The sequence below is a fragment of the Chiroxiphia lanceolata genome, chromosome 1 (assembly GCF_009829145.1).
Source record: "Chiroxiphia lanceolata isolate bChiLan1 chromosome 1, bChiLan1.pri, whole genome shotgun sequence".
NCBI classification, from domain to species: domain Eukaryota; kingdom Metazoa; phylum Chordata; class Aves; order Passeriformes; family Pipridae; genus Chiroxiphia; species Chiroxiphia lanceolata.
The window spans coordinates 66559752-67713184 of NC_045637.1; the positions used below are offsets into that span (position 1 = coordinate 66559752).

General features: G+C 38.6%; 9 protein-coding genes and 3 long non-coding RNA genes across 38 annotated transcripts; 9 read left to right on the forward strand and 3 right to left on the reverse strand.

The window, feature by feature from the left end:
• Positions 1-394: 394 nt before the first annotated feature.
• Positions 395-5078, reverse strand: CCDC127 (coiled-coil domain containing 127). Of its 2 annotated transcripts, none has more exons than XM_032706025.1 (3): positions 5054-5078; positions 4615-4743; positions 395-3970 (listed from the first exon to the last, which is right to left on the reverse strand). In XM_032706025.1, exons 2-3 carry the CDS (start codon positions 4733-4735, stop codon positions 3297-3299), a joined length of 795 nt encoding a protein of 264 aa, XP_032561916.1. In that variant the 5' UTR covers positions 4736-4743; positions 5054-5078; the 3' UTR covers positions 395-3296. The 2 variants fall into 2 exon arrangements, with proteins under 2 accessions (XP_032561916.1, XP_032561925.1); XM_032706034.1 differs by having other exon boundaries at positions 5015-5069.
• A 693-nt stretch (positions 5079-5771) lies between these two features.
• On the forward strand, positions 5772-21571 carry SDHA (succinate dehydrogenase complex flavoprotein subunit A). The gene is made up of 15 exons (XM_032706011.1): positions 5772-5854; positions 9461-9547; positions 9851-10012; positions 10740-10883; positions 11016-11180; positions 12380-12528; positions 13768-13892; positions 14948-15116; positions 15683-15878; positions 16676-16847; positions 18178-18296; positions 18642-18753; positions 19841-19971; positions 20536-20649; positions 21221-21571. The coding sequence occupies exons 1-15, from the start codon at positions 5789-5791 to the stop codon at positions 21305-21307; spliced, it is 1998 nt and encodes a 665-aa protein (XP_032561902.1). The 5' UTR covers positions 5772-5788; the 3' UTR covers positions 21308-21571.
• Positions 21572-22894: 1323 nt separating this feature from the next.
• Positions 22895-39730, forward strand: FH (fumarate hydratase). 2 transcript variants are annotated; one of them, XM_032706047.1, is made up of 10 exons: positions 22895-23076; positions 28603-28737; positions 29487-29597; positions 31824-32000; positions 32799-32981; positions 33943-34108; positions 35945-36148; positions 36758-36885; positions 38807-38960; positions 39523-39730. In XM_032706047.1, exons 1-10 carry the CDS (start codon positions 22954-22956, stop codon positions 39663-39665), a joined length of 1524 nt encoding a protein of 507 aa, XP_032561938.1. In that variant the 5' UTR covers positions 22895-22953; the 3' UTR covers positions 39666-39730. The 2 variants fall into 2 exon arrangements, with proteins under 2 accessions (XP_032561938.1, XP_032561948.1); XM_032706057.1 differs by lacking the exon at positions 22895-23076 and adding an exon at positions 23257-23488.
• Positions 39731-40421: 691 nt separating this feature from the next.
• CHMP5 (charged multivesicular body protein 5) lies at positions 40422-50579 on the forward strand. The gene is made up of 8 exons (XM_032706071.1): positions 40422-40675; positions 45181-45285; positions 46026-46072; positions 47641-47734; positions 47815-47886; positions 48892-49000; positions 49379-49491; positions 49978-50579. The coding sequence occupies exons 1-8, from the start codon at positions 40469-40471 to the stop codon at positions 50026-50028; spliced, it is 798 nt and encodes a 265-aa protein (XP_032561962.1). The 5' UTR covers positions 40422-40468; the 3' UTR covers positions 50029-50579.
• A 283-nt stretch (positions 50580-50862) lies between these two features.
• BAG1 (BAG cochaperone 1) lies at positions 50863-66155 on the forward strand. Of its 2 annotated transcripts, XM_032712825.1 has the most exons (7): positions 50863-50946; positions 54735-54863; positions 55017-55099; positions 55817-55930; positions 56433-56540; positions 60537-60599; positions 62810-66155. In XM_032712825.1, exons 1-7 carry the CDS (start codon positions 50904-50906, stop codon positions 62897-62899), a joined length of 630 nt encoding a protein of 209 aa, XP_032568716.1. In that variant the 5' UTR covers positions 50863-50903; the 3' UTR covers positions 62900-66155. The 2 variants fall into 2 exon arrangements, with proteins under 2 accessions (XP_032568716.1, XP_032568723.1); XM_032712832.1 differs by lacking the exon at positions 55817-55930 and having other exon boundaries at positions 50867-50946.
• A 694-nt stretch (positions 66156-66849) lies between these two features.
• ZNF830 (zinc finger protein 830) lies at positions 66850-81618 on the forward strand. Its single transcript, XM_032713010.1, has 13 exons — positions 66850-66989; positions 67139-67238; positions 68300-68420; positions 68959-68992; positions 69955-70163; positions 70502-70592; positions 71242-71305; positions 73511-73591; positions 74932-75008; positions 76777-77717; positions 77818-77888; positions 79483-80301; positions 80938-81618. Exons 1-10 carry the CDS (start codon positions 66868-66870, stop codon positions 76958-76960), a joined length of 1083 nt encoding a protein of 360 aa, XP_032568901.1. The 5' UTR covers positions 66850-66867; the 3' UTR covers positions 76961-77717; positions 77818-77888; positions 79483-80301; positions 80938-81618.
• Positions 72362-570042, reverse strand: LOC116799594 (poly(rC)-binding protein 3-like). 20 transcript variants are annotated; one of them, XM_032712850.1, is made up of 17 exons: positions 569613-570042; positions 466589-466726; positions 376241-376297; positions 306275-306425; positions 249070-249166; positions 135124-135274; positions 122333-122356; positions 122210-122242; positions 119447-119563; positions 114000-114131; positions 111208-111336; positions 108958-109101; positions 104243-104299; positions 103682-103757; positions 101842-101894; positions 92751-92920; positions 84636-86967 (listed from the first exon to the last, which is right to left on the reverse strand). In XM_032712850.1, exons 6-17 carry the CDS (start codon positions 135199-135201, stop codon positions 86619-86621), a joined length of 1362 nt encoding a protein of 453 aa, XP_032568741.1. In that variant the 5' UTR covers positions 135202-135274; positions 249070-249166; positions 306275-306425; positions 376241-376297; positions 466589-466726; positions 569613-570042; the 3' UTR covers positions 84636-86618. The 20 variants fall into 20 exon arrangements, with proteins under 20 accessions (XP_032568842.1, XP_032568878.1, XP_032568889.1 ...); XM_032712951.1 differs by lacking the exons at positions 84636-86967; positions 306275-306425 and adding an exon at positions 72362-74513 and having other exon boundaries at positions 569613-570035; XM_032712978.1 differs by lacking the exons at positions 84636-86967; positions 306275-306425 and adding an exon at positions 83994-84606 and having other exon boundaries at positions 104258-104299; positions 109027-109101; positions 569613-570037.
• Positions 570043-696297: 126255 nt separating this feature from the next.
• MOCOS (molybdenum cofactor sulfurase) lies at positions 696298-907022 on the forward strand. Its single transcript, XM_032682306.1, is given in 17 exon segments — positions 696298-696357; positions 696692-696970; positions 696972-697053; positions 723295-723384; positions 726185-726251; positions 783401-784039; positions 817754-817830; positions 852679-852878; positions 868401-868517; positions 871806-872249; positions 878817-878979; positions 885027-885108; positions 889272-889396; positions 890003-890108; positions 893995-894121; positions 896382-896486; positions 903448-907022. Coding segments are annotated over 17 exon segments (2910 nt in total). The 3' UTR covers positions 903595-907022.
• Positions 907023-1002557: 95535 nt separating this feature from the next.
• Positions 1002558-1100099, forward strand: PTPN3 (protein tyrosine phosphatase non-receptor type 3). 5 transcript variants are annotated; one of them, XR_004359732.1, is made up of 27 exons: positions 1002558-1002708; positions 1014540-1014647; positions 1014829-1014886; positions 1015931-1016009; positions 1017303-1017347; positions 1018322-1018374; positions 1027578-1027698; positions 1031804-1031891; positions 1037358-1037446; positions 1042425-1042488; positions 1047332-1047504; positions 1052250-1052384; positions 1053901-1054077; positions 1062587-1062610; positions 1064537-1064735; positions 1066733-1066810; positions 1067771-1067827; positions 1072674-1072830; positions 1074552-1074718; positions 1077224-1077314; positions 1077594-1077655; positions 1078517-1078663; positions 1080792-1080920; positions 1088232-1088377; positions 1089066-1089201; positions 1093019-1095527; positions 1100088-1100099. XR_004359732.1 is itself a non-coding variant. In XM_032702746.1 (26 exons), exons 1-26 carry the CDS (start codon positions 1002571-1002573, stop codon positions 1093094-1093096), a joined length of 2799 nt encoding a protein of 932 aa, XP_032558637.1. In that variant the 5' UTR covers positions 1002558-1002570; the 3' UTR covers positions 1093097-1098634. The 5 variants fall into 5 exon arrangements, 4 of the variants coding, with proteins under 4 accessions (XP_032558637.1, XP_032558650.1, XP_032558657.1 ...); XM_032702746.1 differs by lacking the exon at positions 1100088-1100099 and having other exon boundaries at positions 1093019-1098634; XM_032702759.1 differs by lacking the exon at positions 1100088-1100099 and having other exon boundaries at positions 1074555-1074718; positions 1093019-1098634.
• A 9843-nt stretch (positions 1100100-1109942) lies between these two features.
• On the reverse strand, positions 1109943-1119499 carry LOC116794361. The gene is made up of 3 exons (XR_004359764.1): positions 1119307-1119499; positions 1112522-1112604; positions 1109943-1110034 (listed from the first exon to the last, which is right to left on the reverse strand). It is a non-coding gene; the product is annotated as an uncharacterized LOC116794361 (long non-coding RNA).
• Positions 1119500-1122486: 2987 nt separating this feature from the next.
• On the forward strand, positions 1122487-1126018 carry LOC116793397. Its single transcript, XR_004359470.1, has 3 exons — positions 1122487-1122880; positions 1123234-1123466; positions 1125116-1126018. It is a non-coding gene; the product is annotated as an uncharacterized LOC116793397 (long non-coding RNA).
• Positions 1126019-1129290: 3272 nt separating this feature from the next.
• LOC116790532 lies at positions 1129291-1130034 on the forward strand. The gene is made up of 2 exons (XR_004358391.1): positions 1129291-1129363; positions 1129695-1130034. It is a non-coding gene; the product is annotated as an uncharacterized LOC116790532 (long non-coding RNA).
• The last annotated feature ends 23399 nt before the right edge of the window (positions 1130035-1153433 follow it).

A 1153433-nucleotide genomic window follows, 5' to 3' on the forward strand; every position in this document is an offset into this window, starting at 1 on the left:
CACTACCCTAGAGCAGCTGGGTTGTAGCACTTCACAGGGAGGAGGAAGAGGAGGGAAATGAAAAGAGTTGACATGCAGAATGAGATCATCTGCGGGACTCTGCACAAAGGCAGAATATCCTACACAACATTCTATTGAAGGATGACCCCAGTCTTTCAGAGGGATCGTCATCTTTAATTCCACATCTTTAGTTAATGCTGGTGCACTTATCTGTTTGATGATGCTGTTCTTTCCTAAGAAACACATTCTCTTAGCCCTAAGATCAATACTTTTTACGTGCCAATATAAAAAATGTACAATTTGTTAAACCTAAAATGGTGCAATTAGGTTGGAAAGTTGCAATAAAGTAGCAAATTCCATTCCTCCCACCCACCTTGTCAAACTTACAAGACAGTGCAGAAATATGTAAGTTTTTATTAATTGTTATTGTTTAACGAGTGACAATTTTCATAACAAAAACGTTCATTACATATTTTAAAATTTTTCTTGCATTCTAAATATACATGGGCAGTTCCAAACAATTAACCAATCCAGAATAACAGTGCTGAGCAAGATAAAACTTAAATTAGCATTTTCAACATAAAAACCTACAAAGGGGGAGTGTTTCAAAAATACATCACACACATACAAACATGGGTTTGGGTAAAAACTAACAGGACCAGTGCTTCTAAACCAGTTACACACTTTCAAAAAGCCTCCTGAAGTAACTCTTCAGTCTTTATACTGTGATCTTCAGTCCACGAACAATAGTTCAGTGATTAGTTGAACAAATAACCGACACTTCTAAAAAAGAAGTGCATCTATTCTATTGCATCCAACCCTGTACAACTGAGCGCATGATGCTTCAACATACATATTTATACTGAAAAAATATTTTACCCTCGATTACAATTTCTTTAAACATTTTGAGTGATGTCAGTGACAAACTACAAAAAAATGACAAAACATAAAATCTTTGCTCTTTTAATACTACGATGTACAAATTCAAGGCATGAATCTCAAATACATTGGCATTGATTTCTCATCTGACATTTGTCTGCTGAGTGGCTGAACTGCCTGCACTGACTTGTGAAAGGCACCATAGCTGGATGGTCCCTTTCCACATTCAGAAGGAATTACACATGGGGTAAGTTTTTCAAACTGATTTGTTCTACTTGGCAGTTAGGGTGTGTGTATATGGCCAGGGGCAGCAGCTTGGCTCAGGCAGCCACACATGAGTAGTAACTCAATTGCATTCTCATCTCCCAACCCACATAACGCTTCGCATCCAGACAAACTGTGGCCCTTCTGCTGTTTGTGATGAGCTCTTTTCTTTCCTCCAAGTTTGTCTACTACAACTTTATTAAAAAAAATTAGTACATAAAACACTAATAGATCAACATAACAGTATAATTAGTACCAATAAGGTGAGCAAAATCACAACTGCAAAACTGAGTAGTCGGGAAGCACCTATTTAGTTTAGGAATCTCATTTCATGTTAGGTATTTTTGCTGAGTAATTGGATTAGGTTGCACACACTATTTCAAAAGGTTTATTTGCTTTCTTCTGTGCCCAGACTGAAATGAAACCAGGAGAAAACAGTAAGAGAAAAAAACCCACATCTGTAAGAGCTCTCTGTTAAACTTGGATGGGCATTCACAAAGCTAGATTGCTTCCAAGACATGATTTTAGATGATTGCCTAGAGCAAACCTGTTTACCAAGTCTAGCCCTCAGGAAATAATGAACTACTAATCAAAGACCTGACAACCTACCAACACTAATCAAAGTCAAGTAACAGAGAAGACCAGATAATATAAACAGAAGGTTAAACACTGCCCCTTTGAGGTCTAAGGCTGGATTACAAAGGAGGAAGAAAAAAGTTATCCAAAATACATGGCACTGTTGAAAAAGAATGTGGTTTCTACTGCTCAAAGGAGTCAAAGTATACTCAAAGTTTTAAGAGATTTCAGGTAATGGCTTTTTTTGTTGATGTTGGTGTTTTTTAATCTAGAACTGCTTATTTTCCTGTATTATTTTATTTTGCTCTATCTATAATTTTATTTTTACCGTATCTATTTTGTTTTTATTAACTAAATTAAAAAGTCCCCTCTCTTAAAAGTTTGCAAAGCTTGTATATATGTAGGCTATCATGGTCAGGTGTACATGTAGTGGTGGACCGTAAGGTCAAAATTTAAGAGCCGTGGGGAAGTGTACTTCAGTTCTGGGAGAATGGAGACAGTCGGAGAGGGAGACTGTGGCCAGTGCAGGCTGCTTTTAAGTTTCTATCTTCAAATAACAAACAGGACCTGTCCAAGGAGCATAGCCAGGTGCAACAGCTGTAACCCAAGGAGGTTCCTACAAGCTAACCACGTAGCAGCCAGTGTCCTGGGAAGCAGAGGCAGCAGCATGGTGACATCATCCCTCATGGAGGCACATTTCTGGGTTAAAACTAAAACTCTAGTTGAGAAAAAAATACAAGTATTCTTAACATATCTCCAATACGATAAGAATGTAACTTCAAGTTTATACACTCTAGTACTCAAGAATTGATCCTGAGCCCCAATGAGACTCACATCAGCCTGTTCCTTTACGTGTTATTTTGATTAGCATCTTCTGTATGTTTCGTTCTTAAAATACTATTTTATCAAGCTGGAAGACAATAAAAGGCTGATGAATTTGAAACAGGATCATGCTATTCCCCCCTCAGAATACTAATACATACATTTATACACACACACATTCACGCATACATGTACTTGTATGAATGTATGTACAGACATGTAGGATTGGTGTCAAGCAGCTTGCCCAAGCATTGTCCCTTCCGAATATCTGCCTCAAAATCAGTCTTGCTTAAACAAACTTTGAAAAATGGTAGTAAAGATAATAATAATAAAAAAAGATAGTCTTATGATACCATGTAAAAAGTCAGGGATAAGGAGCACAATGCGCTACCGCATTTGGGGGAGACAAACCACACCTCTCTGTTGATGGAGCGTGACCACCAACTACTAGGTAAATCCCTCTAAACCCAGTTCTATTTTGCTGCTTCTGATACCTGTGGAAGCTGGCCTATCTCTACACTACACTGCAGTCTGCAATACGAACACACTCACAGAGTTTAAGAGCATGCACAGCTCGCTGGAGCGTCTGCTGTTAGTGAAAGGAAAGGCACCAGCACCACATGTCCCATGCAAATACAAGTGCAGTGAGGAGGGGAGATGGCAACACAGTAGAAGAGTTTAACAGCTTCGGACTACAACTGTGATTGTCCCTACCATGCACGGTGGATCACGGAGAATCCCATTACTTCCCCTACTTAGCGTTTTCCTAACATGGCCTTTTCTACCCTCTTGAACTTCTGCAGTTCAACAGCTAGTTCCCAGTTTCTCAGATACAGCCACATAAGCTTTCCATTTTGACTTTTGTTTCTGTTCAGCATATTACCACAGTAGTTATCGTATTTGAAAATATCTTTTAAGCCACTTTCCACATGTAAAGCCATAGCAACAGGATCAGTTGCTGCTTTAACTAGCAGATTTTTCTCTATTTCTAGTCTCTGACTTCTGGGAACAACAAGACTGCAGTAGATGTCCTGTCTTTCTTTAAGTCCCTCTTCAAATTCTTTCAGTAAAATATTGGCTCTCTTTTGCCACTCTTCTTCCTTTGCCAGGCAACTCTGGTACAAGCTACCTTCTGCTCCTGAGTGCAAGAGGACTTGTTTTTCTCGCTCCAACTTCTCCTGTTCCTGTTCTAGGAGCCTCCTTTCTTCTACTAGTTTGCGGCTCTGGGACACGAGGGCTTCGCGGTAACTCAGGGTTCTGTTGCGTTCCTTTTCCAGCTCCACCTCCAAGTGAGCAACAGCACGACGGTTCTCCGTGATTATATCCCGGTATTTGCCTTCCAGGTCTTTTTGTAAAGATGAGTGCTTTTTATGGTACTCTTGTTTTTCTCTTTCTATTTCTTTTTGACATTCTCTGGTCCAGATCCAACCTACCATATATAAATGAGACTTCAGACACGAGTATAATATAAAACAATGATAAGTGTGATGAATTAACTATGCCTCAAAGGAAGCTACTAAGTGCAAATAACTCTCTCTCCTGCCCTCCCCAGTGATACTCACTTCTATTTACATGTCCCCACAAAATGTATTTCTGTGTTCCTCTTTCACAGTAAGTCACTTTAAATGATCACGTTTTCCCAAAGTAAAATATTCCCTATTCTTTTATTGCCAATACTTGCACCACTTGGATTAAAGAAAGAAAATAAAGTTATACAGAAACGAACTGGAGGTTTCCAATGCAGGTACTGCACTGAGAACCTTTCAGGTCCAATAAATAAATATACATCAGCAACTTCTTGGGTTGCTACCGTGGGGCTCTTTAGTACATGCTGTGTCCACTCCTCCGAGAGAACTTCATAAACTGGATCTTATTAAACACAGATTCCATTCCATGTGGGAGAAATGGCCACTGCCTTAGCGTTATGAGCAGTGCTGGTTGTTTACAAACAAGACGACCTGAGGAAATCCCCAGCCAGGGCATGGTTTTATCCCTGGGCTGCTGCAGAGACTCGCCCTGGGCTGGGGGCGAGGCCAGGGCACAGCCCCGCGCCCCGGCTCCGGCGCTACTTACGGAAGGCGGCCAAGCCCAGCATGGGGACCAGCAGAGCGTAGTTCCATCTGCTCCCGTCATCACCGGGATCGCGCCGATTGGGCTGGATGTTCCAGTGGGGAGGGTCGTTTAAGTTATTCATGAAGGCACCTGAGGCGTACAGAGGGGAGATACGGCCTCAGCAGCGAAGCGCGCAGAGGGGCAGGGGCCGCTCCCTCTGCTACCCTTTCCTCCCGCTGCGGGGCTGGGAATTCTGCCCGAGCCCCTCGGACGGCGGCCCCGACACTTGGGAGCTTGGGCGCGCTCCGAACGGCCAACCCGGACCGCCCCGCGGCGGCATCCCAGGCCCGTCCCCGTCCCCATACCCCTATCCCCATTCCCATCTCCGTCCCCATTCCCCTGCAGCGCGACCCCCACGCACGAGTCCGGAAGCGCGCGGGTCCCTGGCGTTGCCACTCACCTGCCGGCCCCGCCCCCTCCCGGGCCGGCCCATCAGCCGAGACAAAGCGGGGGGAGCCGAGGGGGTGGGACAACAAGCGGACGCTGCCGTCCGTCTGTCCCCGCCTCAGACGGGCCCTTTTTATTCCATAAACATCGGCTACGGAGCACAGATATTAGTGGCATCTAAACCTTCCGAATTGGCTGAATCTACGTCTGATTTGGTTTTTGTCTCATAGAGAACATGCTTCACAGTCTTTTCCTCACTCTTTTGCCCAAACCTTATGTTTACAAAGCGATCTTTCCCACAGCTTTAAAAAAACAATTGTGGCCTATTCGTTAAGCAACAAGATTTCAGGCACTGTCAAAGAGAGGAGAGGCCGAATCCTGTAGTGCCGGAGAACTACATTTTTCAGTATTTCACTAAGAAAAAAATAATGGCAGTAACAGAATTCTAGGTTCGTGTGTGTTTTCTGTGTTTGTTTTTTTTTTTTTTAAATTTTTTTTTTTTTTTTTAATTCCTCTGAAAACAGAAGCTGTTCAGGAACCTTTCCTCACGGAGGAGACACACCCGCAAGCAGGTTTTATCAAAGCAAACGCGCAGCTGTCGGCTCGTATCCCTCAGGCGGCATCGAGCCCGTGACTTCGTCCCCCCGCCCCCCCGGCACGATTGGTCTGTCCCGCCGAGCCTCGCGCCTGCGTCCTGCTCGCCCGCTCCCCCCCCCCCCCCCCCCCCCCCCCGTGCCCGCGGTGCGAGATGGCGGCGGCGGCTGCGCGGGGGCTGGCGAGACGGTGGCTGCGCCCGGCGGCGGCTTCGCGGGCGGTGAGTGCCTGTCCTTGTCTGTGCCCCCGGCTTGTGCCCCTGCCCGTGCCGCTGCCCGACCCTGGCCCTGCCCTCCCGCCGCCGCCGCCGGCGGCCCGACCCCTCTGTCTCCCCCGTGACCTTGACCCACCTGGTGCCCCCGGCTCCCCCCCCCCCTCGGCAGGCTCGGTCTTTCTGGTGCCTTTTTTGGAGCCGTGCCGACCTTGCTGCTCGTGTCCTGGAGGCAGGTTACTCCTGGAGGGAAGACCAGGGAGTAGGTGGCTGTGGGCATGGCCGGGCCGCGCCTCCCGAGCGCCGTAGCCTGAGGCCGTGAGCGGAGTCCTGAGGGAATGAAGGAGGCAGCGGGAAAGGGATGTGCCGGGGAAAGGCCCTGGAGGGGCCTGGCAGGTGCAGCCCCAGCATCGAGGTAAAAAGGTCGCCGCAGGCTCCTTATGTATCAGGAACAGTGTGGCCAGCAGGTCCAAGGAGGTGATTCTTCCCTTCTACTTAGCGCTGGTGAGACCACACCTCGAATACTGTGTCCAGTTCTGGGCCCCTCAGTTCAGGAAGGATATTGAGGTGCTGGAGCGGGTCCAGAGAAGGCCAGCGAAGCTGGTGAAGGGTCTGGAGCACAAATCTGATGAGGATTGGCTGAGGGAGCTGGGATTGTTTAGCCTGGAGAAGAGGAAACTCAGGGGTGGCCTTATTGCTCTCTACAACCACCTGAAAGGAGGTTGTGACCAGGTGGGGGTTGGCCTCTTCTCCTGGGTAGCCAGCGATAGGATGAGAGGGTATACTGCACCAGAGGAGGTTTGGGTTGGGCATTAGGAAGAATTTCTTCCCAGAAAGGATGGTCAAACATTGGAATGGGCTGCCCAGGGAGGGGGTGGAGTCACCGCCCCTGCAGGTGTTTAAGAAAAGGCTGGTTGTGGCACTCGGTGTTATGGTCTTATTCACAGTGATGGTATTTGGTCGTAGGTTGGACTTGATGGTCTTAGAAGTCTTTTCCAACCTAACAGATTCTGTGATTCTGGACCTGCATAGGAAGCCAGTGTATATCTGCGTGTTGCTTGAAATTGCTGGTGATTATGCCAGAAGGGGCTGCTGAGGCATCTGGTAGGTTTGCGTTAGCTGGGCTGGAAGCTGCAGGTCCTGAAGGAAGGTTTTTTCTTCTCCGTGGTGAGGTGGGAGTTTTCAGTTTCTTTCCCCTGTTCTCACCCTGTGTGTGTCCATAATGAGCTTGGGGTTACAAAAGATAAACATGTGGGAAAAGGATCTTGTAAATACAACTGTACTTGTCCCTGTCTTACAAAGCAAGTGCAGAAAATACAACCTACTGAGACAAGGAAAGGTTTAAAAAGTGTCTCTATGTTTTAGATGACAGTGAGATAGCCCTGATGGGACCTTTAGTTTCATAAGGGCCACAGTCTTCCCTGTAGCATTACAATTCAGGATTACTCTGATAAGTGTTTCCTTCAGATTTATTACAACATCTTTTTCCGCTTTGTGGACTTTTGATCAGACTCATTCTAACAAAATTCAGTGGCAAGAGAAATTCTTATGTACAGCTCTAACAAAACAATTCTATATGGATGGGAATAGCAGTTCTGAAGACTTGTTTTGCAGAAGCTTAGATGTGAGAAGAAAAGAAAAGCAATCTGCTAAACAGTTGTATATTTTGTGGGTTTTTTTAATAATATACTTCCAGAGTTCTCTGATGCAAAATGTATTAGATAACTGTTGATAGTGACTTCAGAAAATAATAAAAGCTTTTAGCAAGTAAATCAGTTGCAAGGTATCGTGTCAGAATTCTGACTGGACATTGCAGTATTCTGTTTAGTCTGAGGGGAGAAAAAAAATGATTCAATTTCTTTTGAGGCTTTAGAGCATAACCAGTTATGGTTTTCTCCCTTCAGTCATTTGCACTTTCTTTAAGCAATACCAAGTATGTACAGATCTCTCTTTGTGTGCTTCTTCGCATACAGTTAAGATTTTGTTTGAATCACTTAATCCAATAACTGAATGTGTTGTTGCGCACGTGCAAGAAATAAGTTATTGCAGTGAAAGGAGCTCTGCTGTTGCTGGAACAATGTTTTGGGAACAAGCAGGTAGTGTCTGCTACAGACTGCGTGGCTGCTGCATTTCAAGTGCGCGGTGTAGAGTTCTGTGGGTCTCACTCCAGGTTTACTCAGGCCTGTGAAAGCAGTTCTGCTGCAAAGAGGAGACCCCATTTCTGCTTGAGCTGTGACTCAGGAAAACTGGTTTGCAGGTAAATTGTGTCTGATGTTTAGGTTTCATCTGGCTGTCAGTGGACTAGTTGATCTGTTTTTGCATGTGAATGAAGAATGTTAATGAAGAATATTGATACAGAGGTTAAGATGGTCATGGAATTGCCCCAAGGCATGATAACAGGGCAGTGTTAAGATTGATCTTATTCTAAGATAACTGTAAAAACCAGAAATGTGTTAGCAAGTCTGAGTACACAGACTCGTGTAACTTGCTGTTATGCAAGAAGATAATTTGAGGAAACTGGTATGAGAAATGACAAAACTAAGTTGAGGGAAGTGTTCTGTAGTTCATGTAAGAGATGAGCAAAGAGGTGGACATTTGGAAGTGATGAGAATGGAAGAGCTGCTTGGTAGTGTAGTGTAGGGCGATGGAACTATGAATGTAACAGTTGCTGGAAAAGACAGATATCACTCCAGTGCATTTGAGGATATATTTCAAATAGGGAAGTGCTGATGTCACTGGGCAGGTGAGTAGTATGGCTTTGTGGTGCTCTTCTCAGCAATCATACATGCTGATTTAGGTGTGTTTTTTGGGCTGCGTAAAGAAGGAATACCAGGTTCCAATGTGTTGGAGAGGAGGAGACTAAAATTCTAGTTGTTTTAATCTATTGAAGCAAAGGCTGAGTACTGAGTAGGTGTGGGTCCTTTTGGTTTGGTTTGCTTTTGAATATGTCAGGGGAGAGGGAATGACATTGCAGAAGGGTAAAACTCGTGCCCCTGTGCTTCATTTAAGTATTAATAAATGTTCTTAGGTGGGTCACTAATTTAATAAGAGCATGAGAAAAGAGAAATATCTCTGACTTTTGAAGAAATGCTTAGCTGGAACAGCATTCCCTACAACCTATTTTTTTCAGTCTTCATTATTCTGACTACCTGAAATAATTCAAATTATGATGATTGCTCAATATGAGAGGCATTTTCCATTACTTCCTGTGGTTCCTATAATGCTGTCTTCATCTTTGCTTAATTATGAAAAAAGATGGAAGAAATCTACAGCATTAATTACAAACATATTCTTATGTTGGTGCTGCCTCAGATAGGTCTGAGAGACTGGTGACTGTTAGTGAAGTACATAAGGGATAGTCTGTGACATCCTGTTAATTGCAGGGTGTTCTCTCATCCAGTCAAAACTTGATACTTTCCTGCTTTTTATTCTCAGTTTTATTATTTGGGCTACTTCATTGCATGTAGCTGTAAAATGTATTCGTACAATAATCTTGTGTGCATGGTATCAGTGGTAAGTGAAAATTTGATATGAACGTAGGGTAGCTGAGAATGCCCAGAGTCTTCCTTGTGGAAACCTTTGTTCTGTAACAGTTGTCTCGGCTTCTTTCCACAGTGGCCGGCGGCATGCCAGATTCCTGCACGCACCTTACACTTCACTGTCTATGGAAAGAAGAACGCTTCTACCAAGGTTTCTGATTCGGTAGGTTTGTAGTTCTTATATCATGAGTAACAGATTAAGTAATACACCTAATGCTTGAGAGTGTGTAACAGCCAGGTACTTGGCTTCTAGTGGAGTGTTGTGTTCAAGTACATAGTGAGACTGAGTTGCTGAAATGCCTGCCTTTTTTTAATGATAGTTTTCACCCAAGAGCGTATAACAGATGTAGCAATTGCTGCAAGAGTCTATGAAGAACACTAAACTTATGCTGCTTGTGTTTCTATGAAACTTGTTTGATCTAGCTTGAACTATTTGTGATCATAACAAACTGATTTATTTTTCCAGATTTCTACACAGTACCCAGTAGTGGACCATGAATTCGATGCAGTTGTTGTGGGTGCGGGAGGAGCAGGTCTGCGGGCTGCGTTTGGTTTGTCAGAAGCTGGATTTAATACAGCCTGTGTTACCAAGCTGTTTCCCACCCGATCTCATACAGTTGCTGCACAGGTGAGAAATGAGGTAGAACAAATGTTTAAAAAATGCTTGCTGTTGGAAAGCTGATTTGGATATAGAATCATGGAATGGTTTGGGTAGGAAAGGACCTTAAAGATTATCCAGTTCCAACACCTGTGCCATGGGCAGCAGTGCCACCCACTGGATGAGGTTGCTCAGAGCCCCACCCAAACATCATGTTTCAAGGCCACACTTCTATTTATAAATATTGCATATTTAGTTGAAACTTTCGTGGAGGACAGTATATCGTAGAATCACAGAATCATTAAGTTGGAAAAGACCTCTAAGATCATACAGCCCAACCATTATCCAAACACTGCCAAACTTTATATTAAGTAACAGGTACTTTTCAGTGTCTTTCCAAACCTAATGACATTGCAAGACACATTTTTTAATCTCCCTTTCAGTTGTTCTTATAATTTTTATTTCCTCACTTATGTATTCATTTCACCACACTGCCTCTTTTTTCTTCCCTTTTCTAAAGATTTTCAAAATGCAGTGCTGCTTCTGCGTAAGTTTGTGATTCACTGTGTTTCACAAAACAGCAGGATGAGTCACTGTGAAACTGAGAAATTTCAGGTTTTTCAGAGCCACATGAAATCTGACTTTACTGTATTTCATGTACACAGATGCATAAGTGGTGTGTGATTTTTTTTTTTTTTTAGTAGAAATGAGATAAACCTAGTAATGTAATTCTAGGCAAATGGATTTTCATTTTCAGGGAGGGATCAATGCCGCTCTGGGGAACATGGAGGATGACAACTGGAGGTGGCATTTCTATGACACAGTGAAAGGGTCCGACTGGCTGGGTGACCAGGATGCCATACACTACATGACTGAGCAAGCCCCAGCTGCGGTGATAGAGGTGAGACCCACTGGAGTTGATGTCAGCTGTAGTTATTTATAACATAGGCTAGCTCCCAAGGAGATCTCCTTAAAATAACTGGTTGGATTGTTATGCACAAGAGCTTCTGATGCTTCTGTTTGGGTTCAACAGCTGGAAAATTATGGGATGCCGTTCAGCAGAACTGAAGAAGGAAAAATCTATCAGCGTGCATTTGGTGGACAGAGTCTTCAGTTTGGAAAAGGAGGACAGGCTCACAGATGCTGTTGTGTTGCAGACAGGACAGGACACTCACTCTTGCATACTCTGTATGGCAGGGTAAGCAGTGGTAAAGGAAATTTGGTTTGGGTTTTTGCATTTACAGTTAATGATTTTTTTTTTTCCTTTTTTCCCCTAGAGTTTGAAAAAAAAAATCAAACCCAAAAACAAACAAAACCTGTAGCTGTTCACATATGAATGAGGAATCCAGGGGAATGGCTTATAACAGTTCTGGGTTTCCTTCCTTTGTGGGGCAATGGGGAAGGATATAGCCTAGGTGATGCTTGTTTTTTGTCAGGAGTAAGCAGAAACAGAATAAATAGATTGTAAACATAATGGCTTCCATGAAGACAATGGATGTTAATTAGTGTACACTGTTAGCTTCATAGTCTGGAGTAATTCTGCACTCTTAGTACTTTCGTGTCTGTTGATAGACCCAGAGAGAATTTATGTAAATTTTCCCCAAAAAAACTGTTTTTTCAAAACATTTGAGACAGCAGCATTGGGGAGCTCTGAAAAGAAGTACAAGACAGCATTGTCTTTCACTGTTATTCAAACGAGGACTGGGGGAAGTTGAGGTGTAGCTGGATTAAGGCCCACTGTGCATTTCTGAGCTTGCTCTATGGCAAGTGAGTGACTGGTGTTCCAGCAGTTCTGCCTATTAATTCTACAGACCATAACTGAAGAAAGTTCTGGTTGTTTGAAAATCGTAGTGAGCTGCTTGAAACGTGAAATTAAGTACCCAGTACCTACTGTCTTTTATTTACTTGGCAGCTAATTGCACTCCTTCAGGTTTTCACTGTGTATGTGGCTTCAATTCAAATGCTCAGTGCTGCCAAATGTTGCTCTGATCCTTGAGGGCATGAAAAAATGTTTGACTTGGTGCCCGCTGCTTCTGCTGGTATAATAGGCTCCCAGACATATATTCCATTCCTCCTGGAGAGCTTAAGTATAACGTGCTTGTACGTGTATCCAACACTGCAGCTGGGTAGCCTGTTGCCAAATGTAGAGGTGAAATAACAAGTCTGCTGGCTAGCTATGGCTTCTCAGAATTAAGTGATTTGGTAGTTACCTGTGTCTTTCTAAGCTAGAATAGATTAATTAGCAATTTTTTATAAATATTTGAGCGCGGTCTTCCCTGAGAGTTGGTGGGGTGGTGGTTGCTATACTGGTACAGCCCACACACATTGACAGTTTTGAAGAGAGGTTACTTAACTGTCTTAATTTTTCTTAAAGTTCCCTTTTTAATTTTCCCCCAGTCCCTACGATATGATACAAGCTACTTTGTTGAATATTTTGCCTTGGACCTACTTATGGAGAACGGAGAATGTCGTGGTGTTATTGCCTTGTGCATAGAAGATGGCACCATACATCGTTTTAGGGCAAAGAACACGGTCATTGCCACTGGGTAATGTAACGTTTGTGGTGAGGGACAGAAATTTGGGAGTGTTACTGTTGGAAGTCTGTGCGTTTGTGCATGTGTTTGAATCCACAGTGTGGAGGGGATACGTTATAGGTTCGTTCCCTCCACCCCGAAAGCAATATAACTGAATTCAGTCATTCCCTCTGAAAGAAGGCACATACTAATTTTGTGACCAAGTATAAATTTGGTTTGAGATCTAACTTTGAGTTCTAGAACACTGACATAAACTAGGAATGTATAAGTGGTATGTGTGATTAAACTGGTCTTTGATTTTTAAAACTTGCTGTTTAAAGCAGATACTGTTGCAATGCTACAGCAGACTCTGTAGAGTCCCAAATTTCCTTTAGAAAACAGTTATTGTCATAATTCTGAAGAATCTATGACATTAAGATGTTACCATTGTAATTCTAACTGTTCTAGGATGAAATTAGCAGAATATGAGTGTAACCTAACATTACTTGGTTGCAAAGTTTGTATATGTTTATTATAGTGCATTAATCTTTTGCTGCTTATGGCTGTCTCCTATCTATTTCAGTATATAAAATATTTATAAACATATATGTCAAAGAAAAATATTTAGCTTGGTTGCCTGTGTGATATTGCTTTCTTAAAGCCAAGGCAGTTTTCATACTTGTGTACTTTGAGGTACATACAATATGTACATTGATATTTCTTTTGAGAGTTTGTCCTGAACTTTGTCTTATTGGCAGTTCTCAATAACATTGGAGGCTAACCTAGTTTTCAGCGTAAGAATTCATGTTTAATACCTAGAAAACTAAGTTTTTAAATATAAGAATATAAAGTTAGGAGCCATGTTGAGGATATAAACCATTGTTATATGCATTTTTTTATAAAACTGCTAGTAATAGTTTGAATTAATTTGAATGGTATTGGATTGATAGAATTTCCTGAAATAACTTGGGTTTTTTTGCTGGCAGAAAGGCTTCTGATTTTACCCTAACTAGCCTGCTTTGGAATTGGTATTCTTTTTTTTTTGACCTTCCGTTACCGACCATTTTCAAATATGGTTGAGCATAACAGGGCAATACCAGTTTTGTTTTCTTTTGGTTGAACTTAGTGCAGGAGAGGGCAAACCTTAGGCATTTTTCTTATTAACCCTTTGCTCTATTTCCACTGTTATACAAACAGCATAATTGAGTCATATGTTCTGGTGATGTTTTAATTTTTCTTCCTGCTGATTCTGTTACCTTTTGTGTTGCGTAGTGGGTACGGCCGCACCTACTTCAGTTGTACCTCTGCTCATACCAGTACGGGTGATGGCACTGCAATGGTCACACGGGCTGGGCTTCCTTGCCAGGACTTAGAATTCGTCCAGTTTCACCCTACAGGTACAGAATATGAAATAATACTCACAAACACTATTTTTAACGAGTTGAAGAAAGCAACAGGCTTTTCTTTGCTTTAAAATGTGCTCAAGTCAGTTTGCACTCTTCTGCAGCACTTCATTAGTTGCTTGAGATGTGTTTAGATTTGTCTGCAGCTCCTGTTGGATATAAATCTGAGAGTCAGACTTACAGTGTGGGAAAGGTCTCAGCTGTTCCAATTTAAAGACCAGTGTTAAATATCTTGAGGTACTGTCTTTACTAACAGGTTTTATGAATTCAAAGCTGAAACCACTTCACCTCTTAAACTGATATCTCCTTTGTCTTTAATATTTTAACGGTTAAGGTACATATTTAGGACTGTAGTTTTATAGCACAGAATCAGTATCTAAACTGTGAACAATGATTACAAACTAGATTTCTTTTGTAGCTGATTAAATGCTTTGTTTTAATTTGTGGGTTTTTTTTTTAACTGTTCGCTTAATTTTACAATCATAGACATCCAATGTTCATTTGACTGACTTAAGGTTTTTCCAGTTAAAGAAGCTTCATTGGTTGTGTGATAATTCTGTAGCTTTTAAGATAATTATCAAGTGCATGAGTTGGTTTGTGGTTTTGTTTTCTGTGATGACCAGTGCTGAAGGCTAACAGATGGGTCTTCCTTCTCTAAAGGAAAAGAATACTCAGTATTCCACGCAATTTGAAGTCAGCCTGTACTGCTTTAGCACAGAAGAGGAAACAAAAATAAGCAAATAATTGTAAAATTCTCCTTGCACATTGAAGGGTGCAGATCACTTCCAGTTTTAATATTTTAAATACTGTGGGGATTCCAAATCAACTTACTTACCTTTCAGGAAGAGTGTTTGAAAGGAATAACAACACTTTTTTCTATGTAGTCCTGGGGGACAGCTCCTAGTGGTATATTTAGGGTGGAATGAAGTCTGCCCATCTGACTTACTTGCATTATTATTAGGAAGATCTTGTTTATTCAGTGTTTGTCATCCTGACTGTGAAGCTGTGTAGAAAATATCTCATTTGATGATATTTTCTTTGTTGAACAGGTATCTATGGGGCTGGCTGCCTTATAACGGAAGGGTGTCGTGGAGAGGGAGGTATTCTAATTAACAGTCAAGGTGAAAGATTCATGGAGAGATATGCACCTGTTGCTAAGGATCTGGCTTCCAGGGATGTAGTGTCTCGTTCTATGACCATAGAAATCCGTGAAGGAAGGTTAGTTACATACTCTTAATGAAGCTGCAGAATAAATTCTCAATCATGCTAGACTGTATGTGGTGCAATAGTTCATTTGATAAGCACATGATAATTTGTGAGAGTGACCTTTAATAAGTGTTTGCTGATCTCCTCGTGTAAGGCTGAAATTTTTCTTGTTAATTCCTAACGATACTGAAAGAGAACAGAAGATGTTAGGAGTCTCCTGTTTGAATTTGATGTATCTAGAGACAATTGCTCTTAATGTATTTGCTCTTACTGCAAACAGTGAACATAATTTGGTGCTCTCTTGTCTTGACTAATTATTTTTACATATTTCTGCAGAGATATACTGGTTTAAAGTCTTAAACAGTGTGAATTATTATGAAAAGAAAGCTGGGAGTTGGAAAATGGTCTTAATTCTGCCAAGTGCAAGAGTCTTATTAATGTCCTAGATATTAATTTTTGCCAGATAACATTTGAAAAAAAAGTTATTTATTTTCACAAGCAAAACAAACTGGATTAGAAATGTTACTAGTGTTTGTAAATTCCTGTTATGTATTCCAGTGTTGCCCTTTTTTCGGTAGGGGTTGTGGTCCTGAAAAAGACCATGTATACTTGCAGTTGCACCACTTGCCACCACAGCAGCTAGCAACCCGTCTCCCAGGGATTTCAGAAACAGCTATGATATTCGCTGGAGTTGATGTCACTAAAGAGCCTATCCCTGTTCTGCCTACTGTGCATTATAACATGGGAGGTATTCCTACTAACTACAAAGGACAGGTAAGTAATATACATTACTTTTGGGTTTTTTTCAATCATCACGGTAATAGGAAATAATTTTCCAAATATAAAAGCATTAAGAATGTTTTTCATAAATGTAAGGATGATTAATACCATTATTAATAGTGATATAATGATGATGTCAGAATACTTCAAACACACAATCTGGTTTGTTTTTAAAAATAACCTGAAAACCATATTCCAGTCCATCTGGAGAGGTGGGAGTTCCAAGAAACATCTAAAATGACGTTACTGTCACATCTGACAAAAATTCTCTGTTTACCAAGTTGAGGATAGTATAGTTGAACGCTGATCAAACTAGAGCTCTGTTGCAATCTATAACTCGAGTTAATATATATTAATTCTCTGTAGTTCATGTGATCTAAACACTAAAGTAGATTCCTCCAACTGACACGAGTTAGAAGTCAATGTGATCATGTCAGCTAAATCCTCTGTTCATGTATTGTACTTGTAAAATTTTATTGTAAAATTTAGCCTTAGAAATGTGTGCAGATCAGACTATTCCTGTGCATTTCCAACTCGCTGCAAAATTGTGGGGAAACAGGGCCATGTACTCTTCATAAGCATGCATAAAGAAGTATTTGGGTTTAGTTCCATCTGCTGTATAGTATTACTACTTACCCTTTAGAAGTAAGGTAATTACGAGTTTAGAGTTGGAGAAAACTTACGGTTGCTGTGTTTCATCCTTACATGCACATGGCCTTTGCAAATAAGGAGGTTTGCAATGTTATAAATTGTTTGAAAAATGAGTATTAATTGTGTGTCTGAAATGACAGGTGATTACACATGTGAATGGTCAGGATAAAGTGGTACCTGGTTTGTATGCTTGTGGGGAAGCAGCCTCTGCATCTGTCCATGGCGCAAATAGACTTGGAGCAAACTCACTTCTGGATTTGGTGGTGTTTGGTCGTGCCTGTGCCCTTACTATTGCAAATACATGCAAGCCTGGTAAGTCTCACTTTTTTAGACGTTTACCTTTATGATTTTATTTCTGCCCAACACAGAGTTGTTGCTGCCTGAATCAAATTTAGAATGATAGACATAGGCCCTTACTTGTTAGAAAAGAAAGAGATCAGTGTTTATGCTTTTTATAGGCATGTTCTTTGCTGTGAAAATATTTTGACATTAACATTTGCTTTGTAAGTTGATACTTTTAAAACTAGAATTGGGTCAATGCTATTGGCAAAAACAGTTGGTTTTTTTCACAAATTAAAACAGAATACTGAATGTGAAGACTGACTTCTCTACGTCCTGCACTATCTTCTATGTCAAAATGTAGTCTGTCTTACACTTGGCACTTTTGTATAGTGGAATTTGCTGCCACCTTGCTGATTTATAAGAAGAACTTATATGCAAGTGATAAGAGATGGATACTAAACATCTCATTCCCTGATGAGATTTAATATTCACTGTTGAATATTAAACATTTTAAAATAATCTGGTTCAGCAACAGTTACTGAGCTGAAAAAACAAACAACTCCCCCAACCCCCAACAAAATACTGTTAGTGGCAGTTATATTGCCAGAGCAGCTGAATTCCAGCAGTCATCATCTATTTTCTCATTGCTTAATGTCCAAATAATAAGACTGATTGTTTTTTCAGTCTGACTGCACAAGGTGCAGAGTGATGGTTCCTGTTGGTATTGGCTTAGATCATGTGGTATTTCTTGTTCAGCTTTGTGCCAATGTTTATTTGAATCCCTCTGTGGCTCCTTAGAGTTTGAAATTGTAGAAAGGGTTTTATTAGTCTGAACGCAAAGCTACATGTGAAGTGAACTGTGCTGGTAAGATGCTGTGTTTGGTTTGTTACCCAGTAACATGTGGGTTCCAGTATTAGAGCTAAGAAGCAGAGCTCATGTAACTGCCAAGCTTATGGACCTGTACTGATCCCTTAACAGATCCAAGGGAAGGTGGGAGGTTTGGGAATGAGAAGACAAGGAAAGTACAGGAAAAGGTGTTAAGGACCACAAGCTTATTCCATAGTTTAGAAGGATTTTGATCAAGTGCTGCTTCTAAGGAATGAACAGCAGAATTTAGCCAAACCTATAAAATCTCTATGAATTGTCATAGTAAAGAATGGGATTCATATGTTCCTCTGTAAACTTTATTTTTGTATGGATACTGTTGGTGGGAGTTCAGGAAAGTTACAGTTAATGTGTACCTCAGAGGAAGCAAACATATGGTGTTTTAGTCAAATCTTTCAGTAGTTGTTAGTCTATGAAACTGCCAGAAACCAAAGCCAAGCCAAACTACTAAACTTACTGAAACTTTCTTATTAGGAGAGCCAGTTCCCCCCATTAAACCAAATGCTGGTGAAGAGTCAGTTGCTAATCTTGACAAATTAAGGTTTGCTAACGGGAGCATAAGAACTTCAGAAGTGCGACTTAACATGCAGAAGGTAAGCCTGGTGGAGCTCTGAAGTACAGGGTGGGAGAAGCTGCAAGCAACAGTGGGGTTCAGTCACTTTGCAAAGTGCACTTCGGGATTTGCTTTGCAGAAGTAAAAAGTGTGTGATAAGATTGTGTGCAGCAAAGGTTGTATGTCTTCTGTTAATTTCTTCTTCCCTTCGTGGTCATTCCTCTTGTGTGGTTTACTTGCTGTATAGTAGAGTGGGGTTTCATTTGTTTGGGGTGAATAGAAGAATGGAGTCAAACCAGCTCTGTAGCAAACTCTGTTGGAGCTAAGGAGGTTACCTGGGTTTGCGTGCAGGATATCAAACTGATTTTGTTTTACTGTGTTGCAGGCAATGCAAAACCATGCTGCCGTATTTCGTACTGGTTCTGTACTCCAAGAAGGCTGTGAAAAACTTAGCCAAATTTATAGTGATCTGGCTCATCTAAAGACTTTTGACAGAGGTAATTTGATAGCAAACAATACACCTTGGCCAGAGTACTCTCTGGGAAAAGTGTTGGCGTTTGGGGTTTTTGTCCTATAAACTTTATGTGTTTCTTGAAACTTTGGCTGAAGACTTTGACCATTTTGAATCTTTCAAAATATTTTGTAGAGCCCTACTTACTAAACGTGGTAATCAGTAAAATACTTGATCTTATTGGTCATTTTCTGGTTGCATAATCTTTCAAAGAAGCAGAGACTGAAATTGGATTTAACTGTGTGAGGTACAAACTGCTCTTCTCTCAGAACATGAAGTGAAGTTGTTCTAATATTAAGATGAATGATGAATTTCATTAGTATCTTCTGAAAAGACCAGGGAGTTGCAAGACCATTCATAGACTTAACACTCAGTTTTCATTCTTCATCTGAGCAGATCACAGTGCATGCAGATACTGCCATGTCTGGCAGTGTATCTCAAGAGAACTTGGTTATTTAAGTACAACTGATGATGTACCTTTTGTTCACTCACACGTATTTCTCTTCAACTACTGCTATTGGACATGTTTTCTAACACTAAAAATAGAACTGGGTTTCTTGGACAGCTCTTGCTAAGCATCAAGAAAAGTTAAAATAGCTTAGAATGGATATACATTTGTGTAAGTGAACTTGAGTCCATCTTGAAGAACCTTGTATGACTAGCAGGATTTATTTTCCTCTCTCAGATAGGTAGGAAGGAAGGGAAAACCCTGTTGTTTGGATCTACTAGGGATATACTTAAAGAGCTATCATCTAGTCAGATCTTAGGGTCTGAAATGAGGTATGGGGACTGAGTTTCAGGCAAGAATCTATGGTGTAATTTTGTCTCAGTAGTATACATGCAACAGAGACTGGTAGAACTCTAATTTATCTAAGATTCATGGTGATTGTTAGGGTGTTGGAGTCATTCCTGAGCTTTGCAAGCAATGTGAGTAATTCAGTGTTGTGGAGTACTGTGACTGCAGTATGTAGAGCTTTGGGTAGCTCAATTCTAAGTATCAACAATAGGACAGAAGTAAATTGAGGAATGATTGTTTGTAGACCATTTTCCATAGTATTTTAATATTTTACTAGGTATTGTGTGGAACACTGACTTGGTGGAGACCCTCGAACTGCAAAACCTGATGCTTTGTGCTCTACAAACCATTTATGGTGCTGAGGCTCGCAAAGAGTCCCGGGGTGCCCATGCCAGAGAGGATTATAAGGTATAAATATTTTCTGTGACCTGCATGTAGGATTAAATTTCCTTGTTATGTGTCCTCAGATGGATTATTTTAAATTAGTAATTTTTTCTAAGTACAGTCTTCAGTGTTATGTTTACTGTAGTATTTGTTTGGGGTCCCATCTGTTCTGCTTTATCTATTCTTATCTGTTTAAAAGAATATCTTATTCTTTTATTGCATAAAATGACCAATATATGCAACACTGGGCAACAGTCTTGAGAAGAGTTATTCAGTGTGTGCATCTGAATGATTAATACAGAGGACTTTATAGTAATATAGTAGGAATGTAGTAATAACATTATGAATGCATAAACAGGACATAAGCTTGCATACACAGAATAATTGTCCTATGCAAGGGAAGTTACCTTAAAGCCCTTGTTAAGCCTGAGGATTTAAAATTGGACACGAGCAGTGTTAAGATAAAGCTTGCTGTCTGTTTGGAGACACACTGTGTTACAGTTGTAATTGAAGTGCAACTAATTGTGTGGTTTTAAAGTGATCTGCAGATATAACTTCTGGCGAAAACTAACCTAATTTTCTTCTTAGTTACGGGTAGATGAGTTTGACTATTCTAAGCCCCTCGAAGGCCAACAGCGAAAGCCATTTGAAGAGCACTGGAGAAAGCACACCCTTTCATACGTGGATATCCCATCTGGGAAGGTACATGACGCTTGAGGGTCTTTTTTGCTGTCAACAGACAGCTGCTTGCATAGACAGCTTTTGTAATCATGATAATACTGTCACAAAACTTATTTTGTTGCTGAGTGACTTTGCTATTTGAACTGGAATTCAGCTAGTTTGGGGACAAGTGAGAACACTTCACTTCCTGAATAGCTGCTGAGACTAGAAAGAAACACAGTTCTGTCTCCTAACTGATCCCATTGGGTTCTCGTCTGCAGGGCTTTCCTAGATGAAAGACTTAGGAGCTAGCAGTCTTAGCCAAAAGTTTACTTTTGTTCAAAGGCCTTTTTAAAGTCAGTCTTCTGATGCCATTTCTGGTCAGGCTTTGCTTTTAAGGAATTTAGTCAGTGGTAATGGATGGAACTTTTAACGTTCCTTGTAGGTTACGAACCTCCATTTTCTATGGAAGGAAATTAATGGAGAAGTAAGCTTAAAATCCATGAAGTCCTTCTGTTATCTGTGTTATTTGGCCATTCCTATTAGCTAGGCTGTCTTGTTTAGATGGAGGACGTTTGTTTGTCCTGAAGTTGTTTTTTCCCTTTTACTTCAGGTTACCTTGAAATACAGACCTGTGATCGACAGAACTTTGAACGAGGAAGACTGCCAGACCGTCCCACCTGCAATCCGCTCCTACTAGTAACTTGCATTTCACTTGAAGCCATCTCCCAGAGGGGGCCAGTGTACATAAGCATAGCACAAGCAAAACAAAACAATGTTATCACTAGCAATGAATGGAAAATACTGACTAAACATTTCTCCAGCTTGTATTCTGCTGTGGCTTATTGTACAATTATTAAAAATAGAATGCAGGACAGCTTATGTTCTTTCACCAATCTGTCAAAACTGACAAGGACAACACAAAATGTGTCTAAATAAAGTCATTACAAGTCTTGTATTCGTATTTGTTTGAATATGCTGAGATATATATATATAATTACAGTGCTTTTATCGTGAATGTATAGTTAATTTCCATGCTTTAAGAACAAGAAAGGTGGTGCCTGGTGACAGGACAAGGGGCAATGGGCTCAAACGGAAGCACAGGAAGTTCCATCTGAATATGAAGACAAACTTGTTTTCATGGTGGGTGGCAGAGCACTGGAGCAGGCTACTCAGAGAGGTTGTGGAGTCTCCTTCTTAAGTTAAAAGCCTGCCTGGATATGATGCTTCAGGTGAACCTGCTTTAGCAGGGAGGTTGGGCTCCAGAGGGCCCTTCTAACCTTTCTGTGAAACGCATCGCATTAGTTTTAGACACAATGGAGATATTGAATTTTGTGATGTGGGGACTTAAACATCATAATTTATGATTATAAGTAACACTGCAGAAAAGAAGAATGATGCACTAGTAATTATAACTTTGTACTGTAATACTTTTTTTTTATTGAATAAAACAAGAGGCTTCTGCTTACTTCCTCCATAATAGAATGATATTCTATATAATGTAGGCTGTAATAGTAATCTTTACTGACTCTGGAACTTCTGAAGCCATTTTTGTGGCATGCCCTATGTGTGTATTTCCTCTTTACTGTCAGAGGAATCAAGGGGCAGAAGACTTGCCTAGATGTTAAAGCTTACCAAACTCAAATTTAATGTGGATTTAGTGCTAAGATGTAACTTGTAAGGCATTAATAGAGCAGTTTCTAGCAGCATTTCTGTGAATAACTTACAGTTCTTGGATGATGGAAGTGTAACTATGCAGACTGCAATTGAATGAAGCATTCTCCGATGTTTGAAAAAAAAAATGTTTACTGCTGAATGTTGGCTGCTGTTGGGAAAAAAAAAGAATGTTCGGAAAACATGAAGTGTTGAAATGGTGCTGGGTGGAAAAGTTCAATACGCCTTATTGCACTCTTGTAGTGTTTCTGTACTTCGCACCAGGGGGAGACGTAGCATGTCGAAGAACTACCCTTGCAAGGGCAGGAAAGGGGAAGCCTTTTTTTTTTTAATAGAAGGAGCCTTGGCTGTCGCTGGGGGGGCGCGGGGGAGCTCTATGCATAACGCTCTATGCATCTTTGACAAGGTTACAGTAAGGCAGGACAAGCTTATACGTTTTTTTCCAGCGTGGGAAAAATCGCTGTTGGGCGCCTCCCCCGCTGCCCTTCGCCAGGGCCGCGCTGGCCCCCCGCCCCCGCTCGGGCATCCCGGTCCTGTCCCGGCCCGTCCCCCCGCGGCCGCGATTGGCGCGGCGGAGCCTCGGCGGGGATGAGCGCCCCGGCCCCGTGACGCTCGTCCGGGGCGGTGCAGCCTCGCCTCCCGCCCCCGCGGTGCTCCCGGCCCCCCGCCACCATGCACCGATCACTCCGCGCCTGCCGCCGCCTCGGCCGCTCCGCCGGCCTCCTGCTCTCCCGGCCGCCGCCCTCGCTGGATCCCGCCGGCCCCCGCTGGATCCCTCCGCCCCGCGCCGCCATGGTGAGCCCGGGTGGGGAGCGGGCAGCGGTGACCTCTAAGTGCCACCGGCGGCCGCCGCCGCCCTCGCTCCGCCCCCGCCCCGGGGGAACGGGCAGCTGGCGCTGCCAGAGGGAGCGGCGGCTGCGGGCAGGGCCGGGCGCGGGGGGCTTTAATCCGGGGTGTTGCTCCGTCGGGAGCGCGCCGGCAGCGGGAGGACGTGGCCGCCGTTCTCTGCCGGGCTTGCGCGGCCGTTTCCCGCATCCTTCCTGCGGCAGCGCCGGGCCTGGCTCGGCCCCGCTGACGGCCCCGGGTCTGCGGCCCCGAGCGGCAGCTGCTCCCGGGGCGGGCCGGGATGTGCAGCTCTCCGGGGGATGAGGTTGACGCCGTGAGCACGGCTCTGAGCCGCCTTGCTGTGGCCGGCGAGGGGAGTCAGGTAGGGAAGGTGCTGGTGCAGGACCTGGTCTCACAGAGCTCTACCATGCGGCAGCTGCTCCCACAGGAATTTGAGAGCCTTTCTTAGAGCTGTTGAGGTACAAATAAGGAAAAGCTGCATCCTCACAGGAGTGGGGATATCTAGAATATCTTTGGAGCTGTCTTTTAGCTGAGAAAGCAGCCCGTGGCCTCTAGCAGGCATCCGCAGTAATTGTTCAAATACAGACTGTTAGGCTCACACATGAGTGGGATTTGATTACTGCACACAGTTCAACGTAGAAACAAAACTGCTATTCGAATAAAGAACTTCAAATCTCGGTAATAACACCTAGGATGTTGCATGGAAGCCTTAGCCTCAGGTGCATCTCTGTGAGCTCACTCCTTAAAATGAGGTAATTTAGACTGTCAGAAGAATTTCGGCAGAAGGTGGGGTGTTCAGGATTTTATCAATTCCTTAGTTTACCAAGTTAGTTAGTAAATTTAACGAGAACATTGTTTTCCAATCTGTGATATTGATTAAGGTGTAGAAAATAGCATTTAAAAGAACAAGTTTTCCAACAAGTGAATAAACTTCATGGTGGTTGAAACTTACCTGCATAATAAAATTGGTGTCAAAGCAGACTGTAGCTCAAACCATTGGCCTATGAGATGGTTCCCTTTTTTATCTTCCCATTTGGCATCATCTGAGAAAAACATTCTAGATCATGACCTTCATTTACTTGCTCAAGGCTCAGTATTTGTGAAAGGCTGCAATCTTACAAGAAAGATAAGACCTGCTCTTTGCGGGACAGAAATATGACCTGTCCTGTGTGCACTGTTAGTTGCTTGGGTTTAAATAACAGCAGTAGTCATAACAAAATATCCCTCAGTGAATTTGTAACTCAAGCAGCTGTTGAATTCTTATAGGAAAAGTTCTCTGTGTTCTTATTTAAAAGAGGTCCACCAAAAGATGTACCAACCACTATTGAAATAAAAAAAAACAACCAACGAACCCAAACCATCACTTTTTGACGTTTGTAGATATTTTTTCAATAGCAACAGTTGTTTTAAAACACATTGTGGAGCTACAGCCAAATGTTCATGCTGTACTATGGTATGACTTAACTTAGAGCTATGCAGGATGTTTTAAATGGATTTGTGGTTGCAATGGTTCTTCTGTAGCTGAATGTTGTAAAGTATTGGGGTTTGGTTTCTAAAGGATAAATTTCAGAATTTTTGACTTGATGTTATAGAGGACAAATGATGTTTAAAAGTGGAAACGTCCTTCATCTGCTAAAGCAGAGCAGTTGAGCACAAATTGCATTTTCTGATGGCCTCAGAAAATGCTTTTGACTGGCTAAAAACGATGATTCTTTGAATTGAAATACTTAATCTAAAAGTTGGTGCATCTGTAAGTCAGAATGTAATTTTCCACGGGAAGCAATATTGCAGCAGTTGTGCCATTTGAGTATCTCCAGCGTGTTACGATGCAATCAGTTCTAGCTAATTAGTTCCCTCCAACAAGGCAAAAGTGCAGTTCTGTTTGTCTGGCTCTGTTAGCTTTGGACTGTGGGTTCTAGGGATTTTGGAGGGCAGAGCATGCCTTGTCAGGCCTTTTTAAGGAATTTTAAAAAAAATGAATTTGTAAAGGTGAGGAATAGTAGTTCTGAGAAGAGGCTTGTAGCTGTGTTAGAAACTGGGTGAGAGCACAGGAGTTTGCCTTGGCTCCTAGTGGAGTTGATTAGGTTTCCTTTTGGCTTCTATGGTCCAGGGGGTGGGGGAGTAGAGGGTTGACAAGAGTTTGCTGATGATGCACCATTTTATAGCAGATCCTGTAGATCAGGGAATGGCTGTAGAAACTGCTTTACATACAGGAACTGGGACCTTCCACTTATAAAGCCACTCAAGAGGGTGATTTCTGGCTGAGTGAGGGAAGCGTGTTTGTTACATTCAAATTCAGACAAGGCTTCTTCAGGGTGCTACATCAGTCTGAAGGTAATGCTGCAGTTTAGTTACTTCAGTATGTATGAAAAATAGCACTTTGCTTTTTTAGCTAATGTCACTTCTTATTCCGTGAATCAGCAAATTACATTCATCTTAAAGCACCTTAACCTGTTAACTTCATCGGAGTTTGTAAATGTGTAATGTGGAATTTACTAGGGAAGTAATTTTTTTTAATAATGATTTTGTTGTTAGAAAGTACTTGTACAAGTATGCACTGATCCTATTTATCTTTGTTTCACCATTGTTGACATTGGGATTATGTAAATTTGAGGAATCAGTTGTGCAACTGCTAGCTTTTTTGTCTAAAAGGTCACAAGTAGTGTATCTTTTCTATATCGTTTGAGCGTGGATACTTTTGGTGATTGAACCACTGATTGTATCGAGAGCTGGGCTTGGAACTGAATTGGTTCTGCTTATCCAGCTCTGTGAAGGCTTGACGTTGTCTGCTTATACAAGGTGCCCAAATATCAAAAGCAGGGATTTCCCAACTGTTGGAATATTAATATGTGCACATGTACAGTAAGACCCACAAGCATCCCAATTAAACATTTTTGGCAGTAAGATATTGAAGATCCGTTTACTATGTTCTGTTTCTTGTTAGCATGTCAATGAATGCTAAGTGTCTCAAACAGGATGAAGAAGATTAAAGAACATAGGAATGATGTACTACGTCACACTAATCTTTCTATTCTTGTGAAGTCGGTGTGTGGGAGAGCATCAGCCAAAACACAAGATACAGGAGTGGATGGCAGTGTGAGAGCTAACCCTTGCTGGGGGCTGGGCTGCAGTTTCTTCTGGACCATGTGCACCACCTACTCTGCGATTACTCAAAGTGAGCAGAGCTAGTGTCTCTGGTATGAGACTGATGGAATACCTGATGGCAGAGTGTCTCCATCTGGCTGGGAATGATGCTTAGGTCAGCATCTCCCCTCCTGCAACCATGCCATCCGTGGTGATGCAAACCTGGGCAAGCTGCTGCAGAAGGTCAGGGCTGCTGGAGAGAGCATTCTGGCCAATACACAGCTGTGCTCCTGTCCAAGAAGGCTGAGACCCACCTAACAAGGAGTGAGTAAAACGAACCAAGAAAAGAGAGGAACGCTCTGACTTCAGAAGTGGGCTCCTGGGGAAGAGTAAGAACTGTGCAAAAATGTATGATGCTTTCCCCGTATGCTGACCCAAACTCTTCATGTACATGGCACTGGTGAGGCTGCACCTCGAGTACTGTGTCCAGTTCTGGGCCCATCACTACAAGAAAGGTATTGAGGTGCTGGAGTGAGTCCAGAGAAGGATGACGGAGCTGGAGAAGGGTCTGGAGCACAAGTCTTATGAGGAGCAGCTGAGAGACCTGGGGTTGTTTAGCCTGGAGAAGAGGAGGCTCAGAGGAGACCTTATTGCTCTCTGCAATTGCCTGAAAAGGACATTGTAGCAAGGTGGGAGTTGGCGACTTCTCCCAGGCAGCCAGCAACAGGATGAGAGGACATGGTCTCAAGCTATACTAGGGGAGGTTCAGGTTGGACATCAAGAAGAATTTCTTCACTGAAAGGGTTGTCAAACATTGGAATGGGCTGCTCAGGAAGTGGCTAAATCACCATCCCTGGTTTGTGTAATAACCCAGTTTAGATTTTTCTTCTTACTGCTTATCTCATCTTCCCTGAACTCATGTGGACTTCCTTCATCTGCAGCATCAGCGGGCAAGGAGTTTCATCAACCTGTGACTTGTGTGAAGAGCTGCTCCCTTTCCCTTGCTTTGAACTTGACTCCTGCTAGCCTAATGTTTTGGCTCCTGTTTCTTGTATTGGAAGAATCAGTGAACAGCTTATACTGGTGCTTTTATTGATCTCAGTTTTCCTTCAATGCCCAAGGTACCTCTTTTCTGAACAAAAAAGCCACTTGTCTTAAGAAAGGTGTTCCCTACCTTTTATCAACTTCATTGCCTTTCTTTGAACTGTTTCCTTGGACTGTGGATGAACCATGGTGGCAAGGCAACGTTTCTTTTTGTATCTTTTGCTTTTCCCAATAGTTCCTCGGGTTTGGTTTTCTCCTTTGACTGCACTGCAACACTGACTTGACTGTATTGATAGAGCTTTCCCAAGGGCTCACCTCTAAGGGTTGTGGTTAGGTCAGGACCTGGCATTGTGTATGTATATATGCTACCTGTGGGACTGGGATTGTTTTACTCTATCCACAATAAAGAATTGAAAATTACTTCTTCCCTTTCCTGAAGACTCTGGAAGAAGGTAACCTCCACTGAGGAAGGATGAATACCTTTCCCACAGAAAACTGGGACTTGGCTGACCAAGGTGTGAGGAGAGGAAGACTAAAGTGGTCTTGCTTCCTGTTCCAGTTCCATAATCTTTGTAGAGCTGCATGTGAATGTTATCACATCAGCCCAAATGAATGTTATTGTTCTACAAAAAGTAAAAGAATTACTTTTTTTGGTGTATGTCAGCTAAAATTATTTTGCCTGTGGCTGTGTTAGATAATTAGATGTGCGAGGTGTATACATGATACAGAAATACTACCATATTTAAATAGTGCACAAAATATACCTAGATGCAGTTCCTTGGTGTTGCACAGCTAGGGCAACTGTGTTTCTGGTTTATTAGGCCAAAGGGGATAATTAATGGTCAGTAACTTGGTCCTGGATTAGTCAGTTGCTCCCTTCCAGTATTAAGTGTCATGTAGGGTGTGGGTTTCAAATAGGAATTATGTTACATGTATGTTGATTGGGCAGATGCTACCTGAATTCTTACTGTGCTAGTTCTTCGGTTTGGTTTTAACAAAACACCAGTTCTGTAAATTGTAAGCTAAGGTACTAATTCTTGGAAAAGAAGAAACAGTCTCTCATCAGGATGACAGTGGGCAGCCGAGGTCTTAAGTCTTGCAGTGCTGCCCGTCACCAGTGGGACAGCTGGGCTTCACAGTGGTAGTAGTTGTGACTTCTAGTGAGACAGGTGCTCAAACTAGAAAAATATCTTAATTTCAAAGGTATAAAACTACCTATGACTAGCCACATGTCTTTGCTTTGTGTTTTTTCCCCCTTCTTGACTTTTTTTTTCTTGACTGCTTGCTTTGAAAATGGATGTGCCATTTACCAGTGTTTGAATTTTTTTTTGTTTTGTTTTTCTACAGTCCACTCAAGAGGCATTTAGGATAGAATATGATACTTTTGGTGAACTGAAGGTCCCAAGTGACAAATACTATGGTGCCCAAACTGTAAGATCTACAATGAACTTCAAAATTGGAGGTGTTTCGGAAAGGATGCCAGTAAGTAATTTGAATCTGTGTAAATTTCTTTCTTAAGTGCTTTTTGGATGTGAAAATGAATACCTTTTTCTTAGACTTCTGCTGGAAGTGTAAGCAACTTTGAATTTTAATTAAAGGTAGAAATTCCATAGCAATATATCATTCTGTGGTAGAAATCCTTTTTTTGTTGCACTGAAATAAATTGAATATTGCTTTTGAATAATTTTTATTGTGTTGCTTAATTTTTAATAACCAGGATGAGTGGAAATGTATCTTTCGTTTTCCCAGAGATGAAAAAGTGAATGGAATAATTTGTTTGCTGTGGCTTTTATATAGTTTTTTATTGAGGTTGTTAAGCAGAGCATGAATTGATATAAAGTTGTTTTTTCACATGTAGCTGTGCATAGAGCATTAGTGTGCACTTGCTTTGTCATATACTGACTTTCCATGTACCGAAACATGTCAGTTTCCCCTCAAAAGGCTATTTTAGAAATGGAACCAGTTCAATTTTATGCATGTAATTTTTGATGCACAGAGCATACATGAACTTGCAAAGAAACTGTGTACTGCTCTCTGGACTGCTTGGATGAATGTTACTGTTAATGGGAGCATAGGCTGTAGGACCTGGTTGCTCTCTGGTTTGTTCAATGAACTACTGCTGGATTTATGATCAGAAGGAGTTTGGTTTAGAACTAGACATGCACTATAAATTCCTAACATGTCCTTTGGGGGAAGAAAATTGTGTATTTAAACTTACCCTTGTGTCTCAGGTTCAAGTCATAAGGGCTTTTGGCATCTTGAAGAGAGCAGCTGCTGAAGTAAATCAAGATTACGGTCTCGACCCAAAGATTGCTAAAGCTATTGTACAGGCAGCAAATGAGGTAGGAACAAACTGTTAAAATACTAGAACTGCCATTGTATTTTTGTTAAGCTTTTCACAGGAGCCTGAGGGATTGCATTTCTCCGATTGCTAGAGAAAAGCATTTCTTATTAGTGAATTTTGTTTTTCAGGAATCATTTACTTTATATAATAATTTTAATATTTTACTTCTTGCATTTAAAGAAATGATGGAATATTCAAATGCATTTTGATACTTAAAGCAATGTGATTTTTTTCCCCTCTGTTAAGAATAATTATTACTTATATAGTGTTGACTCTTACCAGATGAACAGTATAAGAGAACCTAGGAGGGGAATAGAGTCTCAGTTCATTTAACTAAATGAAGTCTGATATGCCAAGCAAAGCTTTTTAGTTTTGGAAGTCTCTAATCTGTAAAGCTATTGGATCTTGGTAATCTGAAGACCGTCTGCAGTTTGAGTAGTTTCTGTGTTACTGGTCTATTTCCTCTCCAGACTTAGGCTTAGTAGTAAATCTGCGCTTTGTAAGTATCAGTTTTATTGCTAAAGAGGACATGATGAGACAAATGGGCATCTTCCTCTTTCTTAGGAAAAATGCCACCCAAGTGCAGAGTTGTAAATGACCATTATTTGAGGTGCAGTAGTACCAGGTGTGTTGATTTGTATAAATCAACAGATCTGTTTATCTAGAAGCATTTGTTAACAGAGTTTTCTTGTTCTAACTTGCTTAAAAATATTTCAGTATTTGCAGAAGCCTCATCCTCTTTCTACCAGCTGTAGCAGCCTAAGTCCCAAGAGCCAATAGCTGTGGGGAATTCCAGAATATATTCAGGCTCTTTCTGTTGTTTCTAGGGTTCCCCTAGTTAAAGGTGGATTAGAAGTTTTGGTGGCTAAAGGCTACTTAGTTTAGATTCATAAGTTCTGAAAGTTGTTTGGGGCTTTTTTTTGTTGTGTTTTAAAAACATCCTTGCAATGATATCCTTTCTCTTACCTACAAAATAATTTTCTAATACAACTTAAAGACATACATCAAGGAATCAAGTTACTCCTGGAGCTGGGAACTTTGCCCCTGTATAAGATGGGGAATACGTAAGATCCTTTCCTGAAAAACATGTTTCCTGGAGGACTGATGTATCCTGATAATCCAGAGATGGTTATCTAGGCTCAGAGTTGTGACAACAGATCCTTTGTTTTTCTGAGGCTCATATGTACGGGTGTGATACTTCTGAGCACAGATTTTGATGCTATCACAAACACGTGTTTAGGAAACTCTCTAAATGTGCATAAGATTCAATAGACTCCAAAAAATGTTGATCAAAGAGGAGTGTGCCTTACAGGAAGAAGGTGTTTGATACTATCAGCCATCCGCTGGCTTTGTCAATGCAAAGTGTTATGTCTACAGGTGTAAGAGGTCTGGAACTTCCTGTATGAAATTTCTTTTTTGTGAAATATCACAGTCCAGCTACACAGATTTCATGTACTGCATGTGGATGGCTGATGATCTTTGGCAAAAACACCTTTTCTGGAGGACTGTTTCCCAAAGGAACTGACTTCTCAGTGCCTCTGATTCAAGCTGATAGTTGTGATCAGTGTACCTGATGAAACTGTGCAGCTGTTGATCTTGATCTCCTAGAAGAAAGCAGTGCACCCATGGTGAGAAGTTTGGGAACAGATAAGCCTTGTCGAAATGGTCAAAACCGAAGGAGACACACCACACTGAATCTGTACCGTGAAGCACCTTATGTGCTCTGATTGAGAAACTTCTTAAGAGATTTCTCTTGCCTTAAAAATTTTCCTAACCTGAGCAAATAACTGTGGGAGAACCAGCATGTACTACCTCTAATCCTATCCAGAAGGATTAGAATTCAAATGGCTTTAAAATTTGGTAAAGTGGGTGATGTGTTTGACTTGTAAAATCAGCTGCATTGTTTGGGAAAGAGAAGATATAATTTAAAATACCTTTTAAAAATCTTTTCTTTCTATAACTGTAGAATATGAAATCAAATGCTGTGTAACTCTGTGTTTCACAATTCAGCATCTTCAAAAAGATAGCACATGTTTTTTTCCCTTTTAATATCTGGTATTACATCAAAAACTTGTTAATTATTCTTGTGTGAATTCACAATTGTTATATGTAGATTTAAAAATACAATAGAGAGCATAATTTTAATTATAGCTATAAAATATTAAGGTTTATGCTTTTACTTTATTTTCTCATAGAATAACTTTTCTCTCTTTTTCCATTATAGGTAGCTGAAGGAAAATTAAATGATCACTTCCCATTGGTAGTGTGGCAAACTGGGTCTGGAACTCAAACCAATATGAATGTCAACGAAGTCATCAGCAACAGAGCCATTGAGATAATGGGGGGCACCCTGGGGAGCAAAAAGCCAGTACATCCAAATGACCATGTTAACAAAAGCCAGGTTGTTATACTTGTATTATACTTCTTTGAACTTCAGAAGTTTCGGGTTTTTGAATTTTGAGTTCTCTTATATCCACTGTTTAAACTAAAAAAAAAAAAGTAGTTTTGGGGACAGCTTTGGCAACAATTTTCCATTTTTTTCAGTTTAAATGAACTTTAAGATGTTTGTCAGTGACAGTATGAGCTGTTGAGATTAAAAACTTTGAACTCATTCATGACAGATAAATTCACACATAATGAATGGGCAGAGGTGGCCTTATGACAATGACTATTCCTGCAGTCTTAAAAGAACTTAAATATAGATCCAGTTTCTAAATGTTGGATCATGGTAGACGTTTTTATTATACTTCCTTCTTAAACTTCAGCTGATCTGAACGAAATACTAAGCCACTGACTTAGTTGTTTCCCTTCCTGATCTTTTTTGCTTACTCAGTATCCAGTGAACTATGAATTTAACAATATCAAAGCAACACATAGGTGTTTTAAAGTCACATACAATTACTTTAAAATCATCCATCCGTTTTACCTGTCTCTCATAACTACTGTAGTAATTATTTTTCTTTTTTTTGTCCCAGTGTTGTTGTGAACAATCTATATTCAGTTTAACTTTCTTAAGGTATAGTTATAAAAAGTTGATTTATCAATAAGACTCTAGCCTTGTGTAACAGTCCTAAGTTGCTTACTCTTAGTTTAGTTTCTAATTGTTTCTAAAATAAAGAGAAGAAAGCCATACATGCACATCTTACAGCAACAGTGGTGAGAAAAGCTTGTAAATAAATTTCTTGAACTTTCTTCACAGAGTTCAAATGACACTTTCCCAACAGCAATGCATATTGCTGCTGCCCAGGAGGTTAATGAGGTGTTGTTACCTGGACTGAAGAAGCTACAGAATGCGCTTGAAGGGAAGTCCAAAGAGTTTTCCCAAATCATAAAAATAGGGCGCACTCATACGCAAGATGCTGTTCCACTTACACTTGGACAGGTAAAAAAAAAAAAATAAAATTAGGCGTTTCTTTGGACAATTCTTGTAAACGTACTGGAGGATATTGAGGCCAACTTGAGAATGCCTGAATTAAGTTGATAGTTTAAGAGAAATTACAGGCTGAGTCTCAGTGTGAGTATTTTCAGTCTATGCTGGAGTTTGCTAAATATGCTGTACTCTAATAACTGGGTCATAAATTTTCTTAACTTTTTGCTATATACGTGTTTTACTTTTAACAGTATTAAGCTATAAATGATTGTTAAATGATGTTTTGTTACCAAATATCATAACGCGATTTTTCAGTTACGCTGGCGTTGCAAGGAAGAGGTAATTGCAGTCTGTAATCTATAAACTTATTTAAATGAGGTTTTGCCAACAAACAAAACTACTAGGTATTTTGAATGAAAAGCTTAGATATATAATCCTCTGTATATGTGTGTATGTGTGTATAAATATAAAAGATGGCAAATCTTATCATATTGTCAAGAATGGCTTATATTACAATAATTTGGTAATGAACTAAAGTGAATTGATATCCAGGTAAAGTTTGTGGTTTTTTTCTAAGAATGCACAGGTGGGTTTTACTAAACTAAAGTCAAGTGAACAAAGCCCAAGATCCATTTCTTTATTTGTACTTGGAGAACATTAGTTCAGTCTTGGAGCTGTTTTAATGTGGATTCAGATCCTACTAAGTACACGCCTGAGATAAAAGGCGTTATGTATAATTTTATTTTATGTATTCAGATTGGTTTTATGTATCATTGTTTGTTGTGTGGGAACAGTCTTCTAATATTTCCATACTTTTACTGACAACATGCTAAGGTGTAGCATTTGGGTAAATTTCAGTGCTTGCATGTTTTTTAAAAAATAAGTCAAATCATGTTAAAAATCTAAATGATTCTAGGTGTTTATTCTTGGTTATTGTCTTTGTTCCTTTATCTTGTCCTCCTTTCTTTCAAAGGAATTTAGTGGTTATGTGCAACAAATTAAATACGGTGTGGCTAGGATTGAATCAACCATGCCAAGAGTATATCAGCTGGCAGCTGGCGGGACTGCAGTTGGCACAGGATTAAACACAAGAATTGGCTTTGCTGAGAAAGTTGCTGCTAAAGTGGCTGAACTGACAGGTGAGGAATAATATTTGGAGTTACCAGTAAAGCGGTATGTGTAACACACAGTCAAATTCAAACTAAATCTTTCTGTTTCCATACCTCTAATAAGCTCAAATTGTATTTTTATTTTAACATGACACTTTCTGTTAATGCTATGTGTTATATGCCTTCTCCTTCAGATTTTTCTTGCAGTGTATTTTTGTAATTATACTCAGTGGATTGAAAGTGACTGAAATTATGGTGTTTTTCTGAGCAAGGTTCATTGAATATGGATACAGTTTCAGACTTCTATTATTAGCCCAACTATAATGCTTCTGTCTTGATCTTTGCTCCTCTGGCTCTCTTAATTTATAGTGACTAAGCACAAAAGAAGGGAAAAAAAGCTCCCAAAGCCACTCTGGTTTTTTCATGTGAAAGAGTAAAGGTTAGCTGTCTAATTCTTTCAATGCTGTCTTGATAGATCTTAAAACTTAATTTACAATGATTTTGAGTTTTTTGATCTGTAAACCAGATCTTGTGTCACAATATAAGTTTTTAAAATGCCCCCAAAATAGACATACACATCCGTCATTTACATTTGCTGTAAAATCTAAAATTGCTTATCAACAGTATTTTGTTTTTAATGGACCTATTATTCACTGTCTTGCAGAGGGTCAATACTTTCTTGTACCCTGAGAGGGAAGAAGTAACTTCTTGTAAACAACAGCTGCTAGGAGCAGTACAGGGCATGTTTTGGTGGTGTTATGAAGCTCTCCATCTTGGCACTCTTTAGGTGTCCTAATGGCAGGTTGTACGAGTTTAAAACGAGTAGGGCAGACTCTTGAAGTTCCATATGTTCTTATAGAGGATGTTTATTGGCCAGGACAAGAGGAAAAGTTTGATTGGATCTCTGCAACTGAGAAGGCAGCTGTGCAATTCAGAAGCTCATGCAGATTGGGTGGGATTTGGTGTTGTTTGTCAGGAGCTGCCAAACACAAGAAATTAGGGAGATTATGCTGCTCTTCTTTGAATGGGTGATGAAAGCTCAGATCAGTAGTTCTGTGGGGCAGAAGTCCAGCCATGAAAGCTCAGATCAGTAGTTCTGTGGGGCAGAAGTCCAGCCCACAGTCAGTCCCTAATGATATCTGTTCCCACTAATAGCATTCTGCTCGACTTTCCTTCCAGGGCAAAATCCTGAAGAAAAGTTTTTCATTACGGAACCTAGGCTTAAGTCTTCAGGCATTTAATTAACATAAACAGAGCTGTTACTTCCATTGCTGCTGTGCTTTTGCTGTTGGCAGGCATCCTCCTAAGTCTGAATCAGCTTTCACATGTTCTGAGTGGTGTATTGTTTGCTTCCAGTGCTGGTACTCAGGTGCATCTTTTTCCTTTAAGTAGCTAATTCCATTGTGATTACTTCTTATTTACCTTAATGCCTGCATTTACCTTAATGCTGCAAAACCATCTATTTTTATAACTGAGGGAACCCATCAAAGCAACTAACAATCTGAATTATCTAACTTGATTTACTGGAAGAAATAGATAAGTTTGGGCTAAATTCTGAAAGATTTTTGACATTCACGAAATACTGTGGTGCAAAAGCAATATAACACAGAATGAAAGCTTGACATTTGTGCCTTTGTTGTTGGTAGATGCTAAAATTTCATATTCTTCTGTATTTTAATGACTTTTGTTGTGTCTTTTGTATTGACTTTGTTTAAGAACTAAGTGAAGTAAGCTGTAGAGAAGAGAGGTGATGTTATAATGTTATTAATTTTTATTTTTTATTAAGCTAATCATGTGTTTGATTAGCTGGTTTATGTCTGCAAGGAAGTGCCTCACTGGTTTAATACTTCCCCCTCCTCCATGTAGGTTTGCCTTTTGTCACTGCTCCAAATAAGTTTGAAGCACTTGCAGCCCATGATGCTCTAGTTGAACTCAGTGGAGCCATGAACACAGTGGCATGTAGTCTGATGAAAATAGCTAATGATATTCGTTTCCTGGGTTCTGGACCACGCTCTGGACTTGGAGAACTCATCTTGCCTGAAAATGAACCAGGAAGCAGCATCATGCCAGGTACAGAGAAAGCAGAGAGAATTACTACCTGTTTCTTTTGTTTGGGACCACTGTCTCTTAACAAATGTTTACCAAACAGCATCCCGATGATCCTGATGGGTCACTTCCTACTCAGTATATCCTATGATTCTGTGATCACAAATGTCAGTAAGTCCATGATTCAATCCTTCTGTCAATTCTTATCTATTATACCAGAATTTGCATTTATAAAAATACCTGCTTGCACAGCTGGATGTTGGTAAGTAAGGTTATATACTCCTGACTATTAAGAACCATGGTAATGAACAGCTGCTTAGCTCATGCACAGTTGATCAAGCTCTTGAAGTGTTGGTAGATTGCTAAAGCAGCCAGAGCTGTTCTAAAAATCCTAGCTGAAATACTGGAATAGTATTTACAGGCAATCTAATATAATTTATGGAAATACTTTTTCTTCTGTGGTGCACAGAAGAAGTGAGTAAGACTTGTTACCTCTTAAAAATCATTTTCTATTCAATGTGATTCGGTAGATGTGGAAACCATTGGTTTCTGACTGGTGATGGTTGGTTGGTTGGTTGGTTGGCTTTTCTCCTTCCTTCTTTGGTAACCTTTTTCTCTCCCTTTCATAACCAGGAAAAGTGAACCCTACCCAGTGTGAAGCTGTAACCATGGTGGCAGCCCAAGTTATGGGAAACCATGTTGCTGTTACTGTAGGAGGAAGCAATGGACACTTTGAACTGAACGTCTTTAAGCCCATGATGGTAAGTTCATGAAATTTTAAACGTCTAGGACTTTTTCAGTGATTGTTTGTATAGTCAGATAATTCGTGGGCAGAAAAACCCTCAGTGAATAATTGGTCAATACAAGCACCAGAGAAACTAATGAATTGTGAGAACAAATTTTATGATTTTGTACGGCAAGCCCTTGTTATTTTGACAGGGAGCTGAGAATCTTTTTTACGTGAAACTATCTCATGCAGATAAGCTTCTACCTTAATGATATATGCCTATCATCAGCCTAAGGAAGTAAGCAGAGACACAAAACGAGGCAAGATTTTTGTACAAAGCCACAGCGAATTTGGTATTTTAGCTAAAAACAAGGATTTTTATTTTTTTTAGCAGCTATCTGTTACTCATTTCTGCTACTGCTGAATACCAAAGGGTTACATGCTTTTTGCAAGTGAGGCATGTAAAATTGTAAATGATTAGCCTTAGACTTCAGTATTTAAAATAATGTCTGCCTTCTACAGTGTGAGCAGGATATACCAAGATACATGCTGCTGCTTTTGTATATTTAATTTTAAAAAGTCAGGCTGGTGGAGTGTTACAAATCACCTTGAACTGAAATTTGTATGGTTTGACAAGAAGTCGTAATTCTTATTTTTTCCTTTGGAGTATCTACTTTGGGTTTGTTTGGGGCTTTTTTCTTGTTTTTTTATGCCTTAAAACTGAGAAGGTAAACTAAACAGAGGAGAAATTGAGGACAAGAATATAAGCAAAAGCACCAAATCAGAAGATTGTGGAGAACTGTATATAAGATGTTGAAAGAATAGCATAGAGGTTAAGGTAGGGGTGATAGTTTTAAAAGAATTAAGGTGACTTTTAGAGAAGATACTAAATAGAAATAAAAAGAAAGTTTTTGAGGTTTTGTTGCCTTGTTAAAAATAAGAGGCACAAAAGAAGCAGCATGTAATTTTTCTGCACAGCCTATACTGACTGATGCTGCATTTTTATTATGCTTGTTAGAAATGATTGAAAGAAAATCTGTATTTTACAATAAAAGCATTTTTTGATCTCTTCATTACTGTCTGCTTAGGGTAATTTTTTCTCTGCCAATCTGAATATATTTATTCTAAGCATACAGCACCTGGTTTTGAAGAGGAAAAAAAAAATTATATTGAACAGCCAGGAGGTGTACCTGTCAGAAGATAAATTTGATAGAAACAGTCAGCTCTCAAAAAAAAAAAAAGAGGTGGCATGTTATGGATCATCAAAGAAGACAACTAATGCCAGACATTATTGTCCTTAATATTTTTAGATATGTTCTTGTAATTGGTACCTGATGGGGAAAATTACAGCAAATCAAATGCCTTCTTGTATTTTTTACTTGGTTATTTGTGAATTGGTATAACAAAATGATTACACATACTGTGCTTGTTTTTATGCAGGAATTCTGCTTCTCACAAATTCATTTAAATAGGAATGCAAAAGGAGGAGGTCGTACTATTTACTGTACTGCTGTTAAGGGGTTGGAAGGGACCTTAAAGATCATCTAGTCCCAACCCCTGCTGCCATGGGCAGGGACATCTCCGACTAGACCAGATCGCTCAAGGCCTTATCCAACCTGGCCTTGAACACTGCCAGGGTTGGGGAATTCACAACCTCCCTGAGCAACCTGTTCCGGTGTCTCACCACCTTCACAGTAAAGAATTTCTTCCTAACATCTAGCATAAATTTCCCCTCTTTCAGTTTATACCCAGTACTCCTTGTCCTATCACTACAGTTCCTGATGAAGAGTCCCTCTCTGGCTTTCCTGTAGACCACCTTCAGATACTGGAAGGAAAACAGCCTATTAAATAATTTGATATTGAAAGGGGGACACTGGTTATGAACAAATGTGCCAGAATGTGCAACTAGTAATATCTGAATGAAGTAATTGGTGTTTCCTTCTTTCTTTTGTTAGATTAAAAATGTTTTAAACTCTGCAAGACTTCTTGGAGATGTGTGTGTTTCTTTCACTGACAACTGTGTAGTAGGAATTCAAGCCAATACGGACAGGATCAACAAACTGATGAATGAATCTTTGATGTTGGTAACAGCACTGAACCCACATATAGGTAGGTTTAAGGCTCAGAAAGTTCTCAAAACATTATACTGAAATATTTTGTGGCAACATTATTTTTCACATGCTATCCGTGTTGTCACGATGTTTAGGAGACCAAGTCATGGCTCAGGTCAAAAGTTAATTTACTTCAACATCACCAACTGCTGTTACTGTTGCAGATGTTGTGTCCTCCTTGCAGTGGCCACACCAGTGCATTAGAAAAATAACTGATTAGAATCAGAAGGGGATCGGGAGAATTTGTGAACCTGTTCTCCTGAACTGACCGCTAATAATGAGAAGTGAAAGATTATGTTATGAGATTATTTTTTTTTAAAGGAGAAGGTCCCATAAATCTTTGATCTAAGTAAATTAAGACCAGGACAACAGAATTTACCTTCACTTTAAATAAGGAGTTAGTGTAAACATTTGGTGTGCATTTACTGCAAATTGAGTTAAATAGTAATAGCAATGCCTGGCAAATAATTCTCCAAAGACCAAGTGTCCCACTTTTCTCTCACCTCTAATGAATCATTGAAATTGTGAATGGCTAACTTGTTGCTTTTGTTTTGTTACAGGATATGATAAAGCAGCTAAGATTGCCAAAACTGCTCACAAAGAGGGGACAACGTTAAAAGAAGCTGCTATAAAGCTGGGGTTCCTTACGTCAGACCAGTTTGATCAGTGGGTGAAGCCTAAAGATATGTTAGGTCCTCAGTAACTCCTGTACAAAATAAAAAAAGTGTTCTTAATATAAAAAAATAAAACAAATATGATATCACAGAATCACAGAATTAATTAGGTTGGAAAAGACCTCTGAGATTATCAAGTCCAACCTATGACCCACCACCACCCCGGCAACTAGACCATGGCACCAAGTCCCACATCCAGTTGTTTCTTAAACCCCTCCAAGGACAGTGACTCGACCATCTCGCTGGGCTGTCCATTCCCATGTCTAATCACGCTTTCAGTGAAGAAATTCTTCCTGATGTCCACCCTAAACCTCCCCTAGTGTAGCTTAAGACTATGTCCTGATGTCCAGTCACTAGTTGCCTGGGAGAAGAGGCTGACTCCTTTAAGGGGGTTGAAGAGAGTGACAATGTCTCCTCTGAGCTTCCTTTTCTCCAGTTTAAAAACCCCCAGCTCCCTCAGCTGTTCCTCATAGGACATGCACTCCAGATCCTTTATCAGCTCTGTTGCCCTTCTCTGGACCTGCTCCAGCACCTCAATGTCCTTCCTAAACTGAGGGGCCCAGAACTGGACGCAGAACTTGACGTGTGGCCTCCCCAGTGCCGAGCATAGGGGGACAGTCACTTTTGTGACTGTTTCCATGGCGTTTGTAACAGATCAGATCCGCTGACCTTACGGGGATGATTCTACACTTCGAGCAGGCGGTGCAAGCCCAGCAGGTTCGTTACACGGGGTGCGCTGAGGGAGAAAAGCGTCTCCGTGTGCGGAACAGCCGCGCTTCCGTACGGCCCCCAGGGCCACCGGCACCCAGCGGAGGGGGGCGGGAGCTCAGGGATGCGCCGCCGGGAGAGCGCTTCCTGCTTCCCGCGGCCCTTCTTCCGCGGGGTGGAGCCGGCCGGGAGGTTCCGGGTCGGCGGGGAACGCTGTTGCCGTCGCCGCTGCTGCCGGGAGCGACTCGGAGGGACCGCCGCCATGAACCGCTTCTTCGGCAAGGCGAAGCCGAAGGCGCCCCCGCCCAGCCTCACCGACTGCATCGGGACGGTGAGTGCCCGCCCCGGGGCACTCGGCAGGGGCCGGAGCCGCCTGGGCGCTGCGCGGCCCGGCCGCCGCCTCGGGAGGGGCGGGAGCGGCGGGAGAGGCGGGGGGGCCGTGTGACGGCACCTGTGCACAGACGTGTCTGGGTGTACGGGGACACGGCTGGCGTGGGCACTGCGTGTGTGTCCCTGGGTAACGTGGGTGTGTCGTAGAACCTCAGAATGGGGTCGGTTGGAAGGGACCTTGAAGCTCATCCAGTTCCAAGCCCCCTTCAGCTGAAGGCTCGGAGCCTTGTCCCACCTGGCCTTGAACACTGTCCTTCAATGTGCACAGATACACGGCTACGTTTTGGTGCAGCGCATTTGTACATATATATATATATATATATATATATATATATATATATATACATACATGTATTTTAGCATGAACCTGTGCCTGTACACTGGCGTGTACCTTTGTATGTATATACACCTATGCCTGTGGTTTTTTTCCCGTGCGTAGAAGCACATCCCATAAGCAGTTGCACAGAACGTGCATATAAGGCATGGCTCTCCTTACATCCTCATGGATATTTTCGGTATTGCCATCTGAGGACTTCCCTCCTCTGATTCCACTATAGTGCTAACTCCTGCCATGCCAAGTTGTGGCAAGGCAGGGGCAGGAGCAAGAAAACCAGCCTCTCTGTCCAATACAGAAGGTGGGAGGGTGATTCCCTCTTGTGATGAATTCTTCTAATGAAGAGTGTTCTGTCTCTTTTGGTGAGTAGGATTGCTGTAGGGTTGCTGTCAAAGGTGTGTGCAGATGGACAGATAAACAAGGTCAAGATAACCAAGTAAGAAATGATGAGGAAACGCACGGCAGAACACTTTATAACTGTTGTAATCTTGGCCTGCCTGAAAAGATTAAGGAAAAATTTTAAGAAGATTTGTCTTGTAATTTCACAGTATTTTTTTGACTTTAAAGCTTTTGAAGAAAACTGTAGGATGTTTTTGCAGCTCCTTCTGTTGTAAACTACTTTTGAAAGGTTAAAAAAGAACACAGAGGTTGTATTTGTGTCAGTAGTTAACAAAGTCCAGTGAAAAGTCAGTAATAGTGGGGGTATAAATGGATGTTAATTAAGCATTGTCACTGGAACCTGACAACAAAACCTTCTGAGGAAAATCACAGTTTTCCTCACAGAAGATTTATTTTGCTACCCAGTGAAGAGACTCTTTAAGTAAAATACCTAATGAATATTTGTCAGTGCTACCTACACAAGCCTACACATTGGCTTCTTGTGTATGCCACTGGGTGGTACAGGGAGAGAAGTGGTCATAGTGTTTTTCCAGTACCTTGTTTTACTGTCAGAGAATCTGTATTGCTTTTTAGCAGTATTAAGCCCAAACATAAGTCCAAGTATGTTTAGTTAGAACAATGAATAAACTATCTGACTGAAAATCAGGGTTGGCTTTCCCATTGTTGCCAGTAAACACTTTGGTGGATGGCTTGAACTCCAAAATACATCTGAGATACTGTTGTTAATACTTAAATTTGTCACTTTGGCAGTATCAGCTGAAGACCAGGAAACTTTGTTTTCCTCACAACCACCAACTCCTGTATTAGTCCGTTAGATTTTTCATGCTGATTTTGCCAGTTCCAAGTTAATGTCTGTTTTCTAATGTTGTAGCAAATCAAAAGACAATTTAGATATGCCTGCAGGTTGTCTTCTACTAAAGAGCTTGGTCAATCCCATTGGATTTTTGGGATTCATCAAAGTGTAATTTAAACAGCTGTAAATATTAGGATTTTTTCCAAAATTTGCTGAATGCAGTTTTGATCTTCTCCTTGTTGTTTGTAATTGCATTGTCTGAAAATTTGACTATGCAAGACAGCAGGTTAACTGAAAAGCGGAGTTTCAGTTTTATTTTAGGTATGTGATGACTTTGCCAACCAGTGATGAGTTACAGGGTGGTTTTTAAAACATGAAATCAAGAGCCTGTGTTGGTCAGCTGTTGAAAGATGAAGGGCTGGCTGCAAGCATACCTGTTAAGGGTGTGTCATCCCAGGAAGTCTATAAACCACCCTGTTTCAATGCCTCTCAGTTTCTGTGGACGAAATTAAAATTTAAGACATCTCTATGTACTAGTAAGCATGGGTAATATGCTTCCTTTTACAAGTTTGAAGCTTATGAATTAACTTTTTGTGCCAAGTTATACGCAGTAATCGGCCTGATTTGTGAAAGACTCGCTGTATTTTCAGTTCATTTTCACTATAGTGAAATCTCTAGTATAGCTTCTGCTAAAGAACTACAGATATGATTAGATTTTTTTCCTTAAGTTACATGTGAATTATTGTTGAAGAGAGCTGTGTGAGATATTAAAAAATGTGCACTGTTTCTTTACCATGTTAAATTTGGCAGTTTGGAGGCTCAAGCAATGTCAGTTCTGTGGTATTTTCTGTCTTAGACACATTTTGCTCTACCTTTTGAAAGAGTCAAATTATTTTGGGAAATCTCTTACCATGCCACTTCAGTGGTAATTAGCCATTAAACAGCAGTTAGGAAATTTTGTATGCGGTGACTAACAATTTATATTCATACTTAACATTTGGTAAAAATGTGGACAACTCTTAGGCAGTAATCATGCCTGTGTTTTGGATGGTTTTTTCTGTGTAGGCAAGTTTAGATATCTGAAATTCATTGCACTTAATGGCAGGATTTTTTTATGCTTGCTGTCAGGGCATAGTCAGATGACTCAAAGCTGTCACGAGACCAGTAGGAGGAAGGATGCATCAGGAAGTGTGGCATTAGTAGTGTTTTTACTTTTTCTTCTTTGAAAAAACACTCCAAACCTCGGGTTTTTCAGAGTAGTAAATAGAAAACATAGGAACAAAAGTTGTGACAACAGTGTTAAAATTCAGGGTCACTTCCTTTTGTGTAGATTGGGACCCTTCTGATATGTTGCAGTGAAATATACCTGGGTGTGCCTTATTTGTGAATAGTATACAGCAACTGTTCAAGTCCTAATACACAGTCTAATTTTCTTCAGGATAGATTAGATCCATTCTCCCCTCTTCTGTCCAGTCTCATTTTTAAAAGCTGAGGTCCCATGTAATGTGTGTGTGAAATTTTTATGTAGTTAATCGATGTAGGAGGCTCTCTCTCAGTTTCCTGCTAGTACTTCTTAAAAGAATCATTATATAATAAACCAAATAACTGTTTTTCCCCTATGGAGGCTGACCTCAAAGATGCATTTAGCTGATGAAGATCTTGAGGAGGTGCTATGCTTTGAACATAGAAGAGTTTTAAAATCACAAATTTCTCTCTTTCTTGCTATTAGTAAAATATTTGGCATAATAGAAAGCTTAATACAAATTTTTCAGTGCCAGCTGTGCCCAGGCACTTCACTCTCTTGTGTGAAGGGATCATATCAAACGTTCCGCTCAGGATGCCTCTGGCAAATGCATGTTGCTGTCATAGAGCACAGTTTTTGAAGGGTCATTGAAACACCAGAATGAAAATCCACGTAATTGTATGTGCTTAGCCACAGCATTAGCAAGTCAGAATTGTAAATTTGCACTGATCAGTCTCCTGCTATAATTGGAATGTCATTGTATTCTAATCCCTAGAGGGGCTCCTTGGAATGAGAAGTGAATAAGCTTTATGCCGTGATAGTCAGTTCATGTTAAGAAGGCTTTTTATGAATTTGTGTATGCTGTTTGAACTACCTATACCTATTCTTGGTTATGTAATTATCATCTTTAACCCTCTTATGGTGAAGGATTAAAATATTTCCCTAATGACAGCCCTGTGGTATGCATTGCACCAGGGCTGTTAGGGTTGGCTGCTGGGGGTCTCTTACTGAGCTATGAAACTACTGTTGGGATTCGGAGCAAAAGCACAGTAAGAATTCAGAGTAGCTACCAGGTCAAAGTGCTGTGTCCTGGGACCCTTTGTGGGAAGTGATGGGAACAGCATCTCTCTCTGACAAAGCAGTTAGGCACCTTTGAAAAACTGTTTAAGTCTGGGCTTCTTAGATGTAACCCGTAATCCAAATATCATTCTGAAGGATTAATGTTCTCTACCCACCAAAAATAAACCCCAAGCCTTGCTGAACATGCACCTTTCACTTTTGCATCACCCCCTGATCTGCTACCACAGTACACTTATACATTTTTCCATTCCAGTTTAGTCCCTGGCACTGTCTTGTTATTAGAAATTGTTGCATGGAGACATGACTTCAGTGGGTTTGCAAGGGAGCATCTCAAAATGATGAGAACATGTTACAATAGCAGAGCTTCCTGTAACCTCAAGCGTGTTGCTTCTTGTGCTCCTTGTACAAGTTGTTTCACTTGATTCTGGTTTTGGATTCTCTGCAAAATCTAGACTTCACTTGTTTATAAAACCACTGAGTGAAGAAACAATTCAGTTAGAAACATATTGAAACTGAGGCTGTTCATTTTGTTGTCCAATACCTGAATAAAACCTTAATGAAAGTTGTTTTGTTTGTTTTCCCCGTCGTATATTAAAGGTGGATAGCAGAGCTGAGTCAATTGACAAGAAAATCGCTAGGCTTGATGCAGAACTAGTGAAGTATAAGGATCAGATGAAGAAGATGAGAGAGGGACCTGCAAAGGTAAGAATCTTCTGTGGGGTTTAAGCATGAGAGGATGTGACTCACACTTCGTGTCATGTAGTGGAGTGATTTAGCCAGTTCGTCAGGTTCTTAGAAATGCATCTTGCCCTCCAAATGAGAAAAAAGATCCTGCAAGATTATTTTTATTAGACATGCGTCTTTGAACAGTGTTTTCATTGGTTTTTATTTCTTCTAAAGTATCATGTAATTCTTCAGTCAGAAGTAACTTGCTTGCCTTGTTCCTTGTGTTAATTAAGTCTGACAGAGAGTCTGTTTTGTTCATCAGCCAAACCCAAAAGGTTTGCACTATGCCTAAAGGGAGCAGGACAACCCATTTTTAAAGGGGATGAACTTACAATACAAGATGTATCCGATAATAAACATATCTGATATAAACAGTATTGTTAAAGCACCTGTTGCAGTATTACTTGATGCTGACCACTAAAATGTGCTAATGAAAGATGGCTCGGATGGACTAAGCTTGATTTTGTATTTTTTTTATTGAAAAAATAATTCAAAAGCCTGGAATTGAAAGTATTTTCTATTAGAAGCTTCCTGTACTCACCTGTTTGGTTAATCATTAATGCAGGACAAATGCTGAATGTGACTATTGCTAAACTCCTGGCACTAGTAACTGAGGAATCTTTTAGAAAACATAAGTCTAATGCATTATGTTTAAACAGTATAATCAAGTGTAAAGTCAGATATTTTTCATAATGTAACAATATTGTGTCTTTCAGAATACAGTAAAGCAGAAAGCACTGAGAGTGTTAAAGCAGAAGCGAATGTAAGTTGAAGCCTTTCTCAGCTTGTGATTAATAAAAGCCTTTTTTCTTTAAGGAGGGGTGGCACACTTTCATCTCTCTTTCCAGTACTCTTCTGAGCATTCTTTAAAGAAAAATACCTTTAAAGAACAAGCCTTTCAGAAGCATCTTCTTGCAGATTTTGCATCAGCATTTATATGTCAGTCCATAAATTTGTGTTGGTACAAGGGGGCTGAAATCTGCTCATTAGTATAGCTGTGTTTGGCTCCTAAACATTCTGAGGGATTGCCTCATTTTATATTATTAATTGGTTACTGTAAATTGTGTACTTGAAGACCTTGCTCTGGTTTATTGGAAATTTACCTGTTCTCTGGGGACACCCTTGAGGACTTGAGCAGATATAGCAAAGGTAATTGTGTTTATGCAAATAAACCAAAATGGACAGGCTGGGTGATCATGTTCTCTGGTCTTGTCTAGTATACTGTCTTGAAAAGTGTCTTGAACAGATCCAAAGAAAAGATGTCAGAACAAAGCAAATATTCAGGAATGTTTAATTGCAGTATCTTACAGTCCATGAACTGCAAATCTTAGATGCTATCTGAGCCAAAGCCAAAGCTTGTATCATCTTGTATTTCGTGTCCATCAGATAAATTGTACCTTTATAGATTTACTCAATTACTTGTTAAGTATTTGTGAACTCTTACCATCCAAAATATCATATGGCAAGGAATGCAATAGTTTAGGTAGATGTTGTGAGGAGGGCTTGATTTTTGTGGTTTAGGTTTTGATTTTTTTTTCTGTATTTTGACTGTGCTGCCTGTTAATCTTCCTTGCTAGTTGTTCCTCTATTTACAGTTACCAGGCCCCTCATAATAGGCTATTGTCATATCCTTCAGTCATCTCTTTTCCCTCTTGTTGAACAGTAATGCATTTAGCTATTAGTTGTCCAGAAGATTTTGTATTTGGATCATCCTTGTCTTGCAGACCTCCCACTTGGGTTGTTTGAAGGACTCATTGTTCATTTTTATGCTTTTGTTCTTTTGCTTAACTTGACGTAGTTTACATTCTTGATTTAATACAAGTTTACCTTGGAGAAGGATGGTTTCTTGATTTTTAAAATCTCCCTTTTGTTTTTGGTTAGCCTTAATGGTTTCCTTTTGGTACCCTATCCTCCCCCTCCTCCCTGCCCTGCAAAGCTCCAGTGCAGAGCCATTGTGGTTTGGATAACCTGGCAACTCTTCTATTCTGCTTAGAGCATTAGTGAGCATGGCATGAGTGTCAAGCTTATGGTGATTAAACTCCTCCTATATGCTCACCTACTCCTAGGCAAATTTGGTGTTGCTGTCAGTTAAAACAGAAGCTTAGTTCAGGAATAGCTTTGTCAGCTTCAAATAAACAGAAATGCATAATGGCTAGATTCTTATGAAGCTGTTTATTCTGCAGTTGTTTATAATAAATGAAAAAACACCCCAAATCTGTTCCTATGTTTAGACTACTGCTGCTGATTTTTCAATTTTTTAAAAAATTAAGAATGTTTGTGGTAATAATTAGTGTGGTGTTTTAAAGCCATTATTTGTATTGTTTTTAACAGGTATGAACAACAGAGGGATAATCTGTCACAGCAGTCTTTTAATATGGAACAAGCTAATTACACTATTCAGGCACTGAAGGATACAAAGACAACGGTACCAGTATATTAATCTCACACTTGTTTAATTTGTGTGTGCTACATCAGATACAAGCATGTGGTTTGACTCTCTTTTAGGTGGATGCAATGAAACTGGGGGTGAAAGAAATGAAGAAAGCGTACAAGCAAGTCAAGATTGATCAAATTGAGGTGAGCTTCTATAGTTAAATGATTAAAGAACAGAAATAGTGTACTGAAATAGTGGTGAGTGGACTATTAACTTGAAGGTAAGCTGACTATTTTAGTTGGCTTTTTTTATGGGACCACCATCATAATTCCTTCCTGATTTTTCTGGTACTGCGTAATCAGTTGTTGGCCTTATTGTACTGATTTCCTTGCTGAGCTAATCTTTGAACTTTCCCTTCTCTCCCTTCCTCTCCTCTGCACTTCAGCATAAATGTTAGTGGATACTTCCTGCTATGGCTTTTTTTGTCCTTTTTTTTTTTCCCCCATGCAGATTAGTCCTTTACTCCCCCAGTTTAAGAAAGTGCCTGATTAAAAAGAACAAAACCTGAAAGCAAAAAAACACCAATCAAACAAAAAAATGTAATTTCCAGAAATCAGCAAGGCCTGGCCCTGACTTCAGACAATGTATAACGCCCCCAATAAGATCATTAAATATAATTTCAAATATGCTTCACTTAAGCTCTTATCCAATGCCAGTGCTGAATTCCTTCAAGTTTTCTTTCCTATGCAGTTATGTGGCCTGCATTGTAAACCTTTAGGCAACTATTGTCTCCTTACTTGTACCCAAGTACAGTGCCCATAAGTGTGCTAAATTTTGCTGTGGCACAACTTAGCTTAGTGCTTATTTTCCAGATGGTAGATTTAATTTGTCTAGATTTCATACCTTTTCTGCTTTTCAAGATAATGGTGGACTGGCTAATTTATTAGAGGTTTTTAGTTTTCCCTGAAGAATACTTCAAACAAAAGGATTTTGCAGAGATGTTTCAAGGTTCCTCTTTTTCTGTCTCATACATTATAATTTTGAAAGTAGTTAAAGCCACATGAGCACTGAATGCATGGGCCTTGACTTGTATTAATGCTGCTTCAAAAAATGGTTTATGCATTAAAAGAATTGAGCGCTTTGTATGTTGGAATTACTAAACAGAATTTGATTAAATATGGACCAATTGAAATTGATTGTTGCTTCAGGACATACAAGATCAGTTGGAGGATATGATGGAAGAAGCCAATGAAGTCCAGGAGGCACTGAGTCGTAGCTATGGAACACCAGATATTGATGAAGATGATTTGGAAGCAGGTGAGGAAAAGAGAGGATGATTTTTTACATTCCTAAATGTAAAAATCATCATACTGTCATACAGTGAGGTTTAATTTGATAAGTCAAATGCTTCAAATGTATTTTTTAAAAACTGGGGTTTTTAAACATTAAATCTGCATTTCCTTTAAGAGCAGTAACAAGAGCATGAGATAAACATGAGATACCAATGGAATGCTGCAGGGCAGGGAAGGAGGTTCTCTCTAGTGTGTATGTGTGTGTGTATTTCTGACCGATGACTAATGCTAATAAGAATGAATGTAAGCATTCAGTATGAACCGTGGTTTTTTGTAAGAGCAGCTTTTCTTTTGCAAAAGGAATTCCCTGCATAATTTTTCAACCAGCATAATTCACTTTCAGAACTGGATGCGTTAGGTGATGAGCTTTTAGCTGATGAAGACAATTCCTACTTAGATGAAGCCGCATCTGCACCAGCAATCCCAGAGGTCACTCCTACAGACACAAAAAACAAAGTGAGTCCTTTGCTTTTTAAAAGTGAATTACATTTTTGTTTGTTTGTTTTGAATTAATCACATTTGTGTTGGTTACTTTATATTTGGGACCGTTAATATTTTGAACAAAAAAGTGTGCTTAATGTTTTATGTATTTTGAATACTACATATGACAGAATACAGGTACAGGAATGCTCTTAATTATATTTAAAGAAAATAACTAAAATGGCATTTTGTAATTCCTGTCAAACATTTTCAGACTGCAAGTATAATTTAAGTGTACCGTTACAACTCTAGTAATAGTTATTCTTAAAACCGTAAGAAAGTGTTCTCTATGTTTGCTTTTGGGGCTTTAATAGAGTTCCATACGGAGGAAGTACACTTTGATTCCAGCTGTCACACAGTAACAAATGCAAATATAGAAACTTTATAGAAATGGTAAGGAAACATTTGTGAAACGTTCTGGTTGGTAGAGAGTCGTTAACCCATTCTTCTTCTTTCTTACAGGATGGTGTATTGGTGGATGAATTTGGATTGCCAAAGATCCCTGCAACATAAATGTTTCAAAAGCACAATGGATATAATGAACTATACTTTACAAATTGTTTTTTTTTTTTTAAATCCTGGAGAGCTTGTCCTTCCAGTGTAACCTTAATATCACTACATCCTAGAATGCAATATGAATGGCTGGTGGTGTTCTTTCTTTGAAGAAAGTTGTTCTGCTACTGACTTTTCTGTTAATGGAAAACTCGTCACAATTCCCTTCGGTGGAAGCAGTCAGTCTTACAGGTTTTGATTTCCATGTCTTATGGACAAAGTAAAACGTGAAGAGTAGTGGTGGCTGTTGATAGGTGAGGTTTATTTTGACTTTGTATTATGTTTCTCTTTCTTGAGACTAAGACTGTACGTTGCTGCTTACTCTCTGTAAAATAGCTCCCTTATTACTATGCTTATTTGATAAAAGAACTCAATGCAATTTTTAAACTACTGCAGTCTCGAGACTTTTATGCGATTGTACTTGTAACCTTTCAGAAAACTGTACCAAATCGGGTTGTCGTTAACTTTATGTATTCTATGGAGACATAAAACCACGTAGATTAATTAGCAGATCCCTCTGTGTGGTGTTTTTGGTAACTGATTTGGTCTTACAGACGGGGCGGGGGCAGGTTATCAGCGCAGTGTGTGGCACGAGCACAGGATTTGCCAGAGGCGGGGTCTGGATCTGATCCCAGAAGCATCTAGGGTGGCAAAAAAACCCGTCCCGTTTACGGCCGGGTTGCCCCGGCGGTGCCCTTGCTGCTGGGGGGGGGGTGGGGGTGTAAAGCAATAACAGCGCAGCGGGAAGGCGGCATTCCCGTTTTCCTGGTGCGGAAGTGACGTGCTAAGGGCGCGCCCCGGGAGGTGCCGCAGACGCTTCCCTGTGCCGGGGTGAGATGGCGGCGCCCGGAGCGCCGGTGACCGTCACCGTCACTTACAGTAAGAGCCCCGGGACAGGGGAGCGGCCGGGGGGCTCGGCTCCGGCGGCGGGGGCTCCGTCCGGCTGTTTCGGTGTGCAGGGCGGGGCGGGCGGGCCGCGGCTGCCCCGGCGAAGCGGGGAGGGGCCGGGGCCGGCTCGGCCCCGCTCGGCCCGCTCTCCATCCCGGCTGCTGCCGTAAGGTTTCGCTCCTTGCTGGCCACCGCTTCCAAGTGTCTCTCTCCGGCTGGATCGCAGGCGTAGATCTGCTGTGAGGGGGGATGGTGGGAGCAGGGAACAGGGCGGCCTTTGCCAGGGAGCGCAGAGCTGGGGTCGATGGTGGGCAACGGGGATGACTGAGGAGCTGGGGCATCTCTCTTACGGGGAAAAGCTGAGGGAGCTGGGCCTGTTCGCCCCCGAGAAGAGACAACTGAGAGGGGACCTTGTCGATGTCTATGAATGTGTAAAGGCGGGATGCCAACAGGATGGATCCGGGCTCTTCTCGGTGGTGCCAGGCAATAGGACAAGAGGCAATGGGCAGAAACTGATGCACAGGAAGTTCCACCTGCATACGAGGAAGAACTTCTTTACTGTGAGTGTCACCGAGCACTGGAACAGATTGCCCAGAGAGGCTGTGCAGTGGTCTTTTCTGAAGATATTCAGAAATCATCTGGACACAATCCTGTCCCACCTGCTCTACGATGGCCCTGCTGGAGCAGGGAGGTTGGACCAGCTGACCCACTGTGGTCCCTTCCAGCCTGACCCATTCTGTGATTGTGTTGTTCGGTAGTAATCTTCATTTAGATGCAATATGTTGCTGAAGTCAGCACTGCATGTTAAAGGCAGGTGGTACCTGATAGGTTTTCTTCTTCTTTGTTGAAAAATACTTGGATGTTTGCAGCTAGTGGGCTGCAAGACTGCAACAGAGAGTGTGGTTTCTTCAGTATGACAGATGGGTGCTGACCTGGTGGAATGGGTCACTCAAAGGCTGGCTTACACAGTTGAGGTTTTCTTCCTCAAAAAAAGAAATAGGGGGAGGGAGAAGACGGTGGAAGGGAGGATGGTCTTATATCTGCAAATAAATATAAAAAGTTAGTGTGAAGAGGTGAGAATAACCCTGACTCCACAGTATGGAAATACCATGGTTAAATTTTGGTGAAGTGAGACAGTAGGAGGACTGAGGAGAATAGTAAGGTATTAAGTCAGTAAGGTGTTCTGCTCATTTTTGTTAGCAAAACTTGTTAATTTTTTTACTAGATTTTTTTAAATTATTGAATAATAAATTCAGCCTGTGTTCCTTCTGCACTGTGCTGGTGATGTTCTTTCCATCTTTAGAGTTTATTTCTGCTTGCTCATTCACGTTTCCAAATTGTTACATTATTTTGTTAAAATGTTTTCTTTATCACCTGGTGGTTTTATTTAAGAGTCTTTGGTGAGGAACTTTGTGGAATAATATGTTTGAATTGTCATGATTCATGTGCTTGTTGATGCCTTCAGAGAGCTCCATTTGGTCTGAGGGGTTTTCATTTGCAAAGATGTCAATAACTTAATGATATTGACATATTTATAATTCCAACATCTTGCTCTTTGCCAACAGTCATCTTATGTGAGAATGTTTTCATCTTTCCTATTTTTTTCTTACCTGATAATTACTTTGTCATTAATAAATAGCAAATAGAAGCCATTATTCACCTTGGGCTTCAGCTGTCTGATTTACACTTGCTGCTGTCAGATGCCGGTTTAACACTTTGCACAAATGTTTTTAGTAAAGGTTTGCATGCATGACTGAAAGTGGGGAAAGATGCAAATTAGGATTGAGAAACAGAACAGCAGTAGACCCACAGGCATCACTTCACAATCTGCAAGTATGGAGGGTTGACCCTGGCTGGACGCCAGGTGCCCACCAAAGCCACTCTGTCACTCCCCTCCTCGGCCGGGCAGGGGAGAGAAAATACAAGGAAAGGCTGGTGGGCTGAGATAAAGGCAGGGGAATATCACTTACCAGGGACTGTCACGGACAAAACAGACCCGACTTGGGGAAACGTAGTTTATTAGCATTCAAATCAGAGTACAATAATGAGAACTAAAGGAGAAAAACTCACCTTTCTCCACCCCTCCCTTCTTCTCGGGCTTCACTTTCATCCCAAATTCTTTAACTCCTACCCCCTGAGCAGTGCAGGGGAAGGGAGGCTGTGGTCAGTTCATCACACTCTGTCTCTGCTGCTCCTTCTTCCTCACACTCTTCCCTTACTCCAGCGTATGGGTCCCTCCCATTGATTGCAGTCCTTCAGGAACAGGCTGCTCCAGTGTGGGTTCCCCACAGGGTCACAAGCCTTGCCAGCAAATCAGCTCCAGCGTGGGCTCCTCTCTTCAGAGGGCCACAGGTCCTGCCAGTAGCCAGCTCCAGTGCAGGCTTCCCAAAGCAGCCATAGCCGCCTTAGGGCATTCACCTGCTCTGGTGTGTGTCTCCTCCACAGGCTGCAGGTGGATCTCTGCTCCACTGAGGACCTCTGTTGTGAACTTACAGTAATTTTTTTTTACAGTCTGCCCAAAGTGGTACTTATAATTTCTGGTTAAACTGATTCTCTAGTTAGACAGGCTTCATCTGTTCTTTTCCTCAGTTAATGCTTGTTTTTGGTTTTTTTCTCAACTGCCCATAGTCAGAGCCCTTATGCAAAGCAGTTGTATATATCAAAACAACTTTTTGAAATATATTGAGATTGTGCTTTGTGGGATTTTTTTTTCCCGCAACAAATTGGGAAGAAGTTCTGTTTATGGAAAATGCTTCAGTGAGAGGGGCATAATGTAATTTTAAGCTTAAAAATGTCTTAGAATTAACAAGTATTGTTAGAGCTTTCAAGTTTTTGAGGCCACAGTGTCACTTTTCATGTGGCTGTGGGAGGCTGGAGTATTTCAATATCAATATTTCTAGCACTCTTCTTTATCAAAGATACATGCACTTAAAATTAGTGGCATGAGAATAGTTTTATTTCTGGTATTTGCTCAGGACTTTTCTCTTCCTGAAGAGTAAAAAATGCCTGTCTTGATTTCCCATGCAGCCAGTGGTGGTTGATTCCTATGGGTGCTTTCAGATTGACAGATCTTAAATGCATGGGAGCAGAGGGTTATTGAAAGGGTCTGTTGCAAAGCAGAGATTAATAGGCATACTCCTTTTTTTCCTAAGAACTTTCTCCTTACTGCATGCAAGTAATCTTAGGGAGTCTGAATAGGATGCTCCATAAGTGGATTGTGACAGATAAGCTGGGACTTCTCAAAGTGGTTAAGGCTGCTTATCAGTAGTATTATGGGGAGAAGTAGTTTTTGGACTGTGAGAACTCTGTCTAATTGGTGTGGAGGCAACACAGGTTAGACATTGATTGCTTGTTTCTCACTTATGAGGAGTGGGGAGCAAAGGAACTGATAAATTGTCTCAGATACCAAGACTCATGCTATTAAAAGTTCCTACAAGTGGGAAATGGGATACATCAGGAAGGTGTGGGCTTTCATGCTTCAGCTTGTGGAATGTCTGGACACTATCTGTACTCTTAAAAAAGAGATAGGGAGTAATATTTAGCAGGAGCATTATGTCAGTAAAATACACCCAATCAAACTCTTCAGATTATTACAGTGTAAACCAAAACTTTCAACTCAGGTCAGTCACTCCAAGAGGAAGGATTGAAAATAATGATTGTACATGAGAATCAGTGGTTTGAGAACTTTTTGCATTAATGGAAATAAATATTAGAAATGGATTTTCTGTAATGTTTCCTAGGTATTTCTAGTTATTACTGTTACTCTGCTTTTCTGTTAGGCAACGAAAAACACAGTATTCAGGTTGCTTCTCAACAAGAAGACGGTGAACCTACACTACAAGACATGGCTGTACTTATTGAACAAGTCACTGGAGTTCCAGTTCCCTTTCAGAAACTGATATACAAAGGTAACTTATAAATCTGCAACATTTCTTATAGATGATAAGATTTCATCTGAGTCACTTTCAAGTGTCAATGTTTTGATTGTCTTCAAAAAGACATTCTTATGCCACTAACCCTACTTTAGCTGGTTTTTTTTTTCTCTCTCGCTTTTCATTTAGGAAAGTCTCTGAAAGAACTGGAACAACCGTTATCAGCACTTGGTGTTAAAAATGGTTGCAAAGTCATGTTGATTGGGAAAAGGGTAAGTGTTGCCTTTGGACCTTTTTTTTTTTCCTTATTGTAATTTTTGTCAGTAAGTCAGATGCTGAACACAGAAACAGGTTACAGCATTAACCTAATTTTGTATACCTATCCACAAAATTGAATTCAGTCTCACGTTACCCTGCAAATAACTGCAGTTTGTACATTTCTGAAATTACATTATTGACTGGCTTCTGCTTTACCTTATTGACAAGACTTTGCGTAATCTATTGTCAGTGCTCATGAACCTTCTGTGCACCGATGACCTTATCTGCTCATCTTTTTTTTTTCCTGGTTTAAAAAAAACCTCCCCCAACTGTAGCTACTGAGTCTGCTGGGTTATTTCTGGTGAAAGGACTTGTGGCTGGCTTTGCCAAGTAGAGGACAAGGTAATAATCTTGTGATGTAAATGCTACCTCTACTTTAAAAATGCTAAGTTAACAATAAGAAAAAAAAAGTTTGCACTTTTCCTTTTTCCCTTCAATTTAATTTCATTTAGTGTGTTTATATACCTTACTCTTCTAATATTTGTAATTAAGCTTTGGAAGAAGCTTATTCATGAGAATGTACATATTCTGGAATATGAAAAGAATAGCCACAGTGTAGTATGTAAACCAACAGAAGCCTTTCTGTCTGTATCGCCACTGCTGCTGCTTTTTAGCTGCATCGTGTATCCACTTGTTCCATAGTTGTGAATGTTGTACTTTTGAATACACAGAATAGTCCAGAAGAAGAGGCTGAATTAAAGAAGTTAAAAGATTTGGAGAAGTCAGTGGAGCAAATAGCTAATAAGTTAGAGGAAGTTAATAAAGAGTTCACAAGTATCCAGAAGGTATGCCAGTTTTGTATCACTTTATATCTTTGCAAAACAATTTTGTAGGTATATGTATTAAAAAAACCCAACCAAAACAGTTTAAAGGTTTTGAGTAGTCAGTAATAGGCTGCCCCTCCTAACTGTCCAAGGGTCCTGTATAATTCTTAGTGAACTTCAAATGCCATTTATGAGTTTGCAAAATAGAGACATGGCACTCTTTGGAAAAAGGTAAATTTTGTTTCATGTGGGATAAATTATATTCTTTATATCTGGAAAAACATTAAAGAATTCACTTAAAGTCCAAAGGAGAATATCTGTTACCTGTTTATCTTTTAAGTAAACCTAGCAGATCTTACATTTACCATGTCAAGGATTGATAGAATACAGATTGAGATTGGAGTCCCTACCATGCTTGAAACTACACAAATAGAAAATGATGTTTTCTGCTGTTGTGGATTGGCAGATTTTCTAAGATGAGTATTCTGTAGGGTATGGGATAATTTTGTTTTTCCTTCCTCAGGGATTTTTAGCAAAGGAGCTCCAAGCAGAAGCACTAAAACAGCTGGACAAGAGGATAAAAGGAACTGCAGAGCAGTTCATGAAAACCCTGGAACAGATTGATGCCATTGTAAGTAACTAACCACAGAAGAGGGTCAAATCTCAACAGAAATTTGCTGTTAAGAATATCTTATAATTTATTTGATATTTAAACATACTAGAAATTTTAGTTTGGCTTTGAAAATTAGTTAGTTCCTTTGCTCATTTTTTCTTTAATATCCAATTCTTGGCCCTATATGCCTCCAAAAGACTATTTGGCAGCCTCTGTTTCTAACTGGTGACATTAATGCCTGTGTATGCATTTCCATTCTACAGAAGAGCTTCATTTGGGGCAGCAGCCTGTTAAGACTACATGAAATGGGTATCCTTTACTCAAGCTTTGCCCTTTTAGTTTATCTTCGCAAACTCTGTGGTAGCATTAAAGGTCTGGGGAAAAAAACCAATGAGATACACTTCATATTCTATATCATACAGGAAAAAGGAGGTCCTGCAGACTGAAGAATTTTCTAGTCAGTCACATGTGGACTGACTGTACTTTTATCTGAGATGCCTGCATATTGAGGACTGGATTATTTCTTTGGAATGTACTGGGGTTATATCCAAGTGCTTCACAGTCATTAATGGATCATAACCTTAACATTTCCAGAGTATAATATATATCTTCCTGTATCGTGTAGTAGCTGAGAGCTGGATGAGAATAAGGGACTTGTACAGAGGTAAATAGAAGATTGTCACAACCAGGGTGTTTCTTGTGAAAGTGGAGCAGCCACTAAGTAAAATTAGTGTCCTTCAAAATTTGTAACAGTTGTTTGTTACTTTGTTGTGTAAGAGCCTATGACATTGATAAACCTCATTTTTTTTAAGAAATATGTGAGAGTTTTCATTATCACTGATTGAAGTTGCATACTTATTTGTTTTAATATACAAAGCTGGCTGTGGGGTTTGTCATGAAAACTGGACTTCCGTGAAATCTTGCAGATGAGATACATGTAGGTGGGTGGAATCTTAAAATGTAGGTGTTCAGTGTGCTGGTATTACACCAGATTAGGTGAACAGGCCACCAGCCAACTGAGGTGGTATTTGACTGTACTGCAGTTGTGCAATATACGGAGGCAGCAATACAGAATGGTAATGAGGTATATATAGGAATAATAAATGGGTTCCACTGAAGTAAAAAGTGGTAAACAGAAATGCAAAGCAGTAAAGTGTAAAGCTTCCAGAAAGGGTTTTGTCTGTATCTTAGAACTGGTAGCCAATTAAAAGCAAAAGTTCAGACAAATCTGTTAAATGCTATTGAACATGTAGAGGTGCTATTGATTCAATCAACAGCATGTTAAAAAATTAAAAGGAGAAAAATATGACTGACTGAGAAGAATGGATGATGCACTGTAAAAGTGGAACACGTTAGCAAGCTCACACTGTAAATGTTCTAGTTTTTTTCTTTGGCAGAATCATTCTGAAAGCTCATTAAAATGTTTTGGCTTTCGTGTGTTATTTGGATCACTCAAAACTGAGTAACTTGATACAAAATGAGATTTGGATGGTTACAGAGGTGAGGAATCCTGCATATTGTTTCTTACTGTTAGCAGGCAAGCTCGTTAATTAGAGGCACTGAGTTTGGAACTAATACTCAGTTTTGCTAGGCTGTGTGTGTTCAACAACTATAAATTTAAAAGAAGGGATTTGGGAAGTAGAGAAGTTAAGTTTGTAGTCCTGCAGTATTGGAGTGTGAGAGAAAAAATACGTCATCACTACCAGAAGTGTGAAAGAAAAGTCTTGAAGGGATGCTTTTGAGTAGGGTAGCTGTAACTTAAATATTTTAACATGTTTAAATAGCTACTGCTTCCACCACATTTGGTCCAGGAGTAAAAGTCAAAATACACTACTTATTACAAATGTTGGTGAGTAGAACACAGAAAATGCTTGACTTGATCATCTGACACAGGTTTTTAAATAACTGAAAGGCTTTTTCAAGAAAATAAAGTTTTTCTGAGATCGGTAGGAAAATTGAAATTCATAGTCATGGCAGTATGTACTTGTTGAGCCTGCTCCAATTTACAGGAACTCTGTCATCAGTATTGCTATCTGAGTGTTTACTTTGTTCCCATTATGTTTTTTTATTAAATGGCAGATTTGTAATCTAGAAAGACAGTATTGCAGAGAACAGGTTGTTCTAACAATTGAAAAAACCCCTGTCTCTTCTTAAATACCAGTCACTGATTTTGTTTACATAAGTTCATGACAAATCTGTCAAATTGCATGTATCAGGAGTGAGGACATTGATAGTGTTACTGACTCATAATTATGCTCTGGTGGCCCATCCTCCTTTCTTGAGGATTTTTTTGAGTTATAGTTCTTCTTTAGAACTTAAATTACTGTGCTGTTCTGATGAAACTTAACTTCTCCTTGTCCCTGCTATACTTGTCATCTGGTAAATCTATACCAAATTAACATTTAAAGGATTAAAAGAAAGAAGTATTCTGAAAAACCATCATTGTGCCTGTAGCAAACATTTGCCAGACTTCTGGGAAGTTTTGCCACATACAATAAGATGAGAACTTACTACTAAACTTTTGAATTTATCTGGATCAATAAGCATTTGATAATCCTTCAATCCCTTAGCATGGATCATAAACATAAAATTAAAGCTTCAGAGGACAATTTTTCTAAAGCTCAAGGAGCATCACCACATGAAAGGGAAGATTTTCTCAAACCCTTCGATTAATCTGTCATTGCCCCAGGTGAGCCAAGACTCTTGTGCCCAACCAACGTGTCTGCAGTGTCCTGTTATGGGGACCCTTCACTGAGCAGTGTGGATTGGAGGGTGGTTCAGCTAACCTGTCCAGGGTTACATGCAGACAGAAAGACCCCCTCCTGGGTCTCCACACCTTTAATTAGTCCTTCAGCACCCCAGGAAAGATTCAGGGACACACCCCAACAGCATGAGAGACCCCCTCACGGGTCTCCACAGTTGAATATGTTACCTGCTGCTGTCCAGCCTCCCTGCAATGCCATCTCATGACTCCAGTCATGGATTTGTTTCAGTAGTGGAAACCACGTTGTAGCTCTCTGCTCCAGACACCCTGCTGTTAGGAACCAAGAGGGAAACACCAGTGAAATACCTCAAAGGCTTTAAGAAGTATTCCTCTAGGAAGGTGATACAGCTGACAGCCCAGCTGAAGTGCCTCACAACAAGGCATGTGGCACGGCCAACAAACAGGAGGATTAGAAACCATTTGTCTGAGCAATAAAAGAGCACCTTTTTTTTGGTTTTTGATTGTTACAAAAGTTTATGTCTCTAAACCGTGCAGAGGGGCTCATATTTTTGCTGAAATGAAACAGTACTATAAAGAAACTTCTATTCTTGATCCGGAGTTAGATTAGAAAATAAAAGGTGTACTAATGAGAAACTCCAAGAATTGTATGCATTTTCAACAGCGAGAGCACAATGTTTCTAAACATGTTTACATAAACATTATATAATGATAATTATCTGTACATGTATTTTAACTGTTAAAAAAAATCATAAACCTGAGCACCATTCCCTAGCAGCACTCCACTGTCACATAGCTCGAAAAGGACCAGGCATGTAACATTTGCCAGGATGAAATACATGAATATATTGGGTGGTAGGAGTACAGAAAATGATGCAATTTTAATTAAATTAAAAGCTGACAGCGTGTAACACCTCACATCTGTTGCCTTCCATGAGTACATTGCAGAGATGATCAGATACACAGCTTTAACAGACTGGCAATGTCTGCATTACTGATGATACATTCTAACGATGGCAAGTGATTGAGTTAATGTATTATGTAGTTTATTGCTGTATGTTACCTAAAGACAAGCGGTAAATTTGCAAGCTCTGTTTTTTTGCAGTCAGCATGCCTCATCCCTGACTTTTTTATTACTTTTTCTTATAAATTCTTTCTTGTGTAATCATCCTCACTAAGCAGGCATGACATTCAGGATGCCTGTTCAGAGGATTCTTTGATAATTTCAGTTTTTGCTAATATGTTAATTTCACCATTAAGCTTCATCAACTTGTTTGTTTATTTTACTGCAGAATCTGCCAGAGAATTTCAGTGATTGCAAACTCAAAAAGAAGGGGTTAGTGAAGAGGGTTCAGGTGAGTTTCCTTGGTTTGTTTTTGGTGGCGGTTTATTTCCTTTTTTTTCCCCATTAATGCTGGGTACTTGTACACAAGAGTTTGTGAAAATGAGCTGTCTAGATTTTCTCAGTGTTTTTTCTTACATTGATATTTCTTATGACCTCTCTTTGGGAGGTATTTAATACTTTATAAACCAGCATGCAACAATACAGATTTTCATTGTTCATGCTGGTTTCAGATAATGCTTACCATTTACATTAGTGGTTGGCTTTTTGCTGTGTGATAATGTTAAATAATTCTTATAAAGTATAACTAGTAAGGAAAACAGGATTGATCATTCCTTCTTTTTTGCATCTTGGTGGATTGGAGTAATGACTGAGGTCTGGGCACGAGGATGCAGTCAGCTGTAACTCCTGCTGACCTACTCCTGACCTTGCCAGAGATGTTCTTTGGAAAATTTAGCTTCTGTTGCAATGCCAACTTTGTATGGAGAGTAGGTCTTTAAAATAAAATCTGTACAGAAGAGCAGCTGGGGGCGAAGGGTTAAGTTGCTTTGCTTTTGTATGATGCTTATAAATTCCTAGGCATTGTTTGCTTAGAGACCTTGAGCTGAAGGTTTGTTAATAAATACTGGAATTCAGCCCCCTCCAGTCAAATTTACATAAATGAATGCTAATGCTACTTGTATTACTGGTTTTATTTGTATTGTGCTAGCTTTATTCCCAGGTTAGACTCCTAAAAATTAATTGTGTAAGTACCTTGCATTCATATATGGAGTTGAAAGATTCTATCTTTTACTTTAACCTTATTAAGTACTTCACATTGGTGTTTCACAAGTTTTTTAAAACAGCCATCTATTTTAGAGGAGGGCCTACGAAGAAGCACATTGTAGTAGAAATGATTTTAGTTAAAGCTTTAGGGACAAAGCATTTGTACTCAGTTACTGAGGTAAGTTCAGACAATGCAAATTGGAATGAAGGTGGTTGCTGGAGTAGCTGTGTTATATGGGGCTCTGAACATGCTCTTGATTCCTTATGCCTAACCACAGCAGCATGGACTGATGGCTATAAACTTTGTGGCAAGCTACTAGACCTCCACTCTTGAGTGAGGTTACAGCAGAAATAAGTGGGGCTTTGAATAAGAATTGCTGTTAAAGTATAAAACAGACTCCATTGAGCAGAGATCAGAATTACTGATGTGCTTTTATAGGCACAGTGTTCTACAGCTGTAGATCATGAACCCTTTGAGGACTGCAGTAGAATTTTTAGGGGTTGCAGACCAGAGCAGTCAACAACAGTTTGTTTTTCCAGATCAAGAACAAGAAAACAGTGGCAAGTTATGCTTGTTACTCCTAAGTATTCATGAAAGCAAGGGGGTGCTATTAACTGCCTTCTATTGCTGGTAGTCATATATCTTCTAGGATGCAGAGATAAGTATAAAACACTTGCAACCAGCAGCAGCAGTTGTTATCACCTTGATTTTTTCATCCCTCAAGTCCATAATGACGTGAGTTGATGATGGCTCAAGGGACTGGATTGGTTGAAAACAGTGTGATGGTTGAGAAACACTCACCTAGCACAAGAGTTTGCTGCTCTAGAGGGAAAGAGGTTTCTTAGTGTCATTTTAATGTAAATCACGTGAAATGTCTGGTTTGACTGTTAGAGTCTGGTGCAGACATAGCAAAACCAAGTGCAAGACTTGAATAGCTAATGGAAGAATCTTCTCAGAAACTGCAGTGTACTTGCTTACCTTAGGATTGGCCTAAAATCGTTTATTGGCTTAAATGCTACTTACTGATAAAGATGAAGGTTCAGTGGTGCGCTGTAGTCCGGAGAAATAGAAGAGGTCTTGGTTTAATGAAAGCTCATTTTAGATTTGACTGAGTAGGTTTGTCATTCCCACCCCTTGGCCTCTGAAGTATGTGTTTTGGAAAGGAGCTGAATGAAGCACTAACTTGTCTGAACCTTTATGTTTCTCATTATTGTTTATGAAAGTACTTCAGCGGCAGGACCGGTGATGATGGGCAGCCATGCCGTTGCCTTATCAAATGTCATGTTTCTTTTGGGTTCTGGGTAAATGCAGTTGTGAATAAGCTATGATCAAAACAGCTGGAAGGTGGTTATTGAGTTGGCATCTTCAGATTCAGGATAGGAACTTTCTGTTCTTAAGAGGCACCTTCCACTGCTAAATTGCATAACCAGTGACATTTGTTTGTTTCTTATTCTTAGGTTTTTCTTGCCCAGTGTGATACCATTGAAGGAAATATTGGTCAAGAAATGGACAAGCTACAGTCAAAGAATTTGGCATTGGCAGAATGAGGCATCGCCTTACATAATTAGGAAACATAATTGCTCTATGAGCAAGAAGAAAAGTTTGCTCTTTGTTTTGGAGCACATATCCAGCTTCCGGTTTTTTTTCTTTTTTAAACCCAGTCTGTTAGACTGGTACCAGTCAATCATTTCTTGCTGGTTTGCCGCTTGGTTAGAAATATTATTTTGAAAAGAAGATCCTTCCTGAAGAATGGCAGAACTAATCTTTGTGATGACTTACGTATCTTATGGATGAATGTTTAGTTAACTAAGTTATGAAGTTTTTGATGATGGGCAATTTTGTCTGATGTATCTTTGAATTTATTTACAGCTCAAATCAAAGAAGGTGTATAATTGTACAAGTGCCATAAGTTGCAGTTGTAGGACTTCAGCTTGATTGAAAAAGGCAAACTGAGACAACATCTGGGAAAGCTGAACATTCTAGTAGACAGTTCAGAGCAATAAAAAACCCTACACATTTGTATCTACTTAATGTTTGTATGCATTTATAAATATAAGAAAGCTTGACTATAAGGGAGTTGTACCTATTTTAGCCTTAAAATGTCATAATAAATGGAATGTACTGTAACATGTATGGTACTTAATTTTGAGTGGTGCTTTAAGTTGTTACTGAGCTCCTTGATACAGATGTATGTTTTTTACATAGATTTCTGAGGTACTGTGGGTTTTATAGATTATTTGTATTTTTATTATTTGTGTTCTGTCTTAAAATATGTTGGGAAATGAAATGAGATTACTCGTGCTGCTCAAATACCAAGGGTTCAGTTCAAGCAAGGTATAATTAAGGAGCTATTTTGAAAGGGTTTTTTATACTTTTTTCTGATTTTACTGAATTCATGATGCTATATTTAATGGAAAAATGCAGTGATTATTTCTAGTATGTTAAGGCAGTCAGTGAATTTTTATAACACATTGCAAAGTGACACAGCTTTATTTTAGCAATGCCATTTGTCTGAGGGTTATGACTGATTCTCACAGTCAGATATGTGCCGTGCTTAACCTTCTCTGTTAGGTGAAAAATAAGGTTTTTGCCAGAGATAGGAACTTTGAGTGGGTGCAGCCGACTTTGCAGTTGTTGGTCAGAGGCTGTAGCCTATGGTCAGAGCCTCTGACCATACTGTAGATGTTCACCTGTAGCTAACACAACTGTAATAGGAGTTGCTTTTTCACTGATGCTTCTGGTTGGTAGGTCAGTCATACACATAGCTGCTGGTGAAGTAGTGACTGGTAAGGAGCCTCTTTCTGTGGAAAAAATAAAGCTCTTTCATCCCAAATGAGTCAGACTGAGAATGTTTAGAAATGGCCCTTAGGTAGTGAGCCCTTATTCATATGTTTTAATGTTAGCTGTCCTTTCAAGATAAAAGTAGGAAATGTATGTAAAAAGATCTTAACTTCTAATAAGTTATAAAACTTAAACAATGCCTAAAGTGTTATTATTAAAGTATTGTCTTTGATGTTTGTAATTGGAGGAGCATTTTCTTTTTAGTGAAAAATGCCATTGGACAAATGAAGTGATAGTCCTGCATTAGAAAGGGTCACTATTCTAAAAATGCTGGTTGACCATACCAAGATTTGTGTTGCCACGTTGTTAACCAGTTATTTCAAGCTTGTATTTTTTCCTTATGAAATTCTCTTATCAGCGTCTGTGGAGGATTTCATGGTCTAAACTCCTAGGAACCTTATCTATCATGTTAGGAAATGGTATCGTAGGACTGTGGAGGTTTTATCCTAGGCTACTAGTCTGGTCATGCTGCATTTTTCCCGGCTCTTTAGGGTTAAGAGGAAGAAGCGCTGGTTGTAGCCATTTTTGTGAAGACTTGCCTAGCCTGTTGCTGCTTCTGGACCAGATTCAGCTGACTCTTAAACCACCAGCAACACTTGCCTAATTCAGGGAATGCAGAATCATCCACTTTCCTGTGATGGAAAGGATCCTCACCCTCCCAGCTATAGGTCCTCTAATGGATTGAGCTTTCACAGGTGCATGTATAATAAGCAAAATAATCCTCTTGTGCCCACAAAGAGAACTGGGAGCTGTGGTCATGGCTAGAACTATGTCCATTTCTGCTGTTCCTTTGTATTTCTCTCTCAGGCGAGAACACTTAAGGCTGCAGGCAGACATCATCTTCCCAGCAGTTCTTCCCAGAAGCTGCTGCTTCTCGAGGTGTGCTTATGTGAGTACATCCTCAGCCTGTCTCAAAGCAAGGTGAATTAATTTTAGGATGTTCTGTAGCAGATCTTTTGATGATCTGGTACTTTTAGGCAAAGAGAGTGATGGTGAACCTCTCCCACCAGCACATCTGTATTCAGCAGAGAGTGGGTGTCCTGGGCTGAACTTACCTTACAGTGATAACTCCTGGTGTCTGTTTGATTTCTAGGACAAAAGAATGTATATGAAGACCAACTTCTGCAGTATAAATTTTTTTGTCTTCCAAATATAAAAATGAGTTGTTTTGGAAAACAGATGGTTGTATTTAGAGTTATCAAAGACATTCTAGAGTGGATTGACTTTTATACTTAGTTTTCGAAGAGGAGTCCTACACTTTTTTGTCATAATAGCCTTAAATTTCAGTAAAAGCAAGCATTTGTGCTTTTGAAAAGTGCAGCAGACTACAATTGTGGGAGAAAGGGGAAGGAAGAGATTTTAAATATTCTTTAGAATTTGTAAATATAGATCTCAAGCAAGCTTAAGCTATATTCTCAATGATTCTGTAGTCCAGGTGTACTGTGATACCTGTTTTGCTACTGAATCATTTCCTCACCCCAGCCACCTGCCCTGATCTCGTCAAAACAGAAGTTACTCCCTTTTGCCTTAGTTGCACTTATCCCATTGTCTTCCTCCAGTTGCTGTGTTGCTCTGGCTGTGTTTACACATCTTGGACTTGCCATCTGGGCAAATGGTTTGTCTTTTAGGGAAATGGAAATTGAATTACACACTCCCTTGGCCTGTTTTCTTCCCCAGATCCCACGGGCTGGTGTGAGATGAACCAAACCCAACGTTCAGGGAGCTGTGGAGTCTTGAGCCATGGGACAGGTTGCTCTCTGGAAACAGCATAAAATTAGTGGCATCCTCTGTGACCAAGTCCTCTAATGTCGCTGTAAACCTGGAGCAACACTTTTTGACTTCTAATGGACACTCATGGTTTGGAGTGGAACTTGGCACTAGATTTTTTTTGTTAATTTACTTTATTGTACTATCTACTATTATAAATGAAAAGGTGACAATAAAATAAGGAGAGTTCTCTGCTGTCCTTGGTCATGTTGTGGTCACTAAATTCTGTAGATGGGCTGTATTTTAGTGGGGAAGGTGCACATACTCTCAGTGTTGGCACTGGGAGCAGCCACCGGGTGTGGGGGGCCTTCTGAAGGGCACAGTGATCCAGGGCCTGGAACGTTCCCGGGATTGGCAGTGAGCCAAAGCTTAAAGAAAAGCCGTGGGGTTTTGTGGTAGTATTTCTTTTTTTTTTTTTTTTTTCTTTTTCCTTTCACAGCTGTGTTGGGCACCGAGGGTCTGGCACAGGTTGCCCAGAGAGGAGGCTGTGGAGTCTCCCTCGCTGGAGATCTCAAGAACCGTCTGGACACAATCCTGCGCAATGTGCTCTAGGATGACCCTGCTTAAACAGGGAGGTTGGACCAGATGACTCACCCTTCCCACAGGACCCATTCCGTGGTTTCTGGATCTGGATGTACAGGATCTACCGTTTATTATTTTTTACTTACTGGGGGTTGGGGCGGGAGGCGAGCGGGTATGTTTTAGGGAACTTATTCGGAGACGCGTCCCACAGCTCCATTGCTGGGACTGTCAAGTGCTAACGCCGCTCCAAAGGCCTAACCGACGAACGTCCTGACGAGGGCGGAGAATCCAACCCTCCTCCTCCTCCTCCTCCGCCGGCGCCTCCCGGGCGCGTCACGGCGGGCGCCGCTGCCGCCTTCCGGCCCCGCGCGCCGGGCGAAGGAAGATGGCGGCGGCCGGGGCTGGCGCGGGGCGGAAGCAGGTGCGGCAGGAGGAGCTGCGGCGCCTCATGCGGGAGAAGCAGCGCCAGAACGCGGGGAAGAAGCGGATCGACTCGCCCTTCGCCAAATATCCTCGGCGCCGGGCTCCCTAGCGCTCGGCTCGGGGGCTGTGGGAGGGAGGGAGGGAGGGAGGGAGGGAGGAAAGAAAGAAAGAAGGGATAGAGGGAGAGGGAGTCCGCGCCCGCACGCTGCTTCTTCCCTTAACGTGGCCGCCACGTACAACAGCCTGGGGCACCTGAGCTGCTCCCTGTGCAACGCGCCCGTGAAGAGCGAGCTGCTGTGGCAGACCCACGTCCTGGGCAAGCAGCACCGCGAGGTGAGCGGGGTTTGCGGAGGGGCGGTGGGGTGCTGGTGTTCCGCTGGTCCCGGGGGTGCGGGGGATGCGGCGCTGTCTGGGGCTTTGCCATTCAGGAGTACCGGGGCAGCACGTGAGAAGGGGGAGGGATTGTTGGGGAAAGGTCCCCCCGCCGGAACGGGGGCTGGGGGCTCGCTGCTCCCGAGGGTTCGCAGTAATGGGAGCAGCGCAGCACCCTCCGGGGTGCGGGAAGAGCGTGAAAACAAGCCTGGTTGGTTCGTCCGCTTTTTGTTTTCTTAAAAGCTGTGCAGGGATTGAAAGGCCAGCGCTTAAAAGGGGGGGTTCTGTGTCTTTCAAGAGGCCTGCCCGTAAGGTGAAGCGGTTCCCACCTAAGCCACAGCTTTTGGCTGTCACTTGTCTGAAGCTCGGACTGTGAAACCCCACTGGGGGTTGCTCTGGTACCTGCGTGCTGTCAAGTGACAGCTTAGGAAAATATGTTAAGGTTAAGAAAATATGCCTTTTTTTTCTTTGTAATTTAGCAGTAAAGATGAAGAATTTATAAAATGATTCAAGGAGCCTGTAATTTGGATGCAGCCTTAAATCTGGGGGAGGGGTTTTAATCCTTTTAAGTTCTGCTACTGCTTCTTAGCAGAAACTGGGAGATCGTGCTTAATTTTACAAGTACCGAGGAAAAGACCAAAGTTCGTAGTTCATTGCCTGCATTCAGACTAGATGACCATGGCAAGGCACACTGACATGTCTTTAACGCTAGTGTTGTGTTTTAATTTTAAAACACTTAATATTCCAGGACCTTAGAATGAGTCCAGCCCTCCTGCTTTCTCCTCCAGTGCCTTACTGCTGTCAGTGTCACTGATCTTTCCTTTCTTACTCATACAGTTTCCCTTGTGCAGGTGCCTGTCCCCATGTCACATCATTCCAGAGGTTGACAGTCTTTGTTTCAGTGATCCTGTTCTAGAAAGATATTAGCTCACTTTTATAATCTGTTCTAAAAGCACTGTATTTTAAGATGCAATCCAGAAGTTACTGCTAGGAAAGTGTCCTGAATTTTTACTTCTTTACAGAGAGTTGCAGAATTAAAAGGTACAAAGCAGACTGCGACTGGTTCAGCTGCTGGCACATCATCTCATCCTGTCAAGAGAAAAACTGTTGACACAGAAAATACAGAGCTAAAAAGAGTAAAAGGTGAGGAGAGAAAAATACTTATCAAGTACCTGCCAGAATCCAGCCATTTTACATCCTGAATGTTTTTGGTTTGTTTTTTGTCCTTTGGAAGTGAGTGTGAATACACACGAATACGCAAGACTGTTGAGTTAATGTCAGCTTATTGTGGCTAGAAAAGGAAGAAATCTGTCTTTCTCTGTGAGTTCACTGTTAGGAGAAAACAATGCCTTTGGCAGTTTTCTTCTGGGTTTTTGGTACACCATGGAACTGTGGGCTTGGCCCAAACAACCAGTAGCAGTGTAAGCTAAGCAGTAGAAGCACTTGCCCAGAAGTGGTGTTACTCCTTTTCAGTGAGATCAAGCCACTGTTTTACCTCAAACCATGCCTCAAAGTTCTTGCTAAAGGAAAGATAGTTAATTTTTTTTCTCTTGGTGTAGACATGTAAACCCTTGAAATACACCAAAGTGTGCATTTGTGAACTTGCCTCTATAGTAGGAGTCTGAGGGTTGTTTCTTGTAAAAGCATGAATTTTAAGGAGTGACTCTTGGCTGTTGTACAGGTACAGATGAAAAGCCACATGCGTCTACAGCTGGGTAAGTAGATCTTATTAAATATGATTTCTTTGTAACTACCAACAGCTGCATTCTCACCCAGTTCTTCCTTGTCACTCTTTCCTAGCCAAGGGTAAAGGTTCAGAGTGTCAGCAGATCCCTGCTTCTGCTCATTTTCTAATGGGGTTATATATTCCTGAACATGGCAGCATCTTCCTCAGTGCAGATGAGAAAATCCTATCTACTCTTAGAGTCTCTGGGAAAACAGGAATTCTTTTACTGTCACTATCAGACTTTTAGGGATTAACATGTGGTGGTATTATACAGTTTGCTAGAATGAATGTAACTGGATTATGGCATGCACTCTAATGCTAGCATACTGCAGAAGAGGTGGTAGTCTGAAATTAAGACAAATTTTGAATGTATAATTAAATGGTATTTACAAAAACAACTAACAAATGTCATCAGTAGATCTTCGTTAAGATGGTTTTTGTCACTTAAAATTCATGTAAGTGCATATTCTGCAGTTGAACTCTGACAAATAAAGGACTGTATTTGACTTCAAGGGAGTGGGTTAAGCACCTTTACTGCCACTAAAAATTTCTGATATGTTTGGACATCTTTGCAGGATTGGTATATGTCACATGAGACCTGAGGGTCTATTGTACACTTCACAGGCTGAATTATTATTATCTTGCATAGATATTATGTACAGTTACCTTGTAGAAGTTTTGAGTTTGTGTGCAAAAATAACACTTGAGAGGTTTGTTGATTTCTGAACTCATCCGTGTGATTAGTTTAAAATATAACATGGAAAATTGTTTGGCTTGGAGGCCTGTAGCTATTCTAAGCAAATCTGGGTTTTCTTACTGCTGAGCCTGTGTGGCTTTTCTAACCTGCAGTTCTGGGCAGCAGTAGGTACCCAAAATAAGTAGTTGTGTTACATGTAGTTATCAAGGGTTATTGTGAAGTTTGAAATAGTTCTGTTGTGGGCTCTTTACTAGGCTGCCATCAGATTTTTTTGATGAAGCGGAGCAAGACAGTGCAAATGTACAGCTTTCCAAGGGTCCAGGTCCCAGTTTATTGTCAGGAAATTATGATGATGATGATGATGATGATGAAGAGGAGGAACAAGACCAATCAAGCAAGTCTTCCATTATGCATAAAACTGAAATCCCAACTCAAGAAGCAATAGCTAATTCTCTGCCTGCAGGTAATGCTGACTGAAATGGTAAGTGATTCAGTAAGGAAAAGCTGTATTTTAACTGATGATGAAGGGTTTTTAATTTATTTTTCTAATTGTTGCCATTAGCTGGTTAGGGTGGGTAATACTGGAATTAGAGGAAGGAGATTCTTTGCTAGTTCGTTATTATGTGGTGGTTTGTCAGCATGATTATTGATTTTATGTTCTAATCGTTTGAGGCTGTCAAGTGAGATAATGCCTGGGTGTTCTTCCCTTGATGTGTTAATTGACATTCCTGTCTAGTCAGAATTTTAGAAACTGCTTGAATAGCTCTTCTTTTTGTCATAGACTTCTGTCCTTCCCTATAGACTTCTTTGACAGCAAAACTCCTGCTGCTCCTGTAGTTTCCCATTCAGGATCCATACAGAAAGCAGAGGTACAAGAGAAGATAGTGGAAAGGTAAGCAGTTAAATCAAATATTGATAGTTTTAGGAGTTGTAATTATTCTTACAGGAAGTACAGACCAGGATCACTTAGAAATCTGTCATATTGTTAAGCTGCATTCAGAATAGTTTGTATATATGCCACCCTCTGGCATTATTTCAGACAGGTATTTTGCACCTTAGGGACAGAATAAGACGTGGAGGAATGCCATACAATATCTGTTAGACATCTCTATTTGCAAATTTTAACACAGGGTGCTGTGGAAGCTTAATGTCAGCCACTGCTTGTAACTGCTTGTTCTGTAGTAATGGTTCAGCTCACTTGAGCACTTGTAGACAGTGGTTTAGTGTTTCAGAAGTGGTGACTGTGCTGTTAAAATGTTTGGGTGCTCAGCACAGTGGAAAGAACAGTTAAGAAGCATAAGCTGTAGCGCTTGTTTTCACAGTGAGATTTAAACCCTTTTGTGAATTTCCTTGTCAGTGAGGGAAGACCAAGCTGAAGAAGGAAGTTTTGATGATTATAGGTAAAATTTGGGTCTTAAAAAACGTGGTCCCTTTCTAGGTACTTTTATAAAAGATTATGGATTTTATTCTTGACTTTTTAACTCTACAATAAATCAGGTTGTAAACTGTTAACCTGGGCTTATAGTAATCAAATATTTCAGGAAAGAAAACACTGCTGAAGCTTTGCCAGAAGGTTTCTTTGATGATCCTGAAGTGGACGCAAAAGTAAGTGATCTACTCTTTTTATGCTGCAAGATTTATTTCTGCCAGTTGTAATCATTTTCTGAGTAGATGCTTCTCCAGTCATACCAGAATAAAAGAAAATGACTGAACTATTTAGAATACAATAGACTATTTCAGTTGGAAGGGACCTACAGCAACCATCTAGTCCAACTGCCTGACCACTTCAGGGCTGACCAAAAGTTACAGCATGTTATTGAGGGCATTGTCCAGATGCCTCTTGAGCACTGGCAGGCTTGGGGCATGGACACCTTCTCCAGGAAGCCTGTTCCACCCTCACACTTCCTTCAGCTTGCACAGTGCCAAATGACCAAAACAAATACTGATATTTCAACCACCAACCTTTTTGTTTTGTTCTGTTTTGTAAAATTTGCCACAGATTGGATGACTTTCTTGCTTTCTTTATTGAAATAATAGTGCTATAGGCTCAAGTCTTTCTTACTTTCCATGAGTATATTTCCCTGTTCACACTGTGAAGTCTTTTTTTGCTTGCTTTGGTTTGATTTTCTTGGTTTTGTTTGTTTGGTTTTGGGGTTTAGTTGTTTTTTTCTTGGGGGGGGGAGGGTGTTTTTCATTTTCTGTTTGTTTTCTTCACATATGACTAACTGAAGCATTAAATTTTTCAAATACTTAGTTTCATCATGAGTTGGGAAGCTTGTACAAAGCTGGGAATACCTAGCAGGCAGAGGAGAATCTGCTTATATCTGTGAGGACACTGGTTAGTGATCTTTGTTCTGGTTATTGCCTCAACTGATAAAATTTACAAGCAGTTACTTGTTCCAACAAGCTCTTCCTGGAACTGGTGCAGATGCTCTTCCTTTTAATGAGCCCTTTCTGAGTGTAGCTAATACTCAGACGAAGGAAAATGTTTGTGACATCACTTAAATTGAGATGGCTGCAGTTGTCCTGTTTTGGAATCATAACATAAAATAATTATTTTAAAAATTATCTGAGGGAGATTGTGGGCATCAAAAATGTTATTTACATCAGGTATTTGTAAAGTGTATAAATTCTAGATTAGATAAATATTTCAAGAAAAAATAACTTTAGTGTTTAAATTTATTGTAAGAAATACAAATAATTATGAATTACAAAAGACAACCACAATGCATAATAACACAGTACATACACATATGATAGAAATAATCACAGAACAGAAAAATGAAATGATGACTATTACTTCCCAGTATGAGTATGCTTGGAAGCTTCTAATTTATTCTATAAACTTAATTCATACTACTAGATTTTGTATAATTACTCAGGAACAAAATGTACCAAACTGTTTTCTTTACCGTGGTGATGACTGATGTGTCACCAAAAGAGCAGAACAAATAAAGGAAAAATAAAACTAATGCAAAAAGATGGTGTCATGAATTACTGTGTTCAAACTGCTTAGTTCTCCAAGCTATATAATTTCTACCCAGTCCTGAGTCAGGCATAATCTGTCATCTAACGTGTTATATGCCACATCTTCCAGTCTTGAGTTGTGAAAGTTTTGATTACACAGGTAGATTATCTTATTTATTTGCATTAAAAGCACAATCTGGTTTTGATTACCTTAGTTGTAGATCTTAAACACGTTCTTACAGCTACTGCTTTTTCAGACTTCATGTCTTAGTAACTAATGCCATCTACCACAGAATAAAAAGCTTTACGTGCCACTAAAATTGGTTTGTAGCTGTACATTTTCTTCTGTTAGCCAACAAAATTAGACTAGATTTGAAATACAGTCAGACTATCTAACAACAATAGCGACTGAAAAAGCTGATGTTCTATGTTATGCCAAAGACAAATAATTTACTGCTTTTTGGCTTGTGAAATGGCTACTGTATGCAATTCAACAGGCAGTTTACAGAAGAATTTAGAAGTTATATCACCTGACACAGTGAAATTCCAGTCCATCAAATTAACAGACTTAGTCACTTTTGTTACTCCAGATGTTCCACACCAGCCATTCTTAATTATTCTTTAATGCTACAGTCATTGATGTTGTTTTAATCCAGGAGTCAGATTTTTCCTCCAAAACCATTGTGCAGGTGCACTCCCTTACTCATATGCATTACTTAAACTGAAGTACATCGACCAGACTTTTCTGATAGCATAATTTTTCCTATTTCTCCTGATATTTTACAGTGCCCCGAGGAGTCACTAGACATAAATTGTTAACTTACAAATTTTCATGTTCCTTAGGTGAGAAAAGTTGATGCTCCAAAGGATCAGATGGACAAAGAATGGGATGAATTTCAAAAGGCAATGCGACAGGTCAACACAGTAAGTAATGGAATCTATTTTTATTGATTCTAAATACTATACACAATAAAGAAAACAACAGTTTCATGCAGCTCTGCAGAATGACTGACATCTGCATTTGTCAGCTGTTTGTTTCAATGCAATGTGTGGTTAAATGCACTGTATAAATGAGCAAAGGGTTCCTTCTATTTTCCACTTAAAGGAAATTAAGTTCAAAAACCTTTGATCAGGATCCAGTCATCAGTGTGTGTCTAGTTACATTTGTTAAATTGTATTTTATTTAAATACTATTTAGATAACATATACCTCAGATCAGTGTCCTGTAACCAAACAGGACATGATTGTGGACTCTTCTTTAAATGTAGAGATATATGTACATTTTAACCTTTAAAAACACACCCATTTGTCTGCCTTTTTCAAAACATATCTATAAAGTTAGGTAACCTGGGTTTCATGGTTAATTTAAATGTACTGGAAAGGAACCCCAAAATTTGGGAAAGTGACAGAGGAGTTTGTGTGTGAGACACATGAATTGGCCACAGTTTTTCTGTACTTCCATTTTTTACTATTTAGCATTGCATGGAAAGTCTTCCTGCAGCAGGTTTTTATCTGCCCTTTTGTACAATATAAAACTGTACTAAAGAATACCTGGTGTTCTCAGTCTTCCCCTAGAATATTTGCTTTTTTTTAAAATTATTTTAATTGTAAATAATTACTCATCTGTCAACTGCTAAGAAAAGTGATGCAGAAAAATTTATCATTGCTCATTTTAAAGCCGTCAGCACTATAAACAGAGCGAATGTTCATACAAAAGCAGTGGTGGATACATTTTGCTAGCATAAGCCATTCAGATATTCTTCAGCTTAGGAGGAATCTTCTCAGTTATGCGTGGACCATTGATTGCATAGCATCTCCCAGACATTCAGATTTGAGAAAGTATATGCTGAAAAAAATAACAGGTTAGAAACACTTCGGGATCTGGCGGGAATATTTAAGCGATATGTTCAATAAGTGTGTGTAATTAAGTCCCAAGCACTGGGATATAGCTCCTGTTTCAACCTCAGACTTTGGATGTGTGCAGTTTGTTTATGCTCAGTTTCAAATTGCAGTGTATTGAAAAAAAATCGAAAGATTAACCCCAAAGCAGCCAATCTGCTTTTGCTTTTAAGAAAAAACATTTCCATTTCATATCAAAGCATACCATTTTTTTTTCTGTATTTGCCCTTGTGAAAGTGGGAATATACATATAGGAGATTGACACTAACTCGAGATAGGAGGGAGGAGGGAAAGACAGACATCATAAAGGAACGAAAGTGGAATTCAGGATGAAGGTGAATTTTCTTGGTGCTTTTCTGGTTTAGATTTCAGAAGCAATAGTGGCAGAAGATGATGAGGAGGGACGACTAGATCGCCAGATTGGAGAAATTGATGAGCAGATGTAAGTAGATCAATTTTTCCTCAAACTCTCTGTTCTCCAGCAGTAATGGACTGCTACTTGACTAGAGTGGTAAAAACATTTTTAATCTGTGATACTACCTTTCATTAATCACCTGAATATTTGAAGGACAGACTCCCTCAAATTGCAGAATTATACCTAATAAAGACATGAGTTCTGGTGCAAAGTTATGTAACTTTCTCCAAAGAAAAAACACATGTGAATCACTGAAAGTACAGAAGGCAAATTCTTGGAACAAACTGTCCCCCCTTCCCTTGTCAAATGTCTTAATTTGTATTTCTCTGGTATTTCTGTGCACATTTTTAAAAAGCATTTGCTGTACTGAAATGTTCTATTCTGTGACCAACTCTGCTTGTTTCTAGTAAAAGTTTACTTAAAGTTTACGTTGAACAATGTACTACATTTAATGAAGTGGTTTGGTTTGTTTTGCTGAAATGGTAGATGTCACGGTTGGATAAGCATTAGTTTAAACTCAAGTAACCTGAAATACAGCTTTGTAGAACAGTTTGTTACCATTATCATGTAGCTTAACACATTGATTAATAGTGATAATGGCAGTAGTAGTGACTGAAAAGGAAAAGATGAATTCTGATTTTGATGAACCTTGCAACAAAAAGAAGACACAAAAAATTAAAGCAACACTTAAGACATCTGGGCAGATTTACATGCTACACATCAGTGTATAATAACAATAGCACTGGGTTCAAACTGAGCTTTGGTATTAACAGGAATGTCTTTTTAACAGTGTTCATCTAATTCTGCAGAGGGCTGGGGAGAGCTAAACCTGCCTCTCTGAGGATTCACTTTTCTCAGTAGCTAAGGATGCTATAGTACACAGAACCAAATTCAGAAATTTGTAGAGAATTTCAAGTTTGTTACTGAAATTATTTTTCCCCAAAATAAAAGTTACAAATAGATTTTTAGAGTTTTTGTAGCTTTGTCTTTTGACTGTATTTAAATGCAGGCTATTTCAAATTAAACTGAAAATCAAATTAATTCCAGAGACATTAATGTTTTCCTTAGCCTTCAAAGTTTCAGCTATGATTCCCTGTAAGTAATTGTATTTGAGATATACAAGGGGAAACAGGATCTGGATTGTAATCTTTCCCTGGTGTCTTTTCTTAGCAAAGATGTATTTAAATCAGGCAGGTACTAGTTGGCATTTTCAACAAAATACAGTGTTTAAAATGGCTAGAATAATTGTTACAGAACATATTTCAAGGACAGAACTTTTTAAGTAAATGGAAAACTGAAACTTTTGGATTATGTTTACTTAAAATGTTCTGCTATAGCACATAGGAAGCAGATAAAGAATCTGAACACTTGTGCTGCTTTTTTATTTTCAGAGATGCCACTTCTAAGTTATCAAAATTGATAACCAATTGATATCTCACCTTTCTATCACATATGAAAACCATAAGTTGAGGAAAGAACGGTGTATTTTCTTGTGTGGAAGTAAATATTGGTTCTGTGCTCTTTAAAAAATGATTTGTGGTGGTACTGCAGTTGTTAAAATATTTGGATTTGATCTCATTGCTGGAGATTGTCCACACCGCTCCTCTCCTCTGGTCTCTTTCCACCTGATTAACACAGAGAAGGTGCAGTAGCATCTTGAAAGCTTATTTTTCTAATGGACTGGAAGCTGTAAAGCTTCTTTATCCAAAGCTGGAGAAGCAAAATCCAGCACTGTAGATGATCAAATTAATGTGAAAAGGCCGTAAGTGTTAATAGGTGGTTTACTTTTCAACAGTGAATGTTATCGCCGTGTCGAGCTTTTGCGTAACCGCCAAGATGAGATGAAGGAGAAGCTAAAGGAAGCCATGAGATTAAGAGCAACACAAGAGAAAGAGGATGAGGATATTGGTAGTGAAGATGAAGAAGAACTGCAGGATTTGCTGTCTCAAGACTGGCGGGTGAAAGGGGCATTGTTGTAGCATTTCTGCAACATGGTTGATACTCTTTTTATCTGTAATGTTACTTCCATTATTAGAAGTGAGACACTTTTGTTAATTATTTATTTAAAGAGGATTGTGAGATGGTAAAGAGCCAAGTGTTTTAAGAAAAAAAATCTTTGTAGATCTAAGTGGTGTATTACTTGTTGTAAAAACTGTACATTGCAAATGTTTTACAATATTGAATGCACCTTTCCTATTAAAATTATTGGTTTCTTACCAGAATTATTTTAGTGGGATTAATAAGTCTATAAAGAATCTCTGAGGTTTTGGAAGCATTACCTATATTTGGTAATTTTGAGACTTGGCTTATTGTGTACAGAAGTAAAGGATTTGAATAGTCTGTGGAGTTTTTCCACACTGGGGGGTTAGGGAAAGGAAGATATTTTACATTCATGTTTTCTTAAAATTTTTAAGTGCTCTTCTGTCCATTGCCCCAGCTTCCAATAAAATAGGTACATTTTTTTTCAGGATGTGTTACAATTTCTCTGTGTATATAAGGACTAGCTCAGAAATGCTGAGCTACAGCTTCTCCGCAGTGTATACTCTGTGATGTGCCATAGGCAGTGCTGAATATTTTTCTTTATAGTATCCTGTTTTGCTTAGTGCAGCCATCATGTAGCATACCTCACATTTCTTGAACCAGAGGGATAAGAATACAGTAGTTCCATATCTGCATCACTAAATGAAAGGGTGACAAAATGCCAGAGAGGAAGGTACTGCACTGGACACTGAGAAGGTAAAAGAATTTCTCTAACTGTAAATACTGGGAATTTTCTTCAAATATTATCTTAGGCACAGAGAGCATCTAAAATTAATTTCTGTTCTGATAAACACAGATTAAGTAAAATGAAGAACCAACAAACTTGACAAGACTGGGACATGAAAAGCAGACCTACCTTAAGCATTGGTAAGTGTCTCTTTTTTTTTTTTTAATGAAGCAAATCTTAAAACATTTCAAATTTGTTTAGCACTTGGAAAAAATAGGAGATGTGTGGCTTGATTTATATCAAAAAGTAAAGTTGTGAAGGAGCTGTTTAACATTTTCCTTTAAGATTCTGCTTTTAAAGCTAGATTTTAAAGGGAGAAAACAAGCTTTACTCTTATGAGGGCATTCTCATTACTTGTCTCAGAGATGTTTATGAACCAAGCAATAAAGATTAAAACTAAAGTTAGATATTTGATTTGCCTGTTTTGGAGGAACGATTTGATACGGTGGGAGCCCTTTCCGTATAGTGATAGAGATGCTTTTTTATCACTCCCGATTTCCATGATGCCTGAGTTCAGCTCTTTATATTTATAAAGCTGTCAAAATTCAAGCAATGGTCCTTAGCTGTTTATTGCATCCATTTATTCCTGCTCACATGTGCTGGATTACAGCCACTGGGTCTTGGTTGATTTAATAACCCTAAATGTAAGTAGCTGTTGCTGCTAAAATGTTTGATGAAACACTGCAGTCTTACATGAATTAGTACTGTCATTAAAATAGCAATATTCAGAGAGTACTGCAATACAGAATAAGCATTCAGAGAATATCAAAATAAATAAGAATGTTTGGACAAGTCAGAGAAAACTTAGTTGGACCAAAACTGAAATACAATTTCCTTTTATCGTGTGAAACACTTGAATATTGATGTCTAAGGTGCCTGGCACGCTGCAGTGAAAGATCTCTAGATCCATTTATCACTGTAAAGAGAACTCTGAGCTGAGAGAGTGCTACAGTCTTAAAAGATGGACAGTCTTTTTCAAAACAAAATGAAAGACAGACCCCCACTTTCCCTCTGATAAGAGCTAAGCTCAGTTTCTAACTGTTCTATTTGTATTTGATTTTCACTGACGCCACTCACAAAAGCATCCTAGTTTTTAACACTGAACTTTAGAACCACTCTGCCTTTGGCTTAACATCAGAGAAACAGGATGTGATTAATGTCAGGTTACACTGAGCATCATGGACATACATGTTTTGACAGTATAAAAATGTTAACCTCTGAGTTTATAACTGACATCTCTTTTTTTGTACATTTTTCTGTAATTTTACTTCCATCTTGTACATGAACCTGCAAATCATGGTTTCAGCTGCAGATGAACAGGAAATGAACTGAGCATTAAACCAGTTCAGCTGTTTTAGTTCAGTTGCCCTCATCGTTAGGGGTATCTTGTGGTATCAAGCTAAAGGCAGGGAGTTTAGTTACAGAGCATGGAGCTTGTACACTGAAATCCAAACCAGTGCAGCCCATTGTTATTATTAGGAAGAGATGGCAGGAATAAACACCAGATCACTCATCATTCTATTCATTATCCTTGCACAACTTGTTGAAAGAGTAAAGACGATGGACTGGCCAGTGCGCGTACGCATTGCTGGAGAAGTGACAGCATTGGTCCCTCTTGGTTGCTTCTTGTTTAGGGGTTGATGCTCTTTTCCTTGGAGGAATCTGAGAGATCTACAATTAACGTTGTATCCAAGTTTTACCCATCTTACTGCTATGTACTGTACATTTCTTCAGCATGTGGAACAAAGCTTTTAGAGAGCTTTGTGAAGATGGTGGGAGTAGTGACTTTGCCCTTTGTGACCACTTATGTACATGTGCTGTTATGTCAAGAAGGCAAGAAATCATCCAGCTTTTCAGCAACAGAAGTAGCATGGCTATAAGGGAGAAGAGGGATATATCCTAACCTTTCTCAGTAGTCAAGCTAATTTATCAAGGTAAATAATCTCCTGTGTCTTAGAAAAACACAGGCATAATTAGTTTATAATCTAAATATATCTTCAGCTTTAGAAAACAATTTTATGTACTTCTGATGAGCTATTGAGCTAGATTGATTATTAATCAGAGAAAATAATTGTTTTAAAAATGTGTACTTCCTTAATTTCTCTCATTTCTTAACTTTCTTGAATTCTATTTTTAAACAATAAAGATTAAACTAGTCCTAATAACTAGCTTTGTCCATAGCCACTATTAAAAATGAAATTTTAATTGGAATTGAGAAGACTATTTTAATTCTCTGATCTCCATGACTTCCAGAAAACCGAAGAATCAGAATTAAGGGGGAAGGCGCTTAACATTTGTAATCCTCGTTGATTGATAATAATAATAATGGAGAGTGTTGTCCAAACTTAAGAACTGTGGAATTTCATGCCACCAAAAAGTAGTTGAGGTTCCCCAGCTCAGTGGTTGTGAAACTGGTTAAGTGCCTTGCAGGGCCAGGATGTATGTGCCTGCAGGTGCATGAATGTTTGAAATGGAGTTCCAAGTAGCAGCTCTGCAGGCACAGCTACCACAGCTACAGCTGCCAGCTGCTCATGGTCAGCTCTTCTCTGGCAGGTGAGTGCAGTCAGTCACAAATGGTAATCGGTGTGCTACCTTCTCTCCTGCCTTGGAAGAAATAAGCTGCTGCTGCTGCTGTCATGACTTAAAAGCAGATGTGGAAAAAGGTCTGTATTTGAAAAACAGATTGTGGAAAAAGGCCAGAAGCAACCGTGCAAAAACAACCAAACCCAAATAACAACAAACCAAACAACGTTCTCATTTGCTAACATGATTGTTATTCCTTTACCACAGAATTTAATTTTAAAATTTGCTTCAGAATTGCAAATACTGATTAAAAAGAACACTAACATTAGCTTTTGCCAGGCCACCTGCCAATAATTTCAATTTGAGGAGAGACAGATTTTGCTTATTTCATACCACTAATAATTAGATTATCTGCATTTTATCATCTTTAAAACATGGAGCTAGAAATAGCTCTAATGAGAAGTCATATTCAAATATTTTCAAATATTTCAATATTTTCCGAATTTTTTTCTTATAATTCAGAAAGCTTGCACTAGAAAATCAGACATTCAGCCTGTAGGAATCATGTTGTTGCCATTAGAAACCTTAATGTGAATATATAATGTTAAAGAAATTCCCTTTTGTTAGGTAGCATCAAATGAATTTGACACTTCTCTTTCATTTCAGTTACTATCTTAAGATACATGCCAGTCTGTAGAGTGACAGGACACATGCATCCAGGACACAGGACAGATGCAGACACTGCTTTAATCAACATTCCTGCATTCCTTCATAGAACCAGTGAATTGGATCAAGTACACTGCAGTGCCAGGAAGGGTGGTGTGTACTTGTATCCCTAGAAAGTATTGGTCAGGCCAAGAATTGGAAATTTCAGGTGTGACGCAGTTTTTCAGTATCTGCCTTCAACTGATCTTCTGTTCATCACTTCAGTTACAACTATCCTGGCCTGATAGCTGAGAAAAAAATGCAAGCATTTCCTTTGTGCAGACATCTAAACCAGGTCTTCCAAAAATACAGTGGAGGAACAAATGCCTTGCACAATTGGTGGCTACAGCAGTTACGGAGGATACAAGAGATCTCTGTTCAAATCCCTCCTTTCAATACTGTCCTTTGAACAGCCACTTTGTGTGACCTAGTTGAGCAGTCTAACAATTCCAGTCTTTTCTGTAGAAGCTGTGCCCCTGTAAAATGACTGAATTAGTGAGTGTATGTGACTTTCTTGTTAGATAATCATGGCACTCAGCCAAGAAGGGGAAGGTCCTGTTCCAAGTACATAAATAGTGCTGAAATACGTTCAGCTGATATTGAGGCTGTGGAATAAACTGGATTTGGATCTTTCTCATCTGAGAGAAACACTCTTTTTTCATGCTGTTGGGTATTTAAAAATGAAAGCAATGGCAGTGTTTCCATTCCTGACTGGTTTGGGTGGGAAAGGGGTCAGCACATGCTTTAACACTTTCTTGTGAAACCTGACAAACACCACCTTGTCTATGCAAGCCTTCTGAGGCTGAGGCCCTTACCAGGTGGCTGCATTGATGGCACCAGTGAGATTTATGCTGTTAGCTTCCTAGGAGCTTTGACTGGCACAGATACGAACCTTGGGGCCCACAGACGCCCTCTGGCTATGCCTGAGAACACAAAGCACTCTGCGTATTAACAATGGACTAACTTTGTTTGTTTGTTTTCCTTCTGGTAGACTGTTCCAGCCAGCATTCATAATTTCAATTTTTTTCACTCGAGAAACACAACAAAGCTGCTTGAATTCATTTGAGATGTTTCCAGAAACCTAATAGCTATTTGATGATGCGGAAGCTGCAGAACTTGTGCTGTCTTTCATCTGGAAACTCACAATTGTGTGGGCAGTGACCTTTTCACATTGGGTACATGCCTCCTCTTTTCTACCTTTGGCATGAGTGGTTTAGATTTTTGTCTTGGATAGTAGTATTTTTGCATTTTTTCCCCCCCTTCAGACATACCCCTTCTAGTGTTTTGTTTGCCCAGTTTATATATTAAAGCTATTCAGGAGCTTTTTCTTGCCATTCAGAAATATTTTCCAACTAAAATAATGAAATTAAAATGAGCCTAGAGTTTATCACGCTAGTGCCTGTATTTTTTTGCAAAAACCCTCTCAAAAGACTTCTTTTTCTTCCTTTGTCCTTTTATGTCTCCTCATTCCATACACAAACGTGTCCCTGCACTAGTTCGTTTAAATCTCGGTCTTTTTAGCCAATTCTGCAAGGCATACGTGAATTATTAATGTGAAAGATACTATACAACACAGAGCTGCTGCTGCTGCCCTTTGCCTGGCAGCTCTACTGGGAGAGCAAAGTCTTGACCTACTTAGTGTTGAGCTGCAATGATTTTTTTTTGTTTGTTTGTTTACATTAGCCAGGCTAGCCATAGAAATAGCTTTTGCTGTTGCAGAAATGAAGACTATGGAGGTCTCTGCTGTAAAAGCAGCTTCAGCTCTCCTTTCAAGAGTACGAATTTAAATATATTCTAAGTAATATAAATATTTTTTAAGTAATAGTAACAACAGAATTTTATCAAGGTTAGTACTACGGCCTATAGTTCTTTTAACCTAAGGGTTGAAATAGCTAGTTGTCAACATTAGGTAAGGCTTCCTGGATGCTGGGATGCAAAGAGCTCTTCTGTAATCTTCCTTGGCAGCCTTTGTTGTCAAGAATTGCTCTGTGGCTGCATCTGCATTGGAAAAGTTGTTGACTTCTACAGAGATCTGCAAGTCTGTATGCACATCTTGGTCATAAGAGTACCAGGCTCAGACTCAAGACCCAGACACTTTAGAGCTGTCTGTATCCTGAAGACCGTGTAAAACAATAGTGGTATGGCTTGCAAGTTCAGCTGGGGCAGGGAAGGGAAGTGGGACCCCAAATTAAATTTACAGAAGCAAGTAGAGACCTTAGTAGATGAAGGTTGTAGAATCAGGCTCATGTCATTAAGGATGCTACTCACTTGTACTGCCAGAAAACTCTGCTTTTCTCATGAAGATAGAGCAAGCAGTAAATGTGGAAGTACTGCCAGTGCCCTAAGAGGAGAGGTGGCCACAGCGTGCAGCCAGAGATGCTGGACTGCAACAGCAGCTCAGGGCCAGCACCTTTCTTTTGCCTGTGTGTGAAGAGAGAACTGGAGGCTGTGACTGCAGTGCTTCAGCAGATCTAAAGGAGAACCTGAACTGCTCAAGCAGAGTATCAGGGCAGAATGAGACAGTCTCCTGGCCTCCTCAGCTCTCCATTCTCCTTCTAATGCAAATTGCCATGCTCCACCCAGCTGCTGGGCTAGTTTCCTGGCAGAATGGAAGGTGCTGTCTAGAAGCCTCACTCAACAATGCTGCTGGGAATGGGAAAGAACCAAGGGTCTTAGCATCTCAGTACCCAAGTTTATTCTTTTGTTCTTGTTTTCCTTTCCCCATCTGATCTATAAATCAGTTTGGGAAAACACTGGAGATACAAACCAGTGGCTGCTTGTAACAAGAAGACAAATTTGTCTTTTCTGTTCACTGTGTGAGGTTCTCAAAGAGCAACTTTGTTAAACACCAAATAAAGTTTTAGAGAAATATTGCTTACTCTACTAATTACAGAGTCTAGCTCCATCTACTCCTGAAAAGCCTCATCATCCCTGACAACGGGCTAACATCCTTTCTAACGCTGCCTGTTTTGCACAGGTGTTACACTCGTTCCCAATGAGCAGTGGGACCTTAAGCGTGATGATATGAACGTTTAATCATTAATGAAAACAAGCGATTTGTCTGTGATCTTTAGTTTGACAATTCATAAAATAGTGCTTCTTAAATGACAAATTAGCAACTCGGTTACAAAGAACAAAATTTAAACAACACAACAGTTGTATGCACAAAGCTACCACGTCTTTTTTTTTTTTTTTAATCAGGAAAAAAATTTATTTATAAAAACGTCTCATTTAATTTACTGTCAAGTCTCTAGCTGAATACAGTGGCTTAGAACACTAACGGCCCATGCTTTTATACAGATTAGCCAAAGCATGAACATCAATAAAAATTAACCCCCGAAAATAACTTGTCTTTGCTTTATGTTATGAGCCACAACAGAGTTAAAACTGGAACAGTAATGAAAGCAACACAAGAGTTAGGAAGCACAGTTGCTTAAAGAGTAAAGAAGTATTTTCTTTTGATGTCTCAGAATAATAAGAAAGTTAGAAATGGCAGAAACTCCTCTGTAGATTAGTCCATAGAAAGCATTGTCTCATGGGGCTTTGGAAAAGTCCTGTCTGGTGGCTAATGCACTAGGGCATGAAGAGATACATTAGAGAGCCCCCAGGCCAGTAACTTCTGAAGACAGCCTAAAATGTAGGAACAAAAACGAGGAAAATAAAAAAAAAAAAAAAAGGCAAAAAAAAAAGAAAAAAAATCTTCTCACTATTAAAAAAATACCACTTGAGTACAACCAGCATAGAACAACATTTCAGTGCAGGCAAGTTTTCTGACACAGGTTGGTGATTTGGTTTTTCTTTTCTTAAATGTCAATTACTGAAACAGTTACAATAGCCCAGAACAGTTTTACAGCAGTTTTCTAGAGCTTTTGAATAGTTGTGGTACCTTGAAATTATTTCCAGTTTTTCCTTCATTATATACAATCAAAAAAAAAAAAAAAGAATAAAACCGAAAAAAGGCCCAAAACAAACAAACAAAAAACCAAAACAAAAAACTCCCAACAAAAGCAACCAAAAACCCCATTTGGATAAATGCAAACTGTAACAATGGCAGGTCTACAAATGATTACAGTGACAAAACTTAGTGCAAAGGTGCTAAGGTGAAGAAAAGCCCACAGAATACAGAAATGACACAAAATACTGAGATAGTACTTAGCCCTATACAATAACACACTTTGAAATACCATGTTTTAAAAAGTATTGCATTTGCATTGTGTTTTTAGTTTATATTAAAATGCACTGAATACAGTTCAATTGTTAAAGCTTTGTGTCCAAGGAGTGCAAAGTGGATGAACATGGCAGGCTAATGGGATTCTGGATTTGGAAGTGGTGAGGAAAACAATATTGCATTACTGAGTTATGCAACAGAAATTAAAAGGAAGGTGGATGGACAAACAGAAAATGCGGTTAAGAACTAGTTCCAACAGCTAGCAACCAGCCACTCCATCCCCCAGCTCTCTTGGCTTTGTTGCAATTAGGTGTCTGTAATCAGAACATCCTTAAGTTCTTGTTAAAGGGATGGTATCTGTCCAAGCACCAACTTCTGAATGACCTTTGATAAGCGCTACGTCATTTTCATGATTACAATACAACCTGACTGCGTTATTGGTGGGGAGTTAGACAGGGATGTCTTTCGTACAGAAACCTAACAAAAAAAAAAAAAAAAGGTCATTTTGGCTGAATAAAATATACATGGGAGGAGGTACCAGAATAGTGACTGCATATCTGATTTGCACCTGCTTTGAAGTACTTAAAGAAATAAGTACTTTGTCGGTATATATAAAACATCTGACCGCAGAACAAGGAGCCTGCTCTCCCTCCCACTCTCCCTTCCTAAAGCAGAGTTCTTAAAAATATGTTTTTCCAAAGCAGAGAAAAATTGTCGCACCCTTTAAAAGAATAGCACAGGTGCCCGATATTTTTTTCCTTGTTGTTTTCCAGTCATTTTAATTTAGCAGTTTTTGTCAGACCAGAAAGCTTCATCTGTACTTTTTTCCTTTTTGTATGCAGAAGTACCTGTTGTTTGGTACTTTGTGGCCTCCCTCTCCTGCTCACAGGCAGGTCTCAGGGCAGGGGGACAGGGATTTTCAGGCCTACTGGGAGCAGAAGAACAATTGAGGGGGCCAACAGCACTTCATGTGGGATTTCAGGGGTGCTAGTGATGGTCACAAGTGCCAGATTTGCACGTCCTAGCAAGAGAAAAAGTCATCAGAGATGCCAGTTTGCCATAAGGAACTGTTCTGGAGTTGGAGGAATACCTGCAAATAAGTGTATTTATATGCCAGGCAGTATTGCTGGAGCAGGACCTGGCTGTCAAAATTTTGCCTCACTTCTGTTTTTTCTGTCTCTTTCACACTTCTCCTTGCTGGGGTGGGGGCAACCCTGCCTGGCTGCTGCCCTGCCAGAGGGACAGTGTTGGGGGAGAAGGAGCCCGGGCTGGTGTCTGCTCGCTGTTGGAACTAGTTGGTAGGTGGTGCCTGGGTGTTAGTTGTTATGGAGAGCGGAAGACGACTTGAGTTGGCAACAGTTAACACTAGCAATTTAACAGAAAATAAAAGATGCCGTATTGTTTCCTTGATAACTAGGATCTACCACAGACTCTTGGTAGAGCTGGCAAAGCTTGCATTGTGTGTCTCATCCCTTCAATATGGAGCAAACTTCTGGCGGTCAGATTTCTTAACCCCGCTCGTCGAAGGAATTTTGGCAGTGTAAGCGGACAAACTCCCCGTGGCCCCCGCAGCGGCCGCGGCATTTAGTGCCAGGAGTGGGACAGTTTTCATGCCAAGCAGACTGGAGACAGGAACGGCATAGTGGGTGGTTGGCAGAGTTGGTAGGGGAGGGGGGGTACTGACGGTAACGGCGGAGGCGGCCGCCAGCACGGCCATGGAGGTGGGGGTGGAGGTAGGGGTGGCAGACTGAGAGAGGTTCATGTTGAGGTCAACAGGGGTCGTGACGGAAGCGGTCTGGGTGCTGACTTTAGCCATCTCTAAGCTGCAAACGAAGAGAGGAAGAGGAACAAACAGGTTGGGAGGGTTCAGCCAGGGCGGTGGGGCCGGGAGGAGGAAAAGGAGGAGGAGGAGGAGGAGGAGGAAGGAGGGAGAGAAGGAAGGAGGGAAGGACAGCAACCACGAAAGGGCAGGATTAGATTGGTGGACGAGGGGGACAGACGAGTGGGAGGGAGAAGGGGGAGAGAGAGAAAAAAAGGGAAAATGAGGGTCAAAGGAGGAACATGTTATGTGTTAAAGAAGAGAAATAACAAAAGGGTTTTCCATGATTCGATGGTGAAAACATTACTGAGACTCTAAAGTTCTTCTGGAACAGAAAAAAAAAGGAGGGGGGGGGGTTGCTAGTTCATTTTATGCATGAAAAACGAAATCTAAGGAATGCAGGTAATGGCAAAAAGATGGAAAAAACAAAACTTAAGAGAAAACTTAAAATAACTATGAAGTTTACTCCCCAGCACTGATATAGTGAATTTTGCTTTTCATAATTAGGGTATTTTTGAAAGGGGGATGCGGGGGGTTTTGGTAATTTTTTCAATTTGTCAGTTTGTGACATAAATAGTACCCTTTGTCATTTTGCTAGGATGAGAGGAGATTGAGCAACAGTTTGCTGCTTCCATTTAAGGCATTAAGTTTTGGTTGGTTTTTTTTTTTTTTAAGCAAGTTAGTTTTTCATTTCATTCACTGTGAGGTCAATGTGCATTTTTCATATAAAACAAACCAGATTAGCCAGTGTGTTCACTTTGGTTTGTACTTCCCCCAGACTTTTTAATATCACAACAAAATATTTATGCAATCTAATTATTAATCAAGTTAATTAGTAAAAAAGGAACACTGAAAAACACCCCGGCTTACACAGCAGTGGTATCCTTTCTGAGCTTGTGGCAGTGGTTACAGTGAACATGAAAAAGCTTACCAGCTGACAGACAAGGTACTACATGGATACAACATACATATCCTCAGACAGACCCCAACAGCATGAGGAAGTTCAAGGCTGACCCAACCTCCGAGCCCAAGGAAGCGATGGGCTCTTTTTGGAGGATGTAGGTATCAAACCACCTTCACTTTAGCCTAACTCCACCCATCAGTGGGTGAGATGAGTTTGGCCCACATACTCCTGCTTTTCTGTACATTTTTAGACAGTATTTCCAAGGACGCATCTTTTTTTTTCAGATGACAAAATGTTTGCCTAAATAAATCCTCTCTTTGCTGTTTGTTTGTTGCAGCTTGTGCACTGGCTTTTGGGCCAGCAAATAACCTAAGTATTAATTTCAGGATGCATTTTGCAGGTGACCAGCTGTGAGCTATAGCAGCCTAGCATATAAATAGAACTATGGGCTAGGAAATCTTTGCTAGCTACAGTTATATGTATATTCCTATTAAATTTGGGGTTTTCTTTGTGGTAATTACTAACTTGTCAGGCTCCTGGGCTTTCTCCTTAGGTGATCTGAGGAGCCGCAGAAGCTCCTCCCCTCCAGACTGGAGTGCAAACAAGCTGCTAACTGTCTCTGCAGAGGACCTGCCTCTTTCTTACCAAACCACATCGGGCCCTACGAGGCTTCCTAGCATAGGGTTTGTGCTGGTCCCTGTTGGGGACAGGGTGTGCAGGCCTGCAGAGCAGCTGTAGCCAGACTACAGGCTGGGAGGGGAGCACAATCACCCTACACAGGGCTTGCAAGAGCCTCGCTTTTCCTCACCTTAGACTTACACGCAGTTTTGAGAGTAACAGCCTCTGGGCTATTGACAGCCAGAGAAAGGTTCGAGCAAGGATGCAAGCGATCAACCAGCGCTACGTAGGGAATGGGGACATGGGACTAGAGCTTCCCAAAGCACTGCTGCTGAGGGCAAGTCTAAAGGATACTTGGAATGGGTCTGAGCTGGGGAGAGGAAAATGGAGAAGAGAGGGAGAGCTTAAGCACTGAGCTTCTCTCTTTCTCGTGAAAGAGGGCTCTTGGAGTATTAACTCCTCAGCGGCTTTTGCTGGGAAGTTGGAAGGCGCACATTAGCTGTGAGGAGATGGGAGGGGAGGAGGGTGAGTGCATGAAATGCAGACTGCTTTGTGGGAGGTAAAGTTTTTATTTTCCTCCCTGGTGGTCTTTATCTGTCCCCATGGATGAGCAACTCAGAATTTTTCTAACCCTCGCAGCAGAGCTGTTCTTTGCAGAGAGAAAATCATCCTTGTGCTGTCAGCACATGCTACTTGCAGTCTGCTCAGACTGAGGGATTTACATCAAGACCACTGAATCAGTGAATTCAACTCCAGTGTACATCCTCGACTTGGGGGTGTAGGAGTTATATGTGATACCCTGTATGTTTTGAAAAACTCAGTTTATACAGCTGGATTTTTTAATATGACTCAGTATTATTCTGGGAGGGAGGCATATAGAAAGATAATGCAGGACTCAAGTGTTTCAGTGACTCCAAATTTGCCTACTGTGCATTTAACAGAAACAAAAAAAATCCCTACTGATAAGGGAAGGTGTTTGAGCCTGAGATTTTTCCTGCACCAGCAAGGAGAACAGATCCCACAGACCAAATGCTGGTGCTGGTAGCAGCCATTCGAACTCCCTGTCTCTGGTGTACTCACACAGGTATGATTGTAGCAGTAATTTGCCCTGCTTCCCATTTGTTACTGGAAACATAAGGGCAACACATAAGGAGAAAGTTCATCAGGTTAACTGTCAGTTGTCCCATGGCAGTGGCAGTTTCCCAAACCAGTTGTGGATGCAATAAAATTAAATGTGAAAGTGGATGAGGCAGCCTTCATACAATTTTACATTGTCTCTTTGAAGAGCTATGCTTTCTGAATATATACACTGAAGGGCACATCCTGCATCACGCAAAATTGCTGAAAAGAACAGAGCTCAGATGTGGCTTTGGCAGTCCTATTAGCTCTATGAATGAACCCCTTGAGAAAAGGACAGTAAAAAAATACCTTTCAGGAAACTGCCCTTCAACAAGGAGCAAGTGCTGCTAGCTACAGTTCATTTATAATCCAAAGCCGAGTCTTACACAGGAAAACTAAACTGCGGTTCGTTCTTAATAAAAGCTAGAAGATGGAATTGAGTAATGAAAATCCAGTTACTACAGTGGAGACCAGTTAAGAGACAGAAGGTTTTACAGGAAATAAGACAGTTCTACTGCAAACAAACTAGGACATGTTCTACTCATACAGAGGTCAGTGCTCAGATAATCAACACAGAATCAAAACAATACTTTAGAAATATTTATATCTCTGTCTTGATATTGTATCAATATATTTATATATCTATAATTTAGAGTATACTATGTACATATCCAACACCAGATTGCAACAAAAGTCTTAAAGCAAGCTGATAAATTATTCTATAGATAGCAACTTTGGTTGGAGGATAGTTTAAAGATACACGCAGAATGTTTCAGGATTACTGTGGATAGATTAGTTTGGATTTTTTACATCTTATGCTGCTGAAAGACACTGGTTTATGCAGAAATACCGGCCCTGGAAACCAAATTTCCATAAACGACAGATCCGGTGCGGGAGAAAAAAGAAAAAGTCTACCTTACACTGAATGCTTATATGGCTTTTACTTTTTATAATTATTATTTTCCCATACCAGACTATACTTTGGGCAGTACTATAGTGTACTCATCTCTTCCCCAGTGCTGTTTTATGCCACCATCTTTAAAAGAGAAGGCATCACTTGTGACAGGTTTAGGACTGACATAACCCTGAGATGTCCCCAGCACACAGAGGCAGCAAAAGCAGCAGCAGCAGCAGCCGCCTGGCTCTGACCCTCAGACACCTGCCTGAGCACCTAAACCCCAGCTAGAGCAAACCTCCCACTTGCCTGACAGTTTCTCAGTCCTTTCTCCAGTGCAACTGCCACCAAGCACTGCTGCTGTGGTGGCACCTGGCTGGACAGGAGTGTCTCTTGTGAAAGGAGAGATCTGGAACAGTGTCACTTTTTAAAATGAAAAAGCCACCTTAATTTCCTATGTTACCTTACAGCTTAATTTATTAAACATTACTTTAAGGTCTTCATTTACAAATGAAGTCACTTCATCTAAATACAGTTTCAACACATGGTACATAATATATGATGGTTTATTGTAGACGATGGTAACAAATGACTTCTATCTAGAAATTTAACAAGAAGAAAATATTTTGTTTCTGGTTTCACAGGGTATTGAGTATCCGTAGTATATGACTGCTGAGAAGCTTTCTTCTTTGCCAAAGTATGTTAAAAGACCTCATATAGATCCCATTCCGTCAAAAGAATCATTAGACAGTAATCAACAGAAGTGTGAGAGTTCACAGGCTTTTCTAAAGTGAGTCAAACAGGTTTGTTCACTAGAGTCTGTCTCTGGTGAGCAGCTCACTGCAATTCCATTAATAAGTGCATTACTTTATTTGCATGCTTTAGCTGTCTTGAAGATCTTAAATTGTTATCTTCCGAGATCCAGATGCATGCCATATGGTGTTTGTGCAACTAAAAATGAAGGGGTCTATTCTCGTCTCGATGTGTGGGGAATCCCTGAACACCAAGAGAAGAACATATCCTTAAGGGTTAAAGGAGGGAACACATTTTTATTTGATTACAGGGCTTACGGAAGTGACTTATATTTGCTACAAAGAATATAAATCAAAAGAGCTGTAGGTTGTTTTAAGATTCTGGAAATGGTTTATCTTAGTTTTCACAGTGCCACCCCTCAATATATTTTTCCCTAGGAAGCTGTTTTCAGACTGAATTATAAAAAATAGTATTTTTGTTTGCTGTAACACAGAGCTGCACAAACGTCCTCCACTCCATTTACAGTAGTTTTCACTGGTGCACTACACAACTGGGATGGAGAGGAGGTTGGACCATAGGAAGCTGTAGACCTGCTATGACTACAGCCCCCACATAAATCACGTGCTTTGTACTACCTTAACAGCAAACATAGTTAAACACAAAGCTTGATTCATATCACAGTATTTTTGTGGGGAAAAAAAAATAAAAGAAAAAAAGCCATAAAATACATAGATACTGCCCCTCCCCCACAATATATTGTCTCAGTCCACTGTTTGCAAGTAGATCTATGAGACAGCGCTACATCCATTGCACTTTCTTCTCTGGATAATTGCAAATAAAGGCGGCATCAATTTTAATATTTTTCTATATAATCATATAAAAACTGTTAGACACTTTAACCATTGTCATGGCTTAGCTAATCAGCCAGTGCTTTCAATAATTCTGGGACCGAGAAGTGAAGAAGCAGGGAGTCTCACTCTGTCTCATTAGGGAATGCTTCTTACAAATTTGTGGCGCTGCCTCCGAAAAAATAAATCCCATGCCTTTTGAGCAACCAAATGTCAGTTTGAAATCAACTCTGAGTGGCAATTTCCACTTGGTAAATTAAATCTGTTTTGCAATCTGTTTCACTATATTTGCCATTTAGGACAGTAAAATGCATCTGTGAAAAGTATTTTCTTCTAAAGCATTTATGATTGTCATTTAATTTAATTTATCTGCTTATATTTTAGGTGGATGATAATATGAGTATTCAGATTTTGCAGCTTTTGTCATTCAACGTGTACCTGGAATTGCACCAGATTAAGCTCCTTTCCATATAAACCAACAGCAAACACAGCTTCTAATGATACAGGCTTTACAACCCATTAGGAATTGAGTAATACTATGCGAAATGGACACTGCAAAGCAACTTTCTGGATCTACCCAGGACAGACATTTGCTGGAGAGCAGACAGAGCAACCTCGCAGAAGCATGATCACTTACAAAGCAAACTTACCTTGCATTAATGAGGTACTGTGCTAAGCTGATGTTTGCAGGGGATCCTGTGATTGTAACTTGTCGTTCTGCGGAGCCTTCTGTGGCATTAGCAATCTTGATCTGCGCTCCTGACATCTGCCTGATTTCATTTATCTTACTGCCTTGTCTGCCAATAATGCAGCCTATTAACTGGAGTGGGACAAAGACTGAGATTAGTGCCACAGACACAAGCAAAAACCACTTAACTGCAATCTGTAGTACTGCTAAAAACACGGTTATGAAAAGCTCAGTAGCAAAACAGATTTTTGCTGTGCTGTTTGGAAGGGGTAACTGGTGCAGCCTATTGGCTCTATGGCTCTAGATCCAGCCCTGCTGCTACATGGTTATTATTAACTCACTATCAAACTATTTTGCTATCTCCCATGGCAGAAAATGGCAGTGTGCCATGGTGCTGAGGAAAACAAAACACAGCCCAGCCTGACTTGCCAGTGGCAGCAGCAAGCCAAGAACACCAGCTGGAAGTCAGGCTGACCATCCAAAGCTGCCACGTGCAGCTCTGTACCCTTCCAGTGCGCTGCTAGTCCTAGACCTCCCTGGGAACATGTGGTTCTTGCTTGGCCAGGTACTGTCTGATTAAAGTCAGTGGGATTTACAGCTCTGTAACTGCAGGCAGAAGCAGGCATAGGAAGAGACTGAAATTTATCTGCTTTCCTTTACAGATGCTTACCGAAACTCATATATTGTGAATAAAACTGAGCCTGAGTTGTGTGTTGTGTGGGCATGTGTGTACCGGGGTGTTGCTCCTCCAGCAAGTAGGCACTGAGCCAGCAGCTGAGGCAGAGATGTTTTGGTTTCTGTAAGGGTGAGGAGGAGGCTTTTGTTCTGTGTTAAGGAAGGATGGGAAGGATGGGTGTTGAGAAGCTCAGCAATGGCCAGAACGGGTAGAAAATGGAAACTTTGGAAATGTCTGTTGACACTGGGATGTTGCTGCCAGTTTTGCAGAAGGATGTGCCAAAATGCAGAGATTGCCTTCCCCTCCAACCCTTCCTGCTGCTTCAGGCCCTGACACGTTCTCCTTTTTGGTACTGTAGTACTTGAAGTAACTTGCCAGAAACAGATTCGCATTGTCCAGACATTTTATCAAAAGAAGAAAAACCTCCCAACGCAATCCTTGCTTCACACTCAGGGACAAACAGAAAGCCGAAGTGGGTACCTGGGTAGCTGAAACAAAGACCAAGCACAAGAGGAGCAACCACGAGGTGGGGAAATGGGGTGGCAGGAAATGCACACAGGATTTCCCATCCTGTTACAACAGGAGGGCTTCTCTGAGCTCCCTGTCCTTATCCCAAGGACCTGTCTTAGAGTGTGACTGCACATGCCAGTGCAGAGGACTGATCTGAGCTTCACCAGGGAGCCTCCAGCCTGTCTGTGCACACAAATGTGCCTGCATTGGCCAGCTGCTGGCAGCACAGAGATCTCTAAGCCTCCACTTCCTACACCTCAGTCTCACTGGTCTGCAGGTAGTGAAGGTAATGCAGGACAAGAGAGCAACCAGAGCACAGAGAAGGCACTTGATGGGTCATTCAGGAAGCTGCCACTTCTATGTGCTGGAGGTCCTCCAGTGACCCCCAGCTTGTAACCCAGGTGGGTCAGTGCAAAGAATTTGCAATCTCCTAGCTGACTTTGAGTTACGGAGTGAGGATTCAGTCCAGACCGGTCATGGATACTGGTGATGCAAGCATCTCAAAGAGAGGTTTGGTAACCTTTCATCTGAAGCTCTCCAAAGTCATCCTTTGTTGCTGTCACATCAGGCTGCTTAAACACACTCTGCAATCCATGACACAACCCGCACGTATTCTGCTCATGCAGAATACACTACTCCATTTGCCATGCAGGAAGGACAGCAGTGCTGGGGGTCTCTCTGGGGTGCCTTTCCCATTACAGGTTACTTACACTGCAATTTGTGCAGTACCTTAATAATCAAGAGCTGATGTGTTCTTGAAGAAGTTTTCATCTAAAAAGCTTTGATCAATCAGGCCATGAACATTTGGTTTCACATAGAAACACCTGCCTAGCCTTGCTTTGAGATAAAACCATGTCAAATTGCATCCAAACACCTATCTCTGGCCTACGTGGGAGAGGAGACAAACCTACTATAGGATTTACCAAGCCCACTATACACTATAGTATAATACTATAGTAATCAGTGGCACAGGATCTAGTTGGAGGCCTGTCACTAGCGGTGTTCCCCAGGGTTCAATACTGGGCCAGTATTGTTTAACTTATTCAGCAATGACTTGGATGAAGGGGCAGATCCTTTCTCAGCAAGTTCACTGTTGACACAAAGCCAGGAGGAGTGGCTGATACCCCAGAGTACTGTGCAGCCCTTCAGAAGGACCTCGACAGGTTGGAGAGGTGGGCAGAGAGGAACCTTCTGAAATTCAGCAAAGGCAAGTGCAGGGTCCTGCACCTGGGGAAGAATAACCCCAGGCAGTACAGGCTGGGGGCTGACCTGCTGAGAAGGAGCTGGGGATCCTGGTGGAAAACAAGCTGTCCATGAGCCAGCTGTATGCCCTGGAGGCCAAGAATGCCAACGATATTCTAGGGTGCATTAGCAAGAGCATTGCCAGCAGGTCGAGGGAGGTGATCCTACCCTTCTATGGAGCCCTAGTGAGGCCACATCTGGAGTGCTGTGTCCAGTTCTGGGCTCCTCAGGACAAGAAAAACATGGAGCTCCTGGAGCAGCTCCAGAGGACGGCCACAAAGATGATTATGAGGAAAGCTGAGGGAGCTGGGTCTGTTCATCCTTGAGAAGAGACAACTGAGAGGGGATCTCATCAATGTCTGAGGTATCTGAAAAAGGGGGGGCAAGAGGATGGACCCAGGCTCTTCTTGATAGTGCCAAGCAATAGGACAAGAGGCAACGGGCAGAAACTAATGCACAGAAAATTCCACCTCAACATGAGGAAGAACTTTACTGTGTGGGTGACAGAGCAGCTGTGGAGTCTCCCTGACTGGAAGTAGTCAAGAACTGCCTGGACACAATCCTGTGCCATGTGCTCTACGATGACCCTGCTTGAGCAGGGAGGTTGGACCAGATGACCCACTGTGGTCCTTTCCAATCTGACCCATTCTGTGATTCTGTGAATGCATGTATTATAAATATATAACACACACACACACACAATATATGTATATGTATACGCACATGTATTTTAACTTTCTCAAGAAGTGAGTGGAAGAGCTCAGATCAGATGTGCACCCAGCCCAGCAGCCTGTGGCAGTAGCACACCCTTACAAAAAAAGAAGACAGAACCAGTGTGAGGTATAAAAAAAAAATTACCACTGGTATCCCAAATTTCCACCTAAGGCTTACATACCTGAGCAGCACCTGGTATCTCTGCCTTTATGCTCTATAGTTCATGTGTCTGACAATTTCTTTTTGAACTTGTTTCTCCTTTTGCTGCCCAAGGGCCACGACAGTGACCTGCAGAGCTTGCTTCTGTGTTGTATCGCCCTTGTTTGCACAACTCAAAATTTCAGCTGATGTACCCTCCTTCTCGGACTGTGAGCACCAGATAAAAATGGTTCCCTTTTCACTTTCTCTATACCACTTCCATCCATCTTCCCTCACCCTCAATTTCTCCTCGTGCCAAAAAAACTCCAAACCAAACAACTGTAAAACAGAGGTTCTGCTTTTTGCCTTTTTCTAGCTTTACTCTGTTCTTCAGTAAAGTTCTGCTGGTACGAGTGCAAACTGGACTGAATCAGGAGTCTGGACTCTTAATGAGTGGGACTCAAAAGTCTGCTGTGATTCCTCCCAAACTCTTGATCCTGACATTTTCTCCCAATATGCTATGTCATCTCTGGTTCATGTCCCTCTCTTCCATTTTTTTATTTTTCCACAGCAGTAAATATAAATGCTAAATATCTATCTATCTCTATATATATATATATATATCTTTCTTGTAATGCTTAAGAACTGACAGAGCCTAATAATAACAGTCCAATGCTGCAGAACAGGAAGTGGCATGGAGATCACTTTCTTTTTAAATAATGCTTTTCTCAAAGGCAAAAGGATTTTTATAGTGTAGTGCTTGTAAAAAGGGCAAAGAATTAGCCTCTGCAACTTGGTATCTGCTATCTGGAGCAGTTGACCATACCTGTCCACAGGTACACATGGTTTCCCTTGGTTCTCCTCTGCCAACACAGAACAAGTCTGTTTGCTTTGGCAAAGTTTCTTCATTAGTTGAGCATCATCAATGAGACTCTTCAATCACTTTTCAGAAAGCTATACAAGCTTTCTTAGCTTCAGGTTTGAGTTTTTTGTTTTGTGGATTTTTAATTAGAAAGTCCAGGGCATAGTACTCTATAGGGAGAAATAATCTCCTGAGGTTTGATTATAGTTCTTTACAGACTTACAGCAGGGCCTGGAAAAAGATGCTTAAATAATCTGTATCTCTTAAAAACAAAACAAAAATAATGAAAAGAAATGTCACTTTCCTTGCTAGGATAATGCAAAATCTGGATTATAACAATTTTCACAGACTTTGCAAGAAGACATATAAAAAACTGAGAACCCATGTTCAGAAATGAGCCTTCTTATTACTTACTGGGTTTTATAACTCAATATTTGTTGCTGCAGATTTGTGTGCATTTCAATTTATTGAGGGCCCAACACTGGTTTCCATCCCATTCCCTAAAGTGAGCAGTAGGTGGTTCTGGGGAAAATTACTTTCAATGCTAAACAGTGGTTTCGCTTTGCCTTTGATACATATTAAATCTGCAAAATCATTCTACTGATTCTTCGGACAGGTCTACTTGAGGAATCCAATGCCATTTTCTTAGATTAAGGGGAGATGCAAATCAGGCCATGTGCAAACATATTAAAAAATACAAAAACTATCCTCATAGGCATTGCTAACTGACAGAATATGGTTAATTCTGTGTTTTTCCTCTGAGCATTATTTCTCTACTACATGGGAAGCTGTCAGCAGTAAGGTAAATTTACTGAGCTTGAATCCAGAAATCCCTTGCCTTCAGTAGAAGTGCTTTGACTTACACTACTGCAGAACCTTTCCCGGCACATCTTGTACAGATTATTAAGTCTTTGCCTAACCATTGATTCTAAATCCTCTCATACAACTGGAAAGCTTCTGAGCTGGGGATGGACTTAGCCAGCATCTTAGTTTTGTAAGAACGTGGCACTTGTTCTCAGGACTTTTCTGGAAGAGGGTTGTATGGAGGGTGAGGTGTACTTTTCCTGTAACATGTTCGCAGTGGGTGGTCCCACTGGAAGTCACAGCTAGGGTTGGATACTGCCCTAATGTTCTCCTCAATGGATTGTGCCCATTCTCCCCATTGCAGGCAGTGGATTCGGGATCTGCAAAGAGGAGAGCTCAGTCTTCCAGGGACTGCTAGTGGAAGAAGCAGTGCCACATGCTCCCTGTGGAGCTGATACTGGGTATTTTCAGTATTTTCCAAGAAAATTCTGATGATGTGGGTCCCCCTTTGTTATTTGCAGGGAAGTATTTAAGGCACCATGGCGAAATAGAGGCAGTTCTTCAAGTGTGCCATATCCAAATTGGATGGACTGGCATTTCTGTCTATGGAATACTGATCTTAAAATTTCTTGGTGCTTTTGGAGGGGTAAGTTGCTTTCCCATTACTTGTCCCTGTCTCTCCCACATATATGTAAAATATGGCCAATTTTTAATCAGACAGATTGTTTCATTTTTATTGGTTTGTTCGTTTATTGTCAATGGGCATTCTGGAAGATTGAATTATGAAATCTTAAAACATCTGCTTTCTGTGTCCAATCCCCTACACCCATGGATGCCATTTCTGCCATTCTTTTAAGAACTTGCCACTGTTAATGCCACTTTTTTCTCGGATTTAGGTGAAACACACTTATATTGAGTAACTTGGGCAGCAGTGATAGAACAATCAAGATCCCAGCAAGGAACGAAAGGCAACCAAATGCCCCTGTAAGAGGTTTTGATGAGCAAAAGGAGATGCTAGGTAAGGATCAAAGTGACTTCTGAGAGGGACCAAGAGAAATGTCCTTTCTGTTCTCTTTTTGGAGTTACACAGAAGTTATGAAAAAAACCTAGAAAGTCAAATCTTCTGAATTTATTATTTGGAGAGGAAGCCTCAGCTTTTAGCATGTGGAAATAACCTTCTGTAAAACATTTTTTTTTTTAATTCTCCAGAATCTCTTTGCTATCAAGCAACAGGTTAGCTGCTACTGTCAGCATACTGTATGAAGAAAGCAGTATACTGTTGTTACAGAAATTATTAATAACATTAAAAAAAAATTTCTGTCACAGCCTTAATGCCAGAGGGAATGAGGAAAATTTATTTCAATATGAAGCTAGGTAATTTGCAAATGGCTATTAATATCTATTTGCTGTAGACTAGGCTAAACTCTCAGTTCCTTATTCTCACTGAGGCTTTGGCTTTATGTGCTTATCATTATCTTGGTTTTAAAGAATATGTTGTAGCCCATGCAGATATACACTGACTTCTCTAGTAGCTGCAAAGCATGTATTTGCAAGTCTCATGTTGTTCTCATGTGTGCTGCACTTTTGCACAAATCAGCACATACAATAAGAAAGCTGTGGGACTCGTGCAGCACAGGGAATCCCTGGAGTTGGGGCAGGCAGGGGGACCGGCCATGGGCAACTTTGGGGCTGCACTGCAGCTCTGTGCCAGGGCCTGCAGCTTCCTTCATCTTCAACCAGATAAATAACCATTATACCACACTGATGGCCTGTCTATCAAGACTGGGATTAGGAGATGCTTACTGGGAAAGCAAGGGCAAATTACCCAACTGCTGTTGCCCTGATCTCTTTCTTTTGTCTTTTTGAACACTTCCAGGGATGATGATTCCACCACTTCCCTGGACAGCCTGTTCCCATATCTGACCACCCTTTCAGTGAAGAAATTTTTCCTAATATCCAACCTAAAACCTCCCCTGGCACAACCTTACTTACTTGGGAAGTAAGTACTTCCACCTGGCTACACCCTTTCAAGTAGCTGTAGAGAGCAATGAGGTCCCTCCTGAGCCTCCTCTCTCCAGGCTAAACAACCCCAGCTGCCTCAGCAGCTCCTCATGGGACTTGTGCTCAGACCCTTCACCAGCTTCCCTGCCCTTCTCTGGACATGTTTCAGCAGTTCAGTGTCTTCCCTGAACTAAGGGACCCAAACTCAACACAGGATGCACGGTGCGGCCTCACCAGTGCTGAGTACAGGGGGACAATCACTTCTCTGATCCTGCTGGTCACACCATTTCTGATACAAAACTTTTTGCAGTGGGCTGCCTGGAGAGCAGCCTTACTGAAGCTGTGATGGGACACCCTATAAATGGGAGACCCCAGGGAAGGTACCCTCTTGCTGATGCAGCCCAAGGACAGACTGACAAGGCACCTCTGATAGGCTGGGGCACAGGCAGAGCAAATGCCTTGGGTAAATGCACAGGGAAACTGGCTGTCCCCCTGCAAAATTCCCAAGTAGCTCCAGATGCCTGATAAGACATGGGAGCCTGTTCTCCCCTCTGTGCTGGCACTGCAACACCAAGTGTGCACACACAGACACGGGCATGCACAGAGCACTGGTGGGCAGCACTGATGCCCTTCAGTGCTTTAATGCACACCTTGACACCCCGTGAACATCAGAACTCCCTCTTACCACCTCTAGAGCCCGTGCAGGCTGTTTCTAAGCCTAACCCCATTTTGGCCTTGACTTTGCTCCTTTAGCAACAACAGCAAGACTCACACAGCATAGCCATAAAAATCTTCCATCAGAAGCAAAGTGTGGATGTGTGTTTGCTTTTCACTGACAGTGCTGAGCTGGGGCATTTCACACCTCCCACATGAGAAACTGATGGTTTTTTTAAATTTTCTACTCCACTACAGGACCCGAGGCAAACTTCCTTCTTTTCTTTCTCCGCTATGAACCCCGAAAGAAGTCAAAAGAGTGACCTTGGGTTTATATCTCTGATGGCAAGAACAAGATCTGCCTGAAAGCGAGATTAAAAAAATTTGCACTGTAAGGACAAACAGGTTGCTCCTATAAAATTCTCAACATACAATAAATTGGGTTGTAAAGCAGGTACTGATAAATCGCATCTTTTAAGTAACAAAAAGCTTATGAAGTCACAGCACTCACACCTTCGCTTCTTTGTTATTCTGTATCTTTTTCTTACTGTAAATCATTGCCACTGAGTTTAACAGGGCTTGCACAATATTGTAAGTATCTTTTAAATAGTCTAATTGCTATTTGTGTTCCCACTTATGCTTGAAAGCTTTTTTTACTAGAGGGGAAAACTTCCATTTTCCAAATGACTCATTTGCAATGAAAACTGAAAAAAAAACCCAACCCCATTTGCAATGAAATTGAGTAACAGGGGAAGGCATTTTTACGTGATGCACAGTGTATCAGTTGGGCATTCTGAGTAGCTGTTTTAAGGTTCAGCACCATATTGCTCATGGACACTGGGCCTGTTGATCATAGCCAGCCCAGTAGCTGAAGCAGGAGTGTTTCTAACCCTTGTTTTTTCAAATAACCCTTTATATCGGACCTTCACATAACCGAAGGAGCTTTTTTGCTGAAGAAAAATGATGCCTGGGATAAGTGCAGGTGCAGTGGGGACTGGTACAGCACAAGCCATTGTGGTGCAAGCTCTCCACTCCCTGGCACAGAGGACTCCAGCCCAGCACAGAGCACATGGGGCTGCATGTTCTTACACCCCCTTTAGCCCTTCTGCTGAGACCACCCGTGCTGCTGCCACCTGAGATGAGTTTTGGAAACTCATCTAGGAAAGCAGCAGGCACCCAGGCTTTAATGAAGCCGGTGAAGCACCCTGGCACCAGCACCATCAGGCAACCAACCCAGCATTGCTGGAGACCTGACACGAGAGGGGACAGTCACTTCCGCTGCTTCCATCCAGCATTTCACTAACCTCTAAGCACCCTCTCCCCAACAGACTAAATGCTGTACAGTTTATTCTGGGGGCTACTGTTTACAGATCAGCCAAAGATGGGAGGTTTCCCCTCTGGTGGCAGAGGAGCGAGAGAAGAGAAAGAGATACGGACTATTGGTCCACTTACATCATTGGGAATAGTAAGTTCATGGGAACTGGTTGGAGTAGTGGCATCCAGTCCTATTCAGGGGACAGAGGGAAAATGTTACGCCAGCTGTTTGCAAGAAGGGCAAGACACAACAAATGAAATTTTAAAGAAGAAAACATACAGAAGGAAGGAGAGAAAAAAAAAAGAGAAGAGAGGAGCAAAGAAAAAAAGAGAACTGCTAGTGAAACAGAAAAGAAAGCAAAGGATGCAAAACTCTGAGGGCTGGACTAATTTTAAATGAGTCTTATTTTAATTAACCTTTAACCCACCAAAGCAACAAATGTTACATGAGATTCCACAAGGTCATAAAAAGCTTCTAGAAAATGAAGGGTTTCCCCTAAAAATAGTCTCCAAAGTTTGTTCTAAACACATCAACTGAGAAATTAATGGATGGCTGAAATTTGACCTGTCTATCAGGAGTTCTAGAATATGGAAAATTAAAGTGGATGTCAAATGAACAATTAGCAGAACAAAATACATAGATATGAAAAATAAAAAAATAAAGTAAGGACAAGGAAATTAACTTAGGAAAATTTGGAAATTATATATGTGGGATTAGTTGCTGAAGAAATGTTGGGAAGGGTAATTTTGGAAGGGAAATGGACAAAATACTCTAAGCTGCATACATTTGTTTGTAAATTGGGTGGACAAAAGGAAAATGCTCAGGAAAAATGGAATTACTGCTCTAACACAGTGACATTACGGAAACGTATATCTCACGAATATAACCAGGAAAAGATTGGGGAGCAGCATGTTAATGACAAGAATAAGGAAAATACAAAGCTAGGAAAGGCAGTTTAGTATTACTTGTAGGTATTTTATCAGATACATCATAAAGAAGCAAAAGAATATTTTGGATGTCATGTCTCTTTCTCTTATGTTCTCTTTTTTGCTGTTTATTGTATTATCTGTACAGACATGCCAAAAATACCAATTTCCAACTAGAAAAGGTGGAAAATAAATACTCTACAGAAAAGTGACTTGCCTACATTTTACTGATGTTTACATTCAATTACGAGTTGCATATGCTTAAGTCACATTCTACAAAAATATCAAACAAGTTGCTCACAGAATTTGATGTATGTGATAAAATGTTATTTGCCATACAAAGCATGTACCAGCACTTCTGTTCTCTGAAGTTTTTAGTTACCAAGCATGTATGTCGTGAAGCACAGTAAAAATGTTTATTTGCAGGGTTAAGTGACTTCTCACTCTTGAATCAAGAATTCAGCCTCAGCTTTATTAACCATAGAACAAATTTGTAGTCCTTACTTAAACTGTCATGGCACTTTGTAGCTATCTGTGTTATCGAGTAGGAAGTGAGGCACTTGTCCCAGCAGTGATGATTACAGATGCTCTCAAGAGATTTGGCTCTACAGGAATTCAAATTTCAGCATGCCATAATTTCTTTAATTGGTATTTCTGTACCATGAATACATACTGTTTTCCCATTTTCATTTCTTTCTGAACTATGTTACTAATTTGGACAAGGAGCATGCCCGAGTACTTCACTTGTAAGCAACTGGTACATACTGTATGGTCCATAATAACTTTATGAGGACTGAACAAAAGAAACTCAGGGTTTTTAGCCAATGGCACAAATGAAGCAGTTGTGATTAATAAAAGTAACAAACAAAGCATGTTTTAGTAGTGATGACAGGAACTGTAACAGAGGTTTGGGGGGGAAGAAGAGAGGTTAATGTATAAAAACAGAAGGATTGCTGGTCATTGACCACATTTATTATTAAAATGATGTAATGACCACGGGAAACAAAGCTGTTAAGAAGAAGGACATCCCCAGGGGGTCATGGGTACGTACCAGGGAAACCAGGGGTGGTCTGCCCAAGGGGAGTAAAGGGGGGATGCTGCATAGCCAACTGGTGAAGCTTGGTCAACTGCAGGGCAGGATGGGAAATTAGAACTAACCAATCAAATGGAATTATTTCAGAGCAGAGAAACCATCTTACATGTTCTAAAACTGGATTAATTAAAATTATACTGAAAAAAAAGGTTTAATAATTCATTCTAGTCTACCGTAGAGGAAAAAAAGAAAACCCAAACTGGTTATAAATGACATCTCTACTGTTATTACATGTAATGGCTGTTGTTAATATTAACTAATTACTGTAGAATTACATATTAAAAGAACTCAAATATATCACATGCGAAAAAAGACCAAGATAACTGTCATTTGTTCCTGGGCCATTGTACTTTCTAGCAATTATTACACAAGGTAAGAGATGCAGCTGAGCTAACACTTGGCTATACAGTGTGTTGTTCAGGAAAGGTGTCCTTAGGCCATGTCTTTATTGCTACCTGTAGAAAGCAAATGCTGCCCAGAACAAATAAGAGGGAAAGGAACAAAAAGGGAGTAATTTACATGTGCTGGACTCACGTCTGGATGAGGGATGGCATACTGCCCCTGAATCGTGAATGCCTGAAAACAAGCACAGTTAAGACACAGGTTAGTCAGGTGGGACAAGCAGCGCTCCTGTTCTCATCAGAAAAGCTTCTCCTGGCCCCTTAGGTAAATGCTACCTGCATCACTTTCAACACTGAGTGAAGTTTAATTGTCTTGTGCTGCTTGATAACTCTTGACACAGAACAGAAAGGTCTCTGTCAGGCTGTCCATGTACCCCTTGCATGCAGAGGATGCCCAGCGCCGCTGCCTGAGTTCTGATAACCTTGACCCTCAGGACCTCAGAGCCAAGGACACTGAGTGGGTCAAGGAGCACAGGGGGTGGCCACTTCCCCTCCCTGCTACTCCATCTGCCCAGTGACACCAATGCACATAGGGAGATCCTGATGCCGAAGCAGCAAGGGGCACAGCAAAGAGGGGACAGATGTGCCCAGTGGATGCCCTGCCCTGCCTTGCCATCCAGCTCCTGACTGCCATGTGTGTGCATGGACACATGCCAGTCAGCTCTGAGTCACCTCCTCTGGTTATCGACAGCCACAGATGCTGAGTGCCAGCAAACACGTGCCCTCATGGGGCTTGCACCCCTGGCTGCTGTGCCAGGGGATATGAGAGTACATGTTGTGGATGGCAGTCTGTCCTGCACTGCCTGGGCACAGGGCCAGCAGGCCAACCTGGAGATAGGAGCATGATGGAGACCTCCAGCATGGTGGTCTTATCTTCCACAAAAAGCCAAATATCCTCCCTCCAAATTCAGCCACTCTGCACCACAAGAACAGTGCATGGGGTATAGTTTCTGGCATCACTTCTGGCAGGACTGGGATGAGGTGGGGGAGGCAAAAAAGCATGTGAGAGAGGAGGGATATAACTGGCACCAGTTAACATAGTCCTTTGTCTCTTCTGCTGGTTCTGTTCAGCTCTCTGTAGTGGCCTACAAACTACAGAGAGTTTATGATTTTCTATTGTATCTGAAAGGTATGGCATGCCAGAAAAATTTTAATGTGCTTGTGCTTAGACAGGCAGGAAAACAGAAGGACAAATTATAACATAAATATTTGTAGTGGGAGAATTATAAACAGGAACGGAGCTGATGAGCTTAGTTTGCAAAACGCTTATTTGACAAAAGGCCTCTTAGAAAGCAATGAATCCTCTGCAAATGATCAAACAATTCATTTAATGGAGTTTGGATATTAAAACCTTTAATGTCTCAACTGCGTGATGCACATTTCTGCAGCAGAATTTCCCTTCTGGAGAAGAAACATTTCATTTAGTTTTTAAATTAGTTATAAAGCCAGGCCGTAATCCGGCAAACATTATGCACATGAGCAGTTTTCAGGCAGAAGTGTGGGGCTCAATGGGATGTTCATGGGCAAACATATTCATGTACATCCATAGCGGATGGCCATCAATGAGGGTTTATGTATCAAAAGACAAGCTTTCAGTCCACCAAAACAGGTGATCACTGCCATCAGTGGGTCTAAAGGAAGTATGTGTTCAAGCAAACAAGACGTGTTTAACTGTTTTACCAGATGAGGACAAGCTGAGTGGGGGCTCTGTGCTTAGCCAAGGTTTCCAGCCTCAGGTTTGGAAACTCTGCTTTGGTGTCTGACCCTCTGTGCTGGATCACAAGTGTCCTTTCTGGTCTCAGCTTTACTTCTAACCTAGCTGAGAGAACATCTTTCTTTCACATGGCTGTTTCCAAAGCAGTGGTCTGCAAACCAGCAAGAATCCCTCACAAAGAAATCACCAGTGAACCTAACGAAATTCAGCCCTTATCTCATCATTCCGCTCCCTCATACTTCCATGTACATATACAAGAAAGCAAACAGCTGGAGAAATAACAAAAACATTCAGTGCTTGGACTAGGTTTACTTGGTTGCTTTGGTTGTCAATGAAAGCCATCATAGCAGCATGGACAATATGGGACTTGAATTTTCTTTCCCAGTAAAAAAAAAAGAAAAAAAGAAAAATAAGAAAGTTCTTAATTTCTTAGGCTCCCAAAAGGTCATTTGATTGATTTAGGTTGAGAAAAAAGTCTTTGACAGCTTTACCCCTTAGCAGGGGAACCACGTGTTTCTGGGGCTGAGGCACACTCAGCACAAGCCTGGGAGAGTCTGCTGAGACATCTGTCCTTTGATGGAAGCAGATCCATAGCTCATGTCTCAGTGAAATGTTAAAGCCAAGGCCAACTTTCCTACTGATGTAAGTAACAGCAGGGATAACCCGGTCTTCAACTCTTCCTCAATTTAAACCATAAAACTGCTATGGGACATAAAGCAAAGCTGCACCCTGTGAGTACCCATCTAAACACCAATGTAGCACACTGGCTAGAAATTTCCAATTTAAGCACTGCATATGCTAAGTATCGGTAAAGGGGCAGAGCAGGGCAGTGTTCAGTTTCCTTTTAGTTTTTTTATGCAATGCAGTATCAAAGAAGCACAAGAGAATTAAAAACAATACTTAGAATGGAAAAACCCCAATTTGTTAAAGAAAACTAAAAATTTTATTTTGCTGATGTTGCTTGATATGCAAGTATTAAAGAAACCAAAACCTTTTGAGATTGCCATGATGTAATTTAGAACAGAAAAATAACTTCTGATAGTGCAGCTAAAAGGTTGAATGTAATTAACAGTGCTGATAAAATTTTATTTTCAGTGTTAATTTCCACTTATGAAACATGGTTAAAATGTCTTTCTATACTGATGTCCAAACACACCTTAAGCATTTTCTTAAAAAGTCTGCTTAGCCAGAGCACACAGAAAGTCAAAGCACACAGAAAGTGTCTGTCTCTTAATACTCTTTCTCACACCAACAAGGTTGCATTAGAAAAGTGAGAACACTCTTTTAACTGATAAAACTGAACATGACAAAAGCTATTAAGAACGGAAAACAGGATACTTTCAATTATTTATACAAACTGCTTGGAGCACTCTAGCAAACAGTTTCAATACTTTTGAGTAGTCATATACACAGTCTTTGATGGCAGTAGCAATTACAATACTGGTAGAATGGGCTGCTGCATACATATACACATATTTCTTAAAGGAAAGCACTGCAGTGTAAACATATATATGGAGTAAATTATTTTGAACTTTCAGTCATAGACCAATTTCTGGTAAGCTGTTTTAAATTTCAGTTCAACTTTGGTAACTAAGGAAGCAAATTTCTTATTTTGAAGACAATTAGCACTGGCAGGTTTGAACATGAGGAAAGATACTACATCCAAGTTATAAAAATCTGCATAAACATCACAACGTATCCTTACAGACTAGAAAGTAAAACTCCAAAACAAAAGAATTCAGAGAAAGCTCATGATAAAGGCTCGTCAGAAGTAATGGCATTTTGGTGTTAGCTTGAGAGGTGCAGGAGCTTCCTTATACAAGCAGACTGTGGTGGCACGGGTCAACACACCAATAATACCAGCAGCACCTTGTGCCCTCGGCCCCACCAGGAACCCAGTGTCCAGCTTCTCATATGACTTCCAAATTGCCTGGGGTGGGACATGGTCTCTAGGGCTGCTGTCACAGCAGCTCACACCCCAGAACAGGGTGATGACCTGAGGTGGGTTGATGGGATGGGATGTGGAACCTGCTTGCAGATGTTCCACCATGTAGGTGAGTAAATGGGTAACTGCTTAAAAACAGGTCTTGACATCACCATGGGGAAAAGATTTGGCTGGGTGGGGGTGCTTTACTGCCAGAGAGGCTTTACATATGTGAATCCGGAGTAGAGAGATGGCTGCCTTCCTTTAGGCTGGGTTTAGGGGATCAATTTCCCCTTGAGTTGGACAGGGTTGCAGCACTTCACTGCTCCACCACCGCTCGTAGTCTGGTGGCTATACAGGTTCCCTTGTGAGCCTCTCATGGTGTTTTCAGAGTACTTATCAACTGTGCTCATCACTGGCTTATCAGTGACTACAGCTGCATTCCCCCTGCAATGGATGATGGCAGAGAAATTTCTGCTATGTCTCAGCCACATGTTGAACACTCATTTCAGAGCATTACCAAAAGACACAGAAGAATCACATTGCACATGGGTTTCTAAAGGCAGATGAGAATCCTGACTGATAAGCTTAACATGAAGGGGGAATCATCAAAACTTCCTTGCATTAAAAAAGAAACAGCAACACTGTTCTTATGTTATCAATCAGGCTGTTGCATGCTGTGGTTGGTAAGGTCTACATTTGCATGTAGTTAGTTCGTGCAACCTCAGAAACCCATTGCTACTTGGTCCCAAGGGACTACAAACAGCAGACATTGTGCGCGTGTAAATTTTTACTGCAGAACGCAGTATTTGGTCCCCAAAAATATGAAAACTACGAGAGAAAAATTATGCCTTTCATGAGCAGAGATATCCTGCTGTTTGATTATCTCTGAAAATCGACAAAACTGCTTATACTGCTAGTGGAGCTACAAATTAAGAGTCAAAAAACTGACCCTATAATAAGGAGATTTGTCCCACTCAACAAGCATCTGATTTGGACACCTCTCAATTCACAGAAGGGCAAACTTTTCTTAATTACAGAATTCAATTTTGAATCTTGGTAAAATACCAGTCATCACATTTTGCATCAAGTTTGCAATGCAGTGTTCTCCTGTCCTGCAAACTGTAAGCACGCAGAGTAGACAAAGCACATCAATACTATACCAGGCAAGAAAGAGTAAAAGTTGAAAACTAACAGGCGCTGGCTGAGGTTGGGCCAAGACGGTGTGGTTTCCAGCTGAAGCCAAAATGGTGTCTGCTCTTACCTGGCCACCTGCAAAAATGATAGGTGCAGAGGCAGGTTTGGGACGGTAGGGGATGGTGGCACCTTTGGGTGGGGACTGCAGACAAAAACACAAAGCAATCAAAATGCAGAATGAAGCAGATCTTGTATTAATAAGATCTCTCTTTATTTTGGTCACCTCAGACAACAAGGCATGCAGATAACCCAGCCCACCCTGTCCTCCACCCCATCAGATCAAAAGAAAGCCAGAGGCCTCCTATCTGGGCTTTCAGGGGAAGAGTCGAGGACCTACTCCACAGCCAAAACAGGCAGTGGTGACACTTGTGGTTCGCTACTGCCACTGTCAGATGAAGCTATGAAGCTTAATTAAGCATAACAAGGCATTTCAGGAAACATGGGCACAATTTTTAAATTTGTCAATGTTTTGGAAGAGTCCAGCCTGGCCTTTTGCTTTGCTAACAGAGAGCCCATCTCCTGCTTATCAATCTTTCCCATACTGCTTACACTTCAAGGTTTCTTTTTTACCAACTCAATTAAGTCAGCTGTTCCATTGCAAATGATCAGCCTGATCCTGCCTTTCATCTGACTGAGCTGGAAGGCTGGAGAAAAATCCTCTCACCTTCAGCAGGAGTGTAACAATGGTCTGTAATGCATCAAAAGGGGACCTGTTCCCTGTAGTCCAAGGCAAGAACCCAAGGGGAAACCCCTGACTGAGGCTAACTTTATCCTCGTAAGTAAAGCAAGAGCATGTGTCTGCAAAAAAGGCTTCAAGCTGTCTGTGGAACACCTAGCAGAATGGTACCCTGATTTCAGTGTGCTGACTACAACTAGAGAAGGTTACAACAATTTGTGCGTCCATGAATTGGTATCATATAATTGGCTACTGCATGTCAATGAAAGTGCTTGTTGCCAAATTAAATATATGCTACAAATTAGAGCACATATGTGTTCTTAAATGTTTGAAGCAGCAAACTGCAGTTAAGCCAGCGTCCTCTCTGTGCTGCTTGCTATTCGCCTAACCCTAAAATTAAGTACTCTTAAGTGAAAGCTGGCTATTTAAAAAGTGGCTCTACCTCTGGAGAAATAGGATTGTGTCTCTCTGATTTTCAGAAGCAGCTTCTCTCTTCTTCTTTACTAAATAACTATTTATTCCACCAGTGTCACTTAGACAATAGACTACATTCAGTAGTTACAAAGCTGGTAACTGTTGCCTTCATGTAAAAGATTTCTAAGAAACTAAAATTATTTCTTAATATTAGTTTCTATTCTCTTGTATTTTTATACAGAAATCTCCTCCTCACAGTAGTCCAGTAAAAACTGAAGGAACAGTCAGTTTTCCCCAGTAAAACACTGGGGATTTATTGGGGTTTATGCTTTTATTTGCATTTAGGCTGCATGACATTTTAATGGAAAGGCTCTATGTCATTTTGATGCACTGCATACTTCTGAACAGCCAATAGCTGTAGTGCTGTCTCAGACACTCCACTGTTTCTCCCCTCTTTAAAGAATAACAAAACAGTAGGGTGTCAGAGGTCACCATGAGACAGCCCTTGATTAGATTATGTAAAAAGCAAAACAAACCTAAAAACCACAGAAAATTTTCCAGTGGAAAATGTGATAAAAGCAGAGATGTTTCACTTTCATTGTCAAAAATTACTAGGTCAAAATACTTAATTTGATTTGCTAAAATTTTTTTTTACAAATTTCCATTCAGTTGAGAAATGTACTTGCATGAAATTATGGGCATTTTCAGTAAGAGCATTTTTACATAAATTAATTTTGTATCATTTAAACTAAGAGCTAAAAAACCTGTCATCAAAATAAAACATTCTGGCCTTATGCAATGACCTGACCCTAAGGAATGTCCTGACCAGTCAGAATTATTTCTATTTAAACAAGATTTAGGTGTTTTCTTCCCTATTCTGCATCAGAATAAAATGCATTTCTCTCAGAACAGCTGCAGCTCCGTGCTGGACCTGGTTGTTGTTTGACAGTGACAAGACAGCCTTGATCTTTGATTGCTAATCCCCGCTGCGAGAGGATCTCAAACACCCAGAAGGGTACAGTCTAACAGAGCCCTCTGGAAATTCCCAGCACAGGAAGGGCAGGCAGTACCCCAGGGGAGCCCACGGCAATTGAAAATTTTTAATACTGTGTTTGAGCACCTCCCGAGTGAGAGGTGAAATGCCAAGTGCTCACTCACCTCCAGCATAACCACACATATCTGTTTCACACACTGGATGATGGCGTCGGGAGTGCCCGAGATAGTCACTGCGCGCTCCGTCGAGTTCGGCAGCATGTCCCCTGCTACCTGCACCTGGGCTCCTGTGGACTTGAGCAGAGACAAAGCAAAGGGAGTGTCACCACGAGGAAATGGCACCTCTCCAAACCCAGTCATTCACCTCTCAACTTCTTGTCTTTTCTTTCCTAGACACGTGGTGGAGCGTGTATGCAAAACTCATCCCCACACAGTGCAACTGGGGTCTGGCAGGACATGGATTTGCCTGTTCAAGCCAATTCGCCAGCACTCCCATCCTAGGAGGATTAGTCCTTAGCAGCTGTTAATGAATCAAATTGTGACCTGAATTTCAGGAGAAGTCTTTTAACTCTCTTGAAGACAGACAGTTGTAATGCTGACTAAAAAATTAAAAACCTGAAATGAAGTACTTTTCAATAAAAAAAAAATGAAAGGAAAAAAATATCAAAAACTGAAGAAGATTGGCTAATCAAATGTGTCTCAGATAAATGGCTCTTTAATCTATTGATGGCTGATTTGTGTTGCTTGTTGAAATTTGAGGCTGCCTTATGCTGTATTTCAGGATGGTACAGAACCACTTCTAAATTATAATTAGTGTTGATTAAATATATGCATATCATCAACTTTTAGCTCATTAATGAACCCAAGGAGGTAATGAGCCACTTTTGAGGTTTTTTATTTTTTAAAATTTGAACTTGGCACTAATGTGTGTTAGTTAACAACAAAAAAAAAAACCAAAATCAAAACCAAAAAACAAACAAACAAACAAACAAACAAAAAAACCCAAAAAAAAACAAAGAAAGAAAAAAATACCGGCAGCCAAAACAAACGCTGACATTACTTCACAAACATGGAAGACCTTTTTAATCCCTAGAAAAAAACTCAGGCATTTGATATTGAGTTAGGTCTTCCACATATTGCAAAAAACATCTATTCCTGACTGTTGTTGTAATGCAGTATCTGGGGTTTTTAAAGAAAAGTATTTTCAGTAACCACTGACTTCATGTCAGTCAGCAAGGAGTTAATTTGTTTTCCTGCTGGTTACACACAACACGTTATTTTTCTTTCCAAAGACTGATTAAATTACTGATTGTATCTTCTATTCACTACTGCTTTTTAAGGCCAAAATATCAATTCCTTGCTCTGTAACAGGCTTTGGAATTTTGTCATAATTTGATCAATCATCATGCCTTTCTTTTTCTTTTTGTAATCTTATCTTGAAAACAGGACTGCAACCCTCCATGTTGTTTCTGGATGCATGACTGAACACAAAAGACCATCCCTCATGCAACTGCTATTCTGTGCGTTGTGTGATGATGAAATTGCTTTTTAACATACATTTCTGGGTATGTGTACATCTAGCACAAAAGACTGCCAGAGTCATTCATGCATTTGCTTCCAGTGCCAGTCTTTTTGGTCATATATCAGCAACGAAAAAATGAGTAATATTTTGTCCTTTATACTTAAGAAAATGTGCAGTGTGACTTCTTGCTACATTAGCCTTATCAAAACACCTATTTGGCCAAACACTATCCTTTTACTTCCTTGTACTAGACTAAAGGCAATTGCTTATGACACTGTGTTCACCAGGATAATCACTTCAGTCATTTAATTTAACCAACAGATCAATCTTACCTTTAAAATCCTATGTCCTAAACGCATTCTTTCAGTACTCTCAATGGAGTTACCCATACTTAAAATAAAATCCAAGCTGCAAAACCCAGAGCTAAGTACTCACTAGCACACAGTTCACACTCATGCCTGCTCCAATTTTAATACAACTAAAAAATCAACTTAAAGCTTCATAAAACCGACTGTCTTGAATCTACATTTTAGATAAAAAAGGAACACGGTAAAGCCTGTCAAAAGTGGGTTTTTTTGACACAGGCAAATAAAAAAATGGATCAACATGTTATCTTAATATTCAACACTTCATCCTCTGTTTGAATGAATACAAATTTAGATGGAATACTGTCACTTTCTTCAGAATAATAATCCACTTTTCTAAAATTTCCAAGTCAGATTTTCTCTATATAACTAAGCACGTTCCTAATTTTCTTGTATGACTGATTACAAACACCGAATCCTTGGCTTGGCATGTGCCATATTATTAGTCATGCATGGAAGAATTAAAACTGGCAAAGTATGATAATTTTTGCATTTTTTGGTTAGAGGAAAAAGTGGCTGCTAGCACATTAAGTGAATACCTTAGCTAAAGTTTGGATTAAAAAAAAAACCAATATGTGTTTGTAATACACGAAACCAGTTCACCAGTGCCACATTAACATTAGGGAGAAACAGAACAGGAGCATGAAAATCATATTTTTCTAAAAAGTAGAACCTGGACTTCCCAGTGCTACCTGGGTCTTTCTCTGTCTGCAAGCATGGTAACTAATTTGGAAACGGCTGCAACTCTCTGACTTGGGATAGCCTGAGTATTGCTGGGGAAGGGCCTGTGCCTGAAGACAAACTTGAAGATCCATTTCTGTCCCTGTTGTTTTACTAAATTGTGCATCAAGGGCTTTATGTATTGTAAAGCTGTTCTTCTATTTCACACATGGTCTTTAGTGTCAAGGACAGTACTGCTTCTCCTACAGCAAGGTTCTTACAGGTTTTTCACTCGCTCATGCTCATGCTGGTGCGATGAACAAAGTGCAGTGGGTGATGCTGGCAGGGCATGCTGCAGCAGGATGCTGAGCTAGCCAGTGTCCCCAGCAGACATCCCATGACCTACTTACCTCCCTGATTTCTTTGATTTTGGAACCTCCTTTTCCTATAAGGGATCCACACTGACTTGCTGGGACGACGAGCCGCAGCGTTACGGGTGGTTTGCTTGTCACCGTGCTGTTCGTCATTGAAGCGTTTATGTCCTGTAATCACAATGTCAGTGAGCATTAGCAGGGGATTTGTCACTCCTGGTAAACACTGAAGGGCTCAGAGAAAATGCCCGTGGAGACCTGGGGAGCGTGCAACCAGTTCTAGTTTGTTTTGTGGTGGGTAAAACCACTGGCTCTGGTGGTGATACACCGTAAGCACAAGCCACACAAGCGGCTTGTGCCAGAGGAACTCTTCAGCTGTTTGGTGTTGCAAGTCCATGCTGTGGGGTCAGAGGGCAAGACAGGGAGGAGGAGGTGGTATCTGTCATTAGAACAGCCCAAACAGATGAAAAAGGCAAAGAGGCTTTTGTGTTCACAGGCTTCCAAGTCCTGTTTTGGTCTCTTTTTCACCACCTCAATTAGAATGTTTATACTATATGATATGTCTTTACATTTCACAGAGTTTCTTCTCAGATTTGGTTCAAAAGACAAAGATTAAAAAAGGGAATGACAATGAACCTGTGAATAATCTGAAGCAGAGAAAATCAGGTTAGTTTGACAAATATTTTGGTGACCCCTAGATATAATTTCTCTTTTCTCCATAAGCACTTGCAGAGCTACCCAGTTTCAAAATCTTTTCCATCATGGCTATGTAACCAGAGTACAAAATGCTCAGCAGAACAGCAATTGCCTGTATCCAGGTAATGTAACATATATCTGTGTATCTCATTATCCAATGAGACTACGCTATACGTTCTCATGAGCATCTCAACATACTACTTGTTGCAAGGTTTAAACTGTTTTAAATATATTTTTTTTTGCTGAAAATCTTCTAGGCAATACAAAACAATCCCTCTACAGGCTTCATCACAGAGGAAAAGACAAAGTTTATCTTCCCATTGATCAATGGGGACTTAGGATCACAGAAATAAAAAGCCACAAGCTGCATGGCACCTGTCCAACAACTCGTAAGAATCTCAATGTGTTTTGGTAATAGCAGCTATGAACTGGAAAGACTGTCTCATCCGTCTGTGAGGTGGCAGGGCACAGCTATTATACCTTTCACAGAATTGTTACCCAAGAGATTTGGACAGGAATGAGAAAACATGCATTTTGTACTAATTTAACTCATTTGTGATGCAACACGAGTTCCAGCAGACAGAACTGATATGATTTCCTCTATTCTCACTTATCACTTGTTAGAAAAACAAAAAAAAGTGCCTATACTGTGCAATCAGGACCTTAAAAAAAAATCCAACAAACTACTTAGTACTTCAAGCAACTCTGCATGTCTCACTGAACTGGTGTGGAAGCCCAGTAACACCAGTGCTGATCACTACAGTATCTCCCCAACTCTGATGGCAGCATTCTTCTGTCCAAGAAATGGCTTGGGATGACCTTGCTCAGCTTAAAAGAGAAGAAAAAAAATCTTGCACGGAATGAAGCACTGCTGCATGTGACAAGACAGGTATCAAAGCATTCCTCTGCCAGCCAGCAGTAACTCACATTTTGTTTAGTGCCTGTGTCAGTGAGAGATTGCATTCCAAAATAAAGTGAGAGGGATAACAAAATTTTGCAGCACCCATGTATCTGAAATAAAGGCCAAGTCATGCGGATTTTTCAGCTGGAAGATGCCATCTCACTTTATCGTGTTTGTGGCAGGTGCAGGCACACGATCATCCAGATGTAGGTAAATAACCCTCTTTAGCCACACAGCACAACCCTGATAATGTCTCCTACTTCCACACAATCTGTGGCCTGGCCTCAAAGCCTTTGCTGCACTTGCTGCTTTCAAAAGCACTTTGCAAAAACTGAAAGCCAGTATTCTCTTTATTTTCTCCTCAGCATTTAAAAAAATCTAAACATGCAGGCTCAGCAGCATGGAGTGCATAAAGGAGTCAGTCCAGCCTAAAAACATGACAAAAGAGAAATGAGCAGAAAAAAATCCCCTTCAGAACTGAAGGCTCCCAAATAGGGCTCTTTCTGTGGCACTGCATCCATCTCCTCAAGGCTCTGTCAGACACTAGAGCTGGACCTCTCATGGCTCTCTGCCTGCTTGGTGGGCTGCTCCTCAGCCTGCACAGGCTAAATGGGAGCCTGGAAGTGCTGCGAGTGCCAGCTGAGCTGTACCTGCTGGTTACTCCAGTGCTTAACTACCACGTGCTTCCCGTGGATTATACACTTCAAAGCAAAGCTAGAGCTGCCCCACTCACCAGTGAAGTTCCAGCTGCATTTCTCAGGTCTCAGCCTCCAGTCTAGAAATGACTGCTCTAAAATGTCCTCTCTTGCAATTCCAGTGGTCTGCCTGGGCTAGTGTCATTTTTTAACAACTCTCTTTTTCCTTTGCAGTGGATATTTAAATTATTTATGCAATTACCTACCGAGCTTGTAAATTCATCTAAGACTGCTAGAAAATCACCTTTTATTAGGAAGGTGGTCAAAGCAGAGTGATATAAGGCTGCAGAGCAACCTCAAGGAGAACACAACCTTTCTTTTTTTTCTATCTATCAGACACATTTTGAGATTTTTACTGACAGTTGAAAGGCATTCCAAGGCTTCCATGTCTTCCTAGACCCTTCCTTATCCCCAGGTATACAGCTGTAGGGGTTGAAATTAAGGGTTCAAGGGCTTCATGTCAAAATGCTTCCTGGGGCATGCATAACAAATACCAAAAAAATTCCTCAAAGCAGCAGTCTCATGCATGTACCTTTTTTTTTCTGTTTGAATGTAGCTGCAATAGCCAGGGCTGGACCGAATTTTTTAAATGACTGAAGAAATCTCCAACAAAGAGATATGCATGAAAAATAGCATTTGGTAGCTAGCTTATTTGTAATTTCTGAAACAGTACTCTATTTTGCCTCCAGAGTGTTACAGTTATTTTATTGACAGGAAGATTTATAGGAAACCTAACTGATTATATGAAACATATTTCTTTACTGCTGTTCTTTTAAATATACCACAAACCAATTATGTTTGAAACTAAATACAGATTTTCAAAACTTATAATGGCAGTACGTGATTTGCAAGGAGTGTCAATACTCCTTTGCTAATACTCACATGAAGAGTCCAGACTACCTTCTAAACTCTGCTAGTGCAAATATGCATAAAATCCATCCAGATGACTGAATTTCAGATTTCTTCTCCTACTGCTAGCTACAGCACTTTCAAAGACTACATCGCGTTGGGTGGTAGGCTGGGGATCTGATGCTGTGCAGTGTTTGATGTTTTTATGAAAAATGCAGCATTATTTCCACTGGGTACTCATTTTGGTGGGAACTGGCAAGGATTATCTGTGTTAATGATTCCCTCAGCACTTTTCAAGATAAGGCCCTATGCAGAACACGCTTTTCATGTAGAGAGCAGAGAGATGGCTCTCTTCAGGACTCTGTGGACTGGAGGGTATGGTACAGTACACAAAGCTACCTCTTAAGCTAGAAGAAACAGGGATTGGTTCAAGATGGGTAGGAGATAAGAGATGAGGAAGAGATGACAACAGGTGGTACTAAAACTGGGTTAGACAGAATTACTTGTGTGGTTCTGCAGGATTCAACCTCAAAATCATCATTATTATTTTATTAAGAACAGGCAAGAAAAAATGTGCCACGTCACAAACAGAAGATATTTTATCAACATGTTGAAAGACTGGGATATCACACAGGAAGATCTGAAAAACCATGAAGGATGGAAGAAATATAAATAGGATTAACATTTGCAATATTAAAAAAAAAGGTCATTTGTCTGGGGGCTGACAGGAATGTTTGCCAAGAGTGAAGAGGTGAGAACACCTGAGCAGGAGCTAGGGATACCCACTAGGCACATGGCTGTGTGCAAAGCATTACACTAGTAAGAGGTGAGGCATTTCCAGCAGTGGTACAGATGTGTGATCATGATAACTAGGATGGCGGACTGTTAGTGCAATCAAATAAGCCCTTGTGGAACCTGTCCACAATTAATGCACACATTTAACACAAACTGTAACTGGAAACAGGTAGAGAGGGACTACTAGAGTCACGAGAGGAGTGGGGGATGTGAGGGGATAAAATCAGTTTCTAAAAACACTTCTAAGAGAGGAATCCTCAGGGATGGAAAGGCAAGAATTATTTAAACCAGTGGCCAGTGCTGGCACAGAAACAAAGCTGCATAAACTGTTCATGAATAAATTCAGGTGAGGAGTGAAAAGAAAGTGTCAGATTATGAGAGACTCAAAGTTGTGGATCCAGGATCGGGAAGTAGTAAAAATTCAAAATAGTTTTTAATCATGTTGTGAAGTTGCAAGTTGCAAGTCATATGGCTTATGCTAGAGGACAACTGCATCTGATGGCCTATAAGCTCTCTTCTGTTGTTCTAAACGTGACCAATCACCACGGGTAAATAAAGGCACACGTTGACATTTCTCATCAATGTCAGCATCTTCCAGTGCTATGGGGAGATGTGGAGACTAACCTCACTGATTCGGAAAAATAAGTACTCTTAAGGGATTAACATCCCTTTAGTTTAATCCTTTCTGGACAGACACAGCCCCTTTCTTCTGCTGTAGGTGATTCAGTCCACCTGTCTGCAGGCTCTTCCTTTAAGAAAAGGCGAATTGCTTTCTTCAAGAGCATCTGTCTCTCCAGAAATGACAGGAGAGATGCCTGGACTAGACATATGATTTTCAAAAGTAGAGGGAATTAAATCCTCTCCAGAGTGACCAGAGTTCATGTTCTGTACTCTACTGTCTTTTCTGTGAGGTTCCTGATTAAAGTGGTGACCATATCTAATTGTAGTTGGTCCATGAAACTGAAGGAGATCTCAGTACTTTACGTACATATCTGCACAGAACAATTATTCTACAGTGAATTGAGCTCTTGCCTTACTTTCTCTTAGTGCCTTTATTTTAATTGATTTTAAAAGCCAAGCTTTAAATATAGTAAGTGGAAATCATACAGTTTGTTTTTAAAATAAAATTTTTTTAGTTAAATGAGTTACATATTAATTTTGACGTATCTACAATTTACATCAATACCAGCTGGGTTTACATAAAAACAAAGTTAAAAGTTAGGCAATTATTCTTTTCAAATCAAACCCACAATGGGACTCGAATTTTTACAAGACATTTTTCCTACCATTAGTGCACATTACTAAAAGCAATTGCTGTTCCCTGAAGCCTCCAAAAAGCAAAAGAAATGATCAAACAGCTTGTAAATTGACCCATTATTTTTCTTCAGCATTGCTGCCAAAAGCATTTATAAAAATACAACCACTTTCATTACTATTAAATAGAACATTAAACAAATCCTATTTAACATTAAAGCAAACATGAGAAAATTCAAACAGTGTTTGTATTTCAACTTGAAGAGAGAGCCCCCCCCCATATTTTATTTGCTTACCTCTTCAAATTTTAGTGCAATCATAGAAAAAGCTTTAAAAATTGCATCTGTTGGGCCTGTTATTGTCACAATTCTCTCTGGACAAGTGCCTTCTGAAATATTGATTCGAGCACCACTCTGTCAAAAGGAACAAATATTTTTCAAAGTTATACTTCCCAGGGAGCAAACTAAGCAGGATTAGGGATATAGTTTGGGAAGGAATATCTTGAGGCATCTAATTCCCTCTTCTACAACTGCAGCCCCAACATCATATAATTTCAGCATAAACTGATCTCATTTCAAAAATTCATCTAACTGCAGGAAGCAGGATCCTGTCGGAGTAAATACTTACACAACCTTCTTTGCAATATGCAAATCGCATCTCTGCAACTCAAAAGTTGCAAATAATTGCATAATCAGGTCTCTTCCCTTCCCTCTTGGAGGATTAACCTTAAGTAGGACTGCAGCTGCAGAATTTAAGACAAGGTGGTTGTTTCCAGGGGGCATCAACATCTCCCAGGAATGATGCAACTCTCTGGTTTCAAGCCTCAAAGGCAGGGTTTGACCTCTCCAGCTGGGGCATTATTTTACACTATGGAGAAGGCTCCTTATAGAGGGATGTGTCTCACGGGAAGGCAGTCAATCAATATGCCTTGGAGACAGCCAGGATGGCTCTCAGGTATACTCAGTCCTCTTTATGCTACTGTGGTAGCACAGAGAAAACCCCTAAACCACGGGCTTCTATATATTGTATTTTGATATATATTTATTTAAGAGGATCTTGGTGTAGATAATGATAAAATCCAGTTCAGGTAAGATCCACTCTATATGTTCCCTGAGGTTTCAGGCATGGAAATGTGTGAATGCAGCCTAACGAGTCACTGGAGCCTCAACTCATCCACAGGCACTGACCTTGGGGATCAGGGTCCAAAGCAAATGTGAGACAACCCGGGTTAATATGGCCCTTTGCCTTCAGGGTCACCATGAGCACGTGATGTGCTGTGTGTCCCAGACCTTATTCCCATCCTCACTGCTTCTCTACAGCAAAAGACCATATTTCCCCATATGTAAGCGCCCACACACAATAAGAACAAAATGAAGCCCAAGACTACTGATAGAAAAATCATGCTGCTACAGATCTGGGCAGAGAACTGCGGTTTTTGTACTTTTCTTTAGGCCTGAAGTTGTCTCTGACATTTCCCGAATGACAAAGTAAGACGGAGTCACATTTTATATCATAAAGATGGCATGCAATACGCCACATCTGTCAGGAAAGCCAAAAGAAAGGTTGCCTTTTTTCTTTTAAAGAAGTATTGAAGAAAGTAGTAATTTAAAGGGGGACCAATTTACCATGATGTGGAGACATAGCCTCTTAGTGCTTTGCTGATATAAAGATGCTTATAATTCCATTATTTTAAAAAACCAACCAAATGAATACAGTGTCTTTTGACCACAGATACATGACAGTGTTTTCCAGGACTGGAAGAAGAACATTTGATATTTATCTTGAAAGACAAACCAAGGATCATAACTCTTCTCTAAGATGTTTAACTCAGAAGTCAGGAACACTCTCCAATTATGGCTTCCCTTCTGTGCATGCAATTTATATCCACAGATATCTGCTCATGGTCATAATTAATAATTAAACCGTGTTTAATTAACTGGTAGGATTACCTAGTATATTGAAAACATTTTTTCTTACCTTTTTTTTAAGTCTTAGCAAATGTACGTATGTGTGAAAACATGGGTGAAAGCTCTTATGGTCAAAAAAGGAGCTCTGAACTCAGTTAGCCTGACAATGAAATCCCTATTGTGTATATTTAAAGATGGATGTCCGCAATTTTCTTTACTAAAATACTTTGACATTTTCCTGCCACAGACCTTCTATCAGTGGATAAAACAACAAAGCACCTGACATAGTAATGTACTGCAGCTTTACTAGAACCAAACTGACTTTTCCTGAGGCATCCTCTCTATACACTGCTCCTGAAGTTTTAAACAGTAGGATTTACTCTTTTGACTTTTAACAGTAGCTTCAAAGAAGAAAAATGACCCAGATCTCCAGGTAAGATGTGATGCCTTGCAGACCATTGTGGGTCTGTAGCCTCCACCTGCGCATACCCCTCTGAAGACAGTGCAGGTTGCTCTGTGGCAGGGAAAGAAAACTGTGGACAATGGGGAGACTGAGGTTTATGCAGTGCCTTGTTTTAGTCAATCATTTTGTGTCTACGACCTTTTCAAAGGACGTGAATGGGAGGTGTGCAGGTCTACCCTGCCCACATCCTACTCAAAGATGCAAACTGAGGAAGAGTTAAGGCTTTGCCAAGACATGACAGAGGGATGCTTTGGCTTACACAAGTCTGTCTCCAGCTCTGATAAGCTTGTGTCTACCCTCAAACTTGATGTGCATCAGTCTAATGCTTGGTTTCAGATTTTTGGAAACTGCCTAGGAAGAGGCCAACCCCATGCAGGACCGATGTTGGTATGCTAATGAAAGATATAATGGGCTTGATGCACAGAATAATGCAGGTAAGCTGTTCCTGAGATAAGACAGCAGCAGGCATATCGCTGTGGGAATGAAAGACTCCAGATGCTGCTGTGATAAGGAGGTTACATTAACAACAATGTTTAATTTAGGCCAGCATATTTATACACCATCGCTTGCTAAGAATGGTGATGTTAAATTAACTGCCCACTTGATGGCAGCATCAGTCTGCATATGCTGAATTCCCTGTTCTCCAAGCTGGAAAGAAAGGCAAGTGAAGACATCAAGGCTTGTCTTACCTCTTCTCTCATCTTCTTCACTGTCTCACCTTTCTGTTAAAGAAACAGAAAAAAACGTTAGCCTAGGCTAAAAAAGAGAACTGATAATCAATATTTTGACATGAATATAAATAATTTTCTGACCTTTCCGATAATGCTTCCAACCTCCTGAAACAGAAAAAAAGACATTGTGAATGATACAATTTGCTGCAGAAGAGCAGCAAGCTCTAGTTTCTAAGCTATTTCGCCATCACTTATTTCAAACCTGCAGTGTGAAGCATAGCCCCCTTCCATTGTTTCTGTATACAAATATGCCATGTTAGATACAAAGGGGTGGACTAAAAATGCAGCTTTGCAGTCAACTGATTGTGCAAGAAAAACACCTTTAATAGAAACTGCTCTTGTGGTTACAGATCAATCCTGCTACAGTGAAACACAGACAAATTCCTATCAGGGAATGAAAAGTTAAGAAATAACTGAACCGCACAATCTATTAGAGAAAATGAGGTGTAATACAAGCATCAAAATAATTGCTGGTTTCTCCAAGGGCAGGCATTTACCCCCTTTACACCATGTAATAACTAGAGCTGAATTTCCATGCTACCAAGTGTTATTGTGTAAACACCTGGTGGCCTGTCTTAATCTCCCTATTAGGCACTTACAGAACAATAACCGCTAATCACTTTTTAGGGATTTGGGAATTGCTACCAGGCTCCTACAATTTTCTCTGAAGGGAAAGAAAATACTGAGAAACATGGCTGTGAACATACAATAGGGGAACAATGTGGCAGTACTGGTAACACCCCAAGAGTTAAAAGCTTGGGAAATAAAACCGAAAGGTAGCAAAAATGAAACTATTAACTCTAAAAGGAGTAGTCTGGATATGTTACACAAATCACGCAGCTGTGACATCAGACTGGAAATCATCTGATGGAGAGATCAAATAAAGGAAAATAAACTCTTCTCCTGTACACAGACTGGGAAGTCTACTTCAATCGTTAGAGACTGTCTCAGATGGCTGAGCTGTCCCAGACATCCGATACACCATTTCCCCTACTCAGTCTATATATTTAAGTGTGGTTCATCCTAAAACACAGCCCAAAGTGTAGATTTTAGAAACTGTCCTCCATTGCTCTATCCAATGATGGACTAGCGATAAAGTTGTACAAACTTCACTCTGCAGTAGAGAACTAACTGCAGTGACGTTAATAATTATTTTTCACCAGTTGCTTATAAGCTCATGCCATGAAGCTGTTGTGCTTGCAACTCCTCACATCCTGCTCACAAGATGTAAAGACTTCAGTGAGAAGTTACCTATGTCAATGAAGAACTTTGGTATATGGTTTCTTTGCACTATCTGTAAGTCTGCACGTAACACCAGACTTGGGGAATAGTCCACACATTGCTGAACATGGCTCCTATCTGGAGTCACCTAGACAGACTGGAGAAACAGGCTGGGAGAATCCTCAGGGAGTGGAAAAAAATCAAATGAAAAGTCCCGTGTCTGGGATGGAAAAAGCCCATGCAGGACAAAAACTTGCTACCTTAAAACTGACTTTGCAGAAGAAGTCCTGAGGGTCCCATTGCACAACTTTAACCTGAATACATTACTGCATCAGCAGTGCAGCCCTGATCAAAGAAAGAACTGGACTTTATTAGCAGAAGCGTAGCCAGTAGGCTGAGGCAAATGATTCTTGTCTTCTTGTTTCGGTGAGACCATGCCTAGAGGATTTTGTCCTGTTTTGGGCTCCTAATACAAGACAGACAAGGACACACAGAGGTGAATCCAATACAGGGTCACCAAGTTGGTCAGGGGACTGGAGCCCAGGACACATAAGGAGAGGCTAAGAGAACTGCATTTGTTCTTAAGAAGAGAATGAGTGGGGAGTCTCGTTGCGATGTGCAATAAGGAAAGCACGCTACAATACCAAATTCCTACTCAATACGACGAAAATATTTTTTACCATGGGAATGGCTGGACATTGAAACAGGCACCCAGAGAAGCTGTGGAATCCTCATCCTTGAAGGTGGCTGAACTCAGCTTGGGCAAAGCCCTGATTAACCTGCTCCAATGGAATCTGCTTGATTCAGGTTGTCAAACTGGAGACCTTTGGGGTCCCTTCCAACCTTCACGGCTCTGTGATTCTTCAATCACGGCCTTATACCCACTGAAGTCAGTGCCTTATTTGCCAAAAAATTCCTCAATCCAGTGAGGCCCCTTTTCACATTTATTTTCAAACTTTACTTTTTCTGTTTCCCATTTCCCTTTTTTATTTCCCTTCCAACTGCTCTTCCAAGATGGCATTCTGCTCTCTTGTACATACTGATCAGAGAACACATATTGTCCAGACATGCACTGCAAATCTTCCAGATGTATCTGCTATGTAAACCTATAGTTCTGCAGGCTGATGTACAGGAGAGCTTTACACATCACACAGCCGTGAGTGTTCTTGCTAAAGCTTCCTGTTTCCATCTGAGACTGAGACATCTGTACATCTGCACACACAGTGCAAACCAGCAGCCCTGTGAGAATGGGAATGAATGAGGCAGACTCACTGCAGTTTGTCTTGTTACCAAATTATCTTAATATTTTCTCTTAATATGTGGCTTTATATCACATGGCTGAGACAGCTACACCAGCATGTTGTGTAGGCTCTAAAATGACATGCAGCTTTTTTGTTAGCAGTGACAGAAATCTGGGACACCCATTCCCCCAAATTTTTAAGATCTTACTTTTTTTTTTACATCGTCACTGTAACTCTGCCAACCTGCCTGTAATTGTTGAATGGGCTTAAACAATACAGGGAGTAAGGCTTGGGAAGTCCCCATGTCTGGCAGTTCCTATCTCTCCACTTAGCACATTCAGCAGTTTTACCTTGAAAACTTTTTCCATTCTCTAAGTCCCAGCTTTCAGAAATAATTACTTTCATAAAACAGATTCTTAGGAGGTAGAAGGACATTTAGCTAGGGGTGAGTGTACTGGGTTTCAGTTGCTATGGGCAAGCAACTGTATTTCAGTCCATGGTATAACTTCAGGGTTTTTTGTATACCTGAAGTTTCATTAGAATCTTTAGGCCTGCTCTTGAACCTGCAAGTTTCTGTCAGTATAAACTTAGTATGAAATCTGCCCTAACCCATTTGATCATCTTGTGTGGGTCTTAATGACAGACACTGTTCTTTCAGAAATGTATGGATGGGTCATGGCTAATAAATACAAAGATATCTTCCTTGGAAATAGGAAAACATACTTTGCCTTAGAAATAGAAAAGCAATAAACTGTTTGTAGCACTGGTAAAACAAGATGGTCCATTTCCAACAAGGAGATTAAGAGTATTAAAACAAGCAAAGTAGAGTACAAAATATTAGGATTTTCAAGCTGCTTTTTCCACTCAATTCTGTGGGAGTTTTGCTATGGATTTCAGAGGGGACAGGAATTCCACCTGACTGATTATCACCTTGGTATTTATTAACAAAGAGTACAACCTGCCAAAGGACTGAATGAATGGTGTGAATCCCACTGAGAAAAAAATATTTCAATAAGACTAGTGACAAGTTCCTTGGAACATGCTAGCAAATGTCACTGTAATCCTATGGAGTACTTCAAACCCTCTCCTCCTCAAAGGGCAACTTTAGAGCTTATTCTATAAGCAAGCAATTTCAAAACTTCCAAGCAACAGCCACCTCTCCCTCTACACTGGAAACTGGGATTCTGCTTGGCAGTGTGGGGTAAGGTCATAGGGGCACAGAGAAGCTTTTGGCTTTCTTCATCTGCAGTAGAAGCAGCCTAAACTGACACTAACATATGCGAAGTTTGGTGAGCAGAATCCTACAGCTGATGTGAAATTCAGCGTCAGTGCAGGTCAGACAGGAGATTGATTTAGCTGCACTAGCAAATAATTGCCTACTAGAATATACTAATAACTCCTGAACTATTTGCTGTTTTCCAGCTCAAGAATATAAGCTAATGGTAACTATTTATGATCAATTTCAGATTTATTTATTGACTAACAATCTACATGTAAATATAGTAGAAAAATAAGTTATATGACAACAATCACTGAGTTTCATATAATCGCATTTCAACGGCAGATCAAAAAGTAGTTCTCACAAAGAAATTATAAAGGGGGGAATTAAAACTCATCTGGGAGAAAGACAGGTCCAAGCCAACCTGGCAGACTGTTGCCAGAGCTAAAAGTATTATGCAGGCTCCTTGGCCTCAGCATATAAACACCTACCCTTCAGAAGCAGATGTGCCACAGCAACCATGCTGGATGAACGGGATGATTCTAAAAAGCTGCAAGTGTGTGTGTATCTACCTCCACTGATACATATGTATACTCACACACACATATATTTGTGTGTAAAGTCAGTATACACATGCAGGCACTAAACAGATGGATATCAACTTTCCTACAAGAAATGACAGCAATTTGGGATGCCTATCCTGAGATTCATGCAAGGGGCCTAAGTTTCAGATCGTGCTCAGTACCTAGCCCAGGTAGTGCCTTACAAAGGGTATCATCTCCTGGTGAGAGCACCTCATGCAGGGCAGTCTCACACTTGTGCTCCAAGAGTGCCCCTTTGGAAAACCCCAGGAAAATTTACATACTGATTTCAGACAGCCTGAAAATAATTCTCAAGCCTGGGAGTGTGAGTTGCCACTACAGTTTTCTTTAGTACGATATTTCTAATAAAATAGAACTTCAAGAACAAACACTGGGAGACTGTTCAGCATCAATAAAGTGTACTGCAAGTCAACCAGCCAATATATTGTAGATATCTTGAGGAAGAGCAATGCTAAAAACAAGGGCTGATTTCTTTCATGTGGAATGCAGCATATAATATTATTTGCACACCTTATTCACACAAATGGGATAAATTTTGCTCTTAATGAACATCTGGGGAGTGGTGGGCCCATCAAAGAGCAGAAAGCTGTTTGTGCAGTTTTTACATCATCTGTGGTGAAGGCAAAGCAGCACCAGCTGGCAGCAGCAAAGTCTGTGACCCAAGGCTTTTGCAGGGCTCTTGATGGTGAGAACAACTAAACAAAGATACAAAACAGGCTGTAGAAGAAAGCTATTTCCTAATCAATTATTTGGTGTGTCCTTTGAATAACAAGAAATGAGTCATATTAAGAAAATAAGAAGCTTAACAAATGGTTACAAACCCCGGTTTAAAGATTAACCTTTGGTCTGTAAACAAGAAGTGTGAAATTCCATAATTTTTTCGAAGTGTGAGGTTAGTTTAATAATTACTGTGTCCCAGAAAATCAAAACCAAACCAGGTAGCCGTTGTGGAAGCATAGAAAAGCACAGGTCTTGCTGTATTGTCATGGGCATGCAACTTTTTTTATCAGTGCTACGGGGCAAATGGAACAAAAGCTTCATAGAATCCCTGAGATAAAGCCACATCTAGAAGGAAACGGGTTTAAGAAATAGTACAGGAATATATACTTTCATCTCAAAGCATCTGACAAGTCACAGGGCCCATCCTAAAGCCTGCAATTCCTTCAGGCAATGCTTTGATTGCATGTGCTTTCTATGCTTTCTATGAGCAAGGATAAGGTAGAACCATTACGGCTGGACTTTACAAACAAAAAAGCCTACTAGAAAAGCATTGAAAGGAAAGAAATACAGCCTTCCATGGTGGGGAAACACATCTGTCACGGGACAAGGAGGGGTCCTGGCAACAGCAAACGACCGCTGGGCTGATAAAGTTTTCTAGACCCAGACCAGTTGTCTTTCTCCCCTCCATAAAGAGGCATAACATAATTCAACTCTCTCTCTTCACCTTGTTTTGAGGATAGAGTTGCCAATACTTGAACAAACTCATGAATACGCTTGCATGGAAGATCCCAGGAACATGTTTCATGAAGACATTCTGAACACTGTGTTTGCATGGAGCATGTGGGGCATCAGTATTTTTCAGAGACTAGAAGAAAAGTCACTTTGGGGAAACATGACGTAATGTGTCTACCTCAGGGAACAAATGGCTGCCTTAGATAAACTGAGAATCTGATTTGTGTTCTGGGATTACGTGGGATTAGCCTCGCTGACATGGGAGATCTCACGTTCCTAGGTGATGCTTCAGTAGTCACTGTCTGATGCTAACAGCCCTAACTTAGTAAGGCACTGCAGTCCAAGCCCTTACTGAGACAAATCTTATGCTAATAAATGCAGTAGTGTATGATGAAACCTACAAAACATGGTCTTCCTGATGGAAATGCCAGTGTTATGCATCTCTCACAAGTCCATCTAGCATGTTTTGGGCTGCTGTGCAAATGGATGTTTCTTATTTGCTTTTTGATGGTAGATGAGTATGCAGTTTACATTCAATTTCACACCAAAGCGCACAGCCTTCCCCTGCAAAACCAATCCAAAAACCAGTTCTGTCCCTTTGCTTGTCCCTGCACGTGTGATGCTGAAGCAGCAGCACTGAGTAGGGCGTGTGCCTTCTGCAGTCTCACTTCGTTACAACTGCAGACCGATGAGGAGATTTTGTTTGGTACAAGTGGGAACATTCGGCTACAGAGATTGCTTTCAGCGATACACAGTGCCTAGGGAACTCTGGGGGGAACTCTCTCTCTCCTTTCTGTTGGTTTTTTAGGTTAGTGAGAGGCTCTCGGCTGCTACTACAAACACACTGAGAGGAGACCCATCTCGTGTTGCATATTTGCATGCAGAACTTTGTTCCATGACTAGACCTCTTAGGTATCACAGTAATGCAAGCAAACAAAACAAGAACTATAATAGCAATAGGCAGGACAGTCAATCCTCATAATACCCTGACAGTGTTCATGGAAACTGAAAAGAACAGAACAAACATTGGCTTGACTGGCATTTTACTGCTTGGATTATATTACTGACAAGGTGATTCTTGAAGTTACTTTGTTGTATTCTGTATTTTAAAAAGTAAAAAATAAAAGTAAAAATAGGAAAGGAGAAGGGCATTACCTTTAAGATGGAGAAAATTTATTTCTCTAATGCTTTATACTCTTCCAGGGAGGCGATTAAGGAGACACGAAAAAGTGCCCACTAAAAGAAATCCGTGATACTAAAATTGTATTATCTGTACTGATGAAAATGGCAATTTTCTCCATGATTTTATTCTGTATTTGAGCTGTTAAGTGTGAGCAATCACTTAACAAATCTAAATTTTCTTTCTTTTTCTTGTAAAACGTTCTATATATAGCACCATAAAGTAATCACCAACATGTCTGAAACTCACCACTGAAGCTGGATCTAAGTCCATGGTAACCAGAACTTTCAGTGCTGCAAGTCCACTGATCCTGCTAAAATCAATGGGAACTCAGACACTCTGAGTTCCTCAGGTAATCTAAAACTAAGCTGTAAGTTTAGCGCCTAAAAATCAAGGTACTCATAGGGTTTTGTTCAAACCCAAACATTTGACTGAAGGTACATATTTCTAATTTCCTACTGCTGAATCTATGAGAAACATATCACTGAGCAAATGGTATCAGGGAAAGAAAAGCTCCACTCAGCCATCATATCTTTCCTCAATCAATGCAGATTATACAATCTAATAGTACATATGCTACTCTTTCCCAGACATGTTTAAAATTTGCATGGGAGACTTACAGAACCTCATGAAAATCTCAATACCAGGAATTTCTATTGGTATTCTCTTATTAGGATTTATTTTCAAAATTTTGTTTTATCCCATTATTTCCAGCTACAAGCACTTGCAGCATTCAAAATAACTACACTCCATTACACTTGTATTTATTCTCTCCAGGTATTTATGAGAATGTGTGAAGAAAGCTAGACACAGTCTCCTCAGCCTCATAAAACTCATTTTCTGTGAATTCCCCCTCTGCTCAGTCTTCAACATCACTCACACACATGGCATCTGCTGCTGAGCACAGAACTGCAGGTGTGATTTTGCCAGAAGAACAGTAAGGTAATTATTGTCTCTTTGCCCCATGATGCACCAACGCCATACATCCAAAATTGCATATACTTTTGCTGCAATAGCTTTACTCTCCAACTTGGTATATCCCAGATGTGCCACTCTCTAGACACTGCCACATCTGATGCTTTTCAACTTTTCATGCTTTCCAGATTTTCTCCTGTCACTGAACATGTAACTGCTAAATTACCTTCTCCAGTTAATTGCCTCAACTCGCCAATTTACACCTCTCAGTATTTGGCAAGAGTCCTGCTTCCCTGCCAGCTTTCCCCTCCCTCCTTCATCCTACTTGTAAATTACTTCCTTGTTCTTCCTAACCATCCAACTTCAATAATTCATTTTAGTTTTTATTTCTGAATTCCATTCCCTTTCTCTAAAAGATTCCTCAGATGCCATACATTACCATATTCTACTTTGGTTTCTTACAGTCTTCGGTAAGACGGTTTCATCAGTTCTCATGTTCACACAGTGCCTTTGGAAACAATGCATTATTTCTTCTGCGGGTTTGTACTGGCGGGAAGAAGCAGAGACTCCTGTTGCACTGCTATGAGATGGAGACTCAGACGGAGTGGATTTGTGACCCGGCTGGCCTTTCTACGCTGGCCCATTTGAACATTTTCTCGGGTTCCACCTCATGGACCTGGCTTTTAAACCTCCATTAAGCCACTTTCCTGAGATTTAAGATCTTTCTACCAGCACAGTCTCTTACCATCCACATCTAAAATTAACCTTTAATGGTGAGTCTCTAGGGTCTTAACCAGTCTGTTAACACTGACTGCGTACAAAACCCAACCAGCCCAAATTCATGTAATCATTATTCAGTATAGTCAAAGAAGGTGCTATTTCTTTCTGGGCATGAACTGACCAAAATCAGAACAAGAGCACTGCAGATGCCAAGTACTAAGGTATGTTGGCAGATACCTGTGGGCAAGGCTACAATTTTCCAGTCTTCCAACCTCATTACCTGTGGCAGTAAGCAAGTTAAAAAAACAGCCACAAGTCATGGGAATAGAAAATTCAGCAAAAGGCGAGTAAGCAATGGTAAGAGAGAAATATGGAGCTCTCTCTCTACATATATGCTGAGAGCCAAAAGAATTTCTATTTTCACAAAAATTTAAAAAGTAAGAAAAAGACAGTTCTTCTGGGGTCTGAGCTCTGCCTCTCCATACAGAGGGCTCTGACAGCATACACTCAGTTTGTCTTCCTGAAGTCCTTCAAAAATGTTGATCTGATCTGGGTAAATACTGCCTTTGCTAGAAGCAGAAATCTTGCAATCCCTGCAATATTCCAATCCTGCCTACTTCTGAAGTAGACAAAGAAAATAAAATACCCATATCCATTCATGTCTCTGTCCTACACAGAGGTTTTACTTACTTTACTTCAAGAAACAGCAGGAATTAGATGGAAAATACAGAAGTAGGCATTGTAAATAGCTCCAATCCATATTCTCTGTTTTTCTCTACTGAAATCCATTCAACAGCTTTATTTCTAAATGGGGTACATCTTTCTCATTAATAAGAGATGAGAACGCGTATCTGCATTATTCAGTATATTCTATATATCCAACTTCTGCATATGCTTCAAAAGGCTCTCCTCTTCCTGACCTCTATGAAGCACCATTCAGGTAACTCAGTCAAAAAGGTCCTGAGCAGAAAAGGCTGCAGTGCCATGGCAGCTTTACAGGATGAATTCAGTTTTGTCTAACTTGTCCTTAGAAACCTTCAGTGATGGATGCTGCAGCATGCCCAGACAGCCTCCTCCCCTCCTCACAAATCCACCTAACAAGTTTTTCCTAATCTTGCTTTTAATAATTCCTGTAAACACTGACAGTTGCTTCTCTGCAGATGCAAAGAATGCCTGAGCACTGCCCTTGTAGTATCCTCCCTAACACCTGCCCTCTAATTCACTGCAAGAAAGTATTACAAATGTTTTGTGCTGCTCCTGGTTTCTCTTCAGGGCTGTCAAACTATCATAATTTTTTTACTGATCTAACATGGTACAAGATGAAAACTAGGCCTTTCAGCTTACATCATCACAAAATCTCTGAAGTCCTGGCTGAGGAGGACACCTTTTATATCAGACCCTGGAAACACTGAGGTTACCCTGAGGTTGCCCTTTTATACCTTGCAGTGGTTAGCTTTCTGCAGGGCCCACACAAGCCCTTTTTCCACTTCCATAGATAAAACAACTGCCACCCTTCCTTAACACCACATTTTCTGAGAATATCACGGCTGTGCCTTGCCTCATTGCCAGCTGGCTACTCCCAAACCTTGCTACACTGTGGGTGAGCATCTTAGCTGGTCCTCCCAGCCTTTTCAGTTAGAGGCTGCACAAAACTATGCAGGAACTCAGCTGGCCCTACAGCTGCTTCTTCCCTCAAAGCAAGACAAAGCAGAGGTGCTGATGAGTTGTGTCCTATCTGCACTGGCCCTGGGTTCTCCCAGACCGCAGGACTGTTCCCATTTGTTTTCCTTTCACCAGACACTAATGTCTTTTATTTTTGCTACTTATTTTGTTTGCTGTTGTTGCTTTTTAATTCCCTGTCCATTCACACAAATTGTAATTTTTTTGTCTGCAGGTATAGAATTTACCTTAATTGCCTAATTAAGATGTCCGTCCTTGACATTATGCCTCTACACAAGTCACATTAAAAGTACACACTGAAAATTTCCTAAGTCTGCAGGATTTACAGCTGAGATAACCAAGCACAAGTTATGGATTTTCAATCAAAATGAATGCAAATATCACAAAACACATACAACTTCCCTATGCAAAGGTACACTGGTAATAAAGGTTTACAGACAGAGAGTTAACGATAGTGGGGAGAGACCCTCATATTACCATGAAAGATATCAATAAATAAGTAACTTTAAAATTAGCTTAATTCAAAAATAACTGAATCCAGTTTGCTACTGTTATTTTTAAAACCCTTTTATTTCCCCTCTTCTCTCTCAAGCTTTGACCAGTTATTTACAGACCAAGCTCTGCTTCAGCTAATTGTTTTGTCTAGAAATACTAATTAGAGATCAGCAATTTCCACTGATATCATTACCACAACAAATCTTGAGGAAGAGCCTAGAAACTTGTTTCTTCTTTTTCAGAGGCACATACAGCTTTCAGAGTGTCTTCTCACACTGAGTTCATATTGACTCAGACATCCTTCATTCCTCTGTATTACTACTCCTAAATCATAGAAATGACATCAAAGAAACCATAACGGTCTGACTTTTATCACCAAAATAAATTCTGATTTAATATACTCTTTGCAATACTTAGGCACAACAGGATACATGATTAGAGCACAGTGGAGCTAGTGGTATACCCACCATGCCTTGTTAAGTGAGGATGCATGGTATAGTTCCAGTCAAAATTTGAACTTGGCAGCTTTTATGGGTTGGGGCTACATATGCATAGAAGACTGGACACATAGTATCCATTATTGTTAAAAGAGGTTGCACACACAATCAACGATGTTTAACAGAGAAAACAAGCATTATCTGATTTCATTTCTGATTAAAAAAACCCTAACAATCCTAGCTCACTGTTTAAGTAAAACGTCCTGAAAATTACACACGATTCTGAAAGAAGCAGAGCTGTCAGACAGCGGTTAAAAACAAAACAAAACAAAAAACAAAACACACCTAAGCACATGGGAATTTGTCTGCAACCGGTAGGGCTGCTTATACCCAGTGGGATAAGCATGTGTTCAAATGCTTTCATAGACTGGGACCAGAACCCAGGACAATCAATCCCTAAGACTTAATTTTGAGCACAGACACGTGCACAGATTTTAGGTGGATTTTTAAGAGAGAGAGTGTTATTAAATTTGTTTGACAGATCCCTATTTAAGATGCAGATTTACACACCAGATGCCTGCCTGAAGCTGAATATTTCAGGGGAAAAAAATCAAACAAAATGGTTAGACCATTTCTGAGAAAAAACATAATTTGATCTGACATAACCTAATTTCCGAGGTTTTTAATTTGCAAACTTAAGCTGTACCCCCTCATACTTTTCCATAAGTAAAATACAGAGGGAGATACCTTAGTCTCCAGTTTGTGCTATGAGTAATTATATGTGTGTTCATGCTATAGGTTAAAACCTCCACTATTTTAAAATGTAAAAGTATTTTAGTTTTAAAATTAAATTCTAGGAGTAAAAATACTTCTTTAGATTTATATATATAAATTTAATCTCCAGATTAATACATATATATGTTCACTGTTCCCTGTTAAGAAAGCACCCAAACCACCTCCTTTATATAACATTCATTCACTAAGCCTGGTATTGCCTGATGCAAATATTACAAACAAACCTATGAAATGTGTTTTTTAATTAAAAGCCCATTTTGTGATCTGGCAATGTGAAATAAGCAGCGATCAGACTGCTAAGTCTGACAATACTGAACTGGCACTTTGTCTGTGGCACAGATTTCACACTTATCTGCATGCTTAAGTGCTGTGCTGGACAGAAACAAAATGACACTCAGTCTTCCAAAACAAACCCACAGGGGATCTGCACAAACTCTTGGCGTATCAGGGGGTTCACTCTAATAACATGTTACATCAGAATAATGAAGCACTATCCTATTTGCATTCAACAGAAATAGACAGTAACTCTGTTGCAATTATTTCACACAAGTCAACGTTCTGGTATCTCAAAAAAAGCCCTGCAAAACCCAGCAAATGATGAGAAAGGCACGCTGTATGCAAGTCAGCCTTGTGCAAAGGTCTGCCCAGTTTGGCTAACTATCAGTGAAAGGACTCCTTTCTCACTGCTGGATCTGCTCAAAAGGGGTTTATTACAGACAGGCAGGGCTTGTTTCAATGAACTTGGGCTGCAGTGTGAACTTCAGCAGGATCCCCTGAAAGGCAGGGGGTGATTTCTTGATCATGGCAATGGCGCTTTTGACTCAAGTCGGAGGAGGAGCAGACCCTCTGTCAATGTTACTCTCAGGCTCTGATGGTAACTGCACAAACTCACTCAGTACACAGTAAATGCTTCACCTTGCCATGCATGAGAAGGCGTATGGTAAGCGTGACATTGAGACCTCCTTCAGACACTTTTCCGTCCTTCGTGTTCATCCTGGCCTTGTATCTTCAATACTTGAAAGTAGCTTCGTTTTTCTTTTTTATTTTTTCTATTCACTTAATCAACCTACAGAGAGGGATAGAAAAAAAGAAAAAAAGTACCATTGAGTGGCTGAAGCTACTCTGAAATGAGAATATCGCGTTGTACAAACCAATTAACATTCCTCCCTTTGATTTTCTGGACTACAGTTTAGTGTTGAAAAGGCTTCTTTGATTATTATCGCTCCTCATCCAACTCTAGCCCTTCACCAATTACAAGATAAATTCCTTTCTGAAACCTTAAAAAATTTTCTTAACTTCCTGTATTTCAAAGTTGAAAGTACAGAGCACAGCAGAGTGAAAAACGACGTTTTCTTGTAAACAGCACTTTAACCTTTGCAGTGTGTATATGAGAAACATATATATATGCATGTATTTTTTACATGTGCCTTGTGCGGTTTTCATTTCTCTCCTTGTTACTACCTCTCTCTTTTTTTTTGCTCTTGCAAAAGGGATATTTTTGTTTTCTCTCCAGCTAGAGAGAAATTAATTCTGAGCCTAAACACTGATCCCTGCCAGCAACAGTGGATGACACATTATCAAAGACATCTGAATAACTAAAAACCACTTGCTGTTGTAAATCTGGGCACTGTCTGACTTTGTTTTTGTCTATGAGGCCCAGAGGTGGCTCAGTCCCTCAAAGGCCAAAGCTGAGCTTCAGCCTGCAGTACAAGGAAGATTTTTCTTAATTCCTAATGACAAATTGCAGATTTTCAGTCATCTACAAAGCCATAAATATCCTAAAATGCTAATGAAAGCTGCAAGGGCTGGCTTTGAAGGGATAAACAAGATGCATTATGAGTTTATTAATGCAAGGAAATTTATCAGTACAAACAAAAATGGGGGTAGGAAGGAATATTACCAAGGGCAGGCAAATTCCACAGCAGAAAAGGCTTAGCGACTCCTTATTCAGTTTGTCCTTTTCAGACTTAACTCATAGAGCATAAAACCCTTAAACAGACCATGCCTCTCAGTAACCATCCCTTTTGTTACCCATCCTCTCTAACAACCGCATTAGCTTTGCATCTTCGAGCTTCCCAAAAAATTGCCATGCTTGGGCACTGGCTAATGAGCACTTCTAGGGACAACCATTTTGTGATTCAGTGTACAGCAGTGTTTCATTAAGGTAGCAGGCTATTGTACCCTTGTGGAGATTGCTCAGGCATGGGACAAAACCATCGGAGGGACCTATGGGATCATTCCCCTAAAAACACTGGAGGAACTATCATGCAGACTGTTTCATCCATTGATTAAGCTCCATCTTAAGAGCCACTATGCGCTTTACTAGACTAAAGTGAAGCCCACCTTAGTTGAACATGTTATGTGTGAGAGCAATCAACAGCAATGTTTAAAGAAAGAGCACAAGAAACATGTATGGAGTGATTCCTGATGGACTTGCTGATCTGCCAGCAGTCATGGTATTCTGAGAGACTGCATCCAGATCCACATTTTCAGAAGCCATTGGTAGACCACTCTTCCAAGAATCTGTCTAATGCCTTCTTGAATTCATACATCTGGTCTGCAAAAGCTCTGGTCTCACACATTCATTATTAGTGTGGAAAAAAGTGCTCCGCTCTATCTGCCTTAAATTTGCTCTTATTACATGTTTTGCCCTGTGAGTACTATCTTAAGACCATTCCAGAAAGTCACTCATCTGATTGCTGAAGCTTCTCACTTCAGCCTGAGCTGTGAGTGGCCAAACCACTCCTGACATTTTTGCTGGTGGGAAATATACTGGAAGACGAAGAGTTTTCTCTCAAGCCTCTGTATGAGTACTGAGAACCACAAAGAGTTTCTGTGCCTTCAGTGACTAGAAGAGTAAGTAGCTGACATGCGTGGGGAGAGGTGAGAAGAAAGAGGAAGAAAGAGCAACTTAAACTCCTCTTTCCTCCTTCCTGATTTTCCCTTGCCCAGTGTGGACTCAGTGTATTTAATACCATATGATCCATCACCCAGCCTGTAGACACTGATATAAATCCATTTATTCCACATTTCTAGGCTTATCACTTACATTACATATTCCCTATTCTGATGGAGAAAAGGGAGATGAGCAGACAGGCGGCTGCACAAGAAGGCAGAAAACAGAAGCAGCCTGGCCATGTTTCTGATGCATTATACGCACAAGAGGGTGAGAAGAAAATGAGGCAGATGGTAGGGAATGGCAGAGAAAGATATCAGGCTGTATTCTGCTTCTCTAAGGTTAGACCACGACTCAGAGGAAAGCCTGCAACTGGATGACCATAACAGGTCCTTCCAACAAGTTCAGAGCGAGGAGTAGAGTAGATGACTGTGGTTGTTCCCAGACTAAGAAATGGAATGGTCTCACGCTACTCAACCAGCTCTTTGTTGACAGCCAGAGGCTAAAAATGAAATTCCATCACAAATATCATTAAAAATATCACTGCTACCTAATTTTTAAAGGATTTTCTTACTGTCCCTCCCCCCAACAAGCTTAAACTCTGGCACCTGGTACTAAGAAACAGAACAGATGTCTGGGGGAGGGCTGAGAGCGTGTGTGCCTGCAAGGAGTTAGGCAGCTGTGTGAGATACAAAAGGAATTAATTCAAAAAGGCAGTCTCACATGATAAGGAAATATGTGAAACCTGTACAGACACTATGAAGAGAGAAGACTTACTATGCCAGGTCATTTACATCTGCTTCAGTCATCCTGAGAGTGAAAATATTCTGGATAAAACATTTACGCTTTTATAAAGGAAACATATAGCACTGTTAACTACCTGGGTAATTCAGTTTTAAAGACAGATTAAAACAAAATGCACTGTTGTACTTCATTATTTTTAACTAATTAAAACAAAATTTTCTGCAGACAACATCGCAAATGTGCTGATCTAGATCTCTGTGTGCGTGCAGATGTCAGATCATGGCACAAGGAAGGGAATGATTTTCTTCCACAAAGCCTCCTACCAGACAGCAATGCATCTGTGTATTCATAAACCTACTGCTGTAATATAAATGCTCATTGTTAATATCTAATCAGTAAAATAATTTCCCTCTCTTTTGCAAAATCAGTATTTTGTACAATTTACTACATTCCTGGCTTACATGTGTCTCTCTGCAAGCAAACAGAAGGCTAAACACATAAGGCTGGGAGAGCTGTCTTAGACTGAAAAAAAATCAGTGTGTCACACTTTTCATGAATGCCAGAGGACTCCACAGGTGAGCAGAGAGCATCGTGCAGGCAGATACAGTCACTGACATGGTTAAATTTTAAGAGTGAGGGTATATGCATTTTAGCCTGCCTTCAGCAGAGAGCTGGCAGTGACAGGAGGACAGCTGGACAACATCATCTTTCTGACCTTGGGACTCTGGACCAGAATGGACAAAATCCAAGATCTGGGGTTCTGAAGTTCCAGGTGACAAGCAAAACGTATCATGCCCACATCAGACGGTTCCCAGCAAACTCCAAATCTTTGCTTCCTGTGGGGCTTTTACACTGTCCTGTGGACATTTTCACTGCTGTTTATCATGTAAAAGGTGAACATTTTTCTTCAGGTAGAAAAAGACATGCAAATACATTTAAAAAAAAAAACAAACCCACAACCTTTTAAAAACTGCAATAAAATGGGCATGTAGTCTTATGCAAATACCTTTTATCTGTAAGTATGTGTTTCTACACATTTTTAGTATCAGCTATCCCAAGCTGGCATAAAACCACATGTCCTATATGGTCACTATTCATTACGTGCAATTTTCTAACACAGCTTTTCTACAATTGTTGGTAGATTGGGTGAATAAAACAATAAGCAGATAAGCCACGTGTTCATCAGACTACTACAAAAACCAACACAGTTCCTTAGGGATTTCAGTGAATTAATAAAAGCTACAAAATGAACTATACAACTGAAGGGCAGTGTCACATCCCCCACACATGCTCACACATGGAAGTTAGGAATCCATGTGGCTAAGGGGGTAGTGTGAGATGGTTGCCTGAAGCCTGAGACATGGAAAATCAACCTCATGACCTCCTTTCTTCCTACCCCTCAAGCCTATCAATTCCTTCCAAGAAAACAAACAGACCATTGCAGAGAATATGGTAGCACAGTGCTTAAAAAAAATATGTATGTTTTAAATCTCTAAGGTGACCACTTCAGGCACACAGGATAAGAAAGCAGCAGGTAAGGATGCTAAAGATGAATAAAATAAACGTAGTACCAAGGCAGACGTCAGGCAATTGATCTCTGAGTTTAAAGTCCAAATAAATTACTTGACATCCGTGAATCTGCCAAGAAAGCTAATCATCTGGAAGATCCAGAGGGATGGGAGGGAGGAGGGAGAGAGAATGTGTACAGGGTGATATGGGATGAAGCTGCACAGTCACAGAGGTGTGCTGGAAAGCAAAGAGATGCAAAGAGGAGAAAAGGCAGGAAGAAAGAGAGAAATGAAGCTTCCGATAGCTGATACAGGGACTAATGTGAGAAAAATCAATGTGGAAGTAAGAATCACCTGGAAATATAAAGGAGGAAGCCTGCTCCGTTATGTGAAACCTTGATTATACAGTTGTTAAATCTGAGCCTGTTGGGAAAAATGAAACTGGTCGGAGCACCCAGCACACCATTCCCTGTGCTTGGGCCTCAAAACTTCTTGAACCTAATTATGATGCTTCATCACCACCAACTGAAAGATGTCACTATGAAGAAAGCAAGAAAGAATCTACAGATGAAATTCGAAAGAAAAAACACCAGTTGTTCCACTGGAAGAAAAAAAATAAAAAAGATAAAAGAATGGGGAAAGTATAGGGACTGACATTCAGGAGAAGTCAAGTCTAATTTAAATGAGGACATTTAAACTCAGTCATATGGTTTCCATGTATATGTAGCTTTAGAAAAAGATAACTTCTATAAAGGAGACATAAGAACATTCAGTCTCTCACAGTAAATTTGTCATTTTCACAATATGTGGAAACACACCAAAGGAGGGGTAGCTAGGCAGATATCAAGCCATAGCACGGGGGTAGGAAAAGATGGGATGAATAAGGAGACTAAGATGAGATCAGAGTAACCTGAAGATGAACAAAGAGAATTATCATGAGTTATGAAGAATTGGAAGTTGGACAGTAACACACTGGTGTTATGAAGAAATAGTTCAGAGTTTTAGCAAGAACTCTTAAAAAATAAGTTATTACCAAAAGAAAAAAAAAAAAAAAGATAGCAAGAGTGAATAGAAAAGAACAGAGAAAACTGAAACACAGAAAGTCATGAAAAGGCTGTAGCTAAGTGTTCTTAATCAGAAGCCTCCGGGTGGTGGGAGACCTCCCAGGAATTGGAAGAAACACACTGCCAGGGATCAAGATGAGAAGAAAGGACCTGTGCTTTCAGCAGAGCACAGTTCTTCGGAGGCAGATGATTTTAATCTTTCATTTAAACTGGAGGGAATACAGGAACACAGGAAAATTAGTACAGGGCAAGAAATGACGATATTATCAACAGAAATCAACACATTCAGCCATATATGTAAGGCTTAAAATTAAAAATAAGTTGTCTTCCATGGAAAAGTTCATGCTATCAAACGAAGAAATAACTGCTTAGCTTTCAAGTTCTTTGATAAGCCAAGAAGTTACTATTTATGATTTTACACTTGAAAGCAACATCTCTGGATGTCAAAGGACTAAACAGGGTTATGATACAGGAAAACATTGGCAAAAGTTTAAAAAAAACAACAATCACAACTCTAAGTGAAATCCAAAGCAAAACCAGCTCAGATCCAGTTGTATTATTTTGTTTCAAAAACCTTTTTTTCAGAGAGCATGAAAAGGGATAATGATCAGCTGGTATACGGTCTCAGCTGAAACAATAGAAGATGACTGGATATTTGCTAAACCCACACCTCTTCAGTTTCTGTGTCAACTGAAGGATGAAGAAATCTAGTGTTACTAAACCACATTGTTGCGAGGTTACCAAGAACAAAAAGCTCACAGGTAGCCCACAATAATCAAACAGTAATATAACAACGACAACTCTTCAAAGGATTTATCTTCCAGTAATAGCTATTTGCAAAAGGAGAAATCAGGCTTTGGAACACTCTAATTTTATACAGAAGCCTCACCAGGAGAACCTGATTAATGAGAAATAGCTAAAGAAGCAGGTGCAGCATGAACCCTTCTACTTCAGTAGTTCAATCTCCCAAATTACTAGAGAGGACCATACAGAAAGGAATGAGATTATACAATTTATTCACATCCTTATAATTTATATCCCCAAAATAGATTTAATGTTAATCTCTAACTCTTTCATGAAGTGACCAAGATCTGCAGAACCTGGTTCCCTTAAAATGTCGTATCATGACCCATTCTAAGTAGTTTGATCATTGGTAGGGATCCAAAAATCCAGAAATGAGAAAATTAATTCTTTGTGTTACCAGAACAAAGCCTGTGTGTGTCTGCGTGTGTGTGTCTCAGTTGGAAAAACGGGTTTTTGCTAAAAAAGATAAAATAAGATACAGGAATAGCTCAAGAATTAAATTTAAAGAAACGCTAGAGAGAAGGTTTCAGGAAATTCATAAATCCTATGCTCAAATAGATCTAAATAACAACTAATAGGATAGTAAGCTGAACATGGGCCACACAGAGCAGCAACTGAGTACACCAACAGATATAAAAATACATGTGGTTTGTTTGTTGGTTTTTTTAAAGTGGTAAATTATTAGCTCAAAAGTCAAAGGAGATTAAAAAGCAACATATTATTCCACTAGTTAACAGCTCCCAACAAAAGGTAGTTCCAGAGCTTAGCAAGTCATGTGCTTATTTTACTAATTATTGTAAAGATGTCTTTATCTGTGATACAGTAAGCTCTGTAGTTACTACAGATAGCCAGATGTAAAACTGACACGGAAAGAACATAATGAAAAAATAACAGAACAACTTTTAAAGGCAAAAGCAAGTATAAAAACTGGCAAGACTCCAGTCGTTTGAATGTAATTTTATGAAGTCTGTGAAGCAGCACTAGTTTTTCCTTGACAGATATGTTTAATGGTATTTAGCCAGAGGAAGAACCTATCCTATCTATAGAAGAAGTTGTCTTGTGTTCTCCCTAGAAAATGAAATGCCCTCACTGCATACAACTGATGTCTCATTTGCTGAAGATCACTAGATGTCGAATAATCTTTGAAGAGAATAGCAAAAGATTAGAGACTTATTTTTTCTGTTCTCAACTCATGAATGTTTAACTGCTGAACTTGATGTATATGAGTCCCATTCTTTCAGTGGACCACTTCTCCTCATGCTAGTCAAAAAGCACATGCTTCAGCCAATGGCACTAGTTGTTTCCTTTTTGATTTATCGAAGGAAGCAAACAGCAACCTATTTATTAATTCTTCTACTTATAAAGCTTTTTGTAAAGCCTTCTGACTAAACAATATGGTATTGTGAATTTATTACAGGAATAAAAATCACAGAAGCACAATAAAGACTACTGTCTCGTTGTTCACGAAACTATTTCCTACCATCAACACTCAATGATAAATTGTTTATTTAACATAAATTAATGTCAAAATATTATTCTGTGTGTGAATAGACAGCTACACACTGCAAAAATAAAGAAAGTCATCCCTTCAGAAAACATCACATGTCAAACAGCTAATAAATGCTATTAGATGCCTGGAAATCAAGTATCAGAAAATTCAGAAAAACTGTATCATGGCATTTATCAAATGCCAAACAGATCTGGGATCTGAGCGAAGTAAGTAATTTCCAGCCTATGGAAAACACAGTGATTATTTTGCCAAAGGTATCTTCCATCTTTCTTTTTTTTTTTTTTCTCCTTTCTGTAATTATTTCGGAAAGAATTACCTTGGCAGGAATGCAGAGAGCATCTTTACAGTTCGCCATGAACTGAAAAACAAGCAGTGCAGTGTGCATGTCGATACTCCGTACAGATCCAGCAGCCAACTAACACTTCTGCATATGTGAAAAAGCCAGGCAGATAAAAGCTCCTGCAGATAGAAGCTGCCATGCTAGACTAATGAAACAGAAATGCTTCCACTAATAAGAAATTGTGGCAGCCCACTATAAATTACTCTGCAGACATAATCTCCAGGAGGATTCGATGACGAGTTCAGGACAGACAGAGCAGAAAGTGGTTATCTTTCCTTTCCTAATGGCAGCAATGAAATTAACAGTAAGCTTCATCATGAACCTGTCAGTTTGCAATATAAGGGAAGAGAATGTATGCATATGGTAGACCAGTTATTTACCAAAGAATCTAAAGCTCTAATCATAGCTTTGAGCACACAATCAGCTTTACCTGCCACTTTATCCTCTGGCTCCAAAATCCTCAAGCAAGGCACCATGTTTCTCAAACCCCTGAGATTTTTTATGTTGCTTGTTTCAAATAGAAATTTGTCCTTACTTGCTTATGTTCAAGTAAGAAACAGATACTCCAACTAACTTGAAATAATCATTCCATATGGAGTGAGATAACCCCCACAGGGAAGGTGGGGGAAGAATTGAGCAGACCACCACCACCACCACTCCCACCAGTAGCACAGTGGTCTGTCCAGCACAGAGCTGTTTACAAGAACGGCCTACTGTATAAAAACAGATTTTTGGTCCACACCTGTTCCTGGAAAAACCCTACATTCTAACGTAAACATTGTAAACATCTGTTATACCTGTTAAATTATCTCTGCCCACTAAAGTCAAATGCATGACTTTCACATTTCCTCAATTAAATAGTCTTATTTTTAAACAGCATTTAAATTGTACATTTACCTTAATACAGTTTAAAACAAATAACGCAATAACTTTGCTTGTTGATTTAAAAATAAGTCCACTTGGCACTAAAGGAGAGTCAACCTAAAAAAATGTTACTTTTTCCATTTTTTTAAAATCTCTGAGAGAACAGAGAAATCATTCACATGGTCTGTTTCCAAGATATTGTAAGTGAACTAGATTTACATACATGTATAAAAAGACACATTTCAATACAGAATGCATATGTGCATAGAATATGGTTGCTGGGAAGCAAGTAAGGTATATTTTTTTACATGACATATGTGGCCAAGGATAAAAGACTGCCAGGGCATAATCTAATGAGCAAATATTAGGAACAGATTGATTTTAAAAATGAGATTTTTATCTTTAGTAAAAACAGTCTCACAGACATAGGGATTTGTAATTTTCTTTGTCAGTACATACAGGAGTACAGATAAGTTTCTTATTGATCAAAGGAAAAAATTCCCCATAGCAGTAGACTAGTCCAAGAAATATGGAAGGTTCTTTAATTGGAAATATTAACCCACCAAGTATGTTCTGAATGGGCACAGAACAAACAGATATTTAAATATCTTTAGGTTTTTATAATTCCATCACTGTTGAAATGATATCTGCCCTAGAATATATCTTTGTCCAATCTATTTGTAAATTAAAGGCTTAAAGGCTTTCTAGACATATTTGGTTTGATAAACATGGGTCAGTTGTTTCACTCAAACCACAAACATGGTTGTAGTTTAGAGAAAAGAGGTTAATAATAATAATACATTTCACCTTATTAAACAGAAAAATATTTATTGATATAATTGAATCTCTGACACAAACAAGAAAAATATCACTTTTGTCATCACCTTAATTATGTTATTTACAAGGCTGTGATTTGAAAATCCTTTCACATTTCCTAGATGAATAAAATAAATACTTATTTAAAGAAAGGGAAATTCATACAGCATCTAATGAAGGGAAGAGGACGAGCTCCCATACTTCTGTCACAAAGGGATTGGTACCAGCCTCTGGAATGTAAGTCATGGGCTCCCTCCTGGGACACAACACTTGTGCTTCCTTGAGGCAAGGATGGATTGGGAATTGTCTGAGAAACTGGTCCAACAGCAGCACAGCTGTAACAGCTGCAAATATGGCTAAGCACTGCAAAGACTTCCATCATTCATGGGCATAAAAGGGAAAACAAGAAGCAACGTTGCCATGTCCTGACAGGATTTGTTGCCTTCAAAAGTCACAAACTGAATATTTAAGTTCTCAGTCACTGGTGGTTAATCAAAACATACAGCATTATACAGATTTTACTGTGAAACTCAGGACTATGCAGCGAATAAAAAAACCCAGTAAGTTCCAGGCCCTCATTTGAAACAAGATTTAACAAAAAACCCCAATCAAAAAAAACAACAACCAGTCCACAATAAATTACTCTTTTATGGGCCATCAATACTCAGAGTAAAGAGCCAAACACATGCCAAGATTTAAGCCACTTAAATCAATATTTTTGTCACTGATTTAAACCAGGAGACTCTTTAAAACTCAAAAGCCAGTCTAATTGATGAAGTATTAAAAAAAAAAGGAAAAAAATCAAACAGTTTATTTATTAGTGACTTCAAAGTGCTAGTTTTAAAGTGAGCCACTATATCTTGCTCTAGCACTGGGAAAAAACAGTACTAAAGCCATCCATTTGTTACTTCTCTGCAACCTTTAGAATGGAAGGAGCCTATTTTTGAATTAACACTCATTTGCTTCACCCAGTAACTCAGCCGAAACAGTGTTTCACAAAGTATTTGTCCTTCTGTCTAAACTTCAGTCCCTTTCCATACAAATACATGTATACATACCTACCTGTGTATTTCTGCATGTATGTATACAAGCTTCCCAACCACTTTCAACATTTTTAAGAGATACAGGGATGTCAAATGCGTCAGGTTCACACAAGTTTCACTGAGACACAAACTAGAGGCACAAGGTCACAGTTCCACCGCAGGAAAAGCTCTGGTATGAACCAAATAGGACAAGATGAAATGGCCTTAAGTTGCACCAGGGGAGGTTTAAATTGGATATCAGAAAAAATTTCTCCACCAAAAGGGTTGTCAAGCATTGGAACAGGCTATTCACAGAAGCAGTTGAGTCACCATCCCTGGAGGTATTTAAAGGAGGTGTAGATGTGGCACTGATGGCGCTGAGCTCAGCAGCTCATAGCCAGCCACGCCATGTGGTAGCCTCCTCTCATAGTGATAATTGCCAGAGAGCAAAGTGGGAGGAGGGGACTCTGAAAGTCAACTAATACAATTGCTGAAAAAGCTCCCATATTCAGAGAAACTCCCAACAAAAGGTGCTTTAAGCAGACACGGGACAAATATTCCATTTCCCCCCCTCCCTCCACTGCTCCAGTAGCTTTGTGACTCATACGCAATCCCACTACCTTTAACAGAGTTTCATGGACATAACTGGATGTGTACTTTGGTCCTCTATGTTCTTTATGAAAACAAGACGGGATCTCTGCTAATGAGAATGATTTGACTCTGCCCTTAGCTTCCCATCTATGTCTTGGGACCACAAAGTAGTCCATTCGTTCATTTAAAATAAAAAAGTAAAGATCAAGAGAAGGTAATTACTGACTTACTGCAGAGACTCCAAATATGTGCTGAGGAATAGGTTACTACTAAATAAATTTTAAAACCCCTAAAATTAAAAAAAAGCATTACTAAAGTTTTGGTAGTATCTACATCAATAACTAGAAGAGGGTATTAGCAACACATTAATGACAGTCATTTGGGAGGACTGCAGATGTTAAAAAAAGAGAAGAGCTCAAATAGGAGCAGAAATGTAATAACCCAAAAAGTAACACAGTGAAAAGAAAGTGACAATAAATCTACAACAAAAGCAATATATTTACAATACAAATACAACAAATAGGGAAACCCAGTTCTTAAAAATTAGTCAAATCTGGAAGGCTCTGATGATATAAAAGGCCTGGGGATGACATAAAGTTACAAATTAAAGGTTGAAAACTTACACTTTGAAGCGGGGAAAGAGGAAACAATTATGTTCGCATAACCACCTCCTGTTTCATATTTGTATCTGGACACTCCATAACCCTAGCAAACCAAAACAAAAAGAACCTGAACTCCCCCCCCTTCCCCGAAAAAATGGAAAAGAAAAAGTAGGAGTTTATGAGAGAAGAGTGGAAAACACCTATTAGTTAAAAATGATAGAAAGATGGAGGTGAATTTTAGCCACTGTCCAGTCTATCTTCTATAGACTCACTTTGTAACGGAAAGCACATGAACTAATGAGGTCTCTTTAATCTCCAGTCTTCAAGACTTTGGACATTTTCTGTCTCTTTTCCATTTTTACCAGAGTCTTGGCATTATTTTTACTAAAGTTAGGGAGGAGAGGGATGTTTTAGAATTTTTTTTACTATTATTTAGTCAATAAGTAAGTTAACTTGGTAAGAGGAAAAGGAGGTCATATAGTATTCAAAAAGATACAATACTTGTCTTCTTTTTTCCCCTCCAGTGCTCTGTATTGAAATCTGAAAAGCCCGTTTCAGATTCTGCACGTTGCTATTGCACACGTAATAATAGGACACACTGGCCTTTGATACAATTCTCTTCAGGGAACAAAAGCTTCCTTTGGCACAACTACAGCCACTGCTTGTTGTAGGTTACACATGTCTTTCCAGTCAAGCATGATTAATAACTGTTAAAAAAAAAATGCTCATGACCCATGGCAAGTATTCTTTCAACTATAATACCAGCATTATGGGCTCTGAATCTCAGTAATTTTAAAATGTGCTTCTACAATGGAACTATAATTTAATTACTTTTTCTGCAGCCTGTTCCATTTTGTTTCATCACTTTGATTGCACCATGCACTTGGCAGCTTATGGAAGACTGCATCTGCCTCCAGGATTATTTCACTGGGCTCTTTCGACATCTGTTTCTGAAAATGACTTTATTTGCAGTGGCATAAAGAATAATCAGAGACTTGTTTAATCCACACAAATTGGAAAAGCGAGAGACACAGAGACAGAGATGGAGACAGGGAAGAGACAGAGGGAAAAGAGAAAGCAAATCTATGCTGCATGCCCTAGAAGACATCAAAATAATCTCTCCTTTTCCTGTACTTCTGAAAATGCTGTTATCTGATGGATGATATGATACATGGAAAGATGAGTCACTAAGTCAGTTCCGTTTAACGTTTAGGAGGAGTTCACAGCCGCAATACATAAGACATTCTAGCCAAAGCTTCATGTTGTGCTTGATCAGTTTAATATAATTTTCAGGAATCACATTTGCAACCTCATCCATTGAGAATTACAAAGCAGTCTGAAATGATCCGTAGCAGTTGACAAAAGTCCTTATAATAAATGAGTTAAACCCAGGCTCCAGCCTGACCTGACATCTTTCCAAAGGCAGCTACAGTCAACACCTGTTGCAGAGTGCCATAGCAGAGTTTAGCAGTCACTCTGGTGGATAACTTCCCACATACTATCAGTCATGAACTGGGTCACCTGTGTATCAGATGGCCAAGTGCAAGGCCTCTGTAACATGCCCCTGCCTGCATGAGCTTTTATTCAGCACAGTGGAAACCACCATTGTCAACTCATGTTTACTTTTGTGTTATGGATGGGTTTGTTAACACACAAACCATTATAAGCATTTAAAGAAATATTCTCTAACAGATCACAGCTGTTGGCTGTGTTTTGTTTTGTTCTTTAGTTCTTTTTGCTTATTTTTTTTCAGATGAACAGATATTTGTCAAGAAACATCCACTGTCTCCCTAAGAAAGTGCTGCAGGGAGGCAGCTCCAGCAACAGAAGCAGACAACATGGCTTTAAGGACCAGGGCCACTAAAATTCAAAGCACTGGAGGGAGCAGACCATAAGGATAACAAGCAGAACAATCCCTAACATGGTCTTACTTTTGAGAGTTTAAAATGTTGCCCGTCTTGTTGCTCCTTTCTTTTTGGAGATTTATTCTGTATTATTTGCTGGTCTTCTGGGCTATATTGCTTTAGCAAGCACATCAGAAATTAGCTGCTTTGGACACATATATTTTACTAAGAATTACATAAAAGCAACCCCAAAGGGGGCCTTACAGTTCTCAGAAAAACAATGAAGAAAAATCATTGTCCCCAGAAGTAATAGGTACCATGGAAATGCACAATATCTGGACACAAACAATTCTGTAATAGCCCTATTCCCATGGTTGTGTAGCCTTAACTAACTGTAACAAACATTTGGGCTTTCCTTTCTCATATGACCAGAATGACTCTTGTCCCAGTCAAGATCCCAGCTTGCTTCTGGGATTTCATCCATCTAGAGCATGTAACATGCTCTTAAGAGGTGTCCATGCACTTTATTGTTGTTCCCACCAGAAAGTCACAAAAGGGAAAACCAAAAAATTCCACTTTTGTATTGCACTGCCTCACCTTTCCTCAGCAAAATACGGCAGGTTAGCTGAGGACATGAAAAAAAAAATCAAAGCTCCCACATTGCTGATCTACTTACAGGCAATACGAGAAGCAAAACTCCACTGGCAACCTGTGTATCTAGTAACTTGGCAATCTTGACAGACTGCATTTGGAAGCCTGGTTATTTTCATGAAAGACATAATCCCCAAAGTAAACAACTGAAACTTTTGGAAGGAAACAGACCAAACCAAAAATTCACAGCTAGCGAAAAGGAAAAGAGTCATCAGCGTATATTGCTGACGAATTATTTGAAACCCTGGAGAACAAGGTTCTCTCCCCTCGTTTCTAACCAACCCCCACCAATATCCCTCTGATGTCTGAAGGCAAGGTGAAGATTTGATAGAAGATACCAGCTATTCACAGAAGGTTTCTATTTGGCTAAATCAGATAGGGAAGCTGCCCTGAAGAGTAATACACTCCAGTGGTAGAGCATGCTGTGAAAATCCTATTAACAGAGATTATTAAGAATTATTTTGTTTCTTTTTTTATTTTTTCTTTTTAATTTAGGCAAATTTACTTCCTCCTCTCATTTTCCACCTCACAAGCTTGGGCTGCAACACAGCAGTTGTTTAGGGCCAATGGAAAAGAAATTATTTATTGCTTTTCTAGAGTTCTGAAGTAAACTGTACACAGCATAAGACACACAGAGGTTATTACAATCTGACAAGATGGCTTTTGTTCTTTGGTAATACTGGCAAGACAACAAAGCCATCATGCTTAACTAGAAATTCTCCCTAAAGAATTTGTAGGAATTTACTGTTTAACAGCCAACATGAAAATAGGTTTGCCTATGAAGTATCAGCTAGTGACCACTATTGGATAATGAGTAGATGTCTGTGTTGTACTGCTGGTCAGACGTGGCTCGGCATTTCTGTTTCATAAAAAGGGTCCCTAAAGACAGGATAACTGTTTGAACATACAGATGTTTACCTTAGCGTAGTCACATGAACTTGAGCTGAAGCTTTCAAACCACTGGTAGCTTCTGAAGAGATAGAAAGCGATGCAATCCTTTAAGCACTGGTAATAAAAGCAGTTTATAAGATCAGGGTCAAGCCAGGACAGGGCAGCATGGGGCAAGTGCCTCTTTACTCAGGTTACTTAACAACAATACAATTGTAACCTTGTTGCCTGTGCTGATGCCAGTTTGGATGCTGGTGCTAGCACCTGCTCCGATGTTCAGAGGTTGGGTATGTACTTCGGTAAACAACGAACCCAGTGTTGGACAGACTCTCCTGCCAGCAGGAGGCAGAGAAGGAAGGCTGAATGAGAAAAGAGTGGGAGCTGCACCCTGACGCCAAGGGAGCAGAGGGCCATGTGGAGCTGACATGTGGAGAAGACAAAGGAGAAAGGGTGAAAATGTGGCACTGAGTCAGAGAAGGGTACTTCTGCCATCACTTGTGGAGGGAAGATGGTGCCCCATGATGCAAAAAGCAGAGAACACAGTAGCCAGTTAACCTGGCTACTTTTTTTTTCTAAGGGAGCATTGAGAGCAAAGAGTCAATGGAGATCAAATGATTGACAAGAGGGAAGAGACCAGTCAAACTGGTGCTAAGGGTCTGGGATTGCATCAGCCATGATCAATATCAACAATGAAGTAAGCATAAAAGTTGAAAAAAGCACTACGGTGGGTGCTCTGGCACAGAGTTCAAAGTCCTGAAGTCAGGGTATAGGTATGGTCACACTTGACTCATAAATACTTGAGACAGGCAGTGTGAGGATAATGTGTCTGTCCTCTTAAAAGCAATTTTTTAAGAAGTCAAACTTGTGTTCTGAGGAAAGTTGAAAAACCAGCTTGGAAAGAGTGGAAATTCAGTGGAAATTGGTTTGGGTCTTGTCACACAGTCAGCAGTCCTCACTGGGGAAGAGCTCTCCTGCTCCTGTAACCACTGGTTCATCCAAAGCACTTAAGACACATCTCAGGAAGCAGCAGGAAGAACAGTTCATGCTCTGTCCAAGACATTCCACCAAACTCCATCAGCAAGAGAAATTCAGAAGCACAACCTGCCTTTTACCCACCAACCCTGTCTCAGGCAAGGCACAGAAATGTTTTTTGAAGACGCTCTAAAGGCTACACTGGTAACAGGGAGTAGCTCCCTCCAAAACTAAAACCTGTGTGTCAGTAAAAACAGTAGAGATGCCTCCTGAGTGCTGACAGGTCCTTAGTTATTTAGGTTCTATCTGACTACAAAACAGAGTGATTTAGGCTTGAATTAACAAGCACGTGGAGGATCCTGGTGCCAGCCCATTGTGGGCACAGCAGCAGCCAAACCAGCATGCCACCAAACCTTGCTACCATGAAACAAAATATTGTCTGCAGTCATTCTATCTTAAAAATTAAGATCGTAATTATAGGACAGTTATCTCCCAGCAACTACCCACAGAGGCAGTCCAAGACTGTCTGGAGTCAACTAGTTACATCCCATGCTACATCAGAAGAGCCAATCTGCTCAATGTACAGCACCAAAGAAGGACCACACTATAGCATATGAACGGTTCCTTACCCTTTTCCCCTTGACATGCTCCAGACAAATTAACCATTTTCTTGCAGCACTTAAGGAAACTTACTTTGCTTTCTGACGCTCCATTTCTCAGCTATGTAACTGATTTTCATCTTCAATTTACATATACATCCTTGAAGTGAAATCAATTAAAAGTGGCTGAAATGAAAATGGACTCTCTTTGCAATGGGCAGACCTAGTTTCTGTCTGTGGCTGTCCTTCAACTCAACAGGAGAAGTGATAAGATACAAAAGGAAAATGATCTATGTGGGAGGCTTCACTGGTCTCTACTTAATTAGCTGCTGTTTAGTATGTGAAACACACAGCAGCGTGCACCTTCATGTCCACACACGTACTTATAAAACCAATGTGCAGTGGTAATGGGATTGATGTATTTTCTATAAATTGGGAAATGACAACAAAACAGTGCCAGAGGAACTAGTCAGTGTTACTCCAAAAACAAATCACGATTTTCCCAGACTGCAACAGTCTGTTTAACATCGAGCTCACGAGCAGGATATTCTTTGTCTTCAATTGCTTCCATAAAGCGGAAGCTCTGTCTTTGCAACAGCATTCACACTACCTAGTTTTCCCAGCCTGTACTGTAATATAAAATCAAGATAATTGAGAGATCAGCCATGCAATACACATATACATATATATATATATCTATTCATTCCACATAAAACTGCTGGTATCAGCCCCAATGCTCATCCAGTGCTCAGAGATAATATTTTGATCACATAAAATGCAGCAGCAACCACTGTTTTATCACACAGTCATTCTATACACAAATGTCAGATTATGTATTGTTCTTGGCAATGCAAATGTCAGTTTGGATTGTTCACAGGCTACAGACATGCCCCAGGTTATTCTGAGTCTCCTTTGGAGCTGAGGCATGAATTCTCAGCACCTCACAGAAGAAAAAGCCTTTCCCAAAAGGGGTACGCTGGTCTTGCCTTTCTGGCATGAAAGAAGCACAAATAAAATATTAAGTCCATGCTTTCTAACCCCTAAATTGCAGCATCAAAAAAAAAAAAAAAGCAGGGCAGGACAACTTCTGTGGATATGTAAAATTAATGATCCAGCTTCTCTGATCTGTGAGCACAGGTGAATGGTGAGCAAAAAGTCACAGGTCTTCTGGGCACAAACTAGACCTTTAAGGAGGATGTCAGTCATCTAAAAAACATGTAAAGGAGAACAGCACAACCCTTGGTGGATGACTTCTACAGAGAATCACTCCTTTACCGTTTCTACAGCAACCTGTTGATAATAAAATATTAATGGTGGATGCCTGTGAACTAAGAGCGTGAAAGAGAAGGCATTTTAGGAAAAAGGAAGTATTAGACATAACTGGTGTGTTAATTGTTGCCCTTTGTTTCCCTTGATTTCCTTGTGTTCTAAACAGAAAAGGTGGTGAACCACTCTGAAGGACTTCCTGGGCTTTTGCGCCAGCCTCCAAATGGCTCTGCTTCACAGTTTCTCATTGTAACAGATTTGATTAATGACAAAATTGAGGAAAAAAGATGTAGACTGTCTGAAAATGTCAAACCTAATAATTTTTGGTTTGTTTTGGAATTTTTTTGTTCTAAAGTCTGAGAAGCATAAATTCTGTTGAAACATTAGGACCTTAGAAAAGAATTACACAGGTATTTTGTTATTATGGCTAGCTGAACAAAAACCCCCCAAACCTCCAAACCCACAACACTGCCTCCCAGAGTATTTCTTCAAAGATGAAGTTTCAAATGCTCCACAAAACCTAAGGCATCATGTTTTTTATATGAGGTGTGTATGTGTTAATAAAGGGACATCTTGGTGACATTCCCCAAGCCTTGGGCAAGCTGATAGTGCCTCTCCTCACTTTAAGCCTTCCTCCCTGCTGGTTTGTTCTAGAGACTTAAATAAAAATATTCTGAATTTCAGCAAGGTATTTCAGCAAAGTCCCATTTCTGTTACCTAACAATATGTCAAATATCATCCATTCCCAGATATTTCTGCAATTGAAAAACAGTGAAAGCCAGCTCTTCCAGGAATACAGATAACCAAGATAACTGCAGTACTGAAATGTCACTGTACTCTTAAAAGTAATAGCAAAAATAATAACAGAACAACAAAAGAGAAATGCAAAGATGACTAAATACATCAGCAGTACCTTTCAGGTTGTGCAAATACATAATGCAAGTCTTTCTATTTCCTGAATCACAGAAGCACAGAAGCTGCTGTAGAGGAATAGTTCCAGGTTACATGTTCTCTTCCCCTGCCCACCCCCTCACACCACTCCCCAGCTGCTGATATCCCAGCACTTCTGAAAATGATTCTTTTGCCATCCACCTTTTGGAAATACATAATGTAAAACTCAGTGGGTCTTACCACCTCCTTACTGATGGACTATTAACATAACCTGGCTTGACTTTAAGTGTAGACTGAATATAGTAACAGCTGCACTCTTTCAGAAAACAAGGTACGGAGTTATTAATTTGGCCACTAGAGTCATCAGACCAGAGTTTCTTATTTGTGGCCAAGAAATTTCTTTCAGAAATACAAAAAAAAATTAAGAATCCATGCAGTGGAGGATAAAATGACTCACATAGTCTACACAGGGTTGCAACTTTGAGACATGTAGGTTTGGCCGGAAGTAAATTTGTACACAGCCTACTACAAAAGGCATCTTTGTGGTCTCTCCCAAAAATCCCTAAGTAAGTGACAGACTACTTGGAAGACTATCATGAAAACATCCTTTTCATGTAAAACTGAGTTGTTCTATTGCTCCTTTCTTTTTATTTTTAAGCAAAGAGTCTTATTTTTTTACATGAAGAACATTCCAAATCCCACTTTCCAATTTTTCTCACAAAATACGCTTCCAGCATGTATTAGAATAACAATGGCTCTTTCCAGGGAGAAGTCTTTGCTGGATGAAGTGGCAGCTAGCAGATATCTAGCTGGTAGCTGGTAGAATACCAAAATGGGAACCCACTGACCAGACTCTCTCCCAAGCTTTGAGGGAAAACTCCCTTTCCTCAGCCCATTCTCTCCCTTGCTTGAACACAAATGCACTTCTCTGGACTATGAGAGGAAGGAGGACTTCTGCCTCCATGTGGAAGAGGGACACCCTACTGTCCCCTGTCCATTCACTCCACACAGGAGCAGCTCAGCATGAGTAATGAGACACAGGTATGGAAGGGTGGCTGGAGTGCAAACACTAGCAATGACAAAAGACAGGCATGAAGCCCTACACTGACATCACGCACGCTACAGACAACAGCAGGTACCCTGGAGTCCAGGTTCAGATGGGTGAAAAGTCCTCGTGTCCAGTATTTCCTCTGGTGAGTGCCGCCAGAATATACAGAAACTGAGTCCAAGGTCTCAGGTGCAGCTTAAGTCAATCCATCTACTCATGTCATTTCCTACACTGCAGCTGTCTTCCAGATCCTACAGGAATTCTGGCCAAGCCCAGCCTTGCTATTTAGACCTATACCTCCTATGACTGCAGCCTCAAGACTCACAAACTTATATGTTCTCACTGGTAAAAATGGTGCAGCAAATTCTGCAGCCACTGAAGACAATAACGTCCCATGGACTATTTGGGGACTTACCTAGCTCAGAGCAAGGGGCCACAGCTACACAGGACCAAAGCAAACAGAAACAACGTCTAGTTCTAAATGTAGGCTTAGCTGTGAGAGCATGTCTGCCTTCTAGTAAGGGCTAACTAGATCAACAAGTTTCTGCCAGCATGGGCTGTTGAGGGACAGGAATATGCAGCTTTTGGGTACTAAAGTTCTGCTGATGCAACCTTCCAGGCCAATATATGGCCAAAATCATGTATCTACCAGAAGTAGTTTACAATGTTTGGAGATTATATACAACCTATAACATTCTCACTTGGCAGTCCAAACTGTAAACACAGTAGGTATCCTTATTTCCATTGGGACTGCTTAAGTGACTGAAGGTATACAGGAGTGGGCCTTATCCTCATGCTGGTAACATTACCTTGAACTTTGTAAGTTGAGAGCCATTTACATCTTTACTAGATTAAAGCTGCTGGCTTCATTTGAGTTTGTCTTTCAAACAGATTTAATTTAGAGGATTCTGTGTCCCTTTTGTTCCTGGTATGTAAAAAGCTAATCCATTTATTTTGGTACATGTCCCTGCTTTAAGGTGCTTTAAGAGTGCACGCTTTTTGTGACAGAGTTACAATTTATCACATACTGGCACAGAAGGAGATTAAATCCAAAATCTTGAGGTTCTGTGGCAGTTAAGTGATCACTATGCACACCGGACCTAGTTCAACCACTCCTTGAAAGCAGTTTGACAAATACCATGCTTTTATCCGGCTGGTAAATTATCTGTAAAGAAAATAAAGGTTTTATAAGTGCCTTTGCCATTCTCAGGGATACTGGGTTTGATTTATCTACCTACAGGTTTATCCTGAACTGTTTGTGGTGAATAACAAATTGAGTGGACAACATACATTTGGTATTCAAGGACGGTTGTGCGTGCGCCAAACTTGGTTTATTCCATAGGGCAATCTGGCTCAAATTAATATTACAAAATAGTATTACTTAATTTAATACAACCTGGTTTATAAGTACCTTCAAAAGGCACTCTTAGATCCAAATAAAACGTTTCTAATTTAACAGTTTGTTTAGAGATTGCTAGTTTCTGACTCTGGTTTTATGCATAATGTAACTAGCCCTTATAAACTCTGAGAGGTCTTTAAATGTGGCCATGAAGCCGAATTAAAATTTCCATGCATACGGAATAAAAATAATTTCAAATTAATCAAAAATTCTCCCTCTGTCCATGTACATATATATTTAAAAACTGTGAGTGACCCCGAGCCACTTACAGCTCAGGCTCCAAAGCCCCTGCTACCACAGCAGGCAAGCACACGTGCACATTGCACATCCTTATCTCCAGTACACATGCTATTACTTTCACATCCTCAGCAGCCCCCTTTGGTAACCTGTTGAAACTGCTTTGTTTCTGCAAACTATTTGGGTAGTGACAGATAATGCTATTTCTGACAATTCACTTTTCCCTATCATTACAAAACTCATAAGAAGGTGCTGTCACAACAGAACAGCGGCACTGGATACCTTTACCCTGTAAAAAAGAAAGTGGAGATACAGAAAACATTTTATGTGATGACAAATGCAGTTTAAGAAGTCTTCATCCTTTTTTCTATATATTTGCTTCTTTCCTGCAGTCCTCTATCCCCTCAGTCATGCTGATGCAACCATACACTGAAGAAAATTGTATTAAATTGATTTGACTTGAAAGCCAAACCAAACCAAAAAAATAAATCCAAAATCTGGATCTGGTTTATAGCACAACTCCGTAAATAATCATCTGGCACAACACAGAAGTGGGTGAAAACAGTGCAGGAACAGTGCCTTATTAAACTATCTTTGCTGGCTGAGAAAATGCTTGTGTAACCATACTTGGCTATACAGAATGGATGGTACTGAAGAATCAGATGTTTTAATTTTTCCCTAGTCATTTCGCCCATTTCTAGTTGGCTAGGTTAAAATTTTATGCTCTTTCCAATGGACAAGGTGACAACTTGGTATCTCTCTGTTTATTCCTTGCTGTTTCTCAATCACACTCTCCCTATCCAAGGAGGGACATGTTTTCGGAGCTGAATGTCTCAACAATGTGCAGTGCAACTGCCTTTGTGTTAGCAAAACAAGAGGAGCAGTCATTTCTTACTACTGCTCCTAAGACTTACTCAGTCTTAGGAGCTGCAGTGTTCTTAGTTAACCAAACTGGAAGATGTGTCAAATGGGGAAGCTAAATTAACCTGCAAATTTTCTTCAACAATTTACACATCAAATCACAGGTGTGATCTTTTTCTTTTGAAAAGAGCAGTATATATTGTTTTCCAGTAAGCCGTGACAGGTAAATGCTCAATACAGACTGAAAAGCCAAGAAAAGAAAAAAGTATTTATTGTGTCTTCTTATATATTAATTATAACTTTCTAAGAAAATGAAAGCTTTATTGCAAACACATTTTGATCACTGAATGAAAATATTCTTTCACATTTCAAAAATGTTTTGAGATCCCCAGAAAGAAGATAAAGTGTAAGCCTTACTGTTAAAATTACCACCTCCCCATCCTTAGAAAAATGGTACACAAAATGCTTATGGTGAATTTTAATGCAGTAGAAATGCAGACACCATGCCTCCATGACAATTTTTTTCCCCATTTTAGAAAAGCACTTGGGCCCAGATGTTACCAGGTGAAATTCAGCAGCAGATGTCCTGCCAAAGGCATGCCAAGCCAGTTGAATTTATTTTAGTGATCTGCTGGCACTGCAGTGTAAATGGCTCAGTGTTATTAACTGAATTCTCCTGGCTCATGTGGAACGGATTTAACCTCATTTTTGTCTTGCAGGAAGAACCACACAAGAGGAATCAGATTAGTTCAGAAGCTCCTAGAATGAATAAAGAAGGTGCTTATATTGAAGTGTGTGGCGAGGAACAACAACTACTACCAGCAGGTTTCCTGTTTTTCCTATCAAAGACCCAGAAGGAAACTTTACCATCCCATTTCTATGCAAGTATCGTGGCACGTCTTTGTCCAACCATCTTATTCTGACAATTTTGCTTATGTGATTTTTGGAGATGGGTTGAAATCAAGACCTGAGCTAGGAATGCTAAACTCTGAAGTGGCACTTCTTCCTAACCCTACTGACAAGTACAGATATTTCCACCAAGCCCCAACAGAAAGATTTAAGCTTCAAAACTGGGGCTTATCTTTCTTTTCTGTTTTTATTCTCCATCCAAAAATATAATTCCCTATATTATATTTTAAGAATCTGCAGTGCCTTTCCCAATACAAATAAGGCTCTGAAAAATATCTGCAGTTCCTCATTAAGTGACTCTAGATCACTAAAGGATTGTTACTTCTTGCTAGTTGGAGAGCACACATCAGTGACCACAAAACCACAAAGACCTAAGCAGCTAAGGATTGCATGCTCCTAACATCTCCCCAGAGGTCTTGCTGTCCTCAGCAACCCACTGATCCAAGCTCATGACCCACATCCTGCCCACTAAAACAAACCCTGCATTGACACTTGTTCCTGGCTCTCAGCTCCAAACTTTCCTGTGCTGTCTTCTGCAGGTGTGGTAGCCCGGTGGCCTCCTGCCAACAATACCTTTGGACCAACTTGGATTTTTCTACAACTTCCAACCTGGACAGACACCTCTTCTCCCTGCATAACAAACCAGAGAATGATCATTTCTCACCACTGGCTTGCACCCTCCAAACTTGGGAACTTGGCATGACAGCACATCCAAAACTCAGCCTGTCCCACAGCTGCCCCCCACTTCCACTTGCTGCCATCACAGCTGCACACACTGTGTTGAGAACCTTGGGGAGGAGATCCAACTGGCTTGCCCATGGCCAAAAGCCAAGAGGGAAGGATAAGCCTGGTTGGACTTTTCCCTTCCCACACTGCCCAGAGCCAGTTCCTAATCCCAGTGCTGTCCTTCTCCCTGCCACCCTGAGGCAGTGCCAGCAGTGAAGTCTCCTGCCTCAAGTTCATCTGATTTAAACACAAGGCCATCATTTCCTTTCCTGAAGTCATCCTGGCTCTTCATCACTCAATTGTCAGTTCCTAGATTAACTTCTTCGACAACATCCTCATTCATTACACCAAACTGATTCATGTCCTGAACACTGCTCATGTCATGCTCAAAGGGAATGCTGCTCCACTAGAAAAACGGCTGCAATGATGTCATTCATGACTGTAACACAGTATGTATGAATAATAAGGCAAAATCAGAGGCAAAGAAATCACACGTTTGGCTTTTCCTAACTTCCAAGAGGTTTCTGCCACTTTAAAGTTCTTTTCATGTTGTTTTTCAGTTCAATGCTACATATTCTTTGTTAAGACACAGGGGTTAGTGCCACAGTGGAAGCAAATATAAGGAGAATCTCTGTCTTGAGGAATATCCTTTCAAGCAAAAAAGATGGATAAAGAGCCTGAACCCCTGTGGCCTCATAGAACTTCATGATCACCTCCCACCACCAGCAAAGTGAAACCTACAGGCATCATAACCCTGTACCAGTACTAGGGGATGCATGAGAATTCCTTCAGGTGGAGATAAAGCTAACCCAACAGTAAGTCTATACTGTTACCAGTCTAGAGTACGTCAGCATTTACAGCATAGACTAAAGACATTTAATGTCCCATGTTCAACCAATCTTCATTCATTAACACAGTCTGGGTAGGTTTGTTTTCTGAGCAAACAACTTGCACTTTAAGCCTCCTCAGTATGGAGGCTACGCCCTAGCATTTACTTCATTAACCTTCATTGTTCTAATCAATATCACATCCACTTTTGCTCTGCCTTACAATTAGCATCACACAACATCCCACACTGACATTTTTTTAAACGGCAGTCAGAGCTGCATGCAAGAGACCAGCGCCAAGAAAAAGCAGCACTACCTTTGATTCTGCCCTCTTCTTCCTTGCAAGCCAGAGTCCTCTCCCTGCTATGCTCACTGTTTTCATTTCTAAAAAGTGCTATTTTAATATGTCGAGAATTTCAGGCACTCCAAAAATTTGTAGACATGTTCGAGCTTCTGCATAAAAAGGGTCACTCTATGCTGAATTAAAAAGGACTGAATAATCACTTACTTCGAACAAAGACTCTTTTTGTTTTCTGAAGTTGTTGCTATGCACATTGATGTGAGAATATAACTTGATCACAGGAAACAAGAAAGCTTTGTAGTTTGCAGTTTTTGGGCTTACAACTGCAGTCCTGTTCAGAGTGGTCACAAAGACACCACTTGATTTTTCACCAGTATTACTAATGAAACAATCTTTTCTTGCTAATGTTCAGTGCTGTATAATTAATATACAACTGCAATACAACTGACATGTCTTTATGGGTTTTGGGGCTGAAAAGACTGTCTTTTGTATAGTGTTTCTTAGCATTTCAGACACTGAGCGGTACCAGCAATGGGTAATGGGTGATGGTTTACAGTTTGTCCAGCTGTGCCTCTTCATAGCCAGTTCACATGGAGCAAACCACATCCCAGACCTGCTCAGGCTGGCCCAAGGCCTTTTACTTTGCATTTTGGACATGGTCTGATGTTTCTCCATAGCATAAGGCAAGGCTGCCTCAGAGAAACCATGCTTTCAGGACAGAGTTGTGTCATGAGTGATAAAGTTGGAGGCAGAGAAGACCTACTCAAACCCTGGAAGTCTGTTGTGCAGTTGTGAGTGTGGACCAGCAGTCAAAGGAGCTCTCTGGCCTCAGACCAGACCTGGGCATTTCAACAGCACGGGGTGTTTCATTTGCAGTCACATAGGCTTAAGTCCGTACTTGTAAATGGGCCTTTAGCCAAGGAAAATTAGTTTACAAAGCATATTTCGCTTAAGAATAAATGAAACAGAGCCATGAATATGTGAAGTTACTTTGGGAGCAGAGGCAAAAAAACCCCAAACATTTCTTGCTGTTGAGTGGGTCTTCAGTAACACATTCAAAACCTGGGAACAATATTATCTTCTCTTTGACCACAACAAACTGCCATCTTCACTAACCCTAGCATCAAAGAAAATCAGCTATTGGTGCCCTTATTCAGTTACTGCTAAGCAAAGATGATAACTTCAGGCTGGAGAGGCAGAAAAAATTTCTTGATGCCCTTCCCCAAAAAAGTACTTTGCTAAGAGTCTGCTTTAAGACTGCCAGGATGTGAAGGTATTGTTTTGTTCTCTACTGGAACATGAGCATATATATAATGCGAGGCACCAGAGCGATTTAGTAACCCAGGAATAGCAAGCAGTGCAAATAATTTCATAAAGCAGCACATACAGAGATGGTCTTTTTGCCACAGCACGGTATCAGTGACAATTTGGACAGAGCACTTTTCAGCTGTCAGTGATCTATAACTCACTTCATTTTGTCAACCCTGCATTATCACACAGTTTAGCACTGAAAGAAACTTCATTAATCAGTTACTCTCATCTGACAAGAGGACACGGTAATATATTGCTTTTTACATGTGAGAAAATAGGGTATCAATTAAAAAATTGGAACGGACTGCCTACCTGAAGGACTTTTCTAATAAAATTAGATGTGTTTTTCTGGTATTGCTAATACTGATCTTCACTGACTGTATGTATTTAGTGATTTTCTGTATCAAGAGATTTCAGAATGCACCTAATTTGTTCACAGTAATTCTATAAAGCCTTTCAAACAGGCAGACCACAACAACCTTCACTGGGTCAGTGGCAAAGACATCCAAAGACATAAAGTCCACTTACTTTAATTTGTAGCCTACTTCCGAGCATGTCACAGACACAATGTCAGGTGAGCATTCACATACTTTGCTTAGGCAGAGGGATTAATGGGCAACAGTAAAGAAGACTCTGATGCCTTATTTCCTCTGCAAAACTCAAGACTAAAATGTTGATAAGATTTCAACAACATAGAACTGCCTTGTTAATTTCCTAGCTTTGCAACAACCAGAAATACCTCAGAAAAACAGAAGTACCTACTTATAACATACGGAAGCTTGAATTAAAATCAGCACCACTATTTTCTGCCCCCATCTCTAATGTACAGGGAACCAGAATAATGCATAAACTCAAATTCTCAGGATGTAAAAAAACCCATCACCACCAAGGCTCTTGCTTGCCTGATATTTTGGCTCTTCAGTTTGGTTCTGCTCTGTTAAGCTAGGATGAAATCACAGCAAACACTACACTAACTCTTCTGTTAATTAACAGCCTGCTTCGCAACTGCACTTTTCATTCCCACAAAAAGTGCTGCATTTCCACAAAGTATCACTTGTAGTAAGGCATTCAAACATGCTAATCGCAGCTTTGCCTCCCAGGGAGATGTATGAGCTTACTCTGCATTAGTTAAAGGCTTCCTAGTTGATTTCCTTTTATTACTGTTATTACAACTTCGTAAAAACAGAATTTGTTTTATTTTTGCAAACTTGCACAAATCCAGCTCAAGAACAGTGATAATACTAAGATATGCTTTATGAAATTACATGTAACCCACTTCAGTTTACAACAGTGTTAAAGAAAAACAGATAGGAGGTGGCTGGGAAGAAAAATTCTTCAGACGTCTCTGTTTTTTTTTTCCCATGTAGATAGTCTGCATTGGCTATGATGGGAATGGGTTAGAGAAGTGACTGCAGATTGTGCAAAGCAGATGTGACTGTAAATTGCAACATATGCAAATCGTTCAGTGTAGCTTCCTATAAACTTTGCATATTCGCTTTTTAAATGATCTTCACTTGTATTTTTAATGAGTATTTGAAGCTTTATTCCTCTGCTTTATTTTTACCCTGCTGCTGGATAGTTATTCAAAGGTTGAAAAACTTAGTCACAAGACAACAGGACTCAGCACTGGGTTACTGCAAATTCCTGTTTACTGCAAACACTGACGTATTTGAATGAAGAATCTGGGTCAAAAAAGCACAACAGAGGATGCTACCTGTCTTTGTACTGAATAGCAGGCAGCTGGGAAATCGGCAAGATTTAGCATAAAAACAGTGTGAAACTGCTTCAATGAGATGATTTATTTTTTTTATAAAGACATTTTAAATGTTCAGCCAAAGTAAGAAAAATTGGTGTTGTTTCCTGTTGAATTCAGGCTTCATTCTACAATAGAACTAGGCATCTGTGGCTCCTATTTTTGCATCCACGCAGCAGTGAAATTCGTCTTGCTAGGAACAGCAGCGTTGATTGTGTTGCTAAACAAATTAGCAGGGGACTGGACCTGTAGTTCTTGGAAGAAGCACTCTTCAGAACAGTTGTCCACTGCCAGACACAGAAACAGAGAGAAAAGATGCCTCGGAGAACACATTATTAGGAAACTGCCTGTGAAGAGAAGCCCCAGGGACCCTGCTCTATTTTGAAAGCAGCTGCTATACTGATAACACATGATAATCCGCCTGGAAGATTCCAGGGTAATGTTATAACAAGAATAAAATTGATGATGCAATTTTTGACCATGTGTAAGTGGTGGGAGACTGTACAATATTAATAAAAAGACAAAAACCAGGCCACTGCGTGAAGAGAATCTCTGGAGTGCACGACGAGTAAGTGAACAAGGCATGGAGAAACACAAAGGAGTCAGAGAGCTCCAGAACAATTTACTATGAGTCACCATTCTCCTAAATAACAAATCATCATAGAAAACATATCCAGTTGTTATCCAAACAACATGGCACTTTCTGAACAGGAACATGAAAAGAGTAATTTGTCTCTTGAAACTGAGCATTCGGATGAGCCTTTTTTCAATGAAATGTGCCATCAACACCTTTTTTAAAAAATAATTCAATAGACAAACACATATGATGATATAGATGTTACCTGTTGAAGGTGTTGCCCTATTTGAAAATGTCACACACCTAGAGTTGAAGGCTCTTCCAAAGTCCCCCCCCCACAGAGCACATTATGCATTGTTAGTCTGCTAGTTGCATTTGTACACAAATTTGGTCAAACAAAGCTAGCAGAATTGTTTTTACTTTTTTCCCTGAAAATATATATGCAAATTACATATATAAAGCCTTTACTTCCTCAATCTCACTAAATGTTTTCAGTGGGACTAATAAAAGTCTAGAGTAAATTAATTTAGCTTATTGGTATTACTGCATAGGGAAGAGTAAGGCAAATTAGGCTCCAATCTACAAGGCTAAAAATAGCCAAATACACTTGCTGTAGGCATTTAAAAAGTATCTTATTTTAAAAGAAAAAAACCAATTTTTTAAAGTCCTCTAAATCCACACCTTCTTGCAAAAGTTAAGTCCTGAAAACATGAATTAGAAGTCCAGGACTTCTTTTGTGGAAATCACTGGGAGATCTGCCGTAAGAACAAATGGCAGCTACATCAATGGTAGTGGAAATCGTAGATAGATTAATTGTCTACAAACACACCTTTACTGAAAAAAAAAGTCAGCATAAGATTCATTTGTTATAATATAGATGCTAGGCGTTACAGACTCAATTAGTGAAATAAAAAGTTAGAGTAAATCCATCATTGTCAATTAAGATGTATTAAATGTAAGATTGTCCCTGGCGTTCTTACAAATGCAAAGACATTTACCCTTAGGCTATTGTTAGTCACCCTCTATATGTGAACATTAGCCTGTCACCATAATGCTAGAATAATATATACATTTTAACAGGCTATTTTCCTCTTTAAAGATGAACTGCTAGGCAAAAACCCCATGTCCGTACTGCTGCTTTAGTGTGTATTAAAGAACTCAATAGCAGGACCGAGCATTTTTGCTTAAACATTGTGCTAATGTCTTTTGTCTTGCTTTCTCTCCCAGTCCCTTCCTCAGCGAGGGGCTCTGAGCAACGAATCATCTTGATCTGTTAAAGTTCTATCATTTGTTTCTTTCAAAAGGCACAAGCTGATTTACCTTTAGCTTTGAGAAGATTTTGAACTTGCGTATTTTTTATATCTGTGTGTTTTCTCCACCTCCAAAAAAGGGGCAATAGGTTTTGGGAACTCACAGAAAGCCTGGATGCCCGTCAGCTCCCACTCCCACACACCTCAAAGAGGGGATGCAGCAGCCCAGGCTGCTCGGTGAACAACCATACTGTTGCACTTGAAGGAGATGCTCTATCAACTCAGATGGAGTGTGCTGACAGCCCCGTGTAAAGTGGGACCCTGACCTGCTGTTGGGCTTGATATACTTCTGAAATTCTCTAAAACTTCTTTGGATGACCTTGTGCATTTATTGTCCTCAAGAATCCCACTCCTATTCCTTAACCAACAGTGACAGGCACACTGTTCCCATTGCATGATTACATAGATACAGGAGCAGAAAGAAGAACCCATGTTTTCCCATAGAAAACCAGGCCAATTATCAGTACCAGCACTTCCATTAGGGCAAGGCAACCAACACTGTGGAGAAGATGACATTTTTCTCTAAATGCCACCCTGCTGTCCTCTCCCATCCCTGCCCACCAGCTTTGAAGAGGGCAAGATACAGCTCTCCGTGGATTCACCAGTCACAGTTTCAGCCATCTCAATGAATGAATCTGAAGGCAGAAAAAAAAGAATCGTAACATTTTGTTCTACACACTGAATCTCAAAGGTCTTCATCTTGAAATGTCACTGGTCAGAGATGTCCAAATAAATATGCTTCAGAAGAATTGTAACCTTTAATAAAAAGGTACAAGTACCCTCTAAGGATATATGTCTTCATTTGTATACAATGTATACAAATAAAAACAAATCCAGCACCACAGCTGGTCTTTAATGACACTTAATTCACATTACAAAACCAGAACTGAGTGTTTATGGACCTGGCAAAGGATTGAAAAGACTTTGTTTTCAAACTGCTACTAAAAAGAGCCTCCATTTCCATAGATGTGTCCCAATGCATTACCTTTTCCATAAGGAGTGTCAGAAGACCTAATCAGAGACAGGTGCTTACTGAAATACAAATCCACAGTCAGTGGCTCCTTCAGACAGGAAAATTCACCTCAGTAATCTCCCTTTTTGCAAAGAGCCAGTCAGCTTTAAGTCCCTCTTGAAATTTCAAACTAGGGTTTAAATAAGACTTGTGAGAGGTATAGTTATTATGTGGACCACCTGCCTGAATGCTTAACATAGGTATGAAGTAGATCATACAGCACATGAGTCAACAAGCCTTGTGATCAGTGGTGTCAAAGGCTGACAATACATCTAATAATAACCAGCACAGGCACCTCCATATTCAGCATTCATTGCTAGGAGTCAATTATCCACCATCTATTCAAGGGCCTTTTGAAGTCCTTCTTGTGTTACTTGACAATAAAATTACACCAGGTCAGGTCAGTTTAAATAGCTGGATTTCTTGTTGGCTGAAGTCCACATCTCTCTTTTTTTGGCTGTACTCCAGTGCTAGCTGCAAACGTCTCGTAAAGCTGTAGTATTCTTTTTATTTATTTGTTTATTTATTTGAATTAAGTTTTCTGTTAACACTGAAAAGTAATCCAAGCCACCATTCCCAAAGCTCAGAACTCCTTGGGACCAGTCAGCTTTATTTAGGTTTGGCACCAGTGACTGTCCAGACTTTCTCTTCTCCAGCAAGAAGAAAGCATCCATCAACCCAAGCTCAAGATTTTAAGGGCAACTGCTCCTCAAGTGCTCTGCTACAGTCCCTGTTCTCAGACTGCTGAGGTTTGCCATAGATCTCAGTGAGACAGGCAGTCCAGAACCCCTGAGTTCCAGAAGAGGGAGTACAGACTGAGTTGTCTTAGAAGTGCTTTCAGCAGACTGTCATCCAGCTTTCTTCTCATCTCTTCAGTTTCAGAATCCTCATTCTGATATACACTCCACATCATTTCTCTGCTTTCCTCTTCTTATCCATTTAGATCATAAAACTGGCTTTTCCTTTCAGCTACTTATAAGCTGATCTGCTACATCACTGTCAGAAATTCATACCCTACATAAAAAATTGTCACAATTACAAGTTTAAATATTTCTTTGATGAAGAAAACAATCCTGAGAGACGAACTACTTTGTTATGACAAAACTGAGACTACTATTTACAGCTGTGTCTATAAAAAGGGCAATTTTATGACACCCTATTTTATTCAGTCAGCTGAAAACAATCTCCCTGTCCAAGATATGCTTAAGAAAATGCATGCAATAATTTAATTACCTATTGGAATTTTACGTAGTCACGTAACACTTTCTGTAGAAATTCTGCAGTTGATAGGATTTCACTGGAAGGACTTTAGTTCTTTCCATGCTGCACAAGTATGTTTCCACCCCATCATTATTAGATGAAAAAGTGTGCCCTCCTGACAACACACTGTTGCAGCACTGTTTGTGCTTAGCACTGATGCTTAGCACTGGGAGGCACTGATGGCACAAATATTTAGTGTAAATAACAGTGTGGAGACAACTATGTGGATTTAATCTGCCATCCTGGATTCCAACTGAACACCTCTAAACCAGAACCTCTTATGAGAACTTCGTATCAGCCCTTACACAGTGTCTGCTACCAGGTAAGTCTGTATAATTTCTTTTTAGCACAAGAACAAACAAAAATAAAATTATCACTGATGACAGAAGTTAAAAACATCTACCTGTTTAGACAACCCTGGAAATGTCGTTATGGAAGTAATCATTTTTCCAGGAGTAAAGAATCAATTAAATAAAGAAACTACGGAGCTGAGTAGTGATATTCTATCAACAAACATCAAGGTACATGCCCAATCCATGCAACGTGTTGGAGAAAATGTGGTGTCAGAAGAGGAAATGATAGCCAAAGAAAATCTGGTGCAATTTTTCTCTGCCACTATCTGCTGGATGATCTAAGGTGACCACTGCTGAGTGTCCCCTCCTGTAAGCATGGCTAACAGTCCTGATGCTTTCCTGTTCAAGGTACAGAGAAGTCTCATGGAGAAACATACTAAGAGGTAATTTAGGGTATAGCTAGGGATTTCATGATAAAGCTCCAGAAGAACTGAAAGGCTCAGAAACTTCTAAGTGCCTCTCCATGACAAGTGATGTCTTGCTCTGCCATATGGATAAGCCCATTTTGCTGTGAGTAGCTGAGAACCAGTTCTAACAACACCTTTGAAATTCAATAGTAAATTCTGGTTTGTTCCTCTTTTTTCCATTCCTCCCAAGTAGGAGGGATCAAGGATATCAGTGATAAAACTTTGAGGTATTTTACATCCTTTCCCCTTGTCCCCCAAGAAAGTTAAAGACTGAGTCTTAAACCACCAGTTGTGGTTCAGCCACTGGTACATTTGTATTGAAAAAAAGCACAAAACCTACATTTATAGTTAGGAAAGTTACTTCAGGAAGCTGTGAGAAAGTAAAACAATGAGACCTCATTGGGGAGCTCATTCTAGAGAAAGCACAGCAGGATGTGCAGCCACAGGAAAATAATATTCAAAAAATCTGACCTACATAACAGTATTTCCTAGTGACTAGAATTCATTAAAAACAACAGATTAAAAATGTACTGCACAGGATTCTTTGAAGTCTGAGTGTCATATTCAGTTTAAATAACCCAACTTAGCTAAAAATGAAAGGAACTTTTATTTTTTCCCTTACCAAAAAATAACAACAAAGAAAGCTGCAAGTTTTGCCATTAAGAAGTTAATAATGAGTTAATAATGACTTTGTAGGGTTTTATGAGTGAATGCTGTCTTTGGCTATGAGCAAAGCTGATGAGCTCACAAACCTGAGTGCTGTTTTCAAAGGGATACTAAATGCAAAAGCACAACTCAGTGGAAAGTCTTGAAGTTTCCATACTATAAAACTGAAGCATTTTCACATTATTTTAGTGAAAAAACATGATTAAATTATGCTGTCTCATGGTAGAAGAGTGTTAGACATGTTAAGAAATCTCCTCCAAGCCTTTCATACTTCCCTGCTTCTCCCTGAGTGCTGTAGTGAAAACCCTTCTCAAAAAAGGAGGCTCAGTTGTGTCCCCTCACAGAGAAGAAGAAAGATGAATCAAACCCTTCCCTCTCTGAGAAAGCTTCAGAGTTGCACCTCTCCATTCCAAGGAGGTACTTGAATGCTTCTAGACTCAAAGATAAGCATATGCTTAAGCATTATACCAATGCCAAAGTGCCTTTCTACTTTAAAAGCTTTACTGTTGTTTAAGCATGGAGAAAGGGATGAACCTATACATCTTTTTCTGTAAAAATAATATGATGCATCACAAAATATTTTCTAGTGTAAATTCAAAACTTCAGATCCCTTCAGAAGGTCCTCTGGACATTTCAAAGACACTCTCCCAACCCAATAAAAACAATAATCTAATTTCTAGTTTAAAATTCACTAAAGAGAAGTATCATAGTTCATAAACATGCCTTCACGCTCACCATATTCAATGAGTTTGACAGTTTCTTAAAAATTACTCCAGAAGCACCTCTGAATTGCACAACTGCTTTATACCTACTGACTGCATGGTTAGCCATTTGTCACTTGGGAGTATTTATTTTTGCCCTAAATCAGCTACTGGATTGAAACTTAAGATCTTATCCCTTAGAAAACACTAAAACCATGTAGGTAGATGACTGCACTCCATTCTAGCAGTTACTTACTTACTACCTGTATTTAGTATTCACTTCCTATCCACCAAGGTTTTTCTGAGAAAACTCTAAAAGGAACTCAATTAGAAGATGATTACAGTGACTAGATAATAGAGGGCTCCTTTATCCCATGAAGACAGTAAACCACTGGTCAACCATGCTGCAGGAAAGAAATGGTTCATTGCAACTTCTGCAATCTGGACTGTAAGCACTCTGCAAAACAATTCCTACTGGATTTAGCAGTGGTGACTGAAGACGTCGCTGAATAGGTTGCATCCTATTCCCACACCACGCCATTGCCACAGTTAAATCTGATGAATTAGTGACTCAAAGCTTCCTGCCGCCTCAGCTCATACACTGCCTCAACACCAAATAAAACCCGAAGGTGGATTACACTGCCCTCAGACTGGGAGCTGCAGTGGCTGGGGAGCAGGCATACCACTTTTTGCTATTTTTACCTCAAGGATAAGGAATTTCAGCAGAGGCAGGGCAAAGTAAATGGCAGTAACTTCTTAAACAGCCTCAGCCTGAACCAAAGGAGCTCTTCAATCACAGTCCACAGAGCAAAACCCAGCCCTGCTCCTCATCTGCTCAATATAAATTACCTACAACAGGATTTGCTAAAGTATATTGCAATTTGCTTTCTTTTGTTGGCCAAATCACTGAAAAATCTCTGGAACTAAACTTTTTATAACTCATTTCACCAAGTAGGTGACATTTCTTCTTAGACAGACAGTTCTGACTAGTAAAGCAGCTGCCTGGGTGGCTTTGGATCTTGGGTAAATTTGCACACTTATCAGAATGAAATCTGACTAAAAGAATTTGTGCATATTTTCGTAACTCTTGCATTTTAGAGTTACTATTTTTAGGCCCTGCAGACTGTCATCTTCTTATAGGGCCAGTAATCAAAAGGAAAACTTGGTATCTTAGAATCAATGCTCTTCCATCTGGGATTTATGCAGATTGTCTCAGAAGTCCTAACACAACTGGCACTTGTCCAAGTGTTTCTAGTGACAGCAACTCCTTGGCAGTCATCCACAAGATCTCCCTAGCATTTTCTTTCATACTCTTAAGAGCAATACATAATTCACTGTATTCAGACTTTAAGCCTAAAGGTATCATACAATTGCTACAAGGTCCTCCTGCTGCTTCGAAGATCTCTAGCAGAAACCTTTTGCTGGATGCTGATTTACTCTGTTATCTGGTGTTTCTGCATTATTTCCATCATCTCAAAGTTCAAAACATGGCTGACGGGCTGGATGGTAACACAGGCTATGCTACCCTAACGTCAGAGTGCACACTGCCTTCACCCGTCTAACCAAGAGTTGAAAGCTAACGCTGCTTCCAGTTTTTACCTGATCACTTCCCACTCCAGAAGCCTTGAAAAAACCTGTTTCAAACTATTTTGCTATTTTACTGTTCAATCAGAATCATGACTCTTTTTTCCTGTAACTGGATGCATGTTTCTCCTTTGGAGGACACCATTTCCACCGTATGTATGGTACATAGTCAAAAAATCCTTACTCCGCACGCAGTGTTTCAAATGACTGACTCTAAGTTAACCTTTGCACCTAAAATTGTCTGAACTGTTTAATGCTTAATTAGGGAGTTTCTTCTTGCGTGCATGAATCTGAGGTTTCCACTTTTAGATCCTCAAACTCCAGAAAAGGGCACAGCTTGCTGTTCCTTTATATTTATTTACTTCATTTTATTTGAGCCACTTCTTGTGAGGAACACTTCAGTATGAGTTTGGATCTTCAAAGCTAATTTACAGGCAAAGTTGTCAAGAACAGTAGGACATGGATAAATGCAATGTGCCACAACACTCAAAGCAAATGGGCTTAAATTAGGTAGGGATAGTGCCACTTCAGCTCTGAAACCGGAGCTTGTTCTGTGGGAATGTGTATCTGATCCCTAATACACAAAAGGCAAATCGGGAGCAACTTCAGGACATTCACTAGATTTACAGCAACAACCTAGGAGAAGGAGATAACTGGTTTTATAGAATGTACTTCAAAAAGTTGAAGCAGCCTGCAGTTCTGTCATCCCCCACCCCCACCCCCTCCAGTCCATACAGACTTGTAGGATATAATTCACGGGGGGAGACAAACAAACCAACCAAAACTAAGACTGTTACCTGCACCTTTTGTTTTTCCCAAGATATTGTTCTGGTCCTAACACGTAGTCTATTTTCACACTAAGGTCAGCAAACAGATACCCAAGCATCTACTCTATTTCCTAGAATGCTTCTTTATTTTTTCCATAGGGAAATACTGGAGTGTCTGTCCTTACAGAAGACTACCCAAATTCTGTACTTACGCTATCACTAAGTATATTAAGATTTGGATCACTCAAGCCCCAAGTTCAATAAACCAGTTGAATATATGCTTAAGTTTATTTCTACTGAGCTAAAGGCTTACCTACATGTATAATCTCACTGAAATCAAAAGGATTTAAACATATACTTACTTTTACACAAGGGTGACAGACATAAGCATAATGTTCAACTGCTCTGTGGAGATGAGACTTAAGTAAAACAAGGCAAGTAACAGATTAAATTAATTAGTACTGCTCTGTGCTCCTGTGACTGCACAATAATTAAGACACGGCTGAAGAAATGGCAAATCATACTCTGTACCCCACAAAAAATATACTTATAAATTAATGTAATTGAGGTACTTCGAACATACTGTTGGTTGTACCATGCTCTTGAACCTGTCTTTTGGGATTATTTTCCTGTCTGGTTTACTTCACCAGGATTAGGAGAGTCCCAGTTTCCACAGGAAGACATATTCCCATCATTGGGAGATAACGAATTTTAAAGTTCCGATAAGGTAAAATTAATGTGCCAAAATGCAGGTAACTCACCCAAGGATAAGCCCCCTCAGACTAATGTTGAAAGTCATTATTACTTCAATCCCTGCTCCAGAGACATCAGAAGAGGCTGTAGCTTAAGCCATTGTCTGAAACACAATTTTGGTGACTGCAAAATCCAGTCCAATCCACAAGTATAAATCTAAATTATCCACAGTGACTGATAGTTATACTGTTCTGTAAAGTCTTTATAGGTCTCAGAAAAGTTGATGTGTGCAGAATTTACCATCGGAAATAATTTCTTTTTAAAAAAATGAAAATCTCACTGCAGATAGATACAAGCAAATGACTTCTAAATTATTTTAGGAAAGCTCTTTTGCATTTACCAAAGCATTCAGTTTTAATTCCCACACCTCAGGCTTGAAAGCCTGGAAGTACCTCTTTAGGAAGGTAGAACAGCAAGCAGAGATCAAGTAACAGACACATTTATAACCTAATTCTGTGATGATTGTCACATGATGATCTCCACACACACGTATACACATTCATAAATTTTTAACTGTATAGTGTACATACTTTATGAGGGCATTAAAATACATACATGGATTATTCATAACAATATTAACATTGCACCAGGCTGTGTATTAATTCAATGCAATTTTCAATTATACAAATACTAGTACTTCTTCCAAAAAAAGTAGCAAAAAGGAATTATCTTTTCCTTTTTAATCTTATAATTTAAATTAAAAAGATATTGAAATTTACCTTATTAAAAAAAAAGCACCAGTTTCACTGGGGATTTTATAAAAATATTATTCTCCACTTTGCTTGTGGTTGTGCTCCTCAGACTTATAACTGCAATTCTCTTGCAGTTCAGTTAAATGTCAATGCTCCAATTACTTTAATAGTCAAACTGTGCGCTATTTTCACCACACAGTCATTCAGGCTTGTCATGTTTGACAAATCCAGTAATTGAGATGAACTCTTGGAGAATACTGACATGTAACCAGTCATTTCCTACTGCAGAACATTGACCTCTGCAGCGCACACCACCAAGGATTTATTCAGCAGCTTGAAAAAACAAACAGGCTTGTTAAGTTTAAGATCATCATTTCATACATCTCCACTCATTTCCTTGTTTATTCACTTTTTGTTCCACTGGGGTGGGAATTAAAACATTAGGAGCACTCTGAATAAGCACAAAAAAAGGACTACAGCAAATACTCTGAAAAACCATTGTGAATTAAAAATGGCCTAAGAGATTACTAGACGCTGAGTGCACTGACAGAGAGCCTCAAATCCCCTCTCAATGCTCCCTGTTCCCAAGCAGCTGCACCCCACCCCAGCCTCATTTTATTAACAGAAGAAGGTATTTACAAATGACATAAAGTATTTATTGAACGGTGCTCATTTCAGTCAGTCATTACAGTACATTAACCCTTGCCGGGCCTTTTTATTTTTACTGTTCCTCCACCATGATGTCCCGCAGCCAATGCGTAGGCAGTGCACTGAAACCTCAGGACTCTCCCAATTTACCTCAGATTCCCTAAAACAAGCACAAGCACTGCAAAACCTACCCAGTGTGTACTCACTGGGCTAGCAGGTCCTTGGGTGATGCCTTTGGGACAACCATCAGTATTTGATAGGTCTGGAAAACTACAACCCCATCATATTTGTATTGAAAAACAAACATTTTGCAATGCCAGCTGCTTGTTGCAACAAGAACATGCAACAAAGGTCTTGGATAAGAATGCAACCTAATTCAGATGCAATTCTGAAGCCCCCCTGTGATCTACATCAACTGGGAACCTGATGCTACTTTTGCTGTGAAAGTTACTACAGTTCTTTCTACCAGAATTAGCCCTTCTTTGGATTAACCACTAACATTTCATATAATGAAATAAAAACAAAATCCAAACAATAAAACCCTAAAGAGTTGTGATCAAAAGCAAATGGTGGACAGTAATACAAAAATAAATAAACCACATGGACAATAACAGCTTCCAAGAAATGACCTTTGCTGTTTCCAAAATTAAATATCCCTTTGAATGCTTCTGACTGCCTGTATCAGAGACAGTGGCTGGTCTAGAACACACATTACCAAACTAGGCTTAGAAGAGACCTTGCTTTGTGTCCCTTACCCTAAAGACTTTTAGCTCGATCTTCAGCAAGTGAATTCATTTATCTGTTTTACAAGCTGATGGATTGCTCTTCTCTGGAGTCTTTGAAAGAAATGGGTTAACTACCACAGGCCACTTAGATTCTGCAGGGGATAAAGACCTCTTACATACCAAAGGCAGCATGTCCATATAATCTTTTTCATACATACTAATTCACAACCAAGTATATGGCAACCACCAAGGCTTGAAAGGGCATCAGGAAATGTCTGAGAAGGCAGAACAAAGAGCAAAAAAAAATTTGTAGGAAAAGAAAAGCTAGAAATTACTTGTGCAGAATTCTATTTCCAGGAAAACGAAACTGTTCAAATACCCACTAGAAGGGGGAAGCGAGTAACTAAGCTGCTGCACTCTGATTAAATTACTATACATTTGTTTTCATACTGTTTTCTTCCAGTATTACTTTTTCCATCAGGAGCGCACTGCTCGCTTGAGAGATATAGACCAGAAACCTACAAGGCTACTTGGAGCACCTGATAGTGTATAAAGCCTAGGAGATGGTCAGCAAGAACAATGCTCCCTCTCAATGCCAAGGTCACGTAACCCATATCAAGGAGGAAGGCATTCGACTACCCTTTCAGCTGGAGGCTGCAGATTCTGGCCCTTTCCGTGAGAATGCACAAGATCTTCCTGAAAGATGGTGGTTATTCACTCATACATCACGCATTCAAACAGAAATTAGCCTGTGGCACAGGGTACAGCTGACAGAAGCCATTCACCGCATTTGCCTTGAGGAGTATGACTCAAAGAGGAATAGAGGACTGGCTCTAAATAAGAGTCCTTTCCACAATCCCACAATCCCTATATCTCCACTGGTCACGCACAGTGTCCTTCCTTACCCAGCAGTGCATTTGCAGAGACCATGTATTAATTTCCTGTCTATTCACATGACACAAATCCAGCTGAGTCTTGTAATGAGGAACAATCAGTAGCAAGAAGGTCACAGCCGCTCTCCCGAGGTACTGCAAGCTGAATAGCAGTGTTCCCTGAGGGCACCATGTCTCTTGCACCATTCCCATGCGACTGCAGCTGCTGAAGGAGTTTCCGTAAGTGTCAAAGCACTACACAGTCCTAATCCACAGAGCACCTGTAGGTGCCACCACAATGCAGAAAGGACAGCTCCTGGAGTTTAGCTATGAGCCCTTATGGATAATGTGCATTAGAAGGCAGGAGGGTTGCTACATCTCCAATGCAGAGCCACAAGTCCTGAAGAACAGCACATGTGCAACACAGTGGTCAGTGCTCTGCCCTCCACCCCGCTGTACAACAGCTCCCTGCTGTAAGAGTCCCCATCAACCCTACCAACTGAGGGAAAACAGATCATGTCCCATTTTCCAATGCATGCTGAATAGATTTATTTACTTCCTCCTTCCCCATCCCCTGCTGGTACATGATCATTTCACATCACTAGTCCAGATAACCTCATATTACATGCACCTGAGCAGATGAACCTTTTCCACCCAGAGACACTAGCCTTGCTACTCACACTCCATGGCTTCAGCACCTCCAGTAACAGTGGGGCTCTGGCATTCAAGTGACTGTCCCTCTCCATGCACATTTTTGTCACAGCTGTAGAGTGGATTCTCACTATTGTACAAAAAAACCCCTGGGATCGCAACTCCAATACTCTTCATGAGAGCAACAAACTGTAGACCACAGCAGGGAGCAAATTTTTCAAACAAACTAGAACATGACCTTCAGGGTATGATTAAGGAAAGCTGATCCTTCTGACAGTGGGTCTGCACTAGATGACCTTTTAAGGTGCCTCACAGCACTCTCTCCTGTGACTCTGCTTGCAAAGCCCCATTTATTAGACCGCATTTGTAGCAAAGACAGAGCTTGTGTCCCTAGGTTGTACATACAATATATTGGCCTGTTAACTTAATCTGTTACTTATGTAAGGTTATCTATGTTATCTCATCACTAACACACAATTCAGATTAATTTCCAACAGTATTTAAAATTTTATTCACGGGTTAACTATGCAAAAAGTGACACTTATTAGCCAATGACTAATAAGTCATTGTAGTCTTATTGAGAGACTGCTTTCCAACATTTCACTTTTGCTGCCATACAAAGCAACCTACTGTACAAGAGGTGGTTGCTAATGATTATATAAGAAATAAACATGCTACGAAAATCTCCAGATTCAAATGTTGCGGGTTTTTTTTTCCTTGCATAGACATCCAGGGAAAAATGTATCTGCTCCTGATATGTGGAGGGGAGCTGCCTCATAAAATTCATCTTTTCTTTTAATAATCAGTCATCAGTATCTCTCAGGGAACATTTTTAGACCCCAGAGACTGTCAAAGCCAGTTCTGCTGACTGTTTCAAAACCAGTCATATCTCTTTTGACAGTTTGAAAACAGATTATCACATCCTGTTTGAGTTTTTTCTGAGGTCACATCCTTCTCTGCAATCAAAGTCCCAGCTTTGTCTGAAGAAAAGACTTTACTCTCACAGAAAGAGGCAAAAGCGAGGAAGGAATAAGAGGGCAGGAAGAAAGCATTACTTATGGTTCTAAACTGGGAAGGTGAGTGACTGAGAGGAGCAAAAATGCATGAGGACCAACTGGGAGAATTGCTGGCTTATGTCTTCCAAAGATGCTACTTTGCAGGGTGGTCTGCAAGCCAAGCAGGTGGGTGCCTTGACTTCCAGGAGAGTTTAGGATCGAAGGAGAAAAAACTCTTTGGGAAACTTGTAATATATGTTCAAGGATGTATTTTCAAAGCTGTAACTCTTCAGGGGCTAAATCGGGACAGCCATGCTGCTGCTTGGTGGAAGAACAAGAATTGTATTAGAGTATTTGCCCAAAGCTGTAATAATTTAAGGAAGTATCGACAGCCTTTAATCAACATTTAGATCAACAAGGGGCAGGGAAGGGCAAGTTGACCTACAGACCAGAAAACAAATGTACATTTGTGCACTATTAATCATACTCAAATGTTTAACTATACTATATTTGAAGTGTAATTTGTTCTCAGTTACAAAATTAACAAACATTCCTTTCTTTAAAAATAAATTTGCGTTTTTCTCAGAATTTTATTTCAGGTTAATTAATGGATTTTTTGATTCACAGATAGTCAACTATGCTGGCTTATAAAAAAAAAGAAAAAAAAAAGAGTCCAAATTATCTTCTAGATGTTAAAATGGTATTGCCATGTAGGAGAATTCATGACTGCCATGACAATCTCCAGTCATATCTCCAAGCTCATGAACTACTCAATCTGCCTGTAAAGCACCCTAAAATATTCTAAGTGGCATGGTTACATCTATGAAGAATGTAATAAATTGGTGCTAATAATAAAGGACTTATTAACACATCTCGAATGGAGGAGTCAAAGGGCCTAATAAACAACCATATATTCTTTTGAAATCACTATAACCATTTCAATCTCGGAAAGAATTAGCTTTGGTTAGGTACCGAATATGTTTGCTCATGCTAATGTGAGTGATCTTTAATATTCCTTACACTTACATTGCCAACAACAGTACTAGGTTCTTTACAGAACAGATGTAATCCTTGCCTTGGCAGGCTTACGGTCTTCAGAGACAAAAGTGAGAGTGGAAAGACAGCAGGAAACATTGTGCATACATTACTAAACACATTTGTGTGCAATGCAATTACTAGAGTGCATTTTCCTGAAGTGCCACTCACAGCCTCACATGTAGGAAGGTCTGTTCACATCAGGCTGCAGCTCACAAGTTACAGGTAAAAAGGGAAGATCCTTTAGAGCTGGTCCTAATAGAATTCAAAGGGCTCCATGAGTAATTATCTCCTCCCATAACTATGGAAAACTGACATAAAACACTCTCATTTAGCCATAATGCTGCTTTCAGAAACTTACTGATGTAGAGGACAATAAAAGAACATAAACTAGTGAGGGTTTTTTGTGATAATAAATGAGATCTTCTTTTAATCATATTTGCTTTATGGCTCTAGTGGCTATGATGCTTTTGGCAAAATATTGAGTTGCTAAAGCATAATTTTTAAGCCTAGACTGAGCTTTTCCATTTGTTCTGAGAATTTACACCATTTAGGCCATTCTAAGACAATACATTTCATGGCACTTGTGTTTTCTGCCATAAAATTTGTGCATATTATACAAAATTTTTAACATATAAACAAGCATAGATAGTTGCAACACACAGTCTACTTTTTTAATACATATACTTACATATAATTCATACAATATGTAATACATTTTATATACATATATGATTAGATGCAGTATAGTGTAATATGCTCCTTTTCCTTTCACAGTACATTGTGAAACTCCTTGTACTGGCTAAACAACAAGTAACAATAGAGGATGTTTGTTAAGCATTTTGCTACATAACTGGATTTTTCCCCTTTTACATCTTTTTAATTAAACTGAAGTGAGAGTGCCACACAATTCTTAAACTGGAAAAACCTGAATAATGAACTGTACTTTACTGTACCATGGTTCTCTAACACCTAACCTTAATATCTTAAAAGCATTTTACAGACTTGATTTGCATATTTATCTGTTTCCCTTTCAATCTGGATAAGTGGAGTAGGTGTTGAAAATATCCTGTTAATTGCCCTCAAACAACTGAGAAAATATGAAATCCAAAGGGTACCTTTAACGGATGCCTTTTCTTTATATCTCATATACTCATTCATAAGTGTATACTAATATATCAACCCCTAAAAAACTAATTGAAAACTTCAAATTACTTTGAGTGAATTTTATTCCTACAGGCACAAATCTGCAGACGCCCAATGCTATTGCCTACACTGAAAATTAAGCTAACATAAAAGTTTCCAAATAAAAAGGAAAAAAGAAAAAATTACTCACAGAATAAAAATAAATAATAAGATCCAAAACCACACACACACAAACACACGCACACAGAGGAAGCCTGTCTTGGTGCTACAGTAAGGAATCATTTGAACTTCTCTTTCTTGTTGGTTTTCATCACACCAGAATCCTATCAACAAAATTATAACCATGTATTACAAACTGCCTACTTACTGTTAACACACACTTAATCCTGCCAATGCTGGTTCTACAGAAAACATCAGTGTGCAACCATAAATGAACAAAATTACCATCTGCACACTGAAGAACAGAATTGCAAACATAATTATATCTCTTACATGTAGTAAGTACACAGTTGTTTTAAATTTGGATTTACAACCTGTTTTTCAAATAACAGCTTCATTCTGCTTCCAAGTCACCAAGGTAATGGCTGTAATAAGTAGCTAGACCTCTTAATCAGCGAATGTCACAATAAGCATAGTGCATCTATCTATCTAATCTTTTTTGGCTATGTTATTATGGTTTATGAGCAGTTTTACCACCCATATGTTATGCTGTCCTGTTCTTCTAAAAGCTGGTTATTAGGATTAACTGGAGAAAGTGAAACATGAATGCCTGTATAAATTGCAGAGATGAATGCTGCTAAAAGCAAGGTGTCCTAGGTCATCGGAAGACATGTCATACATTGCAGGGCATGCCACTTATTTCAGCAGGAAACCCACAGAATTTGCTTTGGCCTCCGCAAGGCTTTCTGACTCATTGCCACAGTTTGGCTTTGCATGGAAAACAACAGCTGATCCTCATTTGTTTCTACTCCACTAATATGTACCATGGTACAAAACACTAGAATCAATCCTTCTTCTCACCAACTGTAAAGCCAGATGCTCTAATGACTGTGTTATTCATCACATGAAGACCACTGTACCTCATGAAAAATTCTTGATATCCTTTCTGACCTTAACAATACACTGAAATTCAGAGGACTACTTTCATTAGGCGAAAAATTTCATAATGAAATCAGACATCCTCAGATACACACACCTTCAGTTATGGTACAAAACATAAGAGATACACAACAGCGTATAACTAGAAAACAAAGAAAATCAAAAAAACCAAAACTCACAAAACACTTGAGATCCACAACGAATTATGACTTGCACAAGGATCGATACTGTAAGGTTGTTTGGGCAGGGGAGGGACATTTTAGCAGAAGTGGTAAAAGACAGGAGGCAATTACTGGCTCTGCTGAGCCCTGAGGGGGCCCCATTTGGTGTCTGGGGCTCTGCACTTGCATGGAATGTGGAGTAATGGGAGAGAATCCAAAAGAAAGCAACATATATAAGACCTTTCTGAAGGTCTGATCAGTAAGGAGACTGAAAGGTGGGGTTTCCTGCTCTTAGAAAAAGATGAGAGTTTTCCAAGAGGAAGATGTTGTTATAAATGAAGACTGTGCTGTTTTTCCTCCATGTCTGGAGAAAAAATTATGTTAACTTGCAATTAAAAAAAAAAAAAAGGAAAGAAAAACCCACAATAATTCTGTGATTTTAATTAACAAGAGGACAGACCTTGTAATTAAAAGGACCACAAAGCAGAGAAATAGATCACTGCATGCAATCCGCTTCACTGCAGATTTCTAAGAAAAAAGTTCTGTAGGAGATAATGTAGCTATAAATAATTCTCCACCCTAGCGGAACTATGTGACCTTTAGAGATCCCTTCTAACAGAAGCAGTGTAAGAACTGTGGTGGTCCACAGAGTAGAGAGGAAGAGATGAGCCCCTTTCCCCTGCAGCCCAGCTTCTCATGCCAGCTGAGGAAGGGTTAGGAGGGTTCAGTGCTCCCATCGGAGGGCCTGCAGGAGTCACCCTCACAGCACTCTACCCTCCAGTCTTGTATTTCTGAGACTGAGAACACAGGGCTGCGTAACAGGGCTGAGTGACAAAATTTCTGTTTTCCTGCATGCAGGAGGAATCAAACAATATGCTTTCCTTGCAAGTCCCTCTGTCGGCACATCATCCAAAAGCCTTCTGCTGTTTCCTGGAGTTGTCTTCCTGGTGTTTCTGTAGCCACACCTGGTGCTCCCTGCTGCCTTTCTCCTGACCCCCTGCCATGGCCTCCCAAGCCTTCTCACACCTTTGCATGGGCAACAGCTCCCTTTGGACTATGGGGATCAGTCTGTTGCTCTTGGAGGAACCAGGCTACATAGAGGAGCTAAATGACCTTCTGATGGCTGACTTCACAGCAAGACTGAGTTCTACCCACAGTACACTATGGTGTATTTATCAGTAAAACACTAGCTAAAGCATTTCTGTGACATCTTTTGCTACATCATTAGAATGGTAATTTCAAAATTGGAGGTCCACACACTTCTCCAGAGTGGACTCTATGCTTTTCCCAAGTTTCAGTATCCTTTCTTTCAGACATACACATCTTTAAATGTCTCTTCTGCTACTGTAGAAGGATTCCTTCAGAAGAACATGAAGGTTATAAACTGAGAAGAGACCTTCTTTTTGTAGCTGCCTCTGAGATTCTGGAAAAGGTCTTTGGACAAAACTGACCATGTCCAGTTCCAAGGAGTTTTAATTCTGTGAGTGATTGGCAGCACTGTACCAGAGGCGTGAAGCTAGCATGGCAACAGCATCCATATCAGTCCTTTGGTGACTGTGTGCTGAATGAGCCCCCAGTTGGCTGCTAAAGCAAATGGGATGCCGGCTGATGATGCACAGCATAGGCTCTGTGTGCTCACAGTGCTATACCTACTTAATGAGGTAGGTTGCTGCGCTCTGCAATTGCTAAAGTTTATATGGAGCTCTTATCTTCAGCTTCAGTGAGTTACAATAATCCAGCTTGGATGTGCACAACATGTTCATCGCTACTGCTAGATCTGTGCCAAAGTAAAGGAAGCATAGTTTCTTGAACAGCCAGAAGGAGAATAATTAAATTTCTCACTATTTCTGGCATTTTGGTATTGAAGTACCAGCTAGAGTAGAATGCTGCACAGAACTCACAATGGTTTGAAAAAGAAAGGTCAAGTGCCTTCCTAGAGAAGAGGGGTCACTGCCTCTTCTAGTTCCATCAAATCACTCACACTTAGATACATTGCTATGCTGTGGCTTGGATACAACGTGAGCCAGTCGCTCTTGCTGAGTAATTTAACAGTATATTGTGATCTACATGTCAAAACCAGTAGGAAGATCAAGTATGGATGTTAATATGATTTAAAAGGTACTTTGGAGTAGCAACAGCTAGAGACACAATTAGGTCTCTGTCTCTGCTAGACATGGGAATATAATAAAAGATTAGTATAAGTAATTACATTACAGTAGTCGAAATAAAAGAGCTAAGCACTGCATTTTCTTTGGTGTCTGTACTCATTTGCCTGTTTGAAGTGGCAGTTCCTAATGCCTTAGCCACGATAATATACTGTGGAGGCTGTATTCCAGATGTACCTTTACCATTCTCTTTGCTTCTTGTGAAACAAAACTAAATAAAGGCAGCACAAAATGGTACTTTGCAATATATATTGGAATAAACACTTCTCTGCTCCACAACAGCTAAACATTACAATGTAGATGTATGAGAAGATGGGCAATCTTCAGTACCCTGTTGCTCGCAAAGTAGCACATAATAGGTGGTGTGACAGCTTAAAATGTTCAATATAAACCACCCTGGCTGTGGGAAAAAAAATCCCATCCCAGCAAATTAATCCTTAAAGTGGTAAAACCCCTGCATCTTTCCAATTTCCAGTGTTCCTCTGAAACAGCTTGCCTTATTAGTGTGTACTAAAGCTTTTGAGCAAAGAGAGGTTTGGCATCAGCCAGAGATAGCTGCTGGCTTTTTACCTCAACTGGAGGGAAAGGAGGGAAGGACTGGCTTTTCCCAGTGACAGAATCTAGAATATGGGCTAGAGAGTCTAGAGAGCATATGCTCAGTGTTAACAACAAAAGAGGATTGCCAGAATGTTTCCCCCTCTGAGGTAAGATAATGAAAAAGAGTCAGACATTAGGTGAGAAAAACATCTGACCCTCCATGGAGACCCCAGGACCTGCAGTAGTTTCTGCAGCAAATAATACACTGTAAGGCAAAGACCTTGAGTCAGTGGATGTGACTGACAGTCACATCTAGGACATGGTAGTCATAGAGCCAGACATTGTCAGAGCATGAGAACTTTCATTCTGAGCAACATGCAAAAGGGTACCTCTCTGCCTTATTAATTCAGGCCTTTCTAGGATAAACAGGACTTGCCTCACAATGCAATTTTGCATTCAGAGAAGATATATGACCTTTTGATTTCTCCACCTCTCCACTATGGCCTCTTGTTTTCTATCAGCAGCCATAACTACACAGCTGGTACAAAGCTACAAGCAGGTTGGCAGGGTAATGCCTTGCAAAAGATAACTGGACAAAGATAAGCAGATTCAGCATCCATCCCATTCCCATCCCAGTGAAGCAGCAACCATGACTTGTAGCCATCTGCAGGCACAGCCATGGACACAGAAGTTCATAAGGAGAAATTCTCAGTTTTTGGGATCCCAAGGACGTCTGGAGAACACACCTTTTTCTACACCCCTTGGGGCTACAGCACACATCGTGCCTAGGAATACCCTTCTGCCCACTAAGGCCTTACAAATGAGTTGAGCATAATCCAGTCCTCCTGGTGAAGGTCCACTGGGCATTGCTTTTTTACATGTTGCCAAAGATTAAGAGTTCAGGTTGCTTCCTCAGCCCATGAATTTCATGCAGTATCACCAAGCAGTACTCAGTAAATCCTCAGCTGCTGCTATAAAATGAAATAAAATGACCAATAAGCAATATTTTTAACCACAAAAGTGCCTTACTCATTATGCAAGATATGTTTTTGTCATTCTCTGAGGGAAAAATGCCTAATTGCTTACATTTTATATCACTGGAAATACAACAAAGAAAACAAGACAGGCTAATGAAGAATGAAAATAATGGCAACATGTGGTACAGGGGTTGACCCTAAGAGAGAGGAAATATCCTGAAGATGTGTAAATTATAACAGCAGTTTTGAGAAAAGCACTGCCAATTAAGAAAGTTGTCCATTTTACATCAAGGAAGACACATTTATCTAAATACTATTTCCTTAAGCTTAACCCATTTGGTTCAGTTTGTGTGTGCGTGAGTGGAGAACAGCGGCGTACAAGATGGATGAAACACTGACTTCTTCTCCCATAATATCCTTTCTGCTGCCCTTTGGGACTACAACTCAGTGTAATACAGAAAGGTAGTTTTCTGAAAACTTTTAGTGGCCATCACTTATGTTTGAACATATGGTCATTTTGACAAAATCTCTAGCAGCCTTATTGCTTAATATATGGCTCAACAGGCAACGGTATAAACCTATACCTTTTTTCATTCCTGCTCACTGCCCATCACTTGCACACATTCACACAAAAAGGAACATACAGGGGAAAATAATAATCATAAGTAGTGACATTAAATTTCTGCAAATGCAATGGGTAGCCATTTCTCATGAATCCTGTATGTCCTCTACACACAAAACCTGTGTACTTCCAGAACAGCTGCTACATATCAGTAGTCTATAAATCTGTACACCCATAAATGTGCTGGATGTGCTTGGTTATCTATCAGATATGCATAAAGGTAATGATGTGGCACACATTAGAATCCACAAATGCACTTTTTGTAGTGCCTTTTTCCCCCCCCAGGAGGAATATTCAGGCCAAATCAACGGCTTTCAGAAAGTGTAGATGATGCAGTGCACAGCTTGGAAATCCACTCATGAGGGAGGGTGACACAAAAGACTAATTAGCTAGTTGTACTTTCTGAGCCACAGTTGTCATTTTTGTAGAGATGTACCTGTTACATGGAAGGATTTACCAGGTTTAAAAAAATAGGGCATAAGTGGACATGAAGCCTTAAAAATTTATACTTAAAATTGAAAGAGGAAATGTTTAAAGGGCACCACAACCACCATTCCTACAGATGCAGTACACCATGTGGAAGAACGGTGATGCACTAAGATTACTGTTCAAAGGTTCCTAGCAAAAGGCTCCTGCTAAATACAATATAACTAGAGAATATTTCCTTATGAATTAAATGCAAATACTCTGATATGTGACTGAGTGAGCACATTACTTTCTATTAGCATTTTAAATACAATTTAAGCCCCATTCTCAAGCATCTGAATTTTTACCTAAAATGGCAGTCAGGCAGAATACAGCATTTCGACACTAGGGGCAAGAGGGGGGCCGAAAAGCTTGGCGAGGCATGAAGAATTGAATTTCAGCAGCAAGGCAATGGAAAGGACGTTGTTCGGCAATTACAGTGCTCCAGCGTTTGCTGTCCGCAAAGGCTGCAATCATCTGCAGCGACAGTGTGCTGTACGGCTCCCCCAAGGCACTGCACTCTAGTTAAATCAATTTGTCAGAAGCGGGGCTGCTGCCTCCCTTCTGCAGAGGAGGCCCACCGGAGCGGAGGACAGCTGGGGCGCACAGCTGTCTCTCTGCAGCAGATCAATTAGAACATCAAAATTCATCTGCTAATTAGCAAGCATGTACAGAGGGGAGAGAAACCTCCCTTAAATGAATCATTTCCATGTATTAATGAATTCAGTGACATCCCACATTTAGAGCCTAGCCCAACAAGAAGAGACACAGCCACAAGAGGCAACAGCGAACACAATGAGACAATTTCATCATTGCAAAAGTTGAATCCGCTGCTGAGGTGAAAATAAAACTCACTACAACCAAAAATTTGCAGTGAAAGAAGATCCACACCTAGCAGAGCTACTAAGATCTGATCGCAGTGTAAACAGTGATCACTGTAAGGTGGCATTGAAAGAAAATACAAGTGGGACCAGAAAAATACTAATCCTGGTCAGCCTAACATACTGCTTGCTTTGAAACATACTGAAAAGTCCCCTGACTTCTATGATTGAGAACTGGGCCTCAGGTCAGCAATTTTTATCCTTGTTTTTATTTATTTTCATATTCAACCTTTGCATTGTTATTAGAATGACACTTGCTGTTTATTCACATGTTGCAATGTTACTGCGGGTGTTTTTACAAGAGAACTTGGCAAAAGTCAACTGCTGATCCAATGCCATTTCAAGGTTTAACAGGACAAGGTCACTATTTTTTTTTTCCTGACGCTTTTAGTTTGTTTGGCACAGAGAAAAAAAACCAACCCAAATCAACAATAACATACTATTTTTTTTCATCCAAGTTCAGAGCACAGCTGTTAATTTTTGCACGTGCCGCTCCCAAGCCAAAGAGTAGCCAGGTACATTGACTGGGAATACATAGAAAATTAATTTCGTCCGTTGGGAAGCATCCCACTAACCTCCCTACTTACTTCCAGTGCCTTGGTCATCACAGACTAATTGCAATGGACTTGGAGTGGCTCTTCTTTGGATACAAAGCACAAACCCTTTGTTCTTGGAAGTTTGTCCAAGAATGCATGCACAATGCATATGTTGTCAAAAATGCTTAAGGAAAAGAGAACAATGGTGTGGAGAGGACTAAGACAAAATGACCTCCCAGAAACAGTAGCATAGTAAACTAAACTCTAAATCTGGCATCTGTAATGACCTTACTGCTCATCTGAAGCTGTTGATTCACTGAAGTCAATACGTTTTCCAAAGGAGTTATCTTTTTTTAAGGCTCTGTTTTCCTACAACTGTATGCTGTACATGTAGGTGTGATTTTTCAGGCCATTTGGCATCACATAAGCAACTGTGAACCATTATTTTGTAATAGATTACCGCACCCTGCATATCGGAGAAGCCACAACACACAATACCTACTTAGAAACTATATTCTTTAACCTGGCACACAGGTGCTAACTGCTTACCTACTTCTCAGTTCTTTAGTTCCTCACCAAGATTTTTCCCCTTTCGTTCTTTTAAGGACGCTCTTTAAAACCAAAACTGTATTAGACGGCTGAAAACACAAAGCCACACAACAATGCCAGTACACGAGGAGCTACATTCTCTAAGGGAAGGCTATAAAATGTTACTGCTAGCTCTGCTGCAGTAAAACAAACTGCCACAGAGAGACAGGGCCATTCTAATCTATTGAAGGAGATGAGCTGAAAATAAGTCACAGAGGAGGTCAACCAAGATAGTACAGTGCCCCCACTTGCCTTGCAATAATGAAGAGTGTATATGAAAAATATTTAATAATATGAAGATATTTTATCACCACCCTCACTTCTTTTCAAATCCTGCACCGGACTTTTCATCTTGTGCAGATTTCCATTACACCTAATGATGCTTAATGCATGAGCAGGAAGAGTGTGACCCACCAAGTTTTACAGCTCTAACCTGCCATTTAGTATTAAATTTCTTTCTTAAGTGAGGATTGCTGAATACAGCAAGCACCAACCTATAATATATACTCCATTAAAAGCAGTCCAGAGAATGTGACATTCTTCTTATCATATTACCTCAGTTACTGGCAGAATAATATAATTACGATTCACATTGAAGTGGCCTACAGAATGGATTTAATCAAATTTTAATATAAAATATGGCCACTTACGGCATATTCCATTCAGTAGCTTGTTCAGTTGAGATGCTGTATAGGGAGGGGAAGTGCACAGTTGTCATTCCCAGTAACGGGACAACAATAGCTTTTAAGTCAAATATGGCATCAGGATGTTTAAGCATACATTAGAGGATGCATTGGTGTCATGCTATTGTGCTGTACTCTGTATATAATTTGGTATGGATGACTGCTGTGTCACTTTCAGTCCTTTAAGCTTACAATACAAAAACCTGAAGGAAATTGGTATATGAGTGTGTCTAGCAAGGAATAAGTAATCCATTCCCTTAGAAAAACTCTTATCCTGTTTATATTTGTGCAGACCAAGTGGCTGGATTCTGTTCTGAAGGACACCAGTGCAAATTCAGAGCATAGTCATCAAAAGCACAGCAGTTCTGACTGAGCTGATATCTCCTGATTTGATTATAACTGTATGACTTGAAAGTTGAGTGTGTCCCATTGATTAGATCTCTGGTAACTCCAAATGCAAGTAGACACTGTGTTAAGTGTGCAGAATTCTCACCTCATAGACAGTTTTTCAGAGAATCAACTTGGGAACTATGGTTGCAAGTGTTCAGATATGAAACAATGCAGAAAAGACACAAAGGGTACAAGATATGAGAGGTACTAGATACAAAAGGCATTTGAGCATGAGTTTAAACTCACTACTGTGCACATGTTCTGCAGCATGTAAACTTGAGTTTGCTGCTTTTCAGTTTTAAGGCTCCAGCAAGGCACTCACACTCTGCTACACAGGAAGAACCCTGCCAAGCTAAAAATTCAGTGCCAGCTACCTTTCAGTTTACAGTATCTGGGGATCCATACCTGCAGTTTACAACCATATACAACATTTTAGCCATTTGACTACAATATCCTAGCTATTTATGAGTTTTTTTCTTGAAGGTAGATTAAGCCCATGAGTTCCCTGAATGTCATTAATGGGTTTTGTTGTTGTCTTATTTTGTTGGACTTTGGCTTTTGGGTTTTTTTGTTTGTTTTGGTTTTCTCTTTTTAAAAAAACCAGTCCATCTGTTAGTCTCCTAGGGCTCTCACCACAACCCTTACTGCCTCATAGCATCTGCTTTCTTTCCTTACACTAGCTCCAGTTGCTCTTTTCACTTTCTTCTGTTAACTCCTTTTTGTTTCCTATCTGCTCTGTCTGATCATCTTTTGTTTATTTGCTGAATCAGCAAATGGTTTGGTTGGAAGGGACCTTAAAGATCATCTAGTTTCAATCCCCCTGCCATGGGCAGGAACACCTTCTGCTAGACCAGGCTGCTCAAAGCCCCATCTAATCTGGCCTTGAACACTTCCAGGGATGAGGCATCTAATGCTTCTCCGGATGGCCTGTTCCACTACCTCACTACCCTCCCAGTAAAGAATTTCTTCCTTGTATCTAATCTAAACCTCCCCTCTCTCAGTTTAAAGCTGTTACCCCTTGACCTCTCACTCCATGTCCCTGTAAAAAATCCCTGTCCAACCTTCTTGCACCCTTGTTTTAGGTACTGGAAGGTGCTCTATGTCTCTCCAGAGCCGCCTCTTCTCCAGGCTGAATGACTGCAACTCCCTCCATTTTTTGACTTCTTGCAGTCTGGCTTCTACTTCTTGTACAAATACCTGTCTTCACTGAAGGCTTTAGCATCTTCTTTTTGGTGAGGTGTTTTATCAGTATCCTGGCCCTCCAACTGCTTTCTGTAGAGTCAGTCAGAAGTTTTTTATCCAAGAAGTTTAATGCACTTTTTTCCTACCCCTCTAATTATTACAGAAGACAATAATCCTCACCTTCCCTCCATCATTTTTAGAAAAGATCTGACAGGGGCCTATCTTATGTTCTTCTACCTTCTGCATCTTACTCTCCAGGTAAACTCATCAAGAAATTGGACTACTATGCTGATATTATTGATTTACCTCTCCCACACATAGCCATCTTCTTTTCTCTAGTCTGTATTTTGATCTTTCATTCTGACACCTCCTATAACAACTAAAAAGTTCAAGAAGAACAGGGATAAAACACAGTAGACCTTCCTGCTCTGGTCTTCCTTGGTTCTACCATCTCACCAATCACACAATCCTCTACCCTCAGTGTGACTTTTGTTCTCTAGCTATATCCTAATTTTGCAAAAAGGCCTGAGACAAACATTCTTCTATTCGTCCTCATTGCTAAAAGTTGCATGCTGTTGTCTTTTTGCTAGTTTTTAAAGCTTTTAGTGTTTCTCAGTTCATGCAGCAATTCAAGAATTGTGATCTTATTGTGGTTATGGTAGACAACATTAGATGCATTTATTGCCAGAAAACATTTGTTCAGTCTTTCTGGTTTTACTCCCTACCCCTATCTAAAGGGTAAAAGAGGCAAGCAGATGAACAGGAAGGGACATTCACCCCTAGAGCAAGGGACATAAGGTCCTGTATCCAATCTAGGGGAGGGAAACACAGAGGGAAAAAACATAAAAGTAAAAATAAGAAAGATATGGAAATAAAGAAAAGGACAAAGAACCCAAGAAATGCAAGCACGGTTAGAAGACACGAATGAATGAAAAAAAAGTGCGTGCAATAAAGAAAGAAACAGAAAAAGAAAAAAATAGCAGGGGAAGTCTTTGATACTTAAAAGGATATTTAAAAAACCCTAAAATTAAGTAGGTAAGCTCACTTATAATTTTAAGAAAAGAAGCACTATCCCCTCATATAATCAAATGTCACTGAAAATCACCTTGTCTTAGTAGGAGGTATATAAAATTCAAAATATTTCCAAAGTTTTCATGAAACTTATCTTATTCTTGAAAACAGGGAAAGAATGGGTTTGGTTTGAGAAGATACTCCAAGTTAATGGCGCAGTTCTACAACCATGGCAACAAAGAGCTGAATTCCTGCTGCGAGGGTCTAACATGGGAGCTGCAAAGACAGTGCTGGGATCGTGATCAATACTGAGACGAGCTCTGTGGTTTCATTGCTCTGCAACAGTAAAGCTACTTCATGCGTCTGTTACCATGCATGTAAGTCATAGTATGTCCTCACTTGTTTTAGGATTATTTTTTAATGTATAGCTTTTTAATGTATCACTGTATTAAATTAAAAAGAAATATTTTCTCCTCAGGGCTAGACAAATAGCTTAGAAAAACCTGTTTTGTTTAAAAACATGTATCTTATGTCTAAACAGAAGATTTTTTTCACCCCAGGTTATTAAAAATAAAACAAGAAATCCACTATGTTTTAACTGAACAGTGACTTCAAAACCAAATTCAAAAATACTACAGACAACTCCAAACAAAATATTACCTGTTGAACAGATTTCTACATAAATCCTATCTGATTAAAATTATGCTCAATTGTTAATATCCAACCATATTACTTATAATGAAGACAGATCATTAAATACTTTAATTGTTGTCAGAAATACTTCAACAAACAACAGAAGTTGTATTGTACAAAATTAAGATATTAGATAGGCCATCTTCAAAGTTAATGTACGATATTCCAATCTCAAGATCATTTTCTCAGGCAGAAAATGAATTTTTGTTTTGCTTCCTAATCTACATGTTTTAGAATAATCTATGGTGTAACTATAGTACTTCCACCTGTTCCAGAAGTATGTCCTCTTTGTACTACCTTCTCATTTATCAAGACCATGATGAATACAAAAATCAAAACTATCATAAATTACCACAATAAAGCCATTGAATATATCAGAAGCTGAGCAAAGAAAGTTGCAGAAATAATCTGTCTTGCCAAGTGAAATGACATAGAAGGTAGCAGTGCAGGGGGCAATGTTATGCATGGAAGAAAAATAAATGGAAGGGTCTCTGTTTCACTGACTGCTTGGTAGATTTTTCTGTCCAGTTCTCTCTAGCAGGTTAATAACTGGGCTGTCTCAACCACGATAGCCTTGATGATTGTATTGACAAGAAACCATGATCTACAGCAGATCCGCTTTTAGGAAATGGCTGGATAAGCCCTTCCATTAACAATATTAATCAGATAAAGTATTGCTAATGGATGACCCTGCATCTGGTTACCATGAACTGCTCTACTTAGTATGTATATGCTGTATTTCTTATGCAAGAGGCAAGATGTCACTGCTGTGAATTTATAAATTATGTTTGCAAAATTGTTTATACTTTATTTTCTGCTGCAACTTTGGACAAGAGGGAGCTGGTTCTTTGTTCACGTCATTAAATGAGATTATTCTTATGCATTGCTAAAGGTTTCAATGACCCAAACAAACAAAGGACCGACATGAAAAGACCTACGAGGAGTGACTTTATATATCCGTTTTTTGCTCCCGGTGTAAAGGAGTTATCTTTAAAAATGTGTTCTGATAATCACATTTCTAGATAAAACATATTCTGAAAATGAAGGTATAACAGCCATTTGACAGATAAGCTGCATAAAACTACAGTGTCCTGAGCCGTAATCCCTTCATGTAGCTGTAAAATATTTAAAGTACACAGTGTTTAGAGGCAGTTAATAGATAGCAGTGATAAATCCCTTTCAGAAAAAAAACTTGTCCTTTGAGCTTTATCAAAATGAGAGAAATCTTAAGAGGTGTAACATCCACAAAATTCACTTGCCAAGAGATGCCCCATGCTCTTCTCCATGAAAAGAATGGCATCTGTGCCAAAGTACAGATAAAGCAGTTTGCCTTCAGTCCTGTGATGGGTTTACCACCAGCTAAAGCTTTTACAGCATTTGTCTTCAGTCAGTGAAAATCTCCCTACCGGCAACACAGATAACAGAACTTGGTTGGCTTTGTTCTCTTACAATGTAACATTGCAAAAGGAAAGCAAAACATCATCAATTTGTAACAGCAATATTTTATACCTATCTTGCAGAGTCAGACCCAAATCTGTTATAGTTTGGACATCAACAAGCAACTGGAATTGAAGTCACTCACATTGTTTTGATCCTTCCCACTTTAACATTTGTTTTATAGAATGGATCGTGGTCCCTGCAGATTGTAGCTGGCTTTAATTTTAAAGCATAATTTAGGACTCTTTCAATGTGGCCCAGAAAACAGATTTTTTGCTTCAAGACTGGAAGGTTTACAGTAAAGACACAGAGACATGTCTCTCCACAGGCTAACACATAAATTGAAAGTTGCTGTTAAAAGGACCTATCCAATTTCAACTTACAGGTTTGCCCCCTATAGTTTATTTTTCCTCTAGGTGAAAAATCACTTCCTACTCTTATCAGGTCAAACTAGTAAGATACTCTTAAACAGCTAAGCTACAGAAAAGCTCAGACTTCCTAAGCCCCTATGCCTAAGCAAATCCTCAGTTAAATGTTTTTTTCTCCTTAATGAGGACAATGGATACAGAGGGACAGTTTTGTTATCAGCAAGGGGCTTGGCAGGTCAAAAGCTCCCTTCCACCCATGGATCTCTTTTTTTGGGGTGGAACTGTAATGCCCATCATACTTATAAAGGAATACAAACTATGCCTTAATTTCCATTCCTTCAATATTAAGAACTTCAGCTGCATGAGCTGGGAAGCAAAGGGGCTTTTAGAATATTAGTGATTTTCGAACACGATTTACTTTGGCCTCCAGAACGTTCTGGAACTTAAATAACTTATACCCAGCAGTACTAGCAATGCTGAATACTGCATGGCTAACTCATAGTGCACACTTGTTGACTCGCATATGATACAAAGAAGCTAAATGACATTTTCATATCAGATTACTAATAATCTCTCTATAAAAAAGAACAGACAATGCAATTTCATCCTTTAAAAGTGACTTTTGCCAATATACAAGTCTAAATTTTCACTTTCAATCAACACAAACATCAGGTTTTTTCAACAGGTTTTTTCCCCCTCCCACCAATGGAATGCTGTGCCAAAGCTTTTACAAGGATTACTTATTATTTTTTTTTAGGTGCAGTGAGGTTTGGATGCCCTTTCAGCTCTTAAGCTTTGATCTAAATATTGTCATGCCCTAAGTAATTTCGATGTGCTCTAGTGCCACACAGAAACAATGCCTGGGGTTATTTCTGTGTATCTTTGTGCCAAATTATGTAGCCTTCCACCTGTGGTTGGAAACAGGTGTCAAATACTCCTAAATGTAAGTGAACTCTTACATCTCTGTAATTCATCTATTTTTCTTTAAACTTTAACAGCTTTGAGTCTTACAGAGTATGTCAAAAAGCACAATAAAACAGATCTTAACCCAACACAGTTTGGTTGGCTCCTTTAAAGCCTGAGAGATCCAGACAGTACAAATGTTCGCCCCTATCTTGCTCTGTTAACTTCACAGCCCCAATTCACAACACGAGGGTGAAGGATGCAAAAAAGAGAAGAATTTTGGTAAAAGGAGGAATTGAGCTGTCGATTCCTACAGTTTTCAAAGTTTTAAGGGTTTTTTTTCCCTCCCTAAAATATATATAACTAAGTAACAAACCCTTTACCAGTAAGCCAAGTTTCTCTTCCCTATCTTTATGAAAAGCATTAAGAAGCACAGACTGTAAGAAAGCCAGAGGGCAGCTGTAGCTTGGTGTCAGCTCAACAATTCTTGCCTGGGCTTCTCCCTGAGCACTGAGCCCAGAAGGACCATATTGCAGAGGACCAAGTGGTCCAGACTTTGTACAGGATGATGGACAGAATTAGCTTCCACATACCAACTGCTGCAACCATGCAGTTCCATGGTCTTCAAAACTGAGGTCATACACACAGAAGATTTTTTTTTTTTAACTTGTGTTTTGAAGGTCATATTGATGCTGCATAGGCTTCTGTAGGGATAGGAAAGCATGCAGTTGAAGTGCGTCTCACAACCTATAAGCATCTTTTGGCCATTGCTTAAAGGCAGGTGCTTTCATTGAAGAGATGAAAGCAGCATTTGTTTCAATAAATTTGTGGGTGTTAGGAATCCCTGCGACTATTCTTACCAGTAAGATAGCACTGCTGAGCTGCTGCTTAAGCTTTAATAGGTCTGTGACTTAACCGTGAGAAATTCTCAGCATAGGTCGTCCTGCTCTCCTGGAATCACAAGCACGTACCCCAGACTTCAATTACTCAACTAAAAAGCAGCTGTCAGCTTATACACATAATGTAAGAAAAGGGTGCAGTTTCACACAGGAACTCATCTATCCATTTCCTTTCAGGGTGGACTTTATTGTGTAGCTCAGTTGTCCTTTTAGTTGCATTAGGCCCATTTTCTGCGTTAGTAACTGCAAGATGATTCGAGGTTGGGGTTGCATTTCCCCCCACCCCCCCAGAAAAAAAAAAGGTAGTTTGCCAGTGATAGTAGCGAAGGGTGAAAGGGTCTCTAGGAAAGGGAAACAGTTTGATGTTTTGCTTTGAGCCTGGCAAGTTATTTGGATAACCTGGTAGCTTCAGGCAATATCACAAAATGAAATTATACGGTTTCAGTGAAACGAAAGGAGGAAGGTTACAAACATCACAGCACTGCTCCAGTAAAATGCAGTTCAACTAACTCCATGAGCTGCAGCTTCCCTACCTCCATTAGAAGTGGTTGGCAACAAATACAAGCCCCAGTCATGTGAACTGAAAGAATGTGTTTTCCTGTTTAAGACTGTTGCCACAGCTATGATCAGACATGAGCATATTTCATCAAGATGACAGTTACTTCAGATGGCAGTTACTCGAGGGAAAGAAAGTCTGGGCTGATGGTTCACTCCAGGCAATCCTAGTGATTTCAGTGTATAACTTAGGGAACCTCCTACATATTCCATGCTGAAAAAAATAAAAGGCAACGGGGAATCCCAAACACCAAAAAAACAATGCCACACTAGCAAAACCACCATGTTCTGTCAGAAGGAAGCCCAATTCCACCCTAAACACCTTTTAGGGGTAACTTCCTATAAAACTCCAAGCAAAAATACCACATGTATACATAAAATAAAGAACTATGTACATATGAATGAGCTCTAACCTTCCTTCTGGCTTGTCCATATGACTTAAATAATGACATCTGCTTAAGGTCAGAGGTCTGTAATACATGAATGCTGTGCCTGTAGTACATGAGTTCCAAAGGCAGGCTGCACTGTCATGGATAATTATGATATCTAGTGTAGAAACATCTGTTTCATTTATGGTAGTCTTTTTTTTTGGGGGTTGTTTTTTTTTTTTGAGCCTAATTGAAAGAAAGCTTGATCCCAGGACTATACCACATCTTAATTATAATGGGAGATCCCTTTGGCAAGACTGACCATTTAAAATTAAGCGGAAAACATGATTTTTTTCAAACTAATCTAACTTTTCATTTCCATTTAAATGTGCAGTACATTGGATAATTGTACAGGCAGTCTAGGAAAGCTCTGTGCTGATGTTTCAACACAGAAAGATCTCATTAGAGAAGGACGATAAGAAATGAAAGGCTATATTCTAGCTACAGATCATATGATCCATTAGTAGGATGGGAGGTGGGAGGGAAAGACAGCAAAATCACCATAGAGAAATGTTCTGCTAACTCAGTCTTACTGGTTTTTTGAAAACAAGGGAATGTATTTTCAGGTCAGTGATTTTCAACTGTTTTCAATTCACAGATCCCTAAATATTTTCCAGTGGAGATGCGGACCTTTGAATAGCAAAATTAAGTCCAAGGCAAATTGCTTGCTTTTCATCTTTACCTACCACAGGTTTCTGAGATACGGTTCTCAGACCATAGGCTGGAAAACATTTTTTAACAGACATCTTTAATCACATTTTAGCTGTTTTGCTTAGAATACTATCACAGCTTTCCTCTAAAGGAAGGAGGAAGAAGAGACACACTACTCATGTTCTGTAGACAAGATTTGTTTGAACTGAAATCACAGATGCTTATATTTTCAGGTCTCTTCACCATAGATCGGTTTAGGTACAAACTGCATTACAAACCTCCTTTTGTAGTTCATTAGCACTCCATCACAAAGGAAAGAACCCATGTCTATTTACCTGAGACTGACCTTCAGCATGCAAGATCTGCACTTGGTCTTGGTTCAGAGTCAGAATACCTGGACTTAATTTACACCACAAAGTGAAATGCCAGTACAGGACCTGGGGCCCAGGGAAGTATGTAAGTGCTACCCTGGAGAAGTCCTGTGTGTCACCTACATTTGCCCAAGAATTACCAGACACGAGAACAATCTATAAAACAATTTTATTTTTTCTTTATTTTAAAATATCTTTAGTTGCCTGCAGAATTCTTTCCTTTCCTCAGCTCCACTAGAGCAAGGGGAGGGCCTGCTGCTCTGACAGTGATTTACACTATGTATAGTCCTCTCCATATTTCCTTTGGGAGAATCTCACATGTCTATTTAGCAACAGATATGATTCACCCAAAGGACCCAGCTCAGGACCATGTGGCCTAAGAGAAGACTCTTCTACATGACAGATTAGGCACATCCCCTCAGGCACAAATTTGGAAACAAAAGCATCTTTGTGCCCACTGATCATTAAAGCCCCTGGAGTATTTAGTTCAATCTATGTTTTGTACACACATTGGTTTTGAACATAAGCATCCCTACTGCTCTTTAGAGAGTGTTCTTGATGCAGGCGTTTAAAGAAATTATTAATTTGAACAGGGTGTTCCTGCCTATGTACTTTCTCTTCCCCAGTCACTTTCCAAATTTCAACTAAAGGTCTGAGCTTCAGCTCTAACTTTGGTGTTTGGCAGCAGGACCTCACAGCTCCCGTATTACAGAGAGGAAAGAACAATACAGCCACTACGCACTGGTGAAGGCCCAGTCAAGATGAATATGCAGGCTCTTTACAATAACAGCATCCCCCCCTCCAATAAGTTATACAGGAAACAATAATTTAAAAAATCCTCAGAATAATTCTCATGTAGGGATAGTGCAATTTAATAGAAAACATGACAAAACATTGACAGGTTGATAGAATCACCAGAAAAAAATCTTATGTATTTATATGATGCAGAAAAGAATAATCTCATTTTTTTTCCACGGTGGTTTTCATGTTACCTATTCCCCCACCTATAGAGCGTTAACAATGCTAACACACTGTGGAAATCCCTTTCCTGGCAAATATCATCATCAAGGGGAGAATTTCCCAGAGAAATCTGGCTCAAATTCAAGATTCTTTGGGAGGATCAAAGATGGATCAAAAAGGGGGGAGAGGAATTCACGAGCATATCAAACAGAAAAGTTGTATGCATCTACTCTTGCACTTGATCAAAAAAAATAAAATTGTTTTCTTTTAGTCTCTGTCTGACTGACTAACAACTGTGGCTGAGTCAACACCTCTCATTTGTAACTGGGAGCAACCATGCTTTCAGAGAGATCCAGAATAAGTACATGAAATACAAATAAAGATCAGTCAACACCAGAAATTTTGATTGTGGAACAAAAGATGCAGAACAGAGACTGGTACACTTTTTTTCTCCCACAGGTTGTAGTATAACATCCCAGCAGATCTAATGTTCATATTTGTGTTACCGTAAATCTGTAAAGCACTCAAATAAAAACTTGATTTTGATGTGCTAAGAATCAGTGGTCCAGAATGGCTTCAAAGAATAACTGACTACTTCAGAAAAAATTCTGTCATATTTTCGGATTAAATAAAACGTAAGATTCTCCTTTATGTGGCCATAAAACCTTATTGAGCATCTTTGTTACCTCACACAATGACAATCAGTCTGCTTAGCTAGAGAAAATTTAAAGTAATGTTAATAAAACTACTAAAAAACCCCAAAAGAATCATGCTGTTGAAAATTGCACTAAAATTTATTACCCTTGGTGCATAATATATGAAAATTGAAAGTGAATTTGAAACATACAGGCTTATCTTTCCAAAGAATACTGCCAGACATGGAGTAAAATAACTCAGGTCACACCAGAAAGGGTTTCCTTACCATTTGATAACTGCCTGATCAGTGGATACAGAGGAGAAATTGAGAGTTATCCCAAGTGACTTAGCCCTCAGAGTATTATCAACTAACACACTTTTCATTGGTCTTAAAACGTGATTGTTTCACAGTGCTTTGCAACTTAACTGTCCTAAGCTGATCTCTTTTCTGATGTCAAAAGTGTACAAAGTGATTGTTACTCTGATTTGTGTGTTACATTTTCTTCAGCAGATAAGGAAAAAAAAGGTGAAAAAATGGAGGGAAAAAAACGAGGGTAGAGGGAGAGAGAGAGCATGCTTCTGTAAGCATTCCCTGCGCCATTCCAATTTAAAGACAGATCTAATGACAAGCACCATGGTGGTCATGCTCACTGCAAGCCAAAGAACAAAGCAATTAACGTGCAAGGATTACCCAGCCACTAAAAGCAGTTTGGAGACAATAACTGTAAGCCCACAGTGGCGTGGTGGCATCAACTTCTGATGTCCTAATTTTCCACAAAATCATCCCTTCCCAACTCTGACTCCCTGTCAAAATGGATTAATGCTCTGTCAGTGCGTCCCAGCTGCCTTACTACCAGCCCAGTGCCAGCAATGTTTAGGGACTTCATGTCCCAAATGCAGCTGGGTCCCAGCTCAGCCTGAGATGCATCCCACAGTCCGTGAATGCAAGAGGCATGGCCTCAGATGTGGGAACAGGAAAGGGAGCATTACACGCAGCTGTCACTCATGTCCAATGACCTCCTCATCTCTGGTTCTTCTAGTGCATATAGATTTCCCCCTGCTCCAAGTCACCAGGAAATTCTATGAATAGGAGCCCATTTTCCTATTTAACCTTTCAAGGGTAGCTGATTACAACGCAAATAAACTTAGTACAAGTTACTGCTCAGACCTCGAAGATCTGGTTTGTTTGCAAACACACAGAGACATGACTGCTGGCTCAGGAGCAGCTGTAGTTGCATTTACAGTGTCTGTGAGTTGAAACTGTTGGAACAGCTACTTCTGCTCATCCCAGAAGGCACACAGACACTTAGACAACAACTAGTCCATGCAGTCCTGCTGCCTGCGCTCAGCAAACTAATCAACCTGGGTGGCTTTGCTTAAAAAAAAAAAAAAAGAAAAATAAAAGGAAAAACAAAACTCAACCAAATCATCCACAACAACAAAAAAACCCCAAAACCAAGCACATACCTATTCTCTCTTGCTGACAATGCAACCACAAGCAGCATGGTCACGCACTCCCTGCCTCTGCGCCTTGCCCACCAACAGCGCTGTAAGAGCCTATAAATACCATGGGGACGCACACTTGTGGTGCGGAGCCCACTCACACTGTCTTTCTGTTCTCTGGCCTCATTGCCAGATGCCAGACAGATCTGCAGAGCTGCAAGGGCACCCCCAGGCTTTTGTAGCCTACCGCAGTAACGTGGCAGCATCATTTGTTTCGGAAACCAAACAATACAGAAAGCTTCAGCTGTATAAGTAGGAACTAAATGATCTGGACAGCCTGGAATTTCTACATATCTTGTCTTTCATTACACTTTTTTTTTTTGCTATTTATGTACTACAGCACAAACCTCCTGGACAGGCTACTAATCTTCAATGACACCAAGTAAAATAAATAAATAACTAGTCTCTCCAACATCCCAAACTCAGGCACTCATGGAACCACCCCCCCTCCCCAACTGCCCCTCACCACCCTTCTGTTAACAGTAATGTTGAGGGCATTCAAGAGACCTGCTCTACAGATCAGGGAGGTAAACTAGGAATAACCACCCTGAACCCCTCTGCTCCTAGCACAGTATGTGACGATTAACTCCCTGTCTAATAGCCTGAGACGGACCTTAGGAAGGAACCAGTCATTTACTGAGCAGATGGTAATCAAAGCCACATCTCTGCAGATTCAGTGGCAATGAGGTATGAGATAAGATTCCAGCTCCAGGGTTTGAAAGATGCCTTCAAATGGCTTAAATTTCCTCCCTAAATCCTGTTATTTTCCGATTCCAGTTCAATTTTTGCAGCGAGTCCCCTTTCCTGGGGCTTCCCTTGGAACAGCAGGACTGCATTTAAGCTTTTCAGGACTAGCAGTGCTCTCCCAGATCTCAGTGGCTGCTAACTTCAAAAGGGAGCACACTTGGTTCATTAGACTACTTAATGACATTCATTTTGGCACTAATCTTAAAGCATTTAATGCATTTAAAACTTTTTTATTATTACTTTAAATAACCAATATAACCAAGCAGTCAAAAGGGATTTGCCAACAATTGGAAACGACCTCCATCACGGAAGAAAACAGACATATTTTAAAGATAGCTTGCCTTATTCAGCTTTCACCTGAATTATAACGAAGTGTCATCCAGAACCATGCATCAAAATATTTCGTACAATATTACAGCAACACTTAATTTTTTTCCAACTGAAGATGATGAAACAAATTGATCTCTGGCACAGACTAGCATGGAAGAAAATAAGAAATGTGGCCACTTATGACAATGATAAATACAGATGTGAAGAATAAGAAACCACCAGTGGTGATACAATCAGAACAAAATCTTTTAAGTGTTTACATCTGAATGAGTAGATGAATTTGATAATCAGGCAACAAACTAGTTCTGAAATTCTACCATTCACTCAGGCAAGAATAAAACAAGATGTCAGTACAGTGTGAGCTTTTTCTTAGATAAGCCACTCTGGAAAGAAGTAAAGGCTGCTAAATGTTAATCAGAGGAGGAGAAACAGCAGTAGAGAAAGAATTAGGAAAGTAAGATAAATTTAGCAGAAAAAGACTACTGACTTCAAAAAGCACATTACAAGAAAAGTACAGGAAAGTGAAATAAAGATTTTTTTATTATAAATTTACTACAGATGTCATTAATAGATCCACATGATATTTCTATGGAATTTTATTTATATATGTAATTCATTGTTGGATCACACAAACTGAAAACATCTTGAATTCAAGAAAGATAAATCAGATAGTTCAGAGATTTGATGTACGGTGGGGCATTGAGAGTGGAGTGAAAACAAAACCAATCGAGCTTCTAAAAATTCAGAGGCCTCCTAAATACAGAAACTGAAGTTGGTTTTCTAAGACTCCTGGCATGGTCAGCAGCTGGTCTTACACGCAGTTTGTTTCTTTCTATTTTAGCACTATTACTTTGTTGCTCTCTTGAAATCAAAAATGACAAATACTCATGAAAATTAACCAAAACTCAAATACGCATCAAGTAAATATGAATTATTTATTACTTTTTTTAAGTCAATATGCATTAAGTTCATGTAGTTTCAAGGAAATATTTTGCATCTTGCCATTTGATTTGCCTTTCTCTACAAAAGAGGACAGTAATCCACAAACACCTGAAATGTGCCGACAGAAAACAGGGCAATATTTACTCATAATAAGTAAACTTATTCTTCCTTTAGCTTGGAATATAAGCAGCACCAACTGTTGTCTAAAAGGGTAGAGCCTGATGCCATCGGAAAGTAGGGTCAAAGATTGGTTGGAGATTGAAGATTATTTTGCAAGTTTGATCTGTTTGCAGAAGAAGCAACTGCTGGTCTTTGATGTGCATGTGTCTTGTATAAATCCAAGGAGGTAATAATTCCATAGTATAAAGCCATGACGCGACCACAAATGGAATATCGCATGCAGCTCTTATCTCAACATATTGCAAAAAAAAGATATAAAATGACTAGGCATATACAAAGAAGGCTAACTTAAATGATACAGGAATTGGAGGATAAGCTACTGAATATGAAGACAGACTAAGGAAGCTAAAGTTATATAATCCAGAAAAGAGGACTGAGCAGGATATGATCACAGTCTATAAATAACTTACAGGTAACAATATAGATGAAAGAAGAGAATTACTGAGAGTCCTGGTAGAGGGTAAGATGAGAAGCAACTTCCTTTAGCTAAAGAAGGAAAAACTGAACAGAAGAATGTAGGTCAGATATTTACAAAACTTAATACCCCACGGCAGCACACATGTGACTGCATTTTAATCAAGGTGGAGTAATTTCACACATGTGGCAGCTCCAAGAAAAACAGACAAGTCTTGTGCCTCACAGGACACAGCCCAACACTATGGTCATCTGCCCACAGAATGCACTGGGGTTTGTTCCGCTGCCTGGGTACCCAATAGCAGAGATGAATTCAAAAGAGACATCAAAGTTGAGAATAACTTTAAACTTAGAAAACAGGGCTGTCCAAAAAAAGTATTTTCCCCTGTAGCTTATGGAAGATAGGTCGTTAATACTAATCACAGTAAAGAAAAAATGGCATTAAGATGGGGAAATGACCCATCATAACAGGTGAAGATGGACATACAGCAAGCACCCAGGATGTGTCTCAAACAGCAAGAGAAGACTTGCTCCCAATTAATCCAACTTGCAAATTTTCAAATAATGTCAATGTAAAGCCATACCTTCTCATATGAATTGGAAAAAGTAGAGATATACCTCAAAAACTGAAAAAACGGGAAGTTTGACTTGGCAAATACATTCAACAGAGTAGCAGAGATCTATAAAAAGACAAGAAGAGCCTGGTCTTATGATTAATATGAGATTCAGAAGGCTAATTTGAATGGGGGAAAATAAAGCTTGCCTAAAATATGATCTTTTAGTTATTTCACTGCTGAATGTTCCAAGTGACTGAAATGAAAATGCACAAGCTTCGGAAAGTCTATTCCTACTGAAATGAAGTGGTGGTGGACACAATCAATAACTGCTAGGGTGTAGTCTTCCCATACTAACCACTAGAGCTTTCCTATGTCAACAAAAATATTATCTCCTCTTAGAAATGTGAAAAAAATCCACATACTAAGGTAAGTTTTTTCTATCCAAACATAGTGCAAAGACTTTCACTCTGTATTTCTAGTCTCATGGACACACCACACTCACTTTGCACTGTTCCCGTGACTGAGACAAGATATCTTCGCAAACCCTATCCTTTCTTCTTCTACCCCAACAGAAGGAGAAAGTCAGGTTTAAAACTTCTGAAGAGGGGAGGAAAAGTCAGGAGAAATGGATCGAGAAAGAAGACGGAGCCTGTGAAAACACAATTTCCAGGAACAACAGAAACATAGGATCATTTAGGTTGGAAAAGACCCTTAAGATCATCGACTTCAACAGTTAACCTAGCACTGCCAAGTCCACCACTAAACCATGTCCCTCAGCACCACATCTACATGTCTTTTAAATACCTCCAGGGGTGGTGACTTAACCACTTTTCTGGGTAGCCTGTTCCAGTGTCCAATAGCTCTTTCAGTGAATAATTCCTTCCCTGGGTGTTACAACAGGGCAAGGCCATCTCCAGCTCAGACTTTATCACATTTGGTCTTCTGTACACATGTTAAAATTCAGGACAACCTTCACAGTCTGTCCCAAAGAATTAAGGTAGCAAATGAGTGGAATACACAGAAATAGCTATTTCAACTTGCAAAAACTAAGCAGGTAAACTGTATTAAAATACAACTACAGTTACAAATATAAGATCATCATCGGCTAAGAATGAAGATCAACAGCACTTCATATTGACAATAAACAGAAGACATTTACATCTAATAACATTTCTGCCACAAAGTTACTATGCATATATACAAACCACAGGTAGGTATCTAGATTAGGTGCTCAGTACTTGCGCAAAACTACTGACTTTGACCAAATATTAACTGAATAATATTAGGTTAAAATTATTATAGATGTTCTCCATACTTTGTTGATTACGCATCATTTTAAAAAAAACATTTTTTTGAACAAATACATTTCAATAAGTCCTTTTCTTGTATGAGAAGTTACAGAAGAAAGAAACTGTTACAGGCAGCAGTTATCCAAAGCTGCAGACATGTAAGCTTGCCTCACAACAAGCTATAACCCCATTTTTGTTTATTACTGTAGCCTACCCCTTTGACATCTACCCTAATAAATGTTCTCAATGAAAAGCATGCAAGTACACACCCTTTTCTTTAGCTTTCCCCAGAGTGCTGAGGATCATTAGACAGATTATCAGCTTTCTGCAAGAGATGTCTGCATAGTTTTCAAATTTTGACTAATAATCTCTTGAAATAAGGTTTGCAGCAGAAGACATGCTGAGCCAAACACATCGCTAGACTGAATCTGTGCTGATGTGATTTTTAAAGAAGACTTTGCCCTTAGCTTTAAACAAATATGCAGGGTCAAAGTGGTTTTATTCTGTGGATATACCCATTCCCCCAAATTGCAATTGCTATCAAGAAAATAAAAGTATCAATGCAACACTACTTCAACTGAGACGTTTCTGTGACTATTACCAAGAAACAAACTGGTTTCTCACACTTTTCTCATAAAGCAGTAATAACAACACATATTAATTTATTATCTTCCTCTAAAATTTGGAAAAGCAAGTACGCAAATTTTGCCTGATTTGTCTGCATTCTAGAAACAAAGGTATGCAAGAAATTTCAGGTACTATAAACTTGACAATGTTCTTTCTAAACTTGCCTGTTGTCATTTAAGGTTGAAGTTAAGTTCCCAGTGAAGTGTTTCAAATAAGAACTAATACCTTTGAAGTCAATACAGCCAATAAAAGATTGCAGAAATCTAATAAACTACACATAAGATAATCCCCCCATGTAAAATATATGTATCTGAAAACTCTGAATTGCATTAGCAGCATAGGAAATAGAACTGAAACCGATTTTAGGTGTATTTGCAATCTTTTAAGCTTGTCCTGTATATTTTAAAGTTATTATTTAGAAATACAATTCTTTATCTGTCAACTCAGCCATATTCTCATTGAGAGGATCACATTTTGATGTATTTTTACGTATGATCTTGGAGGCGTACAGAGCTAAAAGGAAGGTGACATTTTATTAGTAGCCGTAGGTAACTCTAGTTCTGGCTACTTATGTTATTATTTATTTACCAATATATATATGATCTGCTGCTTTTAACTTTATTGACTAATAATAAAAATAATAATATTCACTGGAGACTGGGTCATTCCTGTCTAGTGATGGGAAATCAGAAAGGTCACAAGGTAAAAGAAAACTCCATTTTCTTAGGAACTTTAATGCATTTCTCCTGAGGGAATTCAAGTTGCTTTAGAAAGGTTTAGATATATATTGGTGGGCCTTTTACACCTGAGCCAACTAAAAGCACATCCATATGTGCAGAATCCAGTGTAATAAAAGCACAGTAAAAAGGATAGTTTCTGCATGCTTTTTTTGTAAAGCCTGGCCTGCATTTTATTGCCAACACCACAATAACTGCATACACCCACTCAAAGAAAGATCAGGGCTGTTTCTTAACAGGAGGTACAACAGGCAAGAAAAGGTCACAGTGCTAGGAGACTTCTTTTCAGACAATGAACAGGATTAGAAGTGAATAGATTCCAGCAAGTAGAATACCCTAAAACGAAACCCAGCAATGAGAAGGCAAAGTCCAAAGACCAAATTGTGTGTCAGCAAACTCTTCCTCACAAGTCTGGGGTCAAGAAGTAACTACCAACAAAACTGGCTATAAATACAGATGTAATCCACCACAAGTGGTGTTCATACAACTGCTCAGTCAAAAAACAAAGTATGCAAATAAGACCCTCTAAAAGCTAAGGCTAAGGCTACCTTTCTCAGAAAAAGGCTAGTAACAGAAAATATGGAAATATCAAGACAGGTCACTTAAGTAGCCATAATTCTGCCTTTTATCTTTCATTGAAACTGGAAACCAAGAGAGCAGGAAGGACATTTCTGAGAAATCAAAAAGCATCCTCCAAGTACATTAAAGTACACTCACACAACTGCACAGAGATTGTTTCACCCACTAGCTAGGAATTACCACTGAGGAACATCACTCATCAGCTGGCACTCAGTACCTGGTCATGGATGTGATCCTATGCAACCGCAACATGGAGAGTAACAGGTGAGCTACCCTTACACACCGTCATGACAGCCTTAACAGCTACAGAAAGAAGGAATTTGCATTTCTAGTGTTTAAGCTAATGCATTCTGCTCCACGGTCAGGAACAGGAACAGGTATCCCTAAAGTTACAATGTCAGAGCTGAAAATCAGGGTCTTCTAAAAGCATGCTTTTTAAGACAGGGGTGAAATCACTCACAAACACTAATTACTCACACTTACCTGCCAATAAGAGGCTGAATACCATGATGTCACATACTAAGTTATGATAGAATATGCCAACAGATTAATTGGTACTGAAGCTCCTAGAGATATACTGACAATTGTAGTCCTGTAAGCAAACAGGAACCCAACCACCAAACACTGGTTTCAAGTGTGAGAAGGACTCACACCCAGCACCTGACGGTCACAGGAAACAACCCTAAGTGCATATGCATTTCTGTCAGGATTGGAGGCTGTTTAGGGAGCTGTTAGTCAACAGGACAATACAGCCTCAGGAGGCCCCACCACCACGGCTCATGTTGGAATCTTTTGTCAGAAATGTATCACCCCTGCACAAACAAGAGAGGCTTCCAAAACTTGAGCATTTCAAACTAAAGTATTGTAAAACACAGGGTCAGATTCTGAGAATCTTACTTATCTGACATTACAAACACTGAAGGACATTAAATTTTGTTGCAAACAAGTTTCGATAGGTCTTATAATTTTTATTCAGCTTCCTCTGTCCCTCCACAGTAAGCATCATGGGATGCTCACAGCAAATTAACAGTGACAGTCTCTTCGTTACCTGCCAGGCATCTGTACTTGTACAGTGTGAATGCTTGACAGGGGAAGGAGAAAGCAGGAAACAAAGTGTATCTCTCTCTCTCTCTCTCAGTGTCTGCCCAGAGCCCTTGCTCTTCATGGAGAAATCTAACGGTTTAACTTTTGATGTTCCCTACTACTTGAATAAAATCCGCTGATTTAAACATCCCTGAATTAAAAGGAGTTGCAACTCCAAACCTGATTCTCAGCACTGAGAATAGAAACTATAAAATTGTCCATCAGAACAACAGTAGATTTCATATCTTCCTATTAGCAGGAGTAAAACATTTTATTTTTATTTACTCTCACAGGTATAACATACATTTATGAAAAAGAAAGTCTTTTTAATCACTTTGATCATGTGTAAGCAAATCTCCACCAGATCCATGCAGCTCAGGGACTTTCAGTATTTAATCCAGTACTGTATAGTAATTATTGAGGTTATACAATAATTATTGAATGGATTTACAGCATTTACAAAGGTTGCATCAGCTCCCAATGTTTCACAGCCTTTTCATTTAAAATCTCTGCTGTTGTTCTATGGTATGTTTAATGTTACAATACAGCCAGCAAATTTTCCATTAGCTCTTCTGGCCAGATGCTGGCACACAGCCAGAATCATGCTAATGAGGTACGCGCACAGTTTCTTTAATTGAATGAAATCACAGAAAAGTAATTTTATGGTCTTGAAATCTCAGATTCTGTCTTTCTAGTCGTTTAGGCTCAAACGCTGAATAGGTGCTTTACTGCCCACTGATGAGAAAACACAAGCCCATCAGGGGTAAAGGTAATAGAGCATCATAAATACAGGACTAGATGGGGAGGACATTGCACCAAGCATTTCATTACCACGTCGATACATCCAAAAATATTCTTTCTTTTTGAGAGACGTGGGTTTCCGTAGCATGCTCTGCATCTGGGATGGTATTCTGCTTCCCTAGTTGCCACTGAGACAACCACACTGTTCAGATTTCACTTCATGAAATCCTAAGATCAGCAATAATATCTGTATTCGCTTACCAACAAATACATATCTATTTGTATATGAAAGACAACAGGAGTCTTCTCCTTGAGCTCCACATGCTGTGTGTGCAGCTGCCCAGACTCTTGCTGCTGTGCCTGGGACTGCTGTTCTGACACAGCCACCCGCATTTCCTAAAACTTGGCTGAAATATTCATAAAGTCCTGCTGTAAGCATCACAGTGAAGTGCTTTTGTTGGTTTGTTCTTTGGTTTTGGTTGTTTTTTTTTTAATTTCAGTGAAATTATTCTTTGTTTCTTATTACAGACATGTCACTAAACTACTCTGTAAGTATGGCCAAAAGTTTTCCAGGAAATGTACTGTGAATATAACAGAAATAAAACAGTACAAAACAAGGTAGAAAACTGCAGTGTTTTACCAAGCATTTTCATTGCTTTTTTAAAAAAGTATATGAAAATATTTATCTTAAAATATTTGTAAGGTCAAAAAGAAACAAAGCCAAAAATCACACATTCAAGTTTTTCTCTGGAACATTTCGTAGAAGTTTTCAGGTGTCACTGCAATAAATACTAAATATTGTACCGCCCTCCTCACACACTTATATCAAGCTATAGGTTGTCTCAGCAATTAGATTATGCCAAGAACAACACGTACACGGACTCTTTTTACTCACTTTATAAGCCTGCTGCTTATTTATTCCATACTGTTACAGTCAAATCCTGCCATCGATGTCCACATCCTTTATTGGAGGAAAGTCTGCTGAGGTCACTGGGCTGAATCTTGACAGTATTAATTGCTGCTCAACGACTCCCAGCAGCATCTAGACATTGCACCAAGCACAGACCTCTGAGGGGGTGGGCGGAACAAGAAAGTTCATCAAACTCTAAACGACCATTACAGCTTCGGAAAAAACAAAGTCTGATTCGAGTAGGAGCTCGGTCTGTAGAGAACCAGAATTAAAAAAAGCCAAACCAAGACAAAAAAATAAACCTACTAGCTCTATTGGAAGAAAAGATCAACTGACATTGGTTTGCAATTTTTTTTGAAAGTATAGATCTTTTATTTTAAATGACAGTGACTTTCTATACTAACTGTTTCTCGTGTCTCTGTGCTGAAGGCTTTCCGGGCTCAGAAGGCAAGTCAAGATGCTGAACAGCATGTGTGTACACAAGATGACAGCCTTTGGCAGGGGACACAAAGGCTTCAGAATACGGGTAAGCACAGCAAAGGGCCACCCATGTGCATAGGGGACGATGGGGCTGTCTGCTGGAAATCTGGCATAGTGGTCAAATGGGAATTTGTTAGTCTGAACTTGATTTCTGTGCCTGTCTGGCAAATTTTAACATACAACTGCGCTTGCTGACTATCTTTGTGGCTCTATAACCACTTTACAGACACTTGGACGTATTACCATCTCCTTCTTCCCTTCCCCTAGCCGATGGACACTACACCCTTAAGGGTAAACACATACATCCTTAAGACTAGGTGGATGTCTGTTACAAAGACTTTCTGCTTGATTTTAATCCAAAAGAGCTGGCGTTTTTTAATTAAAACCTCCTTCACTCAGGTTGTGAAGCATCTATCAATCAGGAGGAGTCACTGCAGGATGCACCCGGGGGCATCAGGCTATTTCATCCCCTCCCCCAAGCCCAGACACCGACTTTTTCCTCTTCCTCCCCCCAACTTCATTAACTAAATGCACTGAATAAACCTTAACATCCCAGCTAAATCCTATTGGCCCTGGATTTGCTGCTTAATGCTAAAACCCAAGCGACCCATTTTTCTCCTGTTGATACTTCTATTGCTGATGGCAGCCAGCAGAGAAAAATACCCAATCTTAAACTATTTTAATGTAAGGAACAAAAGTCAGAGCATTCATCACTCACTCTTTCTGCTGCTGCTCACAAACTTTACGTAAGCTTTACTTAGTGTGTCAAAGCCTCCCTTGCTTTTGTGCTTCATAGGCAGCACAGGGAGTCTGTTGCTTAGCAAGTGAACACAACAAAGTGCATCTGTTATTAAAAGTGCAACTAGGTCTCTTTTAAAGAAAAACGATCTGGTAAAGTCTATGAAAGCACATTTCCGTGCATTGTACAATCTCCAATCATGACACTTAAAACCATCAGAAGATGCAGACCCCACTTACTGAAAATCTTTGGAAAAGACTAACGATGAGAGTAAACAGCTTCAATGCTACAGATTCATTTTGGGTTACTAACCTTACGTTGTGTTTCAAACAGTAAGTATGTCTTCCCAATTTCACATACGCCACAGAAAAGGCTAAAGATTATTCACTCTTCCCCTGCCTCCTGGCTGCCAGACCTCCGGTTGCACCTAATCTCCCCTCAGCTCAGTTGCCCAAAGCTTCCTCCTTGGTCCGTGAGGACAAGCAGGAACCTCCACGGTCACTTCCCAGCTCCTGACTCTTTCTTCTCAAAGCACCCAAACTGGGTTATCTGTCCAGCTGCAAAGTCTCCCTGTGGTAGCATTAAAAGCTTTGGCTCCTGGTTGCTCCTGGGGCCACCAGCCTGCCTTTTCTCCTTGCTCCACCAGATCTCTGACCTCTCTTCTTCCCCCAAAACATCATGCCATGACCACCATGTGTTTGGCCAGAGCATCTGACGCTCCAAAACCCTTCCCTCCCACAAATACCTCTTTTACACTTCTGCCACACACACCTGTGACTGCAGTCACATTCCCCCATTAGCTTTGCAAGCTGCTCCACAACTTTCCACCACAGTGATACACCCCTGCCCTACTGCAAAGGTCCCTTTGCATTTGTCCCTGCCCAGCATTCTTGGACCAAGACTCCCAGCTGTCTGAGCAGGAGGGCCAACTCAAGCTGTGCTTTCCCATGTCCTGTCCTTCTTCCCCCAGCACAGAGCACCATGAGGGCTGCAAACCCTCACCCTTTGTCCAGGAAAGCCTCTTGCCCTGTGATGGCTCCGTGGCAAGCGGCTTCACATGCAGAAAACTGAGCGCTTCCCCTCACGGCTCGCAAAAGTCGCTCACCGTATTTTCAGTAATCTGTCAGAGAAGGCTATTCCAGCTTGCTCCTGGGTATCCAACCAACACAGCACTCTTTGGATTTGACTTATATTTTTAATACCGCATTTCACTTCACATTATTATCAGACCTCAATGCCCTACAATACCAAGGCTGGCTCCTAAGCAGAAGGGTTGCATCCTAAAATGTCTACCGCACGGACACCCAGTCCTTTGCCCAGCAAATTCCTGCAGCATACAGAGGCTGCAAAGGCTGAAAAGGAACAGGAGCCCGGGCATCTGTTAGAAATGTGGCAATCCTGAATAAAAATTGTATTTACAAAGAACCTAAAAGCAAATGTAATCTAGCACTGAAGATATGCGGCACAGGTTATGATTATTACTACACTGTCTGTTATGAGAACGCTTTCAAATAAAAGCGCTTTCTTACTGACTGTGCACTTGCGGTAATGTATTTCTTACCAATACCACTAATGGAGTGTTCATCATGTTCCTAGCTTCTCTGAAGTAACGTATATTGAGCCACGTAAGAATAAAATTAATATATCCATGGTGCTACACGCTATCATACTGCACACACTCTACAAATGTGTTTAAATAGGGTCTTTGAAGGAAGTAATGGCAACTGACTTCAATATTACCGAAATATTCAAACCAGCATAAATTGGAAAGTAAGAATGATATGGAACATAACCAGTAAAACAAATATTTATATTCTTGAGGACTTGTTTTTGCAGCAAGGACACAGATGAGAGAGAAAGAAGGGGGGCAAGGTCTTTCGTAAGAAACCAGCTATTTCAGATTGTAAGGAAAGTAGAAATATTTTTGTTCACCTGATTATAGATTAAGACAGTACAGAGCAATAACCACCTGATTGATCAAGTTTTTCCTTTTCTTGAATACAATGAGTCCCATACTAGACAGATGACAATTTCCTGAGAGGTTTATGAGGAAGCAAGCCTCAGTTTTTCATTTTATTTTATTTTCACAAAGTCTTGATGGATTTTAGTATGGCCAATTCCTGGACTCTGCTTTCAACCATTCTCACTGACAGGTCGTGAACTTTGCACCAGGAATCTCTGTAGGGATAAGCAACGGACAAATGGAATACTAGCTGCTTGACTCCATTTTTCACTATTGTTCTACATCTAGAACCATACAGAAAAGAAACAAACACAACCTACAGCTAGACTGGATAGTATGCACACTTCTAATAGATTTTTTTCTTTTAACATTTGAAGATAGACACACAACAGAATTTCCAGTTATGACGGCATTTTGCTGCCTATAATGTACACATGAGCTGCTAAAATGTGTTTAGATAATGTGTGATAACTGATTATTTATTTTTCCAGTAGCACTAATAGAGTTATCAGGAACACAAGTTCAAGTTGTACACTAAAAAATAACCACATCCACTAACAGAACAGTCTAGCAGATGTATAAAAGACATTAAAATATAGTTTTAGGCGCATAGTAACAAAATTTCTTGCATCTTTAAAAATAGTAATATTAATAGCCATAATAATGAGGTATGATGTCCAGTTATCACTACTGTTAACTCAGAGCTACCATATATTTTCTAACTTTTCTTTAAGAAACACTTTTAAAGTTCACTTTTCCCCCACTACACAACTCACAAAGCGACGACACAGTTGTTTACTCAAGCTGTTTACACAGCAACTTAAAACAACAAAAAAAAGCCTCCAGAAACTTTAACAGCTAAATGAAAGGTGATAACTTCCAATGAAAATGCCAAAATACGGGACAATATTCCATCTTGGCTGTTTTTGACAGTGATGCCGGTTTACACCATGTCAGAAACTTATTAGCCTCTGCCTTCCTAATCCCCTCCGCAACCCCTGCGGTCTCCCTTGGCCTTTCCCCATTTCACGTTAAACTTGCAGGAAACCATTAGCCGGGGACACACGGACACACACCGAGCAGGCTCCGGATGATATTATCGCCTTTGAGCGCTGGAGCTGCGGCTCAGGCGGGGTTACTCACCCGAGGGAAGCCCACACTTCCCGACTGACAGTGCCTGATGGATCTCCCTCCGCGCGGCTCAGTCGCGCGGCCGACGAGCCAGCCCCATCTCCGCACGGAGCACTTCGACGGCAACTTGTTGGTTCCGATCTTTCCCAACGAGTTTCGCCGACTTCGCCCGCCGCAGCCCGCCCCGGGCCGGCACAGCGGCCACACGCGGCCCCTCCTCAGGCACCCCCGAGGCGGGGCGGCAGCTCGGCTCCCGCAGCCTCACAACAAAGAAGCCCCCGCGCCCACCCCCGCGGGCAGCACCCGCCGCCCTCCCGCGCCCGGGGCCGCACACCCACCTGCGGAGCGGGACCCGCGCCGCCGGAGCCCCGGAGCCCGCACGCCGCTCCCGCCTGCCGAGGGTGCGCCGCTCCCGCCGTGCCGCCCTGCGCGGGGCTGCACCCGCCGGCTCCCTCCGTGCCGCCCTGCGCGGACAGATGGCCGGCAGCCCTCCGCTCTGACACGGTGAAGCAAAGCCCGGCTTTTTTTTTTTTTTTTTTCCCTTTTTCCCTCCCCCCCCTTTCCCTTCTTCCAACACCCCCCCCCTTTCTTCTTCCCGGTTTTCCTCTCTTCCTCCCCTGGCTTAGCCCCTGGCAGAGCAGCCCGAGCGTGCTCACAACACCCCCTGCGCCAGTCACTTCAATTAGTGCCACATGAGAGGAGCTTCTGCCCAAAATCTGCTTAAGAAAGGGCCAGAGGGCAGGGCAATCGCCTTTGCTCAACAATGACCAGAAGCTGTTATAAATACACAAACAAAAGCAACTGGCAAGGCCAGGAATGTCATATCCTAATGTGATAAAAATTGTAAAGATTCGATGTATACCAAAAGTACAAAGGAAGAAAAATATTTTTTTTCAAAGAGACAAAGATTAAAAGTACCTCCCTACCCTCTCCCCCCAACACGTAACCTTGTAATATGTTATCAAAGTTGTGTATTTCTGGGTGCCAAGCTATTGTGTTTTCAAAGTCCTGAGCAGCTCACTCACTATCCCTTTGTGACAGCTGCTCGCTAATATTTATAGGTACCCGAGTCTGTGCACCTTATATAACCAAGTAGACTGACCAGGGCTGGGCAGAGGTAGCTTCCGACCCCACAGATATGGTGCATCGCACAAATAGAACAAGCAATGACTTACCTAAAATAAAACAAGAAGTTTCCAATAGTAAATCAATACATTGAATACAGTACAGACTGAGGTGCATTTGTTTCAAGACTGAGGGATTTAATCTAATTTGATTTAGACACATTTTACACTAACATATGCCATGTTGTGAGTGAGCAGAAACTCCAGCCTGAGGTTTCTAACTGCAGTGAGTTAGAGTTGAAAACTAACAAAACAAAACCAGAACCATCAAACAACCAACCCCTAACAACAAACAACAATCAAACAAAGCAAATAAAAACACCCTTGATCAAGCAGAGTGCCGCCACCAGCAGCGCTCAGACCCTGAGCTTCTGCACCACTACACAACCCTTCAGTTTGCACCATGCTAGTTGCTGGATGCCACTGGCTCCAGCATGGGGAGAGGAGAGTGGGAGAAGGGAGTGGTTTCGGGCCCATAAGGCTGCTTGTAAACTCTGCAGTGCCTTTGAGATAGTAATTTCCAGTCTGTTGATGGCAGGAGGACAACAACTAGGTTCATCTGAGGGGAAGCCAATAGTCACTGTCACCTAATTCCCTCCCCAGACATTCAAGAATGTAATCGTTGCAAAGGGAGGGCACTAGGATGTCCCTCCTAGTCTCGTGCCTCAATGTTTATGTACAAATCTGTGCAAAAGTAGTTAATCCTATTGACTAACCTCATGCTCTTTTAGAACTGAGATAAAAGCTGTCTGAAATTAACCCTGCATTCCCACTGTTTGGTTTCCACCAACTCAACAATAAATTTCTACTACAAATAAATGTTATTTTTTCCATTTCATTCCCATGCCCTCCTCTCATCATGCTTGTTTGTCCTGGTGCAGCGAACGCTACTTTCTCAAACTAAACCCATTCACATACAGACTTATCCTCAAAGCACCCTTATCCTCAAAGGATGTCCACAGAGGGGTTTTGCGGCTTTATTAATTACCTGAATTTAAGCATGCGCTCAACATAACAAAGAGTGTACTTTTAGAAGATAATTTGAAGAAACACATTTAAAAGAGAGAATATTTAAGTGAAGCTCATGCAAAACTAAACCAAAAATCGCATGCACAGGCTTGCAAAAAGAAAACTGCCTGCAAGATTTCTAGATTTCCTAGATTTAGCAGGGACAGAAATATTCTTTATTTCAATAAAGAGCTTTGAGTAACCCTGACTGCACAGATGCAAAACAGTAACACCAACATGAATAACACAGACTGAGCATTGTCAGGCCAAAGCTGCCAGGCCATGGGTTGACAAAGCCCTCCCTGATGACAGTGTGGGGTGGTAGAGGGAGAGGGAAGCAGATCCCCGTTCTGGCACAAGCATGGTGCAGGTCCATGTAGCCCAGCAGAGCAGTCAGAGGTATGGCAGCATGTCCAGCTGAATTTTCAAGGTATTGCATGCAATATGACTAATAAACCCTGTCAGTTCCACCAACTGATCTTTACACAGGGTCCTGCTTTTACTGCAAGCAGGGCCAAGCTGGATGTCCACAGCAGCAGTACAGACATGTTTTGCATTGCAAAGGAGTGGACAGAACCCTCGCTGGAGGGATAAAAAACCTGACATAATCCTCAACAATAAAACTCCCTCCAGGTAAGCAGTAAAAAGATTTTTAGAATAATGAGCTTACCTGGGAAAAAACATGAGCTATGACTTAAATAGCTGCATAGTTGTAACTGAATAACAAGACAGCAAAATAAGTCACGAATGGAGTGAAATGCAAGACTGTGTGTATAGTATAAAAATCTAGCCAGCAAGGCAGATGAATAAATTGATGGAACTGAGCCACTGATGCCAGAAGTGTCAGAAAAATATCCTTGTCTCTGAATTTTGGGTGGGTTTTATATGTTTCATTTCCTGGACCAGCTATCATTGCAGAGTTCAGAGAGGGGAAAAAAAAGGGTTATAAAAATAAAAAATATTTTCTTATTTGCCAAAAGGCCCTGTCTGAGTTAATCTGTCTTGATCTGCTTGTCATTGTGTTGCATGCTGCTTTCCTACACCAGCTTTTCCAACCTATGGAGAGAAATAGTGGAGGAGTCTTGCAACGCCGCTTAAGGATGTAACATGAAGAAAAGTGCATGTATGGAAATATGCCTCACAGAGAGGCATTCAGAGGGCTGTCTTTGCAAGCTTGAAAGTATTCCAAATGCCATTTGCTTTACAGGTCAAAATGCTGTGTTTGATGATAAATCTGAGAGACAGGTGACAGAAATCTCCATGAGCAATGTCCCAAAAATAAAATGTATAAAGAAAATATACTGTTTAGTTTGTAAATAATTTAGTGTATATTTGCAACTTTAAACTGTTTATAAAATATTCCAGCAGATCAGGCTAAGACTACTAGTTTTATAGAAAATTATGTATTACCTGGAAGTGCTTTAAGTTAACCCATTATGTAAATGGAAACCTGGATCACATACATAGGGTCCTTGAATTTGACATAATTTCCTGGAGAAGCAAGCCTGTATTTGAAAAGCTATTCTCAAGCACTGGTTGAAGTTTTTCCTTAAATACTGTTTTATTTGGTAAGTGAAAACTGACAACACCACCAAATCATCTAGTATTAGTGTTCTTTTCTTTTACATGTCCCTGCCGTTGGACAAAAAATAATAATGGCTTATGCTATTCCTTTGCCTGAATAAAATGTTGCAGTTCCAGAGATAAAGACGTATTGAGCTGAGCAATTAAATAGCTAAATAAATGAATCAGCAGAGCAGAAGTGACAGATTTAATTATTGCTTAGAGCTAGGAAGGGGAACTAATTATGGGGTTCATGAACCACATGCCATTCTTTTCCTTAAGCATGTGGTTCAATTCTTCTGGATTAAGCTATGCAAATACAGTAGCACCACGCACCACATTAAAAAAAAAAAAAAAGAGGGAGAGAAAAAAAAATCAAAAAGCTATCCAAGATTTGGAAATAAAGTCTAATCTTTGAAGAAAGAATAGCCCATGTTCAAGTGACTCCAAATCAAGAGTTACAGGAACTAGCTTTTGAATAGATAAACACTAAAAATTTAGTTCTCAAAAAAAATGTAAGCACAATGAAATTTGTTAGATGTGAATAAACCAAAGATTGCAACAGGAAGCTGTACTAAGTGAGGCATAAAGCATAAAGCTCTGTCAAGTGATTAGGAGCCCCGTTCATCAGCAAGTATCTGTAGCTGGAAAGCCTGAGAAAGCTGTTGATCATTGCTCTCTCCTTGCTTTGGTCAGTCCACCACAGCAAGCAATACATCTGAAAAAGATGCTTTTGTGGCCAACAAGTACAAAAACACTAGGGGTGGAAAAACCCTGCTCCTCTTTTTTGCTTTCTGTCCCATTTTTCTATATTGCATTTACAATACCATCCTAATTTTATTCTTGTTTGATAAGACTGTCAATGCCAATTATTTGAGCTTCACATAAAACTCATGAGCCTCATGGTATAATCCCATAAACATAGAATTCTTTCCCTCATTAGTGGGAGGAAGAAAAGGGATAAAACCCCACATATATGGCATTTAAATCACATAATTCAATTAAATGCATAATTTTGGTGAGTTTACAGCTGTCTTATATAGATGAAGACAAAGTATCATTTCAAGAAAAAAAAAGAACAAAAATACTAGGCTATTTTTTAAAATGAATTAATGAAGGTAAGAGAAGTCTTTCATTCACAACCAGTTGTTTTCTAAAGTTAAAATCTCAATGTGATGTCTCTTTCAGCATAATTTAAAAAATCAACACGTTTGCCTCTTTTCCTAAAAATACTGTGAAGAGATAAATAGCTCTGCACAGCTGACCTCATACACCATTCTGAAAAAAAATCAGACCTTTTACTCCACTGATTTTGAAAATTTTAAAAAAGCAGACAAAGCATAACATGATGCAAACAATAAAACATCTTATGGCTGGGAAATACCTAAATCCACCCCAGCTATAGTCGTGTTCTCCTTCCACACCACCAGTAATTTTGTCAGAATGATAATAATTGAATCCAAACCCAGAGATGGAGGCTGATCCCTTGGAAGGCTCACTGGACAATCACAAATGCCATCATCATCGAAGATTACATCAGCTCTGCTTGACTGAAATTCTGTTCTCTGAAGGCAGCCAAAACCAAGGTCTATTGCCTCAATAAAGACCAAAATGAACTCTATCTTGAAAATCAGTGTCTGGGTTTCTGTATCAAGGGAGACTGTATCTACAAGGAACCAGGAGCACTGTACATCCAAGATAAGATAAAACCAGGATTTTTTTTTTTTTAATGGAATTATCGTATAGCTCTATGAAAGTGACATCCTTTGCCTGGAATTCTAGTGCAGTTATATCAGAAGAAAATGCACTTTGTACCTAGACACACAGCAAAACAGAGAGGAGCTGATCTTCAAAAAAGATGCTGTATCTGAAACATTAGGTACGAGTTGCATTAACACTCTTACCATATGAATTTGACGACATCTGATGTCTATGTCATTAAAGTGTGATGTCTACAGAATGTCACTAAGGTACCAGTGATCACAAACCTTGCTGAACACATGCACAACTGATATCTCATAATAGAGACATTACGATTGTATAAATTATCTCTGTGGAGCATGACGAGATGAAAAGGATCCTATGAGCAGGGGCAGCTAGTCAGCAGACTGCCGGAGGACAGAGGGAGAATATACTCTTGGTGCACAACACTTCTGACCTCAGGAGGCAAAATCGTCAGGATTTTGCTAACAATCATGGCCAGGCTCACATGGAAATAACCATTTAAGTATCTGTAGTGTCCCTCTCAAGACAGGACATGGTCAGTATTTGCATGTGCATCCAAAAGCATAGCCCCAAAGGAATACAAGGCATTTAGGAATGCAAGCCATGCAGAAGTGAGCTCACCAGCTGGGAAGAAGTCTGACTACAGATCCACCATCTTCTGCTCTCACTGCAGAGCAGTGCAAAAGAAATCCCTCATGGGATACTTGAAAGAGGAGCCATGGTTAAGTATAGGCTGGAAGTGAATTTGTCATTGTTTTATTTATACCCTTTTGCTCCCAATATTGCACTTGGGTGTCTGCCCTTAAGTCTTGCTTAGCATAATTTTGCAGTATTTCACCACCCAGCTATTCTGGTGCAGTGGAGAGACAAGATGAAACACAGCGAAACCAGTAGGTTATGAGCAGAAATCAAAGAAGGGTGCACAGGTTGTCTTGAGACATGAATACCTCCTCCAGCAGGGTCATAGAAGCCTAGGGATGGCAAGTCTTTCCTTCCTATTTCCAAAGGGTGACTGGCTTGGGATGACTTTAGTAGGCAGGCATGAACTAGTTCTTCTCCTGCATAAAGCAGCTGGCAAAGCAACACTCCACAGTTCTGGGTGAGCCTTGGGTTTTCAGGCTCTGACTCTGTGTTTGGTTGTTACAGGGAAGGCAGTAGATAATTTTTCACTAGCATGGGGAGTGTACCAGTTTATCAAAACTGCCCTTGGGAAGTTTGCTTGTGAAGGTTTACAAAACTGTGACTAGGTTTACCAGTGGGTGTAAAAGGAGTTGCTAGTTGTCTGACACAAACCCCAATACTGTGGGTTTTGTATAAAGTCTAAATAACATTTATACACTACTAATCACAGAGCTAAAAATAATTTAAAATCACCCAGCATTTTCTTCTTCTCAAAGAAGCGATATTTTTTTTGAGTGCTCTCTTGCATTTTCCCAGTATTTTATCAAAGACTGGAAGCAACCATCCAGTCTTCACTGAGGAGTCAAGCTCCTTGACAATAATGACAACTGAAATAACGGGAGCCACTGTCCAACCTAAAAGCTGAAGTAAGCATCCAGCCACAATGCCCAAAGGGTTTTCACTGAGAAGGGCAAGGATGTTTGCATACAAACGTCAGAGCTTGCTTACTCTTGGAAAAATAACTTGCGTCTGAGAAAAAAACCAGAATTATGCCAGAAATAGGAAGAGCAAGGAAGCCTGTGAACTTGCTAGAGTGCAGCCCTAGACCAAGCCTGAGCAAAACTCACAGGAAATTCCTCTTTCTCCTAGTGCAGTGGTATACCAAAGAGGAAGCACACATAAGGGGTATGAAATAAGGAGTGAGAAATCTGGTCCTCATGAGCCTCACAATACAGCTCTTGATGACCTAATACAGATGACAAAAAGGAGGGGTATAATATGTGATATGTTCATTGTGACACATATGAACAATTGTAAAAAATAATTAATTAATTAATTAATTAAACAGAAAGCTGTCTTGATTTGTAAAACCAGAGAAGCAATTACTTTCAAAAATTCTGCCACTTTGAAAAACGTGAGGGAATAGCACAAGCACAGAATGGATCAAGAGAACAATTCACAAATCTAAAGGAATAGTTGTGTTCCGTCTCTTAAAGTCTGAGGTTTGCCAGTCTGAAGGAACAAAGCTCCTGGGCACAAAAATCAGTCAGACAGTTGTGGAAGAGACTTTGGAAGTTCCACTTCCAGTCTCTGAATTTGGCTACTGGTGATGTCTGGAAATTGCAGTGGTAGAAGCTGTAGAAATTACCAAACAAAAATCTCCAAAACACAAGCAAGTTGGAAAGTCAAAACTGAACCACTTTTGTGGTTCAAATCTCAAATGCACACAGTGATGGCAGACCATCCATCCATCCATTCTGAATACAAAGTGGTTTTAACATTAAACTGTTCATTTCACAAAGAACCTGGGGTATAAAAAGGAGAAACTGACAAAGCCAAGAGTGGGGAATAAAACACTGATAATATCATCTGCATTTTGGAATGGGTAGCATGGTACATACGACATTGAGACCAAGGACGCTCCCTGAATTTCTAAATATAAGTAATGCCATGATTATTCCTCATTTAAGACTGTAAACATTTTGCATGCCTTTTATTCTAGAACCAGCACAAGACTATTCAACAGCTCAGACACAACTGACAGTCAGTCCTCCTAAAATAACAGATGGGACAGGGCCACCCCTGCCTGCCACAGAAAAGCAGGGAATTGCAATAGAGAGATCTAGAGGATCCATGCTGCTAATCTGGCTGCCTCCAGGGACTGATGCTAGTCAGCTATCACAGCTGCTGGCACTGGGCATTCTACCAATAGTTTCCACTCCTGCTTTAGGGACAGCAGCAGTTTCAGACAACCTGTTTTTCCCTGTCCTAATAAGGACAAAATTAGGGGGTGCAGATGTTAGGGGATGTGCACTTTGTCTTTCCAGGAGCCTGCTACCTTAGACAATTTCTGCTTTGCCTGTGCTCACAGCCAGCCCAGTTTTCTGCTGGAAGCTGAAGACTCAATTGGCTTCTTCTGCATTCTCAGAAGATTCAGCAAAAGCTACATTCACTGGTGTCATAATGTTTCTGAGAGTCAGAGGCCTTGACCTTGAGCATACGAAATCCACCTTGTGTCAGTCTTAATTCTGTCTCAAGGGTCATCAGTAAAAAATCATTCTCAAAAAACAAATAGTTCATCTCTAATGATTATGCTGTCCATATTGTGCTCTTCAAGTTCCTTATGAAAGCGTTTGATTGCAGTGAAATTCTTAATGTAAAAGGCTACCGTGAGATATTTCAATATGCTGATGCAACATAAGAGTTATCACCGTGTTAGGGAGGAACTTGACAAGTGTGATCAGGAAACTACTGAAGAGCTGTAGAGTAAATTATAGATTTAAAATCAGGAACAGCTTTGACATATATATTGGCAGTTGTTCGTTTTACAGGACCATCAGAACATGGGTTGCATCAATATTGGCAGATAACACTTAAATTCAGTAAACATTAGTGTTTCAAGCTGGAATTATTAAAGCCTATTAGCTACAACTTTTCTAACAGATTATACTATTGTTGGCCACTAGTGTAGCAACAACAGGAAAAAAAAATCGAGAACAATAATTTTGTTCAACATAAAATCATATCTTGCTATACCATAATGACATTTTATATCCAACTCCCTATCGCACTTCATTCCATTTTATTTTTTACCATATAAAACTTTACAGAGGGAGAAATGCTTCAGTGATGCTCACCAAATTCAGACTCCCTTCTCCACCTGCAGATTTTCACTGTGTCCTCTTGAGATTCACTTTTTCTTTCAGCGCCTTAGCTCCAAGAACATAAAATAATAACCTTATCCTACCTCACAGAGCTGCTATTAGTACAGCCCATTTAGATTCTGGAGCATTACAGCATTGTGGGAGAAAAATGGTTTATCTATGTTCCATTTTATGTGTACATTTTCCACTGAGCTTTTTTTTCCAAAAAAGTTAAATTCGTCTCTTGAACATTTGTTTTTTCATTTTCTTTTTTTAATTTCTGTCACCTTGTTTTGCTTTGTACTGTGTTGTGTCTCCTGGTATAGTCTTCTTCCTGCTTCAGTCACTTATCTGTGTCATATAACTGTGATGAGGTTTCTCTCAGTACTTCTTTTCTCCACTGTTGCATTCTTCTTATTCCTCCTATATTGACAAGCTCTCTAGATTGAAAATAGGTAAGTATTGCCAAACTTAGTCACATCTTTGTTTCTTCTTTCTTATTACTCTGAGCCTTTCCTTTGTCTGTGAACCATCCTGAAGCTGTCTGTGAACCATCCTGCTTCACCTCCTGAAGGAATTTTCTCCCTTTACAGAGGTGAAGGAGAGCCTTACACCAGCAAGCATTCTTTGACATTAAGAAGAGTGACTGATCAGAGGGCTTTTATTCAGAATACATGTAGACCTTTAGTGACGTGTAAAACACCTCAGAGGTAATGAAAGCTTCAGGGTATCTGCCTGAAATAAGCATTTCTTCAGTGCTCAGTGCAAAAAGTTGCTAATCTTGCTTCGAGTTTGCTACAGCTCAAACCCCAGGAGGCTTTACGGGTTAAATTTTACATCTTGGACCCAACTGGGAAAAAAAAATCAAAGCTGTTGCTTGCACAAAACGTGGTTTATGGGCTGATCGCAGCCCAGGTGCTGATGGTTTCCATCTGCTTATTCCCTTGTCCTCTGCAGTGGATTCTCAAGAAGTGCAAATCAGAACCAACCAGTGCTGTACTTTTCCTTGATTTTAATCTTTTGCCCTCAGAAAAGTAAATTAAAAGTCTCATTGTTAAGCCTAGTTAAAAAATGATACTGCAACTGCAACTTGGCCTTTCAAGAAAGAATTCAGAATCCAGTAGAACTGCTAGAGTAAGAATAGATACATTATTTATATGTATAGTGGCACTAATTTTTGTATTTACTTCTTTTTCAGGGGTGTTAAGTGCATTTTAAAAGTTTGATAATTGCTCAATTCCAAGAGGTAAGATATCTTCTCCTTGCAAATCTGGAGAAATGTTGAAGTTGGCAATACACTGCCAGAAAGCCTTACCTTGTTATGACTCTAAACAGACCCAGCATTTTTGTGCAGAGCAGCAAGCTCAGGGAGAAATCAGCAACTCTCCTGGAGTGGCTCATGAGCAAAAGCTTGCGGGTATCAATCCTGCAAAGGCACTGACATGATCTGGTAACATACTTTGCTGCTTCAGTGTGCAGTGCTTGGCCACTGCCAGGATATACCCAGGAATCACATCTGTATACACCTGAGTCTTTACAGGAGATGGAGCCTGCTATTTGGAATCTGCTGATGAAATCTGGGCAGCTGCTCAAGGATGAAATTTGCCTCTAGCCTGGGGGATCTGCTCACTATTCAAATCCCATCAAAGCATGTGGAAGCTTTGCTGTCTCAGTCTTCCTCACTTTTGAGGCAGGACATGCACACACACATGCATATATATATACACCTCTGCCTGTATCTGGGTATAGTTTTTAGAAAACACACTATTTCATAATTTCAGAATATTTCTAGGACTATCTCAACTGAACTGTACAGCAAGATGCACTGAAATCTTCAGTATTTCAGAGGTGATTATTTTGGTATAATCACTTTTTCATTTGTCTGTGTAAGTTTTCCCAACCCATTCTTTCTTTGTTCTACTCCTTCTCTCTTATACATCTAGGGATGTTCACACCAACCCTTCCTTTCTCTATTCATTTTTGCAAATGTTTTCTCTATGTTTTTTTCCCCCATGGTTTGAATTTTATGAGCATTCCCTTCATGTTTTGAGTACCTTTTCTGAAGAGGCACTAAAGAGAGAGAAACAATTCAGAAAAAAAAATATTTTATAACTTTAACTTCATAGAATCATAGCCTGACTTGGAAGCAACCTTAATAATCACTTAGTTCCACCCCCCCTGCTTTGGGGAGGGTCATCTTTCACTAGACCAGGTTGCTCCATTCAACCTGTCCTTAAACACTTCCAGTGATGGGGCATCCACAACTGCTCTGGGCAACCTATTCCACTGCCTCACCACCCTGACAGTAGAGAATTTTTTCCTAATATTTAATCTAAATGTACCCTCTTTCAGTTAATGTCAAGTCATTTTTGGGGAAAAGGCAAGGAATGTGGAAAGAGAAACTACCGAGAGTTCTCTTTTTTTCTACACCATTTCAATACACAGCACAGCAATGGTGATTATTAGAAGTTGTTCTGAAAGTGAAAGTTGTTCCCCAACTAGAAAAATAAAAAAGAATATCAACTCTGGCAAGTTAAATTTAATAAGTCCAGCCAAAAAAAGATTTTGAAGAGCAATTTTCCAAAGGCATAAAACCAATATAAAATGATTTTAAGCACATCAGAAACAGGAATTCTGCTAGAAAGTCTTTAGGGCTGATAAGTAACTGGAGTATGAAAGAGGAACCCAAACAGGATCAGACTCTACCTCAGCAAAGTTAAAAGAATTCTTTACGGAGGTGTTCACTATGGAACAGACTTTGGAGGTTTCCAGGCCAAAACCTTTCTTTACAGGGCACGAGCTGTTTAGACAATAGGAAATACATAGCAGAAAATTAAATGGTCACTCTTCACAGTGCAGAGAGATTTCTAGTAGATCAGTGTAGGGAAATGCACTGTTCAACATAGCCATCGGAAATTTGGATAAGGCTGAATAGTGAGATGATAGAGAATCACACTAGATTATTTAGGGTAGTTAAAGCCAAAGGTGACTGAAAAATTGCAGAATAATCTCGGTGTGTGATAAAACCGTGGAGGAAAAGTAATGCTGATAAATGTTGAAACTGGAATAAAAAAACCAAAGAGTCCTAACTATACATGCTAAGTGATGAGCTTTAAGTGAGCTGTTACAACCCTGAATTATGGATACAGCAACTGGAGAAACCGTGTACCATTCTATGAAACCATCAGCCTAAAGCAAAAGGATTATTATGAATTATTAGGAAAATGAAATGAACTTTGTCTTCTAAGCCCCAAGGGACTCACCTGAAGTAGAAAACATATAGACAAGGATGCATAGATAGTAAGGTAATTAATGGTGAGGGACAGTATTTGTGTGAGAATCAATAAGCAGGTTGGGATAACTCAGTTTGGAAAACAGAGAGTTCAGAAAAACATGCCCAAATTGTGTCACATGCCATCATGTGTCACACTGAGAAAGGTACAACAGTACAGACTGTTCACCCCTATACAAGAAGGAAAGAGCAGCAAATGAAATGTTAGCATATTGGATTAAAGCCTATAAAAGGAAATACACTTTTTTACTGACTGAATAATTAAGTTAAAGAGTAAAGCATTAGAAGATATTGCAGATGTTAAAAGCCTGAATAGGCTCAAAAAGCAATGAAACAAATTCACAGGGCATCCCTCTCCCCCTCCCCAATATTTATTAGAAACAAAGGTATAATTTCTAACCAAGAACCTAAACTTCAGACCAGGAAAGGCTGAGACAAGTACTGGGAAATGCATCCCCCTAAAGCTGCCATCTTACGCTCTTGAAATATTTATAATCATATATGTTTAGAAAAATACACCAGATCTAGTGGTTACACCCAGCAGAGCCATTTTCCTGCTTTTGCCCTCAGGAGAGCTGTGCTCTGAGCAGAAGACCCATACAGTTCATCAAGGAGGCACAGAGTTGCCCAACCAACCACTAACAACATGTGTCAGGACAGCAAAAGGGGGGCAGAAGGCTTCTCATCTCATGCTGAGTGCTCTACACCATCTGTACCCAAGCCTAAGTCCATTCTGAGCCTGGATATTAGCCTGGTACAGTCAGAAGTGATGATCACCACTCTGTCAGTCACCAAAGCTAGGCATTTATTTCATTCAGTTGTGTAGGTTTTCCTTGGAGGAGTTTTGGGACCATAAGAGGAAGCATAAAGTCTTGCAAAGATTGGGAAAACTGGTGAAGAAAGTGGTTTCCATTTCAAGCAGAAGAAAGAAGCAAGACAGAAAAATATTAAAATATATTTGTTGGATTTTTCCAAGCTAGTAAATCACCCAAATTGACCTAATTTTACACAGCGCTTGTTTACCAGGTCTACAGAACTCCTCACCTGTGTGGATTAAATATGCTTCACTAATTTTTTTTGTTCATTTAATAAAAACCCACAATCTATTCTGGCCTGCTGGTATACATGACCATTCCTACAATATTTCCTAGCAGCAATGAGATACATTTTGGTAATAATAAGGATCTGCATTTTCACTGTTCTTTTTCTTCAAAATACAGAGTGTCCCAGGAATATTGTTAAAATCATTAAAGCAGCCATTTAGGTAAGCAAAATGAAATTCTTTTGCAATTATCAGGTTGGAAGATGTCTTTGGAGGTCATCTGGGCCCACTCAAATAAGATTAGCTTTGAGGTTACATCTGAGTTCAGGGTTTGCTCAGGGGCTTGCACAAACAACTTTGTCCTATCTCCAAGAATACAGGTGCCACAGACTCTGTGAGTACCTGTGCCAGTATTTGACACACACACTCCCCCCAAGGCAGGAAAGATTTTTCTGATACTTAGACAAAATTTCCTATGTTGCTACTTGTGACTGCTGCCTCGTCGTATTTCAGTACCCTGCCTAGAAGAGTCTGACTTCATCTTATCTGTACCTTGCCAACAGGTAGTTTAAAACAATTTAAATTTAAAACAATCAGATTACCTCCCTTATTCTCACCTTTCATTTCTGTCAGCTTCTCCACGTATATCCTGTGCTCCAGGTACCTGGTGCTCCAGTATGTCAATGTCCATCTTGTACAAGGCAATCCGAAACAAGACACAGTCCTCCAGGTAGGGTCTCACTAGTGCCAAAGCAGAGGGCAGGCAAGAATCACTTTTCTCAGCCTGCTGGCTACACTCTTGCTAGTGCAGCCCAGGATGGTGTTGACCTTCAGGATGCACTGCTGACTCACGTTGGAGTTTTCGTTGTCTGCTGGGACACCCTGGATGTTTTATGCAATACTGCTCTGGAACAAGTTGGTGCCCAGCGTGGCCTGCTGCATGGTCAGGAATTTGCATTTGCCTGTGCTCAACTTTGAAAAGTTTCTTCCAGATTAATTCTCCAGTTTGTTAAGAGTGCTTGGAATGGCAGCTCTGCACTCTGGTGTATTAATTGCTCCCCTAATCAGGTATCATCTGTGAACTTGCTGAGGGTGTATTTTGTTTCCAGTGAAGGTATGAATGAATGTCAGCACTGGTGTTGACTCCTGATAGATGTTACTAGAAACCAGTCATCAGTTGCAGTTCATACAGTTGATCACAACTCTTGGAGCCTCATGATATGGCCAGGGGTGCATTCACCTTGTAGTCCATTTCTCAAGTCCATGTCTCACCAATTTGGCTGCAGGCATACCTTGTAACAGGCCTTGCAGAAGCCAAGGTAATTAACCAGTGCTCTTCCTTCATCCACCATACCAGCCATCTCCTCACAGCAAGCACTCAGACCGTTCAGCCACAATTTGCTGTTTGTGAATCCATGCTATTTTCAATTGCCTTCTAGTCCTCCAAGTGACTGGACATGGTTTTCAGAAGGGTTTTCTCCAAAATCCTTGTGGAAACTGGAGGCAGCTTTATCAGCAAATAGTTTCCCAGGTCTGCCTTCCTGCTCACATGCATGTAACACTTGCCTGTTCCCAGCCTTCAGGAATCTCCTGATTCCTAGGGGCCTTTTGAAGAAGATACAAAGCAGTCCTTGCAGTGATGTTAGCCAGCTCTCTGCACATCCTTGGATACATCCTCTCTTGTCCCATGGACTTGTGTATGTGCAGTTTGTTTATTTGGTCACTAACTCAATTTTCCCAAATTCTGCTTGGGAGATGTGAGGACAGAACTTGCCAGGAAAGACCAAAGAGAAGAAGATGCTGAATTGCTCAGCCTCTTCTGTGTGCTTCATTACCAAATTTGCTGCCTTTTTTCACAGCCTCACATCTTCCTTAGACATTCCTTTTGATTCTACTTCCAGAAGATCTTCCTGCAGTTCCCATTCCTCACCAATTTGAAATCTAGCTGAGCTCTGACTTTCCTAATTCCTTGCCTACATGACTACACAATTCTGGACTGCTCCTGAGTAGCCCTCCTTCGCCTTCTCTGCCTTTTTGCACAGGAGACCAGGCTGGAGCTCCCTTCCTGTCTGTTGTGCCTGTGTGACTGCCTAGGCTGTGGGCTGGGCTAAGCCCAGGTCTGGGAAGGTTGTCCTCAGAGACCAGCGTCTTCTCCAGGTCCCTTTCCCCTCCCCTTCCCTTCAGGGCAGTCTCTCATGGGAACCTGCTGAACAGTTCCCAGAATGAGCTATTGAACCCTCTATTTTCATTTGCTGCTATCATTCTGAAAACTTTCCAATTTTGCTCAAAGTACTTGTTCATCTCAGACAAAAGATTCTCAAAAAATCAAGTTTACTTAAAATCTAAAAAAAGAAAATTAAATGAAACTTTTTTCTTTATCGAAGTTAGATAGAGCTGAATGTTTACAAGGAACCATAGTCACTAAATTTTGTTCATTCACTAAGCTGAAATGAAAAGTAACGGAATAGCGATGCTTAATGCTTATTGACTATAAATAATTTAGATTATTTGTAATTTTAAATACTAATTTGTAAATAATGATCCATGACTAAGTCTGACAATATGGCTGGAAAATAAAATTAAGAGAGATTACAAAGAACCCCTCCTAGCTCAGCATCTCACAAATTTTCTTGCGACCTGTGAACATCTGTTTCACTTTTCAGCAACCTTGTCTTACCTCTGTTGCAACTCACAGTAGTGTCTAATTTAAACATTCTGTAATCATGTTTTTTAGTCCTAAATCATGAGGCTGTGAGATGTGCAATTACTGCTTCTTTCAATTTATTCACAAAAGACAAGCAAGAGAGAGAATACTGTTTTTTTTACTCCCACCTGTTATGCTAAGAGAAGCTGAATGAGTTTTTGACAGGTAAAAATATAAACGATGAACCTGAAAGGTAAAACACTATCAAAATTAAATTCATATACATTTGTGAGAGTTAAGGCATGTTCCAGAAACTGACAGCATTTTACTTTTTCTCCGATATGTATAGTATGCTCAAAAAGCTTCTATTAAAATGCCATGTAATTAACCTAGGATACAAGGGATAAAATGCTGAAAAGAACAACTGAGATAATTTGTCATCAGGATTTTCATTAAAACCCTCAGTATTACAGGAATTAATTTCAGCAGTGCTTTCCCCTGATTACTGCCTGTCGGATTGTATAGAGGCATCCAACAGGATATTTGAATGGGGAGCGTTTGCTCCCATTCCACATCAGCATTGCGAAGGTAAGTGGTTTATCTACATTGACTGTGATTCATCATCTGTATTTTAATATTGCAAAACCTGAAGACTTTGCTTGGATTTTAACATCCCCTAGCATTGCTTTTTCCTAGTAAATGTTACACTGAAAATAGCTTTTCCTGACACACGCATTGCCGTCACCATCTTGGACAGGGAGAAAGATCAATGTGCTTCAAAATCTCAATAATCATTAATTTGTTACTTTAGTTTCCCAGACGTTATAGTTCACTACATATTGTTATATCACACAGGCACACAAACCTCATTGGTCACAGAAAGGAGACAGCCAGCTCTGATTTCAGATTCTGAATTGTCCTACAACCTGTACAGGATCTAGGCAGCATTTCTTATCTAGCCTTCACATTTTTAATTTTTCAAAATTCTCCCCTTGTAAAGCAGACCACTTTGGAGTCTGCAACACATTTTAAAGTAATGATTAAACACTAATCCACTAACATACTGAAGTGGCACTTGAGAATTTGGCAGTATCACTTTAAATAATCTCTTAGCCTACTGATGACTCTCTCAGTATCCTGTGTTTCCACACATAGCTGATGAATAAAATTATTTGAACTAATCTGTGCCTATACTTCATGCAGTATTTCTTGCATGAAAAGCAAACAATGGAGCCTGTATGCCTTAGAGTAAGGAAACTTGTATGAAACATATAGTTTTTATAAATTTTTAAATTTCAGTTTTTATAACATTTTTTCCATCGAGTTATCTAAAAGTATTTTTAGAAACAATCTTACTGTAAATCTGAGAGTGCCATTTTGGACTCTATTACAGAAGTTACTTTGGTCAATTTTGGCCAAAGCAATGCAGTTCAATGTCACACATGGGGGCAGGGAGAGGGCAGCAAATGGAGAAATGAAGTTCACCCCTACAGCATAAGTGAGATATGCAACACTACTGAGGAACAAGAAGCTGTAATATTGTACAGTGTCTTATAAAATCATGTTAAATAAACACAGAAGTAATCGGATGTTATCTTAAGTTGTTTTTGCTCATTGGCATGAATTTATGATATATTCTCTGCAAAAAATTTGACTGAATAATGTCTGTGCTGCACCCAGCTGCCTGTAAGGTGAGTAGGTAAAGTATCTTTTATGGCTTAAAAATTATTACGGGATCAAGCTCTGCCTAGCAACTTGAGCTGAAATGTAGCTAAAACCAAAGGACTAAGCTGTCAATTCTCCCTCTTTGAGAGGGGAAAATTAAAGGGGAAAAGGGGGTGTCCTGATCCTTAAGCAGTATTTTAAACAAAAAAAGCAGCTTTCTCTAGCACTGTACTTTAAAATTTGGGTGGGTTCACTGATTTTTCATCCATTCTCAACTTTCCTAAGAGCTGTCCCTATGTGCTACAGGTATTGGGTTCAAACCTGCTTTGCTTGCATCTTCTGTTATAATCACATTATGAGATGACACATACATTCATCTGGTCATAAGGGAACGCTTAGAGAATTCAGGTTAAGAAGATGACTCAGTTGCTGTATTTAGATTAAAAATTCTTCTGAGTACCTGGCACATTAAGCTTTTCATTAAATAACAAAATGTGCCATCTCTCTTTCTTCTCCCTGTTCTCATTTTTCCATTAACAGTTTTCTGGCCCTTCTATCATTGCATACTTCCCTTCTCCCAGTCTGTTGATCTCTTTTCTCCTGTTTGCTATTCATCTAGTTGCCCTTCCTCCTGTTCATCTTCAGTCTTCCTATAGTCTCTGCTATGTTACTTCTGCATAATACTGCCAGTCATTCACAGCCTCTCCTTTTATTCACATCGAGCCTCTTTTTATTTATGCTGTTCCTTTTCATGGAGCATATACACAGGGCTGAAAAACAGCAGCTTTCAAATTTTCTAGTACTTCCTGTAGGGAAAATCTGTGCCATCACATAGGATCTAAACCCAGTCTACAGCAATGTCCATTCACCAGGTGCCCTAGAAGCAAAGGGCCACCATTTCTTTTGACTGTCCTGTAACCTACAAAGCTATACTAGCCAAGGACAGGTCCTGTAAGTGATATGCACTACTACAGCTCCATGGTAAACAGTAGGTCTTGCTCTTCCCTGAAACTCTTCCAGACTGCTGGATGCATGTGTTGGGTCAGACTTCACAAAAAGTGTTTTCCCCCTCCTCTCCCAGTGCTAGATTTGCCTTTTAAATTATTGAAGCTACTCATCAGAGCTAGTTCTGCTGGGCAAGGCCTGGGGCTTCAGAATACAATTATATCACAGGCATAAAGACATCTCTTTTCTGCCACAATGGAGCCATAAAATGGAACCTGAAATAAAAAGTAGAAAATCTAGAGACAGACCATTAGATTTTTCTCTTTGATTTTTCTTCCTTAGATGTAAAACCCATTAAATAGGACAGTATGTAGGCAACCTCTTATTTAACTAGAATTATGGCAATTGCACCCACTCCACATGAAATGTATTGAGTAATAATGGCTAGTTATTTCAGTGGACTCTTTTTTCAATCAATAGTTATAACTCCCAGATATCGATTATAACCCATATCTTTAAAAATATCAACAATTAATGCTAAAAGACTGAGTAGTTACTTATAGTGGAAAATGTACACGTTACAAGAGCAGAATTATTCAAAGTTATATATATTCTGCAACATAGAAAATCTGTTAGCACACACAAATTAACAAACTACTTTCTGTTTCCAGTCAGGGGACCATGATACTCTGTGACTGGTAATCTGGAGCACAAATAAAGCTGTGAATTTGCTATGCTAACGTGCCGCCATTGATATTCCTACATTTACCATGTTTTCCATAAATGAACTAGTCCAAGAGGAAAGTGGCTGTGTGATTCTTACTTACATTTAGATATTATCCTTTATGTACCAACTATAAGCCATTGTCACAGGTCCTATGTATGGACACCAATTTCTGTGCCTAATTCTTTCCCCTTAATTGACTTTAAAACTTTAGGTAATACCTGACACAGGAATTTACATGGAAATTAGGCTATCTGAATATGACCTTATTCCCTCAACCCATTATCTCAGCCTTTCCTCAAGGCCAAGGAATGGGATAGGTTTTAAGAATAGCCCATCTACCAGGCATGTCCAAAACTATGGTGAGAAGGACTTCCTCCAAATTCATCTCCCATCTTCAATACAGCCACACCAGTTCTGCCTGCAAGGAAACGCAATGGCTGCAGAGACATAACTTGCTGAAATTACCTTAATTATGCTTTCTCTCACCTTTCTTTGTGGATGTTGCTGATAGGAGTCATCGATGACTCTTTGAAATCCCATCCTTGGAAAAGGCACAGAGAAGGACTTCCACACTACACTTTTGGAACAAATCTGTCTTGCTAGACTCTGGGTTATAATAAATCTGAAACAATTTCTGTTCGCTATGTAAAACTAGGGCAGCAGAAATATGATTGTCGGCAGTGTGACAAAATACCCTTAAACTTCTGGCAATTAATGAAAACCCCTAGCTTCTTAGTGCAATCAGTGCTGCCTTCATGTAAGTTCACAAGTATCACAGTCACACTTTCCACTAGCTTCAGTGAGAACTGCTCATGTAAACAAAATGTGGTCTTGGTACACCTGAATGTAATTCTGCCCTCGCTGCTTCCTTGCTGACAGACATCGCAGCACCTGAAGTCATCTAAGCAACAGGGAGGCTTTGTTAACTCCAGGAAAACCTTGGAGTAACTGGGGGATTGGTTTGGTGGTTTGTTTATTTTTTCCACTTTTTTTTCCTTTCTTTCCCTTTTCCTTCCAGAAATCAGTGAAATTTCCAGGAATGGGCTAGAGGAACACTGATATGCTCTTCCATAAATCTCACAGTAATCAGGGTAGGAAAGTCACACAGTTGTGTTCTCCCCTTTCACAGCAGGAATGTGAGGAAACTACAAAATGTTGTAATGTACACCAGTGTCACTGTGAGTAGAATTTGACCCACCAGACCTTTTTCTTAACTAAAAAAATCAATAAATGTCAAACAGTTATAATACAAGTAACTTTTTCCAGCACAGCCTGTAAAGAAATTATGCTTTAGACGTAAGGCTAATGCAAGCCGTATTTTAGCCATGTTTTGGAATCAGCAAAAGAATTAACAAAAGAATTATCCACTATCACCGTGACATAACCAGAAATTTTATTTTTCAGTCTTCCAGATAAATTTTCAATTATTGGCGATACCCATACTCAAGAAACAACAATCATATTGAGATGGAAAGTAAAATAAAGCCAGCCAACCCAATGCAATAAAAGCTGAGGTAGATTTTTAAAGGAGTTCAGCATCCATGGTAAGGGTTCTGCTCTGCTAACAGGACTCCTTAGCTCCTAGAAATGATTTGGGATAGAAGAGGAACAGGAAAAGGCTTTTGAAAGTTTAATAAGAGTGCTGGTGGGCACGCTGCACGCTAACACAGCATGTGAGCCTTTGCACTGGGCCCCTGAGAAAACCAACGTCTCATTTGGTGTCTCATTTTTGGTATTTATGTAATTCACCAGACTCTCTGAACAATTCAGAAGGAACTTTCCTACCTGATGCCCATGCATATTTTGTGATCAGGCATGGAGAAGCAGAGATGATCTATTTTGCTGTGTTCATAGCTTTACAACAAGAGGTTTGGGCCAGACACCCTTATTATTGTACAATGCCACATGAAACACTTCATAGGGTTACATGGGTTACTGTAGAATTAGGGGTTATAATTTATGGCATCCAGCCCTGAGCACTGTGAGTCCTGAACTGGGTTACTGTGACCCGAGCACTCACACACAAGCAGGGGCGAGCAGTATGGACACTCATTCTCTGGCTTAGTTAATTGGGTTCCTCCAAGTAGAGCATAAGTCCATAAATCTCTACAGAGAAGACATGCTAAGTGAGGAATTCAGGAGCTGACAAACAGCTGAATGGAAACACCCCATGAAGTAGCTAGTGCATCTACGTGGAAACATATGCAAGCACAGCAGGGTAAAGCCAGTGTCATCCTCTGCCATGGGTTATATTAGCAATTATGTTGGAATTCTTTGCTCCAGAAAACCTATTAAATATCCCCATTCAAAATACATATGAGCAAACATTACGTAGAGGCACATTTTTATGATGTTAATGCAGGGTGGTTTTTCAGTATGCCTTGGCATTTCATAATGCTATCTGACCCCTTTCCCGAAACAGTAAGAACGATATACAAAAATAAGTAGTTTTGCTAAAGGTACAGTGATCATGAAGGAAAGAAAACGTAAAATCCAGACACGTAATGCTTGGGGTGTTTCCTGGCCTAAACTGCAGTTCTCCTCATGTCCAATTAACCTTCATTCACATTAACATTGGAATGGGTTGCCCAGGGAGGTGGCGGAATCACTGTCTCTGGAGGTATTTAAGGGAAGACTGGACGTGGCACTTAGTGCTGTGGTCTGGTTGACATGGTGGCGTTCAGACATAGGATGGATTCGATGATCTCAGAAGTCTTTTCCAACCTAATTGCTTCTGTGATTCTGTGATTCTGTGGGTGCAGAAGACAGCTAAGGAATATCTAAGATCTTGGATGCAAAAGACAGTTAATGATACTCATAAAATAAAATACTGAAATGACTATTTAATTCCTATTCTCTGGCAGAAATTATGATGTTGGTTATTGCTGGCCTTTTGTACTTCAATAAAAGTCTTTAAAATATCACCTCTGACTTGACTGATGTGCTTTTGAAGTAGTTTCTTGAATCAGAGTACCTCTACTACCAATTAACTACAGAATTCCTTTCAGATTTCTGGATTTTGTAATGACAAGGTTTCTTTCCTAATGTTTTCTTCTCTCCTGTGGTCAGGATTTAGAAATGCTACACTGCATTTGTTCAAGGGCACAAGGTTCGTCTCAGTGATTTTACTTAAACTCCCTTATTTAAGAAAAAAACCACTGGGATTAATTAATTCTCATATGTAACTTCCAAGCTGAGAAACTGCATTTCTTCTCTCGCTTCTTCTGTTAATTCTACTAGTAAGGGTTATTGTAATCTACTGATAGAGAATTTAAACAGCAATTTTTGTTGGTGATATGCATTACAGCAGAGGACAGATCTTCTCATAGTGACACTGGTGCTGCTGTCCTTCCATAAGTACACAACAAGGCAGACAATATACTTAGATATTGCAACAACAGGCTTCTGACTGAGGACAGAGACTAATGAATCCTGTTCAGCATCCTCAGGTGTCCAGGCCATGTTATCTTCTCCATATACTTAATTTTTTCTTCTGAAGGAATGATCAAGGATTTCCTAGTAAATTAGCAAACTGAACTCTTCAAACTCCTTAGGCCTTTCCATAGCTGGGATTATGGAGCATTAGCTGTCTGCTGCCAAGTTAAGCTCTGTGAGCTGCTGAGAGCACCTCCTAATCGACTGTTATGTTTCTAACTAGTTGATTTAGACATAATGTTGTAGTCTAAATCAAAGGTTTGTCTTCTGTGTAGCAAAGATTTGACACATCCTATTGACCTCTATTTACTTAAATAAATGAACAGTCAATTAATGAGAAATAGAGCAAAACCAACCTCGAAATGCAGGCATAAGCCAGCTTTAGTCTTCAGAAGGGGGGGGGGGGAACCATGAATGAATATCGGAATATCAGTGTATCAGTGTGAACAAAAATATTTGCATATTGGTTTACTTATGGCTGCGTGCTTAACCTCACCCCTGAATGCAAGTCTGCTGGACCCAATCATGCTGCAGCCACTTCTGCTGCCTTCTCTGGTGGCAGAGTGGTTCAGACTTGGGGATAGCAAACACTCACTTTGCACACAACATTGCTCTGGTTTGACGACATTACTCCTCCCTTTTTTTCACACTCTGCCCCACAGCTGTGCCAGTGGAGGGGTTTGCATGGGCACTCTCTAAAATGCTCAAGGTAAAAGGAGCCGCTTTATTTTAAGTGGTGTGAACTGTGTATCTGAATTGGCTTGGCTGAGTTTGCATGTTTCAGGCTAAGGAGCAATCATGCAAGCCACTCCACTAGCAAAACCACAGGGGCAGCACTGCCAGCTGCTGGGTGCCAGTGACAGTGGAAAGCAGGAATGTCTTTAAGCAGAACAACCAGAGCCTAGAAGATGCCATCCCTCTGCAGCTGTAAAACTTCTGCCTCAGTGTCCTTAGGTGCGGGAAAGACCAACCCCAGAAAAAGCTTCTGTTAGTATCTGGGAAAAAAAAAGTTATAGTATGTTACTTCTATCCACTTGATAAAGGCTAAACATGAAAAAAAAACCCAACACAAAACTAGTTAGTAAATCAGCAAACTCTTTTAAGTATAGAAAGCAAAATTTTTTGTACCCAATTCTCAGATAAACAAACAACACTTATCTGTGGTATAAGTGCACTGACTTAGGCTTTTTCCTAGCTTTTGGCACTGAAGATCTCCAAACTCATAAAACTTTTGAATTTCAAGAGCTAAATCTAATCCCAAATGTTGTTTCTGTGCCGGCAAAAGTTTTCAGCAAAGATTTACTTCAGAGAAAACGCCATTACTAGTACTTAATCTGTGTGTCTATGTAGAATTTACAGGCTAAAGCATCAAGCAAATGGCATATCTTAAAATCCAGTGGTGGTTTGATGGGCACTTTTCTCTGGCCTAACTGAACTGAGGCTCCCCTATGATGCATGTTCAGTTACACTGGAGCAATGATTTGGAGGCTATACTGCAAACCAGATGAGCACATTGCTCTGCTTTATAAGAGACCCTGAGAAAAAGAGAAAGGAGATGGGTAATCTTCCAAGGTTGCTAGCCCAGTTCAATGTTCAGTCCTACAAAAAACTATGCCAGCACAATGGGAAGGAAAGGGGCAGAAATAGGTGGAAGGTTGTGGACAGGAGTGGGAGATGCTTCAATTTTTCCACCAAAAATTATGCACATAGAAATCTAAAATGGTGTCAAGCATGAGTTCTGCGCCCCACTCGGAATTGCCAATTAGCATATATTAATTTATATTAATACTAAGATACACATAAATTAAATAATGTTCAGGCAAATATTAAACATGCTAAAGAAATAATATTAGAAACCTTGATTTAATAGTTCTTTAAAACTGTAATCAAGTAAAACTGAAATTCAGATATTTATAATGTATTTGTATTTTAACACTTTTAAAGAACTTCACCTAAAAATACAGTATGCATTCTTACGCAGGAAAACAGTCACTTGCCATTCAATGTGATTCCTCTATTGCGTTTGGAAGGAACTGTGGGATGGCATCATTGCTTTCATTCTAATAGACACACGATAAAGCTTTCAGAATATTTAAAAAAAAAAACCTCCATAGGAAAGTAAAATATACCTGAAAATCATCTACTTGCTACAGCCTGCCTCTAACCCCAGACACAATCATTAGCACAGAAACTTCACTTATCTTACAGATATGGAATATGGACTTCAAGCGGTGGCTACCAAAGCATACATATTAAATGTAGATAGAGTATTCAAGCAGCGAAGACTCTCAGCTACTAAACTGCTCAGGGTTACTCATGCAAGACCTCATCATTTTTTGCAAACGCACAAACATGCAGTGACAGCCAAAAGCCATGTTAATCTAATATTGAATTAAAGGCAGTTCTCCCTTCTGGGCTTCACATCGCGGGGTAAGGCTGACCCCTTCCCTCCACCCCCCAGGGTGACTCATTGTCATGAGAAACTGCATTCTAAAGGACAGTTGGTCTCATCACCGATGTAAACCTGCCATAGGAGCAGCAATCATGACTACAACTCTTTATATATGGTGGTTTAAAAACAACAAGTTTGACCTAAGGGAGCTACACACTTGAAACTTGCCTGCTTCTCCCAGCTATTCTGGTCCACATCAGAAAAGATGATGCCCTTACCCTAGAAACCCACCTCTCTCATCTGGCAGGCGTTTAAAATTAGAAACAGCAGTTTGAAATCAAGAAAAATCTGTGAGTAGAGAAAAGAAAAAAATCCCACACAAACGGTTTTGAAACATTGAATTGTGAATGAATATGAGAAAACTATGAATTGTAATTAAAGTTGCACCTCTTTTTATATTCCAAGCAAAATAAAAATTAGCTAAGTGGCTGTATTTAATTCTTTAAGCAAAGCTTTAGGACTGGATCTTCATGTCTCAGCCTTAATCAAAGAAAAATTAAATTCTTCAAGGGTTAAAGCTAAATGAAATTGCTGTTACACCACAGAACTACATATATGGCGTGACTTTTAAAAGAAGCAATTGGAACTACAGATTCAACAGGCTGACATACTGTCTTTTATCATTTGGTGGGCAGTGTTGCAGAACAGTGCAGAAAATTGCGTGTGTTCCAGTCAGCTGCAGAGGAGTGGTTGTACATATTTTATATACTAATAAGACATTTGGATAAATATTTTAACAACAGAAGCAGTAACTGAAATAGTACCAGGCACTAATATATATGTGAATATACATTGTAGCTTTTGTTTTATCAAATAACAGTTAAACAAGCAAGTTTTGTAATTTTTCTTTTTGATCCTAAGTATTTAATGACAAGCACAGCTCCAGAAAATCTCTTTTATCCTTCTGGATTCTGATTTCTCATGCAGAAAGAGTGTATTGACATTTTAATATTAAATACTTTACTCACAGCACTTTCATTCAGACTCACAGACTAGTTTTCCTCCTTCATAAAAAGGTATTTTTGGATACATAGCTGAAGAGCCAATCCACAAAGCTGACTTCCAAATGCAGCAGCTGAGCACAACACACAGTACTGAGTTATCCTTCTCGATACACTCAGAGGAACGCATGGGTAACACCCGGCACCTCGTTCTGAGCATAACGGGAAATGCCATCCACAGAACAAGGCTGGAAAAACGTTTTTCCTGATTGGCTGCTCATCCCAAACTGCCTGGCAGAGGTTTGAAATATGCAATGCAGGGAAGTGATATTCTGTGGCATTCATTCAATTTACCTGCACTACACTCCAGGGAGCCATGCTATTAAACAACAGCTCCAGTGGGTCAATAAAGTTAACTTAATTAAATTGCTTTCCCTCCTACTCTTCCAACTAGCAAGATTTAGGGCACAGGGACACAGCACTGATTGTAAATAAAAGGATGATTTAGCTAATCATTTGCTGAAGAAAGACATATTTTTGTCAATAATTCTATGCACAAAGCAGAGAACTAGTTTAAATTAAAGAAACCATGTAGGATAAGGGAAAGACAGTGCCTACTGTTGAAGGGCTATGAATATTTTTCAAGCAGTGTCAATTAAATCCACTATTTAAAAGTTAAATCTCAGTGCTCTTTGCTCCATAAGACTGAAATTACAATTGCTTAAGTGTAATGTTATAAAACATACTATCATTATTGCAAGCATAATGAATATACATTCCTAATTTGCTGGAGACTGATCTAGTCCCTTTCTGGTCATTTCAATATGTACACTCTCACTGCCTTATGAGAGTCATGTTTTAGGAGCCTCTAGTCTGTCCTTTTCTATGGCAGTACATGGAAAACATTGCCAATAATTAAGTATAAAAAACATTACAGTTAAGCCAAAGTTTATAGATCGTTTGCAACCTTATCATACTTTCAAATCCTCAGTCTGAAACCTCTAAGTCCTCTTTGTCTGTGTGAGGTTAGGTGTTTTGAAAGGCTACAATTAAACTGATGTAGCTGTTTTGCAAAACAGTATTTAGCTGTTCTTATTTCTTTTTCCCGAGAAACTCTGCTACTTGCTCACTCAGAATACAGACCTGCATTTTGGCTGAAGTGTCCCCTATGGTACATGTGCACCCTCTGCTCTGTTGCTTGAGTGTTTCCAGCTTTGCCCCAAATCTCCCTTTGCAGAGGCTGAGTAAAAGCATGCCAAGCACTGGCAGCTAGACTCTCTAAAGATTTCTTCTGTGCTGTTTATATCCTGTTCCCTCTGAGCCTTTACCTGCAAGTAATGAGTATTTTTTGTTTCTTTTCTTCAAATGTCTTTTCTGTTTCCTGTGAATAGCAAGATCTTGGAGCTGGTCTGAGCTCTTATAAGCAAGTGAAGAGAGAGGGATGCTTGTAAAGGCACATAGACAGTTTAATTTAGGAAGTATGAAAATACAAGCAGAAAAAGGTCCCTTTATGCCCTCACAACCATTTCTTTCAGTACTGGCCATCTCTCCATAAACCTGTCTGCCATGTGGTCTGAGGCTGTCCTTTCCTTTAAAGCTCAAATCCTCCTCCAGTGTTGAGCTTGTTGCTCTTTGTTCTACTCTGACTCAAACCATCCAGTGCAACTAAAGGTCCCTGATCACAAACCAGCAAAATCACCAAGTTTAGTAGCCTTATGACAAATTCCTGTCTGCATTTCATACTGGTTATTTAGTCTCTCATTTCTTCACAGCACAAGCTGGAACAGCAACAGCCTTCCTGCATATCCTTTCCCAATATCACAGAAAGCAGCCCAGGCAGAGAATGATTCACATGGATTTGAATGTGACTCCATAAGAACTCCGGCTGAATACCACAAGACAAAACTGAAATGAAACATATTATTTGCTGTGATTAGAAGTGTCAGAATTTGGTTGGAATGAACAGCCCTTCAACTGCTTCCTATTGGAGGATGTGTTACTTCATCAATGCCTTGTCAAAGTCAGGAGTCTACAAAGAAAAGTGTGTATTCAAATAGAAATGTTAAATGCATAGATTGAGAAATTTAATATAAAACTAAAAATTTCCTATCTAGGGAACATTCTGTCAAAGAGGGTGAATTAATTTAAATTAATGGCACAATGCAGTGGAAAGGTGGTCAGGATGTTGGGTGCTGTAGAGTGAGAGCCAGTATGACTGGTGGGATTGCCCATCCCTCTCTTCCCACAATTTCTGCAGCACCCAGGGGTGACACGCTTGACCTCCAGGAGGGGAGGGTGATACTCAGCTGCTCCCAGTGCACCTTGCCACTGATAAATCTCAGCCTCAGAGAAAGGAAGCTCTATTCACAGCATCCAGAAGTGACAGGAAGGGGAGGGAGATCTCTCTTGTAGGACAGCAGTGACCTTTTGGCTAGGACTGAATACACTGAATAAGAACCCTCTGGAAGTAGAAGTATGAAGGAAAGGGAAGTTTTTATTATAAAACAAATCGCATTGAAATGGAAATATTTTTCCTTTTTTTTTTTTAAAAGCAGTTTAACTCCATATGGCATCATAAAATAATTCAATGTTATTGCCATTATATTCACATATTTTCTTTTCCTTTCCCCCCCCTCTATTCCCCAAGTATGATGAAACTGAAAGGCCAGAATACAGACACTCTGCACTTCTATTGCAATATATGCATCTCAGTGAATAGTAAGAACACTGCAACCATTAGCCCCCCCTCAAAAAAAAAATAAATTAGGAAGGCTGTTTTCTTAGGATAATTAAACGGCTTAGTTCCTTCCTAATGACCTGTATTTACTGTATTTCTGGCTTTTTTGCTCATTTCCACTCTGACAAGACAGGCAAAGAATATGTCTGTATCTGCCTAATAAGCGTTGCTATCTTTTAACTGGTTATTACTACTACAGTACAAAAATACTATTAATGTTGAGCTACATAAGAATACATTTAAGCCAAACTGTTCTTAAGCTGGACTGAGTCTGCCCTGTCATATCAGAACTGGAGAATCATAGTTTGGAAGTGACATTCCTCCTTAAAAAGACACTAAACACTCACTCTCTGCCCCAAATTCTTTGGGCTGTCAGGAATTTGCAGCCCTTTGCCAGAGCCCCAGGAGGAGCTGCTGTAGGCAGGGTGTCACAGACATACACCATAGCCCCAGGGATCCCAGCTGCAGCGACATCAATTTCTTCTATTTTTAATGTTGTGGGTGATGCAGCGCTGTTCTTCAGCCAAAGGGCTGAGACAGGCACACTGACCCTGCAGACCCTCTCAGCACAGACTCCTGTGCTCACTGGGAGGGCTGCCATGGGGCATCCATGATTTGTGCCTACTGGAGGAGGCTGGGGGAATCCAAATCTGTAAGGCTCAGCTCCCTCTGCCTACTGGGGAGCAGGAGCAGAGCAGCAGGGGCAGCAGCCTGCCTATGCACTGTGAGGAGCAGAGACCACTTTCTTCACTTACAGAAATGAGTACTGAAGTTCACATTGATACTGCCTACCTTTAGGCACTTAACCAAAGCTCCTGATTCGGGAGAACAGTTGCCTTTGGCCAACAACAGAGAGAAACAGGCATGTTGCAAGGCTCACTGAGATCTTAAATGGACCATAATCCCTCAAGGTCTTGCCCTCCCATCACTCCTTCTCTATGTTAACTGGAAGAGTCTGAGATGAAGGTACCACTAAACTTAGGATCCACTGTCAGATGCCAGAAATTAGACAGACGTGTGTTCACGGGATCTTTGAGGAATGAGAATCTTGAGGATGAGAGCAGTGACTACAGCACCCAACACCCCAACAGGACCTGCCCACTTACCTCCTCCTCCTGTAGCCCTGAGCACCCCTGCAGAGGTCCCCTCAAAGGGGACCCTTGTGTACATAACTGCAGCTCAGGCTGCTTCACTTGTCCTGACTAGCTTGATCCCTTTCACCCAGGTACTACTTGGCCACAGCAGAAATGCACTCCTGGATCAGGCCTGGGGCCACAGACACTGGGAGTGAAGGAAGAACTATGAAGAGCTTCCCACTGCTGCAGGGGGTGAAGGTGTTGCCTGTGGGTTCAGCATCAGGGGGCAACGACAGACAATGCCTGCTCTGGCACCAAGTCTTGAGGGGAAAGGTAGTCCCTGAATACCGTTTGAACACATCAACTGCAGTGAATTTTTGTGTCCAGTGCCACTGGTATTTCTTGCCTGATTAGAGGCTCCCTAAAATTGAATTCCTCATTCAGATATTCCCTCTGCTGCCCTTCAAACCAGGCGACTGTGACCCTTCATATTCACTCTTGCATTCACCTGCAAAACTCTGAATTAGCAAAGACAAGTGTCACAGGTGCTCAACATCTCCCATGGCTGAGATTTTTATTTGTTATACCTGTCGGTCAATGACGGCTCTATCTCACTGTGGACAGGCGTATTCCATCCTGCTGATGTCAAAAGCATATCCATCCACTCAGCAATGCTCTATGCCAAGCAATTGCCACTCCGTGGGGAAAGCACGATTTGTCTACATAATTGCACTTGTTTCTGGACAATTGTTGGGTCAGAGGATAACATTTTTTACTTATAGTCGTTCCACATTCATCTGAATTTTCCTGTACCCTTTCCTACAACAAAGATTTTGATGCTACTTGGCTTCATATTACAGAAAGGGTACTAGAAACCTGCGAAAAAATACCTGAAAGTAAATCCATTACACTCAGTTGAACAGAATTTTACATTAAGGAGCTGGAGTAGTGCCTCAGATTCAAGGTGCGTTTCTAGGAAAAAAGAAAGTCCACATACATAGCTTATTTTTTCCTCATATTATGTAACTACCAACCAGAATTCAAATATACTTGCCTGGATTTTATCTTGTCTTTAAAAACTGAAAAAAAAAAATATGTTCCCTTTATATCTTAATGTCCATACAATCCGATTCTGAAATTCCCTAAATGAGAAATAATATTTGTTTTCTTTATGATAAGAATTCTTTTTATTTCCATAAGATAATGCATTTAGTATTTTGCCTTTTTGTTATGCTTATTAAACAAACAAATCAACATCTAAGTTTAACACAGTTGTTGCCTTAGGCAAGCCACTATTTTACTTCCTTAACACCTCAAGGGTTTCCAAATAGCCATGTGAAGTAGAGCTGCTTGCTTCATTTTTCATTGTCTTGCCGGCAGCCTGTACAGAAAGTCATGCATCATTTTTTGATACAAGAATGGGTTTTGCTCAAACTATTTTTCTTTTTCTTTTAACCAGGTGCATTTTTTTTTCAAATCAAATATGTATTTTTATTTTCAATTATCTTTTTATTTAAAATAGGATCATTTAAAATTAAACACGGAATTTTAACAATATACTGCCAAACTTCTTAAGTTCAATAACTTGATTTGCATTAAGTATCATGCAGCATTCACGTATTATGTATCTGTTGATAGAGATTTGCTGACCATCAAACCACTGAGCTGGGAGAGTTTAAGTGACTGGAGAAAACAGCCTCTGGCAGAAGTGTTTAGTCCAAGTTTGATATCTGTAGCTTCCTCTGCAGGTTCAGAGAAGGTATTTTCTTCACTTTATTCAGGTTAGCTTTATGCAATATCTAGTTCATTCAAAGTTATCTCTTGAGAGCTGATAAAGGCAGAAAATCCTACTTTCTACTGTAGGTAAAAACTCCATGGCATAGACTGAAATCTGCTAATTCTAAAATCTTGCAGGGCACAGTAAAGAAAGAAACACATAGTTCTGTTTACTCAGTAGAACGAATAGCTAATTTGACTAATAAATCACTTTAATATAAGTAAGAAATAAATATGAAGTAAATGTGAAATGTCATCCATTGGTTTCTAAGATAAGAAGTAAATATCAAGAGTCTGAATAAATATATCAGGAAATTTTATGTAATTCTTTAAATGTGACTTAATATATCTCCACCTTTGCCAACAGAAGTACCTAATGTAAACAAAGTAGCAGCCAAAATAATCTGTTGTATGACTTTCTCACAACTGTGGAACGGGATTGATTATAGTGATCAAGGACTTTTCACCCATCACCATTTTGAGCATGGGAATTATGCTGCCAGTCAAAAATATTATAAGCAGGGAGAATATGATGTAAAAGGATATTATCCACTCTTTTTTGGGTAATGAGGTACTTCCCAGTCTAGATTATCAAACAAGTGAGATCAGCCACCATATTATTTACTGCTACCCTGTAAAATCAAAATACTTGAATGATACCAACCGAGAGGAACAAACCCTTTTCCAGAAAGCTAATTACAAAGTAAATGCACAAAAGAAAGACAGAGTGATGATTTCTTCTGACCCTTTGTGTTTTTTTATTTTCAACACGCTTTCCTAAAGCAGGGGCATCAAAACACAGCCTACTAGCATCAGACTCACCAACATCAGACTCACAACCAAAGCAACAACCCTCATTCTATGTTACCAATTTTCTTACTCAAGTTGCTTACCTGCTGTGATTCCTGAAATATTTCCCTCAAAGATCAGGACCCCCTAGAATACAGTTCCTCTTGCTCTCAATGAAGCAAGTATTCTTCAACCTTAACTCAGTATGTTGTTATACATACATGGACTGAGGTTACCAAGCAACCCAAGTTGTTTGATAGAGCAAGTAGTCTAGACTGTTAGTATTCTTTGCAAATTTTATTGACAATGATATTCTGTCAGCTTCCAGGTTGTCTGAAAAATACTGAAAGCATCTAATTGTGAATGCCATTAAAACCTTCTGCAAAAACTCTCCCTCAGTTACGACTTCTCTTGCCTGGTGTTTTCTGTGATGTGCTCATTTAACATGTCTCCATTGATATTGTGTAGGGTTAATGTTATAATATTGAATAGATGGAAGTACACTCTAATAAATACTTTGCTGGGAATACTGTAGAGTTAAGGTACCTGAAAGGTACTGTGGTCAGAGGTGAGGGATTTGTGTTCCAATATTACTTAGTAGAAGAGGAGATTGACCCTCTGACTATTACAATGTTATAATACAAAATAAAAGGAGATTTGACCATCACTACTTCTACATATGCTGTGAATCTGCCTATCCTTCTCTTTTGTGTTTTGTAGCATCTTCCTCAAAACACAACGTTGCTAATGAAAATGAGTTAATCTGTCTAAATAGAAAGGGATCCTTTTCTTTGAAATGTGCCCCCTCTCCCACTTCATCCATCTCAAAATGAAACCTTCCCTTTTCTCCACTCAGATTGACTTATTTATTATTTATTTCCTGGGTTGATGAACTCATAAATCAGTTTCATGCAGAGTCCTGACATGCTTAACGCCACAGAGACTCAGTAATTCAGTTATTAGGCTTGAATTCATTGTGTCAAACAGTCTCAACTTCCTTACGGTCTGCTTTTCATGGTAAACAGGACAGACCTTCAAAACTGTGTCTTAGAGACAAATCCAAGAAGAATTGAAGCTCTCGGCTCTAGCCTGTCTGTCCTCCTAGTGAAATCCAAGTGAATGGTCAATTAGGTAGATATAGAAGGTTGTATTGTTATGCATATCTCTGACATGTTATGGTCCCAATAGGAAAGTGAACCACACAGAAGGGCAGACAGGTAGATCACTTAGTAACAAGTGATATATTCAGTACATCTGCTTTCTGGGGAGAGAGAAATCGAAATCATGACCCTGTGATCCTTTCAGAACCCAAATAAGACTCAAAACTTTGACTGTGGGCTTATAGCAAAAAACACCTGAAAAGCAACCAAGCAAGCAATAGGAAAGAAGGAAGCTGGTTTTGCACTGGTAAAAATAACGGAAACAGAGAAAAATTTTACAATTCCTTCCATAGAATGTAAAATTTCAGGTGTTCAATATTTTTATTCCTGTGAGCAGTTATTAAATAGTGTGTATTTTTTACATCACTTTTTTCTTCTTTTATAACAAATAATACATCAGAAGTCTTTTGTTTTGGAGACTACTGGTAGCTAGACCTGCTTAATTATGATATACAGGGTTATGAAATATTATCTTCTTCTTTATCTCAGAAATATGCAGTGGCAAAAAAAGACAATGTCCTAAAATTTCAATACCTATCATCCAGAGGGTAATCAAATATGATTGTCAAAGCTGAATCAACCTGTAACCAGGCAATGCATTTCATAAAATCTGTTAGCTTCGTAGAAGAGGAATATATTCCAACAAGAAGCAAATAACATAATATTTAATGTAGCTGTATGAAACTGCAAAAAAAGATGCAGTTTAGTAGTGATATGAGAATCTTCATTGCTATTTTGGAGGAGCAGACTCTGGATATATAAGATCCCTCACTTAAGAAGTTAGGATGAGTGGACCCCATTGTTTAGAAATAGTTTTGTGTTTTAAAATGTAGTTTCTTATGAAAGTTAAACTTTATGAATAGGAAAACTTGAATTTTAGTAAGTTCTGAAGCTGTCCTTTAAAAGGTCTTGAACAGAAAGGAGCTTTCTTTTCTGTTCCTCTTAGTAAGGATCCTCTTTCCCCCACTTCCAATGCAAGGTTTTTTCCCTCTCCACTTTTCCCTATCCTACCAGTCCTTCTAATACTCTTTCCTCTAACTGTAGAGCCTATCCTCAGACACTGTTATTTACAGCAGTTTCCAAATTCTTCCATCTTCCTTTCCCTAAGTCCAGTAAGGACTTCCAGATTGTTAAATAAATTTATTTTTTCCTGCAGAAAAGAGGTTTTTAGCAGGCAAATCCCCAAAACATCCAGAAATATGACTACAGTCCCATTGACATTACAAGTTGGAATAATTAGATGAGTCAGTGCTTTATCTGAATTATATCTGTAATATTGATAGGTTTCGTTCTAGCTGGGAAAGTTTAAGGGTGGTTCCATACTGTACAATTTGCAGTCATATTTACTTGGCCCAGAAAATGAATATGGTAGTCTGTATAATAAATTCAAGGATAAAATACAAGTCAGGAATACCAGGGAGAAAACAAAACTGAGAATGAAAAACTTACTTGTCAGAAGACCAGTGATATTTTAAAAAATGCTGTCGTTGGTCAGTTTTTGTAGTCACTCTGAGGTCTCAAGATATCTAAGAGTGTTGAATATGTTCTGAAAAGAAGAAGAATCAAGGATTTAGTAATTTCATCACGTATCAAATGCTAAAATAAAACCTGTCCAAAATAGATTATTTTTCCATATTATGAGGTTATTAATTCATAGAATATGTTTTGATTTCACCACTGAATCTGTAGTGAGTTTATGAGCTTCCAGAAGTTGAACTGCTCAGATCAAACTTCCTGCAGCGCACAGGGAATCAGAACAATGAGAAGAGTAATTATTTAATTTATCCTCTTGCATACCTACATTCCCAAGCTCTTCCAGCTGAGAGAGAAAATTGAAAATGAAAGAGGTCTTCTTGCTCCGTTCTGTTTTAATAAACCAATATATGGGAGTAAATGACTTTCCAAAGCAAGCAGATAAAATCATGTCCCTAAATGTCTTTCAAACAATTGACTAGTGTTCCTTGTCTATCTTTTGGACTAGTTCATCTATTTGGCCTCCTGATTCGTAATCTAGTAGATGCAGATGTCCCTTTGTACTCACAATGCTATTCTGCATTTAAGTATAGCTTTGTAATTTCCAGTTGTCCTTAAAAGGCAGGGCAGTTTGAGTCAAGGAATCATCTCAGCTCTCCAAAGCAAAATGAAAGATTGGGAGCTGACCAGTGCTTCAATCTGTGCAGACTGTGGAGGGAGGAGGTAGAGGAGTTGGAAATTAAAGAGTGGAGTTGAGCCTGGGAAAAAGAAGGGTTAGAGGAAAAGTGGTTTTAGTGTTGTCTTTGTTTCTCACTTTCCTAATTTATTTTTAATTGGCAAAAATTAAATTAATTTCCCCCAAATTGAGTCTGGATTTTCTTACTCAAGATGTTAATCAGTGAGTTATTTCCTTGTCTTTATTTCAATCCATAAGATTTTCTATCATATTTTCTCCCCATGTTCTGCTGAGAAGAGGAAGTGAGAGACTAGATGGGTGAGTGCCTGGCTGCTGGCCAAGGTCAGCCCACCACAGCTATAAAATAATGTTTCCATCGCAGATCTTTCTAAGATACCCAGGACTGAGTATGGAAAACAAATCCATACAAATAAAACTCTGTCTATAACACATAGGAATAAACAGAATTAGTAAGGAACAGAACTGTTTCTCAGAGAAAACTACATTAACAGGAAAAATTCATAGACCTCTAGCTTCTGTAATGCAGTCACAAATTCGAAAACAAGAGCTTACATTAACAAGGATCAAGTCAAATGACTCATACTCGATGAAAGGAGAGTGCTGAAAACCTAATTTGAAAAAGAGCTCTGCTTGTGATATGATACTGAGGTCTCTTTGGCCTGTTAAGGAATTTTTGACAGTGATCAATGAAATATAACATAGTAAGTGTTTAAAGATGAAACTGATCAACTTGCAGTAATATATTTATTCTGCCAACACTTATTTTAGAAACAATTAAAGTTCTTTCACAGTTGTTTTAACAGTCTTGAAGTGATTTATTTAATTCCAGATTACATTAAGCTCCAGAACTCCATTTTAGCAATTGTGATACTAATCTTACATTTCAGCTATGAAAAAGATTGAAGTGCTATGCATCTCTACCTGATATTGCAGGCTGGGATGAAATCTCCATCACATTAGTACTGCAAAGGGTTATGCATTTGTTTGGATTCCATTGGTTTTGATCAGGATATGCCTTATGGTGGCAAAATTAGCAACACTCCCTCTAAATCTCATTGAATGAAATCTTTCCTGAATGACTTTCTTGTTAGAATTCATATTCTGTTAAAATAATCAACAACCGACTAAAAAGACGAGATCCATGGCAAACATTCACACTGCCTCACATACTTGTGAGAAACTTCTGGTATAATAAAACCTAGAAAAATAAAAATTGCTAGTAGAACTGAACAACTATTAAATTCTCTCAACAATCTCCTGTTTACAGCCTAACTCTTGTAATTCAGCTGTATTTTCAAGGCTAAATAACTAAGGTCCCGTATTTGTACAGTGGGAAATTTGTAAGCACACAGTGAAATTAACTGTTAGTTGGGAAAGAGAACTTGGAAATAGCCTTATGAAATGTCATCTAAATCCTCATCAACTGTCAAAAATTAAAATGATATATTAGGAAATATTAGGAATAGAATAGAAAACAGCAGAAGGAACATGATAACACTGCCATAAAAATCCATTGCCCACCTAACATTTTAAATATTGAATATGGTTCCAGTCATCTCAAAAATGACAGGATAGCAATAGAAGGATAAAGAAAAGGGTGACAGGATGATCAAAGGTATGTAATGGGTTCTGTACTAGGAAAGGAAAAAGAAAGGCTTTAGGATTTTCATATGGAAGAGGGACAAATGAGGGAAAGAACTGTGACAGAGCCTCAGGAAAATCATGAACAGAGCTAAGGAAGGGAATAAAGAATGTTTTTCACTGTATTTCATACCACAGGAAGCAGTCACAATAAAACGAGCAGTTAGCAAATTTAAAATATGAAACCCAAGAAAGGATGCTTTCCACAAAGATCATAATTAAAGGATGGAACTCATGGCCACAGGATGTGGTGGATACCACATACATGTATAGGCTTCAAAAAACAGTTCACTGTGGTGGTAAAAGAAACATTGACCAGTACTAATCTGTATTTTACACAAAGGTACACAGAATAAACCTTCAGGTTAAGAAGCATTATGGACTGCTCTAGGATGATACTGTGGGAGGTTGTCCTTTGGTCTGATTTAAATACAGCTGTTGCAGTGTCCTTATTATTGAGTTCTTAGTAATTTCTTTCTACATGCAGATGTTAGAGAGTGTTAGTGCAAATATGTGATTTAAGATTTGTATAAACACACAGCCCTCTACAGAGAGGCTAACGTACCATTTTAAGTTCAAATTGTTCAGTCTACTCAGGCATGCAGGGTTTAGGCTAGGGTTTTCTGAGGATCCTCAGGTTTGGCATCCAACTTCTACTGAAGACTAAAGGGATTGATACACGAAACTGTCATTTTATGGAAATAAGTAACGATACTGACTTTTCTCCCCTCAGAAAAGAAGTATACAGTCTTTCTTTTGTAATTAATGATCTTCATCTTAACTGTTTCATCTGTCTCATGATGGGAGGAATAGAGACAGATTTTCCTGGACAAATACACAGACACAGGACATGTGAAATTGTCACTTTTCGCTTATTGTGGTGATAAAATACAATTATGTTACATAATAAGCAAGGTTGCTTAACTCTGTATCCATCTTCTGTTCATCTGATGCAGATTCATTAAAGACTTTGCCCTGCTAACTGTCATGCTACAAGTAAAGGGCTTGCCAGTTCCACTATGGGAGGGCTGATGCTTTCTGTCAGATAAAAGGCCGTGTTCAGGAATTGCTTTTAGAACACTGCGAAGGAAATGCTCTGATTGACCTTGGCTTGTGCAGGTGGCAACTCAGTTGAGAGGCATGTGTGCCCAGAGTCTTGGTTGCCCAGATCACTTACCTTGGTTGCTGTCACTATTCCCTCCTGCTACCTACCCATGTTATTTTTCATTGAAAACCAGTGTGTGAGAGGAGGGATGGGGCATAGCTTCTGTGTCCCAAATTGCTGGAAAGTGAACCAGGATTTGGGCCTGAGGAGGATTTTCTTCCAGTACTTTCACAATGGTTACTCAATGTCTGTTCAGGGTGAAAAATGTTTGTCCTAAAATGTTAAATATCCTGAAAGCTGAATGTGTCATGCTAGCCTAAACTGAGTTGATATTTTGACCATTGTTGTATGTGGCATACTGGCTTAGGTAGATGAATTGTTTGACCTAATATAGACATTTTTAGTTACTCATTTATGCAAGATACCAAAACACTAAAAGATTATAGCAGGTCTGTATGGAGTATTATTATAACTATTATTATTTTTTTTTTTATTTCTATAACTATGGATGGTCTTGCAAGGTCTCCAGAAATAAAACCCTTCATTTATTCTAATTACCCTAGAATGTGAAGTTGCAGAGGGGTACCAGAAAATACCAAAACCTCAGAATTTTCTGCCCTCAAAAATTTTCTTGCACACTAGCTGGAGTGATTCCTAAGAGCCTTGACCAAAAAAGGGAAACTAGACTGAAGAGATATTGCAGAAGAAAGCTACTTCTGACTACCCACATTGGAATAGTGACTACTCTTGAAATTCGTACTCCATACTGAGAAATGGTAACCATTCACAATTGATGGGAAACAAATGACTTTTACGTACAGGTAAGTGTGTCTGCAAAAGTTTCTTCAACAGTTTACCTCAATTAACATGAAATCATTATTTTGTCCAAGCCAAAAGACACTCTTATGCAGGCATGTACTTACTCCAATGCCTGGCCACTCTATAAGGGTTGCTGCTCAGGTTGACTGCACACTCAGAAGAACATCTTCCAGTGGCACAGAAGCAAAATGCTGTGAGCCCCAGGACATCATTGCATTTACGCTGATATTTCAGCTAGCAGAGTTGTGTTGGTTTAAGGCAAGGTATTCAAGTCCCTGACTAGATGACAGATTCCCCAATAAAAAACTGTTTTGTTTGGTTTTGGTTTGTTGTTTTTTTTTATTGTGGGATGTTAAAAAAGCAGAAGAGGAGAGCAAGAGGGAAGCAGAAGTAGAGCAAAACTGCTTTGTAATGACCATAACTCTCATCAACCCTTACTACTGCTATAGAGGGCAGAGGACATAGGTGTGAAAGACTGAGGTTGAACCTGGGAAAGGATGGGGGGAAATGTTGTTTTAATGTTGTCTTCTTGTTCCTCGCTGCTTGAATCTATTTTAATTGACAGAAAATTAAACAACTTTTCCCCAAGTTGAGTTTGTTTTGCCTGTGACAGTAACTGGCAAATGATCTGCTTTTCTTTATTTTGACTCACGAGCTTTTTTCATCCTTCTGAGGAGAGGGATCGAGAGAGCAGCCGGGTGGGTGCCTAGCCACTGGACAAGGTCAACCCACCAGATCCTTGGAACAGGCAACATATTTATGCTACTTTGCTTTCAGTGGAAGTGTCCATACTGGGTTTGTTGCACCTCAATTATATACAACAGTTCCATACCTTCAGTTAACTTTAACTGAACTGCTCTGAGCAATCCTTTTATAGACAAAGAATGATTCTGTTCTTTGGGAGCATCAGGATGGAACCCTGCAAACGCAAATGCATTATCCATCCCTATTTTCCACTTGGAAATTGTTAATGGGCAGTTATCTTCAGACGCATTTGTTAATTATGCATTGAATTATTTGAACAAAGTACTTTTAGTGTGTGGGTGGTTTGTCAGCTGTTTGCTATTGGCTATGCATTGTTAATAATTGTTTCTACTTCAGCCTTATGTGCCTTATGGTGCAGGAAGAATTATATTGTTCATGAATGGCCACCTCATAGCAACAGTAATGTTTCTACTTACTGAACAGATGAGAACAACTTTCAACAAGATACAGGTGGTTAAGAAGTGAAGGAATAACAAAAAGAAATAGCTACCATGCTAGTTTGGACCTGGATTTGTTGTTTGTATACGAGTACAAAACATTCAGCAAGGCAAAGTGCCTCCTCATGCTTGTAAGTATTTCTCCATTCTTCATGAAATGAATTGAAATATCATCAAACCAAATAGTTGTTCGGATCTAACAAACATTTTTGTCAAATGTTACAGTAGTAGTGAATCAGTTTATAAGAAAACAAGTTTATTGTGACCTTCATGCAAACTACAATGGAAAGGTTCCCGTATTCCTCAAGGAGTTCTCAGTAAAAGAGCTATGGGGGCAATCAATTAGAATAATTATATTTGCTGTAAGGTTGGACAACCACCTGGAATGATTTCATTTGCTTTAAGCTTGGTCAACCCAAGTGCATTCCTTTTTCCTGATTTTCCTTAAAACCTACATGCCATCTGAAAAGATCACATCTAGTAGGGTCAATGCTTTTTCTTTGCCCTTCCAATACCACACACACAACATCTTTTAAGTCCCAAAGGCCTTTGACATTACATTAAAATGGATCAACCACCTCTAATATTCTGAGAGGAAAAAAGGCAGACTCCCCAAGAGAGGGGAAGCAGACAATCTGCCCTAGGGCTTCCCTATTGTTATTTCATTTAGAGAGACAGGCAATATCACAGTATCTATGACAAGAGAGGAAAAGATTTCAAGTCCCCCCAGCTGTCTCCTTAATTCGATACTGACTGTTCAGTTGGTCCCAACTGTCCATAATGCACTGAGATTTTTCATGGCTGCTGTGCTAGAGAAATCTCCTGCCTGCTTGTGATGTTCTGTCCTTGTATTTTGAGCAATACTCCAATCAGTAAGCACATAGGTAATCCTAGGCAGCAGACACTGTGCTCCCTCGTCCAGGAGCAAGCTGGTATTTTATTGAAGATTATCCTGATGTGTCAGGAAGCGATACTCATGCTTAAACTTTTCTAATTACTTCAGCTTAGTTTCATAAGAACATTCACAATGCAAAGATACATGTGAGGAATGTTACACAGTTGAGTAAGCATTGCTTTTGGGAGGATGGACAAAAAGGAGTGTGGTGGTCAGCACGGTATCCTTGTTTGACAAGCTTGGACTGGCAGCTAGGGAAAAATGTGCAGATAACAAAGAACAAGGGTTGTTTCAGAGACACACTCTGTAGGAGATAATCTCTTCTCTATACAATAGACACTGATCAGCAATGGTTAAGAACAGGGCATCTCTGAGAGACTGTGTTTGGTTCATACACCATCTCAACCTAGAAAATACTAGTATGCTTACTGTGGCACATTGCTCAGTAGGAATATTAAACACTTCCAGAATTACCATTCTTCTCCATGGTAGGTATCAAAATCCTTTCCTATTTGAGGTGCAGTATTAGACAAGTACAAGGAGGCTGAGTCACCTGCCTCAGGTCTTGCAATAAAAGGGGTAAAACTAGAAATAAAATTTATGTCAGCTTTTCTAGGTGCTATGCAAGTACTCTCACTACAGGCAGACTTACATAGACCATACATGTCTAAGAGGTAAGGGCAGATGTCCCATGTCACATAGGTGAGGCTTACTCAACCTTCATGGTGTTGCATTATATGATAAACTGCTCTACCTCTGGAATTAGCTAAGGCTAATGAAAGGATGATGCTATCAGAAGGCAACTGAGAAGAAAAGTCTCATTGTGAATTGCTGGAAGTTGTTTCTAGCATCACAGAAATGACCCCCATTAAAGTACCACTCTCCAGCAAAAAGAAACAGGTTAATCATAACACAAACATAACAGCTTGCACAGAGAACACATTGTACAGGAAATAGAAGTATGCTAGGAAGAAAAAAATTGTTAACATAGTATCAATTTAATCCACTATTTTTATTCCAGGGCTAGAATAAATGGATGCATATCTTATTAACAGAATCTGTGAGCACAGTCCTATTTCATTTATACATTAAATCAATGGTCTTACATTAGAAAAGAATCTTATTCAGGGACATGCTTGAAATCAGTCACATGATTGAGATGAATAAGATTTCACTTAATATGGTCAGCTGACATCCCTGATGCATATTCCACATCGCCAGTTATACTGTTATGCTATCCTTACTCAGCACTGCATTACTTTAAATGATATTTCATCCATTCAAGCATCAATGTCAATCTCTGGCTACATTAAGTATTTCCAGTTAAGCAGTGTGAAAAATCCCACCCTTTCAACTATGGTTCCAGTTAAATAACTCGGCTGAAAACTACAAAAATAATTCTTATTCAATTTCTTCATTCTACATATAAGAATGATTGGCAGAAATCTACCTCATTCAAAGAGTGATCTCCCATCACTTTCCAGCAAGATATAGATGGAATTAAATAATTTTGAGCAAGCTACAGCTTATGCACACAATAAATATCATGTTGCAATCAGTAAGCAAATCTGTAAGGGTACAGTTTATAGCAGCAGGTCATTTGCTTGTGCTGCAACTTGGATTTCAGTTTTCTCATAACCGCTTAGCAATTTTACCCGCTATGTTTCCCAGAGCACTGTGGTGATCCCATTGTTGAAGGCAGTTTGACCATGCTGAAGCACAGTGATGTTTCGGTAATTGAACTTGCATGCACAAATGCACCTTACCCTTCCTTTTGCTAAACAAAAACCAAGATTTTTTCCATTGCTTACAGGTTAAGACTTTATTATGCAAAATTCAGTGGGTCCTCTTTGATCACTGTGACCTCCTGCAGAATATGTGATGCAGAATTCCACTTGGTATGTAAGTCCCTGACTATGAGCATAAACTACTCCCTTCTCACCTCTATCCTCCTTTTCAAAAGCAAAGCTGTTTGTTTTGTTTTAGTCAATGAAAATAGGATTCCTCTTAGAAATTATGCTTTCCTTTCTCCTCTAAAGAGAAAACAACAAAAAAACCAACAAAAACTCCAAACAAACAACAAAAACAAAACCAACGACAAAAAAAGAAAATGTGATAGAGTGAAAAATGGCTCTACAGAAGGAAAGAAGGTCAGAAACAGTGTACTGTGTAATTACTGCTGACCAGCTCCTCCCATCCAGCTCCAGAGTAAGTTTGTCTGTAAAATAAGGAAGCACAGTTTATTCTATCAGTTACATCATTACCAAAACCACTGAATAGTTGGGGGAATTGAAAGGTTGCATACTGAAAAGGCCTCAGTTGATGATTTCAAGTCCAGGCACCCCTGGGAAAATCTGCAAGATAAGCAGGGGTTCAGCAGATTTGAGAAGCTCTAAAAAACTGTCTTGGGATTTGAGTCGAGTGGTTTGCAGTACAGGCAGTTGGTGGGTCAGAGGTTGAACCATAATCCAACCCTCTGTTCAGAGACTGGACTGTGGCTTGCATGAAGTGCAAGAACCAGGAAATACCGTGCTGTGGTTTGGCATAAACCTGCTGCCACTTACTGCTGCTGTCCTTCAGGAGAGCAGTGTGCTACTCTGGCATAACATATGCTGATGCAGGCAGAAGGTTAAACCTGTAGATCCAATAATTCTTTGTTCCCTTATTTGTGCAGTTTACATGAACTGAAGTCAGTGGCACCTTGCTTATGTCTAGCAGGAACAGCAATAATTTACCTGCACTTCGTTCCACTTTTCAGTGAGAGACAGTGAGGCCTAAGGGAAATCTGACCCTTTCTGCACCAATCCGCCACCATTAAACCTCACATCTTTGTACCTAAAGCTGAAATAACATCACAGTCTATGAGATGTTGAATTTTTTTTTATGAGTACCCATTGCAGCAAAAGTGCAAATTCTTCAGAAACATAAAGGTTCTTTGAATCAATACAGTATTTATAAAGAAAAGAGAAGTAAGTAAGTCACTATAAATATTTAAGTGTCTTAAATAAAGATTAATTAAGAGCTAGGCAGGAAGCTGCCTTTTCTTTTTAGGCAATAAATTTTTAATTGCAAAGTATGCTTTAGTAACAAATTGGTGTTTAATGGCAATATTAAAAGAGAAATCTGAAGGTCAGGGATAATGATCATGTACCTGTATATGCATCTGCATGTAGAACACTGTACTATATTTGAGCAAATATTGCAAAAATTATTAAAATATATTCATTTGAATAAAATTATAAGTTTTGTTAAAGTATTTACCATCCTTTTTATTTGCATGACTTCATGCTCACATGGAAGATCATCCCTTAAAAGAATACAAATTGCAAATACGTCCTAAAAATTTTTATGTGGCTGACATATCATTGAGTAGGAAACTAGGGAACAAACAGAAAGATACCATTTGAAAGAGATGAAAACATCTAATTTTAACTACACAGAAGAATTCATTTCTATGGAGCATGAATATAAACAAAGAGCTTCAGTTTTTCAGTAATCAGATATGAAATAACATTGTTAGTCATCTGAAAATAGACGCAGATTTTCATGTGCAATGTCTTGGGCTATTTTAAGGTGTTCTTGACGGTTCAATAATAAAGGTAATTTCTCTCTGGTCTTTTAAGATAAACAGAACCCAGAAAGGCATTGTTAGTTCAATTATTCTCAGCTATCCAGAGAACCTGGAAAAACTGGCTTTGGAATGCAATGGGGAAGGCATATTTAGGTTTTGTTTTAGCACAGCACCTTGGGTTTTTTTGTTGACTCACACGTCCCCTGTTGAGCAAGCTTATTTCATTTATTTGTGCAACTACACACATATAGCTTTACACATAAATTATTTTGGGTACTGACCAGCTACTCCTCCAATACTTAATTCGGAATTTACGGTGGAGCAGAGAGTATGAAGTGATGCACTAAAGTGAGAGACTCAAAAATGGAAAAAGTGGGCAGTTAAATAAAAGAGATTTTGAGCTGCATGGTCAAAACATACCTGAACATGCTAGGTCACATCCTCAATTGGGAGAAATAACTTTAAGACCAATCTCAGAGCTACACTGCTTTTTCGCCTGCTAGTGGTGTAGCACAAGTCAAAAAGCCCCCAGTGTTGTGCTTCCTCATTGCTAAGCTTTGGTGGTTTGTATATTTTAGAAAACAAATTGAGAAAATAACCATGAGGGGTTGCTAGCATTTTACAAGCTGTCCACTTAGAGAACCTGAGCAAGTCAACATAATACAAAGAGAAATTAATAATAATGGCACTGATAACTGAATCAAGATATATATTGATTACAGTAAGAGTTTAATCTGTCTAGTTTTGCTAGATTCACAATATCAAGACAGAATGATCAGAAGGGCATCTATATCAAGATAGATTTGAAAATAAGCACTGCTGCTGACAAATAAAAGCACAGTGCCTTTCAATATTATTCACAAAGATTACTTTAGTTGCTTAATATACTGATTTGATACCAACAAAACTCCATTTATTTCAAAGTAGATATAAATGCTGGGCTTACCACTTCACTGAGGAGCACATTTTTCTGCTGAGGATTCCCCACCGAAGCCCATAATGATGTGGTGCCACACCAGCCTAGCTCAGTGCAGAATCAGGACCTGCATGTCCACAGAGCCATAGTTCACCCCTTGCCCACACAACCACTACTCACTAACTGACATTTCCAAAGATTTCAACTATTGATCAAATCCACTTAACAGAAATCAAGACAAAGTCTTTTATATAAACTTGCAGTTTGTCTACAGCACAAATGAAGCAAGCACATCCCTTAGCATTGATCTTTTTCTATCACTTGAGCAATGAACATGTTGAAGCACTGCTGTAAACAGGGTGGGAAGACTACTTCTGTGCATCAGGAGTAAAACAAATAAGATAAGACAGTAAAAAAGATGTTTTCTTGCTGAAACAGACCAAATCACAGCATGGAACTTTATTACAGAATCTGACAGCAAAGCACTAATTTGCTTCTTTGAATGATGCAGATTCAGTCAATAAATCTCCAGCTATCACAGCAAATCCTTCAGGAAAATAAACTGGACCAGAAAATCAGAATTCACTCTTCTTTCCACAGAACATTTGAAACATTTAACCTTTTCTCTACTGTACCTTATTTCTAAGGTATTGAATCCATACCTAAGCCATGTTTTATTTTCATCATATAGTCATATCGATGTTTCCATGCTTCCAGACCCTAAAAAAAATAAATTTATTAAATAAAAAAAGTAATCAAGGTTCAGCCAACCAGTGAGCTATTTCTGCACAGCTTAGATTCTACCAGGTACTTCAAGGTATGTGGCTTGCTCACCAAGGTCAAGTCAGAGCTGAATACGTATGTTAAAAACTATGGCAGATCAGGGATTAAAACCTGTATCCTCAGCACTACATACTCTGTGGCTTGTGTCGTATACATTTTCTGAGGTCCATATTTTCTTGGAAGAGAAACACAGCAATGCTCTACTCTTTGGAACTTTGACATCTGCTCGTCAGCTGAAGGTGGCTTTAAAACCAAAGGTTGTTATGTTAAAAATTAAATTAAAAAAATGAAAACCAGCAGCAAACTGGCAAAGAGGGCTTGAAAGTAAAGTTTCTAGGGGAGGAGAAGTACAATCCATCCCACTCCTACCAGTTTGATGCCAGTGCCAGTGAGAGATGCCCAGAGCCTGAAGAGTGATTACAGGTCAAGTAATACTGTGTTGAGTCTGTGATATTCTTAAGTCTACCTCAGCTCCTGGAGCACCAGGACTGCAAGATAAATATAAGAAGAAAACTTTTTATAACTGGGAACCCTTCTGGATGCAAAACTCTCACTCTGGTTACAATGTTTATTTGCTCAAGAAAAGATTCAAATTCAAGAGCACCAAGGCTTGCATCCAGATGACCCTTTTTGGTTCAGATGTTAAGAGAAGATGCTACTGCACGACAGAACCTCCTACTCTCCCTTTCTGCCCAGAGAAAGTGTAAGGGGTTGCATGGGGGAGCAAGGGAGGGAATTATAGCTTCTGCAAAGGCATATCAAAGGAAAATAAACTGTACTCATACCTCTGCTCAGACAGAAAGAAATTAATTTATGTAATACACCCACAGAGTTAGAAATGATGAAGTAATAGATATCAATTTAAAAAGAAGCATTTTTTAAAAAATTTCAGATGGCATCGCCTCAACCACAAAACACACTAACTAATAAATCTTAATTTTTCAAAGAAAAATATTTTAAAGACTTCACATTTTATTAGGCACAATGATCTCTTACAACAATTTATTTGGAGAAAAAGCACCTACATTCATCTAAAGTTTGAATGGAGCAGACAATGAAATGCTTAAAGGAATGGAAATCCTCTTATCTAACTACTTGTTGAATATGCAGCCACACTTGCTTCTTCCAGCCCTCTGCTTCATACTTAAGATGAGCTTCACACAAAGACTTGAAGCTACCCAATTATCCTACAAATTCCATCTCAAAATTCTTATTTTCCATAATGCCTATAAATACAGAATACAGAAAAGGATATGGAAAAGACCATAGGAGTCATTTATCCATCTTCCTAAGCCAGTGGCAGATTATTCCTGAAGACTGTTGCTGTCTCCACAGTGACAGAATGTCTGCCTGGATCAAAGTGATCTATACAAGTACTTTCTGAATATTCTCTTCTCAATTTCCACACTTTTCCTTTAAGAAAGCAGTCAAAGATGATGTCCTTTTCTGCAGTCCACTGTGGAAATGAAGAACAATATTTCCATCTTCTACTGGTGAAGCCAGTGCAATACTAGACCATTAGTAGTGCTGACCATTAACTACACAGGTTTCACTGTGACCTTGTATCTCCCTTGCCTGTTTTTTCATCTTTTACTTAGGCAGTAAACACCTAATGCTGCTGACCAACATTTTAGTCTGTGTATGCCTAAAATTCAGGTCGGGACTTATTTGGTGGTATCTTTACATGTTTATGGTAATAAAATGAGAAAAAAAAATAAAAGATTGTTAAAAGATGAGAAAATTGTGAACTTCTACTAATTAGTTCAGAAAACTGTAAAGACAATGGATGAGGGTTAAGCAATGATTAGAAGACGGCTTGGGTTTGCCAAGAATATTGTCAAACCAAACTAATTTCCTTCTACAACATGATGACAGGCTTTTTAGAAGAGAAATGTTAGCTGCTTAGATTTTTACACTGTCTCATATAATATTCTTACAAGTAACATGAGGAACACTAGGTCTGAATGAAATGTTCATACAATAGATAGAAACATGACCGAATTTATCAGATTGATCAATGAAGCACTGTAAAATCAAAGGATGGAATAAGCAGGGTTATCCAGGGGTCATGCATCCAGTATTGCCCAACATGTTCACTAGTGATGTAGACAACAAAAGAAAGTATGCTTGTCAAGTTCACAGATTACAAACTATGAAAGACTGCAAAGATGTTGAAAAATAAGATAGCAATCTAAAACAACGTCAATAAGTTGGATAAATTATTTGGAAAAAAAGTGTTACTCAGTATGGAAAAAGTGTGAGATACATTATTCTTAGGCAGAAAAGTTCAACTGCAAAAGTATGATGTGGCGAGAGTTCTAAATGAGTTATGGGTAGGAAAATCAAGTTTGTTTCATACATATAGTTGGGGTGTAAGTGGGTATCAAGGCTGAAGCTTATGCACACCCAGTGCACTTCACTCAATCCTTACTTAATCCAGAAATTTCCCAGGCAGTCACCTGAATAGGTGAGACAAAGGGACTGGTTTGAGACCAGGGACCAGCCTGCAACAAGATGATGGCATGATCATTCAGAGTCCAGTGTTTGACTGATATTACAGGAGGCCTCCTGGTGAGAATTTACACTTCTGGAAATTACTCCATCTTTCCAGGTCATGCTGTGTCTAGTCCAATTTGTATACATGGTTGTGTTAACACCCTGGGTGGAGTGTCCCAAAGACTGCTCTTGGTGGTTCCTGCAGCAGAGCTTTACATAGGTAAAACATTAATTTTACCTATGTAAAATGTAAGTAATTAATACTAATTGTTCCTGCAGAAGTGATCACGTAGGACAGTCTTTTATGTACAGTTAATTAAGAGAAATTTTGTATGTAGTTAAGATATATATAGATATATAAAGAGTGATAAATTACACAAGTGCTGGGTGGTGACTGGATTATAAGTGGGCAGAGCAGTGGTTCAAGGGCCTCACCCCATACAGCTGAAAATGCTGCTCCAAGTGCCTTGGTCTGTCACCACCAGACAGACACCAACCATTCTGCTGAGGAGATTTGATTCCCCCTGCATTTATTACCCCATGATAAGATCCTCACAAATTTTTTTCTGTATCAATCACTCTCTCTGACTGTCTGTGGAATACCAGGATAGAAAACTACTGCTTATAGGAGTAGTACTACCTATAAGTAGTAAGTACCTACTACTTATAGGAGTACTGCACAGCAATATGGTGGAAAAAGGGTATAAGATTCATAGAGGGTCACTATATGAGTTTCACTCTGCTGTAAGAAAGGCAAATTCTGTCTGGAGATACATAACAGAAGAACAGCATTCAAAAGGATCCTTCTGCTTCTCCTAATACAGGAAGACTCAGCTGAAGGCATAAAACTGAAAAAAAATGTTCTTCATGTTTACAACAGGCTGGACAGGAAATAATGAACATAGGCCACAATAAGGAAGATTCAGGTTAGAAACAAGGAAAAACTGTCTCTGAAAGAAAGATCCTGGAGCTCTTGGACAGAGTGTCCAGAACTCTGGTGACAGATTTTCTGTCACTGCCTGAAACGTTCCCTAAAGTTTTTAAACTTCTATTAAAGATGAGCTTGCAACAAGACAAGGGAACTGACTTCAGGTGTTCCTTTTAGATCTATGACTCTAACATAATGTAGCAAGTGAAGGAAAAAACTATGTTTATTTGATTAAATTATTCCTGAAGTGTCTGAAGTGGATAAATGCGGAACGGTGGAGTAGTCCATTAGAAATGTTACCAAGTAATCTGCAACAAACATGGGCTTTTTGATCATTTGAGTGCCTTTACCTTTACAAGCAGTGAAAATCTCCATTCAGTTCTATCCCCACTGAATTCCATGATATGCAAAAGGAAAGCAGGAGTTAAAACAGGTATTTCTGTTACTGGTAGAACTTACAAGACCATTAAGTCCACTGTGACTGAAATATACTGTTATAGGAGCTTTAACACCTCAAGACATCATCTAAGTAAATAGGCATTTTTACTCCTAGACACATTAGCAGATGAATAACCAGTCTCATAAATGTGTACTGAATGAATAACTTGTTTCAGTCCCTAGAGGTAACACACAGACTAGATACCATAATTTTCTCCTGAAGAAGTGTCCATTTCAAGGACAAGCCAAAGAATTTCCTGTGATATGAATCAGTACCATCATGATGTGCTTGCCTTTACTTGGGTCTACTTGCAGCAGGAACCCCCCCTTCTGTTTAAATGGAGAGAGCTGCCAAATATCATGCCTCTTGTGCAACACTTAGACATTTGGCAGCAATAGCAGTGACTCCTGCAGCCTGTCTACACAGAGGGAGCTCTAAGAAATCTCTTACAGTGCAACCCTGAGTCTGACATCAGGAACCTGTCTGTCCTCTTGCCTCCAGCTCATGTGAGCAGTCAACAAGGGGGGTACACTGTACCAGCAAAGAGATGTGGGCCAAAGCTGACTCCCTTAGCTCCTTTCCCAAAGGGGAGCGGGCAGGGGAAACAAAGCTGCTGAGGGGAGAAAAATTTGTCAGCAGAGAAGGTGACAGACAGGTACATTGTTCCCTGTTCCCAGGAAGGCTATAGCAAAACTGAAGGTGAAATCATACCTCTAAACATACCCTTTATTCAACTCAGCCTGCTTGCCAATGACATAGTAGTCGTTGTCATTAGTGAAGACAGAGGAACATGGGCCTCGGTATGGGACACCCAGTGAAGGTGAAGATCCAGAGAAGTTCTGTGAAGTATATGCTGGTGCCTGTGGAGCCATAGACTTATTGTGCTTTATGCCTGAGAAAGCCTATGGCTCTGAAAGCAGTGACTGCACAGCCTGAGTCTTAGAAATAGTATCACACTACATAAGCTCTCTCCCCTTGCAAGTCAGTCCCTCTTGAGCTCTTCCTTACCATCAGTTTACTTTAAGAAGGTTTAGCACCATCTCTGACAACACATCCCCTTTCACCTGCACCACATATTTCATTATGTCCAGTATCTCCTTCCTTCAGACTTCTCTAGAATCATGTGAACACAGGTGAAAACCATTTAAATTCCTTCCCAGAGATAAGCAGCAGCCTTTCCTACACTCTTTGGAGGAATACAGCAAGCAGGTTACCTTTTTTAACACAGATTCAGCTGCTGAATTCTTCTTGAATAATTATGGCCAAAAGGTATATTTGACTTGTAGAAAGCTACATGAAAAAATCAAGAGAATTTGTGAAACTCCAAAAACTCTGAGAGGCTCTTAAGAAGTGACTTTTGTTAGCAAGTGCACATACAACCTCCCACTCACTAAAGAAAAAAAAAATCCCTAAAGAGTCATAAACTGTGTATTAAGGTTTAACATGTGTAACTGTCAGGTTGCAGGAAAAATGATAACATTCAAAAAAGAAAAAAATAACAACATATTCAGCAACTGCAATCACAAATTAATTTGTTCTGATATAACTTCAGAAATATTTTAACAGCCATTCTAATTTATGACTTAAATGCTTTTGCTGATGGGAAACATTACACATAAGATAGTGTGATATAAAATAGTACCTATCGGCTGCTGCATTTTCTATGGTGGTGTCCACCCACTTTATTGAGGAAAATTACCATTGAACCTCTAAGAGAAGGAAGATGATGTGTGCGTGTATTGGTACAGCCTCATGATGTCAGAGCCCAATTGTCTACTGGCACTTGAGAGCCTGAACATTCAGAAGCAGAGACCATATTGGGGGAAGATCATGTTGTTTTGTGAGTTTAGTTTTTTACTTCCTGATCCTTATTTATTTTCCTCCAAGTCAAAGAAAATAAGTTTTCTAGTACAGGATACTTTGGGGGAAAAAAAGGTAAATCTGTGCTATTCTGTCTGTTCCTTCACTGACCTGTGTTGACTCACTATTCCTTGTTTTTCAGAGCTCAGCATTGACATCAGACTCGAATTCAACATGGCTACATTCCTAGCAATCACTCCTTTCTCCTTAGGAGAAAAATACATTTCTCTAGTATAACTGCTACCTGTGCTGGTTCTTCTTGTTACAGGCAGAAAACAAAACACAGTAGTTGAGATGGTATGGCGTAATCTGACTGACCTACATTTTACTAAGTATCAACCTCTACAGGCTTTGAACACATTGTTCCCTACTTTCAACTCATTTCAGCATTCAAACTAAATTTTTCTGAAAGTCTCCCCACAAATGAGGAAGATTTCATTTAACAGTCTCTGCAGTCAGACAGATGCATGACATTCTGTGTTTATTTACAGTATGCTATATGTTTGAATCAAATTTCACCTAAAAACTGCAACAAATCCCATTTTTTATTGTTACACCTGCTCCTAAAAAGACCAATACAAATGTGATATTTCCTTCTTGTGAGTGGATCCTGTTGAAGGGGTAGAAGTTACTCATGTTTATTATTTTACATGTCTGAGGGAATTAAATTGAACACATGGAATAGAAATACATTTTTTCTGATTAGTATTACAATAAAATACTATTGTGCCATCTCTGAATTGTTGAAGTGTATTCAGAAATATTCAGTGAAATCTTATAATTAATTTTACATTACATCAACTTAGGACCAAATAAATAATTATTATAAAACACTTAGTTTAGAGGATAGATAAATAGATATACATGTATATGTACAAGACAACATCTTAATAGCTGCAACCTATTCAACTAGATTCTTTTTGATACAACGATTTTTATTAAGAACGTGCTACTAAGGCAACAGTGTACTAGCTGAAGGGGCAATGGTCAATCAAGTTTTCTATCTATTGATCTACTTTTAAGATATTCTGTTGTTAAAATATTAAAACATCTCCTTCTTCTACTAACAGAACAGCCCAGATGGAGGGAGGCAAAACCACCTTGGAGACCGGTTTTTTTTCTTCCTAAGGTGTTGATATTAAAATAATTATTCTAAGGAACAGAGGGGTTTAGACATTTCCAGTGTGTTTGCCAATTTCCAAGGGCGCTGGAAAACATGAAAGCAGAGGTGACAGAGTACATGACTTGGCTGCAAAACAAGGCAAAGCTGGCTTATCTGATTTGAAGCCTAAGAGACTCGATGGCATCTTGTCCACAGGACCACAGGGTGGGCTGTGATGAAGGTGGTGCTGTAGATCTGCTGGGTGTGTGCCCTGGATTACTAACCCAAAGCAGAGACTGATGCTTGCCATTCTCTCGCCAGGCAGAACTGTACATTTGCATTTTAATTATCTCAGAGCCACTGCAAATGCTAAAACTTAGAGAAACCAAGGCCAGTAGCATACATCTCTTACAGTCTTCTGCAGTGACTCTCATAATTGCTTCACTACTGTTCTTCACTGCTGTTCATTTTTTCTTTAAATTACTCTACCTTTATAGCTTCTTAAGATAGATTATTTTCTTGAACTCCTCTATAGCACACATTGATCTTCTTTCTTACATGTGCAAGTAACAATTATGTAGCTTTCCAATAACCTTAATTAAAAAAGAAAAACCCCAAATAGTACTCCACAGTGCTGATACCTCTATTCTAACCTGTATCTGCTCTTATTTTCAGTGACAGCATTTACTATTGTTGTGAAGAGTTGCAGTTCTGTATCAGAAGCATTTTGATCTGGAAAATAGTTGTGCATGTCCCTGGTAATAAAATTAAAAATCTCTATATTCTCAAAAATATTTATTATTTCCCAGACTCTGAGTGCCCAAAATGTTATTCCAGAGGACCTGCTGGAGGCATGTATCAAGATGAGAAAGCAAAATTGGAAGACAGCACTACTACCCTGCCAATTACATTTGCCAGGCAAGGCTGCAGAGAAGTGCATTCCCTGGGAAGCCAGAATTACATGCTAGAATCACTCGAAGGGATCACCTATCGCTTGATCCAAATTGGTGCTGAGAACTCATTTGATCAGCATTAACTGATCACAGCAAAAGACTTTCGGTTCAAATCATCCTTCTGATTACAACTCCATACACAAATGTCATTCAGCCAGGCTGTCATTAGCCCATTAACTCACATGGTGGGAGAAAAAGCTCATGGTCTTGGTTCAACTCTCTTTTTAGTCACTGCTTGTCACTGTTACAGATATTAATTAAATACCTCTCCTTTTGAATATCCATAATTCAACTTCTGGAATGTTTTTTGTTAATGAAAGCCTCACACTCACATGACATAGGAAAATTAATGTGCTATGGCAAGCCTTTTTGTAGGTACTGTCGGCCAGGGTCCCTCGTGCTGCTTCTGCATCCTTGCACTACATACACCAAGCTCCGCTATTCATCGAGTCTTGTTTTTCACTCTGCCTTTGACAAGCTGCCTGGCAATATTCATTCTGTGTGCCCTACCATCACAGTCTGATTTGTAACCTAACTGTTCAGCTGTCAGCTCCACTGCAGGTCGTGTTTTATTTCAATAAAACTGTGAGAGTGAGACAACTTCTTTGTACAAGCATGGTGAAGGCCTGGAGCTTGCCTAACTGAATCCATTAAGGCTTTATATATTAACTGATCTTCAATATCTATTTAAACATGAAATGTTAGTGATCTGACACAATGCTAAGAATAAATTTAATTGACTTCTGTTGTTTTTTCCTTTTTGGGGTCAGAAGCACTGAATGGTGTTAATGCTCTGCTACTAGAAAGGCCCATCTACCTGTTACTGACAGTAGAAGTGGGTACAAACCTACCATACCAACACACAGGACTAAAACCTAGTCTGTTGAGGACTAAAACCTAGCCTGTTGAGGACATTACACTTCTTACTAAAACCCAAATATTGCAAGGTATTTAATTTAAACAGGAGAAATTTCATGATGAACAGGACGTTGGGCATGGTTAGCACACAGCTAATCTTGATAGACTAATTATTTTTATCTTAAATTTACAAATGGTATACAAACCCCAAATGCTTTAAATAGCTTGCACATCCTTGAAAAATGAGGCACTGGGGTTTGTTGCTCCTAGAACTACACTTAACTTATATCACTTGCATTTCTCAAATGGAAAATGCAAGCTCTTGGGTTAAAAAATTTAAGGTTCAATCAAACTGGAGGAATGCAGCATCTTTGCAAAATTTAATCCATACAGTAAATAAAGGGAAACAAGTATAACAAAATATATAGGAGACAACTAGAATTAGATTAGTAGGTCAATAATATCACTGGTTCCGACAAGGCAAATTTATCCAAGCTTTCATAAACTGGATGTCCAATTTACCTCAGAACATGCTTGTATTTTTCTGTTCCATCTTTTCAATCTGATTTCACAGACTGCTGTACCATTAGCAAATAGGTTGCTACTTTTAAAAAATGGATCTGTCAAACGTAGTATTTAACAGAGAAATACAGTTCAGATTCTGACACCTGTGTTTCAGTTCACTATCAATCACCAGGTTGATTATTGCTCTAAGAAAATCAGGAGACAAATGCAAGCCAAGGTGCAAAATACCCTAGAACAACTTCTGCACTCTCTTATGTCCTCTTTTGCCCCACTGATATAAGCAACAGAGGAATAAGAAAAGGTTGAAATTCTTTCTGTTATACAAAATGGCTTTGTTCAATGAAAATTTCTTTGCAGGCATTGTTTAGTTCCATAAAAGTATCTGAATGACATTTTGGTCTGATTGATGTTTTCTACTGATTTGCATAAAGATGCAAATCATTGCCTGTCTTCTGCTTGTGACAGGATATATATACAGGATGTTTTATGAATTTCATCTATCTGGAAGAATATGAAAAACCTTTCATATAGTTGTTTTTTAAAAGCTAAAAAGTAAGATACACATCTGATTTTGCAGCCCCTATCTTTTATTCCATTGTCTTAGATAGACTTAATAGAGATTACAAATGCCAAGGAATGATACAATCATTAATTGCCTTAAAGAAGGAGTTTTGCCTTTTTAACACCATTTCAGAAATAATATATAGACCAATAACCGGAGTGTTTGCTCAACTTAAAATTATTTTAATTTGCTTAAATTTCTATGATAAGCACAAAGAATAACTGAAATAAACATGCTTAAACCTCCCTAGGGAAGAGTTGATTTACTGTGAAGACTGCTTTGTGTGTCCTGCACTGCCCCTTGCTGGAGTATCTTACAAATGTGACAGCGTAAATTCTAACAGCAGCACTAATTAATCAGTTTCTGAATAATCAAATAATTAAAATACAATGATCGCACAATTTATAATCAGTCACTTAATCAACAGTTCATTGTCACACATGTGGACTTCTTTCCTGTAAAACTATTGACCATTCCCACTTGCAAAGACTAATTTGAGTTGATGAACACTGTTAGCTTTTTCCTTGATTGCTTTCTCATAAGAAAGTACTATTGAAAGAAGAAAACCATAAAATGAAACTCTCAGAAATATTGCTGCTTTATTGCTAATGAAAAGTGGCAAGGAAACCAGGGCAAGCAGATGCTTTCCTAAAAATATGTAACATGTTTAAGAGGTACAGTAAATGTGAACATGATCCATATATAGAAATGAGAATAAGAAAAAGAATAGCCCACTTAGCAGTATCTCTTACCTGTGAAACTTCCATAGCATTTCCTGTTATCCTTCAAAAATACATCTGCAAATCTGGTATCTGTTCCCTTTTTGTGTTATTGGTCATAAATTCACTCATTCGTTCTCAAAGTCATTGCAAACTTGAAAAAATAAATACACTTATACACCTATGTCTGCAACTGCATTTTTCAACTTTATGGTTCTGGTGATTTTTTTGTGTTTTTTTTTTCTGTTTGTTTGTTTGTTTTTAAGTTTTCCATCAGGATTACTATTCAACCTCAAAACAAGAACATGTTTTCACAAAACTTTGAAAAGTCATTTGTACAACTGTGTATGTAGAAAAACCGAATTACAGAGTCACAGAACCACAGAATTTCAGAATATCCTGAGTTGGAAGGGACCCACAAGGATCATCAAATCTATCTCCTAGCCCTACACGCAACCATCCCCAAGATTCACACCACATGCCTGAGAGTATCATCCAAACACTTGAACTCTGTCAGGCTTGGTGCTGTTACCACTTCCCTGGGGAGCCTTTTCCAGCACCCAACTACCCTCTGGGTGAAGAATCTTTTTCTAATATTCAACCCAAACCTCCCCTGACACAACTTCAGGCCATTCCCTCGGGTCCTGTCACTGGCCATCACAGAGAAGAGATCAGTGCCTGTCCCTCCTCTTCCTCTCATGAGGAACTTGTAACTGCAATGAGGTCTCCCCTCAGTCTTCTCTTCTCCAGGCTGAACAGACCAAGTGACCTCAGCTGCTCCTCACATGATTTCTCCTCAAGGCCCTTCATCATCTTCATCGCCTTCCTTTGGACACTCTCCAATAGTTTAATATCTTTCTTACATTGTGGTGCTCAAAACTGCACACAATATTCGAGGTGAGGCCACATCAGTACAGAGCAGAGTGGGACACGTTCGAAACTCAATGAACACTTTCCTTCATTGAAGTAAATCCTACCACAATACATCTTCTAACCAAATGATTTGTAATATCCCTCAGCTACTCATAATTTATTCAATTCATGCTGGTATTTTTAATTTGATCCTAACTGCATGTATTAGCTTTTAAGAAAGGAATTTTATTATCCTAGCTTTTTGTAAGCCTGATGCAAGTTACTCTATTGTTCCCTTCCAATAGGAACAATCCTTTGTTGCTAACTGAAGCCAATGACTGACCTTCCTTGAGCTCTCTCTATGAAACCATACACTCTTATTTGTCAACAAATAGTAACAAACTCTTTTGTATACTTGGCCTTTTCACTGAACTGAGTGACATCACTCCCCCGAAAGATGAAGGCAGGGTAAGGGTCAAAACAACTACTCTACACTTGAAATATTGTCTTCAATTTTTAAATGCACAGGAGAAAAAAAATAAAGAGCCATAGGCATCTAGTTACTTAAATGCCTTTATTTTAAGAACATGCAGAAAAAGCCTGAGGGAAGAGTCTAACCCTGACCATACTGGCAGCAGAGTACCTTCTGACTTTGTCAAAGCTTTGGTTTCACCCTCAGACTTATAAAGAAACTTGGGAATTTGGCCCAAGATATAAAAGGGTCAAGTGGCAATAGCAGGGACTGAACCATACCTCTTAAACAATTTTCCATGCTAACAGATATATGGGTGGTAAGAACACTATGGGAATGGAAATTACTAAAAAATAGGAGGTAATATTGGCAAAGAGAACCATGAAGCACTTAATCTCTTTAAGAACTTAGAAAGAAAATGAAGTATAAAATATTAACTTCAGTCTGTTTCTCTGTGCTATCCCAGGTGTTGATTTAGCCATTCCTCTCTCTTGAGGTGTGAGGCTGACAGAGGTCTAACATGCAGCGGTTTTGTTTTCTTACTGTCCCCACCCAGGAACACATTGGGATGCATGAACAAAGCTACAAACAGCTTAGTGTGCTGTCTTTTCTTAGCTCACCCACTTCCTGCTACTGGAGGGAAGCTCAGTGTGGCTATTTAAAATGTCAGCTTGCTGCCACAGCTGATTACACATCTCCAGAATGGAGCGTCATCAAAGAAAAAAAATTCTATGTGTTGTACAGAGTGGAGAGCTCTATGTGAAAGCTAAATTGAAGCTTGCCAAACCCACCCAGTCCCGTTCCAGCAAGCCTGCAGAAGAGCAGTACTGAGAATAAGAATCTGGATGCTACCACAGACGCAGCATGGCAAAAAGGATGACAATGAGTCTTAAGGGTAAGACGGTGTCACTGTGTTTCATCCGTATAAAATGAGGCAGGCCAACTCCCAGTTTACTCGTAAGACTTGATTGAGGGGGACAGAAGTACAATATATTACTTCTGTGTTTGGCACCAGTGTAACTGTAGCTGGAACACTGTGCCTATTTCAAGCATCCAAATTTCAAGGATGCTAAGGAATTGGACAAGGTTCATAATAGAGCTTAGGGAATGATTAAAGAATTAGAAGACTAGTGAAAGACTCCAGGAGGTTAATCTACTTAGCTCATCAAAGAGAAGGTTAAGGGGTTGGGACTTAATCATAGTCTCACATCTAATACGAGGAGCAGAAGTTTGACATTAAAGGAGTTTATCTTCTGCCTAGTTATCAGAGGTCCAGTGGTTGAAAACCAGATATAAATACATTCAGAAAAGACAGAAGGTAGGTTTGTTTACTAATGTATTTAATTTTAACCAGGGAGGGTAATTACCGAAAAAAGAGAAAAAAGAAAAGCGCTACATTTTGCCAGTAATGTCAAATCAGGATTGATGCTTTTCTGAAGGACTGTACTGCAGTTCAAGCACAGCCACTAGGTACAGGTTGTGCTTTTTACTGAAAGATATAAATAACACAGAATGAACTTACAGAAACAAAGTCATCAACATGTTGTACTGAGAAAAATTGCTAGGATTTCTCAATATAGCAAGCCCTTTAGTTCAAAACTGGTTCTGCCTAAACCTGAATTTAAAAAGATGCCTACAGAAATCTGAATCACTAAAAAGACACAGCTAGCAGCAACTTGTTGCTAGCATCAAACACATTTAGCCAACTTGAAAAAGCATACACAATATCTACTTCATTAAGGGCTGTCTCTAATAGACTGAGGTTGAATAGTAATCCTGATGGAAAACTTAAAAACAAACAAGACATTGTTTTGCCACAATGTTCCCCAAATCATTCCCAGTTATTGATTTGCAATGTCCAAGTGGATGAATGTGACTCTGATAAGGATGAATGCTTCAAAGTTAAATGATTGTCCACAGTTGTCTGACAGATAAGCTTCTGAACATTGTCTGACATTATCTGGAAAATACAATATAAAAATTGAACAGATATTGCTGCCCTATACTAAAAATCCTTTATATATGCCTTTACCTTCACCAATAGCTTGTAGGCCTAAATTTCACAAATTGAACAGTGTATTTTTTGCATCATATTAGCTAGTTCTAGATAGACTACATTTTGACAGACCAAAGACAACATTACAGCGACCTGACAGACCTTAATGTTAACCTGGAGGTATGCCAAAATCTGCCTATTTCTTATTCAGATTAACTTTTATTACCTGCTTATCAGATCCTGAAAGTATTGACTGCAGAACTGTCCATTCCTTTTGTGTATCAAGCTTGGAAAAATGATTATCAGCAGGAGTCAGACTGTTGCCTTAACACAAAAAAGTGGATTTTATTAGTTACAGCCTAGCACTGTCGTCATTCACCGTGTGATTAAGTTTTGCAATTTGTTGCCCCGGTAAAATAATCTAAAAATATGTTAAAAATACATTACTTCTCATTTCAAAATGCATATGTTCTTGAATCCGTACAGTATGTTTCAATATTCTCTTACAGCTAAAGGTGAGAACAAGATTCTTTTGTACTGTTTTCTGCGTTGATGGGATATTACCAAGCTGAAAGGTGCCATGAGTAGCAGGACAGTACTATGGCAACCCAGCACTGCCTAAGGTTGGTACCCCATTTGGGCCTCTGGAGTCTTTCCAAGAGGAAAGGGAAGGGACATGTTGCTATAGGGCTCAGAAGAGGTTCGTAGTGCAGGTCTGTGCCCCAGGTAAGATAATGGGGATGAGTATAACTGCATGCAATGTAAACAGGCTCAGCACTAGCTCATGCAATGTATGCTGTCCAAAGCACTTAGACAGATCTAAACCAGCTGGAGATCTAAAACATGTCCATGTTCTGAAGGACAGACCTTTTTTCTTTTCAACATATAGTGTTTCTTACTTTTTTGCTATTGCTCTTCATTGATTTGACTTTTTAAAAAACATTTAGCACTAAATCACTTTGTTTTCCCACATACTAATAGGATAGTTTTATTATAAGAGAGATATTATAGCAGCTAATACTTTATGAGCAATCTGCATCACTCCAGGCTAGTCAAAAAATATACAAGTTACTACAGACCTTAGGAAATGAAACTGATTCCAGGCAGTAGCCCTAAGAGCTTTAGAGGTTTAATGTTTTATAGCTGTGGAGGTATATGCTTGTATATTTCTAAACTGCTTAAATCAGTGGGATGCAATCCTGTAAGCCTTGAGGATCAAGCTTATTTGTAAAAGTTCAGGGGACAATAACAAATGCTGAGACAGATTCTCTGTGTTATTATGAGCTACATTTTTGAAAGTGTAAGGTGAATTCAGAATATTTTTACATTAGATAGTTAGACTGCACAGATTTTTTCTTCCAGATAAGCTTGGGACAAACACCTATATTTTCCTGTTTTGCCATATTTTGCTATTTTTTTCATCAATTATTATATGCATAACACAACTTCCCAGCATCATTGGCAAAGGTGAAAAAGGCAACTTACCAAAAGTCAGAAGTCCTTTTCTTACATGTTATTCTCAGAGGGATGCATGCAAGGAACTATGAAAAAGGTGAAGTTGCAACGTCTGTCTAAGCAGATTTTACCAAGTTAATTTTGTGCCATTTCAGTGATCTGAACTGGCTTACTGTGGATGGCACAAGGTGGCACAAGGTGGGTGCTGTGAGCAAGACATTAGGCTTTGATGGGCAAGAACTGAAGCTCTGCAGCAACAAATCAGACAGTTTGGATAAAGTCATACCCTAAAACTCTGTCTAGACAAGGTTTTTTTCTGCTGTTTAAGTGGACTGAGTCACAGAAGAGTCCTCTTGAAGAGTTCAAGGAACACCATAGTCAAGGCAAGGGAATACATTTAGCTCAGAGATACTGTGTAGCAGAGCCATAAGATAAGAATATAGATGGATAGACAGATAAAGAGAAATAAACATTTCATTAGGAGATTTTTTTTTTTTTGAGGTTTCTGTTCAGCCCTACCTAGCAATAGAAACCAGAAAAGCCTGTTAAGGAAGAGCATCAGTAATGTACACAGAGACATCTTTCTGTAGAAGGAAAAATGTGAGATCACTGAATTTGGGCATAGGGATGAAAACATGTGATTGGATCACACTGCATACAGTTGCATACAAAAGTTGCATAAGAAGCGACATGAACATAGGTCTTACATTCTTTCCCCACCAAGTTACATAGATATGCAAATTTAACATCAACTTATTGATTTTTAATAATTTGTAGTGGAGTTATTACAACTAGTACACTCAAACTAATGATTTGAAAACTGTAATTACTAGATAATAGTCAATAAAATGCCCACATAAAATTCTTGTGCCAAGAGGGGCAAGCTCCATATATGTATGCCAGCATACCATATTACAAACTTGTTTAAACCAATGCTTCATGAGTAGTATGCTCACGGGAAACCTCATTATAGAGAGTAAATTAGCTACTGCAAAGCAAAAAATGTATCTGAAAACACGCTGTGAAGAAGCCTGAATATTTATATATTGCGTGTAAATCTAATAATGGGGAAAACAGTCAAAGGCTCCAAATTTCAATAATAACTGTGTTAGCCAAGTTAATTGGAAGTCTTACCCATAACCTTTTCTGAATATTTCCTCTTGTTGCAATGATCTGTTATTTCCTTGCTTGTTAATAGAACAACAGGTAGAAATTTCCCAAGTGACAGCCTGCTCTGCAGGCTGGCTTATAAACACAGAGGAGTACATTACAGCCATCCTCTGTTAAAGCTATTGTTCTGTGAATACAATTTGCAGTCTTCCTAACCAACTTGAAATAACCTCAAATACCTTTTTTTTTCCTATTAGAAAGGCAGAAAAAAGTGCATCAGTTTGTTGACTTTTTTTTCTTTGAAGGAATTCTTATATACTACAAAGATCTATTTCAATTTTTCTAGAACTTCAATAATCTGAAAAACAAACACTTGGAGATACTGCACTGTAGAGATATAAGTGAAGGAAATAGAATGATATAGTGGTAGAGCAAAAATACACTGGTAGAGAGTAAAAACCATTTCATTAGGAGATTTTCTTTACAAGGTTTCCATTCAGCCTTACACAGGAATAAAAAGATTGTAAAGGGAGAGCATACAGTAATTCATACAAAGGCTAGACAGCTACAGTTTGTTTTTTTTTTTAATTAAACTGAGTAGAGTACATCTATGCACATATATGAGCTTTCAATATATTAGTGTTTGTTTTCCCTACTTTTTGGGCATAAAAGTTTATTTTAAAGTAAGAAACATGACCGGATGTTTTTCTTTAATATAAAAGGAGATCTTATGCCATTCTCAGAAATCCTACTATATGGGGGCGTTTAGCTCACAGCAGATGCTTCTTTAGTTCCTAGTGACACGATTCAACAGAGGCATAAGGGGATCTCTGCTTCAAAAGAGGAGAGAGAACAGAACACAGGAATATTCTGCAAACTCAGAGTAGCATTACAACACTAGTAAAGTAGGGACATCAAGTTTCTTTGTTGGAAGTCAGTTTTGGTCCTGATTGTCTCATGCTTAAGGTCAAAATTGTAAAATAAGTTAAAACTGAAGCATTCCCATACCAACCACAAATTTTATGATTTATCATTAAACACAAAACTATTAATGGATAGATCTCCAATAGCCAGGAATGGTGGAAAATCTGCATAACATTACCTGTCATGCATACTCATTTGCTATTTAATCCTTTCCTATGTTTCCCAGCTTTCACTTCCTTAGGTTACATTGTTAATATTCTTTTAATAAAGCTTGTTTATGTGAATTAAATAGTACTTGAGTCCTGAAGGATTCAGATACTGTATTATTTTATCATGTTTTTGTTCTCCAGATCATTTATTTTTCCTTAAGGAAAAAATGCTTCAGCAAGAAGGTGTTGCTACTAGCTCTCAGCTGCATGAAGAAAAGATTTCAGAGCAGCACTTGGAGCATCCAATTTAGATAAGTTCCATCTGGAAAATTTTGGAGAATGCTAGGATAAGGAGGTTATCTGCTGACCAGCTGAATGACAGTCAAGGAAAATGTAAGCATCCTTCACAAAGGATGGTTGTATCAGAGAGAGTGCATTAAAAAAATGAATAAGAACCTCCTATTCAGAATCATTTACTAAGTTATTGTACCAGATAAGAAAGAGCTAGAGTTCAGGAGCATATCTCTTACAAAACATGATTAGATTCCTTAATCTTTGGGGTGATGAATATTTACTCTTGAGCTTTTGAATGTATCTGATAATTAAAATACATTTATTTCAATAATTTAAGATTTGAAAAAATACTGATACAGCTTGTAAGCCTTCCCTTGCAGAGACACGGTTGAACTGGAAAAGCAGCTTTCTGCCAATACAACTGACAGTCAATACATCAAGTCACATAAAAGAAATCATAGAATCATTTCTTTTTCTCCTAGAATCACTGCTGTATACCAGGGCTCCTGCTGCAATGGGATATAAACCAGAGGCCTCCTTATGTTCTTGCTGGGTGGCCTGACAGACAGGTGAGGGCTCAGCACAAGGGGAAATGTCTTAGGCAGTTTCATGAGCAAAGACAGTAGGACAACGTGGTTTGTGGAGGACCTCAGGCACCGGACTGACTCACTAAGGAGATCCCATGGGAACTTCTCCCAGAGTGCTAGGATGCCAGCACTGCCAGGGCTGCACTCTTGGAGGGGAGCCTCCACTGCTCAGTATGTTATCAGGAATGTATCAGTCTCCCATTGACAAAATAAGGATAAATTAAAAAGGTAACTGTGTAAATGACCAAAACGACGGAAAAGTAACTGGCTATACCAAAACCAGAGAAAATCAAAGAAACTGAACTCATTGACACTCCAACTGTCCTTCCCCATCCGAGATGTAGTAGTGCTTGCAAATTCCCACTGATAAGACTATCTTTTCTTACTTTGATTATGGTAATTATTTGAATACATTTATATTATTATAAAAACCAAAACCCAGCATATGATATTTAATTTACAGAGAGAAGAAAACCAAAGACATTCTTTACCTAACTTATATTCTTAACTTGTTTTCCAAATTGGTCCACTTTACCAGATCATATGAATTCCTTAGCTCCTCTTTGAGAAGGAAATACGGGATTGCAACCACAAATGTCAAACTATACTCCAGAGATGGTGCATTTCTTCTAGACCTCTATGACCAGAAATGAGCTGTAGCTTAGTAGTTTTATGGTCTATGCAATAAGAAAACTACAAGCTTGCTTTGCAAACCAGAGGCATTCTTGGAACACCTTCATCTGTGTTACTACTTCTGAAGAGCTCAATGCCATGAATCAGAGGAGCTGCTTCTTTTTTCTTTAAATACTACTTCCTTTTCTTCTGCATTTTATAGCATTAGGATTTTCTGCCTCCTTATTATGATCTTTCTGTAACACTTCACAAAATGTGAATACACATCTGTGGGCATAAGGAAGTACTAAGACTTCAGTATCTACATTTTAGCAAATGTTACCTTCTATAAGCATGCTTCATTGGATACAGCAAGAGTGTGTTTGTATTAAACTAATCTTCTGGAAAAAAGCAATCGAGCCATTTTAATAAGATAATTTCCACCTAATATTTTATATATGCAATGCAGATGTCTACAGTCAAGATAATACCTTGCACTTTCTTTAGAGTCAATGAAGAGAAATAAAAAGTTGGAAGGTATGATTTATGTGACCATTTTTAAACACATAATTTGGAATGGAATTGTGTACATCCGACAAGTACTTATTACTCTCTATGAACTAAAAAGGTGCTAACTGAGAAGCTGGCTACATCAACATTTACACTGTAAGCATTTATTTTGGTATTGCGAATCCTACCTTCTCTACAGCAGAACAAGTAGGTGAAAAAAAGAAAAGAAAAAAAGTAACTCAGGAAGCAAATCTGATTGTTACAGCTGTGCCTTGAAAAGCTGGGAGTTAAATTCTTTGTACTTCTCTGGCTGTGCTGAACAGCTTCATAATTTGAATCTTCCTTCCATCTGCAACTGGAGGCTGTTGATTTAATTTCACACAGATACTAATTCATTATCAGATCAATTCAATCAACTAACCACAATCAATGCAACTCTAACTACAAATTTGATTTGTTGATTGTACTACTCTCTTGTAATTAGTTTTGTAAGAGAAAAAAGTTTACATGTTATTTGATTTTTCTTCTACTGGCTTCCTAAATTTCCATAAAATGCTAAAAAGAGCACTGAGAGCTTCTGCCCCAAAAAGAAACACAAGCTGTAGCCCTGAAAGAACAGATATAAAGTTACTGAATCTTTTACCACTTTGCCATGCTTCCAAGTTACAACAGTGACCTGCAAAAGATCAGTAAGATAAAGCACTCTGAAATGATAATGAGATTCTCTCGCCAACCAGTGGGAACTCTAACAGAACAGGTGAAATGTGATACAGAACTATTTGTCTCATAAAGAGAAGAGAAAACCTGTCTGGTTAATACGCTTGAAAAATCAGAACTTACAGCAGAGCATTGCAGCTCTTCCTTCTTCCAGACTGCAAAATGATGCAGGAAAATTATTTGTTCTAGAGTCTCATGGTCTCAATTTCCATAGCTATAAACAGTAAGAGAGAACTGGAGGGAAATTGTAATTTTTCCAATTTGCATTTTTTTGAGTAAGGACACCAAAGGTAATGCAGAGTAGAAAGGTAACTTCACAAACTGGAAGTGATATATAAATATGACACCACCCAGAGGTCAAGCAACACTTCATAGACTCAAATTCTGCTCAGTATGTAAGGTATTTATACACATAACTGATGATAGTCCCTATTAAAGTAGTTCCATCAGTAGGACAGAGTATATCAGTATGAAGTTGCCTAAATGAACAGAGTTGTACTTTAATGGGATGTGGAACACATTAGCATTGGGGAGTTTTACAACAATATAATGTTAGAGCTTTTTAAGTAAAATTATTTGATATAAAAAGATAAAAAATCTCCCCCTCCTGAAAAAAGTCTTTGTGGTCAACTGAAGTAGTGACAATAGGAAAAACAGCCAGACCTCAGAGATTACCTTTGTCTGTATTTTCCTTCTCCTAGATTTTCTACTCTTACACAGAACTGTGCTAGTTTTTTAAAAGGATATAAGATACAATGTGGTTACTTAATTTCTGAAGGCAATACAAAAGAAAAGAGAGAACAAGGAAATGAAAGGCTAAATCACTAGCTGGATTAAAGCTGCTGTGGTCCCCATGTTGTCCGGAGCACAGACACAGCTCCTCAGTATTTCAGAAAGAAGAAAATTACCTTCTGACCTTGCACATGAAGTAGCCTGGGTATCTGGTCATTGCAAAAAGAAGCTTAGTATCCTCTCTTTGATCTGATGTGGAAAGTTGGCCTGACTTGAATTAAGCTGAACATGGAAATTTAACAAGAGAGGTTCCTGTCTGTCCTTTTTACATTCATTTTTAAATCTAATTTCTATAGCAGTGCCCTTAATCTGCTTGTAAACTTGTTTTTAACTGTCAGACTTGAGTAGCTATTGAGGAAAATTATACACATTTCAAACAACTGCCTAACTGGGTATTTACTCTAGAGACATGACTGCATCCAAATACATTATTTCTTCTTCACAGGCAAATATTTTTCAATTTATATAATTTCATAAAGAATTTGTAAAGAGAATTTTAATCTTCAACTACTACTACTCAGTAGCCACTGAGAGAAGGAAATGCAAAGTAACACTGTCCTTCAATGCCTCAGCAGTGCCCTTGTTTTGTATTTTTAAAGCAGTTGCTAATATCTCACTTGCTAGTTACTCCTTTGTGTCATACACCTGTCTGTCTGTTGTCACTTCTGTGACAGACATTCTGTTATTTAAGCATATCTTTCCCTTGCATCTAATATAAGCACAAGCCTATCTTCAAAGCTGAAGCTGTGCCTTCTCACTTTTACTTGAGCAAAACTCCTGTGAACTTCAGTGAGAGGATGAAGTCCCATTTGCTAAATTTCCAAGTGTAAAAGCAAAAAGAGAAACATGCAAATTTCAGTGGGAACATCCTTCCCAAGATCTGCCTTTGGCCACAGGCAGAGACAACTCCTCTCCCAGCCTGTGAAGGGAGCTGGGGACTTTACAGGACCCTTGAGGAGAGCCGTAGGGGAGCCTGAGACTTCTTAATATTTCTCATCCAGAAAACACAACGTCATCAAGTCTTCAAGTCAAACTCTTCAAAAAAGCTGTGCTCCAGAGAACAAAATAAGTGGTCTGATTTCCAATGAAGTCAAGAGCCAGTATCTTACAGGGAGGCAGGATGTTCAATGCTTTTCAAAATCGGAGATCTTCATTTGTTTTTTCAACTCCATACCTGTCGCCTTTGGCTGGATTCTGCAATCTCTGTAACAGCAGTTCTGAACTATTGCTCACTGACTTATCTGAAAGCATCAGATCACTAAGGCATACATGACTCTTTTTTCACTGCGGAGTTAGCTTCAGTTAATGTTGTTGCTATTGATAACTGGGGTCCCATTCATGAAAAAAATACCCACCAAAAAAGCCAGTAAGTCTCATTCAAGAATAGTTATACTTTCAACCATGGAGTTGTCTGGTTCATCAGCGGAAATCAGCTCAGGGGATTGATTTCCTGAGCTAATCAGCTCACCTACTAACTCATCAGCTATGAACGCAGCTACTCTGTATTGCTATAATGTTAATTTACAGGTTGGCTTTCCTCATTCAAGCAATATTAACTTGAGGGGCATTAGCTTGAGTGTATGCAATTTAAACTAATTCTTTAGTAAGGACAAATTCTGTCAAGCAGCTTTTATCATAACCTTATAACCTTTCTGCTAGTGGCTCCTTATCAGGAGTTAATTTTAAAAGAAGAGCTTTTTCCCTACTCCTAATGTTGCACAGGGAAAAGCAAGCAACCCTTTGCCAGGTATTTTAGCATGCTGACTGCTTGCTCCCACCTAGGACAGAACAGAGTCACAACAGAATAATTTTTATTTCACTCGTTCTTTTATGTGCTTTGACCTCCAGGTTCTGTAATTTTTACCAGAAGGACCTATTAGCATGAGTGCTTTAACTAGCCAGTGTAAGTTCTTGGCAGCCAGTCCCCTCAGCCTGACTGAAGCAATCAATTTGCCAGAAAATCACAACAATATCATGTGCTATGAATATTTTATGGTTTACTTACTCTAATTGCCCATTTCATGCCCAAGCACTAAGGTCATGCTAGTCACACCTGCTAGGATATTTTGTCCTCTATGAGACTAAAAAGTAGGTCAATGCCCAGAATATTCTCATAATTCAGTTAAAGAAAGATGACTAGGACTAAGAAACAGATGAACTAACTAGCATCTCCAGACCACAGAGCTACCAAAACACTTCCAAGATATGCTTTGTAAATGTGCTCTGGCTCTGGAGCTACTCAGTGACCATCGCATTGGTTTGTGCAGTGGTTTCTGTGACGTGCTGAAGTGGCAGGCTGACAATTAACCTCTGCTTCGACACGGGATGCCTTTAGGTTCAAAGACAAGCTTGTCTCAAGAGAAACACAAACCATAATAAAAATTTACTTTAGCAGCTTTAGGATTTTTGCATCACATGACTGGATTTGCATACCAGCTTCTGGAACACCAGACAATACACTTATTGAATATTTAAATATGAAGGTCATCCTGTACTGTATTTCCCTGCATTCAGGTTATCTGAAGAAATATCTGTACTATATCACACTCCCAAATTCAATGTATTCTATGCAGCTGGCCAAGTTATGCTCTTCCTCTTTCTGGTGAGGTTTAGATAGATGCTGTGTAAGAGACTTAAGAGTGCAATCATGTATGGAGTATGGATGTATCATAAAGATTCTCAAGAAACCTTTAAAGAATTCTACAACAGTTGGTCATCCCCCTGGATGCAAGCACAAGTACAGTGTATTAGGTACATTAGGGACAAAAGTGATGCTTAAAGAAGAAACAAAAGAAATCCTGTCTACCATAAAAGGGAAATTAATTTGACTCTAGTCCTCTTTTCTTAAGACAGGATATATAGAACTGGAAAAACATAAGTGGCTTTGATTCGGCACTGCTTCTGGGTTTTACCGCTTAAAGACAAGAACACCTTCACAGGTACACTGGAGTTATACCACAGTTCCAGCAAGAGACACGTGACGTCTGCAGCATGTACTGCTGTGGCAATGCAGGAGGTGATTAGAGTTTTAGACAAACCCATCTTTCAGTGCAGGCTGTTCTGGTATTCTACACACTGTGAAAAGAGCTACTGGGTGGATGCCAGCTTTGAATGTACAGCAGTGCTCTAAGCATTAAGAGCAGTTGGGAATCCTGTTATGAACCTTTGGAATGTGGCATTCTGGTAAAATCAGATTATTGCCCGCAGGTTCAGAACAGACTTGATATTCTTCTGCCAGAAACAGAAAACAAAGACTATGGTAGCATTCATGTTCAAGAACAGGCAGTTGTCAGCTGTCCTGCATATTGACAGTTGGCAGGAATCCCTAAAAATGAACGTTTGCTAATCGTATCTGTCCAGGTCTAACCATATGTAGCACAAAGCGGTTTATCAGATTTGTCAGCATATTACTTCATAAGTTATCTGTGTCTCTACACCTCAGTCTCTTTTGGGATTCACCATTAAAAATTAGAAAAAGCAGAACAAAATAAAGAAGCCTTCACAGTTGAATAAATCCCATGAAACTATCAATAGAGAAGTCGTCTAAAGCAGGAATACCATATATTAGATTGGTCTATTACCCATTCAAGAAAATGGTGCTTTCAACTTTTCCTTATTTCCTATGAGGATTTTGATTTGAAAGTGTATAAAAATTACAAGTTCCTTAACAATGCAATACCTGGGAAATACAACCTTTTAAAACATATAAAGAAACACACACAAATTTACACATGCAGACTGGGGATTTTGGTTTTGGGTTATGTTTCTGCTTCAAAAACTTTCCTGTTATCATACTAAAAGAATGTAGAAAACATATATTGTTCTGAATAATCTAGCAAATGATCCTCAATAACCAATTTCAGTGCTCTATCTTTTCTTATTGATAGGATGTAATTTCTCCTATTTTTCATATGTTTTAGAAGGGGGAAAATGGATATCTTGAAAAGTATTGCTGAATAAAGTCTAAGAAGTGTTTTTAAGTTTCTTTGCATTCTTCCAAAGTTTTACATAATATAAATTGCATGTCTTGAATAAGCAGGATGCAAAATAATTGCATCAAGTACAGAGAGCTCATACATACAATTCCAGTATTCAGAGACTGGGCAAGACTTTTTTCTTCCATCTTGCCATCAATACTTGTGTTGATTCTTTAATTTTTCCCATTCTTTCAGACATCATCAATTTCATTCAGATTCTATTCACTGGAAGACTCCAAAGTATTTGTGTATCTGTATATCCATTTCCTTTGCTGATATTTTTAATGAAGAATTTATTAAATTTATTTTAATAATTAACACTAGAAACAATAACTTCAGCATGCCTTCCTCTGAAAATTTGGTAGTCTGAATTTGTCTGGAAACCTGGTCTCCTCAAAAGCTATTCTGATGATGTATGGGAAGATGAAGCAGTAAATACGCTTGCCGCTTTCAAAGTCTTGATGAAAATAAAGCTGCATATAATGTTTTGCATTTTTTGCTGATTGTCCTGCTAGTGAATGACTTTTGATATGTAATGCAGTAATACACCAAGGCTATTTCTTGGATATATTACTTACAGTCAGCTTTTTTAGAATAAAGATGTAATCAGAAAGTCCTCTAACTGATTCCCCTGTGACAAGGATTCTTGTAAGTACACATCAAGTGAAAATACGGTCATTTTCCTAAATAAATTCATTACCGTGCTTTAACAGCTGCTGAAATGATTTGAAGAGTTTAGTGCAAACCTGAACTGGCAGTTACTTATACCCAGAACAATTTGTAGAGACAGTATGGTTATGTGTCTATCCCATGTTCCCAACTGTAGTGAAATAAATTTAAGACTGTTTAAGCACACTTGCCTTATACTGATGTGAAAACTCTTGGCCACATCTAGAATGTAGGTCATACTTTTTTCCTAGGAAAATCTTTTATATATTTTTCTTTTCAGGTGGAAAAAAGCCTTTGTACCACAGGACAAAGCTTTGCAAGCTTGTTCTTCCTTTCAACAACACGAAGCCCTGCGATAGTTTCACTTCAGTGGAGAAAGCTGTGTGCCCCATAAGCCTCACGTGACCACATGCATAACACTCTGCTGAGATAAAACCAAACAGTAGGAGGAGCCTTTATCAGTTAAAATCCGTGAGAAAAGCTGCTACTGATAGGAACTCTTCACGTAACTTTATTGCTCTGGAATTTCCAGGTCAATCTCTTGATGTCTAAATACTGGGCCTGGATAAGCCATCATTTTGCCAGATACATATGAGAAATAGATGCCATTTCAGGACCTTGACTATCTAGACTAACTAGTAGGCTATCTCTGCAGAGAGAGTAAGTCACTCTATCCAGCACAAACCTGCACAAAGTCATCCTTCTGCTATTTTTCGAGTTTTCCTTAATAGTAATAACTGAAAAATGCCAAGCCATTGTCATTTCTGGTTTAATTTTTTCAGAGGCAGTAATATACACATTTTGTAGAACAGCACGTCTTACTGAGAGTCTCTGTCCTGAAAAACATTTACGTCAAAATGTTCTGCTATGTGCACCATCAACTGAAAAGTCAGCAGTGGTGTCACTATCATGCACACTGCTTATGTTCTTGTAAATAAAGTCATAACCTCTTCAATTTAAGGAGCTTGTATTAGAGCTAGCAAATCAAACAAAAATGTTGAAGATGCTTCTTTAGTAACAGTGTCTGTATTTACTAGATGAGCTACAAATATGAGAGACCACTGGTGTAAGATTTTCAAGTGTGGCCAACGGGGACATCTGCCTACAAGCAATGCAAATCACCATGAATTTTTACTGATTTTATTGCAATACTAAGCTTCTGCACTACAATACTCAGCTTCTACACATGAGAAAAGTCTGATAACAAAGAGATTTTGCTTCTGAGATATGCTTAATGTTTACTAAAATACTTCTTCATCATTCTGTTGTTCTTTCACAAACAAAATCATGTCTAACTATTTCACATCAATTTTCTTTTTTTTAAGTCATTCTGAAAGCAAGCAATCTTGCTATTCTTCCTCTGATTTTGCCCTGAGTGGGCAAATAAGCCTGCGTGTCAAAAGACCACAGCTGTGCTTATGGCAAATGGATAGATATACAGACAATGACTGAGCCTGCCTCTAATTCAGAAGCAAACAATGTACTGACAGCAGCAGTGGGTAGCTGGAGAATAAAGGGCAGGTGTGCAGGGTATTGGCATCTCGCTGAAGCCAGCGAATACAGTATAAAGCAGTCTCAGTTTTCAAGACTTAAATAGTTACTCTATCCTTAATATGGACACTTTGCAGTGGAAAATAATAATAATAAAAAAATCTGTAAATGAAGTAGATTAAGAGAGGAATGGACTAAAACATTTGCATATTTGATATACAGGACTTGATTTGCTATAAATGGCAGTAAACTACATGTGGTTTCTGAGAGTTAGGAGTGTACATCAAACTAAACATGACATTATAGCTATGATTCAGATTAGACAGTATCTGCTGTGGGCACTGGGCATCTGAAAGGGAACCTGAAGCAGGAGATGTGTGATAATATGCTGATGGACATGAAGAATACCAAGGCCGAACCAACCTTGGGTTTCTGGGGCTATTGTTTCTTCCACTGGCTCTGAACACTGGGCAGTGTTCAAGGGTATGGAAAGTCAGATGCTCAGGCACAGCTACTCTCTCACCTAGGATTAAAAAAACAAACACGGTACTTTCTGCTTCTGACAGCTGATTTCAGAATTGAAGACTATATATTGTTCCCTTGATGCAGTACGCCCTTGAGTAAGATTTGAAACTAAATTTTGTGTTTGTTTAAGTGGATGCAGTGGACCACAAACACATCTGTCCTTTCCTTCAGCAAAGGAACAGCAAAACCTTCATTAATCAAATACAATAAATGTTAAACACTGACTCTATTAACTCGGAGTAAATAAGCTACATGATTACATTCATCTTGGAGGTCAAGCCCAAGGGGATTTGCCAGAGTCCACTTCGTAACAGGCTACCCTTCTGCCCTGCCGCACCCTTTCCCCTCTCCAAAGAAAGCATAAGAAGAAATGGGCACTGGCTTGTGGTGTCCATTCTGTACCTGCACTGCAGCACAGGATGAAAGCAGTAACTCTGGACATTTTCAAATAACTGGACTGGATTGTTTAACAACAACAAAGTTGCCCACAAGGATGAATAAAATCTCTTTAATCATAAGTTGCAAGGAGAAACTTTTTTTTCCTCTCCTGACCTGGTCTGTGCCGAAAGTGCAAGGGTAGAGAAGATGCCCAAAACTTCCATTTGCTGAGTCACCTGTACAGTGGGCCATGCAGGAAACCACAAGATATCTTGGTACGCCTCCTTGCTGCCACCTGCAGAATGGGTGGGAGGAAGGACTGAGCAAGTCAACAGACTGAAGGAGAGCCAGGGCATCAAGTCCACGAGTAATTTGTCTCGCTTTTGGTGAACTACCTTTGCAATACACTCCTATCTGGAGGTTTGAGGGAGTAGCAGAATTTACTCTCATATGAATAAATAATTTATTCCATGCATGGGTAAGGTATCTACACATTTACAGAAAAAGAAACACGAGAATATGGGAAAAACAACTGTAAGTTTTCCAAAACATGATTACATACTTGCCTATAGAACTTCCCTTAATACATTTGCAAGAAACCTCATATGAAATGATATGCATATTCACAAATGCAATGAGTACATTTCTCATACTTAATTAGCACAGCAGAATTTCTGCACTGATAAATTATCTGCGAAAATTACATTACAGATTTTGCAGCTGATATGGAGACATTACAGTAAAAAACACCCAGAAAAAAAATGAACTAATTACATAATGAGCCTTGAAAAATCGAGTTCTCACTTGGTACGTCACTGGGGGTACATCAGATATCTACATCAGTGGTACCCAAAAGCAGTAATCTGCTCTATAAACATTGGTGATTAAACTTAATAACTAGGTCTTAATTTTGCTGAACTGCCTTGCTAGTATTAGGTGTCTGCAGATGCCTCCGGTGCTTGGAATGATTCATCTGTGTCAAACCAGGACAAGCAGCTCCCTACAGCACATATTTGTTTTTTAAAAATGTACCTCAAAGAATCCATACTGTAAATCTTCCTTGTGCCTATAGACATCTTTAATGTCTATATATGCCTATATATGTCTATATATGCCTATATATGTCTATATGCCCTTTGTCCCAGCATTTATTTGAGTAAATAATTTTCTATTACTCAGAAAGTTGGGGGAATATCTGCCCACATGACCATACTGTTCACCTGAATTGCAAGGGCTGTCTCTACCTTAGCCAGTTGTGTACTCCAGCAAAAGTGGCTCTATGGAGCAAAACACTTGTAACTGGAGATCCCACATCTGCTATTTTCCCATTTTGCAGGTTTTCACTTTAGAGTGCCCCTGGTCTGATTCCACTGACCAAATGATTCCTTACAACTGGAATATATTATGAACACTTCTGGAGAAAATGTCACAGCTTTGTTTCCTCCTGAGGGAAAGCAGCTCACATGTTTTAAGACAGCTCTGCACTGCAACCAAAGCACAGCATATAGGGAGAGTTTGGAGACTTGCATCAAAAGTGCCCTCCTAATCTGAACTGAAAAGCCATAGATGGGGTAGACATACCCCATCTGACCAAATCATACTTATGCTACAGAGTGAAATACTTTTTCCTCCATCTCACCTTTCAGAAAAGATAAGGAGTTACAGTGCCTGGGAAATTTAAATGCAACCACAAAACTTCAATGAAATGGTAACATATCACGTTAATGTGAAGCTGATCTCCAGCGAAACCTTGTGCAGAAAGTTATCTGCTTTTGCTGAGTGGCCTTCCATAGATGTAAAAATCTACATTAATGTAAGATGACATGAGACAAGGTTTCTAAAAATGTGCATTCTGTTTAAGAGTTCAATTGAAATACACGCTCAGTGGTAAAGGGGATTTTTTCTATTAGTCATGACTAGTTTGCAGGTCAAGGTCAAACAAATTTAGAACAGATCTCTGTATATACTTTTACCTCCTTACACTAGTTACAATCCAGTTTACACTAGGGCAAAACCTGGAGGGCCTGCTAGAAGCATCAGCAGATGTTTGGGTCTGTCAAGTAGACATACTTCATAGTTGCAGTTAGCTTGCAGTCAGTGTGAAAAATATTCAGTGCTCTTTGTGTTTGTGTCTTTTTATTTGATTTGCTAGTCTTTTAAATTTAGGAATTATTTTACAGTGATATATTCACACAATTGTCCACAGCTACAAAATTAAGACCTTGTCTATGGGTGAACAAGGACAACTATGAAAAAATTGATGAAAATGTGAAGCCCCTTCATGTAATTAGCATATGGAGACTGCCTTACAAGAGGTAAAGCAATTTGTGACCAATTTAATGTGGCTTAAGCTGTACAGAGCACAGCTTCTGAATGAGATTTTAGATGACTTTAAGGTGTTTTAAGTTACATAAACTGATCACTGTAAATACTTTGTAGAGTATGGAGATGGGAAGGACTCTGCTCTCCTTTATCTTATATCAGTGTTCCCAAATATAATGCGCTTATTATTCACTACGTTGCCTTCAAAGAAAACAAGTGTGCAAAAATAAACTATCTCTATGCTTCGAAATGAAGGCAGATGGATAGAGGACAGCTACATCACAGCACAGCACCACCATAGAGCTCCAGTTCTAGCTTAGTTCTGATCCTGTAGGAAGATGCAGGAAATAGCTCCAAGAGAACAGCCTGCAAAATAACTGGGAATGAGTATACCCCTGTAAGGAGCACATATTATGCTTTACAGCACAGTATAAATTTCTCCCTATCCAGATCTTGTTCTGTAAGCGATAAACACTTGTCTTTCTCTCCCTTCTAGAAAAAAACCAAAACACTGTCATGTCATCCTTTTGCTGCACAGGTGTCAGCTATTATTGTCTTTCAAATTATCTTATCAAACAGTACAATTAAGTTAAATCAACATAAATTGTTCCTAATCTGCAGTAGTTGCTATTGTGTCTGTTTCCAACTTGGAAAGAAAGCTTTTCTTCAAGGTTGTTTGTATTTTGTTGGTCAGATGAGAGATGCTTACTTTCTGCTTTCTCTTGGCTCCCTTATACTTGTATACTTGTATAGTTGCTCCAGCCATTAGCTGCTTCCTGAGCTTTCATATGATTTTGTGTTTGTTTCTGTAGCTGCTTGCCAGTATTGCACATGCAAACATACCAATAAAAGAGAACTATGAGACACTGAACAGAAAACTTGCAGCAGAAGTAAATTAGGTAAAATTCAGAGGTTGATCCAAGGAATTTCAACATACTTATATATATATTTACATGTTGCTTCTTCACTGTCTGCAATATTCCCTTGCAATAGTCTTCATTCAGACCCTAGAAAAATCATGTACATGGTTCTCAACTAAGTGCATGCCGGAAGTTTGGGAAGGCATAGTTAGAACAGTATGGTGCTATCAGTGTCTAAAGTCTAAGGTAAGCTTAAGACTGCATGTTCCACCAGATTTTCCTGGTAATTCTGGAAGAAAATATTTGCTATGTGACTCTTCCACAAACTGAGAAGATTAATGATGTATTTGATCTTAAGTTTATTTCTCTCTTTGGATGTTTTCTTTCTTTAAATGTGTTTTCTTTCACGTTGATTACTGCTGTGTCAGTCAAGCTCTTTTTGATTATAGTTACCTGTGATATTTCTACTGAGATGAAATTAAGCTTTTAAAATGTGCTTTACTTGTTTGAAGTGTTTTTTTTCTCCTTTTCTTCTTTCTATTTTCTTAGTAAAATTAGGGGCTCTTTGGAAATGATAAACTTCTTTTAGACATGCCTGTTATGCTCTTTAAAGACATCTTTAATTCCTATTCTAGAAAAGTACAGGGAAGAAACCAAAAATGGAGGGCTGTCAGTGTAGCCTCACCACTGTTCAAAGTGTTTAAGCCATCAGTATGATCCATAGTGTAGCTCATTCTTGAAGCATTTTTGACATTACTAATTCTACTTAATAAAATAGAGGGATATGTACGGCAGCTAACGTTATGCTATGTAGTCAACATTTATAGAAAAATTAGAGACTCTGCCAAGCCTTGATTCACTTTCCAGTGTCATGGATTGACATAATCCAGGTCTCTGAACAGATTCTACAGCAACATATAAGCATCTATTTCAGAAAAACAGGAATAACTTTCTAAAATTTACCTTCTTCTTTTATTTCATCCCAATAAAGTCCAAAAGAAAATGTAAAACAAGAAAAAGAAGATGAGAGTGTGTTATCCAGCTAGGGTTCTTCATTTAAATGCAATTTCTCCATGGACTCTCTCAGTCTTCAACTTGAGTGCTTGTGTTATTTTCAAAAATTATTATCTTTTAATGAGAAAGAGCCAAAGCACTACAGTCATGAAATGAGAAATTCCACTGTGGCAGGTGTTTATAGACAAAAAGACCATTCTTGCACTAAAGGCTTTATGATTGTTCCCATTGTTCTAATTGACCGAACAGTTAAAATACTATGCACCTGGCTTTATAGAGCTGCTGACTCATTGCTGCTCTTCATACTTCTTGGCAATCACTTAAAGAGTAAAGTTTGATTCTTAATCACATGTGGGAAAACAAGGACCTGCACCAAAGTGTTTGAGAACACTGTGTTACCAGAAGTGCCAGAGACACAATAAATGAGGGCTCAGCACAGAGAAGCAGCAGGCAATACTAGAACTGCCTATAAAGAGAAGTCCAGAGTCACAGCCAAGGGCTGATGGGGTGCTGCGGGAAGAGAAGACTACAGTTATGGCCAAGAGAAGAAGCCAAAGATGGGAAGGGAAACCAAGAAAAGAAGAGGTCAAGAAAAAGACTGAAGGCAATGCAGAGCAGAAGCAGCCATGAAGTTACATGAATAATCTGAGGAAGTGGAAAAGTAAATGGTAGAAAAGTAGGTGCAACATGGTCAATGCTGAGAGGAATCAGAATCTGATGGAGGTAAGCACAGTCCATCTCAAAATATGCAAGGATCTTGGTGATAACTAGGCTATACTGAAAAGATGTATCAGGTTCTTGAACGTAAAGTAAGTCTGGAAAAGAATGAGGGAAGGAGTCCAAAAGGACTTGTAAAATATCAAATCTATATTATCTGTAGCTCTGGAAGACCTGAAAAGTATTAAGCCATCCCACTATAGCCTCCAAAGCAACTATCATGACAAGAAAGAATGGAACGGAGGCCTTTGAACTCCTCAATTTTTCAGAAAAAAACCTGTCTGTATGATCAAATGTACCAAGAACTACCTCCTTGCAGTCAAGGCAAATCTGAATCCTGAGCTCAAAAGAACTAAAATGAAGCCATTCTGCTCCATTATCAACATTTTCTGTCCAAAGTGTAGAACAGGATTTTACAAGGATGAACAGTTCTGCCTCCTAGAACGTTATAAGAAAGAAGTCTGAGCCCTTTGTTTTCTGAAATAATGTTTCCTGCTTATCATTCCCACTGTGATAGTGCCTCAGAGTGTTACCTTACTGTAATAAAGATTGGAAAATCATATGTTACTGATTCTTACAGGAGAGAAGAACACACCTGAAGTTAGTACTGGGACTGAAAATGTTTTACGTTCACTTCCTTCCCTCCAAAACCCCCAAAGTAATAGGTGTCATGATAACTATTTATAGTAGGATGACGTGTAAGAAGTTTTTCTCTCCCGTATCCTTGTCAGAAGACTGATCTCAGTTCAATCTTTTAATAAGACTTGATGTTACTTTTAACAGTATAAAATGCATGCTAGTAAACGAAAGAAGTGTTTATAGTAGTGCCTATACATGAGGAAATTATTTTAGTGACAAGGACACCAAAATAGAATGTGCCATGAACTGGAGAATTAACAGCTGTATATTCGGAATGTTGTAAGACAGCAGAGCTCTTCACTCTTTAAGTTAGTGTTGAATTCAAATACATTTTACACTTTCAGTTTTAGAAGCCCTAGCAAAGTTTTATCTGCTACTCATAATTTGATGTACATAGCAAACATGTGCTAAAGATTACTGAAAAGGTTTCTTGCATTGATAACCTTAGTAAAAATGATATTCAGGGAGCAAAACAGAATTTTACAATGCAGAATCACATAGATGATAGAATTTCTTCTAATGTACTTAACCCAAGTAAAACTTGGCAGCACTCCCCTGCTAGAATAAAACTTTATCGCATGAAAGCTACCCACATAGCTGAATAGATGGAAATCTTTCATACTAGTTAAATAATATATGCAGCTTCATGCAGAGCAATAAAGTGACTATCATCAGAATTTCATATTGACAATGGGGAAAAAAAGAAGTAATGGGCCTCATTTATTCCTGGTAAGGTTTTATTATCTACAGTAAGGTTATACCTTGAAGTATAGTTTGGAGGCTTGGGTATGTCAGATTTATTTTCACTTCTCCTTTTCAGACTCTCTGGGCTTTGATTTGATAACCCATTGTAATTTCATGTACTCAAAAGGACTGCCTTACAGGTTCTGAGGTCTAGTGGTTTGGAAAGTTTAAGTAACATCAGGGACTATGAAGTCAGAGGGATTTCTGCATTTGGCTTTGTGTTCACATAACAGTGTTAGCACTGTGCTCTCTATTAGATCAGACAGTTCAACTTAAGTTTATTCACATACAACTTTCACAAAAGTTGAGTGGGGAGACTCACAACTGAAAGAGGTTTTGTCTTTGAATAAAATACTCCGGGAAAAAAAAATGCACCCTCCTACCTCATTAAGCTAAGTGTCATACACAGAACTGTAATAAGACAAGCCTTAGTGAACTAACTGGTGGGTGCCTACAAAAAAGAAGTTAAATATTTCAGTTGGTACCTGACAGACTACCAGCCCTTCATGTCTTCCAAAGAAATGCTGAAAAAAATCTCTGAAAGGGAGATTTTTCCACATGAAAAGTTTGTCTTCCTTTCTTATTGAGTAGTGTTTTGGTTTGATTTTTTTTTAAATTTATTTTATTTTTTTGACACTGCAGCTTCATACAGTGTCCGCTATTCTAGGCAAGAATTCAGACAAAAAGAGTATGCCAAGTCTGTGTCTGTAAGGATTGTGAATACTGGCAGAATTTTCTAATGGGGAAAACAGAAGATAATCTTGAATTTCTGCGTGTGATGAAGATAAAATTAGGGATCTCTGCTTCCAAGCAAATAGTGAAGAAAAAACAATCACAGCATCTTGCATGCACATGGCTGGTGTCTAGCTGTCTCTAAAAGAATAGGATGTACTGCAGCCAGGTTTTGCAAGCACATTGGCATAAATCCCCTTTCTGATTTTTCCACAAAACAGAGACAATACAAAGTGGCATCATAAGCTCTTCTACAGTGTGTGTTATGTTAATGCTTGAGTACCTCTCAGTCTTTCTCTCTAAACACTTGCTCTCTGTACTAACCCCATCTCAGTGGCAGATGCATGGGATATTCCAGGAAAACACACAGTGTTGAAATAAGGTTTTTTTGGACAACAGCTGTACTACAAAGCTCCTTCTTGGAGTCTAATTACAGCTGTAAATGCATTAGAGTGGAGAAGGATGTCTTTAAGTTCCTCTGATGTAATCTTTGGTATAGATGTCCCTATAGTTTCATGGTTTATTTTATCTTGCATTAGTAAGTAAGCTGGTAACCATAAAAAGATACCTAACAGTGGAACCAGTAACATAGAATTCATCGACATTTGGCTCCATGAAAGTAAGCAAAGCGTGATCCGACAGTTAGGAAAGAATCACAGTAAGAGACTGCAAAGTCCTGTGTCATCAACTGAAACACATCGGAATAATTTTAGAATCATGTTATATCGTAGCAGACAAGGAGCTATTACACAGATTTATTGGATTCTATTTACCCCTGATATAAATCAGTTAAAATAAATGGTGGAAAAAAAGGAATAGCTTTGGTATATTATGTAGTAAACTTTTTTTATAGCTTTGCTGAGTGAATAAATAATGACAGATTGGTTTTTTTATCTAGTATGGCACTTATTTTCTGCATTGTACATTTGTATTCATAGCAAATACACTGAATGTGTTTTAAGAGAAAGCAATCATAGAGTTGCACAGTAAGTTATATATCCAGTGTGAAAATTAAAACAACAACAAACACACCCAAAAGGGATATAAATGTTTAGTCATGATCTTATAAGCAAAAGAAAAAAGTCTACTCATGTTTCTAAACTGAGGATCTGATCTCCTGCAGTGTTCCCACAGTTATTCTGTCTGGGATTAAAGTGTTGAAGCTTAAGATATTACATTCTTGGACATCCACCCTCTTAGCAATTACTGTCTTCACAGCAAGGACAGCAGAAACAGCACGCAAAACAAGCAATGTCTCTCTGGGCACTGGAGTTCACAAGTTCAGTGAATTAGTTTAAGCTACGTTCAGTCTGTTGGATTTAGCGTTTAAGCAGTCCTCAGCAGAATGCTGAGGAGAACAGCATTCCCTTCTGCCTCTCCACCACACACCTGCCAGTCTCTTGTGGCTCAGTCTATGGACACCTGGAAGCAATAATGTCCTTACTGCTGTAGCTTAATCCAGCACAACTCACCCCTCTGAAGCCTAAGATATCAGAAACTTTTCCAGAGAAAGAACAGAGGGCTTTATGACACATCTTTATTGTTTTCTCACACAGTGCATACAGCTGAATTTTAATGGTCTCCAACATAATAAAAGTTTGAGCATCCAAATTTTGAGGGTTCATGGAGCTTAGACAAGGTGTGAGGCACTCTGAAGTATCCTTTCGACAATAAAATTTTGTAGAGATTTTATAAGGATTAGTATTAGATAAGATTAGTACAGCTCTGCTTTCTTTACCAAGGAATAAATCTTGCTCCCAAGAAGGTAGTGGCAAAATTTTCCTTTACCACAGGACACTGTCATCTTGCTCCACTCCAACTCTAAACATGTTAGTAAAAACTGTAAATATTTGTATTTAAAGCCAAATCTTATACCCAAAGAAAGTAGTCCGGCCCACTGCTTTACTCCACCATACAGAAGCCCACTCCTTGTGGCTCCACAAACAGTGATGGAGACAGTAAAAAAAGTCCCTTTCACTTCTGCAGGAGGAAATGTATGGACATAGTTATGGTATGTCCATGGACATAGTTTACCACAGGGTGCTCTATTGTATTGAGTAATCATGTGACTTTTATTGCACAGGGTAGACAAGTACTAGCTAGTTAAAATATGATTTCAAATGTATTAGCAAGTAAGCATGTAATGAAAATTTACTCAGGGCAATTTTCTTTTGCCATGCCTAAGAAATCAACCCCTTCCTGATTTTAGTCCAGTAGAGGAAGGGATGAACAGATTTTTTTTTAAAGTGAATTTAATAGTTCATTTCATGGGATTAAAACAAACTCAGATAATATTATTAGTAGCACTGTATTTTCATATGTAAAGCTTTTGTGCTCAGATAACCACACATACCTGCAAAGGCACTCCTCCTTAAAAATACACATTACACCCTGAGATAACTCAAATGAAATATGAGGCAAGGAAGGTGAAGGTGGGGTTACTGAGGGAGAAGGAACAGACAAGGGAGGGACTCCAGGGAAATTTTTTCATCTTTTTATTACTCACACACATATACAACCCACTCTGTTGCTGAATGACATTCTATTTTTCAAGCAGGTAACCCGCAGGTTAGACATATACAAATACAGGTTATTATTATTTGAGCTGCAGTATACTCTGGAATGGACTTGCACCCTAGTGTGCTGAATGGATTACAAACAGATTTTTTTAAAAAAAGTTTCTGTCCCAGAAGACCTTCACAGTCCTGTAAAATTACAGAAAGGTCAAATCTTGATGGTAAATTGAACCCAACTCTTTTCTGGTTTTAAGACACTCAGAGTTTTTTTTATTACACCCTTGGGTTCTCTGTAGTTTCTTTCAGTCACAAAAGCATTTGGCAATCACATTATAAACAGTTCAGAAAAATTCAAAATGCAGGAGCATAAATTACTTCAGGCACTCTCAACCTTTAGAGAGAGAAGCAAAAAGAGGGGAGAGAGAGGTAACGTGAAATGGGGGACATATAAAAAAGAGTAATAACATTTTACTGCCAAACTTTTGTCAGGCATCCGAGTAAGAAGGGAAGCATCAAAGGGAATTTCCCAGGAAGTCCAGCCTCCAAGAAATCAAATAGCAGCCATGAAACGGATGGAAATCATCATCTTAGGCAGAATTTGCCACCTTACCTATAGGTGCAAGAAATAGGTCCAAGATGGGTTGGGGTGTTGCATATAAGCCCATTTTTTCCTTACTCCTGGTGAATGGGACACCCTCAGCTTGTCAGCTCTGTATGCTCTCCATGCAATATGTTCCTGAGAGTTGCACAGGGGAAGGCAGAGAAAGGTCTCAAAAATAAGACTGGGATGCAGAGGCAGAGATAATGAAAAGGGTTTTCTTCCAAGAAAACAAAAAAAATGTCCAAAAGGCAGAAGCAACAATTTCTGCCAGTCCCATGCCCCAGGATTGCATTGATAGGGAAGTAATCTCTTCATTTTTTTCAGATATGTGCCTGAACATTCAGATTCTCTGTTTTTGATACAGCTGAGATCAAGCTATTGAAATTCCACCAGCTTTCATATTCATCCTCCATGAAACTGATTTTATTAGCCCTATTTTGTATTTAAAAAGCAGTCTCACTAAGGAGTCCCTCTTGAATCAGGAGTCCCATTTTGGGAGAAATTGCAAAAATGTTCACTGAGAGAAGAATTTTCACCTGAAATAGGCAGACAAATGAAGAATAATTGCTCCCACAGGCAAAGAGGGATGAAGAATCGACTTCTATTGGAAAACACTTCCTTCTAGATAAATGCTCACCTAGAAGTTTTCACCTCATTCTATCCCCCAAACCATTTTCCTACATCACATACCTGAGCAATGAGAAGTCTGAAAAATCATAGTATCATGGAGTGGTTTGGATTGGAAGAGATCTTAAAGATCATCTAGTTTCAATCCCCTGCTATGGACACATTCTTACCTTATGCCCTTTTTCTTCATTGATCTTATATCATCAAGGTATATTTCTCAAAGGAATGTCTAACACTATGTTTTGTATCTCTTAAACAAAAGTGAAATATCCTTACTGTAAGTATCAATGGAGTTACAAGTGAGGTCCACCACTAATACAGAGGAAGGAAAGATATATGAAAGTTGCACTGTCTTGGCTACTTTTGGTATCTGAATGCTCAAGATGCTGCCAGAGGTGATCTAATTCACTTGTGTTAGTGAAACAGAGATAGTAATAATATTCCAAAACAAGTCCCAAGCCCAGAAAAGTAAGGCAAACCAACATCTGTGACAGTGAACTGAGTCCCTCTCCTGTGGTGCTGGACAAGGTGGGAGCAGCAGTTAATTACCAGTACTTTTTTGCATCATAGGAAGAAGGCCTTCAGAATAGGATTACGAAAGAAGGATAAATTTTTTTTAAAACTGTAAACTAGAACATAAAGACATGGCATAACAATGTGTTGCTAAACCATTCAAAATGCTTGATTTGCACACAAACAGCAAATCTGAGATTAGCAAACTTCCCCTGGATTTGTTACGGAGATCAAAGACTCAGAAGTTCAAACAGGGAGCTTTGAAAAACGAGTTGGTGGATGTGGTTGCATGGCATACTGAATTCAGGCCAGAAGCCTCAACCTTGGCCCACCTGACCTGCAGGTACAGACACTTTCTCTTAAACTGTGATGGTGGTATCAGGTCCTCTGGTTGCAAACAGCAGAGGCAGAGTACACACACACACACAGACACGGAGTAGATGTTTGGACAATAATTTACAAGTGACAGATGAGTGTCACTTGTGCAGTTAGAAAGGCACTTTGTGATTACCACACTTGCTGCTTTAGGTACTTCACATGACAGAGCACTGGCTGAGTTAGGAGAAGCAGCAATTACTCAGCCAGCAGTGGGAAAAGTGGCAAGGAAAGGAAAGAGCAGTGCAACTACTTTACTAAGAGCTTGGGCAGGGCACTTTGGGATTACACTATGCTGGCCTTTTCAAGGACTAGTGACAACTCCTAGCGTCACCAGCTTTCCTAACAGCAGTAGGACAACACGTCACCAATATTTGCACAGTTATAGAGTAGGTTAGGCCTGGCCATGGGCTTAACAGTCAGTACCAATCTATACAAATATCATGCACCTGATTGCTTCAGCAGTCAGCTGATAATTTCTTAAATGGGACCCCAGCAGTGAGGTCAGATTGGCAATAAGGATGCTCAAACCAAACTGCTGCCAATTTTAAGGTCTTGCTTCCCGTCTCTTCTCCGTTGCTCCTTTCATCCACTATCCCACAGCCAGCCCTGTGACTCATCTCGTTTCCTTGTACTGGGTCTGTCTATCTTCTCTTTGCTGGGTGAGTTTCCTAACAGGTCAGGGGAACAAAGCATTTCAAGGAGTGCCTGGGCAGGCAGTAGATCTGGCCCAAGGTACTGAACAGAACTGTGTGACCAGGACAACGAGGCAAGATGAAGGAAAAAAGTACAATAACATCCCCTCTCGGTGACTGTGGGAGGCTGTTAGATCAGTTCAAGACATTTCTTTCACACCTTCAAATACACTTCCATTACAATGTAAAGATGTGACTTGTTGCAGTGTGCTGACCCTGTTTGAGGGCTCCAGAGCAGATGATGCCCATGCACAGGTGACAGGGTTTTAAGCAGGTGGAAAAAGGTCAGGGGAGGGCTAGTAATCCATGTGTCTGGGCATGAATTTAACACGCAGTATAAAGAAAGGTACCCTAACTCTACCAGGGACCAGAGATACGTGGAGAGCTAATGGGATAAATTCACACTCAGATGTACAGCTGACTGATCAAGAAGTGCAGGAAAGAGATGAAAGTATGAGGGGAAATAGCAAAGAGAAAAACACTACAAAAGCATACATAAATGCAGACAGAGGAGTAAAGTGAAAAGAACATCTGAAAACCAACCTTCATGTACCATGAAGCTATTACCACCAAAATAAACTTTTGGGTGCTAATGCCCTGCCCTTCTTCTCCTTTTTCTTATGTGTTAGCATAAGCTAACACATAGCTATTAGAGTGTGTCCAAAGGAGAGCAATGAAGATGGTGAAAGACTTTGAGGGAAAGCTGTATGTGGAGCAGCTGAGGTCACTTGGTCTGTTCAGCCTGGAGAAGAGGAGACTGAGGGGAGACTTCATCACAGTCTACAACTTCCTTGTGAGGAGAAGAAGAGGGGCAGGCACTGATCTCTGTGGTGGCCAGTGACAGGACCCGAAGGAATGGCCTGAAGTTGTGTCAGGGGAGGTTTGGGGTGGATATCGAAAAAGGCTCTTCACCCAGCAGGTGGTTGGGTGCAGGAACAGCCTCCTCAGGAAAGCGGTCGCAACACCAAGCCCGAGAGAGTTCAAGAAGTGTTTGGATGATACTCTCAGGCATATGGTGTGAATCTTGGGGATGGTCCTATGCAGGGCTAGGAGATGGACTCGATCATTGTGGGACCCTTCCAACTCAGTATATTCTGAGATTCTCTGAAATAAGCAGAAAACTGATGACCTCCAGAACCTCATCATCTTCTACTTACCTACATGTCAATTACTGAATCCCTTTAAGGCCACAGAGACTTGAAATAAGCAAAGCTAGAGAAACAAGAAAAGAAAAAAGTGTGCAAATATAAAAGGCTAACATTTCGCTGGTTTTGTGAAGCGTCTTAAATAAGTACATTTTATAAGACTTACTGGATTTTTTAATTACTAAAATTAAAGGAAGTATTGTTCTTGCAAGGGGTACTTTGAGAGACAAGCAGTGTCTGAACCACTGGCCCGGAACCATGGACTGAAGGACACCATCTCCCTTCATGTATAACACAACTTCATCATCTGGATTCTGATGGAAGCTCATTTACAGAGTGGCAGCTTTGATGTTGTAATTACAACATTAACAGGTAGTAAGTTGTTAAAAAGAGGAATTAAAATGAATGTGTCTGATACTCAAGGATTATTTCTCAGATGAAATACAAGGGAGAAATATTCATGTTTCAGTAATTACGGTAACATTCTATGAATAGCTTCTCTCAATATATTACCTACATTCTGAATCAAAAACAGCCTTATGTGGCTGATGACAGCAAAGCTGAACATGGTCTTTGCCTAAGCAATAATGGTTCTTTCACATACTTGGCACTTCTGAAAGGAAGATGAATTCTGGCAACCAGATCTGTTTTCCTTAACAGATGTTTCAAAATATGGTAATGAGGTGTGGGTTTCCTAGGCTGTCAGCTGGAATTCAGTAAGCAGGAAATAGAATAAAATGGATCTGACTCAATTAGTCTTTTGACTTTAAACCTTTAAAGACTACATTAGATTTTATATTAATTTTACAAAACACTGCTTGCAATAAATTATGTAATAGTACATGCACCTCTGCTAATACAAATTACTCTCAACCTTTCCTCCACTAATTCATAACTGTGTGTGACAGATATCATGTCTATTTGAAGAGTTTTAGAGTGACTGGCATCCAGAACACTACCACATCCCTCAAATAAAAAAATAAAATTAAAAAAAGTCAGAAGAAACATATTTTTGTGACATGTTCAGTCAAACTACAGTTTGAAAAATGCAACACATTTTTAGATAGTAAACAAAATTCATACTGAACTCTAATCTTAAGTAATTTCTTAAACACAGCTTTATCTTTATACTGATGAAAGCTGTCCTAATGAAGGACCAGTTAGAATTACATGTCTAGCAGAGAGATGAAAGAGAATGACTCTCTTAATTAAAAGTTGAATCACATTTAAATTTTCCACTTACAGTAGTTGCCAAACTCTGCTTTCCTGCATTTTTCTAGAATAACTCTCATGTACATCTCAGTACAAAGGAGCAAACTGTATCATAACAGTGGATATATTATGTTCGCATACCTACAACATAAACAGTTGAGAAACACAAAAGAACCTTCAACTTCCAGCATTATTACCCATGTAAATCATTAAGATTGGTCTTTGGTTAGCAGTCAAAAAAACCTACACTGAATCCTGACAACGCAGAAAGAAAAGCACTAGTCATTTTCAGCCAATGTGCCTTGTTAGAAAGCCAATAATGCTGGTAGCTGTATCAATAACTTTGTAACTGGCAGAACTCACAGCTTTCCCAGTTATTAGGGCTACCTGCCAATTCTTCTTACAAAGCCCAGAAGAGAAGGGAAAATAAACAACTGGGTTGTCATTTTCTGACAGTCCGCAGCTGGATTTCCCCTGCACAATCACATCACCCAATTTCAGACACAACCGTTCAGATATTTCCATGAATGAAGTTAAAGAAAACTCCATGGATCTGCAATTTCAGGCAATTCAGGTGATTGTTCCCTGAGAAATTGTAGCATCTCATACACTGGAAGAGTAAGGTGCAATTTGCGAGATTGGTGGGTAAGGTTTTGTGTCAGAAATATGCTCCTTATTCTTATGCAAATCCTCCCAAAGTTGGGCAAACTACGAAAATGTGAACTACTGCTATGAAAATGCTTACGTACTTCTAGGAGGTTTCTCAGAGCTAGGTAAAATGCCTGAACCTCTTGCTCTTGCTAAGAAAGCTCCATTCTTTCCCTGTCCCTGTCTACGACTGAAGACTGAACTTACCACCTGATGTATCCACCTGAGCACTGCAGGACTCATTGCTCCACCAGGGAGAGAGAGGGACAAACCTCCTTCGCCCCCTTGAGCTGAAGTAGTACAGGACAGTGTAATGGAGGACATTGAGCCTACCTCTTCTTCACCATCACTTAGCACACAGAAGCTTCTGGACTTAAATATGAGGAAAGAACAAATTTAACATTGTTAGAGGTTTATTTGGGTCTCATTGTAAAAGTTACTTGTGCTGTTCACCACGACCTCTTGGGTACTTTTTTAAAATGTTCTTAAGAGCAGCTGGAGGGTGTTCTTCATTATCTCTAGAGTTTATTGTGAAGATAAATCCATTGAGGACTTTGAAGTCACCAGATGGAAACTACATAAATAAGTAAACCAGCAACTTCTAATAGACATATTAGTTCTACAGTGAACATGACTCCAGAGGAGTTTATTTATAAAATAAAAAGAAATACTTTGCTTTTATTTTTCTTTTTTAACTTACTATATAAAAGCAAGTGTATGTGCACATGTATACCTACAGACAGATGGGGATAACCTATATCAAAAATTTAATTATAATAAAAATCAATACTTTGATGTCAATCTGGTAGTTTCCCTCAGTCTCCATTAAATAATTCCTTCCACTCTCTACAGAGTTAGAGTTGCCCTTATAAAGGAGAATTTGAAAGACAATGGCAAAACAGGTTTGTTTTTTCTCTCTGCTGTTTGTAGAAAAGATAGTAAAATGCAGTTTCATTATCACCATAGCCATTTTCTGCTGAGACATACTTGTATTGACCTGGAAGAAGCAAGTAGTCAAGCTTATGTCTTAAGTTTGATGTGTACAATAAATAATGGTTAACTGTAAAATACAACTGATATATGCCTCATAAGCAGGTCTTTATTTTCTTGAGTGCTTTAAAACTTATCCTATTGCTAATGGCAGAGCTTATCTGGAGTAAGTTGTTTTTACACTAGTTTTTGCGAAATGTTCATACCTAGCAGCCATTCTCTTTTTCAGACTATGTTAAATTGTAATCCCTCCCAGTTTTGGACAGATAATTTTCTACACACTAGCTGGAAAGCAGGCACAAGACACGATCCATGATCATCAAAGCAGAGCTTCATGAGGCTGGAACAGCACACATTTCAATTCCATCACATATAGCAGTGGTCCTTCTGAGGCAAGAAAAGTTCTTAGCAAAAGTGTCTCATATTTCTATAGATATAAAAGTACCCTTTTTGGACTTCACAGTCCACCATTTCCTACAATCACTGCAAAATTTATGTTGAGTAGAACTGCGAAGCCTTCCTGAAGAAACCAGAAGCAAACTGGGTTTTCATCACCTCCTTAAACAAACTAACAAAACTTGTTCACTAACAAAATTTGTCTACACTTCACTATTACCTAGTGTTAAAGAAAACAGCAAAATAAAAGTAAAGCCTCTGGATCTGAGCACTTTCCATAGTTGCCATCACAAGACACAGGACTTGCTTAAGCTCTGAAATCAAGAAATGCTTTACACATTAATGATTTACACTATTTTTTGCTATCCCCATCCATATTTTACACATTCATCAACAATTTTGCTTCAGCAGCAGCTGCAAGTTCATGAAAACACTGGAATGAGCTGACACTGTAGTTCAAAAGCATTCCTTTTTACAGGTGTTTTACTATATTTTGGATGTTTCACTTATACTGGTGTGCTTGCCTCCTCAGCATTATGAGGCTTGCAGTCTAAACATTTATGTTCGCATCCACTGTCTTTCCCAGCCACACTCTTTCCTTGATCATTTTACCAATAAGTCATTAAAAAACTGAAGTTTCTTGCATTGGATGGGCTGTGATATTTGAAAGACTACTGCCAGATTGCTCCACGCTGATGTAGCTATCACAGAGCAGCCTCCTAATGCCTGGCTGAGTGCAAAGCGGTAATTAAATCCGCCTTATTTAGAAAAAGCTTTTGATTACCATCACTAGCACCAGATCAGAAATTCAGTTTTGTTGACTAATGCACAAGGAATCATAAAAGTCTCACTACCTTGGACCTGATTTTAGAGAAAAGATCTGTCTTCCTCTGCCTGTCTTTAGCCTTTCTTCACATTGTCACTGGTTCCTGCTGTGCAAAGCAGCACTCTTCATTTCTCTGTATCCCAAAGGTTGTCAAAGAGATGTAGTTCTTGTCATTCTTTCTGAAAGTGAGATATGATTCCTGTATTAGAACACTACCATTGCACAACTAAAAGTACTGGCTTGTGCTCTGAAAACACCTGCCAGAGGCAGTGCCATGTTATTGAAAATTTTCAGATAACTGCCAGGGACCATTCCAGTGCCAGAATTTCCATTCTATCCCCCAAATTTGGGGATGGCCATAGCAGTCAGCATCTGGTCCGAAGCGCTGTCTACTCAGTGCCTTTATTTCATAATACAGCACTACCTTTCCCATTTTCCTAAGGAAGGATGAACCTCCTGACTCCATCCTCTACCATGTTGCTAAAAATTCACACCCTTCTCCCAGGTGAATTTTGATTTTCTCACAGTTCTCAGGAACACGTCTCACTTCCTTTTGTTCAGTGGTAAGTATGATGTATTGTTTGTCTTGAATACAGTGCCATGCAAGTGCACACCCCCAGACCTTAATACCACAAGGCAAACAAGCATAATTCTCAGATTCACATACTTTTTGTTTCCTTTAACAAACAAACAGACACCATCCCTAAGCCACAGATGAATTTTTTAAAAGATTTAACCATAGCAGCATGGCTGGTGTGGAGACATCTCCTGGTATCGTCCCAAAATCTAATGTTTAAAACACGATTTTAAATTACTTATTTTGTTGTTTGCATTCACAATTCTGTTAAAGACTGTCTTGTATCTGATCATAAGTATTAAACAGAGTTCAGTCAGGGCATTAATTTCTGATTTCATCTGTGGATTGTAACAACCAGCTTTTCATACAGAAAGAATAGGGTTCACAGGCACATATTTAAGTTGCTGCTTTATTCCTCACACTAGTGTGCAGAACAGAAAGAGAAAATTGAAAGCTCAGTTTCATGTAGTAGGCACTTCAGGCCAAGAGGAAACTCAGGTACAAAGAGAAATGAAAACAAACTTACAGTCTTTCTTTAAGCTTATGGTTCTTGACTGTTCACAATAAGAACTGACTGAGGTATGATCCACCCGCGATTTTCAATTATAAGCTGCTTCATGGTTTTTTTTAAAAAATCAAGTAAATATTTAGAATTTCAAATTATTTGACTCAAAAATAAACTAAAAAAATCACAGATATGCTGCCAACACTTTTTAACAGTGCATTAAATAACATAACTAACATCTTACATATGCTTTTATTAACTTATCATCTTCCCAGTGCAACAGGGTGCCCAGTTCAGAAACAGATTTTCCTCTCCTTAGATTAAAATATGATAAGCATAAAAGACAATGTTTATTCATTAGAAAAAGTCTCAAAGACATGTTTCCATATCTGGCGGCGAGTATAAGATTGTGATCATTCTCACTTCCTAAGAAAGATCAACCAAGAACTGTTTTCTCCCAAATTCTGTTTCATCCAGCTGCACTTTATCCATATCTTAGAACAATGTTACTCAACCAGTGACTAAAAAGACATTGGAAACTGGTCCAATAAGTAATCAAAAAAGCCTTCTGGTTTTAATCAAAGATTTAAAAACATGGCATGCACATTCCCACTCATTACTAGTAAACAAACAGAAACAGGGAAAAAAATAATGTAAGGGAACTTACACAACCTTTTTTTCTGTCTAGTTGTAAATTAAATATGGCAACTAATATGCTGTCCATCTGTTGTTTTCAAAAATATTTGTGTGGCTCTTGGATTTGTTTCTGATAGGGCAAGTTATCCACTTCGATTTAAAAGGAGTGAGAAATCGCATCACAAAGGAACAGTACTTTTGAGATAGGTTCTTGCCCTAGGATTGAGCTTACCAATTGCCTCCAGGGGATCACTACAAGAGAAAATTACTGTAATTTTGAATTTGATTTCAAATTCTCAGGAAAGTTATAGAAAGCAGAGGCAGTTTTAATTTGCACTTGGCATATCTTGCATCATTGAGGAATTGTGTTAAAGCATCGTATTCTGTTTATTGATTTCCAAGAGTTCAGGTTTTTGTGCTAGTCTAAATTGCAATACTAAATTACATATCAAATTGCTACAAATAGCCAAAAGAGGATATCACCTAATCAGATCACTTGGAAATAATTTTTTTTGGTGATACTACACAAATGAGAAACTAACTCCTAAAGAGAGTTCTCTTAATTAGATTTATTCTGCAGATTCATTTTCTTAAGCTGAAGTGATACATAAATGGGTAGCAAAAATTAAAACTGAAGTTTTAAGATGTGAATAAATTTGTATTAAACTTATGGTTGCCCAGCACCTACTTAAACACCCTCAATTCACAAGTTGCCTGTATCCTTAAAACTTTTGTTAATTAAAAGGGCCCAGAAAACTTCTCATTGCTCAGTCTATTATTCTCCAGTCTGCTACTGTGTTTCTTGGTAGAGATGCTTCCCTGAACCCTCCGGAAGGAAAAGTAACCATAAGAAAAGCAAATTTTATTGCTTCCTGCCATGAATGGCATGGTAGTAGGATTGTTCAAAAATTGAGAAGTTATTATCAGGGCTTGAACTAAAAGGGAAGAAAAGGAGAGCTGGGTTTGATCAGCGCAGCAGAGGAGCTGCAAGTCTTCACTAGGTTCTTCTAGTGGTAGAAGTGCCTGTCAACTGACCGACATGTTACATGTTCATTCAGTCATGCCTATCAGGCTGCTGGTGTTGCACTACAGAAGAACTTTCATTGTCCTTTCCAACTCCAGGTCCATGAACACCATGTCAATCAGAGAATACAAATCACTGTCCTAAATACAACTGACCAATTCCACAATTCTTGTTCTCTGAAGTACTCTTATTGACCTCATTATTGCATTTAGGCCTTAACTTTTTCATCATATGCAAGCAATGAAAACAGTATAAATTTAGCTGAGATGAAAGGGGAAAAATTCTGTGAGATAAAGTGACTGAACTTCTGTCCAGTAAAGGAGTTTATTAATAAGCAACAAGTTGAATGCATTACTTCTATACCTTTGAAAGATATATAAACACATACATGCTGATAAAACATAAACCCCCTACTCTGTAATCTTAATTCAGTTTTCGGTTCATAACAATTTGTATTCTTCAACAGCATAGCTTATTTTTGGAACATATGTAGACTCAAATATGAGAAAATAATACATTTTGAATATGTACATTCAGCAAGAAAGTCAGGAGTGACAATGCTCTCAGTAAGAAGGAGTCACAGTCATTACACTGTGAATGTATCTGTCATCCTGACATCTAGCTTTGCTTAATTACTTATATAATATCTTTATGGGACAGTTTAGAAACATCCCATTTCATCCAAACTGACATTTTCTCAGAGTGAGCCTGTGTTGTTATTATTATCTGAGAAATATAATAAAAGGACAGCATGAGAAGCATTGCTTCACATATAATCATTGTGTTATAGTTTCATTACATCTCATGCTCTGTTAATTCAAGTGACTGGCATTCTGGTCTAACCCTCTTAAGATATTTAAGAGTAAGAAGAGGCATATTCTGAAGCTCTACCCAAACAGCTGCATTTTGATTTGACCTGACCAGTAATCAGCAACAACACACAGTTTTGAGATAAAAGCCAACCCCCCACCATTTTAACTGAAAGAAGAGCTGGAATATCTTGTTTCAGAAACACCAAGGCATTGCCAGAACCTGGAGGCACAGGTGCAAATAGCATTGTAAGAAAGGAAAATAACATCATCAAAATACCTCCAAGTTTCAAAACTCTCTGATCTGAAATGCATATGAAGTTTCACGTATATCGGCATGATAAGGTAGTCTAAACCATTTTAGCTTACTTATGCCTAATAGAAAACTGAGACCTGGGGATTAGTATTTTCCGAATATGCAGTTAAAACGCTCTACAAACTTAACTGGAATCTAAGTTTCAGAGCTGAGTAAGAATGTTTCACAATGTGTCTTTCCCCAATAGCATATTTACAAGCTGTTTCAGTTTGCAAGTTTGCAAGTCTGAGTGCATAGCTTATGAGAAGAAAAAAACATTACAGTTTATTTCTTTTAGTTACATGAGACTAAATCCATCTACTCACCTAGGAAACATGAAATGTTTACTCTTGTGTGTAAGAAAACCAGAAGGTTTTGAGGTTTCCACTGCACTTCACAACCTTTGCACAATGAATCCCAAGGGAAAAGCTGGGACAGTTTGCAAAATCCTCAGCAGCAAAGATGCCATCACTGAAGCTTACCATGCTCCTGGCATGAGGAATCCCTCAACACTCTACACATACCTCCTCTGCAATTAGAATCTCACCATGGCTGCTGCCATATAACTCAAAGGAACTGCAGGAGGACACTTCTGTCAGCCCATTCCTCTGAATTGGAATAGCTTTAGTGAAAATGATGGGAAACCAAGTATCAGACTGTACAACATTAAGCTTTGCAGTCAGTGGCACAGAGGATTGAAGAGCAATACTAGTGAGGAGTAAGGGAGAGAAAGCAGGTGACATTTGCTTTATGTTTTCTCTAAAAATAACCATAAACCCCACAGCTATTAAACTCCACAGAGAAATGAATAGCTTTATGAGGCATCAGTAACAGTTGAGACTTTAAGGCAGGAAAGATATTAACTGACCTCCTGGGTAATATTTCTGGCATTACTTTTGCTCATTCTAGAGGTCCAGTGAATATCAAGGAAACATTTAAAGCTCCATGATTTTCTTCCAGTTTTATACTGTCCCTTTTACTTTCATAAAGTTATCAGCTACCACCGTGCAGAGCTTGAAGGAGGACTCTCAGGAGACTACCGGTACCATCTTCTAACTATCCAGAAAATCAGAACACGCTAAAGAAACTGGAACTGGGCTAGCAGTGAAGTATGCTAAAGATGTTATTTTCTAATGATGATGCAATCATTTGCTTCAACAATTAACAATTATCTTAGATACAAGAGCAGATGTTAAATTACCTGTGACATATACAAAGATACTACTATTTTCTATTTAAAGCTGTATTCTCCACTTTTAAGCCTGTCACTGTGGAATTTGCTTTGACCATTTCAGCAAAGGGCTTCAGTGAAAACAGTAATAGTTAATAGTGGGGAACTGGCATATGACTGGAAGCAAAGCCTGAAAGCCCACTAACTGTTAATCAAAGTCTGCTAGAGCACACTCTGAAACAGAGCTACCATCTGCCATGCTTAAGGACAAGAGCAAGAAAGCAGAAGCTATTTTTTTTTTTTAAATATTTCCCACTACACACAGAGGCAGGAGAGATAGGGGAAGGAAATGTAACATGATGAAGTGCTGACACAACACAACCAAAGACCTGTCACAGTGATGAATGCCTTCAAGCCTGCAGAACAACAGAATGTGACCTTTGGGCTTTGTTTCCCATACGGCTCTTTGAGGAAGCTACAGGGCAAAACATGTGTGTTGAGGGAGTGCAGTGTCTGCACAGCATCTCAGAGAATTCCTGATTCCCTGGTCCATAGATCTTCAGGAGTCTAGCACTGTAAAACTGATTTCTCATTGCTGTTTTAATTCTGCTACTTGTCTTCTTTCTACTGAACTCCAAAAAATTGTAAGCATGTTTAACTGCAACAGCTCCGAAGACCTTTGTGAGAGAATCAAGGTAAATGATAAAGTCATTGAAAAGATCAGACATGAAAAATATCTTCTGCAAAACTAACTGACAGATTGAGACAGTGAACATTATTTAAGATAAAAAGGATGTAGGATCAGATATAGTATAATTTAAAAGTCTTTCTGTGACAACTGTTCTAATATTACAAAAATATGAAGAATAATGAATGATCCTACTCAATGACACCCTTGAGAGAAAGGAATGCCTAGACACATGAAGACACTTGTTACTTCCTTTCTGTATTTACCTCTTACTTCCTTCTTGTCTTGGTGTGGGTCATAGGGCTGACACTGACCACTAAAGAATATCAGAGTACAAGAACAGCTGAACTGCCAGGGCATTTCTGACAATGCTACATATCCCATCCAAATCAGCACTTGAGCCTAAGTATGTTTTTTCAATTATATGTGTTTAAGAAAGTTATATGCTTCTTTTTTTTCACTCTCTTTAGGTTTCTGGTTCTACACATCTAAGATACAGATAAAATTATACCTTTCTGTCCTGACAAAAGGCTGTAAAATGTAGGCATGCTTTCATAACTATCAGAATTCTGTAAAATTGCACTGGGATACTGTTACATGCAAAAACAAGTAGGGGCCATATAAGAGCAAGAGGGTGTTGAAAAAATGAAGCTACTAGATGATATAGTTCTGTCAGACAGAAACAGGACTGTATTCTGCCTTTAATAGCAGCCTACTAAAATTATAGAATAAAAAGATAAGACTAAAGCTACATGTACTTCTTATTGCGTACTCATATGTATATATGACATAGCTAAAGGACCATACTGCCAAAAGCCTGTCCATCTTTCTGACTTTATTAGTGATCTGATGGCAGACACTAACCCTGTTTGGACACCTTGCATTACTTATCTGTGCCACAAGTACACTGCTGACTTGCTTGAAGAAAACACAAGGTGCTTAAAACCCAGTTTAGCAGCCACTCCAAATTAAAAGATTTATGTATGTTGAACAGTTTAAAATATTTTGTTGTGTTGTTTCTGAGCTTACTTCAGAGTTGGGGATTAAAAAAATAATAGATAACGACCATGAATGTATTCATTCATACAGAAAGGCCACACATGTCCTGTGGTCAGAGACAGAAAACATCTCTGATGTCTTGTCACTGCCCAGCCACTTCAATGAGAGCAGCATGTGGTGACAAGGAGTATTATGAAGTCCTGTGACTGTTGAGCAGTTCAGAGGAGAGATCAGAAGGACCCGTAGAACAAATGCAGATAACTTTTACCCCTAGCACTCTATCTTGCTATCTTGCTTTAATCTAACTGTTCTTTGCTGCAAAAATACCTGAGACAGTGAGCCTTAGGCTGCTACACAAACATGAATCCACTGCAGGGACAGTCCCAGCTGACAAAGTGCTACACCACACACAGTACATGCTCCCTTTTGCCTCATATAGGTATCAGAAAGAACATGGGAAGAAAAAGTTCATTAATATGAGGGTGGAGAAAGGGTACAGAACAAATATTAACAGTTAAATGCTTGTTTAACAGCTCCAAATGAATCAGCTTCTGAGGTTTAGGGACACAGTGGTGAAGTAGGACCATGGCAACATAGATACTTGAATCAGCAGCCTTTCCCCTTCTGTACATGTACAGAGACACATAGCATCTTCCAGCTGCAACTTCTGCGAGAGCAACAAGCATCAGTTCCTTTATTCTGCTTGCAGAACCTGCAAGCAGCTTTCAATCAAATGGAAAAATAGCATAAATTACAAATATTAATGTAACAAAATTTATTTAAGAATCTCCAATGATAGGGGGTGGTGAGGGATGAAGAAAAAGATGTGTGACACATCAGCATTCTCATCCCTTCTCTGTGTTTGCATTGCAGTACCTTTAAAATTAATTTTAAATTAAAAATTCCCAGTCATATGGGAAGGGAGTCGTAGAACAAGGGAATTTCAGCTACATACCGTGGCTGGGAAACTAAAATGTATAAAGACAGTAAGACCCACTCAAGCATGTCTCTTAAAACAGAAAGGATATTTGAAGCTGCTCTAATCATTTTTTGTTTCATTATTTGTGAGGCCATCTGCAGTCAGTCGGTTCACCTAAACCTGGTCACAGCCAAAAGCCCTTTTTTTGTCATTGTTGTTTCTGCTGCTTCTGAGATGGAACCTGCCTCTTAAAAATGTTATGAAATGCACTACTCACTCACAGCTGCACCTTCTTTTCCCCAGTAGCTGTAGGATTGTTTGATGTTAATGCGATCAAGTTCTGTAGGAGGTAGCTTGTTAACACCCTTATAAAAATCATCTCATGTACAGGCAATTCATATTGATGGCTTGACAACAAAACTAGCATACTTACACTTATTTCTTGCAGTTGTTACAATTTTTCCAGGCCTTTTTTCATTTAAATATCTCTCAATAGCAGGAAGTCATGCTGAATAAAATATCTGAGAAATGTATGTTAGAGGCGTATTAAAGTACAACCAGAGTACATTTTTCTAAATCAAGAATCTAAGATCTTCCACCATTTAGTCCCACATCTTCCACATATGTCCAGCCATGAACAGTCTCAGTGCCCCACATCTCATTAAGTTAGGCTTGAGTGTTCAGTTTGTGGGAAGAAAAGCTGTCATTCCCCAGAGAGTGGAAGGATTCCTGAATATCTGTTTCCATCTTCTTCATGAGAAGTCACTCCTCGAAAAACATGGGAAGAAGGGCAAATATTGGACCATAACAGCCACCACAGCTAATTGACTTCTAGTGTTCTGAGATCAACATATTCCAAGTTATTGTAGCTATTATGGCTTATCTTGAAGCGGCATTTATGACCATCAACCCGCAGTTGAGGATCTCATTTGCATCATCAGCTCTAAACAGGACAGTAATTTAGCCAAATACAAGCTGGCTAAACACAAAATTGAAAGTTTTAAATGTGGCTTTGAACCTCCAAAGTGCAGTAAGTCTGTATTTTCACACTTTCCGCTGCTATCATGAAGACTATTAAGTTTCTTTTTTGGCTTCTCCCAAGAACTATAGATTTAAGGAAAAACTACAACTATGTGTCTTGCAGTAAAGTTTCCAGAATTAATAGCACGGTATGGTACCGTTTGATCACAAAAAGTTTGGATATGAAGGATGAACAAGGCATGCTGTGTGACTGCGGCTATACAAATAGACAACACTCTGCAGAAAACTTGTTCAATGTTCTAAGCAGTCTATCAGAGCTATGGTTAAGCAGATATGGTGAACTAAAGAAAAAATAGCAGTAACACTTCATCTATTTAAGTGCACAGCACTTTCAAGCCTAAGTATGATGGCTATTTTCTGAAGAGCCACAGCATTTCCACAGCCTCTAGAGAGGATCTCATATCTGACTGGACATGCAATTTTTTCAGGCTCAATAAAACCATATGCCAGCTTAGGTAAGGCTTTCTATACAGATTTCCATTTTTATTATTGTTGTGTTTTTTTCTGACAGGCTTTTGAATACTTCATCAAGTATCACTCTGTAATCTTTCCCTAATATCTGAAAGTTGATGTTTCAGACAGGACATAGAAAAATTAACTGTGCTACTGTCTAAGACATTATTTTGGCCTAAGGAAAATTATACTGGGCCAGAGATCAGAACAGATGATGACATTTCTCTCCCAAAATCTTCTAGATGCATTTACAAAATCTAAGGCTGAAGAACTAACACAAAATGTCAGATCTAATTTAGAAAGTTCAGCATCTAAAAAGTTATTTTTACCATTTCTCAGGTTTTCTGTAGCTCAACTGCATTCAGATGGAATGATCTTTGCTAATGCTATCTCCTACAAATGATCACCATTTTACATTTAAACTATTAATAACAAACAACAAAGCAGGACCTTCTGCTTGATTTACTAGATCAGCAACTTCAGATATGTCCTTGCAATAAAGTATGTGCAGAAGCAGCTTGTCTTTCCAAAATGCATTCAGACACCTTGCTGTGTGTCAGTGGTGGTAAAATAAGGCATAAGAGTAGAGAATTTACACAATCTACCATTTATTTTCTCCAGATGAAGTATACATATATACATCCTTTTCATGTCTACTTTGGAATAAATGAAGTTCTACCAATCCATGGAAAATTATTCCACAAGGTATTAGTTTTTGAATTCTCTGACTTTCTTCCTGAGTTCCTTTCACCCACAACCACAACCAACTATTTTTTAAGTTTGAAGCCATATTCTGACAAATTTGCACCGAGAGACAGCTGGGGACAAAATTCATGAATGTATTTTATGTCCTTATATTCCTTTATTCATGTGGCTCATGCTTCAGAAATTGCCTTCAGTTAAACTAGCAAGCACCTTGGGTGGAACTAAGATTCTGCACCTCATAAATAATAAAAAAAAAAGTAAGATTCTGGTTCCATAGCTGCATTTATGCAGCTATATACTCCCTATACACTCCAAATATTGATATAAGCCTATTATGGGCAGACAATAAGCACTTGGAAATGCTAACACACTCTCATTTTCTTGCCAAGCAAGGCCCTGTGCACTCCAGAGGAAAGGGGTTCTGGATGTTGTTGACCAGTCATCATATTTTGAGCTTGACAGAAATCAAAGATTGAGGTTAGTTAATGAATAATCCTGAATAGTACAGTCAGCATAAGTAGTGTTTGCTCCTTATTATCCCCATACTACCTTTTACACATGTGAAGGATCCTTATCTTTTGCAGCTTGTGAATGAGTCCCATACTTTGCAAATGCCTCTGCTAGAGCAACTGGGAGGCAAAACTACTCTCCAGTAGCTGAAGACCCAACGTACTAAAAGGATGAACTGAGTCAGTATCTAATTCCCATGCAGTGTTTCAGTCTGTTATGTACCAAAGCATATATGAAGTTTATACTTCACCCTACTTTTTTTACCAGTGGTCTTGCTGCCCTTTTGTTAAAATCTATTTTGCAGTCAAACAGGGTGTATTACTTCCATACTGAATGAATTACACTAGCCTTCCTTTTCAATTAGCAGCTAATGCTTTAAAATACCCTAGTTTTTAAAAACTATTTGGCATTTGTATCCTGCAGGTCTCCTCTTTAAAAACACCTCTCTACAATTTCTACCTGCATCTGCAGGTGATTACTTTTCTTCATTACCAGACAAACAAATTTAGGCATTAATCCCAAAGGAAGGACCATAAAATTGGTTTCAGCCTGCCTTTACATTTCTTTGCTATTTACCTCAGCTTAATCCATGAACCAATCTCCAGCTTTGCTGCTTTGCTTCCTGAACTCATGTATTAATGATATGTCAAAATCTAAAGCCCCCTGAAGAAAAGAGGTTGCCATGGGATACTGAGCGCTTAGGAGCAAAGTGTAGAGAGACGTATCCTGCTAAGAAAGGCTCCAAAGACCTTGCTCTGTCAGCCAGTATTGCTTTTTATCTCTTTAGATGAAACAAAATCACTGCTCTGGGAGGCACTGGGCATCTGTCAGCCCTGATTGCTCCATCAAACTGACCATTTCAACAGGACTGTAGGAATTCATTTGAAGAACGAAAGTCTTCCGGTTCCTCAGAAGCTCTGACTGGTGTCAGAGCTGCTCTCTGGCAAACGTATATAGACAAATAACTTTTCTTCAGTAGTACCTGGCTGCAATCACCTTCTTCCCTCCTAGCTTTTTAAACATTTCCAAACCCATATGCAAAGAAGTTATGTGCTACAGATTAATGATGCTTATGAGGGAGAAAGGAGAATAAAGCCTGGATGCTTTGGGTGGGGCTGGCCAGCCAAGTGAACATTATTTCTTCAGAGTTAACGATGATTTTTGAAAAGGACAAGAGAATAAGAAGAGGTAAAGACTAGAAGATGTGGCTGCTGAAGCATAGTTTCCAAAAGAGAACATAGCTTCTGCCAGAAGTGTGTGCTTGGTGAGAAAAATAGCATTCTGAATAGCCTGAAGGGCTAACAAGAGAGTAGACATTTGTGACAAGTTCCCTGTGTGCATCAAAGAGCTTCGTCACTCGTACTCAGAAGTGTTTATATAGTCCCACAGCAATACAGTCACACTAAAATCTTCAAAATTTTAGTTTTTCTGAATGTAAGTTGCTGCCACAGAGCTATAGTACATACACAGAAATGTCTTTTGACACAACCTTTAGCAACATACAAGTTTATGGAAATTCAGTTCTGCTTGCAAACGATTCATAAAGGAGAAGAAAGGTTGAATTTGAGTAAAAATTTGTACTCGTTTTTCCATCTCTTTTAGCAAACTTACCCTTTGTAAGGGTAGCTATAAAGGTTTGATTGCAAACGTCGTGCATAGTGACTTTGTTGTTTCAAAAAGCTACCTAAGAACACAATATTCAACTGGTAAAATCAATTATCCATTTACATGTCTCATATGTTTCTGATTAATTTCTTTGTAGGAAAACATAACGAAATTTTGCCTCTGGTTCATCAATGATATTCAGCTGAAACAGCGGTTATACTAGAGATTTCCATGCACAGCTTTCTAAAGATACAGTGTCGGCAGCTATCTAACCATACAGCATACATACAGACTCTGGTATTCCTCTTTTGCAGTCATTTGTACAGATAGAAGTGAGAAAAAATGACCCTGAGGGGACAGCATGTTCTCCGAGAAGTGTAGTGTGTCTGCTTCACCAGTCAGTGACTGGTGGAAGTAAGAGAAGTTCCCTTATTGTAAGTTGAAGACCATGCTGCATTCTGTCAGCAAGATCTATTTTATATCATGAACGCCCAATGCTAAATAGAAAAGAAGAAGAAACACAATATGTATTTTAGCTACACAGTATAGATAGCACTTTATAGCAGAAAAAGGAACATGGTATTATTTACCTCTGACACAAGATATAAGAAAATCCCAATGAATATACCACTGAGATGACATCTAAAATATTGTGTTCCTGTTTCTGAAAAGTCTTTATCACAAAAAATATAGGAAATTTACAGAAAAGAGGAAAATATTATTAAAGCAGAGGACATTGTGATTTCTGGATAAAGATTAAAAGATTAATGCATGGTTAAATAAAGACTACGAAGATAGGGTGTATGAAAATCATCTTCAAGTATTAGAATGTCATAAGCAATGAAATGGGAGAGAAAATACTTTCACTTAAAGGACAAAAATTAATAATTATTGAATGATCCTAACAAGAAGCAAATTGGGGATAATACTAGATGAGGAAACATCTCCCAGCGGTGCATTTGACTGCACCATACCACTTTTCTTCAGAAAATGTTGAGGCTCACATCTCTTAATGTAAATGCACATGCTAACTCATCAAGTTACCCACAAGGGCAAAATAGTCTAAGAGAGCTCTCTGTGCCAGCTTTCTCCTGTGAACTTGTAAGACTAAATTCAAAACCAAGGAAAAAAAAAAGTATATTGAGTTCAGAATAACAAATGAGAGAAGATTCTCTAAAAATATGAGCTAAAAATTATAGTTCTTGGATTTATTTAAACTTTTTCTCAAACTGGAAAGCTTCGAGTCTCATAAAAAAACCACAACAGAATACACAATAATATAAAATTGCCTTTGGTGAAACATTTCTCCTTGAAAAATCTTTTTATCACAACAGTATTTTATGGGTAAGAAATCTCTTACAAATTGAAGAACCTTTCAAACCAGAATTTTTTGTTTTGAAAGCAGCCACATTGATTTTCTCTCAACTGTATTTCTTAATAAACATGAAATGCTCATTAATTTTTTTATGGTATTATCATGAATCTACTGACTCATTTACTTTTAAATTCAAATAAATAAAAAAATAGATAAATAAAAACAATAAAACAAACAGACAAAAATTATTGAAACAAGCAAAAAAGTTAATCAATTTGCAACTAGTACCCAGCTCCCATTGTATGCTTTTGAAAACTTCATCCTCCTTGGTGCAAGAGGAAGCCCAATGATGCAGCATGTTTGGTCCAGGCTGATGTTCCAGATAACCTGCACAGTTAATGCAGCATCAATTCCCACCTATAGACCAGGAAAAACCCACGCAAGGAATAATGCATTTAGGCAGATAACAGCCTTGGATAAAGAATAAATTGCATCCTCATATCTTTGAATCTCACTTTGCAAGTCACCACTTTCAGATGTAAGTCGGATCTACTGGGAGTGGGGTTTTGAAAAGCTCCTGTTGTAAGTCAGTTGTGAAACTTCCAATGACTCCTGTGAGCTGTTATGACCCTTTGTAAAAAAAATGCATTAGCAGTCTGTGGAACTGAACACTTAAAGTGTTAAAAGGTACAACACTGTGGTCAGTTACTCAGAGTGGTAAAATGAGATCTATTAACCTACAGTTTGGAGTCCCCCCCAGCGCCGCGTGTGGGTGGTGGGGTCAAGGGCTAGCTGGGAGTCCCCCCACCAGGTGCGGCCATAGCAGGAGAGGGGAGAGATAGAGTGTGGGAGCCTTGCCAGCAGGTGCTGCGTGCCCGTGGAGGAGGAGAGAGCAGCTTCAGAGCACATAGAGGTTTACCGTTCCAGGTTTGGGGGGGGGGGGTACAGGGGAAGGGAGGGGGGGGGTACAGGGGAAGGGGGATGGGGGAAGAGAGGGGAGTGGTATTGAGCGGGCCATGGGGGTCCTCTGATTGCCGGGAGGGAGAGTGGGGCGCTCCTGTATGAAGTGTCAGAGGTGAGCAGTGTGCCTGAAGATACATGGTAACGCAGTGGAGAAAGGATATGGTCAGGGTGGATAGTGGGGTTCCTTTAGAGTGATGGGGGTCCCAGCCAAGCTGGGGCCTTGAAAGGCACCCCAGCCTTGGATGTGTATGGGGGCCAGAACAGTTGGTTGGTTTGTCTATTTGTTTTTGGCTCATCTGTAGCTACTGCCCAGGTTCGGCATGTTCTGGATATATTTGCTTTGCTCTGTTACGTCCTGAAAGGGTGGGCAGGACAAAGGGTTGTTCCTGGGTATCTTCTCATGATTGTGTATAAATAGATGATAGTAAAGTAGGAAATGAAAGACTTGCCCAAACCGTTCTAACAGTTTGCCCCTGTGCGGTTGCGAGCTATGCTGGCGATGGTACTTGCCTTTGGTAGGGTCGCCCACGCCAGACAGGTCAAATCCGTAGGGTCGGATACAACACATCCATGGGCAGGATGAGCTTGTTAGCCTTCTGGCAGTCATCCTAGGAGAAGGACAACTCTAATCCCAAACCCGGGCAGATGGAGCTCGTTTAGCCCCGTAAAGAGAAGAGAAGATCCATCTAAGAGAAGGTCACTCTAATCAAACCTATGTCCTGAGAACCTCACTGCCACCGTCCAAGCTCTCTCGGCCCTGGCAGATGAACCTCAGGATTAAAGGGGGGGTTCAGTTCTGCACATACTGCATCTCACCTAAAAATCCATTGCGCAGGCTTGAAGGCTTTACCCACAGAATATACCATCTAAGGAGTCTTTCTGCTGTACCTTTTGCAACCGATCACGTCTGTCTCGTATTGGCCTTTTCAGCCACCAACGCGCTTGCAACAAACGTGGGTAGAGCCCTTCCCAAATCTTCGTTCTCGAAGCCCAGCCATGCATGCATGCAAACCTACAGTTCGCTTGGAGAGCAGCATATGTTTGGGCTGTGTGATGCTAGCCAGCTAACATAGACAACTTGTTTTCCCAGACTCATTTTACAGTCAAGTAATAGTGATACATAACACCTAGCTGGTTCCTCTTGCTCTCACATTTAGCAAATTAAGTCTAAAATTCAAAAATTTCAGGCACAGTTCTGGTACTCTGCTGCTTCCACCTAACAGAGCTGCTGGGGCTGACATTTCATTCTCCTAACACAGACAACTGCAGTGTTGAAGCGTATCTCTGTAACATGCTTCATCTCTCTTGCAGAGCATAGAGAGCAAAAGGCAATGCAGTAGAGAACTACCTAGATTACCATTTATTTACCCAAATACAGACATTTTCAACTACTCAGCCCTTTCAATTGGAGACTGACCCTTGGAAATACAAACCCCACAGTACTCTGGCCTGCACAGAAAGAGACACCATCTCTTATTTTAACATAACCTCTGTTAAACACAGAAAATCAGAGCAACTGCAATTTTAATTCCTGCTATAGGGTTGCAGTCAGCTTGATGGTGTACAACATGTTCTGACTTCACTTCACATGGATATGGTGAATCAGTGCCATTTTTCATTTATAAATAACCCAGGATGCTATTAAAACTCGCTAAACCACCAACTTGAAACAATTACTGAGCCTCATCAAGGTTGTCTTCGTACCTCAGCTCAAGTATGACCTCAAATTGCCCATGTAAAAGGTAAAACTATTTTACTCTTACCTCCACTGTCATCCTAAAGCAACACCTCTGCCATCTCAATTTAATGCAGCGTAAAGACATCCCTTTTTTTCGGTGAAGACACGGCCCGAGGCTGCTGCTTTGCCTTTCTCTGTGTGTTGAAGCATAGATGTCTTTTGAACTTCCTGAAATCAGCGAGATCCCCTGGGTATTATCATGTTTATTTTAGAAAAGGCCTATTGTTCTGGAGACTAAGACCATTTCTGAGGCTATTTTGAAACTGCTTTTTCCTACTGTTAATTGTTCTAACCTTCAATTTTAGGGACATCAGAGGAAAAGTAATTAAAGACCCATTTCTCCCAGCAGAGACATTATTTTTATTCATTTTTTATACACTATTTGGCTATTTATTGCCCTTATTGTTCCATTTGATGGTTGCTAGGGAGAAGGAGATTAAAACTCAATGTGCAGCACAGCTCATTCTAGGGTATAATTTTTCTGGTATTTAAAATAATATATGTTAGATAATAGATAAAAATTACTGTGTTGAACTTAAAAGAGGATATTATTGTGCCATATTTAGTTTTATTTTTTCCTAGTCTTGAAAAAAATTTTTCTTAAGGGACGCACAGGAAGAAGACAGATATGATAAATATAAACAGATTTCCTCAGTGAATGCTAGAGGAGGAACATAAGCCCTGAAACAACTAACTGTTTTCCTCTACAGAACAAAGAAAAAGTTCCTCTCTAGACACTTTAATTACATTTTTTACTGAAGAATGCAGCTGCTGTTATGCATTACTTGGATCATGAATTAATTCTACAATTAAAATTAATTTCCTAATATAGCTGTATTGGTGATTGACCTACAAAATATGGGAAAATATCCCCAACTTGGTGGTCAACTACACTGGGGAGGGCAAAACCCAGGGTCTGTCTTGGAAAAAGCAGAAAGTTAGTTAGCAATCATGTTTTGCTCTGGGTCTCTAGTTTTTCTAGAGACTCGGTTTCTTTGAGAAGGCTGGCTTTTCCAAACATGATCAGCAGCGAAGCAACAGATTCTGGGTAGACCACTTGGGGCATCAGCTTCACTGATAAAAGTCATTTCACAAAACTGAAGCAGGTTGAGGAGATGGACTTCCATATGAAAACCAATCTGGAGTCAGTGTCCAGAGTAGGAGAAATGAATTGCCCACTTCTGAGCCTATCTGGACCAAATGCGTGGAAACTCTGGAGGGAGAACCGTCACATGGAGATCTGTGCAGCTAAAACCAGGGCTATAGGAATGGCTGTGCCACCTACGATGCACCACTTGGCTTGTGTTATTTTTCAATTTAAGTAAAACAAGAGGCAACAAGTTTTATCAAGTAAGAAGAAAAAACTCTTTCGAGGTGACAGATTTTCAAAGCTACTGAAATCTGAGTATGAATAGAAACTTGTGATGAGTTTGGACAAAGCACTTACATTCTTCTAGAAACAATATCTTAAACAGGGTAGCTGATTCCTTTTGCTGACACTTGTCAGGAAGAATTCAGAGAGGAATTTCTCTGCTGTATTAAAAGAGAAAACATGCCTGTGGTCACAGTCTCCTCCTACCTCCTCAGGCTCAGTTTCTACAGCTGACTGCCTTTGGGCACATGCCTACGTGCTGCTTACATAGTTTTAACAGAGTCCCATGCGGAGAGGAGCTTGGAAAGAGCAGGGTTTGATTCCCACCCTACCAAAGGGTTTCTTGTGAGCCCTGGAGCATCTCATTTCATCTACACTGTTCGCTTCTTCATTCAAAAATAAATATAGTAGCACTTGCCTATTCTGCCATAAACTATAAAAATATTAATGTACCTGTATCACTCAAATGTTACGCTGATAAACATCACACAGAAGCATCTCTAAATATTCACAGTGAACAACAGATTGTCAGATCAAAGTGTTTGGCTATGTCACATGAACTTCAGATCTTTCTCTCACAGAAATAACATTATGCCTCAGTTATATGACCAGAACTTGTAAAAATTGAACATTAGTTATCAGCATCTCTGATTTGGGAAAAAAACCTGACAAAAACAAACTTGAAAGAGCACTGAAAGACTCCAGTTTGAATTTCACGACTCAGCCTGTGGTAGTTTCAGTCTGTGACTGTTGCATGGGATATCTTCTGATTACCCAGAACTCTCAAGCTATCTTCATAGACATGCTAATTGGCAAATATTGCAAGTACCAGGAAAACTGTTTTTCTAGAACCTTGATCTACTGATTTCTTTTGAGATCAATGACCTCAGAAATTACAACATTATTTTAAAATAAATTAGAAGAACCAGTGGTTAAGAATGCAAGATGTTAAATACTAACTCAGCTGCTTTCCTCATAGATCCTTTAAAATCTGTGATCCCTGAAATTAAGCGTTTTTAGAGATTATAAAGTATATAATTTACTACAGCAGTTCAAATCTTTGTTAAACTCAAAATAAAAGGTTCTCAGAGTTCATAAACTTGCCAAATGCAAGACCTGGCAGAGATATACATGGTTTTCTTCTGACTATGACGTTCTAGCGAACTTTCATTTATAGGAATTTTTTCCCCCCAACTTTCTATCTTCTCTTGTATATACATGCTATTCTGACTAATTGTGTTTATATAAAGCCTAAGAAACAATATAATAGAGCAAGAAGAATTTCAACCTTAGTACATACTACAGAGTGGAAAATGCTTCCTTTGAAGTAACTTCAGTTTTATCAGCATAAACATTAGGAATCTGAAAAATAGGGAGAACTTATTGAAAATAATGATCATGTAGAGATCAGCTGATAGAAAAGCTGAAAATATGACTGACTGCACAGCTCCAAATAAGAAGCAACTCAGAACAAAAAAAGGGGTAAAAGCTAGAGAGAAAGAAGCTACTTGAGAGTCAAGCTTTAAATTAAAACAAGAGGTGTTGTAGGAGGCAGGTGAACTGAGCTGACATTTTATGGAATTAAAATCTAAAAATGGAAATAGGGAATCAAAAGGATGACGGAAAAGCATGCTTTAAAAACAATTTTGAAAGAAAAAGAAGGTAGCACATAAAATGAATTCTTAGTAGATTTGAAGATCAGCTATCAAGGGAAAAATGAAAATATTTGCATTTAAGGAGATGACGAGGGCTACAAAAATTACTCCAAAACAGTATGGGCAATCTTAAAATTTAATAGAACATGAAAAGGACTTTCCTGAAGATGCGAAATGAAAATATCACTATACTCCTGTAGCACCTTAAGTTAGCAGATGCTTAGGGTCAAGTATAACAACTGCATCAGCTACACCATTTTCAGATGGGTCATAAATGCAGCACTCTGACTAGTATGCATGTGTGTTACTGCCACTGTCCTAGAAGGAAGATTTAAGGAAATATTTGCAACTAAAGCCTCCACAAATGAAAGGAATAATAAACAAACAAACAAACAAACAAACAACCCTCTTGGCCAACCACAGTAGTTTCATTCACAGAAACAATATGGAGATATCTTTTTGTAGTCTAGGTATTAGACAACCTCTTTGATGTCAGGTTTCTATGAAATATAAAAATACCAGTGTGATACCATACTGGATGCACCTCTTCTGTCCTGCTTTACATTTTGGAAAATGTATTCCAACTTCAAGGAGATTAACATCAATTCTACTGTATTCCAAATTCAAGGAGATTAACATCAATTCTACTGAAATACTAAGTTTTAATTTAGAAAAAAATAAAAATTATAACCTTAAATAGGTTTAAACACCAACTTCTGCTGAAGAAGAAAGTAATTTAGAAAACTTCTGCACTGGATATTTACCACAAATTTGTTCAATCTTGATTTAAATGTTTCAATCAATACGGCTTCCAAACACGTCTCTAACGAGACTCAGAATTTCAGCTCATCTAAAATCTGAAACCAAATCATACAATATTTAAATGGAACCAAACCCATTATTCTTAACAGACAGACACATTGAAATTGTCAAGAGACAAGAATCAAGTCACAGCAAGAATACTGCAGAAACATATCAAAATGAACTCCTGATTTTAAAATCAGATTCTTAGAATGAGCAAATTTGGTCCTGTTTAATTATAAACCCAGACTATATTCAGGCAATATTTCTTTTTTTTGTTCTATTATGTTTTTTATTACACTTTGCTTCAGTTGTCTCCTTTGTTCATGATCTAAATTCAGATACCAAGCTCAGAAAGTACTCATAATTCAGAGTTTCAGGTTCATCTCAATATTACAACCAAAACTGAGCTCAAGAATCTTTTAGAGAAGCTGATTACTCTAATCAACTAATTATGTCACCAATTACAACATAGACACAGGGACAGTATTGAAACTGCTTTAATTACTGTTTGAAGTCCCATTGAGGTTCTGATAAAGCGTTAACAATCAGAGATTTCCACACCCTTAAGTGATAATTTACAAAGCTCTAAAAATTCTGTATGTAGCTACTGCAGTAGAAAAGCCAGAAAAGTAAACTCAAGAATTTACATAACATTGGTTTTGATTTAAACCAATGCAAAACCCCTCACAGTTTATGATTATAGTCACAAATTATTTTGCTTAAATAGGTAAAAAAATCCCCCAAATATATAAATTTAGAAAATAATAGGTGAAGAAGGTTAATTTTCCTTAATTGAAATTTTCTTTTTCATTTTTCAATTATATTCTGCATGAGAAATTATTGCTGGGGATGTCAAATAAGCCAAAAAAGGCATTAATTAGCCAAATAAGACTCTATAACAAGATAAACAAAAATGAAAATTAAATGTTCCCAAACTTAATTTAGGCATAGGGCATAATAATTTTGAAACTTAATAAAAGTTAAAAAGAGTTTTAAGAGTTGCTTTTCAATTCAATTGACACGTAATATCCTCCATTTACATGCAAAACATATCTTGGCTATATGAGTTACCCACAGCTGGAAGAGGTTCCATTTTCCAACTATAGCTAATTGACTTTTTACTGTAAGTTGAGAGAAAAATCAAATGCAGTATAAAAGCATGTGATGATCAGGTAAGTTGAGAAGGCGTATGAAATAACAGCAAGCAAGATTTGGAATAGGAAGAGCAACTGTTGTTTCAAATGGGGGAAAATCATTTCAGAAACAACTGGATGGACAGATTCTGGTAGCTGCTGGTGCACATCAGATGTGCACACATGCAGAGTGTGTATGCAAGAAGAAAGATGAAATAAGATGAGAATCATTTACCACTCGGCTACAGTTGGGAAGGTGTTTTGCTGTTACCCTTCCCTGCTTGTACTTGACTCTTTGCAGAGGCACTGAAGAGACACCAAAACAGGGTGAATGAATGGACACAGAAACACATGCTGATTTTCCAGTTTTTAGATGTGTGTACTTGGAAAGGGCAGCATAAGATTAAATGAGTGTTTTTCGAGGACTGCTTTTCAAACTGTATGAAGACAGAAAATCATGAAAATCCTAAAATATATTGTTATGCATGTTCTATCTATCAGCTTTCACTACCAGTATGGGTGTTGTAGAGATGGTTCTGGCTCTGGTTCTAGTCCCAGGCACACATTTTTCTCCAGAGCCTGGAAACCCTCCTTTGCACTATTCATCCTTATCTCGATGTCTCAAGCTGAAGCCACAGAGATATGTTCTGCTCAGAAAATGCAGCATCAAAAGGAGAAATGGAGCAGTCCAGAGGGCATTTCATGCTAGAGTCAGGGTGGCTGCTCCCAGCTGAGCAATATGCAGACACCTCCAGGAAAAAAAATCAAACCCACTGCATACAGATTTACAGGGTGTTGCAGGAAGGCCAGGCAGCATTTGCGCTGTTCCATGATTTCACAACAGGAGAGAAACACAGTGACTGATCTCACATAATGCCTTTTCAGTTTTTCTAGAATGTCATAAAGTATTAGCATTGTTAATTGTGTTCTGGGCTACCTAACAGGGAAAACCTCTCCCAGGAATATTTTAAAGATAGTTAATGGGAGAAAACAACATTTTTTCATGCTGCTGCTACTGTTTGCAGGTGCAAGCGCAGAATCTGTGTAGAACGAAGAGGAGGGAAGAATGGGGTTTGCAAACAAAATAAAGCATTCATAAATGGGTTCATTTTGTGGTATTACATGTGCAGCAAATAAGTTTGGTGTTTTGTTTTTTGGGGGTTTTTTGAGGGATGAAGAATAAAAGTCAGATGTGAAAAAGATTGTGAAAGAACTTATTTTATTAGCCTGTACAATTCGTATATTCAGCCATTGTCATGATAAAAAATGGTAGAAGCAGCAGCAACAGAGGTAAGGAAGAACTGAAAACACAAGAAGGAAAGAAAGAGTAAGTAGAAAGAAATTAGGGCTAGATATAGCACTGTATCTCATTATGGTACTATCTTTTGATACAAAGGTTTTCACTATCTGCTTCAACAAAAGACTGTCTTATAAAGCCCAAGAAAAGGTTAAGCCAGAAGGCAAGGGTAAAAGTGGAATATTAATACAGGCAGAAATATATTCTTTTGTGAAAGATGTGAAAAGCTTTCCTTCATTGTTTTATTTTAACACAACTTTGTAAAAAGCACATTTTCATGTGAATTCATGGTTTCCTCCTGCAGAGTTTCAAGTGTTTTTCCCAGCATTTGACATACAAGTGAGTGTGTAGATAGATTACAAGGTCACCCAGCCTATTAGTTCAAAGGATTTATAACTGTTGGTAGCTAAACAACTGTTTTTTTGTGTAATACACCTTGTATTGGAAACCTGAGGTTCCCAGTATTCAGTCTTCACCTCTGAGCTGAAGTGTAAGGAAACCTTCAGGCTGACATGGAGGACAGAACAGAGAGGTGGTGTGACCAAGGTTAAAGGAGGTAAGATTTCAGTATGTAATCTGAAGAGCTCCTAAGGAATTCTTTCTTGAAGATGTCAACACAAAAGGCATACTGACAGGAGGCACTTAACTTTTTTGCATTGTTGGTCACTCTGCACACCTTAACAAAGTCTAACGCTTGGGATTCTCCCACGCTCTTGTAAGGGCCAACATCACACAGGTGTGTACATATTAATGTCATTGCTGACTTAGCTCCGGCTGCAGAAGTGTTGACTGCCTGATGATGTCCTTCCTTACCTTTCCTGGACAGTGCATTGTGGGATCCTGCAGTTTTTTATCAGGTGCTCAGAGGAGCTGAAAAAAGACCAGTTCATTGGCAAAGATACCTCTAGGGAACAGCTTCTTCTCAGTGGCCAAAGAATACCAAAAAGAAAAATACAAATATCAAGAAAATTGTTCTGAAAATCTTGCCAAAATTTGACATATTGGATTTGCAGAGTTTCTTGTAATGACTGTATTTATAGGAAAGATATTTATTAACACAGATACAGTGAATGCACACATACAGTGAATGCATACATGTGTGCATATGTATCGCACATATTACTACATGCGTGTGTCTAATTACACTTATGTTATATACATATTTATACAAAATAAAATGAGGTTTTATTATTACTGAGCTATATTGCCAGAACTTTAGGGTGCATTTTAGAGTAGAAGCGACAGGAAATCACAAGATTACCAGCACATTTGCAATATATTGCTTGACAAGGTCTCTTTCAACTACTGTTGCAAATAGAAACCAAGACTGACAAAACACACATCCATTACCAAAGCACCTTTCAGCACATACTATCTTTCATCCTGTTTTTCAATTTTACGTATTTCCACTTAAAGACATGCCCCAGCTTATGCTGTTGCTACACGGGGTGCAATTAACCCACATTGTTTATTAAAAAAATGACGTTAATGGGAAGAGTGTGGAGATCTAAGGAATGCCATCCAGCTCCCACTCTAGTAAATAAACACATCATAAAGATCTGTTCAATTTTACTAATGCTCCATCTCCAAACTGTTGAATATATAGAGCGTTTCAAAACTACTGCTGCATGCTGGAGGCTAACACACAAGAACATATGAGAAAAATTATTTTGAAAAGCCAGTCACAGGCTATTATAACTAAATTTGAGCTGGTGCCATGCTTAGCTTAATTACACAAATTGAAAGTAAAGCTAGAGAGAAAAACAGAAAAGTTATACCTGTGGTTTGTGCAACAAAAAGGCAGTGCAAGGAGAGGAAATGGGTCCATGGGACACAAGGAGTACACTGAAGACAGCCAAGGGTGGGTGACTGATCCTGAGTCCCACTGAGAGCTAGCCTAAACTGCATTTTAAGGTTCTGGATAATATAAATTGGTGTATTCATCTCACCTAAATATAGCTATATTACCTTACACCTGTTACAAATCCAGTTCGATGTATTTCAGTTGACAGCAATGATAAGTCAAGTAGGGGATTTAAAATTGCCACTTGCACTAGATGAATCTGTTACAAAGAAAATGCAACCACTGGGGAAAATATCCCTTCAAATGAGAGCATTACAATGCTGACATCAATGCACACATTATTAAAGAATAGTCTAACAGGTTGATTAGCCCTTTCTAATGTTGCCGATCCATTATTAATAAAGCAATCATACTTTTAAGGCCTGATTCTCAATTATTTCATTAACAGAAAGATGAAAAGAGAAACATTTTAACTTCCTTAGCAGCACTGGAGAGGAAAACTTTTTCTCCAACACTGTATTTACTGAATTATTTGACAAGTAGAATAACCAGCTATTATCGCTGAGGATTTTTGCTTGTGAACATACGCCAGTGAACCTATCAGATTTGTTCATTAAGTCTGACTCATGGAAAGACTAAAAGAGTACGTTATCTCAGCAACAGGAATGTGCTGTGCTTATATAGGCTTACTAGTCAACACATTTCCATTTTCTGACAGATCAGTACCCCCTACCCAATGTGAGAGCCAGAGATTCAGCTAATGTCCTACCATATGGCAAGAGATGTATACTGATTTTTGTAGACCAAATTAATTGAGCCTATTGAATTCGTTTTACATACACAGGCAAGAAAGGATGCTAGCCTCTAGGTTGATACTCAAGCCTTGCAATAAAATACATGTCTGAACTATAGCCAAAGGGGGATGAAACCTTATTTATCTGAACCTCTTAAATGTTTTGTACTTATTCCTTCATCCTTTCTGAAAGCCTTTATATACACTGCAGATCTCCTAACAGCTACTCTGAAACCAAAACTGCCTGCAGAACATTGCCTATCAAAGACTTATTTCAAAAGCCCCAGGGACAGGACTGAAAGGGAGACAATTTACAATTATATCGTGCAAGAGCTGAAGCAGGGAGAAATGGATGAGAACATTTCCCCAATGACTCCCCAAGCTGCTCTTGCTGCATTCTTGCAGCTAATGCACTGTATTTGTAATGATGTTTGCTGTTATTTTAGAGAACAGGCTTATGGGTCGTTTCCTTCCCACGTTCCTTGGGGTGTCTCCAGGCCTAGGAACATAGGTGGATCATCGAGGCATGCCTTGGTGTCAGAAGTCAAGTCACCTCACAAACCACTTCACTGTTACCCAAAGGGGAACACTTGAAAAAACAAAAAAGTGAGTATTTTTTTTTTCATATGCAGAGAAGGCAGAGCACAGCATTCAAGAAATATTGTTTTAGGAGTGTTCAGATAAATACTCATTTGCCTTGGTGTTCCAAATGTCTTCTCATTTTTTTTTATTATCTCTTTTTTTTCCTTTGATTTAAATGCAACTTTACAGTATTAAAATTCTTTTTATATTCAAGACTGATGCAAAGATGGAATAGCAGGAAAGTGAAATGAAAACAGAGATGTAGTGAATGGTATCTAAAAGTCTACCCTAAGAAAACAAAGAAACAGAAGACAAGAAGAGATGTTTCTAGGAAAAGATGATGAAGGACGTGATAAGATTCACCTCTATGGGAAAACAGACAACAGGAATATTATTATTATTATTATTATTTAAATAATAAACCATAGAATTCTTCCGAAAGAATTTTATGTCATCAGACTAAGCCTAACATAATGTTTTTCTTCTGCTGATGTTTGAGAATAGCCTATAGAAGAGCTTATGTTATTGGCTTCATACTATGCATTTATACTACATACTCAAGCCTTTGCTGTAGCCCAGACACACCCAATCTCTCTTCACATGTTGATCCACATACTCAGCTGCAGCTCAGACCCAGAACAGAAAAGTACTCAAAACCCCTTGCCTTCATCCAGGCTCCAAGCTCCCCTCCATCCAGTCCAACCACTTTGGTAATAGGAAGTGCTGAATACTCTAAAGCTTATCCATCAGCATCCATCAGCATGACTCACAGACTGAGAACTGTGTGGATGTCCGATCCACGTTTCCATACATTGTCGAGAATAGAAATTGCATGGTTCACAGTACACTGCATACATGTGTGCTCTCCTGCACCCTTGCATCAGCTGGAAGATCAGTCAGAAGCAAAACCTAAACAGCAGCCACCTGAGCTGGCAGACACAGCAACAAGTCCTCAGGTTCTTGAACAATGGCAAGGTTTTTTCCATTATGTATGATGCCTACCTCAATGACATCCTTTGATTACTGTTCCTGTTACTGTTACTTACTAATAAATTTCTCTGGACTGCATGAGCCATCATGGCCACACCTTCCCTTTGAACTTTTTAAGTCCAGAGTTTATATATCTCTTGTTTCCAGTGCTGTTATAAAGCAGCACTTTTTGGGTCTCCATTGTATAACACTGCAGTGACACAGGCTGATTAAATGACTGAGGAGTGACCAAGATCTTAAAGTCATAGGCAGGGAGGAAAGGTTTGCTTTGATTAGCATTCTGTTAATGTGCTTCTTGTTGCTAATTCTTGACCTCAATCTGCTAATACAATATTTTCAGATTTGGAGTGCTAGGATCATTTCTAAGGTCATCCATTCTGGTGCTGAAAATTCAATTTGGGCTTACAGTAAGTGACAGAGTTAAAAACTGAGAAGGTGATAATACAGTATATTATAATATTAGAATATCTGATTTCTGATTTATTTTTTGCAATGCTACAGAAACACACTAATATGCAGAGATCAGAAGTCTGAAAGGACTGGAAGACCGTATCCATATCCAGTAAATCAGACGTTTAGTGCAACAAACACCCATTGATTACGTGTTATTAAAAAAATGAACTACAGTACATGCAATGCTACAAGAAAGGAAGCGCTGTTTCACAAACATTGATAACCCCCTGAAAGGCAAAGAGACGCTGTGTATTTATGAGGCATGCCAGTTGTGATTCTTTGTAGTTATATTTTGAAATAAGTGATATATTTGTCATTGCAGTATCTCAGAAAAGGCTGATTTAACTCACTCTACCCTCATATGAAACAGCTGTAATCATAACTCCTGCATCATTATAATACCAGAGAACTAGATTATGATTCCTAATCTTTCCACTACAGGAGACAAGAGCAATTTTGTCATGAGATTTTGCAAGAGAATCAGCCTGAATACTGCAAATCAGTATTTCAGCTCGAAAAAATGGACTTTGTGTAAATGTCGACAAGCAGAAAGTATAACTGCTCCTGCATGTTCAAACAGAAAGCGAGTGAATAATCATTAGAGAACCTCTTTACTCATGAAGATTCAAAAATTATGCACAATCTTGCTTTCTTCTTTAAAATGGCTTCTGATATGTAATTAATGTATTTCAGGATATCTCCTATCTAAGCAGTACTTACTAAAACCATAAAATGAAAAAAATGCACAGATAAAAAAGTAGGACCCTTCAACAAACATTTGACTTAGAGCTGTAGTCCCCATTTCAGCAAGTCTGTGGAAATTTTATGCCCTTCTTTTCTCATCCCTATCACTACCTTGCTGGGGAAGTCAGGGAAACTACATATTTCCCCCAACTATCCAATGGATTTCTTGGGACTTTTGATTAGCCAGTGTTTTAAGTCTTTCCGGTAACATTTACAAAAAAACTTCAGTATCTTATCAGCGTGAAAAAAAAAAGGATATGAGAGGCTGTTTTTCATAATTTTTTGTGTTGAAGTCTTTTTTCCATTCATTTCCCTACAGCTGAGAAGAACTTCTGTTTAAAATTTCTTAACCACATTGAGTCTTTTGGGAACCAGACAATGGCTGACATTTTTGAAGTAGAAAACACTCTGAGACGATAGAATGAATTCAACAAAAACCTTTGTGGACTCCCTTGCAAAGATTAGGCTTAAAATAAATTATTCAAACTCCTTTCACTAGTTCAGTGTTTACATACAGAGACTTAACAGGTAAAGTAACTTTTTTCACATGAGAGGGTTGTTTCATTGGCTTTTTGTTTTCAGCTGGTGTTTAGCATGAGGGAGGGATTCTAGACTAGTTTCACTAGATTCCAGTGTTGGCACCACTGGAAAGTCAAAACCTGAGTCTTGCTCTAAATAGGTATTTTCATGTCTAATAACTAATTAATAATTCAAGATTCTCCTGCCTTTTAAATAATACATTCAGAGTTCTTTATAGCTGCATCTAGGTTTTGAGTTTCTGTAATTGCTTTAAAAATTGCTCTGTGCTACCACCAGGGCTACAGACCAAGTTCATATAAGTTACTCCCTACCAATAGGAATCTGGGAAATGGAACTTTAGAAGCTCATAAAAAACACCAGCAAAGAATGTCTTACCCAGAATATGCCTATGGGAAGCTGAATTTTATTTTCCTCCCTGGTAGAAGGATCCTGAAAATTTTTTCATACTCGTTCCTTCCTCTCCACCCTTCTCTCCCCTCCACCCTGTCTTTTTTTTTCATTTGGTTACAGAAATTTTGGGTAAAGAGTAGAACAAGTTTATCTATGCATATGACAGGCAAAGCCACTATTAAGAAGCAACTGACTGTCAATGGCACATGACATAGTAGGGCTGTAGATAAACACCTTCTTTAGAACACCAGTGAAAGAAGGATGCATATGAATAGGGACCAACTGAAAAAAATCCTTCCCCCTCATTCTTTTAACAACAACAAAGAAATTTTTTCCTTTCAGAATACAACACCGTGTTTCTCTCTCGTCCTCCCACACTACAGTGTTCTGTTCCTCTAATTTCCATTATTAAACTTTGCTTAGACATAAAAATGTCAATGTAACAGCACAGAGAGAAACACCATAAAAAGAACTCCTTCTGGGAACTACAGGCCTCCTAAGGTATGGATATGAATAAATGGAAATTTGGATCTGTGAAAAAGAAAAGGACCTTGTGAAAAAACACATTAATAACTGAGGAGAATCAAGACAAAACTACAAGAAAACAAGCACTAATGTAAACTCAAGAAAAACTTTGTGTGATGAACTTGCGGAAGTAAAAGTTATATTCTTCCTAAGTGGACTTGCTTCTATGTTACAGTTTCTAGGTGTTCTGAAGACAGAGCTTTGATTTCTCAAAAAACCCCACACCTCAAATCAAACCCTACACAGGGACTCATAAGTGACTCTATTTCTTTATAACAGAGCAGCCACAGTTTCTCACTGTGGTTGGTTTGGTGTAATGACTTTTTCAATGAGTTAGTGGTATTAGAATTTTCTCAGCCACCCATAAAAAAAGTGGTATAATTTCCCAAATCAGTTCCATTTTTTCTAAGATGTTTGACAACTCCTCACTCCCAAATCCAAATCCTCGTATTTTACATTTGCTTTTTATTTCTTCACAATTTTTCTCAGAACATGTTACTGCTTTTCCTGATTTACTCACTTTTAAATGAATCCATTTGCTCTTCCTCTCTTGGTAAAAGGAATGTATCCTGAATCATAATAAAACTTTGTAAAAAATTGTTTTCCTAGTTGCACTACATACAACTCTATTCTGCTTAAAAATGCCCTTTAAAACCTTAAAATGCCACGTTTTTCACACATCAGAAATTATATAAACACTTTTTAGCACATTCCAATTATGTAAAAGATGAAACTTTGAAAATTAGATTTTGATCTAGTTCTGCTACAATGAAATTAAGATAAAATCCTTTGAAAGAGCAAAAAAAATCAGAACCATACCTACCATATTGTAAATAAATAGCACTTAACTTCACTACTGTCTTGGTTTGAGCCGTCCAACCCCCCTGGGGGGGCTGGAAGTGGTTGGTCGCAGGTGAGTTTCCAACGAGGAACCAATTGGAGCTTTTTTTCGCCCCTGTGAAATTACCATATTACAACAGCCAGGAGGAAGTTGTTGGCAGTGTGTGATAGAGAGATTCGGAGCCGTGAGGTGAGAGGAGGGGGGCTGGGGGGCCCCTTGCAGGGGGTCAGGCCCTCTTTCCCCCCCGGCCAGGCTGCAGGGAGCCTGGGACAGTATTATAACTGGATCGGGTGCCTGTGACCAAAAGGCTAGGGGGCTTTTTCTCTCCCACTGCCCAGAAGAGGCGGTGGCATGGACTTGAGAGGCCAGTCAGGAGGTTGGAGCTGGCTATGCTGAGCCAGAGATGGACCGAGGGGTGGTCTGGAGTCTAGAGAAGTAGCTGCGAGCGTGCAGAGCTGGAAGAACTCCAGGCAGAGGAGAGACACTGAAGCAATCTCGCTGCTACCCTCTCCCCCCCATAATGGCGGGGGAGAGGTAGCGACCTTGAGCTGAGACTGAAGCAAAACGGGAGGTGGGCCGAGAGGCTCGGAGGAGGCCCTATGCAAGGTTCGGGCAGGAGCGGCCAAAAACTGAAAGAAGAATGCAGGGGAAGGAATCCCTCCCCATAACACATGGAAGCTGAAGCTGCAGCAGCTAAAACAGAGAGAAGCCAAACCAAGCAGGTTTTTTCTGGGTAAGGACTTTTGGTGAAAACTATCTGGGGCAAAAAGACTGAGCAAGACCCAGAAACCCTGCAACCTGGAAAGAATGAACATCTTACTTTCTAGGAGGAACCTTCACAAACCAGGGAGAGAGAACTCAAAAGCTGACTTCCTGGATCTCGTGATGAAGACCTGGTAAAGCAAGTGTTCCCTTGTAGCCCAGGAAGAAACCTCAGCAGAAGCTGAGGAGCTGGTGGGGGTGCAAAGACCCCTTCCCTGGTGACCCCGACGTGATTACACAAAAATTCATGAACAGATGTAAACCCCAGAGCTTTCATTTTGTTACCCACAGGAAAATCTTGCTACCAGCAGTCTCTGTTTAAATCAGCCATCAGCCTGATTATCACCAGTTCAACATCATGTTAGCAGGAGTTCTTCTGGTTTTATAAAATAGGAGGGAAATTAATAAACTTGTGATGAAGTGTATAAATAATAAAAAGAGGTACTCTGCTAAGTGCTGATAATCCTAGCTGAGACACAACAGAACTTGTGAAATGACCAACATGTCAACAAAAGCAATCTCCGACACATCTCTCCTCTAAGTAATTTTCCAACGTCCTGTTGAGCCTACATTTTGTATTTGTAACATTCTCCATTGAGAAGTTGTATGTTCTCCCATTCTGGTCAAGTAGTCAGCAATGTGTCCCAAGTGTTATATTCTTCCTGTCCACACCCAGAATTTCAATCCACATTAACTCTGATGTTAAAAATTGCAGTAGTGAGTTGACTAATGTAATTAGAATCTTATTTCCTTTCACTTATAATATTATTAGTATTCCACCTTATCTTTCTTGTATATTTGGTATTAGTATCTTTTTTATTGCCTTCTTTCCAGTAAGATGTTGACATATACTATTTTATTCATGTCTTCATTTAGTTATGAATTCCAATTCCATCTTAATTCTTAGACTGACAGAATTTCTTTAGAAGTACACATACCACTACCCTCTTGGCAGTCTTTTTAAATGACACTCCACTTGTTTTTAATTTCCTATACAATTGGCAAAGAAGATAACCAATTATTCACTTAAGGATGTGAATGTTTTCTATCTTGCCTTAGAAGCCGTATCTGAAACTGCTAGTAGAAATGTCAGCAGCTCAGTTTCTGATTGCCTTCTGGACATTTCAAGGAACACTTGGGGAAAATTTTCTCTGCCTATTCCTGTTTTGTTTTACTAAAAATGAGCAAGGTATTTCAATGAAGGCATAATTTCTTCGTCCAGGCATATTATTTTCTCCAAATGATACAGCTGGAGTTATCCACTGCTACGTATGTCTGAATAGCATATACTTATGACCTGAAAAAGGTTCATTTCTTCTATGCTTGATATTTTGCAAATAATCTTACTGAAGTCCAACAAAGATGTAAGAGCTTGCTACCACTGTCAGTAGTAGCTGTCTAGAAAACCGTAAGAAAAGGCCAAACATACTGCTGCCAGTATGAATCCATGTAAAGAAAGCACTAACAAATTTGTAGATGTAGAAGTTTTCATTCTTGGCCTGATCTTACTGCTCTGTCAATTTTTATCAGGAGCAGTAACTACATCTTGGGCTGGAACATCTATGGATGTCAGCTATAAAAGACAAGTAGAGTTGTGTTTTATCCTTCTGAATTGACTAAATATGGTGCGAGACTGAACTGCATCCCTGCTGAAGTGAAATGTGGCTCTAATGCTTATGACTACTCTTTACAGTAGAAATTTGGGAAGAGTAAAACAAAATTCTTTCTAAAGTGCTATGTCACATCCTTCTCATAGGAAAATCAACACAACTCCAGAGAAGATCATTGAAGTGACACAATTCCCAGTTCTCTCCCCATTTTCTGCCTCCGCCCTCAGTGTGCTGTTAGGTACAGCATGCACCTGTAAATTAGAGACAAAAACAATTTTGTTAAGCTGTGAGCCTGTCTACAGCAGTTTAAGCTGTAAAACCCATACATTTTGGGGACACTATAAAAGAAAAAAATAATCTGCCATCTGTTTTTATATGAAAGAGGAAGAACACCAGACTGTGCATTTTACTCTTTTTCAACACAGCTACTTCAAAAGCAGATGGGATGAGAGAGATGCACATGGCCCTTGCCCATGCACATGGTCTTTGCTTAGTTCTCTTGATCCTTTGAAAGACTTCTGACCTAGTAAGGTTCAAAGTATTTGAACACTGTGTTGGGCATGCTCTGCAGCTATTTTAATAGCCAGGAGGTGTACCCTGACATAGAAATATAATGCATTGATGAGCAGCTGTGAACTATCCTGCTTTCAAAAACTGTAAGAAGCACCAGATGAATTTGCCCAACTGCTTCCTCCTAACATAAGATCGTTTGCTCTAGTTCAAAACTGTTGCTCTAAAATACTGCATCTGAAAATCTAGATGTTATATGCAGTTAAAGACAAGCTAATGCTTCAGAGCCTCATGAGAGCCTAAATTATATCAAGTTCAGCTCTTTATATCAAGTTCAGCTGGGAAAAAGAAAGAGTAGTAGTTTTTCCTTGGAGGAAGTAGAGGGAGCAAGAGAAGGAATGGAGAAATAGCTCTATCACCTTGAGGAGTTCTTCAACAACATAAATCAAATTTGTGTATGAATTTTTAAATAGGTATAAATACACACATCTATGTACAGAAACTGCTACTTATCCTGAAATTATACCATTTTTTTAATTGTCTCAGACAAAGGATGCTTGCTAAATTAGCTGGCTAGCATATGATTAGCATTGTGACAAAACAAATCTAACCTTGACTAGCTAGAGGCAGTTAATCTCCAGAACTAGGAACTTCTCTAGTTCTCTAGGAAATTGAACTTCCATCAAGCAAACTGTTGAGGTGGCCGTGGTTGGAGAAGAGACCCAGAAATGTCAGCATCACATGCAACTGCTCTCCCTTGCACATCCCTTCAGCCCTGCTGCTATCACAGAGGGCAAGGCTGAGCTGGAGAACACGGATACTGCAAGGAAGAAAAGATCCCCCTAAGCAACTGCAGCTGATGTCTTGTCCCTGACAGTATCAGAAGTAGCAAGCTCTATCTACACTGTTACAAAGCCTTGAGATGGCTCAGAGAGATGATGTATTCCTCACAGTTTTAAGATGATTGTCTCTTCTTTCCATCCTTGTACTCATTTTGTAATCAACCTTTCAGCAGATGAAATGAAACAACATTCTGATTACAAACGCATCTTCAAAACATCACTCCTGAGCATAATTTTCCAGTGACTAGACAAAGAAAACTGATATGACATTTGCTTTTAATTCCTTCCTGAGTGAAGATTATGAGTAAATAGGCCACCTTCACGTCTCCTCAGTTATTCTACTTAGATTCTCGGAATCCACACACACATGACTGAAGGCACTACACAGAGAAACCATGATATTTGAGGTTGGTGAGTGGCTTCTCTTCCAAGTGTACTTCAAGACAGATACACTAATATCTCCAGCAAATATCTATGCAGTATGGCATTTTTATATCCTGTTAGGACTTAATCAACTAAGGATTCTGAAAACTATTATTCAGTTGAAGATTGTTTTCTCTATTAAGATGCATTAAAAAGGAAACACAATATCTCTTATTCAAACTTTCCCCATCACTTTCTGCAAGAGCAAGGTTATTAAACAGCTGCTTATTTTGACCCTTTGAAATGACCGCAATTTAGTAATGGAATTACAGTTCTTCACCTGTCATCGTATACCAATTTGCTAGAAGCTTTGAAATGAATTCTTGTGCAAATGAGAATGATTGTCACCGTTTTACCAACCATGAAGAACAAGTTCATTGTTTCTTAATATGATACAAGTCCTATGAGTTTTTTCTGATAAATTAATTCAGTTCTAAAAAATAAAGAGTTTAAAAAAGTGAATATGAAGATGCAGTCAGCAAGATAGCAAATGTCAGAGGAGGACAGAGTTGTGAATATGACCAGAGTAGGATGCTCAGACTTCAGAGAACTACCAAAAAGTGCAAGAGTAGGGAGTCTTTTTCAACGAGTATCAAGTTTCTCTGAAAGCTACCTTGCCTTCCAAGGTAGCTTTACACTTTCTGCAGAGATGGGAGGAGAGTCAGTTAGTTGATTCTTTGCAAACTTTTAACTTCATTGTGTAACTCTCAGTTTCTCATTTATGACACACTAATAGCCAAGTAGAAAAGCATGGTCCCAAAATTGACATCTAGTCTATTCAGTCATACTTTTTACATTTCAAAATTGATCACACTCAAAAATTCTCAGTCCAGTCACATCTCAAGTAATCCGATCTCTGTAAGGACCGGTGCATTAACGTGCTATCCTGATGCATCATTGATATACGTTACTGTGCCTGGTCTCTTTCTGGCTCAAAAGGACCAGACAGCAAGCAAGGAAGATGAGTCAGACCCAAACTTTGTCTACTTCTGCCTAAATTGCCTTCAGGAAGCAGCCAGAAAATACAGGGCCTAGATCCTTCAGCATATCTGGTTCCAGAATTGAACAAGCCCTCTTGTTTTTGTTCAGGTGTAAGTTTTAAAGACCAGTTCAGCTGTCTACAGTTTTAGTTCCTCTTAAACATGGAAATAATAGAATACCGAAAGTAGAACTCAGATGGCCAAGAAATGTCTCCCAGGTGATCTTAAGACTGTGTGCAGAAATTTTTCTATTTCACAGGTTTGTGGGACCAGTCAAGTTATGTGGGACCTCAGGAGGTCTCTGGTCCAATCCAATCTCCTGCTCAACACAGGGTCAGCCATAAGGTCAGACTGAGGTGCTCAGGGCTTTTTCCAGGCAGGTCTTGAAATCCCCCATGCCTAGGTGTTTTCAAGGTGAAAAAGTTTCTTTCTATATCTAGCAGCCTGAATCTTCCCTTTTTAGTTCACAACTCTTGCCTTTCATTCTCCTACCATACATCTCAGTAAAGAGCCTGGCTCTGTTCCCTTGCTAACCTCCTGAGAGGTGTTGACAGGCCACTGTTAGCTTTCCACTCTCCCCCAAGTTGAATGAGCCCCATTCCCCCATTTGCCTCTCCTCACAGGGCAAATACATCAGTTTCCCAATAATCTTGGTGACTCTTCACTCAGTGTGCTCAGTTTATAGTTTTCCTTCTATTAGCAGATGAAAACTGGATACAACATTAAAGAAATGGCCTAGAAAGGCCACATAAAGAGGGATAATCACCTCCTTTGATCTAACTGCAGTCCTGTTTAATGAACACTCACTTATTACAAGCCGTCATTGCTGCCAGGGCACACTGATGACTCACAAGCAGCTTCCTCTCCACCAAGTTTTCTCAATCACATGCTGCTTAGTCCTCTTCTATCCCTTTTGATGCTAACAGTTTCTTCGAAGAACAGAGTCTGAAAGTTTGGTGCTCCTGAAAGCAGTGCCAAGAATAGCATCACCGTAGCAAAACAAGTGATTTCCTAAAGAGGATCAGAAATAACTTAAATACTATGCTACACAACTCTACTAGAGCCATTCAAATCCTATACTTAAACAATGACAGCATAGTCAGTCCCAGACAGGTAAAAGAAGGACATAAATAATAGATTAATTTGATCCATGCTTGAGATGGAAAAGATGTGCAAGAAGTGCATGCTAATAGAAGTAAAATAATATCTACATCCAATTGTAAGAAAAATTAACTGCAACAACTAGCAAGGAGGAAAACAAGATAAATAGTTACTTATACCTCAAGCAATTTTTAATCTTTAGTATTGATGTTCTGTTTCCATTGACAATTACTCTTAAGACCTTACAGCAAAAAATAGTTGGCTGTTTCAACTGTTCTAACAGGACAAGGGGAAAAAAACCTCATTCACTGAACATGCCACAGGCTTATTATTCTGCTGAAAGTAGGATCTATTGGTTTTTTTTTCTTTTGTGAGTGCTAAATACACACAAGACGCACCGAGGAGGGAAGGGTAATCAAGCTGCTTAACATCACTGAATCAGAGGCCCAGGCATCTCCAATTCCCTGTCCGTAGTCATCTTTAATAGGAATGTAATTTTAAGGATCTTCAGGTTGATCATAAGCAATCCTACATAAGATTTTTTCTTTACACAAGCAAAATTTATTGCTTGGACAATTGCTATACATCTGTCTGCTAGTAGTAAAGAACACTTTGTAGGACTTGAGGGTTCAACCTTGATTTTATCATATCATAAGGCACATATTCTTACTTCGATCTTTTCGAACTTCTAAAACCTTGTGATCTTCACAAAGAGAGTACTGAATATTCCATTTCTGTTAGGTTAAAGTTAAGGTAAACCCAAAGTGGGTTGATGGTATCAAAGTGGGCTTTCATCTGAAAAGTCCTTGTTTAAGGTCATAGCAATCAGGCAATTTTTTGTGTATTTTTCCTTACTCATACTGAACTCAAAATACCTAGTTGATCGCATGTGTTTCTTCAGAGACTTTCACATTCTCCCCAGGTTTCTGCATGCTGCTTTAAAAGCATGACTATTCATTGGTCAGCTCCAGTCTCAGAATAACATTAACTTCTGCAAGAAGATCACCATTATTCAGATCTAATTCTTTTAGAATTTCAAGTATTTTCACCTTCAGTGCACGACATATATTGAGTGCATTTGCACCTTACCGTACTGTATCAGACTTCTCTCACTTCAGAGATCTTCATGAATTTTCTCTTCTGTTCCTGTTTATTTCTTTCCATGGGCTCCTGGAGAATCGGTTGCTAATGGCTTCTGTACACAGGGACGTGAATTTGTCTTTTTTCTGTTAAGGTTTCTAATAAAGTGTATTGGGCCAAACTACACTTGAGTGAAAAAGGAAATGAGCAGGATAAAACCTCCTGTCTCCTTATGTGATTAGATGAATGCAAGCTGCAGAGTGAAGAAAAAGAATTCAGTTATGGCAAACAAAATGAAGGTTCTTTATTTAGGACATTGGAGATTGTCAAATCCCCTCCTTCTCCAGTCTTTTTAAACAAACTGTTCTCTTTGCTGTTACCTGCCAAAGAACTCTTTATGCCCATACATGCTCTGCAAAGCTCCAGAACAGAACTTTCTCAACAGTAAGTATTGCATCTTTTTAAAATAATAGTCCTGTTCCTGATAAACACCTCTAAATCTTCATCAACAGTGGAAACTCAGTCTAAGACTTTTTCATTAAAAATCACTTATCTCTCAATTATTTTCAAAAGCTCACATAACAGTCCCTATCACTGCTTTAGATGCTGTGAAGCTCTTCTGTCATTCATTTTTCTGTTAATACAATTTGTGTCAACACTTACCATTTTTAATGTCACTATTCTTTTCTAATTGTTAATATTTTAAAGTTGTCGTCTTTAGATGTGCTCAGTTCAAAACTAATAAAAATTATTTGTTTTGCATTTATAATGTAAGCTCTGAAGATATGGATGTATCATTTACTGTTCACAGAGTTCTAGTGAAATCCATAAATTATCCACAAAGTAAACACTACCTAACACTAGTTTTCTTCAGACTTTGTGCCATAAAGATGCAAAATTCTAGCTTGAACTGCATTGCAATTTTTATTGTTTATTCGACAAAAGTACCAGCATAAATGGAGTCAGATTTCAGTCATATGATAGATATGTGGAGAGCAACTCTAATGAAATCTAGAATTAAATACGTGTCAGTGAAGTCAGAGTGTGCTTGCACTACATCTAGAAATCCCAATTGTTGTGATTTGCCAAAAGTCCTGACTGTAAGATAACCAAGCTGACTTAAACATAGTGGGTGACTGGAATCTGTGCAAACAGAAATTAACAACAGTAACTTTCCAAATGCTATCAAGAACCATTACTTAATCCACAACAGCTTTCAATGCAGCTTGGCTAAAAACATCATTAAATAGATTTCTCAAGTACTTCAGCCTTCATGGTGGACTGACATAACCATACATTATTCATGGACAGTCAATGGCATTGTAAAAAATCAGATTCCTTGTCTCGGAGACTGACTATTCTTTTGAGAATATCAGTTGAACAGCTACTGCGTTTTAAGACAAAAGCCTTTCAGTGAATACAAAATACAAAAAACCCTGTAATGATATCCATATATATGGAATGTAAGTCTAGGTCTACAGGCACAAGCCATCAATTTTTTATAATGAAAAGGGTAGAAAGTTCATAGCCTTGAGAAAGAAGAGAAATATACAGATGCCTTAAAGTATCAGGGTGTAATGAGTCCTAGAACTCTCACAATCAAATGTTTAGGATCCACACAGCCAGGGACACTGATATTTATATGATCAGGAAATAAAAAAAATATTAAAAAACCAACCCAAACACCTTATGCTATGTAATTAGATATCAGTATAAAAGTAGGTTTTTAACTAGAACAAAGTGAACCTAGCAGCTAGTTAAGGTTAATTTAAAGAGGAATAAGCACTCAGCAGACTATAAAAGAAATTAGTGCAGACAGCTACTACATCTGACCAATATTATGTCCACAAGATCTACAACTTTATCACAGTTAAGAGTCCTAGCAATTCAGCTGTGCAGCATGCTGCAACACCACTCACAATCAAAGCAAGAAAAGTAGACTACTTAGTGCTCTTTATGTTCAGTCAAAACTTTAATAAACACATGCCATGACACTTCATGGTGTAAAGAGAAAAATTAACAAAATGTTCAAGATGCATTATTAAGCCAAAAAAACAAGTCTGTCACCGTGAAAAATGTCATAAAGTTCCCCATACATAGTTTTCTCCCTATATTTACTCAAAACAAGAAGGGATAGTAATAGGTAATTATCTACGGTGTTAAGGTCCACCAATGTTTGTCTGAGCAAAGGCCAGACTGACCTGTTCAATATGGTAAAGTGCTTCATGGTAGACTTGGGTATATCTGAACCCACAGATCTAAGGCAGAGTGTGTAGTAACCTCAGCCTCTGTAACTTGTTCTGCAGAGAGCAAATTTCTGTACAGTAGTATCTAGGTTGTACACTTAGGAGAAGCAGCGTCTGGTACCCTGAGATAAAAATCTACCTTATGTTACTTTGCATTTATAAATATCTCCTTACCAGTAAAAAAAAAGGTTTCCCCCTATTGCTTTCTAACAAACAATGAAAGATCTATTTTACTTCTCACAAAATTTTATTTTTCCATGGATTGTGAAGCAGATCCCTTTTTAACATTTCATAGATCATTCCCAACTTCCCCAGCCTTCCTATTTGACACTGAAAAAGACATTGCCATTAACTGTTTCTTAGTCAAACCCAAACTGAAGTTTCCTGTGTGACAGTTGAGAACAACCGATCTTTCACTGTCACTAGGTAAACACAATATTGCTTTTCAAAGAAAATCATAGCAGGAGAGGAAGCAAAGTAGATAGTAAAGGAAAAAAATAATCTATCAAATGGTCACAATATTTTCCAAAATAAAACCAAAATCCTCCAACTCCTCTACATCACTCATGTAATTTTTTAGAGACAGATAGTTGCAAAGGAAGTTCGCTATTTTAGAGAGGCTTGATTCATTGAAATTAGAAACCCAAGAGTAGTTTGGGTACAGGGTTTATTAAGAAGCACTGCTACAGCAGTCATCTGCAAGTGAGGCAAAGGCTACCACAAAAAACAAATAGGGATTGTAGGATTTTTAGCCCTTGTTTAGTACACATTTCATTTCTTTCCATCCTGCTCATGAAAGTGTCTCTGTTTTTCTGGTCAAACTGGGAGGTGCCTGGGACAAATGACAGATATAGCACCATGCTCAAAGGCACAGAAACTTATCCTTTATCTCAGCAGAATCATTCTTTTTTCACGTATTTAAGCTGTGACCGCAAACAAGGCATACAATAAATCTATTGCAACCTTGTAAAGAACCCATTGCAGATGTTTCAAAACTTGAATGGGAATCTCTAAAATGGCTGTAAGAATTAACTACTACTGAAATAAAAGCCATCTGCCTTTAGGTAATTTTGTATATAACAGGATAAAACTGTCTCTCTCTAGAGAAGAGACAATGACTCATCAATTAAGCAGAGGCAGTTGGGAAAATATTGCATTTGCTTTTTCCAAAGAAGCACCTGAACATTTATTGTGTCACAAGAAGTGAAATACTGAGTCAGACAGAGAAATCTGTTCAGCTCAGAATGGTGTCTCTAGCTGGTTATATGCTTCAGCGAAAGTGTGGTGTCATGTAACAGAGAGCCAGGAAAAAAAGAGAGAACTCTTAGCAGAATAAAAACATTAACAAATACATCCCTTCAATGAGAGATTCAATATGAGAAGCCTCAAAATAAGAAAGAAAAATAATATGCAGCTAACCCAGAAAATGGTTTTGCTAAGAAATTTTCTAGAACTGTGAGTAAATACAGTAAACCAGTAACGTGAGAGATCAGGTTTAAGAACGGAGAGACGTTTTATGTCCGCAAGCTCATACTTCTAAAATGTCCATTGGAAATTACTTCATCGAAAAGAAGCTTGTGGGAAAGGGAGGTCTATATCAAGAAGCCCACTGCATCATCCTAGTACCATGATCATTTCTCCATAACTTGAGAATACAGCAGACATGAGTTGCAGTCCTGCTTCATCAGCCCTTCCACTCTATAGTCCAAAGTTTCATCCCTGCATCCTGCTGAGGAAGCCAGGCCCATCTGCCACTCCATATTCCCAGGTCCACTCCCCAGAATCTGAGGAATTCCTGCTCCCCAGAAATCTTTTAACATACTGCACTCAGCCACATGAGCACCATCACTCATCATTGGCTTCTTCTAGAGGGATGAGATGTCCCCAGCCGCCTTCAAATCAACAGGGCAACTCCCAGGCTATCTTGAGGTGTGACACCCCCAACTGCTCTCTAAATAGGAAGAAACTGCACGTGATGGGAAAAGACAACAAGACAGTGACAGAAATAGGAGAAAACCTTATAAAATTTGAACTAAAAAATAAAATTACCAAACCTTCTTGGCAGATCCTAATTTCAATCTTTAAACAAAAAGTGATTTTCAGGTGACTGTGATACAACTCAGTATCCCAGAAAGGAATAGTTTAAACGAGGCTGTTTAAAATCATCTAAGATAATTAGGTTTCAACTTATTTAAACAGATATTGGTGCTACATATATATATATATATATAATACCTCCATTCATAGCTCAAAACCTTGTTGCCTTTTGATCTTCCCTGCTGTTGAATTATTTAAAGTACAGTTAACAGAGAGTGCCACATTTATAGAACCTATGGGATGGTCTATTTAGGAAGAGATTTACTTCCTCTCCTGTAAGAACACCTGTGCAAGCCTTATGTGTGCAGTCTATCGAACAGCTGGCCCAAAGGCACAGAGGCTGCATACTACCTGACAAGTTGGAAACTTGAATTGAGGAGCAAATATCAAGCCATTGTCCTGTGTCAGTGAAGGCAGCAGACCTATTGAGAAGATAAACCCATTGCCTTCATGTTGCTCAACTTTCCTGACAGCCTGATTTTTCCACTGTAATTTGCATCACCTTTGCAGGGCTCTGTTCACGTGGTCTTCCAATTTTAAGTGCAAGTGCCAAGTGTGACAGTGCTTGCTCCTGTATGCAGGAAGGAGGAAATGGTCCTGATAGAGAGGATAAGCATGAGATTGTTTCAGGCACAACAAATCGACGGAACTGTTCTATAGGTGATATCTTATTAAAAGTTTGAAATCAGTGTCAATGAGATCATGTTACAGTTTGTGAATCCATATAGTGTTTGGTGATATGGACTGTTTGCTTTACCAGACTAGGGCATGAGTTTCTTTAAAAGCTACCAGTTGTTTTTTGCAGACCTTGAAATTTCTGGTTCTGCAAGAGGGATTTGGTCAAAGCTATGCGAAGTAATACCCCCCCTCCACACACACTGGTTGTCCTGAGTGAGGACACAATCCCAGAGAAGCAATGCCTTGAATTTAGGATATGTAACACACACAGCCAAACCCTTTCATTTCTACCTGGGAGCAGTGCTAATGGAAGCCATTTTCAGACATCTTGTAAAGCAACCCCAACATTCATTCATGCAAGAGCACTAATGTCATCTTGTTCAGCCATAAGTTTGAGAAAGAGTTAAAAAAATTCTCAACATAATCTTTCATTTTTAAATAATTACAAATTAGAGAGATATATGCTAGAACTACTTTGTTTACTGCAGCAGAGGTTGCCATGCCCTTGATGTCTTTCACATGTGCCTTTCAGTGAAAAAAACCATGTAACATAATACCAACATCTCCATATTTTGACAGAAATCAGACTTTTCTCAGTAAACTTGATGGGTTTTTTCTCTCTTGTAAAATTTCACCTCACTTACAAAATTTCACCTCACTTATAATCTTTTCTTTTTCAATATTTTTAGGTAGTGATTAAAGCCCCACACAAAGCAACTGACCAGTTGCAGTGATTACTTAGATGGAAGAATTATGAGCGAGAATTATGGTACAACTAAATTCAGTGTCTAAACTGCATCAAATTCTACCTATGTTTATACATCTCATGCAATCTTCTATATTACATTTACTTTAATTCAAGCTGTTAAAAAGTGTCAAAGTCATGAATCATTTCAGGAACACACAAATCACTCGAGTTTTATATTTGCTTGTAAAACCCAACCAATATCCATGCATGCATGATCCCATCCTTGTTTTCCTTTCTTGGAAAACATCTGCCTTGAATCAGTTGTAAACCAGGGGTGCAACAATGTTGACAAGAGAAAGGTTATTTGCAGTGTTACAACCTTCTAATTTTTTATTTTTTCTGCAAACAAGGGCATTAATATTTTGCTTTCTTTACTGTGAAAACAGAAATATAATCTTTGTGCATGCTCACATAAAAAGGTTAGGGAAAAAAAAGTAACTCAAACTGTTTCACCCACCAATCACACAAATAGTTTGACAGTCTGTCAAATTTCATTTTTCTTTCCACAGAAACAGGACTTCCTGACTCAATACACATAACAGATTAACAATTAAAAAAAAAGAAAGAGCATGTTTGAACTCTCATCCTTCTTCCAGAACTCTTTTCTTTCTACACTTGGCATGCTAGTCTCGCAGTTTGCACAAACAAGTTCTTACTCTTTTTAGAAATCTTGGTCCTGAGAATACTACCTCTGGGCTGTATCACCATTTTTAATAAACTACGTCTGACATAAATATTATGTCATCTTATAATCAGCTGGAAATCAAAACCATGGTTGTTCTTTAAGAAAAAACTTTGGAGAACACTACTGCCATAGGTCTGTTGCCAAAAGGAAGCCACTTGGGTCTGTCTCCATTCTGTGCCTTGAGCTGTGCTTGTAGACTATACAGTGAGCAGGTACCACACCAGTGATGCATCAGCCTTGATCTTATGTAGGATCTTTTAGATCCAGAGAATGTGCATGTGATTCTTCCCCTGTCCATTATTTCTAAACAGCACATTACATATTTGTGCATCTTGCACAGGGTTTTCCAACTGACCTGACTGCCAGCCTCTATCCCATTTCAAGCACCCCTCCTTTATACTACAAATGCAGTCTGGCACCCATTCCCTTCCACTAGCCAGGAATGTTAAGAACGGAACCCAACCATATCTAATTCTCTTCATCCTAATATACACCACAATAGTCATTGAATCACTTGCATAGTTCTTACCCTTTTCAGCCATGACTGGACTTGCAGCTGCAGTTCTCAAGAGTGCCATTAGCATGCCAGCTTCAGAGGTTATCTGCCCATGCATGAGCAGCATGAGCATTTTGGATAGGTACATGGCAGGAAGAGAATGAACTGTGCTCAGCAAAAAGCCAGGAGAAAACAGAAACAGACTGCTTTCAAATATTCACCAACTCTGAGGGTGGGATTCAATCCAGAGCTAGAAATCTAACAGGCAGGAATGTAGCTTGGTGTGCTACCACATGCACATCTCCCAGTAGACATCAAGGGAGACTCCTACACCAAAGGTCTTGAGGACACATTTATAATTCTAGAGAGCTCTTTTCCAGAGCAATGAACCCAGTGTATTGTTACAAATACAAATAATAAATAGCAACAGTCCATTCCAAAACATATATTATTCTTGACAGGCTGTGACAGAGGAATTTTCATCTGGCTGTTCTAATAGAGCTCTGACATATTCTTAGAGATTATTAATTACCTTCAGCCTTCAGCACACACACAGTACAACGTTAATTCTACCAGACCTGCAATACAGGTTGAAACGCAAAAGTGATTCCAACCAAAAAACCTGCAAACCTTACAAGCGTGCTCTGCTGTTCAGTAAAGTCTTTATTAATGAGAACAACTTTCCAATTATTTAAATGAAAAAAGGTATAATAAATATTGCCAATCCAAGCAACTGTTTAGGCGGTACCTTACTTCAACATCTGAATGAAGAGGTTACAGCAATCTCGCCAAATTTTAGTTTTGATGGTGTTTTTTTCTATTTGTCCCACCACCGATGCTTTCTGCTGTAAATATTTCTATGCTATTAGCCCCATTTTTTTTCGTGGCAAGAATACATTAGTTCCATCACTGAAACAACATCTGGCATACCCAAACCACTGCTCTTCACATGGAACCATATTTAAATATGTGTAATGAAAATATGCATTTTCTGCACAAAGCAGTTGGGACTTGGATAAGGTTACACAGTGAGCTCATGGAAAGCTCTTTAGTTTCCTTTCAGTCTGGGAACTAGAAAATTTATTTAAGAATGTCTCAAATTACAGAGGAAATAGGATGGGTTCTGTTTTCTGAACATACTTTGGTCAGGAGACATATACACATGTATGCATATGTAAAATCATGTATGCATAAAACACACTCAACACTGATGTACAATTGATAGCTTGTCTGCAACAGGAAGAAAATGCCCAATACAACTAATATTAAAATAAAATAAATAATCATAGGAATCAGTATCAATAAGCACAGATTTCTCAAGGTGACTGCGCAGTGCCTAGTTTTCAACACAGACTGATCTTTTTGTTGGTTTTTTGCTCGGTGAGGGCACAGACAGTCACTTTAGCTCAATAGCTTTAGAAATCCACCCCTCTCTCAACTTTGTCTGAAGCTGGTTTAAAAAGCAGATAACTATCAAATACAACCAGAAAATGATCACAAGAGTCTTGTTTCCTTAGGAAATTAGGTTTAAGGAGGGGAAAAAAAGAAAAAAAAAATAAAGAAGAACAAAAAGAAAACGGGAAAAAAAAGATGAGGAATACAGTTAGAATTACACACTATTGATGATTGCTGAGTCTCTGACTCTGAATCCTGACTGTATATTCTTTCGATATTTCCATGAAATGACCCTGCTTTATGTGTGCCCTGATTCTCCCTTAATATAAAAATTGCACTTCCAAACTCAGAGGAATAGAAACTGCCATTGAGAATCATAAACTGTTCAGATATTACAGGTATAAAACCATACACAATTACCAGACTGTCAGAAAGTGGCTATTTTGCTGTAAATCAGCAGAAAGTGGAATACATATCCACACTAATTGTGTTTCAGAGGTCACAAGTCTTTAATTTCTGAAGGGATTAAAATTTGCCCAAAGTTTAAAGATCTTTCCCTTGAACTTACTAATTCTGCACAGTATTGCTCGCTGTCTCCATTTTCAACTGTCATTTCACCACCTAATTGGCAGCATTACAATTTCTCCTTAGGATATTATATTATAATACTGTACTACATAAAACCTACGTAACAGGGGAAAAAAATATATTTTTGCTTACGTTCCATTTCTTTCAATGTGTATCATTTAACAGAGATGAAACATATTTTAATCTCAGATTTATTTTTTTGTTTCCTGCTGCTCCTGAAGTGAGAAAACAAATCCTTGATTTTTAAGTGGTCAGTAAGAAAAACATATATATTCTAGGTGTTTTTAAAATATCCATAAAATATTTTAATTACTGTGAAAACAAGCATCATCTTTTATTTTACCACATGTGACTGTGGTGCTAAATTCAGTGCAGGGGTAAAGAGTTCATGGAATTCTTTTAAAAAGCCATTGCATAGGATTATTATGAGTGCTCACAGGTCAATGTCCAAAAAACAACAGATATGTTAGTGTATTTTTGAAGAAGTAACTTATTGCATTGATTTCAGGGAAGTTACTTGTCAAACCATCACCACTGAAAGATGTCATTGTGTTGGCTGTACCATAATTATAGTGTTATAAGAGCCCTCAGAAAACCTTTTATTTCCAATATAAGTAACAGGAGATACTAAAATATATTTTTGTATAACTATGTAACCAGATAAAGCCAGCTAGTGTGTGAAAGGAAAAAAATCTGTCCAAACTGATTAATACATATATTCAATATTTTGACAATTCAGACTAAAACCATATCTTAAGAAAATAATCAGCTCAGAAAAAAAATATACATTTAAATGTTAATTTTATTCACTTTATAAACTATTCAACATTCAAGTTGCTTATTATGCCTATCCCATGGGGTTTTTTCTGTCTCAGAGCAGAGACCATTTTATGCTTTGGAAGTAAGGTATTGATTTGAATTTTCACACCTGAGGAAAGCAGCATGTTGTCTGTTCAGGCAAAGAATGAGTTTTCTGAGTACTACTAATACTCATAATAGTTTCCTGTCTTAGAAGTCATTAAAAAGCCATTTTGCAAATGCCACAGAAGGAAAAACTGGAAAGAAAAGCCCACCCCTGTGTGATTAAAAATTACTTTAACAAACCTTATTATGAGAAATTAGAACTCTACTTTTAATAAGCAGCATTACCAAAGAACTGAAGCAAATTTATGTGAGCGTCCAGCAGTCATACTGCCATGGTCCCAAGGGCTGGAGTTGTGCACTGTTGGTTTGCTCAGCAACAGCGGCATGTTCCAAATCAGGCACAGACAGACTGTGGCACTGTGCTGAAATCCACTGAGGCACACTTTACACTGTAGATGTGTTTATGCTGGCTGCGGAAGAACAGATGATATGCAATGGGGCATGAAGCCTGCTGGAACAAAGCTCCTGTCAATGTTTTGTGAGCTTATCTAAGTGAGTTTAGAAAACATGTCATGTGGGTGCAGTGGACTCGTTCTGGCAGAAGTCTGAAAGCTAGGTTTTCTGCACCAGTTTCATTGAGCATTTCTGGCACAGCTTCCTTTCAGTTCAATTCTAACCAAAAGTTTGACACACAATTGCTATGGAGAATTATTTGTTTCACCTGTTTTATTTTGCACAAAAGTTCGGGTTTCCAGTAGTTCTGATCTGTCATAACAGCAAACCCAAACACCCTACTTCTGATGACACTTAATCTAACATAAATCTAGGGGATGAATCCTTTCATACATCACGTTAGTTTACCTTGTGATGAATCCTAAGACTACCTCACAGGCAAGTATTTAGAACCTTTCAAGCAAATCTGTCCAATGACTAAGGGTGCATTTAAAACAGTGTCTTAGTGTACTTTTTCATGCAGATCTCCCAGATGCCCTCACTTTGCACTTTGGTTTACATTCACAAAGGAATCTCAGAGGTAATGAGTTAGACTCCTTCTGGGCTGAAGCTGTACTTTTGACTTCATATCCAAAGAAGAGCAATGAAGCTGGTGAAGGGTATAGATAATAGGATCTAGCCTGGATAAAAGGAGGCTCAGGGGGAACCTCATCGTTCTCTACAATTCCTGAAAGGAGCTTGTCCTGAGGTAGGGGTCAGTCTCTTCTCCCAGGTAACAAGTGATAAGACGAGAGGAAATGGCCTAAAGTTGCACCAGGTGAGTTTTAGATTGAGTATTAGGAAAGATTTCTTAACCACGCTGGCATGGGCTGCCCAGGGAAGTGGTTGAGTCACCATCCTTGGAGGTGTTTAAAAGATGTATAGATGCAGCACTTATGGACATGGTTTAGTGGTGGACTTGGCAGGGTTGGGTTAATGGCTGAATTCGGTCATATTAAGGGTCTTTCCCAACCTAAATGATTCTATGATTCTATAAACCAAAACATGTGCTCCAGGAATGTCTAGTGCATCCTTGTGCTAAGGAGGGCTCAGTCCGAGTGATGACACTGGAGTAAGACCGCAGTAAACATACAGAAAGCTGCTGTGACTGCTATTCAGTATGTTCTGATTCTCCTGACCTGTCATCTTTCTGTTGGGATGAGTCTCCTAAAATGAGACAATTTTTTGCTTTTTCTACACCTAACTATTGTCCAAATAAAGCCACAACACATTAGAGAGACTGTGAAAGAAGCTTCAAGCTCAAATTTGTATGGCCACTCTTCGCGAACAAAGATTTGGGAAAGGTCTTTACCCTTTCAGCCTGCACAGTGGATTTTTTAGGTGAGGCACAATGTGCACTGAACTGAGCCCACCCTTTAATCCTGAGGTTCATCTGCCGGGGCTGAGCAAGCTTGGACAGTGGCAGTGAGGTCCTCAGGACGTAGGTTTGTTTAGAGTGACCTTCTCATAGATGGATGGCCTTACAGGGCTGTCGAGCTCCATCTGCCCAGGGGAGTTTCCCTGACCAGGAATAGAACCTGGGCAGCAGCGGTGAGAGTGCTGCATCCTAACCACTAGACCACCAGGGGTCCCCAAGCTCAAATTTAGTAGAGTGATAAACTGTGAGGTAAGAAATGGATGCCAAATGCAGTAATTTTCACCAAATCTATATTTTGAGTGCATATAAAACAAGTTTAAAATACATAATGCAGAAGGAGAAGCAAGGTGTCATAAGTTTACTTGTTCTAAAAATCCAAGCAGAAATTTTCCTTTCCCCTGTCCCACTGTAAGAGGAGGTTAAACGAGGGGTAATTGACTATACAAAAGAACTAACTGGCAGATCTGCATTCCCGGCTAATAGCCCTTCTAAAAAACTGCAGGGGGGGGAGGAGTTTTTCTCCTCCTCTCCTTGCAAAGGGGGGACACTTCACTTTCTGCCTTAATGGAGACAAGGGGGGTGTGTGTTGGAAAAGCTTTGAGGCCGTTTTGCTCTCGCCCTGGTCATCTGGCTGCTCTCTGGCCTCAGCTTGCCTGTGTGTTGCCCTGTCTCCAGCCTGAATCTGCTCAGATTTCATAGTAGAGTCTGTGCTCACCGACAAACAAAGGGGGACTCCTGTCTACAGCCAGCCGCAGACAGCGGGAGTTTAGTGGGAAAGAAACCACCCTTCTTTCCTCTTTCTTCCCCTTCCCCTCCTCGGTGGGGGGGAAAAATCTCCATTTTTTGGCTTCCCCTGTGATCCAGGGCCCCCACGCAGTGACCACCAGAGCCCAACAGCACCCCTTCTGACCAACACTGAGCACTGCAGGCTCTGCACCTCTAGTGATCCAACAGCACTCCCGCCAGCTGTGATTAGAAATGTCCTAGAGGACAGAGAAGTATCAAACTGTTTTCCCCTTTTTTGAAGGGGACTTTTGGGTACAGGATTATTGTTTAGTTGTTTATGTGTTCTGTTACTGTTTCTGCCAATATACATATATCTTTTAATAAAGGGTTGTTATTTCTTCCTTTTTCCATACTTCCTCAATTGGAGTCTCTTAATTTCAGATTTACGATTGCTGAGAGAGAGGAGTTTGGTCTACCTCATAACTCATCCTCCTTAGCAAAACACTCCAGTCTCCTTAAACTGAGACAAAGGTTAACCAGGGTAAGGGAAAATGTATAACCTGCAGGATTCTACGTAAGTGATAAACCTGTATCTCCAGTGCATACACTGTAGGCTTAAAAATGGTCTGAAATAGTCCTGGAATCTGTTAGTTTTCTGTGGTGTTTTTTATTTCTTTTCTCCCCCCCCCCATGTCTCTTTTTCTGAGGGATAGAACCTTAATATTAATTTTCTGAGCATTAACATTATTTCAACATAAGATACTAAACTTTGCCTTTAAATGCACTATAGCAAAACAACATTGGAGGTTGTTATTTGTAGCCCAGTCAAATGGTCTAGGAACTGTTCAAGGCAAATATTTCTTTATGATTTTGTCGCCTGCCTAAAATTTACCTCCAAAATCACAAGCATATCTGAGAAATCTTAGTGTCCAGGAAAACGAAGACAAGACAATCAAGGACTGACTCAGCTGGATTGTGCCATTATTGAGTTTAGTAGGAGAAGACTAAGTTCTAGGATTACCCAGATGATGTCAGATAAGAGATCCCACCACAATAAGTTATGAGGAACATGGAAGTGGTAGACATTTTGTAGATGGCCCCAAGTAACATGATCTAAGTCTGAAATTAGCTCCAACTTTGAAGATAGCCCTGTTTTGTGCAGGTACTGAGGGGGACAGTGGCTTGGACCAGATGGCCTTCAGAAGTCCATTCTGTCTTCACTTATTCTATGACTCCACAATTTTTCATATTTGTTACTATAAATGTACAATGGCTTGATAAGGAACACACAACATGACTGAGGCCTTCTCTTGTTTCAAGGCTCAGCATTTCACATCCTGGAGGAAAGAATTCTGGTAGCCAAAAGATTACAGTGCTTTGCTGGAATGAAAGCAAATGGGTTTTGACACAAATACATAAGGTTTATCTCAGAGCTCAAGCCTTTAATTTAAATAAGCTTACACCACAGGTGAGCCCAAGTTATTTAACACTCACAGAGCCTTGCAATTACATGGTATAAATGAGGAGGAGTCCAATAAAATCAAATTCTGTTCCTAGACTCCTTTTACACTGAATCGCCTTAAGCAAACAACTTAAAAAAAATAAAAAATAAAAAAAATCAAAACATTGGTACTTCAACATACATGAAAAATTTTCACTCCAAATAAAACAGTGAGCAGTTAAGAGTAAGTACAATTTTGAATTGCAGGCACATCTAAAGGCCCCAAAAAACAACACTGATTCTCCTTGAGTTTTAGTTCTCCTGTCAGTGATAGAAACAATTTAAGCAGGTAATAGATAATGTTCCTTCCTAATGGATGGATTGACTAAAGGTATAAATAGCATAATCGGGTCTCCAGTTTCATTATTAATTATCTGAACACACACATACACATACACACACAAACACATATATAAATATTTGATTAAAAAAATTTGACATTTCTGAAACAGTGGCATTTTGACTATAAAGACGTGCATTAGCTAATTCTCCCAACACTGGCAAAGTAGGGAGATAAGTATTAATATTCCTTCCTTAGCTGAAGGAAAATCAAGAAACCGCAATGAGCAGTAAGTGATTTTTTCCAAGACCATGTATCAAATTAACATAAGAACTTACGTGCTGGTTCTGTGCTCATTCCCTTACTTCACATTGCCTCTAACTTGATTAGTTTCTTATGACTAACCGTTAATAATTCTGCATCATGCAATCATCCCTGGGTAAAAGAGAAGTTTATTCTTAATAAATGTCAGGGAATCTGAACAATTTTAGAGTACTACAAAATTTACAATAATCATATTAATTAAAGTGGACTCTTTTTGATCATGGTCATAACCTGATATACCGAGGCAGTCAGTCTCTCATAGGCTCTAATTGCCAGACAAAATTACATTTTAAATATATCAGGAAAACAGAATCTTTTCCTGCATTTAGAGTAATTATTTTTCTTCTCTGTCAACTGTGCAAAATCCAAAATAACCCTTTCTACTCCTTAGTAAGCTAAGTAAATAATAATAATAAAATATAAAAATCTGTATAATCAACAGAAGTCTTGATAAAAAAGGTAATAATTTTCAGTGATCAACAAAAAACGTGTCACTTGACAGTGAAGTAGAAGTGATTCAACTTCAGTAGATCTGATCATCCCAGACAGCTTTTAATCAATAAGTCTCATTTAGCAAAGTACATAAGTGCATGCTTAACAAAATTGGTGAGTTTCGACTCCTCACTCACGGTTTCTCAGAGAGGGTCTCAGTCGTGCGGTCCCCCTTCAACAGGAGGAGAGAGCAACCGAATCTCTTCTCTGGATTCCAGGGCGAAAAGTCCTTTATTTGAAACTCCCGCGGCTTATAAGGTCCAGGGGAAAGGGAGTGGCTTGAAGGCTCTGCTAACCAACCGGGGGATACAGGAGGACCAAGGCCCCATAACAGGCTAGGGATTGGGGAGACAATCAATCCTACTCGTGTAGAGGCGGGGACTGCATTTGAGGAGAGGAGACAATATGGTGCTGGGTGGGGGGGGACCGCATGGTTACATAGACCAAGGGAAAACTACAATAAAAAACGTGAATCATTGCTGCTTTTTCACTCCGCTCGATTCCAGGGAGCTGCTGCTGTGATGGACCCGTTTCTAAAGTCGTTCTTTCCAGGATTCATAATCTTGGGGTTCTCCCACTCATGCTTAGTATTAGTTTGATACCATCTTCATGGTCATTAGGTCATGAAGACATACCTGAGCAATCTACTGAAACTGGATCTCTGCTATTACATTGTGGTTCAAACGAACCAGTGAAGTAAATATAACATGTGAGAAGGTACATGGGCTCTATCTGCCTTCCTATAAACAGGTAATTTCTTACTGTTTAACCTCATGGAACAATATATATGGTAAGAGCTTAAGAGAAGATGCCGAATACAAGACCATCCACATTCTCATAAAAGACAATGTGAACATAAAAGGCAGCTACAAACATAAGCTTCAAAGATGACAGAGTTCCAGATTCAGTTATTTCACGCACAGCCCTCACTTCTGTGTCTTTTCTGCTAGGGCAAATAGGTTTTCTTGTCCACTCTCAGATTGCACTCATTTTGCTCTTTCAAAATCCTTATGGAATTATGGAGGGGAAAGCATGGAAACTTAAAAGTTGAGAAATCGTTACAAACACCACATCATGCTGAAAAGGTTTTGAAAATCACACAATGAAACATCAGTTAGCACCATGAACTCTGCCAGCTCTTTAATCTTTCTGGTTTGTTCCACAGCCAAAGCCCCCTTCCCCTTGGCAAATGGGATGGGAAAATCTGCAGCAGCAACTCTACAGCACCAGGCCATTGCCCTGCCTCTTGACTCCTCCTGATGCCACTTGCTTCTTTGTCCAGCTTTCTCTGAAGTGGAAGAGGAAGCAAGAACAACCAGGTATGGATGTGAACAGACTTGAAATTCCAGGGACACTTGGAAAAACTCTACAGCTTCTATAGGTTGCCTTCTTAGGAAAAAAAGAGGACTAGTCTCACATTTGCACTCATCCTCCTGGCCCCAGGACAAGTAATTCTGCCTTGAATGATCTGGCCTGTCACTTACGCAGATGGTAGCACTGATGGACTGCTAGCTCTGCCTGTAAATTAAATTCCAATTAACTGTACTATCCCCTTGATAGGCAGTGATAGCCCTCTCCTTTCTTACTCCTGTTCCTAGTGACTATGCCAACAGAGACTTGAGGCACAAGCTGCAGTCAGAACATTAAATTAGCCCTTCAGCTTTTTCTTCATTTGCTTTCTCCTGAGGTTGGTCTCAGCCTCGGAAGCTGCTCCAGCCTCAGCACTTCACCTTTGACCAGTAGGGCCAAAGCTTTAGCAGTCCATTGGAGACGCCTGCATTCCACACTCATGAGACCCCTTCTCGAGCACTTCCTCCAGCTCTGGGGTCCTCAGCACAGGAGGGAAATGGACTTGTTGGAGTGAGTCCAGAGTAGGGCCACAAAGAAGGCTGATGGGATAGAATACTGTTTCTATGAAGACAAGCTGAGAGAGTTAGGGTTCTTCAGTGTGGAGAACAGAGAGATTCACATAAGGTCTGAGAGACCTTATAGCACCCTCCAGTACCTAAAGGGGGCCTCCAAAAAAGCTGGAGAGGGACTTTTCGTAAGGACATGTAGTGATAGGGCAAGGGGGAACGACCTTAAGCTGAAGGAGGGTAGGTTTAGATTAGATATTATGAAGAAATTCTTTATTATAAGGATAGTGAGACATTGGAATAGGTTGCCCAGAGAATTTGTGGATGCCCCATCCCCGGAAACACCCAAGGTCAGGTTGGATGAGGCTCTGAGCAACCTAATCTAGTTAAATGTTCCTGCTCACAGCAGGGGAGTTGGACTACATGACCTTTAAATGTCCCTTTGAACCCAAACTATTCCAAGATTCTATGTTTGCATTGTGGATCAATAAGTTGAGTTTTTCAGTCTAATGGGATTGCTAGCATTGTACCTCCACAGAAGTCCCAGGCAAGATTTTCTTCTGAAAGCACCCAAAAGCCAATATACACCTTTCGCATTAGGCATATTGTCAGCAGCACATATCTAATACTTCAGCAGTACCCACAGGAATAGATATAGGTTGCTCCAGGCTGAGATAATGGAAAGAATTTAGGGCAAAATTTAAGCTAAAGCTAAATTATGTCTGTGTGAGAGAGCTATAAATTTAGACAGGAAGAGAAAGGAGTAGTTAGATGACTATGGGTTTTCAATGAAGTAGAGCTTTTTGGGTAATTGTTGAACCTGAGTTTTTAATCTAAAATTGAGATGATTATTTAATTTGAATTTTATTAGGAACCATGCACTGTAACAACATCCTCTTTCAGTTTGCAGATAACAGCTGGGTAAGATAGGCGTGAAGACCTAGGATGAAACATTACACCTCACCGAAAATTCTGCATGTCTAATTAGTCACCTAAAGGACTGATTAATTAAGTTTGGCAGGGAGGGTTGCTTTCATCCTATTAAATCCTTCCTAAAAATGTACAGCTATTCCAACAAATGCAATCAGAAGGAAATCAAATTATAGAAGGCTACTACTACAACTATTTCTAAGCTTGCAGAAATCCTTTGCTAGGTGCTACATACCATAATGAAATACTGGAATTAGAACTAAAAGGCGTTCTATCTCCAGTTTCAAATATCAGAGGAATTTCATTAAATCATATTGTACTTCCTGTTAGATAAGATTTTAACAGAGAAAAAAATAGTAATAGCTTTCAGAACTTGCATTTTTGTGAACACCTCAAGTTTCTAAAAAAAGTCTTTCATTTTAATTACAATTGAAAATATTTGCAATAAATACAGATCATACTAGCTAGCGATTATTAAAAACTTTTAACATTTTTAGGAATCTCTGACAACATTTAGGTTACTAATAGCTTACAAAATTTAGACACGGAACCTGATTGGTTGAGAACTAGAACTATGAAATAAATTTAATTCTCATATACTTATTCATTCTCTCCTTAAGACAACAGGTTTGTAGCCTTTATTAGAATCATAATGACTATTTTTTTTTTGTTTTTGTTTTTGCTTCCCTTTCTAAGTCTGGTACACTCCACAAATTCTTGGGACAGCCCTGCTTTTAAAAAGTAAGATTGTCAGGCTGCATCCATGTAGTTTTCAACCCATTTTGATTTTCTGAGCATCAGTCACAAAGTCTTCCCTCGATGGCATATTATGTTTTCCCTGTTAGTAATCTGCAGAATGGGAACAGAGTTCTGATGCTCTTCTTTCTCCCTTACTCGGGGAACACCATTTGACTGACTTTCCAAGGAGCCTGCCTCAGCAGGGAGAGTTGATCTCATCCATTTAACACAAGAAAGGGCAGAACTGGGAAAATATTAGCTGTGCATTCACCTCTTATTTAATATCAACAGTGTGCATTGCAGTATTACCTGGCAGCCAGACTGCTGCACTTTCATCTCTTCATACCACAAAACAGACAGAAATGGACAGTTTATAACCTGCAAATAGGAGTCCTTATAAGCACAACTACGGGGAACCATCTTGGACTGAAAAACATACAGTCAGAATCAGTTGTCTGTGTATATCTTATGTGGCATAAATTTATGGAATACTATATGAGTAATTCATGTCACCACATAAGCTGTAGTGTTACCAGGCATACAAATATGACTGCATCTGAAATATGACAGCTAAAAAAATATGTAAGCATTGACAAAACTATCCAGGAAGTAATTCTTTCCTGTAAAAGTTAGAAGTTGGTATTCTTCAAAATTTTGTAAGCATTTACATTTTTGGTACAAAAGTTTTATAATTATAATATATACAGTATCCTCCAGAACTTTAGCTATCAGACTTAAATGCACCAAATATAGATGCATTTAATTAGCTATAAGGAAGAAGCTTTTTACAGTGAGGGTGGTGAGACACTGGAACAGGTGGCTCAGAGAGGGGTGGTTTCCCTGGAAACAGTCAAGATCAGACTGGAAGGGGCTCTGAGCAGCCTGATTTAGTTGAAGTTGACCCTACTCATTGCAGGGGGGTTGAATTAGATGACCTTTAAAGGTCCCTTTCAACCCAAACTATTCTATGACTTTAAATTTAAAGCCTCAAAAGTCTGGACAGAAAGAGGTACAAATTTTAGCTACTGTCCTCACACATCAGTTTTTTACTTCAAAATATGCCTCACCTTCCCATCAAAAGTGTCTTCCAAAGGAAAAAAACCATTAACCTACAATCTTTCTCTCTTCTTTCGACACCTTCCAGGGGGAAATATTTGAACGATTTTTTCAGTCTAGAAATTTTTATGAAACAGTATGTTCCAGGCTGCTTTGACTTGATCAATAATCTACTTGCTTTTCTGTTTTCCACTGCAGCTATTTCACTTGGCATAGGCCACTAAATAATCTTCCAAGCCATAAGATGAAATCTCAGAGAAGAATAATCACTACCATAAATCCTGTGTTTCCTTCATTTTCCTCTCAAAACCAAAAAAGGATTTTTACCAGTGCAAAGGAACAAAACTGCTGGAGTCACCTCCAGTTTCCAACTCGAATACCATCCAACAACTTTCCAAGTAATTAAATACCCACAGGATTAGTTATATACAGATACCCAGGGAAAATTTTTTCCTTCTGCTGCACTATGCAGAAGAACATAACTCCCAGTAGGCCAAATCTGATCAGATGAAATAAGAGATATAACCAACCCACCATCCTGCACCCTGAATATAGTCAGTAAAAAGAAGAAAGTTGATTTCTGAATAGCATAAGTACCTGACAGGAATGAAAGCAAGCAAATCTCAATCACCTACAGAGTACCTGGGGCAGCTCTTCACTAAATTCACTGGATATCAGCAACCATACGAGAGAGCCATGATCGGCTGACTCTCAGACGAAGCATCATCTTTCACTAAGTGCTGCCAATCCAGACCTATGCTCTGGTGTAGGTGACCCACAGCACACAAACTTTTAACGTATTTGCTGCTCCAATTTCCAGGGAGGCTGTGTATTTAAAAAGTATTTAAAAACAAAGAATCAGGGATGCCATGTGTGGCTTGCAGGCACTGTACCCCACTGAGTCCAAGGTAGGTGTAGATACGCACAAGAACAGAGAGCCCCATTGCTACTTCTTGTCTAATATAACATACTTTGCCAGTTATTGGCAAAGAACAGTGGAAGACAGAAGGTGCCCAAATTCAATTTTTTTCCCAACTATTTTGAGATTAACCTTTAAAAATTTCACAGTGGAAGCACTGCAAGTTCAATCTCATTGACAAAAAACTTGCTTTTTTCGTTTAGGCTTTAATAGTAGCTCATGGATCTCCATGCAAGTATAGTAACGAAACACAATCACAGTGAATTAGGAGGCCTTTTGCTTTCAAGACCCATCACATACATTATGTTTTTTATTAATACTAAGCATACTAATGAAATCAAATATAATGATATTATACATACAAATTCTTTATCCAAGAGCTCCTAAATAGAATAAAACTTCAGTTAATTCACTCCTAAGCTAGGAAATCATAATCATGGTTACTTGTTTTGTAAAACTAAAATTAAAAAACTGAAAGCTCTCTTCAAAACCTGTTGGTTTTTTTACAAGGTTGTTTCAGATATAGTATTTCTTCAGCTAAAAACAAACAAGGAAGATAAGCAAGCAAGCAAGTTCACTGCTTCAACATACACTGCTTCTACCTTGAACGTGATCTTTTTGCACTGCTTTTTTCTTCATTTTAAGGAGGGAAAAGGCATTCTCCAGAGATTGCTCTGTACCCAAGTAAAAGATGCAATTAAAAATCAGTCTTGTAAAACATTATTGTTTCTCACAGTCAGGATAGCAATTGCAGCCTTTTGCAACCGGAATGTGAATGAGCTCCTACTGTATCCCATGCAATTTGTTCATCACAAGCAGGTCTCTGTATGCCCAAAAGGTAAAAAAAGTGAAGCTGATAATAAAGAAAATCAGGACCTAGACTGGCAGGTTAATAACAAATATTCCCTAGTTAATAACAAATAAATTCTGTCTGGAAACACATTCAGTGTATTTGTGATTTTAAGAATTTTTCATGAAACACATACAGATGTTATATTTTAAAGAAAACCAGTTCCCTTCATCTACTAAATCAAGCAAATAAGCACTGTAAACAAATCTTAAAATATATTTTTATTTAAAAAAAATTATACGTGCATGGTGTATGGCATTGGCAGTAAAAAAAAATCAGTCAGATGCAATGTCCATTTTTCACTACTCTGTCTCTGACTACCACTATAAGCAACTGACACCTAAGGAAAGAGTAAATGAGTGAGGGAATAGCAGCAATATTTTCTCAACAGTCAAGGGAATTCCCAAGCCAAAGTTTGTGTCTATACCTTTGCTCTGATAGCACTTTAGGGGGCTTTTGCCAAGAATTCATTAAATGATTTCACAGTCTGCTTGTGTAAAAGAATTTCCAACAGTTTTAAATTTTTTTGAAAGCTTTCAGGTTGAAAAATTGTGTTTGATGCCCTGATTCGTTGCACCACCATAATAAACAGAATAAATAGCTTGTAGCTTCTGTTCCTTTCCACACTGTTAAGGTATATAAAGGTATATAAAACCCTGAGCTATTGTTCAGATATGTTTCTCATAAAGTGAACTTCATCTCCTATTTATAAGTTGTCTTGTACTCTTAATTGCTGACCATTTTATTCTTTTGTAATTTCCCTCTTTCTCTTTTGAGAAGGAAACATTCACCAGCATGAAAACTTCAATACATTCACACATCATGGATTTATGTAAGTATATACGTAACACCATAATGACATTTTCTGCCTAGTCTTCTTTCTCGATAGTGCCCAGTTTTGACTGTTGCTGAGTTTGAAGAGATGTTTTCAAGGACTGATATACAGCATTGCACCAAGGCTTACTGTCTAAATGCTAATAGCTAATTTCAGAACCATTAATACAATATGTATACTGTAGGTTATTTCCAAATATGAATTAATTTTACTATTTGAATCTGAAATTTCATGTTCTATTTTACTGAAAATTCATTCTATAATGTAAAGTTTTCCTAGAACTTTTTGCTACAAGAGTTAGCTCTCATTGCCCTTAATCATTTGGTCTCATCAGCCAAGTTGGCCACTTCTGTATTATCCACATTTAAAGTATTCATTTTAATAATTTGACAAACCTAGCAAAAAAAGAATTAAGCCTTGAAGAGAATAAAGAACTAGTGAGCTAAACATTTTGATAACACATACATATGAGAATGCTTTGTCTTCAACAAGACAGCATCCAATTTCTGCTGATCAAACGGTACAGTAAGAAAACCACACTTCTTTTAGGATTACAGTGCTTTTATAACTAATCAAAAGAGATAAACCCCTCAAGATTAACATTTTCAAGCAATTTGTTTGGATTTAAAGTAAATAAGTATTTAATCCTGCTTAAGTAAATATGCAGAAGGTAAGTAAAAATAATATTTGAAATGCTCATGGAGCTATATTAAATCAGCAAATTATTGTAGCTTTCTTTTACTGTAGGATTGTATATATACACATATGACTCCCCATCCCAAATATACAAACTAAAGGATATTAAAGAATTGGCTCATTGATGTCCTTTTCCTACAAGATACCCTGAAACGTAGCATTTATCTTGTTTCTATCATGTTGGAGACTGCACATTTGAGAGAATGTGGTCACTGATTTTAGTACTAAAGACACATCTCTTTCTACGCAGAAGTGCTAAATAACTCCATGTGACTATTTTAAGGAGGTGAACCAACCAGCACCAAAAAAAAAAAAAAGGAGAAAAAATGAAACAGTTTAATCATAATTCGAAGTTAAATTTAGAAGCTACATCACTCTCTACCCATTTTTCTAGTTCATGTTTCCAGACTAAGTCCTAGATGGCATAAAGCAACTGAAAAGTTAAACAAGCAGCCCACTTACACATAAGTGACAACACACAGTAGAATCAGCTGTAAGCATGAGATGACAAGGTGGTCTCACTCTGAAGGCAGCTCTAGGAGGACTACATAACAGAGCAGAAAAAAAAATTTTTGCATACAGTAAATGATCATCAGCTTGCAGAAGGGCCCCCATTAATTTTGCCATTTGGTCTTCCATGAATAATTCTAAAGAAAGCCCCAAATTAACCCATCAAGCAAACACCAGGGAAGGATCAAGTTAAAGAACTAGCTGGTATTCTTGGTAAACACAGGAATGGCACTGCTGCTCAGATCACAGTGTGTAATTGCACTGGGAAATATGAAAACTCTCCTAATAATGTTTTACTACAATTAAGTTTAAAAGCCAAAAACCAGCACATTTTGGCCAGATAAAGATGTGGTTACAGTCCAGATCTGCAAACAGAGCAGCACTGCAAAGCACTGCACTGATGTTTTCATTCTGAACATGAGATTGGCTCATGAATGCTTCTGTTGGAAACAGGGTCTCAGTGCTTCCAGCTTCCAACACCTGCTGGCCCACATCTCCTACACAGCTGAGCAATTTCATTCTACTTATCAAAAAGACTACAGCTAATTAAAAGCAATGTAGTCTTTTGGAAAGCAAAGAAGGGAGAGTATTCAACCTTTCCATCACTTCAAACCCAAATGCTCAGATTCAGTTCTGCTAACAATTTTGGATTAAACAAAAAAATAAAACAAAAATATGCACCTTGAATGAGTCCTGACTTGGACTTTGCCAGTATTCCCTATAGAAAGAAAGAAAGAAATATATACCTTTTCTTTCTTTCTTTTTTTTTTTTAATGAATTTAATGAATTACATTTTTGGAGGTGATGACAAAGGACAGAAGAGTAGCAAAACAACACAGAAGAGTAGCAACTGTTTAACCAGGAAATCTCTCAAAAGCTTTTTCAGTTTCACACTGCTCCAGTACCCCTTCTATCTGAATTATCTTGTCTGTGCATTTTACAAATTTCCTGGCTGTTGTAATCTCCCAGACTGATAGTGCCCAGCAGAGCCAGGTAGCAGTAGGGCCTCATTGCGCCAACCACAGTACAAAGCACGATGGCAGATGTTTTATCTGCCCCAAATTGCTTATAATCCAGTGGCCGTGACACGTGTCTTACTGGTGATAGCACAATCATAGCCATAAAACGGGCCCTTCTCCAGTGACATTGCCGCAATTTCACACAAAGATTTAAAGTAATATTTATCAACTCCATGCATAAAGGTTTTATTCTGAAGACAATCAAGCATTTGAAATCTCTCCACTGACTTTTCAGGAAACCACACGTTACCCAGGCTCCAGGCTCTCCTCTCGCCAGCGCAGCATACACAGAGCCAATGTGCTCCACAGCCCTCTGGAAGCTGTCTAGGCAGAGTCCTTTTAGACACAGTTATTTCATTTTGAAAAAGCAGCCGAGGCTTTTCATTTCCCGTGTGGTATTTCTACTCCCAAATTGCTAGTGATCATAATTTCATGCGAAGCAGTTTAGAAAAGGAAAAAAAAAGATAAAAACACCCAATGAAATCAAAACCCCAGGCTGGCTACTTTCTCTATGTAGAAAATAGTAAACTTGCTGCAGAAGTTGCTTGCTAAATATCTGAATTTACTATGACACTAAATAAATGCCTTTGTTTTTTCTCCACCTTACAATTTAGAAATAGTATCAAATTTTTTGCACATTTTCTCATCTGCAAGTTGGGACCACCCCATAATCCTTAGTTTGAATAATTCATGAACAGCAGTGTCTGATACACCACTGCTTAACCACAGGCTTGCCATTTTTATCTTGTATGCATAACTAAAAATAGATTTTAAATGACACTAGTACAGAAGCAATGCTGTTTCCATCTACACCTTGTACTCAAAGAACTTTTTTGCCCCTCCAGAGTTAATTTGGCATTCAGACAAAAAATGTAAAGGAACTGCTTAGCAAGGAGGAAGCAACTCCAAAAAATTGATTTTCTTAGAAGGAAACTTCTGCTCTGCTGATGGTTGGTCCCTTTCACAAGATTTTCTCCAATCACTCAGCTCTGCCCTTTGGCAGCTGGAGATGGTGATCAGTTAAGTCTCTCTTCAAGCAGTAATAACTTTTTAAATTTTTTTATCATATGAAAACCAGATATATGAATAACGGACTGCTGCTTAGCACCTGCTTAATTATTACATTCAGGCTATATCTCTTCTACAGGCATTTTTAATTTATCTCTAAGAGGATTTATGGGATGGATATTCTATTTAAAAAACAGATGAAGAGGTCAGTGCAGCCCAAGGTATTTCATTTCAGTGTTTACAATTATAACACACACTGGAAGTGATGCAAAGATCTCAGAAGACCAGCAGATTTGTCAAGTGCTCTCCCTGTCTCCCACATGCATTTTCAAGGGGGGGTAATGGAAGACCAACAGTAAGTATACCAACATCGTGCAAATTAGAAAGCCACAGGTGGACAGCTCTAGCAGAGAATGCTACCAAAAAAAAAAAAAAACAGAAAAAAAAAAAAAAACACAGGGAAGCATCAGATACAAAATTAATTTATTTACTACTTGCAGTAAGTTTCACCAGTGAGCAAGATCAGCTTTGCTAAATGGACCTTGTTTAGAATGAAGCCAGCTTCACTCTCTTTTCATAGTTAACTTTCAACTGCCACCCTTTGATGGCAGAATTCATTGAACTTGTGTCTGTTTTTAAAAGAAATGCCCCTTCAAGCATTACCCTTTGACCAGTATTATTATTTCTATCTGCCTCAGCAAACACAAAAAGAGCACTTTTGATGCTGTCATACTAGAGATTGGGCTGCGTAGGATGAACAAGGAAAATACAAGGACATCCTATTAAACCTAAACTCCACGCACTGACCTGGAACCAGGGCATTGCTGTGAGAACTGACGCTCTCCGGGAAAACCACTGCTCATTTGAACTCAAGCTTGGAAACAAATCTCGACAATGAACTGAAAACCTGAGGATTTGCACAGATCTACTAATACATGTACAAGCTATACTATATAGGACGCATCCCAATGGAGAGACAGCATTATATAACTATTGTTAAAGAAAAAGCAGTACTGAAGGGAGACAGGGAAGAAGAAGGAGGGGAAGGGAAAAAAAGAAATCTGAAAAGGAGAGAGACAGGGGATGAACTAGTAGAGAAGAGATTCAGTGGTTTCATTTTCAGTAGTTTCATTTTCACTTAGCTCCCCAGGCCTTGGTAAAACCTATAGTACAGCTGCCTATATTTAGAAATGGATTTATTCCTGCAGGTTTATTCTGTGATTTGAACCGGAAAAAATTCTCTTACTGGGGGAAGAGAAAGGGTGAGGTGAAAACATCCTCTTGTGCTGTTAAGACTGAAATTGTATTTCAGAATCAACTAAGTCAGCAGTAGAATAGACACCCAATTTTGAATCAAAATTTGGAGGTAAATACAATTACATAATTTCAGCATTAGTGGTTGGAAACAAAAAGGTAGTCATTTATTTCTTCATTTGTTAGCAGCTCCAGTCTCTGAAAGATAACTTGGTTCCACAGATACAGTTGGTAGGAAAGTCAGAGTTTCCGTGTGTGAGACACCATTACTATCGTTCCCACCACCCTAGCCACATATTTACATGAGAAAAAACCCCCAAAAAGTCTTTGCAAATTACCAACAAACCAGAAAATCAAATAAAATTTTATTTTAATAATATAGTTAAATATAATAGAGTTTCTGACACAAAATACCCTCTATTATTTGGCTGGGCCATCTTTATGCCAACTGAACAATAGAAAATTGGGATCAAATTAAGAGGTGCTCTCAGTTACATGGTACTAATTCAAAGGTAAAGCATGGCTGGAACAGGCAACTGCCTATTAAGCTTATGAAAAGGATAGATGTATTCTGAGGGGGAGAGAAGGGCGGTTACTAACATTGAATCTGAGTGGTCTCCTGAAAACTTTCACAGGGAGAACACCGAGCAACAAATGTCCACTATAGTACAAATATGTTGTCAAGTTGCTGTGACAGATCCATTATGGGTGAGCAGCTTAGCAAAATGAACTCGATCTCAACTGTCGCACAATATAAATGCCACAAGCTCAGAAGGACTTGAGCTTCCAGTTCCCCCATCCCTTCCTCTGTGGTTAGCAAAAGTGAGTTGGTATCCAAGAGAAGCAGTAGGTCAAGGAAAGCCTTATGCACAAGAATAACCACTCTGGGAAAGACCCTCCTGTCACAAACCAAATCTACCACACTGTGAAACTACACATTTTCAAACACACATATGGCTTCCTTCTTCTCTAGTTGCAGAAAGGAAACTTCAGTGCAGTTACAGACAACAAGTCATATATCTGTTTGCATATTCTGATTTCTCAAATTACACCAAAATGTCGTAGCACATGACATTTTTTCCTACCAGGAACTAAGGAAAGAGCACAAGAAGGATAATGATCCAGAGGTGGTAGCAACATCAGACTTGTAAAATGACATTTCCTCAGGGTATTAACAGTAATAGTTTTGAACTCAACCTATGAGGTATACATGTGACATACACGGGCAAGTGAAAGCTAGAGCTTTTAAAATGTATTCAATTTTCAAACACAGAATATTTTAACACAAAGTTAAGTTTTATGATAACAGTTAAGGTCACATTAAAATTTTCGATCACACTTATGTGATTGTTCAGGAAAAGGCATTTCAGCATATCTTTAAGTCTTATTAAGGTCTCAAGAATGTGAGCCTTATGGTTTGGTGAGCCATGGCATGAGCCACCAGCCAAACTCAAAGGATCTTCAGAACAACCACAGTAGCAAGGTGTGGACTGAGAAAAGGTGAATCACATTATCTCCACTATTCAGGAAGATTTCTCTCACACTGTGATGAATTTATTAGGACATACAATAATTTACAAGATATCCTGTTATTTCTTTACTTTAAAATTACTGCTAGAGCAGACAACAAAGTTTTATAGAAGATCTCTTGCTAATTCAGTATAGTACAAGCATTGCCACACATGTAGACCTGAATGCAGGGACGGAAAAAAGGTTCAACCAAATATGTCCCCCTAGACAACACTGCAGATAGACTAAACTGCAGTAAGTGCCCTCTTTGTAGGAAATACAGTTTATTAAAATCTAACCCTGTTTATTAAAATCTAACCATGGCCTTGCTCCAAATTCCACGTTTAATGCCACAAAATAGAAAGAATAGCAAGGACTACCTCCTGGCTGATGATCAGCTAGCTAAGTGTGCTGCTCCGCAGGACCAGGTACTACTGAGAAAGCACACAAAGGAAAAATTTCATGCATGAACCCAATCACACATGAATCCCTTTTATATCTTTCCTCTTTCTTTCTGCTCTCTACCCTTCATCTTTTCCCATGCTGCAGCACAAGAACAATCCACCTACTGGTGAAGCCTTACTGTTTTTCAGTTCTACTCGGTGAACAGACTGAAACTGACCCTGTGGCTCCCAACCTTAGCCAAGTCCAATGATAAGTTTCCTGCTTGTGCAACCTAGCCAGCACTGCGTGGCTCATTCATGTGGCTAGGATTCCTCAGTTACATCCAAGAGTTGGTCAACATTCATCATAAAAATCAAATACTTTCTCACATAGTTGCTTAAAGTCGCCTGAGTTATTCAGCGACTGCTTCCACTCCCCTTTCACCCACACATTTTTTAAAGTATTCAGTCCAGTGTTTACTACAATGCAGCTTTTTAAGACCTATGTACCTTTATGTTTGCAGGAGTGAGTACACTGGCACTAATTCTAGCTTTGGAGGTTTTTTGAGACAGAGAGGAAGGGTTTTTGCTTTCCTTAAACAGGCCAAGTCCTCACTAGGAATGATTTTTTTTTTTGTCTGGTTTTTTTTGGTTTTTTTTGTTCGTTTTTTTAATCACAAATAATTATATTATTGTCATGAACTCTGATTAGGTATCCAATCTAATAGACTATGAATTTTGCACCTTAGTCTCAAGGGACTCAATTATATTATTAGTACAATTTGTTGAAAGTAAGTGGTCCCAAATTTTCCGGTCTGCCCATATTAAATGAAAAGAGATATTAACTTATGGAAATATTTATGTGAACTAAGTTACCATTGTCAAATGGTGACCTTATGAGACTGGATAAAGAAATAGGCATTAACATAGACTGCTACACTGCCATGAAACCAAAGGAGAAAAATAATGAGATATAGAGCAGATTAGCATTAACTAAAAACCAAACAACCCACACATAAAACAAAAATAATAAAACAGTCTCCAGTTTCCAGTATTTACTATACATATAATGTCAAGTTGTTATTTTTACTGACATCTTTCTGAGCCTCTGCACATTGCAGTGCCCTCTAACAGAAACAACACTGCCAGAACAGAAATAGTCTCATTTTCATCTCTGTCTCCACTAAAAGTTGATCTTAGTTTTTTTTCAATTCCCAATTTATCTCTGTGTGGAACACTATCCAATGTATGGCTGCTGAACCACAAATAATGATGTCACTGTAACAAATAATTCTAATAATCAATTTAAAAGCAAAGTAATATGATGACTAATTTTTAAAGGTGAGCTTGCTCTGAGTTCTTACACATATAGTGCATGTTCACTGCACAATTTACCTCTCCCATACATTTGAACTACATGCGGATGATGCTCCTTAATTTTCTCAACACACCAGTTGTCAGCATTATTCCTTAAGAGAGAAGCAACTTCTCACAAATACCTTCAGCAGATTCTATTCTCTTCTGCCATCCCCAGAGGACCTGTATGAACCTGGTCATTATGGATCCGACTTCATTCCCTTTGTCCTTGTGCTCTGTTCAAGCCATACAACTGGTAATTAAAGCACAACGAATCTAGATGGGGAGCTACCATCACAACAGGTAATTAAGCTCTAGCAACGACAGAACCCAATCCACCGAGCCAGGGATAATGAAGGATGTTTTTCATTGTATTTGTTCACTTTCTCACCCCCATCAGCTTCTCATTGTAGCTCCTCCATTATAATATCTGCTACTGAGCTCTCACTTTTGTGCTCTTCATTTCTCTCTCAGCCTCATATTTCCAACTTGCTGGAATTTCCTTTCCCGAAACAGTTACCTGTGTGTCTGCTTCCCCTTTTCAGCAAATTGCTGTTCCTCTTGCAACAATAAAAGTCTCTCTATCCCTCTCCCCACATAATGAGCTATATACACATCAAATCCACTGGCTGACATCTATATTCCTGGTGCACTTTTAAAACAGTGATTATGTTACCTTGAAAAATTTTAAGTGTGTTCAAGGTTTGAGAGCATTGTGTGTGTATTACAGACTGTATTCTCTCAGTCTTGTGCTTCCAGCTTCAGCCTATCTATACTCAGTTTCCTCAGGATCAGACCTTGCAAAACACTGGACACTTGCTCCTGACACATTTAGGGAAAAATTGATCCTCTTTGCGCAGCCTCTTTTAAGGGAAGATCTATTTATAAAATACCTTGATCTTTTATGCTACAGAAGAGAAACTCACAAACACAAGCACATACAGAGAGAAGAAAACCTCTACTGAAAATGTGAACTCATGGAGTGTTCTCCTCTGAGATGAGTCCTTCCCTTTCTGCAAGGAAGGAAAGGTCCACAAATTTCTGCAGCACCATTTTTCCTTTTTCTTCTTCCCACAAGTAAGAATGGATTTATCCAATCCACAATGAAAGGCTACACAGCAATGGAAAAAGATATCCATTTGATCCAGTGTTACCAATCACATTTACATAAGATACACATGCAACACCAATTTCTCTCAAGCACTTGTGCAATATGAATGCACCTCCCATTTGAGGCATTCATGCTCAGACCCCATTAAGTGTCTGCCTGTATAATTAATTGCAAGGTATTACACACACACAAACTAATGTTTCATTTTATTTAGGAAAGGATTAGTTTATGAAATATAAATCACAAAGTACTGACGTTTTAGAAACTGCTTAATCTATGTGTGATACATAGGTCTGGATGGTAAACTCTTCTGGTCCTAAAAATATTATCATATGTTTTACCTTCCCTGTCATTACATTTACTGTCACTTCATCATCCCAGTGTTAGTCTGGTGCTACCAGACTACCTTTGCCTTTGTATCAAAATGAACAAAAAATGCAAGTTAAAAAACCCAAACATATCTGATACCTTGAAAGAAGTGATGGAATTAAAACAGACTGAAAGAAGTTAAACTCTCTCCTACATAGTTTCATAAAAAGAAAACTCTGAAGTATCAACATTGAAGTTCTAGAAATTTATCATTATGTTCAGACTAGTAGAGAAAGCACTGACGGTTTTTCCTACATTCATTTTTAAATCCTAACCATAAAAAAGTGAATGTAGACAACAACATATATTGTAAATAGGACTCAAAATCCTACTAGGCATATATATCTTGGCTTGATTACTTCAGAAAAAGTTACCCTGCAACTTGAAAAATTACATCATTAAGGAGTCTCCTAAACTGGATTCCAGAGATGGGAAACTAATATCTTTATGTCATCTCCCCCTTTTTTTTTTTTTACATACTTAGAAATTTCTACTGCAAAAGAAATTTTGTATTTATTTGTCAGATCAACTCTATACCATTAAATAAACTTCTCCACAATGCATCTGTTTTATTGACACAAGCAGTGCAGAACACTCCCATTTGTCTACCTGCTTCTGATTGCCAAAACCCTTCTAGGAATCATTTCCATGGTGGATGTCCCTGTGACAAGGGGTTTCTAGAGCCTCACACTAGCTTAACTGAAATCTTTTCACATTTTCTTCACCATTTCTCTGGAACTGGAGCAGCCTCATATATTTCAGTGTAAGCAAAACTCCTGTTTGGTCACACCACTGTTTCAGGATTATAAGACTAAACAAGTCTATAGATGTATGCCCTAGGTATTGAACAGTTGCCACAAATAATAAAATTCAGCAAAAAACCACAATATAAAACTCTACCCTTACTTTAGTCTCTCTTTTATGCACTAATGACATGCTAGGGTACCTTTTTTACAACACTGCCCATCTGACTAAATAGCTGAAAAGAAAACAGTACCATTAAGTTATTTAGCAATGTTCACCACTAATATACCCAAACACTTATCTATTATTTTATGAACATGTGGGCTATGCCTCAGTTACACCAGATTTTCTGAACTCATAAGCCCAAATATCCTTTTTCACAGTAGAATATTTTACCATCTTATTTCAAGAAATAAGGTTTATTGAAGTTACTTTTTTTTGCATCTCCTGATGCATATTGTTTCTAAATAAAAAGGTCATTAATAATTTTTTAAACCTTGTTTTTGAAGGGTCATTTGGGACAAATGGAAAGAAGGTAAATTTTCATTTCTCTACCACCAGTGGAAATGCAAAATAAGAAAGTTAATACATCTACAGTTTGTACTTACACTAGCATAATCAAGATCAATATTTTTCACACGGTGATAATGCAAAAAGATGTGTCACATTCAACTTACCTATCACATCAGATGTTCACGAGCCACAGTTCTGCCTCAATCTGAAGAAAACTTGACCTGTTGAATATGAAGCAGCACATTTTCACTCATGAAGTCTTGCGCTCTTTAGAACAGGCTAACAAGCCACTAATTTTTGTGACAAAGAACCAAAAGCACTTTAGCACTAGAGACAACTTAGAGTCCCAAAATTTGTTTCCATCTTCTGTTGCAATTCAAATACTTACAGATAACTTAGATTTACCAGTCAGTACCCTATGTCATTTTAATATTTATACAATGTTCACCGGGGTACAGCATTTAGTTTTGGGAAGTATCTCAGAGAAATGTACAAAAACCCCTGAAGGCTACTGATTGTTAAAAATTGGTACACACAAATTCTTATGGTGCCCTTTGAACAAATCTGCAAAGACCAGAAAACAAAACATGCTATTCTTCCTTTACTTCTGCTTTTCATCTTTTCTCCTTTCTATATATTTTATCTCTCTCAGAGTAAAGTCAAAAGAAGGGAGGAAAAGAAAGGAAATGGAAAGAAATAGTAAGGACTGTCGGGGAAATGAGGGGACTCTTTCATGCCAAAAGTACCATTATATCAATTGTATTTTTATAAAAGCATCTCTCTGAAAATCGTAGCTGTCAAGTTTTTAGTTTTCTTATACTCACACAACCTAACTGAGATCTTGAGCAGTTTTGTTGGAATTTCTTGATCTGTAAAGCAAGGCAAACAAGACTCTTTAGTAGCCTGCATTCACTAGAAAGTAGGCAGAAGTCAGAGGTGCCCAATACTCATTAATGTATGTAAAATATATTCCTAATGTTAATATTATTGAAAAGAAAAGAGGTCAAGCTTAAAGTCTCTACTAGTATGACAGTAATATAAAATTAATTTTTATTAGTTAACTGTGAGTTTGAGATGACACAGTACACAATATCCTGGTGTACAGAACTGTAAATGTGCTATATTAGTTGCCTCCCAAGTGAAGCACAAAACATGAATTCACCATTACTGACTTAAACTGTTTCACTGACTCCACTTAAGCAGCACAAGAAATCTTGTTTCAGACTAAGCTAAGAAAAAATACTCAAGTCAGGACCGTTTAACCTATGACACCTCATATTGATTTTTTTTTACGCAATATCTATTTACATAGGCCTTCCTATTTTTCCCTTGGTCACATGAATGCAGGAAACTCCACCGCATCAGAATGAGATCAGTAAGCAAAGGCTGAATCCCATTTCTACTCAGTTGAGTGGCAGAACTTCCACTAACTTGATTAGGAGCTGTAGCAGTGCCTGAATGGCAAAAGATATCCTGCATGTCCCTTTTACTTGCCTTGGGCTGGAATTATATCCATCAATATTTTAGGATATAAGAGGGAGAAAAAACCAAAAAATTCAGTTATTTGAGAGACTTGAGAGAGGGGATTATTTCCATGTTTTGTTTTGTGGTGAGCCACACTTATAGCCAAGTACAAACAAGAAAGTAAAAACTAACACTGTTACATGATGCAAGGAAAAAACCAACAATCTGCTTTGTATCAGGAAACTTCCTCTGGAATAACACTGTCACACATGCTTGCACGGTATAAAGAGGAAAGAGATGCAGACCATCAAGTTTCTAATATTGCCTGCCAGCAAATTGCCTTGTCACGCACTTACACCTTCCATATGAGAGAAGAGTTACACAGCCCTTTGTGCTGATTTGCATCACTTGTTTGCTGTTACAAAATATTCCTAGGGAACATTTCAATAATAAAAGAGATGAGCTTCAAGCCAGCTGAACAATGCTCTGCAGCTCAGATTAAATGTATCCACTGCTTTCAAACAAACAACTCAAGGCTGATCCTCCACCCCTGTCATGGGTTTACTTGTTCTAAAAAAACCAAACAGGAAGTTTTTTCCCCTGCTGCATGTGGGGGAGCGATGTTGAATGGAGAGGACAGTTTTCTGCCTTGGGTGATTACCTACACAGAGGAGCTGGCTGGCAGAACTACATTCCAGCCTGATAGGGGCTGAGGGAGGGGGGAGGAGTTTTTTTCCTCTCCTTGCAAATGCGGGGCACTTCACTTTCTGCCTTGACAGAGACAAGGTGTGTATGTGTGTTGGAAAAGCTTTGAGGCCATTTTTCTTTTAACCTGGTCATCTGGCTGCTCTCCAGCCTCAGCTTGCCTGTGTGCTGCCCTGTATCCAGCCTGAATCTGCTCAGATTTCACCATAGAGTTTGTGCTCACTGACGAACAAAGGGGGACTCCTGTCTACAGCCAGCCGCAGACAGCAGGAGTTTAGTGGGCAAGAAACCGCCCTTCTTTCTCCCTTTTTCCCCTTCCCCTCCTCGGGGTGCGTGTGGGGAAATCTCCATTTTTTGGCTTCCCCTGTGGTCCGGGGACCCCAGGTGGTGACCAGAGCCCAACATTGCCCCCTGCTGACCAACACCGAGCACTGCAGGCTCTGCTCCTCCAGCGATCCAACAGCGCTCCTGCCGACCATGATTAGAATTGCACTAGAGGACAGGGAAGTATCAAACTGTTTCCTTTTTTGAAGTGGATTTTTTGGGTACAGGATTATTGTTTAGTTGTTTTTGTGTTCTTTTGTTGTTCTTGCCAATATACATATAGCTTTAATAAAGGCTTGTTATTTCTTTCTTTTTTCCATACTTCCTCGATTGGAGCCTCTTAATTTCAGATTTACAATTGCTGAGAGAGAGGAGGTTGGTCTACCTCATAACTCATCCTCCTTAGCAAAACACTCCAATCTCCTTAAACTGAGACAACCCCCAACCTTGTGAACTATACTTTCCTTTGATTTACATTTCCTGTGGTTTGAATACCTTTGAAGTAGTATTTGCATTAGGTCCTTGGAAGCAATCAAACCTCTGTCTTTGAACTATTAGGAGTAGGAAACGAAACTAGCTCCTTTAGTCCCCTGCTGTTCTCAGAAGGGTCTCTCTCTGCATTCCTCTGAAGGTGCACAATTTCTGTGGACTTTAGTGGGTGGTCCAGGCATTTGAGCAGCCATGACTGAGAAGGGCTTTCACAGCTCTTCCTATGAGGATCTCAAAATATTTCAAAGGCGAGTGGCAGGATAAACACTCACATATCTACCTAATCTTTATAATCTATTTGCTAAAGTTTGAAGGGAAAAGATTTTTTCTTTAAAACTTTCAGATCCATAATATCTTTAAGAATATTACTCATCATGTTTTCCACCTATAGTGCCTTTATTTGTATTTTTGATTAGAGGAAGGTTTATGTATCAACCTCAGTATAACGGAAATATATTAGGAACCTATTCAAGCATAGATACATACGTTTATCCAGATAAAAAAATTACCTTGAAAATTCACACTGTAAGTTTAATACACAACACCTTTCTTCTTTTAATTTCAAATATTGTGTTTCCTCATATAGAGAAATGAAGTACCATTTCCTTTTTTAGATCAAGATGGAGTTCATGACTCAACCTTCTCTTTACTTCTTTCTTTCAAAAGACCATCACTTTACAGTGCAGAACACACAGTTGTGCAATACTAATGAGGGAAAAGGTCCTTGAGTGAATCCTATTAGATGTGCTCTTTACTGTTTTTCTGCAATATGGCTGTTTACAATAGAGAACATTTTATCTTTGGACTAAACTGTCAGAGTAGGAAAACATGCTAGTCACTCAAACCAACATACAATTTCTTAAAAGAGTTAAAGCTTCAAAAAAGAGTTCATTACTCAGTGAGTAATCAAACTATTTGTCATGCAGTGTTATTCTATCTTCCTCTTAAGGTTGTTTTACATTTACAGCATATGTGTTATTTTATTCTCCTCAAATGGCAATTTAAAGACCCTCACTTTAAGTTATTATTCCCTAATGTCTGAGACAAGACATTAACAGCAACAGTTCAGATATCACAGTGCCTCTAAAGACACAGGCTGGTCAGCCACCGCTCCGGCTCTGTGCAGAGCTTCCCAATAAGCAAGTCATGATGGAATAAGTGGAGCAAAACTAGATGTCCTAGAGAATAAACTGCTACCCTTCATGGAAAGGACAGACAGACAGCAAAGTCATGCAAAACAAAGACAATGTAGGACTCCTGTGGTGGAGATCACTCCGTCTGCGGCTCTCAAGGGACTGGGTACCTGGGGAGATGTGTTAACATGAATTTTAAGAGAAATCCCATGACACTGCCTCTCTTTTATGCCACCCCATAGAGTCATAAAACCCTGTAATTTAGCAATTCCTGTGTCATAGCTATGAAGCATAAGGAGACAGTAACTCAAAGTTGAAACAAAAACCCAAAACACATGTGGAAAGATGAGCTCTTGATTAGGTTCTAACTTCAGTTTTTTGCACATCATACAAGGCTGCACACCCTACTGTAGCAATCAACCAGGACAAATTTTCACATTGATCTGTGTTCTAGCCATGAAATGCTGTAAGCACTAGATAAGATTAATTCTTTCATCCAGTGCACCAGGAGACCACTGGGAATTTATCTGAACGGAGAGAACTTTAATAGAAACAAAAAGGGAGTGTTGATTAACATAACTCAGTATTTTCTTTTTAAATGTAATTGAGGAGCTGAAAGTTTGGGGATCTGAGTTATGCACTCCTTGTGCACTCAGAAGATACAGAATGAACATGAGCAGTGTAAGCTTTTCCAAGGCTGTTTCCAGCCAAAGTTCATTATCTATGGACTCCTGGTAAGAAACCCAAGCCCACCAAACCAAACCAACTACCCAAATGTAAGAGATAAGAGATTGTGTAGTTAGATTGTGTAGATTCGCATAAAGGATGCAACCCCCCCCCCAAAACCTCTCTATCAAACCACTGTCATAACGTTGTAATACCATTTTACAGTGGAGCCAGTGAAGACTGCTCTATGCTCCCTCTGTTCCTAAAATACTCACTTTTTTTTTTTTTTTTTTTTTTTTTTTTAATAAAAGCAGACAAAAATCAGCCTTACCAGAAAGATTGAATTTCATGGCTGGCATTTTGGAATGCTTTATCTCTAAACTTTAAAAAGACTAAATAGTTTTAAAATGGTGTTAGAAGATGGACCTTGTTAATTCACTAGTGACTCCTGACAAACATTGTGAAATTAAAACATTAGATAATGAGCAAACAAGGCAGAAGTGGGGGAAGGAAAACAGCTCTGAACACAGCTCTGCATCGCAACTACCAAAAGCTAAAACTAAGATACAGTTGCCAAATCATCATTTACATACATTCAAAATATTTAGCTACAATTACTCATACTATATTAATATTTTCCGTATATAAGTGACTTTATGCAATCATTGTGCAGAAAATTTCAGATGTGGCAAAGTGAAAGCTAGTGATGCAAAATGCAGTACTTATTAAGAGGCCAACCAGCCAGGTACCACGTGCTGGAAACAGTGGCACCTGTACCATGCCAGAGCAACTGTGCAGAGGAATGATGAAACCCATAGAAGCCTTGCATCTATCAGGCTCCTGTGAATCACTTAAAGAAGGAATGAAAATTAAACACACCACACAGATTACAAAATGAGACTGGTGCTAATGACATGCCAGGAGCAGCATTAAAATGGAGCATTTAAAAATTAACTGTGTGAAATACAAAAGTGTCTTGAGCACATGTGGGCCAGATACTTCATGGTTTCAAGCTGTACTCTCACAGAACCATACTCAGAGTATGGAGGCTCTTCTTCAAGAATGCTCCTTATTTGTACTGTTCTTTAACAACTTGCTTTAAAAGTCAGATGGGTTCTAGATGTTGAAAAAACAACAAAAAAAAAATCTAAGCACCTAAATTTCGTTTATATATTTTGAATATAGATTCTGTTTCAAACTTCTACCAACTGTAAAAAGTTTCAGATTGGACCACTATATGTGCTGTAGGTCTCCACATCATAGAAGGTTCTTAGGTCTGTGGCTTTTCTTCTTGCTCGTAAGATTCTCATACTTTTGTTTTGTTTAATACAAACAGTTTATATCAGGTAATAAAGCTAAATGCCTTGGGATAGCAGCAACAAAATATTTTAGCTTCTCAATTTTCTTCCCCATAAACTCATTTCATAATTTCAAAATTATAAAACTTTAAAGGGCTAAAATAAGACCAAAATACGGATTATTTTAAGAGATCTTTGTTACCTTTCAGAACACTTTACCATCTGTATTGTCTCTGCTTGGTCAGGTTTCAAAATCTAAGATCACAGCTGTATGTGCAGGCTCTTTAGCCTTCCAAAACAGACATACAAAGAAGTCTCAGAAATAATACTGTAATACAGGCAAAGGGCTTGAGATTCTCATACCTTGTGAACACTTCATTCACAATCACTGACTATCCATTATAGACGTTGACAGCTTTAGATCTATGTATTACATTTTGGGGAATAAATGCCCACCTATATAGTTAGCCTTTATAGAGCAACCTTTTATTTTGTGTATAAATCTGCGTTTAATGAGCCTTGAAAGAGATGATTGCTAAATAACAGCCTGCTGCATTCAAGCTCAACTGCCTCCAATTATATTGTTTATAATTATATAATTGTATAATATAATGTGTGTCCAACAATCTCTGTGTTTTATTACTGCACAGCACTACGACACCAGTGTAAATCACCTTTTCACTTTCACAGTCAGCCTCTTTCATTTTGCTTAGTCAGCCAACAAAATGCATACAGAACTGCACTTTTGACTGCTGAATGCATCAAACCAGCTTACCAGCCTCAGCAGAAATAAGAAAGTAATGGAAGTGGTCAACTCACAAAGATGAAAGGGGAAAGAAAGGTATTGTCTATACAAGGAAGTGAGGGAGGAACAAAAAGGAAAAAATAATTAGTTTAAAATCATATATAGTGTTTATGAATTTTGTTTCTTAGGGTATTTTTGTTGGCAGATGCTTCCAAATATCATGCCTATCCAAAATACCCATGAGATTCAGAGCAAAGTAGCTGACATTGGGCAGTATTCTTTGCATTATTCTTACTCCTATGTGGATACTGCAGCACTTGCGGTAATGGCACTAAAATTAGCAAGAATCTTATTAGCAAACACACCATTATGCTGTTAAACACCTACACAAGCCTCTCTTCTTTCTCCACCTTCAAAGAATAACATTTGTGCTCTCTGTTCCATCATTTGAAAACTAGCCCAGCTTTTAATCAGCAATTTAATACGCTGGCACTCAGCATATAATTATAATAGTTCCTGCCACAGAAATTTAAGCCCAAAGTCATCCATAAAACTCCTTCTTGACTTAATAGGGACAGCATTTCTTTTTGTTTTGAAAAACCTTGTTGGATACAACTTCCAAAGTGACAGAATTCTCATTTTTAAATGTGGCATAAAGCCCTCTGCCTCCCTTCTCTCTTCAAGCACACTCTCCACACAGGAATTTCTTCTTTTCTCTTTAGTCCACAGGTCCCCACAGCCACACCTCCCGGTCTTTTAATCAGGGAACCTCCAGTACAACAACTCCCTGTAAGAAAGGCTCTCATCAGCACAGGGCAGCACACAACTTCCTACTACACTCACCCCTCTTTTCTTTTGCTCTTGGCTACCTGTAAAGCATTGACTTTGAGTTGGTCTCAGCTGACTTTTAACGCTTGCAGCTTAGCTTTACTCCAAATTAATACACTGAATTTTAACAATCTGAAACTATGATCTTTCTAATGTTTTCAGAGTCATTACATGGCTAGTAGTTGAGCCCTTAAAAGGGACTTCAGGTGTAAGGCTTCACATCTTCTGAACTATCTCAGTCTGTAGTCCTCCCTGATCAGCATTTACACAGCTTTAAAACTACTGCACTTGAAGGCACATGTACAGCAGGATGCCTCTCCCTGTGCTTGATGACTCAAATAAATGTCTTCTGAAATCCACTACTATTGTTATTTTAACAACTTGGAACAATTTACCAAATTGGGGGAAGTTGGTTTAAAACTATGATTAATTTTTTCAGTGTTACCAATAAAATTACTGCAAACACCTTCTCAGGTCAATTAGCTTCAATATTGCATATCAGTTCCTAAACAATCCCTTAACTAGAGCCAATGACTATAGAAAAGCAAGGGACCTGGACTTCTCTTCAGTTTAGATGCTGTTTTGAAACTGTAGAATAAATTAAAAATCAACATGTAATTATAATTGCAGTTATTTAAAAGAATAACTGCATGACTTTCTTTGATCTTGAGGAAATGTTTCACCATTATTTATCAAACAACCCACTTTTATATGCCATTTTTTATATAAAATCTTCAAACTGACCTTAATACAAATGTTTGTAATGTGTTGAATAGAAAAATACCAGGTAATGAAAAACATGATCACTATCTCATAGTTTTGTAAAACTGGTTTTCACAGCAAGAAAATCCCACATAAATGACAATATTAACTTGCATTTAGATTTAGCAAATACTTTCCTATAGACAAGCCAACTTGTTAAACAGAATCCAAGCAGAAGCCAATTAAAGGAAACATCCAAGGGCAGGAGGGAAAATGTGCATTGAATAGGCAGCCCACACAGTTATCCCAACCACTGTTTCTCTCGGTCACTACAAAGAAGTCTGGGTCTGACTGTGAGGCCACAGGGAAAAGCAACATGCTGTCAGCACAGGACATAGCACCACTTTTATTCCCAGCACAGCTTCCAGATCCCCCAAACTACTCAAACATACCCACCTCATCTCCAGGTGCTGTGCTGCCCTAACTAAAGTAACTGACAGAGTTTCTCACTGTGCCCTCCCCAGGCGCTTAGCCAAGGTGAGCAACTGTGCACCTTGCCTTGAACACTAGTGCTCATTACAGGAACAGGAATGATACTGCTGATGGAAGAGATGCTTTCTGCTTAACTGTGAGAGCATATACATCTTCAAAGCTGTTAAATAAAAGTCTATTTCTAAAACTGAGTATTTTCATTGCCTTCCTGTTTTCAAGTCTCTGGGATTTACTCTTCCACATTTACAAGCTTTCCTCTGCAAAAATAATGGTTACATGTTTTTGTTTTGTTTTGTTTTTTTGAACAAGTACCAAGTGTTATCGTCATCCTTTTTCCACTTCACTGCAGGAGAAGGAAGGGTGAGCATTGCATTAAGGAGAAATCACCATGCTGAGTGCAGTATCTTGAATATGTTACCTGGGACTAGCTCCACAAGACCCCACTCACTGTTCATAAGCAGTGCCTGACGCATGAAGTGATGACACCCTGTGTGTTTCAGCATTTTAAATAAACAGGCATCTGAACTCTGTCTCACCTGGCTTATTTTCAAGCAGAAAATTAGGTCCAATCAAAAGAGAGAGGAAGCACTTGGTTGGAAATGGAAAGGTAGGGCAGGTGCAAATTTAAAATCAGCTCGGGAAACAGAACAAACCAGGTAAAAATTTGTTACCAGCTGACGAAAAATAGATATCAGGAAAAAAAAAAATTCAAAGCAGGTTATGTCTTAAATTTTGGGTCAGTTTTCTTTTACACATATTCCGCATTACCTTTGAAAGGCTTTTTCAGTAGATCTATCTGCACTTGCTTCTGCTTCACACTTCTGCAAAGTCAGAACTGTCATAGTGATTTGGATTTTGTCCACGTTATTTAAAGTTGTTTTTCTGAGTGCTAATATTGGACTCTTGGGACTCCAGAAATTACTGAATTTGTGGGTTGTTTTGCGAACTTTCAGAATATCCAAGTAACAGGTGAAATTGTGCATCTGTATAAGAACTGCTTCGAAGATTTTTGTTTTTTTTTTAACTACTTCACTCTGGAAGTGGTACTGGTAACGAAGTAGTTATGGTTTTAAAAGAAATCAAAAGTATGGTGTAAGCAAAGTATATTAACATAGTGTACGTTCAATTCAAATGAAAAAAATAGTGAAGGGTAGAAACAAGCAACAAGTTAAGTATATCAAATTTAGGAGGAAGAAAGCGTCTTCTTGCTCCTAACACTGATAAAGGCCACTTTCTACCACTTGGAGGTAAAATTGACAGTGGACAAGAGAGCAACTGGAAAAGAATATGCATTAGATATCAGAATTTTTACTGCAGAAATAGAAACCTGCAACTCTGTAGATACTAACATACCAAACACTTCAAATGGATATCAGCTTACTACACATACATTGTGAATGTTGCTTCCACGGCACTGCTAACACATGCAGTAATTTTTCTGGGTTGGCTTTTCCAGTTACTCCAGAAAAAAAAAATCTTTTTTTAATCTTTTAAAAAGTCCAGGAACATGTACGTTTAGCATGCCAGACTATAGACACTTTAAGCCCTGAATTTGCAAAAACTTAAATGAAATCTGAGCAATAAGAGCCTTCTATAATGTATTATTTCTCCTGAATATGGGGGGGGGGGAAATGCAACTGAAAGACTTTGTGCAGTTTGTGTGGTTGCACATCCAGCAACTGTATTGCTGACATATAATGGTAGCTATTATTATTTTGACTTCTATCTCAAACAATCTGAAAAAGTTCTCAACTGTTACCAAATTTTATATACATATTTCTTCCTTCACAAAGTTGAAGTATTACAAGAGGGTAAAATATTCTGCTTCAACAGCTTTATCACAATCTATCTTCATTTAAGATGCATGTGAACGTAAATTTTTCACTTCTCCTTTCCTTGAACAGTCTCTACCAAAATTTTCAGAAAAGGTTTTTTCGATTTATTTAGTTTTTACACAAAAATATTCAAACCACATTTTTCCGTCTCTATCTTTCAGACAACCCAGCACACTGAAGGAAAACTGTGTTCTGTTTTCTTCCCCTATTTAATAGTTATTCTCTGATTAAACAGTGGTGAAAGTAAAAGTCTTTATTTACAAGTTCATCAAGCATGGTATGCCTCCATCTGGTTCTGAAAAAAAGCCTGTAGATCCCAGTATGTATTTGAATTTATAATAGAATATTAAAAAAAGTAAAAAGAAAATCAATAAGACTCATTTTAACAGAACATGCTAAAATGCTTCTTAAAGAAATGGAAATGAATAAAGATAAAGGTAGAACAGGATCCTTCCCTCAAAATTAATTTTTTTGTGTGCTGAGGTTCATGTCCTTGCTGACAGCTGCCATGTAAATACATTACCACAGGTAACCAATATACATCCTTGATCAAACCTGTAAGTCCACATCAGGAATTTAAATGTTCAGTTATCTTTATAAAGTACACAGACACGTGCAAAAATGATTTTACTTTTGCTGAAAATGCCCTGCCCTCCCTGCTTTCTCCCCACCAATCCTTTCTTCCTTGAAAAATAGTTACAGTACCCAATAAAATGTTATTATCATAATTTTTAAGGCTGTAGGGTATCAGGCAATTATCATTCTGATACCATAAGACACAATAATACATCATTCAGCCATTGGTCACACACATTTGACTTTGCATGTCAGGCAGGGATGGGTTCGAACATTATGAACTTGAAAGTGAACAGCTTTTCCATTTCACATGTAATACATAGCTGATTCCAAAGTCTAAATTCCTAGGTGTGGTACTGATATCATGATCAGCTGTCTTTCCACATGAGATTCATCTGCAAGAAGTGTCAAAGCTTGGCAACGTTGTCATTCTAGGATCTCCATTTTCCACAGTGACATATTTTACTTCCACTACCTATTAGAAAGAAAGGACTCTCACTTGTCTCTGAAGCACTAACAAGGGCTGGATTTTGGCCATGCTTTCAGAGCCCTCTACTTGTGCCATGAGTGAGGAGAATTACTTCAAAGGTCAATGATTGTTCATAGGAGGTTATAAGATTATTTTCAAGCTTCATCTATGCAATCAGATCTTGAGTCTTCTGGCAGTTATACAAGAGCCCAAAATGCCAACAGCCATATGTCTGGACCCTGTGTCTAAAAGGGTCTTCAGCTTTTTGGAGGAAGTGCTTGCTTCTTGCAGGAACTGAGATCCATCACTGATGCTGCTCTCTCCCTGAAATTAGTTATTCACCTCCTAAAGCAATTTATTGCTCAGTGGGAGAAACGTAACTCTCTATCTGACACAAAGGACAAAGGGCAACCTAGTTCCCTTCTGTGAATTCATGTGCCTCTTTAAACTCCTCACAAAGCCCCACTGGTAAGCTGCTCTGAAGCATTTCAGGACTCTCGAGTTGTTCTCCTTTCTGAAATGCTGACATTTATTCCTGTGTCTCCTTTCAAAGATTTTGTCACAGTTAAGACAGGCAGAGTTTCCCTTCTGGGCCCATCAGTATTTCTCTGGGCTGTCAACCAGGGAAGTTTCGAGCTCTAAAACATAAGATAGTCTAAAAAAGAGGCATTTGCTTAAACTGCCTGTTACTTCCAGAAGTTCTTAAATCATTATACTTATTCTTCATCAGTCTGCTAAAACCATTCATCTGAAGCCTTTTTTTTTTCCTTTTTAATAGTACTGATTCAGTTTTTAGCTCTGTTCACTCATACAAGTGTTTCCTTGCCTGAAGTCTTATGGATTCTGCTTGGACTTTTTAGCAGGACACCCTGTATGAAATAGGATACTTGTTTTTTCTTTTTTTTAACTGTTCTACATCTACCAAGCTAACACTACTAAGGGTCCAGTCTGGTTTTGCATAGGAACTGATATGTCCCATGTACCCACAGTATAAGTCATTCCATGAATGAAAAATTATCAAGGAACAGCAAAGCTAGGAAGCAGGATGCCTGTGTTTTTTAAGTAGCTCTTGAGGAACAAGACTGGGTCCAATCAGGTAACTGAGATGAGCATGGGCTGCTCAGGACCACCGATCTCCCAGACTTCTGAAAACAAGTATAGCACAGACACACCTGCCATGGATGTGCAGAACCAGCCTGGTTCCCAGGAGATTTATTTCCCCAGACTTCAGACTGCAAGACCCACCCCAGTTCTTCCACCCCACATCTAGCCCTGGAAGCAATCTGTCCACATCCACACACTTGAACATGATCTGCCAGATGGGAGCTGCCTCCCTGTGGTAATGGTACCAGTGACAGCACTGCCTCTGCCCTTCACCAAAGCTTACTACCCTAAGGGACCAAATCCCATGCCACTAAGGCTAGAAAGAATGGGGATGTGCACTTATTCTCAGCCTTAATGGTGGAGAACATCAGCAAAATACTGGAACTGATACTGCACCACACTGCCACTTCAGATACAAGTTCCATATTTTCATGAGGAAAGCAGGAAGAAGGGAAGTTTTCTTCCTTTGTATCTCATGTTACTCAGAGATATTTTTTCTGTGACATTCAGTGAAAGAAAATATGAAATGCAATGATCTGATGAGGTCATAGACCCCGTTAATTTATTACAAAATAGGACTGGATGTCTGTGTTTTGAGGTAAACTACTACATGGAAAATGGTAATCCAGATAATGTAGCACCGTTATGGTACCTTAGAAATTATAAACGCAAGTATATTTAGGGGTTTTTTTAACATCTTGGCTTAAGGAGATTCTGAATCCCCTACAACCCATGCTACTTTTCTATACTTCAGGTAACCAGCCGAATTCATTTCTATTTTGAACAAATTAAAGACAAACAAGGTTTTTGTGTCCCATAAATGTTTATTTATCACGATATTTCTTGATGGAAAATTCTGCTGGTCTCACACCTCCTACTTCAAAGATAATTATTAAGATAATCTTAACAAGATACAAAAATTTAGAAACAAGACCTATGCAAAGTCAGGAATTTATACTATCTCTTCCGAAAGAAATCCATCCTAGAAAGTACAAAACAAGATGAAGAAAACCTGGTACTGTTATTTAAAACCTTGTACATTGGACTAAAGATGAAGGTGCAGTAACCTGTATCCTGGCCTTTCATATGTGTTATTCAAAAAGCAAAGTCAGGTCCTTAATGATTGAATAAAGTTTTTTTATTTTTATATTTTAACACAAGTGACAGTGTAATATAAACCAACTTATGAGATCAATATTGAAACGCTAGAATAAGAGTATCTCTTATCCCTATCCACAAAGCAATTTAGTCCTCTACATCCCATCATCAAACACAAAATATTTGATCTCTCTTATTCTGAGATTGGCCCAAACAGAACAAAAGCTAAGAAACTATGGCAGTAAACTCAGCCAAAGCAACATTTGTATTTACTGTGAGGAGCTGACCGCAACTGAAAATATGGCTCTGTTAATGAATAACTTTTCCAATAATTGCTACAGAAGTTCTTTATAAGGTTGACACAAAACTACTAGAAAATAATTAAGCAAGCTCAAGTGATGTAAAGATAGTCCCAAAGCCTTAGGTTAAAGTGGAAAATTTTCCCTTTCCCAGGTACTTTGGAAGATGACTTATAGCGTCTTCCAACAGATGCTGTACAAGCAGTGGTGTGAAAAAAAAGGGCCACAGCATCACCACCATGACATCTTTTATGGTTTTCATCAAGCTGCAGCATTTCCAGAGAGACTACCACAATTTACAGAGGTGTCAAGCTGGCCATTTACCCTGGGGATCCTTTTCTGCCTCCAAGGCATCTCTACATCAGGAAAACACAAAAAATGGCTTCTATTTCTCCTTCTGTTGGCCCCAAAACCTGCACTATGCTCGAAAAGGCAAGAGGAGAGAAAATATCTGTCAGGATACTTCAGTACAATTTTTCCTTGAAGAAAGGCTGCAACATCTAACAAGGAAGATCATTCCCTATAAATGGAATAATGCATATTAAAGATATTTCTACCCTACCTTCAAGGGCAAGATCAAAGCAAAGATTTTAAAATATTTTCTATATCTTATATTGACAAGTTTTTAAGTGAAAGAGGCTTTGGATACAATGTAAGGGTGTCTCTCCGTAGTTTGCAAACAAATTCCTCAAATCCACAGGGTCTTTTCAGTTTTCCTCCTCTCTGATTTATGGTGGTCTTCCAGTAACGATATTACTGTTAGTATTTATGGTGCCATAAAAATATCATTAACTTCATTTGAAAATTAGTTCAGTCTCTTCTTCTATCCTATCTATCCTCTGGCCTACATTTGCATTGGTCAGTATCAGAAAAGAAAAATCAGGAATGTTTACCCAGCTAAGGTCTACAACTCCATAAATTCTTTCTCAGAAGAACTACAAAGTTGTGCCAGCAAGTTATAAAAGCAATAAAATATCTCCTAGAACAGAAAGTTTCACAAATAATTTCCAGGCATCACAGACACGTTTGTGAAAATTAGGTGAATTTTGATATTTTGAAAAATGTAGGTCAAAACCTTGGTGATAAAAGCCTCAGTGCCAAAAATACTATTCTTTTTGGTGTCATTTTAGACAGCTACAAGATGGACATAAGGAAGACTTTCCACTGTCAAGAGTGTTTGATTTGAATTATTGCTTTCCAAAACCTTTTTTTCCAAAACCACATTTGCATGCTTTTGCTTGTGAATGCATCCCTCATTAGTTACTGGTAAGGTCATAACCCACCATTGCTGCAGAGCAATCAGAGCACCATGATAACATCTGAGTTTGGAACACCAAGCCATTTTATTGCTTTCTGGCAGTATCCTGGGGTGATTTCAACATTATATTTAATGTTAAAAGCTTTGGGATTTAATGTTTAAAGCTTTGGGATACTGAGTTGTAGATTTTTGTTGTCAAATCGCATACCATGAACTTTAGATAGACTCTCTCAGCCCAAACACGAAGATCTAACTATAAATAAAGCAGGGAGATGCGAGATGTTGAAAAAATGCAGTTCTTTACCTTGTCAACAGTTTCTGGCAGATTTCCATTAAAACTTCAAAGGCATGCATAGCTGAAGGTAAATCAAATAACGTCTGATACTACTGGGAAAGGTCTGAGTTTGCAAGGATCACTCAACAAACCACACCTTATGTTCTGTGTCTTGCTAGAGAGAACTCTAGAGTAATAGATTGTTCATTAAAACAAAAAAGATGATGTTAATTGGAACAGGAGTCATCGGAATGAACACCATGTGAACATACATGGTAAAATCTGAAACATGTAAATCTGTTGTGGGCATTCTGGTTTAAGTGCTTAAAAATAACCACTGTGCATCTGTATAGTTCTACCTTAAGACAATAAACACTGTCCTCTGATTACGTAGCTTTACTGGTCTTGTTATTGTTTTCCCATTTTCCAGATCATCTGAAATCTACTCATTTTTTGAAGTTCTCAATTTAAATATTTTATACTTCAGAAAAAAAAATAGACCCACAAACTTTCCCTGGCCTCATGTAATTCAAATTACTATTCAGAGAAGCTTAAGTTCTGCTAGTATATTTTTCCTTGTAATTCCTATTAAATGACAAAAAATCCATTATGCCTACTTAAAAAAATTCTTCAAGACATGGCAAGCAAAATACTGGATACTATTCTGAATGATTTCAGCCCCAAACCTTTTAAACAATTTGAACACTGGATTACTGAGACAAGTTGTCCCACTTATTATTCCATGTGACGGAACCAAAACTTAGAAATAATACAGCAACAAAGTGAAAATTTAGGCGTTCTGGTGGACAAATTTGCCACTGCACTGCAGTCACAGTCATCACCAACACTACGTTTGACTGGGCAATATTTTTCCCCCCTCCAAGAAAAGCAGAACATTTCCAAAGAACTCACCCTGCCACAATCCGTTTTGCACTTGCACTTGTCCTGTCAGCCTTGCTCTGTAGCCCTGACTACCTAAAGACAGGAAGGGAGCTATTATGGTTAACTCCAGTCAGCACCTAAGCCCCTCGCAGACCGCTTGTTCACTTCCCCTGGTGGGATGGTAGAGAGAATTGGAAGGGTAAAAGTGAGATGATCATGGATTGAAATTAAGACAGTTTAATAGGGAAAGCAGAAACAAGGAATTCCTTCACCACTTCCCATGGGCAGGCAGATGCTACCCCAAGGAAAGCCAGGCTCCATCATGCCCAATAGTGAATAGCTTGGGAAACATACAGTATCAGTCTGAACGGCCCCCTCTTCCTTATTCTCCCCCCAGCTTTATATGCTGAGCATGATTCCGTATGTATGGAACGTTCCTTGGGTTCAGTTGGGTTTGGCTGTCCTGGCTGTGTCCCCTGCCAGCTCCTTGAGCATACCCAGGCTCCTCTCTTGTGGGGTGAGGTGAGGAGCAAAAAGGGCCTTGACGCTGTGCAAGCGCTGCTCAGCAGAAACTAAAAAATCTCTATATTATCAACATTGTTCCCAGCACAAATCTAAAACAAAGCCCCATATCAGCTATGAAGAAGATTGACTCTATCCCAGTCAAAAGTAGCACAGGAGCAAAACACAGGGGTACCTTGCTACAGTATACAGTATAGTCTGGTTAGGGCTACCTTGTTTACAGAGTAGAGTCTGTAGTGGAGTATAGAAGCAACAGAAAGACACAAGGTGCAATTCATAGGCTAGATCGTAGTACCACTGTGAAAAAAGCATTTTAATTTGTGTCTTGAGAGATATCCTGAAGTACTGTGCTTTTTGAGGAGTAGGAGGGAGGGGACAATTCATTGAAGACCCAACCATCTGAGAAAAAATAACAAAAACTTAGGCTGAAATAGTCCTATTTAATTCCCTCAAGCAGATAATAAATTCCTTAATGAACTTCCAAAATATCCAAGGATATGCAAAATTACACACAGACCAACTATTTTGACAGAAAAAGATACTTTTATATACTTTATACTGTGCTACTCTTCAGCTACATATATTTTTTCTCTCAGAGTAAAAACAAAAATACTCCAGGCAAACAAAATTAGGGATACAATTATTTTGTTATTTCAAGTTTCATGACTACATCTGTACTGTAGAAGCCAAAACTTTCTAAGTCTCTTTATTCATTAATAAATCTCTGAACAGAGATGGTGAGCATACCTCTGAGAAAAATTCAGAAAAGTTTGACTGCATCCTGAGATGCTGGCAACTTTCTGTGATTTGCTGCAGAAAATTGCTCTCTCATATAAGCAAAGACACACACTTTCACAAATGTTTAAGCAGCTAGACTATACCCCAAAAGTGCAACCAGTGCCCTCTGTGGGCACACTTATGCTAACTCAGGAATCAGTAATCACACTACCACCACAGCAGAGCTCAGCATGAGCTGCAGAGCCCTGCCAGCAAACACCAGCTACCTTACAGGGATCAACACTGCCGTCGCCAGACGACAGCCCCAGCCTGCCCTGGCTGGTATCTCTCCATGGAGCTGGATTGTGGAGAGGAAGGTGGAATATCTTTGCGCCTGCAACTTTTCACCAAGACCTTTTTTGCCCTGCAGCTGAGAAGTAAGGTAAATATGCACTGAGCAGAGAAATGCCCACAGCAGGTATATGTAGTTCCTCAGTTTTCATGCAGACCAAGCATCCCAATCCTATTTCACAGAACAATTGACTCCAAGGCACTCAGGGACATAGAAAAGTTGTTCACTGTGGTCCAATTCTGCAAGTTGACTGTGTGTCAGTGACATTGAAGGTTTGGGTTTGGATCTTCTTAAAAACAAAAAGACCATTTTCTGCCTTGTGGTGATGATGAAGCCGATAAGTACAGGGATGGGGAGAAATCTGTATTTCTACATTCAGAAAATAATCAGGGCTAACAAGGGATAAAGCACTGCCCCTTACTGAAGTGACACCAGTGAACCACTTCAAGGGTCCCAATTCAGCAAGTATTAGGACTATTTTAGTTACACAACTGATCATCCTGACGTACCAATTCTAACACCCAAACAGCTTGCAAACACACAAATACTTTCCCCAAGAAACCATCATTTCTTCACATTGCTTCCTCACAGATTTGGTTCTTCTGAACCTTGCCCCAGTATACATGTTTATGTAAGGCCATCATGGGTAACACCTCAGTAGAAAAGTAAACAGGTATACACATTGTAATGAAATGGTAAATCAGATTCCTAAAAAGTGTCATTTTGAATTGTAAATCCAGAGAATAGACAGGACCCTTTGACTGTTAAAGAGTCAGTGTTAGCACTGCTACACTGCATCAAAGGCGGAAAATGTGAGTGCATATGTTTGTGTTGGAAAGAGAGGCTATGAAAATAAGGGAATGGATATAAGTACTAAGGTCTAGATACGGATGGTAATGAAATGTAACTATGCAATACACAGTTGATAAGATGGCTTATGTAACAGTTTACCCATTTGGTTTGGGCACTCTTCTTCAAAGCACACAGAAAAGTCATAAACTGATTTCAAACAATGTAAGTATCTTCAAAGTTATTTGGTGCCTTCACACACCAGTTGGACAAGAGATAGGAATTTATTTTCTTTCCCAAGCCCTTTAAAAATAATTGCCTTTCATATGGACATCTCCCTAGTTGCAAATGACTGGCAGATTATCAGAAGTGAGAGTTTCAGGTTCTTGATAAACTGCAAGGATTTATTCCTTTTATGATTCCTAGGCACACTCCAAACTGGAATACAGGTATCAGTGATAAAAATTACAGCATGATCCCCTCACTTCAAATGAGTAGAACAACAACAAAAGCAAAGGTCTTCAGAAATGGGTAAGTAATTAAGCGGTGACCCATCTGACAGCTGGACATCTGTAGCTCCAGTAAATGATTATTTGACATGATGTTATTGACTTTCATTAATCAGCTATTCCCCCCAAGACATCATGCTAATTTAGTTTTAAAGATTCAGTCCCCTATTTATTTCTTCCTTTTTACCTGATAAACTTCAAAACCATCCAAACAATATTTTAGGATTGAACCTTGATGAGGAAACTGCAATCTTACATTCAGGTTAAGTACTTCTAATCCTTCTACAGTTGGAAACATCATAAATAGTTATATAAAAGAAGTAATTACTCCCATCTATTTATCATAAAGGAAGAAAAAGAGAGATCTAACAAAGTGTTTTCTGTTTTCTAATATGGATGCTTTGATTTTGCCGATCTCCCTTACATGTGAATTTCTGAAAGCATTAAAAAATTAGTATTATTTTATATCATGGATGAGATACTTTGCATTATAGATAACTATTCATTAGCTTCATAGTCCTCTAGGGTGTATTGCACATCTACATTTTAGACCTGACTGTTAGGCCTGGTTTTTTTTCTTTTTTAAGCCAGCGAAAAAAGCTCACATAAATCTGACAACTCTCAGTTGGATAAATTTCTCAGAGGTTTTTACAAAGAAAGTTTTATTCCCACTGAGAGTTGAAAGAAACACATACCTCATTAAATTTTTGCCAGATAAAAAGCTGTCCCCTCCTCTGTCCCTCAGATTTATCATACAGACAACTGCTGAGTCAGGCAGAAAATGATATTACGAAAAAATGATCCTACAAAAAAGTTATCCTGATTCACAAGAAGAAAAAAGAAAAAGAGTACAGAGAACTGCAGGATGTAGAAAAAAAAATGCATAGCCTAGAATTTAACTCCCTCGTTCAGTAGACCTAGGGAAAGTTTCTAGATATGAAGAAATAAAACATGTTATTTATATTGTCCTTTTGGGAATATATGCATACAGGTCAGGTCAGAGGCTGGTATTTCTACCTCCTCATTATGGAGGGGTTTTTTTGAAAGTCCATAAAGAGGTTCTCACAGAAATCCATATCATCATGGAAGGACAAAGTAACCACAGGCTCACTAAAAGCACTGCAGCATGAAGCTATGTCTCAGTTTGAAGAGACTGGAATGTTTGCTAAAGAGGATGAGTTATGAGACAAACCAAACTCCTCTCTCTCAGCAATTGTAAATACAAAATTAAAGGGCTTTAATCGAGGAAGTGTGGAAAAAACAGAAGAAATAACAACCTTTTATTAAAAGATATATGTATGTTGGCAAGAACAGTAACAGAACACACAAAAAAACCTAGACAATAGTTCTGTACCCAGAAAGTCCTCTTCAAACAAAAGAAAAAGTCTGAATGCTTCTCTGTCCTTTAGCGCAGTCTGATCATGGTCGGCAGGGGGCGCTGTTGGATCGCTGGAGGTGCAGAGCCTGCAGTGCTCTGTGTTGGCCTGCAGGGGGCGCTGTTGGGCTCTGGCAGTCACCGCGCAGGGAAGGGGCTCTGGGGAGGGGTCTCGCGTTGTGGGAGAAGTTGAAAAGAGAATGGGGATCCTTCCCCAATGGAAGAAGGGGGAAAGGAAAACAGTCCACCCCCACAGAACTCACTGTTGTCCTCAGATGACGGTGTCCCAAGGCTCCTCTTTTCTTCTCCCAGTGAGCACAAAAATGCTCCGATGCAAACGCAGCAGGTCCGGGCCAGAGACAAAGACAGCCTGCCCGCAAGTCGAGGCCAGCAGTCAGGGCTGACCAGGGCGAGAAGCCAGAAAGACCGGCCTCCAGGCCTTCTCTCCAAAAGCATGCATGCAAGACCCTCATCTCTGTCCCAGAGCGAGAGCTCTGCAAAAACTGACTTCTCCCTTCGGGGAAGAGCCAGTAAACCCCTCCCCTCTCCCCCCAGCCTCTGATGGGCCATCCGTTAGGAATGCAGTCCGGCCAGCTAGGTTCTTTTGTAAAGCTAATCGCCCCCCCTTTCCGTTCAAACTCTGTCTTTCCTACAGTGGGGGCAGGGGGAAGAAAAATTCCCCCCCTCGCATTTCTAACCTATAACAAGCTGTATGAATCCATCATACCCTCTGAAGGACATGGGATGTGGCAATTTCCCTTAGATGGTTTTACTTAAAGAGTTTCAAAGTGTTGGCTCAATAATCACTTCTCAATGGTGATACTTCAACCATCACTCTCCTTCAAAGCATCTTTTTAATAAAGGCTGTTACCATATGGAGATTAGCAACAGGCTTTTCTCTTGGTTGATCTTCATCTGCAGAAGGGTAAATGTGCAATGAATAAACATGATTTTCAGGCTACCAACCAATTCTCTGGGACTATGTCTTTTGGCTGAAATAGCCTCAAAGCCGGAACAAGCTCAAAAACACAAACCTCTCCCTCTGTGGTTTGCTCACTGTGCCCACAAGGGCTTACTTTTGGAGGGAGAACACAGCTGCCCTGACCAAGCTGTTTTCACAAATGGCAGAGCAGGTTGGGAGTTTCCTAACGAAACCATATCCATGTCAGGAAGAATTCCCTACTCTGCCAAGCCCCAAGCCAGCAAACACAGTGCCTGCCAGCCTTCAGCACCCCACAGCCACCCTGTTTCAGGGGAAGTACTGCCTCCAACTCCTCCATGATGGCTGGATGCCAGGGACACGCTGTCACAGGCAGCCACCCTCACGTCCCTCTGCCATTCCAAGCAGGCCTAGGCCATGCAGCCTCATGTAGCTTCTGAAAAGGTTGGTCCTGGAAGGATCCTGTCAATTTTTTACCTATTTATTTATTTTAATTATACACTGTGAGGCTCTGGCTATTATCCTGATGTGGGGTGGAAGAATTTTGGTGCTGCAGGATGGGAAAGGTGGGTGTCCAGTTCAGGTGTGTTGCGCACACACTGCCGGATTCCACACCCCAACCCCACTTCACTTCAGCTCTGTTGTCAGTTCATAGTTAACACCATCTGTTCTCCTTACGCCTGGGTGGAATGTAAATATCACAAATAATTATAATACTTACTGACTCCGCAGTTAGCACCAAGTGAATAACCTGCTGCAGTGGCATTTCTCCTACTTTAGGCAAGACATGCCAGCCATTGTTTTTTAATGTCACAAAATGTTTAATGTTTCCATGTTATTTGTTTTGTTGTCAGTCTTGTCAATGTGAGGAAAATGGAATTTATTATTTTTATACCCAAAAACTGATTTCTGCCCACTGTCTGCAGAGCAACACAAAAATACACCAGAAGGCAAGGAGTCACTTAGTGACAAAATAAACCCAATGATATATAAATGAAACTAGATGTGAATTTTTGCACCTGTAAGCATCCTTTAGGATAAGTGAAATATGCTAGAAGGTGATTGACAATTTTCATCAGTCCTAGAGACTGAATAATTTAAATGCAGGACTTCTTCTCATCTAATAGAGAAGTGCTGAGCACAGAATCCTAAACAAACACTGTTGAATTTAAATCTGGTCTGCAAAACATTTGAAATGGAGGAAACCATTTAACCTCATGTGAGCTCGCATGCTCTGTGATTGCAGTACCAGCTGGTTGGTGGGAAAGCAGCATGAAAATCTGCCCCTACTGCAAAGGAAAAAAAGGATAAGGCATGTTAAACACATCTGAAAAAAACCCCAAGAACAAAATCTCAAGTTCTCTAACTGTGCTAGTGTTAGATGATGACCTGTGTTTGCCTTGTTTCATTAGAGCTAATGTTAGCGGGAGACAAGTTCAGATCTTAATGCATCCCAATAGTTACCATCTTCCTGAAAAATTGAGTAAGAACCTGATAAACTTTGCTGTCATTTACAGAAAGCCTCAGAAGAGCTTTAGAACTAAAGGGAAGTAGCAGAGCAAATCCTTTAACTTGGGGAGGAACCTACATGCACATGGATAGGCCAGCTATGTTCAGGAATCATTTGGTGCCGAGGAAACCAATGGAGATCTGCTTCCTCTGGTGTCCCAGATCATTCTAGGTTATATGAGCTGTTATTCCACCTCCATCAGCCAATCCTTCTCAAAAGCCCTTGCATAAGCCAATATTTTCATCTGTTCTTCCCAGCTAATATTCACAGAACAGAATTTCCATAATTTTATCTGCAAATTAATACTAGGGGGGGGCCTATATGGGCAGTCTTTAACATCATTATCACTGTCATCAAGTGGTGACATATTAACTCTGGTGGTGGTATGCTGTGGGAGTTGTTCATCTCATTCTGTTTTGTTTTATTATAAAACTAGGGCAAACTGCTGAGGTTTCAGACTACTATGAGTTTACATTTTTCTTTCTCTGCCTTTTCTCATATCTCAAGACCTTTGCAACTCTGACACTCTTTTCTCAGGGTCAAAACACCTCAGTCTTCAGTATTGCAGTGCACATAGTGCTGGCAGTGATAAAGCCAGATTTCACTGAGTCTTGTGCTGTGATTTAACATAAAATGCAGATTGATCTGCCACTTTTTTTAAATAAAAGTTTAGTATTGTAATGACTAGATTAGACTAGGATTACCCATTCAGTTTTAAACTTTACAACAGCTAGCTTAAACATGACCTTTTTGTTTTGCAGCACAATCCTGACATTTTTATGCAAAAACACATCTAGTACAGGCAGTTACTCCTTCCATTAATGACAAAGGCTAGAAATATGCTGTTTGGGGCAAGCTGTCCAAATAACCCTAACTGTTTTTGTGCCAGATGTCATTTGCAGAAGTAACTCTGACAGTCCCATTCCTGCCCATTTCTTCCCTCATCCCCATCAAATGGACATTCTTGATAATCTAGCTATGATTAGCTAGAAATGGCCAATTTCCACAGCTATGCTTTTGACAAATTTTCAAGAGAGGGTGTTTGCAATCTAGTTTGCAATCAGTTTCTCCTAGGTTATTATTCAGTTTGCAGCCACTGAAGTGCTCTCTATACTTGTTGAGAAAGAGGTACAAGACTGCTGGTCAGACTCCCTCCAGGAAAAGGAATCAATTTCAACCTACCTAACGTTCTGTAAATAAAGATATGAACTTTTATTTACTCATTTTCTGCCCGGACTACTAATGTACACTTAAAGACCATTTAGGTTTTCTTCAGAATGAGATAAATAAGTCGCTGCTCAGTTAAAACCATACTGGTTTAGGACATGGCATCAGTCTTCTTAAGACATGATCACAAATAAAACTATTTTGTATTTGTGGCTTCTAGACAAAATAGTCTGTTATTCCATCCTGATTTTCATATAAACACATCAAAAAGCATGAAATTCTTATGAAGATTAGAAGATGTCTTAATGTGGAAAGTGACTTATATGTACATCTCTAATACTTGAAATATCTCCAACAACATTAACTTTAAAGCACATGTTTAATGAATATAATTACTTCTTAAATAACTATTATATCCAAAGTATGAAACATTTATCTGATTATGAGATTTCACTGAAGCCAGTAAAGCTTGTCTTTTTCTTTTCACAATGTGTCACTACATTTTTCTTCATTTTTTAATCCAGATGCAATCTGGCATGACAAAAACTGCTGGCTTCCCAGACACAGTCTGATAAGCCAAATTCCATGCTAATTCAAACCCTGCTTCATTGGGAGCATGTGGGTTTCAAAGACATCCTCAAAGACAGCATACAACAGTTGTTGCTGTTGAGAAACTTAAGAAGAAAAATGAATCACCACAGCCAAAATAAAATTGAAGATTACTGGGATTTCTTTTATGGAACAAGGATCTTGCCCATTTCCATCTTTGCATTAATCTACTGCATGTGTTTTTCTGCTTGTTTTCTTTCTGATATTACATGAATTTATAGTGATCAGTTCCCACTTTTGTTGCTGCTATAGCAAACAAAATAATTTTCATGCATAGAGCATATTCCACTGGAAAACAAACAAACAAAACCCCCTCCAAAATCACACAGACCGTTTTTCTTCTGTATAATCCTAAGTGGAACCAATACTTTTTTATCCTGGCTTACTTCCATTGCTGATAGTGAACAATGTGGGGGGATTTTTAAGGGGGAGGGGTGTGATTTTTTTTTTTTAATTAAGTTAACATTTCCATTTTTGTTGCCAGAGTCTAGACTGAAGTTCTTTGCTCTATTACAAATACAACACAATAGTAGAATAGATTAAGGGTCATAGCTTTCCTCTTTCTATTTCAAATGTGCATCTGAGATGCACTGGCAGTGATTCCAACAGAATTACACAGATTCAAACATGCAAGAATAAAAGACAGCATAATCTAAATATAAATTTGGACCAAAAATCAGGCTTACCTTTGCATAAAAGCTTCTGATGGTATGGCAATTGGCAAAGCACATCTAGCTAAATATGCATGGGTACAGATAAATATGTATGTAGGCTGTGCTTGTAGCTGCAAAAATGTGAATAGAGATGAAACCTGTTTAACTCTATAAGAAGAGAAAGCAAGTGGGAAAATCAAATTGGAATCAGGAACACTTTCACAAAAATGTTTGCATCATAAATATAAAACACCCTTTTATAGACAGACACTCATGCAGGCAGACTTACTGAAAACTAGATACTATTGCTTAAGTCAGCATCTGATGAAACAGCCCAGTAAGTTAATGTCCTCATTATAGTTTATCATAAAACACTTGTTAATATTCACTCTGAATATTAACAGAAGAATAGCTCTGATTATGTCTTCATTCATTTGATTTTTCTCTACACACATGGTCCACATTGGCTTGTTTTTTTTTTTTTTGCTGCTAATTAACAGAGAACAAGTCTTGGATATAGCAGTGGATGTTAAGCATATGTTTTAGAGCAACTAAATAAACATATCCCCCCCCCCCACTTAAGTCAAAACTGTTATTTCCAGCATCTATAACAGAAGATCCCAGCAATGCAAGTTGAATTTTCCTTCAAGATCTCTATTCTAGAGTCACGTTTCTCAGCTTAATCTTGAAAGCACCAGAGCAGGCAAAAGACAAGGGTGAAGTGTAAAGCACCATATTGTGGGCCTGTGAGAGGGAGGGGAGAAAAAGTAGGTGATAATCCACAGAAGTCCTAGAAGAGTCTGTTCAGATGAAGTGGATGATAGGACAACAGCTGATGCAATAAGTGAGTACACAACCTCTGGGATAACGCCTCTTTTCTCTCACCCATTCTCCCTCACTTTGAGGAGCAACATCTTCTAGTGACTTTGAGAAGAAGAAATCACCAACCTGTTCTTTCTCCAGGGGTTTAGGGGTGCCCAGAGCAGGGCAATCACTCTTACTAAACTCAGTAGGGTACACAGCAGCAGAGGGAATAAAATATGTTCTGTCTGACTCCATATGGGGAGTCTTTATACCATCTGAGAAGGAGACAATGGTAAAAACTTAAACTTTTACTTCCTTTCTGTCTTGTATGACTATTGCTTGGTATAATGTACATGCTGGAAATGGAGGTGGAGAAAGGAAATTTGTTCAAAAGGGTGTAAAGGGGAGACATTTTCAGAAAGTTGGAGAGTTACAGCCTGATTGCATTTTGAGCCTTTAAGACTGTGTCTAAGAACCACCATACAATTTAGAAAGAAAAGCACTGCCCCTCCCTAAAGGCAGTGCCTCTAAATTCAGAGGCTCATCATCGAAGCTGGACACAGCCCAGATGCACATTAGACCTCTATCTCCACCCCTTCACCATGTAAACTATGTCATTTAAACATGCTGAGGGTATTATGCAGCTCTCTTTGTACCTAAATTTTTAAAGCAATTTCAAAAGCATTATTTTCAACTCACACACAAGAAAGGCAGGGGAAAAAAAATAGAAGTGATCTGTCCAAGGCAGCTTCTCAAACTGCACCTGTTCTCAGTACAAACCAGTCCAGGCTGGGCACATTTATGTGCAGCAGGAAATCAGATGCAGATACCCAAGGTAGACACGAACATGCCAGCAGCAACACTGCCAGTAATATAAAGTTATCAGCAAAATGCTCAAGACTACACTGAGAAACAGGGAATAGCAGCCCCCAGAGCACCATTCTAACATAACCATGCTGTGAAAAAATGCAAGCAAATTTAGCTGTGGGCATGGTGCCGGCATGAACCTACATGTGCTTTGGCACAGCTTTGATTTGACTGTAGGTGGAGCTCAAGAATGCCTATTTAGTTCTTCGTTCTGTGGGATGAATACCGTCTGCAGTCACCCTAGCTCCCTCTCTAGAACCTTCAGTACCCTTACAGCAAGTGCTAGCACAGTGTTTTTTAATAGGAATGATTACATAGGGTCAAAGCCACAGAAGTGTATATTCAGAATAATGCATACCTGACTGAAACGATGGACTGTTCTCACTCTAAGTTACATAACACTCAGTAATTTTAACTGTATAGTATGGCCAGTCTTCGCGAACGAAGATTTGGGAAGGGTCTTTGCCCTTCGAGCCTGCGCAGTGGATTTTTTAGGTGAGACACAGCGTGCGCTGAGCTGAGCCCACCCTTTAATCCTGAGGTTCATCTGCCGGGGCCGAGCAAGCTTGGACGGTGGCAGTGAGGTCCTCAGGACGTAGGTTTTGTATAGAGTGACCTTCTCTTAGATGGATGGCCTTACAGGGCTAACGAGCTCCATCTACCCGGGGGACTCCTCTGACCGGGACCCGAACCCGGGTCGCGGCGGTGAAAGCGCCGCATCCTAACCACTAGACCACCAGAGGGCCCAATTTTAACTACCCATCTTGTTAATCTGTTCACAGAAGCAACCGTATCTCCCAGGAACTCCTTTCTTCCCTTGTCCCCACCTAGACTCGGGCTATTCCCTGCAAACCATGGGGAAACTGATCACAAGGATCCCCCCTCCCCCAAGACCTAACACCCCAAGCACTACTAAACTAGTCTCCATTTTCATTTATCCCAATTTTACAGCAGCAAAACTGTTTTCTTCAGGGGTCCTTATACCATGAGCAGAACCAGATTAGCAGCTCTTGCATTTGTTTGATTCCCTGATACCAGATCGGAGGAAATCCATTAGAAACATTAGCTTCTTCAAATGATGTGTTTTCTCATTGAGGAATGAGATTTATATTAATGTACTCTGTTGTTAATTGCTGATATTTAATCTTTTAAATCTGAGTAGGATTTTAATTACTATTATTTTATTGTTTACAAGTGCAAAGTAAAACAAACATATGTTGAGGCACCCTATAGAAGCTTAAAGATAGTATTTTAAATATTTCAAATGGCGTTTATTAAAATAAGTTTCTCTGTCTTAATAATGGGACAGTACATCTCATGTTATGCTCCAAGTTATACATATTGTTATCTCTCAAGACTGGATCCAGTTATCTCTCAAGACTGGATCCAAATACTGCTTCACACTACTCCTCTAAAATGCTATCTGAGCATTAGTGGAATCAAAATTTAATGAATGTGCTAAAAATGCAACTTCACAAGGTACATAAGACAAGATCATAGTTCCAAAAGTAGGAATTCCAGCTGCGACCTAAAGGAATTCTGTACATTATCATTTTGAACTTCATAAGGCAAATATGGCCAGAGTGCTCCCACCTCAGAAACCTTAGCATTTGTGAAATCCCTATTAGTCTAGTAGCACCATTTAAGATGCAAAGCCAATGTACAACTGGCCCAATCCTGATTACATTTAAAAGCATGGTTAATCTATATTAAACCCACTAACAGATATAAAGGGATTCTTGATTTGGAGGGAAGTCAGAACAGCAAATGCAACAGAAGCCAGAAGAGAACAGCATCAAGATTGATGATTTCCTGTTTCTTACATACTTATGACAAGTTTCTAATAATTTCTCAGAAGTTGCAGTATGATTTGTGACAAAAATGATGAACAAAGTCCAAGGTGGGCATAGCCACAGAACCAGCAGCAGAAGGGAATGGCTTGATAGTAATCCACTGTACACTGGCAAGTGCAAAGGAGGAAGTCCACATTGAAGGAATGAACACTGCAGAGTGTTCACTGAGCAGAGTGCTTGATTAGCTTTGTAGCACTGAGCAGGCTAGCCAATGCCACAAAAAAGGCAAATGAACAGAGGAAAACAATGATGGTAGTTGGCAAGTGAAACAATAAAAGTCTTGGAGGTTCTACGTGGAGTCCCAAAATTAAAAATAAAATTGTGACATTCAAAACTGAAACTGTAAAACAAGCCTCAGGGAGTAGCATCCTTCAAGCTGTTCTCCCACAGTTTAGCATGTGGCCTTGTCATTGCTCATATTCTTTACAGGATTTTCTACATGCAGTGTAAATTGATTTAAATATTACTGGCTCAAATAAACACATACAGTGCTTTTCTAAAATATGTAAGGCCCAGACTGCAAAAGTTTCCCCTTTCTTCTACACATACGATGTTTACAATGGAGATACCTTTCATAACAGAGCTCTGTTTTGCATATTAATTATCTGATTTTGAAACTCTCAATTTTATAGAAGTTGGCCCAATAGCCAAAAATGTAGAACTAAGCTTAGAAAAAACCCTCAAATGTACACCAATCCATAATATGGTTTGAGTAGATAAACCCCACCAGTTCAGCAACAGATGCAGGACTCATATACAAAAATATTAAATTCTGGGAATGCTGCAATATCACTTTTGCCTCCATGCCTTAGCGGCCAGGATACCAGGCACTCCGCTAATTTTTATGAGCTAATAGAATAAGCATATTTTCTAGTTTATGCATGCCAGCACCAGCACAAGGTAACCAAGTGCAAGGAAGGCCAAGGGGTGGGCTTAGACCATAGTCATGAGCAATAAAAGTCTCTGAAGCCTTCCCTCTTACATCAAGAGGGAAAAGAGGAGAAAAACCAAGAACAGGAGTGGGAATTGGCAGGAAATGAGCCCAGCACATTAGCTGAAATGTTATCCCCTACGTAATGCTAAGTGAAGCACTTCTCTGTGCAGCCCTTCAAGTCTCGCTTTTCCACTACACAAGAGTAGCAGCAGGACTTCCATTAGCAGAGGACTGGATCCTCCTTAACAATATTCTCAAAATTGGAAACACATACTCATCATTCTGCATTTTTGTCATGCAAAATTAAGTTTTCATGAGTCAAAATGGAGAGACTCAAATCCCAGACCAGTTGACAGTAACTGAATTAACAAAGCATGAGTTGGCTAAAAATAAACAGCACCTCCCTCACTGTCTACAAAAATCCCTGTTCAGCATTAACTCCATTGTAGTCTGCTTGCAACTTTGTTTATGCATTTTCTCTACCCTGCCAACTTTAGACACTAAGATTGATGTGTGCAGTCTGTTAAATATATGCTAACTCATCAAACTCAACATGTTCCATGCAGATACTTCCATTTCAACAATGCTTTCAGTGAAATTATTTTTTAGGAACAAGAAAAGCAAACTAAGACAAATACCATCAGCTAGGAAGCTGGAAGCCCAGGTTCAAGTGTCTGAGCTGTCTCAGTGAGTGATACAGGATGTAAAACTATTTTGAATTGAACAGAGAGAAAACCTGAGGTGAGGTATCCCATATCACACCAAACGACCCCTCACCACAGACCAAGCTGCTTATTTCTTCCTAAACCAAGACTCACACGCTTTGTATTTGAAAAGGGAAATGCATTGACAGTCAGACAACAGACCAATACAAAAATCTTAGAAATATTTAATTTTCCTTATGGTATCTGAGAAAAATGGAATTTAGAAGCCTTGGGGAATGAGGTAAAACAGCAGCAGCATCCCCCAGCGAACCAGAGCCTGCCCTTGCACTGACAGCAATGCAGATGCTCAGAGACTGATTCTTTCATCATTTCATCCATGCTGCTTTGCCTGTCCCATGTTATGCCAAAACACATAGACATGAGAAGGAAAACGACAAAAAAAAAATAAAGCTAAATCCTTGGGTTTTGTCCTGCTCGCAAAGATCCATTAGCTTTTCATCAGGTTCAAGAGAAAAGAGCATTAAAATGAATCTTCAGAGTATTCCCCAATAGCTAACTGCAATTGATCTAGAAACTATAGTTGGGTATGAATTCACTGAAGTAAATGAATACATTTTTACATTGTTTAAAATGCTAAGGGAAGATGTAATTGTCCCTCAAAGCATCCTGACAATGAACCACAATAAATCAAGTTAAATATACCAAGTGAGCAGCAGTATCTGTGGGGATTGTTTTAACCTCTACTGTAATCGTAGTTTGAATGACAGGAACAACTGACTAGAAAAACAATGTGGAGCTGAATGGCCTTTAAAATAGCATTTCACTTATCAACCACTGACACATCACAGCCATCAATTCTATTTTATCCTCTGTCCAACAGTAACCTATTGGACAGATAGAGAGAAAGAGAAAAATAAGTAAGGAAAAATTCAAATTGTGTGTGTTTGTGTACCCAATTCCGTGGAAGTCAGTTACACTAGGCAACATATCACATTTTATTTTCTTCAGGGAGCCTAGTTTTTTATCTAAATTAAATCAAAACAGTAAAATTATTATAACTCATTAGGTAGATAGATACTCCATGTGTCAAAATCATAATTTTTCCATTGTAAGAGGTCTGCATCAAGGATGGTACAAAGGGCCAGTTAACTAAGTTTAAAAAGAGGAAATCATGATCCACAAAAAATCTACTCCTACCGTGATTTTTTTTAAAAAAATAAATTCTGCCTTTTTTAAAGACACTAAGATCTATCATTGACATCTGTGAGGAGGATTGAAGGAGCAATACAAAAGGGTAAGAATTAGATTGGAATTTACAGCTTGCCCTTTTTTAGTTTTGTTTTTTTTTTTTTTAAAAAAAAAAAAGGAAAAAAGGAAAAACAAGCATTTGGAAAAGATCCTGTTATTGAAAATTCTAAACAAGAAATTCTGAATAAAGATCACTAGCTTTGTTAGTGTCTTCAGTTTCCAGCATTTAATTGATGAAGAAGTAGAGTAGGGACACTTTTCCCACAGTTACTCCAATATAAGTTCTTTATAGCATTTACTTTGACCATCTTTAACTTCCTTGAAATGAGGAGGAAAAGAGCATTCACTAACCACATAAAAAGGTAGCATATATAATACTCTTAAAAAACAAAGTCACAAAAGATTTGAAAACAAATATTTTTCTTAGACGAGTATGCCTACTCACCAAGGCAAAAAACATACAGGAATTAAATCAGAATCTGGTACCCATTTCACAAGCATTGCTGGGAGACCTACTTAATGCTGTAAGTATACTCACTGACTTCAATGGGAATTGCAGTTCTAAGCACCACTGAACATTAAGCTATTTTTAATTAGTAATAATTTATGAAAGTGGAGTTTGCAAGAGGTACTGAGTCCCTCAAATATACTCCAGCTGAATTCAAAGTGCATCAGATATGGGATCAGCAGGTACCACTATCATGCATAATTTATTGTAACAAGACTTCTCCAGCATCCAGCAGCACTGCTCTGTGGGCTGCTCCTGCAGGCAGCTGAAAGAGCTGGTGAACAATTGGCCTCTTAGAAGGTTTTTGGGTATCATAGTTCCCCTGAGCTGAAAGTTCACTGCACAGCTGGCGAGGACAGCAGAGGGGCTTTTCATTCCTGTTTGATGTCATTTTGGCCTCTGAATTAAAGACAGAATTTGTGGTGTGGGTGCCATATGAATCCACTTTGAACTCAGAGTTGAAGTAAGAAAGAAGTAATTTAAGTAATTCCTCTGGAATATAAGCCACTTTCTGCATGAGTTATTAAGACTTTTCAAGTCACTTGCAGAACCCAGTTGGAAGTAAAATCTGTCCTTCTGGGAGATCTTTTTATTGCTAGTGCTGCTGGAAAATACGCTGAAACCTTCTGGGAAAACCAAAAGTAAAAGTCTACTGGGAAAGCCAACATGTAACAGAAAAAGAAAGCCTCATGACAACAGTCATTGCAGCTACAGATACCACTTGTGAACAAAAAACAGAGGCAAATGTTGCAGCATGAAGTACAGATTTTTTCATTTTTTTCACACCAGGTTGCATACAAATTTTGTCTTGGGAAAGTGTAAAAAGCATAGTAAGAAACACGGCAAAGAATCACTAGCGTTAATTTATAAAGACATAAATTAAACCAATTTTGCCTTGAGATGGCTTCTTACAGTACTATCTTCTCCAGAAGTAATTGCATACTTTGAACCAAAGCAAAGTACTCTGGGGCAATTAGGGGCAATTAGACCTGTAAACTAGAGATCTTATTCAGCATCACTTGCACAGTAAAAACTCCTGCCGAAGCCCCAGGGAATTCTGCATAATTAAGACACAAAGATTGTGGCTCTTGAATTGCATCTGAAGAAATCAGGCTAGAGGTGGGCTCTTATGGTTGTTGGTTCAGAAATATTACCATTATCCATCTCAATGATATGTTCCAAATCAGGATGTAAGGTTTGGTAGATCAAGCAAACAGGAGGGCAAGCGGTAGGCAAAAAAAGAACTTAACAAATCTTAAAGGCCTTTTTGGGAAAGATCGGCCCTTTCCAAGTAGGATAGAATCTTCTGACTTCAAGTTCTAGGACATGCTGCAGTCCTAAGAGGAACAGACCAACCCAACTGCCAGCTGCTGCCCTGCCTCCTCACCACTGACATAAGCACTCGTCTGAGCCAGTGCCTGGACATTTTACCTCAGTAAATAGGCTGACAAAAAAAAAAAAAAAAAAGCTGGAAATAAACAATTTTTGGTTGCTTCAGATTTTTGCTGCCTCAGAGGTCTACAATGCCTAGCAGATAGATCACCACATACAACCATGGGTTTGGAGTAATAGGGCAGATTGGCACAGGGCAGATCGGCACAGGACAGATCCTGACAGAGACATGATGTGTGTCTGCTCCCTTTCCTCAATTCACGCGTTCACCAGCATGCCTCCTTTCCACCTTGAATTTGCGCTAAGTGACTAACAACAGAATAAAACATCTCCTCCTGCTAAGACAAAAATTAAACCAGAAGTTGGGGGTGGGGAGGGGGAAAGGAAAAAAAAAAGATAAAAAGCCATCATTGTCTGTTTTGCTGGCAAAGCATGCTGGTTGACCAGTAAATAGCAGGGTTAAAGCAAGGGAGAAGACAAGACCACCTAGCCAGTTTTGACGGAGGCGGAAACAAGATTACCAGTTTAGATGACAGCCAGCTGTTGGATTAGGTCAGTAAGTTTTTGCAACCTGAGAAGCTATTTCAAAGAGTGGGGTCTGCTTCTTGAGTGTCACTGTTGAAACATCACTCAGAAAAGGTTAGGAAGCTGGTTTAACCTCTGCAGGACAAGCAAAGACATGGTGGTCTCTTAATCCTCCCCTGCACTTTTAAAGAATGTGCCGCCTGCTTTGTCTTTCCTTCAAAAAATGTGTAGAAAAAAAATTCTTTTAAATAATGTCCTCTTAATTTGAAGAATTTTCTTTTTAAGTTTGGACATAGAATAAGTTTGAGATGTAAAATCAATTTCAAATTAAGCACACTTCAATACAACACAGACAGAAATGGGAAAGATAACAAAGGACACCTTTTGACTAGTTTGTAAAAGACAGGCTTCTTCTTGTTCTGTATGGACTGGATGTCAAGCCTACTCAAACAGTCTCACAAGACATCCAAATTTATAAAAAACCCAAACCCATCCCTGAAGCTGACATATTTTATCTAATTAATTTTCAGATATATGAGGCACATTATAGAGATCAGATTTTTAAGAATTTTAACTCATTGAAACAGGTGAAGTACTATATTTAAACAGCAATTTTAAAACTGAGATTTTTATTTACAGAAGGGCCTGCAAAGTTTGGCCGTGCATAATGCAAATGTAAAAAGATAAGTGGAAAGTGAAGAAAGGTTTAAAGTTGTCAGCATGGTCCTTCAGTTCCCTAGACACATCCTACTGGAATGAAGCTGTGTCAGGACAAGTTCAGATGGGACATTAGGAAAAGGTTCTTCTGAGAGGATGGTTGATCACTAGAACAGGCTCCCCAGGAAAGTAGTCATGGCCTCAATCCTGACAGAGTTCAAAGAATGTCTGAATGTAACTCAGCCAGGTAGCTTACTTTTAGACAGTCCTGTGAAGACCAGGGAGTTGTATTTGATGATCCTTACGGGTCTCTCTTAACTTGAGATATTTTATGATTCTGAAGTCAATGAAAGTTCTTACGTAGAACTTTCATTATTGCCTCTAAAACAGATATACTGGAAACATAAGCAAATTAATGAAGAAGTAATTTTGATATTCAGAAAGCTGAGCACAACAGTGACATACATTAAAATTTATGAAACTCTCTGTATAGTTACCAAAGCGATTAAACTCAGCATGAAGAAGAAAAAAATAATCACCATACTTCTCATATAAGAGACACATTCAAGAGGAAATTTATATCACATGAAAAACATGAGAGAAATTCAGAAGTTTTAACTGTAACCTTCAACTAACCCCAAGTTTTGAGCTGAGTGTAAAGAAAAAAAAGTAACCACAGATATCACTAGACAAAAGAGATAGCCAGTCTGACTAAAGTAACAATAAGAAAAACAAGTTTATTTTTCATAGTATTTTTCATAGATTCTTTGCAAGTACAACTTGCAATATATCAGTTTAAAATATGGGGAACCATATTTTATTTTAATACTATAACAGTGTGTACACATGTATGCACAAACACTTCTAGAGAACCTACAGAACACAATAGTTACATCAGCATGTGATGAACTGTCATAAATAGCTCTGAGTACTTGTGAAAGAAACATCTCAGAATGGAAGAAGGGGGTTACTGTTAATTACCAGTTATATCATGTCTGATTACACTTGCACGATAAATCAGCAATCAACTGAAAAGGCAAGTCACAAAAATTCCTAGTGCTGAGGCTAGAAAATACAAAGGACAAGGGGAAAGCAAAGTCTATATAGCAGTTTTATGAAAGTTAAAGCTTCCTATGATGTGCTTCATGGCAACTAAAAGGAAGTAGTGTATAAATGCAAGTAAGGATTATGGAACATAGAGAAGTGGAAGGGGCTCTAATCACATTAGAAATACGACTAGAAAGCCCACCTTTGGCGCTATTTTATTCTAAGAGGCAAAGTCCTTGTCCTGCTGCCAAGTGATGCATAGAATTCAATCCCCTTGAAGTTAATTACAGTTGTACCCACTACAATAGCTAGTGTTCTGCTGATGATTCTCATGTTGGTTTCCTAGAGCCATTGTTCTTCTCTAGATTACTCTGTTAAAAAGGGTCAGTTTAAAAAAAGAACAAGGTTTGAAATGCTGATACAAATAGTTGACTCCTGTTGTTCATAAATGCAATCCAGGCATTATATTTCCTTTCCTCTTAGAGCAGATCATCCACTGAGTCTAATGCTAATGAGTCTCCTGGTTGCATTTCAAATATATCAGTTTTGGTCTAGTGCCATGTTCTGGTAAGAATTTTCATATTGGAGTGTGCACTATAACCTGTTGCTCATCAAACTAAGCACAAAAAGTATCTATCAGGAAGAGAGCCATGCTCCTAAAACCTGAAGATTGATTTATGCCTCTTCTCTACATATTAAAATACCATGCCTTTCAAACTGGGTAGAAGTTGCATACCTGGAGTGTTTATGGAAATGATATGTTTATTTTGCAAGAGTAGATAGCAGGCATTTGCCAGGACCCCTGCATAAGCAAATGCTTCTGCTGCTTATTTTTGGATAAGGGAGTATGTGCAGACTGACTCCACATCCAAAATTCCTACATCCCTTGATGACAAAGGGATCAACCTGAAAAACAGCCGGAACTGTAGAAATAACCCTGATGATCTGTGTTACTGGTGCATATATTTATTAATAAGAATTCTAAGAAATACAGGATTCCTTAATAGCCACTAATCAAGTAGGTAACTTACCCAGGCTGATTGATACAATATGCTAATCAAAATGAACAACTTAGTGAGAGATTGACCATTAATTAAAGACTCATCATTAGGAGAAACAAACTGGAGTAAAAAACCTCAAAATGAAAGTTTTAGATAATATTCATATTTCCATTAGGACAGAAGGTAGAGGCACCAATTGGGAATATCTGCTTTATCGAGCAAGTTGATGTACTGCATGTATGTAAGAAGAAAAAAAACTCTCTTCCCCAAAGACCTTTATACTACTCTCTGAAAGATGAAAACAAATTAATCAGAGCTCCTGAGAGTAAAAATGGCACTGTTATAGGACAGATTTTCTCTTTGTCCAGAGAACAATACAACAAAAGTTTGATTGGGGAACATTTTGGAATGTATAGCTTTATGCTATAACGTAGAACTGCATAGCCTTATGCACGAATATCAGTTCCTCCTGGGACTGGTGAAGCTCTACATCTCCTCAGGACTGTTCTCCACTCCTAGTCACTGCAGGAATAAACTGAGGTATTTTTTTTTTTCTCCCGACCCTGCAAAAGAGGAGCACAGCCACAGCAGACCTCTAAAATTTTCCTGAAGTTTACTTCGAGCTCTTATGCAGTCAGGCTCTTATACACCCTAGAATGCAGGGAATAAAGAAAAAGCAGCAATGCAGACTAGCCATGGTAGGACAACAACACGGCGCACTGCTCAATGGTGGCAACTGTTTCAACTTAACAAGTATAAAACACAAAATAAATTAACTGTCCAGCAGGACAGCCACCAGCCATCACGTTGTTTCTTATGCACAATGAAAACTATTACAACTTCTCCAGCTCTATGGGTTCTTAAATACAAGTCACTTGTTCATCACCACAGGAATCACCTGAGCCTCAAATGCTCTTCAGTAGCAAAGTCCATCTAAGAATCTCTGGTTAAGAAATGATCCCTGATGAACACGAATATGGGAATAAGTGTCTAGTTCCTCCAACTTTATTAAAAATGGCCATAGACATCATGCAAAAGTAAAAAAAAAATTTATGTACCAGTAACAGAAGAAACTTAACAAAAAAAAGACTGGCATGGAAGACTTCCAGATATAATGTTGAGACAGGTATAGCTCTTTAGGGGTGAAAAATCAATTGTACATTATGTTTTATTGTTATACAGTAGATGCAATCCAATATTGAATTTATTGGAATTGTTGAAGGAAAAAGAACAATATAATAGGAATCAAGTGCTAGGGCTTAAAATCCTTTCGGTGAAAAATCTTTTCAATGTTGTGTGGGAAACTTACTTTAGAAAGCATGGCAACTTACCTGTCTTCAGTTGCTATCACCCTACCACCAAACGGTGCTGAGGAAATATCAAATAGGATATCTTTTTTCTTTTAGTAACTGAAATTGTTGTGTCCCATGTATTTACTGAGGGTCAAAATATTGAAAACCAAAGAAAAAAAATCGATACTTAGTAGTAAAAATCTTTTATCCTGCTTTGTCTTTTAAAAAGAAAGAAGCAATGAAGTCATGTAAAAAATGCACTCTCTCTCAGATGTCGCCTCTGAAGTCCCATTGAAAGTAAAACAAGGTAAGGATTCAGACAGTCTGTTTTATTGCTGTCTTCTCCAATACTAATGATCTCTTAGTCATTGTACCCAGTGAACAAAAATTAAACCAGCCTTCAGGCTGCTCTACCCTGAGTTGTGACAATGAATCACAGACACATAACCATCTGTTGGATCTCAAGTTCCTCTGCTTACACCATTCCTGAAGTGCTAGAGAAGACTATCTCCCAAATCAGCTATTTCTAGGCTCATCCTTTGACTCATAAGAATCTTTCTAAAATAAAATAAATAAAATCAGAAACATGTTCATTCTTCACTCCCTGTTCACTATACAGTAGTCTTACCTTCACATTTCACGGTTCAGGTAGCAAATAAAAAAAAAACCAACACAAGGCAATGGAAAAAAAAGTCTGCTTCATTACTGTATATTAAACTTGCTAATGAAATCAGTTCCCATGAAAGCAAAGAGATGGCAATTCTAACCAACCCAGAAAGTGCATGTGCAGTGGGTACAGTACAAAGCTGAGATTGCAGAAGGATGATCGCATGATCTCATTTTTACTCAGAGTTACTGATGTAATGCTCTGAGGTTCAGCGGAGGGCTCTTGATTTAATACTCCCAGTCAATCAAAACAGAGTTTCAGTTGCTAATAACATCAGCTCTCAGAATTGCTTTTAAGCTGTTTATGAGCCTGCAGGGCATCTGCAAAAAGGTTTATTTTGGGTTGTAAAAATAAGCATATTTTCATGCAAGCTTACAGAATTTTAAAAACAAAATACTAGAGCAAATTCTCAGTTGGAACAAGCTGTTCATTCATTGCAGCAGAGCTGACTCCTCATATTTACATATTTTCAATTGACCCTTTCAGGTATGTTGGCATCTATTTCTTTTAAAAGACAAGGATCTCAAACTGACCTTATATTAAAAAGACCTCTACCCTTCCCCTCTCAACCCCTCCCCTCACCAACAACAGAAACCTAAACAACCAAAACACAGACACAAAAAAAATCCACTACAATACCCCCAAAACCCATAATATAAAGAGACTACTGGTGTAAAGCAGAATAGTTAATTTTAGTTGAAATATTTTGTGAATACTTTTTAAATTCAAAGATCTTGCCAAATTATGCTTTTATAACAATTGGGGGAAGTAGAAGGGGTGAGGAAGGGTTACAGACAATAATAAATTTGAATTCATTTGATGAATAAATGAGCTAAGGCAAGATTCCTTTGTAAACCTCTTGCTTTGTAAATCTCTTGTTAAAATTGAGGGCATCACAGTCTGCAGATATTTTTTGAAAAGTCTGTTGTCCCATTCTTCAGTCACGCCCATTCTAGCATAAACTTAGAATTGACCAGACACAAACAAAATCCTGTTTTTCTCTGTCACATCTAAAGGCAGTAAGAAGTGCAGAAGTCCCATTCCGAGAAGGATAAGCTTCTAACTTTACTGGCTCAGTAAAACTTCATTACACAAATGTCTTGCTGTACCACCTGAAGAGGCTTAGTCTGATTTTTTCACTACTGTAAGCCAGTACTTACTTAAGTTGCACAAAAGCTTTAGAGATCAAGTCTCAAATATTTAAAATTGACCATAGCAAGCCACAGGTGACATTCAATATCCTTGGGAAAGCAAAAATCCTAAATGGAACTTCTTCTAAATATTATTTTATTTATTTTCCTACTTGAGCTCCCAAATCTCTTCTGGCTCCAGACTCACATGAGGAGGTACTAGTTGAAGAAGCTCTGACAGCTAGGAGTCACTGGCCCACTCCAAAACTGCAAGGCCACCAATGAGCATGTCTAGAGAACCTGCCTGTTCTCTAGAAAGATATTTTATAGGCCAAAGACAAGGATGCTTTCGGATTGGGAGAGGAATTTGAGATTCCACAGCCATTGTTCCTGCTGTTGATTACTGGAGGCATTTACATCTTTTTAAAATATGGTGATTTGAAAAATAAAATTACTATGATACATTTAAAACAAATGGATGAATAAATAATTCATTAGTATATGGATGTTGTAAATGCATACTTGCACTTAAAGTAGATTAACTAATATCTGAAATAAATCATTATAAAAATGCAAATGAGTTTTTCAGTGCAATAATATTTTATTCACGTTGTTTGATATTTATAGCTGTGTTCCGTATAGAGCAATAAATACCTTTATGAAAACAAAGGAATCTAGATTAATTCCATGCTGTTTAAGTGGGCTTTAGGTTTTCTTCTAGATATATAGGCAATTTTTAAAAAGCACTTCTCTCTGGAAACAGGGAAAAAAGCAAACTCGACAGGTGAAGATTAATATCCTAATTTTCAGTTTTTCACATGAACCTTGTTGGTTTTGGGATGCCTATATGTAGCCTGCTAGATCTAAAACTAAACAAGTTCCTGAAATTGACCATAGGGCACAGTTTTACAATACTGGATATGTGTTATTTTTGAAGAGACAAAAAGCACCCCAAAAAAACCCAAAATAAAAACCCCATGAAGACAAAGGCCTTCTACTCCGAAGATGAATCTTCACCCCACGTCCAAATTCCACTAGTTTAAATGAAAATGGAATTTTTAAACAGGCTCACATTTTTCATAACATATGGCTCAATTCTCAGGTCATAAAAACAAAAAAAAAATTTCTTTTAATAGATATTAAAATAAAAATATGGGTTGCGTTTATTGATTTCAGATATTTCAGTTCACCCACAGAAACAGACAGCTGTTTTGCATTTCCTTCTCTCTTTTCTAGGACTTCACTAGCTGAACCTTCTCCTTCTTCCCAGATCAGAGAAAGGGAAAAGTGCCCTTTCAGGAAATGATCTTGAGCAAGAATATGTGTGCAATCAAGTCAAATGTGAATGTTCAGAAAAAGCTGTAACATAAATCTCTCATCACTATAGCAAGGATTCTTTAGTTGCCAGGCTCTCTGATACTGCTACAAACTGATTTCTGTTTAGATCTGCAACTGTTTCCCCCAGTTTCCCTATGAGCATCATCAACTTCCTTCCACAAAATTTAGGCTGACCTTATTATAGCAAGCTAGACATGAGGAAGTCTGCTCAGGTACACCTAGAAATTCAAACTCTTGTCTTTATCATTACCAACAATTAATTCCATGCAGGATAATTTCTCTAGTGTAATAAAACCCCCAAACCTGTTGAAACGCCATTATACAATGATAGTAAGGATTTTCAGTGGCATTCAAGATGAATACCTTCTGGCAACACAGACTTAATGCATATGAAATTTCTATTTCTCTTCCATTTTTTTTTCCATGGTGCCCCCAGCATATTCAGCTAATTCCTGGCAATATAAATTAAGTTTTTCCACCTACTATATTTCCAGTGTTGTTTAGTCATGTTTGACTGAAAACCTACATTGCAGACCAAATTTCTGGCAATAGTAAATCTCAAATGAGGTTTCCTTTATACTGAAAAATGCCGTATAGTGTTAGTGTTGACATAAATTATAACATTATTTCATGCATATAAAAGCTTGTATTGTTTTTTGCTGGTGGTTTGTTTTTTTAATATATACTCAAATAGCTGGGAATATACACAATGAATCTGTTAGACTGCATGACTGTCCACAAAGCATCACAATAATTCTTGTCCCTTTCAGATTACAGTCCAATAGATACTTTCATTTATCAATAGATACAAGACTTTAGAAGGAATAATCAGGGTAAGAAAAATTACCTTACCCCGAATCAATTCTTGTCATCTGAGTTCCAAAGTGAGGAGTCCATGGAAATTGAGTAGGGGAATAAAACCAATGACTCTCAGAAATGGAAGACCCTACCTTTACCCAAGAGAGCAGATTTAGCCCAAGTCCTTTCTCAAAAGGACAGAAAAGTAAGAGGATTTTTGTTATAACGAAGAGACAAAGACACTGGATACACATTTTAGCCTTTCTGCCCTACTGCACTACCTACAGTTTGTGCTCTTTGCTCAAGAACTAGACCTTGAATGGACTTCTTGAAAATAAAACATCTGCCATCTCCAGTCATATTCATAACTTAACTCAGTATCTGGAGTGAATACCTTTGCCTTAGAAAAAATAATACAGAAAAGCTTTTCTCATGAATGATGTTCCACTTTGAGAAGTGGCAGAAGTACAAAAACTCATTGACATTTGCCTCTGATCTGTATTGAGAACATTGGGTTCTGCTGTTGGTGGCAGAAAAATGGCATCTTTAGGGCTGAGGGAAACCCAGAATGTCTGTCAAAGCCTTAGTAAGACAGCAACTAGCATCCAAAAGGTGAAGATGTTAACAGGACCAATGGCATTGTGTGAAAAAGATATGCCTCCAACTCACAAGTATGAAATGTACACATTACAATCTAGTACGGAAAACTACTATTAAACTGCAAACAAAACAAAAGCTCCTTACCAATACCTCTTGATGGAAATAAAATTTATTGTATCACTGAATTATCTAGCCACCCTTTCTTAATATCCTATCAGAGAATTTTATTTCCTAATTCTTGTATTCAATCTTAATACACCTAATAAGAGTACCTTTCACATAAAAAGATACACTTGGACAAAGGTATCTTTCCCAAAACCATCTGATATTGATCTAAAGGTCTAGAAGTGTTAAGTTACCCACATACTTCAGCATTGTAATAGTGGTCTACCCTCACTATTGAGAAATTGTGCCACATTCCCAGTCTGAAGTTCCCTCAACTTCCAGATGTCATCTTTCTTTTTCCTGATGATATAAAGCTTGTTCCCAAGTACCATCTCTTGTGCAGCTACTCAGAGGCTTAAGTTAAAAGACAATTTCCAAAATCATTCCAGTATCAAAGTGCTGTTTCACAAAGTTACTATGAAAGATCTTTTAATCAGTATTACTTATAAAGAATCATGACATCCCACATGCACACACAAGCATCACTGTTTCTTGCACTCCCAATATCCTTTTATCTTTCAGCTGCAAATAAGCTTGTGGAGAACAATATCCAAGGAGTCGATGTGGGTATACTTCCTTCACAAAATGGCTTGACCTCAAGGACAGTTCTGCACTGCAAAAAGAAACACAGTGGCACTAAACACATTTCCATACACTTCCCAGCTAGGAATCTGCAAAATATCTTTGTCTATTTATTTGCTTTTAGCAAGGATGCACAATCAAAACTATTTCAGCATTTCTCAGAAATCAGAACATCTGTTATGTATCAAGAGACATGTCCTAAAAACCTACATAATGCTAGATTTTATTTTTCTGCTAAGCAGCAAAGTATTCTATATTTATGTGCATCAACATCAGGATGTCAGGGACTTTATGTATAGATAAGTTGAACAGTTAACTGTTAAATATTGACAGCAATCAACTCCCATACTTCCAATCCAAGCATACAAGATTTGTGAAAGTTTCCCCCCACCATTTTAGGACACTAATTTTAGCACAATTCAGTAGTCACCATTCCTGGTTACAGACATACAGTCTGTACTTCAAGACCATTGTTTCTCACTAAGAAACTGGAAGATGAAAGAACTCCTTGAAAGATTTGTCATTGAAATCTCAGAATTCTCAAGACTCCCTGATAGATGTTTTCTTTCTGCTGAATCTTCCTTGTCTCTTATAGAACTTGTATCATCTTATGTATGACTTCTCTGTATAAGTAATTAGAGAGAAATTATGTAAGAGAAAAGGCAAATATATTGTAACTTTATTGCAAAAATAACAAAACTTGCAGTGGAAACAAGCCTAATCAATGACTGAGGATAAGGCAGTAACATGTACTAGTCATCCATACCCTTCCCAAATCTACAGGGTGTTTGAATCATCGAGGAAGAGTTTTATTATGTAGATATGTGAAGGCTGACTCTAGCTGTCACATCTGCACAGACATCTTGCAAGTGATACCTTCTAAGCTTTGATAACCTCTTTTAATTAAAGTTCCCCTTCAAGCCTCTAAACATATCAAACATCACTGAATGAAGTTGTGTTAAAGTTCTCAGAGGATTCTGCTGGAAGACAGACACATTACAATCAAAATGTTAACCCAGTCATATGGAGCAAAAATAAGGGTTCCTAATTTATGTATATCCTACTCCATATTTCCTGCTTATGTTAAAAGAACTTGTTTGTTGCTTTTTTTTCTTTTAAGCAGAAAAAGAAAAGAGAATAATTATCTAGATATTCTTCAAACTACATATATGATGAAGGGCACATGGAAAAAGATCAGTTATCAAACAATATCATACGAGCACAGAAAAAAATGTCCAAAATATATTAACTGTATAATTGTGACCTACAGAAGATATTTCTCTGGTTGGAGTTTGTTGTTTCCAATGTTACTATTTCTGACAATCTTTTCTCTGAATTTTCCGCCCTCAAATTATTTCTTGCCTTAGATTTTTGTTTTCTCCCACAAGTTTAACTAAAAAACAAAACCAAAAAAAGCAAAACTAATATTTTGAAATCTTTTTTTTTCTCACTTCAAGGAAAGATGAATATGTGGTTTATTCATACTTGCATTTAGTGGACATTTGTAGTAGTTACCTCAATTAACTTGTTTTCTGCCTTTAATTTCCACAAATAGATGGCATTATGGGTGAACAGATTTGCCTTCCATGAAAATAAAATTAATCTATACAATATTCATTTTTATTTCTCAGCTTGGGGCTTGGTTTCAATAGACAGCTTGTAGCAGTTCTCGAACTTTAAGACCCAGTAGGTCTTTCAACACTACCAACAGTTTGCCTTGTTCTCACATCCATTGGTCTGTGTAGTTAAAAATGTTCCTGACTTATCCTGCAAACCTAAGACAACATTTGTGATAGGAATACATATTACAGGAAGTGGAATGCAGCTGAGCCCTTTAAGCCCATTAATCAAAGTGACAACACATTCGTAACAACAACACAGCATCACTATTATTAGCTGAGAACTCAATAATGATGCATTGGATGTCCCATAACCCAGAAAAATCAAAATATTTCATAGATGTGTAAAAACTCAACTTTACAGAGAGAAGCTCTTGTAATTCAGATCAAAGAACAACAGCCTGGCAGAGGCCGTGGTTGCTTGCACCAAAATGTTGCTTTCCCTAAGACTGCCATGGAAAGGGACCTGGGGGTCCTGGTCGATGGCAAGTTGAATCTGAGTCAGCAGTGCCCTGGCAGCCAGGAGGGCCAACCGTGTCCTGAGGGACATCAGGCAAAGCTGGTCAAGGGAGGGGATTGTTCCGCTCTGATCTGCACTGGGGCCTCACCTTGAATACTGTGTGCAGTTTGGGGCATCACAATATAAGAAAGATATTAAGCTATTAGAGACTGTCCAAACGAGGGCAATGAAGACGGTGGAGGGCAATGAAGATGGTGGAGGGCCTTGAGGGGAAGCTGTATGAGGAGCAGCTGAGGTCACTTGGTCTGTTCAGCCTGGAGAAGGGGAGACTGAGGGGAGACCTCATTGCAGTTTACAACTTCCTCATGAGGGGAAGAAGAGGCGAGGCACTGAATCTCTTCTCTATGGTTATCAGTGACAGGATCTGAGGGAATGGCCTGAAGTTGTGTCAGGGGAGGTTTAGGTTGGGTATTAGAAGAAACTTCTTGCCCCAGTGGGTGGTTGGGTATTGGAACAGGTTCCCCAAGGAAGTGGTCACAGCACCAAGCTCGACAGAGTTCAAGAAGCGTTTGGATGATACTCTCAGTCACGTGATGTGATTCTTGAGGATAGTCCTGTGTGGGGCCAGGAGTTGGACTCAATGATCCTTGTGGGTCCTTTCCAACTCAGTATAGTCTGTGATTCTGTGATCTCCAGTTAGGCAGCAGGACCCAACTCAGAGTCTCTGAGCATCCCACATTCAAGCTGCAGTTGCAACCACCCCCTATACAACAGAAGCTATTCTCTGCCTGTTTCTTACCAATGCAAAAATGCAGAAGGAAAGAATACGATAAAAAAAGGGGGGAAGGGGGAAGTGAATGGGATTAAAGCTATAGCTGTTCCCTCTAACTGAAGCATTTGCCTCCTGTCCATCTCTATAACAGAAAAGAAACTGTTAAAACAGAACTGACTCAGAACTTTCACAGGGGAGAGAATAATAACTTACAAACAAACAACCCCCCCCAAGTTAATTTGAAAGCCTGATTACTTGGACATGAAGACAGGTATTAAAAAGAAACAAACCAAATATTTTCATTCTGAAGTTTTCATATTTCTCCTGAAAGAGGAATTTTTTTCCCTCAGTGGGTATCCAATAGGGGCTGGCTGGCTTGTTGTGGGAGCTGGCTGCACTACTCTTACCACCTCCCTCCAGCTTATCTCTTTAGAATTTCCTCTCTTTCCCCTGCTCAGCCTCCAGCTTGAAGAGTCATACAGATATAAACATCACATAGGGCATTTATATTGTCCAGTTATACACAGGGTGGTATCTTCAGATACCACACATACAAATTTTTTAAATGGTAAAATATCTCATCTGACTGTTGATAATTGTGCTGCAGATATTTCACCTCCATAAATATTTTGCAAACCCTGTAAATAGTCTAAACAAATTATTAGAACAGGAGAAATCTCTCAGAGTTTAATGCTTATTGCTAGGGTGGAGGGTGTCAAAATACTGCACTGCTTCTTTTGTTTCAGCATTCTAGTGCACTACCTAAATCTAACCTGGAACAAAAAAATATCAGAAAGGAAGTTTATGGTCAAAAATAGTCAAGGAATAATATCCTAGGCAGTACTATCTGGCCTGTAAAAAACGTTTCCTTGGCAGTATTATCTTTGCAGAATCATTCTCATGTGTTCTCTCTCATTACTTAGTTTTCGTGACTACTAATACACACAGACTAGAGCTGTCTGCCAGCACGAGTGCATACAGATATTTCTGGATGTTCCAGATACACCTAAAAAACAAGTTCAGCCAAATCCATAAACTGGCAAACTAATCTTAGAGGGAACCTTATCAGGATAAACCTTGCTCTCATTTTTCTGATGTTAGTTGGAGCAACTTCTTTCCCATAATGGTGTTGCTCTGAAAAGAGCTGGTACAAGAGAGCAGGAATTTGGTTGATTTAGCTATACATGAGCAACAAATGGGATCTTGTTCTTGCCACTGAAAGTGTGAATGTGCACATGTTTCTACTGGATTTGTGAGATTTCTCCCAAGAGTTTTCACAATTAGTTGGCTAAGCCATGCCATGCTGGGTAGCACAGCTGTGGCTGTCCGGGGCTGCCTGACAATGCCTTGCACCACCCAGAGGATGCCACTCTTATCTCTCCCACTAGGTAATTTCATCCACTTACTTTAATAGGGGGAAAGTAGCTTTACCAATGAATTTTATAGCCTGATTTACAATGCTGCCCTGGGAGAAAAAACCAAAAATTTGCACAAACTGTTAGAAGAGCCTTAATTGCAATACATTACAATAAGCTTATTAAATAGAAGACTTTGATTGAAGGTGATTGCACAGCTTCTGTTGTCTAGGTAATTAACAACAGTGCGTGGAGGAACTTGCTTGCAATACATTTTAAGATTTTAAATACTCACAAAGTATTCCCCCTCTTCTTACCTTCCCAGACCTAATCAGTTGTTATTGCTGTTCTTTATTACTTGTTAAGCACCTTCCCTATCCTTGGTGCCTGCAGGATCCTTCCTAGCAGAGTGAAACCAGTATTTGATTTCTAAGGAGTGTAAAGGAGATTCTTTATTCAAGCTATGGGAGACAAAGAGCCTCTCATCTCCCTTCAGCAAGGCTCTTTCTGCTTCATATCACCATGCAGGGCCTCCACCAACCACGATCTGACCTTCACGGTCCTGAAAGGAATGGTGGACCACATTGTGCTGCCTGTCCACATTGTGTTGTCTGCCCATCAGCAACAGGATATCAAATGCAGACATGGCTCCCCTCTGGCCTTGTCAGGTGACAGCTGCAATGCCCTTTCCTAGTGAGCATGTCCTGGTGGGTGCAGCCTAGCCTGGACAGCTGAATATGGAGTTTAGCAGACAGCTATCCCCGGAGCGATGGTCACCTCTCATGCATTACATTCATACATATTCAGATTTTCTCTTTTCTAATTTGTTACTAACGTGGGTGATGTAAGACTTTTAAATGGTAAACTCGATTAAAAAAAATCTCTTATTTTAATTCACAGAATCACAGAATCAACTACGCTGGAAAAGACCTCTGAGACCATTGGAGTCCAACCTATGACCGCCACGTCAAGTAGACCATGGCACTAGCTGCCATGTCCAGTATTTTCTTAAACCCCTTCAGGGATGGTGACTCTACCACCTCCCTGGGTGTCCCATTCCAATGTTTAATCACTTTTCAGAGTTCCTCAGGATAATGGAAAGGGAAATAACTCTTTATTACATCTTCATAAGAAGATTAAGCAACCTGCTTTGTCACAACTAAGAAACAATATATCCATGCTGTTCCTCTTTCTGGTCATATGTTGACAAAGACACACAAAGGGGGGAGGGGGCAGGGGGAAAGAGGCAGGAGGGATAAACCGTACTTTTATTTTTTCCAGAGAACCATCTTCAGGACCCTTCAAAGACTATTTCTTTGTCCCCATCATCTTCTGGTCACCTTGACAATGCCTGGTCCTTTTCCCTCCTCATGTTACATGTGCTTCACCTTGGCCTCAAGAAAAGTCTTCAATTTACCCTCTAACCTGTGCTCTGCTGTTGTGCAGCAGAGCTTGCAACCTTCCTCTTCCTTCCTCTTCCCCCAAAACCACTTCCTATGAAAAAAGCTGTTGTCAAACTGATGCTATTTATAAGGGCTACCAGTTGTGCCTTTTATCTTTGCTTTTCAGCCAGAGAAGACAGCAGGCAGCATTTCTGAGTGGTCATTGGAGAAGATGCTGAAAATCTCACCTATTTCCTGTCTGCCAAATTGCATCTCTAAGACTGTTTCCAGCCCTGGGCATAATACAAAAGACACATTTCTTGTAGGTCTGGAGTGACACTAGGCTGGTTAATAAGAATATTACTCAGCACATTTACCACATGCCATATAAAAATAGCTGCATCAAACACCTGACTTGTGTGACTGCTACCCTGAGATGTATTTCTTGCAAATGGCTTTTCAATAGTATTTTATCAATGCCTACTTTTCTAAAAAAATTTCAAGTCTCTCATGTGCCTCTCTGAGCGTAGGCACTATCTAAACCTAGCTATTTGTGTATGATCTCAAGATCCTCCTGACTGCCCTTGAGCAAACAATCCCACCCAAAAGCATGGCTTGAAATTCCAGAGAACCTGCAAGGTTGTCCATAAAAGCTTCAGTATATCGGACATACTAGAATAAAGTTTGACTGTGTCCAACTGGAGTGTTTTTGAGTTGTGCCCTATTTCTACACATTGCCCTTTTATTCTCTTTTTTTCCTGTAGTTTGACATATTATGCAACTTCTTTTTCTGGAAAGAATTGACACCAACAAATAAGTATGACAACTGTCCCACTGTTCCTGCTGTCATATGCATTCTTGCTGTAGTTACCATACATTCCTCCCCCTTTGCCAAGAAGCCTCCTTAAATCTCTTGTGCACCTTTCAGTGCAGTTCAATTAAAAAAAAAATCTCTGAAAAGGCCATGTGAAACAAGCTCTGCAATGCTCTGCTTCTCTAAATTGCCATAAGATGCTCACAGGTCTCAGTTACAACAGATCTTTCTTCCAATTCATTTATGTCCAAAGACTAGTGCAGCCATATGGCTTCCATTACCTATACACTCAAAAAAAGAGTATATATACACATACTTGCCCTGCCTCCACATGCCCAGAGGATTTTGGTGACCCATACACTTTAGCAGTTGTGGCTTCATGTGTAATACAGATTCTAGCGAGTCTTCCTCTCCTTTTTCAGAACAGGAACAAACTACAATACTAGGGTGTATTTGCTTCTCTATTCATAAAAAAACACAGTAGTACACAGCAATCTGCTTTAAAAAAGGGAGGTCTGTTTTTAGGGTATTTTGTAAATTAGATTGTAAGCATCTTAATATTTAAAGACAATATACAAAGAACAGAGCAACAGCGGGTGAAACAAAACAACATAATTGGCCCAGTTACTAACCTGAATAACATTAATGCCAGCAATACATCAGAAAACATTCAAAAGCAGTTTGCTGTTGCTCAAGTGTCACTGTTCTATTGTGGCAAGGATCAATATATCTTCAAACAGCTTGACAGCCACACAGAAAAGATTAGCATGGAAGTTAGTTTCACTTGAAAGAAGACTAGAGAAGATTAATTTGCACCAGGGACTCCTATGGACCTCCACGTTTCAGAACAAGAGCTTAAACATTGAATAAAGAACAGAAAAGTATTCTCCTTCAACAGAGAATAGGGATTTCATCAAGTTAAACAAACTTACTTGACCGACAGGTAGGGCTACCTGTCTGAGAGATAACAGGTACATCAATTAAACATGTTGCAACACTACTTTAATATGGCAACAGTGATGCCAGTACCCAAACTACCTTAGTAATTTCCATAGTCCTTCATTACGATCTCTCTTTCTGATTAGCAAGAAGTGCGCAATGCATCTAGCTGAAGTCACAGAAACAAAGTTACACAGCTAGAATACAATTGGCCTGCTTGGAACCTATTACCGAGATTTTATAGGGAACGCCTTTCCATAAGAACTTTTGTTGGTTTTCGTGTGGGAGTTTTTTAAGCAAAAATAAATTATGAAAAAATTTACAAGTTTAGGGTGTCCACTCCCAAGCAAAAATAACCAACAAAAACAAAAAAACCAACCCCAAACCCAACAAAAACAACAACAACAACAACAAAAAACCGAACAAAAAACCCAAACCAACCAAGCAACCAAACAACAAAACCCCAAAAACACAAACCCAAACAAACCACAACCCCAAACCCTTTGAAGAACAAGTAAGCATTCAGGTAAAAAAAAAAAAAAAAAGGAAATAAAGGGTAAAAATCAAGCCATACTGCTTTATTTAACTGAGTCCAATCTAGGAGACAATTTCAGAATGTTATTTCAACTTTTTATCCCTGCTTCAGGTGAGGAATTTAGTTAAGTGACAAGTAGATGCATAAAAATCTGCAAAGCTGAACTATGTCAATATTTTCTGCCTGTAATCAGCAGCATTTCACAAGAGCAACCTTCTTTCTCTGTATGTCACTGAACTGATGACAGTCTCAGGCATTGTGTTTCATGGTTCTAAAATCTGCTCTTGGTAAGAATATAAGAACACTAGTAATTCTCACACAGCAGAAATTCAGTAGAGAAAGGATCCAGTTCTCCACTGCCAGCCACTCAATTTCCCACCAACTTTCAGACCTCACTGCTTTAGTCCTTCCAGCTACTGGGCCACTTAGAGAAACTTAACAACCATCCCTACTTGACCAGGGAAGAAAGTTACAGGTTATTTTCAAATTCCAGAGAAAGAAATTTCTAGCTGCCTTTCCAACACAGAATACTGAATAATAACAAAGTCCTCAAACATCTAACCCTTAATTTTAGCATGCTGTAAACTCCCTCAGGACCCTTTCCCTGATTACTTCTGGACTTGACAGCTCTAAACAGTCTCCACATAACACAGTATATGAACATAAAGTGTGCATATGGTCTAAAGCGATGAGTTTTGCTATAACCAAGTCTTGTGCTGTAGCAAGACCGTGTGTTTATAATGACCTCAATTCCTCACAGCATCTCTGGGCAATGATTCTGTTGTGGGAAAGGAAACAGTAGAAGTTGTTGGTTTTTATCTTAACTTTAAATTAAGTTTGTCACCAAATAAATGTTTTATGGCTCCTTGTAGGTTGCCCACAGGCAATAGATACTGCGGGCTTCACAGCGCTGAAGAATTGCCTGCAATGTCATAGGACTGGGTGGGGATTGGTATGAATGTGGTGATGAAAGGGACTGCCATGACTATCAGTGTAAACAAGCAAAAGAAATAAAGAAATCCATAGGTTTTACAGGTTTTAATTTGTAGCACATGTGTGGAACTACTTTAGTTGAGAACACAGAGAGTAGCTGATTTGTCCATGAAAGACAAGTGAGACCTAGAGAGGAGTACCTCTCTAGGTATGGTTGGTCCAGCTTTGAGGAGAAAAAGTACTGGTCCCGCTATTCCCTGCACTATTTTTGACACTGACAGGTGCACATCATACCATATAGTAAGCATGATACATTGGCATGCCCTGCTAAAAGAACAAGGAGGAAACCAGGCATTTCCTTTTCTACCATGGTACAAGCAGTGACCAAGATGTTCTGGTAGCGAGAAACTGAACAAATCTAAAGTTTGCAAAATTAAACATTTAAAACATTAGAAATTGAGGAGTCCACTTCCATTACTATTAATCAGTGAATAAAATATGACTGCTTTGGCAAGTTAAAAATTACTTTTAGTAATTCTGCAGAACATTTTACAAAAATTCCAAATACGCAATGAAACTGGTACCCATAGTGCACCATTTATAGGCAGACAACTATATTATTGTTGTTTGGTCATGCTTTTTACTTGCCATAAACTCACTTTGTAGGTGGTAATAGTTTGAAAGAACCCAAAAATATACATGATACGAATATTAAAATAAATTGTATGATAGTCACTAGGTCAGAGAAAACACAAAATTTAAATGCAAAGAAGCAGTATCTAACACTTGTAGGTGAAGTAGACATTTCCTCCTTGATTTTCATTCGTGCTTTAATTTGGGGAATAACTTTCTTTAAAAAGTTAGGAAGGAAAAAAAAGAACTCCCCCCACCTCCTGAGAGACTATTTTGAAGTAGGGGGTACATATTCCTGCACTTTAGAAAATTAAGGTATTAATTTTGGAATACATACTTTCATATTCCTTGGGTTAATTATTTACACTAGGATAGTTTGACAAGTTTTTTTCTTTAATGGAAGGATCGACATGACCAAAAATTCCCACTAGAATGTATCAGAAATTTTAGTCTGTATTCAGAAAGGCTAGAAATCACAAATTAAAAAAAAGTAAAGAGAAATCTAGTCCTGTGAGTGGGCAAACGGGTCCCAGTTCCATCCCCTTTCCCAACTATGATGGTTCCCTCTCACTGGCAGAAAGCACTACATGCACATGTTGTTAAAAGAAAAAAAAATATTACCTTTCAGGGAAATCCCTGTTCCTTTATTTTAACATATGGCAACCATACTTCAGTTTCGGAAAAGGTACAGCAAGACAGTATATATAGTACTGTTTGGTAGTATTTTAGTGCTGCTCTAGCAAGTTAAATATTTAAGTAATGCAGATAGCATCCTCTTTTGTGTATGTTTTCACAGCAGAAAAACTCAGATTTTCCCAGAAGAGAGATAAGTAGACAGAGAAAACAATATACACAAGAAAAATCTAGCAGACTTCAGTATGTGCTCTGCTGTTTTTCTCCTCATGTATGCATGTATTGCAGACCAATACAACCATTTACCTGTTGTACAATTGATACTGTCAATTAATATCACAGACTCACAGCTATGTGTATTGGCTAATTGACTCCTTCCCTTTGCATCTATCTAACTCGACCCCTTTGGACAGCTCATAGTGACATTTTAAGCTGGGAGATCTAATTTTCATGTGAAGTGGCCCACATGGAGACCAGTGATGAGTGTTGTTCCTCAGTGGTTGGCACTGGCACCCATTTTTGTCATCGACATGGAGAGTGGGAATGAGCACAACCTCAGCAAATTTTGCTAATTTCACCATGCTGTAAGTGCGGATGCACTGGAGGGAAGGAATGACAAAGAGACATGGTTATCCATATTCTCTTGCTTTGAAAAACCTTAACATTAATGCAATCATTCCATTAAAACAAAATCTTTTATTGGTGAAATACTGGTCAACCTTTGTACACCCTACTCTCTGTAAAATGCAATCATTTTGTTTTGTTCTAATTCTTAAGAAATGTGTTTCTTTCCCCTCAGTAGTGTACACAAACAGCAGATGGAAATTAAAAGTGGACACATTTAGATACAGGGGATATATCAGTGCCTCTTACAAGGACTTAATGATCAATTAATATTTTATGGCTCGGGACCATTTTACAGCATGATTCACTTTTTTAATAGCTTGTATTTGCAAACAGTACTTTAAATATTAAACCGTCTCATGCACATATTCTATTTCTTTGCCTGTTTCTATAGACCAAATATATTCTTTATCAGCTACAGACTGCAATTAAAGCCATACCTATAGATAATTAGGTAGTTGCCACATTCTCTAAATGAATCCTTATCTGGAAACTACTTTTCAGTAATTTTAGCTGTGCATACAAATGAACTGATTATACTCACTTTGGCCACACTGTGTTCTGCCTACAACAGAGTTGTGAAGCACGTGCTTATACTTTGGCTATGACGCAGTACATACTGTGCTTGTTTTTCCAATCTACATAATAAGTGACATGAGTTATGTGTCACAAAACTGGACACATGATGAGTACCAAACTACTTGAAAATGAGTAAAATCTCTGCCATTTATGTGACATCTGTGCAGGATCAGACCTCAAATGACTTTGGGGGTGCAGCACTGGCTTCTGCTTAATCTTTTGTAACTGAAGACAAGAAAACAAATCCCAAGGGTATAACAGCCATATATTCCCCATCTTATGGCCAAGAGACTCTTCTCTAGAAGCATGTATTCTTCTTATTTTCCTATAGTCCAGGACACCATGAGTCTTATTCTCTACTTCACACTGGAACCAGGGTAACTCCAGGGCTACAGCAGATGCGGTCAGAGGCAAGGACAGATTTGTGTCCCTTGTATGAAAAACTCATCGGCAACATACAAACTGCTTAAATAAGAATCAAGAACAGAGTAATTGCTGGTACTCAGCATCCTTCCTGGGCTACTGAAAGGCTGTAACACTGCTATGTTTTTTCCAATGGCACACGACTGCTGAGGTGGCATGTCACAGCTGAAAAGCTTATGGTATTCCTTTCATTTCACTTAGAGGCATGCTATGCAATGCAGCAACCCTAACTGCAAAATACGATCACAGATCCCATACAAAGATCAAGCATATACTGTTACTGGGCTACTTACAATTGCAGCAGCCATGAAAAGACTGAGAAACTGGGGGAGGGAAGAATATCCATATGTCTGTACTTTTTAGGTCACACATATGGTGGATTAGCTGTGTTTGGCATGTGAACTTTCAGCAGAAGCTTGCTTATTTCACACTTGCAGTTATGTTAAGCACACTTGTTTCTTATGCCTACTAAAGAATTGTTTAAAAATCCTCTTCCTGATTAGGCAGCCAAGCTGAGACATAGGAAACCAGAGAGCATATATAGAGATATTGGTATCAAGAGCATCAAGGTTAAATACAGGTCATACACAAGCTAAGTACAAAAATGGAGAACAACTGCACAGTCAGATCTCTCTTTAGAGCCACATAGAAAATCCTGAACTTGGTAGAAGTCAGTGATGATACTCCTATTAGCATCACTGATGCTTTAGATGTATTTGTACAAGACCTAAGCTGATGTACCCACAGCACCCAACAGGGATGCCCTACTGCTATTAGTAAATCCTGGCACAATTCCCTACAAAAGGGGGCACTTAGCCAACTCAATTACCTGGGGTAACAGAATAGGATAACTCCAAAACCAAAAAAAGCCCAAGCATACCACCTCCACTGACAGCACAAAACACAGCTAGCATTAGGCATAAGACATGCTTAATACATTCACCTTTGGAAGGATCCATTTTCACCATCTGTAAAGAGCAGAGGAAGCCTCAGTTGCAACCAGGCAAAGGAAGATCTGATGCATGCTGTGTTTCAAAGTGAGCAACACACCACTGCAGCTGGTGCTTCTGGGGCAAGGCTTAATGAATTCATAACGTAAGAGGAAAGCTGGCTAGTTGTGTTAGACTCTATCCCCACTGTACAACCCTCTTAATCCACAGGTTGTCTGCTTTTAATGAAGAAAGCCCCTGTTGGGTTTTTGCGGGCATCCCATGTGGGTAGCTGTTGCTGTATCCAGGTCCTTCCAGGGCAGAAGCAGGGAAGAGAAGGAGGCAAGGTGAGAAGAACGCCAAATCCTCAGCATAGGGATTGCTCAGACTCTCATGGGCAAGAAATTAGACACAACCCAGAGCTGAACATGCTTTTATAGTGTGCCCTGTACTGCAGCCTAAACAAAAGGGGCCAAAATCTTTTCATATTCCTGATCCTCAAGGGACCAATTAGGAGGTCAAGGCAAATAAGAATAGTTTTGCTTCTTTGCTCCCATGACATTAAAATTAGGATGGGAACACCTAACAGTTTCACCCATCTCACCTATAGTTGCCCCATCCTCAAAAGCAGATAGCCAGTTGGTAGGAAAACAGTGGGAGAAATTATTTGCTTTAAAGGAAGGGAAAAAAATATCATGGGTAAAGTGTCAGAAAAAGACTAGAAGAGAAAATGAAATGTAAAAAATGTAGAAAAGGTGGAGAACAAAGACATGGAAAATATCCTTTTGTATAATAGGAACATGCGGATACTGCAAGCACAACATAGATAGTTTCTAGATGAAGTATGGGTTAAATTTTAAAGGCTGTCAGATATATACACTTCAACATATAAAACCAAACTTTGGCAAAAGATTCAGTTTAATATTGATGAGTCATGGCTGTTACTACAATGTATGAAAGCTTTAGAAGACTTGCATCCTCCCCACAGAGAAAATTTTCAGATAAAACACTGACTGGCAGCAACCCTGTGTTCTCAAACAAACCCCACAGCCACCACATCTTACCATCAAAACCACTTCACTGTCACTGAACATGTCTGTAGGAATCAGAGTGCAATGAAGAATTCCTTGCTCACAGAAGGACTTCCACCCTTTGAATGAAAAATGAAGTACAAGACAGTACCATTGAATCCCAAGAACAGTATGCAAGCCTGATTTTGTCATGCTCTTCAGAAGTGGGATAGGAGATATGCTGTGACTTTTAAACAGTACTTATTCAGATCCAAACAGCTTCTCTAAAAAATATTATTAAAAACCTCAAACTCAAACTATGAGAGAGGAAACATCCCATCACGCAGCAGCCCTGAGAAGCAGTATGCACCACCACTGCCTAGAAAAAAAAGGCACATGGCTTCTTTAGCTACAAGAAAAAAAATAAATCAATTTTTAATCCAAGTCGGCTTTTTTCTTCTAAGCCCCTCTTAAGCATATTATATCAAATATATCCATTAAATCTCAAATGTCTCCAAATATATTCAGAGAAAAAGGAGATCCACAGACAACCATAATATATTTGTACACTAACAAACAAATACATTTTTTTTTTTTCTGTAATGGTACAGATTATGTATAAAGGAATCTTGTGGAGTCCACTCATACTCACTTTCAAGCTTAGGAAACATTTGTGAAGAGAGGGTCAAAAACTTATGCTTTAGGTATACTCTGCACAGTTATTTAGCTACTCTTGCTTACCTGCAAATCCTATGTCACAACTCCAAAAATTGAGAGATTATGAGATTAAATTTAAGGATTCAAAAACACATAGATACAATCACTTAGACAATTAATCAAAAGAGACATAGGCTAATACAAAAGAAATATAGGGTTCTCTTTTTATGGGTTAACAAAGGGACCAGTACATCTTCCTTCTGGCATGCCTGCCTGCCTCCCAGAGCTGAAGGATGGAGAGAACCCTGCCACCAAGGCAGGCAGGGAAAGGCGAGATCCCAGGAGTCTACTCACTCTTTTTCACAAGCTGTTAAGTGCCACTCAGAAGTGAAGCGACAGACCCACAGAACTTTTTGTTCAGTGCTGCATCCTTGTTTCTTCTTGCAATATTACAGCAAGGTTACAGATCTGATAAACAGCACCATGGGACTAGACCTACACATAATCATTATCTATGATACAATAGGGAGATAAATTGTAAGCCCTCACTAAAAGAACAGAAATGTGTGAATGCATCATTATGCTTCTCAGTTTAAATTTACATCCAAGTATCAGTGACTGTGACAAGAAAGAATGAGTTTTACAAGCTTCCGTATAATATACTAAAATCAGAGACATAGTCTCTCATAAGTCTTAAGCATGAATTTAACCGCAGTATTCAAAGTCTGATTTATTTACATGAACTCTAGATCAGATTATGCATGTTTTCAACTCCTTGAACTGAACAGAATTCTAAACATCGTTAGGTATACTACTACTGTCTTACTTTTTTTTTGGTCAAGAAAATCCCTAAACCTCATAAACAGGAAAAGCATGCACTATAAAGCAAAATAATCGAATAAAAAACTTTAGATATTTTCTTGTATGATGGAAAAGGTATATAAAACAAGTGTTGTGAGTACATCAGTTTGAAATTAGGTGAGGTACCCATCTGAAAAGGTTGTTACCAGAAACCTTAAAAAGCAATAATATAATATAACCTATTCATTTGGTCAATAAATGATGCTACTGGTAAAAGACAGCTAAAAAAAGACCATAAGGCTGAGTTACTAGGACTGAAATGACTTATAAAATAGTTTGGGTTGAAGGGAGACTTTAACTGTCATCTAGTCCAATCCCCCTGCAATGATCAGGGACATCTTTAACTAGATTAGGTTGCTAAGAGCCCCTTTGAACCTGACCTTGAACATTTCCAGGTTTGTGGTATCTACTACTTCTGTGGGCCACATGTTCCAGCATCTCACCATCCTCATTGTAAAAACTTTCTTTATTACACCCAATCCTTCAGCCCTTGTAAAAAGTCCCTCTCCAGTTTCCTGTAAGCCCCCTTTAGGTAGTGGAAGGCTGCTTCAGGTCTCCTTGAAGCCTTCTCTTCTCCAGGTTAAACAACCCCAGATCGCTCAGCCCTAAAATATCAGGGATTTTTTCATGTAGGTGTCTCACAGTTGGTGCTGCAATTGTTTATATATTTGTAATAGTTTTTATCTTGGCTTTTCAAGGGAACATTTTTAATAAACAGAAACTGTGTTATTTACTTACAATTTCAGCAGCATAGAATACAGTTGAAATTCATCAACAATATATGGAGATAAAGGAGAACCAATGAGATTACTCTGATGAATTAATTTTAACTGCAGTCTTAAAAAAAAAATCTCAATTCTATAGATGGAAAAAAATCTAGGAGCAGGTAGAAGCAGGGATAGGACACTAAATCTAAGAAGCCACAAAGCTGGTCTAAATGATCATTTATAAATTCCTGTTACAGTGACTAATTTTATCTGAGATAAATCTTACCTTCATTGCTGCTCCAATACATCTGTCTTTAGCAGATTATTGCAAAAAATAAGTAGTTTTGGCAACAATATTCTATACATTTTAGCATTTGACACTCACAAATCTCATATGTCAAAGGGAAACCATGTTTAGCTTTAAATAATTAATAGAATACTCAAAATAGTACTTCATATAAAATATTGAGTAGTTGTGCAGGGCAACCATATCAAGTGCTGTGTTCATTCTTACACACAACTCTACAAACAGAAGTCATGATCATCCTTTTCAGGTTTGCAAATCAGAAAGTCCAGTGAGCTCTACAGCTTTACTGTGATACAAAAATCAGGCAAGATTCTGATAACACATCTGGTATAAACAATCCCAGGTAAATTAGTAATATTTATTGTTTCTACATTTACAATGATTTCTCACTCAAGACATATGTTTCCTTCTGGGTTAAACTGTACATTGATAAGCATCTGAAACTCCCATCTAGCATCTGGTAGACAAAATATAAGAACAAGCTCTTCAGTTATATGGGTTTGTATCTCATCAGCGAGGGACAGACATCAAGGCATTGAAATGCAGCACTTGAAAGTTCACTTATGTCTCATGTTGAATAATGTGCTATGGTTTCATACAATATGAAATCATCTATTTTATAATATTATCTATTATATTTTTAATATGAGCCCCCCCCAAGGTATCCTTAAAATAACAGCTGAAGATTCTAAATCTAACTCACATTATTTGTTATTATTTGCATTTCTGGACTGAGAAAAAACAAGGGAAAAGGGGAGACTTTCTTCAACCATTATTCTTTATTTGGTCAGCAAAAAGCAAAGTAGCCTTTATCTTGGGCAATTTAGACCCTTTATTCCTCTTTATCTGGCACCAGAACTGCAGCAGCTGATAGGGTCAGTTTTCCCAAAGCTCTAGGGCTGCTTTGATGTATCCTGCCATGGATAAATCTAGCATGTACCAGAACAGGGTAGTTTCTTCCCATCTGCAAAAAATTCTATGAAACCAGTCTCTCCTTGTATATCCCAGCACCAAAGGGACATGCTGCTGTGTCTTATAGGTACTGGCTGCTGCAAGGCCCTTCAGAGCTCCCTGAATCCACCCTCCAGCCATCTCTAATCTGTGTGACAGGAACAGTCTAGCACTAGGAAAGATGAGGAGCCACTAAGCACAAAATCACTTTGCAAAAAACACCTCTCCCTAATCTGTTCTGAGCACTTGATCTGGTCCACATCCATTTCTGCTCATCTTTCCATATTTTTTCAGTGTCCTCTCAGCCTGTGGAATTTGAAGTGTATGTATGCTTCTTACATAGATGCAAAGTCTGTGACTTGATGTGCACTTATTCTGAATAATCAATATAAATTCAGCCACCTAAGAAACGTTCCTGAATATATCCTTCTAATTATGCATCAGACTGCAATTCCATGCTACTCTGACACAACACTGACAGTATAATCCTCTCCATGACAGCACATGGTATAATCACAGATCCTGAAAATATTAAGTGTAGGCAATAGCTAAGCAGATGCTTAAAAGCATAGTACACATCACAAGCATGTAAGTGATCCAGAAATAAAAGACTATACATTCCACCAGTGTGGAACTGCATATTACCAAGAGATTAAATATTTCATACAATCAATCACTACAAGAGTGTCTGAAATCATTCATCTGTTTTTCCTAACAAGGGTAAATATTTCTTCACTGTTCAGGAAAAGCAGCACTGTATGAATAATTGATTTTTAGATAATTGGTATGATGTCCGAGTTCATGTAATTAAATTTCCCTTTGTCAGGACATGCCACTAGTAAATGATTCCTAAAAGGGAATGAGAAAAGACAACAGGATCAAAACTTAAGTGGCATTATAACCTCATAAAATCACTGAACTACAAAATTTTCCATCACTAGGCCAGAGAGACATATTGCTTATAAATCCCCTCTTCCCTCATCCAGTTCTGATCATATGTAGATATTATTGTCTGTTAGAATCTATATAAAAATTATGTGAAACAAAGGTAAATAGAATTTTTGTCATCTAAATTCTATGCCAACTGGTCTCAGTGGCAAGACTTCCATGGACTTCAAAGGCAGCAGGATTTAGCAGAGGTTAAGCTTTCCAAATGGCATTCAAACAACATGGATGTTTGCTGTGGTTCAAAGGCATGAGACATAGCTTGTGCCTTACTTCTGCTAAAATCTTACCCTGGCTTATATAATGGCGGAAAGACCATTATTTCTAAAAGTGAGGGAGAGGCCACTAAGAGCCTCATGAAAGCTACCATCCACCTGCTCCAAAACTGTGGTGAAAGTCAGCTTACTAGGATAAAGAAATAAAAGAGTGAAAGGTGGCTGTAGTGGTCAGAGGACGCCTACGCTTGGCAGCAATGCAGGTATCTGCAGCAGACGCTGGGGAGCAGGGATGAATTCCCTCCATCCCATGTTTCAGTTCACTTCAGTCAGGAATTTTTACTGAGCATTTCACCCGCACTATAGAAAGAGATGTGCTCATGCTCACACCAATTTTATGCTTGGTCTTAGTTTATCATTAAAAGACTTGTTTTTCTTTTGTGAATTTAGAAGACTTGTCCTATTCTACTAAAATCAACTATGAAGATCTACATATTATTAATGATAATTTAATGAAAAACCATATACTTGTATAGATCTATATCTATTCAAAACTGAAATCTTGGGATATCACCCATCCTGTAGAAAGCAATCTCATGGCATTCCTAGAAAAGCCACAAATTTCAATCTGAAGACAAGAAACCCTCTACCAAAGAGGAAGGTTTTTATAGGCTTAAAAGTGGGTTAAAAACATTTAAGGAAAAAAATATAGTGCTAAAGGACTCAGTGAAAATTAGGCAAATAAGTTTACATCAAACCCAGCCAACTCACTACATACCATGGTCAGAGTACTCAGGTGCTGGATTACACAGGGTGCAGGCACAGAGTCATTTGTGCTGGCTCCAGGCAGAACCAGCTTGGACTAAGTACCCAAATAACCAGGCTCACATGGCAATTGTCCAGCTGGCTCAGGTGAGTATTAGCTCACTGACATCTCATCTCCATTGTACTGTATATTTTTATATTGTGATCTGCATATGCTTTTTATTATCTGTATTTGCTTTCCACAGCCACACAGTGTAATTGTCCTTCTCTGCTCTGTCTCCTTCCACCACAGATAAACAAGAGTCTCTTGCATCAGTATCAGTTGAGTGGCATTTGCAAAGCAGTAGGGAATGGGGTTAAAGAAATCTCTGTAACATCTCCATGAAACAAGAATACTTAATTGAAATTGAAAACACCATTCAGTGAGCATTAATATGAACTTCAAGCAGTTCTTTGCTCCAATACTCAAATCAGCTTTGCTGTATCCTCTTTATAAGTCTATTCTCATATTCCCAATGCATGGAAGCCAGTGTAAAGATACTTCAGGCTTACAAAGAGTAGCCCAAACTGCTTCACAGTTACCATTCAGCATTTTGCCAAAAAGAAAAAACAAAACAAAACCGAAAGGGTTTTGTTCTGGATGCCTCTGCCTGAGAAATGACTTGGATTTACAAGTCCCTGTGTTGTGTTCTCTCTGCGCATGAACAGTTTGGAAGCAAAATGCCCTAAAACTAGGAAAATTATTAAAGGCTCTTTGGCAAACTGACAAATTTTATGCAACCAGCCCTGACAACAAAACATTTCACCTGCAATTTCACAATTAAACTTTGGAATTGAGGACTAATGCAAGTTCTCATTCACAAAGACACTATTAGGAATATTCCTTTTAACAGTACATTCCAAAATGTAAATTGAAGATGAGTGTTAACAGGTTTATCATACAATAATATTCCTGTCCTTGTAGGTAAATTATGTCTTAGACAAGCTATCCAACTTGGTCTTTTTTTTAGGATGTAATGAAACTACTGTTACCCTAAAGTTCATGCCCTTGTGCTTAACGTAACATGGATCTAAGCCACTTTTTGTTGCAGAAGCTGTCACACACCTTATCTGGATCCAACCTGGAAAAAAACCCAAGGTGCTTGTTACAGCAGCTGAAGACCTGTAACCCTGGCTGAACTCTGCACACAGGTGAAAGACTGCAATGAGAGAGCTCTCACATTTCCCATGTGTTTCATCACTGTCCCTGCAAAGGAAGTCAAATGTAAGACTGTGTAGATAACATCTCTTGGCTTGACCACTGAACAAAAGCAAACATGAACATACAAACCTCATAACAGTTTTGTTTGTATTCAGATCAAATGAAAATTTCCACTAAATCCAAAATTAAATATACAAGTTTGAGCACTTAAAAAGAAAGAAAGGATGCACACACATACAGAAGTAGAAAGCACTAATCATTCCCTTTTAACCAATATCCTACTGCATAGAGCAGTTCCTTAGTTCTACTAAATTAAACCAATTATAAGCCAGCAGAAATCTCACTGCTTGCATATCAGTTTTTCTAGGGTGGTGTAAAACTTAAATCAGAGTTGCTAATTTTGCCATTATACATGCACTGGAGCAGACGTGTGAATAAAAATCTTCAGTCTCTCAGACAACATAAACACTTGCTGTCTTGCTCGATAAGTACCTTTCTTTTGTGTGACAGAGCTGCAGAACTGGAAAGATAACACCAGCTCAGAATATCCCATCCTTGCAGTAACAGTCTGTTAATAGAAGCAAATGAAACTGGAAAATTTGCAAGAGCAGAGGCATTAGCAAATGGCCATGAAAATTGATGTTTTATATTTATATATTATTCATATAAATATTATAATTATATTTATGTTATATTTTACATTTAAAGTATTTATATAATAAATATATTATATTTATACTTCTATATAAATAATATATTCTATGATTCTACATGGATACTGGGATTTCTGCAGAGGAACTAAAGAAGCAACTGTCCTGGTTCCGACCAGGACAGGGTTAATTTTTGCAGTAGCCAGGAGGGGCATGGCTAGGAAATGGAGGTTATTCATTGCTGGAGGAGGGAGGGATTTTCTTCTAGGGAGAAGGGATCCTTTCTGGGTCTGGGTGGGGGGGTAGGGGGAGGTGTAGCATGATGGAGGGAGCGATTGGGTATTGTCTATTGCCCTGGGGCGTTCCATGTGAGTTGTTCACTTCTTTCTTATACCCTCTGTCATTAATACTGTTGCTGTTACTGTTAGTTTTCTTATCTCATTGCTGCTTCCAGCAAGTTGTTCTTATCTCAATCCATGATCCTCACCTTCCTTTTCTGCTTCAATTCTCCTCCATCCTGCCACAGCGGGAGGAGAAGGGGGATAGGGGGAGAAAGTGAGTGGCAGCATGGTTTGGAGAGTCTCAGTAGGAGCACTAAGTGTCTTCTTTGTGGAGACCAGTGGCAGGACCCAAGGCAATGTCCTGAAGTTGTGTCAGGGGAGGTTTAGGTTGGATATCAGGAAACTGTTCTTCACCCAGAGGAAGAGGGTGGTTGGGCACTGGAACAGGATTACCAAGGAAGTGGTCACAGCACCAAGCCTGACAGAGTACAAGAAGCATTTGGAGTTCAAGAAGTACGTGCTCTAAGGCACGTGGTATGATTCTTGGGGATGTCTTGTGCAGGGCTAAGAGTTGGACTTGATCCTTGTGGGTCCCTTCCAGCTCAGCATTTTCTGTGATTCTGTAAATTGGGGAGTACCACTCCTAAACCACAACGTGACTTAGATGCAAAACTGAGCAAACCAATTTCCATCTCTCAGTGGTTAGGCCACATGCTAAGGCACAGAAAGGAGTAGAGGTTAGTCTTTGCAGCTTTACAGAGACACAGCATTATTCCTATGTTCACTTCCTCTTCTGTCCTCAGAAAATGACTATTAGATATGTGGAAGTTTCACCACTCAACTCATCCTTCTTAACTCTCCACTTGGAAAACACCTCAGTCCCAGGCCACCGGTTAAACTTGCAACACAACGAAGTAAGCCATATTCTCCTATTCAATCCCTAATCTACAATTATTCAAATGTCAGATCACCATTCAATAAGAACCAGATTTTTCATAGTTAAAACTGAACCCACCTATGCCCTTTGGTTCTTTCAAACTGCCCTGAGGAACTGAAGGATAATGATTACAACCAATACCAAGAGGAAAGCAAGCTATAAAATTCATCTTTATACAAAAGCTGCAAATCTTCCATATATAATAGGTGCATACAAGCATGAAGTAGTAATGACATTACAACGTACATAAGTGTAAAACCAGTCTACATTACAGGTTAGTATCATTTAGCCTTGCTAGAGCATGCATTGTACTGTACATGGGGAAAAAATAGGAAATTGTGTCTTCATTGAATGATTTATCTCCTCTTCAGACACCCATATTTGACCTCCTGTACTCGATTTGTTCCCTGAAGCACTGTGGTAGTAAGTTCTCCTGCAGTGGGAATGAAACAGACACGGTCTAATAACAAACTCTCTGAATAGTGAAAACTTTTCATGTATTTGAGGTGAGGCTGTGGCCCTGAGGCTGTCCTATTCATCACAGAATATCATGAAACTAAAAAAATTAGGTTTGGACTGATGAAGAAAACCATTGTAGACTTTGCTTAATTTCTCCTCCTCCTTCTTAGCATACGTGAGAAATTCCGGGACAGAGATTATGCTAACAAGGGCCAACACAGTCGTACAAATAACTTATGAAATGCAAAAAACAGAGGGGCAAAAAAAAGAAATGAAAGTACTTAATGAGCTGCAAAAGGCCTTATACTGTCAGCAGTCAGATTCAGCATGGCATTGATCAGGAAAAATATGTTCAGCTCTCTGCTCAGCAGCAGACAGACATGTGGAAAAAAAAATCCCAGAGGATCAGAGAAGAAGCAAAGTTAATCAAAGCTAATGATAACACTGCCTGACAGTGAATGGAAGTACTTCTATAACAACATTCACCCCTTTGGACTAAAATGAACAATCTGTGTCACTCGGCAATAATCACCTGCTTGTGATGTGCTGTGTACACCCTGTGTGAGCAAGGAGAAGTCACAAAGCTTGATGGAGAAGAGGAGAACATCAATGGAAAATCTCAGCATTTCTTCTATTTCACTAATAATTTCAAGCTGAAAAACCGATTCTTTTTACATTGAAACTATTTTTTTCTCAGTTTCAGATTAGAAAAAAAAAATCAATCTAAATGGCTACCACATTATTATGGAACGCTGTCTCCGTACAATCCTAAATATCCACTAGTCAGATTATGCGACCAATACATCTGTTCTAGAGCAAGCAGCAGTCACAAGTATAGAGGCCATGTTGCTGAGAACACAGTTGCATTGGGCAGGGCACATCTCAAGGAGGAAGGACCACCGCCTCCCTAAGATCTTGCTCTATGGTGAACTTGCCACCGGCTGCCGCAAGAGAAGAGCCCCAAAGAAAAGATACAAGGACTCGCTGAAACAACATCTCAGCCTTGGCCATATTGATCAACATAACTGGTCTTTCTGGCCTCCAATCGGGAGGTCTGGAGACACACCATCTATAACGCTGCTGCTTCCTTCGAGAACGCACGCAGGATCACTCTTGAGGAGAAGAGACAGTGCAGAAAAAATCAGGTCTTGCCAATACCACCTAAGGAATCCTTCTGCTGTGCCTTTTGCAACCAGACGTGTCTATCTCATATTTGCCTTTTTAGCCACCAGTGTGCTTGTAGCAAATATGGGCAGAGCCCTTCCGAAATCTTCTCTCGCCAAGCCTAGCCATGATCTTGAAGCATTTGATTATTGTTTTGTGTGATGCTTGTGAAACTTCCCTTCCTTCCACAAAATGAGAACTTACGATACTGGAGAGACATACCCACCTCCCATCAGAAGCAGTATTTCATAGAATCATGGAAAGTGTGTAAATAGGCTCATTTTCAGATTTTCTTCAGCATATGAGTATTAAAGAGAGATATTCCTCATTCTGAACCACTTGCTTAACTTGGATCCACTTCCACAGAGTTGTTTGGCCAAAAGACATCTCCATAACAAGAGGCAGCCATCCTCAGTGGAGGGACACCCTGCCCCTGGAAACGTGACATGAAGCATCATGCCTGCCACTCAGGATATGTGAAAGCCATGTGGCACTTCAGGAACCCTTACAATACTTCTGACCTTGCCCATTCCACCAAAAGGCACAGCATCAGATGCAGCATGAAAAGAGTTCATGCAGCTGCATAGTTTGAACAGGTTGTCCCCTTATTTATCCCCATACAGTCTCACAACAGCAAAACACATGCCCCTGCAGCCACAAAGACAAGCTATTGTAATTCTCTCCGTATTAAATTTCCTCACAGGGTTTTCCTGCCTCACACAGTTAGTGTGGCATGCACCAGTATACTGGCCACAGGGACAGAGCTGCAGTGATCACATTACAGCCACCCATCACAGTGCCCTGCACTCAGGCCAAAGAAAGCCTTCTGAAGCAAAGCATTGTACAGATTTGTACACCACTGGTTGCAAAGTTACGTTTTCTTAAAATCGCCTCATCCTTGCATTTGAACCAGCACAAAGGAATGCTAAGTAAGTTTTCCTCCAGGGAAGCAAGTACCTTCCATGTAAGAAGCTGTGGGCAGGTCACAGCTGCCCAACACGCAAGTGCTGCATGCTCAGTCAGCCCTCCAGTCTTCTGCCTTTCAAAGGGTTTAACTTGAACCACTGTGTCATATCAGGAGAACTTCAGAGCTATATTTCCCTTCAGCCTCACACCTGGCAAAACCTTTCTTTCAATGCTTACACATCCTCCAGTATGCAAATAGGTATCAGATCATCCAAAGCATAATCACCATTACTTTTGCATTTGTTGTGATTAGTTAGTTCAAGTGGGTCCAACAGTAATGCAATTAGCATCCAAGGCACACAGCAGCAAGCACATTATCATCACAGAGAAATTAACAGGTAAGAATTGTCAACACAGCACCCCTTCACTTCTCTGAGGGACTCAGGTGGGAGTCCTTCACAGGTAAAAGTTGAATGCTGCTCTGAGGTCTCATCTACATGAAGTTAAGTCACTTTCCCAGGCCTCAGGAAAAAGCCCCAGCTTAAAGACCATGCCAACAGCTAAGCCTCCTGGCAATCTCTGCAGTACTTTCTAGCTCTGTTCAAATTAACAAGGAAATTAGTGCTACCTGAAGAGAGTAGTACACTGAAGCAATTGTCACCAAAAATACTACATCTATCTGTAGCCAGCATTTGTACTTGAAACTACATTTTTCCTGCTTACCTGGACAAGTTTTCCCAGTGGAGAAGCATTTCCAAGCTGCTGAAAGGAGAATGTCTTCTATCCTCATTAGAGGCTGAACCACATTTGGAAAGAAGTTTTTTGTACAGCCCTCCTTCAAAGGTTCTTCACCCAGAGGGTGGTAGGGTATTGGAACAGGCTCCCCAGAGAAGCGGTCACAGCACCAAGCCTGACAAAGTTCAAGAAGCATTTGGATGATACTCTCAGGCACATGGTGTGACTCCTGGGAATGGTTCTGCGCAGGGCAAAGAGTTGGACTCTGTGATCCTTGTGGGTCCTTTCCAACTCAGGATATTCTGTGATTCTGTGATACTCTCAGAAACAGAAGCCTGAGAAAAGCATTATCATACCTTCTCTCTTCAGCTTTAACTCAACAAATCATAGGTTTCAGTGCTGTTCAAGTGTAAAGCTTCAGGCTACTAAAGGAGATGTCCATCCTAGGCAGGTGCCCAAACAAAGCACTTACATACCATGGGAACAGATAAAGATCTCATAGTGAAAATAGGAAAGTGGTTGGAAAAAGCAGCATGGGCTTCTCCTTCCTTGGGAAAAGTCAAGCCCATTCCTGAGATTGCCTTCTGTCAAGGACCCCGGTACACTCAGTGGAAAACACAAAGGATGAAGAAATTCAGTGTGTACCTCAAGGAGATTTAATCCTGAGGGAAAACAACCCATGATTTGAGTTGAATGTTATAGAAAATAGTGCAGTAAGAATTACTTGAAACTCAAGAGAATGAACATCACTACCAACAGGCAAGCATGGTTATGACTCAACACGAACTGGTCTTTGAAGTCAACAACCCAACGTGCCTACTCTCCTGCCCTGAGACCACCTGGACAGATGGAGCCCAAGTCATCAAATGTTCTTAAGAACATTTGACAGAGCTGTATGGAACATGAAGATCATATCTGTGTATAGGTAAAGGAACAGACAATTGTGATTAATGAGGATATAAAAACTTGAGTGTTAAGTGTAAATACATTTTTAGCACGGAGTGTAAGTTGTAAGTGTTGGTGAGAGGAAACTTCAAGCATAAAAATGGAAAGAAGGAAAAAAGGAATGGGATGGGAGGATCAAGTTTTCTTCCTATTGTTTGGCTTGTACACATTTCCTATTAATCACTATCCATCTACTTGCTTTCCTTCTTTTTTCTCATCATTTTGCAGAAGTAGAGAGTGAGCAAGTAACTGGCTTAGTGGTTGTTGACCAATATCAACCTGCCACATCTGTATCACTTTATGCTACTCTTTTCCAATCATATAACAAAAATCATTAGAGACAACAGCAGGTATGAAACTTAAAAAGGTATATGTGTATGCATGCATGTGTGTATATGGACTAAAGTAACAGCACTAACTACTTTCCTGAGCAACACTTTGCACCAAACTTGCTCTCTCAAAATCTGGAGCTGAAGAAGCATTTGAAAGTAACGGCTCTGGACCTGCCCCATATGGCTTACTGGTCCTTTTGCACAGTGCTCCCAGCGTGGAGCAGATGAAGGCTTGGTATGCTTGTACGGTATTAGGAGGGCTGTGCATTGCCACTGGCTAGGTTTGGTGCTGCTGCAGTGCCTACCTGCCCTGACTGACAGCCCCTCATCACTTGTATCCTGGTGCCATCTCCATGCTTGGCCCTGCTCCAGCAGATGCTGTCCTGCATGCCTATGTGTGCACACTCACACATGCACGTGCACAGGACCGATGTGAATGATGCTGACCTTGTGCCTGCAGGTCTGTGAAACAGCAGGTAAGGTTAAGACCAAAAACCTTAGAGTCAAACGCTACTGAATTCTCAATTTCATTGAGAACAGTTTATATGGTTGTTTCCAAAACCAGTGATATTTAATTTAGTCCGTGATTCTTGCTAGTCTTTCTGTCCAAATAACAAAAGCAAATATGGCATATTATGCCAAAATTCACATCTGTTATTGGTATGAATTCACTTATTATACAAAAAATATCCAACTGATTGAATTATAATCAGAATTTGAATCTTTAAATTTTCCTTGAAGGTAGTTAAAGAGTAACTAAAAATTCATCACCACAGGAGGAGATGCACATAGATGAAGAATTCAGATCTACGTATTTTACTAATCTACCATCCATTTGTTAGAGGATTATAGCATTATTCAATAGTCTATAAAAAGTCTTGACCTGGTAGTACAAACAAAACAATCATATGTCTAATAATTAACATGCAGGATGTTTTCTGCATAAAATAAGCCACATCACTATACTAGTGCACCTTCCCTAATGAAAGTAAGTTTTATCATAGACTGAATATTTTAAAATATTTTTAGGTCAGGAAAAGAGCACATAAATGCCTTAGAGAAAAAAAAATAACATGAATCAATACCTTCATTAGTTGCATGCAGACTGTATGTCTTTCTAATTGCTAAAAAGTGTGACATAACTAACTCAGTTGTAAATTCTCCAATGTGGAGAATTTTTTACATTTTTTGCATTCATTGGAGGATACAGGACAAATTAGCAGCAATATGTCAGCAATCACTTTGAAAAAACAAATTCAACAATGGTCTGGAGAAAAAAAATCTACTATTTTAACACAAAAGTTACTATGTTTTTTAAACACAATTCTTCAAAAATGGGGCAACTCAGGTAACACATTACACAATGGAACCCTGCTTCTCCTCCTCTCTTCCCAGTCACCAAATACTGAGAAGCTTTTTTTCAATTACTAGTTACTGCCAAGTTGTTTACTGACCTCTTAAATTTTATATTACAGCATGCTGCTGTGGTAAAACTGAGCACAGATGAAATAGCTGCCTTAAAAAGCTCCTCCCCACCCACCCCTCATTGTATAAGGAGCACAATTCATCAGAAGACTATTAAATTCCATATTTTTAACATGAGGAACAGCTGCATTGGGCTAGAAATAAATTCTAATGAGGCATGATACTACACTTGAAGGGAAGTTACCTTCAAGTACATCAACTTCCCAATTACAGTTGCATAAAACATTTAAGACAGACTGGTAAGAGTTTGAATCAAGGAGGAAGAGAGGAAACCTCACTGACTCATTGCCAATTCTGCAGTTGGTCTAACCTGCACACTTAGGGGTAACAACAGATAGGACTGGAGGGTCAGAACAACCTGTTACCATTTTTTCTTCTTGGAACAAGAACATGCCATAATGAAGATAGGAATGTCACTTTTTATCACTGATGAAGTCTGCCTATTTCTCATATATGCTGTCAAATGTTAGGAACATCTAAAATTCCCTTTGGTTGAGTGTCTCCCTGCTGCCAAACTAGATCGATCCACAGTGCTGCATCACAGAGCAGAAGCCTCTAACCTGAAAAACAGGAGTCACTATGCTTAAATACTTGATGATTATTACTATTACTATTTTATGTCAAAACACTTGGTGTGATCTGTGCTTTATGTACAGGAGGAAATATTTAACACACTTGGGAGTGGACTTGGGCTCAGGCTAGTCAGCTTCACCTTAGTCCTGGGAAGTGATAGATCAACTTACTTTGGAAACCATTTCCAAATGGACACAACCTCCTCAGACAAGCTGACAAAGCATGGATTAGATAAGTAGGCAGTGAGGTAGATGGCAAACTGGCTGAACTGCCAGAGGGTTATGATGAGTAGCGCAAAGTCCAGCAGGAGGAAAGTTACTAGTAGTATATGCCATAGGCTTACACTGGAGCAAATATTGTTAACACCCTCATTAATAACCTGGATGATAAAACTGAGCATACTCTCAGCAAGTCTGTAGAGGATACAAAACTGGGAGGACTGAGTGATACACCAGATGGTATCAGTCTGTGCTGTCCAGCAGGAATATGCTGCCATTCAGCAGGACCTGGACAGACAGACAGAGAGGAATCTCATTAACTTCAACAAGTGGCGGTATAAAGTCCTGTATCTGTGCAGGAATCATCTCAAACACCAGTACCCATGATGGGGAAAAAGTGTCTAGAAAACAGTTTTGCAGAGGATAATCTTGGGGTTGTGGTGAACCACAAGCTGACTGTGACCCAGCAGTGTACACTCATGGCAAAGAAGTCCAACAGCATCCTGTCCTACTTTAAGACCATTGCAATCAGGTCTGGCAAGATGCTCTTGTAAACTTTGCTTGAGCAGGGGGGTTGGACCATATGATCTCAAGAAGTTTCTTCCAACCTCAACCATTCTGTGAGGTTCTGTGTCAGTGGAGATCTAATTAGTATCAGTGTAAGTTTGCTAAATTATTTTAAACAATATCATAAGACAGACCTAGAGATTTTATTCAAGGTTTAGGGCCAGACTGGGCAAATAAGATGACTCTAAGAACACCTTAGTAGCTACATTAAATGCATCAAAATTAGAAGCAATTCACAGGGGTTACCTCCAATGAATGAACCAATTCAGACCACACTGAGGATAATTCAATGCTCAGTTCTGGAATAAGTAAGAGGGAATATTCAGTGTCTAATCAGTGGAACAACAACACTGCAGGCACAAAATCAAGACTAATATATCCCTTTCCAGAAATGTTTCCAAATAATTTATTTCTAACAACAGTAAAATACTGTGGCATCAGCACGATTTTGTTCTCACAATCTAATGCTGGTTTGTCTTACATCCTGCAAGCACCAAAGCTACAATTTGTCAAGAAGTTTGTATTTATACACTGCTATACTCTCTAAAATGATTCAAAATTACTTTTCTGGAAATTGCGATGTTGTAGTGTTACTAAACTGATATTTTTCTCCCTTTTTGAGATGGAAAGAAATACTTTGTTCATCAGTGAGAATATTGTTGTGGGGCTGTAAAACACCTCACACCACATACCAGCTAGAGGGGAGGTAAGAAGAGGAAGATAGATCGCTACTATGACTTGTAATCCTACTGAAGAGAAACCCAGGCTTGAAGGCAGATATCAGGCTGTTACTCTAGGGCTAAGCCCTTTAAGAAGAATGAGGAAGGAAGGAGAGTGGGTAGAAGCCAGACTTTCTTTTCTATTTGTGTGAAAACCACACTCTTGTTCTTTCACTGGATGATTTAAATCAAGTTTACTAGAGAAGTAATTGACTGCTATGGTTATAAAGGAGTCAAAAATGTATGCAGAACTCACAATCTGAAACCTATTCTCTCTGCAGCCTATGTCAAATATTGTATCTTAAAATTATTGCTAAGACCATCTAATTCTTTAAGAGCTGATGGTACGTCCAACTGACACAGAGCAGATGGCTCAGATCTCTGTAGGCACAGCAGTGATGCACATCTGGCTAGAGCAGATACAGCTACTGCCAGGGAGAAGAGGGATGAGTCTGTGTAATGGTATGACTCTACAAATTCGTCCAATAAAGTAACCTACGAATAAAATTACTTGGTTAGTGAACAACAGCAGCCCACTTCACACAACATCTGGCCTTAAACAATGCATTAGGAAAAGGCAAAAAGTTACTGTGGAATTATTCAATTTACTAATGGAACACTGACTTAAGAAATTCAATCCAGGATAACGTTTTATTTGGTTTCAGCAGTACTCGCATTACTCCTTTACAAAATAGTAAGGGAAAATGACTTTAAAGCTTCCTAAAATGGAGATTATTAGTAAAATAAAAATTCCCCTTCAAGAACTTTAGCAAGTGTCTTGTTTCTCAATTATAAACACAGAAGGGAACAGAAAGACAAGAAAATCTGGGAGATAACATTGAAGACAACTGTTTAGCTTACCCAAAGGAATAAAAGAATTGCAATAAAACCATGTGTGGATCTGAAGGTGCAGGATGAAAGAAAACAAAGTTGTACAAACTTTAATTTAAAAATATTAGCAGACACTTTAACATCTTCTAGGAACATTTTTAGTGGACCATGTTTTTTAGGAAGATGTTTAAATTAAATGAAAGAAGGATGTGCGTGTGTTTGAAGATACAGCAGGACTAAGTTCCTCATCTATATTCTCATCTTACTGCTTTGAAAATCACATAATCTTTGTAGTAGAATTAATGGAAGGAAAAAACCTCACCACTAAAAAAGTCTCAAACTAGCATTAGAATATTTCCTGTCTCCAAAATGTCATAGTCACATGTATTGCATTATTAAGAGTAATGGGCCAGAAATAACAAGGTGCATGCTTGTGATAGAGACAAGATGAGCTGTGTGCAAGTGCAGAACAGATCTTGCAGGGGGAATAGGTTTTAAACCTTCCTAAAGGTGGAACGAATTCTAAGCTTAAAACAAAATCAATAATTTATACTATCGAGTACAAAACATGATTGAAACAGCATCTGTATTCTAGATCTCACCCTGGGAGATCTAATCAAAATTAGTATTGAACAGCGAAGATTTTATCAATTGAGTCTCATTATGAAAACAGAAAAAGAAAAAATTCTATTACACTCTTAGTTGTGCATATATGAATCTAGAGTAACAGCTGACACTGATGTTATTTTGTACATTCCAGGCTTAACGGGGAGTACAATGGGAAAACAGAATGTGGGAACGTTCCTATACTTTTGATAGATTTTGTAGTTAAAAGGTGCTTTATTACTAGGCTGCAAATGGACAGACAGGAACAGCTATTTCGCAGTGTTAGAAGATTTAGTAGCTATGTGCTAACACTTGTTACATTTATCTCAGAAGTTGCCCAGGAAATATATTATAATAATGCCAGAAGGGAAGTGAGAAAAAGATGGCAATTGTTTTCTTGGTACTTCAAAATGAGAACGAAAATAGAAATGTGTGAAAACTCTATTGAGTCCCTGAAGTATGCTATATAGCACCTGCTAAAAAAACAAAACCAAAAGAAACCCAAAATACTCACCCCCTCATCCCCAAATGTAAACTGTCTGCACACTTTGTGAGAATTTCTCTGTTAACTATGATTGAAATGGATGTCTTTGTTTCTGCTTATGTTTTCTTTCAGGGTCTTTTGAGGAAACTGTAGTATATTTTAACATGTTATTTCCGACATCCCAAACTGCTCATTGAAAGGCAAAGACTATGGCAGGGTGGATGCAACTTACACCTCCAAAAAGTAATTTCTTCCTTCACTGAGGATTCTCATTTCCTCAGGGGAGGGAAACTGGCAGTGGCTAGTTTGATAAAGGCCCTAGAATGTCTCTTTGGACTAAACAAACTGAAAGCCTGCTCTTATACAAGGTCTGCCTTGCTTTAGGTTTGCTCACTAGCATTGAGCCAGTCATTCACAATTATGACCTAAGCAATATTTGAATCATATGTTTATATTTCAGAAACACAGGATGAACATTTTCAATAAGCTTTGCTACTAGGAATGAGGCTAAGTTACAATCAATTTGGAAATTTCCACTTGTAACCTTTTTGTTGATACACCACAGCATTTAGAGGTCCTAATCACAGGCCTGGACCCCATCATATTTGATGCTGTACAAACATGGCATGAAGTCACCTTTTGTAGCTGAGAGAAATTTACATTTCCAATTTTAAGAGCAAAAGGTGGCTCTAAGTGCTATAACAGCAACAGAAGTATCAGTGCTTGTCTTCTTCCCAGCAAAGCAACCTCAGTCTTTGTTTGGCAAAGACTGTAATTTAAGATGCATTTCTAAAAATTGTGGTTTTAAATTAAAAATTGATATGGGGCCAGACCATAAAATATAGAGGGACTTTTAATACAATAGTATTTAGGAACTAAAAATCTCATGGTCATTAGGGTCACCTGGTATTGATAGAAAAGAATTCTTTTACATTAACAATGGCATGCTGTATTTAATGCAATGGAAATTTTGTACTAGCTTTCCACTGCCTGGTACATAGCCTTTCTCAAGACATCACCCTTTCCAGTGCACTGACAAAAAATGAGAACTATGGCTCCTGCAGTGATGGTCACAGAGCTTCTAAAGGAATAGGAAAGAATTACAGCTTTTGTTTGTCGCGATATGGTTTTGGTTGATGTAGACAAAGACACATGCAGGTCGTGAACCTCCAGAAAACACATTTTACCTGTACTAACAGCAACATATGCACCATTTAAGGATTTGCATGGCTCAAAAATCCACATGTATGCACTATGCTGCATTAGCCTTCAAAAGTCTGAAATTAGTTTTTTATTGTCTCATAAATTGAAGGATATTTTGGAATTAAACACGCACTCCAGCAACAGTCAGATTACTATATTCTGCGTCACATAGAACTGGACAATTCTCCACAGAAAGGTACAGAACAGCTGCAAAGTGTAGTCTTGCATGGTAGTGAGGAACAGAAGGAGAAGACTGAAAAATATTTTGTTCATGCATCTAACATACATTTTGTACAAGTTTTTTAATAATTTCTTATATGACTAGGTTTTATCTTCACTCAGATATTGATTTTTTCTTTTAATCAGGAAAAAACTGAATTCAACTGATTGCCCAAGTCTATCCAAAATATACCATGTGGTTCAAATAGAACACAGGAAATATTTTAACGAAAAAAAGGAATAGAAAAAATTCTGTTAGATACTACAATAGTATATGTACAACTAAGAAAAAGGACTCCAGAGTAGTCGGAAATACACATCTACTGAGATTACAGGCTGAAGAATCAGTCAAAACAAAGCAAATGAGACATGTACTAGTCTGACAGAGGAAAAGTTCACAAATTCTTTTGTAGTGCCCTGGTTAGATACAACTCCATTTTCACCACCTGGATCTCTGTTTCCTCTGCATCCCATCGTACCACACAGAGTATCCCAGTCCACTCATCAATTAAAAAAAAATAAGAAGTTGGAACTTTCTCCTTCAGATTCTTGTTTTCTAAATCCTTCCCTTACTCTTACCATATTGGTCTCATACTAGCCATGTCAGAGGCTTTGCCTGTAGCATCCACTAAGAGTACTCCTGTAACCCAGCACAGTTGAAAGAAACAGCAGGTATACAGTCTAAAACAACCCCCTGCACTGAAATCTGACACCAAAACTCCTCCCATATTGGCTCTTGTATCAGCTACTGCAGATGCCATGAAGAAGAAGGAGAGGAAGGCACTGTAGACTGTAGGAGATCCAAGGTACTGGGTCATATGGGTCAATCTTTCAATATGAAATATAGTATTATATAGACCACACTACCCTAAAAATAATTCTTCAGTTCTATAACCATAGGAGCAACTGCAAGGATAAAGAAGTACAGAAGTTCTGGAGTGACATGAAAAGGCTCTGACATCTGCTTCTCAGTGGGAACACAGACTCCGGATGGCATCAGCTCTGAACCCACAAAAGAGCAATTGTACAGTGAAGTTCATGCATGCCAAGTCAAACAGCAGAATGACTTGTGAGTAAGGATGACTCAGGAATAAAATTGGTTTTGTCCATTCATAAGCCATCAAGGTGATGCTTAGACATCTTATTGGCAGATGTAAATTAGATGAAAGTTATTATTATTTCAGAAAGTGCAATTCTGCCATGAAAATAAACATATCAATATTTCAAAACCTATAAAGTGACAAGACACAAAAGCTGTACACTTCATTTTCTACCTTGACAGACAAATCTATCAGTGGGACTTCCAATTACATTGGATGGTGTGAGCAAGACAAAATACCTAATCCTAAACTCCCTCCATGGAATTTCATTCTTTTTACATTTCATAGCAACAATAGCATTTCATTCATTTTGAGTGCACCTACCACAGAACACAATTATCTGCTCCACCCTCTGCCACAGACCATCAGCCATTATCTGCCACAGACCATCAGCTCATCCAAAGGCTTAGGACTGTCTCAGTTGCATTTACTCCTCTTATCTATCTCTTCTTTCTGTGTCAGAGCAGCTCTGAACAAATGCTGTCTGCAAAGGGAGGAACGTTTCCCCTTTACCCAGCCAAGTGGAAAGTGTTTCCCAGCCTGAACTGCCCTCCAGCCCTGAAGGACTAATATTTCTTGGATTAAGTCATTCCTCTAGATGATGCCACTTTGGGCAGGGGAAGAGTGGTAGGCTAGACAAATTTTTAAGTACAAGTAGACTCAGTAGCTCTTATGATCCCACTGACCACCTGTATGTGTGTTGGAGAAGTCACTTTTTGATAGCCTTGTACTAGCTTTGAGCGTGTTTCCTGATATACTACTTGCAAGGCTTGCAGACAGCTGCGAAGCATTTCCAAACAGACTGTTACAAATAATTCTGAATAACTGTCATTCAGCAAGACTTTACAGACATTGTTACTCCCTCAGGAAAAAGATCGACTGAGAACACTAAATCAATACAAGTCCAAGCTTATTCTTGGCTTCAGTGTGAGATTCAAACCTGGGCTTCAAGCATTTTGAACACCTTTATATTTCCTTCAAGGCCTGTGTAGCACTGACCAACCTTGAAAATTCTTAATCTGCTCTAGGTCCTCGATAATATTACTTGAATATTATCTAGTGGGCTATATAGCAAAAAGCATATTTTTACTAAAAACATTAAAAAGAAGGTTTTACACTGAGGTCTTCCATCTGCCTTCCTATTCCTTGACAGCAGCCAAGTCCCTCTGTCCTGTCTGAAATCTAACAACTTTAAGTTGTTAGATGTCAGAAAAAATACTCCCAGACTTTGTCTGAGAGACTCCTGCTTTGCCAACATTCAAGTCTTGGAGGGAGTTGCAAGACTCAGAGCAGAATCAGTCCTCCATATTTACTGTTTCAGAAACATATTGAAAATAAATCAATTTTGTACAAGTAGGTCTGTAGCAGGTCTTAGTTTTTATCTTTGGTATTTGACATCATACATTAAGAACTGAGAAGCAGTAACATTGTATTCTAGCATGTTCCCATTATAAACAGAAGTACATGCACTCATAGAAAGTAACAGGAATTACCCCTATAAACCAGGAGCTAATCTGTCAGTCAAAACAAGTAGGATTATTCTGATGAAGTACAAAAATTATCATAAAAGCAAGTCACCTTAGGCTTCAATGGTTCTCAGAGATTTAGGGTGCAATTCCTTTAATCCAAAATTGGATGCCTAAAATAGGTCAGATTAATCTCAACCAAGATCTACCTGTTTCTCTCTAGTGACTATACAGACAGCCCAAGGTGGCTAGTTCTGACACAAGTATACAGAAAAAGGAGAGATTCATCTTATTCAAGTCTACAAGCTACCAGTAAGGTCTCTCTCCATAGGAGAGCCAAGATTTATCAATGAATGTTTTTACATTAGGAAGCATCAATTCTGTAGAAACTGGTGGAAAAGTGATTTGAAATGCAGAGTGATTACAGCTTTACGCATCCTAGAACAAAAACAATTTAAAAAATGGAGAAAGTAGACTAAACACCTAATTGAAAGGACCAAACAACAAAACCTACCTTTCCCACCTCACTTATCTGAAAAGACATAAAAAGGCCTTAGTTTGTCAACTCTCACAAAAATAAAACCTGAGGAAATCTCACAGCAACAAAGAAGTGAAACAATTTAAGCTAAAGGACAACATCAGCAGTAAAATAACAACAACAACGAAGCAAAACAAAACAAAACAAAACTAACCAAAATAAACTGGCTTTGAACATGCCTTAATGAAAAAATTAGTTTTCAATTTTCACAGGAGCTCAACTGGGGAACAGCCAGCCTATAACAGGGCAAAGAGCCAAACTGAAGATAGACTATAACAACCTTCTCAGAGATTTATATACTACAGCAGCTGTGATGGAAAGAGGAAAGACAGGATTACTCAGCAAGTCGCTTCCAATCCTATGCTCCTAATTTCAGTTTCTACTAAATAGCAGAGGTCAAGCTGATCAAAGAGCAAAACAGCACCAGTGTTCAGGTAATACAACTTCAAATCTCTCCTCTTCTTTCCCCATCTCACCAGCATCAGAACTCCCTCTGCCTTCATCTGACCCTAAGCCTCTAGTACCAGATAGAATAAGCAGGCCTATTGTTTTCTTCAATTAAATCATCTCTGTCCTGATAGTGAAAATTTAAAAAGACAGCTTGCAATCCCTCTTCCTTCATTACCACTGAGAGAATAGAATACTCTACATCTACATGATAGAAAATAACTTTAATTCACCCCAGCAGCACCTTTATTCATGCACTGTATAATATTGCATTTCAAACTTGAAGGATAACCCAGACAAACAACACCAATGAAACACTTCCTTTAGGAAACTATATATTATTATACATACTTTTGGTAACTAACCATTAGAAGACATGCAGAAGACACACCCTATGTTCATTTGCAACTCAGGTTTATCTCACCAGAAGAGTTTCCTTGTCTTACTCCAGCAGAGCTCCACAGCATAAATGAGCCCTAATGCTGGCTGGTAGGCACCAGATAAGAACTTACTGTAATGAGAAGAGACATTTAACCTGGGCCATAAAGGAAGGTTCTTGTTCTCTTTGGGTGGATAATTGAATATCAGAATAAAGAAAGTAAAAAAGCAGCACCTGTGAAGGTGGTACTGACATTCAGAAAAATCCGTAGAAAATTTCAAGGCAAGACTGGGTACTTTATGAGAGTATATGTTACCTAAGTAAAATATAAATATAAACCAGCTGCAGTCTCTGCACTGAGGTGTGGACTACTGTAAGAGTGGAAATACTTACAAAAATATTTTAGAAAGAAAAAAAATGGATGAACATTCATATAGCAACATTTTTTTGAAAAACCACAAAACTCAAACCAACTACCCTATCTGAAGAATGAACAGCACCCAGAAGCATGCCTAATTTTCAGAACCAGTGTGGTTAACTCAGGAGAGAGATGCCACGCCAGTCCTCTTCCTGTTGGTACTCCCAGTTGCGCTGCTTTACACTACATTCAAAAGAGAAGAGGCAGGGACTTGAGGTACCTGAGGCTGCAGAAACCCACACATTAGGGAGATGCATATGCAAGAGTTGCTGGTAACAGTTGGTAGAAGATGTCCTGTGTGGCAAAATGCAGTAAATACCTCAGTACTCTCTGGCAGGGAAGAAGGGAATATGATGGGACCAGGGAAATGTGGATGGCTGTTGATAGGGGCAGGGAAGTTTTGTGTAGTGTGTGGCGTTAAGGTGGTGGATACTCTAAGGGGATGTGTTTATGTAGTGTAGCTAAAGACCATTAGGAGTCCTATTTAGGCTTGATTAAAGGAAAATTTCTTCAGGCAATTACTGATGGAAAAAGTCATTATCAAGGGAGTAGGAAGTAACTTGGGACAGCAATCATATCCTCTATTTTTGGTGAACCCAGATTGATTTTGATGACCAAAGTCACATTATTTTTAGTTAAACTCTATGCCAGGAAAACCACAATGATTTCACATTTGTTGTAGCTTTGACTTAGTGCCCCTGTGAGAAGATGGTGGAGGACAATTTGTGTGAGTTGTAATTTCAGGGAGAGTGTATTTGGATAACTAACCTTTCACCTGACTAACCACTAAGAGACTCGAGGGGGCAAGTCACTGAACCTAGGCAACTTACTGAAAAAGAAAAGAAAAATAGGAGACAAAGCTGAGTGGCTTTATATGACCCACTCACAGCTTGAAACTAGTCCAGAGCTCAAAGAAGACTGTACTGACATCAAGGGAACCTCATTATAAAGGAAGAACATGGTGTTATAAATAGGAAAGGATAAGTAAAACATCCCCTCCAAAATGCTGCTGACCCTGGTGAGAAGGTATATAGTGACTATATAGGTTATTTCTGAACAAATGATTTTTCAAAATTGCACATTTAATGTTTTCTGTGATGCTAAAAAGAATCATTGCTGCTCTTAGCCAAGCTCTTCCCTGCTAATTGCAATACAGCTGTTATTAGCCAATTCCCCTGGCCTCTCCAGCTTCCACAGTAATTTGAAACCCTGATAATATTTTTCATTTTTGTTTTTTTCTGTAGAAAAAACCAAAAGCATTTACTTTCTGACAGCATGACACAGGCTACAGACAGCCTGACGCCAAAGCTTTCTGCAGATCAATACGTTTAATGCATTTGAAGTCAGTAAAATCTCCCAGGTTATTCCAGGCTTGTTTGAGGAAAAAACAAAAGGCTAGGGAACTGTGTAGATATGGATTTAATATTCAATTTTTTACTTAATTAACAGAAATCCATTTAAGTTACTTTGGGTTCCAATTTAGAGCATTTTTCTCAAAAACTTCTTGGTAAGCATGGAGAAAAATTTAATGCAGTAAGTGGAGTCAGATACACTGAAACACAGGTTGGTGTGAGGTTTGGTTTTTTGTATACAGACAAAACAGTGAATAAATCCCAAAGATTGCAAGAACAAATACATTATCAGTCCCACCACACCAATTTTCTTTCTTCCCATCTCCCAAATAACTTTTTTTCACTTGAATATTGCTTTAGTCACTCTGCTCTTTCCTACAGGCTTTCCTCATTTACTTAAGATACTTCTCATTTTCCTTAATCTTCAATTTTTATTGCTCCAAAGCATCTTTTCTGCCTATATATAAAGTTTACTGACTCTTAAATACAACGACCAGAGGCAATCACACAAATGAGGAAACCAGTCATTCTACTCTCAAGCCCACCAGAATTGTTTTTCTTCCATTCAGCCTCATAAATTCCCCAGGGATTCCCATTTACCATACCTACTTTCTACCTCCCACTCCACAAAAATGTGTAACAAGATAAAAGAAATAAGCCTCGCTAAAAAAACTACCATACTTTCTAGTCTCAATTCATCTCTCAAACCCATCAAAAACCATTATCATATAGCTAAAACATGATTACAGCCTATCCTGTAAAACTTTATAATACCATAGAGCAATTTGCTGTCAATTTTTAAAAGATACTACATATGGTACACCAAGTTCACTATATGTCATGCAAAGTAGAAGCATTTTTGTTGCTTATAATTGGAAGTGCGGCTTAATAAACTTCAGTTCTATGTACAACATTGGGCTGCCAAAATATATAATATCACAGTGAATCATTTTCCACCTTAACATAATATTAACTATGATGCTTAAACACACACTGCTTTAGATGCAAATATTAATAATTTCATTCTAATATTTCAAAAAGAATGAATGCAATTATTTCATCAAAGTAGATGCAGCGGCAGGTAAGCAAGAAGAGGTAACTGTTAGTAGTTTGTGGAAAATAAATTTAGTCTTTCAGTCAGTATGGAATTGGTGGTTAGAAAGAATAATGTTGCCTTTCTTTTACATCAGAAGGTGTGTGATGAAGTTCCAGAACCCTCATGCTTCTTTTCTGAATACTGACAGTCCAGATTAACCCAATAATATTTGCAATAATTTTTATAGGGTTTTTATTGAAAATCTAGAAAGTGATATTCAAGGTACATCATACAATTGTTAAAGTTAACATCGCTTATTTCTCTCTCTGAGTGTATCCTTTCTGCTAAAAAGCTTCATCCTGGTGTATTGTAGTGCTACAAGAAAGTAGGGTCCCTGCCATGAATTCCAGAACAGTCTGACTACAGCAGCTCTTGGGAATGGCATTTTTTTCAGAAAACATGCATTTTAGAAAACAAGCACCATTTCCTCCATTGTGTCTCCTCTTTCTTGTGATCTAGAGAAAGCAGATTTTCCCCATGTTTTCTGAAGAAACAGCTGTAATGTCACATAACAGCTCCATGCTAAAAAAAGGCAAAAAGATGTACAATGAGACTAAAAAGGACCTTTTTTACCTCAACAGAACTCCAATCTGAGCAGCAAAGTTTGTTTTGAACTAGCATTCTCGGGGATCTCAACCATAATTTTTGCATCCTACACTACAGACCTCAAACTTTGCACATAGCTTCTCAGTCCATGAAAATATCTGTTCTACCTCTTAAGTTTAAATATGGCATATGTAACACTGTAGCATCTAGAAAATCCAAAAAACATGGCTATAAACTCTTCAGAAGGAATAGGCAAAGAAGTAGAGGTGGTGGAGTAGCCCTGTATAATAGGGAGTGTCTAGAGCTTAATGATGGTGACTATAGGGCTGAATGTTTATGGGTAAGAATCAGTAGAAGGCCAACAGGGCTGATATCCTGGGGAGATTCTGCTATAGGCCACCCAACCAAGATGAAGAGGCTGATGAAATATTCTCCCAGCTGCTTATAGACTATAGCAGAGAAGATTTACATTGGATATTAGGAAACATTTTTTTACTGAAAGCATTGGCATAGATTGCCCAGGGAAGTGGTTGAGTCACCATCCCTGGAGGTATGTAAAAGACATATAGGTGTGGCACTGAGGGATATGATATAGTGGTGGACTTGGCAGTATTGGGTTAATGGTTGGACTCAATGATCTTAAAGGTCTTTTCCAACATTAATGATTTTGTGATTCTAATACTGAGTCAGACAGACAATAGAAAAAATACTCTGCCTACAAATTTTGTACTCTTTTATACACTAGTAGTATATGCAAAGACTCCAGTATAGTCCATTGGCATATGAACCAGAGGCCGAATTCCTTTCTGCTGTGTGTTCCCTTGGCAGAGGGTGCTCTGCCCCCATCAATGTAAAGAAGTAAGAACCTCATGTTGAGGTGGAACTTCTTGTGATTTAGCTTATGTCCATTGCTCCTTGTCCTTTTGCTGGGCAACACTGAAAAGAGTCTGGCATCTGCTTTTGAGATATTTATTGATAAGATCTTTTCTCAGTCTTCTCTAGACTAATCAGGCCCAGCTACTGCAGTCTCTTCTCATAAGAGAGATGCTCCAGACCCCTAATCATCTTTGTAGCCCTCCACTGGACCCTCTCCAGTAGCTCCTTTTCTTTTTTGTCCTGAGTAGCTCAGAACTGGACACAGTACTCCAGATGTGGCCTCACTAGGGCCGAGTAGAGGGGGAGGATCACCTCCCTCAACATGCTGGCCTCACTCTTCCTGATGCACCCCAGAATACCATTGACTTTCCTGACCACAAGGGCACACTGCCAGCTCATAGTCAACTTGTTATCCCAGATTTCCAGGTCCTTCTCTGCAGAGCTGCTCCTTACTAGGTCAGCCCCCAAGCTGTACTGGTACTTGGAGTTATTCCTCCCCAGGGACAGGACCCTGCACTTGCCTTGGTTGAATCTCATTAGATTTCTCTCTGCCCAATTGTCCAGCCTATCAAGGTCCCACTGAATGGCAGCACAGCCTTCAGGTAGATTAGCCACTCCCCCCAGTATTGTATCATCAGCATAAGATGGTAAAACACAGTACTTGTGTAGGCCTAGATTTGTTGCATATATTTAATTATTATTCTGAAGAAGAGATAATAACCAACCACTAATTAAATCAGTGAGATCTAAAGAAAGCTGTTATGAAATTTTGAGTGACCTCTGATTCAAATGGGGTCTGTGATGGCAGGGAAAATGCCAGGCTGCCAATTAAAGGTCTGGTGATTGAGTAGATTAGCAGGAACTTCTCACGTTGATTGCTAGATCTTAAACTAGCTATTATAACTCCAGGAAAAATTACAAGTTTCATGTGAACAAGTCTTTCCCTAAAACAAACACACACTTGCTCAAAAAGCAGCAATATCAGCCTCAAAAAATATTAAGAAAGGCACTACTCGAGTTATGACTTCTTATAACTTCTTGGAACAGCATTTTCTTACTGGTTACCTACCTTAAGACAAACAAAAAAGGAGAGAAACAACAACAAAAAAGAAACAATAGCTGAAAAATATTAGGGCAATGAAAAACTTGCTCACAGACAGAGATATACTAAACTTTTCTACATAACTATTTCTCAAGAAAATTTATTTTTATGCTTTTTATTCAGCTACAATTCTGTAAAGATATCTCAGAAGTTTCTACTGTAATTGCTGCAGAGGATTAAAAGAAACGGCCCCAGTATTTTCAGTGAGACAAAGAATATGAAGAATCACAATAATATTATTGAAGAGTAAGGAGAATGTAAATTACAATACCTTCAACAGAGCATAATGAAATTTTGTTAAACATTGCTGTGAAGTGTATCTACTAGTCATGTTTAGGTTAAAACAGTGAAGACGACAACATATTTTTTCTGCTTAGGTTAACAGTTCTAGGTGAAGTTAACATGAGTATGAATTCAAACTCCTAACCAGAAATAAAACCCAAGCTATTTCATCCTGCAATATTCTGGAAAAGAACAACACTTCTTGTGCAAAATCACTTGAATAGAAGAATCTTAGTGCCATATGTTGGTAAGAGAATAAATCTTATTTCTTTAAGTGGGTTCTTAATCAAGGGGAATTTTGGAGCACATAAAAATTTACATGTCTAAATATGAAAACTTTCATCAGAAAACTGAGTTCTCACTCTTCCTTTGAAGTCCCACAAACAACTCCACCTCAGCAACAAGGTGTTCATCTCAAGTTCAGGAGCCCATGTGACAGTGAAACAACGCATAAGTTCCAAAACATCAGATCTGCTCAGGTTTGTTTTCTAGGGTGCAGATGGAAGAAGTAATATCCTGTATTACACGAGCATAACCTGGAACACTCACACTTGAGTGTGAGGGATCTCATTTCCAGGCTCTCCCCACCCTGAGGAAGCGTAGACACCCCATTTCCAGCAGAACTACAAGCTACTCTGGAAAACAGGAGTTGGAACTGTTCCACTAGGCAAACTACAGCCCTGCCAGAGCAAAGTTGCAAATTTCATGTAGCTGCAAGAAAACCTTTCAAGAGGATAGCACAGCCCAGTGGCTGGGCAACTTAGAAAGGGAGGGAAGAGCCATCAATTCATGCAAACAGTGAGGTCCCACATATCTGTCAGGCAGCTATGGTGACCACAAAGCCTGATGAGTCCTTTTAAAAGATCCTGCTATGGGGACCTACCTCTGGAGAAGAGCCTGCACGTCACAGCCTGTAGGCACTGGACTCTGCTCAGGCTTGGCTATGGGCTATTTCAAGGCTGTTTCTGCTGCGTTTGCATGTTTCCACCCAATTCTGGCATGCACTACAGAGGGAGATTGTGTGTCTCAGCCCCACGTCTTTATTGAGCCTTTCTGGGACTGGCTACTGAAGACACCTGTTTCAGCCCTAAATATGACAGCAGAGAAGAACAGAGGCTACATCCTGCCCTTTGTTCTTACAAGTAAAGCATTTCTGGCCCAACATTGTAAACACGTCACAATTCCCCCACCAACTGCAGTGGGAAGTGTATTGCATCTTCTATGCGTTGATTTAACTCTCCTCTGTATTTGCTTCTGAGAACAAAAGTGTTGTCCTTGAGATAAATTTCCTTATCATAATAATACAGACACTAAAAACAATGAAGGAAAGAAAAACACTAGGAAAAAAAAAGTGTATTACTTAGACAAAATAATAAACCATAAATCACTACAGTGACAGGATTAAATGCGAAACCTTTAATTATACATTTAATCATTTGCCACCCTCTTATTTTCCTTGCAGTAACATTCAAGAAGCATCAATAAGATTTTAATTTGAGGGTGATTTTACTTTATTTTATATGCGAATTGAAAATGCAATACACATAGAAATGGTTTTAAGAATAAAAATAATACTAACTTTAATCTTCAACTATGTCGACATCTTATTGAACACCTTTATTTCTCTCAGTCACAATGATCCTCATTTAATGATACCCCTGTGTCAAAACACATCAAGCCCATACCCTTTGCACAGATATTATATAAAATAAAGTAGAACCAAGGGCCAAATAAGTGGTGGCTTAGAAAGTACAATACTGTATTAAAATAAGAGAGTGTAATTCCACTGCTGAAGAAGACACCAAGGTATTTGTGAAGTATGGACAAACTTATAACCCCAGGTTGTATCTGCACCACTGCCTTTTCCACAGGGAGGCAAGAAGCAGCTGCTAGAACAGAAAAGTGTCTCCTCAGCATATGAACACCTTCTCCTATCGATTCTAGAGTCCAGCAACAGAGAGCAGAGCTGGTTGTTGATGTTGCTGTTGGGTTCAGAGTGGCCAAGGGAATTACCCAACTTCTGTAAAAATTCTGTACACTAAATTCATCTTCCAGCACACTCAGGGGAGTACTTACTGAAAATAAAAAAAAAAAAACCAAAACAAAAAAAAAAAAAGAAGCAAAAATAGCATAATTGCCCTTCTTCTAACTGCAGCATAAAGCAAAATCCAGACAGCTTTTGCATTCAGACAGATCCCCTCAAAGAATATGGAGTAGGAAAGAGCCAAAATATTGCTTATATGCTAAGAAAAAAGTATTTGATACTAAACACATGAAATAATAGCAATTGTAAAGGTACTATTGTCCTGTTAGGTATTTCTTTCCCTATCAGAGAGCAGTTGACAGGAAAGTGCTTGTCCTCTGGAGTACCTTTTGTTTTGTTTGCTTTATTGTGTTGAAGGCTTTGGCCAGCTGTCTTACAATTCCTAGTCAGGGTGGACTTTCACACAGCTAAAACTGTAACTCAGGTACTCTACATCTTCCTTTAAAAAAGAAGTGTCCACTGGGCCTGGGGTGCAGGGAAGATGGGTTTGCTGTGCTCATGCTTTTTGCCCCAGCAGAGCGGTCAGAAGCACACAGGGTCTTGCCAATGTTTAGGGTGCAGAAATGGGCAGGACCAAATACAGTGGGGAAACAACAGCCATCCCAATGGAGGAGGGCAACATTTTTATTATGTCTCTTGTAGAGGCACAAACCACTAGACAGAGGAATCTCAGGTAATCTTCAAGTTTTGTTTGGATTTTCTGCCATATTAATCATCTGTTTCAATTTGCATCAACTTTTTGAAAAATAAGTCATCCTTTGTACATGGGACTCTTGATTCTCTTGAATTGGCTTGTTGCTACTTGACAGAACCCTTGGCTCACTGCTGTGAACTGGAGGAAATTCTCCAGAACCTGCTGCAGTCTCTTCTTCTACCACCTTTTGGAATAGGCAAACCCAGAGAGAAAAGGGAATAATTTAATTAGGTTCTGACTATCACATAAAGCAACTACATGCTTGCTTCTCAGCTGGGTAATTTTTTCCATTGTGTTTTGTAAGCAAGAAAAAGTTGCCTAGGGAAAGCAGAGAACACAGGCCCACATCTGTAGGAATTTAAGTACAGTCAGCACTGGGAAAATGAGTTTCCTCTCTTGGATCTCTTTTTTAATCATGAGGAGTTTGGACTCATTCAGTAATAGTTAGATACTTCTGTTTCACCCACCCAATTTGAAAAAAGCCCTAACAGCACAGTGTGCATTAAAAAACCCTACTACACAGAACTGCCTATTTATTAAATCCCTGTTCAAGGCTTAACCTGAAAATATAGGAGGTGTCTGGCTCAGTGCTTCTGAATGCATGTGAGGCATCAGTCCTGGAAACATGAGACATTTTGATCATCTTGTTCTCAATAGTTACTGGATAAGAAATTTCTGAGCCAACGCTTAAAGCAGGCTCAGTCATTTTGTACCTGACAACAAATGACTGAGACGACAGGACATTTACTCACCCTGCCAGCAAGATGATATGCAGGTCTTTGGAGTTTTTCTGTCTTCCCCTTCTCTAGTCCAGTCATGCATCAGGTTCCTTAGAGATACAGGACAGCCAAGTGAATTTATGTTTCTTGCTCTGTGTGTAAGATGGTTACCTGTGACGGAGAGGACATAGAGACCAAATGTGGCATATGAAAGCACTGGAACAAACATTTCCAATCATATTGTAATTCAAGCAGTTCCTACCTCCTGCCTTCAATAGTAGACAATATGGAGGAGTAAAAACCTCAAGAGTTGGTTTACAAATAAGCAGCCTGGGGGGATTGTTGTTTAGTAAGGGCCAGAACCTTTTATGCTGACCTATTTAGTTGTAAAGAAATAATATGTGTGAGGACAGTTTTCAATGGTTTACTCAATTAATTCCATTAGTTAACAGAGTTTAAAAAAACCCAAACTTATTAACTCAACTTTGTTTTAACTTTGTTAACTAGTGGATAATACGTTAGGGTTTTGTTTGTCAATGTTAAATGTATTTACTTTTAGTTTCTATCCCACTGTTCGGATATTACAGCAATGGCCAAGATCCTTTCCGAAATATTCATTTAATCTCACCATTCTACATATAATCTCTTCCCTGTACCATCTCTAAACTATCTTTTCTACTTGTTTTTCACTCCAGAAAGTTTTCCTTAAAGATTATTTGCTTTTTTCTTTTTGGAATACATATAGACTTTTCCTCTTTAAGGACAAACTGGTCAGACCTAATATATTTCAAAATTGTGACCAATCATTTCTGTTTCCTTCTTTTGCTTCCAGTACCACCAAGTGAGCTGAGGGAGACCAGTTCAAAGTCAAGCTTGATAATCATCTATGGTACTTTTCTGTTCCATTTCCTTCAGAAATACTATGCATCTGGTAAAGAAGCAGAAGAGGAGAATTTGGAACACATGCACAGATGATACTCTCTGTGGCCACTGGGCTGTGATAGGTCAAGGAGAGAAAAGCAAACGTGCCAACTCCCAAACATGCTCCACTTAAGAATATTATAAAAAAACTGAAACGGGCAAATTGTCTAACTTTGTAGATCTCCCCTGAATAACTTTTCTGTTTTGCCAACTGAATAGCCAAAATAGGAATAATTCAGAAAAAAAAAAAGAAACCAAGAATAGATTATTATTTTAATTGTCTCACAAAGTCTCAAATACAAAGGACTTTCACTAGGGTTTACTTTGGAGGTAAAATTGGAAACTTCTCTTCAGAGAGTTTTCTATTAAAGGTCATGGGTATCAAAACCTATCGTCTCACTTTAGATCAGTTATAAACCTACTATAAATAAAGTCTTCTATATTGCACATTGTCATTGATTCGCACTTCAGTGTAATCAGCACTGCAGACACAGGAAATTCCTAAAATAAACATCAGTATTCTCTCCTTACTGCACTTAAAAAGGATCAGGAGTTCTGCTTATATTTTAAGATATTCATTGCAATAAGTAATTAATTGTAATTTAAGATACGCATTGTACTTTCTATTGAGCAAATTATTTTATTATGGTTTAGATGAACAAATCTACTGTATCAAAATACACTGTAACTATGACAACAGTAATTCATAGTTTACCACTGTCTTTACCACTAAGCAAATTAAGTAATTTTGCTGAACTGTTTCTTGATAATAAAAATGTGATAATTTGCATGCGGTACTATTAGCATTTACTGTCTTAGAACTAGGCCAATATCTTCTACGACAATTGTAAATACATCAATATCTTTACTGGATAAAACCAGACCATAGAGATGGAAAATATAGTGCCTATTTTACTGAAGCTGCTAGAGAACTCATGGTGACTGTTCCAAAGTTCTGGCTAAAAAAAAAAATTCAAGATAAAAAAAAAATAAAAAAAATGTAGTAAATTTACTCACATACAAATGAAAAATCATGCTAACAAATAAAAGCTGGTGGAAGTAGATTGTTTTGATATCCTTCACATTACCCTGATATATCATGCTGAAAAAGACTTGGGGATGTGAAGATGAAAGTAAGAAGAATGTCATGAAAAATCTAAACCAAGGATATGCATCAACTTTTTTGACAGTTCAAACTGAAATGTGTCTCCTGAAAGCCAAGACAGCAAAGAGGCCCAGAAGAGGAAGCTGCTTCCCCAGCACACTGGGACTTCCCAGCTTGCCAAGTGGGAAGTCATGCAGGCACAGCAGATGGGCAGCAGAGGATGAAGGGGCTGTGAGGGCTACTTGGGAGCAAAGCAGAACTTCCTCATCCTGGCCTGCTTGGATGAAACTGGGAAAACCAGAGCTCAACTGGATTTGAAATGGGTGAGGAACACTGAGGAACACAAGAAGTAACCAGATGAGCATCTAGGGGAACAAAAGGACAACTGAAGAATAGGTTGTTGGGAAAGGCTGGTGAATGTCCATCCTCCAAATTCAACTGTCCATTCACAGCATGGCTGTGAGCGATGTTACGTAATTTTTTCTTGCCTGGGTTAGGACACTGTTGATGCCCTCCAGAGGTCTGTTCTAAGCAACACAATGCTGCGTTTCTCTGGCATACCTAATTTGCCTGCAGTTTTCTTCCCTCTGAATAAAAGAAGGGCAAAAGTAAGAAGAAAAACCGGGGGGGGGGAGCAAAAAATATCTCATTTTTAATAATTTTTTCAAAGAAAGAATACTGAATTAAAAAAAACCAAAACACCACCACCAAACAAACAGGTGAAACTACTAGACCACTACTAATTGCAGTTTGATTTTTATCTTTCACTCTCTATTACCTATATGATTTTGTAAGCCATTCACCTTGTTCTGCTTTTTTCCTTTTACTGAATTAGTGCAGACTGACAAAAAAAAAAAATCACTGATGACCTAGTTCTCAGCAGATTTTTAACTGATCAAGTCTAGGTAAGTGTTAGGATTGATGAGCCTGGTTTGGTAGGCAGCTTTCCCTGTGCCACATACTGTCAGTTCACGAGACATTCTAATAAGTGGCAATACGCAGGTCATGAGTCCGGCCTTCACAAAAGGACTTAGAGGGGCCCTTCATTTCATGTGATGCTTCTCTGGTCAGAAAACTTCCACTGTACCATGGGATGGCACCAGACTGTAAGCACTATCATTTCTCCAGGTGCATGGTCCATCTGTTTCTCCCTCTTTGCCTCTTCATGTTTACCAAAAACAAGTGCAAGAATTTACCCTCATACACTTTTCAAGCCTAAGTAAGCAGGTTAATTATCCAGACGAAATACCGTTGATTTAAAAGTGTCTGAACAAATGAAATTCAGGCTTGACAACCTCATTGAGAAGGACAGCCAACCTGCTCAGGGACTTTCCAATTGCGTTACTTACAGTTCTTATTTCTTTATTTCAGGGTCATTTGATGCAATACAGAGCAACCTCTAGTATTGCAGTCACACAGCTTCTTTTGAAATCAGATGAGACTTTGCTTAAGATGCAGACCTTCAGCTTCCTCTGAATTCAAGAGCAATCTATGTGCACCCATAGACAATATATGAATCAGGGAAGTGCACAGCAGTGCTGAAAAAATAAAATGGCGAGCTTAATTTAGCACCCACAAAAATGAATAGGACCATGTACATCTATGAATGTGATACCCTTAAATATGAAGTAAATCTCACACTCTATCATTGACTTCTTCTTGGACCATAAATTCAAGTTTTTTAATGTCATTATGTCATACCAAAGGCTCATTTTCTAATAAGCCATGCCTTGTTTTCTTCAGTATTTCCAAATATAAGAATTTAGACAATGGACAATGATCTTTCACAGTATTCACTTTTATCACAGTAGTCATACTACAAAATAGAGACTGTCTTATACTACATTTACTAAATGTAGATAGGAAGCAACTTCCCAGGCTATAAGTGGACTGTATTACTCATTATGTTATCTGTTATAATAGCTGAACACCAATGAGTTGCAGATCCAACACATATCCAAAAATGCCTCTGCAAAAAGCCCTAAAATTAAGTTCTTGACAGATAAAAACTAATGCTGTACACCCCTACTCTTTATGCTATGAACAATATGTTCATAACATAATATATATTTATGCAGAAGAAACCAGCATTTAAAACTCTTACATTTATCATAAAAATAGATTTTATTACACAAAACAGTGCTTTCCGATAAGAGATTTACAATTGATTAAAAAGGATGGCTTGTCCTAAAACACTTACATGATTGCATGCAAAGAAAACAGATGGTCTGTGTAACACTAATTTGATTTCTTCCAGTAAACATTACTCATGATATAGAAAATGCTTGTGCTGATCTACTCCAGAATGATGTGTGCGCTTTGCATCTCTCTTCAAATGAAGCCTGTAATTCTGTTCAAGGAACAGCACCGCAGCTCTGGTTTAGCAACAAACCTAATAAAATCATGTAGTCTAATGCATCATTCCTTACTTAAGAGCCTGACAGCAGAAAGATAGATTTTAACTTTTCACTCTCCCAAAAGTGCTTAAAATAATGCCGTGTTCCTTACTCACTTAGTCCTTTTGTAACACTTTACGACAAAAAAGAATATTATTTCTACCTTCATCTCTGACTAAAACAAGCATCATAAGCCAAAATCCAATTCTCTTCTGGCTGCATTTAACATTATTCTCCTTTATATAACTGCAGGCATACCAGAAGGGGGGAAAAGTCCTACTGATAAGTTTTCATCTGTCCACCTCAAATTTTGTTGTATCACTCAAGTCACAAGAATGCTGCTCAGGAAACTTCAGCGTCCACATTTCCCAACTCTACTCAAGCTTTATGCTTCCCCAACACTGGATGAAGTGTTGTTTGCCTTTGTAAGGCAGACAGCCCTCGTGAGGTCATCTAAATCACTGAAGTTCTTGGGACCAAACTGCCAGTGGAAACTCTGTCACTTGTTTACACAGGATGACAGTCCAGGGTGATGAAGGGTTCATTTTGCCTTTTACAGATCTTTTTGCATGGGTTGAATACAGACAGATCTTTCTCAAAGGCACAAATTTAACCCCTAAGAGTGCATTCTTAAATATGTCGCTATTTTTTACAGAGACTTCACACGTGGGTATGTTTCATCATCTGCAAGTAACAACATGCCTGCTGGGATGTAACCCTATTTGTCATTATCTTGTCGTGTTTGATTACTGTCTCTTCACCTGACTGACCTGGACTTACACAGGCCAAATGAAGTAAGGGCACAATCCTATTAAATTCCTGCTGGGAACACCCTAAGCTGGCGCTCTTGTCAGTGGGAATTAAGGGTTCTCAGAGCATTGTAACAGGTATTCAGACCCTCGAGAAATTGAGCTCTTAATTAGATATTCCCTTATGACATTGTATGATTATTTAATGTTCTGACAAGATACCTTAGCAATCTCACAGGCCCTGAATTAACTATCCAGCTGCAGTTCTGTGAAACCTTTGTCATGCTTGGCCATGGAAGCAAATTGCATTTCATGGAGCATATGAAATAATTTACGCAATGAATTGGCTGAATTATATATAACATGAACCACTGGCCAGGCTTGGGATGTCCAGTTTTAAATAGCTGTTCTTTTTTTGTCCGTTTCCTCTTCTCTTGCGTGTGCCCTCCCCTCCACCCTTCCACGCACACTTTTTATTGTCCCACTTGCTGGCAGAGCTCAGGAGCAGCAGGAGCAGCAGTCCTTGTGCTGACATGGGATGATTCATCACACAATACACATGAAGCAGACTAATACTGCCAAAGCAGTCTTTTATTATAAATTTCCTTTTCTGCTGTCTGGCTCATCTGCACTATAATATTTGTTACTCACATGTAAATTTTCAACTTAAGTCTATCCATCCAGGGGCTGCTGAAGTTTTTTAACCTATACTGAAAAGTGTAACAAAACCCCAACAGAGTAAACATTTCTGCCTTGCAGCTGATGCCATGTAATCAAACACATCAATAAAAGCTACAATAAGAATGAAAAATAAAGCATAAATAAATAGAAGAAGTGCTGAATGATATAGTATATGATGTACAAATGCACACGAAAATGGTCATCTTTTTATCATTCCCTATGCAAAGCATTTTTAGGCAGAATGACTCCGTGGAAAAAGGACATAGCATGAAATGTTTTCCATAGGATTTTAGATTTCTGACTACTAAACCCTACCTCAAGTGTGCAAAATTATGATGCTTAGCAATCAATATGAATTTCTCATCCACTTTGTAGAAATGGAAACTAGAGAAGTATTTGGACCATCTACCCTACCTCCTGTGACACCCACCTCAGACCCAAGGACTGTAGCTGGAGCATATCAGCTACAGGTAACTATAGCTGATATTGAAACGTGTTGCTGGTCAAGAATAAGAGACAATGACTGTCAAGAGAGGCATTAAATTACACTCCAGAAGTATTTTTAGGAAAAGCTTTATTAAACTTTACAGTTCTCCACCCTCTTGGCTTGCAACATACTTTATGAGACCACTAGGCAGATATCACAGCACTTGCATGCTTTCTGCTAAAGTTCATAGTTCCTATGCTTGCAGCTGCTTTTCAAGAGGCGTATTCAACTCCACTATCTGTGGTCACAATTTCTACTGAGTCTTACTCAAAGAATTTTCAAGCCCTCCCACCCAGACATGACTCTTGCTTTACTCGCTTACCTTTCAGACAGGCTTTTTTCATCCTCCTATTGTTAACCTCATATCCATGGACAATGTATTTTTTTTTATGAGACTTCAACACAATCTTAAATTATGTCTCACAAGCATCATAAAATCCACTTCCGCAATGAGAAGTCTAACTTCAGATAAATCATTTTATCAACTAGTTTCAATGACAACAAAACCAGTCCTTCAGTACTTTATGCATTCTGGCAAGCATCTGCTTTGCCAGGAGTGGATTAAATAACACTACATCTATAATTCTAATAGTGTGGGAGATCATATAAAATATTTATATTGTGATCTGGAGGTAAAATGCCTACTCTAAATTATGCTCCAGAAGCTCAGTAAGATATTTTATTGATAGAAAAATACCTCGGATTAAATAATTGGGCAATTTTAGTTATTCCCTATTCTACAAATATCATGTAATTTCCCCCTTGGGAATGTGATCTATTTTAGTAAGTACTATTTCCCATGTTCAAGGGTTTCCCGTGTACTAGTATCAACATCTCACCCACATCATACTGAATCACAAGCCCAGCATAAAGGTAAGTAGTAAAAACACAAAGGTTTTCAGTGCAGGTCAATGTTCTGCCTGAGCTCCTTCGTTGCATATCTACAGACCATCACAAATTTTTCAGTATACAGCTATGAAGATATTTGCTTAAGGCTGAATTTTCAGCAGACTTCCGAATTTGCAAAGAAAGTAAGTTTTTTGCAGTTATTTGCAAAAACTGTATTCACAAAATCCCTTCTATGTGGTAAGTTGAACCAATCTACATGTGCAAGAATAATGCTTGTAAAAACAAACTCTCTTCAGAGTTGTGTTTTTTGCTTTATTTCGGTTACTCCAATTCACTATGTGGGTATGCACATCTGCTTTAGGATCACAAGCTCATTCTCACAGAATTCACCTGTTTCAGCTAGCTAAAGTTCTAATTTAAAAGGACTTTTTTCTTAAAACACAGCAAACACTATGTTTTTCCCACATTTTATGATTATACAGTACAGGACAGCTGGCATTAGATTATGCAGTGAGCTAAATGCAGTGTATGCTTGCTTGTGATGTTTAGCACAGCCCCAGGACAACGTGGCACGAGGAAGGGGAGCATGAGCCATTCCTATGCATAATTTTCCCTGGGTAGGTGCATTTTCACTCAGTCTGGAGACAGTAATGATAGTTTACTGAATCCACGCCATCTAACCCTTATGGTGCTTTGCTTAGCATCAGCATACTGGAGAAGAATGCAGAGGGAAAACAAAAGTGGCACACAATAGGCTGTGCACTGTGTCCTCCCCTCCATTGGCAGAAGGCATCAAAAGCAATCTTACTGCAGGTCCCATGCAGCCTTTCACATGGTATGGGCAGGCAAAGTCTTTAAAGGTTGGTATCTCCATTAACAGGTCAAGTCATCTATAAAGGAGATGTTCAAGTTAATGGTATTTTTAGTGGCCTTGGACAACCTTCTCCACAGACTGTCACTTAGACTACACTTAGATTCAAAGACTACTCTTGGCCACTCTTGCCCAGCTCAGTTTCCATTACACACAATTTCTCTGGCAAAACCAGCCATGAAATGTTGCTCTTGATATATGAGGTTCACCTCCTCAAGTGAACGGACATGCTTTGCTCTTCAGCTTTACTCAAGTTAGTAAGGGCAGGCATGGACAAGGGCAGCAGGAGGAAGGGAATATGGCAGGGGATGAAAACCAGGTTTTCCTTGACCCTCTTGCTCCTGTCAATTCCACTTCAGCCCCAGTCACAGAGCAGAAGGCAAGGACAGAGATGTGGCAGCAAGGTCGACTTCTACCATTGAGAAACAGGGCATTAAGCAGTGCCTGTTTTTCCTGATCCCTCCCTGCTACACGGATATGCTCCTTTATTTTGTAACCTCCTACTGAAGTGTCCTCCAGCACACTCTCTCCTATCTCTGCCAACACATTTATAAGTAAATCTTTGTATTTTCCCTCACTGGTCTGATTCCTTTCCACTTTCTCAACCTGCTCCTCATACTGGTCCTCATCCTCCTGCACTCCCACCAGTCTTTTTCTCCTTTTATGGTTCCCAGTAGAGTAAAAAAACACAGCTAGAAAAGTGATCAATGAGCATCCATTACCCAGTAAGCACTTATCCCATGTATTAGGTTTTCAAATGATTTTTCAATAGAAATTTATCATCTGCCTTACTAGTGGACAGTAAAGCACTCAACCAAACAGCACCTTCTCTAGCTTACCGCTTTAATAACACTTAAAATTCTTAAATAAAACAGAATCAGTTCTCAACCATTCAAAGTATAGAAAACAGTTTTGCACTGTTCTCTTTTTTTCTGCATTTACCACAACTATAGAGAAATTACCAAATAAATGTTGCTTTTGACTCAATAAATACACTCAATAATATACTGCTCAGTAAATAGTTTTTATTAAAGAAAACAACATGACAACAGAATTATCCAAGTACCTAAAATAATTAATTTTAGACTTGTTACATGACTGGAACCCTAAAAGCACCTCCACAAATCTATTCCTTCAATATCTCTGTGGACACAAAGTGAGGAACAAGAGAAAATCCTCATCCCTGCTTAAGCATCTTGCCCTACAGCAAAAAAGAAGAGTTTCTCACATTAGTGAGAACCTTTCTCAATATTCCTGCAAAAGTAGCAAGGTGTTTGATTTTCATTTCCATTTTAATCTAGATATGACTTCCCTTACTTATGTAGACATGATCTTAGTCACCCTTTACAATTTCATTGTGTCTGCCTTGGACAGTAAGCAACTCAGTATATGGCTGGGCTCTTCACAAGGCTGCAGCCTATGTAGGAACCTCATTTAGCCTAAAATTTCAGGCAGTCTCCAGTAGTCTGATATTGGGTAAGGACAATACATCAGTTAGCCTGAGAGGGTCAAGTCGCACAACAGGATTGCACTCAAACAAGAAACTGAGCTGCTTGTTTTAAATTCAAAAATCCCTTACGACATTTGTATGCTTTGCAGATCAAGGATGCAGATAAGACTTCAAGTCAAACCAAATGTTCGGCTACTTAAGAACATGTCCCAGGATGACAAGGATGGTTGAAATTTTGCATCGTCTCTTCTGAAGACCTGATCAACAAATACAAAGGAGCCAATACAGACCAACCATTTGAGTAAGGACAGCTGAGAAAACCTATTGTGCTTTGAATTACTTTGCCCGAAGGTCTTTAATGACAACACCTTGCCAGAAAGTGGAATTCTGCTGATGCAGTCCTGCAGCCCCTGGCAAAACAAGAATGAGGTTCCTCAATAATGATTTAATATTAAAACTTTTTCAGAGAGAGTCTTTTTCAGGTTCTCACTGGAAGTCTTGCTTTGCTTTATGGCTTGTCACAGCTGACATGATTCTTAATCAGAGCTCCTTTAAAAACACAGTGAATAGATAATAATATCTGGAAAACTAGGACATTAAAACTTTGATTCACATTGCACATCTTTCTAGTCTTATCATGCATTATGCATAGCTGTACTATATTTTGAAGGAAACTGCTGTGACGTGTTTTCAGTGTGAGATATACACATGACTACAGTCTACAGCATATCAAAAAAACAGGATTCTGATCTGTGGAAGATGTTCACATAATTAGGTAAAACTGCAATACAGGAACATTTTGCCCCAAACCTGAAATATTTTGGGTTGATAATGAAACAGTTGGATTCCATATTAGCATGAGCGTGTTTCGTGGGAATTATAGTTTAGGTGCCTCAGTCATTGGAACTAATCAAACTCCAGTTAGTATGCAATAAAGATCCATAGCTGCCTAAAGATCCATAGCTGCCTATTTTTATCATGTTGGTTTTGCTTTTAAAGCATTGGCAATTATTGACAAATTGGTATTGACTCTGATCTCTTTAAATGTTATGTAGATAAATTTTCATCCCTCTAATTTACTTGACAGTATTAATATCATATCCCCACTTTAATGATGTGACTGAATTTAAAGATTCACAAATTCATTACTACAGTACATATCAAGGTTAAAAGAGGGAGAATTCCCTTATCAGTATGAAGGACTCGTACAGTTTACAACAATCCTAGATGAAATTACCCTTTTGTCTTTCAATAAGAAGAAATCTCCTGCAATGGCAAATGTTCATAATGGACTGCTTAATCTTGGCAATCATATGAAAAGCATCTAATTTAATTAAAGCTTTAGGCCAAAGTGATCTCTCTTTTAAAAATTAAATATTTATGTTAACACACATATCACTTAATTGGCATAACATATCAAAGGCTATTAAATGATTGTACAGTGTGTTAGGACTAAAAAAAAAGCCAGCACAAGTTTAAAAGCCTTTTCTGTATTAAACACTAAATAAAAAATTGCAAGGGTGAGAAAGGGCATCAGAGATACAATAATAAGCAAGAATTAAGAAAACTGAGAATTTAATGATCATTAGCTCTATGCTACCACTAAGCTAGCTGCTGGCAGTACAAGCTGTATGACAAGTCATCAGAAATGCTGTGTTCACAGAAGCCACATAAAGTAATGCTGGAATTGAGGGAAAGAACAGGAGCAGAGATTAGAGAGCTCCTAAACTCAACAGTAGGTCTGTATATTCTTGGTCATTAATCACTGCTGAACACTTTATTCCAGAGCTGTGCCAAAGAAGCTATAAGTGGCACAATACAATATATGTCAACATGAACGGTATAACAAAACAATATTTACAGCCTACATCATCTCAACAAAGATCAAAAGAATGTATCACATTTTATTCAATTATCTGGCAGAGACACACAGAATTTAAACATGAGAAAGCTACACTAATTGGAAACATCATTTTCAGGCTTTTTTAATGCCTTTTTCCTTGGGAATTAGAACATATCTGTGAAGGGGAGGAGGTGAGAATTTGTCTGAATAGTTGCTAAAATTAACTTAAATGTGCAGTTCCAGGCCATCTCTTCAGCTAACAAGCACTTACTGATACCATTTTATTTTAGTAAGAAGCTGACTTCTACACTACCAAGTAGCTCAATGGGGAACATTCAAGAAATGTCACGGGGAAAAATCAGGAATTAACCTATTATATACTACTTTTAAAGGTCTTGCAAGGTCTACTCTTAAAGCCACATTTTTTTATTTCTCTATCAAAGGGTGAGAAAACAAAAATTAGCTGGTTTAGCCATTCAGTACCAATTTATGGGACTAGCTGTGAGGTAGATATGTGCGATTACCCATATACAGCCATTTAGAAGTGTAAAAGCTGCTCATTGAAGTTGCAAATATTAGCAAATAAAGCCTGTTTAAGCTAAAGTGTTAACACTTTAAGCTGGCATGAACAGATGCTACTTCCAAATGTAGTCCTGGATCTCTCAGTTATTGCTGCCTTTGTGGGTTTAACCCAGGCCGGCTCCTTCCAGAAACACTTGTGGTAACACCAGAGAAAACGCAGGCAAAAAAATAAAGCAGTAGGGTTGGAAGGAGGACAGGATCGATGCCTTCAGTGGCAGTAGAAGCTTAAAGTGCTTGATCTCATCTCCACTCTCTTTCCTAGAAGCAGAAAAGGAAGCAAACCCGAAACAAAAGGAACTCTTTGTTCTACATTCCAGAACTATCTGCCACACCCAACCAAGAATGTATTTCCATTATTTGCTAGTGAAAGAAGAAAATATGACAACTTGTCAGAAATTATAGCAACGAACACTTTAGAATTGAAGACCTTCTAATAGGAAAGCATACCAAAGGATGAGTGACAAATATCTAGCAATTAAAGAGAATTATGTCTGTGAGGAGACATGGGAATTTTAAAAATGGAATGATGCTCTGTGTAAACAAAAAACGGAGACACAGGGTGTAAATTTGTTGGGTGAAAAATCCCAAAAATAAAACATAAAGGCATGTACACAATACTAGATGTTTTTAGCCATATACCGCTTGCCAACACAGTCTGTGGACTCTCCCAATGGTTTATTTATAAAATTATGTCAATATCCAGTATTTGTCTCAAACTTCAGTGAGTTTGGAAAAGCTTGCTCCTTATACATGGCCTGATCACTTCTTATATGTGAAAAAACATATAAGAATCTGTCAAGTAAAGAAATTTTTGTGATCATTGTGATTGAGAGTTTCTGAGTCTGGACTGTTTTGACCTTAATCAGTCTTGAGAGATCACTGTGAAATAAATTTTTAAAAGTTGTATTAAAATCATACATATTTTCAACATTGAAAATAGTGCAGAAACAACAGTATTTCAGTGTGTTTTCAAAATTCTGCAACTTCTTTTGAAGATTTTTGTTCCTTGCACTGCCAGAAACACTGAATGCTTGGTTTTGTTTAATGTTACCATTTCATATTTGACCATATCTCATCTCAGTTTTCTTTTTTCAGAGATGAAAAACTAGGCAATAAAATAATAGATGATATTCAGTGTTCACAAATTAAAATGCATATGTTGAGAGAAAAAAATGCCCTTTTGCTAATCAAATACACTGCTATACAACTAGCTATTGCTGTTGATGAAACAGATCTCAGAATCACCATGGACATTTTTGTGAAAACATCCAGTCACTTTCACTGTTGGTCAAAAAGACAAATATATAATTATTGATAATGTGTAAAGGAACAGAGAACAAAACAGAAAACAATATCAACTAATAATAAACAAATAATAACAATAATAATAAACAATACATTATTATTATTATTATTATTATTATTATTATTACTACTACTACTACTACTTATTGTTGTTGTTTTTATTTGTTATTACTATGATAACGTGTAAAACTAGCATGGGTCCATACCTCCACTGATGCACAGAATTCTGCTCCACACTCTGTGAGAAAAAATACAGCAAGACACAACAAGGTATATATTATACACTAAACGATACAGAGATCTCAACAGGTTGGAAGACTGGGCCAACAGGAACTGCATAAAGTTTAACAAATATATTTACAAGATTCTGCATCTAGGACAGAATAATACCAAACAGCCAAGGACTGACTGGGTTGGGTGTGCATCCTTGTAGAAATGAAACCAGTCTGGGGCCGTGACTTCAGCAGCCAAAGTAAAACCAGTAGATGAAAGATTATGACTGTTTTGTTTGGCATTTGTTAGGTCTCACACACTTCAAAAGAGACATTGAAATATTGGAGAAGGTTCACTGAAGGGTCACCAACCTGATAGGAGACCTTGATGCCTGCTGAAAGGTGGAATGAATTCGGTTTGCTAAACTAAAACATTCTCTCAATATCTAGAGAGTAGTTATAGAGAAGATGATACTCTTTTCACAAGACACAAAGAGAAGAAAAGCATATATATGAAGAAGTTCTTCACAGTGAGAACAACTAAACATTGGAACAAGTTGTTCAGAGAAGTGGTGGAATATCCCTTACTGTAAGTAATTCAAGACTTGTCTTATTGGGCCAATGGATAACTTAGTTCAAACCCCTGCTGTCAACTGTAGGTGGGCTAAGATGACCCCAGAGGCCCCTTGCAATCGAGGTTTTTCCCTGATTCTAGACAGGATGGCAGCAGGCACAATGAAATTTCTGAAGCAGCTTCCACAGCAGGCAAGAAGCAGCAGACTAGCACTCTTCATCAATGAAAAGAAAATGACAGAGGACAGAAAGAGGGAAGACAGGTTTACAGCATCATGAAAGACCTAGAGAAGGTATGTAGGGAACAGATATTCAGCCTTTTTCACAGTACAGGAAGAAGAGGATATAAAGTGAAATTTTCAAAGGGAAGGCTGGCTTGAAAGACCACAAAGTATTTTTACGCACAAATCGTAAATGACCTGTGAAACACACTGACTTATATTTTCTGGGTATCAAAAGAACAGAGAGAATCAAAAGGACATGCTGAAACAAGTTCATCAAGGGCTGTTAATAGAAAAATTGCAGAATCAAACACTGGGCAGGAAGACACCAAGCTGTAATAGCATAAAGAACACAGAAAGTATACCACAGCAAGGATCATGGGATGAACTCGGTCTTTCCTGAAAGGATTTTCCATATTTGGAAAACTGGAGTTCAGGGAAAATGAGAATATTTTAACTAAAAAAATCTCAATGAAAAGAATTCTCATGCCTTTTCTGCCATGTCTGATTCAGGAAGACATTCACCAGCTCAGTGGTTTGTCACTTGTTTTGTTTTGGTATGATTTTGTTGTTGGCTTTTTTTTCTTTTGTTTGTTTGGTTTGATTTGGTTGGTTGGTTGGTGCTTTGTTGGTTTTTTTTACAGATTTCCACTAAAAGGCTTAATTCTTTTCCTGAGGACAAAATTAAATCCTACAAAACACGCAAAGTTCCTAAGCTTATGGAAAGACTATATGACAACCAACATTTGCCCTATTTTTCTTTTTTTAACTGATGCTGGAAGCACTGAGATGGAAGAAGGATCATGCATATGATTATAGCAACAGCGGGAATTCTCCTGGCTTTACAAATGAGAATCATGGCTTACCACAGGGAAGCCACAGAATGCCTTAAGGCCCCAACTGTAGCAGACTGTCTAAACCTGCTGTGCAGCAGGATTTGTTTCTTAAACTCCACAATTTACATCTTTTTGCTAGAAGGGAGGTTGCACATTTTCCTATTTAAAATAAAATAAAAAAAAGAAAAGAAGTAAAACTGTAGATTTTATCAGTAACCTTTGCTAAGTATTTATTTCTTTCTTCTAACTGAAAGGCTCCAAGGGAAACCTGACTCATCTAAAAGTGAAAGATGAATTCGCATGCATTTTGTTGGTAGCAGTCTCAGAAGGTGATGATGCAATGCTGTTCCACAGTAGCAGAGCTCTGGTTAGTTTATTTTCCCTGTCACACAAACTCAGGGTAGCTAAGTTGCCCGGCCTCAGCAAGAAAAGTACAGGACAGGAACCGCCATGACACACATCTCTGTTTGGATCAATGTAAGAATGTCATAATTTCCTGTTCCAAGTGTTTCTATGAACTAATGTAGGGTTGACACACCGATGTCAAAATTTCTTTGGTTTTTACACATTACTAATGTTAAATGACTGAACATTAAAATTGTTAATTCAAACAAAATCTGTTCCTGATAGGTCCACCTTTCACTGCTGCTTTTTTTGCTGCACTGAATTATCAAAACCAAATGACAGCTCAAAGATGTGTATCATCCTAGGATACTATGTTCACAGGCATCCTGGTCTACCATTTTAACAGGTTTTAAGGCTGTGCATTACATTCATTCTGTCAAAATATTGATAAGAAATTCAAACATCCAGGATTGAGTCACTTACAGCACATGGCTCAACCCAAACTTGCTCCCCAAAATAAACACCAGAGAAGTACATTTCTTTCTACTGCATGTTTTGAAAGTTCTTCAAAAATCAGAGGTCAATCAATGGGCCTGTTCATATATAAAGGTCATTCATCTCATTCTCTTGTGATCAAATACAGATTCTTGAAAGGATTCAGTTCTGTTTATATAAAAATTTCTGTACACTCAATGAAAAAGAAACAAAATTTTCTTTTGCAGATAGTGGTAAGCAACTGTCTGAAAACACTGAAATTTGCTCTATTCCAAATCACTACATTCATTTTCTATTGTAGGGATTTGCAAACTGTAATTTATCAATTTGTTTTCGTTTGTGATAGTCAGTTGTGCTCTTCAGCAGAGACATTCTCTGGGTTGCCTTGGTTTCATCGTAGAAAGGATACATTTCTGTTTTCTGGTATGTTTGGAAGGCTGAGGAACTGGAAAAAGAATACACAGCAGATAATCTGGATTTTAAATACAAAGTTAAAAAGAAATCTATCTAAGCCAACCCAATTGAATAACAACGTTAATCTGGTGAGATTTAACAAGGAAGTAGCAAACATCAAGTTATAAAAGATTGGTGCATGGGGCAATGGATATTATATGATTTTTAAAAAAATTTAGGAGAGAAAACCTTAGACTCAATACATTAAATAATGTTAATTGAACACATGCTCTGTTTTAAGATGTTTATAATTTATGATAAAAAGCAAATAAAATTATGAGACAATGTTATTATGAGACAATGTTATAACCCACAGATAAATATAACTCTTTTGGATCAATGAAGAGAACAATTCATTTAAATGGTTCCATTTAAATGGATCACAAATTATTCTTTAAAAAATGCTTTTTTGAATAAATAAACCATTTTAGATTATAATTACTCTAATTCAATTTTAAAAATCTTTACCCCCGTTTTGTTGTTATTTAGAATACATTCAACAAAGTGGAAAACGTTTGTGGATCTGTTCCATTGAGATGATGAGCTATTATAAGCAGCTAATCAATGAGTTTCAGACATGGTTGTCAGCTTCCTAAACACAAATAGAAAATCAAACTTTGGAGAAGAATAAAACTGATGCTATTATACTGTGATCCTAACTGAAGTTGTTTTTTCAATCACTATGAATACAAAAAAAATACAAAATAAAACTACTGAGTGTTCTACAGTTGCTGCATTTAAAATATCCAAAGGTTCATCTTTTTGTCAAAAAACTTTCAAAATCCATCTACACTGCAGTAATTGAAGCTATTAATCACAAGTTAATTTTTAAATGGAAGGTCTGGAGGATAAAATACTGATTTTTTTGCTGACATAAACCCCATGTACATATTAGCAAGTGGCATCTACAAAATTCAAAAGCAGTAAAACATATTTAGATACAAAATTCTGCAGTCTCTCATAATTTTTTCTCAAGCTAGCAATCTGTGCAAAACACAAGTAATTACGAGTCAGCAGTTCATTTGCATATTACCCCAGAAGATGAGAAAATTGTTATTTTTGTTTGGGTTTAGGGTTGTTTTTTAAGAAGACTAAAAAGGGAAAATTATAGTCAGGCTTGATTACTCTAAAACAACGGGTGCATTTAGATCATACACAATCAGTTTTTCAGATTTGATATTAAAACATATAAAAATGTATGCATCATTAATGTGCAATATTTCTAGGTATTTTACTTTTACAAATCACCTAGGACACTATATTGTGAATTTTGAAAGATTTCTATATTCAAAATTGCCATACCAAATTGATAAAATTCTGATCAGCATAAGTTAAAAGCCTTAATACATACATTAGTTTGGTTCCTTTATCCAGTGTAACTGGAGGATCTAATCTCTTTTCAGGATAGATCCTACCTTCATGTTCACAGAAATCTACAGCATCTAAAATTCTACTTCATCCTGGCCTGTTTGCAACTCAGTATCCTGACATTTCTTATGGGATTTCATGTTTTCAAACATGATAAGGTCAATCCCCCACTACATCCATAAATCAGAGGAACAGATGAAGTAAACAGTCTGAGCAAGAGCACTCTTGCTTCCCTGATTTCTGAGCTGGTTCTTTGCAGTTAGTAGCACAATTTAATCCAGTCTTGCCACACAGCAAGAAATGACCATATGAAATAAATTGATGGCACACTGGCTGGGAGTGCACCATTTGTCTAAACCTGTCAGAGAAAATAGTGCAGTTCCAAGATTTCCCAGTCATTAGTTGTTTGGCTGTTTTTTCTTCAGCACTTCCCTTCTCTGGTAACCTGAGGCTGAAATAAGACAACAGGTTAACCTGCTCTCAGCTATCAAAAATAATGACTGGAGTCAGACTACTTCTGAGATATTAGTAAATTTTTCTGCTCAGATTTTCTGGCCTTCCAGCCCTTACTGTGTTTTCAGATCACACAGTTTTGCTACATTCCAGTTACAAATACGTTTTTGGTTACCAATCCTTATAGCAGACAACACAATGCTCTTGAGTGCAAATCCCTGCTTTTTCTCACCCCAGATCACCTCATCTCAAGGTCTCTAAGCCAACACTTTTGCCTCAAATTCAGAACTACCATCTTTTCATGGACTGAGCTTATTTCCTCCTCCTACAACAGCAGGAAATACCAAAGAACTGTGCCTTTTCATTTTTCTGCATTAAGGGACAGAAAGGAGAGCACGACACAGGCTAGACTTTGGTCCCACGATGTGGGATATCACAGTAGAGCACTGTTAGGTTAAACACGGCTTTGCTTCCCTTCCCTCTAAAATATCTTTTACTGCTCAAGGGAAGAATACCTATAACATAATTCAGATAGGTTACTCTAAATCCTGTGCTGTAATTTTGTAGTCATTCTGAGCTCTTCTTCCCAGACAAGAGGTGATCTTCATCAGTTTATGACTACACCATGTTGATTTACATGCTGAAGACAGTGAACTCCTGCTTGTCAGAAAAGAGTCAACAAGTCCTACCTTTTCACTTTCAGATTCTTTTCACAAGCAGGCAAACAACCTCTCTTCTTTGCCTGTTGATAATGTCAATAATACCTAAAATTATTTTACATCTAGATTAAGGAGTCATTGCACTTTCTCTTTTAGGAAGAAAAATATGTTTTAATGCAACCCAATTTACAGAAAATTGTTTGCTTGACTAATTTAAAAAACCCTCATCATTTATCTTGTCCCAAGCACTTCACAGTCTACAAAGAGGTTCTCTTTTAATGAGGAAGAGAAAAAGAGGGTTTTTTCTTGCTTTGAAGACATTGTAAATAGATTTACTTTTTCACAGAAAAACACACAACATATCAAACAAGCAGACCTGCTTCTATAAAGTTTAGTGCCTGCATCACCTTCCTCTGTCCTAAAACTAGCTAAAGCAAGAGCAAGAATCAACACTGAAAGAGATGAATTAGTCTTGAAAAGGAACAGAAAATGGACTATATGCAGCTACAAAATTTGAGCGTAAACAACTGACTGCCCTGCAGACACCAATGCAAAAATGTGAAATATAAAGATGAAATTGCCTGTTTTTCAGTATTATGTGCCCACTGGCTGAACCCTGTCTCTTGCTCTCTCCATTAAAGTTGATGATATGGATCAAATAAGGAGAAATTGAGTTTGGCCATAAATATTCCATTCCAAAATGGAAAAAAAGGAACAAAACTTATCAGTTCTATTTCAAAAGTCAATAACCATAGTTTGACTCAAGAGACTATTCAGGACTGTACTTCTAAGATTTGAACACTAAAAGTATGTGTCCTGAAACTGCCCCAAATTGCATGTCAATTGTTATAGAGCTAAATCCTCACTGAGGTTTCAAGATGGAAGGATGGCAAGACAAGATGTCAGGATTGAACCCTCTACAGACATATTTTAAAGGATATGGCGGAGTCAGTGTTTCTATCAATAATTGCAACTAAATTTTAAGAAAGACAATATAGAGAATAATACTTATTCATTTTCCAGTAGCAGTAACACAGAAAGAAGTTTTCCTTGAGAAGATAATATTCTTTGTTTTGTGTTCAAGATACGACTGGAACTTTAAGGCTCCATATTTAACGGGATATGTGAGTATTTTAGTGGTGACATGAAAAGTGTTGGAACTTCATGCCATTTAAAAATCTAATTTCAATTTAGATTTTATTTCCTGCTAGTAAATCCAGAATAACACTTTTATGTTGTTTGACAAAACTATAAAAGTGCTCTCACATATATCAATTGCTCCTCATTACAAGGTGGTCTCACATCAGCATTCTTCTGCCCCCATAGAATAGACATCATGTCATTTTACGATATGTAGTTCTAATTTAGCACCATCAGTAATGCTGAATTACAAAAAACAAGTAGTTGTTGGCAGCCAATATGAACAATTTGTTTAAAGTATTTTCCCACTGCTATATCTCTAATTCCCGTCTCAAAAAAACCCCCACTTAATCTGTGATTGATTCTCCAAACCATGGCTACAAAATCATTGTATTAGTCCATTTTGGGAACAGGTGAAGTATTGCTTTTTGAGTTTCATTTAAATTTATTTTTTTATGGAATGTAGGTCTCAGTGTTGCTTCCGCTGAAGTCATCGGGAGTTTCAATTAAGACTCTGGTGCAACAAAAAAAAAAATACAATTGAGATGGGACAGGTTCAGATTTCCAGAATTATGCTCTATACTCCTAATGAATACAGGTAGAAAGAGGTCAGCTCCTCAGAGCACTTCCATTGCACAGCAACATACAATGATGTGTACATACTAAAGCCAGAGCTGGTCATCAACAGAAAAAGATTATATATTTATTTATATTAATATCTCTCTGCACTCTTTCCTCCATCAGCTTTGTTTCAGAGACAAAATGGAAAAGTGTTACTTAGTGTTGCATTCTATTTTGGAAATTCAAATATTGGAATCACAATGTTTGGTGAAATGGAAATTACAATTTCCAAAGACTTCTGAAGAGGAATAACTACCATGAAGGCTTTGCCTTTGACTGTTACTGCCAGTCAGTTATGTTGGAGAAAGAAACTTATCTTTCTTAAAGAGGCAGAATTTCATAGAGAAACTCCACCAAAACCTTCATCTCAGAACAAACTGCCATTTTTACCCACAACTAGGCAGTTTAGTTGCCCATTCAACACCAAGCTTGAAATCAAGTTTCCTCTTTTGTTTCTGCCAGGCTTTGGTTATGAGTTTCATATTCAGCACAAAAGAGGCCAACAGTTACCACACAATCTAATACTATTTGGTATCTATCTCCCCAGGTCATTTTCTTAAATTCATTCACTATGTAAAGGTCAGTTAAAAAAGTATGACCTAGGAATTCATCTCTCTAAGTTCTAGTGCTACCATTTTATTTTCTCATTTTGGCAACAAAACTCTCTGTCTCAAATTTTGGAGCAACTGTATACTTGCCGAATAGCTCCAGAAGGGCTCATCAGCATTTCTGAACCATGACAGCGAGAGGAGAAATGCTTTGGTAGCTGCTGCTTCTCAGAGGGTCTTCACAGATGCAGGAGAAAGAATAAGATTTTGGCACATAGAATCCTATAGGAGCAAACAGGTAGAAACATCGATCTGGAATTTTACAAGACATGTTGCTCAGCTGAGCCCATTCCTCTGATACATGGGGGCAGTGAATCAAGGACATCCTGTGGCGGTCTTTTGATCTAAATGACAGAAATTATTTATAAGTAATTATACAGTAAATGTTTTTCTTGAACTGTTCCATAAAAGTTATTTGTAAAGAAATTAACATGTGATGCTATTTAGGAGTGTGACCTCTGATGCTATCAATATATTGGGAGAAATGTAGCTGGACTGTTTTGATGTGGAATGTGTTACTGATAAGGTACAAAGGCTTTTATATTAATTCTAAAATTGCGTAGACACTTGTACATGTATTAAAAGTGATTTTTATATCATCCATAAATTACTGATATGCAAATAAGTAGCATTATTGTAATGTTTTTGTTTTGGCTTTTGATTGCAATCAATTGTTTATCTTTTTTATTGTCTGTTGGAGCAGCACATACTAGACCTAATAAATGTTTCCATCCAGAACAGGCAACATCCACTATAGGTAGATTTCATTTGTGTTGTCAGACGCAATACTGCACCAAAGGAAAGGACCCTCCATGCATTATTGAAGCATGATAATAAATGCTATGTAACTGAAATTAAGGAAAAACTATCTACCTATAATTTCTTCAACCAGTTCTTTTAATTGTGTAAGAAATACTTCATGTTTTAAGGACTTACAATATAATTTGCTATAAATGTACTAATGGGAATGCTTCTGTTGACACACAGAAGACTATCTTGGAAAGTAAACAACACATTGAGGAAGAACTCTTATAGAATATTCTTTGAACACATGACTTATCTATTTCCCCTTGGTAAATCTTCCATTTCCACTGGACATATTTTCCAAGGCTTGCATGCTCACATGTAACATTTGCTTTCATTCTTTCTACTCTATTTTTCATTCTTCCAGGCAGATTTAATTGCACAACATAATATTAATTAAACTAATACTTGAGCAAATATCTTTCCTAATTTTGAAGAAGCATTCTGATTTTTTTCTTGTATCTAGGTAATTTATAAGTTCCAAACTTAGCAGGTGGCACAAGTTGTGACCTGTGATATGCATAAATAAATTTGGAAACTGTTGTAGACCTTAGCTCCAGAGAACAGTAGAAAAAATCTGGCTTTCCTCCTCAGTAAAAGTGGAAGGCTATTTCAGTAAGTAGGTTGCAACTACCTGCAGCACTTACTGGTACCACAAGTGTCTCCATATAGGTAGCACAGAAACACATTTTCATATCCTTGTGCCAGGTTGTTCATGTGGTAGCCCATGAGCTAAAACCTGATCCATGAGAAAGTGCCATTGATTAAGATCACCACTGATACAAACTGGAACTCAGAAAAACCCATGGAGATACTCATTGCTGAATCACAGAATAGTGTGGGTTACAAGAAACCTTAAAGGCCATCTAGTTCCAACTCCTCTGTCATGGGCAGGGACACCTTCCACTAGACAGGGTTACTCAAAGTCCCATCCAACCTGGGCTTGAACACCCAACATTTGAAGGTTCAGTCTCTGGCCTACATAGTGCTTATATTCTTTCCCATCTGTCTGTCTTGCGCTATGCTCTGTATTTCTCTTCTTGCAAGTCAGCTTGCCTGTTTCAGCTATATTCTCCAATTGCTTTGCTACTCAAGTGATGCCACCTCAAACTCTAGCACGAACACCAGGGAGTGTTTCTTACTCCCTCTGTCTGCTCCTATTTATGTCACATCTGAATTGTACCAGTTGTATCTGTTAAGCTGTATATGCTAATTTGGGAACATCCCCTACTTTGCTGAGTTCAAGAAGCCTACAGTAAAGTATCCACTGTAGAGAATGCTTCACTCACCTTTCAAGCAGACCTTTCCACCAACTCTTCACTTTTTTTTTTTTGCAGTTCCCTATAATACACGACTTCTGACAGAATCTGTTCTTACCTTTAAAGGAAACTAAGCAAAGAAAGATCTAAGAGGCACAGAAAAAAACCCAATTGTACTGTGTCATCCATGAGTATAACAGTGTGTGGATTTCTGCAAGTACGTGACCATAGAGGAAGAAGTAGTCCATGGGAAAGGTATGGACAAATGCGGTTAATCCAGATTCACATGGTTCTCTTCTGTATGACTCTGAGTCTACAGTTTTGCAAGTACCATAGGAGGAATTAAAGAATTATCTCCTGTAAAACTTAATTTACTACCCCTTTCTCCTCTGATGTTATTCCCTGCTATGCAGAGAGGCAAGAAAAATATTTCCTTCCTGGAACACCATTTTTAATGAGTGACATGTTTCTAGTTTAACAGTATGTTTTGGCTAGTTGATTCAAGAGGAAAAGAAAATTATCCTATCTTGCTTCATTACTTTTCAACCACGATGAGTCAGGTGTGTGATTTTTTTCCCCCTAACTCCCTGTATCTTACTCCTCAATTTTATACTTGACTGCTCCATTTTGTTTTCATTTTGACAGCTGTTGTGTTTATATGAACATATGTCTGTCTGTATGTGTATGTGGATATGGGTACGCATTTATACATAAAAATAAATACTGTTTTTAATACTTGTGTTCTTGGCCTAGATTAACAGATTATCATTATATGCTTTTTTCATATGGAAATACTTCAGATGTTTAAAATCATGAAAATTATGAAAATTTCTATTACTAAAATAGAAATCTTAGTCACAATGAAGGCATTTTTCTGGCTCTATCAGTCTTGTCACTTGCATAAAGGGACAGTATTGTGTTTAGTATGTCACTTGGAGGAGGGATTCACCATTTATTAGTAGGTGTTTGATAAAAATATTCAGAATTTTTCCTAAGTCATAATTTTACATATTTTAAATCTCCAGAAGCCAAATATAGACTCATTAGAATACCATTTCATGAAAGTATCATATATGTACAATTACATGTAGTGAGCATTTTATATGACCAAACCCAAGGAGAAATGGTTTATGCTGGTGTCAACAAAGACTTCTGGGGCTACTGTTTATCCTGTGGAGGAACTTCCTTCAACCAGACACTGCTTGATAATTTTTACTGATTCATGATTGCCAAGTCCATAGCAATTATGGGACTTGGTCATCAGCTTTATTTATCTGGAAGGGACAGACTGGCAGTTGAGTTCATTGCACATGAGTTTAAGTGCTTTGATGTGCAGAGATAAGGTTCTTTGTTAACTGATTCTTGGGAAAAATGACATCAAGCATTTAATGATCAGAACTGATACAAAATACAGCAATCTTTTCACAAAATGGTGAGATAGTACATATCAGGTCCTTTGATACTGTAGCTCACTGAGGTCACCTATGCAATCATTAAACCCCTTTTTTAGATATCTTAGTTTCCCCTTGAAGATCTCTTGTGCAAGATGTAGTGAAATCTGATCTTGGGCTGAAGCACAGCCCAAGGTCACATTTTATGTTTGAAGGCTAAGATATAGATGGATAATAAGACATAACATTTAATAAGATGGACCCAGTAGGGCAATTAGGAGTTGACTATAGAACATATATTTCCTCCAAGTTCACATGAGTGTTTCTATAGAGGCTTGAAAAGCAGCAGACATAGGGAAATGGTTGCACAAAAGATGAAAAGAATCATGTGGAAGGTTTTCAAAGACCTAGAGGAAACTTCTGTCTTTGAAAACCTCCCATGGCAATGGAAAAACTGAACCTGCTGGAGCGAGTCCAGAAGATTCACTACTTAAGTGAATGAAAAAATTCTACTTGGGAGAAAGAAAATAATTCTCTGGACTTTGTAAGTAAATAATTTTCTATGGTAAATATCTTAGATTCACAATAATGAGAATAATGTCTGACCTTATAATCTTGCAGAAAATAAAATTGTCTATGACCAACAGCTGAAAACCATAAGTGCAAATGACTGCAGTCACACTTGCTAGAGAACAGACTGCAGCTGTTCAAAAGGGGTTACTTCAAGAGGTAGGTTTTAAGTGGCATGTGAAGAGTTATGGTAAAGCACTGCTTTATTCTGGTTTAGCAAGTAACCTGCCTTTCAAAGATTTTTAGTGTTTCTCTTCTGGTGCATAACTAAACTGCTCCCTTCATGAAGTGATACTGACTTTAGATAGAAATACAGTCTTAGAAAATAGAGATTTATGAGAAATGCCATGTATCAAGCTATCATACTGACAGCATCAATAACCAAGTCACATAGGTAAATAAGTCTGGTGTGAAGGATTTCAACACAGGATTACTACTGCCACATAAATTTCTTAGTCTGTTGCAGCAGCTAAACCAGAGAAGACTTTGGTTTGAAAGGCAACATGAAGAGCAATGACAAAATGACTGTTGTGCATGAGTAACTCTACCCCTCAAAATCCTGGGAACTGAGAAATTTCAAAGGCAGGTTTCATTGTATGATCCCTTGCTCCCATCCCAAGAGAGTCATCTATTTGAGAAGCACAGGTAGTACACAGGTAAGACACTCTGAACAAAAGTGTCCCATTTCAGCAAAGTTTACTTTGAAAGAAGATGAACTGGATCAAGATTTTTGCTCAGGCTTTAATTGTCTGGAATTGCTGGCAGGAGATCAGATCCAAAAGTTCATGAATTAATTTCAAATAAGCCAAGGAAAAGAAGAAGAAAAAAAAAAGAAGATGGGAAAATTATAAGGAACTCCTATGCTCTCTGGAGTTATTTTAAAATACAGATGGTGCATTAGATGCTGGAAGAATGTATAATAAGTGGAAGACATTCTGCAGATATATATATCTGCAGTATCTTTTCAGTCAAGTAAATATTGATACAAACACCATAAACAATATATATTCTAGATGGAAATATAGAGAGAAGCCTTTTAAGAGTCTCTTTTTTTTCAGGGAGATCCAACAGGTTGCAGGAGCTCAAAATTACTTTTTCTTTGACACGTGATGGAAAAAATAATAGCCATTGCTAAAGGGAACAGAGTATTTTGATACTCCAGGATTTGATACCTTCAAAAGACCTTCCTGAAAATTATGCTAAGGTACATGGAAAATAAGAGGTGATTGGTGATAGCCAGCATGGCTTCAGTAAGGGCAAAGCATGTCTGACAAATTTGGTGGCCCTCTATGATGGGATTAAAGTGTTGGTGGATGAAAGAAGAGCAACTCACATCATCTACCTGGAACTGTGCAAAATATATGACACTGTCCCACATGATATTCTGTTTCTAAACTGGAGAGACATGGATTTCACAGATGGATCACTCAGTGGATAAAGAACTGACTGGGTGGTTGCAGTCAAGGAGTTGCTGTTAATGGCTCAATGCCCAAGCAGAGACCAGTGACGAGAGGTATTCCTCAGGGATCAGCACTGGGACCGCTGCTGGTTCAACATCTTTGTCAATGACATGGACAGTGGGACTGAGTGCACACTCAGCAAGTGTGCTGATGACACCAAGCTTTGTGGTGCAATCAACCCCCCGGAGGAAAGGGATGCCATCCAGAGGGACCTTGACAGGCTTGAGAGGTGGCTCCTTGCGAACCTCAAGGCCAAGCACAAACTCTTTCATGGGGATCATGGCAATCCCAAACACAAATTCAGGCAAAGAATGGATTGAGAGCAGCCCTGGGGAAAAGGACTTGGGGGTATGAATGAACAAGAAGCTCAACATGAGCTGGCAATGTGCACATGCAGCCAAGAAAGCCAGTCGTGTCCTGGGCTGCATTAAAAGAAGCATGACCAGAAGATCACAAAGGTGATTCTCCCCGTCTACTCTGCTCTTGTGAGATCCCACTTGGAGTACTGCATCCAGCTCTGGGGCCCCCAGCACATGAAGGACATGGACCTGTTGGAGCAAGTCCAGAGGAGGGTCAGAGATCATTAGAGGAATGGAACACCTCTCCTAGGAAGAAAGGCCAAGAATTGGGATTGTTCAGCCTGAAGAAGAGAAGGCTCCAGGGAGACCTTCTAGCAGCCTTCCAGTACTTAAAGGGGGCATACAAGGAAGCTGGAGAGGGGCATTTTACAAGAGCATGCAATGACAGTAAAAGGAGAAATGGATTTAAGCTTAAAAAGGGTAGTTTTACACTAGATATAAGGAAGAAATTCTTTACTGTGAAGATGGTGAGGCACTGGAAAAGGTTGCCCAGAGAAGCTGTGGATGTCCCATCCCTGGAAGTATTCAAGGCCAAGCTGGATGGCCTTTGAGCAACCTGGTCTAGTGGAAGATGTCCCTGCCCATGGCAGGGAGTTAAACCTAGATGACATTTTATGTCCCTTCTAACCCAAACCATTCTATCATTTTATGATGATTCTATTTTCAGTGAATGCAGTGCAAATGAGAACATGACTGAATGACTGGCTGTTACCTAACCAAGAAATCTCAGAAGAGAAAAGACTGGTCACCCTTTCACTAAGCCTGTGAAGAAAGGTATATTCAAGCAATAAATGTAGCCTCATGACAGGTTTGCTGTATTGGTAGCCACCTCAAAAATATTATTGCCCCTTTATGAGGCTGAAGTCCCATTAATATATCACATACTTCTGGGAGAAAGGGGGAGAGGTGTTTTCATTGTGTGCAATGAAGACAATAAGAGAAGTTCCTAGCTCTGTGTCAATTGTGCAGGAATTTGTTAGCTGATACACACTTGAGTCACAAGAACTTTTCCTTTCCAAAGCCCTCTGGGCTTCGGAAAGCTTAAATTGCTCCTTACTTTTGAATGGAACAAGTGAATGCTCTTTGTTTTGTGCCACTTGGCACTTGGGTCAGTAGAGACCAGTTTTCACAACTCTGTGATTTTTAACAATTGTTTAGATGTTCCTATTGCTTTCCACCCAAAGTGATTACAGACAGTGGCATATCACTGCTGAGGGCTAAAGGCTGTTCAAGAATGGACAAGAACGTAGGTAATGGGTTTGATATACTGTTACCCATAAGAGAGGGAATGGTCCTTTACATATCCTTTGCATTCCAGGGGGAAAAATATTCAAATGTGGTTAACTTGTTAATGGTAAATTGGCCATCTCTTCTGTCTGTAATTCTACATGATTGTTTTATAAAATGAGTCTTTAGATATTGCTCTGAAGAAAAAGACATTCTTTTTCTTGACAGTCCCATGTGGATCAAATAAAGTGCTCTTCTAAGTCATGGACTTCTCAGCTGATAAACACTGCACAATGAGGTCTCTATATAACAAATGCTATATAGCAGAACAAAGGTACAAATCACTTAACTGTTCAGAGGCACAAGGGGAAGTGAATATCAATCAAATATTCCCAGAACTGTTCCTAAACAAAACAGAATTGATTTGGGTCCCAGTTACAATGGTCTGACAGGAATGAAACTACTGAATTTGAGTTGTCAGCTACCTCAGAGGAACACGACAAAAGTCCTTCTGGCTTATAAGCACTGTCCTTGAACTATTCATTTTCTGTATTTGCCTTTCAAGGCACCAGTTCTGCTAAACAGAAATGCACACTGTCTTTTCAGGCTGTCCTCAGCCCCACTGGATAAGCACATCTACTAATGGACATTTCTCTGTTTCTGAACAAAAAAGTAATCTGCTTGTGTTTTCCCAAGTAGACACAATGCCCAAATAGGCCATTTACCATTGGTTACCTGGCAGGATTCAAGAGCGGTCTTTTGCCACCTTACCTTATCATATCATTTAATGGCAAGGTCTGCAGGGTGGAACAAGTGTGCCTTCCCAACCAATCTACTGGGCTACAAGCTGCCAGTTAACAACCACAATGCTCCCTCCAGATATTTTTTCTGATGCATTCTGCTAATATCTGTGTATTCCTTTCAAAGTGGAGCATAATGCACAGCACAGACCTATACTCTAATTATTCAGTAAGATTAAAGACTATACTTAAGGCACTTAGAGTTATAAATAAATAAATATTGGGTTCTCAAAGTTTTCCACCTTGACCCAGAGGCTAGCTGACTTACACTCATGTGTCTCATCTGAATTCAGTGACATTATTTACAATGTTTTTCAACCAGAGTAAAGTTTTCTGAATACAGCTCTTGGGTTTTAGTTATTGTATAACCCTTCCTGACTTCAGAGATTTACTCCTAGAAGAAAGAACTGGTTTCATTTTCTCAATAAAATTCTAATGTCTTTCAATGAAGGCTATTAAGATCCGACCATCAGATCAGAGATTTTCACAGATGTGCAGTGGTGACAAAAACATTGTTATTGTAATTATTTTTTCCTTGGCTTGAACATTACGCAAAACTGTGACCTTTATAATGATTTTTCTCCTAAAGTAAGCATTTTGGTTGTGTAACGCTCCTTACATACACACAAAGGGAAAAAAATTAAAAAGGTAAGTCCTGTTTCTCTGAATGTAGCAGAAAGAAAAGAAAAAAAACAAACAGGTTTTATTCTGATCAGGTTTTCTGTTACAACAAGCCCTGTGCCCAAGAAGTCTCCCCTCTTCCTGTTTTTCAGGGTCATAGTCACAGATTCCCAGATCATTTTGTTCCATAGCTAGTTCCTGCAACTTGGCATTTCTGCTACCAAGCAAAAGCCACAGTCCAGGCAGTTTCTCTCTAACATTTCATTCTGCCCAAAACCTTAGATCAAGCCTTCAACTAGGACCATTTAGTTTCATGCAGGGTCTGTTTATTCCTGCTTCCACTGAGAAGTATTGCCTTGTACACCCACTAGTGTGTAGGTGCATTAATGCACTGGAATATGAGACTGCCTGCCTAATGGACGGCAGTGAATTCCCTCCAAGTTTATCCGCTATCCCTCCACATCTTCTTGGATCACCTGTGTACTCCTGAGAGAAGTAGTCTGAACAACATAAAACACCTGCTTTTGAAACACACGCCTGGTCATCTTTGTCCCCTCTAGAAAGAACGAACTTTCCTTGGTTTCTAAGACATCTCTTTATTTTCTTTTTTTTTTTTTAGCAAATCCTCACAAATTTTATTAGTGCTTTCTTCTTGTTTCATTACTTAGTTGACTGTTGTAATCTGCTTTTACAGACTGTCATTAAATATTTTATTTTAGCAAAAATTTTACCACTTAAAATATTTACTGCCCAAATGAACACTTCATTTTTTGGTTTTAGCATGTACATACGAGCATATTTTTCATGCTTCACAAAAGACACTTAGTACCTTGCAAAATTTCATGTATAGTTTGGTTACCAGTTTCCACTTTGACATGTTCACATAACGACACAAAGAACAACCTAAAATGATCAATCAAATTATTTTAAATTAAATTACATTTTCTTTTTTGCTGCAAGATTAATATGGCCTATATATATATATATCATAGAAAAATATTTGTGGATACTGTTAATGGACCTACAATCTCTAGGAAATGTTACAAACTCATGTAACATTCTCAAATGTCCAAATATCAATAGGAATTGTAGGATATGGAAAACTACTTGCCATCAAAGAAACCCTTACATTGCATAGATCATGTGAACTGTTTACTCACGTAGTGAAAGAAATACAATAAGTGAAAAACCAATGTAAATACCAGGGGAAAACCCAAACCTTCACAGAGGTAAAAAAAAAAAAAACTCTCCTGCTCTAAATCCCACATTTTATTTTCAAAGAAATATCTAGAGCTATTATGTCTTCCAGCCAGGAGAAAAACCCCAGCTCCAAAACCACAGGAAATGTAGGAAATGCAAAAGAAAACCATGTTCTGTACTTATACTTTATAATACCTTTTTTGAGAGCAAGGTGAGGTTCAGATCTGCAGTTTTTCAAATCTAGTTTCCATCAGGTGATCTTGTATACATTTGAGGACATTATTTAAGTTTAAAAAAAAAATCCTTAAAACTTATCCTTACCATATGTTGTACTGCATTATTTAACAACTGCTAGCAATGGGAACTGTTAAAAACACTAGAATCGATTGCCTAGAGACGTTGTGGGGTCTCATTCTGGGGAGAGGTTCAAAACCCAAGTGGACAGGGTCCTTGTCAGTTTATTCTAGTTGAGCCTGCTTGAGCAGAAGGGGTGTACTGTGTGATCCCAAGATGCTCCTTCCAACCTTAACTCAATGATGCTGTGGTTCTGTGACATAAAAGTATGTATATTTACTGCTGTAATCCAATTAAGTCCTTCAGTACTCTTTTTTTTTTAAATGATATAAGCGAAACACAAGACTGCTTTTTGCACTTCAGAAAAGTGATGAAAAATTTTGATATATCCTATTATTTCAGTGGGGAGATTTAACCTGCTTCACTTTGCTGATGCACAGAAAAATCCCAGGCTATAATAGCCCCGTCAAAAATAAACCTCGTTAGCTGCCATTGAACATGATCAATAACTAAATACAGAAAAAATTATTTTTAAATTTACCAATAACCTATGAATGCCTACTTGTAAATGTATATATATTGCTTCATACTGCATGGTGTGGCTGCAACCAGCAAAAAGCAAAAAATAGTAATTTGGAGAGGACTTAAACAGCTTAGACTGAATACTGTGAGATAAACCTGGAATTAACATACTGCAGTCAAGCAGTCCTTCTAAATATTTGCAGAATGGGCTGGATTCTGTAACTCATATATTGAGCTGTTCAACAAGACCCATTACACACAAGAATGCCTGTATAAATTGTGCAGGTTTGTTGGGACTGCAGCATCCTGCCTTCTTCACGGAGCTGTCCAAAGGTGAAAAAATTTGCACTGTAGAGCTCAAAGGAAAATGTCTCCTGGCTCATATGGATTACCACAGGAGTTTCATAATTTGCCCATCTAGCAGCACAAATTGGAAGGACACAGTAATACAAATTATCTTTGGATTATTGTTTGTACTGTAATTACTGAGGGTCTTGTTTGTTTCTTATTTTATTAGTAGAAACCTGCATTGTTGTTACAGTGTTTAAAAAAAAATCACCCCCAAATGAAAAAGCTTTCAAGAAGTAAGCCTAGTATCTTCATCAGTGCCAGTGATATAAATACCAGAAAGAGTGACAGCTAATCCACATGCACTCAGAAGCAAAAATGAAAAGGCCAGTTACAAGCACTTGTCAGTGCTAGTCTCATCCACACCTACCAGCTTGCAAGATCTTCAGACAATCAGTCAGTAATGAAAAGAGTAGTAGGAGGAGAAGAACAGAGGAAGGGGATAGCAAAGAGGTGGAACACCAGCCAAACATAATAACACGTTAATGTAAATGGGAACAGGACATTTTAAATTGAACTTTACAAGGTGGCTTAAATAATTTCAGGGCTAAATATCTCACTGTATTATATTATATCAACATCTCAGGATCACTGTTTGTTGGGTTTTTTTGTAATTCTCTATCTCCTTTTCCACCTCTCCTTTCTTACTCCCCCATCATTGTCAGCACTTCTGTCTTGGCAACATCAGAGCAAACAGAGAGGGGACTGAAACAAGAGAATCACATAGAAGAGATTGTTTTGGTAGGGCTATGCAGGGCTGCTTTACTAATCCAGCACACACAAGGTATTAGTGACTTGTATTCTATTAAAAAATATTAGCAGAGTGAAAAGCATCCCATGCCAAATCCAAGGGCTGCTGAGCCCCAAGTGAAGTTCTCTCTTACAGCCCTCACCTTTCACTCTCACTCTGCAAATGCAACAAAAAAGAGAGGCCATAGTTTTTGTTTGCCTAATAGCAAATTTAAAAAGGCAAAATTCATATTGAACCATTGTGCTCAGTAATTTGATCAACCATGCCTGACTGACATATGTGTTCCCCCAAACTGTGATTTAAGTTACAGGGCATTTATGCATCAAAGGGGAGCTTTGCTCTCTAACAGCTGTGGGATGAAAGTACTGATTAAGAATAAAATTTTACACAGAAATATAAACAAGGCACTTCATTGGAACATATTCTTATATGGGAATCTTTCCATAATTACATGTAAGGGATCCACTGATTTTTCCATTGCAGTTTCTGAGTTCACTCAAGGCAGAAAATATAGCCCTGAAGTTTTGCAGTCACAAAGCTTGGCAGTACTTTAGTAGTATCATTTTCATAAACTTTGTCATGATGTCAATATCCATGAGGTAAAATCAGCATGCTGGTATTTGGAAAAAAAAAATAAATCCTTTCTTTGGTGAATTTTTCAGTGAAAACATCATTGCGTTATCATTTTGCTCAAGCTGGCTAATAATTCAGTGAATCTGAAGCCTAATGAGAGACTTCTAGAACAGATGTTCAAATCTTTATACATTTATTGAGTAATACCATACCGGTAAGAATGGAGATTTAAGGAAATATTTAAGTAAAGCCATGTTGTATCATTAACATCTTATGTTTTGTAAAAAATATAAGCTGCTCAGCAGTACATATATGCTGGATACAATGCTTGTACTGGCAGATACTGGGAGAAATGTACATTTTCACTGCATTCAGTGTGTTTACTGTATTCTTTAAATTCCTTGGTCTTAAAGCATGATGGACACACAAACTTTCTATTGTAAAAGTTCTGTTAAAGTTGCTTTGTTAAACACATCTCATATTCGTGGGAATTATTCTTTTGGATAGATATAAAAATCTTTTCAGTTATTTCTGATGAGTGCATTTTGAAGCCTTAAAGAAGATGGAACTCCTCTAGCTACTTATGAAGAATATATAAAAGATTCTTGTGGGATTAAATCTGCTCAGCAAACAAGCAGAAGTCATGATAACAAAAAAACTGTTAGTCAGCCTTTACTGTACAGAAGCAACAAAAAGCTACAGATAGGGAAAGATAAAAAAAAAAAAGTAAACAGGACAACGATCTAAATTTCAGCACCATGGTTATTCTACTCTTGGTCAACTGATTGAACCCTCTCTTTCTCCACTTCTGGATGTTAATCTTCCTGTAGCAAAGCTGGCTGCTCTTTAAAGGCTCCAGCTGACAGCCTATTAATGCAGTGGCAGTGGAAGTAGATATGGTGGACTCTAATTTGTAGTGGTCAAGAAGCTGATACATGCTTTCTTTTGTTATTTCTGCTCTAAGGCCCTTGGTTACTGGAGGATGGAAGGCACAGCCCAAAAGATGCTATAACCTTTCACACTGCTGTGCTGGAGCAAGATTCAGCAAAGCTTGATCCACTCGTGACCTTACTAAATTTGTCATTTTAAGCATTAAAACCTACAGCAGCACCAATCATATCTAACAGTTTGTGATGGTACCCTTCAAAAGAGGAAAAGCCCCCTGCGTTGAGGAAGACATGATCTGTTGGCAAAGGCTTGAGCAAGTATTGACAAACAGCTTGTGCTTTGCTCTCTACTAACTTATTGAGGAAATGTATTTGTTTGAACATGTTATAGTTTGCTGCTGGCACATATCAGCATGAAATTATGACTCCTCAGAAAGCAAAAGAAGAAGTATAAGATGAATTAACCAAACTGGCAGGACTTAACAAATTCACACTGGCTGAAATTTCTCCCAATCTCTGCCAAACACACTGACCCACTGACAATGTCAACAACTAATCTTAAGCTCTTAGCATCCTCTTTTCTCCTTATTTTTAACAGGGTATTTGGACCTGATTTTTTTTTATCTATGTGACACTAAAGACTATTTACTCACATTCAGTGAAAAAATAACTCAGTGGAAAATACTATAAACACAAGGCAGTCTATGTGTGTATAAATGTGCTATTTTATTGTTAGACAGAATGAAAGACTGGCCCACTGAGGAAAAAAAAGATATTCCTACAAAACCTCACAGTGATTCTTCCAAGATAAAATTTTCAATGCATTGTGTGAGCATCATAGATGGCCAACTGCTGTACAGAGAAAGGCAAAGAGGAAAAAAATTGGGGGTTTTTATATGATTTGATTAGTCTCAATGGCCGACATGAGGACATCACATTAGAAAGATATTCTCCATTTTTTTTGGCAACATGACACAAATGCTGTGTTGAAAAATTAGTCAGCATCTTTAAGCTATGCTGCAGAGAAACCTATGGTATGACCACCTGTTTTAATGTACAAAGGCACTGCTGGGTACTGCACTACTGAGAATTCCTAGATGATAACAAAAAGCTTGTATGTTTTGTTAAAATTTTTATCCTCTCTGGGACTCTATTTCCTATCGGTTAGATAGCACTGCAACAGTTCCACATTACAATCTAAGAATTATTTTCTTTTTAGTTCATTTCAGCAGGAATAAAGGCATTTGTCATTCAGTACTTTTTTTTTCTGTCAATTTCCAAAATGGTTCAATGCCCATGTAGCTAATGCCAGTCATAAAAACACAAGAAACAAAACATAAATCTGCTTGTCTAATTTAGTGGCTCAATGAATTTTTTGATTCAAAAAGGAAAATAAAGCCATCATAGTTCATCTCCTACTTTCTTTTAAATAATTCAATGCTTCAAGCATTATATTCCACTTACTCGCTTTAATCCATTAATTTACTTTTCTTATTCTTATTGCTTATGAATGTAATGATCAAGAACTAAGCTGGTATGAAAGCTCCAGTGAATAAAACTCTCTTTGGGTTTTGTATCAGTGTTTGGTGCAACATCCCCTTTTTACCCATGCTGGACACATCAAAAGCAATGACAGCAACAGATTGCTCTACTTCTATGACCAGTCCAAATCCAGCAAGACCTGGATCTGTTTCATTTATACCTTTTGCTGTCAGTTACTAAACTACACAAAATAATGAGAAATTCCTTCTAATTATAATTTTTATAGTTACTTGCTAGCACAGATGCTTGAGCCAGATACCAGAGAATCAGGTAACACCAAAGCTACGGGAATCAGGCTCCCATCTTTGAGCACAATGGAGAATTCAGGCACCGTAGCACACCAGACACTCACAGGTCCTAGCAAGAAGCTAGAGAACTAATTAGAGCTAGTCATAATTCCCTTTCTGTAGTCTGGGTATCTGTATGTCATAGACAGGAAGAACTGTGTCAGATCCCACAGGTCCACTTTACAGAAGAGTTTATCTCCTTGCACTTCATGCTCCTGGAGGCCAAAGGAAGATCATCTTTCTGAGTGTGCGACTGTGTAAAGGACACTTTCATTCAAGCTGTCAAACAAAGGGCTTCACTCTGCTTCCATTACAGTCATTGTACACTCATTGAAACCTACTCCCCTAGTCAGAGGGGACAACAGTACTCACGTTACATATTTCATCTCAAAAGTATTATTTTTCCTTAGTTACGGAACGCATTTTAAAGGGCTGAAGGCAGCTGTGACATTGATCAGAGGCTATATCGAAGAAACAAAAACTTAAATCTCATCTACTGATGATGAGGTATGTACTAGAGCAGACAATGTTAAGAGGAAGCATGGATGGTGCATGTCCAGCCCAGAAAGAGCAGTGCAAAGGTTAACATTTTCACTCATCAAACCATTAACCTTCACTATAACATTTTTACAAGCCCATAATCTATGTTCAATAAGAAAGGCATGCTCTCCCCAGCATTTTGCCTACATGATCAGCAGTTTGATATGTGGGAGGCTATCTACAAATTGCTACCTTTCACTTTTGTTTAGAGAAAAAATATGGCTTCCTTTTCTAATTTGATTTTAAACCAAATTAGATTTTTTGCAGCATTACTTTACTCAAATGATGTCTTAAGTGCAAGTCTTTTGACGTAGTACAATCTTTCTAAGAGAGAGTACTTTAAAATGTAAATGATGAAAAATCTCTATCTGGTGTGGGTTTTCCGTTAATACTTGATAGGTAAATGAATTTTCAAAGTCTTTGTCATTCTGATCAGAGGACATGTCATATTTACATTCCAATAATCCTGAATGGGAAGCTCACTTGCACAGAAAAATAATCTAGGTCATCACTGTTAGCTGTGTGCCTGCAATTTATATCCCCCAATGAACATAAATAATGTTTACAATATATTCAGGAGAGGTACCCTAGAAAGCAACAATGGAGGGAAGAAGAAAAAGCAGTGCAATTGTTAAAGATGTATAGTAGTCGTATCCTCATATGAGGGACAACACTTTTTCTCTTTCCCTCCACTTAAGTCTGAGAATGAAAAAGGGTCTGGTTTTCAAACAGAGATCTGAGAGTCTTTTTGCCCATAATTTGCATCTCACCTTATCTTCTGATAACATAAGGTAAATTCGTCGTGGTGGATGACTTGACATACCTTGTAAAATGAATCCCTCACTGACCAAAGACACTGGCTAGCTAGTAAGGTCACCACACTTACTTGTGGAGCTGGAGTGAATAAATATCCACGCAAGAATACACATGTGGGGCAGCAGGAAAATTCTGTCCTGGTGGTCTAATACAGAGCATGAAAGGATTAAATTAGGACTGAGAAATGGCTTGCAGGAAAACCACCCACACAGTCTTAGAGAGTACCAAGATGATTCTGGAAATTCTTGCACAAGGGACACAATCAACTAGTAGCAAGCTAATGCAAACTGTTACATATTCTGCAGTTCACATTAAATGTCCTATCCAAATAGAAAAAGCTTTTATGGATGTGCAGACCAGGACCTCACTGAAATGAGTACTCCATGAGAGAACTGCACCTCAGCGATGATGATTTCCATATGTACAGAAGAGCTGGATTCCAAAGGTGACCTAGGACTTTGAAGATGCACATAGATGTGCGCATAGATTTCTGCCCCTCAGCCACTTTTTTCTACCCTGTGCATGCAGCTTGGAAGCTAGTTTCAAACAAAATTGTATTCATGGAAGTTCTTTAATTAACTCAAGATTGTGGAGCTTCCACATCTCAACTGAGCGAGACATGAGAGTGAAGTGCAGATCCAGGGATCTCATTTCAAGCTCAGTGACTCAGCAAGTTGCAACACAATAAGAAGAAAGATTTACTTCCTCTTGCATTTTTCATCATTGCTTGTTTTTTTGTTCTCATCCCTGCTTTTTTATTCTTTTTTTTTTTTCTCATCATTACTGGCATGTTGAAAATTCTGGCAAATTAAATTATATACATCAGGTTACTTGGTGCACTCTAATGAAATAAAAGACTGTTATTATGCAGACATGAGTAACTCTTTTTCTAAGGAAAGAATCTGAACCCCTATTTCCCTCGGTGCTGCATAGCAAATAAATGGCATCCTAAAAGCAAGTGCTTGTAGGATATATGGAAACCAAATTATATCCTGCACAAGGTCTATTCTATACAAGGTCTGTTATCTCTAAACTTTCAAGATGTTGTGTGCTCAGGTATAAGAAGCCTTATAAAACTCACTCCCACACTTTATATATATCTGGCAATACAGTAGGTCTCAAACAGTCATTTTTGTTTGTTCATGATGAAGCCATGGTCTAAATTGTTAGCATTGTACTTCTTTTCTATGCTATTATTACTGAGAATTCATTTAGAATGAAGAGGTTATTCTTAAGAATTACAGAACCACAGAATGGGTAAGGCTAGAAGAGACCACAGTGGGTTACCAACCTCTCCGCTCAAGCTGGGCCATCCCAGAGCATGTTGCACAGAATTGCATCCACATGGTTCTTGAATATCTCCGATGAGGGAAACTCCAGATACAGATGTTCTGTGCAACCTGTTCCAGTGCTCGGTCATCTGCAATAGTAAAGATGCTTTTCCTCATGCTCACATGGAACTTTCTTTGCATCAGTTTTGCCCATTGCCTCTTGTCCTATTGCTTGGCACTACCAAGAAGAGTCTGGCTGCATCCTCTTAACACCCTCCCTTCAGATATTTACAGACATTGATAAGGTCCCCTCTCAGTTGTTTAAAGATTGAATATTTACAAATAGAGGAGATATCAAACTGTTAGAAGCCTGTTATATTAAGCATCTAAAATTATCAATAGTTGGTAAGAAAATAGCATGCATTGCTCTTTGTGTTTGGTAACCTGGCAACACCTCTCTTGTGTCTGCAAAACCTTTCATAATGGTATGAGACGACCTCCTTCTCATCCATCTCTGTCCTCAGTCATCAGAAGCCATCATACTTCCATGGCAGTTACAGTCTGAAATTATATCTCAGAAATATCAAGGAGGTTAGTAGTTCTCCAAAATCCACCCACAGGCAGACTGTAGCATAACTAAAGAAATGCTGTAGATGTTGTATTGACCAAGCCAGTGCATATTCTGGGTCCTGCACTCTGTGGGGGGAAGATTCCTCAGGAAATATCTAGGACCTTGCTTGGATCAACAAATAATCTGGCAATACTGTGTGCTGACTCAGGTCAACTTCCAAGAGACAGCACAGGCATACATATTCTTCTTTACAACACATGAGGAATATCCACAGTAATTTAGTGGCAAGTGCAGTTCTAACACTTTTCATACAGAAGCAATCTTAGCTGTAGGCTAAGATATAAATATAAAGTACCTATTAACAGTTGAATGCAATTTTAGACTCCAGCTTGTCTGTTTCTGGACTTCCTGCTGCAAGATGAGACAAAACTCAGAGAGCAGATTAACGCCAAATGTAGCCAAGTCTAATGAAAGAACTGGTCAACAAATAGATCTGTACTTCAACTTTATGTGGACTAAGGTTGCCTATGCAAACAAGGGATATTGAAATACAGGATTTAACACAATTAATTGTAGCCATGTGGTATTTCTGATGATGAAATGGTGAGCTCCAGGTTAGTGGGGGGAAAAAATCAAAACAATCTATCTACTCATCAATACATAGAAACTAACTCTGTGAGTACAATGCCATGATTTCAACAACATCATGACACCCTTGTACATTTATCTCCACAAGGGAGTCACAAACATCTCTGCAGAGCAGTCCCAGACTCCAGCTCTGTCTTGACAGTACTCTTGACAAAATGTGAGTTGACCCCACAGCTAAGGCAGTTGGTAGAGAAGAAGCTTAAATAAGCTATAGAGAGGTACTGTGCAAAGCAGCATATGTCTAGAAGGAATACATTAAGGATAAACTTCAGATTTTTATTGCTGAGGAAGAACTTTAATATCCATTAGGAATAGATGTAGAAAAAATACGCAAAGAAACACATTGTTGGCCTGAAAATAAAACTAGGGGGAAACTAGCCCATAACCAAAGTCCAGGGGACTCTTTCAAAGCCTGATGTAAAATACATAATTTTTCAATGATCCAGGGTCAATCCGAACATTCTTTGGTAGATGTTGTGCTAATAAAAATTCTGATTGATCTTTTAAATGCAAACATTGGGCTAATAGTGAAAGAACATGTTGTTATTTCAAGTCTGGAACACTTTCCGTTAGCTATCTGATCACGGGAGGAGCATTTATTGGGTAATAAATTGCCTACTTGCAATAGGCTTGCAGAAGTTCAATACATCCTTATTAGTGTCTCAAAATTCTGTAATACAATAATTAGGCTTTGAATGAAACAGAGACATTTTTCTGCATTCTGCAAAGTGTTGACTAGATGTTTGGTGAAGTTCTGGTTGTTTTCAGTTGCAGTATATTCTTATTTGTTAAGATCCGTGGAACTCACACTTGCAAGTCTTTGCTAATCAAAAATGCCCCCATGGGACATAATATAAATACAATAATTTTATCTTTTTTTTATAAAAATGTAGAATACCTCAAACACTGCCTTAAAATTGTAGTATTCTTCTATGTCGATTTGACAGGGAATAAAATGGTGCATTATGTGGAGCTTGCATAACCTAAATAAGTCTGAAAAACGTATTAGCCAAGGGAGTGAATGTGGACCATAAATCCCATCTCTAGCTACCTCATAATTTTTTGTGAGTGGTCCTCTCGAAATACCCAAAGGGGTAATACTGTGCTTTAGATTGGAGTTGTAAATAAATCTAGCACACAAAAGGAATCATTCCAGTATTACAAGCATGAACACATAAAATCCAACTTAGTTCCAAAGTTCTTCTGCACAGTCCAGCTATAGATTACTTCTGCTTCTACAAGAATTTATTTTGAAGTTGCTGGTAGGTGCTGGACTAATATATGACAAGACATAGCTAATCTAAGCAAGACCAAGTTACCTCTTCCTCTAAAGACACACAGAGCATCCATAAGCGTATTCTGACTCAGTCTTTCTTCTGCTATAACACAAACCTAAATAATTAAGAATATTTGGACTCAGCCAGTACTTAATTGCTTTCTAGGGGGTGGAAAAATCCCTCCCATTCCAACATGAGCCAGAAGAGAATAGTGACTGGTGATCTGAAGGCAATTCCCGTAGGACTCTTGCTTGTACCTTAAATCACCATGCAGTGGTGTGTAGAGTGGTGTGGTCACTTCTACCTGAGATGCACTATGTCTCTGTTGTGAAAAAAACACCCACTCTACTCAGTTCCTGGCTGTGCTACAAGTAGCCACAAATAGTGTTATCAGTCCATAATTGTAAAAAAAAAATTCTACGCATGCTGACACCACTTCCAGCCCAAACTAAGATAATCATATCCTTTCACCCTGATTCTATATCTCCATTGAATCATTCACAAACTGTTAAAGTTAAGGGAAGGTGCACCTCTTCCTGATTATTCAACTCCACATGCACATACAGAAACACACAGTTCTGGGTTAAATGATTTTCTTTCCTAAATCTTTCTCTCTCCCACTATAGCAGAAGGAATTCTACCTAAAAGCCAATGTGTTTTTTGTTTGTTTGTTCGTTTTTGTTTTGTTTTTGGTTTTTTTTGAAAAGAGAACGCAGAAAGAATCATGCCTTGCAGAATATACCACCTAAGGAGTCTGTCTGCTGTGCCTTTTGCAACTGGACGTGCCTGTCTCGTACTGGTCTTTTTAGCCACCAGTGCACTTGTAAGAAACATGGGTAGAGCCCTCCTCAAATCTTTGTTCGCGAAGCCCAGCCATGATGACGATTTTCTTTCCTGAATCTTTCTCTCTCCCCTAGATTTTCACTGTCATTCCAAGGTTACCATATAATATCTAAGTAGCATGAGTGTGTAGGCAGTGTATGCAAATTAAGACCTGAAATCTCTTGCTGCCTTTGACCTCCGCATCATGCAACTTCTCTAAGCCTTATTTTCTCTAAAGATAAAATGACATTCTTAGTAAACTGGTGTGACAGTTACAGATGAGTCACACTATTTAAAAGGAAAACATAAGGAATGAGCTGTTGAAACATGAACAGTACAGGAAAATAATGAGCATAACACACACAATGTGAATAAAGTGCTGCAAGATCAGAATAAGTGGGCAAAACTGATTGATAGCCTATACAACTGGAGCTGCAGGATAATATTTGAAAGGATAGTAGAACACATTATTACAGCTGGTTTTATTTACAGAGATGAAACTGTGATTGTGACTAAGTAAAAAGCTAATTCTGATACTAAGAAGAGTAAGTTAATCTTATGAAATACATGCCATGTTGCATAAATCTAAATCAATCTTCAGGCAATGAACACTATGAAGCTATTCTTTCCAGCACTATAATTTCCTCATTTTATCAAAAATAGGTCAAATAGACTATGTACTACCTGCCTCATATCTGGAGTAAAAGATCTGAATTATCATTTATTACAAATACTCTGTCTTGCTTTTAACACAAAATTGTTTTCTAACTGTTCCCTCATCAACTTTAGACCCTTAAAACAGATAGGATAATAGTAGTCTGGGAAATATCTACAGGATTAACTTCTTATTCATCTATTAAATATCACATTTATACAGACCTGCTCTAAAGTTCAGTTTCTGGGAGAGTACAGGAGTAACTACCAGAAAGGGTTCAGATATTCCACAGAAATAAAAGTTCTGTTTGGTTCACTTCAATGGCACAAACATCCATGAAAAAGTGTAAATTTCTTCCTGCAGGAATTACTAGTAGTGGTGACTAATTTTGAACAAATAATGACTTTTTCTTGTATTGTATTTGATACCAGTGTAGTACAGTACATAACCAATATGCAGTGCCTATTACCTGGGAGGCAAAAGGTAACTGATAAATCCAAATCCCTAACATTTTAGGGAACCAAACTATGACAAAGCTGGATGTGCAAAAGAGAAAGGGAAGTTTTATGCAAAACATTTTAAATTGGATTCAAAGACATTCTGGACACCCTCCAATAAATAAAGACCTACCTGTAAAGGGAACTAGCAAAGAGCATGGAACAAGGTTGGCATTTTGTCCTGTTTCTTTGCCTTGCCTTGTGTAGCAAATCAAGAATACGATTTCTTTTTTTTTTTGAGAAAGAATTAGTTTTACTTTCCTACTTTTTTTCTACTTAAAATTAAAAGTTTGTTTACCTCAGTAAATTACAATGACAAGGTAACTCATTAAAAAAGGGACATTATGAAAAAAAGGAAATAAAAGTTGGGTAAATAAAAAATTTGTTGTTGCTGTTAGACATAAAAATTCTTTGTTGCTTTAAAAAATTTGGCAACTCCAATGACTGACAGCTTGGAGAAGAGATTTTTTGTTAACACTTTTGTCTCAGTTTAAGTGTGAGAACTTGCAATATACATCTTCATGATTTCCAGTAAGTATTCCAAAAATAAGAATCAGAACAGGTGTTTCTGACACTTCTGATTTTTAAATAGTGGGGAAAAATTCAACATTTCTAAGAACTTTTCCAATCTGTCTAATTCACTTCATGAGAACAAAGCGAGGAAAAGGTTCAAATGGTTAAAAATCACCTGATAGTCACCTAGTATTGAGTGAGCATTTACAGAGACAGAAAATGCATTTTTTATGTTAAGATGGAAATGGATTTCCAGTAAAATGCACAGAAGACCTTGAATTTCATCTGACTTCTGGTCCTTAGACTAACATAGCTACAGCAGAATTAGACTCTAGATTGTCATTCTCAATATCTGAATATTCTGTGAAATAAAATAATTATAGCAGGCTCTTTTTTAAAGCAGGTGATATTTAAAGTGGAAATATAAGTAACTGACCCAATTTAGCCTGTTCATAACTCATCTCTTATGATACATGAACAAACACTTGAAAACAGGGAAAAGTACTACTTGAAGTGATGAAGGTATCCATCAATAAGCAACAAGAAGTATTTCTTGGACACCTCCAAGAAGTACAGATGTTCTAGCTCATGGTGACCAAATTAAGTTCTTGCAGCTACCGCTTTCTAATGTGAATGCAATGTTTCCCTTATGATGCTTTATGTCAGGCCAATAGAAACAAGTGCCTATGGCTTTATTTGTTCTGATAATGTTGGAAAAGTGTGTCAATTTTTTCACGCATGGTCCTGAAGTTTTTCAGTGAAGTCTTTTAAGTATCTATGCCACATTTAAAGGGGTGCTTGATCTTAAAAAATGCCTTCTGGAAGAGTTAGTGGTAATTCCTTAAAAATATCATCATGTATAATGCGATGACAGTTCTCAGTCCCCGGGAAGTTGGTGAAGGCTTTCGCATAGACCTGAATAAGGTCGGAACTATCTTCACCTTCTCAATTTCATGGAGTATCCATATAAACTGTGATTATTTAACTCTGAATACAGATACATATGCCAAAGTGCACACTGAAGTAGCTTCCAGTGATCATTGTTATGTTGAGGCTACTGAGTCATTGTTGATTGAACTGAGAATCAAGCAAACCAGAGAAAACAAATTAGATATTCAGCCTTCGCTTGCTTAAAATGATACCACCACCCACTACCACCACCACAAACCAATACAAATACTCAGCCAATTTAGTCCATGGCCATTTGCTGTATGAGAAGTGGCTGAGGTCATTTGGACTGTTGAGCCAGGAGGAGACTGAGCGGAGATCTCATCAGAGTCTTCAGTTTCCTCGTGAGGAGAAGAGGAGGGGCAGGCACTGGTCTCTTTTCTGTGGTGGCCAGTGACAGAACCTGAGGGAATGGCCTGAGGTTGTGTCAGGGGAGGTTTGGGTTGGCAATTAGAAAAAAGCTCTTCACCAGAGGGTGACTGGGGACTGGAACAGGCTCCCCAGGGAAGTGGTCACAGCACTAAGCCTGACAGAGTTAAGAAATGTTTGGACGATACTCTCAAGCACATTCTGTGACTCTTGGGGATGGTCCTGTGCAGGGCTAAGGGTCAGACTCAATGATCCTTATGCGTCCCTTCCAATTTAGCATATTCTGTGATTCTGTGATTTCCATGGCAAAATGTCATGTATGAAGCCTGTTATTTCCACAATGCATGTACTATCATCACACCCAATTCAGAGAGAGGAAAACATGATCAGCAATTGTCATCTCAGTGTTTCAGTCTTTGATGATCTACTATGGGAAAAGAATTACAGGAATTTTTTGAGTCATTGTGGTGCTGAAGCCAGCCTCACAGTGAGTCATAGAAGGACAGTGGACAGTACTTGGGAAAAAAATAATTTAAAATTCCTTATTCAATAAAAGGGACTTATTTTGAAGGGCCTGGACAATATCCTTGGATTATTAGATTTCAGTTGAATGACTGAACACACAAAATGTCAGTGGATGTTTCTTCATTTATGCTTTCTTTTATTACCCTGTTCTTTTCTGTTGAGACACAGCAAAAGCAAAAAAGAAGTGAACAAAAGCCATCATAATTTTCAATTGAAAAAGTGAAGAAATTTAAGGATCTGCAAGTTTAAAACAAATACATAAGAATGCACTGCAAATACAACTTACCAGTTGATTAACTGCTCAAAATCATGACTGAAAAATTCATCATCTAGTCCCATACCAATAATATACGGTGACCGCAATTAAATTTGACACTTGGCTATAGCCCCACTTGTTGAAAAAATTACCAGCAATGTGGTATGTTTGAAATACGAGGCTGTGAGCACTGTTTTTGCCTGCAGGTTATTCTTCCATATCCAGCTATAACAGTTTCATCTATAAATTTAAGCCTTCCAGGCTGGATATTCACAGCCTTTAAAAATCTCTTTGCCCTAAAAGTAGTTTTCTCTAAAGCCTCTACTTCCCCACAAGGAAGATGTAAGGACTGTATGCATCAGGCATGAGGTGCCTAGAATCAGTAAAATTGTAGCTTTTCATCCTACCAGCTTACTACAGATGAAATAGATTACACAGAGCCTGCCCATGTGTGAATGCACCCATATGTATTAAAAACTGTGTTACTTGCTTGTTCTGCAGCATTTTTCTTGAGACATTTATGTCAATATCTTTGGCAAAATTCCTCCTCCTTCCCACTGTTTTGCAGTATGCTATGAAACTGCTACCTACTGCCTGTCTGTAAGGTGGCTGCATTTGAGCAAACTTGTAAGCATAGACTGAGCAATGTAAAGCAACGACTGCGACAGAAATTTGAAAAATGGCATATAAATTAAAAATATTATTTTGTGTTTTCATTTATTAAGCCACACAATCCTGTTTCAGCCAGAAGGAGAGCTTAAACATTGTTTTATGAAAACTGTGCATAATTTGCTGTTCCTTACTTCTTTATACTGCTGATCCACATTTACTCCGCTCTTCAGATCTGATTAAGAACATCTCCAAGTCAAATCTTCTTTTGCCTTCTGGTATATGTAAAATTACATTTTTTTTCCTATATGTCATCTATCTTCAGTTCCACAATGTTGGAATTCTGTTATGCAGCTGGAAGTCTTACAGACAAAAGATAGAATAAGAACTGTAATTCACGAGCTGAGTGAACCAAGTGTAAATATTTCAATTTCTTTATTTTTTTTTTTAGGTGCAATGGGCAGAGAAAGACCTTTCAGTGACTACAAAAAATGCTGAATATATTGCAGATGGCACTGCAAAGGAAGGAACTGACCTTGTGACAGCACGAGTCATTTTTCATAAAAGAAAATAAAAAATCAGCCTAGTGTAACCTTAACAAACAGGCTGCTGTATGAGGTTTTGCTTGGTAGAGACAATTCTTCCATAGCCTCCTACAAGTATGACCCAAATTCTGTCTCATCACTACCTGCCTGAAAATACCAGCTTTCTACCATTCATGCAAGGCCACATTCTTGGTTACTAAGTACACCTAGTGCTGTTTGAAACCTTTCATAGCATTAGCATAGGTTTTCATAGCATTATCTAGACATTATAGGTAATAACTTGATCCAGATTCGTATCAGAGAACAAAGTGGTGCTAGAGATCAAACTACTCCCTGGGAATAATTTTGCCCTGTTCAAAGCATTTAGTGGTTGATTTCAGTCATTGGTAAGAGTGTAATGATTGCAATGGTTAGAACACAGTGGAATTTTATTTTAATAATTATTACTATTAACCTCCAGTCATCCACTCTGCATATTTAAAATAAGAATATGTTCCTCCCTCTGTATATGAGATCATGACTTCAGACTACAAGTAATTTATTTTACTTTTATTTCTTCAATGTCACACTTTTTTGCCTGGCCTTTTTTTGTAAGTAGAACACACTGCATTTAGGAGTATCCATACCCCCTCCTTCATCCTCCTGCCCCCCTCCCCTCCCCCTCTGCCCCCCCCCAAAAAAAAGAAAAAAAGAAGTTAGGTTTTCCAAGATTAAATGACCATTTTTCTTGCATGAACAAAATGGAATTTACCCATATCATTCCTTGGGACAGTATTTCATCATTTATTTTAGGACAATGAACAACAAAGAACCCCGATGCAGTAACAGACGCGCTACATACAACTTAGGGAAGGTTAAACAAATGTACATATGAATAACCAGTATTACCCTCTACTGTAGGTACGTGGTGAATTTTACAATATGAAAATATAATAGGTTACCAATTCCACTAAACATTTCAGTAACAGAAGGATCCTGTCCAGTAATAAAATAAAACAGAATGCAGTTCATTGGTTAAGCAACTTTAATATAGGAGCCGCTAAAATATATATTAGATTTGTTTAGTCTAGTAGTAAATGTCTTTATACAAAACACCTACTGGAATTGCTTTCATTTTAGCTTTCCCCTGGGTTGCGCCATAAGGAAAACTCTACTAGAAGGATAAACTGTATAAAACACAATTTCCTCATTGGATTTGGACAACAAGATGTCCTGAATTAAAGCTTTCTGTTGAATGCAACTTGCAGAATTCCCTGTTCATTTTCTTTACGGACATGTACCCTACATATGCATATGAGTCTTATCCCATCTGCATTAACTCCTGTTAAAGGATAACAGTTAACTTGACAATTCAAGAACTGCTGGAGGATGGGACCAGTTGCTCTTCTGTCTCTGGGCCTGCAGGGAACCTTTTGCTGAGAGCGCCACACTGCTCCCTGGCAGCCTTCTGCTGTAGTAGTCAGCACTGGGCAGCAATGACAGTCCATCAGGCAGCTGAGTGACTGGAACCCTGCAAAGGGGCTGCCTGAGACCAACCAGACACTGGGCCAGATTTGGTCCCTGTCCCCCACCGTCACTCCCTGACCTTCTGATCTTCAGCAGAGGGAGCTGGTACAGTGTCCTCTGAAGGAAATAAGCAAACTGGCTACACACAACCACCTCAGTCTATGGTGATCCTAAGCATATTTACACAAACAATGTCTTAAATATTTCTTCTTCATCTGTAAATATAAATGTTTTGAAAGGAATAGCTCCTTCCTCAGTGAAAGCCATCAGCTCTGTATTTTAAAAATTCACACATACACAATACCTAAATAACACAAGCTCTTTCTGACAGCCAAGAGAGTACAGTGCGGAACAGGGGAAAAAATTATTTCACATGTTTCCTTGGCTATCCATCATGCCATTACATCTATTCTCCACAGAGTCATCCTTTCTTATCATTCTAGGCTGTTCACAGATGTCACAATTTATTTAAGATTCTACAATTATTTTGACAGTGCACATGCACATCTGACAATTTCAATATGAGTACTGAGGAAACATTATATTGCATTCTGTAGACGAATATAAAATGAAAACAAATACTTTGTTTTCATAAAATTTAAAAAAAAGTATTTAAGCTAAAGTATTACTGTTATATTCACAAAGGAAAACTGCCAAATGAAAAGAGCAGGTTGAAAAGTTACTAAAGCAATTTAGTAGTATGAATGAATTACAGTGCTTGAGGGAGGACAAAAGTATACCTAAGATCATTTAAACACATAGTTATTAGTACCATTTCTTCTTTTTGATATTCAGGCAATTTAAAATCATTAAATGTGCTTAAGAACATTACAGTTCTTAAGAAGAACACACCACCCTCAGCAAGGTTTTTCCATTTGTTTCCAGTTTCTGTTCTTTTCAGAGTCAATTTTCAGTACTTCATATCTCCAAATCCACTCATTATTCAGGGGTAGCATTAACATAGCCAGTGATAAAACTGATTCAAAAAAAGTAGGCAGAGTGGGTTAATACATTAGGAGTGAAAGAGAGAAGCCATGGGAAACCAAGTTGCTTTAGTTATACATGCCATGGGAGCTAGGACCATACATCAGGAAGGATCTTATATAGACAGTCAACATTAATGCAGCATTAGTGGCTAGTGGACTTGGGACAGGACTAAATCCATACGGAAATGGTACTGAAAAGGAAAAAGAGGAAGGAACAGGAAAAGAATAATCATAAAAAGGAACAGTCATGTCCTCTTAAAGAGTTTTAAACCTTAATCTGCCTTCTGCTGAAGTAGACCAATTTGCCACTGGGCATATTTACAATACATTACACAGCTCCCAGTAATGCTCTCCCAGAAAAAGTGACTACCCCCCAAAAAACCATAAAAACACTCACTAAGGTAATGGCTTCTATTGGTGCCTAGCATATGGTGCTCTGTTCTAATAGGCAATGATGAGGGACCTTGGTCCAACAGCTGATCTCTCCGTTCCATTCCTCCTCTCAACAACAAATGCCTGGTATACCCTCAAAGATAAAAGACTGCTGCCAGGTGAAAAGAAGCATTAACAGAATTCTCCCCATGGTAATTCCGTGGTCTCTTAAGTGCTCATTCAGGTTTGATGCTCCAATACTTTCAATATACCTAATGTTAAGAAAATTCATCTGCATGGATAAACGTGAGTACTACTAAGCTTAGAAGTTTAGTAAATGAGGAATTATTGGTAAAACTGAGACAGTTCAGGCTCCTCTTCTTTTCCTCCTTGATCAAGAAATTAATTTTTCCATTTTTTCACAAACTGTGACCTGCCAGAATGGACTTGCAGTGCACGGAATTTGTAGGATAATTTCTAAAGTGGCTTCAAAATGTCAGGAAGGAGAAGTGCATTTGCAGTGTATTCCCAGTGAGCACAAGATCTATGGTTTACAACAGCACTCAAGACTGGAAGTGCCTGATATTTTACTTCCACATCCCTGTAAAATATTTGAGTGCCACCCACCAACAATTAGGACCCTGAATCAACTGAAATACTACTACTTTACCAAAGGAAATTTGGAGGTGCAGCATTTATGACTACAGTTTCATGACACCTTGAAATTTCACTGATAATCTTGTACTATTTCTAAAGGTAGTGACTTAATGGCACGAAAAGGAACAAGGGCGTGCCTTCCCCTACAACACTGCATTAAATGTAATACTGAAACAAAAGGGATAGAAACAGGAGACACTTGCTGGGGTGAAGTGGAGCACTGCTGACTCAAGCTATGAAGAGCTCTCTTTTTAGCCAAGGAGTTTGCTGGGCTCTCTGTTGCTCCCATTTAACTAATCCCTTCTCTTAACAAATATGCAGTAAGATCTTATTTTAATGCAGCTGCCGAAAAAATGGTAGGTCACTTCCCTCAATGGCCTGAGATGAGAACTTACAAAGAGGAGTCTTAGTAAGGGGAGCACCTTAGGAAAGAAAAATGCTGGCACACATCCCTGTGGTTCTTCAGTTCCCCTAGGACTAAGATTCTGCTTGTACTGCTAAACCTCACAGATGCCTTAAAAATCCTTAGTTGCTCACATAAAGAACCACAAAGAGAAAGTGGAAAAAACAAGCCCCAAGTGAAAGACATGGATGTCAAATATTCCAGAACTTATAAATATTTGGAGCCAGGACTTAGATTCACGTCTGCTCATACTAAAGAAGCAATGTGAAACTTTTGTATCAAGGCCTTGGTAAATTGGCTGGACTGAAGTTTGCCTTCAGCTTAGAGGTTTGCAATGACTGACATGGTAAAATGCAAATAATAGTTATAAAGTAAGCATAAAGAATCCAAAACTTGAGAAGATCACAGAACAAGTGTGATGGGGCACCTAAATGTCAGAAATATCAGGGAGTTGTCACTATTGCATATTCGTACTGACTAATGGCTAAGAGATACAAGGCTGTTGTCTTCAAACATTTTGGAGATTTGGGAAAGCTCTTATTTTAGGAAGACTTCTGCAGAAAGAGCAGCAGGTTAAGCACAGAGTTGTCTTTCTGACTTGAAGCTGTACTGTCAGTCTGGGTACAGAAGCGCATGGCTACCTCCACTGACATGGCTGGACTCTGAGATGAACCAGGAATGATAATCTACAGCTTCTATAAATACTCTCACCTCTCTATTTTCCTGTCCTGTCCTGCCCAGTATATTTTACTGCTGAATCTTTCTCTTTTTGTCCTCTAATAAGGGCCCAGTCTGGCACACTCTGATAAATGTGTCCTTGCTTTCCTTTTGTAATGAAAAGGTAAGTGAAAACCAACACTTCCATCTGATTCTCAGCCACACCGTTAAATTTTCCTCAGTGAATTTTCCAGTGTGAAAGTCACACTTACTGTGTTGCCATCGTATCCACCATATTCTAGGACCTTCTGCCAAAATCCAGTTCTGATTCAGAAGACCAGAACATAAATATTTCTGCTCCTTGATTTTCATAACACACTTTAAAATAAAATGCCCTTTTTTTTTTCTAGACACAGTTCCATGGCCTGTTAAAGAAGCAAAAGTATCATCTATCACACTAAAAGCATCACCACTAGGGCTAGACTTATGAGTAGGCTACTCAGTCACTCTACGGGAACAGAGAACTGCAGAAAAGGAACTCTTTCCCCAAATCAATGTATTTGGAGAGGTTCCTTGGACGGCTGTCAGCTGCTCTCCCTTCGGGGAATCATGTCAGCAGTTGTGACACTGACTTCTGTAACAAGATCTGGTGCAGCTACACTTTTGCTTTAAATGTGCTTTTTGAGCATCAGAAGAATTTCTACTAAGCACTGGAAACTCCACACATTCTAAAAATGGAGTTATGACCCTGTGCTTTTGTGACAAGAATGCATTGACTAATCAACCTATATATTTAAATTTCACTCTAGTATCTCTTCACAACACTAAAATCTATAGTACAGACATGTACTCAGAGCTTCACAGAGATAAATCTCTTCCTTACAAGTAAAACTACTGAACAGAAACTAATTTTTTTTCACCTGTGAGTAAATAAATAGTTAAAAATATTAAAAAATCACTCTAGATTATAGGTATAATCTGCTTGTTTTATAGAGAAATGCCAATTTTTATACAGAAAACCCAAATGAGGTAAACAAAGGACATCAGTCTTCCTTCCTGTTGAAGGTGGCCCAGAAAATCTGAAAAAAACCCCCGCCATGGTAGGGACTTGTATGATTTCTGAGCAAGAAACAGCTTTTTTTTTTTTTTTTTTTAATTATGACATAGGGAAAAATATGCACATCAGATATTCCATAGCCCTTCAGCTTACAGGCTACTGTAATGCTAGAAAATAGTAAGTTATTCCTGAGCTATGTTGGTGTGTTTGAGATCAGCATCAGATGCTTATAAAGTGAAGATATGTATGCTTTCTATTTAAAATAAGATAATGTTGTAGTTTTAATATTTTAGAAATCCCAAACAAGCTATCCTTATATTTCAACAGTATGCAATAAATGCTTTAGCAGGTCAGAGGATGTTAGATGCCAAGTGGTGACAGGCTCACCAATGAATAAAGGGAGTTATAACACATCTTTACAGAACCACAGACTCACAGAATGGCTGAGGTGCAAAGGGACCTCTAGAGGTCATCTTGTCTAACCCCTACCTACAGCAGGTTGCCCAAGACTAATCTAGATGGCTTTTGAAGATCTTCATTAAAGGTTTATTAGATATTATACTGTTTATTATGCAATGTATGTATAGCATTTTTCTAGCTGACAGAAATGAGGAGAATTATTTCTGAAACTCCTAAGGAAGTACTTGCTTATTATAATTATCACTGTGTTTGGGTCATTATCTTAAATCATACCTGTGAGTCAATATTGGAATCCGAAAAACTTTGTAAAACAGAATGACAAAGTTTATCCAACAGACAATTTGGATACTGCTGCTCATTTTTTAAACCATATCTCAAATAAACAAACTATTTTGAAGTGTTTGCTAACCCAGCCAAGAAACATATTTTTGGGAAAAAAAATTAAAAAATGGTGGTAGGAAGCTGGTTGAACAGAAAATTTCAACACCCACTCATTTTAATAAGCAGTATTTAAACAGACCTTCATGTCCACTGCCAAGGGAAGACTAAAAATAAAATAAAATAAAATAAAAAAGCAAATAAAATTAAATTAAAAAAGCAAAAAAAAAAACCAAACCAAACATAGGTGGACAGGACTTCCCAGTAAAATTAAAAATCCAAACCATAAATAATCAATGTCTAACCTTTTTTGTCTTATCTAAAATCTACTTTAATATGTACTGCTTAATACATGAAATGATGTGTTTTAAAACATTACTGATTTTTCCATAATCTAAACATAAAATCACAGCCTGGCTATGGAAAAGGATGCCTCGAGTTGTCACTATTCTTCTTCAGATGCAGCTCTGATATTTATATTTTCTATACAGTATTTTTTTAAATGGTCTACTCCAGCACAGGAAGCAATTACAGCTACTAATTATGCCTTTCTCTGCAGGATCGGCATGTCTATAAAAGATTGCCTGATAAGGAGCTGGGGCTGAGATAAGGCTGCAAACAGATTGCTTGCTTCTCCATCAATATGCTGCTGTATGTTGTACTCCTCTAAGGAACTGCACTGGATCTTACACATGCTGCTGGAAGTCCTTCATGCCATTATCTACGTAAAATTAGGTGATTCCTTTAGAATTATTGCTTTTGAAACTGTGTATGTCTAGTAAAACATTTAATTTGTCTTATTTGGCCCAGGAACAAATGCCCAGAGAAAAATTTTGTTTTCTGTGCCTCCAAGGTACCCGACATATATGCAGAGTGCCAGCGTGGTGAAAGAGAACAAACAATGAAGACCATCTCCTGAATGCACTATTTTGTTAACACATGTATTTATAGTGGGCTGTAAAGACTGAGGGAAATCACAAATTATCTGATGCATGCAGGACTTCATGACACAGAGCTGCAGTACTATCTCTTGAGATTAAGGGTGGGGCATAAAGCTGTTTCTTGGCACGAATGCTGCTGTTGCTCTGAGAAAGAAAATATCATCTCATTTCACCAAGCTTTTGCATTTCAATGCTATCTTGTCCCAGTTACCCTCAAATGTGTTAGGCAGGCAGTAAGAAACATGGAGTTGTTGAAACTTTTATTTTGAGATGGGCAGGATGGCAATTCAAAGTCAGGCTTAAAATAGAAAGCACGTTTATTCCTTCAGTGTGGAAGTATTCCTGTGACTGCAACAGAGATTGCTCTTATTTGAACAAACCTTATTGCTAAAGAGCCAAACTATGCCCTTGGTTTACATCAGACACCCTGGTGAGTGGAGAGGCCTGCTTGAAAACCAGTGGTACGACATGGCAAAGATAATTTTAATACAGTGAGTTTCCCAACTAAAATCCCCTAACAGGCTGTTCCTGAAAAGGAACTGGCACTTTGAAATCAATGAGGTAGAGCCGAAGGAGAACGGGAAGATGCTGACTGGCTCATGAAGCAAGTTGTTTGTGAGCAGTGATGCAGTGGACTTGCAGCTGTGTAGGGTGTGCTGCCAGCCCAATCTGCCTCACTTTGGGCCAGAAGATCGCTTGCAAGTAGTGGTTTCTGGTATTTGTTGAATATAGATACAGCGACCATAGTTTAAATAAAAAGAAATAGCATCAGGCTAGACTGCTTGCTATTTTGAAAACGAAATCAGTGATCTGAAGCAGTTCCAAAGTCCTGAACACTCAAATTAGTGTTCAGGAAGATGAACTGGTAATACATGAACAGATGAGGTGATATAGTAAAAAAAATATAATCTCTTACATAGGTCTGTAATTCATCACCTAGATCAGCATGAACTTCCAAGGTATGTAAGACATAATGCAAGGAATGAGGGAGAATGAAAGAGAGGGAGGAAGGAAGGAAGGAAGGAAGGAAGGGAGGAAGGAAGGAAGGAAGGAAGGGAGAAAGGAAGGAAGGAAGGGAGGGAGGAAGGAAGGGAGGAAGAGAGGGAGGGAGGGAGGGAGGGAGGATATGGTATACAGCACACCAAAGCTTAAGGCGGCTGTTGTCTCTCAGCTGTCATCCACCGTTAATGCAGACAGGCATACTTCTTCAATGGACTGCTGACCACCTGGTTAAGTTTCTGCTCTACACAATAATCTAGAAGCACAGAGCAGTGTAATTTAAGTAGTGTAAAGTACCCTGTCCTAATTTCTCTTTCTGCCAGAGAGGGGAAGGGAGTGACACATAGCCTTCCACACTTTCATCAGAAGTTCTGTTCTATTTTAACAGAGTTGCTATGGAAAACAGTAACTAAAAAAAAAACAACAAAACACCACAACAATTTGCTACTATGAATTCTCCTTCTTTTCAGACCTCTGATTATTTTCCTGTACCATATGTCACCCCACACTACTGACAAAATACATAGCACAAGTAAACCACAAAATAAAACAGGAATGCCATGGACCTTTGTGTCTCTAGATACAGCTGTGTTATTACTGTGATTCACACATTATTCACTTTGACACTACATAATGTTTTCAAAGTAGCAAAAAACCAAAGAAAACGATTTTGAGCTGTAAAGACATTTTTGACTTCCTAAAATAACATAAAAATATCTAATAGATATCCAATATCATATAATACATATAATATCTAGTAGATATTTTTGTGGCAATTTAAAAGAAAATATATGTGGAATCAGGTTTCCAAGCTTTTTTTTTTTCTGTAATAGGGATGGTTAGAAATAAGCTTTTTTATAAAGAAAGCTGAAGTTAAAATGGGTGTCAGAGGAAAAATTTGTTAATCTCTGAAAATTTACAAGTATCAAACCACTTTCTCTCCCTCTTTTTTGTTTGTTTGTTTGTTTGTTTTGCTTAAGTTCACTGATAAAAATACAGTAGGATAGATGTTTAGGATATTCCTTTGTAATTTCGGGCATGATTTTAAGAGGCATTTATTTCTGCCAAAAGAAGTGTGTAGGTGTTTGCTAGAATTTTTAACAGATACCTAACTTGGACTCAATTCTGTGACTGTTTTACTTTTGGATTCTCATTATGGTCCTACCAGCTTCTTTGAGTACTCAAAATATCCTTACAGTCTGACTGGTTGCAACTTGAAATTTCCCTACAAACAAATTTTTGGATGTTGATCTTCCACACACCTATTCTGTAAAAACTCAGTGATCATCCACCTATCCGAAAAGTTGATCCTGAACATCTGGAAAACCTTTGCCTGAATACTTATATGAAATGCCTTTTTTTTTCTTTTCTTTTTTTTTAATTATGCATTCAAGTACAGCATAGCAATTTTCCCTGTCTGGTGTGACCAAGTTGTGAAACTCACTAGTTACAAAACTAGTGCGTTTCATAACTTGGTCATCCAAGACTAAACATGTACCATTTCCAAATGATTAGCCTGTTGCATGCAGCTACCAAAAATACAAAAATTAGTTCTCTCTTCAACAGTGTATGTGTTCTGAAAGGAAAGCCTTTCCCTGAGGATTGCAGTATGCAAACGTGGGGGCCTACCAGAGCTTCTGCTCAGAAGAAAAAGGAGCCCTGACACCACGGAGACAAAGCAGGAAAGACAGCATCTCTTCCACAACTCAGCAAATGATGCTCTTCTTCCCTCTACATTCTCAGGATTTTTCTGTGAGACTAGAAATTGAGTCTCCCTGCTTTTAGGTATCACAATAGTACATCAGTCTTTGTCTTCGTAGATGGATTCTGGATTCAATATGAAGTATCACTTTTTTTTTTTTTAATCCAGCAAATACGTACTTTTGTTTAATTAAGAAAGAAGTTACCTGAATGGCCCCTAAATAGAAATATACATAGTTAACCTGTCCAAAACCCAAAGGAAAAACAGCCAAAGACTGAAACAGAAGAAATTGCATTACTATAAATATTTTTCTTTTTAGTACTATTTTTACTCTGATGGTCATGTTTCCATAAATGCTTAATTCTGCATGACGTCTGCTGTGGTCTAAACTGCCACCAAAATCTCAACTGTGGTAAAATATTGGCTTTTCACCTGCTTTGAATCTGCCACATGACAATTGATTCACACATTTTTGTTCATCATCTGTTCCTCACTTAAAGACCTGTGTGGGAGACTTCTGAAATGCAGTGATTTTCATATACTATTATTTGCCTTTTTTTTTCTGTTTGTGCCAAAGTGCATTTATCAGCGATGCGGACAAATTGCAGTCTTGTAATTATGCCAACTTTGAGTTTACCAGAGAGATCTTTATAAAGGCTTACCAACAGATAGCTAATGTAAAAGGGTTAGACTGCCACTCTTCTTTTTGACAAAGTGAATTTCTTTGTTTTTTCGTCTGGCCGATAAACCAAAACGGTTTGAACATGATTAACTCTTGACCAGGAAGAGATGTTAGGCAACAGGCTTGCATCTGTGTTAGAGTGGTGGCATTTGTCTTTCATAATAAGGCAGGAAATGAAGAATATTTCTTCCGTTTAATCCTATATCTGAGTTATTTTGTTGGCTGTGGCTTTGCCTGACTGGAATTTGAGGGAACAGTAGTGGTGGGAGAGAGAGCAGCAAACAAAGGAAAGGTCTATTTCTTGTCTGTATTAACTATATTTGGTCTGCCACGAATTTTGACAACTGTCATTTTGTTTGTAAAACACTGAGCAAGCCACAAAATGCTTTAGATATGAAGCAGCATGTGGGGGGAAAGTTTATTGCTAAAATTCTCATTTTCATATACAATTTCTAAGGAAAATTTACTCATACACAATGTTTATGGTTTTGGTTTTTTCTCCTGATAATCCAGTGCCAGTGTTCTGTTAATGTAATGTTATGTACTTGACCTGGATTTTATTCCTCTTTCCATTTTGTCAAAGCCCAGAGGCTTTGAGTTAAAAAAAAAAAAAGAAAGAACCCAACAACAAAAAAACAAACCAAACCCAGTACCAACCAAGCATTCCAAACTAACTATGCTTTAATCTTTTCAGCTCACACAAGTAAGGGTATGTTGTGTCTGACCAGGGCCTCAACAGAGGCCCTCAAAGGAATAAAAGTAAAGGAGATGTATGTACCACATTATGCATCCCAAAGGAAATGTTCTTTGCTCTGCAGATTCTTCCTTCAGTTTTGGCAGAACTGCTTTTTCTTTGCCACTACGTTTCCTCATTAAAACAAAAAATAAACCTGGTTTGCAACTGCCTCCTTCAATTCTAGTGAAAAATGAATAGATCACATAGGCAGCATACAGAAAACAGTGAGTTAACACTACCTACAGTAACTCACTCAGCCACGCTGGAGAATTGCTGCATGAATTTCAGATATCTAGTTTAGATTGATAAATGAGGTTCCCCCTGTGACCAGTGGAAAGACACAGGATCCTCCAGATTATTCAGAACATTTTGCGTGGAGTTTCTCTGCCTCTTTTTCCCTGTGACCAAATAGATAACCTAAATGTTGACAGCAGCAAGGCTCTCTGTTTGTGTATGTATCACACAGCACTTTCCTTATCATCCAGTTCCCACTGATCATCACCAGTCTTGTGGGGTAGCTTTCACAAAGAACATCAGCCCTGGTGACCAAGGAGTCTCCTCATGGTATGTCAATGAGGCAAGTCTAGAAAGGCAACTGGTCTTTGGTACTACTGAAAGGAAAAGGATACTGATCTGCCACTAGGCTGCCCCTACTACGTGATTTAAAACAGAAGCAAACTAAAAAGTTCCAGGCTTAATCAATCCGTTTATGCCTTGAGCTCGAAGGAGCCTAGAGCTCTGGGGAAGCTGGAAAGTTAAGAAAAACATCTGATTAGAGCTGCAGAGACCATGAGCTGGGGCCAAATTTTAAGATAAGTATATCTCAAGCAAATAAAGGAACTCCTGGGAACCCACCATTTTTTTAAATAGAACCATTAATTTAGATGCCTAATTATGAATTTAGAGTCTACCATGGGCACGTTTCAAAATATGCCAGACAGCAAACTGCTTTGGCATCTCTAATTCATTTTCTAGAGCTTTGTAAGTGTGTGCAGAAGTGGATGACACAACAATTATGTTATTCAAACAAAATACTGCACACATGTAAATGAGTTCTGCCAGGACAGTAGGTAGACATTTGGAAATCCAGAGTTTAAAATGCAACAGCACGACTCTGTCATTTATAAAAGGAATTTTCGTTTGCTATCATTATCCATGGTTACTTGCCAACAGTCACTTGATAAAAATCTGAGGTACTAATGTATACATAGCTTGATTTAGAAAATTCAGCAAGTCATTAACCCTAAGCAATATATGCTTATCTTTGCTGGTGATGCTGTCAGTGTTTAATTTCCTGTAGATCATAAATTCAATAGAGAGTAGACAGTGCTGCCTGGAGTAAGAAGGGGAAAAAATCCCTTTTAATATCTCATGCTATTGATTATTTTCTTTCCTAGTGAAGCTCTCTTTAAGCCATTTGGACAGTAAGATCATTCCTGTGAGTGTCAAGAGGCATATGATTCACAGTGTCCCTCTGAATAAAACAAATGGGGGAAGGGAGGAAAAAAGGTTTTTATTCCTTTCATCCTCCTTTCTTAAATTCCTTGAGCTTTCCAGTATTTTTTTCTCATAAGTAAGTCCTATATTCTTCCAAAGGATTTATCTGTTGAGGAAATGCTTTTCTCTGAGAAAACAGCTTACTCCTTCATTATTAATTATTAATGTTGCATTATTAATGAAACATTTTGGGTGCTTTGTTTTATTGGGACTGTTATCCAGACAATCAGCTCTACTCTGCCTGTTTCAATGGACCATTAAATACATGACAATATTATGTAAGACCTGATCCTGTTCTCAAATAAGCAGATGTCTACTACCTAGATGGGGAAAAATCCAGACAGATGGTGCCTGAGCAAAAGTCTATGGTGGTGAACAGAAGTCATTCCATTGACTCAAGCCCCAGGAGGCATGAGCTGCAGTCTCCTATAAAACATGTGCTCCACTGAAATATTAGGGAATGGTTCATATGTCTAATGCTCTTGTGCTAGAGATCTTGATACTGGCATACGGCTTAACTTTGAGAGTGGATTCAAGTTTTGCACAAAGTTATTTATGCATATCCTGTAAAGTCTGGCAACTTCAGAGCAAATAGCTTTAGAGTATCTTATTTTAGACTTTTAGACTAAGCAATGTGCATCAGCCCTCTCAAATTCATATTCAGCTGGGAACCGTGTGGCTACTTTTAAGTTGAGGTATCTGTCAAGTGAAAAGAAACACCAAATAAAAAAATGCTGTGTTTAGAGATATCAGAATTTCTATGTCACATTTCAACAGAGCTATGTTTATAAATCTATGAGTAGTTTTTATTTAGCAACATATGTAGCTTTAACATTTATATAAAACAGCACTACTACTGCAGCAGTCTACTTCAGTATTCAGTACACAAAAGATCTCACAGATTTTGGAGAGGTTATGTTATGATAAGACTCAGCATTACTAATGTTCAAAGGCTTGTTGTTAAAGTAAAATTTCCTGGACAGCAACACTCAGCTGCTCTCCATGGGCAAGGTCATACCATGCAGGCTTATTAGTTGATGTTCTATACTCTTCTTGTTGTGTGAAATGAAAATCTTAGCAGAAATTCGTTGAGAGGAAGTTTGGACCACTTTGTAGTTTGCTACAAAAGCCTACAATCCAATTATACTCCTGGGGAGAAAAACGTGTATTGTAAGCTTCAGTGGTATGACAGCAGTGTTTAACCAAGAGCAGTTCTTACTGCCTCATCCCAGTCTGATTAATAGTTACAAAACTTCTAGACAGGATCAAGATTTTCACTGTAGGAGCAGAACTGCCATAATGGTCCAACCTGAGGATAATATCCTGCAGGGAACCCCAGATCTGCAGGTCTGCCTCTGGAGATATTTTTACCATACTCTACTTTTGACTAGAATCAGAGTCATCAAAACATCTTTTTCAGGTGAGTGAGAACCACACCTACTATATTTTGAGTATAAAATAACTGGTTCTTGCAATGTCAGAACAATCACAGGATACCTCTTGCAAATGTAATGAGCATCATCCTGGGTAGCTTTGCATGGATCTTGCGTGGGTCTACCCACTCCAGTTCTATAACTAGTATACACTAACTACACTGATTACAAAATGTTGAAAAATAATAATTATATATACAGCTACTGATCCACAGATATCTGAAGGCCAGACAATCTGGAAGAAAAAAAACTTCACTGACAAGAGGACATACTGAGAGGTTTTTTACTCAAAAAAATTACTTCAACAAGAATACATCTCTTTTAGAAAAGGGAAGGATTCAGGAGTCAGTCTAAAAAGGAAGAGCAAAATTTCAGATTTCCAAAAAGCTCTTAAATTAAAAAGAGCAAATGCTATTTACTCCTAGCAGCTACAGTCATGAAATGTAAATCACAAATCTCATTGATGCTACAGCTGGGCAGTGGGGGAATTATCCCATTCAGAAATGCTTCCTATAATCAAGTTTATGTTTAGGGACTGCAGATCTAAGGTTACTACTTTCAAAGAAACAACAGAGTAAAGGGACTGTGCTCCATGGGAACTCTCCAGCTTGGAAACGGTTGTGAAACTGTCTGGAAATGAAGGACAGGATATGTCAGCCAGGGAAATGTCTTTCCCTGAGGATTCTTCAATAACAAAGAAACCTTCCATACAGAACTGGAAAAAAAATTGATTGTTTAATCCCTATTCACTATTACTCCTATTCATCTGTCCATGATGACGGTAGACTGTGTGTACTGCCCTCCTCAGCAGCTCATCACAGATGGCCAGTTATGAAAGAACTCTGTTCACTGCTGCAGGCCCCACTGTCCTCTGAATCATGGATGAAGACAACAATAAGATTCAAAATCCCAGAAGCTAGAGAAGATAACCGATAGCATGACAGATCACACCTGCAAAGATTTACTGCCACAACAACAGAAACGTGCAGAAAGAGTGATAAAAATTAAGGTAGGAATGATGCTGCTTCTTGGTTTGTAAGACAAGTCATATGCTTCATTTTTTAAACTCATAGGTTAGGGTATATCTTACTGCATGACAATTTGTTTTGCTTGAAGATGATTTTTTTTTTCTCCTATTGTTTTTAAGACAGTAAGGTATAAAAATGGAACTTACGTCAGGCAAAACATCTTATCATAGCTCCTACAGCATTTCTGACAAACAGATTCTAAAGCCTAAATCAATTCTGAAAATCCAGAAGGGATGATCAACATTAATATAGAACAACTGAATCGTTCTTGTCAAAAAACACCACAAATTCTCCATGATCCATAACAGATGTTTTTAGGACAACAAACCTAGCTGACCCTAACTAAAGAATACAACACTTGGCCACACCCACAATAAATGGTGTTTCAGGATTACTGTGTTCTCATATTATCTAGAATACTATCTATTCTATGCAAAAACAGGCTCCTTACAGACAATTATTTTGTAGATTGTGTGAATGATGCAAGCTGAAATAAGTAAACATAATAATAAATTAAGGAATAGCTGCAGTCAAGAGTAAAACACTGTATTTTAACAGACTCTGTGTGCAATACATTCTCTACTTGGTGGCCTACTCATCCACTTCTTTTACTTTTGTATCGTTTCCAAAACTGACACTTATGTATGCAAAAAGATAAGAATTCTCCTTATCCTGTGAAGAATTGCCTCTTCACAAAACTAAAGCAAAATCATGGATCTTATATATTTTTCATTAATTTTTATGAGTGGTTTTTGTACATCAGGGAGTGCTTTTCACCGAATGAATGAATTTAATTTTAATTTTATGATTTTTTGTTAATACAATTGTAACTTGTTTCTGCTTTATTTCTTTTGAAATATTCTATTGCTAAAAGCAGTTTTTTGAACTCCCTACTTGTTCTATGTGTCCAGTTGTTTTAGGATCAAAAAATTATATCAGTAACACACTCATCTACAAACAAATTAATCCTTTAAGAAGAAAACTGTTCTGAATTAGTAGTTTAATAGCTAAAGGGTCTGTAAATTAGAACACACGTGTCTCATCCAAATATCAACAAAAATGATCTGACCCACTACTGCTTTATGCACTTCTGTAAAACCTAGAACTCATGTCTCGGGTTTTCTTTGCTCCATAATCAGCAAGAAACAAGTGAAATAGGAAATGTATTCCATCATATCCAAGGGATGGCAAGTTCCTCCTGTAATTAAATCAGTATCGTATTTATTAATTGAATTTGAAAAAAAGGTTACTCTTTCCATAACGAATGCTGACTCTTCAGCCTACTAAAAAGAAATTGTTTTTAATTCTGAAAACTGTTGCCCTTTCAACTCATCATTGATTCATGAACACTGCTGAACATAAGCAAAAATACTATATTTGAACCTATTAAAAAATTAGCCAGTTATATTACTATTATTGTGATGCTCAAATTTTTAAAAATAACACAAGCTATTTAACCCCACATCCGACAGATCTGTCTTCACAATGCATGACACCTGAAGTATGTCTGATGCTCATGTACAAATAGCAATAAAGATGACATTATGAGATAGATTACCTGGGTGTAGATGCTTGTGCCACTCCATAGATTCCAGTAAATCTATTTCATATTTTTCTACTCTCCACGATGGACCACTGAACTGGAAATGTGCCTGACAGAAATGTGGGTTTCTGTCTGTATGATTAACTAAATAAACATATTGAAATGTAATAAAATCTCTCCACACGTTTTGCAGGAAAGGGAAAAAAAAGAGAATTAGTGAATTCTGAGCACTCCTTTTAGGGCTTCTCTAGTACAAAAATAGCAGTGCAAGACTAGCAAGGCTTTGAAAAGGAATGTTGCTTACTGAGCTTTTCTAGGGGTACTGAAAAGAGGCAAGATAGTGTAGAAATCTTTGACAAGCTCAGGGGCAAGCCAAGGTTTTTAACAGAGTAGTTGGTATCTCTATTAATATAACCTCTCAGCATGCTCCCTCGGCTTATCCATGGGCTTCAGGACTGCTGCACAGCTTCGACTTACTCCACAAAAGCTCCTGTGAGGCAGCAATTAAGTGACTCTTGGAAAAGATCAGCACAGGATACAGAAGACACAGGTTCAAAAAGGGAAATCTTAAATCACTAAGAGAAGACATCCTTTTTTATGTCTCCTAGAAGGTCAAAATGTCATGAACTAATTGCTTTCTTGAATGTTTGAGAAGATCTAAACTAAGTATCTATTTCCACCTTCGCATTGTACCTTCCAGTGTAGGTGTTTTTGTGACTGGTTGTTTATGAGGCTACACCTGAATAAGCATGGCACTGAGCTCTGAAGGCCAGCCATCAGGAGAAGTCAGTAGTGGCACATTTGCATAATATTTGCAAAAAAGTTTGGCCTCTGCCTACCTAATGCAGTACCAAAATACATCTTGAGAAAAGACTATTCAAGAACCATGTTACTCTGAGTCACAAGGGTCTGCTCTGTGAAGGCATTTTAGATCGAGCCCAATTAGCACTAGAAGACCAAGGAATAGGACTTCTGTCCTGCAAGATCCCAGCAGCCCTGGATCTTGTCCCTCTGAGAGATCAGCACAGCCAGCTCTCAGGTCTGTGGTCACCTGAGACAAAGTCAGCTAGTAGAGGGCCTTCCCAGTGTTGACAAGAAGCAGTCCTTCCCACCCCAGGTGACCACCTCAGCACAGGTAAATGTCTGTTAAATACCATACTGGCTAGAAAGGTGGTGGCTTGTGCCTCCATCACTCTGAAGAGCCTCCTCCATGGCCATGCTTGATGAACCACCATTGTTCTGCTTATCTGTCTTCAAAGGACTCATCTGCACCTCATGTAGACATTCTACAAGCTAAGCCTTGAACTGGAGCTCCTAGGATCTTACTAGAGCTTTTCTACAAGCTCTTACAAGCTTTTCTATATCTTACAAATTCAGTATTTACATATTAAAAAAGAACATTTTGTCTCAGGAATGGAAAAGCATCACAACAGGAACACACATTGCTTCCTGCTGCTGTATGAAATATCTCCTTAAGCACTTTAACAATATATTTAGTCTAGCCATTTAGTGGCTTTATGAAATCATCATAAAGGACTACTTTTCACAGGAATGATTTGAAAGCAAACTAGCTCCAGACTGTACATATTTCATAAATAATAAATGTATTATTTTAAACTAAGCATGGTTGATATTGTTAGACAAATTTAATAAACCTTAATGGCCCTCATCTTGGTATTACATTGATCTCCATCCTAAATGAAGCTGAGTTCATAACCTGCTTTGTCATTAGATCGGCATAGATTTCTGGCTACTTCTTTGCATCTTACTATTAGAAAATCTCTTTGTCACACACAAAGAGCTGAAGTTTGACAAAATTTAGCTTGTATGACACATTTAAACAATTCACTCAGCAGATATTATGTAAAGCCATTAGGTGTTTTTTTGTACATAATGCTATTTATTTCATATCCAGCTTGGTCTTTTTCATTAACAAAGCAATCCAAATCAAACCAAAATAACAAAGCTAAAAATCTGAACTTCTTAACATCTTCTTTTGAAGATAGCTCCAGTTTTTGCGCTATTTACATTTGTAGCTCTAATCTGGACTTTGCAATGCAGCCTGTAAGTTTTGCAAATTTCCCTGTTACATATGTTAACTATCTGTTAAAGACACAATAGCTCTTAAGTACCTTCCCTGCATAGGTATAGAAATGATAAATCTTTCTTTTGCTTCTCCACCTTCAAGTAATTTATTTGAATTTTAAAAACACTTTATAATTTCAAAATATCTAACCCCACTAATATGATAGAATATTCTCTTTATGTTTTATAATAAAAACCTTTTCCTTGAAATACAGTGAATCCCAGTTAAAGTAGTACAAAGCACAAACATACAAGTTCTTCCTAAACAGTATCTTATAAAGGTATTTCTGTTGAAAGACTCATCACTCTCCATTTCACACAGTACAAGAAATCCAAAGACTTTCTGAGCATCCTACCCCAGCTGTCATGCAGACCGGAGTGGCATTACTTATTGTGCAGAGCAAAGTTGGTTTTACAGAGAACAAAACAGAAGAACTAAAGTTTTAACAGGGACAAATTTACTTTCTTTTCTAGTAAGGATTCTGCTGAAAAGATAGATAGATGGAGCACCTAGCTCCTCCATTCCCCAAAGTAAATTGGCCACTGATCTTAAAAGCACACAAAGCTCTTGAGTAGCACTTCAAAATGTCATATAACGTCTTTAAACCATAGAGCAATTTGTATTTGCTAGTTTAAAGGTCAGTATGTCTAAAAAGGACAAACTAACAAATTAGGTTTTAAAACCATTTGCTAAAGTAGCTATTTACTGCAGTTCTGTGAAGCAGTGTCTTTGCAAGCACTTAAGAAAAGTCTTCTTCCTATGCTTCCCATACATAACCAATTATCCACAGTGAGAGCGATGTGCATGCCTGGGAGGAAAAACACGGATTTCACAGTAACAACAGCACTGCATCAAAGTGGACAGAAAAATGCTGAATGGATCATGCTAAATTTCTCAAACCACATGAATCCAGAACCAGGATGAAAATTACAAGTCTTTTTTTCTTCAGTTTTCATGCTCAATTGAGAACCTCAATCCTTTGACTTCTAAATGAGGTCCTATCTATGTGTTTCTTTAAATATCCTACCTACAAGACATAATGAAAAACAATGAAATTTGTCTCTTAAAAAAAAGAGCAAACCAACTTGCTGTAATGCAAAAGATTTATTGTTGACTATGTTAAGTAGGATAGCAAATATTTTTCCAAGACACATTTTCTGTGAATTCCCACAAGAACAATAACATTTTCAGCACTAAACGACAACTTAAACACTCAAGCATAAGATTGTATCATAGAACCTTTCATGCACAAATACAGGAAGAATCTCTGAATGGTACACAACAATTAGCCAATAGCACAACTGATCTGGTTTTTTGTAAGACAGAAAAGTCAGCACTTGTCTCAGTCACCTCACACTAGATTTTACAGGAAAAGGATGTCAGAGAAAGAAAAGCTCTGCTAAATCCCTTATACAGTCCCCAGAAAGTGTCAATAGGAAAATCTTCCCTTACAAATGCTTTGATCCTGAAAGAGATTAGGTGCAGCATGTGGGGGAAAAAAAGAACAAGGCTTCCACTTTTCAGTGCAGTGTGACAGGAGAAGCACTACCACTACAGCTGGACATCAGGCATAGTGTGATGTTGAAACCACTTGTACAGTCAAGCCCTTGCAATCCAGAGTGCAAAGCAAATGAGCTGTAGTACAGCTATAGGCAATTACTGGTGCTTCTGCATCTCAAGAGATACTAGCTGAAGTGCGACGCAGAACAGAGTCCTTCTCAGGACCCCCTGGGATCGGATGATAGCAATTTCCAAGGATTTTATATTCTGGCTTTGCTCCAAATTATAGCAAAACTGAAACACTTCAAATAATCTTGGAAGGAAAATTCAATGGCTCCTTTGATTATTTGTTTATTGTTCACACTAATTTCTAAATAAATCAAAGAAGATAAAGAAATGAAAGAATCACTTCAAAACTAAGCATTTAAAAATATGTATTCCAAAATATTAAAATCTGTTTTGTCTGACACACTTTTTTATTTTTTTGAAGCAAAAGTCTACTGCAGTTGACCTGCTTTGTGAAGTATTTTGATTTCAACAGAGCTGCATTTTCCAGAAGAGCTTTCACACCCCCAAAATTTGTAGATTTCTTCCATCTGTTTCTCACTTAGCCAAGATATGCATTTAAATTTTATTCAGTTTTTATCTTCAGCTCATTAAACAACCTTCTTCATTCCCCAACTGATTCTCATTTTTCCACTACCCATTGCCAATCTATTTATCTCTTGCCATGTTAAAGTGCACGGGTACAGGGTCTGCTGGAGGTTTCAGCGAGATACCACACCTTGGCCCAACAAATATAGCAATACACGTAGCACATTTACAGTTCTGCAAATGTCTATTCAAGTAAATATCAAGGGTCTAGGTCTCAAATAACCCCACTGCTTTGTCAACTTTGCATCTGGCATAGCACGGGATAAACACTAGTTAATTAAGTTCCAGGTGTACTGTCCACTGCTACATCCTCCTCTCCAGCTAGGTAATTTCTTTTCTTCCTCTCTGCTATTTAACCATCTGCTCAAATTCAGCCCTCACAGATCTGTGCAAAAAATGCGAAGCTTTTCAGACAACCACCAAAATAAGTCTGAACACACAATTTCTGAGGTCTCCCCCATCACTGCAAGTGTGCAACGATTCTTCCATGAGGGAAAGATCAAGCAACAACTACAGAATAACTCAGATTTTTATTAACAGCACATGCCATCTGAATGTGACATTCTCTGTCACTAGCAGGAGTTTGTCTCTCTTGGGATTTCAACCAGCTGCAGAACAGAAAATTATTTCCCCTACCATCACAAACTTGTTAAGAAGTCACAGGAAGCATATAAAGTTAAGGACATGTTTGATACACAGAAAGCGAATGACTAATACATGATGAATCATTGAAATAATGCCTGGAAAAAACCTCTGGAGGTCATCTTAGTTCAACCTCCCCCACAAAGTAAGGACTACCACTAACACAAGATGATCTCAGCTGTGACCATGCTCAGCTAACTCTAGAAAACCTCCAGGGACTGGCAAAAAAAAAAAAAAAAAAAAAAAAAAAAAGACAAAATATAGAGCATGATAACAAACATTCATAACAAATATCATAAAATCACACTTGAAACAGCAACAAACATTCATAACAAATATCATAAAATCACACTTGAAACAGCACTGCCAACATTTAAAATTAGGCTACGTGATCATCAGCACACCTGAAACCCAGTCATCCAAAAAACTACATGCCTCTAAAACATCTAAACAGAGGAAATGTCATAGAGGAAGGTGGAACCTGTCCAAAAAAATAACAAAACCTATGAGGAGACTGGGTGGCTTAGGTATGGTAAGATGATACATACCTCTTTCTATCTGGGTCACCAGTTTAAACCATACGTGTATAAACGCATTCCTCACTGTGGAATAACGATGTGATAAAACAATCCTGAAATAGGGCGAGCAGACCTTCCTTTCTTTTTGCCTGCCTTCAGAAATAATCCACCAGTGCTTTGTGCGTACAGCCAGGATACCAGAAAGTTCAGTCTGGAGTTACATTTTCCTTAAATCTGCCTGGAAAATCTTCTCCTGGGAATAAAAGGAACCCACTATCTCTGCATCTCAATCCACAGAAACTGATTCAGATAGAAGAAGGGAAGACACCAAGAGCAGGATTTCTAGCTTCTTGTGTGTCTTCTCTTTGCCATGAGATCCTGCATATGCAATTGTTCTTACGCACAATTCCCCCTTCAGACGTTTATTGCATTTCAAGGATGTTTTATCTGTCCACAGTTTTATCTGTAGGAGGGTATCAAGCTAATGAAATGCAGAAACAAGGTGTCTGGTGGCTACAGATACTCTTAAAAAAAAATTCCATAGGTAGTTGTTGGTTGTACATTTGACAGTGAAGTGTAGAAAAACCCTTCATGAAAAGGTGCTGGTGCATTAAGAAGTTTTGGAGGTTGAAAAAAAAACAGGAACCTATTAAAAAGTCGAAAATGTACTGATAATTTTTCATATTTACAGAAGGACCTAAGTGCTGCATCTTGCAAAAGATGTGAACCAGAGGTCTATGCAAGTGTTACGAGACTGGAGGTTCTTCAATAAAGATTGCAATAGGCACTGTAGTTTGCAGGATCTGCTCAGTTCTAAAGGCTTCAAAACTTATTTAATTCTGTACCTCCCATTTTTTTCACACTGCTGATGAGAAATACTCATATCTTCACATCAGTCTTTCTCCTAGAATCTCAGTTCATTATTCATATTAAAAAGAATTTGTGGCCATCCCATTTCCTAGCAGGCTGAAGTGTCTCCTGGTTTGGCATTACATGGCCTTTAGGCTCACAGCTTATTTAGAGGACAAGCCTTGTGAGTACACACTGACATACCCACTGGGCTGTGAGGACAATTTCTTTCACTTCAGGCCATGAGGCATCAGCAAGACATGCCTGGATGAAAGATTGTCCTGTTCTATCAATTGATCAAAGATCTCTGCTTTCATGGTGAAAAAACCCACAGAATGTTTTTAATAAAAATTAAGTTTTTAAAAGAGAGTAAATAGAACAAACTTTCAAATAACAAAACAGAATCTCATAACACCATGAGCAATTGTCTTGAATGTGTTAACACATAGGGTGTTTTGTTATTTTTCACAGCATTTTTAAATGTATTCCATTTTCTTCTGGCTAGAATGGAAATCTTAATCACAGGATTGGAAAGTATGGATTGCATGATATCTGCAAGAATGTAGCCATGCTCTTCTGAATAATCTCTCAGTTAAAAAAAAAAAAGCTTTCAAATATATACATTAAATAATCCTTAAGAAATGATAATGTTAATGAATATAAATGAAGAACTCTTCTAAAGACACTGAATTGTAATGACATTTCATTTACATCTACAAATGAAATACTTTTCGCCTCTCTAAACTTAAGTGTTATTACACCTGATTACGTTTTCAGATTTGTCCCCCTCTTTTGTTCCCTTATCGGACTGTCTCTTTTACAAACAGGTTTAAGCAAAACCAGTTAACATTTCCATCACGTGGACACTCATCTCACTTAATTATGTCAAGCTCAAACATTTCTGGGATGACTAAAATGTATATGGCTTTGCTTAGCAATGCAAACTTACTTGATCTGCTTGAGCACAACCCAAGACACAATAGTGTTTTTGTTCCACGCTTTTAACGAAGACAAAAAATTAGACGGATTTAGGTCAAAGAAAAAAGAGCATGCTAAAATGCTGTAGAGTTAAAATTCAGGTGCAAGAGTAACACCACATTCTAATTAATTATAAACTTCATGAATACTAACTCAAAGATAATGCCAGTTATCACAGCATTTGCAACATTTTTCTTCAAAAGAGTACCTCACTGTTCCTGGTACCTAATGCTGCAGTGAAATTTTCTGTTTATCTTACCTCCCTACAATTTTTCATTTCCTCTTTGCCACAGTAAGAAGGGAATTTTCATTTTGGTGCTGTGAATATGTCCCATTTCCTACAAGTCACAATGAAGTTGACTTAAAACATCAGGGGCTATAGGTTGAAAATACTTATCCACTTCCTGTTCTATTACTTTACTATCAACATGTGGTTATTTTTCAAAGTATTTTAACAACAGAGAATCACTGCACATGCCAATTTTTATACTAGTTCCCTCCTAGAACTTTTTCTTATTCGAAATTAAACAGTGAAAAGTCTGCATTTTCCATCATGTAAACTACTGTTACACATAACCATACCTATGATGGTGACAAACAGTAAACTGAAAACATTTTCCTAACTTCTGGATTTGGGATTTGTTTGTAGGAGAAGGAGGATATACCATATATTAAAAAAAAAAAAAAAAAAAAAAAAAAAAAAAGGTGGAAAGCAAAGAAGAGTAAAGGGACATTGAACTTTGTTGGTGTTCATATTTTGTTGAAAATTCTATCAAATCAAAACCAAAATGGGAGGAAAAGTGTTTATTCAGAAGTTTTCTCACGGAAAATACCAGCAGTATTGCTTTCAAAAAGAAAAACAAAAAGTCATTATGTAAATGGAAGACATCTTCATGCTACATGCGATACCCGTGAATCATACATCCTCCAGATATGTCTCTGGGCAGCTGGGTTGCCAGCATGTGGCACATGAAACACAATAAGAGGTAATAAGCTTCATGGCTTATAAGCTTAGAAGCCAGTGTGGAGTTAGTGTCCTGCCATGGCCACAGGCAGGCAGCTGGAGAGGCAGGAGGGAGAGCACACCAAAGCAAGAGGAGCCATGGGCAAGGCTTCAACTCTAGGGAAAACCATAAGAAAGAGGAGCTATTGGTGAAACAGGTGGTGGGATGTGCTGCCTTCATCAGGGCAAGAAGATCCTTTCTGTCTGCTCCTTGTGAAATGGTGAGTGCTGCAAAATCAAAACTCACTTCTTGCTCTCATAACCCAAATGCATGGACTGAGAGGCCAGACATAGTCCAACCAGCCAGTGAAAACATGGCTCCTGCAATGTTCTGGCCATAGTATAGATTGTACTCAACTTGTAATTCCCAGTTCTACAAACAGGAAATACATAGAAAATCAAAACATACTTTAGCTAAATACACTGAATATTTAGAGAAAGAGGAAAAAAAAAAAAATCAGTGTTGTTCCCCTCTCTCTCCCAAGGTACTTTTCAGATCTCCGAAGGCAGATTCACATGTGACATCAAGGACTGCAGCATGCTCCTAGTCAATCCAGCTGACAATGTTAATTTCTGGACAAATCAAAAGACAAGATAGATTTCTTGTTATGCTATATACCTAGCAAATTAAGTTGCTAGTGGCTACAGTAAAAGTACTAAATCCATGAGATAGGAAGGTGTTATTATTAACTACACTGCCCTGTGATGCTCCTGAGTTTCAAAAGTGTCATCAGTGAGTTAAGAGTTTCTCAGAAGGGCAGAAGAAGTGCTCCAAATTAGTGCAAAAAAGCAAGCAGAGATAGGCGATGAAGGATTAAAGGGGGGGATATGGTTAACCTTCAGTCATTCATTTCAGCAGATTGATAAGGTTTCAGAGAAAGGATGGTATTGAAGCTCCTAAATCAGTCAACTCTATCCAGTAATTCATCTCACAGAGGCTTCCTCCAAGAAAATGCCATACTTTCCATGTCATTTAAAGCACAGGACATCAGTAATAACTTGAGCACAGCAGGCAGGAAAAATAAGCTTGATAAAGCTTGTGTCAGAGCTTCAAACAACTATTTAATAGTTAACTTTTGTATTCTTGACAAACAGGACACCAACTTCCTCTTACAATTTCTTAGGTCCAGTGTATAATTTTCTCACAAGTAGTATTTCTCACAAGCAGGTGGAAAAAAGGAAGAAGAAAATCAAACCAAAACCACATGAAAGCAGTAACCCTATCTGGCTGTATTTGTGAGAGGAGTCAATGCAGACCATCACAGAGGTATTATGAGCTAGCTGCGTGAACAAGGTCCATGAATCAGCTCATTTATCATCACACCATTCTACCCTCTGGTTCACCTAAAATACTGTTTTCCGTGATGAATCATTCAACCTAAAGTATCGCTTCATAGTACTTGGATCATAACTCTGCACTCTGCACTGCAGCAAAAGCTGATTTTAACCAACAAACCCACCCTAGGTAACTGATACTGTCACTACATCCAGTGAAACAATAAAAGCATTATTACACATAAAAATAATGAATAAAAATCTTTTAAGATAAAGACACTCTAGGTCTCTACACTTTATGTCAAATGTCATACTTAGATGGGATATATTAACTGCTACATTAACCTGCTGTACACTGAAAAACTTATTTGGAGTCACTGAGATGGTATCTAGCAGTGCAAAACTAATACAGTAGGGAGACAGGTTATGAAACCTGAGGTGAGGTACATGACCAGAAGTTAAATAAAACCAATGTTTTTAAGTACCGCAAAAGCCATATCTAACAGCTCTTCTTGAAGTGTCAGTAAAATCTTAGCATCCCTATCACTGAATTGTTCTACTGAGTCAAATGTACACTGAAAGAAAGCACGCTGGCATGAATTATTCATAGTCTAAGTGGTGTCCTAATATACTCTCCAATTATTACACTGCCTAAAGATGCAAAATTGTGTAAGAATATAAAGATCAAATATTTCTCCTTTGAACAGGGAATGGACATAAATTCAGACAGAATAATACCTAGTCAGACATATAAGGAGAAAGCCACCAGTATTAAGCAAGTAGGAGAAGTAACAGTACAGAAGATGGAAGAGAAAGCCCATGATGCAAAATTGCAGAAGGGTTAGTTTGGGAAGAGAAAATACAATTTATATTTACATTCACTCATATTAGGCTCTTCTTGGATGCTAAAAATTAGAAGTATATGAACAGAAAAAATGTTATTCAGGGCAATTAATAATTTTTAATTGTTGTTTAGTAAAAAAAAGTCATCAGGACACGTACTTATCAACTAGACTAAGAGTTCAGGACTGGACAGGCAGCTTCAGTGCCTCACAATCATGAACTATCTTGATTACATGTGAAAGTTTAATGTTTAAAGCAAAAAAAAACCAAAAAACCCCACCCGCAAAAAGCATCAAAAAACATTTGTATCTTCTAGAGGTCACTTAAAAACATATTTTACCCAGTGCTTGCTCAGCTGTGTTCTGCTTTATTACCATATCACCTTTCAAAGACTTCAAGACAAAAGCTTTAACACTTCCCTCCAAAAATGTTTCAAAACTTTAAAGTTATGTTTGTACACCACCTCAAGGTGAAAAGTTGTTCCCTATCCTCGAATTTACAATAAATTTTCTTTTTTCAATATTTTATGAACAAATGGAAACATCTATATGTAATAATCACAGAATCACAAAATATGCTAGTTGGAAGGGACTCAAAAGGATCAAGTCCAGCTCCTAGCCCTGCACAGGACCATCCCCAGAAGTCACATCACATGCCCTAATAAGTTAAGTAAGTATGTGAGTGTAGGTGTTATTTTTTTCCTATATGTTTATTTTACTGGGTAGAATAATTTCATGGTTCTTATGACCTAAAATGAAAATTACATGTGAAAGCATCAAATAAGAACAAACATGAGTTTGATTAAATAATGTTGAATAATAATGACTGAGAAATAATTTTCTGAAGGCAATTTAGTATTTTAAAAGATTATGTTGAATGTGCTGGGAGATAATACTATACAACATAAATGTAGAACTGAGGCTTTAAATACTGCCTTTCTTCATGAATTTCCCCACTCAGTTTTGTTTCAGTTGTTTATTAAACTTACTGTAAAATATTTATATATGTTTTGATATGATCACACAATTCAAGACACTCCCCTTAAAAACACATCATAGAATCATAGAATCATAGAATGATTTAGGTTGGAAAAGACTCTTAAAATGATTGAGTCCAACCATTAACGTAACACTGCTAAGTCCATCCCTAAATAATGTCCCTCAGTGCCACATCAACATATCTTAAATAAGTCCAGAGATTGTGACAACCACTTCCCTGGGCAGCCTGTTCCCATGTGCTTGATAAACCTTTCCGTCAAGAAAATGCCAATTAGTATTTTATGGCCAGAAAACTAAAACATGATGCTCTTACAAAAAACAGCCTGTGACAATGGCTATCCTCCGACCAGTAATACCATCTGCCAAAATTCAGGGTGTGAAAGTATCTCTGGTTATTTATGAGATATCCCTGATGCACCCTCTATGCACGAAAGAGGCAGCAGCACTGCCACTATCATAACTCATTCCTAAAGATTTCTAATGATGAAACATGATTCATGAAGAACCTCTCTACAGGTGGAAAGATTTAGTGCTCAGAATGTTTAATGTTAATTAGCATTGTCAATGACCTTCATTCAGTGCATCTTGGAACTGCTGACTAAAGTGCCTTACTTGATTGAAATACACATAGTAGTTGTTTGGTCTACAGTGAGCCTTCCCTTTAAGTGAAACCAATTTGGAAGAAAAAGCTGTCCACTGACTTTGTTCATACCTTCATACAAACACATACGGGTTTCAGAGGAGACACACTAGATCCCAAACCAGATTAGGATTCGCTCAAGAAAAGGTAGTCCTGAATGATGAATTAACAGGTGGGTTCATCATTCAAAATGTTAGCATGCTTCTGATGTCACCTGAAAGCTTGCAATTGCTGCCATAAATGCTGAAGACCACCAGCCCTGACTTATTCTTGAATCTGAACGTGGAAATCCTTGCTTTTGTAGGGATCAACGTGTAGCAGAGATTGACTGTATTTTTTTTCCTGTCAGCTCTTCAGTGTAGCAGCAGAGCCATCCTAATATTTTTGTAGGATAGAGAATTGGACAATCATCTCACAAATAGAAGATTTCAGAAAAATTTATGTGGGAATAGCAAATGACTACAAAGAGATCACATCCTATAACTTGCAGACATAGGGATAGAAACGTGAGCCACATGAACTCTGATTTTACTGTTCTCTTTTTTATTCTAGCATTACATATTGATGCTCAAAGAGAAGTTTCTGACAACCAACAATGGAAATTGGACAAGAATAGCTTGCTGATTTAATAGCTTACAGAAACCACTTCCATGAAAATCTAATGGGTTATTAAAGGGTTACCTGAGAGGGAAGCATCTGCCTACTGACGGTTTTCCTGGGTCTCTTTCTGCAGAATCAATTTATGGAGTGTGATTTCATACCAGTTGAGACCTCAGTTTGACTGCTTACTTTCATGTCCAGCTTTTATTTATATAAGCTCACCAAAGTGAGCCCTGATCTTAGCCTGAGACACATGAAAAGGTTTTAGGTCTTAAGGTCCTTTGAAAAACTCACCACATGCATTGAAACTCTAACGCACACACATGCACACAGCTCAACTCATTAACAACTTGCTCAAGGTTAACGACTTGCTCAAAATTCAAGCAAAATTCATATGGTAAAAGGAAAAGTGGAAAAAGTCACCACCAAAATGATTAATCTCTCTGCCACTCCCTATTTTAAGAAAATTCAAGAGTTTGGATCACTCTCCTTACCTCCATTAAGTCACACTGCTTACAGATAATGTGGGTTTACTCCCAGAAGTGATTCCATTGAGGAACTCAAGAGTAGCTGATCAACATTTAAGGGAAGAGATTAATAACCTGAAGAGAAGCTGTTCCAAATGAGCAATCTCATCTCTTTCCGCATACTTTTGCTCACACAACTAGTAAGATTTTATAAAAAATAACAAGACTATTCCATGGAGTTTGCTTATTATCAGATTACCATACCTCAAGAGTGTTTTATGGGCAAGGTAGTATGGTCTTTTTTTTTTTTTGTATATTTTGAATATAATTTACATATGCTAATAAGACAAGATCTGAATTTGAAGTCTCCATTTATTTCTGTACAATTAAATAGCCATTTACAAAGCACACACAAAGCCTGACTCAGACTACTATATCAAACATTTCTCATTTTCCCGTTCTAGGCATTTGACCTCTTGAGACAATGTCAGTCACATCAGAAATGTTTTCATGTCCCTGAAGAAAAAAAAGGGAAAAAGAAAAATTACAGGCCTTTTCAAACTTAGCATTTGCCATACTCAAAAAGTGCAGATACTAGGTCTGGACATGCCACTCTCCTGAGGATATAGAAAAAAAGTCCATGGGCCTGCCCTGGCAAAATTCACCACAAACAAATGAATTCAGTAAAATAGCTGGGGTTTTTTTGGTCTGTTTATGAAAAAAAATCTAGGGAGTTGTAAATCATTCTAATGTGTGCTTCTGAGTAAAACTAGCTGTATTTCTATTGAAAAGTTTAAACACTCAAATGATGCATAAGCACAATTTTCACTTCAGGTTAAACTACTTATTGGGGTGGTGGTTTATTTTCCTTTGTAGATTTTCATTTTCTGAACAAAATCCTTTTGTGTGATCTCTTCTTATTCAACTGCCTGTATCTCTCTACCTACACAGTTCTCTGTAAAGTTGCTAATGTAAATTGTCCCTCTTGGTTAGTCATGAGAACCTTGGGCAGGGTAATTATGCACAAATCTTTATAAATACAAGGAACAGAAAGAGAAATACTCTACAAATGCTGCTGGCCAGTAAATAAAAGTGAATCAGTGGTCCCCCCTCTGACAGTATGCCCTAAACCCAAAACCTCCTGCAACACCTGTGTAAATGTTCCTGTTGTTTTCACTAGCTGTGGTCTTCTGAGTTGAACTGTTTCTCTCTCTTTATATGGCATCTTATTAGTATTCTTTGCCATCAGTGTGAACAGAATGATCTCAAAGAATTGGACTCTTGAAAGGTCTCACCCTTTGCCTGCTGGGCAACCAGATGCCACAGACAGGCATATGGACAACCACAACACCTCACTTCAAACGTCCAATTTCTCACTCATAAACATAAGGCTGGAAGAACTGCCTCAGAAGCATAGACCTATTTCAAGATGGTTGGTTTTAGGAGAAACACAGCTTCAGTGAGCCCTGTGAAAACGTAGTCATATAGGAAATACAACTCCCAGGAGGAAATAGCGTAAGATCACTATTGTCTCTAGATGTTGATAAAACCCCTTTAAAATTTTGAGCTATTCAAGGAATGTTTTTGTATCATTATTTAGCATGTTCGTCCAACTGCTAATATCATTTGGCTCTGATGAAGCAGCTCTCTGTGTTTTTCAACATTTTTTTCTGTTTATATTCCTCAATAATTTTATGATGAATGAATGGATGCCTAGATAACAAAATAAAATTTTCTACCAGTGGGTTGTTACTGGTAATCGCCTTTCACTGATCCATCAGTAGTCCACAGATACCTGCAGAGTCTGTAAATCACAACTGAAAACTATTGTGATCCATGTAACAATTATTATTTATGTTCCCCCAGAAATGTTTCTTAAGTCTTTGCAGGACAAATTAAAACACTTCATTTACCAGGGGCCTATCATCCTCTTAAAACTGGGGGTAAGTAGATCCATTTAATAACTGAACGCCTCTTGAAAGTTCCCTGCTCTCTACATTGACTAACAGATGTGCTTAAGGCAGCTGCTCAAGAGCTTAAAGAAGGGAAATGCATGATATTTATAATAAATGGTTGGCTGGAGAGGCTTCTCATCCTAAGATGCATATCTCATTGATGCTAAAATTAGACTTATTGTGACAGATGTTGATTCACAAAATAGTATTTCAGTGCAGTAGTTGCTACATCAGTTACAAGTTAGCTACATCAGTTCAGGTTGGATTATCAAAAGGGCAAGACTGAGATCGTCAAAAGTACTTATGTCAAGATTCATAGAAAACGTCATGGGAGTTTGGTGCATTTGAGAGACTGGGTCCTGTACATACCTTTTTTAGGTCACTGCAAATGGGCAAAGATATCAATTTCTCACACAGGTTATGTTCAAAACAGATTCCCATATAGATTTCTCTAGGCATTATGTTAATCAAAACAAGCAGTGTATTTTGTATCAGAAGATTCAAAATTAGTCAAGAATATTGCCAGTCAAGAATATTGGACACCAGTCTCTTAGAGAACTGGTAGCTTGACTGCTGATGGCACATCATTTGTGAAAACACTGCTAGGAACTCTGCCTTTACCTGGGAAGAGCACAGAGCTATAGCCTTGTCAGTGCCCCACGTTCCAAACTACTAATTTTTGGCTTGTTTGAGTTTTTACATTTGCTTTAGAATATCAGTTTTAGTTTTAAAAGAAGGAGAAAAGTGATCTCTTTCTCTAAGTTATTTCTTCCCTAATTCTTAGAGATACTTAGCACTGATGCATAACAGAAAGTGGATGCTAGCAGCACAATGCAAAGACTCTGGAAAGAAGAAGATCAGGGTGCATACATGGTGAGAAAGTTTGAACCAATAGTTATCAGTATGTCTGCTTTCCGGATATACACTTTGATTACACATTTAATTGCAAGTATTGTTTTAAAATGGGAATGAGAAGCTGCCTTTATCTAAAGTGCAGCAAGGAAAATCTTGCCCAGTGTTTGTCAGCTCTGTAAGTATTTTTTTGTGGAACTAACAGTATGTGCTTTGGAATGCTAATGTGCTCTCTCAATTGTTTTTCTTCCTACTAGCTCTATTGACAGCAAGATTTGTGTGATGCTGCCATACCCCAACAGACATTATTCAAATCATTTTTACACAGCCCCTATCTTAAAAATAGAACGTTATCTCATTTTACACAGTCCTTGCCTTAAAAATAGAAATTTGTCTCAAATAATAAATGCAGATGCAGCTTCTTTGCTAGCTATTGTACAACAAATAAAAGACAATTAAAAATTTTTAAAAATTTGTATATAGAGAATGGAATTTTAGCTGCATTTTTTTTTCTATGTCCAGGCAAGAATTCACAAAGAAAACAAGTGTCAAAACAAGGTTATGTAAGCTAGCAGCACTTCTCAGTTATGAACCACTTGGCTTCTTGAAAGATTAGTTGCTAGAAATAACGCAAACAGAAATGTAGACTCCTAACTTCAATATTTATACAACTACTGCATTATTCAAACAGAGACCAGACTGGTAATTGTTGTAAGTTGTTGTCCTAGATTCTTGTATTCCTATGAATTTGACAGGAATTTGGGCTGGGAAAGGCTTAAAGGATTAGAAAGACAGTTATGGAGAGGCAATATCTTCATCTTCATTAAGATGGCTTGCAAGGTGTTGTTTCCCTATAGCAAAGTTGACACTTTCAGTGACCAAAGAAACTGCAGTACATTAAACTATAAAAGAGCTGTGAAAAATCGAGCCTTCTTTATGTCTGGGTACAATTCAAAGGCAAAGATGTAATACTCAGATTCTAACTAAATAAATAGCATAGCAAGAACATTCACTCCTAACTTGGACTAAAAGACACATAAAATTGCCACCAATGCACCTGTGAAGACATGCTCGCCCAACTAGGGTCGGATTGGTGCCCCAAATAAAGTCTGCAGTTGATTCATGCAGGCGCTGCAAGTGCATGTGAAATGTCTTTTTCATGATGAGGATGAAACAAGAAGGCATGAAAGCCTAGGAGAGGAAGGAGACAGCCAGGAGTGGATGCCCTGCTGAACTGCTTCAAAATTAAATATGAAAGGAACAACATTAAGAAAGTAGTGGTTCTGAGCAGGGAGTGCCTTCCTGCAAGTCTGAAATACTGGGATTCATTAATCCACAAAAAGCCTTCTGACAGTGAGCCCTGAGCTGTCATTCTCCATATGGGCAAGACTGTGGGAGTTACTGGGGAACTCTACGGATGAGTTTCCAGGGCTCACAGGGGGAAAAACCTTGCTTGGTGTTGAACATTTTGTGAGACTCTCTGGAAGACTATAGGAGGAGGACAAGTAGAGACACAAGAATACTTGTTTCCCTTTCACTTCCCATTCCCTCCTTGCTCTTTTCTGTGTTTGTCAAATTTGTGGCATTTTTGAAAAAAGCGGAAGACGTTATTGGGTTATGTGAATTGCTGTGTTCACTCTACCTCAGTTTTTTTCCATAATCTCCTAGGAAAACTCAACACAAGGAAGATCTGTTTCTTGTATTTGCTGTGAAAAACCATCAAGTCTTCAATTCATCAAGTCTGAGGCAGAGAATACCTGCCCGGAGTAACCAAAATGGTGCTACTTGCACAACTGGTGATGCTCATCAACCATTAGTTGAATGTACTCGAATAAAGAGAAAAATTGCTGATAAGTAATAAATGGCTTTTCATACCTTACTAATCAATGGAAGAGAAAAGTGAGACAAAATGCTTAAAAGGGAAAGGAAAAAACTACTCTCTCAAAAGGAAAAATAAAGGAACTTCCTCATCTATGCTCCAAAAACCTGTTTGATCAGAAATTTTTCCTCCTACCAAATAGCACTGTGTCGAACTGAAGACTTAAAATAGGCAGACTTGAGAATTCAGACCATCTCCAGGTTTGATGTGACTTTTTTTCTGTAGTAATCAAGCATATATTTGGGACAGTAGCAGTTTTCCTGATTTCTGAAGCTGAGGGTTTGGTCCACTGGTTTCAGGAGGAATTGATAGTAGCTGAGTTATGCTCAATAACACAAAAAACCTGAGCTTCCAGAGAAGTGTCAAAATATACACCAGTGAGGGTGATTTTTCACATTGCCAAGTATCCTCTATCTGTTTGCAAGCCTGGGGCTGTTCTCATTCTGGTTACAGAAGTGCTTTCCAACTGGCTGGAGTTCTGAAGTCAGGTTCACAGGAAGAGGAGTGAAGGCTGGTCACTGAACTGCAAATATGGCTTCTAGGAATCAAGTCCCATAGCTTGAGCCTGCTGTTCAAAGTGCAGTTTTTCCATGGATAACTAGCTTTAAGGGCTTTTTATGAAAATCACTTTCACTGGATCAAAGCATAGGACCCTTCCCAGTTCTAACTCATCCTCTGTTCCTAATTTCTTGAAATACTGAAAACAGAAATGCAAAGCCTGCAAAATCCACTGTTTTCTAATGAGGAATAATATTTATGTTCAATCTAAAGTTATGTTAAAAGAACTGAGAAAAGTGATATAGGAAATGCATCAAGAATAGCTATATATATCTAACAACAGAATCCAGTGCTTTGATGACTTTAACCGGAATCCACATGTAAATTTTGCATCACTTGAACATAAACAGCCATCCGTGGTTGTTTTTGAGGGTGGCTTCCAAGACAGAATACCCCAAACAAACTGTAGTTAGCTGCTGGGATTAAATGGTCACTTTCTGAAACAAGCACTTAGTCTTCAGGAAGGTACAGTATTTTGTTTCCTTAAAGACATTCATTCAACAAAAAATGCTATAACCTTTGAGTTAACTAACAAAACCGGTGAGGTACAAAATCAATATTTATACACTGAAACTGAAAACTCAAGGGTTTCTGCTGTGCTGAACAGCAGAATATAGGTCCTTTTTATAAACAATCCCTACGGAAAAAATGACAGCTCTGGCACAACTCACAGTAGGAAGGGGGAGAGGTAAGACACATTTTTTTTGTTGCGGAGAAAAGTAGTCTTGCTTTGAAGAATGGATGTCAGAGAGATCATGCTTTGAACTTGCTCTAACAGAGCTATTTAAAATATTTCTGTGCAGCGAGAGACCTCGTGGTGGAATATGTTAAAGTGTTCAAAATGGTGAAACAAATACAAGGGATTTCAACACCGAGCTTACCCAGAGAGTCAGAAACCTCAGGGCTTGCACATGTTAGCTATTGGGATGGATTTCGAAGGAAGTATGCCAGCTAAACTGAATTATGCTGACTGGCAATATCTTAGTAATGTTTTATATTTTATCCCACTGGTTAAAATTTCAATAAAAAGGAAACCCAATATTATTTTCAAAGTTTTAGATGAGATTAGGCAGAAACAGATGAGACTAGCAGACTACCATGACTCATAGTAAAAGCCCAGTAAAGCTGTCTGTGAGAAGTTCTACAACGAAAATCAAAACCATAGAAGACTGTAACTACATTGGGGCTTGAATAAGAAAATTGCAACCTGATTCTCTAAACACAATATACAAGTGCATTTCCATGAAATATCATTGCAGAGAAATAAAGCACAGAGTAACTACACACATATGTGCATTTCTCAAGCTTGAGTTTTATGAAAACTGTGAATATCTAGGCAGAAAGCAGATTGAAAAAAACCTCAGTTGTAACTACGCAATTAGCAAATACTGGCCCGGAATATTCTTCCCCATAATAAATCTCAAAAGAGTGAGCTCAGGAGGAGAAATTGTCTTTAAGCATCTGTATGAGACACTCCTATTCATTAAGTCCCCAATTCATATCAGTGTGACTACCCAACCCACTCTCCAACGAGCAGAAAATATGCTTCAAGTATTGGAGGGAATCTGTAGGAGCTCAGGCAGGGTAGCAACTCTCCTTGAAAGAAATGCTAATGAAAATATATTGAGGTGACTCCTACAGTCTGCCACACACAACGATATTCTAATAACAAAAAAAAAAAGAGAGACATTGTAGATAATGTTGCTTATTACACAACAAATATTTGAGACCAGGGTAGGTGTCAAATTATACCTACTCAGTCTAGGTATAATTTGAAGCAACATGTGTAAATAACAATATGCAACTAGACTTTTTGAGTGATTCCTCTGTTGTTCCTTCTACTATTTCTGTTTGAGGGCTACTTTATTAAGAATGAGATCTTATCCTTTTTCTTAGAGCTTATTCCTGTCTGTAGTCCAGTTCTTTATCCTGCAATAAGTTGCACTGCAACAAAGTGACAGAGCTTCAGACATCCAAAAGACTGCCAACAATAAGTAACTTCAAAATTGGTAGTGGATAAGAAAGTGTGCCTAAAAACCAAGAACTGTAGGATCCTTTCAGTCACCTGACAGCACTTTTTAGTTTTTCTTTATCCAACCTTTAGGTCATGTGACATAAAAAATAATTATCTGAGTTTTTTAACAAGAGCTGTCTACTTTTCCATTAAGAACATCACATAAATTCTAAGTTCTTGTAAATTTTTTTTTCATATATCTATCTGTATGAATACATATATAATAGCTTAATAAGGAATTTCATTCTGTGAAACCCTGCTGCCTGCTGGCACATAGTTCTACTACACTCAAATTATTGAGTGATTTTTTTTCCTTATTGTTTTCAGGTACTGTATTTCATTTAGGTCTCTGTTACAGATACAGACAAGATCCAAGGAACCTTCAAGGTCTACTAACAGGTGTCCAAAAAGATGTTTAGCTGGGGTTTTGGCTGCTCATCCTTCTTATATTGATCATGTGGTGCTATGACACATCCTGCGTTATCCCGCTCATGTGGTGCTATGGCACAAGAGCTAGACTGAACACTTTGTTTCAGAAATTCATTTCAACAGAAAAATACTTTGGTGATAAATATTCCATTCCCATCTTCACCCCATTTCAGCAGAAAAACTTGCTGTCCACGAAAATGTCTGACCGAAAAAGTCTTCCAGTGTTAGTCAAAGCTGGAAAACTTGCACTTGAAAGTAACAGTTTTTCCCACATGTGGTTTGAAATGTGTTTACTTTCATTCATTTCTCTGTCTTGACTAGATTTTCCACCATGCTGTCTGCCATTAGATTCCCATAATCCACTAGAAAAGGGAAAAGGCTTCTCCTTACACCAGGGGACACTGGTTGGTCAGGAACTCAAATCACAGAAAGATGTAAGGTCCCTGAACTTCAGGCCATCTACACAAGATGCCATGGAAACATCTTCAAGCTGTCACATTTTAGGTTTTAGCTGCCTTTGTACTTTTTGACCATTAGTTTCTGATTTTCATTTCTTTTGTTTGTTTGTTTTGTTTGTTTTTGAAGAGTGATAATTTCTGAAATGAGGAAGCAATCTGAGCATAAAAACTATCTCCTGTTGTGCTTTTGGACTTGTGCCATTCTCTGGGGACTTGAAAGGGTAGAAAAGAAATTACCTGTATATACGGTCTTTTTTGTCGATGAGGCAAGCAGGACAAATGAGAATAAAATGCATCTTTGCTGAAGGTGAAATAATAATTCTATACTTAATTCAATATCATTTGTGTATTAAGAGTGATTGAGAAAGGACATGCAAAAAGTCTTGGTTTATATCCAACATGAACAAGTATGTAGAGTACCAGTGCATTAAAAATAATGTTCCTCATTCTTTCTAATGTTCTTTCGGACAGTGAAATCATTGATAAAACTTGAATCCCAGTCACAACATGAATAATACTTATGTCAAAAGTTAGTCCACAAATGAACAGAGCACACTGCATGAAAGGTAATGACCCACTGAAAAAGAAGAATCATTTAGAAGGATAAGAAAGGAATTTTATACAGTCTTCCCTTATGAGATCCTCTCTAGAACCATATATTTCAGTTCAGCGAAAATTAAAAACCTCAAATACCCATAAATAGAACACTATAAGCATACCTGACAGGGAAAATAAACTTAACTTCAACACTAGATGATTTAAAGTCTCTCATCATTCCAGTCAGATTTCTTTGATTTTTAGGTGTTTGCTGCTGGGGGAACAAATAAATGACAACAATTTCTGGCTTCCTCTTCTCCTTTCCTTTCTAATTCCCCCCCCCACATCCTGGCACAAAACCACTACCTTTCCATTATTTAGAAAATTTCTGATATTTCATGGAAATAATATAAAGACTTTATGCTCTTTATGCACAGATTTATTAATGTATAAATAGTCTGTATACCGTTCTACCAATATAATTTGTGGCCTTGGAAAAAGGAGACAGACTTTCATAGTTACATCAACCATTGAGTTAACAACATACTTAAGTACCTGGATTAGCTAGAGCCTAAAACTGTAAAAAAAATAAATTCAGATCCAGCTGTATGTCGTGGTGTATGTCTATAAATGTATGTCAGCATCATACTGCTTCATCCTTTCTGACTCTTTGCAAAGATATCAATAAGAAAAATTCAAAAGAACAACAGATTTTTAGAAATACACCTTCATCTCAGGTTGCTACATTTCTCCGATTTCTGATATCATATTTTGCTTTCATAGACAGTTCGTTAGCATCTGAAGGCCTGTTCTGACTCTTTCTTGTTCCACAATAGTATAGTATGAGCAGATAATTTGACAAGTAAAATCGAGTTTCATCTCCCAAAACACCTGTACTTGCCTTTAAGACACTTATTTATTTTCTGAAACATTTGTATTGCTTTATTTTCTGTGCTCTTAAAGGGTCTTGTTCTGGAATTATTCATTACCTCAAGTGAAGTCTAAGGAAAACAAGACCTGGTTCTCTATACTCTCCACCATGTTTCTGCAGAAAGCTGCAATAAATTATCATTCCATGATACCAAACTCCTGCTGTGTGTTGTCATGGAACTCATATGGTATTTGCTGAAACTGATCCTTTCCCAGGAAATATTTGGTGAATCGGTAAATTTAAGTTGGCAACAAGAAAAGCCACTCTTGTACACTTCCAATTAATTCTTCCCATAACCACAGCTATTTATTTTGAGCTGAATGCTGTTCAGCTGGATGAGATACAGCTGCTCCAGTAAGAAGGGTCTTGGTTTTGAGTGCTGGATGCTCCCAGGTTAGACAAGATGCACTTAATCGCTGTGTCACAGCACCTGCTTTTCATCCCAGCTTAAAAAGTTTCCCCTCTAAAACACATGGCTGTCACTGGGCTACCAAAACTCCCTTTAAGCTGCTAGTCCTTATTTTTGCTACCTGGGTTAAAAAAATATAAATTGAAAGCCTATCTGGAATAAAGGGACATAGCACTAGGGTTTCTTGCTATTCTCTGTGGTTGGAGCAGCTCACAGCCTGTTAGCAGACTTCTGTAGGACAGAGCAGCAATGGTCTCAATGGCCTGTTCTACAGAAGACAACAAAATGGTCTTTTGCACCATGGAACAATGCACTTGCAGTCCCTAAATCTAGCATACAACAGTGGCATTTCCAAGCAGGCAGCCCATTCAGGTAAGGCCAGTACAGTTCTGCCTGTATAAAATTTGCTGAAATGGTATCAGTGTTCCAGCAAGAAGTGAAAGTGTTAACCAGAAATCTTGTATAAATCACATTCTTCAGGAATCACTCTGTTACAACAGATTGTGCAGCACTATTTTTTCCCACTCTTTCTGATACAAGCACCCTAGGCAAACTTTCTAATTAGAGCAGCAGATGTATGCAGTGCCATGTCTCTGTGAAGTTATTATGCCCAAACCAAATTTTGTCACTAGCAGCCAATAATTTGTTTGTCTACTAAGGGCTTGAAGTGGCTGTATCAATTATTTAAAAACACACTAAGAAGAGGAATCCATTTAAAATCTTCTGGGAAACCCGGTCATAAAACACTGCATGTTCAGATTTCATTCACAATATTGTCTTTTTAAAAATACAATATTACTAATTAAGGCTTAGTGCATTAGGCCATTAGTACTTGAGTGATTCATGACAGCATAATGATCTTGCTCATAATTTGTGCTTTAATTTATAGAGTACTAAGAAAAAACAAAGTAAAAAAACCTAAGCAATTTGCAAAAACTGAAACTCATCCAAAGATTGCTTGGAGTAATTTCTCCTGAAAAGTGATTTCACTGTGCGTAAGTGCTATGCTGGTAAGAAAATGCTTCCTATCAATAATTAAAGTATAATGAAAGTTTCATGTGTCAGAAGACATCCTCAAAACAGGGCTACAAAGAAGAATGTTCCTTTTTATTCAGACCTTCCAAATTTAGAATCTCACAATGCTACCCTTCTCAAAGAAGCATATTAAATAAACTATTTAGTGAAATATATGACTATTCAAAATGCACCAGAAGCTGTAATAACAATGTAAATCAACACAATTCTAACAAAACTTGCATCAGAAAACAAAGGTCTTCACAGTGCCATGCATCCCTAAATGCCATGGTTAGCCATGAAACACATGGATGGTTATCAAGTCAGGGTTATGAACAAAAGCACCACAGAGAGGACCTACAAACTTTTATTGATTGCAAGTGTCTTAGTTGTCTCAGAAGGTCCAGCCATTGACTGACTTCTACTGTCGGAGTATGTCAAGGGTCTGCTTGGAGCCCAACACAGACAATCACAGTGTCCTCTTCATCTATCCAGGTACGCATCTGGAAGAAATTTCTAGGGACTGGACTGTATTTTGAGCTTTACAGTCTCATGGCACATGTGGCTGATATCAGCAAAAGAACACAAGAGTTACCAGAGACAAGAGGAGGAAGGTAAAAAGCACATGGCCAAGAGCCTTTCAGAAAATCAGTCTAAAAATACAGTAATTTTGCACTCTGACTTGAAATATCCACATTTAATACCGACAAAGACAGAAGGTTAGCAGGATTTTCAGAGATCTTAGGCATAAAATCTGTTTTAATATTGATGGAAGTTAGTGACTGAAACATGTCACAGTGAGATTTTCCAAGAGGAGTAAGTTTTTATACAGCTTATCCCCCTGCTTCCTCAACTCTAGTTATTGAACTCCACTGTCTTCACACTATGTGAGAGCACCAATGCTTACAGGCAGCAGGACCATCCAATCTCAGGATGGCCAAGTCTGCTGGCCTTCAGCAGCATTCCTCAGGAGAAAAACAGTCCCTGTGCTGCCAAGGAGACACCTTCATCACAACTTTGCTGCTCTATGAGTTTGCAAACCATTCTGCAAGTGAGCTCTGGTATGCTGGATCAAAACATTAAGCAGGCTGAATAGCAGAAAGCTAAATTCTCGAGACACAAAGCTGGGTCTGAACGACGTTACTGCGAGCAAAGTGCAGGCAGGATATTTGAAGGCAAGCCTGTCACATTGCTAAAACACTACTGAAATGCAAACTCTGCATGATTCCAAATGGATGATGGGCTCGGCATGAGGCCACTGACTGTAACTTAGGAGGTATCTGCTTCAAAAATAACTGAAGGCATTACAGTCTTAAGAATTAACTAAACATCTAAATAAACATATTTTTATACTTTCCATTTTAAATGGTTTAATTTTACAGAGCTACTCTTCTAAGTGGCATTTGGGTCACATGTTTAGAGCAACATCTGGATTGATGGAACCATTTATATAAAAAACCCCATCAGGTTCGTGGTGCCAAACATTAAATTTGGACTAAACCCTCTCAGTCAATCTCCTTAGTTCTGGCTATCTAATGGGCAGGTCAGACTGGAGTGTCCTGTATTCAATTCCATAACTCTGGAGAGGACCAACAGTCTTCTCATAGATTTTCCTCCAGCATCTTGTTGCAGAAATTGGAGTTAGACTTGTTGTGTGGCAAACCTGCTCTCTTCCAGTGCTGAGTAAGTACTTTTTTTTTGATCTCCTGACCTTCCTGTATCTTCGGCTATTTAGACAACTTGGAGTCTCCAATCCCCTCTCCACCTCTTCTCAAGCATCTAATTAACCTGTAGCTACAGTTACTATTTTAAAAATCTACCATGTAGAGCTTCATCTCATGATAAGCTTGATTCGTCACATTCCAAAATGTAGGTAGCTTCTGTTCAGTAAATTCAAAACTTGTCTTCAACAGGTTCTCTATTCAGCAGGCTGTGGCACACAAGTACTCTCGGTAATGGAGTTGCAGCAATTAAGTCTGAAACCATCTGATGATGCCACCTGTTCTTCAATACTCAACTACTTTGATCAATCTTTACTATGTAGGAGCTTGGCATGCCATTATAGGCCACAGCTGGTATTTCCAAGTTCTTGTACTCACCCAATTTTATCACGACTTGATTACTAAAAGTCAAATTGAATAAACCTTGGGCTACATCATCCCTTCTTGCTCCCTCTCCGCTCCCACATCCTGCAAAACCTGAAAATCTGATTTTGCTTTTCTTAGCTTCATCTCCATTACCCTATCTTATTTCCTTCTGGCTGCTTTGTTGGTTTTTTTTCCTCCTTGATTTATGGAAGACCTAACATTTCCTAAAGGAGGTAAGAATTCATCTGTAGTTAATATAACCTTATTGATAAAAAGGTTAACTTTCTTGTTTTGGTCATGAAAAATTAGTTCCTGAATAATGAGATGCCACTCACAGTTTGAAAACTTTTGATAGGGCTTCAGTAGAAACTCCAAACTAACCCTATGTTGTCCCAGGAAATACAAAGCTCTTACAGGTTATTTGTTATGGTATTATTTGCTATGATACCTCTCTTTGATGTGCTAATTCTTACCATAGCAACAGCACGTGGAAAAAAGAAATTCAAAATCAAAAAACATTCAAACCACCCCAGGAAAACAGGTCACACACTGTGACAGGATATATTACTATAAATTTTTCCCAGACAAGAGTTCATTTTTTAATTAAAAAACCCTTATTTTATTTTATTTTTAATAACAGCAACATAAAGAACACTTCTGCGTGCATTGCTGCATTCTTTTCAGCCAGCATAAACATTCTGGCTTGATGAATAGTTAGTGCTAAGGACTCGAGGCCTCTTCTCAGCCCCAACCTTTCTGCATGCACACAATGGCAATCTATTCTCCTACACAGATTTTGAATCCCTTCCATGCCCAGGTCTGCAGGACAAATATGACTTGGAGCTGACACCTACAAACACTGAAATGCGAAACCGCAGCCCTGCTAGGTTAAATGGGACAAATCCAGCGAGTAAAGTTATCTGCACACCCAGGTATACAGAAGTCTTCAGTGCTGTGACACACACCCTTTTCCGTGAAGAGGATGTCTACACCAAGATTAAAGGCGGCTCATTACTAATGGGCTAATACCTTGCAGATAACATGCATAGTCATTCTGCAGGCAAGGCAAATGTCAATGGCCCCAGGAGAAAGCAGAAGGGAGTGTTTGGTGTCATGCAGCTGATACGAGTGCAGTTCCAGCTGCTTCATTCACTGTGGAATATTACTGTATTCAGATAATGCTTATTGTAGCAGTATTACAGCATTTTTGTAGTAGATGCTGCTTACTGTGATATTTAAAATATCTAATAAATATAGCAGAACTGTATCTTATCCATCCATACTACATTTCCAACAGAAGATTAATGACAAGTAATATAGGAAAGAGTGGTGTCTTTTTAAACGACAAATGCAGTAATTCCACTTTAGGTAGCTACTAACCTACCTGTATAACATAGTAATATATAAAATAGTTTACATTTGGCTGAACTTGATAATGACAGTGAGAGTCATATCAATCTAACTACGAAGCATTCACATTTCCTTGTAAAATCATACTGGTTGAAATATTTCACACACAGAGGCAATGATTTTAAAGCTGCAAATTATTTAAAAGGTTCAATATTACAACTTTTCTCTTTGGTTTCTGAAAAAGAGCAGAAACAGCAAACTGAAAATAACATGAATGGATAGAACAGAATATTTCAATTAGAAGGAACCTACAATGATAATTTAGTCTAACTGCCTGACCAATTCAGGGCTGACCAAAAGTTCAAGTACATTATTAGGGGCACTGTCTAAATGTCTCAACACTGACAGGCTTGGGGCATCAACTAACTCTGTAGGAAGCCTGTTCCAGTGTTTGACTATCCTTGCAATAAAGAAATGCTTCCTCATATTTAGTCTGAACCTTTCGTGATGCAGTTTTGAACTGCGCCCACGAGTCTTGTCACCAGGTCCCATGGAGAAGAGCTGAGCACCTCCCTCTCCATGTCCTTTCCTCAGGAAGCTGTAGAAAGAAATGAGGTCACCCTTCAGCCTCCTCTTCTCCAAACTAGACAAGCCCAAAGTCCTCAGCAGCTTCTCACGGGGTATGTGTTACAGCCCTTCCACCAGCTTTGTTGCCCTCCTCTGGAGACATTCAAGAATCTTCACAGCCTTCTTAAACTGTGCAGCCCCGAACTGCACACAATACTCAAGGTGAGGCTATACCAACATTGATGCCCTTCACTTTTCGAAATACACTTTTATTTCCTGTCCTCTGTTTACATTACACTTCAAGGATCACAAATAAAAAATATATGTTCCCTTTCCCAGTAATTTTAAAATTAAAAAATGTGTGCAGAATCAAAAGTTAGTAATTTCCAGCTTCCCAAATGAAGTACTCATGCCAAAGCTACATGAAATCCAATGCATTCTTGATTAAGACTGTTAGATAGTCTGACTGGAAAATAATTTTGCTTAGAGCATAATGGCTACCTCCTATTTGAAAGATTAATGCTTAGAATATTGCATCTACGTAAGTGTTAACATATCAACTCTCATCAACTGAAATTTAATCCAAAGGGGAAACCAGACTTTTTTTCAAGCTAAAAACAAAGGTTTCTTCTATTTTACTTGAACTATTTATAGTAAGAAACCAGAACTAAGCCAGATGAAAATGAATCTGTGGAATGAATCCCTGTGGAACACTGTGCACTGGTAGACCAAACCTCCCAAAAGAGAACTGTGGGTAAGGCACTTATATCTCTGACACTCTCTGAGGGTCAGTAGTGAAGTCTGGTTTAAGATTAGTCATCCATGAATGAGGAGCATGATCAGAAACCTCTTGTGTCTACCCTTAGACCACTGTCCACCCTCTGCAAGAATTTAGGAGTCATCACCAGAGCTGACCCCTGTCTGGCAAGAACTTTTCTTTTTAAGCCTAGCAGTGAGCAGGACCACTCCATACTTTGGGTCAGTAAACATCATACAGAAAAGGCCACTGAAGCTCAAGTACAAAATTAGTCTAAGAACAAAGTAATAAAAGCAGGCCATGTGAACATATTTAAGGGGAGAAGAAACCAGAAAACTGAAACAGCCTCCAAACAGAGTATGGGAACTAAAAAATCTCTAAATAGTTGTAAGAAAGAGTTTGATCAGTACATGAAAGGAATTGTATGACATCTTGGCTGCAAAAGCAAGTGACTGAACTGGATAACCCAGAAGAATCAGTCATATCTTCTTAGGAGCATACAATTCTCTATAGGTATGCTTAAAGGAAGAAAATGAAACTTTTAAAAAATCTGTTATGAAAAGACACCAGAACCCATAGACTATGATCAAAGTAAAATCTAAGATCATCAGCTAGCACTTGTGATTTCTTAGACTTTCAAAATATTTTATTTAAATAAGTTAGCTAAGATTTTTTAAAACACATCTTTTATTCCAGTCTAGACAGCATGACATCATCTGCCAGCATCTTATTTCTTACAGGGCTGGGTACACTGTTCTTTTTCAAACCTCTCCTTTAAAGAGTGAAATCCATAATGTGGTTTAGCGTGTGTGTATTTTTGCATAATCTGATTTCCCCATTTAATATTTTAAAACAAATCATTAAAAAGATAACCAGTAAGACCTGGGAGCTTTATATTTCATTTATTACAAAACACATTCTGGTCTTTGCCCCCTTTTCTCTGAAGGCATTTTATTCTGAATTTACTTTTATTTTTCTATATTGTTTCTTCTTATTCCAAGAAAAACCTGAAGCATATGTTACCATTTAAAACTAAGTTTAACATGGTCTGCACATGTATAGCACACTGCAGGTGCAGCTGTGAGACAAAAAGGGGCAGAAAGATGTTTTGCTTGGGAGCCATAAACACTGGGTTAATAAATAGTGTTACAAATCAGTATGGAATATGTGGGGCCCATGAAGGAGATGCACAAGAAGGTTGTGAGATGAAGTGTGAAGCTGCTGGCGGGAATGCTGAGCACTGGACTTCGTCAGTCATGATCCAAGGAGGTGAAGTAAGCCCCAGCTCACAGGCACTGCTCTGCTCAGCAGGGGTAATGAGAGACAGGGTAGCCATTTGTGAGGAGTATGGTACTCCAGGACCCTCTGCCACTGTTCAAGCTGTCCCCAAGGAAGAAAGCCCTACTTGATCATGTAATTAAAGACTACATTAGCAGGTCTGCCTATGGATGATGAGATAAATACAAAGAAAATATAAATACCAGCTTTTTGTAACTTTTAAGTGCTTGATTTTGCCTCCTAAGTGTTTTTAGCATCTTTTTTCCTTTGCATGCAGTCATTTTAACTGTTCACTGTAAGCACTGTCCCAGGTGGCTTCTTCTTTCCATTGTGTTATCACTCCATGTCTTCCTAGCCAGCCTCTCTTCTAAATAATTTATAACTCAGAATTTCATCAGGACTTTCAGACCAAGAGCACAGATCTGTCATCAGCCTAAATGAATTTTATGCTGCCCTTTCCTGTGCCCCCCCTTCTCTTTGCCTTGAGGAGGCTGTAATGTTAATATGAGCAGTTAGTCAGATGGATCAAAGATCTGATTGGGATGAATTTGTCTTTTTTCATATCACTAGTTGCAGCACACCATTTGGAGAAAGGAAGGAGGAGTGTGCAGGACTCCCTCTGCAGAAGCATCTGGAATTTAGAGCAACTAAAGCTGATCTTGAAATGATACTTTAAACTGACAGTGTACAGCTCCTTTTCAGCCTGAGGTTTTGCTTTCTAACATTAGCTGTGCTTTCTTCCAATCCAGCCTCCATCTCTGATATTTGTCTTGTGCCTTTTATCTCTCGTGTTCTGTTAAATCTTATTAATCCCATTCCTGTGCAGTGCCTTTCTCTCTTCCATCCTCACTCCTAAGTGAGGACTACGTCCCCAAACTTACCTTTTATTTGGCATTTTTGCTTATAGAGGTACTTTGTTATCCTTTTCTTCAATCCTTTTCTTGATTCCAGGTATTTTACTATCCCTGATTCTGCCTTCCATTGCTTATATCTCTAGACTGCACATATAGGTGTCCTACACAAGCAAAATCTGAGTGAGTGCAAATTTAGAAGTTGCTTTTAAGATCTCAGCCTTGAAGATCGAGCCTGAGTTTGCCTTTGCAATATGTGCTGAAAAGATCTCACAGGAGTGGATGATCTGATATTATCCATATGGCACTGCAGATTTCACCTTTAGACTTGAAAGAATCAAAGTCCTCCGCTTCCCAGATTCTTGCATATTGCTAGGCAGGGGAATCCTGCCAAGCCCAAATGCTAATACAAGCACCTATCCCCACTCAAAAAGCAGTCTTAAACTAAGCCACTGGCTAGGAACAGTCAAATCTACAATTCTTTTCTAGTCTCTACCCCACGTTACCACTGAAAGCTAACTATAAAAAGAGAAGGAAAATAAGTTATCCTCTCCTGGTCTTTCATTTTACTATTACTGCTTCTTAAAATTTTGTCTATGTACTACAAAACCCAAGAGAGGGGTTGCTGAGATGACTAATTAGTTGATGTCTCTAACATAGAATCACAGAACGGTTTGGGTTGGAAGAAACATAAAAATCATCTAGTTCGAATCCCCCTGCCATGGGCAGGAACATCTTCCATTAGACGAGGCTGCTCAAAGCCCCATCCAACCTGGTCTTGAACACACTTCTGTGGATGGGGCATCCACAACTTCTCTGCACAGCCTGTTCCAGTGTCTCACCAACGTCTCATCTGTGACATGTAAAGAATTACCAATGAAGTATCCATCTGCTTCCAGAATTCATAAAACATTTTTATATTAGGTGAAAATCCAAATATAGACAAAATAATTTCTTGCACATGGACGGACATCCAGAAACATATAGCTAAAACATTATATTTTTGTATCACATAGAATTAATATATTTAAAATGTTCCTATTCTTGAGGTATGCTTTCTTCAGACCTCAGATTTTAGAAAGGACTTTCAATTTATTTCATCCTGCCACAGAATCAAGCAGCAACATGTTGCAGAAATCAAGTGAAAGTGCCAAGGAAGTTTGGTCTAGTGATGCAGACTGCCTGAAACATGAGCCATCTCATACAAGATAAGCTCCTCTGAGGTAATAATAATAGATTCTTCACACCTTCCCTGTTGTCACTGTTCTAGGATCTTAGGTAAGCAATCCTACTGAAGTTAAGGAACTATTTAACACAAATAGGAATTGCTGAATTTAGCCTTAGCTATGCTACCCTATTTTACAGGTAAGAACAGCATCACGCAAACCTCACACTCAGTGCCACTTTAGGAGATGTTTCTCAGACCTGCAACAAGAACTCCCAAGATGTGGACCTTACCTCTGTAATAGTTACTGAGAATAAGCCTTAACTTTGGATTCTCATATTTTTATAGTCTAAATCATTCCCCATTCAATACTATAAGGCAAAATGTATAAACGTTTTCAAAAAGTACACAAATGAAACGGAACACACTTCTCCACTGGTATCATAACAAGAAAAGGAACCATTCACATTCTGATTTAAATATAAGTATTTACACTTGCAAAGTTCTTCCTTTCTGTTCCTGTTACAGCTTCTGCTGGGTTATACAAATTTGCAACCTGGTCCAGTGGAAGGTGTCCCTGGAGGGTGGCCATGGCAGGGGGGTTGGAACTAAATGATCTTTAAGGACCCTTTCAACCCCAAGTCATTCTATGAAATTTCATTAAGTTTCTGGACTACTGATAAACACTGGGATTTTGTCACTCAAAGAAGTCCAATGAAACTTACAAGTACATCATGGCCATGTGCTGTCTTCTCCTCCAGAAAGACAAATGTTTTTGTTTATCCTGAGGGGTTTTCTAAGCCCATCTCAGGATGCCATTTCCTTCCCAGCTGATGTTCCCTGTCTTTCACCACGTTGAAGCAGCAGTCATTAAGGATACTGAAGCAGCCATCATGACCTAAAGATATTGCTCCAGATTTCTAAGGTTGGCTTGTAGCTGTTTTATACTGAGCTCACCCAGGTGAAAGAATGCCAATAGTATGACTGATAAGAGAATCATACAGTCATGGGTGTTTTATTCTGCCAGAGCTCAAAGAACTCTACCTCTTTGATTTGCTTTGATTTGCTTAAAATTTTCATACTTTCACTGCAGATGAAAAAAAAATCTTTATGGAAACTTCAAATGATTCATGCAAAGTGCCAATACATTTGAAATAGACTGTGTCACCATATATGTGCACTGGTTTTGACGGGGATAAAACTAATTTTCTTCACAGTATGAGGCTGTGTTTTGGATTTTTGCTGAAAGAGTGTTGATAACACAGGGATATTTTCATTACTGCTGAGCAGTGCTTGTACAGCATCAAGGCCTTTTCTGCTTCTCACTCAACCCCACCAGTGAGGAAGCTGGAGGTGCACAAGAAGGTGGGAGGGGACACAGCTGGGACAGCTGACCCCAGTTGACCCAAGAGATATTCCTTAGCATATGGCATCATGCTCAGCATATAGAGCTGGGGGAAGAAGGAAGCGGGAGATGCTCAAAGTGATGGTGCTTGTCTTCCTAAGTCCGTTACAGGTGATGGAGCCAGACTTTCCTCTGGATGGCTGAACATCTGCCTGCCCATAGGAAGTGACGAATGAATTCCTTGTTTTGCTTTGCTTGTCTGCATGTCTTTTGCTTTACCTGTCAGACTGTCTTTGTCTCAACCCACGAGTTTTTTCACTTTTACTATTTTGATTCTTTCCCCCATCCCGCTGGTGGGGGGAGAGTGAGTGAGTGGCTGTGTGGGGCTTAGTTGCCCTCTGGGGTTAAACCACAACCATATTCATTTATATTAATGAAATTATGATAACAACTAGTTATTAAGATGACAAAGTTCTCATCAAACCTCAGTGGTCTGTCCTAAAACCTTGCTATAAAACTAACCATTTTTTAAAATGCATACAGAAGAGACTGTCTAAACATATTAATAATAAATCTTTCTGTGACTATTTATAAGTAAACCAAGAGCCAAATTGTAATTAAATAAGGTGTAGTCCTGAACCATCCACACCTCTGAAAAACAAATGAATTAACAAATTAAGTATTTTATCAGTCTCTTATGGAAGATAAGCATTTTGCTTCTCTGCAATCAATTAACTGTCCACAGCATCTAAATAAATTTAGTGCACAGATGAGAAAGTCACAGATGTTGCAAGATACATAGATCCATAATCAGAATTACTGGATTCATACACCCTGTTAAAAGCATTGCCCATTAGCAGAAATCAATAGTGTGTTATATATTTTGCTCTATAAACAAAACTAAAATTGTTACTGATACGACAGGAACACTGGAACAGGTACACAGTTTCAAGCATGGAGTTCAAGTAGGGGAGTGAATGGGAGAAACTGGCCTCACCCTACTTCAACCAAGGAGTTAACTGGGCTCCTTCAAGCAGATCCCACAGGACAGGAGTCTGGGGACTGACATATACTGAGTTCTCATTCTGAAAAAAGCATTCCCTTTGAATTATGTTTAAAAATGTGTCTCTCCTCATGAGACATGAAATCTCATATTCATGTCAAGCAAATTCTGAATGTTTTACCTACAATGCCACAGCTGTTCTTGCATTTGGTTGGAGTTGGTAGAGATGTTACATTGTGTTGTCCACAATTAACAATAATATTCTTTTCCCTTTCCTATAAACACCTTCTCCATACAAAACAGCCTTCAGCCTATGCGGGCAAGTAGGGTATAATAGCTGGATGCAAATCCAGGGAAAACTGGAGTAAATAAAAACATACCACAAAGAAGAAACACTGTGTCTGGAGACCCCTCTCAAGAATTATTTTCCACTTGACATCCTACAAACAGTTGTCATCAGAGAGCTGTGTTAGCACTATCAGACTGTAATTAAGTCTTCCGTATCTCATAAAAAAGGGAAAACCAAGCAAATTGCCAAATGCCAACCACGAGGCAGAGGATTTTAATATTGTTAAGGGTGAGGGAGCATCTTGCTATCTTAGCACTGAAAAACTCAGCCACCCCAGCACCAGATCGTCAGACACTCTGCTTTCCGAAGAGCACACTCCTCCTTTCCCTGCTATGCCTAAGCACTTGTTACTGCTGATACTCATCTACATTTACAAAGACTGGGAAGCTAACTACTTGTAGACCTGTTCAGTGTCTGGCTCTTCAGAGTAACATGTTTCCCAGGAGGAAAATACTAATTTTCTTCTAGGTGTGAGCAAGTACAGCAGAAGAAAAATATCTATTTTATTACAAAAACTATATTATCAGTGGACAAAACAAAAACAGTCATCTTTACATAAGGAACCTCATTCACCTAAACACTTTAGAATTACAAATATACACTCAGATGGAAACCACACTCACATAGTACCATTTAAAGCTAGTAAAGAAGGAGGTACTGAAAGAGAGGAATGGATTAATTTGCTTTCAGGTGGATTACGCTACTGATTTTTAATGTATATTGGGATTGCACTCTGCATGGATCTAGATAAAAATCACTGCACCCCATTCCCAAAAATACCAGGCAACATTGTGATAGTTTTCATTTACTTTTCTAAAAATTTAAAAAATCTGAGATACAGCTTCCTCAATAATTATATGCAAATGTAACAGCAATTTTGCCCTGCAACAAAATGTCGCTGAATCTGATTGGTAGTTGTAGGACAAGACAAAATATATGTTCTTTTTTTATGAAACCTCCACATTCGCAGAATAAAAATTGCTTGGACTAAGTATTTTAGACTGATATTGCAGAATAGTAAGGTGCAATAATACAAGAAAATCATTTCAGTTGATTAACAGTATAGAAAAATCCCACCTTACTTTTACAGCAACAGGGTCCACAAAGTCAGTGACTTCTGAACACTCCATTACTTTGGTTATAGCAACTCACATCTTTATAAGGTTTGTTTGAAAAACAAACAAAAAAAACTTTAGAGGTGAATAAATCCAAGGTTTGAGGTTTTATCCAAGATTCAAAACATAAATTAAAGGGACTTCTAAGTAAGCAAAGTGTTGGTGTGCTGCCACTCATGTCAATGGGAATAACCACCAGACTAAACTCAACATTAACCTTGCTTCAACATTTTCATATCCAGCTGAAAGCACTCTTGCCTTTCAGTTGTTATGATAAAAAAAGACAAACACAACTTGCTCTTTTTTGTTGTGAAACGCTCCATCTTTTTTTTTCCTTCACCAATGTCAACAGCTAAACAACCAGCATAGGGAACTTTGTGTATTTTCGTGAAGTGAGTGCTGCTTTTCTAGAAACAGTTAAAGGATACCAAGACAGTCCTCTTTAAAGGCTCATGAGAAAAATAATGTTAAAATTTTTCCAATTCCTGACATGTTTTAGTGTTGCTGTTCTAAAAGAAAACATTTATCTGTAAACGTACAATATGCATCAATGTCAAGTCTAAATAAAATGAGGCATTGCAGATCTGTTGACAATTACATCCTTTGGAAATATCCTAAATCCTGACATGTTGAGGAAAAAATCCTGATGACTGCTGAACACAAGTAACTCCTAGTGACTTCAGCAGGAGTTGTGGATATTTCAGCCTTCTGTGGATTAAAACAAGGAGGCATGATTTTTATCAACAGAACAAGAGCTGCTCAGTGCTACATGTGATTTTAACAGCAAACTCTATCAAATCAGAAAAATTGTATCACATCGCAGCGCTTACCAAGAAAACGCATTTAGCTAGTAATCAGGGTTCAGCAGAACAGCAGCTGACAAGGTAACATGCATCACCCATATTTATTTATCTAAACTGCTGGTGCACTGTGCTCGTTTTCCATCCCTTTTTATTACCCTGCATACCTTCAGAGATGATGCACACAGCACATATCAGGTGTCTCTCCCCTCACTGCTATTAAGCGTTAGGAACGCCACAACTCACTCAAAGTATGCTTCCCACTTTCACAACATCAGCCAGCCACGGCAGGAAAAAAAAATCCCAAGGCAAACTTGTGTAAAATATTTTAATTTAGGCTAACGAGAAATGATGAAATGACCCTTGATAGCACAAGACTACTTCTATGACTGCTCATTTTTGCTGATGTACGCAACATGTGGAAAGACAGGTTATTGTGGAATTGCATTAACTAGATAGGAAACATTAATGTTCCTGTATACACAAAGGCCTCCAAACACAGATAAAAACAACTGTTCTAGCTCATTTGTAAACTTCTAGATGCAAAAATAATTCAATCTGTTAGAAAACCACTTATACAAAGTGCTCTTTCATGTACTTTGCATACTAGATTTCATAAGTAAATTCAAGTTTCACAGTCAGACTAAGTGTACTGCTTTTGAGCTCTGAATACTTGAAACCGTGTATCATTGTGAAGCCAGTTTTCCTTCCAAGTTCTTAAGCAATATCACCGCGTGTTTTGAAACAAACAAGAGAGATGTGAAAAATCCATGAAAAAGAGCTAGAGGCTGTTATTTTGCTTTATATTAAGTGACACTTTGCAAATGGCATCCTGCAAGTTATGCCTTAACTCCTTGTTAAAATGCAACTGAAATCTATATTACCCCACTTCACACACACAGGTAAAGTACATAACTGAAAGTGCACTAAAAGACTTGGGGCAAATCCATGAAACATATAAATTACTTGATTGCCTCTGAATAATAAATTGTTCCCCAGCAGATTTATAATAGACTGTTTTACTATGGAAACACATTTCTGACATCAATAGGCACAGTTTGCTGAAGAGCTAAAGAATGAAAAATGGTTTAAAACAACTTGGGAACTGGGAAGTAAGTCGGACTGCAATGCTTCTGCTGGCTGGCCAAACTGATGTTTCATCTCTCTTTTTCTCACTGAATACCAATATGTGACAGCAAATGATCCATTTGCTTTGGATCACAATGCTATTTTCCCCACTCATCCCTGGAATAATACTGTCTCAGGCTGCTGGAGGAACAGAAATGCTATCAATTCACATTAGCTGTAAAGTTTTCCTTCTCAGCACTCCTCTACTGAGAAGCCAGGAGAGGAATGGGAGGCATCACCTTGAAGGTGCCAGTAATGATCTATGGAAAGATGTCCTGGAGCACAGGGAACTGAACTCTGTGGAGAGCTCTCTAGCTTTTCTGCATCCCTGACCGATTTCTCCATCAGCAGTCTCTGCCGTGCTCCTTGCTCTATGTACGGTGACTTTGGAAGCTTTAACACTCATCATCCCATCAACACGAAATAAAAATGCACTTCACAAACATATATGCGCACACACGCTCACTCTCGAGACACACGTGCACACACACACACACACTCACTCCCCCGGCATCACATGCAATTCATTCCAAGTCCCCTGTGTATTGCTTAAAAAACAGAAACCAAGCATACACACACCAAAAAAAAAAACACCCTAAAACCAACCCCCCAAAAAACAAAACAAAAAACCCAATTAACCAAAAAAAAAAAATCCAAACAACAGAAACCCCCCACAACAACAAAACACACAAAAAAACAAACCCCAAACAAATAAAAAGCACCCCACAAAAAAAAATAGTCGTGCCCCCCCGCCCCCCCCCCCCAAAAAAAAGGCCACAACCAAAAACCAACAAAACACAGAAAGGAGGAGGGAAGGGGGGGGGGGGGGGGGGCGCGGGAGGGGGAGAGGGCGAAGTAAAAAAGAGAAGCTTTTTTTTTCCTGCTGTTGCTGTGGCTCCCAAGCATGCAGAGCTAAGGAAGAGTAGTTCCCCACTTTCATCAGCCAGCTACATCCTTGGGATAAAAGGGAGCAGTCCGTAATGATGCTGAGGCTGCAGAAGGCAAAATAAGGCTTTGGAAACATGCCTGACTCCCCATGAAATTCTCTCCTCCACATTCCCTTCTCCCTAAAACCTGTCCTAAACGGGAGAGGGGGGCGGGGGGGGGGGACGATCAAAACCAAAATACCTAAAAATCAACTAAAACAAAAAAAAAACAACACACAGGGAAAAAAGTGATGAAAAGACACAACTCACCTTAACAAGGGGTGTTGGATGGGGTCAGAGAGGAGGAAGGGTATATAAAAAGATCTATTTTTAGCAGAGGTTGTGATAGTATTGAAACACACAGACACAGGGTTTGAAAGCAGGGAGAAGAGTATAAAAAACGAAGGGAAGAGAAATTATCAAGAAGGTGTAAGTCAGTCTGGCAAGAGAGAGAAGAATCCCCAAGAAAAAAAAAGAAAAAAATTTAAAAAAAAAAAAAAAACAACCACCAAATGCCGACAGGAGAAAGAGGGAGAGCGTGGCTGTGCCGGGGTTGTGTTTTGTTTCTCTTCGCTGGGGGCGGGCAGAGGCGGCGCGGCGGAGTGTGTGGGGGGGGGTGTTGCTCGCGCTTTCGGCGAGGGTCCCCTCGCTGCCTCCCCGCGGGACTGCCGCGGCCCCGAGCCTCTTCCCGGCGGCTCCGGGCGGCCGGGCTCGCTCCTCGCCCGGCTGCGGCGGGCGCGGCGCTCCCGCGGCTCGCTGGGGCTCTGCAGCCGCGTTCACGCCGCCGCTCCTCGGCCACCCCCGCGCCCGCGCTCCCGCCGCCGCTGCCGCCCGCGGGCGCCCCCCGCCGCCCGCCGCTGCGGGCCGGGGCGCGGGGAGGCTGCGGGGCCGGGCCAGCGCGACGGCGGCGGCGGGAGCCGCGCCCGCGGGCGGGAGCGCGGCGGGGCGGGCGTTCTCCGCGGGGACGGCGGCTGCTGCCGCGGAGAGGGACCCGAGCGGGCGGCTGCGGGGGCAGAAGTGCCGGTGCGGATCTGGGGGAGCCCCGTCCCTGCCCGCGGTCTCCGTGCGGAGCCCGGGCTCCGCTCCTGCGCCCAGCCCTCCCGCGGCGCCCGTGGGGTGAAGGGAGCTCGGGGCTGGGAAGCGAAACTTGGGCACGGTGAAAGGCGGCCGGCGTTTGGACAGCTAAATGCTGTTTTATCGGCGGCACATCTGCGGCGCTCGGTATCGTTGGGAAAAGCATCAGCAACAAGCCAAGGAGGCTGAGAACTGCACTTATTTGTATTAAAAGTAGTAAAACTGCATCCAGCCTTGCCTTTAATACAGAAGCGTGGCTCACAGAGAGCGGCGCCAACAGATGATGTTCATCCTTGGTCCAAATGGAAGCCACTCACAGCATTTTGTTGATGAGGACTATCAGCTGGTCACATTTATCTCAAACAGCTGATAAAATCGAGCAAACATTTAGGTGTTACCGAAGGAAGTTTTTACCCGACTTATCGCCCCCAGGAGTACTCTGTGGCTAAAAATAAATCCCGTGGAAGTTGTTTTTAAGCAGATAAATATAAAAACTCCAGACACCTTTTTATATTTTCATTGTCTAGATCAAAAGAAATAAAAAAAAAAAGAGAAGAGATGGAAAATTTAAGTGCAGAGAAATAATTGAGCTTTAAAAAGTGCTTTATTTCTATCTACAGTGCTATTAACAACAGTAAGTAAATATGTCTGTTTATGACTTGCGATTTTGAATTGGCATTGCCCCATAAATGATGAGAGCAAATGCAGGCCAAGCTGTTGGATTCACAACTCGCAACTGATATACAAGCTGTGCTTCAGCACCACTGTTACACTGAGATAAGCATATATAGTAAACAGTAGAAAGATATGCTCCAGTATGTAAACTCTGTAATTGTGCATACTTACTCCATAAGTATATATTGTAAATAGATACAGTAAATAGTAAAAGGATATGTTCCAGGATGTAAAGTGATGCTAAGAAAGACACTTACACTAGTATCATTTGTTGATACCTGGCAGTAGATAAAGCTATCTGGAATGAGTGTTGTGGAGGTATGTAATGGCTGCTCCTAAATATTGGCCTCAGTACCCACAGAGAGGATGTTACATGTACTAGCTGCCTATGTGGGTTCTGCAGGCAATCTAGTTGAACAGGTTATGGCAGCCAAACTGTTGGATACCATACCGTTAGTGCAATATGGCAAGGGATGTGGAGTGCCTAGTTTTATTCTCCATTCAGAGAGTGACTCTGGCCTTGCAGGAGCCTTTAGAACCCTCCCATAGGGGCTCCCAGGGATAAACTAGTTATCTCTGTGCTCTAGCTTACCACTCATTATCAGCTGAAATAGAGGAGGAGGTAAAATATTTCTGAACTGAACTGTTTCTTGGAACCAGAACATCCTCGCTAAATTCAATAGAAAAATACATTCTAAGAAACAATCAACAATTTCACTATCCTGTATTTTAACTCTTTTTCTTTCTCCAGATAAAGAGGTGCTTCCTATAGATTTACAGCAGAGGAACTGGAGAAATAATAAAATTTCCAAATCTCTCATATGAAGTATAAATAAAATAAGAGGATATAGTTCCTTTAGTGAGCTTCTCGCAGGACTCAGAGGAAGAAGATCCTCTTCTGTCTTGTTGCAGGCTCAGTTTCTGCCCATTTCTTCTGCAGTTTCATCTGTGAACTAAATTGTTCAGCAACCTAAAGGATGAATCCAAGAGTTTACAGGGTTTGGATCATGTGTCTCGATTTTTAAAAAATATATGCAAACTTATTCGCAACTCCATGAAGGGGATTAAAGATATTGGAAATAAACTCTGTGCTACTTTGAGTCTTGATTTCTGCAATAACCAAGTTGGGGAAACATTTTATACATTAAAATGGGGGTAATGTTTTATCCATTATGCTAGTACATATTTTCTTTAATTTCAGTTCACTTTCAAAAAAATATATCTCAGTTAGCATGTATTTACATGAACTTTCTTTTTAATATTTATGAGTCATCTTGGGCTGTTACAAAAGCATAAATTTACTCTAAACCACAGGTGCATTCAGTAGGCAGTACGAGGCTCTGACCATTACCAGTTCCTTGAGTCGCTCTATGCCCAGGAATATCGGGGTGGTACATACTGTAAATTATAACTCTCTGTCCCTATTGACTTTCCCAAATTTGCACAGACTTATTATTTTTAATTCTAATTCTGCAGGAAAAAAAAAATTAAAAAATGAGCAAACAAAACAAAACAAAACAAAAAAAACCAAAAAAAACAAAAAAAAAAAAAAAAAAACACCAAACCAAAACCCCAAACCCCTTTGATGAATGGTGTTATAGTTAAATGATGAATATAGTTGAATGAAAAGCACACACACTGGTAGTATTAAGGAACACCTAAACACAAAATGTTTAAAAGCCAGCATATATTTTTAAAACATTCGTTTCAGTTGCCACCTCATAGGATCTGCATATTTAATGTCTGATTTACAAGCATAACTTGGCACTCAAGTTATTTGCATGCTGGGAAGCTGAGAGTTTTACAGCTTAAGCATACATTTAAATGTATGGAAATCGTGGCAAGGGTTAAAATCAGAGATTTTGTTATCTACACAGCTCCTGTAGAAATCCTTTTTCCAGAAGACAATATGTCTACATTACAGATAATTGCCTAAATTGCTCAAATGACTCAAACCTAGTCAGAAAGGTTATTGAGAGAACAAGGCAGAACACCTGAACTGACACAAACAAAATCATTTGTCACAGTTCATTGTGTTGCTTCAGGGTGTCACTGTTGCTGCAAACAGTTAATGCTGGGCAGCTTTCCTCTGGTTTTCATTCACGCTGTCCAGAGGAAGACATACTTTGTGTTTTGTTCAATATGAAACACACAAATCACGTATGTTGACAGAGCAACAAAGAAGTCTTTGAGGTAGAGAGATACTGTTGAGAGGTATGAACCAGGCCAATATGGACCCTTGTCAGTTGGTAGTACCTGTTAGCAGAAATTTTGTCTGCTGCAGGGTAGGCCTAGCCAAAAAGCACCTTCTTTGCATTCAACCTGTTGCAGATGTCTGCAGATCTCCACTGCTGACTAGAACTGTTCCCTCAAAGCCATGCTGTAGCCAACACGAGGTGAACTTTTGGTGCAGTCTCACCTTGAGTAGTGTGTGATTCTGGGCCCCTCCAAAGGAGGGCAACAAAGCTAGTGAAAGAGCTGTCCTGCAAGGAGCAGCTGAGGACTTTAGGTTTGTCTAGTTTGGAGAAAAGGAGGCTGAGGAGTGACATCATTGCTTTCTGCAGTTTCCTGAGGACAGGACACAGGCAAAGAAGTGCTCAGCTCTTCTCTTGGGTACCCAAAAACAGGCCATGTGGGAATGGTTCAAAATTTCCCCTTCCCTTTCCCTTCCTGTTCCCTTTCCCCTTCCCTTTTCCCTTCCCCTCCTCTCCCCTCCACTCGTCTCTTCTCGTCCCATCTCCTCTCATCTCTTCTCATGGGTAGAGACATAATAAAAAATTCTTTCTAGATCACTGAGCATCAATTGAATGGTGCATGTTAGTGATATGTCTGAAAGAGGCATGGTACCAGTCTCTCTGTCCTTGCTAGTGGTATATGCAGATGCTGTTCTTATCAGTTTAAGTTAGAAAGTGAATTTCAGACCAATAAGTAGATTGTCTTTAATAATATTATCTCATGCAAATGGAAATAGATATATTTATTGTTTCAGTCTATTTGAGATCCTCTGACTGTTCCTGATGTCTAGACTTTTGTCTGTTTCACCTGAGTATGGTAAAGTGTAGGAATCATGACCAGGTGTGAGGGAAGTCCACTCATCACTTCACAGGTTGTAGACATCCTTGGGAACTTTTCATGGAGCATGTCAAAACATTCATTTAATGTACACTGTCAAATTTAGTGTGAATTTAGTGCAAGCAATAGTACTTGAAGATGATTGGGAAGTCCCCAGATATCACAAAAGCCAATTACTTCACACTGTGCCCTGTAAGAAATGATCTCAGTTACCTGTTGCTCTGTAAGGGGTGTAGCCTTGCAACTTTGTTTTCTCTTGTACAATGCAATAGAAGCATATGTTCCATGGGTTTTAATAATATGATTTACCACATTTGTGAAAGAAGATTTATTTCACAAGTGATATTAAAATGTGATGTTAAAATTCTGAAAATGTGACCAGGAAATAAAACAGGCTTTTGAATTGAAAAAAAAAATAAAATAGAAAACAACACTGAAATGAAACACTTCAGAATAGATGACCAACATGAATAAGTCTTCTGATCTTATAGTTATTGCTTTGTTAATATTTTTATGTGCTTTGCCAATTATTATCAAAGACTTCATTTAAAATGTTAGAATTATTCTCTTCTACATGTCTTTAAAATGCTAAACATCCCTAATACTGTGTGGTGTCGAATGAGTTTTATTTGGTATTTGATTGCAGTTTGATGCAACTGTCAGCAATTTTAAATATCTAACTACATATTAATATAAATATGACATGCATTATCATATTTTTCTTCTAAAATTATTAACATTGTGATAGATCTGGATACAATTTACATACCAATTTGAATTAACATGAACTAGCCTAATAATGTGCACTTGCAAGCAAATCTTTTGTTCCAGACTGAGGCAAAGCAATTTAGCTGGAAACCAGGCGGACAGATGATGGAGTTATGGAGGGAAATCCCTTCTCCTTCAGCAGAGAAGTAACTGTTATCTTAAGTTCTCTATTAATACGAAGTTTCTACCCTCTATCCAAGAAAATGCCTATTGTGATCACTAGTCTGGAGACACAGCCATATTTAAGTGTCTGCTTCCTGTCAAAACTGCTCAAAGTATTAAGGATTACTTGTGATACCTTGGCTTGTAAGGGGTTTTGTGGAAAGTTGTCATACCTAACTTTTCCGCATTCATTTATACTGTGGTCACGTAAGTTGTGAGCCATGAATGGTCCTTTCTAGGATAAATTGGTAAATGACAGCAATGAGCACTTCCCCCCCACCTGCCCCCATCCCTCAACCAATTAATTGCTTTTTACTACTGAATAACAGCATTGTTCTATTTCCTGCATCCTTCCAAGGACGTCACATAGACTAGAACTACTGGGCTTCTGTGAAAGGTGCATTACTCCCATTCGCTTTTTATGTTTCAACAGCTATGTCACAAACTTACCAGAAGCTACTCGAAGTTACTTGTCTCCCACAACAAAACATACCTTTTCCAGCAAATAATCGACAAGTTCTCAAAATGACGTTTTGCGTCAGTGATTTCTGAAATTACAGTTGTGTTTTGAAAAATGAATCATAGAATGGCTTGGGTTGGCAGGGATCTTAGAGGTCATCTGGTGTCAACGTGTCATCTAGTGTCAACCCCCCCATCATGCCCAGTGCTGAGGAAATTGTTCCATTGCCAAAAATTCCTAAATTTTGGTGGTCACACCAGCTACAGTACCGTGTATTAATAGACTCAGTCTGTCTGTTTCTTCCAATGTTGCTGCCCTCAACTGGAAGTATAGAGGAGAAAATAACTTCTACCCCAGATTCCCTTACCAGCCATCCCAAGGTCCTGAAGTCCTTTTTGATCATGCTCAGACTACGTGTTGCCACTACATTGTCCCCTATATGGAAGATCAGTAATGGGTAGTAGTCTGAGGGCCACACCAGGCTAGGAAATTTCTTGGTGATGTCCTTAACCCAGGCCCCAGGAAGGCTGCAGACCTCCCTATGGGTTGGGCCTGGTTGGCATAATGGGCCTTCTGTTCCTCTTAGAAGGGAATTGCCTACAACTATTACCCATCTTTTCTGTCTCTTGGAAGTGGTTGTAATAGGGTGGGGATTGACCTTTCTGATTATGGAGGCACCTCTGGTGTAACTGGACCTTCATCCTCTTCATTTTTTTCTGGCCTTCCACATACAAAGCCTCATACCTGTTGTGCCAAGACACCTGGGGGATGAGATGGGGGAAGAAGGATTTCGCTTGTCACTCAGAGCAAACACGGACTACCCTCCATGCACTCCTTCTTTTACAACTGCTACCTTCTCCTTGCTGGGGGATAAGTAGAGGGTCCCCTTGATCTTGAATTATTTCTGGTGTCTGCTTCTGTCTCAGGGAGGCCAGAGCTTGGTTTCACCAGTCTATCTCCCCTTCTGATTCTGTAGTATACCTTTAGCCTGTCTTACCTTATCCCGTAGCTCTGCTACCACGCTGAGCAAGTGTAAGACCCCAGGCTTGCCCTAAGAGCTCATCAAAGAGGTTTTACATTGAAAATATGCAAGGGTCCAAAGATCCGCCCACTGAATTTATTAAAAGGGCCTTCAGTTCTTTATATACCTTGAGACACCGCACCCTAGGTCCAGTGTAGATCCAGCTACCAGAAGACTAAGAAATGGCAAGGCCAAGACAACATGGAGACCACATGTCTTTGGTTTTATCAGCTCTGTCCTCTGTGGTCACTCCCCCATGTGGGATTTCTGGCCCACTGACCACTCTGGGGCTGGATTGGGGCACTAGGGCAGGGTATGGGGCAGTGTTCCTGGTGTGCCAGCCATTCTGAGGCTGGATTAGGGGCTCTGGGGTGTGATACAGGGCAGTGCTCCCAGTGTGCCAGTGACTGACAGCTGCTCTGGGGCTGCCCAAGGAGGCTCGAAGGGACTGGAGTATGGAACAGGGCACTGTTCCACCTTCATGAAATTTGACCTGTCCCTTCCACCCTCCCCACACACACACTTGAGTTGGTCCAAGACAATAATTAATATAATAATCCAGTGTCTCACAGCAGGTTGTCCACCTGATCACATTTGACACAACAGCTATCTCTGCTACAATCCAGTGAAAGGCTTAGGCACTCCCTACAGCCTGAAACCTGGACAGCTGCATGTGTTTTTGGGAGCTCTACCTGGTTCGGTGCATCCTTTTTGGCGAGTGTAGATGATTTGGCTCCCCTCCAAGTGGACACCATACCTGAGCTCTCTCAGCAAGGGTGATGACCACCAACTCAACTAACTGCCTGAACGACACGCCTCAGTGCCCTTCCTGCTCGCCCTGCCTGCGTGAACTGCTGCGCCATGCCCTGGCTAATGCACCGTGCTCTGTTTGCCTGTGAGCATGCTTTTTATTTTGGCACCTAGCACCATACATACAAGGCTGACCTCTACAAGCTCTTTCCAATGGGTCAGGATTATACTAGCTCTTCCCCCATACTATTAGCTTATTTATTAAACTTTGGTAGGCTATCTGTTCAGACTTACTGGTAATTCTTATCTGACCAAGAAGATTACTGACAGGTTCATCCATTTTAAAGGGAGACTAGAATGGATTTCTCATTTAGCTGTCAGTCTCTGTTCTTCATTTGTCAGAAAAAAAAGTCAAAGCTTGCTCTTCATTTGTCAGATCTGTCTTTCCCATCATATACTGTGAGTCAGAGATTACAACTCATCTCAGGTACTTATAGCAAATATGTTGGGAACAATAAGAATGGGATTCCTTGACTTTGCAAGACATGTACAGTAGCTGAGTGGTGCTACAGGACACCACTGGCAGCATCAACTCAATAAAATAGAAGAGCAACATAGAAGAGTCCTGCTCCACTCATAGATACACAAGCCTTTTTGGCCTTGCTTTCTTTGTCTCTCATGCTTGTGAGAGAAAGACATGAAGTTTCCCCTCTTCTGACATTGTGCATGTAAAAAACTATCAACAGCAGAAGAATTCTTTTAAATTCCAGTGAGTTTTTTAAATTTTTGCATACCAAGGATATTAATCAGTCAGAATAACAGAACCAATCACAGCATGGTTGGGGTTGGTATAGGCCTCTGGAGATCATATAGTCCAAAACCCCTGCTAAAGCAGGTTCACCTAGAGCAGGTTACACAGGATCATGTCCAGACAGGTTTTGAATATCTGCAGAGAATGCGATTTTACAATTTCTCTGGGCTGCCTGTTCCAGTGCTCTGTCACTGTTAGAGTAGTTTTTTCTCATATTCAGATGGAACTTCCTGTATTTCAGTTTGTGCTTATTGTCCCTTGTCCTGCCACAGGGCATCATGGAAAAAAGTCTGGCCCCATCCTCTTGACACCTGCTCTTAAGATATTTGTGCCTATTGACAAGATTCCTTCTCAGTCATCTCTTCTCCAGGCTAAACAGGCCCAACTATCTTGGCCTTTCCTCCTCACAAAGGAGTTCTCCAGTCCTGTAATCTTCTCCGTAACCCTACTCTGGACTCTGTCCCATAGCAACTTGTCCTTCTTGAACTGAGAAGCTTAGAATTGGACACAGCACTCCAGAGGCAGCCTCACCAGGGCTGAGTAGCAGGGGAGGATTGATAATCTCCCTCAGTCTACTGGCAGTGTTCTTCCTAATGAACCCCAGGATACCATTGGCTTTCTTCTTGGCCACAAGGACACAGTGTTGACTCATGGACAGCTTATTGTCCAGCAGGACTCCCAGGTTCTTCTCTGTGGAGCTGCTTTCCAGCAGGTCAGCCTGTACTGGTGCATAGGGTTATTCCTCTCTAGGTGCAGGACCTTACACTTGTACTTGTTGAGCTTCATAAGGTTCCTCTCCACCTAACTCTCCAGCCTGTCTGGGTCCTGCTGAGCGGCAGGACAGCCTTCTGGTGTACCAGCTACTCCTCCCAGTTTTGTATCAAGTGGTTTATCCCTTTTACCACATTCTGTAAACTTACTTCTTCTCTTTCAGATTTGCCAGAAGCTCCCAGCTCATCCCTGCACGTTTTCTGCCCCCTTTGTTTGATTTCTTACTCATAGGAATGCACTGATCTTGAGCTCAGAGGGAGTGATGCTTGAGTATTAGCCAGCTCTCTTGGATCTCCCTAACTTCTAGAGCCCTAACCCAAGAGAATCCTCAAAGTAGGAATCCAGGTGCAATAGAAGATATTTTTTTTTTACTCCATAGATTTTTTTTTTTTAATGGAAGCAATTTCTTAACTTCTAGGATAAAGCTGGATTATGTAGGGGTTACGAATATCCTAGAACTCAACAGACCAGATGTCAAGGAGCAGCAAGGTCCAGCAACTCCCTCAAGGGCAAGGAATAAGGAACCAAGGGGGATAACCCCTTCCACCATTACAGCACTCATTCCACAACAGCCAAGTGAGTTGAACAAAGCAAGCCTAGAATCCATGGTCAGGTTCAAGCAAGAATCCAGATCATCAGGCAAGTTTGCATGAAGTCAATCCACAAGTCAGGGACAACAAGATCAAGTCCAGTGTCTTCTGGGCATGTCCATCATAAGAGAGAAGGTCTGAGATTAAGCTGGATATTCAGGCTGCAGATCAGAACGATACATGGCCAGGCATAGCTGTGGCTGAGCTGAAGACCAGTACTCCTACAGCATAGCCAAAAAAAGAGATGAAGAGCTTAAAAAAACCACTGTGTCCCTGGGCAGTGGTGTGAGCCAAGGCCTCTGGTAAGGCTGGTTAGCAGCAGAAAGGCTTATTTTAATGCATTCAGAGCCAAGAGGAGGTGGAGAAGTGATGGTGAAAGGAACTCTGCTTGCTCCTTTCTGTGTTTTTGTGCTAACAGGAGGGACCACAGAAAAAGAGAGGAGATGCAAACTAGGTGTATAGCAATAAGCCACTCTAGAAATAAGAAAAAGAGGGAGGTAGAGGATGGGTGATTATAAACTGGAGAAAAAGGAAAAAAAAAACAACCCAAGATGTGTGAGAATTGGAAGGAGAAAAAAAGGATGGAACAAAAGAGTAAGGAGAAAAATGTGGTTCTCATGAAAACAATATAGTTATAGAATACAAAGACAATTTTATGGAAATAAGCTGGAGTATACGTGTTTATTTTACCTATTTTTGGGGGCAGCTGGAGCTTTGCCCTTATGGCTGTGCCAAAAAGGGAAAAGAAGATTTTGCTAAGTCATTATATTCCATTTCTTTGTTCTCTCCTTCAAATTACCTCCATTTTTTCTGCTACATCTTCTTCTGCTCTGATGGAAGTGTCTCTACTCGCCATGGGCGTCTGTAGGATTTCCCAAGAAGATGGCTATTTTCCCCTTTGTTTTCCAACTTCTGTGCCCTGAGTTGTGCCAAGAATTTCCTAATGCCAAAGTAGCATCAAATCTACAGCTGACTGCATTTTGCTCTCTTTCCTTAGGTATGTATTTGGCTCACTGTTTACTCTATTAGGAAGGTACTACTGACTTAAAGCAAATCAAACTTTGAACTTGCAGTGATGTGAGTGTAGTTTTACATCAGCAGAGCTTAGATCAGATCACTGTTACTTGTGCCTAATGATTTCTCAACCCATGTACTCAATTTAAAATGTTTCTTTCAACTTAATGATGCCACTTTCCATTTCATGCATCTTCAGCCCTTCCATCATCAGTTCTGATGATATTTTTCTGTCAACTCAGATTTTCTCAATGCCATTTTCCTCCTGCTTCCTAATCACAGATTTAGGCACAATTCTCATTGTCCTTGTCAACCTTGGACCAATGTGCAATTTCACAAAATGAGAATCAATTGCAATATCATTTTATACTTCCACATTCAGAAGTGTATTTTAAGATAAATGTAAATTCTTATTACTCTGTTCTGTTAAAATATCTGACAACACTTTAATATTTCACATCATTTTACCTTTTTCATGTTTCATGATCTAAATTCAACTAATAAACAGAATACAGGGAAAAAGTAGAAAACTTATCAAGATTTTACAACAGAAAAATTATTCCTAGCTCTGATTCTTTTTGTGTCCATCCTGCTTTCAAAATAATTGAACTACAGCATGAATTAAAATGCTACTTACCGGGACAAGTGGAGTGAAAATACGAAGCAAAATAAAAAATATTTCAATGGAACATAGATATTACTTAATGATTGCACACATATTGTGGACAGTCTCTTCTGGCTATATTTGAAAAGAGATAGCTATCTGTGAATTAATCAGAGTCAAATCAACCATATTAATTGTAGTTTACCCTACTATTTATTAATCTGACCCATAATCTAATTTACTCTTACTCCTATACTTAAATTCATGCATGGTCTGACAGATTTGGTAATCTAAGTTACCACAATTAATTTCTCCTTTCAGATAAGAATGCATGAAGCATCAGATTTATGGAACCTAAATACTTTAAATCAAGTCTTATGTAGAGGTTGTCAGGAAAAAACATTCCTTTTTATTTTTAAACTGACATGTAGAAGGTGTGTTACTATTTCTATGTGATAAAAAGAACACACAGGATGTAGTCCTTTAGTATGGAAATGAGAGGCACATACTCAAGTTACTTTGATTTAAATAATAATAAATTATATTTATTATTTGAAGTTGTTAAATATGGAGTGTTGAGCATGGAATATGCCAAATGAATTGAATTAGTATATGTATTCATTTGTATTATTTGATTATGTCATCAAGGAAGAAGCAGATTCTTTCTGTGAATAATTTGAATCTTCTGTATTTTTGCTTCAACCAACAATGAAAATTGTTTTTATTTTCCACTTGACATATCAACTTCCATCAATATTTTAAGAATCTTTCCACGCTGATCCCCATTCTACAAGAACCTTTATTCACCAATCTGACCTTCTTCAGAAGTTTTTCTTTACTGGCACTCAATACCAATTGTTTTCACTGGTGACTTCTCAGCACAAACATGCCTCAGGCAGGTGAACCAAAAGTCCAGTGTCCCTTGAGACAGGGACCGTCCTGCATCATTTAGAAGTGCTTTCAGGAGTCTCATTTGCACAAATACAACCTTTCAACCATTTCACTGTGGCCCTGAGTCTGGAGCCTCTCCAGTCCCAGGGTGCCAGGGAACAGGGTGGGAGTCACAGCCACCAGCAAAGGTGAACGCTCTCTAGTTTGCCTCAGGCAAAATCATCTAGGTTAGTGTAAACAGTTTAAATGCATTTTCCCTCTGGTGAGATAGAGCCTATGAACTTTTCTATCTGCAGGTTACTGGCTGTAACAACCTCTGACAGGGAGGCATTGCCTGTCAGAGGCAATGGGAGCCCCATTGTAGTGGGGCTTAGTGAGAGTTAGATCCCTTCTTCCCTGCCAAAGAGAGGTCTGAAGAGTAAGGTTGGTAGTGGGCATGTGAATGCAGGTTGGTGCAGTGCACCTCTGCAAACTTCTGGATAGGATGGAACGGCTCCTACTCTTCTTACCTTTTATTGTACTAGGGCTCCTGAGTCTACCCTGTGAGATTTTGACATCCAGATTCAGACATGATAAGCAGCAAGAAGCTCACCACAGCTTCAGAATAACTGCAGATAAACCATAATTAGCATTTAACCTACCAAATTTGATAAAACTTTGAAAATTGAATTGTCATTCTGGCTTGTCTTTAGTCGCTCACCAAATAGTAGGGGTATTCTTTTCCCTTGCTCTGCGTGTGGTAATAAAAAAGACATGTTAGCTATCTCCTTTCTTTGGGAAAGTCAGTGGTGGGAAAATGTTAAAAGCTTCTGGAATGTGCAAAACCTCAGACTTGAATTGCACTGTGACAATTTCTTATCTGGAAGAACCCTTTGTGAATTTTCAGAAATTATAGTGAAAGCTATTACAAGAAGGGGGATAGGGGGGAAAGAGTCATGAGGAAGAAATAGTGAAAAACTTGAAGGTTTTTAAGATACAATTTTTCTGTGAATTTTCCATTCCTTTCCCAGAGGAAATGTATTAATGATATCAATGGAGAGAGTAGTATTTAAGGTAAAGCTGTTTTACCACTTTAAAAACACCACCACCACCAAACAGCATAGAGACCAATTCAGAATAGTTTCAGGAAAAAAAAAAAAGGAGTAAAAATGCAAGAGCTCTACTACTATAGAGCTTGTAGGAAGCCTCAGAATTTTCTGGTATGAATTGGTCAATGGGTTGTTGTTTTATGCCAAACCCCATAATATAATGTGATGGTTTATTGGAATTTGGATGTGCTAAGAAACATTTATTTGATAAAATCCACATCAGAGTGATTAATGGACAGCACACGGTGATAGAGACAAAGGAGATTTTAAAAAGTGCCCACCAGTAGTAGAAGGCAGGTGGAGGTAGGTCTATTTCTGATAATAGATTCTTAAGCAGCAATTTTTTTCATAGTTTTCAGCTATCCCAGACAGGGGAGGCTGACTAGGAAACTGTGTTGCAGAAATCTGAGGAGTATTGTGTTTCATTTGAATATGAATACATATATAGAGAGATGCATTTTAGCAGAGATTACCTGAAGGAGAGGAAAACATAGAGGAGTTTCTGACTGATATGAGACTTGCAATTTTGAGTACTTGTACCTTGGATAAGAGAACAGATCTTGAAAAGAGGAGACACAGAATTAAGCCATCATTAAAGCAAATAGAATTTACCAAGCAAAAGAAGTAATGTAATACAAGCCTTTAATTTGTGGATAGTTTGCAGTCTGGACATAACAGAAAATCCAAAACATTAAAGGAATGGAGGGTTTAGCTAGAAAGGCATGAAAACCTCAAAGAGAGAGTTCACAAATAAATACCATAAAAGCAGCACAAACTGAAAGCAAATGGGACATTTCTTATTCCTAAATGCAATACATGAGACCAATTAATGAGCTGTCAGAAACAGTTACTTTCCGACTGAAAGAAAAGTCATAGGTAGTAGAAGATAAGGAAGTGAAATTCAAGGCTTAGGGAAGGAGAATTACCCCACTAAGTGACTTTGTTTTCTGGATGTGTGGGTAAATGAATTTGCGAAGATACAGATTTTAATAGTACAAGGGAAACTTAGTATGCCTTCCTGTAATAAAAAGAGATGATCCCTTAGCCTATACCTCAGTTGGTTCTGAGCAAGAAATCACACATGACCTGTAAAATTTTGTACAGTAACAATGCTTTTATTTCTTTTTTTTTTTTTTTTTTTTGTTCATTTGTTTTTGGGTGAGTTTTTTTGTTTGGTTGGTTCTGTCTTTTGTTTTTGTCAATAAAGCAGCTCAAGGCCTTTGACCCTCAGTTGATTTGATACAGACTGGTGGCCTTTGGCATAGGCTTGGGAGTCACTGGATAATTACTGAAGTAGGGGTTGTGTTGTTCCTGCTTTGACAAGTACGAGGCCCAAGGAGGTGGCATGGGGCTGAGCAGTAGGAAATACAAATCAAGACCAGTAGATGAGCAAGGTCATTGCAGGGGAAACTCTCACAGCTTCTGTCACCTTCGCATAAGTATCTTTACCTGGACGCATTTCTTGGGGCCATGGACACAACCAGGACTGCTTCTCCCCTTCTGCACATTCATGCTGTATTCCTTCCAAAGGATGGGGGACCTAGAAAGAGAGGACATTTATTGCTGCATCAGTGTCTAGGAAATAGCATATGGTCTTTGTGAAGATAGATCTCCTTAGTCAGAGAGTCATTTTCTTCTGCAGAAGTAATGGTATTTAAACATTTTTAATGCTGCTTGTCAGGTGTTTTGCAAACAAATGTATTAGTCAGGAACAGGATGGAGTTTATACCTAAGCAGACATGGGAATACCACAGTGGTTTGGAGAACATGAGGTAGTCTGAAGCCAGGAGAGCACAGATATTCCTTAGGCAGTCGCCTGTACACAGGAGGAATGCCGACCACATGCTTTCCCTGTTACAAATGGGTTGGTGGAAAATCAGCAGGCTTCTACTGCAACCTGTCTGTGCTCAGATGTGAGTGAGTCCGGGAGTCAATCTTTTAGAAGTCAATGGAAGACAGAGTCACGGAGCTGAGGAGCCCAGAGATGGCATATGCTTATCTGGGAGGCATCACAGCTGTGATAGTAGCAAACAAAAGCAACTAGACACGATGTTGTGGGGAGCACAGCTTGCAAGGACCAGGACCATATTTCAGGTTATTGACATCACGAATGGCTTTAGTTAATAATTCAGTGCTGGTTTCATTTAGAAAATGCCAGAAGTGCACAGCAAACTTGCACTGTTGCCTTGAACAAAGCCTGAAATCTTGTTAGGTCGATGGAGGAAGATGGACAGATCCAGACAGAGCAGTACATAACTAGGATATTGACCTGAAATAACAAACTGACTATCTGTAATATGCAGACAATCCAAACTCCAGTTCTGACTCATTGATCTCATTTCATATTTAGCATAATTGCAACTTCAGGCATTTTTGAGGACTTTTTTTCTCATTTGGATTTTCACTGTCGAATGGAGGATGAGGTTCCACTGCCCTCAAGGTCCCCTTACCGTGTTCCAGCATGTAAGGCAATGGGAATTAATAGAAACACATGAAAATCCTCCTGAACATCAGAAAACGCTTCTTTTTTTTTTTTTTCATGTGAAGATGGTTGAACACTCAAACAGCGTTCAATAAAGAAGCTGTGGAGTCTCCAACCTCTGAGATGCTCAAAAGCCATCTGGACACAGTCCTGGGTAACCAGCTCTAGGTAGCCTTTACTGAGTCTCAACATGAGTGAGAAAGCTTGAGGTCAAGTTAGAAACGGAGCACATACCTCCATCCATCATTTGATCTAAGCTAGGAAAAGTGCTTCTTACACCACTGCTGTGCCATTGTTACAAATCAGAGGGGTTTTTTAAGTAAATTGTACACAGACTCCAGACAATTATGTTATTGCTGCAACTGGTTTTTTTTTTCAAAATCATAATTGAAGCATTTTTTAACTCACATATGTATTTTCTCAAAACTACCTCAGCTCCTTCAGTTTATACACCTCAGTCAAGTGTAAAATTAAACAAAGCCAAGAAGAAAATTAAGCACAAAGAAAGAAAAACATATGTGGAAAAATAAATCACTCTATTGTCTTAATGCATTGTAGTCAAAGGCTGAGAAGTGGAAAATAGAAATCACATTCCATTTTGTGAAAGCTCCACTGATGGCAGAGGTGAAACTAATATGAATGGTAAATCTTCATGATAAATATTTGATAAAACTTCATAGGTGTATGATTTACTGCATTATCATTCCCCAAAGAAAGGAAATAACTACAACCCTATACTTGCAAAGATTGTGCATTTGCTTTAATATTGCAAACCGCAAGCCTCCCCGTTGGCCACAATTGTGTGGGTGCAAAATGGAAATGGAATTTTCCTGTATTTTTTTGTTATCTGTAACCGATATCTGATCAGTACTTCCAAACATAAAATGCTTTATGAAAATTTCCCCAAATTGGAAAGAAAAAAAAATCCTGAAGAGAGTAGATGCTTTTTGGAATGAGAGACAGGTTCTTGGTGGAGAGGACAGCTCACTTGTAAGTCATAAATCTCAGTGCTCCTCTCAGAACAGTCAGAATTCATGGAGTACTCATTCCCATTTTAATAGATCTTCCCCATGTGCCAGAACATCATTTGTCTAGATAACATCACTTTATTCATTTGATGTGTATATAAACCTATACACTTTATTGCATATAATTAAAGAAATCAGTGAACATGTTTATTAAAAAAACCTACAAGCTTCTATATCTCTAAGTAAAGATGTTGGTTTTAAGTTGCTGTTTTAAGCTTCATTAAGATTTTTATGAAAAAGAAAAGTGCTTCTGGCATTCTGCAGTTCTGTAGAGAAACTTTGATATGCATGTTAGCATCAATTTATGGGTAGGTTTTAGGTGTCTGTATATTTATAGGGATATTTCATATGCTCTTTTGGAGAGGAGAGTCTATTTAAAAGACTAACAGGGAATTTTATGTGGAGGGAAAGGTTTGGTAGCTTTGCAAGACAGTCTACCTAAAAGAGACAGCCCTCACTAGTGACTGAACACATGAAATTGCCAAAAGTGCAGTGATCATGGAAATGGCTTGTATTGCTTTTTTTACCATAACATGAATTGATTTATTGATGGTATTGAGCCCATTAATTATGATATTTGAAAACTGCCGCCTTGTGTGTGTTCACATTGTATTTCTTAAGTAGGGCTGAACTCCCACAAAAAAAGCACCCTCTAGTTACTTCCCAGAAAGATAAGGTTTGTCACGTCCCTGAACAACCCAAATGCTGTGGGGAAAGTAAAAAAATACTATAAAAAACCCCAACCAAAACCCAACAAATACTTACTGCATTTTCCTATCACAATGTTGGTGGAGAACAAGACTCTATTCTGCTACGACCTCGGGATTCAGTGAGAGAAAAATATGGGAACTATAAAAATAATGCCAGTTGATTTTTCTCCCAACTTCCACAACAAATATACTGGTTATGCAATAAATATACTGGTTGTGAAATAGCTAGGTGTGACAAGAGTATGTACAGTACTCATCTGCTGTTAAAGAAAAGTCTATTTTTTTCCTATAGAATGGAGAAACTGTTCAAGAATAGTTCTTCCATGTGAAAATATAACCCAGGAAGGCCTACTATGCAAGGTCGCTATGCCCTAAAATGATTCATTCAGTAAATTCACCCTTATGGAGGCTACAGCATAGAGTGGCACAGGGCAGTAAACAGTAAGTCATTTCCCTGTGTTTAACTGGCAGGTATGCCACGCCTATCCTATTCCAGAAATTCTGCACATCATATTGCAAAAAGAAGGAAACAGAAAAGCTGTAAAAGAAATCTTCCAGAAACTTTTCCCGGTTTAAGATGTTGAAAATCCAGGCCTAGGTTTTTAAGAGAATAGCAGATTAGCTGGACTCTAGATTGCTCTTTTCCTGAAGTTTCTGTTAGGAAGCATATTCCCTTTGCTTATGCACAGATTCTGCTTCAGCTGTTAAAACTCACATCCTAAGGTGAAAAATGGATATCAGTCTATGCTGGCATTTGCGACAAGGCAGCAGGTTTGGAACAATGATACATAAAGTTCTTTTTGGCATTCTTTTCCTATTTTAACACAAACCTTCCCCAAGAATTATGATGAAGAAGTAGAGGGCTGCATTCAGCAGCAGGGAGTCACTAATGACCATTTCTGTCCTCTCCAGTAAATAGCACAGCAGTTAATGGAAATTACTTTTGAGTATTTCTCAAGACAGCTGAATGAAGAAACCATACAAAGATACATTTAAATCTCCTCTCCCTTAATTAATATGCATCTGGCAAACACATAACACTGTAAATACCATATTATCTCTGTTACTGTAAAAGAAGAACAGTGAGTGGATTGTTACTGATACAGATAGGGAGATTAATTAGCTAGATAGATGGTCTCCTGGTGTTTGTCACTCCCAACCACCGTAATTACAACTACATTTGAATACTTGGCAGTATGTAAATCATAATTTAAAGTAAATAGTTTAAAATACATGTGTCTAAAATATTATTTCAAATTATATTCCAAGAGAGATATAGAAAGGAAAAGAGAGATTTGATGCATTCTCAAAAAATCAATTTGTTTTAAAAATTAGGGAAAAAAAATTACTGTAGGGAAAGCAAAGAGATAGTGCCCCAAAATTTTTGCTCCCCATTTCTCCTGTCATTTGCCTCTTTTATTCTTTTTTTTTTTAAAATGTTTCTTCTTTTTGTAAGAGTTGATTCCTAAGGCAAATTCTCAGGAGTTTCAGAGAAAAGTAATTCCTTTTTGATTAAGCACCTGTAAAACTGAAACTTCCAAAATAACATTGCTTTTGGAAACACAGGTCTATGACTGCTTAACATAAAAAAACTTCAGACATGACCTTCAATGCAATGTAAAACTGCATTGATTTTCCAGTCCAACATTGCTGAAATACCCTGGGCTTTAAGAGAACTAAGTATGCCACATTAAAGCTGGGATGGTCCCTTTTTCGGAAGACTGTACTGCAGATTTTAGTCCAGGCATGTTGTGAGGAACAGAGCTGAAAACTTGCCTCTGGCATGGGACTCACAGCGGTGTGACAATCAATTTTGTGTGATTAGAAGAAGTCCTGACGAAAAGAAGGACTTGACTTGGAAAGGTGCTGAGCATTCCCAAATCACGAGAAATGTTGCCGACAGATGGGTGTAGGTGCAGAACCTCAGTAGGACTGAGGTACTAAAACTATGAGAGGGTACTAAGCAAAACTGTAAGTAACCCTGAACAGCATTGCATTGTTTAGGAGAAGGAAAAGACAGCTTACATAAAAGTCATTTAAAAATGCTCTTAGTGGGCCAGAAAGGACAAAAAACTCCCAAACAAACAAAAAACTGGCTTCTATTTAATAATTTTCTTTGTATCTACCAAACTTCTCTGGACACAGTAGTCCTTCTACCATTTATGTATGTGTACTGTCCATCGGAATGGAAACAAGATATCTAGACCCTATTATTGTGAGACTGAAGGTATGACTGAAGAGGATGTTGGTAGGTAGAGTGTGATCACAGAGACTGTGATGGCTTTTGAGACCAGCTCCCAAACCTCTATCCAGAAATTCTAGACAGTGCCTTCCTCTGGTTACCGATCCTACAGAAACACCTATGACCTCCCCTTTCTCCTACTATACTATAAACATGTTGCTATACCTTCACAAGCAATGTTGACATACTGATTAATGATTCAACCCCCAAACCCCAGCCTGACTAAATAATTGTTTGGGGCATAGTGACATTGCCTGAGTGCATTAACATCAATAGGTGCCCATGTCTGTGGGACTAGCAATACAATTCCCATTTTATTTTTCCATCTCCAATATCACACTTCCGATGATATGCTGTTTTCTTCTACCTCACACTGCCTAAGACTTCATGGTGCCCTGTGCTGGGATTTTTTTTTTTTCACCTCCTTCTCAATACAGAAACTAGAGTCTGAGTCTTCTCCATTGATACAACATTCTCCTAGGCTACCTTTTATTGTAGCCAATGTCAGGACCTGTGTGGACAATTTTTTTGCAGAGGATTTCCAATACATTCACTTTTAGAGTATACAGTCAAGCCCTGACAGATCAAGAAATCCTTTTGGAAAAGGAAAGGGCAAGAATCATGACTCTGGGGCAATTCATGTGACACTCTGACCCATAACTGAAGACCCTATGGCCCTTGCTGCTGCTAGCTCCTTAGTAGCCTTCCAGATTCCCATGAGAGTTTGAATTGCAAAGTAGCCAGGTGCTTAGCAGTTTGCAGGTTGGTAATCTTTGAGCTTCTAGGTTTCTGGCTCTCCACCATTTTCCTGGAAGGTTATCAAGGCTCTTCTACAGCTGTCTGACTGGCATGCTATAGGTGAGGTGGGAATGCAAGAGGTCCTCTTCATACAGCCTTCCAGGGAGTCTTCAGAGAAAACAAACAAACAAAAGGTAAAGACTTAGCTCCCAGCTGGAAGATCAAGACAACAAAAATACGGGTTACAAGGATGTGCTCATTTAAAACACCTCACTTCAGGAAGCAGTGAAGTGGCGGTGACCAGAGTATTGGTGATGTGGGAACTATTGCAGTGCCCTCATCACCTCAGGGCTTTGCTGCAGCATCTCACTGCTGGATAGCACATCTCTGCTAGATCACTTTTCTTTCCCTGAATTAAGTGGGATGCGTCTACCACCTCTCCCTGCACTGAGACTGCATCATTGTCACAGTGTAATTCTGAGTTAAGTCAAGACAGAGACTAGAATTTTTTGTCTAAAAAGCAACGGACTGACACTGTTTTCAGGATTTCTTTTGTTCCTAGTTTACTTAAAAGTCTCATTTGCATTGTTTTTAACTCTGCTGACTAGAGGTTTTTCATAATGCTCCTGTTTCCTACTTTTATATATTTTCTACAGCTCTTAGTTTTTAACTTATGTTATTTATATTCATCTCATTCTGGTCACAGAACCATACTGCTTCAGTTAAAGGCTTACTTTCGCTAAGTAAATGCTTATTTCATAAATATTAAACAGAGGAATGAACAGTATTCTCATCGAAAGCTTATTATGAGCACTATGTTGAGAGTTTACGCCATGTTTATACACATTTTAAGATAATGAACCACAGTCAGAACACTTTGAACAGTTATGGATATATTACTTCTGTTCCATTTTTAAAATACATATACATATATAAATTAAATATAATGTTGTACCTGCTTTTCCCCCTTATTAAGTTGGGTTTTAGGCAGTGTGGATATTTTTCCACTTTTTCAGATTGTGGATTTTGAATAAAATGTGAAATAGTTTCAGTCATCTCTCAGATGCTTCTGTTTATATTTTTTTCTTGACTGATGTGATTTGTAATTATTTTCAGCATTTCTAAGTTGGTCCTATTAAAGAACCAAGTCTAGAACATATTGGTTACACAGTTATATATTTGATTCTGTTTCTACATAAGAAATGTAAATCAGAGTCCATCACTTTCACTGAATTAGGCATCACTAACCTGATAATTGAGCAATTTCTGTGATACACAATGTCCTCAGGTCAAACACGCTTACAGGTCAGGGAATATTCATCTATAGTTTCACAAGTTCCAGGGACAGAAGTGTAGTTTTTGCTGAAACATCTGTCAGCTGGTGAGAAAGGACCCACGATAATTGATTTCCCTGCCTGGATGTCATTAAAGATTACTTTTGGTACTCACTTTGCACTCAGATTTGATGGAAGAATATGTTTACTTTATTCATACTGTGATTTTTTTGGTTGGAATGGGGGTACATGACAACTTGGTCTCAAGTGCTGAACGTCCTGGGAGTGGTAAATGAGCAAGAACACTCTGTCCCCCTTTGCTTTTGCTGTGTCATTCCTTAGAAGGAATGTATTAGAATATATCTAGGATTTAAATATTCCCCTTCCCGCTCCAGTGAGTAACTGAAATGTGTGCTCATAGAAAGCAGTCTGAATATCTCTCACCTCTTGCCCTTACATAAGCATATAGGAATCTTCGTTTCTTCTGGTATTTTGATTCATTGTGTTCTCAACATTTAGATTTTGAACTAAATATGAGCTGATTTTATTTCTGTCTCCTTTTGTTGCCCAGGTATCACCACTGGCTGCAGCTAGGCTATTCTTCTGCGGATAGTTTCATGTGTACCAAGTAGATCATCCCAACTGCTTGGTTACCTGTGCACACAGAATGGAAAACAACATTCTACAAACCCCAAGCCCTTTCTTTTCCCATATATTAAAATATGTTAAAGTATAAGACAGTGCTGATTTTCCGGCACCCAAAAGCCATAACATGTAAAGAATGTTTTTATATATGTATATTATTTCTACAAATCTGCATAAATATGAGACACTAGATCTGTATTTCTTGTGCTTCTCTAACTTGTATTAGAGAATCATGGGACTATAGAATGGCCTGGGTTAGAAGGGACCTTGAAGATTATCTAGTTCCAACCCCTTCCTCCCTCCATGGTCAGGGACACCTTTCACTAGACCAGGTTTCTCAGAGCTCCATCCAACCTGGCCTTGAACACTTTCAGGAATGGAGCATCCACAACTTCTCTGGGCAACCTCTTCCATTACCTCCTATTCTCACAGAAAAGAATTTTTTCCTAATATCCAATCTGAAGCTATTCTCTTTCAGTCTGAAGCTATTCCCCCTTGTCCTGCCACTATATGCCCTTGTAAAAAGTCCCTCTCCATCTTTCTTGTAGGCTCCGTTCAGGTACTGAAATATCTCTGTATAATTTATGTATCCAAGAAGCAGGGTGATACTTGTATGCAAAAAGTGCCAAAGGAGCTTCTAGAACTAAGACACTAAACACTACATAGAGCACACATTTAAGACATGTTTCTTAGAGACCACAATATTTTATATTTAGCATTTTTTAATTAAAATCTCCTTCAAAATGTTTACAATATGTCTTCCTAAATACAAGGAAATCAGAGAGAGTGAATAATGAAGATCAGAGACACACAGCTTTCCTCTATGTTGACAAAATGTTAAGCTAAAACTAATTTCATTCACAATAGCATAATGTCTCTGTTCATGAAAACACCTCAATCATTTGGCATTTTTGTATTTCTTCATAAAATAAAGACCCTTGCAAAATTCCAATTACTTACTCTTGAAAGATTTTTATAGCCCAGTTCAGATAGATTAACACTGATGATTTATAAAATATTAAGCATACAGTAATGAAATGATGTAATAACATCTTGCAGTCTGGGGGCTTTTTTCTGGGGCATTATTTTAAAATGTGTATAGACACAGTAAACTCAGAACACTATTTAGAAGGAGATTTTTGTGACAATTTTACAATATATTTCAATTTTAATATTTATGAAATATGCATGTACTCCATTAAAATAAGTCTCCAGGAAAAGCAGTGTGGTGCAGTGGCAAGGATGCAGACCTATGAGTCAGAAGTTTGCATTCTATTTCTGGACGTGCCAGAAGGCTTTTCCTATAATTATCAGCATCTATATTTGTCTCTTTTTTCTCACTCTCTTTTGTCATATATTTGGAAACTCACAAGAAAGATGAGAAATTATTTTAGAGAGAGGGTGTCACCATCCATTTTGGTTTGTATGCTGACACATGGAGAAAGTAGTACAAGTTGCCTTAGCACTTTAAAATCTTGAAATATTATTCCTTTTTGAATCCTGTTCATTCAACTATATCCACATAGGATAACAGTATCAGTGAATAGACACCCAACACACCAGCTAGACAGGCAACATTTATGAATATATTTAGCCGAAATATAGAAAATTCCCTATTTTGCTCCTGCAGCTCTTCTACCACATCACCATTTTGGACAAAATGAATCAGTTAATAAAAGCAATGGCTTCAGATGAGATTTTTCTTAAACCTGAGATGCAAATACTGGGACTCAGGTTTTCTTGCAGGTTCCTGTACCTTCAGCAACTACTTCATGCCTTAAAAATTTTTAAGCCAGTAACTGATGGTGCAGTATTTCAAGTGGGAATCTAAGAAAATCTTCTCTTCATAAATCTCATATTATAATAACTATGTTTTCTCCATTAGTTTAGAGGGAGAGAATTTTTTATCTATTCTTTTACCAGGATAGAATGAACTGCTGAAAACTCCAATGAATCCAATTAAATTCTATTAAGGATTTTTACAAAGTACTATTCATTCACCATAAAGGAAGTCATATGATTATGATTTTTGAATGGGATATCTGGTGGCAGGGGAATAAAAATCAAAGCATAAGCTAAAAGCAATAAACTGCATGGGACTAAACTAAATAAAAAATAAAAATCTCTATATCTTTCCAATGATGCCAACACAATGAGAACAACATTATACCCACTATTGCGTGAAATAACACAATTTATTGAGGCAATTTGTCTTCAATCTGTATTGTATGAATAATATATCAATAAAAAGATGGGCATAGGCAGAACAACTTCAGTTATATTTTTGAAATTTCAAACATCTGTATTAAGACAGAAGAACCAGAAAGGAATAATTTAAAGTGAGACATTTGAATAGCTTGGTTTACCTTTGGTACCTTAGCCTTCATAAGCAGCACAATTTTCAGGATATTAGTACTAAAATCAAATTCAGTTACATAGAGAGGAGCATGGAAAGGAAAACCAGAGCCAATTTACATAATTTTTCAGGATTTTACTTCTCTTAATAACCAGTTCGCAAATATTCACACTAGAAGTAGCCTTTCCATTGTAGAATGTTAAATTTACCACCTGTGTTCCACATGACTAGGTTTTCTTTTGAGTTTTTAATTGTAATTTTGATGTGCAACTGGACCTGATTTCTGCCATCCAATTTAAAATTAACACATGCTCCATTTATATTCAAGGTACTATTCAAGTTGCTGGACCTAATTCTTCCACTAGAAATCCTTAATGATGCTATTATAATGATCTTGATTGTTCCTGAATACTTTTCTTTCTTGAAAATGCATACACTTCTGTTCTTATCAGTGCCTTTTATTCTTATTTACAATCTTTTGAAAAACAATTTCTTTTCTCACTATTATAGGAACTCTATCCAAAAGCAGATATCTGTTTAGATCTGTGTTTTCTTCCACATTGGATTCTTTAGTTGCCCTGGTGTTCTTCCACTATCTTTTCTTCTGTTTTTCTGTTTCCAGGTACCAAGTACTGTTCTCCACTTGTAGATAATGAAAATTTTCTGTGGAATCCCACAGATATCTTCATAATCTTAAAGCTAAAGGTAGAATGCAAAGAGCAAGAGTCAGACTTCTAGTAGGATTTTCCATGAATGCTAAGCCCCAGCTCTAAATGCCTGCTTTGTAAAATATCTCCATCTTCCTGACTGAAGATATACAGTACTTAAAACACAACAGTCTGACTCAGTCTCTCCAGTCTTGTATTTATTCACAATAGGTCCTGGGTTTCAGTTTCTGGACAGTTTTACACAGCACATCCCATGGTGGTGTCTGATCCGCTGGGTACCTTTTGGCTCATTCTGATTTACTATTTGTAGGCTTAAAGTACAGCTTCTATTCTTCCTTCCTTTGGAGACATGTCTGAGAAGGCCTCCTATTTCTCCTGCTGATCTACTCAGCAATTGCTGCAATAAGTGAGCAGATAACATCTTTCAAAGAGACGCTTCTGGACCCATGTTTTCCTGTTCTTTTTATATTCACAGTCTTATAGATGAAAAAGCTTTAACTTAGTTTGCATTTCATCACATAGTCTGCTTCATTTTCTCATAGTTAATAAAAAATGTCTATACTCTCATTAGCAATAGTGACGACATAAGACACTGTCAACTTCCTACTGAAGTGTATGGAAGCATTTTATGCAATTATTCAGTGAACCATTCAGTGAAACTCTGTGGCACCAAGCAGGGATCTGAATTTCTTTCTATGGCTTTTGAAGTTTTGTTTTTTAAAAGTTTTATCACAGTTTTTATAATATTTTCCAGTGTAAACAAATAAGTTAATGCCAGCCTTTTATACAGATCTGAAGTTTCCTTTAATATGCCTGAATTACAAGTGGAGGTTCCAGCTTCAGTGTCCTCCTCTCCTGAGTTATTTATTGTTACATGCTGTTGAGTTTTTAACTCTTCCACAGCACTTCAACTTGTGTTCTTTATGACAATATTTTGTTTCCTGGGTAATTTAGTTTTCCATGTGAGTGTCTCATATTTCTCCCCATCTCTCTTTTTTTTCTCTCTAATTTTTGCATGCCACTTTTCTCAGTCTCCTACAGTGTAAATGCTTTCAGGAAAACAGTATATGTGAATGCAAATTGTTATTCAATGGGTTTCAGTGTAGACATGCTGATTCTCTGAAAATAACCCATGCTAAAATGTGTATTTGGCAGCACAAGAGTTAAGAAGCCAGTTTCTATGTTTATAGCAGCATTTAAAATTTGTATTTAAAAGAAAAAATATTTGCAGCAAGGGATGAATTAACATTTAAAAGTAATTATTTAGTTATATTTTAAGTAACCTTGCTAAAGAATAGATGCCACAATAAATTACATTTATTTTTAAAAAGAGTCAAACTGCTCTTCATAGGGGGATAATGGATACCTTTAATGACAGGTCATATAACATGTGCATTCACAGAGGAATATTCATGCTGCAAGTGTTCATGGGCACTGCTAATATTTTACTTATTCTATGAGGGAGCAAAATAATCATGTACCACATCTAGTGAATAATCAAAGAGCAAGTAGATCAGAGACAACTCAGGGGATGAAACTGTTTCAGATAAATCATTTGTTAAACAATTACAGCTAATGAGCATATTCATAAAAATCAGTCTATTCATTGATAATACAACAAGTGATTAAAAGTCTCTGTTTGATGGCTACATTATTTGCTATAATAGTTCATCCATCTTCAACTGTAAAGCTTACATTTTTCTTTTAAATTGTGAAAAAATATGGCTGAAATTATCTCTGAAATTTGGAAAAACTGAGTTGTCTTCCTTTTTATGCCAACAGGTTTCCTGCCTGACTTTGAACAAAACATTTATAGTCAGAGCCTGCTGTACTGCATCACAGTGGCAAAGATTTCTCCACTATTTTGACACCATTTGTGGTTTTAAAGGAGTCCAGAGGTGTATGATATTCCTCAGTTGGCTATGCAGAAAAGTGGGTTGAGTTTCTTTCACAAGGAACCTCATTCTGAGCATTGCTGGTGCCAATTGCTTGTCGGTGCAGCGGAGTTTTGGCATACCCTAGCCCTGTACCCCTGCTTGGAGAGCCAGCTGACATGTACTAGATTACAAATGAGCAGGTAAGCAGGGTGGGTGCTCAGCAGGTTGAGGCTCTGATTTGTGTTCTAGCCCCAAATTAAAACGGTAACATTGGCGTGTCCTTAAATCCTAGGTTCAGCTGGAAGACGCATCATGTTGCCTTAAACTCATTTTTCGAAACCATGATCTTGTCCTCAGTTTCATCTGGTTTCTGTTAAGTGTCAGCTAGAGGGCCAGCCTAAGAGCTGAAAGCCACATCCTTCCCAGGTGTGTTACTGCTAGCCTGGCTGCCACTTGCATTGCAACATCCCTCACGCCATCCCTTTGCACAGAAAATTACTGGTGGGCTGGGTGTAGCTAACTTGCCAGTTTGCATAAGGAAATAACAACCGGCGGGACTGGCAAGAGAACAGGGCCATCGGGGCAGACACATAGCCTTGTTGAGTTGAGTAAAAAATAAATAATTGAATTCTCTGCCCTTGGAAGCAGGATTCACTCTCCTCCTGTGTGAAAATAATTGCCAGATGTGGGTCACACCCTTTTTCACATCCTACTGTAGTCTGGTTTGCAAATATGCTGAATATTTACTATTGCAGGTGAATCAATGGTTGTTGATTTTGAACCTCTGCAGAGCTAGCTAATAGATACCAGCCTTGATAAGGAGGATGGGATGTTTAGTACAGGGTCAAAGGCAGGAAGTGTAAAGGAGGTGAGAGTTCAGAAGTAGAAATAAGCTCATCTGAACTGGAAATAGCATACAGAGGACACAGGGCACTTGAGCCACTGTAGTTGGATACACCGTGTGTTACAGACTACAGAAAGAACTGACATACAAGTTTGAACGGTTCATAACAAGGAGATTGAACAGAGCTATTATGTTGTGGATTTGGACTGTATAACAAAATGACAACAAGTATAACAAAATGACAAGTACAAGTACAACAAGTACACTTTTAAATAAGTGTGTGGTGGGGGGATGATCATTATAACAGGTTCCATGTGTTTGGTCTCCTAGGCATAGTATGTCTTTGTGGAAATGTTTGTGGGGAGAATAACTAAAAGCATAAAATAAGTGAAAATGCAATAAAATATGACTTGATTCTGCTGAAGATGTCTCACACTATACCAGCTTCACACCTTTCTTTGTTAGGGAATTGATTTTACAGATTAGGGATACTGCATTTTCTTCATCTGTCTTCAGCCTGATGTCATGTAGGAAACTATTAGTTAAACTGTAGAAGATACAGTTTTTATAGAAGAATTATAGGATTAGTAAGGAAAAAAAATGAGAGGGAGCTCTAGAATGTGCTGAAAGAGCATTTATCTGGCTGTAGAGTGATTACTCCTCAAAGATCGGTCTTGAGACAGAACTCATTAAATATTTTTATTAATGACCTTGACACCAAAAATAGCAGTGTGCTAAATATGATAACAAGCAGTTGTGAGGCGCTGACAATATTCAAGAAGAGTTAGAATATCATTCAGGGTACACTTCATAATATCACTGACAACTGGAGTGGCACAAATAGGGTTCAGTACAGTAGCTGGAAGTGGGTCTAGGGACGAGTAATGCTAATTTCATCAATTAATTTGGAACTTGTCAACTCTTAAAAATTGATGAGGATAAAGCAACAGGGAATCTAAGTCTATTATGGGAATATATGAGACATCAGTCTCACATACCCTTAAAAATATGTGTGAAAGCTTAAGACGTAGCATCTCCAGTACGGTAAAGAAAGTATTAGTGCTAATATCTAAGACCAAGTCTGCAATATTTTGTTCTATTCTGGGTGGTAATGTTTAATGAAGATGAATCCAGACTTGAACAGGTGCAGAGCAAGAGAATTAAAATGAGTGGGTAATGGAAAATTTTACCTAGAGGAGGGAAATTAGAATAGCAGAAATCATTTATTTTAGAGCATATCTTGTTTAGTTTAGTTAAAAAAAAAAAGAGGACATGCTTGCTCTTTTTAAGTAAATCAGCCAACATGGAGTGTGAACAATATTGGCACAAAGGAAAAGGGTACAAACATAAACTGTATCTGGTGAAGTTTGGTGTGGAAGTTAAGGGAGATATGAAACAGACAATATTTGATTTTTGTCTGAAGTTTGTTCTGTTTTAGGAAACAGTTTCCTACCAGAAAAGAGAAAGTCATATGGGCTGAAAGGTCCCATCTCTTTGTTTCTGTGAGAAGACACTAGCTATAATGCCCTGCAGGACACCTAGTCTGGAACTAGGCATCAAGATAAAGCCTAGGAAGGCAAGAACTTCTCACAGACTTGGGAGGGATATTTCTGTGAGGTGCTGGCAAAGCTAGATAATGAAATATGGCACCTGTATAGAGGTAACAACACATAGGGGAATCAGATCTTGGCAGTCTGGAGAAAAGACTAAGGTGAGGTGAGGAGATTGTATGCAATGAGGATGACGATAAGCAACCTGAAGAAAGGAAAGGACTGTGAACAAGGGATAAAAGGTGGGAAAGAAACAGGGAGCAAGACATAGAATAGACTGTGGCCAACATACAACAGTTCTCCTCTGAGCCCAGAAAGGAAGCAGTGATTCCTGAATCTTGCCATACCTGTGTTGACACAAAGCATCTGTGAAATGTCCAGTTGCTTCATGCTGAACTGCAGGTGTACGTCAAAAACTCCCCTAAACCCAGAGATCTGGCCAGCAATCCTCATTATCCTGTCCTGACTGTGAACACAACAACTGTCACTACAGTGCTTCTGATTAAAAAGATTTATCTGGGTGAGACTAGAAACCAAAAAAAGGCCAACAGGAGACTCTCATTAGAAAGTGACACTAGAAAACTTGTAGTGACATACTGAATAGTTATTTTAGTTGCTCTGAAGTCAGAATCCTCTGAAAAAATTCTGGAGGCTTGGGAAAATCTGATGTAAGAAAAATAACTCGCAGTTAATTCTGGTTTAATTTATGAATTGTGGAAAATATCCATTTGTTCTTAATTGTAATTATATTAGTTTAGGATAAAATATTTCCTTCAGTATTAAGAGAGTTGGGTATTCTGGTGTCCTATTTTGTTTTCAAACCAAAACCACTAAAATGGTTTAGCTTTTTGTTGCACTATTTAATGTTTAGATTTCTTGAGCACTACACTGTGTCCTTAGTCTGGGGCTCCAAAACCAATTTTAATTAAAATCGCACAGTTTTCATGGGGCAGTTACATTCTATAGACTAACCAAAAGGAGTGGAATCTGGCAAAGAGTAAGGTTAGCTGCAGTTTAGTTCAGGATTGTGTTCAGAAAATGCAAACCTGCATGGCTGCGATTAAAATATAAACCACAAACAATTGGAGAGATAAAATGATGCTGTAAAAATTCTGAACATTCAGTTCTTACTGCATTTTTATTCACTGCCTTAAAAACATTTGAGACATCTAAGGAGGTTTTATTTTTTTCCACAGGGCAGGCAATATCAGCAGGTTGGTAAATCTTCCTAAATTCCAGCATAACTAAAAATAACCACAAGAGAATTACTGAATATATCCAGTAAAGTGATGACAGTTTATCATATGTCAGCATCTACCTTCCTTATATTTTTCCATCTTATAAAGACACACAGAGGTTTTAGCTAGGTATAAACTGGCAAATTACTGAATGGGCATTTGTCCTTTAGCCAGCAAGGCAATTTGTACTGTTAGCAGGCAGAAAGAAATTAACGTTTTTGATATCTAAAGAAATTCTAACATTTGTGCTTAGACAGACCAGGTTCTGATATTAAGAATCAACTTTATGTATTAATTTTCCTTTGAAGTTATTTAATCCCTTTTATAATCTGACTAGGACTTGACATCTTGCATAGAGGGTGTATTTTAAAATAATTTTATTTTACTTCTATTTCTATCTTTGCACTGTTGCCTTCTATTTTAATAATCTTCACATACTTATGTGAGACAGTTTTAATTTTTCTAAATGATCACCTGGAGCAGAATGGAAATATCTAGTTGCTATAGGTACCTACATTACTTTTCTGTGATTAAAGAAACATTATGAATGTCCCCATTTTACATATAAAATGGTCTGTTATCCTTTTTGTCTTCAAAGTTATCTTCATTTTTGAGAGAGATGCTATCTTGATACTGCTTAACACAGAGGCCACACCCTACCCTTGTGTTTCTCCTGGATGCTTACTCTCCTGCTGTCTTGCTAAAATGTTTTTTTCAGCCTTTGATTAAAGCAAAGTAAAACTCAAAGGATCAAAGGGCAAATCAAAACCATTGCTGCTTTCATGCATGCTAAAGGAAGAGATACAACAGACATCTGTCATCAGAGTTAGCACAGAAAGGAATAAAGTATGCTTCTAAGTGTGATACTAAAGGATAACAGAACACCAGGGTAGTGCTTACTCCTAAAGATTGTTGACAAAGGTGGGAGATCAGTGAGTGTAAGTGATATCCTATGAGTGGCACAAACATAACTTGAGGCACAATCCTGCAGATAGGTCAATGAATTGATTAAATAAGGTCTGAAATATAAAGAGGAGGGAGGAAAAAGGGTTAAGAAACACAAAGACATCTGATCTGTTTTTCTTTTGGACTTTATCTTTCATGCTTCGTGTCAAGAATAAGTGTAGGAAATAGATATGCAATTGCATGGCAAGTAGACATGCACATGTGAGCTCTGGTTCAGGGACTGCATATAGTAGTAGTAACGATATACTGTAAAGGGTTGCTTTGTGGGTTGGCAAACTAAATACAAACTTCTTGCAAAACTTAGACTTGGACTTTGCTTGCTAGCCCTTGTCTTCATTAGTGTGGCCTGTGCTAACCAGACAGAATAAGTTTAGTTGCTCTCAGCCTGAAAGCTGAATGAGAAATTGAGGAAGGTTTTTTCAAGTAACTTTCCCTGCTCTGCTCTGCCCTGCTCAAAGTATTTGTGCCTGCATACTAAATCCATATAGCTTGGCAATCCTGTGTAATACAGTGTTGCTTGGGTTTCTCCCTCTCCTTATTTTGTATTTTGATGGATATAATATTCAGTGGCTAAAGATCAGGACATTAATTTTGTCATTGACATCACCAAGAGGCAAGATTAGTTCTTAAAATTCCTTATTTCTGGCACTGGATTGTGCTGTTTTAAACCACTTTCTCCTTCTACAGCTAGATGATTAAAAAGAAAAGGTACTCCTTGTGCATTTAGGTCATGAGATTCAGCATAAGTAGTTACAGACAGTGCCAAATGCACAGAAAATTGGATGGGAAGGGCATATGGGGAATTGTCTTCTGCTTGCTGTCTCTGTCTTTGGTGCTTATTGATTTGCTATAGCCATGATTCCTATTTACTGTGTTTCTTCTTGTGCAATAAAATTCAGGGAAAAAACCCCACCATGCCAGTCCCGTTCCCAAGTGTGGCCTAGGACATCTGATTACTGCTTTCTGAAAGGCATGAAGTGCCTTCTTCCTCAGTACATTCCATTGCTCAGTTGCACAAAAGAGTAGTTATAAAGTGTTACAAAAACAATAACAAAAAGCATTAAAAAAATTCCATGTATATGATGACTTAGTATAGAGATTTGTATTCTAACAAGGTCATTATTGGCAAAAACTTCAATTCTAGCAATATTTATTTCTCAGTTTAAAAAAATCTGATGTTCAGTTCAACAGGTGCCAGTTTCTACATAGTAATTAGACACATCAGTTGGTGAAATCCAGTACTTCAGAAGAGAAACCATTATAAAGACAACAGCAACAATCATGTTTTGCGTTATCATCCTACTGCCTAATTTTTCAACAGTGAAGGCTTTAACAAAGCCTTTTCAAAAATTAATCACTGTTTCTATTTTCCACATAGATAGAATGAGTTTGGGAAAATTAAACCCTGTGAGTGTCTCACTATTTAAAGAATCATTATTGAAAAGCATGGGATGGAATAGGTAGTCATGTCAAGGGAATACTCTTATCAGTATTACTCTCTTTGTAATCACATGTGGTATGGAAATGCAATTAACCATTGTGAAGTTCTGCTTATTTTTGTCAACATTATTCTGTTTTTACAAGAAAACAGTAAACATGAACCACATACTTTGATTCAAAATATAAATTTCAGTGCAATGGAGAATGTTTAAGGGTGGTGATATTGAATGTGAATTTTTACTTCAATTTATTTTTTATGGTTTCATTTTCTTTCTTTTAATATTGATTGTTAATTAACTTGAACCTAACTTCTTAATATTGTATCAGAGAAAAATGTGCAACTTTAATAACCTTAGAAATGTTGGGACCTGTATTATGTTGGTGATTAGACTACAAATTTAGACGAGTTGATTTGGTTTTTCTATGGGAATAAACAGGGATGTGTTAGAAAAAACAGAACATCACATGCATCTGACTGTTTAGCCCAGTAATGTTGTAAAAAGACAAAATCTTTCAATAACTCAGTTGCTCTCAATGCTTCTTATTCATATGAGCAAACTATTTAGTGCATGCTATGAACCATAAAAAGCTGGAGACAATGGGATTATTATACCTATAGTGTTATTATTATACCAATGTGTTTTATATATAAATTACAGAGATTGACATGCATTCACTCTGCAACACACATCACCAGACACCCACTGGAGTGGGACAGACTCTTACTGTGGCTATCAGTAAAAATTCCATCAATTACTGTGGCTGAGTTTTAGCAATCAAGGATCTGTTTCATTGTCCATCCAAAACACATAGCCAGGTCTCACTGGAGGAAGCAATAGTAATTCAGAAAGTTAGTGACAGAGGGACTATCTCCTTCCTCCTTCAGCATTTAGCAAATCTTCTCCTGGAAAGTTCTGAAAAGAAATAGAGCAGGGAGAGACAGGTGGGCTCACACACGTGCATGCTTTATGGAACCCAATTTCATCTGCAAGGGCTGGATCCTATGCATCTGCCTCAAGACATGCCTTCAGGGTGTGAAAGTCTTTACAGCATGTAGCTTGCTCCTTAAGAAAAAAAAATCTCATTTCCATCTATGCCCTCTAAGAAAGGAATGCACAAAACTAATTTCTACTGTTTCAGCCTTGAAAAGAGCTTTTCAGTCCTAAGCTCAAAACAGACAGCAGATATTCTAAAATATGAGGCTCCCTACAAGATTGCACCTTTTTTTCTGTGTAGCTGGTAAGCTTTGTTTGATGCTCTGTTTGTAAACTAAATTACTGAGGCTCATGCAAGTAACCTAGTAACTTAAAGAGCTGATTGAATGACTGTATGAATGAATTAATATAAATGCAATGGCACCATAGCTTGGTAAATTCACCTCAACATTTCAGTTGTATTTATTTCTTGTTAGGCTGAATGCTTTTGAGAAAACTACATGACAAGCCAGTGCTGGCCTAGGCCATCTCCAGCTGAAGACCCCTGCACATTGAGAAGGCTGTGATTCTCTGAGATGAAAGGACGTGCTATAAGGAAAAGGAAAGACAGATCAAGAGTGAGTCAAGCGTACCAGTCTAGTCGTGGCACCCTGAAGTATTTCCTGTGTTCATACAGTAAAGTTACTGTGTTCAACTCATTCTCTGATAAACTGTGTTGTCATATCTCCATGGAAAACCATGGGGAACATGTTATGGTCCGAGCAGAGTCTGAAGACTTTCTTCCAGCTGTCACTTCCAAGAAGGTAATAATTCGTGCCCAGTTAATTCAAAAGGCATGTCTGCTCCTTTATTTTTTAATAATAAATTTTTCCACAATTTTAATTTAAGCTGTGCTCCAGGCCAGAGCCTACAAACTTCTACCTTGGTTTGACTGAAGTTTACTAAAGAAATTTTAAGACTGCTGGAGCAATGCTTGTTTTTGGATCAGAGTCTAATTTAGTGCTGAGTCATAGGTGTCTAAAGATGTCGAATTTTGTCTCACATATTTAAGTTTTACTCACTTGCTTTAATTTATGCAAAAATTGAAAAAAGCAGCACACAGACATAGCACAAGCATACTGATATACCTTGGTTGTGTCTCAGCACAAAATCTGGAACCGTGCCTTCAGATACATAAAGCTGTCTTTCTGACTATCATGGCTAGGCTTCGCGAACGAAGATTTGGGAAGGCACTATCCACATTTGTTACAGGCACGCTGGTGGCTTATGAGACCAATACGTGACAGACATATCCGATTGCAAAAGGCACAGCAGAAAGACTCCTTAGATGGTGTATTCTGCAAGACACGGTTCTTTCTGCGTTGCCTTTTTTCCTCGAGAGTGATCCTGCGTGTGTTCTCGAAGGAGACAGCTGCGTTATAGATGCTGTGTCTCCAGGCCTCCCGATTTGAGGCCAGAGTAGACCAGTTATGGTGATCAATATGGCCAAGGCTGAGATGTTGTTTCAGGGAGTCCTTGTATCTTTTCTTCGGGGCTCCTCTCATGCGGCAAGTTCACCATAGAGCAGGATCTTAGGGAGGCAGTGGTCCTTCATCCTTGAGACGTGCCCTGCCCATCGCAGCTGCGTTCTCAGTAGCATGGCCTCAATACTAGGGACATAGCATACAGTTCAAGAGGACAATGTGCTGCAGTTTATTGCTGAAGTGGAAATAACACTGGAAGTTCAACAACTAATTTAGCTTGTTGTCATTTAGGAGTAATACAAGGTTCTTGACACTCTTTTTTTTTAATTGATGTAGTATCAACAAAGTGTTTGGGCAAAATGATGGCCATCCCTACTGGAGAAAACACGTAAATGATAGATGTTACCTAGATACATCACCTCTTATCTAGACAAGATGAGCTGCTAGGTGAAAGATGTCATGCTGAGGCTTTGCACTGTGCTGGGCATGAGGGCCAGGTATGAGCTCTAGGTAGCAATGCAATATGAATAGCAGCAGTAATACTCGTCCTTTTGGCATTAGGATTTTGGGTCTAGAATGAGGAAAAGTCCACTTCTTTTTCTAGTATAATCCTAAAGCAGAGCATCAGCAAGGCTTTCAAAAGTCCCAGTAAACTTAAGCCAATGGGAAGCATAGCTAAAAAAATCTCATTCCTTATTTATAGCTTTGCATGTCTTACTGAATGAAGTAAAAGTCACTTAAAGTACAAGCAATCACATTTAGTATTACTGAAACACAGAATCAACACACTGGTAACATACCTTCAAAGTAAACTTTAATAAATATAGAAGTTTCAGGATAAACATCAGAGCAGGGCTGATTTGCTCTGCTCTGAAAAGTCATCCACATCTGAAAAGTCTCTGAATCAGATATTTTAATCCTCTTAGAAGACTTAAAATGATCCACTCTGAGAGAGTTACTCTGCCATTTCTATATTTAACTAATAGTAAAACATTGACAGAAAATTCACACTGTTCACAAAATTCTGATTGTGAATCTCTTAATGAGAGAAATTTACCCATTTTACTGGCAACCAAGGAAAGAAGACTTGTAAAGTTTACGTTAAGACTGTTGAAGATGGGTGATAGATTTCGTTACCTTTGAAAAAATCTGAGTGATTTGATATATATGTAAAAGAACAAAATATAAACCTGATGGATTTCTCATCCAGATATGCTTGACAGAGCAGGGTCCTACTTCTATAAGCTTTTTAATTTCACTGGTATTAACATGGAAGTCACAAATGCAGTGACAAATATAGAATAATTACCATGGCAGCCAATTCCACGATCATCACACTTTGGCCCCAGAGTCAAGTGATAATTACTAGACCCAGGCATGCTGTCTTGCTCAGACTAATGGATTTTACTCAAGTACCTGTGCATACTTCATCATGTCCACATTGCTTGTGAACATTTACATGTGCACTTTTTTTTGCCAGAATAAATACATGACAAGTAGGACAGATTCAACCTGCAATGCACAGGCAGCCTTGCAACTAAAATTTTTCTTCAGTCAGTGGTACAATTGACCAGTGTATCTTTTAGTAAAGTTTTCCTGGTTATACTGTCACCATGCAGATTTTACTGCCACTTAAAATAGCAGTGTATGCCAGACTCCTGACCTACGAACCAGGACAGCGGTCCTTTGATTTTACACCATTGATACAGTAATGTCATACTGTTATTTTTAAACACTTGGATCGTACCATGCCACCCAATCTGGTATTAGCAAATCTTGCCTAGGAGATTTCTTTTCTTCTGCTGCTCCACTAAAGCAGTTCATGCTGCTTTTTCTGTCTTTATCTCGTCACTAGCATTTGAGATACAATCAGGAAAAATGTGGTTTTGTTTAAAAATGAACTTGATTTCTAGATATTTTTTAGTTTGATCATTAACAATTATTAGAAATAGCAAGTGTCTTTACCAATATAAAAGAAATAAGATCAACTAAGCTTAAAGGAAACCAATTTTCACCTCTTTAAGAAGTACCACCTTAGCAATGGAAATAGTATTGCATTCAAAGAAAAAGGTGTATCTTTTCTATGTCCCTCACTGAAGCCTGAAGATGCTGCAGAGATTTTACACATCAGCCTTTGAAAATAAAGTGCATGATCATTCAAATACAGTCCCACAATGCATTCACATAATTTGAATTATATACTCATACAATTTCTGACCACTGATTCACAGCCAGATCTGGTTAAGCTGTTTTGTAATGACTTGAGCCACAGAACTGTAATCCACAGCCCCCCTTTCCCTTCAATTAAAGTCAAATAACCTCAACACCTAAAACTAGTGTATGACTGCCAGGGCTGTTTAGCAAGCCTGACATCAGCCTCGTCTCTGGCATGAGTGGCAGAGCTTGATTTCCTAAAGTGGCATCCTCAGATGCACTGAGTCATCTCTGAACCTGCGGGTGAAGATGATAGTGATGACAGTGCTCCTGAAAACATTTCTAATTCCCACTGGGTGAACAAAGCTCCCTGTTTTGTTTGGCATGCACAAAGTGAGGTTCTGCTGAACCTCAGGGGAAGGAGGCTCTGGAAGGCTGACATCTTCAGCAAAAATGTGTGTTTTTCTTGCCATCTCAGAGAGGTTTTGAATCAACTCTACCTTCTGGCCTTAAGTGACAGAATGATTCTCTTGCTTATGCAATAACAGATTAGTGCTCATGCTGAAAGGACTGCCTTTGTTTTCCATTGATCTATGCTCCTGTTGGGGTCTGTGAAGGGGATTTTCCAGGCAACGAGTCCAACAACCCATTTTTTTTTCTTGGTCCGTACTCGCCACCGTACCACCACCCTCATTTGCAATGCTGGGAAGGCATGTCATGGTACATACCAGCTGTTCAGGGACCACATGCTGCACCTTGCAGGAGGTGAAGACTGGATATCTGATGCGGCATCAGATGGGCATCTCAGGAGAGGGAGAGATGAACTGCAGAGAGAGACCTTATTATCCTCCTGCAGTCCTCTTAAACTCATCCCTTCTCATGAAATGGGTAGGAGATCTCATTAGAAGTAGCCTTATACCACAGTAGTGGTTGATCTTTTTTCCCCTCTCTTGGTGAAGATAGCAAGTCCCATTCAGTGGCTATTTCTACGGCAGCAGTACTTCCCATTCTCCCATCTTCTTGAATTTTTGGTGGTACATGCTTCTGTCTGCTGGGCTTAAGGTGGTTCTGTCTGATGTAGCAGTCCCAGCAGCGGCAGTTCCAATTCCATGCTTTAAGACATTCTTGCCAGCAATATCATGGAGCTACTTGGCTCCCTATGGACAAAAAAGACGACAATTTGAAAATCACCATGGTAGGTTTTAATACTGCACTCATGCCACTTGCAAACATGGAACTTGTAAATGAATCACTGAAGCATAGTAAAATCTCCAGGGATTGAAGAAATCTAGCAGGAACTGCTGCAATAAAAAAAAGCACATACTCCATCATTTTACAGTCTCTACAGTTTTGTGGCATGGCACAATACTTACTTTAAAAATGTTTCCCTATTTTTGTATAGACAAACAAGCCGCAGTCCTTACAGGCTTTTCTTGGAACGGTTTCCCAGTGAGTTTCCCACATCAGCTTCACCTCAGCTATGTGTGACTCAGCTGTGAATCTTAAGGGGTCAGATGTCTTTTTAGACATCTTTCCAATAAAACAATTGAACTGTTACAGAACTGAGATTTAGGTCATGCGTGGCTCTACCATCTCAGTAGCTTCAGTATCCATCACTGCATTGACAACAGATATCCAGATAAACTTGATATACAGACATGCTCTGTTTGCTGAGACACTGAACAAAATATTCAGGGCTGTAGCTCCTCTCTCTAAATTAGGGAACTTCTCACACTTGATCATATATGAAGTGCTGATGGAGGAATTACACAGGACATTTAAGGTAAACAGACGTGGCTGCAGTAATTAGGGTTCCTGAAGTAAGCGTTGATGCCTAATGTTCTATGGGAACCGCAGAAATGTAGGTTATTCCAGACAGAGTACTTTCTGATGTTCTCCACTATTTGCATAAAATTACTGGATGACAGAATTCCCACTTAGCAAAGCAAAAGGAGGAAAGGACATTGTGCTCACAATCCCTTTTGAAAACATGACGAGTATAAAATCTCTCACCGCTTGAGCTTTACCCACAGGGCTTAATTAGGTTTGATGAAAGTTAATAACTAGGAATAGATAAATCTCAAAGTTTACAACATCTAGATTTTATCTGAATGAGCACCTTTTACTTCAGAGACCACTTATTCTGCTCTTCTAAATAGGGATTAACTGGGTGACCTGCTCCCAGAGCAAATGGCCTAACCGACCCCTCTGCTCAGCTTTGAAAGGACTGTCTTCAAGGAGGCATCAGGAAATACTTAACGGCAATCTTCTACTTTTTAGCTCTCAAGGAAAGGATTTCACTGCATTGCTCTGGCTAATGAATGAGTTTTCTCACACACCTAGAAGATTTTAAGGATGTTTTTTAGATGACAAGGGCTACTGTGTCCTTCTGCACCAGAATGATGAAGTGGACTGTCCTCTTTCCCTGCAAGAAGTTTTGCCTTTGAGCACTTTCAGGAATGTTTTCTTTTCTAATCAAATGGTTTTTAGTAAACCTATTTTAATTCATTGCTTTCTTTGCATATATACTGCAGAATGCCAGAAAGCAGTTGGTGTCAGTAGCCTCCTTCATGGACACTTAGCACTTTCATCCATAAAACACTTCACAGACAACAGCTAATCCTCATAATGTTCTTGTAGATAAAACATTAGAGTTAGATAAATAAGTTGCTGTGAACTGTTTAAAGAAGCACTTGCTTTGATGTTTTTCTTCCCTCCAGTACCCAGCTCTCTACTGGACTCTTTGCAGAACATGTGGAACTGGGATGTCTGGAATATCTTCTGTAGGAGATATGGCACTATTTTATCCCTTGACGACATGTGGAAATTTTATCCATCAGAAGTGAATACTGCCAGTGGTTCTGGTCCAAGTTCTTTGGGAAACCTGCATCATCTTAAGCATACTGTTTTGTCGATCAGTTGAAGAACTGCACAGTGTTCAGCGACGGACTTCCCACTTTCCCCTCCCACATACCACCCTGCTCATGGCTCTGCATAGCCACCACCTGTCTTGGGCTGGCTCTGGCGATTGCAAGGCCTGTCTGTGAACTGCCATGGACCTCCCTGACAGCAGAAAGCAAAAGCAGTGACAACTCTGGCTAGCTAACTGCTGTGTTAGCATGTTACATTGCCTCGTGAAGAAGAGTGAAGAGTGCTAGAGCTGGCATGAGGGAGAATGAGAGATCTGGGCAATCAGGAGAGAGACCATGGAGTGAGGAAGGCAGGGACAGCACCAGGCAAGAAGAAAATACCCCTTCTAAACATGTCTCCCAGTCAGTTCTTCTGTGTGGCAGTGGGAACAAATGACAGTTTTCTGTCATTTCCTTTTCACCGACCAGGGTAAGACGTCCCAGCATTGAAAAGAATCATGGAGAAAGAAGGAAATAAAGTAAGGATTAAAAAAGAAAGTAGAAGGGATTATTATAATGTTTGATTAACAGGTCTCTTATTTCCTTTGTTAGAAGCAGGAAATTTTGTGTTACGCTTTTTTATTTATTTAAGGAAACATTGGCATCCGCTATTTCCCATGATCAATCAATGCCCTCAAGCCTTTGCATTGCACCATCTCTGGTAGTCGTCAGACAGAAAATTCATGAATGCAAGACAGATGGGACAGTCCAGAGCTGAAAAAAAAAGCTGAAGAAGAAAGTAGTGAAGTGGATAATTTCCCAACAACTCCTCATCATGTTGTGAATATAATTGAAAATCCAAAATGTAGTTATGCATAAAGTGAGGCCAAATAGCTATCATTCTATTGCTCTCTTTAGGGTTTTGCATGAAATTTTATTTACTTTTCTAGCTTATCAGCATAAATGCATGCAGAAAATAATTTCGTAAATCCTAGAGCAATTGCATGACAGAAAAAGTACTCAGTTAATTATATATTACTGGAAATATGTTGCTCTGGATTGATTGCCTTGTTTTGGAAAGCACTTGTACGTGAAATATTTGATGAACAATAACAATAGGAAGCAGGCAATCCAAAACCCAAGAGAAGAAATAAATCTGAAGGAAATAGAGTGAGGCAAATAAAGTACAGAAAAAATGAAGGAGCTTTTGTCTCCAGGAAAAATGGTGAATATTGTTAGTCAGTTGACTCATAGTCAGATCAGGTTGTTGAGTGTTTTATTATTTGATTCAGTAAGTTGCTTAAACCTGTCCCTCTGCACCTGAGTAATTCCACCGAGATGCCTTACATATTGAAGTTCAGCATGTATTTAAAAGGTTTATCTTCTGAAAGATATAGTACATAAGTACTGAGTAACACTTCTTGGTGTGATGCTAAAACAGCCACATGTTTTGTGCCAGATGCAATTCTAAGAATTGTCTCATCTGGTCACATATATATGTTCTGGTTTTTGTCTGCATTAGCAACATCTGCAAGTTTTGCTCCTTTTAGCTGGGAGTGAATCCAGTACTCTATTTTGGGAATTACTTTGCTGCCAAAACACCCCTAGCAAACTACCTCCATTCATAACAGGAGAGTTCATAATCTGTTCTTCTAAACTTTTTCTTAATTATAAAGAGCTTTAAACTGTGAATGGTACTATTAAGTCATTGAATCTCACTATTTTTTAGCTAATTACTAACATTATTTCTATTTTGGGGGAGTGTATTTTCATCTTTGGAATTCAATCAGATTTTCTCCTTTAAAGCCAAGTTTCATCATTATTCTGTGCTAAAGGCTGAATTTTAAACCAAGCCAATACAGCTGGCATGACATTGGCCTTCCTAATTCAAGGACGCAAAGGATTACCCTAAACGTTAAGCAGAAAAGATCACATTTGTTCTATTAATCAAGGTTTTGGTGGGGTTTTTTTGTCAAATATGATTCATACTTGCCTCACAGCAAGGACTCTGAGCAACTCAATGTTTCCTGGAAGCCCTTTGGTTAGCAAGAGCTGAGCACTGAACCATGCAGTTTGTCACCTGCCACACTATTTACAGAGCCAGTAGATGGGAACAAAATAGTGCAGAGCAGCAACTGCCAATAATTCACACAGTAGTGACTGCTGACATATAAGATATTGGCAGGACAACTTCAACAGATCCCATCATAAGCAGTAACAGGTTCTCTTTCTCTCAGCTCTTACTTCTCCAACTATACATAAAAAAAAAAAAGTCAAAAGAAATTTTTGGAAACAAGAATGCACTGTGTTCCCTAAAAAACTTGGAATTGTAATGGTTGGTGTGGCAGGAATGATGGAGGTCCTACCTTCAGGAATAGAAAAAAACAATGGAACAAGCAGTTCCTTGGGCGGAAGAAGCGAAAAACCTGGCTTTCAACATATCTCTCTTACACTCTTTCATTCTCTAAACTCGTTGAGCCTCTGATTGCCTAAGAAAAATGATTGTCATTTTGTCTTTTTCACAGTGGGAATTAACAGCTCTTTAGCTTGTTGCCTTGTTTTCACCAACTAACAGAATCTTTGTCAAATTTCATTGAAGTTCAGCAATTGATTAGGAATCAGGTGACCAGCTTGTGTGATCTACATGTGCAGAGTGAATAAGGAAAGTACCCTCGTTTCAATGGGAGATCAAGCTAACATCCTCCCACTCAGTGAGATGTTTCTGAAATTTTACTCTAGGAACTGAAGCAGTTCTGTCTGTCACAGAGAACACTTCCAAAATTAAAAGCAAACTAAGGCAACTAAGGCAACTCTTTAGTTCGTTAATTGAATATAACGGGTATGAAAATCAGGTGGTCAGAACTCACATGCCACCTCACAGTACTCTTGAGAGTTTGTGCCATGTAGCAAGTGAGCATGGCTCAACACAGGTGAAAGCTGCAGGCTCCATCCTCTAGGGTTGCCCACAGGGGGTGTCTGAGTGGAGTACAGGTGCTGGAATTGTTTGAGGCTCTGTGCAAGAGAGCTTCTTATGTTCACACAAGGCTAGCCCAACCTCACCCTCATTTTTTTACAGTCTTAGTTTAATAATGAATTTTAGACAGTGCTTGAATGAAAGATGCGTTATAATATCCTGCAAAGTCCTGAGTGACTCCACTGAAGGTTTCCTGATGTCTTTGATGAAAGATCCATGGCTATGTAAAAATCTTTCTCATTAGTGAAGTCAGCTGCTGTTGGGATGGTTTGGGTGTATTTATTTCCTCTTTTAAATTCAAATTACCCCCAAATAAGTTTTCAAGGCACTGCCCGTAGATTAAAGGATAGGAGGAATGTGACACAGAATATTTCAGTAGAAGATTTTCCTCAGAAAACTAATCACTTGGGATTCTGCTTCTGTTAAATGAGTTATCCGAACAGGCCTAGAAGTTTTAGCTGCCGTATATGTCTGACCCAAAAAGTTGCTGAGCAGAGTCAACATTCCATAGAAGGCAGAGCGCAACAAGGTCACCCTGTGCCTTGCAAGGAGCTTTTGGGATCTCAGAAATCCGATCGTTTGCTCTTTGATGCCTTACTGATGGTCCAGCCTTCCTCCTGCCACATCCAGGAGGCATTTTCTCATTTACACTCAGGGAACAGGGGAGACTCAGCAGGACTCGGGAGGTCTCATAGCTGGTTAGTGTGGCTGACTGCCCACTAGCAGCCCTCAGTCCCCCACTGACAGGCACCTGCTGGAGTGGGCAACTGCAGGTGTAAGTGGGAAGGCTTTGCTGTGTGTGAGGGGATGCCTAAAAACAAGAAAGATCCTTGGAAGATATAAGAAAAGGGTAGTGACAGAGGAGTGGGGAAGATAAACCTGTCCCACAGTGGCAACAAAATGAAAGGAGGGAGGCTGGCAGCTAGATACCTCAGAGTGAGAAGATCGGGCAGATGAAGAGCGGAGGAACTCTGCAAGCACCTGAAAAGGAGAAAGCAGGTTTAAAGATTCACTTCTTCAGGGACTTGCATATGCATGTCTCAGACTCATCTTGATTTTACATCTTTTGGAAAGTCAGAGCTGTGAATGAATTGCTATATGACGCTTTTCTAGCCTCTTGATTTATTTTGTTTAAAGGACAGGTTTAAAAAGAGGCATCTCTTTCAGCTCTTTGATATGAAATTGAGTAATTTGAGAATAAGGAAGGGCTGCATTTAAAGATATATTAACTGGAAGGAGGCAGTAAATAATAAACATATCCGTAGGTACATCATAGAAATATCGAGTACATTTTTGTACAGGTTCAAAATGAGTGAACTTACTTCTTTTATAAAATTCTCTTCCACCAGTTTAAACATGTTTTATGAACTAACTTTAGGACTCTATGTAAATCTGCTCAGTATTCTGAGAAAGGAGAGGGTTATTAATCTGGAAAAAGTGTCTTTGCTTAAAGACAGCTTTAGAATCTGTTCAAAATAGGAATTTTTAACAAGTGAATAGTATTCCCTCAGTTGCCCTTAAATTAGCTTTCTTTCATAGGAACTGGGCAGAGCCAGTACAATTTCACTCCTGGAAAAAATTTTTTACATCCCTGAACAGATATTAAACATGATCAGCATAACATCAGTGAATCTGATGAGATTCAACCCACACAGTTTGTTCCTCTAGAGCTGACAGAGCTTTTACTAGGGCTTATATCCCAAACTAATAAAAAAGAAAGACAGAATGAGCTTCCGTGACTGAAGCAAATAAAGTCAAATACTAGACAATTTTAACAAAAATAATAAATTTTCAGTCATTAGTGAACATAGTATTCTGCTGAAATGAAATGTTCTTAGTGAGCCAAGCGCAAGGCATGTTTAATTCAATATTATTGCCAAATTTTTACTGGCTATGGAGAACCCTATCATCAGATCTTCTAATTTTTCTAGTCTACTGCAGCCTCATGTAGGGAGGTACAAGGTCATAGCTCATCTCTCTGCTTTCTTCAGGCCAGTGCTACCCTGATCACAAAAGTCGTCATGGAGTAGGAGGGCACATAGACTTCCTATTAGCATCAGCTCTGTAAAGTCCTGTGCAGAGTCTGACAGACTGGTTCTGCACTACCCTTAAACTTAAGTCAAATAACTCCTTTGTGTAAGGCACGTGCAAGATGCTTCGGTCTGATTCCATATGAGATCCAGGTCCTTTTGTCCTTTTGTCTCTCATGCCCATGTGTGCTGGTTTTGGCTGGGGTTTTGGTTAATTTTTTTCACAGTGACTAGTATGAGGCTATGTTTGAATTTGTGCTGGACAGAGGGTTGATAATACAGAGATGCATTTGTTACTACTGAGCAGTGCTTACACAGAGCCAAGGCCTTTTCTGCTTTTCATGCTGCCAAGCTGGTGAGGAAGTTGGGGATACGTGGAAAGCTGTGAGGAGACACAGCCAGGACAGGTGACCCAAAACTGACCAAAGGGATATCCCCTTCCATATGACATTATGCTCAGTATATCAAGCTGGGGGGAGGAAGAGGGGACATGTTTGGAGTGATGATGTTTGTCTTCCCAAGCAACTGTTAAATGTGATGGAGCCCTGCCCTCCTGGGGATGGCTGAACGCCTGCCTGCCAATGGGAAGCAGTGAATGAATGAATTCCTTGTTTTGCTTTTTCTGCGTGCATGGCTTTTATTTTCCCTGTTAAACTGTCTTTATCTCAACCCATGAGTTTTCTAGCTCTCACCCTTCTAATTGTCTTCCTGATACTGCTGATGGGGGAGCGAGACAGTGGCTGCGTGGGTCTTGGTGGCAGGCTGGGGTTAAACCATGCTACTATGCTTTTCTATTCCTTTCTAGAGCTCTCATCCTTCATACTTCTTGCTGAACCAGTAGAACTGCCATGGTTAGCCTATGTTCAGCCATCAACATCACCCTTCTAACCACCATATACCCATATTCAAAACTTTACAATGTTTCCCTCTCCAGTGTATCAGTGTCTTGTGCTAATCTTTGACATTTCATTCAGGTCTCCATTTCTGTTCCAGTTCCATAATGGTGACAGCTGAGACATTCTATGTGTTTCCTGTGTCATACCATTTAGAGAACACACATTTTTTTGTGTTGCATCAACCTCACAAAGAAGTGTAAAATCCAGTCACTTCTGCTCTATGCCTGGACCCAAGGAAATGGCCTGAAGTTGTGTCAGGGGAAGTTTAGTTTGGATACTAGAAAAAGGTTCTTCACCCAGACTCTGGTTGAGCACTGGAAGAGGCTCCCCAGGGAAGTGGTCACAGCACCAAGCCTGACAGTGTTAAGTATTTGGATGGTACTCTCAGGCAAACAGTGTGACTTTTGGGGATGGTCCTGTGCAGGGCTTGATGATACTTGTGGGTCCCTTCCAACTTTGCATATTCTGTGACTCTGTAGTTCTTTTATCAGATATTTAAAAGGCTATGGCTAACTGTCAAATATACGTGGACAAGGCAGGTAACTGTATTTTTGTCTAAGTTTTATATTTCAGAAACAGTAATTTTAGGGTTGGTGCTGGCATCTGTTAGGGGTAGCATTCCCCTTTATATAAAAGCCATAAACATATTATCATTAAATTGTTGAAGATTTGCATACTGGACAGGATTTTTTTTTCCCTCCTTTGTTCACAGTTGTAATACGGTCTGTTTATGAAGGCTAGGTCAGGTGCCAGTCCCTTGGAGGGTAAAGCAGATGGTTCCTGTCTATCCAGCAGCTGGGCATATGTGGGTGGAAAAACTTTGCAAGACAGCCTGAGTGTGGCATGTAGAAGAGTTTACAGCGCAGAGTTGGGATCCTGCAGCTCAAGAGGAGCAGACAGGCAGACTTCAAGGTCTGGTGAAAAAGAGTTCCTAGATCAGAAGGGGATTAGTCAAGTTTGTGACAACTTAGAAAGTCACTGAGTGACCAAAAGCAAACTTGTAACTGAGGAAGACATGCTTAGGAAATCTTTATTTATTGCTAATGTGCTTGAATTGGTAATTTGTGGGTTTGGTTTTCAATTTTGTGCTTTTGCTTCAAGGTTTAATAAAAAATTGCTTTCTGATTTCAGAGTCTTTCAGTCTTCTTGGGGATCTCATTACAAAGGAAAGGTCTAGGTAGTTTCATTGTAAAACCTTGGCTGACTCTGGCTTCTGTCACAGTTAGGTAGTTACGAGACGCTAAATATCTCCCTTGCTTATATCCTTCAAATTGCTGATCATAATGAGTTACTTCAGTGCAACAAAAGACAGATTTTGGTGAAATCAGTATTTGTACCATTTGCACGTCTATTGATACACCTTACAAGGCCCATGAGAACTGAGCTGTATTCAAAACCTGTGAGGTAACGTCCTCTAGGGAACCGTGCTTGAGCAGGGAGGTTGGAGTAAATGCCTCCAGTGGTCCCTTTCAACCCGTTCTGTGATTCTGTGAACAAGCAGTAATTACAGCAGTACTACTTTTGGACTATCTGGTCTGTTTGGGATTCGGAAGTTTCTGCAGTTGCTACCTCAAGAGGAATCTCAGTCAATAGTTTCTGTCCTATCGAGATCACTGGCCCTTTGCAGCTGGTGTAGCAAGTCTTCACTGTCTTCTCCCTCATAACTAAGTGTAAGTAAACCTGATCCAGATAGGCATTGCCTAGATGTTGCTTGTGTGCCTTCAGACCAAAAATTTACCCCTGATTTGGTGTTTTCTCCTTGTTCTGGATCCTGCAGTGCTGATTTAATCTCCTGGTATTTGAGTGCTGTCACCCTTGTGTGTTGCTTTTTGGTTACATATATTTCCTGATATAAGTACTCAGTGCTGATGGCCCAAGCCACCATCAACTCCTTATTTTCGTGCAGACTGGAGTCTCTACAAGGGTGTCAGGGTCTTGGGCATGTCACTCTGAGCTACACATTTCACAGGGTAGTGGAGTGATAAGTAGCTTCAAATAAAAATAGATAAATAATAGAACAAATAATGCATAGTAGAAGTCTATGTTTTGTTGTATGTTACAGTGAAACGTCCCCATCTGGTCCATCATTATGATATTTATGAAACTATAAAGAATATTTCAACAATAATATAAACACTCATTTCATTATGCCCAGGTTTTTTCCCTCTTTGGGCCCAACCCTAATGTGGAGTTGCTTGATTCATTGAGAGAAAGATCTCATATTGAGAAATTTTCAATTGAGAAGCCATCCTTATTAGAAGATTATGACAATCTTCTAAGGTGCTAGTAAAAAAGAAGTGACCAGCCCTGAAATAATTTAACCGGAGTTTGGTGCTCAATCTTTCAGCAAATGGTAAGAAAGGTGATCCATGAGATTCTGTAAACATTTGGTAAAGAAAGAAATGCAATGATACAAAATGGGACGTGATAACAGCAATGAAAAATATCTAGGTAGCCCACCTAAAATGATATGTTTGCAGTCTGCTTTTATGTGAAGCAAACCTAACTGAAGGAAAAATAATCCAAGCTAGGTATTCTGAGGAATAAAAGCACCAAATGAGCCATGACTGGAAAGAAAACAAAACTAAACAAGTAAGATTACCTGAAGAATAAATAGCTGTAATTGGTGTTTAATGCATTTTGCACTGAGATTGATGCTGGTTGTGATCAACAGAGGAAAGAATACATTCTCAGAACACAGAAGGAGGGACTAAAAAAATTAGATAGGTGGAGAGAGAGAGAGAGGAGAGAGAGGAGAGAGCTATAGACACATACTTATATACAGACATATATACATACATATATGCATGCAAATACATATATGTACATACAGATACATCTGTCTAGATTTCTTGATGAGAATCTGCTGTAGTGATGTGTCAGTGGTCTGTACCGTATTAATAAAGTTCTACTGAGACATGAGAAGGACGAGACAGCCTGTGTGCTGAGCTTGTAAGTATCCATATCTTTGGCTTGGAATATCAATACTTTGTAAGCTTTTCTTTGTTATTCAAAAGTTTATGAAGAGCTGTGCTGATTCAGGCCAGAGTGCTAGTCCAGTACTGTGTCTCAGCAGTGGTCATAAGTTGATTCCTAGGGCAAAGAACAGGGCAAGTACATGATATTTACTCTCATACATTCCCAGCATTCAACTACTTGCAGCTCTGAAGATTTCTTGAGCTTGGTAGCCTTCAGTGGAGTTTTATTCCAAATACTTGTTTAGGTTCTGCTTGTACCCATGCAAAAGTTTTGCCAGCCATCAAAAATGGTTTGGTCTTTCTGGAAGGCATTTGAGTGCTCTGCTGCATTCTATGTGAAGAACGATCTCCTTTGGTTGTATGCATCAGCTGCTGTCAGCTTTTTGTTCATGCCACCAGACAACATCAGTGATGCACAATAATATAATTTTTGTCATATATATATATTTGCAATAGTGTTATGTTTCTATAAAAAACCTGAATTGAGTGAAATTCCCAGAAGGGAGGGGAGTGTGGTGGAGAATTGAGCCTGTTTTTGGGGCCAAAATATTTGGGTCTGCTGTGTGTGGTAGAAAAAGAGGGTATAAGTACAGAGCAGGGAGCCTGCCGTTCGCTCAGGCAGCAGGCAAGTTTTGCTGAAAAACATCCCAGACACCAGGAGCTGCCACGTGGTTTTGCTGCATTCAGAGAGTCTCTGAATTGTCACTGAAAGTAGGTTTGAGGAAATGACTCCACTGCAAGGACACAGTGGGAAGGAGGAGTTATTTATGAACCTTTTAATTTAATTGTTGGTATTTAGACTCCATCTGGCATAGTCACTTCAGATTTTCTCTCTTCAAACAGTTAACGGATCTTAGTTAATACTACAGAAAACCTGACTTGTCTGACTTTAAAAGCTTTTGTCTTGGAGGGAGAGTTCATTGAGATGAAAGCCTGGACAGATCCACCTCAAAGTTGTGGTCCAATGTCTATTCCTCAATAATGTTTTTAGTTGTACTGTATCCTGCTTTATCAAAAATTGCCATGTGTTCCCTACAAAGAGATCCATAACATGTGTTACTTTTAGCCTTTTCTTATGGCCATGTCTGTGAAAATCTCCTCCTATTAAACATGTCGTAAATGTTTAAAAAAGGCCAGTGATCTATTCTCTGTGACTTCTAGGATTTTTCCAAGGCTTTTTTTTTTGTGCAGATTATGCTCTCTCTTCATATTAAGCATAAATTCTCCACATTTGTATTTCTCCATCAATGAATCTGAGTGCCCGATAAAAGATTAAAAGTGTTATTTTTTTTCCTGCTTGTCTCTCCTTTTCTTTCATAAAATAATGTAACATTTCATGATTTGTAGGAGCCAGCAAGCATTTGTGTCTAGAGGTAAAACCATCCTTCTTATCTGTGACCTACCAAACTAATATAAATGTCAGTGATGACATTTTAAGGTGGCACAAATATTTAAGTGAAAAGTAACAATTAAGTGGTGCCAGCCCAAAAGAAAAGTTTACTGTTCAGTACACCAGGCTGTTTCCAAAATAGCTTTCTCACAAACACAGCTCCCACATTAATCTAGAGGAAGGTGAAAGACCAGCCAAAATATATGAGAATTTAAAAGCAGAAACTTCACAAAAGATGGTCAGTAAAAGCATCCTGAAAATTCTACACTAAAATACCCTAATGTGATGCTTGGTTGTATAGATGGGGATATACATGAAGACTCAGTGCTGTTTGTGTTAATGGGAAATTAAATCAAGAAGCGGTTCACAAATGTTCCAGCACTAACAGTTCCAAACCAATCTGATACGAACCGATATTTTTTATATCTTTTCTTTTTCATATATTCTATGTGTTTTATTTGTTACCATGATTTCTAAAAGTTGAGAAATCTTTCTCCTTTACATGGCTACTTGCTGAAACCATGGCTACTCTTTCCTTTTTTATTTTTATTGAATATCCATGTTGCCACCTTCTTGGCTGCCTGCCTTTCTATAAAATAACTGTAATTGGTATTCGGTACTATTACATGTATTCAGCCCAAAAATTTTGAAACAATTTCAAACTTTTTGTTTGCAAGAATGTATCTTACCTATATGCCCCATTCATATCCACCCACTCTCAGAATAATTTCTGCAATGCATCATGTTATCGCTTTCCTTATACCTATGTTTTCTCTCCAAACCTTGCACTCTGACTTCAGATATCACACTCACTTGTGAGATTTCCTGAATGTCAAAGCTTCTAGATAGTATTCCAGACAGCGGATGTGACTTTTTTTTGATCAATTTCTAAAACTAACTAATCTATTTCTTAGATATGTATGCCTTTTTTTTTTCTCATTAGGTGCTGTCAGTGAGTCTGTGGGGTAATGGCTTCATTTCTTTGCAGAGAGAGCAACTCTGCCAAATGCAGGTTAGTGCTGTGCTATCACTGTCCTCTTGACATTCTTTGTTCCAATCTGGAAAACAGTTTCCTCTTACATGTTCACTTTTATTTTGCTTCTGAATATTCCTGGTTTTGTTTTATTTTGCTTTTAAACCTAGTCCACTGTGGCACCAAGGAGCCAAAAAAGGAGAAATCAAAACTTGTAATCTGATAGGAGTACATTTTGCGGGCTGGCAAATTTCAATTTCTTATTCTGATATCTTTAAGCCTGTTCTCAGAAGTATTTTTTAATCTCTGTTCCATGTCTCTGAGGCCCATTACAATCTGATCTTACATTAGAGATTGTACAAACCCTACAAACAGCATGTCAGACTTGCCAAACTGAAGTCTGCTATAAATGCTTCAAATTTCTCCTTTTGATTTCACATAGGAAGCCAATTATCTCATAAACAAGGCATTCTTTCTTGGGGAGGGGAGTATTTTCTGTATCTGTGTCATGGCTTGTTCTTTTCACCAGGCTTTAGGCTGGTGAGTGAAACATGAGCCCTGGATCCTGCAAATATGATTGTTTGACCCCCAATATGTAAAAATATATATAGAGAGACCTTATCTCACTGTCTTTCCCTAGTTTCATCTCCTTTCAGAAGAAAACAAATTCTTGCCTGAATGACTACCAGAGTGTGTTGTATCTGTGGAAAATTCTAGATGCATTACGTATGTTATATGATGTTGCATTTTGTCATTTGACACCTTTTGTCTAGTTTCATGATGCCTTTCCTCCTCTGTTGAACGTGCTAGCTAACAAATATTGGTGCCAATTTATAAACAGTTAATTACAGTCTATGCAACTAATATAAACTGGGGCTGCTTTGTGTGTGGGATTTGTGTGCAGATCAAAATGAGCTTCAGAAAGGATGGACCACTTGTCAAAATTCCCTGACATCCCAAAACACATACTGTAGTGTCTCAAGGGCACAGGCACTAATGACTGCACTTGTCCATAGTCAAATACTGCTTTAATAGCTGTTCAAGATCTGTAATTAACTCCTGTGAGGAGTGGACACTGAGATCCTCATCCTGTCCAGAGAACCCCATTAGGGACCTCCTTTAGACAAATTTTAAGAAAGGACTTTTTTTTTTTCCAGCAAGTGAGTAGAGTATTAGGCAAGTCAGAAGAATTCACTCCTCTTTAAAAATAAAAAACCCCAAAAGGAATAAAAGGTTCTTTTTTCTAGCAGCTATTAACCATTGTCTGAATAACCATGATCAGCACAATGGCTTTGATGAGACTCATCCCACATGGTTTTTTCCTTCAGAGTAGACCAAGTTAATTGCCAGCCATTTTTTATTCGTTACATCTCAACTCAATAAAAAACACTGAATGAAGTCAATCTCATGATTGATGAAAATAAAACCAAATACTGCTACAAGAGAAATAAGATTTTAGTCATCATCAGTCACTGTGATTCTGCTGAAAGAGAATACTCTCAGCAAACCTCATGCAAACTGTACCTAAGTTACTCTTTTTTTTTTTTTTTTAAATAATTGGTCATACAGTGTTGGCACCTTTTAAAGCATCCTTCATATAACACAAACTGTTTTGTAGTGTGTCCTGTTCACTGCCAGTGTCGATATGTCCAGTTCCTTCATCTTCGTGGGTGATGCTTTATCCAGATTTTCTTTAGAAATTGTAACATCAATACCTAAGCATTTTATCTGGCTCTCTACAGGTCAGCTCAGGTTCAAGCAGGGTTCATATTAGCAGTGGAAACTCAAGCATATGCTTGTGTGATTTGAGCTTAAAAAGGGCAAGGTAACTTTAGAAGACCCTAATTCAATCCCAAAGCACGTTGTCAACTTTTTTCTGATACCCTGTAGGTTTAATGTTGGGCCAGAAGGATTTGACTAGAGGGAGACTAATATCTGCTAACACTGTTGCTAACATATTGTTTTACTCATGGGTAATTTCACTTCTTATTTTATTATCAGTGGAGCAGATAGCATTGCCTACTATTAAAATTGGTGGATGTTGCCCTTGAAACTCCTCTCAGTTTCTTTTAACTTTGTCAAGGTTTTAACTACTGATGTTTAAAATTTAATGCTGATAAGGCTTCTACCTCTGTCTGCTTTTGTGGGGTTTATTTAGGTATTTATTTTCAATACATTCCAGCTGTATTAAACAATAATGCCTGACAAGCTTTGGTTATTTCACACAAGTTAAAAAACAAAATGGTACCTAGCAGTTTTTTTCTTTAAGCATCAGTAATTTTTATTTTCTATTCCTCATAACCTGAAGTAAGGTCAAGAGGTATTGTGAGGAGAGACTATTATGACAGGGAGGTACATCTTGTATTTGTACAAGGAGTAAGCTTTTTAAAAAGGATCTTAACATATCGTCATTGCTAATGGGCAAAATTCCCCAAACTTTCTATCTCTGGTGAGCACAATCCAGTGTGATGCTGTACAGCATCTGGCAAGTGCAGCTTTAAGCAGCAGCTTTCTCGGCTTCATTTGGCCAACTGGACTATGAGTAACAAGGTTGTTTCAGAGCTCTCCATGCTGTTGTACTGGAGCTCAGAAAAAAAATCTGCTTCGTCTCAGAGAAAGAGAAGAGGAAATCAAGACTGGGGGGAAAAGGGGAGTTTGTCAAGGAGCTCCTTAGGAACGAGAAATAAGGGAGGAGGTTGGTAAGCAATAGGAGAAAAAGATGTGATGGGTGGGATGCAAAGACTGGGAATAAGGACCAACAGAAGTGGACAAAGAAGGTGAAGGAGGCTGGAAAATAAATATGGTGAGGAAAATGGAAACTGATGAGCAAAGAAGCAGGAAAAAAGAGCCCAGACTGGCCAACTTGAAAAACAGACCATATGTATATTAAAGTGCCTTGTGATATTTGCAACATCTAGTTTTTCCAGTTTGTAATTCCATGATTGGGACTGAGAGATATTTTCTGAAAAGAGCAAAGGAACCAAAGAATTATAAAAAACTCAAACATTTTTCAGACTAATTTTGGGAAAAAAAAGTCAAATGACATGTTCTTACTCATAATGTTCAAAAAAGTTTTGACATTTATCCCTTTGAGCATTGTACACTACAAATAAAATACATCCAAAACAACTGATTTTTACTTACAGATATAACTGTATTATTCTGCAACTATGATAATCTAACATTGTGTAGTTAAGAAAATAAATTCAAAGAACTCAAGCCAGCACATTCCTCAAAGTTATTTCCTTTCAATACATCACCAATTTACAGGAAAGCATCAGCTAGGTTTTTTCAGTTACTACAGTGGTGTGCAATTTTTCTAGGAATGTGGCTTCCTTTTCTGCGGGACCAGTCAAGAATTTGGGAGACATTCAGGATTTGGAAGAGGTTGTAGTTAATCCAAAACAGGCATACGCAGAAAGAAAATGCAGAGACAAGGCATTGAAAATCATATAAAGCAGATATTTCACTGGTAGTCTTTTTACTGTGGTTTCTTCATTTTCTGGATATCTGAGTTGATACCTCAGGGTCTCATTTGCCCAGAATAGTGATAAGTTTCAAATACTGGATGAAATCACATGGAAGCTGTCTTTTGATATAGTTGCTGTATACAGTAAATCTTTGACAAAAAGTAGGTCCAGGGTATTTCAAACACAGCAACAGAATTAGTGGGCTTATTTTTACTTTAATCTCTCTGTGTTAGGATTTCCATCTGTAAACGGACGTGATACTGATATAGCGATGCTAATGCGTGGCAAATGTAGTATCTATCTCTTATTGCTGGAGTGCTGAACTGTAAAACTTCAGCAGTTTTCTTTCAATGTAAGTTTTCTTTTCTGGACTGAGTATGAAAGAGTACTTGCTTTCTTTCTGTGATCATAATTCAGTGGGAGAACGTCATGCTGAACAATCTTGAACCTCTCAGAGGAGAATTGGAAAATATTTTTAAACTACTGAACTCAAGTCATTTATCTTTTTGCTTACTGCAGTGTATATGAATTTTGAGACCAAACAGTGTAGACTTCAGTTAGCTTGTAGTCTCGGTTGTTATGGAGCATTTATCTAAAAAAAAATAAAATAATGCAATGATAGATGTTTCTTAAATTTTACCATAACATGAATAAATTTACAAGAATATTAAGAATACGATATGTGAATCCACTGCATAATGTTTAAACATTCTCCATAAATGACTAACACTTATGACCTTTATTCACAATTAGGTGCATACATGCATAAAGACAAAATGCAAGAGATCTGCAATAAAATATTTAACTTAAATATGAATAAGAAACCTTTCAGATGCCCAACAATGGAAAATTAGCAACTACTTTTTGAGAAATGTAAACCTGAAATATGAGAAAACATTCCAGCATTGTATTTCCTCCAAAATAAAAGCTGCTGTGAGTGTTGATAAAAAATAATGATACCAATGCTTCTTGCCATCATTTTTCTTCTTATTCTACCCGTGTAATGCTTTAAAACTATCAATAATGACTCTGAAATTGTAAGAAGCAAGGCTAATTTGTGTTTATCAGGCTTATAATTGCAAAAATTGTTGAGATGTACTTAAAACTTTTCCAATGACAGTCCCTGTTTTCTACAGTAAACAATGAAGCTGGAGGCCTGATTGCTTCTGGATTTAGCTCCATCCTCATCTTTTTTTTCCGGTGTATCTTTCTGGTTGCCTTTAAAAAATCTCTTTAGGATTTGTGTCAGCACTCCTGGTACCATGTTGAAGGTTAGTGAGGACTCGGAGTAGCCATGTTACCTGAAGTAACAGTAAAGGTCAGCTCTTCAGCTCTCTCAGCTAGGACAGGACCATTGGCAGCAGCACTCTACCTTAAAATTGTTTACCCCTCTCAGCAATTCGAAGCTTGGTGCTGTTGAATAGTTTCCCCATTGTGTCCAGGGCTGGCTAGTGTTGAAGTGCAGTTCACAGAGTTGCAGAGGTTGCTAGTCCTTTTCTCAAGTGATGCAGCCATCCTGATTCAACCAAGGGGGAGGTCAACATCTGTCTTAGCTCATATGTACTACTCCCCTGGGAAAAAGTGCACAGGAGAGCCGTGATTTATCTGATCTACTCCTGTGTTCTAACACAGTTTCCAAGAAATGCCATTTATTACTGTTGTTTGTTTATTTATCGTGTACTTTTAACTGGAATCCAATGAACAGACTCAGTGGAAGAGGAATATCCAAGCAGTCATCCAAGCAGTCAAGCTAAGTTTGTGGACAGAAAGTGCACAAAGTGATAGAATGACTGTGCATACGGTCCCAAAATAAGTCAAGATCATGAACAGAATCAAGGATGTCCAACAGCTGTCACTTTTATTTACCATCACACCGTTCTACACCTGGCTAGTTTCAGAGGATTTGAACTTCTACTTGTCTCTTATGTAAAATGACAGCAGAGCAAAACAAAGACAGCTGCATAAGTGTATCTGGAACAGAATGAAGTTAGTTAGGGCTGGCTGCTACATTGGTACAATACCTACCACAACTGATGCCGGGGAGAGTACGTTGCAGAGTGTGGCAGTAACAGCTTCTGCAAGACCAAAGCGCTGCACATTTGACCGCTATGGTTGGCAGTTTTTCTGTCAGTAGGCACTGGCAGAGAATACAGGAGGCATGTCCGAGAGCCGGATTTGAGACATTTTATTCCGTCTCCAGTAAGTGCCTTGTTCCTCCATTAGCTCTTCAGTGCAGGTGTATTAAAATTTTCTTCCATTAGGACACTGCCTGTACACAGTAAAAGCAAAACATAGGTGCAAGCCCCAGATGACACACAAGACAACCTGTTTCAACTCATGCGAGACCCACTGCAGCATCCTAGAAGTGCTAGGGAGATATGAACAGATTTCTTTTTTTCAGGTACACTTGAGGTCCATCACACATGCAGCAGAACATAATCAATCTCAGGGCATAAGAGAGTAAGAGCCATTCCCTCTGTCCTGACAGTCCTTTGTGACACTCATTCTTTGTGGAGAGCCTTCATGTACTTCAATATTCCAGGAAAAAGAAAATTGTGGATTGCCCTGCCAGAAAAGAAGACCCTGTAATCATCTCACTGTATACAGCGAGACTGGTTTAAGGCCAGGTCATTCTTGTTTTGCTCACATTTTGGTATGGCTGAAGTAATTTCTTCACAAAGGTGACAGGTTCTCTGTTGCTAGAACTGGGCTAGAGGTGATCAATAAGGTGAATCTTTATTACAATTATAAGAAAAACTAAAAATTGAGTGGAGACAGGAAAGGAGAAACAGGATCCAAAAGTTACCCTCTCCTCACCAATTTACACCAACTGACATAAACAATAGCTGCTTCAGACTTCAATGTCTCTCCCATGGGAGCTGCAGAGGCAGAAAAGCAGAGATTCCACAGCAGCAGTGGAATCGAGGTCAGTCAGTTTCTAAGCAGGAGGCAAGCGTCTGTTCTGTGAGCTGAGCTTGCCCTGGGCTTGCATACCATGCTCCCAGGACACCAGGCTCTCATTCACCCACCTGGCACCCATTCTCCTGTGGCTGGGCTAAGCTTAGGTATGTTTGGGGTTCCTTTCTGAGGAGCTGCTTGTTTAAAATTCTTGACAGAGCTTACTTGCTTGTAAGAAGAAAAGTATTGCTCATTTTGAGCAGGGCGTCCATTGTTGTTTAGGTTCCTGCTCTGTAGAACATGAGCTGAAATTTCAGTCTCTGTAGGACTCAAAAAATTGAGCTTATCTCCTTCTTATGACCGAGCTGTGCTCTGGGCTGTTCTTAATAGAATTTCAGAGGCTGATTAGACTTCAGTGGCATACATTCCAACTAGGACAATATTTCTAAACTGCCTATATATATGCAAAGATCACTGAAGGTTTTTTAAGCCTCTTCCAATTTTTCTGTTCTGTTACTTTACCCCATAATATTTCTATTTCTGCCACTGTTCTTCTGCCTCTTTCCATCATTTTGACATGTCTAGCTACAGAAGGGAATTGAGTAGGATGCTTATCTCTGAACTAACAGCATTGCAGAGCTCTTCTAGTCAATTCTACTCTTTTACAAATGTACTTAATGGAAAACAATACAGGAAAAGAAATGTGCAAGGTGCATGTTTCTGATTCCATATGAGGAAAAAAGAAGTACATTTGCATGGTATGCGATTGCTGATGAATGCTTTAAGAGGAGAATACACCTGAACATGAATATTAATAATATAGGAAAGCATAACTCCTGTCAGATTCCTATGGACCTCCCTTTAGATCATGCCGTCTTTCTCTGTCTGCTTCTCTACATTAATACAGTTAATAATCCTGATCTCATATTCATCTTTTGTAGAAGAGAGTAGAGAGCTCAAGGCCATACCTGCACAGAGGCGCAGCTGCTTCGTTAGCAGGATTTCGACAGAGTACCTCCCCCTAATAATGTTTCCTGAAGTGATACAAAAGAAATGGCTCTGTCCTCTCTCAGTAGATGATTTCCTTAGATTGATTCTGATTTGAGGTCTAATGCCCAGCACAGAAAAATTAGATATTCAGCTTACAAAGAAAGGGCTTCAGGCCTGGTCCTGTTGTTTAGTAATGTGAATCAGGGAAACCTGAGTGCCATTACCCACACCAGTAAAGGCTTTATTTAGTTTAATACTGAGTGAAACAGTATAGATTTCAGAGTTAAAACATCATTCATTGTGGTCTAGGTATTTTAGATATGTCACATGACAGGGAGCAGTCCTGCCAGGGAAGAAGACTAATGCTCCGTTGTTGCCTACTACATGGTATAATGCCTTGCAAGTTCCTAGAAGTGGACTCAGATGCCTTCAGAGAGAGGACTGAATTTAACTGAGGTCTTCTACATCCAGATTTTCTAGCTGCAGATCTGTTTTCCAAAAACAGAGAGCTACCTCACATTACCTCTTATTTTGTACGGAGCCCAGCCAATCAGGCAGCATCAGCAAGGCAGCTCCTGGTTTGCAGACTACAGCTGCTCAGGGCATCAGCAGTGGGTTTGTGGGACCTTTGCCAATGAGAAGCTGAGCACCTCTGGGCTTCAGGTGTCTTCAGGGTCGGTTGGCAACTTAAGCAAGATATGTGGAGATTCAGTTATGGCTGTAGGTGCTCGGCAGACCCTTTTGCAGATTAAACAGCGTCTACACTTTGAGAGGCTTGCCCTTTGGTAATACCGGGGAGATTTAGGCACATTTAGGCTGTAGCCCCAGGGGCGGGCTGTGCCTTGCTGAGATTGTGGGCAGTTATTACAGCAGGACAGTTTGTCCTTGTGTGCATCACAGCTCATACCCTTTGCCCAGCTGCCCTTGGGGCTGCAACATAGCCCCTCTCTCTTCAGGTAGGCTTGAAAGTAGGAAGAAAATTCCAAAGCCCTGCAGTGCTATCACTTACGTTTCAGTCCTTCAAGGATATGATAATTGTAATTCAGTTATATTTAATTAAGTACCTGTACCAACGCTCCTGTATATAAATCAGCCAATATCAGCCAATGGGTTAGATGCTGCTGGTGAATAACCACTCCAGACACAGTGAGGATTTTAACCTCCTATTGATCCTGCAGGTCAAGGCCTCCAGCTTGACTGTACCATGCATAACACACAACAACTAAAACAACAATAGATTTCTTCTACAGGCAATGAAGGTGCAATAGTTTGAACTATTTAAATCAATAACTGTATTTTCAGCTTTGTCTGATGCATCCTTTGCTTCAAAGACACATCCTCACAAGGCCCCACAAGGCCCCAGCGCTTGCAACTTATGATAGAGAAAGAGAGACCCATTGAGCTAACCAGATCTGCAAAGAAGAAATTGAATGCAAACCCCTGACCCAAAGGACTGCTTGTAAGTGGGGAGAGAGGGTAGTTGGGCAAGAACCTCATATTTGCACATCACAATGCTGCAGGTGCTTTGTGGCATGTGGGGAGGAACAGCTGAGCTGGGCAACCCAGCTTTATCTGTGTCCAAATAGACTTCAAACAAATCCCACACTTGTAAAAGTTGGCTCGGCTTCTACTGATCTTAATAGGAGCTATACAAGAACATCAAAAGAGAAGAATTTGGCCCTACGAAAGGCAAGAAATAACCCATTTATGGGTTTTATTGTAAGGTATTAGCAGTTTAAAATTACAGTCATTGTGTGGCACAAAGAACATTCTGAAAAATCCATTCCCTTATGGATATGATTTAAAATTAATTCATTCTTCCGCCTCACTCCATTATTGCCAGCAAATCAGTGATGTGGAATTACTTACTTCTAAGCCATATGGTCTTCTGAGGACAGATACCTCCTTAGCCTACTTTAATTAAAACATTTAATGTATCAGAAGTTCACTCTGATTTTTAATTTTTCATTAAATAACTGAACAAAAGAAAAAGTGGATTTTACAATTAGAGGTTAAGGATACTTTCTGTTAGTTTTCTCATTTCCTATTTACTTTAAAATCAAAGGGGATGGCATCTCGGCATGTCAGTGCTTTCTAGCAAAGCATTAGAGTATTTTGGAGAAGAGATCAAATGGCTTTTAAACCCTATATTTGATTTTCATGCTTCTACCTAAAAATGTAATTATTTAAAAGGATTTCTTGTCACAGAGTCACTTCTGCACACGACTGTGTGAAGAGCGAGGATCTAGATCTTGCTGACTCATTTAGCAGAGAGTTCTTGATTTTCTCAAGAGCTCAGGTTTTGGTTTTATTTCTTGATTTATTTTTGTTTGGTTTTTTTCTCCCTGTTGTTTTGTTTCCTGCTGTCAAGAATAGAAAAGATTTAGCTTACTGTGCTTCATCTAACCTATACCCAGCTGAAGAAAATAGAGTTAAGTGTAGTAGGAGGGTCAAAATACTACCTTCGCAAGTTTTTTTGTAAAATTTTCAAAGAAGAAATTCAGTTTCTTGAATTGAGGAACATTTTAAAACTGTTTCTTGTAATGTATTTTTATGCAAAAAAAATATATCTACATGAGACTTGGATGGAATTTAGTATTATAATAATTGACCAGAAGTACATCTTTTTAAAATATCAGTGGATGTGTAAACTATATCAAATAGGCCCCACATGAACTCACATATTCCCTTTCAAATGTATTTTTTGCTACCATTCCACTATTTTATATCTCATTAACTGGGTACTGTTTCCGTTTTCCTTTTTCTCTATCTATGTGATTTCCCTCTGTGGGAGTATACTGTTCCACAGAAGATCTTTCCCTGCCACTGGGTAGTAATGACATCACAGTTTGGAGGTTATGCCTACAATTAGAGGAGGAAAATGAGAGTTCCTATTGGAACTGCAAATGGACTGCAGTCAGGAGTCCCTCCACTTTTTTCTCTCCTTTGAAACAAAATCAGTTTGATGTTTGTCTGTATCCACAACACACTGGAAACTGGAAAAAAAACCCTTCCGCACAAAATCTGTTAACTTTCACCACCAGTGAAAAATAAAAGTCCTCAGAAGGCACTAGAAGTATGCATAGGTTTGAATACAGACAGACATTTTGGACCCCTCCACAGTCCTGCATCAATACATATTTCTGTTTTACTTACTTACTTGCTTATTTACTTATTTTAAGGCAATCATTAGTTCTGCACACATACAGAAAACATTGAATTTGTGACCCACATGAAGACAGGAGATATTGCTTAGTGGTTACTTCCTCTAACCTTGGCAATTGCACTGAAGAGGATTAAGAGCATCCACTCTGTTAATGCAAGTCATCCTTGCAGCTCACAGCACCCTTCTCAGAAACAGTGGCTGCTGATATCACTCCTCCTCAACCCCCAGCAGCTTTTCTGGTTAATCCCAAGCCAAAAATTTCTCTCTTAGTTCGGAATATGAATGCCTGAAGAGAGAGTTAAAGGAACAGAAATAATGCCTGCTAAATTTCCATTGTACCTGATAGGGACATGACCTCCTGACGTAGACATGGCCCTATAACACATCCTCTTCTTTTCCTGCCAGCCCTTTGCAAAGATTTTACAGCCCATACCTTTTGGCTATCATCCCTGCCTCTAATAATCCATTTTCCCATGAGGTCTAAGGGAATACAGATGAACTTAGTACGAACAAAAAAACCCCTGATACCAGAACCTGCAGGGAAAGAAATAATATAGCTTAACATGTGTTTGGATGCTCCAAATGATAGTAACTTGGTTACTCTGCTATACTGCATACATGTGCATATTTATATTTGTTAATATAATTACCTTAGCTGTTTAAAGGTTATAGCTAGTGCTCCATCTTTCTCTATAGAATAATTTATTCCTAACCATGAGGGAGGCTCGTGAAATAGCTGACAGCTTTCTGTATATCTGTACACTTGGATCATAATCCCATTTTTAGGAAGCATCTGTACCAATTTCGGTATGTTCATAATGATGAAATAATTATGTTAGAATTAAAATTCATCCTTTGCCAGTAACAAGGTGTAGAACTCTTCAGGGCTCCCTAGGCTAAGGTTCACAATCTGTTTAAATTGGCCTTTCATTGCACAAGTAAACAGCTTTAATTATCTGGGCAAATAATCAAAGTATTCTTAGATCTGGAGGTAAGGTTATATTAATCATAACCTACCTCTAGAGAAGGTCCAATCCTATCAAGCACTTCATGAAAAGACAGAAGTGCTTACTCCATAATAACACTTATTAGCCTTCACAGTTTATGAAAATATTATGGGTGTCATAATGTCAGTTCTGTGAAGCTGGAGCTTCCTAATAATGAATTACTGAGGGTCAGTTTATACCATCCAGCAAAAAGAACTGAATATATATGTGTGTCACTTGCATTTATCACAAATAAGAGCTGCCACTGAACAATGTGCTTATGATATATATGTCTATGGTGCGCATCATGGAAGAGCCAGGCAGAGCCTCAGTATAACTGGTAAAGTAGCTTTGGACCTACCCCAACTCATCTGAAAAAGAGAGAGGGCATTGCACCGCTGAGATTAATGACTGAGACTAAAAACCTTTTCTCAGTTCTCTCCCTTTCCCAGTAAATCTTCCCCAGAACTCATTTGCACAATACTTAAGCAGAGGAAATGACATTGGTCAACAGGTGCTATACCAAACCTGAAATTTATTGAGGGCTACATTTATGCATTTGCCTTGTCAAAGGCTCCCAGATATCTTATGCAGTGCTATATTTACTACATTACAAGTCTGCTATAGCTTTCCAGTTACTTCTACTATGTGAACTCAGAGGAGAAATAAGGTAGAAATAAATATACTATCACTTTTTCAGATGAATTGCTCAAAATGCTAAACTTGCTACCTGAAATTTATGGCACTGGGAACTGAATTGCATGATAATATAAATTTGGCAACATGGGGTTTTTAACTTCCTGTATAATGATATACTATCTTGACAACATCCCTGTGCAGCTAAAACAATGACCGTGTTGTTATATTACCTGTAACAACTTTGAAAGGAAATTAAGTGAAATGTAAATGCAGTGTGTTTGAATTAACTTGATTTATTAGAAGATGCCTTTGTGATTGATAATAAATGGCTGGGTGAAACCTGTTTCCTATTCCATTTTTAACTGACATTTTCCATGTAGAGACTGTGGGACAGACATCCTTATTTTCTTTACCTTAGATTTTTCAAAGGACTTGTATTCTTTGTTAGAGACAGATTTTCAAAATATTTCAGAGCTTACCTGAACACCTAAGAGAGAGTTGCTCCTTCATAGGTGCTTTCAGTTGTGGTGACAGACAACACATGGAGATGGGAACAAGCACTGAGTTAGGAGGGTGTTGAACAGCCCTGAGGATGCACACCTTTTCTGTGTTGATCTCTGTAGTCCACTGCTTTTTCTTAGATTTTCAAATACTCTGTTCCCTGTGTGTAATGGGAGCATGTACAGCCTATAATTCAAGTAGTACGGAATGTTTCAGGTGTGTTGCTGGCTGTTCTTGAGCTACTTTCATTTTGATGGACAGTCAAATCTAAGGAAGAAGAGCATACAGACACCTTTGGGCATCTGCTTTAGCCACAGTGGGAAACAAAAAGCCTGAAATGGGTCTGTGAGACTCATTCCTTCCCAGTGTGACCCTCATGTGCCAGGAAGCTGGTGGGATAACATTCGCCTTTGGGAAGGCTGGGCTGCACAGGTAGTCCGCTAGAAAGAATTGTACGTCGACGGGCCCACTGCTTCTGTTTCCTCTTCCACCCTAGCTTGGGTCCACAGCCACTCATGGATGTTATCACAACTACAGGATGATATTGATCCCCTTCATACCACTGGGGCAGTGCTTGGGAAAGACCTTACTCAGGCTGACACGAATGTCTTTTCCCCTCCTTTACTTCCATCGGCTATGTCCTGGTAGCAGTGCCACAGTGGCAATGGTTTCAGTCCAGAAATAAAAGTTAGTGAAATTTTGAAATGTCAAAAATTCTGTCCTGCCCTCTTGAGGTGTTCTCTGATTTTATACTGGTAAATACCTATTTGTTGATAAACATGTGAACATATCTTCAATATGAACCAGAAGACCTATTAGTTTTGGACAGAAAAATCATAAGATCTAGCTCGAAGACCCCAAACAGGCAAAACGGGTTATTTAGATAGGGATTTTCTCACAACACGCCTTGTCTCATTAACTTGTGTTATGTGCTTTTTGATGTTTCTTGTGTTCATGATATGGCTTGTGTTTCATAATGCATCAGTAGTCACACAAGTAAATACCCATTTCAATTCTGAAATACTTTCTAGCTGTCACAGCTGCAGATATGTTTTGAAAATCAACATTTGAAAGTCACAAAAAATGAGGGTAAATCTATTTAAAAACCCCACAGCCTGATTTGATTTAGATTTTTACAATTTAAAAAACAATCTCATGACGTACTTTGAACCCCCTGGCATTTGAATATATAGGGCTGACACTTACTTGGGGCCTGAACGAGGTGCCACACAAATCAATAGAAAAGAGACCTGATGTGCTGGTTTAAAGGTAAACCAGCAGGGGAAATAAACCCAACTCAAAAGAGAGATTATAAGTCAGAATAACAATTTAATAAAAATAATACAATAAATACAATTATACAGACAAACAATTGGTTTTAACCCACAAAACCCAAATGTATAACCCAGCACCCTGGGGCATGAACAGAGTGGTGTTCGTTGGGCCCCCTGAGTCCAAAGTAAAAGGAAAGAGAAAACCTGTTGGTGAGAGTGCTGTTGCAGTCTGGTTGAGAGCGATGATCATGGTCTGGTTGAAAGCAGCAGTCTCAGTCTGGTTGAGAGTGGTGGTCACAGTCCTTCTCTGGATCCCACGAGTGGTACCGAAGTCCCAAGACCCCCAAGATTATGTATCCTCCGGTTCAGGCAGGAATGCCCAGTACCTCCCTCAGGGTGGGGAGTTCCACAATGGGTATGAGGACAGGAGCACCCTCCTATCTCACAGGCCTCTTAACACCCAGCTTATAGCCTGAGGGGTCAGGCGTGCTCTGGGAAGATGGTGTAAATGATTTATTGTTAACAGTTTCTGGGAAATGGCATGGAAGGCTATAGAATACACAGTTTCGGGTTACACCCACACAGTGATGAACTGGTCCCAGCTGTTCTAACTAGGACACCTGGGACTTAGAATAAAGTTTGATTCATAGTGATGAGAACGTAGATGTTAGATTAGTAAAAAGTGTTGTATATGTCAGACATGGAAAACAACAACATAATATAGATTGTGTACTATTCAGTTTCTGTCTTGTTCTAATGACTTGCCTTTACCCAGTACCAATCCAATATGTACCATGCTTCTTAGTCTTAAATAGTGAACTGTCCTGAAACAGAGGGAATAAGGAAATTGAGCCCATCTATAACACATTTCAATAAAGCATGAAGGTGGTATTGGTTCTGTCACCTGCAGATTAAAGTAGCTGGTTTCGTTATAATTTGATAGCATTTTGTTCTGGTTCTATTATCTCACTGTATTTTATTTAAAAGAGAATGAATTGAAGATATTTAAAAATACATTGTCATTGTAGAAAAATGCAATTACATTAGCCTTCTGCTGATGTACTTTTCTCTCAATGCCAAAATTTCTCAGTTTTAATGTAGGTTTTACTTTTCACTTAAGAAAAGTGTGTATAGACTTTCTTTAAATCACCTGCAGATCCTCCTTTTGTTTCTGTGCTTGCATGTTGCCACCATAGGAAATTAGTCTCAGATACAATGATGAAATGCCCATTTATTTCAGTGGGACAATAATGCCTGGGTTTAATGTTTGCTGCCTGACATCCCAGAGGTGTCTAAATTTTGTGAATGGACAAAATTAAGCATTTTCTCTTAGAAGACTAAGCTGGTGATTTGGTTTAGTTCTTAAAGCCTCTTGAGAAATGCCATGAAGGGCCTCATTGAAAAGCCTCTTGAAACAAATGGTAAGATTCTCCCTTACATCAACAAACTTGAGCCCACCCCTCACATCTGTTAGTAGCTTCAGAAACAGTACTAGACCCAAATTTACAGAATCTGGCGTTTCAGAATTCGCTGCTTTGTATCTCCACTGAGTTGGCTTTTGCCCTGTGGGGCATATGAGAAGTTGAATCAAACCATTGTCATTATCTATTCCTGTAAATTATTGATATATGAAATGCTAATGCTTCAGGCTGTGGTTACAGTAATCATTAAAGCTTCCTGGAGTATTATTTTACTTACTGGCTCTTGTCCCATATTTTGGACTTGTTCACTTCTAGAACAAGTGGTGATGGACTGTGATTGACAGATCATTCTTGCTTGTGCATTTATGATTATTTGCATTCATTTCAGGAATGTCAGAGAAAATGCAATGTTAATTATTGATTTTAAGCAGGAAAAGGCAATGCTTTCTTTTAACCACAAACATCTCTGTAGCTACAGTTAGATTTTAAAGTAAAATTTTAAAGTGTGTGTTTACCTATTTGCACAAATCCAGAAATGCTTTTGTTAGTATTCAGCAACCCCACCATTCTTCTCTCTGCTGTTCTCTTGTCCACAGAAAAGCAGCAACTATGGCATTCTCTGCTATTAGTGGGGAGCAGAGAGCAGTAGATTTTAGCTGGCTGTCTATGTCTGGAAGGAAAGAGCTGGATTTTGTTCTGTTAGGAACAGAACAGCCATTGCAGATCAGGGAGGATTCTCTTTCTCATGGAAAGAAACAAAGCAGAGCAACGATTTCAGAACCTTTCTGAGATATGTTGTTGACCTCATATGGCAACACCTGAGTTCTGACAGAGCGTATTAGTAGTTTTCCATGGGGAAATGATTACAAATGCAAGGAGAGATATTTACCCTCCTAGGAGAAAGCATGAAATTGGCTCCAGAATGCTGATAATCTCCCTGGATGTTTCAAATGTTTTGAGGGTAGTGAGTGGCTCGTGTACATTCCTGAAGCACCAGCAATGCCCTTGCGAATATGGCATTACTGACTGAGGCTCTCCATATTTTCTTGTTTGAAGCATGCTGTTGCCAGGACACTTTGGATCCTTCCTTTGGCTTCACCCTGCCTCCTGCCCTCCTTTACCTTTGTTCCACCTATCCTGATCCAGAAACCCAGTGAGCTCTGTCTGTGGGCTGCAGGGCAAGGGGAACATTGCTGTGGAAGTAACAGCTCCTGACATTCAACTCAAGGAGTGGGAAATCTGTCACCACACCTTCTGCTAACACAGAGCAAGTTTTGAGGATTGAATTACACCCTCAGTTCTAAAAGTCAGGCTTGAGCGTCCTGCAGGAAGCTGATCTGGACTACTCCATGGCCACAGTATAGGAGGGTATCTCATGATGCAGCCCTATGCTGAAGTTGAGGTATTGGCTTGTCAGACAGGTCTCTCCCTAAGTAGAGTGGCAGATATCTTGAATGTCTAACAGTAGCCAGTTTTAGCTTAATATTCTTGCAGAACGCTCACTAAGTCATGTGTTGCTTTATTTGATGTCGTGGAGTCAGCTTTTAGCTCACACTGATGATGCCAACTATCTGTATATGCCAGTGTCCTCTTTGTCCACTATTTAAAATATTCCACGCTGTTCTTTTCCTCTCCTAACTTGCTCACCATTGCTCCTGTATACGATTATAAAAAGAATTTCCTTCATCTGCTATTCATCTTCTAACTTACAAGAGCCAAATATACTTAAAAGGATCAAGGTCTTTCAGCACCAAAAAGGGGGAAAAAATGATTATTATTTACTACTTTTCTGATATCAGAACTAAACTGTGCCTTGCCAGGCTTGCTTAGCTGGCACTAGGAAGATTAATACACCCACATTTGGCTTACTCGAGTTACAGACTGTTTACTGTAACAATTTGGAGCAAATGACACCAGTGGTCTCCAAGAAGTGAAGTGCCAACACAACAGATTTTCAAATCTGCAAGAAATAAAAAAATGGGCCTCAGTAAGAAATGAAAGCCTTGCATGCTGGATTAATACAGAGGAAACTGTTCACGGTATATAAAATACAATGTGTGTACAGGACCTGCTTGCTAATCCAAAGCTATACTGGAGTTAAAAATTTTTCCTTTTTCCATTGCTAAATATCTAGGAAAGACAGACACACCAGTGTATTAAAATGTTCCTTCAAAATGTAATTTCCTTGCATATATAAAGGTCCTTTTCTAATCAAATCCGCATTTAAATCTACATACTGCAAATGCTTCTGCACATGCCTAATTCATCTTGTGTACAGAAATGCTTGCAAAATTATGGCCTGAAAGTATATGTTTTTTACCCTTTTAGCCCTGACCTTACATGGAAGAGTGGGATTTTCAAGTGTGCTTATGAAAGTGAGGTATGCAGTTCTCCTCGTTTCTCATATTGAGGGCCTGATCCATAAAGGTATCTTGAAAATCCTGACCAGAATATTTGAGAGAGCAAAAGAATGTCTACAACATGAAGACACACAGTTTTTAGAGAAAGACAAATGTACTGAAAGAACCATCAAGATAACAATGGTTTAACAGTAGCAACTGTAACACAGAATGGCCTGGAGTTAATATCAAAATTGTGCGTGCCAACTACTCCAATAAAGAACGTTTATTTTTATATCCATGCAGAGAGGGGAATACGTAGTAAATTACTCACGCTCACTACCAACTGCTTACCATCTTCACACTGTGTTCTCATCTAAATTACTGTGATTGCTCCAGTAGTCTCTAAAGAACATGTTCTTTGTGGGTGATGATACAACTAAAACAAGAGAATTCAAAGAGTAGAGTTAACGATTTGTAGTAAATTTTCATCAAAGCTCCAATGACCTGTTTATCCATAGTGTCCATATCACCCATGTTTCAGCACTATTTTTTATTTATGGCTGTTATGACCTACCCTGCCAGGCAGGACTAACTTTTGCTTTATTAATATATCTCTTTATTAATATATCCCTTGGAGTGAATTAAAGTAAGTCGACATTAGATGGTCAGTGTTTACTGACCTGGTTTCAAAGGAAAACAGGTATGTAGCCATTTTGGTTGTTATTACCTATAGTAACATGGCAATATAAAAGTACAAAGACATTGCAAAGAAAAGTAGGTATTTAGTTATTTTGGTTGTAATATAGTAATGTAGTAGCATAAAGGTATCATCAAAGAAAATGTATAAGGTGAAAGAGAGAAAGAGAGAGAATAAGAGTTAGCAGAGAGAAAAAGAATAAAAAGTTCACAGTCTTCACTGAAAAGTTGCTGGCAAACTTGGTTGTTGTCTGTCGCTGGTGTTTTGGTCCGTCAGGGAGTGGTGGGGCAGAGAAGCCCATGAAACATAAAGTTAGATGGGTTTGTATACCCTCAGAAATCCTTCTGATGCCTCCACCGTGGGCGCATGGGGGGACAGCTTTTGCAGAGGCTGGAGGCCTACAAAGTTAAGGGTCTGTGGGCTATGGCCTCCTCCCCTTACCCTTTATCCTCACTCTCCTGGCAGGAAGCTTTCACAGTTCTCTATAGTAACAATATTTTAAGGCAATTAAAAGTGTCCAGTTCCTCACAATGGCACAATCTTTTCACTGGAGTGAAAAGATTTTCACTGAGAACAACAGCTCCTAACCTTGCAAATCAGAGGCTGAGTGGTTTCCCAAAAAAATTCCAAGGTGGGAGGGTGAGGTGGAGGTGGGTGGGTGGAATAATTTTCTCTTTTATAACTACTAAATTCTCCTCTGAAGACCACAAAAACCACAGGAACATGCAGTAACACGCTATGAGCCTGTTTGCAAGATTTCTAAAAAAGTCACGGAAATCCATGTCTCTTCCAAAAAGCCACTGAAAATTTATGAACTGATGCAACCTGCATTGATAGCAATTACAGGCCTAAACATTCTCTAGCAGTGGAAATTTTCTCACAAGTCCTTGTGATTTCCGGGTCTATCATGGTCTCAGTCATTTCTGAAAATTGCTTTCAGTGCCTCACCACTGTGCTGACCTCAGAGCAAGAGTGCAGCCCAAACTACACATTATTGCTCTATCAAAGTACCACTCAGACGGAGCTACCTGGGGAAAGAGAGACCTTAAAACAAAATGCAAGCAAACACAAACAGTTGTCTCAATTATAAGGGCACAAGCTGTGGTTTTGAATGATTACAGATAAGGTAAAATGGGATGCTGAGTGTGGTCCCTTAAAATCTGTCACTTCTCTGAGCAAGTCTAGCAAATATCAGTAAAACATTGACATGATGTCCAAAAACTGGCACAGAAGCTCCAAAGGGATATGTTAGTTTGAGTAAAGTCTTTAGCCACAGCAAAGCACCACATGATACAACAATTCCCTTTAGTGAATTAGCTGTTCATTATCAATGGTTCATAACAAGAAATGGATATAAAAGCACAGGTCTCAATCTCTTTCTCATATGTTGAGGCTTGAAGGAATTTTATGGAGAGAATTTTTCAATAAATTTTAATTCAAAGGAGAGCTAATTCTCTTTTTACTGACCCACATAACTCCACGCTGTACAAGGAAGTGGATCTTCATGTACCAACAGTCTGTTCCTGTGACTTTACTTGCAGGAAACAACTGTCATCTAAACATACAAGATTGGTAGCCAAAAAATCTGAGGTGTGATTCTCCACGTTGGGACACATGAGCAGCGAGCAGACTGCCCAGACACTCTGACATTCACTTTACAGCCCAGAGAGTGCAAAGATGACAGAAAAGGAGCTCTCTTTTTGTTTAGCATCATTGAAAATAAGACACCAAATGTCTCGAAACAGCATTAAGCTTACATACCTGTCTGTTTAAACACCATCAAACTGGAAAACACTTAGTGAAAAACCCACAGCATCTCAATTTCAGCAGCATCTTGCTGAAATACGAAGTTGGAGAACAGAATGAGGACTGAAAGCAGGGAGAATACTCATCAAGGTGGAGTTTAACATGCTTTGGGAGAATGACTTAAATACAAACTGTAAGACAGTAAAATGAAAGTGAAATGAAATCTTTAAGTGTATTTTAGTTTGGAAAAATGGGAACTTAAAATACTCCCTCTTCCCTTGATCTGAGTGCAGATCTTTGCATTGCAGTCTCTATCAGCTAAGTTCACTAGAAAAATAAAAATCGCTTTATTCTCCTAATATTCTTCTAGACCTTGGGTACATTGCACATCAACAGGACTTATTCACTTAGTTGCACAGCAAATTTTCCTCAGTGTCACTGAGAACATAACTTGAAGACAATAGAAGCTCTGTGGATATAACAGACATCCCAATTTATTCAACACAAGCTTAATTTCCTCATTTAGAACCCCCAGAAGCTGGTTGAGTTTACAAGACTGGGATTTAATACCAATAATATGAAAACCTAAATTTAGAAATTGAGATAAAATAAACACAAATGTCTCCCATTCCATGTCTGAGGTTTATTTTACAAGCACTTGTACTCTAAACTCCAGAGGAACAATCTTACTTATTTATATATATATGTAAATACAACATAAGTGAGGAGGTATGTCGGCATATTTGGATGGAAGTTCTAGGGAAGAGGTAATTAATCAACGTAATAAGCCCACATAATTTGTTTGGGCTTTATTTTCCAAAATTAAATTTGCATTTTTACCTGGTTTAGATTTATTTAAACTTTGTTTTTTCCATTTGGTTTTCCCCTTCCATCTTCATCTTTATTTCCTACTTCCTTTCTAAACAATCTTATAGGTTGCAGGTCTCCCACATCTTTATGGTTCTTGATGAACTGCTGTATTTTCTTCTATCATCCTTTCAGTTCACTTATAAGACAGAGATAGTGTGCTCTCTCTAGAATCAAATCCTGACAACCAGTTGCACTGACAGCTCTACCTGCAATGCACTGTTGATACCTTTTGAGTTTCAATCAGCCATAAGACACAGAGTGACAAGATGTTTGAGCAGTGAGGATGATAATGGATCAAAACAACACGCAAATTCTTTGTCAGCATAATATGAAAAGCAAGAGTGATATTATGCCACACTGTCAATTTTACAAGTAAGAATTCATTGCTCTCACAGAGTTCCTCACTTGATTATGGGTGCCACATTTTCTGAAAGACAGACAAATTGAAGAAAATTTAGAGATAGCAAAGCATCAGTAAATGGTGTGTAAAATAAGAATGTGCAAGGAAAAAACAGTTGTGCATGTCTGGTCAAGAAATAAGTTGATTATGGGGAGATATAATCTCTATATTAAACATGTTACAGTCATGGTTGATTAATCTAGAGAGGAAGATAAGAAGCCAAAGGCTTCAAGCAGAGAGGGAAAATGTAACTTTGATATTAGGGAAAACTTTCCAGTATAAAAGAAAATTGACAAAGAATAAACTGTCAGGAAAGACTGCATAATTGTTATTGCAGAAGCTCAAGGTCAGAGGAGAGACTCATGTCAGTTAAGAACAACTGAATCATACCTGCCCTTGAGGTGGACAACCCAAACCCTAATCTACTTCCAAAAGGTTCTAATCAATAATCCTTACAGGTAACCTTTCTTGGGTTTTTGTCTTAATGTAAGCCACTAGCTTTGTTTAGCATAGGATTAAATATTAGGATCTGTAAGGCTTAAAGAAATTAGAATATTCTCTCTACCAGTGTGCAAGGACCAGTGAAATTCAGATAAACAGGAAACTCTTAAACACTCAGAAAGAACACTCGGCAGTTGATGGACATGCCCTATAGAAATTCCTCAAGTTGCTTAGTGGGGTTTAACAGACAGCCTTGTTGATAGATCACATCTGACCATCTTCTGAGCTCTAATAAAATTCAGATGCATGAGAGAACATTATAAATGCTGGTGGTGTTCTCCTTTACATTTCCAGCTTTCTCGGTCCAGTATTAAGTTTCGATAGTTGTATTATTTGGATGAAGTTGCTGCTCTGGTGTTCCTTAGTACACCAGCTGCCCATCTGGATAACGTTTGGTTTACTGCTGGGATTCTTTCCTCCTTCAGAAGGTAATAATTCTCCTCCCAAACATTTTTGTCCCTTGTTCATTATCACCTGACTTAATGGACTTACAGGAAAAGATGACTTCAAGCTTTCTGATTCTGCTTAAGCTATGTATACTACTGTCACACTTTTAAGGTTCAGATATAACTTCTGAAAGAGAAATAGAGAGAAATATGCTCTCACTGAAGAAAAATATATAGGTAAAAATGCAATGCTGGCATTTAAATATATGTAACATCTTAGGAAGCGCACCAACAGAGGAATTGTTTAATAGCTTTTGCATAAATTATTCACAGGACTCCAGACATCCCTTATTATGTTATCTCTGTGCATTGAAAGCTTGTTTACAAAAAAAAAAAAAAAGCCAATCCAAACCGGGTGGGATATGCTTTCATTTAAACTGACTATGAACTGTTAACTAGTTAGTACAAAGTCTTCCTAGCCCTGAGGTATATCTCTGCATGTCTTTCTTAAAAAAACCCCAGAAGTCTGGCCTGTGTCAAGGTAAAGCAAAAGGCTATATATATATACTGAACGATATATAGCACTGTCATGGCATCCTTTCTTACCCTTATAGAAAACAAGCTTTCTGTCTAGCTTTTTTTTGCTTTTTTTAGGCTTGAAACTGAGTCACACAACACGTGGTATTTCAGGTCTATGTAGTAACAACCAGCTACAGCAGGAGGGAACATAAATTCTGCAAGGGTAGAAGAAAGTCACAAAATGTTAAAGCCCCAAAGGTGTTATAGGCCCCCTTCCAACTGAATCCTGTTGACCTTTTGAATGGAAATAGGAGGAGCAGAAGTGAGACAGGTGCTGTTGAAGTTTGTGGTGAATAGGAATGAATGTAGATTTGCCTAATCAAATGGCTATGTATCTCAGCTGCAGAGATTTTTAAGAACAAGCTGTTAAAGGTTATGCAAAGAATTAACCATTTTGCAAATTTAATTAAGGGATAAATATTTTGTGCTGAAGAAAATATTTTTAGATTGCAGATGAATGGTTTGAATCTTAGTGGTGGTGTTGTACGTCATGTGCTCAGCCTTGTTACTCCTCCAGCACTCTGCCCACCCATTTAAGGTTAAACCATCCTGTACCTACTGCTGTGGCACAATTCTGTGCTGCAGATAGGGTCAGTGTATTCAGGACATACTGTTGTTTCCTGGTAAAACATGCTGTACATCTGTAGATGTAAATCTATAAGTGATAATTAGTGTGATAGCAATTGTATGCAAACACAAGACTCCCACAAACTGTTCTATTTCTTCTCCAGAAAGAAAAAGAAAATTTCTTTTCAAAACTCAGAAATTTTCTGTTGGGTTTATAGGCTGAGATCTTTTCTTTTCTGATGTACTTTTATGAACTCCAAGGTCAAATCATGCAGGCTGAATTAGATAAGTGTCTAGAGAGAGGATGACTCAGTTTATTTGGTCGGCACAGTATGAGCTGCTCATAGTCCCAAGAGTTTCTCTCAGCATGCCAGGGATTTGCAGGCAATATTTGTGCTTGTCTGTTTCCTCTTGTAGATTTTCATACTGGAAAAAAAAATCTAAATCTTCACCTGGTTTATTTGGGGAGAGGGTATGGGATTTAACCAGTTGTCAATAATGATGGAGAGAGGTTTCTGGGTTTTGGAGATAAGTATTTCTTTTATTTATTGTTGATTATTTAATGCACATATCTGATGCATAATTTAATATTTCAGCAGTCTCATAGCATCTGTCTTTTGAGTAGTGAGTGTGTGATGGACACCATGGAATGGGTATTGGGGGTGATGCCAGGCTGAAGGAGTGGGTTGTACCTTATAGTGAGGCTCCCTTGGGTTCAGCCTTTCCAGGTAGGTGATGCAGCCCTGCTGAGTGCACAGAAGCAGAGCGCCTCTCTCACACCCTCAACTCATACACCAGACGTACCAGACTGATGTGACCTGCTGTGCTGCTGGAGGCTGGCCTAGCTTCCAGAGAGCTTGAAATGAAGGGCTATGTTAGTGCACAAGCAGGGTGGCACGCCTTCCTTGGAAGAGGTGGCAATGCCCTGCAGCAGGGACACAGTGGGGAGCCACCTTAGATAATAAGCATTGTCAACTGCATTTGCTGTAAGTAATGCCTCCTTAAAGAGGGAGGTAATCTGCATTAATACTGGCTAAAGCATCTTATTCCCCTTTGTGAAACAGACATAAGATTTTATATTTTTTTTTGTGGCTCATGGTTGCTAAATGCAGAGCAGACGTCAGCTGCCTTCTCACTCAGGCCAACGTGGAACTTCTGTTTAGCTGAACCTAACACAATTAGAAGCTTGCTGATGTTTTTGTTAGGAGACAAGCATCCCAATAAATAATCTGGAGAGTTGCTCTATGATAGAGTGAGTCACTGTTTTCTGAAATAGGCCAAAGATCATCTAATTTATATGCATCATCTTCCATCTGGCTGTCTTTAAAACCCTTTAAAGCTTAGACTGCAAGAGAAAACATGCCTGATCTTTTCTCAGTTCTTAGCAAAGAATTTTGATTCCTGCAATCAGTTGTGCCATTAAAAAGAGCATGCAATATTTTTTCATGATGGGATCAGAACAGGTGAAAGGGGGGCATAAGCTTATTGTCTTTTTTTTTTTTAAGCCAAGGAATGCACATCTGTTGGTTTGTAATCAGAAGTTATCCTGCCTTAGGAGTAGGTGAAAAGAGAAAACCTGTTAATTGAATAGTTTATTTGCAACAGCTTGTCAACAAGCCTTCAAATGCCCTTTTCCACTACTGACAGTCATTTTTCTTGTGCCTGCAGTAGTTTCCTCTTGTAAAAATTTTAAGCCAGGCTGAGACTAACTGCCCTTACATGTCATTATCTATCTGATATGTTTTTTGTGGTCCTGTGGCTGTCTTTACTTAAAAAGGTTTGTTTAGAACTGTATTTTCGTAAAAGGAAACAATCCATAAATATTTCTCTGGACCCTTTGCTCAGAAACTTCTTTACTTTGTCTCATGTTTTCTGCAGTAACTTCTGTGATCTTGATAGGTATATCATGAGGGGGGGCTGCTTCTTTGTTTTGCTTTCTTAAAAACAAACAACCCTCCCAAACAAACAAACAAAAAAACCCCCACAAAAAAACCCTCAGAAAACCCCAACCAACCACAAATATCATGAGCTTTGGAAATTTTGTCTTTGAGAAAGACATAAGTAGTCTGTTGTGCTTGTAACATTCAAGGCTCTTTCCACAACAGTCTGTTCACATCCTTCATATTCAGCTCCAGTGAGGGTTTTCTAAATTCAGATATCCTCTGCCTCTTTCAGATGGAACCCTACCAAACAAAGAAGTAATTTTTCCCATACCAGTTAACTCTATCATGCTTTGTTTTCATCTGGTAACTTGAAGAATTTACTCGTCCCTCTTATTTCCCTCCTGTTTGTCTGTTTATTTAGGAATAATAATTGAAAATTTCATACACTTAGTAAAATTAATGTTTTAGTTGTAAAATTGTGAAAATAAAATTGAAAGAACCATTACCAGTAAATTAGCAAGTTGTGCTGCATTAATAACTGGTGTCCTACATTAATAGGAGTTATTGCCTCCTGGATCTGACATGGAAAGCTGCAATTCTTTTCAAACAAGCAATTTTCACATTTTGAGGTCATTGTGAGGGCAGTGTTCAAGTTAGAAAATCTACACCTGTTTTAAACTCCTTAGAAAGTAGTAAGAGAACTGAGTTGTAGTTCTATAAGAAAGTAAATGAAAACCTTGATAGAAAAAGATTTGAATGATGATGGCTGTTCTGTTTGACTTTTTGGCTTTCTGATCTGTGCAATATGATAAACTTCTTTCTACAGAAAACACATGTGGGTGCAACTTTATAATTTTGTTCACTTCAGCTCCTGATTAAACGAACATAAAAATATCACACAGCAGCTAAGAAAGCTAACTGCAGAACAGAGATCACAATGTGTGAGCAAAACATAACAAAACCCAGAAATCTACTACATAAGAAGACTTTGAGAGAATTAAGAAGAACTTTAGTAGATCTAGCTCTTCTTTTGTCCGTTTTCTTACTGTAGAGATTAAGCAAAATGGATTTACTGGAACATGTGTCTGATGTACTTGCAATCATCTCTTTAAAAAAAAAAAGGGGGAATCTTTGCTAAATCACTGTTTTGAAGGATTAACTGTGAGCTCTGTGCATCTCCTATACTTCTTTCTTTCCTTGACTTCCTGAAGAAACGGATATTCCTTTATAGTTTATTTCTTGTGCTGGTAACAAAAACTTTTTCATATAACTTAAACAAGTAGACTTTCTAACTGTGTTTTAATGGGGGTAAGGTTTGCCTCCAGGCTGGTAGGCCAAATTGATGTCTCTTTCCCTTTCAAAATGCATTGTACATTCAAAACTGGATTTGTTTTACTTACGTGGTTAAAAATGTTATTCCCAAAACTTGAATAGATAAAATTGCAAATACAGAAGACATAACCTAAATTAAATGCACTGCCCACTTTACCCATGAATACAATACATGTCTGGAAAATAGCTATTTTAAAATCTAGGTTCAGATTATGTTAGATTTTCTTCACTAAAATTGTCCAAGAAACTCTTCTGAATAGAAGTGTTATCCAATTATGAAGCAGCCTATGGCAATTTGCATCATGGAACTCAAAACATGTATAATCTGGAGGAAAGAAATGAGAAAAATAGGAAGGAGTTGCTTTTTAAATAGTGAAGTTTGAAGTATGTACCATTAGCACTTTCCAAAACTGCAAAGTGGAATAAAACCAGATTTTAAACAAACTCATTTATTATGCCAACAATGCATCTGACCCAGTTTTAGAACTTTTCCTTTACTTAATAGTTCTGCAGTGTCAGAACACCAGCAGAAGTCAGTAAAATGATTAAAGCATTCTCTCTAGATTTCAGGGGATGACTGAGGTATACTGCAGCTGTGATGGACAGGAATGATTTGTACCAGCTGTGATAAGCTTGATGTAAAATTGGCAGGACACACTTTGATTGGTGGAAATAAACCACAGAGAAGATCTTTGACAATACTAGTGTGGTCCTGAATGAGAGAAAAGAATGGGTTTTTTCCTATTTTTATAACAAAGGAGAATATTCTCTATGAAAACTAGCAAAGAAATCTGGTATCTAAAAAAAAAAATAATTTGGCACAGTATCCTGCAAAATTAAGATTCCTTTCCCTCATGCCATGCAGACTTTTTATACGCTGAGCATACCTTCTCTTTCCTGTTATTGGCAGAGCTGATGAAGTGTGTAGCTCCATCTTTTAATTCCTCTTGGCATGCTCAGAACCCTTTTTATGAAGTATCCACAGTGCAGTGCAAACAAATGTGTACCCTATAATATTTTGAGAAAATTAAACTGGGAATGAAACTAAAACAGGTTATTGTTATTTGCATTGCTTTGTATGTTTAGTGCAGTCTTAAGCAGTTAATACTAGAAGACTCCTCCTGAATTTCAATTATATTTTGCATCTGTGTTACATTGTTTTAAAAATTGATTTGGTCAGTTGCATAAGCAGTCAAGTCATGGACTAGCAAAATAAATATCCAGTGATATGCTCCACAGATTTTTTTTTTCCCCTTGAAGAGAGTTAATTGAAAACAGTATATAGGTATTGACTGGGACACCTGGATATTGTATGTTTTAACAGAACCCGTAAAACCAATAATGATTAAGTTTAAGAGATCAGCATGAAATTTACTAAAGCTCTGTTAGACTTTAAGCAGGTAAAATCAATAGATAACCTACCGCAAACAGATACAGAGAGGCCCTTGGTTCGCAACAGAGCTAAACATCTCCTTTTGAAGCGACAGTGGCTAGAAAGCTCTTCTATGTCAGTATACTCATCAATGTCATGCTGTTCCTGGAGATTTAATTAGGAAGAAATGCATTTGCGAACTCCTGTGCTAATCTGGTTTTACAACTAAAGCGTATACAAAGATGTGGGCACCTCCAGCATTTTCAGGTTCAAGCACAGGTGTTTCCCCTTGCTCGCTACTTGGTGTTTCGCGTACGGTGCCTCTCACGCTGTGGCTGCAGGTCTCTGGTCAGCTCCCCATGCACTCGCTTCTGCATCTTTAAACTGAACCCATATCCCAAACTGACACATCACCAGAATTTGAGATTTGAACTTGGATTTGAACATGGTAACTTAAGCACATATCTATCATTTGTGCTTAATTTTTAAATTTATTTGCAGACCCTTTTTATTCCTAACACCCTAAATACTTGGAAATGCTCACAGTATAAATAAAGCACTGATAGAGCCGCACTTTTTCATATATTGACAGCTGCTGTATCTGGGCAGTTGTGAAAGATGCTGTTTTAAACTAAAATGGATGCCTATAACACTGCATGTTGCAACCCAGGCTTCCCTGCAGTCAGCAAAGAGCACTCTGAACTCTGCGTTACCACTGTTATACCAGTATTGGTGTCTGATCTCCTCAGCTGAAGGTTGGGTTGGTATAAAAGGCTTGCAGGAGTTCCCTCCATAGGTTACAAACAGAATATGTCCATACGACATATTACATTAAATACTTAGTTGTAAGAATAAAGGTGATTTATTATAGAGACTTTACTTAGGAACAGCAATGTTTTTTGGGTTACTTTTTTTTAGTGCTAGATGAGTGATGCTAAGGATACATGTCCTATGCCCTGCCAGAAAAGATGGCTTTGCATAATTTGGTTAGTCATCTTTCTAGAGCTTCTCTCCCAGTACATTCCTGCAGATGTGCACTTTGGTAACGCAAATACTGTTCTGATATGCTGTTGTATCAGCACAAACTTATCAACAATGAAGAAATCATGGATTGTAACAAAGCAATAGGACTCTCCTTTCTCCTCAGTGTTGGGTGTCTTACAGTAACTGGAAGAGAAATCCTTATTCCCAGATGCATATTAATTCTTTATAATAAAAACATTTTTTCTGGTTAGTTACAGTTTAGCTCTAAAACAAAGCCCTGACACTAATCACTTTTACAAATCCTTTTTCTAGGGCTTGAGTCAATTCCCTTTGAAGTCAGTGAAAGTCTTTGAATTTACTGAGAGTTAGTAGAGGCCTCTACATTATAAGCAAGACTTGGTTGATTGGATTTTTTTTAAAAAGCCCACTTATATTAACTGCACTTACAAACAGCACTAAAAATTTCAAATAACAACCTTCTAATAAAATCTTAATTTCTGAAACATGTGAGCCTAATTATTATTCATCTGCGCTTGCATGCTGTGCTACCTCTTCCAAGGCTTTCTGCCACATATATCATGTTGTAATTAGTAAAGTGGGAAAACACATTCATCTCTCCTTCAAAGAAAAAAATCACACTTTAATCTTAAGTACATCATAATTGGCAAGAGAGAAAAGGAGTGGGGGAGGTATCTGAAATGTACCTCAAGGATCTTGCATGTCCGACCTTTTTAGCAGGGAATCATTGCTGTACAGCTTTTTTTTTTTTCCCCATATTATTATCAGCTAGAGAAAATAAGGGAGAGAGGGACAAGAAAGGAACACAAGGACCAACATGAGAATGAAGCATCAAAACAAAGAAAACCACCCTGTATTGCGAAAACCTTCTCTCCCCCTCTTTTTGTAACAAAAACCTGAAAGCTGTCAAAAGTAGTAATGTTATTGATCTTACTCATGCGATTGTCTCCATAACAAATCCAGCAGGCAGTGGTGGTATAGCTTATGAAACTGTACAGAACAGAAAAAATTATTTTTCTAAATTATAATTTAGATAATGAGGCTGTATTAAGCCCCATGGGATATCTTGAGAGTATGCAGGAATCCACTGGTCTAATGTTTGGGAATTCCTGGTAAAAGGGTTGTCTCCTCGTGAAAACAGCCAGTAAGACAAAAATGAAATGCATATTTTTAGAGCCATGAAACAGGAGGATGAACAAGTCTGTCCTTGTAATAAGCTTGAACACGATCAGGAATTCAAATACATAAATCACTTTCGGCTACAATTCAATGTTGCTAATTTCTCTTACGGTACTGTAAAATGATCAATTATCCATCTGAAGAATATTCAGCTGGGCTGAATATTTAACAATAAGAGCATCAGAGATATATTTTTTAAAACAGTTTAAAATGAATGCAAAGTTAAAAATTACCAAAATGGGAGCAAAGAGTGATGTGGTATGCTTCCCTGGTGTCAATTTACTGAGGATCCTAGAACACTTTAAGCAAACTTCATCTGAGGCTTCAGCTCATAAACTCTTTAAGCTTTATAATGTGTTAGAAAAATTTGGATTTAGGTCTAACCTTGGAAGCACAGGAAACTGCCTAGGAGCCTAGTTTAGCTACTAAGGGCCAATGTTCTTGTTTTAAGTGTCTTGCCCAAACTTAAACAGAAAGTTGTCTCAGATGGAAGCAAGATTTAAGATTTATTAGTCTTCCCCTTCCATCATGCCAAATCCTGGAACCCAAATGTTATGGGATAATGCAAAATAGTACGTCTGTGGTTCGTGAGGTTTATTCTGGGATTTTTGAAAAGAAACAAACTGCAGCAGAGACAGTTGAATGTATCCTTAGCCCAGTCGATGAACTGTCTTTTTCATGTTTTAGTGAATTGAAAAAGCCCCTAATTTAGACGTCAATTTGTCTACACTTTAGGTCTGCAAGTCAGCAATTATAGCAAACTTCCATCTGCTATGGATCTGGCACAGTGTTCTCAAGCTCTTAATCTTCTATCATCTCAAAAAAAAATAAAAATTTGTATTTGCAGTCAGGTTCCCCTGGAAATAAGCCATTTTCCACTTAAATAGTCTATAGAGCAGAAAGAATTGGGCAGACACTTACCTAGAGGGAAAGCCTCAGCAGAATGAGTCCTGAGAAATTGGCTTGCTCATCCTCTCTGCATGTTCAGTGTTTCTGTATAATAATCAGGATGTTACGCTTTTAGGGTTGACTTCTCCACATTGGGATTAGCATGCTTTCTTTTATTTACATTGTTTGGACATCTATGATTTTGGGTAAACTACTCAGCTGTTTTGCAGCCTGTATGGAAGTGGTAGGTGACATAATATTTTGGTGTAACAGAAGGCACACTTCTGTGAAGGAGCTAGCGTATGATAGGTATTAGCTGTGCGCTGAGGCTGGTGGGAAAGCCTGGCTGCCTGACCTCAGAATATCAGAGCATTATATTTTGTCTAGTTTTCTTTTGCTGTACCAAGGTGAATGACTTCTGTTTGAAAGGTATGTTGCTTTGTCGAGCAGCATGCTGGAGCTTGCTCTACCTGTGCTTTGAAATTGTCGTAGATGAGTCTGCCTCATAGGAGCAGAATTCTGAGGTGTGTTTCTAGGGCAGCAGTACACAGTGTGGAGGTGGCCTGTGTGCTCCCTGGAGGATGGTGGGCACTGCAGAGTGCATCCAGGTATTTCCTCTAAGTAATGATATTGCTTAGAGTGCTTCCGTTATCACTGTGCTTGACAGTGATAACAAGAAAGGGTGAAGTCATGTCTCCTTGAAACTTGTACCAGTAGTTGATCAATTTTCAAAGAACATCTTAGTTCAAATACAAATCTGTTGAGTGTCATCTTCCAGGTACTGGCAGAATCACCACCTAAACCCTTTTTCTTTCCCTGCAAAGGAGGTAAGATTATGTTGTGAAGCTATGTCTTATGTTTCTTTCTGATAATATAAACAGATGGAGGTCTTCACTGAAGGGCATTTTCTCTCAAATTTTGGTATTTTTTTTGCTTCTTTGTCCTAATTTTTTCATTATGCTTTTTAGCAAGTGGACACTAGAATTGGAGATAGAGTTTTAAAACAGGAAATTAAGCTTTTTGGTTATAATTCAATAAACACTAGGTCCTACAGTCAGGAATGTAGCTGCTAAGAAAGAAACACAAGAAGGTATAAGTTAAAATATGCAACACTGTTTTTCCTACCTCACTAGTCTTTGCTGTCTTCATGATAGGTAACTTGCTTTGATCATATATACGCTGACTGAATGCTAAATTACACTGCTATGCACATAGACTTTAGCTCTTGGCTCAGTGAATCTCAGTTACCAGGCTTACCCTTTTAACAAAATGAGGCTCATTGCATATGAATATCTCCATTCAGTAAAATAAAATGAATCAGTAAGTTTTAGCTCATTAGGCAAAATGTTGCATAAATGAAGAGAAAATAACCTATTTGCGGCTATAAATATGTTCTGGGGAGTAAATGTTAAATTGCATCTAACATTTAATAACAGTAACATCAATTTTTTTAGGCTGTGTGGTATAAACATATGGAGAGACAAAATGAGCAACTTGGATTTCAGTCTATTTTGAGATGTAGAAATGTAAAGCAATGTCCGCAATGTACAAAGGGTAAAGATATGCATACTGTAACCTGTGCTTTAGAAGTGCAAGGTACTTTCCAGCAATTTGGGGGACATAACTCTTCTTGGATACTTAAAATATTTTGAAAGCATTTTCAGGGAATAATATGCTAAATGAACCTTAACTCAATTCTTCACTCAACTGGCTTTAATCTTTTTCAGAATGTTTCATGGGTTTACAACCACTAAATCTATCAATATTTTTTGGGCTAAATAGTGATGGTTCCAGCTTCCTCAGTCTTGGGGCTTCTCCAAATGGGTTTCAAATAATGTCAGAATTCAATGGTCTTGGCATGCAAACCTGGAAAGCCTTGGAAATGGCATTTGAGATCAGATGAGGCTATGGGTATGGATAGCCTTGACCTAACTGTGATAAAATAACTGTGCAAGAAATAAGCTCAGAAGATGCTCTAAGATAGACCTAAATATTTGATAACATTTTCCTGGAGTACTGGCTTACCAAATGGAGTCTTTTCATTCACTTTCAGCAGTGAATATGAATATGCTTACAGCTCAAGTAGTCTGGAAACTGGGGCTGCCATGAGTGCAACCCTTCAGCTTCACAACTTTGTAATAGGTATTTCAGACGATTTCTATATTCCAAGAGTGATCATGGAAGTTAATTGAAAGCTACAAAACAATACAGCACCCATGCTATTGATTTAATTTATCCCAGATTTTCAACGGAAAAAAAAGAAACAGCAAATGTTTGGGAATCAAAACAAATATTAACACAAATTGTAATGGCATGATAATTTCCTCCTGGGGATATAGACATTACAGATTTGTCATAGTGCAAATCTTCTTCTAGAGTTGATAAGAAATTACAAAAGTGCTATCATTGTGGGAAAGTAACACATATATTGCTTAATGATTGTATTTTTTTTAGGGAGTGAGAATTTTCCTTGGAACGTGGTACCACAGAAATGTAACTGAACACTTCTTAGTAAACCTCAGTGATCTTCACTTAAATTCTGACTGAGCTGTTCCATCCTCCGTTCTGTAAACGGAGTTTTCACTTTGCTCTTACACCTCTATTAATTAGTTTACCTTCTAAAAATATAAAATTTTCTCCCATCCTACTGTGTCTGAACAAGGTTTTAGAATCATATAGGCTAGTAGCTACCATTAGTTTCAGCTCCAAATCCTGGAGTTAGCCTAATCTCTGAAGTGCCTATATTTCTCCACATTTGCTGCTGGACATAATCAAACACAAAACTGGTGCCAAACACCTCAGCAGATAAATTCATGTAGATACCCCCAAACCAGACAACGCTATGCTGGTGTCACCTGTGAGGTCTGAGTAGGAGCGCAGTTGCCGACATGAGCCTTGCACAAAGCCCTGCAAGGACTCCCAGGTGATGTGTTCATCCATAAGACAGCGACCTCCTGTGCTGCCCGGCTTTTTAATCTCCATTTGGGATGTGCATCTAAGACAACCATCTATTTACACACCGATGGCCTGGCTACAGTTCTCCAATGAGACCTCAGTGACTCGGTCTCTCCTGTTGAAGCTCTCCCATTTGCTAGGAGCTACCCAAGTAGACAAAACAAAACCAGTCTGCTTTTTTCCACTCAAGTTCATTAACATGGTGTATGAACACGGAAGTCTTCCACACTGGGGACTGAGAGTGCAAACTCTCTGCTCTCCCTGTTTCTCCATAATTAAAGAACTCCTCTCTAAGCTTCAGTGCTTAGGGTGAAGACTCTGCTCCAAAATGAAGTCCCCCACAGCCTGACCATGTGTTCTCACAGCTGGGTCTTGACGTGGCTGTTTAAGAACAGGCTGGGGTGAGCTCTGTCCTAAAACTGTGCAGAGCAAGCCCAGAAAAGATTATTTTGGCTTGGACCAGAAACATCAAAGGTGTAGCTGTAACTTTAGATGTTCCTACCGGCCTGTCTAAATAATGGTCCCAAAGGGCAGCAGCATCTAGTAAATCTCTCCCTTCCAACCCAAAAAGTCACATTACACACAGAGAGCAAGCTAAGATGCTTTTTTCAGATGACTGACAGATCATTACAGTTTTTGAAACACAGAGTTTTAGTAACCTGTCCTTGTTAGTCGTTAATAGTGATGCTCCCCCGATTGGTTGTTGGAGTTCAGTTTTGTCCTAGTAAGATATAAATCAGTTGTGAGATTTTTTTTTTTTTTGTCTCTCGATGAGTTGCTGCCACTGAAAAGGATGATAAATGATTATTTCTGTTGACAATAGAAGATAAGTAAAGTGCTAATCAGATCCCACATTCTGGGATCAATATTGAATCTCTTACTAGACTGTCTTTTACACCTCTATGCATAGTCAGATTCCTGCTGTCTCAGACATCACTTGATACAATAACCAGTATCCCAGTAAATTAGTGAAATATGGTTTCTGGCATGTTGCTTCCTTGCTCAGTGAATGCTTCTGAAATGAACAAGTCCCTCCCTAATAAAAACCTTCATGGATTTGGACATTGCACTTTTGAAGGTTTGATATAACTAGAGACACATGATCCCCTTAGCGAGTTTGGAATAAACAGGAGAGAAATACTTTCAATGCAGCTGAACAATTGACAGCAGTTGAGTTTTCATTCACTCAGGGGCCTTGATAGCGTCCTGATTTGCATCCCTCCGTCTTAGTTTGTCCAACCTTTTTTGCTCATCTCTCTTGTTCACTTTTTCTTCAATGTATTCACTGCCATTGCTAAGTCATGAGTTTTAAAGTCCCCAAATTGCTCTCAGTAAAAATTCTCTCTCCACTTCCTCTCTTCATGCCTTCTGAATTCTGTCTGCCCACACTGATACTGTGGCCCTCAGCCAACTCTGCCCTCATTTTCATGATTGTAGAAATGTAGAAAAGCATGTCGAAGGGTGTGCATCCATCCTTAGGCCCATGTTTAGGGAGGTAATGTTCAAATTGTCTGTCCATGGAAGCTGGTACACTGATAACCTACTTCTGGTGAGCTTCCCATTCCTGGCTCTACTGCAGTTTGCAGTGTCTTTGCACTTGGCCATCCATTTGCTCATATTCCTGAGCATACCAGAATGACAAAAATTAGAAGCTGGAGAACAATAATAAGAATACTGACCTGAAACCATGCTGAGCACAGGAAATGGCACAAGCTTTTCTGGTGAGAAATAGTTCGTTCATGTAATTGAAACTGCTGTTTTGCTGTTCCTTAATGGCTATTTTATTAGCTTCATGTTAAAGGCAGATGGCCGCTGTCTGCTTTGCCTCCAATTGAAGCTGTCTGCTTTAAACAATTTTAAGTGGCCCACTGGTTGCAGTTTTCAAAAATCAAAGTGACCACCTAAGGATATCCCTCTGTGCGTGGGAGTGCTCACACACTGCCTTCTCTGGAGTCTGGAATGTAAATTCAAGTGGTACATGCTGGAGGGAAGCTGACTGCAAAACTAGAAGGAAGAAAATGCCAAGTAGCTGATTTTACATATAGATGTTTTCCTTAATCTAGCAAAATTTCTTTGGTATAGAGGAAATATACCTAATCTTTGATAATATAGTTCTGCCACATGATGGACTGCTGCTCACCAGACTGAGACATGCTTATTTTCCTTTCTTTTTAAAAGACAGAAGTTGTAGCTTGCCAGTTGAATGCTTTTTGAATTATTACGTTTTTTGCATGTAAAGCAGTAACACAGCAGCCAGACTATAAGATAACATGTTCAGTGTGCCATAATCAGATAGGACCAGTTGTATTCTTGGTACAACTCTATTAACTTTGATGGGCTTACAGGAGAGAAAAGCACAGATTATTGACATTAAGGGGGAAATTTTTCCTGGGTAGGGAGCTGCCACATCTCTATAGGTAATACTGATGTGATTGTTCCGTGTCTTGGAGGCACAGTCATTACAATTAATGGAGTGAGTCAACGTGATATACAGCATTTTGTTGTATGTCTTCTTTTCATTTAGTAGGCTCATACTACATTTTTATGTGTACTATTTTTGTTCAAGAATAATAGCTATGATTTCATGCTCTCACTGCTCAGCGTGCCATCTCTGGACTGAATAGTAGAAGTGTTTCTAAGGAAATAACACTACTTGGGACAGTAGCTGTTAAGCAAATGGTACAGGTGGATGTGATTTGCTGCTGACCAAGTCTCATTTGAACTGTTTGGCACACCTCTAAATTAACTGAACAGATGGTTTTTTAATTAGTTCTGTCATTTCATTTCCTGCATTCTTAATACATGTCAGGCTGTATGTCAGGGAGTATTAGCATCTATTTCAAGTGATAAAAAAACATTCATAGCAAGAATAAGCTGATAATAACAATAACAAAACATAATTAGAGTACAAATTGGGAGTTCTGTAGCTTTATAAACACGGTACACCTAGATTTATGAGACTTCAGAGATTTGTTCAAAATGAAAAATGCATGAAACTTGCATCAAACCAATTAGTTATTTGCAGACTTAGAGCAGGGTTTTCTGGCTTCCAGTTAGTGGGATGGGCTAAGCTCATGTGAGTTTCCTGACAAGAGCTTCTGAATTTATGCAATTGATTTATCTGATTCCACCTTCCCCAAAGAGCAAAATCACTTGCCTGGGCACTAAAGTGCCTTTTAGCTTCAGAGACGGTAGTAAAAAATTTAGTTTTTCATTCCTTCTGACCAAAGTGATATTTGTCCAAGTGCAAAATCCTTTCTTTGTCATTTCCAGCCAGGGTAGTGGGACTGTTTCCAAGGGCAAAGCAGCAGTAGAATTAGGTTCAAGTACAGTAATATGGTAGCAACAGTCCAACTCCCAACCAGATTAAATGATTGTGATTTCTGAGCACAGATAAAGCAGCACAATATGATATACATTTTTTATTAAGCAACTCTTTCAGATAGCTAATGATATTGTTTATATGATGGTAATTAACAAGATGAAGTGTAATCTACATAAAACCAGATTCCACGTGGCTGCATAGAATTAGGATGGCACATTGTTCATATAGGTTAAGCTACAAAGATTGCTTTTTATGCATTTATAACTTTCCATGGCAAACTCTGGATAAAATACTCATTTCCTCCAGATTTATCTCTGCAGGAAATACCTTAGAACTATGGCAGGCCATACATCACAAGTTGAATGAACATCTAGAGTTAAAGCAAATAGCTTTAATCATAACTTTCAAAACATTTTCATCTTTGGATCTGCAGAAAATGGCTAACATGTAAACAGGCCTAATCAGAGCAATAATGTTTCCAGCAGTAGGATCCTAGAGGAATTAAATAGGAGACTCCTCATCAGGGGGAGATAATGATGCTTCATAGGATCTCCATCCCTTGACACTTTTTCAGCAATATTACACAACGTACACATAGTGGGAACTGCTTTATTTAATATACAACATTAAGTCTGGCATGAGTCGTGTTTATTTAGGAATATCTTCTTTTGATGACTTGCAACTATGTAGTTAAAACCTAGACAGAAAAGTGGCAGGATTTTTTTTCCCCAAGAAGAAGGAAACTATTTAAGCCTGAGTGACTTTATGCATGCGCAAGTTATCACCTAGTTTTCTGATTCAGTCTTGGCCTGCTTGCTGTCTTTTAAGTAAAATCTCAGCATCTCATGAAAAGCTGTTGTCTGCAATAGAGCTTCTGTTCACAGAGTAGGCAATATGCTGGCTGCTAAGGAAATACTGGTTAAAATCTCCTCCCCAATTCAGAATTGTGCCAAACACCTAGGCTTCTCCTGCAGCCTAATCATAATCACTGGCTCTTCTGTGATAGAGTTTTTGGCTCCACCTCTTTTGCTTCAGCCATTGATAGCATCCTGAATGTTCTGCAGTCAGCTCTGTTTCTGTGAGATATTCCATTTCAAAAAATATCACCTTGCAGATTCTGAGAAATTTATCCTTGGAAAATTTTCAGCTAAATATAAAGCTGAATAACCTTAGTTAATACTTTATATTGTCAAAGGAATTGTCTGGGAGTCTTCAAACATGGGAGAGGGGTATGCTGACCCAGACCTGAAGATTTTGCTTGTATTCAAATTTCACTTGTCTTGATAGATGAGAGCCCTCTGCATAGCTTACACTTACTCAGTTGAACAGTCCTAGGAAAGTCTTTTCAGGATCTGGACTACTTCATAGTTGATACTTTAACTTGTAATGATAGTGTAGGATCTGGTCTTCATCAGCTTTGCTGCCCAGAGGGTTTGACAGATGGATCTGTGCCCGTTTATAAGTGGGTTCAGGTGGCTCTGCTTTTCCTCCTTTGCAAGGAACACACCGTGCTTCTGCAGAGCTCTTCAGTCTACCAGGCATCCAGAGTCATCCTGAGAGGACCTGAGATAGCCTGGATTCCTCCTGGGCAGATAAATGAATGGGGTTATTTTGAAATTTTGCATGCTTTGCAAGGAGTGGTGATATGGAGGCTGTTGGCCATAAGCATGACTAATGCTGAAAAACAATGGTTACAGTCTTCATATTAGAGCACCAGAGAGAATTTCTGCTGGAGCCCTGCTATTACCTTTTCCCAGCCTATTCTTGTACTTTCTATTTGCCTTTGGATAATAGAGAGATGACAATTATCTCATTGACAATATGCATTTTGATCTAATATTTTTTTATATATATACACAGATATATAAAATCTGTATTTTTTTTACAGGAATAAATGGTTTGTGTATATGAGGACTACAGGGCATCAATTAAAACTAGCATGGGCCAGGTTAATACCAAATAAAGATTTGCCCCATGGCAAAGCCTGTGGTTGAGCTGTGGAATGCCCAGCCATAGAGTGCAACAGACAGTAAAGTTTTCAAAGTTTGAAAAGGAATTGGGCATGTTACTGGGTGAAATGCTAGTTAAGGTTATTAAATATTTAAGGCACCATCTCTGCTTCAGGAAGCCCTTAAAGCAGCTAGCACCTGAGGTTAGGAGAGGATGCTGAGCCACTGTTGCTATGTTCTTCCCCTAATTCTTCCTTTGGCATGAGTTATTATCATATGACTGAAGGCTGGTGATAGGCTACCTAGATCTTTTATCTTCTCAGTGTGGGTTTTCTTACGTTTTTATGTATTCTTATGAACACTGATTTCCAAAGCAAAATTTCAGGCAGAAAAATCTGTTATGTTGTCAAAAAGAGGAAAATTTTGGAGAAAGCAAAAAAAGTCCCTATAAGAACATGCAGCCTCTTCTCACAATCTATTAAACTATTAAGAGCAAAAGGACAACCAGATGTTATGAAATGGAAGTAAAGGTGAATTAAGGAGGAGTTAACGTGCTTGATGTGTATGCTTTCTTTTTTTAAGTTCCCAATACAATCAGAAGTGTTTTCATCAGCCTCCTAGCCAGGACATTGATGTAAATAGCAGACATCACAACTAGGAGGTGGCTGGGGTAACAGTTGGGCAGACTCAACACTTCAATAAAGACACTACATGTTGTTGGGGAGCCCTGTAACATATTTAATAAAAATATGTATAAAAGCAGATTCTGAATAATTGTATTGTGCTAGGGATAACATCATGCTTGTTTGTAATTGTCTGGGGCTTGAGTGAGAGTAAAGCAGTAAACTTTTTGCAGCAGTGGGGATTAATGGAGGTTTATCAATACAATCTGAATAAATAGGCTTGCTTCATTCGGAAGCTGGTTTTAGCTGTATTATTTGTTGTCTGTAACAATTGCCAAATACTTTTGAAAGTGCTCATGAGTTCTGCATGATTCGTGATTCCTTAGTGTAGGTGATTTTTCATCAAAGGGTTCTTATCAGAAATGTGATGTGTGTTATTAATTCAGTATTTGCTATTTATTGTTTTGTCATCTTTTGTTTAAAAAGTTTCATACATTTAATCAGGAAGCACAAATGCTGTCTGGTAACTCAGGACTAGCTACATCTGAAAATCACGAGTCCTTGCTCTTGTGGATGACTTTAACCTACCGGATGTCTGGTGGAAACTCAACACAGCAGAGAAGAGGCAGTCTAGGAGATTCCTAGAGTGTAGAGAGGATAATTTCCTGCTTCAGCTGATCCATGAGCCTACTAGGGGTGGGGCCCCACTAGACCTGCTGTTTACAATCAGCAGGGCTGGTGGTAGATGTTGTGGTTGGAGGCCATCTGGGGCACAGTGACCACGAAATAATAGAGTTTTCAATACTCAGGGACACAAAGAGGGCCATCAATAAAACTACTACCCTGGACTTCCACAGGGCAGATTTTGGTCTACTCAGAAGACTGGTTCAGAGGGTACCTTGGGAAACAGCTCTTTAAAACAAAGGGGTCCAGGAGGGATAGACATGCTTCAAGAAGCAAGTCTTGAACGTACAGGAGAAGGCTGTCCCAGTGTGCCGAAAGGCGAGCTGGCAGGGAAGATGGCCAGCCTGGCTGAACAGGGATATTTTAAAGGAAATAAGAAGAAAAAAGAGAGCTTACCAACCATGGAAAAAGGGGCTGGCTACTAATGAAGAGTTTAGGAATATAGTTAGGTCATGTAGAAAGAAAATTAGAGAGACAAAGGCACAATTTGAACTCAATCTAGCCACTTCTGTTAGGGATAACAAGAAGTGTTTCTTCAAATACATCAGTTACAAAAGGAGGGGCAAGGAAAACCTCCATTAGTTGTTGAACATGGGTGGGAACGTAGTCACCAAAGATGAGGAAAAGGCTGAGGTACTTAACACCTTCTTTGCCTCAGTTTTCAACAGTAAGACAGGTTGTCCTCAGGACAACTGGCCTCCAGAGCTGGTAGAGGCAGGAAGCCAAATAGCCCCCTTGTAATCCAGGAGGGAACAGTTAGTGACCTGCTGAGACACTGGGATCCTCACAAGTCTATGGGACCAGATGGGATCCATCCTAGGGTGATGAGGGAGCTGGCGGAAGAACTCGCCAAGCTGGTCTCCATCATTTACCGACAGTCCCGGGTCACTGAGGAGATCCCAGATGACTGAAAGTTGGTGAATCTCACACTGATCCACAAAAAGGCCTGGAAGGAGAACCCAGGAAACTACAGGCCCGTCAGCCTGACCTCAGTGCCTGGCAAGGTTACGGAGCAGATCATCCTACGTGTAATCACCCAACACCTACAGGATGGACAAGGGATCAGACCCAGCCAGCACGAGTTTAGGAAGGACAGGTCCTGTCTGACCAACCTGATCTCCTTTTATGATTGAGTGAACCGCCTGGTGGATGAGGGGAGGGCTGTGGATGTAGTCTATCTGGACTTCAGCAAAGCCTTTGACACCATCTCCCATAGCATACTCCTGGAAAAGCTGGCAGCCCATGGCTTGGGCAGGGGCACTCTGTGCTGGGTTAGGGACTGGCTGGAGAGCCAGGCCTAGAGAGTGGTGGTGAACGGTGCTGCGTCCAGTTGGTGGCCGGTCACTAGTGGTGTCCCACAGGGATCAGTGTTGGGCCCAGTCCTGTTTAACATCTTTATTGATGATCTGGATGAGGGGATTGAGTATACCATTAGCAAATTTGTAGATGACACCAAGGTGGGGGGGGAGTGTCAATCAGCTGAAAGGCAGGAGGGCTCTGCAGAGGGACCTGGACAAGCTGGAGAGATGGGCTGATTCCAATGGGATGAAGTTCAACAAGGCCAAGTCCTGGTTCCTGCACTTTGGTCGCAACAATCCCATCCAGCGCTACAGGCTGGAGACAGAGTGGCTGGAGAGCAGCCAGGCAGAAAGGGACCTGGGAGTTTGAATTGACAAGAAGCTGAACAGGAGCTGGTAGTGTGCCCAGGTGGCCAAGAAGGCCAATGGCATCCTGCCCTGTATCAGGAACAGTGTGGACAGCAGGACCAGGGAAGGCCTCCTCCTGCTGGGGAGGCCACACCTTGAGAACTGTGTCCAGTTCTGGGCCCCTCAGTTCAGGAAGGATATTGAAGTGCTGGAGCAGGTCCAGAGAAGAGCAACAAGGCTGGTGAAGGGACTTGAGCACAAGTCCTGTGAGGAGAGGCTGAGAGAGCTGGGGTTGTTCAGCCTGGAGAAGAGGAGGCTCAGGGGAGATCTCATCACCCTCTACAACTACCTGAAAGGAGGTTGTAGCCAGGTGGGGGGCGGTCTCTTCTCCCAGACAACCAGCAGTAGGACAAGAGGGCATGGTCTTAAGCTCTGCCAGGGGACATTTAAGTTAGATATTAGGAAGAAATTTTTTACAGAGAGAGCAATCAGACATTGGAATGGGCTGCCCAGGGAGGTGGTGGATTCACCATTTTTTAAGGTTTTTTAAGATGAGACTGAATGTGACACTTAGTGCCATGCCTAGTGGTGTTGGATCAAGGTTGGACTTGATGATATCAGAGGTGTTTTCCAACTCGGTCAATTCTATGAACCATGAACAGCAAGCAGACAAAATAGAACAGTTTGACATAAGAAATGGTATGTCCAGACTATCTGGCAAGTACTTACCATTAGGGAATATGTTAATAGAAATGATTACTTTCTCATAGTCAGTTTGAAGCAAAAAAAATGAACTCGTTCCCAGTTAATATACACTCACCCAGTTTTAATTAAATATTTATATGGAATGAGTCTCTTGTTAGCTGCCCTGGAAGATGTTCATGAAAACAAACATGCAGCATGGGAGATAAACAAGACTTGTTAGGAATATGCACATACCTCCAGGGCTATGATCTTATTGGCATCACAGAGATGTGGTGGGATGGCTCCTATCAGTGGAATGGTGGAATGGATGGGTTCTTTAAGAAGGACAGCCAATGGAGATGAGGAGAAAGTTTCACCTTCTATGTCAATGACCAGCTGGAGTGCATGGAGCTGCATGTGGGGATGGATGAGGAGCTGACTGAGACCTTAAGGCTCAGGATTAAAGGAGGACAGGGACAGGTGACATTTTAGTGGGAGTCTGCTACAGACTGCCTGACCAGGAGGACAGAGCAGATGAAGCCCTCATAGACAAAGAGGAGTGGCTTCATGTTGACAAGCCCATGTCTTTATGGGGGACTTCAAACACCCTGATATGTGCTGAAGGGACGACATACCAGGGCATAAGAAATACAGAATGCTGGATTATATATGTAGCATATTTTTCCCTCCCTCCTCTCCTGGTTACTCAAACCAGCATGTAGCAAGACTTCCTCACTTTGCTAAAATAGGCCAATGAGAAGCATCATAACAGGCTACTTCTGAGCCTGTCACTAGACACACACAAGTGAAGTCACAGAGAGAAAGTGATGCAGTACTACACTTTGAACAAACTGGCAAATGACTTACAAGAACAAAAGCAATCAGAGTTCTATCTCTGGCAACGAGAGGCATGATAGGCAAGTGACCTCAGGGTGCATTGTTTCTAATGCCGACTTTCCTCTCTGCTGTACCATACCAAGCTGATGATGAAGTACCAAGGATATTTGAAACAGCTTATGATAACCTGATCTTTCAGCCTTGTGATTAATCATCTCCCAAGTTCCACAAGTAGCAGCACTGTGGGAGGTGCTGGTAAGAATCTTTTGTCTTTGTTTGTTTGTTTGTTTGTTTTTCCCTTTGGTGATGAATACTACAAAATCTTTTGACTTTGAGTGTATTTTTGCCATGTAAGAAAAATGGTGATAAGAAGCTAAATCTTTCTTCCAGTGAAGAATCAGTCTTTCTGGGCATATTTTGAAAATTTGTTTTCTCTATTACAACTTTCATTTAGAGGTTACCTTTGTCCCCTAGTAGAAAATAGGGCTGCATGTCACCTTGGGAACCTGCTTTTCAGAGAGGAAATTATCTTTCAGACACATGCCTTAGCTTAGTTTTGCTGTGATGAAGTGGTAAAGCAGAGGTGCTGGTCAACAGGCACTGAAATCACAAATCTAGCTGAAACTTATTTGTTTGCAAATTTACAGATCTGTGAGTAGTGGAAGAAGATGCAGCAACTATCACTGCCTCTCACTTATGCTGGTAGTGCTTTTGACTGGTGGTATCCCAGTGGTGGTGAAAATGCAACTGCTGTCAGAAACAAGAGTTTTGTGGAAATAGCAGTAGATAAGTATAGTTCTTAGAGTGATAAGATAGCTGAGTGGGATAATACTTCTGAGGAGTTACCTATTCAAGTGGGATCTCCTAAGGGTCCACAGTCTCACTCAGCAAGGATGCAGGACGGTGAAGGGGGATGTGAAGATATACAAATTTCACCATGACTTGCCAGACCCAGGCAATGAGTAGTCAACAGGGTTTTATTAAATACTATATTTGCTACTTATGCAATCTCCTTCCCTCCTCCAGCAACAGAAATGTGGCAACAGTGCCAAAAATGGAAAATGTGAATCCAAGATTGACCAATCACAAGAGTATCTGCCACTGGGACATTAGAGTAGGAAGCTAAATACAGTGCTAAGTTTAACTCTTTAGAGGAACTGATTTTCAGTGTATACTGCAGAATAACATTTTAAAGGGTTCGATTTTAAGCAATATACAGGAAAATCCAACTTGAAAAATACTGGACTATCTACCCAAGAAAATTTGCAAAATAATTTTAATATCTTTATTTCTCAAGGCTCTTGCAGCTAAGGTCAGTAATTGTATAAAGGAAAAAATATAGAGACATGATTTGTCTCTGGGATGATAGAATATCATATGTGTGGTGTACAGAGACACATTCAGACTGAATTCAAATGGTATACAGGAAACGAAAAGGCATATTAATCTTGTATATTTTAATTATTGTTTTACTGACTCACATTGGCAATAATGTCTCAATAATTCAATAAGTCTCAATTCAGTAGTTCAGTCTTAAATCTTGGAGAGCTGGTAGGGATTTTAATAGAATTCAGCAATTTAGTCGATATATGAGAACTGAGATAAGCAAATTAAAATCTACCAGAGATCAGATATAAAATTACAGACAGTATAATTTTTGATGGGCCATGACCTCAGCAGCTAGAAATTGTCATTTCTCTGTGAAATTAGATGAACAGCTAATGAGGCCACTACCTTGTGAACTTTGAAATGATAAACAAATAGTAATGCTGCAGGACAAGCAAAATAAGTTATTTCCAACATCTGGAGAACCTGATGCAATTCATCTATAAATTCTACATAAACTCTTTGAATCTGCATATATTAGTATAAATAAGAGTAACTAAACTCAAGGATTATTTCTCTCCCAAAGGCATACACATTTCTTAGTGACACAAATATGTATAAATAAATATAATACATTACTAATCACAAGCCAACCAACCTATCTTATGATTTATGTCTTGAATTCAGGTGGCTGAGTAAATAACCTAATCATATTTATCCCAGTGATATCTGAGGTAAAATACACTGTGTTTTCCTTAGCCATCAATGAAATGACTGCTTTTCTTCAACAGGAAATGAAGAGCGGCAGAAAGATCTGAACACCCTTGGACAGTGACTTTAGTAGTATGAATTCTGTCTTCCTTTCTTTACCTTGGGCATAAATGTGTGGTCAGGAGATTCCCTTCGAGCTTTTCTTGCCGAAATCTAAGGTGCCAGAATGATGCTCTGGTAAAGCTTTGACTGATGGGACAAGTTTTATCATGAAGGGTGAGAGATATTTGTTTAGCAAAGGACAGAATTGGCAATTAAATGCATTTTATCCCGTGGGGATTCGGGTAATACAGACTTTATGCACTTCTTGCTCTATGCAGCAGGTGATTTTTGATTGACATATTGCTGCCAGTTTTAGGCACAATTTTTTTGCAAGAAGAGGATGATTTCAGCTGTCTCTGTAGGCATTTCCTCTGAGTATTTGGAAGTTCCTTACTAAATGTGCATGTTTATATAATCTTCTTTAGTGCATTATACACGTACTTAATGAAGTGTGATTTTTTTTTCGTAGGTGCTTATGATAACTATTTCTCCAGACAGGCAGTAACATATTTGGGTGCTCAATTATATTTGTTGTCCATATCACTCAGCTCTGGAGTTATTGAAAATGTGGAAAGAATTTTATTATCAAAGATGTAAAAAGTAGTGTTATGTAAATCCAGACTATAAACTATAACTCAAATGTAAAATGAAAGATCAGTGATAACAGGTTATTTCTTTGACTGGGAAAGCTGAGTGGGGTGGGGAGGATATGGACAGCATTGGAAGTACTGGAAGAATCTTTATTTACCTGTTCAAAAACTTACTTTCACATATTATGAGCAAAACAAAACTGAAACTCAACATAGATGCAGACCAAACCAGAATCTTCTCTTCTGAACCCCTTCAGACTTTAAGAAGCTGGACAATCTCAAAGTTCATTAGTCTTTTTTCTTTAAGAAAACCACAGATGAGGGGAGGGGAAGCAAAGTCAGCATCCAAGAACTTAATGACTGTGTTTCCTCATTGTGCCCACCTTAGTCTCTTGGTGTAGGTAGATACAGATGTCAAAATAGTGTGATACAGATGTCAAAACAGTGTAATACAGGGGTGAACTAGGTCCACAATTTCTATACCTGATTTGGAATGTGTTTTAAGATTATGCACATGTGTAAATCAGGAGTAATGCCTCAGAAATACAGCTTTATGAATACATAGATTCTGTGTATTTCTATTCTATGGATTCACTGTTTTCTGTGTGCTTCCACTTCATTGGAGAAGCCTTTGCATTTCCACGCTGCTTCTATTTGCCTTCCCCAGTCAAGAAAGCATTTAAGGCCAAATTTACCTTTATCTCTACATTTGGAATGGCTTTGAACAGAAGCCCTGGTCACTGGAATCCCATTAGGAGAAGCCAAAGATCTGTGTAATTCCAGAGTAGAATACAGAAACTTCTGTTTGAGTAAGGCCATCTTGGGAATGTCAGGGATATTAGTTTTCAGGTTTCCATCAAATACTTTCTAGGCTGCTTGAGTCAGAGGAATAAATCCTTTGCCTATTTCACCACAAAGAAACAGGAAAAGAAGGAAAAGCTGTTTACCCAGAAAACAGATAGACTATGCTCAGAAAGTCATGCCAGATGCTCTGCCTGCATTAGTTACTCCCAGCAGGGCCAGATGCAATATTCTGAGAACTTGCGAAAAGCTCCAGTGGAGAAACACCAAGTGGGATGCGGTGGGCAAAGAATTTGGTTCCTTTGAAAAACAAAGACTAGACTTTTATCAAGAATCAACTCTTAGGCATTTCTGCAGACCTGTTATCTTCCAGCTTTCAGTTAAGAACTGCACTTCCCATCACGTCCCAGACAGCTAGGAATCTTTCCTACTCTGTCATTTTAAAAGGCTTTTATGCTGTGTTACAGACAATACATAGAATGGCTAAGTATAAAATGGAGAAATTCTTACTAGCATTGCTAAAACTTAGTCAAAACAACATCAAGTAAATTTTAATACTGCCTTGCACCGTTACTATTGATTACCCTTTCTACTTGCTAACTATTTTTTAATGGCTAGATGCCTCATACAGTGAGAAGAATAGAAAAAAAATCTCCACTTATTTTTCTTTATTTAGTTTTCTAGTTATTTTACCTATCATTTTCATTCCGTCATGGTGTTTTACTTCCTGGGTTGCAAACATTCTCAGTCATCATTTGGATACAAATGAAGCAATCCCTATTCATTTCCTGATATGGAACACATCTTTGGTAAAGTCAGATCTTGAAAACTCTTTAAAAAGAACTTAACTTTGAGAGTAGAGCAACAGCACCATGTTACTGGAAACCATATGATAAATATACTGAGGAGGAGCTAAAAATACAGAGTAGTTTAGAATCTTTATCCTAGCAATACTGCCCTTTTTCTAGGGAGATTTTCCGTTCTGTTCCATCTGCCTATATCCATTTTTACCATACTTACCCCTGTTTTTAAAATAAATTTGGCTCTCTTATTCAGGTTTCTTTTTATTCCAACCCCTAAATATTTTATCCATTTGGTTGCCTACACAGAAGTCCCATTTATGTGAAGAGTCCTGTATTACCCTTTAGTTAGGGGCAGTATTGCAGATTTTCCCCATTACTTCAAAACTTCAAGCTACAGTAGGCTGTGCCTATTTATTTCTGAGTTTCAAAAGTAGCTACATTCTGTTCAATGAGACAATGTAATCCGTGGGAACTTTGCTACATAATCTTGACATCCAGTTGTTTGGATCAGTATTAAAGTCTTTCCTTTATATGGTACCATTCTGGGTTTATGAGCATACAGATGATAATGAGGATAAAGAACTTACAATCTAGTCTTTGGTGCACAACTTCTGATGCTTGTCCTGTGCTGCTTCCTTCTTGATTCACCTCTCTTTCATGTTTTTCCTAACTATGATGCTCTGACTATGAATCAGTAACAGAATAATTATACTATTATAGCTATTATGCTAGAATCTCAAGTAACGTTTCACAAATTACAGCATGAATTTACTGTGTGGACGAAAAGAAACCATAACCTAGCTGGGCAGAAGGGAAGGAGGCTCAATCCACCTTCATTGCCCACTGAATTACTTTGTTTCCTACTCAAGTGAGGGTAGAAGCTGGGGGAAGCAATCTCAGGAACTGGACAACACCTTGACTGCCTGGTATAAGACTCTTACAATAGGAGCAGTGTGAGCTGAGGGACAGGTGAGGAGGACCATAGCTTTCTGAGGTGTAATGGGACTGTGCTTTGCTCATAGGGAGATACAAATCTCCTTCACAACAAGATATTTCTTAGAGCAGTGAGATGAATACAGCGAAGAGCAGGTGTACATTTTACCCTTTGCTACCTGAAGTCTGCACTCCTCAAGACATCTGAGTCCACAGTATCATGGGGACTGAAAGTTGTTTTGTGCTATTCCCAGCTTGTTGTGATATATACTGCTTTTTTGTTGACTCAGTTCATTGGTTTGGGGTTTATTTGATGGGAGGTGGGGTGGATTTTTTTTCCTAATAAGGTAGGCATTTTTCCACCTTGAAAGAAACAGGAATGATCCTGTGATGAGCTGGCATGCAGTACTGAAATGAGGAAGAAAAGCCTCACAGAAGCAAAGTGTATGTCTGTATATACAAACTGAACATTACTCTGATTACAAGATAGGGAACAGAAGAAAAGCTACTTCTTCTTTGAATCTATAATATTGATTGAACAATCATAATTATAGGTTCGTGCTGTAGCAACTGAGACTCCACAAAGTATTGTAATCACAGATGAAGGAATACAACAGGCATTTGAAATACTATCTTCACAAGTAAAGTAGTATCATAGTAGCTGGCCTTTATTAATTCAAAATTTTCTCTTATATAGCTAAAAATAAAACAAGAAACAAAGAAATAAACAACAGATTAAAATACCTTTATCATACACATACCAGGCTTAGCAGAAGGTAGATCTAGAACTGAAATAGTGCTGGATCAAATGTTCTCCTCTGCCTCTGCATGGCAACAAGCCCTGCCAGGCTCTGAATTCCCCTGCCCAGAGCAGACACTGAACATCAGCAGACACTGTCTGTCCACTTGATATGTACTGTAGCAGAATGAGATACGTTATGGAGGGCAAAGGAATGCTTTGTGGTTGTAATCCTATGACTTTCTTTTATCCTCTGAAAACAGAGCAAGCCATTTATACTTTTTTTTTAATAGGAGAATCTAATTCTACTTGCATGTGAGCAAGGGGAATTGGAAAGAAAAAAAGGCAAATTACTGTATTGTCACAATTTGAGGCCCTGCTTTCCATTTTCAGGATATATTTAGCAAAAAAGCATAGGGCTTTCCAATCATATGATTTTTTCAAGAGTAGTAGGAAAAAATAGAACACAGTAAGTGTTCAAACTTTAAATAATTGAGGACCTGTACCAGCTGAGCTGATGTCTGGTTCATAAAACTTATCTTTATTTTTGTGGAATAATCCCTTAAATTTATCATGAAACTAAGGTTAACTGATTTAAATTTTAAATTTAAGTTATCTAATGGTTGGAATTTGTGGATTTATGCTGAACACAGGGTTGATAATACAGAGATCTTTTTGTTATTGCTGAGCGGGGCTTACACAGAGCCAAGGCCTGTTCTGCTTCTTGTACTGCCACAGTGGTGAGGAATTTTGGGGTGCATGGGAGGCTGGGAGCAGACACAGCCAGGACAGCAGACTCAAAATGACCAAAGGGATATTCCAGACCATATGACAAGCTCAGTGGGGGGAAGAAGAAAGGAGGGATGTTTGGAGTGATGGCGTTTGTCTTCCCAAGTCACCTGTTTGCCTATGGGAAACAGTGAATTAATTCCTTGTTTTTCTTTGCTTGTGTATGTGGCTTTTGCTTTCCCTATTAAACCATCTTTATCTCAACCCATGAGTTTTCTACCTTTTACCCTTCCGATTCTCTCCCTGATCCTGATGGTGGGGGGAGAGAGCGAATGGCTGTGTGGGGCTTGGTGTCTGATTGGGGTCAAGCCACACCAGAAATGTATTTCTGAGCTTAAGCACAGTGACTAACTGGATTTTTTTCCCCCCTGTTTTGGTTTGGAGCATTGTATCATAAAAACTTGCAGAAAGCAGGTGTCAGGCTGCTTTGTACCGCACATACGGCTGCTAGGACATGAAGCAGTCTGTTTCTCTAACCTCAGAAGAGCAAGGTCAGCTCTCAGAACAGGAAGAAAAAGGAGTATTGGCATTGCTTACACTGTGTATTTTTACTCCTGCTCAGACATACATGAACAGAATCTATGGAATGGAAACAGGAAAATATAAAGCTTATAGTATAACCCTTGTATTTCTTAATAATTAGCAATTATGTATTGCTGTGCATAAATATTGCCTTCCTCATGAAGGCATATGTAACACAAGCTTGAAATTTTGAAGTGGAATGAAGCTGGATTTTCTTGTCTGAGGATAACTTTCAAATTGAATGACATCCATGTTGGTAACAAGAGACAATGCCTAAAATTTCCATCCACAAAGAAGACTCCAGGATGCATCAACTGAAACATCTGTGTTCAGTTCAATCCTTTATTTTGATTTCAGTCCTAAGAGAAATAAAAGAAAATTTCCAAAATAAAAATTATTCGGTAGTTTGAATAGAGAATTTCTCTTTAGTGTATTAATCCCCCTTTGCTTTCCTATTTTGGAAACTTGTTTCCCAGACAAGTGTCCAAAAAGCACACTTGAAAAGTCTGAATCTTTAAAAGAAAAAAATGTTTTTCTCAAACAGTGTTTTTTATGACTGTTAAGAATCCCCCAGGGAAATGGGAAAATTAAAGCTACACAGAACTGAAGATGCATTCAAATTCTATTCTAACATGAGTGTTTCTAAAGCAGTCTTTATTATGATATTTAAGTGCTATACATGAAAACCTTCATGCACTTCTGCTGAAGGTGGAGAGGCCATCTGTATTAAGGCCTACTTATTACCCTAGATCTATAATGAACACTCCCGTTAAAATCAGCAAGAATTCACTAAATCTAGAGCATATTAATGAAGGTGGTAGAAATAGATGTGCAGTTGTTTTGCTGACTGTGAGCTTTTCAAGGTCTGCTTTGAGGCACTCCGTAAGTGTTGCCTCACATGCTTCCAAAGTAGGTTGGTGTTAGCGTTGAAAAAACTAAATCAGTCTTGAGAGACAAAAGAAGAGTTGTCTGTTATGACAGTTCTCTCAACTGGAAAAGATGGAGGAGAACTGGGTTAAGCCAGCTCTATGTCCTTGCTAAGAGCTACAGACAGATCATCAACAACCGATGGCACAGCCATAGAAGTGTTGATTATTAGGGACCTCTGAAGGTTGTCTACTTCAACCACTGCCAAAGCGTGATCTACTTCAACCACTCAAAAGCATGCATCTCCATATATTTTAGCAATGATTTTCTGCAGCCAAGTAAGAAAATCCTCCAAAAATCATCATAATTCCCAAAAGTAATTTATACCAGTGCTGCGCTATTGTCCTCACGAAGAAATTATTCCTGTTGTGCCACTTGGACCTCTCAAGCTGTAGGTCTTAGCCATTTCCCTTTATTTTATACTGTCTGTCATTGCTGAGAAGAGGTCAATTACATTGTCTTTTAACTGTTTCATGTGGTTGTAGGCTATTAGCAAATTATCCCTTAGTCTTCTCTTCATCAGACGAAGTTCAGCTGTCTTAGCAGGCAGCTTCTGAGGAGCAGCTCTTGGCTCCAGCTGTCCTGACAGCAATCTACTAGACCCTCTCCAGTTCCTCAGCATCCTGTTTTAATGGGGAGGCTGAAAACAGGACACAGTATTCCAACTGCAGTCTCAACAGCAGTGAGAGGAAACTTCCACCTCATGTAGCTCAGCACTAGTTTCCTTCATTGATAGTGACAGCATAGAGTTGGCTTGTTTGACCTGGTTCTGACTGAAATAGGTCCATTTTAGCAGGGCTGCTCCTAAACCAGTTCTCTTCCAGCTGTGCTGACAGGTGGGGTCACCTCATCCCCAGTGTAATACTTTGGGCTTTTTGCTGAGCTTCTTGAGGCATGTGTTGGCTCAGTCTTAAAGTTTCTAAAGGTCTTTCTGGATGGAACCTCCTTAGAGATGTGCTGAGGGTGTGCTCTCTTACTATCAAATCTGTTGATGAAGATATTGAACAAAAGGGGCCATACTACTTACCTGTGGTATACTTTGCTTCTTAACCATCAGCTCAGCATCAAACTACTGATTTTGTTTGGGGTTTTTTCCCTCCATTGAACCTGTTGTGTTGCAGACAATTTACAATCTAGGGCTGATATCAGTCAGTTAAAATACTGCCTGTGTATTGTCTTTCTTTGTAGCACAACGGTGATATTTCAATGGTATCAGATTTGTTAAATCACACAATATTAAAATCTGAAGACTAACCAGAGTGGTTCAGAGTGCAGATTAGTGTAATTAATTTTCACTATTTTCCTAGTCTTTTAATGCTATATAAAGATAGATTATATCTGAAATAATATTGATTAAAATTGCTCTAGTTAAGCTTCTTCAATGTGGTTATTACCAGACACCTGTCCAGATGTCCCAGGACTACTGTGATGAGGCTTGCAATGAAATGAAGCATTCCTTACCAATTTTAAATAATATGATGAGGTGGGTTGCTTGCTCAAAAATTCAGTTTCCCTCTGTTTTACTTCTTCCAGGATGATGAACTGAGCTATTTCTTCCTCTATAATCTAATGTTGGTGGGATAGAATTCAACCTTTCACACCAAATAGGATGTTGATACCATATTTAATACTATTTTTTGCCAGTAATACACAGAGGTCTCAAAGCTAATGGCCCTAAATTTTTTCTCATATCAACTGTGCTTTTCAAAAAGGCAACTACGAACTCCAGAAATAGTTGTATTTGCAGTATTTAGTATCATCACAAACACTGTTCAGAAGGATTTTTTAGCTATGTTTCCACTTTCTTCTGCACTTCCACCTCTTCTTAAAAAATTGCAATCTATTACTGTAAGAGTAACTTTGACAAGCCAGAAGATAGTCACTTAGATCTCAAAAACCGCTTGTAGTGGGATATTTTTCCTAAAGTATAGTGCTTTTCTGAAATGAACCTACATTAAAGAGGGAGTTTTTCTCACTGCATTTCTTGTAGAGCAGATTCCCATCTGCTAATTTGAGTGACACAAATACACTTCACCATGCTTTATTCCTGTTTGCCCTGCAGAGGTACCACTGCTGAGAGATGCTTTGATTTCTTTTTCTTGTACTTTATCAACAGAATTGTTTAAGAACCATCCATGGAACATATCAGAGGCAAGTGAGAGGGTAACTGTTACAGAGAGCACAATCAGAAACTTTTAGACCAGAGAGAATACCTCAGGATGAGATTCAGCAAAAGAAATTTGACTAATTTGTATTTTTGAAAAAGAACCTATCAGGATTATGAAGAATTTAATAAGAAAAGAAGAAAGGAGAGATTATTTTCAAACCAAAAAATCTGCAATAAATTTATGGAGATACACTAAACCAAGCTACTCAAAAAACAGAATGACTTTTTTTTATTTTTTTAGGAAATGGTAGGATTTATCAAAACTTAATTTCTTCCTAGAATAGGATGAGAAATTTAAAGAATGCAATCCATAGTGAAAATGTCATCTTGTGAGTAAATGCGCATCTGAGTTTTGTGTGTGTTTAAAAACAAACTGTTTCAACTGTATCAAGATGCTGTGATAACTTTTTGTCAGCATTTTATGATAATACTACCTGACATACATTTAAATTTCATTGACTTGGCATCTTTCAGTAGAAAACTACTTCCCTGGAAATTGCTTAATCAACTCACAGATGAAATAGTGCACTATAAATGTTTTCGGTTTCTTTACATCCTTCTCTGCATAGGGAGTGCTTCTCTCATCAAAATCAGGGAACTTGAACTCTTACCAGTACTAGTGCTCTCTTCGCTTTTCCCAACTCAGCCCACCTTAGCAGCCTGCCTGACCCTCACAAATGAGTCAAAGATGAAAAAACAGTAAGTTCCTGGAGTAAAGCTTTCCAAGAGAAGGCATTTAGTGAAAATGTATCAAGAACTCCTTTTAAGGACACTCGTAGACCTGAACTATTTGCAGAGGAAGCAAGCTTCCTCAATTTAGCTTTTAAGTGACACTCTATTTTAACATAAAGCTGGTCCTCAAAAATGAGGATACAAAGAACAACGTGGGTGCAGTAGGTTTGTTTTGCTTGAGAGCTTGTCACTGCAGGTGTTTTTGCAGGTGCTGGGGTCCATCAGTGCTGGGCACTTTTTAAACATCACCCCCTAAGGGCACCAGGAGCAGGCAATTCCTGAAAGCTGGAAGTCAAGCAAGCGAGGCAGAAGGCTGGCTCGGCTAAGCAGCAATCTTCTCTTGGAAATAAGGCAAAAAAGGAAGGTATTTGCCCAGTGTAAGCAAGGTCAAGTGGCATGGGGAGAATACAGAGATTCTACTTGCCGCTGTAGGGAGAAAAATCAGGCAGCCAAAGCTCAGCTGGAATTGAAGCTGGACAGAAATGTGGGGGACAATAAAAAGAGTTTTCTTCAAACATATTAATGGCAATAGGTAGTATAGAAATATCATTGGCCCGTTACAGGATGAGGATGGTCACCTCACAAGCAGAGATAGAGACAAGGCAGAGGTGTTTAATGCTTTCTTTGCCTCTGTCTTCAACATGGATGACAGATCAAGGGGGTCTCAGTGCCCTGAGCTGAAAGACCATGAGTGCAAGAATAATGAACTCCCATTTGACCCTGAAGATGTGTGGGATCTGCTGCTCCAGCTGGATCCCTGCAAATCTATGGGGCCAGATGGGGTTCATCTGAGAATCCTCAAAGAGTTGCTGATGTCATTGCAAAACCTCTCTTGATTTTTGGGTGGTCTTGGGTATCCGGAGAGGTGCCAGCTGACTGGAAGATGGCCAACATTGTCTCAATTTTCAGGAAGGTCAAGAAGGAGTACCCTGGAAACTATAGGCCTGTCAGTCTCACTTCAGTGCCTGGTACAGTTATGGAGAAGATTATTCTGTGAGGTAATTAAAAACACCTGGAAGACAATGGTGTTGTTGGTCATAGCCAGTATGACTTCATGAGAGAAAAGTCCTGCTTATCAAATCTAATTTCCTTTTAGGACAAGGTAACCCACCAAGTTGATCAAGGGAAGCCAGTTGATGTAATCTTCTTGGATTTCAGTAAAGTTTTCAATACTGACTCTCCCAGGATTCTTCTGGACTAAGTGTCCAGCACACAGCTGGATAAACAAATCTTGCAATTGGCTCATGAGTCAAGCACGGAGGGTAATATTGAATGGGGTGACATCAGGTTGGTGACCTGTCACTAGCAGGGTTCCACAGGGCTCCATCTTGGGGGCCCAGTGCTCTTCATCATCTTCATAAATGACTTGGATGCAGGACTGGAAGGGATACTAAGCAAGTTTGCAGATGACAGAAAACTCAATGATCCTTGTATTCCCTTCCAGCTCATCATATTCTGTGATTCTCTGCTCCTGCCAGGCACTGTTTGGTGTTCCTGGAGTTCCTGAAGGCTCAGAAAAACACTGAAATAGGATGCTGCAGAGATGTTCTTCCCCAGATTGCAACCCAGAAATAACTAGTGAAAGGAAAGACTTTAACCTTATAGAAAGCAGAAAGGACTTTTGTTTTGTAACATGCCACAAAGCCTTATGTTCCTAGATACGTTTAAAGGGCTCATTCTCTTCAAACCGGGCCCGGAGGTTCATGACTGTGCCACTGGCATGGGTTCATATTAACATTTCTGCTGATGTTTCTGATGCCTGGTTCAAGGAGACATTTAGTTTAATTTAGAAACCTCTTCTGCCACAAAATTCCTGGAATCATAACTATTAATAGAGTCACTACTGTATATTATTTTCTATCCACAAAATTTCTGTAAAATATTTCTTATGAAGCAGCCTTTAAAGCGAATTGAAAGATTAATGCTGTGCTAGATGGACTGATAGAGGTGGCATCAAGATGACATTTTCTAAGGATTCTTATTGCTCATATCTGTTTTTTCACAAGCAATAATGCAAAAGGTCTTTCCTACAGAATAAGTGACACTAAGCTATGTAGTGAGTTTACCTGAATAGTAACTCACAGTATTTAACAGAGCTTTTTATTTATGATGTTTTCATTAGCAAATAATGATTTAGAGATACACATGTTTCTTCAAATATAGAAATTTTGTCTATTAAATTAGGATCTTAGCATTATTGTGAGTATTTTGGAAAATAGAGATAATACTTGATTATATTTTACTATGACAGAGCTGATCTGTTCCATTATTTTTAACCTTGAGGTCACTGAGAATTGGAACAACTTGCCAAAGATTTTTGTAGATTGCCCGTAGCTGGAAGTTGGCGTATCCAGATTGTGTGATGTTTCCCCCCCAGAGAAACCTTATTTAGACAGAAAATAAATTCATTCAGGAGATTCCTCTGACCTGCACAGTGTGGTTACAGGATTGTAGCCAGTTACTTTTGGTCTTATAACCTATTACATTACAGTATATTAGATGAACCTGTATAATTGGCACAGGCCTCCCAAAAAGTCCTGTCGTAACTTTGAAATGTGTTGTATGGTAATGAAGTCCAATGCCTCTTACTGGGCAATTGGGATGATGCTCACAGTGCCAGCACTCACAAAACGCTTAAAAATCCTTGGATTGGATTCTGTTCCTGTAAGTAGGGCAGGGATGTAACATAGCTGTGAGTAATGCAACTTAGTTATGTGCAGCTGAAAGCTGTTTGGAAAAATGTGCACACAAAATGGGTGAGAGATAGGAATTTTGCTAACAGTAACCTCATCTCTCAGTCTTAAGGCTCAACTGGACTCACAATCACCTTTCCTTCATGTTGGCTCTGTAACCCAAGTGGTAGTGAAATGGCTATCCAGCTTTCGTGCTCCAGCCTCAAGCAGGTGATATTGAAATTGTAAAATGTCATCTCTGGTTTGTCTTTCTACTGATGTTTGAAACACAGATTATTCCTATGAAAACAGAACTGAAGGAAGACTATTCATTTTAAAGGATTTATAATAGCATTTCAGGGTAAGAGAGTGGAATGATTAAACCCTGTGTTGTCAAATTTGTTGTCTAAGACAAGGTACCTAAATGTGTGCCTGGATGTACACACAGACAAGTAAACAAATAGCTTAGTGTTCAAAAGTCGTGAGCACATTCAGAAGTAATTGAGCTCAGTGGGATTACAAGTGCTTGCTACCTGCATTATTATTTTAATATCTGCTTTAGAGACTTCAGGAAAACTTAAGATCAGGCTTTTATGCCATCCGACCATAAGCTTTCCTTGTCACACTGTGATTATACCCGCAGTCATCTTCCATCAGCCTAGCCAAGAAGTCTAAAAAGTTACTTTTATGATGTAATCCTGGGAATGGTCATCTTCCCTGTAACCTGAGAAGACAGTTCTGTGTCTTCTCAAATATTTGTGTTTCAATCTCAAATATTTGTCAAGCTTTCTGAAACAGGTTGATTTTTATAAATGTGGATTTCATTAATTTCAGTATAAGAGGATGCATCAGAATTTTTAGGATTTTTAGATTTTTGTAGATTTTAAAGTAGTTGTGTAGTAAATATAGGGTTTTAGTATAATTATATAGTCTCTCACACTTTAGAATATAGTAGATAACACTTACCAAAACCTATTCCTCCATTTCATATCGAATTTTCTAAATTCTTTAGGGTTGTTTAGGCTCCTTTCAAGACAGGACTATAGTAAACACATTTTGTTTAAGAACATAGGCATCCCAGGCCTGAACAAGAAGATACCAACATAGTCAAAGTAACTTTCAAACCCAGAACCTTGGAGAAGCTCCAAAGACAGCATGTGCTGTGAAGCAGAGGAAGATGAGGAAGAAAGGGGTCTTGGGATCTCTGACAATCCCAGGGAGGTGTGCCAGGGGGGCAGATTTGGGGAGCTTCTGTAGGGTGGATAGTTCTCGGATTGGATGTAAAATACTATAAAATTGTAGAACCACTGGACATGCGCGTGCACCTTTGTACTCCTTATGCCAGAAGACCTTCATTAAAGACCTGCTCTCTATCTTATCTGTAGCAAATTCACCTGCAGGTTTTTTGTTCCCAGTCTTTAGGCAACAACACCATTACTCTGTGCTGCCTCTACAATTAAAGCTGCTTATAAGGCCTGTAGTGGGTTGTCCCTGGCTGGATGTCAGGTACTCACCACAGCTGCTCTCTCATTCCCTTCTGCAACTGGACAGAGGAGAGAAAAAAACCCAGCAGAGGATTCATGAGTGGAGACAAGAGTTGGGAAAAGTCAGTTACTTATCACCATCATGGGCAAAACAGACTCAAAATGGGGAAATTAATTGAATTTATTACTAACAGGGTCAGAGCAAAAGAGTGAGAAGTAAAATAATCTTAAAAACACCTTCCCTCCACCCCTCCTTCCTTCCATGTTCTCCCTCCCCCCCCCCAGCAGTGCAGGGGGATGGGGAATGGGGGTTATGGTCAGCTGCTGTTTCTGCGGCTGCTCAGAGAGAGGAGTCCTTCCCCTGCTCCTGTGGGGTCCCTCCCGTGGGAGACAGTCCTTGATGGACCTCTGTGGCGTGAATCCATCCCTCAGGCAAAAGATCTTCATGAAACTGCTGTCCTGTGAGTCACTCCTTCATGGGGTGCAGTCCTTCATGAATGAGCTGTACCAGTGTGGGTCCCCCGCAGGGGGTAGGAAAGCCTGCTCCATTGTGGGCTCCTCTCTCCATGGACTGCAGGTCCCTGGCAAGACTCTGCTCCATCTTGGGCCTCTCATGGGGTCACAGCCTACTTCCGATATCTACCTGCTTCACCATGGTCTTCACCATGGCTGGAGTGGCCTCAGCTCTGGCACCTGGAGCACGTCTCCCTCCTTCTGCACTGACCTTGGTGTTGTTCCATGTTCTCACTCTGCTCTTCCCTGGCTGGAATTTTCACCTGCGAAACAACCTTTGGTTCTTAAATATGCTATCACAGAGGTGTTACTATCACTCCTGATTGGCTTGACCTTGGCCAGCGGCAGGAAGCTCATCCTGGAGCCAGCTGGTATTGGCTCCACCAGACAGGGGAAGCTTCTAGCAGCTTCTAACAGAAGCCACCCCTATAGCCCCCCTGCTACCAAAACCCAGTCACAGAAACCCACTACAAGGCCCAAGCAGGATATGTGGTTTTCTCCACATTCTGCCGAATTTCACAGACTAATAGTTTTACCCATCTTTTATGCTTTACTGTACTTGCAGTAAAAACGGAACTAACACTGATTTTTGGTGATTCCCTCACCCCCCTGAAATTGCAATAAAAAATTTGAATATTGTGTAACTTGAATAAGTTGAATAACTTGGGTCCCAGCACCCAATGTGTAGGCCAGTCTCAGCTGATCAGCAGGAACATGGGTGATGCTTCGTTGGTACAGCTGTCATGGGTCATCTAAATGCACTGTTAGGGTGACAAACCCCAAACAACCTGATGCCAACCCAAGGGGTGCCTGCCTTACAATGAGAAAACCTTTGATAGGAGAGGAAATGGGAGGGATGTGTGGGAAGATCAAGTGAGAGTCTTTTAATTTTTGCATATTGTCATCTCAGTTTTCAGTATGACAGCTCCTGCCTGAGATTTCAAGCCATTGCACTAGTCTGAAGAACTGTAACTTTCGCTTTTGACTTTGCTTTCTCTTCTATTGTCATATGGGATGCTTCACCAAACTTGAGGAGGGGGAAGGAATCCTCCAAAAATGCACAAGATTTAGCTGACTTTTAGAAAAGTTGGCACTGACCCCTGAATCTATTTTTAAATAATAGTTCAAGAAATTGTTTCTTCCTGGACAAAGTGGTGTAACTCCCCAACGTGATGCTGGAGTGTTTGTTGGCAAGCCTCAGCTTGCTGCATTTCAGCCAATGTCAAAAACAGAAATGCAATGAATTGCACCCTGGACAAAATGACACCTTTTCTAAAGTATTTTGATGCATGTAAACATATGTAAATTCATACAAATGCATATTTAATCTCCACCCCCCCTACCTTTGCAGATAACTGGATATTGCCATGTTATTTCTCATGCCACATTTTGACTGCTGTTCTATTTCAGTCATAAGACATAAGAGGCTTGGGTTATGGGACTTAGTGCCTGTTAAAACTAATTACCCTTACCATTATCATCAATTAACCCCAATTAACATCAGACAGAAATCCAAAATTGTCACACCATTTTCTACAATTCAGTATAGATGAGTTCAGAGGAACTGATAATGACATCTTCAGGCTGTGTGTGAGAAACTCAGGCTACCAAAAAAGCAAAAGCTTTCTTCTAGGTTCTATACACACATCACTTGAAGAGGCCAAGCAATTGGTGATTTCTGACACCAGGTCACTCAGCTCTTCAGATGGGAGGGGATGTGGGTTAGAGCATGCACTAGGCAACATTCTGCGGGATGACAGCTTTGGCAGCTTTGCCAACAGCCTGACATGGAGGATGTAATACAAGTACAGCCTTTGTCACTTGGCTAATTTCTTTCTCTTCTAGTATTATTGACTGATTTTCCCAGTACATGGCAGTATGCTGTACAATGCTGATTTTGTCAATCTTACAGATATTTAGTCTCTAATGAAACATATGTTCCAGGCCTTATTTTCACTTTCTGCCTGAGGCCATGGGGGCCTTGATGAGTAAGGAGTAAACCTTCTGCTTTACACTACATCTCATTGGAAGTGATGTTAGTGTCCTTGTCCTGAGTCCATTATTCATCTTGTTAAAAGAAAGGAGCTCCAGTTGCAAGATTCTGTGTGTGCAGTGAGCACCTGCTGAAGGAGGGACAACAGCTTACAGGCAAGGGGAGCTGTGCATCAGGAATAAGATCAGTTAAGAGTGGTTGGAGTTGTGATTTAAAATAAAAATGAAGGAATAGCATTAAAAAGAGAAAAACAGATTATACCAGAGAGTTGCTCCTCCAACTTGTATAGAAACTTAAATTAAGTAGCTTGCTCAACAATAGATATTATGACGTTAGTGTGTACAGTTTTGCCACATATGCTTTTTAGACATAGCTTTGCAGTTAAACTAAGAATGAGAGATACAGTCACTCATCCTAAATTAAAATTATGATTTTTTTACAGTAGTCATAGGTAATAGCATAAGTGTATTAATGTTGTTGGCTCAGGAATGCCAAGATTCTTAAAAGATTTGAAGCCCTGGTTGTGGTTCTAGGGCTGGTGAATCTATGAAAGGAGTTTTTTCACAATGTTCAAATTTTCTGCATCGTTTCCTAAATCAGTGGCTTTATCCTGGCTGTCATATGTAGGCTGGAAACCTAGGACAGAACTGTGCATTAGGGGGATAAAGCTCTGCTCAAAATTCTCTGACTGCATCTGCCAGTACAGCTTCTCTGTATCCTCTCGCATCGCTCATTACTTTCTGATCCTTTCTATTGACATCACCTGCACTGGGATTTGGAAAGCTTTCAGGGATGACTATTGCACCTGTGCAAGCAGAAGATGATTGTTTTTCATTATTCTGTTAGGACGTAGTGTGATACTTACGACAAATACCGTGACAACTAAGTCTCTTGTTATTTTAACAGATTTCGTTCTTAATAGAAGGTGAAAAATGTCCTTAATCTTTCACTTTTTTGCAATGCAGCAATGAACATCAGTAATTTTAAAAATTAGTATTTTTCTAATTTCAGAGTCATTTGAAATATACCCCAACTTTTTTTCATTTTATTTTGGTTTTCTACTTTAAGAATGGAACCTCTTTCAGTACACAGTACAAACAAGCAACATGTTATGTTATGAAATATTATCATAATAGAATAATATACACATCTTTGAGGTATATATGTAGCAATGCTTCAGTTCTTTCTATGCTACAAATAGCCCTGGTTACAATATTTTACACCACAGCTCCGAAACTGTGGAATGGCAATGGGCTTCAGGGAGCACAAGTGTGATCTACTGGTCAAAGCATAGGACTGAGAAGGGGAAAATTTATACTGCCATATGCCACTGTGTTTGTGGCCATATCTAAATCATTCTATCTGATCAACTCAAAGGCAGCTTGGTTATATACAGTGGTATCTCAGCCATACCTCATGGCTTTCCTGTCCAAAAAACGGAGTAGGAACAAAAATCATTATCTTATTGACCACAACACTCTTTGGCCCTTGAGAAAGATCAGTAATATATATGCTCCAGAGAAAGGCTCACGAACACTAAATCAAAGAGATTTTGAAATAATTTAGAATTTCCCCCTGCTGTTCTTTTTGCCTCATAGTGAGGCTGGCTTACACTGTAGAGTACTGAGGCTTTAAATCCCTTGTGAATGTTAAGCTTTGTGACATGTTTTGATAACTTCAGTTGAGAAACATTATGTAAGCTAAAATATTATTATTACTAATTGTTTTATTATACAGTGCTCATACATGTCAAGAAATATAAATACTGGAGGCGGAGGGTGCAGGGTGGGGTGCGGAGGCAGCATTTGTCAGCCGCAGGTCTAGAAGCGTTTATGTAACCTGGAATGACAGGACTGGGAATGTTAATAATTTTTTCAAGTGTTGTTCGCAGAAAAAAACATCTCAATATTTTCACTTTTCAAGTTCTTACAGCAAGAAAGAGATTTTCTTCTGTATTCCTGAAACAAGAGCAACTATCTCTCTCTCCTGGCTAGAAAGGAAGAAAGCGCGTGAAGTGAGGAGAGAGGCTGGCTTCATCTATTACTATCATCAAGTTGTCTCTGACCCTTGAAACACTTTTTTTTACATTTTCCTGCTGTCTTGTGTAACAATAGGAATCCAAATCTTGTATTTTGTTGTGTTTCCCCACCTGAACTTACCAAAGAGTAAACTGATGTGGGAATTTCAAAATTTCGGACAAGTCTCAGTCTGCATTTCATAGAATTTTACTCGTCTCTTTCTGTAATATTGTTTTAAACTGCTCATAAGATAAATGGAAGTTTACAATAGCAGAACAAAACTACAAGGATCTGCTAAGCCTTTGATATTTTACTAAGTCACAAAAATATGTATACCCTTCCTGCGATAAACAGCCTGTTCTGCTCCTGAACATCAACTTTACCATTGACACAGTGAAAACGCTGTTGTCCTGATCTCAATTCTTCACCATCCCTGGATCCTATGAATTTGTACATTCTTATGAGAGAGGTAATAGTCCTTTTAACTCTTCCATTTGGCTTGCTTGCAGTTTGCTAAGAGTGCCTGTAAATGATTTTTGCCTTCCAAAATCCCTGTTTTAAATTCCTGAAAACCCTCATATGTTTTTGTAGTATTCCTAGTCTCTGCTCACTTGATTTTAGGAAAATTAATCTCATGTATGGTAGGTGCATAGCAGAGAAATAGGGGCCAAGGCAGCGGGTTGGAGGTCTAGATCTTCTAAGGTTAAATCCTTCCTTTAATTCCTGCATACAAAGCCAGTGATATTGTTAGTTTTGTCTTTAGGATCTATACATAAATAAATGGTGTACACCAATATAGTTCATGGCAGTTTTTAAGTCATCGCTTTTCTTGGCAAGAAGTAGTTAAAAATAAGTCAGTGGTTGTTTTTGAATTTTTTTGTTGTTGTTGTGCTTTATGCGTGAATGTTTATTTGTTACTATCAAAGGCAAGGTCTTGATTCAAAGAGACTTATGGTAATTGTATGACCTAATTAGAATCAAGCTTCTAATCATACATATTTCATAAATAAATTAAATTACTCTGCACATTCCTTTCTTCAGCTTTTGGATATGTATCTGGAGACAAAAATGTTGAGCATGTGTTATTACAAATAAATTATTTGCTTTGCCAATAACAGTTTTGCAAATGTTGGCATGGTGCTGTCTCTTTTGCTGTAAGCTAGTATTTCTTTTTATTAACCATACTAAAAATTGGAATGTGGACAAGTGACATTTTCTTTATTTACACAGAATTTTAATGAACAAAAATGTAACTTGTTATAATTTATAGGATTTGCACGGTGTTAGTTCTGACTAGGTGCAGAGGGGTGCATTGATGCTTTTATTAACACTAACTACTGTACAGTTGCTGCTATCAAGAAATTCTCAGAGTACAAATTAACACAAAAAGCCTTGGTTGCATCTCATTAAGCAAAGCAGATTATCTTTTCAGTCAGTACCTAGCCACAGACTTCTGACTCAAGAACTCATATGATGGGCATAGGGTGATTTTGGACGACTTGGCTGCTGAAAAATTTGAAGCTGCATGGCAGCATTTTTCTGAACTGACAGTAACTTCTCATTATAAATTCAAGAACCTCTGATTTTTAGAAATGGTGAGCTTTTAGTGTTGTCAGCACAAGGCTGTGAGTGTTGCTGCCAGACCCACGCAGCAATCATATGAAGATTGCCAGCACAGAGAGATTTATCTATCCAGTTTTGGCTAGATATCGAAAAGCTGAGATAGTCTTTGGTATGTCATTCAAAGAGAAATCCCAGAAGTAGCTTCTTCTTGCTGTGGGTAATAGATTTAGATTTATATTCATTATATTCATGTCATAACCTTTATGAGACTGACTTGATTTCCCTCTTTGTCTTATTTACAAAACTTCCCTTTCCTCCTATTTCTTCATTTGCTACTGTCTCAGAGGCCTTGTAAAGACAAAAAAATTCCCAAAAACCTAAGCACTCTCAGTGTAAAAAATTTCTCAGACTTGCCTGTCAAGGTCTGACATTAACTCCTTTTCCTCATATGATAGGGGGTAGGTAGGTGTCTGTTGTTTGAAAGGATACTTGCCTGGTGCTTCTTCCTGCCGTTTCACTTTTATACAACATTCTCTTATTTCTTTATGCTATTAATATGAAATTCTATGAATTTGAAGAAAGCCAGAAATTACTCCTTTTTCACTTCCTTTTCACAAATTCCCTTATTCTTTGTTGTGCAGTATAAATTCTGACTGTTTCTAGTGCTTTACTCAGATATTTCAGCAAGCTGAAGAGCTGACTGAGGGCTGCTACCTGCCAGTCAGAATCTGTAGAGGGATGTCTCCACATGCAAGATGAGGGACTTTGTAGCAGGGTCAAGTGTGCATGTTCACTTTGCTAAGTGTCAACTCCAATTACAAAATGCTACCTCCCAACATTTTAAAAAATGTCCCTTCTAAAAGTACATGGGAGTACTCTTAATTGCAGGAAAACTCTCTTTTAATTTTTTATAAAGCTAAGCATAAAAAATTTAAGTGAAAACTTTTAAAGGGTGTACCTTGAAATTTAAGGTTTGCAGTGTTGCTGCAGTGTATCTGGCTCCAAATTCTAACTGTAAATTGGTACAAGTTTCACTGTGCAGTCATTTAATTTCAATTCCATTATCTTTTTCTTAGACTCAACATAAGGTGATTATTCTTCTCTTTGGCTAAGCAATGTAGCTCTTTACTACTGTACACCACAGACTTGAATCAAACTCTGCAGTCATTTGAGTGCGAGAAAGTGCTTCTAGTGTCCTTCACTGACACCAGTGGTGTTGAAACTCAACTCTTTTGTTATAAATGAGGGTGGGTGGTAAAACACTGGAACAAGTTGCCCAGAGAGGTGGGCATTTTTCCATCCCTGGAAAAATTTAAGGCCAGGTAGGATGGAACTCTGAGCCACCTGATCTAGTTGATAGAAGTCCAGTTGAAGATGAAGACTTTAAAGGCTTTAAAGGTTCTTTACAAGCCAAACAATTCTATGATTCAATGAAATTACACAGTCCTTTACTATCCAGAAATAGACAATCTGCAAAGTCAAAATGTGTTTGATAGTGAATACAGAGTTGGAAGAGGGTTCAGGACACACAATAGTCTGGAGTCAGAATGACCAGGTTTAACGCAGTGCATTAAGATTAAATATTTTTCTGTGGCATCTAATCTGGAAAACAGACTACAAGCACTAAGGGAACCTCTATGGCACAAAACCCAGTGAACTCAGTTTTAACAAACTCAGTATTAATAGCAACCCTGTGCAGTGTGATTTTAAGTCCCTCTTTTGAATTAGGCATTTGGACACAGTTATGTAACCATATAAGCACTAATTTTCAGAGTTTATCACTTGTCAGTGCACTTGCTTGCAACACCAGCCTGTCATTCCCTGGATCTTCCTTCCAACCCTCCTTGTAGATGAGTCTTGCATTTGCTAACTTCCTATTACCTGGGACCTCCCTGGTTGGCCAAGACTTCTGGTAAATGATGGAAAGTAGCTTGGTGAGCTCTTCTGCCAGCTCCCTCAGTATCCTTGGGTGCATCTCATCTGGCCCCACGGACTTGAGCTGATGTTGCTCAACATATAAGGCAGGGGGAAGAAAGAGGAAGTGGGGAATGTTCAGAGTGATGGAGTTTGTTTTCCTGAGTTACTGTGATGCATGATGGAGCCCTGCTTTCCTGGAGATGGCTGAACACTTCTCTGTCCATGGAAAGTAGTGAATGCATTCCTTGTTTAATATGCTTGCATGTGTGGCTTTTGTTTTAAACTGTCTTCATCTCAACCCACCAGTTTTCTTGTTTTTACTCTTCTGATTCTCTCCCTCATTCCACTGGAAGGAATGGGCAAATGGCTGTTTGAAGTTTAGTTGACAGCTGGGGTTAAACTGTGACAGTTATTCAGTGGTATCAAATATCCTGTAAGTTTGTATCTGAAGAGAAACCTCAAATATATTACTTACAAACACAGTGAGTACCCTAAAAGTAAAGCAATATATTGAAAGTAAGAAAGCTCAACTGGTAAGAGTATATCATCATATATTTGTTTCATATTGGTTTTTAGTCTGCACAAAAGATGCTGAATGTTTCAAGCTAAACAAACAAATGATAATGGAAAACCTTTAAGAGTAGCAAGTTGGATGAGAAACATTATTGCATATTTAGATACATTTCTAAGTCTGCAAATTATTTCAAAGAAAGAGAATTAAATTTTTTACAAAGTTGCCAGTGTGTTAAAGCTAAACTGCTGGGAACGTTTTTGGATAGCTTGTGATAACAGGTGTAAATTGTAAGCTTCATGGTTATAAACAACACATAAATGACTGCATTGCATCTACTGTGCAGTACAGAAATCTTCTCTGTGCTTCTGCATGTGGATATATTAAATGTTTTGGATTTTGTAACTGTGAAAAGCTGTTTTGCCATTTAAAGTCAGTATCACTAAGCCTCAAACAGTAAGATTATGACTCTCCAATCCACATTAATAATTCAGTATAAAATATCTTCCTGACTCTTGCAGCTGTGTCAGAGATAGAAGGTGTTTATATTTTCTGGATACATTACATTAAAAGCAAAAAGTGTTAGTATGCCACATGCATTTGCAAATGTAGCCATACTGGATGTGCTACAATATGAAGACTATAATTTTGAACCTAGTCCTGCATTACCACTATGTTAATTTCTGTGCACAGTACTGGTTTGTAATAGGCAACTCATGATAAAACTGTCCTACCTGGGCAGGTGATATGGGTAAGGTCAAATAGTAAAACCTGAATTCCAAGACATATTATGGTCTCCATTTGGGGTACGAAGTTCTTCAAAAACATTGGGGTTTGTCCCTCTTATTAAAATAACTTTTAGGTTGGCATTTTGTTTAGTCCTTCAGTTTTTCTCACATTTCCATCCAGAAATGTCAGAATGACTTAATGAAAGAGGCCTACCTACTGTTTGTCAAGCTCGTGCATGTCATATTTGCAACACAATCAGCCTTTTGAAAGCAGAGGCTTATGTGATCAAGTCTTCCTTTGAACTTCTGGATTCTCGTTAGAAGCACAAAGCTTTGTCATGCTGTTGCAATAAATCATATTTTAATAACTGTTAAAACCTTTGAACATAAAGTTTAATAAGAGTACTTTCAGGACTTAAATACTTTCCTTGAGCATCCGTGCTTATGGCCTAAGCCCATTAGATGTTCACCACTTGCCATCTAGGGTGGGGACTGGTATTTGCCTCAAAACAGGGGCTGATTGCAACGAACATTGAACAAATATAGTCAGTAACAGCAGAAGAAAAAGGGTTCTGTTCTAGAGTTTACAGTTTAAAAACACAGGCCTGAAGTCAAGTGTGGAAATGGGGCAGAATGTGCCAGCTGTGCCATCAAGGGTTTCTTTCCCATCTCTTGATAAATTGCTCTTTTTGTAAGGAATCAGATCTGTTTCAGGAATCATCACTGGTGAGCAAGAGTTAGTCAAATTTAAAGACAGCTACAAGAGAAGGTGTGCTGCAAATAGACTGGAGGAAGAAGTGGATAGCACACGCAGACTGAAGGTAGAAAGAAATGGTGAGCATTAGTGGAATGGGAAAGCAAAAGGGGCGTGGAATTGAGAGGCAACTGGTCCTGCTGGATGCATGGTTAGTTTCGCCAAATCACCACGGCACCTGTGTTTCTGCTTAAGGGTCTTGTGTGACCTGTCCTGATGAATCAGGATTCTTCTCAACCTGCTGATCTGGATTTGTTTAGAAATGTTGGCCCTAATAGGGGAAGTATTAAGCTGTATGGCCGTACTGTCTTGGAAGTGGTTGACCACAAAGGGCTGGAGGATGCAGAGGCTTACAGGGTTATAATTCTGGCAGGGCTGTGTCTTTCCCACTCCACTCGGCCATGGCTGAGGGGTTGCTTCCCTGTCTTCTCTCACATTCCCTTCCTAAAATGCTTTTCCTCAGCTATTGAGGTGGCATTAAGCACCTATGGGTGTTATTAGTCACAGCCCTGACAGTGTCGGGGGACGCACAGCAAACCATCAAGCAGGTACAGCTTTCTTTCTCAGCGATTCTTCTTCTAATAAGACATTTAGGAACAAATCCCAAGTGCCATGCCAATGCTTTTATGAACCTGCTTCAGAGCTAGAGTTAGTCCTTTGAGTGCTGAAGCATATTCTTGTGATTTGAATCAATAGCCTCTTTCCACTTAAGCCACCAAAAATATATTTTCATGCTTGCTTCTGCTACAACTAGAGTATAATTGCTGGGGTTTTGTTCATGTAAAACACTCATTTTTAGTTGTTTTTTTTTCTTTTTTCCCTGCGTGGAAGATTGCCACAAACCAAGAATCTAAACAAATCACAATGATCATCACTAATTCTGAGGAGATATATGGTCATTTTTATTACTAAATACAACCATCCATGTGCAAAACAGAATACCATCTGTCAGTGAAAAAATAACCTTTTTTTTATTATTGTGTAGTTTGGGTTTTGTGTTTGTTTTTGTTTTCACAGGGATAAACTAGAAGTTGTAATCTTGACTTTTGCCATGCCTGACCTAGCAGCTTTTTATAGCTAGTGGCCTCAAAGAGCCATATAAGTGGAATATTTATAACTAATTGTAAGCATGTGGTGAATTAGATGAAGTTTTCCTTATAGTTAATAAACAACTGTTTACAATTAGTAAGCAACTGCATTAGAGTTTCTGGTCCTGCACATCTCTTCACATCAACCAGTCAGTCTGTGTGCATACAGTGTGCTCTACATGTGCTCATGTAGAGGGACATGTGCTCTACAATCAGCAAAATAGTCTTTATTTTTTTTTTATTGTTCTATGACACAACATGCAAAAGAATATAGGAAGGTGAATTATATTTTGTGTATAATGAACAAACAAGAAGGGCTGTGTCACTCATAAACAAGTAGTAAGGGTAATCTGGGCTGCGATGAGTTAGTAATGGCTTTCCTAACATATAACCACAAAGGGGAGGCTGTGCCTGTACTAACCTCTGTGCTATAACATTCATTTTCACTAGTGTTTTCAGTACCATTGAAGGATCAAAGCAGATGATAGCTTTCTGCTGGCAAAAATTCTGCCTGAGAGCAATACCTCTCCATTCCAACACCTTTTTTGCAGTTTTCACATATACTGCATTATATTGGTTCTTAATATTCTGCACAGTTCCTGTTATATTATTCCAAACTACTTAACCCTTTAAAACAATATCTAGTCATGTTCATAAGCTCTGTTTCTTAGTTTTCATTAATTTATACTTAAGGCTACTTCAAAGAAGGGATAACCTCTCCTGCTTGTACAGTAGACCAATTGCAGAGACAAAAGCCAAGTTCATGGCTTTCTATGTCATTAGTCTGTGTATTTTGCATGGCCCTGTCAGAAAAGCTTTGTCAAAACAGGAGACTGTAAGATGTGCCTTGGGATAGTCACGCAATATAAAGCAAGCTGGGTGTGACAGAGACCAGAGATGAAAGTTGATGACTGGACTTAATGTGATGTGAAAGTGTTTTGTATAGTAGCTGTCAAATGCTGTGTCATAATTATAAAAGACAGATTGTTACTGGAGATCAGTGGCTTAATGGTGAGTACCACAAATAAACAGACTGAGGGGTTGGAATTGGTGAGCTCCAGGGGTTCCTTTCAACCTTAAGAAACTGTTTCTTAAATAATTTTGTTGATATGAATAATTCACTGCTTGTCAAATAGCCAAACAGGCAGGGTATTATTTTTTCTCTTTGAGCAGAATTGTCTTTACTGCTATTTGCAGTTGGTAGAGATGTGGCCCACATTCAGTGCTGTTAAGCTGGTTTGCATACAGGTAGAATGTTTGAGAAATAGTCACAAAACATGTTTGAGACACAGAAAGGTTATACAATCCATGCTCCTGCCCTGGAACAAGGTTTTCTTGTCTGCCAAGCTATCTGAGAGCTGGTGCTAACAGTCAAATATTGATTACTTGATGATTTTAGTGACCATTAGAATTAATTATTATAGGGAGGAGGTTTAGAGATTAGGAAGAAATTCTTTATTGTGAGGGTGGTGAGAGACTGGAACAGGTTGCCTAGAGAAGTTGTGGATGCCCTAGCCCTGAAATTGTTGAAGGCCAAGTTGGATGGGGCCCTGAGCAACTTGATCTCGTGGAAGGTGTCCCTGTCCATGGCAGGGGAGTTGGAACTAGATGATCTTTAAGGTTCTTTCAAACCCAAACCATTCTGTGATTCTATGATAGAACCACAGAGATTGGAAGGGACACCTGGAGGTCTGTCAAATATCCTTCTCAAAGTATATTCAGCTGCATGAGGTTGCTCAGGGCTGTGTCATGGTGGATTCTGAATCTCAGTAAGGATGGAGATTCCACAGCCTCTCTGAGGAATGTGCTCTGATGTTTGACCACTCTCATGGGAATTATTTTTTTTAAACCTATATCTAGTCAGAATTTCTCTTGTTCCAGCCTTGTGACCATTGCCTTTTGTCTTTCCACCAAGTACCATCTTCTCTATACCCTACAAACATGTAGTTGTATTGTGACCATTGTTTCTTATTTGCACTGAAATAGACCCTAAAGAAGCAATATTGCAGTCCCAGCTCTTCCACAGAGCTGCAAGAGGACAGTGAAACCTCTTAATAGAGAAGCATATGGTTTTTTAGTTGTTTGAAAAGCATTTGTGCAGAGGCCGTTTCTTCTGTTTTAAACTTGCTTTTGAATAGTTGCTAGACAGAAAAAAGCAGCATTGTCACAGGGCAGTGAAGAACATGAAAAAAAACCAGTAAACAAACTTTTTCCTATTTTCTGACATCTTCCAAGGAACAGCAGTGTTACACATTAACATTCATGAATCAAGAAATCTACTTTCTAGATTACCTGGAGGTATTATTTCACTCTGCTAAAACTTGGAAAAGAGCAAGTTAAATCATTCTGTTTCTGCTACTGAGCCTCCATTAAGGAAAGAACCTGCAAAGCTGTACAGGTGTATGCATGCATGTTAGTGCATGCAACTTGTGTGCCCAGTACCTGTGCACGCTGATGCCTTCCATAACAGCATTTTATCACTTCACAGTTTTGTGAGCATAACTCTCCAGGCATAGCTGTCTACTAGTGCACATTAATTAATATGCTTGCATGGACCGATTCCATGGCTTCACTTAGTAACCAGAGAAGAGGAAAAGTTACTCTGTAACTACAAATGTGTGAGGTACAGAGGGGAAAACTATGATTTCATGTGGAAATTCCATGAAATCTCCAGCTTTAGCCTCAGAAATAGAGTTAGCAGTAAAGCCTAGTTAGTTTTTACAAGTCATACTAATTTTCAAACACAAAAACTTCCATACTGACACAGAGTGACCTTCATGACTCTTGTTATTTAAAGATTCTATTCAGCCTTTATGATGGATTAACTAAGCTCTTTATTGGAAACTCACAGATGCCCAATGATCATTGATCATCTCCAGGCTACATAGAATGTGCAGAGTACATTCCCAATTAGTACTTTCTCCATGCATGTGTGGCTTCCAAAGGGCTAATATTCAAAAATCATGAAAAAAAAAAGAGATGGAAATTGATTATGAGGAAACATTTTTATACAAAAGATGTGAATGAAAATTAGGTCCTCAGGATGCATTTATTGTAAGAGCAGAAAGATGCATTCTGTCATCAAGATAGTTTTTCTTGGGAAGACTAGTCTTGGTTCAATAAGGAAGTGAAAACAACTATTTGACATAAAACATGAAAACGGTGAGGAAACTATGCACAGTGATCAATATAAAAAAATTGCTCTGTAAATTGATAACAGGAAGCTAGAAATACGAAGGAAAATCCATAGCAGATATTTTCTACATATACTTGAACTAAAAAAAAAGAGGTCATAGTGAGGGCATAGGTCCTTCTAAATTGCAATGCACAAACTGTTAAAATAAAAGGGGTATTTGGTGCAGGGTTCTTGGTTTTGTTTGTTTGTTTACTTGTTTTAAAAAAAGTAACTTCAGGAGATCAGCTAAAAACATTCCTCCACTTGATGGCAACTGTTTATTTTGTCAGAGGTGTTTTGCTCATCTGGAAGGAAATGCATAAGGCATAACTCATTTGTTAACTAGTTTTGGAGAAATCGGCTGGCCAAAAAGTGTACTACTAGATCTGGGAATGACATATATTACTATATACCTGCCCCAATCATGAATACAGTAGGGGACAAACCTACTTTTATAGTGCTATAGAAATACATGCCTTGAAGCCAGGGCTATGTGTTTAAATTAGGTAAAAATTCCTAGTATATAAAGCAGGGGACACATTAGCATGCTATTTCATATCAGACTTATTTTATAATTTTATATATGGTTTCATTTCAGTACCACTTTGTAAGTGAAAATCTTTATGGTTCAGTTTGGGCTAAAGTTTGCTCTTTGTAATTTCCTATTTCACTGATGACCAATTAATAGTAATTAAAACAATCTTCAAAGAGTCTGCCTTACCAGGATTTGGATGTTAGGTCCACCCTAACATGAGTAGCTGTATTTTAGTGTTGGACTAAAACTGGAGGTCACATAACACTCTGCAGATTGCAGAGCTGTAAGCAGAAAAATTCATTGCAAGTGCTATGCCAGGGAAAAATTAATATGAAAACAACAAACCAACAACCCCTCCCCCCCAAAAAAACCCCCAAACAAACCAACCAACAAACCAACAACACAAAAGGAAATACAAAAACTACAACCAAAAACCCTAAAACCACCAACAAAGCAAAACACTAAACGAAAAAACCTCTAAAAAATACACCAATAAAAAAACCCCCACCCCAACAAACACATTCCTTTGGCTATGATTTTTTTTTTTATGAATGCGTATGGTTATAGCTTATCCCACAAAGCAAAGGCTTTTACATGAATGGCTTCTACATGAGCGAACATGAATGTTCCCTCTACATCTGATGACCAGCCCATACCACTCCTTTGGCTTTTGTCTGTGGTACTGTACATTGACCACATAGCATCTGTGGCCACTAGAGCTAGTTCAGCGTGATGCAGGAGTATCGTACACCACGAACCAAGTGTGAGAAAGTGACCTCCACTATTAGCACCAGTGGAAGAGCTAATGAGGAAAATTTGAGCATCAATTTGAAATTTTAGGAAGAGACTTCCACGAGGTATTTAAACAGCGTACTTCCACAGGAGGGATGTGAGTAGAGCACACTTGTTACTGTCATGCCCAAACCCATGGCCTTGTGCTTCAGGAAACTTCTCCTTACAGGAAACGCCTCCCGGCCCAGTCACCGGCTCAGTAACAGCCGGACCGGCCCCAGCCCCAACCCAGTCCCAGCCCCAGCGCCGCCCCCGCGGCCGCCCCCGGCAGCAGCGCAGGTCGGGCAGGCGGGGGGCGGCGGGAGGAGCGAGGCGCGGCCGGGCCGGGCCGGCACAGCGCGCAGTGCTCGCCCGCAGTGCCCGCCCGCGGGGAGGCTCCGCTGCCCGGCTACTGTTCTTGCCGGACTTTCGGGCTGCTGCCCTTTTCCAGACTTTCTGTGCCCGCGGCATGGCCGGGGTGCCACAGGAGAGCGCCTCCCTTCCGCGCCTTCCGGGCCGCCCGGCCCCGCCGGGTGCGAGTACGGGTACGGGCACGGAGACGGGCTGAGCGTGCTACGGGAGCGAGAGTTCCCCCGGCTCCGAGGTACCGCGGGCGGCCCCGAGGGGCTGGAGGGGGCGGGCAGGACTGCGGGGGGCGGGCCGGAGGCGGGGGACGCCCGGGCCATTCCCGTCTCGACTCGTCTTCTGGCCTTGAAATCGCTAGTGCGAGGAACCGGAGGCGGGGATGCTGGGAGGAAGGGACGCACTCAGTTTGCTGCAGTTCTCTCAGCTATAGGAAGGCGATAAGGGGGCGCTCTCCTCCCTCTCACTCGGTCCCTCTCTCCTAATGCCCCAGAGGTGCCATGGGTCCAGTATTTTGATACAGCATTTTGATACAGCAGCAAAATGCAAAGAGAGAGATTCAGGGCGGGGGAAGGAGGGGAGGGAGAAATAAAAATGGTAAAACCCCTTGGCTAGCGAAAGTTTTGTGTTAGGCAGGCCTTTGTGAACTACTTTTGCAGATTTGTATGGATTTTCCCATCCCCCAACATTCAGCATCCTTGCACATGCTACGTCAAATCTAATCGTGATGGTTATAAAACAACAATTTATTTTACTTAAAGGGGTTATAATACCCGTGATGTTAGCACTTCAGAATACCTGGGGGAAAAACAAAGTGGAGAGTGGAGTTAATAACATCAGTTTGGATGTCCTGAAACTGCTATTTAGGCCACTCTTTCTGTTAAGTTTCATATTACTTCTCTTTTCATAGTATCTTTGAATTTTGGTTATCAAATACAGGAGTGGGCTTTCTCACACAGGGGTGTTTAGTAAAGAATGGAGTTACACTTTGCTTCTAGAGGGATGTGGATAAAAATTAAGCAACAGTTTGAAGAACCTTAAGATTCAGTAGTTGATTTCACAGTCTGGTTTTAGACAGATTAGTTGTGTCACTGAAAGTTTGAATACAAGAAATTGCTTGTTCTAAATTCAGACTTAGATTCTGAAGAGTGGGTGTTTGTAACTCAAACATTTTTAGGCGTTTAAGCTAATGACTTTTCAAAACTCCCAAGTATCAGACTGATTTCTCAGAGGCTCCCCAGTTTTGAAATGAAGTGTATCTGGTAATGAATGATGTCTGGTAAATCAGTCTGGTTCCCAAAGAGAGGTTACTGCAAAAGCAGAGCATTAGGAGTTTTCTTCCATTTGAAAATATTTTGACTAATGTAGGCTACTATTTTGACTAATGTAGTTACACTTTGTTATGCAACCTACTAAATAAGATGTAGATGATAGATAACTTAGAGTATTTGCAGAAAAATAAATAGGTATAAAATAGAATCTGCAACACTATTAGCTAATTGAAATCACATAATTGTCTGTGGTAAGATGACCTATGTTGCAAATTCCTTCGGCCCTTTGTTTTCCTCTTTCAAATTTTAGCATTATCCAATTCAGAAACCCATCATCCATTCGTCTTGAAAGCTTGTCACCTCTGTGAGGAAACTCAACATCCCTTAACTGGTTGCTGTACCTCCATGTGGTATCCTTTGTCTTAAAAACAGTGGCATATCTCCTCTAGTCAAGAACTTGTGCCTTCAAAAAATTACCAGCAGTGCCAAATGAAAGGTGTCCAGGAACAGATTCCTAGGCCACATGTCCCCTGCCTTACATGTCTTTTTGTCTCAAAGCTGACTAAAAGTCCAGGATGGACTCCAGGGACTGACTGACAGTGGAGCAGTGTGTATGACAAGCATTTATACCTTGGACTCCTTTTATTTACTCATGTAGATATATCCCCACTTGCTGAAGGTCTTGGCACATTAATGTTGATGTTATAAAAGTTTTTTAAAGCTCTAGATTTTGTTGCCTTGTGGAATTAAGGCAAAGGAGAGGTGGCTATTGTACAGGTTGGCAGTAGCAATAGTAAGTAAAGGAACCTTCTCCAGATGACTTAGCAAAAATGAGATTTTAGCTGCTCAACCATTTTCAGTGGCCTGCCAGAATGTGCAGGTTGTGGAATGAGGTAGAAGTTTTACATCTCTAGTGGCCTTGGATCAGCTCTGTGGATAAGTCCTGATTGTACAAACAGTGATTCACTAAGGAACTTGTAGCTGTTCATGGGGTTTATCTCTGTTGGGTGTCTCCCTACTGCACCAAGTTCCTGCAATTTTATCCCTTCTAGGAAAAAGCAATCTTAACTTGTTCCATTAGGCAAAAGAGAATGACTTCTATTTTAGGGAGTTAACAGTAGTCATAGAATTAGAAAATGGTTTAGGTTGGAAGGGACCTTAAAGATCACCTGGTTCCAACCCTCTTGCCATGGGCAGGGACCCCTTTCACTAGACCAGGTTACTCAGAGACCCATCCAGCCTGGCCTTAAACACCTCCAGGTATGGGGAGTCCACAACCTCTCTGGGCAACTTTTTCCAGTGTCTCACTACCCTTATAGTAAAGAATTTCTTCCTAATATCTAACCCTGTCCTCTTTCAGTTTGAAGCCATTCCCCCTTGTCTTATCAGTACGTGTCTTTGTGAAAAGTCCCTCTCCAGCCTTCTTGTAGGTCCCCTTTAGGTACTGGAAGAAGCTCTAAGGTCTCCTAGGAGCCTTCTTTCCTTCAGGCTGAACAACCCCAACTCTCTCTTCCTGTGCTCTGTTTATTTGGGGCACGCCTTAAAGATCTTGCCATCATTAAAGCTGGATAAAAGTCCAGATTTTGCTGCTCACTTTTCGTGTGAACAGAATTTTTTGAGTCTCTGTCTAGATAGCCATGAATTAAGCCTAATTTTCAATTTTGGAAGTGTAATCTTCTGAGCACCATGTGATAATAATTATTGCATATCAATCTATTCACTTCTTCCTGATTGCTGATGTTTTGTGGCATCCTCTCAGGACATCTTGTGCAGATTATGTTCTCTGGGGAAGGCATAAATTTTTTCAGTGTTCGCTTGCATGGTGCTTGTTCTTCTGTTTTAGCTCTAGTATGAATAGTTGCACAAATGCCTGTTGAGAAGAAGGCACAACAGATGTGTTATAGGGAACACCGGCTACCAGGCGTACTGTGACACCAGGATTTTTCAAAGGTGGTCTACCTGTAGTCCTAACAAAGTCTTGGGGAGTTTCACTTACAGCTCCATTGGAAGGAAAGTAAGGCTCATACTCAATGTGTGTTGGGGATTTCCCCTTCAGGTTTTGTGAAGAGATAAAGGGAAGTACTTTACTTCCTTAAATCAGCAGGGATCTGTCTCTTTGGCACAGAAGCCTTAAATTTTCCCTTTTAAGCCAGTTTATCTTCACTTTTGTAATTCAAGGGCTGTTAGCTGATGGCTAGAGCAGCCCCTTCTAAAAATATATGTGGAGCCTGTGAAACGGATCCCTGTTTCACAGGCAGCAGCGTATGTGCAATATGTGACCTTGACTTTAATCTTGTGAGCAGCATACCCTTATCTGCAGTGTAGGATTTTAAAATGTGCTTTCAAAATGGATAAGGAAATCAGCAGGAGTTTATAGGTTCTGTTGTTAAGTAATGGGGATGAATATACTTCTGTGATGTTTATCATAGCAAAGAAAATATCAGCTTCAGTTTGTATTGTGGTTTTAAAAAAGAAAAAGCTGACATGTGATTTTGATGCAGCATTTAATCCCAAGATACCTTTCCACTTTCAGTTGTGTGCCAGTGTTCTCTTAATATAGCTGTGGTGGTTCAGTGGGAGATTTCCAAGAGCAATAAGCAGTGGATATTCATCTCCAAATAAAAATCAACACGTATTTGAGAGTATGTATTCTTTAAGGACTGCTGACTATTTGAAGACAGTCTTTAACTGAGGTGAGATGGACTGTCACACTTAAAGTCAAATCAGTTGCTGTTCTGTACTTCAACAGCAGTCACAACAAATCATATCTTATCTTAATAGCATGAATATTTGTGATATGTGTGGTTACATACAACTAACAATAATAACACAACTTGCCTGTTAAACAAAAAAAAAAAGCAAACTAGGCTTTGAGTAACAGAATTGACCTTTATTTCTTTGGAATTCCAATGATGTCCTGTGAACCAGTCAGCTGTACAAGAGCTTATTGTGTTGTTGAGTTAAGGAATAGCTGGGTACTGGATCTGACCTTACACAAAAATAAGTCCTTTTACTCATATTGCTAGTAATTATTTTCCTGTTAGTAGGAGATCTTCTCTTTGCACTGCAGTTAGTCCTCAGGGGCTTGGTTAGCAAAAGTCAGCTCTGTCCTCTGAGAACAGAAAAGCCTGTTTTGTCACGTTTGGGATAGTCTGGTGTTTTGGCTGAATTTCAAAAGTAGGAAATACATTCTGATGTGTCAGCTCAGAGTAATTTTGTTGATAGGTAGCTGATGCTCACGTTTTATGAAACTTGTGAAGATGAGTGTACTGTGAGCCTGAAGAGTTGTGCTTATCTCATGATTGCAAATGTAGGCGGGACCTTGGATTCTCTACTGCTTTGCCAGTTTGCTTGCCTTGTCAAACCAGATATTCTACCAGCCTCATGTCTGGGGTTTTTTCTTTATTTTGAAAAATAAAAAAAATTTTGAATAATTTTTGTATCCTAAATAATTGAGATTTTATTATTTTTTACATCTGTGGAGGTTTTTGGGGTTTGTTTAGTTTTGTTTTATTGTTTGGGGTTTTTTTTCAGAGTATTCTGTTTGATCTGGTAGCTATCTTCTGCATGTGTATATGTTACTTTCTGCTGACTTCATAATTATTAGTAACTGTTATCTGTGGAAGAATCTTTTTGATCTCATTTTTTCTTTTTCTTGAAGCCTAAGTGACTGTATTTTCAGCAAAACCTTTTAGAGTTAGGTTCTTTGAGCGATAGTTTTCTCTGACCAAGTTAGCGATATACAAGTCTGATCACACTGTTTAAAAACCAGTTTGATAATGAGGGAGTTTATTTTGATTCATTTTTGTCTAAAGTCTGTGCTGAACCAGGCATGTGCCATTTTATGGTCAGATACAATGCTTATTGTGATTCCATGATGCCCACCCACCCATTGCTGGCCAGAGTTAAGCCAGGCAGCTACAGTCCCAGGAGAGACAGCATCTCCTGGAAAGGACAAATTATTTCACCCATATGCAGAGATTAGTGTATGTTAATGTTAATCCAGTGCTTACCTCTCCTACCAAGATGGCAGCAAAAGCAATATGTAGGGGAAGGATGAGACTGCTTTTGTTGCCTCATTGGAAGATTCTGTGTAGCTAGAAGCACTGCTGATTGTGCTGGAGCATAAGTCTCATTGAGTTACCTTATCTCTCGCTTGTCCTGAACAGAGGTAAAATCTGCTAAACCTTTTGATTTTGGTGTCTAAAGCTCCTCTTCTTACCACTCTGCAAGCTTGTTCACTCTTTTCTCAGTGGCTGTGAGATCTCTGGTGACCTGCTCCTGTTCTCAGTAGCCTCTCTGTCACAGTGTGATTTCATTTTGTGGAACACCTTTTTTTTTTTTTTTTCACTTAGAAGGGAAAAGAAAGCAAAAGCAATTATCTTTATTGAAGAAGGATGCTGGCAGACAGTTTGAAATGCTAGAAGATGACTGGGAAGATGTGTTTAATGGGTGGGGAAGGTATCCTAAAAAGAAACTGTTGTATGGGAAGTGCAACCACACAACTACACGACAATTATTTTGTAAAAAAACAACAAAAAAAAAGTACTCAAGTAAAGCCTTAATGCTTCCTGTTGATTTCAAATTTGCATTTATCTACATAAGCTCTTGTCTAAAAAATTGATATCAAAGAGGAAGCATGTGTGGAGCATAAAGCGGATTTAGTAACAGTAGTTGTGTGTTAGTTTCAGATGTTTTCGTCTGCCTAGATAGAAGTAACAGATACTGTTAGGGAATTCCTTAGCATTTCAAGGTTCAGAAGATAGTCTGCTCTATGCAGGACTGATCTTTCAATTGCTGTTAATGATGGACTTAGCTCTAAATGAAGAATAGTCATAATATTTCAGCACTGAATACAGTTTTAGTTACTTTAAAGTTTAGTTAGATGAAAAAATTATCTGAAAGTTACAGGTTATCTCTCTTCTTTCTTGAATTGTATTATTCAAAGTAATAGATATAATTAATTTTTAGCTTGAGATTTGGTGTTGTAATACCCATATAAAGATGTTCACTGCACCATTACACTGGCTCTGTAATCGCCTGTGTCACAACAAGGCATTTAAAACTCTGCCTGGAATACAGAAATGTGGAGCAGAAAAGCAAAGTCCCAAACCCTATAAACCTGATATAGTTGACATGAACTCAGAATATTCAGGGGGTATTTTAGAAATAAGTATTCAATCAATTTGAACTGGATTCTTTACAACAGGAAAGAATCATATGTGGTGTGGACATTAGATTTTTTAAATCAATATGTAGACATAAAAAGAAAAATTAGATTTGGAAAGATAATTTATGGAACTTCACAGATGCTGCAGGGTATCAGCCACCCATTTTAAAAAAAATTGCACTTTTAATTAAAAGATACATTATCTCTAAAATTAATGTCTGTACGAGATGTATATTAGTATTTGAAAGTATTGAAACAGGCAGATGTTCTCTTAGAAAAGCACAAGATGCTTCTTATCTCTTACTCAAAATTGGAAATGCACCAAAATCTTGTTCCTACAAAATCCCTCATCAGTGATGCTTCCTTCCTTCTGTTGCCTTTGCTTCCTCATAAATTCTGCTGTTTGTCCTCCTCTGTTGTTATGGTGTTGCTACACGTGACATGTATTGATTTCTTCCCAGCCTATTTCTGTGTGATGTATCTCATTTAATTTTTAAAATTTGAAATGTAGATTATTGATAAAGACTGTGTGTAAGTTTCCTGGCAGAAGTGATCTGCTTCTAGTGTTCCTGCACTTATACTGGAATTTTCTCTGCAAAATCAGAACCTGGCATGGGACGCTCTTGAAATTTCCATCATATGTTGTGGTAGCAATTCCTGTATCTGAGCTACTTGTCAGAAGACAGTGTAAGGACAAAGAAATGGAGAGGTGGGAGGTGAGATTTTGTTGATCAACTTGATTCTTTGCATACTTGGTATCAGAGAGATGCTGCAAAGGCATCACTTGGATGTGAAAAGACTGTCATTGAATTCAAGAAGACCATACTGCAGAGTGCTGCAAAGTAAAAAGCACTGATGTGAGAGGGTGATAAATGGGTAGACAGCACAATATGTTTGCACAGCAAGAGGCTAGTAGCATGCTCTACTCTGAGATGAAATTTAGGAAGTGGAATGAGCTCCCAAATGTCTCAGGCTTTTTATAGTAGGTTGTCTTGGCCCAAGCCATCAATGCAGATGTTTTCCTTAATCTGACACTAAAGTACTAGTAAGGTGGGTTTTTAAAATTTTTTTGCTTCCCTGAATTTAAAAAGGGAACTAAAAAGAAATTCTTGTTAGGAATATGTCAGCTTAGGGTTGGTATAATTTTTTCTCTTCCTAATTTAATAATGCTGTTGAGGTTACCATGTCTGTGTATTGAGAAACACTGACTGATTCCTGTCACACTTGGTCGGAGGGGATGTGTTTTGTGGAGGCATTAGAAAAATTGGACGGGATGTCAAGTTATGGAGAAGTAGGCGTATAGTAGGGCAGGAAGGCATAAGGCAGGCCACAAAGCCTGACTCACTAATCAGACTTAATTGTTTCATTGCTAATGAGGCAAGTTGTCACGCTCCTGGCATATTTGTGGCAGCCCAGATAGATCCTGTGCCATGGTACTCTTTGCCCCTTCACCTTCTGTCCTTCTATAGAGAAGCGATTGCCTGCGAGATGCCTGTGATGGGGATATGACCCCACATAGGCAGCTGTTGTGAGACTGTCATGCAGGAAACTGTTAAGTCACTCTTTTTCCATTACGTGAGATACACATATTAAATTGGTAGGCAGAACTTGGGGAGAGGTCTTTCTCTCCCCACTATTTTATTTCCCCCTTCTTACTTTCATCATTGTCCTGACTCACTCCTTGTTTCTTGTAACACCCAGGGGAATATGGCTTTAACAAGAGAAGTGAAAAAAGATGTGCTTTCTGTGTTCATTCAGATTAGTCCCTGGAGCACCACAAAAGCTAAGAACATGACTGGACAGGGTTTTTGTCACTTACGGTCTTCCTAAAAGAGAAGATGTGATCACAAGGATGTGATATTTTGGTGACATCATTAGCTGAGGAAAAATGATTACACAACTAAGCTTACTTCTTCTAGAAATATGCAGAATAATTCTAAATTAAAATTTGGAAAGATGACAGGAAGCTTATTTGAAGAAATATTCATTAATTAATTAATGTTGTGTGAATCAATTTCATTAATGCACAATTAAACACCAATATCACTGTTTATACCCCTTTGCAAACTTATGAACAGGTCAGGTGAAATTACACAGTCATCAGAAAGTTTGTCCGGTAATATCTTCCTGAGGAAGAAATTGAAGACCAGGATTTTCCACATTTTTATGTTCATGCCACACAGCACATTAAGTTGTCATAATTCAGTAGTTTGGAACTGATGGTATCAGTAATGGGTTCCAACGTTTGTTGCCTTTCTTTAAAAAAAAGGACTTTGTATTGCTGTTGAGTAAAATACACTGTTTGTCTGCTCTGACATTCATTTCCCAAGTAACTTATTAAGAAGTGTAACTTATTAAATATGTGACTAAGAGTTGCATTTTTATTTATTTGTATACCTACCTATAATTTCTTTTAATGGTAAACAGTTACAATTGACTAAAAACAAAATGTTACTTGGCTGCTCTGGCAGTATGCAACTTTTTATAAATGTCATCATTTTTGATTCATCACACACTAGGAAAATATTCATTACAGATTTAATCAATTTAAGAGTGTGTAAGCCCAGTGAGCAGAGTGGTGACTTTTCTTAATACCCTGTCCAATCTCAGTTGTGATGGATAATTTGCTTTGATAATGCACATTTTCTTCTTGTGAGACTGGATAAAAACAGATAAGTGAAAGTGGTTAACTAGCAAGAACTCCCTACCTGGTGGACTGAATGGCCCAGAATTAAAGACTACATGAAGAAGAAGCCTTTGCCATCTGCAGACATGCTACTTTCTTCTCCCCCCACACATAAACCCAGTAGTATTCCCAGCTTAGCTGGGAAGCTGACTGAACTGGTGTTCGGACAAAACTGTATGTATATTATTGCATTCTGTTGTTGGTCATAGAGTTTGTGTTCACAAACAAATGAAATATTTGATTGATTAATAAATTCCCATAAGACTGTAAATGCCTCAGAAGTAACATATTTTTGTCAAGCATTGGAATGGGCTGTCCAGGGAGGTGGTGGAGTCACTCTCCCTGAAAGTGTTCAAGAAACAACTGGACGTGGCACTCAGTGCTGTGGTTTATTTGACAAGGTGGTGATTGGTCAAAGGTTGGACTCGATCTAGGAGGTCTTTTCCAACTGTAAAGATTCTACGATTCTGTGGTATCATGGAAGGTCGTCATTAAGTATAGCAATATGATAATGTTCCTCTTCTTACCACCTTAGCATAGATGCTTAGTAACAGGTACAATGCTGCCAAGACAGCCTAATATAACAAATGCAGGATGACTGTTTGCCCTTCTAAAAAGGAGATAATCTAATACTAGTATAAGAGCATAAAAAATATACCATTTAAATTCATTAGAAGTGACTTGGAAGACTTCCAGTACGTAAGAAATAAACTAAAAACCATGTAGGATATATTTTGGGTAATGTGAAATTACATAGAAGAGATATTAAAATGCATAAATAACTTTTAAGGGATGGCTGCGAAGGTGTAGTTTTAAGGTAGATTAAGGAAATAAGAGCATGACACCTCTGAACTGCACTGCAGCTCACTTTTTCCTGGGACATGCAGTCCCTGTGACTGGGACCTACAAACTCCTTTCCATTCGTTTACAACTATTTCTGGTTTGACTGAGGTGCATGTCCCTGCCAGATTTTTTTTGGATGATGAAATTAAGCCCTTTATTTTATAGATTGGTAGCTGTCTAGTTAATGTTATATCATTGTCTTAGTATCTCTCCAAACTCACCAAGAGCAGAAATACAGTAGAAAGGGAGAAAACTATGACAGTTGTACTGGGAAAATCACTTTCTGTGTACATTAAATGTCCCCAAAAGCCATCTTAGATTGCAAAGCTAGAGTCTTTGTGAGGATCACTCTTCCTTCCTTCCTTCCTCCCTCCCTGCCTCCCTTCCTCCCTCCCTCCCCACCTTCCTTCCTTCCTTCCTCCCTTCCTCCCTCCCTCCTTCCCTTCCTCCATACCTTCCTGCCTACCTGCCTGCCTGCCTCCCTTCCTGCCTACCTGTCTGTCTTCCTGCCTGCCTGTCCCCCCCTCTCTCTGCCTTCCTTCCTACTTCCCTCCCTTCCCTGCAAGTTCTCTGATGTAGGTCTGGTTGAATCTACAGTTATAAATCTGCTAATTTTTTTGTAAATTAATTGTGGATTTCAGTGAAACTATTCTAAATTCATGCTCAGGTGAAACTCTCTAAAGTGAGATTTAACTAAAAATTTATGGCCTAGCAGTTTTATCTGCTCTTTGTCCTTCAGGGTCACTTCTCTAATGACGAAAAATTAATAATATGTTTTGCTTCTGCAGACTAAACCTAGAATAAAGGCTCTGATTTTAGGTTTAGGTGGAAATTTAGCTTTTCATTAATTAGTATAGCAGCTATTGATGTACTCACAAATTAGCTAATGGCTCTAGAGCATTGGAGGGATTACCATGCATTGAAGTGGTTTTCCTATGAGTAAAACAATGCAATTATAACTGCAGCATAAGGAAATCTATTCCTTGGGAAGCACCCATTTTATCTTTTGGATACTAGCAGTTTTGGATGTGTTACTGTTAAATATTTTCCTTAAAAAGGGTTGATCATGAGTGGTGATTCCCGTTTAGTTGCATTCTTTAAAGCTTCTGCTGTCTGTGAAACACTGGGCTGAATGAAGAGGTGAAACTATGAGGAAGGGGGAAGGAGGCAGATGTCTGGGACAAAAAATAAGGCTTCTCTAATATTAATTTTTCCTGTTGCAATAAGCTCTTACTATAGTGACTTTCATAGCTCATTGTCAAGATTAGTTTCAAACCTCCATCTTTTATTCTGTAGAGGCCTAAGTGTTTTGCTTGGAAAATAGAATTTAAAGTGATCTTTAGGTATAAGCTACTGTTTGGAAAGAAACCAGACTTTTGTGAGTGAGGAAGCAGTAGCGATGAGTTGGTCAGGAGCTGTGTTATGTTCAGGCTTGGTAAAGAGTGCAGAAAGCATCATTGCACCACATGGCTGTGGAACCGGGACTGCCTTCTAGTGAGCACTGCCATGGCCCCAGCTTCTGCTGACCCACTGGGAGAGATGGGGGCGACAGAAGAAATGCCTTCCTGTGGAACTGTAGGAACCCTCCTTGCGATGTAGGCTGTACAAAAACAAATGCTCCCTCCATCCCCTGTTTTCAATATCAACTTTCCCAAAGCGTGGGGGACTACTCCAGTGAAATACTCTCTAGGGGTTGACGCCATCTATTTCTCCCTCTTATAACTCACCCTCTTGGTTGTCCTTAGAAGCCTATAGTATGAGGTTGAGTATTTTGTGAATGATGAAAAAGCATAAGTTCTAATGATTACATGAATACTTTATTTAGTGAGTTTCCTTTCCACCTGAGTTTTTCAAGAGTTGGAAGAAATCTTCCCCTCTTTTCCCCCCATATGTCAAATTTAAAAACACCTGCTTTCACTGGAATATTTATATCCTGGTTAGAAATAATGAATACAAATCCGCTTCTTAGCTGAAGCTACCCATTAAAAAACATTATGAAAACCTCTTTCCTTTGGATAGGTGACTGTTGCCGAGTTCACAGTGTGTAATGCTTGTTTGGAGGCAACTCAGTCAATTCTCAAAGCTTGCATCACTGAGCGTGACAGCTCCTAAGAGATTAAATAGCTGTTACCATCAGAACTTTAATCAGTTTTTCTTCCATTTCTGCAAGTACAGGAAGGATATGTGTACTTGTAAAGTGTCACAAGGATTACACTGCAGCGCTTCTGGATAAACTTCAGTGCCACTGAAGAGGGGGAAACAGTACCAAATAATCTCATGACAGCTGTTATGTTTCTAAAAGTGTTCGATCAGATCTTCAAATCTTAATACCAGATACCTTGTGTACATCCAGCCTCTACTACCAGTCACTTCTGCATCTGTTTCTTCCATTCTAGAGGTAGAAATGTGATTAGTGACTAAACTAATTCCAATAGCAGTTAACTTACAATGAACCTCCTCAATCTTACATGTAAAATGATTTATAATGAGTGGGTATTGGAAGTTTGGGGGGAAAACCTACCTTCAGCTAATTCCCACTTCTTCAAATGCCTCTTAAAACTTTATGTTTAGAAAATGTATTTTGTCTTTAAAAGTATCTGGATTGTTTTACTTGGATTCTGTTTAAACAGCATGAGAACCTCTCAAATGAGTAAAATTGATATTTATAATATAGTTATAAAAAAATCTTCCAGGTATGAGGGGTGGGGCATGGAAGGGAGCCTCTTGGTTTTTTCCTTGGGACAGAGACTGGGGAGTGGCATTTGTGGAATTGATTTGTTTTGGTTTGTTTATGTTGTTTCTTTTATATCTAGCTACATGGCTACATGACTTGTAGTCCTTCTATAACGCATCTCCTTTTTTTTTTTTTTTTCTGGCTGTAGATTGAATTTCTGCTTAGTTTGTAGAACAGAAATAGCTGAATCTAGAGGAGAAATTTACTGTTTAGGCTCATAATTTTAAATGAGTTATAGCGAGTGTTGCACGCATTGATCTACGTCACTGCACTGGTTATTCCATGTGGAACGACACAGAAGAAACTGCAGTCGAGTCTAATATATATAGTCTCTGGATATATGTTGTTTGGGGTTCCCAGCTTGTAGCCAGGAATATATGAAAAAATGAAACACTAGAGAAAAAGGTTATACAAGGAAGAATCTATTCCTGTCAAAACTGATTGTTTCTTTTTGTTTTTCACGGAGCAGTTATTACAATGGGTATATATACAAATCTAAACATAAATAAATATAAATAATGGCTCTCCCTATATAAATCCAGGAATTTTACTCTCCTGTGATGCAAACACAAAGTACCCAACCGCATCTTTCATAGCAGAGGAAGAAAAGTGTTTCAAGTTGAAAGGGGGACAGGGGCAAAAAGAGCATGGAGTAGGCATAGGAAAAATTTACCCTTAATGCCTTTCTTGTTGTCCATCTGTGAGCAAAAGTGGAAGAACAGAAGCCCTAATTTGCTCTGTAGGAAAGAAATAGTCTGAGTACAGCATGCAATAACTGATCTTACACGGTTCACTGTATGTCTGTACCCTGACTTTCTGTGGAGGCAAAATATGAGATACCTGGTGTCTGTACAAAATATTGAGGAATACACGCTTTCCATCTGGAAACAAACTTCCTCAAAGCAGTTATCTCGCATGAAACCTGCATTGTGTTCTGTGCAGCTAATTGCCTGAGTTCATTCTAGCTTTACTAGTGGGGAACCATTAATTGCATTATGGTGGTGATTATGTGACATAATAGGGATCATTTCCATTCTGGTATTTATGGCACAAATTTGGAAAGGAGTTCTTAGAAGTAAAGGGATCTGGATTGAAACATATAGAACCAATTGTTGTATGCACTGAGTTAGATGCATTCCTTGAGTTATTGTTGTGTCAGAATATTTTGACCCGATTTTTTTCCCTTTAGTTGTTTGAAATTTAGGCACTCTGCTTTGAAATGTGGTGGGCAGGTTGAGGCAGCTAGCTAAAAAACTGATTTACTATAGTTGTGATTTTACAATTCTTTGAAAATCCTGTCCTTCTTGAGGTAACTGTAACTAGGACACAAATGACAGCACTGTAAGATACTAATTTAAAATTTAATATTAATTTAACCAGTTTGATTTTCTTGTTGCTTTGCTTAGAGTTATAATCCTTTCTCTTACATTTTCCAGAGCCCTAACCCATACCTTGACCTTTCTGGAAATGCCTCCACTGCAAATGTTTTCTAACTATTTTAGAATTGATGTGTTTAGGGTTTTCATTTTTATATCTCCAGAGTATTCTTTTGGTAAAAACTGTTCATGCAGTTTTGCTAAAAAGTAAACAGGAATTACAAATTAATTTCATCTTACTGACAAATAAGTAGCTTTAAAATGCAAATGTACTATTGTTGCCTTAAACATACTTGCTTTGAGGGAATACGGTAATATTATGTCCACAAGCACAAATTCAACAAAATGTAGAAGTTTTGGGATATAATAAGAGCTCATTACAGAAGTATATATATCTCAATGCTATTCTGAGATGTTACTTCTAGTTTTAGCAAGTCTAAGGAAGTATTTGAAAATTAACAGTGCATAAATTAGCTTTGAAATATTAGCAAATTACTATTACCTTTCCAATTACGATAATATTGTTCATTATTAATTTGGTAATTCATTGTCATAAATAATGCTCACCTCACTTAAAATTCCTCTCCACCCTCACTTCATCTTACAGAATCTATTCCTGAATTTCCTAGGTTGTATCACCCTCCATGTGTCACCTGACATCCTTTGCCCATGTAAGGAACAGGTGTGTTCAGCCATCTGGTTTGTTCAGCATTGGTAGAAGTGATCTGTAAAGAGGGAACAGGATTTGGCCTGGCTAGGGAACTCCAGCAACTCCAGCACTTCAGTACGGCTGTGCTAGTTATGGAGGCTCCACATAGGACCTTGCTACCATACTCAGGATCCAGCCCTGTAGTCAGTTCCGGAGGCAGAGTATGCTATGTGTGGTTTTATCTAGATACTGTTTTCAAGTATCTTGTGTCAGAAATTGAGTAAGATATCTTGTACGAATGTTCTGTCTGGTCTTGTCATTTATTCAAATATTATACAGTTTGTGGGGAAAGACCTTGATTTTTAAATACGTAATGTTTTCACAGCTGCCTTGAGGCAAAGTGCAATAGCTGATGTTGTGGCAGAGTTGTTATTTTAAGCTCAGAATTCAGAGATTAGGGAAGCTGTAATATTTGTTTTCCTGTGCATAATATTTTACTCATTCTCAAAGCTAGTCTAGTATTACTGAGGCCATTTCTATTGAATAATTTATGGTGAAATTATAATTCTTTTAATTTCTCAAGTCGTTAGTATGGAAAGAAGCCCTTTAATTGGGAGAAATTATGCTATGATTTAGTGAAGCAGAGCAAAATATTCTTCAGGTGTGTGCTTATAAAATTGGGATAATGTTGTAATTGCTTTATTGCTGGGTCCATTAAAAAAAAAAAAAAGGAGCAACTGTAAAACTCATTTTTGTAGCCAAAAGTATCCACTGGAAGGTTGCTACCAAATATGAAATTCTGTATGTTTGTGTCAGTAGTGTCAAACTGTTACTGGGTTTATGATGCTCAGATATTTATGTCTCAGGCTAACTTCACAGGTGGCCCCAATACTACTTTACTTAAATATAGAGCATCCTGATAAACAAAGTAAAGCTGCAAAGGAGAAGTAGTTGACTGAGTGGACTTGCATTGAGATGAACAGAATCAGAACTCAGTCCCCAGTACTGGAATTCTCTAGTGAATGCAAATTTATTCAAGTTAGAATTGTGCCTGACTCTCTTCATAGACATCCACCAATAACTATTGTTAAAGTATTGTTACCACATGTTGGTATTGTTTTTCTTGAGTGTTGGTGCTGTTCTGTAGATGTTAATTTTGATTGAGAATGAAAGCAGATGTGATGACTTCTACGTTATCACTGCCAAAATATCAAAATGTACAATAAGGGAAGCGTTAGAGAAGAGAAAAGTGGAAAAGAGCTGTAAGGGAAGAGAGTCTTCAGATTCACATCTGCTTTGCCTTATGTTCTGCTACGAGAAGCAATATGAAAACACTAATTAACCTCTTAAGGGGATACTTATGTACCTATATTCATATACCCATCTCAGTGCTGCATACACAGGCATGTTTGTGCATATTTGTAAATAAAGGTGTATAATATGTGCTTGGAGGAAACACTTAATCACCTAGATGCCTTGAATACACCTCTGGAGCAGTTCTTCATTTGATGTAACTAGTAAGCTGATTTATGTAATTTTGAGATTCTGTTGCTATTGCCTGTTATTATAGCCCTCCTACTCCTTTTGTCAATTAATTATTACAAATGTCGCACTTATAAAAATGACACCTGGACTTCTACAGACTTCATGCATACCCATACAGACTTCATGAGACTGAAGACGTTTGTAGATGCCAGATGAGGATATAGCAATATGAGCAGTCCAGCATATTTTATTTAAGAAAAGAAAGCTTCATTTGTTTCAAAGGTCATTTAAGATACTGTACAGATCATAGCCCATCTCTTTAACTTGGCCTGGGACCAGAAAGGTGATCAGTGCCGTGTGTTTAGAAAGTGCTGATTATAGTGTGTTTGTTAATTATTTAACTCAGAGTTCAGCAGAGCCTTATAATTACTTCAAAGGCTCTGGATACCTTGATGTATGTTCTCTTGTATTCTCATGTTTGAATAGAGCTTGCTTCTCTTTGCAGACTTGAGGTCTCTGTGACCTGAAGGCAAAGTTCTGCTTTGGTTACTCATTGTAGTACAGCAGAAATGCAATCAGACTTCTCATGGGTTCCTTTAGATTCTCTGGACTTTGGAAAAGACTTTTTTTGTCAGGTTGCAACTCTTCGAGTTCAGAGAGCCTGTCCTTTGAAATTGTAATATCTGTACCCAGTGTAAGGTAATGTCTTTGGAAAGAGCCGCAGATTCCTCCTTCTGAACAGCTTTATGGCAGTGTCCAGCAGTGGATTGTTGCTGTCCAAAGTCAAATTCAAAGTAATGACTAGGCTTCCAAAAGCTGTGTCATGTGTTCTAAATGATGTGTTTGTGTCAACAGCTCAAGAGATTTTTGGTTTTCTTTTAGAAAGCTTTAACAAGCTGGACATCAGTGAAGTTAAAAAAAATAGCGTATCCGGAAGCTGCATGCTGTTGTTCTTATTTAAAGCAGGCCTGTGTTGGATAGGATTTCTCTCGCATACTGCAGCATTCAGACCTACTCATTAGGAAGATTGCATTTTTGTCAGAAATAGTTAACAAGTCTCTGCAGTTGTCATACTGTTTCAGACTTAAAAAACCGTGGTTTCCTATAATAGTATTTTTTGATAAATGTACTTTTTCATTTCTAATACGTTCCTGAAAATGGTTGTTGAAGAATTTTAATCCATGCTCAGGAAGACCCCTAATAAATGGAAAATAACTTGTAGAAATTAATTTAGGCCAAGTATATTAGTGTAATACAGAACATTTATATAAATGTATAATTGCATACCTATTAAATTATTGATAGAAACCTGTTTGATAGATTTTTTTTTTCTTTTTTTTTTTTTGAGTGGGAAAAATTTTGTTTTCCAATTAGGAGATGCTTTTTGTGCTGAAGTATTATTATTTTGTGGAGGTATCAGGAAGCTACAGTCATCCTGGAAAAATTTGAAAAATAATTCTTATTTTAAAAAGTCCCTAAATAAGTAATAATTTATTTAATGAATTATGTTATTGACATCTGTATACCTAATGAACTTCAGAACAGGTAAAGCGGTTGAGTATAATCTTACCATTTAGATTGGTCTGCTTATGGTTGAATAGTCTCACCTGAGGTGAAACATGGATCAAACTACTATAAAGTAAAAGTTAAACTGTCTTGCTTTGTGGGGAATTGGTGCCAAAAGATTTTATGATGTAAAAATGTCTAGATTAACCCAATACATATGCAGAAGAAAAGCTTATACGTAGTTTTTCATGCATACTTACTATCTCTGTAATAAAATCTCTGTGTTTCTCTGTCTTATTAAAATTAAATTCTTTGTATTAAATATGAAGTAGTTACTCAGTAGCAATACTGAAACTCCTATGCCTAACATTTTTATGTGCTATTGTTGCTGTCTCCTGTTTGTGATTTTAGTTTATGTTGGTGATTTCTCACTGGTGAAAAGGTGATACAGGAGGTCTTGGTCAGGAACTGTATGGGGACATTTCAAGCATTAAACCTCTCCCTGGTTTAATAATGATGTGCTTTTTTCTGACTGCACTGCAATCAGTTAGGAGTGTAAATCATGTCAGGAATAACAGTTAGGAGTGTAAGCCAAGGGATATGGATGTGGATGTCTAAGGAGGTATTTTTCCAGTAAAGTTAGGGAAACTTACTCTAGCTTTCCAAAATTCTGAGATCATCTTCTGGAATGTGGGTTCTTCTCCCCCACCTCATTCTCTCCAATCCCCTTTTGCTCCCAGAGAAAGAGCTTACAGCTGGGACTGAAATGGGTTGTTGGAATTATCATTCATTAAGAATAAAGGAAGATGACATTTTTAGCCAGTGCAGGTGGAGAAGAATTACGGGGTTGTCAAGCAGAGAAATATCTGTTGAAACCGAGTGGGTGAAGATAGATATTAAAGCAAAACAACACTGACATGGGAGATATGAGAATACATTGATCATGGAAAAGCATAGTCTAGAGTTTTAAGATGTAGTTTCTTACTAGGAAGATGCAATTCTGAGTCACCGTTCTGGTTTGAGCAATACAGACTAACAACCTACCTGTTTTTCATATTAGCTTGGTTGATGAGTGTAGTTCTGTATTATAGCAAAGGACTGCCACTGACTGAGAGCCAGGAGAATCTTCTCAGATCTCTCATCTTACAGAAGGGTGGTTCTGACTGACAGTCCTCCCACTCTTCATTTCACATTCTTCAAATTTATGCACAGTTCCTCTTGATAATGTGGTCATTTGGTTTACGGGGTTTTATCCCTGAAAGATAAAATTTATGCTGAAGGCAAACTTATGTTTTCCTTATTCTTATATCCCTGAAATTGATCTTCATTACCTGTTTCTGTCAATGGACTTTTTGCTGGATGTTATAAGTAAATCAAGAGCTGAAAGTGTCTGTGGGGAACCTTGTGTGAAGAACTTCTATTTGAGAATAAATTTACTACTAGTTTGCAGTATCAGCCTCAACTCTTCACCAGAAAAAGCAGCAGAGTGAAGTGCTGTTGCATTCACCAAACAAGGTAGTAACGTCGTCTTGTCACTGGGAAGGAATGATGTCTGGGAAGTACTTCTGTAGGGCCTCAACAGTGAGGATAACTGATTTTTGCTGTCATTCTCTGTTCATTGTGTGTAGCAGTTCTCATGTGGGTGTTTAATTATTGCTATGGTTGCAAGTTCACCCCAAGGCTCTAGCTGCCAGAGGCTCATAGTGAATTATTTCTATGTAATGAAATGATATTTAAGGGAAAAGGGTGAAGAAAAGGGTTACTTTTTGGATTTCTGCTGGTTTGAACTTAGTTTGTCTTCTAGTGTCTCTGGAAACCCATAAAATAATTTAAAACGCTTTCTATATATCCCTACACAATTTAATTTGATATATTTTGAAGTCACTATTTTGTCCTAGAGTTTATACGAAGCTCATTATTTCAGGTCACAGAGCAAGAAATAGAACTGACTAGAAAAGATAGTTTCAAATATCTTGGCATGTTGTTGAAAGTCTGGATCTGTTTTATGGAAAGAATGGGAAGGAAAAAGGAGCAGGTGTACGCTACTAGAATATTTAGCTAATGACAACTGTTATAAACAATTATTATTATGACTCCTTAAACATTGCTTTTTACCATCCTGTTTTCATCTCTGGAGGGAATTCTAATTGCCTTTTGCCTACACAAAAGTTTATATTTCTGTGAAATTTTCAGCAAAATCAACGCAAGCATTTTCCAGTAATAGAAGAATGAGGAATATGTTCTCTTTCAACTATTCTTTGTTGCATCAGAGAGAAAGGGAAAAAAGAAAGACTAAAACATGGTCATGTCTTTGCTAGGGAGCTGTGAGAGCTGGTTTTGGTCTGAGCAAGTTACAGTTGTTTGAAGACTTGCATAAATATGAATCACTTGTGATTTATATTTCATCCAAAGACGGCAAGACAGCAGGCTGCCGTATGTTATTCACATGAAGCTGAGATACCTCTGATTCATGCCCACGAGTAAGACTTCAATTAGTCTCACACAACCTGTTAAAGGTGTCTCTGGAAATAACATCACTGACTGCAGTTGATGTTTAATCATGCCCCAGTGATGCACTGAATAAAGCAGTGCCTTACAGGTAGGCCAAATGGATGAAAGTGGGTGCTGACTGATCTCTTTACTGCAGTCTCACTTAGCACAGGAGTTGGCAAATGAAGAAATTTGATGGCATGTAATTTTGTTTTTTTTCTGTAGCTATGAAAGATACATTTCAGAGGCTTGGATGTGAGTTCTTAATAAATGTGAAATCCTTACTTTCTTTTGAGCTCACATCTACCTCAATACCAGCAAGCTGTAAATGGAAAGCTGCAAGTAGGGGCTCGTGTACACAGAATAGTATGCATACTGACACTGAATAATCTTAGCCACCTAAATAGCTTTTGTGGAGTTGCTATAGTCCCTGCTGAGGAGTACAGCAAGCGAAGGGGGTGTACGGTATTGACTGTGAAGGGTTTTAATGTTCTGCCTGCTTTGCTGTAGGTAATAATGCAGTGAGACCAAATAATGGAAAAAAATAATGGGAACTTATTACAGATAAATGTAATTGCACATTTCATGCTTTGCTTTTTGTAATGAGTCCATCAAGTCAAACACTGACATACATTAATTAAACACCATTTTCCACAGGACTCAGTAGCTGGTTAGCAGCCCTTAGAATATGGTACCATTATCCAGGTTGGTCTCAGCCCAGTGCAGATCAGCATTTCACAGTCGGGTCAAGCTGTGACTGCTGAAATTGATGAACTCGGTGGACTGGCAGCAGAAAGCAGAATGTGCCCAGGGCTACAGGCTGACTGCTGCATTACTGCACCAGGCCTGTAGCAATTAAGTCGTATCATGCTGAGGAACAGTGTCTTCTTTAACTGCGTGGTAACTATTCAGGCTTTGAGCATCTATGGCCTTGTCCATCAGGCACTATGCTTTTGCGGTCTTTTGAAATCCTCCTCGGCCCTAAACAAGGGTAACAAACCATTACCTTGTCTAGCAGAAAATGACTGTTTAGGTGAAAGGCATGTTTTTATTGAGAAAACATACTCTGGTTTTGATAGTTTTTGTGTAAATTGATGCCAAAAAGAAACTGAAGGTACAGGTAGCAATATTCATTAAACATTTAATCTACAAAATATCCAGCAAAGGCAAATCTCAAGCTATATTAGTAGGAGGTATTTTTTCTTTTTTTTTCTTTTAATGTACTTAATTAATGGTTTTGCATAATGAGATCTTTTGCTGTCTGTCTGTCCTTACAGTATGTGGACATATCATGCCCTGTGTCATCGTGAGATTTCAGGCACTTTTATAAAGGTTATATGTATTACATTACATAGTTAAAGCTACTTTTGACATTTAATTTAGGAGCATCCTTTGGGGGAGCTAAGTTCTTATGCAGTCACTGGAAAGAGGAAGTTGGTTCTAAAGAGTATCAGACTTGGATTAATAACCTGGAGGCTCGACATGAGCCAGCAATGTGCACTCACAGCCCAGAAAGCCAACCATATCCTGGGCTTCATCAAAAGCAGCGTGGCCAGCAGGTTGAGGGTAATTCTGCCCCTCTACTCCACCCTCTGAGACCCCACCTGGGACGCTGCATCCAACTCTAAAGTCTTCAGCAAAGAAAAGACACTGATCTGTTGGTGTGAGTCCAGAGGAGGGCCACCAAGATTATCAGAGGGATGGAGCACCTCTCCTGTGAGGAAAGGGTGAGAGAATTAGGTTTGTTCTGCCTGGAAAAGAGAAGGCTTCAGGGTGACCGAATTACGGCCTTCTGGTACCTGAAGGGAGCTTACAAGAAAGATGGAGAGGGACTTTTTACAAGGGCATATAGTGACAGGACAAGGGGGAATGGCTTCAAACTGGAAGAGAATAAGTTTACACTAGATATTAGGAAGAAATTCTTTACTGTGAGGGTGGTGAGGCACTGGAACCCAGAGAAGTTGTGGATACCCCATCCCTGGAAGTGTTCAAGGACAGGTTGGATGGGACTTTGAGAAACCTGGTCTAGTGGCAGGTGTTCCTGCCCATGGTAGAGGGGTGGGAACTAGATGATCTTTCAGGTCCCTTCCAACCCAGGCCATCCTATGATTCCATGAATCTGATGTAGCTGATGTGAAATTTCCTGTTAAAATGTCACTGTATCCAAATTATGTCATACTTGTCTATGACCTCTGTAGAGCCCTCTCCACCCTATTTTGTCTTTTGTTTTTTCTCCTTCTTTTGTTTTCACGTATGGAAATCTCATCTTTATCTTTTGACAGATAATGCTTTATTCTACCTTCAGCTTGTTTTCCTATAATGTATTTCATACTGGTTTTGTTAATATTGCTGTACTGTCTCTCCAGGGCATTACTTCCCAAGTAATATTGTGTAGATAATACTACTGAATTGCAATTATATCCACCAATCAAAATTCATGACTCTGTAGAGTTGCTGCCTTGTAACTACACATTTCATTCTTCATTATGAGACTTTTGGCGATATAACTGGCAGCCTGTAATCAGTTGGAGTGCAGGAATTTTTATGTTTCAGGGTTGTGAGAAATAATCTGTGAAGCCACAGAGCAGGTTGGCTTGTTTTGGTGACTGTGGTGGAATCACAGGATAACAAAAGGTAAAGGAGGTGAACATAGAGCAGTCACATGGTATATAGGTAAATTGGTTATTTTTGGAAGTGATGGTCAAAGTTCAGAAAAGTGTAACACCAAGAACAATTTCAAGGATTAAAAGAACAAATTGCATAATACCAAGGTAGTAATAAGTAAACCAGATAGGAACTGGGTCACTCAACAAGGGTTGTGAAGGAGAAAGCTTAGTCTCCATGTACCACCAGGCCATTTTAGGGGGTGCCTCCATGGTCTCTCATGCTCCTTCCCCTCTAGACCATCCTCTGGATGGTAGAAATATACATAGCTTAGTAGTTACTAAGAGATTTAGTGAAGATGTAACTGCCTTGTTCTACACGCAGTTCATCAAATGATATCTTTAAATTTCTTCTAAGTCAGGTGGAGTCACATTTTAGGAAAGTGTGCTTTTGTCAGAAGCAGATATTTTGGCTCCCAAGGATTAATCTGGTAGTTTCTTTTTGCCTTGTATGTTTTGCACATTGTCAGACTTTGTGCAGTTGAGTGTTGTCACTTGGTCTTAAACTTTAATATTGAAAAGCTCCAAATTAAATTATCTTTTTTTCATTTAAGAGATAGAAATGTTCAGTTAAACTGAATGGTCCCCTGGTGTTTCTGAGGCTGTAGGTACATGTGCACTCATGAAGTTTTACAAAGAGCCAAGGTAGGCATTTGGACATGGTGAATGCTTTGTTAAGAGTGATTTGTAGCACATAAGAAGATCAGAGAGCTGGGCTGGGACTTTCTTCAGCAGGGCGGACTGGCCTATGTTGGTACCCAAATAGTTCCCCGTGTAAAATTAATCGGCAAGGATATTAGCATATCAATATTGCAGCTTTTGAACCAATACTCTGGCTGAATAACTTTCCATAACTAATGCCAACACATTGAATGGTTTTCAATACTCTTTTAAAAAAACCCCTTACTTCTGAAATATGATTTTATCAAATAGTTGGTATATTATTAGATCAGTGAAGTCAGTTACACAATCCAAACATAATAGTATGTAAATTAAACTAAAAGTTAATTGTACTTTTTCCCTGAGCAATGAAACCATGTCCTGATGGATATTGCATTGTAATTTTCTTTTGGTTGATCATATTATATTTTCTTTCTCCTATTACTTCCTGTAAACAGTATAATTTCATAGTGCTGACAGCCTTTATACTAAATACCACAGTGAAAGGGGGAACTGTATTATTCTCTGTATACTGACAAATTTCTTTGGTTAATGTGCATTCAATAAAGATAAAATAGCAAATGTTATTAAACCAGGGGAAAAGCACAATGAAAGTTATTAATATGCTTTTTGGTGGTGTTATACACATGCCACTTTTTTTTTCTTTCCTTTAAAAATACAATTTTGTTGAAATAAGACAGCAAGGAAAAACTACATCATAAAAGTGCAATAGCAATGAAGATATTTGTTTCAGTGCAGTCTCAAATGATGAAAGATCCCATTTCATTTTTGGGTAGTGGTGAGAAAGTATTAAATGCTGTTCTTTGTTTTCAATTAAACAGCAGCATTAAACACAAAATAAAAGTTTAAGAATTAGTAATTTTTCCTTCCTCAGCCAAATTTCCTCACAGATTTCCAAAGCATTATACCCAGAGGAGGAATTTAAAAATCACTGCCTGGTTTGATTTTTTTTACTTCCATTTCACAGAACCACAGTATTATTCTTCATCATGAGCTATGTAAGGAATCAGATTTGAAAAACCACTTACGGGGCCTTTACCTAGAGATCTTTTAGTCCACATTGCCTCACAGGAGTGTTGGTCAGGATGGGAAGCACCCATTCTTGTGTCAGTGGATGGTTTGAGGAGCCTCAGGTGATTGCCTGAGGGGGTTTCCTTGTGCTGTACGGTTCTGTAATCACTTCAGTGCTGTCACCCTCCTTAGGGCTGGAAGGGTCCAAAAACAGCAGCTCTCTGCACCCAGAGGAGCATCTCTTGTCTGTGCTCCTGGTGCCCATGAAAGCTAATGAGCCAAATGGCACCTCTGTGTGGGCTTTGTTGGGAGAGAGTTGGCCAGGATGTCACCTCCAGGACAGCAATCCTTCCCCTCGTGTCTGGCTCAGGGCTGCCTCTTCCTGTTCTTAGCTCTAGTCCTGCCTTTCCCAGCTCTTGCAGCTGTAGCCAGTGACCGTGGGCTGTTTATTGCCCTGACCACAAGACCTGGTGTTGGTGGTTGTGGCTGTTGCTCCACACTTCAGCCCCAGCTCAAGGCAGAGGCTTTTGGTGCCAAGTTGCAGGTCCTGGGATGGCTATGGTGAGCGTGTGGCCTGCTGGAGGGAAAGCTGCTGTCATTTAGCTGGCTGAAGCCATGCCACAATGCTGGGAAGAGCCTGGTTGTGTCCTACCGTAAGGCAGCGTGCCTCTCTCTCTCCAAAGCCCCTGCATTTCAGTGGTGAGCTGAGCAGCTGTCAGAAATCAAGCAAGACGGATGCCTGTATGCATTTTGACCTACTGTGTTCGTGTTTGTGCTGTTGCACAGCGTTTGGGAGAGACTTTCCAGAATAAAAACCCCCCCAAAACCCTAAAAAGCCTGTACAGCTAAAAAATTGACCCACACTCCATCCTTGGAAGCACCTCAAAAACACTCCGTTGACTTCAAACCATCATTAGAAATTCTGCTTTTGCTAGGCACTCGAAGTGGGGAAATCTTAAGGCAGGAGAGGACTCTTAAAAATAGGGATGGGTGTCTGGATTGGTTTTATCATTAGTGCTGGCTCACAGCTTACCCACTGAATCACTGCTACAGTAACATAATATATAATAGTATGTATTTCCAAGTGTCAAGGTTTCTCCTTTAAAGCTTAACTCAGTTTTAAATCCCTGTGGAAAGTGAAGACCTTTAAAATACTTAATAAATTCTAATCTTAATCATATTCATCATTATTAGAATTTGAAATAGGTTGAAATACTTAAGGTAAGTGAAATGAAAAAACTAATAAAGGGCATGAAACGCACTGGAGAAATGGAAGAATAATTGCTAAAGATTAAGAAATCTAAAATGGCTAAACATGAAAAAACCTTCATTTCCAATAAGCATTTATTTAAAAGTTTTGAAATATCTTTATAATATAAAAGGAGATTTTAAAAATGAATTGAATGTTAAGTGCAGCAGAGTGGCGAGACATATTTAAATACATTAAAAGTTATACTAGTCCTGTCTTTGGGCTTCAGGCATAATTTAAACTTTGTCAGTTCTTGAGAGAATTGCTTCACCTGCCAGCATAGGGACAATACTACTATTGCTGTTGCTATTACTAATAATTACTATCTTTGTGGTAATAGTAGTTTTCATAGTAAGTAGTGCATAGGAGTAGCAAGGTACTGTGACTGAAGACACCAGCTTGCTCAGTCTTGTACAGGCCGAACAAAAAGATATTTCCCTTCTGAAGGAAATCTGAACATGAAAGGAAGGACCTCTTTGATTTTAATTAAAAAATATGCACAGGTAATCAAAATGTTTGGTTTCTATTGTTTCATCCTTATTTTATTTTTTTTTCTGCTAGTGAATGAAAAGGGGTGCTTGAGCGATACACTTCAGAATGTTGTCTGGGGGAGAAAATGGACTTTAATATTTTAAAAACTGACTCTAGTAATTTTGTTTGTATTTTAGGGATTACTTACCTTGACCATGCTGGTTCAGCACTTTTCCCAGAGAGTCTACTTAAAGCTTTTACTGATGACCTCAGAAACAATGTTTATGGTAAGTGCAAAACACTGTTCCCGTTAGTCTTCTCAATTTTCCATCTAAATAGCTTAAAACTCTGCCTCTTGGCAGAGACCTTCTGCAGGTTTTTTAACACTGCAATAGAGTAGTTGGAAGATGAGTGGTTTTACAAAGGAGGCATAAGCCCTCTTTGTAATTTCATTCTTTGGTGGCCAAGGATGTGTTGGTGTTGGTGAAGAAGAGAAATCAAAGGGAGCATGACTGTTGCCTCAGAGTTAGGGCACCATGCTTGGAATAAAGAAATACAGTGTAGCTATAAGCACTGTTTGTTCTCTCTTTGTGTTTTTTCCACACAAAATGCAAAACCAGTTTCTTATGCAAGGACCAAAATCTAGAACCACCGTCCTTCTCAGTGAGAGTAATCACAGGGAGCTTATAAGTATAAGGACTCAGTATAAATATTTTATTTAGAAGAAAGCCTAACTCAGAAGATCCCAAGTGAATTTAGGCAGGGAATGGGTGCTGTACCTCTCTTGGACTATTGGACTTTGATGCATACTCAGAAAAAGGATGTGTGCTGCCAAAGCAATCTTGCCCATACCATACCATAGCTAGGCTTTGCAAACGAAGATTTGGGAAGGGCACTACCCACGTTTGTTGCAAGCACGTTGGTGGCTAAAAAGGCCAATATGAGACAGGCATGTCCGGTTGCAAAAGGCACAGCAGAAAGACTCCTTAGATGGTATATTCTGCAAGCCACGATTCTTTCTGCCCATAAGAATGTGAGTAAAAATATCTACAAAATTATACTATATCTGGGTGGAGATTTAGCTATTACAGCTGTGAATGAGGCCACTTCAGCACCACCTGTAAGCACTTCATCCCCAAATCCTCTACCTAAACCTTTTGTTTCTTTCTAACATTATTATCTAGCCAAGATAAGTGAGTGTGATTTTATACAAAGGCAGAGGCATCCATCGTTTAGAAAATATTGTTACTGTGTGAGACAATTTACATTGAAGTGAGTCATGCTCAAACAGAAAAAAATATACTGTACAGTGTTATGCTGTGAGTAGTCCCACTGAAATAATCAAAATTTCTTATTGTGTTTTACTATCTGTCGTCATGTGTCCTTTTTGCTAGCTTTGTGTCTTTCTTATGCTCCCTGATACATAGAACAAAGGAATTCCTCACTTGGGAACTAGGTATCACTGCTTTACAAGAAAACTGTTCGCTCTAGCACTGGCACACTTGTGCTTACTAACTGGGCAAGCCATGCCAGAGTTTTGGGTAGTCTAATTTTCAGTGTACCATTGTATGTGCCATTTTCCCTTATTTTTTTTTCCTGAATGCTGGCAAGGCCAGGATCCAAAGCATGGAATTAAGTTCCACTGCAAAATAATGTTATTCTTGATAGACGTAGAGGTTTTTTTTCTCTTATAACAAAATATGTTGATTATATTTAAGATCTCCCATTGAAGTGCATGTCAGTGATATTAAAATTAATGTTTTCTCACAACAGACATTGTAAAGTGAAATGTATGCTCTGATCTTAGTTATTTCAAGCAACATTGGGCTCAAGTACCATCTGTGGCAGAAAAAAAATATAATTTGTGAATCAATTGAGTGCTTGTGAGTAGAAATAGTAGTGCTACCAGTTTGGAGCAGATTTGCATAGTATCTATAATGCTATAGGAGAACAAATTGTATCTTTTTCATTAGTGCTTTCATCTAAAATGATGACGAGAGCTGTAGTATGGTCAATTCTCTTTTTTTTTTAAATTACATCTCATACTCTGAGGACAGCAACTGTTGTATAAAAAGAGTTAATTTAACAAACACAGATGTGACTGAAAGGGGAGTTTGACTTGCAGCTTTTTTTATTTTCTTGGTGGTAATCCACAGACCAAAAGAACTGTAGTTTAGCTGTTGCATGTGTCAGTGAGGGAAAGTAATATAAGTAAGAGATATTCTCACTTCAAAATTGAGAATATTTGAATTGGAAATTACAGAAATGCAATATCAGACATGAAAAGTGCAAGTATTAGTTTTTTGGTTTGAGCTTGAAATTTATTATTTTCAACACCTTCGCTCAATGACTTTCAGCAGGGTGATTTTTAAATTTTAAAAATAGAGTAACTTATGTTCGAGCCTACTGCAAAAACTGTATTTGTATAGCAATTTTTTTCTTACACCCTTTCCAAACTCTTTTGGCGTAATCTTTGGGTACTTACTAATACGAAAGTGTTCTGTGCCTGGGTGGATATTGCTGTAATCTTTTTTGCTCAAGAAATTTTTTCTCAAATTTTTTGTCAATTCATGCCCTCCTTATGTGCTGTCTTATTTGTTAATACATGCTTGTGCTGAGCTGGTCTAAGGTGGCTACTAATTTTGCAATAAAATTTATATTTTAATGAATTATGTGAATTTGAAACACTAAAACCACCGGGGTTAATCCTGGTGTTCCATCATTAATGTCTGTTGTTTCTAGATGCTGTCTCTTGCTTCTTAACTACTGCACAAATACATTTATGAATGTACATTCTGTCTGTAGTTTTTCCTAGTATGTTTTTGCATATGCAGTTGCATTTCCTTGTTAGAATAACTGCCTAAAAAGATTTCCAGCTGAAATTTCCAGATCTGTCATAATTGCTTTAGCTTGTTATATGTCCCTTCTCTTGACTAACTAAGGAGCTTCAGGGCATTGCTATGAAGTATACATTGAATCTTTCTTTGTCACGTCTTGGGCTGGCTTGGTGTAATATTTTCATTAAAGAGAAATTTAATAGCAAAATTGTGATTAATTATTAACTTCTGTATCTCTGTTGTCTCCTAGGCAACCCTCACAGTCAGAATATCAGCAGCAAGCTGACATATGACACAATCGAGCATGTCCGATACAGGTAGAATAATCTTTCTTTCAGATCTTGTATAATGCCCTTCATAGTTTTCATTTTTATTAGGCCTGTGTGATGTGATGCCATTTTCTGAGGGTCATCTGTCATGCCTAAAGAAAACACCTCACTTTTAAAACACAAGGTATTTGGACAATCAAGTGTTGGACGATATCAGTTCTTTTTCTCCCAGATGCCCCAATTCTCAAAGTCATGTAGTTAGCTCAGTGCTGTAATACAAATCCACAGTTTTAATTAAGATATAGAAGTTGGAATCTCAAAAGTGATTATTAGTAAAATGGTATGGTAAGATAGTAAGGTGGGACTAGGTACAAGGAAATGGTTAAAATTCAGATAAAATTAAATAAGGCATAATGACTTGTGAGAATTTATAAAAGGTTTATGGAAATGTGTGCATTGTTTTACGGCAGGTACTTACTTTTGTTGGAGTAATAGAATACCTTTGAAAGTAGTTTTAGTAAAACTGTTAAGAGCAAAAACAAAAAGAAAAGGTAAAATTGAGTTTGGGGCTTCTGGGTACAGGTAAGAAAATGAACTGATTCTCTAAATAAGGTATTCTCCTTAAAGTTCAGGATGGAGTGTGCTGAAGTACACTTCCTGCCATTAGTTTACACCATGACAAAATATACAACTTAGGTACTTGTTTATTTGTTTTAGTTTTTTTTTTCAGGTAATTCTTGCTATTTTGTAAAATATGTCTTTATGGAAGAATATGTATACTTTAAGTTTATTTGCCTGCTTTTAATGGCACTCTTAGTGTAAGGAAATAAGCGTCACAGATTCCTCTTTTTTATAATCTTCCTTGAAAGCAAATATTTCTCCAAAGCACAATAGCATTGTAGTGTTCATAGTTGTAATGAAGAAAATCTGTTTTACACCTTTTTTCTCCTTTTTCTCTGACTGCATTTTTATGAGGGTGTAAAAAACCCAAGATTTCTAGCTGCTTGCTGCTGCTGGCTATAACCTGTTTACTCCTCCCCACCACCAGCTGTCTGGAGAAGGCATTTATTTTTACTTTTTCTACAACCGTCTCTTAATGCTGTGTAGGATGACAACCTATAGCCAAATGGAAATGGAAGAGACTACCTACAAGGAATAGCTGTTTTCAAAAGCAGCCACTTATAGCCGGATAGAGCAATACCTACAGCCCTTCAGAGTCTTTTGAGCAGACCTGTGTGCTCATATGCAGTGTTAGCATTCTGATTTCCATTTACTCTCAGTGTTATTGCAACGTTGCTGTTTCATCGTTCTGCTTATGAAGGCACAGTAGGAAGTGTAACTGTTTCTAGAATAATTGCTATTGTACTCTCTGTTCTTTGTTGTTAGTGAGTAAGGAAATAGACTTTCACCTTGTAAGAAACCTAGATTACTTTAAAAGAGCTTACATCCTCAACTTGTATTATTTTGGATCCTACTTTAAGATTTTTTTAAGAGCAGGATGGGAGTTGACAAGAACATATTAGTGGTTTTGTTGGGTGGTTTTTTGTTTGTTTTGATTTTTTTTTTTAAATTCCCTCTGCATCTAAATGAACATTTTCAGTATCGTACCTAATAGAATTTGTCATCTGTCTCTATAAAAATTCAGCCATTATTCCCCAATAAAAATTTAAAAAGCATAGTCATCAAAAAGGCATAGTCATAAAAATTGAGGAAGAAAATGCCCTAAAACCACTGTCAGTAAGTCAGCTATCTAAAAGGCAATAAAAGTATATTAAAAATCTATACTTCTATGCCATTGCAGCTAATCAAAATATGAAATGTTACAATACAGGGAGACAGGCAGCTCTGTCCTGCGTCACAGTGCATAGACTGTATTTCCTCTGTGAAAAAATAATTCAGCAGGTAATTTCAGAAATCTTAAAATTAGTTGCTTGCGTGTAATTCTGATTTTGGCACATGGCTGCAGTCAGAAGTATAGCTCTTTTTTCAGTGTTTGACCCCAAGAAAATATGATTTTATTTTGTGGGGGTTTTCTTTTAGTTTTTTGTTTTGATTTTTCAATGGGATGGCACAACCAACTATTTAAAAATAAACACAAAGCTTAATTTCAGGTTTATATTTGTCAACACTGCTGATAGCAGCATCAGAATAGACTTTCCTAATCTGGCAGTGTACACTGTTTCATGGTACAAAGCTGAATGATTTGGTTTTACCTTCATATCTGCTTGACAGAGAGAAACCACTCTTAGAATGTGGATTTGCAAGAAAATAAATAATTAAATAATTGAGTCAGTGGATGTTTTCTAAGATTTACAAAATTATAATAAGATGGCTTACCTCTTGACCAGCTCAAGTGCAAAAAGAGTAGAAATAGCTGTTTTATTCTTAAAAACATTGCTTCTCTTTTCTTGAAGTGGAACTGCTGAGTGATTTTTGACATTGTGCATATCTCCACATTAACCATGAGTGATGCTGAGAAGAGGAAGCAAGAACTGTAATAAATCTACCAAAATGTATTAAATGTATGCATCAAAAGATTACAGATCCTTTTTATGACTTTGCTTATGGATGTATGGAAGTGCCATTGCTCCACTTAAATACAGCTAAAGAACAGGAGTACAATATCTCCTTATGATGTTGCAGTTAATGCAACTAGGAAATTCATTACATTGAGTATTAAATAACCCTTTTCCCATATGCAAGCATCTAAAAATACTATCTTTCTGAATATTTTAAAAACTGTCCTTGTGGATCTTACCCTTGCAATATCAAATAGTGCAGCAGTGTCTTCTAACCGGAGCCAGACTGAAGTTTTAGTGTTGTTTGAAGTTTCTAGTGTGTTTAAAATATACAACAAGATACTTTTTCATTTAAACACAGTGTTGTTGTAATAGACTTTTGATGTTCATCCTTGAACTTTCAAGTACTGTGGTATGTTAAACTGAATCATACTTCAGGAATTCAAATATATATTTCAAAAGGCCAGAAATTTCAGCTGTGATTTCAGTACCAAGCATCTCCTAGATTGCGGCAATATGTGTATTACAGAATTTTGTTGCTGAAGCTAAAAGGATTGGACATTGAGCTAAATGGGATCAAGTTTAAATATAGAACCAAAACGTGCATTTTTATAAAGGCTCCTCTCAAAATATGCCATCTAAGTGAACTATAAGAGGAGAATAATCTCTGTGACCTGTCATACAAACAAAAAAAGGTGCAGCAGGCATGCATAAAATGACTGTAAATGTCTTAGTATTTTAAAAATATATTTTTTTTGGGTAAAATATACAGGTGGTACTAAATTTGGAAGCAGTCCCATAAATGCTGTTTATAATTTCATTTGCATTTATTTGTAGAGAACATTTCATGATAGCAAGGTAAAGCTTTACATTCCTTCTATACGCATCATACCTTGTTTATGAAATGTTCTCATTCCAAGTCTTGTTTTTTATCACATATTTCGAAATGCTGCTACGTGCAAGATAAGAATTTTTTTATTGATTCCCAGGTTTAAGCAGTTCTGTGTCTGAAAACAGTAGTGTTGGAACTGATACATACATGAAAATGAGTTGACCTTTCCTACACAGTAAGGAGTAGTAGATACAGTATCTGCTTAGTATTGATTTGCCCTTTGCAAAGGTCATTGACAGGAGACCATATGGATGAGTGACATCTGAGCACTGCATCCTGTCCTCCTTAATGGCACCTATCAACTTGAAAACCTTGTTTTAAAACTAGGATGGTTCAGCCCTTTTGCATGCTTGTTTTATAATGCCATTTGAATATCCTGCTTTTCCTCTTTCTCCTGATCCCACTGCTCAGGGGGGCAAGTCTGAAATACCACAGTCGGTGAAGTCCAACAAAAGGACTGAGGTGACTCTGTACGTGGCAAATGTGAGAAGCATCGGAAGACAATTATAGATAATGAATAGGTTTTTTGGAAGAGTTTACACAAGAGGGTGATCTTTTTCTCATGATTCATAAAATTATTTAGGCATGCAGTAAAACAATTCCAGTGTGCCACATTGAGGTGGCTGATATCCCCACTCTGTGCTCTGTTACGTACTGAATGACAACAGAGCAGTGGCTTTGGTGCAGATGCTTCTTGTTTTCTCCTTGGCCACACCTAGCCTTTTATGCAAAGGACTCTATTTTATGAACAGCTGTTTCCAGGAGTCAATCATTACTTTTGCTGGCTTTACTCTTAGCAATCCTATGCAAGGTATTAAAAAGCTTCTGGTCGCAGTAATAAGTACTGTTATTTTTGAATGAGTTAAGAGACTGGATTAAGAACAAATAAAATCAGTCTTACTTTGGAACTTTGCTCCTGGACTTTCATCTCTGTTTTAATAAATTCATTAATCATTAACTTGATAAGCTGAAGCTTTAGAAATGAGTTTGCTGATACCTTCTGTTACTCTTCCGGTAGTCAGCTTTATACCTTCATGGTTTGTATAAAGAGATTGCAGTAAATAAAATTGGTACATTGATGGTCATGTTCTCTGGCTAATCTTTGTTGCAAAGAGAGTCAAATCTGGAATGCTTCATTTATTGAAGGAAATAAATATTTCAGTAAAGTAAATTAAAATCTGGAGGTCAAGATTGCTAGTTTATGAACACAAAGGATGAAATGCTTCTAGGCAATTCTGAGTTTAATTTGTATGGGTGGTTAGAATGTTTTGTAAAGAGGTCTGAAAAAGGCTGGATACAACCTTTACTTTTTTTTTCTTTCTGATTCAGAAAAAAACCCTCAGGAATCTACTTTTTTAATATGGCTGCGACAAAGGAGCTATGGAGACTAAGTTTAAAACTGATCTTTCTGTGCCATTGCTCTCTAGATAACAGAGTAGGGAGAGTGGTACAGGCTTACTTGGATTCAGGCCACCGTTTTAAATCACATTTTTAAAATGCACACAGCCTCCCTACCTCCTCTGCTGCTTTTTTAGCAGGGACCCGTGGCCTCTGAGTCTGTGGGGAAGTCTATGAAAGGGCACATGAGCCGATGAATGAGATAGTCCAATTGGAACAAAATACTGATTAATAAAAATAGTGAGATTTCCCCAATGCAAGTTCCTTTTTTCCTCCCTTCATCTCTTTGTCTTTTTCAGGGATTATATGGAAGCTTTTTTCTGCTCTCTAGGCTGTACAACATTTATAGAAGAAAGGTAGTGTTCTTCCCTCTTCTGGATTTGCAGTAACTTCCTAAGAAGCAGTTCAGTGAGTCACTGATCTGTGACTTTTCCGGTAACACCTATTGCCCTGGCTGTTCAGTGAGCAGTAGCATAGTCCTGACTGGCTCTTGGGAACACTAGCATCTCCTTTGCCAACTCCAGGGGAGCCTGACAACTTCATTACTGGCCTAGATGGTTACTTGTATTTTAAGTAAGGCTTTTGGCAGACCAGATATTTAGTACAAATAAAATTTCTGCCATCTCCTGTGTGCACCTGCTGTGCTTGACAACTCTGTTCTGACTTCAGTGCACTTCTGTTTCTCAGCACAAGTTATGTAGCATTGGAGAGGTGCTCCATCTGATTGAAGTCAAGAAATGTTGAATGCCATCTACAATTATGTATGCTGTCCAAAGTTCTGCTGATATTTTTCCTCATGCCTAATTTTTTTGAAGACTGTGGACACTTTCTGTTTTGCTCCATCTGAAACTGACCCAATGATCCTCTACCAAGAAATGCACGGGTGATGAAAGTTTAACCTGTGCTGCTTGTATCTTATGTTATATTTAAAATCATAGCCTTGGAAAATAGTCTTTCTGTGAAGTTAGCAAACCCAGCTGATTTCACTTGTAAAGCAATATGAGTACTTCATCTGTTGTTATAATTAAGCTGTTGAAGACACATTAAAGCATTCCAAAGGGCTTCCTTGCTGGCATCTGTGTCTCGAATCTGAAATTCCTGGTGTCATTTCTGCTGCAAGGCACAGCTTTTTGCACTCATCCTTTATTTGCCATCTGAGCCCCACCTTGCTGCAGTTTTTACCAGCAGGCTTGAATCCTTAAATGGTCATCATTTGTATTATGACTTTTTTTCCCCTCGTCCAAAATTCTGACCGTCAGTTCTGACTCTAATTACTGTTCTGTTCCCTCAGCACTTTGGTACTGGTTTTGTTGCCCGCTCTTGATGATCCTGTATGATCATGATTTTTAGTGCTTTAAATACTGATATCCACTGAAGTAGTTTTATTATAAACTTGACCAAAGTGAATAGCTGTTAGTGTTACTTATATAACACTATATAAGGGGGATAGTTAGTTCATGATGTATTATTTGAATTTTGAGTATATGTGTTTTTAACTGCTGGTGAACTTCTAACTTCCTGAATATGGTGATGTATTCAGGATCTTCTGGGTTTTTTCTCCAGAAGCAGATATGATCTGCAAGTAATGGTAACTTTGGGGCAGTTGACTCTGTGTTTGAGTGATTTCATCACTTTTTTTTTCCTCTCAGTTGTGATGTAGCCTTAGAATTATCTTCTATCCCTGTTACATCAAATGTAAATGTGGCTGCCTTCTCATCTCTGATAATGCCATTTCCTCTGTGCATTGTTCCAGGCTATCTGTAGCTCATCCAGTCTTCTTACAGACAGAGCAAATATATTTGCTTTGTCAAGTGATAATGCATGTTGTCAGCTCTCTTTCTCTAATGAGCAGGTTATTTACAGCGGCAATACTAGATGCTGTAGTCCTAAAACTTTTTTTTTCTCTGCCCTCTGCAACCTGCTATCTTGCTTGAATTCTCAGTTAATATCCCATGTCTTTTAGTAGTTGTTTTCTTTTTTCCTCCACCCCCCCTGCCACCCCCACCCCCCCCTCGATCCCCCCCTGCCCCGGCATCGAGACAGCATTTAGCCGCAGCCAACTGTGTCCATTATATATATAACAGCCTGTTAGTGAGGTCATTGCTGCCCTAATGAAAACTTTTCTGTGGCAAAAAAGCAGTCAGCTGCATGGCTTTCAGACTGCTCAGAGATCTTAAACACCAGAGGGAGCAGAGCTGGTGGGAGCATTGCAGCAGCAGAGTTAAGCAGAAGAAACTGAGAAGGGGAAGTGCAGAAGGATGGCAGGTGACTGATGTGGTGTAAACCAGCCACCTTAACCCCAGCGGGGATGAAACAAGTGTGTGTGAGGCCAGTAAGGGTGTTAGGGGGCCTGGTTTCAGGACAGCTAGGTCAGAAACGTATCCCAACTGGTATGGTTCAAGAGTATGGGAATTCTTGAGAAGCGAGTATCCTTCTGTTCCTACACCAAAATTTTATGTTGCCTATAGGCTTTTGTGGTCTTTTCTACCATTAACCCCTTCTGATGCATTTATGTAGAGGAGTCCTTTTCCATTCTCCTGTTTTCATAGGTCGAACAAGATAAACTCCTCTAGATTCTACTTCCAAGGTGCATTCTTCATCCACCTCCCCAGTCTGTGGGTTTGATCTGGATTACCCTAATCTTTCTGAAATGTGTAGCCAAAATAGAATGGGGTTGTTGAAGTAAGTCCTGCAGTATGGCAATTGAGTGTATGGTAATTGAGACAGAGTAAAAGATTCTTGAAATGATGATGTGACCTCATCAAATGTTCTGGGTGCTATGAGAAAATAAAAATATTATAAAGCTAAGGGAATGGCACAAACATTTCAAATGAATAGAGGAAATCTGTAGGCACAATGGATTTCTAGTAAGAAAGCAAGCACATATTTCTGAAGATTCTGCTAGAATGTAATAAATTTATTGGAACATGATCTTTCTTGTTTGTTTTTGTTATGAAATTTCATGCTATGCTGAAAGTGATAATGTGGTCTATAAACTGGTTGATACTTATATGAATGGAGCAAAAATTAAAGGAGATTCTGAGATTTTGTAGAGAGGGTTATTGTTTAGGGAGATCACATTGACTTATAGGAGAGAAAATGATTTTATTAACTTTATCACTTTAAACATCTAGTTCTTTGAAGATAAATACACTAACTCTCCTTGGTAGTTTGAAATGATAGCAAATAAGTACCTAAAACTCAGATGGACCTTTGTAATATATGCTGGCAATATGTGTGAGTTCCTTCTATCTTTCATTATTCTTTCATTTCTCTGCTTATTTCATTGATTCAAGTTTCTTACCTGTTTTAAACTTTATTTCTAATTTGAACGTTGTAAGCAAAGATGATGTCCTTGAAATTAAAGGGTGCCTTTAAGAAGCAGCACAAGTCATGGTAAGATACAGGAATGTGAAAGATAATGGGGCAAGACTTTGAATAGAACGGTCTCCTTTATATTAAGGTTAATAACAACTAGTGAATCCAGGTTTAATGTGCTAGATTTTATTACTATATTTGGTATGTGTCAAGGCAGAAGAAAATTGCATCACTAATATTACTGAGTGCCAGCTCAATAATGTGTTGCTAATAATTTAGAATTTATTGTAAGCTTTTGGATGGTGAGGCTGTTTAGAGGAGTAAGATGTATATGCTTTGGATTTTATGGAGAATCCCTAAGCTTGTAATGAATCCAGTGATCACAACCATGGTGCTCATAAGAGCTCTTCAACACTCAGCCATCCTCTTACCACTTCTAGTTTGTCTGTCTTTACTCTTTTAAAGGTGTTTAGTATTTCAATAAATTTTTTTTGCAAATACCTTTCATGTGATAGAGGAGGTTTTAGAGACATGAGTCACTTCTTTGGAAACTCTGTTAATGTTCACAGATATTTCTGACTTGTGATAAACTACGTATGAAAACGGTGTTGTCTTGTAGGACTTCAAAAAAAAAACAAACCAAACCAACTAACCAAACAGAAACAAAACCACAAAAAGATGAAAGATGATGAACAATACTAAAACTGACCTCTGGAATATAATGCTGAAGCTTTTGAGCTAACAAGGGAAGCAGTGCAGCAGAGGTGTGAGGCACAATCCTAGTTAATTTTGCCCTACTAAGAAAAATTTCACTGACCTATTCGTTCAAAAATCCTGGTGCCAAAATCCTGTGTGGTGTCCGATTCAGTCTTCTTTTAGGAGCCTGACTCTCTGGTGAGCTGACTGTGAAACTTCCAGTTCAATGACTGTCCATGCTAACTTGCAATAGGAGAAAGTGATCTACCTGCCAGTAAGAGCTGTCTCAAGATGCTTACACTCTTGCTGTAAATTCATAAAAGCTGAAGGTTGTTTTATTTCACACAGATCTGTCTTTCTGTGGAAGGTGAAAATGAGAGTCCAAAATGTTCTGTTAGAAAATAGCTGCCCTGCTCATCTCTCAGGGCTGGAAAGCCTTTAGTCCCACACTGAGACACTCCAAACCCTTAAGTCTCCTTGTACAAGCTTATTTGGAAAGTACCTGTCTGGCCTTCCAAGGACTGAACAGCCTGCCATATATGTAGAACTTTAATTGTGCCAAAATGCTTAATGTGAACTCCATAAATATCGTATGCAGTATAATGGAGGTTTTCGGTAACATACTTGGGAAATGTTTCCTTCCCTGCAAAAGCTATTTATGGATAGTTTTGACCACTTGATTGTTATTTGCATTCATTTTTAGCACTTCGGGTGTTGCCATGCTTTGAAACTGGGGTGAGAAACTGTACAGACCTCTGAAGTGTTGTGGCTGAGACAGTGTACAAAGGCAGTGACTGAGCCTGGATTAAAACAGACCTTCTGACTCTTCTTGGTCATATTCCTCCTATGTAAATAGTGTGCTACAAGCACGTAATTTCTGCATTATTGTCCATTACTCCAGCACAAACCGCCTGTGTTTGATTGTGATGAGTTAAATGTGCTGCTGTAGTAGATTGAAAGGAGTTTGCAAATCTGTCAGCAATAGGTTACCTCAGCCAGGGAAGAAACCTAAACAACCATGGTATAGTTTGGTTAATCAAACTTGCCTGAGCCAAAATAGGTAGTAGCAGTGCCTCTCCTCCCTCCTGCAGGGCTGACATAGTTGCTTAGAGGAAAGAGAGAGGCCTATGACATTCCAGTAACACTTGTCAGCTGTCTTGAGTGGGTGTCACAGTAAATGGGATGCTGTTGCTTGCATTCAAGTCTCTTTCCCTCTTCTTTGTGTGGGAGAAAGTTTTACCAGCCTTACATGTGCCAGCCTTACAGGGCATGATCTGGGCCATATGCATTGTCTGAAGGAGGTATACAAGGGTAACTTTCTGTCAGTCAGTGAAAAACCCTTGTGTGGGATGTAGCCCAGTCATAACATGCTGCTTCATTTGTGAGAGAAAAATAAAATAAAATAAATTAATTTACTTTATAGGCATAGGTACAAGCAAGATAGTTTTTCAATGCCTTGAGCTATACCTGTGAAAATCTAAAATCAAGGATACATCATGTAGCTCACAGTTGCAGTTCAGATACAAGAGGCTTCAACTGAAAAAGCCATAGAACATTCACAAGCCACTGCGAGTTTATCTGACTGTGTTTGCCTATTTAAACATCCAAATGGGGTGGGATCACTATAGCAAATAGTACTGGTGTTTAGCGTCTGTAATGAACTTCAGAATGAGTTTGATGAAGTATGCTCTTAGTATAAATTGGACTTAAGCTGCACTGCCAAAATGTGGTATTATAGGTGGCATTCTTAACAGTGAAGTGCAAATGAAATTCTGCCTGCTTTTAATTAAATAAGCACACACACCACTGAATTTTGGAAATTTAATTCTCCTAATCTGAAGTCTCAGGCCCTGAACAGCTATTGTAATTTGAAAGATCATGCTGATATATTTCAAGGCTGTTTGTACTTATCAAAATACTCATGCTGTTTTATTTTCTAAATGTGGGGCCCTTTTGATTTCTGTGGTTATTTTTTTAAAATTGTATGAAAAAGAGCTAAGGTAACCTTTTTCGTTGTTGGGGCCCATGAACATCAGAGCTGTAAGCACACAAGTATCAATTCTAAAGCACCTGGATTCTGGTGTTTCTACTGAGTAGCTGGTGGTTTTGGTTGTCCCTTGTGGACAGTGCAGTGAAGTATGTTGCTGTACATGAAGTAGTCATTCCTGGCAATTCAAAGCTGTCACAGGCCTTCTGAAGTGGAAAGGGTGTGACCACAAATTCTTGCTGGGAAAGTTCCCTGCCGTTTTTAAAATGCATGGCCTTGATAAGATGTTGGCTGATGTTCCTTCCTATAGACAGGTCATAAGGCTGGAAGGAGAGAGTCTTCTACAAAACATAATGAATTTGCACATACCAGTGCTAATTACTTGATTCTCACTGTAGTGAGAAGGTCTGCACAGCTAATTGAATAGGGGGGCAAAAAAAGGAAAAATAAACATCAACATTCATGTAATACTGTGCTTTGAGTTACAAGTCTCTTAGAGGAATTAATATGTACTTAATTCATTTCCTCTGTGTCTACTTTCATTATCATATGATTGAAGTTTTACAAACTAAAACAAAGATAGATATAAAGTCTTTAAGGGATGAGAAATACAATTTTATTTGACAAGGGTACATGATATGAAGTAAGGTCTAGTTAATTAGTTACTATATAAAAAAGAGTTGCTGTTTCTTGAGCTTGGAATAGTCAAATTTAAATGTTTTAATGAAAGGTTTTTTGCATACAAATACCTGCATTCAAACTATTTCGGAGGCATATATGAGGTAGCAATCTTTTTGAATATGTTTATATGTGGTTTATGTATTTTGGAGCCATCTCAATTTTATTTTCACAGCCTAAAGTATTTTTGCACCTCTATTATAAGTAATTTAAAAACAGTGGCATATAATATTTTCTATGACACTTGCTTGACTTTCATTTTCAAGTCTAATTGAGGTTTACTTGCAATGAATTTGAGCTATCAAATCACTTAAGCCATTACTGTAGCAGAAGCACTTTGCCTTTAGGGTGTACTTGTATTTCTGCATTAGTGGATTTGTGCTTTGTACCTGTATTGTGAAATTCCCTGTATCAAACTCAAACAAGAGAAATGGAAATTAAATTCTCTCTTTTCGTTCCTCTTTCTACCTGGGAGAATTTTGCTGATGTGGCTATGGTGATTTCTTAGCATATACCTGACCAATACAGTAACTATGGTAGTAGACTTAGGTAAATATGGAATTAAGCATTTGGGAAAACAATATTCAACATAACTTTTTAAGAATTCAGAGTTATAGCATGCAGTTAACAGCTTAATGGACCTTTACCTCTTCTAGCAGCTCATTTTAAATGAGACAGATTGCTTGGCAATGTTTAATAAAAAGTTTGATTACATACAGTATGTAAAATGAAGACTTTTTAAAATTAAGCATGTTCAGAAGTAATTTCTCTCAAGCACACGTGGGTTGCTACAAAAGGAGAGTGTGTGTGAACTTGATGACTTAGAATATAATTACTGAGGTGCGTAGCATATTGTAAGTCATTTAAAATTTGTGAATGGGAGTTCTGTGGAAAGGTTTAATCACAGCAAAATATAAATGTTACTAAGCTTGTTTTTACTACCACAGTGAAAGAATCGCCCTGGTGATTTGTTCTGAGCAGCCTACAGATCAGTACCATTTTCTAGAAGGGAAAAGAAAAAACAGCAAAACATTATTTGGTGAACACAGGTCAACAGACTTACCTGGTGGGGCATTCTGTGTTTGCAGATTGCTTTTAAAGGAGCGATGGGATGAGCTGTGACATAAATAATGCTCTACCAGCTTTGGTCACGTGCTGTTACTATTTCCCATTATCTCCTTCCAGGCCTTTTCTAGAGGTACACTCATGGTACTGTAGCCAGCAGACTAGAGCTGCTGACAGTCGTTTTAAGTCCATATGCTGGATGTGATGCTGAAGCAGTATAGACACACACATACACTCAGTGTCAGCTGTGGCAAAGACGGGTAGTTTTGTGCAGGCAGCAGGGCAGGCAAAGGGAGGTGGTCAAACCACTGCTTCCAGACTCAGAGAAGCTCATAATAATGCCTATAGCATGTGGCATACCTAAGGTCCCTGCTAGGCTGGGGTCCTGTCTCTGCAAGTGGGTCTGTAAGATGGCAAGTACTCCCCTGGAACATGGCCTTCTGTCAGTACTCTGAGTGGATGCTCAAACTGCTTGAAACTTGCAGACTTGTGGATGTGGGACTGGAGAGTCCAGAATCCTGGGTATGACTTGGTAGAGAACAGCTTTCAGAAGGCTTTACATCTGGACATTCTGTTCTAAACTGGTCCTAACATTATTCCCACTCTTAATGGTGTTGGAGAAGTTGTGGTAGATGGCTTTTGGCTGTATGTAACTCCAAAGTTTTTGAGTCTAGCACAAGGAAGTGTGATGCTACTGATACAATGTGAAGAAGAAAATAAGAATCTTAAATTCTTCCTAGAAAATTGTGAGAAGATTATTATTGTATTATGCAACGCATTAAGGTCTATTAGACCTATTAGAAAATGAATGCATGTTCCTCCAGTGCATTGGTAGTCATATTGCCACTAAACTTTCTGAACTTAGAGTGTTTAAGTTTGTTGAGCATGATCTGTTATACGCTAATGGTGTTATATTTTCTTATTTATGTAGGTAATTTTAAATGGAGCCTCTCACCATTGTACTAAGTGCTTTGCAGAAAAATTAAAAACATAAATTACATAAGCTACCTGTGGTAGATACAGTAAGCTAGGGCTGTTGATAAAAATGACCACCAAATCATATAGCTGAGTTCTCTGAAATAAATCTAAGAACAGAGAAATGGATGCAAGTCAGAAAAGGAGAACTGCTAGTCAGATGCAAAATTAAACAGTGGGTCTTTGTACTTTCTTCTGGGTCCCAGCAGCAGTTTGTAGCCTTCCAAAATGATTAATAGACTGGAAATAGGGTTCTAGCAAATTTAATCACATATTTTCTACATTTCTTGAATAAATGATTCTTTCTTTTTCCTCAGGCTCTCTTCTCTAGATATGTTCTTACAGGTTTATCTGCTGATTTCATAATAGTGCAAAGGGGTTATTATGTTTTTGTTCTGCTACTGTGGGCAAATGATATGGCTACAGGAAAAAACTTTGTAAGGCAGAGCAGCATTGCATGCAGAACCCTGTTTTTGTGGTCTTTTATACCTGTGTAGTGCCTGTGATGTGCCTGGGAGGCTGGTAATGTGAAGAGAAAAAAACCCAACAAATTCAAATCTGTGGGTGGTAGGCTACTGAGAAGGAAAACTCTTTGGTCTTTACATATGCAGTTTTATTTCTGTGGAGCAGACTGAGATGAGAGACCCCAAAATAATTTTGAAACCGCAGAGGGTTCTTATACTGCTATGTGGCTGCCATGATTTTATTTTTATTGGTTATACTTTTCTCCATTCCACTAGCACACCTTTTACGTTTTGCAAGAAATTCTGGTTAAGAAGTTTCTCAGCCATTTGCACATCCTCTTGCTGCTGAGCTCCACATTTTAGGACTTTGGACATTCTTTTCTATCCTCTAACTTCATGACACAGGATAAGACTGATCGCATACTATTATTGCCCAGGGGAGAATTACACTTTAAGGAGAAAAGACATACTCCCATTCATCACTGTTTTCTGTGATCTTATTTTTTTTCCTGCTTGTTTTCTATTCTAAATGTTATTTTCTCATTTCATGGACTGTATGGGTTTTACCTAACTCCTCAGCCCCTCTTCACCAATTTCGCTGTCAGATGCTTTACTTCATGACATATTTTCCAGTTAAAAACACCTATATGAAATCGTCTTCTGAAGAGAAGCCTCTAGCTTCTTGCACAGTGCCTGCCTTGAAAAAATTTGACAAGGCTACTGTGGACATGAGAATTTTGTAATGGCAGCAAACATTAAAAAAATACTCTGTGTTCAATAAACTGCTAACCAAGTAATAACAAAACAAACTCAAACCTCAGAACGGAATTTAAGATTCCTGCTTTTTATGCCTTCATGGGACTCCAGGGTTCTGCACCTGGGCCTGTATCTTATGTCTGTGCAAAGGCTTATCTCTCTCTTGTGTTCATGAGGAATGGTGCTTGCATTGACCGTGAAATTAAAATTGTGAGATTGTGGGTGTCAAAGTCTACAACTGTGACTTCTGCTCCCAAGAGAAAACCCGACATGGGCTCTGTAAATATTATGAGACTTGCGGTGTCTCGCTTTTCATTTTTGGAAGCTTCTTGTTTGTACTGTAGCTTGTTATTGGGCTCAAATGGGCATTTTGCTTGATGGGCTAGCTTGGCTCCTGAGAGGTGGAATGCTTCATAGCAGGAGCCAGCTCAATTTTTTCCCCACTGGATATAGTTACTTGGCTCTATTTCAACTGCAACTGAGAAATTCAGTATCTGTTTTTCCCTGTGCCAAAGGTCTCTGAGACCTCTTCCAATTAGTCATACTGGTTTGAAGTTTGACAGCATCCTCAGGAGGAGCTTGAGGTAGAGGTGCTACCAGAGGTTGTGTCATGGCATCAAGTTACTCCCTATTCCCCAAAAGGCTAAAATTATCACTGTGGTTTGGCTTTCTCGTCATCTGTGAGTTTTTACTGTGATGATTTGCTTGTAACAACAGGACAAAGAAGTTACAGCAACAACAGAGAGTCTGGGTTGGATAATCAGAGGGAAAGAAATGTATGAAGTAAAAAAATATCACGTAGATCCTATGTGTACATGTCTAGTGGATGTCCCCAAATATATTTTCCTAAGTAGTCTTTTGTGTCTGATTTGAGCCAAGGGTTTGAAACCTCATTTTTTCCCCTGAGGATACCACTAACCATTGGTCAAGAGACTTGGTCCCTAAAATACCTCTTTTATCCAAGTAATATTAGTTATATGGGAAAGAAGTACAAAGTGGAGAAAGAAAATAGATGCACATTTTCTCTGTCTCTCTCACCTAGATTGTGTGATACTGGTCTCAAACTTCCAGTCTCAAACTTGCATAATGAACGCTGTGGTTCATTTTGTAATGGGGTTTTAGCTCTTCTGGGATTTCCTTTTACATCTCCTCGTGTTTTTGGGTTTATCCTTTGTGAAAAATGGAAAATAAAATCACAAATACTTGTGGATTCAAGAAAACCTCTTCTCTCCAAACCCTTTCCTGTTCAGCATTTGGAGAAGTTACCTGGTTACCTGTGAAGTTTTCTTGCTTTAGTAATTGCACAGACTCATGATACTGCCGGAAAGACGTACCCCTTTGCAGCAACTGTAATATCAGACAATATATTTCTGCCTAAGTCACTGGAATTGGTTTGGTACCATTTAACTTTTACACTGAAATCTCTGCAGATGTTATGCAAAGGATTGTCTCCCAAAATGCATGGAGATGTGTTGCCAGTACCAAATATGTACTAATATCTTTTTCATCTGCTCTCCTTATCTTTCATAAGCTCTTTGAACCAAGAAGAGGTTTCTTTCTGCAGGATAACTGAAGCAAGAGATATTATAAATTATAATAATTAATTTAAATGAAAGCTCCTTATTGTTACCATAACCCAGAAAGAAAGCAATAGCACATGAAAATGAATGTGCAACTATATGCATTATCTGAAAATACTTTCATTTCCTTGTTCCTGTACAATATTTGAGTTGATTTGAGCAAGGAAGAATACAAGGAGTATTTAGCCTCATGGAGCAGTGTGTGGGAGTGTCTGGGAACCACAGAGTGTTGCAGAAATAGGGGTTGAAGAATCCCCAGTTTTCAAGGGGGATTTTGCACAGTAACAGGAAAAAGTTCCATCAAAATCAAGGATATGCTTCTTTCTTCAGCTTAAAGAATTTAAATATAGAGTATTGGAGGAATCCTGTAGATTTTCCAAAAGCTATTACTAAGTCATTACTGAATCTTATGCAGTTTTGGCATTGTTAGGGTTTGTGTTTCAGTCAGAGAAACTATTTTAAATCACTATTGCCAAAATCTCTGCCTTGATTAAATTCAAATATGGTAGAGGACATCCTCTACCATATCAGTTATTTATATGGGAGATTGATGATCAGTTCTTGACTCAAATAGCTTAGCATTCCCTCAACACTCAATATTTTGAGGTAAATGGTTACAGAAGAGGAGAGAGACTGTTTTTTTCCCCTTAGTTTGCAAACAGGCAACTGTGGTACAAGAAAGCAGAAAGACTTGCTCAAGATCACCCAAGAAACTGATGTAGGAAGTAGATCTGCAGATCCAAAAGTCTCACTCAGCTTAATCTCCAGACAGCTTTTTGTCTATATGCACAAAAGTAATTCTCTTTAACCAACCGTATTTGATATACAATAATACCTGCATTATTTCCCCCTCCCCACCTTTTTTAAATTTTTGGTATCCAGTTACAGAATTACAGAATCATATAGACTGGAAAAGACCTGCAAGATCAAGTCCAACCTTTGACCTGTCACCACCATGTCAAATAGACCATGACACTAAGTGCCATGTCCAGTTATTTCTTGAACACCTCCAGGGATGGTGACTTTACCATCTCCCTGGGCAGTTCCTTCCAATGCTTAACCATCTTTTCTATAAAGAAATTCCTCCAAATGCCCAACTTAAACCTCCCCTGGTGCAGCTTGAGGCTATTTCCTCTTGTCCTATAGCTAGTTGCATGGGAGAAGTGGCTGACTCCCACCTTGCTACAACCTCCTTTCAAGCAGTTATAGAGAGTGATAAGGTCACCCCTGAGCCTCTTCTTCTCAAGGCTAAACAACCCAAGTTCCCTCAGCTATTCCTCATGGGACTTACCCTCTTGACGCCTCACCAGTTTTGTTGCCCTTCTCTGGACTCTCTCCAGCACCTTATTGCCTGTCCTGAAGTGAGGGAAAATCCAGTTGTTCTCTCTGGAGAAGCTTTCTAGCAATTAAAGGAGAGAAGGGGTCTTCATCTCCACTTCATTGTAGTTCTTGGGCATTTACCATCTTTCCTATCCCAGTTCTGTAACTTATCAGTACTCTCTCCGAATTGGTGATTATACCAGTTCACACCATCACTTGGGTGGCAACAGAAGTGGAAATCTGGTGGGTTTGGCACTGCCTTTCCTAAAGTCATCTGGGTTGTGCCTTTCTCTGCTGTTTAGGTACCCTTGCTTTACATATATATATATATATATATATATATATATATATTTACATATACACACACACACACCTGTGTGTGGATTTGTGTCTCCATATGGATATGTAGATATACATAGAATTTACCAGGGAACTCATTGGTGTCATTACATATTTTATGTTTTTAACCAATAATAATATTAGGTAAATTTGTTACCAAATAATTGTGCTGAGGAACTGAAATGCTTGAATCACATTGTATCCATATAACTTAAAAATATAAAATGCTACAAAGAAGACTCATATCTTCAGACCATGTTCTCTTGAGGGAGAAAGAATGACTAGCAAAGTAAAGACTGGGTTCCACATTCTTCTGGGATTTGGGGTAATCAAAAATCCTGGCCCATATTTCACTTTTCCATGTAAATCATGAAAGATTTCAAAATGGAAGATAAACGCTATTTGGATCATTTGAGAATATTTTACTTTGACTATTTTTTGTTCTCTTAAAAGCAAACCAGAAGATTGTAATTTTTCATTCATGGAAGTCAAAGTCCTGTCTCTTCAGACAGAACTTGACCTTATAGTGCTGTGACTAGATGAAAATAAACCTTATGTGAACTTCCCTGCTGCACTCAGAACTAGCAGCAATCCTGCCCATTATTTGTTGATTTTATGTGTAGCTTTTTGAGTTCACAGTGCACAAGTGTGCACTCATCTCCCATCACCTACCTGAAACATAAAAGGAAATATACAAGCTCTAGCTTTTTTTCCCATCAGGACATTTAAAAGTCAAATTCATTTGATACACTTAAATGCTGAGGGGGTTGTGGAAATGGTATTAATTTTTGTCAAATGCTGATGTTGGAGTATTAAGTTTTTTTGTGTGTGTGACAGCCTATATTATTGGACATAAACTGCTAAACAAATCTCTTAATTAAACCGGTTGCATTGTTTTGGCACTGTTTGTGTAAAAAAGTTGGTCAGTTCAGTTACTTAATTGTAACTATCTCAGGTTGAGATTGGTATCTAAGGTAGGCAGCATAAAATCTAATTTTTTAGGGATGACTAGTGTACATTTAGATGTTAAGCTTAGGTGAAGTGAATCCAGTCACAGAATCTAAACAAGATTATTTTCTGTATATATTTCTGATGGTGTAATTGTATTTATATACAATTTTATTAGATTTATTAGATTTATATATACATTTTATTAGATGCCTGATCCAGGGCATGGTAACCTTTTATTCATGCAAAACTTAAGTGCAAAGGCAGGATAGTGGAGAGAAAGAGGATAAGAAAGGATTTTTTTTTTTCCGATGACAGGCAAATGATTGAACCAAGATCAATACTGACAGCTGTTATTACTGTTTTAATTCTAAAAGTGGCAGAAATAGTCATATTACCATATTACAGGGGAGCAGTGACTTATGTGAAGCAGCCTACATCTGAGAAAAGCAATCCTTGATGCGAAGTCTGTCTATGTTTGTGGGAAACAGTCATCCCAAGTACCACTGCTGCTAGTCGAGGATCAAAGACAGACAATTCATTGCAGTCAGTGAAAACTGTAAGAAGTTGATAGATTTAGTGTCAGTCATGCCCCCTTTCATGGAGAAAAAGAGGGAAAAAACAGGGCTGTTCATTGTCCCTTTCTTTTCCTTTCAACTGTGGGGCAGTAAGTTTTCTGTAAGTATAAACAACTGTGGTATGGTTAAACTTAACCACTGTGGTACATGTGACTGGTGTCAATATGTACTGCACACTCAGTCCTTCACAAATTACGTGATTGACACATGGTTCAATTTGGAGTCTGACCTTAAAACCCTTTTGCTCAGGAAATGTGGAGTCTAGCCTTTTGTTCACAAAAAAGCAGGTGTAACAAGGAAGGTGTAAAACTTGAGTTTTGTTCCTCTTCACAAAGCTACTTAGAACTTACTTTTACAGAGGCTGTGAAATAACAGATTAGTAAGAGACAATATAATTCTCAGTGCAGAGCTGATGATTTAAGTAGCTAGGTGGAAATATAAAGCGTTACCATGCATCTCTGCTGAATAAGTGAAAATGAGAAGAGCTCTTAGTTGCAGAAGCCTGTTGATTGATTTTTTTCTGTGCTGTAGCCCCTTCAGGGGAGAACAAGTGGTGATAGCAGCATATCTGTGTTACACAGCCTGTTCTTTAGCTTTCTTTGAATTTACAAATTTTTTGAACAACTCAAATTCATTGGAGAAATAAAACTATTTATGAACTTTATAAAACAATCAGACGCTGTTATTCTTATACACAGTTCAGTATAGCTGAACTTTCCTACCTGTGAAGCTTCATATAGTGAAGCTTTCCTACATGTTAAAGTTGTAGAAAGAGTTCAGGATACATTACAATATTCTTCCCTTGTGCTAAACAGTTTTTTAATGGCGGTGTAAGATAAGGGAAAGGGCAATTTTTTTGCAGTTACCCTTAGCTGTCATAATGGCTGGGTTTCGCGAACGAAGATTTGGGAAGGCTCTATCCACATTTGTTACAGGCACGTTGGTGACTTGTGAGGCCAATACGTGACAGACATATCCGATTGCAAAAGGCACAACAGAAAGGCTCCTTAGATGGTGTATTCCGCAAGACACGGTTCTTCCTGCATTGTCTTTTCTCCTCGAGGGTGATCCTGCCTGTGTTCTCAAAGGCACCCGCAGCGTTATAGATGCTGTGTCTCCAGGCCTCCCGATTTGAGGCCAGAGTAGACCAGTTATGGTGATCAATATGGCCAAGGCTGAGATGTTGTTTCAGGGAGTCCTTGAATCTTTTCTTTGGGGCTCCTCTCTTGCGGCAGCCAGTGGCAAGTTCACCATAAAGCAGGATCTTAGGGAGGCGGTGGTCCTTCATCCTGGAGACGTGCCCTGCCCATCACAGCTGTGTTCTCATCAGCATGGTCTCTACACTTGTGACTGCTACCCTTAGCTGTACAAGCCATGAAATGGTAAAACTTTTACCCCAGTTCTCAACAGTGTAAGCTGGATTTTAGTGTTAAAAATTAAACCAAGAGGTCTATCTGCTCACTTATTTTCACAGACACCTTCCTCAGTGCAACTGAAGCAAGCACATATGGGAAAGAGGAAAGATAACCTTACCTGTATTGGGGCTCCTAACTTGGTTCTTAGGGCTGCACCTCAGCCAATATTAATAAAACAGGGAAAGCTTCAGCTGCATCTTTCATTTGCATAGGACAGTTCTCTTATCAGAACCAAAGACATTGATATATGTAATGAATAATTTTTTTACCTGTGTTTGGGTCTGTTTAAAAAGAGAGTAGATTTTATCTTCTGAGGCGTATGGGAAGGAAATTTAGAGAGGGAATATATTTCTCACCTAAAAAAATCTTACTAAAGGAAAGTATTTAGACAAGTGAGTGTGAAGGAGCCTCACCTACACTGGTGAAGTGTAGAATAGAAAATGTTACAAGAAATCAGGTGTGTTTGTGCATGTAAATACGAACGTCCCTCATTTGTACTTTGCTGTTCATACTCAGAGTTAAATTCATCCACGAGACAGCTACTAATGTGCCAGCTGTATTGTCAGTATATTTAATATATTCTAAAATATTGTAAAGCAGGAATGTACTTCAGTGAATAATAACTACTGGAGAGGGAGGAGAATATGTTATCTTATTAGCATACATCTGTCTGTGGTGTTCTGATGGTAGTAGCAAAGTGTAGTCCAGCTGTATTGGTGGTGATCCACAAGTTAGACTACTCAAAATACAGGTTTAGGGTATGTGTGAAGTTAAGACAGAAACCAGAAATGTGATACTGTAGGTAATGTATTCAACACAGCAGTGCAAATGAACTTCAATATAAAGTCATAGAATCCTAGAATGGTTTGGGTTGGAAGGGACCTTAAAGATCATCTAGTTCCAACCTCCCCTGCCATGGACAGGGACAGTTTCCGCTAGAGCAGGTGACTCAAAGCCCCGTCCAACCTGGCCTCAAATACTTGCAGGGATGGGGCATCCAAAACTTCTCTGGACAACCTGTTTTAATTTAGCAAGTGTACACTCCACTGTGTTACTGAAATTAATTCTGTTAGGCTAAATCTTCAAAACCCGAATAACTATTGTGTTACATAATTAAAACACTATCTTGTTGTAGTCTTAAGGGAGGTTTCTATATTGAACCAGTTTTGCTTCCTGTAGCTTACTAGATCAAACTTTTAAGTAATCTATTTCTTCAGACTTTTTTAGATTTTTATTTTACATTGTCCCTTGAATGTAGCACAAGATACTCAGTTGATTATTATTGTTATTTATTATATATTTTAAAAGTTTACAGTTTCTAGATCTTGTAATATTCCAGATATTACAAATCTTCTATGATATTGTTGATTAACAACATTAAAAAATCACTTACATTAAAAGTTAGAGAGCTCATCATAGGTTTGGAGTTTACAGGAATTAGAATTCTTCCTAATTCACCGAATTATGTGATGCTAGGTCTCTGTTTTAGCTCCTTGGAACCTGTTTCTCTCTGTGTAAAATGTGAAGATAATATTGAGTAAACAGAGGTGTTCTGAGGATTAATAAGAGGATACTTATAATTTTAAGATATTTTAGTGGAGAATAATATATTGGATTTAATTTTGGAAATATGTACAGCCAAATTTTATCATGATCAGCAATATAAAAAGAGTGTGTCTTTCATCTTTGGACCATTCAAGACCAAGGTTACAGATTGACATTTTCTTAGAGTAAGTGTCTCATGCTTATACAGGCAGTGCATGTTCCTTTTGATGGTTTGTTGTGAAATAAATGCTCCTAAAATTCTGCAAAGTTTATACACCGTCAGTTAACAAGACCTAGGGCCTTGTCAGTTCTCAAAATTGCTAAGTCATTTGAGAGTGTGCTATGTCCTTGCAAAGCATCAAACGTACAGCTGAGGTTTAAGCTCAGTTTGCTTCTGTTGTTTATTCTTGTGAAGTCTGGGGGAAAGGGATCTTCACAACTGGTAATGGTTTTGCCTTCGTGATAGCCCTTCTGAAATAATTGCTTGAAGTGACTAAAACAGAGTGTGATGCATGAGGCTTCCAGGAGGCTCATGGAAATGAACCACTATTTTCTGAACTCCCAATGAGTGGTCTAGCTCTTGGACCTTGTTCCCCTCATTTTGTCCTTTAAGCTAGCAAAGTAAGTACTGCTTTTACTTTATTTTAATTAAACCTTTAAAATAACTATATTAAAGCTCTAAGCCTTTGAGTATGGACAAGATGTGCAAAGTATATTGGTGTTGGGTTTTCTCTTTCCTAATCAGTGAAGTTTTCTGCTCTTTCCACACTTAAAAAAAGAAAAAAATGATGGGGACTTGTGCCCACTGCTCTATATATGTGTAAATTGTTTTGCTTTAAGGACTTTGCTAGTTTACAGTGAGGTTGACTGGAAGGATCAGTCTTGTTATTGATGTTGCTAAAATGCATTACATCTTTCTTATAACTGTTAAGAGGGGAAAAAAGCCAGTCTAGAATAGGCCTTTTTTTTTTTTGTACTTTTTGGGGTTTTTCCCCCTCTCTTATGCAGGGAGAAGGCTGCACAGTTAGTTGGGCACTATCTATGAAAACTTAGGGTTATGACTAGTGATACAGGTTAATAATTGACAGCCACACTGCAAGTAACAATGGCTTCTTTGTGAGCTAATTTGCACTGTCTCTGTGACCTGGGCATTTTGATCTTGACAGTGAGATGAGGTCAGCATTTTGTCACCATGACCTTTTGTACCTTGATTTCAATTACTTAGTCCACTGATTGGATATACTTTTTTCTCCTTCTGTGTTCTTACACTGCAAAGGGTAAAGTGAGGCATCTTGCATTGATAATTTCTAAATAATTCAAGTCTGCACACATTGTGATAATTAAGGATTTGAAATTACACATATTTGGAACTTAATTCTCCAATTCACAGATGACTTGGATAGACAAAAAGTGAAGCTAATAACTTAATGAAGAGGAAAATACGTACAGTACCATTCTGACATTTATGTAGCTTGTTGGAGGACTCCAAATGTGTCATTTGCAGTGTCCAGGCTTTTTTCAAAAGTATTTGTTCTCCTGTGAAGCTCAAGTAACTTATATCCATTAGCTTGACACCTGTACTGAGATCTATAAGAAAGATTCAATCAGTAAAATATTAAGGGATAGCAACTTTATTAATGCAAATCTATGTGCAAATCAAACTCATGGAAAACAAGTCTTGTTAGCTAGTGACTGTTTTCTGAATTTAATTGGGAGAGAGTTTTTGACATAGTAGATTTTTGATAGGCATTTGACTTAACACCGCACAGAATTGTTGTGTCTTTTTTTATATTTTAAAGGTTCTGCACCTAGACATGAGGAACAGATTTTCCTTCTGCAGAATAAAGATCTTTAACTTGGAATGAGTGACTCAAAAAGGCTCAAGATGCATGAATATAACTGACATGCTGCATTTCTGCTGGTGACATAAATAAATGGGGGATTTTAATCAAAAGAGATTGTTCAGCCAGTTGAGGAAAACTGACATGTGCATATACCAGAAAGGAAGGGTGCATGTAAAACAATTATAGTTTACATTTTTGTTTGTCTTCAATGTAGACAGTTAAATAGCAGCAGCTGAGTTTACAGGATATGAGACAGTATCTGACATGCAAAGGTGTGGACTAAATTATGTTAAAACTTTCATAAACAGTAGTGAAGATACTCCTGTGGAAGGCACATCTTTATAAAAACATTTTTCCTAAGAGGTAGGGGCACTTCAGAGACCCTGATACATGTATTGTACTGTTTCCTTCCACTAATAGTGGAATTCAGTGGATTTATGTCCCCACTGAAATCAAGAAAAATGTATTCGAAGAAAGATAATACCCAGTTTAAGCTGGGGTGCCTTAATCCACACCGTACAAAAATGTGTCAGATGAAACAGTGGAATGTGCAAAGCTTGTTTGTAAGTTTACTGAAAAGGTCAAAATCTCGAATCACCTACTTAAGCCTCTTGTCAAAAGAAGCTTTGTCTTATAATAATTCTTTTTTTATAATTTTTTTCTTTCAATTACAGTAAGTAGTGTATATAGAAATATACCACAGTCCTGAAAGTCAATCCCCTGAAATTAATTACAGAATCACAGCATAGTCTGAGTTGGAAGGGACCCACAAGGATCATCGTATCCAACTCAGCCTTGCTCAGGACATCCCCAAGAGTCACACCATGTTCCTGAGAGTGTCATCCAAATGCTTCTTGAACTCTGTCAGACTTGTGTGAACGCTTCCCTGGGGAGCCTATTCCAGTGCTCAACAAATCTTTTCCTAATATTCGGTCTAAACCCCCCCTGACACAACTTCAGGGCATTCCCTTGGGCCCTGTCACTGGTCATGAGAGTGAAGAGGTTGGTACTTGCCCCTGTGCTTTGCCTCGTGAGGAAGTTGTAGACTGCAATGAGGTCTCCCTTCAGACTTCTCCAGGCTGAACAGACCAAGTGACCTCAGCTGCTCCTCATATAACTTCCCCTCAAGGCCCTTCACCATCTGAAGATGCCCTCCTTTGGACACTCTCTAAGAACTTAATATCTTTCTTATATTGTGGCATCCAAAACTGCACAAAATATTCCAGGTGAGGCCGCACCAGTGCAGAGCAGAGCAGGACAATCCTCTCCCTTGACCAGCTGGTGATGCTGTGCCTGATGCCCCCCAAGACACAGTTGTCCCTCCTGGCTGCCAGGGCACTGCTGACTCATGTTCAACTTGCCGTCAACCAGGACCCCCAGGTCCCTTTACACAGCACTGCTTTCCAGCATCTCATTCCTCAGTATGTACGAACATCTTTACCCCATCCCAGGTGCAGAATTCAGGCCTTTCTCCCATTGAACTTCATATGTTTGGTGATTGCCCAGTCCTCTAATTTATTGAGGTCTCTCTGCAGGGCCTCCCTGCCTTCAAGGGAGTCAACAGCTCCTTCCAGTTTTATGTTATTTGCAAACTTGCTTAATATCCTTTCCAGTCCTGCATCCAAGTCATTTATGAAGATGTTGAAGATCACAGGGCCCAAGATGGAGCCCTGTGGAACCCCACTAGTGACAGGTCACCAGTCTGATGTTACTCCAGTCACTATTACCACAGCACTTTGTGCTCAACCCCTAAGCCAGCTGCTCACCCCTCACATGATGTATTTATCCAGCTGTGTGCTGGACATTTTGTCCAGAAGGATCCTGGGAGAGTCCGTATTGAAAGCTTTACTGAAATGCAAAAAGACTACATCAACTGGCTTCCCTTGATCAGCTGGGTGGGTTACCTTGTCATAAAAGGAAATCAGGTTTGATAAGCAAGACTTTCCTCTCATAAAGCCATGCTGGCTGTGACCAATGACAGCATTTTCGTTCAGATGTTTTTCAATAGCTCCCAGAATAATCTTCTCCATAACTTTACCAGGTACTGAAGTGAGACTGACAGGCCTGTAGTTTCTGGGGTCTTCCTTCTGCCCTTCTTGAAAACTGGAACAATGTTCACCAGCTTCCAGTCAGCTGGTACCTCTCTGGGTTGCCAGGACTGCTCAAAAATCATGAAGGGAGGCTTTGCAATGGCATAATCTAGCTCTTTGAGAATTCTGGGATGAATCCCATCTGGCCTCATAGATTTGTAGGGATCTAGCTGGAAATAAATGTTGTTTTCATATGGCCATCAATAAGAGTCTTTTTCACCAGGGAGAATGCTCTGTATCTGTTGCTAAATGATTGATATATTCTGAAAGTTGGGGAAAGTTTCTGGATTTAATAAGGCCATCTGCAGATGGCTGTTGACAGGAGGAAAAAAAAATAAATTGGTGACCACTGAAAGTCCCGTGGCATTCTGTGGCAATTGACAAGTTGTTTTTCTTAATGCCTTGGAGGTCATCGCAACTTTTTCTTCTCTAACACAATGTACCTCTGTGAGACTTTAGGCTTGACCTGACATGCTTTTTAATAGAGAAGTAAATAAATGGAAAATATCAGCTTCAGATGACACCCTGAAACCATTACTGAAGACCCCAAGCATACCATACCTCTTCCCTTTGTGTGGGAGAAGACACATCTCAGTGCATTCTTAGGAAATATTTTCCCTCCTAGCCAGCTATGATTAGTAAGATTTTCTCTTGTTTTATTTCTAACAAACTGCTGGAAGTGCCTCTCTGGGTATTGTAATGGAATCATTCAATACAGAAGGAAGACATTGGCTGGGAAAGGAGAATTGTTTGAATTTCAGTACAATTTGAATTTTACTGGCTTTGGATAAGAATGCAAGAAGTCAAAAGTTGTCATCTTTGCAAATGAAGTTGACCCATATTCATTAAAATATTTTTGTTTTCTAATACGGTCTATTAAATGAGATGGGTTTTATCATTTACACCTTATGTCATGTCCAAATTACATGTTATGAAAATCACATTTTTTCATGTTGCATCAGGAACAAGTAGTCAGTGTCTTTTGACACCTGAGGAGGACTCTTTTTAGCTTAACTGGAATTAAAAACATCTTTTAATCACTATGTAGACAGGTCCACTCAGAATGACACAGGACTTCCATTTCCTCAAAATAATTTTTAATTCTTCTGTATTTGGGAGTGGTGATTTTGAAGTCCATGGTCAGTCATAACCAATATACATGTTATTCATTGTCTAAGTAGCAAGATAAAATACCTTTAAAATTTGAAGAGCTACCTTTAAGACTTGCCCAAGTAATGAGATTGCATTATATTTGTATGTACACTTGTTTATTTATTTATATAAATCCAGTGATTTCTTTCTTCAAGGAACAGATATGTCTTCATGGAACACTGAAGTCTACTTATTGGTGACAGAAGTGTTAGATGTTGAAAAGTTCTCTATTATTTTTACTGAGCTGGAAATAAGAGTTCAGAGTTGCAGGTGGTATTTCCAGTTAGAAGCAATTGTTTTGCATCATAGATTTGCAGTGAATGTCAAGACACTTTGTTCACTTTTCACAATAATCCAAATAGAGATTTGGAACTTTTATTAATTTATGGGTAAATAAAGCTGCCTTTTGTCAGTGCCATGAACTTTAGTGATTTTTGAATCTGGCACTTGGACTGAAGTCAGCCACCATCTACACTTATTTAATAGTTACATGTTGCCTTGGGACTACTTATAGGACTATGGTCTTTTTCCAAAGAGACAAGGATTGATGCAAATATCCTCCTTGACTTCATCTAAACATTTACCATAATTTTCAAGCTGCAAGACAATGCTGGTGTTGTGAGAGGTTTTTATATATTGAACAATCTCAGAGAACATGGCTGATTTTTTATCCAATTGAAATCAATACATCTTTTCTAGTTTACATCACTTGCTAGTATTTAATTATCTGCAAGCAAGTCAAATTGATTATGCAATATATGAACCTTACAGCTTTGAAGTAAAATGACTGAGTCTTTAGATTTGGCTAGGATAGCTATCAATGCTGGTGGCAAAATATAATTAATAAATTACTATTTTTGATTGGAAGGAACAACTTTTAATAACTTTGAAGGACTTGATACAACTGTAGCTGGGAACTAAAATCCATCATAAGAGTGAAAATCATTACTGGAGTTTGATTTTTGATCTTCTGTCCTGATCTTCTTCTTGGCTACCAAAAGCATTCATATATATATATCTTCCCTATATTTTGCATTTAAAGAAAAACAGTCTTACAGTTTGGTCCCTTATTTCAACTTTTGTGGTTATTGGTAGAGGAAGTTTTAAGCTTGGAAAAAAAACAGAGCAAAGTATTTGTAAATATGGGCTCAGGTGAAAGGTTTAATGAGCTTTTCTTGCAAACAAGAAATTTACAACTTGCATGCAGTGTATATGCATGCATACCTTGCATGAAATGTCTCTAGATGCTGATAGAAATCGTTCGGCTGACTAGAAAAAAATGTAGATTTTCTCCCTAAGAAGACATTTCACTGCTCTTTATTTTATTATTTTTATTTTAGAATGAAAGTGAAAATTAAAACTGTATAGGTTAAAACCGAAGCATATTGAAAGGAAAGAAAGAATAAAGGGCATCTAAAATGCCAGTGCAGCAAAATGAAGGATATTTCAGAGGGAAACAGATCTAAGAAGGAAGACAAACTCTTGGTCAGGTAACAGATGTTTTCCCTCAAGGATAGTGATGGAAGAGACACCAGAGGGGGCAAAAAAAAATCTAATGAACAGCAAAATTTCTCATTTCTTCTTTTTCCCTCTAGTCCCAATGTCAGAACAGTGTCTAAAGAAGTGTGACAAGAACTGTCACCTTCTTTGATATTGAAGCAGCACCCAAGAAAACAGTTAATTTTAAAATTTCTATGTAGGATGAAATGAAATGCTCCCAGTAATCAGATGACTAGATATATCAAGGGAAGCTCAGCACAGCCTAGTACTGTGCATTTAGTTGAGCTGCCTTCAAAAGGAGTATTGTGTATTCCAAGATTTATAGTTGCTGCATAAAAGAAAAGCAGCAGCAAAATGCTTAACTCCCTAGAATGCTCACGAAAGTAGGATATTAGTGGAATATTCATTAGAGATTTATCAACATGTTTTTCTTGTGCAGGTTGGTTATGAACTTAATGTACATAATGAACTTACGAACTTTGGGTACTTCACTTGTGCTTGTTCTCAGACCTCCTTATTGCAGTTCCTACTTAAGGTCAGGCTGTGCACTGACTTGCAAGAGAATTGAATAAAATCATTTAACATGAAATAACAGACTGTGACATTTGGCTGGCACAGAGGTTTTTTAAAAAGATGTTGCCAACGCATCAGTCAGTTTCCATCTAATAAATACATTGCTTCCAATGTTTGAAAAAACAGCAGTTTATCACAATAAAAGGTCATCTCCAGGTCAGACTTATCCATGAGTGCATATGTCTTCTTCCTTTTTTTTCTTTGTTTCCTCCTTTTTATAACAGCAACTAGGTAATGCAACAATAAGCTGGGAGCCAAATTTGCCCTCTGACACAGAACTGTTGGTTAGAAACCACTGGGAGCCATATGCTTCTGAAGTTAAAGCATGGTTTTTTTTATGTTTATGCTGTTTTAATGTAGGCTATGATCCTGCAGTCATTTATGCAGTAAAAATTCCCATCAAATTGAGCAGCAGCATGAGGATCAACAGTGGCAATTTTCTCTTAGTAGGGCTTCCAGCAAGAGGCTGCCTGCTGCTTCCAGCCAACTCAGAGTGCAGCCTCACGCTACTCACGGGACTGAACAGCTGTGATCACATTACATGCACCCAGCAGTCTTTTCACTCACTGCCTGTAAAATGACGATGGATCAATTTTAAACTGACCTTGTTGACTTTTAAAGCCCTTACCGTAGAAGGAACTGGCTTTCTGTAAGCCTCCCCCATTTCTTTGGTTCTTGAGTCCTCTTAGTTGTTTTCTAGTCAGAGTTTATGGGTTGGCAGAAATTCTGTTGCTGTGGCCACAGTGGTTTTGTAACTTGTTTCTTCTCAAATATCTTTTTGGGTTTTTTCTCTTGCCATTTTTTTTTAAAGTGTTATGTGAATCCCAAATTTTGATACATCCTTCTGCCTCTCCTCTGCATCAGTTCAGTTTTAGTTGCTCTTCTACAAAGCAGCAGCAATGTCCCACCTCCTTACAGCATTTTATAATGATTTTGCATAGTTTCCCTTTTGAAATACAGAGTATCATACAATAATTCAGGTTGGAAGGGACCTCTGGAGCAGGCTGCATCTCCAAACAGGCCTAGCTTCCAAGCTAAGTTGGAATTGTGTCCAGTCAAGTATTGAGTAATCCCCAAGGATGGAGACAACACAGCCTCTCTGAGAAACCTGCTGTGATTGGCTGTGCTCATGGGGGAGACTTTCTTCTTTATGTTTGATCATAATTTTCCTTGCTGCATCTGAGGTTGTTTCCTCTTATCCTTTGACTCTGTAAGTCTGAGAAGAGTCTGACTCTGTCTTTATCTATGACTCCCCTCTCTTTAATAACTGAAGACAGTAATGAGTTTCCCTGAAGCCTCCTCTTCTCCAGGCTGAGGAAACACCATCTTTCAGTCTTTCCTTATAGGACATGTGCTTCAACCTCCTGGCCATTTTAGTGGGCCACTGCTGAATTCGGTGCAGTTTGCAAAGACTAAAGATGCAAAACTGCACACAGTAATCCAGGCACCTTTTCAGTGCTGGGCAATAGAAATAACCACTGGACCTGCTATCCTTGCAATTGATAGTACTGCGCAGTATGTGGGTGGCATTCCACACAAGTACACTGGTTGCTCACATTCAACTTTTCTACCAGGACTACGTAACTTTCTGCGGAGCTGCTGCCTAACCAGTTGGTCCTCAGTCTGTCCTGATGCACCATGTTGTTCCCTCTGAGGAGCAGAACTTATTTATCTCTGAGGTTTGTGAGGTTTGTCAGCCTCTTTCCTCAGCCTGTCAAGGTTTCTTTGAACAGCAGCTCTGCCTTCTGACATACCAGCCTGTTTCTTTGCTGTGGTATCATTCATAAGCTTTGCTGAGGATGCATTCCATCACATTCTCCAGGTTGCTGATGAGATGTTAGGCATTATTGGTCCTGATATTTTCTTTTCAGGTTTCGAAGTGTTTCCTTAGAGTTGAACGCACTTTGGTAGGAGAAAAATAGTTTATTTATAGTAATTATAATCTTGCAGCAGTATAAACTTTAATGTCTTATAAATGTTGAGCTATCGTATTAAGATATGGGTTGGAAATGTGTCCATCAAAACTGGATAAAAAAGAGACATACAACTGAGAACAAACTTTTCAGATTGGTCCCACTTTACACTAAAATTTTGTATTTAGTTGTGGATTACAATGTGGCTACTTAAAAGTAGAGAAAGTGGCAACGATTTGTGTTGCACCCACAGATCTGTAATGCTTAGGTTTAGAGATAGGAGCTTTGGTACTGTAAACATTAATGAGATGCTCTACTCTCTACTTATCTACTTATCAGATAAAGAATATGATACCGATAAGTTTCTAGGTATGTTTGAGAGAAAGCACAGAGAGCACATGGTTCGTTGAAAGGTGCATGGAAAATGAAAGTTGCACCATTTGACCAGACCAATGGTTTAACTTTAAGGCATTGGCTCAGTATAAATAGCAGACATTATTCTGGAAGAATAAGGGAATAATTTGTGATGGCAGTGGATTTTGAAGTGAGCTACTTCTTTCATTCGAACAGCTTACCTGGTAGGTATGACTATGAGGTCTCTGTAATAATGTTAGGTACCTGACAATTCAATCCCATGGAACTATCATGTCTCATGTCAAATGAAAACAGATTTGGACAGATATTGACCTCTCTGTCTGTGCTGAATATCCTGGGTCTAGTCAATGCAGTGTGTGGCGATGTGTAATTTAATCACAATCACAGCAAGCAATTAACATTTTTGTTGTTTTTAATTGTTTCTCTCTTTCCCATACAGTCTTTGTGTGTGTGTGTGTGTGTGTGTGTGTCTTTTTAGTGATTGTTGTGACTTGAATTGACTGTTTCTGTTTGCACAGAAGAAAATTTCCTCCTGGCAGAAACGTGAAAACCATGGGAAAATATTGGGAAGAATTACTTCCTAATATACTGGAAATTCATATTGACCACAGAAAAAGGCAGCACCACAGAAAGTGTCTTGATGACAATTCTGTAGTGTTTCTACCTTTATTTTGTCTCCTTGTTCTTGCCCTTGGTTCTTTCTCCACAGGCAGTAGAAATGCTGCCTGTCATGAATCTGACACTAGGTGACTAGCTGAGTTCTCCAAATGCAGAATGTTTTGGAATTGTGTGTGCAAGAAATTTAATTAGACACTTGAAAAAAAAACAAAACAAAACCAGAAAACTTGTACTTTTTGTTTCAACATCTTAGAAGTGAATTTTAGCTCAGGAAACCAAGTTCTGTGCCTCTCACCTCCCCATGGCTTCTTCTGAAAAGAAGTTAAGGAATCTTAAGAACCCTTGCCAAAGCTCCATGAGAAATGAAGCATATCTACTTGTATTTCCATCAAGTATTTAATGGTTAAATTAATTAAATTAAAGGGAGCATGATCTAGGTTTTTCTTTTTGTACAAATGCTGGTCACCCCATGTAAACGCAGCAATAAGTCCACAGACAAGGTCATAGGCCCTGATTGTCTTTTGTGTATCTAGCTAACTATTTTCTTTTGTAGAAACAGTGGTGGCTCAGGTGACTGAACTCAATCCTGTAAGTAAAGAACAAAGTATTTATAAAACAGTAGAGAATTTTTGCCATTGGCAGAACTTTGTTCACGTAAAATATGCAGTATTACTTGAAAAAAGCTTCTGAACTAAGTCCAGAATGATTGATAAACAGACTTTGAGAAGTGCATGTGTCCTGATCGAAGTCATACGGTCTTCAAAAGTTTACAAAGTTTTATTAGTAAATTACACACTTGGCATGAAAATTGGTCTAAGCTAGTCCCTTATCTGCTAGTACTAGCATGTGGTGATGGGTTTTGAGTATAGGGGTAGGGTGAAAGAGAAGAGAGAGAAAGAGATAGATTAAAGACGGGGAGAGAGAGAGAGATCACCGGTCCTGGCTCAATCAATCCAGTTGATGGGGTGTCCAGGGTCCTGGGGTGCATGCACACCCAGGCTTCATGGGGGTACCTCTCTATAAATAAGTTTTCCCCACTCTGGAGATAAGTATCTTGCTTTCCATGCAAATTAATTATCATGCAAAGTCCATTCTTCTAGAGCTTCTGGGTTGGAGGGCTTTGGGTGTCTTTGATGATCTTGATTCCACTCTACTGGGTTGGCTTTTGATCGACAGTCCATGCCTCCTTCTCAACCTCATTCCTGAGCTTGCACTGTACTGTGTTGTGCTTATCTCCAGGAGCCAGAAAAAGAATGTTTGTCCCAAAGAAGTGCTGCCCTACCTCCATGTGGTCCCTGTCTCCAACCACATCCTATTCTTTCCCACACTGTGTTATTACCAACACAGTGGTAATAACAGTTGGATGGCTCCACATCTATCCAGCTGTTGGTGTTTGAGAGACACACATTAGCCCTCTTCTAGGCTTCTACACATGGGCAGACTGAAATTGTGATTTGCATTTTCTTTCTTGCTTGGAAGTGCGTAATACCACTGCTGAGTAGCAGGAGAATGCTATATCCCTCCAGATATGGAGGGCATAATGGATAGATGCCCACAGTTCTGAGCAACTTGGAAGTATGGAGATGTTTTGACATGAGTTTGGAGAGTCCTGATGTTCTGGGCAACTAAAAGCAGTTTACCAGAGAGTACAGTGGGTCTCAGTGCTGGTCAGTACCAATAGGGAGGCAAGTCCGCATCTTGTTCTTTTGGAGCAGCTGGGCTATGCATGATAAAGTAGTTATCTCTAGGACTCTTAGTGATTTGGCCTTTTTGGTTCCTCTGGAAGTTTTGCAGGAGTCTTGGCTACCTATACATGTGCTAAAATAGGCTCTACAGGCACAATAGCAAAGCTTAGCATCTTTATGAGCCTTTTTATTATTACTTGAGGGAAATAAACGGCTGTTTGTATTATGCATGAGCATGCTGTGGTACTGCATTACTCTGTCTTCCATCAATATGTCTCGTTCTCTTCCTTTATCAGCTAATGCTCGTGATAATTCCAGGGGTGCATCTTAAAGCTCCACTAAATGAATATCATAACCCAAACAGGTGGAAGAACATGATATTAGGCTTTTGCATATTCTAATACATGAAACAGCCAGCCAGATCGTTAGGTTTTAACAATGTTATCGAAATGGAGATATATCTGTGCAATAAAATTTACTGTTGCTGTACCCAATACACTTAGAATGATTAAAATAAAAATGGTTATTTGCTACATTAATTAGCTGTTGATTTAATGTTATACAAATGTGATACCTTTCAAGTAATCGTATTTCTTGCTGACATTTCTGAATAGGACTACCAATTAGTTAAACATGGGTAAATAGTGGTGCTGATTATAGGTAAGCTACAACAGAATACAGGGAAGTAGGACTTCATAATTTTAAACTGTTAACATGTTACTTTCCAAAGCATATTGTTGTTAACTCAAACTTTTTGTGGCATTAACAACACATTTTTAAATAAACACACACCTTTGGTATCCACTACACAGCTACAGAAAGAGATGCTGTCTCTTTTTGCTGAACTTTTCTGTGAGATCCTGTATTCCTGTATCTCCCAGCAAGTCCAGCTGCCAAAGCCCTTGATGAAATACTTAGTGGTTTACCTAACTTCTTCTCAAGGTGAAACAGAGGGAAACCTTTAGCAGTTTGGAATTTATTGCAACATCAAGGTGTCTCTGTAAGTGTAGATTTATTGGTTTTTTTACTTAATGAAAAGCAAATAATATAATACAAATGTAAAAATGTGTACAGCTAAACTGTTGTCTTCCTTGACTTTCCTAACTGTCAAACTTCCTTGAAACTCAGAAGACACAGCTTACCTTATGCTAATGGGATTGTTTCATAAATCTTTACAATACAGATGCTTGCAGAATATTTCTGCCTCTTGCTTACCTGTGCAAACCAAAGCCACATCCTCGACTGACATCAGTGCCTGTGGGGTTTGGTGAGGTTTGTTTCCAATAACTTGTGCTTGACTTGCTGGATCTGAGGACTGGACCTGCTTGATTTCTGTCAATAGTGGTCCTGCACTTAGGTAAAATTTATTAGTCTGAAAACTTTGTTGGTTGAATCCCTTAAATAAAAAGTCGATTCCTTGATAACAGTGCTTTTTCCTAGTGATTGTACAACAGTCTGTAAACTGGAGGTGATTTGTACATTAATAATATGTGGTGTTTGCTCTAGGCATTCTTTAAAAAAAAATCTTTTCATGTGCTGTCTCTTGTAAAGTTTTCCTTAATATAGCTTGCTATTTTCTTGGCTACTTCCCTCCTAGTTATATTAAAAGAACCCACAATATTTCTTGTAGGACTCTATCCTACAAACAGATACATTTTTTTCTGCAAAACATTTATCTAATCAATAAGCTATCAGTGCAATAAGACTACAACTTAATACCTTTAGAACTCTGTATGAGGGTTTTCTACATTTGCAAAACTATAATTAGCCAGGACTTTTTGAGTGGTATTAGGAGTTAAAATCAGCCATTCATTTTCAGTTTGTTTGAGCAGCAACAATGCAATTCAGTCAATCATGCCTACTGATAAGCTGTTTCAGAGAAAGCTATGCAATGTGCAGTAAAAACATCCATTTTTTCCCTTGAAAAATGGTTAAAAACCATAAAAATTGTATTTCAGAGACTGATTAGGATGTAAACTTTTAATCTGTCTCCAAAGTACACAAAGTGACAAGCTCTTCTGGCTTTTGCAAATCTGTAATGGTCTGTATTAAAAATTCATTTGCTATCAGAACCCTCATCTTACATATGCAAAAATTACCATGCTTTTTGTATTTGGATTCAAATTTTTACAATAGTCATACACAAAGTTGATACAAGGAACTCTGGGAAACTGAGAAAAATACATTAAAAAGCTATTATACAAAATATGGATTAGTAGCATATTTTTTTCCTCGACCAAGGAAGAAAGATATACTCACAGTGAACCTCTGGCCATAGAAAACCCTTTACCTTGGATTTTATACTTGGCAAATAGAGCTGAAGCCATCAGAAAGGAAAGAGAGGTGAACAGGAAGTAAATTATGATATTAAATGCTTTCGTTTGGAAGGCTAGATCCACTGGCCTTCTTGCTGCCTTCTCTTTTCTCCTGTAGGACTTGCCAGTAGCTCTGGTGGTAGATGCCAGAAGGACCCACACAGATCTGGACAGATTTTAACAACCTGCTGTTAGCCAGCTTTAACTTCCCTTCTAGTAAACACTGTCAGGCCTCCAATACAGAAAATAATTCTGTTTATCTGTTGCTGTCTGGGATAACACGTAAGCATCCATTAAAATCTCAAGTCTCTAGTTCATTGGCACAAAGGTCACCTTTAAAACTAGGTACGTGTTTAACTGCTCTTCAGAACAGGGTTTAATTATTAGCGGGCTTTATTCTTTAATTACACAAACACAGGGAAGAACAGCATGGAGGTGTTTGGTTTTTGTTTTTGTTTTTAATTTCTGTCTTGTTTTATGTTCTTGTAACCTAAATATTTTTAGACAAGTGTTTTGCACTGTCAGCTTTGAAAAAAATCAGCAGCACATCCAGTTGGAGTTAGCAGCCAGAATTCAGGTTCTTAATTATTTAAGAGTTAACTATTTTTATTTTTCTTGTTATGTGACATATATCAAACCAGTTTTCACGCTTGCAAAGAGGAAAGCAGTGTCTGCTTTGGGAGGTGTCTTTGCTCTACTTCTTGCTTTCTTGTTTCTGGAAAGTGCAAAAGAAAACAGCCAAAAATATCAGTAGTTCCTTATGCTTTAAACTTGGAGAACCTTAGGAATGGAAGGAGAAGGTGTTTGGTATGTGGTGAAAGCCATACAGTTCTTGAAAGGCATACCCATTTGAAAACCTCTAAGAGCTCCACTCTGTAGAATACCTCTCCACAGGTATTCTACAGTTTCTTTGCTTTTTCTTCTATCCAATTTGATTCTCTCTCATTTTATTTGATATCTTTTGCCCCACACTCTCATGCTGCACCACTGTGAAGAGCCTGTCTCTCCTTAATGACCTTCACACAGATAATGGAAGGCTGCTATTAGATCCCTTGGAAGTCTTCACTTCTAGAGGCTAAACACTCTGCAGGTCATGTGCTCCACCCTGATGTCCCTCCAGTGAATTAGCTGCATTTGATCCTCATCCTTCCTGTGCTGGAGGCCCGAAATTGCAGTGCTCCTGATGATTGCTTAGTAGAGGAGGATGATGGGCTGTACTTCTGGTAACCCAGCCCAGGATGCTTCTTGGCTGTTAGGGCATCCTGCTAGCTCATACTCTCTTTTATGGATTTATATCTTTATCTGAAAGGGAATGTTAGTCACTAAAACTTTATGGAGCTAACCAAGCCCCCGGTAGTAGGAGCTGGTTAACTACCTACATGTGGCAGGATGTAGGTAGTTAACTACATACATGCTTGGCCTCAGTAAGCAACAAAGCGCTCCATTATTCTCCTAATAGACTGGCTTGATCCTGGAATCTCTAAAGGCTGTGTATTTTGGTCCATCATATATTTGGTGAATTGTAAATGTTCTGTGCTCACTTTTTCCTGGATGTGATACCTGCTAATCCCTGGTGACAGTGACCTGCTATTTTGAGCATGGAGTTGATGCATTATTGATTAATCCATCTTAGACTGCACTTCAAGTGGTTGTACTCTAATTACATCTCGTTTCTAGAAATAATAGTTTAGCATTTCAGAGGCTTCTTGGAAGAGATGGGGTTTTCTGTACTGCAGAATATTTATTCTGATTATATTTTTGTCTTATCAGAAAAAAAAAAGTGTATCTTTTAAGGGTGTATTCTTTTAATCTGGTTGCTCTTATATAACAATAATTTATCATTAGTAAGCTTCTTTTTCCCTGTGGATGTCTCATTTTAGCAGTACAATTTGTTACTTACAAAGAAAATATTTCATCATTTGAAACCACTATGCTGTCATCTCAAAATTAAGCTTCTTTATCAAACCTTTTCCTTTTCATGTGTCTGTGTGTGATTTTTGGTCGGACACTCCTATTTTATTAATGTTGAATTCTTTTATAATAATTTATCTTAATAGTTTCTGGCTGTGCCCATTAGTTTACTCTCTTGCATTCTGATATTGAGAGCAAAGATGTAGCTATGTTTCATGGTTTAAGAAACAGATCTCTGGGTAACTTTCACATAAAACCATTTTATTTTCTTTTGCCGGTACTAATAAGTACCTTTTTAGCATCATGACGATTATGAAACATTTCAGATTGTACTGCTGACAGAAGCAGGCTTTATATAGTCATTTGAAGAGAGAAGATCTATATTTTCACACTTTCTCTTTGTGATATTTTGGGTAAATCACTTCAATAAAATTATAAGCTAAAGTAAAATCAGTTTAAAAATAATCAGTTATTGATTAAAATATAATTAAATGTGTTAAACTGTTATCAACATTCACAGGTGCTAGAGGTATATTGTTTAAGCCTGAATTTCAGAAGTGTTACCAAATCAGGCATACAAAATCTTCATGTTTTACATGCATTTTGGATTGCATTCAAACATTTAGGGTACAAATGGTTACCATATATGTCTTTATATTTTTGCTCTGATAGTGCATAAAACCACTGATGCATATTGTGGTAATTGATGTGTTAGGTAGTGTCTGGGGAAGGTAGTCTCTTTCCTGAAAAATTTATTATCTAGGTGAGTGGATAGGTTTGTGGCACAGAGTCAAGAGTCAAAACCTTGGCAGTGGAGAACAAAATTCCCTTTTTGGTTCAGTTGAGGTGGAGGAGAGTACTTGGGGCAATGAGTTGGTCAAAGTGCCAAAGGGGGAAACTGATTCTTGCAGAAGAATTTGGAATAACGGGGAATGGGAGAAGGGAGTGATGTCAAAGGCAGAAAAGAGCATGCTAAGAAAAATGTGTTACATTAGAAATTTTGTTGTTGTGGAGAGAAAGAAACAGGCACGCCTTCAGAAATTATAGTAAATCGTGCAAATGTAGATTAGCTCAAACTCAGAGGGATTCAAAGCAGTGATGTATGTATTTATTTATTTGTTTCTTTGTTTATCTTCAAAAGACTTTGTGGTAAGAAATGTTTGAAATGAAATAATACTGATAATTTGTTTGGGACAAGTCTGAGGGAAGTAAATACTCACACTCTTCAATGCTTTCTTATCTTAGTAATCTTTATTTGGTAAAAATTTATTGAAATTGCTAGCAAGGGTGTCAGTTTGTAGCATCTGAGATATGAAACTTAATAGCGTAAATGCTTAAATATTACCACCTCTACAGAGAAAAGGCAAAAATTTATCTTATGTAAGGGCTTCATGCTGTAGCTTTCTAAAGAATAGCAAAGGACCAAAGTGCAGTGTACCTTGATTGCTGCAGATAGCACTGGTTGTACAAGAGCAGCAGGATATGCGCAAGTACATTGCAGTGCTTCTGTTTTTCTGACCTGAGTTTTAGAGCATCAGATACCAAGTACTCTACAAAAGCATAAGGGGAAAAGAGAGATCAAGGGGAGAAAAAACCTTTAAGTTGTTGAATTCCCTGATTGTTTAGTTGTTAATATATTAAATAAAAATGCTATTGAGTTATTGTACATAATATATAAACCTTTTTAATATATAAACTTTTTTAGCACCTATGTATAATGGCTTAAAAGCAAACCACTCTGATTTCACATTCAAAGTGAAATAACAGTACCTCTGTTGATAATAAAGGAATGCAACTTTGCAGCAGATGTATATTTTTTTCTCTCTTTGTTATATGGCTAAGCAATATCAGAGACTAACAATAAGCTTAATCCTCATGAGAACAATAAGGACAATAAAGTCACAAATGATCTCCATATGTCCTTATGAAGTCTTATGCACTGAATAAAGTAGATATCACAAGATTATAAGGTTCTCGTAAATCGACAGTCAATTAGCTTTGTCTGGGGAGCACATAGAAGCTCTTTTTCCTTGCATAACTTTTAAGATCTTGTAAAGCTTTACAACTAATTTGGAGTAATTTTCTTTTTATTTATATGTCTTTTTCCCTAGCTTAAAGGCTTTTTTGTCACTGTGCATGCACACAGATGTGTATCTAAGAAAATAAGATTTCTGTTTGATTTTGCTTTGTGCAGTTTACCTAGTTCTAAAGTGTTTTTCAAGGCTGTACTGTAAACCTTGCTGATTCTGCAGCACATACAGGCTTTCAGAAGGTGATCAGAGCCATCCCAAAGTTCTCTGGGGAATTTAGTTTGTACAGTGAGCATACAACCTCTCTCACAGTGGGATCCTGTGAGTGAGCAGAGCTTCTTGTGTAGTAAAAGAATGCAAATAATTAAACAAAAACAATGAGTGTGTGTCTGTTCTACTGGTTCATGGTAAGAGGAAGTGAGATTCTAGGAGATAGCTTTGGGGATTGGTTTTTTTTTTTTTATCTCAGTCCTTATCTTTTAATCATTTAAGGGGAAGTATGAAGGCAATGGAAACAGTTACCTTTTTTTTTAAACTTGCACTAAAATTTCAATAATATAAAAAACATTAATTGAAATATTTTATTAATAATATAATATAAAATGATAATAATAGAAGTTAGTTTGTGGAGTTATTTTTATAAAAATTAACCTTGAATCTTACACTTAAAGAAATGTGTAGGCACAGAGATATTGGAAGACATCTGCACTGCAGCTTGAAGGAGTATTATAAACAAAGTAGCTTTTTTTATCTAGAATCTCTTAACTGTGTTTCTTAGAGACCTCCAGAACAGGACATTGATGCGAGGAGAGAAACAAAAAAAGCTATGCTAAAAACTGTTACAAGTCTGCTCAACATCTCCCCCTGTACTGCCAACCTACAGGCAATAGGAGGGCAGACTACTTTCATTTTGCTGCTTGACCTGTGGTTAAGCAAAATATTCAGCTCAACACTGAATAAAGAATTATTGAATAGTTTATAAAATTGTTACGGCATTTACGACATTGGAATAATTTGTGGGGGTTGAGGAAGTAAGATGAATGTGAGAAGCTTACTGTGTAATATTTCTGATCAAGAAGGTGTGTGTGTAATTGCAGACAAATTGAAAACAATGGGTAAACACTGAAAGTTAAAGACATGCTTAAATACTCTCCTGAACCAAGGCTTAAGCACCCAATAAACCTGCAGTGCTCTTGTAGTACAGACATGTCAACACTCCCTTTCTAACTTTAGTGAAGTGTTATGGGTTCATCTGCTGCTTCCAGTGAAAAATAGATAGAGATAGCTGTTGCTGCAGGAGTTTCTGTAATAGCTGCCAAATGAGAGGGAGGAAGGGCAGACAGTAGCACAGGAAGCAGCAACCTTCCTGCTTCAAGAAAAGATACAAATCAATCAGCAGCTCTATGCAGGGAATTGGAGATCCTGCCCAACATCTGTCAGAAAAAAACCGACATGCTGCAGCAGAATGTGGTTTATTACCAACTGTTGTGGGTGTTCTGCCTTCAGAGATGTATTCAGAGAGCTGTATAAAGTTCTTTACACGGTACAAAGGTGATATATCAGCAGCACTGCATCCCTACACATATTTGAAGCAGTAACTCCTAAATAAATATAAACAGAGCTTTATATCTTTGACACTTTGATACAAGTGGACATGTAACCAAGATGTTACAGTGTTCTAGTGAGTACACTAGAAATGGTGGTGGTTATTTCAGCAGGAGTAAATGGTTTAGAGAGAGGTTTCAGTAGAGCACAGAAATTGCCCAGCTCATAGTAATGTGCAGAAACACCTTTTTAACCTCAGGAGCTCCCTGAGAAGTGCAACACCCTGGAACAGGGCTGTCTGCTAAGTGAATCCCACTGCTTCTGGTATCTACTGTTTTGCTGTAACTATTGATTTTGGATAGTGGGAATGAAAAGATGAACAAAAATACAGCTAGGTTCTTTTAGAACAGGAAATTTAGAACAGGAGGTGCAAAGCAGGGGATCTTAGCTTCCTGCCTCTACATGTGGGAACCTTACCAGAATGTACTGACATCTCAGCAATATTTCTATAGGGGCAGTGGTCTAAACAATATGGTGCAACAGGTGAATGAATCACCGAGTGCTAATTCCCAGTTCTAACATTTTGCTGGTGAGCCTCATAGCAGCTCTCTAATGAGCTGCAAAAGTGGAGCATCAGAAGTGGCCAAAGCTACTCTGAGCCATAGAGACTTATAGAATCAAAGAATCATTAAGGGTGGAAAAGACCTCCAAGATCATTGAGTCCACCCTTTGACTGAACACCACCATGCCAATTAAAGCATAGCATTAAGTGCCGTATCCAGCTATTTCTTGAACACTTCCAGGAACAGTGACTCCACTACCTCCCTGGGCAGCTCATTCCAATGCTTAACCACCCTTTCTGTGAAGAAATTCTTTCTAAAGTCCAACCTGAACCTCCCCTGGCTCAGCTTGAGGCCGTTTCCTCTTGCCCTGTCACTAGTTGGCTGGGAGAAGAGGCTAACCCCCACCTGGATACAGCCTCCTTTCAGGTAGGTGTAGAGAGCAATAATGTCTCCCCTGAGTCTCCAGGCTAAACAACCCCAGCTCCCTCAGCTACACAAATGTGATTTACTCTCTAGACCCTTGACCAGCTCTGTTGCCCTTCTCTGGATACACTCCAGCACCTCAGTGTCCTTCCTAAACTGATGGGCCCAGAACTGGACACAGCACTCAAGGTGCAGCCTAACTAGTGCTAATTGGACTAATTTGCTTTCTTGAAGGTTTTGTGCAACAGACTGTAACTATACCTTTATTTTTATATTGCTATGAAAATATTCTTATGTAAAGGAATGGCAGAGTTTCAAAACAATTAAACTGTAAGTTTGAAAATATGTATGCAATTTTTACCCTTTTCAAAAACTTGTTTAAAAATTATGCCTAATGAAAAAGAGCCCAGTAGATCTATAATGTAAATGAGCAGCAACACATAAAGTGTCTTGTACCCATCACATTTAATTATCTTTGACTTACAAGCAAAGTACATTTGGAATGAGCCCTTCTGCTTTTTATAGCAGACCACTTACAGTTTCTGATTCCTTCTGCTAATACTCATAGGTAACTTACTTTGATGGCGTCTCTTGACAATTCATGCATCTACCTTTGTCTTAGGGACATGCAGTGTTGAATTGCAGCCAGATGGTCTAGACAGATGATTAAAAAGTAGGAAATAATACACCAGAGCACTTATCTCCTGCTGCTTTGTCACACTGAAGAAACACTTAATGCAATCTAAAGTGTAATAGCTAAAAATTTATGCTGCAATACAATGGACTTTCACACATACTTCTGTGATTTAATTGTCTTTAAATATGGTTTCTGAAAAAATGTTGCCTTTTGGCTTAATTTCTGGACAAATTCCTAGTAAGCTGATGACACTGAGCTGGGCAAAGAACATAATTGTTTATTCTGTGTTGGGAATTTCATATCACTTACTCTGGAAATTGTCCATAAAAATTAGACTGTTCTTCAGTGTGGTTTGTTATTCATCAAATAATTTGCTGAAATCCTTGTTGGGGGAATGCTTACCAGCAATTGATTTTGAGCTCTTACAATTCAAAATTTGAACCCTTTTATGAGATATAGACTGTGTGTTAAACTTCTGCCTTCGGCCTTTAGAATCAAATTTTTAGTGTACAATTACAAGTTCAGTATTTACCTTCCTAGAACATTCTGTAATCATTTGTACTTGCTCTACATTTGCTGGAATGTTTGCAGAAAGCAATGTACAAAGGGCACAGACATACATATCCTGAGTGTCTTTAAAACTTTGAATAAATATTCATCAAATGTATTCACTTTTCATTCTGCTCCTCATGATATTAGATGTTACCAAAGCTAATATCAAAGCATCAGGGGTATGATGAATCTTCAGAAATGGTGTTGAAATTATGATGTGTAGAGTCTAAAAGCAGAGACCAGAAAGTAAGTAGATTTTAACCAAAAAAACTTTGTAAAGTAAACGTCTTGGTATTCTGCTCTCCTATTTCATGCATGTGAAATGTTGCTTGATCCTGCTGGAATGTGAGCCAAAAGCTGGGGAGAACAGCTTTGATAGATCATTAAAACTCTGATCAGATCTTACTGCTCACATCCCCTCAGGTTTGTATTTGAGAATAGATCACTTCCACAAGGACTAGACTGTTGTAATGTAGTGCTGCAGAGTAACACAGAGGCTGTTGCCATTTCTAGTTGTTGTGGATTTTTTTCCAGCCATTAATAAAGTTTTCCAATTCTGACGAATTTATGGAATGCCTAGATTCACTAATGTGAGAGGGTTATATATGATATCTATGTCTAGCTTAAGGTTTATTCACTTAATTATATTTTTCCCAAAAGTGTTTCATCACTGTACAAGGTAATGAATGAATGTACCCGGTCTTTTGTTTTAGCTTGAATACACTTTCAGGACTTTTGTATCCCAGTAGCAATAAAATCTAGACCATAGTTTACCTTGAAATTTAATCAAGAGTAGAGGGCTTCCTTTTATTCAACTGTATGTAACAACACATGTGCATACACTGATAGGATTTGCGTTAGTGTTGTCACAACTATTAGTTCTGCTGCAGTGACCACACATTTAAAAATGAAAACAAAAATAATTAACCCCTTCCCTAAACAAGAAAATTAAATAATCTTGTGATGAGGAACAAATTTTTGTTGGTGCACGAACATAGACAATATTGTGAAGTTATCCAAGTCTGAATAAGGCAGTTTCAGTATACCTACATGTAACCAGGAAGAATGAGTTTTCCTGCTTTTCTAGCTCAACATGTGTAGATGTCAACTCCAGTGCTGAAAGGCTACAGTCAGATTTCAGTTGTCAGCTGAAACATGTTACTTACTTTGGAGTTTTTTAAGGTTGCTGATACCTGGAGTGGGAAAGAGAATTTTTTTCAAATGTTAATCATCCCATAAGAAATAGCACTTCAAAGAATTCAAACATGATGAGATTTTTTCCATCCTGTTTACTTTTTTTTTTCTGGTTTTGCTCTGTAAAAAAACTTGAACTTAAAAAGTCAACTTTGTCACTGTTTTCAAGGTGTGATCTGTGTTCTCTTCCCACAAGATGCTGAGTGTTTTGTTTCAGCTGAGCACAGTGTGTTATCCTGTGCATGGCAATATATCCTACGCTTGTGAATAATCCTTTGCTCATTTTGAGAATCTTTGCCTGATCTGATTTTTTTTGCGGCTTTACTATGCAGGGTGGCGTAGTTGGGGTGCCTGAAACAGGTTCCTAAGTATTGCTCCTTACCTGCTGTAATTGGCTCTAGTGAAGTTGTAGTGGTAAATTTGCTAAACAGAATACTTCCCAGGACATATATGGGACTTACGTATTCCCACATATGGACTGACCATTTTATATATGGATTTCCTGGCCTACGGGGTCAGGTTTCTATCTCCTAGGAGCTAGATAGGGACAAAAAGAAAAATTCAGGGCAGTCACTACCTTTTCTGGCTCAGACTTTCTCTCTAGCAGGTCTTCAAGATGAGGATGCAGTGTAGAAAGATTATAGGAAATCGTGTTTGTTAGCAGATGTGGTTATTAGTTACTTTTTGATTTCTTGAGGTTTGCAAAAGTGAAAGACTATTTAATATGCATCTTATGGGGTGAACTTTCTAATCAATAGCAGCTTTAATTTATACTAGGATTGACTAATGGGACACTTTAAAACAGCATTACTTACTTTCAGTTTATAGTTTTCGCGTGTATTTTGGTTTGAACAGAATGATTCTCTGACAATATGAGAAGAATTCCACCAAGTCACAAAGTGTTTCTCTTAGCTCTCTCTCACATATGCAGTGACTGGTTCCTGAGTTTGGTTCATATTTTCTGTTCAATTAGTAAAACAATGGTGTTTATATGGTGGTCTTGTGATCCTTTGGGTTTTGTTTTAAGTTTCCTGTAAGCTGCTTTCATTTTATGATTCTAAAAATGCCACTTTTGAGCTCCTTAAAATCCTTTTATTGTTGCTTTTTCCCCAAATGTGTTTGCTGTAAATTGCAACCAGGTTCTGTTTTAAGACAAGCCAAGACTATCCCTTAACAGTCATTTATGCCTTGTTGCATCCATCATATGTCAAACAGTTTTTCCCTCAACTGCCAGGAGCACTGGGAGCACAATTGTTAAGGATTTAAGGTGAATGAAGAGTGACTTGACAGGCAGAAATGATGTTTCCCGTACAAACAAACATCCATTCATAGTTTCTGGGAAATCTCGGGGCTGTTTGAGTCAACACAAGAACATGGTTCAGTGTAAATAAATTGCAGCAAATGCACACTGACACCACGAATCCTTTGGTCAGCTCAACAAACAATCAGAAAAGCCTTTCAGTCTTGAGTATTTCTGTAATTATGGTCACCAGGATGGTTTCAGTAACAATTCATGATATCATGTTATTTCTAACTCATAAGCAATTTGTCTACTGTTTTAGCAAGATATGAGAGTCCTGCAGGTTTCAGGAATTCATGCACCAAGACTTACTGGCTGTGGTCTTCTTTTTGTATTGCCACTACCCTTCAGAAGGTTTTTGTGGTTTTGTGCAAAATGCCCAAATGTTCTTCTTAGAAAGCAAAATCAGAGCTATGCTCTAAGTGGGACATCAGATCACATGAAAAACACATGGCAAATAAATGGTGGCCAGCAGTCTTCCAGCCTTCACTCTTGTGGCTTTTCCCCGGAGCAAGGTGAAGTACAAAATGCTGTTGAAGATTTATCTAATTTGCAGGGGTACCTGTGCCGTATAAAGTAAAATGCTACTGAAATGCATAAATAGATTTATATAAGCCCTCAGTATTTTGAAAGCAGACTGAGGTGATTTCAGATTAACATCTTCATCTAAGTGATTTCAAGACAAAAACATAGTACTTGGAAAGCTACCGTTGATGAAATAAGGCCTATTTATGTGTGAGCATTTGCCGTAGTCCCCATCACCATAGTAACTGAAACCCAGATTCACAATATCATGTAATTCCCACTTAAGCGCTTGAGTACCTCTGAAGTTCTGGGCCTAATTGTTTCTCAAGTAAATGTGAACTCACTGTACAGGCCTTTTTATGAATTGCAAGAAATTATCTTCATTTTTTTTTCCCTTTAAGCAAGAAAGCTCTGGCAGGGGCTGTAATGATTTTTTGTAGTTAGAGCATCAGTCATACCATGGCAATGCATTGTAGAGGTGGATCTAAAAGGTTATACTAGAAATGGTCATTTGGACATTTGGGATCAGAGTACTCCATCACCACTATGGGTCCATTTTTTGTAGTTTACTCCTTCTGACATGAAAACATTTTGTCTTTATTTCCTTTCATCTTGTATATTGCAATTTTTCCGGGGAAACACATTGATATTAAAGAGTTGTCAATACATGTGTGATCACTGATGTGATCACACTTTATTTGTGGTTGATATGTTTCAAAATTAAGATCAAGGCTTTGTTTCGGAGCAGGATTGGAGTAGAAACCATCAGATGGATCTCAGCATTGGGAAGATATCTGCCAAGTGGTGCAAGGAGGTAGGCAGCTATACTCTTCACAGGCTATAGACTCCAATATATCCATTTTCTGATAACCACAAGTAAGAGTGATTGACTCCTTAACCTTCAAAAAGAAGATAGTGGAAGAAATTTGTTACCCATGTGGGAGTGTTTGAGACTGGCACACCTGGTCACAACTACTGTGGTTACATCTGTGGCACTCAGGATGACTCAGGGATGGACTTGCTTGTAGCTGGCATAGAGAAACCCCAGTACACAGGAGTTGCACAGACTCATCTACACAGCTGCTCTCCTACTGCCTTTTAAACCTACCTTAGTCTCAGGCAGCACCACCCCAAAAAGACTAAATAAGTAATGGAAGACTCATGTGTCTGTGTTTGACTTCTGCACCACAGAATAAGCCTAACTTTACTGGATAATATGAGAACTGCTGGGTTATGCTTTTGAAGCTATACTTCATTACTCACACTTTACAATCTAAAATACCAGGCAACACGTAAGTAAGTCAAACTTACTTTGTAGCAAATCCATTTTGTAGATAGGTCATGGACAGTTACTGGTTGTCAAAAGTCCATTCCCTGGCACCTACAGGGAAAAGAGATTGACTAGAATCATAGTGGTTGGGGTATGTGACACATTGTTTCAGGAAAAAATTGCTCTAGTTTTTTAAAGGGTTGCAAAACCACCACAAAAAAAAAAACAAACCGCCATAGCTGAAGAGATCACAGAAGTACACAGTTTAAAGGCCAAACCTGATTTAGAAACAAATTCCATTAAATAAAAATTAAACAAAGAATAATGTTTAAAAAAGATTGGAAGCAATTATATGGTATTTAGAAAAAAAAAAACTAGCTTATGAAGTTTTTTTAACATCCTAAAGAATATTTAATTTCTTATCTGATATTAAGATTAACCACTGTAAAAACTTTAGATTATGGAACCATCAGAACACCTAAGTGTGCTTTTTCTTTTTTTTTGTGAAACAGCCTTTACAAATTTATACTTGTTATGCTGCTGGAAAATAGCCAGCTGTTATGCTTCACTTTCCAAGCAATGTGTAGTAACTTTTGACCAGTTATCAGCAAATATCTCTGGGGCAGGTAGGTAGGCCTCATGCCAGTGATGCTTGCTGACATTAGCAGCATTAGTTAGATGCTGCAACACTGAGTCTCTCCAGCAGGAGCTCAGGGCATGTGGAAAGGTTAGAGATGAGGACTTACTAAGTACGACTGGGAAGAAGAATGTGCTCCAAAAATGCTGAGGTTAAGGTGGATAAGTATAACTGTGCATGGTGCACTTTGGCACACAGTGGAAGAAGTTGGACATGTCCAGGGTGAGATATCTCAGCCTGAAGTAGATCTCTTAGGTCAGATGAGCTTCTTGCTGTAGAGTGTGTGGCTTTTGGGTGGCTCTAAAAGGTGATGTGCTCTGATGTCCACAGTGTAGATGTCTTACAGTGATACGAATTTCCATACGCACACCCTTTAATTTATTCATGTAGCCTGTGAATAGGATACTGAGCCTATTAATGGTAGAAATGATACCTCTGGCTGGCACTGTGCTGTCTCGAGTGTTCACCATCAAAGAGAATTTTGTTACATTCTTTTTTGTTGAAGAGAATTTTGTTTCTGCTCAGGGGATGCCTAAATATAAAATTTACAATCTGTACTAGGTATGAAAAGTTTGGAAAGGGAAAATACAGTGACCTTAGTTGTTTGGTTATGTTAACTTATGAACATATGTTAACTTCTTCATAAGTTAACTTATGAAGAAAATACTGTATTGAAACATCTCATGCTGAAGTTGCCTAGGTAGCAACTGAAGTGACATGCTAGGCCATGTACAAAATCTTCTTATGTTTGGTTATATCTTTGTTTCCTCATAGTGACTCCTAAGATTTGCTACAGAAATAGTTTGAATTCTAATACATTAATGATTTAAAAACTGATTCATAATAATTTGTAGTTTTTCTATTTGGTAATTAGTTTGTGCAAATATGGTTGGAATTATTTGTTCATGAGTTATTTGTTTATGGCTAGTCCACCTTAAATGGTTGCCTAAAATATGGATTATTTTTTCCATTTCCTTCCTGGTTGACTTCAATAGCAAGTGGTGAATTTTCATTTGAAGAACCTATGGTATAAATTTGCAGAGCCATTTGTGTCCTAATTATTGGAAATACTAGGTTTCATGGGTGTTTTTACAAATCTTTGGCAGTTGTTCAAGAACTGGAGTAAACAGATCTGGCTGATCTTAGAAAAAATATCCACAAAGTGGTTTTAAAACCATGTAGCTATTGGTCTTCCCTCTCTACACAGAAAAATAACATTTAATTTCAAAGAAAACAGTTACCATGGGGTTTCTGCCACATCTAGAAAGTTATAGGTGTTAGAGGCTTCTGTTGGTGAGAGGAGTTATAGTTGTGTGCTAGAAAAACTGTACCAACAGGTAGCCTGTAGATTTTATGAGTCCTTCCAACTGCTTTGCTCTTCTGATTATATGTGGTGCCATAATACCACGCTTATTTGTAGTTTGCTCTCTCGGTGTGCTGGGTGTGACACTGGACACCTTCTGGTTGTGCACTTTGTAATGGGAAATGAGGGTCAACGCCTCTCAATCAGGGTGTGTGCTTCTCATAAGCTTTGTTCATCAAGGCATCTTTTCCTGTAGAAAGACATTTTGTGGCCATTAAAGAGCTCCTGCTCTTCTAAAGCTGTTATGTGAGAGAAACTCCAGGCATTCTGCTGTGCTGCTAGCTTTAGAGAATTGGAGAGGGGTTTTTTTTTTGGTACCGTCTGTGACTCTGTAAGCAAATGGGTATTTCTACAGTGTCTCCAGAGAACTGGAGAGGAGAATAAATGTAAGGGATTAAAATGCTTCAATTCAGATGGCTAAGCATGAATGCCTGGAGGAAGTAATACTTTCAAATAGAAAGGGGGGATTTTTCCATCACCTACTTATGCCAAGTGTAGCTTATGAGGTGCATTCCAGCTAATTATTTAATTTGCATCCACGGAGCAAATAAACAACAGTCATGTCAATGGGTGAGATCTTAATCACTCTTATGCAAGCAGCAGTGGGAAAAAAACAGGTTCAGATTGAGTGCCTTTCAAGTAAAATGGTCAGGAAAGAAGTTTATGTGTATGTAACTAGCAAGGATAAATAGAGTGGTGTGCAGCTATTTCACAGTTAACATGTGCTCTGAAAGGTTTAAATTTATGCATTGTCACTATGAGAAAGGAAATTGAAGCAAAAAAGTGGACTGACTGAGGAAACTTTGAGAGAGAACTATAAGGATTATTTATCCCAGTGCTCTTCATCATGCAGGTGTTAATCCATGGGCAAATCCTTCAATTTGATGGACCTCCACTGGATTAGCTGCACAGGTTGCAGAGATGATATGGTATAGATTTCTGTTGAAAACATTTCTTCAAAAAAAGAAAAAGAAAAACCCAAAAACTAAAACTGCACAAGGGCTTTTTTCATTAAATTAATGTTTTGCTGGAGGAAGACAGATTTGGTAGATTTTTTTCATGCTTAAATATATTTGATTCTTTAAAATATTTCTAGATTTCAGTTTGCTATTGTTTGGATTGCAAATTGACAATGAGAATATAACTTTCTGCTGTGACATACTAGATTGAATAGACCTTGTCTTTACAAAATAAGATATGACATCTCCTACCGAGAAGGTTTGTCTTTTTAATTTGTTAAACCAGAGCATTCCCTCATGTATATAGCTGTAAGCTGTCACTTCTGTCAGCAACAGAAGTTAAAGAAATTTGGGGTTTGTGTTAAGAAGTGTATCCTTTTTTATGGTATCCTTCTGCATTGGCTTGAATGAGGATAGCCACATCTTCTGTTCCTTTTTTTTCTCCATATACATAGAGGGGAAAACATGTGCAGAAGAACTGCTGCTGCACATGAAGTTAAGCTTAAATCACAGTGCGGGTCCTGCTGCCTGTAATAGCCACAACAGTTTACCCTAGGAGCCCTTGCTAAAGTTGGTGGGAGTTTTTTAATTGACTGTTCGATAGCTGGTGCTGATCCTTAATTAATAAATGGGTAAGTTTAAAATGCTCTTATCCAGAAATGTAGATGCAGCCACTGTCTATACTTGTCACTTACACTTGGGTGTGGAAAGGATTAAAATGCCACTTATGAAATTTAAATTAAAAAAAAAAAAAAACAAACAAAATATTTTCTGTCTCAGAAGTAATTTTTTAAATTGTCATTATCACAAAACCTATTAATTAAACAACAACATAATTACATTTTTTCAGTGTTTCTATAGAGCACAAAACAACGTGATGAAATTTCTGAGGCCCAAGGTAAACATCTCTCAATACAAGTCCAAAATGTATTTGTGCTTCTGGGTAGCATGACACTGGAAAAATATTATAATGAAAAATATTTTTTAGATGTAAATGTGCAGCTGAAGAGTTTCCTTTATAAAGTGCTACCTAAACTTGTACCGTTGAATAACTATAGATAACTATGCTTCTGTCTTCAAATCTGAATCCCTCGTTATGATGACAATACTTACATTTTCATAAGGGTGTTTTTAGATAGATCAGCTACCAACTAGAAAATAATTGTACTGGCAATATTTATGAAAACTCATACAGAGTCTAAATAAAAATGTGAATACAAATATAAAACATGTAAACCACAAACTCCTTGGTCATATTTTGATTTTGCCAACTAGAAATTGAAATGCTTGCACCAATTGGAATTAAAGTGTGGAAGGCAACAAACCTAGCAATATAAGTTGCTCTTCAGCTTTTTAGAACTGTTTGCAAAATGGTAGATTTAAATAGAGAGAAATTGATATAAAACATATTTTATAAGTATTTAAAGCCTAGCAACATGAAAGAAAAGCCATTTCAATCAACTGAATTTCTGGAGGCTATAATGGAGATGGTATAGTATGGACATGCCTATGTTTCTGGGAGCACTGCTACTGATCTGCTGCTGAAAGCTACAAAGATCTGGGGATAAGGAGGAACATGGGGTTCCATGCCATGGAACATGGCAGCCAGGCAACAGCTTTGGAGGGCATCCCTTTCATCTAACAGTGTCCCTAAGACAACTGAACAAATAGTAGCCTTTACCTTCTGCGGAGCTGCCAGTGGCACTGTGGAGTGATAGTTCTAATTAAACTATTAATTCAGGCTGTTTGATTATGTAAGTTAGATAATATGACTACTCCCTCAAAATATATGGCTTGATTACAGAAATCTTTAAATATAAAGAAGTTATTAATTATGTGTGTATTAAATATATAAAATGAGGCAGTAGGCTTGGCTAGGTTCAAAATAATTGACTTTCCCTTCCACTTCAGAGTGGAAAGGCATTTTGGCTCAGTTGTTGTCATAAAGATACAAAAGTCTTATGGCAACTTTTTAAAATTATTAAACACCAGCTAACAGAGAGGTCTCAGAATATAAGCATTCATGGGGAAGTGTGGCCAAGTGGACGCATTTTCAGTCCCTTCTCTCTGGACAGGCTTCATGGTCTATGTGTGATCTGTAAGCTCCTGGGGAGGTGAGAAGAGAAGGAGAAGAGGTGGCCAGTTGTGGTGGGTCTTCAGTGTACTGCAAAGATGGATTGTGCAGCTTCCTACCCCACCTTGCCAGCCTGAAAGAAAGGTACTGGGTCAAGTTTCTCAGCCTTTCTGGCGTCTTCCAAATGAAGGCACAGTTGTATCAATATGTTTAATGAAACAATTACCCTCTTAGTCATTTCTTCCAAAGAGTCCTTTGTGAAAAGTGGAAATTTGTAATACTATAAAATGCTACTGCTGTTTGCAGCTGTGAGCTATAGCAGATCAAGTTATCAGTTTTCTACTACAAGTCGTTAGTCCTATTGCCAACAACGACCTTATATACGGCTATAAATCTTGCTGGAGCATAACTGCATTTCACTGTAATGGGGTATGTCTTACACACAGACAGACAGCATTAGGAATTCTGTGTGTAATAGCCAATGCTTCCCAATATTCATGGCAAAACAGAGGATGTTGTACAGTGGGCTGCAAAAGTCATTGAGAGGTATTGCAGTTCTCTATCCCTCAGTACTCTGATTTTATCATGGTAGTGCTGCTCTAGTTCAGGAGTTTGTGGTATTCATTTTATAAACCTTATTCTGAGGTGCTTGCAGCTTTTCTGCTGTGCACATCAGATGCCATTCTGGAGAAGGAAATTCCCTGAACTCAATCACTATTGCTTTATCTATTTATTTTCTTTTTTTTGAGGTTAGAAACAGTTCAGTCAAAATGTGAATCTGACTTTAAAAATCCCACCTTTTTTGCAAGTATTGGAGTCATAGCAATTTTATAAGGCATTTGGAGACCCGAAATACAATAACTACCTAATTTGAGTCACAAAAGAATCTATTTCCTATCTAAGTCAATTAGAAATATATAACCAATATAAACTTGGTTGTTTATCTAGCTCTAGGAACTTAAATGCCTTTGGGAAAAAAAAAGGCTCTAATTTTTTTGGACTCTTTTGAAAATTTAACTCTAAAGCTTGATTTTTTTCATGTGAAAGCCAGTTTCTGGTACTGAGCTAAATAGAGAAATACATGAGTGTTGTGTCATGTATTTTATTTCAGAACTGTTCAGCTATTTCTGAATTTGAAATAATTAAAACTAAATATAGTTAGAATACCAATAAGCTTTGTCTCAATTATGACTTAAACAGAGCTGTCACTATTTGTGAGCCTAACCAACCCAAAATAGTATTTATTGTCTTGTAAAACTGTGAAAATGTTTGATGAAAGTACTCACTGGCTCTGATATTCCTGGTTGGGCAACAGCATCCCATTATTAAATCTCATTCCTGCATCTCATCTATAGTCATTTTACAGTGTCTTTTGGTCAAATTAAGTGCTGTGGTAAGTGTGTACAATTCCTATGGAGAACTGCAGGTTGATATTCTCGAGCAAAATTTGGTATTTTACCTAGGTGTGTCTCACCTCCCACTGAGCCTGTGTGCCACAGGGAGGCTGACTGGGGAGGAGAGCAGAGAAGTCATAGAGACCAAAAGAGGAGCAGACTTGATAATAGTCTTCAGTGTGCTTTTTGTTGCTGCTGTTGTCAGCTCACTCTTATGAAAAGGTAACCCTACAGTTAGCTTGTCCTCAACAGAGGCCACTGCTTGGGTTGATGGTTTCAGATTTCTTCAGTCACATACACGTGCTTCAAGCTGTAATGCAGGTGGTGGAGGGAAAGCTGTACAGCTCACTGCAGGGAAAGGGGTAGTGATTCAGTGACCAGAGAAAGCAGGTCATAGGGATGAATAGGGCAGGCTGTCAAGTTCGATACCTGATGCCAAAAATTCTGTGATCGTTCCTGTCTTTATCCCTAAGAGGGTTTCTAAAATCTAATGGAAAACTTTGGTTTCTATGAACACGTTTTTAAAAATTATGTCCAGAGCTGTGAATGCTTACAGCAACTGTCCAGTGGCAGGTCTATTTCAGAAAGATCCTTATGAATTCTTTCAAATGGTTTCTCAGAATGTCTAAAACCTAAATCCATGACCTGCTCCTTTGTAAAAGCTGCATTCCAAAAACTGCTTCTTCATTTCCAGAAGACATAAAATACCATTTGCATCAGTTTTCAAAAATGTAAGTTCTGTAGAAAGTCAAGTCTCATTTGGGCCTTGGAATCCATCTGTCGCATTCTGTACTTCCCAGAACCATAACAGTCTTCTTCAACCAAAAAAAGTACTAATAATATCATTTCAGTGGGCCTTTGCAGGGTGTTTTTTTACTGCAAATAGTCAAAGTCATTACAATTGTTTCTTTTCTAGTGTTTAGTATTTGACTGCTGCACCCACTACCCAGCTGTGACATTCTTTGCCTGTAGCATTTGTGTTTCAGACTGGATACAGTCTGAAAATTTTAAAATTTTTTAAAATCTCTAAAATTTTAAGGAATTTCACTGCTGTCCTATGTTTCAGGATTCTTAGCTTGAATTTGTCACATAACCTTTTGTACAACTTACATTTAAATGCACCTGTGTCTTCAGTTTCTGTCTGTTCTAGTAAGGGAATAACCTGTTATATAAAACATGCAAACTTTTAATGCTACACATTAGAAACCAGAGTTCACAGACTCTCCAAATGCTGGTCTGTACCTTGGAATTACACAAAGCAGAATGCCAGCTGCTTTGAGAGCATTTCTGACCTGCAACGTATATGCTCTGGTTCAATTTTGTTTGCTCTGCTCCATGCACTGAAGCTGATGTCTCTCAGATGTTTGTTACATTTCCTGTTTTTTAAATGTTAATTCAGAGAAAGTTCATCAGGTGAAAAAAGGTAAGAAAGGTGATTGAATTGAAGCTCTTCCTCAGCCTCTGAAAAGACCCATCTTGCACACTGCAAAACACTAATAGATTGCACGATCTAGCATTGGGTACCAAAAGGTGCATTAGATGGTGTTCACAAAAGGTAGTTTAGAGCCAACAAGGTGCTGTTCAGGCATCGAAAAATGTATAGCATAGACATGTCTCAAGAGAGCAGTTTGCTTTTCATAGTCTGGCTCATTGGAAGACATTAGATTGCTTCTGGCTTCAGCTATCTTTGTGGACTACAGAGATTACAGCTGTATGTGCATAAGGCACATGCAAAGCGTTATGTTACCTCTTGCTGCCTTCTTTTTCTATTGTTAATAGCATAAACAAGGAGCAAAGCTGTATGCTAAGGTTTCCCTACTGAATACTGTGACCCTTAATTTGGATGACCACTATTTAAGTAGATTGTTTTAACTGAAACATATTCTGTCTGCTCTAAATATTTGATAAACTGAAAACCCTAATAGTTTGCAAATAGAACAGGTCTCTCTCAAGGACAGTGTAATTTTAACTATATGCAGGCTTGATTCTGATCCAACTGAGGGACCAAACTAGCCACTCTGTTTGGAGCCAGGCAGAATTGGCTTCTATCCTTAAGAACACAGCCACGTTCACTGTAGCATTAGAAAGAGTCTCTTGTGGGCAAAATGATTTGGGTTCTCCTTTTGAAGTTTATTGTGCTATTTGACAAAACATGTCTACTTCTATTCATATCGGGTGTCAGAGTAGAAAACTTTATGCTGAGGAAAACCAAAATATATCACACAGCAATAAAAGAGAAAAATCAGAAAATAAATGGATCTTTTTATTTTTTCATTTTTCAGAATATTGCAACACTTTCACACTACTGCTGAGGATTACACCATCATTTTCACATCTGGATGCACAGCTGCACTTAAACTGATAGCAGAATCATTCCCTTGGATACCTGAAGGCACAAAGCAACCCAGCAGTCGATTTTGTTACTTAACTGACAGCCATACATCTGTGGTGGGTATGAGGGGGATAACTGCATCAATGAACGTCTTGTCTGTTCCAATAACACCACAAGAAATCTTGTTAGCGGAAAGCAGGTTACCAGCTGAAGAACAAAACTGCACGACACCTCATCTTTTCTCTTATCCAGCTCAGAGCAATTTTTCTGGTACCAAATATCCCCTTTCATGGATACAGGACATAAAATCTGGAAAACTCTGCCCCATCAAAACACCGGGGAAGTGGTTTGTTCTACTAGATGCAGCTTCATACGTGAGCAGTTCTCCATTAGACCTGGGAGTTCATCAAGCTGACTTTATTCCCATCTCATTCTATAAAATCTTTGGATTCCCAACTGGTTTAGGAGCATTATTGGTAAACAACCGGATTGCTCCCCTCTTGAGGAAAACCTATTTCGGAGGTGGAACTGCAGCTGCCTACCTTGCAGGAGAGGATTTTTATTTCCCAAGGAAATCTATAGCAGAAAGGTAAGGCTTTATTTAACAAAACAGATTTTTTGCTGATACTGTTTGCGTCAGACAAATGTCTTAGGCTTGGTGTATGCACTGAACTGTGATGCCTGTGCTTTTTATGAAGTTGGATAGGTATTTCACATCTCATTCAGTTTGTCTTAGTATTCTTCTTTCCTATCTAAAGAACATCATCTGAAATATCTGCCTTCCTCTCCTAATCTAGTTTGTCACAACTTGTAAAAATATAAGGCTTCATTCACTGACATAAAGGTCAGTCCATGCATTTTTTAGTTTGTGTTTAAGGCACCTCAGTGGAACTTTGATTTGTTTTTGAAACACTGCATCCAAAGCAGCCAGGCCAAGGTTGATCACGTAGTGTAACGACCCTCAGTGAAACTGCAAAGTAAGGACTATTTATTTCACTGGAAAGGTGGCATGCTTTACTCTCAAGAGAAACATTATCAGAATAACATGTGCAGTGTTGTTACCTATAACAGATATTTGTGGTGCTCTTATTCCCTGAATGAGGTTCTGAAGAAACAGCAAAGCTCTCCAACAGAAAATAAAGGACACCTACAGAGGGTCGAACATATACGCATAAGGAAATGCAGGGCAATGAATAAGCTTCCCCAGTCCCTTAACACCATGAAGTGCCATTCATAGTGATGTTTGGTCTCTCTGCCTCTCTCCTTCATGCCAGCAACAACTTACATAAATGCAGTAAAGGGTCTTCCTTCCTGTCTCACATCTGCGCAAAAAAATGGCATTTAATCACAGAATCATAGAACAGTTTGGATTGGAAGGGACTTTAAAGATCATCTAGTTCCAAACCCCTGCCATGGGCAGGGACATCTTCCACTACAACAGGTTACTCAGAGCCCTATCCAACCTGGCCTTGAACACTTCCGGGGGGGGGGTGCATCTACAATTTCTCTGGGCAGCCTTTTCCTCACCACTATCACAGCAAAAACATTCTTCTTTACATCTAATCTAAACCTGTCCTCTTTCAGTTTGAAGTCATTTCTTCTGGTCCTGTCACTGCATGCCCTTGTAAAAAGTTCCTCTGCAGTTCTCTTGTAGGCCTCCTTTAGGTACTGTTAGGCTGCTGTAAGGTCTCCCCTGAACCTTCTCTTCTCCAGGCTAAACAACCACAACTCTCTCAGACTGTCTTTGTAGGAGAGGTACTCCAACCCTCTGAGCATCTTCATAACCCTCTTCTGGACTCACTCGAATGCTCCATGTAATTCCCATGTTGGGAGCCCCAGAGCTGGATGCATTACTCCAGGTGGGATCTCATGAGAGTGAAGTAGAACCACCTCCCTTGACCTTCTGGCCATTCTTTTTTTGATGAAACCCAGGACATGGTTGGCTTTCGAGCTTCAAGCACACATTGCTGGGTCATGTTGAGCTTCTCGTAAACCAACATGTCCAAATTCTTCTCCCCAGGGCTGCTCTAAATCCATTCTCCACCACCTGTATTTGTGTTTGGGATTGCCCTGACCCATGTGCAGGACCTTTTACTTGTCCCTATTGAACTTCATGAGGTCTGCAAGGAGCTACCTCTCAAGTCTGTCAAGGTCCCTCTGGATGGCATCTCTTCCCTTTAGTGTCTCAACTGCTCGTAATTTCCAGGAGAATCTGCTCCGTGATCTTGCTGGACACCAAGGTAAGACTGACCAGTGTCTAGTTCCCCAGGTCTTTTTTTCCCTTTTTAAAAATGGGTGTTCCATTCAGTGGGAACTTCACTGAACTGCCACAACTTCTCAAATACAATGGAAGGCACCTTTAGCCAGTTCCCTCAGGACCCACAGATGCTTCTTGTCAGGTCCCATGGACTTGTGCACCTTCAGGTTCCTTAGATGGTCTCAAACCTGATCTTTTCCTACCATGGTCCCTGCCTTTCCCTTCTGTGACTTGGGTGGTGTGGCTGGAGCACTTGCCAGTGAAGACAGAGGCAAAAAAGTCATTAAGTACTTCAGCCTTCTCCATATGCCGAGTAACCAGGTGTCCTGTTTCCTTCTGGAGAGAGTCCACATTTTCCCTATTCTTCCTTTTACTACTGATGTGCCTACAACAGCTTTTGCTGTTGCCTTTGATGTCTCTATCTGGATTTAATTCTGTCAGGGCTTTGGCTTTCCTAACCTGATCCCTAGCAGTTCAGACAATCTCTCTGTATTCCTTCCAGGCTACCTGTTCTTGCCTCCAGCCCCTGTAGGTTTCCTTTCTATGTTTGATTTTGTTCAGAGGCTTTTTGTTCATCCATGCAGGTCTCCTGGAATTTTTATCTGACTTCCTCTTTGTTGAGATGCATTGCTCCTAGGCTTGGAGTAAGTGACCCTTGAATCTTAACCAAGATTCAAGGTTCTCTTGGGCTCCTGGATCACCTGCAAGCCAAAGAGGAAACCAGCTTTAATTTGATCTGGGCAGCTCTAATTTCTGAGTAGCTTTTCTACAGAAAAGTGATACACAACTCCTAAGATTGCATAGCAGATAAAAATATCTGAAATGTGGTTTAGATCTGAATTCTGCTTTTACACTTTTTTTAATTAACAATGTGGGAACCTTGAGGGGTACTCTGTCTCTGGTATCTTTGTCAAAAGTTTTCAGAGGTTGATCAATTATAAACATTTCAGGTATTTGAGGCTCATACTGCTTCAAGGGTTTTTTTTTTACTGAATCAGAAGAAGGGCCTGCTTTAACTTTCTTCTACTACAGAGTTATAAACAAAAGAATTTGATTTCTAAGTCAGGCTGGGTACAGAGTGTCTAATCTTGGTATGAGGGATACTAACTAAAATAATCAAATCTGACAGCTGGATACTAGTTCCTGTTAGACACCGAAGTGTCACACAGGCAGTCTGAGTCATTGTTCATAGGTCAATATTTGTATTTGGCCTCATCTAATCCTTTGGTTGTTATTTGAAACCCTAATATTTAAAAGTTCGTGTTTAGAGCATCACTGATGCTCTAGAGAATCACAATCCCTAGAGAACTGGAGAGGATTGAAGTTTTCAAAGATAGGTCAGGAATTACCTTTTTTTTTCACTTTCTTGAAAAAAATAAAAACACATTGCATTGACATTCTCAGTCAGTGTGCTCCAAGCTATATCATATTTTTTTCTTTCAGCTGCTATGGGTTTGCTTTATTATGTTTTTTCAAATGTTTTCATGATAATAAAATACAGAGAAGTTAGGAACGAGACTACTACACTTCAAATGAAATGCCAGGTCACCGTGGCCAAAGACAATACGATTACCTTATCTGAGGGCCATGTTTCCATTTCTTTGCTAGTGACTGAAACACTTGGGTCATTATTTCTCATATAAACAGCAACTCTAGTCAGGTTTTATTCTTGTCAAATTGGACTAAGGAACCTCCGTCCTTGGAAGTGTTCAAACACAACTGGAGAAGAACCTGAGCAATCTGTTCCAACTGGACGGACATGCTTTAGGCAGGAGGTGGGATTTGAGATTCCATGGGGTCCTTTGCAGCTTCTGTAATTGATTTTGTGCACCTCTTCTGAGCTCCATTTGCATTCTCTCTTCAGGCATTTCCTTGTGATTCCAAAAGGTTTTATTCTTAATTTAAAAAAAAAAAACAAAGAAGCTTCTTTACACTATGTATTTAACATTCAGATTGAATACACTGAAACATGTCATTTCATGTGGTAATTCATAAGAAACCTGAATTCTAGCAAATGTCATTGGAAAAGTGGGTTTGGATATGTGTATCTGAGAACCATTAGCAGAAGGTATCTCCCATTCACACATAATCTAAGAGCAATGTACTAAGGAAATAACTTGTTCTAAGTCAAGGTGAAACTTGAGTGGAGATATGTTACGAGAAGTTGTTTATTCCTCTTTCCTTCCCGGGATGTCAAAATGGTTACCTTTTTTCTTAATGGATACAGCTTTTGCTAGTGTTTCTTGTACTTTATTTTGTTATTCCTGCTATATAAATTATTGTATCACAGTCTCTTTTACATTTCTTTATTACCCTTAAATCACTTCCACCTTTTCCCATTTCATGTCAGTAGCCAGTCTTCCTATCTCAACTTTTAAAATCATGTTTATTGTATTTTCATCCTTATATCAAACAGCTTGACAAATTATTATTATCAATCACAAATCTAGCCTCATTTCCCATGTTTTTTTTTCTGCATGGCATGAGATAATAAAATAATATGATTATGTATAGCAAGAATCCAGCGATAAAATATTCATCATCTGTCCTATTTTTCTTTTGTAACTGGGAGTGCTATTCAAAATCTGATCATCCCAGAATTTATGACTAAGGGAAAAGGAGCTGTTGTGTTATCTGTAAATTGGATATCTGCATCTTAGACTACCAGTGTGAAATATCTAGTGCATTAGCTGTTGTGTGTTTTTCATTTCCAAATGCATTTTCAAAAGCTTTGGAAATCCAGATGGCATGACTTTGTCCCTGATGAGTTTTAGTTGCTCTTGCCTCTGCTTCTTGAATGGTTTGACAGTCAGAAAGCAACATCCACACTTTTGTAGTCTATGTGCACTGTACTTAACCAAAGCAGGTTTCTTTATTCTTGATGCTGTAGCTAGAAATGACTGGGACAACTCTGCACATGCTTGTGCAGGTATGTGTTTAGTGACACGGTTTGGATTCTCAGTTGCATGCTGAGTTTGTGCATGGTGCGGGGAAGGGAAGGGAAAGAAGGAGTGGGAAATGGAGGCAGAAAGGTAAGGATGAATACTAGGATCCCAAGACAAAATCGAGAGTTGAGACAAAATCCTGAGGCTGGGTGGCGGATATGGAGCAACTCAAGAATCCTTTGGCAAAAAAGCTGATATTTGCTTGAAGTTGTCTATTTAGCACGATTGACTTTTTCTGTCAGCATAGAAAGAATATAGTGACAGGTGCTGGTTAATTCCATAGAATCTCTTCATAGTGCTGAGAAACTACTTAGGGTCTGAATTGTGTCTAGAAGAACACAGTTTTTATATAAAAGCTCACCCGGTAGTCTAGCATATACCCATTGGCTCCACACACAAGGACTCTGCCTGTCCATGATTACTTTAATGTCATAGGTGGACTTAAATACTAACCTATCTACTAGTACATTTTTTCAGGCATTTTTTTATGCTGCTTCCACATTTTTGTGATGTTTAGAGATCTCCAAACAGGACCACTTATGGAGGAATTTCCAAATCTGTAAAATTCCTGAACAAACGCCCTTTCAAATAGCAGTGATGACTTTCAGGCTAGATACTTGGGAAGTGACAGGGGTCTTCATCTAATTTCTAATAGATGTTTGCACCATGAGACTACCTTCTGCACTTTACAGACCTGTTGCAGCCACTGACAGAGACTTGTAAGCTTGAACAAGGAACAAGAGGGTGAACAAATCTCCTCCTTCCCCTCAGCCCCCAGTGCCACTGCGTCCTGCAGACATGAAAGGCCAGAGGTCATTAAGGAGGACTGTGTAGGATCGTCACACAGCTGCTCTTCCTTTCTGAAAGGCAGACGAAGTCCTTTCATTTAACTGATAAAACTTAATTCTGACAACTTTTACAACTGTTTTTCAAAACAAGAGCTGTGAAAAAATAAAAGGGGGCTTTTTCCCTTTCTGAGTAACTATAAGAAGGTTCAAGTAACCCGTTTTTCTTTCTCTTCTCTGCTGAAGTGGAAGTATCTGCTGGAAAGCTTCATGCAGTCTATCTTGTTACCTCTCAACACATCCAAGGTGGCAGTTGACATTTGCTATGTTTTTCTGCCAGCCAGCCAGCTTCTTCAGTGTTTGATGCAAAAGCAAGCTTTTTATTTTTAATACTGAAGTTGTCCAATTCCCCAAAAACTCAGCACAGTCATAATAAACTGAAAATTGTACACCAGGGACCCAAACAGTATCCTGAGGGTATCACTTTTGATCTTGATTCACCACGATTCACCTTAAATGCTGACTCTGGAATAAACTGAAAGCAGTGCCTCTGATAAATGCTTGTAGAGTGCAACCAGGCACTTAAAAACACGTTTGCTAAGTTGGATTAGTGGGCAGTCACCCAAAGAGAAACAATAATACAGGTAAAACATTGAAGAGGCAATACAGTTGGCAGAGGTGGCTTCTGTTAGCCAACTCCACCTCTATTCATTTGTACACTTCTGGAGTGTCTTTGTGCTAAACTGCAATCTGCAGTAAGGAAATAAATACAGAGGAAGATATTTTCCTCAGGTAGGAGAGGTAGTGGATCTTGCATGCTTTTTTGAAATGTTCAGCAAAATGTAATTAATAAAAAATAGAAATGCAAAGAATTTTTTAACTGTACTGTGGATTCTCTTACTTGGAAGTAGGAACCAAACTAACCATGTTTCTTCTTTCATTGTCCAAGTCTTACTGAAAGCCAGTAGTAATCATGAGCCTAATGCTAGCCACATGCCCAGTGCAAAGAGGCTCATGTAAATCGCATCAAGCACCAGTCTCTATTGTTAGGAAACTCCATCCCAGTACATGGCTGGAACCAAATTATTGATTTATTAAATAAACCTTAAAAACCTTATAAACTTCTAGAGAGCTACAATGCATTCATTTTGTAAAAAGAGAAATGTGGATCTCATTATAAAGTGCATTTTTCTTAAAATATGAAATGTTTGAGATGCTAGCAAGAAAGAAAGGAATTCTTTCTTGGTATAAAACAAAGATTTGCTCTATACCAAGATTTGATTTTGGCCTTGATCAAATAGAGTAAAAATTTTGTTTGAACCGGGACATATCTTTGCAGTCATTGTTGCTAAAAAGTTGTCATGACGTAGTTTTACCCGAGGGAGTTCTTGTGCTCAAGTTTAGAATCAAACCTTTTCCCAGCCTTTTCCCTAAGACTTCTCTAAGAGGTTTTGTGAATTTCTAGAACCAGCTATTGTGATTCTATAGAATTAGTCTTCTGCTGAGAAATTTATGGTACATTTTTAATTATGCTTTGTAGATTTTACATATGTGATTGATTAGTCTGTTTGACATATGAGGAAAAATAATGGTAACTTGTTTGGCATAAAAATCACATTTTTTCTTTACCATTTGTACTGTGTACTTAGAGTATCTTGATATTGGATGTAAAAGGGGGAGACTGGCTTTTTGACCCAGACCGTATTTACAATATACAAGTCCTGTTCAGTTAATGTTAGGGAATTGATTTACTTTAAAGCACAGGACTTAAAGCTTTCGCTCTCTCATTTTACCTCAGGCAGTTCTTCGTAACTGGAATTGCTGTAAATACTCTACGGTATAGTATATAATTAGTATAATGCTCTTTGTTTGACTTCTGAAGTCTTTGAGACAAAAGCATGTGCTAAGGCAGGCATATGGAAGAGCTGTAACTAGTATCAGGGGGTCAATTTAGATATTTAACATTATTTTAACCTAGTTTTAGTGTGCTCTGAATCCTCTGGCGTGTGTGTGTATGTGTTTTAAATACTCTCCACAGCAATGCTGAAATTGTTCTGAGTTGGCTGCTGAAGCTTTATTGGCTCCTTTGGAGTGAGTTTGGTCTGGGTTTACATAATGCAGCCTGAGATGTGCAGAAAGCAACATGTGCTGCCTGCAGACCTGGTCCTGCACAGAGCATATCTTTATTCTGTCTTCAGAACCTCCCAAAAAGGGAGAAATCCTACTCACATCTTCCCTCCTTCCCCAGGAAAGCAATTACTGCTTTCTCTAACCTTTTGGGGAGGTCTGGGAAGGGAGGATGTGTGTGTGGGTGTTTGTGTGTTTCCATGCTCCTTCCTTGTCCTCTAGTAACTGTGCTGCCCAAGCAGTGGAAGGAGTGGTAAGAAGGTCATCAGGGCAGGAAATGACCATGACAAGGTGTTTATATTTTCCATTTGGGGATTTTTTTAAAAGCATGAGATAATGTGAGCAGGAGAAAGGCATGAGATAAAAGAAATAAGAAAAAGAAGAATGGAAATGGCAAAAACGGAGGAAAAGTTGAAACAACATCTGTAAGTGGCAGCACCAAGCCCCAGATAGAGTGATGTGAGGTTGCATCTGTGAGGGTGGCAGCTCTGCGTGGAGAGAGTCAGATCTGCCACATCCACATGAGGGAAGCTCCTTCAGGAGGATGGGGAAGATCTGGGACATTAGGTGCAGGTGGGGAAATTCATGAAATATAGCTCAATGTCTCTGTCTCTTCCTGTGTCTCTGACCTGCAAATGAGTAGCGGTGGCTCGTTGGAAGCTGTAATGAGTTTTGGATCCGGACCGTTCCTGTGAGCATGTATCAAAGCTTCTTGCATCTGTTCTGCATAGATGCTGCAACAGTGGGCTCCAAAGCAGCCATTGCAATCTGTGGTTTCCACAGATTTTCTGGGTTTTTCAGTAAATGAGTTCAAACTGCAGGATACTGCTGTGCATGGCTGCCATACCACCTAGTCCTTCTGACAGGGACTTCAGCTTGTACTTCAAGTAAATGAGTTTATGCTAATTGCAGTGCTGTATTTCTGTGTCGATCCTTTTGGAAGCAAAACTTTTAGGAAATACTTACTTTCTCCCTTCTCTCAGCAGATCCTGTCCTCCTACTACTTGTGTGAATTTAGTTTATTTTTTTTTTCATAGGCAGTGGGCAGAGGGATTCATGGTAAAGTACCTGGCAATAAAAATTACTGACTGAATGTCATCCAAATTTAGTTATTCCAAAATGGACTAGGTAATTTCCTTTAACATTTTGTCCTTAATGCAAATAATCATTATACAATGAAAAAGTATACTCCTCTAATGGAAAATCATACTGAGGTTATGTCAGGAAATGCCTGACCACAAATGACGAAGCATCTCCTTTAATATAATATACTAATACACCATAATATCATGAGTTGATTTTAATCATTCTTGCTTTTATTAGCCTATTCCAGGGAGAAGGGACTAAAAACAGGTTTTTAGCCTGTTGTGCATTAATCCCTTGAGATCTATTAACTCACCATAAAGGCTTCACCAAAGGAGATCAAGACATCCCTGTATATCACATGGCAATCATAGATTTGATCTTTTGAAAGAGATCTTCACCTTCACTGGACTTTTTTCTAGTCCACTGACTTCCTTCCACTCAGAATTATGCTTCTAAAACCATTCTTGAAAGGTATTCTTGATTAGACGTTTTCTTGTCCATACCGTCAGAGATAAGTCTTATTTAAGAAAAAGATATGTTTTTGCAGTCTAAATAACATCAGAATGCAAGAAAGCAAGTTGAAATGCCATAAAGGTTTCTCTATTAATAGTAGAAGATTCACAAAACTGTCTTAAATTTAATGACTAAGATAATGTTACTTCTTATTTGATACCTGTATTATTTTATATTTTATTTATAGCTAAGCTACAGAGAGCTCCGTATTTTAAAAGTTTAGTGAACATTGGCTTCCTAGTGGTAAAAAAGAGATATACTGAAACAGGATAGTTTAAATCTTTAGATTACACAACTCAGACTTGTATTTGAAGATTACGAGTACAAGCACGGGTTTGTTTTTGGTTTTTTGGGGGTTTTGGGTTTTTTTTTTAAACCTTCTTACTAGTCAAATATATGCAAGAGTGCATCTGGCAGTTGTGCTCTTGGGAACCCGCGAAAGAAACATCTACAAGCTTCTCAAACAGATTTAATTTAGAAGAAAAAGGAAAATATTGATGCTCTTGAGAAAAAAGGTTTTACAGTCTTTCTTGACTTTTACATATAAGCAACGGTTTCCAAAACAGGAAATACACAGATTTGATTAAACACTTGGCTGTCACATTTCAGTCTGTTCATGTTCAATTAAAAAATTCAGAGGGATTCTCTAGCATTATTATAATCTACTTTTTTAATATCTAGGCATTTAAATTATCAAATGACATCTGCTATGACTTAAGAACTGTGTCAGATGATTTTAATAGCTTTATTTTTGGTGAATTCTGTGATAAAATGTTTCAGAGTTACAGCAGGAAGAGTGCTTATGCTGAAAGGATTGTATTTCCTATTTCATACTTTATGGTAGACATTTTGCAGTTATGTTTTCAGGTAGTACTCTGAAGTGGCCGCTTTTTTTTTTTTTTTAATTATTGCGATGTCAACAGTCTGTAAGTTCAGCAATGTAAATTGCATGGATTTTCTCCATAACATCCACTGCTAAAAAGTGATTATTATGACTCTAACTCTTCTTTAGTTTTGCTCTAAATTAGAGGTGTCTTGGTTGGTCTGAAGTTAGCTACGTAGCTAGTATGTGACTGATTTAAGTGAGGAAAACGTTGTGCTGCTTTTTTCAGTGACAGATTTAGCATAATCTGTCCCCTTGGGCAAATCGATAAATTGATTCTAAGTGACAGGAACCCACTTAACCCTTCCTACAAAAGAAAGTTGTTTGGGTTTTTTTTAAATTTTTTCTGCTGTCACTATATGAATGAAGGCAACTGCTTTGAAGTCCTCAAAGAAGGGTGTTGGTCATGTTATTTTTTTTAGATCTTGAGTTTTGTATATATACATTTTTCCCATGTTTCATCCTGATGGGTTAGTTTAGAAGGACTGTATAAAAATAAAGAGCCAGAGTTATTGTTAGCCCTAGATTTTCTGACTTTGTCTTGAGAAAGATAAAAAATAAACCTTGCATGAGCTTTTATCAAATTAAAGAAAGGATACGTGTACACATAAGAAATATAAACCTTCACTGCTGAGTACCAATTTGTGAGTAACAAGTCATCTCTAATCATCTTTTACTGATAAACATCTGTAACACTTTTCTAGTATAGTTTGAATCACACCTCTGTGTGGCAGAAATCCTTCAAAATAAGCTTTTATACATCAGACACTTACTTTAGTATGGCCCTTTGCTAGCACAACACGTAGTGTCAGAGAGGTTGTACTCTGTTGCACTAAAAGCCTAGGAAGAGCCTTCACAGGCTTTCAAAAATGTGATGCAGTAAATGTGAATACCACAAGCTCTTTCGGAGGAGAGTTACCAAACTGCTGTGTAGAGGCCTTTTGGCCCATTTCACCTCCTGTTGGACTCAACAGGACACCTTTGATTATGTTCTGTATGCCAAATATAATCCATTTAAATAATTTGCATTGATTTTAAAAAAATCATCAATACTCATTGATTCTCTATAAAGACTGATTTTTCTAGGCTGATTTTCCTAGGCAGATTGCTACAGAATTGCTGATGAACAGGAAAACACCTCTCTAATTGTTCATAAGAATTACAGTTTTGGCATTTAATGATTAAATTAAAACAAAACCAAGCAGGACCATGCACTTCAGCTGATTTTTCCCAAAGAATTTGGCATTTTATAGGTATGAAGATCTATAAGGACACTCATAGGCAAGAAACCATAGTAGACTTACCAGTAGACAGATGACTATGGAAGAATTCCTCCTGGCAACCTTTGACTGCATGTAAGTGTACATTCTGTGTGTTACAACTTCATGCAGCTGTAACTCTTCCTTCTGTCTGATACCAGCTGGTGGGGTTTAGAAGGAGTTTTACAAATAGAAGTACAAGATGCAATTTTAAATGTGAGTGAGGACTAAATGCTGTGGTGTGGTTAACCAAAACTCGATAAGGGATTTGGCACGCAAAATATTTTAAACAATAGGACATAATGAAGCCAGCTTTGTCTTAATAACATGTTGCATTTTCAAGAAGGTTGAGTTTCTTTGTAATTTTTCTTGTTTGTATTCTTTATGTTGTGTTGCTTATGTAAGTTCACAGCAGAGTACAGGTAAACATTATGAATAGAACTGATGTAAAATTTTAACTCCATCCAAGAAGACATGTGTGTAGACGCATATGAATGTGTTCAGATTTTACAAAATGTTAATCAAACTGTACTATACTTTTCTTGGTAAAGGAGCATGGTCTTCTAAGTTTTTAGTGGGCCAGTTTGTAGCAGACATCCTAAATATTTTCTGTAAATACTTCTATTATGGAATAAAGTATATGAAGATTAATGCCCACAGCATAAACACACCTGTGATCTTTATTCATCTGAACTATGTATAGGAATATACATGTAGATACATTCATTTTGTGTTCCCTGAAAATTTCTCTAATACCTGCATGCTATTAACATTGTCACCAAATCCTTAATGTGATACTGTGCACACCGTAGTGGATGTGTGCCTTTTAAGATCAACTACATGAAATTTTCAGAAATACAGATTATTTGACAAATCAAACTTAGAATATAACTACAGTTAAAGTATAGGGAATATGGGTTTTACTTCAGTTTCCATGTGCAATAAAATGTAAATTTACATATACTTCTCCCATGCAGGGTGTATGGAATAAATTCTCATTTAATCTCCCTTCCTGTCTGATGAACTCAAATGCAGAATTGTAAGTCTAAGATAAAGAAAGATTTCTTATCCTAGCCTGGTTTATTTAAATTAAGAGCTAAAGATGGGAATGTGAATCTTGAAGTCATTTTGTAGTTAATGAAGCAGTTATAACCAACAAGATCTACCTTCAGCTATTTTAATGGCCACAGGAATGTTAAAAATTTATAGAATCAGAAGAATTCTCAGCAGGACATCTTATTTAAGTAAATTTTTCTTATCTCTGCTGCTTTCTCAAGCTAAAGATTAATAATCCATTAATTTAACATTTCTGATTTTTTTTTCTCACGTACATAAAGAATTTAAAAAGGAAAGCCCAACCATCATGAAATATCATGTGAGGTTCATTCAGATACTTTTTTAATCTACAGTGGCATATGAAACGATGTGAAAGTACTTGATAAATCTGTCAAATTTGCTCTTGTGTGGGTGTCCTGAAGGGGGTGGAGGAAGAATAATAATCACTCACTATATTCATGTCTGCAAATTGCACTGTCAACACATTTCCAGGTGCAAATGATCGGTATGGAAAGGAAAACTGTATACACACAAACTAGAGGGAGAGTTTTCACTAGTGAGTTTTTTCATAGAATTACTGACCAAACGTCTAAGCCATAGGGATGGACACAGCATATTGCATTGACGAATATTTTTCCTCCAGCTTACATTCAGAACTCTTTCTTCTTCCGAGACTATTGGAGATCTAAGCCTGTAGCTAATATCCAGAGTAACAGAGGTGTGGGACTCTGTGTCTCATGACAGGGTAATTTTCAATTCCTCACGGTTCTGTGTGTAAGCCCTATTTTACGACTTTTGCCTTTGAATTCTGGCTGGCAAAGCAGCATCTGAGCCAATGACCTGGCAAACAAGACTGATCAGTGTACTACATCAGAGGGTGAGCAATAGCTACAATACTCTATTCCTAACTATTTCTAATTTTGCTGGACGATTTGCCCTGCCTTGCTGTCAGCATGTCTGTAGATTTAACTGTACAGAAGGTAAAAATAGAAGCCGTGTCTCCTATTCATGTTTTCTCTAGGCTGTGCTGAGGTGCCTATTGATTACAGCTACAGATAAAAGTTTAGAAAACATTGGAAGAACTTGATGTTAAAGGAAACATCAACATATCAACTCTGTGAACTCCTAATGACTTGACTGCCTTAGGGCTCCTTGTGATCTAAAAAGTCTTTGAGTGATGCTGTCCTGTGAAAAAATAATATGAATCCTAACTATGTCTATAATAATAGCTAATTAATCACCTAATTTCAAACTGCTAAATTTCCAGGTATAGACTTCTTTTTTGAAGTGTTCATATGAGATTATTTGCACTATTCTTGTGCCTGTTCAGTTTCCATTGAAAACCTAAATACATGAAAAATTCTCTAATTCAAAGTTTTCATTTAGGGAAGAGGCCAAAACCCAAACACTGAACACATCTGTTTTCTTCTCACAAGCAGAGGAGTAGGAGGTTTTAAGCCTGCTTCTGTGTTACAGGCAGTGCATAATGCTGTAACCAGAAGAATTCAGCCAAATTCTTGCCCCTGAGAATCCAAGGACGTGGGACCTGTTGTGATCACAATGTCTAAAATGCAAGTGAAGCAAAGCACATAAGTTGCAGTAACATACTTTATGGGACCAACTGCTACAGCTGGGAAATCTGTTTACCTTTTTTATAAAACTTGCCTTCCAAGCTTTAGACAACATTAAATCAGAGAGTGTTTGCTGGTGCTCCACTGAAAATAGACATCCAGACACTGTCTCCTGATTCTTGTCCATTTCTCCCTAAGTCAAAACCAGAATTCTTTGAAGTTTAATTTCTAGGAAGCAACCTTATTGAAGAGGATGAAATTTTGTTCTTAAACCTGAAGGAAAACACAATAAAGCTTCATTTTTACTGGAACATATAGTTATCAATTACAACAGAGACTTTATGGCTTCATATACCACAGTGATTTGACATCCCATGGTGATATAATTACTATATGCATTACAGATCTGCAGGAAAAAAATAAAGCAATGACAGTACTATTTGTCAGATTTCCATAGGGGAAAATATCTTTGGCATCTGTTTCAGTTTGCAGAAAAAAAAAAAAGGAAGAAAATACTTTTAGCAGTCTTTGCATGACATTAAGCTAAACTGCACAGTAAAAGAAAGATAATCTCCTTTATAAAATACCTCTGAATAAACCCTAATGCTAAAAGGAAGAAAAAATAGTTAGCAGTAGTATTTTACATCTATGGGATTGTTTTAAATTTCAATATACTTAGATTTTTAGACAGTATCTTTCACTAAAAGATGAACTTGATCTGCTACCTCGGGCAACAACATAATCGGTGAGGCATAGTGTCTATCGTGTTTTCTCTATTTGTTTAATAATGTACATATCTACAGACCCAATTAGGTTTGGAAGCTCAGGTCCCTGCTGGGCCTTCTTGCAGTCTCTGGGCATATCTGAGAAGACAGTGTTACCTTGTACTCTTTCCAGCATTCTGTCTTAATATTTTTATTTCAATTACTTCCCTGATTGCAGGAAAAATATAGTCAACAGAGTGATAGAACCCTGAATCCTTTTGATCCAGGCAATTTGATTACCATTTAAAATGAGGATTTCTTTATGACTGAAAAGTTCAAAGTTTGTCTTTTCCCTTTCAGCATTGCCTTATAGCAGCATCCTAAGAGAATAAGACCTCCTTGGCATATATGAGATGCATCAGTAATAATCCTGTTTGCAAAACCCCTGCACTGGGAGAAAATGTCAACATTGAGACTAAGTGTGACAGTTTTACAGGGATTTTTTATAAATTATATTTTTATGATCTTTTTTGTAAGATTATCCCAATGAACTGTTGACTTATTATTCTGTTTTCACTCCATTGTTTTTTCTGGTTTTGTTTCGCAATCCCCTGATTATACTTGACTCTTAAGAAAAGCTTTAGAGAATGCCCTGTATTTACAGTGTGAATTATGATTGTACCAGTGTGCATAACGATTACATTATAAATATTTCCTCAGCCATTTGATAAAGACTCAAATTAAGGAAAATAATTACCAATACAATTACAATTATATATAATTACGCTATATTCAATTTAGTTTATCTCAAACCTCCTCCTGCCATTGTTGAAGAATGAGATTTTAGCTGACTGTGTTGGAAATAAACATGGATTTTTCTGTCATTTATGACATATTTTGCTTAAATGAAGAGTTTTATCAGCATGTTTTCTCACCGGAAAATAAAGCAGTTTAGGTTGTTCAACTACAAAGCAGCCTCCTAGGCGAAGATTTTTTTTTCTCGTGTGAAGTTTACCTTTCTTTAGGTTATAGAGACTGTTTGCTCCTAGCAATGCTTCCTAAAATATAAATTATTTATACTTAGGCAAGCATAGTTAATTCGTACTTGTGCAGTAAGAGAGATGTATGGTCACTGGATTGGCCAAACACAGAAGATGCTTTTCCAGAGATGCACAGAGTCTTCCAGAACACTGAGTGAAGACCCAGTGTCTCTGAGAGGTAGGAGTGCAAAGACTTGGCCCTTAATTAGCATAAATATTAGTAGGAGTCTAATCAGTATGTACCAAAACACTTCAGGAGGTAGAACAACTAAGATGTGTCAACTTTCTTTGTTTTCTTAGAGCAAGTTTGTAGGTACCTGCTGTTCCCAAGAACTGCACCTGTGTTGTCTTGCTTTGGAAGGATTCATTAGCCCTTTATTAAAAGAAAAAGAGAACAAGTGACTAGAAGAGAAAGGATTGTTTATTTTTCATTTCATGTTAAGAAATGCTCTGTGGTGCTCCATTGCTGCTGCTTCTGACTTGAAGTACTCAAGTGTTAACAAGACCATGTTACCTGGTCACGTGTCTCTGAAACAGTAGGCAGTTTTACTGACAACAGAGGCTACCTGCCGCACAGTTTGTATGGTGCCATTGTTGTTTATAATGTATTTTATTTGGTATCTTCTTCATGTTGCCTACAAATAGTCCCTGGATATTTAAGCATTTCTCACGCATGTTAAACAGTCGTATTAATTTGTGCTTTTCAGAGACTCTGAGACCAAATATTTTCATTTCTCTACTCACTTCAGGGAATTCTTGTCCTATTCCAAATGACATTCTGTTTTTAGACAGTCTCTCTGCATAGCTGTGTGTCTTAGATGTACATAATGCTGATCACTTGCTCTTTGGTATTCAATCTGCAATCTGCCAGTGTACTTTGACTCCACAAAGGAGTAATAACCTATGATTTAGTCTCTTTCTCGCAGGTAACAAGTGACAGGAACAGGGGAAATGGCCTCAAGTTGCACCAGAGGAGGTTCAGATTAGATATTAGGGAAAAGTTCTTCACTGAAAGAATGGTCAGGCATTGAAATAGGTGGCCCAGGGAAGTGATGGAATCACCAACCCTGGAAGTGTTAAAAAGGCACATGGATGTGACACTTGGGGCTATGGTTTAGTGGTGGTAGTTCTGGCTTGAGTTGGACTTGATACTCTTAGAGGTCCTTTTCAACCTCAATGATTCTATCATTCTGTGACTAAAGGAAAGTCTTAGAATTTTAGATATATGGATCATCTTTAGTTTTCAAGTTCCATAAAATTTTTATTTGTTTTAATATAGGATATGTATCTTTGCTGATTAACACAGTTTTTGAAACAAGACACAGATTTTATTTCCTTAGCCTGTGTTAAACTCTGAAATCCAACACTGATGTTAGTTGGCAGAACAATAGCTACTCCTAGCACTTGAAAACAGAACCCATAGTATCTCAAATGGGAACTGCAGCTCTTTTCTACTTATGCTCCAGTTCACCTTTATAAAGCAGGAGAGCAGAATTTGTTTTTTTGTGTATGGGCACTGCAAAAAGGTCAGTCAGAGCTGCACTAAGATTTGGTTTTAAATAGTGACTGAGGAGAACATATCAACGAAGATAAACTTACATTTGCATTTAGGTTGGTGTACACTGCTTGAATCTCATTATCATCTCTTTATGGGAAAAATGTCCATGGAAGGACACAAGGTATTAAGTGATAACCTGCTCACTGTGATTAGCAGCACTGAACTGACCAACTGTGCAGCATGGCGCAAGGTAGCTGGCTGAGTTGAATGATTGAACGTGTTCCTGAGCAGGTCCTTGTGAGCAATTGCTTAGAAAATGTCTAATTTACTCTAATCAGGATAAAAATTGATGACTTACATCTCACAGGCATATAGGAAAGAAATCTGAAATTACTCAAGTCACAGTTCTTCACGTCAATGGATGATTTGCAGGGATTTAATTTGGTCATAAACTGAACGAAGTGCTGTGTATCTGCCCAAAAGCAAGTTGACTCCCATACCTTTAATGAAAATCTTAACTTTTAATATTATTTTTTATTAATTAGAAACAGTAGCTTCAATCTTTTGGAGGAAGAAGTGCAAGTAGAGGCAACATAGCAGGCAGCACCTATTAGATCAAGGGAAAGTGCAAGATCTAAAGGCCAGTGAACTTTGATATAGGCACCAGTACTCCATGAGAACATCTCATGGTGGAAGCCAGCAGTGTGTGTCCCTGCCAGTCTCTCCAGAAAACCCCTCAGGCACCCTCTCCCACTGTGGGCATGGGTGCTATAAGCAGAAGAAAGCAGCATGGTGCTCTTTCTCAACCTTCACGCCCACTCTTCTTAGCACTGTAAGAAATCACAACAAAATAAATACCATTGTGAATTTTGAACTCTCTATATGAGTTTTCAGCAAGTCACCACTGGAAAACTATAGCCCCAAGTGAACTGATTTTCTGTATATGTGTACGATTTTTATTAAACTGGACCTTGCATCTAGACTGAGACTGAACATTAAAACTTTTTCATTTTATCCATGCTAACTATAAAAATAATGAACATTTCTTTGTTGTTTCCCACCAGGCCTGATATTTTCCTGGTAAAGATATATAAATACATATAAATACATATAAAACTACTGCTTGTCTTTTAGATCTGAGGTCATGTACAGCAGCTCTGTGCTGTGCTGGGACACAGCTCCTCAGGGCAACTTGCACATTCATTGCAGAAAAAGGCCCAAGTCCAGCAGTAGGATTTACAAGCATACAAGTAAATGCACAATGGGGACTCCTGACAGTAGGAAATTCTTAGGACTATCTCTGAGGTGAAAAGAAAATTAATTTAGTGACTACAAAGCGGGAAAAGAAAAAACACCAAAAACCCCATAACAAACTAGGACAGCAAAGACTTACCTTAAAATACCCTGAACTGTCTGTCTATGGCATCCAAAGTTATTACTTCTTTTTTTCCCCCCAGGATCTTAGGTTTCAATCTTTTGAGTGTATGTACACATGAAAAGAAAGATATCTCTTCAGAAATTGTATCAGAAAGAAAAAAGACTGTTTTTTTCCTCATATGGTTAAGCTGCCCCATTAATGTCAATTTTTAATTTTATCCTTTGGATTTCTCATTAGCTTTACAACATGTCTAGGTTATTTAATTATTATCTTTCAGCTTGTAGATGACATAAGATTTAAGAGCTTTTGCTGGGCTCTAGCAAGTTGTCCCTACATTTTGCCTGAAGCTGCTTTTGTATAAAATAATCTTCCCATAGTTAACATTCAGGATACTCTGCAGAGCATCTTAAGAAGACTTAAATGCTAAATAACTGTCACATAGCAAATCTTAGTATTATTGCACTAAATTACGTTGCAAGCAGTGTGATAAACAACATCATAATACTTTGACACATTCATCATTAATTATAACTGAAATCTAATCCCAGCTGGATTTTTTTCAGTAATTATAACCACTAAAGCAAACATTAACATATATGGGGAAAGGAGGGTGGAGAAAAGAAGTCTTCCAAAAGCACAGCTGATATATCAAAATACTGAATGGTCTGACAGTCTTATTAGGTCTTAATATGGAGTTTTCTACATATATTAAGAGATTAAATATCTGGAATACATTTGGAATTCATTATGTGAATAATTGTTTTGAAGGCAAAACTTTTCAGTGACCTAATGGATGTGTCATTTTTAAGTGGCATGTGACAATTCCAGATATTCCATATGACATTCCAGATTTCTGTTGTCTTATGTAGAAGACCAGTATTGAACTAAATTTAAAATCAAGGATCCCTCTGACCACCAAAATGCTGCAAGGGTGGTGTTTTAGTCTTCATACTACTATGCTTCCTTTATTTCCCTAAAGATTGTATATGGTATTTGTGCATGACAACTCCACGTACCTTTTCTGTCCAAATTCATATTCGTTTTCCACTGGGAAACTTTCTGTTGTTGTGGAGCTCCCATTCTGATAGTGCAAACTCTTTTCCTGTGGGCAGCAATGCCGTGGGCTGCTCAGCAGTGCACTGTGATACACCACCACAGCACCCAGCTGGCTGAGCCAGGGCTTATGTCAACTCAATGAATGTGAATTCTCTTTGTGCTTTCTTTGCTATCTTCCTAGGATGCTGTTTTTGCAAAGTACTTCATTACTTGTGCAGTATATGAAGCATACTTTTTCAAATGTCATTATTCTTCCTCTGTATATTATGAGTTCCCTGCATGCAAAGCTACTTGCTTTCTGCCATATTTAGTTCTCTCCAGTGGTTAGCGACCCTAAATAGAAAATGCATTATTTGAAGCGATGTCACCAGGTTTTCCTATGGGATATTTCTACTCATACCAGATATCTTCACTGCCTATTATTTTACAAACATCAGTTACCTGGCTGCATGTACCTGAACTATCTATAGATTGCACCTGAAACGTCAAACTAGTGGAAGAGCAAGGAGCTTCATTTCAGTCCTGGTTAGTCTTTGGTTGGTAAATAAACTACGAGAAAGTCTTCTCCAGTGAGCTTTTTACAGAAAACATACTTAGTTTTCTGTGGTGCGAGGATGCAATTCAATGAAACTTGCATGCAGTCATTTTGTGTTATACTTACTGCTATGCTCTCTGTAGCATTTACAAAAACTCAGTATATTTTCATCCAGGAGATTACAGACTCATTAAGAGCTGAATTTTGAAAGTGCTTTTATTGATAAGAGGGAATGGATTACTTACAGTATTGGTACATGTTGAGTTTTTCAAATGAGTATTTTGTATTACAATGTCATAGGACAGCTTTTCTTTCTTGATGATTCTTTTATGTCTGGTATGATTGAGGCAGAGAGAATTTCTATACTCTTATGTTAAAAAAAAAGAGTTAATGGAGGTGGGTATTTCTATGTTTACTGTGTTAACATAATTTTATAAAATCATACAGCTCTCAAGATCACCTTTTACTTCTGTGACAATTAATCAAAATAAAAGTATCTATTTATTCCTCACCACCATCACCAAAGACCCTCCTTACTGGAAGCATATGGAACTAGTCAACACGCCATACTATCGGGATGATAGAATATGCATGGAAATTTATAAGGAAAAAAAAAGCTGTCAATAAGTACATTACTTTTGCTCGTGTCTCAGTACTTTCTTAATACAACTGATGTTGAGCAAGACAGTGTCACCTTAATTGCATGTCAAATGGAACTGACTTGGTCAGGGGAAAATCAAAAGGGTTTTCAGAGGTTCACAAAGTTACAAACTTGTGCATTTATGTTATTTTCATATACAGTTTCAGAAGGTAAGAGCAGTTGCTATTTTGACGTGTTCATTTACTGGATTCTTAGGAAGGGCAAAAACCTTCTGGGTCATGTAATCAACCTATTTGCTGTTAAAGACACCCACACTATATAAACCCCTCTTTATACTGAGCTTGTGTGCAGAATGAGTGGGACAACTTTGGCACAGGGGAAGGAGGATATGTTGGTTTTGATTTGTTCCTGATACTTCTGTTGGAAAATGTTTTTATAATCTCATATCTTGCATGGACACAAGACTTCTAATTTGCAGTCTGTATTACCTTGTGGTCAGTTTGGTCATTTTTCTGCATTTTGTCCTGTAGCTGTTTTTCCTTCCTGGTTATTACTTACCTTTTCCATCTCTAGACCTACCAGGCAATTCTAGTTAACTTTGGATTTCCATACCTAAGTGAACTGAACACTTCTATAAGATGGGCTTTACTTTCCTCTGATCATCATCTACAGTATGCCACAGAAAATCTTATCAGACCTTTTTTAACAGTGTTCTTATTTTTCTATCTGTAAGTCCTAGCATGATTTCCTGTTTGTCATGCTTATTGACTGGTAAATCTGATGTTTTGGATGACAGTCCTCCAGTTCATGGCAGAAGTTAATGTCAATAATCCCTAAGTGCATAATAGGGTTTATGCATGATGATGTACTTATCATACATTATAGCATATTATACATTTAATCTTGTTTCTGTTTTTAGGGTTTTCAACATTATCTGTTTCTTACTGCACACAATATATAGTCTCGTCTTTGGCACTGATGATATCTAGATTTCACTTCAGCAACCTATTTTATCTTCACATTCCTACCTTTTATGCCAGGATCATTAGTGAAACTACTAAAAGAGATACTTGTCCCGAAAGCAGTGCTTGAGGAATTAAATGGGAAATGTTTTTTTAGCTTAATAGTTCCCCTTTAAGCACTATTGCTTAGCCTACTGTAACCTGTTCTAATATTTCTTGTTCTGTAATCATTTCTCATATGACACTAGAAGTAATGTTTTACTGAAATCCAGATAAATTAGCTCTGCATTTCCTTTGCCTAGAAAAATAATGTGCTCTTAAAATGGCAGCCTCTCTGGGTTTGATTTTCCATTGGCACAATCCATGGGGCTTTTGAACATGCTTTTATTTACTCATTTAACTGTGCTTTCATTCAGAACTTGTTTTCAGGATGTACATAACACTGAGTTCAAGCTAACAGATGTGTCGTTCTCTGGATCACTCTGTTTCCCTTTCATCAGTAGAAGTATTGTGATTTCTGTTTTCCATTCCTGATTTGACAAATTTGCTTATTGGCCTGTGTTATTGGGCTTACAGAGTTTTTAATGCCAGTTTCTTGCAATTCTGGACCATAGTTCATCTGTCTGCCTGTGTTCAAGCACGTTAAAACCTTTGAAGTTAGTTTCCACAGCAGTTGCAATAACTTCAGTTTTCACACTTTCCACACACTTTCAGCCATGAGTCATCCTGTCTTGTTCTGTGGTTTTCACCAGTCCATGTTAAAACCTGAATCAAAGTACTCAGTTAGTTTTCAGACTTTTCTTTCAGCTCTTTGCTTCTTGAATAATGATCATAATACTTATTTATAGTCTTTATTTTTTATGTGTTATTATATAGCATTAATATTTTCCTTTGATTTTGTATAAAGAATAGCTTGCTGTTCAGTTTGATTTGTTTTGTTAGGGCTTGGCTCCTGGGAATTCTCCTTTTAACCCTGTGCTTTCTATTTTTCCAAAAATAGCTTCCATCCCTGAGCAACACTTTTTCTGATTTCATGTCAGCTTTCATAAACAATGCTAAAATCTCTTCTAAGAGGGTTTTTTTAGTGCATGTTATTGCTGGAGGCTTCCTCTAAAAGTTCATTTTCTTTATTTCTTTCACACTTTTGGGATGTAAATTCCATATATTTTTGAACCTAGCTTCAAGTAATTTTAGGTCTCCTCTATATGTAAGTATCTGATGATTTCAGTTCAGTTTTCCTGACCAAGTAACTTCATTAATGTCTCATTTTGCCCCAGTAACATTCAAAACCTCATTTGAGGTGGCTTATCTGTCTCTGCCATGTAAACTTGTAATACCTCTGACCAGGATTTCTGTCAGTCTTCCATTGTGTATTGTATAAATGTTTGTAATAGCCATTTTTGCAGTAATTATTTTATTTGTAGCAGGTTTTTTGGGGTTTGGTTCTGATATTAAGTAATTATTGAACTCAACTATTTCTGTTATCTTGGTTTTACTTGAAGAAAATTTAAGGTAACATTCATTTCTGTGAGAGTGATAGAAAAGTATCTGTTGGACACAGAAACATTTTTTCTCCAACATACCTACATAGCCTACAGCAGAATATCAGCAACTAGTCCTTCTTGTTTTGAACACCTCACCACAGACATTCCAATTCAAAACATTTCTGTTTTCTTCACCACTGTCTCTCTTACATTAATGTTTTCTTTAGCACATTTTCTATTTATGATTGTTTTTCTACCACATACTAATGTGGTAGCATCCTACAGAGGCTCTAATCCCTCCATTTTGTAGCCCACATACTTTGTCTTAGCATATAATCATCTCTGCTTCTTTCACCCACTTGTTATCCTGTTTTCTGTTTGGATGAGAGCTGGGATGATATTATTACATAACAAATGCTTCTATGAATATTAAGCCTTTTATTTCTCTACTGATGCACACTCTTCTAACCCTCTAACACTTCTGATCCTCTGCTGTTTCTTTACTCTGCTGTCTCCTCAGCTACCTGCCTCATGCTCTTTTCTGTCAAAGCTAGGGATTGGAATCATCTCTCTTTGCTCCCTACTTCAAGCATCAGCAACACTGGGTAACATACCAGAATTTTCCTGAGTTCTTGAAGGAACTGTTAGTTAAGGTGATCCTTTCTTCTAGATTCGGATAACTGGAAGACCTCCAGAACTTCCTCCAGTTACTGACCTTATCAGTGCAGGACACCTGTGAAAGCTAAAGAAGACACCTTTGATTATAACATGACCACAAGATATTGTCAGGGTCTCCATCACTGCACTCCTGTTGAAGAGGAGAGGAAGTTACATGGAAAGGGTTGTTGGCTTTTTGCAGTATAAGCTACAAGTTACTTGTAAAAGTGAGAAATTAGCAATACTTGCTAATTCAGTGTTGCTGCTGTGGGTTCAATTTTCTGGAAATTTGATAACTCCCAATATCCAGTCCATGCTTGGAAAATCAGTTAGAGCTGGTCTTTGGAAAGAAAAGTTATTTACTTCTTCAACTTCCCTCATCACTGAGATGCTACTTGTTGACCTCACAGGGTAGTGTGAAGTCTCAGCAAACTTCACAACAATGCTGAAAAATGAAAAAAACATTGGAAGAAATTTGCATATTATAGTCCCAGAGTGGAAAATTAGCTTGATAGGTTTTACAGTAAACCAGTTAATTACCAAGATGCACCTGGTTTGGTGTAGCAGATCTTTCTATGTAATTTTTTTTTCAAGCATGAGAGCAGGGCAGAAACAGTAGGGTTTTTCCTTTTGAGTTTTGAATTAGATTGTTTTGTAGCTGCATCATAAAAATATAGATAGGAACCTTCTCTCTATTTCTTTTTAGTTGGAAAGTTATTAGGATAGGCAGCTATGGAGTAAGATGGAAAAAAATATCTCTATTTCTTTTTACTTTTTTAACTTCCTGCCTTCCAAGAAAAAAAAATAATTTCTATTAAGAACCTTTACTTCCCCAACTTCTTTTTCGTGTTTTTTTTTTTTTTTTTTTTTTTTTTGTGGTATCACTATCATAGAATCATAAAATCATTTAGGTTGGAAAAGATTTTTAACATCATTTAGTACAACCATTAATGCAGCACTGCCAAGTACACCACTAAACCATGGCGCTCAGTGCCACACCTACATATCTTTTAAATGCCTCTGGGGGTGGTGATTCCACCACAGGAGCAGCCTGAGCAAATATTTGACAATCCATTCTGTGAAGAAATTTTTCCTAATAGCCAATCTAAGTGTTCTCTGGTACAACTTGAGTCTGTTTGCCCTTGTCCTATTGCTTGTTACTTGGGAGAAGAGACTGACCCCCACCTGGCTACAGCCTCCTTTCAGGTAGTTGTAGAGAGCAATAAGACTCTCCCTGAACCTCCTTTTCTTCAGGCTAAACAACCCCAGCTCCCTCCCTTTTCTGCTGGACTGCTTTCCAGCCACTCTCACTTATCTTGTAGCACTGCCTGGGATTGTTGTGACCCAAGCACAGGACCTGGCACTTTGCCCTGTTAAATCTCATACAATTGGCCTGTACAGATATCTCATGTTCATGAGAACACTTTGAGCCTCTGTCTTGCTGACAGTACTAACATTTGAAGTTTTTTAAGTTAATTTTCAGGTTGCCATGAAGGAAGAGCACATCTTCCCCACATGGTGGCTCAAGACAGAGTGGTTTAACATGACGGGCTTAATTCACAGCTCCCAATGCATTCTGCTAATCTTGGGTATACATTTCCTCTGAAAATTACATCTGGAAAGAATTTTTATTGCTAGAGAAAGAAGCTTTCTGGATGATATCAAAGAAGTCTTTTCACACACACACACCAGGTGAGGGAATAAAGTGCTCAGAAGGGTTGCTGAATTCACTTTTATCTGCAGTGGAAATAAAGCTTATGCATTGCACTAACCCGTACTTTTAGGCACAGACCTTTCTATAGAATGGAGACCACCCATTGGAAAGCAATCATAGGGATTTTTCTCCATCATCTGAGGATAAGTTACTGCTAACCTTATCCAAGGTCACTGATCTGGGTCTGCCTCACTAGCACACATGATTAGATAGTGGTATTTTTAGGTGCAGATTTTTAAGAATGAATTCATGTTCAAGTGGAGCCTTTTTTGTCTGCCAATTTTTAAATTGTATTTAAATCTTTAGCAGGTCATTACAAAGTTGTTAATTATCCCCAAATGCACCTGTTTAAGGATGAAAGATTACATCTCAATCTTCATGAGGAAATAAATCTGTTTATACTGAACATGGACAAATAAATACAGCTGGTCAGAGTCTTGCCTATGAAAAATTTACTTCCAGAATGTCTTTCATCTTCTGCCTCCTAAGGATAAAATCAAAGAAAGGGTTTTGAATTTTTGTGAATGATTCACTACTCATAACTGACCAATGAACAGTTTATGCAAATACACTTTGCAAATTGCTCACTTTAACCATTCCTTGGGGTTATATCTGGATATTGCCTTCCCATGAGAAGCAGAGGTGTGAACATTTGGATTATTGATCTATAATCATGGGAGTATAATGCATATCAAATGTTGAGTACTCAGACAGATACAGAAATCATTTGCAATACACTTGCTCACACTGAATTGCACCTTAATGGAGTTCTTGTTGACATTAATAAGTTACAAGTTAAGATGAATGAGTATAAATTGCAAGCTAACTAGCTGATAGTTGAACATATTATTCTTTGAGACCAGTTAACCAGCAGGCCTCATGTTCCTAAAGACCTAAATTTAATATACCTCAAGGAAATATCCCTTTGCAGGATGGAATTTAAAAGAGAAAGATTATTATGTTTCTCCCCCACTGCCATAGCAATGCAATGAAAACATATTGGCCTGTTTTGTGAATTTGGAAGGGAACCTTTGGCCAGTGACATGTGATGCATTGGTTATTTTGCGACCAATGGCTTCTGGTGAGGAAAAAAAGGTAATGTTCTTATTATTTTACTTTGGGGGGTCCTTGTAGGGGTAGATAGGGTGTGTATGTTATCCCTGAGATATAACTCATTCATTGTTTTGTGATTTAAATATTTATGGTAAAGCTCTTGTATAAATACTTTTTTAGATATATTGTAAACTATTAATTGTAAAAATTATATTAGTAGAAGAAATTGAACTGTATTTAAAAATTGCATATAGCTGAAAGTAATTGTGATACATATCATAAGAAGTGTGATTTTTACCAAAAGGAAGAGTCCTGTGGAGCTGATAATCTGCAAAATCAGAATGTGTCATTCAGACCAATTTGAATAACAGACTCAAGGATTGCTAATCTTTTTAGTGCAAAAGGGGAAGATTATTAGAGATATACATAGTGAGCAAAGTTATCAGCTAGAAGTTCATCAAATTTTATATAACGGAAAGATGCACAGGGACACTGGAGAAATAAATATGGATTGACTTATTAATTCAATGAGAAACAATCATTGCTCGTGATCATATAACACTAACAGAGGTAAAAAGGAGTTGCTGAAGTGGTGAGAGTAGGTGTCTTATTCAGAGATCTGTAACTTATTACTGCCCTCCTACCTACTAAATTCTTGGCTAACTTTAGCATGCTTCTGTGCAAGCAATTGCACAAAAGTTAGATTATTATGAAAGGATAGTTTAATGTTAGCATATATGTCTGTTTCAACAAGCTATCTCCTAATTTTATTTACTTGCTTCAGTGGCATCCACTGTGTGAAACAAACATATTTAGTCAAAATGATGTGTTTATCTGAGGTTAATGGTCTCTGGATCATATACCGTTCCAAAGAATTTACTAGTGGAGGATCAAAAAGCCCACAAGAAAATGCTTAGTCTTGAGAGATCCTCCCTTAAAGTTCAGCTGTTGATGTTAACGTGACCTGGGTTTCACCCAGTTAAGAAAGTGACCAATATGGACAACCAGCAAATTGCTAAAATTGAAGAGTATCATCTGTGGGAGACAAAATCGGACAAGGGGATCATGTCCTCTGGAGAGACGTAAACACCCTGGAAAGGTACCTGAGGACTTTGTCTCAGGAAGAGCTGATGGAAGTTCTAAAGAGCAAAACAGGGCCCTAAAGGTTTTGTAGCCTAGTAATGATATGTTTTAAGTTAAAGAAAAGCAGAACAAATATAGCTCCTTTTGCAAATGTTGTTTTTTGATGTTAGAAAACAGTGAGACTAATTAAAATGTGTTCCCCTGCTAATATCAGAGATGGCAATTGCTAACCTAAGAACATGAATATGACTGAAAACAGTCTTTTCCTACAATCATAAGCTTGACTCTGTATACCCTAGGTGCTAGTGTCATTCCATAAAATTTCACTTTAGAATAAACAAGCAAATGTATAAAATGTAAAAATTGAATTTGCCAAGATAGTTGTTTCATGTGGCAGTGATATGAAATATCTCTATGAGCTGAAAAATAGTATCTGAATGAACTACTTTAAATGCATACCAAGAATCTCTCTGTATTGTTGTACTTTTTAATTAGATGAAAATAAATGAATTGAAAAGATGAAAGGAACTCATGTAACATCTCACTTCAAAGGACAGCTCCACTCTTGAGAAGTGTTAAAAAAAAAAAAAAGAAAAAAAAAAAAGAAAAGAAAAGCAGCTTATTCAAGAAATGTGCATTCTCTATGGATTTGTTTTTTCTTTTACCTGCTTTAGAAACTCGGAAATGACTTCTGTTCATTTGACCTAAATGGAGTCGTTACCCAGGTGTAAAGGAGAATGGCAGCAGGCTGACAGTGATGTTCTCCCCCACCTTCCTTCATTGCACTTGCATTGACTCAGCAATGCTCTCAAATGAGCAGTATTATTTTTGACCTTGTGATGGGATTTTTATCAAAGTTTCAGTGCTCTGGGCTGTGTTATGGATGCAAATTGCAGATGTGCAAAAGTTCTTTGGCTACCTCCCAAGATGAGAACTAGAACACCAAGCCCCTCAAGTGTATATATATCAGTGCATGCAGCCTGGGGAACCAACAGGAGGAACTGGAACTCCATGCCCAATCAGAAAGTTATGATATCATAGGAATAACTTAAACATAGTTGGACAACTGGCATGCATGGAGCATTGTGATAGATGCTTATAGGCTCTTTCAGAAAGACAGGCAGGAAAGAAGAGGAGGAAGAGTCATACTCGAAGTTAAAGAGAACCTTGAATACTATAGAAGCCAACTACAGAGATTATGGAAGCTCTGTCTAATGAGTGGTTCAAGATGAAAGGTGTCATCTCCAAGAAAGATCTTACAGTAGGCATCTGCTACTGACCTCCAAATCAGAGCGGTAAGGCCAATGCAGCAGTATCTGTGTAACTTAAACAAGCTTCAAATCAATAGAATGGGTGACTTCAACTACCCAAACAATTATTGGAAGAACAATACAGCAGCTCACATATCATCTGTCAGGTTTCTGGAATGTGCAAAGGGCTGCTTTCTCATACATATGTTAGATGTGTCAGCCAGGAATGAGGCTGGATTTGCTACACACAAACCAAGAAAATGTACTTTGCAATATCTCAGTTAGTGACAGCCTTGGCTGCAGTGATCACAATACTGTGGAGTTTGGGATCCTGCTGAGCATGCTTCAGGTGAATAGTAAGACAAAAGTTTTAGATTTTAAAAGGGAAACCTTATCACCATATTCCAGTATTTAAAGGGTGTCTACAAAGGTGGAGACTCCCCTTTTACAAGGATTCACATGGAAAAGAAAAGGAGTAATGGGTACAAGTCAATCCTGGGGACATTCTGATTGGACACAAGAGGAACATTTTTCACAATGAAAGCAATCAGCCATTGGAATAATCTCCCCAGGGAAGTGGTAGATTACCCAACATTGCACGCTTTAAAGATTCAGATGGGCAGGGTGTTGGGCCATCTTGTCTAGACTGTGCTTTTACCAAGAAAAGTTGGACCGGAAGATTCTTGAGGTTCCCTCCAACCTGGTATTCTATGATTCTGTGATTCTATGCACAGTGGCTCTGTGTCTAGATTTACTTTAACTGGACAAATGAATCGGAAACGAACAAACAAACAAACAAACAAACAAAAAACCCCACCCAAACAGCTGAATCACTTGTCTGCCTGCTAAACAATTCAGCCTTCTCATAATCCAGCAGCAGGTACTACCACCCAAAAAACTAAAAGCCATGCCTTGTATACTTTCCATATACAGAATAGCTTATGTTATGCAAGGTATTCACCACTTCAGCATTGGTCGATTGGTCTTGAGGGTCTTTCTGGGCTCCTGACTTAAGTCAGTGCTGTCCAACACCAGGGTAATATTTTTGCCTTCCACCAATTTTAGCTCTAAGTCCTCTCTTTAAACATGAGTTGTTTTTATAGACCCTAGGCACTTTATTTCCAATCACATCTGTCCAGGCCAAGGTTTTTGTCATCATATTTCCATGTAGAGGTTACCTGGCTAAGAAGAGGATGAACTGGATCTGCCCAAGGTGTCACCATTTCCTTTCACAGAATCATAGTATCATAGAATCAACCAGGTTGGAAAGGAACTCCGAGATCATCAAGTCCAACCCATGTTTCAGTTGTCCTGAAGTGTGGGATGATGACTTTAGAAAATAGCATTTCTATGCGGAAGTTTAACAGAGAAGTGTCACAACAAGCAGTTGAACAAGAATTCAAGGAAAGACTAGCCTGTCACCATCCCTAGGAAGATCCTGAAGGCAGGACTGCTCTCTGTAAAGCAATAGTTTTCTTTCATGACTCAAAAATTTTTGCTTCTAGAAGTAGAAGTCTTGTGTGACCTGGAAAAGGAGAGCAGCTCATCAGCTTCATAACTCCTTGATAGATTTTAGGCAGGGTGCTCTGGTTTTTGTTATGCCATGAGTTGTTTAACCAGTTTGTCAGATAGCAATTTGATGTGAAATACTATTAGCGTTTCACAAACACAATCAGCTAAGCAATTGAGCTCATCCCAGATGTGATTAAATGAGATCAATTATAATAAGATCTAGATAAGAGAGGTAAGCTTCTTGTTTCTTGGGTTGATATTTGCAGTATTAGCTTTTGTAAGTATCCTTTATACATCATCAGCTGTAAAACCTTGATTACTACAGGCAATGGCTTCTAGACCAGCATGCAAATTAGCATCATCCTAGACTGATTATTTTAACACTGAAACTGCCATTGAGTGAGGAAACAGTTTATTTGAAGCATCAATTGCACCAAACAGAAAAGTAGTCATTGAAGCCAATGCTTTACAATGCAAGAAGCATGTCTGCTCCCAATCTTAAATACGGTTAAATATTCTGACATAAATATTCTTTGTGTCTCAAGAAGGGAATAGCTGCCCTTAGCATCATGTTTTGCCATGGCACTACTGCTAAAACACTTAGGGCTTAATTTGCTAAATATCATAATTTATAGATGATTTCTGAAAATTTTGACACGAAGTTGCTCATCAGCAATATGTGAGATTCAAGTGCACTGGAAATATTATATATATTATATATATAATATGCATATTATAGGAGTAATAAATATTTATACTTTGTTTATCAGAAATGGAAAACTGGTGATGTATGAATAGAAGGGGCCATATGAACAAACAAAATACAAGAGAGGAATGTTGTGAAATAGTCCATATCTAAATTGTAGAGAGACTTGCCCATATCTTTGAGCAAAATTTTTTAGCATTATTTTCAATTCTTTTGTGGCTTCTGGTTCTTGCAATGGAGCTCTAAGGGGGCAATTTTTTTGTGATAGAGAAAGACTAAATAACATGAGTCTGCAAAAACAATGAAGGATCCATATACTGCCTGAACAGTGCTGTTCTGGAGCATAAGATCTGACCAAACCCCCAAAACTGTGTTTGCTATCTTTTTTTTTTTTCTCAAATGGAAAGTGATACCTAAACTCTCAACTATTTCCATAAAAATCTTTATGATCTCAGAAGAGTGACATGGTTCATACAACTCTCCTATTGGGTAGCAATGGATGTACTGTAGTTGTTTGCTTAGTTAATAATCATATCTAATGAACAGAAATACAATTTTTGCCTCTCCTTTTACTATATGTAAGATTTAGAGGTCTTTGACAATCTAGGCTAGCACCTTTGTTGCCCTTTCAAGAGCTCTTCTACTTTGATAATGATAAGGTTGTTGAGGATTGTGCCATCTTCTTGATGGGCTCAGTGCCAGCGTCTCTGCTCCGGTCTAGTTCCTAGTGTTTTATTTCCTTTGCTGGCCATTGCAAGTAACTGAGCAGGGCAGGTCAATTCCCCCTCATGATCCTCTCTGTAATCTCTCCTGGGCAGACTTGTGGGACCACTGTGACATTTCCTGGCAACCAGTGCAAGTTTATAATGTTTTTCTGTATTTAATTTCAAATCAACTGTTAGCCTCTGCTGCATCTTTTCTTCCTCCTCCTCCCACATTTTTTATGGCTTTTTGGATAGAGTAATGCTTCCCTCAGATACTGGTCCAAAAGGTCTCTGTGCAAATATTGCTGGTGGTAGGTCTCTTTCAAATCACAAATGGTCATTTTACATTTCATCACTGACAACCTGTGAGGCTTCTTCTCTGAAGTTCAGGAGCACTTGTTTATTGTTAGTAGGCAAGATTCAAAAATTCCTAGGATGGATTCTTTGGCCTATGCTATGTTAAAATACGTGAGTAGTCTCTCTTGGGCCGTTCATCCCTGTAGCAGTCCACCACTTTTCTCTTATCACTTGGTTTGTAATTATTTGTCATGTCTATCTGTCTTCTTCATCACAGCTGAACATATTATCATATATACACAATACTCTTGTTGGGTTTTTTTGTGTGAACTTTTACCAAATATTTTGGAAGCTTTATATGTCCTTCACCTGATGTTGTCACTTGCAGTATTTAAATTATTTGATAACTATAGAAAAATAAAATAGAAATAAGAAAAATTACAGTAGAAGTGAAAAGTGAGAGCTGTTATGCTATTCTGTTGAAATTTATTTTAGTAAAGAAAAAGCATTTGAATTCTGACATTTTTAACCTTTGACCCTTTTCACAATACATAATTAATTGTGGTGCCAAAAGCTTTTAACATGCATTATGAAAAATTATAAATCCAGGAAAAAAAATTAATCCTCTGTTTTCTGGTCAAAAATGTGTATATAAAGTGTTTTACTCAAAAGTACCTCTATTTTGTTCTATCTCGTCCAGTCATTCTTCAATGTGGATATCATCAGACCTTTCTGAAAAAGTTATAAGGAACACCAGCTCTCTGTGAGGTCTCATCCTCATGGTCAGAGTTTAATTTTAAACTTGAACCATGAGATTTGGAGTTGTTGTTGGTCGGCTCATTTACAGCATTAACTGTTACAATTTTGGAGACAGCTTCTTCATTCTTAGAGACTTGCTGTGATCCCAGGTTCAGTCTTACACGGTACAGCTCTGTACAGTTCCAACCTCATCAGTTGTCTTCATTATTCTGTGTTCCTCTTTGTGGTGAAGCAAGATGAATAATCACTCCTTAAAACTTCTTGTGGACTGCAGTGCACACAAAGCCTAAATGGAACATATTTTGATGCTTGATATGGTGTTCCTTTTGACCTCTTGAATGCAATCCTGAATACAATCTCATGTTGTAGCTGCACCTTCTTCTCTTGAACTGTGGGAATGGCTGCAGTAGTTCATAAAACCTGACAGTTTTGTTTCCATTTGGTAATCCAATGATAGGGATTGCACCTTTTCCCTGATTCTTGTATAGTACTCTTGTTACAGGTCAGTTAAAAATTAATTTCCAGGAGGAGCACACAGAAGACATAACTGTTAAGCATTACTTTAAAATTAAAAACCCACAAGTAGGCCATTCAGGGGAAAATTATAACTTTATGCACAAGCAACTGTTCATATGAACCTCTATAGCTTTGAAGAACATATTTTTGATTCACAGGACACTACAAGACTGGAAGATGAATCCCTAAGAGAGAGTTCCCCCACTACAAGTTAGAGTCACTGAATACAAAATAGTAACTCTTAAAATAGACTTAAATTCTCTACCATATCTGTGTGTTTTGTTTACTCTGCTCATTTATTCCATTCTTTAGGTTTGAAGATGGCACAGTCTCTTTTCTTGATATCATTGCTCTGAAACATGGATTTGATGCTCTGGAAAAACTCACAGGTCAGTTAATATAACTCTAATACTGAAAACTAAAGTTCCAGATCTATAGACAGGGCACAAGTCTGATCTCTTTCTTATGGCTGTAGCTTAATTTTAATTTCTAGTGTTACTATCCACGTTCATCATTGTGACGAAGAGACTTCAGTGTAACTGAATTACTCCTCATATTGGATTATTACAGCCTGATTTGGAAAAAAAAAAAAGGTATCCAGACTGTTTTGGATGTGCAAGACTTGAGTATATCGAGCACTTCTAGTCTGCCTCACACTCACAAAGATGCAATAGGAAAGTGACAGTAGAAAGTAGTGTGTGGCTGAAAGCCACTGAGTGGCTTGCACTGTTTGATATCTTTGAAGCCCTTAACAAGTAGCTAACACTAAAGTCCCAAATAAAACTTTAAGCTGATCTTCTGGCCAGAACCTGTATGTGAAGAGCAACAGTCATGTGCCTTGTTTACTTCAGGATAGGCATCTGCTTGTCTGACTCAGGACCCCAAATGCACAGTCTCTCTCTGTTTGCTGCCATGAGTCAGTGATTCTCCTGAAAAGGGTAGGAGGTGACACCTGGCCAGGCAAGCTTGCACCATGGCATGTTACCACATGTGGAATGTGCCAGCATGTTCCTGAATGGGTTTCATACTCAGGTATGTGCACACTTAATGTGTGAAGTCTGAACCTCCCATTTTCAGTGCACTCTTTGATTTCCTATATAAAGGCATAAAGTGCATCGTGATGTAAAAGAGTCGTGAGTCCAGAGAGACACTGACTATGTACTTTTCCAGTTAGTATAATTTTAGCTAATGTCTGTGGTTTATTGTCATGATTTATCTGAAGGATTCTAGTTTCTTCTTCCTCACAGTGCAAGACTTCTGTGAGGAGTATTATGTTAGATTCTTCAGGTCCCATTCATGTGGAAATCAATAGCAGTTTTCATCCACTTCAGTAGGAGACCCAACAAGTAAGGATGTTGGTCTATGTGGATCAGAAACCAGCCTTTAGTATATGTTCTTGTGTTATAGAATGCTGCTGAAAAATTAGCAATTTTAAACAAGTGTGTTCCTTTGTGAAGAGGGCTTTGGTTTAATGTATAGGAGCATTGCCTGCCATAAATGTGAGAGTTGATGATATCATCTCCTCTATTACATTTCTCATCCATCTAAACCTCCCATTGGTACCTATTTCAGCTAAACAATTGAAAAATCTCTTAATACTAGGTTGAGGGGAACACTTAGCACTGAGTTGGAACAAAGTGGATATCAGTGGAGGACAGGGTAGAAGACAGACATGAATAAATAGTATGTTGAGACCTTTCAGTTGCCAAAAGTATGAATTTGGCTTCAAATTTTCATACTTGTAATCCTTTCATAAAACATTGAAAAAAATATTTTCCCCCATGAACATCATTGAGAACATGGACTTTTGCAGGTTATTTAATTTCTGTCAAAAGCCCACCGTTCCCTTTGAACAGAGACTATGAGCATTTCTGTGTATACAACAGAACTGTTGCATAGTGTAGAAGCACTTCATAATCCAGAAGGACTGCAGATTTGTTTTAGGCCTCTTTACAAATACTTCTTCCACTTCAACTGTCAGAGTTTTCAGTGGCAAAATGCACTGTCAAATGTGAATCACTTTTGAATCTCACTTTGCTGTAGCTGCTGGAGCACTTGATTTGCACTCCTTGAACACAATGATTCTCATTCTGTGTTGGAAATAGCCTGGAGTAGAAACAAGCAAAATAAACAAAGTATTGTTATTATTAATTCTATCCTAATGTTTCATAAAAACACTGCTGAAGTTCTTTTGGGGTATGCTGTACCTGGATTATACCAGTGTAATTAGTGAGGATGGGGAGGGGGATCACTAATGGAAGGTAACTCAGAGTTTCGATGTTAGGCAGTGTTGTGAAACATACAGATCTGTTGAGTCCAATACCATCTGACTTAATCTCAGACCTGAATCAACTTTCATTTAACAATAAGACACATTTTGTGCCAGAGTTGCATCATGATGTGTGTGTATTTAAACAATTTCAGAGATCTTGTATCTATATGATTTTTAAACTTAACCTCAGCTGGTATGTAATTTTATGAGTAAATTTTCATCTGTTTTAAAAAAGAAACTAAAGTACATAATTTTCATTAAATTGTTATAAGGTGCACTATAATTATAATTATAATGTCTGTTCAGGAAACATTAATTCTCTTTAGAAGGAAATATGCGTTGGGAAAAATTTTAAAATGCAGACTAAGTCTCCTAAGAATGATGAATCGAAAGTTGTCTTTAAATTCACCAGATGCTTGATTGCTTGTTGGAGAGTAAAGGTTATGTTGGCTTTCATAAAGGCAATTTTACCACATAAAGCAAAATACAGTGCAGGATGTTAAAGGCTGAGGCTAACGTGTTTTTTTGACTTGATCTTTGGAACTGTTGTTGTGTTTTACCGTGTAATAATTTTTACTGTCCTCTGGTACATCAAAGACGGGTTACACCCAGTGATAGGATGTTTAGCAGTCTGCATTTGGTGGTACTGCACAGATTTTCTTGTGTGTTGTGTTTTAACACCTAGGGTTATGCAAGTTATCCAGATTAGGGGCCAGAAAAAAAGTTTTCCTAAATCAGATTGGCAGAGATTACTGGGATTTCTTCTATGTGGAGTTTGTGACTTCATATTACCATTGTCTGGTATGTCACCTAAATCTGGACCATGGGTGTGAGGCTTGTGTACTTTACTGCTTGCATCCTTAGTGCTGCTTTCATTCATAATTTTAATGGATTTGGGGGTTTTCTTTTAAAAATCATGAGATTAAAGATGACATTAATACATGTGTTCTGGCATGTGATATACAGGTTTGTTCAAAATGGATACTTCATTTTGGCTGCTGTTTAAAACATGCTTCATTCTGGGGGAAAAACCTTCCCTTTCTTTAAGAGAGAGAAGGAATCATTGGTGAAATTTTTACCTTCTCTATGTCAGCCATTTGTGACAAGATGTACTAGAGCATAAAACAAACCTGGGCAATACTAACTGTACTAATATCATCACCTCACTGCCTATAATTAACACCTTCTCTAACTGTATTTGAGATTATGTGTTAGGGGGGCATTCTAAGAAAAATGGTTGATGAGTTTACAGTAGTAAGAAAATGCTTCATCTACATTCTTAATAGGTAAATACAAATACACTAAGGAGAAGGCATTTTAATTTCTGGCATCAGAAAGAAAAGTTTGACTTCTAAATGTGAAGGGAGTGCATAAGAGCTTCAAATCCAAAGGATTCCCAGATAATGACACTACTGGTATGTCGAAAGACAAAATTCTCCTTTCATCGATAGTGAGATGAACTGTCGCTGGTGTTAACTTTCTGTGCCAAGATGAACTTGGTTTAGAGAACAAACACGGATGTTATTTACTTACAGCTTAACAGCTCTTGCTGCTAGCATGTTATGTCAATCCAGGTTTTCCTAGCTTTCTTTTGTGACTTGACTAATGCAAACTAGGCATCATTTGTACCCTTGAAAACAGAGCAGAACAGCTCTGAGAAGCTTTGTGAGTTGCCAGAAGAAATCCTGCCAAGGCTGCCTTTAAAGAGTTTAAGCTGTATACAAGGTTTCTTTCTGAAAATTGCTTTTATGTTTTGGGTTTTTTAATAGTCACTTGCTAATATTGACGTGGATTGCATTCACAAACTCCCTAATCTGTGAAGAGGCCAAAATCTGTGAAAGAAAGAAACAGGTCATTCCTCAGACCTGTAGAGATAATCCAGAAAAAGGTAGTACTGCACATTAATGTTTTGGGTGGTTTTTGTGTAATATAGCTAGAGAGAAAATGTGCTTCTCAGGAAATAAAAGAAAGACAAGATGTCTTTATTGTAAACTGAACTGATGAAGAAAAAGCACAGCACAACTAACAGAAAATATACCCATGGCAAGAAATAATTGTTCTGTGTTCAGACAAAAGTTAACAAGACTTCTGTAGTGAAGGCATTTGGGGGCATCCAGTGTTATTACATGGGAGATTTTCAGCAGGGTCCTTTCAATGCTTGGGAGATTTTGGAAAGAGGAAGCTGGAGCAGCTAATAACTGAGGGATCTGTGCAGGTGCTTTTGCGCTGGCTGTGGTTTGCTGAGGCAAGAAATAGCAGGGAGCATCAGTGTCCAACACTGACAAGATTTTTACTTGATCAATGGTAACTGGGTTCTTGAGTTCTGCAGCTACTGAGAACGTCTCACTTTGCAGAGCTGTGTGTATTGCAAGTCCTAAATATTAAAGACTACAAGGAGAAACTTGAAATAATTTTGTTTTGGGGGGCCTTATGTGTTTTCATATGAAAGGTTGCTGGAGTCACTGATCTCATTTTTATCACCAAGGAAGACTTAACCCTATCCTGTTGGCAGTAGAAGAGTCATGTGTGCCAGCTAGTATGTCCTGCGTTTGCCTTTCCTCTTTCATCCTTTTTTATGTGTCTAATCTATTCATCTATATGTGTCTAGTTTCATCCCTAGATGAAGAAGGCATTAGTTACAAGTATTGTGTATCCTACTAATCACAGTTTCATATTGTAGGTCAGGTATTACTTCTGAAGTTATTGGAACCTGTAATAATTAAGATCACTGCATGTGGTTGCTTTTTCAAATGATCTATACACCTTCATGCAACTGTTGGTTAAATCATTACAGAAAAAAAAAACCAAAACAACACGCAAGACCAACCAGATATGGGGAAGAAATAGAAAGAGAAGTATTTGGACAGGAAATAAGACAACTGTGGAACATGGTAGTATCCTCAGCTGTGCTGTGTTGTGGGTCATTGTGTTGACTTAATAAAGCTGGCAGATATGCCAAAGAGACAGTGAATTTATAAGAATTATTGTTCTGTACCATGAGGAGTGGCAAAATTCACTCCTACACTGGTTGTTCCCAAATACAGGTTTTAACACAGAAGTACAGCCATTAATTGCACATTCTTGTCTGTTTTCTGCCTCTGCTAATCCTTTTTTCCCCAGCCCTGATTGGTAACATAAGAATATGGACATCCCCACTGAGCTGGGGTAGCTATGACTCAGAGTTGTTAATGAGCTGGCAAGAGCAGAGTTGTCCATATGTTAGTTATTCAGTTTCTTCAAGATAGTTTGTGGTGATCTAACAAGAATGATAAATCCTGAGCCTGCTCTCTCCCTGTCACTGAAATCAGGAGAGGTATATGGTAGTATACAACCAGGAAAGCAAGAGGAGAGAACATTTAATAAACTGCAGTGAGTTATCTTTTTTCATATCTAATTCATTTATTTAGTTCCAAATAAACTAACTGTGTTCCTAACCAAAGATATGGACTTTTTTTTTACAGCAAATGACTAAGCAACTAGTATATGTTTTTTATTACACTGTTTATGAATCCTAGCTTAAATCATGGAACCTTCTTCCAATTCAGATCAGTCATTGAACAAGGTTTTACTAATGTGAACAGCAATTGTATGGTCTAAATTTCTTGCAAGTGTGTGTAGCTTTTTTTCTGCATAGTGGATTGTATAAGACAGGTGTTTTTCCTGCCTTACCTAAGATGGTTGCTGTAAAACTAAACCATGGCCTACTGATCAAAACCTCTACAGAATTACAGAATTACTCCACAGAGTAATCACCCGCACTTGGTCACTTTCAGGTTTGCAACATGAGATTCTGTTTCACTATGCAGACCTCATCTGTGTGCACACTCTTCTGACTGACATCAATGGGGCCACGAAAAGAAAGCTAATATGATGGCCTGAGAGCTAGATGAGGAACTGGGAGACTTGAGTTCCTTTCCTTGGCCACAAAATGTACTTGACATTTATTAAATCACATAGATACTAATCTATTAGATACTAATTAGGGGAACAGGGAGTTAGGTGACTGAATATATTTTCAGATCTGCATTTAATCTCTGGGTAGGATTTACCTTATGTTGATGTCAACACCTATGTCTGAGGTACTATTTAGATTCCCATTGAAATCAGTGGAAGAGACAGTAACTTCACCAGTGGAAGAGACAATAACTTCACCAGCTTGATCTCTCTGAATTTTTTGAAATTTAGTATGAGAGGAGTTACAGCCAGCAATAGCAGCTCTTCTCATTGTCTATCAAAGGAGCTTAGATGATTAGCTTAGTGTGGTATAGGAGATTTCTTTACTTTTACATAACCTTCCTGCTAATGATCCCTTTGGGATTAGAAAGCTGAGCTGTCAGATTAGTTAAGGTAGAAATAGTGATTTGGGATTTTTTCCTTCCCTTAAATCTGCAGCTTGCTTTGAGCAGGGCAGGTTCTGCATTTCGTGTGGCTGAAATACACCAGTCAAACAGAACAGGGAACATGCTGGAAGAACTCCGAGGAGCATGAAGTGAGGTTTTCTGTTTGTGAAACCCATATATCTGTCCATTATTCTAGGAGTGATTTCTGATTCCCAACACACATTTCATGCTTCAAATCCAAGTTTATTCAGATAGATGTTGCTTTCTCTGCCAGGGAAAGGCTCACAGTCTGACAGCAAACTATCTCACAAAGGCAAAAAAGAAATTCTGTCTCCAGGGTGAGAATGTCCCTGTTATGGTAAATAGTCAAACAGATGTCTTATATAAAGAGTGTGTATGTACAAATTATTTCAGAAGTCTGTGATGATTTTCATTTTCAAATGACTGGTTGCAGCAGATTAGGAGGAAAGAAAATTCAGTTGGTTCTTTTGCACCAAAAAAAGCCATTGTTGGGACTGTTGTTACTTTATTCAAACGCCTGCTCAACTGAGCACACATTTGCTAATGGCTGTAGACAAAATTAAAACAATTACATGGTCAGTATTCCAAAATGAGCAAGTAGGTGAGGCAGTCTTGTGCAACTGCCTGGAAGTACAGCCAAGCACATACAATGCGTTTGGAAAGCAAGTTTGAAGTAATGGATGGGGACTACCTTTTTTACTGTAGATACAGGATCTGTTCCCAGTTCTGCCTAAGGAAGCATGGTGAAATCTGTCACTTTCACTTTCAATAAATAAAGTGGGAGAAATTGTCGTACCCTCCTTTGAGAGAGAATGGCTGTAAGACCAAGTCTTCGATAAAGGCCACAGGAATATTGACAGCAGTCAAGACTAATGAATCTCAGATCCACTTGTTCCTACAGTGATCCAGCATTGCCCACACATGGTCAAAGGATATTTTGGAGAAGAAGTACTTTCTGTCTGTAATACCTTTCTCCCAAAATCATTTTCTGTGTCAGATATAGTTAGGATCTGAAGGAATCATCATTTTCACTACTAAGTTGTCATTTTCATTGTTAAGAGATGAAGAACTGTGAGATCATGTTTTTCAAAGAAGAACAGAAGTGAGGGCTTTTAGACTTGGGTGCAGACCTTCCAAAGACTTTTTGATGCCTAAATTGATTGATTAGGTTAGGGACCTTGTTATTCTTAGAATACCCATTTAAAATGGGAAAGAAATAAAAATCCTATTCACCTGTATTCTTAAAAACCTGTATAAGAAGTATTCAAGAATTGCCTCTATATAGTTCAAGCTAAAACCAGAACTGAAGGGGAAATGGCAAATAAAATTAGACATAAAGTAATTCCATTATATGTTAAACAGTGTGATGTATTGCTAATTATTTTTTGCCACATCTTGATATACTAACAAGGAAATAAAATGTTACCTTGTGGATACTAATTTTCTTAACTGATAAGTGAACAGTTTTCTTATTAATATGTGTCTGGAAAATAAGCCTTGACAGGGTGGTGAGATAAATTTAGTTTCATTAAAGGTTAGAGCACCCTGAGATTACAGAAAGGGTCAGCATTTTGCTATTTGTGGAGAAGGTCTGGCTGGCATTAGGGGTGCACTCTTCAGCAGCCATCCCTCAGCAGATCTCAGGGTCCCATTCTAGTGTGTGCTGGCTACCATGGCAAGGATTACCTTATTTCATTTATAACATTTTTAATTTCCTAGCTAACTGGATCCAGCTGTTTCAGCCCTTCATTCAACATAGAGATTTTATGCTAAATCCAAAGGGGCTAAATTAAAGCAAAATGAAATTTGCATATTGTGTGAAACTCTACTTGTTTGGCAGATCCAGATTATATGGTGCTAATCACAAACACTAGATAGAGTAAATCCTCTTGAAGTTACCCTGGGGTTAAGTCAAATGCTTTACACTCTTTGACACATACCCATGAAATATGTAATCAAGTCTGTTTGACGTCCTCTCCTAATTACGTGTGTGTATTTTAAGCAGATGCTTTTCCAGCTGATCTGTGCCTTTTGAGATCTTTTTTTTCTTTATTAATCAGAAAATCATGCAGTATGTTAACGGCAAGTGCCAATTATGAGAAACTAGTATTATTTTCTTTGTTTAGAAGCTGTGTTTTTGCAAATAAGACCATTGCCAAATAAAATATAGATGTAAAGAAAATATAAGAACGTCTGAATGTTATCCATCAGGGGCATAATTATTGTACCATGTACTGCAATATTTCAGCCTAAAATGAAAATTTATTTTTCCACATTATGATATTTTAGTTTGAGGCAGAATACTTAGTAAAGAAATTCTCTGTTGGAAGTAGGAATGCACTGCTTGTTTTCACAAAAATTAGAATTTCAATGATAAAAATATTTTTCCCCAAGACTCCATATTCATAACTTCTGCCAAGAATATTAATACATAAGTTTAGCCTTTCTTGAATTCTTCTTACTCGGTGAGATAATATCAGGAGACAAAATTAATATTTAATTAAGTTGGGACTCACTGAGTTTTAAGTAAATGCCATTTACACTGTGACTATGTAAGAACAGTCTCCAGAAAGTGCTAGTGACCTAGTTGGTTCTACCCTACTCTTCATCTGAAGGATGCAAACTGCCACTCGCATTTCACTGAAGTTTCAAACTGAGTATTTTCCCTTCATTGTGTTTAGCAGAGACATCTACTGGCAAATTGTTAACTGACATTCTCCTCTTCAGGTCCTACATTGCCATTTCTTACATCTCCAAAGGGGAGACTTAGTAATATAGAAATTATTACTTTGAAGCTTTTAGATGTGCTGCAGCATTAAATCTATTATTTATGGGAAGAAGCATTAAGCAGTATATCAACAAATACAAAATCAATAAAGGCAAAATAAAATTTTCCTATTTTCTCGGTAAGGTTACTTCCTATTGAATGGCTAGGCTACTTTCAGCAAGAATGTGCATATCAGAGAAGAAGAGGATAAAGAGGTTTGTAATCCATTATAGATGAACAGAACTAATTGCAAATCATGTGACAATCATCGTTAGTCTCCATTGATTTTGATTCAGTCAATATAGAATGGAAAGAAAGAAATTACAGGATATAACCAGAAGAGCTGTTCTGCCCAGAGGGGCTGGTTTCATGTGTAATGCTTGCTCCACACTCACAGTATATTTTTTCAGTAAACATCTACCTCAGCTGTCACCTTTTCCCAGTTGTTGATGGCTCTCAATAGAGCCATTCTAGATGGGGTTTCAACTCTTGTGCGCTGGCTGCTCTAGTTGCAGTTTAAACACTTAAGAGGCCGTCAGGGTGCAATGAGGCTCATGCAGACAGAGATACCAGCAAATTCTCCTTGGGCTTAGACCCTGAAGAAGCCCCTGGGAGTCCACCTGGTAGCCCTGCTTCTCCTCTCCAGTCCAGCCTCGCTGCCCTCCCAGGAGACACACACATAGCTTGGGATGAGCGTGGCCTTGCAGAGGTGCAAAAGCAGAACTGAAAGAACACAGGTGATTGATTACCTGCCCCCAACAAGAGGTCATTAAATATTTCAAAATTAGCCTTTGCATTTTCAGGTAGCACATGGGTTCAAGACACTGTTCCATCCAGTTGGAGTGGGAACATTTTCCCACAATCACTACTGGTAAAATATATTTTAAAAAGTACCTGTCTTCTAATGTTTGTTTTTCAGGGGGCAGTTAAATCATTTTAAAAGGGATGAGTCCCTCTTATAAGAGGCCTACTATAACAGTGAAATTTTTCAGGTTAACTTTACTCAAGTAAAATGTCTCTATTATCTGAAGTAAAATTTCACTGAACCTACTTTGTATGTTTGTGTTCTACATTCCTTAAAGCATTTATTTTATTTACTCTAAGTTCATATGTATTTGTAATGGCCATTTCAGGTCTGTTACGCATTCAGGACTCTATGTACACCTCAGCCTAATTACAGATTTGAGATCCACACATCTGTTACCCATATCACATCTCCTATTCCCCCATTTTCATATACATCCTAATTTCTATGAAAGGAAGACTTTACTGGACAAAGGATCTAAGCTGCTTTAATTGGAAATGTTGCAATTCTATAATAGCTGGAAAAATGATTTTGTTTTTCCTCTGCTCTTCCTTTCTCTTCTCCGTCTTTCTCCTTTTTTTTTTTTTAACTTTAAAGAGATTACATGTATTTTGTTAAACATCTTAAAAATTGTACTCTACTATACTGTGTTTAATATGAAGGTTTGATTTAACTCTGTTGTTTCTTATGGTCTTTCAGCATGAGCGTATTGTCTCATGTTCTGTCTAAAATTTCTGTTTTGTCACTGTTTTGACCAAGAATTACTACTTTTTGTATTTTATTCACATTATTAATTGAAAACCCAGGGTAGTAAAATTTCTGTCTAGTTTCTCCTTTAAAGTACAAACTTCCAAACTTCCAAACTTAGAGATGTTGGCAGAAGATCTGCTCAGATGTATGTAATTACTTCACCAAGCAAACTCGGTTGAGCTGTTGTCACAGGAGCTGGCATAAACCCTATTTATGTTAGAAGGACTTCAATACCATAACCCTACTGGCAAACCTTTAAGGAAATAAGTTGTTTGCTTCTGAGTGTCCAGCAGCACAATTCAGTATTTCAGTCATGATGTGCAAGCATTTGAACAGGCTGCTCAGGGAAGTGGTGGGATCACTGTCCCTGGAAGTGTTCAGAAAATACTTAGATGTAGTGCTCAGGGACATGATTAAGTGGTGGATTTGTCAGTACTGGATTAATGGTTGAACTCAGTCTTGGAGACCTTTTCCAACCTTAATGATTCTATGATATAAACTGTCATAGTTTATTGATGTTAGTGGAGACATGGTAGTTGATACCACCTGGCCCTACATCTTTGGCCAAGATCATGGAGATGCCATTTGGAAAGCTGCCATTTATAGGTGGGTTTGACAAATATCTTCAGAGTACAGACCCCTAATACTAGAGCTAGTTTCACTCCTGGGACATGGCTAGTTCACACCATAAAAGAACTTCACTCCAGAAACTAAAGGGCAAGGCTGGGGATCAGAATTATTGAACTGATTTTACTTATGCAAGTAAGTTTTCATTAATTTTGGCAACACACAGTGGCATGATTTTCTTTTCATTCTGTATAATGAAAAATTGGAGCAAATTGACTCTAGATGAGTGAACAGGTAACAGGGTAGATTGATTTCTTAGAGTTCTATTTGAACCTGTTTTGGGAGGGAGGAGGAGGTCTGCTTTGAAAGGGTTTTTTTTCAATATAGGTCACATAATCACAACAACTTGTTTTCCTTCTTATGACTATATCTTAAGCAGTGAAACTCAGCTTCTAACTAGAGAGCCTGGACCTAAGTGTGAGTTATTTTCTTAAAGTATACGAAAAATTATGTGGGTAACTGAAAGCAACAGACCAGTGCCTTTGCAGGGTGCATCCAGGCACCTGTTTTTAATTTTTTACATTTATCTTTCCCTTTTTCCTCTTCATACTAGTGGCAGTTATGTTGTTGCCATTTTTGTTGGGTTTTGGAAACAAGGATCATCTCCATTCATGAAGGTGCTTCAACTATTTTTTCAACCCAATTTCATTTGGAAACAAGTATCATTAGATTTTTGTTTGTTGCTGTAATTTCTTTCTTCTCCACTGTCTTTATTATCTGGTGTGAGAATATCTATTTTTTATTTTTATTTGGAGATAAAATAATCTTCTAGAAGGAAATGAAACTTAGTTAGATTTCACTTGGGCTCTGGTTTGCATGATCTGCTAATTCACCGTCATCACTGCTGATTAAGTGATTAAGAGATTTCTCTTTCCAGATGTACACCCCAAATTTTGGCCTAGAGGCTGAGTAGTCAATGTACCTACTTCTGAGCTCAGGTAGGTGGCAGTCCAGCCTACTAACGGAGATTTCATCCACCCCTGTCTCCATAAATAAAAATCATGAAATGCTGTGTCTGAATGCTCAAATTCACAATCCTTGTTAGGGCTATGGTGACAGTTACAGTTGTCCACTTCTGGCCCCTTAGTCTCTTCTATAAGCAGTGTGTTGTGTAGGCTGACAGAAGCTGCTAAGCAGAGGCTTGAATTACATATTAATATAATCTAAAAAAACATGAGTCAGGTCCAAAGGAATTAGAGACATAAAGTCTCCAATAATTTTATATTAAGATGGTATGGGTGGAGGGTGGAGAACAAAAGCTCCGTGGACTATCTTGGACAATATTGTGGAAGATACTCAAGTGCCACCCTATAAATCAGTTGTTTCATCTAATCCAAAATGTGTAAGGCAGTCCTGATTACTTCATCACATGAGTATGTCCACAGAAATGGAGGGTGCTCAGTAATGAGCGGCAGCACAAATGAGTGCACACATGAACAGAGACTAAAATAATCAATGTCTTCCTTTAGGGACATGTCTCTGCTTATCAGAACAAAAAAAAATAAAAAGAAGAAGGATGCTTGTATGAACTTAAACCCTTGTTTATCAGAACACAAAATGTGTTTTTCCATATATGTTTCGTTTCCCAATGTTTGCCAAGTTTAAAGCGTTCCCATAGTGCCTCATGTTCCTGCTGTTCCACAGGGCTTTTGCTATTCTTAGAAGAAAGTCAGCAGGAGAATTAGACCAGTGTTCAAGAAAGAGGGGGGGAAACAGGAAAAGGAACTGTGAGGACAATCCAATTGTTCCAATGCCACTTAAGTCAATAAGAACAATAACATTAAAAGGATTTGGGGGCTGCAAGCTGCTCTTGGCTGACTAATTTGCCATGTGTGCAAAAGATCGATGAGGGGCCCTTGCACTAGCCAACGTGCACTGTTGATCTGGGCCGTCAAACTGCTGAGTACATCCAATTATTAAGAAAAACAATGAAGTTCAAACTCGAGAATATCTTTTTCTTGATATGGGAAATGCATGTGGATGTTTGGATTGTGCTAGTTTAATTGTGAGAAACATATTGTGAAGATAATTATTATCCAGTTAAATGGGTTGACATGTTCCTATTAATCGCTTTCATTGCATTATTAAGCCATTTATCTGTCTTTGGCACTAATACACACTACATGACTAGTGGACATTACATTGATAACAAGTCAAGAAGTATCAGGTAAGCAAACTAGATAGCTCTGTGCATTCATCCCACACTGACAAAGCAGCCTCGTTTCCATTTCCACCATGACTTTGTGTTCACTTTTTTTCTGAATACAGAAAATGAGGGCTTACTGCTAGTTAGTTGGTGGAAGAGCAATCAATAGGTTTTTCAGGATGGTGTAACAGAGCAAAGGAGATTCTCGGCTGCTGCCAAATGGTCAAGGGGCAGGAAGAACATCAGGTATTCAGATTAGAAAACTGTTAAAAAGGGTAAGAGTAGAGGCAGCATTTTTTGTTTAGTTCTAGTTTTTGTTGGGGTTTTTTTCAACAAATTCCAGAGAAAAAACTTGCTGTGATTTGATGCTCATGAAATCTAAAAACAGTGGGGGACACAATTAACAGATCGCTGTGATCTGTGAGGTGAGACAAGAAATGAATTTGACTCATGAGTTTCAGTAGCCCAGAGATGTTTTTGTGTCATCCTTTCTTGTGCTCGTGATGTTTGATAATGGTTATACAGAATGAGATAAAATGCAGTAAATTTTCTGCCAGTGCGGGATCTGCTAGAGGAAGTCTCTGGGAGAGAAGAGTATATATAACAACACAGTAACAAAGGGCAAACAATGCCAAGGGCAAATAACTCCATTGGACAACTCAGACATGTGGTGCTTAGTATAAAATATTGTAGGTAGAGCAGCTGCTGGATAGAATGAGGAATACGAAGATGGATCTAAATAAAACGCAGAAATGAAATCTATTACTATTTCCCTGAGGTCTTATTTACAACAAAAAGTCATATCACCAACTGATGTAAAGTGGTTTATGGCTTAACAATATTTATGCAATTAGGGCAGCTGAGCACCATTAGGAATCTGTCTATTAAAGTCTACACCCTTCCTGTAAACACAAGACCGAATTCCCATTGTTGCATTAAGCTTGCCTAAGTATCATGCATCATCCAAATGGCAATCAGTGACTAAGCAAAGCTGTATTTTAATTAATATTCAAATGTAGATACATTACTTTATTTCTGTTGGCTTTTTAATTTTCTAATGCTTTTTCAAGGTTTGTGCATCTGGGAGGGGGAGGGAGACGTTTGCTCTTAGAGAAAAAAAAAAAGGCACATTGCCATTTCATTTCTTAGTAGAGGTTCATAATGCGATTACCAAAATGTGAATAACAATCAAATCATGCAGAGGCTTATTTCCTATGGATAGTGAAAATAAATTTCAGTCAAATGTTTCCGGCAGAAATCTCAAATTTGTCATGCAAAGTACTTCTCTGCATTCAAACATAATGTATTTATGTGAGTCAGAAACATCAAACATTAGGATAAATAGCCAGATTATAACTACAGTATGCTTATGAAGTGATTGGAATAGAAGTGCAATTAATGAAACTGGCAGAATGGCTATGAAGTAGTGTTAGTGCCTTGAGATTTAAAGAAAACATCCAGATCTGCTTTACAGCACAGGGTGGAGGAGATACTTAGAGACTACTTCCCATTCTTCCTGTTAGTAATCTTTTAGTACCTTCTCGTCTTTGTGACTTACATTCATGTCAAAAGAGAGTTAGAAGCAATTTTTGCAAGCTTCTCCTGGGCTCAAATTTAAAAGGGAACTGAGACCTGCAGGGGACCAAGGGGAAGAAAATTAAAATATTGGCAATGTTATCAGTGTTTTCCTTCTACCTCAAAGCCAGTGTAACACTGCATACTTCTAAAAAAAACCCAACAAATCATGAGTAGGGAAGAATGGTGTGTGCCTGTGTCTCACAAAAGGGCTTCTATGAATTCTTATTCCAACTTTTTCCAACTCCACTGACTAGTCAGTGTTCTCTTGAGTTGCTGCAGGACTTACTTTCCCCAGAGGAGCTGCTGAGCAGTGGTACCTTCTGTCATCTCTTCTCACTTGCTTTCTATGCCTCCTTGAAAGGGAATTGATATAATCCGAGATACCTGGATTGGATTTATTGATGTTTGTGAGAGGTTAGATAGGAGTAGCATAAAGCATATGAAATAGCAGGGTTTAATAATTGTGTGAGTCCTATGTGTTTCTGGGACTAAAGGGTTCATGTTTGGGAAGAACAGGGATAAACAATGACTGAGAGTCATCTGTGTTGGTCTGTGTGCATGTGGTTCTTTACTGGGCAGATATTTTGAAGAAGTGCATCAACAGTCTGTGATCAGTGGATTTTTCAGCAGGTTTTGTCAGTTTTTGTCAGTGTTCATCAGCTAATGGTGATGGAATAAGCATTTAATTTCTGTAAGGACCTTCGAGAGAATGCTCAAGAAGAGACTGCTGAGTGCAATGCCAGGCTCAGCACTCTGGTGACAGAGGCTGGCATTGCTTTCCAGCGGTGAGAACTGCTGAGATGCATCTTCCTCTTGCCAGGAGCCCTGAGACTACCTTGAGAATTTGTTGCAGCTGTACTTACTGTTTCTACTTTATTTTTGTTCTTATTAGTATCTCAGTGTGACTTGACTAGCAGTAGCAGAAATTTTTGGATTTACCATACTGCACTACGCAGTTAAATTATAACACTCTGCTCCAAATAAATGTGGCAAGTTAATCTAGTATTCACATCTTAATTGAGCCTGCTCAATGCCAAAGTTTCACAATACTTTGAATATCTTATTACTTATTTCCATAAATGAATGTATAAATAACAAACCTCAGGTTAGTTTTAGTTAGCTGATGTAGGTGGAACACAACTCTGGATGACCTGTGTTTAGTACTGAACTTATAGCATATGAAATGAAAAAAAAAAGAAAGGCAAAAATGAGATTAGGACACCTGTATTTTGAAGCTATACAGGATTTATTACAACTTACATAACCTTGGAACTAGCGTAGTTTATATCCAGTTATCCATAGCCTACAGATCTTTATGAGAAGGGTTTTACTAGTAAATAGATATTTTACTCTATAGTTCACCACAGGGGAAGATTCCTCTATAAGGAAGAAACTTTATTAGTCTCAGATTTTTCTTTTTTTGGCTTTAACTGATCTGTAACTGTTTCCTCCAGAAAAACCTTTTTTCCCCTTTAAGTCAGCAATAACCACAGAATCACAGAATATACTGAGTTGGAAGGGACCCACAAGGATCAAGTCCAACTCTTGGCCCTGTGCAGGACCATCCCCAAGAGTCACACCATGTGCCTGAGAGTATCATCCAAACTCTTCTTGGATTCTGTCAGGATGTGACCAGTTCCCAGGGGAGCCTGTTCCAATGCCCAACCACCCTCTAGGTGAAGAGAGATGTTCAAGCAACCTCTGTTTACTGAAGCTATACTTCCAGGAAATGTGGAAAATACATAAGGACCACATGGTTTGCTATGAGCTGATATCTTACATAGGTGATTCCCTTCTTCCACTAAATCCATAAGAAGTCATAGGAGCCTCTTTTCTATTTGATAAGCCTGGTAAAATACAGCTAGAAAGAAAAGTTGACATCAGTCTTCCTTGTCCCACAACCCATGGTGGTTTGTGATGAGGCACATTCCCAAGGACTTGTAAGACCTCTGCTTCAACTGTTCAATCCAGAAACTGATTTTTCTTCTTTTTGTGTGTTCTGGCTAACTAAGAGTCTACCAAATCTCAGAAAGGTAACTCCAGAAAGAGCTAAATCTGCTGCAAAGCTTCTTGATGACATTGATGTAACCTTCACTTGCAGATGTATTGGACAAAAATTTATTTACTACCAAATTATTCTCTGATATTTTATTTTTGTGAAATTTAAATCTTTTGTGGAAATATGTAATTTCTGAGGTTTTAGGGTTTTCTTTTGTAAAAAATTTCACTGATCTTGTACCTAGAAGGTATGGAAATATTTTGATTCATCTAGTTTTCTTATAGTTTGAAAGATATTAATGTTCATACTTCTTGTTAGCTGCTCTCAAATGTAATTAATGAGATGTGGTTTTTTACTAACTTTAGAAGTTTTCAGTAATCAGAACAAAACAACATGGTGAATTTTTGAGTTACATCACTCAGAAAATACTTGATGGAAAGACGATTCTCTAGGCCAGTGAGTGCAACATCTTCAGCAACTCTGGCAACTACATCCTTAAAACCTTTTTATAAGTTATTAAGATGTTTGTTCATTGGCATGAACTGTGTAGTGACTTTTAAAAATTTTCACTTCGCATGACTTTATATTTGCGATTCAAAACAGAATTACTTTTTAATATCTTAGAATTTCATATATGACAGAATTCTGTTTCCTCATCAGTTGTGTAGAAACCCTGCTTTTCCCTTCATAGAGGCTAAATTTTATAATCAAGTCTGGCTATTCAAAGGTTATTAAAGCTGTTAGTCACTGTGTCCATGTAAAAGAATAACAAATATATAATTGGAAAATTAAACTAGCAGCATAAATAGATAGGCCTCTTTGTCTTTTGCTTGAATGAATCTGTATATCTCCTCTAGGCCCACGTAGGGACTAATTGCTTTGCTCAGTGGAATGAAAACCAAGAGCCCTCCCAGCTCAAGGTTGAGGGCTCCCTGGCAAGTTTTTTCTGATGTTAATGTGGAATCTCCTGTGTTTCAGTTTGTGCCCATTACCTTTTGTCCTGTCACTGGGCACCACTGTGAAGAGCCTGGCTTCATCTTCTCTACAACCCTTCCTTTGTGTGTTTATACACATTGAGAATATCCCTGCCAAGACATCTGTTCTCCAGAGTTCCAGCTCTCTCAGCCTCTGCTCATATAAGAGACTCTCAAGTCACTTATTCATCTTTGTAGTCCTTTACTAGACTCATTTCACTGTGTCTTGTACTGGGCAGCTCAGAATTGTACACATCACTCCAGATGTGGCCTCACCAGTGCTGAAGAGAGGGGAAAGATCACCTCTAGTAGTGTAATATAGCCCAGGATACCATTTAACTCCTTGGCCACAAGGACGCATTGCTGGCTTGTGAGCAGCTTACTGTCCACTAGGATACCCAGATCCTTTTCTACAAAATTGCATTCCAGCCAGTCAGCCCCTGACCAGTACTGGTGCCTGGGTTTACTCCTACCCAAGTGCAGGACTTTGCCTTTCTCTTTGTTGATCTTCATGAGTTTGTCTTTCCAGTTCTCCAGCCTGTAAAGGTCCCTCTGGTTGGCAGGGCAATCATTAGTTGTATCATTTGCAAATTTGTTGAGTGTGCATGCTGCCCCATTGTCCAAGTCACTAATGAAGTTGTTAAATGGCGAACAGCCAGGGTACATCACTAGTGACTAGCTTCCAGCTAGACTTTGTGCCATTGATCACAACATTGTAAGCCTGAAAGTTAAGCCAGTTTTCAGTCCACCTCATTGTCTACTTATCTAACCCATATTTCATCAGTTTGTCTTTGAGGATTTTACAGGAGAGAGTGTCGAAAATTACTGATGTCCAGATAAACAAAATCCACTGCTCTCTCACTGTTTGCCAAACTGGCCATCTCACTGAAGAAGGCTGTGAGGTTATTTAAGCATGTTTTCCTCTTCGTAAATCCATGCTGATTGTTCCTAATCACCTTCTTGTCCTTCACGTATGTGGAAATGCTTTCCAGGGTAATTTGCTTTATTACCTTCCCAGGGACTGAGGTAAGGCTGACCAGCCTGTAATTCCCTAAATTGTCCTTCTTGCCCTTCGTGAGGGTAGGAGTGACATTTGCTTTCCTCTAGTCTTTGGGACCTTCTCCCAGTCACCATGTTCTTTCACAGATTATCAGGATTATCAGTAACAGCAACCAGCTCCCTCAGCACTCATGTGAGCATCCTGTCAGCACCCATGAACTTGTTTATGCCCAGTTTATTTTAAGGGTTCCATAAAATGATCCTGTTCCACTCATGATAAGTTGGCATTGGACTAGGCTTTCCTTTTGATCTCAGGGCCTGGGATTCCTAAAGGCAAGGCTCACCAGTAAAAAATGAGTTGAAGAAGACATCGAGACTTGTAGCCTTTTCTATGTCATTCCTCAACAGCACTTCTGCTTGCAGAAGTCCTTCTTGTTACCCATTACATCGCTCACCAAATTCTTAATTGCATCCTTATATGCTTAGACCATATCTCTGTATTCCTTCTGGATCACCTGGCCCTGTTTCCACCTCTCTACTTCTTTTAGTTCAGTGAGGAGCTCCTTGTTCATCCATGAAAATCTCCTGCTGCCTTTACTTGGCTTCCTGCTTGCTGGGATGAATCACTCTTGAGCTTGAAGAAGGTGATCCCTTAAACATGGATTTTTTCACCTGAAATTGAATTTTTCTTGTCAGGTTAAAAACAAATTTTTGCAGTGACTAATCCTAACTGTGATTTGGTGCATTTCTGACAAGCTGGACAAGGGTATCAGTACCTGGATAAAAATGGGCGTTCATGCATGCAGATTATCTATCTGCTTCAGGATTAATTTAAATCACTACAAATTTTTCTAATTTATTTCCATGAGCACAGCATCAGGAGGTGGGTTATTGCTGTGGTTCATGAGGTCACTGTACCATTTGGGGAAGAATCAATCTGTGCTACACATATGGGAATGGTAGCAAGGGAAGAAAATGGAACCTGTAAGCTTTTTATGGGCATTTAAAAAATGGTTATTGAAATTAATCTTAAATATTTAGGGTCTAGCCCTTCCTGAAAAAGCTGTCAAGGATCTAATAGAAAATAAAAGCTTTTATATTACATTGGTAACCATGTGCTAGCAATTAGAAGAGAGTTATGAGCTGGATATAGAATCCCATATGAAATCACAAAATGCCCCCAAACTCTAAAAAGGAAAAATTCTCTGTTAAACTATCTGGACTTCCACAGTAATTGCCAGGAAGCCCAATGGATTTGATTTTATTGGGCTTTTCTGTAACTAGTCTCTTACAGGAATATAACTATTAATGGCATGTAATAAATTATTTCCAGGATCGAGGTCTTAATGCAGCTTTTATTTTCAAGAAATTTAAGGGTATATTGTTGATGCAGTAATTTTCTTAAGCAGAATATCTTCATTTCAGAGCACATTTATTAAACTTTTATCTGCAATATATACCTGTTTATCCATCAAACTTAAAATTTATTATGTACATCATAATAAAGGGGGGAAAGGAGCAGTCTGTGGATAGTGAGCTTTGCTCAGACTAAGTAAAATATATAATGATAAAATGGACACAATTGCAAAGTGTGAAGGTATCTAAATAAATATGCTTACGTCCCTTTCAGAAATTCTTTTTTAAGTGTCTTGCTAAAAGCAGTCCAACAGACCTTCATCAAACAAGTGCTTTTTTCTCTGTTATTGCTTTTTAATGTTTCCTTTAGCAAACAATACTTACAGAGATATGTTTCATATATTGATCCTTACTAAGAAAGTTTAGATTAATTCTAATTTTGAATTGTCAAGATATTGCAAAGAAGCATAGCTGTAAGATATTAGTAGTCAATAGCTTTTGTGTGTTCCACTAACATCAGGAAGTGGACTTTATGGGATTTTTTTTTTTTTTTGATGGAGCAGCAGTTCCTAGCAGACAAACAAGCTCAGCAGTGCATACTTTGTTCTCTCTATATATCATCTGTGTGGTATTCCAGGTGTGTTTGTCACTTTGGCATATTCAGTGAGCTACATGTTAACTAAAAGAACATTCAGTAATTTTAAAAATAGTATTAAATCATCTATCTCTGGAATTTTTCAGGAGTAAAATCTAAATATATTCAGCTCAACTAATGGAAGCATCTCTACCTCAAGACAAAGTTTTTCATAAAGGGATAAAATCCCTTGAATGTAGGGAATGTTATAATTGTTGCTGAAACTCTGGAAAAAACTTCTTCAGGGCTTCACATCTTGTGAAACACTAGATTTCTTCTTCTGTTTTTGGACGTACTAGGTGATACATATTTTGACCAATGGGGACAGAATGATAGTGCAATGACATGAGTCTTTTAAACAGAATTCATTTCTATTTCCAAAATATTCATCTTTTAAAGGTACTTAAAGCTTTGGGCTGAAAATTCAAATACCTGGTTTCATGTTAATAAATCTAATTGTCATTTAAATTATGTCAAGTTTCATCAGTTTTAGTTACAACTACAAATTCTGAAGAGAATTAATAAAATGGGGGAAAGTTTTTGAAGTTTACAGAGCAGAGGGAATTTTCTGCAAGGCTCTAGAGAAATCCTACAGCTTGTGTAGTTCTGCCTTGTGATAGCAGCAGAGGCTGAGTAATTGAGTCATTCACCCATATCCTGAAGATGGGATCAATGCCATCCAAGAGAGAGCCCCCTCTAGGGGCTACAATAACATGGAAAAGGCAGCCCTTCAGCCATTTCATATGTGGGAGGAGGTGAAGTACTTTCCTTCAGAGATCCCCATCACATGGTGTGGCATTCATACTGAGCTGTGGATGGGAGGATTTAAGCCTAATTCAACAGTAGCCGTTGACTTGCATGTTCTGTAATAGGCATGACACCATTTGGTATTTAGTTGTGGTCTAGCATCAAACAGCTCCCTTAAACTGCAGATCCGAGGCACAGCTCAAAAAATAATTCCGTTTGCCTGCAATAAGCCAGGGTCTGGCTGACAGAACAAGTAGCATTAGTGAGGGTGGAGACTGCCAGCATCAATGATGATTATATATACTGCTTCTGCCTGTGATGAGCTGCCAGCTTGTAAGTGCTGAACAATTGAGTGACCTTGGGCAAACCAGTTCCAATAATGATACAGCGTTTGTTTTAATATGAAAGTGACAAGAAGGGAAAGATCACAGTCTGTCTTTCTTTCATGCAATCCCTCATCTCCAAAATGAATGCATCTCATGTGAGTTTAATAATTCATTTCATATGCAAAGCTTCTTTCTCTGGTATTAAGAACATCTTAATTTCAAAGCTTGGAAAAGTTAAAGAAGACTGAAGGCTGGAGTCAAGAAAGGAAGATAGTTCTTATACCTGCAGTAGCTGTTACCTGCTTAGAGATAATAAAAGTATCCTCTGAAATTTAAAACTGTGATTTATCTTAGCTTTTTGTATTTGAATACATTTTTGTATGCACACAACTCAGTTAATTGGGCCAAATTGCCAGTTTTATTAAAGAAAAAGTTTAATATACTACATATATATATAATGCAATATATTGGCAAAATATTGGTGGTAAAACTATGAACCAAGTCTAATCATAGTGTGTCTAAAGGGTAATCATAGGCTGGTCTCAATAAGCCATGGCCAAGAGTAATCTGGCAGCGGGATGCCCTTGGGACAGCTGGGTGCCTGAGGCACTGTCCCTGCATCCCTGCATCCAGCTCCCTGTGCTGCTCTCTCAGAGGAACACTGCTCAAGCTCAGGGTGATCATCTCCAGGCTCCTGCCCGGTGCTGGCAACTGGGCACTGCTGCTCCTGCTCCCGTGGGCTGCAGGTGCCAAGGAACGCCCTGCGCAGAGCCCCAAGCGCCCGCCTGAATGGGAAGCATTGTGGCCTTTGGGCTGGGGTGTGAATGCCTGTGGGAGAAGGAGATCTGCCCCCAAGGAGCTGGGTGGGCACCAGACAAGCTCCTGCCTGCACCCCTGGTGCTGAGGGCTCTTCCCAGGGAAGAATAGAAGGTGCGTGGCCAGCACTGGTGTGTGTGGTGCTGCCAGCGTGGCCTGGGTGTTGCTTTCCAGGATGGTTGGGCCAGACCTGCCCTGGCTGGGGCAGTGCTCGACTCTGGGGTGTGGCTGGGTCATCCCTGCTGTTGGTAGTACCACTCAGGGCAGGAGACGCACTCTGCAGGTTGCTGATGACCTTTCCTGCTGTGGCTGTGCCCTCTGCATCTTCCTGTTGAAGCAGCTCTTTTCCACCATGGTCTTCTGACACATCTTGGGACACTTGGCTTTTGCTGTAATCTTCCCAAATCTCGAAGGGCATTGAACGTTTGAGGTACTCTTCCCTCATCTAATGGGACAGCTCTTTCTCAATATTGTGTTCCTTGTCCTCCTCGGCCAAGACTGGGAGTGGCATTCTCCAAAAGAATCTCCATGGCTGTCATTGGCATCTTCTCCCGCAGACAGTCCAGAGTCACCCAAGGGGAGATGTTGCCTTCTGTGGGAGATGCTCTCCTGGGAGCTGAGCACCCCAGGGCTCTACTTCTTCTCCTTCAACTCCTACATTGCCAGGGTGGGGCCCCGCAGTGTCACAGTCTTCTCTGGGCATGATGCAGCCCCGCATCACAAAGCCCTGGCAGCTGATCCCAGCAACTGCTCCCAGCACAGGTGTTCTGTGGCACTAGGCCCTAGCAATGGGTTCTGATGAAATCCCTGATTTTATTTAGTAATCTATGAAAGCTGGAGGTTAATAAAAGGGGGAGCATGAGAACAAGAAGGGGGTAAAACTAAGGGTAGAAAATAGCATCTGAGAATTTTATAGGTAGGAATTTTTAAATTGAGAGTAGCGATACCAATCCATTACTTAAATAACATCATAGGTGTTTAAAATCAATATATTTTTATTGCTGTGTTAAGTGGTTTTAAAGATATATTTTGCTCTCCTTTTCATAGATTAGTCTTGAAAATATCTTCCTGTTCATGAAAGTAGAAATTCTCAAAATCTGTCTCTGGGCATTGTGCCATTTTGTGGCGCTAATAGATCATTCTGTACTGACAGGAAGAATTTTAAATAAATGTCCACTCAACAAGCAGCTGTGTGAAACAGGCTGATATGGCCTCTGTCTTTGGGTCAAATACTCACTGTCTGTGCTGCCAAACAGACAAATACAAAAACTAAAGAGCTGAAGTCCAGTGGGGTACATTCGGTTAGCATGGAAGAATTTCAAAACACCTTGAATGGTGGGTCTGCATCTCAGCAGCACAGAGGGTGTAGAAAGATGTTCTTGCTGGTTACTGCAGGAGAGCTTTACAGCTGTCAAGAATCCTGTCAGCTTTAATAGGCTCCGAATACACTACTGACTAACTTGGCTTTCAAGAAGCTGATGTTAAACTGCCTGATGCCCCTTACACGTGCCTTCATCTCTTCCTTGCCTATAGATCAAGAGACAAAATCTGGAGGAAAGTAATACTGGTGTAGCCAAAAAACCAAAATAGCTAGGCAGTATAGTGATGGTTTAACTTCTATCTTACAGAATATTTTCAGATAAAATTACAAACATATACCCAAGGTCAGTGAATATTTTTCATAAAGAGCTGTGGAAATGAGGGAAAAGAAATAGCTGGCTAAGACACGGGAAACAAATAAATCCTCTGTGACAGAGCTCATCATATGTTACAAGAACATCAAAGTTTGATGGTTGCCGAAGAAAGTAAGACTCTGGTTCCTGTCTCTGGCTGTTGAAAAAAGTAAGCCTTCAAGGTTCAGCTTTTAATAAAAAATAATCAACACACTGTCTTGTTACCAACACTTCTTGTTATCTGCTCTGATAAAGAAGGATCTAAGCTTTTATATTAGATCACATACTGAACTTGACAGCATCATTCTAATAAAGAAAGGAAAAAGGGAAGAACTGTAGTTAGTGAGTACCTTTGGCAAGACTCACATTGTCAAGGCCTCAAAAAGAAAGCTTTTTTTGATCGATTGATTGGTCTGACCTTACAGGTGAGTCAAGTCTCAGCAGGACCGTAAAATTGTAATGCTTCTGACTCTTCAATTTATAGTACCTTTCTTTTTCTTTTGCTGTTCTTTATTCAAGAGAGGTGAAATGTTTCAACACCACTTCTCCTGATCCTAGAAAATTGTGTGATTCATCATAACTTCAGGATATTAATCGATTTATTTATTTCATGCTCAGAGACACAGAAGGAAAGAAGTGCTTGAGCCAACATTTGTTTACTTATCTATTTATTTATCTGTTTATTCTTCAGCTGTACGTAGAGTGTTTTAATCTAACATCTAACTTAAGTTGGCATGTGAGAAAGTAAAACTTTCTGGGACAGTAGAGAGTCTCTCTTGAGAAAAAAAAATAGTTTTTTGTATTACTTCTCAACACTATGTGGAGGTTGTGATAGAATAGCTAGGAGGAAATTAAAAAAAAAGAGGTAGAACACAATACTATTAGAAAGACTGGAGAGCAAGAGGTATGTCACATGATAAGTCTCCTCATACTCTGGAAAACATGGTCTTAAGAAGTAGGGGAGAAGACAAGAAAAAGGAAAATTGCTAACCAGTGTAAAAAACCTCCCAGACCAGTTCCCAACCACTGAAGTTTCAGCACCTTTCTAAAAAAGGACGTACTATGTAGCTGTCAGTACTGCTTTGTGTCTCCTAGGGAGTTCAAGTTGACTGCCTGCCATGGTCACAGAAGGCCAGCTCATCCTGCTTCTTTCTGACCTCTCTTTGTATTGGTATTGATGCCTTCTCCTTTGAGAAGGATCTCCAGTGAGAGTCATAAAGGGTATTGCAATGAAATGGAAAAGAGTAGAGAAGCCATATCACTATCCAAGATAATGTTATCCGATAACCGCTTCATCTGATCATGGCGTCACTTTTGGACACCTTAAAATAAAGTAATACACTAAGGTTGATGTCCATTCATCTCACTGATTTAGTAGAATTTTCCTATTGAAAACTGCTCAGTAAGTTCAAATCATTTATAATAAAATTTAAGATGTTCGTGAACTCTAAAAATTATTGAGGAGGTTCATGGAGAAATGTCACTGAGTACTAGTAAAAGATTTTGCAGATGGGAACCCACAAAATTGTGGGACTGTTATTGTTCTCATAAAAGGAAACAAGGCTGATTGTTTGCATATTGCTTTCCCCCATATCCTGCCATATCCAAGAAGGCAGAAGAGTTTCAGAGAGGTGAATGAATATACTAGTTCCACATGAAATGCAGGCACACAAATGTTTGATACATGCAGCCTTTAAATGCACTGTCATGCATTTAAATTCACACTTCTTAATTGTTAAAGTTTTCCTGTTGGGTTTGCAGTCAAATGTTTGGACAGTTTGATTAATGACTGTAGTACTAATTGGTCTGAAGTTGGCTGCTACTTTGAATTAGGTGTCTTCTGTCTCTTGTGAAGTACCTCAGTAGGGTGATGTAATGCCTGTAGGATCATCATCTAGGTATGTAAGACTACCAGAGGCCTGGTCAGACCAGAAAGGTTGTGTCAATAGAATAGTAGAGAGGTTGAATCAAGAGAAATATTAGAAGCTTGGGCAGGCTGAAATAGCCATTCTGTTTAATTCAGCTCAGACAAGAATATCTATTGCACTTAATAAATGGAATAGACTAAACAGTAGTCTTTGATAGGCTTAAGCCATTTCAACTGCAAAACAGGGCTCCTGACTGCTCAGCTAGAGACTCTAAGCCAAGACAATGTTGTCTAAGAGGAGGTCTTGTGTGCCATTGAAGCCATTCAAATTGTCTCATATATTGAGATAAGCATCCTTCAAGAAGGAGAAAAAAAAGAAAGAGATGAATGTATTTTATCAACAAGTTTTTGTAATTCAAGACTAAGGTATGAAAGCAGATTCTTTGCTGCATGTCATGAAATTTGCATATCTCATGTTGCTCAGCATCTCTATGTAGCCAAAGGTTATGCAGCTAAGCTTGTGTCAACTCTCTTTGCTGACAGTAGTAACACTCGGTGTCTGTCAGGCATAATGGATGTATATACTCTGAGTAATTTCTGAAGATTTTCTTTTCATGATACTTTAAATATGAAAGTCTTTTCATGGTCATATTTCTAATTTACAATAGCAAGACTTCACTTTTCATTGGTGGGGCAGGAATGAAAAAGAAAGTAATAAGGATTATCTGTGCATTTATTTCCTTAAATTGTTTTGTTCACTGAATATTTCCATTTATCAAATAAAGGCATTCTAGATATCTTTGGTAAATATACTGTATAAAAGAAAGAAAGAAATACAGGGCAGATAATAACTAAATAACAAAAAAACACAAGAAGAGCTGTATTTCTGATTTTTCCCTTCATTAGCCCTGATAGTGTTCTGTAACATCTTAAAATATGGATCTCGTAGAACAGTCTGAAGAGCAGTAGCCAATATTACCACTTTAGTAATAATGTGTCAGGATGTAAGAAAAAGTATTCAAAAAACTGACAGCTCCAAAGAAGCCAGGGAAGTAAAATAAATTGTTTTATTGTTGTACCTGGTGTCAAACTAGAGTCTGAAGACCCTCAAGGGAAGACATAAGTGAATCTGGAACCCCCACTCCTCATGAGGGTTGTAGCTTCATCACTGCATGGTGGGAAGGGAACTTCTGCCATCTTGCCTTCTCTTTATTACCTGAAGGAAAGGGAATTTTGTGAACAGTGCTTCAAGCTGGACCCTCATTTCTAAAGCCTTGCTATTGTAAAACGTAACTGAAATAGAAACAATGGGAGAAGAGGGTTTCTTTTAAACCATTTGTTTACACCTTAAGTGCAAAGTCCCTCATTTGACAGAACAGCAGCAGCCTGTACTCTTTTTGCCTCTCTTCTGCAGAGCTCAGGTGTTCCTTGCCATAGGAAAAGGCCAAGGCTTCCTAAGTGCATGCTGCCTTGCTTCTCTTCCCTCACAGTGGCTCCCTCTGAGTTGGTAGTACTCATGTTTCACCGATACCTTCCTCACTTCAGTGTTTTCTTTTAACCTTGTCTAAGTCTGTGTTCAGAGGCAGTTCCCCAGTTTACCGTAGGTCTTGATTTACAGCATGAGGCAGCAAGTGGTACACATAAGAATTGCTCATGTCTTGAAATACTTTACCTCTTCTGAACTGGACCTGAAGTACAGATTTTGACTGATTTTTAGTGTTATAGCTTATTGAAGCTGATATAATACCAAGAGTGATTATTTTTTTCTGATACACACTACCTACAGTCTTTAAAAGGAAGAAAAACTACAGTAAATTACTTCATAATGCTAATATTTTCTGCCTTAGATCTTCTGTTTAGTAGATCTGCTCACTGAACTTACAATTGATAAAATACCTGTTCTGTGCTTACAAAATTACAGGTGGTCAGTCTTTGTCCACCACACTATCATATTGCTCATCAGCCCCATGACTCAAAGACTATACAATCTTCTAGGTGCACTGGGTTTCAGAAGCTCATAGAAAAGAGCAATGTAATGACAACCTGCCAAAAGTTAATTTATGCCAGCTAATACTGCAGGGCATTCTGCTTATAAAAACTCTGATGCTGTTTTACAGAAATTATTACTGAGTGTCCCACAGCAATGGCTATACTTTAAGAAGTACTGCCATCTCACTTTTATTGAACCAGCTATTGAGAAGTGAGTCTGGAACTGTAAAATCATTGCTCCAACCTGTGTGTTGAAATTGTGTGACATTGTGCCAAAGTAGCCACTTTTTGCTCTCAGTTTACCCTTTTACTATCCGTTAAATGGTATGCGTGTTCACACATCTCACAAACTCACCAATGAACTTCAAGAGATCTGACCCTTCCATGTCCAGTAAGAAAAGACAGCCACCTGAGGGAAGGTGTGTCAGTGGATCACCTTTTGGTCCCCACAAGAACAGTGACTGAAATAAAGCAGAGTTAATACTGTGACCTGAGGGAAGGGTCAATAAAAATCATAGTAGAAAAATTAAAGAAATGCTAGCTATAGGTCTCTTTTGTGGTGTTATTATACATAATTATTAAAATAATTGGCCTGGTTGAAAAGCCTGGGACAAGTCTTGGTATGATTCAGTTTAGCATGAGATCACAGAATCCAGAGCACTTTTCAATATTGACTGTATGTTTCCTTATGATTAAGGCATCAAATAAAGGAAATTTTGGGGCAGTTTTTAGAATTCATTGTATCTGCTTTATTATCTCCATTTCATAAATGACACCATTCCTTCCACGGTAGTATTATAATAACAGTACCAGCAGAGACCTAGTCTGAGAATGCAAAACAAATCGCAAAACATCCTTTCAGGCTATCAGAAAATTATGAATGTCAATAAATACAAAATTTCACTAAGGAGAATATTGTTCTTTTAATAATAATGGATAAAAATTATTTAAGTGACTTCCTGTATTCCTGAATGTTACAGATAGAGAATGGGAAAATTGAGTGATTTTTTTTCCTTGCTCCATCGGTAGTCAGCATCATACTTTAGAAGTTGTCCTTGGAAACTTTTCTTTTAGTGTATTGTGATTCTTGATTTGATTAAATGAATTTATGGTATTTTCTGTATTGCTGTGATGGGAAAGTTCTGCGGGGACTTAGAGTGGGATTCAAAGGCTGCACAAGAGCAGACATGGAGTATCCCCACTACTTCTTACACTGACAGCAACAACCTTGGTTCAGAGATTGTCAGAGAAAAAGAGGAAAGGTGTCCAACTAAAATTATGAGTTAGGGAAAATCTGTACTGCAAATCGATATGCTGCCTTGGGCACCAAAGTGTTTCACTGACAGAAATATTCCAGAAATGTTATGTTAAAAGTTTTACTAGTACAAAACCTGTAGGGAGGTAGTACCAATGGGTACTGAGGTGTGTTCTGGGCACAGCATTAGCCATTCTTCTTCACCTAATGCAGGCATGGTGAGCTTTGATGCAGAACTGATTTATGTCCTAGCAAGGCTTTAGATTGGGATCTCTCATCTTAGGGAGAAAAAGAAAGAAGCTGTCTGGGTTTTCATAATATTTTAAAGAATTCTCTTGGTGCTGAGGAAGAGTTTTCCTCCCACAAAAAAATTTGGATTTATCTTTATATTCAGCTTATTTTTAGTGCAAGTTGTTTTATCCATTGGTCTGCAGCTCCCCTCGGGGAAAACAAAAACAAACAACCCACAAAACTGTGGAGACATTAGATAGTCATGGGACCGTCAAGTAGCACTGGTGGCTGGGTCTTACAGAAAAGTTATTTGAGGGGAAAATGATGCTTCACTGCAGTCCTGATGATAGTATCAGTCTCTGGCTGAGCAGAAGATGACAAAGGTTTTGCTCCAGCTATTTTGCAGTGCTTAGAAAGTTGTTGCTGACTCGAATAAGTAAGTTAGTAAGTAAATAAATAAATAAATAATTGTTCATGCAAAGTCAGACCTGAATTAGTCTTACTGACTTGAAAACATAAGACTTACTGCCCCATCTTACGTAGCTTTGAGACAAAGATGCTCTGCTTTACATTAGCAGATTAGTTGTTGAGAGTTAAAAATATCACGAAAAAAGCAGTATTAAAGCTTTCGCATGCTGACTTCAAGGAATTGTGCATAGCAGGCTCCATTAAACAAAGGGCAGAGACACTTTTATAATAAAGCAGCAAAAAGGCCTGTATGTAACATTCAGGTTTCTAACAGCTGCCAGGAGAATTCATATGCTTTTATAGTACAAGCTTCTCTTGCATTTTGTCCTTAAGATGACAGAATCATAAGCAGAAGTTGTTCTGCTGGACTGAGAAGAACCTTGGGAGATAAAGCCTTTAGAGGTAAAATGTGAGTATCACATAAATACATACTTTCAGGGATGATTCTGTTGTTCTCACAGAATTCTCCGTGGACTCACTCCAGAGGTTCAGTTTGAATGCTGCTTCCATGAGTTGTGCAAAGCACTCTGCCTCTTTAAGAAAGACTCCCCAGTCATCTTTTATGTTGCTGGTTTTGTGGTTTGTAAAGTCATCCTGAAATTATTACCTCTGCTGAGAGTATGGCTTGGGCACATGGAAGAAAAAAGGATGGACAGATACACATACCCTCCGCTTGCTCAAAAGAGAAATCTCATAATAGCAAACAGTAAACTAAATTTATCTTACCTGGAGCTACCTGAATACTTAGCTATTAGTCTAACAAGCAGTTAACTGAGATTGAATTGTACCTGTAATTAAGATATTTATACTAAAAGTGAGTCAGACAAGCTGGCATGTACAACTTCCCCGCTCTTATGCTACTCCCAAGAAATTTGAAAAAAACAACAAAGTATTCCTCATATAATGTTTGAAAATCAGGAGCTGCTTCTTTCAGAATGTGCTGCTGATTTTATTCAGAACAAAGACTTCAAACTCCCTCACTGTGTGAAAACAGAGCTTGAATTAGCTGCTCTAAAGAAGTGGGAGATGGGGCATCAAAGAGCCTTCTGTTCGTTAAGATAAACACTGAATATGTGTTTCATGTTTGGTTTCGGTATAACATTCTGAATAGAGGATTAAGCAGTTGCTTCCCACAGTCTTAAACTATTGAGATGGTGTGGGAGAACGAGGAAAATAAAAGGATTTAAGCTATTATGCAAAGAATTAGTGTTGAGAGAGTAAAAGGTCCCTCCTATTAGCCATTGAATTCTGTATGGATTTAGTACTATTGAGAGTGTAACATGGCTCTCTGTTTTGGACACACAGAAGGTACATAATTAGGTTGCAAGAGTCCCTCTGAAGTTTCAGCTTGGACACTGATCTTGTGAGATGGATTCTTGCCAGTTCATTATGTGTTTTCAAACAGAACTATATACTTTTCAGAAAAAAAATACATAGCTTCATAACTGAAATTTTCTTTCTCTGTAATTCTGTTTGTTACATCTTAACTTTAGAAAGAAGCCTGCATGGCAAGGTATTATTTTATTGCAAGTACCAATGACATCTGAGGACACAGATTTTATGCATTTTGCTCACACATGCAGTCACTTCAGCTGAAGGAAGGGTCATGGTTCACCCCACTTTGTGTTTCCCAAACCAATGTTTTTGATATGTGTTTTATAAATCTAGTTGATTGGACTGGTCATGTGAGTCAGAGTGAACAAGGGGTTTGCAGTCTGTTCATACCTTACACATTTTCTGTGAGTATAGCTGATGGATATTTTTATGAATTGAATGATAAGCCATTTACAGTGTTTTATTTTGAATTTTAGGGAATGAGATTTGGTAATGACCAATACTGCAATGCTATTACATCAGAAGAGCTTTTTTCTGTTGACTGTAAGGAAAGGTTAATGTATTAATTTTAATGCTAAAGTTCCATGAGGTGTTCTTCTACCCTTAGTTCTGTTTTTAAAAGTAATGTTTAATTGCTGTTAGCCTACCTGTGAGCTCATTTTCATGTGGTTTTGTTTATATTTTTTTATTTCATGGTAACTTACAACAGAAATTACATACTTTTAAAATATATTTTTCCTCTAGATGTCTGCTACTCCTACTCCAGGAAACAGGCAGTAGCAAGATTTGGTCTGACTTAGGGCAGCTATTTTCTTAATTTAGGAGGCAGAAACCCACCAAGAATGTGTAAATTTATTATTTTTATTTATGAATGTAGGAGCCATAACAAAGGATGAGTGATGAATGTTTTTTATCAAGCTGATTATATTTTCTTCTCATTATTTGCTTTTCTTGTGTTCTATTTATAACATTTCAGGGTTGCACTTTGGGGGTGGGGATTTGGATCATCTTATGAATATTTCATTTTTGTGTTTGCAGTGTTTCGTTTGAAACAGGATTGCTAATAAAAAGCAAAGTTTAGAATATTGTTTTGTGTGGTTTTAAGCCAAAGCACTCACATTTGCAAAAGAAATATATGAAGCTATGATTACCAAGTTCATCCTCAAGAGATGTTCTTTTTTTTGGACAGAATAACAGTAAGTAGATGACAGATTTCAGTCAGAGACATTCAGTTCTACACATAAAAGAACACCAAGAAAAGCTCAGAAATAAATCTTAATGTACTCTTCTTGAAGGAAGTGAAGGAAGGGCTCCAAATGTTTGGCAGGATTTCCAGGTTCCATGGCTTCATTAGCACATTAACTCACAGGTCCCACACAGTGATCTGTGGTGTTTGGGATCTCTTAGAAGGTGGCTACATCTTGGTTTCACTTCCTGCTGATTGGTTTGCTAAGATTTCAGCTCATCATTTCTCTGCCTCATTGCTTTCTGTTAGGTGATATTGAACAAGGAAATGTGATTAAGCAACTTTAAAGGAGAGTAGCTGAAAACAATAGAGAAATGACAGCAGGATGATTGCTGTGAATGAGCGACTGAATTTCTGAATAAGAGATTTCTTCAGCAAATCACGAGGATGGTAGTTTAATCTTGCATTAAAAGATTCCTGACAATTTGGAAAAGCTCTGAATCAGGAGATTACAGACATCTCAGAAACTGGCAAGGCAGTGACTTCTCTTAATACAGCTACTTTCTGGCAAATGCTCAGAAATAACTTGTGTGTGTATGGTTTTGGTTTTCCTTTTTACTGTTTCAAGACCCTTAACTTCTACCAAACAATGACTAGGACGTCTCTGACTAGGCGATCTTTTATTCTCAAAGACTCTGAAAATACAAATCATCTTTCAGACCAAAATGTTCTAGAGATGCTTGCCAAGTTTACTGTGGCTAACATCTAGAAATTGTATTGATTAGCTTCTGGCATGGTTCCTTGCAAGTGCTTTGCATGCTAGTGTCTCATTAAATATCTTATTCCTCTTTATTTAGCACCAAAAATGTACTTCCACCTTATATCTAGTCTGTTTCTATGCTTTTACTGTCTGTTCTTCTAGCTTATCTAAAGGAGATAACACATAATACAGAAACTCGAAGAAAAGTGAAATAACAGATATCAGTGCAATTCTTCTGTATATCTGGAGAAAGATTTTTTTTTCCTTTATGTACATTCAAAAATGCCACGGTCTTTTTATGAATAAAGGCACAAAAGTCAACAAGCAAATTAGGAAGGGTGGTTGTATCAGACTGTAGAAGTTTTCAGATACTCAGATATAAAAGTGGCATGCACAAAACTAAGTGTAAGATTCATAGTTTAAAAAGAAAAAAAGTAAAATAAAATGTCAAACATCTTTTTAGTTACAGAAATGCTCATGTGCCTCAAATAGGGTGCTCATCATTACAGAAAATACTCTGGGTCTAAAACCCAGGCAGAAAAATGCTGTTCTACTTCAAGAGGTCTTTGAGGAAATGTTTCTTTATTTTGGTTTTTTTTCTACATAATATAAGGCCACCATAGCACAATGCATAATGTGCATAATAGAAGCCACTTCAATAGGGACATCTAGCAAAGACACAACCTCTCCTCAGAGAGCAGAGATGTCAGGAATTCTCTGCAATTCTCTTTTCCAAACTACTCAGTGTAGAGGGGGAAAAAAAAAACCAAACAAAAAACAGCCACATATTTCCTTTTTATGAAAAAAAATACAGTCTTGGAAGAATAATTCTTCATTATTCAAGTAAATTCCTTGTAGAATTACATTTTTACTTTTTCATTACATTTAGAATTTTATTATTTTATCTTAGACATAGCAGTTTGCTTTCTGTGCTGTGTTAGGATTGATGTCTCCTTCCCATGACCTCCAGAGTTAGATCCGGAGAAAAACTTGCTTTTCAATTCATTTGTGCCAAAATATCTTAGTTTTATGTATAGACTGGAACTAAAAATCTTGTAATTAATGTGAATTCATTTCACTGTAACTCTAGCTTTCTACAGTAGATTAATTATAGATAAACCCTTGGTGCAACAGTACTTCTGAAACTTCTATATGAGGAAAGAAACATTTGCAAATTGTATAAACATTTAAAGAAACACAAACCTACCAATTTCATGCTAATTACCTTACAGCTACACCATTCTGAAAAACCATCCTATTTTTACATTGCCGTAAAAATAACGCATCTGACATGTACGTGCACTTTTCTTTTGTAGGTGGAATGGAGAAAATAAAACAGCATACCTTTACATTAGCTCACTACACCTATACTGTGCTTTCTAACTTAAAATATGCCAATGGGGCTCCTGTAGTTCATATTTACAGTGATACAGACTTCAGCAGTCCTGATGTCCAGGGTCCAATCATTAATTTTAACGTGCTTGATGAAAACGGAGAAGTGCTCGGCTTTTCACAGGTATGTTTTTCTCTTGTTTTAACTTGAGTGTTATGATTGTTTTTTAAGCATATTCACAATATTGTTCTTTATCCTAAAAGAAATATTTTATTCATAGTACTCCCTTCTGAGGTTTTGGGTTTGTTTCTTCATAGTTCTGCGCCATATATACACACCATTTTTACAGCAGAAATAAAATCCAATAAATGTTGCTAGCACAATAAAAAGTACATAATAGCCAAAGGCAATATCTTACAGATTTAATACTCCACAAGTAGGAAGTTTGGAAGTGGGCTGTTTTAACAGGATATATTGCCTAGGCAGTTTGATTTCTTGTTGGCTTCCTTCTCTTGAGTACTCAAAATTGGGAATTGAAGACCAAGTCTGGAAAAGCTGGTAAAGAGACTGCCTTGGAGATTTGACATACAAGTGAAATCATATCTCAGAATATTGCAGTCACCAATGAAAGAGGAGTTCTCTTTTCCCTTCAGTTCTGATAATTACATTCTTGTAATATTCCTGAGGAAGCATGAAATAAAGTCAAATGATCGGTGTAGAGAGTGAGATTCAAGCTCAGAAAATCCTTAAATGCTGTCTTTCCCAGCAGTTTTTTCTAGCCTTTATCCATCAGGTGTACCAAGTATCTTTGAGATAAAACTTCATTAAACGTTTCTCCCTTCAGTAGAGAGGTAATGGTGTATGACCATAATTGTGTGTATGGCTGAGCACCATGTAGGCAGTGGGTCCTGTAGGATGGAGTAGCTCACTTGCTCATCAGCAGAAGTCAGAAAAACCACAGAGCTCTAGTTTTGCTTAATTCTTCTTTTCTTTTCATTGGCTGATGATTGAATAAGCCCACAAGTCAAGTTCAAGTGTATGGCCTTAATTTTTTAAAAGCTGACAATAACTGAGTAACTGCCAACAACATCTGTCTCGGGAGTTACCCCCCTCTGCCAGCAGTAGTGGCAGAGCTGCATTACTCCTGGAGCTGATAATTCTGGACCATTGGGGAAAGAATGGGAGTGCTGCTAAAGGTGTTTAACACTATTCTACCAGAGAGGAGAAGAATGGGATAATGAGTGGAACATGGAGACATGTCTATGAGAATACAAGAAGAGATCCTTATATACACAAGGGAAAACAGAATTGAAGCAGTTACTTGGGCCTGTCAGTGTGGAGTTTTACATTTTTTTTAAGTCATTTACTGTACTGATGAACATGGGATGAGCAAACATATACAGTACTCAAGATGCTCTTCTTAACATACATCTTTTTTCAGAAAATGCTACCAAATAGTGACAAATGTTCGCCACATTTCATTTCAAGGCATTCCACATTTTAGGAGTGAATTAGCCATTTAGGCAATCTTCAATATGTATGGCAATGTTCTGGAGATATTAACACAACTGTGTTTGTAAAACACTCGGCAAATGCTTTGATGTTGCTTCTGTTCTTTGATTAACACCAAAGCCTTTATTTTGATTTCTGATTTTCACAATTTCTTAGTAAAAATGGCTCATCCCTGTTTCACTTCTTTAAACTCAACTGTACCCTCAAAGAAAAAATTCTTTTATAGTCTTTTGCCTCTACTGTGCCTGTTTGCTCCAGTGGCTGCTCATAAAAAGCTTCTTTATTGATCTCTATCATGTGAATTGTACTGTTCACCAGGTTCTAGTAATTTCTGGCATATGCAGTGTCTTTTAGATTATTCTGTTTAATTAAAACAATGTGCAATTTAATGACTTCTAGAAATTAACAAGCAGCAGCATTATTTTTTCCCAAGCTACAGTATGTGTGATGCATATATAACTGTCTTTATTATGGAATGAAATTCTTTCGTAGACATCCTATACAAGTTATGGGGGAGAAAAATCTTTGCTACTTCTTCTTTATGATTACAAAGAAAATGCATACATGAGAAAGTAAGCTTCATTGAAATAACAATATACAATCCCATCTTTATACCTGTATGCATCTCTAAAATTAGATAGGTTTATTCAAATCAAAGTTAAATCCATTATTTTCATTAATGTTTTGGAAGTGAAATAGTGTCCTCTAGTTTGGTTGTCTGTGGTCTGCACATTTATGTGGATTTACTGGGTAGTCTACAAATACAATCTAATGAAGTTAGAAGAACACAGTTTCAGAAGGCTCCCAGAAAACATTTTTGGAAATTTTTAATGAAGGGAAAATTGGATGGTGTTTCTATCTGACATGCCTAATACTAGTGGACACCAATTAATGACTCAGGTTGTTTTTCAGCTAGTATATTAAAAGAGAAATGACAGAATGTCCTATTCCTTTATGGATGATATTCCACCTATAATTAATTACTTATAACCAGGCATCAAACCAGTTCTATTTGTCTTTCTGACAAGCAATTGTTATGTGCCCATTGCCTATTATAAGGCACAGTGTGACTAGACATTAACATTTGGTAGCTTGAAAAGGACAATATGACTAACTGATTCCAGAGAAAATATTATGCTTGCAGCAGTTTATTTGGAACATTTGAGATTGGCAAGAACGACTTCATAAGTAGACACTGTCTTCAGAGGATACCAAGCTTACATTTAAGCCTCAAGATTTACATAATTGGCATGATATTCAAAAGTCTGAACTAAGCCCAAGATATTTAGGATGTGAAAGGCATGTAGTGAAATACATGACATTTAACACCACTGTTGAAAAATGAAAACTGAGAAAAAATGATGTCTTTCATCTGTGTAGCAGCAGGGAGGAAAGCTATTCTTACCTGCTCATATGATTGAAATCCATTTCTCAGTGTTATCAGGGTTTAATTACCATAGCTAACAAGGTTGTGCCACTAAACACAAACATTCTTGAATTACATACACGGGGTCAATTGCATCAACAGCAAAGAGCCACAGACTTAGGTTCATCGTTGAGTAAAACCACCATTGCAGCTGAAGATCAAAGGAAAGCATTTCATTAAAGTGAGATACACAAAGAGTCATACCATGCTTGCACTCTTAGGGGTGGCAGCAATTTTTACAGCCTCTTGTCCCAGTATATATGATATAGAATATTTGGATGTAAAGATGTGATAGGGTGGGACTGAAATAATTATGGAAGTTAGTTGAATTGCTATTACTTTTTCCTTTAAATGTTCCTTTGTTATTGATAAAGGGTAACACTGTTTTAGAATATTATACTTGGAATAAACTTGCGTTGCACACTATGTCTATCATTGGTTGAACTGACAGTTTAATTACTAGTTTAGTTATTTTTCTCTAAATGACAATTAAAACAATTAAAGAAGAGGGACTTGCAGACTCTAAACATCAATAGTCACTCCAAGGCTTTGGTTTTTCTTCAGATTTTTCATTAAACATTTCTTTATTTAGAAATAAAACTACTACAGTTTTGAAATTTCCATAAACCTCTTGTCTTTGAGCATTAAAACGGCATTAAACTTCCTCCTTTGAGCTGCACCAAATAATTCCGATGAAAATTATTTCCGTCAGTAAAGTTGTCTCATTACTGTTGGTAGTAATTTGTTCTTGAAATTACTTAGGAGGACATCTGTATTCTTTTCACAGAAGCTACCTGTCCTCTGCAGCGGCACATCTGTCATTTTGGTATGTGTTTATTTGCACTGCAGCACCAAAAAGCCCCAGTTATGAACAGGGGTTAAATTAAGATGAGTACTTGACAGGCCCAGGACATAAAGATGGCCTTTTTGCCGAACGGCTTGTTCGTATATACTTGTCAAGCTAAGAATAGATAATTCTCCAGCATTATAGTTTTTGCTGCTAAGGAAGTGTGGACAGATGAGAGACTGGTGATTTGGAAAGGTGTGAAGGTGCAGGTCTAGAGATGAAGGACCTCAGCTAACTCAGTGCTACAGGATGGAAGCAGCAGAGCTGACATTAAAGCAGCAAACTGTCAGTCTTCTGCTTCCCTGTGAGGCTACCAGAAAAAGAGAGGCAACTAGACCTAGATACTAAAGGAGATTTGTGATGTCACAAAAAATGGCATTACATGTATGCTTGGTGGTGAGCTAATACTGCAGACTTTTCACACAGAATCATCATTAGCTCATTTATTAACAATGAGTGTCTGCAGCCTTTAGCATACATGAATGTCATGTGTTTATACATCCCCATATCCTTCCAACCTCTGGAACGCTGACAGCAGTGACTCAGCTTTAGTTTGCATCTTGGCCATCTTTTTTATCAAAACCTTGCACAGGACTCTACAAGGTTCCAGCCTGGTTGGAATACCAAAGAGGTGTAAGGAAACAACATTGATTTGAAACATCAATCATACACACATACAAAAAGTAGATTTCTTATAACTTAGGTCAAAGTGCAAATGTTGTTGAACGTTCTCTTCCATTTGCAGATGTAAAAAAACCCCCAGCATGTCTGCTATTAGCACCTTTTGTGCTAATATTATTTATAAAATTTTTCTCTTTGATAGGGAACAGAGACCTGTGAAATGTTCTTTGTACATTCAGTAGATAATTGCAGAGTAATTTTATAATCCTTTCACATTTTGTTCTGTAAAGTAAGTATGGAAGCTGGAAGAGGGGAAGGGGGTAAGAGGCACAGGTGGGCAGGTGGAATTTCACCTGAAATATTTGTTGAATTGCATGCACTGGAGAGCTCTTAGCCAGTCACACCTTCCAGTTCAGTGTTTTCTGCCCCAAGTGAAAAATAGCCCTTCCCTTATCAAACTTTTTCTTTTTTCTCTCTGCTGTTTGGAGATAATATATTTTTCTCCTCCTGTACCTAACAGGCTTTAAAAAGTCACCAAACCATCATAGCTGCCTTTTGAAAAATGGCCATAATTTCACATTTCATCTGTGGATTACCAGCACCCATACCTGTTCTGTTTTTTCATACTGGCTCCTTTACTTGGAGCCTGAACCTAAGTAGGAGTAACTTGCTGTGATTGGCTCACCTGCAAAAGTGTCTTGGTATATGTATATATGCTTGCATGTCTCCTAAAAATCCTGTCAGGAAGGGAATGAGCATCAGTCCACTAGCAGTCTCAGCCTTCTTGCCTACCACTTCGCACTTGTGTGTGATAGACAAGCTGCTAAAACAGGAATCAGCTGCCAAAGACAGAGAATGTAAACATTTGGGTTTGCCTAAGGAAGACTCTTCTGCAGTGTTGCATATGAATGATTTTTGCCTCTCTAGACTGAGAACCCTGCTTGCAAAGATTATAATCAGTTTTGTCTAGGAACCTGCATTAGCATGTCCTGGCTCACTCTCATCAATCCAGATAGAGAGAAGGGAGGTCTAGGCTTTGAACTTACTTTCTTCACCCATTTCTCAATTAAAAGAAAAAAATCAACATTTCTCAGCAGATAACTTCTAGTGTGTGTCTCTTCAGCATAAATCTATAATGCAATTTGATGACTGCTCTTATTATGGCATGTGCCCGCTGTCTCACTCGTCTTTCTCTATCTCAACTGCCCTTAAATTAATGTAAGGATCAACTCAATGACACACCGTTGTTTTTTTCCATTCCTTCCTTTGCTTTCTATCATTCTGAAGTGAAGATCAGTGTCTTCCATCAGAATGTGTGGCCCTGAATCACTTACATCCAGTCACTCACTGTGACAACTTCTGTTCCCTGGTAACCTCTTTCTGCCCTCAGTACATGCTAGGAGTATAAGAAGAGGAAAAAACCAGAATGAGATTCCTCCAATAAACAAAAGAAGTTTTGTTTTGTTTTTAACCCCATTTATCCTTCTGCATCCAAAGCATCCTATGTTAGTGAATTGCCTTGTAAGCAGCTTAGCATCCAAGCTGAATTCATCCCTGTGGTTTGAGAAGATGTGGAGGGGGAAAAATAGATCTTAGGATTGCATGGTCATCTTTACTTGAACTTTCCTGCAGCCTCCAGAGGCATTTCATTCTGGAATTCAGCTATATTCAGTACTACAAAATATTTCCTAGCAATTAACCTAAATTTCTCACAGTGCAGCTTAAGTCCGTTATTACATGGACTGGGCAAAGAAAGAGACACCAGTTTGGGCAGGAAAGGAGAACCAAAGAGGATTCCAGACATCCAAGGTGGCAGAAGAGTTGAACAAACAGCCTCAAACAGTGTTGTGTGGTAAAGAAGTGACCAGGGAAGAAACAGAGCAGTATGTACAGGTAGAAGTTATTCCATCTGTTTGTATTTGGACAGGTCTAAAAACAAAAGTAACATGGGACAAAGTGATGTGAGACAGGTTGGGAAATGCACATAAAAGTAGTTATTCTAGGTAAATAACATGGTGACAGCCAGCTCTGAAAGCACTTTCATACTGAAAGCACACTTTCTCTGCTTCAGCGTCATGATGTTCTCTTAAGACCTTCCTATTCCTTAGGTACTATCTTAATGAGTTGTTTCAGCTGGACTTAGATACATAGCCAGGACCTGGCAATGGCCAGGTGAAATGCCTGACTTCTGCTATAAGGCTTTCAGTGTCACCTTGAGGGATTCAATGTCTGTCTTCCCCACTTATTCTAACCTCACAGGAGTAGAGAGAAGATATGTTAAATACTGGCAAATCTTCAGATATCAAGTGGCGGATACACTTCTATATACACACAGCTGATTCAATACATATTCATATCACTGCTAATCGTTACATGATAAAAGGGACCATGCAATACCCAAAGTGGGTAGATTTCTTGAAATACTTGCTGTTTGTGTCTTAGACAATACTCTTGGTTTCACTAGTAGATCAGCTCCAGCTCAGTGTACATGTGGTGTATAGGTATGGAATTAGTGCAATGACAAGATGAGAATTAGAAAAGTGGGGGGAAAAAGGAGCTACAGCATTTCACAGGCACAGGAAGTTGCTACCAGGTCAATTGGATCAGACTACTGGCCAGAGCCTGAAGCCTGATGGTAGCTGCCAGTACTTTTTTGAAATTCATACCATATCTCTACAGGAGAAAGTGGGTAGCTGTTAAGAAATGAGGAGGGATACTTTCTACTTCATTCAATCTATGTGAAATAAATTTTCATAGAAAGTTACTAAGCAAGAGATCTTTGTTGTTCTTCAAATTTAATCCTTTCTTCTCTTTTCCATCAGTTTCTTTTTACTTTCTTGTGAAACAATCATTCAGTTGTGCAAGTGGCATGTGCAGCTTTTTTTCATCTGGGCCACAGAAAATGGAAATACAGCATTTGTTAATTCCAGCTAAGAATGCCTTTGCAGTGGTGGCCATATGACTCTGAGCTAGTTACACTAATGCTTTTAGAAGCATAACCACTCATTATATTAATTTTGATGACTCAGGGAAAGAAAAGTGTTCTCTAACTTGCTTAATGGGATTTTTGGCTGTCTTCCCAATAGCTACCTAAAAAATTGCTGAGCTGATTACTCGCTATTGATTTTAGCTGTGGATTTAGCCATTGATTTCAGGAAGCCAGGGATGGCAGATGGACCTGCACAATAGAATACAAACAGGATTATAAAGATAAAAATATTGTTATGAAGATTCCTGTTGAACATCCACTGATTTCCTTGCTTCCAATTAGTTTTCAATTGTACTATGAATGTCTTGAAGCAGAGAGATAGCAGCAATGCAGCAAACCACTCTGTCTTGTCAATAAATGGCACCTTATTGCTTCAAATTGGAAAGAAATCATTACAATCTGGATCTTTGCTTTGGTTACATGGGACTGGGTGCTCAAACACAAAAAGGAGCTCACAATACAGGAGGCAATTTCATTGATCTAGGTAGGGAATCAGTGACTGAACATAAGAAAGTGCTGTACTTCAGAGGCTTAATGTGATGAATGTTGTTGGTAGTAGTTAGTTGGTAATGAAGCTCTCTTCTTGCTGAGGTAGTAGTGACAGAGTATAAGCTGAGTTGCTTTTTGTAATATCTCCTTGCTGGAGACAAAGACACATGTGAGTTAGTATGCTCGAAATTGCCTACTATTAAACTGCTCATCAGAGCTGATGAAAGTTAGAAAGCTTCGTGAAAGCCTAGACTGAAGGTGTTGCCTAACACTGCTTCTCTGGAGTGTCCTTGCATGTTGCTAAGGAAACGAAAGGAGATAAAAGAAAGATGGTCATAGCTGTTCGGATGAAAGGATCTCAGATGAATGAGGGAGGCTAAATATTTTCTGTTTAGTAGCAGGGCCAAACTGTGGCTCTAATCTATAGACCTCATCACATGGGAGAAATATAAAAAGGCAGTAGCAAAAGGACTGCACTTTTGGCAGTTTTCACTGGATTCCTTTTTCCTTCATCTCGGTAAAAGCAGATCAGCAGCCTTTGAATGCATGCAGTGTCTGGTTTCAGTCCACCATCTGAATCCTTTGAAGACAAAGAGAGCCTGGCCCCACCTTCTCTATTACCTTGCTTGCATCTTCCTACCCTTGCCCTCTCTCCCAATACTGTATAGGACCCTGTATGGCCATAATTAAAGTAATATTTTAACATGGTCCATCATGGGATTTTAACCTTACAACCCCATTTTCAGGGGATAAATACAGACAGAACAGAATTTAAGCAATTTAAAGGGAGGAAAAGGTGGAAAAGATTTTGACTGGGGCACAAATCTATGTCACTAGACTCTTAGTATCATGCACTGCACATTTTAATTCCTAGGCATTCTTTCTACTTATGTTAGTCTGCTACATTCCCTTTTATCTCTCTTGATATGAGTTATAGCTAAGTCTTCTTCTGTGTGGTTTTCCTCTGGCTTCAGCATCTGTGACTAGCAGTAGTTCGACCGAAAGCCTTTAGCCTACAAAATAGCTGGGAATGCTCAGTGGGATGTAGAGATATGAACCTTTTCCTATGACTCACAGTCACTCTGCTGAAGTCAGAGGTAGGAAACCACAGAGGGCTTGAGTTCCTCTTGTTTTCTTTTCTTCCTGGAATCCATCCTTTTCGTGGTGTCACTATAGCAAACCAGATTTTCATTGTCAATTAATGCAGTTTAAACTGAAAAAAAAAAAGTAATTGATTGGAAAGACCTATGGCCATTGAGACAAAGAATCAAAAAAACAAAATCAAGGTGTTTAGCCTACTCATCAGCTTGTTCAGTTTCAAACAGCTGGATTTTGGAGTCATGAAGTTTACATGTTTCAGATAGTCCATACCTTAATTCACTGCATGTACTGCTGTAAAAAATAAACAGATGAAATATGAGATCATGTAGTAAAAAGTCTGTATTTGATTTCTTCCCTGTCATTCTTTGGGGATGAGCCACCTCATCCCCAAATCTTCTAGCTTCTGGTTGTCAGAAATGTAAAGTTATTGTCACTCCTTTAAGCATGGAGGATCTGCAGTTTGCTATGTATATCGCATCTTCCAAGTGAGAATTCCTGAAGAGTGGCAACTCACACATTCTGAATTATGCTGTCATTTCGAGGCTGCTTCTCTCCCCTGCAATCTTACCTGGTATTTGATTGTCTTTAAAACTAGCAGAGAAAATTATCACATCAACTGCAAGGTTCCAAATAAGCTAGCATTTACACTATCAGGACACTGAATTTGAAAATTTCAGTAAATTTCAGTATCTCTGTCTAATACTTAACTGCCTTCTACCAAGGAGATTTTGTTCAGAGTGAGTGATGAATAGATGTAGACTGAAGAGAGATTTACATCCACTCTTCAGTTAGTTTAAACCTATCTCAACAACTAGAGACTCAAAACTGAGAAGAGGGTCGGATTCATCAATATTGAGGGATCCTACCCAGGTGGAAATTATTTCCCTGAGGCGGGAAAAAATACCTTTGTTGCAGGAAACCATGCAGTTAAAACAGTTTAATGATACTGTAACTCAACTAAAATGCTCCCCCCCCCCCCCAATGATTTGGAAACAAGTGCTGATTTTTTTTCTGACCTACTTCTTATTAAATTGTATTAAACAAGATTAAGTATGCATTTACTTCAGCAACAGCATTTCACAGTCAAATACTGGATGACAGAAAGAGCTAGCTTACTTTCTTTCCAATTCCATACCATGAATCAGTGAATTAATTTACCAGTGGATGTGGAGAACAGCGTCATGAAGCCTGTTTTATAACCGGCCATCAGTGGTGTGCAGTGAAATTCTTGTAATGAGCAAATCCATCAGACATACAAACTGCTCTGATATTTGGACACTGTTGAAAATAGAATGAGAAGTCCCGATCCCAATTCCTGAAGGACAGTACCTGCCAGTATTGACTTACATGTTTGGGTTTTTTCAGGACACTTTGTGATGTATTACAAAAAGTTTCTTTATTCATTGGAATAATTCTTGTGCTATTCAGTAAAATAACTTACACAAATAAGAAGTATTTGCTTGAATAAGAACTACAGAATTGTATCCTATGGGAATAACTTCAGCAAGGGTTTCTAAAGAAATCATCATTCTTAGTGAAAGTCTTAGACTTAGTTTATTAGGAATAATGCAAAATTATGTGCTGTTTGTAAGCAGTTACTCTCACTTAGTATATATATTCCTACAGCAAGTATCATTCTCAAACTTATTTCAATGAAACCTGAAACCAGAGAAAAGCTTACACCTTTCAGCTGACTGTCCCAGAGGCCCTGAAGTAAATGGGTAGCAGAAGTCAGCCATTTAGCAAAAGCAGAAAAGTCACCGATGCAGCTGTTTGACAGGGAATGAGAAAGCAGAACACACCAGAAGCTCATTTATTTTCAGAGCTTTCCAGCTACTGGGTGTCAACTAGAATACTGGATATTCAAGAGGGGACTACTGTAAGGTAATGCATTAAAACGAGGAGGGCGAAAAGCTCTCCACTTCAATATTTTTTACATGAAAAAAAAATTGTATTTATCAGGTAAGGAACTATGAAAGAAACCCCAAATGTTCACATTTGATCAATCTGACAACACTAAAAGAAAGCTCACTGAGAAAAAAACAACTGTTTTAAAAAATTGGTTTGGGCGAGCTTTATTAACGTATCTTTATTAGAATTGAAGACCATGGCTTGGAAGTGTGAAAAGAACCTTTTGCTTGTCAAAAGTCAAGATTATGTGACATCAGAAGTGTTGGGGTGTGAGGCACCGTACAGGACCAGGCTCACAGTAAAGAGCTTCAGAGAAAGTAATGAGTGTCAAGGGGCTCTGAGAGGCAGAAGGGACTTACGTAGTGATGTCTTAATTATCATGTCCTCATTGACTGAAATCAGTAAAAATACTGCAAGATTTCTGCATGTGTTTTGCAATTTAATTGTTGCCTTTAAGCTCTGAAAGACTAAGGCCCAACAGTTCCAAATATCATACCCAGGGAATCACCAAAACTGACAATACAAGTACATTAAGCTGTGTACCACTGGTACCATTCATGCTTCTGTGCCTTCACTGATGAATGTATTACTGGTTCCCAAAAGTCAGCTGCCACTGTTACAGACAGAGCTGCAAGCAACATTCTGTATTTCATAACTCTGAACTCAATATGCATTATTGCTCCTTATGGCAATTTTAAAGATGTGCTTTATTTAAGTGAGCTTTTCTTCATTGGAATAACTGTAACAGATGTTTTATGTTCTATTTGTTTTGCTATGTGGTAGCACTGCAGAGAGAGATTAAATTAACTGCCCAAGTAGCATATTTCTAGGGTGAAGCTAAAGAAGAAGAAATCAAAACATATGTCCAAGGGAAAGCCAAGCATGCATGCAAGGGACAGACATTTTGCAGTGCCACCTTTACTGATTCTTTATGTAGTGTCATTGTTTCCAATATGTACATCACATTCCCAAGACCTGCATACATTATCACATTGGTGATAATGAAGTTCAGTTAATACTAAAGCTATGCATAACTTATCTTTGTTCTCTTGTGTCTTGGTTTGATACAATTTGGAGGGACAGAGGTCTTGGACAGAAGCCTCCTCCCTTGGATTCAATGCCATGAATTTCTCCAGTACAGAGCCACCAAATATGCCTGGATGTAAGTGAAAAAATTACTCTTTACCAAGAAGAAACGTTAATAACAAAAGTGATAAAACTGGGTTAAACCAACCAATGAGGAGAAACTTCTCAAGCCCCACCCAGCAGATCAAATCAAGGTGGTGGCCAGTCTCCCCCACCTGGAAAACACACACGTGGCAAAGGGACAGAGACAAGATGGTCACCTTTCCATATGGTTTGCCTCCCCTGCGCCCAGAAAATCTGGCAGGAACAGCTGGAGAGTCACTGCTGGATTGAGGCTGCAGTGCTGGTACAGGCAGTTTGAGCAGGGCTGAAGATGCCCCCAGATGGCTGGAAGGACCTGCAAGACACCTGCTGGGTTCAGCGACAAGACCTGGCTGCTGCAACCTCTGTTGGGTGAAGCGATGGTTGTAGTCCTGTCGACATTGTAGTCGATCCATCACAGTGGTGGTAGAAGCCCCGGGTTGTAAGGAAAAAGTCCTGTGTGGAAGGGAAGACAACCCAGTGTTGAGTAAAGTTCAAGTGTGGTCTTTTATTTGGCTTAGGCTAACTGGGAATGCACCCAGTACCTCCTCTGGAGCAGGGATTTCTACACTAGATGATGTAATACTGGATCACAGGATCAAAGGAGTCTTTGACACCTTCTGAGATATTACAGCTGCCTGTTATGGATCTATTAAGGTCCATCAGCAGAGATGAATATCTTCAGGCCATGTGTGAATTGTCCTGATGCTTCCTCACAGGGGAGGAGTTATTACAGCTGAGTCATTCATGTAAGGGCAAAGAAACAACACCCAGCTTGTAGCCTGAGGTGTGCACACCCTCAGCACTTGGATCGCTACTTTGCACATCATCAGCTTGCACCTGGATTGTCTCAGTCATCAGTATTCCAGTCTTTCACACTTGTGGATACATTCTTCTCCTAGGATAATAGTACCACCCTTATCTCAAGTTCCCATCACAGTCCAAATTAGTAGACATATTTAGGGATAAGATAAAAAGTGGATACCTGAATTCTTGTGTAACCCAGGACATCCTGAATCACAATTCCCATATTCCTTTAATGATCATATGTTTCAATGTATCAATAAACCTTGTCTACTGTACAGATTAATGTATACAACAATTAAAGTATTAGTGTAGAAGGGTATTAGGTTGCTTGGCTAGAATGGAATTACCATTCACTAAGGAAGAGTAATTATTTATTTGCCAAAATTAAAAAAAAAATTTAAAAAGATAATCTCGTTTGCAATTTCTTGAAGTTGTGTCATGGAAACTTCATTACACTACCTACACTTCGATAAGCAAGGCTGCCCCAGCAATGTTTCTTCAAAAAAGTATTAATAATAAAAAGATTGTATATTTTAAAGCTTTTTGTATACTAAGTAAATAAACCCAAACACTGTACGATTTCAGTAGTGAAGTGTCTGTCATGATTTTTTCCTTGCTTGTCATCATTAACAGAATGATAGATCCGCCCACAAGTCACTAGCACCATGACAAACAATGTTATGGCAGGATGACAACTTTTCTCATCTAAAGGAAAAAAGACATCAAGAAAATGTCACTGTTCCCAGATTGAAGTCTTATGACAAAACAAAGCTAGGGACACCACAACAGTCTTTCTCAATAGATGCCTTTTACTGTAACTTCAGTTTGAGAAGCATGCTTTCAACACAGGATATTCTCCAAGGCATTAATTATGAATAGAGATCTTGGGACTGATTCTTTTCTCTGCTTTCCAAGTCTGCATACATGGAGTTATTTTGATTGTATCTCTGTTGGAGAACCAAACCATTTTGAACTGAACTACTGGTGCTGAACATATGTAAGTGTGAACTTGAGAACTTGTGCACTACAGCAATGTAGAATTTCTACTGTATATACAGCACATTTTTGTAGGGAGAACCTTGTGCTCCACACGTGAAAAAGAAACCAAAAAAACCCCAAGAGCTAAATACTATTTAGGTTGAATTATTTCAGCACAGAGTAAGTTCTAGCAGAAGTCTTGTTTTTTCAAGCTGCCAAGATAGTGAATTTAAAAGTGCTTGGTGTCTTAGACAGTTAAACTTGGAGATGTCAGAAGATAGACTGACATCAAAATATTGATGATGCTGAGATAGAAGATAGACTAAATTATACCAGGAAGTATTTGCTATATATATATTTGGCCACTATCCTGTACAGAGGGAATTTATGTAAAAAATAATAAAAGCCAATAGGAATTAAACAGGCCAGAAAAGCTAGGTTGAATATTTACCTAGGTTGAATTGATACCTCAGACAGATAAAGTATGAGCTCAAAGTTAGGGAAGTGGTTAGTATGATGTTGTTGACACTTCCATTCCTGCAGTTCTAGGCTGAGCTGTCACTCTGCATGCAGCTGAGCCCAAGCTTTCTGCGAGGAGGATTCTGTCACTGATAGAGTGGGGTCCTCTCAGTCTGCAGCATGGTTATTCTTGGAGGTCTCAGCATTCCATTTTGTAGAAAAGGAGCAAAAGCACAGAGGGTGCAACTTGTGCAAGATTGTTCTGGAAGTCTGTGGTAGGACGTGTCAGATTTCGTGCATTTGACTGTCCTTTCTGTCAGTCCTGATCAGAAATGTTCATCATTTTTTGTCTAGGAAATAACTGGTGGCAGCTCAGCTAACCTTACCAACTGCTGTTGTTGCATTTTGAAATCAATATAAAGCATTTACAGTTCCCTGCAGTGAGCTTCCATGGTTTCTTAGCTGTGCTAAGAGGATCCCTGTGGTGTGCTTCCCTTGTTTCTTAGCTGTGCTATGAAACCCTGACAGTCCGTATCCTCTGCAGTGCCATCTTCCCATATATGCATCTCCTTCTGAGGCACGCATGGACTTGTGCTTCTGTTCTCTTTGCACATCGTTTTCATTCCTTCCCATTCATGCCAGTTTGTCATCAAGTACTGTATTTCTGCCTATTCATTATTTAGTGGACGATAGAGAAATGGTATAACACCAAACAGCACAGCACAAGGGGAAAATACACCAGGGACTTGGTAGACTTGGTGGTTGTATGTGCAAGACTCAAGGAGGCATTCTAGTTCACTGTCTTTTATGTCAGATGTTATTGCCTACTGACAGGCCAATCCTTCCAGCACTTGTGTTCCAAAATCCCATAGATACTGTCAGTTTATGTAATGAGGATTGCAGTTTCAGATCACCAGAGAACAGAGTTTTCTTTAGCTAACTGAAAAGGTGCCCCAGGCCTCTCTTCAGTCTCCGCAGAAGCAGTTGTAGGTGGTGATTCTGTCAAGACACCAAGTGACACTTTGCTGAAGGTCTGTAATTAACACTACTGATGTGAATAAACCTGTTCACAGGTTTAAAATTAAGCAAATGTATTGGCATTTACAGGATCATGACCTGAACCTATATGCCCTGTTTGTGTGTGTTTTGTATGTAGTAGTCTCACAGTGCCAGGGTAAGCATTTCTGCTTCTATGACTGTTTTCTTCTAGCTGAAATAACAGAGCTGAAAACTCCTAAATCTGTATGGGAATGGTAAAAGCTACAGTAAGTTGTTAATAATTTAGAGACATCATTTACCGTCATTGATTTCTACCTTTAAAACATTGTATCTTGTTGACCACAACTTTGAAATGTTTATTTTTCATTCTGCTCCTATATCTACTGCTGAATTGGGAAGGTGGACAAGATGGCCAGTCTCCACAACATACATGTCCGCACGGGTTGCTTCTGTAACACAGGAGCCTGCCAGATGCATTTGGATATAAGCAATGAGGACATCCGAAGGAACCTGCAGGTTAGTTTCTCAATGTGATTACTTGATAGATATATTGTCTGTGGAAAATACTCAGTGACCCAGAAGACATCTTCTGGCTGTCATTTCTGAATTTCCTGAAGGTGGGAGGTTTGAAGTGGAGCAGAAAATCTGCCTCTGTGTAAAAAAAAAGTATTTAAAAGATAAAGTAAGTGCATCCTGTTCCATGGTTTTAAAGTCTCTGTGACTTTTAGGAATGAAGGTAAATTTGAGTTGCTTTCTCTGGCTTTTTGACTCACCTGCCATGTTAAAGAACTAAATTAACTGAAATTCAATTCATTGAAATTAGGTGTTGAAACAAAATCATTTGATGGACCCAAGGAAGTATTTGTTGCTTATTTCATTGGAAAATAGGAAATTGTACTTGTTCTGATTTGGAGTAACATGAAATCCAGACTTCCTGTGGAACAGAAATTCCTGGACAATTCATCTCATGTTGTTCCTTAGGTATCCTTAATTGTACTTCATAATGTTCAAACATTGTAGGCCTATTGCTGTTGGGTGTTACAGTTTAAAATATGTATGCAAATTGGACAAGAAACAATAAATGGGAACATACAGTGAATCTCAGAGAATGCATTAAATTTAGATGACATCTACTTAGATCACTGGTGTAATTGTTAGAACATGAATGTAAAGACTGTTTGCAATATTACTAATATTTTCCATAAATTCTCATTAAAAGATCTATAGCAGGATGTATTACAGTGAAGTGGGGGAGGCTTCCTGTCTGCATATTTGTCAGAGTTTGAAATTACACTAAATTAATTCAGAGCAATCAAAAATTGTATTAATGGTGTTATTCAAAAGGTAAAAAAAATAAATCTAATGGCTATACTGATATTATAGCTCCCTCATAATTTCCCAGAGACATTTAGATAACTTTTGCAAATACATTTACATGCAGGACTGATAAGATAAGTTCTTAAAGGCAGGGAGGTCTTTAATGCATTCCTTGACAAAATGGTGCTTTGATTTACCATGGAAGCTCTCTCCTCTGAGAAAGGAAAAAAGGGTCTACCCTTCTGCTGAAGTGAAAAATGCCAAATTATCAGCTGCGATGCTCTTAGATGTCCTAATACAAGGAGGATTTTGCTAAGGAGTGAGTGACCTCTTTTAGGTCTGTATCATTTAAATGGGGATAGGTCAAAGTTTTATAGAGAGACACTTAAACTGCAAAAAGTTGCATGATGAGGTTATACAGTCATACAGTCATTATTTTGGGACATTCCATTCCCATCAGTTGTTTGAGAAGTATCAGGATGAGTTATTGACAACATTACTGTGTAGTGGAGGGCATCTTTTTATCACATTATTTGCACATATTCTTCGGTTTCATCTTTTCCCAGCGTGCTGACTGTACTCTTCCTTCCCTGATGAAGATTTACATGTATAAAATTCTTATGATGGGGGACTTTCTGTCCTCAAGGGTCCCTGGAAAAGCATGGTTAGTTTCCTTAGCGTGTTACATAGGAACTAACACATCTGTTCTAGAACAGGCAGCACTTACGAGTATTGAGGCCATGTTGCTGAGAACACAGCTGTGTTGGGCAGGACACGTCTCAAGGATGAAGGACTACCACCTCCCCAAGATCATGCCACTGGCTGCCGCAAGAGAGGAGCTCCAAAGAGGAGATACAAGGACTCCCTGAAGCAACATCTCAGCTTTGGCCACATTCGTCTTCATTGCTGGTCTACCCTGGCCTCCAATCGGGAGGTCTGGAGACACACAATTCATAACGCTGCTGCTTCCTTTGAGAACGCACGCAGGATCACCACTGAAGAGAAAAGACAACGCAGAAAGAATTGTATCCTGCCGATACCATCCAAGGAGTCTTTCTGCTGTGCCTTTTGCAACCGATCTTGTCTATCTCGCATTGGCCTCTTTAGCCACCAGTGCGCCTGTAGCAAATGTGGGTAGAGCCCTTCCCAAATCTTTCTTCGCAAAGCCCAGCCATGATGAACATAGGAACTCATTTACTTATTTGCACGGCAGGAACCTCTCCCCTTAGTCAATCAAGCAATATTTGGCAGAACGGTTACAGAAGAGTATATTAACAGATGCAACCTAATTTCACAATTATTGCTTCTGCTCTGTTGTCAAGGATAAAAACTACATCACACTGCACTAAAATATTTACTACTGTATTGCATGCTTTGACATAGATGTAGATTTTTTGATTTCTTTTTGCATAAATGGGACCTGTGTTCATTGTACTGTGACATTTTTTACTTAAAAAAACCCCTCACGTAAATAAACTATTCACACATCCATTTTTAATGTAACTGAAATGTGTAAATAAATTAAATTCTGAGGAAAAAAACCAACTGCTGCTGCACTTAGAGGAATAGAATGCTGAGTTAGGACTAAATCTTATGTTCATTGATGAGCTAATATTAGATGGATGAACAAAGGGGGACTCTGGCTTACTTCCCTGGTGGTGAGTGGCAGAACTCACTGACTGACTTACGGTATGAGAAACTTCTGGTCTTAAGGGAGAGTTTTCCGTAGAGTGTCATATGAAAGACATGTCAAGTAGAAGTGACAATATAGGGATTTTTCAGCAAAAGTTTTGCAAGTGGAAATTTGTGTTCTTCAAAGGAGGAAGTGCTAGAGAAGAGGCTAGTTCCCTCCATCCTGAAAGCAATATGTTGACTGGATCAGCAAGAGAGATTTGCTGCTTATTCCAATGACAAGGAATGTCACTTTGGATGTTTGAGCTCTAGATTCAAGTCTCTGCTAATATCCCAGACTAGTTCTCTGTCATTTGGACTATTTAACACAAGCCATAAATAAGCCACTAGTGGTATAAAATGGAACTGTTCTGACAGTGAATATCAAGAAAACTGACCCATAAAAATCAGCTGTTTCATGGTTTGTGCACTTATCTGAATATAATAACCCAGTTTAAACCCCAGTGAACTATGCAGGTGAGACTGGAATATCCCTGGAGACTGCTGTAGCTAGCAGGCAATTGTGGGACATACAACCCTTTTGTGATAATTGATATGTTTGTGAGAAACATCTCTTTCCTTAGAGTAGAATAGGACAAGCAGCTCAAAATTATCTTCTCTCAATTTGAGTAAATCATAAGATAGTTGGGAATTTTTTTTCTCCATTTTCTCTCTGTATTCATGAGTTAGCCTTGTATTTTTTACAAGAGTTTTTCAGGTGAGAATTAAGAGACTCATTAATAGCTAGGTGAAATTAGAGGGAAATAAAGCAAAGTGTCATCACAGTTCTCTGGTTTTTTTCCTGTTTCAAACCAGGCTGGCCATGTCTGTGGAGATGATATAGACCTAGTTGATGGACGTCCCACTGGCTCTGTGAGAATATCCTTTGGCTACATGTCTTCTTTTGAAGATGCACAGACCTTTTTGAATTTTATCATAGCCACCAGACTTTCCAAATCGGACACTGAGACTCCTTTCAAGTCTGTTACAAAGCTGACAATAGAGTCTGTTCCAGATGACCTCCCTTCCTTTAACAATGCAGACAAATTGTCTCCAATACTACAAATCTCAGATGGAGAACTCAGGAGTAATCTGTCTGCGACAAAGACAACTGTCAACTGGCAGCCACTGGAGACCAAGGCTGAAAGCATAAGGGCAGCTGTTTCTGAGACTGCAGTGCCAACATGTAGGAAAGGTGGGAAGCCCATCACTGTTGCCAGCATTTACCTCTACCCAATCAAATCCTGCTCTGCATTTGAGGTATGTGCTTTGAATCATTCTGAAGTATTTATTCAGCTCATCCTAGTGTTTTTCCTTACCCCTCTTGGCCATGTGCATGAGATATTAGGAAGCAATGTGTGGGTACCCATGTCTCCTTTTTTGCAACTTCTAGGATCAAGTCCTGCGTGTTAGGGTACTTTGAAGGATTTTCAAGTAGGCTGAAGTTAGAGTGCAAATTTGTCTTCTGCTTTCTCCTCCCCCACGAGAGCCAAATCTGCACATAGTATACTGTCTTGAAGAAAATAGTTGAATTTGCAAAACTTGACTAAAATATAATCAAGTAATTAGTGTGCTTTTACAGAATGACATGTGATGGACTTGTAGGCATTGATGGGTAGGCAGCAATTGAGAAATAACTTGATTAACGTTATAATTGAGAGGCAGCTGATTTACATTACAAAGAAATGTTATCATTAAAAATACATTTGCAACAGAAATATGACATTTAAGTGTTGCTGCACTATTTGAAAGTTCACTCTTTGAAGATTTTAATTGCTTTTTTACAAAGTTAATAATATCATCACCTTAGCAGTGACTTTTTTTTGAAATAGTGCACGATGAAATAGGTGTATGGCCCACACATGACCTGGAATGTGACTCTGCTTAGTAACATACTGGAAAGTGATTTAATGAATGTCAATAATGATATAACTTTTCTTATGAAAACTTACTGGTGTAGGCCACTGTCTCATATCTGAGCGAGAATTGGGACCAAATCCAGAGACAAATCCCCTGCCTTTCAAATAGGGCTTCTCAGCTAATTTGATCATGTTTGGGTTGGTTTTTTTCTTCTTAATGCAAAAAGAGATTGGCCAATTAAACACTGTTAAATGATCAACAAAACATCTGTATTCTTAAATTTGATTTGGCTTATGATGTCTTTAATTCAGAGACACAATCCTGAGCATTAAATGAGACCTGAACAAGCAATTTCCACCCCTAATTAACCTCCCACTAGATCAAACTGTTTAGAAAATCAAATTAATTGCCCATTTCATGTGAAAATTTTTAACCTTTGTTTAAGTGTTGCGGGTTTTATAGCTGTGTTACAGAAGCCCACTATAGGAGCTGCTGAAATAAGTTGTAACACTATTCAGGCCCCTTTGGGGTTAAATTCTATTTTTAACATGCAGGCTGGTGTTGTGAGATACACGCCACAACATTCAGTGCTAAGAAGGCTTTGAAGTGATTTTGCCCAGGAGCAGGTAAGACATACCTCAGCATGAAAGAAAACTTATGTTTCCCCACAAGCCGAGCCAGGTTTCTTCTCTTCAAGCTCTATGAGGGGAAATGACTCTGAGTGATAAATTCACACAAACCTGGTACTACCCCCTGACAGACAGAACTGCAATTTTACATGGAGGGGGAAAATCCCCATGCCTCTTGCACACTTCTTGTGCTAGGCATGTGTTAATGGGCCTAGAGTGAAAACAGGGTTCATCTTACCTCAGTTTATGCTTCTAAAATTGCATATTGTTCTGTAAGCAGTGAGAGATGCAGATCTGCTAATTCATTTTATCATAAAATAGGCATCTGCAGCAGGAAACATAAATTGTTCCTGGATATTTCTATCTCTTTTCATTGACTACAAGAGGAACCCAAGGCAACCTGGATTGTGGAGCTAACACTAGCTGATCTGAATAATTTAAAAATAGATATTAAAACTGCAATTACATTATGAGGCTTAATTTTCATGCCTAGAGTAATTTTTGAAGTCCTTTTTTTTTTTTCTGACAAAGCATCAAACACATTAGAACCAAGTAAGCTAAGCACTGTCAGAGCTTGTATTGCCAAAAAGTAATAGGCAATTAAATATATATATACCACCTTGAAGCAGGAAAAACAACCCATGCTACATGCACTGGAGTTTGAAACAAGATGTGCTAGAGAAACCTCACCACAATTAAAGGGAATGAAGTCCTGGAAATCATTTTGCCTTCTAAAATAATGATTGTACCAGAATCTCTAGGCTTTATCTTGAAAGGACTGAATTGTATACAAAACTATTCCTTTGCCATTTGCTTAGTCATCTTTGTCATACAGACTTCACACTTACCATTGTATTATCTCCTTACTTCAATAAACTCATAAACTTCCGAAGTAATAATCATGTAACTTGTTGTTTCCTTAGTCTTTGGTTGCAATCAAAGAATTGAAATTCAGTTTCATGTTTTAAATCTAAAATACCTCTAGATTCTTTGTAGTTGTTGGAAATTGAGAACAATATTTTCAATTTGATCTCCATTTTATTCGGCTATGGGGTAACTCTAAGCTAGCAGATGTGAAAAGATGAAAATAGTTTAAATACTGGGCTGTAATAAATTCATTCATCTTGTGATACTTCGATACTTGAGATCAGAAGCTCATAGATCTGTAGGTTCAAGTGCAGGCCTCCAGCTGGTATGGGGGGTCAGACCTTTAGCACATGCAGTAAATAGGCTTTATTGTAACTACATGATCACTTGCATTTTCCTAAAATAATATGTGCAATGGAAAATTCCACCTAGCCATGTGTGCAGGACCCAGCCCATCTGCCAGTGAAATCTGCCCACTGACTTGCTGGTCACAGGACAGATGATTAGTGACAGGAGGACAAACTTGAGGAGGATGTGAGTACAAACTCCCAGCTGTTTGATCTCCTCTTTAGAGTCACATAATCTCCTCCTCTGCTAAACTCTGATTTCTCTGTTCTATTCTAAGTGATTTAGTATGAGAGGTGCTTGACCTCCAGAGAAAATGAGAGCGCAGAGTGCTTTGGCAGCTGGAAGGATGAAGCTTGGCATGAAGATCATCAGCTCACTGCAGGTCAGATAATTCCTGCAGCATTTTATAGAGTGTTCCTGGCCATGGGACAGTCTCTATTCAGTGTTGTTCCATGAGTTTTGTACACATGATGCAGGAAGCAGAGGGCAGAATATTCTAATTCAACTTCTTAAATGTGTTTTCTTTTCCCTACAATTATTTTATTAAATGGGGAGAAGCACAGGAGTAACCTCTATCCTAGACCCCTTTCTTCTACTTTTCCAACACAGAAATCTGTTTTAAACATGCATTTTTAAACATGAACATCTCTCATGTCATTGAATTTTGCATAATTATATAATGCAATGTGCCTAGTGAAAGAGGTTAGGACTTTAAACATTAATAACTTTATTATTCTTGCAGGAGATTTCAGAGTACAAAAAAATTGCATCTCAACAGAGAAGACAAATTAGCTTGTAATTTAAAATACAATGTAAATTCCTGGTGATCAGTGGATAAATTACATGTAAGACCACTAACATTTTTAAACTTACATAATTTAAAACCTATTCAGTGATTCCTTTAATGTGTTCAAAAACTGTACTAGCCTTCATGATGACATTACTGTGAAAAATGGGAGAAATGCAGCGAAAAATGTTTTAAAGAAAATTCTGAAATTAAAAAAAAAAACAACAACAAACTGTTTTTGCAGTGGATATTTTTATTTACAGTAAGAACAATGGCCTAAAGCGGATAGGACAATGCCAAGTACTGTCTGTACTGTGCAATGATCCTTGCTTGTGACAGGTAGAGAACCTCATATTGAATGATGCTGGGATGCATCACCATCTGCCATGCTGGTAATGAAGGTGTATGCTAGCATCTATCAGTAAAATCATGGTCTCCCTGCTTTCTTTCTGTCCTCCCTCTTCTAATTTGTCTCAGTACTCAGAGACAGCCAGGCAACTTCTGGAAATCATGTTAGAAACTATATAATGCAGTACTGCTCACTGCCACAGATGCTAACCTACGTCGTTTTACTTCGTAGTAAGTGTCATCACTTGCTTTACTGCACTGTATTGGTTGCCTGAATATAGGTGTTCAGTGACATTTGAATGCCCTGCCTGTCCTCCTGCTGCTGATCCTAGTGGGATGTGGATCGTCCCTGCGGCCTATGTCGTATCTGCTGGGTCTTCAGCAGAGAACTCAGGCGTAATCGGAGGGAGCCAAATTGAACCACTCTTCTCATGTGTCAGATGAAAGCAGAGCAGGCAGACTTTGTCTGAACTTCTCTATTCAGTTGCTTGTAATTATGTGACAATTCCTTCAGCCTCTTTGAAATAATAGCAGGGGATGGTCTGCACAGGTCTCAAGGCTAAGTGCTGAGAACAGACATGAGTATGTTCTTCCATGCTCATCTCCAGTGTCAGTATTAGCAACAAACCAGCCCTGACTGTTTAGAACCATCTGCGACTCTCCATCCAAGGCAGACCACACAGTCATTTTGTTGTTGCAACTTTTTTTAATTGGGATTCTAACAACATGTGCTAGAATCAGGAAGTTGAAAAGTGAGGAGTACAGCACTTGACAGTGTACAGGGGACATCCGTGAGAAGACAGGGACTCACTGCAGGGCACATGTGTGACTATTACTACAATGGCGAATACCCAGAGGAAGGGGAAAAATGGGCTGAGGACCTGAAGTCATGTGCTGCATCTCAGAGTGAAGCATGGAGTTAGTTGCCATTATTTTGGACCTATCAGAGGTATTTTGAGTGGAAGGTGTTGATTATTTTGAAATATCGGCTACCTAGTTAGCTGAGCTTACCCTTTAATACCTGTCAGTATGTAAAAGGTAGCTGAATCTTTGATTAAAGAGAATGTTTTGTTTTGCTCATACAACTTCTTGCCTTCAGTGAAGGGTAAGCAAACAGTTAAGCTATTTCCTGAATAAGATTGCTGTCCTGAAGTGGAACCAAAACAGCTGAATATTACAATAGGGAACTAGGAACTTGTGTGTTCTTTTTCTATTTTTCTGCTTTTTTAGTTTATTCTGTTCTTTATATATTATAAATCCTGCAAAGATCTGTTGGATCCATGGGAGGATTTATTACCAATTAGTGATCTTCTGTTTTGGAAGGGCGATTTGTTAGCAGGAAATTCTTGCAGCTCTCAGGTGATCACCAGCTGTTCAAATGCATTTTGTAGTCTAATTATATAGGATAACCAAAAATACTGGTCTCTCCAAAGAATAATTTCCAGTAAGAACAAAAATCTGTTCTTCAGCTGATATTGCAGTGTTTGGGCTACAATTTCTCTCCTAAAAAGACAGAGCAAAGGTTCATATAACTTAGGTGCTGGCAGTTTGAGGTGCTTGGACGATATGGTTTCAGATGACACTGTCAGACGTAAAGTTTCTCTTTATCACTGAATTTTTCATTCATGCTTGCATTAAAAAAACTGCCAAATAATAAGTCAAGTAGGTTGATAAAACACATTTCTTCTCTTAAAGTTTTTTCCATGTATTTTCTGTATTCAATATGGTTGGTAGCACTGTGGCCAAATTATTTAGAGTTCAGCTTTAATGCTTTTAAGTTTTCGGTCCTAGAATGCCTACCCTCAGTTTTCTCTAGTCAGGCTGTCAGTGTCAAGCTACTGCTGCAGGCTTCTATAAAAACTGGAAAAGTTTATGGGATATTTTGGGCTCTGTGGAGTTCTGGATAGAGCACATGATAAACAAAAATGTGATTTTTAATTAATCTAACCAGTGCTTCCAGTAATGCTTTTCTTCAGAGCATCAGACTGTGCTTGTCATATCTTTTACTCAGTATTTTTTGCTAAAGTCTTTTGTCAGCTAATTCATGGGAGCTAAGCTTTTCTACAAGAATTCAACCAAGTTCACTTTTCTCCATATTCAATATGACTAGAAAGCATACGTGAGCTGAAGAATATGTCTAAGTGGCCAGCTTTATGTTAAAAGAATGGTATTAATAGTTTAACATTCTGGAGGAGAAAGCAGATATTATTATCACCCAAAGGCATTAATAAAATTGCTGTCTTTTTGGATTTCAAGATTACCATCTGTGTAGCATCAGAAACAGATGTCCTTTTCACTAGACAAATGTACGTGAAAGCAAGGACAATATGCTTGTATGGGCTATTGGATGTAAAGTGTTATAGAAGTGATGGAAGGACAGATAACAAAGAAGTCAATGTGTTTTGTTATAAGAGGATCTGGAGAAACTATTCCCAGCCAAACCAGAAGCTTCAGTGGTGGAGGTTTTCTCAAATGGATCCGTTGATAAGTGGTTCCCATTTTATGAAAAACAAGATTTTTTAGAATTTTGAATTACACATTTTTCTTGCTTTCTATTTGTTTGGTTTTGCCTTAGTTTATAAAACTCCTATGAAATGTCTGTGCTTTTTAAGTTAAATGAAAATCGTTGGGGGAAGAGGTCCTAAAAATGGATGAGTATAAAACTCAAAACAGTTTTCAGTGTGTTTTGGAGATTGTTTATTCTTTTAGCTCTGTTAAATCAAAGTGTATGATAATATGTAACAAATGAGAGTGATTTGATTTTGTTTTGTCAGCTTTGTGCAGTCATATCTTTATCTTTGATTTGCAATTAAGGTTTCTCTTATAAAAGGCCGACATTGGCTTGATCAAACTTTCCTAATTGCAAAGAGTTTCATTAAAGGAATCTTTTCCTTTTCTTTTCTTTTCAGCATGAATCTATTCATATAGCCAATATTTTCTAAACCAACATTTTCTAAACATTTGTATCCCTTCTTGATGCTTTCCCAGGTTACAGAATGGCCAGTAGGAAATCAGGGTTTGTTGTACGACCGAAACTGGATGGTTGTAAACCAGAATGGAGTCTGTATGACTCAGAAGCAGGAGCCAAGATTGTGTCTTATAAATCCCTCGATTGATCTGAAGCAAAAAATTATGGTTATTCAGGCAGAAGGTTAGTAAACAATATTCTCTTCTTCCCTTCTTTATTGGCATGCACCCACCAAACTGCTGAATGCTGTGCATGCTTACTGACTTCAGGGACAAGTTCTGTGCCAGCTGTGGGCAATAAAAGCCCAAGCTGTAACATACAGCCCTAGGGGAGTTACTAAATTGTTGTGGGGGTGGCAGAGAGTAGACAGTGATTCCCTGTGTGCAATCATAACGTGGAGGCTCCAGGACAGAGAAAGGAACAGATAGATGTGAAAATTTACTGACTAGTAAATCTCTCCACATCTCTCACGATCTCTTCACATCGTGAAGTCCCAAAGCCTGAAGGGACTATTATTGCTGCAAAGGTAAAGGAATAGAACAGAAGTCCGACATTAAACACCCTGACCAAAGACTTTCCCATTTTGTATCTCTCTTCCTCCTTCCATCTGTGAGTTTAGATGGGTAGAGTCCAGCAGAAGTTAGTATGAATTAAAATAAGGACCAGACATTATTTAGATCAGTTAAATACTTGCACTAGTAGGCAAATATTTCATGATTTTTGAGCTTCTTGGGATTTATCTAAACCCTTTTTATTCCCTTCTGAGGGAAAAAAAAAACAAAACAAAACAAAACCTACGTAAAGTGTTTCAAAAAGCCCTTTGCTGCTTGGGGGTGAAAATTATTTATTTTGCTAGCAGTGCCATTGGCACTGAACACTGGAGCAGGTTTGTAGTCCACAAAAGTCATTATTAATGCTGAGTTTGCATGTGTCTGGATGGTGTTCATCATTTCCCTGGGGTCTAACATTTACTCAGCGCGTATATCTTAACCATTAATAATATATATGTACCCACATTTTCAGCAGCTAGAGCAAAACAAGGGAACCTATCTTAAGATTTTTCAGCCTTTATTAGAAATCCACGAGTGGATCTGTAGCTACAGTCTCCTTTCTGTTTGTACCTCACAGTTGTTGTCCTTTTTAACTGTCTGAGAACTCTCTGTAGAATTAAATCTGACCAGTTGGTTCCCTTTGTCTGAAAAAGGTTTCTCAAATGTACATTTTGATACTTCCACTAATCATGTGGGTTTTTTGTGTGCTTCTGATCCCAAACACAATCTACTCTCTTCTTAGGGATTCCAGACTTGCTCACTGGCACACACACTGCTGCTTTCTACTCTTCCCTCTATAATATTTCTTTGAAAAGTTATCAGTAATAATTTCAATTCTGTGTGGAGCACCTTGCACCTCAAATTTCTGTAGTACAGCTGCACAGACAGCCTTGTCCTATAACTTTTAAATTATCAAGTGATTAAGAATGAGTTATTTCTAGAAATCAGTTCCCTACCATCTCCCTTTCTACACATACTTCTTTTTGCAGACACAGTGTGATGTCTTATCAAAACTTTCTCCATTTGTCCTTCACGTTTTCAGAAGTTCATCTCTGTTAGGCCTTTTGATTGCTTCATTCTACTCTTTCAAGTCTGTCCTTCATTTTTTCCTTGCTAGTGCTTATTCAGACAAGTGCATATCCATTAGTATGTTCACCTGTCAATAACACCTGTACTGACATACTTCAGAGTAAGAAAGAAGTTTTCTCAGACAAAAATGACAGTCAAGGCACCCATTTCTCACTGAGATTTGCAATGTCTTGCCACAGTTAGGGCCAGGGTGAAATTCTCCTTTAAATCAAACATTTTACTTTGTGTCGTTTTGGGAGTTTTCACTGTCAGTCACCTTCCTTTTGATGAAAGTGAGAACCATTTCGACGCAGAATTGATTGTCCAAGTCTATGGATTATTCTTCCAGCCAAAAGTAATTGGTCAGATCTCCAGTGTGATCTAACAAGAATGTCCTTGACATTTATTTATAGCCTGCTTAGGTGCATCCAGTGTGTAAGAGTGGAGTAATTTTATTTTTTGTATAATGATGCTAGATACCAAAATCCTAGCCCATGAGGTGGTCTGGGACCTCTTTTATAATAGTCCTGCAGGTTTTTACTCTCATGGTGTTCTTGCAATCTGCAGCATTTTTTATAATGCTTGACAGTGAGATAATGGCTCTCTTTTCCTTGGGGAGTCTATTCCAGAGCTTACTGCTCCTAAGATAGCACATTGATGGGAGCACATACAAACCAGCAGGGTAAGACTGAGCAGATAAATCTGCAGGAAGTTGTTCCAATATTTATTTTGTTTTCTTTCCTCTTTCCAGCAGTCTAAATGTATGATTCGTTTGTCACTGTTAAATTTTTAATTTTTTTATTTTATCCCTTCACATACGTGTGTCAGTGTCATATCTACCACTTAAAATCATTTAATGACAGACAAGTTTAATTTAATAAGTTGACTCTTTCCTTGAAAATCACATGTTAATCACTACTGCTTTTGTCACCACTGTCATCAGCCTGTCAGTAGTCTGTTGCTAATTTAGGACCTGAGGCTGAATACTGCATGTGAAGCTGGAGCAGTGATCCATGTGGCGGGGAACAGTAGAACTCGGTTGAGCCAGCCTGGGTGTTTTGCAGCTCAGAGCCTTCACTGGCCTGTGTCAGTGGCTAATATTGGTTCAGATTTGTAGCACTTAGCCTGCTGACTAACAGCCACCTCCAGTCTCTTCCAGATTGGCTGCTTTGTGAGTTATTTCTCCATTGGAATGCCTCCCACCCAAACTGCCTTTCCTCAGCTACAGCGGCATGCATCTTTCCAAGATGAGTTTTGTTTCCTCCATCTCTCCTCCCCCTGCCCTCACAGCCCCCATGCAGAGTTTCTCTGTTCTTCTCATTTACTGAATCCCCTTACTCCAGCGAATGTGAAAACCCAGAGGCTCCCAGCTGACTGGGTGACAACTGTAGCCAAGCCAGCTGCCTCCCTCCTGCTCCTCTGCAAGGAGGCTGTAATGACTCTGTTTTCTCTGCCAGTTTCACTGCTGTCATCTGCGCTTTTCTCATTGTGCGAGCAGGCTCTGGCACAGATCTCCATCTAGAGCGTGCTTTGCTGTCTGGAGGTGTCTCTCTCCAACAGTGAGAGCCTTAGGCAACCGTGCTGCTGGAATAGGTGCCTCTGGTAAGTGCCTAAAGACGAGTGGGGCAAATCCCACGTAGCCAGGGCCTTTTTTAAACACATTTTGCTGTTACACTGTTAAATTACGGTGAAGACTTTATCTGTGCCACTTTTAAAACATAATGAGTCTGTTCTCTCTCCCCCTCCAGGCACATGCTTTCCTCTTCCTCTAGAACTTTTAATTAGTGGAAAATTTGTTTATGGCTATTTTATTTCAATATGGTTTAATATTCTCTGTCTTCTATAGAAAATAAAATTGTCAGCATGATTTAGTGTGACAGTAACTACTTTAATACCTTTTGCTGAATCCTCTATGTGCTGAGACACCATTTCAGGTTCTTTCTTTAACCCTTGCGTGTTGGGCATCGATGTAGCCCATCTGACAATGAGACTTGGATGAGCAGACTGGCTGTCTAACTGGCCCAGCTGTACAATCCTGCCACCACTGTGAGTAGCAAGAACAGCAGAGTGAGGCTCTACACAAGGCCAAAACTGCCTGGAGGCTTAGGATCTTTCCCTGGCATGCCTGCAAAACTACTTGGCTCGCATGGCAGCTGGGGAACTCCCTGATCCCTGGGAAGGGGGTGAGAGCAGAGAGAGGGAAAGGGCTTGTGCCTGGTCTCTCACTGGCTGTACTTTTCTTCAGCAGAGAAACTGTATTTGTTAATTTTGTCAGACTTATTTTCTTAGGTTATGTGGTTCTTAACAGGCATTTCCTATTTTTTTATGTGAAGAGTGTAACAAACCCTTGCTCTGACAGAACCCACTTAGAGAAAATCAGTGTACCTAATTCTAAGTCAGCCCCCGTGGAGAAAAACAACTTCTTGTATCTCAGCTGAAGTTGTTAGTGGTTAGCTCCTAGCAACTTAAAGGTGGCCAGGAAAGTGCCTTTATTTCCAGAAGTCGTATTACTTGAGTGGAAATCAAGGGAAATCTTCTTGTCCTGCTCCATCAAATACATGGGGGCACAAATTACACTGGGTTTGTTCTAGACCTACACAAAAGTCAGCCAAACAGAATTTGACTGAGAATGCATTACTGTAAAAGACTAATTTCTCTCTTTCCATTTTAGCTGACAATCAGCATTACTCTGGCATGTTGGGCCTTAGTTTGCCACTGCATAGTGGGAGAAATTGTGTGTTGAGGAGGTCCTTTACAATATTGAAGTAGAAAGATGCTAGTAAAACTGAGCAACTAATTACACTTTGTGGAGTTTATTCTGCCTTCAAATAGTCGTGTGTTACTGCCAATAAAAACAATGGGAATTGAGTGCATACACTGATGAAAGAATATACATGAACAGTTTATATTTCAGTCTATTGAAATAACACACTTCTAATTTTTCTCATTGGCTGAAAATAGGAGCTATAAAGATAAGAATATTTTTTGTATTAATACTGTGAGCACATCTGTGAATTTTATTATCAAGCAAATGACCATGGAGAATGACAGCTTTTACATTTTACTAACTGGCAATATTCTACTTTATTTTTTTTGCCTTAAGATAGAATAAAATTGTAATTAACAATGTTTAACTGACCTAAACATCACTGTAAAATGTGTACTGTTCAATAAAAATGTAACACACTTGCTGGTGTATGAAAACAAGTCTTTTTAAGGCCCTGAAATTCTATTTTAAGAAATTTTGTGAGTATGCCTTTCTTAGAAACTACTTTTAAAAGATATAACAGCTAAGGGTGCATACAGGATGGAACCTTTCAAACTCATCTTTTCCACTTTGAATGGGATTAGAATCATTTGAAAGGAATACTAATGTTTAATTGTTTCAAAGTCCAAGAGCATTAATTCTAGTCAATAAAATAATAACATTGGCATCTTTTTCAGGTTGTTGCAGGCTAGTTCAAAGCATTTATTACATGTATTATTTTCTAGAGTGAACCTAACTTTTCCCCCTCTGTCTTCACTTATGAAGTATACTAACATCATTAACTAAAGAAGTAGACTGCTTTCTCTTTTGCAAAACATGCATGGTACAGAGCTGATAATTGTGTTATAGTGAATCTGAACTATATTTCATTACTCTTCAGAAGAAAATAAAACAACTTGATTTCACAAAATCGCAGAACTGGTAGGGCTTGATTCTTATTTGTTTTACAATAGTGTAAACAGGAAGAAGTAAGTAAAATCAGAATGTGCTGTTATAATGCTGGGAAATGCTGGGTCAGAGTCTTTGCTGGTATATGTTGCAGTGTAATGGAAAAGCTGGATCCATTGCAGCCACACAGAAACCTTTGTTCTTTATTTAAGATTATTGTTTTCAATTAACACAGAGAAAAATAGTGCAGTTTTTCTTTTTGCTTCTACAGTACCCTTTCCATCTCTTTGGCTCATTTTGCTCAAGATAAGAAAAATATGGAAGAAGTTGTTAATGTAGACCATTACTAGGGATTTCTCAGCTGGTTTAAACTTGGAGATAAATAGGTTGGAATAATTCTCTCATTAGCAGTTTCCATACATTTTGTTTTTAAATTACTGTAGTTTTATGGCACGTTATATTTCTTTCCTTGAACAGACAGTGGTGCTTTTTTCTCTTCCCCCTTCCTCCATCTTTCATCTTTCAGATCACTCAATCCCACTACTCCAAAAAACCCAACCCATCAGTGTTTAATGTAATCTCCTGACTTGCTAGAGGGTCCAAAACAATGAAAACTCATCCTTTCAACAGAATCTGTAGCTGAAGTAGTAATTCTGTGCCAGTTTTGTTGCCAGAGATAAACAGAGAATGAATTTACTCAAAGCTGAAATTGTATATTCCTTAATATGCTTTGAGTACCAAGGTCATCTGCAGCCTTTACAATTTGCTTTATCATTTGGAGCCACCTGCAGGCAGAGAATATCATTCTGGGAAAAAAAAAAAAAAAAAATTTTTTTGAATTGCTGTTTGTGAGGCTTCTGTGATTGTGAGCAGGGACAAAAATAAGAACTTTTTCATGACCCTACAAGTTTTCATAAAAGTTTTATTTAAATATGATTTGTTCTCTGCCCATCTAGGCATGGACCCAGTATCTGTCTCACTAGAAGACAACACTGAAAAAGAGGCTGTGGTTTGTGAGAGTAAAGTCTGTTCACACAGGTGAGTGAGAACAGAGAGGTATTGAAGCTGAAAATCACTGTAGTGACACTCAGGATATGAGCAGATGAATACACAGAGGCAGAAGTCCTTAAAAAAGAGGCAGGGAAGTGGAAAGCAATGAATGTCTTAGTGGACTATGAGAAGACATTTAAACAGGTAATTTGACATGCCCAGCATGTCTGATAGAAAACAGTGAAAAATATTAAAAATGGAAAAGGGGAGGAAGGATGGTACAATAAACTGACTTAGTACTCACTTGAATGAGGGAAATCTTTTTTTTTTCACTTGCTCCAAGCATGAGAAAAGGAGGTGTCCCCAGTTACTTCCAAATGCCAATTGAGGGCCTCAGCAGGACTTGAATTCAGTTCCCTCATTCAATACTAACGATGTTGGCAACTTTGCCCATTTCATGCTACATGGATTCAGAATTGCTAGAACCTTCTGAAGTTATAAACAACTTTCCATATTTACAACCCTTTTTAATTTTTTTTGACCACCCATATTCATCAGTGTTCCCTTAACAATCCTGGGATGATTGCAGATTTGTATGTTAGATAACATTAATTCTATTCAAGAGACATACCACTGCACTGAAATATAACATTATGAATAAATTTATTTCCTACCAGTGAACTTAAGTGTTTATCCATCACGTTTTGTAAGAACTTCCCCCAGTCTCATTAGGTTTTCTGAGTGGCAGTGTATCAAGTGCCCTCCTAAAGTACATTTGCATTATCTACTATGTTTCTTTTCAACGAGCCTCTTGGTAACTCAAACTAAAACAGCCACTTAAAGAGCCACTTAAAGATTTATGTCTTCCTTTAACCAAGATATACTAATTCTTTCTAACCCTCTACATTTGCTTCTCTGAGAGCAACACATAAACAAACCACCAGAAGACCTGGTATTTTCCCCATGGAGCCATGCAGAAAATTATCTTCTCCTTCTTTTCTACTAACTATTCAGATGATAAAGAGAATCTTTTTCTCAGAAATGTATTTTTCTCAGGTAGTGGAATTCACCCAAGAGTCATTTGTTTTAACCATCTGTCTCACTTCCCTTAGTGTTGACTCGTCCCCAGCCTCCCCATGGTAAGCCCATCTATTACCGGCTGTAAAATAGCCTAGGTTCTCTCTCTCTTTTTGTGTATAAAATTTACTGCCATACTATTTATTGTAGCTTCTATTTCATGTAACTGACTGTGTCATTTTTATTGTATCAAATTGGAAATTTTCATGGAAAACTGCTTAGAGTTCTGAAGAGGAAGAAAAGGACAGAGTGATAAAGAAAGTGGATATGCAAGGCAAATTGCAGAGACTGGACTGTGATTAGCAAATAAATAAACGGGAAGTAAGGGAGAATGAGTGGACAACATTGGTGAGGCTCTGAAACTCCTCAGAGATCCAACAGCACTTGATGCCAGGTTCCAGTGTTTCAGCAGGGGAGCCTCCAGGGCCAAAAAAAAATGAGAAAAGCAGTGCTTTGCAGTAGGACAAGAGGTGATTTGTGATCTGGGATCTTTTCTGCAAAGTGTCTGAGGTGAGTAGTGGGACTAAAAGTCTTTGTTAAAAGGCTTCTGTTCAAAAGAAACCCCTAGTGAGGGCATTTTCCAGTTATTAATTCTGCACTCTGACACTATGATGTCATCTGGTCCTGTAAGCTTACTCTGAGTTTAGATTGAGATACCCGAGAAAAATACGTGATGTAGAATCTGCAAGCAGTCATGTGAGGAAGTTTAATTTTACAGCAGCCACTAAAGTTTAATGAGCCCAAATTTCCCTTCTGAAGCAGTTCATCAGTGTTAGTCTCAGCAGGGGCTGTCCATCAGCAGGTGATACATCAGAGGGACATGGCTTTCTGGTATAATATCTAACAGTGGACAGATGCAAGTAGAAGCTAGTGTTTTTAAGGTTATTGATGCTGCAGAAGACCCTAAATGCTCAAGGTTACTGCTCTACTGAAATAGTTACACAGCCCTCTCTGACAAGCTGCAATATCAAAGACATAGGGAAGGGTATGAGCAGTAGAAGAAGACAAAGGTGTAGTTAAGAACAAGGTGAACTGAATCCGTTGTGTGTTATATCCCTTGGGATCAATATTCAGACTTCATCTGTCCTTGTTTCTTGTTCTGTAAATTACCCTGCTAGAGGGATCAGTTGTAACACAGTGAAACTAAATGACATAATAGAAAGATGAGTGGGGAACTCAAGGCAAAGAGCAAGTAAAATCTGAGAGAAATAGGCCCTCCTTTATAAATTGCCTGACATGTGCCAAATGAAATGTAATGCTGACAGATGTAAAGTTATACTCTGCAAAATAAACACAAGCAGAAAACAAGTAGAATTGAGCTACAACAGAATGACTTTGACTAAGACCTTGAAGAGATGATGGTACATGTTCAAAAAATGGTCTGACAATAAGGGAAAGCAATTTGAAAACACAGGAGTCTTGGGATACAGAAATTACACAATGACATTTGATGAAAAACCAAGAATGGTGTGTCTAACTCAGCTGCAGTGACTCAAAATAGTAAGCATACAAATGGAGGGCAAAATTATGTTCCTGATTTATACACTATTAATCCTCAACTAGGGGTAATTGGCTCAGGAGATATTTTAAACACCTCTAGCACCTCTTTTAGGGTGGGAAAAAATATTTGGGGATTTTTTTCCACTTGTACTGTTACCATGGAACATTCATGTCTTCTCGTTAGCAGCCTTCTCCCTAGCACAGTGACCGGCAAAGGCACAAGAACCACTCAATTCAGACTGTGAAATCTCATATGAACATTCACCTTTTGGCCTCTTTCTTGACACAGTCCCTATCTATATGTCATAGTATCAGAGGACCATTTCCATTATAGGACATCACTGGCTAGATGCAGCTGTGGTTGACATCTGTCCAGTCTCAGAGTGGGGAGAGGAATGCAAAGCTACACCATAATTCAAAATTCAGAACAAGTTCTGAAGAGATACCCGATCCCTGCAGGATTATAAAATCTCTTTGATTTCACTTGTGCTGGCTTTCTACCAGTGTAATTCAGTTGAACCCTACAAAGCATTTTGTAAAGCCAAGCTACTTCCTCTCTCAATCCTGGGCTTAGCATCTTTTGCTGTGAGTAGCTGTTTACTTGTTTCACAGAGCAGATGCTCTCCATGCAGATTAACTTCTTTGGCTGGATAGGACAACAAGGTGAGCATAGGACAACAGCTACTTCTCTTTCCTTGCTACAAGCTTCCTCCCTAGATCAGCATTAGAATTTGCATTCCTCTTACCTGCTTATGCAATTTTAAAGTTCAGTATCAGTCAAACCTCCTTTTGTAGTCAGTAGAGAGAGTTGAACACTCCCACAGTGAGAGTCATCCCATCCTGAGATCTAATATAGATGGGAACTACTTACTTCTTTCCATTATCTGTGGGAGGAACCCAGACAACTGACTTAAACTAGATGCCTGGATTTTGGAAGATTGACAGTAAGTTTACTCAGGGCTGAGGAATCTAATGTCAAATAGGATCACTTCCCAATGTCTGATCCGTGGCCTCCTTGGACTGAGAGAGATGATCTCAAAATCCCTCTAGGAAAACTTGCATCCAGATGAAGAAGGCAATTCCGTTGCTAGCTTGCATAACTCACTAAACATTTTACAAGTAATGTAAATCATCTTTAGACAGAGAAATACATGGGCTCTGTAAGTGGAGCCATGTTTTAGAGTGGAATGTCTGTACTGGCATGAATTAAATTAGGGAAGTGACATCATTGTACCTGATGTGATCATTAAAAATTACATACAGAGGGACAATCTTAAATTCACCTCAGATCACTCCTCTCTGTTTTAGTAAAAAGCACAGACTAGAATGTGACTTTTTCATAGTACTGTATTGTAATGTTGTTATATGGGCTACCACTTCCTGTACTTCAGAGTCAGGGTCTTGAACTTTATCATTATTTAATCCTTTATTCCATAGTAATTTTCTGTATAAAACTAAATTAGATCTCGTGAATGTTAACTTCAAGAGTAACTTCACATCAGACACTCATCAAACCATATGGATTCTGTATTTTGTATTGAAAGAAGCAGAACAGACATCTTTGCAATTTGCCTTCTGTTTTACAAATTAATGTTTGGGCAATCCAATTTGAAGTTCCCCTTTTCTTATGATAGGGTAAAAACATATGACTGTGGAGAAAGAATTGCTGGCTGGTTCTCTATGTTTCTTGGTCGTCCATGTCGCTTGATAAGACAAAGTTCAGACATGAAAAGCAAGTCACATCAGAAAAATACAAAAGGTATGTTGTCATTCTTAAAAATATTTGTGATTCCTCATGCAAACATCAGGCTCATGGACTTCCTACTGAGTATATAACTACCTTGATAAAGGCTGAAAGAGTCATCCACTATTGATCTAGTAGGTACATTTATACCAAAACTGACTTTTTGCTGCCCTTCTACTTCTTAAATTTGGTGAAAATGTACAGATACACCAGTCTGGGGGCAGTGTCGGGTGGTAATCATCATGACCATGATTTTGCCTGGAAACTCAATGATCATTTTGAAAAGTGATCATTAAAAATCTAAGAATCAAGTAATTTTTGGAGAGACTAAATTTCGTTATAAAAATAATTGAAAGATGATTGAAATGAAAGAGCATTGAAAATACGTAGGTATTGCTCTTGTAAGTTGTTTTACAAATTTGGTAAAATCTCAGCTCTGTGTCAGTTTCTAAATACGTTGCATCATTATCATTTACAGGTTTGAGGAGATTCTTGGAGTATTTCCTTAGTATCTGGAACCAATGAATAAATTTTTAATGAGAATAAGTAAGGTCAAAGGAAAGATGAGGTGAAATTACTAATTTTAATGGTCATTTTAGAATGTTGGATTGATTTTTTTAGGTCCGTCATCTGCTAAAAACATCTCACTCTCTCTCGTGAATGAAGCACAATACCTCCTGATAAATGTGGCAAGCATTCTGCAGCTGAAAGAACACATTTCTGCAAGGTAAGAGCCTTCTGTCTCCAAATATCTCGTAGTGATGTAGGATTCCAGAATCTTTTCGTAAGATGCCAGTATAGCTGTTTTATGTGGAAATTTATGAATAGTTACCTTTCAGTGGTCAACAAATATACAGCTACTAAACCTCTATAATTACTAATTCTTCTATGACTTCTGAAAATTTGGATTAAATCCATGAACATAATCTGTCTACCAGTCATCTTTAGGAAAACTTTAATGAAATTTTTGTCAAATGATTTCGTGGCAAGAGATTATTTGGAACCAGCCAGTTTCTATTTGTCAGAAGAACAAGGATAAATAGGTTTTCTCAGCATAAAAAAACTGGCAGGTAAAAATACAAGATCTTACTACTGGCTGAACTATTTCTTTCCTATGGGAATGATTAGGATTTAGAGTAAACATGCACAACAGAAATACTTTAAAACTACTTTCAGGACTGGAATAATTTAATTTCTTAATTGAATTTGGCTTTGCTTACACAAAAGTGGGAGACAGAAGCAGCAAATGAAACACTGTCAGCCCACAGTTGAAAGATAGCAAACCCATTACCAACCAAATTTTCACACAGTGACAATAGGAAATTGTTGTTTCTTGAATATAACTAAGACAGGTTCAAATTCCACAGAAAATCTTCCCTCAAGGCCTCTATCATAGCTGTGCATCCCACAGCTTCGGAATTTGTCTCTGAGCCCTCTTTTCCTGTCTCACAAAACTTCCCTACGTCTTCTTGGAGCCATCCTACCTCCTCCTAGTTACCCACCAAACATACACCCTGCATTGAAGTTTCTGCTATGAGTAGAAGAGGAATATCTGTAGGAGGATATGTGTATATCTTCAGGATTTAAAACCACTGACTGAATGAAGGATCAATACAGACCACTGGAGGTCTGAGGGTTTTCCTACTTTGGGAGAAGATAGTTGGGCAAATTTAGAATATTGTGGGGAAAAATGTGTGGGAAAGGTTTGAATCTGTCCATCTCTCAGCATTTTGACTACCCTTGTTCAGTGAGAGTTACTGCCTTCTTTTAACTCTTGACTGGCTGGGTTACATCTACTTGAGAGGACACTTCTTACAGTCATACCTTACTCAGACTGGACTTTTACCATCGTAAGACTCAGTGAGGAACCTTCCAGATGTGGGATTTGAGTGCAAAGATAAAGAGTAAGGAACAGCAAGTGAGGACGAAGGAGTACAAGGAACTTTGGTAAAACACGCAATGTCAGATGATCCACTGATTTTACACCTAATATCTTCCAGTACCACTAGGCTTGTAATCTCCTTTTCTTCAAAGGACACTCCAGGTGTGACTGGAGCTGCCGTAGTGACTGAGATGCATCTTGCTTCCTGCTCTTCAGCAGAAGTTGCAAATCTCCTGCCTCTTTTGTCATTCTCAGGGTGCTGGAGAAATGAATTCAGATATGCAGCATCCTCATTCTGCAACTGCTATTAAATCATAGTGTATAAGCTTTCCAAATACTGAACTGGGCAATGTACTTTCAAGAATCTGTACATATGGGTCTTCATTAAAAGTTAGGGGTTTTGTGGAAAGTATTATTTAGCTTCCCAGCATGTGGGTTTGTTTTTGTTCATTGGAAAGTTGCTAATTTTTGTAAAACCATTTCAATTTCCAAATAAGTTTTCATAATTTCTCTTTGTATCTTCCATAAGTAAAAATGAATCTTCCAGTTTGCACTTGGCTCTTGAGAGGTGACCTAAAACAGAAACAGCAATTCAATTAAAAATTAGAATGTATCATACTGTTGGAGAGCTACATGTACATGCAGACGGTAGTCTCTGTGGTGTTTCATTTACTGATCACCTCCATGAAAATCCCCATGGCCTGGTCTAATGCTCAAATGTTCTTGTTAGAAATATGCCCCTGAAGATATACATATTTATTTTAAAGTTTACCTATTAAATATAGCTGGTGCATTCTTCATTGCAGAGCCCATTGCAATGAAAAGTCCAAAGTACTTAGACTGACTTCGGCAAATTACACTGATTTTCAAAGCATATCCTTGTTGAGATCTGAAGGATGAAGGTGCCTGTCACTGCATCCAACTAATGCCTACTTTGAGGGAGGAGAAATAATGGGAATTTACTCAGATATATATTGCTGAGTAATTGTAAGCAGTTCTGAGAGGTGGAGGTAGGCACAAGAGAGGTGAGCTATTCTGGCAGTGAACCTGAGCAAGGTTGAAGGCAGCGAGACTAGGAGTGGGGGCATTGCAGTCTTTGAGTTCAGCAGCAAGGGATAAATTAGTAGAAGTTAGAAGCAATTTTCGTTGGCTGGCTTAGGACACTGTAGGCCCAGCTCTGAGGTTACTGGGGTTTTTGATGACCACACTGGTACAGGCTGGAGTGGCAGGCGCTTATATTTTTAAAAATACATTCAAAACTAGAGGCTACATAGCACCCAAGCTCCAAGAGCCCACAGCAAAGCCAGGAAGCACAGCAGCATAACTGAGCGTAGTAACCGCTATTGTTTGTATGACTGGCATAATCTACACCTGCTGTTGGCTTCCACTTCCTGCAGTTATTATGGATTGTGTCTCAGCCGTTGGATTACTTGTGGCAAAGGGAAAACCTGTTGCCCTTCAGCTTTCCATCCTACCTTCCACACTTCTAGAGCCCTTGTGAACAATAGAGGCTTGGTGGGGCTGGGCTTCTATAGTTTGACTAAGTCTGCACAGGCAGTTTATCCTTATGCACTTTTGTCTCCTAAAGATCATGCAGACTATTTGAAATAAAACCTAGCTCTTTTTTCACCTTACATACCATTTCTGCCAAGACTTTTATTTTCCCTCTTATTTTGATTTTGCATGTTACTCCTCATTTTAGTGTATGTCCTTACTATTTCTTTTTTTTTTTTTTTGGGGGGGGGGACAGAAACTTCTCTCTTCATTACTTATCCAGGTTTCTGCCTCTGCTTTAGGGTGTCATATCCAAAAGTTGTCAAACTACAGCTGATGGGGTATCAAAAATTGTTCATGTCCTTAATACATAATGCAAAAAGAAATGTTCTACTCCACTAACAATGGCATTGAGAGAACTGTCTTGCAAATTTTAGGGCTGTCTGTTTTCCCTGAAACTGGTCAAATTCTCCTGTAGAAGAAAAATGAATGACAATTCAAAGATGCAGCCAGATTTCTGCTATTTGTATGCAGTCCTCTGCTCTGTCTGTCTCATATATGTTCTCCACACTGACACAAATCAACACTCTGGCAGGTCAGATGCTTGTAAAGAGGTAGAAATATCACCACACAGAGATTAATTTTTTTTAAAAAAACATCTATCCTTTGGTGCAATATGCTGCATCCGAAAGGCAAATAATAATAATAATAATAATATGTGGGATATATTCTCTCAAAAAATGACTTTACTGGGCCATTTTTACCTTCAGCAATTGCTGGTTTTGTCCCTTTTGCCATTGCAGCATGCGCAGAATAAATTTCTAATTGCCTTCTATTCTAAAAGCTTCTATTTCTAGGAAACATTAACAAGTCAAATGGTTGCTAACTCAAAAGATCTTTTGGGTTGTTACCATTAGTCTTACACATGATAATTAATAAGGAATTTTCTCATAAGCATTGTTCACAGTCACTTGTCTATATGCTTTCATGCCTGCAGTTCCAGGTTACACCTCTGAAAAAGCCACCTAGAGGGTTACATATCATAAATCAAAGATTAAAAGTTATAGTTAAACACCTTGTGCCATTTCCATAGCCTTTGTAATAAAACAGGCCAGATTATTCTGGAGAAGTGTTTACTTAATCATATGAGGCACTACATTCTTACAACACAAACATCTATACAGAAATAGTTAACAAATCTTATTTTTTCTTTTTCTATGTCAACTCTATGAGACAGATTGGAAAAGCCATTAGAAATAGAGGAATTAATCCAACGTTTCCGTGCCAACATTGTCGTCAGTGCACCAGAGTCCTTTGAGGAAGAAGAGTGGGCTGAAATTTCAATAGGTACCCTGCAATTCCAGGTGTGAACTTTTCTCTCTTGTCCTTGTCCCAGTCTATCACAAAGTATTTTGACCCCTGGAGACAGACTAATTTTTGCAAGGCTTTGGCTGAAACATGGGCAGCATGTATTGTGCAGATGAAATTTACGAAGTGTGTGAAAAAAAAAAACAACTAATGTGATGTGACCTGTGACAAACATAATTCAATACAATTGAGAGATTTTGACGTATTTCTCCACATCTTTTTTTTTTAAATTTCGTAATTCATAACATTTCCCACCTCTGTCCATCTAAACTGAATAATAATCACTATTTTGAGGTAGGGTTTGCAGCAAATAGTTAGCCAGCATGTCATGAGAGAATACTGGTTACTGCTAAGCACAGTAGTCTAAATGCAACCTCAAACACATAAAGCACCTTATTGCCAAAAGACTGGACATGAATTCAAGTGAATGCTCATAGTCTATTGCCCTCTGTTATATACATCTTGCCTTAATCCCTGTTAAAAGAATGTTTCGAATTCTAGCCTGGCAGGGTTTTTTGGCATGTTGTACTTTATATTATATCTAACAACACGATGTGCTTTGTACCGTGAGGAAAATGCTGAAGAGTCAGACTTGTTTGCAAATGCATTCTCTTCAGAAAACCTCTTAACAAAAAATCTGTAGAAGCTACACATGAAACTTAAGGGAATGATGTACACATGTATTACATATTCTGTTGAATTTGTCCGGCCCTGAGATGTGAAATGTGTATTTGAAGAGTCATTGCCCAAAATGAAAGAAGTGGCTTATTCATTGTTTTCTTAGAGATGATAATTAAAGTGTGAATTACAGAAGTGCCAAGGTCAAATCTAGAAGCTGTGATAGACATCACTCCTATTTATTTCTGATCAGCATACTGTAAGAAATTTTTTGAGCAGGAGTGGAAAGCATGGCTGATCCGCTCTCTTTTTATATGTACTTTGATCAGTAAGCTGTAAGATGAGTTACAGAAAATTGAGGGAAAATTCCTGTAAGTAGGAGATGAGAAACAAAAAGGACAAAATCCTTGGTGTATAGCTTGTTGGAGGCTAGAGTTACACTAGGGAGCTCAGCTGAGGATCCTGTTGAGAAGTTACGGTAAAACTACAGAATAAAAAGGCATTCCTGTTTCTGGTATTGATACACTTCAGGAACACAAGCCAAAAATAGAAAGGCTTATGGAACTTGTATTGTCTTTTCCTGTCTCTGCTAGGTCCTTGTTTAGATACTGATGTAGTAGCAGTAGAAATTATGCTAATGCTCCTTGATGTGAGGAAAATGGTAAAGAAGCTGTTGAACAAAGCAAAGCAGGGAAATATATTTCCTTCTCTGCCTTGTTGCTCTTTTAATAAAAAAAATAAAGCTGGGGAAAATAATTTTCTGAAAAAACCCTGATGTATGGTTTTGATGATTACACTGAAGAGTCGTACAAGCAGTTCTAGATGCATCTCAAAAAACTGAAGTATCTTATTTACCCTATTTGAAATTTATGACACATTTTACAAAAATAGAATCTGTATACTAGAATACTGTAAGAGTTTCTATAATGTACAGCTTTGCTAAAGTTAGGAGTGCAATGTTAAGTGAAAGTGCAATATGTTGTCCTTCTTCATTTTAATGCCTTATTAGGAAATTTGTTGCAGGTTTGCTTTTTTTTTTAACCCTAAAAGCATATCTTAGTTCAAACAACAATTAACTTTAAGAATGATTACGTATGGATGCTAACACCATATGTAATACGTGATAGAGGATCAATCCATTATTGCTTCTGTTTATGTAAACTGATGAAAATTCACATTTTACATTCTGATTATCTACAAGCACCATGCATATAAGAAGGATATTGTGCGTCTCAGCTGCACTAAAACAGTCCCAAGAAAATCCTGAGGCACTAGCTTAATTTTATATTCAGTTCTCCTTTGGATGAGCAGCCCTGGAGATGAAGTGAAGCCATCAGGAAATACAAATATGTAAATATCTAGTATTTCTCAGATTCTGTCTCTGGGAAAGTTTTCCTTAAAAAAAGAAAAAAGTCAATTAAAAATTTAGTGAGATTTTTGCAAGTAGACCCTTTGAAAATGTGCCTACTACCTTACGTGAACAGGCCTGACCTTTTACATAATGAAAGCATAAAAAGCCCACAGGACAGGTATGCAAAAGGTATGCATTTAAGATATTGTGATGGTCAGAAGCTTGTACTGCTCAATGTTGTACTGCTTTGATATACAGCCATGAACTTTCTTTAACTAAAATTTCAGGTTGTGGGTCCATGTAGCAGATGTCAAATAATCTGCATTGATCAACAGTCTGGGGAACGAAACAAAGAAATTCTGCAGTCTCTGTCTGCTGCCAGAGGCAGAAAGGTCAGTACAGTACTTCAAAATGGCTGTAATGAAAGATGTAGTGACTTTATGGCATGCGTAATGAAATATCTGCTGAGAGAATATTCACAGTTAAGTTGTTGTGCTAATGGTTACCGTTTGTTTTTTCTGTAAAAAGAGGATGCACTTACAACCCAAATATGACTTGGTTTATTTCCATAAAATACTCACACATTTTTATTCAGAAAGGGACTATTAATATCCATTATTTTTAACTGTGCTTGTTTTATTCAGTATGTACCTCCTTACAACGTGTTTATTTTGGTCTTAAAAACACAAGCTGATTCACTGATATCTTCTAAGAAAAGAAATATGCAGAAAAATCTGAAAGTGTTTGAAATTATACAGTTGGCTTGTAAGGTTAAATTTTATTCTTACCATGAGAAACAAGTTAACAGGAAAAACAGAGCAGATATGAAAGTAGTCAAAGTGGAGAATAATTACTTAAGAAAGTGACTGGAGAGTTAGTGTGAAATACAGAAGTTCATTTGGAGTCCTTCTGCTTCCTAAGGTTGTGTTGCTTCTTGGAACTGAGTGTGCTCAGATGATGGCTAGACAGTTCAACATCCCAAAAGCTTCACAAATCTCCTCAGAAGTATTTATTTAGCTGAAAATTTTTATTCAAAATTCATTGCTTCCTATTCTTTAAGCTTGTGTTGTAAAAGTTCCTCAGCCAGTCAGGGCTCGGGAGCCTCACCAGTACCCACCAAACACCAGAGACTGGGCACAGCACTGGAGCAAAGCAATAACAAATAGGTTGAAAATCATTCACCCAAACAATGCACAAACAACTTACAAATAGTGCATTATATGTTTGGAAAAAAAAAATAAATTGATTCGTCTCAGTGACTCATTAAGCAAACAAAGAGCTACATTTTCCTTGAATGTTATCCTTGGTGAATAGCTCCTCTGGCTCCGCCTCAGAGCCAGCGCCTGGTGCAGTGAGCTGGGGAGAGGCACGCAGGAAGGGCTGGCTGTCTAGGCACAGCTTCCCACTGACCTGAGGTGACCTAGAGTTGCACAGCAGGCTCTGGTATCCAGATCACCACCATACATGTGCCATGGTGGGTAGTCTGAGGACGACATCCCTCTCTGGGTAATGCTAAGCCACAGCTGGAACATCTGTGACACTTCAGAGCACATTTGGACACTCTGGGCAGGGACACTGCTCAGCTGCCACGTGGGGTGTGGTATGCAGAGGACTTTTTCTGCCCGCATGGATCGTGACTTAAATCCTCTGTAGAGGGAAAGCACTCTGTACTCAGGGAGAGAATGGCTACAAAACCTTACCTGGGATACAGATTCTCAGGACAGGCAAAGCACCTTCTGCAGGTTTCCCTCAGCAAATATGAGCTCCTCTTTCATTCTGATTAACTCAGCAATGCAAAGATTTTCTTGATACAAGCACTCCTAGAACCAAGTAACTCGTTCAAACAGGACAAGGCAAAAAGAGCAATCCAGCCTCTTGAGAACAAGCTGGCGCTGGATAAAAGCCGCCTGGTGAGGCGAGGCAGAGCACAGCGCTGCTGATCACCGCAGGGGAGAGCTCTGCTTCCCTCAGCAGCACGGCAATATTCACGCTGCAAAGAAACAGGCCTTCAGCTTTTTTTAATTTTTCCCAGCCTTCAGTGCTGCTGGTAGATGGGATCCTGTGAGCGTGCCCTGCTCTGCATAAGGCTGAGTTCACTGTGTTAGCAGACAGCTAAAAGAGATAGTTTGAACTGCTAGTTTTGCCTGAACTGGTCTGAGAAGACCTCAGAGCCCATCCCTGCTGCAAGCCATCTGTGGGGTGACGATCACCAGCTGGTTATCAGTGAGCAGCACCAGAAGACTATGACATTTTCAGCGTGCTCAGCAGGCCTAGCGCAGAACATTGATCCAAAACTTTCACAGTGGGGAGAGGGAAAGAACACTGAGTCCATGTGACTGCGTTAAATTGCAGAGCTAATGCTTTGGTGACTCATGTATCTAGGATGTGCTTTTCTGCTAAGGAGGCATCTAATAGACTTCATTTTCTTTTTTTATAAGATGCAGATTCAGTGCAGGAATTTAGCAGTGTTTGCTTCCATCTGTCAATAATCTGATTCAAACTACAAAAAAAACTATTGCAGCAAAATAACATTTAAGCTAACTTCCCAGCTTTTTGAAAGGTTGTCAAAACATTAAAGATTCTGCACATACAAGAGTGAGCCAGCTGTCAATATTTACCATTTTGTTTTGTTTTTTTTCCAAGAACACCAACCTGTACAAATACATTGAAATTTATCAAACTTGCAGCCGACATAGCAGCACCGCCAATGAACTTCAATAATGAGATAAATAATGTAAGGCTAGTAAGAGGTAGTTCAATATTTATTTCTGAAATCCTGTTTTTCTCCATCCCTCTGAGACTGTGAGATCCTGTTGCTCCAAGCTGAAAGATTGAAACTTTGCATAGATGGATTGCAGCGGAAAGTCAGAACCAGCTACTGTAACTAGCCACAGAGGCAATTTGCATGTTTCCTGGTATATGTAAATCATGGTGCTGAAGCCTAGCCAGTTGCTTTTTATGAAACCTTTCATGTCATTGTTTGAAATAAGTTGCAAACACCTCTACAAAGTGAACTTGAGCTCTGCTTTCTGAAGAAACACTCATTAAGGATTCCTTCTGTAATTTTTGATTAAAAGGAAAATAAGCTCTCCTTGTGTGACAGAGTGCTCTCTGTTACTGCAGGAGACTACGAAAGACTAGATAACTACATTAAGCAAATGGCATAAAAATAGCCACATACTGTTTCACATGCCTCACCACCTGATGCAAAACACAGATGGATGGAAAATGGAGAACATTGAATTCTTGCCTGTCTTCGAGAATTTGCAGATGCAGTTCAGCACTAACAATAGCAGAAGCCCTGTGGGTGGATTATCAGCAGTGCTATAAGGTGGGGTTGGAGTCAAGGTAGCAAAGGGAATTGCATTAGCAATCTGCCCCAGTCTAAATGCATGGATAGCAGTACATCAAGGGAAATTGTTTGCATTATGTTTGCACATGCCTTCATGCACTAAAAGGCTTGTGGTTCTTTTTTTCCCAGTGGGCTGTTGATACTCCTTTATGTATCTCATTGTGCCTTGGGAGAGTTTCTTATCCTGCAGAATTTGATGCCACGCCTTTGGATTGCTTACTGAGATGTTAGCAAGGATAGCAAATGAGTTCTCATATCTTATGCATCATTATCATTATTTTCATAGTAATGCAGGGCTTTAACTATGCAATGCTTTTCCTTCAAATATCTGGAACATTTGAAAACAGTGATTGTTGTAATTAATAGACCTCTGAAATAATATAGCTCTATTTTCTTATTGGTGGCTGAACTGGAAGGTGCATTTATTTAAGGTAGAGCAAAGGAAAATAAGTTCTTAAGAAATATTTTCAACTTAACAATATGGGGTTTTTGGACACCAACTTAAAAATTTTCCTTTTTACCAATATAAAAAGTCAACATGTTGAAAGTGAATACTTCCGCTCTCCTATTTTGTAAGGCTTCACTAATAAGTCAATCTAAAGCTAATAAAACATCTTTACATTAAAAAAAATCACTTCTAATAACTACATCTCCCAAACCTTTACATGAGAGAGAGGTTACGTTATTGTATGAATAAGTGAGCAAACCTGAACAGGTAAATTTATCTACTGGGAGATGGCAGCTGAGAGCTTCATCTGGGAGCAAAATCCAGAACTTATCCATCCAAAGCTAAGTATTAGCATGCAGTATGATTTATGTGCTTGTTACACATTCTGTCAGGGTATATCTGTACCAAGTTGTGGTCTGTGTTAACTGATTGTTCAGGAGATGTAGCTTAAAGACATCTCACCTCAGCCTTTGTCAGATATAGCACCTCAGGTTTCTATCTTACAAAAGGAGATAGTGCAGTCAGAGTATTTCTCTGTCAATGAATATCTGTTGATCCAGTAAATGAACATGAAACAACATGCAAGAATGACAGCACTTCATAGCTCCTCCTTTAAGTGAGTGTGATGACTATCATATGATTCACTGTTGGCAAGAATAAGTATGTTTTCTCTGTTCCTCCCAGCAGTGAAATGCTGTGCTTTTTCCTAATCAAGACACTTTACATTTTTTGTCCCTTTGAAGTTTAACAGTGATGGAAAGAGTATCTACTGCCATCAGAATACTGAGCAGATAAAGCCACGGAGCTCACAGTCCAGCACTCTCTGCCCAGTTCTTGGTGTGTTCTGGGGAGATTATATGCAGAGTAAAATGCTCCTGAAGCCAGGAAAAGGTAGGAGCAGCAGGGAGAGATTATGCAGTTTCATTGTAATAACTCTGCAGGCTGTAATCTCTGAGTCTGAAAGCTTCATTTTTCATCAGTGAAATGTGAGAAGGGCCGATTTCTGCATTTTATCTTTCTGTTGAAATAGAGCTCAAGTGGCAGATGCACAGCTTTTGTGGTTGTTTGATGGGGGGGGTTGTGTGTGTTATTGCTGTTATCAGTACCTGCTGAGTCATTATTTGTAATTATTGAAAAAACAGGGAAATTTACTTAAAAGATGTTAAATCCTCTTCTGGTAATCACAAGCTAAATTTTGGTCTTGAGAACGTTCGCCAAAAAAAAAAAAAAGAGTTCAGCAGTTCCACACATGCCTTTTCTTCAATAATTCTGTGCATTTAAAAAATTATTATTCACAATAATAATAATAAATAATTTTTCACAATAATAGAAAATTTGGTAAATTAAGTTCTCCACAGTGAACAACTGCCCAGATTTATTTTATTCTCAATTTAAGTTAAATCGATATGATGATACAGTAAATATAAATAAAAACTTCTCATGTATCAAATAAGTTGATTTCCATGTGTGAGTTATAAAATTCCTTCCTCTGTGAAATGCAGTGTAGCATGAACTAATAGTAATTTTACTATATTTGTTTTATGATTGCCTGATTTTTTAAAACAATGGAATTATAGCAACTGACATTTTTGCACTAGGGTACAAGAAGTGAATCCAATCTGAGAAACACATCATTTATGCCAATAGAGAACCCACAGCTTGTTAACAAATAAGAGAAAAGCAAGAATGGAAAAATAACACTATATACTTCAATATTTTAAATGAAACTATTACTAACTTACCATTTCAGCTTCATGGTTAATCCAAAAGTCACTGTGCTGGATGATTGGGATCTTACTGTGCTGCAGTTGTTCCTCAGCATTAAATACTAGAAAACTGACCATAAGGATATACCCTGTGTCCAACAAATGTTGACACTATTATGATCACTGGAATCCAAAAAGTGTCGGTAATAGAGTAGGTCTGATAGGTCCACTCATACCCTATATATGAGACATGCCAGTGAGATGAAGGAGTAGTAGAAGTAACTGAAAAACCCTCAGCTTGGGGCCTGTTTTTCTTTTTGATGTTTAGGATTACAAATGAAACAGAAAGACCCAAATTCAGAGTCTGAGGGCATTTTTTGATAGATCTTTCTCTACTTGGGCATAAGTCTCAGTCTTACCTCTTGCTAATTCTTGAAAGACTAAAATCTGTTCTGTATTACCTCATAGCTGTATCTTTATTTAATTATACAGTGGAAGAACAGGAAAATACATACTGCCTTTGTATTTAGTTTTTCAAATATGTTCCATAGAATTCACCTATTTTTAAAATTTGTTTCAATTCCTTTTACCTAGTATTTTTTTCTAAACCTGTTCTAAATGTAATTGCCTCAATTTCAACATCATCGATCTGAACAGTGGTAGTAAATGTAATCAGGAAATAGAGAAGGATAATAGAGTTTGGTTTTTACATAATTTCATTTGCTTATTTATTTATTTATTTTACACTTGTACATTTTGGCTGTAGTCTAGCAAAACAAAATACTTTTTATTGAAACCCATAAAAAGGGACAAGAAAATTAGTATTGGGTTTCCAAGGTCCTCAGTTTGAGAATCAAAGACATTCTGAAGTCTAAAAATCAGTTATCTATTTAACATGGCCTTCAGCATTTCTTTGTTTCCTACTATACTTTTTTTTTCTTAACTGTTATCTAATCCTTTGAAAAATATTATCATTGGATGACAAGTCTTTTTCTTGCATACTTCTAAATTCTCCACTGTTGGAAAACAAAACCACAAAACCACACCAGCCTCCTGTCACATTTTCAGATCACACCTAGCTGTACACAACTACAACTGTAACATTCAGCTGCTTCAGATCAAGAGCACACATCAGAGTGCAGACACTCAGATCAGGTTTTTGGTGCCTCTGAGGGTTGCATGGTCAGTGGGTGAAGTTTTTTCTTTTTTCCGTTTTTCTTTTCTTTATTACTCAGTATCTCAAAGACACATTCTAAGTATTTCTAATATTTATGTAGGATGTATTCACAGATAGTGGGTAACGACAGGTAAGAAGAGACCTAATAAAACAAACTTTCTGAATATTTTCTGTAAAACATACTAAAATATTCATAAAAACAAATAAAGGGAAATTCACACAGACTAGACAGAATAAAGTTCTGTCAACAAAGCGAATAATTCGTGGTAGAAGATGCAAGACTTCCTTGCTGTTGGAACACACGTGCGTTCTCGCGCTGCTTGTGATAATGCATTAAGTGTATTTGTCAAGAAGCCAGAACAGTCATTAAGTAACAAGATTGTGAGTGAGTGTAAATTACATACATGATACTATGGAGCTCATGATGAAATACTACATTCTTTATCCACTTACTTAAGGTATTCTTCTTGAGTAGCATGGGCTTAGCTTTTGTTTATCAGTCTATTATAGTTAATGAGTTAAGAATGTTCTTAATTACATGGACATCGTACATACCTCCTTATTCTTAAAGCAATATTGTTCTTCTAAGCATATCTGGATTGTGAGATCATCTATTGATCTGATTACTCTAACATGTGTTGCATCTTAATAAATATTTTGCTTTTTTCAGACAAACTTCGGCATATACCTGATGAACCAGCCCTTGCACTCATCCTTTTCAGACATTTTATCAGTTGGGTCTCAAGTACTGCCAGTGCTGAAGGAGAATACAGAAATTCAGCCTCCAACATCCAGTGAAGAAAAATGTTCAGGATAGATTCTCTGGTGGAGACAAAATGTTTATGCAACTTCAGGGAAAAGTCAGTAGTCAGTTACTCTAAAAAAAAAAAAAAAAAAAGAAAAAGCTTCCACTCATTTGCTTCTGGTTTGTCTTTTAATTTCTGTTTGCTGTAAATGTTATCAGATGGCAAAACTTTTGATAATTACAGCTCACCTACATGTTTTTGCCTGTGATTAGGTTACAGCAGCCTCTGTTTTGCACAATTGCTTCAGGATGCAACAGGTTTGATCAAGTTTTACTGGTGGATGACTCCCAAAACAAGCCCAACTTCATTGTCAGAAAGCCACATCTCAGTGAAGGAAAGTAAATACAACAATACACTACTTCCTTATGCTGCTTTGTTAAAACCACAATGAGGAGAGAGGATGCAAGACATATTTTAGAAACAATGTGGGTGGGAAGGAACAGTGGGAGAGCGGTGTGAGAGTAGCAGTGCATTCACCTTTTCAAAAATGAAACTGAAGGTGATGTGTAGACAGTATGAAAGCACCGGAAAAGAGGGAATTATTGGGAAATCTATGTCTCCCCCTTCAGAAGTGATGTGTGAGGATGTCAACAAGGCTCAAAGATCAATGAATATTCAGGATGCCTTTTGCAAAACACATTCCTGGTGCAGGAATTCCATATGTTTGTTTTCAACTTATTTTCTCATTTCCATTTGTTCCTTTTCCTTCTGATTTTTTTAATGTGGTGACTTCCCTGGGGTTTTTTTGTGTCCTTACCCCTGTTAAGTTCCCTTCCAACCCAAACCATTCCATGATTCTGTGATTCTACGATTCCCCCACTCTTGTTGTCTTACACAGTTGTGGATGTTGACACATTATTTCTAATTAGAGATTTTTAAACCGAAACAGTAATTTTCTATACCAACTTTGTTTATCCTGAGCAGTCTCTACTGGCCACTTAAGGGAACTCTTAAAAGTTTGGATGCTTCTCCATCATGAATAGCTCAAAGTATTCTTTTTTCTTACTCTTGGTTCATTTGATAGTGCTCTCCTTAGAAGGCTCTTGAAAGCTCCTAAATAAGACTCATGCTTTCTGATTTCTGAGAGCAAATGTCTGAAATCTAAGACTTAGTCTGGAATATTGATTATTGTGAAAATTAAAAAAATAAATAAAGGAAGGCACAGAGCCTGAATACATTGAGGCCAGCTGTTTTATGACCCTCAGCATGAGTCCAGCCAGCCATGGGATGATTTTATGCTTCCAGGAAGTCCTTCTGGAAGAAGAAATTCTCCTAAATTGGCTGCGCTCTTGCCATTTGGGAAGTGAAATTTTGACCCCATTAAAAGCACCTTCAGAACTCTCATCCAAGATTTAGAACTTCCTTGGGGCAGTTTTGGCTCCAGCTATGTGAAACTGCTTCTGGCTGAAACAGTCCTTGAGTTGTTTGAGCATATCCCTGGAGGGAGGCAGGTGGCTTTGTGAAAGAGTTGGTCAAACAGTCATTCTGAAAGGGGAGTGACAGCTACCACAGAGTAGCATACAATGGGAAAAGGGAAGCACAAATCAGAATTCAAAAATGATCCTTCTTCTTTCTCTCTTTTTTTTTTTTTTAATATAATGGTTTTTTCTTTCTTTTGTTCTTTTGAAGAACTGGTTTTACTCACTTGAGCTAGAGCAGTCTCTCAGTAGAGCTTTGTAATGGAAATGAGAAGAGACATTATCAGTTTCTTACCATCTGCCATAAAGTACATGGAAAGAGAGAGGTTTTTCATATGTATGTAAACTGAGGATCAATTTTCAGAGTTGTACCTTCTACTTCAGAGCCCAAGGTCTGCTTTGAAAAGCAGGAGTTTTATCTGTCTAATAGTCAGTTGTTTGAGGTTGTAATGAGCAGGCTTTTTGGAATGTTGAAAAGCAGTTTCCTGGTATCTAAATGTCTTAACTGTTTCACTGTTTCTTTGCCTTTTTGTTATGCAGAATATTGCCTTTTTGGATAGAAAGTCAGTTCAGCATTGACAGATTTAATATGAAGAGACCTGTTGTATGCTGAACTTCAGGTGATCTCTGGTGCTTTACTCTGTCCTCTTCACCTCACCACTATGCCATTTATTTAAAATGACACAGAAGTTAGAAGAGGAAATTGAAAGCAAACCTCAACAAGCTCTGTTTCACTTGTTATTTGATTTACTACAAAATAAGTCACTTTGGCACACAGTGGCTTGACAAATACTGTTTGTGAATAGCTGTAATGCAATGTATGATAACTATGGATGAGAGGATTTGAACTTTAAAAATGTCATGCTTGGTCATTTTGACCTATTATTTACAGGCAATTACACGTTCTCTCTGCTGTAGCTTAGTAATATTAGATTAAGAATAATTTTGCCATTTTATAGGAGGAAAAGAAAGATTTGCTCTGGTGTATGAACATACTCATTAGTATAGACTGTGCATTTCCCAGAAGGAACATTCTTGTGATACAGTGATAGGAAATGTCACAATGCTTCAGATTGATGGAAGATACATAAGGAATCTTTCATCTCAGCAAAGGATAATATTTCCCTTCTAGTAAGTGGAGTGTTCCTACCAGTATTGATATGTCTTTCCATCAATGAAGACAAATTCTTCTCGGTGCCAAAACTCAGTGGAAAATCTTGAAATAGGAAGAGTAAATTCTAAATGACATGCACTGTAAGTTTGTAGAAAGAACATCCCTCCCATCATGTGAAATAAATTTCAAAGAAAGAAGAAATTTAACATACTGCAACCCCAGGTAGTGCAGGTACAAAAAGGGCATAAACACTTTGAAACTGTATAGAAAGATTGTATGTTCTATATGGATTTATTTCTTAACCTTCCAAGTATATAGAAAAAAAGATCATTTCATATGAATGCAGGCTCTTTCATCTAAATACTCCAATTACTGCAAAATTAAGTCTTTGGACTAATTGCAGATATATGTTTGCCTTCTATGGATAATAAATGTACTTAATACAGTATTTCCAGAGTGCTGTATGTACAAAATCCTCTATATATTTGAAAACCAAATCCATATTTCCTTGCAATGAATTATTCAAACACATTTTATTCTCTGTGGGACTTAGCTCCTTCTCAAATCTCAAGGCAAAAATGGTGATTATTACAAGCTCTAATAATAGCCAGGAGGCTGAAATCACAAAACAGAAATCAGTATTTTTAGGAGAAGCTTCTGAGCTCTGTGTTCTCTGATATGACTAAGATATTTCAGATACAGTTTATGATTTATATACTTTCAATGGCTTCCTTCAAAGTATTTTAGGTTATCCTTCCCTCAAAATTATACCCAAATCAAAATAAAGGACTGCATAAAAAATGTGATTATTCCTCATAAATTGTAGAGATTATGCTATGCAACTTGTCTTCAATCTAGTTTTTAACTATCTTGGAAATGAAACCAATAAAATATATGTTGTGCTTGATGTGTCTACTGGTGGTGGTTGCATTCCTGACCTTTGAGCTCATGAGATGCTAAATTCTGCTTGGAGGCATTGGCAAGCTCACAGAGTGAGTGTGTGGCTTAGGACTGAAGGGATGTCTCATCGCTGCAGGGATTCACAGGTGAGGTGTTCCCCCAGCTACTGCACTGACAGCCTCTGTCTGTTTGGCCAGCATGCCAATCAGCTGCACACTCAGCTCAGGCCCTGCACAAAATGAATAATCACCAGTTTCCTTTAAAATATGTCCAGTCAGTCCTGTTGGAGCTGCCTCTGTTATCCAGAGGTTGGAACTCTCACAGAGAGTGTCAGAAAAAAGGTTTGTTTCTGTCTCCTTTGCCTGGAGGGACCCAACACTGTTTTTCTCCCCTACCTAACCCATCAGTCAGTAGGTGAGACTGGGGACTAAACAGGAGTGGGTGTGTGTAGAAATCATGGGGAATGTTTGTCCCTCCCTTCTGAGCTTTACGTAGAAATGATCTATGATTCACTGGGCCAGCAAGAGATGGACACAAGCACAGTGAGGCAGTATCCACATGTGACTTCAAGCTGCTTGTTCATGCATTTTTGGATTCACTGAGGGTGGGGGGGGGGAAGAAGAGCATGACTCTGTAACCCAACAGGTAGGTCACTCTTATGGAGGTGAAAGATGTGGGTACATCCCTGTCTCTCTGATTATACAGATGTCATGAGGTGTCTGCTTGGGGAAAACATAGTCACAGCCCCCAGGGAAGTGATGAGAAGGGAGAGTGCTCCTCTCCACTGGGCATTTTGAGACAGTGCATTTACAGAAGCAGGCTTGTCTCTTTCCTTTGGCCACCAGTGTTTAAGTACATGATTGGAACTTCAACAAGAGCAGATGAGAATGCCCCAAGTGTGTTTTGGAATAGGCTATTAGAGGAAATGCGTTCGAGTCCACAAAAGCTAAAATTTGCAATGAATCCATGTTTTTGACTTCTTTCTAGGTGTACTAATGGCAAGGCCAGAGCAAATAGGAAAAAATGTGGGAGAAAAAGAAAAGTGACATCTCCTATAGTCAAAGTCTATGAGAAAGTTTTGATATACATGCCTTCACCACCCAGTTTGTGGGGTTTTTTTCAGGAAATAAAGGATGTAGTATCTTCAGGCTCAGAACTCAGAGTAAGTCATCGACAGAGAGGTGCCTCTTAAACAAGGCACCACTTAAGAGGCCTCTCTTCCCTCCCTTTTGTGTAAACTAGCTTGCTTTGCTGTTCACTCAGTGTGGTGGTGGTGGTTGTGGATCCTTTCCAGTGGAAAAGAAAATAAGCAGGTGCCCTTCATAAGGAGTGAAGTGATTAACTTAGGACTACAGACAGGAAGAGATGTTAGGGAGGTTTGAGATGGGGCATCCTTGAGCATCACTGCCATTTGAAGAGGTGCATCAGAAACTGCCCTAATAATCCCATAAATATGTGTTACAGAAAAAGCTAGTTATTTTTCTGCTCACACTGTGAAGTCTTCCTGAAAGGGTGATAACAAGAAAATTGTGCTGTTGGAAAACAGACCGTAGCAAAGACAGGATGCGGAAAGAGGACAAACAAAAAAAATGCATGTTGTAGCATTTGCCACTCAGAATTGCTGTAGGGTTTCTTAAATAACCACCAAGTAAGACAAAATGTGAGAAATCAGGGAATTTGATTTAGTACAGCAGTTTCATGGCAAAATTGAAATGACACTGATCTCAAATGAAGAGCCTCCTGCCTTGCATGGCTCATGCATAGCCTATAAGTAGGTGCATTTCTATGTTAAACACAGTTCCTTCTGTGAGCCAATCTATTCCAAACTTACAACCAAAACTTGTCAGCACACTCTAAATCTGGTCCTCAACATCAGTTTCTCCTAGATAGCCAGTATGTTCCATATTTGAGCCCTGTCATGCTTTTTGATGGTTTTTGGAGGTAAATGTCCCATCAGGGTTAAAGTACTCCAGCCAGGATTGTTAATGCAGATGTTATTCCTCAGTCCAGAAGTGAAATCAGCTTTTAATTTCTGAAAGAACTGTGTTTTCAATGAGGCTGTGTATGAAAAGCCAGCAATGATCTAATATCAAGTCTGTTGTTTCCTGGTACATGTGATAGTTGAATCAGATAAAGCTGTTGAAAAGTTTTTAAGTTATTATTTCCAGAAGCTACAGAAAACTGGAAGACTACAGAAGGCCCTGCACTGCTGAACCCATTCTACAAATGGAGAAGAGCCTCTGAAGTATCCATATTTCATGGATGTAATTCCCAATTAGTCATGTATTAGATATTTGTGTTTTCACTGGTTTAGCCAAATGCTTTGAATTGTTTCTTATTCTCAGAGCCTTTGTATTTACTGTCATATTCAAAAAGTTTCTTCCAGCAAACCCTTTAATATTGAAATGAAATTAAATTTGTCTTAGGTCAAATGTTTGTCTTTATTCTGCTTTAAGGAATAAGAGGTAAAAGTCTCAAATTATGCTACAGGAGGTTTATACTGGATATTAGGAAAAATTTCTTCATGGAAAGGGTTATCAAGCATTGGAATAGGCTGCCCAGGGATGTGGTTGAGTCACTATCCCTGGAGGTATTTAAGAAACATGTAGATGGGCACTGAGGGACATGGTTTAGTGGTGGACTTAGCAGTGTTGGGTTAACGGTTGGACTCAATGATCCTAAGGGTCTTTTCCAGCCTAAATCATTCTATGATTCTAAGAATGCAAGATTCCTGTGTTTAACTTGCTATCCAAAGCTCAATACAATGATTTAATACACTTGAAAAGAGAAGTTTCTTGTCTGAGTTGCTTTATCTGTCAGCCAGTACTTTGAAAAAAGCTACAGTATTCCTCAGTGATGTCTGGTCAGTTAGAAAAGAAGATCTAAGCTACAGGATCTGGGCAGAGCTTGCAAATATTCATTATACGAATATAGATATATATAGAGAGAGCGAGAGATAATAAATGAGAGATAAATAAATGCATATTAAAGCATAGTGTCCCAGGGACACTGAATGCTGCCACTGCTAGCACACTCTGTAGCACAGGAGTTGTGTATTGTGGCCAGAAACTCCTAGAACAATTAAAAGCCTAGAGGCATTGCTGATTTAGCTTGCCAAACTTGGAGGACTTTTCATTAACTAGTTGTGCATAGTTTTATCTGACAAAAAAGTCCTTGCTATTTTATGTCTCGTACTTGCTATTTTGTGTCTCGTACTGGCATCATGGAGTCACTTTGTATTCATTCAGTCTCAGTTGCCTCTCTCCCTGACACGGCATGGTAATTTGGAGCTATTTACATGAAAAGTGAAGAATATGTCAAGGAAGAAAGAATCTGAGGTTTCATTGAGTGGGTAATCTGAAACAATTGGTTAACTCAGTCAAGCAACATTGAGAGCTGTTTGGATCAGGAACATGCATGAAACACTGCAAAAAATGCAAGTAGATTCTTACCAGACCTTTTTGCATAATGCAAAGACCATACAAACCATCAATCACATATTTAAAAAGCTATATATGATCTTAATGAGATTGTCAAGTATTGCAATTAGCAAATTTATAATTAAATATTCTGCTTCAAATAAGAATGTTTGGATTGGGAGGGTCATTATAACCTGTGTTGTATGTATAATTTTATCCATTAGCCCCAAAATAGTGATGGACAAAATATTTTTCAAAATTGTAATTTGCGTTTTGTAAGGGAAGCTGAGCTTTGAAGAAGCCTAAACAAGACACAGCTTTCTGAGTTGAGAGGCTACAAGTTAGCCATATGGTGATATTGCACAATAGGTCATTTGGAAAAATGGCTGTGACACTTGTCAAAGAGAAGAAAATTCAAAGTGATTCAGCAGTTGAGAGGAGAGGTATTCAGGTATTACTTTAACATGTAGAGAGGAATACTTGCTGGGAGAGAAATCCCTTAACATGCACACACATATCTCTCAGAAACTGCCCAACTTAGGAAATTTTCTTAAGCATGTGTTGTTATTTTTCTGAAGTCTCTGGTCTTACAGCCCCGTAAGTGCCAGGTCATGGATAGAAGTCGCCAAAATAATGTTGTTATCAGATTAATCTTGACAAAGAAACTCATGCTGGATATGGAGATGGTGATAAAGCTGCTAATCAATGTAGTTACATGACAAAGTAAACCTTAAAATCATAAGGGGGAGACCTCACAAAGGAAGGAAAGAGATAACTTCTGACCTTAATCCTGCAATGAAAAGCTGAAAAGCTTTCCAGTTATAGCAAGTCTTACTGGTTCAGAAACATCATGGGTTTTGACCTCTTGATGCTGGCATTATTTTGATATACACTCAGCCTTTCTTAACCTGGATTTTCTGTGAAAGAAATAACTGCAGCTGACAGAAACTGTGATCACAAATGGCAGAGAAGATGAAACCACTTAAGAGGCTGTCAGTAGAAAAAGACTCCCTGGGTGCCCTTAGGGCAATAGGAGCCATGTGTCCAGTAATCTAGCTGGAAAAGCAGCTACAGATTCATGAATGGACTGGAGAATTGGGAAATGCTGCCTTAAAAGTGAGCTCTCCCCTCTAGCTTTCAGTTGTTTCTCATTTCTGTCTAAAAATAAAGCCGCATGAAAACATCATGAGACTAAAAATATGTGGATTTCACTGTGATTCCTTTTTCATTATAGGTGAGTTGGTTTTGCATCTAATCAACCAAAACCTGTGTTGCAATGCAATAGCAACTTAATATTTTTTAAAATCGTAGTATGGGCTTTATGTGAATTCATTCATGTGAAATTTTGTTTTGAGTGCTATTAACATTCATTAATTTATGATTAGCCTCTTACTTATGAAGCTGTCAATGTCAGGGTAACTGTGTTTTGAAGGGACTTCTGTAGGTCCCCTAATTCAAAATGCTGCTGTAAGCTTCAGGACTAGATCAGGTCTCTCAGGGCTGTATCCAACTTGAGTTTTGAGTCTCTCCAACTACCTTTCTGGGCAACTTCTTCCTGTGCTTTACCACTTCTGGATGAAGAAATCTTTCTTTAGGCTGAAGTTCAGCTTCTGATTGTTGCCTCTTACCCTTTCACTGTGCATCTTTGTGAAGACTCTGGTCTTCTCTCTACCCTCAACCCATAGGTAATTGTGCACCCTGCCCTTCGCTTTCTCTTCTCCAAGCTGAAGAAACCTGCTCCCTCGGTTTCTCCTGATACCTCATGTGCTGCAATCCTCAAACCTTCTCCAGTGAGAAGTGTGATAAATGACTTCAAAAATCCTTTGCTGAATGCTGAAGGATTTAAACCAGAGAACTCAACAAATTGCCATCTGAGCTGCAAGGTTGAACAGCATTCTCCATTCACTCTTTCGGTGAATGAGTGAGAAAGGCCATGCAGTTCATCTTGGAAAGCTGGGTCAAAACAGTTGCATTATTATCAGTTTAGAGACTTGGCTGTGATACATCCACCTTTTCTTCTCAGAGAGTGACTCTGAATTTAGTTTTAAATGAAACCTTACAGTGAGTTTAGAGTATAAGTCTATTACCATTGACTTACTAGCTGATTCTCTTTTTTACTCAATCAAGGAAAAGTTTTATTTTCAAGAATGTTTAGTACATTCTTTGCAAAGCTGGAACGTGGTTGAAATCTTGGTCTGAGTAAAGTCAACAGCAGAATTAAACTCTCTGCTGTGTAAACTCACATTTCCTCTAGAAGGTTGGCAGTAATAATATTTGCTTCCCTCAATATGCTCTAAATGGATCTCCACAATAATCAGAAAGTTGCTGTGTGACTGATGCAGTTCCGTCCCTGTATGCCTAGTTTTGGATACCTAACAAATTTGATTTTCTAGAAGTATGAGCTGAACACTCAATAAAAATTGGGTTGATTGAGCAGTGCAACGATCAAATATCTATGCAGCCCAAGCACTTCTGAAATTTTAGACAAAGATGTACCAGTTTCTAATTTAGTAAATTAGCTGCATCCGAAAGCAGTTAATCATCTGTTTCACTGCCAGCAGGCAAAGGAAGTTGACAGCTGTTCACAACTGTATCTCTGCCGTTCTCTCTTTAGCATGTACAATGCAAAAAATGTGAATTAGGCAGAATAGGTCAATGAGATTTCAGGCAATCACAGGAATGAAATAAGGGCTGAACCACTGAGCAGCCTCATTTTTCTCTCCCTGACACCTTACATGCTTATTTGTCCCAGTGCAACCCATGGATAAAAACTATAATCATGTGGGAGCAGAGAATCCTCTCTCAAATATCATTCTGAAATCCCCACACTTGGTGATGAATAACCTACATTAATTCCAAGATGATGAAGATCCAGAATCAGTAGGATGGTTTTATTGGGAAGAAGTTGTTAGAGACAAAATCCTTTGTCTGCTGAGACTGCAAAGCTTGAAATAATTTCCAAATTTTTAATTTCTTTTTTTTCTGTTGTATTAGGCTAATGTTGCTAGCATAGAAACTGAGGTTTGTGAATCTGAAAATCCTCACATCCAAGTCCTTTATAACTAGGCAGAGGTTGTTAGTAAGTCAGACATTATTTCTTGTTCTTATGGGCTCTTCTTCCCTTTGATGTGATACCCTTGTATGCATGTTACCTGGCTGAACTACAGAGAAGCTGCACAGAGTTGCAGCAGATTACTTGGAAGATTCCCAAGAATTCAATATTTGTAGTGGAGTGCAATTGATCTCAAGGATGAACATCATCCCGATATATTAGAGAAGAACAGCAAAATGGAGGGAGGAGAGTCCTTGAGAGGTTATCAAATATGGCCCTCAGCCCTAGGCCAGCTCTAAATATAGCTGCACAACACCTGGCAGGTGACAAAGAGATCAAAAAGGATTCCCTAGTTCCAGCATTCTCCAGCCCCTTACTGTTGCAGGATAGGGGAGGGCTGAACAGGGTGCCCAGATGGAACTGACACAGATTCTTGGGCTGAGCAGGGATAGTGGAGGTCCTGGGAGAATGCTCAGGACAACTGAGATATATCAGTGCTCTCAAGACCTGAACCTAGTGACAATTACTGTTTAAAACACTCAAGTCTCTCTCTCTGACATTGAGGATCATTCTCCATCTGGTCCATAAAGCAGCAATAACTACTCTGATTAAGAACAAAAGCCATTAGTCTGCCTCTGCACAAGCCTGGATGCCATGGTCCACTGCTTTTCTCTCTGTGTTTTTCTGTCTGCCAAGTAACTGATGTGGGCCAAGGACCAAGGTGATTGCCTTTCAATAAACAGCTGAACTTGGAAATTCTTCTTGTCTCAGGGCTGACATAGTCTGACACAGCCATGCACACAGACTATTACGAACACTGTGTTCACAGGTTTATGCACATGTAGATTAATGTACAAAGGGCAGCTCTAGATGAAAAGGTTTTGTCAGTCTGGTCAACTAGGTCTTATAATCACCACCAAGCCACCAGAGATCTGAGAGATTTCTATTGCCATGTTCCCTGTGCCTGTAATTTCTCAGATGAAGCCTGTGTATTGCTCATCCTTTATCAGCAGAGCTTTAGCTATTCTTAAAATTCCCAAAGTGGAATATAAAAAGGAAATTTCTTGTCAAACTGATGTTTGCCACCACTGATTGAGGCTCTTGCAAGAATTAATGTCACCTGAAGGGGACCGATTAGCAGTGTTTCTCCTTTTTTCGTCACAAAATTCAGTAAAGCAGGAAACAGTATGAAACTTGAGAGAAAGATAAATGAGTCTCATTAAGAGGAGTGAGGTATGATTAAACAATAGGGTACAGCAGGATGGGTGATGTATGAGGTCAGTACTAATCTGGGACTACTCATCTAATTGTTATCAGTTTCCTAGCCCGAAAGAGTGGTAATTCAGAAGTTAAACATAGGTATGTCATTGCAAGGATAAAAATTACAGTTCAGAGGATTAACCACACTGATCCCTAGAAGTGAACTGAGAAGAATCCTTGAACTGACAAGTTCATAATTAGCCTGAGGGATGACAACTCATGATCAGTTGTGTTCACCTCTGGTGTAAGTTGACAGCCTCTCTCTGACTTCCATCAAGACGTGACTCTTCTGATATCAGTATGACTGTGAAAAGGCAAAAGCACAGTTAACGTTTTTCTATTTTTAACTTCTGTAAATGGCAGAACTCCTTTTGATTTCAAAAGAAGCAGGACAGAGCCATTTACTTAATTACACCAAGCTCTCCCTACCATATAGAATGGAAATTAACATGAAGCTCTGTTTACTGTTTTACCCTGTTATACCTGAATCTGGAAGGAGATATTACTTTCCATCCAGTGAAATGAGAGTGGTACTCACTCTTCTCATAATCTCGTTGAAGTATCTATGCTCGAGGCAGAAGTCGAGGTCTGAGATTGAGGCAATTTAACAAACAGTGTCAATGACCTTGTGCCCAGCACTGCATTGAGACAAATAATTGCACCACTGTGCTCCATGCCAGTGCTTACGTAACACGCTCTTATGCAAGAGAAAGTAGCTGGGAGTCACTTTGCGTGTTTGGCAAGGGTGAGTGGCACAGCAACCTCAGCTGGACTGCACACAGCCAGGGCAGCTTGCTTTCACCTCAAGAGCAGGAGACCTGATTTCCCTTGGCCTTGCTGCCTGGATGCATTCATGCATACCCACCATAGACACTTTCCTTCCATTCCATCCCACATGCGCTGCTGCAGGGTTGGACATCCCATCAGCTTTACCAAGCAAACTGTATGTGGCTGCTCTATGACTCCTACTGAGAAATGCCTCCTACCCAGGGAACACAATGCTGCTCTGAGATTTTACCAGGCCACAGCTATACCACTTTACCCTTACTTTATCAACACTGTTTTTCAGGCAGCTCCTCGTGGCCTGGATCCTTTTCTATTCCTATGACCCCCTCCATGGTCTAAAGACTGTCTTTCTGTGGTGAGCATAGAGTGATGTCCTGGAAAAGGGAAAGACTGATATTTCAGTCCCTTGAAGCAGATGAGGAAATTGAGCACCAAGCTTTCATATTGTGTGTCAGTATTGGCAGTGGCAAGCTCTGGAAAAGCAGAGCTGCTCATATCCCTTTTCTGGGAAACATCCTCAGGACTCCATCGGACCATGGGATAATTCAGCATATCAAGGGGAGCCATCTTGCCTATGCTTCAGACTCCACCTCACCAAAATGTCAGGGCAGAGATTCACTCCTCTGCTGCCCCCTCTCACTATTGCACAGAAAAGGTTAGGAAGGGGATATCACCATTGAGTAGTTCTGGGAACGAGATGGAGCAGGGGTCTTTATACTGCTTGCGAAAGGAGGGAGAAATTGGATGGTAAAAAGAACGAGTTGAAGGCAGGTCTCGGTCTCCCTATCATCTTGTTTCAATCTCTTTGATAGTTAGGTAGTTATAATCAATACTAAAATGTGTCACTTGCTTTTGTTTGTCTGCTCACCCTCACATGAGCAACTGCAAGAACAGTTGGATTTCTGTACAATTCCTCTAGATGGCAAGCTTTATCTGTTATATTTATCTTATCTATTCAAAAGTGAGTATGTTCAGGCTCAGCCACACTGGCAAAAAACATCCTACTCAGACCATTCAGTCAGTTCTGGAACATCAGCTCCTAAGCAAATTTCTGTAGGGAAACAAAATCGTGAATGATTCACCAAGTTCTTGAGAAATATGTTTACTGGTGGAATATGATTTGGAAAGTACAATAATGAAATTCTGTTTGAAAGATTACATACTTTACAAACATCCTTAATGCACCTAGAGATGAATATGTTGACCAATTTACTTCCAGTGACATTTTGTTGTGCTGAACGTAGGAAAATTCTCTCTTTCTGCCCCAACTTTTCTAGGTATTAAAGCTGATCATTACTTTCACTGTCCCTAAGCCAGTGAGGAATGAGTGTAAGAAATAAAAATAGAATAAGGAAATCAATAAAATTGCCCTGAGACGATCCTGATGCAGCTCTTGTGTAATTAGCAATTACTCCAGTGGACTTCCTGGCATAAAATCACTGTAGGATGTCTGATCTTGTGTGCATCCAATATTTACTAATGATCAACTATTTTGCATCCTAGGTTGTCTTTTGAACAGCTACAAAGTTAAGTGTGATTGGTAGTGTTGAAACACAGAACTGTATTACAGAATTCATGGTATTAGATGATTTACTGGGAAGCAAGATGACAAAGAATCAAGTTCATATCTCTCTCTGGAAATCAGAACACAGTCTCAGCCCTTATGCTTGATACAACAGAAAGAGCTTCCAAAAATGTTCCTGGTATTTATGAGAACCCCACTCAAGTGATATGTCACTAGTGTAATGGGTCTTTATATGACAGCAGTTGTTGTTCTGCATTTTCTGTGGACAAAGGAAACAATGTCCACAAAGGCTGATGCTTGTACCCAGTGCTCTGCTATTTGCATTGTTTCTGCATACTCCTTGCTGAGACCTCATGTTCTTTCACCTGCATGAAACATTTTGTGAATTCCTCCAGGGAGAGATAATTTCATACATTTCCCAGATGATACTGTACATGACACTGTGCTCAGGTGTGATAAACAGAATATTTAATCAATATTCTTAAGTGATTTTGCTTTGGCCCTAATGATCTATTTTAATTTTACTGTTCAGTTTAAGTTTGTCCTGTCTTAGTTTCAGCACATTACTTGTTATTATATCCTACAATTTCTATTTTCTTGCCTTCCACTCTTTCAATCATGCACCTTGTCATGCTTCTGACAAGATTTTTGTTTGTTCTATAAAATGTCTGAGCACTCTTTTAAGTGCTGCACAAATACATAGTGATTTGCTCATATTGCTTGCCTTAAGTGATTTTTTTCCCTTTTTCACCTTCACCCTTCAAATAGTTTTGTCTCAGAAATCGCCTATAGCTTACCCAAGCTCTCTTAATTTTCCTCAAGTTGGTCTTCCCAGTCCAGAGGTCATTGCTGGCACCAATTGACATCCCTCTGGTCAGAGTTTTTACAGAAATTAGAAAGCAAGATTTCCTTTTTAGCAGAGGGATGCCCAGACCTCTGTGCAGTTGTGCTGATCACACCTCAGCCAAGTCACCTGGAGAGAGTTGCTCATCCTGCCTTCCTGATGAGATGCCTCTTTGGTTGGCTGCCTTCTGCTGCCACGTTGCATCGCACACTCCCATCCCTGACAATACCTCTCCTTCTTGCCTTGAGCTCCTCGCCTTTCCCTTCCCTGGGGACTGTGGCTGCCCTACATAATGAAGTGGTTTGCGCCTGGTTCTTGTATACCTATTCCAGTCAGGGCACCAAGAGACCTGTTTTCTCAATTTCCTCTGCTTAGGGTCACCACACATCTCTGACTACTTCGTGATCAGACATCAACTGTCCTCCAAAATAGCAGGGGAAGTGGATTAATCTAACTCCTCCAGTTTTTATTGAATCAGAGTTTTGACTGATAATGAACAGGAGAATGTGCCATGACCTTGCATGCCAATACATAAAATGCATGACAATACAATTTTGGCCACCGTTATCCATAAATATGATCGAATTCTTGTATTGTCCACAACAATTACTTGCCCGTATTTTGACAAGAAAGCTATAAAAACTTAATGTCTTGATCTGAGCCAACAGGTTTTCTTTTCTCTTGATTTTCCCTCCAGTTTTAAAGCTGAAGGAGAAAAAAAAGAAAAGGCTAACTGGCTCTGCTTAGAAGCAAGGACACAGCAAGAGTGACCCAGTGCATATAGTGTCCCAAGGAGCCTTACTCTTCCTCCCCGAGGCAATGGTATAGTGCAGCCTTCTAGAAGGTCCACAGGTAATCAGCCTTCCCTTTCTGTATTGCATCTGATTTCATAGCCTTTGCATATGTTTAGCATACCCCTTTAAACTGACACAGTGTGGTGGGAATCCCTGCCCTCTAGCTCTCAGCTCTTCAGTGTGACTGAACAGCAACGAGCTAACCCCTTCTCCCAGGGGTTAGGTGGAGACGTGCTGTGGGATTGAACCTTCCACAGGTCCCTGCAATGTGCTCTTATGCAAGATGGCCTTGATCTTACCTCATGGCAGAGAGGAATCCCCAACACCTGAACTGCCTGTTTTCCCACTACAGGTGTTCTTTTCACCTCACCAGAAAGATGCCCCTGACTGACAAGTAGGTGCATGTAGACCTACTCTTTCAAGTTCAGAGTGTCCCAAAGTATCCAAATAAGTGCTGGAAAATCTTTTTCAAATGATAGGTGTAACTGCTGAGCAAAATGGTGATGTTACTGACTCTAATGCTGAAGAAGCAGTGAAGAAAACAGTGGCTTCTGACAATGTGCCAGCTAGGGGATTTCAGAAGAAGATATATTTCCTCATGGATTTGTATGTGAAATATGCTGTGGTTGCTGCGTATTGCAGCTGAGCATTACTCAGCTTAAACTCTCATTTTCCTTCCTACTTTTTTCATATTGGTACTTTAAATACCTGTGTAATCATCCATGCCCCATCTTTTTAGGCGCTTTTATTTCCTCTCTTCTTCATGCCATTTGGAAGTGGATCTGTGAGCAGTGTTCGAATATTTATGTATCTTGAATTGTATTTTTACAGCACCTTCAAGTAAGAATCAATGGAAAGACCCTGAGGAAATTATTTTTGGCCTGATTTTCTAGTTGCAAAGGAGTAGGTCATTCAAACTAAACACCTTTACATCCTCTGCTTCAGGCTGTTCCCTGGGGCTGGACTAGACCCAGAGAACAGGATCTCTCACAAGGATCTCAGTGCATGGAGGCTGTATTGTCCTTTTGTGGGGTGTGTAGGTAAGTTTTTGAGCCTGATAGGAAGAGGGAGGAATGAATTGGGAGGGTGTTACAATCCTCTTCTTCTTAACAGTAGGCAATGCATCTGTGACAACTTGGGCTCATTTTAATCTCCCTTGTATTGCTCTAACTGAGAAGCAGTTTAGGCACAGCATGAGTGAAATCTGAGCTCATGTTCTGCTGTCTCCTTCATTAAATGTGCAGTAGGGTGGAGTTTTGCAGTTCTTCATGAGTTAGATTCATCACCAAATTTTTGGAGAGATGTATTTTAAGAACATTAAATAAATGCATGTGTGTAGGTATATTATGAGACTTCTCACAAGTCAGAAATGTCTCAAAATGCTGATGAAATGGAGCTTTGGAATAAAGAATTTCTTTACCTACCTCAATAACAAATGTGATGGATGTCTTACCCTATCCTGCATTTCAGTATATATGTATGGCTGTGTATCATACTTCTAAATGTGCAATGAAGACAAGGTAAAAAATTCTGTGCCTCTGGAAAAGTCATGCTTTGCAAGTCCAGCCTATGCATAATTTTAAATTGTATTCATACTGATAGCAAATGCTGAGTGTATTTCATTACCAAGAGGGCAAGAATGGCTTCCAGTAGAATGGCTTTTGGAAATGATCCATCCCTAATCTGCTCTTCCAGAGCACGAGCTACATCTTGTTGCTATCATTCCCCTTTTTCTTTGAATGATTAACTCTCGGGTCATGAGACTTTTCCAAGAAGGACCTGTCTTTCAGGATATCTAGTAAGTATCAAGTGCTTTTGCCTGCTTGAGCTCATATTCCAGCTTCCCAGAGTAGAACCATCCCAGATCTCATTAAAAACAGCGTCATAAATTTTAACCCAAAGTCTCAGTGACCCAGCATAATACTCTGTTGGAAAACTATCAGTAGTTGCACTATCACAATCGTGTATTTTTCTGTACATAGGGTTAGGCGGGCATCATGGATAGGAGCTGGCACCTAAAAACCAGTCCAACATTCAGAGCTGAGCCAGGGCCGACAGGTACCACTAGAGTTGCGAAGGAAGGAAGTCCCCACCTAAGGCCAGCCAGTGCTCATAACCCAGCCTGGGCTTCCTCTGTAAGAAGGTTTTCTAATGTAAACAGTGCTCTTTAGGTTTCAAGGAAGCCCTTGGGAAAACGGCTGACTGTACAAAGGACTTTTGTTGCTGTTTGACCAGTTGGCTCACTCAGCATCTTACATCGTCTCACCGCCCTTTGGCCAGAGTCATGTTATTATGAGTATATAATTGTGTATTTAGCTTCTCTGTTAGGGCTACAATTTAAAATAATGAAGGAATCTAATTTATATCGGTGTGTTCTCCATATGAGCTCAGCACAAGGCTATAATAAGATAATTTATAAATGACACATATTTCCCCTAAACTCAGACAAAATGAAAAATATAAATATGAGAAGGACTGACTCCTTATGTGCTTATAAGAGCTTATTCAAAAATAGAGCTGAGCTAATCAAAAATGCATTTGCTGAGGTGTATGAGCAATTTGAAAGTTTCTTTATATTTTTCATAGGAAAATTAGACCAGTTCATGAATAACTGAGTCACAGGGCATTGTGATTGGCTGTTCTTCAGCAAGAGTTAGCAGTAACATTTACTTTCCTCAGTGTTGGCAAACTGATTTTATTTGTTTGTAATTTGATTTTTGAAAACTAGTCAAGCCAAGGATTAAGACAAGGCTCTTAGACATGGGCAAATTTCCAAAGCAATCTGAGCCTCCATTCACTAGTTGGTGTCAGGAATCATGTCTTAACATGATCTTCAGGAAATTCTTTAATTTGTTGCTAATATATCAACCTTCTCCTTTCCCTCCAGTGTAAACAGCTATTTCATACAGATAATTTTTTTTCTCCATACCTAGCAAAGGCAGGAAAAGCAGCTGCTGAAACTGAACTAGGAGAAAGGAAGGTGGTCATCCCTGGAGAAGATGTCTCTCTCTCATTAATAGCATGACACAGTAGGGTGGCTGCCTGCAGATTAGGAAACTGTTGAAAGCCTTGGAATTACCCAAATGAGGTTATTGCCTTTGGGTTACCCAAACAGCTGCATCAGGTTGGCCCCAGCACTTCCACCCCTGCTGACCAGGAGGCTGAATCAGGCCCTCTACAGTCTCTGATCATGCCATTGAGTCTCATGTTCATGAGATCAAGCCTCATCTGCCATCACTCATGATGATGAGTGTTGTCTTTATGATGATAAAAAACATCCTCTGCTTTCCCTTAGGTTGCCTTTGCCTGAATCATTTCAGGTGAGCATCACTGCCCTAATCCTGAACATCTTTCACCCCTCCAAGGCCTTGCTTTGTTGAGGGAATCCCTCTCACCATCTCTTTCTCAGTGTCCAAGCTGAAATAACAGGAGGATTTTGGTTTACTGGAAATGTTAACCCACCTGCCGAGTAGCAAGAGAGAGAAGTTGCACAGAAACTGAGCTAAGACAGTGCCCAAAAAAACCAGAATGCCTGCAGAAAAATAGCCATAACTGGGATCAATCACAAAGCCCATTTCTTATCCAAGATTCTCTACCAGAACGTCCAAAACCTTGCACAGAGATTTAGTACCAAGAGAACTAATCAACTGATTGTATAAGCCCAAAGTTGTTTGTGCACACTGCTATTCAACTATCCTAAAAAATGCATTATACCATCTACTTATTCCTGTCTGGGAACAGCAGTAGCAGGATTAAAAAAGCAATATAATTTTTACCACATTAAAAGTGGTGCAACCCAAATAAATTAGAAACTATAAATCTTTCCACTGCCTTGGCAGAGCAGGTAAGCTCCATGCTGTCCAAGATTCACACACCTTTATGTTAATGTTTTTAATGCCACATCTTTCAGGTTGAGAAGAGAAATGACTGTCATTTTTGACCTTGGGAGGAGTCCAAATGCTGTGGGTGATGGCAGGGCATTAGGCACGGAAAGAAAGGGAATATTTGCTGTTCTGCCTGCTCAGCAATGTGCTTCCTTGGAAGCAACAGAGCCTGGCACCACTAAAAAGAAATTTTCTTTCCTTTGACTCTTTGCAAATGCATAAAATTTCATTAATACAGAGCACTGTGGCATTTTTTGCAGGAGAACAAGCTAACGGGAGCAAGGGTGAGGCTCCTGGGGCATTTACCACAAGTCTGGATGTACAGGTTAATTTTTTGCTGCCTTTTCCTGGAAAATAATGACTCACAACAGATAGAGGGACTGCAAGGTAGTAGCAGCTAATGAATTAGAGTATATGGTTTTGTTATGAAATGTGCTCAGCCGTATCCGGTATACTGGTGCCACTTTAGCAAAAGTTTAAGAAAAAGAGCTTTTTTGAAAATGAAATTTAGTCCTATAAGAAACTCTGGTATTTCAAAAGCATGGGAGCTTTAGCATGGATTTAGGTGATAAATTGTTTTTGTTTGTTGGTTGGTTGGTTTTTATTTTTATTTTGAGGCAATATATTCTCATTTAGAAACAGAAAAATAACTTTGAAATATAATTTTTTATAAAGTTAAAATACTCTAATTCTTAGCTTAATATACAGCAAAAGCTAGACTCCTGTAACATATTGGAACCAAGTCAATTTAAAATAAGGTATCAAAAAAATCCTATAAAAGGGTTGGATTTTTTGGTTAATGGATTTTTCTCAAAGACAGGGTATCAACCATATTACCTCATTTTTTATATCTGGTTTTGTATCACTCTAAATATTGTTAATGGAACAAATATTACCTTGATGTAAATCACCAAACAAAATATCTAGCCTTAAAAGCAGAAACGCACAATAGACAGTGGTAGTTTACTCTTCTTTCTAAAGCCTTAGACTTCAGGAATCACTGATATTTATGTCTAACAGCAAACACAGAAAAAGATTCCTTTTTATTAAAGCATACAATATATGCTAAATAAGAATAGAATCAATTTCCTCTTAATTATTTTATCTCCTTTATTTACTCAATTACCAGTGGACCATAATTCTACTTCTGTTTTTCAGACTTAATTACAAACTGTACCTGATTCTCAGGGGCATATCAAAAAAGATCAGACTGCAAGCCACAAACTATTTAAATAATAAAATAATTAAAAAATAATAAACTCCCAAATAATAAAATCCCACAACTAACAGAAAATTAACATTGTCACTGTAAGAACAAGGCACTGAAAATTATCAAAGAAAGAGTAATGAAACACTTCCATCAGCTCACAGATTAACCTGTGTTATCAGGTATTTTGGTTAGAAATAACAGTTTAACAATTTTCTGATTTGAATATAATCAAATCTTTTTATTTATAGTAATTATACTGGTGAGATTACACTTAAGCACACGAAAACACGTCCTCCCCCCATCACTCCTGACTACAGGTAGTCAAGTGTTGTTTGAAGTTTCCTCATCCTAACAGTCTGTTTCAGCCATACTTAGAAAGATACTAAAACATCTGTCTTCATTCTGTCGTGGCAGTGCCTCATGCTCAAAACATCTTTGGTTGGATTTCTTACTGCCTTTGTTTTGAGTTCTTATGCTTCTTCATGCTTAAATCTGCTGTTGCACTCTGTGTGATGAGTACTCAAGTTTCATGTGCCTGTCTCAAAACTAAACCTGGTGGCTCTTACAAAACTAATACAACAAACTGAACAAGAACCTCTTCTTCTTATTTGCCTGCCAACAGCAGCATTGCTAATGAAGTTTAAAGCTGTTCTACAAAGTCAGAAAATATCATACTGTTCGAAACGACTAACTAAAGGTATCACTTGGACCATACCACAGATGTACTCCAGACAACACGAAATTTTTCTAATTTTCAAATTTTGAAGAAAGTTTGCAACACTAATTGCCTTTAAAATGATGAGCACATTGTGAGAAAGCACCTTAAGACAATGTATTTCAAACTCATCAGCATTACATTTGTGCTTTCTTTTTGAGGCACTTTCTTCAAAGGCAGAAAGGTATCCTTGTGTGGATAATAAGCAAGTTTAATCTGTTTTCCAAGAAATGTTAACATCCTCTGCTTTAAGGGCATTCTGTTAGCTCCTAAAATTTAGTGTTCCAAAGATTTTTATGAAATGGTTGTAAGACCCACTAGCTAATGCCTTTACTTTCCATATTGGTGTGTGTGACTTCATCAAGAACAGTAAGATTTAGTCATGGTATGGGTGTAGATTAATAAGATTTGGGCAATTAACAGCAGACATACTGAGGGGTATATGCTGAGATTATATTACAGATCTCCTTTGATAAGCCACAAAGGGGTGACATTTTTTGGTAAGTTGAAGCATAATATTAGAACTATATATATATATAAAGTATATATTTTTATGTAAATATACATAAAAAATAGAGCTGTAACTTTTCTTATTTCCTTCAGACGCTACCATAAAACCAGTATGATAATTGTAAGAAACTGATTTGAAATTATGTTTTTAGCAAAGTTAAATTGAATAGCTATGTGAATAAATATTTCACCTTTTGAAAGTTAATGTCAGATCAAGTATTAAAATATTCTTTTAAACTGTCATGTTTACTTTGCCCAACAACCTCATCTGCTATGCAATATGTTGTATCTGAATGAAGAAAATAAAGCTGAGCCTAGACTATGTTTTTTATCTACATCTTTGGTTTAATCTCCTGATCCCCAGTAAGATGCCAGAGAAATCAGTAGCAGAACAGATAATAAGCTAAATGTCATCTCCTGATGCAGAGAACATTTGGAAATATAGAAGAATACTTAAAATTGTAGATCTATGGCTGGCTGCAAAGACATAAATGGATACAGTACTTCAAAGTGATGAGTTATTAACCATATCACACTTAGATGTGAGCAATCTGGAGTCTTATGTGAAGATGAAGCAGCATCTATCTATATGTAAGGAACATAAGTGAAGACTGATTAAATTCAGCAACATATATCCAAAAATCATATTCTTGAAATACTGATCCTTTGCAGTGTTAAAAACAGCATCTTGCTATTCTTCTCTAAACTAATTTTTACCAAACATGTCACTTCCTTTCATCTAAGTATAACAAATATCTAACTGAGCACTTGACTGATTTTTGAATCTGCACCAACCTAGTTCCTTCCTTAAGCATAAAGTTTAATGCATTTGGAACTTCAAATTTACTTCAACTGTGGGACATGGCACAAATAATCTAGTAGGATTAAAGCTTTTGTCAGAGATTGCCTAAATTTGAGTTGCGTCTGCAGGACTTTTTCATTGTTTAGGTTTATTTGATGCCCAGCTCCTTCTGCATTAGGCCTTCTTAAAATCTGGAGGTATGGTTAATAGGTTGCTTGCTTTGTAGTGGGATTGCAAGAATCATGCTTGTGTGTCAATACAAAAGAAATGATTGGATTTGAAACTAAGTAGGAAGGTAGCCCCACTTATGAGGCTTATAGCTGAGGAAAAGAAGGAAAATGTGACCCCAAGTTGTTAAGGTGTTGCACACTCACTAGCGAATGACATGACCACGTCTTTTGTTGACAACTTGTGTGATGATAACTTGACGGTGATGACATGTCACCATTTTGCTGCATGAGAACATGTGGATGTCTCTTGGAATTCATCTACCCTAAGGTATTTACTAAATACAGTGAAGCTTACACATGGCCTCTGGTCAGCACATTGAAAAGAAGTCAAGAAGCTTACTCATGCAAGAAATACAGGGTAATTAAACCCTCCAACTAACTCTGAGCAACCTCCTACACCCTAAATGATCAGTTTTATTGTTTTTTTTAAATGAATGTTTGTGGTTACATTTTTTCCCTCCCTTCCTTCAGCTGACATATAAAATTATACTAGGCATCTCCTGTACATTTAATATCCTCAATGTGTCCTTTAGTTTTAACCTATCATTTCCAGCAAAGACTGGAATTATCTACCAACTGTATGAACCCTAACAAAGTGCTGGATTCTGCACCCAGGACAGTGCAACCTTGGGTATATGTACAGACTGAGGAACTAGAGGCTTGGGAGCAGTGCCATGGAAAGTGACCTGGTGGTCCTGGTTGCTGACAAGTTGAATATGAGTCAGCAGTGCCCTGACAGCCAGGAGGACCAACCGTGTCCTGGAAGGCATCAAGCAAAGCATCACCAGCCGGTCAAGGGAGAGGATTGCCCCGCTCTGCTCTGCACTGGTGCGGCCTCACCTTGAATATTGTGTGCAGTTTTGGACACCACAATATAAGAAAGATATTAAGCACTTAGAGATGTCCAAAGGAGGGCAATGAAGATGGTGAAGGGCCTTGAGGGGAACACATAAGAAGAGTGGGTGAAGTCAGTTGGCTTGTTCAGCCTGAAAAGACTGAAGGTAGACCTCATTGGAGTCTACAGCTTCCTCATGAGGGGAAGGGGAGAGGCAGGCACTGACCACTTCTCTCTGCTGACCAGTGAAAGAGCCCAAGCGAATGGCATGAAGTTGTGTCAGGGGATGTTTAGATTAGATATTAGAAAAAGGTTCTTCACCCGGAGGGTGGCTGGGCATCGGAACAGGCTTCCTGGAGAGGTGGTCATGGCTTCAAGCCTCCCAGAGTTCAAGAAGCATTTGGATGATACTACTCTCAGGCACATGGTTTTATTCTTGGAGCTGTTCTGTGCAGGAGTAGAAGCTGGACTTCAATGATCCTTGGGGGTCCCATCCAACCCAGAATATTCTATGATTCTATGATTTAATCTATTTCTGCTTAATTACTGTTTTCTAAGAGAACTTGGTTACATGCACTGACTAATACTCAAGACTATCCTCTTCCTCTTGTTATTATACCTTTCTGGGTTTTTTGTTTGTGACAAAAATAAGTTTCAGCGCTAATGGTGAGGATGTGCCAGTTTATGCTAACTGTAGTTGAAAAATAGATGAAATTCTAAGCAATCACTTCAAAAGATAAGCAGTGAGAGGAGCATGTGGCCAACGGTGGTTTTAGCCAGCTTTGCTTTTACTGACCCCACACTGCTCAAGGAGGCTTCTGGTCCCTGATGTACACTCAGATGCTCTAAGAGATGGAAGGAGCTGCAGATGGGCTCTGAGGAGGCCGCCTAACTGAGGGTCTTCACAAGCAAGGGGTCTATCTATGTCTTCTTTTCTCCATCTATTCTCTCCTTTTGAATTGCATTAATTGTGCTTCCTGACTCCTTTGTTTTAGGATGGATGGTCTGCAGAGATTAACTGTGGAACAGGGCCCAAGCACAACCAGTGGTAGACACCTTGCTCTCTATCAATACATTTTGAATGGAAACAAGTGAAGTCCTTCCTTTTCTGTTTAATGTAGAAGTATTAGAACAAAACTTATTAAGTGTTGTCTTTATTTGTCATTATAAGGAGTTTCAGGGCTGACACATGAGTATCTATCTCTTCCTACTTTTTCGGCAAGAACAATCTTTACCTCCAGAGTATGATTTTTTTGACTTTAACATGGGACTTTCACAGTTTACGTCTGACTTTCTTTTATCCATATAAGACCGGTATGATCCACTACTGACAAAACAAACAGCTACAGACCTGAGCAATGTCAGCCCACCAAGCATCTCAGTACACCTTCATCTTTAGTGGTCATATGAACCTTGGGAAATCCTGATTCTGGATTCAAAGCCAAAAGTAGTGAAGCCAGTCATCAGGGTTCTGAGGGAAACTGCTGTAAGCAGGAGTGTATGGCAGAACCAGACTAGCAGGCATCAGCCTGAACCAAGATTTCACCAGCCCATGAACCAAGAAGTCACACCACAGCATGACCAAATATGGAGAGAAAACAAGCTGGAAATAGAACTCAATCCTTTAAAAAAATTCTACTTGACTGTGCCCCTCTGAATGAGCAGGACTTGGCAGTGGAACACCTCACAGAGTTAACTGGAAATCTGTGTGTGTGCTGGCAGCGACTTATTACTGGATTCCTTATTCTGCATGCTTTTGCCCTTGCAGTTACTACGACTGCCTCCTTTTTGCCTTATGCAGTCTTTTTGATTGCCTGTTTTTAAGTCTAAGGTTTGAATCTCCTTTGTTTAAACACATCCTTTATGCCTTCAGGTGTGTTTGTTGATCCCTTGAGCTGAAGCTAGAAAAAAAAAAAGTAGTGTTGGATAACAACACATTGCATCATTCTCAGAGTGGGAAAGCACTTCACTTCCTCACAGCCTTTAGTCTGTGGATCCTTTCAGGTTTCTGCAGCAGCTCAGCAAGCTGACTTCACTCCCACGGTCATTTCATCCTGATGGATTTTGTTCATTAATCTAAAGGAACTGGAAGTTTAGGAGAAAAAACTTTGATAGTAATGTTGAATAGGTTAGTAGTTAAAGCTGCATTCCTTGAAATTTCTCCAGCTAAAATTGCTAGTGTGCCAAGTTATCTTACCACTCTTTGCTTTTCGGAAATCTGCATTGTGTCTGACAGCAGTTACATGTCACACAGAAATTACCCTGCCAGTGGATGCTTGAATTAGGTTTTACCTAAAAGTATGCCATGGCCTTTGGTTTGTGATCTTGAGAAATCAAAATGTTGAGTTACTCTTTAATTTAATTTAAAAGAACAGAGCAAAACAAAACAAAACAAAACATACCCAACAACACACTAAAAGTTTAGTATTGTATCAGGAAATCTTGTTTTAGGATAAATTTCAAGTGGTCTACACAGATCCCCCAATTTTTCTAGGTAGTCATATGTTCAGCACTGGCATTGCTGTGTATCACCTTGTGGCTCCTCTTGCTTTTTATGTTCTAAGGAGTAGGTCTCAGGAAGATGACGTCCCAGGGTCATCCTGGAGTCTGCAGGGCACAGCTTAATGCAAACTGTTCATGCCCCTGTCTGAGAAAAGGAATAGAAAAGTGCAGCTAGAGAAACAAATGCAACCCTTTTGGTTCTGTGCAGTGTCTGGAAAGCAGAATTTGTATCAGTAAATGTTCACCTCAGAACTGGTCATGAGGTGTCCCCTTTACAGACAACGATGAGTGAATCAGTGCACAAAGGGAACTAGGGCATGGTTCGCCTCCTAAAAGAGAAGTCAGGAACAGCTCAGGAGACTTACGCCCTTAGTGTGCCTAGTTCTCTCCACTGACTGTAGAGACAGCATGGTGTGACCACCTCACATACAGGGATTTACACAACAGGTGTCCAAAACTCAGTACAACCTCTACTCTAAACACATAGATGTAACAAGAGAACACTTCCTAAAGCCTTTTAGACAGAGCAGTCCTGGGTCCAGCATGTGTTGTTCCTCTCATCTGCATGCAGTTGCTGTGGGTGTGTACTTCACTATTGCCATGCTTGGTATCTTTGTGTTTCATAACCTCACGGCTCATTTCTTCCAGGTTAAGGAAGCAGTTTTAGCACTGTTTCTCTCAAAAATGAGCTTCATCCCTTCCAAAGAGAGCACTGGCTCCCTTTCCTCTCCTTGCCCCAGTCCTATAGACTTGCTTTACAGCAGATGTTTTACAGCAACACCTGGAAGCCTTTTTCAAACAAACATTATTCTACTGAATTGAGCATTTTAAGGTCCTTTGGTCAGAACAGAAAAGCAAAGATTACCCAAATGGTCTGAATGACACCATAACATGCCTCTCTGCACTAACGTATTCAGGACTTGATCTTCATATTGCACTGGCTAACAGAATTATTACCTGTAGTGGGAAATATATGGTGTTTAAAGAAACAATTGCTTAAACATGTTCCATTTAATGCCAATTAGTGTCTGCCCTCATACTTTTGGCATATTCCCAAATCAGTCTTATATTGAACAAACTTTGATCAGTTCCGTGGAAAGCTAATGACACATAATTGTAGGTTACAGACAGATACTGAGGTGAAGACAAATGTAGCATTATAAGGAAGCAGATGAGAGGATGACTTGGTTATTTTGTCACTTCAGTGACAGAAGTGGAGACAAGCATCAATTGCACAGTTATTGTAAACCTGCACTAGTTTTTTTTCAGACAATGATTATAATTATAGATATGAGCTTCTTGGAAGATCAAGGACCACAATTATGAGATTTTTGTCATTTGAATGGTCTTTGCAATAACTCACACACAAATGTATACATCAGTTTGAATGTTTGGAGTCAGCCCAAAGACACATGGCTGATACCACTTCATATTCTAATTTCATGATTACAAAAGAATGCTGTTGTGTACAAACTTAACTCTTCATAATGCTTTTGCTGAAGTTGACAGTACTGGTTCATTTAGCTCATTAGAAGGTTTTCAGATTTTAGGATCTGATGTTTAATCAAACGTGTTCGCTCATCCAAATGTTATCTCTAGCACCAAACAGCCTAGCTTCAATTGATACATTTCATTCTGTGCTATAAAAAGTTGGAATAAACTCACACTGTGCCTTCCATATCCAAAGGCTGGCTAAGAGCTTTATTTCCTTACTTGTCCCATCCACAGGCAGAACTATAGCCCAACACAGAGAGAGAGAGAAAAAAAATTCCAAAGTATTTATTGTGCAATTTTTATATTATCTCTCTACAAGAAGTCTTTCTTTTTTCCTATGAGTACTTTCCACTGAAATTCAAATCAGACCACACTAATCTGATGCCCAATATGAGTTTGATAATGTCACTCATTTGAGAATGTGATTATTGAGAACTTTTCTACTGCAACTGTATGTATTCAGATAATACAAATGAATACGCACCCCTCTGCAAATGCACTTCCAAGAGTTTCTGAGCTTACAGCTCTTAGTGATTCACTTCTTACTGTAAATTGTCAGTGCAGTATCCTTAGGACATCCTAGAGCATGACTCTCAAGTTAATGGATTATGGAGTAAGAAGCAAGTAGGTTATACATTTGTTATATACATTATTATCCTGGTCTGTAATAAAGCTGGCTGGCCATGTTAAGTCATGTAGAGAATTACATTTTAAGACTCAGGTAAGCTTTCAGAATGTGTCAGTATTAATGCACAATCAAGGGGCATTTCGTTAAAAGCTATTTCCCCACATCCGATTATCTTCAATTCAGCATTGCCCATCTTAATTTCTGGGCTATCACCCATGTTAAGGATTACCCAGGATTTTAGTCTAAGGAGGGCATGGATAAATAAATATCTATTGAGAACTGTCTTACAGAAAGAGGATGCAGAGGGAACAATTTAGTAACTTCACTTCTTCACAGACCACACAGACAATATAATTCCTGAAAGCTTTTGCAGCTGCTGTCTTCCCAAGTAGAGCAGGTGGAAAATTATATTCTCTGCACTCCAGAGGAAAGTTAGTTCACTGTTGTGCCCTTTGCAATTCTTTTCATCGAGGAAGGTTCCTCAGTGAGCAACTCTGTAGAAGTGGGCTGAATACATGCACAGAACCACAGAATGGTTTGGGTTGGAAGAGACCTTTAAAGAGCATCTAGTCCAAGTCCTCTGTCATGGGCAGGGACATCTTTTACTACACCAGGTTCTTCAAAGCACTGACCGTCTGACCTTGGACACTTCCAATGGTGGCGCATCCACAACTTCTCTGAGTTCCTCTTTTGTTTTGTTCCCTGAAGTATTAAAATAAGTACAAGGCTCCCATGTGAGTGAATTCAACCTCTGGGAAATACAACTTTGAATCAGTCTGCTCAAGCTTACCTGACCATGAGAAAAAACCCCCCACAGTCTTTGTAAGCTTTGTTGAGTTATAGTTTTCAAAGAGAGAGAAAGAAAAAGAGGGTGAGGATTTAGACCTATTGAGTATAATGTAAGTACTCACAGGCTGTAAAACGAGATATTTTATTTACCCAGGTGAGAGAAAAGCAGGAAATTGCCATATTATGTCATTTTCCACTGAGGAACCTGTGGTGGACTTGCTGTTTCCAGGAGGGCGTAGTGTTCCTAGAAGTGAGAATTGATTTAGATTTTTCTCTCATCATTACACTGTGAAAACAGAATCTGAACTTTTGCCAAAGGAGTCTCTCTTTTTAAAAATCATTATTACCATAAGGTCATGTTCCTCTTAAAACAAAACACTTTACATGTGTAAAATCTCACATGCTTGCTGTTTATTTTCTGCCTCATCCCAATATTTTACAAGTGTGCAATAATGATAGCTTCCTCTTTCATGCTGCATTTTGTAAAGAGATCTCAAAGCATTTTCCAAAGAAAGTGAACTATAATTATACATGTGTTAGAGATGGGGAAACAGAAACAGTAGGAGGTAAAGCAATTTGCCCAAGGTGACAGGGCAAATTAGAGGCAGAGCCAGGCATAAATCCCACGTCTCCTGCTTTTTGGTTCCTTGCTAACGACAGCCTTACTTACGACAGCCTTACTTGCACTCGATGATGGTATCACCAGCTTGCAAAAGCAGCAGTAGTAGAGAACTTCTGTGGGGGTACTACAGGATGTGCCCTCATGTGAAGCTGATACAGGTCTTGATCAGGGTCCACCTGCAAACCCACTTGATCACAGGGGTAACAGATAAATGGAAAGTGAGCTGTGAGGAGCTTGTAGGGTAGTGTTGGGGGCTTCTCACTGGTAGGTGACCTACCACTGTGGATAGGTAGACATGGGCTGCTGAAAGGCAGAGAAACCTCCATGGTTCCTGCATGGAGGAATGCTTCCTGTAAACACTGAGGCACTAATAACCTCATGTACCTGGGGATTCATTTCTCAGAAATGAGGTCCATTCAATTTTTTCACATCAATAGCATTCAGAGTTGCTGTTAGTGGAGACAGAGGCCTCTGTAGCAGAGATGTGGAGCTGCTTTATCCCAGGGGACATCATGCCTTGCAGAAATGCAGTGGCAGCCCTCGCCACCTCATTGCACAGCAGAAGGATTCCTGCTCTCCTACAGCGGAGAAGCATCCAAATTATACCGCTAGCTGTGGTTTATTTGGCAAGTTAAGATTGATTTTAAATTATTTCCTGTGTATTTGCAAACCCAGCAAGTAGTTTCCCTTTAAAGTGCACCAACTGTGACATTGGACAGGTTCTGTAATTTCAAATGAGGCGCTAAGAGACTACTCCTTTCAACAGCTTTTTTTTTTAATGAGGGTGGGTACCTATTGCAATGAATCAATTAAAACTCTTCTGACACACAAGATGTGTGTTGCCAGACCTGTTTCGCAGGTTTCTCAGGAGGGAGGATAACATGTGACAGCACACAGAAGCCAAGAGTGAAGAGAAGATCAGAAGCTTGCACGAGTGAGCTTAGCTTTCCAAAATATTTTCTTAAAGCGCTATTCAAAAGACCACTGACCTCTGCAACAGACAGCACCATGGTGGAGCAAGAGATGTTGCTGTCGTGTGCTTATCCTCAAGAAAAGTGTAAGTGACCAAATATGATTTTGTATAAGAAATGAAAACAGGACACTGGAGAAAGGAAACGAAAGAAATGATCTAGCTTTATAATTGAAAAGACAAAGGGAATAGAGGGGAAACGCTGAAATAAGGAAGCTATTAACTTTACATTGTAGGCATGCAATTGAAATATGATTAGTGTGCTTACAAGCAGAAGAAAGGATGCTTGTAATGAAGAACTCTGATATAAAAACTTCTCAAGAAACTTACTTTAATTTTTGACTTTCTACTTGTATTTGCAAAGTGCTGTGGTGTGGGGCTGCTTGTGTGTCAGCTTTGTGAACAACGAGCTTTGATTTAGTAACTTGAGTGGCAGACTGGAGTGCAAAGTGTTTTCTAGAAAGACATAGTGTGATTAAAAACAGGGATTTAAGTTTGTGGGTTTTTTTTTGACAGCGCAATGCCTCTTTTTCCAAGGCAATCAGCAAGCTTGCTGAAACTTTATCCAAATGACAGCTGAGATTAGGGTACTGTGGGAATATTCCCAAATCCACTCCTCCCTCTTGAAAGCACGCTGTCTCAGAACTTCTTTGTTAACCAGAAATTTTGTTTTTATTACCTGAAGATGTAATACAGGCAACAAAACAAACAAAATCTGTACATACTGGCTTTTAAAATTACTAGGAATGTTTTAAAAGACTAGTGAAAAAAACAAGTCAGATTTCCACCATGCCAAAGATGAGTATGACAGAAAGGTAGAAATGTAGCTGACTACAGTCAGGTAACTAAATCTGGATTGGACTTGTCTGAACAAAATATTAAGTAAATGTAGAAACGGAACTGGTATGTCCTGAAGCCACTTCAGTACACTGCCAGAACAAAGTTCATTCCAAAAATCCCTCTTTCCCTCTTGACTCAAGATATATTGCTCTTTGAATGGCCTGGTTTGCTTTAGCAACTTCAGGAGGATATTATTTAAAAGTTACTCCAGATAGAAGGATCATCTTTGTTCTGTTTGTAAAGAGGTCACTTTGTACAGGGCTTTATGTTGATTATCAGGAGCAGAATAGGACATGGATGTCAGCAAAGCTGCAGTTTACCTGTGGAGAGCTGTTTTCTGTTTTGTCTCCTGCTTCCTACTTTGTACCTGCAAAAGGCAACAGACAGATAAAAATCATCCTTATGCACAGTGTCCTGTTGAGCTGACTTAGGAGCCAGTCTGCTCATAACCAGCTGTCTATAAGAGAACTTAAATGAAACCTGAAGTTAAAATATCTGTGCTACAAAAAAAAACCCCTAACCCCAAAAAAAACCAAAACAAAACCTAACAAAAGCAAACAAACAAATAAAAAACAAAAACCAAAACAAAAAAACCTCTGACAATTTCCTTTTTGTTGCCTAGTGTCCTATTAGAGGTTTTTGAAAAGCAGGATGACAATAATTTGGTTTTAGCTTTACTATACCTGAGCATTTTCCTGTTTCATGGACTGATTTGATTTTGTTTCTTTGTTTCTTTTTTCCTTTCTGTTGTTCACTTTTAACATAAAAAAGAAAACAAGAGTCATACTGGGTTAAAACCATCCAATTGCCTTTTATGGAAGACATAAAAGGTAATCAGAGCTCTCAAATGTCTGAGTTTTATACAGAAAATTTAACTTTATACTGTGTGTCATTGTTTTTGCATGTGTGTAAGAGAGAAAAAAAGATTTCTCAATCTCAGTTTCAAGATTCTTCCTCAAATTCGAAGAGCCATGCTGCACTGTTGGGGCTAAAAAATTTGCATGGAAAAGTCAAATCAAGCCCAAAGGGATCAAAACCGTAGGAGGAAGGAAGCCATGTAATACCTCAGAATGGATGAGCTGGATCTGTTAATTATACCTTTTTGGTGGCATGAATCAACAGTGACCCCCGCTGAGGCCAATTGGGTTACCCCATGGGCTGAAGAAAGGACTATATGGAGTACCAGCCTCACTGCATTTACAGTATTAAACACTTGCCCAGAACAGCTAAAGCATCTATCTGACATGTTAAAAAGAAAAATTAAGCACTGAATGGGCCCATTCTAGCTCTAAAGAGTTGAATTTTGCCTCAGTGGGTGATTAATTTCAGCTCAAAACTAAGTGTTTTTTTTGATTGATCCAAAACATCAATGTGCTGTAGATTTTAGCTTATAAATAGAAAACTGAGTTTTTTAAGAAATCCTTTCTGCTACGTAAAACAAACATTGTGTGTCTTTGAGAGTCTGCAGATACCTGTTGGGAGTTGTTGGTTTTGTATCTGTTGCTATGTGAAGTCAGCAAAAACCTCAAAACTTTGTACCTGAACCAAAGGTCTAGCTAATCTGTGAGATTTCCATGTGCTTTCTGCTTAATGTCATTTGTCTTTCAAGATAAAACTATGACATTCATGGTTTGAGGTTTGTTTGGTTTTTGGGGTTTTTTGTTCTCCAAGACACAGCAGGATGGTCACAACATTGAAAGATTAACCCATAGCCGCCATGGGACATGGTTTTCATAGAACCATGAAGGTCCAGTTCTGTAGTGCCAGGTATTCACTCCACAACTGAATACTTTTTCTTCCCTGGTGAATATGAATTGGGATTTTCTGTGGTCTGTCACCCTATTTCACCTGACAGTTGGGTAAACTACTGATCAGTAATGTATGGGGCCAAGTGTCTCCCCGGGAGGCTTGTCTCATAACAGATATGGCAATACCAGGAAGATAAAATGTCCTAAAACAGAAACACAGAGGTTAAGTTCCCATCATCCCCTGCTACTATTGTGGGGTTTTTTCCCTCTCTCAAAAACTCTCAATTACCAAAGCAACTTTGTGGGAGGTGTACATATGGCACATAGGCACAGCTAACAAACTGAGCTAAGGACACTGCCTTCCCCATCAACCTTTTTGAAGCCGTTATAAATTGTCTTGGCAGTGATGGTTTTCAAAGAAAAAAATACCAAATTAGCCATTACAATGGATTTTACTCCTCTTAGAAAGCAAAATCTGTGTCAAATACGTGGTTCCTTCTAGAAACAGACGAACAGACTTCTAAGGTATGTGACATAGTCCTAGTTATTCCTAAAGAACTGTTTGCAAATGTAAATTTCCATGGAAAATAATAGAAGGTATCTTTTTGCTCTTGTCCCTTTGTGTTCTTTTTAATAACAGTTTCATAATTTTTCATGTATTTTAACTATCTTCTGTTAGTCTGATTCTTTTGTAATATTTGTATATTCCTAAAGCCCAGATATAGATTTTTTTTTTCCTTAGTTCTAAAAGAGCATATGACAAATGCATACTGGTCTAAGCCTTTACAAAAAAAAAAAAAAAAAAGACACTTTTGTGCTTGTATTTTAGTAATCTCTCACAAAGTTAATAACTACTGAAATTATTTTTTTCAATCACTCCAAAAGCCAATCACCTTTACATTAAAACTGAGCAAAGAAATTTCAACCAAAAATTATTTGGTTTTGGGATGAGGGTTTGTTTGTTTGTTTGCTTATTTTAATAAATATGTTTCTCACTTATAAAATGTCAAATGCATTTTCAGGATGGCTTGCTTAGATTGCAGATTTGAAAAAAAATCTCCAAAATTGTAAAATTAGTATATTCCATTTCTACTGCTTATGAATAGTGCTGTGGTGTTATCTGTGTGCTGATGGGAAAATGTGGGAGATCTCTGTCTCGAGAAGGTAAAAATGTGGTGATTACCTAGGAGGACTTTTTAAAAAGTCCTTAACTGGAACAGTTTTCCCAGACATTTGTTAACTCCCAGCCTCGTTTTTATATTTTCATTTTTTGTTTTGAAGTCTGAATTTTTTTGTTTGATCATGTCAGAATGCATTCTTTTAGACTTTGACTTTTAAATGAATGATCACCCTCAAAGCAGGATGATTCCCTGTTAATGACAACTTTCTTTTTTTTGAATCACTTATCAAATTTGTCAGTAAAGACAACTTTGCTGTTGTTGTTTTGTTCTGTTTGGATTGTGGATTGACATAATAAGTCACATCAGACTAGAAACTGGTCTCATACGGATCACAAGAAAAATAGCCCCGGTTATCTCCTGATGAACAGCTACCTTTTAAGATCTAACAGGGAATCAATTTTTAATCCATCTAACACACACCATGTAGTTTCCCATTAATGCACGTTTTAAATCAAAATGTCATGTACTACTGTTAAATTGCATGTCGTGGAGAAATCAAAATATACTGTTCCCATACCGATACTGTCCGTGAACGGAACTGTCATGCTGTCAAAACAAAAGATTTATTTAAGGAAATCTGTTTCCCAGGGAACTGTGTTGCCTGACTGTCAGCTTTTTTCGCTCTGATTTTTTGATATCTTGCCAAATGAACACATCACTGTGTGTCAATCCAACCTATAGCTGTAGTCAGCTTATAGGAAATTAAGCCTGCGTTGCACCTTACTTTTTGATGATTAGATATGTCCAAAGGAAGAAAAAATAAACTGAAAATAAGCCAAAAGTAATGCACATGCTATTCACATGCTTCTCCTCTCAGAGCCATATCAAAAGATATTTCTGTGTGAATAGAAATATCTTTGTTGATTTATCTCTGAAAGAAGGGCTTATGCAATGCAAGGGAGGAGCCCAGGCAGATATATAAGAAGGACAAATGTACCTGTTAAAGGTTACAGAGAAGTATATTTGGGGAAACAGTTTAAGTTACACTCATTCTGAGTAGGTGGGCCACTAAAATTCTCTGCATAAAGTTGGTATAACCATTGCTAACTAATCGTTTTGCACACATTATCTCAGTTGTCCCAGAAATATGTCAGGCTTGGCTGGAAAAGGAGAGGGAGCAAACACCTCAGCTCTGCAGGCTCCTCCAGGAGCCTGGCAGCTGCATAAAAGCTGCTCATGAACCTGGAGGATGCAGGGACTTTGCCCACGCAGCATCCTTGTGTTTAATGTTTTGCTGTTTCTGCTGCTGTGGTAACGCGAGTGGGAATGCTACCGGCAGCTGCAGGCATTCAGCTCCCTGTGCAGGAAGATGGGCTCTGAGGGACAGTGAGAGGCTGGCCTAGGCTAACTTTGCAAGAAAGGGAAATGATGTTAAGGGAGAAAACAGCAGGAGTGAGTTTAAAATGGACTTGGAATATGTTTGCAGTACCACTCAGTGCGCATGTCACATCTCTAAGGCACCATATATACATTTATGGTCCACTGAAGTCCTGGGTCTGGGAAGGTTTCTGACTCAATTGAATTTTTTTTTCTTCAATCACATCTATGAGTTTTCTGCTGCAGTGGATTCCCAAGGAATGGAGGCTCTACTGCATTGACCACATAAAGCTATTGATAGTGAGGGGTCTACTTGCATTTCATGCCATACCACAATGTGATTTTGCCTATGAAAAACAAAATGAAAAACTAAACAAAACAAAAACAGAGCAAACAAAATCAAAACACAAAAACCCCAAACCAATTCTGCTATCATACTTTTGGCCGATTATGCTGTCAACTGCATCACCACTGAGTCAAACTTGTATTGATGTAAATGAGAACAAAATTTTGCACCATATTTCCTTACAGAGGTATGAATTTTGGAGCACTGCAGTCTGCAGGAGACTCTATCCTTTGCTGCTCACTTAAAGGGAACTCTGTGTCAAAACCATGCAAGATTTTCTGATCTGGGACTTGACCCAACTGAGACACTGAAGACTAAAATCCAAACAAAGCTGGTGGTGATTAAGTTCAAGAACTTATGTGCTCTTCAGTTTACTGGGAGTTTGGAGCTGTACTTCTGAGCATATCCTGAGCTGTCCCAATCTTGGTGGAGTTGAGTGAACAATTCAAGGGTTGCTTTGTACATATCCCTAACTAAGCCTATTGTAGGGACAGTTGGTCCCACAAGTGTAGTCAAAGTACACTCAGCTTTCAGGGACCCATTTCTCACCTTCTTACGTGCAGTGACTCTTGCTTTTTGCTGCCAAAATGCAAAGTTCCTCTCCTCTGCCTAAGCATTACATAGTTGACTGAGTATTTATGTAGAGGACTTGGAAATTTTCATTCACTATTTGAACAGGAAATAATCAAATATATTTTCATCCAAATATATTTGGGTTCAAATCCATTCAGTCACTTGAGAGAAAGCCAGGCCAGCAGCGGAGGGGCTACTCTGGCAACAGGCAGTCCTGCTTCAACCATGCCACCAGCCTGGTGCTGCTTACAGTACTCACTCCAAGCAGAGCTGGACAGGCCTGAGTTTTAGTTTCCCTGCTGAGACTTCTTTTTCTTGTCATTCTTTCAACTACCACTGGTTAAAACAGAAAACCGAGCATAGACGTGGGCCAGAAACCTGGATGTCCTCATGCCAAGTGAGTGTCCTGAGCATGAGGAAACATGACTCGGTTGCTTCATACGCTCTTTCTCTTTATGGACTAATGAATATTGAAATGTTTTCCGCACAGTTGCAGATGGAGATGAAGAGCATATTCCTCCAGCCCACCCACACTGACCTACCTTAGAGCTGCTAGCAGCATAATGTTGTGGGGGGGCAGGTCGGAATTGAAGCCCCCTTCCCACACACACTGCAGCCAAAGCAGGGAACCAAACTTAGGAAGGTTACTGCTTTAGCAGTAGGATGTTATATGAATGTGTGCCAACTGTGGCAAGGAGGGAAAAAAAAAAAAAAAAGCATAAGACCTGCTCAGTTCCCTGAAGGGAAGGAGTAAAAAAAAAAAAAAAAGGAGGGGGGATTAAAAAAGGGAGAAAAAAGCCCACAACGTTTTATTTTGGAAGGAATCTGGTTTGCAGGTCCCAACTGAATGCAAATATCTTCTTGCAGGTCTGCCCAGTGGGTTTTAAGGTTCCTCTCCCCGCCCAGTCAGCTTTATTGGCTAGGTCTAAGCAGGTACATGCTAAGCTGCTTGGGGTTGTTACTGCAAGCACCTAACACTCTTTGTGCACTTTATAGATCTGTTGCTCAGGATTCCGACTCTGCTCAAAGGCCTGAGATCTTAAATACAAGGTATTACACCAACTTAACGCTGAGTCACCTAAGCCCTTTATTGAATCTGGCCCCAGTGCATTTTTCAGCTTTATTTGCAGAGCAGCAGGTATTATTACCAGCAGTAACTGGGTTAATAACAGGGCCTCCAAGAGAGAAAGCAATTTGTAACACCTATGATGCTTTGACTGAAACATGTTCATTATCCCTGTTCCCTGTTATGTAACATGGAGAACAATAAAAGAGGGGAAAAAAACCAAACCAAACAAAAAACCAACCAACTTTTTTTTGCAGAAATCTCTATGGAACCCACTGCCTGTATATGGCCACTGTATCCTGTTTGGTCAGTACTTGCGCAGTTACAGTTGCCTGGAACATCCTCATAAGAATGCCCCTTGAGTTTTAGTAACTAGGCATGGATTAAAAAAATAAATACAGCAAATGTCAGAAAAAAAAAAAGACATTTATCTTTATTGTGGACAGAGAGTTGTACACTCGAAGCCTGACAGATGTGGTTTTCTGGCAAGTAGGTGAGAAAAAAGCAATATCTTAAATCATGTTTGGGGGAAGGGTGAGGTTTTTCTTATTCAGTTTGAGAGAAAAAGGTTTGAAAACTTTCAAAGTTGTTCATAGCAGCTCTATACGCAACATATGGTTCTTCCTGAGCTTTTGACCATTCCCAATGTGGGACTCTGCCAAATGAAAGTTAAACAAAAGCTACCCTTACAGAAATATTTAGGAAGCCCTGTTTTAGAAGTGAGTGCACATGTTGGCTGTGACTCAGAGCACACCCACACACTGGGTAGACAGATTAGCATCTAAACCACTAGGCAAGCTCCAATTCTTGCTCAGAAGGTCAAAAAAGCCTGGGAAATGTCCATTGCTCCCTTTCTCCTCAGCACAATTATTTTTTTCCAGATTACAAAGTCATTTTGGATGGCACTGCAGCAGTGAAGTCAACTGATTTATTGTCATAAACAATTGTGTTCCAAGTTGGGAACCAATCTTGTAAATTCTGCACAGTAGAATAAAATGGAGATTAAATTAAAAAAAAAAAAAAAAAAAAAAAAAAGAGGAAAACACCACAACCCCAAACCCCAACACTCCAAAACCCAAACTTTTTTCTTTAGATTTGTTTCTTTTAATATTTGTTTCTACTCCACAGAAACCAGTGGGATTTGCTAGTAAAATGTTTGTTAGGGAGGCACATATTAATGGAAGAGAGATCAAAACCAAAACGCTCCTTGATAATACATTTTGTCCAGAACTGGAAAAGGTCAAATCTGATGTAGGGATTTTTTTTTTTTTTAAATTTGTTGTCATATTATCAGTTCACAACAGCTCAAAAGATCAAGACTGCCATATGCATTTCATTTGGTTTTTCCATACTGTAGCTGGCCTGTTTCCAATACACCTGTGATTGAAGTTGCTGCAGCTCCCTTGGTGTTGCTAGGAAGGTAATGGATGTCCACCTTCCCTGCCCTCTTTTCTATGTTGAGGAGATAGAGATTTTCAGGTATAATATCTAATCAAAATCTGATTGCAAATGGAAAGTGGCTAGTCAGGTAATATGTGACATCAAGCATTCTAAGTTAGATCTAGGGTTTTTGTTTGTGCTTCATTCTGTACTTTTACTGTTGTTGAGATAATGAGAAGGCAAATAATATATGGCGGGCATGCAGGGTGACAGCAGACTTTGAGTAGAAAACACACCTTTTGTTTTTAATGATAGTGGAGGAAAAAGGGTCAGAAAATCACAATTATGTGAGTTTCACTAATATAAAGTGGCCCAGAGCTATATTCACTATTGCAGACTTGCTGTGGAGGAAATACAACAGATCTACAAGACCTATGGCTATTATCAATATTGCAGCTGTACAGGCAAAACAGAGCTCAGTTAAATTTTTATTAATAGCTAACCCTTGCAAAACCATGGGTGGAAATACTAACTCACCTTGCTGGTTTGCGGTTTGGATTTCTTTTCCCCCAATGTGGCTTTTCACTGAGCTGCCTATTGATGTGCTTCAGAGACAAATGGCCTTTTGGTCCCCCTAGAGAATTCTCTCTCAATATTAAAACCAGCAGGAATGAGAAACAGGAAAAATAAATGGCAAGGATGAGATGGCTTTTCTACTTTTATTCCTCCCACTGGTGCTGTGTCAGAGGTAGTCCAAGAACTCAGACAAACATCTACAGAAGTGTCTAGAACCAGTGCTCGGTAAAACCTGCTTTTCTTCTGCATTTGCAGTGCCATTTCAACAAGTTAGATCTTGTTCCCTCTTCCAGAGAAATCATCGAGTGTTCAGCAGTAAGGGTGCTCTTGCCAAAATCTTTTTCTTATCTGGATTATTCTTTTGCAGGATGAAATATCAAAGGCTATGAATGATTAATCTTTTGAACTTTTCTTGTTAATAAATACAGAATTCTCTCTGGCCTCAGAAATGTTTTCCGTTAACTCTTTTCCTTTGAATGGAAGTTTTGAAGTTTATCAGAACTATTTTGGGACACTATACTTATTTGGATTTTTCTTCTTTATTAAAAAACCCCCATCATTCATTAAGAATATTTTTCATTTTAATTCAATTTTATTTTACTTATTAAATTAATGAGGATAGATCCTTCCCTCCCTTCCTCCTGCTGCAAGGAGCTACCCAATCAGTCTGCAAGTAGTAGTTCACACTCAGAGAAAGCAATACTGGGCGATTTCATTAGGCTTCACTAAAGAAAAATTACCCAGAAAAAAAAAAAAAAGAAAAAAAAACCACAAAACCCCCAAACTAAACAAACAAACGAACAAAAAACCAAAAACAAACCACCAAAAACATGTTTCTGTAGGAAGATGCTGTGCTATCTGTGAAGATCACCCTTAGGAGTAGTAGGCGACCACTGCTTCTCTGGAGCCGTGGTGTTCCCCAGGCGTGCAGTGTGACAACTGCTATGGTCATGACACAGGACAGGCTGGCAGCACCTGTGTCCCTGTTGTTTTGTAACCATCTGAGATAACAGGAAGTTATTGGCCATTAAGTCTGTTTTAATAGTTAAGTCATGGCTGCTGTGACCAAAAAGCCTATGGATACTGGTTCTGCTCTGCCATTTCAGATTTCACCTGTGGCATTTGTTTATATGTGGTAGGAGGGCTCAGGCAAGTTTTCTTCTTTCCACAACTCAGTATCATTGTTTGCTGTTTTTCCTCACTGCTTCCTTGTTAGCTTTTTCTTCCTTTGCAGTACCAGCTTCCCCTCACTGAGGATTAGAGACAGCTCCTCTCTTGGCTGTGGTGGGAGAAGACAACTGTCTAGACATCTGCCCTTCCCCCAGGGAGATCAGAAATATGGAATCCTGTATTGGGTTTGCATGGTAAATTTTTAGTTGCCGAGGGCAGGAGGAGGTGCACTACAGGCATGGGTTTTGTGAGAAGTTGCTAGAAACTTCCCCTATGTTTGATGGAGCCAATGCCAGCAGGCTCCAAAATGGACCTGCTGCTGGCCGACACCAAACCAATCAGCAATGGTGGCAGCATCTTTGGAATAATGTATTTAAGAATGGGAAAAAGGTACTGCACTAAAGCAACTGCAGCTGGAGAAAGGGGTGAGAATATGTAAGAGGAACTGCCCTGCAGACACCAAGGTCAGTGAAGAAGGAGTGGGTGAAGGTGCTCCAGGTGACAGAGCACAGATTCCCCTGCAACCCATGGAGGTCCTTGGTTGAAAAGAGATCCACCTGCAGCCCATGGAAGACCCCACACCAGAGTAGGTGGATGTGCCTGAAGGAAACCCCATGGGGAGCCCACACTTGAACAGGTTCCTGGTAGGACCTGTGGCTCTCTGGAGAGAGAAATCTACACTGGAGCAGGTTTTCTGCCAGGACTTGTAACCCTGTGGGGTTACATGCTAGAGCAGCCTGTTCCTGAAGGACTGCATCCTGCAGGAGGGACCTGCACTGGCTTTGGTGGGCACCTGGCTTTAAGCCAGGGTCAACCTACCATAGATACCTTTTACCTCCAAAATCCACCTGGTGGAGGAGTGTGCCTGGCCTTCCCACTGCCTGTGGACTCAGCTGGAGGCATCTGGCCTTGCTGCAAGGGCTTGATCCAAAGCTGTGTAGAAACATGGTATTCATTATCTGGCGAACTTCAGGTAACTCTTTCCATCAGTCCCACAGTTTTACTGGACCACCTTGCTGGTGTGATTCACTCCAACTCTCCACGAAGAACTCAATAGCATTATGGTATTGGCAGCTAAAGTTCCCTGGCCAATGCAGAAGAAAGATGAGCGGGTTTCTCTCTAAGTGTCTCCTTGAATGACCTTCTGTAGCATGAGCTCACTTGCTGCACAGGTCAGCATATGGAAAAGCATTCCTTCGGAACAAAGTGAGGCCACTAAATCTGTTCTTTGGTCAGACCTGATCTGAGTGAAAACTTGTGGAGAGCTATCAAGTTGATATGCCATAGACATGTCAGGAAAAAAGTGGGAAAATGTACAGGCTCCTGGTGGCGTAGAGGACAATTCTTTCCAGGGTCCAGATGGACTATTAATTGAATACCACTGTCGTTTCATTTGCTGCTCTTGGGTTTTTTTTCTGCTGTGTAAAGTCTTAGCAGCAGTAACAACTGCCAGAGAGCAATCATCTGTCCCAGCTCTTGCTGGGAATATATAACATATATCTGTAAAGTGAAATATTACTTTTTGGCTCTACAAAAAGGAAGAATTAGGGATAGCATCCAAAATAAAAAAAAAAAAAGCATTATAGCAATCTGAACTGTACTCTTATTAACATTGGAATATGTTATTTTCTTAAGTATATTTGATTCCATTAAGCTGGAACTAGTTTCTTTAACCATTTTTTGTTGCTATTCTGGTATTATTGCTTGAATTTTTAAGGAGGCCAATGAAACTATTCATCAGATTAATTTCTCTGAAGTATTTTGTCAATTCTAGGAAATTAACAAAAAATTATATAAAAGAAATACACTGAGACATGAAGCAGAGCATATTAGCAATAATCAAGTTCATGCTTATTATCTTCACAGTCCCATAGGTACCCATGGTGCTTTGTAGGCAAATATAATAACATGGCTGTGCTTTTTTTTTTCACTAGGCTACAATCTATCAGATGACTCATTCTGCCATCTTGATTTTATATCCTCAGATAATCTAATATTGAAAACCTGGAAAGATGCACCAGACTGGTTGCCGTGATGAGTAAGCAAACAGCATGTACCACAGGCTGTCAGTGAAAAGCCAGGGCTGTATTTTAATCTCAGACTCACAATCTGGTATTTTTATACTATGTAATTTTTAAAGGTGGCCACCAAGCATTTTAATAAATTAATTCATGCTTAACCAAGGCAGGAAAACAGATCTGCAAGGCATTGTTCGAATCAAGTACACCTCTATAGCTGCTGAGAACATGTCAGCACTGTAACAAAACTCTTGCAAATTCTTCCTGCTGCCCCCATAGACACTGTCCTTTCCTGAACTGGGGTGTAAGTGTTTACAAAACATGAGTGTTGATCCCTAAGAGAGTAATAAGGAAGAGAAAGAAAGATAGAAAGTGACAGCAGAGTGTATCTACTTGACAAGTTCTGTGAGCTTGAAGAAAAGACAGCTAGGATATTGGATGGGATATACTAGCGTCTTCCCTTCATATACTAGCTTATTCCCTCCAGAAAGATACTTGCATCATTTTCCACTGTTACTTCTCTGCATGGAATGTATCTGCTGTGTTTTGTGCCAGATAAAATGAGTTAAACAGAAATCTGATTCATGAAACTGGAATCTTGAGGGGAGAAGCTTCCTGGCAAAGGAGCCTCCTCTCCTCTCTGGTCTGATTAGCACTAATGATTCTGCTGGAAAGGAGTACTTAATAAATAACATACTATGGGCTATAGACATATATAGGTGTAGAGGATGTTACCATTGCCTCTGGGGCACAGTGGCATCACAGCTTGCATATGTTAAGTGAAACAGGGCAATTCCCTGCCCTGCAGTCCATGTGACTGTGTGTACTGGAAAATTTGCCTTTATAAGGGCATGGCAAATTCCTTCCTCACTTTTTGTGCCACTGGAAGATGTGTCTACTGTGTTCAAGTGGGGTGTAGTGATTTTCCTGATTCTGAGTCACAAGACATCTGCTGGAGGACTAAAGGGAGGAGAATTTCTGTGAGTAATTGGTGGTGATGGATGATAACAGCTTCCGCAGGGCTGTGGGCTCTCCACTGTAGGAGGGGACCAGGCTAGGCAGACAGCTGAGGTCCAGCCCGGCTCAGCAATATCATCTTCAAAACAGCTTGTGCTGCCTTCCTTCCTCGCCTGTCCAGGGTTTCATCCCCACACCACTGCAGACCACGTGCTCTATGCATCCCATGGTGGACGTGCCCATGTCTGGAGACCCCTTGTGTGGTGCTCTGCACATAGGCTGACCAGTTCATGGTTTGTGCTTCCTCATGAGTCTCTGCAAAGACAGGGTCAGGTCATTGGCAGTGCCAACTTTAGAAAAGCTTTGACAATGTCTGGTACCTCTAGAAACAGTCCTCATGAGTTTCTTTGCTGTCTTCAACAAAACACTTGTAGGCCATGTGTGGATACAGGACATTTTAAAGAATCTGAGTCTTTTGTGTATTTCACTACCAGCCAGGGACTGTAAAATGCAGAGTTGCATAGGTGTTTTGGAATCATAAGATTAGCAAAAAAAGCTCATTTAAAAAAAAAAAAACCAACAGAGAGCTGGCTGTACAGTGTCTACAAATTGAGAACTGATTAGAAGCTTTCAAAAAAGAGTCCATCATGTCTGCAAAGTACATAGGAAAGAATGGGAAAGAGCAGATAAATCAAACAGGACAGGTGAAAGATACTACTTTTATTTTCTGGTAGGGTGCCAATTTGCAATTGCTAGATATTAGCAAGGTGAAAGGTGTGAATTACAATGACAAAAGAGTCATTAGACCAATTTTCAACAAATATCTTCAAACTTTGCCTTGTTTCTGATGTAATATAATCTCATTTTAGATCTACGTTTATGTTTAAAGGAGCAAATTAACCCTCTTGGTAATTGCAGACTAGTTTATCCTGCTTCTGCTTACTGTGAGGGAATACTGTCATGGGGCAGTTGCTACAGAGCACTCAGTACACCCTAGTTGTTTATATTGCCTTGCACAGGCAATCACACTGTCAACTGGCTCTGTACTGCCCCCCAAAACCCACTGATCAGTAAACCCAGGCAGCAAACCTGAAAAAAGGACCACTTATGGTGGAGAGTTTTGTTTTGAAGAGAAAACGGTGAGGTGGGACAACAATCTGCTCAAAAAAAGAGAATTATTTCCTCTATCAATGATTCAAGAACTGTTATTTCAAATTTTTTTCTCTTTTAAAATGCCTTTTGGCTTTACACCATGTTTCCCTCAGGCTTCCAGTGCAAACTCTGTTTTTCTTAATCCCCACTTTCAACAGTTCTCAAGTGTGTTCTTTACTCTTCCTCTGCCTTGGGCTCTATGAACCCCTAGTGCAACCACTGCAAGTGGGAACCTAGTATTGCCATACCCTCCCTGTCTAGTCCACAGCAAAGCGCAGCTGCATTTGGAAGTTCAAGGCCATTCCTGTAGAAGGTAATACCAGTGATTTACTAATAACCTCTGAATGGTTTTTTTATTGATTCTTCTACTCACAGTCAAAATACATTATAACAACGGATGAAATAGGTCCAGTTCCCTATCTCTGAATATTTCCTTGAAAACACATGCATGTTCTTTCCAACCTAGATCTCTGTCGTTGTCTGGGAGCAATGTGCTGTGTGATGGGGAAGCTTTTTCTTTTCCAGGGCCTACCTCTTTGTACTTTAAACTTCTCCATAATTCTCACAGATCATTCAGCCTCAGTAGATTTCTAGATCCAAGCTGTAGCAAGAGTTTTGGGATCATTCTTTTTTCTTATTTTTTTTTTCATTTTTTTCCCCCACACTATGGTCAATTGTGGGAAGACAACATCCTTTTAGCACATTCCCAGCTGAACATAATTCCTCAATATTTGCCTTTCCTATTGTTTCTTTAGAGCCTTATCTTTGCCTCTATTTTGCTGTTTCTTGTTTCTTTAAAATTTTTGTTTTCACCCTATGTATTCAGCTAGAAAACCATCACACAAACAACCTGAGTTCCCCAACACTGATAATGGGCTGTTCTGTAAGTGGTGGGACTGTACTGAGAGACTCTGGTTCTCAGAGTTTCTCAGTGTCATTTCAGAATCACGACAGATTCTCCTATGCTTGATAAGATTCGTATTTGTTTTCCTACCCTTAATGGTCTATTAATAGTCTTTCTTTTCCAACTCTACTTACTTTCCTGAGATTGTGAGAATTGCAGAACATTCTGACAGACTTCATCAAAACTAGATTCAAAACCTTTTGAGCGTGTGGGAAGAGAGAAGGAAGACAGGCAAACAGAGAAGCACAATGAGAGCGTGTAATGTAATCCTTATTTCCTTAGGACACCAGAACAAAGTGTATCACAGATTAATTTCTCCTCCTCCACAATATTCCAAAATAAAAATTTAGTGAATCTGAATAAAATGTCAAAATTTGAGTTTGTTGAATGGAAACATTTCAATGAGTTAAAAAAAGATGTGGATTTTTTTTAATTTTTTTCACATCATCTCAAACCTCTCAACTAATTTCTTACTCACTGGCTGACATTCAAAAAAGCCACATAGATGAAAAGCAGGGAAATACAAATCTTTAGATTATGTAAGTAACAGGATCAACTCTTTGTTTTCTGATTATAATGACAAATCATAGCCATTCTGTTCAAACATATTTCCAATCCAAACCCACTCTGAGTGTTGCTCTTTCTGACCAACAATGAAATTCTGCTGTTAGGATGGAAAGCTCCACAGCTTTCCCAAGTAGGGGATGCTACTGATGTTTGTGTTGGTTTTTCCTTCCTTCCTGCCTTCCTTTCTTTCTTTCCTTCTCTTTCTTTCTTTCTTTCTTTCTTTCTTTCTTTCTTTTTCTTTCTTTCTTTCTTTTCTTTCTTTCTTTCTCTTTCTTTCTTTCTTTCTTTCTTTCTTTCTTTCTTTCTTTCTTTCTTTCTTTCTTTCTTTCTTTCTTTCCTTCTTCCTTTCTTTCTTTCTTTCTCTTTCTTTCTTTCCTTCTCTCTTTCCTTCTTTCTTTCATTCTTTCTTTCTTTCTCTCTCTCTCCTTTCTTTCTTTCTTTCTTTCTTTCATTTTTTCTTTCTTTCTTTTTCTTTCTCTTTCTTTCTCTTTCTTTCTTTCTTTCTTTCTTTCTTTCTTTCTTGCTTTCTTTCTCTTTCTTTCTTTCTTTCTTTCTTGCTTTCTTTCTCTTTCTTTCTTTCTTTCTTTCCCTCTTTCTTTCTCTCTTTCTTTCTTTCTTTCCCTCTTTCTTTCTCTCTTTCTTTCTTTCTCTCTTTCTTTCTTTCTTTCTTTCTTTCTTTCTTTCTTTCCCTCTTTCTTTCTTTCTTTCTTTCTTTCTTTCTTTCTTTCTTTCTTTCTTTCTTTCTTTCTTTCTTTCTTTCTTTCTTTCTTTCTTTCTTTCTTTCTTTCTTTCTTTCTTTCTTTCTTTCTTTCTTTCTTTCTTTCTTTCTTTCTTTCTTTCTTTCTTTCTTTCTTTCTTTCTTTCTTTCTTTCTTTCTTTCTTTCTTTCTTCTTATGGACTCTCACAGAATCACAGAATCAACTAGATTGGAAAAGACCTCTGAGATCAATTAGTCCAACCTTTGAACTTTTAACTTTGGTTAAACCTGATTAAAATGATAATTTTCCTTTTTATTAGGAATCCAAAGATTCTGAAAAAGGACAAATAGTGTTTCAAAATATTCCACAGTGGCAGAACAAAAAAAAAAAAAAAATTTGGGTGCAATCAAAGTCTTTTATTTAGGAATGAAATTGAGCTTTAAAGTTCACTTTCTACTCCTTCCATATGGCTTTTAAGATCTAGTGAGAGGAGGGACCAGTTGTGAGATACATCTGGAAACTTCTGGTTGAATCAATTGGGATTTGAAGCTTCCCAGTTCTGTATTGCAGAGTCTAAAGCTAAGTTTCAGTGAAGCTAAAACCTCAAGATTACCAGACCCTTGTTTCTGTGGCAGGAACATTAGGGGGTTTTTTGCTCCATGTGACAAGGCTGTACAGGAATCTGACTGGAAAACCCACACATTGCAAGCTGTGGGAGCACCACAGCTCATCAGGTGTCTTCTCAGGATGCCTTGTTTCATTGGAAGCTTTAGGTGATTTATTTTTTTAACAGTCACACTTTGGAGAAGTATTTTAGGTCTCAGAAATGGAACTTTCCAGTAAAACCATTTAATGACTCTGAATTTTGCTGCCTTTATCAGACAGGTTCATTCTGAGAGGATTTTTAGGAACAAGTAGGGTGTAAATGTGGTGGAATTGGAGAAGGTAGAGGGTTTACTACATAGACACCTTGAGGTTGCAATATAATGGGTGCTGTCCTACAGGGAGCTATGACTACATCTTGTGTATTATACAGGTTCAGCCACATTTTTGTGAGCTATTATTAATGCTGAGTTGTAGCATACGCCTTTGGAAGTAGTATAGTCAATGCATACCTGCTTACAGTGAGAAACAAAAAAGCCTCAAATTTCCTCTTGGCTGGCTCGTTCCTCCTCCACCCAACTCAGTCTGTGCCATTCAAAAACAGAAGTTGACATGAAGTAATTTTCTATTGTTGGAAAAACACTCATAAGAAAACCCACATCCCTTGTTGTAAAGGCATTGGAAGGTTGTGGAACAGGTAAATTTGGAGACTGATTCTTTTAAGATTGTTTGCAAATGTGTCATCTCCAGTTTTTACCCTCATCTAATATTATTTTAGCTGTGGTAGCAGGAATGGGCACCTTAGCTATTCTCTAATCAAATTAGCTAGGCCTCCTCCCACTCACGTGGAAGTCTGGTTGGATTTTCCAGCTTGGATTCATACCCTATGGACACAAGTTCAGAGGCACTTTATGCGGTCTCACAGCTTTAGTTGTCTTGTCACTGAAGTGTAAGTACTGCAGTAGTTGCAAGTGTTACTTTTGTATGGCTGCACAAAGATTGATTAGCTATTGCACAAAAAACCTGAGCTGTTTAACTCACTCAAGATGACCAGACTTGTTATGAAAAGTATTAAATCCAAAAATCAGACTTAAAATCAGAAGCAGAGAACAGGATAGCAGAGACTGGCAGGTTAACAAGGAAAATGACTGATGAATTCGGACTTGGCTCATTTTATTATCAGGTCAAATCACATGGATTTTGAAATATCCATAGAACAGGCAGGTATCAAACTGCAGTTCCCTTCTGCACAGAAACCTGGATGGCTCAGGTGCTCCGACGTGATTTATCAGTACAGTTACTTCCAGTTATTTCAGTGGTGCTTTGATACTTTACAATAACAAAGGGTTTTTTGCCTAAGGTATGTTTTGTCCCACAATCTTAATTTTGCAGATAAGAAAGATTATTTTTCAGGAATTTCTTATAGCTCATAATTTCAGCTTTACGTAAAAAAAAAAAATACATTTTCTATTTTAGATGCTTGTGTTCTAACAGCTTTGTATCTATTTTTGTATTAAAGATATGCTGATTTCCAGCTTCATTAATTAATTGGTGCCATGAGTGTTGCATCTGTAAAAGATTAATTTTCTAATGATACCTTTGGAAGTGGTTCTTCTTAAACCACCAGGTATTTAAAACCACCTTCCTGTCTGAGATTGGATTCACTCTGGGAACAATCCCTGCGTAATTAAAAATTATTTTTGGAATCTTTATTTATTCACAATTTTCTAATATGGCTGAAACTCATTAAGATGCATTTATTAGAATATCCTTGAGCAGGAGCAATAGCAGTAAGATCCACTTCATTAAAGACAAATATAATCCTTACAGTAATCGACCTACTGTTCACAGTGAAGAACTTCATTAACCAATTTTAATTTGAGACAGAAATCTGCAAAAGTAAAAAAAAAAAAAAAAAAAATTAACCTCAAAGTGAAGGTTACTGACTTTCTTTTGTCCTTTCTTCCTTAGTGGCTTTGCCATTCTGGGGTTGTCTTTCCACGTATCATACAAGATGAAGCCATGTCAATTAGTGCTGGCTTCAATAAAGTTTTCCTGGATTATGGTAGCTGTACATTTAGTCACAGTTGTGGTTTTACCTTTGGGAAGATTGGTAATATTGTGATTCTCACTGAATCAGTGTTGGATTCATTGTGTAAATAAATACATCTCTTTTAAAAGAAATAGTAGCTATTCTCTTAAGGCTATCCTACTACTTCACATCAGTTCACCCTGTGGATCGAGGCATACAGAAAAGGTAAAAGCTGAAAGTGTGTTCTGCACCCTTGCTTCCTTCTTTTTCTGGAGAAATGCTGGAGGCTTCAGAGCTGTAATTCCCTGGAGTGCACTCCATACACCTTGTCCCATCAGGGTCCAGACTGGTGCAGGGCAGGAGGAGGAAACTACAGGCTTCCTTGCTACTTAGCCCTTCTAAGGTTCATACCTTTAGGAACGCCCTTTCTCTTCCAGGATAGGATCTGATACAGGGCTATATACCAGTTTTCTACTGCTTGCACTCTCAGTATTTTCCAGTTGTCTTAGGGATGAAGAAGCCACAGGTTACACTATCTCTATGCAGCACCTAAATCATCATTCTCCTCTGAACACACTCTTCAAATTCGCATAGTTTACTGACTAACAATGGATGTAAATCTTGAGGAGACCCACCCAAACCCAAAGAGAATGTGTTCCTAATACAGAAGATTGAGCAAGTCTACACTAAGCCATAACTTCCAATCATCATCAGGAGTTTCCACAAGCCTGTATATGAAGTTGCAGTATTCAGTGATGCTCTACCTTACATAGTATGAATATTTCCAGTGGCCAAGTTACAGATTAGCCAGGCAGCTAGGCATTTCTACCGTGACCAGCCTTTGTCAGGATGATTTTTTACAGAATCACAGAATGGGTCAGGTTGGAAGAGACCATAGTGAGTCACCTGGTCCAACCTCTGCTCAAGCAGGGTCATCCCAGAGCACATTGTACAGGATTGCATTCAGATAGTTGAGTATCTCTAGTGAGAGTGAGGGAGACTCCATAAGCTCTCTGGGCAATCTGTTCCAGTGCATGATCACCAGCACAGTAAAGAAGTTCTTCCTCATATTCAGGTGGAACTTCCTGTAAATCAGTTTCTGTCCACTGCCTCTTGTCCTATTGCTCAGCCCTACTTAGAAGAACATGGCTCCATTGATACTTATATTGATACTTCAGACACATATCTGAATATCTCCAATTTTTGTTTTTCTTAATGTGATTTAGAACTGCAGCTGAGCGACTGCACACCGCGAACATTTCTTTACCAATGCCTTTATACCATTACAACTCTCAGCAGATTACTATAAGTTGTGCATGAAAAATAAAGTTATAAATGAAATCCTGTCTTGATTAATTCTGAAGGTCCAACTTCCACAGCAGTAAGTTTGGGATTTGTTATCACAAGACCCTGGGAATTCTGTGATTAAAAGATATTTAACACCATAATGAACTGGGAAAAGCTAAAGCCTCTGAAACAACATTGTGTTTACTCTCATTAGGCCATATATTGGGATGAGGAGATACAAGATCATGTTTTTGCTCCCCAAAACATCAGCATTACAGCCTTATGAGTCTGGGGAACCGCAGTGCATGATGTTCTTGTGGATTTCCCTTTCAGCTGAGCACAAAAGCATTGAGCTCCAGGAAAATTATAAGAGAAAATAAGATGTAAAGGACAGCATGTCTTGATCACATCTTCCTTCAAGCATGTAGTCCCTAAAAGGCCGTGACATTTATACCCTTGCTCATTTCTGAACTTAATAGCCTCTGCTATTGGAGCTCCCTGTGACTCCCAAGATTCATTTATCCCAAGAAGCTTTATACATTTGATACTTGATTCTGTTCTGGACAGTGTTACTATTAGTCTTTCAGTTTTACAAACATCTGTGTGCAGAAGATGAGATATACGGGCTTATTATTGTTCTACCCGTGTGCAGGGTGGTTCACTGCCCAGTCACCAGTCACAAGCCCAGTGGGCAGGCAGGAATCTTCATGGAGGCACAGCCATCACAGCAGCGCTGTGAAATCTGTTGAAATCTGATGTTAGATTTCAACATGGTTGTTACCAACAAGGGTCTAAGTCAGTTACTGGTTGACAAGGATAACTGAGAGCAGAGGAAGGTTGCTTGGTTTTTATCTTTGGAGATCACAGGTACTCAGATGCTGTTACTCTCATCACAGTACCAGGTTATTGTCAGCATGACTTTCTAGATAGCACCATGTAAAAAAACTTCACAGCTCTGGGAAGACAGGGCTAGCTGTTTCCATGCAGGAGCTCACTCAGAGCTCATCTACAGCAGCTGCAGCAGTAAGGACAGCGCAGCCAGGCCAACCAGCACATACCAGCACGTCATCTGGGTCTGCAATCAGGCAGAGCTGAAGTCACTGCTACTGTGGGCAGTGCACGGTACATCCAGGGAAAGCAAGGGTAAACCCAGACCTAGACTTTTTTTCTCTGGAAACAGCTACAATTCAAATTTTACTGTAAAATAACACTAGTAATGGTATGAGCTGATCAAATCAGGTTAGTCATAGTTCATTTTTCCTCTCCTTCTCCAGTGTCAGAACTGGAATAGTACACTTTCTGCCTGTGATTATGTTTCCTATGGTATTTTTTCCACATCATAATACACTAACATTCATTAATTTTCTTTAAAAATGGAATGTTTACTTCCTTCCTGCATTCGGCATTAGTTAATGAAGTGCTAGCAAATGTTAACTGAATTCTCAAAGTTGTGTATCTGTTCTTTCCTTTCTCTAATTATGTTCGATGCAGCCAAATGCATGTGGTGAGAATCTTATTTCTATTCTGGAAACAAATGCAAGATTCAGAATCAAATAAACGTTAATTTCAAAATTCTTCATTGCTAAAAATAGGAGAACTTACTATTATTTCAGAATCAACAACTGGAAGAGTATAACATTGATTTTGGGTCTAAAATCCAAAGGTCAGGGTTGTAGCCATCTTCAAACTGCTCATTAATGAATATTTAAAACCCATATTAAACTAATGCAATAGATCTTGCTTTGAATTAATAGAAGGTTGAAAATTTGTGCTTGTATTTTCCAATTTGTTATCTTTGGGAAAGGTGAAAGTAAAACTAGAAAATAACAGTAAGTGTCATAAATACTTGGTCAAGCCTGTTGTTCATCTGTTTCACTAATCCTGCTGTGTTTCCTTAAATGTCACGAAAGAGCATTAATTTTACCTGGCTGTGCTGATTTTAATGCTCAGTGATAAAGCAGAACTACTTCTTTATCCAGCGTCAGGGAAGGAAAATGCTATGAAAGAACCTGTAGGGTGTAGTCTCCCTCATTTTGCTATAATTAAATCTATGTAGCCCCTTAGCAGTCCTAGCAACATCAGGAAGAATTTTCCTATTACCTCCAGGGGAGAGATGGATCCAACTCCAAGCCTTCAGTCCAGCAAGTCTTTATGCACATTGACAGTTGCATCAAGGAACCAAAGGGTTATCATAGTAAAAAATGCTAAAGAGAGGTTCAGGAACTGAGTAGGCAGCTGGGAGAAAGCTAAGAATCTAGCTCTTGGCCAGAAGAATTACAGCCATGGACACTGGCTATAAATGTAGGACAGGTTAAGTCTTTACCAAAAGTAAGTCATAAGCACTTATAGCTTGCAGGTCTTAGAGTTTCTGCTCTAAGTTATACAGGAACTGGTGTTTGTTGGGTTTTTGTTTCCAATATGCCTCATTTGGAGCTAGGATTTGAACCTCCTCAGAGTTGCAGTGGAGGTAAATCCTCAGACCTACCAGCAAAGTAGATGGAGTGATAGGTAACCTCTCAATCTCTATGCATGTGACAGAAGCTGAACTGTGTGGCATTGTCCAAACACAGGCGAGCTATACATGAATATAAGCAGTTCTTCTTCCTTAGACTCTGCATGCGTATAAACAGTAGGGAGATAGAGACAGGACTATCGTGCATATAACCTCCTGTTATGACTATATGTGTCCAAAAATATTGCTGTCATTGGGGATTCCTGAGAGTGGAGATGGTCACTATTACATGAAGTGAACCAGGACTGATATCTGGGCTGCAGTACTAAATAATTTAGACCAGATTACCACAGTACCTTGAAAACTAAAATTAAGATTTTACAGCTTTGTGGAGAATTCTACAACCTACACAAAGGTATTACCTGTGACAGAAACTATAATAGCATTGCTAATGTCCAAAGGGAGGTGAAATCCTCTCTGTGATAAGCTTGTGTGTGCAGTTATGGGTGTATCTGTAATTATAGGCATTGAGAAAACATATGGCTTGCTCAATAACATACCTCCTCCCATCATGACAGACACAGACAGGAACATGCCGCATGATGGATTGGTCACACTCTTATTCCTCCTCTTTTTCTCTGAGCTATTGGCTCCCCTCATCTCCTCTATTCAATCTTGGTTTTGAGCTCTGCAGCCAGATACCTCCAGCAGCTCAGTACATGACATGTCTCACAAGCCCTCATCTTAATTTACGTTGTTTCCTCTCTTCAGAGAATCCCATTTGATCCACATTGTAAGGCTCAAACACTTATAAAAGTGTATCATCATTAAAGAGATAAGTAGCAAAAGAGAAGCAGAGTGTTTGGAAGCATTCTTGGGAAATGGCAAGCTGCTTTCCAGAAAAAAAAAATACAAAACTTGAAGATAACCTCAAAAGAAAGAACTCTGACGTGGGAGGGTTGCATTACACATCAGAAAGGGATTTGAGGAGAGAGGGAAAATGGAGCTATGAAATGAGATTCTTAGATAGGGGATTTGTACTTTGTGTTTAACTATTTTGGCTATTACTGCATATGATTTCAGTGTCAACACACCAGAAACCACAGGAGCATCAGCAAACAACAAACTCTCAGCTCAGTTTACCAGGGCTAATACAGCTGGGAATGCCAATGTTTTCCCTACAGCTAATGTCACATAGTTTAAAACAAAAACAAAAACAAAAAACCACCCAAATCAAAACCCCTTCATTTCCAGAAGTCGTAAATTGTTATTACCACGCTGCAACCTAATGTAAACAGGTTCCTGGCCCATGACTAAGGCTGGTCGGCTGCCCTGCAACGCAAACAGCAGTGTGTGTGTCTTCCAAAGGCCTCGTTGGATGTAGGAAAGGCTCTGCTTGCTTGGAGTTTCAAGCTTCCAGTTTAAACCTTCTTGCTTGATTGAGAGCTTCGAATCTGGGACATTTCTACAGGAAATGGAAAGCTTGAGGGCTGCAAATCTGCAGCTTTATGGAAACTACTTTGCTCAGGAAAGAGGAAGCTGAAGGAGTACTGGGGACACCCCGGTCGGGGTCAATGGAAAGGGCACACCTTCAGCAAATGAAGGAATGAGTTTCTCAAGAGGTGCAAGCCTGTGTAAGTACCACCCAAGGTGAACTGAGCAGCACGGGCAGGATCGGCAATTTCTGCAGCAATGGTCTGTTTTTCTTCGTTTTCCCTGCGCCCCGCCCTTCCCCGCTCCCGGCGAAGGGACCGGAGACGGGTCGCGGGCACCAGAGGGCGGCACAGGACTTGTGCAGAAGCACATCAGCATCTTCAATAGAATGGGGAAAAAAAACCTTGCAAAGTTAAAATTGTAAAACCAGGACTCTATTCAATCAAAGCCAGGATACAAGCGAATTAGTTTTTTTCAGGCTAAAAGCCAATTTTATGTTTATTTCATGCTCTCTTCCCTTTTTAGAGGGGAAAAAAACCCCACCAAAACCTGCAGCGGTATTTCCATAACCTTATGAACTCTCAGAAGCGCTAGGACTCTGAGAGGTTTTTAGTTTTGTTTTGTTTTGTTTTTTTTTGTTCGTGACTTTCTTTCAGTAATTCAAGGCCACTTTTACCACAAGGCTTGGCTCTTGTGGTCTGACTGATCTCAGCTCTCTGATTTGTGAAGACTTTTATTAGCTGTGGATACTCAGAGTATTCGGTGTTGCAGACATGCATACTTTTGAAGGCAGTTTAAGTGTGAAGGGTTTATGCGAATTACAGTTCTTGCAGGCTTGCCACCAGAGTTGTTCCTGACTCACTCATTAGTTACCAACCTGTAACACAGCACTCCTCTCTCACAACCAGCACATTCATGCACAAAAGTACTCACAAATATCTGGCTACTGTTGTTTACACCCTCTCTTCAGTTCAAGTGTTGACTTTACTCAACAGATATTTCGTTTTGCGTCCAAAATAAGATTGTACTCTTTTTACTTGTAGTTCTAGAAAGAGAGCAGGGGTGAACAGGAGCTTTGTCCTGTTCTTGTTAATCATCAAGCATTGTTAATTACCTGGTAAAATTCCTACAACACATGCAGAAATGGAAGCAATCTGTTTTCTCTTTAGAAAGATGCTACAGACATTGGTGGTGTATACTATAACCATGAGATTCCATGATCAAGCACAGCACGCTTGGCCTTTCAGTTTATCTAATAAAATTTTACTTCATTCTACAAATGCTGCTTTTTTGAATTTTACCCTTCAGAATCCAATAGAAATCCAATAAGAATACAATAGAAACCTGTAAACTTTGCAGCTTTGCACTGTGTACAGTGTATCCATTTGACCATATGTCACTAGAAGTAATGATTATGAGCTCCTCTGTCTCCTCTGCAACTCAAGTATCCAGGCCATTAGATTTTAACATATACACTTACTATAAGTCCTACTTGTCAATTTAAATAAAAGTCCATGATTACATCATGAGAAAGGTATTTTTGGCCTCCAAGGAAGCAGTGTATTGACTCACCAGCATAGTCCGCTGGCCAAGTATAGCTTTATTTCTTACCCTTTAGTTAAAGTACTGCGAAGGCAAGTAGCCAGCAGAAAGACGGGGAAAATATGGACTGACACAAACCTAGAAAGACAAGATTGGCAGAAATCCACAGTATTTTTGGCTGTAAAAGACTAGTGGCTTTCCCAGCTCAAACTCCTTCAAAAACGTTCAGGATACCCTGGGATTTTTTTCATTTTAGTTTTTTTTCTTAAATCTTCATGAGCTTTTGGTGCCATCACAGGAAGTGCTATACAACAGTTTCACACATGCTTCCTAATTTATTATTTTCCTAATTGCCACACATTTCTGGTAATTTTCACTCCTTACAGTAATTTTTATCAGTATTCCAGAGTACTGAGAACAGAGGGGGCAGTTCTTCAGAAGAAAAATATTTTCTGAAAGGTTATCACCTCCAAAAAAAGAAAGAAAGAAAAAAAAAAAAGAAAGGAAAAAAAAAAAGAAATACCAGGCTTTTTCTTTAGTCTTTTAATTGAATCTAAATTGAACTAGGAGACCACAGCTAGCCTGTCACCAAATTAATTAATGTAACAAGAAAATAAAGTGATGCTTGTAGGTGTGCCCCAATACAACTCTGCCATTATGCATATAAACTATATCTTGAATTTTAGATGTTCCCAGCTCCTATTAAGATGATAGCATTTCATTTGTATTGGAACTATAAAATAAAATCATAGCCTCTCTATGGCAAAGGAGAGGAGCTGGTGGGAAGAATGTTTTATGTTTGGGAGTAGGGGACTAGTCCTTTAAAGCATCATTCCTTAGATTAAACTTTCAATATGGATCACTTTAGTAGGCCCTAGAATTAGGACAAATGAGTTTCATATAGTTTTACTTCATATTAGTGAGAGGTCTTCAAACTGGGACAGAGTCAGATAAAATATCTGTCTCCTCTGAGACAGCTAATAATAGCAGTTTAAGGGATTTTTTTCTGAACATCACTCCAAGTCACCAGAAAAAGTGCTCTTTAAATATAATCTATTTTCTCATTCTCAGCTAAATGTGTGACCATATTAAAAGAGTTTTCATCTCTTCCACATGCTCAAAAAAATACATGTTGCAGTTTCAGAATAGAAAGTTTTGTTTGGTTGATTATATCATCTTCTGTTATCTATAAGGTCAATTCCTTTCAGCAAAAACACCTAGAATTAAGTCTGGAAACCCATTCATCTATAGGCCAAATCATCTTTTTCCTTTCAAGCTATTTCCTCTGTAATGATGTACTTCTGTAAATGATAAAAAAAAAAATACAGTATGTGGGCAGGTATGAGTTTTTGCTTGCATTTTGAAGTGGACTATTAAATCACAAAACCTCAGTCTTCCCTATAAAAGTTTTTACATTACCAGAAAACAGCAACATGTGCCTTTCTTATAAAATAGAAAGGCCTGGTTTCCGAGGCAGTCACCATCACAGAAACTTTTGCTATGACTCAGATTTACCAAGTCATCTGAGTTCATGCTCAGTTTATTTTGTTGCCTTAATCCTTTTCAAGTTGTCCTCAGAAGTGACTGATAGGCAATGCTTTCCAGTGCTTAGATCTCTGGTGTCACTTTCTAAGTCTAAACTCTCATATTGTTTCCTGAAATGCAATACAGAGGAGTGGCTTTAAAATATTGAAAGAACGTGTCCCACACTAAACTTCTTATATAATTGTGCTGACGGTGATTTTTATTTCCTGAATTTCATTTCTCTCCTGTGATGTGTAGAGTTACAGAGCAATTTTGTCTGATTAAAAAATATTTAAGATACCAAATGCATACATCTTTAATACATTTTTTTAAACTAGCTCTTAAGCTTGCAAGTGCTTAGGAGTATGCTTTAGTTCATACATATGAAGAGACCTCTTCAGTTTCCATGGGACTCTTTATAGGTAGAGAACAAAGCACACTGGCATATGCAGTTTAGAGTCCCTAATTACATACTCTGCTTTTTTAATATACATTTTAATACAAAGATATTAGTTTTGTCACCAGGGTCTTCTTATTCCCACCTTTTATTAGAATAGAAATAAATAATAAGTTTTAAAAGAGACTAAAATGGTGATTGATTTTTGGTGTATAACAAGGTCTGCCTGACTGAAAATTTTAATGAAAATCAATCTTCATGTTTTATACCCTTTGCAGAGTATTATTTTCAGAGTAAAATACTGCATTGAAACAACTTCTCTTTAGCACATAAAATACAAAAAAGATATTTCAAAAGTATCTACCTTCATACAAAAATGGCATAAGTTTTGCTCCAGTGTTATAGAGATTACCACTGTAAATTTCTTCAAATAATTTTTTAACAAACTTTACCAAGCTTCTTATAATAACCCACTCAAAAAATCAGAGTTATAATATTTTATTTAAGACTTTTTTCCTGGATCTTAACTATAAAAAGTAAACAACTATTTCTGAACATTTACATGCTTTTTATGTGAAAATCTGTGCTATTATAATTAATATTTAGGCATTTGGTACTCAGAGTATCAACCAAGCTTTTGTATCAAGTTCGATATTGCAAAGTTATTGGTAATAGCATTCTACAGTTGATATCCCCCCAAACATTTCACATTCTAAATACTCCTATTCTGGTATGGACTACAAATTTTATTTAATTCTACACTAAGCTATGAACATTGTGAAACCAGGTTATTTGCAACTTCATGTCTTTAAAAATACTAGAAAAAATAGAGAGAGAGAGAGACAATATATGTCTAAGTGTATAACACACACATCTTCATTGTGGCAATTGCCTCATTGTGTGGAAGCAAGAAATTTAACTGCAGGGGATCCCTGGATAGATCTGTGAAACCCCTCAAAGGTATGCACAGGTTACAAATGAAAGGTTGCATCGCCCTCGTGACTTGCAGGAAATGCCAGCTTATTGTTAGGACTCATCACATAAATAAACACAGGGAGATCACAAGCTCTTCATTATTTGCTTCAGTGCTGCTGTATCTGCTCCATTTCTTTGAGCTACACTTTCAGAATTTCACAATAAATGGGAGAAAAGAATTTTATGGATGTATGGTCTGTAACCCTGATGCTGGTTGTTGGCACTGTTGCCAGGGTTGAATTTATCGAATATGCCAACTCAAAGAAGCTCTGTTTTCTTGGTATTGAGAGGAAGAAATTAGTGAGGCCTGCACGCTGTCACATAAAATACTGTTATGTTTCTGTACTACTTTTGTCTATGAACCTTCCACCTTTACATATATGTTTTCAAGATGAGGTCATATACACACACCAGATGATCTGAGTAGCAACAAAGGACAAGTTGAATTCGGGTACAGTTAAAATATTCTCTCTTAATTACTTCTTTGGTGTCATTATAACCAATTTAAACAGCATTGCATTAACGAGCAATTGGAGAGCTTATAAAGAGTTTGTGCTAAATCAGCTTAAACTCTGAGCTCTATTGCTCTGACAGGATGAGTTTGGGCAATGGTGTGCAGAAGTCACCCATGCCAAGAGGCAAACCCTGTGCTCTCATCCTGTGTTCACTCCTAAGAGCAAGCCAATTCATTTGAACTGTAGACATGAGAAAGGCTGGCTGGATTGGTTCTTAATAGCTTTTAAATACCAGATGCTTTTTGTGGTTTAATATCAGTAAATGATGCCAAATTTTTCCAGAGAAAGAAGGCTGTTCTTCGTTTTATGTGTTTTGAGAAATAAATCATTGTTTAAGTTTTTCTCTACAGACTTCTGCAGCAGAGCAGCAATGAAGTTCGTTCCTCTTATCTCTTTAGATGTATGCATATGTGGCACAGAAGAGGGGAAATAGGAAAAAGAAATAGGTTACCATTTTTTTATCATTATTTTAAAGTTGCCTTTCACTTTTTCATGTGTGCAAAGAAAATCTCTTGAAGTGAGGAGACATACTTTTGCATATAAGCTCTCAGAAGCTTCTTATAGCAATAAATGGTCCTCCAAACCCACAAACCCTTTAGCAGACTATCTGAATTACTTTTTAACTTCATGCAAATTGTGGCTGAAATTAGAAATGACCCTCGGAGACAGCACTGCAAATGATAGGAAGAACATTTGCAGTGTCTGGGTTTATGTTTCTGAAGGACCTTGTAAAATTCTTCACTTCCCTGCCTGTAGTGTTTTGGTGGCCAGCAGAGCAGGGGTCATTTTGTTTGTTTTACCTCTCTCATGTCTTTGTTTTGCCAGACATGTGTCTGTAAGACACATCACAGTTCTTTAAAAACAAATTGTGTCATCTAGTAAAAAAATCACTGTAAAAGCATTGTGTCAAAGGCTATTTCTGTTCCCAGCTGTTAAAATCCTAACACGACTTTGCTATTTTCTTTGCCTTTAGAAAGCTGCTGATCTTATATTAGCAAGTGAGCCGAACTTTACAATTGGAACAGCTTATGAAATACAGTGAAATCAATAGTAACAGTGTTTAAATAAATATTGTTGTGAAAATAAATGTTACTATTTATGCATCAGGAAAGGTCACAGGCTATAGAAAGTAATGAATGCATTTATCTGAACCACTGTATCATAGTCAAACTGAAAGGTCTCTGATCAGTGAGTCATTCCTTTGCAAATGTTTCTTTTTTATATTACCTATAATTGAAATTTCTCATGTGGCCTGTGCCTTTGTTGTCAGTGTGTGAGTTGCTGAGGCATGGCTGTATGAGCCCCATCATATAGCTCTCAATCCTCTTTAATTCAAGTGGAGCCTTGTTTGATGATAAAACTATTGCAGCAGGGAACTATATTTAAAACCCAGTGACTCATTCATCTTATGCCTTTTTTTGGAGTCATTAGTGGGTCATATAACTGTCTATATTTCGCTCAAATTCCCATTATAGTCCCTACCTATAATTGTCGCTATTTTGCTCCATCTAATTCTCTTACCAGAACAGAAGTCTCTAAACCCACTGTAAGCAAACACCACCCCTCCACCCCTACTTTATTCTGTGGTCTGTTCTTTGACAGTTTTTTGACAGAGTCTAATCTGAAATTTCCAGATTAGCAGCATACCACATTACAGCAGTATTTGGTGTGTGCTACTTGGAGCTATTGACTCATAAAGAAAGGTTTGAAGGAAAAACATCAGGAATCCTACTGTTCTGTTGTAGTGAAACAATTGAATTTTTAATTGCATAAAGGTCATATAGCCTACTCTTATCAGCTTAGTTGGTTTCTTTCTGTACTTAAAATAGTCTTTCAGCAGTTAGAAAATTTCGAAAATTCTTTTGCTTTGCCATTTCCATCCAGCAAAGAAGTTGCTATCTTTTTTATTTTTCACTTTTGAATAGATATGAAAACTTAAGATATGTTTCAATAACAAACACATCAGTTTATACAGAATCTTATCACACCAAAACATCTTTATGGACAAGCATCAGCAACGAGATCAGCTCTGCTTTGAAAATAGTTTTTGTTAGCTATCAGACTTTACAGAGTGATGTTACCAGTGGAAGGGTTTGTGATTATATCATCTTTGTAGTTCGAGAATCATAAAAATCCCACATGAAGTCGAAGGCAGTAAAAGAAGAACATGTGATGGTGCTATACATATGTTTATTTATACAAAAGGTAGTTAACCAAAAATACACAAACTGCTGACATCAGCAAACTATCTCCACACAGGATCCACATACATTGTAAAGTGCAGATCCAGTGGAACTAGGTGGCATCCAAAATCCTTGGGTTTTTTTCCTACACTTCCTAATAAAAATAGCAAAATATCTATACATAATCCTTTAAAAATCATCATGTCCTCGCCCACCATCCTGAGGATTTCAGAGCCATTAGATGCCACTGTTACCACATGTTTAATCTAGAAATACTGGCATTCATTCTTTACTAGGAAAGTAGGAGATAATGATTAGACTTCTTATTCTAACTAAAGCAATTCCAAAGATTGCATAGGCATCTGGTCACTCTGGGAAACACGTCTCACTCTGTTTTGAATAATTAGGAATTGAGACCACTTGATGAAGTGCTGGATCCTAGAAAATAAATTTTGTTCCTGTTTATTCTGGAAAGGAATGAGTAAATCTAAGTATCTAAAATTGCACCTAAGAGTCTATTTTGCTATTTCTGCCTTACACAAACACCAGATTCACTACAAATTCTGTTACAAGGTGTTTCAGGAAGAGGAAAACCAAATGCCATTGTCTGTGTAGCTTTGTGCTGACTCAAAGTCTAACTTTTGAGAAATCATGTTGAACTTGAGAAATTACTTTGCAATGAAAAGGAAAACAATCAGGAGGTTATGTTTCTTCTCAAAACTGGCTAATGTTTTAGAAGGGTTCAATAACCCCCCAAAAGATAGCTCTGTGACAAGGAATATATAATATTCCAATGTTAAGTGGGACCCTGAAGTTGAGGACTTTGCCAAGAGAGCAGAATTATAAATCTGTGAATTAACACCTTTCAACTGATCTCTTTCAATTCTTCTCTGTCCATATGTACAATCCACAGAATGATGACAGCCCTTTCAGAGCTTCAGATCATTTCTCACAAGAGTTAGGATAAGTATGAACAAGGTCAGATGTAACATGGGTGTTATATGTCGCACGTTTAAATCCACTCCAAGTCCCATTGGAGTAGATTTAAAACTCTCACGTTATAATCCTTAGTGTTTATCAGACAGCAAATCAGAGACTTCAGGGGCATGTGGCTTTGACAATGCACAATGTATGTCCCTTGAGCTGTGCTCCTGCAGACACATTTGCACTAACAGGGCTGCAAAATCACAGCTACCTGTATAGGGAGTACTTCCAATCACTAACACTGGCATCTCTCTGCTGAAGATGTTGACAAGCACTCCCAATTCAGTGTGTTGGCAGTTCTCCAACACAACATGAGCTTTCCCTGCATACTCTGTCAAAGTAGCCCAAGAGCTGCATGTAGGATTTTGCTCCGGAGCTGGACATCTGTAAGTTCAATGCTACAACATTCAGCTTCTAAGTCCTCTGATATACACTGCTTTTTGTGCATGTCATAACAAAAAACACCAGACATACCTGACATGTTTGGAGGGCTCATAGGAAAAAAACCTTTTCAGCTTTACATCCTAAATACCTGGAGCACAAGACCTCATAGTTACTCAAAGTTACTGAAAGTTCGCACTTAAATTTAGAACTTTTTCTCATCCCTCCAAAAAAGGGTCTCATTAGTATTTTCCCTGTACAGATTTTTAAAACATCAGTTGGAAATCAATTAGTCTAGTCAAGCTGTTGCCTTCCCCAGACTCCAGACCTAATTCTTTATGTCGTCTACCCTTAGGTACATTATAACACTGTGTGCTACTGCATTGAATTGTGCTGAATACAAAAATGCTGAGACATTTGCACATTTCATTAAGAACCTCTGAATAGAAGTATAGTTAAGGTTTTTTGGGGTTTTTTTGCATTGATGGTAACCTTTAGAAAAAAAAAAAAGTTCTATTACTGATGTCCTGAAACATAGTTTCCTTGTCAGGAGGTGGGGAGTGGGTGGGAAGAGGGACCTATTTTTTCTTGGTGGGTTTTTTTCCCAATTTTTGAAAGCGTTAATGAACACCGCTGTATGATAACACAGGCAAAAGGGAAGGCTATATGTTCTGTTCATATAGGATGCCAAATAACATGGAAGCACTAATGTTATTAATTGGTCTGTATGCCATCTGTTGGAAGGTGCTCTTGATTTTCACAATGGTCACTGCAATCAGCAGCAGTGCAGCAAGAACAGTTACTCAGTTAAATACTCTGGGCAGAAATGGTTCACAAAAAAACAGTTAGTGCAGAGTTGTTCTACCTTTTTTTCTTAAAGTCTGATTTTTTCTTAAAGTCGGCATACAATAGATGTGCATGTAGTAACAAATTAGGAGACTGATTCAACCCCTCTTAAATGGAGTGATTTTACAGGATGTCAAGCAGTGGCAAGACATGGTGATCTGATGGCAGTCAGATATGGCATACACTGCAATGTAAATCAGAACAGTAAAAAAAGCTTTAGGAGGTTTTTTTTTCCTTTAGGGGACATATCGAGTCTCATGATTAAGGCTTGTTGTTTGTCTGCTAAATTCAGAGCAGTACTTCTCAAGGAACCAGGACGGTGACATGTTAAATTTAAAGACTTTTATTCCAGCTTGTTCATATGCACGTGAATCAAGAAAACAAAAAAGAGAAGGCACTTAATACGGAAGACTAATAATAATGTATTGCAGCATGTGATATATTGAGTTGACTTAAATATTGCACTTTTCAAGAGTGTAAATAGTGCTATTTTATTTATTTTGGCCTGCAGCACAGTGTCTGTTCTAAAGCTTGTATGCTCACCCCTCACTTAAAGTTGAGCTTGTGCTTCACTTTAAAGCTGACACCACTAGTACAAAATTAAAATGGACAGCCTGATCAACAACATTCCCCACCCACATCATGCAAATCAATCAACCAGAACGACAAGAAAAGTGCCCAACACTCCCTGAAGGCTCAATTCCGTATCTTTTAAGCTTCAATTAAAGCAGCTTTCTTCAATGCTCCATCTCAAATTCAAATGACACAGAACTTAAAATGGACTCCTGTTATACTTCAGGGAGTGGTGATTTTGAAAGAAACAAAATACGTTTTACAGAAAATTAACATAGTGCCATGTTGGTTTTCCTATGCTGCTGTATTAAATATATGTGCTGGGTTGATTTAAATAAGATCCATTTAAATATGCTTTTCATGGTTAATTGCTAAATGTAAAATATTTTCAAATTTTAGACAAAACAAAAATTATGTGACACTTCTTTCCTATGAATCATACTTTTTTAGAATAAAAAAGATATATCCTGGAGTGGGGAAATACTGTTATAGGTGAACGTAAGAAAATATTTGAGTTATAAAAAAATGTCTCCCTCTTTCATAATTTACAGTAATTATATATTATTAATAAGAGGAAATCACTGAGCAGCCATATGGAGAGGTAAAGGAAGACCAAACCAAAATGATAACTTGAGATGTATATTTGTCAGTGACAGAAAGGCCAATATTCATGTAAATATATATTCACCCTACTGAATAGATCAGATAACCAAATAGGTATAAAAATGATTACTTGATTTTTTATACATGTACATATAGAGTAATTTCCCAGCAACATATGTTAATATACTGATGTTTAAATGGTTGAGTTGATTGTATTTTCACTGTTTCCCTTAGAAATACATTTTTACACTCTGGTACAACTTTCACTGTTTCAGATTAAGTGCAATATTGTAGGTACATCCTCAGTGTCAATTTTTTCCTTCACCATTCCACTCTGTTTAACCAATATTTCGTGATACATATTTCACAAATCACCACATAACATGACTTGCTTCATACATGCTTGTAAGTAAATGTAGGCACTTTTGAAAATGTCAGCCAAAGTGTGGGAGGAAGATAATATCCGTGGAGACTGTGCAAGCACATAAATTACTTTGGCCAGACAAGTTACTATCTAACTGCTGGGAACGTTTATTGTCTGTGTATTCACACTCCCAGTCTGTACTCACATAAATTGGTGTTTTGTGATAATGAGAACATACTTTAAGACACTTAGAATTTTTTGGAAAGGTCATTGTTGGTTTATGTTTTTAAACATAAGGATGGTTGTCAGAACTTTAGTGTCTCTGGAAGTGGAGAGAAGCCTACTTTGTGTTCGCATATGCAGATCTATCTATAAGGCAGAGTGACCTCCATGTCTACAGCTCAGATCACCAAACATTTTTCTTATAGAGATGCAGCTTTAGTTACAATTGTGCCAGAATTTAATTATTTGGGATGAAATGTCCCATCCTGAGTTTCTGCTTCAAGCTGATATGATCATAATTTAGTCTTTTCAAGAAGAGAAAGAATTACTAACTAAAACCAATCACACAAAGTACCTATTTGTAACTATCTATTGAGAAGTTGTAGTATGTCTATGTTCTGACAGCAAGGAGTCTTTTGCTAACATGAAGGAATTCCTCTTAAATCTGGCTGATTAATTTCTGAAAATCTGTGTGTATGCGTATATATATATATATTTTTATATATATATACGCATACACACACACATATTTCATAGAATCATAGAATGGTTTGGGTTGGAAGGAAACTTAAAGATCATCTACTTTTAAACCTTCCTGCTGGGGACAGGAACAGCTTCCACTAGACCAGGTGGCTCAGAGCTCCATTGAACTTGACCTTGAATACTCTCAGGGATGGGGTGTCAACAGCTTCTCTGGGCAACCCGTTCCAAAGATTCACCATCCTCACAGTAAAAATGTTTTCCTAATATCTAATCTTCCAGTTTGAAACCATTCCCTTTTGTCCTGTCACTACATACTCTTGAGTAAATAGTCTCTCTCTCTATCTGTCTTGTAGGCTCCCTTTAAGTGCTGGAAGGCCATAATTTAGTCACCTCAAAGCCTTCTCCTTTTCAGGCTGAACAAACCCAATTCTCTCAGCCTTTTCTCACAGGAGAGAGGCTCCATTCCTATAATCAACTCGGTGGCCCTCCTATGGACTTGCTCTGGCAGGTGGATGTATTTCATGTGCTGGGGCCTCCAGAGCTGGATGCAGTACTCCAAGTGGGGTCTCACCAGAGCACAGCAGAGAGACAGAATCATATCCCTTGAGCTGCTGGCCACACTGCTTTTGGTATTTACTCAGTAGAGGCTTGCTGGTCTTGACAACAGAAGCCTAAAGCATTTCCCTTCCACAGGTCATACAGGATATACACATGGACTGATAAGAGGCCTCAAGAAGTCTTTTTCTTTATTCCTCTCTAGTCCTTCGATAGAGGATATTTACTTAAGCTGCACTTAACATGTAGTGAAAGAGGTTCTGCCATTTGTCTAGATAGCTTGGTTTACACCTGAAAGATTTGTTCTATCATATAACTGTAATCTTTTCTTTGAAAGAAGCATTTTGCACTTCATCACAGCCACGGGGGATAATGTATCTGACTAAAGACAGTTGACTTGTGCCCATACCCAGTCTGTCCAAATCTTTAAATTTTCCCCATTAGAGTTGTTTGCTAAAGTAGTTATTCATATTTTCTTCCTCTAGGTTGTCCAAAACTGAATACCAAATTTAACAGAATCATTTTATACCTCTCTTAAAACAAGTTCTGTGCTTTACCTCCACCAGTCCAGCAGTGATCAAGATGTTTTCCTACTAATCTTTCCCTGGCTACTAACGCTGAGGAAAGAAAACCAGTCTAAGCTGTGAAATCAGACTGTGGTTTCATGAACTTGCTAATGGGGAGCATAAGCCAGCTATGCTACTCGGATAAGCAGACTTCTCTTTTCCCTCAGCTTTTCACAGTGGCACACTTTCCCTCGTACACTACAAGTTAACCTAACTGTAGAACTTATCTATGTTAAAAGTAACACTACCCATAGGTTTTTTCCTCATCTAGTTTTAATCAGTACCTGATCTGTGGCTAGGCAGCTGCACAAACTGCTCTCGAAGATGTTTGTTACTGCAACAACACTTCTGGGTGATGCTGAGGAAGTCACTCCAGCAGGACTTCTTCCCTCTGATCAGTAACTGAGAACTCTCCTTTTCAGAGTAAACTGAGCAGAGGTTCAGGTTGTGATTTTTCTTTTTTAATTCACATCAGAGATGTGAATAAACACACTCAGGAACTTAGTTGAAAAACTATGTCCTAGATGTCTTCAGCTGGATACTCAGCAGGACAAGAGTAGCTATCCAGTCTGTAGGTGCTCACATGTGCAGTGAAAAGTAAAGGTATCTGTTGAGACAAGCAGTGAATGGCAGACAATGCTGTAAAAAAATTGTGTGTTTATGTCATTACAGAAAATAATAATACTCAGCCACAAAAGAGGAAAATAACAGACACAACTTTTATTCTGTTATTTTTGGGGGGGTTAGTTAGGGGTTTTTTTCCAGAGGGGAATTGTGTTTTTTCTTTTTAACCTAAGGATGTTATTCTCATTGAATTAGTATTTTGTCCATATTTTTGATAGTGCGATAGAGAAATGACTGGCAGAAAATGAATTCATATTTATCTAATCTAGTACAACTTTAAGAAGTAGGTCATTTATAGGAACATTCACATACAGACATATTTGTTATTACCTGGTATCACATTTGGAGGGACAGACCACCTATTGGTGAGAGAAATGCATCAGTGCTCCTATAGTATCCTGTGTGTGGCAGTCATAGGTATTTTTCTTCCCTGCTCTTAATCACTATAGACTTCTGTGCCTTTCCATAAAATCAAGGAATTTGGGAAAGAGCTTTCCAAGAACAGGATTTCAGAGTTGAAATAATTGTGTGCAACAGAAAGCTGTGGTCTTCCCATTAAATCTGCAACTCCCAGTCAAAAGTGGGGGATACTCTTCTTCACTGGTATGACTAATAGTACTTGATACAGTAGGGAATAGTTTTAACATATGTGAAGACTGGAATTCCGCATTTCCTTCAAGATCCATCAGTTGAATTTCTGATGTTTGTAGTGAAAGGGTTGTCTGCTGCACAGATTTGGTCCTACTGGAAACACAGGAATTGTACAACTAAATCAAATGCCCAATCTCTCGTACTTCACCTGTAAAAGTGATCAGACCCTAACTATAAGTAATAGGAAAAGATTGGCTATCACACCTCTAAATTAATGCTCCTACAGAATTACATGGGACCATGTGAAGGGCAAGATGCAGTAACATTTAATATGAGAAGCAGCACCTTGGCCCTTGGCCATGGGTTAACTTTGTGTATCTGTTACAAGGCATGTTTTCCTGCATTCCCTCTAAAGGAAGAAGTGGTGACTATTGCTTACAAAGTATTTTGTTTTGAAAATGTAGAGTATCAGTTTAAAGAAAGTTCAACTTCCTTCCATGGTATAAAAAGTGTTATATGAGTCTAATCCTCACTTATTAAGTAGGAGAGGTTCTGCTGGAAACACACTGACCTAATGGGCTCTTTCAGGATGTCTTTTGTACAAACTCTTACCATTCCGGAGTTAAATAAGCTCACACTCTGGAGGAATGTTATAGAATTAATGAGTGAACTTATTCCCACTTTGAGTCTCAGAAACAGTTAGTTAGAATGAAGACTGTCAACTTTTAACATTGCATTAGGATTTAAGTGTGCAGAAGATGAAATCTATGTACCTTTGATAAATGAAATTAGATTATTAGATGGCTCCCTCAAACTAGTCTTTGGGATAAATAGTTTTCCAGGGTAGATATTAATGAACGCGAGCATAAGATAGAACTGTCCAGATAAACCTGAAGGAAATCAGCTGTGCTGAGCAGCAGTGTGCATTGTCCCTGGTGGAAAAACAAGTGACATAGCTACGCTACTCTCAGTACTCAAATTTAGATAGGCAGTAGTGTATAGACATGGACAAACTAGCTTCCGTTCTCCTGTCTTCACTAGAGCTGCTGCCTTCAAGTTACTTTCCCCAAACTAGCCAACAACGTGGCATACAGAGGAATGGCTCACTACAGGAACAGTAAAGTTCAAGCAGATGGCAAGAGCTAAGACGGATTTTGGAAAGCCCCATCTTCACTGCAGGCATATTTGTATTATTTAATGTAGTATTTAGGGACAGAGGTCCCTAAATTAAGCTTGAACAGGTAATTTGGAAATTGAATCAACAGAACCATGCCAAGGAATGGTCTGATATGCTTTTCTCTGGCTTATCTCTGTGGGCTTTTTCTGAATCTGTGCCTCTTGCAGGGAGCTCTCCCTGCTCCCATCCCTGCGTTTGTGTTAACAGAGATGGCTGAGGGCAGGGACCAAAACAGATCAGGAAAACACCACCTAAGCTTCACACAGGTTTGGAGAGTTTTTCTGTATACTTTTACCCAGACTGTTTCATTGCTCCCATTTACAGTCGCATTAGCACAACTGCGCCACAAGGGTAGGAACAAGCATCTGGAAATGCCTTTAACCGGCTTTGCCACTGAAGAAAGCATTGCTTGGCCATTGAGGTATCCTGCTTCAGCTAATTAGCTCTGCTGAAAGGCTCAGCTAATTAGCATGGGTGTAGAGTTGCTCTGACACAGTTACTCCGCTTGCAACACCTGACCTAATCCCGCCGCACGGCGCTGAAGCACTAGTAGTGCCCTGTGAGGAGTAGGGAAGCAAGTAGGAAGCAGGAGGCACGACGTGCATCCCCATGCCTTGAGGACCTCAGCCTCGGCCTCGCCGGCGGCCAGACCTGCCCAGCTCCCTTCCAAGAGGAGCGAGCGGGCGGGTTGTGCCATAAATTGCTGGCTGTGGTGACACTTGGCATCTCTCTGCGTTGGCCCCGTTATTAAGCCCGACCATAGCACGACTGGACACCGCTTCTTCCTTCCCTCTCAGGGTCCGTCAGGCGGCGGAGGCAGGCTGTGCCAAGCTCGTGCCAGCCTCTGGAGCCGGGCACAACAACTCCTCGTGCCCCGCTGCCAGCGGGCACAGCCCAGGAGCAGCTGCGGGCAGGGACCCGGGCGGGACCGGGTCCGCCACGGCCGTGCGGGGACAGGTGGCTGCGGGGCGGGAAAGGGGGTGAGGGAACAGCCCCCAGCCCCGCCGTCCGGGGGAACCCCGCTCCCGTTCTCCCTCACGGAAGCGGCGGAAAGAGCCGAAGGCGTCCGAGTGGAGCCGAAGCGGGGAGCAGCGCCCGGGGCAGAGCGGCGGCGGGGCCCGGCCGGTCGCTCCCTCCGCGAGGGGGCGAGCGCGGGCGGGCGGGCGCGCTCCCCGCCGCCCCTCCCCGCCCCACCCCGCCCCGCCGCGCCCCGCCCGCCCAGCTCAGGCGCAGGAGCCGGAGCCAGAGCCAGCGGCGGGAGTGCGATCGGGGTCGGCTCTGTGGTCCCAGGCTCCGCACCTGCTCTCCTCGGTCCGCACGGTGGCGGCGGCCGCGACGGCCGTGACGGCCTTCTGCGCCCCCTGGGGCAGCGGGGCGGCGGCGGCGCGGGGCGGCGCGGCAGGTACCGGGCTAGGCGGCGGCAGCGGCGCGGGGCACGGGGAAAAGTTGGCGCCGCCGGGGCGCCTCGGGGAGGCGGGGGCGGTGGTGCCGCCGGGGCCGCCCCCGCGCCTCTGTCTTCCTCTTGCTCCTCGGCCGGGCGGGCAGCTGGCCCCGCGGTGGTGTCTGGCTGCCCGCCTGTCCCGCGGGAGAGCGGGGGCGAGCGCAGCTCCCGGAGGCTGGCGGGGCTGGGGCGGGGGAAAGCGAGCGGGAAGGTGCGCGGCGGTGCCGGGCCGGGTGTCAGCCTGTAGCGCGCCGTGCCTTGCCGGCGCCTCGGGGCGCGGCGCAGCTCCGCTCCCCGTTGTCCCTCCGTGTTCTGTTTCCCTCCGCCCGTGGCGCGCTGGGCGTCGGGCACCGTCGGGCCTCGAGGGAGGGGAGGGGGAAGGTCCTGTCCCGTCCTCGTTGAACCCTGCGCTTGCTTTTGCTGACTGCTACGGTAGGGCGAGTTCAGCTCCTTCCCTCAGACAACCTTTTTTCCCCGCAAATCGTTGTCGGAGCACCTGGCTTGAGAGTTTTTTCGAGCCCGTCCGAGCACCGAGTGCCTCGGGCGGGTTTCGGAGAGGAGCGCTGCGGGCGCAGAGCGCCCCTGCCCGTGCCTGGGCGGACAGGGTCTGCCAAGAGACCAGAAGCCAATAGCTCGGAGCTAACTAGTCTGTGGTACTGTATCAGCAGCTGCCTCACCACAAAGGCTGCCGGGGCTTCACAGCAGTTACTTTTCAGCACTTTGGGTGCCTGGTGGAGATACATTGGAGACTTTTAGATCTATCTGTAATAGATCTAAGTTATATATAATCTATCCGTATATGTGAAGTGTGACAATTAGTTGCCTCATCGATGGTGTGGAACAGATGCAACAGTAGTAAAATATGATACTTCTTTTAATATAAAATTCCCATTCATCTTGCCGCGTTTCCCGTTTCCTTTCTTGACTGACCCTATCTGAAGTAATTAGTCAGTCTCTCCTTCTGTTTCTCCCTGCTTTCCTTTCTTTCAAAGATACAGTTGGGATTTTTTTTGTTTTCCCTCCTAGGATCGTTGCTTCCCTTGTGCCTTTATAGCATGTCACACAAATTGCTACTGCTGTAAAACCTCTGTAACAGAAATCAGAACAATTTAGTGCCTTGATACTATTAAATATTTGTACTGCTACTTTGATAATCCAAAGCTGAGTTTTTAGTGGAAATATAGAATAATATTGCTGAAGCACTAATTTTGCATAATATTGTATTGAAAGATTATTTATATAAAGTGCATTTAGATGTCTGGAATACCTACCTAGCTTTGGAGAGGAGCTGCACTTTCACTTCTTTTTTATCTCAATTTATCTGAAACTAATCTGTACAAGAAACAAATTGTCCCTATTACCTGGGCAAGTTTGATCATGAGGGAAACCGTTAGCAAACAGGACTGTGGGGAAGAAAGGTCTGCTTAATTACCATAGCTGGATAAACTTGCTAATGAAATACAAATGCTAAATTTTTATGATGCTGACATTCTATGGTAACGTCTTGTGGCAAAAATGTCTTGATAGGTTGGTGATGAATACAGGGTACATTTTTGTTTTCTAGTTCATAAGAAAAATATCATATTCCACATAATTCTAAGGACACTTAACAGAACAGCTCATTTAAAGAACCAGCTTGTGATAAGACTGATTTTGTTTCATTAAACACTCTAATATTGCTGGCAGTAGATTCCTGGAAGGACTCTTAACACTTATCATCTCTCTTGTGATTTAATAAGCATTTCTAATGTGTCCATGATCACCTTTTTTTTTTTTTTTGCACATTCTAAGACTGGGATGGTTAGTTCATGATTTCAGAACATAGGTTTGGGTAATATTGCAGTGACATGTTTTACTGTACAATACTTAGCTCTGTACCTCCATGCTTCCAAAATACTAGAAGTGCAAAGTAAGGTGCTAATAAAACTATAGTTAACTTTCTGGATATGCTATTAAATTACAAAACTCCATGATTGCTTCTTAATTATCAATTTATATTATTGATGTAGTCTTAATACGGTAGGTAATAACAAAGAAGCTAGTGGGAGTAACATCACCTTCTTGCATATGTTTATGACCTATCACATGATAAATCCTGTTTTCACCCAATCTTTAAATTGAATTTCATTCAATCCGAGTCTAAAATATAAACTAATTTCTAAAGATCTTGGGTGGACTTTTTTTAATAGTAGTATTGTAGCAGAGATGGTTTTCCATACTTTTCTAAGCTTTGACCTACTTTTTGTACTGGTGGGTAAAGGATAGCTTTACATAGACACTGAGAGAGTAACCTTACATAGGCACAACACCAAAAGCGTTGTGCACAGAAGTCATTAATGTTAAATTCTCCGAGGTGGACTAAATGCAGGTAAAGTGAGCAGTTCTTCTATTTTGTCACTTTGTGTGTTCACCAGTAATATTTGTCATGCTGGCATCTAGGCATAGGGATAATTGTTCATTAAAAATCAATCAGTTAAAAGTAAACTGTAGTTAATTGGTGACGAGGACCATAGTTACCAATCACATTGTCTTAGATATGGCAAATGTTCATTGTAAGTTCTGTAGAAACCTTGTGGTGTGGGTTTGATTTTGGTTGGGGTTTTTTTGTTTGTTTTTTTGAATGAAAATCACGTTCCATAAGCTTCACAACTGAACCTGAGAACTGGTTTCTGTCAGAGCCAACACTGTGTGGTCATCTTCTGAAAAGTTTGCACTAAAGTGGAGAAGTGCAAGAGCAACATTTTTCAGTTGTTTCCCTGTGGCAATGGATTTACCATATGCAGGATGGAAGAAGTCCTGTCAGAGATGGACTAGTGAAGAAAATGAAAACAGTTCAAATGTTATAGAAACCGAAGTTTTTAAGGTGGTTTAAACAGGTTTTAAAATGGCTTTTACCTTTTTGCAGAGTCATTGCCCCTTCTTCCCGACACCCCCTGTGCTCCCACACAAGGTGTCCTGGGAAGGTGTCCTGAGGTGTTTCTCATTGGTCCTTTGTTAACCCCTTCCTATTCGCTGTTGACCCTTTACCTGATGGTTTTTTCTGTGTGACCCTGAACTTGTGATTGGTCCCCTTTTGACCCTCCTGAAAGCCTTATAAACCCCTACCCCACAATAAACTTCCTCTTTCGTCCGTCCCTCCCTGGTGGTCTGTGTGCTCCTTGCGGGGTCGCAGGGCCACGTGCCGGGGGGCAGGGGGGAAGAGCATTCACCTCGCAGGTAATGGGCTGGCAGCCTAAGGGCTGGAGGTCTCCCCCATCCCACTAATCCGTCGTATTTCCCCAAAACCATAGTATGAGTATACTAAGCAAAATTATTTATTTCACTTTCTCCTGGTATTAGTTTGTGTTAGTCTGTAGTATTTGTTTCTCTTATCTTCTGGCTACCTATGTGTAGCAGTGCGATGTATGTTTTTTTCCTATGGTGTTGAGTGCATGACATTAGTCAGGAAGAGGGATTTGGCACAGCATTGATGAGCACTAGTGAATCCAGCTTACAGGTATCTGTCTTGTGGTAAGAACCCATAGCTCTGATACTTGAGCTCCCAGAGAGTTGGGTACCTTGGGCTAGATCATGGGATGACTCACTTGAATAGAAATCAATCAAGTAATTCCAGGCTAGGGAAGTGTCAGTATCACCTAAAAACTCTACCTGCATTTTTGTTTTGGTGTTGGATTCTTTTCATGAGCTATAGTGTTTTCTCGTTATCAAGGCCTAAAAATCAGAAGATGTGTATGGTCTTATCTCACAACAACTGTGAATTAATGGGATGTAAACTATTCTTCTGTCAAGGTGTTTACTGAGGGGAAAGAACAGGCACACAGGGAGTTGGAGTAGAGTAACAAATATGCTGCAAATTTCATCCTGACTTACCTTCGGATAATTTATTCTAATCTCCCCATACCCTAAGATACTATTGCCTTCAATCAGCATGTACTGAACCTCACCGAGTTCTTGTTTCTATTATTAGCATTGTAATATGAAACTTAGTCACGTGTCCAGTGTGGGACTTTGTGTTCCTTCTCCTTCTTCTTTTCATATCCCTGCAAAAAAAATGCTTCATGAAATGCTGTGAAATCAGGTAATATAGAAAACACTCTCTAGTAGATTGCTTTATAAGGCTTTTCTTGGTCCTAATTTTTCTTCCTGTTGAGAAACTACATTCACAATCTTGAAAAGCCTTCTCCCTAAGGAAAACACTGATACTTCTGTATAGATTTAGTTTCTTGAGCTGTACTGAAATCACTGTGATGCTGAAGTCTGGTCATGCCTGTCTGCTAGATTTTGTTTTACATTTCTAAACTTGAGTAACGGCAACAAAAGTTTCCCATCTTCTGGACCAGGAAGAATCAAGAGACTTCAAAACCTTGTACGTTCTTGGTACATTGCTGTACTGTTGTTCATCTGGTGAGTCCCATACGCTCTTGGCTTGCAAGTTAGAGATGTGCAAGCAAAATATGGACTCTGGGCATACATTTGGAATACAGGTAATCCATCTGGTACTCCTCAGCAAGATGTGAAGTATTTTTTAATCAGTTTTCAGGAAAAAATTGGAGAAGATACAAGCGGAATTGTATCTGCCTTTTCACTGATCTCAGAGTTCCTCTGGTTTTGACTGGCACACTTCCACGGTTCTAGGGCCTTCTTGTCTCACATCGTCTCACTATCTCATCTCAGCATGTGTCTTCATCCAATAACAACACCTCTCCTTTTAATAAATGTAGTTCTTCTTTCCAAGAATCTTCACCATTGGTTTAACAGGAGAGTATATCACCGCATAAGGGATGTGGTGGATCTCTGCAGGCTGGAGGCCCCTTTATCTGAACCAACACATTATCCTAATTGCCTTTTTTAAAATGAAAATCATTAGGAGTGGGCTAATCTGATGGGTTTCTCTGACTAGGTTACCTCTGTTCAAGTTTTGCAAATGTCTGTGCAATAGGAAGATTACAGAACATTACACAAGTAAAGCAGTTCTACAAACAGAACAGAAATCACAGAAACAGTGAAGCTTGCACATGCTACAGACCTATGTTAATCTGCCATATTGGCTGTAATTTCATCACTTCCCTCTCTTGGCAAGTTTAGGTTTGATACAAGCAGAGCAACACATGTTAAGGAGAGAGAGAGGGAGTGTCCCAAGCTTTGAATTATGACTAAAAACCCTGCTGAGGAAACTGTGTTTGTCAGAATTTGGAATTGAGAGGAGCTTTTCAAGATAAGTGATCTTACTATGTTTTCTAGCAGAAGGCATGTGGGGCTTTCTGAAAGGTGGTATTTTGCCAAAAGTGTTACAGGTACTTTTACTTGCATCACAGAGTAGAAATATAGCCAAGGTAATATGTTGCACACTTGCTTGTATTGACCAATTCAATTAGTGTGTTTCAAGAGATAATGTGGTAACCCTTGTAACAGCCACCTACTCTTTGTCAACAACTAATTTTTATCTTACTGATTTGAGCTAGTGGCCTGTGCACTCTGAAATTGGTTAGATAATTATTCTTAGTCAATACTGTATAGTATTAAGGTAGTAACTTTAAAGTCGTAGGGTTCTCTTGTATTTGTTTTTAGAGTTTTCCCACTAACCTTTACTGATGTCGCTCATAGAAATTCATGAAAAATGAAACAAAAGCCAATCCTGAATTGAAACCTGTACATATGTGTTATCATAGTGGGTTGTAAAATTTTTACAGGGGATTCAAGAGGTTTTTCATTATTCAAGGTGAAAATAAAATCAATATGTTTTTAAATTATCTCCAAGAAGAGGAAAACTGAATGTACAAAAAGTGATTTCAACTCTACTTTGTTCTTCTATTGAAATGTAATATAAAACTAATTGTGTACTCTTTCAGTTCACATAAGTTTTCAAACAGGCTAAAAGGTTTCATTTCTGAAATATTCAGGTGGATAAGACAAAATATGCCTCACTCTTATGTTTTCTGAAAGAGAAATAGTGGTAAAATTGGTGTGAAATCATAAAATGCTTCAGCCTGTGTAGTTGGCAAATGCAGTTCCAATGGTTTTGTGGCAGCTGATTTTAGTGATTCTGAAAAATACCAGTAGTACTAACCAAGGTGTGTGCCTCAACAGTATGGTTTAAAGATCAAATAAAACATGCCATGCACACAAATAAGATTTTGTTTTTCAAGAAGCAAACCACTCATTTTCTTTCTAAGTAATTTATCATTTACGTTATTAATGACATCTTTTTGACATCTTTTTCTCTTTTTTAACCTAAACAAGACTTTAAAAGATAGCTTAAGAGAAAGAGCAGCTGTAAGCAGCTGAAATCAACAGTGAAGTATTTCACTACCAAGTCAAATGCTGTTTTGTTTGTAATTTAAAGTATGAAAGTAGTTAAGATTTGACATCTTGTTCATTGATTTCCTGCTATCCTCTCCCTCCACCCCCAGACAGATTTTAATCTGGCGTGTGTAGTGTTATGGAAAGCAAGTGGTTCATAACACCAAAGTGTGATGAGTAACCATGGCTATTTCCCTAGCAAGTTACATGATACAGTTACGCTCTATGGAATGACGCATTTTATGAATCAAAGCTGGGAGGCTGAGCTGTGACTTGCATACATGTGGGATTTTGTACTGTAGTGTTGTTCTTGTGTTGTTTTGCCTACAATGCTGGGAATATAGATCCTATTGTTCAACATGGGATGTACCCCAGGGATTGGTCTGAGTATGCAGAGGTCTGATCTCTGCTCTTTCACTCAGTTTTGGTGCGTTCTTTTTTAAAACTTTTTATCCAAGGTATTGGATGTAGGTGCAGTTGCCTTCTATTTCCATGTCTTTGTCAGTATAAATGCTTTTGCTAATTTTTGTGATTTTTCTGGGGTTTTTTTCATGTTCTTGCGTAGATGGGGAGGGACTGCACCTCTGGAACTACAATGATGTAGGCAGAAGTACAGGTTTTGGTTATAGGCAAATGTGGACATGTACCTGAAGTTAAGCACATTCAAGATTTTTTTTTTGATTGCTGTGGTTGCTTCAATGCTAGTTGTTTGTCTGTAAGAAGGCAGCTTCTTGAATATGTTGCTGATATTCTAAATAACACATTAAAAATCTCTAGCCTGTAGATAAAGCAGATTGTACTTTGGTCAAGTTGAAGATCAGCTAGCCCATGTTAAAGTACAGCTTCCCTTATCTTCACATTGTTGTTTCAGAATATATCAGTCCATGTTCACTATAGGAAAGAAAGGCATCTTCGAGCAACATAGTGAGCACAAGTTATCCTGATTCGCTTTCAGAGGTTGTTATAAAATGGGATTATTTCTAGTTTTTGCACATTATTCTAACCATATATATATCAGGATATCAGTAAAGATTTATTAATGCACTTTGGAAACTCGTTTAAACAAAATTCATCCGACACCCTGACCTAACTGTGTGCATTAACCTCATAGGTATGGTATAGTTCAAACTTTTATCACGTCCCTGGTATCTTATTTTTAGGTTCGATGTGTCAATGGATTCTGTTAATTGTCAGAAGACTTTAAGGAGATAAAATTATTAAACTCTGATAGTTTCCTCTTTCATGTAGCGCCATCTAGACTACTGTTGTTCGATTAAGGTTTCCACCCCTGGCTATGCCTGACTCAATTTTAAGTCTTGATTCTCTCAATTCGTGAATTAGTGCAGTTATTTATTAGAACCATCCATCTATTAGTGATAGGGTAAGCCCAGGTGCAATTTCGGTCTCTGTTCTGCCCCTTGCCCCTTCAACTACGACTTTCTCAGATGCCTAAAAAAGATGACACAATTTTCACTTGATAGAAACTCATTGGTGAACTTTGTTTTGGGTAGAGCGTAAGCTACTCTGAAAATCATCTTGTTCATTATTCTATTAATAATTACTTTGAAAAGAGATTGTGTCTTTTGGGAATACTTTACAGAAAGATCCTATTTTTTTCATGATCATAAACCTTTCTATCTTCACAGTATGATTCTGTAATTATAGTTTATTTTGCACGGTATCTGAAAAAGTCACTAAGAATTTAATTGTGTGTGAGTTTGACTAGCTAGTTAAAAACCTTAAATTGTCCATGTATTTAATAAAACTACTTTAAAAACACAATAGTAGAAGAAGACAACATAAACTGCTCATCAAAATATGCAGTATTTGGTGTCTGTTTCTTAGAATGTTGAAAACCAGTGATACAATTACAAATGTTTGTTTGCAATTTATAATTGTGGAGAATGGTTTGGGGGGGAATCAGTATTTTCTGGTTTACTCCAAATGTATAGGCAATTTGAGCTATCATTGAGAAAAATCAGATTTTTAAATATTGGGCAACTTTTAACCTGTGAAAATACTTGTGATACTGTACTTTGGGTATATCAAATTAACAGTAGCTTTTAATAAGATTGCACTGAAGTGTAGGGTTTTATATGTGCAGCCATGATGGAGGTTTTTTATTCTTCTTGCTTTCAGATTTCTTTGACTTTAGCAAGCCAGTAGTTCTTTGAAGTAGTTGCCAGAAAGTTTCACAAGCTGTGGGAATTTCTGTGGGACCACACCAGTCAGGGAACACTGCTGATGTGGCAAGAAACCAAAATTCCCTGACATATTTCAGTAAATACTCTTGTAGTAAAGCTGAACTCCCCAGCAATACTCATGTAGTAAAGCAGCTGTCTTAATTATAGCTTTCCGTTCATTAAATTAAATGGGTTTTAAGTTTATTCTCCAGCTTTAGTTATGTATGCTTCCTATTCATATTGAAAATGCACACCTGGAGAAAAAGATAGCTATCTGAAGGAAGCTGGTGATTTGGCACTTTGGATCTGAAAGGTTTCTGGGATTAAGGGTAACACAGTGGGTTTTTTTGTTAACTAGGAAGTGATACAGTGTTTAATAATGGGAAAGGTTGAGGGTTGGGTTTTTTTTTTTTCCTTTTTGTTTTATGACTTTTCTGAGCAGATACGACTTTATTATTTTTCAGATAAATATTTAATCTTTCAATTAATTCATGTCCTGATTTGTGTTACCTTTGGTCAAATAACTGATGGAACACGTGAGTGTCCTGTTATTATTCCATTACAGAGGACTGAACTGGCCAACAGCATTCTGCTTCTAGCCAGTGCACTGTGTATATAAAGTAGTAGCTCCCTGAAATGAATTGGGGACATCATACTTTTGTTGTAGCTGATTACATAGGCTTGCAACATCACAGTTAGTTGTTTCTCCTTGTCAGTATGAACAGAACACAATTACACAGTTGTTTAAAATCTGTGCTAAACTGATAAACCCTGTTTATTACACGCTAACATGTATTGCCTTTGGGTCCTGAGATAGCAGTACATCTGATTTTACAGTAAGTGTCACTTATTTAACTATACTTAATTTCTAAATAGTTTTATCTGACTTATGAGGCATCAAAGGTTTTTGGTAATCAAACAATGATGCAGTGAAATATGGAGCTGGGCATATTCAGAATAGACCTAGTAATTCCTAGATATTAGAAAAATTTTTTGTCACAGAGAGCGTTGTCAAGCTGGAACAGGCTGTCCAGGGAAGTGGTGGAGTCACCATCCCAGGAGGTATTTAAAAGATATGTAGATGTGGCATTTAGGGACATGGTGTGGTGGTGGACTTGTCAGTGGTGGATTAATGGTTGAACTCAATGATCTTAGTGATCTTTTCCAATCTAAATGACTCTATGATTCTAATAGAGGTAATTCATCACTAGAATAACTTGCTGTTATTTGTGTTCTGAAGTATTTGAGGTCTGAAGTTAGCTCTGCCTTCAAGTACTCTCAAGAGAGGGAGATTCTATTACTATTATCAGTTACAATCTCTGTTACTTGTTAACCAGTGTGGATTATGTTAGAATGGCTTGGGAGTAGTGTCATATTGTGTGCTACAGTCATCCTTGTTTGTTTGTTGTGTTTTTGTTTTTTAGTTTTTTGAGGTTTGTTTGTTTGTTTTCTGATTATCCAGGAAGTAAATCTTTCCCAGTATAAAACAACTGGCTTAAAAATTCTCTCTTGAGTGTCAAAGCAAGCAGACAATTATAAACTGTGGAAAGTGGATATGAAGAAAATAAATCTGAATGTTGCTTAGTCTACCAAGAGTCCAACACTGTAGCTTTATTATCAACTCATTTACCAAAAGCAAAAGTAGCCTTTTTTTTTGTCCTGTGTTTGTCCCTCTGCTTTCTGTTCCCCCCCCCCCCTTATAAACAGAACACATTAACATAAACACAAAACTTGATTTCATCTCCTCCACTGCTTACCATAGAATCATTGAATGGTTTGGATTGGAATAGATAGTAAAGATCATCAAGCTCCAACCCCTATGGTGTGGGCAGGGACACCTTCCTATAGACCAGGTTGCTCAAAGCCCCATCCAACCTGGCCTTGAACTCTTTCAAGAATGGGGCATCCACACCATCTTAGGACAACCTATGCCACCAGTGCATCATCACCCCCACAATAAAGAATTTTGCCCTAATATCTAATCTGAATCTACCCTCTCCGAGCTTAAAGCCATTTCTCCCTGTCCTGTCACTATGTGCCCTTATAAAAAGTCTCGCTCCATCTTTCTTGTAGACTGCCTTTAGGGACTAAAGCGCTTAGTTTACTTAATTAAGTAAAATTACTTCTAAGCCCAAGATAACATGCTTATCCTTATAACTTTCTCTACAAAAGTGAATCGTAGGCCTAAAGTTGCAGAAGCTCTGATGAAAGTGTTCACATAGGTGTCACCTCAGCTGTGTGGATGGTCACAACACTGGATCAGTCCTGTGCATGTCAATAGTCCTCAGCTGTCACATGCACTCACCTAGAATTGTGTAATGGCCTCTCTTGCTTAGAGGTGGCTCTCAGCCCACTACTTGAAGCACATTTGCTTTCCTTTCCTGGCACTGAGGAGAAAAACTGGCTTTACAACCATTTATATGCTATAAGGCAAAGTTGAACTCTTAACGTGGGTAATAAAAAAAGCCTGTTTTACTGGATTGATTAGCTGGCAACTTCAAGGCAATTTGCAAACGTGCCTCTCCACAGCAGATAAGGTCAGACTGTGTGAGAAGCCTGGTTTTATAAGTGTCCTTCATTTCCATCCATTGAGATCCCTTTTGGCAGTTGATGTGTGACAGGTAAACGAGGTGCAAGTTTCTGTTTCTTCTGTACTTTGATGTGCTGTCAGGTGATCTGAAACAACATTGGATCAAATGAACACTCAACTCCTGAGTTTTGTTGTCCAAAGAGTCTGCTGGTTGTCCGTCTCTGCACAAGTAATGTCTGATTCTGTCCTTTAGTTTCAACACATTTTATATGTATAATGTCTTAAAGACCTTAAGCTGTGAACTATGTGAAAATGTTAGTGCCTGCCCTAGGGATAGGGCTTCTGTGAGCAGGTCAGCAGATGTATATATTGCTTTGACCACAGCGTAGTGAGTGAGCAGGTGCTTGACTTATGTTCAGTCACTGCCTACGTTGCCTCAGTCTGCATCCTCTGTCTGATGGCTGGGCCAAACAAGAGAGGGGACTGGCAGTACAGAGGAATGTGTGGGACTTACAGAGGCTTGGGATCTGGGAGAAGAAGGGAAGGGCTCAGGCTTGGAGAGGTGGCAGGCTAGGATTCTAAGAGATAAGAGTAGTAGTATGTGCATGATCAGAGGCACGCTGGGATGCCTGTATGCCTCAGTAGGACAGTGAATAATGCCAGAGATACCCACCAAAAGGGATTACTGAAAGATTACCAAGTTATTCAGTAATAAATATTGAATTTAGGCAGTTACATCTACTATAAGCTGCAGTTACTTGAAATATATATTCTGCAGACATTACTTTCTATTATTCTGCTTTTATTTAGAGGAGGCTTATGTTGTTTATTTTTTTTTCATTTTGTTTGTGGTTTTGGGTTTGTTGTTGTTGTTTGGGGTTTTTTGTTTTGTTTTGGGGTTTTTTTTTGTTAGTTTGTTTTTAATTAGATGCCTGCATATCGGGAAGAATAATCTTTGCCTTGAGAACTATTAGCTCTGGAATAGATTGACTAGAGAAGTGGTGAAGTCTTTCTTGCTGGAAGTATTCAAGGTTTGACCCAATGGGACCTTGTAAAATCTATTTTAAAGCCCTACTTTCAAGAAGAGTTATACTAGATGATCTCCAGAGGTCCCTTTCAACCTAGATTTTTCTATGATTCTGTGATCTAGGTCATATATAGCCATGTTTTTCTAAAATATTGGTCATATTATAATGAAAATTATATCAATCTTGTTAAAATAAAATATATTTTTTCTTTTGAAAATAAATGTGAAAAATAAGTTAGTCCACCAATGTAATAATATTACCAACACACAACGATAGCCTTATTAAAGGAGTTTACATTATTGTTCTATGTTAGAGAAATAGCTGTAATACTGATACTCAGTTACTTTTATTTATATGAGAGCAGAAAGTGCTCTCAACAAGGTTGCATCCTATAAGGATTTTGCTTGATGTACACCATGCTGCCTGAGTAGTGTTTAAAACCCTAGTTCCAAACATAATCAGAAAGCATTTGATTATTAGTACCAAATACGTTTTCCCCCTTTATTATGGTTTGTATGTAAATGATGATTGCCTGAATAAAGAAGATTTTATGGCTGAGTGCATGTTGTGTGTGTTTACAGAGCAAATAATATATATATCTTATATGTTTCTTGCAGAACAAATTGAGCATGTTAAGAGAAACTTATAAATGATGGAGATACATGTTTCAAGACACTTTGAAGTAGGCATATCCTGGTTTTGGTTGTTTAAGTTTATTTTGGGAGTTTTTTAAGTTTGTTTATCTGTTTATTTTCCAAAATGACCAGCTGTAGTGGTTGGCCTTCCTGGTGTAAGTCTTTTTGGCTTTCTCCCAGCAGTTCATTGTAGAAGTCATTAAAAAGTCAATTTAATCTTTTGATATTTGCTGTATGACATTCCAAACTAGCTTTTCAAATCTTACCAGAGAAATTCTGCTGTCTACTAGCTCAGGAAATAATCCTAAGATCTGTGTTAGCATGGTGATGTCTGCGTGTATATTATGTGAAGTCAATACAGTACTGCAGAAAACCTAAAAGTTTAGATCTGGCTTTCAGAATGGAATGTGAGTATCTCCTACTGGAGATAACAGAATCCTGTAAGCTACTTCATGGGAAAGTATACTTAAATATTCAAACCCTTACGTGTTAACCTGTGACCAACTTGCATATAAAATTAGGTGTAGGGACTACTTGATTTATTTATGATTTAGGTAGAATTTATGTAGCAACTTTTGGGCACTGTTTTAAATGCTTAACTGTGCAATCGAAATGGAGCACATATATATACTTTATACTCTTGTTTTATAATGACTCCTTCTCCCTTACGTCTGGATTTGGCTGTGGCTCTCAGGCTCTTTTTTTTTTGTCCTCTTTCATTAAGGGGAAACCATGACAGTTGTCTTAGCTAATATAATAAAAGCATTTCAGCAGGCAAAAACCCAGTTACAAGGTCAGCATTTCTCTACGTGAAAACTTTCTATTTTTTTTACCTGGTGTTGCTATTGATTTTTGTTTGCTTGTTTAAATTATTTAATATCTTTATTTTTCTTTGTATTTAGATTAACACTACCTTTTTTTTCCCCTGGCACTTAACTATTTTAGGACCTGTTCTTGCAGTGGAGAGCAAGGTGCTTCCATTGTGCTTGCCTGCAAGAAGAGATATTTGATGTAGATGTTTCTTTTCTTCTGTGACTCCTTAGCATAATTGCAACTGTCACAGACCATGTTCAAACAGGTAGCACTACTTCAGGCACTGGTGTGCTGCCACCTTTCTGTACGGATAGCTAGATTTATGATTAACTACTATTTGCACAGTTACAAATATAATTATTTAGCCAACAGCTTCCCTTTACAGCCCAGGGAAAGAAGGGGGGAAAGATCCTCAAATAGACTAGCCCTAAAATAAAGGAGTTGGTGGTTTGAAATGCCTGCTAGCAGCAATGAGTCCATTTCCTCAAGGCAGGCAGCCCACAGGCTTCGCCTGGGGTTTGTTCTGGGTGATGAGGCAGTGAACCTGCTGTGTTAGCACACCTTGCAGGTACTCGGGAAACACCGTCTCTTGGCGTTGTTCATGAGCCTGCTGCTCGGGCCCTGATGCGGCGTTATGGCCACTTGGTTAATGAGTTGCTTGAACATCCGTGTTCACGTTTAGTGGCACCAGCATGGAGTAGTCTGACAGTGTTGCACTGTGGCAGCAGTGTAGGCAGAGGTGTTCTAGGGTTTGGGGCCACTGGAACCACTATTTTGGGGAGTGGGGGCAGGGGAGTGTCCAGCACTGCCAGAGTTCTCTTCCTAACTCCACTTTCAAGCCTAGTTTGTGGCTGAAAACTTTTTGAGGTTTGTGTGACTGAAAACCAGAGGAAAGTAGCCAGCCTGCCTTTTGAATAATAACGTGGACCTGAGGAGTTGGCCTGCAAGTGTTAAAAGTGAATGATGGCAAAATATTTTATACTGTGGCAGGTCAAACCTTTGTCTGTTTATAAAACAAGAAGTTAAGACCTGTATTTAAGGGTAGTAGTGCGTGTCCGGCAGAGAAATTAATGTGTGTAGCTGTCTATACATTAAGTGTTAGAGTTATGCTGGAGAAAAAGGTGACAAATTCAGCAATAAGAGAATGCCAGACAGTTGAATGAGATGCATCCAACTCCTCACCCAGCTGTGTAGATAACATTGTTTGAGACTGGCTGGGACTAAAAAGCAGTGCTGTCAAAGAAACATTTCAGAGTCAGCATGAAATCATACTGTCTAACATTTATGAAGGGAAATCCAGAAGAGATACTGAAACTTCAAAGGGCATTTAAAAAATCAAACCCCCCTCCACCCACTTGACCCAAAAAACTCCCAAACTACCAAACCAAACAAACAGACAAAAAACCCCAAAGCCATGGTAATTGACGGTCTAGCCCCTCCACTTTTTTTTATTGGTGCTAATAGGAATTTGTAGAGGTCCTAAATACTTTTTACTTTTTTGCCTGGCACTGATCTAGTTCCTTAGGAATGAAATTCATTAATTGTTTTAAAGATACCAGATAACTCCCCTCCATTACCTTATCTAATTTCTTCATCCTCTAGTCTCTGCATTGTTGTCATACTCTTGTTACAGTTTGCTTTATTCCATCCCATTATGCTTTTATTCATCCAGTACTTGTTGTCATGTTTGATCTTCTGCTTATTCTCCTTGAAACCCCCTATATTCTTCAGAGCCTGCATTAATTGCTGATTCAATTAGCCTTATCAGTTCTGATTTATTTTTACATTTGAATATTATCTGATACAATGCTTTTGAAATTTATGGAAAGGGGACTCCTTTCTTCGTGAATGTAATAAGAAATGAACCAGGAGGCATTCTCTTTGTGATTTTTTCCTCAAGGTTTTGAACTGCTTCCCAGCCAGAGCTCTGCTATGAAGTTCTCTTAGACTTCCCTTCCAAACATACTGCTGTGATTTACTTTGGCTGCTTTGTGTTTGCTGGCTCAGGGTAGGCAGCCAGGCTATCATTGCATTCAATACCCAACAAAACTATTCTACCACTTATTCTGTCTAGTCTTGAAAATTGAATTCTTTGAAAGAATTCTGTTCGTGTCATATTGCTTCAAAATGGGTACTGTATGCTGCTGCATGAATTTAACCTGGTTGAAGGTTATTTCAATTGTTTATCAATTTTGGTGAAGTTTTGGCTAGCTTTGGCAGTTAATTCCCAGTATATGCTGAAACTGAACCCCTGTCCTATTTTTGCAAGGAGCAAACTTGCTTAGGTGAAATTCTAAGTTTTAGTAGTAGTAGGACAGTGTATGTGGTGTCGGCCAGAATTTGTACTTTGATTCCAAAGATCAGGTGGGGGTTGAGAGCATTCAGCATGTGTAAATATTGATGTCACATTCAGAAAGCTCTTGTGGGCAAGCAGAACACATACCTGGTCATGACAAGGTACATTTTGCACTAGGAAAGCAATTAAGATTAAATAAACTAAGCTGAGTATTTTTATTTAGGTGTAATTTAGGGTAGGCAATCTGGAATAGGGGTCATTACCTTTGTTACTGATTACATAAGCTTAAATATTAGAGATCTATGTAAGGGTTTAGCTAATAACATTCAAAATCAAGTTGTTAATCTACTTTATTCAGTTACTAAGGTAAAATAAGCTTGATGACATTGAAGAATCAATTTCAAATTAATTTCTCCTTTAAAGCTCTCACGAAAGTCAGTTCTTTCCAGGAAAAAAAGGGCTGTTTTGTCATTGATTTGCTGTATTGCTTAAATTTGGTCAATTGACTAGTCTTATGCAAAACCAGAAATACAGTATTGTGTTTTCAAGTAGTCCTTGTTTTGATACTTTTCCTTTAAAATACACTTCCGGTGTATTACTGGGTTGAGAAAGAAACATGAAGGAAAGAAAGCATTAGTGGTTGTGGACTGCTGTCCTCTGTCCTATTTTTCATTCCAGCTGTTCTGTGATCATAGCTCCAACTCGATAAGGTGCTGCAGTCAACTCCCTCTTTACATCTCCCAGTCCTTCCACGTTAAGTTTTGAGGAATTTTCCTACTGGGAGGCATTACCCATTATCACTGCCTTGCAAAAATGCTGAACAGTGGGGAAACTGGGGGAGAGATACCAGATCTCAGCACTATAAGCAGAGCTCTCCCTTTCTTGCTCCTGCTTCAGTATAAACCAGTAGTGCTGGCCTAGTGCCTGCATTCCTCTGTAATCGGTTGCCACAGCACGCTAAGATTGCTTTGTGGGAAGTACATAAATATTGTACCTGCCAGCCAGGAATACAAAAGCTGAAAAAGGAAGGATTGGGGAATGTCAGATCTACTTGGTAAAATTTGGTGTTTAAAAATGCTTGGCATTATCTTGTGCATTAAGTGATTTGAAACTTAAAAACCAAACTAGCTTCTGAGTTACAAACTTTGAAAAATAGCAGCAGTTGATACATAAGTTAATAATAAGGATGCATTCTCAAACAATGAGGTGATTTAATGTGAGCCTGGCTGTGCATGAGAGCTTCAACAACCTTGTAAATAAAGGGTTGAAGAGACTTGCATTACTTCAGATAGCAGCAGGAGGCTTTGTTACAAGTGCTCATTTGTTGGATAGCTGTGTTTAAAATGAATAAATATGATCTGAGTGGGCTTAAATTATTTGTGAAGGCACTGTATGTGAGTAGGAGCGTTGGAGAAGAAACAACAAAACCAACAGAACACCAAAAAACCTAAAACAAAACTCTGCCTTTTCCCACCCATCCCCCCACCCCAAACCCAAATGAGTACTTCACTCAAGAGCAGTTCTTTACCAGGCTCCTTTACAGAATCACGCTCTACCCCACTCCATTTTACTCCCCCAAGCTCCAGCTGTGGCTTGCACGGCTTCTGCTCACTCCTCTCCTTCCCTTGACCTCCTGATGGGTATCATCTTCACTGGCATCAGGTTTCTATCTTCCCAGTGTGTTCCCTTTTGTGTTGTACACCAGGTACCAGAACAACACCAGTGCTTGTTCACCTCATTTGTAACAGCTGGAATAGGCAGCCTCACCTCTGTGAACTAAAAGCTCACATGACTGAGAAAAGGAAGTGTATCACTTTGGTGGCTTCGTGGCAGAAGGTTTGGCAGGTGTTTGTCTAAAAGTTGGCTCAATATTCTCACCCACCCTGTGATGGTGGAAGAATGCTCTGCTTGCTCTGGTCCAGGGAGGCGTCTGTGCTGCCAGGGACGTGGCTGTCCAGCCAGGCTGCAGCTTGTGGCTGAGCTTGGCACCACAGCTGCATTGAATGCCAGTTGAGCAGCTACTTTTAGGCGGTTTGGGGGCTTAAGTGAAATATTCTACTGAAAAGAAAGAGCTGACCAAAAGATAGCTGCCACTGCATTTATGATGGAGGGAAGATGTGGGAATGTCTGTCTATAGATGAAAGCTTTTTGAAGTGGTTATCTTCTGGTGTGGTGCACCATGGTCACAGGGAGCATGTGACCATGTGATGATGAAAAAATTGCGCAACAGGGATGTAAAGATGTAAATGTTTAGATTTTGCTGGTTTGAAACATACACTGTTTAAATACTGATGGAAACACAGAAAGCACAAATTGTTTGCAAGCTAGGACTGTCTTGTAGCGTGTTTATTCTATTTTTTTCTTCACTGTGTGCAGGAATTGCTTTCTTCTTTTAAAGTGAGGACACCCAAGCATGTGCAGGAATTGGAAAAATGTCTAGCCAGTTTGGGTGACAGTGTTGCTATTTTTTTGTTTGCCTATTGTCTTTGTGCAGGAGGAGGAGGACTTCTACGTGTATGCAGTCAGTGCTACTGTAGGTCCTGGAGAACAGTTTGATCTCATTGATAAAAAAATCTTGTGATACTAGATGTTTTGAAGCCTGTGCAACAAACTGAAAAGGGAAGAAAGAGGTGTGCTTTGGTAAGGTTAAAATATGAATTTGTCAGCTGTTCATAGATGGGGAAGAAGATGAAATGAAGACAGATAGGGAAGAAAAACAGAAAACTGTTCATCCATGGCAATTGTTTTCAAAGTGCAGACATTCCCAAGCTGGCTTTTCACAGTGTCTGTTTGCTTTTTCTTCTTGAAGACTTAGAAATTATCATAGAATGGGTTGGGTTGGAAGGGACCTTAAAGATCATCTAGTTCCAACCCTTCTGTCATGGGCGGGCAGGGATATGTTTCACTACCCGAGGTTGCTCAAAACCCCATCCAACCTGGCCTTGAACACTTCCAGAGATGGGACGTCCACAACTTTCCTGTGTTCCAGATCCCTTTGTGGACCTTTTGAAGCCATAAGTTTCATAGCAGAAGTCCTCTGTCATGCTTGAAGGAATATATTTTAAAAGCTCATGTCAACATGTGGATTATAAAATAGATGATGCATGAATTTGTAGGCAACGCTTGCATGAAGTTTGAAGCTTTAAGGTCTAAAAGTCTGGGTGCAGAAAGATAATTCATAATAATTGTAAAGAGTGTTTTTTGTTCATTAACACAACTTACAAGATAGGCTTTATTTTGAGATCTGGAATGGTTTCTTCCAAAAATTGTGGACTGGGTTTTTTTTGCTGCCAGTGATGAAACTTTCTTCCCAAGTTTGATTGGCACTCTATTCAGAAGCAGATTGAGTAATGCTCACCAATGGAAAACACCAGGTAACAGTGGCAAGTCTTGATCCACTACTCAACCGTCCTCACACAGGAAGGAAACCTCAGATATCTCTAATTTCAGGCTATTTTTCAAGTTTAGTAACAATCCAGCACCCAAATTTGTGTGGAATTTATTTTATTTAAAAGTGGAGTTAGCTTTCTGTGGCATTAATACTCTCAGAGCCATGATGAGGTGTTTACTCTTCTTTTCCTGTCTCAGCAACAGACGGCAGTCACCACTGCCAGCAGCATCTGTCTGCTGACAGATTTAAGCTCCGTTTAGTTCTGAAGTTTATTCATAAGCCAGTTACCTACCACACACTACCTGCTTTTTCAAGGTTTTAAAAAGTATGCTTTGGCAATTATTTTGGTCATGATCTGTGTTTAATTTGGGGAGGAGGAAAGCGACTGGTTCACAAAATGCCATTAGGGGCAACATCAGAAATAGAATATGAACATTAGGATACATAGCCTTGTATTGAGTCTATAATCTCTTCTGTCTACAATTTGCTGTTTTCCTGTTCTTTAAAAAACGACTTGAACTTCTTTTACTCTGAAGAAAAAGAATGAAATATGAGGTATGATGACATCAGTCCTGTTGAAAAGACTGAAATCTTAGGTAACTGTAGCTTTTACGTGCAAAATATACTGTGTTAATAGGAGGCAAAAATTATAGAAAAAGGTCTTTTATTTGACTGGTTAATATGTACATGAAAAAATTACTTTGGACATGCATTTGAGATATGAGGAGAAGCTTGTTTGGGAAAGCTAATGGATTTTTTAACATGCCTGTACTAAGAAGAGGCATTATTTTCTGCAAGTCATGATTATTTTTTTTATATACCATCGTACTACATTGTTAAATGAAATGTTTCGACATAGATCAATAGTCTTTAAACTCATAGGTAGAGGACAACAGTTCAAAATTACTATCAGAAAACAACATGTCTCACATAGGAAACATTATATGGGGACTTGATGCTTTTCTGACATTCTCAGCAACATTCTCAAAAGTGAAATTTATATTTATTTTTTTTACCTTGTAGGAGGTAGAGATTAATATTGCCCTGCAAGCATAGTGAATAGTGTGACATTTGTGTGAGTAATCCCTGTTTTACTTTAAGGTGGTTTTTTTCTGTTTTAAAAACCAGTAGAAGTAGCACAGGTAGTTTCTAGACTGTTTGATTAGTACCATACTATGGATATAATAAAAAAGTAGAATTTCCCTCTAAAAGCATGTTTCGGATATGCGTTTTACTTTGTAGAGCTTTCATTATTTTTCTAAATCCCTTCCTGAATCTATTATGCAGATGATTAAAATTCTGTTTAATTAGCACAGCTTTACTTGGCAATAAAATTGACATGATGGTTCTTATCTGTCATACATAAGTTTCATGACATACAGTTTATTGCCTGCAAATAGAATATGAGAACTTCTTGTATTTCAATTTTGTTATGGTGATTAATTTGATAACTGAGGTTTCTGAATATTTTAGTAGCTTGTCTTCATAAATTTCAGTGGTAAAAGATTACTTACTTGGTTTTGAAAATTTGAAGGCATAAATTATTCTATATAAACTAATATATTAATGGGAAATGTTGGTAGCTGGGCTCTGCAGTGCTCAGCTTCAATTTTGGCTCAGTGTTCATGTTCTTCCACTCTTCAGTGTTGTTAGTGTGAGACACTACCAAGTCGAGGAAGGTGAACTTCAGTTTTCCCTCTGCAGTTTTAATGTTGAGTTCATGCAACACTGTTTGCAGCCTCCAAAAGGCATTATTTATAAAAATAAAGTAGTGACAGCCCTTGCATTTTCAGTGAGGTGGTTTTCTTTTGTGCTATCCTGCTGTTTAAAGCTGAGGCAGGTGATAGAGGAACCACAGAGTTCCTGAATTATTCAATTGGCATGGTGCAGGAAATGGAGCAGTGAGCCATTTACTGCTCTCAATACACTGGCTGAAGGTGTTATTTTATAAATATTAGTGGGTTTTTTTTAATAAACATCATAGAGGTCTCTGACTTGAGCAATAAAAACTGCAAAAAATTTGAAAGCATTACAAGTGTGTCTCATTCTCATCTGTATTTTATAGTACTTGAACAGTGTGGGGAGCAAGGATCTTGAGATGCTTTTTCCTCCCACTGATTTTCTTCTGATCTTACTTATTCCTCATGCAGTAGATATCTCTGTACTTTGGTTTAATTCTATGTATGTAAAGCAACATCTGTGAAGTTAGCATGACCAAATTCACACCCTTGAAATTAAAAGAGTCATTCATACAATCTGGTTTGATCCTTTGCAAATGTGACCAAAATATTTGCCTCAGAAGTTGGAATAAAGAATGTTAAGAACCCAAGTATTGAAATTGATGGCCATTATTGGTTTTCTACCAATAAGCTCTTCTAGAATTGAATTACCTTTAGGTTGTCTGATTTCAAGATTAAGTTTTCAGACAACCAGTCTATATGCTACTGAACATATTACTGAAAGGCTGGGATGATTCTTCCCCCTCAGCCCCTTTCCCCCACATGTAAAGGGTATTACTATGTAAATAATATAATTCTTTTGGTCAAATAATCTTCATTAACCTGTAATGGTAGCTTGCCCTGCTTTATTGCCATGAAGTCTATGTCTTCAATTTTAACAGCAAGAACTGTTGGGATGCCTGAAGCTCTGCACATTTTAAGACTTCGCAGGTAAAAATCTGTAGGATGCAGGTGATGCAAATCTTTTTCAAAAGGGAAGGGAGAAGAGGAAAAAGGATCACAGAAAAGTTCAAGTGTAGTCTTTGTCTCTAAAGCTTCTCTTGGAATGAATATATATGTAATATAGATACAAACAAAACATTTGACATAAATACTCCTTTTTTTTAAGGATAATTCATGCGCTTAGAGTTTTTACTCTGTCACTGTAAGTGCAGCTCTGCTTTCTGTAACTTAACAATATTAATGTATAATTAATGGTCTGAAGAGGGTAAAGCCTTTTCTGTTACACCTACACTGTACTTCAAGAACACTGAGTCCGTCGTCAAGTCCCTCTTTGCCGTCCATCGAGACACTGGGTAATCCCCAACAGAAATATTGTCCCTAGTCCAGCTCCATGAGTATATGTAGGTACCACACAGCAGAACTGAAATAAGAATACTGTGTTGCATGTCTTCTCTGTGACAGAAATTACTGCTTCTCACACTGCTTGCTTTACCTTCAGTATGTTATTGATTTAGTGGGATCTCAGGGACATGTCAGTCAGGATACAGTATAATTCTAAAACTAAAACTCAGGCTTATTTCTTCTCCCACCCATCTCTTGCTGTCCAGCTTTGACATTCATGTGTGGTCTTGCTGAATCCAGAGTTCAAAATAGTTGGATTTCTCATGAAAGCACTGCGCAGTATGAGTTTACCAGAGATGTGTTATAAGGAAAAGCTAAATGAAATGCAGGAAAGGCTTGCAAACCACTTAATAACTCCATTTTCTGCACTAATTAAGCACCTAACCTCTTGTAGTGGTGTGAGGATTTTTTTTTTTAATTTATTCAACTGCATATATTGGATTTGCTTCTAAGAGGCAATGACTATTTTTGGTAGGTACCTTATTTCTAGACAGGAGAACAAATCCAGTTTCTCTACTTACTTATTGGCTTTTAAAAGTGAAATAAAGGGTTCCATTTTTATGGAGGTTAGAAGAGGAAAGAGTATTCAAAATTACTAGCGGTTTAGTTTTTGTATTTAAAACCAGTCTCTTTTCCTTGTAACTACCTTCATTGAAACTAAAATGCTTTCAAGTACATTCTAAATAAACAAATAGAGGTATGATCATGTATGCAGTCTGCCCTGAAGGATTATTTGTGGGTGAACTCCAGCGTTAAGGGCTGTTAGATGAAGAAGAGGTATAATTATATTGTAATATGGAAGAATGTTTTTTCTTTGCTCAGTTCTGTACTAGTTCTGGTAAGTATTGGGCTGGCAATATGTGTTATACCTGTTTAGGACAGAACTTTTAAATGACTATGTTTTTGCTTATATGGACTTATTTTCTGTAACGAATCTCTGCCCATAGGTTCTATTTTTCTGGGAAACTTAAGACAATAACTAAAATGATTTAAGCCTTGTTAGTGCAATTTTTGATAGCATTGTCAGAATGCTTTGTAAGACCTATTGGTTACTTATATGACATAATTCTGGTGTGCTTGAAAATATCACAGGTGTCAGCCACTGGAAGCAAGTATAAGAAAGCCAAATCTTTAATTTTTTTAATCTTCATTTTTAACTTTAGGGTGGTGAGCTTTTATTGTAATAATATTGCTTTCTGTCCTAAAAGTGATAGTTTGAAAACTTGCAGCTACTGCTTAGGCGTTTGCATGTGTGTCTACACACAGGCACACTTTCAATGTAGATATTAACCTTTATTCTTATTCTAAGACTGCTGCAACAAGTCTTTTATTCTTTGTAGCTCAATTTGGAGGTATTTTTACACCATAAGCTGTAATAACTTAATCATCTAAGGCTTTCATGGTTATTCTCTGTTTATATTTAATTGATTTTGTTTTTTCAAGTGATGCAAAATTTGTCATGGTGTGATGCTTCTGGCTTCCACATTTACTTTCTATGTAACTTACAGGAGAATTTTGTGGGGAAATAACTATAGATAAGGAGCAAGTGGTGACTTGCACACGCTGCTTAAAATGAACTTTATCTTTTACTTTGGTTGTTGCTTTAGTAATGCCCAATAATTTGTATGGAAACTTGCAAATAATGTTTTGTGGTAAATATGCCGTGGGATTTTCCTGTGAAATAGAAGAGTTGAATTTTATATTAGTGGTGAGACATCTAGTTTCTCATTGGGAATGTAGAAAAGATGAAGCAGAAGGGGAAAGCAGAAGCTGGTTTCCGTAGGTATTGAGTTAAACTTAATTCTTCTTTTTGGAAAATCTGATTGAATAATTTAATCCCCATTAAAGTGCACTGTTGATAGATATGACTTTGAGGTAAGTAATTTTTAGCTACCTGGGCTGATGCATGCTAGAGAGCACTTATTGGTTGTTTTAGGATTATATATTGTTAGAAAGACATGTGTAATTTGTTATACCTCTTTCTACTCCTATTTAATTTATTTGTTATATTTAAGTGAAGGAACAGATAACCATGAAATGTAGCTCTTTTTGAAAGGACATACAAGACCTGACCATGTCTTTACTACTGCAGTTTTACCTTTCATTGTCAGGGATGGTTACTCATAAAATGGAAGAAGCACTACCCTTTCATAAATGACGTTCCCACGGATTCTGTAATATTTATGATTTTTGAGAAGCCAACATGCAACTATACTATATTCGCAGTCAAGACTACAAAGAAACTCTTGAGAATACTTAGATTAAAGTAGTACCCTTCTAGGAAAAAGCATGAGTGTACACACTTGCAGGAGTAAATTATCCTCATTTACCCAGTGAAATTAAGGTAATAAATGATTTATTAAAAAAACAAAAACAAAAACAAAAAAGACAAAAAAACCCACAACAAAACAAAAAGTAAACAAGGCATAAAGCAAAAAAGACCATTCACAGTTATACATAATGTGATTATAAGTAGAAGGTCCTTGAGTATATACTCAGCAAATCTTCCCTTGATTTAATTCCATGGTGAAAAAGAAGTTAATGGTAGTTATACTGAGAATCGAGTCTTATGTTTTTTTTAAGAACAATTTCCAAGCAAGTTGGAAAGAAATTAAATGCTGGTATGGAAAAAGTATTTTTAAAAGTCAGTCTTCTTCAATACAAAAGATGAGGAAAACATGTTATTTTTGTTCTGCTTGACTACAGCGTTAGAGTAGGAGAAGGCATGCATAACCAAGCTTGTCCAGAAATGTGTTTAATGTACTTGGAAAACATTAACTTCTGTCTGTAGCTGTATTTGTTTCTCCTGTAAGCCTATTGCATGATTTCATTATGGGATAGAATTCCATATTTGTTTTATACCTTAGGGTGAAAATAACTGTGTTTTGGGGTCATTTTTTTGTTTGCTTAATTAAAATATATCTCTCAGCTTTGTATATTTGACATGTTTATTTTAGGGAAAGTATTGATTTGTTGATAATGTTCAAATTTGTTTTACAGGTTTTTTTGTTGGTTTCATTTGTGCCTCAGCTTCTTGCCCAAGGCTACGAAGCAGGAACTGAGATTTGCATGTAGTGGCTGGTCCTGGTTGCTCAGGGCTGGAGGCTGATTGCTGGTGCTTAAGAGCTGGCTTCCGGTCTTGCCGGAGATCTCAGTGACCCCACTGCCTATCCCAAAAGCAGCTGCCATTGCAGATTGCTTCATGTACTTCCATGTGCCCCTTTATACTGTGCTGGGCTTGGTAAGCCATTTCAGTCATCTGGCCCTATTTAAAATACAGCTTTAAACACAGGTTTGTATAGATGAAAAGTCGTAGAGCAGGTGCTAACAACTCATCTGCTTACCTCCATCCTGTTCTCCTTCCCTTGCCCTTTAGGCTATGAATTTTCCAAGTTGTTTCCTTACAGACTTACTGAGCTTACGGCATATTAAGGTGGGATGTGGAAAATGGTGTAGTCAGGTGCCTGTGGTGTGACACCTGTAACGTAGCTCCCTCCCTTAGGAACTTACTCTCTGCAGAGTGAGGTTAAAGACCATGTAGGTGACAAGTACAAGGTATGGCTTTCTCTGCTCAGGATTCCCAGTGGATGGTGGTTTCCTGGGGTTTGATTAGGCCCCTTGAGCTCTGGTTGACTGATAGTGGTGACATCCAAACACTCAGCCATTTATCCCTGTCTCAGCAGAGTTTCCGTGGTCAGCTGGCTCTCAAGGACAGCCTCAGCTGAGGCTCTTTGCTTGCCTTAAACACAAACCATGAACTCTGTGTTGCACGTGTGATTTTATATAAAATTGTAAAAATGAAGGAATTACAAGTTTTCGTTTGTGAACCCAATGCAACTTGGCCACTCTAGCAGCAACCACTCCTGAATTGGAAAGCCCATTTTCTGGATACTTAAATTAGAAATTAACTTACTATGACTAACTGCAGACTGTATATCACGAAAAATTGCAAAGCGATGGGAGTATATGGTGGTTTATACGGAAATACTGTTCATAATTCTTCTAAATATTACCCCTTCCTTTTTATCCCCTCCTTTAAAAAAAAAAAAAAAGAAACCAAAGCAAACAAACACCTAAAACCCTAAACCACACCTTCTCCTAAGAAAAAATGCAAAATACTGACTAAATAAATGTCTTGACAGCTTATAGTTTTGATTTTAGAAAACATACAATAGCTAACTATCAATTGGCTGACAAAACACCTCCTATGAGAGTATTGTTGAAAGTGTTGAATGCTTATGTGTGTCTGAATTCTGAGCTGTCTGTGAGAAGGCAATTGTCTTAGCTGCTTCTGAGTATACATTACACATAGTTGTATGAATATGGATGACTGTGCTGCTTTGTTGCCTTTACAACCCCCCAAACCCTGCTTTATACAATTTTGCATCTCATGGCTTTTCATGCTTTTCATGTTTGCCTTTTGTAGTGATGTGTCGTAGATGCAGTGCTTCAGTATTTGAAGTGATTTTTTTCCCCCCTAAATCATTCCATTTCTTTAGGTGCTTAAAAGAAAAGCCAGCCTGTGTTTTAAGGCAGATACACAAATAAAGGGAGATTGCAAAATAGTCCTGATATTGGACCTATCTAGCTTGGCCAGCAGTCTAGGAAACACTCATATTATGCAAGACTCTTTGTAGCTGGCCCCTAATAAGTGAGGTATGATTTGGTAATTGATATGGTAATTAACCTGGAAAACTATCCTCTTCTTTGCTTGCCAACTGGCTTTAAACACTCTGATGTTAATTGGTAAACCGATCCAGTGGAGAGAGGCTTGAAATGTTTACAGGCTGGTCTGTATTTAATTCAACTCTTATTTCAATGAATGACTTTTTTCTCATTAGTGGGATTTTTTTTTGTTTGTTTTAATTTGTAGATACTGGTTTTCAGAGTTTTGGTGAAACCCAAACAACAATTTTTTTTTTCTTTGTGGCATATTCTTCTCTGATATGAAAGTCTGGCTTCATGAATTTATGTATGTTAGACTGTAAAGTATTGACATGTTTTAAGGTTGCTTCTGCTTGCCTTACATATGGTGTTTGTATATATATTCCCAAAACAAAGTGTTACTTGATAGAACTTGATCTGCATTAACTCAAAACTGTTTTGTCAATTGAGAGTAAATAGAATTATTTTATTGTGGTTAAACTTGCACTATAAATGCAGAAGTATGTAGGAAATGTATAAGGGGGTGAGGGATTTACTAGTTACAGATGATAAAAACTTGTCTGGACATTATCTTCTTGCTTTATAATAGGTGATTGGAATTTTTTACCAATTTGCACTAAGGCAGTGGCCCATGCCTAATCTAGGTATACACTGTGGGATTATCTGTAATTCTCTTGAGACCGTTAACGTTTAGAACATGGAAGCTCCCCTATATATATGCATTGATATTCTGGTTTACAACAAGCTAATTTTACAATTTATTCTTCTCTATAACAAGTGTTTGTTCATTTGGGGTGTAGTGAGGTCTTCATGATGTTTTAAGTTACTCTGAAAAAGCATAGATCAAACATAGCGAATTGTAAGAACTGTTATTAAACATAATTTTTGTTTTATAGGTTATTCAGCAATAGTTATGAACTCCCGTTTACGAGCCTTAGGTGGGAGGATAAATAACATACGAGCATCAGAGCTACCAAAAGAGAAAACCCGATCAGAGATAATCTGTCACGTCCACTTTTTGGATGGCTCAGTACAAAGCTTCAAAGTCAACGTAAGTTTGGAAAACCACTTTATTGTTAAATACGTAGAAATTTGTTTGAAACCTGGAGATCAAATGTGGGACCCTGAGGCTTGGCGTATCCCAAAGATGTTGAAGACGTAACTTTGCCGTTACAAATTGCAGAATTACTGCTTATGTAATGGGTTTATGAAGCACTATTTTAATTTACTTTCAAGGCAACCAACTGAAATATCATAAAATCATGGCATGCAGATTGTATCTGGAAAAAAGTCTTCTGTATGATATGGGAACCACAAAGAAAGAGATCTGGTGATCATTGTCAACTATGAATAAGTAATTAATATTTAAAAGGAACCCCCAAATTTTCATGTGCTCCTCCTTTTCTCCCATTAAAGGACTGGTAAAAAGGAGGAGGCCTTGTAAATTCCTGTAGTGATGTCAGTTACATATTTTCTGAAATGCAAAGATGATGTGAATAGTGAAGACATTGTGGCTTAGCAGGACAGTTTTGTTCAACCTTTTGTACTTCAATATAGCCTCTTTATTTGGCTGTGGGGAGGGAAAGAGGATGAGTGGAGGTTTGCACTTTGTATTTTTACTGTATTTTATTCTAGCAATATTTTGGTTTATAACTTAAAGTATTGATTAAAAATATTAACTCATTTTTAAATGAAAACAAAGGAAATAGCTTCAGTTGTCAAGCAATTTTCATTAAAATTATCTGACCCAGAAAAAAACCTGTAGATGAATTTAAATAGAATTGTGTGTATATGATACTTATTTTATCCAATATACCCTATTTGAGAAGAAGCATTTTGCTGAGGAAGCTGTGTTGCAACATCTTTTAGATTACACGATGTTTTCTTACAGGAGATTCAAAACTGCACATTAAAGTTTTATTTTCCCAAGTCTTATTACAGTTCATTTTGCAGACTGATAACTTTGTCTATTGGATACTAGTTGAAGTAGGAATTATTAGATAGGTTAGATATATTATTTTCATTCTAATTTATGCAGAATTAGTCTTGTATTAGTATATATTTTATATACTGTGCATATATATACATATATAATATGTGTGTGTCTATGAAGTAGCTAACATTGGGAGGCACAGTACAAGGTGAGTAGGTATGTAAGAGAAGGAGCAACACATTAGTATACAATTTCTGTTGTTTGTCTCTAGTATGCCCTAAGAATTGCCTTGTCTGTCAGTGAGCTGGCATAATTACCATATACCACCCCCCCTCGCACAAGGATCTGTGAAAAATGAGGAATTCAAAATGTATGTAAATCCATGCGTAGTAGTATATTCATTCTTTGTAAACAAGTGTTTACACAGCTTTACATTTAGTGCTAGGCCGTAAGTTCAACACTGTACAAGTGAAAATTGTTTCTCATTTCATCCTTTAAGCAGTGACCACAATATGGGAACCATTGAGAAGGAACTGGCTAGACCTTGTTAGACCTTCCAGTACCTAAAGAAAGCTGGAGAGGGACTTTGTACAAGGACATGTAGTGATAGAACAAGAGGGAAATGGCTTTAAACTGAGAGAGGGTAGATTTAGACTAGATATTAGGAAGAAACTCTTTGCTGTTAGGGTGGTGAGACACTGAAATGGGTTGCCCAGAGAAACTGTGGGTGCTCCATCCCTGAAAGTGTTCAAGGCCAGGCTGGGTGGGGCTTTGAACAACCTGGGTTACTTGAAGGTATCCCTGCCCATGGCAAGGGAGTTGGAATGAGGTGATCTTTAAGGTCTTTTTCAACCCAAACCGTTCTATGATTCTGATTTTTCTGAAACTGCAAACCCAGCTGATTGCTCTCCCTACCTTCAGCGTACCCCTAGGATATCCCTGCTGGTTACCTCCTGCATCCAAGAATTAGAAGAGCCTCCTTTGCTACAGCTGTAGTGCTGAACTGTGTAGGAGTGATGTAGGACTCATCATTGCTTTACTGAAAACAAGCAGGGAGCATGGCTGCCCCACTGTGTTATGGGCTAAAAAAAGGAAGTTTCACAGAAGATTTATTTCTTTGAGTACTGAGCTGTCATACTGGTACTGAGGGAGACCGCTTTTATCTGCCAGGATGGCCCTTCTTGATTATCTAACCTTGAAGTCTGCCTAAGAATAGTTTTTGCCATGCTCTGGTAAGGCCTGCTCACAAGGTCCATTTCTCAAAAGGGTTTGAAGCTAGCTGCAGAAAATTCGTATCCAATTTCTGCCTACAATAGCAGAAAAATTCAGCTTTGTGAAATTTGTGCCTGACTCTGTGTGTTTATTTTAGTTGCTAAAATCGTTCAGTTTTATGTCTGTGAGCAAAGAGTGACTCCGGTCTGTGGTCAGTCTGGGAATCAGCTAGGCACGTACTGAAGGAAAGTAAGTTTTGCTCTAAACAGATTTTCCCCACTAATTAAGTCTTTCTCTGTTGCTTTAGAGAAACTGTTTCTCATATCAAGAATTTTTTCTCCACATATAATTAATTTCTCGATGACAAGTTCATTGATAATTCTATATTTTTAAGAAAATAAATATGCATATCACATGGCACAATTATCCAGAAGGCAAATTGACAGTAATGTATTTAATAATTTAGTAGTATATTATTAAAATGAAGGTGCTTTTCAAAGTGACTAGACATACATACAAGATACCTGGATAAAAAGACTTACTATGTCTTGTGAATTTTGTAAATATGCCTTCTGGTTTTTTACTTTATCAGTTTTTACCAGTATTGCTGAATTCTGTTGAATTTTTCTCTCCTGGAGCTGAACAGGGTCATCTCTTCTAAAGCATAGGGTGTAGTGTTTTCTCTTTAAAAGAATTTCAACGTATCAGTGGAAAACTAAGGTTGGGTGGTGTGTTTGGGGTCTAGTGGTACTGGGTTCTGATCTGTGAAGGCTCAAGTTTCGATGTATGTTACACTTTGAACTAGTATTAGTCTAATGTTCATGTATACATAAGTTTGATTTATGTTCATAGACTTTTCTATGACAAATAGTGGAAAGTGAACAGGGAAAATCAGTATACTTGAATCTTGGTCTTCATCCATTCAATAATATAAACGGAATTGGAGACTTCTCCCCTTCTAATGACAATGTTCTGAAAAATACTGAGCTTTGTCATATAGCAGCCACCTGAACATGAAATTCTTATGAAAACAAGGTTTCTTTCCAAGTCGCAGGGAGATTATATAGGAAAATAACATCAAAGAAAAGAAACGTTAAGGTTAAGAGAAACTTGAGATGAATTTGCTTTAATTTAAAACAAATAGATATTCTTCTATGTTGCCATTTCAAGTATCTTGTTGACAATGCACAGGTGCTCAAGGCTACAAAATATGGGCTGGATTTAAATTTAATACAAAGATGATAGATTAAATAGTCTAAATTTACAACCTGACACTGAAAACAACTGATGTATTTTGAAATTTTGAACTAGTACTAACAGACATCTTTAAAATGATGGTAGAACATTCATGGTATCTTCGAATAGTGAACCTTTCAGAGAACAGGGAGAATAGAGATATATCTTTCTTTTCATTCTGTAACAACAGAGTCTTTATAGAGCCCACAAAGCTGATTTTCATTGAATTTAGTTAGCAAATTGCATGGGCTCATGGCACTTTTGTAGTTATACCTATAGGACTGCTAAATGGTATTTTGATTTTCCAGTGGTTTGATCAGTAGCAGGGTGAATGAAAATCAAATATCCTAAATCTGGACAAAGGAAGAAGGAAGGTGGATTTTCCATATGGAAATGATCAGAGGGACTTTCTGTCTATTGAGAAACCTGAAGATAGCTGCATAATTTGATTCCTGAAAATTCTTATTAAGCACTTAGCCCAAAGAATAGCAGTATCCTGACCAACTGTAAATAAAGACTTAGTTGCAAGAGAACAGTGCCAGTTTTCTCCTGGATTTTTTGGTTTGGCAGAGTAGTGAAGTGATTGGCTTTTTTGTTCATTGTTTTTATTTAAAGGTTTTTATACTGCACTTTTGGTGAATCTGAAATTTGTATTGATGGTATCACAAAGAGTTAATCAGTGTAACTTGCAGCATGTGCTGTTCTTAGGTCACCATTATCAGGAAAGTTCACATGGGAGTACAGACAGACACATTCCACTACATTGCTTACAGTCCAAAGAGAAATGTATGTTAACTATGCAAGGCTGAAATGGCCTTCCTTGTCTTTCCACCATTAAGTGCTTCAGTACTTAGATGGAACATGTCCGAAGTCCAGGCAAAGAATAGAAGGTGCATGTAAGCTAACAGTTGGAAATATTCTTTCAAAACCCCATTTGAGACAAAGATTTGACTGCATTTAGTACTGAATGTTGCACTTGACTTCAATTTTATCCAAGTTTTCTTGAAACCTCCCAGTAAATTTGAGGTGTTTGAATTTCGTGATAAGGTTAACTCACATCTGTCTCTGATGTTACCTCTGTCTTGTTCTAAGGCTATAATGAATAGGCTTTCCACATGGAGAAAATGCTAGTTGTCATTCTAATATATACAGAATGCGCTCACATGCCACGTTTGTGTGTGTTTAATAGGTGTATATTGAGCAATAATGCAAATTTATTTGTATTTTTTCATATAAACATGCAAGAATTTTCTGGTTTTGCTCTACTTTGACTCATTTACCAGGAATGACCACTTGGGAAACTCACCTCTCAATTTCCAGTAAACTGACTTTTGTAAAAGGATAAAATTTACAGCATCAGATGACTTCTGTATTACGTTGTCTTTCTGAATTGACACTTTTAACTAAGTACCTGTGATTTTTGCTTTTAGAATAGTTGGCTTTTAATAATAGGGTTGCCTTCTAGAAATAAAATGACAAGGCTATAATAATTCAATAAGTTGAAGGATGTCGTGTTCAAATTGTAAGGAATGTTTTTCCTTCTCTGCCAGCTCAGTTAAGCTCCTTCCAGGATTTGAGAAGGAACATGATTGTTGAAATTAACACAAACAATTACTATTGGTATATTTATAATAATGGACAGAGATACAAGCCTTAAAGGTTCTTTTTAATTGTGGGTCAGAGTTCTATAATTTTAAACAGCTCATAGAAGAATCCAATAATGCAGAATTGTTGTATCTTTCTCACTAAGTTTTTCTACTGGATATTGTTTGATAATACAAGACAGTTTAGTGCTACTCTGTGTCCCTGCATGTTGAAAGAGAAAGAACTGCTGTAAAAAGTCACAGGCTAGCAAGAAATATTTAGGTTTATATTGAACCAGACCAGTATATTCTATGACTGGAAAATAATAAGACACTATGAAATTTGATGATGCCTTTGAGGACAGTGAGAAAGTGAACCACCCTACAGCAGGCTTGTTAGTCTTAGCCCTTTGTGGGGCCTGACTTGATAGTAAATGCTGAAGGAAAGAATTAAAGGAAGGGGATATTTTTCCAAAGTTAGAACTGAAATGACTAATCTCATATATATGTTTATTTTAAATCATTTTTGAGGCAGAGGAAATGCATTGTGTCAAAACTCTGTCCTTGGATAAATATTTTGTATGACCTTTATATAGGAAAATACTGCGCTACTTGGTATGGAATCTAGAAAGTTATGGGATGGGCAGGGAGTTGACTTGAGAGGTGACAGTAGATCCTGCTGAAAAGGAGATGTTAAACAGTGCACGGGCATTAATGTGTTGCTATTGAATCTTTTTCAGTAAATCAAAAATTTGAGGTTTGAGACCTTATTAACAATAAAAAGATACAGGTAGCAAGTAGGCTATCTTGAACAAGGAGTAATTGTAGTGAGGGAAATCAGTAGTGTAAGCTAATAGCTTTTATAAGATGAGGTAATATTTTTTTAAGCTCAATTTTCAGTTGCTAACAATAGAGGAGGAGAACACTGGTAGTTTGCAGGCTGAGCTGATCATGTGTTATCATTCTGAAAAAGGTGAGTGCTATTATGCACCAGGCGGATCAGACAGGATTCTTCAGCCAGTGTCAAGGAAGTATTAACAGTGTTAATCTTGGCATTGAGGCCACCCCCTAGGGAAGGTCATATGTGGATCCTGGTTACTTGCAGGCAAAAGAGGGAAATTCCAGTCAGGCAGGCATAGAAAGCAAAACTAGGATGCTCTGTAGAAGACTGGGCCTTAGGAGAGAAGAGGCTGTTCTGTTTATTTTGGCTGAACAAAATCTTCCATACTCTGAATAAGAGTGGGTATCATGTGGGTAAATAAATTCCAGTAAGAGAAAAGGATAGAGTTAGCAGAAGACCAAATAAATTGGTTGTGTGTAAAATTAGTGTGGAAATGGAAAGAAAGTTGTAGCACTTTGTTCAAGCTCATAGGTATTTTGGGACCAAAGAACACAGTCTGTTTGCTTGTGGGTGAGTGTTACAGACTGAATTAGGAAAGGATGACCTCAAACAGCACATGAGGGGCAGTGAGTATTGTGTCTGAAGTGAGACTGAATTTGCATAAGCTTAGGTGGTGTTTATCGTTGCCAGAAAGTGGGGCCAAACTTCTGTAGAGGAGAGGGACAGGCAGAGGTGCAATATGTTTCACTGTCCTCTTAAAGTGTCTCTTTGTACTACTTAACTTGTAGAAGCTAACAAACTGAAAAACTTTACATGCATATTTACACCTTCACTCTAAAGAGCTAAAAACCTTATGTTTATGCAGTTCTTAGGACAGTGAGTCTTGATCACCCCAGCTTCTAGGCACTATTTGACATTAAAAAAATAATAAAGGGGATTTTTATCTCTTCACAATTGTTTGACTTGCTAGACATTGAACTTGACTAATCTAAATTCCCTAAATATAGCAGAAAATTTTTTTGACACAGTTAGAATGTAATAGGTGCTAATTATGACTGCTTTAAATATTAATTTTTGGCCTATCCAACATAAATCGTAATTGATTTGAAGACAGATTTAAATGGAGGTGAATAATGTGTGGTTATGAGGTGGCTGATACAAAGCTTTTAACAGTTCACAGTAAGGATTAGTAGATGTTGTGAAGGTGAAATAGATGGAAAATTCTTTTCAGAGTGGAAATATGCAAACTTCTTGAAAATGTTTCTTTTCACTAGAAAACTTCAAAATTCTTAAAATTATCTTAAGAGCTTGTGTCATTGTAACAGTGTAGGCTAGTGATGAGAGTGCATAATTTTTTTAATCTCATTGTAGAAAGAACTTTGTTAGGAGTGTCTTCGCTTCTTGCTCTAATGGCTGATAGGGTTAAGGAGAACTTGGTTCTAATGCCCAGTATAGCTGAGCACTGTTTTTGTTGTTTTGCCCTCTTCCTGTGGCACAGGGGAGTGAAAATATATGTTGTAATATTGACACACTGTAATATTAGAATATGTTGTGACCATGATCTGTATTGAAAAGCATGTCAAAATTCAAAAGCGGTGATGTGACATCCTTAGCCTGCCTCACTTTACACTTAGGTCTCAAGACTTTATGGGCAAACTAGATTGAAGATTGTGCAGCATGAGCTGTGAGGTCATTTTTAGGTATATAGGCTGAAAAGTAATTCAGGTATTTCTTAAAATAATGCCAAAGCAAAGGAAATAAACATGACCTTGAAAAAACAACAAAAACCTTTATCTTTGGAAATTTTAACAGAAGACTTGAACAATTTAAAAGGACATCTTAGCTTAGATTTCTGCTTGATCTAGGCACTGTGAAAGCAACTTTGTGCATTTAACATCAGATGGCAAGAACTGTAACCACATAAACGTAGTGTTGGAAATTATTTTTTTTTCTAGGAAACATCTCCATGTTTCCTAGGAAGAGAAGTAAATAGTAGGTATGTAGGTGAATGAGTCTAGTACTGGCTGAGCGGCTGGTTTTAGGATTAGGAGACCCATGGGAATATTGCAAAGAGAGAACTGTGACTGCTGAGCAAGAATATCATAGCAGGGAGCTTGCTTGTCTTTATAGGTAAGCAATGAGAAGGCTTAGCAATTCATGTATGCTGGGGAAGAGGGGTAATGCAATTGTGAGGGAGTGAGGAGAGAGAAGGTGAAGACATGTAAATTGGGATGGAGGACTGGAAGCATGAAAAAAGAGAAGGAAATTGGGAGATAATGCTGTTGCAGAGAAAGGAGACCAAAAGGAATAAAAACTGTTGAAATTCAAACCAAAAATTAGCAGAAGAATCTGCCCTCTGTGGTCTTGTCCTGCCCAATTTAAAATGAAACCTGAGATTCCTGGGCACCTTCTTTCAACAAAGTATGTGTCCCAGCCCCTGTAATTACTACTCTTAGTCACAATATAAATTCAGTTGCTCATTTAGATCCTGTCAAAAGTACACAGCAGAGGTGGTGCAATTGTTGTTGTTTTGCAGGTGTCATGTGGTGTCACTTGGAAGTGTTTTAACATTTTGCTTTTAAAAACCCAACCTTGGGGAAATGAATGTGGTATATATACTAAGGCAGTGCTAAAGATGAGCTTATATATGTCAGGAAATGCCCATTATTTCAGAGGGTTAGGGTGGTGTCTGCTGTTTCCATAGGGCCCTCTTGTGTGCATATAGGGATAATTTCTGATGGACAAATCTCAGTCTTTATTGTGGAGGCAATTTCATTGATTGTGCTGGACAGAACTGCCTGACAGGTGTATGGTGCCATGGCTTTGTGTGACAAGGAATGCATGGTCACGTGATCCTCACCTGTTGCCGAGAGTTCAGTTTCTAGGCTGGATTCTAGGCCTATGCTATATAATTTAAAAACGGTGTTTGATCTATCATGGTTTTACTATCCTATGGAATGGTAACCTGTTTGAAAGGAGAGGAGTGGGAATGTGCAGCTGGGGAAGAAGGAGGGGACAGAGCTGCTGCTTTTAGTGCCCACACAGCCCTACAGGCCTGAGTGGATTCACATTTATTGTGAGACCTCAATTGTTTGTTGTGAAAGTTAAACAAGATGGGAGACTGCTGGAGGGGAAAGGGTACTCTCAACAGTCAAGTGTTGCCTGCATTGTTTTCTGCACATGTGACTTTACTCCAGAAAAATGGGCATAGCTTTTCACAGGAGGCCAACAGCCTGAGGTAGTAACACTGAGCATTCAAGTCACGAATAAGATGCTAGGAGTTCTGCTCTAGCAGTAGAAAATGTTGGATAATATTCCATCCTCCAAAATAAGGTGGTCCAAGTGGGTGTTCTTCGCTTGAATTTTTGTTTTTCTCTTCCTGTCTTTTTAAATAGGAAGAGTGCTTCTATGAGATAAGGGAAGACTATGCAATATATTACTGTTTAAAGCACTCAATCACAACAGTGTGGTACCCTGTAAAAAAATTATAAAAATCTGTCTTCCGAGTTGGTCTTAATAAACTGTTGTATAATAAAAAAGGTCTAAGCAAAGAATTGGGTTGGCTTATTAAGTAGACACTCTTATGAACTGAGCAAGACCAGGGCCACCCACAAAAATGTTGTCGCTATCATGCTTGTACATGAAGTCCTATGTTTCAAGAGATTATTTTTAAAAATTAAGAAATTTGTTCAAAAAATCAGAGCTTGATGAAGCCAGAGCTCAGGTTTTAAGAAATTTGTTCCAGAACAAAGTGCTTGTCTTTTACAGTCTAAATAATTTTTCCTCTGGTTGTGTTTTTTGTTTTGGTCTGGGTTTTTTTTTTGTTTTGTTTTGTTTTGGGGTTTTTTTTTGTTTGTTTGTTTGGTTGGTTGGTGTGGTTTTTTTGTTTGTTTGTTTTGTTGGGGTTTTTTTTTGTTGTTGTTGTTTTGGTTTTTTTTTTAAATGTGTACCATTTGTTTCTGCTTTTAAGGTTGAGATTTGGAAAAATCTCACTCAAACTAATTTGAAAAATTTAGTTTTCTGTGATTTTTCTTGAATAGAAAAAATACGAAACAAACTGGTCTGATTTTTATTCTATCTAGCAATTCTGTACCTAAAAATCTAGAGCTAAGATGCCATACAGTTTTGCAGGTGTGGTGGGTTGACTCTGACTGGATGCCAGTTGCCCACCAAAGCTGCTCTATCACTCCCCTCTGCAACTGGAGAGGGGAAAGAAATTATAGCAAAAGGTTTATGAGTTGAGATAAGGACAGGGAGAGATCACTCACCAAATACTGTCATAGGCAAAACAGACTGAATTTGGGGATATTCAGTAAATTTATTACTAACAAAATCAGTGGGATAATGAGAAGTAAAAATAATCTTAAAAACATCTTCCCCCCACTCATCCCTCCTTTCCAGGATCTACCTCCTCCCCTCCAACAGTGCAGGGAGACAGGGAATGGGGGTTACGGTCAGTTCATCACATGTTGTTCCTGCCACTGCTCAGAGAGAAGAGTTCTTCCCCTGCTCCAGTGTAGGATCCGTCTCATGGGAGACAGTTCTCCGTGAACTTCTCCAGTGTAAGTCCATCCCACAGGCAACAGTTCTTCACGAACTGCTCCAGTACAGGTCACTCTACCATGAGGTGCGATCCTTCAGGCCCAGGCTGCTCCAGTGTAGGACCTCACAGGGCCACAGGTTCTACCAGGAAATCTATTCCAGCTTGGGCTCCTCTCCTCATGGGTCAGCAGGTCCCTGCCAGGACCCTGCTCCAGCCCAGGTTTCCCATGGGCTCACAGCCCTATTTCAGGCATCCACTTGCTCTGGCATGGGTCTTCTCCACATGCTGTAGGTGGATCTCTTCACCCCTGTGAACCTCCATGAGTTGTGGGAGCACAGCTGCCCCACTATGGTCTGCACCATGGGCTGCAAGGGAACCTCAGTTTTGGTGCCTGGAGCACCTCCTTCCCGTCCTTCTCCACTGACCTTGGTGTCTGCAGGGCTATTCCTCTCACATATTCTCACTCCACTCTTCTCTGGCCACAGTTACATCTGCACAATAAGTTTTTTTTCCTTCTTTAATATGTTATCACAGAGGCATCACTATCATCCCTGATTGACTCAACCTTGGCCAGTGGCGAGTCCGTTGTGAAGCCAGCTGGCATTGGCTCTACCAGACATTAAGGAAGCTTCCAGCAGCTTCTCACAGAAACCACCTATGTAGTCCCCCTGCTACCAGAACCTGGCCACACAGACCTAATATAGCAAGCTATTTATTACTTATTAGCATATTTAGGATTGCAATCTTGCTGATGGGATTTTGTTTGTTTCTTTTTGTGGTTGGTGGTTTGTGGTTGGTTTGTTTTTTTTAATAGGACTGGTTCACGGAGTTCTTTGGTAAAAGTTGGTTAATCTGTTCTCCACAGTGCCATGGCATGGAGATCCTTTTTGGTTTGGGAAAAATTATACCTTACACTTCTGATTTCTGCTGCCTGTAATTTCCTGTTGCACCAATTCTTCTCTGATACCTGTCACGAGAGACATCTATGCAGAAAATGGGGTCACTGAATGATAGCTGAGCATGTGAAGGCAGAGAGGCAGGTGAGAGTACAGGCTGAAGTACAGGATCTTATGGTTGGAGCACAGCATCCTCCTCTTTTTTCCCCCATCCTAGTGTATACTCACTTGCCTTTTGGCAGCTGATGTGGAAACAGAGTGTGCTGGTGTTGACAGCAGAGGCCAGAACAACCCCATGTGTCTGTAAGCCATCCCTGCAGGCTACCACTCCAGAGAAGGGCATTGCTCCCACTGTGGGCAAGAGAGAGGTGGTCTGCTTACAATTAAATTGCTGCCCCCGCCTCAAGGGCTGCAATACATGTCAGTTCACATTTGGAAATTTCATGTGCTTAATGTATTTTGGAAAGAAAACCAAACTTTTATCAGAATAAAGTTTTTATTACTGAGAAACTTTGAATTGATGAGTTAGCAGCTATTTTTATTCATGAGTTACATTCAAAAAAAGATATTTCAGTTAATTGTATCTTAAAATGTGTAAGAGTTGCAGAGTTTCATTTCTAAGGTTTTCTCATTTTCAGAAACAAGACACTGGACAGATTTTGTTGGATATGACCTATAACCAGTTGGGTGTGACGGAGAAGGAATACTTTGGTTTACAGCAAAATGAAACTTCAGTAGATTCACCTGTAAGTACAGTTAATAATAAATGTGTGTGCATGTATATGTAATAAATGTGTGTGCATGTATATGTATGCATAAATATATATACATATGTGCATACACATATATGTATACACACATATTCATGCACACACATGCACATAAAGAAACAGTATTTATTTGTAAATATTTTAATCCATCTAATAGTTTTTCATTTCACAGCGATGGCTTGAACCAAGCAAACCTATTAGAAAACAGTTAAAAGGTAAGACTTGTTTTTAATATCTTGATTGTAACTTTGTAGTCCTGGTTTTCTGTGTTCTTATGACTAGAAAAAATGCAGTTTGTCCAGATGGCAAATTTTCATCAGGAGCAAGTCTTATCTCTGCCAGTCTCTTCAACAGAGCTTTCTACTACTCCTTACTCCTATCTGACCTGCTAGGTCACTAACTTTGATGTTGTAATAGCATCTAAACCTGGCTTCTGAGCAGTGTTAGACTTCATGGCCATGAAAGCAGCAGTCATATTGTTGTGCCAGTGAATTCCTCCTGATAGGAAAGATAAGGAAGAAGGGGTTTGATTGAGGGAAACATAGCCAATTTCATGTGTGGCAATTTCTTGTCTCAAGTACAGCAAGAAAAAACAAATTTTTGCTTTTTTATTAAAAACTAATGAAACAAAAAAATGCCACACACTTCCAAGTGTATGTGTTTTTCTAGTGTGTCTTGTTTATAAACAGTTTTGGGTAACACAGAATGCTTACCAAGAAGTACAAGTGGGCTGGCATGATGGTGCCAGATAGCAGCTTAGGAGGACTGAGTGACACAATTGCAATTTATGCTGTGGCACTTGAGCTATGCTTTTCAGCTCTCTTATTTCTACCCTGTGTTACAGATTATGTTTGTTTTTTTCTTCAATTCATACACAAGGTTAGCATGGTGAACTTCTGTAATGTCAGGTATTTATAAGTAAGATAGAATTGAGCGTTATGCCAGTTGAGACACCTTAAGCATATTTGGTTCTTTTCTCTCTTCTAATACTTATGAGGCAAAGGTACCTTAATAACACCTTTTATGCAAAGTAGCATATACAAAGTACTTTAAATGAAAGCATTACAGCATTTGAGTGTTTTCTTCTCAAAGTTGGTGTTAGGGGAGCAGGAGAGACTTCTCATGGTTTCTTTTAGTTTCATGAGAAAAATACCTGAGATTTCCCTGTGGTTGTTCAGTAATTTTTCTGCAAATATAGAAATTAAAACAGTTTTCTGTTTTAAACTAAAAATTTTATTTGCTCTTCTAAAATATTGCAGGAGGTTTTCCCTGCACCCTTCGTTTTCGTGTAAGGTTTTTTATACCTGATCCTAACACACTTCAGCAAGAACAAACCAGGTAACTTCTCTTTGTTTACACATTCCTAGTTCACGGAAGCAAAGCCCTCCTTTCACATGTCCACAGCTTTGCAAACTATGCTTATTACATAAATAACTTTGTATAACTCTTAATATTAAATGTGTTTGGATTGGACAGCCTGATGCAATGCTCATGATGAATGGTTTCTGCTACACACAGCCTACAACTCCAAAATACAGTAGGAATATAAGCAAGTACAAAGATGTCAGTTGGTTTATTTGCACCTTGAATTCTTTGGTTTTATTGAGCCTGCATGCCCTAGATCTATCTTAGAAGTTTTATATCAACATTGAGTCAGTTTTGAACATGTGCAGTAGATTTAATGCCAAGGGTGTGGAAGGGTGGGGTTTATTTTGTTTCAGGAAGAACAGATAACAGTTCTTGTTTCCTAGTTTGCCCATTACATTTGTAACATACAAAGATCTATAATCCTTTGGTTTACAGTAGACCTTTTTTTTTTTTTACCTGTCTCTGAGGTTTTTAGGGTGGTGGGGTACATGAATTATAAGCAATTTTCAATTAATTTGTCACAAGATTTTAATTGAATACTTCAGTGCCTTTGATTTGGAATTTAGAATTTGAGGGCACCCATTAATCTGGTATTTTAGTAACATTTTCACTGCTTGTTGATTTCAGTGTCTTGAGAATATAAATAGCTATTGACCTGTTTTGATATTTGTTAATCATGCAGTTTTAAGCTGCTCTGCAGTTTAAAACTGAAATTATTTGGTGATCTGTTCTTTATGCTTCTTCATATCCCATTTCTTCAATAGCACTAATAAGTAACATTGTCAAATACGCTAATAAGAGCAAGACAGAACTGCTCTTGGAGAATTGTTTAAGAGCTTTTTGTCATCATATACTGCTAGAGAAATGTCTCATTCTCAATTGAGTTGTTGCAAGATAGGCTTTCACAGTCTATCTTGATTGGTTTTTTTTTTCTTTTTTTTTTTTTTTTAAATGTTGCATTCAAAGTCAACATTCCAAGAAGAAAGAGAGCCCAGTTCTGTAGTGGTTTGGGTTTTGTAGTGTTAGTTGTGACATTAATACTATGATCCTGGAGTTGCAGTACAGACTGCCAAAGATCCTTAAAACTTTTATCGGACTAAGTGGGTGTATGATTGCATATTTGTCAATGCCACTAATCTTTATTCATCTGTTTGTATAGTTTGCTGAGATATGTAATAAAATACAACTAATATATGTAGCCATTTAAACCATACCTTTTAAAATAAATGTACATTTTTTCTTTTCCTAAAATACCTTTTCTAGGCACTTATTCTTTCTACAATTGAAGATTGATATTGCAGAAGGAAGGTAAGAAGAATAATCTTCAATTTCTCTATAATTATTTTAAAAATAAAAAAGCATTTTTCTGAGGGTATTGTTGCTATAAAAATGTGCTTTGTGAAACATTGCTTTAAAGGAAAATTAAATTGCTAGGAAATGTTACAAATTGTCACATAGCTCACTCATTAAGAACATTTGAGAAGTCTGTTGTAAATGAGCTGTAGGAGATGCCATGTGTCTGCAGGCACAATGTTAGCTGAATAGATATTTATGCAAGGCTTGGTGTGAGAGGCGTGGAATTCCACATGGGACCAACTATCCACTGTGGTAAGCAGGAGGGAGTAGCAAAGAGCAGTTCATACTATCGTTTCTTCTGATTTCAGGGTTATATTACCTATATGGTGGATATATACCCAATAGTTCCTTTGGCTGCAATTGCTGTGTGTTTGTACAGTTAAAAAAAAAAAAGAGAAAGATAGTCCAACTACTTCTACCAAACGTAAATTGCCTTTAGGATTTATTTTTTTTTCTTCTATAGAGTCAGTTTTGGTCATAAGATAAGAGCTGTCTTTGTGCTCGGCATAGGCTAATTTTAGTGTTTATATCTAGTTTTAAATAAACCAGAATGCAGCTATTAAAATAATGTCCAGAGCCCCATAAAAATCTCATCTCCTTTTTCTTTTCTGAATAATCATCTAGTAAGAATTTGAACATATTATTTTAGAACTACTTACTTCCATTCAGTTAAGAAACTGTTTAATGTCTAGTCCTACTGTGCTTTGACAGTCAAACTTAGAAAAAGTCAGATACTCCTTGAAGATAAACAAGTCTTCATATACTGAACTAATTGCAGAGACATTTTAATAAGTCATTTATACAGTCTAAGTAATAAAAAACATATTTATATATAATATTATATATAATAACTACATTATTATATAATATAATAATTATATATAGCATTATGTATAGTAAATACAAATATTTCCCCTCCTTTCCAGGTTGTCATGCCCCATTAGTTCTGCTGTTGTCCTGGCATCCTATGCAGTACAATGTAAGTATTAAACAATGATTATTTTGTGAGTAAATGTATTTGACCAATGACCTTCTCTGCTGTTTGGCGCTGGAAAATCAGGAGAGATTTCTTTCTTTACCTATTTGTGTGGAGTATTCAACATGCTATGGGTGATGTTTTGTAAAGCAGGTTCAGGTTGTTAAAGCAGCCTTCAGACAGCCTAAATAGAAAAAGTGTACTTGCTAGGCCTGTCAAAAAGTAAAAAATTTGATACAAGGGTAATATTGTTCTTATTTATGTGTGCTTGTACTGCTGACAAAAAAGTCAGGTTTTCATTGTCATCGGAAACAAAGTAATGAAACTTACTGTGTATTACAATAGCTATGGGAAAGCATTCCGGGAGAATAAGTGGCCATGTAAAGAACAGTTAAGAGGAAGGTAAACTCGTGATTAAGAAATTAGTGTTCTTATGTAATTTTTTTAATGGCATTTAGTTTGTTAGTTGTGTAAAACTGGCACTTTGCAATACATTTAAGGTGACTCTACATACAAGAACTTACATCGTTCTCATCTGCCTGCAACTGGGTAAAAAAATACTGAAAGGATGATACTAGAAAAACATCTTCTGTAGGAAAACCAAAATGGAGTCTGATCCAATGCCTCACAAGCATACTGGACAGATAGTGAAAAACAGCTGGAGGAAAACCTTTCTCATTAAGCAAACAAAGAAAAAAACAATGTTGAGGGTTTGGTGGAGTTTGCACATTTGTTAAAATAGTTGTCAGGGGAAAGTATGTTTAGAATAGTTACATAATTATTTGGATGAATCTCATTTCTTTATGGAAAGCTAGCAAGACCCACAGAAATGATTGAGGTAATTTTTGTTTGAAATAAGGGTCAAGCTAAATAATTTAAATGTGAGTTTCAAAGAAGAATGTGATAAACTCTTGGTATCTATTAAAATCCTAAGTGGCTATAAAACATTAACTTTTATGTTTAAGCATGTCAGATATTGCAACCTTTCATAAAATGGAACTGTAATCACATTCAAGCTTAGTAAGAAGAATTGAAACAAGTTTTCCATAGTAGGGTGCAGTCTCAGTTTTGTTGCCAAATGAAACGCATTCTGCTCTGGTGTTCCTGAAGAACAGTAAGGGTACTTGAAGGCTCAAACACTCTGTTAGGACTCTTAAATATACTTTGCTGACCAATTGTGCTAAAGCTCAAAAATGCAAAGGGGCACTGAAGAATGTAAATATCTTATCACAAAGTAAAATTAATCATGCCACATCTAGTGTGCCACAAATCCCAAAGTAGTTTCTGTTTCCCCTTCAGTTCTATGACTGTTACCTTTTTAGTGCTTAGGATACCTACTAATGCATTTGTCTATACTGAAGGGAAATGATAGAAGGACAGTGAAGATTGTCAAAGGGTGCTAGTATGTTTTAATCTTTTATGGTGAATTCTGGAATTTCCTATCCAGCTATTTGCCTGGTTTTTCAGCTCATAGATAGTGCTGATGTTACCAGGTGGTGGGGGTTTTTTTGTGGTGTTTTTTTGTTGTTTTGTTTTTTAATTAAAAGAAAAAAACCACAGAAAAAACACAAAACCAAAAAACCCTCTAACCTTTCTTTTTTGGCTCACTGATGTCCTTTTTGTTGCTGTTTGTATGATACAAATATTTATTCTCTTCATTCATAAAGAATGAAACATTTAAGAAAAAGATGTATTCCCTTAAAAAAAAATTAAAAGTTTTTGTTTTCCTACCAGGTTGTTGCTGTTTACCTAAAGGTGATGGCATAGGAAAGACTTTCTGAGATCTGAGGGAAATCTGTGTCTCCTTATCGAGTTATGTTTGGTGGGATTCTTGTCAACTGAAATTGTTTTAAATCCTATTCTATTACTGTTTTAATTTCTAATCATACTTAGAAAGGAGAGAAGAAGTTCTTGGATATGAGGTATCTGCTTATGAAAAATCCATTGTCTGAAGTTACCATGAATTGGTTCTACCTGAGCTGTTTACTGCTGCTTCGTGGTGACTTTCAAGTTGCTCTCTCCTTCAGTAACTTCCCTTGTATGCAGAAGGGGAAATCATTATTGTTTGACGATCTCGAGGGTTATTTATTTAAAAGGTGTAGCAGTTTAAGCTGATGGGAGGGCTGAAACAAGTGTCTTTCATTGTGTATGAAGGCTTGTGTTTGATATTTCCACTCTTGCTTCTTAACTATAGTTTTTACGTGTGCCAGTTGTGTGGTTGACCTTCACAGGCTTTGTCTGAGTTTTGCAAAGGGACAGTTTTTGGTCATATCTTTTGTGCCACTGGAATGCTGCTTCTCTGTACTGCCCTTTTGCAGGCATTAGGGTTCAGCACTGTGGTTCTGAAGTAAAGTTCTGACGTGTTATTCTGCACTGCTATAGCACACCCTGTGTTGCCTGGTGGTACTAACTTACAGGGGAATGCAAGTGGGTGTGACTACTGTGTCTAAATAACGTGACTAAACCTGATTATGAATGCAGCTCAGACAACTCAAGAATAAGTTGTTGGTGTATTATCAGTACTGTGCTTTGTGACAAAACGATCAGTGGATTTTGAAATCCTTTTTTTTTAAAAGAAATTGTTAAGCTACGTTACAAATAATTTCAAAATTAAGTCAGAAGGATACTCTCATACTGAAAAAAATCTAATGATGAAGCATACATCTTGGTTTTTATTAGTGTAAAATAGGAATGTTGTACAGTCTATAAAATTAAATAAGGAAATCTTTACACTATATCTATTACTTTTTTTATTTAAAATGTCACAAATCTGATTTAGCAGCACTTGTTTTCTATCACTTCATGTAATAAATTACCTTTTTCAGGCCATTATTTAAATGACTACCTACTGATATGTAAGAAGTCCCACGAGTTTCATAAGAATACGCTCTTATGTGCATAAATCCATTTCTGAATTGGTACTTGAATCTAAAGCACAGCAACAAAGCCAACAAAGATGTTATGAATGCTTCTAAGCTTGCTTTTTCCTGAGCATCAGTTGCTCTTGTCTCCTGTGATATTGTTGCCCTCTCAACTCTGCTTTGAGAATCAGAAAGTTTCTGTAGCAGTCTGCTATCTATCTTTGAGAGTTTGTCCAGAAGAGGTTAACTAGTTGCTTGAGATTCAAATGGACTTTAACCTCTTCTAAGAAAAGGAAGGCTAGCAAGGGTAAGGGTTCAAGGAAAGCTGAGCTTAATATGCAAGTCCCTCAGGAATAGGCATAAGAGAGTTAGAATTCTGAGAATACCAGAAAACTGAGATCCCAGAAGGAGAGTTGGGCTGTAAGATTTAGAGAAACATCAACAGTAGCTCCACGGTGAGAGTCACACTACATAATTCCCCCATCGACTTTCTTTTTGCCTGACTCTTTCTTCTAACTTGCCTTCATTTTGCCCCTCTTTCTTTTTATAGAAATTAGATTGAAACCTCAGACTTCCTAATTTGTGGAGACCTCCCTCTTTTCATGGCTAGATTTGGGGATTTTTCTCTGTGTGTGCTCCCCACCCATGCTTTCTTGAAGTGAAATAGTGCTCAGAAGGACATCATCTAAGCTGAGACATTTGCATAGAAGTCAGTCAGGTTTCTGCTACTTTCTGGGGCATCTGTAACCCTTATGCCTCAGAATCAAAATCAGACTGGATGAATAAAAAGAACTTTGAGCCTCAAGTTGCGCCAAGGAAGTTTTAGATTGGATATTCGGAAAAATTTCTTCACCAAAAGGGTTGTCAGGCTTTGGAACAGGCTGTCCAGGGAAGTAACCAAGTCACCATTCCTGGAAGTAGTTCAAAAACATATAGAAGTGGCACTGAAGAATATGGTTTAGCGATGGACTTGGCAGTGCTGGATTAATGGCTGAACTTGATGATCTTAGAGGTCTTGTCCAACCTAAATGATTCTGTGATTCTAAAATGAGTAGTGGTGAGTGCTGAGAGACAACATAAATGACAGAAGATAAATGCATTAGTTCTGCAAAACCTTGTAACATTTGGGGAGTACTGATAACTACTCCCTGAAGTCTTTTATCACCATACTTTTTCAAAATGTACTTTGGATTTTACACTTTGCTTTTCTCATTAATTTTTTTTTTTATTGTGTCAGTATAGTTTCTGAAGTACATGTTGTTTTTGAGATGCAGAAAAAGCAACTCAGTATAACTTATATTTTCTAATTTGTTTCTTCCTTTTTCTTGTGATTATTTTTTATGTGTTGTTGTTTAACTGTGTCCAGGGTTTGAGCTGCTGATTTTTATTTTTTTAATTCTTTTAATAAAGGACATTACAATGACTGGCTCATTTTTCATTCTGGAGTGGTAAATAACTTGGAGACCACCATTGTGTATGCATAGTTTTCTTTTTTTTCCCCTACAAGTGTTCCTTTGTTTTTATTAATGCCTAATTTCTCATTCTGTCTTACCATAAAATGACCAGCTGTCATAAGTGGTCATAAGCTGCTATTTACAGTCATGTCTAGGCTGAACATTTTTTTAAGGGCTCTTGAGTGTGAGGCATTATTTCCTTTTACAAAACAAATTAGTTTTACCCACATGATAGCTAGTTCTGCTTGTCCAGTAGCGACATCAAAATTACTTACTGGCTGAGTGGGTTAGTATTCATGCTCTTGTTCTTATTTGGATGCAGGTTTCACTTGTTGAAATACCTTTCCTTCTCTCAACATTCCCTTTTGAGGGTTTTGGTCCTTTTAGGAATTTCTCTCTGAAAACAATTTTCAATGTGGTGTCTTTGATTGCTACATCTACATCTCAATGAACCTTTTTAGTCTCTCTTTAATAATAATCTATGTTTTTATGTTCATTTTTAGAAACTGAATTCTACTGTAGCAGGTTATTTTCTGATTCCAGAAGCATTTTACTACCTGAATACTTTGTAGTTACTGTTGAGAATCAGTAACTGCTTTGGTTCTCTCTACTAAACTATTTGATTTGATTCTTTTCTGGTGCACTTCTTAGGTCTTCAGAAAGTTGATATTAAACTAGTTTTCAAAGACTAGCTTTTGTAGGCATTCCTTTGGACCAAAGTGTCCATATTATTTATAACTGATTTCCCATCATGGTTGCCCCGTGAACCATTCATACATTTCCCTTCTCACATCTGTAGTTACTTGAAATGCCCACGTGCAGAAATAGGTGCTATTTCTTTGTATGCAAATTTTGGTTTTGTTATTATTTACAAGCAAAGTCTGTAGAATTGGAGACCCACTTTTCTTCTGTAGAATTAGTGACCAACATGTCATCTGTACCTTGAAGAACATCACATATATGGGAAGTAGAAATCTGTCAACCTTTAAGTTATACAAAGCTAAAGACTTATCTTTTCTAAATTATGTTTTCTGGGGCTGTAGAAATTGGGCCAAATTGAAAGGTGGTATTTCGGTACTGTTAGCATTCAAAATAACAACCAAATTAATTTCTGAGCTGGAACCAAACAAATAATTATTTTGATCATGTAGTAGAAAGCTTGGATGTCAACAATAACTTCATGTAAGTAAGAACCACAGACAAATTTGGCTTGGAAGGGGCTTCTTCAGTGTCAGATCAAGTTGCTCAGATCCTTTCCGCTTCAGTTTTGCATTTCCAATGCTGCAATTTCTGTTGTCTGTCACCGTTTTGGTTTGCAACTCAAAGAAGGGTCAAACTGTCTTTCTTGCACCCTCTCCCTGGGGTAGTGGAGTACAGAAATGAGATCAGTGCTCCCTTAGTCTAATATATAAAACTGACTTATCAATGATTTCTTGGAAAACCACTGTATAAATGAAGCCTCAGCAAGTACTGTAAAAACTGTTGGCATCAATGGCCTTTTTTTTGCTTCCATATGTGTAAGATCTTCCCTCTATAAAGCTCTCTTTTTTACCTTTTTTTTTGTCATCTTAAGTTCAGCATTATAGCTACTACTCGAGCTTCTCTGTCTAGGGAAGATGCATCTGTACCCATAGAATTCTTATTGAAATCTATCATGCTACATAAATACACTTCTTCCTGGTCTTCTCCTCCTCTGTATCATAATCTTATTAAAATGTGTACATTTAAAAAAAATTTAAATAACATTTTTCTTTGATGCTTTCCTTCACAGGAGTCTTTCTACTGCTAGGAGACAGAGACAAAAATGTACACATTTGTTTTAACTGAACAAATTCTTTTTTAAAAGTCTGAAGAATAGATGGCTTGTTTAGGCTTCAGTAAGGCATAGGCAGATTGTATGCTGTGTAAACGTATATGATCTCAAGACTTTATTTGCGTTTCAAGAATTTGTAGACTCTTATTGTGTTGAAAGCTTGTAGAACTAGTGTTTTGGTATGTCAACATGGCTACTTGGCTATTGCACTCTTCTTTTACTAGGAGTTATAAAACAAATATCTTCTTTTTATTAAATATGGCCTTCTAAATGAATGGTTTATCAAATTCCTTTCTTTGAAGCCTTTCATATTAGATCTGACATTCAAATAGCAGGATTTTATTTGGTTTTTTGGCTCATCCTTGGTTCAATTTTCTTTCATTTTACTCTATATTGTTTCCCAGTTATAACATATTAAAGAGCAGCAGTGGTCTAGAATGGAGAAATGTAAAAGTATGGGTTTTTTTATACTGTAACTTTATCTTCACTGAGTCAGTATCTGCTGGCTCATGTCATCAGAACAGAAGCTGTTGGGAGAAGCTCAGATTAGAAATAAGTCTTTAATATTTCCTTCTCCTCTTTTCTCTTATAGAGAAATCCAGTAAAGAGATAGAAACATCATAGGTTATCATTCTTACTGATGTCTTGATATGCCCTAACTTTTTTTTCCTACTTGGATAATTAAATCCTGTACATGATCATTAGTCTTCCAGGTTGTTTACAAATCAGCATTTATAGTTTCTCTTCAACTGTGACAGCTGTCTAGGGAGTTGGAGAAACAAGTAGTACTCTAAATTGCTCCCCTTGTTGGCATGACCTCAGGTAGCTAGGAGGAAGAGGAAAAAAGACCAGAATGACCTCCATATTCGGAATATGAGAAAGAAGACTCTACCTCATAATGTATGAAGGAACAGCAGTTGCGCTCTTTAGAGAAGGTAAAACTACAGTAAAAATATCTTTTCCTATTGCAAATAAAATTGAAGTGGACAGCTACATTATCTTATTCTTGGCAATCTGACCTTTTCACACTGGCAAGATTGTAGTTCAAACTAGCTGCAACAAATCTTAAAAACATAGATTATTTCATAGAAAAACTGGGTTGTGTTCATGACTAGTAAAGGAAAAGGTCCTCAATCAACTACTGTCATCTATGAAATTGTGTGTTTTATTTGACGCTGTTATTAGAATGCCTACTTTGTTCTAAAAACTTTTAATTTTTGTTTTTATTGTTGTTGCGTTAGTCTTAGTCTTGACAGACTTAGACTTTTGTTAATATGTAGATATTCCTAAAAATTATTGCAGTTTCTTGTTATAATTCTGAATCTTCTGTCTAGTTTTTTTGTGGTAGATTTTTTTGGTTGGTTGGTTTGGTGGTTTTGTTTGTTTTTTTGTCATTGTTGTTACGATGTTCTTCTTCAGATAAATATTATTTGACAGAAATGTTCAAACATGTTTTGGTTCTAATGGTAAATATTTAGTTTTGCTAAGTGATTTAAAGTTCAGGTTCCCTTTCAAAAAAAGGACTAGAGCAAATCAGGAACATCTGCATTCAAAGTAAATTGCTTACTGTTTATAATTCACTTTTTTATTGAAATATTTGCCATGATACTGACAATTAAATGTGCCACAATATTAGCACAGTTGCCTGGGAATTGTTTTGTGTCACAGTAGTTCCGTTTTCTGGGCCACAGAAATCATGCTTTTTTAATATGTAAGGGGCAAATATTAGTTATCCCCTGCGTTATAGATCCTCTGTAGTTGTTGTAGCTGTAAGTTATTTCTGATGCACACCCCCATCCCTCAACATGAATCGTTTAAATATTGCTTTTATACTTTTTTTTTTCCTAGAAAATAATGTTAATAGTATTATTCCTAAAAGTATGCTCTTGAACTTTGATTTAGTTGAGGGGCTTTCTATGCTGAATTGTTTGCAGTCAATCAATTATTTTCTTTTGTGTTAATTTGCAAGTTATACAAATAACTTCTGGGAAACTGAAGTCTTTATATTCATTATTTCACACTCTTTAGGAAAAAGCAGATTAGTACAGGTTAGAGTGATTTGCTTATACATACATACCATCATTTTTGGTGTTTAATCTCCAACTGTTTAATCAAAACACAGATTTCGAGAAGTATGAGGTTTGAATTAGTTGCTTAATTGAAACTAGGTAAATTTGTGGCAATTAGACAAGTAATTTGTTTGAAGCAGTCTCCTTGCTGCCCCAAACCTTGCTACTTCATAACAGCTAAAAGGTTTGTGTACATTTTCCAGGGTGTAAACTTATGCTAACCTAGATTTTAAACAAAACTTACATGGACTGAGGCTATGAACTTATGGTTTACATTCATTACTTTTCAGATATGCCTCTAATGGTGGATAGGAATTAGCTTTTTACCTAGTAACTGTTTAAAAATATCTACTAATCAGTATCATTCTTGAAGGAATAAGGTTTTAGAGAATTTCTTTTTGACTATAAACATATATATACTTTTTATAGAAGCTAGGTAATATTATATGTAAATCAGCAGTTATTTCACATGCTTTGTTAAGTAACTTATGTTCAGCTGAGGAAGGTTTTAACAATTGAATTTCTAGGACAGCACCATAGTTGGGAGTTGAACAATTTCTACCTGACTGTGTGAAGAGTAGATGCTTTCTAATTGACAGATCTTGCTTAAGACTTCTAATATACTATGGTCAAGTAAACGTGTATCCAATTGATTTCATTTACCATCTCTTACTGAAGCAATTTGGTGTTCTCTAATGTTACAGTACTGCACATCTGTGCTATCACAGCATATAATGCCTGTCTGGTGGTGTTACAGCTTGTGGTGCAAAAGTGAGGCTGTATAAGTAACTAAATAAATTACTGAGTCATTCAATGCCTGAGATTACAGTAAGTGTATTTTGAAAAGAATCTTTTTTCACTGTGTTCAACACTGCTTGTCTGTTGGAAAATAGTTTGTAATTCCTGCACTTCCCCATATGTGTATGTGTTTTAATGAGAAGGAAATTTTTCTAAATAATGATCAATTAACTATGAAAACTTTGTGTATGTGTTTCTTGTTTCCTAACAGCACAACTTGGAGACTATAATGCTTCTGTGCATCATTCAGGATATCTCTCAAATTATAACTTTATACCAGAGCAGAACAAAGATTTTCTTACCAAAGTAGAATCTCTACATGAGCAACACAGGTAACATGAACTTTTACTTCTCTCTCACCTCTTAAGTTTTTAAAGAAAAACAAGATGTTAAAAGGAAGACTCAGGTTCTTAGTAGTTTCGGTACAATAGCCATTTATATTTCATTAGCTTCTGTTAAATGAAATAGGTGCTAGCCTAATTATATTCAGAGTATAATGTTAGTGTGTTGAAACATTTAAATAAATATCTAGTTATAATCTCCAGTAAATCAGTTAGCCTTATACATTATTAATGGAAACCATATAGAACACTGTATTAGATGTTTGAGGAACAAGGACATTTGACCATTTTTCAAATTCTATAGATTTATTGTCTATCTGTGTGAAAAAAAAACCAAAGCAAACAAAAACACCATAAGCATAAAACACTTCAATTAATATTGTGCTTTCTCTCCACTCTCATGAGTGTAATATAAATATGTAAATATAAATACAACATATTATTCCAGTCAGTGTGCTGCTAATTACTCTTTCTGACCCTGATGATTTGTCTCTTGTAAGACTGCAATTTTAGAATTAGAGGTGTTGATCAGATATTTGCAAGCTGAATGCAAATATGCCAATCTAAGAAATTGTCTGTGAGCATTTGGGAGAATGAAATCCAAATCTCTGTGGACTTGTTTTCTTTGTCTGTATTTTAACTACAGTAGAGCTAATTCCTCACTCTTTTAGTTTCTTTGATTCATAGCCTGAAATATTTCCGTTTTCATCTCCTCCTAATGTTCCTCAGCTCTTTTTTTTATCTTTCAATACTCTTACCTCTCCCTCTTGTTTTTTTACTGATAGTGGATGTAGTGAATAGTTCTGAACTTCACATGTTCCCTAGCAGTCCAGAACATGCATTGTCATTTATGAAGTAGAGGAGAGATAACCACTGAACTCTTAACTACAGCTTCCCTTCTGTTATAGATACTAATCTTGATTGCTTTCCTAGCAGTTCATATTCAGAAGCACAGCAGCTGATGCCTTTATTCCTTCCATATTAATTTGCAGTTTCCAGTAGGCTCAGTAGTTTTTAAAGGGGGACTTGTGGACAGGAAAAGAATAAATAAGCTTGTCTTTAGGAAGCAGTCATCTTGGAGGGAAGATTCTGAAGAGACTTGAAGTGGTTGGGTTGAACTCATATCTTTAGTTCTATGGTAGCAAGAGATATAAAACTGGTTATGTCCTGCAGAGACCAGAAGGTACCTTTGGTCCAGACTAAGATGGTGGAGTCTGTTGGAAAGCCTCCTTTCTTTTCTGGTCTTTTCAATGAAATCGATGCTTTTATTGAGTGACTGTGGCAGAGTGAACTGAGAAGTTTAACTGCTGTATTTGAGTTAGTGTAGGTTGTGGTATTGAAGTTCTGAATAAAAATACTGAGTAGACTGGACTAGAAAAAATATTTCTTTATTGTTTTAACACCTTTTTTTAGACTTGGCTCTTCAGGCCTATTTAATTCAGAGCACAGGGAGAGGCAGACAAGTTATTATTTATCCTGGAAGTATTTCTTGCATACTCCTTTGGCGTGTATAGAGAATACTTAGGTCTGAGACATGGTTTTGACTAATTCAGTGCCATAATATGCTTGATGAGAATGGTTCTGGTGCTCACCAGCCCTTTGGGAAGGAAAGACAGAAGGGGAGAATTTACTTTCTTACCCTTTGAGGAGAACATTCTTGCTTTGGAATGAGATTTCTGCTGATCTGTAGCAAATAATATTTGCTGTAGACCATATAAGTTATCTGTAAATTATTGAACCTTTGAATTAGTATTCTTAGATTACAGGATTTTCCTTCTTTAGTGTCTGTCCTTTAGGAAACTTTCACAAAGGAAGATTAAAAGGCTTGAATTGGTGAAACACACAGACTTGAGAAGTTATGTCTTGTGTGTTGTAACTCGATGCAAGATTTTTGTTACCTAGGATTTATGTTACTTTGCAAAACCTGAGGAAGTAGTTCTCTGAACATGTTCATATCAGACACTATTCAATGGACATGACTTCTGAGAAAGTCACTGTTGTCATATTGAACTGGTATAACTTCAGAAATTTTTCTTCTGTATTCATCCCTAAAAACAGAGGGGGGGGAGGTTATGTATGTAAGTTCTTCTAACATGGTTTCCTTTTTGTTTCTTGTTTAGTGCATAAGCAGCCTGAGATCTTAGGATGAAAATATTGTACAAATTGATAAAGTTTTTGTATTACTTGCAAGATCCAACCATCAGTTTGAGGAGAAGGATGCATTTGAAGCTTCATAGGATGCTTATATATATACCAGATAAGATTTGTTAGGCCTTGGGTATCAACAGCTATAAAAATTGGGAAGAGACACCACGACCAGTTTCCTCTTGGCTGTTTATTTTACCGAGTAACTACTATCTGCTTAGGGACCTCAAAGTTTCATTTCATCTGTAACTGAGTAGGAGGGTGTAACAAAAAACCCCATAAGTCTGTGCTGAGATACTTTTTCTTGTTGACCTTTTAAGATACAAGGTCAGGTGTGGATGGCGTATGCAAACTGAGAATTAACATTTACAGACATTTCTTGTTGGTATGCAACAGACTTTCTCACCAATGTTCTTGATAAATTTTTTTTAAATGAAAGTGATGTACTCTTGCAAATATATTCAGCATCCTGTAGTATAATAATTTTTTGGGTTTTGTCCTTGCTCTTTTTTTCCAATATTGTGACATCCTCAAGCCATACTACTGGCTATTGCTTTCAAGTTCAAGGTAGCTTTAAGTTTCCTGGAGCATGATCTAATATTTCCTCAAGTGTCTGTTTCAAGGCATAGTGTTTTGATGGCTTGGCATTTAAGAGGATGGATATTAATTGGAAGTAATAGATGCCTACCTTTTAAGTTAAAACCCCTTTCAAAAATGAGAATTACTGCGTTATGTGGAATGCCTTTGTAGCTGCAGTTCTTAACACAATGTTATGTCAGATTTTTCAGGTTCCATTTAAATTGTGTTTGATTAACATAATTTGATGCATGTCATTTTGGAAGCTTACCTAGCAAAGTGTTGTTTTTACCTGCACTTAGTTGTAGATATGACAGGATGATATCAGATGTCTTTTCTACTTAAGTGTGTGTAGATATTACATGCATTCCTCAGCTTCTGTTCTCACAGTTACTGCAGTGAGGTGTAGTAGTGCCTGAATCGCTGCTCTGTGCTGTGAGTCCAGGATCACGGTGGGCGCAGCACAATGTCAAAAGGCTATGGCAGATTCCAGGATAGAGCTGCCTCTTGTCTGGTTGTTTCTTTACAGGTCTTGGCCCTGCAGTTTATTGGAGAGGACTACTTTCATTATCACACCTAAAGGAATCTTGTTTAGGCCTAGTTGCATTCCTCTCATATGAATGATTAGTAGGCTGCGTGGGAGAACCAGCTAAATGGGGACCACTGATGAACTCTTTGGGTTTTAAAACTCTTAGTAGATTCTATCCTTCCATAAGGATACATAACCTGTTTATTGAAGGTGTGGGGATTTTTGATTTTTTGTGTCTGTTAAAAAAAAAAAAAATTAAAAAAATGTATGAGTCTCAGAATTGTAGAAGCTTTCTAGAAGACCAGAAGATCAAATCCTTGTATGTCTTGCTGCACATAGCAGCAGGAGAAAAAAGTATTTTAGGACTTATAGATTGTAGGTAAACTCAGATGGCTTTTCCTTGGTGAGTTTCATAACTTTAACTTTATTAATCTGCTTTCTCCCCTTTATTTTATTAATACCTTCCTGCTGCTAATCTTTCTTCTAAATGACTTCCTTCTGAGGGACCACGTAATACAGAATATTTACAGATAAAACTTATTGCTGTAAAGTGAGGTTTTAGGGGAATACTTTCCTCATACCTTTGAATATAAGAGATAAAAATTATTTTTCTAAAAAGAGCTGGTCCAGAATGGCTAAGGTAATAACATTGTGTATAATTTGCTCAATTTTTTGATAGGACTTTAGGAGGATTTTCTCCAGTGAAGAACTTGTGGTACTAGTTAATGAGATTTATTTCTCAGACAGTGGGCTTTGAGATTCTTCTCCTTTTCTGCCTTTAAATAAATTCAATATAATTTTTTTATTTGCCTGTGGTTCATATTTATTATTTTTCCCCTCTTTTAGTGGCCTCAAGCAATCTGAAGCAGAGTCCTGCTATATAAATATAGCACGAACACTTGAATTCTATGGAGTGGAATTGCACAGTGGTAGAGTATGTTTATATTGTAATTTTTCACTTGGAAAATAAATTTATATTCTTTTTCTTCTCATGAATGTAATAGCAGTAAAAAAAAAAAAAAGTACTGACTTTACCAGGTGTTCCTTCTAATTATAAGAGTTGGGTAATTTTTCAGTAATTTCTGTGTAACATAGGTTACACAGAATTTCAACCAAATAAGCTAGCTCTCCTTGAAAGAGTAACAATGTATTTTTAAGATAAATTGTTTCATTACTACAATATATTCTACTTAATAATTTTAGTAAAGTTTCTGAATGTCTTAGCACAAAAGAAAATGAATGCTCTGTTCTGTACTGTTAGTTGGCAGGTGTTTTAAGAGTTTAATTAATCTGAATTTCTAACACTAATTTCTTAAGTGTTAAGAATACAGAGATATCTTTTAAAATTCCTTTATTCCCTGACACCAGGCTAAATCTAAGCAGTATTTATCAGCTTGAGTGATGACCACTAAAAATGTATTTGAAATCTTTCAGATACAGGGTGTGCACTGATGAGAAACATGCCCTAGTATTTCACTAGCTACTGGCATTTAATTGTCTGATCACACTATTCATTTGAGGCAAATCCCCAAAATTCTTTTTTATTTGCATTCCAGTGTACAAGTTACCGTTTGTGCTTATATCTAATAGTAAATTGTTTTAGCATAAAGCTTGTAGTATAAAAACTAAATTAAGTGACTGCAGATGAATGATATCCTCAATGAAGATGACTATTGTTTTTTCTAACATTTTTCTGAGTTTTGCTAATAATTCTGACACTGAAAATTTTAATGAAAAACTCATAAATTTCTGTAATGAAGAGGAAGGAATACAATAACTAAGTTGCTTTCTTTGGCGTGATGCTTTCTTCTGGCTTTTCTTTATACTACCACAAATAAGTGAGTGTTGCATTAAATGTCTAGGAATTCCTAAAGTACTCCTGTGTGAAGCCACTGTAACTACTTTCAAATTATGAAATACGGTGCTCAAACAGTATTGGTTTTCTTAAAAATACGGAAAAGTATAAAGGAAAGGTAATAATTAAAGTGCTCCATCTCATATGAGTATCAGGAGAGGCATTTGTTAAATGTGATCAGATATCTTCATTCACATGCATTGGTTGTGTGTAAGTAATGTAGCATATATGAACAAATTTCTTGTGTTCTTGTGTCTTCTGACAATGTAAAAGCTTTTATGATTTCTAGTAAAAGCCTTCATGATTTCTAGTAAGTAATTAACTTTAAATGGCAAATGGGCATCTTATTAAATTTGACTTTGCCTAGGTTCATTGTCTATTGGGTCATCTGCCACCTTTCTGCTTTATTGACGAACTCTTTACTGTTACACTTGAGATTTCCCTATATACACTTAACTTGATCAGTCTACGCCTTCTAGCTTCTACTGTAGCCTAGTATTTTGATAAGCCAACTTAAGTTCCAAGACTATCGCTATGTGGCTATTCTCTTAATATTAATGGGATGCTATCTCTAAAAATTCTTCTGGTTTTCATTATTCTTCCTGAGTTGTAGGCAACTACATGCAGGATGTCAGTAGTCGTCACACCAGTGCCAAGTAGGGAAGATAGAGTTGACTCAGACATTTTCAACTAAAGGAAATTTCATTGCAGTGTACTGGGCTGCTCTGTCTCAGCAGAAATACCTTCTGAAGATATCTGCCTAAACAGAGTTTCGTTGTTTGGGTTTTTTTTTTCCCCAGTGCATTGTTTCATATTTAATGACCTCAGTCTCACAGGCTGTCAGAATATTAGTCATGAACTCCTACCCTGCCTGACACTGAACTGTATGATCTGAATCAACTAGAGTACAGATTTGAATCAAAGCCTAGTCTATTCCAGACTGCTAAAATGCAGACTGTCTTGCTACTGTTTCAATCCAAAATAATATTTTCATCACAATTCAATTTTTTTTGAAGCATGAAATGTTTGAAGTGATCTGTTTTTTCTGGCACTTGAACTGAAGATCTAGACATATAGAAGCTGCTAGGAAAGTAATAGAAAGCAAACCAGAAAATATCATGCTACCTTTTAAATCTGAGTTTTGATATAATTTGAATGTTGAGCTTCATTCTTCCACTCTCTTCCTTATCTCAAAGTGGGTAACAGAAAAAGAAAAATACGGAGAAGTATAATAGTCATGAACGTCTTAAGGAAAAGCCTTCTGTAGCAGGTGAATAGCATGCGAAATGTGAATAGCCAACAATGTTTAATTTTTTTACTTTTATTTTTTTGCTTTGGTACTAAAAGATTTACAAAACTTCAGTCTACCTGGAAAGTGACAGGTTTAAGTAAAAGGAACTTTTTTCATATGGCTGCAGTTGAACTGTAAGCATTACTGCTATTTTAATGGACGACCAAGGTGAATTAGGTATCAGGAGCAGTTAGACAGTCAGTGGAAGAATGATTCACTGGGGTCCATTAAACATACAAAAAGCTTCTGATCCAAGAAATCCTTTAGCTATAAGGCACCACAAGCTGAGAAGAGGCATTATTTATTAGGAGGAGTGTAATTGGTTGTCTCTGGAATTTTGTACTTACAAAACATCAGTTACTAGTCATTATTTGGACTGAATGCCATGAGGTGAACCTCTCAGCCAACATGTTATTGTTGATTATGTTCCTCAAGGCCTATAAGAAGTTTGCATTGAAGGTTAGATGTCTCCCCCAGTATGCTGCTTCTTCACAGAGGCTGCCATGTTATACCCTTGCTTTGGCACAGATGTTTGTGGTGCCTCCTGGTATCCTCCCCCTACTTAGGAGGATACTTAAATCACCCTTCCAGTTTTCTCATATCCTAGTGCTTTGAACAGATTTGGCAGGGGCTAATTAAACTGTGGCTTTGTGAAAGGCTTTATATCTGTGGATTTTGATGATTGAGGTCTTTACTACTAAGCTAGTCTTAGTCCTCTTAGATTGTGTATGGCAGAAGAACCAGGTAACACCCATTATACAATGGCCAGAAGAAGCTGGTGCAATACTTTTGGATAATGTTTCTTGAAGACCAGATGAATATATAATTTCCTCATTTCTTTTCATGATACAAAGTTACATATTTTCCAGAAGCTGAGTGTGAGCTTTCTTTTTAGCAACTTGCTAAACATGGAACTTTAATCTGAACTCAGTTTTTGTCAGCAAACACTTCTGCTTTTTTCTGATGATAAATCTGAACTGCTAAAATTGTAGTATTTAAAAATGAAATAGTTTTATGAAACTCAGGAGAGTGAATTCAATATCTTAAAACTGTATTGACATTTCTTGAATTCCTAATCTCCTTTTTACTCTGGACCACTATCTTATTGGCTCAATAATTAGTCTGCTGTTGTCATCTTTCATTTTTACTCAGAGACTCAAAGGTAGGAAATTTGTTGAATCAATATTATTTCCATATCTACAAAAATCAAGATGGTAATGGTAAATTAAATCAAATGTGAATCAGTACTTAATGAGCTACATACTCATGATAATTTTGGCATGATAATTTTTTATCTTTACAACTTTTTTTATTATTATTTCTTTCATGTTACCTGTTTCTTTTTACAAATAGATGCATGTTATTTCTTTGCTATGCAATTTAACAGCATAGATATTTTGAAAGGGAAATAACTGCACATCAACATCATATTTCTTTTGGAGACCCTCTCTTTATGCTAGTCCAAGATCTAGGTTACAATAACAAATAACAAATAGCATGGGAGATTAGTGGTTTGTACTGGTGCAGAGAAGGGTAAGGAATGAACTTTGTTCTGACAAAGCTCTTGGAGAAAATAGAGTAGTTTAGCCTAATTAATCCCTATCAAATGTTTAGCTAATTCTTTATTTATGCTAAATCATGTCAATTTTCAGCTCTTTTTTCTAAAGCTGTTTTTCAAGGCAGAGACAGCTTAATTACATGCAGTTCATCTCCTGAAATACCTCAGTTTTCTCCCCAAACATTAAAATAAAGGGGTGTCATTTCTGGATTCCTGTATTATGATGGCATAAACTGGCACTTTGGGAACTTCTACCAATGAAGATTCAACCAGCTCCTCTATCAGAAGTTCTTGGCAGAGTGAGGCAGCAGTGTGCTGAGGGTTCTGGGTTACTTTGAGTCTATTTGGCCTGCTACCTATTTACTGATTTTCTTTTTCTATTCTCTCAGTGGCAGGTCTGGTATTCCTCTCATCTTACTAGAATTCAGTATGCCAGTATTCAGTGTTAGTGCACTGTGTATTAAACAGGTTGTGCTCAATCTCTGTGAACCACTGTGGTGTTTCACTGAAGGTTTATAAATCACTTTGCAAATTAGGTTAAGCTTCACTCATTCATATGCCTGAATCACTTCTATTCAACTGTTTTTGAGGGATTTATTGTAGACTTTCTACAGTATTGTCAGAACACATGCTACCTGTTCTATTCTTCTGTACCTTACTAATATAGAGAAATTGGGATTGGACATGGAGGAAAACTATATGTTAATTGAGGACAGAGTACCATCTAGAGGAGCAGCTATGCTACTGAAGGCTTTCAGAGAATCCATTACCATTGGCAATCCTTTACAAAACAGTCTGAAACTGCTTTTGAGTCAAACCTGATATTTTAAACAATGGGTTCTACTCTTAGATGTGGATTTATATAGGTGTTGAGCTCTGTTTAGAAATTTGTGTAATAACATGTTAGTATGTATTGATCATAAGAAATAGGAAGCCAATATTTCTAACTTCTGTAACATCAATGAGGGTTTATACTGAAATTGACCATCCAGAATCCTCCTCCCTCTCTTTTTTCTTATTTTTTTTAAACTCAAATGTCTGCTTATATGGAAGAATGTGTTTTCTCTTGAGTATCTCAATACCTGGAAAACATTATAAATTTATGATTTTTTTTTTCCCAGTTGAGCATTAAGGAAATGCACCATTTTTGTTTAGTTAATAATGGATTTAGTTGAGTGTATCAAAGATTCATGTATACATGTATATCTCTCCAACATACTCTCATATGCAAAACTGTGGTCATCTCTCCTGTCAGTCTTTATTGCTAAGACCTTTTTTTGGAAGAAGTAAGGAATTATTTCCCCTCTCTTTTTACACTGCTTATAATCAGGAAATTTGTATTCAGTTCCCAAAATTCTGTGACATTTATCTAACTGATTTTGGGAAGTAGTTCAACTTCTTTCTTATGCTGAAATTAATAAGGCTAGACTTGCGAATTTAGTTTGATACTGACCTAAAGAATATTCAATGTAGTAGGATGAACTTTACAACTTGTTTTAATGAATGAAATTTAGAATACCTATTAGATAACATCAAAGGAAAGAGAGGCATGAAAATCAAAGCTCAAATATGTTGTTGAATTTTTTCCTCAAGAACAGCAATTTAAATATAGAAAGCTTGAAAATTAAATTTATAAGTAGATAAATAGGAATGACACAAACTGCATCTGTATTCTTGCAATGTTTTTCTCTTGCAGGATCTCCATAATCTAGATCTTATGATTGGGATTGCATCTGGTGGAATTGCTGTATACAGAAAACTCATCTGTACAAGCTTCTATGCCTGGTAAATTCCTTTACTAGTAAAGAAATATGTCTAGTTTTTTCCAATTTTTTCCATTTGCTTTCACATTTATTCCAAAGAAACCTACAGTAGGTAAATTTGTTCTTTAGGGAGTATCATTGTATTTCGTTGTGTTGAGATAAAAATGAAACCTGTTGCCTAGGCTTTTAGTTCCATAAGGCTTCTGAACTTCTTGCACTGTGTGAAGTCTTGATAGAGTTAATTCACATACAAGTATGTGTACATGATTAGGAGGACCCTGTGACAGAAAAACAAAACAAGAAACAAAACCAATAAGCACTACTATTAAAGCTCAACAGCTAACTGTCTGAACATTTTATCCTGACATTCAGATAGAAGATATTTTCTTCTTCGAAAAGAGACATAAAATGAGTTATTTAGTGTTTGAGATTTACTGGAACTAGGATAATATGATTTAGGCAAATTTTTAAATGTCAGCAAACAAGGCTATATAACATTAACAAGGTTTGGACTCTGCAGGGGAGAGACCTTTACATTATTCTTTAATACTGAAAACATTAGAATGTATGATATTGTCATAGAAAATAATCTCTACAAAAAACAATGTGCACTAGAAATCTAAGGTGAATGACATGAGAAATTATTTAAGCTATAGTTTTTGATAGTACTTTTGGGCTTTATTAGTTATACCATACTAAAAATGATAACATAAATTAGAAAATTATATGGAGGCTGGGTGTCAGAAGGTTTTTGGGTTGGATCAGAATGAATTTTTCTCAGTCTTTCTTTTTTAAAATAAGGATGAATTTGTTTTTTATACTTGATAAACTATAGCTTTGTCTTGTTATGCATAATTTTTTCATATATTTTGTAACCATTTTTCTGGAGAACTGTTTCAGTAAGATGATATACTGTTCTTAATTATGACAGAAAAATGCACCCTAATGCATTCTACTTGCTTTTTGCCCCTTAGAGACAGTCCTTAGAAGCATTCTTTAAATACTTGAGTCATTCCATCCTTTCATTTATGAACCCAACTAAACAGCTATTTCCTATAGAAAAGCAATAAAATCAGCTTCATTTTAAATTTTAGTGGAAAATATACTGCAGAGTCTCTGGATTTTTCTTTTTTAATTTGCTGTCAGTTGCATTTCAACTCCCTTGGTTGTTTTGCAGTCATCCTAGATAAATGTATGTCAGTAATAATGCTCTCACACAGCAGCACAGTGAAAACTTATGGTTTTCCATTGCTAATACACAGTAAAGCACAAAAGACTTTTATTTTTCATCTTTGTATCCTGAGCGTTGCTCTTTCATACCTCGATCTCTCAACTTCTTTAAACAGCTGCAGGTTTTAAAAACTGTCAGCTGGAGGCACATTTTCTGTCTTCTGCAAGTCCTGTTCTGCTAACTTAGTGACCTAAGTAAGGTATGAATGGATAATAGTTATTTCTGAAAACCATAGCAATGGCATTTTAAAATCTTTGACTATATGATTATTTTAGGGAAGGGAAAGAGAGTTTATAGCACACAAGACAGGAGGAATCCACAACTTCCTGTGCTACTTTTACTCTTGGAAAGCACAGAGGAATAAAATACAGATACTAAAACATCTTTCACAAAGGCCGAGTCTCATTTACAGGAAGAAGTTGAGGGGGAAAAAAACCCCACAGGTTTTTCAGTTCAGATAACTTCCACTCTAAAATAAAAGGTTTAGGCAGTAATATTTTCAGCTGACAGCTATTGCAATTGTTCCCAAGCTGTCCTACACACTCTCCCTCTCAGAATATCTTCTCAACTTGAAAACAAGAGCTCCCTGTATAGGGGCTAACTTTTTGATATTTTATTTCTGGCATCTTGCACGAGTTAGTCATAATTCTTCATAAAAGCATGGTGTCCATTCCCTGCTCCCCTCCAAAACAAGCAAACACCGAAAGTCACCACCGCAGAGTAGCTTGGGGTACATTTGTAGTATGCACTCTCACTTTCATTTTAGACTTCAAAGCAGAATATATTTCTGTAATTCCCTTTCACCTGATTGAAGTGGTACTTATTTAGGCTTTTTATGTAACACTATTTGTACTAAATAGTTTTTCCTACGTCACTATTAATATGATAGAACTCAAGGTGGCAGCAAACACCATCAAGACGCTCTTTCCAAAATTTTAAGTAAAGTACTCTGCAGCATTAATGGATGACAACAATACAACTATGCCATATGGTAGTAGTCAAAGGGGACCAAAAGTTTTCAGGAACAGAAGCAGAGAGAGAGAATTTTGCTTTGGCAAAAGGAGGATTTTCAATCAAAGCAACCTACGTGAGAAGCTGACTGATCACTCAGAGGCAGTGCAAGCTAAGATAGATTTAAAAAATAACTCCAGATATAACACAGTATTTTATGCGCTCTGGAAAGTTATTCCTGAGGGTGCTTAACTGTTCTGTGGTAATTTCCAAATTGATTTTGCAGGTGAAGTATTATCTTAATGGCAAAGACATACAAACACTCTCTACATCAGCAGCAATTAAGGTTATTTATCAAATACTATTCTGTGTATGCAGTTTCATTGCTTTGAAAGCTTCAGAGAAACTGCTAGAGCAATGCATACTACAGTGCTAGTCAAAATTTGAAAAACATCTCAACTATCTTGAATAACAAATTTGACAGAACCTTTCCTACTGAATCTGTCAATGGCAAAGTGTGAGCTTACAGGTAAAGAAACATTTTTTTCTTCAGGTCACAAGTACCAACTGCTAGTACTAAGTACTAGGACAGGACTGGCAGCTTAATCAAAAATTAGCAATTATGTGGCCCACTGAGTGACAAATCTGTTTTGATCCTATGAATGACAGGATGATGGGACCCAAAAGATGTATCATTTTTAATGTGTTACAACTATGAAGTGCTTTATAAGTAGACCATGAAATTTAATGATTTGTGAATGTTGCTTAATCACTGGACAGACTATTGGTGAGAGAAGGACAGCTGAGCCACCAGTTAGAATAACAGTAACTGCCTTCTATTCAGATAATTTTTGATTATGGCATCTTCAAGCACTTGTTAAATCTAAATCCTTTGATCCCTTAATCTCTTGGATCTTTTTATCGTCTTTCTTGGATCCTTTGGATTTTGCTGGATATGAACATTCACTCAATTTGTAGGCATAACATTGCAAATGATTTTTAGTTAATGCTAAATAAAACTGTCAGATTAACAAGTGTTCTTTGTCCCTGAACTAAATAGGTTTAGTTGTACTTTAAGAAGAATGAAGGGAATTGAGAGGGGTGCTCTACTTAGCGGAGTGTAAAAATAAAGAGAATTAAAGCCCTGATTTGGTTTGAAGTGATTATGTGATCATGCAGTGAATCAAGGTTTTAAAAAAAAAAAATGCAGAGAATAGAACAGAGAGATTAAGAGAGTTTTAGTATTTTGGGATGCTGGCTCCCTTTTTGTTCTTGGGTGGAGGAGTTTTTGCTTAGTCTGCAAGGTTACTTTTTTGTGTCCTGCATTTCTGCTGGCTCGATGTTAGGATAAGAGCAGATCATGGAAGCAACTGTGCAAGCTGAGAATGACTGCAAAAATTTGTTTGTTGAAGTTTAATCTAAGTCAAGAAATGTGGTAAGAACAAACCAGAAGCACAAAACTTGAGTGCTACTGATTCAAGCAGAATAGTACTAGAATCAAGGAAAGATTTATATATAATGGGTTGCAACTTTTCATTAATTTGCACGCTGGTTTACCTGGTTGTGAAAGAATAGTGTTAATAAAATTCTCGTTTCTCTGTGGTTCTGTAATTGATGGAGAAAAGCATTTTCTGAAGTTGGTACATACTCAGTTTTCCACCTCTTGTGCAGGAGTGGTGATTGTTCATTGCATTACCTTTCTTCTTAGTAACTGGCAAATATATTGTCCTTTATTCAGGAACGATGTTGCTCTATAACTCAAGTGCATCTCCCATGGGCAGTGAGGAATGAATTTTATGCCATTTTTCCCGCTTGCTGAGAGTCATGCAAGAACTGAGATGACTTTCAAAATAGTTCATACCTGATGATATCTAATGTCCTGTGAAACAGTCTCATCAACAGGACTTTAAGCAGCAAACTTCCAAAACCCTTTTATGATTTTTTTTCCTTACAAGTATGACTTGATCAAAACTTAAATAGGTTTCCTCTGGCATCCATATGATTCCAGCTGACCACAAGAGAATTCTTTTTTCTGAAAAATGTAGCTTTTCAGTTACTGAAGTAGAACTACAGCAGAGAAAAATTAGGTATTTTAGACAAATCTTGTTTTGCTGTAGGAAGGTGTGTAGGTAGGTAGAATTTTGTTTAATTTAGCAAAACTGATAAGCTTATAATTAAAATGAAAATTGCTTGAGCACCGATTCCAATTGTAATCTTTACCTTATAAAATATGTGTTCATACTGTGTATATGTAGACAAGAGGTGTTCAGTTCTATAATTACCACATAATTTACATAGCAATGTTAATGAACTGAAAAATACATTAACACTCTTTCTTACAGTTTTCATTCTTCTACAATTATGATTTTATCTACAAGATGTGTTTCGTTATTAACACAAGTACACAATATTTTTCACATTATGAAGTCAATTCTGTGAAGCCTCTGGGAAGTTTCCATTGTTATATGACCAACCTTGTCATGTCTTTAGGGTCTTAAATTTTGTTCCTTTAGTCACAGTTGTCATATGACTCTAAAGTTATACAAAACTTGACACATTTAACATTTGTGCAGCTTAGTAAAAGGATGTCATCAAGCTTTTGCTGCAAGAATAGATTTGGTGGGAGAGAACTGCTGTGAACTATTTAAAGAGTAAATGAGGATATCTATTTGCCACTCAGCACAGGAGATGGCTGCATAATATTCATTGAATATTTAACAGCTATAATCTTTTGGGCTCACTGTATGCAGTATTATTTTTCATTGTTTTATCCCTCTAAATATTATTCAATATTTTATGATCTGTTTCTTTCTTTTAGGGTGAACATATTAAAAATTTCCTTTAAAAGGAAAAAGTTTTTTATACAACAACGGCAGAAACATGTAAGTAATCGTCTGATTTTGTTTTGATCAGGTGATCATACTCAATATTTTTGCCTTAAATATAAGCAATAAACTGCTGATCAAAAGCTTCTTTTGTGGTAACTTGTCTTTGAAATTCTGGTTTGTTAACTTGGTCTTGCTATTCTGGTCCTCTTATCCTCTCTTTGTTTCTCATTTTTTTTTCCTTTTCAATACTTAATCCTTCCACTTTTGCTCTATTATACTGTATCTTTCCTATGAAAGTTTCTTCTCCCTTGGAGACTTGGGATAAATGCAGGTTTGCATCTTTTCTCCAATATTTATTAAACTAGCATACTTCCCTTTTCTTGCCAACATCTGCTGCTTTTTCTTTTGTTACTCTCCCTGCCCTGTAGAGTTACTCAATGCAGTGAATCTACTAAACAATTGCTGTGTGTAACATGGAGGACTTCAGAAGTTGGCAAAGTATGTGAAGATATTTGATAAAACTAATGTAATTTTTCTGCTGTTAAGGGTTGGCTTCATAATGCTGTGTGCTCTTTGCAGAGCAGCTGAAATATTAGTCTATTTAATGGGGAGGGAATCTTGATTACTGATTATTATTGTGCTGACACAATACAAAAATAAATTATCTTTTTACAAAGACCATAGAATATTTAATATGACAGTAAAAACCAAAAAAAAAAATCCTGCAGAAACTAGGGACCAGCAGATGTATAAGTATTTTAATTCAGGTCAAGACAGAACTCGGACATAGTAAAACTATTAACTTATAGCTAAACTTCATGAAGGCTCTTTCTGGTAGTAAATGAGCCCTTAAACTGATAGCAGCTGTGTTACAAGAAGACCTCATGACCCACATATACTAGAGAGTCTGCTTAACACAGGTTTCCATGGAGGCCTTTTTTACCCAAAAAGAAAATATTTTCATATTATTTCTTTCCTGTATGTCCTTCTTTTTTTCCAGTTTGGTGGGTTCTTTGAAATTTGAGTAGTGTGCAAGCATGTACATGTTGTTACTTTTCAGGATTCACGTGTAAACAAAGTTAGTATCTAGAGAGGGTGTTACTGCACTAATGCTTGCACAGACGCATAGCATGCCTAGAGTGCATCCCAACCAACTCTAAGGGGATCTTCAGTGTTTTTGCTATCTGTAAGTTTCTAAATATATGGTTTTTATGCAAACATGTCACAGTCTGTTCATATGTATTTCACTGCATGAAGAAAGGAGGGGTTGACAAATTACTGGTTTGTGAGTGCAATAATATTACACTTGCAAGTATTGCCTTCCTCTGGGTTTGAGGATTAAAAATTCACTGATAAATCTAAATATCTTCATATACACAAATATGGCAGGCTTATGGGCAGCAATTTCCAAATGTGCCTGTGAGAATAAATATAGTAACAGAACTCTTTGAGAGGGATTAGTAAAATGGAGGTTGGAACTACATGATCTTCAAGGTCCCTTGCAACCCAAACCATTCTTTGATTCTTACAGTGTTTTTGGAATATGGAAAAATGAAGTGTCCATAGACAACAGTCTCTGTACTCAATATAAAATATCTGTATTTATTACATAAAGATGACTGCTCTCAAAAAATGAATTTTTCTTTCTGGAGACTTGTGTCACCTTTGAAGAGAGCAGCAATTTTAATTTGTTCAATTAAACATTTGATAAATTATGATAGTTCAAGGCTCTTGATTCTTTTAACTTATCTCCCCTTAAGTGATCATAATTCTTTGTTTTTTATCTATGTAGATTATAGTAATACACACAGTATTATGCTTAAAAAGCTACAGAAAAAGAAGGCTAGCTGCATGACCTTTTTATTCTTTCTCAGTACATACTAGAAAGCAGACCAGGTGTGCTATTAAATCTGTGGATATATCCATCCTTGTCAGCTCCCTTTGCTTGGAATTTAGGGCAGTAAGTCTGCAGTACTCCAGTGGTATTGCTTGAAAAAACTTACTGATGCAGTGCATTGGGAGTGGAGCCCTGGGGGGTTTTGCCAGAACAGTGGGTCACTTGAGGGGTTTGTGAGGGCAGATGACTGAGTTGGTGTGAGTCTTTGGATTGATTAGCTCCTTGCTTGGAAATACAGGAGGAAATAATAAATGAGGTCGAAAGTAAGGAAGATGAAAGAATGTGGGGAAAACAGAGCAGATCCTGTATATTCATAGACAAGGTTTGACTAAAGATGATCATAGTGCTATAGCACTTCTTTTATGTTTTGTATGTCATATGTAGATTCTTTACAAAAATCTTCAGGAAGTTCTCAAAGGTAATGAGTTTGCAGTCCTCTGGGATCTGCCATGTTTCATTGATTTATTCTCCTTATTTCTTTTACTTCATTTTTCTTTTCTTATGTACCTTTTCTGAAAACCCAACTTACCTTATCTCATTCTTTTCCTGCTACTCACGTTCTCTCTTCCCCTCCTACTGCTTCAGTCCATTGATCAGCTACTTGATTAGGAGTAGGCAGTATTCAGTTTCTACTGAAGAGGTAGGTAAGGACTGGGGAGCAAGACTTTTGAATCAGTGAGTGTCTGCTATAAAGTCTTTCACCCTTCATTAAGTCTACATCAGATTTAAGGTAGGAATAGGAACTGTGCTGTTTACAAACAACATTTTAAACCTTTCAGAAACAAAATTTTATTTTCAGTGTGCTTATCTAATGCTTGAAGACAACTTCATTTTCTGCATATTAAAATATATCTTTACTTTCTATGTTGTAGGTATTTTCAGGTATGTAATAAGCATACAACTGATGCAAATTTCTTCCATATGCTGAACTAGCAAGACACTCGCTTTAGCTATACAAGATTGTTCTCTTTACCTTAATGGTCACAAATTTCTCTAATCCTCATTTCTTGGTAATTATTAAAATGCCATTTTTGGAACTTGAGAGGTATGATGGGTATTAGATCCTTGGATTCCACTAGAACTCTCTTCACCTTTAAGACAGATTCAATAGCATGACTTGCAATGGTGGCCGTTAGTGAGGCAGATTGTTATGTTAATATAAAAATTGAATAAGTTTTTCTGCAACTTCTGAAAATATTTTTCCTACTTTAAGTTCATATTAAAACTCTTAGCTTGCTTAGAGCCTGCTAAGAAGTTTCAGTGATAACAGTTGGGAAAAACACACTTGTTTTAAATTTACATAAATTTAAAAACAATATTAGGTGTACTTAATTCTTTATTTTTACATTATGGCTTTTCAGGATAATTGAGATGTTTGGGTAAAATAATTTTTGTGGCGATTGAAAAGCTATTACTTCAGGCCAACAAGAATATCTATACACTTCAGTTTTTTTGTCTACTGGAGTAGCAAACCCTTCAAGTGGTATTCAACCAACAGAAAGTATGTCAGAAATGGCATTTGTCATTAAGTCTTTCACTGATGTATGCTTTTTATATTTCAAGAAATTCTGGGTTAAAGTGGGCAAGCAAAATGATATTTTATATAAGCTACTCAGAAGCAGCTGTGGAGAACTGAAAAAGATGAATTGGTTGCAGTATACAAGAGACTCAAATAAAAAACTCTACATCTGAAAAAGAAAATATTTTATAGATGTTTTAATAGTTATAGAGAAAGCATTCCTAAAAGATTGCAATCAGTTAAATGTTTTTCAATGCTTCTGTAAAATCAAGAGGCAAATCTTTTTTTCTTTCTCTTGAGATTCTCATTGTTTTTGTAAAATAGCGACTGAAGTAGTAGGTTCTCTGAACTAGACATGAAGTGATTTGCAGAATGTGAGATTGATCTCTGATACATGACATTTGTAAAATGTTGCCTACAAATAAAAAGAACACAAGAAAAATAGATTGAGTATTCCAGCCAAAATGGTCTGTAGTTACTTCCCAACAGGATTGTTGCTGTGAACAAGCAAAAGGTTGCCTACTTAATTATGTGTTGAGATGTCAAAATCAGTCATAACTCAGAGCAGCTGGAAAAGATGAGTGATGAAAACTTGCTTGCTTTTTTTTTTACTGAAGTGCTGAGCTCTGATAGCGACTGACTCGGGTCTCATGTTATCTTTATTTCTTCTCTTTGCTTTGCTCCCATTCCACTTTCTTTGCATCAATAATTAGATTAACTAACCAAAGCTATGTCTTGTGCAAAACTCTTGGGCATAACTGTGGGTGGCACAATTGTGTTACACCTGTGTTTCGCTGGCACCTTGGCACTGAAGTTACTTGTAAGAGTTTGCACCAAGACACACAAGTTTTGTATTCTGCTCCCTTCTGATCCTCCTCATTGCGGCCTCATGTTATCATCCAGGAAGCAGGATTGGATTTGAACAATAGTACCAACAACTCCAGTCTCATCACAGCTACTTTCTTTCCCCCAAGATGGATCACTGTAAACATCTTCAGTTTCTTCCAAAAGACTATCAAGAATATACTTTTTGCATACTATGGTACTTGGAAGAACATTATTGAACTAAAGCCTTCTGTGAAGAATTTGAATTCAAAGAATGAAGGCTTTTCCTTTTTTCATTGTACCCATAATGGAATGTTTTAAAGAACTTTTGTTAGTCTTAGGAGGTCAAGATCTGACTGGAAACCTGAAAATCTATTTAGTTGTTTAACGTGACACTCATATATATAAGGTCTTTACCACTTTAGGCTTACTTATTTCATTAACTTTTAAATTGAACATTTTGCAGTTTAGAATGTCATATGGTCACAGGGTTATTTTGACCATATCCAGCTCAAAATCTACTATATGCTGATTTTTTTTTCCCTAGATGTATTTTTCCTGTTTAAGCTTAAAATAATTTTATTGTTGTTTTATGAGTGTGTTTACTGTTTCATCTGCTTGTATATATTGAAACATGGTATTTCCTCCTGTTACAGAATGAATCCAGGGAACATATTGTTGCCTTCAACATGTTAAATTACAGAGCATGCAAAAATCTTTGGAAATCTTGTGTAGAGCATCACACATTTTTTCAGGCAAAGAAGTCACTACCTCATGAAAAAAAGATATTATCAAATTATTGGACCCTGGGTTCTAGAAATCCAACAAAGTAAGTATTGTGTGAAAGCATGTTTTGCTTCATTAATGGGAATGGGAGGATTTGTCAGTGGTAGCTCAAGTTGGAGTGGCAGAGCTCAGTTCTGCCAATAGCTCTGTCCCAGTCTGTATATGAACCATTTGAAAAGTTATATGGCTGTGGTTTCAGTTTCTGCCACATGGTATCATTACAGTAGAACTTGTCCTATAATTTCCTAAAAAGGTGTTTGAATATATGTTTTACTAGTATTTTTTCAACTTTCCTGGTTCAGCTTGTGGTATAAAAACACAAAAAAGTAAAAAAGTCATGTAGATAATGATCCAGTAAGAGAATTTGCTGAACAGATTTGTTTTGAAATGTTTAACCCTTAGTGTCATGTACACATTCTATTTAATATGTTAGGGCAATTTTTGGAGTGCATCATACCAACCACTTATTACTGACATAAAGATGAAAAGCTTTGTCCCATTCAGGTATCCAAGATACTCCTTTTGGGACACTTCTAATCCTTCATTTGTCTTGTTAGGTTCTTCTAGTCATGGAGTTGGTAGTTTCATGATGTTACCTAAGGTCTAGTGATGAAGTTGGTATTATTCCTTCCCATATACAGTAACTGGGCCCTGTCTTCATTAAAGTTAAGCTGCCAGTTTATTGTCTAGTCATTTGACATTGTAATGTCTTTCTCCATTTCTTTGCAATTGACCTTTATTTTTGCCATCCTATGTGATTTTTAAAGTGGGAGGTTTTATGGAAGTAGTTCTGCTCTTTTATCTTAGAGGCTTTTGGGCTTTTTTTGATAAGTATCAGTCCCAGTGACTTATTTCATTATGTTGATTTGTTCTGTTGTTTCACTTATCAGCAATTCAGCTACAAATGTGTCATGTGCTGTGTCTTCATTGTCTCATCGATATCTGGTCCCCACCCCCAAAAACATTCTGTAATGAAAAATAAAGACTTATGTAATTATCTTCTCTGAATGTCAGATTCTGGAGTGTTCTTTGAACCTTTGATCATCTGTATTCTCTGTAGACTCTCTAGAAACCTGCTTGTTCTGATAATTTTGGAAAAGTATTCGTTTTATTGTTTTCTTTTTGGTTTTGTGTGGTGCATGTTTGTGTGGGGTTTTGTGTAGTGTGTTCCCTTAACAGTTTAACTTTACATTTAATTTGTCAGGCTGATTCTCGCTTTTCTATTTGGATAAGCTTCAATTTTTGAATGATATCATACTTCAAATAGTCTCTTAGACTTTGGTGGCTCTCTGACTTTTCATACTCTCATGACTATATACTGCAGAAATTCATACTGAGTGGACTGGTATTGCTTGTAAATGAAGTAGTTAACCCATGAGGGCTGTCCAACTGTAGGAAGTCTGATAAAATATCGTGTTTTCTGCTGGAGTGGAATTCCAGGTTTTCTCCTAGTACTAGATCATAGCTAGATGGTCTGGTTTCTAGATAATAGAAAACAAGTAGTTGTATGAACAGTATTCTAATTTTCTATTGGTTTACAGACCCATCCTTTTAGAATTAGCTCCTTTATGGAGTGATATGAACTTGTTCTTTCTATAGTGGATGTGTTGAGGAGGTGACTCTCAAAGTTTGTAGGGTTGTCAGGTCCTGGAGTCCTTTATTTCTCTCAAATTTGCAAAGAGATTCAAAATCCCAATCCTCCTATATACGTATATACACACAGGGATTGCACTGCATTTGTAATGTTAGGAAAGAAAACAGCATGGGTTCCAACGGGTCCCAGTTTAGTATCGTTCCAATTTTTACCGAACATTTTATTTTTTAAAATCTGCTGTTACAGTTTCTTAATAGCCTGTAGCATGCAGGATAGTTCTCATTGTTGATCTGAGTTACTGAAACAGAATCTCTTCAAGTAATTTCGTGTTCCAAGGCCCTGTGTCTGCTGAATTGCTTACTTAGACTCTTAAGGAATCTCTGGGGTGATCTCTTTGTGATCTCTTCCATCAGCTTAATGATATCCTCTGTACTAATACATTCTTTGGCCCTATTTATACCAGTAACACGCATGAAGTTTAGGGTCCACATGAGAGAGAAGTGACTCAGCAACCACTGCTATGAAAGATGGCTAAAGTACAGAAGAAGCAACAGTAATTTTGAAAGGCTTTGAGTAGTTTCTATGAACTTGGCCAATGTCACTCAGCAAAATTAATTTCTCAAAAGATTTGAGAAAAGGGGTGAACAAGTAACTTTTGAAGTCATATGTCACATATTGAAAATTTTTACTTTCCTACTTGTTTGTGATTGTGGAATGTTTTAAGAGACAACGTGAGTTTCCATGTTGCTTTTCAAGGATGGCTCTGATCTCATGGTGGAAGCTACACAACGAAAAAAGAGATTCTGCATTCTCCCTTATGAAAGGGATCAAATTTTTGCATTGCACAAATTAAACAAACACAAGTGGACAAACAAAAACACAAAATGAAACACTCACACAAAAACCCCACCAACCACATCATGCAACCCTGGAGGTTTAAGATTGGCTTATGTTCAGTAATTCTTTCAACACAGCTTCTGTCAGCTTTAAAGGTAGCTACAATCAGGTTTTACCATCTTAAGTATCACAAGTTTTCCTATGGAATTTGTGGCTTTCTTATATTTTATTCTTCTACCCTATGTGAGGCAAATAGCCTAGCATTTATTGCATCAGTTCAAATAGTTGAACTCTTGCAATACTTGAGTACAATCTCTTATTTGCAAATCTCTGTGGCCTTCTAGATTCTTTTAGCTTAAGGTACTAGTGGAATTCCTTTTAAATTAGGCTTCTGAGTTGTATAAATCACCTGAAAGCCTTATTCTAGGAGCAGACTGAATCACATCTCTCAGATTCTGAGAGGTTAGTTCATTCAATGCTTCTGGATTGAATGCTGAATAACCTCTCCTAGGCACATTCTCATTCCTTTCTGAAAAGCTAAAATTGTATCTATTTTTTTCACCAAGGATAGCCTCAGTAATAAATGAGAGAAAGGAACTGTCACTTCAAGATATTATAGCCCATTCCAGAAAAGCTTTGGCAGCCTCACAGAATGTTTGCTGAGAAATATCCTGGTATTTGGCATCTGAAGGGCAGCTACTTGGAGTTCAGATTATTTATCTTATATGTCTTAACTGAAATATCTAGAGAACATACTGTATAAGTGATTTTGTGGTCAGGATTAGGGGTTTGGGATTAGAGTTAGGGTTTAGGGCTCTGGCTTCCGTCACATGAGTAATGTTGCACTTCAAAAGTCAACTGCATTGGAAAATGCATGAACAGGCACTTGTAAAAAAGAAAGGCTGATTAATGTGGAATTCTTCAAAATGCATTTTTCATAATGCATCCTCTTTTTCCAATCTCCCTCTCTGCTCCAACCGTGTAAGCCTTCTTTGAAAGAACTCTTTGTTTCTCTAGAAGACCAGAGTAGTTGGTGCCTTGTCACTGGTATTTAAAAGAATTAGAAAAATAAATTGGATAATACAGGCAAAAGCTTCTCCTGAGTTCATGGACTTTTTTTACTAAGCAAAAAACATTCATGGGTAGCTGATTTTGATACGCAGACAGTTCATATTAGTTTTCCCTCTTTGTTTTTCATACTGGGAGAAGCTTTAAAAGTACATTTGGAAGATGAAGGAATTGATTTCCTTTAAAATCATGAACAAGATATGTGAAATACTTCAGTGTATATAAAAAAAAAGTCTTGGATTGCATTTTCTTTTACTTATAAAAACAAAAAGCAGTACAATGTAAAGTCTGCTTAAGGTTTGATATAGTGTGAGTAATATCCATGTTGCATAAGCAACATTTTTCTCTTAATGCCATGTAAAATTGAGACTTTTCAGCTCTTTAGTAGAATACTCACATACTCTTTGCTATCCCAGCTACTCAGGTCGTAATAAGCCAAAGATGGTTTCTCTGTATCTCGTAAATTGCTTGTTTTCCATGAGAAATCCTAGGCCTGTGAACTCAAGGATGAGCAGCTTATTTCCCTTTTCTTGTGGAATGCTCTATAAAAAGAAGCATAAAAGTTAGTTTATATCAGTTTCAGTCTACTTAAAAATTTTCCTTATGCTGTATAATTTCACTAGTAATACATTTTTATTGCTTTCCTGTCTGGGGTTCTGGTTCTGATGCAAGCCTTATCTTGTCAGAATCTTGTCCCAGGAAGCAGTCCAGACCTGGAGATTCTATTTGCACGTCAGATCTTTTACTAATGGCTTATTCCTATAAGGAACACATCACTCAAATGTGACTTCTTTCCAGAAATAGTGTTGCCCGGTGTAGCTCTTACTTGATGAGGCAGCAGATAGATGTGTAATATTGTCCTGTGAGCAGTGAAGCTGTTGGTGAATTGTTATCCCTTTATGCATATTAACAGGGAATCTCTAGAATATTTTACCTGTATTTGAACTGTGTTTTGTCAGGCACTTGGTTCAGTGCCGGTAGGACATACAAATTTCCTTTTCCCCTCTGTCTTCTTAAACACAATTGGTTTAAAAATCATTCTTAGAAAAAGTTATTTTTACTCAGACTTGTGCTTAGCAATGTAGCAGGGATTAACAATCAGTTTTATTGGCACAAGTGAGGGACAGCAGATGTCTCTGGGAGAATGTAAATGCATAAGTAAGGAGGGGTAAGCACAGGGCACTCTTTAAAACATACGAATTGTAAAGTTGACTTTCACAAGTGTATTTTATTTCATTTAAGTTTTCTTGGCAAAATAATTCACATATAGTTGTTTTGTTTCTTTTCAGGTCTGTAAACAACCAGTACTGCAGAAAAGTGATAGGAGGGATGGTTTGGAACCCATCTATGAGACGGTCCTTATCTGTTGAACATCTAGAGACCAAAAGCCTTCCTTCTCGATCACCTCCTGTTACCCCTAATTGGTAAATCCAGTTTTAGGTTTCCCAATACCTTCTAACCTCCTACTGTTTCTAATTGTATGCACTCTAGCAGAATAATTATGTAGTGTGTACATATATATTTAAACATTGTCTTTCTGAGAATAGATATGATGATAGAAGAGTGGGTGTCACTTACCTTAACTTCAGCAAGGCTTTTGATACTGTCTGCCAAAATCTTATATCCAAGTTAAGACATTATGTTCAGGATGGGTGGACAGCAGGGTAGTTTGAAAAAACCTTAAAATGGTTGGATGACTGGACTCAGAGGGGAGTTGTTAATGGATCATACTCTACCTAGAGGACAATAACAAGTAGCTGACTGTAGGGATCTGTCTTTGGACCTGTCCTACTTAACATCTTTATGATCTGGAGGAGGCAATGGAGTACTTGACCATAAAGTTTGCAGATGACACCAAACTGGGAGGGTGAATCAATAAGCCATGTGATAGGGCTGCCCTCTAAAGCGACCTTGAAAATCTGGAGAAATGGCCCAATAGGAAATGTGTGAAATTCAATAGAGACAAACTCAGAGTCCTGGGAAGGAAGAACCCAGTGCAACAGTATTGTCTGCAGTGCTATACTCTGGAAAAGACCCTGATATTCTTCATAGGCAGAAGTGGTACACAAGCTGCCTGGTGTGCCCTGACAGCAAAGAAGTCCACTTTAACCTGGCAATATTAACAGAATTGTAGATGCTGAGTCAGTGGAAGTGATAGCCCCCTTTTGCTCAGCGCTTATTAGACCTTATTAGAGTGCTGCAGCCCTTTAGTGTCCACTCATACAAGAAAGACCCTGACAATCTAGAGTGAGCTCAGCAAAGACCATGAGCCACCGAGGTAGTCAGGAGGCTGCAGCACTTACCCAATGAGGAGAATCTGAGATAACTGCACTTGTTCAGCCTGGAGAAGCAAAGGTTTCCCAGATGCCTAATAATAGCCTGGCATTACTTAGGAGGAAGCTAGCTAGAAGATGAGGCCAGGTTCTTCAGTACTGCATGGTGAGAGGATGAGGCAATAAGTAAGTGCTGAAATAAGTGAGGTTCTGTCTGGATATAATGGAAAACCTGCTTCATCACATGGACAGTCATTGCTTGGAGAAGCTGTGTAGTCTCATCATTCAGATTTTTTTGAGATATGACTAGATAAAACCTTAAGCAGCCTCTTCTGGCCTTAATTGACCCTGCTCTGAGCAGAAGATTGGACTAGATGACCCCCATAAGTCCATTCGGACTTGAATTATCCTATAATTAAAACTGTAACAGTATGGGTTGCATTTTATAGGGGGGAAACACCGAATCAGTTCCGTGAACTGAACCTAGCAGTGTATCATTGCCTAGTATACCATAAAAAATGCTTAAAAATTTATTATTTAAAATGAGGCTTATAGGCCTACCATGAAGATTCTGGTCATAACTGCAATAGGATAGAAATTTTATTTCTATAAAATTTTGTGAAATATTCTAATCTTCCCACTTGTGTTTGTATTCTGTATTTTAAAGGCGGAGTCCTAGACTACGTCATGAAATTCGTAAGCCACGACACTCATCTGTAGATAACCTTACAAATGAGATTAGTTATATCACTGAAACAGAGGATGTTTTTTATACATATAAGGGCTCTCCCACATCAAAGGACAGTGATTCGGAGTTCTCTCAGAACCGCAGTCCACAGAGGAGGTAAGGACTTCTGCAAACAATCCACTGCCTGGTTTGATTTTTTCTAAAAGCACCAAACAAAAAAATTTAAGAGCTTTAGTGTAAAACAATCAGCATAAGTTGTAATATTAAGATGGGTTCAATCAGTTTTCTGTTTGAGTAAGCTCTATTTTGACCAGTTGCTGTACTGCAAATGCCATGACACAAAATGACAAGTTAAAAACAAACCGACTCTTCATCCCTAAAGTTCTAAGTAAAATTAGAGAAGCTATTAAGGCCTCCCTGATCATATCTGTGATATTCTGTTTCCTAGTAGCTTTTGCAATGCTTTTCTACCTAACATAAAATCTTCTTTTTTTTGGGGGGGAAAAACTGAAATCTTATACGAGTTCACTCATATTCCACACCATCAGCTGAGCATTGTCAGTTGAAAAAGGTATTGCATTTGAGTAAACACAAGAACATAATAATGCTAGTGGTCATCCATCTTTTTCTTCCTCAGAGGAAATGTCAATGGCTCATCTAAAAGCAGTCTCTGCTTTTTGCATTGAGTTATTTTGGCTGTATTCCTTGATGACCAACTTTGTTCTCCTCTACAGTGGTCTTCTAGCCACTGCTAGGTTTGCTTCCAGGGCTTGAAGCACCTATCTTTGTGCTCATGTATCACATTTTATGTGTGGTTTCCCCTCATTTCTTAATGAATATCTTCAGATTATCACAATTTTAACTTCAGAAATAATGTACAAAGACATTAATTGTTCAGTCCCAAAAAGAAAACAACTACCTTAAAACTTTGAGCTGGGGAGAATGCTACGTATTAAAATGCAGATTCATTTGTACTGTTACAAAACGAAAATGGTTTCTAGTGATGCCTAGTGACTTAAAGGCAAGATGTATTTTGAGAAGCAATGTCTTAATGGAAGCTGATAGGACTCACCTGCCTCTGTGACAGTATGCAGCTGGTAACTGTAGCTTTAAATTCTGGATTTAAACTGTTTTCTTTAAATTTTGTAATAATATTGTTATTACATTACAGCAGAGAGTTTTCTATGAAAAAAAAAGAAAAATTGACATGTGGTATGCATATTTGGAGTTTGTCACTGTGGTGTTCTAAATTGTTTTTCTATTTTTCTGATTGGAAGCCAGCTGAACCTTAACACTACTTATTAGTACTGATGACACTAGTAGTCATGATAGTACATAAGTGATGTCTCTAGATGTTGTGAATAGTCATAGATAGGAAATCATGTATTTCCTGCGTTTTAAAGTTTGCAGATGATACACTTTAAGAAATATTTTCTGAGTAAAAATACTGAGAGACAGGCATAAAAAGAGATGATGATGGTAGACACTGTAGACAGAAAACTAAGTTACGATGCTGTGTTCTGTGACTGGCAGATTGTGACCTGCCAGTTGGATTTTTTTTTTTTTTACTTCCTGTGGAGTTTTTCCCTTTCCTTTCTGATTCAGTTATCCTGTACCTACTGAGAATAGATTGGAAAAGCCTGCCTTTATGCTCTTTCTCAGACAATGAAAATAGGGTGTCTTAAATTTGAAAATAACACATTCCTTTATTTTCTGAGCCCTAAATGTCTGTGCAGTGTCTAAGTAATATCACTCACTTTGGACATAATTACTGTTACTACCTCATATAAACCAAATTTTCCATGCATCTTAGCCCAAACACGTTCTTGATTTCTTGGGTATGGTTATAATATTTGATACTCTGCAGGTAAATGAAAAAATGCTTGCATAAATCTGATGAATTTAAATTCAAGTTGTGTGTTCTGTAAGAAGAATGTAATGCAAGGAATGAATGATCCGTTGTTGTATTGACTGTTAGACTTTTGTGAAGTAAAATAGTCACTAACAATTTCCTTTTTAACAACTGAGATAAAATACAAAGTAACTGTAGAAACAAAAAAAAAAAGTTTTTTCTCTACACTGAAGTTTTCACCTGTTTATCTTAGTTCACCTTCCAGTTTTTTTCCTTTTACATTCTTACAGTAGTTTTTACTTTCTTCACTCCCCTTTGTTGAAAAATATAAAGTAAAATAAAGTATGTATGCGTAGTAAAATTTTTCTTGCCCTGAATGCTTTATTGATAGAAGGAATCTTACCCTATCACCTAAATTAGTTTTTTAAGAAAAAAATTTTACCTTGTATATCTTCAGTATTGAATATGGACACTTGCTCTGGACTTTTGCCACGCATTGGGAATATTTAAATATTAACTATAAAACACCTTCCAGTGTACTGATAAATCTTGTAAAGTCAACCTACCCATTTTTACCATGCTGGTCTTCAGTAGATTTGAATTGACATAATGTAAATATGCTAAGGAAAAACCCTCAGGTTTGCAATTTCAGTATTTCATTAGAGGAGAGCAAAGAGTAGCTTCTCATGGTCCTGCTTTCGAGGGCTTTTTTTTACTGCGTAGCCCACTGTCTGAGACTGTTGATAAAGGTGTTAGTTAGTGCTAATCATAACTACTGGATAGCTTTGGTCTGAAAAAAAATCTGAAACATTTTTGGAGAGCTGCTAGGAAACAACTGTAAATGCTGATATTTAATCACTGAATGGTTATGTCTATCTTAATAATAATAATAATAATAATAATCATGCAACAGCTTGATTTCTGTAAAGTAAACATCAATTTAATTTACTATTTCTGAAGCTCAAGACTATGCAAGCTGCAGTTAGCATAGAATATGGCTTTTCACTTATTTTTCCAGTTGCCATCAGCATTTCAGGGGTGGTGGATAGTTTTTACCCTTTTTCACCTTTTTTTCAAAACAAGTGGTCCAAGATAGACTTGCTTTCAAAGTGATGTGTTGTGATGTAGTGCTTTTTGAGGTAAATTGTAGATAAACTCATGTAACAAGACTTGCTGCCTACCTAATGCTACCAAGGCACATTCAGAACCTTAGTGGATATCAGAAATGTAGAAGCCACCACTGCTGGCAAAGTACATACACCTGAATTTATTTCCCTATACACTCTTTTTCTCTCCTGACAATACCAAGTATATTTATTTTCTTAATAATCGATTTTCTTCCTTGCTCTGTTTATTCATTCACAGGAATCAATCAAGTTCTATATTCTTTCTATAAAACAGTACACAATTTAGAAAACAAATTCTCTTGAACAGCTCTTAATTTAGAGAGCATAAAACATAGCAGTTGTCAATATTTCTTCTTCAATTTCTTTAAATATATTGTACTGTATAAACATGTCAACATCTAGAGCTATGTTTGCTGTTAAATACTTTAAAGGAACATACTGGAGATGAGGGTCAAGAATATTTGGTCATTTATTATATTTCTCTGAAGGACAAAATTATTTTTTTTTTAAATGTGCTTTGTGTGAATGTTCTGCCTTCTAACTGAAAGTTGAGGAGTATACTGCAGTCTCTGGAAAAAGAAAATTGGAAGATAGAGCAAACCATGTGCACAGGTGAACTACAGAAATCCAGGGCAAGCTTGTGAGCATTGTGTTATGTGTAGGTAGGTTGCTTCTGCTATAGAAATTATCTAAGGTACTTTCACATTCAAGAAAAATTTGAGGCTCAGACATAGTGAAAAGGAGCAATTTTTCTCTCTAATTAGTGTCTGCAGAAAAGATTGGAGCTGTCTATTACATATGTAGTGTAGACAAAAAATTGCTCTAACTCCAAATTAACATATATTATAGAACTTTATTCACAGGGCATGGATAGGTTTGCCTATTTAATCCAACTATCTCAAGTCACAGCTGCTTACAACACCTGTCAGAGAAAACAGTGCTGAAGAGGACTTCAAGAGGACTTTTGTTTAGCCCAGGGCTCCCCAATGTTTGTGAAGAAAGTATCCCCTACCAGTAGTTCTTCCTTTTTGTTTCCCTGCTGCTGTGCACCTCATCTGACTGCTACTGCGACTGAAAAATTAACACTAACACAGACATGGAGACTACACTTAACCTTCTGAAGTTTCCTAGATTGTTTTCTCTGCTATGTAACACTTTGTTATGGCTGTGCCTCACCAGTTCAGAACAGGTAATCCAGTCGATCTTCTCACTGTATGTTGCACTCACTCTGTCACTCTATTTGTACCATGCCTACATGCATATGCACAGGGTACTGTTATTATTTTGGCTTTTAAAATGATTTCAAGAATAACACTGAGATAAAACATACCAAGTAATGAGTGCATTTGTTTGATAACAAACTTTCCAGTTAAAATTTGCTTTCTCTAGTCTTGATGCAGCTTCCCTGAAGATGTTTTCTTCAAGAGGTTTGCATTTGCTTCATTGAAGCACTGTTGCTACTGACTTCTCAGGATCCTTTCCACCCTAAATTACTTTAAGTCCAAAATTCTACTTGTTATAAATGCAACGTATTCCTTCATAAACTTTTCTCTTAAATGATTGTAAAGCTATAAACCTCTTTTAACTTACATTGTAAAACTGTCTTTTGTTAGTGATGTAGATGGCATAATGTGTACAACCCCAGAGTTGGAGGGGAAGGAAATGGAATGATGAACTAGTATACAAAAAGGAAATTCACTTACACTGTGCTATGAATTTCTGGAAGTGCACATACGTTCCTGGTGTGAGTGTGATGCATCATCTGGTGAAGGTACTGCACTGAAAATAGATTTCCTGAACGGATGCTGCATTTGTTCAATTCTTTTAGCTTACCATTTTGATAGACAATAAACTGTGGCTGCATAGTGAGCTTTGGTGAATGTACTATAGGAACACATCATTATTTTAACTAAAATACAATTTCTTTTGTAAGAAAAACTTTTAAAACTTTACTGTTGATAGAAATACTCTTCAGATTTACCCAGCCATGTCCTAGTAATTGCTTTCTTGGTATAAAATTGCAAAAGATTATAAATATCCCACATTTTAAACTATTTTAAACATTTTATTTATCCCTAGTTCTTAATCATATACAGATATGATCATTTCTTTGTTCTTAGAAAATCTATTGCATTTCACAAAAGTTCATTGTCCTTGTTTGTATACTCCAGCCTTTCTTAAGGAATATATCCTAAAACTAGATGGTGGACCTGAGAATATTTCAATTAGTTTTAAATTAGGGTTTTAAGACTATTATTAATAGACTAAGTTTTATGTGCTTTCCCACTCAAATATACACAAAAAATTGTACATAGGTATATTTTGGTTAGATGTAAACATCTCTTTTTAGATATATATCCTTATTCAAACACACTACACTTTCCGTGCCAGTTCAAAAAGCTACATTTTGCATCCAGATGAAAAGTTTTGAAGTTGAATTAAAAACCTGTGATGAGGCAAATGTTGCAGCAATCCAAGCAGTTACTGTGTATCAGAATACATGAAACTTTCATAGCAAGTCAGTAAACTGGAATATGGTCAATAGTGGCAATGCAGAGTAACAAAGTATCCCTTTAATGGTGATGGCAGCAGTTTACAAATGTGAATGTTTGGAACTTCTAGAAAATCACTGAAAAACTTGTGTATGTCCTCAAGTTTTTCTGTAAGGGTACTCTTATATGTGCAGCACAAAGAACTTGTGTCACCTTCTTACACAGTCTTTTGCAGAAATGCTGAATATTCTGTTCATAAACTTCTCTAAAAGACAGTAGAAAGGTGTTTCTGAAAATATCTTCCACTTATTTTGCTTATGAATAATAATCCCAGGTTTAATGGTAAGTACTCCAAAAAGTGGTAATTGAAGTGCTGGCACACTCAATGTCCCCAGCCCTCCAGGTGTTAAATAAAAGAAGCTTTAAGAACTTCAAGAACAGCACAAGGGCAAAACCTACAGATGTTTCCTTCAGTTGTTTGTAAAAGGAGAGTTTTGCTACAGTGCTATTGTTTCACTTGTCCCTTTTCTCTTGGGGTTTTATTCTGCTGTAGTTTATCATCCTCAGTTCTCAGAATAGCAGAATTCACTGGTAGGTCACACCAAAATTGGAGGAGGAGTCTTTCCTTAAGACCTTTCTATCCTTCTGACAGAAGTTTTAGTACAAAGGTCATTATCAACAGAGCAATCCATAGTGAGTGCAAGATTGAAATGACTTAGTTTTAGATATATTGTTAAGTGAGAAAGAGAAATTACCTGCAATTTTGAAGTGTTTGCTTGTTAGCTGCACCAATGGAAAGCTTAATCTCCTTGCAAAGAAGGGCTCTCTTTCTCAATGAAAAAGTTGAGTGGCTGGTCTGGTGAGTGTTGTCTTTCATTGACTTAATTTTAAGTCCTTTTCATATGTTGCGAAATGAGGAAGATAGGTCAGTAAAATGTGCAATACTGTGTAGCCAGAAAATATCATCTAGCTATTCATGTTCAAGGTATTTTATCATATTTGTGAGTAATTACATGCGAGAAATACTATTTAACTCTGTTTTGGTGCAAAATTCTGCGGCTCTTGCATGCTGACCTACTAAGGACTTTAGGAAGATGCAGCTGCATTGTCTGTGATAAATTCTTCTAGACTTCGAGTTTGGTCACTTTCTCGGTCAAATATTTAGTTACGTTTCTTCCCATTTCAAAAGGTTGCAGAGTTTTCAGTAACTCATTTAGAGCTAGTATGTTTGAATTAAAGTGTAAGAATTTAACAGATAAATCTTCATCAAATAGTACTAAGAATTTATATCTCACATTTAAGTCTCCGAAGCTATTACTGAGATAATGGAAAATTTACTGTACACTTATACATGGTATAATAATTTTTTTCTCAAATTACCTCTTTCTATTGGGAAGAAAGAGGGGAGATAATATCTTATAATTGGGACATTGCATCTACTGGCATCACAATTTTATGCATGTAAATTTTTCACGAAGGCCCTTTAAAGAGTTAACTTATGGCAACTTGAATTCTGCACAGAATTTGGTAATAGAGGTGTATCTCTACTGTGGCAAAATGTAGAAAGGTGTACAGTTTCGTTGTTCTTTGCCTCATCAAAAAATCTGTTAGCTTAAATGAAAATAAATACGTTTCTTTATTTTTAGCATAACTTCCTAAGGAAAGAAGGCTTATGACCTAGCACTGCCTGTCTGCCTCTGTTCCCGCTTCAGAATGTTTGGACAATGCGGTCAAATGTAGTGTAGAAGCCAAATTTTCAAAGCTGCAAAGTTTTCTGCAAGATTAGTGAAAGTCAGTGACTAGACGGGGGGAGGGGGGGGACCAAAACCTTAAGCTGACATTCTCCTCTCAGTACAAGTCCAGTGGTTGTCCCATGTAGATATGGGCTGGTCAGGGAGCAAGTGAGCACACATTCCCATAGGATCTGCTTATATTTAGGGGGTAAAAATTCTCTGGCAATTGTGGACAAAGAGAGCCAGAGGTATTTGTGGGAAAGTGGGGGTGGATATCAGTAGTGTCAGAAGCTGGGTATGACTGCAATAAAAAAGGAAGAAGTTAATGTTTTAAAAATATTAAAAGAACCCAAACCTCTACAAAGTCTGTGGGGATCAAGTTTCACCATCTCTGCCTCTCGAGGAAGAATTTCTTCATGTTGTCAAATTACATATAAGGAAACCTAACTAGACTGATGCTACTGCTATTTTACCTGCAGTTTTGATGAATCATAGTACATAATTCTTAGTATTGAGGATGTTTTAGGGAATAATATTTGAAATTTTAACTGTATACTGTGAACTACCTCCTATTACTTGACAATTCAGCAATTCTGCATTCCAACTGAACTACTTCACATTTGTATTTTTCCAGTATGGACTTAGACCACTTCAGGCTTTTTAGTCACTGCTTAATTGAATTTGTAAAGCTATCCCATCCGCCTTAAACTTACTTTGCTTTGCAAGCACCTTTTTGGTAAATTTTACTTTAAAACTTGCCTTAGTATTACAGTTATTGTTTTAATTGATGTAGTAACATTTAGCTCACTGTTTCAGGTGATTTCTGATGAACATAATTGAATGCATTAGAAAAATGCTATGTACTGCAAATTTTGATTTCCATTCTAGATCATCCTCATTTGATGTAACCACTTCTGCTTTTGCTATGCTTTGTCTTAAAGTTCTCTGTCAACACTTGCTCTGCTCTCACATCATGAGAATGAGCATTAGAAATGTCATGCTTCTGAAGTCACCTATGCTCGTTTCTGGTTACCTAAATGTAAAGAACTTTTTGTGTTTTGGCATTTTGCAAAATACGGTCAGTGATGTCTGTAGTCATTGTGATCTACATCTAAAGCTTTCTAAAATGTCATGGTGTGTCTGGCTAAATAATTGCCCCTGTAAATTCCAGCTTAGTTCAAGTTGTGGTAGGAGATGTGTGTTGCCTGTAGTTGGGCTTGTGCCAGAGGCACGAGTGAGTGGTTAGAACTGCCCTGGGATTTTTGTTGAGTGTTTCATAAATACCAGAGCTATCTGATTCAGACTTTCAGCACAGGGTTAAGTACTCTTTAAATTACTGTGAGCATAACTTTTGGCTTTTGTGCAGGCTTTTTTTTTTTTTTTAAATTGAACTTTAGTTTTTGTTTTCTTGAAGATTTAACTTGTGATCATTTAATGTTGGGTTTGTGTTGTTTTTAACAGGTCATCTGAACAAGAATCACCAAAGTGAGTTTTCTTTAAACTTTCTACTATAGAATCTCTAACTTTGGGACTAATAGTGAAATACATAACTTCAAGTGATTTTCCAAGGTAGTGATCTTGTATGGTTAAAAGACATAAATAAACGTATGTATAAACCAAGGAAGATTGTAAAGATTTGGGGGAAAAAATGTATTTTGGGGTTAGGATGTGGAAAGTCTTAAGTTCTAATAATACCTAATCACTGTTAACAAAAAAGTTGGTTAAAAACTGTTGCAAAACTTAAATGATGCAAAAATTCACTGGTAATTTTATCTAGTGACTCTTTATATAGTGCCAGATGACATTAACTGAAATATATTGTAATATTTTCCTGATGTTGTTGGTTTTTTTTTCTACACTGAAAAATTGTTATGATCTATAATTTCAACTTCTAAGTGAAATGGTTTTTTTAACAATTACTATGTTCTGGAAAACCTACTAGATTGTATTTACATATATAATGTTCCTCTGCTTAATGCAGACCTCGAAGGAATCGTGAAATGTCCTGGGAGCTATCAGATAAAAACATCATTTTGACAGTATGATTCCTTTAAGTGTCATTATAGTTCACTACTTCAAAGTATTCTGAAACAGCACCAAATAAATAAGATTTCCCAAACATTGAAAACATATTTTCTGTAATAACTGAAAAATCTGCAAATGTTACACAAAACACCTCATTCCCATTGCCAAGTACACATAATCAGAAGTACTGTGGCAAGAATATGTTTGCTTGATGGCATCTTTCAGAACGTTTACATTTGTTGCAATCAGATTTTCATAAGCTGGAAAATAAGTGTTTGCATTATCAAAGTTCACTGTAATGCAAGTCTTGTATGTTAAAAATCTAAGCTACATTCTTCTCTAGTGTAGTATTACTTCTTTATTGACAGCTAGCAATGGCTGCTGGAAATGGTTCAAAGCTCATGTACCAAAAAAAGCTCTAGTACCAAAGCTGAAGTAAATGTTTGAATTTACAAATTTTAATGCCAGGGTTTACCAGTATATACTTCTGCTACTTTAACACTGTCAGAATTTGATGGTGCTATACCTAAGCTTTCCCCAGGACAGATATTTTCACAGGAACAGTTATTCTGTGTGAGTTTGATCCAGTTAAAGGAGGGGTTTGGTTTTATTAATGGACTGCATTTCATCCTTTTCATAAGAGAGAATGTAGCTAAATGAATATTTGAAAGGTCCTGGAGCACCATCAGGCAACTTGGCCAGTTCTCAGATTTGAGCATTTTAATTAGTGACTTTAGTTATCCTTGAATGGTAAGGTTCTTGAATGCCAGATCTGCACCCTAATTTAATTCTGGTTTGTTCTACATGGTTGTAACTACTCAGTAACACAATATATTAACTGTAATTAAATCTTTCATTGTCACTTCACTTCCTATTTCTCTGACAATTTACCACAGCTTTTCTGCAAATTGCCTTCTCCCACAGGGATAAGTTTGAGATGGCACTCATAAGAAGGAGGAATTGCAAAAACAAACAAAAAAAAAAGTTGCTTTTCAGGAATGAGAGTAGAATCACAGCAAAAGATTTTTCACGGGTAGAGTTGGCATCTGTGGTGCCTTTCACTTGCGATTCAGCTCTCTTTATGTGTTACCATGATTTACTATGCCACTGCAACAGTGCCTTTCACTGCTAACATCAAAATATTTTGCTAAAAGTGGTTTTGCTACTCTAGTTTTGCTTTGTCCATTCTTCTGGATGTCCACTGATCAAATGATAGGCTTAAATCACACTTCAATCCTGTTTCCCTGAACCTCAAGAAGTGGTTTTAAATCTAAGTATAAAGTTGTCTTGCTTTTTTAACTGGGCAGTACATTTGTATGTTTTACTGTTTAATTTAAAAATCTGAATAACAGTATCTTTTGTAATATTTATCCTTTTTAAATAAAGGAATGTATTGGATAGCAGTCCAGTGCGGAGTTCTCTGACCCATATCTCACCTAAAGCCTTGGCTCAGTCTCCCAATGGAGTTGGCAACATTTCTGGCTCTTACCCTTTGGAAGGGGTGGATAAACAGTTCTTAGAAACATATGACAATGTTACAAAAAGTAGCTCAACAGAAGATTCCAGTCAGTACTACTGCGATAAGGTATGTTCAATTGTCTGCTTTTAAAGTTAAAACTAGTAGTGAATGTAACTTTGAATTGTAGTTTAAGAATGAACGAAAGTTGTGGTTTATATATCAGGATGAGCATATGTGGTAGTTTGAGCCACCACAAAAATCCAAAATCCAATTTCCAGGCTTCCACCACCCCTTCCCAACATTTTATCTCAACACCGAAGAGAAACTTTCAGGCAAGAGGCTTCTATAGGGGAAAGGGGAAGTATATACATTTTATTACTATACAAATAAATACTATACAAGCTAAAAGCAACTGTATATATAATATTACATACTTCTATCAGTCCAGGAAAAACCCTTCAGGGCTGATAGGTAACCAGTCTCTCTCTTGGGAGCGTTCGGGGAACCTGAACACTCCCCCCACCCCCCCCAGCCTCCACCTGTTTGCTGAAGTCCTTTCTTCCGCGCAAAGTCCAAGAAGATAGCTCTGAGTCCATCCTCCTTGGTTCTGTGTCAGTCTCTGCTATGTCATTCTCTCTCTCACTCTCATACCTCGGTTCAGTGCTGCTGTAGTATAGTCAGCTTATCAAACATCCTCCAAGTCAGTTTTCGGCTGCCCCAGGTCAAACCTCTGTAGGGCACCCACTGAGCCTCTGGCCCATCTCCAGTTTTGCCTGGGGTTTTTTTCCTTCCCCTGGCACCGAGCTGCTTTTGTTATCAGCCCGTCTCTTTTGGCTCAGCTTCAAAATACGAAGCCTCGCATCCACTCCTGCTTAACAGTGAGAGGGAAGAAGTCCCCGCTCAGCTTTTGCTACAGGTGTTTGGTCCAGTTACGAACTGTCCCGAGCTCTGCAGTCTGGCTGGAAGGATGGGGGAAAAGAGGGCCTGGCCTCCTTGCAAGGACCTTGCCTCTTTCTCTCCCTCTTACCTTCAGGTGTTGTGAATCCCTTCCTTCACAACACACACTCACTCCAATGCTGCCTCCAACCCTGGCTTAGGCAGAGTTGAGGGGTTGCAGGGCTCCCCTTCCCCCCTGGAGGGGGAAGAAGGAGGCCCTGCCACCCCTGGCCTTCTACACCCACACACAGCAGCAGACACAGACTGATTGCCAACAACTTCGGCTGGCTGTGTATATATGATTTTTCAGCAGGAGCGAACAAGACGAACAGTGATTGGCCCTCCAGGGAAAACTGCCCTGGCATCCAGTGACCTCTGGGCCCCCCAGCTCCCGGGGGGGGCAATCTCAAACCATGACAGCATATTTTGTGCACTATTAAGAATAGATCTTATCTTACTACTCAAATTAATCCAAGGTTGTGTATACAGTATGATAGACAAGCTTGCCAACTTCATTGATTTCCAAAGTATCCACTATTCTAGAAGCATCTGCAGGGGAAGTTCCTAGTGGAATAGGAATACTCATGTGATTAAATCTTATTTCCTCCAAGGAGAAAGATCAGATAACTCAAGTTGCTATATGTCTGAATAGCAGGAACATCTCTGCTTTATCCCAGGCATGTGTTAAGGATTGCTAAAGATCATTTGAATTCTGAACTGACTGGAAAGCAGCTGCTCCCCACTAATGTTATGGTAGTGGATCACTTTTCCCCTGTCTCCAGCCTGTTCCAGAGGCATTCTGAAGAACTTCCTAACCTACCTGTCCATTAGCTGCTGACACCTTTTAATCCATCTGCTTTGTGGTTCTGTTGCAGAAAATAAAAATGCACCCATTTACAGGAGAAAAATCAGGGAGAAAGTAGTTACTTCATAGTTCTTAGAGTAGAATCAATTCTACTCATGGGTTGCCCTTAACATTTTGGTGACAACAGATTGAAAATGTAATAGGAGTTATCAATCGAGAAAGCTAAGGTGAGAGTAGCGGTGTTAGTACAGAGCAACCAGAGAATGTTTGCTCTGAGGTATGTTGCTATTTTTACATCTAAATTTGGAGGCACTATTCCCTATTTTGCTGCTATTTTCTTTTAAAAATTAGAAAATCTGTGGGTTTTTTCTATGTATCACAGAATGACCTAACCGAAGGAGATTTACTTTTGGTGCGTATCATACCAGATGAAGATGGGAAGTTTGGATTTAATCTAAAGGTAAACACACAGTCTTTTAGATATTTTTACTTACTTTTTAAATATAATGGTTTGAGTTTACTTTTTTATTTTTTAATGTAATGATTTGGAGAAAACAGTATATTCTGCAGGAATTTCTCATGTCTTCAGAAGTGACAGCCTAATACTTAAATGCTAAAACAACACAAAAATAAGCCACTACTAGTTCTCTGGTTTTCAGTTGCATATACTATGGGCATGGCAGATTTCCAAAGCAGACTGCCTATTTGGCTGCTTAAATATGAACTTGAAAGCCTTATTTAAGGCATGAACATTTGAAAAATTGGACCTCTGTGTTATAAAACAATTTAAATAGTTTGTGCTATGCAATTTAATATATCCAGTGTAAATCCTATAGGAAAGTTGAAAATTAATTTCTGAAGAAAATGGAAATTACTATTAATAACTGACTATTGTAAATGTTTTACATTCCCTCACTGAAATTCCATTTAAGCAGAGTAGTGTAAATTAACAGGGCAGAGTTTGATCTTTTTATCTCGGGCATTTATTGGTGCAGCAGTGGTCAAATGTCATGTGAAGAGAATAAGGGAGTACAGTTGTCTGGCACTTTGATCCTACCATGTTCCTTGCACGTTCATCACAACATCTAAGATGACTGTCCGCCTTGCCAGTTCAAGTGTTGAATTAGGCTTGTCTGATGGACAGGGTTACACTAAATGTTGCGTTTTATCTGTTTATTGCTTACTAAAATATATGGCCAAAGACGCTGGATCTAGTCTACTGGAAATTGGTAAATATAAAGACACTACAACCCACCCCTTAATCCCCCATTTAGTGATGAAAATTCAGTCCTACTAACCCTGCCTATACTATACGGAGTATAAAATGTATATAGAAACAAAAATAAGTGATTACTTGTTTTAAACGTTGCTTCTGCTTAATGATATATTTATGGTTGTTATTTACTTCACATTCCCTTAGGGTGGAGTAGATCAAAAAATGCCACTAGTAGTATCAAGAATAACTCCAGGATCACCTGTAAGTAAATTTGTAAGGCTTTTACTCCTACCCTTATTACTCCCTCCCCTCTCAGAGGTCTATACAAATAGTAATTTGGACACCATAACTACTGTGAGATAGCAGCTAAGCTGTTCTGTTTAGGAGTTGGTTTGACCAGCGGTTTCTTAAACCACAGATTAAAGGATCTAGAAGTGTTACCCAAACAAGATACAAGTAGAAAGCATATTTGTGTCCTCTTGACATCTCAAAAAGTGCATCTGGAACTGGAAAATGCTTGATGAGGGGCCAGGACTTGAGATAGGGAACAGGATTCACTGAAGCAATAAATAATTTGGGCCCCTGCAGCCTAGAAAAAAAAAGCTAGTTTGAGAGAGATGTAGTGAGATCTGTAAGATTGGGAGCACTGAGAACAGGGAATTCCAGCAGAACTGTGGGCTATCAAATTAAGTTTGCAAAAGTCATGTTATTCATGTTTAGTGAAGCAGTTCTTGATGCATAAGATTGTAGACTAGTGAAACTCCTTGACAAAGGATGCTGTGGTTAAAATGATTTTGTGGGTGGTCAGGAGAGGACAAGTACTTGGGGGGAAAAACTGCTGTTATTTACTAGGCAAACCACAATAGGCTGAGGAAATCCTCAGTGCTAAAAATATTTATAGGCTGGAAGGATATCTGGCAGGGGAGAGGGAACAGAGTATGTTTGCTCTGTTTCTATTTTGCCATAGATTTTTGCTCATGGAAATGTTTATGGACTAAGTGAAATGTTTATAAGAATCAATATAGTCATTGGATTCTTCTGTTGAATTGTGAAATAATAGTAGTAACATATCATCTTTTTAACTTTTTTTCTTAATAATTAGTACATAAATTTGTAGGGACATTTGTTATCTCAAATTTTTCCACTCCCCTTTTTCCAAACTGTATTTCCAACTCTCATAAAATAATTTTAGTGCAGATTTGATATTGCTGACTTAATCCTAAAAATATGATATACTCTTGTAGACTCTTTTTGAAATTCAATAAGGAGTCACAGGACTGATATATAAATGTCACGATGCAAATCAAGCTAAAACAGATTGCTTGAGAGGTTGTTTTTGTCACATTTATGATTTGTGACTTGACTTATGCAGTCATTTATAAACTATAGTAATTATTTGAATAAAAGATTAGTAGGAAATTATAATTATTACTTAAATCTACAAAGTGAAAAGAAAACAGTCCTTAAAACATTTCATGGTCAACCTAGCAAACTTTTTAAGGGTGATTTGAGATACTGAAATTAAATAAGGCAAGCAGACTCATTCTACAGTCAGAGAATGAAAGATGTTTCTCCAGAGGCAGTCATTTCCTTTGGCAGATTCAGATTGTCTTCTGGAAAGTATTGATCTTTTTTTTTTTCTCTCTTGGATTGGAAAAGGAACACGCTTCTAACTTACACACTTCATTTAAGTGTCTGCCACTGGTGGCAAGTGACTAATTAGACCTCTAGCCTAGTAAACAACTAAGTGAGTAAATTGTCAGGATCACAGAAAAAATTGGAATCGGTTACCCAATGTAATATACTCAAGAACAGTGCTATAGAAATCATGTTGTTATCACAAGAGGAAAAAATATACTTATTTTCAGAACAAAGCAGTATTAACATTGATTATATTGTTTATCATAAATGAAATTTTGAAATTTCACCTGCTCTTTATTGTTTAAGAAATGTAGCTGATATTTGAAAGTTCAAATTAAACAGTCTATGGTATGCATTTTTATATTATTTTAGCTCAGTGATGTCTTTCCTTCATTGCTGCTATTTTAACTTGATCTAGATTCACTCATTACCCTGAAAATTGCCCTCACAGATGCTGTTTGGTAGTATTATTTGCTAAGATTGTTTCTCAGGCTTTTAGATAATTTTTTTCCATTTTTCTACAAAAATATGTGTATTTTTTGTAGAGGAGAGGAAACGAATCTACTCACCAAAAATAAGATGATATTTTTCTTTACACATCCTAAAGTTCTTCTAAAAATTCCCTGCTAATAAAGCAGCATTCTAGTATGCTGGGAAAATTGTAGGACAGAGCAGTCAAAATTGTTGTGAGAGCACATTATAGCTAAGGAACAACCACTTATTGCAGCTGTTGAGGTTTTGTTTGTTTGTTTTAATTAAAGCCTTATACTGTTTTGTGGGTTTTTTTCACAAATGGTGTTTATGTCCTAAGGTGCTAAAGACATCATTATGGTTTTATTTAATAAAGCTTTCAATTGAAAAAGATTTCATGCTTCTTTAAGCAATAACAAGGTGATTAGCATAAAATGAAGTATTGGATGTGTCAATAGGACAGGAAGCCTTTGACATAATTGATTGTGTGGAAAAGCTTAGTATCTGAAAAATCTACAAATTATGCTTGCGTAGAAGGAATTAATTCTCGTTCAAGATGTATTTTATGTAGTCAGATGATTCACATAAAAGAGCTGAGGCATTAACATATCGCATGATTAACGAAGTTTGTTTCAGCAAAGATATTAATCTCTATCTTTAATAAAGAGTAATAGTCACCAGTCAGCCAAGAAATCTTAATTATAGACGAATATAGGAGACTAGAAACCATTTTTTCCATGTTCTTGTTGACTTCTTGACTCTGCTAGACTGACTGAATGCAGCCTTTATATTTACTATCTTTTCAAATATTTATATTTCAGAGAGAATAACTAATATCTCAGTAATATTTGAGAGTTATTAAATTATCCAGTCATTCATAGTTACATTCTTCAGTCTTGCCTTTTGTAAATTTTACACATGGCAGGGATGTTCTTGGGGAGCTATGAATACCTCGTTAAATCAGTGTTGAAGAACACCGTGGCTGTTCTTAATTCCCATTCTTTTTCTGTTTGTTTGTTATGAATCATTGTCAATTTTCCCCAACCTTCATAATTTTCTTTCCTTACTTCTATGGAAAAAGTTGGGGGAGACTATTCCTTCTTTAAATTTTTAAGCAACTTTTATGCTTGGGATTTTTTTCCTCTTGCATACATCTTTCTTTTCTCTTGCTTCTTTCTCTTCTTCTTTGTCTGTTTTGTGGCACTAAGACAGGTCTTAAGTTTTCTTTCCTTTTACTTTATACTCTGACACAAGTGGCTCCCAATTTATTTTCTTCTTCACATCCTTGCCTCTATTTTTTTTTATTCTGCATTTTTCTTGTTGTTTTTTTTTTCATTATCACTTCTCCTTTCCAATTCTTCCTAATTTTGGTTGGCAGTATAGTACATCACTGACAAACTTATGTTAGGAGCCATCAGTGCAAGGCATAATTCAGATATAATCTAATTTGAATGTCTTCTTCCCACTCAGGGGGTTGGTGATGGTTGTTCGGCAGGGCTAACGATATTGGATGAATAAAATTCAGGGAACCTGTGCTGGCATTAAGGAAAAACAAGGAAGAACTATGAATAGAGAATAGCAGTAAAGGTCTATGTCTTCATTTCATTTGTTGTGTGAATGAGTGTTTATATATCACTCTTGTGTTGCTCAGCACTTCCTAGACAAAATAAAAATTTGGATAGCAATGAAAAAAGTTGTTACAATACTTAACACTCAAAGATTGTAGAATCCTGCACATTCATATTAGAGAATCACAGAAGATTGGAAGGGACCTGGAGGTCATCTTGTCCCACCCGCTCTGCTTGAGGGTCATCTAGAGTCAGTTGCCCAGGACTGTATCCCAGATGGCTTTTGAATACTCCAAGGTGACAGACTCCACAGTGTCTCTGGGCAACCTGCTCCAGTGTTCAGTCACCCTCAGAGTAAAAAAAGTGTTTCCTGACGTTCAGATGTAGCCTCCTGTGTTTCATTTCGAACCCGTTGCCTCTGATCTTGTCACTGGGCACCACTGAGAGCCTGACTTCAATTTCTCTGTACCTCCCCCTTCAAGTATTTAAGTATATTGACAAGATCCCTCTGAGGCTTTTCTCCTCTAGGCTAAACACTCCCAGCTCTCTAGTCTTCCCTCATGCTAACGATGCTCTGGTCCTTAATCATATTAGTACCATCATCATCATATTCTGGCCATAGCTTGAATGGCTTTTTGCTGAACTTAGAACTAAACATATTAAGAAATGTGGCAGAAAAAAACTGAACAAGCCCTGGAGTTCAGCAGTTAATCTAAATTGTGGTATCAAAGACCATACATAATGTAAGTTTTCATCTGAGATGGGGAAAACCTTATTTTAGTGTTCCCTGCAGCACAGGTAGCAAAAGAATTTTTCACAAATGCAGGATATTTGAGCATCATAGTTTGAATACTTGCCTGCATCTTCCTGTTAAAACTTTCAGTAAATAAGGAGAGGAAGAATATTCTCTATTTGTAGATATCCTTTAATATCCACCAAACAAGAATCTGCTAAATAACAGAAATATGAAATGTGTATGGATTTCTTTGAATTTTAAAAAGTACGTGCCTAGGCAATGTCATGTTATTTAAATTATGTTCATGAAAATCGTATTTGAACTTTACTGCATCAAAACTGAAATTGTTATCTTATGTGCCCAAAACACTTTTTCCAGAAATTCAGTGGCTGTTTAGGCTTGGAGCCTGATCTTCGAGAGCAACCTGATGGTGGCTGTTTGATTAACATGAATTCCTTTTATAGCTATTGATATGCTGTTTGAACTGTTTCTTATCTTCATTGAGAGGCTTTGAAGCGTGAAAGACACCTTTAGATCTGAATCCTTTGATAGAATTTCTGATACAAAAGATGAAATCATGTCAGGAGAACTGTGACGACTTTGCTTACGTGATGAACTTAATATCCTGATGTGTTCCTGCTTACACAACTGAATGCAATGACATTAATGTGTTTCTTTGGTCTTGAAACAGGCTGATAAATGCATTCCAAAGCTGAATGAAGGTGATCAGATAGTATTAATTAATGGCCGAGATATCTCAGAGCACACGCATGACCAGGTTGTCATGTTCATAAAAGCCAGCAGAGAATCTCACACAAGAGAGCTTGCACTTTTGGTCAGGCGGAAAGGTAACTGGGCTAATTTTATTCACTTCTAATGTTTTTGAGACTGTTGCTCTTATGCTTGACATTATACCCTCTTCTGTTTACTTAAATGTGTTCTGAGTGGACTTGAAGTAGGTCTGTGCTAAAAAGTAGGTCTGGCCACATTCAAATTAGTAGTACAAATACTTTAAACTATACAGGTTTTTACCACTGCAATAAAGAATCTATCAAGTTAGAAATTTTTCTTAAGTCTAAAAATTTATGAGAATAAATAGTCCCTTGAAAAAGTTTTTTTGGTGGTTTGGGGTGCTGGGGGTTTTTTTCTAAATAAAGCATAATTTCCCAAATCCCCAGTTGCAGGTTTACAAATCTCATGGGCTGTTCCCCAGCACAATTATATGATGAAACAAGTAGAATAAGCTGTTCCCCACCTCAGTCTTACAACAGACATTTTATGACAATACTGAGAAAAGGCTGTGCTACCTGCTTGCTAAACTGCTGCCAGCAAAGAGGAGACATTCTTTGAAATATGCAACCTTAAACCTGTATATTTAAAATGTGGGTAACTCCTCCACCTTGACTTTGTTTTCTGTACTTAAACACATGTAGATACCAAGAGCTTTCAGATACTGTGAAACTCCTAGTTTATTATTTACTTTCCTTAAGACCTGTGGTAAGACCTTAAACCCACTATTATGGAAGGACTTTGCATGGAGTTTCTGATTACATTAAGACTTAAAAGTCTGAAGGCATTATGCATTACTTGGAAACAGGAGGGAATGAAAACGCCTAAACGATATGTACTTCCATAACATTGACTTTATTTAAAGCTTCTTGTGTTTCTAGGAAGATAAATGGGCTTTTGATCTTGTTTTCCCTGTTGTAGGCCTTTCTACTGGCTTTATGCAGCATTTAGTCTTCTCTTAACTCTTCTAGTCCCCTTCCTACTTGCAAATAAGAGAAGTCTGCTTTTATCTAAAGATAACTTGTGGCCCCACACTAGTCATTTCTATAGGCATGTGTATGAACAGCTTCCCATTTTCTGAAGTTTGGCAGGTATGAAGTGTTCTGATATTGCAGAGAATAACCACAGCTGAGCATGTTTGGTGATACAATACGTTTCATGGAGACAGAACTGCTATGCAGATTACTTCATTAATGTTCGTCATGTTCTTCAATATCTTATCAAGGAACGTCATAGAAAACAGACTATTATTTTTTTTAAAGTTTATTTAGTTAGTTTCTTCAATGTTAGCATAAAAAATTGCAAAAGATAATTCAGTTGTTTCTCTAATTCTATACAAGAATTTTTGCATTCATTTTGCTGTTGGAGGTCCAAACTTATACAAGTTTCTTGTAGAGATATTCCATTAATTATACTCTAAACTCTTTTTGGCAAAACTCCATTGTTTTTTTACCATGGTGGATACTGTGATTCATTAGTCTATTTAGCAGTTCATTCTGTAAGACCAGATGGCAAAAGCTCCTTGTGCTTGGAATTCAATTTCTTTGTCTTCATAGACAGGCATTTTGAGTTTCTCTTTCTGAAAGGTCATAAGGACATTTTACTTCTAGCAATTTCTATAGTAATGTAGTGCAAAAAGAAATGCAATTAAATGTGTTACTATTTACTTTCCTGAGGCTTTGGAAACTTTGTTGTTTTTTCAAGCTTGTAAATTTTTATATCTGTTACAAACACATTAATGCTGCATGCAATGGATTTTAATTGTCTACACACCTTTCAGTAGTTAAACAGTTTGTGGAATCCAAATCAGAAGATGAAGCTGATTCCCACAATCTCCCGGAATCTATTCTTCCTGTCTGTTCTGAATATGGTGGTGATACACTGGAGGAGTCTATGGAACAGCTAAGAAGAGGGCTGGAAAGTGGGACTGTCCTTATTCAGTTTGAGGTAGGTAATACTCAATTCTCGAATGTCATTAATATAGACCAATAACTGTAATCAACAAGTAATGTAGGGGTTTAATTAATTGCAAATTTCATTGTTCCTCTTCAGTCCTGTCTCAAGGGAGCAACATTTTTACTTGCCCATCAGTTTCACCCTTCACTACTTACAAGGAAGAATGAATTATCAGTTGTACACAAAATATCATCTGCTGAGAAAATGTATTTGAATTAACATGTTTCTAGCTCAAGTACCTAAAGCTCACTAAATTAATATTTTTTTCCTTAGTTATTTTATTCAGTAGAGTAGTGGGGTTTTCACAGAGGTCAGTTTTATACTTTGTTTCTTTTTCTATGTTCTTCAATGTGTTAGCAAAGAATGTCATAGAAAACTGACTAATAACATGTTTTTATAATTTATTATATTAATTTCTTAATTGTTAGTGTGAGAAATCACAAAAGATAATTCATCTGCTTCTCTAATGGCAAGGGAGTACAGTGTATGTATGTTTGTCCTTGTTTTGCTGTAGTGGATCCAAACATTTATAGTAACTCTGGAGAAATCCTAGTTATTATGATTTATAAAATTGACATTGAGTTCAGGAGTAACCATTTCTGTCACTGAAAATTTGTAGAACAGCAAAAAAATTTTTCCCCATTTTAATGTTTTTTTCCTTCACTCTTTTTCAAATGCTGTCCAATTTAATGGTAGGGGCTGAAGAGTTCATAGAATCATAGAATCAGACGGGTTGGAAAGGACCTCTGAGATCATCAAGTCCAACCCTTGATCCACTACCAGTTCTGATATTTTAGACTATGGTTCATAACTGCTTTCCAAAATCCACAGCACTGGATACAATCCATCAATTGAAATGAGTGCTGGCTATTGAAACAGTAGCTCAAAATATGTGAACTGGCCTTTCAGTACTTTCTTCATTGTCAAATTTGTTGACTAAATTTGTGCACCATTTCCTGTAATAATCTTCATAGGATATTTTCTCCTTTATGACTTTTTTTCCTGTCAGCATTTATAAAAGGATATTACAGAAGAAGTTCAAAACGTTTTTGAAATATAATAAATCTAGGGTACAGCTTAGTGGCCTTGTTTCTTTGAGTTCATTGTTTCATGATCAGAGACAATTGCAGTGGCACCTCATCAGTCTTGGTGACTCTCAAACTCTCCATTCACCTCAGTAAAATAGTAAATTAGCCAGTAGACTATGAATAATAAAGTTTTGCCAGAATATCTTCCTCCATTTAATCAGAATTTAACAAGTCTGTCAATAGCAAATGACTATTTGCCAGGCAACAATAATGAAGCTGGAAAATGATTACTTGACTTTAAATTATTCTTCCTTGTTTTCCAAAAAAAAGCAGCAATCACAACTTGGCTCTAGTAAAGTAAAGTAGAATTTGAGTTATAACTGATAGAAGCTGTTCCATTATATATATTATCAAGTTTTCACAGGGCTTTTTTATGTTATATAAATTGAAAAATGGGGTAAGCTGTGATACATACTCTTAGGAGTCAGTAAATCTTATGATAGAATAAGCTTTTTTTGTGTTGTTTCTTTTTTCTCAACCAAAGTAACCTTCTATTTATTTAATTCCATTTTATGTATGGAACCATATTCAGAATCTTCATTAAACTTGTAAAATATAATGTGCTCTGTAGTAAGTGTTCAGTGAGGTACATACAACCAGGTTAGTAACTCAACTGTAAGTTGCTGTCACATATATTTAATACAGAAAAACCGTAATTGTATAATTACATTACTTAATTCTTTTTTGTTGTTGTTTTCCCCCCTCTGTACCTTTTATTGTCTGATATGATGCACTTAGAATGATAAATCATTAAGTTTGGGAAAGAACTCTAAAATTATAAAGCCCAACCATTAACCTTGCACCAACCTTAAAATTTGATTTACACTCCTATGCTCACATTCAGTCCAGATAAAGTTTGCAACAGAGCAGATGACCCAAAAGAAACAGTGTCACAGGTTAAGAGATTGTGGTACATTGAAGTGTTGTTTTTTTCAGGTACTTAGAGGATTGAATAGGTTAGGTTTAGTCCAGAGAATAAAACTTTGTCTGAAATTTTTGTATTACAGTTATTCCATAAAATATCATGCTGCAATTACTTTTTTTTTCTTCTGATATCTTTCATTGCTCACTTGTTTCACCCTCAACTACTATTTTCCTTCCAGTTCATGGTTTTATAAGAAAAAAGCAAACTTGCAGGCAAACAGTATATTTCAATGACTCTCACATTTCCTTTCTTTTTTTTCTGTCCTAGAAATTCTTCTGGATATCATGATGAGATAGATTTATTAGAAATTCTTGTAATGTTAAATGCAAAAATCTCTCAAATGAATTTTGCAGAAGGATAGGAAAAATATTAAAGAAAAGAATTATTTTTTTCAGTCTATATATTGTCATGTGAGTGTATTTAATTTGTGTATAACATAATCAGATCCCTCAAAATTGTATGATTTGTCATTCTTTTTTGCAGCAACTTTATAGAAAGAAACCAGGTTTGGCTGTTACATGTGCAAAGGTACCTCAGAATATGGACAAGAATAGATACAAAGATGTTCTACCTTGTGAGTCTAAAGTACAGTTCCTGCCTATTTTGCTTTATCCTTTATATGGTAGCTATTAAAACTGTTGTATGGAACTTATTGATTGAAGATTTCATTATATAATTGAAGTCATATAATTTTTCATTTTATGTTCTAAAATGTAATGTGTTCTGGTTTGTATTCTGCTGTTTGTGTCTCTGCAATTCCTCAATTGTTTTTTAACTTAATAGAAGGGAATCATGCCCATTAATTGCTAATTTTATTCCCTCTTTTTTTTTGTGTGTGTGTCTGTGTGTGCAGATGATGCCACAAGGATAATATTGCGAGGAGATGAAGATTACATTAATGCAAATTACGTGAATGTAAGTCATACAGAGACCTTTGTTTACTCGCTCTCTGTATTACTAATGCAGATTGAATTTGGCTTTTTTAAGGAAAAAGGATATTTTCTTTTATATTTTGGGGATTTGCAAATGTAAAAGATGTAAAGTTTCATAGTGTAAAAGATGAAGTGTCTCTTGAGAAACAAGTAGCCGTCCTAGTACACAGTAAATGCAACCATGTGGTTGGTATAAACTTTGATATGTGCGGAGTCTTTAACCAGTAAAAGTTACGTTTCCGTAGGCTTCAAATGCTGAGGTTGTATCCTTAAAATTAGGCACTCTTCCATCTAGAGACACTTATGGCATACCAGCTATGCTATGAAGGAATACAGAAGACAAATCAGGGCCATAATTGCCATAATCAACCAAATGTAGACTGAGGGTCAGGGAAAAGAGGGAAAAACATCTATATATTTGTGTCAGATCCATAAGTTAAGCACCTAAATCAGAGTTGATTATTCACTTACTGCGTTTAGTATCAAGCAATAAACAGCTTTTGGTAGTGTACCTTTGGTGTATATGCCCTGCCATACTTCCTTACTAGGTATTAAAGAAAATCTGGAAAGCTTTGCAGTTTCAAATTTTCAAATACATTTTCACTAGTAATCTTCTATTCATGGTTCAGCATGAAGGACTGTAGAATCTTTACATCTACATCTGTTTTAAATTAATGATTTAAAATTTTTTCACATAACAAAGTGTGATCTTGATTGTCTTATTACTTATTACTTGCTGCATTAATCTTCCATCAAAATTTCCTGTTTGAATGAAATGCTGAGTTAAAATAGTACTTGAGCAATGAGAGCAAAATTTACATAGAACTTTTCTTCCACTTTATAGATGGAAATTCCTTCTGTGGGCATTGTGAACAGGTACATTGCTACTCAGGGGCCTCTTCCACACACATGTGCACACTTTTGGCAAGTAGTCTGGGATCACAAATTGTCACTGATCATCATGTTAACAACTCTTACTGAACGAGGACGGGTAAGTGTCCAGGCTCTTTATATGCTGAAGAAATATACTGTACTTTTTAACATTTTTTCCATTGTTATGATTAAATAACCGTAAAATAGACTGACTTATTCTATTGAATCATTTTTCTGAAAGCCAGGCTTTCTGAATTACTTAAGAAAGAGATTGTCTGCAACTTGCTTTTTGTTTTGCTGCTTTGTAAACAAACCAGCTGTCTGATAAACACAAATCACTGCATTCACTCTGTTATGCTGAACAGGTACTACGTGTTGTTATTTTTTCCCCCTGAGTGCTGGGCTCCATGTGGCAGTTGCTCTCCAAGCCGTTCAGCAGATGTCTGGAAGCACTGAGCAGGCTGAGCAAACCTTGTAGTCTGGTTTTAAAAAAGAGTCTGCCATCGTGCTATTTACTAGTAGTGGTCGGAGTTTAACCTGCTTATTTTTATTTACATTTTAAGTTCTTTCCTAGAATCGCTCTGATAATTCTGACACGCCATTACTTTTGGAATAGTACAGTGAAAAGCTGGTGTATTGTTTTGTACTTTGATCTAACATATCCTTTGTAGTTTAAAGATTAAGTGTTTTAGATTAAACATAAAGGTAATTTGAAGTTTTAGAAGCTGAAAGCTGAACAGTTGAGTTTTATAAGAGGTAGAGAAGGTAGTGAAGCTCTTGTATGCCTACACTGTAACCTTTATCTATCTTTCCTATGTGATCTATCCTACACTATGAAATTTATCCGGTATCTTGGTCAAAACCTAGTGTTTTTAGAAAGCAAGGCAGTGAATATTGAAGGTCCTAAACAGCATGAAGATTGAGATGTAAGGAAGGACAGTTAATCAGCCATCAGATTTTAATCATGGTCAGGTTATGTAGCTGTTTGTGGAAACAGACATTGAACATCATCTGACACAAAAATGCTCCCTTCATCTTTTGACTGTATTGCAATCAAAATAGCTTGCTGCTTTCATTTCCCTGTGTTGAGTAGAAACACATGTTAGTAATAGTCTGTAGTTTGCCCAGTCGGTTGGAAACTTCAAGGCAATTTTTCATAGCTTCTAATCATCCTACTGGTACCTTTACACACTAGACACTTTTCTGAGTTGTGTTTAATTTCAGAAATTATTTACATTTGCCCAGTTTGTGGGTGAACTTTCAGGAATAGAAAAAAATGTATATTCTTGTCAAGAGTCTCCCTACTGGCAAATGCCAAACCTTTTCGCAATCCCTAGAGGTTTTACACTCCAACCTGTTTCTTTCCAGTGATCTTAAGATTTGTATTATAGAATTTTATTTTTTACTCCACAATAATGCTACTTTTTTAGAAACGGATACATTATTTTGGCTTAAATTTGAAAAGGAAAGTATTTCAGCTAAACTACCGCAGTAAAAATTTCAGGCATAATGGTTATAATTTGGATTTCAAGCCACTGAAAATTGAGTTTATTAAATGTAGAATTAAGAAATTTTAACATTTCAAAATTTCCAACTCTTGCTAGTCTGTACCAGTTTAAAAGTTGCAGACAAAACCATCTTTGAACTTCACAGAGTTACAGTGTCACATTAGTTAAGTTTTGATTATTTCTATAGGTGGAGATTCCACAGCCTCATAGGGTTTCTTGTTTCTGTGCTTGACCATCCTCATGGAAATTTTTGCCAACATCTAATCAGAATTTCCCTTGTTGCATCTTTTTTCAGTTACCTCTTGTCCTTTCATTGTTCCCTTTCAAGAAATATGTGACTCTGCCTTTGCTATAAGCTGTTATTAGATGGCTAAAGATAGTTGTAAGTTTACCCTCTACACTTCTCTTCTTACGATGAAATAAATCCATCTTTCTCCTTCTACCTTATGGCTTGAGAAGTCATTTTAGCAATTGCAGATGAGCACCAAACAAAGCATCATGCATCCAAATACCTGCATGTAATAAATAATATTTATTACAAATCACTAAAACAGATATTTATGGAGACTTTAGCCTATTTTGTTCTGTTATTTTTCAATTTGGAGGCAAAAATCTTGCCAGTAAACCAGAACAGATTTTATATTGCTCCTTGAGTTCCCTGAACCACAGCACAGGATGGAATGCTGGAAACAGAAGTGCTTGTATACTGTCTTGACATGTGCTTAATTTTCCTTACAGACCAAATGTCACCAGTATTGGCCTGATCCACCAGATGTAATGGAATATGGCAGCTTTCGTGTCAGATGCCACTCTGAAGACTGTACGATTGCTTATGTTGTTAGAGAAATGGTGATTACAAATGTTGAGGTAAATGTCCCCTATCTTTAATTATCCTCAAGCAAGCTGAATGAATACAGGTAGAGATAGGTAGATAAAGACTCCCTCTTTGATAACATATATCTCTGTGTGTGAATATGCACGTGCGTATATAGACACACACAGTTTTTAAAAAAGGATATTTGTATATTATATGAATCAAGATAGTATGATTATTTCTTTAGAGCTTCACAAACATACTTTTTGAAGTTTTATAATACGTGATGCTGTACAGATATTGTAATAACCTTCATAAAGAAGTTTAGTGCTTAGACTTCCCACAACCTGAGTTATAGGGGATGAAGTCTGACTTTTGTTTCAAAGTTGTCCTGGATTTCTTATGTTTCCTCTCCTCATCTCTTTTCCAAAATTCTACAGCCACGGGTATTTTCTAAAAAGATGAAGGGTTTATGCTTTCCTAAGATATGTAAGAAATGACTGTGTACTGACCAAAGACTAATTTACAATTCCATTGCTAGTACATCTTTTAAACTTCTGTATAGTTTAGTAGCTTTTATAGATACCAGAATTGCTAGTAGTCAAAAAAAGAGGAAATATCTGTTTTAAAATATAACATATAATCAATGTTCTTACAGCAAGATGATCAATCCTTTAGTCTCATACATTTGTAACTGAATCTGTCACTTGGCAGCCCATCCAAATTTGTTTTAATGTAATTAAGATTTCCTTTGTAGTCATAAAGTGAGATGTCAGATGTCAGTAATTAAAGGTCTTTCAGTTGAGATAGAGTGTTTCAGTTTCTAGTTGTGAGAAACCACATAGTCAGGGAGCAGCATGACATTTCTTTCTGTATTTTGGCCAATTAATCTGTAAGTTATAAACTTGAATGTCAGCACAGAAGAAATTAAGCCCATAAAAGTAGTACTGCAAGTAAATATGCACAAACTTTTAGTCCCTGTCACTCAAATTATTTATTTTTAACCTTTCTAAGCCTCATGAAATAAAGAAAGGATTAATTTCCTGCCTTTTCAAGACCAGTATTGAAAGCTGTACTGTAGCAAAATGAAAGGAGAGCAAAAAAAGCACTAAGTTTGGGGTTTTTTGAGGTTGATTAGGCGTTTGTTTTTGGGTTTTTTTTAAACCTTCAGAACACTTTGGGGATCAGAACAAACAGACAAAAGGAAAGAAATTGTGTAGTGTGAGTGCAGAGTTATCACACACTGCACTGTTTTGTAAAACAAAATATGAATTTCTTTTTAATCATTGAAAAAAATAGCATGAGGAGCCTAAAACAAACTTTTATTCAGTTTCCTTTAAGAGAAATGCCTTGCAACATTAAATGTCATCAATTTCATTCAATTATGTTTTGAAGAAAACTGTTTTGCTACTTTCTCTTATTCAAACAAGCATTTGTTCTTGATTTCACTTAAGTGTGAGTAGGACCCAGCCATAGAACTTAACGAGGCTGTGGAGATAATACTTGCTGAACCACGTAACTCACATTACTTTGAAGGACTGTAGTTTTTCAGGGTTTTGGTTTATTTGTTTTGGTTTTTATTCTCCCACACTTTATGTTAGTTGTTGCCACAACTTGTTGGTTGTTTTCAAACTGCCCTGTCATTCTCTCACCTGATAAATTTTACTAAGTAAGCAAGAGGCTGAAGAGCAGTGCTGCAGAAAGGAGCCTGGGGGTCCTGGTTGATGGCAGGTTGAATCTGAGTCAGCAGTACCCTGGCAGCCAGGAGGACCAACTGTGTCCTGGGAGTCATCAGGCAAAACATCACCAGCCAGTCGAGGGAGGGGATTGTCCCACTGCTCTGCACTGGTGCAGCCTCAGCTGGAGTTTTGTGTGCAGTTTTGGGCACCAAAATAGAAAAATGACATTAAACTACTATAGAGCATCCAAGAAAGGGCCATAAGGATTGTGAAAGATCTTGAGGGGAAGCCATACAAAGAGTGGCTGAGGTCACTTGGTTTTTTCAACCTGGAGAAGAGGAGACTGAGGGGAGACCTCATTGCAGACTTCGGCATCCTCATGTGAGGGGAAGTGGAGGGGTAGACACCAATCTCTTCTCTGTGGTGACCAGTGACAGGAAACAGCATGAATCTGAGTCAGGGGATGTTTAAGTTAGGTATTAGAAAAGGGTTCTCCACCCAGAGGGTGGTCAGGCACAGGAACAGGCTCCCCAGGGGAAGTGGTCACAGCACCATGATTGTCTGAGTTCAAGAAACATTTGGACAATTCTCTCAGGTACATGGTGTGATTCTTGGGGTGTCCTGCACAGGGCCAGGAGCTGAACTCGATGATCCTGATGGGTCCCTTCCAACTCAGTATATTCTATGATTCTATGAAATTATTCAAAGAAAAAGAAAAAATTTCAAGATGTTTAAAAATTGATTGAATTTCATCCATGAAAGACAAGTTATATGATTGCTATGAGTGAGTGTGAGAGCCATGACAGAGTACTTACATCTTATAAACAAACCAGGTCAAATTAATTAAAGCAATTCCTTGTGTCATAATACGGATTTTTTTAGCATGATTGTGCAGGCAGTGACAATGCAAATAGAGGGATTTGGAGTGATAAGCTACTTTTTCATTTAAAAGCTATCACTTTCCATGGAAATAATGGAGGGCATTATTTGAAGAGAATGAAAAGAAATGGATGCAGCAATTCAAACAAACTGAAGATTAAGCATAAATTCATATCACTAAGGAAGAATGTTATAGTTTGCTGAAGGGAGGAGGTAAAATTGTAAGATGAAGAATGACTGATATCTTTCTGTTTATGAATGACCAACATGTAGGCTTTCTAATGACTGTGTTAAATTGATATTCAATGAAACAAAGGCAGCAATGTAAGTAGTATACTGCTAGCACTTTCTGCTATAAACAGCTGAAAATAGAATCTCTAATTTTTTATACATCTTAATTGTTTGAATTGAGGCTTTCCACAGCTTTGTCTTCTTTGCCAGATACATGTCATACATGTTTGTGGGGGTTAAAGTTGAGTTTCCTTATGTTAGGGGTTCTTAGATTGGTTCATTGAAACTTTTGCTTCTGCATTTAAACAAGACCTTGGGGGTTTTTTTTCCCAAGTAAATCTATATAAATTTTACCATGTCATAAGTGTCTTGAACAAACCTGTTGCACTGTAGAGGTTTTTTAAGGTTTCTCTGAAAAATGTCTGCACTGGACATGTTCTGTTCTGTCAAATACCTGTGGTAGAAGAAAGCAAGTTGATTTTTTATAAAGAGCCAAAGAACAAAATTAAGTTACAAGTGTTATGGCAAGTGTGTACAGAAGCAGAATGATGTGTGAACGGTGGTCCAAAGAAATGCCAAATGCCACTTGCCATATGATCTACTCTTCAGAAACTGGGCTTTAACCCTGATCACTGAGATTCAGCTTTCAAGTTATATTTGTGAAGCTCACTGGCAAAGACCACACCTTTTGCTGCTTACAAGATAATAAGACCATTTCAAGGTTAATGTAGTTCTACATTGTGATTTTTTTTTTCCTCGTTATTGAAGATTATATTATAACCTATACCAAAAAGGACGTTAACTGAAATGGTGACATGCAAAATCAATTGACTGGATTTTAAGAAAAGTGAAACTTAAGTTTGACATTTCGATCCTAAATTTCCTTCTTTCTATATGAGTATTATCATTCTAAGTACTGTGTATTGTTTTTCTGAAGAACATACAATTCTTTTATTAATGGAGAGTCTGTCATTTTAGAATGAAATGAAGAAGTTTAGCTTTTGTGTAATTATAATAAGCAAGGCTGCAACCTGCAGAAGGATGGAGAATGCATATTTTTGTTGCAGTACTAATGACAGACTTGTGAGAAAAGATCATGTGTCTTTATGCTGTGTTTCTGAGCAAAATCTAAGATGTTAGCTTAACCACAATGAATCTGTTTTTGCAGTTAGATGTCTTGAATTTGCCCAGGAGGGGTTGGTACAAGTACATAATTTTGTTGGGTGTTTTTTGTTGAACAATTTTTCTGTAGTGACAACAACTATTATAAGAAGGACGATAACAAACAACTTCGTATAAATATGATGTCTTAGACCTCTGTAGCTGCTTGCTAATTAAATGTGGATTATTGCCATGAAGCATCTAAATGTTGGCCAAATGGCTGATGAGAAACTGGCCAAATGACATAATCCTGAAGCATCATTGAAGTCTGTGAAATTGTTTGGACTAATTTTTTTGAATCATAATTTTTAAGCTGATTTGTGGAAATACCAAATACATGAATTCCATTGAAAGTCCATGTAAATGCAAAAAACATTAAATAATTTTGGAACAACAAGGTGTATAAGATTAAGTTAGGCAAAAATAGCAGCCAAGCCATGAGCAGCTCTTGCTGTCTCACTTTCTGTAAGTTTAGACTCATAAAACTGGACTAACAAAGCCAGATTAGATAAATTATATGTCTATCAGTCATTAAGATGCTAGAATAATGACTGTCACTGAAAACGTCAGTGCAAAATAATTGTGGAAAAGACTTAAAAGGAGTTTTACAGAATGATGGTTTGATGAGCAACACGAGTGTAACGAGAAGTTACTTCTTCTTTTCTATTGCTAGGTTTGTACAAAGAAGCAGGGTCTGACAGAAATAGTGTGTTTAAAAATAAGTATTGTTAGCAAAACATGTAGAGTGGGACTAACTATGGAACCAGTAACTACAATTTGGCATTTTTTTTCATGTTTGAGTGCTAGATTTTAGTTAAGTGTGATGGTCTTTTAATGTTAGTTATTTCCATGTGGGGTGTTATTTGGCTGACATTCTCTGAATTTAAAACCTGACTTTCCTTGTGAATGTAAAGACTTGAAGATTTTTAAAAAAAAAAAAAAAGCAAAAAAAAGTCCACTAGAAATAGCTTTAAAAAAATCTGGACTTTGTCAGAGTACTGATTTTGATATTTTCTGCACGACACAGAAAAGCTTAGACTTAGAAAAAGTTCTAACATATATGACTGTAACTACTGTTTACAATAGGTTAATGTGAAATGTTTTAAAATACTTGTGCATTTTGAAAAGCGAGTGACATAACAGTCAAATGTTAACAATTTGGATCATCTCAGAAGAGCTCAACCAAAAGAATCAAAACTGATTGTATTAAAACACAAATAACTAGAAAACTACACTGAAACTTGAGGCATACCTGGAATAATTAACAAACACCTCTGTTGGTCTCTGGATGATTAGGGCATGCAATAGAAAATGAAGATGATCGCACCAAAAGCAGCAGCTCTGGGAACCAAGTGCATGTTCTCTGAGTATATTCTCACTCTGAATAAGTCTTATATAACATGCTTGTGTTACTTAATGTCTGTGAACTATTTAAATAAATGCAACTGACTATATTTGAGTCTGTAATGATAAGCAGAAATTAAGTTAACTCTTTCCTTTTTTTCTGAGCTTGTAAAATGACTTTTTGATGCTACAGATTACTATTAGTGGTTCTCAGGTATGCCACTGGCACTTATCCATGCTGTATGGCTTTAAGTTCTTGAAGCACATGGAAGGCAACTGGATACTCACTCTTGGATAGTTTTAGAATGAATCAAGGATGCTGTAATTCAAATGTCTCTGATTTAAGAGAATCAGCTCGAAAAGTTACATGTAATTGCTGCGTTATCTCATTTCCCTTTAGAAGAGGTTCTGATTAAGCATGCACAGATTTCGAAAGGAGAACTTTTTAATTACATTTTCTTGACGTGTTTATGTATTTTTTTTTAATCTTGGCATTTCAGAAAAATGTGAATTGTAATCATTGGTCAGGATCAACTGTTCCTACTCAGCAAAGCTGAGTAGCAAAAGGCCATGCTTTTTCCTGCAGAGGTCCTGGTCATTGTGGATCTTTTGATAACCTGGGTGATAGATCCCAATGCAATTCATATTACAGGGAGCTTGATTATTAATGTTAGATTACATTGTCCCCTTGGGCCTTATGCTGGACCTTTTAATTGTGATTGCTCAGGCTGTGCCTTCAAGGGGCAAAGTATGAGCTGTATCATTTATCTTTTTGTCCCTGGAGGCAATTGTAATTTCTGCAATTGCTTTAACTGGAATCGCGTTTCCTAAGACTCTACTTAGTAGGCAAGTAGTTATTCTATCTTTTGTGTTCTACTAGCCTGCTCCCTGGTAGTAGAACTGCTTCCTCAAGCAGAAGAGGAAAGCAAGCAGTTGAAGGCATTCTATATTTCAGCAACTGTGCACTTAGGAAAAAAGGAAAGAAACCTTTTGAAGTCACCAGCATCACAAAAACATTCTTATGTGGACCCCTAGAGAGAGGCCAGCTTTTATAGACTAATCTAGTGATAAAGGAGATGTCAGTAGGGTGTCAAATGTTAAGTGTGGTAATGGACATAAATAACATGCAGGTCTAACTATTGTGAAATGTGTGGAAGAAATAAAGGAACATGAAGGTTTGTCTCAGCTTGTAAAGAGCAAGATCCTCATTGCATGATGCAGCAGAGCTCAGGAGCATTTTAAGTTTTTTTCCTTCCTACCCTAAGTATTAATTGCACCTGTAATGTATCAGTTGAGCCCAATCTGCATGCGAAGATGATTGCGTGGTTTCATAATCAAAGTTAACAAAAAGCTAAACTGAAAGAACTTCTCTAAAATCGTTTTTATTTTGAGGTATAATTGAACCAAAAAAGAACTCTTTGTGCAACAGAATCTTTTACCTAATTATATTGCTTCCATACAGAAAAGCATCCTTCTGTGGATCATACAGAAGTCATTCCTATATGTAAAATGAGCATGTATGAATGATATATGTTTTCTGATAGAAACCAGATTTAGCAAACGTTGCAGACAACTTTATTATAGCTGAATCTGTAAGTATGCACAGACATATTTACAACAGATTGTGTAGCCCCAAGCCTCTGTTAGTTTGATACTGATCTCAATAGTTCTTCTGCTGTTTTCTGTTATTTCTTTCAACCTGTTTTAAACTAATATAGTTTTAAACTATTATATAGGACTATTATGCTTATGCCTTGTTTCATTTTACGTCAGGATTTCAAAGTACAATAGGTCAATAATCAATAAATCCAAAAAATTAAAATCTGTTTAGATCACGGAAGTTAAACTTGATATCTCATTTATTTAGAAAATGTTATGCATCATATATGCTTTCTGATAATTTCGTCTTCATACTTCTTACTGAGTTTTAAAATGACAAACATTTTCTACATCTACCTCTTATTGCACCTGCAGAATACTTTGACTATGAAAAATGTGACTTTTATCTAGTAAACATGAACACAGCAGTCCTAACACTGGACATTTTCTGAAAACTTTACTGTATTTTAGACAGAACAACAACACACCGTCACCCATCTCCAGTATGTAGCTTGGCCTGATCATGGTGTTCCTGATGACTCCATGGACTTCTTGGAGTTTGTGACCTGTATGAGGCCAAAGAGAGTAAAGAACGAGCCAGTTCTTGTTCACTGCAGGTACTTGTGTTTTACAATTCTGATTATAGACCTGCTTCAGCCTTAGAATAAGCATTTCATGTGAAACGTCTGTCTCCAGGATGGGAGATTCCTTGAATTAAATGAAAATCTTAAATTGTGCAATACAAGTATTCGCTGCTGAAGAGAGAAACTGATGTTATATGTAAACGATGAGTTTCCTTTGTCTCCCTTTCTCCTGCAACCTTTTGGTGAAATGGCTTAGTCACATAATTATCACAGAGCTGATAATCTGCTGTGTAATTTGTTCTCCGTTTTTTATCCTCTGCCACTGTCATAACCTCATTTTGAACAGCACTGCAAAGGCTTTTTTGCTGCTGTTCAAGTGCCTCTTATAAAAACAGTCAATTAGAACTTACCTTATTTTAAAGTTAAAAATACCAAACCAATACATTTAGATTTTTAAGCAGTTATAATTGTTTAAAAATGCATTTACTTTAAGTAAGGTTTTAGTTTTATTTATATTAAAAAATATTTTCTTTTTAGTAATTGCCAGAAAATATTACTGAATTTGCTATAAAAATAAATTTGCACTCTGTTTAAATTTTACTAAGGTAAAATTTCTGTAATTCCTGAGGTTGTTTAGCATCCTAGTATTAAGACTATGATATGAATCTGGTGCATTGCAAAAACCCAATTTTATAGACTATTTTCCTATTACATTTCACAGTGCAGGAATCGGTCGTACTGGTGTATTGGTCACTATGGAAACAGCCATGTGTTTAATTGAAAGGAACCAACCTGTTTATCCACTGGATATTGTAAGAAAAATGCGAGACCAACGAGCTATGATGGTGCAAACATCAGTAAGTGATGGAGAGAATCCTGATTTTCTGTATATACTGCACTTGTCAAGGTTTAAAACAGATTCAAAAATTTTTTAGATATAGGAGTCTCGTATGAGTCTTCAGTTGCCATTAGATTTCAAACTTCATAAATTCAGCACAAGATAGCACACTGGCATAGGCTGCTTTGCTAGTGATGTATGTATTTAAAACCCAGCTTGTAGCCTGAGGTGTCAGGTGTGCCCTGGGCAGCTGCTGCAAATGACCCGTTATTAACAGTGCATCAGAAATTACATAGTGGATGTAGAATACACAGTTTTGGTTATACCCACATAATGCTAAACTGATCCAGGCCCCTGTAACTAAGACACATGGTTTGAAGAGAGGAAATGGCTTCTCAACAGGTCACATTGAGTAGAAATTCTGTAAGAACAATGTTTATTTACTTTTTTCATTTTGCCACTACCCAGTTTGGAAAAACAAAGGGCAAGTTGGGTAGTATCAGTAACTGAAATATGAAAGTAGACAGTGATATTAAGATGAAAGTGGTTCAAAGACAGCTTGAGATCGTTAAGGCAATTTTGTGTCAGCTTTGGAAATGAATATATTTGAAGTTAGAGACTAAGGCTGAAGGATGAGAGACTGTTCTTTCTTGGGGACAGACTGGATGACAGGAATACTAAGTATGGGTTATCTTGGAGAGCTAAATGTCCTATGAGAGATGGAAGTAAGGGGGTTTAGACCCACAAAGACAACAGTTAAATTGGACATTTCTTTCTCTCATGTTCAAAAGAAAATGCCTTGGTTTCCATTTGATCAAGGAAAAAGTAAATTATGAAGAAAAATTCTGTTCATTAACGGGTTAATGACTGCAGGAGCTAGCATTGTGATTGCCTAGACAGGGAGAAAAAGGAGAGTAAAGGCATCAGGATTTATAGTTGCCTGTGTAACATTATAGTGCTCAGTGAGCAGTTTGTTCGTGCATGCTACTGGGACTCTTTTCATTGCAGTATGAGTGCACTCTCTGGAAGAGCGTCAGGCAGGACTGTATGGTTGAGAAGGGATTTGCCTGTTTCTTTTAGAAGTGGAAGCTGAGATAATGACAAAGGTTGTCATCAAATGAAGTTTAAGGAAGCTGAATGTTGACTTCTGGACTTGCACCTGTCTACACCCCTCAGTTTCTAAAACTATCTGAACAACTTCAGGCTTAGTCTAGAGGTGGTGCTCTTTTTGAAAATCAGATATGAGAACCTGAAGTAAGCTTCAGCTTGTTGGGAAGGCCGAGTCCCTTTTGTTACAACAGAAATCAACAAGAATTGTTCTTGCACTCCACATTTTGACATAACTGAAGAATACAAGGAATAGCAATAAATATACTGACAGTCAGACCCCTGTGTGGAAAATGAATACCTAAAATAGGATTCTTTACCTTGCTTGCTGTGTGTCACACAGTTCACTGTCAGCACAATCAGGAGAGGGATGATCTGTAGCAGCAATACTATGAAACCATATTCACTTGTTATTTCCAAAGTAGGCAGGTACTGTTGTGAAAAACCAATGAGCAAAATTGTCATACTGTGCTGTAAATGAGACAGAAGCAAGCACTCAACTGTGGGAAAACAAACTACCAAAGAGCTACATGTTAATATTTCAATCTATCCTGGGTGCTCTATGGCATTCCCATGCTTGCGTTCTAGCTAGCCCCACTCATGTTTGCTCATATTTGATATTCAACTTAGGGCTTCCGGGAGAAGACATTAGAGATGATTCAGTTGTAATAAAGGGATTGTTCAGTTTTAATAGCCTTGCCTGAAGCATGTTCAGCTGCCCTGTGGGGACTGTGTGTGTGCTCCAATTCTAAGATGATACACTTTGCCAGATGCATGTTGTGAGTTAATACCAGATAGGGCATATTCGGTAAGAATGGACCCATCAGAGCTATTAACTGGTCAGTTTAGTGTCTGTTTTTAGTCATGTGAAAGCTGTAGTTTCTCAAAGACCAGTACTTTGGTTACCGGGAACAGCAAAACAAAAGCTTCAACCAAAATGATAAAGCTACAACGAAATTGGTATAACACTATGGCCTTTCAATGAAAAAAGAAAAATTAGCCATTATGTTCCATTAAAAAGAAATTAGAGAAACTAAACAATACAGAAAACAGAGCTTTAGGATGTGCATAATAGAACTAGCTACCAGCTGACTGAGCAGGAAGAATATGTGCAACAGATAAGAGAAAACAAAATATGTAGTCAGAGACTGAGTCAGAGTAAGCAATGCTGAAGTGCTCATTCTTTTATTTATTCAGTAATTCGATCCCACAAGTTAACAGAAGTATTGAACAGAGAGCTAAATATCACACCTGACTTGTTCAAGCAGTAGAAATATGGAAATTACTATAACGATGAAGAGAAAAGTCAAGGTAATTAAGAAATAAAGACAAAAGAACAGAGTGATATTGAAGGTGGGAGTAATTGACTGAAAGGTTAAAAGAAAAGGCAGGAAAATTGAGATGCAGAAAACTCATTTCCACCTCCCAGTTTCCCTTAAGTTTTTCTGTATCTAAGAGAAAATGTTTTACAGTTTATGGACAAGAATAACATTCCTAACTGCTGGTGCACTCTAAGGTCCTTCACAGTCCAAATATTACCTTTGAGCCCTGCCCTTTGGGAGATAGTGGGGGAATGTTTCCAGATGTTTCTGAAGAGTTGATGGGAACTGACAGTACAAGGGCAGCTGCGAGAACAGTTCAAAGATGGAAAAAGGGATTTAAAAAATGTGAAGCTGTGCTTCTCTGAGTATGACAGGGAGTTGGAGGAAGGTGTTCATTTGGGGGTTTTGTCAATGGTACTTTCAGAGAAGAGGGAAGGATGCTGTCATCTTTGCAAGTTGTTTTAAATTTCAATCATCTTGCATTCTCAGGATTGTGTTAGTCGTACAAATTTTTTCAGTCTATGTGGATTTTTAGTCCTATTGATAATGTCTCCTTGTATCACTTTTCAGAAAGAGGCTTGCAGGCTAATTGATTTTAACAAGTAGTTACATCACAAGGTGATGAAAGGAATAGTCTTTGTAATAGTAGAATGCAGAAAAGAAACACTAATTTGTGAAGACTTTATGAGATCTAATTGAGATCAAAATGTTGGGTGATAAAAAAATTAATGTGCCTGCTTCTCTTCAAAACTATTTATTTGAAAGGTTTTGATCCCCTTCAGTTGCAAAAGGAGATATGTGGTGTGATCAAAAATTGAAAATAAAGTGGCTCCTTTTTCTGCAGTAGTGTGGTTTGGAAAAAAGGTAGTTTTTAGTTAGGTAGTTGCATCTATATATCCTATATGGTAACTTTAAATGTGATTTTGGTCATGTAACTTAGATGTGCCAGTAACATGTAACTGTAAGATTGGCAAGCTCAGAATACTCATAGTAATCAGATGAGTGGGGAAAAAAAAAAAGAGAAAAAAAGATGAGATATGTAAAGAATGTGAATAATTAAACTAGCTATTATTTAACTAGTTAGCAAAATCATATAAATATGTGTAGGTTTTACAAATAAATCCTATTCCCTGAAAATTAATCATTAATGCTTTTAATACTGGGGATTGTGTTTTCCTCGGTGTGTGATTTTTAATGCTTGTTCTTCAAGGAAGAGTAAATGTTACCTTTGTTTATTGTTTATTGCCAGGAGAGTAGGATTTTCTCCTCCCATCTTTGTATTTCCTCTCCTGTCATTGTCCAGGCAAAAAGGAAGCTGTGGGACTGTTAGTCCTATTCAATACTATGATCTGATCAGGAGTTTACCTGAACATCCATAAATATTTTTCTGTTTTCTTTCTTTTACAGAGTCAATACAAATTTGTTTGTGAAGCTATTCTTCGTGTTTACAAAGAAGGATTGGTTCGACCACTGGATTCCAGTTAGCACAGCAGTGAAGAATGAATTCTTTTTTCACCTAAAAAAGACTGCTCCTTAAGTAAAGGAAGGGCTCATTTCTCAAAGCAACCAGAATGGACTAGAAGCCCATGAAAAGACGTATGAGCACATTTGAACTGTGGCACTTTAAATTTCTCACAAAGATTGCTAAATCATGTACAGTGTAACAAAGTCACATAGATAAATATATGACAGTAATTGTGTGTAATATGCTTTATTCACATAGACGACCATAAACAATCATGGAAACCTTAATACATATCTTTTACTGCCTTAAAACACCCCCCACTTTGGAAGTTACAAAATTCCTTGTATTTAATTTGAAATAGCAAAAAGAAAACTCATAGTATTGAAATGATTCAGCTCAAGAAGGTATTTTAATATATTTGTATTGTATGAAAGTTCATTGAAGGTGAATATATGTAATTTCCTTATCGGGATACTAAGTATTCAAGGAAATTCAGCCTTGACTACTAAAAGGATGACGAAGAGCTTTAAAGGCTAATGCATAACTACTGTACATTAAGAGCTGGAGAAATTTAGTATTCATTTACCATAAATCTATTAATGAGTCTGCCAGCTGTTATAATATGCTTAGAAATCACATCGACTGTATGTGATGTGAAAATAATGCTGCATTTAGGCATTTTATGCAGATGGTACAGTCTACATCTTCTGTTGATCAATTTCAATTGCAACTTGCCCTTTTAACAGTGACCTACTTCTTACAGTTTTAGTTATTGTACTCCTTTTCTTCTGTTTCTGCTGTCCATCTACTTTATGCTTGTTTTTCAGTCATGTGGACTGAAAACATTGTAACTTAAAATGAGTTTTAAATCTCTGTCATGTTTGTTTCCATGTATATTTTTGAGTTCTCAGATGTAAATGTGGATTAATGTTGCACACAAGTACTAGACTTTTGACTTACTGTATATGCAAAGTAGTCTAATCCAATACTGGAAGAAAAATTACTACTGAACCCATCAAATATGTTGCTGCTATTTCAAGGTGTGAAGCTTACAAGGGCACAGGTGTTGCTAGTGTTCAGACGGTGATAAAATGATGAGTTGCTGCCCTCCAGCAAAAATGCTCTTATCCAGTGGAACACAGCTCCCTTTTGCAAGAGTTCTGTGGATTTACTGTGTTTCTTGCTTATGCAGAAATGCAGCTAAATTCACACGAAGATTTATGTGGAAAGAGAGAACATATTTGTATATCGATGAATAATTCACCCTAAGGTACACTGGTCTCTATTTCATTTCAGATGGGAGAATTAGACTTTCTGAACAATATAACCACATTTGTATGATGTTAATTTATTTTGTGTGTGCTTTTTGATTACCCTGAGATAGTTCTTAACTTTTTAATAGTGTTTAAAAATTATTCTAAGGGACTGTTTAAAACTGTTATTTAAAAGACTAGTCCTAAGTAAGGAAAAATTTTTATGGGGCATATTAGCCAGATGTTTATATGTGTATAAAAGAGAAAATGAAATAATTTTTGAGAGATATATATGCACACACATATTCAGATATATTTTAGAATTATGGTTTGTATTATGGATATTATCATTTGTATCTGGAGTTTCATTATGGAAACTATCACAACTGTACAATATGCATCTCTCATGTTACCAAAGGTTATGTTTTTTTTCCCCAGGAGATAACTAAAAAGTGAATGTAGGATGTGCTAAATTACTGACTCTTGTCTTCTGTAGGCTTGGATCTTTCTCTGAGATTGCATTATTAGTTGTAGCTAAAGAAAATACCTGGTTACTATTGATCAAAAGTTTTAGTTGCAACACCCAGGGTAATTGGCAACATGGAAACCTTCTTGGCTTTGTTAGGTTGAAAGCTGAATAGGTTTGTGGTCATTCTTATATACTGCATTCCAAATTTTACTTTGAATGAAGTTTTTGTAGTATTTTGGATCATTGTCCTCTTGCTTGATTAGGCATAGATTAGGAGGCAAAAGACCGTACCTCTGGTTCACTTTTATCTCGCTAAACTGCATCAGATCGCTCAATCTATCTGTGTGACCAAATGTAAAATGATACTGGACATGCACATATAGCTCGGGAAGCTTCTTTGAAAAATGCATGTGGAAAAGCTTTGCACAAGTGCGGGCCGCTTGCTGCTGTTAGAGTATTGAGCAATGAGAAAACCTAGTGGATCTTTCCCAGGAAAAGAGTAGTGGGCAGTAAAGAATATATGGTCTCCTGTATGGTTAACAAAAGCCTCCTTTTTGTTATGTATGTGCCTGTCTGTTAAAACATTTTTTGTTTATTTTCTTTTTTTCATGTTTTGTTGTGCCCAGGTCTCAGAGTCATCCCTTGCAGTTGGCATGACTTGCATTTAATAGTTTGTCAAGAAGTGAAAAAGGCAAAAAAATAAATTACAAAAAATATCTAGAGCATCTTGTGACATCCATTTCTTTCATGGAAGTATTTACAGTATATTTGTGTTCAAGGTTATTGCTATATTCCTATTGTTATTTATGTTTCTTCATGTTGAATATGTACTTACCAAAGCACTGTAAATTTATTCCTTATTTAACTCCAGTCTCAAAATGTATGGTAGAGGCTTTACTTAAGTTAGTATGTGTGTGTTTAAATGATGATGGTCATAGTGTGACAACAAATGCTGCTTTTGTTGGGTTTGGTAATACCATTGGTGAGTTCTTACTTGGGTTTTAATAATTATTTGAAATTGCTAGCCATGGAGAGACTACTCAAAGCTATAAAAATAGTAATCTCTGTAAGACTTTTTCTTTTTTAAATGTTAGAGGAAATATTAACTACACAAATATCTTGTACATTGTGTCCATCTTTATTTCAGTCTTGCTGGGTTTTGCACATGTACCTATAGGGTCCATAGGGGAGAATGAAGGGGTTTTGTCTTCTCTCTGTAGTGTGTAATGACTTTGCACTGAATGAAGTATGCCTTAGATCTGATCTTGCAATGAAAGCATAATTATGAAAACATCTTCTTAATGCCAGCTTTTGTTTCCACAAGAATTAAGAAATTAAAAAGACATACATTTGATTGATCATTCTGGGTTTTTTTGGTAGGAGTTAAAACTCCTAACACAAAGTTTTTAACTGTCAAGCAATTGACAAATGGCAGAAAATGCTGTGAAGTCAAGATTCTATATAACCTTCATAAACAGTTTAACCTTGATTTTGCCTGTGCTGGCATGATCATGACAATAAGTATTCAAAATGTCTAGTGTGGTGGTGGATAAAGAGGGAGCAATAAACCTTTGAGGTTTTCGTCACTGTGAAATACACTAACATTTATTCTACAGAATTAAAAAAAATTTTAACTATGTGGCTTTATATTTGATACAGAAGTAACTTATCTGCTTATTTAGAGTGTCTTCAGAACTCTCGTACGGGAACACTTCTGAGACAGAGGGACAGATCTTGCCATGTATTGAAAATTAAAAAAAAAAAAAAAAGTGCCCTAAACCATGAATGCCTTTTGTGTAACCAGATGGATGAAATATGAATCATTAAAATACAAACAAACCTTGAATAGTGGTGGCGTTTTGCAGAAAAAAAAATAAAAGAATAATTTTGTAATCCAGTGGTTTACTTTCAGTAATCCTGTCTTCTGGGTGTTGGTACTAAATTATATGCGGTCAAAATGTACCTAAGAATTCAGCAATAACTCTTCATATACACTCAGGTTTTTTAACAGTTGGTTTTCCTTTTTCCCTTCTTTTTTCTACTATGGAGTACTTGGTTAAATATATATGTATTTTAAAAAAATTGTTGTTCTGGACTATATAATGAACTATGCATTGAATTTATTACAAGTATTAGATTATACTGTTTTACAACAAAAACTCTTCCCTGTAGATAGTATTCTTGTGTGTCAGACTGAATGCATAAATGGCCCCTGAATGAAAATGTTGAAAATAGACGCACATGGTTAATATTCAATCAATTATAGTTTAAACATTGTCATTTCACTGATAATGGCCTTACTTTTATATCCTAAAATGTAGCATCCAAGTGCAAGTTTATTTTCCTCCATCACATAAGGCCTTTCCAGAGAGAACACATGCTGAGAAATGTTTGTATTTTGATTAGTAACCTGCAATCAGTCTATTTGGTTAAAAGCATTTATTAACTGAAGCTATATAGAAGATAAAGTCATGTCATGAAATACTTTGTTCAAAGGCAGTTGAAAGCCAAATGAATGATTAATTCATTATATAAAACATAATGTTTTGATTAAATGGATTCTCTTGCATTTAAGTTCTGACACTGATAGTGTTAAGCCATCTCTGATGACTATCTGTTTTAACAATAGTATTACATTAACAGTTTAAATATAGCAATCTAATGCAATATGATTTAGTTATAGTGTACTTTAACATATTTAATATTCCAGCTGTTCGGTAGCTGTACAAGCTTCAAACAGTAGTATCCACAGTCAGTGAAACTTGCCATCCTAAAAATAAAAAGGAAGGAGTAGCCCATAATATTGATAGATTTAACTATTTTTCAGCTTCAACTAACCATGTGACGATAGTGATCTTACCACTCATATAAAGAAAAAATATTGAGGATCGGTAATATTATGGAAATATGGAAAAGACAAGTTGTGTGGACTGTTGATGTTGTTTACTTTTGGCTATAGTTAAGAGACCAGTAATTATTGTCATCTTTTTCTTTTTTTTTTTTTTTTTTTGACATTCATATCAAGAGGTGACTGTGGGAATGGAGAGTAGAATGTGGGTTTATTGACTCTCTCCTAATTCACTGGCAGCCTACTTGGATAAGAGTCTTATATTGTGTGTTATTGTGGGCTTAGCTGCAAGTTTTGTGTCTTTAATTAACTTTGTATTTAAAATATTAAAGCACTGATTTTAATAGACATTAGTGAAACACTTCAGTTTACTGTTAGCTGTTCAACTTCTATTTACTTGGCTTTCATGGTTTTGTTTACTGAAATGTCATTGTTTTACCTTATAAAAACACTTTGAGGTTTCCCACAATTGTAAAACTGGCTTTGTCTTAAATGGGCAGAGTGATGTTACCATTGCTTAAGATAGGATGTTACTTACACCTGCTGAAGGTGCAATGTGGTATTCAGACCAGCCTGAACTGAGCTCCTTTCTGAGGAATTTAAACAGTGCTGCCAACAGTGGTAGAAATCATAAAGATATATGAAAACGCGTGTAGGAAATGCTTTGTTCAGGGCAGATAAGACCTGAGTTTTATTTAAAAATAAAAACAGACAAAAAAATTTGTGAAGATGAAAATGTTTTTAATAGCTAAAGTAGGGATGGGAAATACATTATTTTTTCCTTTTGCAGACCGCTTCTGTGTTTTAAACACATCAATTCTTCTGGAGCAGTTTCTGTAGTAAAGAGCCCTACTGTTGATGGGATTTAATTTTTGTCAAACTGACCTAGAAAATAATTTGAAGTGGAACATTTTCCTCATTTACTGGTTTGTGCTTTCAAGTAACATTAAAAAAAAAAAAAAAAAAGCCAAACAAAAAAAAACCCAAACAAACAAACAAACACCTGAAATCTCTTCCCTTTAAAATTATTTTGGCTGTTTTCATTTGATATCTTTTTCTGAGACATAAATGAAATCCAGATGTGGCTGGGTAACTAGTTAGGTTGCTCCACATGCTGGGAGGAAGCAGATGCTTTTCTAATTCTGTTAAATCCCTTACCTAACATCAGGTACCAGCTGAAACCAATGTAGCATCATATTTCTATCAGCCTTTTGCAGAATAAACATTCTGTAAATAGGAATTCTTTGGAGCTTGCATCAAGCTAGAATTTATGCTTAAAAAAAAAAAAGTTAAAATCTGAATCTTCAAGTAAAGAATGACAGTTTACCAAATTCTATACAAGGCATACCTTTTACAAGGAAAAAAAAATTGGTGAAAAGGCTAGCTGCTAGAATTATCTTCTTTGCTGTGGGTGCATCTTAAGTAGTCATAAAGCAAACTAGTTCTCAGCTAGTATGGACTACGGCCACTAAAGCACAAAAATTGCATCATCAGCCTAACTGCTTGGATAACTTCTCAACTTTCTTGCAAAGGGTTGATTGCAATCCTGATTTGGGAGGAAGGAGAAAGGGCTGCTTTCCTTAGGGAAGAGACTGAAAGCCTGCTCAGTAAATCCAGTCTATATTGATCTTAGTGGGATTGTGGTTGTATTATCTAACCTGTCTAGTTGAAAGTAAGATCAGATGTATCTATATGAGTTTGCAAGAATATTGAGGCCCTCCATTCTAGAAAAAAGGTGTGGGCTTTGTTTGCTTCAGTTAAGCAGCAGGTTGGTGTGGTAGCGGTTGAGATGCTCTTTATCTTGATTGCCCTTCCAATTCAGAGCTTTGCACATGTGAATGAAACTTGCCTTTTAACAGGAGTTAAATTACCATCAGTAGAAATTATGTGGGGAATTATTATGTGCACTCAAATGTAAATTGATTTCTAATCTAGGTTTTGCAAAATAAATGACAGGTATCAATGCTTATATTCCAGTGACCTGTGCAGTGAGCATTTTCACACTTCATTGTGTAACCTTAATAGAGAGATACGAGATAAATAATGGGGACAGTCCTATAAAGGCTTTGAAAATCTGCCAGCTGTTCATTCTATCAAATGATGTACTGTATAAAACTGACCTTGATTATGACTGAGACATAAATGTGCTTAATAGTGTAGAATCAATTACATAATAATTGGGAAAACCAAAGTTGTTTGGTTTTTTTTGCAAGTTTTGCAAAAGATTTAACATTCTAGTCACTAAGTTTGTATTTTCATATATATTCAGTTAGTGTTTTTGTGAGGGATGGTAGAAAAATCTTGGAAGATATTACCCATTCAGGCACTCTGGTGGTTTGTTGTTTTTTTTTTTAATTTTTCTTTTTCCCGTAGCACTCTGTAGTTTCTTCTGAGATCCTAGGTGCCAGTGCATTAAAGGAACAAAAGAATGTATTTGGAAGGTAAGGAAAGAGGTTATTTTGTATCCTCTGCTGTACTTTTAATTTAAATCATTTGAAATGTAAATTGATGTTGATATTACAAAGTTTAATTTATTGTTTAAAAGTGTAGACACTTCTTGAAATGAATGTATACTTTTTCTTTTTTATTTTTATAGGAATAAAGTGTTGCTTAATGTTTTCGGTATAGCTTTCTTGGGTTCTGGAACTGTTTTGAACAAAAATATAGCCACCATTTTATGCATATTGGTTATATGGCTAATGGTGAAATAAAGCATTTTTGGCTATATGGTTTTACTGTGGCTTATTCAAGAAGAAAGTAAAAATTACATTAGAAAGTTACTGACCTTTTTAATTGAAAAGAAACCAAACAAGTCACAAATTCTTAGTAATATTTCACTTGCAATAAATTTTATAAAAGAGGATGAAGATTGTCTTGATCGATTACGCAAATAAACCTTTGCACTCGTGCACATAAGGCTGATAACTAACTGTTTGAGTGTATATTTTCTTTTTTGCTCCTGTCTATAAAACCTGCAGACTGTCCTCCCTTTTGGGATTTCGTGTGTCTTCACAGTACTCCCCAGGCATGTCTGAGTACTCATATCTTCTACACTGTCTGTTGACCAGTGGTGGTTGTCATATTTTCACAACAAATCAGAGCCCAGTAATGCTATTCTTGGATTATTCCCGCTCACACACCTATTAAAATGCAAGTTTACAGGTTTCAAAATAGAAAACACATTGAGTCCAACACTACCAGATGCATAGAGCATTGACCTTAAAATATATTTGGTTCTTAGCAAGCACTTTTTGCTGTTTACAAGGCATGACTCTGCCTACTGATTAGTCTTTTCAAGCTTGAGGCCAATAACTCTTCATGGTGAAGTTATTAATTCAATTAAATCTTGGTGAAAGAAAGTACAAGGCCAAAACCAACTATCTGGACAGCTTGGACATGGGATATGCATGCAGGCTGGAATTTCTTACCGGTGCATAGAAAGCTACAATGATGAAGATTTTGCTGGTAATCCATGCAAAACGGTTTATGGAAAGATATACTGTATCTTCACAGATTGAATACAGGATAGGGTGTGGAAGAGCTTCTTGGAGAATTGCACAGCTGATTGATAGAAGGGGAATGAGGGCTTTAACTTGCCTAGTGTTATGGATGATTTTGGACTTAATGCAGAGCACCAAGGTGCTCCACTCCTATGTACAAGGCAAACCCACAGAGGAATGAGGTGCTCCGTCAGGGAGCCAGCAGTATGGAAGAAGTGGAAGCCTTTACATAATTCATAAAACTCCTAACGAGCAGTCACAGGCAAGAAAGCCTCACTTTTAACAGTCTTGCTTGAATTTGTAACAACTGGGAATATAAATGTCACACTGTCATTTCCCAGTATATGTATTATTTCCATGTGTAGCTTTTTCGTGCCAAAATTCAATGATATAGGCATTTACAAGCAGTGACTCAGTTTAGCTTATATTCCTTATAGTACTCAAAATATTTTAACTAATATAATAAAAATGATCAAGTAACTGATTTTATCTTGATTTGGGATTAAATTCCTTTTTTTCTCAGTCCTAGTATAGTGTAATTAAACTGGTTTTCGTGTACTAAAAGATAAATATTCAAAGGTAGCATGTGCAAAACCCAATCTGCTAACATAACTTGTTTCTTCATTTGAATGGCAAAATTCAAAGTTCACAATTCATAAAAAGCGCCCTGTGAGACTATCTGAAAGGTGTTTGGGGAGACTGGGATCACTGCTGCTGATCTCTGGGTTCAAAGCCAGTTCAGATTCCTAGGTCCATCTCCAGGGATGAGGGACATCAGTATTTCACCACGACATGCTAAAAGGTCAGACTCCTCTCTAGACTCACATGAAAACTTGTGTTACTCTGACACTGCTACTGGGGAGCTTGAACACCTGCAACACTGTATTTTAAAGCAAAGGTATTCTGATTTACTTTTCCTCTTGCATTGACTTTAGCACCCACCCACAAAAGATGCAAGACTATCAATAACAGGAGCCTTTTAGTTCTTCCACGCATCAACTACAATTTAAAAAATTTATTGTTTGACACTGATAGTAAAAGGCTTCTTCAGCATTAGCTCTGTCTCTCAAGCCCAGGGGTTAATTTTTCAAGGACAGTCAGGCTGCACTGGCAGACGTGGTGGTGTGAACTGAGATGTCAGATGGTAATAACAAGATGGAAGGGTGTGAGAAAAACTTCACTGTATACTTCGATGTAGCCCACAGAGTACTGTGGGAATAGCAATACTGATTGCTAATGGGTTTTATCCTGCTTAAGTGTAACTTTGTCCTTCAGAGCTTTCTGTGTCAGAAAAAATGCCCTGAGCTTTTAGATTTGATAAATTCTCATTTAAATACTGAATGTTACTTCTTTCAAAGTGATTTGTCCTTTTTGAGTATGTGGGTCCTAAGCTCTGACGTGGGTAACTTTGTTCATGCATGTTCATACAAATGTCATGCAGATGTAGTGTAGCTCTTTGGCTTCGCATTCGTTTTTATAGATTCCAAGTTAGCATAAGCTCACTGGTTTCAGATGGGACCAACTTGCTTACATATAACACTTAGCCTAAAAGGATGTAGTGATGCCAGCCTTCTGATTACAAGCTGAAAACTGAAATGCCTTTTGTGTACAAAGATACTTGTCAATGTATCCAAACAGGCTGCAAGTGTAATTTTTTGTTCAAAAGAATCAGGGCTATATTATTTTGTGCTGCTGAGGTTTGTTTTTTGTTTTTAGTTTAAGAAAGACTGTTACAAGAAAATCTACTGGCTTTGCTTTAAGTGTTCTTCAGAAATCCTGTTGATGAGGACACTTGCATTTTGAATAAAGGATGTAATTTTGTCCTCTGTGAGAATAGCTTTCAGTAAATGTACTGAGCTATTGCACTTCTGCTACTTTAGTAACTGCCCTGCTGTATCAAATGAGATGTCAGGGCATGGGCAAGTGTCTCAAACTGTCTCAGGCACCCAGCTGGGAATATGCCACCTCTGTAGGAACTCTTCCTTATACAGTGAATAATTTCCCTACTTTTGTAAGTAAAACAGGAACTGAGGAGAAGTAGAACTTCAAGCTCAAGGAAAGTTAGGACTGAACAGAGCCTAGATGCTATGCAGAAAACCTACAGAACCAAAGTGTTACTAGACCTTCTGCAGAAGTCAGGGTGATAACCATTTCAAAGGAACTTCTTCCTCTTCTTCCCTTTCCCTATTCCCCTTGAATTTTTACTAAGGAAAACAGTCCTGGTGGCAGGAGTCTGAACCAATCTGAGCTCTCTTTGGAGTAGGAAGGTTTCTTCACTCTTACAAAGTTGTCTGTTCTTTCATGGCCTGATGCAGGTACATACTGTTATTTTTCTGTTTGACCTGCTCAGAACTGGCCTGGTTTAAAGCTTCTCAGTTGTGTAACTAAGAAAACCCATCTTGGCAAGTGCTCTTATAGGGGTCTTAAAGATTTATTTAAACTACATTACTTTCAAATATTGTATCCTTATCAAGTGGGAAGGAAGGGGGTGTATATAGAGAGATTTAGATGTGTATGTGTGCATATATATAAATAGATAAAACAAAATATATAGGTGAATAACAAAGGTAGTTCCAAAAAAGGCAAAAAATACATAAATTCAGCTTGACATAACAACCATAAACAGTATTTAAAAGGGGTGAATCTAAAATGAAGGTGGCAATATAAATAACGTATAAATAAGGAGTGGGGTGTTTTAGCATGCTAAAGAAATCTTTGTACTAAAGTAAAAACTTGATTCAAACTATTGAGAAAATCTGTATATAACATGGGTTCTATTATTTCTATGCATAGGATTTTGCTTTTGTAGATTCCTGTAATACATGCATAATTTACTTCTTCAATTAGCACTGAATATGGCTTGCTTTATTGCCATCTGTGTAAACTGTTTACTTTTTTGTCATTACGAGGTAATGTAGATTGCGTACTTTGTTGTTTTTTTAAAAGGTAATGACTTAGAAAAGCGATTTCCTGGTATTTGAGGGAGTTTAGATGGCAGAGAATAGGGAAAATAAAATAGTTGATGTAGCAATGATTACATTCAGCATATATTCAGACAGATTGATTTACATTTCATGCTTTTTTCCCTAATCAAACCTAGTATTATTCAAGTTTATAATTTGATACAAATGGGGTACTTGGTGCTGAGCAAAGAATTATCAAATGCAACCCCACTTCTCATGGGGTTTCAGGTTAGTTCAGAGGAGAGACAAAACAGTTTATACACGCACGGTGATGGTATACAAGGAAAGAGGTGTGATATTCTCCTTCCAGTCAGGTTAAATATGGAAAAAAGTAACTGTGCTTTTCTTTAAAAAGTGCTCAGTAACAGAAATGAGGCCACAAATAATTTCAGCAGGTATTTGAAGAGCAGAATTGAGCCATGTGAACTGATGGAGTTACCGAAGCATCCAAGTGCAAAGGGAATGACATTGCATGGAGCCTGGATTATCTGAGTATAGTAAGCAAGAAAGCAGAAATTCACAGAAACTGGGAGTACAGCACTGGCAACATGGCTTGAGAGGAAGCGTACAGTGGAGAGCTCTTTCTGCAAAGAGAATTGAAACCCTGGGCAGAAACTCATTCTCACTGTGTTCCTATTGCTTCAGAGAAATTGGACCTTGATGGAATTGTGCTGGTTGTTTAAAAAGTTCATACAAAAAAAGATCTTGGTAGCTTTCTTGTATTCCCTGTTGGGGGCGGTGGGGAAAGCAGCAATATCTGACATTCGGGAGAAGATAATGTTTTACAGTGGTGTGAGATGCAGTTATTTATATTTTTCTCCGAGTGGGTAAGGATAGGTGCAGAGACTTGCAGCCAGGGAGCAAACCTGTCAGATCAGGGAAGTGAATCTGTGGACTAAGTTGTGGTCCTCTGCCCTTGCCAGGGCTGATTCCAGAATTCCCAGGCTGATTATCAATATGATTTACATGTTCCATGGGATGCCCTATCTGTGGAAAGATATTCTGTGGAGTACTGTACTGGAGGAGTTTCATACTAAAAATGATTGCATTGCTAGCTGTGGCTTGTGGCAAAGAAGCAATAGGTTTGGGTGGCTGCACCAGGACTAAGGAGCTTACAAGATTATGAAACATTTGCTTCTCCCAGGATGAGTATTCCCCACCCTTCTTGAGTGTGGCCAACTTGGGGTCCTCTCAAAGAAAAGGGTTCATTTCACCTGCACTCTGCTCCCCCTCTAGCAGTGATTGTCCCTTTCTTATCCTAGTTTGCTCTCCTCCATCACTCACAACACATGTGCCTCCCCTGCACACGCAGCATGCAGTGCAAAATTCTGGTCATACTGAGTGGGTAGAAGTGGGTGAGTTGCTGTTGTGCTGGAACAGATGGTGTCTGCAATGCAGCCACCAGTTATGTGCATGTGTTGTAGGAGGTTGCTAAAGGAAAAGGGGAAAATTTATATGTTTTGTTGAAAAAGTTGGTTATTTTTCTCTTATTTATTGGGATTGGAACAATTAAAAAGCTGAGGTTAGTTTGTTGGGTTTTTTCAGTTGCCAGTGGTTGTTAGTTGTTTGATTTATTTAGATGATGTGCGTTACCTTGGCACATTGCACCTAGGTAACCCAATAAGGATGGGTAAGAGGAGAAGAATTTAACCAGTGATTTTTTGTGTCTTATTAACTTGCAAGTACCCAAATTTCTGGACTGCAGTCCACAACTTCCAGGTGTTCCCATCTTTTTCTGTTATCTCCCCATCACTTATTGCAAGCAAGACCCCTCTTCAGATCACCTGCCACTTGCACCTTGCCTGCCCAGCCTGGTACCACAGCCTGCAAGCTGGCCCATTTCTACGTCTCCCCCAGAGTGAAAAGCCCATAGCCACCCACCAGGTTTCTTCTCCTGTGGGTCCCTGGAGTCTCTCAGTCTCCTGCCTCTTACCAGAAATTCCCTGGGCCTACATGTCCATCCTCAGGCAGCTGCAGCACTGAGAAGGTCCTCACCAGCCCCTGGCAGAGTAACCACCTGGTCCCTGCTCCAGGTGCTGACATGCTGTACCCCTGTCCTTGCAGACCCCCCCTCTCCATATGGAGGTGTTTTAAAAAAAAAGGCACAAAGAAGCCATTAAGGGCAATGGCTGGCAAGTCACCCCAAGGGCACTGGTGACTGGTAGTGGGCCACTCCTGGCCACTGGATTTGTAGCCCTGTGTTGGGTTTTGTGGCAGTTTGGATATGTCTCATGAGATCCCAGTCGACTCATCTGTGCTGTTGGTTTTAGTTTACAAAGAGCATCAAAGCTTGGTTGGTTGGATGTGGGTTTAAAAAGTTTTTATGTAGTCATAACGACTATCTTGATAAAAATGCTTTTTCTTTTAGTGTTTCATTTGTGGTGGATATGGGTTTTTAGCTAAAGAGATTTTAATCTACATAGAATCATAGAACGGTTTGTGTTGGAAGGGACCTTAAAGATTATTTGGTTCCAACCCCCATGCCATGGGGGATGATCTGGCAAAACCTGGATGAGGAGATAGAGTATTTGTGCTCAGCAACTCGCAAAAAAAAATTATTTTTTTTTATGAAACAACTTGCAGATATCCCTTGAAGACTTGTGGTACCAACAGTAGGCACTGAATTCCCTTGTTCACTTGTGCATCAAAGAAGTCTGACTTCTTGGGAGTTGCAGCACAAGCTTTACTGACTTCTCAGTAATATTGTACTGCGAGCTCCTATTTAATAAAATTAGAAGATAATTCATGTATGTTGTATGGATCACAGCTTAATTTTTCATGCTGAGTGGTGTAAGGTATTTATCAACTGGTTTACTAGATTAGATCTCTGCTGCACCTCCCCGCACTCAGCTACGTGTGGATGGAGGCTGATAACTCTGCCTTTATAAAAGCTTTCCTTGCTCAACCCCATGACTAATGCACATAATTATTTTTAAAACAGCTTTGGTTGCCACTGCAGTACACTTTCATGTGCACACAGAAATGTGTATTTACGTTCATCTGGAGTTTGTGAACCCCAGGATTCCATGCAAACCTTACTCTTACTCTGCCATTTAAAGAAATACTTTGCAGCTCTAGTGTCACAGTGGAGAGCCAGCTCTCGTGATCTGGATAGTGGGACATACAAAGCAGTGACTGTAAAAATATATGAATAAACACTTAAAGATGTCTAATTTCATGGCACATTATTAAGCTCCTGTATTACTGAAGTCCCCTGAGGTTGTTCTGTTTCCCTCAGTGACCAATTATTTCTCCTTTCAAAATGCAGCTGGACGTGGAAGAAAAAAAAGCAAAACAAACATATCAAAACAAGAACAATAGGGAGGGGGATCACAAAACAAAACAAAGAAACCTCAAGCCTCTCTCAGGTTTTATATCCTTTTATGGCAATGATTGATTTGATGTGGTCTTTTTTAATGAGTTGGTGATGGTGGTTGCTTGTAACTTGCTTGCTTACTACATGGTCACATCTAATTAGATAATTTGTTCCAGTGCTTTTCTAGGAATTGCAATCATTGGACATTTCAGAAATTTTGTTAAGATGACCATCTTGCTCTTCTCTTTTCCCATTATCCAGTGCCCCTCTTTCTTCAAGTGCTCAAAAAAAAATTTTTGTGATTCTGACAAATTCGCCCTGGGTGCCTTTCCTCACATCAGGCCAGTAAAACAAGGTTTTAGGCATTTTCTACCTTACCAGACTACTCTATGGCCTACTTTTTTCTGGTAGCTCTTTTACCCTTTTCCTAGGTGTTATACTTCTGCCTGTCCACGTCCTGGAGATGTCCTTTTCAATGAATTCGTGCAGAGTAACATAAATTGTTTTAATCCTCAGGGCTAGCTGCTCCCTTTCCCACTGAGAAATGATCATTATTGTCTTGCTAATTTATTAATTTACATACTTTCCTGATAATATTGCTGTTCTCTGGGCCTGTTCTGCGTCTTGAGCCTTTGATTTTACCCTTATAAATTCATGCTCTTCTGTCATGTTTCTGCTGAATAACTTACCTTATGTCCTATTTTTCTTATTCTTCTCAAGTTTCAGGCTGTTTCATAGCTCCTAGCAGAGCCAAGTTGCTCTCCTGCTATGCTTCCTCCGCACTGGCAGAGCATGTGTGTGTGTGCTTTTAATACAGTTTCTTCAGAGAGCTACCCATCCTCCAAAACTCCCTCTTCCTTTTACTTTGCAGAAAAATCACTGCCATCGTATCCCAACAAGCTCTTGAATCTCTCGCCTGTTTCATAGCTTTGAGTTGGAAAGAAAAAGGCTACCAGAGTTTTCAGCTAATGCCTTAAGAAGATTTGAAAATAAATAAAAATAAATAAATTAAAACTATTTACCCTACTTGTTAGATGACCTGTAGCAGAACTCTCATGTGTCTCATGCTGTTTCTTTCATTTTCATTACTAAGTAGAGACTTCTAAGTTTATCCTGTGCCTTGTCAGAATAAAACCAGAATATATATATATATATTAAAAAAATATTCATTGACACACAAAAATATTATTTTCATCTTGCTGGCCCTTCCTAAACAGCTATGAACTTGTTTCATAATAGTCTAGTCACATGTCACCTATCAAGCTTTTGGTATTCTAGTTGCTTTGTAATCAATTACTTCAGTTCTTTTACAACTGGTCTGTTTTTTAAAGGAAAGTTTTTCCTCAGAGTGTTTTTATTTTTAAAATAAATTTAAAAATAAAAGCAGTAAGTTTTGCTAAAAACCTTTTTATTTTCATGTTGATTCATTTAATGGTCAAATTAATCCCAGAAAAGTTGGTGGCTTTCTTTGCATTCTCAGTGCACACAAGGTATGGAGCATAGAGGGAGCCTGATACAGAGGGATGGGAGAAGCCTCTGTGTGTGGCAGTGAGACAGGGAAAGCACAGTGGTGTCAGGGTAAGCAGATAGCTATGGTAAATAGAAGGGACAGGTCATCATCCCTGAATAGCCCTAAGATCTGTTCATATTTTAAAAAAAAACAAAAAACAAAAAACAAAAAACAAACAAAAAAACCCCAAGAAAACAAAACAAAAAACCCCACACACCAAGAGCTCTAACTTGGTTCACTCATCTAGCCCTTGGAACAAACACAGAGTAAATGGCTTGACATGTTGTCCTTCTCACTGCCTGAGACTTTCAGCAGTCCTGAGCCCTGATGCTGCTACAGCATTAGCTCAGTGGGAGACTCCTGAGTAGGCTCTCGTCCTTCCTGGAGCATATCTGCTGCTGCTTGGTGAGGACAGAGGAAGAAGCCTAACAGTTGACTGAGGTAAACACTGGCAATGCAGCTGGCAGAGAAGCGTGAAGGAGCTGCTGTGTCTGGTCTTGATCATACCAGAGCATTTAGCTTATAGCTGTGCCTGCTCTGGAGGCTGACCAGCAGAGATGAGAAGTTAAGCAAGTGGTTCCCCTTCATTTTTGTTATTTAACCTCTTCTGTTTAGCAGCAGCTAAACATAAAACCCCAAAAAGTTTCAGAAGAATGTTATTTGAGAATTCGTAGGTCTGTTTTCTTTTGCTTTGCAGCCCACGTCATTGATTAGCTAAAGTAAAATTGTGACATTTTATCCCCTTCCTTGAAAACCGATCAAGGTCACTAGCAGGTTGGAGAAGCAGGTTACCTCCGCTGTATCCTGCCTCACCAGGAGCTCCATTGAAATCTCTTGGCACTTTGGGCCAGCTTGGATTTTATATAGGGTTTTTTGTTGGAGGTTTTTTTTGCACATCAGTTTATTACTCATAATGAATCCAAGAACAATAAAGACGAATTTCCGCAGTCACCATCCCTCTCTTTCAAGGAGGCAACATGGTAGTGCATGCAGTGATTTTTTTAATGCACCAAGTATCTTTTCCTCTTCTGGTGATGAAGCCATGAGCTGAGCGGCAGATCTGTGCGCTAAAAACAACTTGCTGTCCAATCCACCTGGCCTGTAAAACAAGAAAACTACTTTGCTTGCTGTTTTCAAAGTATAAGGTGGGATTCTGAAAGCTGACCTAAATGATTTCCATTTCTGTTGGATAAATTGGGCTTTCACAGTTCTTGTGGAGAGTGCTAGCTATTTACAGGAGAGTGCTAGCTATTATTCTCACTATGAAAAAGAATACATCCAATAGAGATAATGATTTTTAGTCAGATATCATAGTGCATCCTGAATTATATTTTAGCTTTTACCAGACAAGCTCTCTTGCCTGACATTGCCCATGGGGAGCAGTATCCCTATACCCAGTGAGGAACACTTTGTGTGAACCTGAGTGGGAGCCTCAGTGTGCAAAAGGGACTGGTCTCAAAAATGCCAAGGTACAGCTCTTATTAGGCCCTCAGTGGCACTTGGAGCTAAAACCACTCCCAGTATTATTTTTTTTCATCCCCATTTTCATCTCATTTTCAAGGAAAACTATTAACAGTGTGACTTTTTTCATCAAAAGTTTTCCCTCAGGCTAGAAATTCATTTGCTGCCCTCTTGAAATTCTTGTTTGTTAGACACCAGGGGAGGAATGTAATATCTGAGCCTGGGATACTGAAGTAGCACATGTACAATATTCCGACAAGCAATTGGAAAGTGAATCCATTGTATTTGCATCTCACAGCAGCTGATATTAATGTGCAAAGTTAAAATAAATCCAGGCAAGTTCATAGATTTATGATCAATACTTATGCAAGTTGTTTTCTTAGTAATCAGAAAGGCTAATGATGATTAGTTCTGTCTGGAAATACGCTGGCCTGCAATAAGTAACCTCCTTGCATAACGGAATTATATCTTTAAGCAGTGAAGGGCTTAAAAAGTAAACAAAATTTTTCCTTCCAGCTGTGTGTATGCTTATGAAAGCCTTAGAGACAGTATGTGGTTTTTTTAAACAGCAATAAGGGCATTAAAAGCTAAGCCTGTTGGAACACTTCTGCAAACAGCCATTTGAAAGAGAAATGCCATGAACAGAGCCAATCCAGAGCAGCAGTTTCAGCCTGGCATGGCCATTACCTGAGTTAAGTGCCAAGCAGTGCAGGCCCATGTCCCTCCATTTGTACAAGTGTTGAGAGGCTCCCTGGAGCCTGTGAGAGGGAATGGAAGGCCTCTGTGTTCCCTCTCCTTCACTCTTTCCTTTTTCTTGTTTCTAGATGTACAGTGTCTTGAGACAGCAGGGGTGCGTGTGTATTCTGAGGCAGCAAATGAGGGGTTCACAAAATCTCTTAGGCTCTTTATTTTCCAGCCTCTGTGCACTTTGTGCCTGAAACTAGAATAACACTGAAGGAAACATCTGCAACTTGTCAGAGCAGGGGGACAGGTAGCTCCCATGGCAGCGTGGCACCCATAAAACATAAAACGGATGCTCAGGCAGCCCAGGTTACAATACGTCTTAGACAAGCATTTTCCCATCCAATGGAGTGGGATGCCGTTTTCCTGGCTACAGTGGGTGCCCAGGTTGATTCAGCAGCTCTTACGAAGGGGCTTGCTGCAGTTTAGTCCAGCCAACCCTCTGGTTAGAGAAGACCAAAGAATGGAGACACACAACACCCTGGGCCAGTGCAGGAGGCAGAGATGAGCCCCACAGCAAGGACAGGGACATCTCCTCCGTGAAAGGCAGAAGAGGCTGCTGAGAGGGTGCATAAGCAATGCTGCCAGCAAGTAAAGCCACCCACGCTTTGAGCCTGGTGAGCCACGGTGTTACACTCCTGCAAAGCTAATCAGCAGCAATCAGGGGTGGCCACAGGCAGGGGAAGGCAAGGGGTTATGCTGGGCCACTGGCACCTGGTGAATGTCGGAAGCCTGCTGGGAAATGGTCACAGATTAAAATGGCTGTAACTCTGGAGCTCACAGGTTTGCTACTCAAGAGGATTGTTTCCTAGAGCAGAGACTGCTTGAAAGGGAAGAGCTGGCACTCTGAGCAACGTTGGGGATGTTGCTATGGCCACCAGGAAAGTGGAGAGGGGGTGCATAGAGGAGCGCAGAATGGTGGTGACATGGCAGCTGCAAAGAAAACCTGTATTAATTATTTGGGGGATAGTTCCTGCTAATCAGCAGCACAGGGCAGCCCAACCTCCAGCTGAGGCCGTTCTGAAATCTCTGAAAGAAGTTTACCTGTTGTTTTGCTGCACATGAGCACGGCACCTATGCAGAAGCATGAAGAATATGTGTGTGTGTGTGTGTGTGTGCGTGTGTGTGTGTGTGTGTGTGTGTGTGTGTGTGTGTGTAGCCTGTGTCTGTGTCTGCTCTTGAATCGGTGAAGGGGAATTTAGTTAATAACAGAAGAAATGCAAAATTTTTTGCCTCCTTCAGTCCTCTGTAGCCAAGCTGGTATGATCCTCTGCTGTGGTACACTGGACTTGCATGTAACTGGAAAAATGTTTTCAATTCCCATGTATTATTCACTGTAAGATTTGAATATTTTATCTAAGGCAGGTTCTTGTTACTCACTTACACTCACTTTTTCTTTCACTTTCCTCCCCCACAGCCCTGAGAACAACTAAGGTGAAAACACGCAGTCAGTATCCAACTCATCTCCTGCAAGCAAGAAGAGCGAGAGATGCTGATGAAAGCTGGCTGTAATTGGAAAAAAACTGTTATATGGAGAAGGCAGAGAGAGACATGTAAAAAGCCTTTGTGTTTGCTTCAGTGCTTAGAAATACGTGGATAATTTATTCCTGGAATGAGAGTTGCTACTGTTGAAGAAAGGCATGAAGGCAGAGAAAACATCTTGGAGGTTTTCTTGCATTAAGTATTCTTTAATTTCAATATCTGCTGCATGTAGCATCTTGGCGCTTAACAGGGGACACATTCTCAATTTTAAGAAGAGTGGCTGAAAGGTGACATGTTTCTGTATAGCTCAGCTTACAGCTAGTCATACCTGCTGCTTTAAAGACCACTGCAGCTCCTGTAGTGCTTGGGAGGGAACTCTGTCACTGGAATAGGAACTGGACACACCACTTGATCCTCTGTAATAATGAGAATTTCTAAGTGGTAAATGCCTCTCGTTGTGTCAAATTGCCTTGCTACTTCTAATTGCAAAACTTTCCTTGGAGCAATAGGTAAGCAAAAGGGATTCTCAGTCAGCTCAGACAGCAGGTTTTACACCTGTTTTGCAGTCTCTGACACTTAATGTGATGACTTAATTTATGCAAGTGGAAGGCTAGAACAAGAAAATAACCCCTGGAAGGCCCTGCAAATGGCCAGAAAGGTGGTCATGGGCTCATCTCAAAGCTCCACTTGACTGGAAGTTGTGTCCTCAGGAAAGGAAGGGATCCTAGAGGCTGCCTAATCTTACATGTGGCGTAAGCCTTCCTAACAGCCTCCCAGCTCCCAGCACTGTGGAAGTTAAATGGCTTCACAAAATTGGAGGGGTTTGTTGTGGGTCTTGAGCAGACCATTTATGTTTTTGTTAGTCAGGATATTCAGAACTGAAATGTTCTGCTTTGAGAACCTGAGCTTTATTCACTTACTGAGGATGAAACTATTTCAGCATCCAAAGAGCAATCACCAGCATTTCTGCAGTATCCAGGACAGATTCCCCTCCATTAGCATTAGCAGATGTCACTGGTGGATTTGCTGACTTGACACAAATAGAGAACTCCTTGCTTTTTTGTTCCGTGTAAAAATAGTGAGCATTTTAAACCGCATAATTTTTCTGGCTATATTGTGCCAACTGGACAAATATGCTCTCTGTCCACTCCCCTCCCTCTTGACACCTTGCTGGGGACAAAGATTTACTCTGTTTATTTCTGTGAATAAATTGGAGACCTGTCTTCTCTGCTCATTGGTTTTTATCATCTCCTTGACTTGTGCTGTAGCAGCTGGCCTTCTGGAGTATGCATGATCTTTAATTACAGCAATTATCAAGTGTTTAGGTGGTGAGAAGGTCAGCTTACTGCTGAAGAGCCTAACTAGTCTTTGGGTTTTCCTTTATTGATGGAGCACCAACCACTCTGGTAGCAGAGGTGGCTGCTTGCAGGAAAAAACTCATCAGTAACTTTTGGGAGTTTGCATCGCTCACTTCCGTGCAGTACGTTCTCTGGTCCCACTGTTTCTCCCAGGCACTGATGGTTTCTTCTTTTCTGACCTTTTATGTCTCCCTTCTCCCAGCAGACCCAAAAGCAGTTCAGCACATATGCTGATGCTCAGTGCTCTTCTTAAAATTCACAACACTGAGTAGTCAAGTAGCTGCATGTGGAACGAAACACAGAGCCTTGGTGCAGCACCTCAATGCTGGGGGATATGATTGTGGGACTTTTTTCTAGTTATAAGCTCTTTCACTCCCAAGATGCCTTCAAATTGCAGCTATGTGGGTGGTTGCAAGCTTCACTATACAAACAGTCTTGGGTTTTTAATGGGAAATGATTGTGATGAAAAGCTGAATGTTGCAATGGCCTTCCAGAGAAGCACAAATAACCTTTTCGAGGAAGAGGAAAGGTAACACATGACAGAATTACAAAGCTGGTATGTTGTCCTTCAGCACTGCAGGCCCAGATAAATGCAGGGGTCCATGTAAATGTTCCTTTTCTTCCTGATATTGAGCCAAACTGTAGAAAACTTCTGCTTTACCTTTCTGTTGAAGCAGACTGGAGTATCAGCTGTTCAAAGCCCATCTTTTTTTATTTATATGCATTTACTAACTTTAGTGCAAAGGTCATCTCAAACAGCATACAAAGAAACCTTTTCTCAAAGAAAATTCATTCTTATGAGCCCAGAGTTGTGGTTTTGAAGGTTTTCTCTCTAAATGCAGGAAATAAACCTCAGAGCAAGCTCCCAGCTTCAAGCCATGATTTCTCTCAAAATTAGAGTCTTTTATTAAAAAAAAAAAAAAAAGAAGGAAAGAAAATAATAATAATAAAAAAAGATAAAAATATCCCAATCCTTAACAGTACATTATTTTTTTGAAGATTATAAACTTGCTCAGAAGAAATAGATAACCTAACAGGGCCACCTAGTGATACCACCAGTGACAGGGCACAGCAAGGACCATGGCCTAATTGCCAGTCTGCTCCATGAAGCAGAAGAGGAACCAAGAAAGACAAGCTGGTGCCTGTGTTCCCAGGCACTCTGGGATCCCCATCAGAAACTGGCCTCATAGGTCTCTTTACAGCACCTAGCTCAACTGGAGCACCTGGATGGACTAATGCTATTTCTAGGGAGAGGAAATCAATCGTGTTGTGAAAGTCTGCAACAGATTCTCCCTCCTAAAACTCAGGTTAATACCTTGTCTGCAAAGGTATTAACCACATTGTTTTGAGGCAAAATTGTGACTAAACCTAGGTGCTTTTAAGCTTTTTTCCTTTTTTTTCCCTTTTTTTTTTTAAGGCTATCTGACAAACCATATAATCATTTTATTGCTTTTTGCTACCTGATTTCTCCATGCTTTAAGGGCAGTGTAGGTATCATACTTCAAGCTGCACCTTTGCATAAAAAGCCTGGCATTTAGCTATGCTTCAAGGAAAGCCATTTATTTTTCCTATCAATTTCCCTACAGCCAGATGCACCTCACCTTCTGACTCATAAAACAGTAAGCATTATAGGGTTCATGCCTGAGGAAGCAAGAAAAAGCCTTGAGACAACAGAGTTAAAACACTGAGCAGATTCACTGGTTTCTTGTGGAACTCGCGCAGGGGCTGTTTAGCCAGACATTGTGGTCACCTTTTGCAGGAATACCAGTGGGTAAAACCATCTTGCCTGCTCACCCTATGAGCATTTGTGGGGTGGCAGTTATGTTATAACCCCTTTCAATGATTTAGATGGGGATAGACCACGAGGTCTTAACCTTTGCAGAAGTTGGCAAATTGACATAACAGAGCTTTTGTATCTATTTTCTGCTAGGAAAAAGCTGGGCCAGGTCAGCCGAGGCAATCTGTTTTGGCAGCCCACTGTTTTCTGGGACTATGGGAATGTGTGTATGTTTTCCAAGGAGCAAATTTGGTTTCAGTGATCATCTGATGAAGCCCACGCTTCATGTGCAAGCTGCCTTCATCAAGCACGATCAAGGAGCTTGCACTGAGACCTGGCAGGGCTGTCCCTGTTGTTCTGACAGGTCATGGGGGCTTTCTTGGGCAACAGGGTGAAGCCCTGCTGGCAGTATGTCACATCATTAATACGGAGGTTGATGAAAATTCATTTAACTTTCCTTGAGCTCCCTGTTACATTCATTTTTCTATGACTCTCATCTCAAATAATGGGTCTCTGTGTGTCACATTTGCATATAACTTGTACAGATTTTAAATACAAAGATACATGTGTCCTGGGCTTTATTTGAGCATACTTCTAATTATGAGGAAAATGAAATTAAACAGTCTTCAGAGTCTCTTGCTCCACAAGAAGGTAGAATCTCAAGAAAATGAGCAGTTTCACTTCATGCTCTCTTTGCTGGGTTACACTAATATTTGCAGAGGTATATTATGTTTGATCAAACATTTTACATTACTTAGAACAAAATCTCTACTAGTAAGCCTTTAAAGAGAATGTTTGGGTTTTTTTAAATCTAAGTTTTGCTCCTAGAAAGACCTGAAAATATCCCTTCAGTTTCGCAATGCCATGGGAAATTCATGGTCACCATCTGTTTTGTAGAACAATGGAGTGGCAGAGATGGATGCTGACTGATTTGCCCAAAACCAGTTCAACAGCAATGTCAGGCAAATGAGCAGGATCATGACTCTGTGGGCTGCTCTAGAAGCTTGAGCAAGGCTCTGAATCCTTATTAATATGCATGACCTCCATCAAGTCCCTAAAGAATAACATTTTGCATGATCTTCTGGAAAATTATTTGTCTGGCCAGCTGTTGGCTGGCATGTGCTGTACTAAGTATGATGTACTTTTGTTTTCTCTCTCTTGTTTGTAGGAACTGCTGCACTGGACTCTGGGATCTCAAAGTTACCCAAACATGTCCAAGGTGCACTGCAGAGGGACCTTCAGACGTCAGATGCCGCACAGCTAAAAACAAGCAGCAGTCACAGCTTCTCCTATTAAGGGTTTTACTGCAGCACCCAATATATAATATTCACAATATTCTAAATGCCAGTATAATAACCCAGATATGTGATCTCAGATCAGCTTCCAATGTTTTATATCAGAACAACTTAAGCTAATTACTTTTTCCTCAATTCATTCTGCTTTACTTCTTTTAGGTAGGCAGAATTGGAAGAGCTGGATTTGATATTTAGTTAACTAAATTTCTCATAGTCTGATGAGTAGTAATGTAAATGAGGCGCACAGATTGTAAGCATCCCTGCTGAAAGGAAGATGGAAATGTGACGTGTCACAACTGTGAGAGGTAGGGAATCACCACAATTCTGAGGTCCTGCATGTCACTTGCGACCATACAGCATTCAAACAGTGGTTAAGATCTATAAATTCCAAAGCAGACAAATTAGCCATGAAATACTTCTCTTTCAGGGGTTTTATTCACAAACATCCCTGCTGCTTTTTCAGTGGTTATAGGAGATATTGTTCCTGGACAGCTGTTATTTACATGGCAAGACAAAACCAAACCATTTGTGCTCAGGGATGTTCTGCAATGATGCAGCTGCCACAGTCAAACTCTGGCTGCACTGGAAGAGACTGCACTGCATCATGGGCTGTGGGCAGAGGACAATGGAGCATGAATCCCTCTGAGACATCTTGGCATTGTATCATAAATGAGCTATACTGGACTTGGGCTTGAACACTTGGGTTTAAATTTATTAACTCAAATGCAACACCTTCTTTTCTCTTTCAGCAGGCTGCCCAGTTTCTCCCACAGCAGTGCACCAGCGTGCCAATGAACGCAGCCTTGCAATAAGGTGCCATGCTGTGAACACTGGTGGAAGGGGTGAGGGATGTGCCCTGCTCTGCTACAGGTGTGCTTGCTAACCCATAGTAAAGGAGTGAGGCCAGTGGGCAGTGATGCCTGAAACCTGGACAGACAGCCTTCTGGGCAGGGCACCTGGCTGGGTGTAAGGGGCAGCTGGGCAGGAATGGAAAGCTGTGACTCCTGTTGGCTGAGGCGGAGTTTCCCCAGAGTTTTTGTCCATTCAGTGATCTTGTGTCTGCTCTCTCACTGGCAACCAGAAAGATCAAGCCTTGGATATAGATACACACAAAGGCTCTCCTGCAATTATGCCTATTCCCTGAGCAAAGGTTCAGGGGTTTGCCTGCCACAGTCAGAAACTATTAGAGAGACACAGATGCTCTCCAAGTTTTTTGCTAATGGAAGGTAGTTTGTGCTTTTATGTTGCCTTCTGAAAGAAGCTTGATTTAACACCTAAGGAGTTACTAGAGTGTCATGCTGATGTCTTTCTGTTCCTTGGAGCTGTGATACCTTGAAAATAGTCTCCTTCTCATAGTCAAATTGGCAGCTTTCATGCAAAGCTCTACATGCCATTTAATAAAAGTCTGAATGACCTTCATTAGACCAAGAGGTTTTTCTGTGGCAATGATGCCAGGGAAATTGCAGGCTCTTCTTTGCATTTATAACACAGTATAGTTGTGATGAAGGAAAGGATTTGCTGTAGACCACCCAGCATGCTATAGGACTCTGGGCTTACAGGCAGGTCACACCAGCAAAACCAGTATCATTTTATTCACAGTCCTTCTGATCTGCTGCCCTGGGTACAATATAGCTGGTTTTGTCATCCAGCTATTGCAGACTTACATCTGCTCCTACATTTCCTGTGACACACAGGAGATGTATTGCAGAGAGGGCACTTAGGGGAGCAGCCCACAAGTGAGGAACAGGGGAAGCAGGAGGTCAGTAGCTTCTACTGCTACTAGAAGTTTCTGATCCAGCCCTAGCAGGACAGAGTGATTAGTTTGCCCCAAGTAAACTGGGACATGACTTGTAACAGGACAATGCTAACTTAGAATACATGGCTGGGTTTATAAGCAAAGAGATTAAAAGAAAATAAACCTTTGGAAGCATTTTGTCCAACCCATTCTGAATTTGTGTGTGTATGTGAGGATTGTTGGTTTCCCCTGGAGAGCCTTTTCTCTGCAGATTGGTATATCTGAAAAAGGAAAAACCTCCAACCCTAAACACAGTTAGCTGTCATATTCAAGAGCTAAAATCTGCCCCCAGTCATATCTGTGAGGCATTTTTATATTACTGAGGCCTCCCTGGCACAGTGTATCAGAGTGTAAAATGTGCAGTCAGTGACAATGCACAGCTTAGATCAATGATACTTCTCATGCTGTTTGCACGTGACCCTGTTGCCACACCTCATCATCCTTGTGTACTTGCAGGCATACCTGGCAGTGCTAATCAAACCCGGGATTTCTGGAGAGCAGAGAGGCTGCATAGAGGCCAGGATTGGGCATCCAGTTAAACAGCTGTGAGGGTAAGACTTGCAGGCAGTGTTTAATTAGGTGACCACATCTCTCAGGTCTCACATGCTCAACACAGGGTTTCTCCTTTGGTCTCCTACTGAGGTGCTCAAACCTTGTGGATGCTACCACACCTTGTTCACATTAGGAGATGAGATGTCACCCTCATAGAATCATAGAATCAGTTGGGTTGGAAGGGGCCTCTGAGATCATCAAGTCCAACCCTTGATCCACTACCGCTGCAGTTGCTAGACCATGGCACTAAGTGCTGCATCCAGTCTTATCTTAAAAACCTCCAGGGACAGAGAATCCACCACCTTCCTGGGCAGCCCATTCCAATGCTTGATTACCTTCTCATGTGTGCTGTCAGGACTGCCTGGTGCTGCCAGCCCTCTACCACGCCTGTCTGGGGGCCCCCTGGCACCAGACAGGGGTGCTCCATCTGTCCAGCAGCACAGCAGAACACAACACAACACCCATGCCATGACCAAGCGCAACCCTGTTGAAGGAGTCCTGGATGCTGACTCACGAGTTAGGGAAGGTTTTTTTCAAATGGTATGTAAAAAGGGACAGAGCTGTATTTCCAGAGGAAGGAAACAATGGAAAGAGAGAAATAATTCAGTGGTTTGACCTTGTGCTGGCTGCGAGCAGCTCCAACTCCCAGTGTTCATAATTGAAAGATGAAAAACTTTTCTTTCACAGGTCACAGAGTAATTGCAAAGAAAAGAGCTACCCAGCCAGCGTCAAGCAGGTGAGAAGATGTTCATGCCTTGGCTGCCATTCCCCTGCTCTCACATCCAGCGGGCAGCCCCATCTGGAATCCAGTCAGAGGGAATGGGCTTGAAAGCACTGGGTGTGTTTGTCTGGCAAAGAGAACAAGCTCCAACTGTCAGTGCAAGTATTGTTCACCTGCAGTAATCACACCCTTTCACTTCCTCCTCTCACCACAAGGTCATCTCCAGGACATGTTTATAACTGAATTTTTGTTTTCTCCCGTAAAAATTAACAGGTTTTAGTATGCTCATTTGTACTTTTACCCTTTTCATTTGGAATTTACCTGAAATGCTTTCACATGCTGCTTTCACAACACAGATATACAAAAGCTAAAACAGAAGATAGGAAGAAGCAAATTTGTCTGAAAGGTCTGAAATCACCTTTGTGAAAGTGAACAACTAGATCAACAGGGTTGCCTACAGCAGTAAAAGACGTTAGATGGTTGCATTTGATGAAAAAGTGTTTTCATGCAGCTGTTCAACAGATTGAGTCCAATGTCAATAAAATCAGTCATTCAGCAAATAATTTCCATCACTGTGTTTGGATGATGTGCATACACATATAAATGTGTGTGTGTTGACTGTGTGTATGCCTCACCACACCATTACTTAGTTTTCTTACTGTCTTAGGCTGCCTATTAGCTCTTTACTTCGTTTTCTAATTAATCACCATTTGTAAATGTCATGAACACGTTATTCATCTTGTCCAGGTCACTCATGCAGATGTGAAATAGGACCCATGCCGAAGAGGGTTTCTCCCTGTAAGCCTTTGTCATATTTCTGATGACCCAAGAATTATGAATTTACCAAGCAAATGGGTGAACCTGCCCTATGGCCATTACCTTTGTGGGTGAGAGATGACAAAGCAAATTTTTCTCTAAAAGTACCTTTCCCATATCTCTTCTCTCAGCATCCTGGGCCATTGAACCTTCCAGAGTCTGACAGAGCCTAGTGTCAGAAACTTTTGAGGCAACATTGATCCTTTACATTTCTCTGAAATAGAGAGGACTACACCTCTATGCTTTTCTGGGTGGGGGTGTAAAGTTTGCTGCAGCTACTCATAAAATTTGATTTCTTTAAAAATCTTCTGTTGTGTGCTGACAGCTACCTCCCCAAACAAGGTCATTCTTTTATATGGTCAATGCTTAAAGCCACATCTAATAGCTGCTGGGGCAGACTTTTAAAAAGGTGGTCTGAATCAGCACAACTTGTGAGACTCACACGCTTATCCTGTGGTACCTTCAAATTCTATCTCAGCTGTATTGCTCAAAAAAACACCCAGAATTTGTATGATAAGCTAGATACTAGTTGAAAGCTTTTCTATCTTGTTCTGTAACATTTTGTTTCCTTTTAGATTTTTTGTTTGCTTTTTTTGCTACTGACAGATTGTCCAGAGATTGTCACTAAATTCTCTATTAAAATACACTGATGCCTCTTCTGAATTGATGTACTCCAATCAGTACCTAGCACCATTTGGAAAGAGTTCAAACTGCATATATTTAATCTGACAATGTTTTGTCTGGTTTTCCACCTTTTTTTCCATTTCCCCTGGAATACACCCAAAATAGCTCAGTGTCATCAGCAAATCTTGGAAATGGAACTCAGACAATGAAGAACTGTTTATGGACATTGGTGTATTCCAGCTGCTCTTTTTTTTTTTAAGAATTCATGTAATAGTTAATTGAGCACAATCCATCTTCATTTTTAAGCCAGTGTTTAGGTGTTAGTGACAAACTGTGAAGGTCCCATACAGTTCTGTAATCTTCTGTATCAACAAACCCTGGTCCCACCCAAAAGACTCAAATATTTTGAGAGTGGAGGCCATCTTCTGTACTGATGAACAGGCTGCTGGGACTACCTTGTTCCTGGGGCCTGGTCTTCCTGTTGCACAAAACCCTTGAACATTTCAAAACCAGTTTAAGAAATATTTCTGTTATTTTTCTAATTGTCTCAGTTTAAAGAGACTGGAATGTTTGCTAAGGAGGATGAGTTATGAGATAGACCAAACTCCCCTCTCTCAGCAACTGTAAATCCAAAATTAAGAGGCTCCAATCGAGGAAGTATGGAAAAAAAGGAAGAAATAACAACCCTTTATTAAAATATATATATATGTTGGCAAAGACAGTAACAGAACACAAAAAACAACTAGACAATAGTCTTGTACCCAAAAGTCCCCTTCAAAAAAAAAAAAAAAAAGAAACAGTCTGAACACTTCTCTGTCCTCTAGCGCAGTTCTGATCACGGTCGGCAGGGGGCGCTGTTGGATCGCTGGAGGTGCAGAGCCTGCAGTGCTCGGTGTTGGCCTGCAGGGGGCGCTGTTGGGCTCTGGCGGTCACCGTGTGGGGCCTCGGATCACGGGAGAAGCCGGAGTGGGGCCTTCTCCCACCAAGAGGGGGAAGGGAAGAAAGGGAAAGAAGGGCAGTCCACTTCCCACGGAACTCACCTCTGTCCTCTGCTGGCGGTGCTCAAGGCTCCTCTTTTTCTCCCAAGGAGCACAAACTCTCCAATGGAATCGCAGCAGGTTCGGGCTGGAGGCAGGAGCAGCGTGCAGGCAAGCCGAGGCGAGTGGTCAGAAATGACCAGGTCGAGAGCAAGAAAAAAGGGCCTCAAAGCTTTTCCAAATGCGCACGACCTCCCCGTCTCCCTTCGAGTAGAGAAACCAAACTGTTCTCCCGTTCGTGAGGAGGGCAGCAGCAAAAACTCCTCCTCCCTCCCTCCAGTCTTAGGTGGGCCATTAGCCGGGAATGCAGTTTTTGCCAGCCAACTCTTTTGTACAGTCAATTGCCCCTTCCCCCTCTCCCACAGTGGGGCAGGGGAAAGGAAAAAAATTCCTGCTCGAGTTTTTTGAACAAGCCAACCTACGACACTAATTTTTCTAATCTGTAAACCAGTGGCCTGGGACTTTACCTAGATTTCAAATATCAAAGAGCTGACTGAAATGCTCTGGACTGACCCCATAAGGAACACTCTGTAATCCTTTTGTTGTGCAGGCATTAGTTTCCCTTGAGCTATGATGATTTATGGATTCAGGAAGACAGTGTTTTTCTCTGTGAACCAAAAGCTGTATATTTTTTTTCAGGAGTCAGAAGTTCCTTTGGGCCTTATCATATACATCAGGGATGGGGTTTGTCACTAACAGCTTTACAAAGGTGTTACTTCTCATCATCTGCAATGTGTCCCACTGCTGTCACACGCCTAACCTCTTCCCATGATTACATGGTTCATGAACACCTCTTCAGAAGGTTGGATTTCCCAAATACATACACGCAAAGTGTGGGTGGTGCAGCCAGCTAAGCTGGTGTTTATACACAGGTAAGTCTCTGTTCTCAACCAGGTACAAGACTGGATGAAATGCTACAAGAGTGGCAGCTTCCTTTCATACTCAGTTTTCAGAAATAAGGTAGAGCACAGCTGCTTTTGCCACTTGGCCCCAAGCAGGTCTCCACTGAGGCAGGAAAAGAGCAGTGGTGTCCTCAGAAGAGGCGATGGTGAGGGAGGGCTGTCGTTTTTATTGCCCTGCTGTCCCAGCATCATGTGTTGCTTGTTGAACATCCCCATCCTAAAGAAGAAATATTCCCTCTCTGCACATTTTGGTGATTGGCAAAAAAAATAAAAAATAAAAAAAGCAGCCCAGAGCTGTATGAAAATGCCAAGTAAATAAATGAAGACCTCTTGCCACAAGCAAAACATTCATGACTCAGGGAGTTTAATTTAATTAATTTCCAAATAACATAACCTTTTAATAACTGGTTTGGTTATTGAGGGGAAAAGTAAGGGGCTGATTGATAAAACAAACACTGAGGGAAATGCCTTTCTTCTCCTTTCCCCCTGCTGAGCTTCAGTCCAACACTTCTCCTCCACCTTTTCTGATATCCACTTTTCACTTATTTTCACTGCATGTTGCACTTGGTCCCTCCCCATCCCTTTGGGTGAGGTGACAGGTGACACAGGAGGTTGGGCTGGTGCATAGCAGGTCTTCCTCTGCCGATCCATGCCACCCACTGCTCCTCATCCTGGTGTGGGTTCTTTGTGGGCTACAATCCCTCCAGGGTCTCCCTCAGCAAAGAGATCCACCTTCCAGCTGTGCCTCTCCAGCCCTGTCCCCTGCTGCTTGCCTCCCATATGTAATTTCACCAAATTTTGGAAGTCATAGCAGTAAAGCATTATTGTCCCTGTACTGTCCAAATTTATTCTCTTCCTGACATATCAAGCTTTTTCTTCAAATGAAGTTATTTCTCTTTCCCTTGAGCCACTGCAGGCTACCTACACCAGCCCATTTGTTTTTTCCACCTTACGGTAGTCCTCAAATTTCTTTTAGTGTTTCTTTTTCCATGCGGAAGCGCTAGTAAGACCTAAGTTCTCACTGGCAATTCCTGGCTGAACAGTTCATATTTTGACACACATCAAAACCTCTCTTTTTCAAGTATTCAAGGCCATGCATTTTAGGGGTGTGACTCTTAGATATCCTCTCTGAAGTTTACGTTGGAAATTTGTGGAGTGTGTGCTCAGTTGAAGGAGCACTTTTCTGTGGTTGAAATGAAAAGGTGTGAGTGCTCTCTGGTAAGTCAAAACTGCTCAGCACATAGAGCAATACACTTGAGCCACTGTGATGCAAAAATAGTTCCTTTCTTCTGTTCTTCTTGAGGGATTCGAGACGCAGGAGTTTGTTTATATAGATTAATCAGTAACTGTGCAGCTTCCTAGTGTTTTCAAACTGAGAATTAGCTATGTCCAAACAGAAGTGACAAAGGATTGTAGCAGAAGTATCTGAAAAATAGTCATGTAATACAAAGAATGATTTTTTTGGTTATAGGTTCACTGACAGAACTGTGCTTCCTATCTACATGTAGAAATGGATAAAGAGTAATTTTCTTGGCCATTTAATAATGCAGGGAAATATGGCAACAGGTCTATCTATTCAGGTCAAAGTTCCTCAACTCTGTCATTGTGCTTGGATACAGGTACAAAAATGCTCCTCTTTGGTTGACTGAGAAGTCTTTGCAAACAAAAACCACTCCAGTCTAAGACCTTCAATCCAGTGATCCAGAAAAATACTTTTTTATTTCTTCAGATATTGTGGCTTTGAGAAGAGAACTTCAGCTTTATGTCCATGTTCCCGTGTCCATTTCAGTGCAGGCAGATTGGTCCTGTACAAATTATTGTTACAAAGCAGTTTGATATAAAGCAAATATTCTTCCCAACTGAAGCAAAATGTACATGCTAAAAGGATATACATGTTGCCCTGAACTATTTGCCATCCTTATGATGGTTCTGCTGGGACATGGAGGAGTGAGGAGGTTGACACAGGCTATGACTTTTACAAAGGGGCCCTTCAGAAATTGCTCTCACATATTGGACAGCACAGCAGGCAAGGTCATCTTTGCTGCAGCATGTGTCCAAAATCCCTCTCATTGTTGCTCATTGTTGGCCTGGTGGAAATGATCTGTGTCCACTTCCAATGCAGTTAGCTATCCTCAGAGGGGTAAAAAGAGACAGAAAACAGTGGGCAGTCTGCCCATTCTATGCTTTGCATCTGAAGTCCTGGGCACAGGGCCCTTACATTGCAGATGCCCTGAAAAACCCCCAACTGCTGTCCAGATGTTACAGTGACCCTAGAATTGCTTACCCCTCTGCCCCACCATTATTCCACCCATAGAATACCCCATTCTCCTTAGGCTCCTCAACAGGACTGCTCACAGGCAGGGTAATCCAGCCAGAGCTGGCTGTCTCCTCTGCTGGACTCCATCTCTAGTGCACACAGCCGCACCATGGTTTCAAGCAAGTGCTCTACCCCTGAGTCTCTTGAGTTTTTTACCTTCAGCTATGGAGAGCTGGGCATTCTCTTACCTAATCTCAAGCTTGAGAAAATTACCTCTGTTGAAACATGGCTGTTATGTTAGGTTGTTCTTTGATCTAGTTTTGTACTGCTTTGGGAAAGGCTGGGCCAGTTCTGTGTTGTTCTGTGTTACTTCAGTGCAGTGCTGGTTGCTGTACCCTGATTTTTCTGGATAGGCCAGGAAAAGGTGGCAGGTCTTATAAAATCTAAATATTAAATCTTATTTGACTGTCCCTCATGAGGATAAAATCACAGGAAAAACTTTCATTATTTGGAGCAGAAGCCCAGCCAGTGTCATTTGTCTGTGAAGGCACACTCCTGAATCCTTTTTCAGCTAAAAACCAAATATAAAATAAGTAAAAGAAAACAAGCAAAGCAAAGCAAAGCAAACCAAACCCACACAAAAAAAACCAAACCAAAAAATCCCCAAAAAAACAACCCACGACAACCCAACACACAATAGAAAAAAACACACAGATTTTCTCAACTATATATTAACATCTGAGCTGTTTACTTACATGTGTAAGAGCTAGGGATCTGACTGTGCTGCAGTCATTGAACTTCATCTTAGGGATGAAATGAAAGTTGTTTTCATGAAAAATTTCTTTGACCCATCTACAGGCAAAGTCACTCCTGGTCTTTTTATCTTGTCTTTGCATCCTGCTGAGATAGCAATGCTGAAGCCAGCAGCTGTTGAAATGAAGGGTTTTGCTGCCTGTTTTGTCACAGTAAATGGGTTGTGGAAAGGAAACATTTGAGGGTGGTGACTCCAAGAAGTCATCCCAGCATTAGTTTCTGTTGCAGGAGTGCCAGACATCTCTTAAAACAGCTCTCATAGCCCTTGGAGATGACATTCATGGAAGACAGATCCAACTTCAACTTCTATGTGCTTTTCTAGCAGTAAAAATACTTATTTTCTGGAAACTTTAGTTTAACTCTTTGGAATAAGTTTACAGGGAGAAAATAACTAACAAACTTTTAATATACAACAAATTGAGCTGGATATAGTTATTTGTTGCTGGTTCTACTCTTTCAGCTGCACCAACCATGGGAATAAATCAAATCTGTTTTGAAAGAGGAACACACTCCTAATCCTTAGATGTACAGAAAACCTTTTTAAATTCACAGTGTAGCTTGAGAATTATTGGAGAGCTCAGGTAGCAAAAATTAGCGCAGATCTGTGCGAGACGTCTCATTCCTTACACCTGAGGAATGCAAGTGATGCAACCTTCTTAGCGTTAGAATTAACTAACACTGACAGCTGAAGCTAAAATAAAATTGTCACCTACCACCGAATATCTAAGATCTTTAAACATGATGTGTGCTGACTTCTTAAAAGTCATTTCTATCTGTTGTGCATTTTAAAGAATGGAGTTTCTTCATAAAGAGGTGGGGGGACATATCTATTTTTCCTCCCCAGTAGCTGCACTGTGTCGTCATTTGCATGTTAGACAGCTTTGGAGCTACCACAAACTAATATTAACTCTCTTTATATTGGTGAAAATAATAAGATCATTCTGATTTATACCAGCAGGCTTTTATTTTGTCCATTTCTGACACGACTCAGTTTGTAGATGTGTGTAAGGACCTTAACTTTTAAGGATTTGCATGACACAAGCCATGAAGGCACCCCAGTTACTGCTGCCAGAAGGGAAGCTTCGCCTGAGCAGCGAGCTGTACTCTTACAAGCACCCCACTGCTGTATCCCAGCCATTGCCACACAAACTGCACTGTGCATGAAGTACAATAGCAGAATATTATGCCATGCTAATAACAGCAACCAGCTGAAGTACTCTCTGCTGTGGGATGAGAGTGAGCTAAACCAGCTGCGTAGTTAAGGATAAGAAACCAGGGGGAAATTGGTACAGATTGGTGAAACTCCCTCCAAAACCATTGACGATGTGAAATATGGATTTCCTAAAATATGAAAGGAATTACTTGTTCTCCCATCATTAGTGGCTGAAGGTAAATACTCATGATATTGAATTAGCAAAACTACTACCTTTATAATGCCACGGCTGAAGGCTCTTCAGGGAAGACACTGACTCATATGACTGCTCTTGCTCATCCTTTTCAGCTTGAGCAGGAGAAGGATGTGCACAGAGGTATGACACATGCTACTTTGAATCTCAAGCAAGTGGGGGAGGTACCATTGTTTCAGATACTAGCCTCAGTGTCAGGAACAAATTGATATGCTGGTCAGTTCTAGGATTTTGAATGTGAATATTTGCATTAGTAAAATAGGCAACCTTATTTTGCATTAATTTTCAATTTCTCTTCTTGTTTACCCCTTTTCTAAAAAATGAAAGGTCAAAAGTGGAGATGAACAGGTAAATTGGAGGAGGAGAGGAATTGGAATTGATAGCTGAATCAAAAGTTTGGAGGGGAAAAATAATTGTCTTGCATCTTCTTTTTCTTTGGTTGGAGTTTTTTTTACTTTAAAGTGAAGGGGGGGAAAAAGCCCATCAGTTTGAATTCAAAGAAGGCCTTTTGTATGAAACATGCTCTGTGAAGTTTTGGGGTTATTGCACTACTTTGTGGATGCATTTTCACAATTTAAAAATGTTATGCACAGGTAAAAATACAAAAGAATCATTATTTTTTTTATTGAGAAAGCAAAACCAAACTGGTTTAGTTCCTTCAAATCCTTCCCCCAACCTCTGGTTTTGACAAAAGCTGTTATTTAGATTTGTTCTGGATTTCTGGGTTGTTTTAGTAGAGATTTGTGTTTCTGGTCAATTTTATTATATGTCCATATCAATGCAGCCAGTGTGTAGTAATAAAGAAGACAAAAATAAGGATCTATTTTCATAACTCTCAGAAGAGTTTTCTAAAAACTTGTCTTCCTGCTTTCTAGTTAATTGAAATTTCCTTCCCTTGACTCACTACTTTCAAGGGCAAAACCAAAGGGCATCTTCTGGGCTCAGTTCCCATAGAGGAATGTGCATGTAGTTGCTGCCCACTGCCTGGGAATGTATTTTCTAAAGATCTCTCCTGGCTGTTTTCAAATATATTTGTTATTTTTTTTTATTTTGTTTAATCGACTGTTTTCTCATTGGTTTTATTTACACAGTGTAACATGCATGCAAATAGCAGTATATAAACTATAACATGAAATTACCACATAGCCAAATTTCTGCTAATACATGCTTACTTTTTCTTCTCCACCCCCCAAAACATCCCAACATTAAAGCAAAATAAAAGAAAAATACAAGCCAAAACCCTTGTAAAAACCCGACAAAGACTTATTAACATTTTGGAAATTAAAAATAGGCCTAGTAATGCTCATTAGAAAATTGAAGCTCTTCCTATTCTTTTCCAGCTGAAGGGGCAGACCTTGTCCTTTCTATGGTGGTATCTTACAGTAAGAAAGGTGAGTCCTCTGGCAACCAGATCAAATAGAGGACGTTGGTTAAAAACCTACTATTACTGCTTGGAAATGTGCTGAAGTTGCAGTAACATGTCCTGTGATGAATTTACAAGCAGTTGTACCATTGCTTCTCACTGTGTATCTACACAGACTCTTGAGGTGTGAAAATAGATAAATCCTGGGTAAAGAAATCAGAGTTTTTGCTGTCTGGTAATACATGGCTTAGAAAAAGGTGAGGCATGCAATAGTGTGTCTGTGTGTGGGAAATACTTATCTGCAGCTATATTTTAATTACTGATACACATGGATTTTTTCAAAAGAGCTTTTTCCTCAGGGCTTGTATGGAAGGCCCAATAATGGGGGTACCTGCATACTTTCCCAACTGATCTTGGACTTAGGCGTGCGCTCTGGACATACATCACAGAAATGTGAAGGATTATAAGGACAAGGGAAAGATCGGAAAAGGATAATACAGCCTAGGATGTGTTTCATAATGCCGTGACATATTACAAACCTCTACAAGGTTCAACCTTACTATGTAACACCTGCAGGACTCTGTTGTACCATGCCCTTCTTAGTAATTTGCTGACATTTGGCTACTGTAAACCAAGTGCACATCTTTTTATGCTTTTGTACATCCGTATTCTCTTAAATAAAACCTATTAACTTGAAAATACTGGAGTTAGATTTTTATCTCTCCTTCATGCTTGATTCTGAAAAATGTTCCCTAGTCCTTTCAGGTCTACTATAATTCAGACATCATCTTTAAATTAACATAAAATATTCAGAGAGAAGGATTTAGGTGAAAATACAATGGATGTAACATCCTCCTCTATTCACCACACATTTTCCATTGATGCCTCCCAGTTATGAGAAATGCACTATTATGTACATTGCTTCCTGGGATTTTCAGTTTCTGCGTATCATTTTTGGGTTAAGTGCTCTTTTGTTAATCCAAGTTAGCTATATTTTTATCATGAACCCAATGTCAAGTAAATGCAAGTCCTCAGCTAATGAACACCTTGACCCCTGCTTTCAACAGGAACTGAAAGAAGCACAAAGCAAATAATACACTTCCTTTACTGTTTAATATATAAACTGTGTCATACTCCTCAAGGTTTCTCTTTGAACCTTCTCCTAAAACTAAAAGTAAATTTGTAATCAGAGCAAATGTCACAATTTTTACTTCTGTGTACATCTCTCCATAGTGCAATGAGATGCTGTCTATTTGCATATGAAAGCTCAAGTCATCAATTGGCCCAGGTGGTTGTACTTATTTGACTTAAGCCAACGTGGGTGTGAAACCTTGGAATGAAAATATACCCGTTTCTTATACTGCTGCACAAATAACATCCCTGAAGAGAACTGAAAGGAAATGGTAAAGCTGAGCTAACCTAACATGGGGCTGGGGCTTTGGAGCAATGACATCTCTGTATTACAGGATCACTTTTATTCCCACTAGATCTTTAACAGCCAGAACAACATATGTGCCTGTGTGGCATTGCTATCAGCCTAGAAAATACTTTTCGATCTGACCTGGTTCTGTCCTGTCCTGCCAGACACCCAGAGATGTGTTCCCAATTTGCTTCACCTGCTTTTAGCCAGTACACCCTAGGAGCCACCACATGGTGCTGGGGGGAGCCCAGTCACACCCACAGGTTGCTGGGCAGCCAGTCCTTAGCTGTACCAAGACCATGGGTGAACACCATCCTCTTGCCCGCCCCTCAGCACCTCCAGAGGCAGAAGCTCCACACCCCTTTTGCTCCAAGCAAGCTCATACATTCACACTTTTCAGCGCTAAGGCTTTGCTTTTTGCTCCAAGCAGAGGCTTGCATTTTAAGTGGAGGGGTCGGGGATGGTGGTTTTTCTGGGGGGGGGTGGGGATTGCTTTTTGGGGGGCAGTGTGGTTGTTGTTGTTTTATTGTTGTTGTCCTATTATTTTTTAACAATTGTAGAAAAAATGCCAGCAAATATTTTCTTGGTGTTTCACTTTTTATGACAATATTTACAATACTTTCTGTTGCAAATTTGTGTTGAGGAGATTCTGCAAATGAATATTGCCTTAATGTAAATTTCTAACTTTTCCCTAGGAGAAAATAAAGTTTTTCAAGATATTTTGCAGTCTTTTTCTTAATGTTTTTCTCTCACGAAATCCAGTATAACCAGTCTTTATTTTTTGGATTGCCACTTTGCTGCTGTCCTCTTTGGAGAGAAAAAAAATTAAATAGACTGAGGTAGGACAGAGGAGAAATAAAATAGAAAAACGTCTCCCAGGCATAAGTTACACTTTTTAAAATTGGTACATTTGGGAATCTCCAAAAAGGAAATATTAAAGTATGTGATTTCCCATATCTCTGCTTCTGACAGACTCTGATGGTGTGTTTTCAATAGCATTTTAAATTTAACCTATAGAGTATCAGAAAAAGATAATTATCATTCTGAGGTTTTAAATTGCTTCCCAGAAAGTTATAGAGATGAATTCCAGGCAGATCGTGTTTGTCTTTTTAGGGGTGAGTAGAGGACAGTGACTGGATTTTTCATCAGGTCTTGCCGTTTTCATCTGTTTTTGCCTTAAGATGTATTTCTAAAAACCTGAACTATAGCAGGGATGGTGGGAAGATGTCCCTCTTCACTGTGCTCTGGGTTAAATGCAGATTTTGACCCTGGATCACTGTGATTTAGGAAATTTAGAGACTCGAGCCTGGGTACCTCCTTTAGGCTTTCCTTTAAGAGTTCTGTATCATGATGACAGGTTGGATGTCAGCTGTTTTGGACGGTACCTTGTACTATGGGGATGAGTTTTAAAGTATTCCCAACTCCAAATGGATTTATTTACGTCTGTGTATTAAATAACTGCAATAGGATTGTATTCACATAGATCTTATATGGACCTAGAGAAAGCAAGACGAGCAACGTTCGCTTCTGTGTTGTATTTGTGTTTGTGTGCGTGTGTGCGTAAAATATGGGGTAGGAATACTGGCAATTCCCTGTGTTCACTCATAGATGGCACTAGAAATTCTTGTAATTACTTTCTTTGGAAAGTGAGTAAAATCATTTTTACTCTTCTACCAATAGGTGGAACTAGTAATGCCTTTACTACTTACGATCTGACTCAAGGAGCAATGCTTTCCTCTTCCTTGCTCCATTTAATAAAAAAGCAAAATGCAAGAAAACAATCCTCTATCATCCCAATTTTCCCATCAATGCCTCTCAAAGAGTAGCCCTATCTCCTAAAACAATGAATAGTTTTGAGTTTATTTCAATATACAGCCAGAACAGGGTAGCAGAGGAAGAAGAAGAAATCAATGTCATTTAGAAGGCAGGTTGCTGGCATTCTTCCATTCCCAGACAAGCTGGAAAGCCAGATATTTTATTCTATCCCTCATTTCTATAAATCTGGTTTTCCATTTGAAAGCAAACTTTGAATGCGATGCAGCACAGTGACCATGCTGCCTGCCAGCTGCTCTCAGGTGTTCACTAGATGCTAATCAGTATTCTTGAGATAATGCTAAATGCATGAAAATTAGGGCAAACAGTCTAATTTCATCACATCTAAATTAGGTTATGCTCACCTCTAATAGCTAAACTTAGGTATTGGCCTCCTTAGTCTTCCAGCATTTTTACTTCCTATACAATGTAGATGTTGCTGATTTAATTGGAAACGATCAAGTATGCAGGGCTGATGGTCTCCTAGATTAATGTTACTGGAATGAAGCACTTCAGGAGCAGGTGAATGAGGCACTGTCCAAAATGAAAGGATGTACTGAGAGCCCCTGAAAGGGTGAATACATCTCTTATTAACGTACAGCAAGGATGCCAGGATGAATGGGGCTGTGTGTGTATCTCTTCGCCTTTTGATGGGCTGAATGAATTAGGCAGGCTCAAAGGTTTATCAGTTCCCTTTCTTGGCTGAGATTTTCCTTTGACAGAATAAGGGAAGAGACCCAAAAGTCATCAGCTGTATTTTTCTCACCTCATATTCCATGGTTGCCTTTCGATGATTATATGTTTGTCTGTGTGTTCATGAGGAAAATAACCAAAAAGACCCTGAAATCTGAACATGTGGGAAAATAATTCCTGTTTGTAAGAACTAGCTGAACAACTCAGAAAGCAGCACATTCTCAGACACTCTGCAGCACTGAAAACAACCTCCTTTCCAGATATGTTCCTACCATGTAGCTTAGTGGTGATTAAACACTGAACGCAGGAGTCCCATACACAGGACAATTTATAGATTGCCCACTGCTCTGTGCTACATAACCTCTTCTGTTTTTCAAGGGTTACAAATGGTAGACACAACAAGGCATTATCACTGTGCAGGTAGGGCTTGTAGGGATCTCTCAAGTTACTCTCCAGTTAGGAAATCATTGCAAACCCCTAACCTGCTCACTTTCATCTGCCTTGGCAAGCTCTCCTGTAGGGCCATACCTCGGGGAACTGTTTTCCAGCAATGGGAACATTTCACTCCATTCCAAAATAGTACAGACAAATCTTCTCCAGGAGTTAATTTTCAGTAGGGTCCCCAGCATACGGATCTTGGAGAAGAAAGTGGGGGGAAAAAAATCAGTTTTCAATATAACTTTGTCATTAAAAAACTGTTTCAGTTTTATTTTTAAATAATCATCCTCTCTTTCCTCAGAATGAGTCGTCTTTACAGCTTTTTTAAATGCTACATTCTCTGTATTACCTTGACTTTTAACACCATCCCTGTACCCGATGCCTGAAATATTCATTTGTACAATTGTAGCAAAAAGAAGAAAATGAATGAAAATAAGAGTGAATAATATTGAGAAATAACTAGGATTTTGCTTGTTTTCAAGGTCAGTAAAGCTGGTAGGTCAAAATGTCAATATAGCTAACAAAAGGATGAGCTCTACAGTACTGAGGGCTACAGTTTCTTTATATTATGAAGTTCAAAAGCCTAACATTAGTTTGTTTGGCTGACTTGGTTTTTTGTTTGTTTGCTTGCTTTATGTTTCTCTACTCTGGATTTCTCTGCAGAGCTGCTCCAGAACTTTATCTTTTTGATAGTTAGAAACCTTTAATTTCCATAATGTTCATTTATGGGTACTTTATTCTTAGTATAACTATTTTTAGCTGGCTCTCTCCTCTTGGAGTCTGTTTACTTTTCAGTGTGGAGAACTGAGCTGCTGGTGTCCATTTGCACACTGAGGATGAATATATACATAAAGTATTGTCTACCATATTACCTTAAAAACAGCTGTTATTTTCACATAGAGAGAGAAAAAGAGGAAAAGCTAGTTCAGAGGACACCTGTGTGTCCCAGCACAAGCTTGTTTGTTTTGCTGAACACCCTAATATTTGTGCTGCTCAGAGGACCAGTACTCCTAAGGCTGGTAGATCAGTCTTGTACTATTTTCATCAGAGTCATACTAGCAATGCAGTATGTTTCCTTACAGATACCATCGGAAAAGCAGTTTTCTAATGAAGAGATTGGATGAACAAAGGCTTCCTCATCTTATGAAAAGAAGTTATATCAACTTCAATATATTTCCAGTTCTACCTGTCTAGAAACCTGCAAATTTAGCTCCAAAAAGTGAGAATATTTCTTAGACCAGCACATTCAGCTACCTAGTGGTTAGAAAATTCATCTAAGGGGAAAATACCCAGATTCAATTCTCTACTCTGCCCTGCTACAGTGTCCCACTTAAACGCAAGTTATTAATTTATTTTCAGTCAGTGAACAGCTTCTTAGTGGTTCAAGTAGCATCCATTAGTTGTGTTGGTTATGCTCAGAAATTTCACCCAGAGCGTAAATAACTTTGCTGTTAAATGTTTCCATTTGGAGGAATCATCATGAATAACTATGTTGTCAAAACAACCTCTGCCGGCGCCTGATGAGCGACCAAGGAGCTCTTACACAAAAGCATGCAGGAGTGTGTGCAGTAGGGACATTAAATGTCAAGTGTTCATAAACATATTCTCTTGTAAATCATGGGGAAAGCTGATTGAATCTCTGAACTTACCGTGCATGAACTTACAGTGTACGGAGTGCCCTCAGTTTCCTCAAGGAAAAATGGGAGGCGCCTCCTGCCTCTCTGGTAGGGGGACACTAGCCTGTGGCAACTTATTTATGCTCTTTGTAAATGCAGAAAAAGCTGTAGGACAGCAGCTGCAGAAAAGCTGTCTGAAGGTCAAGGAGTGTTTGCGGCCACACAGCCCTTCAGCCAGATCCACATTCAATCATGAGCCACAAATCCACCTGGAACCAGTAAGAGCCCTTCCTGGGCAATACCCAAGAGCAAGATCACATCCCAGCTACTTAATATTACTATCTCCACACTATTATTTAGTTTTCCCATTGAAGCATCACAGTAAATAGCAACGTGAAAGAGGAAAAAATACTTCTGAATGAGGCAAGGGGAGAATGACTGGACTTGGTAGTTTTCACTTGTTGTACATTGAACCTGAATTCAAAAGCAAAATGATTCTAGGGTGGAGAGTGCTTGTATTGTTAGCTGTTGTGTGAAGTGGGTTTTGACATATATTCATTTGTACTTACATGAAAATACAAGTTTCTTCATGCAATGTTTTAGAGACACACAGTTTAAAATCACAGGACTACTAGGTGTTGTTGTTTTTCTAAAAATATTATCGCAAATGATATATAACTAAAAGACATTAAAGGGGGAAAACCTCACACTTCCACTTGTCCAGACTAAGTATTTAATTCTATTTTGTACAAAATTTCCAGTTTGCATCTCCCATCAGTAGAGGAGAAAAAGGTATTTTAAAGAATGGCAAAGCCCAGCTGGCAGTTTGACAGACAAAGAGGAGAGACAGATGCTTCCCAAACTCACCCCTCGGGTTTTAATTTTAAGTTAATTGTACCCTTAAGAGAAACAAAAGTTCATTTGTTCCTGTTCTAAGGCTACTCAACAGCTACAATGCATCTAGAACAAATATGTAACCCGACCTGTTATCTCGTACACATAAAAGAAACCCCAAACTCATTGTTCTGAATGTGGGTATTGCTGCCCTGGTAAACAGAGACTTTTGATAACCAGGAATATTGTTAAAGTAATAAAAGTTCATGAAAGCTGCAACCAGAGAGAATTTAGATACAGAATAATTAACCATGAAATTATGATCTCAGCCAAGAAAGAAGTGCCAAGATTCATTCAACTAATTTCAGAGGCTTTTTTTCACGGTCATTAAAAAGACAGATAGGAGAAAAACGATCGTATCTTTCTTTTCTCCTCCCACTGTGCAAGAGAGGGATTGCCATTACTTCCTAAGATGATTTGTCTGTAATTACATTCATTGGTAAAAAGATAAGACAGTTTAGGGTATAAAAATGAAATAACAAGCCTGGTTTGTTGGTGTCAGTTGCTCACAGCAGTATCACAGGGATTTGTGCACAAAGATCAAAGACTGGGAAGTCCTGCCAGCTGATGGTAGGGAGGCAAGATCACATCCCTGTGGCAGTACTATATCACGGTCAAGCCTGACTCGACTTGTGCAGAACCACCTGGAAATTTTCAGGACTTTGAATTGACCTTGATTTCTAAATTTTCTTCATTTTTTTCCATCTATGTTGATCTGAAAATCACTCTGTGAAAAGGATTCTGTGATTAGACCTGTGGAAGTTGAACATGTGTGTGGGTGCTCCAAACTATTCACAGTGGTCGTGGGCTGGAATACAAGAGTGGGTGAAGTTTCTGCCGCAGAGGAAAAAGCATTTTAAAAATGGCAAATAACTTAAATAGAGACCACATCATCTTTGAATGTTTTTTTTACTTTGTTTCCTGAGAAATACATTTCATCTTTTTATTTTGTGAAATATCTGTCTTATAGACTATATTGTAAAATGCTTTTTCATGGCTGAACCTTATAAAGTTAAAATTAAATATGACAACATAGAAATTAAAAAGGTGGGCCAGATGGAAGATCTGAAGGGGGTACAAAAACACTGTGCAGTTGATAAAAGTTAACCAAAAATATAGCATGTTGACCAAGAATTGACATGTCCAGGTGCAGGAACAGAGGCAAGGCCTGGTTTGGAGGGAAAAAAAAAACAAAAAGAGATGCAGTTTGAGACTGATCTGTAGCCACTCCATGAAGAGGCTGTGGGTAGTTTGAAACTGAATCAGAAAATAAAGGTAGAAGTATTTAAGACTGAGAGCAACATGAAGATGCTTCTTATTGAGGGTAGAAGCTACAAGTATGGATAAACTTTAAATTTTTGGTGGAGCATACTGATATAGAACTTGTTTTTTCTTACAAGAGCATGACAAATCATGCTTAATAAACGCTGTCTTATTTGCAGTGAAATTCTGCCTTCAATTTGAAGGAAAAGGAAGTGTCTTTCACAGAATCACATAACCATCAAGGCTGAAAGAAACCTTCAAGCAAAAAAACCTTCTAGTCCAACTGTTTAGCAAGCACCACCATAATCGCCCCTAAATCATATCCCCAAGTGCCATATCCAGGTGTCACTTCTCTTCCAGAAATGACTCCACCATTTCCCCAGGCAACTTATTCCAAAACCTGACCACTCTTTCAGTGAAATTTAATTTTCTAATATCTAATTTGAACCTTCCTTGGTGCAACTTAAAGCCATTTCCCCTCATCCTTTCATTTGAGACATGGCAGAAGAGATTGACCCCCACCTCTCTATGACCTCCTTTCCAGTGGTTATAGAGAGCAATGAGATCCCCCCTGAGCCTCCTCTTCTCCAGGCTAAACAACTCTGGTTTCATTAGCCTCTCCTCATAAGACATGTTTTCTAGACCCTTCACCAGCTTCATTGCCCTTCTCTGGACACACTCCAGCACCTCAATGTTCTTTTCAGGGGAGGGGTCCAAAACTGAACACGGGATCTGAGGTACCACCTCACCAGCTGTTAGTGAATTTCTAAACAGGAAAGGGAAGAGGACTGCTTGAAGTTTCTGAGTGCTGTGTACATTCGAGAAATTCTAAGGCATTTCAATTTTAATAAGTGACAATGGAACATGAACAACAAAACATTTGCCAAGCATGATTTTTAATGTTGTCAGAGCATTTTCCAACTAATTCAAGGAAAAACCAAAATTAAACTAGTAGTGGGAAAAAAGTAGATACCATGTGGAATTAGGCTTAGACACAAGAAGCCTTGGTTCATGTAGCTCCCTGGGTGACATCCCTGGCTGGCTGGAGGCCTGATGATTGGAAGAGCTCTTCTAATACCCAGCTCGTGTTGGACAAACTTTGACCTTGGTGCACAGTGGGCAAAGCCCTGTGCGGTGATGGGTGTGGGGCCCTTCCCACAGCCAGCGCAGCAGTCAGGAGCTCTGCCTTCAGGTCACACGGTGCTCCTGCAGCCTGGATGGGATGGTGCCTGCAGGGGACTGCTGTTGCGAGTGACACCTGAGTGCAGCTACCTCCAGAAAAGAAAGGCCACGGGGAACAAAAGGGAATAAAATATTAATTTAAATTGTATTTGATCAATTTTTAACACCGTAAGACCAATGAATTGAAGGCCAAAGCTACTTTCATTAGAAAATGGAATTACAGTATTTTGTAAAATGAAACCAAAGCTGGGATTTTGTAGAGCAGGGATTTTTCTGAGCTCTACTCCAGTGGCAATACTGTGAGTCACTCCTTTCAGTGAATAATAGCCCTGTGTTCCACTCTTTGGTGCTTTCACATAATTTACATTAATTTGTGAATACAGCTCTCTTGTACGGGATAAGCTGCTTATCATGGTGACATACAGCCATTGTGGCTTCACACAGAATCTGTGACAATTAGGAGATTTTCTGTTTTACCTATTTTCATTCTGGGAACACTAAATATGGCAAATCAAGATAAAATATTGACCTGTCTGAGAAAATAAATGTGATTCAGTCTGAATCACAATAGGGTGTTCACACATGAAGAACATTACATCCTTTCCTTTAACCAGTGTTTTTGCAGGCCTAGGGTTAATGTGCAGTCTGAATTTTTTCCTGCTGGCAAAGGGTTTATCAATGCACATTATATTTTCCTTCAGATCCAGGAACAATTAATATCTTTTCCTTCAAACTGTAAGGTATATGTTGAAACAAATAAATGGTCTTACCTCTTTTAGGAAGAGAAAAGATAGTAGACGTTCTAGTTGCAATGTTTTATTACTATTGGGTTTTTCTACCTGACTAACTAGAATCAGGCAAGATGGACAAACAGATTAAATCAGAATCTATCATTTCTATTGCATGCCAGCTTCAAGAGAAAGATCTTACTTATTCCAGTCTTACAGGTAACCTTTTTCCAAACATCTATACTAAAAAAAGAAAAAGGAAAAAAAAAAGGCACCCTGAACATTTTTTGTTTGGCTTAGACATCTGTATTCCAAAACTAGGCAAAAGCTTTGATTATGCAGCCCTTATAGAAAGCACCAAGGCACATACATTGGCTTTGATAATGAGAGGAAAAAACACGGATCACAATCTGCATTTTCTAGCATACAGTAGTGCTTTTTCCAAACCCCAAAAGATAGTCTTTAGTCTTTTAACAAAATCAGTAGAAATCTTATCCTCTAAATATGCTACAGTTTTCTTTAAAACTACAGTGCATAAATGTGGCATCCAGAAATTAAGTCAGCTGGGAGCTGCACAGTAGTGATGAAGGGACGTGGGTGCAAACCTCTGCAAGTAACTCAAAGCAACAGTTCATGAAGTTTCCACAAACCTGTGGCTGTCAGGCATGATTGCTTGCTCTTTGTCTTATTCTGCACTGATGAACTTCCTACTTTATTTCATCTTTAAATTTGAACAAGAAATAATCATATGCAGAATTATGTATGCATATGCCTGGTGTCTTAGAGTCTGCCAAGCAAGCTGCTGCTGACATATTCCCTGTGAATGGCAGGGCCCTTCCAGCTGCTGCCGCCATCCCCCTGTCCTCCTCTTCCTGCCCCTAAGGTACATGCCCTCAGTCAACAGTTGCTGCTGAGGCCAGGGCAGTGGCTGAAAAAGCTGGACCACTGGTTAGGAGTGTGCTTTTCATAGCTTTCAAATCTTGTATCATCTTTCCATGTCAGTGGGGGTGGAGAGAGAGGGGGAGAGACTAGCACTGAAACACACTCAAGCTTGTCCGTGGTTTGTTATTTATGTGTTATGCTTCCTCAAGCTCCTGTTCAATTGTGTTTCTCTTCCTCTACTGTCTTTTGATGGGCTTCGCTCAGGGTCTTGGGCTGTCTGTCTTGTTTACTCATTTATCACAAGCCCTTTGCTGCAGCGGAGACTTCTGGCTGCTGTGGCCCCACCAAGCCACTGCAGCTCTGACCAGCACTAACTGTGGCTTTCACTTGGCTTTCAAGATGAACATGATTTTTCTAAAGGTAATTTTTTGTTCTACAGTTTTTCCATATATCTAGTGTGCTTGGTAGTTTAAATGTATGGCACATTTAAGAGGCATAAAGATCTTTGAAAATGGGAAAAAAAATACCCATCTTTCTTCTTAGGCTACTGATTTATTTTTATTTCAACTAGGCCTTTGGCTCTGAAGCACTGCTAACTGGCTCTTGCTACCTTTTAACTTCCTTTTCCTATTGCTCTAAAGCTCTGTTGCCAACAGCAGGGTCAGACCTAAACTATAGAAGAGCTGCTGAGGACATTTACAGACCCTGTGAGCTGTCATCTACCCAAGTCTCTGGGGTACTGATACACAGTGACTTTACAGCAGGAGTTGAAAGTCTTGTGGGTGCACTCTTGTGGACCTCAGCAGACTTAGGAAATGGCTCCTTATGCATCTGCTGTGGGCATTGTTCCTGCTCCTTGCCCCCATCCCTTGCCCAAAACTTACTTTAATACTCCAAGTCTGACTACCCAGAGGACCAAATAACCTCTGTTCCTCAGAGGGACTCCATGCCATCAGCAAGTCCAAAGTACATGTGATGTCCTGACACCATTAGGAAAATCTGCACCTGTCTGTGTAGGGAGACCTGACATCAGGGCACCCAAAAAAACGTGGTGGTTCAACACACCTCCCCATGCAGTTTGCTACTGGGCTACAAAAGATCTCCACTTAATTTTTTCAGAAATGTATATATAATTTTTCCATGTTTATTCTCTACCTTGATTTCTTTTCTTATTCAGGCAGTCAGTGTGTGTTTTAGCTTTTAGATCCCAGCTGGGAGGGGTTTTGTTTGATGTTGTTGTTAATTGTACTGAATTGGAAAGTGCTTCTGTGAAGGATGTTGTCTGAATGAGCAGTGTTGTTATTTATTAGTGCACACACATTTGCACATGGATAATGAAGGATGAGATGATTTCTGTCAAAGCTGGGAAAAGACAGCATTTTTTCAGGCAGAAACTAACCTTGAAAGTGCCAAGAGAGAATGAAGTTGCCTCACTAGATGGGGAATAGTAGGGAAATTTGCTATATTGAGTGAGAGTGAGCAGGATTTAGTGAACAGAGAGAAGGATAAATTTTTATTTTAAGGACGTATTCTGGTTGTATAGTACCTCTACTTTCAAGGGATCACCCTCTGTTACAGTTAGCATATATGTGCTGCTTTTATATAAACAAGTCAGTGTAACTAATGTAAGACTTTCTCATCTAGGCTTTGTATGACTACTAGAAATATATTTGCTCAGTATTTATAGTATTCCATATGCATGCATACGTATTGTTGACCTTATGTGTACACTACATTACTACAAGTTTACAAATTATAAACCCATAATAGAAAAAGTTGTAATGGTTGACATTTTATCAGGTAAATTCTCACTATTAGGAGTAGAATAAATCTCCTGCCCATTTAACAGTAAGGCAGTACAGTAAGGAGAGTACAGCTGCAGATGCAGGACATTTTGTTATTTTGCATCTCTTTGTAGTATCAAAACTCTTATAAAAGCACATTTTTTTCTCTCAAAAGGTGCTGATTCATCTAAGTTGAAAACTCTTGGTTAAATTGAAACAATTTGTTTTCACGCGGTTGTGACGGTTTTTATTTTGACCTGGTGGAAATGCAGAGGGTTTGATGGAATTGGAATGGATTATATCAACTTTACATTTCCTATATAATGATAGCATTTAGTAAGTTTTAGGTTTCATCCTATTCACTTAATCAGATTTAAGTGTAATTTTATTCCATTCTGTGGCAATACCCATGTCTGTTTTTCTGTCCTAGTTCTAGCCAAGCAAACAGAACCTGGAGAAATCAGATATTCCTAATGGTGTCAGAAGTGATTTTCACTGACCTTAATTCTCCTATATTGAGGTTTCATTTGATGAAAACCTGATTAATATTTTCTTCATTTCTGTGTGGCTTGCATTCAGTGTAGTGAGTGCCACATCCCCATCAATGTCATTTGACACAAAATGAGTGCAGAATGAGACTGATCTGGTAGGGGAGTAGGTGGATGTGAGCAACTCTTCAGGGTAAAAAAGAAGCAGGCCTGAAGAGATATGCTCAGAATCACAAATGAGTTCTCTACTGGATCAAAATGCCACAATTCAGGAATTCCTGGCCCTAACTCTTTTCTCGGGCCTCAAGGCTCAGAGAGGTATTTTGGCAGCCATCCATACAGGTAGGGGAAAGAGAAGCAATTGTTAGCAGCTGGCTGCAGAGTCACTTGTAAGATAGAAATACAGAAGAGCTTGCCTGGATTTTTTTTCCCCTCCTAATTAGGTGATTTGTGACTATATTCTTATCAGTGACCTTGTTAATGCATCTGTAACCATTCTCATTAGCTTCTGAGTTATCCTTGGGATTTGCCTAATGAGAGTATGCACTATCAGGACGTCAGATACTTTGCACACTAGCCCTCACTAGCAATACTATTTCCAGAGAGAACAGTCTGTGTGGGACCATCTAGGAGAGAAGAAATGGGCTATGTGAAATAGGTGCATTCACTGGCAGCCATAACACATTTTGCAATATCCTAATTCATCAATAAACCTGAATCATGACAAGACAAGGTGTTTCAGTGCCCTCTATGCTGAAAAGAAGGTTGTGGCAATGCTAAGAGTAATCACGCAGGCAAGTAGGAGGGATGGGTAACACCTGGGAGGTGTTTGCTGCACACTGCAAATTCTATTATGGTAGTAAATACTTTAGGAATTATGTTTTGGTCTATCACCTATTTAGAATTGTCAGCTTTCAACAATTACAGGAAGAAAACAAACAAACAAAAAAAACCCAAAAAACAAACAAACCAAAAAAACCCACAAACCCTCTAATTTCATTAGAGCAAATACTTGGAAAATGGGCCACAAAGTATCAGGTGCCATAAAGTATTTAGTTTGATTTCTTAAAGAGGAACAGAAATTAGAATTCTAAAGGTTATTTGATGAGAATCAGAAAGACCTGAGGGAAATTGAATCACATATGAGAGAGAAAGTGATTCTTCTTTGACTTGATCTCTGCTGTAGTCCTGAATACTCATGCAAATGCAGCCAGATCAGAAAGGGTCCATTTTATACACATAGAAGATCATAGAACATAGTGAGTTGGAAGAGACCCATCAGGATCATCGATCCAACTCCTGACCCTGCACAGGACACCCCAAGAATCACACCATGTGCCTGAAAGCTTTGTCCAAATGCTTCTTGAACTCAAGCAGTCTTGGTGCTGTGACCACTTCCCTGGGGAGCCTGTTCCAGCGCTCAACCACCCTCTGGGTGAAAAACCTTTTCCTGAAATCTAACCTGAACATCCCCCAACTCAGCTTCATGCTGTTTCCTCGTGTCACTGGTCATGCGAGTGAACAGACCAGTACCTGCCTTCTGCCTCCCTTCGTGAGAATGTCGAAGACCACAATTAGGTCTCCCCTCAGTCTCCTCTTCTCTAGATTGAAGAAACTAAATTACCTCAGCTGCTCTTCATAAGGCTTCCCCTCCAGACCCTTCACTATCCTCATGGCCCTCATTTGGATGCTCTCTAATAGCTTAATATCCTTTTTATACTGTGGCACCCAAAACTGCACGCAAAATTCAAGGTGAGGCCACACCAGTGCAGAGCAGAGCGGGACAATCACCAACCTCGACTGGCTGGCGATGCTGTGCCTGATGCCCCCCAGGACACAGTTAGCTCTCCTGGCTGCCAGGGCACTGCTGACTCATATTCAACCTGCCATCAACACATGGTATAGATAGACTTGTGGAGAATCTCTCTGCATTAACCATTTGCAGCAATTTACATGCTTGCTGTCCAAGCTGGGATTGAAATTTGCAATGAACTGATCTAACAGAGGTCTAAATCATATCTTGTAGCAGTAAGGTCCTCTTACCACGTGCAAAGGCACTGCATTGAGGTGAAGTCTTGCTGATGTGCTTACAGAGTACCACAGCAACATATCCTCAGCTATGCAATGTGTTGTGCTTGGCTGTCAACTCATCTTGAATGTGTCTCACTGGCAGTGTGTCACCCTGGTCATCGACCATCTTCTCCAAGCCTTTCTTATGTCATCATCTCGGGAAAATGGGGAGCAGTGATGCCAGCTCCACAATAGGAAACACACAGGCAGTGAGTGACAAGGACACTGCTGGATGCCAGACACATAGTCTTCTTCTGGGCACCATTCTCAAAATACTAAACTGTCTGACTTGTCACATCACTCACTATGCAGGCAGTGCTACGACCTTTCCTCTAGTGACAGCTTTTGCTGTTTGCTTCAAAGTTGATAAAGCTGTTGTTCTCCATAAGTCCTATATTGGCAGTGTTACTAATATACTTAGGCCATATTCACTCCAACATGCTTATTGAACATGGACTTTAATTTTATGAATCTTCCCTGGTGCCAAGCAGCAGATCTTTGTGCTACCAGGGCGTGTGGGGAGGATGGAACTTTTCCGTGTTGTGCTACCAGGGCGTGTGGGGAGGATGGAACTTTTCCGTGTCAGGGGACAAATTTAGAAGAGATGGCAAGGCAGCTCAGCCCTGAATTAATAAAAGTGCACTTGATTGCTTGATCTGCTGCCAAGTTACTCCCAGCCTGGAGCAAAACTAAGGCCTGGAATAGGCACATGTCACTGAAGGAAACTCATTTGGAAGCTGAGGACTTAGAGGAGGAAATTAAAAAAAAAATTCTCCCCGGATAGGTCTCTCTTTTTCCCCCTCTTTCTATCTTTCCTTCCATAAAGAACTTGAAACTGGCAACAACCAATGGAAACAACACACTACACTTCAACCAGAGCGCTGAAAGTGTATGACACACCACCACACACTTAGCTCTTCCCATTCTTTACTATGCAAATTGGCTTCTTCCTTTTGCTTTGGGTAGTTTCATGTTCAGTTTGTCCCAGGAGAGGGAGTTAAGTCTTGCATTATGAATACATTAGCTGTATCCCTCTTCCTCTTTGTGTCAGTTTTGTCTCTTCGTCATCAGATTCCCCAGCCCTTTCCAGAACCTAATATATTCTCATTTAGTAGTCAAAAAATTTCATTCTGCAAGTACTGAGGCTATTGTCCCTCCACCTGCAGTGCCAGAATAGATGTGCTTCAAGGGATGGACTATTTTTCAAGTGATACATCCCCATTCTGGGACTGAGGGTTGCAGGAAGAAGCACTCTTACCCTGCCTTGTGGAAATGGCTCGCCTTTAGAGCTATCAATAAGACCCTGGAAGGCAAGAAGGAAAAATCCACTGGCTGCTTTTCCCCCAGGCTGAAGCACAGGCAGCAGGCAAAAAAGCAAATTACATCATATATGAACAAACAAGGAGCAAGACCACACCATGCATCCCAGAGGTACAGTCAGTTTGTTATATACAGTTTGCTTTTTCAGGGGTTACGGCCAAGCCAGGGTGCAGCCAGCAAGTTTGGTGTCAGCGGCCTTGTATGTATCTCCAGAGGGTAATCTGGGGACATAAATGTACTATCAGGCTGTACCAAATGCTAGTTATTAGTGTGTTAACTATGTGAACATAATTCATTCTTCTTCTTTATTGTCTTGAGTGGACAGTTTACAAGCCAATGTGAACTGATTTCCTATTGAAACTTCATATGCAGAGAAGAAAGCAGACTCCAGAATGCTCCAGGATCTGTATTCTGTGTTGTGCTTAAATTGGATTTTGGTTGCTCTGTGTCTTTTACGACTCAGATCAGAGGCACTTAGCAGTTGTGCATCTCCTGTATTACAGTCTCTATGTTCCTACCTTCCACGTGCTGTAGGGAGAGGAGGAGGGGAAGGATGAGCAGCAAAACTGCAGCAGCACTAAGGAGCACAGCAATGTCAGTGCCAGCAGGCAGAGAGGGCCGACACGCAGAGAGAGCAATTTAGCCGTGATGAGCCAAGGGCTCGCTTCAGCTGAACAGAGCCAGATATAAACTTTGCTTCCTAGTAAGTGCCTTTGTGTTATGCTTTCATAGCAGCTAGATAAGGGTACTCTGGCAGAACCTAGGGACATTTATGACTTTCAGCAGGATCACACACAGCTTTGACTCAAAATACATCCTTTCATCCTTTGGCTGTGATCTTAAAACCAGTTGAATACGTGAGAGATATACTACTTTTACTTTTTTTTTTTTTGAGTTATTGTGGAATTGATAAATAGACGCACTCAGCCAGCTTTGCAGCTAAATCCCATTGCAAGAAGTGGAAAGTGGTACTCAGATAAACGGCTTAAACAAAGAACTGCCATTATCTTGTCTGTAAGGTGCTAGTAAGGATTCTCTACATCATTTCAAACTGTAAGGCTTATGCAGGAAAGGTACAACTCTACAGTGTCACTACAACACCGAGTGCAGCCAAAAGAAGACTTGGATGTGAATATTGATCTTAAGTGAGCAAATACTGTAGTAGACATGCTTTTTAAAATAGGAGTGTATTTGCTTTTGCAGGTGCAACAGTTATAAAGTCAAGAAGTTTCTGCTTGCTTGATTTGTTCTACATGGTTTATCTGTTGGGAAGAAACTTACAAGGGACTTGGTATCTACAGTATTGTTGTGCTAATTTTTAAAAATTATTATTTGATAAATTAGCTCAGATATAATTCTGCTCACTGAATTGTTCCCTGTTCTTTCAGTAGAACTGTATATGCCAACCTACTGAAATTATATGTGAGCTATGTGTGCATGTCTTTTTTTTTCCATTGCTCTCATCAAACCATCTGTGTTTGACCAATGGGAGCAATATTCCTCACACTATGGCAAAGCAAAGTTATATGCCAAAGCAATATGCTCATGATATGAAATCTGAGGATCTTTTTATTGAATATGTAACACTGCCATGGATTTGCAAATATTATTGTATCTTTTTCAAAAATACAGAATTTTCAAACCATATTTTCAAGTCCTATTAGGAATTATGAGAGCACAACATATATGTGGGATTTTTTTCTGGTAATTGCTGTAATTTTATTTCTAGGAAAAATAGATTCTGCTTTTTCTGGACACATTATTTTTCTTATTTAAAGGACAAAAGACATATTATCAATATTTCATTTCTTCGCTCTCCTATCTTCTAAAAAAACCCATTAATACTTATCTCTCAACATTTCCTCTGAAACAACTGCGTTATGGAATGTTTAATAGCTTTATCTTCTTTAGTTAATTCCTCACGATATAGATAATTCCCAGTCTGACAGTGCCTTGAACCTTTTACAGCACTCCTCATTGGAGGATCCCAGAGCTCTTTCCCAGCAAGTCTGAATACAACTTTACATTACTTTGAGTAAAAAAAGGAAAAGTAAGAAAAATTTGGATGTGGGAGGAAACACAGTGACTAAAGCTCAGGAAAAGCAGGAGGTGCTTTATGCCTTCTTTGCCTCAGTCTTAAACAGTAAGGCCAGTTGTTTGCTGGGTACTCAGCCCCATGAGCTGGGACATGGACAGGGAACAGAATGAAGCATAATCCAAGGGAAAATGGTCAGTTACCTGTCATGAGACTTAGACGTGCACAAGTCTATGGAGCCAGATGGGATCCACCCGAGGGTACAGAGGGAGCTGGTGTAGATGTGCTCACTGAGCCGCTTTCTATCAGCAGCCCTGGCTAACTGAGGAAGTCCCAGTTGACAGGATGTGAGCAAATGTGATGGCTGTCTATAAGAAGGGTCAAAGCAGAATGCAGTGAACTACAAGCCTGTCAGCTGGGAAGGTCATGGAACAGACCATCCTGAGTGCCACCACATGGCATTTGCAGGACAACCAGGGAATAAGGCCCAGCCAATATGCGATTATGAAAAGCAGGTCCTGCTTGACCAACCTAATCTCCTTCTATGAGAAGGTGACCCACTTAATTGATGAGGGAAAGGCTGTGGGTGTTCACCTGGATTTTAGTAAAGACTTAGACACCCTTTCCTACAGCATTCTCCTGGAGAAACTGGCTGCTCATGGCTTGGACATATGCACTGTTCACTGGGTAAAAAAACATCTGAATGGACAGGCCCAGAGAACGATGCTGAATGGAGGTACATCCAGCTGATGGCAGGTCACTAGTGGTGTTCCCCAGGGCTCAGTATTGGAGCCAGTCCTGTTTAATATATTTATCAACAATCTGGATCAAGCACACCCTCAGTCAGTTTGCAGACAACACCAAATTGAGTGGGAGTGTTGGTTTGCTGGAGGACAGGAAGGCTCTTCAGAGGGATCTGGACAGGCTGGATCAATGGAACAAGGCCAATGGTATGCGGTTCAATAAGGTGAAGTGCTGCTGCGTTCTGCACTTGGGTTGCAACAGCCCCATGCAGCTCTACAGGCTTGGGGCCGAGTGGCTGGAAAGCTTCCTGACAGAAAATGACCTAGGGGTACTGGTCAACAAGTGGCTAAAGATGAGCCAGCAGTGTGCCCAGGTGGCCAAGAAGGCCAATGGCATCCTGTCTTGTATCAGGAATAGTGTGGCAAACAGAACTAGGGCACTTATCATGCCCCTGTACTTGGAACTCGTGAAGCTGCACCTGGAATCTTGTGTTCAGTTTTGGGCCCCTCACAACATGGAGAACACTGAGGTTCTGGAGCATGCACAGAGAAGGGCAACAGAGTTGGTGAAGAGTCTGAAGCGCAAGTCTGATGAGGAGCAGCTGCGGGAGCTGGGGTTGTTTAGCCTGGAGAAAAGGAGGCTCAGGGGAGACCTTATCACTCTCTACAACTACCTGAAAAGAGGTTCTAAAGTGAGGGGGTTTGGCCTCTTCTCTCAGGTAACGAGTGACAGGATGGGAGGAAATGACCTCAAATTGTGCCAGGAGGAGTTTAGGGAAAAATTCTACACTGAAAGAGTTTTCAAGCATTGGCATAAGCTGCCCAGGCAAGAGGTTGAGTCACCATCCCTGGAGGTATTTAAAAGATGAGGTACTGAGGGACAAGGTTTAATGGCATGTGCTTCATTTAAAGCTGGACTCTCTGATTTTAAAGGTTGTTTCCAATCTAAATGATCTATGAAAATTTTATCTGGTCAAGATCAGGAAGCCAAAGGGCCTGTTCGATTCTGCTCTTCAGATTCCAGCCATTCTAGTCTACATAGTGACATTCTCTTCTCTTGAACACTTTATCTTCTTTCTTTGCTTCCATTAATGGTATTTTTCAATCTAGTCAGTCCATCTTTTGCACATTGAGATAAAGTATGTTTTGGAGAGCTTCTAGCATGCACCTGCCTCTGCAGTCTGATTAATCAGCATCTGAGATTTTGAGTGAGAAATTATGCAGTGCAAGTTGCTGCTACATGGAGCTGGTGACCGAACTTTCTATCTCCTGCAATGTACGTTACAGAAAGAAGTCACAGCAGTTTGGATTTTTCCTCACAAAGTTTATTAGTTTGCTAAATTAACTAAGTACAAGCAAATCTTACGGAGTTGTATTTACATGAATCTGCCATAATAATTAGCCAAAGAAGAGAATCAAATCCGAAGCAGGTGTGGATTAGTTATAAACACATGAATCAAAAGTCTCTGAACACTATGCTATATGTGTACCTTGAACTTGAGTCTCAGACATGAGCCTGGGCCTTCCTTCTACTGTGATTTTACCCTTCTGGCTTGTGCAGACCTTGAAACATCAGTTAGGGATATTCAACTTACAGGTTGTGAAAAATTCCCTCTTCTGAAGTACAGACTTCTGTAGGCCACCAACAATTCTGTTTGGTCCTGCTGGACAGTGAGACAGAACCTCAAAAGGAAGGTAAAAGGAAGATTTGGCAATGCCAGCTCACTGTAGTGTGGTTGTGACAGTAGTGATTCTCCTCACAAGTTCATTGATAAAGCATTTGTAAATTAAATTGGAGACTTAAGCACTAACATACCCTTACACTAAAACTTGCTTTTGAATTGGAGACCAGTGCACTGGGATGCAAAAGTCAAATCCAAGTCAAATTGCTAATGGCCTACTCCAGGGTCCAAACAAGATAACTGAAAGGTTTTCCCCGCTTCCTGATTCCAAATAAAGCCTTTATTGGAAAGAGTGAAACTAGAGCATATAGTGATATCCAGGAGCCTGTATTTACTGGGGAAACCCAGGAACAATCCCGAGGATGCCAAGCTATTTGTGCCAAGCCACTATGTGTTGGTGAGTCAAGGCAGGCAGTCCTTGCAGCTCAGTATCAAAAAGGTAGTAAAAGCTGACTTATTTGTTAGGTAACAAAAAAGTCTGTTGGGTACAGGACTGTAGTCTCTGCCTAGTTTTGTAGTTCTGACCTCTTTAATTAGCAGTATGTCGTTAATTAACATTTTAGGGATTCACAGAGGAATAATTAATATGCTAATGTTGTTGGTAATAATCTACATAAAAGCTTTATAACAAGTTTGATGGTTTAGCCTTGGCCAGAACAATTAAAAAGTCTCAAATAAGCAATTCCTTCTCTTCAGGAAAAGATATTTCTAATATCAGTGCCATGACAAATGACTCATTTGCACCAGTAATGAAAGAGAGAAGGACAATAAAGTAGTAAAATTTCAGTAGAAGGGCAGCTGTGTTTTGGTTTATAGCCATTTTCATTGGAAAGAATTGCAAGAGGAGAGGTAGCACAGTGTGAATAGTAGACATTGAACAAATCCAGCAGGCAGGAGACAGTCTTCTCCTACTTCTGCAAGGACCATTGCCTGAAGGCTAGAAGATGAATATATGCATTCAGGCCTGGAGGTGATGCTTTCTCTGCAGTCTGCACAGGATGGATTTAGCCTGAACCAGGAATTATCATTTCTGGAAGTAAGATCCTCTCTCCCATGTTGCCTTGTTTGATTACAACTCAAAGCCATAGCACCAGAAGGACAGAGGAAATTCACAGTATATAGGGTTTGACTTCTGAAGTCTGCATGTAAGGACTGCTTTTGAACATGAGTAGGAGAGAAGGATGTAGCTGATGGGGAAAGAAACCCCAAAACATATTTCACTAGAATTAAGTAACATTGTCCCAGTAGCTCACACAAGAGTAGAGATATGTACATGTTATAAAGAAACAAAATGGATTTCTCCACTCTAAGTGCTCGCCTTGCAGCATCTGATGTAAAGTATTTACCCCCTACACAGAAAGGGGGATATTAAAAGCAATGACAAGCTGCTGTTCAACAGTTGCTGTTCACTCCTCCAGAGACGGATAAATATTTCCAACCCAGTTTTGTAAATCAAAATCATCCAGGTATAATCCTAACTACATTTGCCTGTGTGTCTCAGTGCTAATCCAGCCAAGTCTCCAACCTCCTTCAGGTTTACACAGAGGGGAGGTCCCTAGGGATAAGCTGTAGGGACTGCAAATGAAACAGGCTTGAAATCCTTAGAGGGAAAACTTTGCATCCATGCAAACCTATTTATAATGATAGGTGTCACTTTTCTACTCAATACATGTTTATTTTAAAAATTTACATAGCCTGTAAATATAAATCAGTATGTGAGTGCTCATTTAATAAAAAATAAACCACTGCAGATATTCCACTGAGAAAGCTAGGGTATATTTTTCATGATCCCTGAAGCCAAGAAACTCTCATCTGCTTCATTTAAGAAGTAATAGTTATTTGTTTTTGGTCTTGGAGGCAGAGGCACTAAATCAGAAGGGAGTTAGGAGGACTCCATCTTGCGGGACTCAGGGGGATTCTGCATGTGTTGCACATAATAAACTCAAATTCAGCACTTTGTAAGTGTTGGTTTCTGCTGTTTTCTGGCTACACCCTGCCTTGATTGAGGCACAGCTATATTTGCAAATGGCACTTTGGGTTCTGTGCCAGGGAACAGTAATGGTAATGACAGGTCTCATTGCAAAGACATGTTAAGGTTAATCAAAAAGCAGATGACAAGTTGCTAAACTCTTCTTAAACTGAGTTGTGAGTATGAGACTGCTGAATAACTGTTTTGCATTATGGATATTAATGACAATGAAGGTCAGCAAGGAAGAATAAGCTGATATTTTCCATGCAGAAATTGCTACTGTGTTAGAGCAATGCAATACAATGTCCTACCTGTTTCCACTCACCATTTAGTTAAACTGAGTTTCAACTGTTGAAAACATTAAGTAAAACCAATTCCAGTGTGTATTGGGTGTAGTGGCAAGATGTTACCAGTGCTGGGAAGCCTATTATCTGATCAAAGGCTTCTTAAACACGCAATAAGAAGTGGCCAGTGATTGCCCTGTGCCAGACACAGCCACCTCTGCAATGAACCAAACACAGCACATAGCTGAGCCCATCAGCTGTCACTTATTTGTATGGTGTATTTTTAAGCAGACCTCAGAAATTAATGACTGTATCAGGCAAATCTATGACACATAAAGGGAAATATCAGGATGTACTCATCCAGGAAACAAGAGAAAGTAGGACAAAACTTGGGTAAATATTTACCTCAAGGGATGATTAAATTTATTATTAGACAGAGAGAGGTTAGTGAGGAGTTAATATACTGAGTTTCTTTCTACTAAATCCAAAAATGGGTAGGGTACATCCATCAGTGTGTGAGTACAAAGGTGATTTCCTCTCTTCCTTTGCATTCTAGCAGAAACATTTTATGATTAAGTTAGCGACATATAAATTACAAAGCTGACCAGATGGTTAGGCTAGGCAGATAACTAAGTGATTGAGCCCTATTTAATGTTGTATCTTGTCAAATTCACTTGGTAGGTACTGTAAAAATACCCTCTCTTACAAATAATCTGGCACTGTGATGTGCTTCCGCCTCTGACTGAATTGCACATGTTTACTTCTCTACCTACATCTATAGAGCTACTGAACCTT

Coding starts and splice junctions, on each gene's coding strand:
- CHMP5 (XM_032706071.1), top strand. CDS start 40,469: ATGCGCCGCCGGGAGAGCGCTTCCTGCTTCCCGCGGCCCTTCTTCCGC. Junction 45,286..46,025: donor TGAGAGAGGGACCTGCAAAG/GTAAGAATCTTC, acceptor TGTGTCTTTCAG/AATACAGTAAAGCAGAAAGC. Junction 46,073..47,640: donor GTGTTAAAGCAGAAGCGAAT/GTAAGTTGAAGC, acceptor TGTTTTTAACAG/GTATGAACAACAGAGGGATA.
- PTPN3 (XM_032702746.1), top strand. CDS start 1,002,571: ATGAACTCCCGTTTACGAGCCTTAGGTGGGAGGATAAATAACATACGA. Junction 1,018,375..1,027,577: donor GGCATCCTATGCAGTACAAT/GTAAGTATTAAA, acceptor GTTTCCTAACAG/CACAACTTGGAGACTATAAT. Junction 1,064,736..1,066,732: donor GTCAGTACTACTGCGATAAG/GTATGTTCAATT, acceptor TATGTATCACAG/AATGACCTAACCGAAGGAGA.
- SDHA (XM_032706011.1), top strand. CDS start 5,789: ATGGCGGCGGCGGCTGCGCGGGGGCTGGCGAGACGGTGGCTGCGCCCG. Junction 9,548..9,850: donor CTACCAAGGTTTCTGATTCG/GTAGGTTTGTAG, acceptor TTATTTTTCCAG/ATTTCTACACAGTACCCAGT. Junction 11,181..12,379: donor TGCATACTCTGTATGGCAGG/GTAAGCAGTGGT, acceptor ATTTTCCCCCAG/TCCCTACGATATGATACAAG.
- BAG1 (XM_032712825.1), top strand. CDS start 50,904: ATGGCGGCGCCCGGAGCGCCGGTGACCGTCACCGTCACTTACA. Junction 55,100..55,816: donor TCATGTTGATTGGGAAAAGG/GTAAGTGTTGCC, acceptor TTGAATACACAG/AATAGTCCAGAAGAAGAGGC. Junction 55,931..56,432: donor AGTTCACAAGTATCCAGAAG/GTATGCCAGTTT, acceptor TTCCTTCCTCAG/GGATTTTTAGCAAAGGAGCT.
- ZNF830 (XM_032713010.1), top strand. CDS start 66,868: ATGGCGGCGGCCGGGGCTGGCGCGGGGCGGAAGCAGGTGCGGCAGGAG. Junction 68,421..68,958: donor AGAGCTAAAAAGAGTAAAAG/GTGAGGAGAGAA, acceptor GCTGTTGTACAG/GTACAGATGAAAAGCCACAT. Junction 75,009..76,776: donor GGAGAAATTGATGAGCAGAT/GTAAGTAGATCA, acceptor ACTTTTCAACAG/TGAATGTTATCGCCGTGTCG.
- FH (XM_032706047.1), top strand. CDS start 22,954: ATGCACCGATCACTCCGCGCCTGCCGCCGCCTCGGCCGCTCCGCCGGC. Junction 32,001..32,798: donor ACCATGTTAACAAAAGCCAG/GTTGTTATACTT, acceptor CTTTCTTCACAG/AGTTCAAATGACACTTTCCC. Junction 32,982..33,942: donor TTCCACTTACACTTGGACAG/GTAAAAAAAAAA, acceptor TTTCTTTCAAAG/GAATTTAGTGGTTATGTGCA.
- CCDC127 (XM_032706025.1), bottom strand. CDS start 4,735: ATGAATAACTTAAACGACCCTCCCCACTGGAACATCCAGCCCAATCGG. Junction 3,971..4,614: donor GCTGGGCTTGGCCGCCTTCC/GTAAGTAGCGCC, acceptor TATATATGGTAG/GTTGGATCTGGACCAGAGAA.
- LOC116799594 (XM_032712873.1), bottom strand. CDS start 135,201: ATGAACACGAAGGACGGAAAAGTGTCTGAAGGAGGTCTCAATGTCACG. Junction 104,300..108,957: donor CCCAACCTCAGCCAGCGCCT/GTTAGTTTTCAA, acceptor GCTTGTTTTCAG/GCATTCACGATTCAGGGGCA. Junction 92,921..101,841: donor AACTTACTATTCCCAATGAT/GTAAGTGGACCA, acceptor GTCCCACTCCAG/TTAATAGGCTGCATTATTGG.